A 1,093,054-nucleotide genomic window follows, 5' to 3' on the forward strand; every position below is an offset into this window, starting at 1 on the left:
CCCGCATCCCCTGGCATTGGAAGGTGAAGTCTTAACCACTGGACCTCCAGAGAAGTCCCCAAATGTGCTACATCTATGATTGAGTAAATTGGGGCACTGAGAGCCCCTAGAGGCCATTCTTTCCTTTGGAACCATAACTTGCTCCTAATGCAAATAGAAGGCAAAGGTGTTTAAAAAACACAAATGACCAAGAAACCCCATCATATTCTTTCCTCCTCCTGTTACCTAGCCAAGCACTTATGCTGCATATTTTGACATAGAAGAAAGGGGAAAGATCGGGCAACCCATAGTCCCTTTTCCATTCAGTCCTTACTTACTCATCAGTAAGCCAAAGGTAGAGAATGTTGGTTGAATGTGCATGAATCAGGAAGTGAAATAAAAACATTTGAAATACTTTTTTTTTTTACCATTTCCATTGTTCTGGGAAGAACAAAATACATAAGTGTCTATATAAGCTACAAAATATGAATTGTATAGTTTCAGTGATTTCACAGTATGAGTTAATTTGCACTTAATACAATTATATTTGTTCTTATATTTGCACTTAAAATTTGCATTGCACAGTATAAAAATGAATGATAAAATTCATTCAACTAATTAAAAATTTCAAAAAAATTTACATTAAATAGCAAATAAAAACCACCATAACAAGTCAAGGGAGAGGTTGAAAAAGAAAGGAAAAACTATTTTGGTACATATTTTAGTACTTTTAATGGCTCTCTTGTCCTGTTTTTTAAACAAAGGATCCCACATTTTCATTTATCAGTGGGCCCTGCAAATTACGTACGTAGCCAGCCCTGAAGTGGGAAGAGCAGAAAATGATGATGAGAACGTCAAACTCTAAGCAATGACAGGAAAACATTTAAAAGACTTTTTCTTCAAACAATTACAAAAAAGTGTTAAAACTACTCGTTCTAATAGAATGATATACTTGAAAAAGTTCTCAATTATCTGCATCATTTAAACACAGCACCTTTGTTTATTTCCTATGCATTTGGCAGTGAGCTTCTGGTTATTCCAACCCAGTGTGTGCAGTAACAAGGAGTCTTACACTAGGGGGCAGCAGCTACCGTCCATCAACCTTGTGGGGCTCCAACGCCGCAGGATTAGGGTAATTCCTTACTTAAAGAGACCCGGAGAAAATGAAGATACTCACTACCGAGGAAGTTGGCTGTTTATATTAATTTGCCTTGCTGCATTGGATTTGAAAGAGTATGGGCCTCTTACTTCAAGGACTTAAAGTGTTTCTTTGCCAAAAAAAGAAATAATAGTAAAACGTATTTTATTTGCTGGCACTCCCTGACTCATTTCTAAAGTGACAAAGTAACAATAGTTTGAAAGTTTTAAACTTAGTTTCTCTGTAAAGCCTAGCAGCCATTGGTCATTTTTATCTACTATGGATTTGATCAAAAGGAACAACTCATTTCACTGAGGCCACTTAGCAGCTGTCAAGTGATCATTTTGTAACTCATGAAGGGTGTGCAAATTTCAGAGGGAAACTGACAAGACAAGGGATTAGTAAACCATTACAAAGTCCACACTCACTCAACTTGCCTTGAATCATTGAAGAATTAGAATGTCCTAAATAGAAACAAGAATCTAAAGTCCATATTTTTAAAGGAAATAATTTGCAAAGATGACTGTATTTGCCTAGATATGGAAAGATATTCAGTTAGCCTGAAGTGAGAATGGCATTGCCCTACAGATGAGTTGGCTCAAACATATATATTGTATTCAATTGCTCCAGCAAGATTTCCCAAATAAAAATTTTATAAAAAGTGGATTGAAAGTTCAATGAAGCAATATACTAGGAAACCACTGTTGGGTATTCCAGACTCTTTGGCAAGACAGCAAAAAAAAAGTATCCCAGCTTATTACAAACCTCCAGGGAGGTGCTTCTCAACGAAGGCGGTTCTACCCACGAGGGGCATTTGGAAATTTGCAGGGGTGTTTCCACTGGTCCCAGTGATCAGAGGCACCATGTAATACAGTGAAGAGCAGGGATGGTAAACCTTCCACAACGTACAGAGCAGCTGCAAACAATGAAAAAGTATCATCACGTGTCTCACAGCGTTTAATGCCCTGCCTTAAATTTACTGGTGAAAAAATTGCGTATAATTTTATGAGCCTAGAAACTAAGTCTCTGAAGATCATGTCACCAGCAACATCTCGGCTTGTGGAACTGAGTCCTCAATAAAATGCACTGGCAGGGGCTTCCCTGGTGGCGCAGTGGTTGAGAGTCCGCCTGCCGATGCAGGGGACACGGGTTTGTGCCCCGCCCCGGGAAGATCCCACATGCCGCGGAGCGGCTGGGCCCGTGAGCCATGGCCGCTGAGCCTGCGCGTCCGGAGCCTGTGTTCCGCAACGGGAGAGGCCACAGCAGTGAGAGGCCCGCGTATCGCCAAAAAAAAAAAAATGCACTGGCAACAGTTTGTGTCAGTAACTCTTGATTCATGTTGATTCTATGTGTACATTTAAATATACCTTTTCAGTCTTCATTCATAATGTCAAATATAAGAAGAATCAACTTGCAGATTTTCCTACATCTCTTAAATTCCAACATTTTATCAATGTAAGTATATGACTACTTCATTATGTTTTATAGCAGAGCTATATTTATGTATTTTCATACATATATTTCTTTCCTTTTATTTCTCCTTTATATTACAGTGAAGGTATTATATATTTTTTAAATTATGTGTATTATAGACTATATTTTCTATGGATTTTGTTTCAGGGTAGTAAAGGAGGATAACAAAATATTTGTCATAAAAAGGAGGCTTTGAGTCTCATAGGTTTGAGATCCAAGGCTCTAAGGGTTCCCCTTCCATGTGTAGCTACCTCACCATCCCTCCCTCCCTCCCCACCCTACCCTTGATGTTTTCACAGAAGGGAATAGTTAGTAACAAGATATGGTTAGTAGCTAGCCCATGAACAGATTTTTTTCTGATTAATACTTTTTTAAACCAACACTTGTAAATTAAGCATTCTCATATGATATGATATAAATACAGTATTGTGAAAAGTACATATTAATTAATTAATTTTGTTCATTAAGTATTATTAAGTACCTACCAGGTGTTAAGACATTTTTCTGTTAAATAGATAGTGTCTAAATAGCAACAAAATCATTGCTACCCTAAAGAAAAGCTCTTTCTGGAAAAACAAAACAAAACAACAAAAAAATGGATTTAAAAGGATATTACTATAGGTGACAAAACAACTGCCTGGGTGAAGTTTTCCTCTGGATATATTGGAAGCATTTAATTTGTATCCTATGCATATTAGGCAGGTTAGGTCTCAATAAGCCAAAATCAGAATAGACATGCAAGAAAAAAATAAGGATAAAACTTTAATAAGATTTCACATTAGGGGGATAAAGCAATTTTTAAGGAAAAAGACTCATTAATAAAATGATGATACATTATTTTTGACACAAACATACATTTTTTAGAGTCAGAATTACATGACTGTAAAATTAGTCCAGTTTTTAAAGTTCTTTTATATGACTGTTTGGAATCAAATTCTTTATAGTAAATTTAGTGATAGAAAGAAGTAGTCTTCAGCAATTATTAGAGACAAATTAAATGTTACTATGGGGATTTTTTTTTTTTTTAATCCCTCTGACTTGTTGCTAAAATCAGGTATGGACTAGCAAAGGGCAAAACAAGCCTAGGGAAGGGTGGCCGTGTGACTAGGAGCAAGTTGCTTGACCTCTGGGTTTCCTTATATGGTAGCACCTACCTCATAAATGTAATAAATTAGTACATGTTACGTGCTTAGCAGAGTGCCCAGCATATATAGTAAGAGACACGTAGCAAATAGCCACTGTCATATCTCTTTTCCATACCAGAAACGTGAAGATTGTTCGTGGGAACAATTGCCTAACTCAGGAAGAGCCATCGTGGCCTGACTAGACTCAGGTGACTTGCCTAGCAGTTTAGGGCTCTAGATATGAGACGCCAATCAGTCTGAATGTAATTAAGGGTGTTTGACAGCCTGGGACTCCTAGGATGTTCCTGACTAAGGGATGTTCAATTGCGCTAGTTAGAAAAACGGAAGATCTGTGTGGATTTGAGATATTGGAGTGTGTCACCCAGCAACAGACTGAAGTTCCAAAGAAATCCTGAATTATCTCGTTAGTGAGGCAACTTCCTGTTAGGTGGCTATTGACTCTGACCACAGTGAACCCAAGAACTCATGATCCTCTGACCCAGAAAGACACTCACGTGAGAACTGATTAGATGGCAAGACACCAAGAAAACTAGTTTTACAACCTATCCAGTGGCTGCATGTTGCTCACATTGTCTGGGGCACAGGAAGGGCAGGGCCACTGCACCTCACAGGGGGCCGCTGCATAGAGTTCACACGTGGGAATGGGCTGCAGAGCCCTGTGCAGCGCTGTGGCCCCAGAAAGGGCCCAACGCAGCTGGGCTATGCAGGCCCATTATCCCCAATGGAGGCCACATCTGTCTTCCGTCCTTCCGGGCTTCCCACAGCAGTTCATGGCCACAGAACTCACCCAGAAAGAAATGCACATACAGGAGGTTTTAGATTATGTCATTTAATCCTTATAGCTATTCTAGCTCATTAAAATCATCCTTTTTACAGGCAAGGAAACAAAGAATTAGAGAAGTAACACCTAAGGTCATGATGCTGGTAAGTGAGACTCAAACCAGACTGCTTCACTTCAGAGTCCATGCTCTTGACCTCTATGCTAGACTGCCTCCTAAGAACCAGCTACAACTAATGTTTGTTTAGCATTTGAACGTTCACAGAGCTCCAAACACTCGTGGACCTTATACCATCCCCATTTCTTTACATAGATAAGGAAACAGACAGAAAGACATGTCAGCGGTTTCCCCAAGTTTATGCAGTTAGGTAGAGGAGCCAGGATTTGCACCCCAGGCTTTTTGAATCTCAGCAGAATTTACAAGTCAAATGCTCAAATGGAACAGGGTGAGCTATGCTGAGCACCCAGCTTAAGGGGAAAGAGTTCTGAGGCCAAGACCGTAGCCTATTTTTGCCTTTGCTTTGCCTGTCCAGACAACACTTTTACATGGATAGAATTACCTGATGATAACCTGTATTCTGATTACTGCATTTGTACATTCTAGATACATTACTTTTCTCTAGATGATATATAGGATTGGTATAATCTGGACATGTCTTGTCTATTGAAGATGAGTACTGGAGAGAGCGCTTTTAGATTTAAGCAATATCCTTAAAGTAACATGTCAGGAATACTCCGCTCCACATGGTAATCCTTCCAGGGTTAGTGAGCAAGTACTATCGGTCCAACATGCCAAGACTCAGAAGAAGGTCACAGGATAAGACTCTTCCACCGCAGCCCCAGGACAAAAATCTCTGAATTGTGGGGTGGGGGGAATGCCATTTTCAGACTCATTCACTACTGTGATCTAATAACCTAACGCTTACTATGGATTTCAGAAGGTCTGGTGAGGGGAGAGTTGCTGAATCCATAGGGGATTGTCCAGCATGAGGAAGGCACTAACCAGGAGCCATCTCTGTTAAAGTTGATCCCCTGAGCTGGTCTTGAGCCTCTGTGGTGCCTGGTCTCATAACACTGGCAGGCACCACGAGGAAGTTTTGTGAGCTCCATGAGGTCTGCAATCATAGGGACCTTAGTGTCTAAAGGAAAAAGAGAGTTATGAACATCAGTTACCTCATACCCATTTCACTACATTTTTCTCCCTACAGGGACTGAATATATTCATCTGGAAAACTATTTTTTCTCAGCTATAAAACATGATACGATGTTTCATCAGTTTATCCCTTTAGGCTCTATTGTAAAATGTATTTAACGTTATCTAGTTAATTTATTATCAATTTATAATAAATGTAGAGTATACTATTCTCTCAAGATAGAACTTCCTCAAAATATATTTTCAAACCATGAAATAAAAGGTAATGCAATGCTTCTCTCAACTGCGTAATAAATTGTCAATACCACCCAATATTACCTATTTCCAATATTAGAGACATTAAAACTTTAGAAGGGCCATTCATTTTATGAATGAATGAGTGAATGGACGAATTAACTAATTTAAAAACATATTTACTGAATGCTAGGCATGGGATATCCGGATTAATAATGAACCAAAACCCAATAGCCCACCTGGTCAATAGAATCAATATAATTTCATGAGCAGGAATGAGAAAGGTTAAGTACATCAGAAGTATTCTAAGTGAAGACATTTGGGGAAAATTCAAAGATAGAATTTAGGAGACACTATTTTTGCCCTATTCTGGTTCAATTACTCTGTGCTCTGTATGAGCTGGAGAGCACACGTTCTCCCCGTGTGAGAGGAAGGAGGTGACATACACTCCAAACCAACCCCATGTGCTTTGGGCAGAAAGTATCAAGGTTAAGGCAAAACAACTACGGTTTATTGTAAACCTAGATCCAAACTGAAGGAAAAAGGTTCCTGAAACATGCCTTGCATGCTTGATAACGGTGCTTTGGAGCTTGACAGATGTAAAGATGGGCAATTACTTTTTACCTTTGCCAACGTACATATTCCCCAACAACCAGAAAGAAGGAATGACTAAAGCCGCAAATGTGGGGAGGGGAGTGAGTATTAAAATTCCAGAGGTCTTGCAGGCTGATGCTAAACCCTGTGAGGAAAACCAGCACGTTAGGCTTCTTACCACAACGAACTTCCCAGAAAAGGAACGCTGCTCTCCAAAGGCAGGCGTCAGAGAGTTTGCTGGTGAGAAAGGAATGGAGTCACACTGACCTTCCAAGCGGCCAGGACCGTGGCATGCCAACTCACCAACCTGCTAACCCATCCCTCGAAACCGGGTGATCTGGGTTCCAGCCGGGTCAGCTGTACGAGAAGAGGCCTTCGTCAACAGGTAAAGGGGCCACACGGCAAGGGTGATCCAAACGACCACTCTGATGAATGGGGCTGGGTAGTGGGCGACAATGGCTGAGCACCTGATTTCGCAACGTCCTAAATTTCTCAGGACTCTAAAATTAGAATAAAGTTGATAAAGTCACACATATCATCCTCATTTCTCTAGAGACAGATGCTACTTAAATTAGGTAGAAGTAAATGGAATGGCTAATATTTACCCTATTTGAAAAGTCATTTAAGGAAAAGTGTATTTAAGGATCCCCATTAGTTCTTAATTCGGGTTATAAATCTTGAGTAAGAAAATCTGCTCATCACATAGTATCAGTGGGTACGTGACGCCCACATGACTTAACAGCTGGTGATGTCAACCTTGATCACCTGTGAAGGTGGTGCTTGCCAGGGTTCTTCACTATAAAGTTACTATTCTTTCTTTCCATACTAACTTGGGACGTGAAGCCTAAGCCCAGTCCACACTCAAGGGGATGTTTTGTTCACTATTTATTTTGAAAACATTTCAAGCTTCTAGAAAAGTTAACAAAAATAGTGTGATGAATTCCCGTATACACTTCATCTAGATTCTCCCCAATAGCATTTTCCACATATACTTTATCAATCTCTCTCTCGCTCTTGCTCCCTCTACAAATCTATGAATTAATACTGTTTGTATTATTATTGTTTTGACTAAACCATTTCAGAGTAAGTTGTAGACAGCTTTATCCCAAGTACTTCCGCATGTATAGCCTAAGAACAGGAGTTCTTTCATAACCACATTATAATGATCAATTTCAGGAAATTTTACATTAATACAATACTATTATCAAATATATAGTTCAGCATTTCTGCTTTTGTCTATGATGCAGTATCTGGTACTAACCCTCTTGCTTTAACTATAAAGCTAGGCAAAATGTCTAAGGCAAGTGTTTTCAGACATTGGAGAAGCAGCAGCACAGGACAGAGCCGGCAACGCAAGACTGCAATCAATCCCTGTAGGCAGGGAAACCTAAGAGGTGAGCCTCATGACTCCTGGCTGTCTGCCTGGGGAAATTCTCCTGACTGCAGTGTAGCAATCTGGAATCCAAGCAGAGAGCGGCAGTCCCTCTGAGCTAAGGAGGAGGAGATCAGGGGTTAGGGCAGCTGAGCACTGGAATCTGCAAGGCAGGGCCTCAGAGAGACAGGAGCTGTGCAGTTTATATAAATATCATCATGAGTTCATTCTAATCCCTCTAACTCTGATCTAGTATCACAAGGCTTTCCCTAGTTTTCTAGTCCATACTTCTGGCTCTTTTTTAGAAACCCAGAGCAGACTGGCAAGGTAAGTCACCACTTGCATTGTCAAGTCTCTCAGCTGAAGAAGAGTGTGCCCCGGGGAAGGTGCCAAAAAGCGGGACATGGGGCAGCCATCACTTGTGTGAACCCCTGAGAATGAATGATAGAAACCCCAGAAAATAATGGATTTGTTGAGAGAGGGCACAAAACATAAGTAGAAATTTAGGGGGTACACGATAACATGTTTGTCTTCTAGAGCTCCAATTATTATATTATTTAACCAAAATTCCAAGGTATTTAGTTGTAGTTTATTTTTTATTTAATTCAATAATTACTTCAACCCAGCTTCTTCATTTTTGAACTCTTCCTTTTGATTCATTTCTTTGTTGTCTGGTGTCCATCTTTCAGTAATTTTTTTAGGACAGGTTCATGGATTTGGTTTTCCTTGATTCAATGATTTTCAGCCTTAGCTGTATATTGTAATGACATCGGGAGCTTCTGAAAAACTGGCCATCCTCCCAGACCAATTCTGTCAAGTTCTCTGGGGGTATGATCCATGCACGTTTTAAAAAAAATCCCTCAAGTCGTTCTAATGTGCAGACGAATATCTCCAATCTCAATTAAATTACATAAACAGGCTTTCTCAGAAAAAAGAAAAAAAAAAAAGAAGACCAAAGAAAATTGCAAGCAAAGTTCAAAGAAGCAGCCTAGAAAACACCCGAAGATCTGGTCAAACGCAGATTCTGATTCAACAGCTATGGAATGGCAACTGAAATTCTGCGTTTCTAATAAGCTCCCAGATAATGCCAATGCTATTGGTTCTGGGTAGCTTCTGGGTAGCAGTGGTACTCCTCTGTCTTCTGTAGTAAATATTGCTATGGAGGAATCTGGAGCTACCTGAACTTTTTAACCTTTTTTTTCCCTTTTGTGTAGCTTGATTCTTATTCCTGGATCTCCATATGATTCTCTTCTTTGAAATTCAGATTTTGGTAGGTTACCTGTATTAACAAACAATAGAATGAAAATTCCCACTTTGATATTACATTTGCTTCTGAATTTTGTTTTGTTTTGTTCTAGTGACCAAATCCACAGCAGTTCCAGCTCTCTCTGAGGATGTCCCATAGGATAGGCATGATGCCTGGCCTACATAGTGGGTGAGATTCCTGCTTCCTCTTTTGCACATTCATTCTTACAGTAAAATGCCCATCACTTGAGGTAATTGGAATAAGTTTGTTCCTTGCAACCAAAAGAAATTAATTAAAACAATTAGAAACCATAGATTTAAAGATATACAATATGAAACTAAAGATCGCACAGAATGCTGTGTCAAAAAGGCAACATGAATGCAAAATACAAAACAAGTACTTACAGTGATGGTCGGCAGAAGTGGGGCAGGGGCAGAGAAGTTTTCTTAATTTCAATGTGCTTCTTACAAATAATTAGACTAGACTGATTGACAGATAATAAATAAGAAAAAATGTAGAAAAGTTGTAGTGTCAAAAAGGAATTGAAGAGAGAATAAAGATTAAAATGTGGCGCTAAAAGATTCTGGAAGATTTAAAACCAATTAAAAGCTGAAAACTGAGAAATAAAATCTTAAAGCAATAGTAAGGCAAAATTTTAAACCAGGAGAATTATGAAAACTCATAAAACAGAAGTACAACATGGACTATAAAAGAAGCTGACTAAAGATGAGAACAGGAAAATAAAGTTTGAAAGGATACCAGAAGGTTAAAATAACTTGTTAAAATTAAAATAAGAGTGAAGTTATTTATGAAATAATTTTAAACAGATGAAATTCAAAAGAAGAAAAGGTTGAAGGTGAATAGGGTAATAAGGAAGATATAAAATAGAATATGAGAGTAGGATTAAAGTTAAGTATAATTAATTTATACAGACTTTAATATACCATCAAAATATTTTTTTTAAAGGTTTAAAGGTTAGAGGAAAAGAAAATAGAAAAATGTCTCAAAATATACAAGGAATAAGAAAGCTTGGTGCCTATCGTCTTTCCCCAAGGGACAATCTGCTAATGCAGTGTGGTGTCCTCAGGTGGAACCTGAGGGGACAGACAACAATGTGACACCTTGGACGTGGAGGCTTCCCCCTTGCTCCCCTCAGCAAGTGCCAGAGGCCAGCCTCACCAGCAGTGATCAGAGAAGACAAGTAGGAGGTATTAATACAGCAAACTCACAGCTGGACGGCACTGACCTGACCCAGGAGGAACTCCCTAGCCTGCCAGCCACATTCCCTCCTGGATTATCTCCTCCAAATTTAGCCCACTCTCAGAGTCAGGGGAAACTACTCTCTCTATATCAATAACCCATGAAGCATCAGGTGTCAACAGTTGTCTTACGTCTCTAGACAATTTTTAGGAACTGTGGTACAGCCCCCAGATTAAAAAAAAAAAGTGTTTATTCGATAAATGCTTATTGGGCATCTTGCCTGTCCCTGGCAGTGTACTAGACTCCAGGAGTACAATGATGAATGAGTAACAGAACTCCCTTAACAGAGATCCAGACCCACTGTGTGGAAAGGGTAGTGGAGTTTTAACAGTTATCAGGCAGTTATCAGACACAGATAGAAGGACTGGCTCTGAGCAGAAGGGCTACATTTCCCTCTGCAGTGGCAGGAAGGGAAGCAAGGGTGTGGGAGGAGGGAGGTTGGAAGGGTGAAAGTTAGGGAGATGATGCCCCATGGTTTGAATTCTCCTGATGAAGTAGGGAGACTGGGGAGATAAGCAGAGGTCTTGAGGTAAGTGGGAGAGAGGTCTGGGAGGGTCATAAAAGAAACTTGAGGAGCTAAGGACAAGTAAACAGTCACAGCAGCGAGGGCCAAGTGAGGCTGGAGGTGGTGCCCGTCTGAGCAGCAGCAGTGTTTGAGTGCCCAGGTGCGGGAGACACACCCAGTTTATTACAACATAATGCGAAGAGTCCCAGGCGTGACAGGGTAATTTATTGAGACATTGTTGGTGTCTGTTCTCATTGCATTTTTCCCTCCACCCATTTTCAAGAATGACTTCAGGGCTACTTACATCAGGGAAGTTTGGAGTTAAATGCTTGAAGGAAACCTCACATCAGGCCTTTTTTTTTTCCCCCTTCTTTAAGCAGAGGTCTCAAAGTGGGCTTCTCCAGGTTAATACTTTGACAGATATGCTTCATTTATAAGGAAGAGTGTTTTGAGGTTTGTAAAAATAGTTGTCAACATTTTGAGAGTAGATTTCACATTAAAATCTAGACTTCAGCTTCTCCTGGAAAAACCCAACGACCTGGCAGTCCTGGGCTACCTTTTCACCTGGCTACAATTAGTTGGAGCTGCGTAATGTCTGCCCCTTTTAAGGGGGTACAACCTCCGATTCACTGTGCTCCCTATTATTCTCTGTGGTCTTATTCTCAGCCAACATCACTCATTTAGGTTAACTGCCTGGTCCCTGTAACCCTCTCCAAAGTTGGAGATTATGTTAGGAGGAAGGAGTACAGGCAGAAGCAATAAGGCAGTGGGGTCACAGGTCTGCAGTTCCCTTGATGTGGCAAAGGCCCAGGCAGGAATGGGGACTCAACGGCCCCAAGGCCTGGCTCCTCCCACCTCAGCAAAGACACCCATCCAGAAAGCGGCAAACTTGGATACTGACAATTATCTCAGACAGTCTGAGTATGAACAGGTCCTTTCCTTGTGAAAATCCCAGGTCCTTGTAAAATCCTAAGGAGGGTGGGAGCGGGACAGCCCACAATGCCTGAGATTATTTCCCACCAGCCCTTGGGGAGGTGGCTTGAAGTTAGACTTAATGAGAGAAATAAGGACATAATTTCTTACACACGCATGTTTGTGGAGTGAGAGTTTAAACAGCCAAGTGGAGATTTAAAGAAAGGGCTAAGAAAACACAAAGCAAAGGAGTGGGTGAGGTTACTTTTTGACTCAGAGAGTTTTGGAAATTTTCACAGAGGGGATGTAATTTGGGCTGAGTTTTGACAACTGAGTAGGAGACCTCCAAATAAGGTTATTCTACCCAAGGACAAACATTTGAGAGTGCAGAGCATACCGTATGCAGGAATTTGTGGTAGTTCAGTGCAACAAGCGCAGTCGATGCCCATCGTCTGGTTGGGGGCAGTAGGAGAAGGGACAGAGTAAAGGGAAGTGAAACTAGAAGGGAAGTTGAAGCTTTCATGCCTTCTTCATGTAATGGGTTGTTCCTAACTATTGTTTAGTGCACTACTGGTGTTTAAAAAGTTAACTGAGCTGGGAGTGTGGCCAATGCATGGGAAAGGAAGACTGGACCATGACCACTGAGCAGGTTCTTGCAATAACCCAGGTGTGAGGTGATAATGCTGGGAACTAGGACAATGATTGTGGGAATGGGGAGGAGAGTCTGGATTTCAACAGCTGTTTATTGAGTGCTTACTGTATGCCAGGCATTGTGCTAGGTGCTGAGCATACACTGATAAACAGATACTGGCTCTTGCCTTGAAGCAGCTTATTGCCTAAGGGACAAAGCTTACCACAGCTGGCAGAGCCGGTGAAGAGCAGAAGCATCTGGGACCTACAAGCCCTAGTCACATGTGCTGTACAGTCCATCAGGGGTTGAATGCAGTTGGTCCCACTGAGTTTCACACAGGTCCAGTGGCCATCTGAGAGCTGAGGTGCGATCTGTTTTGACACTTACTTCTTCTACAGGTTTGTTCTCTCTGACTCAGGGGATGGAGAAATGATCAGACTCTAATTTTAAATTTCAAAGAAGGTATCTCAGTTAAGTGAATAATTTCTTTTAACAAAAGATGTAATCATTTGGACTAAGGTGAAAGTGATATTAACTCTGTTGTTAGGGGAACTCTATTAATGCTTAAATACTGTATCTATAATTTTATTGCGACAATAAAATCCAATCAGTTTCCAAGTCACTCCGAGTCTTTTCCCATTTGCAGGTATCAGATGTTAACTGCCTTTGACTCCTTACCACTTGTTGATGTCTGTCACACAGGTGCTCAGTAAGTGTTGGTGAAATGAACTTTAACATGGAAGGGGATGCTTTGAGAGGCCAGTGTCGTGTTGTCTTTGGTGAGGTCATCAAGCTGAAGTGCTTGCCAGAGATTCATTCATTCATCCGGCAAATGTCTATTGAGAATCAATACATGTTTATTTAAAAAAGGCAAATAAATAAATATTTATTTGTTGCCAGGTACCATTCTTGGCATTAGACGAATAGCTGTGAAAAAAGTCCCTATTCATCCTAATGAGACAGACAAGCAATAAACAAACAATGTGTCTGTGTATTCATATACATCAGTATATACATAATGTCAGGAGTAATACCTGCTATGAAGAAAAAACAGATCAAAAATAATGATGGAGGGGTGGCATTTTATTTATTGCCTATGGGATGCTCAGGGAGGGTCTCTCTGAAAAAGTGGCATTTGAGCAGAGACCTAAAAAAAAGGTAGGGGTGGGCTTCCCTGGCGTTCCAGTGGTTAGGATGCTGCGTTTTTCACTGCAGGGGGCGCGGGTTCGATCCCAGGTCTGGGAAATATGATCCCCGCATGCCCAGTGATATGGCCAAAAAAAAAAAAAGGGTGTGGGTGCAGTTGTAATCAGCTATCCCCCATCTGGGGACTGAGTGTTGCAGGCAGATGGATGAGCAAGTGCAAACATTCTGAGAAAGACCAAGCTTGTCCTGTTAGAAGAGGAGCAGGGAGGCTAGTATGGCTCCAGAGAGTTAAGGGAAGGGCGAGGGGACAGGAGAAAGGCATGAAAATTGATGCCTTTTGCCTGGCATCTTCCTAAGCTCCAAATGAAAAAAAAAATCCAGTGCAGAGGGATATAAGTGCCAGCTGTCATAAATAATAATTGATTAGCAAATGCCTGGGAACTTGGGAGGCGTTACTGCAAGTTTTGAGCACCATGATGGGTGATGAATTTGTATGGGTCGCTGCTGTATCCCCAATGCCTGGCACATAGTAAGAGCTCGATATATATTTGTTGACTGAATGTTGGAAGTCTCCCTTTGCTTTTTCAGCTTTCAGAGCGTTATTAATAACTAAGCTGTTTCGTACAAACAGTTTGGGTGGTAGCGAAGTGTTATTCAAACTCAACCTATAGGACATTATGCATACATATTCATTACAAGGCAAACAGCAAACAATGAATTCATTTTGTGCTTTGTGAATGTCTGTTAGCTCATACCAGTCTGTCTCCAGGGTGGCACTCACTGTGCCCTTTACGCTGGAGAGTTTACAACCACTCTAGGATATCTTAGCAAATACTGGCACCTGACTTGTCCAAATATTACTGGCAACCCCCGAGATCGCTTTCCATCACATGACGCAAACTAAATCTGCAGAGGGGTAGCGGTGCTTCCCTATCTTTGTAACACTGCTGCGTGCACCCGGTTATCCAAAGGGCATCATGAACTCCAAATTCCTCCAAAGGAATTACTCATTTCAGATCCTTTATAAACATGCACGTTTCCAGACGTGTTACAAAATCAGCCTGTGATCACTTCAAAAAGTGAAAGTGTGCGACTTGATCATTTTTCCTAAGAGAAAGTGTTTCTACATATTTTTTAAAAAAATATAACTTAAAAAACCCATCCCTCAGCCCCTGACTACATTAATTTCCTTCACTTTACGGCACCATGCAGAATCCATCAGGGCCATAGAATCACTTCTTTTCCTTTACACCTTCCCCGTTAAGTCCCAATATATTGATCACAGTTAACTAAATCCCCTAGTGCTTAATTAGTGGGAATTCAATTTGCAAAACTGAGATCAATGAAAGATTCTTCACCACACCCACACCTACTGCCAGGGGTTTCTCTAGCAAGACGAGCCCAGGTCAGGCCAGGGTCTGGCCCGCTTCCCGGCGCCGCTGGGTGTGTCACGGTGTGTCACCCCCCCCCCCCACCCCCCGCCTGTCACTTCCCCCGGCTGCGGCCGGCCCAGGCTTGAAGTGCCCGCCCCAAGGCCCTCCGAGGCGGTTGTCGACCTTCCTCTAACCCGCGCCGGGAGGGCTGCTCGGAAACTGCTGTGTCAGAATGGTTCGAGGAGCACCGAGTCACAGCCGGCTTTAATTCGGGATGAATGACTACCTCGGGCCGGCCCGCTAGGACTCGGCGCGGCAGGGTGCGGCGCAGCTGTCGGGAGGGCGCGTCCCCGTCCCCGCCCCGCCCTGCCTTACCCTGCCCTGCCCTAGCTTTCCCTGCCCTGCCCTGCCCTGCCCTACCCTGCCCTACCCTGCCCTACCCTGCCCTGCCCTGCTTTCGGCCGTAGGCCCTCGGCCCTCCACCTGGCCGCCCTCCACTCGGCAGCCCGCCAGCTCCCCGGAGCCCGTTTCAGGGTAAAGGCGGGGGCAGGGGCCAGTGCGCACGCGCAGAAGGCGGTGCACCAGAGCCTCCCGGCCCCCGCCCCGCCCCCTCTCACGTGCCGCGCAGCGTGCGCCCAGGCATGTGCGGGCGCACGTGACAGCGCCGAGTCCTGCTCAGGCTCCCTCACCCCGCGCCGCTGCACTTTGAACCCGGGCGTGGGAGGGGGCGAGGAGGGAGAGTGGGGAGGGAGGAAGGACAGCCGGGCGGGGACAGGAGGGGGAGGCTGGCCTCCCCGAGAATGATATCATCGGCAGATTTATCGCTAGGCAACCTAAGAATGCTTCTCTCTTTCCAATCCTAGAGCTCCTTGAAGATCTCCAGGCTGGTGACATTATTGCCCTCGGCTTTAATTCCCTCACTGTGCAGCGCTCAAGCGGCGATTTCAGAGCTAGGGTTGGTTTTCCAGTTTTTAGATGAGTACGCTTCAAACACAGAGCTCAGAACTAGATCCTTTATCGCGCCCACTTGTGTCTGCAGAGCTCTGCAGGGTGTGGGCATATAGTCAGGTTTCTTCACCTGTTCGGTCACGTGCGGGTCACACAGCTACGTTATAGAGATGCAGAAAAGCCCTGTTAACGCAATATATACTCGAAAACCAAACCCTGCTTAAGGTGTCACAGAAAGAGACGCTGGTATCTTTAAAATGTCCTATCAGAGGGAATTTTCTGATTAAGTAACTGAGGTCTTCAGGAATTGGATCCAGGGTGAAGTACCCCTGTCAGAACTGGTTTTTGAAACACTGCTGAACCTGTAAAGCCGTATATGAAAGTGAAGTTTATTACCGAGTTATGTGGCGGATACTCAGTGTGTCCACTGTGAGGCATTTGATATTCTGTGTATACACATGAGCAAACACATATGTAAAAGACTTCAAATTGAAACCGTAGCTGAAGTTTACAACACCCTAAAAATACCCCATATAAAAACTGTAGCAAATCGCCCTCTTTCCTACTTCCTCAATTCTAAATGTTCCCTCTGTCCAGATTCAAGTCTTGCGTTAATCCCTTCTTTCATGGCGAACCTTTAGAGTTCAATAGACCCACTAGGTACGGAGGGGTAGAGGCAGAGATGGAAAGCTCACCAGATCATGTGGGGACTTCCAAACCAAGGAGGACACATTTCTGGATGTCTCCAAATTGAGTAGACAGCAAAATTGTTTAGCTCTGTCTGTGGATGTTGAAAATTGTTTTTCCAGAATTTCTCCATCATAATTTTTGCACGCTCTATGCCATAATTTGGAAAGGCTACTACCGTGATTAATCTTCCGTTGTCCACCAAAAACATATACTCTGCCTCTTAAGACCACGCATGGACTAGCTTAACTCATTTCATGAGAAAACAGCCTATCGCCTTCCGAACTACTACACTATGGGTAATAATATAAAGAGCAGTGGAATCAAAAACCAAAACATCTTGTTCCAGTGTTGGTTCTGCTACTTACTGAGCTATGTAACCTTGGACTAGTGGCTTGCTTCAGCTTCCTCCCAGAGGTTTCAAAAAACAGGCTTTAGGATTCCTTGTTTCCCTCTAGGACTCCTCTCTCTCATTTCCCCTTTGGGTACTGAGTGGAGAACATGAATCATCATGCCCCTACTTGAAGGAGAGGAAGTCACCCTTAGTGTTTTTTTGTTTTGTTTTGTTTTTTGTAAGACGGATGAGGTGAGACAGAGCTGCTTGCGAGGTACTGTTTTTTCCCCCTCTACTTCATTAGATATTATCATGCTATGAATGCTATTCTTTGCAGTAGGAAATATCATGACCCCTCAATCCCACCTTATGGTCCAGATCCTCAGGAGGAGATGATGGTGAGAGTCAGTATGGCAGTCAAGTTATAAAGCGACTGAGAAGTTAGGAAGTACTTGCTCAGACCTCAAGTCAAATATAGCCAGTTAAACTGTCCTGGTGCTTAGCACAGGGCCAGAGTGTGCCAGAGCCTTGTCTTTGGAGATGGACTCAGCTACTTCTCAAGGTCTTCTCAAGGTCTTCTCTGGCCCACCCAGATGAAGTTAGCAACCTTCACCCCCAAGTATTGTAATCACCCCTGCGTGGCACATGTAATTTATTTTAGTGTGGGTCTGTCACCCCAATAGACTTTGAGATCCTCAGAGATTGTTCATCTTTGATTAGCCAGCACTTACACAGCACCTCACATATAACAGGAGCGAAACAAATGCCTGAATCCCCATACGCACCATTTCTTCAAACTCTAGGCTCAAGGAGAAAGGAATGTGTTGCAGTCCACAGGGAGTCTGAAACCTCTCACCAAAGGATCGACAATGGCTGCGTCTAAATTCAGAGGCAGCGTCAGGGCCTACACGTCCTCCCTGCCAGTTCCCCAGAATGCTTTAGCTGGGCCTGCCACCCAAGATGTCCAAAACCCAGAGGCAGAGATAACACACCAGAAGCAGGGTCCAGGGTCATCCATGAATCAAAATGCAGTATCAGTTTTCACTGAAGGCCCTTGGTCCCCTATTCCTATCATCCTGAGAGAAAGAAGTGCTCATCAAAGCAAACAATTTGCTTCTGCACGGGAATTTCCTTATTTTGAAGTTACTGTGGGATAAAACCATTTTTTTGTGTGTAATAAAAATGATTAAAAATATATAAAGTGTCTGAAGGCTTTTGCATACGTGTTCTGCTGAGAATGTGAAAGTTCAATGGAGAAAAGAAGTTGGCGGGATCAACACGTCACCGCCTCTACAAGCTCACACAATTTAGAGAGGTGCCCCTCAGGTACTCTGTTAGAACCTATTTATTCTAATTTTAGGCGCATTTCAAATGGGTGTGGTTTTGGTTAAATGGTTTCCCAGCCCACAGTAAGTCAGAAGTGGCAAATCAGATAAGACTTAGGCAGGCGCTCTGACACATCAAGAAGTGAGAGTTGGCAGCCTGACCCTGAGTAAAGAGACTGAAAAACCTATAAAAACGGGTATAAGAACTCAAAAAGAATTCTGTGCAGGTGCCAGTACTCCCAGATGACATGTGTAGTGCAAAAGTGATGTTTATAATCATGACCCTGAATTATTGAGAAAGGTTAACTTTCTCAGTAGGGTATTTTTTTCCTAAGACATGTGTAACATATTTTACTAAGCTTTTCACTAAAAATAAATAAGTAATAAAGGTAAACAATGTTGACACCTGAACAGAGAAGCTTCCGTTTTCTCAACCATTGTTTCATGGGGGCACATATCATTCCCTGAGGCCACATAAATTGGGCATCACTGAATTCAGGATTTTAAAACATCAACTTTTTAAAAGGTTTACTTTTACATTTGTTTGGAATTTTGAATATAGAACCACTGAACAAGTGCAATAAACTCAATTTAAGACAAGAGTCCGACTCTTTTCCTGGAGCATTTTTATTTTTATTTATTTAATTTTATTTTTATTTTTTGTCTGTGTTGGGTCTCTGCTGCTGCGAACGGGCTTTCTCTAGTTGCGGCGGGCGGGGGCTACTCTCCGTTGTGGTGCTCAGGCTTCTCACTGTGGTGGCTTCTCTTGTTGCGGAGCACGGGCTCTAGGCACGCGGGCTTCAGAAGTTGTGGCATGCGGGCTCAGTAGTTGTGGCACACGGGCTTAGTTGCTCCGCGGCATGTGGGATCTTCCCGGACCAGGGCTCGAACCCGTGTCCCCTGCATTGGCAGGAGGATTTTTAACCACTGCACCACCATGGAGGTCCCTGGAGCATTTTTTTAAAGTACATGCTGCACATGTTTTTTTAGTATAAATCCCATCTTAATCACAGAAAATATGTGATAATTTTCCATGTCAATCCCCTATTAAATTCTATGAAAAACTGGAACTTACATTGGACTTAGGCATGCACTGTATATTCATTTTGAACTTATTTAAAACAGCACAGTTAGAACAATGGGTGGGCCTAAATATGTTGATCTGAGGGTCCAATAGATTAAGGATTTTTGTTTAATGAAAAACATCAGATTGCTCTCTGAAATAAAATACTATGATCACAATAGTACAGTCAGCTTTTAGCATTATAATGGGCTTAACTCGTTCATGAGGGCTCTGTTCATTTCCCCCCCCCACCCCCCCACCCCCCCCCACCCCCCGGTACGCGAGCCTCTCACTGTTGTGGCCTCTCTCATTGCGGAGCAGAGGCTCCGGACGCGCAGGTTCAGCGCCCATGGCTCACGGGCCCAGCCGCTCCGCGGCATGTGGGATCTTCCCGCACCGGAGCATGAACCCGTGTCCCCTGCATCGGCAGGCGGACTCTCAACCACTGCACCACCAGGGAAGCCCGGCTCTGTTCATTTCTGTCTAAAGTAAAAGCCTCTAGTCTGTCCAGCCTTGTCTTCCCAGAACCTCAAATGGCAATCACGTCCCGTGGAGAGGTTCAGAATCGACCCGTGACATAGACGGGAACAGCCTGAGGCTTCTTTGACATACTTTTGATGGGCAATAACAAAATGTATGGCCTGTATGGCTAGTAACAGAGAACTAAATGAAAAATAGTTTTCACAATGATAGGAACTAAAACTCCAGTCATACTTTAAAGAGCTATTAAAATGTAGTGTCTAGTGCCTTAAAAGTGTGCTTAGCTCTTTGCGGGAGGAAAGGATGTTTATCAGTTCAATATAAACTTTGCTAAGAGATATGTGTATGTAAAATTAATTCGTGTAATACTATACGTGTAAAATATTATTGACTCAAGATTCGTATTTGTCGTATATTGAAAAATCACATATAATACAAAGGGTTTAGGCTAAACTTGACTGCTCTAGGTATAGAATCCTCCTTAGCAAATTATAATGACTCCAGTCTTTTGGTTCATTAAAATAAATCAATGACCAAAATAACATTTTTCAGATGCAATACAGACAATATTATTTTGCAGTTCTATCCTCACTAACTTTATCCTATTACTATGCTAGTATAGAGGCATTTGGACTAAACTAATCTATAAAATCTGGTCCAACCCTAAGGTTTTTTGTTTTATTATACCAAAATCATACAAATGCTAAAACATTTTATTATCCTCTGACTTACTTTGCATCTGTTTTGGCTATGAAACACATGATTACAATATGACATTAACATGTAGCTCAAAATATTTAAAATGCTACTTTTTTCCATTATTCTGGTTTGGACAGAACATTTTTCTAAAGTTCAATAACTTACAATGCTCAAAAATCCTACATGGTTTTGTAATGTTAATTTTTATTTCCTTTTCCTGTGATTTATTCATGATGTTTCATGAATGCTGCCCAAATTCGGTTTATTTGGTTCAAGATGCTGCAACGGGAAGTAGGTCACTGACTGGGGGATACAACAGACCTGGCCTCTAGAGCTGGCTCCAGGTAGCTTTGTGGCCTTGGGAAGATATCTGATATCTCTGGGCTTCATTTCTCTCATATTTAAAAGGCAGGGGCTGGACAGCTGATCTCCGAGGTTCCTTCCGGCTCCACTTTCTATGACTTGCAGTTTGGTTGCCATAAAGTCAGCAGAGGGAGCACTTTTTCTACATCTCATAAATTTTGACTATTATTTCAACACCTTTCAAAAATCAAGGGGTTTGTGAAGAACATTATTGAAACTAAATATTGACAATCTTTTGCACAGTTGGTATCAAATCACAAATTTGATTATAAACTTGAGAAAAGTCTAGAAATAATTATTTCTGTTCCTTGAATTCCATGATAAAGTCCCACAAAAGAATTATTTTATAAAGGCTAAGAAGCTAAAATATACCGAGAAATTAACCACCCCTAAGTGATAGAGTATCTATACGGGATCCAGTGAAAGAGAAGCACCAGACCACACAACAGAGGCTACCTGGTGTCAAAGATGAAAAGCTCCATCAGTCATAAAAACATTAGCAAACTGGGTCTAACATAAACCATGGAAGTGACTGGTGGGTTTTTCTTTTGCACTTTTCATGTAGATACATTGGGAACAACCAAGTAGACACAGCCAGAGCCTGGAGGCTTGCAAGAGATTGCAAATGTGTGATATCAAACCAGTGACAAATAAAGTTGTGTATCTGAGAACCTAAATGGCTTTTATCCCTATATTCATAGATTATCTTAAAACTATCCGAGCATTCATTATGTCTTTTTAATTATTAAACAATCTCATAGCGTACGTATATTAAAGTTTTTATTCCTTAGTAAGAATTTTAAAATCACAAAATAGCGTGGCAATATTAATTTTAGGTAATAGAATTTGTGGAGTGCTGAAAATACTAGAATATAAAGATAATTTCTAGTTTATCTTCACATACTAAACTTTTCTAAACCAGCTGGTTTCTTGCAGACAGTGTTTATTTATTTTTTTTTAATAATTTAAGACAGCATAAGCTTGTACCAAGCATAAGCATTGTAACAAAAGTGCAACTTTTCAGCAAATCCTCCCCCACAGATATTTTAACTCAAAATATCATTAGCACATATTTTCTCCCTACAAAAATAGCATGTCAGACATCATTAATTGGATGTATTAACAACTATGTACATAAGAGCCACCTTGTAGGCTAAGAGTTTAACGTTGTTTAAACACAGCGTTTGAGGCAAACAGTAGCAACAGCAGCAGCAAATGCACCAAACTGACTAAAAGACCCAGATATTTTCTTCACTCATAGTCAGACTGTTGTGTCTCACCCCTTACATAACATTCAAGTGAGATTTCTCACAGTGCTACCTTGGCAACAAACTAAAAATATCTAGACAAGGTCTTGGTTTAAGCCTTATTAAAAAAGCTTTCTTTGTGATTATCTGGTATCTGGTTTGGTCTCCAGAAAATACATAGACTTGGAGATAGGAAGGCCTCACAGGGCTTCATTCCACATCTTTACAGCATTTCCAACCCAAACGGGCCAGTTTAATGCTTTCCTCCTCCACTCTTGTGAATTAACAGAATATAGGATAAATCAGTTTGGACTTGTTTTTCTTTTTTTTTTTTTTTTAAAGTTCAGCGCACATTCTTTTTTTGTTTTTTAACACCAAGATGATATAAACTTAGAAACATGATGGATAAAATAATGACAGGGTGAAAACAGATGCACTCAATTTCATATATATATATATATGAAATTAAGATGAGTTAATTGATTCACGGTCAATTTCTCAATAAAGTGCTAGCAAATGTACTGAGAATGACTCTGGCCTTCCTCATCCATCTCCTTCCCTGACTTAGTTCTGACGTTGGCCCAACTCCGCATCTCCTTAAACAAGCGCAACTTACTAAGAGACCATTCACACCACTTCAGAATAGGTTGCAACGTGAGCGACTGCATCCTCACCGCTTCCTCTTTGAAAAATATACGCCTCTTGAAAAGCTGAACATTATGAAATACTGAAGACTAAGTTGAATTCTAAAAGGTCCTCCTTCTATTTGTGGAAATCTTCCTAAAGCAAGCAGGACAGCTTTGAGACGCAGGCAGACAGCAGCTACCTGCGGTTCCACGTCAGCTCCTCCGCCACCTTTCCCCTACCCTGGTTCAGCGAGCTCACTCGCTGAGCAGACCCTTCTCACTTCCTCGAGAATTCGGTCCTATATTTTAAAAGAAAATGGAACGTGGCCTAAAAGAAGGCAAAACTTATTACGGGGAGTTCTCTAAAGAAAAAAGAATACCTATGAGGTTCTTGTACAGCTGGTGGGAGAAGAAAGGGATGTTAGTGTGTGGAGGGTGGTGGGCGGTGAGGGATGAGCAAAACAGGAACTCCAAACGTACACAAAACACCTGTGGTTTTTTTGCTTGTTATGTTTTGTTTTCTTTTAAGCCCGTCGTGCATCTCTTACACTTCCTCCCTTGAAAACGTTAAGGGTGTTTTAACTTATGATTCCGCGTGAACCCGGGTCCCTTCTAAGCGGAGCAAGGATTCAGGGGGTTTCCTTTCCTGGCTGCGAGGGATCTTCCCGAGCGGAGCTCTCCGGGTTCCCCGGCTCGCTGCGGCCGGCGAAGGGCAGGTGGGTGCGGCCGTGCGGGGGCGGCGGGTGCAGCGCCCCAGGGGGCGCCACCTCGTGCGGCAGGAGGGTCGCGGCAGCGGCGGCTGCCGCCTTCTCGGGAGGGGGCGACAACACGGAGGACAGGCAGGGGAAGGCGGCGGCGGCGGCGGCGGCAGCGGCGGCGGCGGCGGCGGCGGCCGGGGCGGGGATGCCGGGGTACAGTAGTGGGAACGGGGCGGCGGCCGCCGCCGGGTACAGGTACTTCTCCAGGCCGCTCTTGTCCAGGAAGGGCTGCACGTAGGCGGCGGCCGCCGAAGGCGAGAGGAAATAGAAGGGCAGGCAGAAGGGGGCCGCGGCGGCCGCAGGCTGCGCGAAGGGCGCGCCCCCGCCTCCGCCGAACGCCACCAGCGAGCTGAGCAGGGCAGCGTCGGGTCTCAGCAGCGCGGCCGGGGCGGCCGGGTCGGGCCCCAGGAGCGCGGCGGCCGCCGCCGCCGCGCCGCCCCCCAGGCCGCCGCCGCTGCGGGAATCCAGCTTCATCCTCTTGGGCGCCGGCGAGTCCTCCCCGGGGGGCTCCTGCTTGATGGTAACGCGGCTTGCCCCCGCGCCTTTGCCCTTCTCGCGGTCCGGCCGGGCCTCGGCCTCGCCGCCGTAGCCGCTGTCGGTGTCCGTGTCGTTCTCGGCGGCGAGCTCGGCGCTGGGCTGAGTCCGCTGGATGACCGGCACGCAGTGGGCGAGGGGCTCCAGCTTCTGCCCGGCGCGCTCCAGGCAGGGGGCGGCCCCGGACCCGGCGGGGGTGGCGGCCGAGGGCAAGCCGGTGCCTTTGCTCAGAGGAACCTGTTGAGTCAACAGCTGGGGGGTGGGCAAGAACTGGGTGGCCACGGCGTGCAAGTGGTTGATCAGCTGGACACACCGCGGCTCCCTGGGCGTCCAGCTCTCAAACCGGGCGAGGTATTGCAAGACTTCTTTGGCGCATGTTTGAAATCCCGAATGGAACGCATCCAAGTCGGACTGAATGGGCGATTTCAGAGATCGCTCCCCTAGGATGAGGAAGGGGTGAGGGGCGGGGGTGGGGAACAGAGGAGTGGAGGCAAGAAGAAAAATACCGACGTTAAAACATCTGCTTATCACGTGGGCCCTGCATTGACTAAAGTGATCTCGGTTTTTCCTCCGTATTCGAGTGATATAAGCCACCGGTTGCCCAGAGGTGGGAGGAGTGGGGAGGGGGGGAGGCGCTCTACTCCCGCTGAAAAACCGAAGTGGAGAGGGCGCAGCCGCCACTTTAAATACAAATCTGACTCCTCTGAGTTCGGCTGAAAGCCTTTAGGATGCTTCGGGAAATGGGCACTTTCCAGTGAAGGGAAAGTGTAAGCAATTTAACAAATGAAAGTGAGCCCGTGGGCCCCAGGAAGGAGGTGGGGCTGGGGGAAGAGTCCTAACACTGCTCCTCTGTGGGCTGCCCGGCTTCCTCGGGGTGGGCTGGCTTCCCTGAACTGACTTACCATTCTGTAAAGCAATTATCTTCTGATGCTGCTGCTCCGTTAAGGCTGTTAAAGCTTTTAAGTGTTTCAAAGTTAATTCCAAGACCACTGCTTTCTCCAGGTGCCCCAGAGTCTGCAGTGCAAAAAAAAGAAGGGGGCACTTGGTGACTTAAAAACACACATTTGGCTTCACTGGCTCTCCAGTCAGCACATCAACTTAAGCAAACACTTTGAAAGAAGTACTATTCCTATACTTCTTGAGCTTTCCACAATACAGGTTATAAATGATTTCTTGCCTTCAGTTGTGAACACCTACTCTTGAGTTTGCAGGAAACTCTACCCTCTATAGCACAGGTTGTAAGGAATCTGATATTTACATTTATTCTTATATCCTGGGAGTAGTACCAGGCTATTAACACGCCCTTGGAGAGCGGCAAAGAATAAAAATCTGCATCTTACTGTCAACTTTAGATGTTCAGGCAGTAAGTCTTTCAGCTGAGCGATGCATTCATTAATTCGGTCTCTTCTTTTCTTTTCTATTAATCTGTGCGGTAATTTGTAGGTATCCTTAATATATGAGAGTCATGGAAGAGAGAAAACAATAAGCTAAACATTCATTTACTGGATATTACAATACCGCCGCCCCACCACCAAAAAAAAAAAACTGTGAGAAACTATGCCCAAGACAACTCTTTCCTCTGGACTGTTCTGAAATGCAATTTAAATTCAGGTATGTTGTTTAATCTCCCCTGGAGAGTATCCCGCAAACCACTTAAAATTCACAGTCGGGGAAGCTGGAATATATTTGCGGGCAGAGCTTCGCTGTGAAATCAATGGCCCTAATTAACTATCCAGACAGGTTATGAGGAACATCAGAAACTTACACTTACCTTGCTGTCGTCTCGCTTCATGCTCCTTTTCGGCTTACACATATACAAAGAGGGATAATCCAGTCTGCAAAACAGAAATCAGCATCAGGCATCCATTCGGGGAGGGGCTCTGCCCTCGCCCGCTCCATACCACTTTCTGGAGAAGAAAAAAATCAAACTGAAGCCTAGACAGATATTCGCAAGGGTGCGTGCACCTTACCCTATAAAATCTCTATGTTCCAGTAACTGTCTCTCTTGCAAATGAGGAATTCCTTCGTCCATGTTCCACCGCTGTCCGTTTCCTCTGTTTCGATTTTTGGGGTTCTGTTCTATAATCTGTGGGACGGTAGCTTTGGGAGATCTTGGGGGGATCTGTACGTCTCCAGTCTCTCTCTCTCTCTCCCTCTCTCTCCCTCTTCAGTGCAGTGTTGAAAGTGTGAAGCGGTTGGTCCCCTCCTCCCACCGTGCTCGCTCTCTCGCACACACACGCACACACACGCACGCACACTCGCGCCGGCCCCACTGCGCTGGTAGTTTGCTCTCACTCCGGGCAGTGTTTGGCCACAGGGCACGCGCGTCGCCGGCCAGACCAGCACCCAGCTCACGTGCGGAACGTACCATCCGCGGTCCAGCCCAGAGGGGGGCGGGGGAGGAGGGGCCGGGCCGGGAGGGGGCGTCTGGAGAAAGCTGCGAGGGAGGGCAAACGGCGGGAGGGGGCGGGGACACCTGATCAGGGCCACCGGAAAGGAAAAACAACTTCAGCCAAGCTATTCATCTTCCCGAGGGCGGTGCAGTCAGCTGGGGGAGTGTGTGTGTGTTGGGTGGGGGGGGGGGGGGGGGGCGGGGGGGCGCCGGGGGGTGCAGGGCAGCCAGGGCTTCCTCGGCTCGGAAGTGCGACTCCCTCAATCCGTCCGTCATTGCGGTTCAGGAACGTGAACGTGGCTTTTTGCTTTTCCACCGACTGTGCTATTGGTTTGGACCAGAAAAAGGAAAGAGAAAGAGAATTCGCGGTGGGTCCACTTCAGTCCCAAAGGACAATTTGGAGACTTGTTTGCTCACCGCTCGGTTGCCGGCGGGGACCCCTTAGCCCTGATTGGAGGTTGCCCCGAAAGGGGACAACTTGAAATCCGCTCTCTGAAGGATTTAAAATAAACGAAAATGTAGCCAGTGGGTCAGAATGTCGCAATCCAAGTGTCTTTCGGCCACACAGTGTCCCTGGGCCACCCAAACTTCCCGCAGCAGCCGGAATTGCGGTGCCACTAATCACAGCCGCAGATGACGACGTTTGGGGCCTCAGGCTCTCCCCGAGGAACGCGGCAGGGAGGGAGGGGGTGAGGATGGGGTGGCACGAGAGGGGCTACCGCGGAAAGCGATGCAGCATTATCACTCGCTGGCTAAACTCCGCCGTGCCCCGGGTGGCGATGCGTGCCTTCCCCGCCCCCTCCCCCCTCGTGTGATAAGCGACTCCGGGAGTGTGCAGAGCCCACGTTTACTACCTCTGGCACCTCCAAAGCCTCCCTCCTTAATCTTGTCTCAAACGGGTACCAGCACAGGGCCAGCAACGTGATCCGACCTGCAGCTGCTGCCACATCACTGCGCGGGGAACCCGTGCGCGCGCGCGCTCGCCCTGCAGCCGCGGCGCCCGGCGCGGGGAAAGCACAGGCCAGCACCAGCCGGGCTACCTTTCCCCAGAGCCACCTCGGGAGCATGACTCACTGCTAGTGAGAGTTACCGGGAGGTGCCCGCAGTTGCGCACTGCCCCTGCCGCTTGGAACGGCGGACTGCAAGGGGCCTTGGAGGCCGGGGGAAAAGCGCGTCCTGCGGGACTCCTGGGTCTCCGGTCCCGCTGCCGCCGCTCGGGTCTGCCAGGGCGGGGATGGAGAGAATAGATATTAATCTCTCTATATACAGGTAGATAGATGACAAACCAAACGTCTTTCCTTCCTGCATTCTCCCGGGTGATCCCCGAAACATTCTTTATTGCCAGTGGCGCGTGAACCAAGGGGAGAACTACGCCGAATGCACGCGCACCAGGGCGCAGCAGGGACTGGGGCCGTCGCTACGTGTCCCACGGCCCGCCCCGCCGAGCGCGGGTTCCGGGGACGGATCTGGGTCGCGGGAAGCGGCGGCTGGGAGGAGGTCACGTGTCTGCCGGAGTCGCGTCTCTTCCCAGCCTCCAGGAGCAGCCGGGGCCGCGGCAGCGCTGCTGCAGTCTCCCGAGTCCTGGGCGGAGACGCGCCGCGTCTGGCTTCGTGACTCCGGAGGCGGCGGCGGCGGCCCAAGCTCACCCCCGCGTGAGGAGACGCTCGCGGTCCGTCCACTTCATCTGCTTAGAGGGCCCTTTAAGGTCTCTCGACTTTCTCCAAGAGGGAGGCTTATTTGCACCAAATAGGCAATTTAATCATGATAATGCTTAAAAGAAAAAGTATTTTTTTAAATCCTAATTCTACTTTATACCTAGAGCCAGCCTCTCTCTTGTTTTCAAGTGATTAATTCCCTTTGGTGGGGAGGACAATTTGTAGTCCTAAAAGCGGCATACCCCTGCAGCACTGTATCGTTTGGTCCTCTCGTTCTAAATTGACACCCCTCCCCACCAAAAAAAGCAGAGGGGGGGGGGGAATGTCGTCAAGGTGAATAATTTAAAAAAATGAAATACCAGCCCCCCTTATAGGTTTCTGACGGTTTGGAGAAGGAAGAGGGTGTAAATATAAGTATGGCTGGAGTATTTAGTGAAAATGAAGTGAAGATTGGATCACTGCATCTTGGCTTTGTCGGTAGAGCGGACCAGACGCAAGTCAGACAGCTCATCAGGGCAAACCTTAGGGGGCAAGTCTGGGGCAGACTCTAAGGCAATAGGAGAAATTGGGAAGGAAGTCTAGAAGATCAGAGGTGTTAATTTTGGATGTAAACTTCCCCTAATTCAAAGACAAAGAGGCCTTGCTGCAAATGAAGCCTTTCCTGTTACCACTCTTATCTCCCCTCTCCCCATGTGTTCTGTTCCAACATTTCTGTTTTCTCTTTCACTCCTTTCTTTTTCTGACACCCAGCTCAAGCTGTAAGTGGAGTCTTTTCTAATGTTTGGTCTCCTTTGTTATCCTCAGTCCTTCTTTTCTTCTTCTTCCCTGTTTCATGCCCACCTTTTTATTCTTGTTTCCCTTTTCTTTTTTTTCACCTTATATTTTTCTCTTTCTACCTTTCCCCCCATTAAATGTCTGCTTTTCCTCTTTCCCTATAGCTTTCGTTCTCTTATTTGCTTTTTGTCTTTTTCAGTTTCTCACCTTGATCACTCTTCTTGCTATTCACGCCCCTTAAACTTGAGTCCTATTCTTTTCTTTCTCAGACTTTTGCCTTCTGTAGCATGGAGGCTCTGAATGTCCCTTTGCTGCAAGGAGGATGTAACAATAGCTGACAAATATATAGCATTTAAGATTAGAGTCCAGACACCATTCTAAGGGCTTTCAATATAGTAACTCACGAATCCTTTCCACAATCTTATAAGGTAGATACTGTTATTGTCTCCATCCCTCAGATGAGAAAATAGACACATAGGGAGATTACAAAATATGCCCATGGTCCCAGACCCAGGATTTAAGCACAGACAGTAGGCTCCAGTGTCTATGCCCTTCACTATTACCGCCTGATGTGAATAGTGAGGGCCGAGATCTAAATGTTAACTAGCTGTTTCAGGGATGTTTTTTAATTTACCAGTGTGACTGTGCACATTTGTTGTAGTGTGTATGTGTGTTCAAATGTACTGGAGCTCATGGCAGAGAAATAAAAAGGTATGAAAAAAAGAAGGGTGGCAGTGTTTTGTCAGTAATTCCATTGGCATCTAGCTCCAAATGTATTGATTTAAACCCAAATATCTTAATTAATTGTTATAATTTCATACATATGGACAGATGGAAGTCCAGTTTAGAAGAAGGCTACTGATGACCAGCAGTTCATTTCCACTGAGCAAACTAAGCCAAACTCTAATGTGAAGCCTCAGGTTAGTAATAGGAAAGCTCACCTGTGGTGAGGTTAGAAAGGGAAGAAACTCCCCTGTCCAACAAAGGAACAGAAGACTAGAATGTCCTCTTTGGGTATGTTTAAAAACAGGTTGAGTCTTATCTTTTCAGGAAGGTTTAATACTGTCCTGCTGAAAGCCAAGGAGCTGCAAGATGAGCCCAAAACCCCTTTGAGCCTATAATTAAAGAATTCTGTGATGCTTTGATTTCAATTAAAGATACCCATCTTTCTCCTTTTAAGGGTTAGGCTGGGAGCTGCTTCCATTGCTTTCTTTTGGTTAAGTAGGGAAATCACTACCTATAGAGACTCTAATTAAAGGAAACACCCCAGGTCCCACCCCTCTCCTCTCACCCCTGCCTAAGTATTCTAAGCCCGACACTCATTCTAGTCACCTTGTGACTTTGCAAGTTGTTATCGTGTTTGCTTGCAAAGTCTTGAATTTCCAACAGAAAGCGAACTCTCCTGGGAGCATTAACGTTTCCATGGAGAAGAGGTTTTCTGCCTTTTTAGGGTTCTACAAGCCTTACCACTCTCCTGGAGAGGTGACTAGGGTGTTTGGGATAAACTACCTGTGCATCTCTAATGGCTTTAAAGGCCCTGGATCTGCCCAGGGGTGTGGCGTCTCCTGCCTGTACTGCTGTAAAGATGTACCATCAGGTGTGCAGATGCCTTTCTTCATCACCTCTGTTTTGGGTAGCGGACAAGAATTTAGTCATTCTACATTATTTTACATCAAAAACTTCATCAATCAGTGTAAGAAAATCTAAAAGAAAAAGTTTAGGGTTGACGCTAAAATCAAGGTGGGGACCATGGGGGGCAGGGACCAGAGTGGGATGATAGATCAGGGACGTGTGAAGCTCCTTGGAATCCCTCCTTTGGGCGTGCACACTGCTGTCACTGTTAGTGTTTTCAGGCACACCGCTGGAGGAAGGTACATCGCCTCACAGGAGGATCTTAGGAGAAGAGAAACCCCACTGCTATTCACCAGAAGCCAAATATGACTTTAAACCATTGATAATGCTATTTGCTAAAGGCACCAGATTTAAAATCCCAGAATAGAAGGCTGGCTTTTCTAGTTGCATCTTCAGTAAATTAGCACAAGTAACCCTATTTATAATCCCTTCCTTTCTTTCTTTCTTTCTTTCCCTCCCTCCCTTCCTCCCTCCCTTCTTCCTTCCTTCCTTCCTTGCTTCCTGGCTGAGTTGTGTCCGAGTCTTTGTTGCTGCAAAGTTGTGGTGAGTGGGGGCTACTCTTTGTTGTGGTGCGCGGGCTTCTCATTGTGGTGGCTTCTCTTGTTGTGGAGCACAGGCTCTAAGTGCACAGGCTTCAGTAGTTGTGGCACACGGGCTCAGTAGTTGTGACTCGTGGGCTCTAGAGCGCAGGCTCAGTAGTTGTGGCGCACGAGCTTAGTTGCTTTGCGGCATGTGGGATCTTCCTGGACCTGGGCTCAAAGCCGTGTCCCCTGCATTGGCAGGTGGATCGTTAACCACTGTGCCACCAGGGAAGTACCCTGTTTAATTTGTAAAAGAACTTCAGGGGCTTCCCTGGTGGCGCAGTGGTTGAGAGTCCGCCTGCCGATGCAGGGGACGCGGATTCGTGCCCCGGTCTGGGAAGATCCCACATGCCGCGGAGCGGCTGGGCCCGTGAGCCATGGCCGCTGAGCCTGCGCGTCCGGAACCTGTGTTCCGCAATGGGAGAGCCACAACAGTGAGAGGCCCGCGTACCGCAAAAAAAAAAAAAAAAAAAAGAACTTCAGTCTTTCTGTAGACTATCAATTAATGTGTTTTTGTGGTTGTAAACATACACATGAATCACATTTTATGTTTATGTAACATTGCTCAAGAAGTTTATACACTTATTAGTCTTTGCATAGCAACACAGAGCAGGTATTATTAAGTATAGGAAATGAATTTTATTACTGCTGAAATTATCTGTAGTTTTGTGATTATCATAAACACTCATGCATGTGGTCCCGAATTTAACATATGCTCAATGTTCCTGGAGTTCTTACATACAAAAGACAACTAGGGGAGAGCCAAGTCTAAGACCACTGTAGGGGGATCTCCCTGGTTCTTCTCTTCGTAAGTATTTGCCTGTTCCCTCCCATGCCCTGGTGCTTCTCATACTGATTGAGGTTGATCCAGAATGAGACTGAAAAGTAGAGTGAGAAGCAGATGACAAATCCATAAGGATTTCCACAAAGTGATCCCTGCCTTTTTCTGGGTTCTCCTGGCCTAGCTGTATAGTGGAAACAAGAGAGGCTGCATGAAGAGGGAGCCTTTTAACTCCTGTGTTTCCCTTGTCACTGCTGATGAAAATCCTTAGAAATGCTTCAGAGAGATGCATGTTTGCGTTATTGCGAAACACAAATAGGAATAAGATGTACTAGACAGCCACTTACCTCCCCTGCCCATTAGGGGCATGGTCCTTGAATCCATTTTCAGATGGTGTCCACCCAGTGCAGAGAGCTAGCTGTAATAGAGACTGGCACTTTATAAAGGCAGCAAAAGACTAGATTTAACCTACACTTAGAACTATTGGCATAAATTTTATTCAATAGTTAAATTAAAACAAGAATTCATATATAATTACCCAAAAATTATTATGTTCCTGATATTAACTTATAATCCTCATTCACAAGGAAACTAATGGAAACCTACGCTAGGTGTGAGTATCAGTTAAGAACTGCATTTGAGCCAAAATAACAGCAGCTTAAACAAATTAGGAATTTCTTTTTTGGTCCCATAAAAGAAGTCTAGAGGAAAGGAGTCCAGGGGTAATGTGAAGTAGTAATAGTGCTATCACTATACCAGACTTATGCTCCATTCTACACCAGCTTCCATCCGTCCTCAAGATTGCCTCATAGTCATAAGATGGCTGCTGGAGCTCCTGCAGGGAAGGATAAAAGGGTGTCTACCAGCTGAGCAAGTCTCCTTTAAAGAGCTTTTCTTATAAGCTCTACCCAATGACTTCTGCTTTGCTCAATCCTATCACAAGGGACTAAAAATACAGTTTTTTATTTAAGGCTCCTCCAATAATGTAGGGAGTTCTTTAGTAAAGAGGGAGCAGAGAATGGATATTGGGTTGGCACTAGCCATCTCTATGGTGGTCCAACTAAAGGAAATAGCTTGTTCGGGTTCTCTTTTTTTTTTTTTTCTTCAGTGCGTGGTTTTTTCTCCACTATGCCATATGTGTTGGCAGTGTCCCTTTATCGTATGAGGGTATTTAATACCAATTTCAGAAAATTTTCAGTCTTTCCATCTGCAATTGCGCGTGTTTAACTAACTCCTTAAGCCATGGTCTTTAACATCTGTATTTTTAAGTTCTAATAATTGCAGAAATCTGCTTAGGGAGGGAATTTAAAAGGCTTTGCTCTACTTCCTTTAGAATGCAAATTGCAGCTGCGTGTTTTCTGGGAAATGATTTTCTTCCTTTTAACGTAGTGGCATCTGTCCTCTAGCTATGCCTTCTGCCCCCGGCATTTGAATTGAAGAGAGCAACTTCCAGCAAAAATGCACCTTCTGATAGTTCCCACGTGAAGGGAGTTGGATTTTGCTCTTCATCTACTTCAAGACATGTTGATATAATATACAGTGGCTTTGGGGTCAGGAGATTAGGAGAAGAGCTTTGTGACTGTGTTGGGTTCTGCAGCAAATGAGGGAGGAGAGAAGAGGTATGTGAGTACAGTAGAATGGGAGCAGTGGAGCCAGTCTCTAAGGCTGGAATTGGGAGGTGAATTCGGGAAGAGAATGCAGCTTTGGAACATTTTAGTGGACAGGTATTAAGGCAGGTGTCTTACAAACATTAGTTAGTTCTCTCCATTCTTTGAATGAGGCACCACTAACTCCGCTTTATAGATAGACAAACTCAGGTTTAGAGACTTCGGATAACTTGTCTTTGCTGTGTACTAAGTAGCAAAGCCAGGCAATAGGGAACCGAGGCCTGAGGTGTGCTCCTGGGGTTGTCACCGGCAGGAGTCTAGGGTTCTAACAGCCACCTTCTCCCTTCAGCCCCCAAGGGGATTCCCCCAGCCAAGACTTTCACCTCCCTTAGTAAGGCCCCTTCTCCAGGCTTTGGGAGCCATCCCCAGAGGCTGTTTCGAGGAGTTGCTGAGAAATGAAGAAAGTGGTGAGAGGGGCCATTCTTGATCCCATTCTAGTCGTGGAGTGGTGTTCCTGACATTTGAGTGGGAATTCTGGGTGTATTTCCCCACAGATAGACGCATGGATAGACGTTGTGGTCAGCCCACTGGATAAAGCTGCCCAGTGTCTTGGAATCTGCTATTCTATCTTCATCTGTTAAGCTGATATTTATTGTACACTGTGAGGAGCATTAGGGATTCAATATGGAACCTTGTCTTCAACAACCTTAGACTCTAATGGATCATAATTTCTTAAAGAAGGGAGATCACTGAGGAAGCTGAGTAGTTATCCTAAAGCCTTCACATATTCCAAAGGCAGTACTCAGATACCTCCTCTTTGGTGCATTTGAGAATCCCTTACAGCTATGCTTCTCAAGAATGCACTTTAGAAATCATTCCAGAAGGTGTAGTCAGTGACCTCAGTCTATGGGTAAGCCTTGTCCTCCTGTAATCAAAACATCCCTGAATGGAAAGATGGGCAAGGAAAATGCTATCTGCCCCACTCCCATAAGCTGTCGAGACCATCGTTACCCTCCCCCAATTTGCCCTGACTTCCCGATGTTGGTGGGAACGCCCCCTTACCCACCCCCTCCAAGCATATACAACTTTATATGCTCTTGATCTGCTCTGTCTCTGATTCTGCCATCTCCCATGACATATATTGTGATCTTCTCTTCTCATAGCTTAGTGCTTTAACTTTGGTATTTGAATCTAAACTTTGCCTTGTGGCTTTTAAACTGGTTTGCCTTCTTGGTGTTTCACATCCTCTGTGGTCTCCTGTAAGAAGGTCCTTCTCTATCCCAGTCACTCAGCCCTCACCCTGACCCTAGCTGCTTGGTCATTTCCCTAGCAGCCTCCTTTTAGAGGGAGATTTGGACAGAACTTGGCTTCACTGACTTCCTCTGCTCTAGAAGAGGCTGGCGCAGCTTTGAAAAAGATGATAAGCCATTACAATGGCCCTTAGCATCCAGCCAAAGGGCACATCTTCTTCACCATCATACTGTTGACTTCCTTACTTCTTCTTTGGCCTCAGTGCTTCAATCTGGAAAGGAGCCCTGATAGGGCTGGCCACTTGGGGCAGCCTGATGTCCACACCCCTCCCAGCTACGTGGACTGTATGGCAAATTTAGCAAAATTGCTTGACCTTAAAGCCAAAAACTTGGTGGTCATTTTTGAGCCCTTCATCTCCCTTCTTCCTCCCATCCAGTTAATAACAATGTCCTGTAGATACCACTTCTTAAATGTATATTAAATCCATCCTATTTTTTCCATCCTCACTGCCTATACCCTAGACCAAGCCCCCATAATTTCTCACCCGCAGCGAGAACTTCTTAACCTCCTTTAACCCTTGAACAGTTGGGGTTTAGTAGGGAAAACAGAAACCATTCTAGATATTTCAAGTGGGAGGGATTTAACAGAGGGGATTAGAAGCATTCGTAACCTTTGGATACGTAAGCTAAGGCAATCAAGGTTGTGAAAACCAGCTACTAACTTTAAGGAAATCTTGCCAGCCAGATATTTTAGGGTAACCTGAATGCCATTGAGCTCATCCGCCTGCCTTGCTGAAGAGGCTGAGTTTCAGGAGCTTGCCTGGAAGCCAGTGTGAACCTCACATCTGCACGCAGCCGCTGACACCGCTGGAGGAACGTGGTGTGTCTCCTCCACTTTCCACCTCTTGCACAAGGGCCTCTCATTGGCATCATCTGAACTCCCCTGTGGGCAAGGGAGAGTGCAAAATGTCATTCCCAACTTCCCACCTGTGATGAGAGCCCATGGAGAAGGCAGTGGATCTGGGGTGGAGTTGACAGCAGACATCTCACACCCATATCCACTGTGTAGGCATGCCTTCTTCCTCCACCACACCTAATTCAATTCCACACTGTGACCGGAGCCATCTTTCTGTCCATGTCATTCCCTTCATCAAAACCATTTCTTTCCCATTTCCATCAGGTTAAAATAATAAAAACTCTGAGTGGCCTGAGAGACACTTGCCTTTATACATCCTCTGTGTCATCTCTCATTTCTCTGCCTCTTTTCTATACTCCAGCATGCCTACTTCCTTTCAATTTTTCTTTTTTTAATGTACCCTGAACTTTCAGGTCCTTCACTAAGTTGTCCCAACTTCCCAACTGATTGGAATGCTTTTCCCCACGTCCCCAACTCCCTTCAACTCTCTTCCTCTTACTCATCCTTCCGGTGTCACCTGAACTGAAGCCTTGTTCCAGTAACAGGCTTGAAGGACAAGTCATCACCCAGCTACATAGCATCTGAAGGGTCCTCATAGGTGCAGGAGGTGGAAAATGTAGTCTTGGTTCCTACCCTCCCATCCTCCTGCTGGGACTTCCCCAAACTGGTGCGGCTCTGATGGGCTGGGGCACCCTCACTGCACTTGGGGTGCTGCGTATTTCTTTCTTGGCCTCACCAGGCACGTGAAGATCAGGAAGTAGGTAGCATAGAGGATTGAAAGGTGCTCCTGAGATAGTGGGAACCCCAGGAGGCTGGCAGGGTCTTTAGTGGAGTGGTGGGCAGTTCTGCTGGGGTGTAGGGCCCATGCCTCTGGAATGGCTGTTGTCACTGTGCCAGGATGGACATGTTCTGTGCCCAGAAGGCAGTAAACTCTGCCAGTGTGCTCTCTACAAGTCTTGGTAAGTTGGCGTTTCTGACTCACAGAATTTTACTTCCTTTCACAGTGTGCATGGGCAAGGCAGAGACGTCAGGGGCTGGAACTAGCCCAGCTGAATTCCACAGGTGCTCTAGAGACCGTGGGCTGGTGAAGTGACATCCAGGGCACGGCTCTGCGAGACCAGAGGTGGGGAGGGGGTGCAAAGTTTGGCATGGCAGGCTGTGTTTACAGGTCTGCTGGGCTCAGTGGATCACAGGACCGCGTCCTGGGGCAGTGCCAGAGAGCTCCGTTACCAGGAGTGCAGAAAGAGACAATCGCCGGGCCAGGATGAAGGAGTCGAGCCTCAGACTGTGGAACAAAGTGGGAGGGTGGGGAGCCAGTGAAGCAAACCCATCAGAATGCCAAACTGCTAGGCACAGAGGAGACAAGAAGTGAGGGGTCAGTGCAGACAAAAGACAGCTGGAGCAAGTCACGGGAAGCAGGACCCCGGTCGGCATAAGATGCTGCTGATGCAGCGGGATTCTCCCCGGGGTGGTCAGTCATGCGCCCGAGAGTCTGGAAATAGGGGCAGGACCACTTCCACCCTCACATCCCCAAACCAACTTTGCATTTACTCACACTTGCAGAAACACAGAGGTCCCTTTTCCCTAATTATGGATTCAGACAGACAGCATGGATTTTCCTGCTCACGAGGTTGCAAAATAAAGACTACACCCATCAAACACAGCCCAGGGATGGCGAGATGTCAGCAGGCCTGGGCCTGAGCTCACACCTGCTCAACAGTCCTGCATTGTCCTTGGTGATCCAGCCCATAAACTTCTGAGCCTACTGTGATTTGGGATAGTAATGCTAATGATTTTTCTGGGATCTGTGGTGTTTTAATATTTTAGAAATTCTGCCTCAGACATACTGAGAGTAATGAAATAGACACATCACATATTTCTCTCCTGGTTCATATTATTTCATATTCCTGCTTACGGTGGCAGAGTGATGTGGGCTCTGGCTTTAAGACCAAGGAGACCTGCCTTCACATGTTGTTTTCCCCTGACTAGCTGACCTTGGGCAAGTTATTAATGCGGCAGTTTTCTCAAATGTAGCGCAGAGGTACCGATGCCTACCTCTGCCTGGCTTTTGTGCAGGCTGGTGACAATGTATTCAGAACCCCTAGAGCATGGTAGGTGAGCAGTAAATGGTAGCTATTATTGTCCTCTTTTAGCTGCCTGGTTAAAATTATGGGTATCATAGAGTATGGTTTGAAAATAATTGCTAGATTAAGTAAAATATTTTAAGTTCAAGAGGTAAACCTATTGCTTTCAATTATCCTTTCCTTTCCTAATAGGTGAATAACAATAAAATAGAGGGCCAGACCTGTCACTGTGATTTTCCATTAATGAGATGTAGTTTTATTTCATGGACTGGTTGAAAATAGGCAATACCGGCCACAACCTTATGATTTCAGAGTGCTCTTCTGAGAGGTCACACAGCTCCATATTTGTGCACGCACGTGGGGAGATGCTGTCAGCCCACGCTTTGTCATAAATTAAAGTCTTGTTCAGGTCTTAAATGAATGACATGCCTAAATTCAGTTTCAAGTTCTGTTCTCTGGCCATGGAAGATACAGTGACTGATTTCTTTTTTATGCCATCGACCCTAATAATATTAGCAAGCACTTCTGTAGCAGTGATTTGGTGCCGTGCTCTGTTTCAGTGTTTTACAAATATTAATTCATTTAATTGCTTAACGGTCCTCTGAGATGGGAACTGTGATGATGCCATTCAGAAGAGGGGGAAGCTGAGGCACACGATGCAGCAATTTGCCCACGTCACACAGCTGGTAAATGGCAGAGCCAGGGTTCCACAGTCAGCGCCCACAGTCTCTTGTTTTACAGCCTCTCTGCACAGCGGCCTCCCCAATATCCAGAGGAAAATGGAACATTTCTATTCACCATCCATGACTTTTGTTTAGAGAAGAGAGGTTCACGGTGCCAGAAGGAACATGGGCTTTGGAGTCTGAAACTCTGGGCAGAAGGTCAAACTTTGCCACCCCTTGTTTGCCTGCCCGTGAAAGGCAACGCATCGAACTTCTGCAAACCCCAGCGTCCTCACTGTTTACAAAGTGGAGATATTATGTACCTATTGTGAGTGTGACTAATATTATGTCTACCACATAATAGATGTGTAATTATGTGTAACATAATTATGTCTACCACATAGGAGATGCCCAAGAAGTATGTCCCGACCTTGTTTACTTAATATCTAAATATATCCAAATATGCAATTATTGGTGGTTTCTTTTCTCCTGAAAGTTAAATTCTTGACTTCTTTTAGCTTTTCAGCTTAAAAGTCTAGGGTAAAATTGGATCGCTCAGTTAATAATGCAGAGCATCTATGTGGAAAGCATCTTCCACGTCGGTGCTGTTCAGCAGAACTTCTTGTGATGATGGACATGTTCTGTCACCTGTGCTGCCCTGTATGGTGGCCCCTGGCCTCATGTGGCGATTGAGCTTTTGAAATGTGGTTAGTGTAACTAAGGCACTGATTTTTCAATTTTACTTCATTTTAACAAATCTAAATTTGAGTTTAAATAACCAGAGGTGGTTAGTGGGTATTGTATTGCCTAGTGAAAGTGTAGATGCTTTAATCAGGTCCAAATAGTTGATCAGCAGATAATTCTTTTAAGAAAGCCAAGTAAGTTTCTTTTCTTTAATTTGAATTTTATTTTATTTTTTATACAGCAGGTTCTTATTAGTTATCCATTCTATACCTGTTGGTGAATATACGTCAATCCCAGTCTCCCAGTTCATCCCACCACCACCACCCCACCCCACCTACTTCCCCCCCTGGTGTCCATACGTTTGTTCTCTACATCTGTTTCTCGACCAAATGAGTTTCTTAACCTGTTCTTTTTCTAAGGTGTCTAAGACCTCTGTGTAGGAAAGAAAAAATATCAATTATCAAGCACAAATTCAGGCAAATAAACAGAAGATATAGCCCTCAGTCTCTAGGTTTTATGATATTTGACAGATCCATTTTAATTTTACTGGAACTCAAATGACATAACTTATCAACATTTTGATCATGAATTTGCCATGAATAATTTAGTCACTTCCCATAAATAGATAGTAATATAATAATTTTAATACTGCAAACACTACCATATGCCTATTGGGTCTGTATGTAAGCAGTGGTATGTTGGTAAAGGATTAACTGGTTCTCTAGGGAAAATGTGTGCATACAAAATGTTTGTGTGTATGCGTATAGTTTAGTGTACATTTTACTGTTATGAAGGATATGAAGCAAAAACTATTCCTTTAAACTCCATGTAGCCAATTGATTCTCACTGAATGCTTTTATTGATTTTTGCCAAACTCTTTATCCCTTGCCAACCTTTGGTTGTAATTAATTCACAAGTGTAATTCCTACATGAATGTTTGTTGATTTTTTATTTGTTATGTTATGCGTTGCTATGTAAATGTTATATCATTATGTTCACGAGTAAGGTGAAAGTGAAACAATGAAGACATATGTTAGAACCTCACTCACTCATATCTGTGATATGAGCAACTTCTTTACTAAACCAGATAATTTTCACATTCTGGAAAAATATTTCCTGAAATTTTTGTGCTCTTCACAATATGATGCCTATAGACATGACACAATTTTAGTTTCAGTCTGAATGATTAACATTTTCTCCTTCACGTTCTTGAGTCTAACAATTGACAAAATAATAACCCAAGCCCTAATTAGTAGCCCTTGCCAATTTCCACGGCATACACATTCCCACCACTAGCAATTTCAAGCTACCAATGCAACATCACTGAACACAGATTTGGGAAGTTACAATAGACATAATTAATCTCAAGAGCATAGAGAATAGTAAAATGTAGTAAAACAATTAGGAAGTGATGAGTTTTGAGTATTTATTACTTTCATTCTTTTTTTCCCCTTTTTTAAAAATTTAAAAATAATTTTATTTATTTTTTTAACATCTTTATTGGAGTATAATTGCTTTACAATGATGTTACTTTCATTCTTAATATGGTTTATTTAGTTATGTTTATATAACCTAATTTCTAATAATGGCTAGCCCAGAATTTCTCTTGCGTTCATCAGCAATCTATTGAGGGGCTGCTCTGTGCCGGGACTAAGTGCTAGGGCTATAAATACGAGCAAGGCCTGCCCAGGATAGGCTCTTGCCCTCTTCTCTACCTACTTTTTCTCCCTGGATGATCTCATCTAGGCTCATGGCTTTAATATCGTCTTTATGTTGATGACTTCCAGATTTATGTTTCCACCTCCATTTTCAACTGCAAGCTACAGACTCATAAATCCAGCTGCCTACTTGATGACTCTCCTTGGATATCTTAAACTAGTTATCTTAAACTTGCCTATCTCCGCCTGAGACATCTTAATGTCCACCTTCTGCCCCAGATCCATCCACACTTCCTCTATTCTTCACAATTCTCAGTCAGTGACTCTACAGCACACTAGCTGATTGAGCCCCAAATTTAAGACACAGTTTAAGGCCCTTCACTTTCTTTCCTTTCTGTATCCAGTCCAACAGCAAGTCCTGTTTTTTTCTGTACCAAACTATTTCCTGAATGTGGACAGTCTTCACCATCTTCAGTGCTGTCAGACTAGTCAGTTGCACTCTCTCCCCTTGGGACTAGGAAGAGACTCTCATTTCTCTTCTTATTCCACTTTTTCCCTTATCTAACTTTACACACACTATGAAGAATTAACTCTTAAAAATATAACGCAGGGCTTCCCTGGTGGCGCAGTGGTTGAGAGCCCGCCTGCCGATGCAGGGAACACAGGTTCGTGCCCCGGTCCGGGAAGATCCCACATGCCATGGAGCGGCTGGGCCCGTGAGCCATGGCCGCTGAGCCTGCGCGTCCGGAGCCTGTGCTCCGCAACAGGAGAGGCCACAGCAGTGAGAGGCCCGCGTACCGCAAAAAAAAAAAAAAAAAAAAAAAAAATGACTGCAGTGTATCATGTTGATACACTTGGTCATTCTGAGTTCTCATGTAGTCATAATAGAGAAGTATTTATTGAATGCTTATGGTCACAGACATTCTGTCAAGAACTTTAATACCTATGGTTTCATTTAATCTTCATGATAACCTATGGGGTTGTCGTTATTATTATTCCCATTTCACAGATGGAGGATAGGAATCCCAGAGAGGTTAAGTTCCCCGAGATCACACAGTCACTAAAAAGGCTAAGATTTAAAGCTGGAAAGCCTGTCTCTAGTGCCTTTCAGGTGACATTGTAGGAAATCCTTAGCCAAGGCAAGCAGGGTACAAGAGGGGCACTTCAGAGACCCGCCAAAGGATTTTGCTAATTTAATTGTCCATAACCATTTTGAATGGTTAGAAATAAAAACCTGATATATTTGCACGTGAAACAAATAGTTGCGTTTTTTTTTTTTTTTTTTTTTTTTTGGATGTACCTTAAAACAAAGACTTGCTGATTGAAACAAATACTAGAATAAGATCAATTCATTTAGTAAGAGATTTAGGATGCAGAATTTTGCCATGGTATACAAGAGCACAAAAATCACATCCTGGCCACCTTGCTCTAAGGCAGGAACAAGTGAGTATAATGGAGTAAAAGACCCAAAGAGGTTTTAGAGCCCAAATTATGTGAGCTTTAAGAGAGATTGTTACTGCAGCCCTAGTAGTAATACCCAGTCCTCCTGGCTCTTTACTGTTTAACAGCAAGGTGGGGAATGGTCTTTGTTCCCACTGGCCTGTTAAAATTGTAACCTATAATGTATAAATTTTATCTCCCTCAGACTGTGAGCCTCTCACGAACAGAGCTCAGTTTTCCCATTATTCTGTAACAAATACAAAACAAGAGCTAGCAATGAATAGGATACAACCTGTAGCAATTTTTGCAATATGAGGCAGGTATAAGCTCTAGGATGTAAGGGCTTTGCCATTTCTGTTTACCACTGACCTTCAAGGCAGATCTGGAACTCATTCTCACCTCTGTTGGGACCATTTCAATTTAAGACGTGTAAGGGACATTTATGCTGTTAAATTGTGTCCCCCAGGAATGATTCTTTGATATCAGTTGATTTAGTCATCTGCATAATTTCTCAAAATGCAGATTCACATTAACTTTAGTAGTAACAGGAGCCCTCCACCCTCCACACATAACTATTAATTTTTTAAAACATGCAGACAGTGAGTTAAGGCAAACTTACTGTTTGTAAATTTTTAATAACAATTTTATTGAGATATAATCACATACTGTAAAATCCACCCATTTAAAGTATACAGTTACTTTTTAGTATATTCACAGAGTTGTGCAACCTTTACCATAACCAACTTTAGACCATTTTCATCACCCCAAGAAAGAAACCCCTTATCCATTATCAGTCACTCCCCATTTCCCCCTCCTCTCTCCCTAGCCCTAATGCAGCCACCCATGTACTTTCTCTCTCCATGGATTTGCTTATTCTGGAAAACACACATAAATGGAAACATATAACATGTTGTCCTTTGCCACTGGCTTCTTTCACTTAACATAATGTTTTCAAGGTTCCTTGATGTTGTAGCATGTATAAATACTTCATTCCTTTTTATGGCTGAATAGCATTTCATCAAATGGATATACCACATTTTATTTATCTATTTATCAGTTGATGGACATTTGGGCTATTTCCACTTTTGGCTATTGTGAATCATCTGCTGTTAACATTCACGTAAAAGTTTTCTCTTTTAAACAACTTTATTGGAGTATAGTTGCTTAACAATGTTGTGTTAGTTTCTGCTGTAAAACAAAGTGAATCAGCTATACATATACATATATCCCCATATCCCCTCCCTCTTGCGTATCTCTCCCACCCCTCTAGGTGGTCAAAAACACCAAGCTGATCACCCTGTGCGATGCAGCTGCTTCCCACTAGCTATCTATTTTACATGTGGTAGTGTACATATGTCAGTGCTACTCGCTCATTTCGTCCCAGCTTACCCTTCCCCTTCCCCGTGTCCTCAAGTCCATTCTCTAAGTCTGTGTCTTTATTCCTGTCCTACCCCTAAGTTCGTCAGAACCTTTTTTTTTTTTTTTAGATTCCATATATATGGGTTAGCATACGGTATTTGTTTTTCTCTTTCTGACTTACTTCACTCTGTATGACAGATTCTAGGTCCACCCACTTCACTACAAATAACTGAATTTTGTTTCTTTTTATGGCTGAGTAATATTCCATTGTATATATGTGCCACATCTTCTTTATCCATTCATCCGTCATTGGACGCTTAGGTTGCTTCCATGTCGTGGCTATTGTAAATAGTGCTGCAATGGACATTGTGGTATATGGCTCTTTTTGAATTATGGCTTTCTCAGGGTATATGCCAGTAGTGGGATTGCTGGGTCGTATGGTCTTTCTATTTGTAGTTTTTTAAGGAACCTCCATACTGTTCTCCATAGTGGCTGTATCAATTTACATCCCCACCAACAGTACAAGAGGGTTCCCATTCCTCCACACCGTCTCCAGCACTTATTGTTTGTAGATTTTTTGATAATGGACATTCTGACTAGTGTGAGGTGATATCTCATTGTAGTTTTGATTTGCAATTCTCTAATGATTAGTGATGTTGAGCATTCTTTCATGTGTTTGTTGGCAATCTGTATATCTTCTTCGGAGAAATGTCTATTTAGGTCTTCTGCCCATTTTTGGATTGGGTTGTTTGTTTTTTTGATATTGAGCTGCATAAGCTGCTTGTAAATATTGGAGATTAATCCTTTGTCAGTTGCTTCATTTGCAAATATTTTCTCCCATTCTGAGGGTTGTCGTTTTGTCTTGTTTATGGTTTCCTTTGCTGTAGAAAAGCTTTTATGTTTCATTAGGTCCCATTTGTTTATTTTTGTTTTTATTTCCATTTCTTTAGGAGATGGGTCAAAAAGGATCTTGCTTGGATTTATGTCATAGAGTGTTCTGCTTATGTTTTTCTCTAAGAGTTCTATAGTGTCCGGCCTTACACTTAAGCCTTTAATCCATTTTGAGTTTATTTTTGTGTTTGGTGTTAAGAAATGTTCTAATTTCATTCTTTTACATGTAGCTGTCCAGTTTTTCCAGCACCACTTATTGAAGAGGCTGTCTTTTCTCCATTGTATATTCATGCCTCCTTTATCAAAGATGAGGTGATCAGATGTGGGTGGGTTTATCTCTGGGCTTTCTATCCTGTTCCATTGATCTATATTTCTGTTTTTGTGCCAGTACCATACTGTCTTGATTGCTGTAGCTTTGTAGTATAGTCTGAAGTCTGGGAGCCAGATTCCTCCAGCTCTGCTTTTCTTTTGCAAGATTGCTTTGGCTATTAGGGGTCTTTTGTGTTTCTGTACAAATTGTGAAATTTTTCATTCTAGTTCTGTGATAGTAGTTTGATAGGGATTGCATTGAATCTGTAGATTGCTTTGGGTAGTATAGTCATTTTCACAATGTTGATTCTTCCAATCCAACAACATGGTGTATCTCTCCGTCTGTTTGTATCGTATTTAATTTCATTTATAAGTGTCTTATAGTTTTCTCTATAGAGGTTTTTTGTCTCCTTCGGGAGGTTTATCCCTAGGTATTTTATTCTTTTTATTACAATGGTAAATGGGAGTGTTTCCTTAATTTCTCTTTCAGATTTTTCATCGTTAGTGTATAGGAATGCAAAGGATTTCTGTGCATTAATTTTGTATCCTGCTACTTTACCAAATTCATTGATTAGCTCTAGTAGTTTTCTGGTAGCATCTTTAGAATTCTGTTTGTATAGTATCATATCATCTGCAAACAGTGACAGTTCTACTTCTTCTTTTCTGATTTGGCTTCCTTTTATTTCTTTTTCTTCTCTGATTGCCGTGGCTAAAGCTTCCAGAACTATGTTGAATAATAGTGGTGAGAGGGGGCAACCTTGTCTTGTTCCTGATCTTAGAGGAAATGTTTCAGTTTTTCACCACTGAGAACAATATTGGCAGTGGGTTTGTTGTATATGGCCTTTATTATGTTGAGGTAGGTTCCTTCTATACCGACTTTCTGTAGAGTTTTTATCATAAATGGGTGTTGAATTTTGTCGAAAGCTTTTTCTGCATCTATTGAGATGATCATATGATTTTTCTCCTTCAGTTTGTTAATATGGCATAACCCATTGGTTGATTTGAGCATATTGAAGAATCCTTGCATTCCTGGGATAAATCCCACTTAATCATGGTGTATGATCCTTTTAATGTGCTGTTGGATACTGTTTGCTAGGATTTTGTTGAGGATTTTTGCATCTATGTTCATCAGTGATATTGGCCTGTAGTTTTCTTTCTTTGTGACATCTTTGTCGGGTTTTGGTATCAGGGTGATGGTGGCCTCATAGAATGAGTTTGGGAGTGTTCCTCCCTCTGCTATATTTTGGAAGAGTTTGAGAAGGATGGGTGTTAGCTTTTCTCTAAATGCTTGATAGAATTCACCTGTGAAACCATCTGGTCCTGGGCTTTTGTTTGTTGGAAGATTTTTAATCACAGTTTCAATTTCAGTGCTTGTGATTTGTCTGTTTATATTTTCTATTTCTTCCTGGTTCAGTCTTGGAAGGTTGTGCTTTTCTAAGAGTCTGTCCATTTCTTCCAGGTTGTCCATTTTATTGGCATATAGTTGCTTGTAGTAATCTCTCACGATCCTTTGTATTTCTGCAGTCAGGTGTTACTTCTCCTTTTTCATTTCTAATCCTGTTGATTTGAATCTTCTCCCTTTTTTTCTTGATGAGTCTGGCTAATGGTTTATCAATTTCGTTTATCTTCTCAAAGAACCTGCTTTTAGTTTTATTGATCTTTGCTATTGTTTCTTTCATTTCTTTTTCATTTATTTCTGATCTGATCTTTATGATCTCTTCTGCTAACTTTGGGGTTTTTTTTTGTTGTTGTCGTTTTTCTTTCTCTAATTGCTTTAGGTGTAAGATTAGGTGGTTTATTTGAGATTTTTCTTGTTTCTTGATGTAGGATTGTATTGCTATAAACTTCCATCTTAGAGCTGCTTTTGCTGCATCCCATAGGTTTTGGGTCATCGTGTTTTCATTGTCATTTGTTTGTAGGTATTTTTTGATTTCCTCTTTGATTTCTTCAGTGATCTCTTGGTTATTTAGTAGCATATTGTTTAGCCTCCAAGTGTTTGTATTTTTTACAGTTTTTTTCCTGTAATTGATATCTAGTCTCATAGTGTTTTGCACGGAAAAGATACTTGATATGATTTTAATTGTCTTAAATTTACCAAAGCTTGATTTGTGACCCAACATATGATCTATCCACGAGAATGTTCCATGAGCACTTGAGAGGCAAGTATATTCTATCAGTTTTGGTTGGAATGTCCTATAAATATCAATTAAGTCCATCTTGTCTAATGTGTCATTTGAAGCTTGTGTTTCCTTATTTATTTTCATTTTGGATGAATGGTCCATTGGTGAAAGTGGGATGTTTATGTCCCCTACTATTATTTTGTTACTGTCGATTTCCCCTTTTCTGGCTGCTAGCATTTGCCTTATGTTTTAAGGTGCTACTACGTTGGGTGCATAAATATTACAGTTGTTATATCTTCTTCTTGGATTGATCCCTTGATCATTATGTAGTGTCCTTCTTTGTCTCTTGTAATACTCTTTATTTTAAAGTCTATTTTGTCTGATATGAGAATTGCTACTCCAGCTTTCTTTTGATTTCCATTTGCATGGATTATCTTTTTCCATCCCTTCACTTTCAGTCTGTATGTGTCCCTAGGTCTGAAGTTGTTCTCTTGCAGACAGCATTTATCTGAGTCTTGTTTTTATATCCTCTCAGCTAGTCTATGTCTTTTGTTTGGAGCATTTAATCCACTTACATTTAAGGTAATTATCCATATGTATGTTCCTATTACTATTTTCTTAATTGGTTTGGGTTTGTTACTGTAGATCTTTTCCTTCTCTTATGTTTCCTGCCTAGAGAAGTTCCTTTAGCATTTGTTGTAAAGCTGGTTTGGTGGTGCTGAATTCTCTTATTTTTTGCTTGTCTGTAAAGCATTTAATTTCTCCATCAAATCTGAATGAGATCCTTGCTAGGTAGAGTAATCTGGTTGTAGTCTTTTTCCCTTTCATAACCTTAAATGTATCATGCCACTCCCTTCTGGCTTGCAGAGTTTCTGCTGAAAGATCTGCTGTTAACCTTATGGGGATTTCCTTGTATATTACTTGTTGTTTTGCCCTTGCTGCTTTTAATATTTTTTCTTTGTATCTAATATTTGATAGTTTATTTAATATGTGTCTTGGTGTGTTTCTCCTTGGGTTTATCCTGTGTGGGACTCTCTGTTCTTCTTGGAGTTGACTGAATATTTCCATTCCCATATTAGGGAAGTTTTCAACTATAATCTCTTCAAATATTTTCTCAGTTCCTTTCTTTTTCTCTTCTTCTTCTGAGACCCCTATAATTTGAAAGTTGGTGCATATAATGTTGTCCCAGAGGTCTCTGAGGCTCTCCTCAAGTCTTTTCATTCTTTTCTCTTTATTCTGCTCTGCAGTAGTTATTTCCACTATTTTGTCTGCCAGATCACTTATCCGTTCTTCTGCCTCAGTTATTCTGCTATTGATTCCTTATGGAGAATTTTTAATTTAATTTATTGTGTTGTTCATCATTGTTTGTTTGCTCCTTAGTTCTTCTAGTTCCTTGTTAAACTTTTCTTGTATTTTCTCCATTCTATTTCCAGGATTTTGGTTCATCTTTACTATCATTACTCTGAATTCTTTTTCAGGTAGACTGCCTATTTTCTCTTCATTTGTTTGGTCTGGTGGGTTTTTACATTGCTCCTTCATCTGCTGTGTGTTTCTCTGTCTTCTCATTTTGCCTAACTTACTGTGTTTGGGGTGTCCTTTTCACAGGCTGCAGGTTCATAGTTCCCTTTGTTCTTGGTGTCTACCCCCAGTGGGTAAGGTTGGTTCAGTTGGTTGTGTAGGCTTCCTGGTGGAGGGGACTGGTGCCTGTGTTCTGATGGATGAATCTGGATATGTCTTTCTGGGTGGTAGGACCATGTCTGGTGGTGTGTTTTGGGGTGTCTGTGAACTTATTATGATTTTAGGCAGCCTCTCTGCTAATGGGCAGGGTTGTGTTCCGGTCTTGCTAGTTGTTTGGCATGAGGTGTCCAGCACTGGAGCTTGCTGGTCATTGAGTATTAGCATTGAGATGGAGATCTCTGGGAGACCTCTTGCCGATTGATATTACATGGGGCCGCAGGGTCTCTGGTGGACCAATGTCCTGAACTTGTCTCTCGCACCTCAGAGGCTCAGGCCTGACACCAGGGTGGTGTCAGGTTATCTCTGTGGCTTCTTGTGTCTCAGCCTTACTTTAAGGAGTCACCAGGCTTCTTCCCCAGGTTCTAATTGGGTGGAATGGCCTAGGTTTATGCTATCGTGGAGTAAATAAAATAAGATGCTGCCTAGTTTGTGTTTTTGTTTTGGGCACTGATGGGGAGGAAACCCTAAATCATTCTGAATAAAATCAAGACAGTGAGTAATCCTGTTGAATGCTTTAGAACTGACTTTGTGAGATAAGTATGAACACTGTGGGCTTGTGTGATGATAAAAAATAGAATAACGTGATGTGCTGCTTTGTAGAGTTTAGGTAAGTGAAAAATTGAGGGGTTGAAGCAAGCTATAGTTCCTCTACTTCTGGTTTTATGTTTTGGCATCTCCTATTCTATAATATTTAAACTCAATTCCACCTTGTTTCAAGCATGGCTTTCTAAAACTGTGTCTACATGAAGTGAACACATGAACCCAAAGGATTGTAACATGGTGAATTTTTCTTTTTAAAAAAGCTTACTTTATCTCTCAGTTGTGCTCTTAGGTGACATTTGCATTCAGCGTTGTCTTGAAAATAAATGAAGACTTTACAGGAATCACAGTGGACAAAATACTGTGTCTGTCCATTCATTACTGGCTGATCTTAGTGCAATTACCATTCTCATCTGTATTGTTACACACTCAGACCTGCTGTGTGCCCCATGCAAATGCCTGAAATTTTTTTTAAATCAGAAATTCTCTTTGTTCCCCATCAAACATTATTCCTGTTTAAGGTTTGCAATTAGAAAACCATCAAGCTATCTTGTATTTTAAAGTACTGGTAGAGGTTGAATGCCCTTCTAGTTCTCCAAGGACCCAGTGCAGGGAGAAAATTAAAGACTCCTCTGCTGCTCTCCTCATCCCTGCAGGGAAGGCGAGAAAGCACAGCTGCAGAAAGGTTAAGAAACCTGTACCAGGTCATTCAGCTGGTCTCATAATGTCCCACGGAGACACAGTTGGCACTGACCATCACTGCAGACCCCAGCCTTGGACCACGACTCCCCGCAAAGACAGAGAGGCCCCTTGTGCCTCACTGCACACAGCTGGTCAAGTCCATGCTGATATGCCGTGTGGCTGACAGGGTCTTGGTGCTCTAGCTGCGTGTCAGGCCTGTGCCTCTGAGGTGGGAGAGCCAAGTTCAGGACATTCGTCCACCAGAGACCTCCCGGCTCCAAGTAATATCAGATGGCAAAAGCTCTCTCAGAGATCTCCATCCCAACGCTAAGACCCAGATCCACTCAAAACCCAGCAAGCTACAGTGCTAGACAGCCCATGCGAAACAACTAACAAGACAGGAACACAACCTCACCCATTAGCAGAGAGGCTGCATAAAATCATAATAAGTTCACAGACACCCCAAAACACACCACTGGACTCAGCCCTGCCCACCAGAAAGACAAGATCCAGCCTCATCTACCAGAACACAGGCACCAGTCCCCTCCACCAGGAAGCCTACACAAACAAATGAACCAACATTACCCACTGGGGGCAGACACCAAAAACAACGGGAACTATGAACCTGCAGCCTGCGAAAAGGAGACCCCAAACACAATAAGTTAATCAAGATGAGAAGACAGAGAAAAACACAGCAGATGAAAGAGCAAAGTAAAAACCCACAGACGAAACAAATGAAGAGAAAATAGGCAGTCTACCTGAAAATGAGTTCAGAGTAATGATAGTAAAGATGATCCAAAATCTTGGAAATAGAATGGAGAAAATACATGAAACCTTTAACAAGGACCTAGAAGAAATAAAGAGCAAACAAACAATGATGAACAACACAATAAATGAAATTAAAAATTCTCTAGAGGGAATCAACAGCAGAATAACTGAGGCAGAAGAACGGATAAGTGACCTGGAAGATAAAATAGTGGAAATAACTTCCGCAGAGCAGAATAAAGAAGAAAGAATGAAAAGACTTGAGGACAGGCTCAGAGACCTCTGGGTCAACCATAAATGCACCAACATTTGAATTATAGGGATCCCAGAAGAAAAAGAGGAAATAAAAGGGACTGAGAAAATATTTGAAGAGATTATAGTTGAAAACTTCCCTAATATGGGAAAGGAAATAATCAGTCAAGTCCAGGATGTGCAGAGAGTCCCATACAGGATAAATCCAAGAAGAAGCATGCCAAGACACATATTAATAATACTATCAAATATTAAATACAGAGAAAAAATATTAAAAGCAACAAAGGAAAAGCAACAAGTAACACACAAGGAAATCCCCATAAGGTTAACAGCTGATCTTTCAGCAGGAACTCTGCAAGCTAGAAGGGAGTGGCAGGACATATTTAAAGTGATGAAAGGGAAAAAGCTACAACAAAGATTACTCTACCCAGCAAGGATCTCACTCAGATTTGACAGAGAAATTAAAGCTAGAAAGTAGGCATAGAGGGAACTTACCAAACATAATAAAAGCCATATATGACAAACCCACAGCCAACATCATTCTCAATGGTGAAAAACTGAAAGCACTTCCTCTAAGATAAGGAACAAGACGAGGTTGTCCAGTCTCACCACTATTATTCAAGATAGTTTTGGAAGTTTTAGCCACAGCAATCAGAGAAGAAAAATAAATAAATGGAATCCAAATCAAAAAAGAAGAAGTAAAACTGTCACTGTTTGCAGATGACATGATACTATACATAGAGAATCCTAAAGGTGCTACTAGAAAACTACTAGAACTAATCAATGAATTTGGTAATGTAGCAGGATACAAAATTAATGCACAGAAATCCCTTGTATTCCTATACAGTAATGATGAAAAATCTGAAAGAGAAATTAAAGAAACACTCCCATTTACCATTGCAACAAAAAGAATAAAATACCTAGGGAGGAACCTACCTAAGGAGACAAAAGACCTGTATACCGAAAACTATAAGACACTGATGAAAGAAATTAAAGGTGATACAAACAGATGGAAAGATATACTGTGTTCTTGGATTGGAAAATCAACATTGTGAAAATGACTATACTACCCAAAGCAATCTACAGATTCAATGCAATCCTTATTAAACCACCAATGGCATTTTTCACAGAACTAGAACAAAAAGTTTCACAATTTGTATGGAAACACAGAAGACACCGAGTAGCCAAAATAATCTAGAGAAAGAAAAACGGAGCTGGAGGAATCAGGCTCCCGGACTTGAGACTCTACTACAAAGCTATAGTAATCAAGACAGTATGGTACTGGCACAAAAACAGAAAGATAGATCAATGGAACAGGATGGAAGGCCCAGAGATAATCCCACGCACCTATGGTCAACTTATTTTTGATAAAGGAGGCAAGAATATACAATGGAGAAAAGACACACTCTTCAATAAGTGGTGCTGGGAAAACTGGACAGCTACATGTAAAAGAATGAAGTTAGAACACTCCCTAATGCCATACACAAAAATAAACTCAAAATGGATTAAAGACCTAAGTGTAAGGTCAGACACTATAAACTCTTTGGGGAAAACATAGGCAGAACACTCTGTGACATAAATCACAGCAAGATCCTTTTTGACACATCTCCTAGAGAAATGGAAATAAAAACAAAAGTAAACAAATGGGACCTAATGAAACTTAAAAGCTTTTGCACAGCAAAGGAGACCATAAACAAGACAAAAAGACCACCCTCAGAATGGGAGAAAATATTTGCAAATGAAGCAACTGACAAAGGATTAATCTCCAATATTTACAAGCAGCTCATGCAGCTCAATAATAAAAAAATAAACAACCCAATCCAAAAATGGGCAGAAGACCCAAATAGACATTTCTCTGAAGGAGATGTACAGATTGGCAACAAACACATGAAAGGATGCTCAACATCATTAATCATTAGAGAAATGCAAATCAAAACTACAATGAGGTATCCCCTCACACCAGTCAGAATGGCCATCATCAAAAAATCTACAAACAATTAATGCTGGAGAGGGTGTGGAGAAAAGGGAACCCTCCTGCACTGTTGGTGGGAAAGTAAATTGATACAGCCACTATGGAAAACAGTATTGAGGTTCCTTACAAAACTAAAAGTCGAACTGCCGTATGACCCAGCAATCCCACTACTGGGCATATACCCTGAGAAAACTGTAATTCCAAAATAGTCACGTACCATAATGTTCATTGCAGCACTTTTTACAGTAGCCAGGACATGGAAGCAACCTAAGTGTCCAATGACAGATGAATGGATAAAGAAGATGTGGCACATATATACAATGGAATATTACTTAGCTATAAACAGAAATGAAATTGAGTTTTTTGTAATGAGGTGGATGGACCTAGACTCTGTCATGTAGAGTGAAGTAAGTCAGAAAGAGAAGAACAAATACCGTATGCTAACACATATATATGGAATCTAAATTTAAAAAAAGGTTCTGATGAACCTAGGGGCAGGTCAGGAATAAAGATGCAGACATAGAGAATGGACTTGAGGACACGGGGAAGTTGGAAAGGGTAAGCTGGGTTGAAGTGAGAGAGTGGCATGGACATATTTACACTACCAAATGTGAAATAGATAGCTAGTGGGAAGCAGCCACATAGCACAGGGAGATCAGCTCGGTGCTTTGTGACCATCTAGAGGGGTGGGATAGGGAGGGTGGGAGGGAGGGAGATGCAAGAGGGAGGAGATATGGGGATATATGTATATGTATAGCTGATTCACTTTGTTATAAAGCAGAAAGTGACACACCATTGTAAAGAAATTATACTCCAATAAAATTTTAAATAAATAAAGTCGTGGTAGATTTTCCTTCTGGAACATTTATCTTTTGTGGAGAATCACTTAGTATAAATTGATGAATACAGGGCTTACTACTTTTACTTGGTATATAAAAACTTTTAAAATTAGCTATAAACGTGATGCCGTTTATAAATTCCACCTCAAAAGTACTATTTCTGTTCGCTTGTGTTGCTGCATTCATAAGCATCCAGTAAAGTTTACTCATGTGTAATTCTCAGGATTGGAAATCTTAATGCTTTCTATTTTTTATACATTTACTTTATGTGGTAATTAGTGACCAAATTGGTGATTCAGAGGCACTGGGGCAATAGGAATTTTTAAAAAATCATCAAAGAAAGAAGAAGTTTTGTTCCTAATGAATTCATTTTATTTTAGCATTAAAAAAAAAAAAGGCTTTGGAGAAGCCAAACATGAGACTTGAAGCCCAGCTTCATCGTTTTCTAGTTCTGACCTTGGGCAAGTTCTCTCACCTCTCAGCCTCATTTTCCTCTTCTCTCTTTCACTGATAATCACATATAGCTCATAAGTTTCTTGTGAGAATTAAGCCAACACATAATGGCTTATCTGGCACATAACTTGTACTCAGTAAATGTTGCCTCTTGCTACTGTCAACAACAGCAATGACAATAATAATAATACTTTGGAAATATGTGTTATTCTATGTGGGGCATGTGTTGTAATCTTTATTAACCAAATAATGTGATACCCTATGACTCAATTACTATACCTTTTATTCTGCAGGTTATATAGTAGCTATGCACGCAGGTACAGGCGTGCGCACGCTCACACACACACACACACACACACACACACACGTCCATACGTACTGCACCTGAAGTTTTTAAGGTCCTAGAATTTAAATCCTCCTATATTGGGATATATATATTCTCAAGGTCAATACTGTCTCATGTCTTCTCAAATGTAGGAAGAAACATGGGCACATAACTATGCTATGTGGTACACTGTCTCAAACTTGAAGACAATTCTAGCTGACTGAACACTGTCTTAACCTAGGGCACCCATGGTTTATAGCTCCTTCTTTATTGTGTCAGGAGGGCTCAAGGCCAAGCTCGCATTAGCCCAAAGGAAGAAAGCACTTGGCAGAGAGCAAAATGTGGATTTGACTCTGGGGCAGCACAGGGTGCTGTGACTGTCCTACCCATCTGACACACAGTACACTTCACACAAAGCACTGTGGCAACATCACAGAGCTAAATATTCTAACACTGAACAACACATTTCTGTGAACACTTTTGTCAATGTCTATATGACACTGTCCCCAAAATGTCACCCTCACATTTTAGTCTATTGACCAGTTATAGTTTTACATACTGATGCTATAAAACTGGTTTAATTATTTTTTCACTTAAGCTACTGATTTTATTTTTCCAGGAATGACTAAGTTGTTTCTTTCTCCTAGGCACAGAGTTTAAATCTGCTTCAAAAAGAACTTGTTTATGTGTCCTTTAAAAAAAAAAGTCAAGTGAAAAGTCATATTTTTTCTTTTTGCACAAATCCCTGTACATTTTTAATTTGGAGAGTCATCTAAATCACTACAATCTACTTGCCTACTAAAAAAAGTATTAAGGGAGACCCTTGAGACCCCTGAGCTGAGGACACTTTGTAATAAGTGAGCATAAGGCCCAGTGCTATGAATGCAAGTGGATTTTGGAAGGAGGCTTTTGTTTTTCCAGACCCTTCTTAAAACCTGGAAAGAAAGTCATCGTTGGGATTTGTGATGTATTCTGCATGAGGATAATTTTGCCTCTGGGAAAGTCAGAGTCAGGCCAAAATCACTCCTGGGATTCTCAAGTCTGAAGTCACTTGTTTGGCTCTGCTCACTAGAGAACTCAAGAATGCTATTCATTGGCCAGTGTGGACAGTGGTTAAGAAATGATTTGCTGTAACAATCATCTCCACAATTTGTTAAGATACAGAAATTCTTCTTCATTGCTTTTCAAGCCCTGGAAAGACAAATCTGGGTGGAGTTTTCAGGTGGGACTTGGAAATAAAGGGCTAGTGTATGTTTAAAAATCTCCATGAGCGTTCTTCCTCTCAGAGAACTTTGAAGTGCCTGTTAGTCTTTTGAACAGGTTTTTTTGGAAAAACAGTCGTGCTACAACGCCAGCATGAGATCAGCTTTTGTTAAAATACCCAAGTGAAACCATCAAACTTTACCAAATCGTTTTGGAGATGTAAGATGAGAGCAAGGAGCGAAAGTAAAGGAAATAAAGTGAATTCTGGTATATTCAGATTAGTATTGGCATTATTTTCCTATTTAGATCTCTTCTCAACCATGAAAACAATAGTCACATACATTGTGTTAATTTTTTTCTTGCTGTTACCCTGCATGACTGCTTCTTAAAATCCTCAGCTGAGTCTCTAAACTTCTGTTTGGAGGCAGGCACTTTTTCATATAAAGTTTCACTATCACAATTAAAAAATTCAACACATATTTATTAAATGCCTAGTGTGTATTGGGAGTTGTTCAAAGTTCTCAGGATACATCGGTGAACAGACAAATCTCCCTGCCCCCATGGACCTTGCAATTTAGCTCACACAGAACATCTGACATATCTGTGCATGACAAGACCCAGACTTCAACATGCTTAAAGGATCCCTGAGGCCCAAGGGGGTCTATTACAAATTGCTTGTAGTTTGTCTGCAAATTCAGTAACACATTACACTCAGACATGGAGAAAATAAATATTTTTAAAAATTTGTCTATACCTGATTTAATCTTCCTTATGTGGCCCTGCCCGGTAGAAAACGAAAATGAAAACAAAACAAAACAAAACAGCTAGATTTTTTTCTCCTCCAGTGCAACAATCTAACTATTGTTTTTGGGTAATGCTTAGTCTCTAGACTGAAAGAAGAAGTGCTGCATCAGATTATACTTCTGGATACTGGAAGACTATTTTCTCAATATTTTGTGCTATTCATAATTCAATACTACAGATACAACACACTTTTAAGTCTAATTGGCATTACTAACATTTTCCCCATTATTTTCGTAAGTTTAGACAGTCAACAAAACAGTAAGTCAAGATCTGAGTACAGAATTTATGATTTCCATGGTGTAAATACTCTGACCGTGGTTGATTTCAAGCTACCAATGTGATGTCACTGAATGTAGAAAAGATGTGCAACAGCTCATCATTACGTACTATTTCCACCAAAGAGATATGTAGCCATAGATGACTTCAAGATCCTAGATAAGTAAACATGTAGTAGAAATAAAACAATTAGGAAGTGATGAATGTTGAGAGTTTATTACCTTTTAAAAATTTAATATAATTTAATTATAAATTTATATAATTTAATTTTTAATAATGGCTATGTTTAACAACTGGCTTACAGAATTCCTAAAAGTTTAACCATTGACTCTCACAAGTCACTATGTCAGGCCAAAACCACAGTAAATCATAAATAATCTCTTTAATTTTCTTATCACGCTCCTTCAATCCAACAGCACATCATGTTGATTTTTCCTCTGAAGCATACCTTGACTCGCTCCCTTCCCTGTTCCCATAACAGTTCTCATCACCAGCACGTCTCACCTGTGTTCCTGCAAAACCTCCTGACTGCTCTCTCTGCCACCACTTCTAATATACCTGCAGTCCATTCTCCTTACAGTAGCCAGTCATATTTCTTAAATGTACATCACATTGTATCAGTAGCACTTCCCATCTTCAACTCTTTAACATTTCCCTGTTGTCCTTAGAAGAAAACCCAAGCTCTTATGTCTCCCAGTAAGACCCTACATCTTCTGGCTACAGCCTGCCTTGCACCTTCATCTTACCCATTGTCCTACTCAAGCACTACATTCCAGCCACACTGGCCTTTCTTTTTCTAAAACGTACTGATCTCAGGGCTTTGGCACTCGTTCCCTCTGCTGGGAATGCTCTTCCTTCATGACATTCCAGTCCTGGCTCCTTCTCATTAGGTTTCCGTGAAATCACTCTGTGATGGTTAATTTTATGTGTCAACTTGACTGGACCATAGGATGCCCAGATATCTGGCTAAACATTATTTCTGGGTGTATATATGAGGGTTTCCCAAAGAAATTAGCATCTGAATTAATTGACTGAGTAAAGTCGATCGCCCTCCCCAACATGAGTGGACATCATCCAGTCCATTGAGAGCCTGAATAGAATAAAAAGGCCAAAAAGGATTAACTTACTCTCTTCCTGACACCTGGAGTTAAGACATCAGGCTCCTCCTGCCTTTGGTGCTCTGGTTCTCAGGCCTTCAGACTCAGACTAGAATCTCTGCTTCCCTGGTCATTGAACTATAGTAGCACCGGCTTCCCTGAGTCTCCAGCTTGCAGGTGGTAGATTGTGAGATTTCTCAGCCTCCATAATTCTATAAGCCAATACTTTATAATAAATCTTTTTGTTGTTGTTGTTTTCTTTCTTTTTTCTGGCCGTGCTGCGCGGCATGTGGGATCTTAGTTCCCCAACCAGGGATCGAACCCATGCCTCCTGCGATGGATGTGCAGAGTCTTAACCACTGGACTGCCAGGGAAGTCCTGATAATAAATAAATAAATATAAACATAATATATGTATATATTTATATTATATTATTATAGTGTATAATATATTATTAATATAATATTTATATAAACATATTTTTATTATATTTTTATTATATATATATATATATCTCCTGTTGGTTTCCTTTCTCTGGAGATCCCTGACTAATACAGATTTGGGTTCTGAATGGTTCTAGAGGAATAGCATTTTATGGATGAGTTTTCTGAGTTGGTTCTGGGGCTTCTGAAATTGGCCTTCTCATCTATTTAGATTTAAAGACCCTGATGACTTTATTTCCAATAGTAAAGAAAGCACTGGTAGTTAATGGAGTGGACTTCGTAATAGAGGTATGCAAAATACCTGCACTGGATCCTCCTAATCAACAGCTTATAAGGAGCAAAGAGCTGAATGACTGTGTATGTAATGCTTTTGAACACTTTTGGAAAACTAACAAATATAATGACATTGGTTGGCAGCTCCTAATGTCTTTGGACAAAGTGGTAAAAAAAGAGGATGAGCTCAGGGATTTGAATTCCCAGCTCAAATGCTGTACAAATGACCCAAAATCTTCTCTGTGTGCTCTTATGAGACCCTTGGAGATGCAGAGCTGAGATTGCTGAAATCAGATGCAGAATCTCATCCTGTGACTGGCTGAATTACAACGTACGTTGAACTTCCACCCTTGCAAGGTGTTTACCATTAAAGTAAGAGCATTGATTGGGAAAGAATTGGATCCTCTAAGCTGGGATGGGGACATGCGGGAACACACTGATGAAGCTGGGAGAGACCCTAATGATGTCGGAGACATTGAGCTCCTAAATTCTGATTAGTCCCCTTTGCCAGTGGAAGAGATCTCCCCACTCTGAGTATAAGTGATCTGCCCACCCTGGTGGCAGTAACCTCCTCGTCCCCAGTAGAAGTGGTGTCCTCATTCCCACGGGCAACAGCATCCCCACCCCCAGTGGTATTGGCCTTTCTACTCCCATCTGAGGGGGTTAACCCTGTATTGCCTGAGAATTTGTAAAGACCTCTTCTGAAGCAGCTGCCATGCAAGACAATGTTGCTTCTCCTCAGGACCCACCCCTACCACCTGCTTTGCTTCTAGACCTATAAATAGACTTGGGTCCCAGCAGGCCCCTAAAGGTTAGGTACAAAGTGTGACCCACAGGGAAGTACACTGTAGTCCAAAAGAACTACTTGAGTTTTCTGATTTATACAGATAAAAACCCAGAGAACATGTGTTGGAATGGATACTAAGAATGTGGGATAATGGAGAAAGGAACACAAGGTTGCATCAGACTGAAATTATTGATATGGACCACTAAGCAGAGACTCTGCAATTAATGTTATAGCTCAGGAAGTCAGAAAGTTTGGTTGGTTGGCTGAAACATAGATGAAAAAGTGGCCCAAGTGAATGAATTGAAAATGCCCAACTTGCCTTGGTTTAAAGTAGAGGAAGGGATTGAAAGGCTTAGGGATACTGAAATGTTAGAGTGGATTTGTCATTTAAGACCCACTCACCCATACTGGTAGAATCCAGAAGACATACCTTTCACCAACACCGTGAGAAATCAGTTTGTGAGGGGAACCCTGACGTCTTTAAAGAGCCCTGTGAGGGTTCTCTGCAGGCCAGTCCTCACAGTGAGAACTGTAGTCGCTGAATTGGGAAACTGAAATGCACTGGGATTTATTGGATCCCATGGTGGCCGGGGCCAAGTGGTGGCACTCAACACCAATGGCAAGGTGAGCGTGGTCACTGTAATGAGTAGTAGAATCAAAGCAGAAATCAGAATAGACTGACTCATGCAGACCTATGGAGTTGGCTATGGTGTTGATCATGGTGTTTCTAGCAATCAATAGATAGGATGCCGACTAAATTCTTTTTTTATACGCAAGAAAGTTCTAGGTCAAGTGAACTGAAGTCTAACCTGAACAGGGTCATGGCCCTTTAGTCAAATCCCAGACTTGAGCCAGTTTACAGACCCAAAGCCTCTTGAATGAAACGGAGGCTGGGGTCCCTTGAGGAATGCTATGGACTGAATGTTTCTGTCCCACTCAAATTTGTATGTTGAACGCTAATCTCTAATGTAATGGTATTTTGAGATGGGGCCTTTGGGAGATAATTAGCCTTCATGAATGGGATTAGTGTCCTTACAAGATGAGATACAAGATAGTTTGCTGCCTCTCTTTCTGCTCCTCAACATGTGAGGATACAGAGAGAAGACAGCCATCTGCAAACCGTTGGAATGCCTCAGGAGACACAGGATTTTCTGACACCTTAATCTTGGACTTCCTAGACTCCAGAATTGTGAGAAATAGATGTTTGTTGTTTAAGCCACCCAGTCTATGGTATTCTTGTTATAGCAGCCCAAACTGACTAAGTCAACGAAGGACCCCAGTCCACTACCCAAAATTTATTGTGTTAACCTTTCTCCTAGGCTTCCGCAAAAGGACCTATGGCCTTTTAGCAAGGTAACTGTGCATCGGGGGAAAGGAAATAATCAGACCTTTCAGGACCTGTTGGACATTGGCTCTCAACTGACACTAATTCCAGGAGACCCAAAAAGTTATTGTGGTCCTAGTCAGAATAGGGACTGTTGAAGTTCAGGCGACCAGTGGATTTTTAGCTCAGGTCCTTCCCACAGTGGGAAATGACCTGAACTAGGGTCATTTCCCTAGTTCCACAATACATAATTGGAATAGATATACTCAGAGGCCGGTGGAATTCCCACATTGGTTCCCTGACCTGTGGAGTGAGAGCTATGATGGTGAGAAAGGCCATGTGCCACTAAAACTAAAAAAAACTCCCTCTATCTAGGAAAAAAGTAAGCTGAAAGCAGTACTTGGACTGAATGCCGAGATTAGTACCACCATCAAGGACTTGAAGGATGCAATGAGTGTTAGTTCCCACCACATCTCCATTCAATTCACCAATCTGGCCTGTGCAGAAGGCAGATGAAACTTGAGGAATGACAGTGGATTGCTGTAAACTTAACCAGGTGGTGATGCCAATTGTAGCTGCTTAACCGGATGACGTTTCATTGCTTGAGCAAATTAACACCTCCCTTTGGCCTGGTATGCAGCTATTGATCTGGCAAATGCCTTTTTCTCCACCCTTGTCCATAAGGTCCACCAAAAGCAGTTTACTTTCAGCTGGCAAGGTCAGCAATATACCTTCACTGTCCTACCTCAGGGATATATCAGTTCTCCAGCCATACATCTTGATTTAATTTGGGTGAATCTATATCACCTTTCTCTTCCACAAGCTATCACACTGGTCCATTAAATTGAGGACATTATGTTGTTTGGACCTAGTGAGCAAGAAGCAGCAACTACTCTAAACTTATTAGTAAGACATTTGCATGCCAGAGGGTGGGAAATAAATCTGACAAAAATTCAGGCGAATTTTTTCAGTGAAATTTCTAGGGGTCCAGTGGTGTGGGGCAGGTTGAGATATCCCTTCTAAGGTGAAGGATAAGTTGTTGCATCTGACCCCTCCTACAAGTGAAAAAGAGGCACAGCGCCTAGTGGGTCTCTTTGGATTTTGGAGATGACGTATTCCTGATCTGAGGTGTGTTACTGTGGCCCATTTACTGAGGGATCTGAAAAGCTGCTGGTTTTGAAGTGGGACCCGGAACAAGAGAAGACTCTGCCACTGGTCCAGGCTGCTATGCAAGCTGCTTGGGCCATTTGATCCAGCAGATCCAGTGGTCCTTGAAGTGTCGGTGGCAGATAGGGATGCTCTTTGGGGCATTTAGCAGCCGCTATAGGAGAATCATAGTGCGGGCCCTTTAGAGCAAAACCCTGCCATTCTCTGTAGATAATTACTCTCCTTTTGAAAAACAGTTGTTGACCTGCTCCTGGGTCTTAGTAGAGACTGAACATTTAGCCATGGGCCACCAAGTTACCAGGCAGCCTGAGCTGCCCATCATGAACTGGGTGTTGTCTGACCCACCAAACCGTACAGCAGCACTCCATCCTCAAATGGAAGTTGAGTATCTCTGATCGGGCCCGAGCAGGCTCTGAAGACACAAGTAAGTTGCATGAAGAAGTGACCCAAATGCCCATGGTCCCCACTCCTGCTGCACTGGCTTCTCTCTCCTAGACTTTACCTGAGGACTCATGGGGAGTTCCCTAAGATCGGTTCACAGAGGAAGAGAGAAGACTCAGGCCTGGTGTATCGTTGCATGGTTTTGCATGACATGCAGGCAGCACCAGAAAGTGGACGGCTGCGGCCCTACAGCCCCTTTCTGGGACATCCCTGAAGGACAGTGGTGAAGGGAAATCCTCTCAGGGGGCAGAACTTCAAGTGGTGCTTCTGGTCGTTACTTTGCTTGGTGCTTACAGAAAGCAAGGGGGATATGGAGTGAGTAGCGGAAGCAGGTAGTTATAAATACCCTGTGACCAGTCACAGAAATGAGGGCTGTTATTATAATGAGCATTTCCTCCTTAGTTAGTTATGAATATGTGTGTGTATCAAATATCTTCATTTGTTTTCCTCTCTTATTCCCTTATCGTGTAACATAAGATGTATTGATTTTATATCATAGTATTTAAGTACTGTTAAGTTTACATCAAGAGTATTTAAGTTATGAGAAATCAAGGAGAAGAGTCAACACCACTCAAGGCCTTTACCTCTTCTTCTGAGGAAGAGGTTAGAAAATTTTAGTTCATACTCAGGATAGGTTGATCATGTTAGGTGGAGTTATGACTTTGTTATAGTCTTTATTCGGAGATTAAGTAGGGCTGAAGATGTGTAGGCTGCCAGATTGACAAGGGGTGGACTTGTTTCCGTGGAATCACTCTGTGATGGTTAATATTATGTGTCAACTTGACTGGACCGTAGGATGCCCAGATATCTGGTTAAACATTATTTCTGGCTATGTCTGTGAGAGTGTTTCTGAAAGAGATTAGCATTTGAAATGGGTGGACTAAGTGAGGCAGATGGCCCTCCTCCGTGTGGGTGCCCCTCATCGAATCCTTTGAGGACCTGAATGGAATGAAAAGGCAGAGAAGTTCAGTCTTCACCTGACTGCTGGAGCTGGGACATGGACCTTCGCCTGATCCTTGGGTCCTGGTTTCAGGCCTTCAGACTTGGACTCGCTCTCTGGCTCTCAGGCTTTGAACTACACCATTGGCTTTCTTGGGTCTCCAGCTTGCACAAGGCAGATGGTGAGGTTTCTCAGCCTTCATAATCACACGAGTCAATAGCTTATAATAAATCTTTCACTCTTTATCTTTCATCTCTCTCTCTATCTATCTATCTCCTGTATTGGTTTTACTTCTTTGGAGAGCTCTGACTAATATAATGTCCTAGGAGAGTCTTCCCTGACGATTTTATCTAAAGTAGCCCCCACTCCCCATATCACCACTCTCTGTCACATTACCTCATTCCCACGAACTCAGGCAAATTACTTAGCCTTTTTATGCCTCAACTTTGTAATTTGTTAAATGGAAGGAACTGTAATACTTCCCTCACAGGGTGTTAAACTCTCTGAGTTTTCTAATCTGTAAACTAGGAATAAAAATGGTACCTATGAGGATTAACTGAGAAAGTGTATGGAAACATTTTAGCCCAGAATTCGGTAGCTGCTGTGAGTTCAATTACTAGAAGCTGTAGAGTGCTGTTCATTTGCATATTATCAGCAAGCAGATTAAGGGGCAGGGGTGTGTCTAGAGCACAATAGAACTGGGTCCAATAACACAGAGTCATAGCAGATCCTGGGCCAGAATTGTGTTAGGAAGGAGTGGAGTTTGGGCCTGGAGATTGGGGCACCATGACGGTAGGTGTGAGTGAGAAGGTTGCTCATGACAATAGAATGACAGAGAAAACCCAGGAATAGTTCAGTTTTCATAGATGGAAAATTTTATTAGGAATGGTATCTGGATATCTATCAAACTACTGGAGAATCTCTATTCTTCACTGAATATCTATTTTTTTAGAGAAAAAAAAAAAGCAAAACCATGTTCTAAGACCATTGAATTAGAACAACTTTGCAGTTGGCTCTTTTTAAATGAATGACTAGTGTATTCATCACATAAAGCCAGGCCACTGGACAACTTCTGTTTCTTCTAATATTGGGTAGGTCAAATAATAGAGAGTGAATCATGAGTTAAAGTTACTGGTTCAGATTGATCAAGGAGAGGTGAATCACTAGATAAGTGGGGAAAAATTAAAGAAAAATTAATTGTGAACACAGAAGAGGGCCACAGAAAAAGGGAATAGGAGCAGGTATCTGAAATAGAAGGACATGATTTGGGGTCGAGGGGAAAAATGAGAGAGAAGCAAGCCTTCAAAATGTAAAGATGACCCAGGCTTTATCCCTAAATGGCTATAGCATACAATTTTAAGACCTCAAAGGAAAAGTACCTTAACATTTAAGAAAGTGTCTCCTGGCCCAGTAATAGACTGATGCCCCTTGAATGGTTTTGGAATAGGTGTGTAGGCAAGAGAATGATTTGGCAGAAAGGGGAAGAGTTCATCTGAAAGAGGAAATCTGAGGTTAGAAGGACAGGAAAGCAGATCATTCATGATGAATGTAAAGGAAAGAGCAAGGTTTAATAATGAATCAGGGGGACAACGATTAGAGCTAACAATACTGTAGTAACCATGTACTTAACACACGTGGAGCCCACCATGGCAAGCTTTTTACCTGTACCACTGCACTGAATCACAACGACCCATAAGATAGGTCTTTGGTTAGCCCCATTTAACAGGGTAACTTGGTAACTTTGTGGAGATGGATCTGGGAGGCAGGAGATCTGAGTTTTACATCTACGGTCTCCGAGACAATAGCTCCTCCACAGCACCCAGAGAGCTGAGAGAAGATGATGGAGGTTGGGAAAGGACCAGGAAGGGAGTTACAAAGAACTTTTTATTTTTTTTTATTTTTGGCTGTGTTGGGTCTTTGTTGCTGCACACGGGCTTTCTCTAATTGCGGTGAGCGGGGGCTACTCTTCATTGTGGAGCACAGGCTCTAGGTACATGGGCTTCAGGAGTTGTAGCACACAGGTTCAGCAGTTGTGGCTCATGGGCTCTAGAGCACAGGCTCAGTAGTTGTGGCACATGGGCTTAGCTGCTCCGTGGCATATGGGATCTTCCCGGACCAGGGCTCGAACCTGTGTCCCCTGCATTGTTAGTTGGAGTCTTAACAACTGCACCACCAGGGAAGCCCCAAGAATTTTGATGCTAAAGAATTTTAGAATGAAAGTTAAGACACAGCAAAGAAGAAAACATTTAATTCATATTTATTGATCACCTTGTGGACTCAGGAGCACATATACAATCTCCCTTCATCACCCAAGAACCCTTGAAATAGACATGATTTCTGTTTACGCAGATGAGGGGATCGAAGTGCAGAGAAGTCACCGTTAATCACTGAGTTCTTAAATACCAGAGCCAGGATTAGAACCGCTGTCGGCAGCGTTAGAAAGCCCACAGTATTTCCATTCGAACAGCTGCCTTGGGAAAGGAAGTGCTGAGGCTGGGTGTGAGAGAGCAGAAATGGCATCTCCTTCGAATGGTGGGGCAAAAATGCAAATAAAGCATGACTAGAAAGACAAAAAAGGGAAATGAGAAAGGGAGGACCACAGGGTGATAATTAAGCTCACACCACCTGTTTTTCCTTTGGCCAAAGAGGTCTCTTTTCAAGGCTCTGAGCGACAAACAAAGCAACCGAGTGGCTCAGAAGGGCCAACATGGGTCATTGCATGAAACGTTAAGAGTTGTTAGACATGTGATTTGGAGAAACCCCAAACTGTGACAAGAAAGATTCCAGACATTGGACGTACTGACTGACATACTGCTGACTGCAACAGATGCTTCACAGAAAACAATAATTTTAAAAAGGGATAAACACAGAGGGGAGCTCAGGAAGACACACTCTGTAGAGGTGGTTGGCAGGAAGTGTGGTTACTAATAGGATAGAGAGCCACATAGCTGGGGATGAAAAACAACCCTTCAAAGCTGGTAAGGTAGGTTTTATTATCACCATTTTGCATAGAAGGAAACTGTGGCCCACGAGTTTGAGGACTTGCCCGAGGTGCCTAAGTTTTAGACTAGATGTCAGAGTCTAAATCAAGGGTGCTTAATACTGAACCATTTGTAACTTAAAGAAATATGTTTCTAATGGTGAATTTGGAGATTCAGATAATGGGGGAAATATTCTTGAGCAGGACTCTTTACTTTCTGCTGTACCGGTAGCTCTTTTTTAAAAAAGATCTGGTTCTTAATACAAACAACCTTGTTTTCCAGATGAAAATGACATTCAGCTCAGTCTCATTAGTGCTGTGTTTGGTTGTGGTAGTGTTTTCCAGGTGCAGATTCATATAGAACCTTAACCTCGTATGGGCTAATAATTAACAAAGGTGGACACTGACTTCACAAAGTGATTGAGGATTTGACTGCAGGTCCTTTTGTTTGCAGCCGTCCAGGATACAGTGATCCGCTGGAAAGCAGTTCTTTGATGGCCAGCTAAATGTTATCCACAGAAGTAAACCGACAGCTGGGAAATACACCACGGCCACACCCCCCCCCCCCCCACCTGCATCCCCTCCTCGACCCTGGAGTCTTTGTTTCACACTTAAGCATGTGTGAGTAAAATGGACTGAATTAACCCTGGCCCGTTTAGAATAGAATCAACTCATTTTGGCCCACAAAATTTTATATTGGATATGCTCACAATTATCAATGCTTGCTGACACTCTTGGCTGTGCAGATTACTATTTTTGCTCCTTCTTCAAGGAAATCTGGGAGAATGCCCAGCTTTCCTGCCCCAGTTTCTGTACTAGGATGAGTAGGAGACACTAGAAATTGTAGTCAAAGTGATCTTAAAGTTTACTGTTGAATGTTTCTAGACACTTCGTGCCTATATCCTACACCCCTGCTTTATTCCATTTGGATAAAATAAATATTCTCTGATATCGATAGGATTAAGTGGCTCATTGGCAGCATGGCATCTCCAAATCAGGGGACAAAAGTCGATGCCTTGACCACTAGCCAGCCCCTTCATGAAGAATCAGCTATCTCCTGAGTCCAGATGGGTGACATGCTTGATTATTTCTCCTTTTGACACGGTTTGTTCAGGACTCAAAGTATTTTTACAAGAAAAAGCACGCGAATCTCATCATCTACCTTCTGAGCTGTGGTAGAGTCATCTTAAAGGGGTAGTTACTTTCTCTTTTTTCTTTGCTCAAAGTCTCAAATCCAAGGCAACTAGAAATGGAGAATAAGTTTTGTTTTAGAAGGTAGAAAACATGTTTGTTTTAATATAACAAAAGACAGAAGTGGGATATTGATCAGTGTAGATTGATGTGGGAGAAGATTAAGTGCTACTATCCCTATTCACCGTTCAGTCTCTTCCTCACCTCGCTGTATTTCCTCCCTCCCTCCCTTTTGTCACTTCTTTCCTTCTCTCTCTTTTAACCTCTTTCCCTCCTTCCCTTCCCCTCTCTCTCCTTCTTCCCACCTCCCTTCTTCCTTTCCCTCCTCTCACTCTGTCTCCTTTCTTCCTTTTGTTTTTAATTTTTCTGTATTTGTACGTCCTTACCTATTTCCTGTCTGGACCTCCTCTTTCCCAGGACATGACCATGTACGAGGCCACCCTGTCCAGGTTCTGTAACTTCCTGGCCACATCTAACATCCCCAGGCAACAAACTCGTCAGGATGGAGACGGTTTAACAGCTTAGTTGTAGCACCTTCAGGCTCTGAATGACAGAACTCCTTACCACCTGCATCACAGATCTGCAGGAAGTCCCTCTGACTATGCTCATTGACTCTGAAGGGCCCTGGCAATTCTTGCTGTAACCAGAAGAGGCAGATAAGGTCCTAGCTGAGGGAAGCTGGATGGAAGGTATCTAAACAAAGAGAGCTGAAGAGCCCCAGCAGGGAGGGCTGCTGCCAACGCAGACCATTAGGATCCCATTTAGTTTTAATGTCTAGGACACTCTGATTTGCTCACTGTCACGTAGTGGCCCCTTTAAAGCCAGGTGCTGTGAATCCCAGTTGAATGCTGTCGCAAGACTGTTCTCAAATTGTATGTATGTATATAATTTTATTTATGTAAGTATATGTAAAAGATACTCTGTGTACTTGAGCATAGGAGAGAGCTGGAGCTCTAGAAGCCAAAATGTTCCAAGTGATTATTAGCGGGACTTTCGCTGATTTGTATTATCTGGGTTTCCCCCGACCTTATCTGTATTATCTAATTGCTTACAGTAAATATTTTTACGTTGTTCTCATTTCTCTCATCTCATTTCGGGTAGTGGAGAAAAAGAGAACACAGTACAAGCACCCACATTTTTGATCAATCATGAAATTTAAAAAAAAAAAAGATTGTTCTCATACCATGGGCATGACATTGACCACCCGCTCCTGCCAATATAGTGTGTAATACAAATGGACACTTATTTTATATTTCTCATTTTCCCCTGCCCCCCCAATGGTTTTCTACTTTCAAATTTATTTTTTATTTTCATTTCCAATTTATTTTTAAGTCAGTATACTTTTCAGACCCAAGTAGTCACCGCCACCTAAACACAAATAACATCGGTGTTTTAGGTTGTAAGAGAAATGACTCTGCTACTCTACGATAACTACCAGAGCAAGCCCATCCTTACATCAGATGCTGTCAGTCATTCTGAGAAATCATGCAAGCAGCAGCACTCAGCGTAAACATACGGTGGTTTATTTTGTCTCCTTGATAAAAGAAAGGAATGTGTGAATTTTTCCTTTAAAGGTACAACTCGTCGATGGCATCTCTTGGGCCATTTTTCTTCCTTCTTTCTAACCTGCTGTCACGTTGGTTCCCCCTCACTTATCGGAGCCACTGCCACTTGTGGTCTTACTGCAAGAGCCTCGGGAAGGTCACTCTGCTTCTGCCCTTGCTTTCTTCAGCCTGTTCCCAGCACAGCAGTCTGAGTGAGCATTTTTAAGTAAAGTCACATCCTGTCACTCCTCTGCTTAAAACCTTGCCATGGCTCCTGTGTCACTCGCAGTAAAATTCAAAGCGTTGAGCAAGGTCTACAGAGCCCTTCATGAGACGTTTTCACCCCTCTTACCTCTAACCTCCTCTTTTTCCTCTTCTCTCACTCCCTTCCAGCCACGTGGCCTCCATACTGTTCCCGGAACCCCTCCAGTGCTTTGTGCCTTAAAACCCTTGCGTTAGCTCTTCCCTCAGCCTGGGACAGTCTTCCCCCATGATAGACATTGGGCTCACTCCCTCTCTTCTGCAAATCTTTACTGAAATCTTTGTTCTCAGCGAGGCCTGCCCTGACCTCTCTAATTCTGCAACTTAGCATGCACCTCCCCACACCTGATCCTGTAACCTAGCAGGACACTATGGGGCCTTCTCAGGACAGACCCCTCTTCCAAATCCTCTGCTTTAGCTCCTCTCTGGAGCACCTAGATAATAGTATCTGATGCACATTCTCTGTGTTGTTTTACAGATGCTAAAACCACCACCAAGTGGAACAAATTAACTGCTCAATGACCCTGAGCACATAGCCCCCAGACTGACTGGTGCCTAGGGATTGATAATGTGAACCTCTGTGACACCGCCCTGTTACCTCACCATCAACCAATCAGAGAACTGTGCACGAGCTGATCGCATACCCTGGGGACTCCTCCTCCCTCACCTTGCCCTTAAAAATGCTTTCCTGAAAGCCATTGTGCAGTTCAGGTGTTTTAAGCACCAGCTGCCCTGGATTCCTTGTTTGGCTCCTGCAATACATGCTGCACTTTCCTTCACCACAACCCCAAGTCAACAGATTGACTCTACTGTGCTTGGGCAAGTTGGACCCAAGTTTGGTCCAGCAACAATCCACCTTAACCGGCTCTACTTTTTCCTTTCTTTCTTGTCTTAATATACCTTACGATTTAGTTCTGTATTATATTTATTACTTACTTTTAGTGTCCCTCTAATAGCATGTAAACTGCACAAAGACAGGGATCTATATTCTGTTCAAGTGGCTAGAACAATATTTGTCACGTAGTAGGTACCCGGTACATATTGTGGAATGAATGAGTGAGCAAATGGATATTGTGGTGCACGTTAGTTTGTTCAAACCTTTGTCATCCTTCTGTGTAACATGTCACTGGCCAGTCCTTTTAGTCATCACCCCATTTGTCCTTTGGGTACCTGTTGCTCTCTCATTTGATCATCTTGCATGCAATGGTATCAAATTCTCCTTTTTTTTTTAAGTTGAAAAAAATCATTTCCACATTCACCCATGTAGTTGTGCTTTCTTTTTTATCATTCATCCAGTTCCATAAGGCTTCAAGAGAGCTTCTCAGCCAGGTCCTGCTTTTAGGCAAGTGAAAATCCGATGAGTTTGCTGTTCTCAGTTGACTGCTGCAGCTGAGTTCCTCCTGCTGTTAAACTTGTGGCGCTCTTGCTTTAACTGAAGCCCTGAATTTCTTCTTTATTCTCTCCATACACGGAAAACTAGTCACCAGACATCTCTTCCCAAGAAGCCCTTCATGTAGCTGAAGAAAGTAAATCTAACCCTCAGCATTCTAGTCTACAGAACAATATCATTAATCTTTCTCCAGGGGACATAATTTTTTTTTCTGAAAACATGCCACTTTAACAAGTATATTTCACAATGATTTACTGGCTACAACAGTTCACTAAAGCTCAGACTGCAGTGGTGAGCAAGGTTGCCTTTATGAGAAAACCAGAGCATAACTTGTCTTAAAAGAGTTTTGTTTGGTTTAAACACTAAAAGATTCATGGTAGGAGAAATCCCATTAAGATACAACTTTAGGGACTTCCCTGGCTGTCCAGTGGTTAAAACTCCACGCTCCCAATGCAGGGGACGCGGGTTCCATTTCTGGTTGGGGAATTAACATGCCGTGTGGCAGGGGGAGGGGGAAAAAGAAACATACAACTTCATAATGACCTGAAAGCTTGGGAAGATGAGTTAATATGTTATCTGAAAACAAGTTATACAGAATGACACCCAAATGAAGTTGGTAAGTGGGTAGGAGGAAGTTTAACTAGAGTGGACAAGAGAGGTTAGACAAAGAAGATTAACCAGAATCAAACACTGTATGTTTCAATGTGTGTGGGGGCCTGGGGTGGGGAGGAGGGAGTGCTAGCCAACAGAACAAGAAAGCATGAGGTCTGGGACCTTGGAACTTGGAATACAAATATAAACACAGCGTCACAGCATGAAGAACTTGAAAGCAGTCTTTTGTTTCTTTCTTTCTTCCTTTCTTCCTTCCATCCTTCCTTCCTTCCTCCCTCCCTTCCTTCCTTCCTTCCTTCTTTTTCAAACTGAGGTATAATGACATATAACATTATATTAGTTTCAGGTGTACAACATAGTGATTTGTCTAGTTTCCTTCTGTCACCATACAAAGTTACAAAATATGTAATACAATATTATTGACTCTAATCACCATGCTGCACTTTATATCCTGACTTTTTTTATGACTGGAAGTTTGTACCTCTTGACCGTTTCAACCATTTTGCCCACACTCCAACCTCCTCCCTTCTGGCAACCACCAGTTTTTTCTCTGTATCTATTATGAGTCTTGTTTGTTTTGATTGTTTGATTGTTTTGTATTTTTAGATTCCACATATAAGTGAAATCATATGGTATTTGTCTTTTGTTGTCCGACTTAGTGTAATGCCCTCAAGGTCCACCCATGTTGTTGGAAACGGCAAGGTTTCATTCTTTTTTAGGGCTGAGTAATATTTAATTGTATATATATATACCACATCTTCTTTGTCCATTCATCTGTTGATGGACCCGTGGGTTGCTTCCATATCTTGGCTATTAGAAATAGTGCTGTTATGAACATTGGGGTGCATGTATCTTTTCAAATTAGTGTTTTCATTTTCTTTGGCTATATACTTAGGAGTGGAATTGCTGGATCATATGGTACTCCTATTTTTAGTTTTTTGAGGAACCTCCATACTGTTTTCAGTAGTGGCTGCACTAATTTATATTCCCACCAATAGTGCACAATGATTCTCTTTTCTCCACATCCTTGCCATTCTAACAGGTGTGATGTGGTATCTTATTGTGGTTTTGATTTGCATTTCCCTAATGATTAGTGATGTTGAACACTTTTTCATGTGTCTGTTGGCCATCTGTATGTCTTCCTTGGAAAAATGTCTATTCATACCCTCTATCCTTTTTTTAATCACATTGTTTGTATTTTTGTTATTGAGTTGTATGAGTTCTTTATATATTTTGGATATTAACCCCTTATCACATATATGATTTGTAATGTTCAATATATATGTGTGTGTGTGTGGGGGGGGTTATATATATAAAGTCCATCTGGTCTAATGTGTCATTTAAGGCCAATGTTTCCTTATTGATCTTCTGTTGGATGATCTATCCACTGATTAAGTGGAGTATTAAAGTCTCCTATTATTATTGTATTTTTGTGAATTTCTTTCTTTAGGTCTGTTAATATTTGCTTTATATTTTGGGTGCATAAATATTTACAAATGTTATATCTTCTTATTGGATTGACCCTTTATCATTTATATAGTGCCCATCTTTGTCTTTTATTACAATTTTTGTTTTAAAGTCTATTTTGCCTGATATATGTAGAGCTACCCCAGCTTTTTTTGGCTTCCTTTTGCATGAAACATCTTTTTCCAGCACTTCACTTTCTGTCTGTGTGTGTTCTTACATCTGAAGTGAATCTCTTTAGGCAGCATATTTTATTTTATTTATTTATTTATTTATTTATTTATTTATTTATTTATTTTGCAGTACGCGGGCCTCTCACTGTTGTGGCCTCTCCCATTGTGGAGCACAGGCTCCGGACGCGCAGGCTCAGCGGCCATGGCTCACGGGCCCAGCCACTCCACGGCATGTGGGATCTTCCCAGACTGGGGCACGAACCCGTGTCCCCTGCATCGGCAGGTGGACTCTCAACCACTGCACCACCAGGGAAGCCCTAGGCAGCATATTTTAAACATTCAGGTACTCTATGTCTTTTAATTGGAGAATTTAACCCATTTACATTTAAATTAATTATAGATAGGTCTATACTTATTACCATTTACATTTAAAGTAATTGTAGATAGCAATGTACTTATTGCCATTTTGTTAATTGTTTTCTGGCTGTTTTGTGGTTTCTCTGTTTCTTTCTTCTTCTCTTGTTCTCTTTCCTTGTGGTTTGATGGCTTTCTTTAGTGTTATGTTTAGATTCCATCCTCATTATTGTTTTTTGTATCTACTATAGGCTTTTGCTTTGTGGCTACCATGAGGCATATATATATATATACCAGTTTAGTTTAAGTTGATATTACATTACATTTGAGTACATTTTTAAAAATAAATTTATTTACTTTTTTGGGCTGCATTGGGTCTTCATTGCTGTGCGTGGGCTTTCTCTAGTTGCAGTGAGTGGGGGGCTACTCCTTGTTTCAGTGTTCAGGCTTCTTATTGTGGTGGCTTCTCTTGTTGTGGAGCATGGGCCCTAGGTGCACGGGCTTCAGTAGTTGTAACACACAGGCTCAGCAGTTGTGGCTTGTGAGCTCTAGAGCTCAGGCTCAGTAGTTGTGGCGAAGGGGCTTAGTTGCTCCATGGCATGTGGGATCTTCCTGGACCAGGGCTCGAACCTGTGTTCCCTGCATTGGCAGGTGGATTCTTAACCACTGTGCCACCAGGGAAGTCCCTTGAGTGCATTTTAAAACTCTACATTTTTACTCCCTCCACCACATGTTATAAGTTTTTGATGTCACATTTTACATCTTTTTTATTTTGTGGATCGTTTAACTAATTATTGTAGTTATGGTTATTTTTACTACTTTTGTCTTTTAACCTTTGTACTCACTTTATAACTGATTAGTCCACTACCTTTACTGTATATTTACTTTTACTAGTGAGAATTTTCCTTTCATATGTTTTCTTGTTACTAACTAGTACCCTTTCTTTTCAGCTTAAAGAAGTTCCTTTAACATTTCTTGTAAGACCAGTTTAGTAGTGGTGAACTCCTTTAGTTTTTGCTCATCTGGAGGACTCTTTTTTTTTTTTTTGCGGTACCCGGGCCTCTCACTGTTGTGGCCTCTCCCATTGCGGAGCACAGGCTCCAGACGCGCAGGCTCAGCGGCCATGGCTCACGGGCCCAGCTGCTCCGTGGCATGTGGGATCTTCCCGGACCGGGGCACGAACCCGTGTCCCCTGCATCAACAGGCGGACTCTCAATCACTGCGCCACCAGGGAAGCCCTGGAGGACTCTTTATCTCTCCTTCAGTTCTGAATGATAACCTTGCAGGGTAGAGTATTCTTGGTTGGAAGTTATTTTACTTTCAGCACTTGAATATACCATGTGACTCCCATCTGGTCTGCAAAGTCTCTGCTGAAAAATCCCTTGTATGTAACAAGTTGTTTCTCTCTTGCTGCTTTTATGATTCTCTCTTTAACTTTTGACATTTTACCTATCATGTGTCTTGGTGAGGATCTCTTTGGGTTCAACTTATTTGGAACTCAGTGAGATTTCTGAATCTAGATATCTCTTTCCTTCTCCAGGTTAATGAAGTTTTCAGCCAATATTTCTTCAAATAGCTTTTCTGTCCCTTTTCTCTCTCTTCTCCGTCTGGGATCCTGTAATACAAATGTTGGTCTGCTTGATGTTGTCCCATAGGTCCCTTAAGGGGATTTTTAAAAATTCTCTTTTCTTCTTGATGCTGTGTTTGGGTGAGTTCCACTGCCCTGTCTTCCAGATCACTGATCCTTTCTCCAATTTCATCTGGTCTCTTCTGTTGATCTCTTCTAGTGTATTTTTTCAGTTCAGTTATTATATTCTTCAGCTCTATGACTTCTGTTTGGTATTTTCTTATATTTTCTATCTCTTTGTTGAAGTTCTCTCTGTGTTCACCCATTCTTCTTCCAAGATTGCTAAGTATCTTAATGACCATTACTTTGAACTCTTTATCAGGTAAATTACTTATCTCTATTTCACTAAGTTCCCTCCCCTCCCCTGTCCCGGGATTTTGTCTTGTTCTTTCCTTTGGAACATATTCTTGACTCTCATTTTTCTTGACTCTCTGTTTATTTCTACGTATTAGGTGAAGCAGCTACCTCTTCCAGTCTTGAAGGAGTGGTCACAGGAACACTGGTGTTGTGTTTCAGTCTGCTGTCTGTACAGTGCCCTGGGGTGGCAGCCTGCCAAGAAGTGTCTCTCTGATTGCTTCAGTCCTGTGGGGCCCAGAAATGCAAGTTCCCTGGCCACCAGAGCCAGATGTTCAAGGGGTGTCCCCTATCCCCTATGTGCACTGCACGCCTTCTGGGTTTGGCTGGGCAGGGCTGTGGGGGGAGTGCCGGGCCAGGCCAAGCCCACCCGCAGGGCAAGGAAAGAAGTTTTTCTTGAGAGGGCAGGTTTAGACCTGAATGGACTGAGAATTCATTGTAGGGAGGCTAGTGAGACACAGTGTTGTTCTTAAGAAGGCATTCAATACCTTTCTATGATAAATTATAATCAGTTGTTAAGGTAATCTAAAACGGCTCTGAAGCCCTCAGCCAGAGCTGGAGAAATGAGTGAATGTGGAGTACAAGAATAAGTGAGAAAAAGTTTGCTATTCATAGTGATAAGGCTTGAATGTAAGTGGCAACTTCTTTTACTCTGTTAAAGATGTATACTTCTTTAATACTGATATGTTATATATCATATAGCATATCTTATAACATTAATAAATCAATACCATTGTGCTTAACATTCTACAAAAAATATAATTGAACTCCACTGTGCTAAGCGCTACCACCACCAGGGTGAACGAAAACAGTCCCTGCTTTCAAGAAGCTTAGCGGACAGAGGAATATTCTGATCATAGTGTATATCATTTGAGCAGTTGTTTTAATAAAGAGTTGTGTTTTAAAAGAAATAAAAAACAGAAGTGGATTGCTTGTAGATAGCCTTAATTCTCAGGCCTGTACAAAGCCCACTCAACTGAAAGTCACATCAGCACCACATACCAAGGGTAGATACCTGAACTGCAGGCAGAGTGACTAAAAAAGAATTGATTGCCCTCTAGAGTAATGCTTCTCAAAGCCTTGTCCAGAGACTAACCTGCATATGAATCATGTTTCAAGCTTGTTTAAAATACAGATCCTTGAGACCCTTCTCAAGAACTTCCTATGCCATATTTGCAGTGCTGGGTGCTTGAGTCTTTGTTTTAAAGAATCTCCAGGTAGTTCTCAGGCATTGTTTCAGAATCATGCTGTTTGGGTTTAACACAGAATGATTTTTACACATCTGAACTTATGACATGGTGACAAACATCAAAATATCCTAAATTTATATCGGCTTATCTCCTAATGACACTCCATTATTAATTTAATTCAGTTCATTGTCAACTATGAACCCGAGTTCTTTTCTATCATTTGGAGACTTAACCAGTTCTTTCCTATATTGCATTTGTATTCTTGGTTGACTTTTATTGCTCTGTAGGTATATCCTTTTATATTTGTTCCTACTGGATTTCGTCCTATTAAATGTCCCTATTAAGTTACATCATTTTGATCTTTAAAAATATCTAATCAAAACTATTTATTTTTTTAAATCTATTTTGAAATTACCTCTTTTCTCTGTAGTATTTATCACCAGTTCAATATGATTTACAACCAGTAACATATTTACTAAGCTCACATTTGATTTCTTCTTTTTTTGTAAAGATACAGATAAGTAAACCCCCTCCTAACTTCTCTTCAGACTGATTTCTGTGGAAAACCACTCTACCCATTAGTGATCCTCAGCCATGAGTAACTTTGGTCTTAACTTTTGTGACATTCCCATGAAGAGAAATGCTGTTTTCTTTATATGTAGTTTATGGCCTGGTTTATACAAACATCTCATAAAGAAATACTTAGAGCATGGGGGGGGGGGTTATATAAAGAGGAGTTCTTGAATGAGTATTTTTATTTGAAAGATTCTTAACTTCTAGTTGGAATAAGAATAAATACCTTCTTCATATCTTTAAGAAATAACTTAGAAAAACTCTGGAAGATAAGCCATCGCACATCTTCGGCCCCAAGTTCCATCTACAGAGAACTCTGGGGAAAGGGTTTCCTCTTTGTAAAGAGTTCACTGTCTTTCTTGGTCTGACCAAGTCCTTTGCCCCTCAGGACATCTTGTAAATCTGCCCCTTCTGGATTTTGAGAATAGTAACTGTCAAGCTGATATCTGAATGCACCAGGTTTTAACTGCTGCTGCTTTGTTATATGCGTCCTAATTAAATATTTCCAATTTTGTACTTACGGCCTGAAGCAATCTAATTATCCAGGATACAATTTAATAAATTGAAAAAACTGAAAAATGTACTGTAATGAATGGGACTAACTGGCATTTTGCCTCACACAGTGGAATGTAAGCAGTAGATGCTTAATAAATTTTAATTTATGACCATGACAGTTAGCCCTAGAAGCAGGGAACGTGGTTTTCCTTTTCTCTGAATCACCAGGCAAACAGAAAACAGGTACTTTTATACTTCAGTTTCACAATCCAGAAAAGGAAATAGTTCTTGTTCATCATTATCAACCCAGGATAGAGAAAGAAATGCAGAGGGATTGTTAAGTTAATAATTGTCTTAGTGTTTGAAGGTGGCAGCTGGCCAGGTGTTCTCAGGTTCAACTGAAGAATTAGAATGAAATGTGTTTGAACTGGGAAGGTTAAGGTTAGATGCTGAAATTCTGGAATGCTCCTGCTGGACACCCTTTAACTAGGGCTTTTCTTGCTTCAGATGGCCACTGCAGAAGGTTGGACCAGATGATCTCTCATACAATCTCGTCGCTCTAAGTCAATTTCAAGAAAATGGTTACTGGCTAGAGGTCACAAACTGCAAGCATGGCTCTTTTGCATAGTCTCTTAATAATTATGTGGTCCAGGATGGAAACACTGACTATTTATTTAAATACCTAAACTTAGAAGTTTAACAACCGAGAAATATGGTTGAAGGTAGCCATCAAAATTACTAGCAAGGGGCTTCCCTGGTGGCGCAGTGGTTGACAGTCCGCCTGCCGATGCAGGGGACGCGGATTCGTGCCCCGGTCCGGGAAGATCCCACATGCCATGGAGCGGCTGGGCCCGTGAGCCATGGCCACTGAGCCTGCGCGTCCGGAGCCTGTGCTCTGCAATGGGAGAGGCCACAACAGTGAGAGGCCCACGTACCAAAAAAAAAAAAAAAAAAAAAAAAAAAATTACTAGCAAGGACCTGGCTGGTTGTGTATCCTTTGACTCAGTATCCCTGGACTCTAGAGCAAGCTATAGGCCATCTGGCCATATCTAGCCTGCTGCCTATTTTGTACAGCTTGTGGACTAAGAATGTTTTTTACAGTTTTTACATGGTTGAAGCAAAATTTTAAAATTCTAATATTTCATGACCCATTGAAAACTAAATATATTCAAATTTCATTGCACATGTATAAAGTTTTATCTGAACACAGGCATGCTCATTCATTTATGTATTATTTATGACTGCTTTTGCATTATATCAGCAGAGCTGAGTGGCTGAGACAGAGACCATACGACCTAAAAACCAAACAAATTTACTATCTGGCCCTTTACAAGAAAAGTTTGCCTACTCCTGATCTAGAGAATCTATCCAGAAGAAGTGGCCCACAAAATGTGGAATACTCTTGTCATCATAGTGTTATCTATAATAGCAAAACTGAGAAAAAATGTAAATGTTCCCCAAGTATATAGAAATTACTAAGTAAACTGTGTCATATCCACTCAAAGGAAGGCAATGACTAACAATATTGAAAAATTAAATGGTTATGTTAATTAAAGTGGAAAAAAAATCAGAGCACCAACTTGTATAACTGTATGATTATAGCCTTTAGTCATTCAGTTAATTTAGTTACCCAACAAACATTTATTGGAGGCTAGAGTATTATTGAGGTATACACATGAGAGGAAAAAAACCTGGAAAACATTTATATGTAGAAAACTTATATTTGTTGATTTATTTTCCTCATCTCTATTTTGGCTTTTTTCTGTATGATGTTTATGTTACTTACATATTAAAAACATTATCAAAAAAGATTGGGAAAAGCATCAGAATACACAAAAGGACGATGAACAGCTCTCTCTAAGACTGAAACTGCCTGGTGGGGTTTGCAGAGGACCCTTGCTATTGGTGTCTGTGGCTTGTTGTGCTCCAGCAACTTCTCAGTCTTTATCTCCTCATTTACCATATTTCTCTTTATTAAAGAAAAGAGCAGGCTTTCCTTTAAAAAATCTCTGCTTTCTACCCCCACCAACCCAAGGAGCCAATAGGCATGAAAGACTTTCCCTCCGTTCAAAAAAGATAAGCTTATTTACCAACAGTCGTACCATCTGAGCAAACTGCAAGTTTTTCTCTGAAGAGATTTAGTGGTAGTCTGTGTTTTTCACGATGATCTAAGAACACACATGGGAGCAAGGGGAAGTGGGAGTTTTTCTGAAGTAGAAGTAGTTCTGGAATCTAGATACCAAACACCCTGCTCTTTCCCCTCTTTCCCCAGTGACGAACATAGCCATTAATCACATTACGTTGCAGTCTTTAAGACAATAGTATCACCATTCCTTAACATTGCGGTTCAATATTTTGAGACAGTAAGAATGAAATGATAGCAAGGAAAACATATTCATAGGATTAAATTTGTGGCTGACACAAAACACTGAAGAAAGAGGCACTAAGAAATTATTATGCAATAAGGCATCCATAGAAAGACGAAGAAAAGAAGTTCAAAAAATGCCAGGATGATCCAAAGAGGAACCCATCTGACCCAGTATCCTGAGGCAGTAGTGGACCACCCAGTGGGAGGAGGGGGCAAGCATGATGGATGGTTGCTCCATACGAATGAAATCACATTGACATTACAGACCGTCCTCTCTCCTTACCTCTGGATACAGTTCTTATGCTAGTCAGAGTCATCTGTGCGCGGATTGGAAAACTGAATTAAATCTAAGAAGTATTTATTGAGCACCAACAACAGTGAGGTTAAGAAGTATCAGACGATGATGTGTTCTGGGCAGCAAGAGGAAGGTGGTGTGGAGGGGTTGGACATCAAACTGCCATGGCTGTGATTCAGATGTGAGGACATGGTGACGGTAGAAAAGAGAAACAAGAGGAAACATGAGACGCATTTCCGAGGAAAAATCTGTATGACTTAGTGATTGATTAGCTAGAGGACCTTATATAGAAGTTTCCCTGAGGCGGAGTTTGTGCCCTAGACAAACCACAGTGGCTAACATGGTACCTGCCATTCAAATGCGGTTTGAATGAAATGGGCTGAAGATGATTGTCAGGCTGGGAGAAATGTGGTACCATTAACAAGATTAAAAGATAAAGAAAGCAGGCTAGATTTTTAAAAAGAAAGATTCTGAGCCTAGTTTTAGAAAAAATAATTCAAGATAATGGTGAGTCATCCAACATCAAATGTCTCGTTAGCTGACTGGAATTAGGGAATTCTAGGGGAACTTTTGAAAAGTATTCCCATATTCAGCAAGCATTAGTTCTGAAACTCCCAAAGAATTGATTCTGCTTTCTACCAACAATTTTGGCTGTTTCAGCCTTTTGAAAGCAGTTGGAAAGCTCTCAGTTAATATGCAAATTAATGTTGTCCAATAATATTGCCTGGATTTGGGGTAATGACAATCACTCATAATGGGGGACATTTTTGAAATATATTAATTAGGCTTTCTCATATATTTTCCTATTTCTTCCAGAAGCACCCATTTGCCTTGAGAGGATTTAAGAATGTTATGGAAGGAATGAATGCGAAGGGCTTTCCTAGGGTTAGTATTTAGCCTCTGACATTAAAATAGGATTTTAAAAAAGACAATAGTCATTTAAGCCAGATTTTGCCCAGAAAGAAAGAACTTTCTAAATTTCTTTAACTATCAAGACTAAGCCATGATAATTCAAATCATAGACTTTCTTCCATAGTGCAGAGAGGATAGCTCTTCCCCCTTAAGAGAGTTAAGCTATGAGGATGGATGAGGGAGGAGAAAAGAGGATATGACACAGAGGAAGCAGAAAGGCTGAATCCTGCCCTTTCTGGTACAAGGGAAGGAAGACAAGAAGTTTGACGGATGTCAGATAATCAAACTCACTCCTATCTCCCACGTGAGGTTGAAGGCTTAGTAAGTAAGGCTTTAGAAACACCCAGATAGGTATATGGGAGCTGAAGGACATTTGGACTGATGTCTTACTTTTCTGGGGTTAGTGTAGAAGAGGCTGTGGCCCCTAGAAAAAGCTCCAGCCTGTGGCTTGATACACATCAAAGATGGCGTGAAGGAGATGGCATTGGGGTAGAGGACAACACGGGTCAAGAGGTGAGCAACTGCTTCCTCCTACTCACATATGTGACCTTAAAGGGGACTCTCCTTGAAGGGTCCCAGGGGTGCAGAAAGAGCCTATAGACCAGCAGAGGCTTAGGTACGGAGAGGGGCAGCTAAAGAGTGGAAGACTTAGAGGCAAATAATCTGAACCAGATTCCAGTGTTGGGAACTAAGTTTTCACCTTCAAAAGTCAGACAGCACCTGTCACACCTCAGCAGTCACCAGTCCAAGGAGCAGTGCCCCCTGCATCTCCCCTAAGCTCCTCCTATAAGGTTGCAAAGCCTCAGCCCCCTTTTCTACACCCAGAAGCTTTCAAAGAGAAGAACAGAGGAGGGAGGCGACTTCTGAATGGCTGAGCACTTACTGAAGTCATCCAAGCAGAAGCTGAGTTCTCTGAAGAGACAGTGCAAATGTTTGGATAGCATTAACATCTGCAGATTAAACAAAATGTGTACCCACTGGCCACCCTCACACTCTCCAACCCCCCAAAGATGTGGGGACTTAAGAAATCTGAAAAGTTATAATGAAATAAAGAAACTGCATTTTTTGGCACATCTGAGTGTACACCATGTAAGTGAACGTTCAGCACTACTACACATCATTAAAATTAGGAGTTAAATGAGGATTGACTGCAATAAATTATTCTCAGTGTGACTCAATAAGTATAGGATGAAGCTGAACTAAGAAACTTGCCTTCAAAATGTATGGCATTATTTCCAATTGCTCTAAGTAAGAACTGTCCTAAGCCATTATCAGACCATCTTCCTCCAATGACCTTAAAGGAGACTTCAGAATATAGACCTCATTTGAGTTTTCATGTATTTACTAAGATCCAGACAAGTGGACTGATTACCACTAGTGAAATCCTTTCAAAGTAACAAAGTGCTATGAAAAATCTATACAAACATCCATGAATTGTATGTCTCACCTCTTATTCTCTAATCATCTATTGTCATTACTCTAATTTTCCCCTGTGGTCTATGATTTGTTAATTCCAAGTAAGCTAGAGGAAATTTGCTTGAGTTCAAAATCTGATATTTTATATTTTGAAATTCATTGAATAAATAGTCATTGAGCAAGATCTTCTTCCCAGTGAGGTATTTTCCCCCCTTTTTTACCCCACTTATTAGTCAAAGGGTGGAGATAGAGTGCCAGCTTTGCCCGTTCAGTGATAGACGTAATAATAAATGTAAAAGTGCTCATAATTTGTCAAGCATTATAAAGAAAATTACTTTACATAAATTATCATATTTCACCATCACAATAGCTTTACAAGTAGGAATTATTTTTATCCTTATTTTACAGATGAGGAAACTGAGATGTACTACCTTGCTCAAAAGTCAGACAGCTAGTAAGTGGCAGAGATACAAATCAAACCCATTCATTTAACTTGCTAGCTTTTCTTAACAATGCCACTGTATTCTAGCTTGGTTGCCCTACTTCTCTACCAGAACACTCTAGCTCATACTATTGCGGTATTTTGGTACATTGTGTTGGGCTTCGTTTATTTATTTATCCCACAGTGATTATTTCCTACTATATCCCCCTGTATTAGGCACTGGGTGGGGACCGAACAAAGATGAGTTCACAGCTTAGTAAAGGATGTGAATTTGTCAACAACTATTATACAAAAGGTAGGACTAACTTGAGGCTCAAGGGATGAACTGTGAGAACAACACTGAAGCTGATTGAATTCTTCCTGGGGAGACCAAGGAAAACTTCCTGAAAAAGTGGAATCCCAAGTAGAGTCTGGAGGTCCTGGAGGTCCATGAAGCCTTTTCAGGGGGGTTATAAACTCAAAACTATTTTCTTAATTATACTAAGATATTATTTGCCCTTTTTACCTGTACAGTGGAGTCTTCCCAGAGGCTACTTGATGCGTGCTATCACAACACAATGAGTGCAGAGCAGTTATAAGAACCCAGCTGTCTTCCATCAATCCAGAGATTTACAAATATTTAAAACAATGTCCCCATTTTCACTATGCTTTGTTTCAGAAATTATACTTATGTTTATTAAAATATGTATGTTACTATATGGGTGTTTATTTTGTTTTTAAATAGATTAATAAATATATATTTTAAAAGTCCTCAGTTTGAACTTTTAATACAGTAAATATCAATAGGTGTGATCCAGTTAAACAAAATGTCTTTGGGCTTCTTAATAATTTTTAAGAGTATAAAGTTCAAGTGGGGTTTATCCCAGGAATGCAAGGATTCTACAATACACGGAAATCTATCAATGTGATAGACCATATTAACAAACTGAAGGAGAAAACCGTATGATCATCTCAATAGATGCAGGAAAAGCTTTTGACAAAATTCAACACCCATTATGATAAAAACTCTCCAGAGAGTAGGCATAGAGGGAACTTACCTTAACATAATAAAGGCCATATATGACAAACCCACAGCCAACATCGTCCTCAATAGTGAAAAACTGAAACCATTTCCTCTAATATCAGGAACAAGACAAAGTTGTCCACTCTCGCCACTGTTATTCAATATAGTTTTGGAAGTTTTAGCCACAGCAATCAGAGAAGAAAAAGATATAAAAGGAATCCAAATCAGAAAAGAAGAAGTAAAGCTGTCACTGTTTGCTGATGACATGATACTATACAAAGAGAATCCTAAAGATGTTACCAGAAAACTACTAGAGCTAATCAATGAATTTGGTAAAGTAACAGGATACAAAATTAATGCACAGAAATATCTAGCATTCCTATACACTAATGATGGAAATTTGAAAGAGAAATTAAGGAAACACTCCCATTTACCATTGCAACAAAAAGAATAAAATACCTAGGAATAAACCTACCTAAGGAGGTAAAAACCTGTATGCAGAAAACTATAAGACACTGATGAAAGAAATTAAAGATGATACAAATAGATGGAGAGATATACCACGTTCTTGGATTGGAAGTATCAACATTGTGAAAATGACTATACTACCCAAAGCAATCTACAGATTCAATGCAATCCCTATCAAACTACCAATGGCATTTTTCACAGAACTAGAACAAAAAATTTCATAATTTGTATGGAAACACAAAAGACCCCAAATAGCCAAAACAATCTTGTGAAAGAAAAGCAGAGCTGGAGGAATCAGGCTCCCAGACTTGAGACTCTACTACAAAGCTACAGTAATCAAGACAGTATGGTACTGGCACAAAAACAGAAAGATAGATCAATGGAACAGGATGGAAGGCCCAGAGATAATCCCACACACCTATGGTCACCTTATTTTTGATAAAGGAGGCAAGAATATACAATGAAGAAAAGACAGCCTCTTCAATAAGTGGTGCTGGGAAAACTGGACAGCATGTAAAAGAACGAAATTCAAACATTCCCTAACACCATACACAAAAATAAACTCAAAATGGATTAAAGACCTAAATGTAAGGCAGGACACTATAGAACTCTTAGAGGAAAACATAGGCAGAACACTCTATGACATATATCACAGCAAGATCCTTTTTGACCCACCTCCTAGAGAAATGGAAATAAAAATAAATGGGACCTAATGAAACTTAAAAGCTTTTGCACAGCAAAGGAAACCATAAACAAGACTAAAAGACAACCCTCAGAATGGGAGAAAATATTTGCAAATGAAACAACTGACAAAGGATTAATTTCCAAAATTTACAAGCAGCTCAGGCAGCTCAATATCAAAAAAACAAACAACCCAATCCAAAACTGGGCAGAAGACCTAAACAGACATTTCTCCAAAGAAGATATACAGATTGCCAACACACACATGAAAGGATGCTCAACATCATTACTCATTAGAGAAATACAAATCAAAACTACAATGAGGTATCACCTCACACCAATCAGAATGGCCATCATCAAAAAATCTACAAACAATAAATGCTGGAGAGGGTGTGGAGAAAAGGGAACCCTGTTGCACTGTTGGTGGGAATGTAAATTGATACAGCCACTATGGAGAACATTATGGAGGTTCCTTAAAAAACTAAAAGTCGAACTACCTTACGACCCAGCAATCCCAGTACTGGGCATATACCCTGAGAAAACCATACTTCAAAAAGTCATTTACCACAATGTTCATTGCAGCTCTATTTACAATAGCCAGGACATGGAAACAACCTAAGTATCCATCGACAGATGAATGGATAAAGAAGATGTGGCACATATATACAATGGAATATTACTCAGCCATAAAAACAAACGAAACTGAGTTTTTTGTAGTGAGGTGGATGGACCTACAGTCTGTCATACAGAGTGAAGTTAAGTCAGAAAGAGAAAAACAAATACCGTATGCTAACATATATATATGGAATCTAAAAAAAAAAAAAAAAGGTTCTGATGAACCTAGGGGCAGGACAGGAATAAAGACGCAGATGGAGAGAATAGATTTGAGGACACGGGGATGGGGAAGGGTAAACTGGGACGAAGTGAGAGAGTGGCATGGACATATATATACTACCAAATGAAAAATAGATAGCTAGTGGGAAGCAGCCACATAGCACAGGGAGATCAGCTCTGTGCTTTGTGACCACCTAGAGGGGTGGGATAGGGAGGGTGGGAGGGAGGGAGACACAAGAGGGAAGAGATATGGGAACATATGTATATGTATAACTGATTAACTTTGTTATAAAGCAGAAACTAACACACCATTGTAAAGCAATTTTACTCCAATAAAGATGTTAAAAAAATTAAAAAAAAAAAAAAAGAAAGGTCAGCAGGGTTCTATACTGATTAACTGCCATGACACTAGTTTGTCATTGTTTCATATTCAGGTTTAATACATGAGTTTATACCCTGGTATATGATTTCATAGATCTCATTTACAATGAGCATATACACTTAAATGTTTTCACCCTAAATTTATATTATACATTTGATTTAAAAATTTGGTAAATATAAATCTTAGGAATATTGCAAAAAAAAAAAAAGAGTATAAAGGAATGCGGAAACGAAACGTTTGAGGACCACTGGTACAGAAGAAAGAATATTGAAGGTGGCATCAGAGGACTTCAGCTCAGCCTTTACCTCTGCCACTTATCACCTGGTGCATGGGCGGAGCCAACTAAATGTGCCAAGTCTTGGTTTCTCCCTGCTACAAGAAAGCAGCACCTCCTTCCTCACTAGTTATAGATCAAATAAGATAAAGTATGTGAAATTGCCCCAAATCCCAAGAGTCACTCATAACATTTGATGGGCAATAGATCCTTCTTATTTCAGTGTGAAGGCTATACACTCACTTTAGAATTTTTAAAATATGTGTGAAAATAATTCAAGAACATGGGAAAATATCCAAATATTCCCGAAGGATTTTTGTGGGCAAAATATCTCCTGGTCTTTAGTCCATCACTCCCACTCTCCAGAGGTAAATATCTGCTCTTATCCATTGCTGTTTCCAGTTCCAGGGGTAGTTCCCATCACAACTCTAAATAACAGGGTTACGCCCCTACTTTGATTGGAAATGTTAGGCAGTATCTAAAAGGTCCCTGCTGTGAAAGATGGGGCTATAGCTCAGTGTATTGTGTTATCCCTAATTAGATGCTAATATAGCATTTTAAATATAAAGAAGATAATTAGGGCTCTACTTGCTCTCCCACCTCTTTTCCCTCTTTTACTCCATTACCTTTTTAGACAGTCTCATGACACTACCCAATGAAAGAAGGTACAACTTGCTTAGCCTTACCTCAATCTTTATCCTTCTCTTCTGCTTCCCTATTTCTGACAGTGTATACTTCACATTGTCAAAGCTGATAGCATTTTTGTCCTGTATCAAGTTATTCTTCCTACATTGTGTGTATTTATTGATTGAACTGTCACTGAACAGCTGAAGGTTTGGAGAAGGTTTCCACCCTAAAAGGTAAATGTGTTTTCAGCATATACTCAAAAATATCCTGATTTTTAATCGTTAGTTATAAGAAATCTACTTCCTTTACAGAGATCGCTCTCATTTTCTCTCTGAATCATCTGACCTCTTGTTCCAATCTGCTATTTTGGTAGCTTCCAATTCTTATTTTATGGATGCAATATCTTCATTGACAGCCTGAGGATACTGATGAAAAACTTTAACTAGTCCTCTTCTGTTTCCCCAATTCTCCCTGTTCCTTTTGAGGGCTGTTCATTTTGATCCTTCTGTTTTGTGCTGTTGATTTTATCTACACATTCTGTGATCCTTGGTTGCCTGTTCATGCTTAGACAAAGGGATATGATATAATGACTGGCAGGTGACTTCCAACCTCCAGAACTGGGGAAACTTTACTCTGGGGCATGACCTGCTATCTAGGAATCTCAATTTATTTCATTTCTTTAGAAAAGAGCATGGGGGTAAATGTCAGGGTGGTGTGTAAGGGTGCAGTTCTGCATTGAAGAGTGGAGGTGGAGATAGGGATGATGAGTGCAGCTGTTCTCTAAAGAGATTTTTAATTAGGTCCCCAGTTTTCAGGTCCTCCTCTGAGCTTTGCCTTCTATTCCTGAAGATTCAGAGGCCAGAGCCTCCCTAGGGCTCTCCTGAGAACCCTGACTCTGGAACCCTTCTTTTGGGGGATAATCAGGGATGCTCCTCCTGTCAACATGCTCCTTTCCTCTTCCCAATGTCCAGATATTTGTTGATCTCCTTTGTATGCTGATGACTCCTTCCCTTCCTCTTTACTCTTATATCCTTATTCTTTTCTTCTCCTCCTCCTCCTTCTCTTCTTCTCCTTCTTCTTTTTTCTTCTTCTTCTCCTCCTTCTCCTTCTTCTCCTTCTCCTCCTTCTCCTCCTTCCTCTTCTTCCTCTCCTTCCTCTCCTTCCTCTCCTTCCTCTCCTTCTCCTTCTTCTTCTACTTCTTCTTCTCCTTCTTCTCCTTCTCCCCCTTGTCCTTCTCCTCTCCTTCTCCCTCTCCTCCTCCTTCTTCCTCTCCTTCTTCTCCTTCTTCTCTTCCTTTTCCTTCTCCTTCTCCTCCTCCTTTTTCTCCTCCTTCTTCTCCTCCTCCTCCTTCTTCTTCTTCTCATTGTAGTTTTGATTTGCATTTCTCTAATAATTAGTGATGTTGAGCATCTTTTCATGTGTTTGTTGGCTATGTGTATGTCTTCTTTGGAGAAATGTCTATTTAGGTCTTCCACCCATTTTTTTTGAATTAGGTTGTTTGTTTTTTGATACTGAGCTGCATGAGCTGTTTGTATATTTTGGAGATTAATCCTTTGTTGGTTGCTTTGTTTGCAAATATTTTCTCCCATTCTGAGCATTGTCTTCATAGTATTTTTCTTAAAAAGCTATTTTAAGGATTGATGGACTAGCCATTATACCTTCAAATCTTATGTTTCAAGAAATGTGGAAGCTAAATCCCGGTACATTATAATATATTGCCCTGATCATTTTTCTTATTTCTTTTTGTTATTATGTTGACTGTGGCCCATGTATGTGGATAATTAAGCTTAAATAGTGCCTTCAAGGATGAATGATGAAGTGGAGATTTATTTAATATCATAAAACTGGTAGATAAGGAAATTTTCATTTGCAACTATCAAAAACTCAAATGATATATGTGACACATATGATTTCTGTATTAAGTTCATAAATTTTAGTGGAACATCTGAAAACAAGGAAGGCAGAACTCTCATGGTTAAAAGTACCCTAGGGAGGAAATGACCAGGGTTTCACTGGCCACCAACAAAATAAACACACCTTGTTTACAACCAAGGAAAGATGAAGTAAAAATAAATCAGGAAACTTCCTCACAGTAGCCGCAAAAAAATGTTAGACATTTGAAGGTCAAACTCACACTCCAGGGCATCATCACTAACTTATTTACACACCTGATCTTCAAATACTATCTTGGTTAAACATTGATTTTTCTTCAGGTTCTACTTAGACCACAAATACTGACCACATGGGTTTTTTTTCCATTTTTAACAGCTTTATTGAGGTTTGACTGACATATAATATAAAATGTACAATTTAATACGTTTGGACATATGTATACACCCATAAAATCATCAGAATAAAAGTAGATATTCCTTCAGAAGAATTGAAGTTGTATGATTTAGATATTCTTTGGAAGTCACTTAATCCTCTATCATGGAAACACCATCCCCACCTTGCTTAAGTCAGATACTTGGGCACTTTTCTTTCCGCCCTCATACCCAGTTCTCTACCTTGTCCAAGCCACCGCTGTCTCTCTGCTGGGTGTTTGCAGCAGCCTTGCTGCCGATGTGCCTGCTTCCATTCTTCCCCTCCATTAGTCCATTATCCACACTACAGCCCCGCGATGCATTCAAAATGTAAATCTAAACACATTACTCTCCTGCTCAAATCTTGGCCAGGGCTTTACATTACCTTAAGAATAAAGTTCAAAATTCTTAGCGTGACTTTGTAAGGCTCTTCACATTGAACTTTATTCTTAAGGAAATAAGAATACAAGAACAGAGGGAGACAGAATCAAAGGAAGTTCAGAATATAAAATTAGCAAAGCTCAGTGACCGAATAGATAGAGGATTGCGGCAAGAATCCAATGAGGTGATTTAAGTAAAAGGGTTTCGTGAAACATAAAACGTTATTTCAATGCCATCATTATACTAGCATCATTCCTTTCTGTCTCTCAGTGAATCTTTGGCATTACTGAATACCAGAACTTCACTTTTAAGGGGCTTGCTATTCCAACCTAGGCTCATGAAAACCTGGCACATGGGGTTGGTTGCTACGTGGCTCTGAACACTCAGATCAAAGATGTACCACTGGGCACCTTTGCTCGCATCCCCAGTCATTAGAGGTGCTCAGCTTTGAGCAGTCATGCTGCCATGTGGGTACTCAGTCAGGGTCATCCCCGGGGAGGGACTGGAGGTAACAGAAGCCCCCCAGGGGTCAGCACCACCTGTTGCTTCCCCTGCCATCAAAGAGGGGAGGCAACAGGTGTTGCTTGTTTCTCCTCTTGGGTTCACCTGGAAGGACTAACTGGGGTCCTTGGGGCCTAGAAATCTTGAGGCAATGGGTTCTAATCACAAATCCTTTCGTTATAAGGAACAGAAATCCCAGAAACTGGGAACTAGAAAAATCAGGAGCTGGAGTTGGTCTCTCTCAGTCTTAAGTGACACATGGTCTCTCTCACGTCTGTTTCTGACTATATGTTCTGCTCTTCTGCTTCAACCAGCTCTCGACTTTAGTAACCGTACAAGACCCCACACGGCCCCATCCAATTCTCTATATATCATGTATGTCAGGACTGGCTATCTCTGACATCCACCAATGTCGGGACTAATGCTCATATCCCAGTTCCAGACTTTCCAGAGAGGAATCTGATTGGTCCATATTGTCATTTGAACAAGGCCCCAAGTCTCAGTTCACTGTTGGCCTATGGATGAAATCTCCTGTGTCAGCTATCTAGCAGTTGTCCAGTTACTTGAGGCCATGAAATGCAAGGTCACATGCTTTGATGCGCACTGAGGAGGGACTAAGAAAGAGGACTCCTGAAGGAATTGATGTGGTCAGGGCAACAGGTATCCCTAACACATGGGAAACACTAAAGTGTAGTTAAGAGCATGGAAAATATTTATTTGGCGCTTGCTGTGGGCCAGGCTCTGTGCTGGGACTGCGGCAGTACACACGTAAGAGCTCAGACACTCACAGGCTGATAACTGAGGAGGGAACACAACATGACATGAAAGACCAACCCTGACATGGGGACTTTCAAAGGAGAAGCAGGGGTGATCTAGGAAAGGGCTTGAGGCGCAGAGCTGACCAAGGCTGCAGGGTCACGGCCGGCTTCCTGGGAGATGGCTGGGGGAGAGGGGAGGAGAGTGTTCCCGGCATGGAGAACAGAGTGTTCAAAGGCCCAGCAGCAAAAAGGGAGCAGAGCTTGTGGAAGGAAAGGACCCTCGTGTGGCTGGAGACAAGACAGAGAAGAGAAGGTGAGGGTAGAGCGGGCAGCAAGGGAGTCAGGCTAAGAGGTTTGCACTTTTATACGGAGGGTAATGCGAAGGGGTGGACGAGATTAAGCTTGTCACTTACGGACTGGATATCACTCGTACTGATGGATCGTCCTCCCCTGTTTTGCTGGGGACAGGAGCCAGGCACTATGACAGGGGGTGGGGGTGAGGGGTGGTACCATCAGGACACAGGAGGATTCAAAAGAGAGGCAGGCCTGTGTCAAGAAGAAGTCCCCTCAACTTCACAATTTTGCTCGTGGTCTCTGTATTCCTCAAACCATCACCAATAAACAAAAGCTCTGCATGGGCGTATTTTCAGTTTCTCATGACTGTACCCGTAACGGCATCGGAAACACTGGCTGTCTTGTGTATGGCCTTAGTTCCAAGTGCCTCCTAAGAGGCCTTACAAAATGGGGCCAGCAAACTATATGGAAGTCATCAAGAACCAACAAACTAAATCTCATGCCTCTTAGTTTAAGGCTACCTGTGGAAGGAGGCAACAGAGCCAATCCGTTTTCAGCTGTGTACACTCTGTATGTGTCACACACACACACACACACACACACACACACACACACACACACACACACACGGTGCTGCAGTCTCTCCGCTCAGGTCAGCACTTGGGTAATTGAAACCTTCAGATGGTTGGATCCTGGGTTTAGCCAGCCTTTTTTTTTTTCTTTCAGTGCCATAGTCAAATATTAACTTCGGATACTGTCTTTCTGTTTGAAGAGGACTCCGTTGGTCCTGATGTGAGGAAGCGTGCCCTGTGTTACATTTTTGTTGGCACAGCAAAAGATTGCTCCCCCAACTGTTCTGTGCTCTCCCACAAGTCCTCTCGGAACCAGAGAAGTTTGGCAATGAGGATGTAGTTGAAAAAAGTTGATGAATTTATGTTTCATCTTCTTTCTCCACTTCTTCTCCTGAAGGTGTGAACAAATAATGAAACTACTAAAATAAAAAAGGCAGCATGCAAGGAGGAGGCCACACAATTAGCCCTTGAAAATTCAGAATCTAGATCATTAGCCATGAATCTGAGCTGGAGGTGCTGAATATTCATTCACACGATCGTTCACAGAGAGGTGAGGTTTCTTTTCTTGACACAATGAACCGAGTGTCCCGATGCCTTTAGACACTAGGGTGCTTGCAGAACCTTGTCAGAGGCAACGACAAGGGAAGGGACTTTCTACTTCACCTCCAGGCCACCTCAGATAGCTCCATCATACGACATGACACACACAATCTCATGCTACAAAATATAAACTGCACCTCTAAACTTAAGAAATCCGATTCCTCCCATTTAACTGTCCCCTGGATGTTCTGGGTACACGGCATACTTTTCCCAGATCTAAAATTTAACTTTAAAGTTCACAGTTTAATAACTAAACAATTTTAGTCCAGAGAGATATTCTGGGGTGAAAGAAACACTACTTTAAGATACAAGAAAACTTGAAAGGTGTTTGAGATCTTTTGAGAGGAATGGAGAGGAAATTAGATTTTTTTTTTTTTTGTCTTTTCATTTTCTCCTGAATCATAGAGCAACTCATACAAGTAAGGGACTCAAATGTTGAGTTCAGCTCTAAGCTAAACATCTATCAAGGATTGTTTGCACACATAGAGCATCCTGATGGTAAGAATAAAAGTGGAGGGACATGCAGCAGAATTTATAGGTTTCGAAGGAAGGATTAAAAATTTCCAAGGGGCAAACAATTCCTATTGTCTGCCAGTCCTTTCAGATGTACGCACTGATGTACTCACCATAATCCTCGCTGGTTTGGCTGTGCTCCAGGGAAGATACTGTTTGAAGACAAGAAGCAGGCTTAACAAAAACCAGAATGATTCTCTTACACTGCACAGAATCTCATGCAAGTTTTACTTTTGCTTAATGAGGATATATTTTCTTTCTCACTTTGGTCATATCAGTAAAAACATGTGATCTTTGTGAAAATCTTTTTCCTTTCCTAGATTTTAATACTCATTTCCCCCCACCTTTTTATCCAAAGAAGCTGTTCTCATTATAGTTGGGGCAACTTTAATTTTATCCACTTCTTTGTTTCTCCGAATTCTGTGTTACCTTCTATTTGAAGACATGATAGCAGCAAAAATTATGTTGTAAAACAAAAGTTATTATTTAAGACCAAAGTCCTACTCCAACATTCTTATTGTGGGAGGGAGACTGGTCAACAATGGCAGCCCTCTTGTCCTGTCTTATTGTTATAATTTTTTTCCCCAATGGTGGCTTAAAAAAGGGGTGTGGTGAAAATGCATTAAAAAACCCCCTACAGTTTCTCTTGGTTTACACGAGTCAATTAGGTAGGCAATCTGGCAGTCTTATCTAAAAATGTACAGTTGTGAAAACAGAGGCACCAATTAATTACAGATCAAAGTTTAGCTTTTTTTTTCGGTAAGGTGATCTGAGTCAAATTTTTCCAGTGAGATACTGACCTGAAGGAAACTAATAACTAAACCTGGCACATTGATGCCCCTCATTGGAACAATATATAAGTGGAGGGTACATTGTGCAACTTAGAAATCAAAGACTGAGTTTTAAGAACCAGAACTTATATGTAGAAATCGTGTCTCTTTCGAAGTACTCACTTTGGAAAGCATTCCACTCACATGGTGTTACTGTTGCTAAGTATTTTTGTCAGTTATGTTTATAGAATTGTGGTACATTATTTGTAATGCTCTCTATGGAAGCTAATAGCATTCTTGAAGGATGGATTTAACTTTTGGGACAATCAACAGTTGTTTGGAGGTGAGTAAGTCATGTGGCAGCAGGGGAGGACTCGAGCACTGAGAATGGGCTTTCTTGATTTTGAGTCCCAACACTGCCATCAACGAGTAGTGAGTCCGTGGGCACGTGGCACGACTGCTCGGAGGCTCATCTGTGAAAATGAGGAAGAAGAACCGTTCATTCATTCATTCATCAGAGGCTAATCGAGCATTCACTGGGGGGAGCAGATAATGGGAATGGAGGGATAAGGTGATTACCTCTGCCTTTACATTTCTGTCCCAAGTTGGTAATCAATCTTTAATACAATAAAATTAGCAGGCCAGGTTTACACAAGCATTAAGTAATAAGGATGATTATCTTGGGCAGCTCTTAAATCATCTTTGATGAAATTTCCCAAAGAAAAATGCCAAGTGTTTGAGCAACTATAGCTTTACTAAGTAAAAGTTTAACTTCTTTTAATTGACAAAGTTGAAGGACCCAGGTCATTTCAGATGCATTAGTTGGCGCCTGGATTGATTGATTCATTTCATTTGGAATAATGGCTTACAATCCTACCTCTGCATCAAGATTATCTATGGAGCCTTTGAAAAGTGCAGATGCTGTATATCAACCCACTTCCTGAATTAGAATTTCTAGAGGAAAGTCTAGGTCACAGACATTTAAAAAGAGTATCATGGGTGATTCTGATACACAGTCAGGGATAAGAACCACTGGCTTATTATAATCCCTCATACTTTCAGAAATTTTTCCTTTTACCTTAGTATATTATACTTATCTCTCTCTCTTTTTTTTTTTTTTTTTTTTTTTTTTTTTTTTTTTACGGTACGCGGGCCTCTCACTGTTGTGGCCTCTCCCGTTGCGGAGCACAGGCTCCGGACGCGTAGGCTCAGCGGCCATGGCTCACGGGCCCAGCCGCTCCGCGGCATGTGGGATCCTCCCGGACCGGGGCACGAACCCGTGTCCCCTGCGTCGGCAGGTGGACTCTCAACCACTGCGCCACCAGGGAAGCCCTTATCTCTTCTTTTCACAAACTTTCTTTTAAAAATATTATCTTAGCAGCATCTCATTATTGAAACTAAATTCAATTAATATATGAAGATTCAATCCAGAGAGAATTTCGCAATCTACCAAGTGTAATATCTTTTTAATTGAACATCCATTATGTACCTAATTCTCCATTGTTTAGGTGACGCTCAAATAAATCTAAGACCCAATCTCTACTGAAGTGAGTTTCTTTTGAAAACTAAGCGTTTTGGGGGGTGTTTGTTTTGTTTTGTGTTTTGTTTTGGTTACATCATAATGTAATGTGCCCATTAGAGGACAACAGAAAAATAGGAAGAAGAGGAAAACATTATCCATGTCCCACTGCCCCCAAGCAACTGCTTTTAGCATCTTGATGAGTTTTTCTAGGTGCTAGTTTCATTCTTATTACATCTCAAGCAACTTCCTTCAATAAGCATTTCACATGCTTCCCCTACTCTCTCTAAACAGGATGCACAAGAAAATTAAATTATTTTTTATTTAAAATATGGATTGTTTAGGCTTTTAGGAACAGAACAAAAAATAATGCATGACATTGAAAAAATGCCCTTTCCCAAAATCTGCATGGCGTACTACATGTTTATTACAGATTGCTTAGGGATAAAAATATGACTAAGTAAAAAATAGATGTTGAAGAGAGTTGAAAATGATTGACAGGCATGGGGTTCATGAACTCCAGCAAGACCTTGGCTCTTCAGTATTCAGGGGAGTTGAGAGAGGGCTATCCTCCTAGGGGCCAGCAATATGGTTGTGTATTGAGAGTCAGCTCCTCTCGCCTTGTCCTGGTCTGATTATACCTTTACTACCCTGAGGTGGAGCAGCAAGAAAGTGAAACTAGGAAGGTTTGTCTCCAAGGACTAGGCACAGGGAAGGAGCTGTTGGCTAGGTGACATTGGTGCTGTAAGTCTGAACCAGTAGGTCCAAGCTGACACACTCCAGAGTCATCCCATAGATAAAAACCCACAAGGCATGAATAATTACTCTGCTATGCCACATGCTTCCCAGGAATGCAGGCATATGACACTGATTATGACACTGTCTAGTAGAGAGTGCCTTCATGCCTTGCTGGACCTCACACACAATTCTGTCCTCGCCCACGTAACACTTTATTACACTTCCCTGTTTATGTGTCTGTCTCCCTCCAGTTGGATGTGGGCTCCTTGAGAGCAGGAACCTGCTGCCTTTTTACCATCAGTGGCTGCTGGCTTACTTGGCCATCTTAGGCATTCATTAAATGTTTATTGAATGAACTCAAGAAAGAATGCTGTACGGGCACTCACTCCTGAGAAAAAGGTACCAAGAAGAAATAAAATGATAAAGTTACAGTCAGTCTTTGACAAAGGAATGTTCCTTGCTGCCTTAGGGGGTGGCAAGAGTGTTAAACTTAGCTTGGAGCGTGTCCTGGGCAGGTTTTCAGAGTGGGACTTAATCACAGGGGTACATCCCAAACGTGCTAACTGCCTAGACTCCACCTAAAATATAACTAAGTCAGACATTAAAAACAAAAACATGTGTCAAATACCCTACAGGTGATTCTGACCTGCATCCCTGGCTTTAAAAGCAGTGCATACAAATATCTGCTAACCTACTACTTAATTTTATGATTACGCTAATAAAAGAACAACAAAAATTCCAGGTATAATTAGCTAGTTGAGCATAATGCTCATACAAATACACCTAAGCTGAAAGTGGTGTGGATTATAAAATAGCACTTGGCATTTTCTTATATGCCACATTGCAAAAGTATTGTAAATAGAAACTTTATAAAATATCTACCCTGCCCTACAATGGCTTCATATCTTCTGGTACAATTTGACAGGAAAAAAAAAAAACACTCACCACTCACTTGTCACTCCTGTGTGGTTTTCTTAGACAACAGCAGGTCTATTGTTGCAGAGACAAGGATGCTCATGGCAGTGCTGAGATTCACCTGGGCGGGAGCATTGGTCAGGGTACCTTCAGTTTCAAGGGACAGAAATAATTAAACAAAAGGAATATCTGTTGACTTGTTTATTGATTTAAGCATTCAGCAAATACTGATTGAGCCCCTCGTGTAGGCCAAGAATGATAAGCTAGGATAACAGCTTAACAGTTACTGATTACTTATCCATGCTAGGAAATGTCCTCCGTGTTTTCATGAACTATTGTATTTATACTTCATAGAGACCTTCTGAGATAAGCACTTTTAATATTCACATTTCACAGATAGGAAATCAAGGCTTAGAGAGGTGAGGGAACTTGTCCACATCATACAGCTGGTAAGAATTGGAGCCGGGACTGGAACTCAGGCAGACTGAGTCTGATGTTTGCACTCACAGACGCACTAAAAATGAGAGAGAATTTATAGAAAAATGGTAGGAGGAAAAGAACACGGCCTATAAAGATTTGTCTTAGGGCCAAAGATGTCTTTAAAGGAGGTGATGACTGGATATGGAACCAAATGCAGGGAGTTGTAAGTCTATGGAAACCTGCATATTATGAAAATGAAAGAAGATGTCAGTCTGGCTTGGAGTCAGATAGTGACTCACTTACTCTAAAGAGGAAGAGTAGTGGTCAAATTGAAAATCGTATAGTTTGCTTATAACACATAGGACATTTAAAATTACTCTATGGTGTTTTCAACGTTATTATTTAGAAAACCCGATTATAGTTCATCCAAAGTGTCTCGGTTGAGTTATTCCTAAAGACAACTCTTAAAAGAGAAAGAAAAATGGATGAACAAAATATGCATTCAAGGATTTTAAAGATTTATTGTTTATATCAGAAATATCTGAATCCAGATGAATCTTGTGTGTAAATCGTAGGACTATTTAGGATCTATAAATATTTATTAAAGCCATGCAATGTTCTTTGCACTGTGCTGGGTACTGTGGAAACAATGACGATTAAGAAAAGCAAGATGTCTGTCCTCACGGTGCTTATGGTCCAGATTCTACACAGCATCTGTTCTCTACCCTGGAACTTGGCAGGGATGTCTATGCACAAAGCACTTCTGCCCTTGTGATATTGTGATTTATAACAAAAGATATATATTTGGTCTCTGTCCCCATTTCTGGCACAGACCTTCTAAAATCCTTGGAATTTCCTAAGTGAGGAAGGTGACAAAGGTGTCTTCTGTTATGCTAACGAGATGACTTTTGGAACACACCTAAGGATGTGGGCTGGCCGCCAGGAGAACCAACCACGTGATTAGAGGGTGGAATTCTCAGTCCCACCCTCCAGACACCCAGGGAGGAGAGAGCCTCCACCCCAGGCTGAACCAATCACCAATGATCATTGATTTAATCAATCATGCCTGTGTAATGAAGCCTCCATAAAAACAAAAAACAAAAAACTGAATTCGGAGAGCTTCCAGGTTGGTGAACCAGAACACTTCCACATGCCACCGTGCACAGCCCCAAGCTCCATGAGGACAGAAACTCCTTTGTTTGGGACCTTGCCCTATGTATCTCTTTCTCTGGCTGTTGATTCGTATCTGTTAACATCCTTTGTAATAAACAGGCAATTTAATGAGTAAAATAGTTTCCTGAGTCCTAAGTTAATCAAGACCAAGGAAAGGGTTGCAGAAACCTCTGATATATAACCAATGGGTCAGGAGCACAGATAACCATCTAGACTCGCGATCTATATCTGAAGTAGGGGCAGTCTTGCGGCACCAAGCCCTCAACACCTAGAATCTGATGCTGTCTCTGGCTAGACAGCGTCAGAATTGAGTTGAATTGTAGGACACCCAGCTGGTGTTGGAGAACTGCTTGGTGGTGTGGGGAGAAAACCCACACATCGGAATTGAGAGCATAGCCCTAAAGATGCATGTTTAACATATATGTTAACATGTTTAACGTGTATATTAGCACACATTTGCCCTTACCACGCAAGACTGCTTACGCGTGCAATGTATTAATGCCATGTCTCTATGCAATAAAAATCCAACTCATCAAGATATATACAGTCAACTTGTGCAATTTTTGTGTGGTGTACCAATCATATCGCAATAAAGCTAAAAAATCCAAGTCATTCAGCTAAAATATAAATGGCAAGAGCAGATAACTTAGAGCTTAGGTCTTGTAGCCTTCAAAAGGGATAGTGGGGGTAGGGGGAGATAAATTAGGAGTTTGGGATGAACATATACTATTGAATATAAAACAGATAAATAACAAGGACCTACTGTATAGCACAGGGAACTATAGTCAATATCCTGTAATAACCATTAATGGAAAAGAATCTGAAGAAGAATATATATATATATACATATATATATAAAACAGAATCACTTTGCTGTACACCTGAAACTAACAACACTGTAAATTAACTATACTTCAATTTTTAAAAATGGCTAAAAAAGTGTAGCCTTGAGCAAGTCACTTAACCCACTGAAAAAATTTCGACTTCATAGGGTTTTGGTGAGATTTAGAGAGTAATAATTTGAGTACTTTGTAACCTATAAAATATATGTATGTATGTGTGTATATATATATATATATACAAATACACATTGCAGACATCATTTATTATTGTAATTTACAGAAAATCATGTTTTTGTTATTTTAGAGAAATTTTTCAGAAAATGATACAGTTTCATTAAATCTATACTTATGAGATATAGCAATAAAATGTGCTGGGGGATAAGCTATGGAAGTAGACTGGCTCTGTGGCTAACATCTGCATCATTTAGGAGAATGTTGGTACTATATTGGTTGTAGACGAGGGCAGAGATATGAATTCCCTCAACTGCCTTCCTCACACACCCGCAAACGTAACTGTGTTTTATCTAATTTTACATTCTTTCTTTCTATCTCAGCCTGTGAAGGGACTTTCCTTCTGACTAATTCTGCCACCTCAATTGTCCAAAAAAAGAGAGGCACACTTTTCCTCAACTTTATATTATCCCTTTAGCTATAGTTTTTCCTCTTTCTTTCCCTTCACAGCTTAGCTTTTCCATAGATAATTTTCTCCCCCCTTCATCACCTCCCACTCACTCTTAAACTCACTGGAATCTTGAAACTCTATATGGATTGCTCTTGGCAAGGGCAACCAATGACCACCTTGCCACTAAAGTCTATGTACACTTTGTGTTTATCTTACTTGATTTCTCTGTGGAGTTCAAGGATAGGGTGAGTTTGAGGTACATTTGGGATATTCAAATGGAGTTGTAAGTAGGTATTTACATCTGCAGATCTAGAGCTAAGGAAAGACGTCTGGATTCCTTAGATTTTGGAGTCTTTGATGAAGCCATGGAACGTGTAGTGTACATGCCCTTTCCCTATGCAATAAAAAATCCAATTCATCAAGATATATACATTAAATTTGTGCAGTTTTTTTGTCTATCAGTCATATCTCAATGTGGTGATACCTAAATGTGGTGGTTTTAAAATATGCTTTTGATACTCTGATTCTTTAATACTCTTTCTTTCAATACACGGATCTTAATTCTTTTCCCCTTGAACGTGGGCTGGATTTAGTGACTCGTTTCTAAAGAATAGAGTGTGGCTCAGGTGTTGCTAAGTGACTTCTGAGGCTGTGTCATTAAAAGGATAGCTTTTGTCTTGTTCTCTCAATCTCTGAATCTCTTGCTCTTGTTGAAGTCAGCCACCATGTTGTGAGAACACTCAAACAACCCTGTGGAGAGGCCAAGGCACGGAGAGGCCACATGGAAAGGAGCCAGCCCACCAGCCAGAAGAGTGAGCCACCTTGAAAGCAAATCTTTCTGCCTCAGTCAAAACTTCAGATGGTTCCAGGCCCCAGTCTTTAAGTCTTTCAGCTGAGACCCCAGAAAATGTGAAGAAACAAATGATCCCTGCTATACCCTATTTGAATATTTGACCCACAGAAACTATGAAATAATAAAGAACTACTGTTATTCCAAACCACTACGCTTTGGGTGATTTATTATGCAGCAATAGATAATTAATACAGAGGAATCAGAATGGCAGGAGAGAAATGAAGAGAGTTTAGTAAGATAATTTAGATTAAAAAAAAGACACTTTACTTTTTCTATTGTTAATAACTGATGGATATACAATGACGTCCTATATTTCTCCTCTTATTACATTTCAAAAATTGAGATACCGTTGCATACAATAATAGGCACAGATCTTAAGTGTTGTTCAATGAGTTTTTCACAGTGGTTTATACCACGTAACCACCACCCAAACCAAGATATATAAGACTTCCATCACCCCAGAGAATCCCGTCCTGCTCCTTTCTGGTCAATTCTCTCATCCCAACTCTACAACCACTTTTTAAATTCAGTTATCATAGATTTTTACCTTTTTACATAAATGAAATTATGCAGTATTTATTTTTTGTGTCTAATTTCTTTCACTCATTCAAGTCATTGACTATATCAATGGTTCATTCCTTCTTATTAGCAAGTAGTATTCACTGTATGAATATACCACAATTTTTTATCCATTCTTCTCCCTATATTTCTTAACTATAATAAGTTTAGTTATTTCTACCTTATCATATGCAGTGCACACATCGAAATTATATAGACAAAAATACATGTACAAACTGCATGTAGAAAAATTTGATATTATAAATAACATCATATAAATAGGTGGAATGCATTAGGAAAGGATTCATAGTTAGCATTGCTACGGACACTCTATAGAATGAGAAAGTTATAAGCCCTATGTGACCCATAGAGGGTACACTGCACATATGACATTTAACTTGAAAAGTTAAATACAACTTTATACATAAAGTTGTAAAATAACTTTTAGAATAACTTTATAAAAAAAGTTATTCTAAATTAACTGCCACACAAAGATCATAAATGGGTCAATTCTTTGGAGAAAAACTTGAGCCAAAAGAAATATTTAGAATTAATGATACATAAATAAAGAAAATACAAAAAAAATAGATTTTCTTTTATTTGTTGTACACACACATGTCAGCAATATTCCTAGAGTTATTTTAGATAGGGAGACCAATGGTGCTGCATATCATAAATGAGTTCTCAGTTGTTCTCTGTAGAATATTTGATACTTCCTTAAATCAAATCTAATTGAACATTTAAAATATATGTCATTACATATTAAAGAGACTTGACACAGACCTTGAAACTGTAATAATTTTTCCTATGAAACTTTTTTGTTCTTGGTGAATCTAAGATCATGTGTTCAGAAATAAGTTGGTTTAGAGATTATTTCTAGTCGTATTCCCTAAGGACATCTTGTTAATGACACTAACTTTTTCCCCCAGTTCTGAATTTCTGAAGCATAAATACGTCCAAATAATGTTGGATTTGAAATGCAGCAAACACAGAAATACTAAGCTTATTTTTGTTATTTTCCTCACAGGATCAAAATAATCTCAAACCTTATATTAACTACTCTCCTGTAATTTCTAAGTTACCATCCCTGTCAGTTTTGAGTTATGGGAGCAGCCAGTAGAGTATCTGAAAACATTTTGTTTCTACTTTGCCTTTTTTCCCGGTAATACAAATATCTGAAGAGGTTATTGCTTAGCCTATAAAACAGAGACATTATAACTGATGAATGCTAAAAAATCCTGCTCATTTCTGTTAAACTATGTGATGAGCTGGAAATGGTGATTTTTTCTGTGGAAAGGACATATTAAAGGAAGACCGTTTTTGTTGTTGTCCTTAAAGACCCTTTGATACCATTTTAGCCTTGATTACTCTTCATCACTAACCTTCTGACAACTTTTGTCATCCTCTTCGTTGTTTCTACTTCCTCACATTAAGTAAGTGAAAATACCATCCTCATCACTATCACCTTGTGGTATTGCCAAAGACCAGACCCCCTCGGACACAGATTCACGCATGTGGTTGGGAATCTGAGCAGGTGTAAGGCTCCCCATACTACTACTGCCTTCCTTTGCTGGAAGCTGAAAATTGTAATCAAACTAGAAGGATTACAATTTATCTGGGCTGTTGTTCACTGCTACTGGTTTCATTTGTAACTTGTCTCACCTAGGCAGTTAAAAGTAAGCCTTCATTATAAGAATTTATGTGCAACTGTAAGCCACACTAGTTCTGAAACTTAGAAGACAAACCTACAGGAATACCCTATTATTTTGTTTACCTATTCTAACTTAACGTCTAATTTAAGATATTGAGGGAAAAGCTAAGAATGTTTTATTCTTAACTAACTGACAGCCCAGCAGTATGGTCAGCAAATAGAGCTTGTATCTAGCGATAAATTATTAACAGAAAGAACAGTCTCAGTCAACTATCACATACATTATGGTGGTGGATCAAGATATTTTTGTAAAGTACTCAAATAATCTTAGATTCAAGGCTAATAGCTAATTCTGTGATAGATGAAGTACTACCTATGATCATTAAATTGTTTAAAATCACAAACGATTTAAATCAGTCCATCCACTTATTTGCCTACAAGAAGTAATTAACAAAACAGGTAATCCACAAGAGTTTACATTTGGTTCCCCTCACTCATCCCTAACTAGGGGAGTGGCCCAATAATCTGGCTACTTAATGATTCTGCTACTCCATTTTTTCATCTTTAAAAGAAGAAACTATAATTACAAGGAGTAACTGTCAAGAATGTAAAGTACCTAGCATGTGCTTGTTACAGAATAGATAGATACTCAGTAACTGGTAGCTATATTATTCGTAAGAACAAATAATTACTTCCATGTACTCAGCTTCCTAAAAATGTTTTCTTGGTTTACGTAGAAAAACCAAGTATTGTTCTTTTTTGTCATTTGGGTTGTTCTCAATCAGGCACAAGTCACATGGGTACCTTGATGTAACACCGGCTATTATTTGTCTGTTCTCACTAGAAATCCTAATGGTGTAATGGCCCCAAAGCTGACAATGACCTTTCCTCAGCCCCTCTGCTCCTCTTGTGAGAGTGAGCGCTGTTTCTACTGCTTCTAGGGGGAGCGCTGGGATGTGCAGTTTGGTTTCTGCTTTTTAAGCTACTGCATTTGTTCCATGGACCATATTTTCCTCACTTATCCAGAAGGAAGGTATAAGGAAAACACTGAAGTTCATAAAATAAGAATATATTTTATACCTTCAAAGGTACCCAAGGAGAGCTGATGATTAGTTTCTAATTCTTTGGAGACAAAGCAGGGAGTTAGATTTTCTTTAAATTAGCTGATAGCAAACAATCTAGGAGTAGGCTTTATCCTAGCATCTTGGCAACATCATTTTTTTTAAAATAAAGCTTTCTGAATGCTAAAATGGCCATACCAAAGTAGATATAAATACTCTAAAGTGATGGGGTCATTTCTGAGTGGTTTCACTGAAATTTGTTGTAAGTGCTACCGAGGAGAGGTATGTGGGAATAAGAATAATCGGTTTTATTGATTTGTTCGGGGACTTTTGGCAGGGACCAAATCTACCTTGAGCATCCTTATTTTCTAGCACACTGTAGGTGCGTTAAAAATATCTCAAACGTGGACTGAGTTAAATTCTCCACATCCAAAGTGTGTGATAATCCCCGTAGGCACCGTTGTGATTAGCGAAGACTGGCTAGGGACTTCATATAAACGATTAAAAGAGCTTTTAAAAACAAATAGGGTCCATCAACAGATGAATGGATAAAGAAGATGTGGCACATATATACAATGGAATATTACTCAGCCACAAAAAAACGAAATTGAGCTATTTGTAGTGAGGTGGATGGACCTAGAGTCTGTCATACAGAGTGAAGTAAGTCAGAAAGAGAAAAACAAATACCGTATGCTAACACATACATATGGAATCTAAAAAAAAAAGGTTCTGATGAACCTAGGGGCAGGACAGGAATAAAGACACAGACTTAGAGAATGGACTTGAGGACATGGGGAGGGGAAAGGGTAAGCTGGGACGAAGTGCGAGAGTAGCATTGACATATATACACTACCAAATATAAAACAGATGCTTGTGGGAAGCAGCTGCATCGCACAGGGAGATCAGCTCGGTGCTTTGTGACCAGCTGGAGGGGTGGGATAGTGGGAACATATGTATATGTATAACTGATTCACTTTGTTATAAAGCAGAAACTAACACACCATTGTAAAGCAATTATACTCCAATAAAGATGTAAAATAAATAAATAACCATATTAAAAAAAAATCCCCGTAGGCACTGTTGTGATTAGCGAAGACTGGCTAGGGACTTCATATAAACGATTAAAAGAGCTTTTAAAAACAAATAGGGGGCTTCCCTGGTGGCGCAGTTGTTGGGAGTCCGCCTGCCGATGCAGGGGACGTGGGTTCGTGCCGCGGTCCGGGAGGATCCCACATGCCGCGGAGCGGCTGGGCCCGCAGGCCGTGGCTGCTGAGCCTGCGCGTCCGGAGCCTGTGCTCCGCGGCGGGAGAGACCACAACAGTGAGAGGCCCGCGTACCGTAAAAAAAAACAAAAACAAATAGGTCCATCGACAGATGAATGGATAAAGAAGATGTGGCACATATACACAATGGAATATTACTCAGCCACAAAAAAACGAAATTGAGTTATTTGTAGTGAGGTGGATGGACCTAGAGTCTGTCATACAGAGTGAAGTAAGTCAGAAAGAGAAAAACAAATACCGTATGCTAACACATATATATGGAATCTAAAAAAAAAAGGTTCTGATGAACCTAGGGGCAGGACAGGAATAAAGACACAGGCTTAGAGAATGGACTTGAGGACATGGGGAGGGGAAAGGGTAAGCTGGGACGAAGTGCGAGAGTAGCATTGACATATATACACTACCAAATACAAAACAGATGCTTGTGGGAAGCAGCTGCATCGCACAGGGAGATCAGCTCGGTGCTTTGTGACCACCTAGGGGGGTGGGATAGGGATGGTGGGAGGGAGACGCAAGAGGGAGGGGATATGGGGATATGTGTATACATGTAGCTGATTCACTTTGTTATACAGCAAAAACTAACACACCACTGTAAAGCAGTTATACTCCAATAAAGATGTTAAAAAAAAAATACATGTGAGAGAGTTCCCAATGAGCCCAGCATCTGTACAAATAGTAATTTCAAAAGCAAATTCCTCAGTGGGAAAAATACCTTGATTTGTCAGCAGGATCGCAGAATTTAAAAAGAAAGAGCCCATGCCTTTTTTGGAAAATAAAGAACAATTTAACTTCTGGAACTTCACAGCTTGGAGCCTAGCAACGCCTCTTTCGGATTAAATTTTCTACTAATTAAACTCAAATGATTTAAACATTCATCACCTTGCACTGCACCTCTCAGAAAACAAAAACAAAACCGAAAAAATCCTGGGGTTTGGAGTGGGAGACATACAGCACACACACACAGACACACACACACACACACACACACACACACACACACACGTACACAGACGTGCGCGCACACATACACACGCGCGCGCACACGCAGCCTGTCTAAAAGGCGCCTGGGTTTAGGAGGCGCGGGGCCACTCTTCCCAAGTCGGCGGGCGCTGTGTCCCGCCCGGCGAGTTGGCAGTTGGCGACCCCCCCTCGACTCCCCCGCCGCCGCGGGCTCCCCGTGGCCTTCGGAGGCTCGGCGAGTCGCTCCAAATGTTTGCCATATTTGTTCAGCCTCCGTAACTCGCCGAGCAGGGCCAGCGCGGCCCGCCCCGCGCCGCTCTCGCCGTCGCCCCCGCAGCCGCCATGGGCAGGGAGCGGCCGGGCCGCGGCGCGCGGAGCCAAGGGGGACCGCCGGCCGCCGACGCCGCGGGGCCTGAGGACATGGGGCCGAAGAGGGGCGCGGGGGCCCCCAAGGAGTGCGGGGAGGAGGAGGCCCGGACGTGCTGCGGCTGCCGGTTCCCGCTGCTGCTCGCGCTGCTGCAGCTGGCGCTGGGCGTCGCCGTGACCGTGGTGGGCTTTCTCATGGCCGGCATCAGCTCCTCCCTGCTAGTCAGGGACACTCCATTTTGGGCTGGGATCATTGTAAGCATCGAGTCTGTTTTGCCTGAGCGCGTTTGCCAGACAGGAATGCCACGCCGCATGGTCGAGTTACCACTAACCCACCTGCATGCACCCTTCCCCGGCTCCACGCCTCTAACTCGCCCTCTGCTTGGTGACCGATGCCCGCCGCCCCGGGTCTGCTCAGGCCTGGCGCGGCGGGGCTCGTGCCCTTGTCCTGCTTGTGGCTCCGAACGCCTCCGCCTCCGACAGGCCTGACCCTCACGCGCTAGAGCTGCGGAGGGAGGCACAGGCTGCTTACTTTGGTCGCACTGAACAGCCTCGATAACAACAGCAGATTCACTTCGGCTTTTTCTTTCTCCTCGCCCGCGGACCCCACCCTCGTCCCTACAGAAGTAGCAAAAAAGTGAATACGTTCATCCTGTAAAAGCAAGTTAGGAAAAATCCTGTACTTGGAGTGGCCACACTGGGTAGAATTGATTTTATTTTTTAAATCTGAGGTTCCGGTAGTAAGTTTATAAAACAGTGGTTGAAGGCAGGAAATGTGAATACAGCAAGCACAGCCTTAATCCACTGGAATCTAAAGTGGGATAAACCCAGGGTGCTGGCCGTGGCAGGAGCCTTATTTGGGACTCTGCTAATGGATGTACTGTTCAAAGCAGAACACTGCTCAGCTGTTGTGAGTTGAGTGTTTGGACACAGCATACTTGGCTTAATTAAACGGATTCTCTGACATGAAGTGGGTACCATTTATTGAGCATCTACTGTGGGCCTGTCCTGCTAGAGGCCTTACACGTATTATTTCTGATCCCCACATCAGCCTTATGGGATAGTTATTATCCTTCCATTTCTCAAATGAGAGAACCAAGGGCAAACCCACTGAAGGTCATGAGTTTCCAAAGTTGGCAAATCAACCAAGTTGATTCCTTTTAGCACCAGACTACATCTGCGTTTTCCTCATTGAGCCATGCTGCTCCCACATTTAGTTTGTAATTTTATTATTATAGTGCCTCGGGCTTACTAAAATCTCTTTCACGTGCATTATTTCATTTGGTCCCTGAAACAACACTTTGAGGTGGGAACTGTTATTCATCTGTGGACACGAGGAAGCAGGCTAAGAGAAGTTAAATGGCATTCTCAAAGCCCAGAGGTGAAAAGTGGTGGAGTCAGGTGAGACCAGAATCGACACCTCTGGCTCCTAGTCTCCCATTGCATCATTACTGCTATTACTGACCACAAGAACTGTATCTTTTAAAACAACCCTCAAAATAATTTTGGATCAGGGACAGATGTTAAAAACACCTGATTAAGTATGCATTGATGCAGGTATTTTCTATTTAAGATTATTCGAACTCCAAATTCTTGCAGAGTAATTTAAAACTTTTAATTTGTGTACTGAGAATTCCCATGAAATTATCATGATTGGAGTTTTCTAAATCAAGTGATTTTAAAAATAGCTTTTCACTAAGATATACTGGGTATTTTAGTCACTTCAATAACTGTTAACATACTCAGAGGGAAAAAAAGGTCTGTTCTTCAAGGCTAGGTGAATTCAAAGAAGAAAGGAATGAAACTTCTCATTCAGTGGTTTTGAATATCATTTACAAATGATATTCTTTCTTTATTTCAACTTTAAAAAGTCCAGTGCGAAAAAAGCAAATTAGGTGGGGAAAATTTGTCTTAATGTTTAAGACGGGAGCGTACAAACCTTGCAACTCTGAAATTTCATGAGCTCCTCGTAGGAGCATCACATGCTCCTAATTGCCCTTGGAAGCTCCTGGATATGGTGCAAAGAGCATTATCTGCAGCCAGTTCTCTGTTTGTTCCAGTTTTCTCGGTTATAATCTGGGATCCACTCGAAGTTTTCTTGTAGTGACATCTGTATTGATGATATCTGTAATCTTGTCTTTCAGCAGAGAGCATATGCAGAGCAGAGCAGTTAGTGGAGATGGCCTGAGACAAGAGAGGAGGGGCCCTAAGGAGTGGGCAAGGAGAATCTCATCCCAGCTGGGCCGGAGCTGCAGGCAACTTGTCCCCATCTCCCACAGACTCCGTGCTTGTTGTTCTCCTCAGGCCGTCTGTGGTTGGTCCTGGGGCGCTCTTCCAAGCTTTCAAGGAAGGGAAAAGGCAGGGAGGCCGGGTGGTGAAGTACAGAAGCGGAAACACTGCACCTGGTGTTGAGCTCCCGCCCGGGCATTATTCACTGAATAACTTGGGGCAAGTTACTTAACTTCTCTAGGCTTCTGTGTCTTCATTGATGAAATCAGAATGGTGGTAATAATTCCTCTCTCTTAGGGTTGTCCTGCGGAATAAAGAAATGAATACATGTTCTGATACTTAGAACAGTGCTGGCTCCCGGTAAGCGTTCAGTGAGTTCGCACTTTTTCTTAGCCATGAGTGGAGCAGTCACTGGTAGTGGCGCTCTTCGAAGTAGCAGTGGCTCTATTTTATCTCTAGTCACGCAGAACAGTCACTTTGGACTTGCTCCATTTCCCAGACCAGTTTGAACCCTGAAGAAGCTATCAGTTCGGCCGTCTCACCTTTCTCTGATCTGAGCCAAGTTACTGTTAGCAGTCTTAGTGGTATTAGATGAGTCCAGTACTTTCTGAATCTTTCTGGAGGATTATAAAAATTAACTTGGGGGAGAAGGGCCTCCTCAGGGTCATTTTCCCTAGGGACGTGGACTGAGTCTGGTCTGGTATATCCCCCAGGGAATACTGGAAAATTAGACCGAAACAGTACAGGTCAATCCCTGAGGCTGAGACAGAGTCAAACCTGTTTCCGGAATTTACGCTGAATTCAAGCAGGGCCCCCAGCCTGAGGCACCCGCCCCATCGACAGTTTGACGGCTTCACTCTTCTATTTCTGTTTATACTGGTTGCCTCTGATCATGTGACACTTACTTCATTTTACAAGGTTTGCTATCGCATTACTTTGGGATTTGGGTATCACCATTCCCATGATAGAATCTAGGTATATGGATAAATTTACTTCGGCAACTTCTTCTTGACCAATATCTGGGTGGCTTGATGAATATTCAGTGAAATTCTAGTTATAAAAAAAAGCCATTGGTAATCTCTAATCAGAGATTTATGTCCAGAGGAATTTTAGAACAACAAATAGGTTATTTCTTACCTACCTGTAAATATGACTCCTCTCACCCTCCATCAGAGACATGACTGAAGTCTTTTTACTTCAATCACAAAAGATTCCTGTAAAGGAAAAAGAAAAAGAATGGAGCTGCTCTGGAGACCGCGTAACCTGTAAAAGTGCCATTCTTCTCTCAAAATTCTTTCTACATGGCTTGAGGGTTGCAAGTCACTCCACAAGGACAGCACAAAGTGAAACAAGGTCTTTGAGGATGAACTTGGCTAGGGGCAAGGGATCCTAGGAAACAAAAGTTTGCATTTTATTCTGTTAATGGCTTGATTTAGCTGGGTAGAATAGACATGCAAGTTTGCGCGTCATTCCAGAATTCTTATTGATGAAAAAATGTGTAAGGATTGAAGAAATCTAAGAACTTTGGGGCCTTTACTTATTTCTTACTCAGATTAATACAATTTTGGTTTAGGTGAAGGATAACGTGTTTGAACTTTGGCTTATTTTTTTCATTTGGCAACATTTGTTGGGGATGTCTGACGAGCTAGGCATTGGTCTAAAAATAATGAATCATATGCAAGGAGGAGATCTCCAGAGACCCTGATGGACATGTGGCCTTATCTGACAGTAATGAATACTTCCGATTAAAAAATTTAACCTATGCAAATATTTTTAAAGTCCATTTACCTTTCAAAGTATTTCACTTACCGTGATTTATTTGCTTTGGCATTTCTCTCTGAAGTCAATTTAAGAGCAAACTCTTGCTTCTCTTCCCCAATGGGGATGGTGAGTGTTCGTTAGTTTCTTGGCCCTTGTAGGGAATATTCCCATGGAAAGTGGGAATTTATTTGCCTTATTGTCGCTTCTTTTAGTTTTCCTGACGCTTGCTCCATTGTTCCCATCCCCCATCCCCCTGGAATAAAATCCCTGAGATATATACTACAGTAATCACATTAGAAAGTTTAAGGAAAGAGCTTAAAGGGAAGAATATTTCCTTTCCTTAATGTCATTCATAAAACTTATCATATGAATCGGTAATGATTAAGAGTGCTGTCAGGAATTTCAATAACAGTTTTCATATGTTAACTTACTCTAAGGAATTCAAAATGCAGGTGTATTCGGATTTTTGAAATCTATTTTTAATCTTGACTTAATGGAAGGGAACATTGGGTGGTTATTTATTTTAAAAAGGAATACACCCTGAAATTCACAAGTAGATATATGACATATAGCAACTTATTATCCGCAATTTATAAGTGGAGAGACGGCGACATGATGGTTTGCCTAAATGATTTGATCATGGTTATGAAGAAAAACTGGAAGTGAAAGATTTGGCACTGGGCTTTTGGATAGACCCTAAAACAAGTCAAGAAGCAAAACAATGATGTCAATTTTCTATATATGTGTATTGACATTTGAGAATTTAATCTGGAATTATATTTTTAGGAATACATTGCATAGTAGTACATTATTTTTCATATTGGGGCTTTAATATGCTTCCAAAACTTAAAATTGCATCTCTAGTACCACTGGGAAATAATTTTGATTATAGCAACTGTCACAGGAGAGTTAGGGACTGAGGAGTGATAATCCCATGGCCTAACTCAGTCTCCACTGAGTACGTATAATAAGTAATGAGAGGATAATTATCTTATAGGTACATGAAGTTGTTGTAGTAAGTCTAGAAATGGAATGTGATTGGATTAATTTGGAAAAAAATTAATTTTAATAAGTGTATGAACACAAAAGGGAATATTCAAGAATTTGGTGACATGCTCTCTGAAAGAATTTTAGGAATACTGAATAAAGAGTAGGTAAAGTTAAGTTAATAATAAAACAACAAAAAAGGACTTCCCTGGTGGCGCAGTGGTTGAGAATCTGCCTGCTGATGCAGGGGACACGGGTTCGTGCCCCGGTCCGGGAAGATCCCACATGCCGCGGAGCGGCTGGGCCCGTGAGCCATGGCCGCTGAGCCTGCGCGTCTGGAGCCTGTGCTCCGCAACGGGAGAGCCCACAACAGTGAGAGGCCTGCGTACCGAAAAAAATATATATAAAAAAAATTAAAGAATAAGTAAAGTTGGAAAAAAATCATTAGATGCTTAGAATCATTAGGAGACTGTATTTTCACTTCTATTGCTAGCTTCATACTAAGCCAGATATGCAAAGGCCAACGGAATGCTTATACAATGAGGAAATTATCCCTGAATTTCCTTTCTCTTTTTAAAAAAGGAGGAGAAGGGACAGCTTCTGATATTTTTCAACCTGTATTATGGATATATTCAATCTCTAGAAACTTTTAATATTGACAATTATCATTTTGGTTTTATTTTTTTATGGTAGAAATAGTAGTGCGTAGAATTCGGGGATAATCAAATAAAAAGTAAAGCAATTAATTCTCTTTAAGTATATTATGTGTCCACGGGGCCATTATTTATCCCTGACACATAACGGTATCCAGTGTGTTAAACCAAACTCTATTCCATATTTGCCATTATTAGAGTTTCTGTTTGAACTTATGTATATCCATTTTTAAACTATGGTTTGAGAAATGACATACAGTTGTATTTTCCAATATAGAAAAGTTTATTGATAATGTTGAAAAGAACTAAGAGGTAATAATAAGGAGTGTGTTATTACTCTATTGTGGGCCCTTGGGTTCCAGAGATATTCAGAACGTGTTAACTTAGCATTATTGAGATATGTTATTTCATGTTATAAAATGACTGCAGGATCTAAAAAAGAAAGAAGTCACGTGACTTACTTTGCGTTCCCCTAACTTGAATAAATTAGGACAAATTAGCATTGATGTGGCTGAATGCTAGATGCCAATATTACCATCCTTACCTTCTACGAAGAAAGCAATGGCATAGGTTTCCCTAATATTTGGTCCAGTAGTTTTATAGATTGCCATTATGATGTCCGCTTTCAGTTTGGTCTGAGGAAATGGATATTTTCTGGACTTTTTCTTCCCATTAACCTTGTCCATGACATTTCTATTAAGGGTGTTCTTTAACTGGGTCCACTTGCCTGTGTTGTACCCTGAAGGGTTGGCATCAACATTAAAGGATACACACAACATAATGTGAGGAGTTCAGTGTGCATATTTCTATGTTGCTGTAGGATAGGAATGGAATCTAGTCATTAAACTTTAATTAGATACCATTTCACTGCAAAGTACAGTTCAGTTTTAGGACTTAGATCCTGGCAAACTAGAGAAATGCTGCTCAGAAGAGCCCATTAAAATCCAGGGTTGGATTCAAGTCTAGGTTTATACAAGTCTAGGTTTATTACAATGAGTTCATAAGCTGAAGGTGATCTTCTTTTAAAAAATGGATGTTGGGAACAGTATTTGTAGCATAAACTATAGAAAAGCCTATTTCAGAGGCTTGTCCTCTTTCAGATGGTTTGGATGCTACCTCAGATCTCAGTGTATTGAGATAAAATTTGGCAGGAGTAACTGTTAGATGACTGAGGGAGGCAGCTGACTCGATCACCCTGGTAGATTTTAAAATTCATATGTGTACGCTTCCACACACAGCAATAACTAAAATACATTTTCCTTTCTGTCTCAGCCTGCTCCAGTATGGTGGGTTCTAGTGAGGGGCTCTCTTCCCGGCTTGCAGATGACCACCTTCTCACTACGTGCTCACGTGGTCCTTCCTTGGTGCATGTGCCTGGAGAGAGGGAGGGATCTCGCTGTCTCCCTCTACTTCTAAGGTCACCAGTCTTGTAGGATTAGGACCTCCCCCTTACAACCTCGTTTAACCTTAATTACCTCCTAAAAGGCCTGTCTCCAAACACAGTCACATTGAGGGTTAAGGCTTTAACATGTGAATTGGGGGAGGGTGTGCCTAATTCAATCCATAGCCTTGTCAGTAAGGAATATCAATTTGTACAGCCACCTCAGTGATTCTTAAGTGTGTTTCTCAGCTGATTCAGGAAGGCCCTGTGGCTTTCATGGAACGGCTACAAGCCGGAATGTTTCTGATGAGGGTTCTGAACCAGTAAGCTGACACTTGGCAGTGCGGCGGGGTGGCGTGGCTCAGGCCCATGCCTGTAGTGAAACATATGGAGGAGGGTGTTTTCAGTGCATTTACGGATTGCTTCTTTTGTCAAATTTCAGTAGAAATAAAATCAAGTAGATTTAGCCGGTGCCTACAATTCCAAGGGTAGCTTAGGCGTTTCATCTGTTGCCTTAGCTTTAAGGCTTAGGACCCGCCATTTAGTAAATCTCTGCCTTTCTTGGCTGCTTCTGGAGTGAGTCGCTATCAGGATCTAGCTACATGACACCTTGGCCTCCGAGGCAAGAAAATGAGGGTGGCTGACTGAGCCCTGCTGGTGGCGGATGCTCAGATTTTCAGCAATTAGATGAGCCCTCTGGCCTCTGGGAGCAGTGATCTCAGGCTTGGTCTTTCTAGAACTCAAGGGAAGCCCGCTCTCAGGTCTCCTTTGTAATATGCAGCTGATGCTTTCATTTTTGATGATGGTTCTGAAAAGTAGATGAACTCTCTTTGTTCTGTGGAATGGGTCAAAATAAAACCCTGAGGGCGCTCCCACCTGGGGCCTCATGCTGTCACAGCCTCCAGGACAAGCATGCAGCTCCTGGTGGATCCTCCTTAGGTACACTGTCAGGGCTTCTCGTTTGATCCTGTTTGTCCAGCTTAAAACCCCTAAAACTTCTAAGGGTCTCTGCTTTACTTTAACAAGCGCTGCACAAATCCAAACCATCCCAGAGGGGAAAACTAGAGAAGACTGAGTAGAACCATCCAATATGCCACCTTTTGGTCCAATCCGAGTCCAAAATGAGTAGCAAACAAAAGGCAAGGAAGGCCACGGTTCCAGACACAGGCTGGAATATCGCTGGTTTGCTTTTTGAGCATATTTAAAGTTGATGCTCTCTGATCTAAGGTTGCTAAGCAACATCCGCTGCCTAACACAGTCATGAACGTGAGTGTTTCAGTGCTGTGTTTCCTCACCCTGGCCAAAGGCTGGTAAGTGACTGGCTGTTAGAAAGCAAATGGTTTGCTCACAGATAAGCATTCTCACATCCTGCTGAAGAAGTTCGGTTGGGGCTGCTTCTGTTGCTGCAGAAATGAGCAACTCCCCCTGGCTGGGAGAGGCTGCGGAAACCTCGAGGATGCTGTTTTATCAGCATCCCACTCAACTGTTGTTGTGAAAGTGTTTGATTCAGCATTCACTGTAATTAGCCATTAAAATCCCATTAAGATACGTTGCTATCAAGACCTCTCTCTTGTGTGGAAGATAATGACAGGTGAGGAGAAAAGAGGGGGACTTGCTAGTGTGTTAACTAGACCCTAACTAGGGAGAGAATTTTCGCTTTATTGCTAGGGAAAAACATAACACTTACCAGCTTCCTTCTAAAGTATCAGGTGTGGCACACATATCAGGCCATTACCTGTGCCATTTAGCTGTGCCAGGAAAGCTATAAAAGGGGCCTTTTCCAAGATAAGGGAAACAGCATTTCAGCCTTCATCCTTTCTGTTGGAGGATGGAGGGTGCTCGGTTATGGAGATGAACACAGGGCGACCGTCCCCGCCTCAGTGAAGCGGTGCAGCGTCAGAGGCAGCAAAAGGGCAAACTAGGTCTCCGTAAGGTGGACACTTTATAATCAATGCAAAATAACTGCTCCATGACTGCATACTGATGGAAGACAGAATTCAGCCATTTTAGTGCACGTTCAGTAAGTTTATGCATGTCTCTCGTGCACTCGCTACTCAGATTCTGAAACAGAAGGATCAAACCCACGCAGGTTGGCTTTGTCGCATAATCTTTTCATGAACAAGTGGTTTGGGATGCCTATGAAAGAGTTTCCATCTAAGTTAAGGACTGTGAGACCAAACATAATTTTAAAAATGAACATAGTGTGACCGTAACTATTGTGTTCAAGAACCCTCGATAAATACTCATTCAGTCACCGAATCTAGTGCGTCACAAAGTTTTCCACCTGGAGACCTCCCTGAAGCCTCGCTCCCCTTCTCCCCATCCTCACACACACATCACAAAAAGCTCAGTGTCTAGCTAACCCATGTTGCCATGGAAGGGAAGAGAGGAAATGCGGAAGAGGCTGCAGGCTGCCTGGGGACACTAACCTCATGATGAAAAGGACAAAAAACTTTTTAAAGAAGTAATGTTACTATATATTACTTAATGGTTCATTATATCCTTTGTGTATGTGTGTGGTTTTTTTTTGGTAAAAAGTGCTCTTAATTAGAAAAGCCACTTGATAATATTTTTTAAAGATTGAACAGGATGGTTCTCTCATTTACACTCCTGTTATAATTGAATTTATATTGATTTACTGTATAATTTCTATATACTGTACCATTTCATCAAATTCTATTTATTGTACTGTTTCAGATAGATGGACCCAGGAGTATTAACGTAGAATTATCTGCACAATCATTTCTGAAGTGGGACCTAATTTGAGAACCTACTTAATTATGCCTGAATCATAAAATTCAGCCTATCTCTATACCTCTGGAGTAGGCTAAATCCACATTTATAAGATTCCTTTCCCTTCTGAGAACTCCAAAAATTTTTAAGTGAAACAAATGAATTGTCGTAGTTTATTTTTCCCACAAATAGGTAGCACTTCTACCCCTCATGTTGATTCATGAGAAATGCTGAAACACAATTTTGTTTCTTTTATATTCTTTGAAAATGGATTACTTTGCAAAAGTAGGTACTTATAGAACCTATTGATGATTAGTTTCTGATAAGATACCACAAGAGTAAGTTAGGTGGTTGATGAGCCACAGAACAGAAGTCTATCAACGAAAGAGGACCTACTTGTAAAACAGAAACCTTTCACATCTAGCCATTCTCCCTGTGTCTTTCCATACGCCAAGTGCGTCACTCCCAGGAGCTGTGTCTGGGAGAGGGCACACACACACACCACCAGCTACGATACAGTTGAAAAAACCAAGTGTTAACTTGGTGCCCTAAAGAAGGTGGCACAGAGGAAGGTGTGATTAATCCTGTCCGGGGAGGATCAGAAAAGGCAAGGAGAGGGGGCCTGAAACTGCAGGAGGGGCTTCAACTTTGGAATAAAACGCATGTGGGTAGAATCCCAGATCTACCATTTTGAAAAAATTTAGGTTATGATTTTTATTTTTATTTTTGTGTGAGTTTGAACAAGTATGGGCAATTCTATACAATCCTATGATTTTAATTATGAAAATTTCTAAGTATATAATAGCATAGACAGAATAATAAAGCAGCCTCAGGTTCATCAAGTTTTAATATTTTGTCATAATTGTTTTCATTTTTTTAAGAAAGAAAACATTGCAATATATTGAAGTCGCCTGTTTCCTTTCTTAATCATATTCTCCTACCCCATCCTCCTTCTCCAGAGGTATCTACTATCCTGAATTTGATATTTGTCATGCCTATGAAAGTTTTCATACTTTTTATATGTATATATCCGTAACCAATAATTAATGTTGTTTTCAATATTTTAAATTTTATATAAATGGTAGCATAATATTATGTTTTTCAATATTGTTTTTGAGATTTATTTATAATAGTTCATGGATATCATTCATTCATTTTTGCTATACTATATTTCATTATAGGAATATACAACAATTAATTTATTCATTCTCCTGTTGATGAAAATTTAGGTTGTTTTCAAAAGATTATTTTTTTCTTGCACTTACAAACAGTGAGACAATGGACATTCTGTTCCATGGCTCTCTATGCATGTATTTCAAAGTTTTTAAAGGAATATTCCTAAGAATTGAATGATTGGGTCTTAAGATATAGGCATTTTCAACTTATTAGATATCGCCAAATCAGTACCGCAAACCCAAAGTTGTACAAATCTATACTCCAGTAAGTCAGAATTTCCACTGATCTTCATATATGCCAACTTTTGTTACTGTCAGACAATTTTAATTTTTAAAAAAAATCTTTTATTTTTTTAATTAACAAGTTTTAATACAATTTTGAAAGGTTACTTTCCATTTACAGTTATTACAAAATACAGGCTCTATTCCCCGTGTTGTACAATACATCCTGGAGCCTATCTTACACCTAATAGTTTGTGCCTCCCAACCCCCTCCCATATTGCCCCTCGCCCCACACTGGTAACCACTAGTTTGTTCTATCTGTGACTCTGCTGCTTTTTTGTTATATTCATTAGTTTGTTGTAGTTTTTAGATTCCACATATAAGTGATATCATACAGTATTTGTCCTTTATCTTTCTCTGACTTATTTCACTTAGCATAATGCCCTTCAAGTCCATCCATGTTGCTGCAAGTGGCAAAATTTCATTATTTCTTATGGCCAGGTAGCAGGCAATTTTAGCTTTTGCCTATCTTATTTGTATGCAATGATATCTTATTTTAATTTATATTTTTCTGATTACTGATAGAGTTGAACATATATGTTTATTGACCATTTAATTATGTTTTCAATCCTTTATTTATTCAACAGATGTTTTCTATGAGTTGTTTTTCTCCTACTTATTGATTTATAAGATTTATTATCTTTGTTACTTAGCCTTTGTGGTTTTAGGTACTGCAAATATCCTCTCCTAGGTGGTATCATGTCTTTTACTTTTGTTTATGGTGGCTTTGTTGAGGAAAAGATTTAATTTTAATGTATTTACCTATATTAATCTTTTTATGGTATATGCTTTGATATATTTTAAAGAAATCTCCCCCTACTCCAAGGTCAGAAAGATATTTTTCTATATTGTTTTCTGAAATGTTGAAGGTTTGCTTTTGTATTTATATCTTTAATCTAAGTGGTCTACTTTTTGCATATGGATGTGAGATAATGTCCATATTTTATTTTTGGAGTGTTGTCTTAGTACCATAAATAATCAGTACTTTCACACTGATCTGCTATTTCTATTTATCATCTATCAAGTTTCCATATTAGATTTGAGGAGTGTGTCTGTGATCCTCTTCAATCCCATTGTTTTTTCTGTCACTCTGCTGATATCACACTGTCTGTATTAAAATAGCACTATAATGCATCTTGTTATAAAGGTGATGGCATAAGCAGCTCACCCCCCCGACCCCCATCTTCCCCATATCCCCTGCACTGGAAGGCAAAGTCTTAACCACTAGATCACCAGGGAAGAATATAAATTCTATATATTTTAGAATTGGCTTCTCAAGTTCCAAGAAAAATACTTTTGGTATTTTCATTCAGTTTGTACCTTCTGTGCAAGCAAAGAATACCTCACCAGTTATTAGGGTTTTCTCTAATGTCTTTTTTGCTTATCGTTTGATTATTGATTTCAACTGAATTGCTTTGTGCTCAGTTCATGTGCTTTCCATACTCTCAATTCTTTGATATTATATGAGACTTACTTTGTGATCTAGTATGTGACTAATTTTTATAAACATTCCATTTATGCTTGGAAAAAAATGTGGATTTCCTCATTTTGAAATTTACAGTTCTGTATTCAATCTAAAAATCAAGCTTTTTAATCAGGTTGTTGAATTTTCTATATCCTTACTAATATTTTTCAGCTTGATCTAAAGATTACTGAGAGATGTGTATTCAGATTTCCCAACATTAGATGAATCTATTTCTCCTTGTTTTCTTCCCATTTTCATTAAACATTTTTAATCTACTTAATGACTACATACAAGATAATGATTATAAAATACTTCTTTAGTCTTAGATTAATAGCTATCTTCTCCCATTAAAAAATATATATCATTCCATTGTTTCCTGACTTCAGTTCTTGCTGCTAAGCAGTTTGGTAAATATCTAATTGTTTTTCCTTTATAGATAACATGCCTCTTTCCTCTGGTTGCTTTTCTGGTTTTCTTTTTGTTTTTGACGGTGCTGTAGTTTAGCTCCAGTGTGCCTATGTGTGGATTTGATTATATGTTTCCTGAATCTAAGATTTTTGTGTCTTTCATCAATTTTGAAAAAAATTCAGCCATTATTTATTTTTTCCAAGTATTGTTTCCCTCTTCTCTTTAGTCACTTTGCCTGGAACTGCTATCAGTTGTATGTTTGGACATTCTTGTTTTATTTTCCTTATTTCTCAACCTCTCTATTATGTTTCTTTTCTTTTTTAAAAAATATTTATTTTACTTATTTATTTGGTTGTGCTGGGTCTTAGTTGCGGCAGGCGGGCTCCTTAGTTGCGGCTTGCCAGCTCCTCAGTTGTGGCATGTGAACTCTTATTTGTGGCATGCATGTGGGATCTAGTTCCCTGACCAGGGATCAAACCCAGGTCCCCTGCATTGAGAGCGTAGAGTCTTAACAACTGTGCCACCAGGCAAGTCCCTCTATTATGTTTCATCTCCCTGTGTCTCTCTGTGCTGTATTTTAGGTTATTTCCTCAGATATACCTTCTAGTTTACTATTCCCCTTTTCAGTTGACTTTAATCTGCCTGTTACTTGTCCAGGAGTTTTTAATTCCAATGATTTTATTTTTCATTTCTAGAACTCCTATTTTGTTGTTATTGTTGCTTTTTTAATATATTCCTGGTATCTTCAAAAGTGCCCTGCTCTTTATTCGTGTTTTCAATTCCTTCTTTCACATCTGTTTATTTTGAATGTACTTTTTAATATGTTTAGTTATTTATTCAAATATGTTCACAGTAGATGATTATGTAAAAGAATAGTTACAAATCACATATATAATATAAAATCATTTTGCATTTTGTAAACAAATAATATAGTTATATATTGAATGTACTTTTTTTTTTTTTTTTGGCGGTACGCAGGCCTCTCACTGCCGTGGCCTCTCCCGTTGCGGAGCACAGGCTCCAGACACACAGGCTCAGCAGCCATGGCTCACGGGCCCAGCCGCTCCACGGCATGTGGGATCTTCCCGGACCGGGGCACGAACCCGTGTCCCCTGCATCGGCAGGCAGACTCCCAACCACTGCGCCACCATGGAAGCCCTGAATGTACTTTTATAGGCTCTGTTTGTTAGTTCTGCTATTTGAAATTCATGTGGCTTTAATTCTGAGAGAGAGAGAGAGAATGTGTGTGTGAACATGCATACAAGCTTATATGCGCGTGAGTGCTGGCCTTCCCTAATGAATTGATTTTTCATATGTTTGCTATAATTAGTCTGTGAGTTCATTTTCTAAGAGCATTTATATGTGATAATTCGGTGTGGGCTATTTGAGGATGTAACCCTTCCAGATGGTCTGTCTTGCCAAGTGTCCCAATGGTATGATCCAAGAGCCACCTTTTCTTAAATTTACCTATTTATTAGGGAAAATTTCAAGCATACTCAAAAGTAGATAAAATAGTACAATGAATGCCTGTGGTCCCATCACTCAGCTTCAATAATTATTAAGTGATGATCAATGTTGCTTCATTTGTATATTCCTGTACTCCTTCCATACTCACACACCACACACTGGATTATTCTGAAGTAAATCCTGGATATTATATCATTTCATCTATAAATATTTCACTCTGTAAGTCAAAAGATGAAGACTAAAAAATAATCAAAATAGCAATCACACCTTACAAGTTAACAATTTCTTAATAGGTTCAAATCAGAGTTCAAATATTCATGATTAACTCATGAATATTTCTTCACAGTTTGTCAAAATAAGGATCCCAGTAAGATCCACGAACTGCAATTGGTTCATATATTTCTTATATCTCCTCTTCTCAAAGATTTACCTATTCTCTCTTCTCTCTCTCTCTCTCTCTTCTTCCCTCCATCCTTCCCTCTCTCTCCCTCTTACAATTTCTTTGTTGGAAAAAAACAGTTGTTTTTTTTTTTCAGGACTGTGCAAGTAGCAGAAAACTCTCAAAACCTCTACCCCACCTCATCAGCTGAGACAGAACAAGTTTCTTGATAAATTTTAGTGCTAGTGGATTAATTATTTTCTAGTAGCCATTTAGGGTATAGACGTTTAAGGGTGTAGCCACTTAGGGGCCTACATTTATGCCATGGGCTTGGTTCCACCCTTAGACTATAGAAGCTCAGTGCATTTGAAAGTGTTTTTTGGGAGAAGGGTTTCATATAATTTAGTCCTTAATATTATGCAGAAGTGGAACCTCTTAATGCTTTAAAAAATCTTCTTTGGATCAACTTGAAAGTTTCTTAACCTCTCTAAGTGACAGTGTTCTATAAAATGAGGTACATTTTTTTTTTTCCTATTTCACTGTTTTACGGAATAAATGAGCTAATGTATACAAAGTGGGTAATGCAAAAAGGGTACCCTTTCTGGGTAGAGAAGATCTTTGAGCAGAGTTTGAAGAATGAATATTACTGGATTCAAAATGGTTGAAGGAAGAGTAGTATACCAGGATGATAAAGAAGTAAAAGGACATTTTAGCTCAAAGACACAATTCTTGTCCTATGACTATTAAGCCCAATTTTTATCCATAACCAACTTCATTGCTCCACAATTCTTTTGTTTGTGCTAATTCAATCTTTTGAGGGTGTAACTGCAAAATTCCCAGCAGTTCCTATAAAATATGTATCTTAGCATAGTTATGCAAATCTGCATTGTAATATTAAAGTAAAACCCAAACCAAAGGGATTCTACTTGAATGTCTGCACGATAAGTCACGCACTAGGATAGGTGTCGGATTTTTCTCTCTGTTTCCTGTAAGTGATTTGATGAAACACTCAGTTGTGAGATTCATTGGTTTAAAATTATGAGCTGGGCTTCCCTGGTGGCACAGTGGTTGAGAGTCCGCCTGCCGATGCAGGGGACACGGGTTCGTGCCCCGGTCCGGGAAGATCCCACATGCTGCGGAGCGGCTGGGCCCGTGAGCCATGGCCACTGAGCCTGCGCGTCCGGAGCCTGTGCTCCGCAATGGGAGAGGCCAACAACAGCGAGACCCGCGTACCGCAAACAAACAAACAACAAAAAAAAATTATGAGCTATTTGCAATCGTTTTCAAGCAAGGTTTTTGAAACTTAGGAATTGTAGCAACTTTGCACTGGCACATCTCTTGCAGATCTCGTTAGCTTTCCAGCCTTATCTTGGCAGGAACATCAAGGGAAGCGCACTATATCCATAGGATTTAAGGGATTCAGGCTCCCTTCATCCAGCTGCTGGTCACAAGTTCCAACTCCTTTTTATCAGTTCCATCAGGATAGTTTTCTAGTATCTTCTAAAGCAACATAGGAGGTATAAGTGAACATCTGCAAGACACAATGTGTGCTAAGAAATAGGGCAGTCACTTTGTCCTTCGCGCTCTTTTTGTGTTTATACAACAGATCTGCCTAAACTACACAGCAACGCAAAGTACAATGCAACATTGGTTAAAATATTTTTAAATACATATATAAAGTCTATCTTTCTATATATCATGAATTATACATATATAATCTTTCTATATGTAAAGATAGATTATATATAAAGATATATAGCTATATTAATATGAAAATAAAGATATAGATATAAAATTCTGGTTATTGGATAGTTTCAAAGCATGATAAAACCTACCACTTGGAATTAGAAAGGTTGTATTTTACCAAACAAAGGACTTCGGTCTGGTATGTAAGTGCTTCTTAACGCTCCATACTTCTTGACCAACCAATCAGACCTTTTGTCACAGCAGAGCAGGTGAATCCATTCTCTGCTGCTGGCAATTGCATGAGTAATAATGTTCTGAAGTTCCTGAAGTGGCCTCATAAGTTCTTAGAAATTGTATTTCTTTTTTTTTTTTTTTTTTTTTTATACACGGGCCTCTCACCGTTGTGGCCTCTTCTGTTGCGGAGCACAGGCTTGGACGCGCAGGCTCAGCGGCCATGGCTCACAGGCCCAGCTGCTCCGCGACATGTGGGATCTTCCCGGACTGGGGCACGAACCCGTGTCCCCTGCATCGGCAGGCGGACTCTCAACCACTGCGCAACCCGGGAAGCCCTAGAAATTGTATTTCTACAATTTATTTTCCAAAGCGATCTAGATTTAAGAAAGTTCTAGGTGATGATAGGCCTGCTTTTGTTTTTTAATTTAATTAATTAACACATAAATCATTAATTTTGATTCAGTTGGAATGTCTTTACATACTCATATATGAAAAGTCCATAGAGTTACAGTCATTGGACATAGATCTGTCAGGTATCAACTCCTCAGGCAAAAGGACAATGATAATAAAAAAGGAGAAGAAAAAGTTTGAAGGGATGTTATAGATGAGCTCAACTTAGGTGTGGTTCAGCAAGTGTCTTTTCTCCTTAGACTCTGCAAAGAAATAATTTTCTGTGAGAGAATTTGTCATCTAGAATTACCTTTGTGCTGAGAAATTTTGACCTGGATCTCTACCAGCTTCTTTAAAAAATAATCTTAACTTGCAAACTAAAGATTCCAAATTGTTCCCTCCAAGAAATATGTAGAAATGCACAGATGGGGATGTATGTCATAACCCAAACTCTTCCTGGGCCAGGCGGAATTTAACCCTTAGATGAAGAGACTATTTCTGTACTACAGCTCTTCATTGGCAACTTTTACTCTAATGGAAAAATAAAAATAGAAAGAGTAGAGCAATGAAGCTCTGGGGTTGTAGATTCCTAAGGCAGATGGAAAGGCATTGAATATCTTCCTAATATATTATAGGCCAAATAAAACACTCCTTAGCAAAACTTACTATCTATAAAAAGTTGTTGCTAGCTACAGTTTTATTTGTAGTAGAAAAGAAGCTGCTATTTTGGGCTTAGTTTAATAAAAACCAAGAAGAAACATTTTTTCAAAATTATGATTAGTGTTCTAGGTTTTAATGCTTATACTGATGTTTGTAATGTTTAGAGACAGATTGTTGCAGTTTACCCCTCATCTTTTTTTTTCTTGTTGAAATTTATTTTTATTGAAGTATAGGTGATGTACAATATTATGTAAGTTACAGGTGTACCAAATAGTGATTCACAACTTTTAAAGGTTATACTTATTATAAAATATTGGCTATATTCCCTGTATTGTACAATATATCCTTGTAGCTGATTTTATACATAATAGTGTGTACATTGTAATCCCCTACCCCTAGATTGTCCCCTCCCCACCTTGCCACTGGTGACCAGTAGTTTGTTCTCTATATCTGTGAGTCTGCTTTCTTTTTGTTATATTCACTAGTTTGTTGTATTTAGATTCCACATATAAGTGATTATCATATAGTATTTGTCTTTCTCTGACTTATTTCACTTAGCATAATACCCTCCAAGCCCATCCATGTTGCTGCAAATGACAAAATGTCATTCTTTTTTATGGCTGAGTAGTATTCCATTGTGTGTGTGTGTGTGTGTGTGTGTGTGTGTGTGTGTGTGTGTGTGTGTGTGTATCACATCTTCTTTAACCTTTCATCTGTTGATGGACACTTAGGTTGTTTCCATATCTTGGCAATTGTATTTAATGCTGCTGTGAACACTGGGGTGCATGTATCTTTTCAAATTAGTGTTTTTGTTTTTTTCACGTATATATACCCAGGAGGTGGAATTGCTGGATCATGTGGTAGTTCTATTTTTAGTCTTTTGAGAAACCTCCATAATGTGTTCCACAGTGGCTGCACCAATTTACATTCCCACCAGCAGTGTAGGGGAGTTCCCTTTTCTCTACATCCTTGCCAACATTTGTTATCTGTGTTCTCTTTGATGACAGCCATTCTGACGGGTGTGAGGTGATACATCATTGTGGTTTTGATTTGCATTTCCCTGATAATTAGCAATGTTAAGCATCTTCTTATGTCCCTGTTGGCCATCTGCATTTCCTCTTTGGAAAAATGTCTATTCAGGTCTTCTGTCCATTTATTGATTGGGTTGTTTGTTTTTTTGATGTTAAGTTGTATGAGCTGTTTATATATTTTGGATATTAACCCCTTATCCACCGTATCATTTGCAAATATTTTCTCCCATTAAGCAGGTTGTCCTTTCATTTTGTAAATGGTTTCTTCATTGTGCAAAAGCTTTTAAGTTTGATTAGGTGCCATTAGTTCATTTTTGCTATTATTTCCTTTGCTTTAGGAGACAGATCCAAAAAAATATTGCTACAATTTATGTCAAAGAGTGTTCTGCCTATGTTTTCCTCTAGGAGTTTTATGGTTTCTGGTCTTACATTTAGGTCTCTAATCCATTTTGAGTTTATTTTTGTGTATGGTGTTAGGGAGTGTTCTAATTTCATTCTTTTACATGTAGCTGTCCAGTTTTCCCAGCACCACTTATTGAAGAGACTGTCTTTTCTCCATTGTATATTCTTGCCTCTTTTGTTGTAGATTAAGTGACCATAAGTACGTTACTCTCTCATCTTGATGTTCAATTCTGCCATAAACTCTGGTTGATTTGGAACCTTTATTTTTACATGCCTATCACTTTTGGAACTTCCTATTAATATCTGTACACTAAGTCTGGCTGAAACAATTTCACTTTTTTTAAAAAAAAGTAATATTAATTTTGGATCTGTTATGGATAGAAAATATTTTTAGCTGAATGGCATTTTGTTTTCAGAAATTAAATGCTTATCTTTGTAAAGCAACAATAGTGTTATCAGAGAAACATATACAGCTTGGTATGTTTACCAAGATTGGCATTTCCTGAGTAGTGGATAATAAACAGTCTTGTAGCAGAAAGGAAAAGACTCAGAAAAAGAAGTTTTATAACTCTCAGGTGTTTACAAATTGTTTATGTTAACATTATTAGAGAGAGTTTTGAATAGTGGGTCCTTGCTATGAAAGCAAAAGTAGCCCAAGTCTCTCAATGAATCGGTTCATTTATTTGACAAATTAGTATTGACTGCTTCATATGTGCTGGTACTATAATAAGCCTTCTACACATGCTGTCTTATATAATCTTCACAGCAATTTATGAAGTAGGCACTGTGGTTATCATCCCACAGATGATGAAACTGAGGCTCAAAGAGGTTAATTTGTCCAAGGCCAAAAGCAAAAAAGTGGTGGAGGTGGGTTCTGAACCTAAGTCTGTCAGTTCCAGAGCTAAGATATACTGCCCCAGTTTCTATCCTTTGGATGCAGCCCATTTTGCTGTAAACCTTTTTGTAGTTACCCTCTGTTGCCCCTTCTCTGGGGTCACGGATGTGTTCTCTTTTATAGAGCCTGTGAGGTCTTAGACAGCTTATAGTGGATATGTGTTGTTGGAATAACAATCAACAAGGTTCTCATAAGAAACAATCTTGAGTCTACCATCTTTTCTTAAGGGGTTGCTAGGATTACCAATTCCTTTTTTAGGGAGAACATATCACCTTAAGGATTTATTGTTTGTATTTTGCTATTTACTATATGTCATGTTTGTGTGAAAAAGAAGCTACGATGGTAAGTGCTATGCTCTCCATAACTCTTCTCAACGACTGATACATTATATTTCTACTTATTCGTTTGTTTACGGTCTGCCTCTCCACTTTAAAGCATTGGTGCTATCAAGGCAGCGACTTTTGTCTCTTCTGTTAACTGTGGTATCTCCAGAGTCTCAAAGAGTTTCTGGCACATGGTAGGTACACAATGAAAACTTTTTAAATGAAGAGAATGAGATTACTTCTAAGATGTGAGAGAGGGCTACCTTTATATATATTACTCATTTCAGCTCAAATTTCAGAGTAAGTTGTATTGGCACAGTTTGAGGTCATATGAGATGGAAAAAATAATACCTACTACCATCCCAGGCACGTTACTTATGCTCCTTAAATTATTATTTTTTCTATTTTATACATGATGAGACTGAGTCTCAAAGGCTGTGTCCCATTCCCTCAGCTTGGACAGTGTCTGGATCTCAAAGACTGGTCTTCCCACCTCAGGACGAGGGCTTCCTGCCATCCCACACAGGAGAGGAGCAGATGATGGAAAGTTATCCAAATTTCTGCAGTTCTCACTTCATGTATTAGGGCTGTCCAGATTCCTCCAGAGAGGTGACCGGGGTGTATAATGGTTAAGGGCCAGCTCTGTACTCGGACACATACAGTTTAGAGTTCTGTATTTGCTAGTAACCTTGAGCATAAAACCTTTCTAAGCTTAGTTTCATCATCTATAAAATGGGCTAATAACAGCGACTACGTCAAGGATTTTTATGAAGACCAAATGGGATAATTTACAAAGAGAGCTTAGTTTAATGCCTGGCACGTAAAACTGCTCAATATTAGCATTAAAATGTCAAACCATCTAGACTTGTTAATTCGTTTTTCTTACATAAATATAAAGACCACACCAAGTATCCATTGGTGCTAATAAAAAGTAGACTATGCGATATTTGTAACCAAGACAGTAGGTGTGTTATCAATTCTAAACCTGTTTAAGTTGGTAATACATTTCTGACCCCTGAAATATACTCTAAATTTGGCCTACTGTAATAAATGTATGAGTGACTCTAATTGCAATAATAATTATGGTAGTAATCACTACCAGTTATTCTCCAGCTATTTGTTAAGGTATTATACTATACCCTTTACTTGCATTATCATTAATCCTTGAATTAACCATCAAAAGAAGGCCTTATTGTTTCCATTTCATAGATAAGGAAACCAAGGCTAAGAAGAATTAAATTGCTTTGTCCAAGACATTTAGTTAGTAAAGCAGCAGTTCAAGCTTCAGGCTCTAAAGCCCACATTTTTTCCACTATGCCACACTGTCTCCTTGACTGTAGTTCTAGACTTGGTTTTAACAAAATTAAAGAAGCAGTAACCACCAGTTGAGTGAACTGTTACTTGATGTTTCATGCTTTTGAGAGTTATTTTTACCTTTCTTACCTCACCTGATTAGAGTATTTTTTAATCCTATTATCTTGCTTTTACCTTAAAATGCGACTTAAAATAATAATAATTAATAATAATAATAAATGTGGGGAGGGATGACTTCAACATTCTACCATATTTAAATCTTATCTGATTAACACCAAACTTTTTGTTGTCTTTAAAAAGTAATGCACAACAGGGAAAAGACAACACAGTTGATTCAATGTCCCTTACATTACAGAAAGCATGAGAGATTTTGATGAGTGACCAGGAGGGAGGGATTTGAATGAGCTGCTGTGGGCTGCCCATTTTTACACCTGGCATAGCCTGGTCAGATGGCATTACCCATGGCAATCAATTTTCCTGTGCTTCAGTTTCTCTGCAAAGTGGGGCTTAAACTGTAAATTTCTAAAGAGCAATGACCATATCTTATTCTGCATATTCCTAGTGCCTACCACAATAAGTTGTTGAGCTCGACTCAGCTGGGGAGTGATACCTTCACGGGGGTGGCCGTGAATAACAAGATCTCAAAGATTACGTTGCTACGATTCTTACTCCATTTTCACAAATTAGGAAATGAGTACTAGGATTTCTCCCTGGCTCACTCCTCTGCACCTTTATACTGATTCTGTAGGCTGGTTTCAGGGATTCCAAACAACTAATAAAGAGTAATGTGCCAAACTTTACTCTTTACTTACAAACGAATCCCACTTGGTAACCAGATGCTTCTAAAATAAGAGGGACTCCAATGGGCAGACAGTGTGGTAGGGGTGCGGGGTGCCTAGGGCACCTCTGATGGGCTCGTGAAAGCTGATTGTGCACATCTCTTCCCAACCCTGTGCTCAGTGACTTCACATTGGTAGCTTGAAAGCAGCACTGGTAGAAGTATTTATACCATGGAAATTAGCAAGTGCTACAAATAGCAGCTCCCACTCCTACAGCTGGTTGTTAAACGTTTACCAGCACACCAATGGAGAGATGGTCCACTTTTGGATGATTGCTTTGCTTTGGCTTGCAGTGGAGTGGGCATTGGCTGTCAACAGTAGCAGAGGGACACATCACACTAAGTGATGATTTAGAGATGCTCCCAAACCATCAACCACACTCGCTGAGGCCACGGGCTCTAGAATGAGGTCATATCTAAGAAGTGATGAAGACGAAGGATTTTTTCCCTCCAATTTTAAGGAACTTTGCTACCATAGCCATGACTATATTTATTTATGGGGAAACTATTATTGTTACATCCTATTATTACTTGTAATAAACAACTCTTCTATAGGAAACTCCACTAGTCAGTGTAAAACTCCTAACTCCTAATCATTCAGATAAAACCCATACTAGGCGTCAGCATTTAGAAGACTATGTTTTTGTTTATTTATTTATATTTTTTTATCTTCTTCTTTTTGTTACATCTTTATTGGAGTATAATTGCTTTACAATGGTGTGTTAGTTTCTGTTTTATAACAAAGTGAATCAGTTATACATATACATATGTTCCCATATCTCTTCCCTATTGCGTCTCCCTCCCTCCCACCCTCCCTATCCCACCCCTCCAGGCGGTCACAAAGCACCGAGCTGATCTCCCTGTGCTATGCGGCTGCTTCCCACTAGCTATCTATTTTACGTTAGGTAGTGTATATAGGTCCATGCCACTCTTTCACTTTGTCACAGCTTACCCTTCCCCCTCTGCACATCCTCAAGTCCATTCTCTAGTAGGTCTGTTTCTTTATTCCTGTCTTACCCCTAGGTTCTTCATGACATTTTTTTTTCTTAAATTCCATATATATGTGTTAGCCTACGGTATTTGTTTTTCTCTTTCTGACTTACTTCACTCTGCATGACAGACTCTAGGTCCATCTACCTCATTACAGATAGCTCAATTTCATTTCTTTTTGTGGCTGAGTAATATTCCATTGTATATATGTGCCACATCTTCTTTATCCATTCATCCAATGATGGACACTTAGGTTGTTTCCATCTCCTGGCTATTGTAAATAGAGCTGCAATGAACATTTTGGTACATGACTCTTTTTGAATTATGGTTTTCTCAGGGTTTACGCCCAGTAGTGGGATTGCTGGGTCATATGGTAGTTCTATTTGTAGTTTTTTAAGGAACCTCCATACTGTTCTCCATAGTGGCTGTACCAATTCACATTCCCACGAGCAGTGCAAGAGTGTTTGCTTTTCTCCACACCCTCTCCAGCATTTATTATTTCTAGATTTTTTGATGATGGCCATTCTGACTGGTGTGAGATGATATCTCATTGTAGTTTTGATTTGCATTTCTCTAATAAATAATAATGTTGAGCATTCTTTCATGTGTTTGTTGGCAGTCTGTATATCTTCTTTGGAGAAATGTCTATTTAGGTCTTCTGCCCATTTTTGGATTGGGTTGTTTGTTTTTTTATTATTGAGCTGCATGAGCTGTTTGTAAATTTTGGAGATTAATCCTTTGTCAACTGCTTCCTTTGCAAATACTTTCTCCCATTCTGAGGGTTGTCTTGTGGTCTTGTTTATGGTTTCCTTTGCTGTGCAAAAGCTTTTAAGTGTCATTAGGTCCCATTTGTTTATTTTTGTTTTTATTTCCATTTCTCTAGGGGGTGGGTCAAAAGGATCTTGCTGTGATTTATGTCATAGAGTGTTCTGCCTATGTTTTCCTCTAAGAGTTTGATAGTTTCTGGCCTTACCTTTAGGTCTTTAATCCATTTTGAGCTTATTTTTGTGTATGGTGTTAAGGAGTGATCTAATCTCATACTTTTACATGTACCTGTCCAGTTTACCCAGCACCACTTATTGAAGAGGCTGTCCTTTCTCCACTGTACATTCCTGCCTCCTTTATCAAAGATAAGGTGACCATATGTGTGTGGATTTATCTCTGGGCTTTCTATCCTGTTCTATTGATATATATTTCTGTTTTTGTGCCAGTACCATACTGTCTTGATTAATGTAGCTTTGTAGTATAGTCTGAAGTCAGGGAGCCTGATTCCTCCAGCTCCGTTTTTTGTTCTCAAGACTGCTGTGGCTCTTCGGGGTCTTTTGTGTTTCCATACAAATTGTGAAATTTTTTGTTCTAGTTCTGTGAAAAATGCCAGTGGTAGTTTGATGGGATTGCACTGAATCTGTAGATTGCTTTGGGTAGTAGAATCATTTTCACAATCTTGATTCTTCCAATCCAAGAACATGGTATATCTCTCCATCTATTTGTATCATCTTTAATTTCTTTCATCAGTGTCTTATAATTTTCTGCATACAGGTCTTTTGTCTCCTTAGGTAGGTTTCTTCCTAGATATTTTATTCTTTCTCTTGCAGTGGTAAATGGGAGTGTTTTCTTGATTTCACTTTCAGATTTTTCATCATTAGTGTATAGGAATGCCAGAGATTTCTGTGCATCAATTTTGTATCCTGCTACTTTACCAAATTCATTGATTAGCTCTAGTAGTTTTCTGGTAGCATCTTTAGGATTATCTATGTATAGTATCATGTCATCTGCAAACAGTGACAGGTTTACTTCTTCTTTTCTGATTTGTATTTCCTTTTCTTCTCTGATTGCTGTGGCTAAAACTTCCAAAAGTATGTTGAATAATACTAGTGAGAGTGGGCAACCTTGTCTTGTTCCTGATCTTAATGGAAATGGTTTCGGTTTTTCACCATTGAGGACGATGTTGGCTGTGGGTTTGTCATATATGGCCTTTATTATGATGAGGAAAGTTCCCTCTATGCCTACTTTCTGGAGGGTTTTTATCATAAATGGGTGTTGAATTTTGTCAAAAGCTTTCTCTGCATCTATTGAGAGGACCAAATGGTTTTTCTCCTTCATTTTGTTAATATGGTGTATCACATTGGTTAATTTGTGTATATTGAAGAATCCTTGCATTCCTGGAATAAACCCCACTTGATCATGGTGTATGATCCTTTTAATGTGCTGTTGGATTCTGTTTGCTAGTATTTTGTTGAGGATTTTTGCATCTATGTTCATTAGTGATATTGGCCTGTAGTTTTCTTTCTTTGCGACATCCTTGTCTGGTTTTGGTACCAGGGTGATGGTGGTCTCATAGCATGAGTTTTGGAGTGTTCCTCCCTCTGCTATATTTTGGAAAAGTTTGAGAAGGATAGGTGTTAGCTCTTCTCTAAATGTTCGATAGAAATCACCTGTGAAGCCATCTGGTCCTGGGCTTTTGTTTGTTGGAAGATTTTTAATCACAGTTTCAATTTCAGTGCTTGTGATTGGTCTGTTCATATTTTCTATTTCTTCCTGATTCAGTCTTGGCAGGTTGTGCATTTCTAAGAATTTGTCCATTTCTTCCAGGTTGTCCATTTTATTGGCATAGAGTTGCTTGTAGTAATCTCTCATGATCCTTTGCATTTCTGCAGTGTCAGTTGTTACTTCTCCTTCTTCATTTCTAATTCTATTGATTTGAGTCTTCTCCCTTTTTTTCTTGATGAGTCTGGCTAATGGTTTATCAATTTTGTTTATCTTCTCAAAGAACCAGCTTTTAGTTTTATTGATCTTTGCTATCATTTCCTTCATTTCTTTTTCATTTATTTCTGATCTGATCTTTATGATTTCTTTCCTTCTGTTAACTTTGGGGTTTTTTTGTTCTTCTTTCTCTAATTGCTTTAGGTGCAAGGTTTGGTTGTTTATTCGAGATGTTTCCTGTTTCTTAAGGTAGGACTGTATTGCTGTAAACTTCCCTCTTAGAACTGCTTTTCCTGCATCCCATAGGTTTTGGGTCGTCATGTCTCCATTGTCATTTGTTTCTAGGTATTTTTTGATTTCCTCTTTGATTTCTTCAGTGATCTCTTGGTTATTAAGTAGTGTATTGTTATCCTCCATGTGTTTTTATTTTTTACAGATCTCTTCCTGTAATTGATATCTAGTCTCATAGCATTATGGATGGTAAAGATACTTGATACAATTTCAATTTTCTTAAATTTACTAAGGCTTGATTTGTGACCCAAGATATGATCTATCCTGGAGAATGTTCCATAAGCACTTGAGAAGAAAGCATATTCTGTTGTTTTTGGATGGAGTGTCCTATAAATATCAATTAAGTCCATCTTGTTTAATGTATCATTTAAAGCTTGTGTTTCCTTATTTATTTTCATTTTGGATGATCTGTCCATGGGTGAAAGTGGGGTATTAAAGTCCCCTACTATGAATGTGTTATTATTGATTTCCCCTTTTATGGTTGTTAGTATTTGCCTTATGTATTGAGGTGCTCCTATGTTAGGTGCATAAATATTTACAATTGTTACATCTTCTTCTTGGATCGATCCCTTGATCATTATGTAGTGTCCTTCTTTGTCTCTTGTAATAGTCTTTATTTTAAAGTCTATTTTGTCTGATACGAGAATTGCTACTCCAGCTTTCTTTTGGTTTCCATTTGCATGGAATATCTTTTTCCATCCCCTCACTTTCAGTCCGTATGTGTCTCTAGGTCTGAAGTGGGTCTCTCGTAGACAGCATATATATGGGTCTTGTTTTTGTATCCATTCAGCCAGTCTGTGTCTTTTGGTGGGAGCATTTAATCCATTTACATTTAAGGTAATTATCGATATGTATGTTCCTATTCCCATTTTCTTAACCGTTTTGGCTTTGTTATTATAGGTCTTTTCCTTCTCTTGTGTTTCTTGCCTAGAGAAGATCCTTTAGCATTTGTTGTAAAGCTGGTTTGGTGGTGCTGAACTCTCTCAGCTTTTGCTTGTCTGTAAAGGTTTTAATTTCTCCATCAAATCTGAATGAGATCCTTGCTGGGTAGAGTAATCTTGGTTGTAGGTTTTTCTCCTTCATCACTTTAAATATGTCCTGTCAGTCCCTTCTGGCTTGCAGAGTTTCTGCTGAAAGATCAGCTGTTAATCTTATGGGAATTCCCTTGTGTGTTATTTGTTGTTTTTCCCTTGCTGCTTTTAATACTTTTTCTTTGTATTTAATTTTTGACAGTTTGATTAATATGTGTCTTGGCATGTTTCTCCTTAGATTTATCCTGTATGGGACTCTGTGCTTCCTGGACTTGATTAACTATTTCCTTTCCCATATTAGGGAAGTTTTCAACTATAATCTCTTCAAATATTTTCTGAGTCCCTTTCTTTTTCTCTTCTTCTTCTGCAACCCATATAATTCAAATGTTTGTGCATTTAATGTTGTCCCAGAGGTCTCTGAGACTGTCCTCAGCTCTTTTCATTCTTTTTTCTTTATTCTGCTTTGCAGTAGTTATTTCCACTATTTTATCTTCCAGGTCACTTATCCGTTCTTCTGCCTCAGTTATTCTGCTATTGATCCCTTCTAGAGTATTTTTAATTTCATTTATTGTGTTGTTCATCATTGCTTGTTTCATCTTTAGTTCTTCTAGGTCCTTGTTAAATATTTCTTGCATTTTGTCTATTCTATTTCCAAGATTTTGGGTCATCTTTACTATCATTATTCTGAATTCTTTTTCAGGTAGACTGCCTATTTCCTCTTCATTTGTTAGGTCTGATGGGTTTTTATCTTGCTCCTTCATCTGCTGTGTGTTTTTCTGTCTTCTCATTTTGCTTTTCTTACTGTGTTTGGGGTTTTCTTTTTGCAGACTACAGGTTCGTAGTTCCCTTTGTTTTTGGTGTCTGTCCCCAGTGGCTAAAGTTGCTTCAGTAGGTTGTGTAGGCTTCCTGGTGGAGGGGACTGGTGCCTATGTTCTGGTGGATGAGGCTGGATCTTGTCTTTCTGGTGGGCAGGTCCACGTCTGGTGGTGTGTTTTGGGGTGTCTGTGGACTTATTATGATTTTAGGCAGCCTCTCTGCTAAGGGTGGGGTTGTGTTCCTGTCTTGCTAGTTGTTTGGCATAGGGTGTCCAGCACTGTAGCTTGCTGGTCGTTAAGTGAAGCTGGGTGCTGGTGTTGAGATGGAGATCTCTGGGACATTTTCGCTGTTTGATATTATGTGGAGCTGGGAGGTCTCTTGTGCACCAGTGTCCTGAAGTTGGCTCTCCCACCTCAGAGGCACAGCACTGACTCCTGGCTGCAGCACCAAGAACATTTCATCCCCACAGCTCAGAATAAAAGTGAGAAAAAGAGAAAGAAAGAAAGAAAGAAGGAAAGAAAGAGGATAAAAGAAAATAAAATAAGGTAAAATAAAATAAAGTTATTAAAATAAAAAAATAATTATTAAGAAAAAAATTTTTTAAGTAAAAAAAAAAAACAAAAAAAACCTGATGGCTAGAACCCTAGGACAAATGGTGAAAGCAAAGCTATACAGACAAAATCTCTCACAGAAGCATACACATACACACACACAAAAAGAGGAAAAGTGGAAAAAAATAATAAATCTTGCTCTCAAAGTCCACCTCCTCAATTTAGGATGAATCATTGTGTATTCATGTATTCCACAGATGCAGGGTACATCAAGTTGATTGTGGAGATTTAGTCCACTGCTCCTGAGGCTGCTGGGAGAGATTTCCCTTTCTCTTCTTTGTTCGCACAGCTCCCGGGGTTCAGCTTTGGATTTGGCCCCGCCTCTGCATGTAGGTCGCCGGAGGGCGTCTGTTCTTCGCTCAGACAGGACGGGGTTAAAGGAGCCGCTGATTCGGGGGCTCTGGCTCACTAAGGCCGGGGGGAGGGAGGGGCACAGATGAGGGGCGAGCCTGCGGCGGCCTCTCGGCGTGACATTGCACCAGCCTGAGGCCCGCCGTGCATTCTCCCAGGGAAGTTGTCCCTGGATCACGGGACCCTGGCAGTGGCGGGCTGCATAGGCTCCCGGGAGGGGAGGTGTGGAGAGTAACCTGTGCTTGCACACAGGCTTCTTGGTGGCGGCAGCAGCAGCCTTAGCGTCTCATGCCCGTCTCTGGGATCCACGCTTTTAGCCGCGGCTCGCGCCCGTCTCTGGAGCTCCTTTAAGCAGCGCTCTTAATCCCCTCTCCTCGCGTACCAGGAAACAAAGAGGGAAGAAAAAGTGTCTTGCCTCTTTGGCAGGTCCAGACTTTTCCCCGGACTCCCTCCCGACTAGGCGTGGTGCAATAACCCCTTCATGCTGTGTTCACGCCACTAGTCCTCTCCCTGCGCTCCAACTGAAGCCCGAGCCTCAGCTCCAACCCCTGCCCGCCCCGGCGGGTGAGCAGACAAGCCTCTTGGGCTGGTGAGTGCTGGTCGGCACTGATCCTCTGTGCGGGAATCTCTCCGCTTTGCCCTCCTCACCCCTGTTGCTGTGCTCTCCGCGGCTCTGAAGCTTCTCCCCTCCGCCACCCGCAGTCTTCGGCCTCGAAGGGGCTTCTAGTATGTGGAAACCTTTCCTCCTTCACAGCTCCCTCCCACTGGTGCAGGTCCCGTCCCTATTCTTTTGTCTCTCTTTATTCTTTTTTCTTTTGCCCTACCCAGGTACGTGGGGGAGTTTCTTGCCTTTTGGGAGGTCTGAGTTCTTCTGCCAGCATTCAGTAGGTGTTCTGTAGGAGTTGTTCCACGTGTAGATGTATTTCTGATGTATCTCTGGGGAGGAGGGTGATCTCTGCGTCTTACTCTTCCGCCACCTTCCCCCTCTCCAGAAGACTATGTTTTTAGCTTAGACTAGTGGTTCTCAAAGTGTGGCCTTATTTATTAGAAATGCAAATTCTCGGTCTCCACCCCAGACCTATTGGATCAGAAATTCTGGAGATAAGGGAGATTTCACCAAGCCCTCCAAGTAACTCTGAACCACTAGCTTAGACATTGTCTTACCAGAGGCAGTGGCAATGAGAATCTAGTAAAAATGCTTGAGTTATGCTAAAATATTCTATCCCATCCTTCTGAAATCTTGATCCAATAAACATCCTTTAATAGATTCTCATGAAATATTCTTTTGTATATTATGTAAATCTCTGATAAACTATGTATTAATAAGCAATTCTCCTGAGTGAGACTGCATTCATTTGACATATTGCAATATATCTATCATTTGTTGAAAGTTATTTCTAATACTCTACCTTAAATTCTATTAAATAGGTGAAGACCCATAGAAATTCTCTTAAGAAATATCCAGAGAAATATGTATAGTTCTGCTACATCTCTTGTTGATCAATTGGCTGTGCATATATGAGAGGAGAGTTCATCTTGTTACTATATTGACTGAAATAAAGTGCTTTAAATACACAGGTGAACATTGATTAACTAACAGAGTCACATTTCAGGTACACAAATGAAAGGGGGGGATGGAAGGAGAGAAACCTTGAAAGACATTTGACAGAGGAGGTTGTATTCTCCAGATAGCCCTGTCAAGCAGCTCTGTCAACAACAAAAAGAAGAAAACAAATAAATTGGAGGTTGTGTGAATGTCACAAGACCAGAATATAAATATGACATGGAGCAAAGTAAATACCAATAATTCGCATTCTCACAAAATGTTTTAGGGTGATACCTTCTAGCTATGCCAAAATGAAAGAAAAAGAAATGATATGTAGGTAAATCTCCAAGACCCAGGTCCATCCACCATTCGCTTTTTATTCATAATAAGCCAATCCTCAAAAGGTACCACTGCAGGAATAACACAAAGTGTGACAAGACTCAGGACTCGTACATCTAGAAATGGATTTAACATTCAGAGAACATTTCAACTCTGCTTAACTTTCTAACTCTCAAGAGAGAATGCAGTCCTCACTCTGAGCAGTCAAAGAACATCTTTAGACAGAATATGGAGTTTGTGACTTAGGTTTTCTCTTCTTGCTAAACAGATTGCAGAAACATGCATCCAAAAACAGGTTTAAAATTATGGGATTTTTTTTCACTAAAAAAATCTTTTCAAGCTTTTCTTATCAACATAATTATCCATCTGTACATGAACTAAATCTTCACAAGCTCTTCAGGGCTAGCTGCCCTTTCAGCACTAGTTTTCCCAGTGCCACCCAGGTCTTGTCTGGTCTTGTGTTCAGTGATACCACCTGTCTGCCCCTGGTCCAATGGGTGCCTTCTTGAAAATCTTATGTAACTGCCTTTTTCCTCTTCCATGGGTCTCACCTCACCATATCCAACGGAAGCCCTGGCCCAGAATCCAAGAATGTTGTTCCAGAGAGGCCTGGCGAGTATCACCACTCATTAACAAGAGCTCCTTCTTCCCCGCCCTGGGAAGCCAGAGCACCCTGTCTTCCTGGTGCGCCCACGTCCTGCCCACTCAGAAAATAAGACCCTTAGTCTGGCATGAGAAATCTGGTTTCCTCCCCGTGGCCATAAAGTCTTCAGTTTTTGGATTTTTTTTAACATCTTTATTGGAGTATAATTGCTTTACAATGGTGTGTTAGTTTCTGCTTTATAACAAAGTGAATTAGTTATACGTATACATATATCCCCATATCTCCTCCCTCTTGCGTCTCCCTCCCACCATCCCTATCCCACCCCTCTAGGTGGCCACAAAGCACTGAGCTGATCTCCCTGTGCTATGTGGCTGCTTCCCACTCGCTACCTATTTTACGTTTGGTAGTGTATATATGTCCATGCCTCTCTCTCACTTCGTCCCAGCTTACCCTTCCCCCTCCCCGTATCCTCAAGTCCATTCTCTAGTAGGTCTGTGTCTTTATTCCCATCTTACTCCTAGGTTCTTCATGACCTTTTTTTTTTCCCTTAGATTCCATATATATGTGTTAGCCTAAGGTATTTGTTTTTCTCTTTCTGACTTACTTCACTCTGTGTGACAGACTCTAGGTCCATCCACCTCACTACAAATATCTCAATTTCGTTTCTTTTTGTGGCTGAGTAATATTCCATTGTATATATGTGCCACATCTTCTTTATCCGTTCATCTGTCGATGGACACTTAGGTTGCTTCCATGTCCTGGCTATTGTAAATAGAGCTGCAATGAACATTTTGGTACATGACTCTTTTTGAATTATGGTTTTCTCAGGGTATATGTCCAGTAGTGGGATTGCTGGGTCATATGGTAGTTCTATTTTTAGTTTTTTAAGGAACCTCCATACTGTTCTCCATAGTGGCTGTAACAATTTACATTCCCACCAACAGTGCAGGAGGGTTCCCTTTTCTCCACACCCTCTCCAGCATTTATTGTTTCTAGATTTTTTGATGATAAGCCTTCAGTTTTAAGTGTTCAATAAATACTACTCTTCTATAAAGTGCTTGCATTCTAAACTCCAATAAACCCTCTGATAAAGAAGTATTGTTCTAATATGAAAATCTGTAGGTAAGAAAATGAACTCCCCACTCCCTCCCAGAGCCGATTGAGCCCTATCAGTAGGCCAAGAAATTAAAAGATGTTGGATTCAGACTTCCCTGGTGGCGCAGTGGTTAAGACTCCTCGCTCCCAATGCAGGGCGTCCGGATTTGATCCCTGAGATCCCACATGCATGCCGCAACTAAGAGTTTGCAAGCCGTAACAAAGGAGCCCACCTGCCAAAACTAAGACCCGACACAACCAAATAAATAAATAATAAATATTAAAATAAAATAAAATATGTTGGATTGACCCGGGCTTTATAGCAAATATCCTACACTAGGACCTAGAAGTGAAACTTTCAAAAATCCAGAAGGATGATCAGTTTCATAGTATTTAGACATGTCATGATGTACAACCAAAGTTATATGAAGTATATTTGAGATGCTTTCTGCTCAAACTATTCAATGGTTCTTCATAACTGGGTAACTTCCTTGGCCTTTTTTTGTTTTGCCTAGACTGTTTCTGGGTGACCCAGCATTTCTGATGGTTTCCATTGCTTTAAGGGCTTATGTTCAGCTAAGATCCCTTTCCTGATTTCTAGGCCCACGTGTCTGAGATTTGAGTTCAGGTGGGCATTATCGGTTTCCATTCCCATTCCGCTCTTCCTCTTGTATCTTGTGCCTTACTAAACGTGAACTCCATCCACCTGGCAGCTCAAGTCAGGTAGCTGAGCACCTTGCTTAATCCTCCCTCTCCTTCAACCCTCACACCTAATCAGTTCTTAGAGCCTTGGATTCTGCTTCCTTAACATCACTCAAACACACCTACTCTCGGTCCCTACTGCTACCTGAGCTCAGGCACTCATCATTTCTCCATAGATGGAGAACAGCCTCCCAGCTGGTCTTCCCTTCCCAATCCATTCTTCACAGCCAGAAAGACCATTCTAAAAGGCAGCATTGATCACATGATTCCCTTGCTTCAAATGTCCTAGATTGAAATAAAAGTTCCTTGTGACCTACTTCCTGCCCATCTCTACAAGCTCATCTTTGGCTTTTTCTTCTCCCATCCTCTGCACCAGAGCTCTGGGAGACCTCAATGTTTACTCTGCATTTCTCCATGCTTTTGTACCCACTAGTACTTGCTCTACTCTTCCTAACATCCTTCTGCTTAATTTCTGCTTACCTTTCAAAATCCATCTTCCTCCAGGAAGTTTCTTCAAGTTGCTTTCAGGTTAATCACCCTTTCAGTGTATTACAGCAGACACGGTCCTAAAATTTGCATGGTATTGTAACTTCACTCTCCTCTCTTTCCCACTGAACTGAGAGCTCCTTGAAGGCTGAGACTGGTTTTTCAGCGCTCAGTTCCTGGAGCTGTTAAAAGAGTCTGGCCTCAAAAAGAGTTCTGTCGACTGACTAAGTGAAATAGTCTAGAGTGAGGTTATATGTTCTTGTGCAACTTCTTGCTGGAAGCCAGGCTAAATTAAGGCTTCACAGAAGTAGACACTACTGAAGTAGAAAAATTTGTTCAAGGAAGGCAGAGTCAGATTTTTAAGATACTGGTCATTTAGGCTCAATTGTTGGAATGTGTCTCTCATGAAGACAAAGGGGAGAGTTTTGGCAATTGCCAACTTCTCAATAGCCTCTAGGGACAAAGACAGTTATGTAGGAGAGAGCCTGACCCTGTGCACCTGCAGACAGATGCTAACAAGCGAGCCCAGGCACGTACTTAGGGATCTAACCATCCCCACAAGCAAGTTTAGAAGCTTCCATTGGGTTTCTTGCCAATAAACAAAAAAGAAAAGGTTTTTCTTCCATTGTTTTAGTTCTGCAAATTCTTTTTTTTAAAGCATTTAAAAATTTTTACTTATTTATTTTCTTTATATTTTTGGCTGCTTCGGGTCTTAGTTGCAGCTCGAGGGTCTTCGTTGAGACACACAAGATCTTTTCGTTGCGGCGTGGACTCTGTTGTGGCGTGCAGGCTTCTCTCTAGTTGTGACAGGCAGGTTTTCTTTCTCTAGTTGTGGCTCGTGGGTTCCAGAGTGCGTGGGCTCTGTAGTTTGCGGCACGTGGGCTCTCTCGTTGAGGCGCGCAAGCTCAGTAGTTGTGGTGTGCAGGCTTAGTTGCCCTGTAGCACGTGAGATCTTAGTTTCCTGACCAGGGATCGAACCCTCATCCCCTGAATTGGAAGGTGGATTCTTTACCACTGGGAAGTCCCTAGCTCTGAAAATTCTTAATTTGAAAATACATAGTAAGCCATTACAGGCCTTATCAAACTTATACCTCAATTAGATATATTTTTTAGATATATTTTTTAAAGTTTTGAAAAGGAACTTCACCCCTGCCTTTGAAATATGGCCACGTTGTGGGTTACACAAACAACTTCAGTGTCATTACCTCCACATCTGCCCGTGCTCTGCTGAAAAGCTGTCTCTGTGGGTCCTATCTGCTTTGTTTTCTACCCAGCCCTCTCCAGCCCACGCTGTATCTGTTGAACTAGGAATGTCATCTCTGCTTTTAACCATCAGCCTGTCCTAATGGTGGAAAACCCTGAAAACAGCCTGTACTCAAGGAAGGCTTGGCTTTTGGCTTCAGAGTCCGGTGGACACCTAAACCCGCAACTTGGGAACCAGTGAGGGCACAAGCCACTTATTGATTTTGTAATCAAGGGGAGAATAGGATAGAGGTGCTACGTTAAAATGTTGTGTTGCCTTTGTAAATAAACAGCTCTACCACCCTAGCAGGTCCGAGGTTCAAAGCTGGCCCTGGGGATAGGAGTTATGAGTATCACCAAGCCAGCCATCTAATGACTTGCTGGGTGACTCTCAGCCACCCTTCCAACATTGTCTCTAGGAAAATTGTGCTTATCAGAAAATGCAATTCTGTTGCTTATGTTTTTCATCCTAAAGTAGAACTTAGCAACCTTTTAAGGCTTCCAAAGTTGAGTGTGAATAGGTATGCTTTGATTAGAAACTCTAAATCACAGTTTAAGAAACTCCAATGCACTAAAAAGAAAATCAAATCGAGTAGGTTTTATATACCACATCTTCTTTATCCATTCATCTGTCGCTGGACACTTAGGTTGCTTCCATGTCTTGGCCATTGTAAATAGTGCTGCTATGAACACTGGGGTGCGTGTATTTTTTTGAATTAGCGTTTTCTCTGGAGAGATATATATATATATATATATATATATATATATATATATATAATGGAACGTTATTCAGCCATAAAACGGAATGAAATAATGTCATTTGCAACAACATGGATGGACCTAGAGATTATCACATTAAGTGAAGTAAGTCAGACAGAGAAAGAGAAATATCATATGATATCACTTATATGTAGACTCTTAAAAATGATATAAATGAACTTATTTACAAAACAGAAATAGACTCACAGACATAGAAAACAAACTTATGGTTACCAGAGGGGATAGCGGGGGGTGTGGGGGGGTAGATAAACTAGGAGTTTGGGATTAGCAGATACACACTACTGTATATAAAGTTGGTAAACAACAAGGACCTGTTGTATCACATAGGGAACAATATTCAATGTCTTGTAAAAATCTATAATGGAAAAGAACCTAAATATATATATATAAATAACCGAATCACTTTGCTGTACACCTGAAGCTAACGCAACATTGTAAATTAACTACACTTCGGTTTAAAAAACTGTTTTAAAAATTGAGTATGTTTTCCCTCAAAGTTGCCATGCCTCCTGCCAGCCTTCTTTGGGTCAGTTGCACCCCCCCCCCCAACTCTTTCCATCACTGACACTCAAGAACTTGGAGATGGCTTTCTATTTCTCCCACTCCAGTGTCCTCCCTCTGGTCATGCAATAGCCAAGATGTATACATTTTACTTTCACTACACCTTTCCTCTCACCTCTTTCTCTGACTTCGTCCACCACCCTCTGAGCTCTGGCTCACCTGATAGATTAATCTTGCTTAGATTAGTAAAATAAGATTCTGGTGTTCTCACCGCCAACCCACCCAACACCACTGCTCATTTTCCAGAAACATGTCTTGAATCATGTCATTCCCCTGCTCAGAAATGTTCAAGGGAGCCCCACTACTTCCTAAATCAGTTCTACAACCCGACTTTCCACCTACATTTTCTGCTCTATATTTTGTTATTTCAACTGTAGATACACGTTTGCTATTCTTTCCACACACAGTCCTGCATCCGCCTGCGCTCGTACTGTTTCACCCAAGCTACCTGGTTTGAGGGCGGGTTCCATCATTTACTAGCTTTGTGCTTCTGTTTCCTCACTTATAATGTGAGGATCATAATAGCACCTACTTCATGGGGTTTTGTGCTGATTACTTGAAGAAATCCATACAAAAGGTCTTAGAGGAGCCCAAGCACAAGGTAAGTATTCAGTAACTGGTAGTGATCATTATTATTATCATCATCCCTTTCAAGGACCATCTCAAATCCACCTCTTTAGAGAAGGCTTTTTTAATTGCCCAATTCAATGTTATTTTTTCCTTCTTTTTGTACTTCTCTGAATAGCATTTGACACAGAATGCCTTGCCGTGGAATAGTGTGTGCGCTTATCGTGGCCTGCCTGGACCGTACAGTTACTGAGGTTGAGGAAATTTTGTTCATCATTGTATTCGCTGAAGGACCTTCTACAGCACCTGGCACATCAGAAGGACTTAATAAATACTGGCTAAATTGAAATAAATTGATTTTCCTATTTTTAAAACTCTGTTCCACAAGCTGAGAAAAAATAGCCCATAAAGATAAGCAAATGAAATGAGCACCTTGATAACAAGGATGTTACTGGTGAAAGACACTGAGATTGATGTCATTAGAATGCACGGCTTTCCTTGATAACAACCTTTCCTCCCTGTTCTCCATTGCAGGTCTGCTTAGTGGCCTATCTTGGTTTGTTTATGCTCTGTGTCTCCTATCAAGTTGACGAACGGACTTGTATCCAGTTTGCCATGAAAGTAAGTTGTCCTTTTTCTTTCTCTTTTATCATCACATAGAAGGAAACACAAGTACAAAATTAAGGCGGACTTTTTAAGGGGTTGTATATCTGATTATTCTAGAAATTGCATTTTTAGACAGGCCAAAAAATGTTTTAGGAGGGCATTCATCCAGACCCCAAAGGTAACGCTGATTTTTTTTGTCTTAATTTCCATGAACTGGATTGGCACAGAGCATATGAAGTGTCCTCCAATGCCCTTAAAAGGAAAATTGAAAACTCATCAGTTCAGCGAAACACTTGGCCAGGGAAAAAGTGTCCATATCAGTGCTCACTTCCCCATCTTGGGGTTTTTTTAGAATGTTTTAATAATGAAGCAGTCTAAGTGTATTTCCCTTGGTAGGTGGGATCACCGAGACAGAAAAGGTACGTTGGGTGAATCCAAATGACCTGTGCCAAGAATCTGAGGGCAAAGGCAGGAGGTTGGGGCATGCTTGGTTTAGCAAGTGTGTGTGCCTTAATGAGGGCCTTTTTTTTTTAGAGACACTGTGTTTGGTTGGAGCCAATTCAAGTACACAGCATTTTCACTGCACAGTAGAATCTGCTCCAAAGGGAAACACAGACACACCCTTTCAGAGTTTAGGGAGATAAACAGCCCACTCAGAAATCAGTTGGTAGAAATCAAATTCCTACATTTTCTTTCAACTCCTGCAGCAGAGAACAAAAAGCTTTCTGTAATGTTGGTTTGGTTTTGTTTTGGTTTGGGGGTCCAGTCACATTGTTTACTTTTCTTCTATAAGAAAACACAGAAAAACTGGATACTCCTTTGTAAGATGTTAGTATATTCTAGTATATTGATATAAAAGCGACTGACATAAAAAAGCAATGTGCTCATATATACATATATATATTTAAGTCATGTCGTGAAAGAGTAATTAGTGAATAAAATATTCAAATTATTTTAACTAGCAAAAAGAAACTGGCTACACAAAATGTATGCTATGATCCTACGGAGATTAAATAAATAGCTCTTATATGCACAGAAAAAATAGTTTCTCTGAGTGGTGGGATTATACCTACATTGTGTAGTTTTTTTCTTCAATTTTGAGATGTTCTCCAATAGTTAGATGTAACTCTTCTAATTTAAAAATTTAATGGATGCTATTTTAAAAATTGATAGAGTTATAATTTTGGTGGATATGCCCCACCCACCTTGGAAATTTTACTTTTTCTGTCTGAGGGTGTCCCTTAAAAGAAGGCCAGATAGAGCAGACATCAGTCCATGTTTACTTTTTTGGTAGAAGTCTGAATAAACTACAAGGCTTAGTGATGATTTTGTTTTTTAAAGCCTAGTAAGAAATTATCTGTTAAATTATGGGAATTTCATTCATTATGTAAAAAGGGCTCTAAACTAGGTTCATCAGTTTCTGTGAAATGCCCTCATCCCCCTCTCCACCATGATCCCAGGAAACAGCAGAGGCAACAGCAACATCTTCACAGAAGCCCCTAAAGCCATCTCAACGTCTGCATTTAAAATAAGGAGCAAGGACAAAAAAATTAAAAAATAAAAAAGTCACTGCCAATGTCAGCCAGGTTGAGAATTCACCACTAGGAAGATCTCATTAACTATCTTTTTTTTTCACCTGTGACAGACATTGACAAATACAGAGGCACTTTTCTCTTCTCCTGAATGTGACCTTTAGTGATGCTTGCTACCAGCTCTCTAAGGTGCCCGCTATATTACCTTCAGGTCGAAAATGAGCTCCGTCAATCTCCAGGTTTTCCAAAGGCACAACAGGTTACAGCGGACTTCCCTTGTGCTCCTGACATCATTTGGGGGAGAAGGAATAAAATGCATCTTCATGAGGTGTTTCTCACTAGCAAAACCGCATTTTAGTGCTTACGTGTTGATACCCTGCACCAAGCTTTGGTGGCGAATTTACTTCCTTCTGTTGAACGCCCAGATAGTCAGGACAAGCAACACGGGGGTGATGCCAGAGCTTTACTGCAGCCTGTGCTAGCGCGCGCGCGCGTCCACACACACACACACACACACACACACACACACACACACACACACACACACACGCCCCACACATTTCCCTTTTCCTTACAGACAGTGGCCACGGGGGTTTGTCTTTTCATCTCAAGCTAGCACAGTCTTCTCTGGCGGCCCTTTGGCGAGCCCTGTAAGCCGCCGGCGCCTTCCATCTTTCTCCCCAGGCCCTGCTCCCGAGTTCTGCTCCTGGGCTCGGCGGGCCATCCGGCCGCTGATTGGGCTTCCTGCCTATCCTCTTGGCCCTGTTTTCTCGGGGCTCACCTTGATGATGTTCAGAAACGTGTCTGGTTCGTGTGCGTGCAAAAACACTCCGGGGCACATTCCCCACGAGGGCATTGCAGTCGCAATAGCCTCTGAACTTTGAAGCGGCGGCCGGGTACCAATTAGAGGCGGCGAGCGCGGGGCGCGCCCCCGGGCGCTGTGGTTACATAAGCGCCGGGGGCGCCCGCCTCCGCCCGGACTGACACAGGCAAGACAGATGCGTCCCGAGCCCCGCTGGTATCAAAATATATTTGCTGGCCTTCCCAAGGTCATCGTAAACACTCTTATTGATAGTTATGCGTGCCGTGTACGTAAAGCAAGCCACTTGATTTTAAATTACAGATTCTGCCCCAGAAGCTTGTTGCTGTCAGCTGAGTTAAAAGCCGCGAAGGAAAAAATGCTACAGCGCTGCAGATGTAGCCCACAGGCTTTGGCCGATCAAGTCTATATTTATGTCTCGAAATGGATAAGAAACTTGATTCTGCGGCTCACTCTTGCTTACTTGGCCCGATGCTTTCCTGCAGTGGGAGAGGCAGAATCACAATGTGTGAGCTAATGCGCCAGTGAAAATGTATTCGTATTTAAAGGAGCTGAGGGGCATGGCTTTTGTCTGCGCTCTTGAGGCTTCTAGAATATTTAATATGCTCAATTAAAATTGAGCAGTCTCTGTGCTTGTGTAAATGTTCACGTCCTTTCTACAAGCCAAGGATGTGTTGTTACTCTCACGTGACATAGAATAACACAAAGCCAGTATAGGGTGGATATCCTAAAAGTCCTGAGAACTGGCAGCTCTTTCCAGGTCTGCTAATGTGTTCATTTCAAGAATACTTAAATATTTAAACCAGGAAAGCCCAGTATCGATTATTTTGATCCTTAGAGTAATCCTGTGACTTAGGTGCTAGATGAAGAAACAAAGGTACCCATGGGATTGATTTAATTTGCCCAAGGTTCATAGTTATGGAGGGGAGAACCGGGATTCTAACTCAGGCTGTCTGCTCCCCAGTCCATGCCTGTAACCATCACCGGGCACTGCTGTGTACTTGGTAAAAGTCTTGGGCAAATCTTTTGCTCTTTGGGCCCAAAAGTTATCTTTTAAGAAGAGACAGGGGCTTCCCTGGTGGCGCAGTGGTTGAGAGTCCGCCTGCCACTGCAGGGAACACGGGTTCGTGCCCCGGTCCGGGAAGATCCCACGTGCCGCGGAGCGGCTGGGCCCGTGAGCCATGGCCGCTGAGCCTGCGCTTCTGGAGCCTGTGCTCCGCAACGGGAGAGGCCACAACAGTGAGAGGCCCGCGTACCGCAAAAAAAAAAAAAAAAAAAAAGAAGAGGAAAACTCTCATTTCAGCAAACGGATTTTTGTGATGGTTATGAGAGAATATTTTTTGCAGCTATTTGAATAATTTACAGATCGAGAATGAGGGATTATTGTCATTGTTTCAAGATAATGCCCTAGCGGATGTTATAGAAATTCTCTATCTAAGGATGAGTGTGTGGGAGAGAGTTATGACAGGACCTCCGTAGCCCCATCCACTGATGGCAATATAGTGTATGAAGAAAACTCCAACTGGGGCCATTCTGCTAAGCAGATGACTCTCAGGTGAAAAATCATCCCTTAATTTGGACCCTCCCTGCTGGTATAGTCACTCATGTCGCAGGCACTGGAAATGCAGCTGTCATGGGCAGGCACGCACAACACGGCCAGCACAATTTAATTTGGCCCTTGGCATCAAGAGTTTGAAGTCAGTTGTCAAGGCTGAATATTTCAAAACAACCCAGAATAATTCAAATATTCTGTCCCAATGGCCCCACAAAATAAATCCATACTTTTTAGCCCAAGAACTACTTTTTTTTTTTTTTTGCAGAAAATATGGCCACTGAAAATTTGGCGACAGGCAGGACCAAGGTGATGCATTCAATAGCACAGATTAAATATTTCCTCTTACATTTTTGAAATGGTTTGTTTCACTGTGTGTTTTTCTGGTTCTCTTCCTCCAAGGGAGGCTAAACGTGTTCAGTATAAGTTATCCTTGTTATGTCCCAGAGATAGATGTTTCCATAAACTGCTTCACAGATGAAGAAATGTGGGTTGTATTTGACAGTCCTTCGTGTAATTTGAAAATGAAAATGAGAGTGTGTGTTTAGGATATTTTTGATGAGAAGATCCAAAGAACCCCTGCACTCTTTGCTCGTGCAGCCATAGGAAGATGAAACAGCTTTAACCAGGTCCACTCTCTTCCTGTGTCCTCAGTGAAGCTTCCAAGCAAACCATACACATGCTCAGGGCACTGACACACACACACACACACACACACGCACCAGTCAAGACAGAAAAAATAAAATTTTAAGTATTCTATATTTAAGACTTGAAAACATTTGAAATTGTCCCTGTGTGCAAAATCACTCATCTGGAGGACTTATGCACACATAGTTTATAATCTTGTATACATGTTTTTATTTTGAGTTGCAATTAGTTGAAGGCAGTGGGAGGGCATAATCTTTTCAGAGCAACTTTCATCTGAACCTGGACGTGGCTAATCTTCCTTTGAGGAGTTCACATTCAGCAGAATTGCTCTATGAGCAACTTTTGACTATGGGAATGTAAATCTTGCACTAAGAACTGGGTTCAGTACACCAGTCCCAACAACTGGGGACTCTATTCTTTATCTAGATCCTCAGTAGGTTGGGCCATTCAAAGAAAGGTTTTCAGTAGGGAAGTCCAATCACAAGATTTCTTGTTCTGTAAAATGGTTTATATTGTGGCCACGTCAACAAGCACCCACAATTTTTGATCAAAATATTTCAGGTGGGGGGCTTCCCTGGCAGCGCAGTGGTTGAGAGTCCACCTGCCAACGCAGGGGACACGGATTCGTGCCCCGGTCCGGGAAGATCCCACATGCCGCTGAGCGGCTGGGCCCGTGAGCCATGGCCGATGAGCCTGCGCGTCCGGAGCCTGTGCTCCGCAACGGGAGAGGCCACAACAGTGAGAGGCCCGCGTATTGTAAAAAAAAAAAAAAAATTTCAGGTGTAGGGTAAATGTCTGAGCTGTTCAGGGATTCCATGGTTCTTTAATAGCAGAGTTAGAACTTTAACTAGACTTTTCCATTCCAAGGCTAACACATAAGCCAACGGTGTTCAGAACCTTGGGGCTGAGGGATCATTTAGTTTATTTTTATGCTCAGAAACTACATGGTTATAGGTGGACTTGGGATGAGACTTGTAGGTGATCAAGTCACCTACCTTCTGGAACCATAATTTTTTTTTCTCCCAGCAATCTCTCACTGGGGACCCTGGCCTTCCTGGACATAGTTTGGCAACCACTCCATTGAATATAGTCTTTTTCATTAACCCGTGTTGCTAGTTGACCAATCATTGCCAGTTTGGGCCAACACAGTGTTTATATTGAAGAAATTTGTTCTCTACTTCCTAGTCTTGTTTCAGTCTTTATATCAGCAGTTGTTAAGGTCAAAACAAGCACAGTATGCCTTTCAGAGATGGCTCTTGTGTTTGGGAGTCATCTAAGCTGCCTGCTACGTCCATATACAAACATCTCGAAATCAAGCTAATATTATTGGCTCAATTCATGAAAAACACCCGACATCTGTACGACAAATGAAAATACGATCAGAGTTTTTCAGATTGTGATCAGATTGCTCACTAACAGTCCATAAGGAGCCATTGCCATGTCTTGGGTACCATGTTTCTGAGGAGAGACAGCCCCTCCATCAGGGAATGGAGGGAGAGAAGGAATCTTGGGAGAGAAGAAGAGCTTTTCTTTATTAGCTTTGCCAATAGTCATCCAACGTTCTCTATAACTGGAAAGGTTTTCTTCTGCTTTCTTGCAGCTCTTGTACTTTCTGCTGAGCGCCCTTGGCCTGACGGTCTGTGTGCTGGCCGTGGCGTTCGCCGCTCACCACTATGCACAACTCACACAGCTTACCTGTGGAACCACGCTCGACTCCTGCCAGTGCAAACTGCCCTCCTCCGAGCCCCTCAGCAGGACCTTTGTGTACCGGGATGTGACTGACTGTACCAGCATCACTGGCACTTTCAAACTGTTCTTACTCATCCAGATGATTCTGAACTTGGTCTGCGGCCTTGTGTGCTTGTTGGCCTGCTTTGTGATGTGGAAACACAGGTACCAGGTCTTTTACGTGGGTGTCAGGGTGTGTTCCCTGACAACTTCCGAAGGTCAGCAGCAAAAGGTCTAACATTCTTGTTCAAAGGTGGGAGAGCAAACAGCACCCTAACTAGCTGAGATTTTTTTTAAAAGGATAAAAAGAGAAAGAAAATGAAGAAAAAATGAAATTTGACAATAACTAATATTCACTGTTCTAAATGAATATTTTTATATTTTTCAGGAAATGAAAGAGCATTTCTTCAGGTTTCCATAGTATTTTTTTTTTTAATTCTTAAGATCTAAACTGACTTTGGGATATTAAAAGAGCACGGTACAGGGAAAGAATGGTATAGTTCTATCTTTAAAGTCTGGAGTCTATTCCTAATACTCATGTTACCTATTACTGATAATCTTCTTTCCTGTTAGTCCAGTTCGATTTGGACAGTTTCAGACCCACTTGCTAAATTTTGTAGGATCTTCCTCCAGGCCTCTCCCCCCTCCCGCCGTGATCCTCACTATGACTCCGAGAAAAGCAGGGGGCAGGAGGAGGGGGAAAGCTGAACAGCCAGTGTGTCTTTCTCTATTTTCCCTGGTAGAGATGTCTTCAAGGCATGAAACAGCTTAAAAGAGCAGAGTAGAAAAGGAAGAGACTTTGCAAAAGGCTAAATAATTACAAACACCTGGGTTGGGGCCCCTGGCCTTTTTCCTCTGTTCCCTCATTTCTGATCTGTAAATAGATCACTTAGTGAATGCTTTGGGTGATTGCTTCTCAGTAACTGAAAGCTGGTGGTAGTTGTATTCTTAATGATATAGAAGGTTTAAAAATAATTACATTATGCTTCTATTCTGTCGTCTAAAACAAATCATTAAAACTAATTTCTAGCTAATGGTTAATTATAATTATGCTCAGAAGTCTATTTAATGAGCCCTGGCTGTACTTACGTGGCACTGTCGGTATTTGGAGAAATTACTATCACAAGAGAGAAGGCTTAAAGATTCTTTCTTCTGAAAGCCAAGCTTTACAAGGGAGAAAAAAAAATGTTTTTTTTTATTAATAGCTCAGGTTAAAAATACTCATTTAAATGAAAATGAGAGCATTTGTAATGGGAAATGTTTATGCAAATAGCACATTTGTGATACGTTGTAAAGTATCTCTCTTGGCAGCTAAGTACTTTTGACGAAGATGAGTAATGCTGAGGTGTCCCATTCATGAAATTATATTTGATATGTAATCTTATTATTGATTTGTATGCACAGTCAACTAGAGCCTTAAACTAATGTTTTCTGAGGTCATTATTTGAACATTTGGCCATTGACTTGGAGGGTAATTTTTGGTTTTGTTTTGAAGTGACTGCGACTTAAAAGAGCACAACTACTCTATGGTGGGAGACTTTTCTCTCTAGTTATTGTTATCATTGAATTTGGAACAATATCAATGTTTTAAGGAAGGAGCTCAGAATGCAAATTCATGTAGCATAAATGTTACCAAAAACTTTCTCTATTAGTATGCTCTGTTGAAAGCAGAAATTCAAGATAATTGAGCTTAATTTGCTTCTCCATATTGCCTATTGATATATTTTACTAATCATTAAACCCTACTCTAAAAAAATCATTTCCTTGTTTGCCTTAAGAGGTATATGAATAATTCCATCGATTGTGACAATAGTGTCGATTATTACGTGATATGAATATCCATATAAAAAGGGAAATGTTAAGTTAGTTGGAGGATTGTAAATATATTTTATGCCCTCCAGATAAAACACCTGATTAACAGATGTTAAAACCTTTTTATGTATTGACTTGCTTTAAAAATGGCCTTCCTGGGGCTTCCCTGGTGGCACAGTGGTTGAGAGTCTGCCTGCCGATGCAGGGGACACGGGTTCGTGCCCCGGTCCGGGAAGATCCCACATGCCGCGGAGCAGCTGGGCCCATGAGCCACGGCCGCTGAGCCTGCGCTTCTGGAGCCTGTGCTCCGCAACGGGAGAGGCCACAGCAGTGAGAGGCCCGCGTACGGCAAAAAAAAAAAAAGGCCTTCCTACACACTAGCTCAGGCCAAAAATGCACATGAGGGGCTTAATGGATGATTCTGGAGCAGCGGTTTAATACACAAAGATTACATCAACACACACCAAGCCTCCTGATGATGACCTAAAAAAATACTTTGTACCCTGTTAAAAAAATTCCAATAACTGAATCCATTTTGATTTTGACAGTTTCCTACAAAAGAAAATGACTGATAATCTGTGGGCTCCTTTTTAAAGAGTGAGAAACCAGTGCTTTAATGCTAATTACTATGAATAAGTCACCATTGGAATCACACCCTGAATACCTTAAACAATTTTTTATAGCAAACACTACAAATTTTTCTATCAGAAAATTAAATTCTATACAACACTAAGGTGCTCTATGCTTTACAAGCGATTCACAGGGTATTTCAAATGGTAGAGTAACTCTAGCTCATGTGCTTCCTTTTTCTAAATAATGCAACCGGTAAGAACTGGCATGGTGATAAGCTTGGTAATAATCAGGAGATATATATATATATGTGTGTGTGTGTGTGTGTGTGTATGTATATTATATATACACACACACATATATATAATGTGTATATATAATGGGGATTTTGCTATTGTGTGCTTGAATCATTCTTAAATCCCTAAAGAGAGAAAAAATTCATAAGTGAAGAAGAAACAAGAAATAAAATGAAAAAATTAAAAAGGAAAGAAAGAAAAGATTTCTGTGCTGCAAACTCACTGTGTATTGATACATGTGAGAATTGTGTTGCATGAATAACAAACTGCTTTGGGCTGGATTTGAAGCATTTTGAGGTTGTGTTTTGCAAATATTGAAGTTACAGGAATGGCAACAGAAAAGGAACAGATACCGAGCTTTACACTTAGCAAAATGTTACATTTGAAATCTGACAAGGTGCCAAGATGGTGACTGTCTCTTCTAAACCATAAAACAGTAAGATTTGCACAATCCTCCTTCTCTTCCACCTCCTTCAGGAGAATTAAATGAATCAAGACTTTGGAAAGAAGGCAAACAGCCGGGACTTGGCAGCACTTGAAATAGGAGGAATACAGCAGCCTAAGTGTGCAGACTTTGTAACTGAGCCCACCCAGTCGGTCTGTGCCTTCACGTGACCACCATCTGTGCCTCCCTCGCTCCATCCAAATTTGTGCAGGCAGATCCTTGGAGCCATTCCTAAAAATATAGCTACACCAGGCCCTAGAAACTGTAGTCAAGTAACAGGCCTAACTTTTTTCCTTCCTTGAGTGAAACCTCCATAAGATCTCTTTTAAGGGGCTTTCAGCTGCAGACATCAGTGTGTTCTGACAGCGAGAACCCGTTATGTGTTTTCTATTTGTATCCAGGACATTAGAATCTGTTCACATTCTCATACTTCCTCTCTTGCATGCAGTATATCTGGAATATGTTTATAGGTTTGTTTAGTAAAGGGTGGGGTGGAGGGTACCCGAGGGAGGTTCCAGGGGACAGTGGTGGATCGGTTAATGATGATCAGAAATGAACTGAAAAGTTGCCCTGAAAAACTAACTGCATCCTATCATGAAGCATACCTTTACATTTTCTAGTGACTGTCGCTGAACCATTGCTGTGCAGCAATACACACAGCCTGTGAATCAGGCTGGCCGTCAGTTCTTACTGTACTCAAAGAACTTGATCATATTTTTAGATGTACGCTGTGTTTTCAGGGTAGTGTTACAAAGAGCTGATGGCCACATATATTGACTCACAGTGGAAACGTTCATTTGGATAAAGGTTCAGTGGTTCAGCCTGTGAACTGAATACCTTGATTGGTTTCTTCTAATTTTCTAGTATTTTATTATCTCAAACAATTATCCCCTTCGAAAATATTGGTCTGTACTTTGGTGTTGCAGTTTTCTTCTTCTGGCATTGAGGGTATAATGAGTAGAAAACAAAGTGTTTCCTACACGTTTGAGGTGGTTGTTTTTAAGGGGGTGTGTATACTGAAGATTTTCTTTGTTAATAAAATTTTCATAATCTCTGAAATCTCCTTGTTTGGATGTGTTTTAAGGTGATGGTACATTGCACATGAACTGGACTACATAACACCTCTCAACTTAGTGTTTACAGAAAAAAATCTGGGTTTGGAATAGAAAAGGACCAATATGCATTTTGACTCCTTTGTTCCAGGGGCTGTCTCTCTTTGGGTACATTGTCGAAGTCAAGGTTGTAAATGCTCCCCAGCCAGAGGGAGCCTGAGCTGGAAAAAAAAATTTTGCAGAAGATGCTTTGAATGCTGATTTTACACCTATTAATATCAAGTAAAGCTTGGCCTAAAGAATGGGATACGTGTCGAATGTTACATGCGCAGTCATATTCGACATCGAATTATATGGAAAAACAGACAGCCTATTCCATTTCAAATCTGAAAACAAGGGCTCCTTCTCACCAACTCCGAGGCAATTTAAATAGTTGACTCTACTGTAAAATGCAGTGGCTCTTTTTCTCTAATTTAGTTAGAAAAGCTTGTAGAGTGCCAAAGGAAAGGGATAACGATTTAGGACACATGCTCTGAGCTGGACTTCCTATCCTCCGTCCTAAGACTGCAGGTCCTAGGCTTGGAAATCTGACTTCCACTTTCTAGCTATGTGACTTCGGACAAACCATTTAGTCCTCAGTCTCCTCATTTGTAAAGTGGAACTGCCTCACAGCCTCATGGGAAATGTTAAATTAAATAGCACTTAGCAAAGTGGCTCATAGCAGTGGCTTGATAAATATTTGGTTTCCTCCTTCCAGCTGGGTTCTACATAGCCTTCTCATTGACGCCAGCTCCAGTCCCCACATCCAACTAGAAAAGTGTCTCTGCATTGCTATCCCCTTCTGGGACTTCCTTTTTATAAGCCAGAAACTTTATCAAATGGGCCTCAAAGAGAAATTCTGCTTTTAAAATAAGATAGTACCAATCTTTTTTTTTCTTCTTTTTTTTTTTCCTGTACGCAGGCCTCTCACTGTTGTGGCCTCTCCCGTTGCGGAGCACAGGCTCCAGACGCGCAGGCTCAGCGGCCATGGCTGACGGGCCCAGCCGCTCCGCGGCATGTGGGATCTTCCCGGACCGGGGCACGAACCCGTGTCCCCTGCATCGGTAGGCGGACTCTCAACCACTGCGCCACCAGGGGAGCCCAAGATAGTACCAATCTTGCTGACGATGTGCATGGAATCATGTGCTGGCTGGATCCTTATTTGTTGGTTTACACATCTGGATGTTTCTTGAATGTGGCCACCTTCTCTCAGCTCTTCTCTCAGGCAGAAGTAGAAGCTGAGACAGTTCTCCTGATTTTCAGAGCCCTTTGAATTTAATGTAACAGAAGCGTGTTTAACCCCAACTTTTAAAAGTGAAGCTTTATTGAGCTTTGGTACATTATCCGTCTACTGCATGTTAGGTTGTAACATACAATCCCTCATTTATTTAAAAACCAGCCATCAAGCACCTTTAATATGCTTGACTCTGCGGGTCACTGATTCTCATCCAAGAATCATAAAAGGGTTTACTTTTGAATATAGTCAGAAAATACCAGCTGGAACTTCATTCTTCAGGCTGGATAGGAAAACACTCATATGAATTTTTAAATTGGTGGCAAATTTAATTATTAAAACACTACAGCCAGAAATCTCCTCTTTCCCTTGACAGGGTCTATCTATCTTTGTAGTTCATGACAAATTGTTATAAATTATCTTTTCATTTGACAGATTCATCTTTAATAAGGTAGTATTTATGAAGTGCAGGACTAATATCAGCTATTGCACTTTTAAAATTCAGATTGTAAGCAAATGAAAATAAAACCAATACATGGGGATGATGCCAGCTTGGAGACAACAGTTCATTCTTCTCTTTCTTTCCAACAGATATCTATATGTTTATTGATCCCTGCCAAAGCATGGGTTTTAGAGGAAGTCTTTTCTTGTTTGGAAAGGTCATCAGAAAGATCCCGTGGGATGTATACTCAGCTGTTATTCTTGGGGAAAAGCAGATACTAGGGCAAGAATCCAAATACACGATTTCAACTGAGACATGAAGCCTTTTGTTTAACAAGACCCTGTGATTGGGGCGAGGGGTGGGGGGAGGGGGGTGGGGAAGTCTGGAGATTCATTTGTGGGACCTGTGCTGCTTCTTCCTCTTCCACATGGATCTTGCTGGAGAAGGAGGTAGGGGTCCCTGGGATGCTGCTGCCAGGAATTGTGGAGGAGGCTTGGACAGTGCCTGAGGAGGGGCTAAACAATGAGATGTCAGCGGGCACTTTGGGGTCTCTGAACCTGGACACTTTGGAGACATCTCTCTCTGGGTGGGGTGCACTGTCTACTCTGTTTGGCTTTCTACCCAGACCCTTCTCCCCAGAAACTCAGTGTGTTGTCTTTCTGACCAGGTGTCCTTGTAGAGAGAAAGAGGATGATTCTCAAGGACCACAGGAAGCAGTGGCAATTGTGACCAGAGAAGATGATTGTAATCTCATGAAACCCACCCCCAGCTCTTCTCCCTACATCTTCCTAGGCATGTGTTTAATAGACTATTGGTACCCAGGGCGGGTGTGAAAGTGGTGCACCAGCCAGAGTGAACTGTCAGGTAGAGGGACCAGAGTCTGAAAATTATGGGATTAAAGTTATCACTAGCCTCAGTGGATTATTTTTACTTCTCTTTCAGTCAGGATAGAATTCACATATTCTTACAAAATAGGCAATGTTCCCACAGATACCTTTATGGGTAAGAGTAGACTTACAATTTTTTATTAAAACTTTTTTCTAGATTGCCACAAAAGCAACCAAAGGATGGTTATACAACTGAAAGGAGAGAGAGAGCTTATTTATTTTAATATAGAGAAGTTTAGAATGTGGGACATGGAGCTTGGCTACGTGGCCAGTGGCTGGGAACGTCCCCTCGGACCAACGTAGGGAGAAGTGACATCTTGAGTGTGTCTGGGGTTGGATGAGTGGACCACGAGTGAGAACCTGGATTCCATTTGGCCTAGCTTGGCTTGGAGTAAGAGCAACCATCCTGTTGCAACCCTCACACCACCACTGCCAGATTTCCAAGCTGCCCAGACAGCTCTGGGTCAACTGACAAAGAAGGCTACCTCCACTTCTGGGATGTATATCTCTCTCTTCCAGAGAAGAGACTGCTCTCCCCACCACCTCATTCCACAGCAAAACCTCCCCCTCCTTCATGCCCTGGCCCACGGCTATGAGACTCAACTAAGGTGTTGTTAACTCCTGTGCTGGGGGTGAAGACCTTAAACACAGAGATCCCTATAAGTATGGTTTTCATTTCCATAAGTGATTCCTGAAGATCAGAAAACGTCTCTGGTCCAGAGAAAGGAGGTGTGATGCCTGCGAGGGGAGCCTTGCCCAGGTGTCCTCCCAACCCAACCCTGTAGGCAGCCACCCACTCTGTCTGGGCAGAGGAAACAGAGTTTCAGAGCTGGCGGGACGTGGAGAACGTTTGCCCTGGGCCTCGGCTCGGGCTGTGGCTGGGACATCCGCGTGGGTCTGCGGAGGCTCGGGCTGCTGCTTACAGCTGAGCAGACGGCGGCTGAGACTCGTGGAAGGGAAACGCGCAGAGTCTGCGGGAAGGGCTCTCTCCTCCCAGCATCTCAGAGGGCTCTTGATTGTGGAAAGCAGAATGGGGAGGCAAAGAGAAGAATCCATGCAGAACCTCGTTGCCGCCAGGGCCCGGCTCCATGAGCACCGCGGGTGACAACGCACCCAGGTTAACCGCGTTTGCTCGGACCTCCGGGCTCCTCTATTCATCCCACACAGAACACCCTCGGAGCCTGGCTTGGCTTCACGCTGCTGCCTGGAGAAAGATGTGTCAGGCAATAAGCAGGAAAAATATGCTCACGTCTTATTGGAAAAGGGCCCAAATTGTAACTTAACTGCGTGATTTTTATTTTTATTTTTTTTCATTTCCAAAATGTGCTTTTCCCCCAGAGTCCTTGAGCAGAGACATGCGGTTTTCTCTCTCGGGTTTTACAGTCTCTTTGCATCAAGCCAAGAGACTTGGCTCTGCTCCCCTTGAGTCAGAGTCCCGGCTGGTAGCTGAACCCAGGAAGCCCTGACCCCACGTCTCCCCCTGGAACCACCAGACCACACAGCCTCCTGTGCTCAACCCTTTGGCTGGGTGTCCCGCCTCCTCTTTGTTTGGAAAGAGATGTCTTACGTAACCGCCAGCTTACTAAATGCTCCATTGTCTTCCACTTGGGAGAGCTCAAAATAACCCATTAGTGACTTATGACTTATCACAAAGATGGAATCTATCACCCACATAACCACACCCCCACAGAGCAAACCTCACCTGCCTTACATCAATGATCACCAACGAGACTTCACAACTGTGGTTTTGGGGAATTATAAGTTCAGGACAAGGTGCAGGAAATACAAAGCCTGGTTCATCTGTAGGTCATGGTTTTTTGCTCAAGCAGCACAAGAAAGTCATTTGTAATTCAAGGTCGAGACAGGCGTAAACAATTCTGATCTGATGATTCTCTTACTAATCTGATTTTGATAAACAGCTGATGAAAATGGAAGGTGTCTGATCACCAGAGGAGAGATACCCAGGCAGTGAAATCAGTTTCTCTTATCTCACTGGGCAGGGATTTATTTCAGAGCTCCTATTAACAGCCCACCATGCCAAGAACTGTGATCACTGCCCTGGATGGCAAGAACCTTCTGAGCAGAATGATAGAAACCCATTGGGTAAGGTCTTCTCCTCCATCTTTATTTTCTACGAATCTCTGATTAGCCCTGCTGGGAATTCTAGTAATTAAGCTGGCACCTCTAGAAAGAAAATATACCTCAGGATTCAATTAAAAATGAGAAGAACCTCTGCATGGTGTGGCCAAGGAGCTTTCACTGCATAAGGCAGGAGTGTAGACCAGGACAAATAAAACGCTCTGCGTTAGGTGATATTTCCATCTGGTTCTGCTGCCAGAGCAGCCCTGGGGAGAGGAGCTGGAGAGACAGGGGAGACAGCCTGCTTCAGCCTGCTCTCTCTTCCCCACGGACCTCACAGTCTTTCAAGGATCCCTCAAGGCTCTTACTCATCTCTTCCTGCAGCAGACATACTCTCACCTGGGACACGCTACGTGATTAGTTTCAGATGGAGACACATTTCTGTCCCTGCTCTGTGACATGTGAGTCCTCAGCCCAGCTTTCAGAAAGGATCCCTCCCTGAACTTGGTGGAAGGCAGCCCTCTCCAACTGCCTTGTGAAGCCTACCCGGGCAGCCTGGAGAGAAGAGGTGAGGGGCTGCTTCCCCCTGTGCCAGCTGCCCCCTGCCATTTCCTCAACACCTCTGTATCAGGTACCAGTCTACCAAGTGCAGTGCGTGGGTCTCTGGACAGCAGCAGCCAATCTACGCATGTAAGTAATTCTGCTGTGCTGGGTCTCGTGTGCAAACATGGCTCCGGCTCTCACCACCTTCAGCTCACTGTGTTAGCAAAAGCTGAGAGTAGAAGGGGGCTTCCCTTCTGGCTTAACAAGAGTGATTTCCACAAGGATCTCTGCAGCCCAAGCTCCCACAAGTAGTGGGAGCTACTTGCCTACATTGCAGGGAAAAAATTTAGGGCACGTAATTTGAAAATTGCAACGAACCTTAAAATAATAAGAAAAAAATTTTGCTTCTTATGGTTTCTGATTTCCAAGAGACAAAGTGGAGTTCAAGTCCACCTCAAGTAAGAAAACCGGATAGTTTCCATTTTATTTGAACACAACCTGCATCCCCAAATGGGTGAGGGCTACTTTTACTGCAAAAGCTACTCATCATAGCTAATGGAAGTGTCACTACAAATCCATCTTCCTTTTTAATGCTACCTTGCTGTGTAGGAAGCATTTAGACTACATATTAGAATGACATTCCTAACTATGAATGTGTAAGATATGGAAGAAATTACCAAAGGAATTACTGCAGAATCCCAATCCCTCCAGAATATTAAATAATCTTATCTGAAGATTATTAATAAAATAGTACACAATTCTTTTTCTAGAATGTCTTCATTCAAATCCTACCCCAAGTTTATAAGAAAAAAATTCCTTCAACTGTAAATCATGGGAATTTACCAAACCAACAGATTTCTAATGGTGTCACGCTCTCTTTTTATTTGTCTCCTGGTCTCTTGTATCTCTAAAAATACTTCTGGCTTGGGGAATTTTGGAGACAGAGTCAAAAATAGGGAAGTTAAGGGACAGGAGATAGGAGTAGATTTGAAATATCAAATTATTATTTTAAGGTAGCAATAAAAATAAAATTTAATGAAAAAAATCCTTAAGCTTAGGCTACATATTTTTGCATATACATGAAAATAATATGCAAAAACACAGTCCTGTTTAACTAGATTTGGGAAATCCCAGAATGCTATTTTAAGGACTCTTTGAATTCAGTGTTTATATGCATTCGAGAGGCTATATATATATATATGTATATATACACACACACACACATATATATATATACATTATGGTCATTAAGGGCATGGTTCTAGCCTGGATTTGAATTCCAGTGTGTGGCCTTGGGCAAGCCAGCTACCCTCTATGTGCTTCTCTGCCTCAGTTTCCTCATCTGAAGGGTAATTATAGGGCTTTTGAGAAGAATAAACTGATGAGTGATTGAATGAATGATTATCTGTAATAGATTTAGAACAGTGCCTATGGTTAGTGCTGTGTAAGTGATGGTGATGATGTTGATGAGTATAAACGGCAACAAACTGAAATTCAGGGGTGCATCAGGACAGCAGGAAAACAGTGGTAGCACCTGTAATTCCTATAGCAAAGCACGGTGCAGAAACGTACAAATTAAGAGTTTCCATCTTCTGGAGCCTAAGTACGAAACAGTGATCCCTCTGCCCCTTGCAAACACTGGAAGTGCAATTCAGATGATATTTTTGTGTTTATTTCCCAGCCATGGTCTCTACTCAGTGGGCAGACTGGATTAGGGCTTTAAGGTCCTGGCACCTGGGAAGCCTGAGGCTCACTGACCTCACTGGATGACGTCCCAGGGCCAGAGCAAGACTTTTAGAGCCCAGAGCCATCCTGTGGGCCACTCCACTGCTCCCATAGATCCAGGTGATAAGAAATACCTCACGTAGCCTTTGAGGGAGAAAAAAGTCACAAAGAGCTTCCAACCATGGGCACTACCCACTGGGAAGGGCAACCCACCATCTCTGCTTTGGAGACACTGGTGGGTTTATGAATTAAGTGTTTGCACAGATACATTGACTTCTTTCTTCAAACCTAGCCGGCAGAATTGTTTTCTTCCTACCCATGCATCAGCTCTGAGTCCCTTCCCAGCACCGGGCTCCACACAGGGACAGGACCTTGGCTACACCCTAGTAGGGACCTCTGTGTGACAGTAAGATGGCTCATAACAAACTGGGATCTTTGAACTTTTTGGATCCATGTCTAGATAGCCAAGGTCAGCCCTAGAATCCAAGAGATAAAATCTGCAGAGGACTTTTTCAAAGCTGTTCTTACCAGGCTACCTCGCCTGCCCCAGAGGCCCCAGGGGCTGGGGCCAGAAGTAGGCAGAGTTCTATAAATTGACATCTTGGGTACTCTGAAGAGCTAAGAGACATGAGACTTAGATTCACAGCATGCCTGTGCATTAAAAATAGAAATTATATACAGACATGAGCAAGCTACCCTGTTGGGGAGAGGTACCTTCCTTGCCTTTAGGAGAAAGGTAGTGAGATTTCATCTGCCCACCAGCAGACACTCCAAGCCACATCCATTACTCCAACAGTTGTAGAACTAGGACACAGCCAATACTACCCTTGACCTCGAACCACCTCCCCTTCTGCCCCAAGTTCACTCTCTTCCGCCTGCTTTTCTTTCACGCAGAGTAAGACGCAACACAACAGGGCAGGGCTGGGAGTGGGGATAGGATATTTGCCTGCAGAGTTATGTATTCTTTCCTACTGTAACACAAAAGCAGTTCTGGATGAAAAAGAGTTGGAAGGTAAGAGTGAATAAACATGTGAGGGGCTCAGAAGCACCAGGATTCTTTATACTATGTTCTATGGAAACCTGGGATTTACTGAAGGTCCGTGTACCCTTTTGCGAGAGGATTTAGGCTTCAGGTGTTTTTCTTTTAATGAAATTATCAGATTTTAAAATGTTTTTTAGAAATAGTATTTCTCTTCTTCGACTCCCACATTATACTCCCCTCCAAACTCTACATCCTTGCATTTTTCTCCAAGTGCAGTCAGGGCCCTTGACATACATCAAAAAGGAGAAATGTTTGTCTGCTCTCAAGTTCTAAATATTGTCTTGTTATTTACAGGATCAGTTATTTATTTCATTTGTTTTATTGTAATCAGGAAAAAATATGAAAAGGGAAAAGAAAATGTTTTACAATGTCTTTAGTTTACTCCCAAATCTTTCTCCTTAGCACTTACGTCTTATCTTAAAATCGTTGCGTTCATGGGGGAAGGAAGCCTCTCGTTCAACATATTTCCTTTTACAGAAAAGCAAACTGAGGCCAAATGAGGGTAAGGGATTTGCTCAAGTTTACTCGGCTCAATCCCTCTCTCTTTTTCTCTATTTTTAATTTTTATTTTTTGTGCGGTACGCGGGCCTCTCACAGTTGTGGCCTCTCCCGTTGCGGAGCACAGGCTCCGGACGCGCAGGCTCAGCGGCCATGGCTCACGGGCCCAGCCGCTCCACGGCACGTGGGATCTTCCCGGACCGGGGCACGAACCCGTGTCCCCTGCATCGGCAGGCGGACTCTCAACCACTGCGCCACCAGGGAAGCCCTCTTTTTCTCTATTTAACACAAGTCTTGGCATAAGTTCCTCTTTCCGTGTTTTGGTTTTTTTTTTCTTTACTCTTTGCCTTATTGGGACCTGCCATAACACACACTCTGACTTCAACAAATTGGAAATCCCTGCTCAATATGCCCAAGGAGACTGAGCATGGTTTTGTATTTTTCTGGGACAGGGTGAAAACCCCACCTTCATTTTGCTAATATATTCCAGGACATTTCTTCTAAACTTCTTTTTAGAATCAAATGAAGTAATAAAAGTAATAAAATAAAATAAAAGTTACTCATCTGCTCCCAACCTCAATGACCCCGGGGGAGTGGAGGAAAGGAAAGGGTGATTCAGGGGGACCCAAGAGCCCACTTAAAGAGGAGTAGCTCTGAGTGGCTGGGGAATACTGGGGGCAGACCAAGCAGCTCCTCTGGGGTTGTGCACTTGGTACTGATTAGATGACGCTGGTGACTGGAATCCTTCAGGGAGCTGCTGTCAGCCTCAATTAAAGACACAGACTCCAGAGCCAGTCAGATTGCTAAAGGTCCAGGTCTAGGTTTTTCTACCATTTACTAGCTGCAGACACTTGGGACAAATTCCTTAACTGCTCTATGCCTACCTTCCTTCCTCCATAACATGGGAGTAATAACGGCACCTAGCTCACAAGGTCGTTGTGAAGCTTGCAAGAGTTTGTGTCTGTAATGTGCTGGAAACAGTGCCTGGAACATTCTGAGGGCTCAATCTAGGCTTATTATTTTCATTACCTATTATGAACCCTGTTTCCCAGCCCAACTTTAAATCTGAAAGTATAGGCCAGAGATGGAAGAGGAGAGGAAATGTTTTATTACGTTTAACGAGGTGCTCAGGGAAACAACGCAGCCACACCTGGATTGAACAAGGAGGAGCCCTTTCTCCTATCCCTAAACCCAGCTTTAACCGTCAGGGCGCACTTGCTCACAATTAACATTCAAGACAGACAGCAGCTTCCAAAGCATGCTTTCTTAGAGAACTTTCTGGTAGGCTCCAAACTTTTAGATTAAAGTCTGGTCTCTGGTTGGTTTAGCAAGCCTCTCTGTATCTAATACGCACCGGATTTTCTCAATATGGAATGAGATCTACAAAGGGAAGGACAGTCCCACCGGCCTCAAGTCTTCATACGTGGGGTTACTTTTAGACTGCTCCAAAGGTTCCTTGAAATAAGCAGTAGCTGCTTCTTCTGAGCCACCTTCCTGTGCCTTTGGTGATGTCCTTTTCAAAGCTGGACTTGTCCCCTGGGGAGGTACCTGCTGATACTTCTAAGATGCACCAGGATTTTGGAGCCAGCCCTTCCAGATGCATGAAGGGGTTGGGTGTGCAAATAATGAGACATTGCTCTCCTTCATCAAATCATCAATCTTTCCAGTGTTGTGCCAATCCTTTTGCCTTTAGTGGGGTTGCAGTGGACCTCTCAGGAAATATCACATAATATAAAAAAAAGTAAGGAGGGGAGGTAAAGAAAATTTCCAATGGCAATTAATTGGCCTGACACCAGGAGATTCTGAAGGCCATTTTATGCTAGGAGGAAAAACAGTGATCTGGGAATCCCTGATGATGCTAATGGAACCATGCTGCTAGAGGACCTTCCACAGCTTCTGCTTTTTCATCTATGTCTTGTGTACAACCACCAAGGCAAACACACAACATGCCCTGTGACTGGAGAAGCTGGTGAATTGCGTAAACTCCTTCCAAAGCACTCAGGATTGTCCCTCCCCACTGCATTTGACGGAGAAATCAAATATGCAACTTAAAGCTAAAAAACATTGGACTCTGGAGGCAGTAGGTAAAACAAAAACAAGCACCATCATCGGTCAATGCCACCAGAACAGCTAGAAAGATCCGTCACCTGCTCAACGTGCAAAAATGACCCGGCTCCTGTTTATCTCCTGCCGACCAAGTGACTAATACGAAATCAGCCATGGGGAAGCCGGCCATGGCCTCCAAACAGGCTCCGCCGCTCAGTGCGGTGCCCTTGGCAACACAACAGAAGACTGGGGGAGCTGGGAGAGGCCTGACCAAGGAGAAGGAAAGAATGGCATGAAATACGATGCAGCTGCTGAACTTTCTTTTCATTAACTTTAAATTATATCTATTTCTAGACTTTTGGATACCTACTGAAGGGAGAAAAAAGGCTGAAAAGACAATCTGTCTGCTTTTAGCCTAACTCAAATTGAGCAACAATGAGAGTAATTCAGCCTCTGGGGCAGAAAGACAGGACCACCACTATCCTTGCTCCCTACCCTCCAATTTTATTTAGCTAGACGTTTCCATTCCAGCTCTCCTCCTCTGAGACAAGAAAAACACAGCTCCAGAAGGAGGCTGTCCCCACAGCTGGCTCCTCTGCCAGCCTTACCCCCACCCAGAGTGACTCAGCCGAGCAGCCACTTGCAGGGTGGGAATGGGGCAGGGAGCTCGTAATGTGGCTGTGGACGTGTGTGCCACCTCTCCAGATGGCTTATTCTCGCTCTCCCAAAGCTCATCCACTAGAAATGGCCAGTAGCGCCTGGATCATTAAATTATTTTTGTACTCCATATTCCAAGTGCCTTTTGGGGAAGAGGTGACCAGGAAGATACTTCTTGGCTATGCTAGGCCAGCTGAGATGGGGGTGGATGGATGGGAATGTGGCAGGTAGAAGGGTAGGTATCATCTCTCATCACCAAATCCCCAAGTGTTCAAGATCTTAGCACTCCAAGCCCATAACTGGTCTTCTGCCCCAAGGTGCCTTTTATTATAACTGGATCCATAGATCTTTGAATGCTCTGAGCTTTTCCAGAACACCTGTGCCTCTTGGTCACAGGATAAAAAAACAAGGGCAAGAGGAAAAGGAAATGGAAAAGATTCAATTCTCCAATACGTGTTTATTGAATACTTACTTTGTGTCAGTCGTCATTCTAGGAGCTGGATGTGTAGAGGTTAACAAAGCTTATATTCATGCAGGAGAAACAGACAATCAAAATGTAAGCAAATAACGGAGCGGCTGGGCCCGTGAGCCATGGCCACTGAGCCTGCGCGTCCGGAGCCTGTGCTCTGCAACGGGAGAGGCCACAACAGTGAGAGGCCCGCGTACCGCAAAAAAAGAAAAAAAAAAAAATATATATATAAGCAAATAAATAGAACATTTTTGATAGCAGTAAGTATTATGAAGAACAGAGTCCTATGGGAGAGAGCAAAGGGGCAGGGTAACACTGAGATGGTAAAGGGAAGACCGCTTTCAGGACATACCATTTGATCTGGCACCTCAGTAATGAGAAGGAATGAAACATGCAATGCTCTGGGGGGAAAAGCATTCCAGGCAGAAGGAACAGCAAGAGTTCATGCCCAGGAATGAGGTTAGGCCACCAGAGAAAGAGAAAGAAGATGAAGGAAGCTTGATCAGAGTGTCAGAGGGGCAGGCTGCTACCAGATGGGGGTGAGGAGGTAAGTTGGGGTCAGATCTCAGAGGTATTTGTAGGCCAGGGAAAAGAGTTTGGGAACCACTGGAGTGTCTGTAAGCAGTGCATTCACAGGAACTTTACCTCTCTGTTTCCCATTCCCACATATGACACATACACACGTACACACACACACAGGGAAGTTACGTAGGGTAGAAACTGAGTTTAGATTATGAAAATGTTTTGCATATTTATAATTGGAGGTTACTTTAGATTTGATATTTAGAAGGATGAACGCTTTCTCAGAAATGCAAGAGGAAGGGCTAGGTTGGAAAGTAAGGCAAATGTTTCCTTGAGGCCTTTTTATAAAATTAATACCTGAAATGGAATGGAGCCATCCACACACAAGTCATGGGGGTCTTTAATCTTTCAATGACCACTCTTAAGATATTTTGTTATGACTAGAACAGAGACACAACAGGGAAGAGAAAGCTAGACGGCTCTCTCATTAAGTCCCCAGGGCTTACATATCCCTTAAGAGAAGGCACGACTTGGTTTAAGAAACCAATAACGGGTAATTTACAAGTGGCATGGTTTATCGATATTTGCGGAGGGTACCAGGTCTCTGTCTGAGACCCAGACGAGAACCTTCAACTTTACTCACTTGTTTAACCACAGTGGTTTCTCTTTGTTCCAGGACATTGGCACCAAGCTGGAAGACCCAGTTAATGAAAGGACTTGAACAAGTACAGTAAATGTTTTGGGGTGCTGACCTATGAAATTCCTTCAAATATTCCTTTACTATGTTGCTTTCTTTCTTTCCTCCCTTCTTTCTTTTTTTCTTCCCTCCTTCTTTCCTTCCTTCCTTTCTCTTTATTTCTTTCTTTCTTTCTTTCTTTCTTTCTTTCTTTCTCTTTCTTTTTTCTTTCTTTCCTCTTTGTTTCTTTCTTTCTTTCTTCCTCAAGAATTTTAAGGAAAGGAAAGGAAAATCTGAGAGAAAAGGGAGATGATTTTTATTACGAACTGTGATTATGTCTAATATGGCTAAAATTACATAATGCTATTCTTGTAAAAGGATGAAGTTTTAAACACCTAGTGATTAGAGGCATTTTCCAGACTACAAGTAAGCAGAGACTGCATGCCCACAGAATTTCTTGTTGTCTAAAGCAAATATGTACAAAGGTCAAACACATAACTTTTTACATAACAAAGTTAATGTCTGAAGAAAAACTATGATGGACTTGGGCAGAGTAGTTATTAACAAAGAATAAATGAAAACATGAATTACTTGTAGATATATTTTTATTCAGTTCATCACATTAATCCTTTGCCAACTTAAAGACATAATGAAAGACAAAATATTTAAGAGAGTAAGAAAAGGACGGTGTACATTGAAGAGTAGGAAAACCTACTCTATAAGCAAAATACTTAGCTCTGAAAAATGTGGACACTTTCTGCCATCACATATTTTATTTTCACAGTGATTCGGAGCCCTAAATAAGTTAGATTTTTAAATTTCATTTTTACCTCAGAGATAGTTCCTTCATTTGAATAGACATTGGAAGTTAACTCAATGACTAAAAATCTAAAGAAGTATGGGAGACTGAACGTTGGCCCCCCAATAGATATCCATGTTCTAATCCCTGGGTCCTATGAATGTTATCTTATATGGCAAAAAAGGACTTTGCAGATGTGATTAAGTGAAGGATCTTGAGATGGGGAGATTATCCTGGATTATCCAGGTGAGCCCTCAACATAATTACACATATTTTTATAAGAGAGAGGAGAGGGGAGTTTGACACAGAGGAGGATAAGACAGTGTGAGCACTGAGGCAGAGGTTGGTGTGATGTGGCCACAAGCTAAGGAGTGCCAGCAGCCACTGGAGCTGAAGGAGTCAAAGGATGGGTTCTTCCGGAGAGCCTCTGGAGGGGGCTACAGCCTTGCCCATACCTTGGTTTTGGTAAAGTGAAACTGATTTGGACTTCTGGACTCCCAACCGTGAGAGAATAAATCCCTATTGTTTTAAGCCACCCAGTTTGTGGTAATTGTTTACAGCAGCCATAGGAAACCAACGCAAAAAGGCATTCTGAATTAATACACACTGACATCTTAAAAGGAGTAAAAATAGCTGTGAGAGGGCAGGAGAATTTATTTTTAATGAGGCAGCATTGAAAATTATCTGATTTCTGTATCAGAGGAGTAAAGCACAGTACTTATTTCATTGTTTAGTACACACAACTTCTTCAAAGAAAAATGGATAATATCTAGGTCATATTGGCTCATACAACTTCAGTACTAACCATATTGAAAGCATTGCTTCTTCACTTGTTGAAAAAACTATAAACTCTTAAACATGTTTTATGTCAACATAATACAAGCACATAAGTTAAAAAATCAAGTGGTACAGAGAAGTTTAAGCTGACAGCTAATTCTCTTCCTTGAGAAATTAAAAGGATTAAAAGGGAATTTTATGAATAACTGTATGCCAATAATTTCAACAACTTAGGTGAAGTGGGCAAATTCCTAGAAAGGCACAAATTACCAAAACTGACTCAGGAAGAAATAAAACATTGAAATAGATCTACAATAAATAAAGAAACTGAACTGGTAATTAAAAATCTTCCCACAAAGAAAAGTTCAGGCCCAGAGAGTTCCACAGGTGAATTCTTTCTAATATTTACAACAGTAATAACAATCCTTCAAAAAATCTTCCAGAAAGTAAATGTGGAAGCACTTCCCAACACATTTTAGGAGGCCAGTATTACTCTGATACCAAAGTCAAACAAAGACATCACAGGAGAAGAAAACTACAGACCAATACCCTTTATAAATACAGACACAGTAATAATTAAGACAATTTTAGCTAACTGAATCCAGCAACATAAAAAGTGAAGACAAGGTAGGATTCATTCCAAGAATGCAAAGTTGGTTCAAGATCTGAAAATGAACCTAAAATATGAAGGACAAACACCACATGATCAACTCAATAGATACAGAAAAAGCATTTGACAAAACATCATATTCATTCATGATTAAAAACTCGCAACACACAAAGAATAGAAGGGAATTTCTCCAACCTGTGGATGTAGTGATGCTTTCTGAATTCTCTAAATTTACTGCAGTCATCTAATTGTGATAAATTTCATTATACACAAATTATACCTCAGTGTAGCTATTATAAAAAAGCAAAAAATGTCTAAGGTCTTTAATTCTTATCAGTAGAAGCTGCTACAGGCCAAAAGTGTACCTTTACTATGTTCTCTTTGGAACACAGCTCATTAAGATTGCTCAATCAATCTTTAGTAGTTTACTCAATTGAGATTTTAAAAACTAACCGTGTTCCATGGACTATACAACCTATAGCCTGGCATTCAAGTTATTACATGTCTTTGCTACAACTTATTCTCTACTCTCTACTCTGTTTCCCTCAAAGCAGGTTTTTGTACCCATTTCTCATCTCTGAGCCTTTGCTCATGCTGTGCCTTTCATCCACTAGGTGGTACTTTTGGCACTTGTAGCTTCATTGCTAATCAAAAGACCTCAGGGTAGTTTGAAAGAGGAAAACGCGTTGTTGAAACAGGCCATTAGTTAGTTGGGTAGTCATAAGCTGAAGAGGGCCTTTATCAGGTAGGCTTAGACAAATTTAACTCACACTCATAGAATAAATCTTTTTCTTTTCCTCAGCAAATGTTGAATATGAAGGATCTCATGTTTCAGAACTTTTCCATAATGTGGGTTCCTTGAGCTGTATGCACACAAAAGCCAGTCTTATGAGGGAGCAAGTGGGCAGCTGCACTAGTAATGGGGCTTCACTCATTAATTCTTCAACCAGTATTTATTGAGCGACTGCTTTGTGCCAAGCGCTGTTCTAGATATTGGAAGTGTAGCAGTATACAAAACAAAGTTCCTGCCCTCGTGGGGTCTGCAGTTGGGAGAGAGAGAACCACTAAACAAATAATTACTGATGCTTGGTCTGTAAGGGCTTTGGAAAACCCTGAAAAGCAGGAAAGGGAGAAATGGGAATGGTGGAGGTGGCAGTCACCATTGTATGTGGAGTGGACGCCCAAAGCTTTTCTACCAAGATGATATTTAGTACCTCTGTAGGAAGCAAGGGAGGGTGGGGGGGGGGAAAATCATGCAGCTCCCTTGGGACAAAGCAGCCCCGGCAGAGAGAAAACACAATATACAAGGGATTGTAGGCAGGAGTACTCTGGGTATATTCATGTAAGAGCAGGAAGGGCACGTGCATGGGTATGGCACGGAGTGGAGGCGGGTACATGACGGAGATTAGGTCAGAGCGGTAGAGGTGGTGTGGCTTGTAGAGCGTGAAGGGCCTTGCGGGGCATTTTAAGACCTTTGACTTTACTCTGAGTGAAACGGGAGCTACTGAAGGATTTTGAGCAAAGAAGTGATACTATCTGACTTCTGTTTTAAAGGGATTACTCTGGTTGCTCTGTTGACATTGACTGTAGTAGGGCAGAGGCAGAAGCTGGGAGACCAGTTAAGACACTATTGCAATAATCCTGGCAAGGGGTGATGGTGGCTTAGATCAGGGTATGAGCAATGGGAGAGATGAGAAGAGACCATGTTTCGTACATATTTCTAAGGAAGAGACAACACGATTAGCTGATGATTAGATACAGGGTGTGAAAGAAAGAGAAAAGCCAAAGATGATGATTTATTTTAATTATTTAACAGAAGTTTATGTAGTACTAATGATATGCCAGGCACTGTTCCACTTTCTTGAGAAATATTGACTCATTTAATCTTTGCACTAGGCTCATGAGATAAGTATTATTTTTGTCCTCCTTTTCCTGCCTTCAAGGTTTTGGCTCTGAGAAGCTGGGAGGATAAAGCTGCCATTTACTGAGAGAGGGAAGACTTATGTGAAGAGCAGGTTCAAGTTGATATGTTAAGGTTGAGAAGACTGAAACAACTGTGTGAAGATGCCAAGCGGGTGTTGGTTATGCAAGACTGGAGTTAAGGAGAGTGACCTGGTCTGGAGACACACACTCAGTGTAAAGATGGTATTTCAAACCCCCCAACTTGATGACACCTCTAGGAGAGTAGAGATCCAGCGGAGAAGAGGACCAAGCACCGAGCTTGAGGGCGTCCAATATTAATGAGGACATCAGGATGACATATCCAAGAAGACAGAGCAATAGCTAAAAAGCTTGGCATCCTGGAAGTCAAGTGAAGAAAGCAAAGGAGGAGAGGGTGAGAAACTGTGTTCAATGCCACAGCTTGGTCCAGGAAGAGGGAGCTGAGAATTTATTCATTGCTTACTTTGAAAAGAGCTATTTCACTGAGTGGTAGTGATGAAAGTTGTAGTGCAAATGGGGTGAAGAAAAAATAGGAGGAGGAGTATAAGAAATGATGAGTAAACAGAACTCTTTTGAGACGTTTCCTGTAAACTGGAATAGAGAAATATGGCAACAGTCAGAGAAGGGTATCGATAAAGTCAACAGAGGGTTTTTTGGGGGAGGGTTGTTGTTTTCTTTTGTTTTAAAGATGGGTGAAATTATGGCATAGTTGTATGCAGATGGAAACGGTCCAGTAGAAAAGGAAAAAAAATGTTGATACAGGAGAGAGGAGATTAAATGATGTTAGTGAGTTTATGAGAGAGGATGATAATGTACAGGGCTTGGATTAGATAGAAGCAGAGACAATTCATCTCTTGGTAAACGGAGGGAAGGCAGGATATATGGTGATAGATGCAATTATGTGGGGAGATGTGGTTGACATCTGTGGAAGTTCTCTTCTGATGGCTTCTCTTTTCTCAGCGAAATAGGAAAGAAGTCATAAGCTCAAAGAGAAGGACAGAAGAAGTACTGGAGCTTTGAGGAGAGCAAAGTTGTGAAATGAACATCTATAGGAAAATGAGGACTATTATCCAAAACGTTAGCTCAACCACAGGTCAGCCCATCATTACAGTCCCATTACTGGAGTCTAGAAAAGTTTGATTTTCAAGAGAACCCTATGAAAATGCAGATACTTAGAAGCCCAAGTGCTGTTCAGCAGGCTATCTTGTGTAACACATTCGTATCAGAAGGTGTCTGAGTTGTCAGACCGCTGGGAGTGAGATCCCTCAGGTCACAATGCTTTTACTCTCTTTTTCAAAAAGGAAATCTAAATTTTACTTCATTTTATTTTTCTTCAAGAAAAGTAAGTTGTTAACGTAGAACTGAGTGTAATTCATGTGAAAATCTTTGCAAGATTTAATATAATTAAATCCACATATTAGAAAAATAATTCCTCAACCCACTTGGCCCATTTTTTTTCCCCTGTAGAAATATGACATAAGTCCAGGCCTTTGGCAGGAATCAGAGTCGGGTAAGGAAAGACATTTGTTCTTAGAAAGGATGAAAGCAGCTTCCTACAGGAGGTAAGTTTTTCCAGACCAATAATTATAGTTAACGATTATGGGGGCCTTCTCTGTGTCTATCAAACCTAAATATATGTCATTTAGTTAATATCCCCTCCAAAATTAATAAATACTGAACAGGAACATATTTAGTTGTCCTCTTTTGTACAACTGTGGCTAATAAATTTCTAGAATTGTCTTTTTTAAAAATGCACAGATTGGGCCACGTATAGGATGGCAAGAGAATGCTGTACGTAAGGCCCAGAGGCTCTGGCATATACTTTAATCTTGAGTTAGAACCCCAGTTCTACCCTAACTTTGTGATGCCAGGGAAGCCTCTGAGCCTCACTGAGCCAGTCTCTTTTTCATAAATCACGGGCTGATGAAGGTTATTGTAAAATCAAATGAAGCAACCTGTCAGAGTAAATGTCTGGCACATAAATGGCTACTATTATTGTCTGTATGTTGCTAGATACTTAGGCAGTATCTTCCCTTGTACCTGAAGAAACATCTAGAGGATTTCTGTTTATACTTGATCCAAAGAAGCAGATACCACTAAAAACAGTTAAGTAAATGGAGGAGGGTTGGAAATGTGCAGGCTATGTTTTGTTTGTTTGTTTTTCTTAGAAACATCTTTATTATAAGTGTTCTTTTAAGGGATAGATCTGGGACTAGATCTCACATTTTAAAAAATTGAGATATGACTGACATATAACATTACATTAGTTTCAGGTGCACAACATAATGATTTAATATATGCCTGTATTGCAAAATGATGGTCACGATAAGTCTAGTTAACATCCATCACCATACAAAGGTAACAATTTCTTTTCTCTTAAGATGAGAACTTTTAGAATCTACTCTCTTAACAACCTCCAAATATACCACACAGTATTATTGACCATAGTCACCGTGCTGTACATTACATCTCAAGGACTTATTTACTTATTTATCTTATGACGGGAAGTTTGTAGCTTTTGACCACGTTCATTTTGCCCACTTCCCATTCCTCACCTCTGGCAACCACCAATTTGTTCTTTGAATCCATGAATCCATTATTTGTTGTTTTTTTTAAGATTCCACATATGAGAGAGATCATACAGTATTTGTCTTTCTTTGTCTGACTTATTTCATTTAGCATAATACCCTCAAGGTCCATCCATGACGCTGCAGATGGCAAGATTTCCTCCTTTTTTATGGCTGAATAATGTTCCATTGTGTGTGTGTGTTTCCATACCTTGACTATTGTAAATAAAGCTGCAGTGAACATGGGGGTGCAGATATATTTTGGGGTTAGACCTTTCATTTCCTTTGGATGAATACTCAGAAGTGGAATTACTAGATCATATGGTAGCTCTATTTTTAATTTTTTGAGGAAATAGCCTTTTCAGGCTATGTTTTTAATTGTCTCCTTGGTAATATAAACATGTCACGGACTGCTATATATTTTTTCATCTCTAGCTTGCTTAAGACTCTGGGAATTTTTAGCCAACTGAAGAGAAGGACATCTTCATTTTACCATAATATTTAAGAAATTCCAGAAGGGTGGGGACCATGTGTCTAACTGAACTCAGTGGGGCTACTTAATAACTCATTAAATGAAGAATAATAATCTAACAAAAATGTGTGAATTTCCTGAGTAGTTGAGTTTCAAAGGACTGTGGCCATGAGCTCCATCTCATACTGGCGTGGCCCTGGGAAGTGAGTGGGTGGGCTGACGGCTGGCTGTGAACCTGGATTTACTGATATCCTCCAACACTGCATCCTTTGCTGGTATAGCTGTTTGAATCTTGCAGCTGTTTTGCTGTTGTGTGTATTTTCTTGTATATTCCAGTTTAGAATGAAGAGAACAGGATAAAATCTTTGGAGCCACATGTGGAACCTCCATGGGCAGGGTGTCCTCAAGCTGGGGTGCTTATGGAGCAAGAGAACCAGGGTACTGTGTTCCACAAAAGCCTGTCCTCTGTGACCTCTGTGTATCAGTCAGCTCAGATTCCAGACAGTCTGGCCTATGGAAAAGGCTAGGGCCCCAGGACAGCCCTACCAGACAAAATCCCAGTGGATAACTCAAACTGTTATCCATTAACCTGACCAGGTGGGAACGAGTCTGTGCCTGACACACTAGTTTACAGGCCACAGCCATAACTTGGACAACCAGCCGGAGTGTCGGGCTACTCCCACACTTGTCACAGGGCCCTCTTCTTTCCTGGCAGGTAACTATCTGCTCCTTTTCCATTCTTCCAGAAGCCAGGCTGGGGTACTCGGTGAAATTTACAGGTTACGCTATTCAAGGGTTTTTAGCATCTTTATTTAGCTGTGGAACATCTTCTCACAACAAAATCTCACACCAAAGGCAAATATTTAAAACAGTTAATGCTGGAAGTATTTGGCATGATATGGAAGTAGATGATCCAAAGCTAGCTGTCTCCACCCCTCCCAAATCCATCACATACACACACACACACACACACACACACACACACACACACACACACACACACACACACACTCCTTGAGGCACCTCTAAAGAATTCCTAGGACTCCAAGCAGAGAAGTTTGAAAATCCCTGATGCTCTTAACTTCTCATTTTACGGATGAGAAAAGAGGTCTAGATCTGCCCTGTCCAATGTGGTAACCACTAGAAACGTGTGGCCACAGAGTTTTTTTGTTTTTTGTTTTTTGTTTTTGCAGTACGCGGGCCTCTCACTGTTGTGGCCTCTCCCGTTGCGGAGCAACAGGCTCCGGATGAGCAGGCTCAGCGGCCATGGCTCACGGGCCCAACCGCTCCGCAGCATGTGGGATCCTCCCGGACCGGGGCACGAACCCGTGTCTCCTGCATCGACAGACAGACTCTCAACCACTGCGCCACCGGGGAAGCCCCCACAGAGCTTTTGAAATGGCTAGTCCAAACTGAAGATGCTGTAAGTGCAACACACACACAAAATGCCAAGGACTTGGTACCAAAACAAAAGAATGTAAAATATCTCATTGATACATTTTTTAAATTGATGGTCTGTTAGTATGATATTTAAGATAGATTAGGTCCAATAAAATATATTAAAATGAATCTCAAGACTTCCCTGGTGGTCCAGTGGGTAAAACTCCACGCATCCAATGCAGGGAGCCCAAATTCGACCCCTGGTCGGGGAACTAGATCCCACATGCATGCCACAACTAAGGAGTCCGCATGCCACAAGTAAAGAGTCCAAATGCCACAACTAAAAGATCCCGCAACTAAGACCCAGGTGCAGACAAAATAAATAAATAAATATTTTTAAAAAAATAAAATAGGGCTGCCCTGGTGGCGCAGTGGTTGAGAGTCCGCCTGCCGATGCAGGGGACGCGGGTTCGTGCCCCGGTCCGGGAAGAACCCACATGCCGCGGAGCAGCTGGGCCCGTAAGCCATGGCCGCTGAGCCTGCACGTCCAGAGCCTGTGCTCCGCAACGGGAGAGGCCACAACAGTGAGAGGCCAACGTACCGCAAAAACAAAACAAACAAACAAACAAAAAATAAAATGAATCTCACCTGCTTCATTTTACTTTTTCTTAATGTGACTAGTAGAAAATTCAAAATTACACAACTGGCTCTCCCTTGTGGCTCATGTTATAACTCTGTTGGATAGCACTGATCCAGATTGTTCTGCCCAGATCATAGGAGACAGGTAGGGACTTGTGGTCCTCAGTGTTCTCTCCAAACCACCATTCTCACATTACTCATTTACATGGAGACATAGTGGATAGATAAGAGCTTAACATGACATCCCCGGGCAGTTTCATTTAATGTGATGGGGTGAGAGAACTTGCAGGCAAAGGTGAAGGTGGGGTAGGATTAGGCCCACGGATGGCCTTCCCAATCACATATATTTATCTGGCATCGAGGAGGAAATCTACCCAGGGAAGGAGCATTGATTTAGAAACAAGAAGGCCTGGGTCTTAGCCCCTTTTATGATGACGCTCCCTTTCTGTGAAGATCACCAACCTTCTGGGTCTCATTTTCCTTATCTGAAAAGTGAGGGAGTATGTTTTCAAGGCTCAAAGTCCTCTTCCTTCTCTGTAATTCTGTGATTTACAATTTATGTATTCACCTATATGCGTCCCTGCCAGCAAATAATTTTTGATGAGATGTTCCCACATCTACTTCTCTTCCCTTCTTATTTTACTCCTCCTAAAAGCTAACTTCAGCCAAGAGAAGTTGGGTTGAGAAGGTAAGACAACTCCAGGTCACTTCCCTTTACCCTTGACGCTGAGAGCAATGAGAGAGCTGTTGTGCTCTCAGGAGGACCTGGAGGAGGAAAGGGCAAGGAATGGATGAAGGGGAGGCGGAGACTAAAGGATAGGGGAAATAAGAACAGGAAGAAGCAGGTGAAGCAGGAAAAGAAAATGGGTATTAGAAATACGTATCTGCATGCACCCCTATGTTCATAGCAGCACTATTCACGATAGCCAAAACATGGAGACAACCTAAATGTCCGTCGACAGATGAATGGATAAAAGAAGATGTAGTATATGCATATATATGTACGTGTGTGTAGGTATACACACACACACACACACACACACACACACACACAATGGAATATTACTCAGCCATAAAAAGAATGCCATTTGCAGCTACATGAATGGACCTAGAGATTATCATACTAAGCGAAGTAAGTCAGAAAGAGAAAGACAAATACCATATGGTATCACCTATATGTGGAACCTAAAATATGACACAGATGAACATATCTATGAAACAGAAACATACTCACAGACATAGAGAACAGACTGGTGGTTGCCAAGGGGGAGGGGGAACAGGGGAGGGATGGATTGGGAGTTTGGGACCAGCAGATGCAAACAATTATATAGAGAATGGATAAACAACAAGTTCCTAGCACAGGGTACTATATTCAATATGCTGTAGTAAACCATAATGGAAAAGAAAAAAAATTTTTTTAAAGAAATAGGCATCTGAAGGGTTGATTAGCCGTCTATCTGGACTCCTTCGTTTATCAACTCCAAGAATGCAGGGACCATGTCCTATTATTTGCGGGTGGAGGTGCTTGTCTTATACAATACCCGAGCACACTGCTACACGCTGGACAGGAACCATGAAGTAGTCTCTTCATTTGGCTCGCCGAGTTTTTTACAGCTCACCTTTTATGGCTGGCACATCTAATGAACGCAGATGAAACACATAGGTACGCAGGGTAGGAGAAGTCAAATCAAGCAACACATTTATTAAACTTTTTACCCTCCTTCCAAGCTCCTAGGAAGCAGAAAACACCCAGACATTGTTTTAAGTCAGGGAGTTTCCAGTTTTGCAACTGAACTCCCTGGACGAGGACCAGGCCTGCCGTCAGTGCGTGGGAGAGCACGGCATTCTCGGGGCTGGGTTGGAAGTTCCAAGTGTATGAGGTATCTATGTTGGGATTTAGCTCTTACCTATGGGTCCAGGGTTGCATTTTTCCTCCTAAATACACTTCATCTCTGAACGGCAACACTTGCTAAGACGTTGGTTTATGCTCTGTTTGCCTCTTAATGCTTCTCGAAATTTTGTCTCAAAGAAAATGATGAGGCTAGAAGCTTCTCTCAGGCCCCACCCACAGCTGCCAGCCCCAAGGGAAGAGCAGTATGAGGGGAAGTGGCTCTGGGGAACTGTCCTGAGACACTGGTGCCCTATTGTCCTCATCTTCATGTAGGCGTGGGCGGTGCGGAAGGGGGAAGAGATGGGGGCAGCTTTGAAAGGCAGCTAGGACTCGTCCTTTCTTGCCCACTGCAGGGGCACTCACAGTGGAGGTGAGCTTTGCTGGGAGCCAGAGAGCATTTCATTAAAATAGACTTTTAAAAAGGAATAAAGGAAGGAAGGAAGAAGGCAAACCCAGAATGTTCAGTTAAAATATCAGATTTAGGGAATGTGAGAAAAGACTAAAACTGGAATAATTGAGACGGAGGTGGTGGGAGAGAGGGGGAGGGACTCAGTCGTTAATCCTTCGGGGTTTTTATCCTGTTCATGCTGGTGTCCAACCACTGCCTCTCAGAAGAGAGAACATAAAACTAGGCTCTAGCAAAGCAAACAGCCAGTTATCTCACCCTGTGTTATCAGGCAGGCTTCCTTCCTGAAGGGTCCACTAAGACCCTCTGAGACAGAGCCTAGGATTACTTTCCCTTGATATACACGAGGCACATGGATAAACCACTCCTTTGGCAGGTTCTTAACTGAGATGGGGCTGCTGGAGGGCCTGGCCGGGCTCCAGGTATAGGGGTTGTAAAGCGGGGCTTGAGGAGAATGCCCCTGGGTTGAGCACACTCTGTTGAGACAGTCAGTGCTGGTTAGAACGTCCTAGAGAAGAAGGCCCACAGAACTGCATTTCCTCACTAGGGCCTTTGGAGACTCTTACACTTCTCTGTACCAGGGTGTATGAACCTTCGTAATTTTTCTCAAAACGCTCAGGGACCCAGTCCCCACAGCTCCATTTATCCTCAGGACTGTAATGGGGGCAGGAAGCCCTCTCTCTCTATCTGCCTTAGCTTATCTTCCGAGAGCCACCCATAAAAGGGACAGGCTGTATCTTCACATGGGCTTCCTTCTGCCTGTGTCTATGCCCTAATCGTCTCTTCTTATAAGAAAGCTGGTCATATTGGAGTGGGGCCCACCTATGACCTCAATTTAACTTAATTATCTCTTAAAAGGCCCTGTCTCAAATATAGTCACATCCTGCGATATTGGGGCAGGGGTGCGGGTGGGTTAGGATTTCAACATATCAATTTGGTGGTGGAGTGGGGACACATAATTCAGCCTATGATGCCATGTCTATACCATATATCATATCATAGTATACCATACTATGATGCCATGTCTCTACCATATATCATATCATAGTATACCATACTATGATGCCATGTCTATACCATATATCATATCATAGTATACCATGCTATGATGCCATGTCTATACCATATATCATATCATAGTATACCATGCTATGATGCCATGTCTATACCATATATCATATCACAGTATACCATGCTATGATGCCATGTCTATACCATATATCATATCATAGTATACCATGTTATGATGCCATGTCTATACCATATATCATATCATAGTGCACCATGCTATGATGCCATGTCTATACCATATATCATATCATAGTGCACCATACTACGATACCATGTCTATGGCTGGGAACCTCAAGGCAGCCCCCCACTCATGGCGACACACCACATTTAGATAACCCAACAATGCCATTCCATCTCTATCTCTTACCAAATGCTCCAGTTTTACTGGCCTTCCTGAGCTCTTTAGGCCAGTCTTCTCCAGCATCTCATTTCTCTGTGTGTCGGGGACGTTTCCTGGAACATTCCTCTTGAGGATGGCAGCCTTGCCAAGCTGGAGGCCACTGTGTTCCCTCACCCACCGCTCTGCCCCTGCAGGCCCTTCCCAGCTCCGCTCAAGCAGACAACCACGCCCAGTTAAGGAGAACCGTGGTCTTGTCCAAGAAGCCAGGTATATACACCCGCAAGCCCCTCAGCTATCTATTCCAAAAGATAGCTTTCCCTTCATCAGCAGGAACTTCCTGTGGTGTCTATAAGCAGGCCTTCTCTGCGTGTAGCAGTTCCAGAAATGGATGTTCAGAATTTGTTTTGCTTCCCACCGCTCCTCAAAAGTCATTCCTTGGTAACGCAGCCTGGAAAGGAGGACAGGATTACTGGGCCTAGCGAAGATCCGTCTAACCCCTCTGTATCTTTCGAAGAGCAATTTAAAGTCACTTCTCTTCTCCCTGAACCAGAAAAACAACTGTCTCCTGTACTCTGAGCTTTGCAATTCAACTCTATTTTCTATGATCACAGTGCCAAGCTTATTACACAAAAACAGCCCTTGCGAATCGTCTCCCTCAGATGATATTCCCGGGTGGTCCTTCTTGGTTGATCCCTGGGCACAGGGGGCCCTCACCATGCTTCCTCTTCTGTCCAGCGTGCCGGGCAGAATTGCCACATAGACCTGAGCTCCAGCTTGTCAAGAGATAAGATCAGAGACGCTGTGGAAGGGCCCTGTTTTGACAAGGCAGAAAATACCGGCTGTGTCAACCATCAGGCCTACTGTGCAAAAAACAACCCCCCACGGTACACCTTGGCTTTGGGTGCCCTCTCCCGGAGAGGTTTCTCCCCTCGTCAAGCCTGGGACCACGGGGTGAGGACAGAGTCACGTCCCTGCCAGCCAGGCTTCCGGTCAGAAGGGCTTCACTTTCAATTATCCAAGAGCAGCCATCCACAGCTGCTTATGTAACCGCCGGGCCCCTCCTTCTCAGATGGAGGGTGTGGAACCATTTGGTGTTTGCTGAATAGTGAGTCACGGTCAGATTTAGGGAGTAGAAACAGTGAATTTCTCCCCTGCATTGCTTCACCCAGAACTTCTAGTAAAGAGGATAAGGAGTGAGTCAGCGGCTGGGGATGTCAGCCTTGGGAAGGGAAAGCACCCCAGAGGGCCCCGAAACGCAGGCTCCCACCAGACTTGCACGTGGAGCTGCTGAAGGGACGTGGGGGCATTTGAAGCTCGGCTGGGCACTCTGTGAGGAGAGTCACTGTTTATTTAGGCCTGTGGCTGACTTGAGAGGAGATTTCCTATCTCGGGCAGTTGTAGCCTTCTTCCAGGCCCCAGACATGAGGCTTCAAAACGAACAGAGCTTTCTCCAAACCTCATCTGAACCCTAAGAAATGAACCAAATCTGAGAGGTGGGGCGTATTTATATCAACTGAGAAGTTAAAAGCTTTGCTTTCAGCCAGAAAGAAGAAAGAAATTAAGATATGCTATTGATTATCACATTCTGGGGTAAAACAAACAAGACCCTGAGGAAACGAAATTAAGCCCTGTAAGACAATGGACCAAAAATTATTCGTCCCTCTTCGTGTTTGTAAGAAATCCAGTCAAACTTTGTAGAGTTTTCGCATCAGGAAATGATTTCTCGTGACCCCTCTCCCTGCTCCCTGAGATGTTTCTTACCACGCGCAGGAGGAAATCACAGCCTTTACTGGGCCTCTTGAGCAAGTCACAACCCAAATCTGCGCGCTTACACAGCGATCCCTTACAGAGTCGGGGGGGTCTACCTTATGCTGTGGGGATGCGGCAGGAGCTTCAGGGCGTCTGGCTTGATGAATGATGTTGGGAACGTTTTCCTCAGTGCACAAAGGTTCAGGAGGCTTCAAGCTCTGCCCTTGGGAAGTCACATGGCACAGAGGTCAAGGTCAAACTGCCTGGGCTTGAATCCCAACGCTGCTACCTACCACCAACCAGTTAAGTGGCTTTGATGTGCCTTTAAGCTTCTCTTCCCTCATCTGTAAAATGGAGACAGTGAGAGTCTCCGCCTTATAGGGCGGTTGTGAGTTCTAAGGCACAACTTCTAAGGCATGTTAAATGGTTTTTAAACACTCAGTAATGATAATGACAGTGATATTATCGTTACCATTATTATCTTGGCTATTTTGTTCCTCTCTAGTGACTTCTACCCCCAAACACAAGTAGAACTGCATGAGCAGACCTTACGCTGAAGCAGATCTGGGCTTTTTATAACTAGTACACTTTTTCTCTAGCATTTTCATCTGTAAAATGGGGGAAATAGTGCAGATTTATAGCGGAGATTCACTAGAATGAAGGATATAAAGGTTTTCAGCTTGGAAAGTACTCAATCCATGGTAGCTACTTTGGTTATTAGTATTAAGTTCATGAACCTGAATCTCTGCTCCAATAAGTTCCAGATTTCTTTATCCCATGTAAAAAAATGAAGTTCCAACAGCCAGATCACAGACATCCCTTTAGAGTATTTCTACATATATTTAGGATATAAAATTCCCAAAGGAGGCAAACCGGTAGAATTCTAATTTAACACAAAGGTCAGAAGGAACCTAGTCTGATGTGTGGTCAAGAAAAGAAAAGGCGATATTTTAGACTCTTTAAGAAGGGCTCTTTCGGTTGAGCTATATTGATTTACTTCATGGTATTTTGACAACAGAAAGCAGATGACACACCTCCTTCGAGACTGGCTCTGAGTGCTCTAAGGACGGGGTTGGGGGCCGGCCACAAAAGTGACACCATCATCATCATCATCAGCCCATACAGCTCCCACATTTATGGAGTTCTTACTGTACGTCAGGCACAGTGCAAAGGATTTGTATCTCAGTTTTAGTCTTAAGACGACCCTATTCTTTTAGGATTATTATCTCTAGCTAAAGGACGAGAAAACATTGCTCCTTAGAGAATTGCAATCTGCCCATGACCCCACAGGTGTAAGCAGTGCAGCTGGGGTTAGAATCTAGGTTTTCAACTTGGAAGCGCTGCCTACCAGGCTATATTGCCATTACTGCTGGGGAGGGGATGCTATGTGGAACACCCCCGGCAGCTGTGGCATATAAATCATCGGTCCTCACATCCCTGCTGGTCAGCTGTCAGGTGACTTGCTGTCCAGGAAAGCTCGCAGCAGTCTGTGTTTGAGGGGGGACTGCAGCCATTGCTGACAGGCTGGAAGAGGCCTTTGCCATCCTTGGGCTCTTGGTGTAACTGAGACGAACTTGACAGACACGATCCAGTTCCACGGGAGAATGAAATGCCCCACGGCACTGCCAAGTCATTGTGCGGAGTCAGGGAGAGCGGGAGGGGCGCTCCCTCCCCACCCATCCTTTGGTGTGGAGGCCTCACATGAGAATGACCCACCCCCAGTGTTTTCACGCAGCTATCAGAGCTGCGAGAAGGGCAGAGCTGACGGCTTGGACAAGTTTCTTCTCTTGAAGCAACGCTAATTTGTCCAGTTTTGTGGCTTTTTTATGTGGAACAACATTAGCTCATCCAAGCTTGTGGTTTATTTGAAAACGAAATTCCGGTAAATCTTTCGCACCATCTGGCAGTGTGGTGATTGGCCGTGAGTTAGGAACAAGCCACGGAGCACACAAAGAAACAAAGCGAAGGAAACCCGCCCCAAACAGAGAGGCTTTCTGTAATCTCTGCGCCCAAGCAACCCCACCAGGCTCTCAGGGCCGGGCTGCCCCGTGAGCAGAGCTCTAACCTGTCACTCTCAGGGTGGGGATGGCTTTCTCTCGATCTCTGAGGCCCAACGGAATGTCTCAGCTTCAGCTCTAGCCAGGGTCTTACATTCTTTCTATAGATTAGAAGGGGCCCTCTGAGAACACATACAGAGGATCTAGAAACCAACATGAGTGATCAGGAGAAAAGGAGTCTTCAGACATTGGCGGCTGACCCTTGGGCTGTGGGAAAATGACTAGACCTGGGTCCCTGAGGGATGCAAAAGATGCTATTCTTACTTATATGTTTTCCACACCCACCAGTCCTGTCCCCACCTTCATTATATGTACAACAAATGTTTCCCCAGCACTGACTATACGCCTTGAACTGTCTTGGTCACAGGGGACCGAACTGTGAACAAGACAGACATGGCCCTGCCTTTAAAGAGCTTAGAGTCTAGTACGATAGAAGGACTAGAAAACAATCACGTAAAATAATACTTTCAAATATAAGTGTTATGCAGGGAACAAATAAGGGGCTGAGAAGGAGAATCAATGCAGGAGACAAGGGATCGGGACCATTTTTAGCTGGATCTCTCCAGGAGGGCTCTCAGAGGAGGTGACATGTAAGCTGAGACCCTCATGAGGAGATGTTGCTGGCTGTATAAAGTGTGGGAAAGCAGAGGGTGCTGGAGGAACTGAAGGGCCTGAGTAGGCAGTGAAAGAGAAGGAGGGACGCATGAGACAAGGATGGAGGCATAGGCAAGGGCTACGTCCATAAGGCGTGAGAAGACATTTCCCCCTTTTGCATAGGGGCCACGTGAGAAGGCATGATCTAACTTACATGGAAAGAAGAGCATTTTTGTCACTCAGGAGAATGGACTGTAGGAGGACAAGAATGGGAGAGAAAAACCAGTTAGGAAGTTAGTTCAGTTGTCCAGGCAAGAGGTGATGGTGGCTTGGGCCAAAGGGATGGCAGTGAAAAGGGAGAGAAGAAAGAGATCTGAGGTAGAACCAATAGAAGTTGCCAATGGATTTGACATGGGTGGTGGGGAAGGGGAGAGATCCAGTAAGGATGGTCCTAGGTCTTTAGCTTGAGCAACTGGGTGGATAGTGACACCATTTACTAAGATGAAAAAGCACAATGGGAGCACAATATTGGGGAGGGAAATCAAGAAATCTGTTCTAACTATGTTAAGTTTGAGGCATCAGATATATCTAGCTGGGAATACCAAGTAGATATTCTAGAGTTCATCAAAGAAAAAATATAAATTAAGATGTCATTAGCATGAAGCTGGTATAGCCCATGGGAATTGATGAACTGACCTAGTAGATGGGGAGTAGAAAATTATTCCAGAAAAGAATATTTGGGGATTTCTTCTGCCCTAGCCTGCAAGGGCCCCTAGGCAGGAATACACACAGAGACTCTAAAGCCACTTCAGGGGGGGCCTCATGTACATATGTGTGGAGACCCCAGCCCCTTGTGTACAACCCCCAATCTCCACCACTCTCTCCATACACAGCACTTATTGTCCACTAGTCGGGGGTGAACCTGGGGAAGAGGCCCAAGGCTTGTCCTGAGAATGGGCCTTGGGCTGTTGGAAGGAATTCCAGAGCCCTGGAGAGTGGTCAGAAGGGACAGTATATGTGCTGGGTGGGACCTGTGGACGCTCACTCATCCGGGTAAGGCTCAGAGCAGGGGCCTCTAGAGCACAGGATAGAGGCAGGGGCCCAGCTGCCGGATCTAAGGGTGGTTCTGTGCATGTTACATTCACGAGGTCATCAAGGCCGTTTCTCCAGGCAGCTGATGTACAACCCTGGGAAGGGAGCCTACATAACTTACTCTGTCGGGGAGAGGCCGTCCCTCAGGCTGGGCTCCCTATGGGAGTTCCAACCCCTGAGCGATGTGCGGGGAGGTGAAGAGCAGCATGGCTTGGGCTGGCCGGTCCATTCCAGTCCCAGATCCAGCCAGGTGTTGACTAGCTGAAGAACAGAATCCATCCAGCGCCCCTGGATGCCAAGGGCTGGGAGTTAGCAAGAGCCAGCTAAGGGATGTGAGCCGTAGGACTGTCTTCCGGTTTTAGTGGGTTATGAAGGTGCCGGCAAGACAGCTCATTTTCATTTTGTGAACTGGGTCAACATTTTGGGAGAGGCAGGGGTGCTGAGGACGAGCTACAGTTCCTCATTCACAGTGTGTCACCCGCTCACACCTCCAATATTGGGACTGCTGACATCACGAGTTAATTCCCTGCTCTGTAGTAGAGGGCTAAGCGGCCTGCCTTTGACCCAGTTGGCTCAAGCCAAGATAGACTTGCAGGGAAGGCCCACTGGCACTTCCTTTTCAAAGACTCAAGGACTGGCAGCCCTCCCGTCAGTTCCAGGACTGGGGACCAGGCCTTATTTGCTGTCTGAATAATGAAATCCTTAGCATTCCTCATCTACTGAACAAATTCACAAGGGGCAGATGTCACATACAATAGGGCTATAAAAATAATACAGCTGCAGGACTCTTTCTAACTCATTTCTTTTACTCTTCACAGCAACCCCAGTATCCCTGTAGCCAAAAAGAGGTAAGGCTGTCAGGGAACGGTCTGGAGAGCCAAGAATGATATGTCTCATTCCAAAGTCCGGTGGTGGCACATTCTCTGGCCTTGGGCAAGTCATCCAATCTGTCTGCTCCTTCTTTGCAAAATGTGAAACAACCCAAAAAGGAGCAGGGAGAATTCATTAGTTTGGTAGAAAGGCCAGAGCAACTTGGTTCCTTCAGTGCAATAATGACCTCTTTCTATTTACAAGACGTTGGCTGCTCTCCGCATTTCACTTTTGATAGTCAAGAGAATTTGCAAGTAAATGGGAGCTCTCATCAGCAATCCGCAGAGCATTCTAAAAGCTTCTGGTTTGCAGCCTCCAGAGAAAATGTCAGGGACTCTTCAGAGTGTTACTTAGAGTGGCTTTCAAAAAGACTTAAGACCATTTTGAAGCAAGTTTTATGTAGGAATGAAACTATGCTCTATTCCTTTTTTAAATTAAGGCAACTTGAAATTTGTTTCTTTGAATTGTGGCCTTGAATGTGATATGTCCAGTTACTGCAAAAGATGGACTCACGTCTAGTGCATGGCTCTGCCTGTGTCACATTTAAATGCTTAACGAATGTTTCTGGCCAGAGAGACGGAGGCATGGATGGCTTAATCTTGGTTAGTAGAAAATCACCTGCCGTTAAGTTTCACCCTTGCTCTGGAATTCTCAAGATTTGTGGTTTAGGATCCTCAGGCATACTTGATGTTAACTTACATCCTCTTACTTCAGCAGAGTTCAAGTTTCGCTTGGATTGAGGTGAAACCAAAAGCAGATTCACTATGCTTCCTTGCAGCTGTGGGAAAACACTAAAAAGTACAGTTTGTGTATGACAAAAACCCTATGGTTATGGGTATGATTTACAGAAGAAGAAACGAAGGCTTGGAGACATTGAGCCTTTAATGTGGTCTTAACCCTAGGTAGCTACCTGTGATTTGAGAGCATTGAAAACCCCCCACCCCAAACTTTAGCCTGCCATCTTGTTTACAATTCTCCAAATGGTCATAGATGCTCTGTGTCAGCACAGGAAGTCTATGCCATTCACAGTATCTTCACAAGATCAGTTTTTCAGATTTGCTTCTGAGAGTCTGAACACCATCAGGCCCAGAGAAGAGACTAGTTAAACCTTAGTGGTCACCAGTCTGTAGAGCAGCCCAGACCAGCCACTTCATAACAGAGGCCAGGGATGATCCAGACGATTCCATGTGGCTTCATAGGTACCATTTTCCCTTTCCACCATGAGAGCTAATGGACCTCTGATGGACTAAGTATTTACTGTAAGAGAGACCAAAGAGCTACATAAGGAGACTGTTGAAATTTAATATCAGACTAAGTTTATTGCAGTGTCTAAAAGCCTTACTACCCAAAGTGTGGGCCCCAAATCAACAGCTTCGGCTGGGAGGCTCATTAGAAATGTGGAACTCAGGACGCCTTTCAGACCTCATGAATCAGAATCTGAATTTTAAGTAGATCCCTAGATAATTCATTTGGATGCACATAAAAGTTTGAGATGCACTGGTCTGAAATACAGAATCCTTCTCTGTCCCTTCCCCATTGTCAAGTAACGGTGACTACAGCAACTACAGCACAATATGAAACTACTTGTAATCTACGCATCTCAGTGTACCCTAAGTAAATTTGTAACCCTACCACAGTCGAATGGAAGCAAAGAGCAAACTGCAGAGAAAAGTGGGAACATCTGGCACCCCTCTGAGTGAAAAGGAACCAGTAAAACCTTGCTGGCAATCAGGTGTCAGTTCACATGTCACTTCTCTCTGTTGACAGCTGCTGTATCGAGTGCTGTGTTGAGAAGGATTCTGAGTCACCCCAAAAGTCAGTGGGAAAGACAGTCATGCCAGATTAGCTATGACTGTCATGGGTGAGGGATAGGAGAGTACCAGCCTACCTTTCCCAAGTTTGCCAACTCTGAGGTAGGAGATGTGCTGAGAAGACCAACTGGGAAAGAGCCTTTGATCCTAGCTCTCAAAGGCTGCAGCTGGGGAAATTGTAAGTGCTTTCTGATCTTTTTTTTTTTTTTTTTTGCGCTGAGCCCATGCAACTTGTGGGATCTTAGTTCCCCGACTGGGCCCCCAGCAGTGAAAGCACGGAGTCCTAACCACTGGACCGTCAGGGAATTCCTGCTTTCTGATTCTTAAAGAAAGTGTGTCAGTGGATCACATGGCCGTATAGCCAGCTTACCTCACGATAGGAGAGGCCATGAGCCTCCTTCCTCAGGATCCCACTCATTTGGCTTCATTCTCATTAAGACGGGAGTGGCCAGGAGAAAGGGTTTTGCTAAGCACAGTATCAGAAGACCAAATTATCAGGACCAGGCTCACCTTGTTTGTGAAAATGTTGCTTTCTTAAGTTTTAGAAGCACTGATTATACACAATTTAGATCTCTTATGAATTCAGCTGGCAAAAATATTTTTGGCAAATATTTTTTGCAAACTGTATTGTTTAAAAGAAATTCCATAGTTAATATTTTAAAGATCAGACATCTTATTTCCTTCTCTTCTTTATGGCATTATGGTAAGAACACTGGACTGGGAGTTGAGAAGATGTGGCTTCCAACCCTGACCCTCCTTCGTACTACCTATGTCTACATGGAAGTTAATAAATCTCTCTAAGCCTTAGTCTCATTGGTGCCTGGTATATACGAACCAATCAATAACTTTTCTTTAAAGAAATCAATCCAAGCTTCCACTATAACTTTTATTTCATACATATTATTGTTAATAGAGAGACTCTGATCTGTGAAATTTTCAGGGCGTCTGGCAGATGCTAGAGGTGGGAGGAGGACAAATCTTTGCTGCTAAAAATCATTCCTCGACTGTCTTGATTTCATGGCACAGACCTCCCTGGCAGCAAGAGACCCGGCCAGAGGACCCCCGGGAGGTCCCTGATTCCCTAAATAAATGTGGTCACGTTGAAGAATATTAAGAGAATCAAAAGCACAACAAGAATTTGCTACAGTCTGCCCCTCCCAAATGGCTAAAAACAAAGAGACAAAACCAGGCTCCTTCAGATGGCCATGCCTGTGCTGCATCTCCGGCCATCTGCCCCAGGAACGCAGATGAGGCTCTCCTGATCCATGAGGGGCTGGTCCTGGAGTCCCCAGACAGACTGTTTACTTCCTTATTTCCAGGGACCCATTCTAACATCATTCACAAGCAATTGCATCTGCTGGGGGTCTCCGGCAGCTACAACGGTCCCACCCCGGACAGCCAGAGAGCAGTAAGGTTAGCGGTCGAGGCCCACAGCTTCTAGTGAGCAGGGCAGGAGAGAGGGAGAAGGCTGAGATCCCGGACCTGTTCCCAGCTGCCAGCTCTACTTGGAGGTGGAGAGCAGGGGCAGCAGATGGGAGAGCGAATATCTCCTCCTGCTGCAGGTGATTCACAGGCCATCCGGGCACGCGGCCCACCTCCAGCACCAGTGGGAGCAGATTTTATATGGATCCAAGAGCCTCTGCTGACACATGAGAACTGCATGAGGCTGGGAGGTGGCAGGGGAAGGTGGGATGGGGGGAGGTGAGTGCTCACGCCCGGGCCATCATGGTGCCAAGCTCACGGCATCTTCTTGCTTTTCTTGCCCTCAGAGGCCGTGGCCCATTTCTCCATTAGCCTGCTTAAGGCAGCTGCGTGTGCAGCCGTATCTGCCTTTGACCTGTTCCAGCCGCATTCCGCACCTCACTTTCACAGGCACCCTCCATCTCTAACTCTTTGGGGGGCGACTTCTATACCTTCTCCACTGACATCCTCACCGAAGGAATCCCAAGCCTTCTAGCAGGATGAAGCCACTTTCTCCCCCACAGAAAAGCAGCTCTGGCCGGGTCCCCTGGTATCCTGTCGCCTGTGAAGTTGTGTGAGGCTTGGGCTCCCTGCCTTAAGCGTGAGGACTCTTAGACTACAGGGAACTAGAGTAGCTCAGCTGTTTGTCTTTTCCCCATGCGAGTCTCCGGTGGGATTCGATCCCTTTCCTCCTCTCCTTTCTCCTTGCCACAGAATGCCTTGGTCAGGATACTTGGCACTGGAGATTCATCATGTGCCAACCGGGAATTAAGGTGTCCTTTGTCCTTGGGAATCCAGATGCTTCCAGCATCTTCTGGAAGCTTCTGGAGAGAGTGGCTTCTGTCTCCACATTGTCTGAGGGGTTTTCTCCCTTCTGGACACCTTGAAAGTGTTAAATCACTGTGCCCTTTCCTCTCTTGCTCCATCCTTCTCCCAGGGAAGGAAACTGAGAGTTCTCTCCTCATGTGATTTCTAGACATGGACGTAATCCTGAAGTCAACACTGGTTTACCAGAGCTTGTGTCTGTGGTGCCTGGTGTCCTTCCCTATCCGCCTGGTTGGGCATCACCGCAGCAGGAGTCAGGAGCTGCTTCCCAGCTCCCAGCATGTGACCCACACATGCCCAGAAGCATGAGATGCAGCATTAACCTTTTAGGGGATTTTCCAGAGCAAATGAGACAGTCCATGGAGTGTTATTTATGTCTCTTCTTCTACACTCCTGCTTTTGGAAGTAGCTATTTGGAATGGACAGAATAAAACAGAAGTCAAAGAACTGTCTGTGCATCCTTTCCCAAGCTATAATTAAGGTGGAAGCTCATTTGTCATCCTGAGTAGTGGTGTAATCAAGCATATGACAGAGCAAGATTTTGGAACGTTTTTATCAGTTTTGGAACCACAGCTCTTCCGTGGGCAAATTTCCCTTCATGTCTCAGATTTCAGAGCATAGACTAACATTTCCCGCACAGACAGGCCATGCCTCTGCTCTTCTGCTTCGGCTGACCACTGTTCCCTGTAGCTGCATGCAAGGGATAGGAGTGGATGCCTTCCAGCTTGCTGGGGTTTGGAACGGCACCTCTCATCCCCAGAGAAGGGATTCTCTGTGGGGCTGAGTTGGCAGCGCTCGAGCCTGCCTTGTGGTCGGCACGTAGGCCATCAGAAATCATCTGGGTGTCAACCTGCCAAGCTGAGGCCGTCCTGGGGCACAAGGATTGATTGCTAACAGAAGAAAGAAAAGAAGCCATTTCCCTAACACTGCTTTGCCGTCCACTGTCACAGAAAGGGACTCCACCGCTGCCCCAATCGGTTCACTATCTAATTCATCATGGCTCTGTCCCTCCCCAGCAGTTCAGGCCTGTCTGCTACCAGCGACAGGTGCCAAATCGGAGCGTGGAATTTTCCCAGTGGGTCCCAGGGTGTGTTGCTGCCAAGGCAACTGTGGTAGGCTTGAGGAGTAACGAGTGAACCACAAATCCCGAAAAGGAAGAAGAGGCCACCTTTTTGGTGTGGGCTGACTCAGGTACAGGCTGTCCCTTGAGGAAAGATGTGGGTTCTGAAGAACCCATCCCCCATGCCAAGGCCAGACAAGGCCAGGTCGGGCCAGGCTGGGTCCCACAGAGCAGCTTCCCAGAACTGGGTTAATCAGACCAGGTGAGGACAGCGGAGAGTGGCCGCCCGCTAAGGCCACAGTGGGCTCTGCCCAGGAGGAGTAGCAGAAAGCAGTGGGTTGCCAGAGAAGTTCTGAGACCTCTCATCAGTGAGCAAAAGCAGCACCACGTGAGCATCCGGAGTGAGGTCTGGAGCTAAGTGATGATGGGGAAGAAGCAGAGCTGTGTGCCACATAGGGACAGGCCTGGTCTTCAAAACAGCAGGAGCAAAGGCAGTGACAGTCAAGGAGGTAAGGTCAGAAGTCCAAGCCAAACGAGTAGAAACAGAGAAGCAAGCTCTTTGGGGCCAATCGGGAGCAAACATGCGTTGGCATCCTCTGATAGAGCCTGCTTCTCCTCATCCTTGAGAAGACAACTCCACCCATGACCAACATAGAACACCTAGACAGACAGAAGACCCGTAACCAGAGCTGCTCACCTGCCTTCACTTGTTCTGGGCTCTGCAACCTTGGCTGCAATTCTGAGACCACATCCAAGGTCAGAAGGAATGAGTGACATGGTGTGATGGCTGCTGTGGGAACAGGAGGGGAGACTGAAGGCACACTGGCCATGGCCATGGTTTCTCCTTCCTGAAGTTTTACTTCGTTAACTTCATGAGACAACTAAACATTTTGCCAAGAATGACTGAGACCATAATTTGAAATGAGACCATAGTTTTACATTTTACTTTACATTAATTTAAACAAAATTGTCCACAGCAAATTAAGGACCTGGGGTGAGATTTGACATGAACGTCCAGATTTTCATCACTAATCCAATAAACAAAATCAGTGTACCTGATTATTTTTTTCTCACTGAGTTTTGATTCATCTACTTCTGTTGTTCCTCTTCTATGTACACACTTTTTGGAGAGGATTAAGATTTTTCTGATTTGAACTTGGAATTGAAATTCCCACTAGGCTGAAACATCGATACCATGACACTCCCTATGTTCCAACATCAAACATCCATTGGCAGTAAAACTTGAGATTCTCCTTTCTAAACACTATTGAAGAGGCATAGAAGGGTTGTTCTAACCATGACCTCTTGGGGAGGTGGAACAAAGCTACTTTTGTTCCACTTTTTAAAGGGGAAGAGCTCTGCATGTCTAATATTTATATGGGATCTAAAATCTCAGAGTTTGGGCTGGTCATCTGGTAGGAAGAAAAGTAAACACTTATTGAGTAATCAGGTGTCAAGCACCATGCTGGTGCTTTTTCCTATAGATTGTGTCATTAAATCCTTAGAACAACCCAGAAAGGAGTCTTCGCTTCCATTCTTATATATGAGTATAGGAAAGTTCAGAGAGATTAAGTGCTACAGGCTAATAACTGATAGACCTGACATTTAAATCTAGGTCTGATTCTAAACCCCATGGTGCTGCTGGATTCTATTCTCTTGGTGGGGGAATAATATGAGCGACTTATTTCTTCAAACACATCATGCTATAGCTTTATAGCTTGAAATATTAGCTGCATTCATAATTACATAAATAAACTGACTAATCACTTTGGAAAAGAGATTGATGTTCCATCTCCCAGTACCGTAATTATTATTGTTTAATATTGTATCTATAACTTAAATGGGGCAGATGTTCCAACAAAATTTTTGATTCAGAGGCAGATTATTCTGCAAGGTTTATGGTATGCGATAAAAGGCAAAAATGTGCAACATGAGCTGACCTCATCGATTCTTCCATTTTCATTTGGATGTTTTAAAAGTTTTCAGATAATCCATGGACATTATAATTCTTGCCTAGGAATTGGGCTCATTTTCCTCTATCATTTCTTTTTTGTGTTCACCTGCTCATTCTCTCTCAGCTCTCCTGCAGATCTTCTGACTCTGGGATTTCCACTGTATAAGGAACTACATTTTGAAGCATGAATAGTTCTGGTATATCTGATGGAAAGATCTCTGAGGTATATGAAAGTATGGGGACAAAGAATTTGTTGGCCTGCATCAAAATTGATTGTAAAGAGATGCTCAAAGCCCAGACCTGCCCACAGGAAACCTGGCTGCTGCAGCAAAGAGAAAACAGAGAGGCAGCATTTGAGTCTGAAAACAGAGAAAATCTGAAGCTCTCAAGGAAGGGTCTTTAGAGAATATAAACTTTTGAACAACAAAAAATTACTTGGGATACAGGTGCTGTTTTTATCACTTAATTTTACTGAGAGTATGGATTTGAGATGAAAGAGAAAGAGCTAAGAGATCAGTGATTGCCTGTCCAGATAGTGTTGATGAACTAGATTTGGATTGGGGGCCCATTGGCTTAAGATACTGGAATACTGGGTTCTTGGCCACGGGTGGTTCACATTTCACAGCACAGAAAGAATGTGTCTGCCTAGAGGCTAGACTGACAGAACTAGAAAGTTTTTAACTCAATATAGTGGGGGAAGGAGAAAAACAGATAAACCTGGGAAAACGGTTACCATGGAGAGTGGCAGGTAGAAACATGGAAAGAAGAAATCGAGAAGGAAAAGGCATGGTGAGTCACAAGTGTGATGGGGAACAGCCTTCCATATCAGCGCATAGAGTGTGAGGAGTTCACAAGGGGAGCTGGAGATGATGATGCGGGGATCTGGTCCTCTGTCAAGGGGGTCTGTGGAAACGTCAAAGCAAGGGCACAGCTTAGGTGGGGAGTAAGGCAAGAGACAAGGAGGCAGCGAGGCAGAAACAGTTTGTGCATTTGATCCCAGAGTGGGTTGTAGTGACTGGGTTCAAGAAGTAGGCTGGATCTTTTCCAGGTTGCAAAGGGTTATTCAGACTGACTAATGTATATGCTTAGGAGGTGATGAGTGGAGGTTAGCTTGTTAAAAGGCCTATGGCTGTGCCAAAAATACATCTTTGGGCTTAATTTCATACACATTAATAAAACGGTAGAATTTCTCACTGAGTTATTTGTTCAACAAATATGAACCAAGTGCCTACTTTATTGGGGAGCTGAGGATAGAGCACTGAATGAAAGAGGCAAGAGCCCTTCAGTGTTGGAGCTTAACTAAAAAATGGGAGGGAAAGAGACAAAACATAAACAGGATAGTAATTCAATTAATAAGAGTATTTCACATGGTGATTTGTACTATGAAAAAAGTGATAAGACTGAGAAACTGGGACTTCCCTGGCGGTGCAGTGGTTAAGACTTCACCTTCCAGTGCAGGGGGTGTGGTTTGATCCCTGGTTGGGGAGATGAGATACCACATGCCTCGTGGCCAAAAAACCAAAACATAAAACAGAAGCAGTGTTGTAACAGATTCAATAAAGATTTTAAAAATGGTCCATATCAAAAATATAAAAAGAAGAAGATTGAAAGACTGCCAGTGGAGAGGTAGTGTGGTGGGCAGTCAGCCTGGATGGGGAGGTGGTCAGGGTAGCATCTCTGAGGATGTACTATTTGAATGAAGTCCTGAATTATGAGCTGGATCCACAACGTGAAGAAATGGACACAGAATGATCCAAGCAGAAGGAACCACATTCAGAATGGCCCCGAAGGAGAACCTACCTAGAAAGTTTCAAACAGAAAATAAGCCAGAGTAACTGGAGGATTGTAAGAGGTTGGAAAGGTAGACAGGGCCTCATCATGCAAATATTTGAGAGTAATGGTGAGGAATTTGGATTTCTATCTAAGTATAATAGGAAGCCGTCGGATCCCCATAAGACTATCCGTGGATTTCTCAGCAGAAACTTTGCAGGCCGGAAGAAAGTGGGATGACATATACGAAATATTGAAAGAAAAAATTTATAAACCAAGAATACTATACCTGGCAAAGTCGTTCTGGAGAAATGAAGGAAACATAAAGACTTTCCCAAACACACAAATGCTGAAGGAGTTCATCACCACTAGACCTGCCTTAAAAGAAATGCTAAAGGCATTTTTCAAGCTGAAATGAAAAGATGTTAATCAACATTGTAAAAACATATGAATGTGCAAAACTCACCAGTGAAAGTAAATAGTCAAAGTTAGATTTTCTAATCTTGTAATGGTGATGTGCAAATCACTTACAATTCTAATTGAAAAGTTAAAAAAGAAACACATTAAAAATAAGTATAACTATAGTAAGCTGTTAGTAGACACACAGTATAGAAATGATTTAAATTGTAACATCGGTAACCTAAAATGTGAGGGGAGGAAAAGTAAAAGCATAGTGTTTCAGTATGCTATCAAAGTTACATTGTTATCAGCTTAAACTAGGATTTTATAGCTATAAGATATTTTATATGAATTTCACTATAACCAAAAAGGAAAACCTGTAGTAGATACACAAAGGATTATGATAAGGGAATCAAGCATACTGCCACAAAAAGTCATCAAATCATAAAGGAAGAGAGCAAGAAAAGAAGAAAGTAACAAAGGAACTACCAAACAGTCAGAAAACGATGAACAAAATGGCAATAGTAAGTCCTTACCTATAAATAATTACTTTAAATGTAAATCAGTTAAATTATTTGATCAAAAGATATACAGTGGCTGAATGACTAAAAGGAAAGCAAGAAAACAACAATAATGTACAACAATATGCTGCCTATACTTAGCCTTAAAGACACACTTAGGCTGAAATTGAAGAAAGGAAAAAGATAGTCAAAGCAAACGATAACCAAAGGAAAGCAGAGGTAGCTATACCTATATGAGCCAAAATAGATTTTAAGCTAAAAATGGTCGTGAGAGACAAAGAAGGTCATTATACTATGATAAATGGGTCAATTCATCCATAAAATATAACAATTGTAAATATTTATGCACCCAACTTGAGCACCTAAATATATAAAGCAAATACTAACAGAAATAAAAGGATAAATAAACAGCAATGCAATAATAGTTGGAGACTTTACTACCTCACTCTCAACAATGGACAGCTCACCCAGACTGTGAATAAATAAGGAAGCAGTGGGTTTGAACCACACTATAGAGCAAATGTACATAACAGACAGAAACAGAATATTTCATAAAATAGCAGCAGAATACACATTCTTCTCAAGCACACAGAGAACATTTTCTAGACTAGATCTTATATTAGGCCACAAAACAAGTCTTAACAAATTCAAGGAAATGATTTGGATGGATGTATGGGAGTGAACACAAAGTGTGAAAATCTTGGCATTACGTATTACCTACATACCAGATAGCATCTACCACAAACAAAGCATAAAATATCAAGTAGACAGAATGACTTAACTAGTTGACATCAGCAAACCTCTGTCATTAGTCACTCCAGAGCTGGCACCATGGATATGTGAATGGAGTACCATGGTAGCATGGTTGGAGGCCATTCATGGACTCAGTAACAGGGACTTCCACTCACCAAGGCTGATATAGATACTCCTACTGCCAAATGTCCAATCTGCTATCAACAGAAACCAATTCTAAGCCCATGATACGATCTCATCCCTCAAGGAATCAACCAGCCGCTTGATGGCCAGTTGATTACATTGGGTCCCCTCCACCGGGAAAGGAGAGTGGCATGTATTCTGGGTGTGGGTTTGTCTTTCCCAGGGCTTCAGCTTGCACTGCTATTGAAAAGTTTATAGACTAACTGATCCATTGATTTGGGATCTTACATAACAATACATTGGATCTACAGACTCATTTTACAGCAGTGGTTCTCAAAGTGTGGTTCCTGGACCAGTAGCATCATCATCACCTGGGAACTTATTAGAAATGCAGTTTCTTGGATCCCACCCAAGAATTTAAATGAGACTGAGGTAGGGTCCGAAAGTCTGTGTTTTAAAGAGCCCTCCAAATGATTCTAATGTACACTAATGTTTGAGAACTACTTTTTTTTTTTTTTTTTTTTGCGGTATGCGGGCCTCTCACTGTTGTGGCCTCTCCTGTTGCGGAGCACAGGCTCCGGACGCGCAGGCTCAGTGGCCATGGCTCACGGGCCCAGCTGCTCCGCAGCATGTGGGATCTTCCCGGACCGGGGCACGAACCCGCATCCCCGGCATCGGCAGGCGGACTCTCAACCACTGCGCCACCAGGGAAGCCCCTAAGAACTACTTTTTTAATAGCAAAGAAGATGTGGCATTGGGCATCTGACCATAACATCTACTGGTTGTATCACATAGTGTACCACCAAGAAGAAATGGTCTTTCGAAAGTACAGTGCCTGCTTGGAGATACTACCTTGTGTAGGTATGCCATCCTCTGGGGTAGAGGATATACCCTCAGTCTTTCTTAATCAAAATTCCATGAGAGATTTAAGCCACACCCAAAATTATTGGACTGACTATTTTCTCAATTTTGTCAAGGATGGTCCATAGCTCTTAGGAGGAAAGTTGATTCATAATATCTAACGGATGCATTAGGGCATTAGGGCTTGATTATCATGGAGAATCCTTGTTAAGAATAGCTGCCGTAAATCAATGACCATTACATTGTGCTGTGCCTCCAGTAGGTAGAATAAATGGGTCTAGAAAATAAGGGGGAAAGTAGGAGTGGTCCTTCTTACCATCATTCCCAGTGACCCATTTGGGAAATGTGTGTTTCCTGTCCCTACAACTCTGGGCTCTGTGAGTCTAGAGGTCCTAGTTCCCAGAAGATATGCTCCAGCACAAAGAACGAGTAAACTGTGAAAGAGCAAAACATGTTATCTAGGAAAGGGTGGATTCAACTTAGGAGATGGTGAAGACTTAGGATAATAACTACATTGAGAACAATCTGGATAGTTTGAAACGGCAGGATGGGGGGCTTAGGAGACAGGTATCCAAACTCAGTAGGGTAGATACTGTAGATGATAACGTGACGGAGCATCCAGAAAAAATTAAGAATATGCAAATTATGAAAGTGAAATTTAAAAAATTTCTTTCAGCTAACAGTAGAGAAATATGTACATAAAACAATTCAGGTAGAAATAAGTACTATGAAGGAAAAAGAGAGTTGGTGATGGAGAGTGCCCTCCTGGCTAAGTTGTTTAGGGAGGACCTGAACGAAGACATGAATAAAATGAAGGAGTAAATCATGAAGTTAAGAGGGTCAGGGGAGAAACATTCAAGGCAGGACAACAACAAATACAAATAAACAGAAAGGGCATTAGTATGTAGAAGGTCAGCGGGAGGGAGGAGGGGTGGATGCTGGGTATTTGAGGAGTAAAGAGCTGTATGAAAAAAGTCAACTTAGGAGAGTGACAAATCTACTACTAGAGAAATGATGTGGTGTGGCAAGCAGTGCTGTGTGCCCATTTGAGGTTTGTGGTCATGAATTTAAGTGAGACTACTCAACATGGTTCTGTGATTTTTTTTCCAGAAACGTTAAGATTTAAGGATGTGGGCACAATATAGGATGTAATCAGGACCAGAGTTTAACCAGGTGAATATGATGAAGGGAAAAAGAGGAAGAGATCTGAGATGCTTGTTCAGTTATTTTAATGATGGAATTTAAGCTCACTAAGGAGGGAAGTGGGGACATGAAGGGGGCTGATGGATAGTGAAACTTTTCTAGGCTCAATAGATTTAAAAAGATCTAACCTTATAGGAGGGGATGCAGTTTAGCTGCCTGTCAAGAAATTGTACACCTCTGTAAAAGTGTAGAAATGTATAAATTTCAGGATGAGAACACCACACAGACATATGGGTGGTTTCAAGAAGAACACACTTGGGCTCAGCTGGCTGAGAGGATACTTTCCTGACCCAGATCTCAACACAGCTTAGAAGGCTACTCTAACCAAGAGGGCACCTGCAGGGAATCTCATTTGGCTAAAAGCAGAGCATCTGACAAATTCTTGTCTTACCCTACTGACAGAATCATCAGTCAGTAAGTGGAGGCAGAGACAGGGACAGCTTCTACTTTAACAAGGAAGAATGTCTTGGTGAAAGTGAAATTGATGAGAATTTAGAGAGAAAGCGGTATGATTCCCTTAACTGCTCTAAATGAGCTCAACTCTCCTGGCTCATGAGATCACTGAATTCAATATTGGTGATTTTTGTGGAACTGCGAAAAAATAAAATAATGTTGGCAATAGGTAAAGGTTCTGACTTCAAGAAAGAAGCTACCTTCTTTCTCTGCAAAATAGACAACTACTGGAGAAAAGGATAATTAGATGGAAACATGAGTAGTTGCTGACCTTATCCAAAGGATGAAGATTAATCAGAAGATATTTCTGGCGGCAACTGACAGAAAGCAGGGGTGAAGGGTTAACATAAAGAGGCTATAATCTCCATCCCAAATGGCCCTCAAATGTTGTTACAGTGACTTAAATCTACTAATGGCAATAAATTGGTTTAAAAAAAACCTATTTTTTAATTGTGTACTTATATGGACTAGCTTCAATATACCTTGTTTCTAACCCTTAAAGCAACTCTTTAGTGGAATCCTTATACTTACCTAACTGTTGAGGAAACTGAGATTAGATAAAGTAATTGACTTTCCTGAAGTCTCATAGGATACGATACAGCCAAGATTCAAACCAGGTCAGTCTCTCTACAAAGATCGTTCCATTATGTCACTTGCATCTGAAAAACAACTCTTGACTTAAAGTGTGTGTCAGAGAACTCTGCAGTGATGAAGACAGTGGTTTTAGTTGACAGTAAGCCCATTTAGAACCAACAGCATGGTTCAGTGATCACAAAAACTAAAATGATTTTAGTTTACATAAACATGGGGTCAGAATCTTGAATGGTAACCACGTGTCTCAGCCATACCTATAGTGTTGTGTCCAACTGTGAGTACCACCCTTGAAAAAGAGATATAGAGAAACCAGATTATATTTGTAAAGGGATGATCAATCTAATGGAAACTCAAAACCATGTTGAAGGCTCAGTGAAGAAACTCAGCACTTGGAAAAGGGAATACCTAGAAGTGATACAATACCTTTCCTTAAACACTTAGTGGGCTCCCTTGTGGAAGAGAAAGCAGGCTTACTCTGTATGACATCCAAGTGATAGAACAAGGGCTAGTTGATAAAAATCAGAGACTCAAAATAGGGGCTATGTGAAAAATATATTAAGTTTCTCATCCTGGTATGTCTGCCAACTACTGAGCACAGATACTATGTGCTTCAAGCCTCAGATGGGTGATTGTGTGACATGATTTTTACATTCCCCATACAACCATAAGGTTCTATGATTCCATGACTTCTCATTTTTAAAAAGTCAAGTTTCTTTATACACACAACTATATGGTTTTATAATGCATGAATGCTATTATGTCATACCTGCTGTTTTGGGTTTTTTTTTTTTTAAGTCTGACGTGTTTCTTTTCCTTTTTTAACCTTGGATTTCCCCTCTTATTCTCCCTACTCCACTCATTTCAGCAGCTCTGGACCTCTAGGGATTCAAATGTCAGCTCTGCCACTTACTAACTGTGCATGCTTGGACAAGTTACTCAACTTCTCTATGATAATACCTAGTTCATAGGGTTATTATGAGGACCAATGAGTTCATACATGTGAAGCACTTAGAACTGTGCCTAGCATTTAGGAAGCACCAGATAAATCAGGGCCATTATTATTCCTCATGTAATTCTGTCCATGTCAACCGGCAGAGCACTGATTGACTGTAATGGCTGTATAATATTCTATAACGTACTCAGTTCCTCTTCATTTCACGAGTATTCTCTTTGTTCCAGTATTATCCCCCTCATACAAATAGCACTGCAATATGTATTTATGTGTTTTGTATTGCTGCTTTTATTTCTATGAGATTAAAACAGGAGCGGGTTGCTGGAATTGAGTCTACATGTATTTTTAATTTTAAGATGCTGCCATTTTGCCCTCACCAATAAGGCTGTAAGTCTTCATATCTCCTCCAGTAATGTATAAGTGCACTTTTCCATACATTCCCACCAACAGTAGGTAGTAGAGCTCTTTTTTATTTTTGCCAAAGTAATAGGTATTACTATTTCTTTAATTTGCACTCCCATCATTTTAAGGAATTCGAGCACACTTTCAGGTCGGTTAGCCATTTACTCATTTTTCTACTGGGTTGCTTGTATCTTTCTTGTCAACTTCTAAGAGCTATTTGTATAGCATATATATTAAGTCCTCATGAGTTCCCTTAAAACAACCTTGGTTCTAACCATGGGCACAACCATGTCCGGCTCACTTCTGCACTGTCATTTCTACCTGAATCTTCCCCCCTCTTCTTCTCTCCTGAGTACCTGAGTTGGAGATTGGTCTGGGAGGAAGTACAGCATCCCACAAGAACACAGTGGGGCTCCAATGCAGAAGGCACAGTACCCCACAGTTCATGAGACAGAAGGAACAAGGACTAAATGACGGGGTGAACAGGATGAGAGATTAATCTGCAGAGGCCAAAGACATAGGATCAAAGTCAGAATCTCAGAGCCACAAGTGTGGAGCCAGAGAAATGAGACCAAAGTATAGGCAGGTCAAGGTGAAGGGGCAGTGGGGTGCGGTGGGCCATTTGCTTAAAACACCCATGAATGTTTGAAACTGTTTTTATGGACCGGCAGGAGTATAATGTGGTGGTAGGTGGACCTGATTTCAAATGCTCAGGCAGGGACAGTTTGCTTGTTCAAAAATCTTTATTGTAGCCTTGGAGCCTAAATAAATATCAGAGTCCCTGGTACTTTAACTTGATCTTCAAGGTCTTCTAAAGTCTGATCTGACCTTTCCTTTCTCACTTTGCACCCTCTATTCCTTTATTGCTCTTCAGATTCCTTTCATCTCCTGGTTTTTGCCTGGAAGGTCTTTCTCTGGCCTCTCCTTCTGTACAATTCTATTCATTTTTAAAGGCTCTGTTTCTCTGAATACTGTCCTGACCACTCTGGCCTGATGTGAACTCTCCCCATTCTGAACTCTCACAGCAATTATTATCTGCCCACGCATTTAGCAATTGGTCATTGTCTCCTTGAGATCCTTTTGGAAACAAATCCCCCAACAATCCAGCTTAAGCAATAAGGAGATTTATTATCTCATGTAGCAGGAAGCCTTGAGTTAAGAGAGGCTCCGAGGTTGATTCAGGGACTCAAATACATCATTGGAGACCCAAATTTTCTCCACTCTGCCATCCCATGTCTGGTTTCTTCGTGGTCATAAGAGGGCTGCCAAATGCAGCTAGGGCTACACTCTCTTCTTTGCCCACATCTAGTGGCAGAGAATGGGAACCCTCTCCCTGAGCAGTGGCTATCAGTTTCCCTCAGTTGGCTTGAGCCAGCATTGGTCACATGTCCACTGTTGGACCAATAACAGTAGCACAGGGAATGTCACATGTTAATTGTCTTTACTAATTAGGACCTAAACCTGGTCTGGGGAGAAGGTCATCTTCCCTTCTAGCACCTGGGATGAATGGATACTTGAATAAACTTGAGCTGCTGGTAGGAATCAAGAAGGGGAAGATGAATGCTGCATAGTCACAGGCTGTCCTGTGACAATGTTCACTTTCTTGAATTGACTATTTACCTCTTTTCATATTTTTTATATCTTTTCTCCCCAAGTAGATGGCAAACAGCTTGAGAGAAAGCTAATATCTTCCATACAGTAACCCCCAAATGACTCTCTTGTAGATGTCAGTAAATATTTATTGATTGGATTTGACTTCTCTGAGAGTCACTACGTTCTCTACTTCATGAGCACAGAAGATGCAATGGAAATTTCTAAGTTTCAGATGATAAAATTAAAAATTATAAGGCTTTGGAGACCCTAAGCCCAGAAAACTGGAGGTCTGTTTGGAATCATGTTGTGTTCCTTCTCTACCTCTGGCTCAGGACTGCATGTGTATTAGCATCAAACTCTGATCAAAAGCGTAAGACCAAGGAGACAGAAAATTCTGTAATGCAATAGATCTTTTTCTTTGATACTTGCACTTGAGTACAATCACTGCTGAGAACTACAAAGTTTGTCTCAGAGATAAAGCATGCATTTTATTATAGTCCTCTCAGGAAAGACAGTAATCACAAAATTGATATTTAAGATATTTCCTTCATTCATTTGACATGTTTTTTGAATACTTATTACCAAGCTCTGTGCTAGGCCCAGGAAATAGAAAGTTGGATAAAAAATTATTCCTGCCCTCGACTTGCTCATTAGTAGACGTGTTATCACTTCTTCAAATGTGGTAGCAGTTATTTCTGTGCAGTCACTGGGTTTAGACCTCAAATAATCACCTGAAGTGTCTGCTCTAGAAGTCAGTGTTTTGCTGTGGACACTTTGCTAATTTTGATGGTAAGAAGAAGTACAGTTTCAGACTCTGTTCAATGTCTAGCCTAAGGTGATTCACTTAGCTCAGCTTCTACCTCATTAAAATAGGAATTAATACTACTAGCCTACTTCTGGTACAAGCTGTAAAACCCATTACCCACGTGTGAGGCATAATTCTGACAGCCTGAGCTTCAGAATATCATTAGCTAAAGTATAGTAAGATTGGTGACGTGGTTGTTAAGAGATTTCTGAATGAGTCAGGCCTCTGGCGTTAAATGTATTAATGAGTCATTTTCCTTGCCTAGCAGACACTGTGGCAGAAAGTGAAAGAAGAGGCCATTCAATGTCTGTTTTTTAAAAAGTGTGTTCTGACCCTCAATCCACTAAAGTAGATTTCAACATATTTTCACATTTTAGACCTAATACTTTTCACCAAAACATTCTTCTGTTTCCTCTCAGTTTGGAAAAAGCAAGTGAGGACTTTTCTTCAGGAATGGGGAAATTGGTTTTCACCTCCTTTCCAGGGTTTCTGCTGATAAATTCCTAGTGGCTGGACATGGTAACTATTACCTTGCCCTGTGCAGCACCTAAAGTTCAAATCTGATTATTCCAGCCTTTACTAAAATCTTCTTAATGACAAGGATGATGACAACTTGTTGACCTCACATTCATCTGCCTTACATGACTTTAGGAGCCTTCATTTCCAGTCCATGCCATCTTTCTACCTGCACAGCTATATCCTGAGTCTCTTCATGAGAAATTTCCCAACCAAGATCTCAACTTGGTCCTTTCATTTCTCTATTGCAATCTCTTCATCTAGTCTCTCTTTCATTCACTCACAAGAACTAAAAGTCCTCTTCTACCCTTATGCTAGCTTCAATTACTTATTATTCTTTCTACAACACCAACACCTAGGAGCCCTTCTAACTCCTCTGGATGCTTCACTCAGCGTGGGCTCCGTAGTCAACTATTATAACATTGCCCCCATCATCCTAGATGCCTTTACCCATTTGGCATTTTTCCAAGTCCATCATGCCAACCCCAAGCTGTAGTCTACACCCACTATGTTCTCTGGAGCTACCTTTGTCAATCTGAGACCATGGAATAAAGATTCAAAATCTTATAGGATTTGTCTTCTGCTATAACTTCACCTGAACTGTAGGGCAATTTAAAAATTCTGTCAGAAGACTTAAAACATTCCTCCCAGTTAACATTTCCAAATGCTCCGTCTTCTTCAAATATCTAGCTACGCCATCCTTGATCTTCACAAATTAATTTGCCTTTTTAATTTATAGAAAATACTAATTCTGTTTCATAATTCTTCCTCTTCTTCCTTCTTCTCTCTCTCTCTCTCTCTCTCCCCCCTTGTGTGTGTGTGTGTGTGTGTGTGTGTCTGAACACATCTATCTATCAATCAATCTATCTAAAACATGATATCCATCTTAGCTCAGGTCTTGTGGTAGACTTGGAGATACATTGTCCAGATCCCCCTTGAAGGAATGATTTGCTGCCCAGCTGTGGGCAATGTGATCTGTAACAATCTTCAGTGTCAGCTCCTTCAGAGTCTGTTTCAGCTGCAGAGAGTTGCCTTTCCTGACCTCACATCCTTATAAGAGTGGCCCACATCTATAACTGAGGAAAGCAAAAACAAAGTCCCAGCTAGTTCACCTCCCTGCAGGATGACTTATGAGCAATCCTAGCTCTTGGGCTCCCTACCACATTCAAATTTCTCTACCCAATCCTGCTCCTTTATACTTCCTTTATAGGCATTCATCCCTAATGCATATGTTGATGCCAAACTCTGTCTCCGTGCCTCTTTCTGGGGAAACCCAGTCTAGGAGTGGTCCTATAACATAGGCAGAAATTAGATTTTGACTGCTGGCTGGCAGTGAGGAGACCATTGATGGTGGAAGGTGAATCACAGATAGCTCTTGGCACAAATTGGTTATGACATAAGCCTATGTTCTAATCCCCATGACGACTCCACTACAATCCCTACCTTGATACCACTAGAAGGATATTTAACCACCACAGTCTGTGCCAATAATTTTGGCCTTGAATCACTACTTTATATCTATATGGTTTACTTATTGGAGAATATGGGCACTGGTTTTTGAATTATCTATAGTATCTGGCAGAATGTTAGGTCCATTGTGATTTGAAAAAGATCTGTTGAAATAATAAATGATTTAAGGGCTAAATGTGAAATAAGAAAACACTGACTTGGTGATCTTGCATTCTGCTTCCTTCTATTTACTGTGCCCTTTATGGCTTTCTTTTCTCCCTCCCAGGGCACCCAGTCAACATAATCCACTCTGGCTGCCCTAGTGTGAAACCTCAGTCAAAATGTGAAACCCCACTCGAGAAATGAAAACCACTTTGGGAAATACCTATGTCTTTGACATTTTCTTCTTCATTCTTAGATATGACTTTTTTCCCTCCTCAAAAATGACTGTCTAGTGGTGCATTCCCATAAGGTCTTTGCTAGAAAACAGGCAAATCTGAAAAGCTACCTTGAAATAAGGTGCTAATGGCCTGTGATAGCTTAATAGAATCCTTTGGTTTACATAGCAACCTTGAATATGCAACTCATTCAGATTAAACATACTCTATTGAGTATCTTCCCTGTTAGATGACACAGGGTGTTGTCTTAGATGTTCCCACAAGTGTAATATCATTTAATGATTATAACAACCATGTAAGGTAGCATCCCTACTTTAAAAAGGAAAATCCAGAGCCTCAGAAAAGGTAATTTATTTGCTGAAAGTCAAAGAAAGCTGAGTTCTAACTGAAGGGGAGTGTCCTGTCCAGTCACTAATGGAGAGCATTCAGCTTCTCCAGAAAACTGATGATGTTTATAGCCAGCAGAACTTGTGGCATCCGTTACACTGTCTGTCCTTAATCAGTCTATGCAGTAGCAAGGCCTAGATGAGCACCATGCTTTTGTCCAACATGAAGGAGGTAGAAGACCACTTTTCTATATGTTTCTACATTATTTGCAAAGTTGCCATTCAATTGTATTTTCAAATAAATACAAACAAAACCTGTAGTTACTTTGTTATTCTATAGCTTCAGTCACAAGGAAACAGACTCTGGGAGCAGAATGGGTTCCAAATTCCCTCCTTTAAGGGAGTCAATAGGCAGAAGAAAAAGCTAAACAAGAAAGCTAAACAAGAGAGTCCTTTTCGGGCTTCCCTGGTGGCGCAGTGGTTGAGAGTCCGCCTGCCAATGCAGGGGACACAGGTTCGTGCCCCGGTCTGGGAAGATCCCACATGCCGTGGAGCGGCTGGGCCCGTGAGCCATGGCCGCTGAGCCTGCGCGTCCGGAGCCTGTGCTCCGCAACAGGAGAGGCCACAACAGTGAGAGGCCCGCGTAACGCAAAAAAAAAAAAAAAAAAAAAGAGTCCTTTTCAAGACTGTAAGTGCATAGCAACATGTATACAACAGGTGGATATTATTGTGCTATCTTCTGCTTTGGAAAATGATTAATTACGACCTCTGATCCTTTCACGATACCTCAGGCTTTTTGCATTAAGTTGCTTTGTAGTTAAGCTTTTGAAAGAAAAGCTTGTTTGCTTGCTTGATTGCTTGCTTGCTTGCTTTGTCCTTTGCTCATTATCATATAGAACTTGGTCAATTGTAAACCTTAGACTATTTAGAGTGTTAAAAATAAATAAATACTTTTTCCTAATTTCATACAAAATATTAATTTTATTAGCTGTAAAAGAAAAAATCGATAAATTGGACTTTATAAAGTTAAAACCTGCTTTTCAAAGAAAGAAAATAAAAGGCAAACTGGGAAAAATATTTTCAATACATGTATCTGGAAAATAACTTGAACCCAGAATAATAAAACTCCTGTAACTCAAGAGTAAGAAGTAACACAAATAAATATGGGTGACATGTGAACAGAAAGTTCACAAAAAAAGATCTATGAGAGAGCTACAGATGGCAGCATAGGAAGTTCCTGAAGTCACCTCCTCCCACAAACACAACAAATCTACAACTGCATATGGAATAATTCCCTCTGAAAAAGGTCTGAAAATTGAATGAACAGAGTCTCCACAACAAAGGGTAAAAGGACAGCACTGAGATGGATAGGAGAAACACAGATACAGAGGTATGATCATATCAAGGAAAAAAGACCACACCCCAGATGCGGTGATCCACAATCAGAAGGATCATAAAGATACAGATCTTCTCTCTGAAGAATGAGAGATTTGGGCTCCACATCAGGGGCTCCAATCCTTAAATAATACACAGGGGAGATGAGGCCCCAAAACACCTGGTTTTGAAAATCAATGAGGACTATGTCTAGGAAAACTATAGAACTAAGGAGAACAAAAATCCACTGGTAGAGGCTTAGGTGTAGGCTCACTTGACCTGAAAACCAGCACAAAAATACCAGATTGAAAAGCTCATGGAAAATAGGTGAAGGAGACCCACTTACTTATCTTGAAGCATCTGCTAGAGAGGCAGGAAGCAGTTGGGATGCACCCTGAGAACTGAGATGCTGGAGGGAATCATCTTTGTGACCTCAGGCTACCTTGCTAATACTGGTGCTGGAGGGTACCATTTTGGAAATTTCTATCTAATCTGTCAGTTCCAGTGGGCATTCCTCACCCCTGAAACTCAGCTGGGCCTCACAGCAGGCTGGGCAATCACCTCACCTCCAGCACGCAGCAGCCATGGTGGCCAGACCCCACAGCCATTTGAGTGTCAGCCTAACACACCAGCACACAGCAGCTGCCACATCTAGGTTCTGCTGCCATTCTGGGAGCCAGCTGCACCCATCAGCATGCCATAGCAGCAGCCACAACTAGATAGTGCACGTACGGTCTCCAAAGGGGACACCCTTTGAGCACCTGGCTCTGGTGGTCAGGGGGAATTGTGCTTCTGAGCTCCCCAAGACATCTCCTACATAAGGCCACTCCATCTAGAATGGGAGAGGTAGGTGATTTACCTCATACACAGAAACAAACACAGAGAATTAGGCAAAATGAGGAGTTAGAGGAAAATGTTCTAACCAAAAGAAAAAGTCCAAAACCTCAGAAAAAGAACTGAAGAAACAGAGATAAGCAGCCTACTTGATAAACAATTTAAAATAATGGTCACGCAGATGTAGAGAATGGACTTGAGGACACGGGGAGGGGGAAGGGTAAGCTGGGAGGAAGTGAGAGAGTAGCATTGACATATATACACTATCAAATGTAAAATAGATAGCTAGTGGGAAGCAGCTGCATAGCACAGGGAGATGAGCTCGGTGCTTTGTGACCACCTAGAGGGGTGGGATAGGGAGGGTGGGAGGGAGATTCAAGAGGGAGGAGATATAGGGATATATGTATATGTATATGTATAGCTGATTCATTTTGTTATACAGAAGAAACTAACTAACACAACATTGTTAAGCAATTATGCTCCAATAAAGCAATTATACTCCAAAAAAATTACAAAATAAAATAAAATAATGGTCATAAAGATGTTCACTGAACTTGGGAGAAAAATGTATGAAAACAGTGAGAACTTCAACACAGAGATAGAAAATATAAGAAAATACCAAACAGAAGTTATAACTGAACTAATCCTGTGGCTTGCAGGATCTTGGTTCATAAGCCAGGGGTCAGGCCAGAGCTCCTGTGGTGGGAGCTCCAAGTCCAAACCACTGGACTAACAGAGAACCTCAGACCCCAGGGAATATTCATCATAGTGAGGTCTCCCAGAGGTCCTCATCTTGGCACCAAGACCTGTCTCTACCCAAAAGCCTACAAACTCCAGTGCTGGAAGCCTCAGGCCAAACAACCAGTAAGACAGGAACACAATCCCACCCATCAGGACAAAACAAAAAAAAAAAGTGGAACAACAAAAAAATATGTCACAGATGAAAGAGCAAGGTGAAAAACTAAAAGACCAAATAAATGAAGAGAAAATAGGCAACCTACCTGAAAAAGGATTCAGAGTAATGATAGTAAAAATGATCCAGAATCTTGGAAAAAGAATGGAGGTACAAATTGAGAAAATACAAGAAATGTTTAACAAAGATCTAGAAGAACTAAAGAACAAACAAACAGAGATGAACAATACAATAACTGAAATGAAAAATACACTAGAAGGAATCAGTAACATAATAACTGAGGCAGAAGAACGAATAAGTGAGCTGGAAGACAGAATGTGGAAATAACTGCTGAGAAGCAGAATAAAGAAAAAAGAATGACAAGAATTGAAGACAACCTCAGAGACTTCTGGGGCAACACTAAGTGCACCAACATTCGAATTATAGGGGTCCCAGAAGAAGAAGAGAAAAAGAAAGGGTCTGAGAACATATCTGAAAAGATTATAGTGGAAAATTTCCCTAACATTGAAAAGGAAATGGTCACCCAAGTCCAGGGAGCACAGAGAGGCCCATGCAGGATAAACCCCAGGAGAAACACACCAAGACACATTAATGAAACTAACAAAAATTAAATTCAAAGAAAAAATATTAAAACCAGCAAGGGAAAAGGAAAAAATAACATACAAAGCCACCCCCATAAGGTTATCAGCTGATTTTTCAGCAGAAACTCTGCAGGCCAGAAGGAAGTGGCAAGACATATTTAAAGTGATAAAAGAGAAAAACCTACAACCAAGATTACTCTACCCAGCAAAAGCAAAGCCTTTTCAGACAAGCAAAAGCTAAGAGAATTCAGCATCACCAAACCAGCTCTACAACAAATGTTAAAGGAACTTCTCTAGGCAGGAAACACAAGAGGAGAAAAAGACCAACAGAAACAAACCCAAAACAATTAAGAAAATGGTAATAGGATCATACATATTGATAATAACCTTGAATGTAAATGGATTAAATGTTCCAACCAAAAGACACAGGCTGACTGAATGGATACAAAAACAAGACCCATATATATGCTGTCTACAAGAGACCCACTTCACTCCTAAGGACACATACAGACTGAAAGTGAAGGGATGGAAGAAGATATTCCATGCAAATGGAAATCAAAAGAAAGCTGGAGTAGCAATACTTGTATCAGATAAAATAGACTTTAAAATAAAGACTGTTACAAGAGATAAGGAAGGACACTACATAATGATCAAGGAATCAATCCAAGAAGAAGATATAACAAGTATACATATTTATGCACCTAATATAGGAGCACTTCATTATATAAGGCAAATTCTAACAACCATAAAAGGGGAAATCAACAGTAACACAATAATAGTAGGGGACTTTAACACCTCACTTACACCAATGGACAGATAATCTAAACAGAAAATAAATAAGGAAGCACAAGCTTTAAATGACACAATAAACCAGATAGATTTAATTGGTATTTATAGAACATTCCACCTGAAATTGGCAGAATACACTTTGTTCTCAAGTGCACATTGAACATTCTCCAGGAAAGATCACATCTTGGGTCACAAATCAAGCCTCGGAAAATTTAAGAAAATTGAAATCATATCAAGCATCTTTTCTGACCACAACACTATGAGTTTGGAAATGAATTTCAGGGAAAAAACTGTAAAAAAAACAAATACATGGAGGCTAAACAGTGCACTACTAAATAACCAAGACATCACTGAAGAAATCAAAGAAGAAATTAAAAAATACATAGAAAAAAAGACAACAAAAACACAAAGACCCAAAGCCTATGGAACACAGCAAAAGCAGCTCTAAGAGGGAAGTTTATAGCAATTCAATCTCACCTCAAGAAATAAGAAAAATCTCAAATAAACCTTATGCCTAAAGCAACTAGAGAAAGAAGAACAAAGAAAACCCAAAGTCAGTGGAAGGAAAGAAATCATAAAGATCAGAGAAGAAATAAATGAAATAGAAACAAAGAAAACAGTAACAAAGGTCAACAAAACTAAAAGCTGGTTCTTTGAGAAGATAAACAAAATTGATAAACCTTTAGCCAGACTCATCAAGAAAAAAAGGGAGAGGATGAAAATCAATAAAATTAGAAATGAAAAAGGAGAAATCACACTGACACCACAGAAATACAAAGGATTATAAGAGACTGCTACAAACAACTGTATGTCAATAAAATGGACAACCACAAAGAAATAGATAAATTCTTGGAAAAGTACAATTTTCCAAGACTGAACCAGGAAGAATTAGAAAATATAAACAGACCTATCACAAGTAATGAAATTGAAACTGTAATTAAAAATCTTCCAACAAACAAAAGTCCAGGACCAGATGGATTCACAGGGGAATTCTATCAAACATTTAGAGAAGAGCTAACACCTATCTTTCTCAAACTCTTCCAAAACGTTGCAGAGGGAGTAACACTCCCAAATTCATTCTATGAGGCCACCATCACCCTGATACCAAAACCAGACAAAGATATCACAAAAAAAGAAAATTACAGACCAATATCATTGATGAACATGGATGCAAAAATCCTGAACAAAATACAAGCAAACAGAATCTAACAACACATCAAAAGGATCGTACACCATGATCAATTGGGATTTATCCCAGGAATGCAAAGATTCTTCAATATATGAAAGTCAATCAATGTGATAGACCATATTAACAAATTAAGGAATAAATACCAGATGATCTCAATAGATGCAGAAAAGCTTTTGACAAAATTCAACATCCATTTATGATAAAAACTCTCCAGAAAATGGGCATAGAGGGAACCTACCTCAACATAATAAAGGCCGTATATGACAAACCCACAGCAAACATAATGGTGAAAAACTGAAAGCATTTCAACTAAGATCAGGAACAAGAAAAGGGTGTCCACTCTCACCACTCTTATTCAACATAGTTTTGGAAGTCCTAGCCATGGCAATCAGAGAAGAAAAAGAAATAAAATAAATACAAATTGGAAAAGAATAAGTCAAACTGTCACTGTTTGCAGATGACATGATTCTATACATAGAAAATCCTAAAGATGCCACTAGAAAACTACTAGAACTAATCAAAGAATTTGGTAAGGTTGCAGGATACAAAATTAATGCATAGAAATCTCTTGCATTCCCCTACACTAATAATGAAAAATCAGAAAGGGAAATTAAGGAAACAATCTCATTTACCATAGCAACAAAAAGAATAAAATACCTAGGAGTAAACCTGCCTAAGGAGGCAAAAGACTTGTACTCAGAAAACTATATATAAAACACTGATGAAAGAAATCAAAGATGACATAAACCAATGGAGAAATACACCATGTTCTTGGTTTGGAAGAATCAATATTGTGAAAATGACTATACTACCCAAAGCAATCTACAGATTCAGTGCAATCCCTATAGAACTACCAACGGTATTCTTCACAGAAGTAGAACAAAAAATTTTACGATTTGTATGGAAAAACAAAAGGCCCCGAATAGCCAAAGCAATCTAGAGAAAGAAAAACAGAGCTGGAGGAATCAGGCTCCCCGACTTCAAACTATACTACAAAGCTACAGTAATCAAGACAGTATGGTACTGGCACAAAAACAGAAATATAGACCAATGGAACAGGATAGAAATCCCAGAGATAAACCCATGCACCTATGGTTAATTAATCTATGATAAAGGAGGCAAGGATATACAATAGAGGAAAGACAATCTCTTCAATAAGTGGTGCTGGGAAAACTGGACAGCTACATGTAAAAGAATGAAACTAAAACACTACCTAACACTATACACAAAAATAAACTTAAAATGGATTAAAGACCTAAATGTAAGACCAGACACTATAAAACTTTTAGAGGAAACCATAGGAAGAACACTCTTTGACATAAACCACAGCAAGATCTTTTTTGACCTACCTCCTAGAGTAATGAAAATAAAAACAAAAATAAACTAATGGGACCTAATTACCCTTAAAAGCTTTTTCACAGCAAAGGAAACCATCCATAAACAAAACACAGAGACAACCCTCAGAATGGGAGAAAATATTTGCAAATGAAGCAATGGACAAAGGATTAATCTCCAAAATACACATACAGCTCATGGAGCTCAATATCAATAAAATAAACAACCTAATCCAAAAATGGGCAGAAGACCTAAATAGACATTTCACCAAAGAAGACATACAGATGGCCAAGAGGCACATGAACAGATGCTCAACATCACTAATTATTAGAGAAATGCAAATCAAAACTACAATGAGGTATCACCTCACACTGGTCAGAACGAAGGCCATAAAAATCTACAAACAATAAATGCTGGAGATGGTGCAGAGAAAAGGGAACCCTTTTGCACTGTTGGTGGGAATGTAAATTGATACTGCCACTATGGAGAACAGTATGGAGATTCCTTAAAAGAATAAAAATAGAACTACCATGTGACCCAATAAGCCCACTACTGGGCATATACCCTGAGAAAACCATAATTCGAAAGGATGCATTACCCCAATGTTCATTGCAGCACTATTTACAATAGCCAGGGCATGGAAACAACCTAAATGTCCAAAGATAGATGAATGGATAAAGAAGATGTGGTACATGTATACAATGGAATATTGCTCAGCCATAAAAAGGAATGAAATTGGGTCATTTTCACTGACCCAATGAATGGGATGTGGATGGACCTAGAGTCTGTCATACAGAGTGAAGTAAGCCAGAAAGGGAAAAATAAATATCGTATATTAATGCACATATGTGGAATCTAGAAAAATGGTACAGATGAACCTAGTTGTAGGGCAGTAATAGAGATGTAGATGTAGAGAATGGACATGTGAACACAGCGGGCAATGGGAGGGTGGAACGAATTGGGAGTTAGGTTTGACATAAATACACTACCATGTGTAAAATAGATAGGTAGTGGGAACATGCTGTATAGCACAAGGAGCTCAGGTCAGTGCTCTCTGACAAACTAGATGGGTGGGATGAGGGGGGTGGGAGAGAGATCCAAGAGGGAGGGGATATAAGTATACATATAGCTGATTCACTTCATTGTACAGTAGAAACTAACACAACATTGTAAAGCAATTTTACCCCAATAAAAAATAAAAATAATTAAAAAGTGAAGACATCTTAAGGGACATTTCAGACATCAAATGGAGTAACATTCACATTATAGGGGTCCCACAAGGGGATGAGAGTGAGAAAGTTCCAGAAAATTTTTTTGAATACTGTCTGAAAATGTCCCTAATTTGAGGAAGCAGAAATCCAGGTCCAGGAAGCCCAGAGATTTATAGAAAGATAAAGCCAAAGAGACACACATCAAGACACATTAAAATTAAATTATAATTAAAATGGTAAAAGTTAAGGATAAAGAAAGAATCCTAAAAGCAACAAGAAAACAACAACAACCACAACTCATTACATACAAGAGAAACCCCAAAAGACTATCAGATTTTTCAGCAGAAACCTTGCAGGTCAGAATGGAGTGGAATGACATATTCAAAGTGCTGAAAGTAAAAAACTTCCAACCAAGAATTCTCTACCTGGCAAGGTTATCATTTAGAATGGAAGGAAAGAATAAGAGTTTCCCAGATAAGCAAAAGCTTAAGGAGTTCACCAACATTAAACCAGCCCTATAAGAAATGTTAAAGGGACTTTTTTTAAAATAAAAAGAAATAGCATTAATTAATATTAAGAAAAACCTGCAAAAGTAAAGATCCCACAGGAAAGGGTAAATATATAATAAAAGTAGTGGATCAATTACAAATGAAGGACAAGCAAGACGAAGAGCAGAGGCTAAAGGAGGAGGAGGAGGAGAAGAAGCGCAAGGAAGAGGGGGAGGCAGACAAGGAAGATGAGGAGGACAAGGATGAGGATGAGAAAGAGGAAGAGGAGGAGGGAGATGCTGTCACTGGCCAGGCCAAGGATGAGTTGTAGGGGCCACACTGCCGCCTCCAGAGCTGGACTTAGGCCTGAGTGCTCCTGCCGTAGAGCCGGCCGTGCCAAATAATGTCTCTATGAGACTGGAGAACTTTCATTTTTTTCCCAGGCGGGTTCCAATTTGGGGTGGATTTTGTTTTTGTTCTCCCCCTCCCTTTTTCTTTTTTTAAGCTTTTTTTTTTTTTAAACTGGTGTTTTGTCTCTGATTCTCCTTCACCCTCACCCCTTGCCTTCATCTTTCTTGATTTGACATCTTTGCTTTCTGCTGTCCCCTTATCTCCCCAGATCCCTTAGTTCCCCTCCAACTTGGGGACTCAGGGTGGGGTGTGGCATGGAGGAGAAGCCCCAGGCCCAAGATTCCATCTGCTCTCCTTCCTGGATCCCACAGGAGGGTAGGAGAAGAGGGTGGCATCACCAGCCCCCCAGCACTGAGAAAGAATGGGGATCCTAAGGCCTGAGCTCTGACCTCTCTCTCTCCTTTCTCCCCTGCCCCCAGAACTGGGCCAGTTCTGAGTGGCGCAGGGGGTTCTAGCTTGGCTCATACTGGGAATGTAAGAACTACAAACAAAATTTCTATTAAATTAAGTTTTGTGTCAAAAAAAAAAAAGCATGAAGCTTAAAAGACAAAAGTAGTAAAATTAACTAAACTTACAATAATCAGTTAAGGGTTATAAAATAAAAAGATACAGCATGTCATTAAAAGTTTAAAATGTGGGGCGGGGGAGTAAAAAGGTAAAAATTTGGGATATGTTCAATTTAAGTTGCTACCAACTTAAAACAGACTGTTGTTTACATAGAATGTTACATGTGAACCTCACAGTAGCCACAAGAAAAATTTAGTAAACACACAAAAGGAAATGAGAAAGAAATCTAAACACAACCCTAAAGAAAACCACCAAAACACAAGGGAATAGAAAAAAGAGAAGAATAAAGGAGCAGAGAGGCACCACAAAAACAGCCAGAAAATAATTAATATAATGGCAATAAGTACATATCTATCAACAATTACTTTAAATGTAAATAAACTAAATTTGCCAATGAAAAGACATGGAGTGGCTGAATGGATGACAAAATAAGACCCATCTAAATGCTGCCCACAAGAGACTCATTTCAGAAGTAAGGATACACAATGACTGAAGGAAAAGATATTCCATGCAAATGGAAATGAAAAGAAAGCTGGAGTAACTATACTCATATCAGACAAAATAGACTTTAAAATAAAGACTAATAAATACAAAGAAGGGCATTATATAATGATAAAAGTGTCAACTTAGCAGATGATATAACATCTATACATGTACATGCACCAAACACTGGAGCACCAAGATATATAAAGCAAATTATTAACTATTTAAAAAGAGAAACTGAAAACGATACAATACTATTCAGAGACTTTAATACTCCACTTACATCAGTGGATAGATAATCCAGGCAAAAAATCAATAAGGAAACACTGACCTGTTTTTTTTTTTTCTTTTTGTGGTATGCGGGCCTCTCACTGTCATGGCCTCTCCCATTGCGGAACACAGGCTCCGGACACACAGGCTCCGGACGCACAGGCTCAGTGGCCATGGCTCACGGGCCCAGCTGCTCCGCAGCATGTGGGATCTTCCTGGACTGGGGCACGAACCCATGTCCCCTGCATCGGCAGATGGACTTTCAACCACTGTGCCACTAGGGAAGCCCAAGGAAACACTGACCTTAAGTAACAGATTAAACCAGATGAACTTAATAGATATAAACAGAACACTGCGTCCAAAAGCAGCAGAATACATATTCGTCTCAAGTTAACATGGAACATTCTCTAGGATAGATCATATACTAGGTCACAAAACAAGTCTCAATAAATTCAAGAAGACTGAAATCATATCAGGCATCTTCTCTGACCACAATGATATGAAACTAGAAACCAAGCACAAGGAAAAAAAGGGAAAAAAACACAAAAACATGGAGATTAAACCACATGCTACTGAATAACGAAAGGGTCTTCAAAGAAAACAAAGGGGAAATCAAAAATACCTAGAGACAAATGTGAACAGAAATATAACATACCAAAACCTGTAGGATGTAGAAAAAGCAGTCTGAGAGGGGATGATCATAGCAACACAGGCCTACCTCATGAAACAAGAAAAATTCCCCCAAAATGTCTAAATTTACACCTAAAGGAGCTAGAAAAAGAAGAACATATGAAGTCCCAGATCAGTAGAAGGAAACAAATAATAAAGATCAGAGAGGAAATAAATTAAATAGAGACTAAAAATTAAAAATAATCAATGAAACTAAGAAGTGGTTCTTTGAAAAGATAAACAAAAATGACAAGCCATTAACAAGACTAATCAAGAAAAAAGAGAGAAAACTCAAATAAAATCATAACTGAAAGAGAAGAAATTAAAAATGATACCACAGAAATACAAAGAATCATAAGAGACTACTGTGCACAATTATATGCCAATATACAGGACAACTTAGAAAAATGGATAAATTTCTAGAAACATGTAATCTTCCAAGGCTGAATCATGAAGAAATAGAAAATCTGAATAGGCCAATTACTAGTAAGGAGACTGAAACAGTAATCCAACAAATAAGAACCCAGAACCAGACAGCTTCTTTGGTGAATTCTACAAAATATTCAAAGAAGAATTAATATCTATCCTTCTAAACTCTTTCAAAAAACTGAGGAGAAGGGAAACAAAGCCAGCATTACCCTGATACCAAAACCAGACAAGGACACCACAAAAAAGAAAATTATAGGCCAATATCCTTGATGAACAAAGATGCAAAAATCCTCAACAAAATATTAGCAAACCAAATTCAACAATACATTTAACAGCTCGTACACCACCATCAAGTCAGATTTATTCCAGTGCTGCAAGGATGGTTCCACAACTGTAAATCAACAAGTGTGATACATCACATTAACAAAATGAAGGATTAAAAATATGATCATCTCAGTAGATGCAGGAAAAGCATTTGACAAAATTCAACATCAATTTATGATAAAAACTCAACAAAGTTGATAAAGAGGGAATGTACTTCAACATGAGAAAGGCCAGATGTGACAAACTCTCAGCTAACATTATACTCAGTGGTGAAAAGCTGAAAACTTTTCCTCTAAAATCAGGAACAAGACGAAGATACTCACTCTTGCCACTTTTTTAATCAACATAGTATTGGAAGTCCTAGCCACAGCAAGTAGGCAAAAAGAGAAATAAAAGGCATCCAAATTGGAAAGAAGAAGCAAAACCATCACTATTTGCAGATGACATGATACTATATGGAGAAACCAAAAAAAAAAAACAAAAAAAAACTGACAGAACTAGTAAATGAATTCTAGTAAAGTCACAGAATAAAAAACCAGTAGAGATCTGTGATGTTTCTATACACTAAAAATATACCATCAGAAAGAGAAATTAAGAAAACAATCCCAATTTCATCAAGGAGGTGAAGACCTTTACACTGAAAACCTTAAGACACTGATGAAAGGAATGGAAGAAAATGCCAAAAACATGCAAAGATACTCTGTGCTTATAGACTGGAAGAATTAATATTGTTATAATGCCCATACAACCCAAAGCAATCTACAGATTCAATGCAATCCTTATCAAAATGCAAATGGCATTTCTCACAGAACTAGAAAAAATAATTCTAAAGTTTGTATGGCACCACAAAAGACTCTGAACAGCCAAAATAATCTTGAGAAAGGAAAACAAAGCTTGAGGTATAATGCTCCCTGATTTCACACTATACTACAAAGCTATAGTAATCAAAACAGAATGGCACTGGCACAAAAACAGACATATAGCTCAATGGAACAGAATTGAGAGCCCAGAAATAAACCCATATATGTATATGGACCCATATGTATATGGACAATTAATCTAATACAAAGGAGCAAAAAACATACAATGGAGAAAGGACAGTCTCTTCAATAAATGGTGTTAGAAACTCTGGATGGCCACATGCAAAAGAATAAAACTTTCCACTATCTTACACTATACACAAAAATTAAATAAAAATGGATTAAAGGCTTGAATGTAAGACCCAAAACCGTAAAATTCCTAGAAAAAACATGGGCGGTAACCTCATGACGTTGGTTTTAGCCACGTTTTGTGGATCTCACCCTGAAGGCAAGGGAAACAAAAGCAAAACTAAACAAATGGGATTACATCAAACTAAAAATCTTCTGCACAATGAAGGAAACCTTATGTCCATTGCAGCATTATTTATAATAGCCAAGATAGGAAACAACCTAAGTGTCCACTGATGGATGAAAGGATAAAGAAGATATGGTATATCTATATACAATGAAAAGTGATCAGCCATAAAAAAGAATAAAATTCTGTCATTTGTGACAACACAGATGGATCTTGAGTGTAGCATGCTAAGTGAAATAAGTCAGATGAAGAAAGACAAATACCATATGATTTCACTCATATGTGGAATAATAAAAAAAAAAAAACTAAACAAAACCAACTAACAAACAAAATTAAAAAGTAAATTCATAGATACAGAGAATGAATTGGTGGTTACCAAAGGGGAAAGGGGTTGAGGTATGGGCAAAATGGATGAAGGGGGTCAATGTATGGTGATGGATGGTAACTAGATTTGTGGGGCTAATCACTCTGCAGTGTATACAGATGTTGAACTATAACGTTGTGCACCTGAAATATATAATAATAATTTTAAAAAAGATCTCTAAATGGCCAATAAGTACATGAAAATGTACTTATCAGTAGTCATTGGGGATATGAAAATTAATACCACAATGATATCTCATACCCACTAGAATGGCTAAAATTAAAAGGACTAAAACTTCCAAGTGTTGGAGAAAATGTAGAACAATGGGAACTCTTGGTGGTGGGAGTGCAAAATGGTACAGCAACTTGGAAAACAGTGTGGCAGTTTCTTATTTAAACACAAACTTATCAAACCATCCAGAAATTTCACTCCTAGGTATCTACTCAAGAGAAACAAAGTGCATATCTATAAAAAGACCCATATTGAAATCACAGCAGTTTTATTTGTAAAAGCTTGGAAAACAACCCAAATTACCATCTACAGTAAAATGAGTAAATATATTGGAGCGTATTCATAAAATGGAATCTTAGCAATGGAAAGGAACACACTGATACAGACAATAACATGAATAAATCTCGAATACATTACCCTAAGTGACATCATCCAGGTACAAAAGATTATATACTGTATCATTCCATTTCTACGAAATTTTAGAATTGGCAAAATTAATCTATGGTGATAGTAATCACATCAATGATTGTTGGAGAGTCATAAGGAGGGGAGAGAGATTGTAAAGTAGTACAAGGGAATTTTCCAAGGAGATGGAAATATCCTACATCTTGGTTGGGGAGGTTATTACACGATGTATATATTTATAAAAAGTCATCAAATTATATACTTACATATGTGAATAGTACAACTTATAACAAGATAAATTTGATTTTAAGTGGATAGGCACAGTATTAAATATGTTGTTATATGTATATGAATTTCATCAGAAATACACATAAAAATTTATGTTTGAAGACTGAGATTGTCATAGGGGATCAAAAGTCAAGACCCAACTATATAACTGCCTATATGAAGCCCACATTAAATATAAAGACACATGCACATGCGGATTAAAAGTAAATGGATGGACAAAGATATACTATGCCAAAACTAATCAAAAGAAAGTGGGACTAGCCATACTAATTTCAGACAGAGCACACTTCAGAGCCAGGAAAGTCATCATGGGTAAAGAAAGACATTACATAATGATAAAGGTATCAGTTCTTCAAGAATAAAATCCCTAGTGTGTTCTGTGCTTAACAACAGAGCACCAAAATATGTGAGGCAAAATCTGATAGAACTGCAAGGAGAAATAGATGAGTCCACTAATATAGTTGGAGACCTCAAGAATCCTCTAGTAGAAATGGATGGATCCAGCAGGCAGAAAATGAGTAAGGACATTCTTGAACTCAACGAACATCATCAATCAACTAGACATAATGGACTTCTATAGACTACATCATCCAACAACGGTAGAATACACATTCTTCTCAAGTTCACATGGAACATTGACCAAGATAGGCCACATTCTGGGACATAAACTGTACCTTAACAAGTTTACAAGATTAGAAATCATACAAGCCTGTCATCAGACCACAATGGAATTAAACTAGAAATCAATAACTGAAAAACAGCTGAAAACTCCAAAATACTCCCTAATGATTAAACAACACATTTCTAAATAAAACATGTGTCAAAGAAGAAATCTTAAGGGAAATTTTAAAATATTTTTGACTAAATGAAAATGAAACCTCAATTTATCAAAATTTGTGGGATGCAGTGAAAGTGGCGCTTAGAGTTAAATTTATAGCATTGAATGCATATATTAGTAAAGAAAAATGATCTAAAATCAACTGTCTAGGCTTCCATCTTAGTAAGCTAGAAGAAGAGGAAATTAAATCCAAAGAAGCAGAAGAAAAGAAATGGCAAAAAGTAAAGCAAAAATCAATGAAATTGAAAAAAGGAAATCAATAGAGAAAAACAATGAAATCAAAAGCCGGTTCTTTGAAAAGATGGGTAAAATCAATAACCCTGTAGCCAGGCTAACTGAGAAAAAAAGAGAGAGGACACAGAAATGAAAAAGGGACATCACCACAGATCCCATGGACCTTAAATGGATAATCAAAAATACCCTGGTGGTGCAGTGGTTGAGAGTCCGCCTGCCGACGCAGGGTACACGGGTTCATGCCCCAGTCTGGGAAGATCCCACATGCCGTGGAGCGGCTGAGTCCGTGAGCCATGGCCGCTGAGCCTGCGCATCCGGAGCCTGTGCTCCACAACGGGAGAGGCCACGACAGTGAGAGGCCCACGTACTGCAAAAAAAAAAAAACAAAAAACCATGAACAGCTCTATGACCACAAGTTTGATAACCTAGATGAAATGGACCAATTCCTTGAAATGTACAATCTGCCAAAACTCACACAAGAAGAAATAGGCAACCTGAATAGGCTTCTATCTACTTAAAAAATTAAATTGATGCTTCTCCACTTTCTCTTACCCCTTGTGCAAGTGGTGCTAGCAACTAGAGGAACATCTGGGTTTCAATTCCCACTGTCTATGGCTAAGTATTGACTATCAGAACAAAGCACAATGTCCATGGAGGACCCTGAATTCATAGGCACCATTCCAGGGAGTAATCCAGGGAGAGCAAACCATTGGAAGCATGGACCCATTGTGAATCAGATGCAGTCCTACCTCATACCGGCCCAATCATCTGCGAAGACTCAGTCTTACTAGGTTTGCTGACTTATGGGTCACCTGAATTTAATTCACCTTAATGGATGAAGGATTAAGTAGACAAGAGGCCTCCATCTTAGGGCCAACCTGTGTCACCAGAGGTTTTCTTATGGTGATAGGGGTGTTCTGGTGCCTTACTAGGCAGCTTGGGTTTTATGTGTGAGTCATAATGAATCAGAATTTTGTCTTGATCCAGTTCAGCAGTTATGCCTCTGAGTCTGAGAGTTTCAGGTGGACACCTGGAGACACCCATCGCACAGCCGGACTGCAAATTATTTCGTAGAGGGAAACTCTACAAATCATTCTCTGACTGGTTCCAAAAAGGAAAAGGAAAACAGGATTGTACAGCATTTAGTGTCATTAATTAGCAAAGTCATGGGGCTGAACCAGTCATTCCCAAACTGAATATCTACAAACTCAAGTGGCCTCTTTGAATTATTTGGGAATAATGGGCCTCAGGGAAGCAAGTGCTCTCAACCTTGTGATCTGAGCAAGGTTCAGGCACTGGAGGGGTTTTGGCTGAGTCACCGCTGGCTGCATGACCCCACGCACATCACCTGACCTCCACATGCTTCAGCTGGCCCAGCTGTAGAGATGAATAAATGCAGCCCGGAAGGCCCTGAGGGGCAGAGACAGACTTCTGCACACTGCTTCCCTGGGGCAGCTTCTGGGGGTACAGGTTAGATCCAATAGGGGCAGGGAGACCCTGAGAGGGACTCCCAGGGTAGCATCATCTAAAAGCCACCTCTGGAAAGGGGACCCTTGCCTACTCTGTAAGAGTGTATACTGGCTAAAAACTTCTTGAAGCCTTAAATCTATTCATACATTTTGACTGTATGATTTTCCTCCAGTGAATTTATTCTTAGAAAATAATCAGAGATGTACACAAACTTTAATGTTCAACAATGTTCATCACAACACTGTCTTTAATAATAGAAATTAAATGTTAAGCCGTAAAGCATTATTAAATAAAATACAGTACGTCTATATGTTGGAATAGTGGACAGCTATTCAAAAAATCACTATAGCAGAATAATTAATGACCGGGGAAAATGTCCACAATAAAATAGGTAAGTAGAAAAGGATTATGAAAAAACGTGTGAATAATCCAACTTATTTAAAACTATACATACTGCCACACATAATAAATGGCTGGAAGGATATACACTAAATTGTTAACAGTTTAGTTTCTGGGCCTTAGAATTATGAGTCCCTTTTTTATTCATGATGTTTCCTGTAGGTTCCAAAATTTTCACAATGAACATGTGTTCTTTTTGCCATAAACATCAACTCCCTGAGTCTCTATTAACTGGGACTGTCGTGTATGGGGCCAACCTGCACGCATACCTATGGAGCAAATGAATACAGTGACATGTCTGTGAACTGAGGCTTGAGCAATTCCAGCCCTGGAGCCTCTCCAGACTGGGAACAGAGTGGGATTTTTGTTTGAGGAGCCTGAGCCTGGAAGAATGATGACTCTGTGGGTGGTTTCACAGATCCTCAATGCACGTGGCTTCCAGCCCTGACTGCCTAAAATTTTGGCTTGATGACCAAAACTGAAGAGTGAGTTTGCCTAAGCAGTTAATTACCCTGCATAAGCCCATGGTTTACTCTGTATCCATTTAATATATATTAAGCAACACCTGATCCTGTTCACCAGGAAGTTATGTTCCAAAGGAAACCTTTCTTTCAAAGTTAAGCAAACATCCTTGGTCAGGGGCCTTAACAGCTGGGAATAATGCAGCTAACTTCTTAAGCATCAAGTCTACGCAAATGTCCTGAGTCACAGTTCCACGGTTGGCTGGATGGTAAACTCATTGTGATGCTCCCTGCGTGGGAACAGAACTTTTCAAATGGCACATCTTCCTTTGAGAAGAAAGCTGTCTCCTCCATAATTCATGCTGGGAAGAAAACAGGTAATTTATGGGACAATCAAAGCCCATGATCCACAGAGCTTTCAGGATGATATTCTGAAGCAACACCATCATTCTTGATCACCTTTACCAAAGCCAAGAGGCTGGGGCAGTAGATAACCTCACCATTCCTGACACCTGGCTTGGGATGTGTTGCTTAGGGCAGCAGTGAGCATGTGCTTTCCCTAAGCCAACTTGTTGAAGATGGCCCAGGGGCATGCCCAGTAAAGAGGGAAGGCAGTCGGAAGTATATTTTAACATTGTTACGGATAAATCACAGTGTGAAATAGGAATAATATTATCTCCATTTCACGTAAAAGAAATCAAATAATCAATCAGAATACTAATTTATTTAGCATTTACTTTGTGTCAGGTACCGTTTCAGGCACTGGGGAAAGAGCAGTGAACATAAACAGATAAAGTTCTTGCCCTCGAAAAGCTTACATTCTATTGAGAGGAAACATTAAACAGATATATAATATATTGAATGATAATTGATATGAAGAAAAATCAGGCGGGGAAAGGGGAGAGAGATTGAGGGAGGTGCAACTCTACATGGAGTAGTACCGAGGGGTGCCTCCTCTGATAAGCTGACATTTGAGGAGAGACACAAAGGCGGCGAGGAAGTGAGACATGTGAATCCTTGCAGGATGAATGTTTGAAGAAAAGAGAGAAAGTGCAAGGTCTTAAGGGGCGTGCATGTCATGATGTGTTAGAGGATCAAGAGAGATGACAGTGTAGCTGAAAGCCAAGGTGGGGACTTTGGCCTTTGCTCTGAATAAGAAGAGAAGCCATTGGAAGGTTCTCAGTGGAGGAATGACACGATCTGACTTACCTGAAAGTGAAGGGTGGGCATGGTCATGGATGGGAGCAGGGTAACCAGTTAGGATGCTATTGCCGTCATCATAGTGATCATGGTTTGGACCAGGCTTGAAAGAATGAAGGTGTAAGAAGTGGAGCAATTTCAAAGGAAGATATGAAAGGACTGGCTGATTGCATGTGGGAGGCAAGAGGAAAAGATGAACAAAGGTAACTGATTGGCCCAAGCAGATAGAGGAATGAAGTTATTTTCAGAGATTAAGAATGGGGTGGGAGGAATTCACAGGTAAATTTTGGATATACAATGGTTTGTCATTATGCACAATAGCTATATTCTACAAAGTCATCGTGAACACTGAATTAATGAACACTGAACCCTTGCTCCTAGGGGAAATACAGAGTTGGCTTCCAGCGAGCCCCTGATTACAATCTTTTTGTCAACTGACCAATACATGACCTATGCTTCTGTTTAAAGACACCTCATGTTGTGCACCATGGTTCCCTTTCATTTCACACTATTCTCTGGCATCAACTCTACCTTAAATTGGAAACCACTCCCACTAAAGGCACTAAAACCTCTTATTTCCCATACTCAGTGATCTCTGTTCACTCATGGTTCTACCACAGCATTCGTTTTGCCAGTTGGTGCTGCATTTCATTATGTCTTTGTGTCTTTTGTCTCTTTATGTCCACAACACTCAACTCTCCAGTCTCCCTTCTGCTTCTCTGATCACTGCTGAAGTATATCCTTCTGGTCTCTCCCTTTTATCTCTTTGGTTAAAGCCAGGGCACTTGTTTGTAACAGAAAATTAGTTAGTTGAATGGAAAGTGACAATAACATAGAAAGTCCAGGGAGATTGGAGGAATCAGCTGAAAAATGGGCAGGAATAGAAGAAAGCAATACAGTGAGACAAGAGGCAAAATCAAATCCCTACACTTGCTCAAAAGGAGCGCCTATCACTGCTGCTGAACTTTGGATGCCGCAGCTCACGGTCACAATGCAGTTGGTGAAGATACAGGATACATTTGCTGCAGTCTTGACATGGCTGCCTCGGCTGACTTTGCAGCCAAAATTCTTTTATCCCTGTCACTTTGTTTCCTCTCCATCTTACAAATTCAGTGTTGCTGAGTTTGAATGCTCAAACCTAGATCAAGTCCCCTGACTCTAGGTGCAAAGGGGATGGGAAAGTGAGTTTCTGGATCTTTTGATTTCTAGAGTAAGTGGCAGCCTTTGCCTGATACCAAGACTCATGTAGTAGAAAAGAGGATCCCATTTTAGCTATCTAAAATGACATGTATCTACTTCAAAACTTCTTTAATTTCCTCAAGTTAAAAAAAAAGACACCTTACTTAATATATGTTGTTTATTCATTATCATTGAACTCATTGCCAACAGCATGATCACTCATTCCTGAGTGAAGCTTATGTAACACATGTATTTTCTCCATAGGGCTCATCACCACATTCTTGCGGAACGGAGCAATGCTAGACAGTGCTTCGGCACAGTGCTTAGGAATCATTTTAAACAGTGAAATTACCAAGAGAAGCCCACAAATTTAAAAAAATGTGGTATTAAAGAGATCACTAAAGGATGCTTATTTACATGGTGGGAGCTGATACAAGAAGCCAGAGTGTTGCCATGTGACCTTAGTTGGAACGTGCATGTTGGATGACTCAAATTTTTTGCAGCTTTGCACATGTCCACAAATGATTGAGAAGGCACCATGACTATTGATTTGGGGGGTCACAAATAAATGGTAGCAAACAGACAAATTTGCAAATATGGAATCCTCGAACAATGAGGGCTGACTGAACTAAGATTAAGAGACCTATTGTTCATCCACGTGGAGATGTGAAAAAAGAGTTGGATTCTGGGGGATTCCAGGGGAAATACTGGGGCTGCAGGTATTGATTTGGGAGTCATTGCCGTGTATTTAAATCTACATCTGTAGTTAGTGCAAGACTGAACAAAATCATCCAGGGGGCATAGAAAAAGGACAGAGAAGTTCCAGAGACTGACCCCTGGGGCAGTGCAGTGAGGAAGTGTCTGCAGAGAAGACTAAGGAAGAGTGGCCAAGTGGAGTAAGCAAAGAACCAAGAAAGAGTTGTGTTGCAGAATGAGGGAATCCAGGATGGGTCAAACGCTGCTGAACGTCGTGTCCCATGAGAGAACCTTTAGAATTGACCTTCAGATTAGGCAAGATGGAGGTCACCGGTGATTCTGATGAACAATTTCATTGGAATAGTAAAGATAAACGTCTGAATGGAATGGATCAAAGAGCAAGTGTACAATCCTTTCCAGGAGTTTTTATGTGAATGAGAGAAAAGAAATAAGGTCAAAACTAGAGAAGGATGTAAGATCAAGGATTCTCTTTCAAGGGAGCAGTGTTGCTGAGGGGAATTAACCAATGGAGAGGGAATTGTCGATGATAAGAGAAGAGACAATTGCAGGTGGTCCTCTCTGTAATTGTAGTAACTCATTTAACATCACATTAACTGTGTGTGATCAGTACTACTACCATCTTCATCTACGGATGAGAAAAATGAGGCACAGAAAGGCCAGAAACTTGCTCATGGTCACCCAGTGAATAAGAGGCAGAAGCAGGATGCCAATCAGGGCCTTCTAGAATGGGGGCCCATGCTTTTAGCTGCTGTGCTGTACTTCTGCAACTTTAGATTTCAGTCAATTCACATGTGTTGATTACCTTGTATCTAGCAGCCACCAATCAAGGTTGAATGGGGAGAGGAAGAAAGAGTGAAGTCCCAGACTTCTGCCTCTCAGCTTCCTGCACTTTTGGAAACATCACGCTTTGTCCTCAGAGGTGAGCCAGGAAAATGCTGCTGCTGCAGTTTGAGGAAAACCCATGAAGTCTGGGTCAGTGCTCATACCTGATGCTTCTAGAACGTGTCTCACCTTTAAAAATGCTACGAGGTCAATTTTGCAGCACACGGGAAATAAAATTCATTCCTTGGGGTCATTCCCAAATCAAGAATTTAATTAATCTTCTCACAAACTTCTCTGGCTCTTATTTTGGTCCCATATGAGAGGGTTCTGAGAAAACAGCTCAGCTCTTCCCCAAATGTATGCAGCTTGGCATCCCTTGGACCCTGTCTACTGCCGTTAAATAAATCACTTGTTGCTAAATAGAGCAATTTATTCCCCTGAAAACAACATGGCCCTCTTGGTTTATTTTAAAATATATCAACTAACTTGCCACAACTGCCATTGCTTTTAATGTGTCTGACACATCCAATTTCGATAGCTCAATGAAAATGTCCTGTAATAAAATAGAGAGAGGCGGCTGAGGAGTCGGTGCGTAGGCACACCCTTGGAAAGACAGCAATGAAAAAGCTTGTTCAGGTGGTATTCAGGAAAGGGTCTTCCTGCCAGCAGCATGGGAAACAAATTAGATTATATGGAAATATCTCTTTCTATATATTCTCTTTATAATATTACCCCCTCCCACAGTGTTATTTTAGCTAATGGAACCTACCCTTTCTCCCAAGCTTTGTCACAAGAAATAACACCTGCCTAATATCTTTTTTTTTTTTTTTTTCGGTACGCGGACCTCTCACTGTTGTGGACTCTCCCGTTGCGGAGCACAGGCTCCGGAGGCGCAGGCTCAGCAGCCATGGCTCACGGGCCCAGCCGCTCTGTGGCATGTGGGATCTTCCCGGACCGGGACACGAACCCGTGTCCCCTGCATCAGCAGGCGGACTCTCAACCACTGCTCCACCAGGGAAGCCCTGGCTAATATCTTTAATTTTTCATTTCCAAGAAAATATTTACTCAGGAATGTAATCGTGTTATTTTAACAAAGTAAAGAATTCTAGAATGTTAGATGTGTGTCATCCATATCTTCATTCCACAAATGAATAAATCTAGTGATTCAGTGCTACCATACTCTGGGCATTGTGACAAACAACAGAATCATAAGAATTAACAAGACCAGTTCTGACCTCAGTGGCTTTGCAGTCTCATGAGGATGGTCTCTCTCTACAGGCAAAGGTAGAAGGAGGTGGTCCAGTTGTAGTTCCACAGCTAACTAACTGTGTGATCACTAACACAACTGACTTCAATTCCTCAAAATTGAAAGGATATTCAATATTACTTTGGAAGGATATTACATACCTACCTTTAGGATTGCTGGGGGGATTAAAAGTAATACCATATGTTAAAGTGTTGTAAACCTTGATGCAAATCTTGGTTCTTCTTAGCTAAACTCAAAATACACTGCGATTATTGCATCTCCATCTATAGCGTTGAGGCAACTGATTCGGTTGCCAACCATCTACAATCCGTTACTAATGTTTTTATAGGGAAGCTATCTGGCATTGAAAATAAGGTGTTAGGAGATCACAACGATGATATTGTTTTGCCTCAACAATCATAGAGCCTACTATAATATTCATCTGGATGCCTGGTAGTTTCCTCAAACTCGACAGGTCACAAACGTATTCACTGTGAAGAATTTCCCCCCCCTTGCTAATGGGCATCTACCCTCTCTCCCAAATTAGAATCTTGAGATAATCCTTAAGAGCTCTCCCTCTATTGGTCTAAAATCCTGGCCCTCTAACTCAGTAATGTCTCTTGGGCTGTCCATGCTTCTTTGTAGACCACCAGCGCCCTGACACAGGCTTTCTCTTGGGTGGATATTTGCAGCAACCTAACTGAACTGGCCTTGCTGCTGATAACTTCTTCCTCTCCAATGCAGCCCTCACTCTGCCTCTAGTTACTTTTCTGAAACTAAACATGATCATGTTCTGCTTCCTGTAAAAGCTTTTGCCGGCCTCTCTCCCATTGCTCCTTAAGATAATAACATGCACAGTTTCATGGCCTGGCTCTTACTACTCCTCCTCCGTGACACACCAGCCACTGCAACTTTGGCCATTCCATGAACACAGTTCCTTTTCTCTTGTCTCTGTTTGCCTTCATGCTGCCTGAGATTTCAAATGCCTATTCTCCCTGAGCCCTTTCCTCGGCCACTTCTAACTTCCCATTCAGTTCTTCAATGCCATTTCCTCTGTGCAACCTCTTTCCACACTCTGGACATGGAAACTTCCATACTTTAACCCTAGCATTTACTACATTGTGTTGAAATATATGTTGGCCCATCTCACTCTGGAAGTGTGAGCTTCTCAAGAATAGTGGTTATATTTTGTCTTTGTATCTCCAGTGCCCAGCTCAGTGCTTGAAACAGTGTGTGACCTTGACAGATGTTTTATGGATAAATAAATGTAGGAAGAGGCAGAGCTTGTCTTCATTTTCTCCCATCCCTCAGGCATTTGTCCTAGATCTTCATCTTCTGAGAGCTGCCTAGCTTTCCTCCTGCCTCTGCCTCTCCTACTTCAATTATTTAACGACACTGCTACATTTCCATCTCTCCTCCAGCATGGCTTGTCCTACATCTTCTGTTTGTTTTTCAGTGCACGGGATAGCCCGTGGGCTGAGAGGATGGATTTTAGAATAAGACTGTGTTGGTTCAGATCGTATAAGCTGTGGGATTTGGGGCAAATTGCTTAACTTCTTCATGCTTCAGTTTCCTCATCTTTAAACTAGAGATAATTAAAATATAGCGTTACAGGAAGATTAAATAAATTAAAACATGTGCAGCACGTATCCTTTGGTGCACATTCAGGGAATGTTAGATGCTTCTAGTATTAGCTCAGCTGAGCGTGCTCCAACTGTGAACTCCTCTCCCTTCTCCTCCAAGCTCCTTCTTCTGGGCTCCATAGAACACCTCTCTTAGCTAACCTTTCCCCTCCCATGAGTTCTTTTTTACAGAGCATGTTCCACTTTATCTCCCATCCTCCATACACAGCAAAATTATTTTCTTTAAAAAAATGTACAATTTTTATTTTGTTTTTATTTCTAAATTTATTTAAATTTATCTTTTATAATTATTTTTAATTTAAAGAAGTGATTACCGAGTCACGGACAGTTTAAATCAGATAGACAGTGGAGTCTGGACAATCACGGATGGGCATGGCCTTCACAGAATAGGCCATCACACTGTGTTGGATTGGCTGTCTGCATAGCTCATTCACTGAGCCAGCCCAGGGTCTTTAAAGGTGACACTAGAGGAACAAGATTGTGCAGGGCACAAAGTCAGTCTCAACTTCGTGGTATAGTACATCCAATATTTGTGTGTTTGTCTACATGCATGTCTACACATTGCTGGATTATTTTAAACCAAGAGAAGGCACATACCACAAGGTACAGGTCAAACCAATAGCACAATGTTGAAACTATTGAAAAGCAGGTAAATTGTCATGTGTTGGGTATCTTGAAGCCAGAAAACTGGGCCCTGCAACTATGAATTGAGTTTGAACTGGTGATAGAAATATGCTTCTCATTTAAACTTTCCTGAGCTTATACTTGTCTGTAATTCTTCATGTAACCAAATTAAGGAGGGGTTTCGGGGAGGGATGTAATAGGAGATTGGGGTTAGCAGATGTAGCTATTATACATAGAATGGATAAACAACAAAGTCCTACTGCATAGCACAGAGAACTATGTTCAATATCCTATGATAAACCATAATGGAAAAGAATATTAGAAAAAGAATATATATGTATAACTGAATCACTTTGCTGTACAGCAGAAATTATCACAACATTATAAATCAACTATACTTCAATTTAAAAAATTCAGATGCAGAGAAGGCTCTGGTGCCACGTCCTTCTTAATTCAGCATTCAGTTGTATCTCTACCATGTGAAGGTTGACTTGAAAGGGAGGCCAGGACTTGGTTCCTTAGGGTGGCCTGTGCCGCACTGAGCCTATTTGGTGCTACCCTCCTAGCTGCCCTCAATCAGCCATGCTGGAGGAAGGAGAACTTGGAGCTCCCTTTGGTAGAAGAAGACCATTTTCTGCATTCCCACTTTACTTCTCTTGCTTGACCAGGTTGATATGCAAGCTAGCAGCCCAAATTGCAGTGCCTAGCAAGCAATTATCGTAGAAGTGCGTTCTTTCTACACTAATTCTAGATTCTCTAGATGCAGCACATTCTTTCTCATTCAATATATGTATTACTCCAGGCAACCTTCCTGTCCAGACTCACAACAGTTTTCCTCCACTGAGTAGACATGCCAAGATGAACCTTGCTTCTCGCCTGCCCCATTCTACTTCCTGTAGAGTTATATACAGGACGTTTACCTACAGAGGTAGAATGAGAAGATTTGATGGGAACAGAAGGGAGAAGGGGAAGGTTGACATGGGGCCTGACTGACTCAGAGCATAGCTCTCATGTAAAAGGGGATGGTCACCCGTTTCCCAGATGAGAGCAGCCCATATCCAGGTGTAAGGACACAGTGTGAGAGTGAGTCAAAGTTTTCCCCTAGTTTCTTAGGTTAGGCTGTTGACAAACTGATTCTGAGAATGGAATGTCAAGGGAGTGGCCCAGATGCAGTTAGAAAAATTCCTTAATAGACTTATCTTTGCTTTAATAATGGTATTATCTAGTTTATGTGTGATGATGGAATTTTGTTTCTATATTGTATTATTAGGTATGGCATTACTCTCTAGTTTTTATGTTTACAAATATAAAGTTAGGGTGTATATGATGCTCTGACAGTCTACTAACATATTTGATAGGAAATTCTGTACCTTTTTGAATCTCTCTCCTCCCTTGACTTCTGAGACATCATTCCTTTTTTGTTCTCACATTAGCTCTCTGAGTTTTCTCACTTTTTTTTGGCTTCCCTTGCTAGATGTTCTTTGGGGCTCTACCCTTGATCTTATTCTCTTCTTAATGTCTATTTTCTGTCTTTCAGCATTTATTTACTTCTTTGGTTTCTCTGTCATGTTATGTCTTGATGACTCTTTCTTCTATCTCTAGCCCTGACTTCTTTCATGGACTCTAGACCCTTATTTATATCCAACTGTCTAACAGATATTCCTTCCCAGATGTCTCTTAAAGAACTAAAACTCAGTATGTCCAAGAATAAACTTATCTTTTACTCCCCCCCATAGCCTACTCCTTCAGTATTCCCCAGCTCAATGAACAGCATCACTGTTTCCCCATTCATGCACTGGGAGTGTGGAGTCTTAACCACTGGACCACCAGGGAAGTCCCTCCAAGAATCATTCTGGATTCCTCCTTCTTGAGTACCCGGTTGGGCACCACGTTCTGTACATTCTCCCTTTTGAATATTTCTTGTATTCAACCAACCCATCTTTCTATCCCCAATGCTTACTCTTTGAGATAAAACCCTCATCATATCTTGCCTGGACTTCTGCAATATTCCTTAAATATAATAGACACTAAATAAACATATGTTGAAGTAAATGAATATATAAATATAGAGATAGAAGTTATGAAAAATCTCAAGGTCTGTTTGATTTTTACATGAATGTTTGTCTTCTCTACCCTATATTTATGTAACTGAGCTCTTTAGAGCTAAACTTTACATTTCTCCCAGTTAATCACAATAGCTTTGTTCACTATTCTAGTTTTCTGACCGTATTGTTACTTTGTCATCCATCCTGTTTACTCTACTTCCCAACTTTATGTCATCTCCACATTTTATAATTTTGCTATTTTGTTATTCCAGACATTGGAATAAAGGTTGGTCAGGAAAAGGCCAAGGACAGAGATCTAACAATAGGCCAAGGATACTTTACCCTAATCTCATGTTAGGTAAAACTGTTCACTTGCATGCATATTTGTAGAACTCTACTCTAATCAAGGACAAATTTTCTATTTTGTCCAAAGGAATATCATGCAACTTTTCTTAAATGTCTTGTTGAAATCAGTATAATCTGTGGCTATAGTATTTACTTAATCTACAATTCCAATGATCCTATACAATATAAATGAGTTTGGGAAAACTTGTTCCTAGAAAACACTTGCTGGATTTAATACAACTTTCATTTCTTTAAAAAAATGTTATTATACTATAAAAGCAACTTTTAAAACTATAAAAAGCTTAGAAAATAAAAAAGGAAAATACTGTATAATCCTATAGTTGTTTTAAAACAAATACCATTATAGTGTATTTTAAGTCTTTTTGAGAAACATGCTTTTCTATAGTTAATAGTGTACATATAATTTGTAGGCATTTTTAAAGTTTATCATGCCTGTTTTCCAATGTTGCCTCAGTTTACATACTTCCCATAGATTCATAACATTCCATCCTATGATTGAATCATAAATTTTAAAACACAACCAAAATTACTGGACCTTTGGATTACATTCAGTTTTTAAATGATAAATAATTAGATTTTGCCTACATAGATTTTTCTTTATATTTTTCTTGCACACCTCCCAGAAGTTGTATATTTGGGTCAATTTTCTGGTGCCTAATACATATATCTGGATTAGTCAGGTAGGCTGGGTTATGTTACGGCAACAATCACACATACCCCAATCTCATTTATTTAACAAGAAACAAAAAACCCTTAAATATCAATGGCTTAACACACAAAAGTTTATTTCTCACTCATTTCAATTCTGCTGTGTGTATCAAGGATCTCCAGGGTAGTTCCCTTCAAAGCGGTGACTTGGGGATTCAGGCTGGCTCCATCCTGGCCTCCATGATTAATGTGGTGGGGAAAGAACTGGAGGTTGTACAGGGACCTTTTTTCTACCACCCCTGCTTGTCAACTGAACTCACAATCCACTAGTCAGAACTAGTCATATCAGCCATATGCGAAAAAATGAAACCTGGGACCACTGTCTCACACCATACACAAAATTCAACTCAAAATGGATTAAAGACTTGGATGTAAGGTCTGAAACGATAAAACTCCTAGAAGAAAACAGAGGCAGTATGCACTTTGACACTGGTCTTAGCAATATCTTTCTAGATATCTCTCCTCAGGCAAGAAAAACAAAAGCAAAAATAAACAAATGGGACTACATCTAACTAGAGAGCTTCTGCAGAGCAAAGAAAACCATCATCAAAATGAAAAGACAATTTACTGAATGGGAGAAGGTATTTGCAAATCCTATATCTGATAAGGGGTTAAGATCCAAAATATATAAAGAACTCATAGTAACTCAACAACAAAAAAACAAACAACCCAATTAAAAATGTTTCTAAAGAAATACAAATGGTCAACAGGCACATGAAAAGGTGTTCAACATCACTAGTTATCAGGGAAATGCAAATCAAAGCCACAATGAGATATCACGTCACACCTGTTAGAACGGCTATCATCAAAATACAAGGAATAACAAATGTTGGAAACAATGTGGAGGAAAGGGAACCCCGGTACACTGTTGGTGGGACTGTAAATTGGTGCAGCCACTATGGAAAACAGTATGGAGATTCCTCAATAAGTTAAGACTTGAGCTACCATATGATCCAGCCATCCTACTTCTGGGCATTTATCCAAAGAATATGAATACACTAATTTGAAAAGATATATGCACCCTATGTTCATCATGGCATTATTTACAATAGCCAAGATATGGAAACAACCTAAGTGCCCATCAATGGATGAATGGATAAAGAATATGTGGTATGTATAGATACATAATGGAATACTAATGACCATAAAAAAGATGAAATCTTGCCATTTGTGACAACATGGATGGACCCTGGGGGTACTATACTAAGTGAAATAAGTCATATGGAGAAAGACAAATATAGTATGATTTTACTGATATGTGGAATATAAAAAACAAACAAACAGAATAAATGGGACAAACCAAACCAAACAAAAACAAACATGTAGATACAGAGAACAGAGTAGTGGTTACCAGAGGGGCAAAATGGGTAAAAGGGATCAACTGCGTGGTGATGGACGGAAACTAAATTTTTGGTGGTGGGTAGGCTGTAGGGTATACAGAAATAGAAATATAATGTTGTACACATGAAACGTATATAATGTTATAACCAAAGTTACCTCAATAATAAATAAATCTAGGGAATTCCCTGGTGGTCCAGTGGTTAAGATTCCATACTTCCACTGCAGAGGGCACGGGTTCGATCCCTCATCATGGAAGTAAGATCTTGCATGCCGCACGGCGCGGCCAACAAACAAACAAACAAACAGAAAAAACCCTTAAAAAATACAAACCCTTAAAAAAACTAAAAAAAAAAAAAAAAGAACTAGTCGTATGTTTCCACCAAACCACAATGGGTGCTGGGAAATATGTCCTTTGTGTGTCCAGTACGAGGAGGAGCATCGCTATTGGTGAGCATTAAGTTCTACTCCAGTGGAGTGGCTTTGCACTCCATCAGTTTAGCTTAGCTGGAACTACGTTTCTCAGAATCTCCTCTCTCAGAGGATTATAGGTTAATTTTGACCACAGGAGATATTTTCATGAGATTTGGAAGGTGGGAGTGAAGCAACAGTCATTAAGTTCAGAAGGAGTAGGCAACAGGTACCACTGAAGCCTGATCTCCTGCTCACCATGCTGGTGTGGGCAGCAGCCAGTCCACAGTCTTCCATCTTCCAGTTCCCATTAGATCTCCTCTTCAGCTTCACTGAGTCCTGGGTCAGATGCACATGCTTCTCCATGGTGAAGAACACTAGCTTCTTTTTTATGTCACATGAGCTATGGAGTTTGGAGGTAGCAAAAGCTAGATGCGAATTTTGTTCCCATGGGTCCTAGTTTGCCCTGGCTCTTCCATGCCTCACACACAGCTTTTTCTCCTGACCACCAGCCCCACTGACTCACCATGACTTCAGACCTACCACCACTGATGCAGAAGCAGCAGCCTTCCATCGAGTTCTTCACCAGCTCTTCACTACAACTGCATGACGTCAAATCCTTAAGATCCTTAAAATCTTCTCAGTCCATGTCACCCAACCTGATTTTTCTTCTCCAATAAAACCCTAAATGATATAAAATACATTAATATTTTTTATGAAGTAGGGTCTAATTTTAAGGTAATGTGTGCACAAAATTTTTATTTGAATATACTGCTGAGAAGACCAGGATCACAAAAAATCATTTGATCCATGTTGAGAGGGAACAGGTTATGGCAGACAGAAAGGCAGATACAACTGTCCACAGTGAAGACAATTATAAAAACAAAACGAAAACCACAGTTATTAGAACAGGCAGCAGCCTCAGAAGGTTTTTCCTACACAAATAGATTTGAGGGAAGGAGAACTTTGGAAGGAAGTCCTGCAGTGGATTGTAGAGGGGATCCACACCTGTATCCACATTTCCACAGCTGTTAGGAGGGCAATTCTACCTGGAGCTGATTTTACCCCAAGGACCAGAGTGAAAAGGGAACAGGCTAATCTAGGGGGAAATCCACATCGAAGTGTAAAGACCAGAATTTTCTGTTAGATTGAGTCAAACTGAGTTCAACAACTTCTCTCTGTTCTTATAAATTTTCTACTTCCATCAAGTTTGGTCTCTGTGTTTCTTTATTTGCCATGTGACACGTTCCATGTGACGTGCCAGCGCCTCTGCTGTCGGGGAAGGACATAGGAGAGGTTCAAGTACACAGATTTCTGGCCTGCAGCTGTGCTCTGAAGACTAGCCTTCCCAAGACTTCCTCAAAGCACTACAGTTGACAGTCAAAGGCAGGGTGACTTTCAAATGTCCATCACACTCCCCTCCACGTGTATCCTCCCGCCCTTCGTGCTAGTTACTCTCACTGGAAGAGGAACACATTGTCCACTTTCCCTCCCGAAACCTTTCCTCGGATCCCAAACAAAACAAAACAATTCTTGCCACACAGCTTCAAGGACACTAGAAATTGCCCATGTGAGCAGAGAATTCTCTTTGTGGTTTGCAAGTGATTCATGCAAGTCATTTTGATATCAGCTGTCCCATGCTCTGGGGGTTAAGAACCAGGAAATCCTGGATGGTCAAAAGGCCTGTAACCACAGAGCCCCTGCTGTGTATCACCAGGATGTAGATATACCAGTGGGCGTTGGCCAACTGGGAATTTGACCAACTCTCAGTAAGTGCTGGACACAATGGTCCACCTGGATTAGCTCACCAGTGTGATTCAAGTCACCAAAATTTTTGTCCCCCATGTCTCGTTATGTAAAATAGCAATAATAATGACTTTCATACCAATGGATACATTATTCAGAAACGTTAAGAAATGAATAAAGCACTTAAAGTATCACATGCATAAAAGCTAAACAAATTCAATTTTATTAATAATAATTTATGAGTTATACTTATCTGGCTTTGACATATATTAGAATCATGTTTTTTGAGGCAAATGTAGCATTCCTCTACTGCAGGAAAAAAAAAAAGGCTGCTGGTGAAATGAGAAGAACTGGTATGATAATTTTATAAATTAGTTCAAGTCTGTGGAAACACTTCAGCTCAGAGGTGACACCTGGATTTGTTTTCCGATTTCTCAAGTTTCACATGCATTTTAGCTCCTGTGCTCCGTTTTGGTATAGTATATTTTCTTCTACTAAATGGGGTAGCTTTATCAACAAATGAGTGACTAGAGGGCCTCAACTGGCCTCAGGCATTTTCTTCAAAGTGGAATTAGGTGTCAAATCTTGCAAATAGAAAGTTCCCCACATTAACAGATGCAAACTATTACATGTAGAATGGATAAACAACAAGGTCCTACTGTATAGCACAGGGCACTATATTCAGTATCCTGGGATAAACCATGATGGAAAAGAATATGAAAAATAACATATATATATATATATAAAACTGAATCACTTTGCTGTACAGTAGAAATTAACACAAACATTGTAAATCAACTATACTTCACTAAAATAAATTTTTTAAAAAAGAAGCTCTCCACAGGCTCTCCTCTCCCTACATACAGTGTACCCCTCACACTTGCATACATTTTAGTCACTTGCCTGGTTCCTGTAGGCACCTGTGCTTGTCTTTAAGATGCCTGTTGCACCCCTTTTTGCAATGTATCATGTGTCAGGGCATCCTGGAACAGGTCTGTGGGTCAGAATATGCTGACTTCTTATTCTGTAAAGATTTAAGAACTGCTGGAGGGAACACACCTCTTATGGCTACTCCCCACAAAGCCCTGTTCTTTGCATGTTTAAGGGTTATCTCTTGAGCCTGTAATCTGTCACATCATTATACTTGTGCAATATTTACTTACTTATGCCCCAGTCTACTGGGTTCCTGGAGGGTAAGCCCCGCTCATCCATATTATCTATCCTTTACTCCTTTCCCCTAATCATAGCGAAGTCCCAATCTGCACCTTCCCTCCCCAAGTTTCCAGATCTCCAGCCTCTCCGCTCATTCGCAGCCCTGGGGCATCGGGGTAGAGGGTGGGCCCTACTGCATGATTGCTTCTAATAAAACAACTATAAACTAAAAAGAGCAGTCAAAACAATGAGTTGCGAGCTGAGAATATGGGAAAAAGCAAACAATTAGTTCTGACTTGGATGAAATATCTTCCTGACTTATCAATAATCCACTAGAAACTGCAGCCTCATCATCAACAGAAAAATTTCAGTATGAAAGAAAATAAGCCCTGTCTAACTTTTTAAAGTTAGTTTAAATATGTTTTACAAGTATAAAATTTATTTATTTAGGCTTTTTTAACATCTTTATTGGAGTATAATTGCTTTACAATATTTTTTAATATTATAATCTTAAAACATACTTGCATGAAACTCTTGGACCTCAGAATGGAACATGTAGGGGAATAAAATCCTTTTGAAATTAAAAATTATGTTCAGCGGAAACATACTTTTAAACCAATATGGGTTTTAATAACTAAATAGTAAAACATTTTCCTTAACAACAAAATCAAAGATGATTATATTTATTTTAATATTGCTATATAAATATGAGAATGTTAATTGATACTTGCCTAGGTCAAATACTCCAGTTGCATTAACAAACATATACAAAACAAACATAACTTTATAGCGAATGTCAAATTTCCCCGTGATTATCTCCTCCATCATGAATTTCATAGCCTTGAAACTGCCTTTTTTTGTTTGCTTTTGTTTATTTTGCTTTATAGTCTTAAAGTATTTAGGCAGGAAAGAGAGAAACAGAACTAAGAAATATTTCAATTTTGACTAAATAAGAGTCTGGTTAGTTGTAATCGCTTTTGAATACTTCTCATAGGAGAAAACACACTGTGACACGGTGACCTGCCACTCCACAATGGTTGGAGAGGTGAAGCCATTTCTTGATGGCAGTACATACCCAATGGCTCATTCTCTATAAAAAAGTGTAAGGAAAGACTAGATGGTTCATCTGAAAGGCAGGTTGCTCTCATCTGTACAAATTAACTTATTTTCTTGATGCTAGAACATCCATCAGAAAAATTTTACTTTGTGTTAAACAGGGATAAGTTCTGACATTGGAACATAGCCAGTGTTTTCCACCTTTCTCTTCTTTTCCCTACCCATGAAACTCTCTGCCTAATTAAAATACTTTGAAAGGTACTTTTCATTTAATACTGTTAATAACAATAATGGTCTTGGATTTTTAAAAAAATGGCTGCTTTGGTCTACTTCAGTTTTGGTGAAGCCATTTTTAAAAATCAAATATATGATATAAAGTTTCAATGAAGCATTAGGATCGAATGACACTGGAATTTCTCATACATTTACTGAATGCCTCCTAGGTTCAAATTTCTGTGTTGCATACAGATATATATCCCAGTTTCTGAGTATCTTTGAATCATGATCCTTCAGCAACTGGTTAGGAAAAATACTACCAGATAAGAGTAAGGAATTCTTAACTTGGGGAGGTATTTGGAGGAGCGGGGGAGGTGTACCAGCAGACTCAGTTCAAAAATTCATTGCTCTGGGTTTCAACAGCTTTCCTCCAAGTCTACATTTTAATGGGGTGTGTGGAAAAAGGATTGGTTCAGGCATCCTTTATCATCTACCCAGACCATGATTTGAGAATTTTAGGAGCCAATAGCTTAAACTATATTAAAATAATCCAAAAGCTTTAAAAATGGTCACAGCAAACGCTGTCCTGAACTTAAACCTTGGTGGTGATAACATGAGAGTTCAAAAATGCAATTTTTTGTTCTTTTGGGGGCAGCGACTAGGAAAGGTCAGCTTGCAGAGCACCTCCAGGAGTCTGGTGTCATGTGCCTGCTTTCTTGCCACGTGGCAGTTCTAACACTTTCATGATCTGAATTTTGTCTTAACATTCTAAAAGCATAATCGCTAAGAATAATACAAGCATGGCAGGTTAATTTCTCCCTCCACAAATTCTGGTTGCATAATTTAACATACAAACAATTTGAGGAAGAGATTATTATCTCTTTACATTTTGAAAAGCTCTTCCTGATACAGTTTAAAATACGCGATTGAAACTCTGCATTTTCTTGAGTATTCAATATGTTTCTTGGATTTTTTTCCTAACTGCAAGAATAGGATAAATAAAACCACTCAGTTCTTAAGCACAGCAAACATGAATCAAATAGCTTTTACTCCATATCTATAAAAGGCAATGCCACCATCATAAGTTTCTCAATATTTCCTGTCACCTTTAAGCATGCTCATTTATTAATCTCAATGTATTTTAATAGCATACATATGTCCTTGGGGCTTACTGTCATCTTTTTTGTCCCCAAATCTTTTAAAAATCTTAGCCTCTACATGACTTTAAGCATGTTTTTAAACAAGTTTTATGAAAACCTCTTTTTGTACTCCATATTGACAGAGCCCCTCTGAATCTGGGAGAAGGAAATCACATTCCAGTCGCATTGTCAGCCCGAGGGGCATAAGCTCCAAAGCTCTAGTTCCTAGAGCTGGAAATCCATTGTGTTGCAGGTTATAAATAAGGAAATTGGCCTGTGACAGCTACGGTTTGGAAGCATTAACATTTTTGTTTGCAACTCTCATTTTTAATCTTTTCAGTTATTTCCCTTATAAAACTTAGCCACCAAAATGACTTCCTGTATCACTGACCCATATGCCATCATTAAAAGAAAGAAATTCCAACCAACCATGACAAAGGTTGCAGTCAGCATTTAAGACAAAATGGACTCTTACAGATTCAGCCAAAGGTAGCTCTCTCCGCCCTGCATCTCCTTCCACCCCGCCTCCCCCTACCTTCTCCGTCCATTTGAGCAAGGGACCTCTCTTTGCATTAAGAATGCGTGATGTGTGCTTTTTAGTGGCTGCATTTTAAGTTTGGTCTTCTCAACCATGAAAACACAGTTAGAAATTGTTCTCGGAGCTAAACCACTCAACATCTTGGCACTTGGTTGTTTTTAACTTTTCAACAATAGGCACTGTTCACTCCCCTCCATCTCAGTTCTTTATTCAGTGATCAGGCAGTACACTGATGAAAGGCTAGTCACGGCTGCCCCCATGGTATCAGTGCGGTGGCATGTGATGATTCACATGGGGTGTGTTTGATCCGAGAAAGCCCAGTCTCTGCTTATTCTTCCTTTGTTCTGTCATCTGGGGGAAAAGAGAGAATGCGTTGAGCTGATTTTCTCACTCATTCTCAGTGCTGGTGGGACACACAATGTTGGGTGAATATTTCGCAAGCACCTATAGTCTGTCCAGCATCATAGAAAATATATTTATCAAAAGAGAGAAAATATTTTTTAAAGTGAATTTCCCTAGGCAGAGAAACAGAGCAAACCACTCCCTGTGGTTAAGAAAGAGGAACTGTGGTTCTTTTAAAGCAGCCCTTGCTTGTAACACACATATAATCATCGCCATCACCTTAGTCATTTTAAAACCTACCACGGTTACTTTTGATATTATTTTTACTAATGCTAACAATTTTACACGACAAAGGGGTTGATTGTAGTGTTGAAATGACAGGTACTAATGACGATCTGCCTTTCTGATGAATTTAGTAATGGTTATGATGGCAGAAAATACGATTTTTCTAGGGCTCCCCTGGTGGCGCAGTGGTTGGGGGTCCGCCTGCCGGTGCGGGAGACGTGGGTTCGTGCCCCGGTCCGGGAGGATCCCACGTGCCGCGGAGCGGCTGGGCCCGTGAGCCATGGCCGCTGGGCCTGCGTGTCCGGAGCTTGTGCTCCGCCACGGGAGAGGCCACAACAGTGAGAGGTCCGCGCACCACTAAAGAAAAAAAAAAAAAAAGAATACGATTTTCTATAAAAAAGTCCAAAGAGGTCCTTGTCTTTCGGCAACTGCTCCTTCCTTCCCCGTTCAGTAGAAGTGTCACACAAGATGGGGAGGTGTGATAAGCAGAAGTAGCCTCTGCTTGTAGAGATTTGGTTCTTACAACACAACGTGGGGTGTTTTTTTTTATGGGAATTTACAGTCCATCGTGGATAACCATCTTGCGCTCAGGAGTCTCCAGCCACCCCTCTCTCACAGTGGTGAACAATTTCACATGCCCCGCCCCCCCAGCTCCATCTGCCGAGCGCACCCACCTGCTCCTTGAGCTCCGCCAGCTGACCCGACAGCTGTCTGACCAGACTCATGGTCGATTCCAACTTCTCCTGCAGGTTCCGAATCTCATTTTGTTCACTGTCACCTTCATTGCTAACAAGGGACATAGCTCGCATCCGAGGAAACCAGTCCAAATTCTTCTCCTAAAAACAAATACATGTGCAGGAACAAGGGAATAAATATAGAAGAGTGCCCGAAGTTCTGTAAAGAATGTTTATAAGTGTTCATTATTACTAACATTTAAATCAAAGTTTCTTAGCACCCAAAGCAAAAGGTACTCTTTCTGGCCAGGGGTGGGGAGAGGTTGAGGGTGGGAATTAAATATTGCAACAAACTTCGTAGGGGCTCCCAGGGAGGCCCCGGATAAAGTATTTAGAGCAGCGCCCTGAACGCTGTGGGCGATCAGTGAATCTTGATGAATGATGACGTAGGGTCTGGAGATGCTAAAAGAAATGTTTTAGTTCCAGCCACCCATGCGGGTTTACCTCCCACTTCCCCAAGACAGGCTCCCAGCTCCGCTCAGGAATGAGGGAAGTGGAAGGGCATGGCCCTAGGTTACCCTGTCTGCTCTCTTTGGAAACATTTTATTACAGTGGGAGGGAGGTTTTAGAGTTAGACTTCCCCAGAGGGCAATAGCTGGTGCCACTTCTGTTTTTCCAGGCTGACTGAGTGTAGGGGTGTGAGTGCATACGTGTGTGTGTGTGTGTGTGTGTGTGTGTGTCCCCTCCATCGTGGTAAAGACAGATGGTTAATGAGATACCCACCTCTCTTGAAAACTCTGCCTGATTGCCTACCATCATAGAATCACTGTGAATTACTTATACCCCGTCTTTCAATCCTCAAAAGAGCTTGCAAGGTAAATCACTGTCCCATTTTACAGACAAGGAATCAAGCAGCCCCAGCAGTTTAATTACCCTCATCACAAGCTAGAAAATGGCAGAGTCAGGATTTGAAGGCAGGTGAGCCTTTCCACCACTGATTGGATATGTCAGTCTGTATCTCTACCTATTTCTCTAAGTCACCTTCTCCCAATATCCCTAGCAGTGACCTTCCTGCTTCAGATTCTTTCCACTCCAGAAAACTCCACTGCAGTGGCTACAAAGACGTCTGCCTAGCTGATCCCTAGAACAAGAGTCCGCAGAGTATGTTCCTCCCCTAAGAGGAAAGGGGAAAGACTCAACCTATGTATCTCTGGACTTCTGCCTAAACCTCATCTGGCCCTTGGATTGGTTTTTTTTTTTTTTTTTTCGTAGTTGTTAGTCAGAGAATAACCGTTCTTTACAGTCCCCTACCCCCAATGGCAGTGAAAAGGGCTGATAAAGGATAGGATAAAACATATTAAAGAGATTTAAGCTGCATTTAAATAGCTGTAGCCAATTAGCATTTCAAAGGAGAATGGTAACTTATGCGGAAGTGCAGAGTGACAGCCAGATTCATTCATTCAATCAATCCTTCAATATCTATTGCCAGGTATTTAGAGATGAAAATCAGGTAAGACAAAATGTCTGCTCTCAAGGAGCTTGTGGCTTAGGAAAGCCCTCCACAAAAAGTGAACTGGGCACTCTGCATATCAAAATCCCCTGGGATTGCTTGTTAAAATAGCAGATTTCAACCCCACTGTCTCTTACGAAATTAGTACCTCTTAGGGGACCTGCATGATTCCTATGTGCACTAAAGTTTAAGAACTCTGATCTGTGGAGACATAGAAGATAAATGGTAACTGCTTGGGTAGTGGCAGGGTAGGGGAATGGAGTGAAGAAGAAAGATCTGAAGTGGCTGGCATGAGAAATGGGAAGAGGAAGCCAAATAGGGGCCCATTAATTGCTTGCAGGGGCAGAGTGAGAGACCGTGCCTTTTTTTTTTTTTTTTTTTTTTGCAGTACGCGGGCCTCTCACTGTTGTGGCCTCTCCCATTGCGGAGCAAAGGCTCCAGACGCACAGGCTCAGCGGCCATGGCTCACGGGCCCAGCCGCTCTACGGCATGTGGGATCTTCCCGGACCGGGGCACGAATCCGTGTCCCCTGCATCGGCAGGCGGACTCTCAACCGCTGCGCCACCAGGGAAGCCCGGGAGACCGTGCCTTGTAATGACTCCAGCAAAGACCACTGTTCACCAACAGCCCAAGTGGGTGTGGAGTTGAGGCAGAGAGTTGGACTGATACAAGATGGTGTGTCCCCTGGAATGGGCCTCAGAAAGACAAAGGTATCAGGAAGCTAGGAATGTCAGCAGAGCAGTGGCTGGAGTGAGGCACACTAGCGTGTGGACTGGTAGGAGGCATGGAGAAGCACAGACCTGTGCTACATGCTCTGTCAGCACTTAATCCTTTCGACGATCCAGTGGACTCCAGTTCGCTCATCTATTTAGTATTTATATTATCTACCGTATTATCTATATCTGAATTTTACAAATGAAGAAACTGAGGCTGGCAAATAGTTTGGCTGGGATCCCCACCCAGACTTGTCTGCATCCAGGCCTCCTGGCAAGAAGGGAGACTGTGGACCGAAAGTGGAATCATATTTAAAATTCTGAAGGCAGCACAACTTCAGGAAATAAAAATTCTAGAGTGAGAGGGCCTGAAATCTGATAAAATACCAGGGAATTTGGGGACTTAGTATTTCATGGGTACAGCGTTTCAGTTGGGGAAGATGAAAACTCTCTGGAGATGGACGGTGGTGATGGCTGCAAAACAAGGGGAAGGTACTGAATGCCATAAAACTCTACACGTAAAATGGTTAAATTTTATGTTTTATGTATATTTTACTACAGATTAAAAAAATCACAATTTGCAGAGGAGAATCTTTTGGATGAATCATGCATGAAATCCGCAAATGCATCCTGAAGGAGGTCAGTAGAAGGGGTGGATGACACATAGGAGTGACCAGGGGGTATTAAAAGACAGTGATGGAAAGGCTTGAAGAATGGGTTTTCACATGACGGTGAAGATGTGATGATTTCTTGACGATGGGGAGTTGAGTCAGCTGACCCTCTTCTGGGGCCCTTCGTACTGAGGGGGTAGGAAGATCGGCCGCTGCCACCAGTGGGTTTAAGGACAGGGGACTCCTCTCAGGAGAGCCAAGAAGGCAGCCTTGTAGGAGAGGAGAGTTGGTCTGTATCAGGACAGGGATTCCAGGGAGGCTGATGGAACAGAAGCATTTGAGAACCTCAGACAACTGGGCCTGGGGTGAGAAGGTACCAGGAGACATGGTGATGGACCCAAGGTGGGGCTGGCGAAAACATCAGCTTTCAGAAAGTTTCCAAGAGAAAGAGAGACAAAACAGTGTTCTAATGCTTAGCAAAGAGAACATGGGTGAGACGGTGGAATTGCCTCTGAAGAAATGCTCTTGTAGGTGTGGCGGGGCCCAGGTCAGCCCAGTCCACGGTCTCTTGCTTTTGAGGAAACAATGGCAGTTCTCAGGGGACCACTGCCACAGCTGGTTGGGCCACAGGACTCTTTCCTTACACATTCTTTCTTCACTTGTTCCTTTGTTCATCCATTCATTGACTAATTCTTACAGTGTTGACTATGTCTGTGCTAGGCACTGGGAAAACAATAGAGAGCCAAACCCAGTGCAGTTCTTGTGCTGGTGGAACTGACAGTCTAGGTGGAGAGTAAGACTTCAATCAAAGATGAAAACAGCGACAAGCCGGGCTTAAGGGCTGGCTAGGAAAGCCACCCAGCTCCACTGTCCTTTCTCCTAGTCCCTAAAAATCATTCTCTCTTCTAACCCTCTTTTGGTTTTTCTCATCTTTCTTCCTTTCACTGCCTGTATCTTTCTCTGTTTTTGTTTGTTTGCCTGGTTCTCAGCCTTTTCTCTCCTAGCTTTATGCTTTTTGTTTCATTCCTCTCTTCCTCTGTATATCAACGGACCATAATCTGAAGCTAAAATATAACGTGTCGTTAAGACTTCTTTTTCAGTATTGAATGCTTTCTGGTTCTTTTTCTTAATTTTTAGGAACCTGACTTGAATGTTTTGTATCTCACTAAAATGGCAAAAAATAAGCAACCTAAATGTATGTATGGTCTTTTGTCCTCTTTTTACAAAAAAAAAGCCACACTTTTAAAAATAAATGTTCACAACTGACGTTCCTCTAAATTCGTGCAGGAAGTATATTCTTTTCACCAAAATTAACTCAAATAAAGCAGAGTTCTTAGGATAAATGCTGCATGGGCTTGTTCACTGAAAGTGGTTTCCAATGAAATACCCCAAGGTTCCTCTCTCTGCTCCAGTGTCAGAAAGAGCGGCTTCCATGGAAGCCTCGGCCTGAGCCCGGTGAGAAAGGAGAGCGCCGCACTTTAGTCTGAGCCAGAACTGCAGGACGGACACTCAGAACGGTGACTGGTTAACAGGACGCCACTCCCTCACCGCGTCGACTTGTAACGTGTCCATCATCTAACAAAGCAGTTGGCTCTGATTTGTTATTTCTCGGTTACTCACATATGCTATGTACATCTCGTGATCATGGTCGTGATTAGCAGAGTCCCATGGCGACTTTGGTTAGTCAAGATGACACCATTTCCTTATTTCATCAGGAATGAAAATGTTTAATCACAGGGTAATATAAAGTCAGGGACGCTGCAGATTAAGTGTTAGATTCTGAGGTTACAGTGTATGATCCTAGCTACTTGGTGATGGGAAATCCAGAGCTTCTCAAGCCTTCTAAAATGCAAAGCCCAGAGATGAAGGGACTGAGAGCGTGCCAGCCATAACCCTCTTGCTATCCCTAAATTCTAATAATAATGGGTTTTTCTCGATGACTAGAAGATAGACAGACTTAAGTGTGAAAACCTTTCAAATAGTCCTTTCAACAGTCAGATCAATTTGACTTATGTAATTTTGTAGTTATTCCGTAAACAATTAGGTTGTCAGAGTCAGTTAGAGCTTAGCTGTGCTGTTTTCATATTTGGTTCTTAAATGTGATACCCCATTTGCAGGAAAGACGCCATGCGATATAAAGGAAAGAGCATTGATCTAGGAGTCAGAACACCTGGGTTCTGGTTTTAGTTCAGCCCGAAACTAGCTATGTGATATAAGGATGGTGGGGAAGCCTTATTCTCTGAGTCCCAGTTTCCTCATCTGTACAACCAGAATGTTACCCTGGGTGGTCTCTATGTCTCTTCCAGCTCATCGTTCTGTAAGCTATGAATTCAAGACTTTACAAACCAAATTACTGAGACAAGCCCCAAGCTCGCCAAGTGAGCAAACAGAAACATAGCATTTAGACTAGAAGCAACCTTGAAGCCACATAACCCAAGCTCAGCATATTACAAATGCCCACTCTGAAACCTAGAGAGTTTAGGTTTCCTTGAGGTCTTATAACTGTTTCCCTGCACTTAACTTCCACTTCTGGACAAGTTCTTCCATATGACGTAGTGGAAAAGCTCTTGTATAATCTAGCCCTGCTGATGCTGAATTGGTGACAGGCTTGAGAAAGTGTAAAGATTGTAAGGATTTCTCTCTGCATCAGAACGAGATTGAAAAGTAGGAGGAGACTGATTTCAGTGAGCCCAACATTGGAGAAACTGTCTTATGTCATTTTAGCTCCACTAGGTACATACTAAAAGTCACGTGGGATAATTTAGGAGTTTGGGATGAACAGATATACACTACTATATATAAAACAGATAAACAGCAAGGACCTACTGTATAGTGCAGGGAACTATATTCAGTATCTTGTAACAACCGATAATGGAAAAGAATCTGAAAAAGAATATATGTATACATATATATATATATAAAACTGAATCACTTTGCTGTACACCTAAAATGTAAATCAACTATACTTCAATAAAAAAAGGTTTAAAAAAAGATTAAAAATAAGTCACCTGCATGTAAGCTAAAGAGAAAGCAAGCACTGTAGTTCTATAACACAGTAATAATCCCATTTTTTGGCTGCCTGACAAGTGTCAGGCACTTTAGTCATGCTATGGCCAATACCCAGAATGATTCCATAAGGTTGAGACTGTTACCATCTCCATTTTACAGATGACAACACTGAGGCAGGAAAAGGACTAGTTACTTGCCAAGGCCACATAGGGGCTATAAGTGGCTGGGCCAGGCTTTGGCCTCCACTCTGTGCGACGGGAAACCTTGTGCTCCCTTCACTGCACTGGACTATTTCTCCACGTCCAATGGAGATGTCAATGCTTAGCTTCTGAACTTGCCAGAGAAAACAGAGACTACAGGGAGAATACATTTTATAACTTGAACCCCCTTGATTACTTCTTCTGGGGTATGCTAAAGGTTTATTTACTGAAAATCAGAAATAAATGCTTTAGGTATTGTATCAGAAATGCAGATGCAGATACTGTGCAAATACATTGACCAATGCTTGACATTCACTGCAATTTTGCAGAGTGCTCTAAAAGACTGCTAATGAGGGGTATCACATTGAACATACCATGCATTGTATTGTGTTGTACTGGTATATCCATAAACCATTTAATATGTATCCTCATTTCTGCTTCTAGACTCTCTATGCTTAAAATATGCTGTTACAAGACCACTGGCAAAGGTTTTTCTTGGTTACCATCCTCTTCTAAGCCTTAAGTTTATATTTCATTTTCCATTCTAAAATCATACGCAAAGCCTCCTAGGCCGACGAGTATAACCGTTTCCCCAAAGCCTCACTGTGATCCACTGCATTCCTCTCTTTGCACCTTTGGTTTGAAGATGTCAGCGGAAATGGCTCTCAAAAGGAACACCAGCAATGCTAATACTACCTACTTACTGGGAGGTCCCCGAAGGAAAGACACAATTCCTGCTTTCCTGGAACTTCAGAACAAGGACAATATCTGGAACGGGGATTCTTTCTGAAGTCAAAGGAATCGTGCTGGTTAACGCGAAGTGCTTCATGTTACCCATCCCAGCCTCTGCTCAATGAAGGAGGGGCATGGCGGGCTTCCCGCCCTCAGACCAACGTGGCGGCCTTGCTGGCAGGTGAGACATTACCTCAAAAACTTAAGGGAGGGACTTCCCTGGCAGTCCAGTGGTTAAGAATCCGCCTTCCAATGCAGGGGATGCGAATTCAGTCCCTGGTCGGGGAGCTAAGATCCCACATGCCGCGGGGCAACTAAGCCTGCGCGCCACAACTACTGGGCCCGTACGTTGCAATGAAGAGCCTGTGTGCTGCAGTTGAAGAAAAAAAGATCCCGCATGCCGCAACTAAGACCCGCTGCAGCCAAAAAAAGAAACTTAAGGGACACCCACAACACTGGCATCTGGGCTTCTAGCTTTGCTCTTGGTGAACACCCGACCTGTATGTGACAAGCATTGCTCAGTTTGGACAACAAAAGGCTGATTCTCACGGGGGTTCGGAGGCAGGCCCTGGGTTTTGAGGAAGAAAGGATGAGCTGGAAAACATACTCTTGTGTGACAAGCACTGGGGACTGGAGGTGACAGAAAGGATCCAGCTGTGTCCTTTGAAATTAAAACGTTATTCCTGGATTGACAAATAAATGAAAACCTTGGCAACTCATTCTAAAGAAAAGGGAGAGAAGAAGGGCAAATTTTGCTGCATTAGAAAAATAACACATTCCAGGACTGGAAGATTCATTTGCCAGCCCTCACTTTTTTAAAAAAAAAAATGTTTATTTATTTATTTATTTATTTATTATTAATTTATTTATTGGCTGCGTTGGGTCTTAGTTGCAGTGCATGGGATCTTTCGTTGCAGCACGTGGGCTTAGTTGCCCCGGGGCACGCGGGCTTTTAATTCCCTGACCAGGGATCCAACCGGAGTCCCCTGCATTGCAAGACAGATTCTTAACCACTGGACCACCAAGGGAAGTCCCTCAGCCCTTATTAACTGTATCTTCCTTCTGTCTCTCCCTGTTTATTCTGTATCTGTATCTTCCTTCTGCAACTGAGTTCCTGCAAATGCGGTAGGAGTACCATATTTGTGTGGATTGAGAAATTTAAAATGTGTTAGTTATCCAAGGCAAATCTGTATTGAATGCTTTCGTAAAGTAACAAATCCCTTTAAAATGTCATTGTCAAACCTTGAAATATTTTACAAATCTAAGTGCTTGGACATCAAGTTTGCATTATGCATGTGAAAGTAGGTTGAACCCCACAAAGCAGTGTATGAACTTCAAGGATCCTTGGACGGCTGAGCTGATCGCACAAAGGCTGGAGCCTGCCCCTTAGAGGCACCTAACAAATGCTCAAGGAGCAACAGCCCCTGGCATCACTGTGGTGCTCCTGCCTGGCCCCTTTCCACACCCCCACCTCCAGGGCATCGTTGCTGGGAAGGGGGCTGCTGGCTGGGGAGCCCTCCAGGGACAAGGCCTATTTAATCCAGTCACTGCTCCCAAGGGCAGAGAGAAAAATAGGTCCAGCAAAAGTGCCCATGAAGGAGGAAGTGCTGGGATGAGGACGACAGGGTACTGATCTCAGCAGGACCTCAGGCTGGCAGTCAAAAAGTTACAGCTGGGAGGGACTGGACGCTGGTCCAGTTTCACACACAGCACAGCCGTGGGGGAAGTGGCTGCCCTGTTCCCAGCACGGGGCGTGCAGGAGGGCATCAGAGCCTGGCAGGCTCAGCTTCTGCAGAGCTGAAAGCCGCCTTCTGTGGCTTCCTCACCTTAGGAGCCAGAGTGAAACAGGTGAGTGTGGACCCCCCTCGGCTGAAGAGAGGATCAAAACAGTTCAACAAACACTTAAACAAGAGTGTCATAATGCTGGAGAGGGTGTGGAGAAAAGGGAACCCTCTTGCACTGTTGGTGGGAATGTAAATTGATACAGCCACTATGGAGAACAGTATGGAGGTTCCTTAAAAAACTAAAAATAGAACTACCATACGACCCAGCAATCCCACTACTGGGCATATACCCTGAGAAAACCATACTTCAAAAAGAGTCATGTACCACAATGTTCATTGCAGCTCTGTTTACAATAGCCAGAACATGGAAGCCACCTAAGTGTCCATCGACAGAGAAATGGATAAAGAAGATGTGGCCCATATGTACAATGGAATACTACTCCGCCATAAAAAGAAACGAAATTGAGTTATTTGTAGTGAGGTGGATGGACCTAGAGTCCTTCATACAGAGTGAAGTAAGTCAGAAAGAGAAAAACAAATAACGTATGCTAACACATATGTATGGAATCTAAAAAAAAAAAAAAATGGTGATGCCCCTGATGAACCTAGGGGCAGGACAGGAATAAAGACACAGACGTAGAGAATGGACTTGAGGATACGGAGAGAGGGAAGGGTAAGCTGGGACAAAGTGAGAGAGTGGCATGGACATATATACACTACCAAATATAAAATATCTAGTGGGAAGCAGCCGCATAGCACAGGGAGATCAGCTCGGTGCTTTGTGATCACCTAGGGGGGTGGGATAGGGAGGGTGGGAGGGAGATGAAAGAGGGAGGGGATATGGGGATATATGTATACGTATAGCTGATTCACTTTGTTATACAGAAGAAACTAACACGACATTGTAAAGCAATTATACTCCGATAAAGATGTTAAAAAAAAAGTGTTGGGCTCTGGAGTTTCAGACTCATGGGTCGAGACTTCTGTCCTTCAACATTTCCAGACTGGCGCGGGAGCTGGTGCTGGTCAAGTCAGGCATTAATGTGGACCTCGGCCTCCTGCAATGGGCAAGAGGCACTGCGTGCACTAGGCCAATGGAAAAGTCATTGCCTGAGTGTGGTCTGCGTGCCGGATGGGGGACCCCGGCTATTTGGGGGTTGAGAGAACTGTGATCTTCAAGTCCTACCTATTCCAGCAACCTGAAAATGCGCCGATTTTGAAAAGTAGGGTTCTCAGCAGTGACCTGGAATAGGTGATGCACCCCTGGGGGCGAGCGGCGGCTCTCATCATGGGCAGCAGGTTGGCCTGTGGGCAGAGACCACAGCCCCGGAGCACCCACCTTGCTTCCTAGCCCTTCCCGCCTTCCCAACCCTCCCTCTTAGCAACACCCTGTACGTCCACGATGGGAGGGCAATGGCTGCACATGGAAGTGAAACTGCTTATAGGTTCTCTTTTGGTCTCTTTTCACCCCTGACGCAGCTAACCGTGTCCCCTGGGTGTCTACACAAAGCATCAGCTACAACAGCAAGTGGAGGGGTTGATCTGCTCCCGGCCCACAGGGCACCCAGGGAGGGAGCTGCACCAAGGAGAGAGAGTGGTCCATGGCTGGGGAGATCTAAGAGGATCCGGACCCAAGAGTAGCTTAGGGCTGCTGGGAGCTACAGTCCTCTTGTCAATAACTAGCAGGATTGCTAGGCTGGTAACCAGGAACACTAAGGGGCAGAAGGTCTCTGGCTGTGGCAGCAGCTGTGATATGGGGTTGCTGGAGGCTATGGACCCCACCTTGAGCACCAACCAGGTCGGGGAATCACTCAGAGAGGAAGGGAGTGGAGGCCCGCAGCCAAAGACGCTTTGAGCCACCAGCCAGCTGATTCAAAGATACACAGCAGCTGCAGAGGCAGGGACCGAAACCCAGTCAAAGGTCTGATGATGTGGTGATGGGAGGCTTGTCTGCCACCTGGCTGTGAGAGATCAAGGAACCAAAGGGCCTGCCTGACATTCTCCCAGATCCCTCTTGCCGTTTTTCCTGGAGAAGTGTTAAGTGGGAAGCACTCTGACCACAAAGGGAAAATAAATAAGTAAAGCTTGTGTAACAGAGGAGATTGTCGGGAACGCCAGGCAGCTCCAGGGCCTCCTTAGAGCCAGTCATTTCCCTTCCTGTTTATGGTTTTCTTTTCCTGTCAGCTCATAACTCTACTTAATCTATATTTTTATTCTTGGGGCTATAACCCTTTCTTAATCTTATTATTTGTTAATTCCCATATTTACTCTCCTAAGTTTCTCTCTTGGCCTCTTTATCAAAGAACATAAATATTTATTTTCTTCTGCAAATAATCTCAAGTATGAGCATTTGCAAGTCTCATTGGGATAGGAAAAAACTGGAGATTTCTTCATGGTGAGATTGGGGCAAAGTATTTTGAACAGAGTATTGAATACTCAAGTGGGCATCTGTCCAACTTCTGGCTGCCTAACCCCTGATGCCCTCCTGTGCTTGAGGAAACTGCCACTGGGGGTCGTGTGGAAGGCTGGGTCCATCATCCTGCTGAGGAAGCTGAAAAGTCTGTCCTCTCTGTGGTAGTCAGAGCGCAGTCACTTGACCTTAGAGTGGCCCACCAGTTGCTCCTGCTTGAGATTTTGACATGGAACAAGGGCTACCAAGAAGCAGAATTCTTTTTGTTCACAGTGATTGAGACAGTGACCTCTGGTTGTGGTGATGCCACTGGTGCCAGGGCCGGCTTCCAGGACACAGCAGCAGAGGCAGTGGCACCTTCCCTCCAGCCAGCCTTGGCCCCAGGTGGGACTTTCTGGCCAGCTAGCTCACTTTGCTTGGATTCTGCCCAGCTGGGCCTGGTTGTCACTTTCCTCTTAATTCTGAGCATCCCTTCCACAAATTCCTTTTCCCCCTAAGATAGCCAGGTTAGTTGCTGTTGTTTAAAGACTCCCCAACTGGGGCTTCCCTGGTGGCCCAGTGCTTGGGAGTCCGCCTGCCGATGCAGGGGACACAGGTTCGTGCCTCGGTCCGGGAAGATCCCACATGCCGTGGAGCGGTTGGGCCCGTGAGCCACGGCCGCTGAGCCTGTGCTCCACAACAGGAGAGGCAGCGATAGTGAGAGGCCTGTGCACCGCAAAAAAAAAAAAAAAAAAAAAAGACTCCCCGACTGGTGCAAGTGTCAAGGGGCTAAAGAGTCCAGGTGCTAATTTAACACTGGCCTATTCTGTCCAGCACAAAGGTGATAAAACTTTCAACTAGAATGACTAAGGTCCTTATCTAAGTCATACACAGCTAACTAATGATCTAAGTCATACAGCTAACTAATTATTATATAACAATCATATTTAATACTATAATAATTATGGGATAATTATGACCATACCATAAATCAAATATCACAATCATATCATATCATAAATGTCATACGTAATTAATATTATTAATTAATTATGGGGTCATCAGTTACACAGAGGAGAAATCTGTGAGCTGTTTAGTTTATAAGCCCTTTAGAGGGCAGGATTTCTTTCTGATTTCTTCTTGCCTCTTCCATTTCTATGTCGTTGGCACTTGATACATATCGTTGGTAAAATGGATGGATGCTTCGGAGTTGTTATATACGGTAAACATGGTAACCTGAGTTTTTCAAGAAGACATATCATTACCATGAACAACTCCCCTTTCTTTTTTTTTTTTTTTTTTGTACGCGGGCCTCTCACTGTTGTGGCCGCTCCTATTGCGGAGCACAGGCTCCGGACGCGCAGGCTCAGCGGCCATGGCTCATGGGCCCAGCCGCTCTGCGGCATGTGGGATCTTCCCGGACCGGGGCACGAACCCGTGTCCCCTGCATCGGCAGGCGGACTCCCAACCACTGCGCCACCAGGGAAGCCCCCCCTTCTTTTTGTTCTTTACTAATCCAAAGCAAAAAGACCTCCTTCCTTTCTTTCTTCAAGTATATGTAATGAACACCTATTATGTAGTCGATACTGTTCCAAGCTCTGGCTAAAGCAGTGAACAGCTCAGAAAGGGTCCTTGCTCTTACAGAGCTTACAGTCTAACAGAAGGTGAAGGAAGAGCAGGGAGACGATAACAAATGACAATAAATGAAATAACTTCAGATAAGACTACATACTCTAAAGAAAACGGTGGTTTGAAACATTGTCTTTGGAGGAGAGGGGGCTACTGTAGATTGAATAGGCCATACAGGTTACTCTGAGGAGGTGATGCCTGGTTGATGAGAAGGAAACAGCTCTGCACTGAAGTGATGGGACAGAGCTTCAGGCAGAGGGAACAGTCAGGCAAAGGCCCCAAGGCTCGAAGTGAGGTTGGCATATTTGAAGAACAGAAAGGAGGTTGAACTGGAGTGTGGTACTAAGTGAGAGACAGAGAGTGGTAGGAGATGAGGTACCAGAAGCAGACCCAGTTATGGGGAGGACTGGAAGCAGTGGGGGCCAAGGAGGGTTCTGGCCCCCAGTGGAGGAATGGCTATTCCTGGTTTACAGCAAATGTATACACACATGTACACATAAAAATAAAATGAAACAGAACACTTTGGCTGCTGCATGAAGAACAGACATAATAGACTCCCATTTGGAGACCACCATCTCCAGGTGGGCATTCATGGGGACTTTGGCAAGGGTGGCAGGAGTGGGACACAGGGTGTGCTGTCACAATAATGTCAGCCCCGGGGGGCTTTGAAGTCAGCAAATAAATGTTTGGAAATGCATAGTTGACAGACCACACCTTTTCCTGGAGGATAAGATTGCATTCACAGAGCTCAAAGTATTTTGTCTGCATGATTAATGTGAACAGATAGACTGGATAATTGAGCCCCTAAATGGATTATTGGGGCAGAACTCCACAGCTGTTCTCCCACAGAAGAGAGCTGGTTTGTGCCACTGTGTTCCACCTCTGAGTTCAGTGACACCACGTTGGCAGCCTGAAATCAGCCACGGTGGGAATATTTACACCGTGGAAATAGGCAATGCGACCATCAGGGCTTTCTCGTTACCGCCAGAACTGGTCGTTAAACATTAGCACACCACTGGAGAATGTCCCTTTCTAACAGAGATGGAGGAAGCCTTAAAGATAGTTTAAATTTAACCACTAACCCCTGAGTCACAAATCAGAAGATCATTGGCAGAACCAGGATGACAATCGAGGACTCCTGATACATCAAAGACATCCCTGACCTTAAAAGTCTCTTGACCCTAGAAGGTGTCACCAACTGAATTTTTACTATACGGGGTTCACGGGTTAATCTTTGCTCTGAATCTTTCAGTTATTCGGTATTTACATTGTACTTTGGCTAGAACTCTCCTCAATTATGAAAATGACAAGCATGTTTAGATCAAGATCAGCCTGTTCTTTATAATCAAAAAAAGTCAATAATGAAAACAAAAAGGGCAATTTATATTTCAATACTATTGAAAAAATAGCAAGTGGTGAACCAGCAGTAAAATGTAAATCAAAACATCTTTTTCTGCTATTTTGACAGGACTCTCCTGAAATTTCTCTGGAATATCATCATCGTATTCATTTCTACTGTAGGTGACTTATTAAGAGGAGAATTAATAATACATCTATTTAAAAAAATCATAGTAAATTTATATAGAGAGCTCAAGGAAAAATTTACGTACACACACATACAAAATGTCTGTACAGAAAACACAGATCTAGAGAAAAAACATTCCAGAACTTTTTTTAACACCAGAGTCAAACGTAACACAATAACAAGTGGAATTAAAATCTGTTTTAGTAACTCCATCTGTTACTGTTTGAACTTCACTGCCTTTTATACCTCACAAAGATGTATATGTATGTATATACACAGCACATACAGGTTTGTCTCGAACAAAAAATGAGTAAATCTTCTAAAAGACTACTTAAATTCCTTCTCTGGAACAACAACAAAAAGAATGCTCTTGCCCCCCCTGCCCCGCCCCCCTTGAGAGGGCGGGGCGGGGGGGGTATGAATGGTCACCAAATCTCAAAATCACACACGAAAATCAATGAAGGATCCAGTACGTGGTTATCGTCGCGGGGCTTTACCTGTAATAATCTGACTAGACTGAATTTGCAGTCAGCCAGCTCACCAGCTGCTGTTCTTATACTAGCCCCTGACGTTAAGACCTTTTATCAAATAGCTCCTTTAACTTGTTTGGTTTATCCTAAAGTCTTTTCCCTTGTCTTCAAAACACTACCCAAGCAGAGGAAAAGAGTTGTTGGTCCTTAAAGGCTGTCTGTCCTGGGTTAGCAGCACTAACATCAAATGGGAAACAGAAATGCAAATTCTTAGGCCACAACCCAGACCTGCAGAATCAGGAGCTGTAAGGTTGGGGCCCAGTAATCTGTGTTTAACAAGCCCTCTAGGTGATTCTGATGTACACTAAAGTCTGAGAACAACCACTTTAAGTAACTCAAGACCTAACCAGTGATATCTCAACATCACTAACCTTTGGCTGAACCTTAAAGGAAATCCTTAACTGTACTCCTGTTATTAACTATACTCCTGTTACAAATCATCTAATTTGTAGGCTAAATAGGGACACATGTGAGCATGAAAGCAGTGTTATTAAAAATTTTGCACAGTATGGCTGATTTGCTTTGCCATGTGGCAGAAACGAACACAATATTGTGCAGCAACTATATTCCAATAAAAAAAAATTTCTTTCTCCTAGCAATATTTTGTAGTTTTTTTTTTCTTAACAGAGTTTGCACCTATAGTTGGTTAAATCTCCTTGTAATTATTCCATGTTTTTGGCATTTAAAATTTTAATTTTCAACAGGTTTTGATTAATATATAGAAATATGATTATTTTGTGTATACGTTATAATTTTGAACCTCTTTAAATTCGCATGTTAGTTCTAGTAACTCTTTATGGATTCCTTAGGATGCTGTATCAGCACAGTCTTATCATATGCAAATAAAAACATTCTGCTTTCCAAAAACAAATTTTTGCAGAGACAATGGCATAACCAGGATTGTTCCCGTCACAACTATGGTCCCTCTGGTTTCCATTGAAACCTGGACTATCATTTATAGTATCTGGACCAATTAGGAGAATGAAAGAGTTCCGTATCTGGGCAGGCTGTAGATTAGAAAATTGCATTTATGTACATATATTGCTGAAAGGATGATTGTGAGGTATTATCTACTATGAAGTCATATGTATTTTGGTCACTTGTAAATTGCCTATAAAAATAGGTTTTGACATATTTTTCATGGGAGTAGTCTATACCTGCTACTCTATTTTCATTATTTCCTATTCTCTCTTTTTCTCTTATAAAGTGGATGGATATTAATACTTCCCTGAAATTTGTCCTTGATTCCAATGACCTTCTCCTGAAAAAAATCCAGACTTTTTCCTTTAGTTTTTATTGTCACTGGCCTCTCTACCAGTCCCTGAATTGTTTCAAAAATCTATCATGAGGAGCTGGGGCATGGTCACGATCAAGATCCGGAGTGGCTTTTCTTAGATCAATCTCCCAAGGCAACAGAAATAAAAACAAAAATAAACAAATGGGACCTAATCAAACTTACAAGCTTTTGCACAACAAAGGAAACCATAAACAAAATGAAAAGACAACCTACGGAATGGGAGAAAATATTTGCAAATGATGCGACCCACAAGGGCTTACTCTCCAAAATATACAAACCGCTCATACAGCTCAACGACAAAAAAACAGACAACCCAACTGAAATATGGGTAGAAGACCTTAATACACATTTCTCCAAAGACGACATACAGATGGCCAGTAGGCAAATGAAGAGATGCTCAACATCACTCATTATTAGAGAAATGCAAATCAAAACTACTATGAGGTAGCACCTCACACTGGTCAGAATGGCCATGATTAAAAAGTCTACAAATAACAAATGCTGGAGAGGGTGTGGAGAAAACGGAACCCTCTTGCACTGTTGGTGGGAATGTAAGTTGGTGCAGTCACTATGGAAAACAGTATGGAGGTTGCTCGGAAAACTAAAAATAGGATTACCATATGATCCAGCAATCCCATTCCTGGGCATATATCCAGACAAAACTATAATTCAAAAAGATACATGCACCCCTATATTCACAGTAGCACTATTCACTATAGCCACGACATGGAAACAACCTAAATGTCCATCAACAGATGAGTGGATAAAGATGTTGTACATATATACAATGGAATACTACTCAGTCATAAAAAGAATGAAATAATGCCATTTTCAGCAACATGGATGCAACTAGAGATTATCATACTAAGTGAAGTAAGTCAGAAAGAGAAAGACAAATACCAGACAATATCACTTATATCTGGAATCTGAAATATGGCACAAATGAACCTATCTACAAAACAGAAACAGACTCACAGACATAGAGAACAGACTGTGGTTGCCAAGGGGGATGGGAGGAGAGAGAGGGATGGGAGTGGGAGTTTGGGGCTAATAGATGCACACTATTACATTTAGAATGGATAAACAACAAGGTCCTACTGTATAGCACAGGGAACTATATCCAATCTTCTGGGATAAACCATAATAGAAAAGAATATTAAGAAAAGGATGTATATATACGTATAACTAAGTCACTTTGCTGTACAGCAGAAATTAGCACAACATTGTAAATCAACTATACTTCAATTTAAAAAATAAAGAATAAAAAAGATCTGGAGTGGTTCTTTGGGGTTAGCACAATACAGAGACCTAAAAATAAATTCAGAATTGGACCAAGATGATTTGCCACATTGTACCAAAGAAATCTTACACTCAGGTCAAACTTTTTCATTAGCATCAACAAGCTAACATTTCTTCACTAAATTTTTCTGCATAGGACATCATGTGGATTGCGGGATGCTGAATAAAAAACTCTGAATTGAGTCCAAACCAATATGTTCTTCTGGCATAGGGGCAAGCAGGGTGTGATGTCAACATGGGACTGAACTGTACGTTGGATGATAGCTTTGCAGAGCATAGCAGTGACCACTGTCTGGGACTTAGAACAACTGTAGGATGGTGCACAGATTGAAAAGAATTTTACCAAGGCTGCCAATGCATCAACAGCTGGCCAGCTGGGTCCAAAGATGATGTAGTCCTGAACACAAGGAGCCCAGCAGCCGTAGGCGATGACACATAACTCTGCCAAGCAGCAGCTGTTAAATGTGAGAAGAAATGAGGTAATCTCAAGCGGGATGAACACGGGAGACTTCAAAAGACAAAGCAGAGGTACGGGCTGCCCAGGACACAAGTGAGGCTGGGAGAAGAGTAGGGTGCACCGAAACCCCAGAGCATGGCGGCTCTTCTTGAATAATGACCCCTGGTTGATTATAATAATAAGATGCCAAGTCACAGAAGGCACGGCGTCTTGGTGAACAGGAATTGCAACCGTAGGTCATAGAGCAGTTTGACACAAAGGCAATGTGGAAACAGGCGCTGAACATGCAGTAGGTGTTGCCTTTCTAATTTCCGTGCAGCTTCACAAATAAACTCCCTATTTTTCCAACTGAGGCTGTTCGGGTTTTATGCGTTTTATCCATTTTTCTATTTTTGAAACATTTGCCTGATGATTTGTTTTTATGGAATGTCAATCTGACACAAAACTTAAAGAAACTGAAACAGATGTTGAAGCAATGTGTACGTGTAAAACTCATTTCTGACACATGATGGAGCCAGTCGGTGTAACACTGTGATGCCTGGTGATGATTGGCTGCTGTACACAGGTGCTCCGTGTTGATGAGAACTCCGATGCTGTCCTGAGACGTTTTCTAACGAACACCGGCTGACTTTTAATTGCCTCCTCATTTAGGTGGTACACATCTTAAGAGTTGAAACCATGGATAAATCCATGTGTATGTGGCCCCCCGAGCAGTATAGGCAATTTCTGATCTCACATTTCTCCTCTGACTTGCTTCTACCCCCGTTACCTTCCTTCCCACCGCCAACTGACCACTCCCAGGTCTGTCACTCTCCTTGGCTGGGGCACTGCTGTACAATAAAAAATAAGACTAGTCTTTGCCTGGCTCCTAGCGGGAGACCGTGCATCCTTGGAATTTCCCCAATGATCGAAATGTCTTTGTTATTCACAACTCCCCTGGATCACACTTGAGTTTATGCTAATGAGGTGACTCCTGGTGGGCCCCTATAAAGCTTCAAGACAGGGGCGAGGCACCAGAAAGACCAAGCACTCCTGAACAGAGGGCTGGGACTTTGAGCCAGCCTGACCTCCGGAAAGGGGAGAGAGGCTGCAGATCAGGTTCAAGTATGTGTCCATGATTCAATCACGCCCATGTAATGAAAGCCTAATAAAGCTCTGGGCATTGAGGCTTGTGGAACTTCCTGGTTGGTAAACACACTGATGTGCAGGGAAGGTAACGCACCCTATTCCGTGGGGAGAGGGCACGGAAGCTCTGTGTTCCCTCCCAGACTGTGTCCATATGTCTGTTTATTTTGCTGGCCCTCCTGATTTATAATAAAACTGTAATCATAAGTACAGTGTTTTCCTGAGTTCTGTGAGTTGTTATAGTGAGTTATTGAGCCTGAGGGGGGTCATGGGAATCCCTGAACTTATATGTAGGCTGTCGGAAGTGTGGGTGGCCTGGGGACACCCAAAGTGCAGTTGGCGTCTGAAATCTAGGCAGTCTTGTTGGGGATCATGCTCTCTAACTTATGGGGTTGCTGATAGTTTTGGGTGGTTAATGCCAGAACTGGATTGCAGTGCCCCTAGATGGGATAGCTGGTGTTAGAATAGGCACCAACCCTGTTCACCCTGTCTGGTTGTGGGCCGTGTGGCCATCAGTGGCTGCAGGTGGCCAGAGGGGCAGGGGCAGGGTGCCCGAGAAGCAATGGTGAAGAAGCTGCAGGACAAGCAGTGCAGGTAAACTGGGCTAGCTAGGCATCAGTTTTTGCTAACTTGTTGCTGGTCTGAGACATTATATATATATAAATATTCGATTGGACTGTTTTAAAGGGAGCTGCAGAAGCACAGAATACACCCAGAAATGTGCAGTTATATACATACTTAGGATATGACCATGCAAGGCAGAAAGATTTATCCAGGGTGTGTTTATGGGAAAAGAATAAAGTGAAAAGGATGCTGTTGGATTGCCATCTTAAGTTCTCTCTTTAGCCCCTATCTTCTGCCTGAGGGGTTAGGAGCAATTTGAAATCTACCAGCCTGTGAATGTTCTGTGAGTTGAACTATTTACCCTAGTATGTTCTACCCATTTCCTTGTCAGGAGTGAATTTTGTGTATGAGAAATAATTGATAATGTTGAACCAAAAAGTGAAAGCACTGATAAAGTTTTTAGAATAAATTTTCCTAGCACAAAATGTAAAATTCTTTCCCAGCCCAGGGGCCCTGCATGATCTAGTCTCTGTCCCTCTCCCCTCCCACATCCTTGGCTGCCATCTGCCTTCCTCACTAGCTCTGGTCACGTGGCTGCCCTGCTGGTCCTCCCTCATGCCCAGACCATTGCTGTCAGGGGCTAGCTTTTGCTGATCCCTGGAGCTTTTCATGGCTTTCTCACTCACTCTAGTAGAATGTACCTCCATCCCTCTCTACTCCTTTAGCTTACTTTGTTTTTCCTCACCAGTTTAATTAAGTCCCATTTGTTTATTTTTACTTTTATTTCTTTTGCCTTAGGAGACTGATCCAAGAAAATGTTGCTACAATTAATGTCAAAGGGTGTTCTGCCTATATTCTTCTCTAGGAGTTTTATGATTTCAGGTCTTACATGTAGGTAAACCATTTTGAGTTTATTTTTGTATATGGTGTGAGGGGATGTTCTAATCTCATTGTTTTACATGTAGCTGTCCAGCTTTCCCAGCACCCCTTGTTGAAGAGACTGTCTTTTCTCCATTATATATTCTTACCTCCTTTGTTGTAGATTAATTGACCATAGGTGCATGGGTTTATTTCTGGGTGCTTTAATCTGTTCCATTGGTCTATGTGTCTGTTTTTATACTAATACCATGCTATTTTGGTTACTGAAGCTCTGTAGTATAGTCGGAGGTCTGGGAGGGTCACATCTCCAGCTTTGTTCTTTTTTCTCAGGACTGCTTTGGCAATTTGGGGTTTTGTGGTTCCATATAAATTTTAGGATTGTTTGTTCTAGTTCTGTGAAAAATGTCCTGGGTATTTTGATAGGAATTGCATTAAATCTGTAGATTGCTTTAGGTAATATGGCCATTTTAATAATATTAACTCTTCCAATCCAAGAGTGTGGAATATCTTTCCATTTTTTGGAATCATCTTCAATTTCCTTCATCAATGTTTTATAGTTTTCAGAGTGTAGGTCTTTCACCTCTTTGATTAAGTTTATTCCTAGGTATTGTATTTTCTTTGGATGCATTTTTAAACAGGGTTGTTTTTTTTTTAAACTTTCTCTTTCTGATATTGCATTATTAGTGTATAGAAACGCAACATATTTCTGTATATTAATCTTGTGTCCTGCAACCTTGCTGAATCCATTTAGTAGTTCTGATAGTTTGGGGATGGAGACTTTAGAGCTGTTTACATAGAGTATCATGTCATCTGCAAACAGTGACAGTTTTACCCTTTCCCTTCCAATTTGGATAGCTTTTCTTTCTTTTTCTTGTTTGACTGCTGTGGCTAGGACTTTCAATACTCTATTAAATAGAAGCAGTGAGAGTGGGCATTCTTGTCTTGTTCCTGAATTTAGCAGGAAGGCTTTCAACTTTCCACCATTGAGCATTATGCTGGCTGTGGGTCTGTTGTAAATGGCCTTTATCATGTTGAGAGATGTTCCCTCTATACCCACTTTGATGAGAGTTTTTAACATGAACGGATGTTGAATTTTGTCAAATGCTTTCTTTGTGTCTATTGAGATGGTCATGTGTTTTTCATCATTCCCTGACATGGCCTCCCTTATATAGTTATTTGTCTGTTTCCAGTAATAGAGTGTAAGTTCTAGGAGGGTGGGCATTGTTTCGCTTATTCTTAGAGCCTAGAATAGTGTTTCACACACAGTAGGCTTTCACTAGATGCTAGCTGAATAAGTGTAGAGGCTACAGTGAAGGATGCAGAGGAAGAAAAGTCTTCTGCCACTGCTCTGACTTTTTCAAGCAGCAGAGGTGAGGAATATTCAGGGAAAAGGTGAAGTGACTTGTTCTGTGCTGGGAAGGTGCAGACTTTGTGTTAGCACTAACCAATGTGAAACCACTCAAGACAGTCCCCAAATGAGCGGATGCTTCGATGAGCAAGGAGCCAGTACAGCAGGCTGTGATGGAAAAGGCAGGGGTTCTGGAGGCAATCCACTCTCTGCCTGAAATCCCAGCTTTGGCTCCCATTAGGTCTGTGATCAGAGAAGATTACTGCTCCAGTTTCGCCCTCTAAAAATGGGGATAATAATACCTATCTTTCAGGATTAAGAAATGATGCAGACGAACTGGTGCAATGATTTTGTCTTGTGGGGAACGAGAGATAATATTTATAACAAGTTTCTGGTGGGAGGAGAGTCGAATGGGAGCCAGGCAGGGCAGAGTAGGTGCAGGATGTGGTAGCATAAGGTTGGGGCAAAGCGGATGGGAGAGAGTGGGAGGACTGGTCTGTAACTGGCCTCATGAGATTATGACATCACTGAGATCAACAAATTTTCAGGGACAAGAACAAGGAGTCACCCTGACATTGAGTTTTAACGTTTTCCCATGTCAAATGCTATTTGGGAGTTTCAGCGGGTATTCCCTCCACTCTGCCCCACCCCACTGTTCGTAGCCCTGTGGGAAAGAGGAGCCTGTTCATTTGTTCCAGATCCCCACATGCAGCTTTTGCTTATAGCTTCCCAGTTTTTAACATGTAAATTCCTCAAGTCACCATGGATTTCAAAATCTACTGTTTGAAAATCACTGACACACAGAGAAGAGGGAGGCCACCTCAGAGTGGAAGAATTCTATTTCTGTTTCCGTTTCTTTGCAAGCCTGTGGTCAGGCTTCTCAGGAATGGTGCCACACAGTCAGAGACCACAGCATTGGTGTATCTGGCCTGTGACTTTGAAAGAAAGTGACGAGGCTTTTTTCCAGGGTATTTTAGCCCTTCCACATTTTACAAAACACACTGTTAATTCTCTTCCGCTTCCTCCTTCTTTGTCTAACCCAAGGGGGCACAGAGAACCCCTTCCACACATCAAGTTTATCTCTTCCCTCTCCCACTCTGACCTCCTTGTCACCTCTCTTCAAGGCTCACTGTTTTAGAGAAACAAGTGATGTTGACCTTTGGCTTTGCCTGGTCCCAAAGCCCAGGGTGATGCTATGAATCGTGTTAAAGCAGCCTTGCCCTTGGAGCCATATCTGGCTTTGCCTTAACTTTGTGCTTGAAAATTCGATTACAGGAGGTGTCTGCACTTTGGCCCGGTCTGTGGTGTCAATATGCTGCCAGTGAATGCGTGCCTACTTAACTTCTGAGCTGACAAGGCTTTTTACTGCCCTAACAGGATTTAGTTGGATTTAAAATTTATCACCAGGAATGGAAAACTGATGGTTTTGCCTGTGTTAGTAGCCAAGACTTCCAAGGTCCTGCTGAACTTGAATTTATCCTTAGTTCCTCAGTAGACGTTCTGTTACATCTTATACATTTCACCAGGCAGATATGAATACATATTTTTCGTTCTATGATGATTTTAATGGAATTTGACTATGTCTTCATGTGACAGTTTTAAATACTTTTACATGACATTGTAGTTGTCCAAAGTTTAATAAATTAAACTTTGGGGTACTTATTTAGCATATAAAATAATGTTACCAAAGAGCCTCACATTTTTTTTCCAACATCTTCATTGGATTATAACTGCTTTACAATGGTGTGTTAGTTTCTGCTTTATAACAAAGTGAATCAGCTATACATATACATATATCCCCATATCTCTTCCCTCTTGCGTCTCCCTCCCTCCCACCCTCCCTACTATCCCACTCCTCTAGGTGGTCACAAAGCACCTAGCTGATCTCCCTGTGCTACGCGGCTGCTTCCCACTAGCTATCTATTTTATATTTGGTAGTGTATATATGTCCATGCCACTCTCTCACTTTGTCCCAGCTTACCCTTCCCTCTCGCCGTATCCTCAAGTCCATTCTCTAGTAGGTCTGCGTCTTTATTCCCGTCCTGCCCCTAGGTTCTTCATGACCTTTTTTTTTTTTTTAGATTCCATATACATGTGTTAGCATATGGTATTTGTTTTTCTCTTTCTGACTTACTTCACTCTGTATGACAGACTCTAGGTCCATCCACCTCACTACAAATAACTCAGTTTCGTTTCTTTTTATGGCTGAGTAATATTCCATTGTATATATGTGCCACATCTTCTTTATCCATTCATCTGTCGATGGACACTTAGGTTGCTTCCATGTCCTGGGTATTGTAAATAGAGCTGCAATGAACATTGTGGTAAATGACTCTTTTTGAAGTATGGTTTTCTCAGGGTATATGCCCAGTAGTGGGATTGCTGGGTCATATGGTAGTTCTTTTTTTTAGTTTTTTAAGGAACCTCCATAACGTTCTCCATAGTGACTGTATCAATTTACATTCCCACCAACAGTGCAAGAGGGTTCCCTTTTCTCCACACCCTCTCCAGCATTTATTGATTGTAGATTTTTTGATGATGGTCATTTTGACTGGTGTGAGGTGATACCTCATTGTAGTTTTGATTTGCATTTCTCTAATGATTAGTGATGTTGAACATCCTTTCATGTGTTTGTTGGCAACCTGTATATCTTCTTTGGAGAGACGTCTATTTAGGTCTTCTGCCCATTTTTGGATTGGGTTGCTTGTTTTTTTGATATTGAGCTGCATGAGCTGCTTGTACATTTCGGAGATTAATCCTTAGTCAGTTCCTTCCTTTGTAAATATTTTCTTCCATTCTGAGGGTTGTCTTTTTTATGGTTTTATAGTCTTGTTTATGGTTTCCTTTGCTGTGAAAAAGCTTTTAAGTTTCATTAGGTCTCATTTGTTTATTTTTGTTTTTATTTCCATTTCTCTAGGAGGTGGGTCATAAAGGATCTTGCTGTGATTTATGTCATAGAGTGTTCTGCCTATGTTTTCCTCTACGAGTTTTATAGTGTCTGGCCTTACATTTAGGTCTTCAATCCATTTTGAGTTGATTTTTGTGTATGGTGTTAGGGAGTGTTCTAATTTCATTCTTGTACATGTACCTGTCCAGTTTTCCCAGCACCACTTATTGAAAAGACTGTCTTTTCTCAGCTTCACGTTTAATTGTGTTGTGTTGGGTTGGAAATTACATTATCTATTAGAATTACAGCAACATCTATTCAACATTACTTATGGTATTTGGTTATGATTTATATCCTTGGCCATGGTTTATGTATCATATAAGATTTAGCATAATTTCCCTGCATTTCTGTTCCTCAGAGTAATCCTTGTACTCCTAGCCCCACTGCTTCATAACTCTTTTTAAATCTGCTGAAAAACGTGGGGAATGATTTGGCAATACAACTATATAATGCAGATTGTATTGGTTTAGATTGTGCACAATGACCAACTACTGGAAAAAAATAATCTATTCTAACCTAAGACACAGGTGTCTTTTAAGTTAATGTGATATATAAAAAACAGATTTACAAAACCAAACATATTAGATTATCTACTATTCATTTCATAAGGCTTCTTTCCTAAAGGAATAATCACAGGATTCCTTTAAGTATCAACTTCCCCAGGTACATTGGAAGTATGTTTCAATTTTCAACACAAAATACATTTATATGTAACCTTCCAATGAAGCATCTAGGGTAAAAAGTGACGGAAAGATTTTTTGATGTGTACCATAAGGTTAAGCAGCTAATTTAGCAAATTCTTATTTATACTGACAACCATTTTATTGCAAAGTCAAATTTTATAGGATGAAAGCAGTTGACGCGATGCGCAGTATAAGCTTTCTACCAGCCAAATCCCACGTTTAATACAGAGTCTCCTGTGCTATTCCCTGAGTCACAGCATCACCACCTTATTGCACAGAATCCCATTATAATAAATACACTTGTGACAACTGGAGCAAGGCAATGAGGTGTTTCTGATGTGCCCCGCTTCCAAGTGGCTTGGGATCCTGCAGCCGAAGGGCACTGCATTCCCTGGCTTCCGGTTTCAGTCAAAGTGCTGAAGTTCCATTAACAGGCTGGAGTCACATGCAGCTGCCTGGGATGGTGCACAGAGCAGGGTGCCTGCCACCTGGTCCAAGTTCATTGACAGCACTGTACAGGCTCTCCCTCAGAGCTGGTCACTGGCAATTTATCTCCAGCCTGAGCTGAAGATCAAACCCAGAGCTCCCAAGGATGTGTTCTTTATTAAAAATAAAACAATTTACATAGCGCTTCTGGAGCCTATGTTACGTCAACGTGACATTTTAGAAAACGTGTCTTTCCATGCTTTCCTGACGTCACATGCGCCTAACGACCACTTAGATTTTTCTCTGCCTATGCCTGGCATACAAGCCCAGCAAGCACTCAGATACTTGGGGCCGGATGTACACATGCGAGAATGTGGATAGATTTTTTTACTATCATCATGCCCTCCACCTGCTACTTAGTCGCTGATTACTTATAATTACATTTTTATTTTGTCTGTCCTCAGACCCTTTTTCTCTACTACAGTGCTGTCAGGACTCCTTTAAACCACTGTAATAAGTTCCTCATCTGCTTAAACACAATCCTTTTCTAACCTATCACATTGAAACTGCTTGGTCTCTTGCTATAACATTAAAGCCTAACTGCTAGGCAGCTACCCAGCCGCATGTACGGGTATCTTCCCTTGTATCCTGGTCAGCGCCTTCACTCTCCCTCATCACCTCTTTGTAATGTAGTTGAAAGAATGCTTAACTGGGGGACAAAGATAGGGAACCTACTGGCAACCCATCTTGGATGAATACTTTTGTTCTCTGGTCCTCTCTTGGGAGAGGGATTCCTGAGTTGGGCTGGAAGGTTGGACCAGTTACTGCAGCCCTAAGATTCCCGAAGCCTACGCTCCATCATCTTAACTCCTGCTTAGGATTGTGGGCAAAATATTGGTACTGATATGAAAGGAAAAGTGAAGGAGAAACCACTAAAAACATTATTAAAATCGGTATTACTTCAATCACATACTACTTTAAATAGTTCCTTGCTCTAAATAGGTGTTTTAAATAGTTCACATAAACTCTGTGGAGGGCACCCCAAGACACAGGAGAGAAAACTAAGGTTCACAGCTGTCATTGCTTAAGCAGTGTCACACAGATGATGAGAAAGTCAGAACTAGGATACAGGCTTTTGATTCCCAGGTCCCCAAATCCTTTCTCTGGAGATCATGAAGTATCAGAAGGCTTTTCATGATCTTATCTTAGAAGAGATCCTACAAATCGCTCTAAGTATGTAGATGCCTCTAAAATGCTTGAAGTCAGACTTAAAAAAACGAACTCATGATAAAAGAAATTTGTATTCTCACAACTTAAGGATAAAATGTCTTCCAGAACAAAGAGAGACCCACTCTTAATTCATCAATGGAATTAACACATCGAAAGGCAACTCTGTCAGTGGGGAGGAAGGTAGTTAGCTTGGGACAAAGCGGGCAGAAGTCGGCAGAACTGGCTTGCGTGCCTAGCACTCTCCTGGGGATATGTACCTAGGCTCTGTGTGTTCCTCATGGAAGAGAAAATGAGAAGAGCAGTAATAATAATGACTCAGAATGAAAAATATAATGGTCCAAGAGCTGTCACATTTACATTCATTATTTCATTGCATTTAAAAGGAACTACACTGCCCTGGTTATTTTCCCGTCCCTGCTTTATTTTTCTCTGTAGCATCCATCACCATCTAGCATATTATGTTATTTAGTCATGTTGTTGATTGCCTGCTATCAGAACGTAAACTTCATGAAGGTAGGGATTTTTGTCGGTTTTGTTTACTGCTGCTTCCCCAGTGCCTAAGATAATGCCCAGTTCATTATAATTACTTAATAAATACTTGGTAATGAATGAATAAATGAATGAGCTTTCACAATAACCCTAAGGTAGGCACTAGTCTTATCTCGTTTTACAGAGAAGCAAACTGTTACACAGAGGGATTGTTTCCCAAGGTCACAGAGCACGTAGGTGGTAAAGCCAGGACCTACCCGTGGGATTCAAGTTCTCTTTTACACTCTAGGCTACAGCTGCATGCAATGACGAGGCTGTATCAGCTTATCTGACCCACTAAACATTCAAATCATGCATCCAACTAACTCCCTTTGCGCCACAACTCTGCTCATTAAGCAACCTTCTGATTATAATCTGACTTCGCAGGAAAAAAATACACCGACCGGCCAGCACACGTGTCTGTTCTGCTTGGAAATTATAATTTATCTTGTTAAATCAATGCATAAGCAGTCTGATGTCTCCACAGCTCTGTCTTTTGACTCTGATTAGCGTATTCCCACCCCAATCCATTCTGTGTGTCCTGATGATATCTAGGATCTGAGCCTGTGAAGTTTAGCACAGAATCTAGAACTTTGTCACCTGGGAAAGGGCCTGTCTGGAGCTCGGTCCCTGAGACACCATCTGGTGACCTGCTGTAGGTCAGCCTCCCCAGGTGGTGGCCCTATATCACTGCATTCCCATCTGATCCGGGATAAGGGATAAAGCATTTTCAGTAAAGCAGTATTCTAACTACAGTTATCTGATACAATTTGGGAATGACAGCAATGAGCAGTAATCGTGAAAGGACGCTTATTGGTATCACACTAAGAGTACAAAAGCAAGCCACAACTTTATTGCGGGGTTTCCTAGCAAGGTTAAACTGGAAACTCTAAGGAAGTCAGAGAATTTTCATGCTTGAACACAGAGGACTCGAGGAAAGGAAAATGAACCATGTCACTATATAGAATGTAAATTAAATTTAAAGCTCAGTAATTCCTATAGCCTGAGTAACTAACAATATTTTTAATATAAGAATAAGGCATTGTGCATTCCCCAAACATGCAGAAAATCAAGAAATGGCTCCTGCAACTTTAATTACATGAATCATTTTTTTATGAAACTGTTATATTTTTCTTGACATATTGTATCCCCGGACTTAAGACATGGGAATTCAGAGGTAAGAGATCAGAATTTTCATTAAGCACACATGACATCCCCGAAACGTAAGATTGTTCATGCTTGTTTACCATTATATATATAACTTTACAGTTTTAAATCCCAAAATAAATTTGCTCATCTGTGCATTTATTCTAGAAGGTGAGAAGCAGAAAAGAAGATGTTCTCTATGGAAAATAAGTTGTGAAAAATATATGCCTTCTACTTAAAGGAATAAAATGTTTTAATTAAAAGGCAAAACTGTCACCTCAAGAATTTAAATCGGATACTTCTTCTTTTTTTTTTTTTTTGCAGTACGCGGGCCTCTCACCCTTGTGGCCTCTCCCGTTGCAGAGCACAGGCTCCGGACGCGCAGGCTCAGAGGCCATGGCTCACGGGACCAGCCGCTCCGCGGCATGTGGGACCTTCCAGGACCGGGGCACGAACCCGTGTCCCCTGCATCGGCAGGTGGACTCCCAACCACTGTGCCACCAGGGAAGCCCTAAATCGGATACTTCTTAAAAAAACAATTCCATCTAATTAAGATGATGTCACGTGATGAGGGCAGCTAAGGGATGTAGGCACAAGAGTGAGTGTGCAAGAGGAAACCTTCGACAGACTCTGGCCCTATAGCTGCTGCCAGCACAGAAACCATTTCTGAGTTGAGTATTTTTAGGTAATACTGTATTACTCTTGCACATTGTCCAGTTTACCATGAAAACTATAAATTATATGAAAATAGAAAATAAAAATAATACAGAGGATTTCTTTAAAAAGATACAAGAGACATCTATTTTAAATTAATTAACAGCCCAATATCCTCTTTCTGCTTGCCGACAAGGTTTCAGTATTTATGCAACAAATATTTTCCTACATTAGTTGGACTCTTCAGGAAACAGTTTAGTCTGTTTTCCTTGTTCTCTTTGCAGACTTTAAAGACATTGCCCATGTGATGCAGAAAATGTAGTTTCTGCTGGTTTAATGGCTAATTACAGGAACAACGGGGAGATAGGAAAATCCAACTAGATTGCAAATTAAGTCATGAATGGCTATGTGAGCTGTAACTACAATTTCACACCCTGTTGCAACTGTTCCACACCCTGTTTTTAAATAAAGCCTCTGTTGAGACAATTCTTTTTGCTAATTTTAGTTTGATATTTCAATGTTTATTAGGTATCTGTTTTACAGAAAGTGCCTTAATGCTTATGTTGGATTACGCTTATACTGGGTTATGCTTACGTTTTTTCATTAGCAGCGATCAGGATCCACTCAACTACAGTCCTATCTCTGCTCTATCTTCAAAATAAAATGCATTCTTCTGTTGTTGTTGGAATAACTCAAATACAATCTACCATGCTCTTCTCCAGTATTGTTTTAGAACATCTTTCAGGCTAAGAACACTAAAGAGAATGCAAGTTTCTATGAGAGTATTCTTCCTCCTCTTGTACACCCCTGTTTACATTCATGGCAGGAGGAAAGCACCCACTTATCTGGGGAGGGTGTACTTTGCTTAAATGTTTCCTTTTGAGAAAAAACAATAAAAACAATCTATTGAGCAGTCACTTCTAAAAAGGATGCCCATATTAATAGTTGCCGTAACCATAAGGAAAGAAAAGTCATTTTGACATTTTGCTCATTTTGGAAGAATACATTTTCTGGTTCTATAAAATCAACACTACGACTTCTTTTTCACAGTGAACAGAAAAGGGCATAAAATGACACTTCATCCTACAGAAAACCATATGACGATTTAAACTAGGACTGATTAAAAACACTGATAGCTAACTGTGGGCTTTAAGGATTATTTGAAACCACAACTTCCCCCAAACTCCCAAGCTATAATGCAGTTCTTGATCTATTGAGCTCTGTGGAGTAACTGTAGAGATGTCTATTATACATAGACTGGATGCGCCCAATTTACAACCTTAGATATAGACTTTTATATCTGAAGGCCCTCTGAGGCAATTGTGTAAAATTCTATATCAAGGATTGTTGGAAATATTGAAAGATTTCATAATGTAAAAACTACATCAATGTCATTTAAATTGAACAAAATGGTTCTTTACTTTTCCATATACATTTTAACCATCTCCACAAACTTCTTCAATAAATACTGCATGAAAAAAGCATTTTGCACTTTGTCTCATAGATGCAATTTGCCAACCGGATTGATTTCTTTCTGTGTAGCTCACCTGACTTCTACATATTATATATTTTCTCCTTTATTAAAGATGATCTTATCTTATTAAAGATGATGTAATCTTAGCTTCTACCACATTCGCATCCACAAAACTACTGAAAAAAAGAGAGATATGCAAAGATGAAGATAGGAAAGGATAGGATTGCAACCAAATATAGAAATCTGACAAAAACTCATAATGCAGATGAAGGTTAATGAAACAATGATATTATACGAAAAGAAGAAAGCTGGCAAGTAAACTAAGACACATACCTGGAAAAAATTAAGAATAAGCAGTAGGGAACCACTTATGTGCTCTGAGAAGACAATGTTACTATGATTTGAACAGATCAAATAATGTGTGTATTGCCCATGGAGAAATTGCATTCACATGTGTTAGCCCATGTTTCTATCACTGTTTCGATCTAGACAGTGCCCTTTCACTAATGATATAAACTAATCTCTCTTCCTTCTTAGGTAGTACTTTATCTGAGAAACAGTAAGATAGGAAAGAGATGCTGACGTGGGCACTGACCTCAATCTGACTCCACCTTCAGCTCCATTTTTGTTGCCATTTCTCTAGACAGACCGGAACTGGCAACCTAATCATAACCAATGGAAGCATGCTTTTCAGTGACTGTTTATGTCTCACAAAGAAAATTTAATTGACACTGTAGGACTACTTGGTGACCATCTGAATTCGCAGGACCTTGTAAGAAAGAGAGTACCATTGCTTTTCTTCAAGGTTGGTGTATGATTCTCTGATCCACCTCTGGCTTCCATGTCTGCCCAGATTCGTGGCTTTGATTATAAAACCACAGAACATCAGGGCTCGAAGGGTCTTTTGATAGTTTAACTCAACTCCCTTGTTTTTCATACAAGGGAGCAAGAGGTTAAGAAACATGGCCAAGCTCTCTCATGTCTCCTAGTCTCTAATTCAGTCTTCCATGTCCACAAGGTTTATTTTAGACTTGCTGGATCCTCTGACCCCAGGTTCTACTTGAATGTGTACATACTGGAGAGTTATTAAGTATTGGGTGGGAGTAGTTTCCTCACTGTTAGAGGTCTTCAAACACCGTTTTAAGTGTTAAGGTAGATAATAGTTTTTTCTTTTCTTTTTTCACAGACGAGTACATTGAGGCAGAGAGGTTAAGCAAATTGCCAAAAGTCACACAGCTAGGAAGCAGCCAAGCTGGGATGTGAACTCAGATAGTCTAATCCCTGTGCTCTTCTTACTATCCCATTTTGCTCACTAGCTATCATCTGCATTCTTAGGAACCTAAGCTAAGCCACTAGAGATATATCGTTACTTATTTCTTATTCGTTTGTTCACTCAGTCATCCATTCATTCAGCAAGTATTTACTGAGCACCTACTACGTGCCAGCCGCTGCTCTGAGTCCTGATGATATAGTAATGAATGAAAAAAAGTTGTTGCCCTAATGCAGATTATGTTATGTATGTATGAGGAAGACATACAATTAAAAAGTAAATATGCAACATAATGTCAGATTGCAATAAGTGTTTGGGGGAGTCAATAAGAAGGGTAAGAGGATTAAGAATGATACAGACAGGAGATGGGGCTTCCCTGGTGGCACAGTGGTTGGGAGTCTGCCTGCCAATGCAGGGGACATGGGTTCGTGCCCTGGTCCAGGAAGATCCCACATGCTGCGGAGCGGCTGGGCCCGTGGGCCATGGCTGCTGAGCCTGCGCGTCTGGAGCCTGTGCTCCGCAACGGGAGAGGCCACAACAGTGAGAAGCCCGCGTACCACAAAAAAAAAAAAAAAAAAGAATGATACAGACAGGAGAAGGGACCCCTTTTGAAAAGGTGACCAGAGAAAGACTCTCTGAGATGGCGACGTTTAAGCAGAAACACGCAGGAAGTGAAAGAATAAGTAGAGTGCTGCGGACCAAGAGAAAAACAAATGCAAAGGCCCTCAGGTAGAAACAGGCTTGGCGTATTGTGGGAAGAGCAAGGTCAGTGGGGCTGAAGACAATGAATGATGGAGGGGCAGGGGATGGCAGGTGTCAGAGTGTACAGGCCTGGGGAAGAAGTTTGAATTTTATTCTATGTACTTTAGAAAGCCAGCAGAGGGCTCTGAGCAGAGGAGTGACATATTCCAAATCACATTTTAAAAATCATTACCTTGTTCTCTGAGGAATAATCAGTAAAGGGGCAAGTATGGAAGCAGAAAGACTCGTTCAGTGGCACCTGCAGCCGTCTAAGTGAGAGTGGAAGGTTATTTGGACTAGAGTGCCAGAAGTTTTGGGAATAGTAGATTCGTATCTGTTTCACTGGATAGTGTAGATGAAGTACTTTGGTGGAGTGTATGCTGTGTATAAGAGAGATAGAGGAATGAGGAGTCCTAACTTCCAGTTAAGGTTTAAAACTCCTTTCCAATTAACTGCTTAAAAAAAAAAAAAAAAGCAACAAACGCATGTGCAGAAAATGGGGAATACATCTGCTGTATAATGTGATTGGTCTTTATCTCTTCTTCCAGACAGGGCGGTTCTAATCTAATAGAAGTGTATGTGTCATTCATGAGCCCCTTGGGTCACACCTCAGTGTCTGTTGAGTGATGAGATGACTCACGATGGGGCTTGGTTACCAGAAACACCAGCCATGTGATTTAGAGGGTCGGGGCTTTGAGTCAGCCCAGCCTCCAGGGAGGGGAAGGGGGATGGAGATTGAGTTCAATCATGTGACAAATGTCACAAAAAGTCAACTGTGCCTATCTACTGAAACCCCAACAAAAACTCTGGACACCACAGCTTAGTGAAGCTTCCTGGTTGGTGAACACATCTCTGTTCTAGAAGGAGGATGCACCCTGTTCCACAGAGGGAGGGCACAGAAGCGCTGTGTTTGAAACCCCACCCAAATCTCATTTGGCTGTTTCCAATCTAAATCCTTTATAATAAAACTGTAATTGTAAGTATAGTGCGTCTCTGAGTTTTGTGTGTTACTCTAGTGAACTATCAAACATGAAGGGCTCATGGGAAACTCTGAATTTATGGTCAGAGTGCAGGTGGCCTGGGAACACCCAAAGAGCAGCTGGCATCTGAAGTCAGGGGAGCCTTGTTAGGGACAATGGCCCGTAACTTGTGGGGTCTGAGCTAACTCTGGGTGGTTACCACCAGAACTGTATTGTTATAACGACTGGTATCAGAATCGCACCCCAGGTCACCATGGCTGTACAAGACAGAACAGACCTGAGGAGAATGACTTATCCATAGTCAGGTCCTAACGAAAAGGGAGGCCTTTAGTCTCACCAGCACTCGGTACTAAACAGTGAGCAAATTCATGTAACTATTACATGTTAACGCAGATTTACCATGCTAAAAGCTCTTAACATGTTCCTTTAGGTTATTTGAATGAAAATGTAGGATTTTCATTCAAATATCAATAGTTATACTAATAGTTTCAAATAAATCAATCTTTGTTATTACCAACAGTTAGAAAACACGAATTTCACATATGAGTTCCATAACTCATGTTCAGTTTTGGTCAGCCTACTCTCCTGGACCCCAGTTTTGTTATCATCAGGAACCTCTGGATGGATGGCCAATTGTAATCATACATGGAATGAGGTGGTAACCAAAATTACCGTTTCCCTGCATGATTTGGGGGAAAAAAAAGTATTCTTCTAGTCACCCAAACCTGAAACCTCAGTCTTCTTTTCCTTTCTCTTAAATCCATTGTCAGCTAATAGTTTTCTTCTTTTATGTGTGAGGTAGAATCAGAGAGTGAAAAATCAGGTCTGGAAGGGCCTCAGAGATCAGTGATTTAGTCACTTATTCAATAGATATTTGTTGAGAACCCTTTTATTCCAGAAGTTGTTCTGGGTACTGGGAAAACAGTGAGCAGCACAGTCGAGAGTCCAGTTCCCAGAGAAACAAAGACCAAAGAAAGTCAGCACATTCACAAGGCAAATCATTTCAGATAGTGGTGAGGACTTTGTAAAGATATAACCAGGTGCTCTTATCAAGGGCCTGGGGTCTTAGTGGGCTTGGCCAGGAATGAGGATCTTAGTTCCTGAAGATAAACATTCCAGGTGAAGGGAACAGCAGGAGACAAGGTTGGCAGAATTGGAAAGCTCAGGGGAAAAGTCAGGGAGGCTGGGCACAGGGAGAGAGGCAGGTGTCGGGGGGCAAGACCGGCCGGTTGCTGGGTGGTGGAACAGGACAACAGCCCATCCTCACTCTTGGTCCAATCTTTGTCCCACCACACCCTTCCTTTTTTTGTTTTTTCTTTGCGGTACGCAGGCCTCTCACTGTTGTGGCCTCTCCCGTCGCGGAGCACAGGCTCCGGACGCGCAGGCTCAGCGGCCATGGCTCACGGGCCCAGCCGCTCTGCGGCATGTGGGATCTTCCCGGACCGGGGCACGAACCCGTGTCCCCTGCATCGGCAGGTGGACTCTCAACCACTGCGCCACCAGGGAAGCCCCACACCCTTCCTTTTTATTCCAGATTCCTTCCATCACATTTTCCATCAGAGCAATGGTCACTGGTTTCCCTTCCTCCAGCCTTTACCCTTTCATTACATCCTACTATGAACTATACGATACTCCATTAAAAAGAAACCCATTTTAAAAAGTCATATAATTCCTCTACTTAAAAATTGCCAACGTCTCTCATTTGTTTGCAAGATCATGCGGAAACTCCTCATCCTGAACAATGAATTACTGCTACCATTTAGCCCAACCTAATCCGGCTATGGGTCCACCTAGGCTTTGATATCATTACTTGAATCTGCTTCTTTCCTTTACACACAACATTCTCTCCCTAACTTGCAGGAGAGCTCCTCATCGGCAGCTCATCAAACATTGCTACGTGGTGTCATCGACCAACCTTCATGATCACACGTTATGCTCTCCGAGTTAGGCCCAAGCTTCTTGATGGCTGGGAATTAATCTGTCCTTTATTTGTGCTCTCCTATATGATCTAACCCATTGCAACCAACATGGGAGGCACTAAATTTTAAAAGTTGTTAAATAATAATTTCTTGAGCCTTGAAATGCTATTCTGATCCTCACTCATATATATTTTAAATTTTCATGTAACATTTACTCTGCGTCAGATACTGTATAACTATTAACTTGTTTAATCTTATAAAAATCCTAGTGGTAGGGATGATTACCCATTTTTCAGATGAAGAAACTGAGACATAAGAAGGTTAAAGTACCTGCATAAGCCCCCAAGTCCGTGTCTAAACACCATGCCATGCTGTGTCTCTCTCACACGCAGCCTCCTTCTAGTAACTCCCTTTGAACACTCCACTCTTATTTCATCCTTGGGTACTTGGGCACAAATGAGTTAGACACTAGAGGACAAAGTGAGGAAGGCATGACCTTCTTAAGTAACAATATAACTTATCATCCTCCAGTAAAATGAGTTATCTTGTTATATATCTGTTGGCACTATGTCTTTGTCTGCTAAAATGATATTTCAAACTGGGTTTAGTGCTTCCAAATGGTACTAGGCGCTCATTCAGCAAACAGGTATTCTCCGAGGCCCTGCGGCACAGGTGCAGCTGAGACAGTGGAAACTTCCCAACCCCCCACAGGAACCACAGTTGAGTTTTCTCTCAGAGGTGAGGCTCCAAGTCTTAGAGGAAAATTCACGGTCTGGTCCTAACCAGTTCTGTCCTCTGGGGAATCCCAGCAGCATGGATGTGTTATCATGTGGACAGTGGACCAACTACCAATGAACAGCCAGACTCCAGCCAGGGTTGGGGGAGGGGTCAGGCCACACACAGTCCTCCCAGTGAATAACACGGAAACAGTCAAATTCGGACCACTCCAAAATTCCTACCACAACTGCTTCCGGCTTGTAATAGAGAACAAACATTAACATACTCAAAATTTAGTATAAAGAAATATTTTAAATATTAGAGTTGTCAGAATTTTAGAACTAGGATGAAGAGACTTTGGAAACCACTTAGATTCTCATAGTGAATGAGGAGTTGATGTGCAGGGCAGTCAAGTCTCTTCTCAAAGTCACAGGTAGAACCAGGGCCAAGGGCCTTTATATCACAGCATGGTACCCAGCCGGCTAGAGAAAATTCCTGGGTAATTATCTCTCTGTCAAGCTGTAAGTACCTCTGCAAATAAACCACCCCTGAATTTGGCTAGTTTTGAATTTCAGATCCTGGTGAACTGGTGTTTTTTTTTTTTTTAATGTCAGTTGTGTTTGAAATGCTAATCAATAATCTTACAGAATGACATAAACAATTTGAATTCTTTCTTAAGAGTTAATAATGACAGCAGGGCACCAATGCAGGATATTCTTTCTAAAGTGAAATGTGTGCTTTGTATTGGAACTTTTTCAAATGTTGGGAAAAAATTAAAAAGGTAATTACATGACTGAAAAATGCTGTTAAGTTAGTTCTTCAGTTGAAGAAGCCTAAAATGTAGCCTTTGGAAATGAAACACACTTCCTTTGTGGCTCCCTCCACAGAGACAAGATAAGGGCAAAGCTTGCACTGCCACCCAAACCCAGGGGGAACTTGAAGTAAGCTAGACAAAATCTGTTCTCCCAGCACTTTTTTTTTTTTTTTTTTTTTGCGGTACGCGGGCCTCTCACTGTTGTCGCCTCTCCCGTTGCGGAGCACAGGCTCCGGACGCGCAGGCTCAGCGGCCACGGCTCACGGGCCCAGCCGCTCCGCGGCATGTGGGATCTTCCCGGACGGGGGCCCGAACCCACATCCCCTGAATCGGCAGGCGGACTCTCGACCACTGTGCCACCAGGGAAGCCCCTCCCAGCACTTTTGTTCTGACTCAGTGGCAGCTCCTGCACTCCTTCCACAACAGCCCTGCCCCGTGTCCTCTCTGGGACTCTCCTGCTGGCATCACACCATACCTCTTTGTGGCAAGATCTCTCCTAAAATCACTTGTTGAACTCAAATGGTTTCAATGGTTCAAGCCATTCAAATGTTTAAGTGAGCTCCTGACTTTCAGTTTAACAAAGGAACAAATGCAAATGGACTTGAGTTTGAGTCAGGCCACAAGATATAGGAAGGTCCTTCTGCAGGGCCTGTCCTGGTGGTAACACTCACTATGTAAAAACTGTGGTGACTTGTTTAGGGTCTGCCTTCTGCTCTAAACAGGAAACTCCGTGACAGGCCACACCTGTCCTGCTCTCCTCTGCCCACCTTTCCAGGGGCTAACGCAGTGCCTAGGGCACGGTAGGTAGTATTTATTGAACAAATGAAGTTGACCATTGCCTGACCTCTAAGAGAAACATGATGCTGAATCAGAAAAGGGTTTGAACATTAAAAGGCTTAAGAATGCTCTGAATCTGCAAAACAGTATTTAAATGTAGCCATATTATTTTAAGAGGCCAATACTTTAAGCGGAAGTGGAATGGTCAAACATTTCTTGAGCAATGACCAGGAACCAGACACCATGTCAGGCCCAAGGATGGAGGTGGTTTTGTTGAATACATACAGGGATCCTGGCAAAGAGGGGTAGGATCCCCATTTACAGGTGAGGAAACAAGACTCAGAGCTGGGGTGACTTACCTTAGTTGCCATTATTTCAAAACACCTTGATCTTGAAATCCCCTTAAAAGTAACTGATTCCACAAACAGGACATTACGTGACTCATCTTTGAAATACAAGTGCTAAATCATTTTTGTAAAATTCAGCAACTATTTTTCAGTAATTCCCTTAGATAAAACTAGTCCAAAAGCCTATGGAAACTAGCTTGCCTGATAACCTTACCTAACACAAGAGTAGTGTTTCAGCTTAATTGCCATCTTGACTAATTACTCACGATGTGGCACAGGCTATGCTGGCCTATTAAAAACCATTAGACAGAAGCTGTGTGGCTTTACAGTATATAGTTCTCATTCCCACAACTTACATTTTCATGGCATCTGTTACTCTCTGGAAGAAAGCCAGAATTTCTGAGTAAAATGTATCAGTCCTAACAATGTGAACATTATTATTCCAGAAAGCCAACTGAGAATTGAACAAGATCTTACAGTAATGACTAGAACTTTGAAACAAGAATTTTCATTGGCACAGTGGGAAGAAATCTTTTTATCAAGGTTATGAGAATCAGAGATGTGAGCATCCCTTTAGAAGCTTCAAATAAATGCCTTAGGATGGGTCACCACTTCAGAGAGGCTTCTATAGATTGAACAAAGCCCAAATCACTTTGCTCTAAACATTTGGGTTTGCGGCATAATTCCACACTAAAACTTATTAATCAGTGTTGGGTTACAGGATATCCACATATTGACCAAAACACTTCTAGGTTCGCTGGCTGATGAAAAGTTAAAATCATCTTTTGGAGCCCTCCTATGAAAATTGTTTTTCTCCTTTCTGGTTCTACTTTTCGATGAGTAAAATCTGGGTGGTAGGACCTACACATTATTATTATCATTAGTTGTTATTATCAGTATTAAATAACAGTTACAGTTTCGTGTCCGTCTGTCTAAGAGCGTGTTTCTCTGATTTACTCACTCTGTATAGTTTCCCTTGGAGCACTTCATACAAATCTGTGATTTTGGCTATCAAGTATACTCCAGTGGTGTATAAATTTTATGATCATTTAACAACTTTTTATTCAGTATCTACTATATACCAGCCACTGCTCTATGCTCTGGAAATCTTCCCCCTGTGGTAGTTGATCTTTTCTAACTCCTTGTGGGAATTGGAGACCCATCTATTCAGTTTCTTATTGGACATATGCACTTAGACACGCAAATTGTTCCTGTGCACTTGGACACTGATATCATCACATCTCCTCAGCTGGCCCTTGAGGAACTCCTAGGAGTTGGGTTGGGCCCCACTGCTCAACCCAGCACCCCCAACTATCTAAGGCCAGAGACTGAAACCTCTTTCCTCTTGCCTTCGGTGAGTCTTCTGCCTGAATCATTTCATACTCATCACTTCCTCTCAATCCGCAGTGGCATTTCATACCAGCTCTCATCACTGTTGCTAGGAAATGAAATCTTTCTACCCGTTTTTTTCTTTTTTTCCTTGCTCCAGGAAGGCCCCCTTGAATACGTTTCCTACACTGTTATGGAACATACTTTCTAAAATGCACATCTGACCTTGTCTCTTTGGTTTAATATCTCTGAAGGGCTTCCCTTAGCTTTCGGGGTACAGACTTGCGAGCACACAAGGACCTTGTGATCAGGCTCCTAGTTACATTTCCTCCTGGACAGCCTCACTCTCTCCCTAGACAGGCTGACCTGCTCCCTCCACCTGCTCCCTCCTCATTTACTGACTCACCGAAGCATCCAGGCCTGACCATGTGAAGCCTCCCTGCCCAGGCTGTCTGCTCTGCAGCAGGCTCCACAGCTGCAATGGGCCATCACCACCCTTTATTTGATTTCTCTGCTGTATTTCACCAATGTTTTTTGAAGGAAGCTACGGTATTTGCCTCAACCTTGAATCCCTAGGCAGCCCAGTGCCTGGAGCACAGCAAGCACTCAGACTGTGAGCCTGCGTTTATTGGATGAACAAATCTTGAACTGATGGAAAAAGATTTATTGGTTTGCAGTTTTAAGGCATTCTGGATCATACCTCAACTATTGCAGCTTAAAAACTAAGGATTCTAATTCCTTAAAATACGTGTTGGAGAAGCAGAAAGAGATTTCCTCCTTCCAAAGGATGTCTTTTGGTTGGGGTTTGGGTTTTTTTGCCCTCCCTTTTCTCCAACACTGAACTTACATATATTTGACTTTAGTCGTTCTACTTGATTCTTCACTAGGAGATGGAATAGCTAAAGGTAAAATCATATACAAAGGTGCCAGAAAAATGTATGTTTGGATCCTGGTTCAAGCCCTATTTACTGAGACCCTTGGATAAGTAATAAGCTTCTCTGAGCCTCAGTGAACATAAAATGGGTATAATTAAATAGGATAACATGCAAAGCTGCTAGCACATAGTATACACTGAATTAGTTTTCTTTCTTTTTCTCTGCTTACAGTTTCCCTTAAAGATACACACTTCAGGGCTTCCCTGGTGGCGCACTGGTTGAGAGTCCGCCTGCCGATGCAGGGGACACGGATTCGTGCCCTGGTCCGGGAAGATCCCACATGCCGCGGAGCGGCTGGGCCCGTGAGCCATGGCCACTGAGCCTGCGCGTCCGGAGACTGTGCTCCGCAACGGGAGAGGCCGCAACAGTGAGAGGCCCACGTACCGAAAAAAAAAAAAAAAAGATACACACTTCACCTGGAATATATTCCTCTCCATCCCTTCTGACAAAATCCTCATTTTTTAAGGTCCAACTCTCCTCCTAATCTTCTCTGTGTAGTTGTCCCTGGAGCCTTCAGCCAGAAAGGGCTGTGCTGTCACCTGGGTTCCAGTGCCTCAATGTCTTATTTACTTTGTTCAACAGATCTATGCTGAGTGTCTACTATGTGTTGGGCATTAATTTAGGGGCTGGGAATCAGCAGTGAACGAAACAGATGTGTAAATGCCTGAGTCGTAGTGGAGAGGAATAAACATGTCAATAAGTATAAAAACAATATTAGGTCAGATGAATATACGTGCTCTAATGGGTAACAGGAAAGGAAGTAACCAGAATGGGGGTGTCAGGGAGGGGGCCAGGCATGGAAGGAGCTTGGGGACAACAACTGCAAATGGAAGGCAGCCACACACCAAGGTACTGACCAGGGAAAAGTGTGGCGTTTTCGATAAAAAGAAAAGGGCCAATGTGGTTGAACTGTCGTGGGCTAAGGAAGGTGGGATGGAATGGAATTGGTGAAGTAGGCTGAGGCCAGATGGCATAAGAGGGCCACGGGGAAGAGTCTAAATTTTATTCCAAGTACCACTGAAGGGTTTTAATAAATCAGGGGTGTACTGGTATAATTTGTTTTAAGATTTCTCCAGCTACTGTGTGTCTGAACATCTATTATCTCTCTCATGGGAGTTCTGATTTGCACTATAGTTTCTGGTGAATATACCTGTCTTTTCTATCACACTCTGGTTCTGTAAGGGCAGTGATGATGTTTTACTCTTGTTTCCATCAGTGCCTCATGCATAGTCTCCCCAGTAAATGCTTGTCAAATTAAATGGAAATGTCCTGTTCCTTCTTTCTTGCCTGCAACTGTAATAATTGTCATTGTAACCCTTCTAATCTTTGCAGGAAACTTGCAGTTGCCAGCTAGAGCTGAACGAGGACAGTTTTCATATTTGTATTCCTCTCAGGCCTTCCTGCCATTGTAGGCTTCTCCGCTGACTTCCTGTCTCCCAGCCAGGTTACTCCCAGCCCCGGTCTGCAGGGCGCGTTTGCGGTCCCTCTTCTGTAGAGCGTGAGGTTTGTGCTGGGCACCCGCCCTCACAGGAAGCATCGCTGCTAGCTTTACACGACTTAACAGCATCATCGTAGAACAACAGCACGCGCGCTGGCCACTTGCATGTGTCCTGCACGTAATCGACACAGCATCCCCTTCTGCTGGCTGTGTCCTCCCTAAGCCTCGGTTTCCTCATGTGTAGAATGGGGATAATCACAACAGACTGCCTCCCGGGGTTGATACAAGGCCTTTAAAGAGATCATGCATGTCAAACTGCACAGCAGATAGCACTCATTGAATGTCAATTTATATTAGTCATAGTACTGTTTTTGTTTTTTAAAGATTTTTTTGATGTGGACCATTTTTTAGAAGTCTTTATTGAATCTGTTACAATATTGCTTTTGTTTTATGTTTTGTTTTTTTGGCCGAGAGGCACGTGGGATCTTAGCTCCCCGACCAGGGATCAAACCTGCATCCCCTGCATTGGAAGGCGAAGTCTTAACCACTGGACCGCCAGGGAAGTCCCATTAGTCATAGTACTGTTAGTATGCACGATTTGATTTAATCCTGGTAGCAACTCTGCAAGGGAAGTCTTGTTATATACAGGGTCAATGTTCAGCTGGTTTGCACAGATATGGCTATACTAGTTGCTAAAACTGTTGCAGTATCTCCCAGTTGCCGAATTACCTGCTGTCCCAAGCCCTCTAAATCCCGCTCCCCGACTCCATGACCCTGCAGCCTTCTCTGCCCAGGTTCTTTCCCTGGGATCCCTACCTCCCCCTTCTCCCCATGACCTGGCAGCTAATGGGACAGGGTCTGGCACAGCAGGAGGCCTCCAGGTTCCAGACAATTCCCCTTCTTCTATTCCGAGTGCTGACTGTCTGATTACACTTCCTTCATTGATGGGTAATGTGAAGTACAGAGGGAATAAGTCGTCCTCGATCTTATAAATGGGAATCCTAGGAAGTCAGACTTCAGAATCTGATGCCCAGGTGCCTTCCCTGACGCTGAGCTTCTCCTTAGACACTGATTAGAAAAACTAACAAGAGCCACTTTAGCTTCTTGAACTTGGAGGACTATTACCCGGACACCAGCAGATTCAGTTTCTGATCAATTCAGGAAGCAGTCAATGACATCTGAGAGTCCCCGCCTCAAGTGCCTGCCCTCGACCTTATTCCCCACCCCACTTCCATCCGAATCTCATTTAAAACAATTTGGCCCAAATCCTTCCACCCTCACTTCCGGCGCTGAGGACAGTCTTTGAGATGAAGACTCCGTGTACAGCCACACCGTTAAATAGTCACCATTTCTATCTCTATTTTCAAAATAAGAAGAGAATTAGAAAGACGTTAACCTGCACAAATATGTGGTAACTCATGGATTATAGTACGAATACTAAATAGGAAATTAGGACAATGTATAGGATAGGTCCCACAACAAAAATGAAATCCAGAGTTGGGAATGGAAAAAGATCCCTCTTAAATTGAAGACACATGTCTGGATTTAAAACGTGGACAGTAGAGGTGGCATCTCTTTGAATGTAGACATTTCCTTCTTAATTGTACATTCTGAAGCTACAACCTCCCGCCCCCAGCTTGCCTTGAAATGTAAGCATTTTAAAAGTGTCTTATTATGTTCTAACGTCTTTAAAATAGGTTTTCAAGATTGAGCAGTTACATAATTGGCTTAATTACATTCAATTACACAATTAGCGTAAATTGGAAATAATAGGATCAGAACATATAATTTCATAATTATGGCACATGACAATAAGGCAGACATTAAGTTGGCCAACAGTGCTAATGCAGGAGGGGTACATACAAATCTTAGAAGACCTGATGTCTTTCATGAGCCCAAATATATCCTCCCTCCAATAGTTACGGCTCAAAAATACGGTTTAACTAAACGAGATTGATTTTGAGTTCCAGACACAGAAAACAACATCTGGAAAATTCTTAGCTCTTTTCCTTCCTTCTGGGTGACTACATTTCTTTTCTATCTCATTAAAAGGACAACCCCTCTCTTTCTGAGGCCTTAATAGATTATGCAAGGAAGAATTCATTCTGAAGGGTGAATTACGCTGAACCACCCACCAATGCGCATGCTTGCCCCTCTGCTAGGACAGCAGCTTCGGGGGCACTGCTGAGGATTTGTGCATATATGGGATGGGTCAGCCTTCAGAAATACTGAGAGACGACAGAGGGATTAAATTGCCTGTCTCTCAAATCAGCCATCCGACTTTTAATATTGCATTCATTATACTTGGTTCAGGTGGCATAACATCCCTGCTGCGTCTTTATCTTCCGATTTTAAAAGAGGGGAAAGATGACATTTGCCTAATGAGAAATTCGTGTTCTCAACTCCTGCAGCTATTTTGGTGTATCTTTCCGTAAATTATGTCCAACTACCAGAGGGCTAAGAATAAACCGTTCATTTGTTAATTCACTCATTATTTTATTTACTCATTGAATAAACGTTTTGAGCTTCCTGAGGGAAGAGATTACTTCTTATTTATCCTTACGTATCAAACCCACAGCACAGCCGCTAGCATATAAGAGGCACTCAGTGTCTATCGAACTGCTTTCAATATATATTATAGCTATCATCTGCCCTGGTCTTACACAGAACAAAAGCTACTCTATTCCTGGTTGTGGCCTTCAAGAAACTTACAATTATTTTTTGTGTCACGACAATTATTATGTTAACAAAAACATGAGTTAATTGGTACAACCATTATGGAGAACAGTATGGAGTTTCCTTAAAAAACTAAAAGATAGAACTACCATATGATCTAGCAATCCCACTCCTGGGCATATATCCAGAGAAAACTATAATTTGAAAAGATACATGCACCCCAATGTTCATAGCAGCACTATTTACAATAGCCAGGACATGGAAGCAACCTAAATGCCCACCAACAGATGAATGAAGATGTGGTATGTATATATGTGTGTGTGTGTGTGTGTGTGTGTGTGCACGTGCGTGTGTGTGTATATGTACACACACACACACACACAATGGAATATTATTCAGTCATAAAAAGAATGAAATAATGCCATTTGCAGCAACATGGATGGACCTAGAGATTATCATACTAAGTGAAGTAAGTCAGACAAAGACAAATATCATATGATATCACTTATATGTGGAATCTAAAAAAATGATACAAATGAACTTACAAAACATAAACAGACTCACAGACTTAGAAAACAAACTTATGGTTACCAGGGTGGAAGGGGAGGGGAGGGATAAATTGGGAGATTGGGATTGACGTAAACACACTACTATATATAAAATAGATAACTAATAAGGACCTACTGTATAGCACAGGGAACTCTACTCAATACTCTATAATGGCCTATATGGGAAAAGACTCTAAAACAGAGGGGATATATGTATATGTATAACTAATTCACTTTGCTGTACAGCAGAAACTAACACAACATTGTAAAGCAACTATACTCTAATAAAAATTTAAAAAACAACCCCCCTCCAAAAACACGAGTTAAATTGTCCCAGCTGACATCACTATGATGTCCACAAAGAATTTTTAGTCAAGAGTCAAATAAGTAGAAGAGCTTAAAAGTGCCATGTGCTAAAATGAGAAACTGGTCCCCACAAAGCCATGGTCATGGGGCATGGTCAGCCAGGGTCTGGGTCGCAGCCCAGTACACCAGAACACGTGGGCAGTTCTCTGAACACACATGTGGTACCTGTCCTTCCAGGTACCTCTGGTTTTGATCCCACTGTTTGTCAAATTAAGTACTAAATATTCCCAAAGGTCCTGAACATACCTCAGCAAACGAACAACTGAAAATGTCTCCAAAGTGTTAGAGAAACCTCTAAAAGCCTTGGGCATTTTTTCTAATGATCTCTATTTTGTTTGTTCCTCTTCAATATCATCCTATGAGTAATGGGAGAGGCAAAAGGGCTTAGGGATGCTCACAGGCCATTACTAGCACAGGCTGCGGGACTTATCCTCTTAGACCCTTTCCTCCGAGTTTATTGGATTCTCTTTCATTACTTTTACTTTTCTGCATGATCCTTTCTTTTCTGTCTCTTACTTTCTGTCCCCAATAAATACTAGCTCAAAATATCATTCTCTTATCAAAAATGAGCGTTTGTTTGCCAGAAGAAAATATATTACCCAAATACCTTGATCTATTCACATCTCCCCTAACAATATCCCAGAAGAGGTTTTGTGTTAATTCAAAGACTCAGACAGTGGATAGTCCAACAGCTTGGTGTAGGGTTTGAAGGCAGGGGTGAGGAATTTTTAAGCTTCTGTTAATATTTCAGGGTCTTGATCCTGTCACTAGAGGGATGTAGAGGCACAAATGTACTTCCTAAGATTCTAACCCCTAGAAGCTATATATTAACTTACTTAAAATGTATGTTTTAATGCACATTAGTATAAATATTCCTTATGGGACCTAGTAGTAAAGAATAAAGTTGAAGTACTGGAGGCGAAAAAACATACAGAGGGAGAAACATCCCCAAACTTGTTATATTCTTGTTTTTCTCATTTCACCAGAAGACAGGAAACATTTTCTAAGGGCCTCTAGGTACAAACCAGGCTTAAAGTGTGTAGAATTCAGATGAGTTGTTTTGTGAACAAATATGAAGAACTTCCTTATTTTATTTTGCATAAATCCTTGAGGGTAAAAGCTACGTCAATTATGAGGAATTAAAAACTTCTTCTAAAGCTCTACTGGTTTAAGCACTTAAATCAACTTGGTAAATGCACCTATTTTTAAGGACCAAAAATTAAAGTGGTAGCAAAATGGAAGTCTTCCTACCAAACTGTTAAGAGTAGTTACCTCTGACCTGGAGGGAGAGAAAATGTAGTCTTTGAATTGAGCTACAGACATGCTTCAACTTGCCATGTGCTCTAAAATCTTCTCTCTCTAGGAGGGTCAAGATTAGGAGGCCGTAATCTCCAAGGAGCCTGGAATAACAGATTTTCCAAACTGGGTTCATCAACTACAGATTTTTAGAAGTTTTCCAAAAAGGCTATTGCAGTAAATGAACACTCTTACCGGCAAGTGACTTTTTGTTTCCATCCTTCCAAAGCTTAATATCTCTCTTTCTTCTCCTGCCCATTAAAATCCAGGACCAGTGCCTGTTCTCTTGGGTGTGCACTGCTTGGATGAGAATGAGATAGTTCATGTTGCAATAAGCTTGTGGGCTCTCCTCCCTCCTGTCCTGGTTCTGGAGAGAGTTCTGACAGGAGAGGATGGATAGACACACGGATCAGTATGTCTTAAAAATTCAAGCACGAGAGCCCGGCAAAATGCGGGTCTTAATGTGAAAGCTAAAGATGGGTCAACGTTTTTGCAGCAGTCTTCTCTCACAGTGAAAGTCACCTGGTGATTTCCTTATCACAAAATTCAAAGGCTTGGACCCGTCTCCTCTTTGCAGCAACTGATGCTGTGAACTCTGACACGGAAATACTCATCTCTTGGCTTCTAACACGCTCCATTGCCTGGTTCTTCTTCTACCCTTTTCAGTGTCTTCTCTTCTACTTATTTTACTTGTCTTTCTCTTTTTTCCTAAATGGGAGATTCCCCCAGGTTCTGTCTCTGGCTTTCTCTTCTCCTCTCTCTGCATTTCTCCCTTCTCCCACCTCTTGCTAACCTGAAGGCTTCAACTGTCATTCCATGTGGACGATGCCACTGAAAACTGTCAATTACTGAGTATCTACCATGAGCTGGACACTTTAAAAAAATGTTTATTTTATTTTATTTATTTCCTTTATTTTTTTGGCTGTGTTGGGTCTTAGTTGCAGCATACAGGATCTTAGTTGAGGCACACGGGATCTTTGTTGAGGCATGTGCGATCTTTCATTGCTGCACGCAGGCTCTCTCGTTGAGGCGCACGAGCTCAGTAGTTGTGGTGCGCGGGCTTAGATGTCCCACGGCATGTGGGATCTTAGCTCCTCGACCAGGGATCGAACCCTCGTCCCCTGCATCGGAAGGTAGCTTCTTTACCCCTGGACCACCAGGGAAGTCCCGAGCTGGACACTTTTTACATGTCATCTCACTGATCTCACACCAATTTTCTGCCTTTCAGGTGAGGAGGTGGAATCTCAGGGAGGTTTGAAGACTCACCCGAGACATCGAGACCACACAGCAGACGTGCTAGAGCCAGTGTTGGAGTTCAGATCTTTCTGGCTGTAAGGCCCACACTGTTGTCACTACACCGGCCCTCCTAACCCATGACTCGGCCTCCGGTCTCATTTCAAAATCCACAAGTCTTCTTCTCTGACTGGTTTCTCCTCCTAACAGAGACTTTCTGAAACCGTTCACCACCTTTCTCCCAATGACCCGGCTCCCAGTGGCGGGAGTCTCTGTCTCCTCTCGCGGTCCTCCCCTTGCCCCGCTTCTCCACACCCACCTCCTAATCTCACCAGCTGCCAGATGCTGCCTCTGACTTCGTCTTTCCCTTCTCCCAACCAGCCGACACGCCACTTCCAGAGCACTGTTCCCCGGGCCACATTCTTCCCTTAGGTAAAGTCTTCGGTGGCTTCCCGCTGCTGAGAGAAAATAATGTCCAACTACCTAGGCTTCTTGCTCAAAAGTCCAATCTACTTCTTGGGTCATATCGCTCAGAACTTCCTGACACGTAAACTGTGTACCAGTGAAACCGGGCAACTAACTGTCCCGAGTGTCCGAATGTCCCAGTTCTATGCTTTTGTTCAGGCTGTTCCTTCTCACAGGAACTCACTCTGAATCCAGCAGCCACTCCCCATCTGCACAAACTCTACCCCGTCTCATGTAATGCACACGCAGACACACACACACACCCACACACACACACACCCCGATTCTCCTCTACCACCTTCCAGTTGGATGTCACTTTACATCTTTAAGCCTTCCCAGATTTCCATCTGTTCCACTCTTGGGGAACTTAGCCTGTTCTACTTTGGGTTTATTGTCCCCCTCCTCTTCTTCGTAAGCTCTAAATTCCTCGGCACAGGAGGGACATTTCAGACTCCTCAGCGTATTCCCTGCAATCTTTTAGTCCAAGGGACATAATGGATGCCTGCCAAATACATATTAATTCAATTTAGTCAAACTTCGGTAAAATCTAGCAGCGTGAGGTCACATTTTAAATGCAATGCTGTACATGGTTCTCCCCTAGCAAGAAGAAACCAAATGTTTCACACAGTCTCTGAGCATCTTGAGATCAAGACTGTTTAAATGATGACTATGAGTGCATAGCCTCAAAATGATTACCTTTTTTCCTAATGTAGAAGGGAGAGAGGGCAGAAAAGGATTTGTGGAGAAAAAGAAACAACGTTAGGTTCTGCCCACTGTCATATGAAGAATGGAGAGAAAACAACTTACGGTAGAATGCATGTCAATAAGATAGGATGGCAAACGCTGAATGATAAAAATTCAATTTACATGTAGCTCTCCTGTGACACATAAATATTGTCAGGTAAGGTAAACTACTGCGATATTAACCTGTACTTAGTGAGATGTTAGCCTCTGAAAATGTTCTTTGGTTTTTCCCTATATTGTAGTTTATGTCTTCCTAAGTGGATGGTAAGTTCGCAGAGGGGAAGACATAGACCCACTGTTACCCGGCTCTTCTGACACTTTGGTTTTACTAAATGTTATCCTTGGGACTGAGCATCAAAGAGGGTCATGACTCTTCTAAGGTCTCATTCTCAAAGAGTTATTAACACAATTTTGGAGGATGATTTTTGAGAAGATATCCAATATATGGCTATGTTTATACACAAGAATTTATATCAGATTCAATGATACTCACTCCCGAATTGTGTATCATGGATACAAGAACGTTGTAACTTTGACTTCTCTTTAACCCTGTTAGTTTTAATCTTCTATGAAGCAGAAGAAAGTTCAAATCATGGACAACCACGCCCTCTGTGCAATGCTACTGATCTTAAGGAGGAGTTACAAGCAACTGGATGCAGCAAGATCAGTGCAAATCTATCACCAACACCAGTCAATCTATCCAAAATGTGTGCTGACAAAAAGCCAGTGCTCTCCCATTGGGACCGAACATTATCCTCTCCCCGAACACAATGTAATTGCTTAAATCCTTAATTTCTGCAACTCAAGGAATTTCTTAAAGTATGAATCTCCTTTTGCCAATGGCAAAGTTCCAGGTTTGGGGAATTGAGACATTAGTGATGACAGGAGGCATGAGGTCAGAGGATGACAGACAGGACTGAATTCACTGCACAGAGAATTCTCCAGGAAATACCATCTGCACACCTGAGGCTTAGATTTGGTGTGTATAACCAAGAAGTCCACTAGGAACCAATGATTTAGCCGGGATAGGGGCTCTTCAATGACTGCCAGTCCTATTTAAAAGTTAACAAAATGATTGCTAGAAACTTTATGTTCTGGGAGAAAGGTAGGGTAGGGAAGGTGAAAGCAGACAAAATGCAACGTAGTCACAGATGCAAACCCTCTTCTCACTCACCACAATCATTTGAGCCACGTAACTTTCAGGTCCGGTGTATTCAGTCGGGTCTTTCACCTTCACCAGGACTAGGAAGTACAAATAATGCCACATATTGTGTTCTGACTTGATGTGCTCCTCAAAAGAAACCGTTTTATTATCAAACTTGTCCCTCTCGAGTCCTGCAAATCACAGGAGACACAATGTGTGTAATTTAATCAGCACTCGCTTCTTGGCATAAAAACAGAACATAATAATTATCGTGAAAAAACGCTTTCTGAAAGACCGTGACAATTTAAAATGTTATGATTAAAAACAACGTAGTATATAAGGCCTGCAAAAAAAAGTCATAGAGTTTTTAATTTCTTTCCTGTGGATCCTTAGAAATGCACAGTCCTATTATAGATGTAAAATTCGCAGACAATTTTAAATATAGCTGTATCAAAATTGTCAAATTAAACTGGACCACAAGTCTAAGAAAAAGAAGTCAAAATGATTGTGCAAGAAAAAGCACGCTTGCTAATCAGGGCAGAAAGAGTGTGTCATTTTAACCGGAAACTTGGGTAAAAGGAGAAAAGGCAGCTAACAGTCATCTCTTCAAAACCACTTGTAATCAGTGAAGGGCAAACGAATGTCCACAGATATCTGGGCTCTGAGTGCAGTAAGGACTCACAGGCTCATTCCACCCCTTAGACTACTGTGTTCCAGGCATTTTGGGGAGGGGAAGGTCTGCTCAATTTCTAGGGCATATTTTTAGCCTCTGGAAGGACACGGAGCAGTAATCTCACTGGGTAGTAAGATTCTTTTCTCTCAAAGGTTGAAGCGCAGATGAAAGGAAATGAATGGGGATGAAGAAAAACATCTATGGAAAAATGAATTATACTGCCAAGTAAAATGGGATGTTGGGATTCAGTCTGGTTTTGCAGTTCAGATACTGGAGGAGAAATCTGGAAATTGAATTCCAAACCTGGCTACTCTTTTCCTAAACATATTTTTTTTTTTTTTTAAAAAAAGGTCATTTGGCCATTTAGGCATGAAGAAGACCCTTTAAACAATAAGATGCAAAACAAAATACGATAAGTAAAAAACCTGTCCCCAATGAAGGCGTGACCCTTTAAATTACATTACTGGATATTTTTACGGGAAATACCATAAAGTTTGGCTGGCAGATGGCTATGCCTCATCTTACTTGACCTATCAACAGCTCAGCATGCTTCAAATAAAATCCAATCCTCTCCCCCAAACCTGCTCCACCCATGTTCTCTTTTCATTCCATGACAACTCCGTTCTTCCAGTTTTCAAGCCAAAAGTCTAGGAGTCAACCCTGAATCCTCTCTCTCTCTCACACACACATGCCACATCCAATTCATGCTGAAATTCTTCTGGCTCTACCTTCAACATATACCCAGAATCTGATTGCTTCTCACCACCTCCATGGTTACCACTCTGGTCTGAGCCATGATCATGTCTCATCTGGATTACCCAAATAATCTCCAGACCCCCTGTTTCCACCTTTATTCTCTGTGGTCTATTCTCAACACAGCAGCCAGAGAGATTCTTTAAAAACCAGAGCAGGATGGTGTCCCTCCTCTGTTCCCAACACTGCGGTGGCTCACCTCCTCAGAATAAAGGTCAAAGATCTTACAGTGCCCTACAAGTAGGGTTGCCGGGGAAAATACAGGATGCCCAGTTAAGTTCAAAGTTTGGAAAAACATCGAATAATTGTTGAGTTTAACTACATCCCACGCAATATCTTTTTGCTAAGCCCTAAGTGATGTGGCCCTCCAGCCTCTCTAACTTTGTCTCCCTCTATCTTCTCCCTTGCTAACTCTCCTCCAGCCACAATGGCTTCCCTGCTGATCCTTGCACCCAGACCCCTGCCTCAGGGCCTTTGAACTGGCTGTTTCCTCTGCCCACAACCTCTTCTCTCGGGTATCTCTTTGACTAACTCACTTACCTTCCAGTTTTTCTCAAATCTCACCTTCTCAATGCGGCTTACCTTGATCACTTTATTTAATCCTATAGCCTGTCTCTTCCGTTTTGCCAATACTTTCAATCACTCTTTCCTTGTCCCCTTCCTTTTCCTAGAGCACTTATCACCTCTTAACAGACTGAATATAGCCATATCAAAGGTGTTCTATTAAACTGGACCACAAGTCTCAATTACAGAGGTAAAAATGATTGTGCAAGAAAAATCCAGCCTGCTAACTGGCACAGAAAAGAGGAATATCATTTTATCCAGGAACTTAGATATGAGCTTATTATGTTGATTATTTATTGCATGTCCATGGGCAGATATATGTGTCTCTTTTCTTCACCAATGGTCCCAATAGCTTAGAATATTGCCTGCTACATAGTCGGCACTGAATAAAATATTAATTGAGTGAATTAAGACTATGTCACTAAGAATATAACAGAACTGAAGAGATGCAGAAAGAGTAGGATATAAGCAGAAAGCAATGAGGCAGTAGAAGCTGTGAACTGGCAGAAACCAGGAGGTAGAGCAGCAAGTAGAGAGAAGCAATTAGCATAGGGAAGCCATTCTAGACAGAAAGAAAGGGGAAGCTAAGAAAAAAGCTGTTGGGTAATAGTGTATGGTGGGGCTGAGGGTCTTGCTTTAGTTTCATGAATAGCATCTGGCTCTCCATGATGGCTCTTTGCTTACTGCACCTGTTATCTTAAACGGCTCATGTATTGTTTCAATAAATTCTCATTACTTTAAGAAAAAAAAGACTATGTCACTCATAAAAAATTGTTCCACTAGGATGGCTATAATCAAAACCAGATAATAGCAATGTGGATGACGACATGGGTAACTTGGAAGCCTCCTACACTACTGATGGAAATGTAAGATAGTGCAACTTTACAAAATAGCTTGGCAGTTCTGCAAAAGGTTGAACATAGAGTTACCATGTGTACCAGCAATCCCACTCCTAGGTATATACACAAAAGAAATACATATGTCCACACAAAAGCATGTACATGAATATCCAGCATTATTCATAATAGCCAAAAAGTAGAAACAATCCAAATGTTCATCAGCTGATAAAAAGATAAACAAAATATGGTATATCCATACAGTGGATATTTTTCTGCAATAAAAAGAAAGGAAGTACTGATACATGCTATAACATGAACCTTGAAAACATACCAAGTGAAAGAAGCAAGTCACAGAAGACCACATATTTTATGATTCCATTTACATGAAATGTCCAGGATAGGCAAATCTATAGCAACAGAAAGTAGATCAATGGTTGCCTAGGGCTGAGGTGGATGGAAGGTTTGATGGGAAGGAAGGGAGCAGTGATGGCTAAAGGGTATGAGGTTTCTTTTGAGGGCAATGAAAATGTTCTAAAATTGATTGTGATGATGGATGGAGAACTCTGAATATACTAAACCCACTGCATTATACACTTTAAGTGGGTGAATCATACAGTACGTGAATTGTACCTCAACAGAGTTATTACCAAAAAAAAAAAAAAGGAGAAAATTTTAAAGTAGCTTTCTCCTAGAATTCAATTCAAACAATTCCCTACCTGTTGCAAGATACACAGGACTATAAAGATAATGTCTACCATCAATTAACCTATAATAGGGGAGAGGAAACAGACAACTTGTTTTATATTCTGAAGTGATACAATCTTCCAAGGAAACATAGAGGACAAAATGAGTTCTGACCAGGTACACTTTAAAAGGTTTCAAAGAGGCATAAAACTTTAAATGTCTGGCCTATGAAACATGATCATGGCAAGTGGAGAAGAGACGAATGGTAAGAAAAGGTACTTAACTTTTATTGAGCACCTATTTACGCTGACAACTATAAAGATGTCCAAATATGCTATAATAATTAGAATAATCCGATCTGACCTTTTAGCACGTGAGGAAAGAGATTCAGAGGGATTCAATTAATTGCTCAAGTTAACACCTCTATTTAGTGGAAAAGTCAGCCAGTATTTAAATAAAAATATTCCTGACTCCAAAGCCATGTTCTTTTGCCTCTGGGCTGAGGAAATAGCACAGCAAAGCTAGAGATGAGAGTAAATGCCCTGTTTAGGGGACTGTCAGTTCCTCTGGTGTGGCCAGGAGGGAACACTCAGAAATTAAGATGAAATGGTACATTTGGCACAAACCATGAAAAGTATTAAACACAAAGCTAAGGAGTCTGTGCTTTATGCTGAAGATTTTTTTTTTTTTTTGCGGTACACGGGCCTCGCACTGCTGTGGCCTCTCCCGTTGCGGAGCACAGGCTCCGGACGCGCAGGCTCGGCGGCCATGGCTCACAGGCCCAGCCGCTCCGCGGCATGTGGGATCTTCCCAGACCGGGGCACGAACCTGCGTCCCCTGCATCGGCAGGCGGACTCCCCACCACTGCGCCACCAGGGAAGCCCAATGCTGAAGATTTTTGAGTGAGCCTGGCATACTGGGAGCTGTGCTTTAAGTAACTCCCTGTGCCAGGATTTAGAGGAAGACTGTGAGAGAAGAGGCTAAGGGTAGGACTCCAGGGGACTAGGACAGGGGAGGAGGGATATAAGGGAGGGAAACTGGTTGTCTTTCATCTTCACTGGGTCTTGCTCTCTAAGCTTGATCATCCATTCCCATGGTTTCAACCATCATCATGCTGATGAGTTCTCGATCTTTATCCCCAGTACTGACCCTTCTTCTCAACTTTAGATTCTACTTCCCGCTGCCTCCTGGATAACTTATGGGCATGTCAAACTCAACTCATCAAAGATTTGTTTCTTTAGCCCTTCTTCTTCCCCTCTGTTAATGAAATCCCTGTCCACCAGTGAACTTGAGGTCGCCCTCAGACTCAGGCACTGACTATCCACTCTGTGCACATGTCTTGTAGTCACTCTGACTTTCTCACCATTCTCCAAACACACCAACTCCTCTGAAAACTCTACGCCCCCATCTAGTCTCTTTCCCACTTTACAGGAATTTCTTCTCCAAGAGCCAACTCAACCACTGCCACAGCTCTGACTCCCTTGGTTGGTCCTCTCTGTGTCTTTGTTATGAAAATTTGTCTGTTTCTATCTTAGGCTCTACTACTTTGTCTGATTTATTCTTGTATTACCGGCACCTGGCATAGTAGCTGGAAAACAGTAGGCATTCAACTAAAGTTCACAGAATAATTGAATGTATCAATAATAAAGATTGAAGAGGACTCTGGGGTAGAAACTGAAGAGGGCTTGATGTCCGATTAGCGGTACCAATTTAGGAGGAATCTAGGACTACTCGATATTCTGACTTGAATGACCAAGTTTAAGGTAATATCACTAAATCAAGAGGAAAAAAAATAGAAGGAAGAGATTTTAAAGGGAGGATGTATTTGATTTTGGATGTGTTGAGTTTAAGATGCCTACGGAACAACCAATGTTGGGATGTTAGGTAGGAAGCTGGAAATTCCAAACAGCATTCAAGATATAACTCCACTAGTCCAAGGATAAATGACATAAAATGAACAATGAAAGCCAGAGCATCAGATGAGACAACCAAGGGAGAAAGAAAGGAAGGGTAAGAGGAGCTCTCTGTGCTCAATACAAACTTTTCAGGAAAAATGTTAAGACTACACTTACGTTGTGTTTTCCACCCAGTATGACTAAGGTAAGGGAACATACCCACTCACTAGCCAGGCATCCACATTCCTCTTCTCTGCTTTATTTTTCTCCATAGTCATCATTTGACATTCTATGTATGCTGGAAAATAAATTCCATGATGGAAGTGTTTTTTGTCTGTTTTTGTTCACTGCAATACCCTAGCACTTAGTAGATGCTCAGCAAGTAACGGTTGAAGAAATAGGTGAATGAATGACTTTCACGCATAAGTATAGACAATAAAGATAATAAAATAATGCGCAAAGTATAGAGAAGGGACTAATTACCAAGAGAAGAACCTAGATGCCCCCCCTCACAATTTAGCCTTTGTTTCCTATTAAATCATCTAGAAAGATCTTTAATTCTAGGAACCTGACCCTCCTATGATAGGAGTTCTGACCTATCATCAAATCCTTTCTCCATTTTGTTATTTTGTCATACCTGGTCTGTCGACATCTCCTTTTCACTGGATTTTTCACCTCTAGTAATTCAAAATTAATAGTTAATGTGGACAACAGAGTCGATTTGTTTCCATGCTTACTGCTTCAGGTCTGTCATGTGCTCATCATCACCTCATCATGATCACCTTCTGGACCACTAGCAACTGTTTTCTGAATCCCAACTCTGAAACACCTGGTTCACCGTCTTCAAGGCTAGGAAAGTCCCATTTGCTCTCACTGCCTGTCACAGTACCTACCTCTTCTGTTGCTACTATGGGCATCCTCGGAATACTCCTGGGGCCAACTCCTACTGTGGAGAATCTCTCCTCTGTTATTTGATACTATATCCCCCTTTGGATCACAATTTAACACCAAACTCCTCCAAGAACCGTTTCTAGATTAATCACAACTATTTGATAGCCTACTAATACAACCCCCAAATATCCCGAATGTTTAAATTATTCTTGTAATTAAGTTCTTCTAATATATATGGTATATATTAGATCTTATATGTGGTAAGTGATTCCAGGAATGAATGCATATCTAGATATACTTTATCACAACACTTCCCACATGTTTCTGCCCTTTGAGGGCAGAGAATAAAGAACCTTTATGTTACTGAGGTCACAGGGATTAGCAGCTAAAAGAGCTTGAAAACACTTTTCAATATTTAAGTAAGTTTCTATTTTATTTCAAATGTTCATACTAAATTTGTTCTACTTTGCAAAGTATTTGTTCTAATATAAAAATACTATTTGAATTTGCTCTCAGGTTGACTCACCTCAGTGGTCTCTCAAATTTGTTAATAAATGTGAAGCTTCTGAAAAATAGGCCATGTTGATCTAATACCTTCTGATATATCACCCTATATCCCTGTGGACATGTGTGTGCCACAGAAACAATACCATACATGTGACAAAACTTGGGATAACTTGGAATTAGTGCATCTAAGTTTTTTGTCTGCAGTATATAGCAATTTAGGACTTACTTGCTTTATCTTCCTTTTATAGGTTATAAGCCACATAAGTATAGAGACAATTTTAATTTGGAGGTGACTAATTGGATAGTCATTCATTAAGCAAATATTTATGAATGATCCCTAATATACACTATGGAAGCATAAAAATGGATAAGATGTAGATGTGGATCTCCTAAAGACGAGAAGTTATCATGTATTGAGAGCTTACTCTCAGTTAAGCATGGAGCTAAGAATTTTTAGATACAGGATTTCATTTATACCCACCACAACCCCAAAACATGGCATTATATTCCTCACTTTCAAGGTGAAAGGAAACTTGACCAAGACCACATAGCCAGGATGTGGAACCAGGGTAGACCCATGTCTACTTGATGGTAAAGTTCATATACTTTCTATAAGCTGGTAAGGCATAGTATACAACAGAGGAGATGAGACAATGAAAAATATGTACAGTACTATATAGCTAATTGTGATCGACAAATTTAGGAGCAGATGTGTTTGCTTCTGGTTAGTGAGACCAGAGAAAGCTGAATTCATGGAACAACGGCTTTAGAGACAGGGCAGTAGTTCAACAGCTTAGGAGTTTGGGTATTCCAAACAGAAACACCATAACTGAGAACACATGAGAGAGAGTTAAAGATGAGTAATGCAGTTGAACCAGAACCTGAGCTATAAATGGGAGAACAGTGGAGGAAAAGGCAGGCAAAAAAGAAGGGGCCCAATTGTGGGGCAGCTTACATGCCAGGAAAATCAGAATTTTAGAGTTATAGACTGTACAATGTTATTGATAGGCTTTTGAGTAAGGAAATGAGTTCAAAGTGGAAAATTCTGTCTGGCAGCACTGAACAGTCCATTTGGGGGGTATGAGCCAGCGTGAGCCTCAGAAGCCAAGGTGTGGCTGTGGGAATATGTGGAAGGAAGTGAGACTGTGAAAGCAGATTCATTACCACGTGGTAACTAGTGCACCTGGAAGAGGAAAAAGGAGATGCTTAAAATGATGGAGAAGTTCCCAGCCCAGTGGGGTATCATTAATTGCAATACAGAAGACAAGAGAAGTTGCCAGGTTAGAGGCAGGAGATGGAAAGGCATGATGCACTGGTTTGCAGATATGGTAAAATTGGCTTCCAGGAAGCCATATCTTTTTAAATGTCAATCAACCATGGAAAATAAAGAACAAAAGCCTGGAGAGAGGTTGGAGCCCTGGCTGCATATTTGGCAATAATCTACATAAGGGCAGAGGGAAGAGACAAGGAGTCTATGATAAAATCAGAACCTCTGATCAGGGGTTGGGAGAAGGACTAGGGCCTTGTGATAGACCCAGAGAACATGCAATCTGAGCTAGAAGAAAAGGTCAGCAGGAAGTTCATGATGAGATTTGAGACAAACATTTCAACTTTGTGATGAAGGTTATTGTGATATTTTAAGGAATTTACAGGCTACAGGCTTTTTGATAACCGTGAAAAGCCAGAGAGAATTTTGACATTGAAGGGAAAGGTCAGAGGAGCAGAAATAGGGGTGAAGTGACACACTTATTTTGCTGTTCACGTTTTTTTTTGTTGTTATAATAGGGGGGACAGGATCATGTCTTAGAATGAAGCTCAGTCTACCGATAGATTTTTCCAAAGAACTCATGTTTCGGAGGTAGTGCGCTGACATAACAGTTATTACGATTGTGAAGAAAAAGGCTTCGAGGAAGCAGTTTAAAGGCAAGACCATGAGACACAGGAAGATCTTCAAAGGTACTACCTTTCTTCCTCTGTGGGACTCACCCTTCTATATAATATCTCTCTTCCCCAAATCTCCCAATTATTGCACAACATCTTTCTGGCGCCACGTCCATCTTGTGTTCCTCCATCTAATCTAGACATATGAAGAGAAAACTCTTCTTTTTGTGTCATTTCCTTCCAGCAAGTCCCTCCCCAGCACTGTGCAATCTGGTATCTGCCCTCACTTTCCTGGAAACTCCTCTCTAAAACCTCCAAAACCTCCTAAACGAGAAATTCAAAGGCTCTGCTTCAGTTCATGTTACTGCTTTGACACAGTTGATAATCAATTCTTTTGTTCCCAAGGGTATTTTCTCCCCTCACTTCCACGTGCCACACATGTCCGGTTGTCCTCACACCATTCGGACTGGAAAGGTTTTGTGAGTGTGTGATCCCCTTTCTCTTTCAACTTTTCAATGCTGACGTTTTCCATGTGAGCTCCCATCATCTCCTCCTCTCACTTGGAAGCCTTCCTCCACACTCCAGCTTTTTCTTTGTCATACGGGCTGAGGATTCCCCGATACTGTCTCCTTCTCTGAGGCTCAGACAGATATGTTGACCTCTGTGCTGAGTGTATCCCATTGGGCTGTTCAGTACATACCTCAATTTCAGTACTTCCAAAGCCAAATTCAGTATATGCCTATGTAAAATTGTTTTTCTTTTTCTATTCCCAAACTCAACTGTTGGTACTGCCATCCACCCAGGCACCCACGCTCTCTCATATCCATTCCAAACCAAACGATTGAGATTTAAAAATTCTATCTCCCCAGTATTTCTTAACTTTGTCCTCTAATCCTGAATACTGCCACCACTACCTCTCCCGGATCAAGGTTTTGTTACCTCTCATGGACTATGGCAATAACCTTCTACCTAGTTACTATGGCAATAACCTTCTACCTAGTTACTCTGCCTCCAATGTTGTCCCCTGATGAACAACTTCCCATAGCTGCCACAGTGCTCAAAAATAAAAATTAGACCCTGCATCCTCTACTTAAAATTCTTTAATTGTTCGCCATCTTCTATAAGTCCATAGGATGAGGTCCAAGCTTTCTAATATAAAAGGCCACATATGATCTGGCCAATCTCTTTTGCTGGCATTGCCCTGCTCTGAAACTTACACTCCAGAAACACTGAGCTGTTTACAGGAAATGAAGACTCATGCTGTTCACCCGTCCACGCCTTTCCTTCTGCTGGCCACTCTGCTTCTGCCCACTTGGATATGGCTCTCTCCCTTCCATCTTTTTTTTTTTTTTTGGCCGCGCCATGTGGCATGCAGGATATTAGTTCCCTGATCAGGGATCGAACCCGTGCCCCCTGCATTGGCAGCGTGGAGTCTTAACCACTGGACTACCAGGAAAGTCCCTCCCTTCCATCTTTTACCATCAGCTCCATCACCATTTCTTCTAAGAAACCTTTCTTGACTCTTCCTCGTTGGGTTGTGGTAGGGCTGCCCTCTACACAACCCAATGAGACGTTAACAACCTGTAAACTTCTCCATCATCTCCCTTAATGCATTAGATAGCACTGATATTTACTGTGTCTGTATTCCACAACAGATCGTGGACACCCCGAAGGGCATGTCTAATTTGTGTTTGTTTCCTTGGAATAGAGCTCATGATCACAGGTTCATATCTGGCATACTCCCACCTGTTGGAGGGGTGCTGGAAAGGCTTGGAAGAACCATTCAGGGAAATGAGACAGTTGATAAAAGGTGAACCAAGGAAGGAAGGGGATTTATTGCGGGTCCAGTTTAAGTTATATAGAATAAACGTCGTAGTGAGGCCCTTATGTTTGTTTCGTGAGTTTTATCAAAAAGATTCTTCAGCTTGACGTGGAAAAATAGATGGTGAGTATCACCAGGAGTTGGTGATTATTCAAGGAGGGGGAAGGATCTAGGGTGACTAAGCCAGCTACAGAGACGACTAAAGCCAGAAAGGGCTAAGGTCTATGAAGCGGAGGATAGAGCCAAAGGAAATAATGAGGACAAAGAGAGGGTTGGGTGGGCCTGAGAGAGCTAACGATAGAAGAAGAGGAGGACAGGGTGTGAGAGAGAGAGGGAGGGAGGGAGAGAGTGGCAGAAATTGAGAGAAACCACAATTCAGAATCAAAAACAAAGTACTGCCAGTGAGTAGAAGTTCAAGCTGCTGGGAAAATCATCTGTGGATTCATAACCTAACAAAATACAATAAAAATCATTCTATTGTTTAATCAATATGTTATTGTGATTAAAAATCTGTTTGCCAGTTGGTGGAACCTTTTGGTATTTTGTAACACATACTATAGTCAGAGAATCATACAAATTGCAGAAATAATGGCAAATTAGCTTTGGGATGTAATTCTCTGCTTCTTCTGGAAGCAGAGTATCCCAGTCCAACGCTCAGTTACATAATCTGAATTTTGTCCAGCTTTCATTTTGAAATAATTTTTCCCAAAGCATGGCAAACAAAAATCATTCTAGTCCCTCCTTTCTACTGGGCAGTTTCTTTCTCTATTATTTTAGTATCTTGAGAACACTTACCACAGATGAAGCAGGTTGTCTTTAGAATTTCTTCTTTTTTCTGTTTTTCACTTCTGAGATCCGCAAAAGTATCAATGATAACCCCAAAAATCAAGTTAAGAACGATAATGATGACAATGAAATAAAAAAGAAGGTCATACACCACTCGGGCAGCAAACAAGGGCTCCTGAAATAAAAAATTTTAAAACATTAAAAAAGAAGCCCATTGTGTATATAGATATAGATATAGATATAGATATACACACACACACATTTTCGAGGCATGTTGATTTAGCATATTGTCTAGCAGAAAGTATATATTCAACCATTGTTTGCTAAATATGAATAGTATTCCAAGTTGGAAAAATAAGACCCACTTTCTATCTTCGTTTTCTTTAAGTGTTGTGAGGAAAATTTGCCAGTCTGTTCCCAGACCCCTTCCATTCCCTAGGACTTGCACTTTTCCTCTCCAAGGGAGGGACTTACTGTGTATTAAAAACCACTTTACATGTCCTTGTGCTAAATGCGTTTTGGTGCAGTGGGCCCCTATCCCAGAAGCTGCACATAAGGTAGACAAATACCAGTCCCAAAGGTCAGAGATCAGAGATTTGAGGAGGATATAATGATCCGTCCATTTCTGGAGTTGATTTTGTTCTTGGCCTTACAGAGTTAAGTACATTCAACTCAGGCTTATTTCTACTTGACAAATGGTATTAAAATACACATTAGAGATCGGATAGCCTAGATGTTTCATAGATGAGGAAACATGAGATGAACGGACAACGTGATACGGCTGGCCTGTTGGAGGACTGAGATTATTCAAGCTCCCAGCCTGGCCCTTGAGACGTTGTAGCCAATGAGAAATTTTTCAGCCTTGCCATTTGAATATACAAAATCCTGTTAGAATTTGTTCAGATTTGATATTCCTCGTCGATAAATAATAGAGGCCGTTCCTATTCAGAGGCAAAGAGTAAATATTCATGCCTGAGAAACCTGACAGACAAAAGGCAGCCTGGTTTCTGTTACTTACGTAACAATCAACTCCTCCATAAAGACTATAGTCGAAATATATATAGTCGAATATAACTCTGTCCACAGTTCAAAGGTGTAGAGTTCATGACCCTACTAACATACATAGATTTCTAGGACATTAGCTGTTTCTATGTAATCCCGGTATACAGCAAATTGGTTTCAATGGCCACCGTGATACTGTTAAAGCAAACAACATAACATACAGTACCCTGAAAACAAAAACCATATTGTAAATGCTGTTAAGAAAGGTTAAAACAAGATCATGTGCTTCTTGAAAAATCATTTTTCTCCAGCTTTTACTTCTTTTGAGGGTCTTCTCAGCACATCTCCCACGCCGCCGCCGTTCCTGAGGCCCTGGTTCAGGACAGTCACAATGCACATAAGGAGGGTGTCACACGTTCTTTCAATTCCATCTTCATATTCCTCAGCAGCTACAAAAACAAACAAGTCAAACAGTACAGCAACCTCATGCTTTTAAAACACACTCTTATGTACTGTCAAAGATCTATTTCTTTATAACTGTGTCAGGACACAGTTTTCTGAAGGGATATAACACGTTATTTTCCATGCGGCAGCCCGTGAAGCCCGTGACTGACACAGACTCAGAAAGCACGCATATAATATCCCCAAATCATTTTTTCTTCCATCGGTGGAAAATGACAGAATGAAAAGGACAGAATATAAGAAAGCTAATATCCATTGCGCATTGTCGTGATGTGGGGAGATTTCAGTGAGACCTTCTGAAAACACAGTTAACTCGCCCAGGAAGCAAAAGTATTGGGGGGGGGGGAAAGAGCTTGTACAAGGAAGCTAGGTGAACCCAGCTTTAAATTCTACTCTGTTCCAGAACTGGGACTTGGGCAAGTTACTTAATCTCAACGTCCTCATCTGTCAAATGGGGGGGGGGGGTCTGTTTAAGGATTAAACCCTTAGAGGGTTATTTAAGGATTATATTTAAGGTATGTAAAACACTTTGTACAGAGATTGGCACACCCATAGTAAGTTAAGGGCTCACAAATTGGGGCAAATGCTATTTCACTTCTTTATAAGTGTCTGAGCTTTCTGAACGACCAGCATGGAGCTACAGATAAGAAGCACGAGGCATTTATGTAAACAATTTATTTCATGTAAATAATTTATTTTAGGTGAATGTGTTTATGTGAAAATATTTAGGGACAAACGGAGAGAGATAAAAAAGTATAATGTGACAGAAAAATTCCTAGTCTTATTTTGTTTAAAGATAAAGTTACCAAATATGGTAATAATCTCTCAGTCATTTAAAATAATAAAAAATTCACACCAAATTGGATACTAGAATCAGGATTTCCTAAATTAAGTAAGCAGAAATGTACTTTTCTTGTTACAAGATTAAAGAACCATAGTGGCACTGAATTTTGGAATGGTGTAGCCAGTCTGCACGTCACGGCGTGAATGTAAAAACAACCACCACCAAAGGAAAAAGAAAGAGAACGCTTCTATTGATAATTTTGTGTACCGGATCCACTACAAATAGCCTGTCTGGTACTTTGTTATGAAAAGGTTGATTTTCTTCTTGTAAGCTGACTTCAACATCACATGGACGAGGGATCCGGCATTTTCCCTTTATTCAGAGCTGCTTCTTTCTAAAACATACTCCTCAAGAGGAGGGCGGAAGTCAGAGAAGGGTAAGCATCAAATGCAGCATCAAAGATACCAGCAGGGTCTGTGCTGGACCGCTTCCCGTAGAGGTGAGCACCAAGGCACATTCTGACTTAGAAAGTAGAAGAAATAAAACCGCTTTTGGAGACAGGAGAAATGAGGAAGAAGTAAAGCTTGTGGTACCAGCTGTCAGAACAGCAGAAGAGGCAAGAAGGGCAGAGAAGACAGTGAGAAAGCGCAGTCTGCACAGTGCTTGGTTAGGTCCCCGACACCTGGTGGTGGTGCTGGCTAGGAAGAATGAGAAGAAAATAGTGAGAAATGTGTACGAGAGTTAAAGGAATTTTTGAAGAGAAATATAGTTTTCCAGCAATGCAGGCACGTGCAGTATGTCTATATACTACTTTGCCCCGGTCAGACGTCCAATCAATCTTCTATCTAGTGGCAGGATCTGCATTCGTTTATTTCATCAGCAACTACCTGGTCATATGACACCAATGTTTACTAAAGACTGATTAAGTACCAGATTAATCAGTTTATGGAAGCTACAGGAAAGTGCTCCCATCTCTCCCCAATAATTCAGAAGTGAGGTTGTTTGCTCTTTAATAAGAGGTGGGCTAGTAAAATCCACACACAATTCACATGATTAGCCATTGTGAAATAAAACAGATTGGCTGCAAATACATAAAGAGAATCGGCTTTCTGTGTGGCATGTAAACAGCGGGAGAGGGCCCAGGTCAGGGTCAATGTCAGCCGTAGTCCAGCCCACTCACTCCATAACGAGTGCTTGGGCATGCCAGTTACACAGTAGCCTCTAGGGGCTCGGTTAACAAGGTTTTACCTTTGTGAGACGGATCTACTCATCATATGTTAAGCCAAGTTCCCAGGCCTTCAGGCTGAGAGCCAGGCCCTGAGTCACGATGAATTCACCTGAATAAATGCCACCTTGTGGAGACCTATCTACATAACCAGCTCTCCCCATGCCAAACCTGCTTCATGTCAATATATCAAGAGCCCTTGCATTAGGTGCTAGAAATACAAGTGGGAAGACGAAAGTGCTGCAGCCCCCAGGAAACTTATGGTCCCCTAGGAAATGTGGGTAGCAGATGAACAGAGGCAGTGCAGTACCATGGGTACTAAGGAGGCAGGATGGATGAGAATCTCATGGGCTGGGGTGTTGGGGGCACCTGGGCTGAATATTGAAAGAGGGCATGGTTGGCCAGTAGGATCAGTGAAGACATTCCAGGCAGATAAAATGGAATGAGCGAAGGCAAACAGGCATGAAAAAACATCTGGAGTGTCTGGGGAATGGCAGGTGGATTGGGATGCCAGGGCCTCTGGGATATGCAGATGAGTGCGGGAGCTGTAAGAAGAGAAGTAGGTAGGGCCAGATTATGGAGAGAGTCATACACCAAGCTAAAGGGTTTAAACTTTATCCTGAAAGCTATGGGGAGTCACTGGAGAATTTTAAACAGAAGAAAGGTGATTTAGCATCTAGTTGGCAAAGCAGTATGAGATAAAACATGAACTTAAATAACAAGACAAATTAACACACGATAAAAGCCACAAGGGCGGTGCAAAGAGATCAGAATAGAGAGAGAACTTTTAATACTAAGGATAATGAGAGGGGAGTCCCTCAATGGACTAAGACAGCAGTAGATAGGCATTTCACATGGCACGGGCAGAGAGCCCCGGAGTTAAAAAAAATTGCTTATATGATGAAGAGCCAATAATGCCAGTATGTAGAGGAGTCTAAGATATGGCTGGAGATAAACTGGCAGTTCTCTGAAAAGCTCTAGGGAGTTTGGATTTTAGTTGGCAGGTAATGGAGCATCGTGGACACCTTGAGTTGTGTCTAGGGAAGGACATATTGAAAGCAGTGATTTCTGACAAGTAGCCTAGTGGTGATATAGTGGGTAAATTGAGGAGGAGAGAATAATTGGAGGTAGAAAGACCACTTAGGAGGCAGTTGCAATAATTCAGGCATGATGTGCTATGAGCCTCAACCAGAGTAATGGCTGTGAGAATGGAAAGGATGAAAGATCGGGAGCTGACGGGACTCGGTATGAAGGAGACGGCAACGTGAAGTATCAGACTGAAGCTTCCAGCCAGCGGTGACCTGGGAAAGGATGGTCTCACTAAACCACAGAAACAGACCATTTGGAAGGAAAAACTGGATGCCGGGGCTTTGATGAAGACAAGGAAAGAATCTCAGATGATTTTTACATTTATCGGACAAGAAGACTTTTAAAAGGCTAGAGAGGACAAGAGCTGGGAGAGTACTGTGATCCAGAATTAAGGAAGACAATAATTTAAAGATGAAGAGAGTATCAAAAAACATCAGAATTACAGAAGGGTCAAAGGCAATGAGAAACAAGAAAAGGTCACTGGATTTAACAATTAGGTCATCAGGAAAAGCATAGGAAGATGTCATAGGAAGATGGCAAATAGTTTAAGAGAAGATGGCTGATTCAGAAATTGAAGGAGAGAGTGTAGGTCAATTGTTTTATAGAAAAATTTAGTACTGAAAGGAAGGAGATTAAGAGGATATTAGTTTGGGGGGATAAGAGAATGCAGAAGAAGGTTCAGTTAGGACCCAAGAGTGTATATAAGAAGAAAGAGAACAGATGGTAGCAAGGAAAAGATTTCAGGTGCAAGAATAATGATCTAGCTAATGGTGGCAAAGGCGTAAGGATGAAAACAGAGGTGGTTATTAAAGAAGTGAGAGGACACGTCCTTGTTTACATGCATAAAGGAAGAATTAGTGGAAATAGACTTTAATGTGAAGACATTTTAAAAGAACTAAGTATATTCATGTAAAGAACCTAGAACATTGCTTGGCATATGTTTAGGGGTGTAATAAATTCCAAGTATCATAATTAGCATTATTATTGATAGATGGCTGTCAAATCTCATGCAAAGTTATAGTTTTAATATAACCAACAAATTCTATACTTAAACAATATGAGGTTAAATTATCCTCATTTTCAGTTTAGGAGTATTAGAAAGGATTTTTTCTTAGTTCATAATAGGGGTGTCTCATATGAGGAAAGGAATAAAAATATATTCTATTGACTCTGAAATACTTCCCCCGATCTGAGGTGTTAGTCTATAAATTTTTCTGGACATGCATAAATAAAAGTATTTATTAATGCCATTTTTTTCTGCTTTGACAATTAAATAATTTCTTTTTTAATGGTTTCTTAGAAGCAATAGATTGTCATTGAGACATATTTGAAATTCTGAGTACAACTGAGAACCTCTGGTTTCTTGGCCTTAACCTTTAATCACAATCACCTCAATATGGAATTGCTGATTTTAAAAAACTTTAGGAAAAAAAAATTAAAAACACGGGGCACCCAGTAGGAAGTCAAAGGTAGTGTGACATAAAGACTGACCGGTTCTGCTATACATCAATCTTTTTTACTAAAGTAAAATGCCAAAATATATTCAATTTGAATAACTCATAAATGTTGGACATCTGTAAACCTCTTTTTTCCTGTACATTCAAATGATTTTTACTTAGAAAATAATTGCAAATAATTTTTTTGCCTCAAAAAATCCTTACTTTTCTAGCAAATCAGTTTTGGGTTTTTTTTTAGGAGAACATTTTTGTCTAGGAAGTCAGGGAAGTCTGCAGCAAACGAAATAAAAGATTTCTGTTTTTTGATTCAACTGCGGTCAGTTGCCAGTTGCCATGAGAATTCGCTGCCTCTGGGAGGATGACTACCCACACCTATGGAGCCTCCGCAGCAGCTGGCTGCTCAGCCTTCCTCTCCCCGAGGCTTGTTATCATGCTACTGCACGTGTCTGGGCCTTCTGTAATGCGGACCTGCTGTCCACTAGGTAACAAACCAAGGCCTTCACAAATGCACGCTAGGGCTTGCAAATTCAACTTTCATCCTGGGGCTTCCCTGGTGGCGCAGTGGTTAAGAATCCGCCTGCCAATGCAGGGGACACCGGTTCGAGCCCGGGTCCGGGAAGATCCCACATGCCATGGAGCAACTAAGCCTGTGTGCCACAACTATGGAGCCTGTGCTCTAGAGTCCAAGAGCCTGTGTGCCACAACTACTGAAGCCCGTGAGCCTAGAGCCCGTGCTCGGCAACAAGAGAAGCCACCGCAATGAGAAGCCCATGCACCACAATAAAGAGTAGCCCCCGCTCACCCGCACGCAGCAACGAAGACCCAACGCAGCCAAAAAATAAAATGTAAATAAAATAAGTAAATTAAAAAAAAATTTCATCCTGGTCTTAGACACAGCAAAGTTATTTTTACATCTAAGCGACACACGCTGCCCCACAAACACCAGGTTCTGGCTTTCGTTCTACTTTTGCAGTTAGACACACGTGGCCAAGATTTAAAGGTGGCGGGGTTACAAGGTCAGATCCGCAGAGTTTTCAATCAAATGGATTTTATCACTTACCATGTCAAATGTAAGAAGGTCACAGAAGAAAGAGCAGATTAATACAGGCTTTCCTGTAGCTTTTAATACTGATTTACAAATGATCCCCAATCGTGGAAAGCTACTGCCACCATCTCTGGATCCCACCAGCGTCCCTGTCACACCTCCAGTGCTGAAATCCCTCCAGGATTCTTTCCTCCTTACTCTGGGAGCTTTCCCTGCAAAATCATACCCACAGCTCCCAGTTCAGGTCAGCCTAAAAAAAAAAAATGCAGACTCTGCCCCTGGGGCAATACACCTGGAAGAATTGTCCCCTTTTGTCCACAGGGAAAAGGGAAGTTCTGTTCTTTGTGTAATGTATTAGGTGAAAATGACGGGTGATAGCAGTATTATGGGAAGTCTTTAATGCGTTTGCATCCGGAGGTATAAACCAATATCCAAACAGACTCTGTGACAGAACAGACTTTCTCAGCCTCAACACTGTAGACCTTTGGGGCTGAATAATTCTTGGTTGGGGGGGAGTTGTCCTCTGCATTGTGAGATGTTTAGCAGCATCTCTGGCCCCTACTCGTTTGCTAGATGCTAGTAAAACTCCTCCCAGAATTATGACAACCAAAAATGTCTCCAGACATTGTCAAATGTCTGGGGAAGAGAGGAGAGAGTCAACTCCAGTTGATAAATACATAATAGAGAAGATTTACTTTTTTTTAAGAAATTGCCTTCAGAAGACAATATGCATAACGAACATCTATCCAAGCATTCTATGAGGAAGGCAATATTAGGCAGAATTTTAACCATCTCTAGATTTTGGTTAGGAAAGAAATAATTTATAGAGATTAATCCTTTAATTAGGAGGCAATAAAATTTAGAAGGTTGGAGCACAGGCCTTGGAATCAGAGATCTAGATTTACCAGCTGTGAACGCAATGTCTCTGTCCTTCAGTGTTTTTACCTATAATATGAGGATAGTTAGCAGAATCTATCTATCCTTGGACATGCTTCAGGGCCTTCACTCATGCTGTTCCCTGGGCTCAGAACGGCTCCTTCTTTCTCTTGGCCTTTCACCCTCCAAGTCTCAGTTTAAATAATCCCTCCCCAGAAGGGCCTCTCTGTTTATCTACAGCTAGGCTCTCTTGTGATTACCTATCATAGCACCATTTGCAGTAACGTATTTTGTAACTTTTTATGCTTCCCTCACTATTTTATAGTTTCATAATGTCCAGGATTATTTCTTTATTCAACACTGTCTTGAATATGGTGGCTGGCCCACAGGAGAGGCTCAACAAATATTGCTGTATGAATGAATGAATACACAGAGTTTTTATAATTATTAATATCATCATCGTCATCATCATTGAGGATCTGTACTGATCTGACTTAACTAAATTCCTATTTTACAAAAACACCCACTTCATTCTGTTGAATGTTAAGATCAAAATGTCACCATGAGTAAGACTGTATGAAACAATGACACTAGAATACCTGGTTGAACATCTACAACAATGCCTGGGAAACTGTATAAAGCCTAAGCTTTGCAGACTTGCACAGGGTTGGGCGGCAACATCCTGGGATGTGTCCATACGTGTATGACAGAGAGGATCTCATTCCCGGAGTGGGGGCTTCAGCGGCTCCCTCACTGTACCTTAGGGCTGGATGAGCACTGCTGGCTCAGCTGCTGTGCTGGGCCCCTGGGTCAGTCGCCTTTATAGACTCCGGCAGGAGGAACACTAGCTTTGTTTTTGGTTCACTGGCAAACCAATATTTTGCTCTTAAAATCAAACCACTGTTACAGTGCTTTTTTTGTTTGTTTGTTTGTTTTGGGTTTTTTTTGCGGTACGCGGGCCTCTCACTGTTGTGGCCTCTCCCGTTGCGGAGCACAGGCTCCGGACGTGCAGGCTCAGCGGCCATGGCTCACGGGCCCAGCCGCTCCGCGGCATGTGGGATCTTCCCGGACCGGGGCACGAACCCGCGTCCCCGGCATCGGCAGGCGGACTCTCAACCACTGCACCACCAGGGAAGCCCAGTGTATTTGTTTTTTTAAAAAAGTAAATAATTTTTAGAAGAGCAAGGCAGAAATAGGGTTACTCTACTTGGGACCATGTTGTTAAAATGCTCATGCTAACAAGAAAGTAAATTTTTTAACATACTCTTTTTCATACTCTGTCACAGAAAAAGAATGTTGAATTAAAAAAGAGATAAGTACTTATAACAATAAATTGATGCTCAAGGTGGCCAACAGATCCTAAGAGCTATTTAAATCTAGCCAGCTACTTAAACTATGTCTGAGTTTTTGAAATAGCTCTCTGTGATTTTTTGAATTGTGGAAAATGGGAAGAGTAAAACGTCTGCAGATCTGAAGTTGAGATTATGACAAATTCTGCAAACCGCTGACAAATGAGATTGATCTGCTCCCCCAGATAAGATACGTCATTGAAGGGATTAGTGTGGGAAGGAGTCAGAATCAAGAGAAGCCAGTATGGGTTCAGACGAACTTCACATTGGGAATATTGGCAAACATCATGTATCTGGGCTTTGGCAAGGAGGCTTTGAGAAGGAGCCTCATGAGATATTTTTTAAAAGAAGGAGGAACATGGGATAAGTGGTCGTTTATTTAAGGCAGATTTCTTTGTGGGTGAATAATGCACAAAACATGACTATGTTAATCTGAAAGCACGTTTCTGGTGGCCACATACCAAAGGACTCTGTCCTTAGCACTGTCCCCGTGCAGCACTTCTAGCATCTTTAATGAAAATCTTTTGAGGCTGGCAAAATTTTTTTTTCTGTTAAGAGCCAGATGGTAAATATTTTAGGCGTTGTGGGTCACAGTCTCCATTGCATCTTTTTCATTAAAGAAAAAAAAAAAACTTAAAAAAAAGCTGCAACCATTCTTAGCCCGAGGGGTGTACAGAAACAGGTGACAATTCGTATTTCCCCACGGCCCAGGTTTGCCAACCCGTGTTCTGGAGCTTATCAAACTTGAGGATGACGTGAGAGAGAATGAATATTCTGCTTAATAGAATCAGGACCCATAAAGATACCATGAGCCTCATGGCACGTGAGCACTGGAAGGGACCTGAAACCTAGAGATCATCTGTCAAGAAGTCCCTCCTCTATTCACAGGACAAACTGGGACAACCTGGGATTCTGGGCTGGCAGAAAGATATAGACATAAGTGCATGGTTTTATACTTGAAATCCCAAACTCCCAATTATGTGAGCACAGAATAGGCATTTATGGCTTGACAGCTGAACCAGTGAAGAACGGCATTTTAGCCAAGAGTCAGTCAAATATGGGTCAAGCGTGTGGTGTGACTGCAAACTGCACCATCCTAAACATGGTCACACCACTCAACTTCTTGCCTCGGAGTGTTACATGAAGAGTCATCGCTGTAATATGCGAGGAAGCTGAAAAAAATGGAGGTATATAAGCCAGGGGATGCATGTAACGGGATTTTAGAAACTTCAGAGCACAGCAAAGCTACACAAGTAGAGAAGGAGCTGGTTTGTGGTTTATAGGCCTGAACTGGGTACCCAGGAGGTCAGGGGGGAAAGAAGTCTGAGTGGCAGCTGTTCACAGTGCCTGAGCTGCTGGGACGCGGAAATGGAACATATGCATGTGTTTAATTCTCCCTTTAAGTCATAGAGCATTTAGTCAGTAGAAGAGACTGTCCATTTTTGTTGGACTTCAAGCAACAGTCCAGCATCTTAAGGCAAAAGGCAACTTGGGGAAAAAGGCTCTATCATTATGACCAAACAATGTGCTTCCAGATGGAAGTGGGGAAATCCATCCTTACGCTGTGATTAACTCTTGCTTCCCTCATTTTCTCTGAGTCTGATTTTGCCCTCTGTAGACATAACAGACTAAATCTATTCCTTTTTTATATACAGAACTCTTGACATATCTAAATGCTCCCTAAATCTTTGCTGCTTCTGGAAACAGATCACTAATTCCTTCTACAGTTCATTAAATTTCACACATGCCATAGTTTCCAAATTCCTGCCACATCCTTCGAGAACAGATTAGAGTTTAAAAAATTCTTTTTATATGCATGGTTCCATTTGTTCCTTTGGAGGCAGGGAAAATATCATATGCCCTATCTATCTATCTATCTATCTACCTACGTACCTATGTACCGAGATAGATCTCCCTCTCTCCCTCCCTCCCTCCCTTCCTTCCTTCCTTCCTCCCTCTCTTTCAGGACAAGCCATCTGAACAAGGTCCAGGACGTTTGCATAACATATGCAAGACATAGACCTAGAAAGTGGCAGGTCAGGGATTATAACCAAGCTTTTTGAGTTCTAAACCCATGCTTTTCCATTCTTTGTTAAAGGATGGATTCTTCTGTTAAAGGCAATATATTCTTAGTTAAAGGCTATACAGTGGAAAGGGTCTTGCTTAGTGTGGTATGGTTTTGCAATATGGTGACAGAATTTTTAGCAGCATGTACCACAGGGTAAATTTGATAAATTCTCATGATTACAAATAACGCAAGGAACAGGGTGAGGATACAAAATGACGGATGTGAGAATCCTTTCTCTAGTTTGAAACTTTTAGGTTCTTTTACCCTCCATTCTTCTATTTCAACTCACCATGAAATTTTTAGAGCAACTCTCTAACCTATAATAACTTTAATCAAATAAACATAACTTCAGAAGTATCGAGTTCATGCTGTCCTGGAGCCCTTTTTACAGACCTGTATTTGAAGCCGGTATTGTGGGTGAGCAGTTGTCCTTTTCACATGTTCCCAGGATTGAAGTTAAAGTCATAGCAGAAACTGCATTGCTACCTGAGAACACACAATGGAGACACGGTATAGAGACAAATATGCAAGTGACAAGAAATGAGCAGACACATTACAAAGGCACATAAATAAAAGGTGCTATTACTCCAAATTAGCTGTGTTCCTAAAGTTTTGAGTTAAGTTAGTGTAGCATTCCGAACACAGTCTTGCCTACTGAATCAATTTTATAAATAGAGAATAGGTTCATGGGCCAACCCACTGAAAGCCTTTTCTATCTTTCTAAAGTGGCTGAGATAAACGACTAATAATACTGCAGGCCCTAACCACCATGTGTAACAATGTTCCCATGGCCAAATGCATTCAGGGCTCTGGCTTGGAAATGCCAGAAACATGTTCCCCCAGTGTAGCCAGTAACCCTGAGCTCTCAGCCACTGGTGCCCATGGCTGAGGTAGAGCAAGCAGGAGGTGGCATCTCTTAACGGTAAACTGTGGGTTCCTGGGAACAGGCCATCAAACATCTCAGGGAAGCAAGAATCTTCTGCCAGATCCCTGTTCAGAATCTTTTCTTCCTTAGTCCCCAAGGATCCATCTTTACCCCCTATCTCCCTGGCCCCGACAGAAAAGTAAATAGTAACCTTCTTACCTGTGTAAACAAGTTTCATATAACAAATTTTGTTGTTAGTAACAAATACAACATGAAGAGGTTCGTTCCTCTCAAACCTGTTTTTCACATGGAGCCACCAAGGAAAGTCCAGAAGGTGGAGGGAGAGGATTAAGTTCATTTTCATATACTGAGGAAATATTCACGTGCATTTCAGGGCAGCACCCACCGAGGTTAGCCTGATTGTTTGATGAGGCGAAGGCAGAAGTGGGGAATGGTGGCTGGGGTTTGGATGTGTGATGAGGAGAGAGACCAGACCTGGAGTTGCCACCAACACAAGCCCTGGAGCTGAGAGAGCTCGGGTCCATGAGGAAGGGAAGCCGCAAACTTTACCTCCCCGCACCTGACTGGGGCAGCATGGCAGAAAGGACGGGTATATCACGGGGTGGAGTGAGCATCAAGTGGTCAGAGAGGTGGGGTTCCTGAGTGTTCCCCAGGAGCCATTCCCTTAATTAATATTTACTGACTTCGTGCTAAGCTCTGAGGACTCGGAGTCAGGGCCTTGGAGAACCCACAATCAATTAGGGAATACAGAGAGGTACAGACATAATTATAGTTGAATGGAGGGAGTGGGGTACACGTAAAGTGAGGTAGTGCGTTCAGAGAGGGACAGGTGAATTCTAGAAAGGAAAAAACAAAGGTTTTTGGAGAAGGATCCATCTAGAGGAGACAGGATTTACACACAGGAAGATGAGGTAGAGGGTAAAGGGGGCAATTCCAGGTACAATCCTATGACAAAAGGTACAGAGGCCAGCAAAGGCACAGACAAGGCAGAGCTTCTAGGCTAATGATTTTAAACCAAGCATCCCACAGCCAGCCCAGGGTCCAGCAAAGTTTTCAAACCCATAAGACACAGAATCAGAACCGTGGTAGGAATGAATGACTTGCACAAGCAGAAGAGAGGCTGAGCGGGGGGAAGCACCTGGGAAGTTTCTGCCATTTTCTGGCGAGAGGAAATGAGGGTAGAAACAGGAGGGCAGCACTGAGGATGGGGAACAGGGGGCAGTGGGAGAGACACTGGAACCTCCGCCTGTCAACACTACCTTCCCGCCAACTCCTTGGGCTTGTCTAAGACATGGATTCCCCTGAACACCGTCAAGTCCAGGCTCCTGCATCTACAGAGTCAGATTCCACTGGTGTCAGAGGTGGGATATGCATTGTCCTGAACTCCCAAGGCCATTTGCAAATTATTGGTCCTCTGCTCTCATATCCATCTGCGGTGCACCTGCCATTCAGCTCTAGAACCTCAACCTTCTCTCTTTGTTCACTGATTTCTTCACATTCACTGAAGAACGGTGTACCCAATTTCACTTGCTCCCTAGATGTGCTATGTTTCATAATTTCACTCAACTTTGGGAGAAAATAGTTTTCAATAATTGAAAGAATAAACTTTATGCTACATATCCACAGACATAATATATAGTATTAGGAATTAAATTTAAAATGTTATGAAAATATGAGTGCTTCTTCCAGGGCATGGTACCACATACACTCTCTATGAAACAAAAACTCTCAGTCTATGAAGAATCAAGAGTTTAACTTTGTTAGCTGTTCTTGTATGCCATATTTTTATAGTATTTACAAATGCTTTCTCTTGTTTAACAACTTTTTATATAAATATGTATAAATATTTTTAGTGAAGATCTTGACATTTTAGTTTTCGTGCTTCCTACTTTGTAGAAGACAGGAAAGAAGACCTTTTTATATTTCTAAAGAAACTATATTCATAATATAATGACGCTAACTTACTTTTTTTTTATTGGAGTATAGTTGCTTTACAATATTGTGTTAGTTTATACTGGACAGCAAAGTGAATCAGCTATATGTATACATGTATCCCCTCTTTTTTGGATTTCCTTCTCATTTAGGTCACCACAGAGCACGGGGTAGAGTTCCCTGTGCTATACAGTAGGTTCTCATTAGTTATCTATTTTATACATGGTATCAATAGTATATATATGTCAATCCCAATCTCCCAATTCATCCCCCACCCCCGTCCCCCTTGGTATCCATACGTTTGTTCTCGACATCTGTGTCTCTATCTCTGCCTTGTAAATAAGATTACCTGTACCAATTTTTTCAGATTCCACATATATGCGTTAATATACAGTATTTGTTTTTCTCTTTCTGATCTACTTCACTCTGTATGACAGTCTCTAGGTCCATCTATATCTCTACAAATGACCCCATTTCGTTCCTTTGTATGGATGAGTAATATTCTATTGTATGTATGTACCACATCTTCTTTATCCATTCCTCTGGACACTAATTTACTTTTTAAATAACACAATTAAAATTATTTACTACAAGATTCATAAAACAATAACGACTGTACACGTTTGGATTCAGAAATTGTGACGCTTCAGTGTCAGACTCACTCTGTACTGAATAACTCAATGTGATCATGCCTAGTAAATAATTGAGACAAAGAATTTTGAGAACAGATAGTTTATGATTCACAGATAGTTTAGTACAAGTGGAGTTTTGGGGGTATTTATATACATGAGCTTTTCCTCCAAATATTTACACCTATAAAACTCTAGACAAAGTAACATTTAAGGGAGAAAAAGAAAGGCCATAACAGAAAATATACCATGTGTCTGTGAATAAAGACTACTACCTAGGTCTGAAATTCAGTCTCAAGTTTAATAACTTTCCATCTATGTATATGATGTTTCTATTCCGTGCCTTGATTACTTAGACTAAATAATAGATCTAAATGCCACTTAATTATCCCATATTCTAAAAGCACCACTAATTAAATCCTACTTTTAAATTTGATGGTTTGAAGAAAGAGAGAGTCGTTTTGTGGTTTCCCTTCTCTGCAACCCATAGGAAATGGAATCACCCAGAGAAACTATCAGCAAAGTGCAGAACTGTGATGTCCATGCAGCAAAACAGGAGAGGAGGAAAGAGACTTAGGAACAAAATTTAACCAAAACAACAAAATGTAGGAAAGGGGGAAAGAAGAAACCATTAGGGAGCATAATAAATAAAAAGTCCAAAGTGAGATGGAAAGAATCAGCCCTCATACCACAAGAATCACAGTGAGTATAAATGGGTGATGTCTAACCAGACAATAAAAATAAATATCATACAGAAATTCTGACAGTCACATATTCACGGACAGAGCCCCTTAATGACAATATTTTGAGCATTTTCTATAGCATATTTTCTGACTACCTGATGGTTTCCAAATCAAAGCATTTATGCTTTCCAACTATTCAAGTATAATATAATGTACTGTGAGCAAACATGTATGAAATAATGGTTGTGAATGATGCTGGAAGTTCTTGGGGGAGACATCCCCCAAGAGAAAGAATCCCAAAGCTATTATTACCCTGCACTGAAATTGTCAACTGTCCCTGGGAGTACAGTCAACACTGTTGAAACTTCTGTACTGAGACCGAGCTCAGGTGACGTTTCTTGTATGAAGATTTTCCTATGCACACTGTCAGCTAACATACAGCATAGGGGTATTTCACACTCATGAGCTCTTAGTGAACAAGAAAATGTTTTCAAAGGAATGGAAGAAAACATTGCCTCCATCATCATTCATCTGTGATCCTCTTAGCAAGAGATGTACCAGTCAGAGCCGCCATCAGAGCAAGCTCATTTAGTGGTAACAGCAATACCTGTGAGGGGAGTTCTGTTTTTCAGCCTATCCACCTCCATAGTGAAGTCATCCTTCAGAAAAAGGAATCCAATAATGGAAAACAGGTAGACAAGGATGAGGGCGAGGACTGCAGTTAGAATAATGGAGCGGCCATTCCGTGTGACACTTTTTATGACATTGAGCAGAGTCTCTTCTCTATATACTAAATCAAAAAGCTACAAAACCAAAGAGAACAAAAACAAGGAAAAAAATGCAATGAAGCAAAGGGTGAATAAATACAAAGGTAATCACAAATACAAATGCAGGCCATTTTAATTTACTTGTGAGAGAACAACAGTATAAATAACAACTTAAAAATGAACCAAAATATGTATTTCTTCTCCAGTTTGAATGTGTTAATAAACTGTTTTTCAATAAAGATAACTCTAACACAATATATAATGTGCATCTGTTGGTTTCATAACCAATGTAGTATCAATTTTTTAAGACATGGTAATAGCACAGCTTCAAATTTGAATTTAGAAAAATTGTAATACGATACATAACCAACTTAGCTACTTATTCCCTATTTTTAGCCTTTCCGATATTCTGTAGTTGCTTCTAGAATATGTAAAATGGCTAACATGAGAATGCTGAATTAGGGAACTAAGTGATGAATAATTGAAGGATTCATTCAACGGATTGTTTAATCAAGGGATTAGAGGTGAAATGACATGAATTCAATTTTATGAGCCCACCAAAATAGAAAAGGTATGAAATTTAAAAATATTTGAGAAATGCAAACATCTTTCTTACTAAACAGGTAGATTGAGGGCAAAACCTATTACTTTAGTATATGCTTTTGGGAACAGAGGTATAAACAGAAATATAATTCACAAGTGTTAATTCACTTTCTCTATGGATAATGGGTTATTATCCATTTTGTGTTTAGTAGTAGACAATCCATATGCACTGGTCAAGAACCTAGGTATGTGTCTGCTATCTGCAGTCAACTTTAAGAACAATTTTATTTATTGCTATATGTAAAGCTGAAATTATACATTCGCAACTACATGTTTCATTATTAAAAGTTGGTTAAAAGCAATATTAACATTTACTTTAATGAAGCCATAAGTATCAGTTTAGAAATGAATAGTATTTTTGATATTAGAATAACTGGGGTTTGTTTTCTGTTATCTATGGGGAGTGATTAAAATCTCTGAGCTGGTTGAAATGATTGATACCAGTGTCGCTCATCCCTTCAGAAACACCAGGGCCTTCTACTCTGTTTTTCAGAGTTTTGAGGCTTATACAGTTACTTTCCAATTTAACTATAGTCTTGCAAATAATTGCTGTAAATATATTAACTTGTTTGCTCACCTTAGGACACTGATGTTTTTTGATGGTCAAACACAAAAACATATGTTTAACTATTTTGCTATCTGTTTATCTCCTGGAGGGAGATACAACCTTTAGAAGCAAATTCCTTATTCTTCCCTAAAGACGAATTAAGTAATGCAAGTTCAGCTTCCAAATTACTGGCCTGGCTTATATAACTTATTTAAGCATTTAGTTGACAGAAAGGAGATTTTCCCTCAGCTGAACAGTGGCTTAAAGAAAAGGTCTGGAAATGGTTCCAGATCATTTCTGGATAGTTTATGAAAGTCTATAGTTTTCAGAAGCCCATGGGATACTTGATGAAAATGCATATTCCTGGGCCCTATTCCATACCCATGGAATCAGAATCTTGAGAATGCAAAGGTATTGATGTTGGACAGGTGAACGGTTCCTTCCATTTATTTCTCAAAGGAAAATCTAGGGTGTGGTTTCTATTACCGGTTAAAGGATTGGCATTTGTGGACACAACTGGGAATGCAAATTCATATATTTTTTAAAACATAAAAATATTTTAAAAATGCATTTAAATACCATTTTGACATCATGTCCATTAAAATTTTCTTCTAGTCCTCTAAACATGAAAATGGAATATATCCTTTTTATAACCAACCCAATGAAAACAAATTAGCATAAGTGTATGATTTGAAAAAGATGAGAGAAAAATGCAACTGGAAATTAAGGTTAACATAAATTAAAAGTAACATTACTATTAATAACTCATACAATAATTCAAATACACCTTTAGTTTTTCAAAAACCTTTCTTTAAATAACAAAGATTTACATGTATCATTTCACATGTTTTTCATATTATTTCTTTAATGGGTCTTGATATTACTAGGCTCTCATATTACCCCTATCCATTTTATAGACAAGGAGGTTGAAGCACAAAAACATTATAATAAATATTACATATTTATTACAGTCAGGGAAAAGAGCTGGGTATAATAGACCTTTACCTATCATAGGCAGATTTTAAAAAATGCAATTTTTGTGGTGAATTAGAGCAAAGAAGGAATTCATTAGGATCCTTGGATCAGAAAAAAAAGTCTACTTTTGATGGCCGAATACTAATCTAACTTAACTGGCTGAATACTAATCTAACTTAGCTGCCTGGAAGATAATTTTGTATCCTTATGTTGATAAGGGACAAATCCGCTCTTCACTGTGGCTCTTTCAAGTGTTTTAGGGTAAACAGAAAATTAGTTTCTTACTTAATCTTCCTACATGGGTGAGCTAGGTCACAGGGAAGCAGGAGGCAATGAATTTGCCCCTCATGACCCAAGAAAACCAGGTCAGCATAATGTTTTTAGATCTTCAGCTTGTTTTCAGGGATTATTTTATTGGGTAGTATTCTCCTCTGCATAGCAACTGTGAGCTGAAGAGATGAATAAATTGTTCCTCTGGCATCATGATGCTAACCTGGTAATGCTCTAAGTTTCAAAACATTACCATATACTTGTATTGACTCCTCTCCTGGTTTATAGCTACAGAACATATATGTAGGAAGGAAAACTGATAACCAGCAAAAAAACAAAACCAAAACCAAAATGCAGCTTTAGAAGAAATCTGAAAATCCACTTAATGAATAGATATATGTAAATAAGCTTAACAACAACAACATATTAAATCTAAAACTATAAGACTGCCCTTAAAACAACTCATCATCTTTTTGCTAAGTTGGCTTTCCCCTTCATTTTATTTATATGCCATTCTAAAGATACACAAAATATTTGCTGTTATAAATAAATGCAATGAATTCAGTACCAAGAAAGTATATCCCTTTTCTTGTTGAAGAATCTCTAAGGGAAATATGACTTGGCTGAAACCCAAAGCAGCCTGCTATACAAAGCCTGGGTCAAGAGGTGGGTCTCAGAGATAAAATAAAGAATTGTACCACCTATGTCGTTTCTCAGAGAAAAAGACTAAAAATAATAATAATGCATGATTTTCCTAGGCAAGTCTAAAAATAACATAATTTGTCCTAAATGCCAGACTCTGCTTAAAAAAAAAAAATCAAAGGAAGAAGCATAAGAAGCAGCAGCATTATGTATTTTTTTCAGCAGTGACTATCCACATAGAGATGTACTCACCAGGAAGCTATAGAAGAATTCGTGAACAAAGAGGCCCAGCATGCAAACCAGGACATACGCTACATGGTAGAGAAAGGCCATATCCAGGATGACCGCTCGGTACCCTCGGGTGAACGTGCCACGATTTCCGACAAAACTCACCAGAAATACTATTTTATTACAAAGCTAAAGGGAGGAAAAGATTCGATTTTACTGTCTTATTTGTTCTGAAACTCACAAAAACAGCATGTCATTGACAAAACCTATTATTCACAAAGTCTGTGGTTTTCTTTTATGATTTCTCATTTTGTAATTTTTCAGCACTGCTTACAAATCTGCATGTAAACACCATAGAGACAAACCCTGTATTCTTTGCAGTTCCAGGAAAAGAGAGGAAGAGTAATTAAGAGCCACAGCTCTAAAATCAAGACAGACGTGAATTTAAATGCTAGTTTTCCCACTACTATTATCTGACCTAGGCCATGCAACTGGAGGCCTTGGTTGTTTCTTCTCAAAAACTGGAATAAAGGAATTCCCACCTCATAGAACTCTTCAAGGAATTAAATAATTCATAATGAATATGAAGCCCTTAGTACAATGACTCTTGAAATATTACTCATTATATTTTCCATATTAAAAGTAATAATGCAATGTTTTTATTATTATACTATAAATGAAATAGAAAAATATATTTTCAGAAAACATCCAGAGATTTGTCCTCGATTTTTTTATCCTGGACTTTCTCTACTGAATATTATTTTAAACAAGTAGGCCATTAAAAATTATTTTTGTATTTAATTTACTCTACATTCATAAAAAATATAAATATACTTCTCTACCTAGATTAAAATAAATATAATACTTGGATGTATTTTCCAAGTCCTATGTATGGTAATTATTCAGTAAATGTTTTGGAGTGTTTATTATGCTTGGTACCATGCAGAGCAGGGGTCCCCAATCCCCAGGCTGTGGACTGGTACCAGTCTGCGGACTGTTAGGAAGCGGGTGGCACAGCAGGAGGTGAGCGGCAGGCCAGCGAGGGAAGCTTCATCTGCCGCTCCCCATCGCTCCCCATCACTTCCATTACCGCCTGAACCATTCCCCCCAACCCCGGTCTGTGGAAAAAATGTCTTCCACAAAACCGGTCCCTGGTGCCAAAAAGGTTGGGGACCGCTGATGTAGAGTATTCAAATTAAAAATACATTTAAATACAGAAATTTAAGTACAGAAATTTATACTGAGGTTCTTTGGCAATTGTATCATATTTGTTTTTATATGTCCAAACCTAACTTTGGGAAGACAGCTTGCTCTTTGCAACATCATAGATTTTTTTCCATGTATATGAAAGAAACTGCCTTATGGAATGATTTTAAATAACATAAGAAGGAGCACAACACTTTGGGCAGAAGTAAAATTTGAGAGGTTGGAAAAACTTTTCCTTCCACTTTCTGAAATCCAAATCAATCCAGATAAAATGAGAAATGGTTTATCATTGCACGTTGTGAAGATAACCAAACCAAGTCAACAACACAGCAATTAAAAACTCCAAACCTTTCCTAAGTTTGCCCCATGTTAATTAAATATCCTCTCAATAATAGATATTATCAATTTCATCATCTTGTTAACTTGAATAATGTTAAATAGAAAGTCTTACTTCACTATTTAGTGTTACATCATCACACCTTTACATTACTATTAAATATAGCTACTGTATTAATGGATGTCTTTATGTTTACTATCCAAAAGCAAGTTTAATTCATTCACCCATATCATCAATATGAAATAGAAATAAGTTCTATAAAAAATAAAATTAAAAATTAAAATTATGACTTTTCAGAAGGATGAATTATATGTTGAAGACAAATTGTTTAAATGTTGTGTATTTGAGTCATAAAAAATTTATGCAGGAAAACTATAAGTCCTATATACTTATAGGAAAAGGGATACATTGAATTCAGGTTCTCAAGAGCAATATAGTTCAATTCTCAAATAATGCAAAAGCAAGGACACACTTCTGCCTAAAAGGGCCTCTGCCATTCTTGCATGAAAAAGAAAGATTCGCCTTATTTATTTCAGGTTAACTTTTTTGAACCTTGACCTAAAGCTTCATATTGATGAATATGCTCCTTTTCTCTTGATGGAGCCAATGCCGGTAGTGGCAGCCACCTATTTCTGCAGATATCAGAAACAAGGAAACTGTTGTCTTTTAATTTTGAAGTATTCATACCATGAAGAAATAAGTGTAAGTATAAATGATTTGGGTAGGAAAAAACTTGAACGCTGGTTTTTCCTGATGCATGACCTGGAAATTTGCAAATTAGTTTTATTGAGCATTTTCCATGAAAGCTGGGAATATTTATGGAAATGAAGAAGTTACAAAAACATTCTCCCATTTCATGTCATGACTTACTTGACATCGTCTAACCAGTCCTTCGTTTGTCAATACCATTACGTAGGCGATCATTGCTTCTGTGGCAAGCGTTCATGTGGGCAACAATAAACGGGGGGTGTGGGAACTGAGCAAGGTGGTTAAAAGGCCATCTTCTGAACTGGTGTTGGAAGGACCCTTGAGTCAGCACACAAATACCGATATAAATGATCACAACCGTCCCTTATATTTTTTTCTTTCTCCATCTATTCTTCAAAGCTGCCCTTGATACATTTTTCATTGACAATGGGATAAATTGTGTGAAGGTTGGGAGAAAAAGTGGCAGGTGGGGGAGGGAAATGGCAGCAATGTAAGCTCTCTGTACAGCCTTTTAAAAGTAACACATCATCCAAATGATGGTCTACCAAAACAGAAAAATGAATGTTCATTTGTTAATCAATGTATACTAAAACAAATTCATTAATTTTAACTAGGTAAATTAATTATACAGTATAGTAATATTTTCATAGATATTTTATATTTCATTGATATGTCTTTGCAGGACTTTTTTTTAAACAGTGCAATATAGTGGGAAGACCCTGGCTTAGAAGTTGGGCCATCAGGGTTCCAGTCTTGGCTCTGCCACTAATTACTTAGGTAAATCCTCCTGGTGTCTATAGGATGTATACACTCATTTCTAAAATGAAATGACCAGAAGGGAATAAGCCTTAAGGTGCCTCACAGCTCTAGAATTTTATGTGGTGTCCCTTAAAGTTTGCTATTTTATGTGATCACAGAAATTTATAGCTGCCTTTATATAATCCTTTCTGTCTTACTTGGTTCTATGTCCCTGATCAATAATCCTATCCCCATCTTACATTGTTCCTATTTATTTTCCAACAATAATTATAGCAAAAAAAGATTGCCTACTATTTATTAAAAAGTAAAATTGAATCTATTGTCTTGAACTGCAGTTTAACTATATTACTATATATTCATCGACCTTCTTACTAAAAAATCAGATTATCTGATTAAAAAATCTCCATTTCAGTGATGTTACATCTTGGGCAGGATAAGGTTCTACAGTCAAAGTGTGAGGCAAAATTGTCATGTAGTCAAAATCACCCAAGAGATCTTTTAAATTGCCAGCGAAACAGTACAGTAAACAAGGGTGGTGTAAACTGTAGTGTCTCTTACTAAAGTCAACACATGCTAGTATTCTCCCAGCACTGGGGCAGTTTTCTGTTTCTGCAACTGAATATCAGAAGTGGGAGGATCAGTGACTGTATTATATGAAAAACAGGGAGTGTGTGTGTGTGTGTGTGTGTGTGTGTGTGTGTGTGTGTGTGTGAGAAAGAAAGGACGAGAATATGAATGTTTTGACTCAATATATTTCACAGGTGTTTATCGTATTATTTATTATAAAAATCTAAACAATAAGAATTAATGAAATGGTTAAATAAATTATATAACATCCATATAACTGGTTAATACTATCATTATTAAAATGAGATTTATAAATAAGTTTGATGGTATGAAAACATATTAAGTGATCCCAAACTGATAAAATGTGTTTATATTTGCCAAAATAATGTTCATTTTCATTAGCAATAACTAAAAATGTAACGTAGAGGTGGGAAGAAAACTGTACTGGGTTATAAGATATGCTTTTCTAACACAGAAGAACATTTGAATTTTTAAAAACAACTCAAATATTGAGGTAACCCCCGTGACAAGACAGAGAAGCGAGCTGCAAGCTAAATACAAATTTTTTAGAAACGAGCAAAGATGATAAAGATGAAGCAGAAACTGATAATACTAAGTGCTCAGAATATAGATGGAGGTTTTTTCCTCCCACTTGATTCCTTTACCAAAAAAAGGACTTTCTGTATTTGCTTAACACTGTGAAAGACACTGAGTCAGAAACAAACAAGTCCCTGTGAACCAAAATACAAACACTTAGGATCATGACAGCAATGTTTTACAATTAAATCCTACTTCATGTATTAGGTACCGGTAAACGGCGGCCTTTATTGCTATTATTATCGTACTATTGTTCTTTTCTAAATCTTCACACTAATCTTCTGAACTGATCTTCTCAACAACCCGATGAGGACAGACTAGGCTTTAATATCTTCATTTCACTGATGACAAGAACGGAATTCAGAGGCTTGCTATTTACCTAAGGTCTGGAATTCTGATGCTCATTAAGGCTTAACTCTCAGGTAGACGATTTTTCCCTGTTTCTGATACCTATAACTTTAGCAATTATAGTTCCACCTGTTACACACTGCAAAGTTTTAAGTGTAAATTAAGTTAATAAATACGTTAAACTCTAAGGGAAAAACATGATTGGTTTATGTTTTCTTTTTTTCCTACCTCCTAGGAAATGGTAAGCCATAGACAGTTCTGTAATGAGCCTGTTATGTTAAACGTTAAGGTAAATGATATTTGCTAAAATGTTTTTATTAATCTGTACAGTATCAAAACTATAGGTAAAAACTCTTCTATCAATATCTATCATAACAAAATTACAATTATTCCATTCAATTTGTCCCAAATCAAAGCTAATATTTTCTTTGGTCAAAATGCCCTGGACAGGCAGATCATAATGTATCATTTGGGGACTGTGCAAACGAGTGTTTTATGCTGTGAAGGCTATTAGACTACCCACAGATTCACATAGTTAATAAGAAAATTATATCTCCATGTAGATTTCTTCTCAGGAAGAAATTAAAGTATAACACTTGCTGCTCTTATGAAGTTTTTTATTTTAAATTAAATTAATTTATTTTACACAGCAGGTTCTTATTAGTAATCCATTTTATACATACTAGTGTATACATGTCAATCCCAATCTCCCAATTCATCCCACTACCACCCCTCACCCCGCTTTGCCCTCTTGGTGTCCATACATTTGTTCTCTACATCTGTGTCTCTATTTTTGCCTTGCAAACCGGTTGATCTGTACCATTTTTCTAGATTCCACATATATGCATTAATATACAATATTTGTTTTTCTCTTTCTGACTTAACGTCACTCTGTATGACAGTCTCTAGGTCCATCTATGTCTCTAAAAATGACCCAGTATCATTCCTTTTTATGGCTGAGAAATATTCCATTGTATATATGTACCATATTTTCTTTATCCATTCATCTGTCAATGGGCATTCAGGTTGCTTCCATGACCTGGCTATTGTAAACAGTGCTGCAATGAATACTGGGGTGCATGTGTCTTTTTGAATTATGGTCTTCTCAGGGTATATGCCCAGTAGTGGGATTGCTGGGTCGTATGGTAGTTCTATTTTTAGCTTCTTAAGGAACCTCCATACTGTTCTTCATAGTGGCTGTATCAGTTTCATTCCCACCAACAGCACAAGAGGGTTCCCTTTTCTCCATACCCTCTCCAGCATTTGTCGTTTGCAGATTTTCTTAGGATGCCCATTCTAACTGGTGTGAAGTGATACCTCATTGTAGTTTTGAGTTGCATTTCTCTAATAATTAGTGATGTTGAACAGCTTTTCATGTGCCTCTTGGCCATCTGTATGTCTTCTTTGGAGAAATGCCTATTTAGGTCTTTGGCCATTTTTTGATTGGGTTGTTTGTTTTTTTAATATTGAGCTGCATGAGCTGTTTATATTTTTTGGAGATTAATCCTTTGTCCGTTGCTTTGTTTGCAAATATTTTCTCCCATTCTGAGGGTTGTGTTTTCATCTTGTTTATGGTTTCCTTTGCTGTGTAAAAGCTTTTAAGTTTCATTAGGTCCCATTTGTTTATTTTTGTTTTTATTTCCATTACTCTAGGAGGTGGGTCAAAAAAGATCTTGCTGTGATTTATATCAAAGAGTGTTCTTCCTATGGTTTCCTCTAAGAGTTTTATAGTGTCCAGTCTTACATTTAGGTCTTTAATTCATTTTGAGTTTATTTTTGTGTATGGTGTTAGGGAGTGTTCTAATTTCACTCTTTTACATGTAGCTGTCCAGTTTTCCAGGCACCACTTATTGAAGAGACTGTCTTCTCCATTGTATATCCTTGCCTCCTTTGTCATAGATTAGTTGACCATAGGTGCATGGGTTTATCTCTGGGCTATCTATCTTCTTCCATTGATCTATATTTCTGTTTCTGTGCCAGTACCATATTGTCTTGATGACTGTAGCTTTAGAGTATAGTCTGAATTCAGGGAGTCCGATTCCTCCAGCTCTGTTTTTTTCCCTCAAGATTGCTTTGGCTGTTTGGGGCCTTTTGTGTCTCCATACAAATTTTAAGATTTTTTGTTCTAGTTCTGTAAAAAATGCCATTGGTAATTTGATAGGGATTGCATTGAATCTGTAGATTGCTTTGGGTAGTATAGTCATTTTCAGAATATTGATTCTTCCAATCCATGAAATGCTATATCTCTCCAACTGTTTGTCATCTTTGATATCTTTCATCAGTGTATTATGTTTTTCTGAGTATAGGTCTTTTACCTCTTAGGTAGGTTTATTCCTAGGTATTTTATTCTTTTTGTTGCGGTGGTGAATGGGATTGTTTCCCTTTCTGATCTTTCGTTTTTAGAGTATAGGAATACAAGAGATTTCTGTGCATTAATTTTGTATCCTGAAACTTTACCAAATTCATTGATTAGCTCTAGTAGTTTTCTGATGGCATCTTTAGGATTAGTTATGTATAGTATCATGTCATCTGCAAACAGTGACAGTTTTACTTCTTTTCCAACTTGGATTCCTTTTATTTTTTTTTCTTCTCTGATTGCTTTGGCTAGGACTTCCAAAACTATGTTGAATAAGAGTGGCAAGAGTGGACATCCTTGTCTTGTTCCTGTTCTTAGTGGAAATGCTTTCAGTTTTTCACCATTGAGAATGACGTTGGCTGTGGGATTGTCGCATATGGCCTTTATTATGTTGAGGTAGGAGGTTCCCTCTATCCCACTTTCTGGGGAGTTTTTATCATAAGTAGGTGTTGAATTTTGTCAAAAGCCTTTTCTGCATCTATTGAGATGATCACATGGTTTTCATTCTTCAATTTGTTAATATGGTGTATCACATTCATAGATTTCCGTATACTGAAGAATCTTTGCATACCTGGGATAAATCCCACTTGATCATGGTGTATGATCCTTTTAATGTGTTGTTGGATTCTGTTTGCTAGTATTTTGTTGAGGATTTTTGCATCTACATTCATCAGTGACATTGGTCTGTAATTTTCTTTTTTTGTAGTATCTTTGTCTGGTTTTAGTATCAGGGTGATGGTGCCTCGTAGAAAGAGTTTAGGAGTGTTCCTTCCTCTGCAATTTTTTGGAAGAGTTTGAGAAGGATGGGTGTTAGCTCTTCTCTAAATGTTTGATAGAATTCACCTGTGAAGCCATCTGGTCCTGGACTTCTGTTTGCATCTGAGAAGAAAGTGTAATCTGCTGTTTTCAGATGGAATGTCCTATAAATATCAATTAAATCTATATGGTCTATTGTGTCACTTAAAGCTTGTGTTTCCTTATTAATATTCTGTCTGGATGATCTGTCCATTGGTGTAAGTGAGGTGTTAAAGTCCCCCACTATTATTGTGTTACTGTCAATTTCCTCTTTTATAGCTGTTAGCATTTATTTGCCTTATGTATTGAGGTGCTCCTATGTTGGGTATGTATATATTTATAATCATTATATCTTCTTCTTGGATTGATCCCTTGATCATTATGTAGTGTCCTTCCTTGTCTCTTGTAACATTCTTTATTTTAAAGTCTATTTTATCTGATACTAGTATTGTTACTCCAGATTTCTTTTGATTTCCATTTGCATGGAAAATCTTTTTCCATCCCCTCAGTTTCAGTCTGTATGCATCCCTAGGTCTGAAGTGGGTCTCTTGTAGACAGCATATACATGGGTCTTGCTTTTGCATCCATTCAGCGAGCCTGTGTCTTTTGGTTGGAGCATTTAATCCATTCACATGTAAGGTAATTATTGATATGTATGTTCCTATGACTATTTTCTTAATTGTTTTGGGTTTGTTTTTGTAGGTCCTTTTCTTCTCTTGTGTTTCCCACTTAGAGAAGTTCCTTTAGCATTTTTTGTAGAGCCGGTTTGGTGGTGCTGAATCCTCTTAGCTTTTGCTTGCCTGTAAAGCTTTTGATTTCTCCATCGAATCTGAATGAGATCCTAGCTGGGTAATCTTGGTTGTAGGTTCTTCCCTTTCATCACTTTAACTATATCATGCCACTCCCTTCTGGCTTGTATATTTTTTGCTGAGAAATCAGCTGTTAATCTAATGGGAGTTCCCTTGTATGTAATTTGTCATTTTTCCCTTTTTGCTTTTAATAATTTGTCTTTGTCTTTAATTTTTGTCAACTTGATTACTATGTGTCTCAGCGTGGTTCTCCTTGGGTTTATGCTGCCTGGGACTCTCTGTGCTTCCTGGACTTGGGTGGCTATTTCATTTCTGATATTAGGGAAGTTTTCAACTATGGTCTCTTCAAATATTTTCTCAGGTTCTGTATCTCTCTCTTCTCCTTCTGGAATCCCAATAATGCGAATGTTGGTGCATTTAATGTTGTCCCAGAGGTCTCTTAGGCTGTCTTCATTTCTTTTAATTCTTTTTTCTCTACTCTGTTCCATGGCAGTGATTTCCATTGTTCTGTCTTCCAGGTCAATTATGCATTCTTCTGTCTCAGTTATTCTGCTATTGATTCCCTTCTAGTGCATTTTTCATTTCAGTTATTGTATTGTTCATCTCTGTTTGTTTGTTCTTTAATTCTTCTAGGTGTTTGTTCTTTAATTCTTCTAGGTGTTTTTTCTTTAATTCTTCTAGGTGTTTGTTCTTTAATTCTTCTAGGTCTTTGTTAAACATTTCTTGCATCTTCTCAATCTTTGCCTTCATTTTTTTTCTTACATCCTGGATCGTCTTCACTATCATTATTCTGAATTCTTTTTCGGGAAGGTTGCCTATTTCCACTTCATTTAATTGGTTTTCTGGTGTTTTATCTTTTTCTTTCATCTGGTATATATTCCTCTGCCTTTTCATTTTGTCTATCTTTCTGTGAATGTAGTTTTCATTCCACAGGCTGCAGGATTGTAGCTCTTCTTGCTTCTGCTGTCTGCCCTCTGGTGATGAATAGTCATTACTTATAGTGGAACTATTCTCACCAAACCAGGCAGAAGTTATCTTTTTACCCTGTCCCATGAGGGGCAAAAGAAAAATTCTCCCAGTGTTTTTGGCTTTCCCAATAGATTTTAAAATGTTATTCCATACCTCTTTATATATCCTTAAAGCTTCTGGATGGCAAGAACCACAAATCCTCTATTATTACCATTGTCTATTAGATAACAGAGACCCAATAAATGCTGTTATTTTGGTCTAATTCTGTCTAGCTATTATTTCATTTATCAAATTTGGATTTTCTCACTTGGATTAATGTCTTATTGAGGATCAGTTATCAGTTTAGAAATATTATTTGTTTCTTCAAATAATTGGGTTCGATCGTCAATGTATTTTTTAAAGAAAAAATAATAAGCTGGATGCAGTAATAGGCTTAGAAAAAATCAGATAAATTCATGAAGATTCCTTAATTCACTCGGTTGGAAATTTCGCAAAATTAGCTTATTTCCAAAGCATCAGAAGTACTAGTTCAGTTCATGTAAACAATTTTTGAATGTTTAAGTGCTAGGCATTAAGGTGGAGAAAAATGGGGTAGGGAGTGAGTGAGGTAGACAGGATTATATCTATGAATGTGACAACCCCTGCCCTCAAGAAACTTACAGAATAACTTATTTGGTACTTTACAGAATTCTTTACTGATAGAGCCCTTTGTATGTATAGTACACTTCCCCTTATTCACGATGATTGAGGAATAATTGGTAATTTGGTGACCTGAATGTAATCATTTAATATATATAAACATATAAATATATCTGTCACATATATATATGTATATATATATGTATCCATCACATATATATGTATATATCTGTCATATATATCATATCCAGTTTTTGAAGAATTATAATATTATAATGTATAATATTATATGTAATATTATAATAGGGGTCAGAAACATAGATTTGGCCATAATAGCTTGGCTTTATAGTTCTCAAGTTTGGTTGATTATTTCATTTATTCATTTTCAATATATATTTGCCACCTGTTTTTTATGTGCAAGGCACTGTAAATGTATAAGAATACAAAGATAATCTTTCACTCATTCATTAGTTAATTTAATTAAGAAATATTTGTTGAATACCAATGATGTTCCAGACATTGAATGATCAATCATTAGTCTTATGAACTGTATAATGTAGTAGGGGAGATACCAGATACAGATATACAGACACCAGAATATAGGATATTATGTTAGAAACCCAGAAAGTGCTTAGCTATTGAGCAGACATATTAGCAAGATTTATTTACCTGCCACATGTTCTTTCATCAACCTGGTGATTTACCATTTCCTAATATCCCTTTTTAGCTGTGCCATACAAAAAGTTGTCTAGTCCCTTTAAAATTTTATCTCTTGGGCAAAATTACTGCTATTTGCAATAGTAGTCTGGCTTACTTATTCTAAACTTACTTAGCTCAAGTTGTGAAATGTATGCCCTTGTTCTAATATTTCAAAATTAAAAAAAAAATTAGTGGAAAAAAAGTCTCATCTATGCCTTTCACAAGTTAATAGGTTTTGTTCTCATAAAAAGAGTCCAACTTCATATTTTCTCTTACAGCAACCCTTTTCTTTTGGTCATTTTATAAAAGGTATTATTCACTTCTAAAATTCTGCTGAATATAATTTAATCTTTCTCGGATGATTTAGAAGTTACTTTAGGATGTTAACAGTGGCTCAGAGTTAATTTTGTCAATAGCTGCCCATATAGGATGCCAAAGGCATTAAAACTGAATTGGATTAAATTGACTGCAGAACTGGGTCATGCCCCAAATGCTACCATCTTAAATATATCAAATTTTCACTTGCCATTTTTTTTTTTTTTTTGCGGTACGCGGGCCTCTCACTGTTGCGGCCCCTCCCGCCGCGGAGCACAGGCTCCAGACGCTCAGGCCCAGCGGCCATGGCCCACGGGCCGAGCCGCTCCGCAGCATGCGGGATCCTCCCGGACCGGGGCACGAACCCAACCACTGAGCCACCAAGGAAGCCCCTCACTTGCCATTTTTCCTTTCTCTCAAAAGTCAATAAAAAAGGTACAAGTTAAACTCTGATTAACTAGGACTCACAATGAATTAGAATTTACTGTATATACAGAGTTAAAGCATAGAGTTACATTTTTATATTTAGTACACTTTTAATTCATCCAGAACAGTAGAAAGCTAAGTAAAGTACTTACATTAGCTGCACCAAGAAGTATTAACGTAGGCCCAAGACCTATTGTATATATTGATCTGAGCATTACTGACACAAGAAATGGCCGAATACCCACAGGCTTGGAGAAGAAAAACAGCATAGATGTGCAGACTGCAACTGCTATCCAAAGCAGAACTGAGAACAATGGTGAAAGTGTACCTGTAAAATGTGGAAGGAGTTTATTTTTACTAAGAACAAAACTAGAACCGTCTACTTTATATAATACAGCAAGATAAGCCCTAAAACAGTGAATTTCAAAATAACCCACTCTACACACTGTATACTTAGAGGAAATGTCTTTGTACACATTACTCATTATTACATTTCCAGAAAGTTTGTGATGAATCCCAGGCTGCTTAAATACTCACTAGTCAACGCGCCTTTCATTAAGTCTGAGACTTGTTCATCTTTCTCTCCTACGGGAGTTACATGCTAACTACTTTGGATAGAGGTATCTCACTTGGGAGTCTTAATTCAAAATTTATGATTAATGACCACTAACTGTTCAGCTAAATCATATGGAATCAGGCAGTGAACTCATACCTTGTCCTGTTTTATTATTATCAAGTTTTTATGTTATAGATTACTCTAAAGAATTCAGAATGTAGAATATCCAGTCTTTAATGAAATAGACCTAAGCTTTAACTGTTAAAACATACAACTGTATTTATGTGTATGAATACATATGCATATGTGTGTATTTAAAAGCCAAACCAACATCTAAAAAAAATGTTCAGCTATTTACGTCATCAGAAAACAGAAGTTCCAAATGTTTCAAAACTAAACTCCATTACGACAAAAATTTCTTTAGAAATGGCCCTAAAATGGGTTCAAAAATACATTTCCTTTTTTAAAAAGGACAATTCATTGACGTTTGCTCTGACATGGGGATTCAAAGAATCCCCCTCTGAAGGTCATGTGGTGCTATATTTGCAGAAGTAAATTAAAGGGCAACACTCTTGGGCTGATTAGACCTCAGACGTGTGTCTTTAGGCTGAAGTCAGAGGGGAAAGAATAAAATAGAGACTTTCCACTAGTGATTTCTCTGGGCCACACCTCTTTTTATTATTTATAAAATTCACTTCTGAATGCAAACACCACGAGTGCTCTGACGTGCAGAGTTTCTGTATTATCATGGACACCATGGAATTATCTGGATTCGGTCAGTGAATTCTGTACAGGCCTTTAGTTCATAGTGAGTGCTAATGGATCCCGAGTAGGCAGGAAGATCCTGTCAGTCATTAAAAAACAAACAAAACAGAAGTCAGATAATGAGCAGCATTGGCTTAGACAGGTTTACTCTTGCAAGGTTGTTCTTATGTTATCTCTCAAAGCAAGCAGTGATGAAAGAGGATTGGGAGGAGAGACCTGATCTGCCCCTTTACCAGATTTATGATCTGATAAGAGTACTTTGAAGATGGTGGGAAAAAAAGGGGTAAGCTGCTTGCTCTGGAAATTACCTTCGATTCCTGGTCTCTGGCAACACGAACAAAATGGGTACCCAACTCATGTTTATTAAGACGCTGGCTTGTGAGCCCTCTATGTCTACCAAAACATAGCCTGACCACCAGCTGCCCGCGTTTCACAGATCTGAAAGAGCCACGGAGAGGATGATGCCTTCCACCTTCTCTCATGCTTACTGGGGCGCCATCAGAACGTGAGCTCTGTCAGCGTGAGGACCACCTCTGGGCCCGTCCCAGTGCCTGGCGGGCAGTAACAAATAAATATTGCTGACTAGATGAATAAACAGAAACATAACCTGTGAGCTCGTTTTCAGTAAGTAACTAAGTCTCCAGTTATAAATTCCCCAAGTTGTGGAGCTTCACTGTTAAGTTTACTAAAACTGCCAACATCTTTGCACACTGAACAGCTCTCAGCCACTCACTGGACTCTTCAGCGTAATTCATAAGCAATGACTTGGTGTGACATGCTTATTTTAAAAGTCTCAGCTTTGGCACTGATAGTCACACCGTGCACTGTCACTAATGCCTGATCATCGAACCACATCTTGACCACTCTTTCCCAGACAGTATCTGGCTTGCTGAGGTTTCCCCTTGATTAAATATGAAATTATAACCATGAACTTACAACTGGGTATTTGATCTCTTTGTAGAGAGAACTCAAATGGTGTCTAGCCTAGTACCTTGCACAAAGTTTAGTGTTAAATATGTATTTGTGAATAGTAAATAAATTTACAAGTTACTTAAAATGGCTATTAATTTACAGTTTTGACAGTTGACAATAATTTGTAATCATACTCTATATGAATGATCATACTGTTTTCTAGCTGAAGATTTGATGCTAAAAGAATAAACTGAAACTCTCTGACAAACTTTAGAGAAGACAGTACAGACTGTCAAAGCCATTTTTTATCCTTAAGGGTTGAAAGGGGGGACTGTCTTCTTAATACTTTATATTAATTTTCTATAATGAGCATGTATTACTTTTGTAACAGAAAACATTTTTAGAATTCCCTCTATATATTATTAAGTGTTAGAAAGTATAAAGTTTGTCCTTCATAAAAAAAATTCAAATAGAAAAATTGGAGACCTCAAGGCAATTCACCTCTTCCATCTACCTCAGCTGACTTGTTTATACGTTTACTTAGAGAGCTTGCCGCTTATTACTCCCCTCTCTTCATTGCTCTGCCTCTTGCAGAGCCTCAGAATTTCCTGTTTCCCCCACCTCAGTCCAGCTAAAGTAGACCAGATAAATCTATGGGTTCTTTACTATTGTGCCTCACTCCTTTCTTCATCCCTTAACTAGACTGTAAGTTCCTTGAGAACAAGGACAACCTTCCCAACCTTTGTTATCTCTAGGGCCTAACACAGTGCCTGGCACCCAGCCACACTCCATCAACGGTTGCTATTAAGATGAATGCATTAAAACCACCCTGAAGAACTTATTTCCTTTAAAACAAAGCACTTGAGGGAAAAAAGAATGACACCCAAAATTCGAACACAATATTCTTAAAAAATCACATGCTATCTGGATATAAGAAATTCCCAGGGCAGCACTTTTCTCTGCTAACGGTCTGCCTTTGCCAAACTGGGCAGGGATGGTTGGCATGGCAACGCTCAACTTCTGAGTGGACATCTCGGAGATTCCCTAGCATCAACAGCTGTGGCTTCAGCCACAACAAGCATAGCGTCATTCCTCAACTTTGGCACAAGTTTCTTTTTTAGAGAAGCACATGTTAAACCTATAAACCAATCAACCAAACATGGAAACCCAGACCAAAACCTGCAGCCACATAATAAGCCCTGGATTCCTGAAGAAATTCAGAGCTCTACAAAGCCTGGAAATGAAAGGAGATTATCTGCAGTAGGGGTTGGGAGGGTGGGTGCCTTCTAAGCTGATCCTCTGAGAATCACCTTCCCCACTAAGTATCTCCCTTTAATTATTGTACACTACTACCCTGGTTGCAGGGTGACACCATTCTCTCAGGTAATATTACAACCCAAGTGTGAACCAGAGATCTGGGCACAACTGATTGCCAGTAGCTCATGTGTGGTTAGGCTGGAAAATACCCTTGGAGAAAGCATACTCAGCTCATTCCCCGTGCCGCATCAGCCACAGTGACTCCGGAGCAGTTTGCATTAGGATCTGGGGGTGGGAAAGGTGGCCCATTTTGACCACAGGTCTTTTTTTCGGCCCAAGATTCACTAGGTGATTTTTGTGATCAACTTCTATACCCAGAAACCAGGAACCTCAGAGTTGGATGGAGTCTTCATATTTACTTATTTTTTTCTTTTTTAACTTTTTATTTCAAAACTTTCTGACAATGTTACAGTTGCAAATACAATACAAAATTCCCATATACCCTTTACCTAGATTCCCCCAATACCTTACATAATCACATTACCATGATCAATATCTGGAAATTAATATGATATACCACTTTAATCTATACACCTTATTCAAAGATCATGGATTGCCCCAATAAGGTCTTTTTTCTGAACCGGGATTACACATTCTTTTTAGCTGTCATGTCTCTTTAGTCTCTTAATTCCTCAATATCTCTTTGACTTTCATAAGCTTCAAGAGTATGGGCCAATTATTTTGTAGAATGTTCCTCATTCTGGATTTGCCTGAAATTTCCTCAGTTTACGCATTTTTGGCAAATGATGCCATGTCCTTGTCAGCACATCATGTCAAGAGGCACTCGATGTTGCTGTGTCTCATTACTGGTGACATTAACATTGATCACATAATTAAAGTGATCTCCCCACTTTAAAGTCACTCTTGTTTCTTTTATAATAAGCATATTATGGAGAAATATACTTTGAGTATGTCAGTGTCCTGTTTCTCATTATACTTTTTCATCTAACACTCACCTATTAATTTTAGCATCCACTGATGATTCTTACTACCATATGACGTTCGCCAAATGGTGACATTCTGTTTCCAGATTAATTGGAATACTTTCTCTTCTATCAATATGGACTGCTGGATTCTTATTTTATTCTATGGGTTATTACATATTACTGTCAATATTTTTTCTCAAAATTTCCACTGATGTGGCCACTGGGAGACCTTTCAAGTTGAATCCTGTGTTCTCTGACATGTTCCCATCATTTTTTTTAGCACTTTTTGGAAGGAATCTGTTTTTGTTTGGTTGGTTTTTTTTTCTTTTTCTTTTTTTTTTGCAGTACACGGGCCTCTCACTGTTGTGGCCTCTCCCGTTGCGGAGCACAGGCTCCGGACGTGCAGGCTCAGCGGCCATGGCTCACGGGCCCAGCCGCTCCGTGGCATGTGGGATCTTCCCGGACCAGGGCACGAACCCGTGTCCCCTGCATCGGCAGGCGGACTCTCAACCACTGCGCCACCAGGGAAGCCCTGGAAGGAATCTTATGATCAACTAATTCATCTTTAAATTGCCTCAAAGTGCTCCAGCCATGGAGTCATCTGGCCTGTGCTTGACAAAATCCAGGGTTAGAGACTTGCACGTCCAGCACAGAATTTACCTTCTCCAGCCAGTTCTGATGGCCAAGTGTGCCAGTCAGTCTTAACTTTGCTTCCTCAGCCTTCCTAGCTATGCACAGCGTGTAACTGAAGGTTGGAGGCTCAGCTAATCCTGACCAAAATTGTAACCTTATTCATGGAGCTATAATTAAATAACCCCTCTAGAACTGTAATCAGATTACGCAAAAAATCTGCGGATTCCGCATTGCCAAAATGGCAGCTCGTGCCTTCCCTTCCCTCTTAGGACCACACCCACACCCAGATACCTAAGAGTGGGCCTCCATCTTGGTTACTACTGTTAACGTCTATTCAGTCCCTTTCGAAGAGTAAAGTCTGCATCTGCACCTGATGATGACACAGAATGTTTTCCTGCCTTGTTTGTGTTAGTCCTATTTCTTTCTGAGGCTGCAGCCTCATTCCCAATTCTACTATGTATGTGGTTTCAAGTTCTTGTTCAAGGACCAGTTGTATTAGCAACACCTTGGGAGCTTGTTAAAAAAATACACAGTTCCAGACTCTACTCCCGAATTATTGGGCAAATCTTCCTAAGCCTCTAAGTCTTTATCCATGAGGATGAAGTACTTACTTTATGGATTGTCAGGAAGATTAAATGAAGTTATGTATGTGAGGTGCTTAGCATTTTGCCTGAGCCTATCTAAATGGTAAACAATAATAGCTGCTGTTATCCTCATCAGTTTTACTATCATCATTGTTATTAGTCAGGCAAATATGAAAAAATGTAGCAGGTATTCTACTTTCTGCTGCTGAGTAAAGAGTAGATGTCCAGAGTGGTGGCAGTGCCCATCTCCATGATATTTCATGTACAATTGGTGGCAGCAGAGGCTGTATACTTTGGTTCTGGTGGTTTTGTAAGGGATATCATGGAATGGAACTCAGGGAAGATGATGTCCTGTATAAAGGGGTACCTGCTACCTACACACTCCCAACCTAATCATCCACGGAGAAAAGTCCTAGATTGTAAACAAAAGCGTTAACCTTCTACTCTGAGATCTGCCATTCTTCAGCTTCTCTGGGCTTCCATCTCTGTATGTGTCAAATGATGATTTGATATTAGATGATTCCAGAACTGCTTCCATATCTAAGACGTTATGCTTCCGTTAACCGGGACACTACGATCTACTCTCAGCATTCCTTGTGCAGATGATACTAATTTATCATTTCCGGCTGAACTTCTCCCCGTAACAAGAGTTACATTCTTCCACGCCAAGAGGGCTATCATCACTAAACGAGACTAAACACAATGAAGAGAAAGCTGTTTCCACTTCCTGCTGTATTTGCAACTTCCCTACACAGGGCGGCCAAATATTTGCTATGTTTTCATTGCTGTTTAACTCACACATCCACTCCACTGCCAAATATTCTTCTTTTATTAGCACTGGCGTACCTTCTAAAAGAATCAAACTTTTTATGACCACTCAGATTATACCCAAAGGCTAGAACTTTGATATCTGCTGTCTGTACGGACCTTTGAAATAATAAATTACCAGCACACTCCCATTTCCATTCCTGCTCACCTCCAGTTCATCTGAAATAGGCTTAAACACCGGTTGCTCGTGTCATACCATCCTTTTCACTGAGCTTCCCTTTGTAGTACTATTATTTAGCTTGTAACAACAAACAACATCGACAGCTAAGCTTTACGGCACGCTCACCAGCCGCTATTCTAACCGCTGTACCTATAGCATCTCATTAGATTCTCACATAATCCTATGAACAGATGAGATACAAAAGCACCTTGTGGTGATTGTTTGCTGGCATCTCCCATCTTGTCCTTCAAGCCATTCTTTCAACACCCATTCCAAAGTTATTGACCGGACTGTATCCCAAGCCTGTGACATACTTTCCCATATGCACTTTTGCCAGATTTAAACAAAACTTAATTTCCACAGTCCCACCCTTTAGCATACCTCTCCTATTATTTCCCATTTCACTTAACATGGGATAATTTCTCCTGTCCTTGCTTTTGCAAAACCTCATGTATTGTTCGTTTAATAACATTAACTTCATAGTCAATATCTTTTATGTTCTATTATCGTATTTGGTCTTACCCTGTACGTTTAAAAACTTCTTTTCAGACTACTTGCCTGCTCCTTGTAGAAACCTCAGACAACACGGAAAGCAAAGAGAAGAGAGTAAAACAGAGATTCTACTTATTTATCTCAGTCAACATTTTGGCATACATCCCTCTCATTTTTCCCATATATTTATGTAATTGAAACAATACAGTATAAAAATGCTTTCAGTCACAAAAATTATGTACGAATAATTTTTTCATTGCCTTATTTGTCAGTATATAATATAGCTCTACTAGCTCTTCTGTATATGAGCTTTTTAAAAAAACATTTATATTGACCATTGTTTTTTGCCTACTCTCCTTATCATCATTCTCTATTTCCAATGAATCCGTTCAACAAGATTGTAATTGTTGTAATTGGGAAGGTCTAGATAGTTAGGGCATGCATCAAGAGTATTATTTCAGACTCAAAAATACTTATCATTTAAAGATAGACAAGCACTTGCCTTCATCTCCATCATCCCCAAATGGGTAGAAGAGAGCCACAGCTAAGTTGATGAACACAGCCAGGTTGAAGGAGATGCTCCCCCAGAGAGAAATGTGTCTTGAGAACCAGAACAGGGCAGGATTACCTAGCGGGAAAGAAATGCAGAGGAACAGGACAGAAAATGAATTTTGATTTCAACACAGGAGCCCTACTGAAATAACATTTTACTAAATGCATTTTTGTTAACTACCATAAAACTACGACTTATTTTAGAACATTTATAATCGATATACCAAAAAGGAGTCTTCTATTTGATTCCTTCTTTCTCCTTTAGCCAGTTTACATCTAAGCCATTGTAGAAGGATGAGTAATTCTGCAATTGCTAAAGGTGGTCAGAAAAGATGATTCTATATGAATTCTCTTTAATTTATCCCTAGAACAGATTATGGGGGAAGAGAGTTTAGCAGCCGCCTGGGGCACCTTTTAATGGAATGGTATACATTGCTGTGTAGTTTAGTAATATTGATAAATTGTTCTCACTCCCGTGTCTCAAAGTAAAATAAAACCCCCCACCCCTTGCACAGATTTATCTCTGGGGAAAACTCCAAATCACAGTCACAGCTACCTGAAACTCTGAAACCTAACAGCACGGCATAGCATTGTTTACTGGGAACTAGTGATTTATAACACTAAGTTTTAAGCCTTTAGGCTTCCCGAGAACTTGTTGGGTTTGCAACAGCAGAAGTAAATGAAAGATACAACAAGAACTACCAATAAGTGGGAGAGGCTTTGCTGAATAGTTTCAGAAACGGGATTCTGTATCTGTCGTCAGAAATGAATTAGCAGATGCATCTACTGAACACAACTGACATTTACATAAACCAAAACTCAGTTGTTTTCACCTCTCCTAAAGAACTGAACAGATACGTCATGCATATAAGTTTGACACGTGACTTATTCAAGTCTTGCCCATTCTCTAACTCTTAATAGCTTAACATCAGATTTAAAATATTGGAGTCAATTGAGGGGGAAAGACATCTCAATTTTCAAATGGAAATTTTAAGCTTTTCAAATTATGTTCTGTGAATTCCAATCTCAAGTCTGTTCCTTACTTATAAACTACACTTCCCTTCAGTACTTCTTGTTTTCCTTCTCTTGGAATGGAGCATTCCAGTACTGGAGTAGGCTATGATTAGCCATGGGATTTAGTTGACTAATGTGTCATAAATTGTAAACATCTGCATCTCCATCATTCCTGATTTAGGAGTCCTCATTTTAAAAAGCAGAATACTGAGACAAAATCATTACATACATTTGTAATACAAATACATTTGTAATAACAAATCCATCAAATGAACTAGATCTGTCTATAACCTGATCATAAGCTGCTTCCAAATTTTAAAAGTAAACTGCATGTTGGAAATTATTTTAAGATTTGTTTTTTAAAAAAATATTTATTTATTTGGCCGCACCGGGTCTCAGTTGCGGCATGGCAGGTTATTTCAGTTGTGGCATGTGGGCTCCTTTAGTTGCTGCATGAGGGCTCTTAGTTGCAGCACGCAGGATCTAGTTCCCTGACCAGGGATTGAACCTGGGCCCCCTGCATTGGGAGGGCGGAGTCTTAACCACTGGACCACCAGGGAAGTCCCAAGATTTGTTTTTTGATAAATGACAAAACATTTATCTAAGCACAGATCCTACAAGCACTGGCTCATTATTCAATTTACTTTTTGTCAAGAACAAAAAGTATGTTTATCAAATTAAGTCTTCATATGTATTCTGGACACCCAAAATTTTCTCTGAATTCCATAAGGTTCTACATGGTAAAATGCTAAGGGAGAGTAATTTCTATATTTTTTCAAATATCCTGCTAAGAAGTGTGACGACGCGTGCTACAATCTTTATCCGAAGACGCTATGTCTCAAGCTCAACCAAGTTCATAAACCACAATCACTGAAGTTCCTAGGAAACTAAAATGATGAAGCACTGTTGAGTAGAGGTATTGAGAACATATACCTGCCTATCTGGAAAACCTTCCCAGAAGTCAGAAAAGACTTAATCAAAAGTTTTCCCCTATCAATTTTTGTTAAAAACTCATAATATTTCTCATCTGGGAAAATAAACTTTATTTTAAACTTGAAAATTTTTCAATTTTTTGGTAAACTTGTAATTTTATTTTTTCACTTTTTATTTTATATTGTACTTGATTAACAATGTTGTGTTAGTTTCAGGTGTTCAGCAAAGTGATTCAATTATCCATATACATGTATCTATTCTTTTCCAAATTCTTTCCCCATTTAGGTGGTTACATAATATTTCCAAATAGACTGGAGACCTGAGAAATAAGTAATGGTAACTGTATTATGGTAACTTTTAACTGTGACATTGTAACCGTGCCCTATTTGAATGCAAGTGTCACACAATTTTTACTTTGATTTGCTGAGGTACAGATATGTTGAAAGATAGAATGACTCTCAGAAGAAAATATTAAACAATCTACTCAATCATAAGATCAGAAACACAAGAGGACAAAAGTGCTGGTGCCGACATCTCTCCACCCCGTTCACTGACTGTTAAGGCCGGTCAGGGCCTATTCATGCATTTCAAACTTGCAGCTGTTCCAAGGCTGAAATATACAGCTGCAATCTTGGATGTCATAATATTTATAAAACTATAGGATCAGCACTAAAAGATGATCTAATTAGTCAGAGTTTTCTGTTTTCCTTAAGCCACAGGTGTCCTGGCTTCAGTTGCAGACTGAGCTTACAATCTTAAGCCTATAAACGATTTCAGTAACATCAGATGGCAAGAAATTAAGAACCAATTGAAACGAATACTGTCAGTTATCCCGAAGTACCAAGGTATCTAACATTATGCTCAAAATGAACCATTTCAGTTTACTGTACTTACTCCTGATTTTCTTCTGCCACTTCATCTCATTGTAGAGATCTTCCGTTTGCTGGAAAAAGTCATTCACTTTACTTCCTTGTTCATCCCTTTCCGTGGTATTGAACACCCGGAACTTGGATTCTCGCGTGAGGTATTCACATATATTGGGGACAGGAAACACTATTTGTTCCATTGTCCTATCATGCCGAACAATCTGAAAACATTAATTTGCATTTCTTTCAGGCTTTGGATGGTCTTAAACTATTTCCTGTTTTTAGCATGACTTTATTAATGATACTTTATGACTTCAGTTATGAAAAAATGTACCAACTTGAAGTATCTGAAATAGTCCTTTACATTTTTCTCTTTAAATGAGAGAAGTTAACTGGACTAATGTATTATAAGTATTATATTTTGTTATAAATAACAAAAGAAAATCTTTATTCTTTCTGGATCAGCATTAAACTCTTGCCAGCATTTTTATGTTCATGAAGTACATCAGAGAACTAAGAGGGTCTTAACTGGCAAGTGACTGGTTATGTAATCTTAAGCACAGCGCTTGGTATATTTTTAACCTGCTGTTAGCCTGTTCTTCCTAAAAAGGGCTGTTGGGGAACAAATGACATATACAACATGAGTGCCCTGAGTTCTACAGAGAAAAATGCTTTATGTCATTAAAATGTGGCAAGACATATTTTTGTAGGTATAACTTCCATTCAAGCATATACCCAGAGGTGAATAGTCATTATTTTGTACTTCTCTTATTTGGTATTTGTAAGAATTTAACTTCAAACAACAACAACAACAGCAAAACCCAGGGTAAATGTTTTCCTACAGCTTTCCTATGTCACAAGGGTTTGTGTAGACTAAGTCTCAAGCTTCATATTTATGTACTCTACCTAGCCCTCAAGAATGAACCACAGGATTGGTTTAAGGCAAAAGAGTCATTCTATTTCCCTTTGACTGGTATGGTGAGGAGCAAATAGCCTAGCTCTGGGAAATGAGGCGTAAGGAGAAATATCCTGGGGTTGCAAGGTGCTCCCAGGAAAGATTTTGCTTCCTGAAAAGGCAGAAAGCCACATGAGACCAATAAAATAACAACAAAAAATCAAATACACAACACAAAAGCTCTTTCTTGCTGTACCGTCTTTCTTCCTGCCTAGAACAAAAGGTGGTGATGATACTTAAAACTCTGGCAGCCATTCTGCCACCATGAAGTGACATATCACCAGCATAAAAAGGAAGACTTAGCAGAAGAGATGGAAAAGGTCTGAGTGTTTGAAGACATCACTGAGTCATTTAATCAATTATAGAACTACTGGTACCTCCAGACTTCCCATTATGCGGGATAATCAAACATTTTTATTGTTTAAAAAACTGTCAGTCTGGTATTCTTTTACTTGTAACTGAAGCTACCTTAAATGATATGTAATATACACAGACCACATACTAGAATACTATCATAAAACAAAGAAGACATTTGTAGTGGTAAATAAAATTCTTGAACATAGGCTAAAAAAATCAATTGTACAAAAGAAGAATTGGACCTCTTTGGTATGGTAAGCAACTATGTGTGGGGAAAAAAAGGTTTACTTGATCCAACAGTGTCAAACATTTTAAAAAAAACTCAGGGTGCATTTAAGAAATAATGTTCTGATTACTATAAGCCAAGCTTTTCAGCCCCTTTAGGACACATCATGTTTGATCTTGGTTGTTACATTTTACAAGGGGCATTGACAGACTGGAGGGATTACTGAAAGAGATGGGAATGCATTAACCGTAAAAAGCCAAAAATGTATACTTTTTAAAATATACTTATTCAACAAATGCTTATTCAGTCCTTAGGCGAGGAGTCCTGGGAAATTCAAAGTGAAAAAACAACATGAATCCCTATCTGTAAAAGCTTGTATTGCTTACTAATCACAATGGTTCTTCAAATGTTAGAGGTAAGCCTGTCGTGTTGACAGGGTAGCAAATATTCGGAACAGTAGGCAAACATAAAAGTGGGCTAGAGTGCATGTTTTATCAAAAAATAACTTTCTAATTACTGGAGTTATTCCAAATTGGATGTTTCCTCCTGAAGTGGTAAGATCACTATCACAGGAAGAATTTAAAGCAGAAACAGGATCCTCATAAAGCAATTCCTCCTTGGATAGGTGAACAGACTAGGTAACCCACAAGGTCCTTCCTATTTCCCAGGGTCTTTGAGTCTATAACATACAGACAAACTATTATTTTCAACAATACTCATTATTATGGTTAGGCTCCAAGAACAGTGTTCAGTTTTGGAAATAAAAGGATGATCAAGACTAGCTTCTGCCTCAAATAGGGGACAAGTTACCCAGAAGAAGCTAACAGTATTCCAACAGGACACATTAACAGAATGATCAAACTGCTGTGGGAGCATAGTGGGATGAAATTAATGAATGCCTGAAGGAAGGAGGGCATGAGGATTGGTCAAAGGGAAGAATTTAGATCATCAACTCAGACTACTCCTTTGAACCCTTAACTTCTATATCCAACTTAATGCATTCCTCAAAGTCACCTCAAATTCAATTTATCCAAGAATCAACAAATGATCTTCCTGTACATTTTAACTGCCAAAGCTAGGATCTCCATGCATAACACCAATTTCTGTCCATTTATTCAAACCAGAAGCCCCAGGGGCATCCTCTTCCCCAGTATTTCCCTCACCTTACATGTGCAATCCAACATCAAGCATCAAGCCGTTTACATGTGTATGTGTGTGTGTGTGTTATAATATACGTGTGTTTATTCTCTCCAATCAAGTCATCTTCAGTACAACCATTTCTCCCTTTTCTATCTTCCTATTTCGTCTACCTGCATGCTTTGCCTCATTCCCTTTTCCAATCCCTTTTCCAAACAGCAACTTCAGTAATCTTTTGAAGAGAGTCATTCCCCTTCCTATGTTCTTTCACCTTCCCTTCATTTAATTCTACCTGAAATCCCATGCCCAAATTTTAGTAGAGAGAAACCTCTACTTATTCTTTTAATATATACTTTATGACAACCTTCTCTGTGAAATCCATCCTGAAATTCCCCAGGCACAGTTAATTACTATTTTCTCCAAATTTTGTTGGCCTTTATTATACAATTACTACACAGAATGACCTCTATGTGTATGTAATTGGTAAAGAGTAAAGGCTCAGTAGACATTTACCAAATATATGTATTTATAGCTAAATCTCTCCTCACCGCTGGGAACCAATAGAAGTCCAACTTCAATAACAACCTCTGTCTCTCACACACAAGTATTAACCCAACCTCTACCTCTGGCCCACCTGCTACTCTACCTGTCCATTCTGTCTACCATTCCTGATAGCCTCTGCTAATCACTGGCTTTGTACTTTGGCCTCTGGGACCTTCTGCAGAACCTTGGTGGTTTGATGATTTATTCGTATCAATTCCTCCGCTTGCTGACTTCGCCAGCTTCCCAGTTCCTAAGCCCCTGATGCAGGGAGCGATGTTTTTGCTGCTGGTCCAGCTCACGCACTGCACTAAGTCAAGTCTACCACCAAAGCTATTGACGCTTATAAACATGAGCGAGGGATTCATTTCGAGACACAAAGTAATGATTCTCATTATTGCAGAGGTTTGGCTACAGTAAACAAGAAGGTACAGTGATTATGTACCCTGAGAGTTAATAGCAGTGATGCCATCATGCACTCTGCTGAAAACTAAAACTATCTGCCAAAGTGAATGCATGTGTGAATGTAAATTACGAGTGACAGGCGTCAACTACTCTGCTCACTTCTGCCTGATTAGCTCTGCCAACCAGTGTCAAAATGATACCATAGCGAGTAAATGACAGCCAGATGGGTCTCACAACACAAAATGATTAAGGCCATGTTGACCCACACCTCCTGAACTGCCACCAGCCCTTCAATAAGGTCTCATTTACGGGGGTGGGACTGAATCGCTGCAAAGTGAAATGGACATCGTTAAACCATTTCAAGCTCATGCTATCAATACGAAAACTTTACTAGTGCCTTCCGTTTTTCCCACCCTTCTGAATACTTTCTTACACAGAGATCTCTACTTTAATAAGCTTTCCATAGTTTTTAAAAAGAAACCATTTCTTGAATGATAATATCCACTGTAATAATCCCGTCTCTAAAATATCACTGCTCTGCAATGATTTCTTCCAGGACCAAAACAAAACAAACAAAAAAACAACGTTATTAATTATAAAAGAGAATTTACATATATTTCTGGTCAAAAAATAAAGACAACTTTGAAAGAGGTGCACACGAATTTCTCACAAGTGACTGCTCACATCTCTTCTTTTGGTATATATACTCTTACAGTTTACATCACTCAACTCGACTTCGTTGTTCTAGGAAACAATCATGAAAATGGTCTGAAAGAGAAAGTAAACATATCTTTTCACAGTTGGTCCCATTCAAGAAACAATATAGATGGTTACCTCGATCTGTGCAGTGTGGTTGGCGTAATACTTTAAGGCTTCATCTCCGTCATCTGGATCGGATCCTGGTTTGAGCATCTGCTGCAGGAGTTTGTTGTGGCGTGCCAACTAGAGGGGAAAAGAGGGAAGCAGTGCGTTAGGACTGTTTTTTTCCCCTGTCCTGGGGACAAACTTTGAAAATACTTTGTCCACTTTATACAAAGCTTCACAGTTCTGGGGCTAATGGCAATTAATTCCATTTCAGGAAAGCATGTCTACTTGAAAGGCATAAATAACAACATCACTATAGCAATCTTACATTTTTATTTGGCGATATAGGTTCTTAGCATGAGAAGACTGTGTCTTGCCCAGAGTAGGTATTCACTTACTAATTGTTGACTAAATACACATCTTCAATAATGTATAATTGTGCCAGGAAGAAGAAAAGCCCACAGTGATATATAACGGATACTCATAATAAATAACTTGATGAACACTGTGATAGTTCAGTGGTAGTGGTACCAATATAAATGGAAGCTTCTTCTCTTTTTTTTTTTTTTTTTTTTTTTTGCTGTACGCGGGCCTCTCACTGTTGTGGCCTCTCCCATTGCAGAGCGCAGGCCCAGCGGCCATGGCTCACGGGCCCAACCGCTCCGCGGCATGTGGGATCTTCCCGGACCGGGGCACGAACCCGTGTCCCCTGCATCGGCAGGCGGATTCTCAACCACCGCGCCACCAGGGAAGCCCGGAAGCTTCTTATAGACACATAAATAGGTATCTGTGTTTCCTACAGCATCTAATCAAAGCTCTACAATTAGCACTTTGTACTAAAATCCTATGCTTCTACATGTTCATATGTCAGTATTGGTGCTTTATGAGTACAGATCTCAGTTTTATTGTAATTGAAACCGAACATTTAAAACACAAAAATTTCACCATAAATTATCTTAACCTGCTGTTGATAGAAGTAATCTTTCTCACTTGAATGTCTATGGCATTTGTTGGTCAGTTCTCTCACTTTGTAGATAACGAATACCTATTGCCTTCAGATATCTCTTTTATGGTTTTCTTGAACAATCTCTAAAACCCCATAACGTCTTTAACCTTTCAGATTTTCTATTAAGCCTCAAGTTCCCTGAGGGCTTCTAGTAACAAAGAATCTGCCATGTAATTCTTTCACTGCTAGTACCATTCCTATCTCCTACTCTGTGCCAGGTACTATCCTAAACATTTAAGTACGTGAACACATCTGATCCTAGTAAGAAATCCTGGGGTAAGCACTCTTATCCTCATTTTACAGATAGAAAAACTGAGGCACAGAGCACTTAAGGAAATTGTCTGTGAGAATGCAGCTTTCCAGCTAATAACAGAACCAGTACTGAACCCAAGCTGTATGGTTGCGGAGTCAATACTCTTCTCAACGTTAAAGAGCAATAAATAAGTCTTTGTATTACTCGTGAAATGTTACTGTTGATTGTAAGTATACAGAATGGAGATAAATTTTAAACAATAATCCAGAACCTATAAAACTAAAAGTAAATAAACAGCATCCTTGTTAGTGATGATCTGATAAGTTATTCATTCCATTGACGCTGCTCAGTTTTGAAACTCTTATTTTAGAATAGGCTTTCAGGGATATTTATAAATCACTCAAGAAAGCCCTTTCCTGTTTTATATTTACATTTTATTTTTGACTGAAATGTGAATTATACAGATTTTATTACAAACCACAGTCATAAAACTTGTTGTGACTTGTAGGTGTTTCTAAAAAATCTAAATGAGTTTCAAAGGATAAAACTATGGTAATCATTTAGGCACATTAGCATATGTTTTAAGAAACGGCCAGTTCTTGAAAGCACGGACTGGCATGATTTGTGTACGGATTGGATCTGGGGCATGAGAGAAAGAGAGGAGTTCAGGGTGACTCCAAAATTATTGAGCAACTGGAAGTTTAGAAATGCCACTTACTAAGGGAAAATGCAGGAGGAGCATAGTCAGGGGGTGAGTATCTGGACTTTGGTTTTAGACACATGAAGCTTTAGACGTCATCTAAAGGGAGATGGCGAGCAGGCTGTTGATGTTTGTCAGGAATTCTGGGCAGAGGCTGGGGCTGGAGCTAAACGTCAGGGGTCATCGGTATATGATTGATATTTGAAACCATGAACCTTAGTGAGATCACCTAAAGTAAGCTTAGACAGAGAAAGGAGACCTAAGGAACTCTGACAGAGGCTAGAAAGATGAGAGGTATTAGCAAAGCAGACTGAGAAAGTTGGGCCAGTGAAGTAGGAGCAAAACCAGTGAAATCAGGTGTCCTGGCAGCCAAATGAAGAAAGAACTTTAAAAAATGGAGGCAGCGATCGTCTGCATCAAATCAGATGAGGACTGAGAAGTGGTCACTTGTTTACCAACTTGGAGGTCATGGTAACCTTGACAACAGCAGGTCAGGCAATGGTGGGCACCAACGCCTAGCTGTAGTGAGTTTAAATAAGAATGAGAGGAGCAGAAGTACAAATGATGAGTGTAGGCAGATCTTGAAGAGCATTGCTCTAAGGGGGGAGGCAAGATATAGGGTGGTAGCTAGAGAAAGGGACAGGGTAAAAGGGAGGATTTTTTTTAGGATGGCAATTATAGCGTCATGTTTGTTTGAGAGAGATGGAACATTTGCTAAAGCAATGTCTTGACTAGGTGAGAATGGAATGATCTTGTATAGAAATGGAAGAACTTGCCTCAGATAGAAACAAGAGTGACAGCAGAGAATACGGGTGGGCAGTTGTGGTGGATACACAGAGTAGTTCTTTTCTGGTTACTTTTATTTTCTCAGTGGAGTAAAAAGCTGACAAGGAGGATGAGAGAGGTTTGGGAATTTGAGGAAGAGAAGGTATGGAACAGTCGGCTAGGGAAAGTGAATGGACTTGGAAAATGGGATTGTCGGGAAACCCCAAGGGTCCCCCTTCTGCTATGGTCAAAGTGAGGGCAATAAGCATCTCTGTGTTTTTCTCCCTTGATGTTTATTTGTCAGGGTCCAGACATGGAGGAAGCAGAGTTGTAATTAATGAGATTGTGGTTTTGCTGGGTGAGGTCAACAACGTACAAGAAACAGAGAGAGGTGGAATTTAAGAGTCTATGCAAGGAATGTATATGGGACCGTGGAATCCAAGCTGAATAAGGAAGGAAAGGAAGTCAGGAGGGACAATGAAAAGGTGACAGGATCAGCGAATTGTAGCTTCTAACGTGGTTTTAAAATGTGTTGGGAGTTAGGTGGGAGAAGGAAGTCCTAGTTAGGGAGGGCTAGTCAGAGTGAGCTACTCGGAATGGAGCTTACTGACAGGGTGCAGGGAGCAGTGATCAGCAAGGACCAGGTTTCAGAAGTGTCTATCATCTCATTGCTTCTCACACCTCCACACCACCCTGGTCCCAGTCACCATCTCCTCTTGCCTGGAATTCTGCAATAGCCTCGTACCTGGTCTCCTGGCTCTACCCTTGTCTTCCGGAGTCGCCTTAACCCAGGAGCTGGTGTCATCTTTTTGATCAGGTGATGCCTCTTTCCTGCCCCAAACCCTCGGGTGGCTGTCACCTCATTTAGAGCCAGAGCCCCGTCCTCACCATGGCCAAGAAGGACGACAGAATCTGGCCCCGCTCCCTTTCTGGATCCTCTCCTGCTACCCTCCCCACAGTCCCAGCCCCACTGGGCTCCTGCCTGTTCCTTCAACCCGAGAATCACGTTCCCATCTCAGGGATTTCACAGTTGCGGTTCCCTTGGCCTGGATTCTCTTCTTCTGGATCCCTGCATGGCTTTCTCCCTAACCCTACTTCAGGACTCCTTCCAAATATTGTCTTAGCAATAACCATGCTTTCAGAGACCAACTCCCTCATCTTCCCCAAAACATCTAACTCCATTTCCTGCTTTATTTTTCTCCATGGCACACACTACAACATACCATATTTTATCATTGATCTATTAGTTATCTCCCCCCCTGAAGAAAGTAAGCGTATGTTCTTAGAGGACATGGGTTTTCATCTGGTTTGTTCACTGCTGTTCACTGTTCCAAGGCTTAGAACAGTGTCTGGCACATATTAGATGCTCAATGCATACTTGTTTAATCGACTGAATGTAAGTCTTTCAATCTTAAATTATGGAGAGCTTCCCAAGGTGAGACATTAATTTGAATAATTTCTTTTAAATTTATTTATTAAAACATTTTATTTCTTTTCCCTTCTTTTTTCTTTTTCAACTGATGTATAGTTAATTTACAATGTTGTGTTAGTTTCAAGTGTACAACAAAGAGACTGTTAATATGTGTGTGTATATATTATATATGTGTATATATATATTCTTTTTCAGATTCTTTTCCATCGTAAGTTATTACAAGATATTGAGTAGAGTTCCCTGTGCTATGCAGTAGGTCCCTGTTGTTTATCTGTTTTATATACAGTAGTTGTATCTGTTAATCCCAATCTCCTCATTTATCTCCACCCGCCCCCCACCACCACCCCCTCTGGTAACCATAAGTTTGTTTTCTATGTCTGTGAGTCTATCTTTGTTCTGTAAATAAATTCATTTGTAAAAAAAAAAAAGCTTTTACCTCTTTATAGTCACTTTACAGTGTCAAAATTGCTATAATTATTTTAAGAAACCACTAATGCTATTTTATGTGATATAATTCATAGTACAAATCTATACAAATAATTTTCATTTCATCCTGCTCAACAGAAACATGATAGGGCCTCTCTCTTTCCTTCAGTCTTAATGAAATGATCCTACATTTGTCTTGGTGGATTGCAGATAAGGGGCACTCTAAAAGGCACTTTAAAAAATGCCTAGGCCTCCGTTCACATGTTCAAACATTTAAAATAATATTTTCATTCATGATTAAATAAGTAATCTATACAAATCTCAGAAAATTTGAAATATATCATTTTTTTAAATAAAAAAAAAAAATAGAAGTAATTGTACCATTTTTTTCTACCTGGATGTCTTTTATATTCTTTGTAACGGATGGCCTTTCCTGACTAAAGTCACCTAGTGTCTTTTTCCTTGTTCTGTGTTCAGATAGTGCCCTGTACATCTCTAGATAGTATAATTTCTCATACTGTATCTCAGTTACTATTATTACTCTCCAACAGGCTGTGACATGCTTGAGGAAAAGTGCCTGGTCTTACTCACCTCTACATTCTCAGAGTCAAAAACAGAACTTGGTACATCAGATTGATAAAAATAAATATCTGTCGAATCAGTAAAGAAATGGGTTAATTAATGACATTCATTATGCACTTGAGTGAGCAAGGACCCATAAGTCTCAGGAAATTATCTCTCTGTCTTCTCCTCGATAAGAGAGAAAGGCCAAAGAAATCTGATTAGATATTAGATGATGACAAAATTCCCAGTGTTTACAGAAATAAAATATTTTAATATTTTTTCTTGTCTCCTAGTTATTCATGTACTTATATCCCTTCTGCTAGATTGTAAACTATTTGGAGAGGAAGGGACTGGATACTCAAAAAATGCTGAATTGAATTGAACCCTTTATGAAGCAAGGATAGCATTCCTATTACACAGACAAAATACAAAAGAAGTAGAGTATCTCACTGATGCTGAAATGTGTGAAAATGACTGGTATCAGTATAGAGCTCTCTTGGTCCAAATTTAGAGTTTACTAAAAAGCACAGTACAAATTCTCAGAGACCAATTAACATATGCCCAACTGTTTTTTAAAGAAAGATTTAGTCCACTATTTATGCAATTCCATAAAAAATATCATGTAGAATGGCCACACTGCCAACCAGAGATGTCAGTTTTTCCTTAGAGATGGGGTCTTCACTCTGGCCACATTTTGTCCGCTATACCTGCCATGTACCTTTTTATATGACATAAAAAAAGAAAAACAACCCCAGCACGCAAAGATGCAATGGCATCATTTAGTATTACACGCTTTGGAAACTAAAGGTGAAAACACTTGATAAGTTTCTGGACAAGTATAGCACATCTGTCGAGAGCCATCATAGTAAGAAATCTAATTTAAATCCTAATGAAAAACTGGAAAACAGCTAATTAAAATAATCAAGGATAGCCATATGACAATATCCAACTGTACTTGACAGAGACCCTTACCACAGTACTCGAAATCAGCTGATGTCACAACACAACATAGTCTGGAAAACCAACCAGCAATCAGTATTAGCAATAATGAGACTCTGAATATGGGCAACAGTACTGAAGGCCAAAAGGGATAATGTCATAGGTGGGAAATCTCTGGGTTCTAGAAGAACTTGTAATCCACAACGATCTTTGTAAGGCAAAATAGCAATTGTTTTATATATGATGTGGGTTTACATTTGTCATCCCTGCTTAGGAAGGGATGCCAAAATGATTTTATCAATAAACAACTCTCATTAGCTCATTATTACAAATAGAAAAACTAGCCCCGAGATAATTTGTTGTCTATCATAACAGAAAAAATTTAAAGCAAAATGCAATGTAATCATGGGCAGATATATGCACATATATAAGTGAGGAAGGGATCGAAAGCTTTGGTGGACAGTCAGCCTTATAAAACAGTCAAGACACCCCTATGAAGCAAAGGACTACCAAGAAGGGCTAGCGATTCTTTCACTATATGTTGAAAAGAAAAGTGAAAATCATGTACCTCATTATTAATTACGACATATTTGTAATTTAGTTAAATACATACACAACACTGAATAGAAATTAACATATGTATATGTATATACACATACTTATGTATATACACACACCTTATACATAAATACATATAACCTACAGCAGGGTCTTTGACTAACATTGTTCCGTTTTTAAAATCCAAGACTGGGGAATAAAGATGACAGACTTGGGCTTTTCATTTTTAGCAGCATCCCTTATTAAACCATTTCACATTTGTCTTCTTATCATTAGGATTTTAGTGTTCATTTCAGTTTGGGTCCAAGTAAGGTTGGAGCAAAAAAACCAAGCAATTGCACTTGAACATTATTCAACGATAATTATTCTTTGGAACCTCTCATCTGTGAACTTTTTCATGTAAGCTCCACTTTTATTAATTGGTAAAACTGACATGGCTACCAGCTTTCCAAAGATCACAAAGTGAGCCACAGCCTGAAGTCAGAATAATTACCTTTATCTGCTTAGGCTTGGTACACTGCTTTTATACCAAACACTCTTCTTGTTTGAAGCAGAGAGAAATCAGCAAAAGAGGATATGAACTATTATATATAATAGTTTATATTATATAAATAGTTTATATTATATTATATATATAAAAAATATATATATAAATATATAAACTATATTCTAACAGGCTTAAAATACACAAGTCTTGTATTTTCAAGACATCTATTTTTCTCTGATTTTGTGATTCTGTTATGTGCAAAGCATAGAACTATTGTGGGAATATAGAGATAAGTAGACACTTTCTTCTTTCAAGCAACCTACTTTCTAGTTGGAGGAATTAAAACAACTACAGAAATGTAATTAAAAGAGGGAAAACAAGGGCAGAAATACAAGGAATCACATTTGGTTGGTGGTACTAGGAAAGGAGTCATGTAAGAAATGCATCCGATAAAGGTTTTAAAGAATAGAGAAAATGATAAAGGGGAAGGAGGATGGCATGAGGAAGCCATTCTAATGTAGAGAGGGATCTGCATGAACCAAGTCATAGAGGATGGATAGCAGGAGATGGGACTAGAATTTGGAGTCACACTACATGCCCATGTGAGGAGTCTGAATAGAGAATACTTCTGTGGGTTGAATTGTGTCCACCAAAAAGATACATTCAATTTCTAACCCCCAGGACCTGTGAAACGGACCTTATTTGGAAATAAGGTCTTTGCAGGTATAATGAAATCAAGATGAGGTCATCCTGGATATTGGTGGGTCCTAATCCAATGACTAGTGCCCTTATAAGAAGAAGGAAATTTGGATACACACACACACACACACACACACACACACACACACACACACACGGAGAATGCCAACTGATGACAGGAGAGATGGGAGTGATACAAGCCAAGGAATACCAAGGATTGCCAGCAACCACCAGAAACTAAGATGAAGCAGGGAAGGATCCTACCCTAGAGCATTCAGAGAGAGCTTGGCCCTGCCAACACTTTTTAGTTTGCTTTTCTGCCAACACTCTGATTTAGAACTTCTAGCCCCCAAAACTGTGAGAGAATAAAAACCTGCTGTTTTAAGATATCAAGTTTGTGGTAATTTGTTACAGCAGCCCGAGGAAGCTGTCTTAGTCTGTTCAGGCTGTGCTAACAAAAATATCATAGACTGGGTGGCTTACAAACATAACTTATTTCTCACATTTCTGGATGCTAGGAAGTCCAAGATCAAAGCACCAGCAGATTCAATGTTTAAGGAGAGCTCACTTCCTCACAGTCAGATGTCTTCTCATTATAATCTCATTGGTGGAAAAGGCAAGGGATCTCTCTCAGGCCTCTTTCATAAGGGCACTAATCCATTCAGAAGGGCTCCACCATCATGACCTAATCACCTCCCAAAGGCCCCACTTCCTAATACCTCCTAATACCACCACATTAGGCATTAGGATTCAACATATGAATTTTGGGGAGACATAAACATTCAATCTATAGCAAAAGCTAATACAAACCATAAAGAAATTTTTCTATTAACTGTGGCAAGATAAACTGAGATCCTTACCTATTGTTTTTGCTTCTATTGGAAAAGGAACTGGGGGATTAGAGAGAATTCATTTGGGAAAGGTGCCATCTGTCCAGAGCTACTCTCAGGACTGTGAGGTCCTTTATAAAGAAAATAGATCAAAGAAGAAATAACTCTTCTTCTAGCATGTGGTTGCCAGAATTATTATTCTGTTAGGAGGAGGGTCAAAGCCATGTTCAGAAGAAGAAAAGGTTTACTCACATGAGGCAGTTCAGCCCTGCAGTCTCGACAAGAAGACAGTCACCGTGGCAGGTGGTGTTTGCACTAAGATACTTTAGAAGAGAATCAGCTTCAGGCCCCCCAGTAGACAGGAGCACCCCCTTCCCACTTCAGGCAGCAGAATTCAGGCTGCAGGAAACCCCCATTAATATTCAGCTCATGTCTGAGGTTAAGTAGTGAAGGGCTCCTTTCCCAAGGAGGAAATGATGCCCTTTCCCAAAGAAGAGAGGTGATAATATTAGAGAGTTGGAGGAGGGGTCAGATGAGGATGAGAGGAAGTGGGAAGAGTATTATAGATGGGCTATGGGAAGCAGAGGAAAATACTGATTCACCACCAACCAGTGTAATGGAATGGATTAGCTGGGAAAAGTAACGAATCTCAGTCTTTCTTAAAAAGTCAGTTAAAAAATCCCTTTTTCTCTTTCTCAGGCTTCCCTGTTCCTTAGTCAAACACAGCTATCCATATTATCTTGAGCAGAATTTGGACTGTAACCAGAATGAGAGAGAAAAAAGGCAATTATTCATTTTTCTGGATTTCCAAATAGGCTCTTGAGAATCCCAACAGAAAGCCCCAAAGAAAGCGTGACCAACTGGGAAGCTGGCAATGGACAGAAGAGAGAACAGAGGGGGTGTTCATTCTGAGAAATACGGTTTGGCACCCTGGGAAAGAGATGGGGCAAACTTCTGAGCACCCTGCCAGGCAGCTGTGGAGAATTCATAAACCACACCAGCCCAAAGGACCCCAGACCCGAAGGAAAGCATGAGATCTCAAGACTGTTTTCTCTCATCCCTGCCACATACACACAACCACAGGGAAGTAAGGAACTGGTCCCTTCCCTCCCCCTGCAGGACTGAAGGAGGGACCCTGGAAAGCCAGCATTACCCTACGTTAGAGCATCGTTATCCAAGGAGTTTAAAAAACATAGATTTTACTTAACTAATATCTAAAATAAATTCTTTATGGTTCTTAGGGGTCAGTTTATTATTTCCATTTTACAACGGTGGCCAAACTAAGATAAAGATACATGCAAAATGACAAGAAATTTGTGAAAATTTTTAAAACTCCTAATTTCCAGATGATCTAGACTCCTATTCATGAGGGTCTGTCCAAAATTATAGTAAAATCAATAAAAGACCTTTAATGGTTATAATAAATATGATAGCTCAACCCTTGAAGCAGAGCAAAGAAGGAGAGGGGGCAAAAAAGGCAAGAAACAATGCATTTTTAAATGATTGAAAGTAGTAAGTTTTCTAGGTACTAAGGTTGTGACAGAAAGCATTACAAATTGTGATGAAGAATCTAGCTTTCCTACTGATGGCTAATATTCATGCTAATACAAAGGTTCTCAGAATGTGGTCCAGGGCCAGCGACATCAGCATCACCTGAGAACTCATGAGAAATGTAGTTTCTTAGGTCCCACCTCACCTTCAGAAACTCTGGGGGTGAGGCCCAGCAACCTGGTTTAACCAACCCTCTAGGAGATTCCAATCCTCCTAACAGAATCCTGGTCCTTAATATGTTTTATCACCATGACCAACTTATATTCTTGACAGGAAATCCCCTTTTTTTGGTAATCTAAAACATAGAAGAAGCAACTTTTTTAAAAGAAGTTTTTTCCTTTAAAAACCTAAAAGAAAAATGTAAACATTTATTAAATACTCTTATAATAACAGTAGTTTACTGAATCCATTTTTCAAAAAAAACTGAAATTGGGATCAGACATATCAAAAGTATTCCACTTAATTAAAAGAAAACTGGTCACTTATCACTCATGGCTTCCAATTTCTGAGCTCACTCTGCTCTTTTAAAAAGATTTCTGTATTCACTATTTACAATAGCCAGGACACGGAAGCAACCTAAATGTCTATTGACAAAGGAATGGATAAAGAAGATGTGGCACAGATATACAATGGAATATTACTCAGCCATTAAGAAAGAAAGAATGCCATTTGCAGCAACAAGGATGGACCTAAAGATTGTGATACTGAGTGAAGTAAGTCAGACAGAGAAGGACTAATATCGTATGATATCACTTACATGTGGAATCTAAAAAAAATGGTACAAATGAACTTATTTACAAAACAGAAATAGAGTTACAGATGTAGAAAACAATCTTATGGTTACCGGGGAGGAATGAGTGGGGAGGGATAAGTTGGGAGATTGGGATTGACATACACACACTACTGTATATAAAGTAGATAACAAATAAGGGCCTACTGTATAGCAACAGGGAACTCTACTCAATACTCTGTAATGACCTATATGGGAAAAGAATCTAAAAAAAGAGTGAATATATGTACACGTAGAACTGATTCACTTTGCCGTACAGCAGAAAGTAACACACACTGTAGATCAACTATACTCTAATAAAAATTTTAGAAAATAAATAAAAAGACTTCTATACTAAAATCCCATTCAAATAAAAAAAAGTTTATTAGAAGGTTTACATAATTATACTATATAATAAATATATTAGTTTATAAAATTAGTTTGTAAGTGTATTTTCATGAATAGAAGAACAAAATTACCTTCTAAAGCAAGCTTTTCCCTACAATTATTTGTCATATTTATTCTTTAGTTTCATTTCTTCAACTGAAACAGGTCACACTTTCTCCTACCTTAATACTTAGAGGCTATATATATTCGTATTTTATTAAGAATTTATCATTTTAAGGGAAAACACCTGCCATTTTACATTGTTTCATGCAAACTTTAGCAAAGTATAAATCTGAACTGCTTCTGATGTCAATGTAAAAATGTACATCAGTATTTTCTGAATGACTAAAAACTACATGAAAATAAACTGTATGTTAAGTAAGTCATCTTCTCTGAAACCTGTATTTTACAAAAATATTCTATATTAATCATTTTGGCAGTCCTAGTCGAAATAAAATATTTCATGGTGAAGAGCAAGAAAAAAAGAGGAATTCTACATGTTTAGTGAGCTTACCCGAAACACGGATAAACATTAATATGACAAAGAAAGCAGCAGCTGATGTCTAGGAAACCCCAAAATGATGTACATTCGGGTTTTTGCGTTTGTTTTGTAGAATTGATGACAGACATTTCTTCAGACTCTATTTTTTTTTTTTTTTTTTTTGCGGTACGCGGGCCTATCACGTTGCGGAGCACAGGCTCCGGACGCGCAGGCTCAGCGGCCATGGCTCACGGGCCCAGCCGCTCCGCGGCATGTGGGATCTTCCCGGACCGGGGAACGAACCCGTGTCCCCTGCGTTGGCAGGCGGACTCAACCACTATGCCACCCAAGGGAAGCCCAAGACACGTCTTTGAAATTTGTGAGTCTTACTATTCCCATAGAGGAAGTAATGCATTTCTTCAGACCCAGAGATAAGAGGATAATAATACTTTAGTATTATTATCTAGAAATAAAGCATCTAGAAATAAATTTGCTGGATATTTACAATTATGTCCCCTCCTTAGTGATTTTTCAAATGTGGCTTGGGAAACACTAGCAGAACAGAAGGCTCCTTCTCCATGACAATTAAAATAATGAAATGTGAGTGTGAATTATTATTTATTTGATGTTAGTGTATCTCCCTCACCTAGAATATAAGTCCTAGGAGGACAGGAATTTTGCTTTGTTCACAGTTGTGTCCTATGTAACTAGAACACTGTTCAGCATGGAACAGCTCCTTAATAAATATTTATTGGATGGATGGAGAGCTGGATGGATGGGTGGATGGCAGACATAGAGAGTTTTTGTTCAATTTTTAATGGTAAATGTGTTTAATTTTCCAAAAGAGATTGATTTTTAGAAAATATTGAATTACAATTTGTGTATATGAAAGATGTTCTAATTTCTTTCTGGAATAAAGCAGTCATTTACTTACAACATAAAGAAATTAGGAATTATAGCATTGCTTATCTCTTCAAAAGTATTCTGATTCTTTCATTGTTTCTAGTGATCTTTTTTTCCCCCCCCAAGGAAAGCACCAAGAGGTGAAGAAAGCCATCGTTTTGAGGGTTTGACCATATTAAAGTAGGTCTTATGGTTGGCTGGGAAAACTTAGAGAATTCTTGCTCTCACAGTAACTGTTGGAGTAAGTGGGATTATTATTCACACTAAGGGACTATCTCTGGTTCTGTCCCTGACCTTTCATGGGAACACGTACACATCCCTTGACCTTTTTATGTCTGATTTACCTGGCTGTGAAATAACAATAATACATACAATACCATATCAAAGAGAATTACTGGAGGGTCTGTGCTTCTAATGCCCCTGACATTCCTCAACCAACCAGACTTAGTGAAGAGCACAGTATTACTATTCTACTCTCCTTTCCTGATAAACCTCTTCTAAGAATGAGCCAGTTGCTTTTCTCTTGCTCTTAGTCTTGACAAAGCCATTTGAAAGTGGCCTAATTAAAGGCTTGGAATCCTAATGATGATTTTCACAACAGTTCTCACCCTGCTGGTGTGCTCAGGAATCCAATCTGAAGTGCACCGACGAGCCAGATGTAAAATCAGGGGTGGAGTGTGGGGAGACGAGAGGAAGCACTGCGAGATCATTTTCAGGAACTTCAAGCTCAGTTGCTTGAAAGCGTTTCAACCTCCGGTTTCTGCAGCTTTCTATTTCTGAGTTACATCAGACTGAGAAATACCATGCTAGTGCCATCTCTATGTTTAACTGTCTAATCAACAGCTGCTTAAAAAAAAAGGTCAGCTTTTGTTAGATAGAGCGCTTCTCAAAAGTGAGAGAATTATTGCTCAAGTGAACTTCTGCCTTTCAAAGGCAAACCTAATGAAGGAGGAAATGAGAAGGCAAGGTGAATTTCAGCTCTAAGTCAGGATTCAGATCAGTTGAATCAAACTGAAAAGAGACAAAGAATTGCAAACAGATGTCTTCTGTTACTTGTTCATTCTGTGACACCCAACACCTTTTCAATGTTATCTAGTCACTGAGAAGTTAAATTACCCAGGTTGCAAATGAGAAGACAAAGAGAGGGCATGCGAAGAAAAGAGAGAAAAGGAGGAAAGAAAATTTAGAGACAAACTCATTTAGGAAGATTTGCTCTCCTTTCTTAAAAAATACACAGCTAACTGGTAGACACCTAAAGAAACACGCATTGAACACAAACATATAGATACTATGGACAAAGCTACTGCCTGCATTTTAAGCGTCTTTGGTACTACACGACGAGGTCGTGAATTATCCATAAATATTGTTAGATCCATAAAGCACGTTATATGCAATTTTAACGTAACACAAAGACCCACTTATCCCAATCCAAAACAACAACAACAAAATTCTCTTCATCAGGTAAGCAATCATGAGCTAAGTACTATGACTGGTGTATGCCTTGTGTGTTCATTCTAAAATACTTCAGGAAACTGTAGTGTGTGCCCAGTAATTCTCTAAGCATGAGGGATTACAATAGTGAACAAAACAGACAAAACTCCTGCCCTTACGGAGTGGACTTTCTGGTCATGGGGGAGACGTACACAAACAAATCTATGGTCTACCAAAAGGGGAAAGTGCTAAGAAGAAAATAAAGCAGAGGGTGGAGGAATGAGCACTAGGGGGGATGGAGGCTGCCATTTCAAATGAAATGGTCAGAACACTGTAACAGAAATGTAAAAGGCAGAAGAAACAGTAAATTCAATGACATAAAGCAGAATTATGTTTGCTGGCTTCAAAGCACAGCCATGAGACCAGTGTGGCTTAAGTTGGGGAGGAAGAGGGTGGCTGGAGATATAGGTAGAGGGGGCACAGGGGTCAGGTCATACTGAGAAGCTTATGAAGCCAGTGCCAAGATCTGACTTTTGTTTAGAAACTAGAAGTATCAGAAAGTTGTAAGCAGAGAGGTGACATAATCTGCACTGCATTTTTAAGGGTTCAGTGCAGCTGCTGTTAGAGAAGACATTGAAGAATGCAGGGGTAAATGGAGCGGGGAGGACAGTTAGACGCTTATTAGAATAACTCAGGTGAGAGATGATGGTGATTTGGACTAGGTGGTAGTGAAGGATGTCGACAGATTCTGGAATATAAAGTACAAGAGGAAGGATGCTGATAGAGACGGCTAGAGAGTGGGATTGCACAGTGCTTAGCATCAGGGGCTCAGAACAGACCCTGCCCAATAACAGTACTTTATTCATATTTATCTCAGAGAGTTATGGTGATGATTACATGAGAGACAGCACTTAATACTTGATAACTATGAGCCAGCTTTTTTTTTTTTTAAAGTAATCAGGCACGTGATCATCAAAGGTCTCCCAAGCCCTGTTCCTGAGTGCGTGCCCTGTTCTACTGAAAGCAATTGAAAAGTTTGGTCAGGAGACAGACACGAGCAGTTGGCATTTTAAAACAATCCCTTTGACCTCCCTGTGGAAAGTGGATTAAAGAGGGACTTGACTGGAGGCAAAGAGAAAGGAAGCTGCTGCAGCAGCTATCCAGGCAGAAGGGCAGGAAGAGGAAGAAGACCGGGCAGGTCTGAGGGTTGCCCAGAGGGCAGAACTGGTGGGCCTTGCTGTCCGCGTGGGGTGGAAGAAGGGTCAAGATGAATGCCGGCTCACTAGCTGGGTAACTGCTTAGAGGACCGTGCCACTCACTGAGAAAAGGACCTCAGCATAGCTCCGGGGAGAGGCCGGTGATGATTTTCAGACAGTTTCCCTGCGCCACAGTAAACGCAGACGGCAACACACAAGAAAGGAGAAGGTCAGGGCCCTCAGGAGAAGCCAGAAGGGTCTGGCGGCCTCTCACCACCTGCAGCCTCAGCACTGATCTTTTCTTGATATGTGTGTTTAATTGATTACTTTGGAAAACTTCTCCCTTCATTTGTGTCAGTGTTGAACGTGTGGGAGTGATCAACTTCAAAAACGAGTTAAATACGTACTTCTAGAATCAGGGATGCAGTCCAAAAAATAGGGGGTGATGGAGGATGTCAAGGAAAACTTGCCCAAAGAAAGTGTTTCCTGTTAATACCATATAGACAAATGTTTGTTTATTCCTTTTGGAGCTCATTTGTGGGCCCTCTTGCAGCATCCACTTAGGATCTGAACACGGCAGCTGTCTGAATTCGAGCCCTCCCCAACCCTAATGAGCTTCAGGAAGGCTGACGTGCTTCTCCTTCCTGCTTCTGTCTCAGGAATCTGAGCGCGAAGGCCTTGCTGCACCTCCTGAGCCCGCTGGCATTTAATTAGCACCATTGCTGTGATCCCATAGTGTGCGTTGCCAGATGGGAACCGTGGAGCATCACGTGGGGTGGGTACCGGCTGAAACAAATCCCTTGTCTGGCAGCTAAAGATCTGCTTGTGCAATGGAGAACCTATATTTCCTATTAGCCCTTTACTGGTAGTGCTTTTGGGTAATGTGCTAAGAGCAGAGACAAACATACACGAGGAGGCTGCGGAAATCTTGGATGGACATTTTAAACAAAACACACACACGCAGACACCCACGTCTTCTGAAGAGCAACTGCAGTGTATTAAGGGTATAAATGAAGTTGCTCAGTGACAGCGAGACAATTTGAGTTGTAATGCCACCAGTGTTTATCTCATCCTCCCTCCCCTCTAAGATTTAGAACTGATATTTCACTTTCATGCTGCTGAGGATACACTGACTAAGCTGTTTTGATTCACTGCTTCTCTGACTCTAACATGCACCTGGAGTGAACCTCCTTTTTAGGTATTAATCCCACAGCCTCCTCTGCTCACTGCTGTCTGTTTAGGGCCCCCACTGCTCAGTATGGATTGCTCTTAGTGAGACTGTTGGTAACCTGCTAAGTGCCAAGTCCTGGGGTTGGGTTTAGGGCTACACCTTGTGTATGGAGTTCCTTGGAGTCCCTGGTCCCCGGCTCCTTTGTGAGTCTCTCTCTTACCTTGCTTTCATGTCCCATTCGCTCAGATCTCTCATTCTCAACCTATACGTTTCTCTTTCTCCTCCTTTCCTTTAAAGTGTTCCATTCTCGATCTTTTTCCTCCTCTCATTCCAATTGCTTTTCCTGAGAAATTTCATTTACACCCAGCACTTCCAACAGCATCAATATACTAATGTCTCTGTCCATCCATGTTCCAAGCCCAGCTCTCGTTCCAGAGAATCAAGTACCTATAATCCACACCAGGTTAAACACCTCTGACCCAGTATCCCATAAATTCCTCAAACACCAGAGGTCTAGAACCAAGCTTCTTCTCCCCCCATTCCACCTCCCAGCCTTCTCTATCTCCAGTCTCGTGAAATGCATCATCATCTAAGCAGCCACTGACTCTACCCCTGGCAGTTATCCAAGACTCTCCCACATTCCGGTTCTCCTCATGCCATTCCCAGAAATGAAGTGGAGTTTGCGTTTATGTGATGGTGATGGCTTCTCATTTCTCCAGGGATAAAGGCCAACCCCCTTAGGAGGCTCTACATGCCCTGACCTGACCCTGCCAACCTCTGCAGCCTCATCTCTGGCCCTCTCCCACCTTGTGCCCCAGCCATTCTGGCCTTCTCTTTTGGTTTGGTCCTTAGGAATTTTACATATAAATCAGCTGAGAGTCTCAGGATTCTCACACTGCTGTAGGGGGTCAAAGAATACATGCCCAGGGAGGACAGAGTTATGGTTTTTGCTTGTTTTGATGCGAGTTTTTTAAAAAGATTCTTTCTGTTGATAAATAGCTCAGATTAATTCCTTTAATTTCACATAAAAGAAAATTAGGTGATAATCAGATTAGTTTGATAGCAGGAAGGTAGAAAGTTCAAAAGAGGCTGGATCTGGGTCAGGTGACCAGCCCCGGGGACAGTTAGGGAAGGAAGCTGATGAGGGCAAACCTCTGGAGCAGCTTCTTTGAAACCGTGGCCTGCGGACAACTTGAATAAAAATACCCAGGATGTACGGTAAGAGGCAATTTGGGGTTCCACCCCAGACCTATTCAATCAAAGTATCTGGGGACGGGGTCCAGGAGTTTGATGCCCACTACAATGTCAGAACCACTGCTTTGACCTCCACTTTAATACACAGCGTTTCCCTAGTTACGTACCAGATGGAAGCAGAATGTTACCTCTTCCCCAGCGAAGTTTCTTTATTCTGACCTCTAACCTCCACCCCTAGATCTGTGTCATTTCAAGTACTTGTGCCTTCATGTTCCCCTCTTCTGCTTCTGTTCTACTCGATTCACTCACACTCCTGTTTCCTACTTGATTCATTCATACTCTCAATCTGACGATTCAACCTACGCTGCCTGGTCAGAGCCAACTGTCATTCAGGATCCGGCTTCCACTGCTCACAGAAGACTGAAATCACAGAATCATAGCAATGGAAAGAAAGAACCTCCAGTGAGTTCGTTTTTACCCAGGCAGACACTCTAAGTGTACGTCTCTCTGTTGTGTGTGTACGCATGTGTGTTACACTCATATACAAAGTGAATTGCATGTTATAAATATAAACACGAAAGATACTTGCAAATAAATGACTTACCAATTCTGACTCATAAAGGTTTTTCAAATGTGAGAAACTTCTGATTGTGAAGATTCTAAAAATCATCTAAAGCGAGGGTTTGCAAACGATGGTTTGTGGGTCAAATCTGGCCTACCACCTGTTTTCTTAGATGAAGTTTCATTTTAACATGGCCATGCTCATTTCTTTATGTATTGTCTATGGCTGGTTTGGCACTAGAATGGCAAGTTAAACGTTTGCAGCAGAGACTGTATAACTGAAAAAGCCTAAAATATTTACTACGCGGCCCTTTGCAAAAAGTTACCTATAAAAGTGAAAAGTAAAACACACTTGCAAATACTTTGCAGATCTCATACAGCTGACAAAATGTTAGATACAGATAGACAGATAGGAAAAAAGATATATTTTGAACCAAACCATTTTATATCTCTAGAAGCGATATTATTTCATTGATAACACGAATCCCAACAAGGGACTTTCCAGAACTTTCCCCTACTTATAATTTCAAATAACTGCTTGGTTGTGATGTAGACGGGGGACTTTTTTGGTCTGGCTGAGGATAACTATTTCAGTTTCTGAAACCTGACTTTTTAGTTCAACAGTTTATCTTCAAGCATTATTTTGTCACTATGGTGTCTCACTTTTCTGTGCCTCTGTAAGTAATTCTGAAACTCCAAATGCACCAACAGGCACAAAACATAAAGGCTGAGCAAGCTCATTACATTACTAGTAAGACGCACATACCTACAAAAGTCTCTTGGCTATTAAATCAGAAATATTTTTATTTTAGTATTTTCATACACAACCTTAATATTCTACCACTGGATCTACTGACCAAAAGAGTAAAGTGGATCCCTATGTCCTGCCATCCCATCCCATCTCATACTTCTACAATGTATCATCGGAAGAAAGTGTCAGCTATATAGTTAACCTTTCTTCACTTATGTTTGAGCTGGAAAAACAAGTTAACCAATAAACATAGGCAGATACACGCAAGCACACACACAAACACATACATCCAGAGTACTACTTGTGCTCTGAAATAAGTGTTTTCATATTGGCTTACATGTTTACTAATTATATTTTCTCTTTTTAAAATTTAAAAAAAAATTTAACATCTTTATTGGAGTATAATTGCTTTAAAATGGTGTGTTAGTTTCTGCTGTATAACAAAGCGAGTCAGCTATAGGTATACATATATCCCCATATCCCCTCCCTCTTGCATCTCCCTCCCACCCTCCCTATCCCACCCCTCTAGGTGGTCACAAAACACCGAGCTGATCTCCCTGTGCTATGTGGCTGCTTCCCACTAGCTATCTGTTTTACATCTGGTAGTGTATGCTACTCTCTCTCTTCATCCCAGCTTACCCTTCCCCTCCCCGTGTCCTCAAGTCCATTCTCTACATCTGCGTCTTTATTCCTGTCCTGCCCCTAGGTTCATCAGAACCTTTTTTTTTTTTAGATTCCATATATATGTGTTAGCATACGGTATTTGTTTTTCTCTTTCTGACTTACTTCACTCTGTATGACAGACTCTAGGTCCATCCACCTCACTACAAATAACTCAGTTTCGTTTCTTTTTATGGCTGAGTAATATTCCATTGTATATATGTGCCACATCTTCTTTATCCATTCATCTGTCGGTGGACACTTAGGTTGCTCCCATGTCCTGGCTATTGTAAATAGAGCTGCAATGAACATTTTGGTACATGACTCTTTTTGAAGTATGGTTTTCTCAAGGTATATGCCCAGTAGTGGGATTGCTGAGTCATATGGTAGTTCTATTTTCTCTTGGGTTCCTTTTTAATTGACCTATCTTTAAATACTTGCTTAGTAATGTCAGGTTATAAACTAGTGCATGAATGAAAGTATAATCATTAAAAGATCTTTTGAAGACTTGTAATAATGCTTTTGAGTTGGTGGATATCTTTTATTTTTTTGCCCTACGCGGGCCTCTCGCTGCTGTGGCCTCTCCCGTTGCGGAGCACAGGCTCCGGACGCGCAGGCTCAGCGGCCATGGCTCACGGGCCCAGCCGCTCCGCGGCATGTGGGATCTTCCCGGACCAGGGCACGAACCCGTGTCCCCTGCATCGGCAGGCGGACTCTCAACCACTGCACCACCAGGGAAGCCCTATGCTATATTTCAATAAATATTTTGACTGAATTGTTTTTTGGCGCTTAAAACCCTCCAGAATTTGCTAAGATGTGTCCCTCCATTCTCCCTCTACATCTGCACCACGCTGCTTTCCATATCCCTTGTTGTGACGTCCCAGAGTTCCTCACCTCCATACACATATCATGATGACTATTACCTCTTCCTCTGCTCTCTCCTTCCCTGTGATGGAAATGCCTTCCTCTTTTCTCCTTTTATCTAAATCTTATCAATACATAAGGTTCATCTAAAATGTCAGCTCCTCCACAAAGCCCTCTATAGCAACACCAATATTAACCTATTTCCTTTCTAGTGATCTATGGCGCCTGTTAACTGTAATAGTCACTCATTTACTCACTCAATCAAAAGTATTTACTGTATCAAACACAGTCCTATGCACTAGGCAACACATTAATGAATAAAACACAACTCCTGTCTTTGCTGAACTTGGAGTCTAGTGGTAACAAACAAGTAAACAGGCCACAGTAATTCAGTGATATATGTTCCGTGATCAGAGTAAGCACAGTGTGTGATGGGAGCACACAGCACAGGCATCAACCCAGCCTTGGGTTAGAGTAATGAGAAGAGACTAAGGTTCTGGAGTCACAGGGTCTGGGTCTGTATCTAAGTTTAAAAGACTGTGGGAGAATCAAGAGTTTCATTACAAATATGTAAAGTGTGAGAGGCCTACAAAGGCATTCAAATGCAGATCTCAAACAAGCAGCTGCATATACCAGTCTGGTGTTCAGAGGAGAGGCTCACGCTGACGATACAAATTGGGAATTTATTATGGTACAGCTGGAGTTTAAAGTCACCTGACTGAGTGAGATCATCTAGGGAGGGAGTGTCGACTGAGAGGACGAGAGAGCCATGGAATGGGTCCTAGAACACTCTGATTAGAACACTTCTGATAGAAGCAGGAGAGGAATGGGAACCAGTGACAGAAACTGAGAATAAGGGGCTGGAGAGGAAGCAGAAAGCAGAAAATCAATCGTGCTGCATGAAAGCTAAGTATTTCAAGAAGAGAGCAGCCAACTGTGTGAAATATTAGTGACAGGACAAATAATGATGGAGTCTGAGGACAAGCTGTTCGATTTATCCAGGTGGCGGTCACTGGTGACCTCGTTACGAGCTGTTCTGGTGGCATGGTCAGGATGAAAGGCTGGCAGGGATGAATTTAAGAGAGAATAGAAAGAGGAAATGGAGGTAGCGATTGTATACAACTTTTGATCGTTTTGCTAAAAAAGGGAGCAGAGCTATGGGTCAATGGCCTAGGGGTTTTTTAGAGAAGCTGATTTGCCTGCTTGAACGCTGAGCAAATGATGGAGTTCGGGGGAAAGTTATATCTCTGTTCCTCTAACTCTCTCTCTCCCTCTCTGTCGCAGCCACACACTCATTTTCCCATGCACACCCCTAACCTGAGATCCCAGAGCATCCCAGGGACACATCTTCCACAGGGCTGCTGAGCTGTGATTGTCTTTAGGTCTCCCGGTAATAAAAGGTAAATTCCATGAGGGTAGAGACTATTTCTCATATTCACACCCTCAGGATTCCCCATCTGTGGCACAGTTGATGTCTGCAGCATACCTGTCCCAAAAGGAACAGGCAATGTGATCTCAAGGAGGATGACATCCCCACAAGAATACAGGCTCATTGAGCAAGGGATTTAGATCTGTTTGCTGAGAACACAGCCAGGTTATAGTATGTGATCAATAAATTTACACTGAATTAAGAACGAACTGAGAATGAATTTAGCTGAGGAAGGTCATGAAAATAAATCTGATTAGCCTTAACACTGATGGAGCACTTCTGATGCACCAGGCTCTGTCCAGGTGCTGGATTGTGTATGTAGGAATATTTGTGGAGACAATTTATATAGAATCATGTTAAAATTTTTATTGAAAATTCAATTGCCTTTTATTATTACAGAGTATGCACGGCAACAGGATACAGCTAAACTTTTTTTTTTAATCTAGTATCTGACAGACATTTTTAAATTACTAAGTTGTATTAATCTAAACCTCTATCACATCACCAGTAATTAATACTACTAGTGAGGGTTCCCTCAGTAAATTCCTACTAGCCTTAGGTACAAAGAAGTGTTGTGCTTCACTAATAATCAGTATGGGTTTGTTTTTTTTTGGGGGGGATTGGGTTTTGGGTGGGGTTTTTTTGCATTATATATGTATCATGTAACTTAAATATTTCTTTTTTTGCCTTGGTTGCTAAGAAACACAGAATAATTAATGCTCAAAGTAACATTAGTTTGTAATAATCTATTTTATTACATCAAACTGCCTTGTGATAGCAACACAGAAAAATATCTTTCTTGTAGGGGGAAAATAGCTGAACCTGATTTTTCTATTTCTTTCAAAAAAGAAAACCTGCAGTTATGTTAAGTTTTCAGGCAAAGTTCCTTCAGTTGCTTACATTCCTACATATCTATTTGCCAAGATTTGCAGGTTTTTCACGTAGCTAGGCAATTAGGATAAGCCTATTTTTTGCGATTTGATAAAATAATCTCTTGATATATATATATTTTTTTGCGGTATGCGGACCTCTCACTGTTGTGGCCTCTCCCGTTGCGGAGCACAGGCTCCGGACGCGCAGGCTCAGCGGCCATGGCTCAAGGGCCCAGCCGCTCCGCGGCATGTGGGATCTTCCCGGACCGGGGCACGAACCCACGTCCCCTGCATCGGCAGGCGGACTCTAAACCACTGCGCCACCAGGGAAGCCCTATCTCTTGATATTTAAACAAGTTTTTTTCCAACTAAATTCACATATTGTAAAGTTTCTACATTATGAAAGTCTCTCTATGAAGTGACCTTACATATCTATTTTCAGAATGACTGTTGTATCATACACACTTCATGTTTATTTACATTCAACTCAATTATAATTCAGAAGTGTAGATCATTATTTATCCCTGAGGACTAAAAACAGCTATGTTCATTTTTTTTCTGGTACGTTCTGCAGAACAGTTTAGAAAACATTGTTTACCATGCTGTCCTCTGCCCTTGTATACATTTATCTGAGAATTAAATACCAGTAATAAGTTGTTCATAAATGAATAGTATAGGTATGACTTGTATTGCCCATTATTTTATTTATTTATTTTTTTTCTGTATGCGGGCCTCTCACTGTTGTGGCCTCTCCCGTTGCGGAGCACAGGCTCCGGACACACAGGCTCAGCCCATTATTTTTTACTCTTGGTTACCAAGAAGCTCAGAGCTACCACTGAATAAACAGTGAGGATATTGGCCGAGACTGTTAGCACACTTAGATTCTTTTCCTTCTCAAGGCTTTGATCTTGTATTCTAACAGTCTAATTTTACAAGTGCATTTCTTATTCAATCTCAAATTCCTTTTATAAGTAGGTAAGGTATAAATAAATACATAAATATCCAGTAGCTGGTTGGTTACTTTGTTATGTTATTTAAAACTTAATCTATTCCAGTAAAAGAGCCATCAGGGTCCAACTACTCTCTAGTTAGTGTCCAATAGGTCTCTGAAAGTTTGCTCTGCAAACATAGCTCATGGATACGCATCATATTTTTTTAGAGAAAGCTGAAGTCAGAGAAGTTGAGTGATGTAATCAGCTAATGGAGAAAATACAGGGTTCGGGGTGAATAAGAGTTAAGCTGTTTGTACTATATTCTAGCCAGCAAGTTGCTGAGCTACAAGTGCCTCTGTGAGCTGAAAACCCAGCTGTGTTTTCTACTCTCTGCACTACAAGCAATAATAAAGATGAAGAAATTGTTAGTTAAAACCCTTCAAAGATATTAAAGATGGAAGTTATGTATCCAATTACAAGCTCATCCTTCTATTTCTACAAATAAAGTAAATGAAGCAATGCTGATTACTACATATAAGCATAAGAAAATAGAAGTGGCAAAGAGGTGAAGCAGCCTAAGTCTCTAAGGAAAACATTTTAAGTAGTTTGAGCAATACATACATTTCATATGACTTCAGTACAAATTAAAATTTAGCTACTTAGAGTAATGTATATGCATATCCCTTAAAATGAATATAGCTCAAGCAACAGCAGCTATGAGACCAAAATTCTAAGGAAAAAAACCCATATTAATGAGGACTATCAAGATATCTAGCAAATTCTGTCAGCATGACAGAAAGCATCCCAGTCCTTGAAACAGGATGGCAGTTCCTACCATCCTCTCCCCTGAAAGGAAAGAAAGAGATCTTGGCTTTGGCTGGGGACAGAGTAACAAACCAAAGGTCTAAAATATGCTAGGAGATGTATGTATTTCCCTGCATGGAAAAAAATATATACAGATGCAGCCCTGCCTGGTATCTCTAGCTCTCCTAATAGATTTTGAATTCAATGAATACAGTTGAAATTAGAGCAGACCTAAGGAGGAGCTGAAGACACCGTGAAGGCCTCTTATGTTGCTAGAATTCAGACTGATGCTCTAATAATTATGTCACTCAGAAATAAATATAAATCTACCAAACATGAAACGTTAAGCAGAAAAATATTTGCTTCCACTGAACTTGGCTTCAAGATCCTCACAGCAAACTAACAATTAGAAGTCCAATTTCGATCCATTTCCTGGACTATATTTTTTTATTGCTCCCACTCACCATGAATCTGAGAGGTCATATAAATGGCTGTAATCCCAAGATTCTCTGTTGCTTGGTGAAAGATATGTAGGTGCCTATTTGAGGATTTAAATACCTAAGCATTTTTCCCTGTGATATTTTTCTTTGTGGGAAGATTTTTTGTTTTGTTTTGTTTTTTAATGAGGCCTTATGGATACCCAGATTTTGTGAATCTGCTACTAATTATGTAGCCTAGACCTATATACATGAAATAAAGAACAACTCTAGAATTATACACAGCATAAGCTAGTGTGAAAGAATGTATGCAGTTTGGGGTGAACATAATAGATATAAGAACTCAAAATAAAGAAAGATCATTGTTGACTGGAAATGGGGTAAGTAGGTTTCAATTTGAAGTTTAAAGGAACTAAGGTAATACTAAGTGAATTTTAAGAACAGGAGGAGATATTAGTTCAGCAGAAAGGTGGCATCATGAATGAAAATAAGAAAAGTTCCTGACGAGGGAAGATATCATAGGGTCCTACCTATGCAGGGTTTGCTGACATGATTAGCAAAGAATAAACTACAAAATTAAAAAGGAAGTCCATAGCAGTTGAATAAGATCCTTGACTGCCAGAATGCTAATATCAATTTTGTAGGATTCTATAAATCTTCCAGAGTACCTTCATTATATAAAAATATTCTCAGCACGCATGCATTTTTACAAGAAATTATTCCCCCAAACTCTTCTTGAGTATCTACCATAGCTAGGTATGTACTTGACACAGGAACAGAAAAAAATAACTGTCTGTGCACAAGGATTTACACTCCAGTGGGGAAAAATATCATTAATTTTATGATATTCGATGATAATGATGATAACAGTAAAATATTTTTATTCAGTTTTTTATTATAATACTTAAATTATAAAATACTAAATTTTTTTTTTTTTTTTTTTTTTTTTTTTTTTTTGCGGTACGTGGGCCTCTCACTCTTGTGGCCTCTCCCGCTGCGGAGCACAGGCTCCGGACACGCAGGCTCAGTGGCCATGGCTCACGGGCCCAGCCGCTCCACGGCATGTGGGATCTTCCCAGACCGGGGCACGAACCCGTGTCCCCTGCATCGGCAGGCGGACTCTCAACCACTGCGCCACCAGGGAAGCCCTAAAATACTAAATTTTTAAAGTGTATCATGTCCTACTCATTCATTCACTCATTCATGCAATATTTGTTAAATGCCTACAATCAGGGTCATTACAGTTATCAAAGATGTTGACTCAATTCAAATGATTGTAGTTCATTTCATATAAACACATAAGTAGATACCACACAAAATCCTTACCAATATTCCCCAAAGAAGTTCCTTTCTCTAAAATATCTATGGTGCATAAGTCATTACCTCTGCCTGGAATGTTCTCCCCCTTCCCCCTATTCTTCAAGATTTATTTCAAGTGTCACCTCTTCCATGAATTCTCTCCTGACTCCTCAGGGAAGCGTGTCTTGCGCACACCTCCATTTTAACCTAAGTACATTCAGTTATAATGACTTATTTGTCTCCCTCTCTCCCCTCCAACACACACTCAATTGTGAGCTTTTTGATGGCATCTTTATTCATTTTCTATCTTAGCAACTGAAGCAATGCTTGACATAAGAGGTGCTCAATAAATGTTCTTGAATGACTATCTTATAATAAATGAGCCTCAGGTGCAGTGTTTGTGAGTATTATAGTGTTCAAATGCTGGTGGCTGGTTGAAGGTCCAGCTGCACAGGTCTTTTATTCCTGTAAACATGCCAAGCTCACTGCCACTTTCCAGCCATCTGTGGGATGCTCCCCCCCACTCTGCACCATTATATACTGCTGACTTTTGCTTTTTCACTTAGATCTAACTTCAGTTTCACCTTCCCAGAGAAAACCCTCTTGATCAGCCAATCTACAACAGCGCCTCCTGAGTGTCTTTCATCACACCCTCTTCTCATTCACTGCGTAGCCTGTGTCACTATTTGCTATCTCTGGTTCGTCTATTTGTCACTGCTCCCAGTCAGAATGTAAATGTCCTGAGAGCTGATCTCTTGTTGGTCTCCTTCACTACTGTATCCTAGTATCTAGTACAGTGCCTGACATCTGGTAAAGCACTCAAAAGTCCATGCAACTGAACAAAAAAGGAATGAGAACTTTAGATCCTTTACTCTACAAGTGGCAAACTATGGCTCATGAGCTGCATTTTGCCTGCTGGTGGGTTTTGCTTCGACCGCTCAGTGTTTTACAAATTTTTGAATGAGTTGCCAACTTTTAAAAATTAGGAGCTTTCACATTTTTTTAAATTTCAAAATTCAGACTTTTGGAAATAGTGAAGAAGAAGAAATTCAGAGCCTACAAGCCCAGGTGGAAAGTCGGAAGAGGTAAGCAACAGCTTTTCCGTATCAGCCCATCGACCCAGCCTCACCTGCCCCCATATCACTCATTTTTGTTTGGCCCTGAAGGTGGTTTGGATTTGGACCCTGATCTCTTCCAGTAAAGGTCGCACATGCCCTACACCACACTCACATAACTACTACAAACCCTTCCCCCATGGACCGCTGTTACTACTAAACCTTGGACTATGTCTTTAGAGATAAATTAACACAAGAACTTACCTTTTTATTATTCCTGCATTATGACACGGAAAAATTACATAGTTAAAAGCAAAAACTGAATTCATTATACACTAGAAGAAAATCTAGGTAAGTGTTTAACAGACCTCAAGGTGGTGGAAGAAAACTATCATTAAAACATTAAAAAGCAAATGAACCAGGATGAAGTAGACCTAACTACTATGACTAAGATTTATTAACCTTAACTAAAGTTCACTAAGACAAAAATGAACCCCAACTGAAGAATGGGCAAACACATTTTCAAGTAATTCAGAGAATAAATAGAAATGACCAAATAACATATTAAAAGACAGTCCAGGGCTTCCCTGGTGGCGCTGTGGTTGAGAGTCCACCTGCCGATGCAGGGGACACGGGTTCGTGCCCCGGTCCGGGAAGATCCCACATGCTGCGGAGCGGCTGGGACCGTAAGCCATGGCCGCTGAGCCTGCGCGTCTGAAGCCTGTGCTCCGCAACGGGAGAGGCCACAACAGTGAGAGGCCCGCGTACCGCAAAACAAACAAACAAACAAACAAAAAAAGACAGTCCATTTTATTAGTAATCCAAAAGATGTGAATTAAAATGAGATCCCTTTTCATCTATCTCATTAATTCATTCAGCAAACATGTGTTGAGTGGTCATTATGTTCCTGACACTATCAACTTGGTGAAGCTTTTTTTAAATGGTAATAATTTTAAGATTCAGTAAGATGACTACCATCACACTGTGAAAAACAATTTTATAATGTGTATCAAGAACCATAAAATAGTTACTACCCTGCAACCTAGTAATTAAACTTCTTGGAATTTATCCTAGGCAAATAGTCAGTGTAGCAGACAAGGATTAATGTATGAGGATGTTAATCATAGTGTAATTTATAATATCAAAAACATTAGAAACCTAAATGTCTAACAATAAAGAGTGATTAAATAAATTATGGTGCATTCAAATGATGAACAATTATGCAGACATTAAAATTACATTTTCAAAGACTATTTAATGACATGGGGAAATGCTGATGAAAAAATTTAAAGCCTATATTTAAAAAATAATTCCACATATCCAATGAAAGGGATCCATGCTTTCCTGCCTTAAGAGCCAGGAGTTATTTTTGCTTTCCACAGGCTTGCTATATAATATTTCTCCCCATCTTGAAAAGCACATAACACTTCTCCCTATACTTAATTCTAGTAGGTATTGAAATAAAGGGTGTCATTGCAGCATTATTCACAATAGCCAAGGTATGGAAACAATGTAGCTGTCTGTCAATGGATAAGTGGATAAAGAAGATGTGGTATAGATATACAATGGAATCTTATTCAGCCACGAGAAAGGAGATCCTTCTGTTTGCAAAAACCTGGATGAAACTTGAGGGCCTTACGCTTAGTGAAATAAGTCAGACAGAGAAAGACAAATCCTGTATAAGATCACTTAGATGTGCTATCTAAAAATGACAAACTCAGAGAAAGAGCGTAGAGTGGTGGTCACCAGGGTTTGGGAGGTGGGGGAAAGAGGGAGAGATATGGGGGTCAAAGGGTACAAACTACCAGTTATAAGATTAATAAATTCTGAGGATCTAATGTACAGCCCAGTGATTATAGCTAATGATAGTGTATCATAAACTTGAATGTTACCAAGAGAGGAGATCTTAAATGTTCTCACCACAAAAGAAAAATGATATTATGTTACTGGATTGGGTGTTAACTCATGCTATGGTGGTAATCATTTTGCAACATATAAATGTATCAAATCAACATGTTGTAACACATTAAACTGATATAATATTATATGTCAATTATATCTCAGCACAACTGAGGAAGAAATGAAGCTAAACTAAAAGTCTTGGAAAAACAGAAATCGCTACATGGAATCAAAGAAGCAATATGACTTATATGTTAAACTTAACCTAAAGTACTGAGCAATGTTCTAGATTGCAGGCAGCGATTGTTCTATAGAAAGACAGGAATAAAGAGAAGGAACAGGAAGAAAGCAGAATATAAAAGATCAAAACTAGAGCAGACAGAGGAGACAGAGACGCATGAGAAGGGCATGTGGAGGACAGAAAGTCTAAAACGGACACACAGCTGAATTTTAAGGAAATTCTCTGCACGACACTATGGTATTAGAACTTAAGAAATTCCCTTTTTTGATGTATTTATAGTTCTATGTAGATCAGACAAGCCACTTACAAGAAGCATTATTTTTTTTCTTGTAACACCAACCACAGGAAGGGCCAAAAGGATGTCATGGTGGAAAAAGCAGAACTACCTCACTACCATGAAAAGAATAACAACAAAAATTGAAAGTCTGAGGGCACCAAAATAAACTGTCTGTACAAAAGATGATTATAGTAAAACAAGGAGGAAGTTGAACCTCAGTTTTGGAATTACTGAACTGTGCAAAGGCAGAAATCAATCTGCATGGTCATTAGCATGCTGGAGCCAAACGATTCTGCATTCGCGATGAAAACAGCCAAACCTGGATGCAAGAAAACTCTTGGAGCACAGCTACATGGCTGCTTCTGAAGCAGTGTTCACAACCACTGTCTTTGGCATTTGTGTCTCAGTATAGGGGCTATTTGGACAACAGGTTCATAACGAACTCAGCAACCATCTTTGGCCTCCTAAGAAACCAGCACGATATCCTGGCCTAGAGAAAGCCAAAGGAGTCATTTGTGGAAAGGTCAAAAGAGCACAGCGGGCTCTCTTCTGGGTGAAAACTGAATTTTTCATTAAAATTGGTGGGAGGAGTCACCTCACAGAGAACACATTTATAAAGTGGCAAGGCAACAACTTCCTGTGTCACTGTAAGAAAGTGAGCAGACCTTTGCTTAACTACACTGCTGGTTACATATACTGTTGCATATATTTTGCCATTCCTGTCCTTTCCTTGAGTTCCTAGAAGGGACTCCTATGGACTCTCGTTTCATGTTTACACCCTTACAATTTAACCACAAGCCCTTAAGTATTCAACAATTCCGAACCTCCTTCTTCCCCTCACTCAGTCTGACATTCTCTCTCTTCCTGAAGACTGGCTTTATTTATGTATCTCTATATTGTACCATCCCAGCTCTGCAAACTACCACTTTTCTAACATTTTGGTTTTCAGAAATTCAGAAACCTCTAGACAACCATTCAGACCATTTTCACATCCACTGTTTCATCTCTTCATTTCAGTAAGTTGTTTTTAACCCCTTGTTACTTTTTTTTTTAACTGCTTCTGAATTCCCACTCCTTAGACAATTCCACCATCATCGTTGAATTTAATCTGTTCTCTCCTAGCAGTTTCATAAACTCAAATCCATCAAAATCATTGACCTTATGCTGTCTTCATTTTAAACTTCTTTCACATTTTAAATCGTTATCTTTCAATCCATGACTAGCACTTGCATCCTTTATCCTTATTCTCCACTCTTCTCGACCTTCACCTTAACCTGTTTTTAAAAATCTGTATTCTCTACTCTTATACTTAATCCGCTTAAAACTGGACTGACCTAACATAGGTCTTTTCTTGACGTTGATCTTTTTATTGTTACTCATAAGTAGTAACATGAAACTGCATTTTTAAACTTTTTCTTCGTGGGTATGAGGTGATCTGACTCCAACATCTACTCCTCTATTTGTTCTAGGTCTGACTTGGCTGGTCTGGTTGTTCATTTCCCACTTAAAAGACACAGGGTCAGGTCTTGCTCATGTAGCTGGGATAATCTTTCCAGACAGAGCAACACTAGCTTTCAGTCAAAAGGACATGGGTGGCTGTATTCCCTGACTTCCTTCTTCTAAAATTTATTACTGCTCATTCTGCCCTTCTCTTTTTTGCTGTTTTCCTTCCACAATGCTACAGCTTCTGAAATAACTCCTTGATCATGTACCCATGCTGTGTCACTGTATTTCTATATTCATTCTAGAAACCAATATGATTTTTTTTTTTTTTTTTTTTTTGGCGGTACGCAGGCCTCTCACTGCCGTGGCCTCTCCCGTTGCGGAGCACAGGCTCCGGACGCGCAGGCTCAGCGGCCACGGCTCACAGGCCCAGCCGCTCCGCGGCATGTGGGATCCTCCCGGACCGGGGCACGAACCCGTGTCCCCTGCATCGGCAGGTGGACTCTCAACCACTGCGCCACCAGGGAAGCCCTAGAAACCAATATGATTTTAATTCTCAGTTCGGGCTCATTCAGACTCATTCAGACTCTGGACAGTCCTTCTCCAGCTTGATTCAATTCCTGTCACCCAATTTCTTTCTCCCTTCCTTTCTTTCTCTTTCTTTTCTTTCCTTCCTTCTCTTTCTTTCTTTCTTTCCTTCTTTCTTTCTTTCTTCTTTCTTTCTTTCTTTCTTTCTTTCTTTCTTTCTTTCTTTCTTTCTTTCTTTCTTTCTTCTTTCTTTCTTTCTTTCTTTCTTTCTTTCTTTCTTTCTTTCTTTCTTTTCTTTCTTTCTTTCTCTGTCTCTCTTTCTCTATCCCTCCCTCTTTCTCTCTCTCTCTCTCTCTCTCTCTCTCTCTCTCTCTCTCTCTCTCCCCCTCCCTCCCTCTCTCTCTCTCTCCCTCTCTCTCCCTTTCTTTTCCACATCCTAAATCTCTGTGTTCTACTTCCTTCAGTGTGCCCTTCACCTTAACTTTCAGTTCCTCAATAACTAAAATTCTCTCTTGTCTTCCTAGCTATAACCCATGTGCCCTCACCTTCTTCTGTTCTATCTGTGCATTTCGCTATACTGTGAGAGACCTAAAAATCTTCTCAATGGTGCAACTATATTACAAAATGATACCAGCTTCTTGTATTAGTATCTTTTAGAATTTGACTCCTTCCCTGATTTTTTTTTTTTCTGGTACGCGGGCCTCTCACTGCTGTGGCCTCTCCCGTTGTGGAGCACAGGCTCCGGACGCGCAGGCCCAGCGGCCACGGCTCACGGGCCCAGCCGCTCCGTGGCATGTGGGACCTTCCCGGACCGGGGCACGAACCCGTGTCCCCTGCATCGGCAGGTGGACTCTCAACCACTGCGCCACCAGGGAAGCCCTCCTTCCCTGAATTTTTTGTAAAAATTATATTCATGGTTACACACATTAGGGAGTTATACAAAGGACAGAGAAGGGCAATAACTGTCTAAAAGAGGAAACTTTTAACACCTTAAACTCACAGAGTGCTGTATGTCTATTACATCTCAATAAAAGTGGAAAAATTTAAAAACTAAAAAGATTAACCTACTCAGAGTCTTACTTATAGCTACCAATGTTTGTTCAATTATCTGGTAAGATGTACAGGGAAGCAGGAAAAGGAAGAGATTGTCAGTGGGAGAAAATGGCTAGAAAGAGAGATTGGGAACGTCTAGAAGTCTGGACTTCATGCTGTAAGAAAATGAGAGCTATATGGATAAAACCAAATGGGCATATGTCATTTCAATTTTTTAACTTCTAAAAACTCTGCATTAGAAGATGCAAATTTAAAGCTGATCTTCAGGTTAATGAAATTAAATTTATCAAATAAAATTTATCATGCACCTGTTTTCACAAGTTACTATAAAATAGAAATGGTTTTCCTTCAAAAGACTGTAAATTTAGCCTTATATTTATTAGAAGTCCAACAAAACCCAGTTAGAGGCTGTCACTTTAGAGCTTCTGCAGGAAACATGCCAACCTACAATTCAAAGAGGCCAGAAGCCTGTTTTGACCTGAATGCAATCTCTTACTTCATACTCTCTATCTTCTCAGTAGCCTCTTTCCTCTCTCCTTCAAGACTTCAACCTGCTGCCAAGGTTTACCTATTCCTCAGGCTCGGACATGGGATTGTCTCCTCCCTGCTGGCCCAGTTTTTGGTACCAAGTATCGTTTTCTTGTGGACCAGCCCCTAGCACAGCCCTGGAGGCACCATCAGGCATTCCGGGAGCTTTTTCTTTTCCTTGAGCCAGAGCAAGGAAGGCAAGTGCTGAAAAAATGGAGGGACCAGAACTTGAAAATATGATAGCAAGCGTTGACACAAGACATGATTGATAAGATTAGCAAAACAATATAAAGATATAAAAATGTGACACCTGATGGGCCAGAATATAGATATTGTGTCCAACATCTTTTGGGGAAACACCATCATCTCCGCCCTCATCATCCCCATGATCGCATTCCAATCCTTGGTTATAGGCATTCTTCACCACATCCACCTATCAAAAAACAAAGGGGAACAAGAAGGCTTGAAATGCCACAAACAACATGCGTTTACATCATCTATGAGGTGTAATTAAAACTTGGAATGCTTCCTAAGACTTGAAAAGTATAAAAGAATTCTAAATGAAAACAGCCTAGGAAACCATCTGTATTTAACTGAATATGGAAGTATTTTCCTACAATATTCCCTGTTTTCTTTGCGAAATTTGGCTTTGGTTTTTTAATGTTGACTGTGCCAGAGTTCCCATCAACTGGGAGATGTTGGAACCCTGATAAACGTCCATTATTTATTAAGGGCCCACTAATAACAAGAACACATGGTGCTAGACACCGTTCTCTGCCCTGAGGACCCAACAGTGGATACAACAGAGTATCTGCCCTCAGGGAACTTACTGTCAGCAAATCAAGAGGCCAACACAACCGTGAGACACTCAGCAAGCACAGGGCAGGGGCACTAATTCAGGCAAGAAGTAGATGAGGGGATAAAAATGTTGTAGGCAAAGGAAATGGTATTTTCAAAGGGCTATTGTGCAGAGATATTGTCGACTGAATATATAACTCACCGCTCCATTTAAGCATAAGAATAAGGAACGCCTTGCTCCTCTTAGCCCACTGCCTTCTATGGATGGAGTTTTTTGTTTTTGTTTTTTGCAGGTCCTATGCTCTCATTAAATGTATGTTAAATCAAACTGCATCTTATCTTTCTCTTTATCTGCCTTCTTTGAATCCATCCCTTACTATTAAAGACAGCAAAAGAGTGCCTTCACAGGTTTCCCCATAGCACCAACAATGGTGTTTATAAGACTGGGACTTAGTCATTGGGGCACTGGCTTATATGGTTCGAGAATGTTCTCAATGCTTTTGAAACCCAATGATTTTAAAGCATGGTGATATTTCTTCATAATTTCCATGTCACAAGTGAGGAGGAAAATGTAACTTCTATAATAGGAAGACACACTAATGATCTCTGTGGAATTCCCGGCAGGTCTCCACACAGTTTCCTCTAGGCTGAGTACTGTGTAACATTTTATTAATAAGAACAATTACCAAAGATATTTATTTTGTTTTTATTTTCAGAAAGAGGTATAAATCAAATTTTTGAGGGGTACAAACATTTTTATATACCTTCCTCACCTATATTCCAATACAAAAACTAAAGCAAAATTTTTTTCTGGCAAAAAATAATTTGCAGATAGTTTAGGCAAGTGTGAAAATCTAGTTAAGAAAAGCACTTAAAGTGGATAAAGCCAATGGAGAAATCAGGACCCAAATCACACAGGCCTTCGCTATCATGGGGCTTCTGAGGTACTTGTAATAGCAGGTCTTGATGTGCCATGGTGCCTTGGTAGAGCAGTGAAAGCCAGCAGACATTTCCCCTGACATGCATACTATAAATTGTCCCTTTTAGGTTACACAATATTAACACAGCTTTCAAAAGTTTTCTTACCAGTTCTCTGGGTCTCATGTTAAATAGAATTCTTTCTGCATTCTCACTGTCATGTCTACTTTCCATGATGGCCAGCAAAAGCTTGGAGGCATTGTTCTAGAGATACAGATTGAGTTGATACACATGAAAGGTCTATTTCATGGATTAAGGATCCCCTCAATTTGTTTTAATTGAGATTATCAGGACTATTTTTTTTTTAAATCAAGCAGAATTTTAAACTGCTAATTTAGTTTGGCTTATTAACATTTTAAAATAGAGTATTTTACTTTATTGTTAACACAAAATAAAAATAATGAATATGAGAGATATGTTACAAAGGATATTTTAAATATTGGTGAAAAGGAATTTTAAACACAAAACTGAGTTTATATATAATGCATTAAAATCTAATCATATCTTCCTTGACTATTTCCTAAATAGGCATTTCTATGATGAAACTTTAACAAGACACCAGTATCAACGACATATTCCACAAAAATGGCATATAATTTACAAAGAATTTAGCATAATTGTTTTAACACGAAACATTAACACACACTAGCAAATCAAAATTTTAAATAAATTTGAGCAATAATTAGTGAAAAGTAATCTATAAAATTCGAAATTCATGAGTTAGAAACAAAGTATTTATTGATAACAGTTTACTAGTCTCCCTACATGGTAGCATATATGCAACATTTTTACCATCTGGGTTGTAGAAGAATAATATTTTCTATTTCTGTTTAACAGAGAATAAAAACAGCTTATGTTGTCTTTGGTGTTTTCTAATTTAGTTTATAAATATATTGTCTCAAACACGCTTACATATTGAAATCAGAAATGTTTCTGATACAGCCAATTTATTATCCAAAACGGGTACAACATAGTTATACACTATCTTGCAACGCAAAGTACAATATCCTCGACATTTGGAATGATGTTTCTTTGTTTTTTTTTTTAAGTCTTTATTGAATTTGTTACAATATTGCTTCTGTTTTAAGTTTTGGTTTTTTGGCCGCAAGGCATGTGGGATCTTAGCTCCCCAACCAGGGATCAAACCCGCACCCCCTACACTGGAAGGTGAAGTCTTAACCACTGGACCGCCAGGGAAGTCCCTGGAATGATGTTGCTTTATACTGTGTTTTCAATAGCACTGCCCTAGAATTGTGGCACACTGCAAGATGATAAACACGACCTGGGAGATATTTCTATAGTGTTTTTGTAATATTCACTTAGATAAAAATCTCATCCTCCACACATGCAGAGCCAAATGGCTCTAAGATGCTTCTTAGTGACTCAAAATTAACATCTTACAGGATGAAAACTTAAATTGAATCAGTTGTTTGGTGATGCAGGCATTCACAATACAAATTTTGTTAAAGTTGTGCAAATTAATTACACTGGATATTTTTAATACCAAATTCTACCCAACTATTTTTCTTTCAGAAATACAGCCTATTGATTAAATGGCTAATATTAGTAACGATGATGATAATGTGATGGTGATGATGATACCAACGTCACTAACCCATCCTAAAAAGATGTTAGGATCTTGTGGGAAAGGTAGCATTATTTTTTCTGTTCCATTTTCAATTTTTACAGATTTGTACTAATCCTAAAATTCCTTTTTTATAACCTAGCATCCCATATAAACAACATACCTAAAAAAATAAGGCTCCAGTGTTAGTGGAGAGCTTAGATCCTTAGAGCAATATTAATTGACCCCATAGAATTGAAAACTAAAACCCTGGCAACGCTAACAGTACTCTCTAATGAACCTCACTCAGCAGGCCCAATACGTAATAGCTTAAAAATACATCCAATTTCAGAATGCTATTGGCAATACGGTATTTTTTTCTGACCAATCTTTTTCATACTATGTTGGAGGAATAGAAATCTTGTAAATGACTTACTGAAATTTGAATCAGTTTGAAAGTACAAGAGCCTATATATGCTTAGAAATCAAATTCATGTGTGTTAATAGAGGATTTTCTTCCAAAGGAAGCTGGAGTCCTTAGAAGAAAAACAAAAAACAAAAAAACCAAAAATAGTAACAAAAAAACCTACCTATTTATAAATTTAGCACTTTATAGTCCCAGATCAGTTATGAAATATAAATTAAAAGGGACAAGATATATGTATCAGAAAATTCATAAAATGGTATAGCAAATTAGTAAAGTTAAATATACTTAAAATTATAATTGGTTAAGTATAAATTTAAGGGTGGATGGTATAAAATAAAACCTTAACATTTTTAATATGGAATCTCTATAATGTTCTGGAGAATTTATAATTAAAAGCATACTACCTATACCTTCTAAAATTTGCCGATATACTATATCATTCTGTCTTACAAACATTGTTCTCATATTGGCCATTATGTACAAAGCCTCATGGATTGTTTAGAAATGTACACTCACCTCTTTCTTTAAGTAGAAAACTATGAATATTTCAAGTCAAATTCATTCATTTTGTATTTTATACATACCTTGATCTATCCAACTGTCATATTTTGAAAAGGTATATATAAATTATGCCTAGAAACATAAATGAAATTTTAAATGACCCTTTTTCAAAAAAGATTTCCATTTGAATAGCCAAGAGTATCTTTGTACTGTTAAGTCATACCCCATCATTTAATTTAGGTTTTTTTACATAGGTCTGGATTTGTAAATAATCTGTATGCCTATACTTTGACAAATCCTTCAGTATTTTCCCCATTAAGTTATGTCAATTAAGAGTGAGACTTAGGGACTTCCCTGGAGGACCAGTGGTTAGATTTAGACTCTGTACTTTCACTGCCGAGGGCCCAGGTTCAATCCTAGTAGTTGAGGAACTAAGATCCCACAAGCCTCGTGGCATGGCCAAAAAAAAAAAAAAAAGAGAGAGAGAGATTTAAAGGTATAGTCTCTGGGTAAATAAAGGATTTTAAAAGCCTGTTTCTTTATGAATTATGGTTAAAAATGAATTCAAGATATAATAATTTTTTTCTAGTAATTCAAATTAAGCTGTCTGTTATATAGGCCTAGGCTGTTTTTACTAAGTGAAGCATGAAGCTAATTAGGAAAAGGACACACGTTCAATCTACATAAGGATCACCTTCTTTCTAATCTATGAAGATAAATACCCAAAGATTATATATATTGCAAATGAAAATAGTTAACTTATCTCTTTGTTTGCTTATTAAGAGGCATTAGCACAACCTCCACATAAGTAGGACATATATATAATATATATTCCATTATATATCTAAATCTATATTTAGAAACATAATTATAGAAATATCATTTCTATTCTTCTTGGCCATAAACTTACCCATTAAAAAGTTAAACTTTATTCTCTCTATGATATTGGATCGACCTGTCTTTACAGAAAAATTTTATTTAACCGATGATTTTTAAACCTGTTTAACACTAAACATATGTGGTCTTTAATAATTCATCTCAATTGAACAGCATGCCTTTATATTTGGGATTATATCGTTTCTTGTGTATATTCATTTATCTGCTTCTACTTGAACAAAAAGTTGAAGAAATTTTTTTCAAAATGCCATTGTGCTCCTGACCTCTGATAAATGGAACTGCTGGGAAGTATGCGCATGGTTTAAGTTGAAGCACCTCCTCAAAGGGAGTGTGAAAATGGCTTAGTTTATTTGGGGAAAAAAATAAGATTCTAATATATAATAAAAGAAAACAACTTTTAGAAAGTAGAGAGACATAAAACTAAAATGCAGCCCTCCTCTGACATAGTCTCATTAATCGTGACTTGCTAGATAGAATTCTGTAGTCAAGACGAATTAAAAACATATGGGATAGTGAATGTTCAGAACCTTTTCCTCCTCTATATAATGAAAAATAGAAAATAAAAGCAGAAGAAAAACAGCAAAACAAAGTGGCTGCTTAAAAAAACTTCCAGTAAAGTACCCTCCAACTGACATTATCTCAAATCTTATTTGAAACTTTATCAGGAACTTAGTGCTCACGGTACTTTTACTATCCCTTTCTGCCAATTCATTAGTTGAAAATACGATAATACCTTGCTTTTTACAAGACCTACTTGAAGATTCAGAGTCAACTCTGAAAGGGAGTTTTATATAGAGAATGTCACTTCCCCCCCCGAATAGTGGATTTACTCTACCTTTAGTTGGAGCACCAGGTCCATTCGATATTTACCAAGAGGGTTTATGTCATTTAGAATCAAAGCAATGATGATATCAATCCCATTAGATTCATGAGTAGCAATACATGTCTAGGAAAAAAAAATGTTTGTAAAATAACACTCTATGTACGACATAAGTGCCCTAGAAGCCATGACATAAAATTACAGAATCACCTTAGCTTTTCGACTTTTAAAATATAATTAAAATTTAACTTTGAGATTAAGTCTAAGATAACTCAAAGGTTTAACTTTAACTTATTCTTTTGCTTAGAGTCTATTAGTTGATTAGTATTAGTTAAATGGCTTTGTATGAAGAACATAGAGATAGACATTGTATGAAACAGGTATCTTTTCAATGAACCATTTTAATAGAATTTCAAAAAACAATGGTTAAGTAAAACACTCAGTCAATAAATTTTAATATGCCCTTCATTAGAGGAATTCCTTAAATTTAGAATTTTAAGATCTGATCTATCCAGGCTAAGAGAATATTCCTATTTACAAAAGGAATGCGCCCCTTATGCCCAAGGTTTGTAAGTAAATTTTATTGGAAATGATGTAGCAACTTCATTTATCTGCTACTTAACGCTAAATGAGTAACAAGTGATGCTGTTGATCACTGTGGCAGCAGACAGGGAATACAGGCACCTCCTGATGTTTTGGAGACATCTTGTCAATTATGGTGGTTGAGGGAAAAGGTCAGAAGATTCCTTAAACTTAAGTGATTCACAGAGGAATCTGACTTGAGAAAAGCTTATAAAATATCCTGAGAGGGGCTTCCCTGGTGGTGCAGTGGTTGAGAGTCCGCCTGCCGATGCAGGGGACACGTGTTCGTGCCCCGGTCCGGGAAGATCCCACATGCCACGGAGCGGCTGGGCCCGTGAGCCATGGCCGCTGAGCCTGCACGTCCGGAGCCTGTGCTCCGCAACGGGAGAGGCCACGACAGTGAGAGGCCCGCGTGTACCGCAAAAAAAAAAAAAAAAAAAAAAAAAAAAAAAAAAAATCCTGAGAGATAAATGTCAGTATTTTGAAGGTTAGGGTCTACTGTGCTAGGACTCCGAATTTAGTTCATTTTATAGGACTTGAAAATCAGGGACTTGTGGGTTGGAGTTTGTGGAACTACATCTTACCACACAGCACCCACTGTCAAGGTGTCTGAAAAATTGAAACCCACGTAAGATAAACGAGAAAGAGTAAAATCAAGGTGACTCTGAAAGGACTGTTATTTTTCAGAAGGGGCTTCATTTCTCCCTTCATATAAGGAAAGTTTTACTCCCCTGACACCCAAGAGAGGTGTTTTCCATCTGTCTTCTACATCTCCTGAGGTTCTTCTGATTGTTAAAATGTTTGCTAAACTTAGAGGGAATCAATTTGCAGACTGTGTCTGGAATTTGCTAGCCACTTTCTTTCTTTCCACACACTTCCAGAGCACGGGGTTCATAGTAAGTATATTTCCAGAGTATACGGGATTCACGCTATTTTATTATTAATTTCTACTTTTAGAGCTTACCTGATTTAGTAAAAAACCAAGAGTGGAGAATACCTGTTTTCTGTTATACATGATTTTAACCAACAACAAAACCAAATCTTTGAATTTGCATGTATTTCCTTAACTTTAAATCAACAGTTAGGTTTTCTTGTATTGTTGCCCTAGGAGAGGGAAATATAACACAGAGCAAAATCCACAAACTCTCTCACCATGTCACGTGCATATTATGGGGGGGGGAAGAAGTATGCCCCTAACAAATTATTTATGTCAATAATTGCGTTTTTGTTCTACCTACCTATGCATTTACATGTATGTGTGTGTGCATTTTTGTACATATACATCATATAATTCACAATAGAAAAGCAAATTACTTTTTTCACTTTTCTATATTAAGCACTGATATTTGGTCTCAATGGCTTCTTTAAAATTAATATCCAGAAATGTCTGTGACTTGAAAACTCTTCCTTCCAGGGTGGATCCATGCTTGTGGTGGTAGCCCTGTAACAACCTGTGTAGATGTGAACAGTCAGTAAATTCCAGGGTGCCCCCCACTTCACTAGTCCAAGTGTTCTACTGTCTACTCCTTCTATGTGACTGTGATATCCAAGAAAATGGAATCAGAGACAAACACTCTGGAAAAAGGAGTCGAAACCTTGCCCTGGAAAATGTAATACAGTTAAAAGCGCACTCTAGACTAAACCACAAGTCCTCAGGTTTTTTGTTAGTTTGTTTGTTTGTTTGTTTGTTTTTGCAGTACACGGGCCTCTCACTGTTGTGGCCTCTCCCCTTGCGGAGCACAGGCTCCGGACGCGCAGCCTCAGTGTCCATGGCTCACGGGCCCAGCCGCTCCGCGGCATGGGGGATCTTCCCAGACCGGGGCACGAACCCGTGTCCCCTGCATCGGCAGGTGGACTCTCAACCACTGCGCCACCAGGGAAGCCCAAGTCCTCAGTTTTAAGAATGGCCCTACAACGTACAGATTCGGTTACTCTGACACTCTGGAACACCACCTGATTTCTGAGTCAGAACCTGTTCATCAGCAAAATGGAAGCACTATTACATATTTCATAAGTTTACTGTGAATATGAAGGAGATAATATACACAACCCACTGCAGTGGAGCCGAAGAAACCAATGGGAGTTGATGCCACAAATCCTAGAAAGATTGACTAAAGATGAAAACTGATCAATGATGAAAAAAACGTATTTAACGTTTTTTGATAACTCTGATTTTTATCTGGAATATTTTCATGGGAATTTCCTTTTAGGGTGAAATTAAATTAAAATATGGCATAGTATTTGTTAGTCCATAATTCAGTCTTTGTGTGTTTTGTTAGGAAGGTAAAACTATCTGGCAAAGCAAGAAGAAAGGTCTTTTACAGGCACACAAAGCTTGGCTCCTTCACCAATCTGATCCTTTTGCTGACTGGTCAGAATACTTGTGCGTGAAGGACTGCTTTCACAGTTACCTGATTTTCATGGCACGGGCCCTGGCAATACTCAGTCAAGCTCTCCAGGGTCTGGTTGACCAGCACTACATTCTTCTCATTGATGTAGAGACCCAAGAGGCCCAGGCCACCCGTCGTACTTCCACAAATGCAGTCCAAAAACTGAAGGGTCTCACAGACAAGGTTGTAATTTGTTTTGTTGTTTTGATTCCTCAAGAAATTCTAAAGGCAAAAGAAAGCATACCTGAAGCATTAAAAAAAAAAATCACTGTGCTAATTGTTTTTAGTTCTCTCCATAGGAGTGTTTTTCTAACTCGAGAGGATCCCCGTGGTAATGTGGAATGGAATGGCTATTTATATGGAAGCATTTACATTTATTAAATTTCTCCTGGGTTTAAGAAATAAAAGATGCATTTTTTTCCCAAGCATCTATATTTATCAGTATGGTTCATAACAAATATTTCTCAATGTCATTGTCTTAAAACTATATACAAAGGACAAAAACAATAGGTAGTAGGAAAAGAAGGAAAAAGAAACTGGAAAGAAATTCATTAGGGAAAGAAGAAATCAAATATTCAACTAAATGATCCCTTATCAACGGTGTAGCTTCAAACAGTAAATGATGCAACCATTATGGAGGGCAACTTGGAAGCACCCATCAATATTTTCAGTTAACATACGACTGCAAAGAGGTTCACGGCATACTGCTTATAACAGCCCAAACTGGAAACCGCACCATACCCATCACAATGTGACTGATTTAATAAATAAATGTACATCCAAACACTGGAATATATTGAAGCTATAAGAATGAGGTACTTCAATATGTACTGATATAAACATAATCTAGTAATAAGTAATTTAGTAATAAGATATATTAGTAAATGATAAAAGTAAGTGGAAGACCATTATATTGTGTGTGTATTTTTTAAAAGGTTTACATGTACAGATCAGTATGCTTATATGTGCATAAAAAATTCTGGAAGGAAACACAACCAGTTAGACTGATTTCGAGACCTTGCCCACTTGCTGACAGATGCAGTCCAGTAGCTGGAGCAGCCGGGGCCCCGCAGGAACTGAATCGGCAGCCAGCTGGGGGACCCTCTCTAGAACCAAGTCTATCGAGAGATTATGCATTCTGTCCAGTCAATGCCATGGATAAGCATCCCCACGGTCTCAGTGCTCCTGCTAGAGGTGAGAGGTTACAGCAAACTATATGACAGCATAGAGGAGTTTCCATATGTATTGCTGAGGGAATAAGAATCTTATCGATCTTCTTTAAAGAACCAACTTCTGCAGAGGGCAGTCAGCAGAAGCAAGAACTACAATCCTGCAGCCTGTGGAACAAACACCACATTCACAGAAAGACAGACAAGATGAAAAGGCAGAGGGCTATGTACCAGATGAAGGAACAAGATAAAACCCCAGAAAAACAATTAAATGAAGTGGAGATAGGCAACCTTCCAGAAAAAGAATTCAGAATAACAATAGTGAACATGATCCAGGACCTCGGAAAAGGAATGGAGGCAAAGATCGAGAAGATGAAAGAAATGTTTAACAAAGACCCAGAAGAATTAAAGAACAAACAAACAGAGACGAACAATACAATAACTGAAATGAAAACTACACTAGAAGGAAACAATAGCAGAATAACTGAGGCAGAAAAACAGATAAGTGACCTGGACGACAGAATGGTGGAATTCACTGCTGCGGAACGGAATAAATAAAAAAAAAAATGAAAAGAAATGAAGAGAGCCTAAGAGACCTCTGGGACAACACTAAATGCAACAACATTCGCATTATAGGGGTCCAGAATGAGAAAAGAGAGAAAAAGGACCAAAGAAAATATTTGGAGAGATTAGAGTCGAAAACATCCCTAACATGGGAAAGGAAATAGCCACCCAAATCCAGGAAGCGCAGAGAGTCCCATATAGGATAAACCCAAGAAGAAACACACTGAGACACACACTAATCAAACTGGCAAAAATTAAAGACAAAGAAAAATTATTAAAAGCAGCAAGGGAAAAATGACAAATAACATACAAGGGAATTCCCATAAGATTAACAGCTGATTTCTCAGCAGAAACTCTAAAAGCCAGAAAGCAGTGGCATGATATACTTAAAGTGATGAAAGGGAAGAACCTACAACCAAGATTACTCTTACCCGACAAGGATCTAATTCAGATTCGATGGAGAAATCAAAAGATTTACAGACAAGCAAAAGCTAAGAGAATTCAGCACCACCAAACCGGCTCTACAAAAAATGCTAAAGGAACTTCTCTAAGTGGGAAACACAAGAGAAGAAAAGGACCTACAAAAACAAACCCAAAACAATTAAGAAAATGGTAATAGGAACATACATATCGATAATAACCCTAAACGTGAATGGATTAAATGCTCCAACCAAAAGACACAGGCTTGCTGAATGGATGCAAAAACAAGACCCATATATATGTTGTCTACAAGAGACCCACTTCAGACCTAGGGAAACATTCAGACCGAAAGTGAGGGGATGGAAAAAGATTGTCCATGCAAATGGAAATCAAAAGAAAGATGGAGTAGCAATACTCATATCAGATAAAATAGGCTTTAAAATAAAAAATGTTACAAGAGACAAGGAAGGACACTACATAATGATCAGGGGATCAATGCAAGAAGAAGATATAACAATTATAAATATATACGCACCCAACATAGGAGCACCTCAATACGTAAGGCAACTGCTAACAGCTGCTAAAGAGGAAATCGACAGTAACACAATAATAGTGGGGGACTTTAACACCTCATTTACACCAATGGACAGATCATCCAAAATGAAAATAAATAAGGAAACAGAAGCTTTAAATGACACAACAGACTAGATAGATTTAATCAATATTTATAGGACATCCCATCCAAAAACAGCAGATGACACTTTCTTCTCAAGTGCGCACAGAACATTCTCCAGGATAGATCACATCTTGGGTCACAAATCAAGCCTCCGTAAATTTAAGAAAATGGAAATCATATCAAGCATCTTTTCTGACTGCAACACTATGAGATCAGAAATCAATTACAGGGAAAAAAAGTAAAAAACATAAACACATGGAGGCTAAACAATACGTTACTAAATAACCAAGAGATCACTGAAGAAATCAAAGAGGAAATAAAAAAATACCTAGAGACAAATGACAATGAAAACAGAATGATCCAAAACCTATGGGATGCAGCAAAAGCAGTTCTAAGAAGGAAGATTATAGCTATACAAGCCTACCTCAAGAAACAAGAAAAATCTCAAATAAACAATCTAACCTTACACCTAAAAGAACTAGAGAAAGAAGAACAAACAAAACCCAAAATTAGCAGAAGGAAAGAAACCATAAAGATCAGAGAAGAAATAAATGAGATAGAAACAAAGAAAACAATAGCAAAGATCAATAAAACTGAAAGCTGGTTCTTTGAGAAGATAAACAAAATTGATAAATCATTAGCCAGACTCATCAAGAAAAAGAGGGAGAGGACTCAAATTAATAAAATTAGAAATTAAAAAGGAGAAGTTACAACAGACACCGCAGAAATACAAAGCATCCGAAGAGACTACTACAAGCAACTCTATGCCAATAAAATGGGCAACCTGGAAGAAATGGACAAATTCTTAGAAAGGTATGACCTTCCAAGACTGAACCAGGAAGAAGTAGAAAATATGAATAGACCAATAACAAGCAATGAAATTGAAACTGTGATAAAAAATCTTCCAAGAAACAAAAGTCCAGGACCAGATGGCTTCACAGGTGAATTCTATCAAACATTTAGAGAAGAGCTCACACCCATCCTTCTCAAACTCTTCCAAAAAATTGCAGAGGAAGGAACACTCCCAAACTCATTCTATGAGGCCACCATCACCCTGATACCAAAACCAGACAAAGATACAACAAAAACAAAAAATTACAGACGAATATCACTGATGAATATAGATGCAAAAATCCTCAACAAAATACTAGCAACAGAATCCAACAACACATTAAAATGATCATACACCATGACCAAGTGGGGTTATCCCAAGGATGCAAGGACTCTTCAATATATGCAAATCAATTAATGTGATACACCACATTAACAAATTGAAGAATAAAAACCATATGATCATCTCGATAGATGCAGAAAAAGCTTTTGACAAAATTCAACACACATTTACGATAAAAACCCTCCAGAAAGTGGGCATAGAGGGAACCTACCTCAACATAATACAGGCCATATATGACAAACCCACAGCAAACATCATTCTCAATGGTGAAAAACTGAAAGCATTTCCTCTAAGATCAGGAACAAGACAAGGATGTCCACTCTCGCCACTATTATTCAACATAGTTTTGGAAGTCCTAGTCACAGCAATCAGAGAAGAAAAAGAAATAAAAGGAATACAAATTGGAAAAGAAGAAGTAAAACTGTCACTGTTTGCAGATGACATGATACTATACACGGAAAATCCTAAAGATGCCACCAGAAAACTACTAGAGCTAATCAATGAATCTGGTAAAGTTGCAGGATACAAAATTAATGCACAGAAATCTCTTGCATTCCTATAAACTAATGATGAAAAATCTGAAAGAGAAATTAAGGAAACACTCCCATTTACCATCGCAACAAAAAGAATAAAATACCTAGGAATAAACCGACTTAGGGAGACAAAAGACCTGTATGCAGAAAACTGTAAGACACTGATGAAAGAAATTAAAGATGATACCAACAGATGGAGAGATATACCATGTTCTCGGATTGGAAGAATCAATATTCTGAAAATGACTATACTACCCAAGGCAATCTACAGATTCAATGCAATCCCTATCAAATTACCAATGGCATTTTTCACAGGACTAGAAAAAAAATATCTTAAAATTTGTATGGAGACACAAAAGACCCAGAATAGCCAAAGCAGTCTTGAGGGAAAAAAAACGGAGCTGGAGGAATCAGATTCCCTGACTTCACACTATACTGTAAAGCTACAGTAATCAAGACAATATGGTACTGGCACAAAAACAGAATCATAGATCAATGGAACAAGATAGAAAGCCCAGAGGTAAACCCACACAACTATGGTCAACTAATCTATGACAAAGGAGGCAAGGATATACAATGGAGAAAAGACAGTCTCTTCAATAAGTGGTGCTGGGAAAACTGGACAGCTACATGAAAAGAATCAAATTAGAACACTCCCTAACACCATACACAAATATAAACTCAAAATGGATTCAAGACCTAAATGTAAGACCAGACACTATAAAACTCGTAGAGGAAGACATAGGAAGAACACACTTTGACATAAATCACAGCAAGATCTTTTTCGATCCACCTCCTAGAGTAATGTAAATAAAAACAAAAGTAAACAAATGGGACCTAATGAAACTTGAAAGCTTTTGCACAGCAAAGGAAACCATAAACAAAATATAAAGACAACCCCCAGTATGGGAGAGAATTTTTGCAAACGAATCAACGGACAAAGGATTAATCTCCAAAATATATAAACAGCTCATGCAGCTCAATATTAAAAAAACAAACAACCCAATCCAAAAATGGGCAGAAGACCTAAATAGACATTTCTGTAAAGAAGATATACAGATGGCCAAGAAGCACATGAAAAGCTGGTCAACATCACTAATTATTAGAGAAATGCAAATTAAAACTACAGTGAGGTATCACCTCACACCAGTTAGAATGGGCATCATCAGAAAATCTACAAACAACAAATGCTGGAGAGGGTGTGGAGATAAGGGAACCCTCTTGCACTGTTGGTGGGACTGTAAATTGATACAGGCACTATGGAGAACAGTATGGAGGTTCCTTAAAAAACTAAAATAGAATTACCATAGGACCCAGCAATCCCACTACTGGGCATATACCCAGAGGAAACCATAATTCAAAAAGACACATACATCCCAATGTTCATTGCAACACTATTTACAATAGGCAGGTCATGGAAGCAACCTAAATGCCCACTGACAGACGAATGGATAAAGAAGATGTGGTATATATATATACAATGGAATATTACTCAGCCATAAAAAGGAATGAAATTGGGTCATTTGTTGAGACGTGGATGGATCTAGAGTCTGTCCTACAGAGTAAAGTAAGTCCAAAAGAGAAAAACGAATATCGTATATTAACGCATATATATGGAACCTAGAGAAATGGTACAGATGAACCGGTCGGCAGGGCAGAAGTTGAGACACAGATGTAGAGAACAAACGTATGGACACCAAGGGGGGAAAGCTGCAGGGGAATGGGGGTGGTGGTGTGATGAATTGGGAGATTGGGATTGACATGTATACACTGATGTGTATAAAATTGATGACTCATAAGAACCTGCTGTATAAACAAACCAAAAAAAAGTGATTTCATGGGGGAATAAACCTGGTGAAAGGGTAAGCAAAGATGGAAACCTTTATTTTATTTTAATTTATTACTTATTTTCACAAATTTAATTTACTATTTAATTCATTTGAATTCATTTCTACCATTTATTCTATTTCCATTTAGTTTGCATTTGTGATTTTTTTCAATTTTTTGTATTGTGGCAAAATATACATAAAATGTACTCTTAACCATTTTTAAGTGGACACAGTCCGGTGGTATTAAACATATTCATAATGTTTAGCTACCATGTCCATCATCCATTTCTATAACTCCTTTCATCTTTGTAAAACTAAAACTCTACACCTATTAACAACTCCATATTCTCCCTCTCCCTAGCCTTTGACAACCACCCTTCTACTTTCTGTCTTCATTATTTTGACTACTCTATCTCATATAAGTGGAATCACACAATATTTGTCTTTTTGTGTGTCTTATTTCACTTAGCATAATGTCCCCAGTTTCATACATGTTGTAGCGCATGTCAGAACTCCCTTCCTTGTTAAGGCTGAATGATATTATATTTTTTGTACACACTCCATTTTGTGTATCCATTCATCTGTTAATGGACACTGGGGCTGCTTCTACATATTAGATATTGTGAATAATTCTAACACTGATTCATAATAAAACAAAACTCTTTTATAAGTAGCATTTTCCAAATTGTTTGATCCCACATTCCTATCAGTAAAATGTTTGATCAGATACTACACATCCACTTCCCACATGGACAGACCACATGGGTCAGGATAAGTGCACAGGCACATATTCAATATCTCCCCTCTGCAAATAAGGCTTCTGGTCTTTTCGTGCTGACAGTTCTGCAGCAGCTCTCTCCAAGTTGTGGTGGGGTGGTCCACAAGAGTCATGGCTTCCGCCATTCATTAATTCCTGAGGGTCTCATCTCCTTGGAGGATATTCAATCCAATTAATATGAATCTACCCTCTCTTACCAATTCAGAACACCTGCACTTTAGATGCTTACTAGAAAACACAGCTTCAGACTCTGCTGTTGCTCTAATACTGGAGTTGTGCTCTTAGACATGACGTCACCATTCATGTGGTTTTTCTATGGTGACATAAGCAGCATGTACAAATGATGCCCAAAACAAAGGGGCCAAAATTCCTAGGCACATCTAAGTTCATCTATTTGACAACAAAAAATGTACCAAAGAAGATGTAAGGCCAGGATTATATTAATTTACAAAGGTATCAACCTTCACTGCTATAAAAAATCCTCTTCCCCAAGTAAATCAATGAAGTTAGAACGCTCCCTCACACCATACACAAAAATCAATTCAAAATGGCTTAAAGACTTAAATATAAGACATAACACCATAAAACTCCTAGAAGAGAACATAGGGAAGATATTCTCTGACATAAATTGTAGCAATATTTTCTTAGGTCAGTCTTCCTAGGTAAAAGAAATAAAAGCAAAAATAAACAAATGTGATCTAATAAAACTTATAAGCTTTTGCACAGCAAAGGAAACCATCAAGAAAACGAAAAGACAACCTACAGACTGGGAGAAAATATTTGCAAACGATGCAACCGACAAGAGATTAATTTCCAAAATATATAAACAGCTCATACAACTCAATATCAAAAAAGCAAACAACTCAGTTGAAAAATGGGCAGAAGACGTAAAGAGACATTTCTCCAAAGAAGACATACAGATGGCCAACAAGCATATGAAAAGATGCTCAACACTGCTAATTATTAGAGAAATTCAAATCCAAACTACCTCACACCAGTCAGAATGGCTATCATCAAAAAGTCTACAAATAATAAATGCTGGAGAGGGTGTGAAGAAAAGGGAACCCTCCTACACTATTGGTGGGAATGTAAATTGGTGCAGCCACTATAGAAAACAGTATGGATGGTCCTTAAAAAATAAACATAGAGTTACCATATGATCCAGCAATCCCACTCCTCAGCATATACCCAGAAAAGACAAAAACTCTAATTCAAAAAGATACACTTACCCCTATATTCACAGCAGCATTATTTACAATAGCCAAGACATGGAAGAGACCTAAGTGTCCATCAACAGACACATGGATAAAGAAGATGTAACACACACACACACACACACACACACACACACACACACACACACACACACACTGGAATATTACTCAGCGATAAAAAAGATCGAAACAATGCCATTTGCAGCAACATGGATGGATCTAGAGAGGTACCACTTATATGTGGAATCTAAAATAACAGTACCAATGAACTTATTTACAAAACAGAAACAGACTCACAGCCAGAAAACAAACATATGGTTACCAAAGGGGAAGGGGGAAGGAGGAGGGAAAAATTAGGAGTATGGGATTAACAGATTCACACTACCCTATATAAAGTAGATAAATAATAGGGATTTACCGTATAGCACAGGGAACTATTCAATATCTCATAATAAGGTATGATGGAAAAGAATTTAAAAAAGGAAATATATACATACGAATCATTTTGCTGTACCCCTGAAACTAAAACAATATTGTAAATCAACTACACTTCAAAAGAAAGAAAAAAAAATCCTCTTTATTAACTCTGTTTCTAATGAAGACATACAAAGATACTCTGTATCCTCACTCAAGGAATAGGAACTGAGTTGGGAATGATGAAAACCTCTACAGTCTTATAAAACCATGAAAGATACAGATGAGGCAAATGTGACCTTACTTAACAAATCCCGGAGTCCTAAGGTTAGATGATACCCACTGAGGCTAAAGAGATGTGAGTTGAAAATGCAAAGAATGATACCGTAGGAGCCTGATTTTTTTTCATGCATAAAGGAATTTTCCTCTCATTTTTCTTCACTTACATACCAAAGTTTCTTCCATTTCAGAAGAGCACTATTGTTTTTATTATTTCTCCCAAACTCTCTCCAAAACTACTTGTTAGTTTTATTTGAATTTAACTACCTATAATCACAGGCTGTATGCTCAGCTTTCACACAAAATAGAACAAATACCTGCAGTTCCCGGTTGTGATTCTCACAGAGTAACTGAAGAAATCTCAGAATCGGCTGCATGATGGCAATGGCAGGACTCATTGTTACTTCCTCCGCAGACTTTTCCTCAGCGTTTCCCGCTTCTGATCCTGTGCAAATGATGTCTATTTCTGGATCCATTTCTCTTCTGTACACACAGTATGCTTTGGATGTTGCCGAAGAAGCTTCTGTTAATTGCCCTTTCATTCCCTCTTTTAAATGTAATGGTGAATCTCTTACTGAAAATAAAGCAGTATTCTTACATTTATGAATTAACTTCCTTTTGCTAATTAAAAAAAAAGACAGTTATCCAAATTCTCTAACAATTGAATTTAAAATCACCTGACAAGAGGTGCAAGAATTTCCCAAAAAGCATCTGAGAGGTAGCAACTAAAAAATTAACTTTGCACTGGGATATTTAAAAAAAGATCTTAATGCTTAGCCAATTTTAGAAGGGCTCCTGTCTTTGTGATAAATATAAAATGTCAGAGTCCTTGAATACGAGAAGGTGGGAAAATAGGGCAAACTTCAAAAATGTTAATATTTAGATGGTTTGTATTTACTACACTGATGACTTCATTATTCCAAATACCAAAAATCTTTCATAGAGTTTACTGCTGTAATTCCTGTTCTTACAGTTTAAATTTCATGAACATTCAGGTTTGGGCAGTTGTTCTTTACCATAAATTTCACACTGAAATCAAACATTTTCATGTCACTTGTTGCTTTGCACTGATAACTCCTTGCTTGAGCTTGGCCCTACAGAGCTCTTTCAAGGTCAACCCCATGACCACAAAAATTCAAGGGTGGAGTTCCATAAACAGAGTCACAGCTGCAATAATTAGACTAAGACAAGTGAGATAAAAAACATAAGAGAGATCTAAAAACTGTGTTACCCCTCTTTTCTCTCACTCTATTCTCCCCAATACTCAACTATTTCTTTACCTCTCATTCGTGGGCCAGATGTCATCAATTCGTTGTCATCATCCCTTTTTTTGTTACCTAAGTCTATGGTATTAACTGTCACTGTTGATCTTATCTCTTTCTGAGCAGCCTTCATTCGGTCATAGAGAACTTTGAAGAATTTTTCTGACTTTTTTTGTTCATGCAACTGCTGGTAGAAGGAATACTGCAAGAAAACATATTTTAAGACATCTATACCCAAGGGGAGAAAATAATGTTTTTATGTTTGAAATAAACATAAGCATTATGGATAAAAGTCTATATTTAATGTGCTGCCCATGATTATTTCATAAACTGACAGCTTTGCTAGTCTCCTGTACTATTTACTGTGTCCTAATAATAGCTTGTATTTGCTTAGCACTTTCCACTAAAATCCAACATAATTTCATGTTATTGAATTCATCTTTACTGATTGTTTTAAAATTTTACAAAGGTACTGTAAGAAGGGGTATGCAAAGAGCGCTTTGATTTTTATATTATTATGAAGTCATGTTTTGATTCAACACATATTTACTGAGGGCCTACTATGTGCCGGGTCCCATGCTATGAAGGGATAGAACAAACAGGGGAAACAACTACAGTCTCTGCCCTTGTGACTTTGTAATCTAGCATGGAAAACAACCACTAATCTGATGGTAAATGTGAGTCTATAAAGAGTCATTTTTCTCTTTGTCTAAATTATAGTACATTTAATTTAGAATGTGTTACCATGGCAGCCTCACTCACACGAACCCACTGATAAGTAGGCACTAAATTCTTTTGGTACTTTATTAGATACGTTGCTTTGCATGGGGTCTAGGGCAAGCCCACCATAAAATGTATAAAGTGAATTCTGCTTTAGAGTAAATAATGATGCAGAAAGGATTCAACACCCGAAGTATGATAAAACATATCTCACGGAGAGGTGGAAATACTGAAACTTGAGAATATCTGCCCTAATCATGGTCTGCTTAATGACTTCAGGAAGTAACCGAAGAGGTAGGAGATGGGAAAGGTGGTACACTCCAGAGAAGTCAGGATTCACACTGGGTGGGGAAATTGTAAGTTATTAAGACTAAAACCTTGGAATAGATGCAACACAAACAAGAGAAAGTAAAAAAAAAATTAATAAAGATAATAATTCCAGGAACTGTGCTGATAAAAAAGAGTTATATAACCTTGATGAGAGACAACGGGAAGAAAACATCTGAAGAAATAATGACTTCCAGATCAACTAGAATTGACCATAATCCAATATATCTAAACAGTCAATTTTGGGGAGTTTGGCTCCTGCAGATATACTTTCCTGAAAGAATGCCTGAAACCATGACTCATGGGTCCTGGAACTTATAGGTGAGACTCTAATGACATCAGGGCTTGAAATGGATGCCCGTCCTGCAATTTGTGATGTGGGCGACGCATACTCTCCAAGTGTTTCATGAAGTCTTACAAGTTGGCTTCATACCTACAAGGGGGAAGCTCTAAGCAGAGGGCTAGCAGCAACTCAAGAAAGCAGGCCCAAAAGCCACAGTAACCATAGCAACCACAGTGAAACAGTCAAGCTGGTTCTGTTAATTCAAAGGATAAACTCAGCATTCAGAGAACTCTGTGGTCTCATAAATTAAGCTGATGCTTGAACCCTAATATTTTCAAAATAATGGCGTTAGAAGGTAGAAAGGGATTCCTATATATTAATGAGGAAGTTATAGAACTTTGTGGTTCTACTAAAACAAAGTTTTATAATTTATGTTGTTCCTTGACACATATTATCTCATTGATTCTTTCAGTGCAACTACGGGATGAACACGGTATTCTTATTTCCATTTTGTAGATCAATAAAATATGGTTTGGTGAATGTAAACAACTTGCCCAATATTATATAAGTAGTAAGTGGGTAGAGCTAGGATTTAAATCCAGATTCTCTGACTCTAAATCACTAAATTTATAAAAGAACCCCTTAAGCTCAAAATATCAGATGATTTACACAGACTTTTAAAAACCAGGGCTCTATAACGCTGAACAGTATGATTTTAATAAAGATAAACAGTACACTTTTTATATGTGTATATAATCTCAACAGGTAGCATAACGATTTACCTCACAAAAGAGGTGGGCTTTGACTGGGGAAGCACCTCCATGAGCTTCAGAGTATAAGAGGAAACTCTAAGGTTTTTGGGGGGAGCCACGGGTGATAGATAAACAGATCTATGTGACAGAGGAAGGACTTTCCCCCAAGAAGGGGGTGGGGAGACTAGAAATGAGAGGACAGAGAAGAGAAGTGAAGTGAGGAACCAGAGAGATGAAGTAAGACCAGGGTTTGACGCAGGGTGATCAGCCAGTGACACTTCCTAGGAGGCAGGCGGTAGAAGGGTATTTTCGAAAGGAGATGTTTGCAGCGGTTAACAGCACAGACTCTGGAGCCAGTCTGCACGGGTTCCAATCCTAGCTCGATCTCTGACTAGCTATGTGAGTTTAGGTATATCTCAGATTCTTCTTTGTTAAGATGAGATAGGACACAAGTTCCTGCACAGGTTGTTTGTGAGGATTAACCAAGTTATTACACAGAAAGCACCAAGAATAGCACTTGGTGGAGGTATTATTTTCATTGTTGCTATTATTAGCGTGCAATTTGAAATTGTAATCTAACCACCTCCTCTATCCTCCCCCTCAACCATTCTCTAATAAAGTGTATTAAACATATAAATTGATTTATGCAGCTAGGAGGATAGAAATTAAGGAAGAGGATCAGATTCCTACCTTAGTACTACAGAAGCGGCCATGTGCCAAGACAGCCCATGAACTAATAAGAAAGCAAGACATTAGCGGTCAGCGAGACTATGAGAATGTAACCCCTCCTGGATTTTGGCAGAAGTCTTGGCGAGGGCAAGGATTCAAGTTGACCTCAACTAGACCTCTTAGGGCCAGGAGCACACAGTTGACATCTGGGTTACACAATGATGTAGATAAGTGAGAAACACGAATAGGGTAAGGCTGGTACATGAGACTGTCATAACCCATCTTAAAAGAAGGTTTTCTTATACAAAAATCATTGAACGCTATCCACACCAACAAATATTTGTTGAATGGCTATAAAGCAGCATAGATATAAAGAACAAGACATGATCCCCTACTTTAAAGAAGATGACATTTAACTGGAGAGACAGGATGTCATATAAATAACAACCAAACAAAGCTGCACCGGCAAAGTGCCAAGTGAGCATCAAAGAAACAAATGCTATGGGAGCTCAGATAAAGGACTGGTCCCGAAGGCCCCAACCAGACAGGGAAGACTTTGTGAATGAGGTAGAATTTGATTCGGACCATTCATTCATAGAGCCATTCACTCCTGAACATTTATTGAATCCCTAGGCTGGGCCAGCCACGGTGCCAGACACAAGGGATGCAAAGATGGAAAACATGTGGGCTCAACCTCTAAGGAATCATGGCCTGATGAACTCCTGCAGGATAGAGCAGAAGCGTACAGTACCTAGTGGACAATTCTGCCCAGTGGGACACAGGATCAGAAAAGGCTTCCAAAAGAAGTTCATGAGTTGAGTCCCTGAAGAGGAGAAAGTGACATGAGAAACGGCACAACACATCTAAGGAACTACAAGAGCTTAGTATAGTTGGTGCACAAGAGAGAGGACGGGGGAGGGGAGAAATGGAATAAGAAAGGAAAGATGGAAAACTTGAAGAGATTAGATCACGGAGGATCTTATGGACTACGGTAGAGTTTGCCTTTACAGGGAAGGTGACTGATTTTAAGCAGGAGAATAACGTGTGTTTTGGAGAGATATCTTTAGAGGTAACATGATTTTTGTTTTTAGCGTTTAATTAGATGTGGCTTCTACTTGCCATGAAGAGGGAAAATGGATTCTGGATTTTCCGATTAGTTGTAAGCGTCGTTTCCTTCCTGACCAAGGCAAACCTAGAAATATCAGATTAGTGAGCGGCAGGGCTGGGAGGATGATGCCTGTTTCCTGGGAACACCTCCCAGCTCCGGGGATCACACAATGAGCGAGCTCTGCCTTTAAGTGGGGGGAGTCCAGACACAACTTGGCAGGAATTTCAAAGTGAAACACGTGCCTTCTAGAAGCAGTGGTCTGATCCTGCATGCAAGTGAGCACACCGCTCACTGGAGCAGAGCACTGAATAGAAGAACGATGACTCTCAAGTCACCCCTCCTGAGGTGGATGAGCCAACAGAATGAAGAAAAGAAGACATGGTTCTTCTCTCCCCACACCAGTGAAAGCAGGGAGAGGCAGCAGGGTAACGAGCACTGAGAGATTTGGGGCAAAAGGGAAAGGTAGAGTTCTGAGCTTCTGAAAAAGTATCTGAGATGGGTGGGGAATGTTATGGGAACTTGTTTTAATGCCAACTACTGTGCGAGGAGTTTATATGTATTACCTCATTTAATTAATGCACTTAATTCTTTTTCTTCTACATTCAATTCTTTGACGAGTCAAAATGTTGTCCTGATTTGCTGAAAGTAAGCCTAAAATTTCCCTAAGCAAACCAGAATTTCTGGTATCATGTTAGAAATGATGCTGCTAAGGAATGTTCTGCTTCACCGAATAATTTGTGGAGCTCTGTAGTTACTACAGCAAATCAAATAAATATATAAGGAAAATGTGGTTGTTTTTGGGTGGGGGAACAGTCATGAGAAGCTTAATGAAAAAACATTACTTTCCCTGGGTGTCTATAACAAGTAAATAAGAAATACAAAATAACAAAATGTAACAAATGGTCATGATGGTAAGCAAGTACCTGAGTTTGTGTATTTCCTCCTTCAAGCAAGGCAATGCCAAGTAAAATGCCTTCCGAAAAAATTCTGTCATTTTTGGTGCTCACTATAACATCGATGACAAGTTCAGATGCACCTTCTTTATCCAGTAGACACTGAATATCTGACATGGATATCCCCATCTTATCTGAATCTTGTCCAGAAAAGCTTCCTGTGATTAGGAAAAACAAATAAATAAACCTTTGTCAGAAGGCAAAATTAATTCAAATGTTCAAATCCATTGTTTTATGAACCCAAAATTGTGCAAAGGTTTTTGGGCCTCTCACTGTTGTGGCCTCTCCCGTTGTGGAGCACAGGCTCCGGACGCGCAGGCTCAGCGGCCATGGCTCACGGGCCCAGCCGCTCCGCAGCATGTGGGATCCTCCCGGACCGGGGCACGAAACCGCGTCCCCTGCATCGGCAGGTGGACTCTCAACCACTGCGCCACCAGGGAAGCCCCTGTGCAAAGGTTTTTAATAGTGCTTTTAAACTTTATTTTTCCAGTTTTAGTGAGATATAACATCGTATATCAATGATATATAACATTGTGTACGTTTAAGGTGTACAACATAATTCTTTGATATATGATATATTGCAAAATGATCACGACAATAAGATTGATTAAATTCATCATCTCATAAAGTTAATTTATTTTCCTTGTGATGAAAACTTTTAGGATCTATTCTCTTGGCAACTTTCAAATATGCAGTACAGTATTGTTAGCTATAGTCATCGTGTTGTATATTACATCTCCTGGATGTATTTATTTTAGAGCTGGAAGTTTGTTCCTTTTGACCGCTTTCCCTTGATTCCCCTACTCCCCACTCCCTGCCTCGGGCAAGCACAAATCTGATGCCTGTGTCTGGGAGTTTGGTGTTTTTAGATTACATATGTAAGCGACAGCAAAGATAGCCTGTCTTTGTCTGACTTAGTTCACTTTAGCATAACGCCCTTGAGGTCCATCCTAGTTGGCGCAAATGGCAGGATCTTCGTATTTTTGCTGTGGCTGATAATAGCGCTCTTTAAATGATTTTTATATTTGTGCCACGTTAAGTTAAGTAAAATATTAAGTAGCACTGCATGCAGACACGCTCTAAAAATCCAAAAATGAGGAAAAAATGATGTCTTGCCTCCTCCTTGTGCCGATTTGCAGTAGGCTCCAGAGAGGTGTCCGTTCATACAGACACCATAATCGCCTCTAAAGTACCGATTCAGGAGTATTTTTCTTAATGTAGTACCCTAATAAAAAGGATTAGAAAAGTGTAAGTTATTGTTTCTTTTTCTAGCAAAAGAAAAAATATCAATACATTAAAGTGCCACTTAAAATGCATTTTATCAATGATTTGAGACATGGAAAAAGTAACTTTATACTGCATAATATTTTCTGAGGCAAAAATCTGCAAATGTTTCCCAAGAAAATAACAATAGTTTTGCTTCTCCCAGAAATAAAGAATAAAATATAGTATTTTCAATGGACTATACTAGGAAAATCACAAACAGTATACATTTTAAATTGTTTCAAAAGTGTTGGTAAGAATATTTATGGTGGCTAAAGAAAACACAGATTAATAAATACCCTAAGAATTGGAAAGAAAAAGCCTTAGTTAGAGGGGCTCAGTAAAAAGAGCTAGAAAAGTGCTGGGTATACAGCAGGTGCTCAAAAAATTAAGCTTGATCAGACAAAGAGAATTATATTTAAACTCCAAGTGCTGTATTCTGAAGACAGTGGGCAAAAGACAGTGTATCAAACATGTAATTCAAAAATTCCTAAATCTTCAATTTTGTATGGATTACAAGACATTTTTAAATGATATATTTTGCAATATAGTTGCTTGCATGTACATAAGGAATACAGACAACTCTAAATCTTCCAGTTTACTGGTTGTTATTTTAAGAGACGAGAGTAATTTTTAAAGTATTATTTAAAGACTGTACGTTTAAACTATTTAAATTAACACCACGACTGCCAAGGTAAGGACATTGTGGTCCAAGAGCTTATGTAATTGGCTGCAGACCGCGGCTAACAGGTGATAGAGTAAGACCTGAACTCAACTCTTGATGGCAAAACCCAGCCACTTCCCCGTGCTGCATTGCACGCTCCCTCCCCAGCATGCCTGCCTTTTATGCTGAGACTTTCATTGCTCCTTCTCTCTCTCATGCTTTGGTTGTCCTTGTTTCTCCAGCCTTGTTTCACGTTTTGTCCTCAGCTCTTCTCCCCTCAGCTTCCTTCTCCCCATCAGCAACTTCATCTGACCCTTGCTTGCACAATCACCTGTGCGGGTCTCACTGCCAAGTGTGTTTCCTTCAGCTTTGACCTTGTTTTCCTGAACCTCCCAACCTGTTTCCACTTACATTTCCTTATCTACATCCGGAGATTCTGGTGGCACCGCAAACTCAACTTTTCCGAAGGGAATATTCCTTCTCTCTTAAACCGGTTTTCCTCTCAAACTGAAGAAATTCAATTTATTTCAAGGAGATCACATCGTTCTGGTCTTTTAGGCTCCAAACTTAAGGGATCATCTATTAGCCACCACCCCCAACTTGACAATGATTTGTGAAATCCCGCCTACTCTGCTTTTTCAACAGTTACTTCCAAAAGTGTCTTCACACATTATATTATAACCAAACTGAACTATGTGATGATTCCTCGACCACAGTTTTCTAAGTCTTTCTCTTTGTTCACATCATATTCTCTGTCTGAAAAGCTCTTCTTCTTGTTTATGGACATGTCCTATCTTCCCTCCATTCTACCAATATTCATTAGGTACCAAGTGTGTTTTAGGAACTATCTTAAGTGAATAAGATATAACCCTCTCCTCAAAGAATTTGCAATACCATCGGTTCCATAATAGAGATGTATACTAAGCCCTGTGGAAGCGCTTAAGGGGAAACAGCTGATTCGGAAGAGGCTTTACATGGCAAACCTCCCCTGCTAACCCAGACGATCATCCCAGCAAAGCTGTCTCGTGCACAGTGTGGAACAAATATGTATGTCCTAAATGTCACAGTGCCAAGAATTTCAACAGGCACCCAGAGCCTTATAGCAACTTTCACTTATTGACACTTAAATTTTTTAGAACACAGACATTTATTATTGTCCCCTATTTCATGTTTTCTTCCTCTAAGACTTTTTCATGTGGGGTGTTGTGAGCAAAGGTGATGATCAGTCTTGGAAGAGATAGTGAGGTGTTAAGAGCTTATTCTACCAGTGAAGAGAACTCAACTCGCCCCTGTCAAACCAAAGTGGGGCACTTAGAGAAGACGTACGAAATGAAAATTTCTTTTTTTCTTTTAAAAGAAAGCCTTTTGAGTAAATTAATTTCATCTGGCCAAAGAAGCATCCTTCCAACAGGGGAGGAAAAACAAAATAAGACATTTCTTTGGAATCAAATGGGCTTTTACTGTGTATCTCATTACAGCAGAAGGAGATGCTACAAGAGACCTTTTTAGACCCATCAGTTATAAGGCTGAGGTTGTATGTTGGGGAGAAAGACATGAGAACACATTGACTGAAGTACTTAATTTCTCTAAAGGGCACCTCAGTTTGCTGCACTAATCGCGGTTCTCACCTCTACACATGAATGGATTGCTTCTCACTCTAGCCTGGTAACATACAGCTGGCCCAGCTGTAATAAGTAAAACTGACAAACGTGAAAACACAGGACTGTTTTTCTTGAAATGGTACAAGTCAGTGTCACTGTCTGGAAGAGAACCTGTTGTGAGTGGAACCCCAGGTCCATGGGAATGAGCTCCCTTTTTATTCTCTGTAAGAGCCTTTTAACCACATTAATCCAAAAACTCAACCAAGAGATAGAAAAGCAATAGTTTAAAGGATACATATTATAGAAAGCTACATTTTACCCTCTGTTTTTAAAAATGCTCTTTATACTACTAGAAGAATAAAGCTGTTCAAAACCAATCAGACAGTGGAAGTGTTTCATAGCACATTAAAATGAGCACCACACTTGCCATCATTGCTAAATTCTTTTCAGGCAGATGAAATCACAGGTGCTTATCAGATTCATAAACATCTAAATCAAATGAGCAGCACTCTTCTTATCTACTTCCGGCCTAGTTAGAAGCGTACATTTTCTAACTACGTGACATTCAGAACGCCACCGAAAGGAGATGGGGGCTCGCTAGATCTCTGTTCGCAACTCTGGAGCCACACTGCCAGCATTTCAATCCCCTCTATGCCACATACTAACTGGAATATCTTAAGTTACTTCACTACCCTGTGTCCAGTCCCATAATTGTCAAACGGAATGATCATAACACTTACTCTCAGAGGGCTTCAGTGATGATTAAATAGGGGAAAATATGTGAAGTACTTAAAACAGCACACAGTAAATGCTATATAAGTTGTGTATAATTGATGCTGCTGCTAGTATTAATATCATTCAGATCACAGAACAGGTGACAGGTGACAGGGGATTTTGTACATACTTTCTCACTTTATACCAAACCGTCCCACATACTAAGAAAATGGCAAAAATAATAAATGATAAACTACTTGAAAATCTTTAGTTATCCACTATTTTAACCAGTCCTTGGAATTATATACTTGTGAGCTAATGGACCTGGGGCTCACAACGGACCTTCCAACTTCAACTAGGTGGAAAAAATTCAACATTGGTCCAAACTCCATAGTTTTCAAGAAAGGCAAACTTTGGTGCTAAACATGAATGAAGAATGGGCAGAGATGGAGCAGGATTCTGTTCTGTTTGTCTTAATCGTCCTCATTTAAGATTGGAAAACTTTAGATATTGCCACATCCACAAGTTTAGCAGAACTGATTCCTGTTGTCAAATACTGAGTTCTGCCTTGAGGCATGGGAGGCAAGTGCTACGTCCAAACCTGTCTTGGCCTTACAGTGGTGACAGCTCAGAGGCAAGTCATTTACACAAATTCCTTTAACTCAAATAAAAGTAATTGTAGAGCCATGGTCAGAAATTCTGGTGCCAGGGCTATAAATAATAGTCTCAGAGTTATAATTGCCATGGCAGAAATTTGGGAAAGAACTAAAAACATATTTTGAAAAGAATTCTACAACAATTGAGAAGTTCAACTTCTGTACTCGTTCTTCGATTCCACAATGAATTCCTGACTGGGCTTCCCAAGAAGGTGTCTTTGTTAGATTAGGCCAAGTAGCAAGGAATGTCCTTCCCAGTCTTTTCAATATCAGAGTCAATTCCAGGCCACAAGACACAGCTTTTAGCCAATGTCTTCATGTGAACACATCCCAGATGTACTAAATGTAATGTAGCCAACATAACTAACAACCACCTTCTGAAATTACAACAAAACATCTCCATAAAAAGAGAAGTCACACTGACAGTTTGTGAAAATCTGAGATGATGGGTTTTTCCTGGCCATTTCCTGTTGCATCAACTCCAATGGATCAAAAATTAAGAAGCTCAGGACTTCCCTGGTGGTGCAGTGGTTAAGAATCTGCCTGCCAATGCAGGGGACACGGGTTTGAGCCCTGGAATGGGAATATCCCACATGCCACGGAGCAACTAAGCCCATGTGCCATAACTACTGAGCCTGCTCTCTAGAGCCTGTGAGCCACAACTACTAAGCCCACGTGCCACAACTACTGAAGCCCACATGCCTGGAGCCTGTGTTCCGCAACAAGAAAAGCTACTGCTCGCCACAACTAGAGAAAGCCCGCACACAGCAACGAAGACCCAATGCAGCGAAAAATAAATAAATAAATTAATTAATTAACAGAAAATTAAGAAGTCAGAAATGATTGCCTTTCATGGATAGAAAGGATAACAAAAATGTATTAGTCTTAGAAAGGACTAAAGGTTTTCTTTGATTTTCAAAGAAGCACAGCCCTGTTTGCCTTAACGGGAGTCAATAGCATTAGGAGTGAAGAGTTCAAGGACGTGATGTTTGAGGTACTGATTCCACCTCTGTTCCTCTTCCCTTGGAAGTACCATACACTAAAGTAATATTTTTTCCACAGTGTGCAATATCAAGACATCATCAAAATGTGTCACCACAACCAGAATCTTGGAAAACTAAGCCCTCAACTAGAAATTCAAAAGGTAATGAAAATTGCAAACTGAAGATGCTTAATTTAGGGTTTTCCCTCCAAGACTAACAATTAGCTGCTAATCAGCTTGGATAAGATCTGTAAGGAGGTGATTGTATGTATCTGTAGTCTCCACACAATCTTATTTTAACATTAAACTTGCTATTAGTCTAACTGGCGTTCCCCTAACCTTTTCATTAATGATAGCCTGTCTGATTAGATATTTTTCCTCATTTGAATTCCCAGGGGTTAAAAAGGTACATATCTAATTTCAAATAAATTATTGCAACAGCTGTATCCTAGTGGAATTACATTAGATCCGTCATTATAATCAACTCCATCTTTAAGGAACTCCTTTGAGGAAATGTGGCCAATCTCCTAGAATCCAACTGGCTAATGGTTTGTATTTCTTGGTCACTGACTCCAAGGAATGTAAGCCAATTCTTTCCCCTGATGATTTTCCCCACTTTCTTAAGATAAGAAACATAAACTTCAATAGGAGTAGTTATTATATACATTCACAAGATGCTCTTCATCAACCCAATGACACAATCATGATAATTTTGAAAAACATACAGATGTTTCAAGAATTCTGAAATTCTTTTTTTGTCAAGGAGGTTACAAAAAGAAAAAGAATGTGGAAAAAATTTAAACCAATTATTCATACGTCACAATGGCAATCTACTGCCATCTCCTTTCTTCCCTTTTTCTAATTCACTGTAAAGACATTATATTTCTACCATGTGTCAGGAACTAGGAAAGGGGGTGCAAAAAGCAAGCATATGCTAAAAGAATTTTCAAATATGTAGAGGACATATGGCACTGTTTTTCAACATAAATAATCCTCACTAGACCATTTGATTCCATTTGTGAAATTTAAACATTTACACAGTAAATGATGATATTTAAAGCATTTGATGATGATACTGGAGATAAGAGCCACTTAAAGTCATCATTCTGGGTTTATCAAATATCCCAGCCTCTAGACAAACAAGGCTGCTGAGAAGGCTTTTCTTAGAGGATGAGTTTGTGCCCTCTAACTAGTGAGAAGTAAAGGAAGCTATTTATCTTCTCTGGGGTTTAATAAAAGCCTCTCAGTATTGGGTTTCCAGGAAGCATACGGACTGACCTGAAACTCAACAAAATCATACACCTCACCCATTTTAATACAGGGGCTGCTTACATTCAGAGGTTGAGAACTTATGCAACCCTTCACCCACAGTACTGGAGAATGGATCTTTCTGCTTGTAAATGGATCTTTCTGAGTAAGCAGTCTTCGTCTCATCTCCAGAACATAAAGTCGAGAGAAGAGTAATTAATTAGACAATAAGCAGATGAGCCTTAGACACCATTTCCCTATTGAAGCAAAACTCCTTGACTCACACATCATAAGTCACTACCTCGTAAAATTACACTCAAGTGGCAGTGCACACAACCACTAAAGTTAAGCCCATAATCCGCTGGTTCACAGTATAGAAACTACTTGTTACTGAGAAATATGGAATCAATAGGCTGCCAATGCAAGCATGCACACTCACACCAAAGGCCAGGAAAAATGGAATCTCAAATGGTTAATTCCAAAGCTTCTGCAAAGGCTTTGTGTACCTGAAGGATGATATGGAGAGGTATAGAGTAAATAAGATTCAGCTTATGGGAGGTCTCAGAGAACATAAGGGGACAAAGCAAGAAGGGGAGGAGATGGAAATAAATGAGAGAATTGACCTTGATCTGAATAATAATGTGAAGTACAATTGGAGAGTTTCCCTCCTGGACAACAGGAAGAGTGATATCTGTTTTAGATCCTCAAGTGCTGTGATTCCTCTTATATTTCCACAATCATTTGGTAAAGACTGATACATAGGTACAGCTTTGCAAGATGGAGTAACAGTGGTAAGGAACAATATATAAAGTATTGAAATTCAACCCGTATCTCACACAACCCACAAAAATCAGTTCCAGGTAGGTTCAAGATTTAAATGTGAAGGACAAAAGTGTAACACTTTCAGAGGTCTATGGAGGAGAGAATATTTATGATACAGGGGTAGGGGAGGATTTTTTAAACAATAAATTAAAACTGCAAACTATAAAAGACTACAGTAAAATTGAGAGCTTCCATTAATTAAAACACATCATTAAAACCACAAACTGGGAAAAGATATTATATGTGTGTGTGTGTGTGTGTGGGTGTGGGTGTGGGTGTGTGTGTGTGTGTAGTGTTTAAGGAATTCCTGCACACTAGAAAAAAAGCATACATCATCCAAAAGAAAACAAGCAAAAGGCTCAAACAGGCACGTCATGGAAGAGAAAAGCCAAGTAGCCAATAAACATAAGAAAATAGATAATCAACCTCACAAGTAATTAGAGAAATGAAAACTTAAACTGCAGTAAGAGATTTCCCACCTACACAACCGGAAAAAATTTTAAATTCTTTCAACATCAAGCTTTTACAAAGATGTGAGCAAACAGAACACTGATAGCTGGGCAAATTGGTACAGCTACTTTGAAAAACAATTTGACATTCTTAGTAAAGCTAAAGATGTACAAACAAACAACAACAAAAAAAACAAGACAAAAACAAAACAAAAAGAAAAAAAGACAGAGAGGTAAGACCAGCACACTCCAGCCCTATATTCACCTTCCTGTTTCTATATTCACCTTCCTGTTGCAGTGTAATTCATGAGCTCCAAGCTGGGAATCTACCACCTACAACCAAGAGGGTCTTGGCCCACGGGGCAGTAAGAGGAGCACAGGACTTGTAAGAGTTATCAGGAGAACAGCATGGTAGAATACCCATCCCCTTACAGAAAGAGAGAGAGAGAAACCTAATCCCTTTTCCCAAAAATACTAGAAAGAAATTATCCTTGAAAGGGAAGGAGAAAACTAGCACTTGCATTACTTATCAATCAATGCCAATATTTTGACAAAGGAAGTATGAAGCCAAATTTTAATCAGTTCAGAATATATTTAGAATTTCCTCAGATAGAAGTATCTACAGAGTCAATGGAATGAAGAGGAGCTCTGCATAGCACAACTTCAAGGGAAGCTCTTGAGAATTAAATGAGATGATATCTATCTGCACACAGTTTAACACATAATCATGTAATTTACGAAAGGGCTCAGCATTGGAAAGCTGTGCACTTAGTGAAAATGATAATGTTTTAGAGACCACGCACAGCAACGAAGACCCAATGCAGCCAAAAATAAAATAAATTAAAAAATTTAAAAAAAAAGCGGCTTGCTCCTTCAAAAAACAAAATGGATTCACACTACAAAATGTTGGCAAGGATTATGGAGCAATGGAAATTTTCATACACTGTTGATGAGTGTAAATTGGCGACACCATTTAAAAAAAAATTGGTTTGATCTGAGTTCTACCACAGGCTTTGTGATCTCAAGAATTTTATTTAGCTGCCCTCAGACTCAGTTTCCTCATCTTTGTGTAATAATATCCACACTGCAGGACTATTTTAAGAAAAAGAAATTGTTTATGGAAAGCTTTACGTTCTTAGCCCATAATAAGTACTAAATAAACAGCTATTGTAATATTTTGTTTAATGTTTTAAAAAATAAGCTTCATTTGAGAAAGACTTGCGCAACTGGCATATATAGGATATGACAATGCCCAGTGCCATGAAGACACCCACAGCTTTAAGTTCTGACATAAATATCCAGTTCTAACTTCCTATAAATTTTTAAGAGAAGGCAAATGAAAAACAGCATTCATTTCGTAGAAGATCACTTTGAAGCCAACTTGAGCAGTATGCTATGGTTTCATAAAAATAACACATACACATGCATAAGTTTCAAGCATCCCTAGTGCGTGTACAAAGCAGAACTCTTTTAGATCAACTTTTCTTAAAGTAGTGTTAAGTGGGAAGACCAAAGGTCCAATGTTCTCTTAGAAAAGAGCAATATTTCTTCCTAATATTTGTTTTTAACATAAGAAATGTAAGAAAAAGTATTAAAAACATTTATAAAATTATCACACAATGTCCATTAGGAAATATTGTGCTTCCTAACTAGGCTCCCCATATGCACTTGGTGCCCCCCCCCCCCAATTCGTTCTCTGTCATTCAGAGGGTTGTGAAACAACAGAGAACTATAACTGAATATATATGAATACATAAAATGCTTACAAATCAATGAGAAAAAAATCTGGTGGAAAAGCAGACAAGAGAACTGAACTGGCATTTCTTATAAGAAACACATATGGCCAATAAACATGAAAACATGCTTACCTTTTATCAGTAATTAGGGAGTATTAATTAAGATTATGCTGACAAAGAATATATATATAACTGAATCACTGTGCTATACACCTGAAACTAACACAACATTTTAAATCAACTATAATTAAAAAAAGAAAGACTACCATAAGCCACCATCTTACACGCACTAGATTGGCAAAAATGAAGAAGTCTGACAAAATGAAGTGCTGGAGAGGATGTGGACCAATTGTAGGAATGAAAATTGGTACAACCACTTTAGAAAACATGTTCTCACCCAGCAATTACATTCGCAAGGAAACATGTGCTCCAGGAGACACATAGTACCACATCCTAGACATTTCTATTAGCATTGACAGCAAAACAAACAGGCAAAAAAGAAACCAAAACACTGGAATCAATCCAAATATCCACTGACAGGAAAAACGGATCAGTAAATTGTAGTATATTCCCAGAGGGTAATAATATCTTTGGTAAATATAAAAAAAACTTGAGCCTCAGCAACACACAACAACCTTGATGACTCCCAGAAACATGATCTTGAGAGAAAAAGAGAAGTCCTAGAAGACACGTAGTGTGGTATTAAAACTGAGATGTCCTAGTTGCCTCTGCCTCTGGAAGAGGAGGCCAAAACACATAGGTAGATACAAGCTATTCTTCAGTTGGCTGAGGGATTCATGGGTCTTCACTATATTGGTATGTTTCATAATTTTAAATGATGTTGTATATATTATTTCATATAAATTCAATATTATATTTAAGCATCATGATGGTTGCTTCCTGCATATCATGTTCTGTGGCTTTTGAATACTGACCCAAACCCATAGCGTGGTTTAGGTAAGGACTCATGATCCAACATCTACAAATCTTGAACCATTGTCATACTTGTTCTCTGAATCAATCTATATCTTCCTCCTGCCACACAGGCCTTTCAGTGTCTCCTCATGTCTCCTCTTCCTCAAGGCATTAGCAGACGAGGTTTCCTTTTGCCAGCCATGCTTTCTGTGTACCCCCATCCCCAAGTACTCCCAGCTTTGCTTAGTTAACTCCTACTCAACCTTTAGGTCTGAGCTCAACCATATCAGAGTCATTCTCTCTAACCTTGCTAAGCTAGTTCTCATTCAGTCCTCTCATAATATCCTGCACTTCATTCACCAAGTATTTTAGTTTTAGAGCTACTTATATCAGTGTTTGAATGATTTCTGTCTCCTACTAGATTATAAGCACCACAAGCACAGCGACTGTGCTTTTCTTCCCCTTTTTGGCTGCCCAGCAAACAACTCCAACACCTAGTGCAAAACCTGGCACATTAAGTACTTAATAAATACTTTTGAATGAATGTCTAAACCAATGGTTCTGAATGAGAGATCACTATCTACCAAAAGAGATTTGTACTGAGTGCCACCTATTTAAGGACTGCAATATATGATATCTATCATGTCTTACAACGTGGGCAGATATTTGAGATATATTTAATGTTACTTGCATATTAAATGTTTTTAGTGTACAAACTCATTAACTATAGTTTTATGGCTGAAAGAAGGAAGTTATGTTGGAATCCAACAAGCAAAATGTTAGAATACCAAAAAGAAAAAGTAAACAATTCTAACATTCAGTCTGAAAAATTGGAAGGTAAAATATTAATCAATGATTGTGATATGGCCTAATGCAAGAGAATACGCTAATATGCCGAAAGTCTAGTCTAAGTTCTTCCCTGTCACCATACGTCTAATGAAATAGGATGTTCATACTTTACTGAAAAACACAGAAACCACCTTGATGCTGTACATCACTGCAAGGATCTGACTGAGCAACGTAATTCTTAATATTATGTAAATGTATCACTTTAAAAGATACCAAGTTACTATTTTCTTTAAAAAATATTATGTTTGGGTGTGCCATAATTTATAACAAAAGATAAAATTAAAAATAATTCTATTTTATCTCATTTTCCCCTCATCAAATGAAAATCATGTTTTTCTTTAGTGTTTTCTTCAGTGACAATAAAAAATTATGTAGGTCTAATGTTGAGGATTTCTTGCATCAAGTTGTCATGAGATGATATATTTTGCCTACTGTTATATAAGCAAGTATCTTCGTACACCTCCCAACTGTGTTCTATATGTTAACCATAATTTTCAAAGAATTCCACAATGAAAAACTGTGAGACAATGATTTAGAACTAGTAGAATCTAGGAATTCCATAAATGTTCGACAACATTTCAAAGCACCAATACAATTATTACCCAAAGAAAACAAGATCTCAATCCAAACCAACCTAAAGATGCCTGAGTTGATTAAAAGACAAAGTGTCAAATGCCTACCTTAGGAAGAGGCTTTTGCAGAAAGTCTTTGACTAGGCTTATTACAGTCTCGTGAACACTATTTTGAAAGTCATTTTGATTCCCTCTGGCATACACCATGGCAGATATTTCACTACTTCACACATCCTCAACTGTAACTGGAATCCAGGGCACTAAGAAAGTAACACTTTATGTCTAATAATATGCAAAGCACGTTTGCTGGTATGGAAGTAGAGCTGCTTGGTAGTGCTGGGGTGAGAGGTATCTGCATTATAAACATTTTCACAGGCCTGTGAATCACCTGTCTAGTTAGCTTTGGAAAGGAACAAAACAACATTCTCAGACTGAAAAGAAAACACAACCTTGAAAAAATCTGATTTGAGGGAAACAAGCTACTTTCAACTAGTAAATTAAAGAATACAGGAAAAAGAAGAATTTCAGTGAACTATAGGTTGCTAATTTCATACTCGCAAACTGGGTAATAATAAGTTGATGACTCTCCCTCTTTTTTATACTCTTCTTTATCTGTGTGTGTGTGTGTGTGTGTGTGTGCGTGAGTGTGTGTAATATATCACTTTTATACTTCTGGATATTAATATGTGTAAAAAGGCATTTATCAAATCTTTGAGGTATGAAAAGTCTTGTTTTCTCCTGTGGGTATAGGTAGCATAGATGATTGGGTCCCCTCCCCCCCAAAATGTGCACTAGCACATCTCCTATTACATTTCAATGATTCTAACAAAATTCTAAAATTTTCCCCAAATTTTAACATTCCTGAATCACAGGTCACTCTAAAATTAATGGTTTATCATAGCTCAACTGGCAACATTCTTTTCTTTTTTTCCAGTGATACAATTGATGGCGTATTAGAACTGATGAGATGTATATCACATTGAATGAAAAAATAAGAATATCGGGGCTTCCCTGGTGGTGCAGTGGTTGAGAGTCCGCCTGCCGATGCAGGGGACACGGGTTCGTGCCCCGGTCCGGGAAGATCCCACATGCCGCGGAGCGGCTGGGCTCGTGAGCCGTGGCCGCTGAGCCTGCGCGTCCGGAGCCTGTGCTCCGCAACGGGAGAGGCCACAGCAGTGACAGGCCCGCGTACCGCACACCCATTTTTCACATAAAGCAAGATGAAATTATACCAGAGATTTAAATAAACTATTTGTCTTTAGTGTTTTCCCTTTTTTACTGCTACATGTTGTGTATAATACTTCAGTTCACCACTGTCTTACATTTTGATGTCACATGCTCTGAACTGGGCCTACGTTAAAATCAGTAAACAAAACGACAATATTGACAGAGACAAGAGGTATATTTTACTTACAAATGAAGAGCCATGGAAAAGTAAATAAATAAGAGAGATGCATTTAATTAATTTATGAAGCATAGACAATATGAAATTGCTGTCCTTTAAAATATTCACCCTTAGATACCACTTTACCCCCACTAGGATGGCTAAAATAAAAAAAGACAGACAATAACGACACTGTTAATGTGGAAAAATTGGGACTCTTATACATTGATGACCATAATAAAATGGCGCTATCATTCTGGAAAACTGTTTTGCAGTTCCTAAAAATTACACAGAGTTTGCATATGACCCCTTTTGCGTAGGGATATGCAAAAGAAAAATAAAAACATACGTCCATACAAACACTTGTACGTGAATGTTAATCACAGCATTATTCGTAATAGCTAAAAAGTAGGGACAACCCAAATGTCCATCAATGATAAATGGGTAGACAAAATGTGATCTATCCATATGATGGCATATTATTTGGCAATAAAGAGGGAATGAAGTACTGATACAAGTTACAACATGGATGAGCCTCGAAAACGTTATGCTAAGTGAAAGAAGGCAGTTATATAAGACCACATATATTATGATTGCATTTATATGAAACATCTAGAAGAGGTAAATCCATTGAGACAGAAAGTAGATTAGTGGTTGACAGGAGGTGGGGGAGGGAATGGAGAGTGACTGCTAATGGGCATGAGGTTTCTTTTGCGGGTAATGAAAATGTTCTAAAATTAGACAGTGGGTGTTGTTTGCAAATCTGTGAATATGCTAAAAACCACTGAACTGTATTCTTCAGCCCGGTGAATTTTAGGATGTGTGACTATTTCAATAAAGCTGTTAAAAAAATAAAATATATCCATTAGATTACAGAAATTCACTCTTTAAATGATTTTAAAATCCACATCTTAAAGAAAATAATGTCGGTTCTGTCTAACTTTTTGCTAAGCTGCTGAGCCATTACTGCTATTTGCCACAAAGCTCTCGCATTTAAGTGCATCTGTACGACAGATGTATTATAATGGCTCATGTTTTGAATGTTACATCTGTTAGTAAAATGTAGAGCGGCTCAAACTGCTAATTAAATATAAAACTGTATGTGTCAATTAGGAGCCAATTTCTTTTCAAAACTGTCTAATGTTTAAGGCACAATAAATTGAACTAGTAACTAAGACTGTTTGTGTCTTGACCTGTGTGGGAAGGCAGTCCAGTGCACTGAATACAGGCTGGACAGTTTCCATGGATACCTCACACTACTTGAGGTGGAGAAACTAAAAGTTAAAAACAACCTCAAGAAAATTATGCTTCACAAAATCTATTAGTTTAAAGAAATACTAATTTTCCTGAAGAAAGATGCTAGAATTTGTTTTGTTGATAAGTGGATAAGGTTTTGGGGGGGGTGGGGGGGCAAGGTTTTTAAAAGGATAGTTTTTAAGTTGCATTAGAATTCATAGTAGTGGGAGAGCCATATTCAAAAGGCATCTATCATCAAAAGGTTTACAGCAAACCTCTAGAGTTTTAAAGATATTTAGCTTTTACAGAAACCAAATATATCGAATTATTCCAGCTGAGTTCAGTTAATCTGGCCACTGCGTACTAATATGCTGATCTTTCCAAATAAATGTACACTGTGATTACAACCAGGTTATTACCCCACCCACCATCCTTTTGTTCCTTCCCATGGAATATGACTACACACTTTCCAGATGTAGCATGAAAGCCACAATGTTATTCAACAACCACTGCAGAATTAAACAAAACAAAGCATGAGACGAACACATGTAGCTTTCATAAGAAAAGGAGACGTTCCCCACTCCACTGTGCTGAGAAGACCTGACCATACACCTCTTTGTTCACACCTTTAAAGGTTAGAGAAGAAGAATGAGAAAGTCATAGCATCAGCTTTTTCCATGTCCCCAAATCACTTTCCCTATTAGGCAACCAAGTCAGGATTCATTCCCAGAACTCAAGAGAGAACCAGCGTGCATGAAAATATGGTTGTTTTCCTTGGACCACTTAGTCCTGTCATTACGTGAGATCCAGCATGAGTGAGGGGAAAGAACACAAACTGTTTTAATAAAGGAGACAAACGAATCAGTAAATTTTAATCAAATTAAACCAATATTTGATATATATCAGGACAATTTCACAAATATCTCATTCGATGCTGACAGCAAACTGACATAACACCTCACTTAGCAGCAAGAGTCAACTCACTGCATATGCTTGTCCCAAATATTTTTGGAAGGTATGCATTCGTTTTAATTTTATGTTAAAATAGAGACATTTTGAAACATCAGAAAACATTCACTAAAAATGTTGGGGGCAGAAGTTGATAGTAAAAGAACACAAAAAGAACTCTACCCAGGAAAACACTCGTATTAAATAGAACTCGGCTCGAATCAAGTTTTCTTGACTGTTGCCAACTCTCTTCCCCTATTTCTTGTTCTCTGTCATCTTGATTCCCACCAATTCTTCCTGTTTTCTCAGTTTCCTTTCACCTGAGCTGTAACCAGTTCCTTCCTTGCAGTCCCTTTTGCTTCTGGGTGTCTAACTTTTTTAAAGGGAGGCGAGATCTGTACCAGTATCATCCCATCCATGGTGCAGTAGCCTTTGACTCTGTTGTTCCCTCCACCCTGTGCTATGCCACTGCTCCTACCGCCTTCATCAACACCTTGGCATCCTTCTGGTCTCAGCTTAAATGTCACTTTCTTGGAAACACCATTTTCTGGATACCCCTCCGCTCGCCAAACTTGTATCCTCCAGTTACACACTCTTATAGCACTTGGGACTTTTTGCCAGAGTCATTAAGTAAAGAAAAAAAATTAATTAATCCCTGCCCAACTATTTCGCTGGTACCTGACTTTCTCACTAAACTCTAAACTCTGAGGATGTAACAGAGATTGTTCATCAACGTATCTTCAGGGGTTAGCAGACATTCAGTAATTTTTTTGTAAGTATATACTGTGTGTGTATATATATATATATATATATATACACACACACACACACCGCTCTATATTTTTTTGTTAGTATTGCCATGATGCTAACATTTCAGCCCTTTGAAAAAAGAATATTAGTTTAGTTGTCCCTTTTGGAAAACATAGAACGTTTTAAAAACATCCAGTGTTAAACACACCAGCAGCTATCCCTGCCCTGTAAGTCTGACATTACCAACACAAGAGAGGAAAAGACAAACTCTCTGGTTTACTGCTAGGAGAGGAAGAGGCTGGCCCGCTCTTCACCAATCCTCTCTCTTTTCCTCTGAACACACAACTCGATTACGTTGCCCAGCCTTCCTCTCAGTCTGGTGGGGTCACGTGACTGAGTCTGAGCCCACTGAAGGGGAGCAGAAGGGACAGGGATGCGGCCCACGTGGGAATCCTGCATCCTCACCTCTACTGTAGCCTGAGGCAAAAAGGCACAGCCGCCTAGGAAGATGCAGAGCCCGGAGCAGGAAGGAACCTAGGGCTCTGGATTGCTGGGAAGCTGCCTGGCCAGGACACTCCCCTTAGGATTCTAACTTTCATGATGCGAAAACAGAAGCAAACTTTTATTACACTAAGCTACGGAGGTTTTCGGGTTTATCTGTTCATTAGCTAGTGCTACCTTCAACAACATAGGCCAGCGTGGGTTGGCCTGAATGGAGAGCTGCTGGTCTGGTTCCTGGCAGCTCCAGCTGTGACTCTTCCTGTGGTATTTTGTCCAGACCCACCTCTGTCTGGAGAAACTCTGAGCACAAGCTAGTCATGAAGCTGCCATGAAAAGTCATCTGGGAATAAAATTTCATCCACACGAGAGCGTTTACAGGTTTTCCTTAGCTTACCACAGTATTCCCTCTTTCCAGCATCTTTGCCTTCTCTCTCTTACCCAATTTTTCCATTGTCTCCAACTCCCATTACTACGATTCATACACACACACTCTCTCTCTTTCTTTCTCTCTCTTTCCCATGTGGCTGACCCTGAATAACGGGAAATACAGAAGGAAAATCAACTGACTTCAGGCCGCATGCCTATCACCAACTGTTTCAAACTCTCTACCATTCAGCTATGTTTCCACCAACTTTGTCATTTGTCTGTTTTCATTTGTCTCGTCTTTGAACCTCTGAAAACATATCCCTTCCACAGTGATAACTTAAGGCTTAATAAGCCTCTGAAAGTATTAGAAATCCCTCAGTTAAATACGCATTCCAAGAACAATATGATACTTCCAAACAATATGAAGCAAGATTTATTTTTTTTATTATTTTACCAACTATGGAAGAAGTATGAGCTAAATTTCTTAGCATAATCAGTTCTCATGTAAAAACTTCCAGTTAACTTCATTCTTTAAAAAGAGAGACAGGAAAAAAGCAAGAGTGAGGGAACGGAAACAGGGACAAATGAATTGATGAATGGTACCAGCTGGAATTTGTATCAATTAGTTTGATACACAAAGAATAAAGTGATTATTGCTATTTCTTCTAATGAAGTCCAAAAAAATGATTTACAGGAATATTTACTACAGTCATGATGTTTCTGGGTTTGAAATAAATCCATACAAAAAAAATATTCTTCTGTACGGGATCAATCAAGTTCCAGCCTGGCCAGAAGTGATGATAATTATTGGAAAGTAAATTGTTACGTTTTTGTCTGACTGCCTGTTACCTTGGCACGTGGTATTATTTCCAATTCTGTCTGTAAATAATAGTACATCAAGCCACGTTGGGTGACTTATATAACCAGCTACTATCACTTGAAAATTGTCAGCTCCAGTAACTTGCTACCGCATGCGTAGTTACGCTGTTGGAACACTGATTTCAGTTCATTTATTTTCTGTTGTGGAGAACTGTATTTTACAAGGGAAATTAATTCTAAAGCTTCACCTTTAATCTTAATTCAAGCCATTTAAGTTTGGTAACTAACAACAACTAAAAAGGGAAAAGACTTAATGAACAGCTGACCTTAATTTTTCTTATTTTAATTTATCAATTAAAACTTGCATTTAAACTATGACTACTCTTCAGACAAAACGTAATTATCCACTGCTGTTTGTATTTATAACAACAGACTAAAAAAATTATCCTTCAAACAGAACAGAATCTGGGTTATTTCGCATCAACTAAAAGTTAGACAGTAGAAAATTATTCTCCTATACTCTGGACAGTTTAACAAACACACAAAGTAATTTCTACCTCAGTACTCACTAACATATTTTGCACTATCAAAAAAAAAAAAACAAGACACCTAAAAAACGGTGAAAAACAGGGTCCATAAAATCTTACTCAAATTGGGCCAATTTGGTCCGGTAGCAGCAAAGAGAAGAAGAAAAAGAGCTTACAAATTAAAAAAAGGGAAACTCTAGGGAAAAGAACCACACACAAAAAACAGAAGCTTCATATCAATTATTAATGAAAATAATTTTCCTGGACTATCAAAATACTAGCACCAAGTTCCAATACTAAAAGATCTTTTTAAGGAAATGAAAGTCAAGAAAAAGAAAAGCAGCATCTCTCTCATTTTCTACAGTGACTTTCTGGGGGCAGTCTGAACATTATTTTGAACAGCACCTGTTTTAAGTACTATATTACCTGTGTAAACCATCAAAGTCCAATAGTAAAATGCTATTCTTTAAAAGCACATAGACTTCCAGTATGTGTTGTACTAATTAATTTAACATCATTATACTTCTGTGGAAATCAACAAAAACAACAATGAATAAAATGAAACCCTGAAAACTCCATTTTCAGCAAAAGGAAGAGATAGATATAATCCAAAGACTATAAAGGACATAGAAAGGCTGTCCATATCAGCTGCTGTCTGGCAGAAGCCATGCATGATAAAGTGTCAGGAAGAAGCATTAAGAGTGGTAAGATGGCCCTGCAGCAGAGCCAAAAAGGGAAGGCAAAAATATACCCCCTGAAGTTATGAACCAACCCCCCCTCTGCCCCCCGCCCCAAATACAAATGCTACATTCCACGTTGCATCACTAGATGTCAGGATGAGAGTGAGGAAAAGCAACGTGAGAGGTGCAGAGTAACTAGAGTCGCCATATTTATAGGATCATTCTGTCTTTGCGGTGGCAGAAAAGGAAAGTGCTTTTGAACCTTTAACACCTCCTGTAAAGTACTTGGTTGTATCAACAGAAAGAATATATAAAAAGGGACATGAAAGGATAGAAAAGGTGAAATGCAGCAGCAAAACTTATCAATAAATGTCACTCTTATGAATTATACATGCAAATTAAAACTGTTACCAAAATATTTCAATATGCATTTTTTTAAAGTTATGATGAAATCACCTCTATAAAAGAACACAGCAGAGCAAGAAGATAAGAATTCAGAAAAGAGATTGTGGAAAAGATAGTAGGAGATGAAACTAAGAAAATATTTCTTCAGAAATGAATAAATAATTGGAAGGGACACTACAGAAAACAGAGAGACACAGAAGACAGATATACGAAAAACAAATAAAATGGACATTAAGTAATTTCTTCAAAAGTTAAAAGAGAAAGTGAAAAAAAAAGAAGACAGGGAATGGAAACAACGTACACATAATTGGAGGTATGAGGAAGAAAACCAAAGAAATGGAAGAGAGCAAATACTTAAAAAGATATAACATAGTAGAATTCTCCTAAATGCAAAGAAAAATTTAGGAGTATATCATTGATAACAAACAAGAAAACTAGGGATTAGTTTTAAAAATCTGAAAACAAGATCCCCTGCATCTGGTAAATAATAAACGCTCCTTAAACTTTTGGGCCAGAGAGAAAATTCCAACTAAACTGCAGAATTTCTAGACAACAACAATGAATAAATGCCTATATAGAGACAGATGCTATAGGATATAGGAAAAACAGTGCCAAGAGAAAAATCCACAGCCCTAAACAGTTGCAGCAATAAAAGTAGATTAAGTGTCATACTCAAAAATAAAAAAGAGCAAAAATTTAAGCCAGATAAAATTTAAAATATAGCAGTACAATGTAATGAGTTAGAAAAGTAAATAGCACTAATAAATAAATTTTTTACAACTTTCCCTTTGGGAAAAAATGAGAAAGATTAACCATCTGACATAGTAAAGAAAGGAAAAAAATGCTAAAACACTAAGTAATACACTGCAAAGGAGAAATAACCAAACAGAAAAAAATTAAATGATCATAAGATTTTCTACGATCAATATAATTTTTCATCTCCATATAAAAGTTTTCTTCAAAATCTGAATAAAATAAATAACTTTCTAGTAAAATATAATTCAACAAAGTTGAACCAAAATGAAACAAAAAAAACTAAAGGTCCATTTCCAACGAAGAAACAGAGAAAACTGTCAAAGAGCTAAATACCCAAAAAGCACCAGCCCCAGATAGTTTCACAGGGAAACTCTACCAAACATTAAAGACATCATTCTAATGCTATCTGTTTCAGGAGAGGAAAACTAGAACGACTTCCAAATTCTTCTTATGAAACAGTAAAACTGATATAAAAACCCAAGGAACAGTGACAGATAATAACAAATACCTATAATCTTTTTCCCGTGAGGAGCACAGGCTCCGGATGCGCAGGCTCAGCGGTCATGACTCACGGGCCCAGCCACTCCGCGGCATGTGGGATCTTCCCGGACCGGGGCACGAACCTGCGTCCCCTGCAACGGCAGGCGGACTCTCAACCACTGCGCCACCAGGGAAGCCCCCTATAATATTTTTATAAGTATCATTGGGTGTGTGTGTGTGTCTGTTAACAATTCTATGACCCAGTGGACTCTGTTCCAGGAATACAAAGATGGCTCAATATTAGAAATATTAAGAAATCTATTAACAACATAGGAAGTTAAAAGAAATATATCTAATATATTAAGTATAAAAAGAAAAGTCACATGGTTGGTCATGCCCTATAGATGCTGAAAGGCCATTTAACAAAATTCAACATCATTTCTGATTTTAAAAAATAAGCTCAATAAATGGATAATTCCTTTAACAAAGTAATATGTTTATCATACCCCAAATCCAACATCATGCTTAATGGGAAATATTAGAAGCATTCCCAATAAAGCCGGAAAGAGACAAAGATGTTCACTATTACCGTCAATATTTAACACGGTGCTGAACGTACCAAAACAATTAGCAGAGAGAAATGATTTTAGAGATAGAAAGAAAATTTGGAAACGATCAGCATTTGCAGATGATGTCATTTGACCCTGAGAACACCGAAGAGAATAAAATTGGAAACTACTAAAAAGAGAGAATTCATTAAGGTAATGAGATATTAAAACATGATGAAGCCCTTTATGTAGGAATACAGCAAAATCAACAAGATATACTGTTAAGTAAAAAGATCAAGATGCCAAAAAGTGGTATGAGAAGTAATTTGATAACAAAGATAAGAATACGTACTTGTGGGCTTCCCTGGTGGCACAGTGGTTGAGAGTCCGCCTGCCGATGCAGGGGACACGGGTTTGTGCCCCGGTCCGAGAGGATCCCACGTGACGCGAAGCGGCTGGGCCCGTGAGCCATGGCCGCGGAGCCTGTGCTCCGCAACGGGAGGGGCCACGGCAGTGAGGGGCCCGCGGACCGCAAAAAAAAAAAAGAATATGTACTTGTGACAAAGGATTAATCTCCAAAGTTTACAAGAAGCTCATGCAGCTCAATATCAAAAAAACAAACAACCCAATCCAAAAATGGGCAGAAGATCTAAATAGACATTTCTCCAAAGAAGATATACAGATTGCCAACAAACACATGGAAGAATGCTTAACATCATTACTCAACAGAGAAATGCAAATCAAAACTACAATGAGATATCACCTCACACCGGTCAGAATGGCCATCATCAAAAAATCTACAAACAATAAATGCTGGAGAGGGTGTGGAGAAAAGGGAACCCTCTTGCACTGTTGGTGGGAATGTGAATTGATACAGCCACTATGGAGAACAGTATGGAGGTTCCTTAAAAAACTACAAATAGAACTACCATATGACCCAGCAATCCCACTACTGGGCATATACCCTGAGAAAACCATAATTCAAAAAGAGTCATGTACCAAAATGTTCATTGCAGCTCTATTTACAATAGCCAGGACATGGAAGCAATCTACGTGTCCATCGACAGATGAATGGATAAAGAAGATGTGGCACATATATACAATGGAATATTACTCAGCCATAAAAAGACACGAAATTGAGTTATTTGTAGTGAGGTGGATGGACCTAGAGTCTGCCATACAGAGTGAAGTAAGTCAGAAAGAGAAAAACAAATACCGTATGCTAACACATATATATGGAATCTAAAAAAAAAAATAATGCTCATGAAGAACATAGGGGCAAGACGGGAATAAAGACGCAGCTACCAGAGAATGGACTTGAGGATACAGGGAGGGGAAAGGGTAAACTGGGACGAAGTGAGAGAGCGGCATGGACATATATACACTACCACCTGTAAAATAGATAGCTAGTGGGAAGCAGCCACATAACACAGGGAGATCAGCTTGGTGCTTTGTGACCACCTAGAAGGGTGGGTAGGGAGGGTGGGAGGGTGGGAGGGAGGGAGACGCAAGAGGGAAGAGATATGGGGACATATGTATATGTATAACTGATTCACTTTGTTATAAAGCAGAAACTAACACACCATTATAAAGCAATTATACTCCAATAAAGATGTTTTTAAAAAAATAGAATATGTACTTGTATACCACATGCTATCACTTATATGTGGAATCTAAAATATGACACAAATAAACCTATGTATGAAAAAGAAACAGAATCACGGACATAGAGAACAGACTGGTAGTTGCCAAGGGGGAGGGGGTTGGGGGAGGGATGGAGTGGGAGTTTGGGGTTAGCGGATGTAAACTATTATGTAGAAAATGGATAAACAACAAGGTCCTACTGTATAGCACAGGGAACTATCTTCAATATCCTATGATAAACCATAATAGAATAGAATATTCTTAAAAAAAGGAATGTATATATATACACACATACATATATATAAACTGAATCATTGGTGTACAGCAGTAACTAACACAACATTGTAAATCAACTATACTTCAGTAAAAATTAAAGAATTTTGTATTTGCTTATGAACGCATAAAGAAACTCTGAAAGGGTACGTAAGAAACGAACCACAGTGATCATCTAGTTGGAGGCAGATGGGAGGGCTGGATACCAGGGGTGTGAAGGTGAGAGCGAAATCATTCTCTCTATATTTTTGTACCACGTGGTATATTACCTGTTCAAAAATTAAATTTCAAATAATTTTTTTTTTTTTTTTTTGGTACGTGGGCCTCTCACTGTTGTGGTCTCTCCCGTTGCGGAGCACAGGCTCCGGACGCGCAAGCTCAGCAGCCATGGCTCACGGGTCCAGCCGCTCCGCGGCATGTGGGATCTTCCCGTACCGGGGTACGAACCCGTACTCTCAACCACTGCGCCACCAGGGAAGCCCTCAAATAATTTTTAATTGAGAGGGTTTTCTTAAGTTACTTAAAGTCGAGCGTGTCGGTTTTTAAGCTATTGCTTCTCAGCTCCAAACTGTCCCTTGAGGTGCGGGTGCTAGGATTTTATAAATCTCTTTTCTGCTTTGCTGGCTGGATCCAAACGAGGATCTGCCAGTAGTAGGCAGGAGAGGGAGAGAGTGCAGGACTGAAGGAAGAGGCTTGTTCTTTCCTGTCGGCTTCCTGCGGGCTTCCGGTGCACTTCCTGGTTCTACTTCTTGTTCTTGGGAGTGGCTTTCAAGCCACACATTATTCTGGCAGGGGTGATTTCTGTCCATCGCTACACCTAACCCAGCGTGTAGCTCTTCCATCATGCCTTTCCCCCAAACACATCTACTCCTGGCCTTTGCCACATGCCTCAGAAGTCTGATCCAGCCATACCGGTCCCCTCTGCCAAGTTTTTACGTCTTAGTGATTCTAATCTCTTCCCTTTGCTCCAGCCCTAGGGGTGACAGCTGCTTCTTAAAGTTCCTTTCTATATCACATTTTAGTGTTTCTCTTTTAGCCTTTCATTTCTTCAATTCCTAATTAGCAATTCTTTATTTTAAACAATCTGTTAAAATAACTTGTGTCTTTTGCTTTTTCCTGACTGAAACCTGATTAATACACCAAACAAATCTTTAAAAAAAAATTTTTAAGCACATACTACCTATGAATTTGCTTAGATATTTGTGGGAATGGATCTTCTATAGGCTGATATAACTTTGAAAAACTATACGGAACAAGTCAGGAACTGGGGAGAAGTCATTTATGAAAGAAATGTAATTTCTTTTTAGAGTACCTGAATAAATTATTTCCTGGACCGAACATCATCACATTAATATAACAATATGAGTCATTGTGAAAGAAAGTACACTAGAGACCCAGATTCTGCCCTTACGTAGCTTCCTTTCTATGGTGCAAACCCTCAAAAAGAGACTCCATCTAACCAGCCTGCATAAGGCTGATTTCATTTATTTTATTACCTGAAGACATTTTTGCGAGACAGTGCATTCTCAACAGTTATGAAAAACTGAAAATATATGGTTCATTTGTAAAGAAAAGTTTATTTGCTCACGACTGAAGTTCAGAAAACCATATCACACTTTATTATTTACTTTCATAAGTACAACACATGAAAAATTATTTCTATTTATAATGTAATGCTAGTATTACGTAAATACTAAAATGTAAGTTAAAAAATGCCTAAATACCTGCCAATCACGTACTTGGCAAATGTGTTATGACAGCTGAACTACTAAGAATGTGCTTCTAGAAAGTATATGTTCTGCAAAGTTGTCTGTACCCTGACTATTAACTTAGAACTGTCAAAAGTTTTCAGATTCGTTGCAGGCATTCAGAGCCCCCTTCCAAGTCTATCCAAAGCCCAAGCCATGATGCTTGGTCATGAAGCATGTAGGTTCACAGGCTTAATTTGGCCTTTGCAAACATCTCCCTTTAAAACAAACATTTGTGGGACAAAACAAGATGATCTTTGCAAAAAGATAGGGTGGGGCTGTGGGGTGGGCTTAAGCTGGGGAGTGAGATGAAGAAAGGAAAGGTGCTCATGGAGTCCCGGCCCCAGGAGTGATGGATCACACATCCTCTTTTAAAGATGGAAACAAGAAAGGGAAAAAAAAGAATCATGGTAGGGTAAGGGATGCGCTAGTCCCTTTTTATTGTTTTTCAAAGATGCAGCAGCAAGTTACATCCACTGATGATAACGAGCCATCCCCCCAACACCAACTCATTAAACCGACTCTGAATTCCCTCGTTAACAAAGTTACACCAGCTAGCATCAATTTAAGACCTGGAGGCTAGCTGGCCTTTTAATAGCAGACGCCATTTATTGAATTACGTTTCTCACTGTATTCTTTTGAATATTATAACATACTACTACGTTAGCCACAAAATAATTTAGGTCCATTTTGGAAAGATACATTTTCTATTAAAATTTTACCAAGAAACAAAAAAAGAATGAACTATGTTTTTACAATTTGGTCTGAATATATATATACACATATATACATACTATAAATACACACACATATCAGAAGGATGAACAGAAAAAAATATTTTTGAAGTAGAGCATAAATAGAGATGTTCTACTGCTATCTCTAGAGCTCAGAATATTAAACGTGAAGTAGCTACCAACTCTTATCTTGCATCAGAATCACCTGGGAAGCTATTTTAAAATGACAGAATCCCAGACCTTCACTCTAGGCATAATAAAATAGAATTTCCTTGAAATATGGGCCAGCCTGGCACCAGTCCATGGAACAGCATTTGGGGACCATTAATACATAGAGGGATGAGAATGCTTACGAGCTGTTTTGGAAACCCTAGGCAGTCACTCCTTGCGGTGTCACCTGGGGCAGCTCATTGTACCTCTGTATGCATCGATTTTCCCTTTAGTTAATAAAAACAATAGTAATAATACCTACTGCAGATAGCTAGAAAATTTAAACCAGTGAGAAAAACCTACGCATGTTAAATCTCACAAAATTTAGACAATCTATCAAAAAAGAAAAATGGTTAAAATCTGGGTTTTACTACGACATGTTAGAAAACAAACTACTCGTGAATATCCACTTACACTAAAGGCAGGATATAAGGTTACACTGAGCAAATTCGTGTCCTAAGGATTTCAAAGGATAGGAGAGAAATACAAGCCTTTTTCAATAGGGAAAAAACTACGACAACAGTAGTGGTTTTGCTGCAGTTCAAGACGACCTTACCTTAAATCACAAAGAAACTGTGCTCTTTTTTTTTTTTTTTTTTGCGGTACGCAGGCCTCTCACTGTTGTGGCCTCTCCTGTTGCGGAGCACAGGCTCCGGACGCGCAGGCTCAGCGGCCATGGCCCACGGGCCCTGCCGCCCAGGGCACGAACCCGTGTCCCCTGCATCGGTAGGCGGACTCTCAACCACTGTGCCACCAGGGAAGCCCAGGAACCATACTCTTAATCCCTGTTGATATAACAAAACGGAAGCTCTCCGCATAGCGTTTCGGCACCCTAGGTTTCAATTCAGTGTCCCAAACAATTCTAATGAACTTTAACTTCTCACCAGGGGTTTTGGTTGACACCTTAAAGCCCATCTGGAGGAAAATGGGGGTATAAGAACCTGGGAAAGTCAAGCTCACATCACTGATTTTTGTGATTTCCCAGTGGCCCTTTAAGTCCTTAGTATGATAATAATCCTCAACTTTATTCCAAGTTTTCGATTTCTTAACATCTACTATTATCTTCCCTCCTCCATCCCAGATCTTCTTTTGTGAAAAGATTTCAAGAAGTTTCAGCCAAACAATACGGGGTTAATTTCAGATGGCTCCCGACTTCTTAAATTGCTCAGCTACAATTTCGCAAAGGAAGTAAGCTTGCTCAGTATAAAAAGGTCATGGAACTCACAATTAAAAATTTTTTCCAATGAAAGTTCCTTCCCCCAACCAAATTATCGCTCTATCAATTTCTTTATTCTCATTCACAGACCATGGCATTTAAAAAAAAAAAAAAAACACCACATAGGCAGCTTTTAGGCAGATCCCCCAAAACAATGGCAAAATCTATTTTTTAAAAAGAAAATCTATGGCTGTCTGTAAGAAAATATTTTTTTTCTAGTCTTGAGGGTTGGGTTTTTCCCCCCATTATTTATCCAGGTTACATAATGCTTAAATTCTGCTCTTCTGTGGCACAATGATATATATATATATATAATGCAACTACCCTTGCTGGAATTATAATGGCAGTTTCTCAATTTACGTGGGGTTAATCAACCCATTTGCTTTCTAGTGGAGAGCAGTAAAAGCTTATCTCATGCAGACTCACGGATCATTCAAAGCAATCTAATTGAATTTCAGGGCCAAGAGCATTGCACAACACGTGATGTGTCTCCAGTGGAGCACAGTGCCAGACACTGCAGGCGTTACATAATCCCGTGCTGTCGCTGGCAGAGGATGCCTTCCTAGCCGCCTCGTGGCTTGGCAGTCCGTGTCTCCTCCAATCATGCCCTGCAGCTTTAATCTGCACAGGCTGTTCACATGGACAGTCACATGTTTTGAGACTTTCATAGCAGTTAATAAAACAGGGACCATTTCCCTACTGGTAGAAACAGTTCATTAAAACCAGTCACACAGCACATAAGATTAAGGATAGGAAAGAAGACACATACAACACTGAAGCTTCTAAGCAAGCGAGAGAAAATATCAAATATTCCACTTTTCATATAATTAAGCGTGAATAATAATAAGTGTGAAATAATAATAGTCTCTGCCCACGGTTTCTGCTAATATTTGGTCTTTGACCCCGGTTCCCGACAAGAAGCTCTTAAAATCCTTGTAATTTCCTGAGTAATAGGAGTGTCTGACACAGAGCTCCTAAATCCCTTGGAACTGTCTGGGTGACAGGAGCATCCTTTGTTCTAAGGTAACTCTTGGTGGGCTCCTGGTTGGGGGCTGGTCACCAGAAAGACCAAGTTGCAATCAGAAGTCTGGAACTTTCAGCCCTGACCCGCATTCTCCAGAGAGGGGAGAGGGGCTGGAAATGGAGTTAACAATCGATCATGCCTACATGATGAAGCTTCCATAAAAATCCCTAAAGTACGGTGTTGAGGGAGTTTCTGGGTTGGTGAACTCGTGGAGGTGCTGGGAGAGGGCAGGGAAGCACTGCACCCCTTCCCACATATTTGTCCTACACATCTCTTCCATCTGGCTGTTTCTAAGTTGTATCCATTTACAATAAATTTGTAATTCAGTAAGTAAACTGTTTTTCCTGAGTTCTGTGAGCCACTCTAGGAAATTATCAAACCTGAGGAGAGGGTCATGGGAATCTCGGATTTATAGCCAGTCAGTCAGAAGCACAGGTAAAAACCTGGACTTTACTTCGGCGTCTGAAGAAGGCAAGCAGTCTTGTGGGACTGAGTCCTTAATCTGTAGAATCTGATGCTGCCTCTAGGTAAACAGTAGTCTTGTCTCTGGTAGTCAGAATTGAATTAAATTGTAAGACACCTAGCTGGTGGTGGAAAATTAGTCAATTGGGGGGAGGGAGGGAGGAGGGAGGGAGGGACTTATACATTTGGTGGCCAGAAATGAAGTAAGAGAGTCAAGAAAAATATAGTCAGCCCTTATCTGCAGATTCTGCATCTGTGAATTCAACCAACCTAAGATCGAAAATACCTGGGGAAAAAAGATTCCAGAAAGTTCCAAAAGGCAAAACTTAAATTTGCCACAGGCTGGCAACTATTTACATAGCATTTACATTATATTTACAACTAGCTGCATAGAGTATAACCAATTGTCAAACATGAGCTGGTTATGCCTGGAAATGAGCTACAGGGGCGCCTATAAATTCCCAGCCTCATGTACTCCTATTTCCAAGGATTGATTAGAATATGCACAATTTTAAAATATTAAGTATACCTAGTTTTCAAGTAATGTTATTTGATTTGAAAATACTGAGCTAGCATATAAACCTAGACATTTAACCCTTGCCTTCTTTCCATTTTACTGATAATGTTGCGCCCTAATGTTAAAAGAATTCTAAAACTGAGAGTGAAATATAATACATACTAAACAAACAAAGAAAACCCCCCAAACAAAGAACAACTACCCATATTTAGTTTTAAAATTTTTAAAACATATATTATGTACAAGATCCTGAACCCAGGCACATGGTGATGTCCACAGATTTTTTTTTTTTTTTTTTTAACAAAAGAGATCAGTTTAGTCTATAGCAGGGCTATCTAACAGAACTTTCTGTGATGGTGGAAATGTTAGATGGAGAGGAAAAAAAATGAAAACAAAAGAAACAGGAAAATGAAAACAAAGTACACAAACCATATTTTTTCTGGTTCCCAGATGTGTCTACAGCTCCACCAAATATTAAAATATTATTGAAATAAGTAATGTAATACCACAGTAGCTAAGATTAAGTGGACTATCAATTGTTAAAAAGTGTCACAAAACAACAGAACTGTGAATAAAATGTGACTACGTTACTGTAACTAGATTTAGAAAAAACTTGTTGATTTCATGTGACCTGAATAAATATTTATAACTATGAAGTGAGAACTCAAAAGATACACGGGATAAAATAAAACAGTAATTTATTTCATATAATTTAAAGCTCTACATTTGACAAATTCTCAAAGTGGGATAAATCATTTGTGAGATGCTGACACCTACTGATGAGTTGTGACATTGCAGCCCAGCTTTATAGGTTCTTGGTTCATTTATCGTCTTAGCGAAGAGACAGAAAGGACATTTCAAGATTTCAGTGCAAAATACGAGTATCACTACCATGAGGAGAGTATGTACATGGAAGAGAAGGAATGGCAAAGAAGAGACATTCATGTTCCTGCCAAGCTTTCCAGTCCTTTCTAATCCTAAAGCTTCCAAAGTCCAAGTCCTCAAGCTCTTCATTGCATGATAACTCCCTTTGAAGAGTTTTTATTTGGGGATTTATGACAGACATATAAATTCCATCCTTTTCTAGTTGAAAGAGTCATAGAAATACATTTCATAAGCTCTCAGATAGACAACTACAATCCTCTCCTACATGACTTCTCTGCCTACAGCATTTCTCACCAATGATATCACTGCACGGTTAACTTTAATAGAGTCACTCCCTGATCAAAAATATTCTTTCAGTAGCTTCAAGTTGATTGACTGCAAAGTGAATTCTATTCCCACAGCTTTAGCTTTAAGACCTTCTATAAGTTAGTTTTACTTTCCAATTTATATCCAAGTACAATTAAAATAAAACTGCACCATATAAACAGTATTACTCCCCAAAAGAACAGTGCTCTGCATAATTTGTTCACAGACCACATCCTGAACTATTTTGCACTTTCCTCACACTCTCACTCAAGCAGGAATGCCCCTCTCTTTCTCCTCTGCTTATATGAGCTGCATTCTTTTTTTTTTTTAAACATCTTTATTGGAGTATAGTTGCTTTACAATGGTGTGTTAGTTTCTGCTTTATAACAAAGTGAATCAGCTATACATATACATATATCCCCATATCTCCTCCCTCTTGCACCTCCCTCCCTCCCACCCTCCCTATCCCACCCCTCTAAGTGGTCACAAAGGACAGAACTGATCTCCCTGTGCTATGTGGCTGCATTCTTAATAATTTTACAAATGTTTACTGAGTAATCCAAGACACTTTGATATGCACTGCAGATACAGTAATAAACACAAAAGACAAGATTCTTATCCTCATGGAGTTATAGGGTTATAGAGGGAGACAGATAATAAATAATAAAAGAATGGAACTAGACATTCGCATTTTCTAAAATGTGCTATGAAAAAAATGAATAGGATAATATAATAGAAGACAACTGAGGGAAGTTATTTTAGATGGGGTCATCAAAAAAAGGCATTTGAGCTAAGAATGTGACATGTGAGCTGAGACCTAAAGGATAAAAGGGAACAGGTACACAAACAGCCAAAGGAACAGCATTCCAGGCAGAAGGAATAGCAAATGCAAAGTCTCTAAATGGAAAGAGATTATTTTGTTTGAGGAACAGACAGGATATTATGTGGCTACATTACAGTAACGTAAGGGAAAGAGATTAAAAAGATGGCACAAGCTAGATCATGTAGGGCCTTATTTATTCTGGTAAGAAATGTGACTTTTAAAGAACAATAGAAAAACATCAAAGGATTTTAGCAGGAGAATGACATCATCTTACTTATGATTTACAACTATTATTCTACGGAAAGAATGGACTGGAGGTTACAAACAATGGAAGCAGGGAGATGAATTAGGACATCATGGGGTAGTCCAGGCAGGAGATGATGATGTCTTAGGTCAGGATAATGAGTCCAGACCAGGGAGGTGCAAGGCAGACAGACAGCTGAGTGTGTTCAAGAAACATTATAGGTAGAATCAGCGGCACTTGCTGATGCATTTGCTGTGTGGATGAGAGGAAAGAGGGATCAAGAATGACACTGAAGGTTTTGATTGAGCAGCTTGGTAGATGGTGATGCTACTTACTAATAAGTGGTATGCAGGGTGAGAAGGGTACCAACGACTCGGTCCTTGGGATATCAGACGACCAGTTAAAATTCTACCTCCTTCCTGAAATTTCCTAGGACCAAAACTCTCATAATAATCTACTCCTGCAAGGTTAACAGTAACACTCATTTTTTAGTGTCTCAAACTTTATGAATAATTCCTAGGAAATGGCTTGTAGCCATCCCAAACCTGTCAAAAATGTCTTTGGTGCATGACTTAACATTCTGCCTCTAACACCTATATAATTCACTTAGCAGGAAGCACAGGCTTAATGCACGTTATTTCCTTTTCACATGTACTTGCCTGGCATGCATTCTACATTAGAGCACAAACTTCTTGTGGGCAGATAATTGATACTTTCTGATGCCTCAGAACTTGGTAGTACTGTACTTTGTAGGAAGCAGGCTTTTGAAAGTGTCTGTTGTTGATGATGAAGAGTATAACGGCTAACAGTAGCATCACATCCTGAGAATTCTAGTAAACAGTGTCCAACCAATCAGAATGGTTCTGATATAGCTGAATGTTCAGCATTTTGAGCAATGGAAATCAAATGAATACCTTTCAATTCAGGTTTACCGGTAAACTTACTGAGAAAATCAGTTCCAAATATTCATTTTAGAGACATTTTCCTAAGTCAGTCTAGACTAAAACATACCTATGTTAGGGGTTCTCAAGCTCACAGAGAAAAGCAAAGATTCAGCATCAGTGAAACTGGCAATTATGCACAGCTTAGCAGTAGCATAGACTGAGGTCCCAATATTGACGGCAAGTTATTAATCAATATGTTTCTGTGAAAAAAAGTTAAGACCTAGTGCTCCCACTGTATAAAGCAAGGAGTATACATATACAGTATTTCTTATAGAATTGTGAACTTAGCATGGATGAAGGCAATTAAAATTTGTTATGTAATTAAATAAAACTCCCAAAGGAGAAAAGTCAGCGGGGAACTTCCTTTTTCCGCACCTCATGTGTCCTGGGCGGAGGAACTCCTAAGAGCGACACTTTGACCTCTCTCTGCCGACTCACTCACTTCCCCCCTAAAAAGGGGAAGTATCTTATCCGATTGGTGAGTTGGAAAGACGGAATAGGAAGATGCTTAGCAAAGCTTCTCCTGAGTTCTTCCTGACCACAAAAGCAGGTGAATTCTGGGCTGCTCTCTGCCATTCTCTAAGAGGCTTGCCCTTCTGGGGAAATCTGGGGCTGTTATTAGGTTGGGGCAAAATGTTAGCAAACATATCCACAGATTGAAAGCATGTTGTCCGGTTGGATATTCCAGCTAGTAAGTTGACACTCTGATCTCAATCTGAGTGACTCTGATGTCTCTCAATAGTTACAAATCCTGGGAGAATGATGCTATTTAAGGGCCCCTCTCAAACACTAACAGACAGTTTGAATTAGAACCACACAGGGTGCTGAATTTTCATTTGAGGCTACAGAGCTAAACATAAAATCCAATACCCGGGCTTCCCTGGTGGCGCAGTGGTTGAGAGTCCGCCTACCGATGCGGGGGACACGGGTTCGTGCCCCGGTCCGGGAAGATCCCACATGCCGCGGAGCGCCTGGGCCCGTGAGCCATGGCCGCTGAGCCTGCGCGTCCGGAGCCTGTGTTCCGCAACGGGAGAGGCCACAGCAGTGAGAGGCCCGCGCACCGCAAAAAAAAAAAAAAAAAAAAAAAATCCAATACCCTTAGATCATCTAGGAACACTGCATCTAATCCCAGGAAAACAGCATCTATCTAATTATCCTCTCCCATATTCTTCCTTAGTCACTTGTTATAACAATACCCAGCCTTATGAAAACCTGAAGGGGGAAGATGACTGGAATAACATTTCTTCACAGGTCACTGAAATCCATCTAGTATATCTAGTATATTTGGTAAAATAAGTCAAGTACAGCAAATTGTTTTTATCTTAAATATCCTTAAGAGTAAGAGAAAAGATAAATGTCTGGGAGCTGAGCAAGTTCACTTCTGTACGTCATTCCCTAGTAATGCCATCAACATTCATCGGACTTTCCTAATGTACCTCATTGTGTTCTGCCCGCTGAAATATCTAAGGCAAATGTGAAGTACAGACAAGTGTAATACACTCCAGCATTATGTGAGTAAGACATTTCAATAAACGTACTGAAAATAACAGCAGTGAGCCATAAGGTCAGAAAAAAGATTTTCTCATTAAAGTCTGTAACGTCCTTCTAAACGTTCATTTACTACACAGTGGTCGTGTATATGAAACTGGAGTGAAAAACTAAACTTAGAGAAATTCAGCAGTGGACAGGTATAAATAGTGGTTTTTAAAAATGCTCCTGGGGTTTTTTAGTCCTTTTAGCTTTGTGATACATCCATAAAAATGCTCTGATGATGGTTGTTCTTATATAGCTCAGACTGGCTCTCCACTTCCAGAATAATGTACCTTAGTCTAGTTTTTAATTATAGGCAATATTTTCTCACATACCCCTTTGGTTTTCTACTACCATGTTCTATGTCTGATGTTTACTGCTTTACATACATGTATAAATGTTTACCTGAATGATCCAAGAAAATTCCCTTCTCTTGTGCAGTTAGTGAAGTAACCATTTAGAATCCCATGGGAGAGATTACAACAAAAATCAAAACAAAAATGATCAAAAATCTTAATTTAGCTATACAGTCACTTGTTTACAAACAGAAGAAATTATTGTGTGAATGTGTCTTGAAGTATTTTTCTGATACTACTTACCTTACATTTGTTAGAATGAGAGACTTGATTTTAAATATACAAAAAGAAAAACTTTACACCTAAGAAAATAAAGTAGCACTGCTTTAAACTATCAGAAAAATGTTCTATAAACCAGGAGATTTACAAAAGTAATACTATGACTTGAGTCATTTTCTTTCTTAAAATAAGGAGAACCTATCACTTCCTCCCACATACAAGCACAAGGAATAAGGCATTGAGGCTAGGCTAAAAGTAGTGCTCCTGGTTGTGTTATGTTTTTTAAAATTTACTTTATCTGGGCTTCCCTGGTGGCACAGTGGTTGAGAATCCACCTGCCAGTGCAGGGGACATGGGTTCGAGCCCCGGTCCAGGAAGATCCCACATGCCGCAGATCAACTAAGCCTGTGTGCCACAACTACCGAGCCTGCGCTCTAGAGCCTGTGAGCCACAACTACTGAGCCCATGCACCACAACTACTGAAGCCCATCAGCCCTAGAGCCCATGTGCCACAACTACTGAGTCCGTGAGCCACGACTACTGAGCCTGCGCTCTAGAGCCCGTGAGCCACAACTACTGAGCCTGCGTGCCACAACTACTGAAGCCCATGCGCCTACAGCCCGCACTCTGCAACAAGAGAAGCCCCCGCAATGAGAGGCCCATGCACCGCAATGAAGAGTAGCCCCCACTCACCGCAGCTAGAGAAAACCCGCAAGCAGCAATGAAGACCCAATGCAGCCAAAGATAAATAAAATAAAATAAATAAATTTATTTTAAAAACTTGCTTTATCTTTATATGAGTATTAGAAATAACCATTTAAAAAACTGATCACTTATCAAAATAAATAAAATTGTGCATGTGTGGTTTACAAATAGTAGGAAACCGGTCCTCTAGAAAAGGTATATTTTTCAATGAAGGATTTTAAGTGTGTATTTTTTATGAGAGGACCAGAATGATAAATTGCTAAAATGATATTCCAGAATAATTCTTTAATTTAATTTGGAGCAAACAGAGAAACTCCAAAGATCATATCTGAAACTTCCAATTCTTTGTGATTGTGCTGAAACACTGTCAAAAGTGCCCAAGAAAAAAACTGGACTATGGTTTTGAAAGTCAGGCCAAGGCTAAGGACTATCACAAACATGAAATTCTATCAAATTTTAAAATTTTCCCATTTTGTGTTTTCAGAACCAGTCAGATCTATATAGTGATTCAATTTTACGCTCAAACATCTATCCATGTACTTCTAAGCATCACTGGAATTTTTATGCCAATCAACGGTTTTCTTTCAACATTAATCCAAGATATGAAACAAGAGGAAAGCAAAATCCTTTTCCTGCGTTTCTTCGTTGGTTTCGACTGATTTAAATAATGTTTAAAAATAACTTCCTAAATCTCTGCTTGTAGATGCCAGCAGTCTGCTCAGTCCATTCTGGCTGCCCTCGACCAAATGGGCAAAAGAGAAGCGTACACAGAAAACGTTTATACACGTCTTATCTATGAGTAGAGTAAAGTCCGAGGTGGTCATACAGGCTGATCACGTCACCCAAAAGTTCATAGTTGGAGTCCTAACTCCCATTACCTTAGAATAGGACCATACTTGGAGGTTCGGGCTTTAAAAAGGTGAGTGAATTAAAACACGGTCGCTAGGGTGGGCCCTAATCCAATATGACTGGTATCTTTTATACGAAGAGGAGATTTGGAGACAGACACGTGTACAGAGGGAAGGCCATGAAAAGACGCGAGGGAGAAGACGGTCATCTACAAGCAAGGAGAGAGGTCTGGAAGAGATCTTTCCCTCACAGCCCTCAGAAAGAAACAACTTCCCGAACACCGTGATCTCTGGACATCTCGCGTCCAGAACTCTGAAAAAATTAATTTCTGTTGTTTACCAGTCTGTGGTACTTTGTTATGACAGCCCAAGAAAACTAAGGCAGGTGGTATCGTGTCAATCCTTAGTATTTTACCACAGAGTATAATGCAGCTCGTGGCACGTTCTCAGGAGGTGTGGTTATCTGACTAAAACGGTACAAGTGGGGCCAGGCTTTTCTCCAAATAATCCTCTCTCTGGTGCCTAATCCCTGACCCAGAGGAACACCGCTCAGCACCCATCCCTCAGCTGCGTGGAATCACTGGCCGCCGTGGCAGAGGTCTACCTGGGGCAGGCCCTTCATCTACTCCTCAAATTCCTGGAGTAGATGGAATAGGTCCCAAGTTGTGTGAGATTTTCTTTTCTCCCTAAAATATAGGCACAGCAGACATATTCAGTATGCTCTTTCCAGAAAGTATCCCTGGCAAGAATCAGCAGGATGGTATGCAACCGTGTGAATCTCGTTTTACTTTCAGGAAACTTCAGAGGTTGAGGAGAGCTGATTCTTGCCAACAGACCTCAGAGGGAACTGTGCTTGATCTCAACTGTGAGATACATTCCCAGACCCTGACACAACCCTTAGGACTGCAAAATGTAAAAATCTCTTCTACTCTAATTTTTACATGATTCTAGATAGAGCTGAAGAAATAACTTCATCGCACATCAGTGAGTTACTGTATTTTCCAATTTATTAACTCTGCTTTAATAATAGAGTACTTTGGCTTAAAAAATGAGAGAAAGAAATACTCTTATGAAAACCTGAGAACGCAGTATTCTTCGCAAGCTCTTGTAATGAGATCTTGCAAGCTATTTTTAAAAACAGATTAAATTCAATGTTGAACAGGTAGTTTACTAAGGAAGAGAAGATCCCACAGCACTGTGAACAAATAGGTTCCCCTTAAAATGAGTCTCCTGCTGTGTATGGCATACTGGCTTAACACACAGATAACTCTTTGGTAATAGGCCTTAAGATCAGGTATCTGTATGGAGGCTTTTCATTCTTATGATTAAAAAATGTTTTATTCAGTATGGAGGTTCCTCAAAAAACTAAAAATAGAGTTGCCATAAGATCCAGCAATCCCACTCCTGGGTATATATCTGGAGAAAACCATAATTCAAAAAGATACATGCACCCCAATGTTCATAGCAACACTGTTCACAATAGCTAAGACATGAAAACAACCTAAATGTCCCTTGACAGATGAATGGATAAAGAAGATGTGTTACATATATATTGGGCTGGCCAAGAAGCCCGCTCAGGTTCTTCTGTAACAGCTTACGAAAAACCCGAATGAACTTTTTGGCCAACCCAAGACAATGGCATTCTACTCAGCCATAACAAAGAATGAAATCATGCCATTTGCAGCAACATGGATGGACCCAGAGATGATCATACTAAGTGAAGTCAGTCAGAAAGAGAAAGACAAATGTCATATGATATCACTTATATATGGAATCTAAAATATGACACAAATGAACTTATCTATGAAACAGAAACAAACTCACAGACATAGAGAACAGACTTGTGGTTGCCAAGGGGGAGGGGGTGGTAGGGGAGGGATCGAGTGGGAGTTTGGGGTGAGCAGATGCAAACTATTACATATAGAATGGATAAACAACAAGGTTCTACTGTATAACACAGGGAACTATATTCAATATCCTGTGATAAACTATAATGGAAAAGAATATGAAAAAGAATATATGTATATATAACTCAATCACTTTGCTGTACAGCAGAAATTAACACAACATTGTAAATCAACTATACTCCAATAAGAATTTTAAAAATGTTTTATTAATTGAGGAATAAATGAAACAACTTAAAATGGACTGAATTACTGATCCCCAGAGTTAACAGTACAATATGTCAGAAACTATCATGCGTAATAAAAATGAGCCTAAAAGCTGCATGGTGCATGCACACTGCTTTCCACTCGTTACTTAGAGCGTGGTCGAGGCCACCCAGGTCCAGGAAAAACTTGATCAACAGTCATTAGATAAGGCCCTAGGGTGGAAGTTGTGCTCACTGTATCTTCCATCACAGCCTTGTCAATTACCTTCTCATGCAAAGGTATGATTAGAAATTAAGACCATTAGTGAACATCTTGAATACAATATTTGTAGCCCAGTTCATGATCATGATCCGGTTCTCAAGTTCATAGTTTCAGACAAAGAAGGTGTAGTTACCAACCTTGGGACTCAATCAAATGCCTGGGGGATTTGAGTTTCAATGTCTTCCTGAGAGGCTTTCAAGGACTGAAGTGAAAGACTACTTTTCGCAAAACTAATGCGGAAGTGTTATTCCAATGGCAATACATTTAGTTAAGTAAAGGAAAAGGAGGGAGAATTTAAATGTTTAAAAAAAAACATGTAAGTTACTGAATTAGAACTTTTAGCCCTTGATTTTAAAGTAGGAATTTTTCATAAGAAAAACCTTTTTTTTTGTTGTTATATTGTGACACAATTATTTAAAGATGGTGCATATAAAGAAGAAAAGAATCCAAAAAGAACAACTTAGATGTCAGTCAAGATTTCAAAGATTAATATTTATGAAAACAATTGGCAAACAACAGTCTATGATCCAAGAGCAAAAAATGTTACAGCAGATGTCTTGTCAAAAGGCTACAGACTACGAGAAGTAGCGAACTCTTGTCCATATGTTTTCTCAGCCTGAGAAAAGATATCCTCAGCCATTTCCATTCTGGAGAACACGGAGTGCCTGTGTATATAGTGAAGTAGAAGCTTTTCTGTCAGGGAACTTTGAGCCAAGAATTCTGGTTTCACTTGGAAAGACGTGGCATATACAGTTAGGTGGAGCATGAATAGAAAATCAGGCAAACAACTTAAATAATCTAAATTACTCAATCTGTCAAGAAGCAGAAATTGCAGAAGAAACTGGAGTGGTCATCGGTTGTTTTGGCCTTCCTGGCACCCTTCCCCTACCTTTTGGCAACAGTACTCCAATTCTCTCCTGGGGAACCACTCTCCAGTCTTCCATGCTGTTTTGTGAGGACTGCTTGTTAGCGGCCCGCCTTAAACAGCTGCTCAACCGTTGGGCTTGTGACTCTGAAATCTTGGGTTAACAGGCAGGGGAAGGGAGCAAGCTGGGCAATTGGGAAATTAGAGGGGTCAGTGGTTCTGATTAAGTCAAAGGACAGTCATAATGGGTGTAGTTAAATAAGCAAGCTGAATGGGAGAGAGGAAAGGGCAGCCAACAGGACGTCTGAATTCATTATTGTGGGGAAGAAGCGGTTCCTGGTGATAAAAACTTCCAAAATGTTGCCAAAGAAGTCAGTGATGGGTGTGGAGGGGAGAAGGTCAGTGCAAATGCAGGGGTCAAGGGCCTGAGAGGCCAGAGTGTTGGATGCACGGCCCACGTGGACTGAAGCTGCCCCGGTGACGGCAGGTCTGGGGGTGGGGACACAGAATGGGAGCCAGGTTCCAAAGTCTCAGAGAGCTGAGAGGGAGGGACTGGAATGCTGGCAGAGCCAGGGTGATCGTCAGAGGGCCTCAGATTTTAAAAGACAGCAGAGGAATTGGTCTAGAAATAACCAGGAGAAAAGAGCACGAAGACAAAGCCTCTTCACACATTGGGTATGAGAGAAAAGCTCTAATCTACAGAGCTGCTGACAAAGAGGGGTGGCCTCAGGGAGAGTGACTCTTCATTTAAAGTAAGAAAGGGGGGGATGGACTGGGAGTTTGGGGTTAGCAGATGCAAACTATTATATAGAGAATGGATAAACAACACGGTCCTACTGTAGACCACAGGGAACTATCTTCAATATCCTGGGATAAACCATAATGGAAAAGAATATAAAATAGAATGTATGTATATATATATATATATATATATATATATATATAACAGAATCACTTTGCTGAACAGCAGAAATTAACACAACATTGTAAATCAACTACACATCAATCAATCAATCAATCAATAAAATAATTTTAAGAAAAGAAGGTGGAGGGAACACATAAAGGAGAAGATAATGACATAGGAACACCTTCTGAGAGGGACAGAGTGGAGAGGAAGAGCCTGGGAGACCGAGGAGGAGAGAAATAGCAAGGTCCGGGCAAGGAGGTGGGCAATGCCATGGAGACAGCAGGGGCACCAGGACTGGCTTAGCGTTTACACTTTGTGCCCTGAATGGCAAAAGCGTATGGAATTGACAGCTCTCTTTCAAGAGAGCGGGCAATTGGCCAACAGCCAGAGGTCTCATCTAACTCTGCCAAGGGGACAGGGAATCTCAGCCGACTCTACATATGGTGCAGCCCACTTGTTGAATGAATAAACGACTGCATGCACCATGGTGGAAGACGATGAGAAGCCTAAAGAAAGCATCCTTCTCAAAGGTGCGCCCAAGCGTGAGATTCCTGCTGGTTACCACATCCCTTCTGGCAAGCACATCTCGGGTTACTATATGAACATACTCTGGCATTTTGAGAGAAAGGGAAATTGACTCAATACCTGGGATGGAAATTTACAAGTACACGTCCTCTGAGTTAGAATCATCAATATTATTCCATCTATCTGATATTAATTACAAGCATTCGATTTGATTTTAACTGTCACATGCCCTCACTTAGATTTTTTTGTGCCACCAACTCGTTAAACCAAGCTGCCAGGATGTGTTCATTAACACATCATGTCTGTTTTCCCTACTCTGTGGCTGCAGAGCTAGTATAGTCTGTAATTTGAGTTTTAATTAAAAACTCAGCCAAAGGCTAAGAACAACTGAGAAAAGATAAACCTCACACCGCACTGAGCAATCTGCAAATATTCAAAAGGTTGTATGCTGTTCTGGGTAAGTAACCAAGATCTACCCGAAATGCTTGAGTTTCAAGTACCAGATGGAATGTGCAAAAACCGAGCCTACCCTGAAGAAACCAGCAAATAGTAGCTGTTCAAAATCATTAAACACAAGAAGAAATATCTTCAGGTTGTCTGTGTTACTTGAAACAAGAAACTAGTTTTCCTCTGACAGCTATGAGTGACGTTCTTGTGGCTTTGTAAGTTGATACCAGACTAGAATGAAAGGCAGCCTCCCGCAGTGATTGCAAACATGGGCTCTGGAGCCGGAAGGCCTGAGTTTTCATCCTAGCTCCACCATTTTTTTGCTGTGTGACCTCGGACAAGTTCCATAACCTTTCTGTGCTGCAGTTTCCTCAGTGTGTTGTTACGGAGGTTAGATGAATTAACACTGTAAAGCATTTATACAAGCACCTGGCTTTTACTATACAGTAAACACCACAGAAGTTATAGCTATTGCTATTATTTAGAGTATGTACCTAAAAAAGAATGAGAATACATTTCCTTTTTAAATTTCTTTTTCAAGATTGTTTGAACCTTCAGGTTTCTAGAGGTAGTAAAAGAACTGAAAGTCTGAAAGAGGTGGTTTCACAAGGTGAAATCAAATTTAAATGATCATTTACAGAGTAGAATCAGAACACCTTGATTCATCCCTAGCTCTGCCACTTATGAATCATATGATTGTTACCAGATCATTCCACACTCTGGGCCTCAGTTTTCTTATCTATCAAATGGAGATTAAAAAATATTTTCCTACCTCAGAGAGTTATTGTGAGGCTCCAAATGCCCACAGACACGTTGTCACTTTGCAAATGGCTTCTTTAGAGACGCACAATCAACAATAGTTAAGCAACAGCAAGGAAAATAATGTGGTTTTAGTGCCTTATATGCTAGGTCGGGTATCTCCTCTGTGAGGACCTGTTCAAATACTAGTCCAGAGATGAAGGTATCAGACGGAAAAAGTAAAATGTCTCAGGCCCAATCTGCTTCAAGCCCTTACATCCCTCTTCCTCGTTACGGTGGTAACAGCAGAACGGTTCCAAACACCAATTCTGTCCCGTGGCAGGAGATCCTAGTGCTGCTTGAGATCAACAGTTAGTGGCCTCTATGGCTACTTACACTAGTTAGCGTGACAAACTCAGTGACCAGTTCAGCAGGGGCTCTGCAGAGCCCCAGTTGCTCTCAGGTTCTCCTGGCTACACAGTGGGCTCTTCCCCCTTCTAGTGTGGCCTAAGTTCCTTGCTTGTTCTTCCCAGTCGCTTCTCGGGGAGCGGGGCCCTTCCTGGGAGAGAAGCCCAGTGGCCGGAGGCTTCCTCCCATTTGCTTGCCTCCAGATCCAGTCACCCTCCCTTTGCCGTAGCTTCCCTGAGCTGAGCACCCACGTTACTATGTCTGGGGATTCCCCAGTTCTTTCCCTTCCAAGCCAGAGAGCAAGCAGACACTACACAGCCCATCAGACAAAGCATTGGCTGCAAGATAATCCCCTTCCCCAGTGCTCAATGCTGTATGTAGCTCTCCCTGCAGCTGGCCCAACTCTGCAGGTGTGCCAGGTACCAAGAAACCTACCATGTCCTGGGTTACAAAGAGATGCAAAGTAGAACTGAAGTGATACTTCTAGAACCCGCTTCTTGGATATGACTAGTGAAGGGCAATGTGCTGTACTAGCAGACAGTCACTAACATTTATTGCTACTATGTATAAATTAGTCAGTCCACAAACACTTATTGAGCAATGATCGTGGCAGGGCACAGTGCCAGCCATGGAGAACACTGCAGCGAATAAGATTGCCCATCTCTGCCCTCAATAGTACAACACTTACGGCGTGTGGAGTGGGACTGGAGAGAAAATACAGAACTAGACCTTTACAGAATCTCAGCTCTGAAAGGCCTTCTGTGCATTTCTTCAGCGTATGTATCAGACCCATCCTCAAGGAGTTTCTAATTTATTTAAAATAACAACACACACCAAAGAAATCCTTCAGAAGGCAGGATAATAAAAGGTCTTGTTAGTGTACTAACAAGACAGACATGATTTTATAAGTGCTGAAATGATTACAAACTAGAATAATATGGAGTTAAAAGAAACTAATCATGAATGCATCCTGAAAAAGAGTTTAGGTTAGATTTAGGTAGAAATAATTAACACGATAGTTTAGTAATATATTAATTTTAGTGTTTTTTCTTTTATTCTTTTTTCTTTTCTTATACTTTTTTTTTTACTTTTTATATTATCCATGTTTATTTTTTAATCACAACACCATTTTTCACCTACAATCATTAACTACCAAGTGTCTTACTGGAGGCAATAAATAGTTGGCTAATTTTTGAGTATTCATAATATGTTCAACATGATCTTTTAGTCACTGATCTCTACAGAATCAAAGCATATCTCAAAAATCATTGAGGCAGTGATGTTATTATGTCAGATTTTTAAGTGGGAGAGTAAAGGCAAGACGTAATTAAGAACTCCATAATTTTTGTAATAATGAGGTTACAATGACTTTAGTAAATCTGATAAACGTATCACTTTGAATGGCCTAACAAGCGACCAAGCCAGCTCAGCAGCTAAAGAGTAAATTTCTAAACGTAATTATTTCCTTTGTGCCCACCTGAATGGTCAAAGTCTTTTTGCCCAGATAAAAGTATAAAATAAAAATTCCAAAGTGGAAGAGTATACCAATTATATTTCTAAAACAGATCTCTTACTGTAAGGAGACATCAACATAATTTCACATTTCCAACCATTTAGTTACCTAGTTAAAACACAATACACACATATACGCACACACTCACGCATTCACAATACAGGAATGGTAGTACAAAAGGTTTGCAACAGCACTTATTGTATCTAGTTTTAAAAAAAACATTAGAACATATGGGAAAAACTACTCACCTCTAAAATGTATTTTTTAAAAAATTCTACAAAATGCAGCTGATGCTAAAACTGAAATTAGTTTTCCCTTAGCAAAACAGTTATTATCAAATTCCTAAGCTACAGTGCACTCTGTACAACAATTCTACTTAAATCTGTTTATCTGCCTCCTAAAAAGTGAAATGAGTACATGCATAGAAGGTGAATGATTCCGCACAGACTCTTACAATAAGAGGAGCTTGATACAATTTACAAATTTGCAAGAATGTGATTACTGTCGGGACTGAGAAGTCTGCGTATTTGATGAAGGAGTTAAGTTCCTTGGTATACATCTGACATTCTTTTTGCTGCTCCTCAAAATCAGAAATAAAAGATTAAGTACAGTGATTTTTTTCCTGCTGAGGAAAACAATAAAATCTAGTTAACTCAGCTGACAGTAAGTTTTTGAGTTAAAAGATGGAAGATATTTAAAAAATAACTCAAGGCATCATTTCTTAAAGATCTTTATTCCATATCAATCCACACACCAACTTTCAAATCAAGAAGCCTCTGTCTGCACTGCACTGTTCAACGTGTAAATATCACCTACCCCACCTGGGCATTCATAAAGATCACAGCTCTCAATCAGATGCTATGCTGTTTGCTGAATGCCACATTTCCACAAGGGGCTATCTACCATGTCATCTTATAAAGCATTGTTTAGAACTTTTATATATAATATTCAGGCTACTAGCAACTCAGACCATGATCACAGGGTGGGTCTTGGGGAGCTCGGATATTGATCTGTAGGTCTGTAAAAATAAATCTTAAAAATCTGCACAGCTCTTGCATCATGTTGTTCCCTCACAGCTCAGTCTAAAATCTTCAAGCCTTTCCTTAGCAGCTCACTGGATAAATGGCTTAGGCTTTCCAGTACTCATGCATACAAATTTTATCAAGAACAAAACTAAAGAACTTTTCATTTTATTTAGTTGAATATCTGAGAAAACAGAAGAGGTGTGATTTTAAGTCGTATCATCTGTTTGGCTCTAACATGCGAGTTAAGACCTCAGGAGCCAAAATGTTTGGCTGGGATACCAGCTCTCTTCACCTACTAGATGTGTGACCTCAAACTCTATACCTCAGTTTCTTCATCAGTAAAAGAGAGATATAATACTACCTATGACAAAGAGTTAAAGATTAAATAATATAAAGAGGAAGAGTATCTAATTTTCAGGAAGCTCCCAATAAATGCTAGCTATCATTACCTTATAAACACCAGAGCACAAAACTACACGGGAGTAGAGGTGATTTCTAGATCCCTTTGCAATAATATTCCAAGGATATATGGCTCTTCAAACCTGAGCATTTTAAGAATATTGAACTTGACTAAACATCTTTGTCATCCTGTAGATTACATGTATTGTCAGTGTAACTTACGAGTAGACAGGAATATATTCACAGGGGAAATTATGATTGGCATTCTAAATAGGTCAACTTCTTTGACTGCAATGTAAGGAAAGAGACCGTAAATCACCAGTTCCACAGGCTACCAGGGAATATTTTCAGTACTCATTACCTTTTCTAATTCTACAGTACAGAAACTACGCATTTTATATACTCAGGATCATACCTTATAGACATCTTTACTATTTATGATTTATATGTTTCTCCCTTTTTATGAGAGGGAATAGTTTGTAATGCTCTATAAATCTTAATAGAATTATATACTGAAGAGTGTAAGGTGAAGAAAATTGACACCCCCCCCCCCAAAAAAAAAATCCTTAAAAACAAACCAATCCATTGAACCAAGTCCTTCCTATTTCCTGCTCCACCTTCCACCAGCCCACCTCTATCCAATCCACCCAGCTCCTTCTATCTCCTGACCACCTCAGGTGAACCCTTACTCAGACCTGGACCTAAAATACCTCGAAGTACACAAACCTAAGGTGTGATGCTATAATTAAGCCACACTGTTGAGCAGCACACGCATCCTAACAGGTCTTTCTATTTTGTGGTAGAGAGTCACAGAAATAAGAGTAAAACAGCATGGCGCTGAGGATGGAGAACATTAGAAATCGTACTGCCTTAAAGCCATTTTAAAAACATTCCTTCTCTTCTCTTTCCCCGCCCACATTTTCCAACATACATATTTTTTAAAATGCAAATAAACATGCCTGCTGTTGTTACCTTAAAGGAGCCTGTCAGACAGAACCCATCCCAAAGGAACACTGAGCGTCCAAGGTAGAGTTATATATATCCTTTGTAACTTTTTGCTTTTCTACCAGAATCGCCTAAACAAACAAAACTTTATGAAATTTTTATAAAACTTAGCTAACTTTCCCCCTTCGGGACTTTCAGTATACAATTTTCATGTTTTAACCTTCAATAAAAATAAGTACTGTAACTTATAACAAACGGTACAGAGGTGATCACTGGATTTCACACAGACATGCCTAATAGAAAATTCAATTTTCATTTACTTATACTACTCTTAGCAATCTTCAAGATATTGCCACCCACTTCTTCTCTCTCATCCTTTTGGTGCAAAGGAACACGAAAGCAAGGAAGAATATTAAGTAAAATTAATTTAGGAATTGTAATCAAAGGGATTACAAATTGTAAATGTATTTAAGGTAGACTAAATACCAGATAAAACGTAGTTACATAATGATTTTCCTTAATATATCATACATAGAAGGCTAATAAAATCAGATAACTCGGTCTCAAAGTCGCAAATTGCTTTAAGGATATCTGTTTCAACCATGAAGCAAACTTGCTTCATTGCTCTATTTTTAAATTTGCACCAGCTATACACAGATACACACACATACACACACACACACACCTTCTAGTATCAGAGACCAAATAAACAAAAATGAAAATGGAGATTTTCTTTTAAGGTAAGATTTTAAATTTAAAGAAGTGAAGTCTCAAATGTAGTATTTGGATAGCTTGTGTGAAAAACCCTGGTGTGAGTTTTCTGTTTTAATTCTGAGATATCTCTTGGGAATGCTTCGATACACAGACAGAAGAAATCCAGTTGATTAAGCGTTAGACAACCAGGTATTAGGTAATGTATGTAACAATGCAATTCAGTTCTCCTGAGTCCCTCCACATTACAAACCTGGAGATAACACTGCCTGCTCTGTATACTTCCTAGAACTGCTGAAAGGTAGCAAAATATTTTAAAATACTTTGAAAACAGCAAAGTGCTATACATTCAAAGCATTTTTTGCCATATTCATTCACATGTAAACTGCCCTACATTTTTATCAGCCACAGGTAAGCTCTCCATCTACATTCTACATGCCATTTCTCAGTGTCAGTAAAAGGATCATTGTGATAGACTGGATAATGGCCCTCCCCAAAGACGTCTATGCCCTAACCAACCAGAACCTGAGAATGTTACCTTACACAGCAAGTGAATTTTGCAGATGTGATTCAGTTAAGGATCTTTCGATGGGGAGATTATACTGAATTATCTAGGTGGTTCCTATGTAATCACAAGTGTCCTCATAAGAGGGAGCCAGGAGGGTCAGAGTAAGAGAAGGGGATGTGACAATGGAGCCTGTGTGTGTGTGTGTGTGTGTGTGTGTGTGTGTGTGTGTGTGTGTGTGTGTGTGTGAGAGAGAGAGAGAGAGAGAGAGCACGGGGAGAGGGGAAGTTGAAGATACTACTGCTGCTGGCTTTGAAGATGGAGGGAGAAGCCATGAGCCAAGGAGCACAGGAGGCCTCTAGAAGCTAAAAAAGGCAAAGAAACGAATTTTCTCCTAGAGTCTCCAGAAAGAACGCAATCGACACCTTGACTTTAAACTTCAACCCCCAAAGCCATAAGATAATAAACATGTGGGTTGTAAACCACTAACTTTCTGATAAATAGGAAAATAATATGATCATGAAAGCACAACCACCTGTTATCCCAGGACTGATATTCACAATTTTTTTCTGAGAATACACGATAAGTTGTAAAATAATAGCTTTGACCAGTTTCTGAATCTGTTTCCCAAACCCATTTCCCCCAGACTGGCGAGTCCTTTAGATCCCCTCCACTGGCACGGATAACGGAACACCAGCTGTGTAAGACGGGCCAACTGACAACATGTAGAGATCGTCCAGGCCTGTCTCTTTCCCAGCATAGGTATTTGAATCATTCTGGATCTAATATGCTTTTTTAAAAAATTTCTTGGGGGGAAAAACGTCTTCTCCTTCCACTAGTAGAAATGCTTCTCATTCTAAAACATTTAGAATGAAAAAGTTGTCTAAGATGTAGAATTCTTTCAGCTAAAAATTTTTTTCTTACCCTGTCTTTAGTAAACATGGAAATTAAGAAATGATACTTATAAGTCTCTTTCAGGTTTTTCTTTCTAAGTTAATGACTACACTTCCATATTCTTTAATATTTTCTTAGAGGTTTTCTAAACCTTTATCTATTTTTGGATATTATATTCTGCTATGTTCCGCCTGCCTATGACTTAAAATCTGGACCTCTAAACATGCTGGACAAAATATATTAACCTTTCTTAATGGTGATATACACCATTTGTAAAAGTTGGCTGTGATCTAATAAATAAGATTAGGCAGAGAGGAAGGAGTTCCAATTTAAGCCCTGGTTCTGACACTGCTGTGTGACCTTGAGCAAATCACATAACCTCTCTGGTCTCAGTGACATCATCTATAAAACAAGGAACTTGAACTAAAGATGCAGTGTCTTAAAAGAGAGGTACAAAGTATTTTGCTAATTCTATTGAGAAAGTAGTCACCTCTGGCAAAAACAATTGATAAGTGCTCCTCATTAGCTCCTTCACAAAGATAACACGAGGGATACTGAGGCTTGTTTGGACTTTAACAATCCTGATTCCGGATGTAGCAAGCCTCAGTGCAGGGAAAGCCTGAGGGACACTGCAGGCACACTGAGTGGCACAGATTTTGAGAGGCTAATGGATGAGGAAGGGTGGGGGGAAGCATAGGGGGCACCAGGGAGAGCCTGGAACACCAAGGCAGTGCAGAACCCCTGAAGGTTCCTGAAAGGCTCTCGTGATCTCTGCAGATTGTGACCGGAGTCCACTAGCATGTGACATGTACCCCGTGGTGGCCCTTAGCAAGCCGTGCCATTCGCCACCTTCTCCCCAGCGCCCAGGCACAAGAACCGGCACTTAACAGTTGCTCACAGTGTGTGTGAGCTGAGTGAATGAGCCCGAATAGCCTTTCTCGTCTGACCCTTTCCCTGAGGACCGTGTCCTAAGGGTGCCATGCATATTATGCGTGATGGGAATGGTGTCCTTGGAGTTATGAAAACAGCAGCCCTGCCTCCCTTCAGGAGGTCTCAGGGAGCTGGGCTATTGGAGTTTTCTAGACAAGAGGAAATGAAAGCCTGAACTAGTGACAGCCCTGGGAATGGAAAGGAGAAACAGTTGCCAGCATGATTTATTTTAGGGTGGTTTGGGAGATTTGCTGAAATACTCTTGACTAGTCAGAGTAAAATGTTACTTGATTTCTTCCCTATTTTCCTTTAGAGAAATTCAATAATAATCTATTACATAAAATTGGAAGGCTTATTATGTATCTCCTGATAAGCACAAGTTACTTATCATAAACCTCACTCTTCTGTCAAAAATTCATATGATCCCATTTTTCTACCTTTAGGATCTAGTACGTCAGCCAAAAATCAAACAATCTACAGCAATATTTTGAGGAACCAAAGAAAAACAACAAGAAGTCCCAAGGAACTCTATGTACCATTTTTTTAAAGGATGCCATATACTCAAACTTATAAGCATATTTCTTGAGTCCTATGCCACAGAAACATTTGCTAAAACTGCACTGACCACCTCACCTGTATTTTGATGTTTCTCAAATATAGATTAAATGAACTAACACAAAGCTTAAGTCATTTTGATTACTGAAGAAACATCTGATTCAGATGCTGTATTTTAAAGCTATGCCCCTTCTATTAATATCCAAGATTGCACTGTATTTCTTTTCTACAAGAATACTTTTTTAAAAAAAAAACCCTACCACTACAATCTTTTTGGAATTAGATAGCATATACATAAATGAATAAATAAAAATAAAATCCTTCCAATTTTAAACACAGCAGATGATTAGTATTTACAGAAACAGACCAAAAAAATTATTAAGGAGCATGGTACAAATTATGTTTGATACCTAGCATAAAAGTAAAGGGTAAAGGTAGCTAGCTAAAAAAACCTACACTAGATATATATTTTATATTTAAGTGTATCATCTTGGGTATTAAACATGCTGCTAGCTATCTCTTAATGAGCAACTGAGCTGTCATTTTTAATAACAGACTGACAATTATTATCTATAAGTTGATATTCCCTGAAAAGTCATCTGTGCAATACTTACATTAATACAGTTAAGAATAGAAACTTACAGTTGCATTTATTTTAAAAAGTATTATTTTATAATACTTGGCATAATATTATAGAAAATGACATGAACATATATTTACAATGAAAAATCAACATATTCCAAAATGCAGAGACCATTTCAATACGCAGCAGAACTTTATACAGAATCTTAATAACGCATCTCATTTGCTCATTGTTAAAAAAATTTACTTGGTCTGTTGATGTTACATGAGAAAAATATACATAATCAAGATAAAATATGATAAAAAATAAACCAAATACTTGGGCCATTCTAATCCTAGTCCCTTCTCAAATCAAAGCAGACATGAGAGTTGAATAGCATAAAAACTCAAATTATCTAATTCATCTAAGTACACGACACCATTAATACGTAATGCAAGGAATTATATAATAGCCTATTGTAATTCATTCATTATAATATTCTAGAAATCCTATTTTATTTTCAAATACTAAGAAAAAATTTTAAATACCTCTTCCACAAAGCTGTCTTTCTTCTCTAGCATTTCTCGTAAAGTTTGAAGAATTTTAATGCACAATTTTTCCTCTTTCTCCATCAGTTTCTTTGTATGATTGATCAACCTTAAAAGAAAACATTAAACTTTAATAGGACAGTGGTTTCTCTTCAAGCTATATACTAACATCATATGCTAGAGGAAAAAAAATCACACTATTATTTGAGAGTATAAAGCAAACCAGATACATGTTGTCGAAGTTTTAAAATTATACTTCAGCTTATAAGCTTTGTATTATAAAACCTTTGTTTTACAGTCAGTTTATCCCAGTGCACATGAATATCTGCAGTATATTACATTTTATTATATTATGTCATACTATATTATTTTCTATGTGCTATATCACATTAACTGTATAGTAGAGCAGCAGTACACAACTTTGGAACCTTAGCATTAATGGGCTGCTTTCCAGTTTCCATTGATAATAATTGCTATGTTTCACTGCTAGGGCTTGGTAGAAACAGGCAGTTTTTGTGATTAGAATAAAAAAAAAAAAGGAACATCAACACAGTCTACCCATTTACTATTTTTGCTATAATTTGGGCAAAGACTAATTAATTTTACAGTGGTGACTTCTGCACTGGTGCTCTGTCAAGAGAAAAGTTTGCAGATCACAGTTCTATAACTCTCCAAAAATTCAGAATCAAGTAAGACGTTCAGAATCCGAATTTACAGCTTAGCACATATAGCTCATGTTGTTAAAAAGCTGGTTCTCAAAATGACCCTGTGAGATGTGTCCTCCTAGAAAAACAAAACGATGTAGAATATGACGGAATGATCTGATTTCAGTGACATAACAGGAGTCCTGAGGGACAGAGCCCTGAGGAAAAGTGAGCTTTCGCTAGATAATGTCCAGGAGTGCTTATCAGCTCTCAGGGTGAAGTATGAGGACCTCCCCTGGATTTTCTCCATTCATCCTCACAGCAAGCTAATGTAATAGTTTCTATTATCAGGCTAATTTTGCTCATGAGAAAACAGAGCCCCAAAGAGAGAAAGTAACTTGCCTCTGGTTACACAGTTGTTCAGTGGTGGGATCCGGAAATAGACCCCAGGACCATCTGACTTCAGAGCCAAAATTCTGAAGCACCACTTTGTGGAGACAGGACAGTTCACTGATGAAGAGTCCTGACACACGCTAGGTTGTACACAGCTGCCTCTTATGTGATACGGTAAGTGCTATAGCAGAGGCAGTGGCAAATGCCATAAACTGGACAAAGAAACAATTATATTCTGTTGGGGGAGCTGCTTAGGGCTGATCAGAGAAGGTTTCGGTGACAAGGTAACACTTAACTATACAGATTTCACCTGGCAGGGAAGAGTGCAGAGAAAAGGCATCCTCGCAAAGGAAATGAACAAAGGGCAGATGCAGAAAGCTGATGGCACATCCAGGGAATAAGTACTCCAACTGCCAGCTGACACTTAAAGACATGGAAGAGGAGAGTGTAAGAGGTGCAGCCTGAAAAGAAGGATCTGGGAATATCGTGCTAAAGAGTCTGGAATTTACACTGTAGAAAATGGGGAACCACTGTGTTAAAGGACTTGTATGGCCCTGCCTGCCTGTGACAAAGATACGTCAGATGGAGGTGGGAACAAGGGCACAGAAGAGTGAGAACAAGCAAGAGATGGACAGGGCATGTGGTGGGGTAAGGACACCAAAAGCAATATTGAAACAAAATAGCCAGGACCTGGCAAACGACAACATACAGAAAGTGGAAGAAGAGAGGGAAGGGAGATCACAGATGTCTGAAATGGGTGAGTTGGGTCAGGAGATGGAATATGATTCTTTTAAATGACACCTATTTCACACTGTGAAGGAATAGTGATTTCCTTTTAGACATGTTACATCTGGGCAGGGTGCTATATGTCCATGTGGTCAGGCACAATAATTGTTCTAAAGTTCTCCTGACAAGAAAAAAAAAAACCTGCCTCTCTAAAACCTCAGCTATTTAGTCTTTTTTTTCCCACATGATATAGTCTTTAAAGATATGAAAATCATTTGATGGACACTGTACATTTCTTTTGATTTTTTTTTCTCTCTTAGGCTATTTCCTCTTTCTTTAACTTTTCTTTAGATAAAATATTTAATTCACTAACCATCTGAAAATATCAGTGGGAATGAATGAACACTTGCTCATATAATGTTTGGTTGAGTTAGATCAGGTGACTTTCAAATACTTTTTTCTATGAACCCCACCATGCAAATACATGTATGTGAGTGTATTTGTAAAACTAATGCAAAAGTTATCTTTACTCTATAAGATGCACTCTGATATTCTGTATTCTTTCCTAATTCATTTTTTAAAATTAACAGTTGCCTCTTCTCCACAAGTCACATACCACAGTTTGGGAAACAGAGCTTCTTCCTTCATAAGAGAGGAGTGAGTGCTGATATGAATGAACTATAAGCAGCCACCATAAAAGCTAACACCCACAATGACCTCTTCTCTTCTCTCTTACTCTGTGTGAAATCTGGTCCTTTCCTGGGGTTTAGCCCTCGCATTCTCCTGCAGACCCATCTGACTTAACAAGTTCCAGGAATTAAATTCATTTGAGGAAGTCAGGAGGCCCACTTAAGGTCTACAGCAGTGAATGAAGTTGGACTCTAATTTTAATAGATATCTTTGCAAATAAAACTCTTGGTTCTTCCCAGAATTAAGGAAGGAGTAAGTAAACAGATATCCCTAAGCCTCTGGCCATACTACAATCACACACATACAACAGAACAAAAATCTTTTCTCTAACCACTACACTATGTGTGACACCCTCTTCCTCCACCTGGGTGTAGGACCTGTGATATATTCCCATTATCATATCACTCTGCTTCTGTCCTTTGAATTTACCTAATATTGCAACAGATTTGCTTCACCTTCAGCACAGGTCAATATTTTCTTGATATTCTGAGTTACTTTATATTACCTTCTTATAGACCTATATCTTTAAGTTCTAGACGAGTGCTGTCCAACAGAACTTTTTCTGTGATAATTAAAATATCCTGTATCTGGGCTGCCTTAGTTGTTGGCCACTAGCTACATATGGCTATTGAGTACTTAAAATGTGGCAAATGTAACTGAGGAACTAAATATTTTATTTTTATTTAATTAATTTAAACGTTCATTTAAGTAGCCATGGATAGTTAGCAGCTACTGTATTGACACTCTAATTCTTGACACTCAACCAGCAAACTCTTGTTCTAAAGGGCCAAACAGTAAATATTAATAGTTTAGGCTCTGTAGGCCATGCAGACTAGGCAACTAGTGGGTTCTTCTACAATACTATGAAAGCTGCCATAGATGACAATATGTAAATAAATGTGTGTGGCTGTGTTTCAACAAAACTTTCTTTGCAAAAATGATCAATGACCTGTGAGCCAGAGTTTGCCAATCACTTGTCTAAACTATCAAGTCTCTGGGATATAGCTATAGTATCATATGAATATACTGGAGTTAAAATTCTCAGGCTTATTACCCACTTTTTAACCTATATTCTATACATTGATACCTATTCATGGGAGGTTAAGTATATTTGTCAAAGACCCTATTTTTATACTAGGCAATATCTCTACTTAATTTTTTTTCCCAATGGCTTCCACCATCATCAGTTTTGCAGACACTCTGGACCTCTTCATTTAAAAATTCTTATTAGAAGTCTGGTCAATGTCCAGACAAACCCATTCTTCCCAGGCCCCTTAAGACACAGCAATCAAAAGCCAAGAATCCGTGATTCTGGCCATAATACAGAAACCCACCTATTCTTCAACATGACCCCTGCAGTCAGTTCTTTGCACCCCATACCTTGTTTTCTCTCCCCGAATCCCAGCTTTAACTGGTAAAAGAAAGAACATACTTCTTGTGTCTCCACAACCTTCAGTTTCGCCCTCAGTATGTCAACAGAGGAGGTTTTGAGACCATTTCAGTTGTATCCTCAACCGCACAGGAACAGGCTGTGATGGATAATGGTCAAGAGGGTTGGAAGCCTCTTCTGACTCTCCATCCAGATACTCTCCCCAAGGTGACCGAGCACCTCTGACTGGCCATCTTGAGTCTATGTGTAATTACTTGTGCAAATCACTCAGCCAAGCGTCCTCAACATTAAGGTCTGTCTTTTCTTTCTGGAGCTACTCACACTTTTTCTCACAACTGCTTTTATTTCCTTAAGAATTGTTCCTTTACCATTAAAATGAAAATATGCTACGATTAACACATCTACTCTAATAGACCTGACAATACCACAGAAATGCTGAGAGAAATACGTAAATGAGAAAGCTACAGACGAGGATCATCAAGGCATCATGGGAGGTGCTGGGTGGAGACTTAACAGCTCTTCCCCGAAGCGTGCCTGGGCCCCAGCTTTCTCATCTCTAAAATGAGGCTCAACCTCGCAGAGCACTTGTGCAGATTAGATAACACACACAGGATAACGATGCACATAGGAAGACCTCAATAAATGCTACTACCCTTTCCTTCCTCTCTGTTAATGAAAATCAGTGACTTTAAACAGGAATCCTTTAAAACTTCATACCATAGAGTTATAGAAAGGAATCAGAACCAAGATACCCTTTTACGTGATATTTTGTGCCCAATAATGACATTTCATTTTCAGCAAATATTAATAAATATAAGTTGAACGTCACCAAAACAGAATTTCTGTTGAATCAGACTAATTTTTTGGAGGTATATTTTAACACGGATTTTAGACCTTTTACATGCTCTGCGAACTGTCATTAGGCATCAGCAGAGTAAAAAGCAGGGACGTCAGAGGCCAGCTCAGTGGAGCAGCACCTGCAGCGTCTCAGGCTGTACGCACTTACTTGGACATGAAAGCACCGCATCTTATTCTTGCATCGCTCCCCTCAGGAAACAGTAGCTCTGGACTGTACAGCACATCAACCAACACAGAGAATTCAGCCTGCATCATCGGGCTGAACTGTTGTTCCAAGGACGCCACTACATCCTAAGGAGTAAAGCACAAGAGAGACCATGTAAAGACCTAACTCGGATTTCATCCTTTGAAGATAGGACAACCTTAAGAATACTAACCAGGAATGAGATGTGGGAATTTCAGAGAAGAGGCACCCTACTTCCCACGGTACCAAACGTCTGTGCTTTAAGTATAGCCTGGTTTTCCGTATGAAAACTGTTTGAGTCTCCTTTTTCATTTATACTATAAGGGAGGGGTGGGTAGCTATATGATTTCTAAGGATATACAGACAAGATGATAAGTCAGTAAAGCCACTGTTACAAGCACGGCAGTGTTTAAGATTGCAATAGAGACGATGCAGGTATTCATCAAATTGGGGTATGCTCAGCAAACAGCTAAAAAAGACTTCATATATGTCACTGGTCATCCGGAACTAACCATTTCTTCCAACGGGAAAATTCCTTGACGTATTATCTGAACCAGCAGTAGTACTGTACAAGGGTTCAATGGCACTTAATAGTATTTCAAATTATATTTTTTGATAGACACTATTGGTCACCTGCCAATAGCCTTTCCTCATCCTCTTCCTTGCTAACAGAATCTCCATGTTATTTCTCAGTCAGGTAGCAACATTCTCAAGGAGATGAGCTCCCTCAGCCTAAAGACAAGATTGATTAGTTTAAGCCAGTCACGGTCATTCCATTTCCCCTGCCAGTAATTGATTAGGAATGATTATGTGACATAGTCCTGGCCAATAAGACATCTGGTGAAGTCTGCTGAGTGTGGGGCTGTGTATAGGGGGAGGACGGGGCAGATTCTTTAGGAACTACCTATGATAGTAGCATCTACAGTACACTTGATACTACAGTATACTTGAGATAGTAGCTATCTCAAGACAGCTCGAGAGTGTGAAAATCCAAAATACGAGGCAGCCCTCTTATGACCTTTGGAGGCCAGCCTTACACTGAAAGACAACAGACCAGTGGTGTTAAGACCTGGACCTATCAAGCAACTGAACTAAACACCTCAGGAAGAGCCCCAAATCTAGATTCCTTGCTGTGCGAAAGATATATTTTTTATTGTTTAAGCCACTTTTAGCTGAATATTGTGTTAATTATAGCTGAAAGCATCTGACATGTTTCTAAAACGGACTATAAGCAATAATTTACTGATCATTCTTTAATGATTAAAGCATCCCCTTTGTTTTTAAGATAACTAAGTTAGAAAATAAACTAAAAAAACTCGCATAAAGCAATACTTTATTCACCCATACCTGTGGCATATTTTGTTAAGCAGAAGACTGACTGCCGATTGCTTATTGTTACTCTCAGCTATGGCAACATGCTTTTTTTTTTTAATTGGTTGCACCAGGTCTTAGTTGCAGCAGGCGGGCTCCTTAGTTGAGGCAGGCGGGCTCCTTAGTTGTGGCATGCGAATTCTTAGTTTCGGCACGCACGTGGGATCTAGTTCCCTGAGCAGGTATTGAACCCAGGCCCCCTGCATTGGGAGCACAGAGTCTTAACCACTGTGCCACCAGGGAAGTCTGACAACATGTGTTTTTACGTTATTTTCTTCCTGGTAGTCTCTTGATTTCTTATGGCTAGATCTCAGGGGTTAACTTGTTTAACTCTTTCCTCTCTTTGTAGCAAAAGTGATCATTTCTACTTCAATTACTCTAAATAAGCTTTCTGAGAAATTCCTCATGACAGCTAGGAGAGACTACTAGAGAGGAAATCACATAAATGGGAAACTAGATATTATACAAAGGTGGGAAAAGAATATGCTTATCCAATGTGGCCATATTTAATAAAACATCACTAACACATACCTATCTTTCAGATTACCTCTCTTCTTCCTTTCATTTACTAAACAAATTGTGCCCAGGCTTCTATGATGTGAATTCTGTCTTTATCTCCTATTTTGATCATGGGCCAACTATGTGATCTCTGATTCATTATTTCTCCACGTGAAAACCCAGGATAATGATACTAGCAATTACATGGGATTAAAAGCAAATACATAAAACAGCCTCTACGTTGTCTTGTAATAACCTCTAATGGAAAAGAATCAAAAAGAATCATTGTTGAACACCTGAAGCTAACACAACATTGTAAATTAACTATACTTCAATTTTTTAAATGGTTAAAAAAAAAACAGGCTCTAACACATATTGACCACTTAGTATTCCTGAATAAATGTTAGTAATTATTGAGTACCAGTTAGCTGCAATCATCACCCTGTTGCCAGACCTAGTGGTTCCTTTTCTGACCTCATGTCACTCAACCACTGCTAAGCATTTTACACACTTGGCCCTACTCTGTCAAACACTTTCTGCGCTTGGCTTCTGTAACATCACACTCACCTTATTTTCCACCTATGTCCTGACCGCTCCTTTACCAGCTCCTGGTAGCTCCTGGTCCTTTTTCTTCTATATCTATAGTTTCTTGCGAGGAATCTCACGCAATTCCATGGTTTTAATATCATACGTATGCTGAAAATCCCCACATCTATATTTCCTGTGTGGACATCTTTCCAAACCACTTCAGACTCATATATCCAGCAGCCTATTTGACATACTCACAGAGATACTGACATAGACATCCAACACTTAAAATTCTCCATACAGAACGCCTGATTCCAACTCTCCCATTCTTCCCTATCTTAGCAAATGATCCAATCATATCATACCCAGGCTCATCCTTGATTTCTCTTTCCAACATCCCACATCTCATCCATCCATCCACCAAGTCCCACTGGCCCTAGGGGACCAACTATATCCGAAGTTCATCTACTTATCTTCACTGCTGCTGCTATCCCCTTAAGCCAAGCCACCAACACCTTTTGCCTGAATTAATACAATAACTACCTATCTAGACTCACTGCTTCCATGTCTGGACCCTACAAGCCATTCACCATTCAAGATCCACAGTGTTTTTTAAAAGGTAAACCAAGTCATGCCTATAGTCTGCTAAAAATCTCCAATGTTTTTCCATCACATTTAGAATAAATCCAAATGCTTTACCATGGAAGTCTCTACATGAATTGGCTCCTTATTTCATAATACTCTCTTCCTTTGCTCACTCCTGCCCCAATGGGCTTCTCTTGGTTCTTCAAACCCACATCCTCGTTCCTGCCTTAACTTCTCTGCATTTACTCTTCCCTCCCCATAAAGCTCTCTATCCTCCTGTCTTTGAACAGATTATTCCTCTTCATTATTTGGGTCTCAACTCACTGTCTCCTTAATAGAGAGGAGCTCCCTCACTGCAGGATCACTCTCCCAGCAATTCTCCATCATATTGTTATACTGATTTATTTTATTCATAGCAGTTTTAATTCTCTAACATCATATCACTTACTTAATGCATCAGAATGCATTTTCTATGAGGGCACAGACCTCATGGTTCTATCTCCAGTACTTAACACAGTGGCTGGAACGGAGTTTTCATCAAATATATATTTATCCAGTGAACGCCAATGACGGTGCTAAAAGAAGTTTAAAGCACGCCCTCTTTATTTCTCCCCTGAAATGTCTACCCCTCTGGCTCTCATGAACCTGACTTCCCTCCTTTCTGACGGTGTCTTTTTTTCCTCATTTATTTGGCCATTCTGCCACTTCCGGCCGCTCACAAAATGTTCTTTGTTTTTCCTATCACTATACTCTCTATTTCAGCAATACCAACCACTATCCTCACTCCAACTATTATCTCCAAATATAGACTTACCTTCCAATATATCCAGTAGCCTATAAACCTAATTCACTGTATGTTCAATGATCATAGCCAACATTCTTTTACCGGATCCTCTCCTTCCCTCTCACAATGAAGAGTCTATAACATCACCTAGTCTCCAATCATCAGTGCCTCTTAAACACCCCTCATGTCCCCTCTCTGTCTCCATCCAAAAACCACCAGGTCTGTTCACCCTGCCTTCATTATTGTATATAACACCTATTTTTTCATTTCATTGATACCACCACCTGGCTGATATGTTTAGTAATTTCTTATTAATCCGCCTTCCTCTAGTCTCCTCCTGATATTTCTATCCTGCAAACCAATAACTGCTTACTCATTTATAATGACATTTTCCTCAAAACATTTAATGACTTATAACCTTCAAGTTTTCAGACTGAGTCTAACTTGTTTTTTGGTTTTTTTTCCCCCTTTGGCTTTGCCACGTGGCATGCAGGATCTTAGTTCCCCGACCAGGAATCAAACCTGTGCCCCTGTGGCCCCTGCAGTGGAAGCACGGAATCTTAACCACTGGACCACCAGGGAAGTCCCTGACTTGTCTTTATAATCACGTATAATGCTCATCTATCAAAACTCTGAACCTTCACCATTCAATCTACTCATTACCTCTTACAATATTTATTCCAGTTCATGTCTTGACCATTCTTCACGCCAAGAACTTTCCTCAAGCCATACCCCAGATCATCCCATGAAATCTTCCACTAATTATGTGAGAGGGAATATATCTGTTATGGGCTGAATTGTGTCCCTCTCAAAACTCACATGATAAAGCCCTAACCCTGGTACTTCAATGTGACTATATTTGGAGTTAGGGCCTTTAAAAGGGTAATTCAGTTAAAATGAATTCATATGGATGGCCTCTAGTCCAAAATGCCCGGTGTCCTTATAAGATGAGATTAGGGCACAGATGTGTATGTGCACAGAGGGAAGACCATATGAGGACACAGTGACAGCTAGGCCATCTGCAAGCCAAGGAGAGAGGCCTCAGAAGAAAACAACCTGCTAACACCTTGATCTTGAATTTCTAGCTCCAGAACTGTGAGAAAATAAATTTCTGTTGGTTAAACCACCCAGTCTGTGGTATTTTGTGATGGCAGTCCAAGCAGACTAATACAATGTCTCTCTTTACTCAGTGTCCCAGAATGTCCAGGCCAAAAACAGGAGTGGGATACTACGCAAATAAATTGGGAGTAAAGGTGCTCACACCATTCTCACCAAAGGAGTACAAAAGGATACTTAGAGATGAATTGAAGCAAGGTTGTGAATCTTTATCACATGAGTCTTTACAGTAAATTATTTTACCTAATGTACTGAAGTTATTAAAACCCATTACTCTAGTATCAGAGCACATTAAATAATACATACTCACCAAAAACAACTCACCACAACTTCTACCTAGAAGCTATGCTTTTTAAAAGGGTGGTGTTCGTAGGACTTTGTAAAGTAAAGTCTGGTCCCCAACTAGAATTTGATATTTTTAACCATATTTTATTTATGTGACTACATATATTAAAAATTATAATTTAGAAAATATTAATGCCATTTCATGCTCTTATTGTACCTGTAACTTTTCAATAATATTTCTATAATCCCAAGAAGGCCCTCCAAGAGCTTCCTTAAAGCGTGGTCCAGAGCGAGCTGATAGTCTCCAACCCATGGCCGCTCTCTGCACCATATTGGAGTGACTCTTCATAAAAAGAGTATTAACTTGGCCGTCCAAATCCACTGGAATGGCAATTCCACGATTCTTTGCTGAAAAAGAAAGATTTAAAATATTTTCCTCTTTATTTGACTAAAGCTATTTGCATGCTATCAAAATAATTTTATAAAGATAGAACAAATAAAAAAGAAAAAAATAAGATAAATAAATTCTGGGATGTAATGTAAAGCATATAGTTAGCCATAGTGTATTATATATTTGAAAGTTACTAAGAGAATAGATCTTAAATGTTCTCATCACAAGAAAAAAAACTGTAACTATGTGAGATGATGATTGTTAACTAAATTTATTGTAGTAATCATTTCACAATATATACATATATCAATGACAATATTATATGTTAATCATATCTCAATAAAATTGGGGGGAAAAAGAAAATGCCAAAGCTTCAAATTCTGTCAAATTATTTTATATAACTGCAAAAGTTTTTAACTTGAAAGTATCTCAATTCTTAAGACCAATTATTAAAGTGGGCTCATTAACATTCAAGAATTTATGTGATTTCTTTATGGTTAATGTTTGAAATGCAATTTACAAAGCACCAATATGGCAAAACACTGTATACCAACCATGTAAATTTGTACCTTCCAAGATGCAAAGGAAAATTAAAAAGCAGACAGAAGACACATGATAAAATCCTGCCAGTCCATTTTATTACTATAATTCACGTGTACGTGTCTGTGCACAAACATGTACAAATGCACCAAACTGCGTGTGGTAAAACATCTGAGAGAAGAAATAAAAAACTGACAAGTATAAAAAAATCTGCATTGGAAGACAGTACACAGTACATGTCCTTCTTTCTTCCCAGGATCCACTGAAATTTATATTTTAATACACTTATATCACAATACTGAAAAATAAGAGTGCTTGCCGTAAATAAGAGTGCTTGCCGTAAGGAAAACAGAAATGTTGAGGCATTTCTGCAAGCAGAATGAAGATGGGATTTGTCCATCAGAGAAAGAAGAAAGAAGAAATTGCTCTACAAGACATAAGAATTAGAACAGGTCTTCCTAGGTTCCCAGACACACACAAAGTGGTCACGGAGGATGCGAAAGTCATCTGGCAACTCAAGAAGGAATAGCATCTGAATATCTGGGAAGTGAAGGCCTTCATCCCTCTGACTAGCATAAACAGAGCAGCTGGCAGCAGAGGTTTTTACCCAGAGGATAAAGTTAAAGACATGCAGAAATGTTCTCTCAACAAACACGAATACCTGCCTGGAGAGAATGCCAAACGAAGGGGCTAAGAATTGACAGAGAAGCAGAACAGAGCTTGAAGAAACTGCGAAGTCCTCATCAAATAAGCAGTAGCACAGCCGGGAGAGAGAAGGCAGCTCAAAGAAGAAGAGAAAATATACAAAAGATCCCAAGCCCTGACGAAAGCCCTCCTTATTTTAACACTTGTTAGTATTCCCAGCTTGCCTTCTACTTCACACACACACACACACACACACACACACACACACACACACACACACTCCAAGAAAGCCTGTGTATCATTTATTCAGCCCCTCACCCAGAACTCAGGGTAAGCCCTGTCATTTACATGAGAAAGCTAGTAGAGAAACAGAGCCTCAAAACTGCAGTGGAGTAATATTCCATTGTATATATGTGCCACATCTTCTTTATCCATTCATCCGATGTTGGATGCTTAGGTTGTTTCCTTCTCCGGGCTATTGTAAATAGAGCTGCAATGAACATTTTGGTACATTACTCTTTTTGAATTATGGTTTTCTCAGGGTATATGCCCAGTAGTGGGATTGCTGGGTCATATGGTAGTTCTATTTGTAGTTTTTTAAGGAACCTCCATACTGTTCTCCATAGTGGCTGTACCAATTCACATTCCCACGAGCAGTGCAAGAGTGTTCCCTTTTCTCCACACCCTCTCCAGCATTTATTGTTTCTAGATTTTTTGATGATGGCCATTCTGACTGGTGTTAGATGATATCTCATTGTAGTTTTGATTTGCATTTCTCTAATGATTAATGATGTTGAGCATTCTTTCATGTGTTTGTTGGCAGTCTGTATATCTTCTTTGGAGAAATGTCTATTTAGGTCTTCTGCCCATTTTTGGATTGGGTTGTTTGTTTTTTTGTTATTGAGCTGCATGAGCTGCTTGTAATTTTGAAGATTAATTCTTTGTCAGTTGCTTCATTTCCAAATATTTTCTCCCATTCTGAGGGTTGTCTTTTGGTCTTGTTTATGGTTCCCTTTGCTGTGCAAAAGCTTTGAAGTTTCATTAGGTCCCATTTGTTTATTTTTGTTTTTATTTCCATTTCTCTAGGAGGTGGGTCAAAAAGGATCTTGCGGTGATTTATAAAAAATAAATAAATTTTTAAAATTCAAAAATGAATAAATAAAAAAATTACTTAACTAATTAATAATTTAAAAAAAAGAACGAGGTTGGAAGACTGTCAAAACAGCACACAGATCATACACTCAAGCCCCGGAAGAGGGGGAAGTGACTTAAGTCCCCCACTTCGGAAGACATCTCCCTGCCTCACAAGTCTCAGTCCGACTGGGCTAGCTTTGGCAAGGGGACGGAGCTGGATCAGGAGCTGCTGCTGCGATATCTGGATCAAGTTCCAGTTTTGGTCTATCATCCAACACCTAGCCAGACTCGCCTAGCAACTCAGCTGAGAGGAACAGAATAGGATAGCTCAAAAGAATAGGCCTCATACAGCATCAGCCTAAAGGAGTTTATAACCCTGGAAGAAATGGATCAGAAAAAAGGATCCGGGGGACTTCCCTGGTGGTGCACTGGCTAAAGACTCTGCACTCCCAATGCAGGGGGCCCGGGTTCGTTCCCTGGTCATGGAACTAGATCCCACATGCATGCCGCAACTAAGAGTTTGCATGACACAACTAAGAAGCCCACCACCTGCAACTAAGACCCAGCGCAACCAAAAAAAAAAAAAAAAAACAATCAATAAAATAAAACAAATATTATAAAAAAAACAAACAAACTGCAGTGGAAGCCCACGCCAGTCATTATAGATCTCGGCCAAGAATCACAGGGAAAACCAAGAACATTAAGAATAACTAGCCCCAGTGAAAACAAATGATTTAGGGAAGCACAAAAAATATTTAAATAATTGTAATTATTGTCCTCAGAAAATGTGAGCATATAGTGCCTCCAAAACATGAGGAAAAAAAGAAAGAAAGAAATCTTGGAAATTAAAATATGATTGCACAAATAAACGTTTCAAAATTGGCTGAAAAAGAAAAAAATAGGAATAAGGACCAAGCTGATAATCTGGGAAAGTTAAGGAATCTTGTAGAACATAAAAGAGTCAAAGGGGGGACTTGCCTGGTGGTGCAGTGGTAAAGAGTCCGCCTGCAAATGCAGGGGACTGGGGTTCGAGCCCTGGTCTGGAAGGATCCCACATGCCACAGAGCAACTAAGTCCGCGTGCCACAGCTGCTGGGCCTGCGCTCTAGAGCTGGTGAGCCACAACTACTGAGCCCGCGCACCACAACTACTGAAGTCCGCGTGCCTAGAGCCCATGCTCCACAACAAAGAGAAGCCACCGCAATGAGAAGCCCATGCACAGCAATGAAGAGAAGATCCCACTCGCTGCAACTAGAGAAAGCCCACGCACAGCAATGAGGACCCAACACAGCCCAAAAATTAATTAATTAATTAATTTAAAAGAGTCAAAGGGAAAATAAAACAGAGAATATGAAACAGGGAGGGTCATCCAGGAAGTCAAATAACTAATAAATGTAAGCTCTAGAAAAAATATCAGAGACAATGAAAAGGAAGAAATGATTAAGAAAAGATAGAGGACAATTAGTCACCTTGAGCTGAAGAAAGATGTTAAGTCCTTAAACTGAGAAGGTCTACCGTGTGTGTTTAATAGTATTAAATAAGCATATTGGCCATATTCTAGTAAACATCTATAACATTATTATGGATTGAATTGTGCCTCCCAAAAATATATGTTGAGGTCCTAATCCCAAGGAAAACAACAGTGGGCAGTACTATTTCTGCCGGTGAAAATTCTCTGAAGCTCAGAGATACTTAAAAACTTCTCGAAAACAGATAATTTTAGCTACCAACACAAAAAGTTCCCAATTTAAACAAGGGCTCAAGCTGAAGTGTTAAGGAAATAATAACAGCTCTAAGGCAACCCTAACGATCAATTGCACCACTGCCCAAATTTCCGTAGTGAATGTTTTCCTAATATTCATTATAAATTTCCCTTTCCAAAGCATACAATGTCTCTGTTTCTGTCCATCACTCACAGCAAAGCAACTGCACTCCTGTCCCATATGAAGGACCAACAGCCTTGAAAAGTCCAGGCTGCACATATTTTAATAAATACTTAATCCTGCACCATGATCAAATCCCAGCAAGACTTTCATCCTTTTATGGCTGTTTCACTTATAAACTGGGTTTGCTCTCAACATTCAAAAGTCAAACAGAAGACAATACTTCTTATATGTTATTTTTTAAGCAACAGAAAATAACGAAAATTGTAAAACTGAAAGTTGCTCAAAACTTATTACAACAAAGTTTCCGCTCATGTTTAAACAAAGTTGGGGGGGGGGGTTGACTTACCTCCCCTTTAGGAAACAGGTACGTTAGATACAACTAACCAACAAGTGAGCATTTGTTGCTATGAACGTCACTTACACAAAGACGTGCTCAAGGAGTATTCTAATGATATCAGTGGGAATGGAATCCGATGGTAGCACCTCTGTTATTCCTAGCAGTGCAGCCCTCCTATCAGTGTGGTCAGGGAAGTCTCACCCTACCTCATGCACCTATGAGCTGCTGCCACTATTCCACTATGGCCAGCAGCAGGGACAAACCAGAATGAGAAGACTCCACTAACCCAAAGTTTATTGAAAGGGTTTTTTTGGTCTCCCAAACTGTACCACTCTAGGTGGTATTTTCTAGTCTCTTGTCTTAGCACAGATTGCATGATATAAATTAACTGGCTAAAGTAAACCCTACTTTCTTATGTCCAAAGGTAAACTCTAGCCAAAGGCTAAATCACAATTTCTAGGCAATAAAAGAAAATTAACTATGCAACTGGGGAAAGGATTTGAGTGAAAATAAGTCAGCTGTGTAGATAATGACGAAACTTTTTCAAGCAATTGTAAAAATATTAATACCATTAAAGACATGGCCTGAAATAGATTCTCTGTACTGTCAAAATATTATAAAGATTAATTTGAAAGCAAAGTTGACAGTGTTGGGCTTCCCTGGTGGCGCAGTGGTTGAGAATCTGCCTGCTAATGCAGGGGACACGGGTTCGAGCCCTGGTCTGGGAGGATCCCACATGCCACGGAGCAACTAGACCCGTGAGCCACAACTACTGAGCCTGCGCATCTGGAGCCTGTGCTCCGCAGCAAGAGAGGCCGCGATAGTGAGAGGCCCGTGCACTGCGATGAAGAGTGGCCCCCGCTTGCCACAACTAGAGAAAGCCCTCGCACAGAAACGAAGACCCAACACAGCTAAAAATAAAAAATAAAATAAAAAAATAAAAAAGTTGACAGTGCTAATTGAGCTTTCTATATATTGTTTAAAAATTAAAGCAGAAGATTGTGACTAGGAAAAGAAAGGAATTAATTCATGATCTCACTTACAAGACCATTAATAACTAGAATAATATTTTTCAAATGCAACCAAAAATGTGATTCAAACTTAGCTAGAAAAAATTCTGATATAAATAGTATATTGCAATGTGAACTAGGACGAATTCTTGGGGTTAATGGTTACCCCACCTCCCCACCCCCAATAAGGAAAAACTAATGAATTTACCAACAGTCAGTTATTCTTTGGGCACATAACTCCAACTTCTGTGTTTTAGTGGTCACATTAAAGTTTAAGATGTTTAAAAAATAAATGTTCCTAAGTTTCACTCCTAAGTTCGACTGAAGCTAAGATACTATCTTGTTAAGGGTATTTTGCCAGAGAATAAGCATATGGAGTTCTTTAAAAACTAATAAGAGAGAGGTTGGGTTGTTATTAATTCACCTTTTATAGAGCTCTGAGCAGCGACAGTTCTCTAAAATGCGCTATCTTTATTCACAGGTATTGTGATTATTGGGCTAACCAACTAATTAGGCTTACAAATCCTGAAAATTCTCTAGATAAGACAAGACTTTGCAGTGATTTTAAGATGTAATTGAAATCTATTGCTAATTATTATTCATTAAGTCTTGCATATTGTGTGGAATTTTTAAATTAGACAAAATTACTGGTGGTAACTGCCAGACCAAAAATCTCTGAGAACACACATACTGCAGTGGTAAGTGCCATGGAAAAAAAATGCTTAGAGAGATAAACTGACAGGAAAAAAAATGCTTAGAGAGATAAACTGACAGGCAGGGGGAAAAGGCAACAGAAAGTGTGAGCAGTAATTATAACGCTTCATTTATTGTCAAGCTCTCCTGTACAGGTCCGCAAGAGCAAGGACAGCTGGTGCACAAGGAAGGTATAATGGGGTGAGCAGAGAGTAGTACCTTTTCTGAATCATGTCAAAATATCCAGGATAAATCTGTACTGAAACACTAGTGTTCTTAAATACAAAGAACACTAAAAACACAAAATGTATCTTTCTTGTTTGGTACTCAAACTATACTTAATTAACCCCTAAATTGAATAAATAAAACAATTGTATTACAGGTGTTAAACAGGATGTGGAGAAAAGGGAATCCTTTTTGCACTGTTGGTGGGTATATAAATCGGTGCAGCCACTATGAAAAACAACAGTATGGAGGTTTCTTAAAAATTAAAAATAGAACTACCATATAATCCACTTATTCTACTTCTGAGTATTTATCCAAAGACAACGAAGGCACTAACCCCAAAAGATATACACACCCCCATGTTCAGTGCAGCATTATTTACAATAGCCAAGATATGGAAACATCCTAAGTGTTCATCAATTAATGAATGGATAAAGAAGATATCTTTTATATATGTATAAAACATATATACACACATACAATGGAATACTATTCAGCCATAAAAAAGAAGGAAATCTTGCCATTTGGAACAACATGGATGGATCTTGAGGTTATTATGCTAAATGAAATAAATCAGACAGAGAAAGACAAACATCACATGATTTCACTTATACATGGACTCTAAAAATTGAAACAAATGAACAAACAAATCAAAACAAAACTCATGGATACAGAGAACAGATCAGTGGTTATCAGAGGAGAAGGGGGTTAGGAGGTGGGTGAAAAGAGTGAAGGGGGTCGACTGCATGGTGACAGATAGAAACTATACTTCTTGTGATGATCACTTTGTAGTGTATACAAATATCAAATTATTATGTTGCATACTTGAAACTAATATATTGTTCTATATCAATTTTACCTCAATAAAAAAATATATATAATTTTATGGTTGTGCAAGAACTAGTACTGGCACACGTGACTAGTCATCTGGAAAAAATTAAGTTAATTCCATATCTTATACCTTACAACTAAATATATTCCAGATAACTCAAAATTGTAAACAGTCACACCAAAAACACAAACAGACAGAGAAACTAAAAACATGAAAATTCTCAATGGGAATTAAGAAACAGCATCTTATACTGATCAAGGCCACTCTGAAGATGAAAGAAAACCTAAAATGCCTAAAAGAAAATAAATTTCTGGGCTTCCCTGGTGGTGCAGTGGTTAAGAATCCGCCTGCCAATGCAGGGGACACGGGTTTGAGCCCTGGTTCGGGAAGATCCCACATGCCGTGGAGCAACTAAGCCCGTGCGCCACAACTACTGAGCCTCTGCTCTACAGCCCGCAAGTCACAACTACTGAGCCCCCGTGCTACAACTACTGAAGCCCACGCGCCCTACAGCCCGTGCTCCACAACAAGAGAAGCCACTGCAATGAGAAGCCCATGCACCACAACGAAGAGTAGACCCTGCTCGCCGCAACTGGAGAAAGCCAGCATGCAGCAACGAAGACCCAATGCAGCCAAAAATAAATGAATAAAATAAATGTTTATAAAAAAAAGAAAAGAAATTCCTGCATGCCAAAAAATATTGAAATGACAAATGAAAAATTGAGAAAAAATATTGGCTACTTATAGGCAAAGAGCTCATTTTCTTAAGAAATAAAGGGCTATCCAAGCGCCCTACAGCCCGTGCTCCACAACAAGAGAAGCCACTGCAATGAGAAGCCCGCGCACCACAACGAAGAGTAGACCCTGCTCGCCGCAACTGGAGAAAGCCAGCATGCAGCAACGAAGACCCAATGCAGCCAAAAATAAATGAATAAAATAAATGTTTATAAAAAAAAGAAAAGAAATTCCTGCATGCCAAAAAATATTGAAATGACAAATGAAAAATTGAGAAAAAATATTGGCTACTTATAGGCAAAGAGCTCATTTTCTTAAGAAATAAAGGGCTATCCAAGCGCCCTACAGCCCGTGCTCCACAACAAGAGAAGCCACTGCAATGAGAAGCCCGCGCACCACAACGAAGAGTAGACCCTGCTCGCCGCAACTGGAGAAAGCCAGCATGCAGCAACGAAGACCCAATGCAGCCAAAAATAAATGAATAAAATAAATGTTTATAAAAAAAAGAAAAGAAATTCCTGCATGCCAAAAAATATTGAAATGACAAATGAAAAACTGAGAAAAAATATTGGCTACTTATAGGCAAAGAGCTCATTTTCTTAAGAAATAAAGGGCTATCCAAGCGCCCTACAGCCCGTGCTCCACAACAAGAGAAGCCACTGCAATGAGAAGCCCGCGCACCACAACGAAGAGTAGACCCTGCTCGCCGCAACTGGAGAAAGCCAGCATGCAGCAACGAAGACCCAATGCAGCCAAAAATAAATGAATAAAATAAATGTTTATAAAAAAAAGAAAAGAAATTCCTGCATGCCAAAAAATATTGAAATGACAAATGAAAAATTGAGAAAAAATATTGGCTACTTATAGGCAAAGAGCTCATTTTCTTAAGAAATAAAGGGCTATCCAAGCGCCCTACAGCCCGTGCTCCACAACAAGAGAAGCCACTGCAATGAGAAGCCCGCGCACCACAATGAAGAGTAGACCCTGCTCGTCCAAGCTATCGAGAAAAACAAAGCCTTCAGGAAAAGTGAGCAAAACACAAAAAGTGACAGTTCACAGAAAATGCCAATGGATCAATCATATGGAGAGGTTTTGTTTTCCCTCACGCATAAGAAGAGAAACACACGTTAAAACTATAACAATACTTTTATTTATAAGATTTGCAAATATGTAAGAATTTGATAACACAGCACATTATCAAGGAGAAAGATACTCTCCTACATTGCTTGTGGCGTATAAATTGAACAACCTCTACAGAGGGCAGCATCTGTCGAAATTAGAATACCCAGAAATTCTACCTTTAGGTGTTTACCTTATTCTTCCTCATGAGCAAAATGACTGGAAACAACATAAATAACCAACGGTGGGGTTAAGTAAATTAGAATATAGGCACACAATAGGATATCACGCAGCTAATGACAAGAATAGGATATTCACTCATTTCTTTGTATTCACCCAGGTATTTTGTTCATACAATAAATATTCACTGAGTACCTACCATGCTCTAGGCACAGTGTCAGGCTCTAGAAATTTGTAACAGATAAGGTACTTAGTTTTATTCTGCTTTGTGATTTCTATACATGTTACATCTACCCCCAATGTACTAGAAATTCATTGAGGGCAGGAAATATGGTTTGACAGACTGCAGTTCCCTTACAACTAGAATAATGCCTTTCAGGTAATGATGGTTCATTATAAATAGTTCAATTAATAAATAAGTGAAAACCTTTATAAGATTTTGCCCTGTCTTCTGACTCATTCATATTTAATTTTTTTAAAGTAATAATGGAGGGACTTCCCTGGTGGTCCAGTGGTTAAGACTGTGCGCTTCCACTGCAGGGGGCATGGGTTCGATCCCTGGTTGGGGAACTAAGATCCCACATGCCATGCAGCGCAGCCATAAATTAATTAATTAATAATGGAGTTTTTATATTTCCATTATTACTTTAAAACCATAATTACAGGGATGTATTATGTCAAGCTCTTTATACAATCAGCCATAACATCTAGATAGATGAAAATAGACATGTTTGTTTTAATAAAGACTGAATTTCTCTTCTCAAAGAATTAATGATTTACACACAGTCGAATTTGGGGGGGAAACAACTGGCTTGAAGATGGATGTTCATTATTCAAACCATTTGTACAAGATATTTTACAGAATTTCCATGTGGAAAAAATGATTATGTTTCCAACAAAGTACCCAATATTAATCCCCCTAAATCATTTGAAGATTATGAAACACATGGAACAAAATTCTTTTTTAAGTGAAGTAACATGGGAGTAATCCTTGGATGCTTTTTCTTGAAGTACTTCTAACACGTGCTATTGTATTTTATATAAATGAATAAACTGAGGAACAGTAACTGACCAAGGGCATTAACATCTTGATCAATATTTCGTACCTTAAAGGTATGAAACAATGTTTACTTAAACCTATTTGTGATAGTAGAGCATCACAAATGCCTGCTAACATGTCAGTCTAGAAGGGGTTCACACCTGCCTGTGTGACCTAGCAAGCTGTCTAACCTTGCTAACTTCATGTTTGCATCTGTAAAATGGGGCTAAGAATTATGTCCACATCATAGGGTTTACCACAATGTCTATCACTAATAAATGCTCTCTACTCCCAGCCAGGTAAGTGCTAATTTAGTAAATACTTTTGCTGTTTTAACTACCTTTTGTGTCCAATGTACAAATATGGAAGAGAGTGAAGTACTTTTGATGATAGATGAGTTGAACCAATGTACTTGAGAGCACTTTACAAACTGAAAACTGTTATATAAATGTCACTATAATAGATAATATAATAGCTATTTGTATGTATAGGAGTATGTTTACCAATTTGTAAATGCACTGAAAATTTGCTTTATCAAAACTAAGTATTCTCCCGACTTGTAATATTTTTCTTAAATATGTATATTCTTTGTTTTATAACTATAAATTCTTACATATTTGAATTATAATAATGCCCTTTTGTATTCTTAAAGAGTTGCTGAAACACGAAAATGACCTTGCACCTGAGTTATAAAATTTCAGACAGCTCCCTACCAGCAAGCCAGACTGCCATAGTTCTAGTTTATATGTCAGGGCTTCCTAAGATATGGCTTCTGGGACAACCTGGAAGAGCATAACTTCACACTCAGAGGAACCTGGATTTCAAATCCAACTCAACTACTTGTTAATTGGGCAAGTTATTTAACCTTTCTATTCCTAAATTTCACTATCTGCGAAATATCTAGCTCATGAATTATTGTCAGTCAACCACATTCATAAACCAGCTTCATCAGAACCAGACACTTTTAGGCAGTAGTGATCAGTGAATAAAGCAAAGTCCCTGCTTTCATAGTTTAGGCTCTAATGGGAGAAGCTGACAATAAAGAAGCAAACAAACAAGGTGCTTTCAAATAGTGCTAAGACAGTAAGATAGGACGGGGGGAGCTGCAACACTTCACTGAGCACTGAACTTTTGAACACGTGACCATCTGGGAGATAAGGATCCAAATAGTGGGAACAGCACACGCAGATGCCCTACAATGAGAAAAAGGCTTGTAGATGAGAGACAGAATGAAGGCCAGTGTGGGTGAAGTGAGGGTAGGGAAATGGGGGAAAGGAGTAGTAGATGAGGCTCAGATGATGAAGGGCTTTCTAAGTCATGATAAGGTATAGGAATCTTCAGTGAAATGGAGAGTTTTACATAGGTGAAAGATAGGGCTTGATTTACATTTTAAGATCACTCTAATTATTGTGTAGGGAATGGATTGTTGTGAGACTGGGGAGGTAGGGAGTTCAGCAAGGAGACTCTTCTGTAATCCATGTCAGATTATGGTGTATTTGGACAAGGGTGCCCCACAAGAGAACACAAAAAAAGGTGTATTTTAGAAGTGGAACCAATAGAACTTGCTGTTGTATTTAATGCAAGTGAACAAAAGGGAAGAATCATATGTGACTCCCAAGGTTTTAAGATTACTAACTGTAAAATAGTTATTCTTTACAATGGGACAAAAATCTGCCTCTTGCAGCTACCATATGTTAATTATAATCCTATTCCTGGGAACCTGTAAAAGAAGTCCATTCACACCTTGAAATGTTGGAAAATAATTATGTTCCCCCTCGGATTTCTTTTCTTTGTCTAAATATTTCAAATGTTTTCAATCACTACACAGATAAGATGGGTTTAGATCCCTTTACTACTATGGGTGCTCACTTCTGAATGTCTCTCATTTTGGTTATGTGTTTTTCCATAAAAAGCATCCACCAACAAATAAAAAAAGATGTGGCCTACCCATTGCATAGCAGAATTTGCTTTTCACCTTTTTTATCCTAGACAATAGCTTTTATTAATGTCTTTTTGACAGATACTTCATAGTCATTGCCCCTCAAAATCTAGTAGATTAATACCTATGATGATGTAAGCTAGGATACAGTAAAGACCGTAAGAAAAGTATAAACGGCCAAATGAGGGTGAGTTCAGATCTGGACCTGGGAGTCAGAAATGGCTTTTATGGAGGAATTTGGACAAAGAATTTTTTTGAGTAATGGAAAAGATGCTGAGAGATGGCAATGGTGGAAACTGGAGAAAGAAAGTTATAGTGTGAGCAATGCCTGGGGCATAATAGTTCAGTTTGTTGGGTGGGGACTGAGAAGCAGTGAGCAAGGTCAAAAGAGGAGGTAGGGCTGTGGAGGCCACAAACATTGCAACGAGGAATCCATCCTTAGTTTGTTAGACAAAGGTATGCTGCTGAAGGCTGAGGACTTTGTTGTTGATGTTTTTAAACCAACAGAGAGAATTTCACTTCAAGAAGATTATTCTGGTAGCAGATTTAAGTGAAGAAAGACAGAAGGAAAGAACATTGAATGCCTACAGTGGTCCAAAAAGGAAGCAAAGTGGGGTCAAACTAGGCCATTATGGAGGAGAAGGTGGGGGAAGTACAAATGCGGGGGATAGCGGGAATGGAATCTCCATAGCTTCCTAACTGTTCAGGTGGAAACAACAAACAAGGAAGCGGAAGAAAACAGGCTTGCCATTTGCAGCAACATGGGCGGACCTAGAGATTATCATACTAAGTGAAGTAAGTCAGACAGGGAAAGACAAATATCATTTGATATCACTTATATGTGGAATCTAAAATATGATACAAATGAACTTATTTACAAAACAGAAACAGACTCACAGACAGAGAAAACAAACTTATGTTTAGCAAAGGGGAAAGGGGTAACAGAGGGATAAATTAGTAATTTGGGATTAACAGATACACAGTACTATACATAAAATAGATAACCAACGAGATCCTACTATATAGAACAGGGAACTATATTCAATATCCTATAATAAACCAGAATGAAAAAGAATATGAAAAAGATTATGTATATTTATGTATAGCTGAATCACTTTGCTATATACCTGAAACATTGCAAATCAACTATACTGCAATTACAAAAAAGTGTTCACAAAGATAAAACAGATTTTATACCAATACATCACTCTTCCAAACCTACCCTGACTGTAGACTTAGATATAATTATTTTTTAGACTTCCTATCACATATGTCTTTTCGCATACAAAGAGACTAAAATTTCCTGTTAACTCATAAACAGTCGAGGAACTGGTAGAAAATGGAATGAAAGAATCTTTAGCCTGATCCAGTTTCAGTGACTGTTTTAAACCCCCAAAGCTCTGCCATCCTGCTCTGCAAGAGCTGATGTGAGTACACAGGGAACACCACTGAAGCAGCAACTTGCAACTCGGAAGGAAAGCACAGCATGGAATCTCACTTGTGGCTCAAAGCTCTTCGCCTCTCAATTTGTAAGTGGTGTGAACAGCATGCCCTCTGTGCCCCGGGTAGGGCCAACTGGTGTCTTCCCTCAGTGCACTTACTAAGTACTGAGGGAGCAAGAGCAGAAGGAAAAAAGAGGAGAAAAAAAGGGGAGGAGAGGGGCTTCCCTGGTGACGCAGTGGTTGAGAGTCCGCCTGCCGATGCAGAGGACACGGGTTCCTGCCCCGGTCTGGGAGGATCCCACATGCCGCGGAGCGGCTGGGCCCGTGAGCCATGGTCGCTGAGCCTGCGCGTCCGGAGCCTGTGCTCCGCAACGGGAGAGGCCACAACAGTGAGAGGCCCGCGTACCGCAAAAAAAAAAAAAAAACGAAAAGAAAAAAAAAAAGGGGAGGAGGAAGAGGGGGGACTGCCTTAAAATGTAAAATATAGAAATGTACTTGGCAGCAAACACAATGTATTCCTATGAAAAGTAAATAGCATCATCACATTTCTTTGCTTTTCCTTCAGATTTTAGTTTTTGATGGTTAGTATATTTCCCAGCTGATTTGGTCCAAATGAAGATGCTTTTAATACTGTTTTATCATAACTTGAAAAGTATGTTATTAAGAACTCAGAAGTTAAAGGAAAGCAAGAACAACAGAACCAGACTGACTTATAATTCCACCAGCCAGAGATACCATGTTATTTCTTTATTGATATCCTGCCGGACATTTTGCTATGTGCAACTTTTTTTTTTTTTTTTTTTTGCGGTACGGGAAGACAGGCCGTCCCTCAGAGCAGCAGGGTGACGTGGACCAGTGGGAACTGCAGGAAGGTGGCAAAGGCCAAGCTGCCAGAGGATGCATCTTTGTGGGGCGTGGCCCTACCTGGGGTGCCTAAGCCCGAGTGGGCCGTGACGAGGGGACGGTGTGTGCAAAGGAGGGGTCTCGGATGTAAAGCATTAAAATTATAATTTTGAGGAGAACTGGCATCCTTACAAGTTGAATTTTGAAATCCAGAAATAGTATAACTCTCCATTTATTAAAATCTTTCATATCCCTCAAAATAGCAATATAATTTTATTCTCTTACGTTTCTTAAGTTTTCTCTTGAGTAATTACTATTTCTATGGCTGTTGTGACATATTTTTTTCACATTTTTTCTCCCTTTTGGATATATAGAAAATCTACCAAGTTTAATACTTATTTATAATTAATCACCTAGATGAACTCTATTAATCTCTTAGTTTTAATAATTTTCAATTGATCCTCTTGGGTTATAACTGCTTTTGAATGTACTCAAATTAAAATTGAGCCATCATTAAATTTTGTTAATATTGAGTTACTTAAACCAAATTGCAGATGGGGAGAAAAGACTAAAAATATTTTACGTGGTCATTAATTAGTTAAACCATTTATTCATTTATCAAATATTTACTGAGCACATACCATAACCCTGGCCAAGTTACCTAATCTAGATAATTCTGTTTCCTCAACTGTAAAATGTAAATAATCAATGAGCCTACCTAAGGATTAAATGAGATAATACGTGTGAATTGCTTAGCATTGCAAATGGTGTGCACTGACAAATGTCAGCAGTGATGATGACCACGATAATGAAACACACTATAAGCTGCCCTTCCCAATGCCTGCAGAACCACCTGTAGTTGAGAGAATGATCCAGCTCTTCTGTTTGTTTTTTGAAGTCCAGCCCAGTCTATATTTCTTTTCCCTCCTCCTTTCTGACAGCCCTAATTAACTTTATTTAAAAAAAAGAGGACTCTATGAGAAATTCTTCCTACAATGTACTAACCTTCCCTTAGCTGTTATCCCCTTGCATTCCATTTTATTTGGAATTTCTGAAGCCTTGTATGCATAACAGAGCCTCAATGAATACTGATGAATTTCACACAAAATTAGAAAACTAAAAACCCCTCAAAAAGTCCTCCTGCCACATGAAGATGTTAATAAATCAGGCTACTTAACAGATAAGACAATTCCATAATGAAATCTGAGATAACAATTAAACTAAACTCATTTGTGTAATATCTTACTGAGCTATATTAAAGCACCATATACAATATTAAATTTAAGGTTAGAAATATAATAATTTAAAAATAAATATATTTTAAAATATTTAAAAAGAAGAAATATAATAATTATATTCCCCTCTCAAAAAGGATGCAATTTCAGAGTCATTTGCTGATCACTGATCTTCAGCTTCACAGAAACCACACCTGCTCTCTTTTTAAGTTGAAAACTGGAAAGCTACGTGTACTGCCTATTAGCCAAAAGCCTGATTTCTTTCACAAAATGTGAAAATAAGTAAAATCCGACACTCTGACTTACCCACTTCAGCCAAAGTTCTGATACAGGACTCCACCGAGGCTTTCTGTGCCGGATTTGGCCAGGTGCAATTGTAAATTCTGAACGCAGACTGAAGCAGCTGAATAAAAACTGGCTGATGTGTCTGAGAACAGAAAGAAAAGAGGCAAACAGGTCACTAAACCGTTAACACTCCTGATGCAGTATCTATGCATTATCAAAAAAGGCCCACCAGGGGCTTCCCTGGTGGTGCAGTGGTTGAGCGTCCGCCTGCCAATGCAGGGGACACAGGTTCGTGCCCCGGTCCGGGAAGATCCCACATGCCGCGGAGCGGCTGGGCCCGTGAGCCGTGGCCGCTGAGCCTGCGCGTCCGGAGCCTGTGCTCCGCAACGGGAGAGGCCACGACAGTGAGAGGCCCGCGTACCTCAAAAAAAAAAAGGCCCACCAAAATAAAATACTGTCGTGCCTTTTAAGTTTCAGTGCTACTTAATGAACATCTCATTCAACAAATATTTATTTTGTACCCATCTCATGAGAGGCACCACACCAGACACTATAGAAAACTGATTATTTTAACTATATTCTTAATCAGGAAAATATGGCATTTCTTGAAGCCAATGACATGGATTTAAGTATATTTTTACAATCTCTGGTTTATTTCCAAGTATAAACAGAGCAGGCATTTTGGGTTTGTTTGTTTCACTGCTTGTATGTTTTTGTTTCCTATGATCAGCAAGTAGAGGAGACAACAATTTTGACCTACAAAAACAATTTTACATGATTCTAATAGTTCATTCAAAAGTCTTCCCTAAAAAAAGTATAACTGAAATAATACTTTTATAAGAGCAATACACAATCACTGTAGAATATTTGGCAACGAAAATCACCAATAATCCTAACATGGAGAGATAATCAGTATCAACATTTTTAAGATAATTACTTCCTGAGTTTTCTTATGTATATATGCACATATATTCTTTACACGCACAAACCTGGATGACACTATGATGCAATTTTGTGGCCTGTTTCACTTTACATTGCTTCATGATCATTTTCCTTAGGCATCAATTTTTCTTTTAAAACATGATTTTTAATTGCTATATAATAAGCCATCTACAGATATACCATAATTTATTTAGCTATTCCCCTGTTTGTGGACATTTAAGGTTGATGTCAATTTTTAAGTATTATAAACACTTCAGTGAAAATCTTAGTATATAAATCCCTGCGAATTCTTTCGGGATTTACTAAACCGGAATTATTGAGTCAAAATGTCTATCCATTTAAAGAATCATTACCAGTTATTTCGACACTTGGCAGTCAATCTACAGATGTGAAAGTTCCTCTTTTGCTTAGAGGGAGAGCAAAAATAATTCAGTTTGAAGATGGAGCCTCTTTATTTAAAATAAAGCTTGGGAAACTCAGAAAGCGGCATAATAGTAAATAATAGGAAAGAAGAGTGATCTTGAGAAGTGTAGGAAAGGACTTCCAGGCGTATTAAAGTTTTCTACACTCAAATCAGGTACAGAAATTCTGTGTGACAGACTCCTTTTGTACTTGTTTGTTTATATTACCTGCAGGCTGGTACTGTTGTCTGAAAAGGGAGAATTAAAAAAGCCGCTCACGACGTTCATGATTGACTCAGTAACACACTTCTCCAGAAAGGTGTCTGCGTGTTTCCTGTCTGTAGTTGTGTTGCAAACCTGGAGAGAAAAACAAAACAACTCAATGTGTTCTATCTCATCTTTGAATTATAAGTCAATACTGGAACCTTCTAAAAATTGTCATGAAATGGTTGTTTATAACATTTCTTCTGCTTTTGAAAGTTGCTTTGAATAAAAACATTTCCGGGACTTCCCTGGTGGTCCAGTGGTAAAGAACCCGACTTCCAATGCAGGGGAGATGGGTTTGATCCCTGGTCGGGGAACTAAGATCCCACATGCCGTGGGGCAACTAAGCCTGCGTGCTGCAGCTACTGAGCCCACGTGCTCTGGAGCCCGCATGCCACAACCAGAGAAGAGAAAACCTGCATGCCACAACTAGAGAGAAGCCTGTGCACCAAAATGAAGAGCCCCGTACCGCAATGAAAGATCCCGCATGCCACAACTAAGACCCAATGCAGCCAATAAATAACTAAATAAATATACTTTAAAAAAAATTTCTGCCTGAAATCCATTCAAAGTTTATCATTCTGTAGTAGTTTCACCTTTAAGTTTGGTTGCCATTTCATCCTTGGACCAGAATTCTTTCACAGACCCCAGCCCCTTCTTCCAGATCTGCTTCTCCCTCCTCCTGCACACAACCTTCTCCCTCCATCCTCAAGCCTAGCTTTGCTGGAAAACACTTTTCCACTTGATGTGAGGAAATCAAAGAGGAAACAGTCATTATAAGTACAAGAAAGTGGTGAAGGTGATTAATGGTGGCTCATATCTCTCTATACATTTTCACCTCTAATACCTGGCTCAGATTAGAGAATGCAAACAGAAAATATTTGGAGAGGAAAACAGAAAGATAAGAAAAGGTCGGGCTTCCCTGGTAGCGCAGTGGTTGAGATTCCTCCTGCCGATGCAGGGTACATGGGTTTGTGCCCCGGTCCGGGAAGATCCCACATGCCGCGGGGCGGCTAGGCCCGTGAGCCATGGCCGCTGAGCCTGCACGTCCAGAGCCTGTGCTCCGCAACGGGAGAGGCCACAACAGTGAGAGGCCCGCATACCGCAAAAAAATATATATATAATAATAATAAATAAATAAATAAAATAAAAGGTCAAACTTGCCAACAATTTTGACTGTACATCCCCAGATTATCTGGGAAGCATGGAGGGTGTGTTCGTGCCTTCTTCTCAGAGTTGGCTAAGCAAGAAGACAGGACACTAGAGCAAAGGGAACATCAGCAAAGAACATGGGCTCTGACCTTTATGTGGGATTAAATGAGGCTGTAATTGGTCATTCTGCTAAACAAACTGTAAATTTCCAAACATGTCAGGGTTGACAAATTGCAAAAGCTAAGATACACGATTAAAACCGAATGAAAAAAAGTTGGGTGGTGAAAAACAAAGAGCATGGAGATAAAAAAAGAAGTGAGTGGGGGAGAACATAGGGTGCGAGGAAGGACTCAAGAACTGGGCAGAGGAAGAATATTTAAATATCCACGAGATTACAGTGAGTCAGTATGGTGGCCAGATGTTCCAGATGTTCTTAGACAATTCGAATTTTTATGTAAGTATTTTATTCTTTTCAATAGGTGATTAATCAAGAGTAAGGAAACGTAATTTAATCTGATATTCCTTTAAAACCCTGCACACAAATAAATTCACCAAAAACTCCCTCCTCAAACCATGTGTCCCAATGTTTCAGTCTGGAAAATAACAGTGTTTGCTGAATGGAGAGAGAAGAAAGAGCACAGGGTCTGTTTTGCTTCTAAGTCGCTTCCCGTCGGGGGCAGCTCACTTTTTCCCCATCTATTAAATGACACCTACATGACAGGGGTGTCATCAGAACTAAAAGGTTTTTAGTGTGTCTAATCCCATAGTTACTGTAGAAAATGATGCAATTAAAGAAAATAAATTATGTCAAGTTATGTCATCTTTTAGTTATTGTTTCAGCACATAACATAATGCGTGGTAAATACAAAATGTTCAATAAATGTTTGTGGAAAGAATGAACCAATTAATTTTTTTTTAATGAAAGAATAAGAGAGAATAAGAAAGGACTCATTTTATCTTAGTTTACCTAAGGGTTAGACTCTATTTGTAGAATATCAAACCTCAGGTTAAAATTTAATGTGGTCCCAGATCTAATATAAAATTGATTTTCCCATGATGGATATTAAGTAGGATTTATTTCATTTAGTATCTTACAGCACTGGCTTTTATGGTGAATTTTTCTGATACATAGGATAAAAATATATTAAAGTTGAGTAAGTAGTTGAACAATTCTACCATAACCAGCCCAGAGAAGCTTCTTCCTCATCCAGTGACATTTCACACAATTGAACGGGGCTTTCTGGAGCTACTATAGAATCACACTACATTACCTGCAACTGATCATTTGCTAAAGAACCCCACAGATTTGCTTTAGTCAGTGGATTAATTAATAAAAGTTATCTATAATACTTCTAGATGAAGGCTTTCCTCAAAATCCTGGTCGTGGAAATTCTGGGCTTACACAACTGTGTGGAACCTATTCCTCAATTCATTTGTAAAAGAAATTCAAATAATGTTCAAGATACTTTTTATGCCTCAGACGAATGACAACTTTTTCACCTTTAGAGCCTGTATCTTACACTGTAATATTATGGACAGGCAAGAGATAAGGAAGCCACTTTTTTAATTAAAGTCCTTAAAAATTTTTTCAGGAAATAAGGAACCTAATTATTAGCAATATTTCTTTATCGTGTCTTTTATTTATTTTTACTGTTTCTTCCCAATAAAGATTAGAAATGGCTCAAATAAAATTATATCATATTAAATTAATTTTTATGTGTAATACATATATTTTTAAAGTTTCTGTTTGCAGATATTATTCACATACCATTATTTCCTATCAAACATTCCCATGTACCATCATTATTTAAACACTTATTTCAAAACGCTATATTTATTCCATTACTCTAATGCACCATCATGCTTTAATCCATTTTTGGAATGAGTTTAGTTAGGTATACGTAGATAAAAAATACAAATCATTTTCTTATTTTCTTAGCTATTTCTTTCCTATGAGTCTTATGTGATTCCCCCCCGCCCCCCGATTATTGTTATTATACAGGATTATGCAAAATTATTATTTTTACTTTCAGATTTTGGGGGTATATTTCACCAAAAGAGGAATCACCAGATGAGGTTATATAGACACTTCTGTACTACTTGCTGGGCTCATCCTCTAAAACAATAAATTTACAATGATATCAACAACCTATCTGTGCATGCACAGGATGTTCCTTCATTACCATCAACTAGCTCTAGCTTTCGGGCTCTGGTTAGGTTCAGCTGATGCGACACACTGGCAGAAGATCACAGAGTGGAAGAGAAAGAAGTCAGGTACCTACTCTGCCTCTGCCTCTACCTGCATCCCAATCTCCATTCTCCTCGTTGAGGCTTCCGCAGTGAGTGTGTCTCTGGGTATAGCTTCTGCTGGAGCCCTTCTGCAATGTCTCCAAGTTCTCTCTGGGCTCTGGTAACACTGGTGCCACCCTTGCCCCTTCAGGCCTGGGGTGGCAATAGCTTTGCATTGTTACCAATTCCTGGATGCTTCCCTGTCACTCCTGGTTCCTTTAACCCTTCCCACACCTCTTGGAGTGTGCCATCTGTTTGCTGCTAGAACTGTTATCTCTGTAAATTATAATGACTTTTGCCAGTTTAATGATACCTAAAAGTTATTTTATCTGGCATTTCTGACATTGCTAACAAGGCAGGGCATTTTTCACACAATAATTTCATGTCTATATTTTGTCACGTAGAGATGATTCAAACCCTCTAAACCACTTTAAAATGAAACATGGATAATGACTGTATATTACATATCAGTAAACGTATTTTACATAATAAACTTTTCAGCAGTCATTTCACATGTATTTTCACATTCTGACTCTAGAATATTCCTTTCATTACATTTCATGGTGTAAAATAATTTTTAGCATTCAGGCACTTTTTTTTCTATTTGGGTCATTTCCATTTGTTTAATATAAAGAAGGAAAAATCCCTTCCACGAAAGAAAAGAATATTCTGTACATTTTTGTTCTAGCTTTTTTTGGGAGTCCTTCTCCCATCTCCATCCACATCTTGACTCCTACTTTAACTTTTAAAGCTATCTGAATTTGCTGCTGTAGGTGACCTGATTTATGCATTCTGATTAGTTTTTTTCCATACTGATATCCAATTGTCCTCCAAACATTGATTCAATAGTAATTTCTTGCCTCACTCTCAGGTTACTTGAATTTTATCTTATAGTGTATCACTAATCACTGTTTAAATCTCTCCTCATATCTCTGGTATGCTCCACGTATCATTATTTTTGAAGTATTTTAATTCAATTCTATAAGAATGAAATGATTTTCAATTTGTAATGTGTTTTACACTGGAAAAACAAGTCTACCTTCATTGTCCCTTCCAAGAAAAAAAAATCACCTTTTGAAATATCTGTCCTTTTCTGCTTCCAGATGAATTTTACTACGCACCTATAAAATTTCATGGACTATCACTTAGGGACATAAATTGTTAAATTAAAACTATTAGACTAGGAGTTAGAACAGTGAACCAAACAAAACAAAGTCCCTACTCTACTGAAACTCTGATTCTAATCAAAAGAGACACACAATATACAAATTAACAAACATATAAGTGGTAAAAATAGAGCAAATAAATAGACTTTCAGAAAAATAAAGAGCAAGTAGTGCAGGCAATACAGCAGGAGGAGTAGGTACGGAGAAGGATTACTATTTTATCTAAATTGCTTGGAGAACTTCTCTGTATAAGTTAACATTTTAACAAAGAACCAAAGGAAGTGAAGAAATAGCCATGGAGGTTTCTGGGGGAAGAGCAAGTAAAAATCTGTCTCCACCGTTAGAATGTAAGTCCCTAGACACCAGGAGCTGCTCTGTCTTGGTCCCCACTGCACATGCAGTACCTTAGCACATAGTACGTATTTAAAATTATTGGTTGAACAAATAAACATTAAGCGTAATTTCTAGATATAATTATTTCTGAGATTTCTCCCCTTGTATATATGATGTCCCTTCTCTCTCCTGCTCTAAAAGTGACTGTTACTCTTCCAAAGATGACAGATTGGGTTAAATAAGTTATCATACATACACTGGAGCAGCCCTGTCCAAGAGGACTTTCGGCAATGATGGAAATCTTCTATATCTGGGTTATCCAAGATAGTAACCACTAGACATGTGCTTATTCAGCACTTGAAATGGTTTTTTTAATTTTATTTTATCTAATTAAATTTAAATGTGGCAAGTTGCTACCCTACTGGATAGGGCAGCTCTCGCCAGTAATATACTTTTGATCATACAGACCACGGAATACAAATCTTAAAAATCATTTTTTTTATTCCTCATAGGCAGTAAAAATGTTCTTATAAATATCTGAGGTGATATCTCATATTTATTTTAATTTGCATTCCTTTATTTATGAGGCCAAAACTTTTCCAAACATTCGCTTTTAATATCTCCTTTTTATGTGAGTCATCTGTGCCTACACTTTCTTAGAATTTTAAATTCATTTTTTAAAAGGTAATATACATTGATGTTAAGAAAAATATTAACTGTAGGAACCCTGTAAAAAATAGAAAAATACAAAATGGAAAACAAAAATTATCCATAATCTCAAAATCCAAACAAAACCATGGTTAACATCTTGGAATCTTTTCTTCTAATCTTTTTGCTCCTATATATTTTACATAATAGAAATAATTCTGGATAAGCGGTTTTTTATTCCCCTTTTAACACTCATCACTCAATCATTAAAAATCTTCAGGGTTTCCCTGGTGGCACAGTGGTTGAGAGTCCGCCTGCCGATGCAGGGGACACGGGTTCGTGCCCCAGTCTGGGAAGATCCCACATGCCGCGGAGCGGCTGGGCCCGTGAGCCATGGCCGCTGAGCCTGCGCGTCCGGAGCCTATGCTCCACAACGGGAGAGGCCACAGCAGTGAGGTGCCCGCGTACAGCAAAAAAAAAAAAAAAAAAAAAAACCTTCAAAAAATAATCAGTGATACTATAACTTAAATCTTTTAGATATATCATAATTTGTTGAACCATTTCTCTATTATTAAATATGTAAACTATTTCCTACTGTATTTTATTATAAAAGTATGTTGAACTTCCTTGCCCATAAATCCTTGATATCATTTCTAATTATTTCCTAAGGACAGATTCTTGGAAGGTAAATTACTTGACACATTAAAAAGGTATGAAGGCTTTTTTTAATGTACTACCAAAATGCTTTTCAAAAAGAGCATAAATTTACTCTCATCAGCAAGGTATGTGAACCAACATTTAATATTACCGTTTTACTTTTATCTTTTTAGTCTTAAACTTTGACAGTTAGAAATTAGATCTTATTTTCCTTTTTATTTTCTTAAAATTATTAACAGTTGACTATTTTCTCAGGGATTTACTTGTATGTCCTCCTCTATAAACCATGAATGCCTGAATTTGGCTCATTTTATAATTAGACTGTTATAGTGCTTTTCTTATCTATCTATCTATCTATTTATATGTTCTTTGTATAAAGGTTATTAGCCTTTTTTTAATGTAGAGTAACTTTTTCTATTTTGATGTTCTTTTATTTTTACGATGTTTTTATATACTTAAGTTTTAAATTTTCAAATAGTGAAATGTTTTTTCCTTAGCTAATTTCATCTATTGCTCTTATGCTTAAAAATAACTCTCTCATCCAAAGACAGACAAATATCCACTTACACTTCCAACCATTTTTATCATTTCACATTTATCTCTAAAATCTATTGCAATTTACGCTAATGTATGATGTGAGGACATGAACTGAGTTCATTTCACCCCAAATAGCCAGGGTCTTCAAATGTCATTTTGATTTAGTTCAAATCAACAATTTTTATTGAATGCCCATATTCCATGCCAAGGACATTCTGTGTACCTGGGATCCATCAGTGAACAACAAAACATATAAAAGTCACAACCCTAATGGAGTTTATTATTTTTAATTTAATAATCCAGGGGTAGGCAAACTATCATGGGTCAAATCTAGCCATATCTATTTATTTATATATTGTCTATGACTCCTTTTCCTTTAGTAATTCTTATAAGAGCTGTGATAGTAGCCCGAAAAACTATCAAGATCTGCACAGAAAACGTTTGCTGATCACCGGAAATAACCCATCATTTCCCTACTAATAGGTGATAATTTCTTTATTATATCTTAATATCTTACATAAGTAGAAATCTTTTTCTGGCTATTTACTCCATTCCATTGACAGGCCCACTTAATTCTATGCTAAAACCACACAATTTGTTTTCAAATTCACTTTTTAAATATTTTTAACTTCAGATGATATTTATTTATTTATTCCACAAATACTGGGAATTCCCCGGTTGGGACTCAGGGCTTTCACTGCCATGGCCCAGGTTCAGTCCCTGGTTGGGAAACTGGGATCCCGCAGGCCACATGGTGCAGCCTAAATAAATACATAAATAATAACACAAATACTGAGTATCTAGTATGTGTGAGATGCTGTTCTAGGTCAGCTATGCAGCAGTGAACCAAACAGACAAAATCTCTGCCTTTCTTTTGTTTCAGCAGAAACAAGCACAAATACATATAAAAACATCAGGTGGGGATAAAATGAAGCAAATGAAAGAGGGACGGAAAGAAGACATTGTTACTTTACACCAGGTAGTCAGCCAAGGCCTCTCTGAAGACTTTAGGCAAGGGCCTGAAAGAAGTCACGAGAATGGAGGGTACCTGGGGGATGAGAGCATCCCAGGCAGATGCAAAGATGCTGAGATGAGAGTGTGTTTGCCATATCTGAGGAGCAGCAAGAGGCCACCAGATGAAGCAGAGAGCTAGGTAGGGGGAGAACAAGAGCACACTGGGAAGTAAGGGCAGGGATGGGGGTGTTTGTTGGACAGGGGAAAGCCCAATCATGTAGTGGTTTTACTCTGTGAGGAATCTGAGCAGAGGAGTGATCTGAATCAAAGTTCTTCCTCTTTTTTAATCATTATAGCTGCTGTATAGAGAATAGATGATGAAAGGAGGGGGCAAGAGTAGAAGCAGGGAAGACAGGTTATGAAGCTACTGAAGTTATCCAGATGAGAGTTAATGGTACCTTGTTGCAGGGTGGCACTGATCAAAGTATTCAGAGGTAGTCAGATTTTGAATATTTTAAGGTTAATGCTTGCAGAATTTGCTAAAGGATTAAACTGAAGAGCAAGAAAATAAGAGTTACAGATGACACCAAGATTTTTATGCCCGAATGCCTAGACTGAATGATGGAATTGCCGTTTACTGAGATACAAATGACTTGAGAAGGAATTAATTTTAGTGGGCCATGAAAGTGAATGAAGAGTTTGAGGCTCGATAGCCAACTGGAGATGTCTCGTGGGCAGAGAGATATGTGAGACTATCAGGGGAAGGACCCAAGCTTCAACCAGCGTGGGATTCAAGTTAGGAGAGTGGATGAGATCAGCAAGCAAGTGACTGTAGACAGAGAAGGGAGCAAGTCTAAGGTTTAAGCCTGGCACATTTCAATATTTAGAAGCTGGGAAGATTTGGAGGAAACAGCAAAGGAGATTGAAAGGGAGTGGCCAGTGAGGTGGGAGCAGGGCTGATATCCTGGGGGCCAAGTGAGGACAGGTTTCAAGAAGGAATCAATCAACTATGATAAACGCTGAAATTGACTTGAAGGGCAGGACAGGGGCCAACCAATCATCAATCGAGAAGAGCCAAACAAGTGCTCCTCCCACCTGGGCACCATCAGTATAATTCAGCATGAAAACTGAGGAGAAAAACAGAATTACAACTGAGGGAAAGGTGCTATACACAAAATAATACTTACAGAATATTTACACTCTTCACTTGGCTGCAATGTTAGCTAATAAGGGCATATTCAAAGAAGGCTTTAGAATGAGACTTTTCAATGGCTCGTTCAACTTCAGAAAGTGAAGAAACTAATGGAATCAACTCATCAAGGAAAGAAAACCTACACAATCCTATCAAATTAGAGAACCTAGAAAGTGTGTTTCAGAGCACATATAAATTTATCTTTACTCCCATTTCCTACCTATTTGGTAAGCTAAACAAAGGGAGAGAATGCTCAAGTGATCTCTTTGGAAATGAAATACTCTGATTTGCCTCATTTAGCAATGACTGATGGGGCAATGACATGACAATGTGTTAGGTGTGTCTCTAAGTTATCCCTCGGTCTAATTTCATCTGCCAGTACATCATTTAGGGTATTGCTGGCCATTACAGAATCTTGAAATTGATAGCAAAATTGAGAACATCTTCAAAAGAAAAGGGAGTCTGACACTGAACACTGCCCCCCCCCAAATGCTTTCTAATGATGACTCAAATCCCCTGACTTTGCAACAACAATCAGTTATGAAGGCAAAGGAAAGCATTTCTGCCCTACAAACACCAATTTTAGCTGCACTGGCACGGAGATCAAAGTGGGCTGCCGTTAAATGCTCTAAAGGACAGTACAGCAAATTTTCATGTATCTAACAGCTTTGTTGCCTATCTAAACCTGGTATATTTACAGGACATGGATGCAGTCTCTGTCAGAAAATCAGAATAGAGTAAGGACGTGAAACAGTCCAGTGCAAATAAACAAATAAAAATAAATAAAATTAATAAAAATTAAAAATAAACAAATTTAGTTCATTAAAAGCAGTCTTTCAGAAAGCTTTTCTTATATCTTGTTACCAAGATAACAGACAAGGGGGTACAAACAGGATAATAAAAGATACTAATTAAGGGGACTCTTTAGAGAGCTTTACCAAGAGCAAACAAAAAGAACTTGGTGGTGCTGACTCCTGAGAAACATGAGGAGAAAGGTGGAAGGTGGTAAGAGGGCCACTACATATTAATAGTTCATTTGCCTTCTAAATAGGATTGCTTTCCAAATTTCTACTAAAATAATCATCTGCTTCGTGCTGGCTGGACCCTGCCTGAAGCACTGGGTTCCATCGCGAATGCCACATGTTTAAAACACTGACAAATTAGAAAGAACTCAAAAACTGTACTGAAAACAAGGAGCCCAGAAGCCTGAACAGAAGAGGAACCACTGAAAGTCATGGAGAAAATAATGGGAGACATGAGGACTGTCGTGACACATTTGAGAAGCTATTGTGGAAAGACCCCTGAAATAGGCTGCCACAGACCTCCCAGCTCTGTTACTAGCCAGGCGAGTCACTCCATGCTAGCAAATTAATCTCTCTGGAACTCAGGAGCAAAATTAGGAGGTCAGCCTAGATGATCTTAAGTTCCTTTAAGTTGAATAATTTTACCATTTCAAACTACATCATCAGCGAGGAGAATAGTAAACACCCACATTCTTCCTGAATGGAATCATTCTATGCTGCTATAGAAGGAAAGAATAAGTAAAAATTATAATAGATAAAAATCTGGGGCCCTGAACCAAGACGGTGGAGTAGAAGGATGTGCTCTCACTCCCTCTTCTGAGAAGACAAGAATCACAACTAGCTGCTGGACAATCATCGACAGAAAGACACTGGAAATCACCAAAGAAGATACCCCACATCCAAAGACAAAGGAGAAGCCACAGTGAGATGGGAGGAGGGGCGCAATCACATAAAATCAAATCCCATAACTGCTGGGTGGGTGACTCACAGACTGGAGAGCACTTATACCACATAAGTCCACCCATTGGAGTGAAGGTTCTGAGCCCCACAACAGGCTCCCCAACCTGGGGGTCTGGCAACGGGAGGAGGAATTCCTAGAGAATCAGACTTTGAGGGCTAGTGGGATTTGACTGCAGCACTTCGACAGGACTGGGGGAAACACAGACTCCACTATTGGAGGGGACACACAAAGTAGTGTTCGCATCAGGACCCAGGGGAAGGAGCAGTGACCCCAGGGGAGACTGAACCGTACCTACCTGCTAGTGTTGGAGGGCCTCCTGCAGAGGCCGGGGGTGGCTGTGTCTCACAGTGAGGACAAGGACACTGGCAGCAGAAGTTCTGGGAAGTACTCCTTGGCCTGAGCCCTCCAAGAGCCCTCCATTAGCCCCACCAGAGAGCCCCGGTAGGTTCCAGTGTTGGGTGGCCTCAGGCCAAACAACCAACAGGGAGGGAACTCAGCCCAAACCATCAGCAGACAAGCAGATTAAAGTTTTACTGAGATCTGCCCACCAGAGAAACAGCCAGCACTACCCACCACAGGTCCCTCCCATTAGGAAACATGCACAAGCCTTTTAGATAGTCTCATGCACCAGACGGCAGACAGCAGAAGCAGGAAGAACTACAATCCTGCAGCCTGTGGAGAGAAACCAAATTCACAGAAAGATAGACAAGATGAAAAGGCAGAGGGCTATGTACCAGATGAAGGAACAAGATAAAACCCCAGAAAAACAACTAAATGAAGTGGAGATAGGCAACATTCCAGAAAGAGAATTCACAATAATGATAGTAAAGATGATCCAGGACCTCGGAAAAAGAATGGAGGCAAATATCAAGAAGATGCAAGAAATGTTTAACAAAGACCCAGAAGAATTAAAGAACAAACAAACAGAGATGAACAACACAATAACTGAAATGAAACTACACTAGAAGGAATCAATAGCAGAATAACTGAGGCAGAAGAACAGATAAGTGACCTGGAAGACAGAATGGTGGAATTCACTGCTGTGGAACAGAATAAAGAAAAAAGAATGAAAAGAAATGAAGAAAGCCTAAGAGACCTCTGGGTCAACAGTAAACGCAACAACATTTGCATTATAGGGGTCCCAGAGGAGAAAGGACCAGAGAAAATATTTGAAGAGATTACAGTCGAAAACATCCCTAACATGGGAAAGGAAAGAGCAACACAAGTTCAGGAAAGGCAGCAAGTCCCACACAGGATAAACCCAAGGAGAAATATGCCAAGACACATAGTAATCAAATTGGCAAATATTAAAGACAAAGAAAAATTATTGAAAGCAGCAAGGGAAAAACAACAAATAACATACAAGGGAATTCCCATAAGGTTAACAAATGATTTCTCAGCAGAAACTCTACAGCCAGAAGGGAGTGGCATGATATACTTAAAGTGATGAAAGGGAAGAAACTACAACCAAGATTACTCTTCCCGGCAAGGATCTCATTCAGAAATCAAAAGCTTTACAGACAACCAAAGGCTAAGAGAATTCAGCACCACCAAACCAGCTCTAAAACAAACACTACAGGAACTTCTCTAAGTGGCAAACACAAGAGAAGAAAAGGACCTACAAAAACAAACCCAAAACAATTAAGTAAATGGTCATAGGAACATACATATCGATAATTACCTTAAACGTAAATGGATTAAATGCTCCAGCCAAAAGGCACAAACTTGCTGAAGGGATACAAAAACAAGAGACCCACTATATGGGTCTATATGCTGTCTACAAGAGACCCACTTCAGACCTAGGGACACATGCAGACTGAAAGTGAGGGGATGGAAAAAGATATTCCATGCAAATGGAAATCAAAAGAAAGCTGGAGTAGGAATACTCATATCAGATAAAATAGACTTTAAAATAAAGAATGTTACAAGAGACAAGGAAGGACACATATGATCAAGGGATCAATCCAAGAAGAAGATATAACAATTATATATGCACCCAACATAGAAGAACCTCAATACATAAGGCAACTGCTAACAGCTCTAAAAGAGGAAATCGACAGTAACACAGTAATAGTGGGAGACTTTAACACCTCACGTACACCAATGGACAGATCATCCAAACAGAAAATTAATAAGGAAACAGAAGCTTTAAATGAGACAATAGACCAGATAGACTTAACTGATATTTATAGGACATCCCATCTAAAATAGCAGATGACACTTTCTTCTCAAGTGAGCATGGAACATTCTCCAGGATAGATCACATCTTGGGTCACAAATCCAGCCTCAGTAAATTTAAGAAAATGGAAATCATATCAAGCATCTTTTCTGATTACAACACTATGAGATCAGAAAACAACTACAAGGAAAAAAACATAAAAAACACATGGAGGCTAAACAATACGTTACTAAATAACCAAGAGATCACTGAAGAAATCAAAGAAGAAATCAAAAAATACCTAGAGACAAATGACAATGAAAACACGATGATCCAAAATCTATGGGATGCAGCAAGAGCAGTTCTAAGAGGGATGTTTATAGCTATACAAGCCTACCTCAAGAAACAAGAAAAATCTCAAATAAACAATCTAAACTTACACCTAAAGGAACTAGAGAAAGAAGAACAAACAAAACCCAAAGTTAGCAGAAGGAAAGAAATCATAAAGATCAGATCAGAAATAAATGAAATGGAAACAAAGAAAACAAGAGCAAAGACCAATAAAACTAAAAGCTGGTTCTTTGAGAAGATAAGCAAAATTGATAAACCATTAGCCAGACTCATCAAGAAAAAGAGGGAGAGGACTCAAATGAATAAAATTAGAAATGAAAAAGGTGAAGTTATAAAAGACAACGCAGAAATACAAAGCATCTGAAGAGACTACTACAAGCAACTCTATACCAATAAAATGGACAACCACGAAGAAATGGACAAATTCTTAGAAAGGTATAACCTTCCAAGACTGACACGAAGAAATAGAAAATATGAACAGACCAATCGCAAGTAATGAAATTGAAACTGTGATTAAAAATCTTTCAACAAACAAAAGCCCAGGACCAGATGGCTTCACAGGTGAATTCTATCAAACATTTAGAGAAGAGCTAAAATCCATCCTTCTCAAACTCTTCCAAGAAATTGCAGAGGAAGGAACACTCCCAAACTCATTCTATGAGGCCACTATCACCCTGATACCAAAACCAGACAAAGATACAACAAAAAAAGAAAATTACAGACCAATATCACTGATCAATATAGATGAAAAAATCCTCAACAAAATACTAGCAAACAGAAATCAACAACACTTTAAAAAGATCATACACCATGATCAAGTGGGATTTATTCCAGGGATGCAAGGATCCTTCAATATACACAAATCAATCAATGTGATACACCATATTAACAAATTGAAGAATAAAAACCATAAGATCATCTCAATAGATGCAGAAAAAGCTTTTGACAAAATTCAACACCCATTTATGATAAAAAAAACTGTCCAGAAAGTGGGCATAGAGAGAAACTACCTCAACATAATAAAGGCCATATACGACAAACCCACAGCAAACGTGATTCTCCATGGTGAAAAATTGAAAGCATTTCCTCTAAGATCAGGAAAAAGACAAGGATGTCCACTCTCACCACTATTATTCAACATAGTTTTGGAAGTCCTAGCCACGGCAATCAGAGAAGAAGAAGAAATAAAAGGAACACAAATTGGAAAAGAGGAAATAAAACTGTCACTGTTTGCAGATGACATGACACTATACATAGAGAATCCTAAAGATGCCACTAGAAAAATACTAGAGCTAATCAATGGTAAAGTTGCAGGATACAAAATTAATGCACAGAAATCTCTTGCATTCCTATACACTAATGATGAAAAATCTGAAAGAGAAACACTCCCATTTACCATTGCAACAAAAAGAATAAAATACCAAGGAATAAACCAACCAGGAAGACAAAAGACCTGTATGCAGAAAACTGTAAGACACTGATGAAAGAAATTAAAGATGATACCAACAGATGGAGAGATATACCATGTTCTTGGATTGGAAGACTCAATATTCTGAAAATGACTATACTACCCAAAGCAATCTACAGATTCAATGCAATCCCTATCAAATTACCAATGGCATTTTTTACGGAACTAGAACAAAATATCTTAAAATTTGTATGGAGACACAAAAGACCCCTAATAGCCAAAGCAGTCTTGAGGGAAAAATACAGAGCTGGAGGAATCAGACTCCCTGACTTCAGACTATACTACAAAGCCACAGTAATCAAGACAATATGGTACTGGCACAAACACAGAATCACAGATCAATGGAACAAGATAGAAAACCCAGAGATAAATCCACGCACCTATGGTCAACTAATGTATGATAAAGGAGGCAAGGATATACGATGGAGAAAAGAGAGTGTCTTCAATAAGTGGTGCTTGGAAAATTGGACAGCTACATGTAAAAGAATGAAATTAGAACACTCCCTAACACCATACACAAAAGTAAACTCAAAATGGATTCGAGACCTAAATGTAAGACCAGACACTATAAAACTCTTAGAGGAAAACATAGGAAGAACACTCTTTGCCATAAATCATAGCAAAATCTTTTTTGATCCACCTCCTAGAGTAATGGAAATAAAAACCAAAATAAACAAATGGGACCTGATGAAACTTAAAACCTTTGTCACAGCAAAGGAAACCATAAACAAGACGAAAAGACAACCCTCAGAATGGGAGAAAATATTTGCAAATGAAGGAACTGACAAAGGATTAATCTCCAAAATATATAAACAGCTCATGCTGCTCAATATTAAAAAAAACAAACAACCCAATCCAAAAATGGGCACAAGACCTAAATAGACATTTCTGGAAAGAAGACATACAGATGGCCAAGAAGCACATGAAAAGCTGCTCAACATCACTAATTATTAGAGAAATGCAAATTAAAACTACAATGAGGTATCACCTCACACCAGATAGAATGGGCATCATCAGAAAATCTACAAACAACAAATGCTGGAGTGGGTGTGGAGAAAAGGGAACCCTCTTGCACTGTTGGTGGGAATGTAAATTGTTACAGCCACTATGGAGAGCAGTATGGAGGTTCGTTCAGAAACTAAAAATAGAATTACCATATGATCCAGCAATCCCACTACTGGGCATATACCCAGAGAAAACCATAATTCAAAAAGACACATGCACCCCAATGTTCACTGCAGCACTATCTACAATAGGCAGGTCATGGAAGCAACCTAAATGCCCATTGACAGACGAATGGATAAAGAAGATGTGGTACATATATACAATGGAATATTACTCAGCCATAAAAAGGAACGAAATTGGGTTATTTGTTGAGACATGGATGGATCTAGAGACTGTTATACAGAGTGAAGTAAGTCAGAAAGAGCAAAACAAATATCGTATATTAACGCATATATGTGGAACCTAGAAAAATAGTACAGATGAACCGGGTTTGCAGGGCAGAAATTTGAGACACAGATGTATAGAACAAACATATGGACACCAATGGTGGAAAGCAGCGGGGGGGTGGGGATGGTGGTGTGATGAATTGGGCGATTGGGACTGACATGTATACAGTGATGTGTATAAAATTGATGACTAATAAGAACCTGCTGTATAAGAAAATGAATAAAATAAAATTTAAAAATTAAAACAAAAATCTGGCTCAGTTTTGGTTTCTAACAATTCAAGTTGCGCAGTAATGAAATCAGTTGTCTCACAAAAAAGTAATGAGATCATTATAAATGGAAATATACAGGCAGGTGCTAGAAACTGTGAACGGTAGGACTGCCAGTCTCTTTCAACCCTAAGATCCTACGATTCTTTAGGTCCAATTTACCAAATACCTTTCCTCCAGATTATCTTCACCATGTCTCACTGATGTAAATAAGTTGCTCCAGGATTTCATAACTTTGTTGTAATATCTGAATTTAGTCCATCTCTACATCAAGTCACTATTGTGTGTGTCCAGCTTCACGAACATGGTTTCTGGCTCTTGCCTGCGTAAGATGGGCCTCCTTTAGGTTATCCTCAACATTGTTATCGGGTCTTGGGGAAGCTACTTGAAATTGCTTTAAAGGCTACATATAACCTTGTAATACCAGCGATGTTAACCATGACAGGGATAAAATGGGTGATGGCACCAACTCTCTAAGTGCCGAGCATGTGCTAAGAGCTCTATACGTATTATCTCACTGAAGCCTCCCAGTAACGCCATAAGGAATGTGTTATTTACTTTTTTTTTTTTTTTTAGCGGTACGCGGGCCTCTCACCGCTGCGGCCCCTCCCGCTGCGAAACACAGGCTCCGGACGCGCAGGCTCAGCGGCCATGGCTCACGGGCCTAGCCGCTCCGCGGCATGTGGGATCTTCCCGGACCGGGGCACGAACCCGCGTCCCCTGCATCGTCAGGCGGACTCTGAACCACTGCGCCACCAGGGAAGCCCAGGAATGTGTTATTATTGTATGTATTTGACAAATAAGGAAACTCAGGGTCAGAGGGCTAAGTACCTTGCCCAGGATAACTGAGCTAGTAAGAGACAGAACCTACACTTGAACTCTGGTCTGGCTGATGACTCTAAAATGCCTACTGCTGACTACCTTGCTCTACTGCAGTGATTCTCAAAGTGTGGTCGCTGGACCAGCAGCTTCAGCATCACCTGAAAACTTGTTAAAAATGCCAAGTCTCACATCTACTGAATCAGAAACTATGGGAGTGGGGCCCAGCAACATGTGTTCTAACAAATCCTGCAGATAATTCTGCTGCTCACTAAAGTTTGAGAGCTACTGTTCTACTGAACTGAAAATTCACCTCAAAGGCCACACTCCACTTTTTTAACCATATTTTTTTCGTATTTGAATTTGAAAGTGTGTGTTGGCTCCTTAATCTGTCTTCACGGGGAGAAAGACAAATCCCAAATATTGAAAAGTCAGGTTTCCTGCCCCTTCCCTGAAGTAGGAAGGGTGAGTCCTTGTCATTCTCGGTGAGGGGATAAGAGAGTTGCTGCTTTAAAATATAAATCAGAGGGAAACAAGAAGGAAAGAAAAAAATGCTTCTGCAGTATAGTTAAGCTGTTGTGGTTAGACATAATGATTGAATAGACCAAGAAAACTTGAAATTCCCTTAAGGCCTTTATATACTAATAACACTATGTCTATTTAAATATTGAATAGATAAAATAAAAATCCTCCCTACATGCATACTTTAAAAAAAAAGAATATATACCCTTTAGCCTTATGAATAAACACATCAATGGAAAGACTGTTTCCAAGGTAGCATAATCAATGACAGTTATCATCAAGCCTTCTTTGGTTTAAAAATAAAAATCCTTTCAGCTTTGCAGATCATGATGCCTACAATGTGACCTTGGTCTTTTCAAGCTTATCTTTAGTCCATAGCACTGTGCAACTCTGCAAATCAGTCTGTAATCTCTTTAATGTCTTCCTGCACGTGCAGTTTTAAAGCTCAGCCATCAGCATATAAACCATCCTTTACTCCAAGGTCTCTGGAGATACTTGTGGCCAGTCACTTACAAGGGCTTTCACAGGTCACAGGGGTAAATATGAGTGGTATGTAAGTCCTGTGTAAAACAGGATGACTCCTCCACAGGTGCAGGTCTACCTGAGGAAGGTAGCGAGTGGCTTTTAAGGTCTACAGAAATGAGGTGAAACAGGAAGGATTGCCTTGCTTCACACATGCGTGAACACAGCAGAGCTCACTCATACTACCCCATACCAAAGGCAAAATAAGTACATTCCACCTGCAAGCCGTGACTAAATAAAAGAGTTCCTGGACTGGAATATGTGATTTATTCTATTATCTAAGATTGCTCTTGGATGTCTGGATCTACAGCTAATGTTTTATTATATCCCTTTAGCCTTCCTTCCTTCCAGAAAGAATTGTAGGAAGGCAGTGAGCTAACGGATAGCAATCGGCATCCATCCATGTGGACTTCACTAACCCTCTCCTCCAATACATCTAAGTGGGGCCCCTGTAAACGACCAGCACTCAGGAATGTAGGAAGCCAAAGGACTGGGACAGGCCACCATAAGTCATATAAGTCTAAGGAGTTAGCTATACACTATCTTCTATTAGTGAAACTCATATTTGAACATTATGTCCCATAATTTTAATGGGAAAACTGGAGAAGATCGTCCCCCCACAAAATAACTAAAATAATACACCCTGGACATTATCATTCGGCAGGCAAAAAGGGGCTAAGATATACTAACTCAAATTAAGTGCTATCTATCAAAGATTCCTTCCTTCCTTTCTTCGTTCATTCATGTACTCAATATTAACAGAGCAAAAACATATGCTAGACAGTATCTGGAAAATGCCAGCCAGCTCCATGTGTCCTCCCCAACCCCCCAAAAAGCCAAACATGAGAAAATGGACTCAAAGTAAAAAGCAGACTGTATTCTGACTGACATGCGTGAAAGCAGCAGATGATTCAATTACTGGAGCACACTCCCAAAGAAAATGTGGAAGAGGCAACAGTGGGCAGTGCTGGGTCCTAAATAGTCTGCAAGTACCTACCTGCCCGAAAGCAGTATCCAAGACCTCGTGAGATCTCTTCCATCTCTGGTTTATAATTGCATTCATGATACAAGGTCGAATACAAATTGACCTCTGCCAAATATCATCTCTAACCGATGTAAAAAGGCTACTAAAATTCCATTTACTAAGAGGCCAATACGGTCAGTTGTAAAAGTGAAAATGAACACCTTGCTGCCATATACACGGTACTGGCATTTTGAGTACATTAACTCATTGAATCTCACAGTCTTATGAAACTCAGTCACGACTTTTTGAATGTAACAGATGACATCTAAACATAGTCGGTTTAATTCTAAGTTTTCATCCAGATGCTTGATACTGTTTAGTCAAAATATATATCAATGACCTTACTAAACAGGAAGTAGTATTTAACGGTCAACGCGTGACTTACCCTTGCCATATCCACCAAGAAGCTCTCAAATAATTTCCAAATGTGGTTACTTGTGTAGATTTCTTTCATTTCCACTTCAGTGTCAACGTAACAGTGATTAACAAAATTCACATAAGCAATTTTAACCTGCGCAAGTTTCAAATAGAAAAGAGAGTGCGTTTTTTCCTTATCCTTCATCTTCAAATATCTATTATGAATGGTTATGTGAAACTGTGTTATTTCCTATAGTAAATCATAGTATACTTTGGGTGTACCCAGAGAGCATTCCCATCTCCTTTCTTTTACTAAAACACTCCACCCCCTGACCCAGGGTAAACACATGACCTAGTATTCCATTCCCCTGGGCCCAGTGATTGGTGTGAGAATGTGAACTTCATGTAAACCAAGTCTAACATATTTCAGACACTAGGAGTCAAAAGTACTCTCCTTCCCTCTCTGCCTCCCTCTCTTCCCTCCTCTCCCCCTCACCTCCCCACCTCCCCACCTCCCCTCCCCTTCTCTGTCTCTGTCATTCATTCATTCATATTCTCTCGTTCTCTCTCTCGCTCTCTTTCCCCCTCTCTCATTGTCAAAATGGAACAAGGTCAACCTGGACTCCAAGACCCATCTTCTCCAGGTGTGTGGAGGAAAATTATGCTCAGATAAAGAGAATGAGGCAAAACCACAAAAGAAAAGGTAACAAGAGATAGAAGGAATTCTGACATTGTTTGAACCTCTTGAATCATATGAACAACTATTCTTCAAATTCCCCAATACAAGAGCCAATAAAATTCCCTTTTAAAATTTAAACTAGTTTAAATTGGGTTTCTGTCACTTGCAACCACAAGAGATCTAATACAATGCTTCAGTATGTTGACTAAATAATACTTTGTTGCCATTCAAAAGCATTTAAATTACTATTTCTGAGAAGAAGCAGGCTCACAGCTTACCAAAAAAAAAAAAAAAATTGAATTATTTTAAGATGTAGTAAAGTTCCTTTCCAGATTTAGCAAAGTTCCTCATAAAAGACTGGCATGAGTCTCACCAACATATACCATTTCTAAAGTGCATAGGGCAATAGTTTTTGTTTTTCCTTTTCTTTCCCGTTCTTCTCTTTTCTCATCTCTTCTTTTCTCTCCTCTCTCTCTCTGTATAAGAATGTGATGAATGCTATAAATTTCCCCAGAAAAATGCACACACATAAAAAAATCATGTAAACAATTTCAGAGGGTTCACAGAATCCGAGTTAGAACCATAAGGAATACAGGGCCAGCTTTCATGCCCTTAGTACTTATCTCTGCCTGACTGAGGTCTGAAGCAAATCTTCAATGGCAGGGTGCCTGTGTCACGGAGACATCAGAGCCATTTGGTGCATATCATAATCATCTTGACAGCAGTTAATATGCATTCAGTGCTTGCTACATGCCAAACACCTTCAGCAGTCTGTATGTAGTATCTTAATTTAATCCTCCACCAATCCTATCAGGTACATACTATAATTATTTCGCTTCAAAATTGTGTAAATTGAAGATTAGAAGGTTAAGTACCCTGTTGGAATCAGTCACACAGCTAGAAAGTAATGGATCCAAGATTCTGACTCATTCTTTAAACCATTCGTTCATTCATTCAGAACATACTTATTAAATGTAGGTTCAGGTTCAGACAATATAATGGTGACTACAAACAGACCCAGGTGTTACTCTCATTTAGCTTATAATCTTGGTAAAGAATGTGAAGGCTACAGATATTTTTAACTAATAAAATTCAAATATCAAATTTCAAATTATAGGCTCTTATAGACTCTACTATGGGAAGCCAGGAGGGTCTTCCTTAAAGAAGTAATGCTTGAATCAAGATCTGAAGGATGAAGAGGGGTGAAGTAGGTGAATATAAGAGGTTAGAGTGCTATGTCCGAGAGAACTGCATGGCCAGAATCAGGACCTCAAATAAAGACAGAACCCACGGATTTAATCACTACACTATGCTTCCTTTCTTTGCCATCTTATTTCAAACCAATCAAGTCATGAAGTACCCTTGGTATGAGGTATCAACAATTCCACAAATTTTCATAAAAATATACTTTCAAGTCCATCACTGTGTAGGACTATTTGGAAGTAGGGAAGTTAACCTAACCGGATGCCTTTTTAAGCTACTGTGATTTAAAATGTTTGGATTTAGTGTATCACATGTTTATAAACTTTGCAACAATACACCACAATGGTAGAAAAGAAAAACATTATTGCAATGCACGTCCCTGGAAGCCTCGTTAATCTTGTTGGCAGACAACCAGTTTCTAATGAGTTTCTTCCCCGCCGTCATGCCAAACAAGAACGGAGGGTAAAAGATGATGTGTGAATAAAGCAAAATGTGTCCATATTTCCAAGAATGCATCTACTCCATAAAGCAAAGGAAAACCTAGAGAATCTGATAGTGATCCTGCAGTACCATCCTAGCCTCGCCTACTGATGACTGTGAATTATTTATGAAGCATCTGTTTTATGCTCAGGAACATACTAGAGGTTACAAGTCAATTTTTCCGTTTGATCACAATGCCATACCTAGAAATTCCTATAGTAGCTTCTAGTAAACTAATAGAGGCTATACTTTAAAAAGGTTTATCCTCTTTCATAGTTCCTTGTAGAACAAAAGAGTAAACTTTTTATGCTCTTTTAAATGTTCCTAATTGTATAGCTAAGTACAATTCCTTCACTAAATACATTATCTCATTATAAATAATAGTAGGAGGACTTCTGGCACTTATTAAAAATTACTAACAATTCTATAACCACTAAGCTTTTGCCAGGCTTACCTCAGGGATGCAGTCGTCATGGGTCACCACCCTCACTATGTCGTCCAGGGGCAGAAGGGAATTGCACTTGATTTCAGTGTAGACATTTTTCCCCTCTGTGCATGCTGCCAGCAACTCCACAAGGGTGATGTGGTAGGCTAAGGGGCCACTCTCATCCCCTCGGTCCCTCTCTGAACACATCATATGGAGAAGGATGGGAAATGATGCTCTATCATTGTAAAATACCAGCACATCTTCACCCCCATTTATCAACTGAAATGATAACAAGAGAGTCAACATAGCAGTCCAAATGTTCATCCTTGCAGTTATTTCCAAAGGCTTGGTCTATCTGGAAATACGTGCATCTCTTTGTAAAAATATAGATAACACTGCAAATGCAGAACTACACCAAGGCAGGATGGTAAAAAGGATTCTAGGCATGTGTCAAGTGATTAGTTATGAATGTTATCAAAACCAGTCGGAGAGACATGGGAGAGATGGAGAGGGGCAAGAATTAAGGACACAGATGACAGTAAACTGTTCAGTGAGTCACCCACTGAAATTAAACCTGCAAAATATTCCAATGAAGTTACTTCCTTCTACTTCAAATGGCAGACTCCATTGCCAAGCATGAGAAATCTCGTAAGTCTAATTTTACTATAGAATAAAATATCCCCATCTCCTTCAATAGTGACAGAATAAGTAAGCAAGTACACTGAACCAAATGCAACTCCACGAGAATTTGGAGATTCCACATGTCATGGATGTCGGTAGAGAATGGAGGTAAAAGCAGAGATGGGAGAAATGAAGAGAAAAAGACAACTTTTGAAAAAGAGAGAGAGAGACAAAGAATGAATATGTAGGGGCTTTTAGGACATAAATTTTCCTCCCTCTTTTGTTTATATAACTTCAGTGGAGAATTCCAGCAGGTGGTAATTTTATTGCTCAATCACCATAATGCCTTGTCTATTTTGGGGGGGAAACTGTATTATTATTTTATTGAGGAATCCACTTTGACTGTCGTGAAGCCCAGGCTGAGTTAACAGTGATGAGTTCTGGAGGTACTACACCCCACTCCAGACTTCATAACCACTGTCTTCTCTCTCTACCTCAACTGAAAACCCAGACTCAAGAGGTCTCAATCCCTGCCCTCCAATTCCTGGAAGGTGCCAAGGCCAACTATGTAAGAGGTTTTGGCAGAGAAGACTTTTGTCTTCCCAGAAGACAAACCCTCTACTTTGCTTTATGAGGCAGATAGCAACCCCAAACCACAGACAGGTCAGGAGCTGCGCAGGCCTCAATTCTTGTTGTCTATTACAGCACCAATTTTCTGACGCCAATGTGAAATATTCTGGTGGAGAACACAGATTATGTAATTTTTCTCTCTATTTTATTTGAATTGATAAGACAATTAATTGGCTTACACTGAAAGTTTTGTTGAAAGTGAATGTATATGGGTCAAAAATTTATATATTAACATAATATTATAAATACTTCTTTACACACAGAAATGCTTCACCTAATAAATGCCATAGGACTGGCTTAACTATGCACTGCTTTCCCATTTTAAGTCTTTCCATGATGATTTTCCAAAATCAAATTAATTCTCACATTTCTAGGCAATGACGGGCTAATGTTAATGTAAATACAGATAAGAGGTAAATTTTACAAGTTTAAAATGCTCCTTAAATGTTAATAACAATAATTTATGTTTAAAAATTCAAGGCTTCCAGCTGAATTAACTTTAACATTTCTATGGAGCAAGAGGGACTCACATTGTACCAATATAGAAACTACTCCCACTCTCAAATTTAAGGTACATCATTATGAAAATCCCCCCAAATCACTATAATCTACTATATAACTTGTTTGTAGCCATGTTTGAAAGCTGCCTAATCCATACAGGCCTTTAGAGAACCATTAGGTCACAGAGCAATGATTTACCCAAACAGGCTCAAAGTATTCTCCAAAGTATCACTTGGTTCCAGTGAGTAACTCATTCACTGTATAAATCTTGCTCAATGACAAACAACATAATGAAAAGGGCAAAATAAATGAAGTACTTCATCCATTTGCTTTTCTCAAATGTTTAACTTACTCTAAATAGCTAAGTTTCCATATATAATGAATCACTGATGGATAATTTCTATTCATTAGTTTCATTCCCTTCAAAGCCCCCTGTAAATAGTAGCAAAGAACACCCATTCTATGTTTCAGGAACCGAGTAATAAGGGCACTTGAAAAGCAGAGTTTAATCCATTTTTGGTACATACTGAAACTTAAAAATATAAAATGTAATCACTTTCATTCTAAATAATCTACAACTTTTCATAGGATTTTACCCATTATTTAAAATACACAAATTCATTAAGAATCAAAAAAAAATAAACTCCTAGAAAATTATAACATCAACTTATGATACGTTACTTCCCTAGGTCTAAGCAAAATACATTTGTGCTTAAGTAGTCGTACTTAATTTATTTTCCAAACCTATGTTGCTGGGGGATTGTTTGTCACTCTAAATTAACAGAAAACCCATATTTGAGCACATTGTTTATGTGAAGCTGATAAAATACAAACTGAGAACATACCTCGGTCATCACCATATCCTGGCATTTCTTCACATATTTACCATCTGCTTTGACAATCGTCTGCAGAAACCTCAGGTACTCCACGTGGCGGCCGTGTGTCTCAATGCAGTGCACGAAGTGCTGGATAACCCTCTCGCTAATTTCATTGCACAGATGATAATTGTTCATGAAGATGTGCCGCATGGTTTCTGCTTCAAGGAGCTACACACAGAGGAATGTGCCCTTGTAACTCTGACAAGATCAATTTTCTATTCTACAGTACTTAGACCAATTGCGCAGCTTGTGATTAGTTTCCTATTTTATGCAAAACTGTAGTGAGTTTTCTGTGCAAGTCTTCTACAAAGTACATTGAGATTATTCAGCACTTAAAAAAAAAAACTGAGCTCACAAAGGAATTTAGTTGGAAAACGGAGCTTATTATAAAGGTCAACAAGTTGGCAACAGTATTCTTGAGATTAATTTAATTATGTATTATTCAAAAGTAGCTGTTCCTTAGAATTCGCTGACACATGTTTTACAGAGCAGATTTAACCCCACCTTTGAGTTTTCCAGATTTAACTTACTCATGGCATCAAAGAGTTAGTCTTTGTCCTACCACATCTTTTTCCTAACATTAAACTATGTACATATAAATGAAGTTGTCATCTGCAGGTAAGATCTGTGTAATTTTTCACGTTTCTTTAAATGTTTCCTTAATGGAAATAAAAGATATTCACTTTTAGGAGGAGAACCCCCTACAAGTTAAAAAATGTGGTGATGAAGATGAATAAAATTCTATCCATCAATGTTGCTAAAACGAATGAGATGGACACTTTACTATAAATACTAGAAGTCACTCAAATACTTACACCAGGGGTTAAGAACAAATTCAGATGTTTATGGAGGAGAACTTGATTCTGTGGATTCCCCCGACAGAAATTCTGCAGGAATGTATGGGCCAGATTCATTACTTCATTCATCTTTTCATCATTCTAGAAGTTAAAGAGTAGCACGTGACACAGAGAAACACACAGGAGCAAAAATATTATCAAAGAATATATTTTTTCGCACATGCATTTTGTCCTCCGTGCCACTATTTTATGCTCCCCTTTCTGTGTCTACCCCTCTCCCGGTTACCCCGTCCCATCCACCCTCCCCATTTTGTAGATGTCTCTCCCCTTCTCTTAATTCTCCTCCTATCTGTTCTGCTCCACTCTTTCCTCCCCCTTTTTGTTTCACGGTCCATCTCTCATTCTCCCCAACTTTCCTGCTTGTCCACTACAATTTCCCATCTCCGTACAAAGCTGTCTCTTCTCCCCTGCCTCTGTCCCCACACCCCCGTTGTCCCCCCTTCCTCTCTCTCTGGCCCCCTCATTCTCCTGGGTTCTGCTCCCTTCTGTCCTGCACCCTCCAATCCCTCTCTTTCCTCCCCTCTCTTGGATTTCCCATCTTTCCCAGTGTTTCCATGTACCTGGATCTTCCTGTTCCTTTTGTTTTCTGTTTCTCCTCCTTCCCCACCATCTCTGTCCCCCTCTTTCTCCAACTCCTCCCTTTCTACTTTTCCAGGAGGCATCTATCCCTCCTCCTCTGGCCCCTTCTGCTCCTTCTCTCCTGCTCTCACTCCCTTGTCCTCCTGCTTTGCCCCCACTCTTTCTTCTCTCCACTCACTTGCCCTCTTTTCTCCACTCTGTAAATTTCTCTCTGTATATATAGTTCTGACCTTACCTCTAGTCTCTCCTCTCCCCTCTCTGTGCACCCTCCTTTTGCGACTTACTTTGTCTATTTTTTCCATCTCATTCTTTTCCTTTTTCTCTTCGCTTTCCAACCTCCTCTTTTCCCCTCTCTCTTTGTCCCCCTCTTTCTTAACACACACACCCTTAAGTTGTTTCCTTATTCACTGTCATTTTCCAAAGTCCTACAATAAGGTACTTCACTGCTAATAAGAATCTCAATAAGAAACTTAAGTCTCAAAACTCACAAAGAATGCAAAGGTCTCTTTTTAAAAGTGGTCTTTTAACAATATCACTGAAACAACCTAAAATTTTTCTGGGTAGGTCATGTGGTCAGTGTCAGATATACAAAATGGACTCATGTTTTGAGTAATAGTTTATATTCAATGCATTTAATGTTTTCTTTTTTCCTAACCTGAGAGTCTATATTTTACGCCATCTATAACTAAATAAACTGCCTCGGATCATTAATAGACTCACTTCCTCACATTGAAAATAGGGATGAACTAACCAGACTAATAAATATGTCCAGAAAACTCCATTCCTATCTTGAAAATAGGAAGTTTTTATTTCAAAATCTACTGACATTTTCCTTTATGTGTGTAATCCAGGGATAGTGAAAAGACATCAAAGGAACTTTAGCCGCAGGAACACCCAATTCCCACAGAAAAGCCAGCCACACAGAAGGACATCAGGGCCAGTTCTACTGGAATTGGTGTTTCTTTGAAACTGTCATCTTATGCTTTTTTTTGTTTGTTCCTGAACAATCTAGGTATCAAAAATGAGCAAACCCCAATGGCATTTTTCCCAGAAATAATTCTAACATTTATGTGGAACCACAAAAGACCCTGAATAGTCAAAACGATCTTGAGAAAGAAGAACAAAGCTGGAGATATCATGCTCCCTGATATCAAACTATATTACAAAGCTACAGTGATCAAAATAGTATGATACTGGCACAAAAACAGACACATATATCAACAGAACAGAACAGAGAGCCCAGAGATAAACCCAAGAACTACGGTCAATTAACCAAGGAATGAGCTCTGAGAGAGAGGATGCCACATTGTATGTGATTTTCAGTGATGTGTAGAAAAATTCTTCAACCTTTTATTTAAGCTTTGGGTGATGCAAGTAAAAATCACTTGATTTAGACATTCTGGGCTGGTGAAGAGTGGTAGAAATGCATCAGGAAGGAATGACAAAGGAGGCAAGAATACACAATGGGGAAAAGGCAGCTTCTTCAATAAACAGTGTTGGGAAAACTGGACAGCTCCATGCAAAAGAATCAAACTGGACTACTTTCTCATACCATATACAAAAGTAGACTTAAAGTGGATTAAGGACTTAGATCTAAGACCCGAAACCATAAAACTCCTAGAAGAAAATGTGAGAAGTACACTTTTTGACATCGGTCTCAGCAATACTTTTTGGATATGTCTCCTCAGGCAAGGGAAACAAAAGCAAAAATAAACAAGTGGGACCTAATCAAACTAAAAAATTCTTGCACAGCAAAGGAAACTATCAACAAAACGAAAAGGCAACCTATTGAATGGGAGAAGACATTTGCAAATGACATATCCAATAAGGGATTAATATACAAAATATACCAAAAAACTCATATGATTGAACATCAAAAAAACAAACAACCTGATTTAAAAAATGGGCATAGGAACTGAATAGACATTTTTTCAAAGAAGACATACCGATGGCCAACAGACACATGAAAAGACGCTCAACATCACTAATCATCAAGGAAGTGCAAATCAAAACCACAGTGAGATATCACCTCACACCTGTCAGAAAGGCTATTATCAAAAACAAATAACAAGTGTTGGTGAGAATGTGGAGAAAAGGGAACCCGTATGCACTGTTAGCGGAAATGTAAATTGGTGTAGCCACTACAGAAGACAGTATATAACGTTTCCTCAAAAATTAAAAATAGAACTATCATATGATCCAGCAATTCCACTTCGAGTACTTTTCTGAAGAAAACAAAAACACTAATTCAAAAAGATATGTACACCCATATGTTCACTACAGCATTATTTACAATAGGCAAGATACAAAAGCAAACTAAGTCTCCACTGACAGATGAATGGAATAAGAAGAAGTGATATACATATACAGTGGAATAATACTCAGCCACAAAGGAATGGAATCTTGCCATTTGTGACAACATGGATGGACCTAGAGGGTATTATGCTAAGTGAAATAAATCATACAGAGACAAATACTGTATGATTTCACTTATATGTGGAATCTAAAAGAGAAAACAAATGAACAAACATAACAAAACAGAAACAGACTCATAGATACAGAGAACAAACTAGTGGTTGCCGGCGTCGGGGGGAATGAGTGAACTAGGTGGGGGAGATTAAGAGGTACAAACTTTCAGTTATAAAATAAACAAGTCATAGGGATGTAATATACAGCATAGGGAATATAGTCAATAATACTGTAATAACTTTGTATGGTCACATCATTTTGTGATGTATAGATGTATCAAATCACTCTGTTGCACACCAGACACTAATATAATATTATAAGTGAATTATACTTCAATAAAAATATGATTAATAATAAAACAGCAAAACACAAAGTAGTAGTAAAATACTCAACACTACAGTTATACTAAATAGTAGAAAAAGGGACTTGATCACATGTCCAATACCCATGTTACAATATCAAAGATATAATAATTTGGAAAATATCTTTTTTAATACCTTTTTTAAGGTTTAATACTTTTTCTTGCTTTTCAGTAATTCTTTCACTGCATTATCTAACCTAGTTTGAATTATACCACCTTATAAATTTACATATTAAAACATAACTAAGTCAGACAGGGGGCAATCCAGTATGAGAAGTGAAAAGTACAAGTGGGGAGGGTATCCACAGAGAGGGGCCTGGCATGGCACATTGGTGCCCAAGAGAGATGAAGAGGGCATCCACCTTTGTGGAGGGGTCAGAGCCTGAGTGAGGTGCAGAGGGCATTCATAAGGAGGAATGGGCAGCAGTGGTGATGGAAGATGAGATGGAGTAAGAGAGTAACTATATTCACACACACATACATTCTCTAGATTTGTCTACTTAAAGGGCCTGGAGGGGCAAACCTCCACAGCAATAAGTACATTTAGTTCTCAGGATTTTTCTCCCAAATACCATTCTCCCCCAAATGGAACTGGGGCTTCCTGAATAAATGGCTAATTCCAGAGGTGGAACAAGAAAAATGCAAGGGGGCCTGGAATATTTTAATGTGCAAAAAAGCAAGGAACTACTCGAACAATGATGGGACCATGTTAGAGGACAGGTCAGCTGGCCTGAAGGGGCTCCATTGGCCAAATCTGGGACAATCAAAATAAACAGTGCTAGAAACCAAATATAACCTATTGAATAAGACGAGCATCTGTAAGTCCATACTGATAAAAACAAATAAATGAATAAATTGAAAGTTTGATAAAAAAATGGAATGTTTACTTAGTTTCAAAGAACCACGCCACAAAATATTTGTTACAAAGGGAAACTGAGTACTTCACAGTGATAAACCTGGCAGACACCACCTTAATCAATTGACCCAAGTAAACATCACCGGTCATGGGGCAAATCAAAATCGCATGCTGCCTGATAGGAAGTGGTGGGAAAAACTTAAGTGTTACGTTCCTGCCAAAGATGCATAACTGAATCGAATCACGAGGAAACATCAAATGACCCAAATTAAGGGACAGTCTTCAAAATAGCTGGTCTGTCTTCAAAAGTGTCAACGTCAAAGAGTTCCAGCATGAGGAGATTAAAATGCACATAACACCAAACAGCTCCTGTTTCTGAAGTGGATCTTTTTGTCAAACAGGACATGATTGAGATGATGGGAGAAATGTGAATGGCATGTGAGGATTAGGTAGCAGTAGAGTGGGATGCTCTTTCCCGATCTGGAAGGTTGTTACTTGGTTATACTTGTAGGGAATATACACTAAAGGGCTCAGGGGTGGTAGGGCATCAGGTTGGCAACTTACCTGCAAATAGTTCAAGGAAAAAGATTCTTTGTAACCTTGCTATATTGAAATTGTATCAAAATTTAAAAAGGAAAACAGTACCTAAGAACTTACCTTTTCATAGGGTATCTGCAGCAGGTCTAACACCACTGAATGGGCTCCCATATTTTTCAGTAATCGTTGATGTTGATTCCGACACTTTTTATTCTGTATACAGAGTTTACTTAGCCGAATCAAAATCTTTCCAAAGAAGAAGAAAAGCATTAAATATAATAAATGATCAAAACTTCTTTGCCATGCCAGTATAAACTCATATAGAAATATTTCACATCTGACCTCCTTTACAATCCGGTAGTTGTTGCTCTTATTGCTGTCAATCTGAGGTTTCTTTGTTCCATCTTGCACTGGACTTAAAATGTTTGAGTCCTAAAATAAACACAAAGATGTATGTTATGCCCTATATATCTTTGTAATAAATTTATTTATTTTGTAAGAAATACTTCTTGTAATTATTTTGTGATGAATTAATTATTCAACTTAAATGTTTCCTTGGTATTTTTTATCCCATAAAAAGCTCCTTGGCTTAAATGAGTCATGAAAATGACCACTTCCCAACAACAACCAATTACAAGATCTATGACATTACTAATAATTAATGAATTAAGTTTAAAAGGAAAGGGTATTACAAGTAACATTATCAGTCTATTTCCTTACGCTAAATGTATCAGACATATCATGACTTTATATTGCCTATAGGAAAAGGAATAGTAAAAATCCAGGGCATAGGAGGCATAATTTTATTATTAGGGATGAACTTCAGGGAAAAAAAAGAAGACTGAAGGAGCATATCATAACATGACATGTTAAAACACTTCAGGGATGGGAGGAAAAAGCACCTTAACCCAAGAATTCTCTGACAGATTACCATGACATCCTTAAGAGTCATGACTGGGGGCCAACCAACCATGTACAGAATCATGAAAATGAAAAAAAATTTTTCTTTATTTAAAAATAATATTTTAAATTAATGAAGCTTATTAAGAGGACTTGAAACACCAAAAGCATTTCATTATAACAACCATTATCTGTAGCAGTACAATAAAAAAACAAATACAGGGAGATACATATTTTAAATATCAACTATTGGAGTCACCATATGAAAATAAAACATCACTTACAAACAATTTAATACCTGAACATTTATTAAGACTTAATACATTTCTGGTACTAGGCAATGGTGAATAGATATAAAAGAAATAGAAGATACGGTCCTTCCCACAAGAAAATTACAGTTTACCTAAGAAAACAGGGAGAAATATGAAAATAAAGATTTGAACTGAGCAGAATTCACTATTCAAAGAGAGAGACAGAGGCTAGTTATAGCTTTAGACAGCTTTATGAAGGAGGGGAAATTTAAGCTAAGGTCTTGAAAGATGAAAACTACTTAGTCAAGTATGAGAGGGGTGTGGAAGGGCAGGGGTACACTTGTTAGGCGAAGAAGTCACCTTAGCCAAAGGCACTGTAGAAAGAAAAGCACAACAGTGTGTAGAAAATGACAAGAACTGACAAAGCATGTTGCAAAAGTGGACCATTAGATGGAGTGGGGCCCGACCACCTCCCTGATTTACAACAGGTACGAAATTGCACTTGGGACGAATGTCAAGTTCAACGTGGGTTAAAAAACACCCGAAAGTCCTGACTACATTGAAGGTGTTGGACTCACAGTAAAAGGGGACTCCAATCTAAGCTCAGGCAAAAGTAAAAAATATGTGAAGCCAATTGATAAATTTTATTTGTCCCTGTTTTTCCTACTGTGTTCCATGAAAAATCACAAAATTAATGCAAACCAAGAAAGAAAAATATATACATTTTCCTTGCTAGTCAAAGAATTCTGACGGAAGGCTTCAAGCAGGCGAGTGACTTGGCCCATGCGGTACCATCGCCACTGCTCAGTAAGCTCCGTGTTCCTCTGTGACTTCTCTCCAGGCAAATATTGTCCAAGACGGAGGCTCCCAATCTGAACTCCACTTAGCAAGTAACTCTTCTCCCATTTTACTGACCATAAGGAAATTCCCCTACATGACATTGCCTCTTCTCCATCTGAAAATGTCCAGTATCATCTACAAAACCGTCTACCTTCCCTGCTATGTCTCAGAGAAAAAGAACTTTTGAAGCACGGATTTTTAAATTCCATCTCCCCCTGCCTCTTCTCTCTGCTTCATCTCTGTTTCTTGTGCACGGACAGTTTCTACCCTCTACTGATTCTTTCTTACCTCTCTGAAAATATGGCCAAGTTGAGGCCAACCAAGCACTTTCTGTGATACCGCCCATTCTGGGAAGTAGTCTTGCATCTCAGATTACTACCTCCACTAAATTCCTCAAAAGAATAATCTACTGTATTAAAATTCTTTTATGTGTCAATGACTCAATTACTAGAACTGTCTTTGGCATCTGATTCTATGGCTCACTACCATTTCCTTTAAATCTCACTTTGTTTTACTATGACAGGATACTCTCCAAGATTTTCTGACCACCTTATCTCTTTCACTCAATGGAACTGGAACTGCAAAAATTAAAGAATAAAAACACTGCAAGTATTCAAACTGTTACTGTTTCCTTCCAGGGTTGTGTCACCTATGTTAATAAATCCTAGGAAAGAAATGAAAGCAATCCAATCTCCACCCCAGGTAAATAAAAGAGAAAAAAGAATGGGAGATATTGTCTACAAGACAATAAACACTAAGTGAATCTGAAAAAGTTGTGGAAGAAAATGTAAAACTATATATGTAAGTGAGGTCAGTGTAGAAGAGGGAAGGGGCCCAAGTGGCTCACGTAAATATAAACTGTTTAGATGGAAGAGGCTGGAGGTCAGAGCATGAGACAAACAGCGTTTCTATTTGATACCAAAAATAATTTATTGATGAGAAATAGAAATCGCAAAGCTAGACATATAATTAAATTTCCTTTTTCTGATCACAAAGGTGAAGGCTGAATTTAAAAAGGCCATATTCATTTTTTTTCTGGAAGAGAAGAAATATTAAAGAAAACCACTCTTGTATTCCAAGCCAGGATTAAGATGCTACCAAGTCTAAAGACTGACAAAGCTCCTAAGGTGGAAAGGAGATCTTTCTGACATATGTCAACTTAAAAAAAAATCAGTCAGAAATACAGGCAAAGTTTTGGCAGATATATTTAAGTCTATTTTTCAAACAATGGCCTGCAAAAAAAGCAACTGTCTTGTTTTAAGAAAAGTAATCTCAGGGAAGATGTACTACATTACAAAAAGTTATGTTCTCTAGTTCTGCCCAAGGGAGGATATAGACAATGCTAAACTTTCTAAGTATGGGAATGATGAAGAAAACTTATTTTAATTTAAAATTGCCAGCAGTCAACAAAAGGAGGCAATGCTGGAGAATTCAATAAACGGCCCCCTTTAGTTTCAGAAAATAATTCAATGTAATTAAACCGAACAAAAATATTAACCCACAGAACATCTGGAAGATCCCAAAACAGAGATTGGGGGAATTTAAGAAATATGTAAACTATATAACTACAGTGAGGTTTTGTTTTCTTACGTTGACGCCAAATTCTCTAAGTAAAGATGTTCTGAGACTTCTCCTCCAGAAAGGGAAGAAATTAATTATATTTTTTATATCCTATGCAAATTTGGCCCTACATCAGTGCCCAAATCTACAAAGCCGTGGCTTTATCCTAATGACAAAATATTAGTTATGTGTAAAATGTAGAACTATAGTTTATTCAGAGTCCCAGAGCTGAGCAGACTCAGGAAAAAAAAAATGTGTAACACTGAGAACAATGCCATGCTTATAGTAAATATCCATATTATCCTTTTGACAGCAGTGATGAAGAATAAATATGGAACTCCAAAAATACTTGCACTTTATTGTAATTGTTTCCAATCACCTGGAAGAACTTGAATTTATTTCCTCTAGTGGAATATGGGAACCACTTAGTTAAGTGATTTTATTGAGGTGGCTAGATTTTTAATTGTACAGTATATACTGTAACATAAAGCAATACATTCAGAAACAACATAGCAAGGAGAGTCTAGAAGGGTCTAGAAATTTAGGGAAGAGTCTAGAAATTAGATGGTTGCATGGATCTAGACAGACTCAGAGTGAATACCTAAACAAACAGTGGTTCTGAACACAGCGTTGCTCTCAAATTTATTTGGCATCAGGCATGGAAATGCCTTTTAGATCAATAGCAAAAATGATATAAGAAAATAATATTGTATGAACCATATGGTGAACTAAACATGGGCACAAATTAATGAGGATCTGGCTCCTTAACTTAAACAAGGGCAATCATTTTTTTTAAAAAAAAATGAACTTTCCAAATCCTACAATGTAGAACTTCCTGCATCTACTACAGCTGTGATTAAAATAGCTCAGTGCATATTTACAATAGCCAGGACATGGAACCAACCTAAATGTCCATCAACAGATGAATGGATGAAGATGTGGCACATATATACAATATACAATGGAATATTACTCAGCCATAAAAAGAAACGAAATTGAGTTATTTGTAGTGAGGTGGATGGACCTAAAGTCTGTCATACAGAGTGAAGTAAGTCAAAGAGAAAAACAAATACCGTATGCTAACGCATACATGTGGAATCTAAAAAAAAAAAGTGGTACTGATGAACCTAGTCGCAGGGCAGGAATAAAGAGGCAGACATAGAAAATGGTCTTGAGGACATGGGGTGGGAGGGTGAAGCTAGGCGAAGTGAGAGTAGTATCGACATACACACACTACCGAATGTAAAACAGTTGGCTGGTGGGAAGCAGCAGCATAGCACAGGGAGATCGGCTTGGTGTTTTGCGATGACCTAGAGGGGTGGGATAGGGAGGACGGGAGGGAGGCTCAAGAGGGAGGGGAGATGCAAGAGGGAAGAGATATGGGAACATATGTATATGTATAACTGATTCACTTTGTTATAAAGCAGAAACTAACACACCATTGTAAAGCAATTATACCCCAATAAAGATGTTAAAAAAAAAAAAAAGAGGGAGGGGATATGGGGACATGTGTATGCATATGGCTGATTCGCTTTGCTGTGTAACAGAAACTAACACAGTACTGTGAAGCAATTATACTCCAATAAAGATCTATTAAAAAAATATCTCAGTGCATGTCTTCTCTTTGTCCCCATCCCACTGAAGTGACAGGTGTCCTTCCCCAGCAAATGTCATCAAGTCAGCAAGACTGCAAAGCATTCTGCTCACCGTCTGGATTTCCAGCCTTCTCTTCCTGTATCCACTAGTTAACTGAATCAGTGGCATCATTTACCAATCACCCTCCTCCCAACTTCAGATGTCAAATGCCATCCTTTTCCCTTCCCACCTCCCTCCGAAACACACACACAAAATCTAATACTCAGTCTTTTATACTTGACTGACCAACCATATGATAATTTAGTTGAAGCTCTTCCTAGTAAATAGCACCTCCTTCAGACAACTGAATGATAACCTCACCGTGGGAGAAGGAGGTATTTTCTCTCCCTCCCACCTAAGACTAACATCACATACCACCCATTCGGGATGATATCCAGGGGGATGCAGGAACCCTAGCATCAGCCTAGATCTACTTATCTGACCTTGTCTGTAAAGCTAATTCAGACCATCGTGGGGTCATGGTCATTTCTGCTTCCCTGGCTGGCACCTAAGGCTGCTTGAAGGCTTGGTCCAAGATCCACAGTGCGGGGAAGAGGCTGTGTCCACCAACACTGGCCGATAACGCCCCTCCAGATTTCCCTCAACCTAGGCACAAATTCCTGCCCTTCTAGAGGGTAAATGCATATTCTTAGTCTTACTCCAAACCTGTTTTCCTTTCCTTTGTCCTAAGACAAATACAAACATGGCATTTTCAGATTCATCTGATGCCATTTTAATGAGTATTTGATGATGTTTAATCAGATGTCCTAGAAAATACCCCAAATCTCTTTGACTATCTATATCTCTGATAAATAAGTAACCAAAAAAGGATGTACCACTGGAGTTCATTCTCTTTGCTTAAAGACATATTCCAGAAAAAAGGGAATGTACTGATGACAGGTATGTTCGATGTAAACTAATAGCTGCTTTCCTAGGAGTACAACAGGAACCCACTATAGCACAGCAATGTACAGTACTTTTTTTCTATAACACTTTCTATAATACTTTATTTATATTATATAATACTTTTTAATTCGCTCCTCACCAGTATTATATGAAATTAGAAAGGATAGGCAACCCTTTAGTCAGCAGGGTGGCAAAGGTTAACAAAGCACTGTGCAGGAAATGAAAACAGTGATATAAATAGAGCCCTTACAGACTATGTCTGCTACCTGATGTCATGTGAAGAAAGCATTCTTAGTCACAGTCACCTCAGAGCACACCCCAGTGTGACTGAGAGAGGGGGGCTGTATGTATAGAAGGCGAGAGGAAGAAATCAGCACCACCTTCTCTTCGACCCCCTCTTCAGCAAGCAATCATTAAGGAAACGCTGCTGCCTGGCCCAATGACACAGGTGGCTCCGATTTGAATGAATCAACTTCTATAATTTCCTTGCAAGCCACTCGCTGAGCAAAAAAACATACAGGAAGTTCGAATCCACGCTACCAACTTATATGAAATTGAGAACAAATGGAAAAGTGAAAAACTGAATAAAATAGTAACTGTCCTCTATAACATGAAAGGAAATAATAAGTTTATGCTAAAACGGCATTAATTTTAAATGTAGGCCAGAAGACAAGAGGGAAAAAGATTCTTATCCTGGAAATAATTGGAAGAAACAAACTCAGGAGATATAAGCATTACATTTAAGAACTTGCATTACAACCAAATAGAATGAGAATGTGTATAAGTAGCATTTGGCTCAAAGCCAAAAATTAGTTTTCAGATGCATGTCTTGTGAAAGGACTTTGACACTCATGTGTAGCAATCACCTTCAGCAACATCAGCTCAGACATAAAGGACAGAGATATGTAATGGGATATAAAGAAGTAAAATAAATATACAAGGAGGTTGAGGGCAAAAACAGAAAGTGGAGACAAGAAAACAACTTCCGTAAAAGGAAAATTCCAGAAAGCACTCTCCCAAATGAATGGATACAAGTTCTCCATGTAGCTATCACAGTGTCCCTCACTGGTCAGATACTGTAGGAATATTCTGTCTGAAACTCATGTAGTCTTCCTGAACCAAGCAGTGAAGGTTAGACATTCTACCAGTTACTTTTGCCAAGAGTCAATCAGAAGTTTTGCTGAAGAAACCAAGTCTATATAGAACTATTTCCCTGCTGTGCAGAATCAAAGTACTAACACTTGGGAAAGCACCATTTTCTTTCAAGATATCTTTCTTGAGGGATCAGCCTCCTTACCTGTTTGCTTCATCAAAGAAAAAAGATCAGAAGTGGTTGGCAAAGAATGGAAACTGGGTTTTGCTTTTAAAGAGTAATGAGATGTGGAGGTAAGAGAAAAACCATCAGACAGCGAAGGGGTGCTGAGAGAGAAGCAGAGAAAAAGCAAAAGAGGGAAGGAAAGGGGGAGGGAGGGAAGGAAGGAAGGAATTCATTCTCTCAGGAAGATAAATCAGCAAACTAAAATTCAAATACCTGTGAGGAAAGTTAATGCTAAGAAAGACAACAACAAAAAAATCAATAATGAGATTACATCATTCCCAGTGAAACGCAAACAATCAAATAATCTGAAAGGACTTTGAAATATAAGTACGTTCAAAATAATCATAGAGATAAAGTGAGGAACAACATCTCTCACCCCATGTGGACCCCTCTGTGGTTACCGCAGCTCGGGATGACCCGATAGCATCACTCGGCGGGAATAAGGGAGAGCTCTACTGGGAAAGGGGGAACTACAAGCCAAGGGCCAGCAGAGAAGAGAAGGCGTGTGCGCCCCAGCCTTCCATCACCCCCCGGGGAGGTACAGCTGCTCTGCTGGTCACCAGTCTGGGTCTACACTTCTGAGTAACCACCCGTGCCCCTACCTCGTAGCACCTTCTCACAGGGCAAGTTTGAGAGTAACGGGTCAATGGACGTACACAAAACGTCTTGGGCACCAGGCAGTCTGGATTCAGGTACCTGTTGTTGGTAGGAATTGACCAGGTACACGAGCTATGAGGCCCACAGAAACGAGAATGCTCCTGCTGAGGGGCAGAAGCCTTAGGTCCCATGAGAAGCCAAATTAGTGCACAGCCTCTTAGGAGAGAAGATGTTGCCCTGCCCCTCACACCACCGCACCTCACCCTGCAAACAGACAGCCAGCTGGTTGCCCAGGCAACCCAGAGTGAGCCCCCAGAGACACTTCCCAGTTAATTCTGCCCCATATATCACACACCCGTTAAAAGAACAAAAAGTTATGAAGTGAAAACAGGCAGATATGAATCTAGAATGCATAGATATGAAAAAGAATCAATCAGAAACCCCGAAAAGGAAAAAAATAGTCCTTGAAGTAAAAACTAGATAGATGGTTTAAACATCAAACATCAGAGATGACTATAATTTCTTTTTAAAGGAGCAGGCGACCACATATAGGTAGGTAGCTAGATGCAGAGACAAATAAATATAGATATACAGACACAGAAGCACAATCACTGTGAAGAAAAATTAACAACAACCAAAATATTTAACACGAGTGAGAACTTTGTGTCCTGTGATGCCCATGTGGCCTGCTTCTCAACTCTTAAGAGGTGAACGAGCATAACGGGCAATCCCGACTTAACCCACTGGGATATGGCTTCCTGAGTTAATCCCTCCCCTTCCTATATTTAGAAGTCAACACAACATATTTGAATGTGAGGCGCTAGTAACTACTGAGACAGTCAACTCGTTACACCCTAGCCATCAAGCTTTCGGCAACAATGGTATAATCTTTTCATGTCGTGGAAGGCAAGTTAATAAAGGGAAACCCTGGAAGGTACACTAGGTAATAAAGCTCATAGGTACTAGGGACACAATGGGCTTACTAGAAGACCAAATCCACCCGTCCTCCCCCTGCTTCTACGAGATCAACTTCAGTAACGGGATAATTTTGGCTTCGCTGAGATTTGTTAGTGTTAGTAAATGGATCATCAATTCACATTTATTGCCCCAAGTACACAGAGTTTACCATTGAGGGAAAAAAACACTTTTATGTTATCGGAAACATTTCTGATTACTAAAATGAAGACTTACTTTAATGCTATCTGGTCTTCTGATGTCTAAGCAGGCACAAAGACCATTATGAGCTGTTTTAAAACAATGCCAATCATCATGTGTTTAGAGCCTTTGTAAAGATCTACTAAACAACAAAGGATTATTATCTGATTGGCCTGCCAGAGTACATGCTGCCTGCTACTGGCTGTTTCCATTGATGTTGTGATATATTTCATCCTGTTTACAATAAACTGTCACTACCTCTGGCAGTTGGTTCATTGTATAATGTAGATTATTTGGCTGTGTACAATTAGTAACTTTGTAGTTTCTCACTTTTTCTCCTTATATTAATCTATTATAAATGTACCATTCTCCTGGCTTCTCAATGCACCTACTTGTATACATGTCTACTGCTGCTTCCCTAGTTCCTGCTTACCTAACCTCACACCTGAACTTGGGCAAGAGGCCCTTAACTGGTCCCCTCCTTTAGCCTCTTGTGCTGCTGAACCATCCTTCCCCCAAATCTTCAAAGGCTCCCAATGTCCCAGCCACTTCAAACACCTATCACTTATTCCTGTTGAATTTCTGCTTCTCTTGTGATTATTCCTGAATCACTAACAAAATCCTCCCAATCTTTCAAAACACTGAAGCCTTCTCCAAGTAGCCAGGCCCACACTGACCTCTCCCTTTTCTGTGCTACAACAGTTCAATATTCAATCATACATTTGTCATACTGTTTTATGTGTGTTAATCTGTGGGTTCATTCTTTGAGGACAAGAGCCATAGCTCAAATATTAGATTTGATTCTAGATATCAAACTTTAAGAAGGGAAATGAGAAATTCAGGTGTGTACAAAGGCAAGGAAGCATGATGGTGAAGGGACGAAATTGTACTTTAAGCAGAATATTCAAAAAAAGGGTTGTTCTCTGGAGAAAAATGACAGCCAATCAAGTAGAGTAGGTTCAGATATGGTCCACAGTGCCTCAATACTAACATCAGTAAACAGACATTACAAGGATAAATATATGAGCTCAAAATAGAGTTTTCTACTTTTAAGAACTGTCAAAAATAGAAAATGTTGAAGTAGAAGTGCAGAGGAACCCCTCTGACTACACAACATTCGGAAGTGATAGATAAAATATTTAAACTATCTCCTTTTCAGTAAAGAGGAAGCAAACGGAGGCCAGAAACCAGAAAAATACATGAAATTTCCAAGCAGTAATCAAGCACGGACTCATTTGTTGGCCCAAGCTGATAACCAACAACTGAGTTTTAACTTGTCTCACACACACAACAGAAAAGAAGCAAAGCCTGAATTCCAAGAAGATGGAAGGTCTGACCAGAAACCTGCCTCAGGATCAGGAATACCTAAAGGAGACACCCACAGTGACGAGCCAGGGAAAAACGTGGCCCCTAGAAGAACAAAGGGGTACCTGTCTTGGCTTGGCCTGGTCAAAGCCAAAAAAGGGAGAAAACTCTCTTGAGCTCCTATATACAAAGACAAGCCCCCTTTCACGCAAGATTTGGGGATAGAATTCCCACTAATAAAAGGGCTCCAAAAGTTCCAAGCCAAAAACTTTGTCTAACATGTTTACAAAATGTCGTATCTCAAAGTGTCTCAATGAGGCAAATGAAATCTTCTCTGGATTAAACACAAACTTCAGAGGAATTCACATATTCCAAAGAATTTAAGTTCATAATACATTTTTTAAATTACTAACTAACTAAGTAAACACATTCCCAAGGACTTCTGCAAGAATAGCACACTTAAAACTGCAAATGGCCTTCCTATTAGAAAACCACTAGATCCTAGATACAGAACCTATATTAAGTACATTTCTGGGCTCACTGGAAATGAAGGACAACTCTGAAAGACCCCACCCACCATCTACAATGGAAAAAAAGTAAACTGAAACCAGATCAGAGAGTTCCAAGCTTCAGGGCAACATGGTAAGTTTCCCTGAAGGCAAATGCCAGTAGTAGGAGGCCTGCAACCCAGAAAGACAAGCCAGCTCTAAGCAAGTGTCAAGTCGGAGTAGCTGAAGTCGAGACTCCTGCCTTTAGACCCGTGTGTGGGAAGGGAGCAATGTGGTCTCAGGCTCACAGCGCCCCCTGGCCATAGGCCAAGGTAATCACAAATACTCTAAGGAGGAAAAGATACTGTCTTTCAAATCCTTAAATCCAAAAGATGTGAGCTCAAAACCTAGGCCCGAATGTTTACAGCAGCTTTACTCATCATGGTCCCAAACTGGAAACAATCAAGAGGTCTTTCAATAGGTGAATTAGGATAAACAAACTATAGTACATCCAGACAATGGAGTATTATTTAGTGATAAAAAGAAATGTGCTAGTGAGTTACAAAAGGACATAGAAAAACCTCAAATGCATATTGCTAAATGAAAGAAGCCAGTCTGAAAAAGCTAGATATGGTACAATTCCACCTATATTCTGGAGAAGGCAAAACTATACATGAGACAGGAAAAAGATCAGGGGTTCCTGAGGGGTTCCCAGGGGCTCAGGGATTCACAACAGAGAGACAAATGGGTGGAGCAGAGAGGAATTTTAGGGCAATGAAACTATTCTATATGATACTGTACATAGCATTACACATTTGTCAAAACCCACAGAATCATACAGCGCAAACAGCAAAACCTAAAGTAAATTATGAACTTCAGTTAATAATAATGTATCAATACTGGCTCATCAATTGCAATGTACCACATTAATTAATGTAAGATGTTAATAATAGAAAACTGAAGGGAGGGGAGGAGAGGATATAAGGGCATTGTACCTTCTGTGCAATTTTTCTCTAAACCTAAAACTGCTCTAAAAACAAAGTCTATCAATAAAAGATATGAGCTCATAATCAAAGATGACCAAATATATAATGAAACATGGAATTAGTATTACATACAGGCTATTAAATAGCCATATGGAATCACAAAAATTAGCAAGCAACAAAAGATGATCAGAAATGACCAAAAAGATTTATTTAGTCAAATTGCAGGTGTGAAAAAGTATAATGGCTGACATTAAAAGTCAAGAGGTAAAGTGAACTGCAAATAAGACATGCCTGAAGAGTGACTCAGACGACTCTAAGAAATTATTCAAATTCAGCATAAAGTCGCAGGTATGGAAAATATAAAAAGGAAACTAATCGATATGGAGGCAATAATAAGGTTTAACAAACATTTAATCAGTTTTAAAATCAGAATTAAAGCACCACTATTCAGCATACAGCAAACTTCTCAACGGTAGCAAGGGCAGCCAGAGACATGCAACAGTATCATCAGAAGTGGGAGAAAACAAATCTCAACTGATAAAAGGTTTTTGTTTCCAGTTAAAAATAATTTTAAATTTATAGGCATCAAATAAAATAGCCTTAAAACATATAGAGATTAATAGAACTATAGGGGAAACTGATAAACCTACCATTGTAGTGGGAAATGTCAATAAATCTCTCCCAATTTTTGATACATCAAGAAAATATTTGTGATTAGATAGATGATTTAAATACAATAAACTAGATTTACTAATCACATATAAGGAAACTTACACGCATTCACATTCTTCTTGAGCCCACATTAAATATTTCTAAAACCTGAAGATATAATAGACCAAAAATTGTCTCAACAAATTTTAGATAACTGATATCATCATAACCACATTCTCTTGCTACAAGTTAATTAAGAATTCAATAACCAAAAAAAGGGCAAATTTTGAGAATGCATTTGGAAATTTAAAAACTCATTTCCAACAAACTATACTGGGCCAAAGAAGAAATCATAATGAAATTTTTTAAATATCTAATATTGAACAGTAATAAAAATACCATTTGTCAAAATCTGTGGGACGCAGCTCCTTAGAAGGAAATTATATCATTAAATTTTTTAGAAGTCTGAAAAGTATGTCAACATAAAAGGCTATAGTATAGTAGGATAAATATAATGAAATAGCAAACAAACACAGGAGCTCAACAAAGCCAAAAATAGACTCGTTAAACGGATGAATAAAGTATATCCAGCTCTGGTGAGATTGTACCTGACATTATACATTTGTCAAAACCCACAGAATTGTACAACACAAAGAGTGAAATCTAAAGGGAAAAAGAAGAAGAGAATGAAAAAGGGGTATGAGCTACAGATATAGCAGATACTTAAAAAGATAACAAGGGACTTCCCTGGTGGCGCAGTGGTCAGGAGTCCGCCTGCCAATGCGGGGGACACGGGTTTGATCCCTGCTCCAGGAAGATCCCACATGCCGCAGAGCAACTAAGGCCATGCGCCACAACTACTGAAGCCTGCACGCCTAGAGCCTGTGCTCTGCAACGAGAAGGCACTGCAATGAGAAGCCCACACACGGTAACCAAGAGTAGCCCCCACTCACTGCAACTACAGAAAGCCTGCACGCAGCAAAGAAGACACAATGCAGTCAAAAATAAATAAATAAATAAATTTATTTTTAAAGAAAGATAATGAAATAAGATGAATAAATTTGAAAACTAAAGTATATAGCCAGAAAAATATACAAGCTGACCCAAAATAGAAAATTTTAATGAATTTATAAACTTTAAAAATTAATTACTAGTAAAAGTCTAACCACAAACTAAATCCAAGGCCCAGGCAGATTTAGAAAAGTTCTACCAAACATTCACAGAAGAGATAAAGAAAGGGGAAGATTGTGTAACTCACTTTGTTACAGAATTAGTTTAACCTTGATACCAACAATTGACAGGAAAAGTATAAGAAAGGAAAATTAGAGGCCAACCTCACTGACAACAAAGATGTAAAATCCTGAACAAAATACTAGCAAACTGGATGTAGTACTGTAAAAAATACCACCAAGATACACTTATTCTAGAATGCAAGGTTACTGTGGTAGCAGCTCTATTTATGATTCATGTTATCAAAATTAGCAGATTATAATTAAAGAAAAATAACAATCTTGACAGATGCATAAACTGCATTTAATAGAAGTCAACAATCATAGTAAAAATTAGCAAACGAAAAACAGAAAAGAATTTCCTCAATTGGTAAAAGGTATCTACAAAAAAAAAAGTACCATAAAACTATATTCAATAGTGAAATATTAAAATTATTCCCTTTAAAATCAGAAGCAAAACAAAGATACCCATTATCACCACATCTATTCACCATTGTACTGCAAAACCTTACCAACACAATAAAGCAAGAAAAAAAGAAGTAATAGATGAAAAGATAGCGTTCAAGTTTGAATTATAGCATCACCATGACTTTATGTCAAAAATATTTTTAACCTTAGGTAGCTATACATGAATTGGTAGGACCTAACTACCTGCGCACACAGAATTTAGCTTAATCTAAACTGGAAGAGGAAGTGAAATGTCCAATAAACATATAAAAACATGCTCAACCTCATAATAATCCAGCAAAATGAAAATCACAACAGGGATAATATACCAAACACACCCAATTATCAAAAATGGAAAAGTGAGGGCTTCCCTGGTGGCGCAGTGGTTGAGAGTCCGCCTGCCGATGCCAGGGACACGGGTTCGTGCCCCGGTCCTGGAGGATCCCACATGCCGCGGAGCGGCTGGGCCTGTGGGCCGTGGCCGCTGGGCCTGCGCATCCGGAGCCCGTGCTTTACGGCGGGAGAGGCCACAGTGGTGAGAGGCCCGTGTACCGCAAAAAAAAAGAAGAAGAAAAATGGAAAAATGAGAAAACCAGTAGTCATCAGGCTGGGGAACCACAGAAACTCTTATACACCCTGGAGGGAGTATCATTTGGTCTTTGGAAAACAACTGGCATTATTTGGTAAAGGTAAACATACCAGATATTAACACCTAAATGTATATCCTGAAGGGGCGCTTAAACATGTGCATCAGGTGACATTAAAAAGTTTTTTAAGCTCCTTTTGGTAGCAAATTTTCTTTTAAAACTGTAGCAAATTTTCTTTAAAACTTTCTTCTAAACTTTTCTTTTAGATATGTAAAGAACATAAAATGTCCATCAACAGTTTACTAGATAAACATGTGCATAAAATGTAATAATGTATATTAGAGAAAATGAATTAAGTCATTGCTATACAACAACAAAGATGGAGGACAAAACATATCTAAAGCAGACTAAGTGAAATACTTTTCATTTTGTTAAATGTTTTAAAAATATAGATATACATGGTAAAACAGTTAAGAAAAGCAAGGAAATTATTAACATGAACTCATGATAATGGTTTCCTCTGGGATATAGGCATGGACCACAGAGACTTCTTATTGGTACTATTCTATTTCTTAAGCAATACATTAATTTCAACAGAATGTTCTACCTCGGGAGGTATTGAATTTCCCACCACAGAAGTTTGTTTTATTTTAAGAAATATCTCACTTAGGTGACCTATTTAGAGAGAGAACAAATACTACACAGGAAATAGACTTGATAACCCTACAAGTATCTTTTAATTTAACAAGTATCTTTTAAGATTTCATAATTCTATATGCATCACAGTAAACAGCACACTGTGTTGCACATGAAAACCAATAATAATTATAACAAGCATTCACTGACTGTGGACTTTTGGCAGACACCGACATCCTTTCTTCCTTCTTGCCAGCAGATTTTGATTTCGTTTATCCTTCCCCCACGTAACTCAGGGGAGAGTATCCTAGCCTGCAGAGCATCTTTTATTTAGTCTAAGCTAATCTTATAGTCCATTGGTTTAGAGGTAAACATGTGGTCCTGCTTTGGCCAAGGAGACATGAGATAGAATCTACTAAGGGGCGCCTGGGAAAGGTTTACTTGCTCCTAAACAGGAGACTTAGAAAAGCACAGATATTCTTTTGTGACAGTGTTGTGATGTCTAGGATGCTGCTGTCGTGATGCAATCATGGGAAAGATCAGTCTCAGAAGTGGTCCATGATGATTGCATTGAGACAATAAATTAATTAAAACTGGAGCCTCACTTCTTGACTTGTTAGTAGATAATATGTCACCTTGTTGTTTATATTTTCCCACTGAAGCCATATTAACTGACACACCACATGCACACAGTTTGCTCATTTAATCTTCAAGGTAATCGTATGAGCTAAGTACCATTATTAAGTCCATTGAACAGACAATGAAAATAAAACTGAAAGAATTAAAATAAGTTGCCCAAAGTCATACATACAGTTAGTGACTGTATACAGCTTTAGACTCTAAAACCTGTACTCTTGATACACTATCCATTCAAAGCCATCTTCCTGTGGCTATGAGGGCTGAAGAGAAAATCCCAATAGATCTGAGGGTTCTGTTATCTGGCCACAAGCTCTAAGGTATGCGTCAGTGGTGGTGGCAGCAGCAGTGTTGGCATTAGCCGAAGCAGCTTCTTCACCTCTGAATCATTGCTATGATTGTTTGACGCTGAAATCAATAGTCCAGTGGCAGCCTCTAAACTGTATTCCTCCAGACTGTTCAAAAATTTAATTCCTTGTATTAAATCACTTCCTGCTTTAAGTACCCCAAATTATTACCATTTGCTGAACTGATAAATCCTGAAGCCAACAAATAAATAAATACATTTCAGCTTCACTGACTTGTATTCGTCTGAAGTCCCTAGAAAAATAGTTTTATAGCCCACATGTAATGCAGTTTTATCTTTAATAAGATGACTACCCTCAGATGACTTATTCATCTTCTTTCTCACATCAATACAAACTGTTTATTAAACTGCTATGAGGATGCCATTGATATACACTATAAAAGAGGTTCTTTCTCCACTTTCCCTCATGACTGGGAACTTAAACTGCAGACCAGTGACTAACATCCTTCATGGAACATCTCACCTCTACTCTTCGGTGATTTCTGGGGGCAAACTTTTACAAACGCATACTGCCTTTTGCTGAGGCTTAGAGCTGTTCTATATTAAAATAAAAGAATTAAATGTTCTGAAAGGGGAAGCAACATTACATTTATCCTCTAGAATATTTACAAACTATGTATTTGTAAAAGAAAGAGGTATTCTAACTTCGTGAAAGCGTAATACATCTCTAAATAACAAAGTATTATATCAGAAAGTGCAATTTTACATTGAAGAGCCTGGAACTTATCATCAAAAAGACCTGAGTTAAAATCACATAGAGCTTCTTGACAATGAGAAAACACTTGGGTTTTCTCAATTTCAGTTGGTTCATGCTCAGAAACGTGATGTTTATAACTATCTCCAAAGTTTGTTGTAACATTTTAAAAGATATACCATGCATGACAGTGTCGGCTATAGGAGTTGGTGTACAGCAAATACTAAATAAATGTTGAAATTTCTCTTATTTCTTAAATATACCATGGAAGAACTCTATTTTAACCAAAAAAATAAATAAATAAGTAAAAGCTTTAGAAATTCTACATTCTACTAACTTACAACATAAAATCACAGAAACAGTTCCTAAAGAATTAAGTCAAAACTGTTGTGCAAATCAGTGATAATTAGTCCTGAGACAAGTAGAAAATAGTTACCCACCGCTGAATTTCCCTTTGGAACTTTTTAACATTTTGATGACTCTAATTACCTCCCCCTCCCACTAATTACCTCTGCTCATCACCCTGCACTACAAAATATTTTAGGTATTCCAAGAAACAGAAGACTCGGGGTAGGTAAACCTCTCTAAATAGTAACAGTTTATAATCCTGCAGATTAAAATAAGAGCTAAGGAGGACCTTCAAGATGGCAGAGAAGTAAGACACGGAGATCACCTTCCTCCCCACAAATACATCAGAAATACATCTACATGTGGAACAACTCCTACAGAACACCTGCTGCATGCTGGCAGAAGACCTCAGACCTCCCAAAAGGCAAGAAACTACCCCCACGTACCTGGGTAGGGCAAAAGAAAAAACAGAGACAAAAGAATAGGGACAGAACCTGCACCTCTGGGAGTGAGCTGTGAAGGAGGAAAAGCTTCCACACACTAGGAAGTCCCTTCACTGGCGGAGACAGGGGGTGGGTGGAGGGGAAGCTTCGGAGCCACAGAGGAGAGCACAGCCACAGGGGTGTGGAGGGCAAAGCAGAGAGATTCCCACACAGAGGATCGCCGCCAACCAGGATGCACCAGCCTAAGATGCTTGTCTGCTCACCGCTGGGGCGGGTGGGGCCTGAGAGCTGAGGCTCAGGCTTTGGAGCTCAGATCCCAGAGAGAGGGCTGGGGTTGGCTGTGTGAACACAGCCTGAAGGGGGCTAGTGCGCCACAGATAGCCGGGAGTCCGGAAAAAAGTCTAGAACTGCCTAAGAGGCAAGAGACCACTATTTCAGGGTGCACGAGGAGAGGGGATTCAGAGCACCACCTAAACAGCTCCGGAGACGGGCATGAGACGTTGCTATCAGCTTGGACTCTAGAGATGGGCATGGAATGCTAACACTGCTGCTGCAGCCACCAAGAAGCCTGTGTGCAAGCACAGGTCACTATACACAGCTCCCCTCCTGGGAGCCTGTACAGCCCGCCACTGCCAGGGTCCCGTGATCCAGGGACCTCTTCCCCAGGAGAACACACAGGGCGCCTCAGGCTGTTGCAATGTCACACTGGCCTCTGCCACCACAGCCTCGCCCCACATTCTGTAGCCCTCTCTCCTGAGTGAGCCTGAGTGAGCCAGAGCCCCCTAATCAGCCACTCCTTTAACCCCGTCCTGTCTGGGTGGAGACGTACACGCAGAGGCGGGGCCAATTCCAAAGCTGAACCCCAGGAGCTGTGCGAACAAAGAAGAGAAAGGGAAATCTCTCCCAGAAGCCTCAAGAGCAGTGGATTAAATCTCCACAATCAACTTGATGTACCTGCATCTGTGGAATACCTGAATAGACAACAAATCATCCCAAAACTGAGGCGGTAGACTTTGGAAGCAACTGTAGACTTGGGGTTTGCTGTATGCGACAGACTATTTTCTGATTTACATGCTTATCTTAGTTTAGTTTTTAGTGCTTCTTATCATTGGTGGATTTGTTCTTGATTTCACTGCTCTCTTTTTTTGTTTTAAGTACTTCTTTTATTTTAATAATATGTTTTTTTATTTTTTATTTTAATTATTTTATTTTATTTTTCTTCATTTATATTTTTTCTCCCTTTTCTCCTGAGCTGTGTGGGTGACAGGCTCTTGGTGCTCCGCTTGGGTGTCAGGCCTGAGCCTCTGAGGTGGGAGAGATGACCAGCAGAGACTTCCTGGATCCTGTAATATCAATCTGGAGAGCTCTTCCAGAGGTCTCCGTCTCAATGCTAAGACCCAGCTCCACTCAACAACCAGTAAGCTACAGTGCTGGATACCCCATGCCACACAAGTACCAAGACAGGAACACAACCCTACCCATTAGCACAGAGGCTACCTAAAATCATACTAGGTTCACAGACACCCCAAAACACACCATTGGACATGGTCTTGCCCACCAGAAAAAGAGGATCCAGACTCATCCACGAGAAAAGAGCCACCAGGCCACTCCACCAGGAAACCTACACAACCCATGGAACCTACCTTATCCACTGGGGACAGACACCAAAAAAAACGGCAACTATGAACCTGCAGCCTGTGAAAGGGAGACCCCAAACACAGTGAGTTGAGCAAAATGATAAGACAGAGAAATATAAAGCAGATGAAGAAGCAAGGTAAAAACCCACCAGACCAAACAAATGAAGAGGAAATAGGAAGTCTACCTGAAAAAGAATTCAGAATAATGATAGTAAAGATGATACAAAATCTTAGAAATAGAATAGAGAAAATACAAGAAACACTTAACAAGGACCTAGCAGAAATAAAGAGCAAACAGACAGTGATGAACAACACAATAAATGAAATTAAAAATTCTCTAGAAGGAATCAATAGCAGAATAACTGAGGCCAAAGAACAGAAAAGTGACCTGGAAGATAAAATAGTGGAAATAACTACCACAGAGCAGAATAAAGAAAAAAGAATGAAAATAATTGAGGACAGTCTCAGAGACCTCTGGAAAAAACATTAAACGTATGAACATTCGAATTATAGAGGTCCCAGAAGAAGAAGAGGAAAAAAAAGGGACTGAGAAAATATTTGAAGAGATTATACTTGAAAACTTCCCTAATATGGGAAAGGAAATAGTCAGTCAAGTCCAGGAACCACAGAGAGTCCCATAAAGGATAAATGCAATGAGAAACACGGCAAGACACATATTAATCAAACTATCAAAAATTAAATACAAAGAAAAAATACTAAAAGCGGTAACAGAAAAACAACAAATAAATTACAAGGGAATCCCCATAAGGTTAACAGCTGATCTTTCAGCAGAAACTCTGCAACCCAGAAGGGAGTGGCAGGACATATTTAAAGTGATGAAAGGGAAAAAATTACAACCAAGATTACTCTACCCAGAAAGGATCTCATTCAGATTCGACAGAGAAATGAAAACCTTTAAAGACAAGCAAAAGCTAAGAGAATTCAGCACCACCAAACGAGCTTTACAGCAAATGCTAAAGGAACTTCTCTACGCAGGAAACACAATAGAAGGAAGAGATCTATAATAACAAGCCCAAAACAACTAAGAAAATGGAAAGAGGAATATACATATCAATAACTATCTAAACTATAAATGGGTAAAATACTCCAACCAAAAGATATACACTGGCTGAATGGATACAAAAACAAGACCCTTATATATGCTGTCTACAACAGGCCCACTTCAGACCTAGGGACATGCACAGACTGAAAGTGAGGGGATGGTAAAAGATATTCCATGCAAATGGAAATCAAAACAAAGCTGGAGTAGCAATTCTCATATCAGACAAAATAGACTTTAAAATAAAGACTATCACAAGAGACAAAGAAGAACACTACATAATAATCAAGGGATCAATCCAAGAAGAAGATATAACAATTATAAATATTTATGCATCAAACATAGGAGCACCTCAATACATAAGGCAACTGCTAACAGCCATAAAAGGGGAAATCGACAGTAACACAGTAATAGTAGGGGACTTTTAAACCCCTCTTTCACCAATGGACAGATCAACCAAAATGAAAATAAATAAGGAAACACAAGCTTTAAATGACACATTAAACAAGATGGACTTAATTGATATTTATAGGACATTCCATCCATAAACAACAGAATAAACTTTCCTCTCAAGTGCTCATGGAACATTCTCCAGGATAGATCATATCTTAGGTAACAAATCAAGCCTTGGTAAATGTAAGAAAACTGACATCTTATGAAGTATCTTTTCCAACCACAATGCTATGAGACTAGATATCAATTACAAGAAAAAAACTGTACCGACACAAGCCTCTTAGATAGCCTCATCCACCAGAGGGCAGACAGCAGAAGCAAGAAGAACTAAAATCCTGCAGCCTGTGGAACAAAAACCACATTCACAGAAAGAGAGACAAGCTGAAAAGGCAGAGGGCTATGTACCAGATGAAGGAACAAGATAAAACCCCAGAAAAACAACTAAATGAAGTGGACATAGGCAACCTTCCAGAAAAAGAATTCAGAATAATGATACTGAACATGATCCAGGACCTCAGAAAAAAATGGAGGCAAATATCAAGAAGATGCAAGAAATGTTTAACAAAGACCCAGAAGAATTAAAGAACAAACAAACAGAGATGAACAATACAATAACTGAAATGAAAAACACACTAGAAAGAAGCAATAACAGAATAACAGAGGCAGAAGAACAGATAAGTGACCTGGCAGACAGAATGGTGGAATTCACTGCTATGGAACAGAGTAAAGAAAAAAGGACGAAAAGAAATGAAGACAGCCTGAGAGACCTCTGGGATAACATTAAGCACAACAACATTCGCAATATAAGGGTCCCAGAAGAAGAGAGAGAAAAAAGACCAGAGAAAATATTTGAAGAGATTGTAGTCGAAAACATCCCTAACATGGGAAAGGAAATAGCCACCTAAGTCCAGGAAGCACAGAGTCTCATACAGGATAAACCCAAGGAGAAACACGCCGAGACACATAGTAATCAAATTGGCAAAAATTAAAAACAAAGAAAAACTATTGAAAGCGAAAGGGAAAAATGACAAATAACATACAAGGGAACTCCCATAAGGTTAACAGCTGATTTCTCATCAGCAGATACTCTACAAGCTGGAGGGGAGTGGCATAATATACTTAAAGTGATGAAAGGGAGAAACTACATCCAAGATTACTCTAACCAGCAAGGATCTCACTCAGATGCGATGAAGAAATCAAAAGCTTTACAGACAAGCAAAAGCTAAGAGAATTCAGCACCACCAAAACCGCTCTACAACAAATGCTAAAGGAACTTCTCTAAGTGGCAAACACAAGAGAAGAAAAGGACCTACAAAAACAAACCCAAAACAATTAAGAAAATGGTCATAGGAACATACATATCGATAATTACCTTAAATGTGAATGGATTAAATGATCCAACCAAAAGACGCAGGCTTACTGAATGGATACAAAAACAGGACCCATATATATGCTGTCTACAACAAACCCACGTCAGATGTAGGGACACATACAGACTGAAAGTGAGGGGATAGAGAAAGATATTCCATGCAAATGGAAATCAAAAGAAAGCTGGAGGAGCAATATTCATATCAGATAAAAGAGACTTTAAAATAAAGAATGTTACAAGAGACAAGGAAGGACATGACATAAAGATCAAGGGATCAACCCAAGAAGAAGATATAACAATTATAAATATATATGCACCCAACATAGGAGCACCTCAATACATAAGGCAACTGCTAACAGCTATAAAAGAGGAAATCGACAGCAACACAATAATAGTGGGAGACTTTAACACCTCACATACACCAATGGACAGATCATCCAAACAGAAAATTAATAAGGAAACAGAAGCTTTAAATGAGACAACAGACCAGATAGATTTAATTGATATTTATAGGACATCCCATCCAAAAACAGCAGATGACACTTTCTTCTCAAGTGTGCACAGAACATTCTGCAGGACAGATCACATCTTGGGTCACAAATCAAGCCTCAGTAAATTTAAGAAAATGGAAAGCATATCAAGCATCTTTTCTGACAACAACACTATGAGATTAGAAATCAATTACAGGGAAAAAAACATAAAAAACACAAACACATGGAGGCTAAACAATACATTACTGAATAACCAAGAGATCACTGAAGAAATCAAAAAGTACCTGAGACAAATGACAATGAAAACACGATGATCCAAAACCTATGGGATTCAGCAAAAGCAGTTCTAAGAGGGAAGTTTATGGCATACAAGTCTACCTCAAGAAACAAGACAAATCTCAAATAAACAATCTAACTGTACACCTAAAGGAACTAGAGAAAGAAGAACAAACAAAACCCAAAGTTAGCAGAAGGAAAGATATCATAAAGATCAGATCAGAAATAAATGAAACAGAAACAAAGAAAACAATAGCAGAGATAATAAAACTAAATCCTGGTTCTTTGATAAGATAAGCAAAATTGATAAACCATTAGCCAGACTCATCAAGAAAAAGAGGGAGAGGACTCAAATGAATAATATTAGAAATGAAAAAGGAGAAATTACAAAAAACGCCATAGAAATACAAAGCATCCTAAGAGACTACTACAAGCAACTCTATGCCCCAAAAATGGACAACCTGGAGGAAATGGACAAATTCTTAGGAACGTATAACCTTCAAAGACTGAACCAGGAAGAAATAGAAAATATGAACACACCAATCACAAGTAATGAAAGTAAAACTGTGATAAAAATCTTCCAACAAACAGAAGTCCAGGACCAGATGGCTTCACAGGTGAATTCTATCAAACATTTAGAGAAGAGCTAACACACATCCTTCTCAAACTCTTCGAAAAAATTGCAGAGGAAGGAACACTCCCAAACTCATTCTATGAGGCCACCATCACCCTGATACCAAAACCAGACGAAGATACTACAAAAAAAGAAAATTACAGACCAATATCACTCATGAATATAGATGAAAAAAGACTCAACAAAATACTAGCAAACAGAATCCAACAGCACATTAAAAGGATCATACACCATGATCAACTGGGATTTATCCCAGGGATGCAAGGATCCGTCCATATACGCAAATCAATCAATGTGATACACCATATTAACAAATTGAAGAATAAAAACCATATGATCAATACAATAGATGCAGAAAAAGCTTTCGACAAAAATCAAAACACAATTATGATAAAATCTCTCCAGAAAGTGGGCATAGAGGAAACCTACCTCAACATAATAAGGCCGTATACGACAAACCCACAGCAAACATCATTCTCCATGGTGAAAAACTGAAAGCATTTTCTCTAAGATCAGGAATAAGACAAGGATATCCACCCTCACCACTATTATTCGACAAAGTTTTGGAAGTCCTAGCCACAGCAATCAGAGAAGAAAAAGAAATAAAAGGAACACAAATTGGAAAAGAAGAAGTAAAACTGTCACTGTTTGCAGGTGACATGATACTATACATAGAGAATCCTAAAAATGCCACCAGAAAACTACTAGAGCTAATCAATGAATTTGGTCAAGTTGCAGGATACAAAATTAATGCACAGAAATCTCTTGCATTCCTATACACTAATGATGAAAAATCTGAAAGAGAAATTAAGGAAACACTCCCATTTACAACTGCAACAAAAATAATATAATACCTAGCAATAAACCTATCTAGGGAGACTAAAGACCTGTATGCAGAAAACTATAATACACTGATGAAAGAAATTAAAAATGATACCAACAGATGGAGAGATATACCATGTTTTTGGACTAGAACAATCAACATTGTGAAAATGACTATACTACCCAAAGCAATCTACAGATTCAATGTAATCCCTATAAAACTACCACTGGCATTTTTCACAGAACTAGAACAAAAAATTTCACAATTTGTATGGAAACACAAAAGACCCCAAATAGCCAAAGCAATCTTGAGAAAGAAAAACGGAGCTGGAGGAATCAGGCTCTGGGACCTCAGACTATAGTTCAAAGCTACAGTAATGAGGACAGTATGGTACTGCCACAAAAACAGAAGTATAGATCAATGGAACAGGATAGAAAACCCAGAGATAAATCAGCACACGTATGGTCACCTTATCTTTAATAAAGGAGGCAAGAATATACAATGGAGTAAAGACAGCCTCTTCAATAAGTGGTGCTGGGAAAATTGGACAGCTACATGTAAAAGAATCAAATTAGAACACTCCCTAACACCATACACAAAAATAAACTCAAAATGGATTACAGACCTAAATGTAAGGCCAGACACTATAAAACCCTTAGAGGAAAAAATAGGCAGAACACTCTATGACATAAATCACAGCAAAATCCTTTTTGACCCACCTCCTACAAAAATGGAAATAAAAACAAAAATAAACAAATGGGACCTAATGAAACTTCAAAGCTTTTGCACAGCAAAGGAAACCATAAACAAGACCAAAAGACAACCCTCAGAATGGGAGAAAATATTTGCAAATGAAGCAACTGACAATGGATTAATCTCCAAAATTTACAAGCAGCTCATTAAGCTCAATATTAAAAAAACAAACAACCCAATCCAAAAATGGGCAGAAGACCTAAATAGATATTTCTCCAAAGAAGATATACAGACTGCCAACAAGCACATGAAAGAATGCTCAACATCTTTAATCATTAGAGAAATGCAAATCAAAACTACAATGAGATATCATCTCACACCAGTCAGAATGGCCATCATCAAACAATCTACAAACGATAAATGCTGGAGAGGGTGTGGAAAAAAGGGAACCCTCTTGCACTGTTGGTGGGAATGTAAATTGACACAGCCACTATGGAGAATAGTATGCAGGTTTCTTCAAAAACTAAAAATAGAACTACCATACGTCCCTGCAATCCCAATACCTGGATACACCCTGAGAAAACCATAACTCAAAAAGAGTCATGTACCACAATGTTCACTGCAGCTCTATTTACAATAGCCAGGACGTGGAAGCAACCTAAGTGTCCATCGACAGATGAATGGATAAAGAAGATGTGGCACATATATACAATGGAATATTACTCAGCCACAGAAAGAAACCAAATTGGGTTATTTGTAGTGAGGTGGTTGGACCTAGAGTCTGTCACACAGAGTGAAGTAAGTCAGAAAGAGAAATACAAATACTGTACGTGAACATCCTATATCTGGAACCTAAAAAAAAAAAAAAAAATGGTTCTGAAGAACCTAGGGGCAGGAAAGGAATAAAGACGCAGATGCAGAGAATGGGCTTGAGGACATGGGTAGGGGGAAGGGTAAGCTGGGACAAAGTGAGAGAGTGTCATGGACATATATACACTACCAAATGTAAGGTAGATAGCTAGTGGGAAGCCACATAGCACAGGGAAATCAGTGTGGTGCTTTGTGTCCACCTAGAGGGGTGGGATAGGCAGGGTGGGAGGGAGACACAAGAGGGAGGGGATATGGGGATTATGTATACATATAGCTGATTCACTTTGTTATACAGCAGCAACTAAGACAACAATGTAAAACAATTATACTCCAATAAAGACGTTAAATAAAATAAAATAAAATAACAACTAAATAAAACACTAGAGAGGTATTTAAGAAACTCAATACATTATCTTTATACTGTTGGCACTAGTCTACTAAAACACTGCTTAAAAATTTTTATGGTTTATTTAGTATTTAGTGAAATCTGAAACCAGCAACTAATTAACCTACTGAAAATTAAAACCAATATAACAGAGGATTTATGATCAGTGTCTTACTATTCTGTAGATGACACAGATTTGGGGGATTTTCATGTTGGTAATAAAGCATATTGTCCATCCATTGGGTATTTTTACATATTTATAAGGTTATTCAATAATAAAAGGAATGATTTATAGGTTGCCAATAAAAAGCCACCATGAATGGTAGAAACAAAAATTCCCCTCTCTGTACAGGTCTCAGCTTAGGACCTATTCCTCTTTTTCTCCACCTCACTCCCTCCTATTGTCCTGATTCCTGGCTTATAGGATTTACAGTGGGAAGGAGGAAGAGTGAAAAAGTAGTCAGATGAGGTAACAAGTGAGAGCAATTGACAAGAATTAACCAAAGTACAAATTTCTGCAGATATTTGACTTGGCAAATGGAAATTTTATGCTGATTTAAAAGATATTGTTTGGATTATTTCAAAATAGATCTTGAAAACAGACCTCAATTGGCTCTTCACCACCTTTTACTTGATTTTCACCCATTTCTCCATTCTCATAGCTGCTGCTCTTCTCAACCCATAACTCAGATTTTTCTACAGTTAGTCGAAGCTGGTCTAGGTCTGCCTTGATTTGCTTGTAGTTATCTACGTCCTGATTGGACACCAGTAACTGTACCTGGAAACAGAATTGCAATCCTTAGTTTACTTAACTTACTTATGGAATTTCCTTTATTCCTATTTCATTTATGTCAAAACTCCCAAGTCTTTTTAACATATTTGCCCCTCAGTTGAAGTTTAGTATTTCTAGAATATTTATGAATATTTTATAAATATTTACATATATTTTACATATTTTAGATGTATATTGATCATGAAAATTCCCCTGAAAGTATCTGTGAACTCTACTCAATATATTCACATGTTATGAAGAATTATACATATAAAAAAGTGAGCCCTAGCAAAGCTTTTTAAAGTGTTAAAGAGTAATTTAAAATAAGAGATACCCTAACTCTAATTTTACTGCTAAAGTTAATTTTTCTGAGACTCTCTCTATTTGAAAAGAGGTAGAAGCATAAAAACAAGTGGAAGAAAACAGTGATACAGTCTAAACCTAAATTTATATGTATTGTGTGACATTTACAAATATATGAATAATTATCTGTATTTATATAATTACTCTATAATTATTTCATATTGTAACATACCCTTGTAAAACTTCCTAATGAAGATCAATGCTCTATTAAATAAATATTTGTGAAATACATGTAAGCCCTGAGATATTTCTAATTAATGGTCTCAAGATTGATATCATTCAAAGACAACAAAGAAAAAGATTAGATCCATCACAATTCCTTTCTTTTGGATTTCTACATTTTTTCAATCACGACATTTATTTCAGTGCATTACCCAAATTTATCAGTAAAATCTGGGGTCAAAATAACAGCACTGGCAACAAAATTCCTAATATGGTTTTATCTCCCAGTGCCCTCCTAAATTTTAGTGCCTGTCATTTACATTAAAGATATTAACTGAAAAATCACTTGTGGGGATCTCTTTCTAAAATAGATCAAGTCTTGGCCTAAGACAAGGCCATATCTATCTTTAAAAATAGAAAGTGTTCCCAGGAAAAGCTGCACAGTCTCATTAACTCTGCAACCATGAAGTCAGGTTGGATGTTATAAACAATATTTTCAGAGCCTCTGCTATGGAACTACTGAGGGCTACTGAATCTCACCTGTTTAAATGCCTGTAAAACTTCCGCTCTCTGGCTGAAGTGCTTGAACAGCAGCTGCAGGGCTCCTGATAGCAAAGGAGGGTAGTCATGCATGATCAGATGAATGAGGACCCGTAAAAACGTCCTGCCTCCTTCATCATCAAGTTGAACTGGATTTTTTTCCTTTCTATAAAACCAAAAATTATTCTAAAATAACATATTTACATAAAATTTAGTCAGAAGTGGTTAAAATTGTGTGTACATCCTCAGTTATCACCCACCCACCCCGCCAAAAAAAACTGGAAAGTATAAAGGAAGAAATGTTTACTCTTTTTTGGCCTCGGGTAACTAATGAGGAAACAAAACATAGAGAAAACTTGTGTTTGTCCATGACAGTAGGGGTGACCTAAGTCCCAGTTTGTCCAAGACTGAGGGGGTTCCCAAGATAGGCGACTTTGAGTCATTGCGCTGGGAAAGCAGCAGGCAAACCGGGATGATTTGGTCGTCTAGGCAAAGACAAAAGATAGAATCTGAACCAATCCTGAAGCGTTTATTGAGAAGACATACTTGGCTGGATGTACATCAAGGACTGAACTTCCCCAGAGTCCAAAAACCTCTCCACGACAGGTGGTGAGGCACGGGGAAGGCAGTGCTCGTGCACACAGGCACACAGGCATCACCAGAGCAACTCTGCGAGTTTGGTGTATCCCGACTCTGAGCAAGATTCCCCTGATAAAAAGTCCATTTATTTTAGGATGAAAATCATACACTGGTTTATTCTCTTTTCTCGGGAATAATGAAATACTTGAATAGGAAAACACAGCAACAATAACAACAGCAAAAACTGGCAAAACAATATAAAAACAAACTTAAACCAAATGTTCACTAGAGATAAAAATCCTTTTGGGTTCCCCTGATTCCTCATTCTTGTCTTTCTTCCTAACCAAAGAAAATGCAGTGCCTTAGTACAGAAATTTGTTTAGGTACTCATGGCAAATCTATGATAAAAATGAATGCCAGAAACTCAATAATCTGTAGCTCAGACATTTTACAGTTTTGACTTTTCTTTTTGACTATTACTTTCATTTATGGGAAAAAAAGAAACAACCTAAAAACAGTGAGTAGCAGGGCACCTGACAGCAAAGGAGAATAGTCATGTCAGAGATGTTTCATTTTCTTTAATCATGGATATTTCCAATTGGCAGAAAATAGCGTTATTTCTCACTTATAAAGTTAATGATAACGTTGAAAGAAGTTACTTTCTTGCCTCCAATTTCTCAGATTTGGGGAAGCAACATTTTGCAAGAGGCAGCAATATTCATACCAGGAAACTTAAAGGGCATCGTGTGCTGTCATTATTTGAGGAAAGAAAAGCAAAGAATTCAGGGGAAAGTTCAATACACCGAACTCATGTCTCCTGTCTTTTTTTTACCTGACCTAAAGAAAAGCTATGCTTTCTCTTCTACAGTAAATTAGCAGCTTCATTTATGGCAGAAATTATGTTGGCAACGATAAAGGATCTAAAATTAAATAGATATAGCGAAGTGAACAATAAAGTGTCAATAAAATTCTAAGTAAAATCTTATTTACAAGAAAAAGACACATAAATGTTACTGTACCTTCCAGCAAACATAGTTTCTGCCTGAGCTGCAATTTCATCTATGTCAGGAACAACAGCTGCAAAGACAAATGGTAAAATCCATTCTTTATCATTTTATAATTAGGAGTCCCAATATTTATGATAATATTAGCTTACCTAAAAATACTTTTGTCTTAATTTCTTTATGCCACCAAAAGTCAATTAACACTTTAAAAAAGTCACAATACAGTTCCCCTTATCGGTCAATATGTTAAATTGAAGTTTACATTTTAAAATATATATTGTTATAGTCAAAGATACATTTAAAAGATCAGAAAGGACCATTTACAAACTTTCCACATCTATATAAGTATGTATGTGTGTGTGTATATATATATATATATATATATATATATATATATATATATATATATCAACTACACATACACCTATATACACACATTTAATTTAAATGGGTAATGACATGGAAGGATAATATTTTTTAAAGAATCACAGTATACCTATAAGGAACCTTGTTACTACATGGTACTTCCAAACATGATCTTTTAACCTAAGCTTACTTCTATAAATCCGTCCCTTCTTCTTCTGGGACAGGGTATTTGATTTTTTTTTTTTTTTAATGTGAACCAATCATGATTCTTCACTCATCCCCAACAATAACATTTTGAAAATATCTACGATAAGTACACAATTTATTTCTCACCTCCAAAAGTATGAAAAGAAAACAGAGCAAGGCATAAAAAGGCAAAAAGAATTCTTCCCAGAATGCTACCTCTAATGAATACAACCAATTTAAGAGATCAGGTAAATCAGAGAGAACTGGTTTTCTGGGGATGCCCCTAGACTTTCCCTCCCACACTTCTACTGACACTTAGAGCTCCTGTTTCCAGAAGTCTGGCTTCTGAAAGCCAATAATTCTTACGCTAGTGTCAATGCAACTGCCAGCAAGACTTTCTGGTTCTGCCCTAACATTCCTGGAAATAGCCCTTTGGAGTTCTACAGTTCTGGGAAGCATAAAAAAACCAACACTGTTGCAAATGTTCCAAGGAGACTTCTAGCTCAGGACAGCTTAACCCCTTCCACAGAGGCATGCTGCCTTTGGATGGTACCGATGAGTCGGACAGCAGGACATTCGGTTGAGCATCTACATTAACTACACACTTATAATCATTGACTCATTCCTATCAAATCGATTGATGCACAAAGACGAGGAGGCTTCATGATGTTATCACAGTGGTTGTGGTTAAAAGAAAGTATCATATCTGTGTACAAATCCTGCCCCAGCAAAAGAATTCTGTTAACTGGCTAATTCTTCAATACAACATAGTTTCCAACTTGCCATGACTAGCCTGATCTATCCAGAAAAATGGTAATTTAATATACCTTAGGTTTCATAAGGTACTTTCCAGAGTCACAAAATTTTTACAGTAAATTTTATGCTCTTATGTCATTATGCTCCCACACTCACAGATAGAGTGGCTTCATTCTTACACATTTTAAATGTGAAAAACTGAAATATACTACCAATTTACAACCATGCAAGGAAATAAAGAACGAACGCATGCATACACACAAACAATAAAGCCAACACCCACATCCAGACCATTGTGGGGAATGCCATGTCTTTTTTCTTCAGCGGGGTGATTCCTACAAAATACCTTTCCTCCTGAGTGCAGCATTTCGCACTATTCTTTGATCCAAGTCAAAAAAAGAAAACCAAAAAACCTTGGATTTTCACCAAAAGAGCATAATGCGTAAAAGATTCAGACTCTGAAACTAAAAGCTGGTGCTGTGAGAAGATAAACAAAATTGATAAACCATTAGCCAGACTCATCAAGAAAAAAAGAGAGAAGGCTCAAATCAATAGAATTAGAAATGAAAAAGGAGATGTAACAACTGACACTGCAGAAATACAAAGGATCATGAGCGATTACTACAAGCAACTCTATGCCAATAAAATGGACAACCTGGAAAAATGGACAAATTCTTAGAAAAGCACAACCTTCCAAGACTAAACCAGGAAGAAACAGAAAATATAAACAGACCAATCAAAAGCACTGAAATTGAGACTGGAATTAAAAATCTTCCAACAGACAAAAGCCCAGGACCAAATGGCTTCACAGGCGAATTCTATCAAACATTTAGAGAAGAGCTAACACCTATCCTTCTCAAACTCTTCCAAAATATAGCAGAGCAAGGAACACTCCCAGACTCATTCTATGAGGCCACCATCACCCTGATACCAAAACCAGACAAAGCTATCACAAAGAAAGAAAACTACAGGCCAATATCACTGATGAACATAGATGCAAAAATCCTCAACAAAATACTAGCAAACAGAATCCAACAGCACATTAAAAGGATCATACACCATGATCAAGTGGGGTTTATCCCAGGGATGCAAGGATCCTTCAATATATGCGAATCAGTCAATGTGACAAACCATACTAACAAACTGAAGGAGAAAAAACATATGATCATCTCTATAGATGCAGAAAAAGCTTTTGACAAAATTCAGCACACATTTATGATAAAAGCCCTCCAGAAAGTAGGCATAGAGGGAACTTACCTCAACAAAATAAAGGCCATATATGACAAACCCACAGCCAACATCGTTCTCAATGGTGAAAAACTGAAACCATTTCCTCTAAGATCAGGAACGAGACACGGTTGCCCACTCTCACCACTCTTATTCAACATAGTTTTGGAAGTTTTAGCCACAGCAATCAGAGAAGAAAAAGAAATAAAAGGAGTCCAAATCAGAAAAGAAGAAGAAAAGCTGTCACTATTCACAGATGACATGATACTATACATAGAGAATCCTAAAGATGCTACCAGAAAACTACTAGAGTTAATCAAAGAATTTGGTAAAGTAGCAGGATACAAAATTAATGCACAGAAATCTCTGGCATTCCTATACACTAATGATGAAAAATCTGAAAGAGAAATTTAGGAAACACTCCCATCTACCATTGCAACAAAAAGAATAAAATACCTAGGAAAAAATCTACCTAAGGAAACAAAAAACCTGTATGCAGAAAACTTTAAGACACTGATGAAAGAAATTAAAGATGATACCAACAGATGGAGAGATATACCATGTTCTTGGATTGGAAGAATCAACATTGTGAAAATGACTATAGTACCCAAAGCAATCTACAGATTCAATGCAATCCCTATCAAACTACCACTGGCATTTTTCACAGAACTAAACAAAAAAAGTCACAATTTGTATGGAAACACAAAAGACTCCGAACAGCCAAAGCAATCTTGAGAAAGAAAAACGGAGCTGGAGGAATCAGACTCCCAGATTTCAGACTATACTACAAAGCTACAGTAATCAAGACAATATGGTACTGGCACAAAAACAGAAATATAGATCAATGGAACAGGATAGAAAGCCCAGAAATAAACCCATGCACATATGGTCAGCTTATCTTTGATAAAGGAGGTAAGAATATACAATGGAGAAAAGACAGCCTCTTCAATAAGTTGTGCTGGGAAAATTGGACAGCTACATGTAAAAGAATCAAATTAGAACACTCCTAACACCATACACAAAAATAAACTCAAAATGGATTAAAGACCTAAATGTAAGGCCAGACACTATAAAACACTTAGAGGAAAACATAGGCAGAACATTCTATGACATAAATCACAGCAAGATCCTTTTTGACCCACCTCCAGAGAAATGGAAATAAAAACAAAAATAAACAAATGGGAACTAATGAAACTTCAAAGCTTTTGCACAGCAAAGGAAACCATAAACAAGACCAAAAGACAACCCTCAGAATGGGAGAAAATATTTGCAAATGAAGCAACTGACAAAGGATTAATCTCCAAAATTTACAAGCAGCTCATGAAGCTCAATATCAAAAAAACAAACAACCCAATCCAAAAATGGGCAGAAGACCTAAATAGACATTTCTCCAAAGAAGATATACAGACTGCCAACAAGCACATGAAAGAATGTTCAATATCATTAATCATTAGAGAAATGCAAATCAAAACTACAATGAGATATCATCTCACACCAGTCAGAACCATCATCAAAAAATCTACAAACAATAAATGCTGGAGAGGGTGTGGAGAAAAGGGGACCCTCTTGCACTGTTGGTGAGAATGTGAATTGGTACAGCCACTATGGAGAACAGTATGGAGGCTCCTTAAAAAACTACAAATAGAATTACCCTACAGCCCAGCAATTCCACTACTGGGCATACACCCTGAGAAAACCATACTTCAAAAAGAGTCATGTACCGCAGTGTTCACTGCAGCTCTATTTACAATAGCCAGGACATGGAAGCAGCCATAGTGTCCATTAAGAGATGAATGGATAAAGAAGATGTGGTACATATATCCAATAGAATATTACTCAGTCATAAAAAGAAATGAAATTGAGCTATTTGTAGTGAGGTGGATGGGCCTAGAGTCTGTCATACAGAGTATGTCAGTAAGAGTAAGTAAGAGTAAGTAAGTCAGAAAGAGAAAAACAAATACCGTATACTAACACATATATGTGGAATCTAAAAAAAAAAAAAAAAATGGTCATGAAGAATCTAGGGGTAGGATGGGAATAAAGACGCAGACCTACTAGAGAATGGACTTGAGGACATGGGGAGGGGGAAGGGGAAGTGAGAAAGTGGCATGGACATATATACACTACCAAATGTAAAACCGATAGCTAGTGGGAAGCAGCCGCATAGCACAGGGAGATCAGCTCGGTGCTTTGTGACCACTAGAGGCGTGGGATAGGGAGGGTGGGAGGGAGGGAGACGCAAGAGGGAGGGGATATGGGGATATATGTATATGTATAGCTGATTCCCTTTTTATAAAACAGAAACTAACACACCATTGTAAAGCAAATATACTCCAACAAAGATGTTAAAAAAACAAACAAACAAAAAAGAACACAGTACCTGGACTTCACAGAGTTGTGAAGATTACCAGAAAAACTGCATTCAAAGGACTGAGCACCAGCAGCAGCAAACATCCTCGCTGCCGTTCTAGGCAAGTTATTTAATTTCTATCTCAGTTCCTTCATTTTATTGGTGGAGATTATTTTGACATTTTTGTCTCATAGGAATACTTCTTGTTTTAAAACATAAAAGGAACTTTCAGGTTCTCAGGAAAACACCATCCAAAGAGGAAATATTGTCACAGAGGTGATACCTGATGGCAGCAATGTATCGGGAGAGCCATTGGTAGACGTTTCAGCATTTCCATTGTTCTCCCCAAATTCCTTCTTATATATTGACAGCATATATGAGATCCTATAATCCAGTCTGACACTCAGGATAAACTACAAGAAACATTAAAAACAACATAAGTTTCTTTCATCAGCATGGTGTTTAAAAATTCATTACAGGACACCAAGAGCCACGGTACCATCAACATGTCACATGAACTAGTTAGAAACTTATTGGTAAACTCTTATCACTTCTGTTGCTTACATGATAATCAGTCATAACACTAAGAAAAGTGATGCATTTCCATTAGCCAATGTCAGTAAAATCCCTGAACAGTTTTTGGAAAGAAGAAAACCTGACTCTCCATGATTACTCTCAGAATATTCCAAGTAGAGGTATCTCCTGGGTCTGGATGAAGAGGTAACAATGACATCATTTCCCAAGCACTTTGCAGAGTTTTCACCGGCTCTGCAAGGAAAGTACTGGAGCTGTGACCCTCATTCAGGCACAGAAAGGCAAGATTTCAGCTGCAGTAGTGTAGATTCTGGCTACACCACAATGAATCCTGGATCTAGGCTACAAAAGGACAGCTTAAGTAATAGCATCTAATATACCAGGGATGTGCCTCCTTAGTGCCTGTTTTTCCTTGGGTCTGTGTTTTTGTCCTTGTTCTCCTTAATGGACGTATTGACAGAAACTAAGTGTCAATAAGGTTCCCGTCTGTGCTCGGCACTGAGAAGAATGCAAATGCCTGAAGCCCAGAGTCCTCAAGATGCCAGTGATTGAGTCGGGAAAACAAGATACAGCATTGTTAAAATAATTAGGAAATTAAGGAGGGCTACCTCACGTGGTATAGAATGCAGTGGAGATCAGAGAAGGAAACAGTGTGTGCCACCGACATGAGTGGAGACGGGAAACAACAGAGAGCTGTACTTATACAGGGGGACCTTCCATCCCAGTTTGCCTGGGAGAGGCCTGGGTTGGCCTTCGCTCCCAGTATAAATCATCTGTGTCCCCTACACTCTCTTGAGAGACTCGCATTGTTCCAGCAAACAGTAATGGTCAGGCAAGTTCCGAGAAAACTTGGTATTTGGTGGTATCATGTCCCCCTAGCTCTAGCTACGTCGCCCTCATATCAGACCCCTCCCCCGCGCCCCCCTCCTGCTGCCCCCTTTCTCTCACTCTCTGTTCCACTCTTCTCAGTCCTGACAGCACAAGCTGGAATGCCTGCAGTTTCTCTCTTGCCTCCGCACATTCATTTCCGTTGTTCACTTTACCTTGAATATTCTTCTCCTCCACCCCATAATAACCAGCTTTTGAGATATCCTCCAAGGTCCTATTTAAATCCCTTTTGAAATGAAGCTTTCCCTAGCTCCCCAGTCCGAATCAATTTTTCTCCTCTTTGCTCACCCAACACGTTATTTACACCTACAGGTCCAAAGTTGAATCAACCTCCCTCCCTCCCTCCCTCCCTCTCTCTCTCTCTCTCACTCTCGCTCTCTCTCCCTCTCCCTTTTCCCCTTCTCCTCCTCTGCTAGACCTTTATGCTCCTCGTGGGCAGCAACCATGCTCTATGTTAGCTATGTTCCATCAAGTTCAACACCAGAGAGACTCTTTTATTAATATGCAGTGAGCGCTGTAACACATACTGGCTGAACTGATTCCAGTTAATATGGGGATTTTCAAAGCAGGAGACAGATTGTGGGAGAAGAGGGCTGAGAAAGAGCCAGTGGATTTGGCAGCCCCGAGCAGAGGGTGGGAGCAGAAGCTAGACTGTGGGTGCATAAAAAGAAGGGTGTTTTTTAAACAAACTTATGTAAAGAACAGATTATTAAAACATGAATTAATGAAACATTTATTAGCTTTTAGGTGAAGATTAGCGTTCAATGAATTATATTTTATAAATAGAGCCAAAATTCAAACTATCATCCTCTACTATATTTAATTATGAAAAAGAATGGAAGGTAGAAGAGAAGGGGGGAAAGGGAAGAATAAAAAGAAAGTCAGAGAAAGAGAGTTGAGAAAGAGCTGAAGACAGATAGAGGGGGAGAATAAGAGAGACATAAAAAGACTAAAAGAAATACAAGAAATGATGGGGAAAAGAAAGGAAGAGCCTGAGAGGAGGAAGAGATGGCAGAAAGCAGGAAACTTGCTTAAGGAACGTGGCTACAAAGAAATTCTTGAAGGGAAGTTCTAAGAAAGAAACATTCAGGAGCAGCACATGGGAACACAGACACAGCCCATCAGACTCAGACACGGAGGCACAAAAATCAGAGCAAGAACAGAGGTTCAACAAGAAATACATAAAGAACCCAAAGAGGCAGCAAAAGCAAGTCAGCGCTAGCCTGCCCTGCCACAGTATCTCCATCTCATCGTGTTTTAGCTGTTAGGGACTGTTTTGTAAATGCTGCTTTTCTGAACTGTCATTGGGCTAAAATGAGGACACGTATTTCAGAGGCTCTCCCATGAGGAGAAGGAGGCTAAGCTGGAGGCCCATTACCCACAGGTCAGGTGCTCAACACCTTCCACAGGTTAAGAACAGGACAACTGAGTGATTTCTCCGGGTCACGAACACAGGGTTGGGAGGGCTGCCAATATTTCTCGGGATTCGGCCTTTGGAACTCCTGGAGGAACTGTGAAATCTTTTATGATTATAAATCTAATTACTTTAAATAAAAATGTACAGACCCTTCCAGGACTACTAACCCACTTCTGGTAGCTCGGTCTACATTAAATTATGATGAAAGACTTAGTAAACTGTTTCCAGAATTTTAATAGATCCTCAAAAACTCCAGACTCCATTCTTCGAATCTGGAATAAATGCTATAATTAAAGGATCATAAAACTACTTTCCAAACTTAAAAAAAAAGGCGAAGAATTCATAGCTACAGTAATGGGGAATTTATCCACTAAACCACTGGTCATGAAATAGTAATTTACCCCCTTGAAATTCATAGAGATAGGTATTAGACTAGGTTAATTTTAAAATATATATATTATTCCTAGCCTCTCAGAAACGAAATCATCAAGAGAGACAGTCACTTACATAAAATATTAAAAACAATTATTAACATTTTTGTCAACAAAAATAAAATTTTATTTCAGTTTCTTACGATAAATCTGTATACGTAGAATCATATGTCTAATTCAATTAAAAATAGAAAAACAGTTGGAATTCAATCTTAACTTTGCCTACTCTGAAATCCTTCTTAAATAAAGGTAAAATTTAATCAGGGTCAATGCTAAATGAGAAAATACATATGAAAGAAGTTATGTCAACCTCAAAGCGCTCCACATTTGTTAGGTACCATCATTAATGTATTTAGTGAGAATTCACACATGTAATTAATATGTTAAATAGTGTCAGTGTGAGATTTCTTACCAGGCTTATCATTAATGTAAAAGAAATAAAATTAGATCAATACCACTTCAGAATATTTACACAATGATCTGGAACAAAATGTGTAAGAAGTTAAACCAATAGGCACAGTTAGGTGTTTGTCACTTCCCTTCCATTAGGCCCTGTACCTGTAAAATCTCAATAATCTTCAGCTTGGTGTCCATGACAGTGACATCCTCGTGCTCGGCGGGGCTCCCCTGCTTGCTGGGATGCAGGCTGGGCTGGATGTCAGGCACACTCATGGGGAAGATGGAACCTCTGCTGAGCACCATCTGGGTCATCAATTCTCCCACCCCATGGATGGTTCTCATGACATTGTTTCCTGGCACGAGAAAAGTCCTTAAGTCAACACACACGCCACCTCGGGAGACAGCTGTTATATCCAGTTGGCCACAACCAGACTGAAAATGTGGCAGGAAGAGTACTAAGGATGGGAATGAATAGCCTTGCTCCAGCTATTTCCTTGCAGATAAAGTTAAAATAGTGCAGACACATTTCAAAATGACAGATTTTAGAATTGAAAGTTTACTTTTCTCAGAAAGTGCTTTCAAATGACACACTGCAGGTGAGCTGTCGGTAGCTCTAACAATATCCTAATCAGGTCCTTCTAGAGCACAGTAAGTCCTACCAACTACCGCACCAATAGGCACTAACTCTTACAATAATGAGGAAGAAAGGTTATCAATCTCTACAATAAAGGGCGTTGCAAGTGAGGATACAAAGACTATATGAAAACATTTAAATTAGTGTCCTAACCCTACCCTCAAACCAAGGACTTTTTAGCTTTGCTTTCGTAATGCTTGTGAAAAGAGCTTAGGAGGAGGATTTTTACAGCTTCATTTTAAGAAAAGCTCTTATCTAGAGAGGAAGCACCATTTTATCCATTCCTGCATCAATTTGAATAGAAAATTGTAATTCAAAATCCACAAAAAGCAGCTACGTTTGAGATAATTAGGGAAACAAATTATTGACAAATGATCATTTTCAACGAGGTGTTACTCCTTTTCTGTGTCTTCTCTTGAGTTTGGCTTCTCATTTAATTTGTCCTCCAATAAAAGTGCCCACGCACTCATTCCTCACACTGACCACAAGCAGTTGTACCAAAGGATCCTCCTGCCACTGTTATGATTTACCCTCTCCAGCTTAACTGCTGTTTCTCACTTCTAAATCCCTACAACAAGCAACAAGGATTTGCAAGAACAACTGTCTACTTTCTCTTCAGAACAGTGGTCTTTGCTTCGTGGGTGTTCGTGGAGCTTTGCCTCAAGCAAAGGCCTAAGAATCTGGCAAAGAATTTTCCTTTCTCCCAGTGTCTCAGGGTGTAAACCAAGAGAAAGGGAAATGGAAATAAGATGGGATGAGATAAAACTTTAAGCTCTAAGCAAAGAGCATAAACTGTGGGAATACCTACAGGATTGAAAGGCAAACAAATAAAGAAAAGGAAAATATGTAAAGGATGACTTCGCGGTCCTATGCGCAGACCACAGTTACCATGGAGCCAGTGGTAACCAATATTATTTGTACATCGTGAAAGGTGAAATGCCTTTTAAAATTCATTATCTTATCCATAGATGAAATTAGTATACGTACAAGAGGGTGGTACTGAAATAGTACATTTTTGAGTAGGCAATGAAGGAACATTTTTTCTAGAGTGGCACCTTCCAGGCAGAAATTAATTTGGGTTTTCATTCTGAGAATCTAGGAACTTTTATTACACCGCTGCTTGCATAAGCCAAAAAAAAAGGGATAAGAAAAAAATATATGAAAGATAATTTCCAAGTCTGGACAGGGTTGAGACAAAGGATTTGAGACAGCCCCATTTTCTAACAGAAAAAGCTGTAATGAGGCAGAATGCTTCATTGTCTATGGTTCTCATACAATCATAACAGTTGAGTATTTCCGAATCCCCCCATAGACTGCAGGGATACAATCTGGTTGTTGGCAATAGTTTTGGGTCATCGATGTTCAACCAGTACATTTATCCGAGCCTGGATTCTAGTATGTATATGTGTTAGCCTCCAAGAGATGCTTTCTCACCACCAACACAGAACAGGCTCCTCTGTTATTCTAACACTTGAGTCACACAAAAATCCTTGGCACCCAGTGTCTGCATCTTATTTAGATTTGCATGGAGAATATCATTTAATCTAAATGATTGTTACATACAAAACATCCACTCAGACAATTCTTTCCCCCAAATATAGATCTTGTCACCAAGAAATTAAAATCTAGAGGCCAGAAACATAATAATATATAACACATGTTGTCAATGAAATGGGAGGGTTCATTCCAGTGATACCACATCCTTAGATGCCTGTGGCACGTGGTTGCCACACAACTCGCCTAACATCTCCATATATGGCCAACTCTGAGTCTGCAAATTAAAAGATGCTACATTTTCGGGCTTCCCTGGTGGCGCAGTGGTTGAGAGTCCGCCTGCCGATGCAGGGGACACGGGTTCGTGCCCCAGTCCGGGAAGATCCCACATGCCGCGGAGCGGCTGGGCCCGCGAGCCATGGCCGCTGAGCCTGCGCATCTGGAGCCTGTGCTCCGCGACGGGAGAGGCCACAACAGTGAGAGGCCCGCGTACCGCAAAGAAAAAAAAAAAAAGATGCTACATTTTCTAGAGTTGCTTGGTGGTGATGAGAAGTGCTTCAATTAGGCACTACTACAGCTTGGAAAACATAAGTCAAATACCACATAAATAACAGATGTGCATGGCTCCTGGTATCCATTTTTCCACAGAAAAATTTCTAATTCTAGACTGCTGAGATAAGTCAAAAGTGATCGGTCTTCAGCAATGCAAAAGAAGAAATCTATTTCTCTTCTCAACCATAATTAGTTAATACTACTGAAAAGTTTTCAGTGAAAGGGCTACTGTATCATAATATAAATCCTCTGGATAAATTCAGGTTTTCTATGTCTTTTATATTAACTCAACAACTAGAATTTGGTTGTATGTATAAAGTATATTGAAATGGTGTGAAAAATGGAGTCATCTTTGTTAGGTAAAAGTACAGAGGAAAGAATTGCTTAGAAACAAAAGCAGATAGACTGTCCAGGTTCTTTCATTATATGATTGTATAGATATTTTTACTAATCCTAATTCCCTCAAGAGAAAAACCCCAAAGTAAGACAAGTACAGTAAATGCATACTAGAAATGGTAACTGGGAACGGGTTGAGCGTTCACTGCTTTATTTCTTTGATGGTTCCAGTGAGCCAAGTTTCCATTACCAATTCCAGAGACGTGAAAAGCAATAAGGAATTTACATAACACTAAAGCTGTGCTGACCGTGATTTAATCCTTCGTTATTCCAAAGGCATTTTACTGCCGGTAATCATACTATAGGCTTCAACAATCATTAAGAGTTATGTGGATTTATAGACAGTATAAGAGATTTAACAGAATCTTACATGATTGAAATTTACCTTACTTCCCTTGGTGTTTTATTTAAAGTCATCTTTATCTGTTACCTCTTTCTATTAGAAATACTTTTCTCCTATGAACACATAAGAATATAAAGGATAATCTGAATTTTCCAGTTGTTTAGATTTCAGATAGACACTTCTGAAATCTTCTAAACATTTATAAGAGATAATAGACATATTTGATAAGAGTTCTGTGAATAACTGTTCACAGCAATTTTCTCGTTTAGTGACTACCAAAGGCAGTTCTCAATGCTTTATAGTAATAGAAGCCAAAAAATGGATAACCCCAAAACCATTCTTATTTCCCTGAAACATATTTTTATAGTTGGACTTGGAAAAATGTATCTGCTGTTATTATAATTCATTTGAAACAGAATGATGTTAAACCATAAAGACATGTTTCAGGACATCTTCCTACTTCCCCTCCCTGCTCAGCAGCTCCTTATAAACTTTCACTTGCTGGAAAATGCCTACACTCTCTAGAACTAGAGTAGTTTTTTCTATTTTGAACATTCTCTGGAGCAGTGCTTCCTCCCAGCGGTTAGGGTCTGGGTTATAAAAGGACTTTTCTGATGCAAAAAACCCAAAAACATTAACACAAGATCAAAACCTTAGTTAAGCTAGTGATATAAGCAGAGTAATAGGGAACATGGTATCAACCTGGACTAAAAGAAAGATCAAGATTTAACACCCTAGAAGACAATAAATAACCAGCACTCCCAGTTCAAAGTCAGATCACAGTATTTTGGAGAACTACATATCCAGTCCATGAACTTCTTTTTTTTTTTTTTCCCAATGATATTTTATTTTTTTTATTTATTTTATTGAAATATAGTTGATTTACAATGTTGTGTTAGTTTCTGGTGTACAGCCAAGTGACTCTCTTATACATAAATATACATACTTCTTTTTCGTATTCTTTCCCATTATGGTTTATTACAGGATACTGAATATAGTTACCGGTGCTATACAGCAGGACCTTGTTGTTTATCCATTGTATATATAATAGTTTGCATCTACTAATCCCATCCCTCCCCTACCCTCCCTTCCCCTTGGCAACCACAAATCTGTTCTCTATGTCTGTTAGTCTGTTTCTGTTTCGTAGATAAGTTCGTGTCATATTTTAGATTCTACGTATAAGTGATATCATATGGTATTTGTCTTTCTCTTTCTGACTTACTTCACTTAGTATGATAATCTCTAGGTCCATCCATGTTGATGCAAACAGCATTATTTCATTTTTTTATGGGTGAGTAGTATTCCATTGCATATATGTACCACATCTTCTTTATCCATTCAGGCAAACAGAGTTTTTAATCTATGAGCTGGAGCTGGAGGGAACTTGGTATTCGTCTGCCTGGAGGCTTCCTACCCAGATGGTCACTTGGCTCACTCCCTCAAAATCCTTTCTGATTTCTGGTTTAATGTCCCCTCCTCAGATCTCTTCCGGCCACCCTCTCTAAAGAAGGATTGCCATCACTCTGGATACTGCTTTACATTTCAGTCACGGCATTATCACTATCTCACACCATATTTTATATTTGTTTATGTGGTTATTGTATCCTCCCTCAAAAAAGAACATAAACTCCATGAAGACATGGATTCTCTCTAGTTTTTGCTCTATCTCCAACACCAGGAATAGTGCCTGACACGTAGCAGCCATTCCATACATGCTTGTTAGATTACTGCACAAGTAAAACAAAAGTTGGATAAACAAACGAATTATTAAAAATGATAATTTGGGATTTCCCTGGTGGTGCAGTGGTTAAGAACCCACCTACCAAGGGACTTCCCTGGTGGAGCAGTGATTAAGAATCCACCTGCCAATGCAGGGGACATGGCTTCCATCCCTGGTCCAGGAAGATCCCACATGCCGTGGAGCAACTAAGCCCATGTGCCACCACTACTGAGCCTGTGCACCACAACTACTGAAGCCCGCATGCCTAGAGCCCATGCTCCACAAGAGAAGCCACCACAGTGAGAAGCCTGCACACCACAACGAAGCATAGTCCCCGCTTGCTGCAACTAGAGAAAGCCCGTGCGCAGCAACAAAGACCCAACGCAGCCAAAAATTAATTAATTAATTAATTTAAAAAAAAAAAAAAAAAAGAATCCGCCTGCCAATGCAGGGAACACAGGTTCGATACCTGGTCCACGAAGATCCCACATGCCGCGGGGCAACTGAGCCCGTGCACCACAACTACTGAGCCTGAGTGCTAGAGCCCGGGAGCCACAACTACTGAGCCCACGCACCACAACTAGTGAAGCCCGTGTGCCTAGAACCCATGCTCCACAACAAGAGAAGCCACCGTAATGAGAAGCCCATGCACTGCAACAAAGAGTAGCCCCCGCTCGCCGCAACTAGAGAAAACCCACACACAGCAACGAAGACCCAATGCAGTCAAAAAAATAATAATTATTTTTATAAGGCTTATATAAAAAATTAGATATTAGTACACTAAGGGTAAGTTTCATCAAGGTGAGTTTTTGCTTGCTTTCTTTTATACTTTCTTAATTTTCTAATTTTTTCTAAAAGCATATATAATTTCGTGTTACTTAAAAACGTATTTGTTAAAAAGAAAAACATGTTTAATACAATAGATAACAATAAGATAAGGAAAATCATGGAATCTGACTTTATCAAGGGCATATCACATCCCATGTACTTTGCTAGGCCACATACACTGTTCACAGCAGGTAGGGAGGTGGGGAACCCATCTCATTTTACACGGCCGGAAAGTGGCAGAGCCTCAGATTCAGGTCAACTAATGTCAATGTGCATCTTTTCCCCACACCATGTTGCTTCACTAAAGGCTATCACCTTCCAAGTTTCCAAAGATTGTATACTAGAACTCAGAAACCTACCAAATGCTGAAAGAAAATATCCTAGTTAAAACTGTGTACTGAAAACGTAGAATTACTATTAATCATATCATGAATCTGCTCACATTATTCTCAAGTGATTTTATCCACCAGTTATTATTATATAATGAACCAACACTACTCGTGGCATTATGTTTATGTGACACAATTTAATTTTAAGGGCAGCCCCTGTTCAGAAACTATTTATTAGGTAACCAATGTTCATCTGGCTCTTATATTAGGGATATCGAGGATGGGAGGACACAAGAGAAGTAGAGAGTTTATAATAGAGCTAAGAAAACAGAAATCATGTCTCCCCCTCCCCAATTGAAGACCAAATACAAAGCAAATAAGATAGTAATAGTATAGCATGGACGGTATACAAAATTGCTTAGGATGTTTATTTTAATTGGGAAAATTATCTTAGGGTGAGGAGAGTGAAAGGCAGCTTCACTGAAGAGATACAATTTTGAACTAGGCTTTGAATGGTGTAAAGGATTTAGATTACTGTGATCTTTCTCAAATCACTTTGCCATCCGATGCTCAGAACCTTAATCCTAATAAAATAGGTCCCAATTTCTTGTGAGAATAAAATTATATAATGTGTGCAAAAAAACATGAAGAATGAAAAATACCATATAATTGTATTACCTCAAAATGAAAAATGGAGGACACATGCATGTTTTCACTACAGCCATGAAAAACAGCTCTTCTCTCTTTCATTATGTTCTATTATAGTGGTCGCCACCTTAGTAATGAGCCTGTGGTCCATCACATAATCATAGCTCGTTACCTCTTACACTATGACATGGTTGACACAAAATATCACCTCTAAAAGGAGAGGTCTTGCAGAGGAATGATTTATAAAGAATACTCAATGGCCAGAGTAGATGATATGACACCTAATTTTCTTCATTCTGAATAAAACACTCGTTGAACACAGTATGTTGATAAGCCATTTACAGACTCCAACTTTCCAAGACCTTAGAGACAGAACAGGGCTTCCCTGGTGGTGCAGTGGTTAAGAATCCGCCTGCCGATGCAGGGGACACGGGTTCGAGCCCTGGTCTGGGAAGATCCCAAATGCCATGGAGCAACTAAGCCCATGCGCCACAACTACTGAGTCTGCGCTCTAGAGCCCACAAGCCACAGCTACTGAAACCTGCGTGCCTAGAGCCCGTGCTCCACAACAAAGAGAAGCCGCTGCGATGAGAAGCCCGCGCACCGCAATGAAGAGTAGCCCCCATTCACTGCAACTAGGGAAAGCCTGTGCACAGCAGCAAAGACACAACGCAGCCAAAAATAAATAAAAATAAAATAAATACATTTATAAAAGAAACAGAACAAAGCAAAACCTACTAGAAACATGTTACTAAAGTATAGTAATGTTATTAGCCGTCTTTTTCTGAATATCAAGTAGACTGCTTAGAGGGAAATTATTTCCCATCCCACACCCTAAAGAAGTGTTATTCAAAGGATAGATTGAAAAAGCAATTCATACAAAACACTGGTTAAGTCCTACATCTTATTTTGGATTTCATCACTGTCAAATACTGACAAAGTCATTTCAGTATTCCAAACCTCAAGATTTCATTTTAATTTGCCAAACTGATCTTTAATTCTTAACAGTTGGTAATGCAAGCAATAAGTGGACTTACATACTATTTTTATAATTGAGATGTAAATTAAATACAGTGCAATACGCAGATCTTAAATGAAAGATTTTAGTAGTTTGGACAAGAAGGACCCATATAAGCCACAGGGTATCCAGATATTCAGACATTTCCATTACCCCAGAAAGCTCTTTTGTGCCCTTTCCCAGTTATTGAGCTCTACATTCCCCCTCACCACCACCACCAAAAACAACCACTCCTCTGATATATCATACCATAGAGATATACACTGAATAGTGTACAGTTTCATAGGTATATCATTTTAGTTAACTGATTATGGCCAAAGAGTACTATTAAATCAATCACTGTTAAAATACAGAAGGGCCTCTAGTTCCTTGCTGATCTGTTGTTGCCTCACCCACATAAGTATTTTTGTCAGTGACAGGTGAAGTCAGAAAGAGCATGTTTTGCAAATGCAAAGACAACGTGAAACAATGAAGGATAACTAATATAGTAAATGACTCCATCAAATCCCAAAACTACATGGACAGGTTGAAAACTAATGGATTAAAACCAATAAAACCAAGAGCTGGTTCTTTGAAATGGTAAACAAAATTGACCAACCTCTGGCCAGGCTCACCAAGAAGAAAAAAGAGAGGACCCAAATAAACACAATAAGAAATGAAAAAGGAGAAATCTCAGTTGACACTGCAGAAATCCAGAAAACCATAAGAGAATACTATGAACAATTAATTATACGCCAACAAATTTGACAACCTAGAAGAAATGGACAACTTTCTAGAAACACACAGCCCATCAAAACTGAATCAAGAAGAAATAGATGATATGAACAGACCGATCACTAGAAGTGAAATAGAATCTGTAATTAAACAAACAAAAAAAAAAACTCCTTACAAACAAAAGTCTAGGACCAGATGGCTTCACAGGCGAATTCTACCAAACATACAAAGAAGAACTTATACTGAGCCTTCTCAAATTCTTCCAAAAGATTGATGAGGAGGAAAGACTCCCAAAGATATTCTATGAAGCCACCACCATCACCCTGATACCAAAACCAGACAAAGACACCACCAAAAAAAGAAAATTAAAGGCCAATATCTTTGATGAATATAGATGCAAAAATTCTCAACAAAATATTAGCAAACCGAATCCAGCAATACATAAAAAAGATCATAGGCCACGACCAAGTGGGATTCATCCCAAGTTCACAAGGAGGGTTCAATATGTGCAAATCAATCTATGCATTAACAAAAGAAAACTAATGGGTTAAATCCAACAAAGTAAAATCAAAATATAAAATGCCCTGCCATTTAGGTCCAAATAAAACCAACTCAAGTATGTGATGGGAAAATGTGATGTTAACAGAGCACAAACTAGAACTTTAGTTTCATTCAAGTTCAGTAGAAATCAATACTATGTCATCATTACCAAAAACACTCATTTTCATCTAGACTGTATTACAAAAGTAAAGTGTTTATTATGAATGAGAAAATGACTTTTCTTGCCATAGCAGTGATCAAAAATATTAGAAACATAAGAGGAACTGTTAACCAAACTGCTGGTGATGACACAGAGAGGAGGAGATATTCAGGTGACATGCCGGCCATCTGCAAACATAGAAAGAACTGATACGTGAAAGTGAGGCTGGATTTCCACATGGCTCCAGGGAACAAAAGTAGGGCTGCCTGTTGGAAGTGAGAGGGAGGTATATTTAGGAGAACCTAACAAAAGAGACAATATTTGGAGCTGTTGTAAATAAGAAAGGCCTACCTTTTGCAGCAGTAAAATCTTGGTCACTTAGGTGTTCCAAAAGATCCTAGATGACCATTTGCTACAGGTACTATGAAGATCTGAAGTTCATATAGACGATTTCTACAGTCCCTTTACGTGCTAACATTCTACAAATCTATGACTGGGTTCCAATAAGGTGCCTTAGTAGGTCACTGGTGGATGCTCTTGACCAGAAATTGAGGGAACTGAGGAACCTACCCCAGTGTATTAACACCTTGAGGCATTAGATTCTGAGGGTCAAACAATTGGATGAAATAACTGAGTAGAAAGAAGGTGAGGACAACCTGGTCCTCTTTAGTCATTCTCATTATTTGTGAGGTCATCTGGGTATTGATTCTGTCCTATTAACTCAATTTGGTAATGTCAGTAGCTCTTCCTGGCTGCCAGGAATCATTTACACCACTCCTACAGAACTCCAGAGGTTTTGGAGTCACTTTATAGCTTAGAGAATAAGAATAAACTCCACACTAAACCGTGGAAGGTGCTTCATCCATTGTGTGGCTGATACCTTTGGGAAACCAAAACCCAAAGTACTATAGACAATGCCTTTGTTTCCAACACATCCCAGAGAAATACAGATGAACCTACAGAGTCTTCTGCCTCTACTGAGTTAAATTAATTACCAAGTATAACAAAAATATTTTTATGTATCATAAATTTACGTGAGAAACCCCTGACTGAGAGAACTAGAAGGCAGTTATAGAGTTGCTTCCTGACTTAGTGTAATATGGAAGTTATGCATGCATCATACCCATTAAATCCTCCTGAAATTTATGAACCTACACAGTTAGCAAGGGAATATTTGAACCATATTATTCTGTTAAGATGGTGCACCAAACCTAAATGCTCACAGACGAATGGATTAAAAAGATGTGGTATATATATATTCAACCAAATACTACTCAGCCATAAAAAAAGAATGGAATAATGCCATTTGCATCAGTGTGGATGGACCTAGAGATTATCGTACTAAGTGAAGTAAGTCAGAAAGAGAAAGACAAATACCATATGATATCACTTACATGTAGAATCTAAAATATTATACAAATGAATTTATTTACAATACTGAAACAGACTCACAGACATAGAAAACAAACTTATGGTTACCAAAGGGGAAAGCCAGGGTCGGGGGAGGACGGATAAATTAGGAGTTTGGGATTAGCAGATGCAAACTATTATATATAAAGCCGATGAACAACAAGTTCCTACTGTGTAGAACAAGGAACTAATTATATTCAATATCTACGTGTAATAAACCATAATGGAAAAGAATATAAAAAAGAATATATTACATATATGTGTGTGTGTGTGTGTGTGTGTGTATACACATTTATAACTGAATCACTTTGCTGTACACCAGAAACTAACAAAACACTGTAAATCAGCTATACATCAATTATAAAAAAGAGATGGTGCAGAGATTGTGAAAAGGTATAACACTAATCACTAAAATTGTAGAAACAAAATACCAGGAAGTATTTTAACATGAACTGGCATTTGTCATGTTATCTCCCATTCATTGGAAGTTTTGAAAGCCAGATTAAAAGTTCTTAAGTGATAAAAGAAAAACAATTATAAATCTGAGATGTCATGATCTAGAAAATATCCTTATCATTCAAATACATATTTATATAAAACATGTAGGTTACATACATTCATCAAATGTATGTCACTCAGTAAATACTTCTGAAAGCCAAGTATGCATGTTATGTTAGGCATGGTACAAGTCAGCTATGGAAACTGAAACAGAATGCATTTTCATAGCTTTTCTCCCCACTTCTGGCTCTCTCAGTCAATAATTTTGAATCTTTGTTATTGAATTTTCTAGGTAGTAATTCTAAGAGTCATGGAGCCTTTCATAAGTCTACTAGGAAAAACAGACATAAAAAATTTCAACACTAACAAAAAAAAGTCACCAACATACATTTGGAATATTAGGGTCTCTAAATATTTTTGTCCTTCAAATGCATGTTTATATAAGGCATGGCACATACATTCATCCTAGTGATAAGCGAGTTATGAAAGTATATATGAAATACAGAAGTAGCTCATAGCAAAGTGTCCTGGAGGATAAAATTGTTTCGTATTACTGGGGAAACAACAAGAGACAGAACTAGAGACGTCTAATGCAGATTATGAAGACCTGTGGGCTTCTTAGGGAACTGGGTTGTTACTCTCTAAGAGATGATGATAACTAGTAAGAGGTAGAGGATGTGATTCAGAAGGACCCTTATGTGGGAATGTGGAGAAAAAGCCAAAAACAGCGTCAGGGAGAACAGCAGGGAGTGAAAAGGAACATCCAACTTCAAGATATTTAAGTGGTAACAGTTTTAAGACTTGTGTTTCAAACTTTGCTTCTGAGAAAATCCCAACAACGGTTCACGAAGGCGAGATTCTTGGCTTAAATTTTTTTTTTGGATCTGACTTGTGAAGTCACCTCAAGTTAAATCAAAACTCTTTAATAAACACCCACTGTTTCGTGTTAAACTTTCTTGGGAAACTTGGAAAAAGTAGAAAGCAGAGTCCCTGCAGATGAAGAAGTCATCTGTACAGAAAGTAGTGTAACAGCCGAAAGCACATCCGCGGCAGGGCTGTTGGTTTTTGTGAAGAACTAGAGAAAAAGAAAAAGAAAGCTGAATTCAAAATGTGGCTCAGCAAGCTACAGGCTGTATGGTCTCAGGGCAAGTGTTTACCCTCTGCACGAGCACATTTCCTGGGCACAGTGTGGCCACAATACCTACTTGCTGGATTGTGACAAGGATTTCAGATAAAAATATGCAAGATTTTGATGTGTGCTAGGCGTTAAATATAAATAATAGATTCCCTTCTGAAGTAATCCTCTGTCAAATGTGTGGCCTAGCAAATGGTGGACACTCACTATTAACTATATAATAGACATATTACATAGTTATTCTCTGCCTATTTTTTTACCTTCATTTGATTTTTGAAAGGGACATGATCTAGCGTAGATCATGTGTTTGAGAACCTCTTGATATAGAGAGAGAAGACTAAGCCCAGAGCGGGAAAACAAGTCCTCCCAGGCACCATTGATAACTAAGAGAAAACCTGACAGTTATAGGCACTTTTTCTAAAACTTCTAAAAGCTTAAGGAGGAAAAAAATATATAACAAAAGTGTAAAAGACATTATACATTAAGCCAGAAAGGACTTAGAGGTGCAGTCAGCACAGCACAAAGCTGGTAAGAGAACCAGACTCAGAAGATCAGAATATCACAGAAATCTTCCTTCACATCCGAAGAAAAGGATTCCATAAAACACCTGCTGCCCGGAGTAGATTTCTGATGCCAGTGATTCTGGGGCATTTGGAAGTAGGTAGCCTCTAGAAATTTTTTTCATCTCTAGAACTTTGCTGTGCATTTAAATGTCTTAATGTTGTTTTTATTTGTCTCCCTAATCTCTATCTTCTATAAGATCTGAATCATTTTTATTTTTCTTCCTAATCTGTTATTTCCTATGAGATCTTAATCTTGACCTACAGTTTTTCCAGTCTTGGTACTTTTCTGGAAAATATCTGTAGTGGATGCTGTGATGGTCCTGCCCAGATTCCCTTTCAGGAAGGAAGGACTATTGCCTCAGCTGCTGGCAGTGCCACTTGGGGGACAGCCCTCAAAAGTCAGCCCTCTGGGGATTGGCTGGTCTGAGAACAGCTGCCTCAAGCAAGACCACACCCCATTCCAGGGCAGCCCACGGGGACATAAAAACTCAGCCCCCTCACTCCAATGAGAGAGAACTCTGAAAGGACACCCCAACTTCACACCACCCAGAGCCTCCCCACTAAGACCACAACACAACCCAATTTCTCGCTTGGCCCAGGCCTGCTTCTTTCCCTTCCATTCCACCAGTGTTGATGCTAAGAGCTCTCCCTAATAAGCCTCCGGCATGCTCATCTCTGTTCAGAGTCTGCTTCCTGGGGAACACAACCTGCACTAAGGACCTCCAGAGATCCTGGGCAGTTGCTGTCAGGAGACGAATCTCAAGGCATGATGAGAACACACTCATCTGACACAGGGCACACACACAGAGGACAAGAGAAACCTATCACTGTGGACAGGATTGCACACGTGTCCCGGCCGCCTCTTTGAGGCTCCAGCTCCCTCTACTAGAAGCATATGATGTGAATGGGGAGAAGGTGTAGGCAGAAGGGAGAAGAAGCTGATGGGAGCAGGCAGGTGTGAGGAACGAGACCCAGAGCGGATGAGACAGATCTGCCTGAAGGCGAGGGACAGGCTGGAAGCAGAGATGAGGCAGGACCATCAAATGGTGGTGGGAAAAATTAAGTCCAGAAGTCCAGGAAAGAGATGTTCAGATGATGACTGGTCACTGTGGCATCTTCCTCCGGCAAGGCAACCTGCCTGACACTTCTGAGCACTGTGAGCTGTGCTGTGAACTTATGTCGTTTATACCGACCTGGAAGGAGCTCAGTCTGATGAAACATTGACAGGAGCTGAAGGGACATTAGAGAGAGTCCTTAAAATGAAGCTGCCTGGACCTTTGCTACCTGCTGTTCGGTGATGGTCACTGTACTAAACCTCATTTCTGTTCTTTCTCATCCTCCAACTCCACATACACACGTCCTCGGAGTCCCAACTTGCACACAGGTAAGCCTTTCTTGCTTGCTTACTTGCTTTTTTTTTTTGGGGGGGGGGCGGTACGCGGGCCTCTCACTGCTGTGGCCTCTCCCGTTGCGGAGCACAGGCTCCGGACGCGCAGGCTCAGCGGCCATGGTTCATGGGCCCAGCCTCTCCGTGGCATGTGGGATCTTCCCAGACCGGGTCACGAACCTGCGTCCCCTGCACCGGCAGGCGGACTCTCAACCACTGCGCCACCGGGGAAGCCCTTGCTTGATTTTTTTGATACACTCGATATTTTAAGTGAACTAAGGCTCCTGGTTTCAAGGCATTGTAGCTGGTGTCTTTACAAAGAGCAATCACAGCTCCTAACCAGCAGTCATGCTTCATGGATATCTGCTAAAAGGAGTCTTTTGCAACACACATTAAAAAGAATACCATTGAGTGAGCGAATGAGAATCACATACTAATCTTCGAAGAATCACAGCTTTGAACTGAAAGAGACTGTAAAGATCACATTTAGATTAACCTCCTGATTTTATAAAGGAAGAAACTATTTTCTGGCAGACTTTTTGCTGCAAATATTTTCCTCCTTTCCCACCCATAGAACACTATTAAAAAATGTTTCTGCTCCACCTTCCATCTCAATTTCCCTTCTCCTTTCAAAAAGCAACTACGCTGCCAGGAAAAGCATTTCAAGGTGGATCATGTGAAGTCCCAGCCAAGGCAAAAAAAAAAAAAGTTAAATTGAAGAAGCAGCTGGTTCTTTGCCACTAGATGGGGAGTTAGCATGCCCTCATTGTCCTCCCCCAATCTTCTGGGGCAAGGGGTACTACTGGACATTTGTGTATCCAAGGTGCCTCTACTACCCTCCCTCCTTATCTCTTCTCTGCCCTGGGTTGGGCCCACAGGGCTACGTGAGTCACCAGTGCAGCTGGAATCCTTTTAGGGCAGGAGGATAATTTCAGGCTGCTGTGGTTACCTGTATTTTATTCTCTAAGACCAAAGGCACTTCAGCTCCCACCCTGAAACCTCAAAGGAAAGGAAATCCTAAAAGTAAATGGAATTTCCATCGATTTTTTTTTGGTGATTTCCCTTCTTCAATATTATAACACATATGCCAAAAAAAGAGATTATCTGGTTACCGACTGGGAACAGGCCGACCTTTCAGGGCTTGACTACAGAAACTCCCAAGAACTTGGAGCTGTGAAAAAGCAAAATGGTAGAAGATGAAAAGAAACTATTCGGCTCTTATTTGACCTTTTGGCAGTTTTCTGATCTATTGTCTTTTCAAACTGCGGTGAGTTCAAGGGTTGGGGGGCAATTGTGAGAAGAAATGACAGTGGTGACCTAGACACCCGAATGAGCCCAAGTCTTACTCAATGGTTAGACTTTATTGCTCCATTTTGGAGGTTTAAATTTGAACCCCAGTTCCATTCAAACAACAAACAGATAAATGAAAGGATATTGACAGGATAACTAAACAACAAATTAGACTTAAGCTATTTCCAGACTGTGTCAAGTTCTACACCCTGCTCAAATGGAGATGATACTCTCACCTTTCCGAGTTAACACGTTATGTTGCTCTTAGGAGAATGTATAAGTACGATTCACATTTGTCCCAACCATTTAAATGACTCTCTAGTAGAACAAAATACACCCACGCACCTGCAATAAGTGATCTTAATTAATCACATTAGGATAAGCGTTTCTCAGAAATACTGCAGGTTCAGTTCCAGACCACCACGGCAAATCATATATCGCAATAAAAATGAGTCTCAGGAAGATTTTTTGGTTTCCCAGTGCATATAAAAGTTATGTTTACACCATGGTTTAGTCTATTAAGTGTACAACAGCATTATGTGTAAAAAAAAAAATGTATACACCTTAACTTAAAAAATATTTTAATGCTAAAAATTGCTCACCAACTGGATTGTTTATTTTCTTTTAGCATCAAAGAAGGTCAGTGTCTACCCATGTTCAAACATTGCATGACATGCCTGTCCTGATAACAGTTGAGCCTTTTCACAGAGTGTATTCAAAATAACATGTCATTTAATAAATTCATAAATGTAAGAATAAATGAATGAAATTACCTTAATCATAAAAAAAAATGCTAACCATCATCTGAGCCCTCACGGAATTACGATCTGTTGGCTGGTGGAGGCTCTTGCCTCAGTGCTGATGGCTGCTGACTGATCAGGGTGGGGCTTGGTGGTAGTTCAGGTGGTCACGGCAGTTTCTCAAAATAAGACAATAATGAAGTCTGCTGCATCGATCTTCTTTTCATGAACAATTTCTCTGTAGCTGTTTGACAGTATTTTAACCACAGTAGAACTTCTTTCAAATGTGGAGTCAATCCTCTCAAACCCTGCCACTGCTTTACCGACTCAGTTTATATAATATTCTAAATCCTTTGTTGTCATCCTAACAATCTTCACAGCATCTTCACCAGGAGCAGATTTCATCTCAAGAAACCACTTTCTTCTCTCATAAGAAACAACTCATCAATTGTTCAAGTTTTAACTTGAGATTATAGCAATTCAGTGACATCTTCAGGCTCCACTTCTAATTCTAGTTCTCTTGCTACTTATACCACATCTGCAGTTACTTCCTCCACTGAAGTTTTGAACCCCTCACAGTCATCCCTGAGGGCTGGAATCAACTTCTTCCAAACTCCTGTTAATGTTGATATTTTGACCTCTTCTCATGAATCACAAATGTTCTTAATGACATCTAGAATAAGAAGTCTTTCCAGAAGGTTTTCTATTTACTCTGCCCAGATCCATCAGAAGAATCACTACCTAAGGCAGCTATAGTCTTATAAAATGTATTTCTTAAATAATAAGACTTGAAAGTCAAAATTATTCCCTGATCCATGGGCTGCCAAATGGATGCTGTGTTAGCAGGCAGGGAAACAACATTAATCTGGTTGTGTGTCTCCATCAGAGCTCTTGCGTGACCAGGTGCACTGTCAATGAGCAGTAATATTTTGGAAGAAATCTTTTCGTCTGAGCAGTAGGTTTCAACAGTGGGCTTAAAATATTCAGTAAACCATGTTGTAAGCAGATGTGCTGTCATCCAGGATTTGTTGTTGCGCTTATAGAGCACAGGCAAAGTAGAGTTAGCATAATTTTGAAGGGCCCTAGGATTTTCAGAAGGGTAAATGAGCACTGGCTTCAACTCAGTCACCAGCTGCTTTAGCCCGCAACAAGAGTTAGCCTGTCTTTTGAAGCTTTGAAGACAGTCATTGACTTCTCCTCTCTAGCTATGAAAGTCCTAGATGGCAACTTCTTCAAATAGAAGGCTGCTTTGTCTACACTGAAAATCTGTTGTTTAGTGTAGCCACCTTCATGAATTATCTGAGCTAGGTCTTCTGGATAATTTGCTGCAGCTTCTACCTTAGCACTTGCTGCTTAACCTTGCACTTCGATGTTATGGACATGGTTTCTTCCCTTAAACCCCATGAACCAACCTCTGCTAGCTTCAAACTTTTCTCCTGCGGTTTCCTCACCTCTCTCAGCCTTCAGAGAATTGACGACAGTTAGGGTTCTGCTCTGGATTAGGCTTTGGCTTAAAGAAATGTTGTGGCTGCTTTGATCTTCTCTCCAGATCACTACAATTTTCTCCATATCAGCAATAAGGCTGTTTCCCTTTCTTACCATTCATATGTTCACTGGAGTAGCACTTTTAACTTCCTTCAAGAACCTTCCTTTTGCATTCATTGCTTGGCTAACTGGTGCAAGAGGCCTAGCTTTTAGTGTATCTTGGCTTTCAACATGCCTTCCTCACTAAGCTTAATCATTTCTAGCTTTTGATGTAAAGGGAGAGCCGTGCAACTCTTCCTTTCACTTGAACACATAGAGGCCACTGTATGGTTATTAACTGGCCTAATTTCAATATTGATGTGTCTCAGGGAATAGGGGTGCCCAAGGAGAGAAGGAGAGACGGGGAACGGCAGGCTGGTGGAGCGGTCAGAACACACACAACATTTATTAATTAAGTTGGCCGGCTTATGTGGACATGGCTAGTGGTGGCCAAAAACAATTACAAGAGCAACATCAAAGATCACAGATTATCATGACAAACATATTAATAATGAAAAAGTTTGAAATTTTCTGAGAATTAACAAAATGTGACACAGAGACACAAAGTGAACAAATGCTGTTGGGAAAATGGCTCCAGCAGACTTGCTGGACTCAGGGGTGACACAAACCTTCCGTTTGTAAAAAATGCAATATCTGTGAAATGCAATAAAGCTAAGTGCAATAAAAGAAGGTATGCCTGTAGTAGTATCAATCCTTGATTGTGTATCCTTCAGCAAGCATAAAGAGAGACGCATAATTTTTTATATGAAATGTACTTTCACAATTATATTGACTATATCCAGTTTATCAGCCTGTATATGGCATTTGCTTTTAACTTCTAAACATGACAAAGAAGAGCACTGCTTGACATAATCCTTCGATCCAAAAGATCAATTACACTGAATGGTGCCTGTGAATTCTAAATCACTGAGAGTAAATGACAGGTATTAGGCAAAGCACACTGACTGAACAACATAGCCTGCTGGGAGTGAATACACTTGTTTGAAAACAGTATTTCTTTTCTTAAGTGAGTACATAGTGAATGAAAAGTTGATAGTTGATAGCTCTGAAGACGAGAATCTTCTGCCTCACTACAGTAAAGGCCAGGGCAGTGCCAGCTCCTTTTGTCTCCGTGTGAGTGTGCCTGGATAATTTTCTGAATGGACCACCTCTAGGGCACGAAAATGAGAAGCTGCTTCTGAACCTATCAATTTCTGCGGAGCATGCCAACTAAAAAGCCACCGTGACGGTGAACAGACACAACCTGGGAGCTAGACTCAGACTCCCAACCAGCTCTAGGATGAGGACAACTCCCAGTGACGTGAAGGGCTGCACTGTAACCAAGGACCCAGAAGAGGAAAACTTCTGTAATTGCCACTTTCCAAGGCAGCCATCCCCATTGCCTCAAACACGAATCACTGGCATCTAAGCCTACAGGATTTCCCAGAAAAACATATGAATGCTGTGTGCACACCCTATTTAAGACAGGCGCCACTGAGGCCGGCATGGAATTGAACTCCGGGAACCGTAAGCCTTCACCTTCTCCACACACCTCTCTCTTCTTCCGCTCCCCTGGGTCTGACCTGCCAAACAATGACCAGACACATTTCTCTGAATGTCCAACCCCAACTGTGCTGGAGCAGAATTCTTAAGTGGTAAGTCGATCAAAAGGATAAAAAAAGACATAGTTCTATTGCACAGAATTTTCCAGACACAGTATGAGAAAAGAAAGCTGTTATCATTTACTTGAAAGAGCTGGCCTGTCCAGCAACAGTGCTTATAAAATTACCTCCTATTTTTAAAAAATTGTATTTTGCAAATGACTGCCAATAAAAATAAAGTTTCACTAAAATTAAGAAAATATAATCAAACACTTTTAATATACAAGAGCCAAGATGGTGCTACACCGAGTATTATACTGTGGCAATATTGCTACAGCTCCCTGACTCGTCCTTTAGAATAACAATTCTTTTTTCTCCAGGTACTTCCCGTAATCTGGGATTTCCTCTCTGGCATCAGCCTCAGTCTCACCCTGTACCACAGAAATTTTTCCCAGGCCTGACAATCCTGTCTCCACATATGGAAATTCCAGAAATGTGTTGTCTCTTGCTTCTTTTGCTAAGAATTTATAGAGTCTAATAGGGCTTTTGTAGGAATTTATAGCTTAAGAGAACTCAGCTATAATAACACATCTCCTAGAAGAGTTGCAAGATAATGCTGTAAGTTTGAAATGTCATCTACACATAATAAATCATTTCTTACTTGGCTAATTATTGGCTAATTATTTAAGTCATTAATTTTTCTGTTTTGAAATACTTTCGAATTTATGGAAAGAGTTACAAGAATAGTACAAAGAACATCCATAACACCCTCTGCCCACATTTATCAGATCCACAAATTCTGCCACATTTACATCCTCTCTCTCTCTGTACACACACACACACACACACACACACACACACACACACACACAATCTTTCCTGCACTCTTTGAGAGTTAGTTCCAAACATCATGACCTTTTTAACTCTCAATTCTTCAGCACGTATTTGCTAAAAACAAGTACATTCTCTTACATAACTACAGTACAGTACAATTATAAAATTCAGGAAATCCGATACAACACTACAACCTAATGTACAATCCATATTCAAATTTTACCAATTGTGCCAATAATGTCTCCTGTAGATAATAATTTTCCTGATCCAAAACCACATATTATATGTAGTTGCCATGTCTCTTTTATCTCCTTTATTCTGAAACAGTTTCTCAAGCTTTATCTTTCATAACACTGACATTTTCGAAATGTTCAAGCCAGTTGTTCTATAAAATACCCCCCTCAATTTGTACCTGTCTGATATTTCTTCATAATTAGATGGTGATTATGAATTTTTGTCAGGAATACTAAACAGGCAATGTTGTGTCCTTCTCAGTACGTCACATCTAGAGGCACATGATGTTGCTTTGTCCCAATTTTATTATTTTTTATTTTAAAAATTTATTTTCAACTCTGTATTTTGTTTACTTACCTTAAAGAATACCTATAAGACCGAGCCCCTACAGAAGTGTTAACTTCAAAAAAATTTACGGACCAAAATTCTAACCTCAGTAACAATTTTTCTAAAATATTAGTTCATCAGACTAATAAATAATTGAGTGGTGCAAAAGATAGGAAGACTAATTCCTTGCACTTTAATTCTTCGCAATGCTACTGACTTACTCATGAATCTTACACAAATTAATTAATCTCCCTGATTATGGTTTCCTATATTGGTACTTCTTACAAAACAGTGTGGAATCCAGGCACAATTCCATTACATTCGCATATTGGCAATATTTATGAGCGAACAATGTATCCCTGCGAGGTACATTCTTTCTTTTCTGTTTTATGTAATGTAAATAAAGCCACATATTCACTTTTTCAAATGTACCTCAAGGCAACATTGACAAAAAGTATAGTACTTTTTTTTTTGTCTTGCAAGTATAGTTATGCTCCAAAGAAATCTAAAGAGTGTTTTACTATAAAAGCATTGTCCTCCCATATGTATGCAAGAGAATGATATTAAATAAACATTTAGTGCTAGTAAAAGCAAAAATGATTCCTTGAGAAGAGCTTTTAGAGTTGAGAGAAATGAAGAAAGCTCACTCTAACAAATTCTCTCAGAGGTATCTTGTGTAGTATAATCATCACTGTTATCAAATCGTGCTTAACAACAAACTATATTTTCTCACAGTTTACATTATGTATCCAATAATAGGAATGTATAAAAGAAATAATTTACCCTCTGATTTGCAGATATCAAGAGAAGGGATCTTAAACTATAGTCCTTAAATTCAAATTAATTTCAATGCCCCAAGAACCAGAATAACAGATTTCTAGGGTATTTACTACTAAGCATATTCTTTCAAATGCCAAAAATCTAGGCAAAGTCTACAAACCCTTTCCACAGATTAGGAAAATGCCTTTCCCCAAATAAAGAGACACCATTCTACACACCACACGAGTCGAGTGTCAAAAGGAAGAGACCTCTGAGCCTCGGTTCATGCAGGACACATACAGGCATTTCTTACAACACAGCAAGAAGTTTCTTAGAGAATTATAATGGGCTGATAAAAACTATCATGAATCACCATTTATACTGGAATAGAATTATGGTGTTTTATATTTAATTAATGGAGTAACACTGTGTGTCGTGGTTAAGCACAAGTCACTCTACATGGAAAGTAGTCCATGGAAAACCACTCAGCACATACAGTCCTCGATGAACAGCAGCTATCTAGGAAATATATCATATAAGCCAACAAACAATTGCAATTACTTTTCATTTGGCCTCCAAGACAACGTATTCTCCTGGTTTTCCTCTTTCCTCACTGGTTCTCTGTCCCAGACTCTTGTGCAGGGGCCTGCTCTATCTTGGTGTTCAATGTTGGTGCATCCAGGATTCAGTCTTTAGATGTCATTTCTTCCCAATCAACAATCACTCCTTAAGTGATCATATTCACGTCTCCTATGCACCAATTCTCACATTCATATTTCTACTCTGACAATACCCTAAGTTCATCCACATATCCAACTGTCACCATAACATCCCCAACTGGACGCCTAACAGTCATTTCCCACCTGATGTGCCCAAACAGAAATCCCGATTGTCCCTACAACCCTACTTATCCACTAGTCGTTCTCACCTCAATAAATAGTACCACATTCATCCAACTGCTTTCAAAACCCAGGAATAATCTTTGACTCTCTTCTTTCTTTCCCATTTCACATCCAAGTCCTATGAGTCAGGACAGTACCATTCCAAATTCATCCACTTCTACCACTTCTATTCTAGTCCAACACCATCTTCCAATCCTGCCATAGCCTCCTTTCTATGGTCTTTCTAACATTTATGTCCACATACATGTTCACTACTGTCCACTCAGCAGCCAAAGTTATCAAATCATACTGATCCCTTCTCAAAACCCTCTGAAGCTGCCCATCAAACTTAGAGCACAATTCAAATTCAAGGGTCTACAAATCTCTACAGTCTGAGCTTCCCCGGCCTTTTCTCCTGTATTCTCCCTTCCCTCACTTTGCCTCAGCCAAAATGGCCTTCCTGCTGCTCCTCACACATAACAAGCTGACTCTGCCTCAGGGCCGTCTTCCTTGATGCATGTAGGTCTCTGCTCAGACATCAGAGAGGTTGTTCAATGCAAACAAAAACTAGCTAGAAATGCAAACCAAAACTACAGTGAGGTATCACCTCACACCAGTCAGAATGGCCATCATCATAAAGTCTACATATAATAAATGCTGGAGAGGGTGTGGAGAAAAGGGAACCCTCCTGCACTGCTGGTGGGAATGTAAATTGATACAGCCACTATGCAGAACAATATGGAAGTTCTTTAAAAAACTAAGAATAGAGCTACCATATGATCCTGCAATCCCATTCCTGGGCATATATCCAGAGAAAACCATAATTCGAAAAGATACATGCACCCCAATGTTCATAGCAGCACTATTTACAACAGCCAGACATGGAAGCAACCTAAATGTCCAGCAACAGATGACTGGATAAAGAAGATATGGTACATATATACAAGGGAATATTACTCAGACATAAAAAAAGAATGTAATATTGCCATTTGCAGCAACATGGATGGACCTAGAAATTATCATACTAAGTGAAGTAAGTCAGGCAAAGGCAAATATCATATGATATCACTTACATGTGGAATCTTAAAAATGATACAAATGAACTTATATACAAACAGAAATAGTTACAGATGTAGAAAATAAACTTATGGTTACCAGGGAGTAAGGGGAGAAGGGATAAATTGGAAGATTAGGATTGACATATACACATTACTATATATAAAATAGACAACCAACAAGGTCCTACTATACACCACAAGGAACTATATTCAGTATTTCACAATAACCTATAAGGGAAAAGAATCTGAAAAAAAATAGATATATATGTATGTATAACGGAAACACTTTGCTGTACACCTGAAACTAACACAACATTGTAAATCAACTATACTTCAATTGAAAAAACATCTACTCTAGCTAAAAATAACTGTCCCTCCCTTCTCCATCATGCTCCATATTGTCCTACTTGATTTTTGTCCATAGTATTATCCAATGTAATAGTGTATATTCATTTGTTTATTATCTGACTGTCTCCTCCAATAGGGAGAGGTGAGGGATTATGCCTATTTATTAATTGTCTGTCCCCCCTAGGGCTAAGGACTCTATCTTGTTCATCATTTTTTTTTCTAGTGTCTAGAATAATGTCTGGCATGCAATAGTTGCTCAATAAATTCTTATTGAAAAATTAATCGTTCTCAGAGAGTTGAAAGAATGATTAAGGTATCCAGAGGTGAAAGGAGTTCATGAGAAAATATGAGAATTATAAACTATTGAAAAGAGTAGAAAACGTGTCTTAGAGGGCAGACACACACAGGACAGTGGAGAGTACGTACAAGATATCAGCAAATTTTCAGAGGAATAAAATACTCTGTAGGGTATAACTCTGAAAGCAGACTATAAGCACTGAGAACAAAAGTCGAAATCAATTTCTAAGATTTTAAAGAATGGTCTGGTGTAAAGTAAACAGGGTATCGTAAAAAGCATCATACCAGGAAGCATCTTTCCTTTCCTTTATTCTCCATTTGCTTTCATAGTGCCTCCCTGTCCCCCTCACCACTCTGTCTGAATATATACTATATATAATAGTTTCATTTTTCTATGTCTTAAGTCTTGGAGATTACCATCCTACATAACGTCACCATGTAGAATTCAGGTTATCTTTTAGTTACAGAATGTTTTCTTGGATTGGAATTTTAAATCTCAGGTCTGTTCCATTGTTTTGCTTTTCTTTTTCAGGGACTCCAATTATTCATATGATGGCCCTTCTTTGCCTTTCTTCCATTTCAACCACTTTCTCACTGACCATTTTTACTTGTTTCTTTAAATCCTTAACATTCTCATCACTGTTCTCCTGCCTTTCTTCAATGGTGCTTACTATACTTTCATTCAAATGTATTCTTCCTTTGATACCTTGTAATTCGATCTGTTATTTCTAAAAATAATAATAATAAAGTCTTTTTCTTTTTTGAGTCCAATCAACTTTCATTTCATTTCCCACTGGTTTGTGTTGGTCCGTTTCTAACCTTAGTTCTTGGATTTATGATTCAAGGTGTATTTCATACATTCATGTTTCATGTTTGAAGATATTTAATTCAGTTTAGAGTATCATTGACAATTTTCTTCTCTTTCATGGTTGATGTTCAGAGAGAAATTTCCATCAACTGAAATGTTTTGATCTTACAGTCCTTTCATAGAGATGAAGATTGATTACATTTCTGCATTTCATGGACAAGGTGACAACATGAGCTGGTTTACAAGATCTTCAGTTCAGGAGCACCCTCTTCTGTCTGAGTCATGAAGTGCAGTTTCTTTAAAGTCTGGCTTTTGTTGGGGGGCAGTGAAGGAAGTTATATTTTCTTCAATTTTTTTTAATAGATCATTATTGGAGTATAATTGCTTCACAATACTGTGTTAGTTTCTTTTATCTGGTATTCTAGATTTCCCCACCTTGTTTCTTTTTGCCTTCACCAACAAGACTCCAAAGGGTGCCTCTTTCTTACTTATAACTTTGTTCATCCCTAGAAGTATTGCTTTTCCACAACTGCTACCTGTGTACTTTCAAGTTCCTTCCTCCTTACTCAGTGCTCTTATCTACCTGGAATCTCTTTCAATATTTTCACCCTTAGGATAGACGGACTTTCTTTTTCTAAGGGTGGTTTTCTTTTTTCTTTTCTTTTCTTTTCTTTTTTGGCCACACCATGAGGCTTGATGGATCTTAGTTCCCTGACCAGGGATTGAACCTAGGCCCCCGGAAGTGGAAGCAAGAAGTCCTAACCACTGGACCACCAAGGAATTCTAAGGGTGATTTTCGTACAATCCCTTCCTGTCTCTTCCACATGGTTTTTCCAGAACTCCCTAACTGTCCACAGAGGCTCTCAGTAGGAACAGTGAGACAGTGCCACTAAAAACTGATGTTGCTTTTCCACTTATAATAACTGAAGTTCGGACTGTCCTCTGTTCTCTAGTTCTGCTGAAGGTGAGGGATTTATGGGGTATAATTTGCTTTTTATTGGTCTGTACAGATTTTTGGCAGATGTAGAAGGAATTGAGATTTAGGCATCACAATTAATTACTTCAGCTACTTGTTCGTTTATCATTCCTAGTCATATATTTCTTCCCTATGTCCGAAGTTAGATTTCCGGCTTTACTGTTTAATCCTGTAGTGGATACTATAGTGGATACATTATGCTCCACCCGCATCGCCTCTTAGAGCTGAGGTGTCTATTTCCTCAGTTGCTGGGCATGATGACTGCTGTCTTCTCGAAGCCGTGCTTCCCACTAAGAGTGACCCTTGTCCAGGGGGACTGCCTTACCCAAAGCTACACACCCGCTCTGTGATGAAGCCAGCAGTCAAGGCTGGCTAAGGCGAGGATATAAAGCTCAGGCCCTTTGCCTTAATTTGTGACCACTTTGAAGGGCCAACTCAGCTCCAGAGCTCCCTGTAGGATCAGCAATGACCTCAACTGTAACCTCACTGTGGCTCAGCTTCTCCGTCTGCCCAATCCTACCTTCCCCACTTCCTTACAGCTGTATACCTTAAATGCACTCTTCAGTATACATTCTGCAAACAATTCTATACCACACGGTATTTTCAGAGCATCCTACTTAAAGACAAATACCATCTGAAAAAAATTTTATTGAGTTATGAGATGGGCACTGTTATAAGTGCTTTGAATATGTTGTACACATTCACTTAATTCTCACATGGAGACTGTGAGGAAGATACTGTTATTTTCAACATCATATCTCAGATAAGAAAAGAAACTCTTGGAGAAGATAAGTACCTTGCCTAAGTTAATAAATGGTCAAGGCAGGATTTGAACATAGGCACTCTGACTCAAAAGCGCATGCTCTCTTGCCCACTTTACTGTGCTGCCTCTTGTGCTAGCCTTGCACTCTCTGCTTCTCTGGTGTGACCCTGAGTGTGCCCATTCTCTGCATTTTTTATGCCATGCTATGAAGCGTAGCCAGCACGTGACACACACCACAATGATCACAAGTATTAAGATTTTTTAACACATAATACTTCACTAGTGGATTGACCTTAACATGAGCTGCTGAAGGTGGAATTCATTGATCTTATGAAGTTGTCTTTTAAAGCTTTTCATTAAAAACAGAGAAGAATGTTTGTATATCCAGCCTGGTCACTGGTCACTCAGTCCTATCACAGGATGACATTCCATTTGCACACATATATTAGCAGGTACATGTTAACAACCACTTCTCTACAGATTTGTTTTCTATCTCACCTCAAAGAAATACCAAAAAGATTATAACTTTTCTCCAAAGTTCTTACCTCCATCTTGAAATTTGCTTAATCTTTCAAAATACGATGACATGGGGGCCTGAACGATGTCAAGGATAGCCAGAAGTGTTCTTGTTAGCCTTAATAATTCACTGAAACTATAAAATCCAAAGTATATAAGATTCCGAGCCAAGTGGACCACCTTAATTTTAAAAAGGCGGGGAGAAGGTGAAAAAGAAAAGAAAAACATTAGGAACGGAAATTAGCATTGACTTTTTATTATCTAAGTTAGTGCAGGTATTTCTAACCTTTCTAATTCTTTAATACCTAGGAATTGAAATATCTGTGAAAGCAACCACTGAACTCCAATTTAGTCAAGTTTAGAATTAAATCCAAATAAGACCAGTTCATCAACCCCATCAAAGGCCCATGTGACAAGAAGATGAGGTATCTTGTCAACAGCCAGCAAGGAAGGGATAAGACAAGATTTTAGTTGTATCAGGGTGGTTAAAAGAGGTTTACATTAGAATGATTTACCTCTTATTTAAACATTAACTTACGTCAGTAGGATACCACTTAATAAATAGTTACTTTAATGAATTACTTTAATAAATGAATATTATCCAAGAAATTTGTCTAGAAATATATGTTCCTTATGCCACTGTGTGGTCTCCTGGATACTGTAGGACATACTAGGTGTGAGAGCCAGCTTCCAAGATGGCGCCCAATGTAGGGTCTCCTTCCACATTGCCCCAGGGTTAGTCAGTGTCTCCAACGGCATACAGCAGAAGTGATGACATGACAGTTCTAAGATTAGGTTATAGGAGATTGCAACTTCCATCTTGGGCTCTCTCTTTCTCTCTCTCTAATGGTTGCTCTGGGGGAAGCCAGGTGCCATACTGTAAGGACACTGAGACAGCCTATGAAAAGGCCCACACGGCAAGAAGATGAGGTGTCTAGACAATAGCCAGCAAGGAAGTGTAGCCGCCAGCAACCACACAAGTGATCTTAGAAGCAGATCATCTAACGCCAGATGACTGCAACCCCAATCAACAGCTTGTGAGGCCCTGACCTCATGAGAGACCCTGACCTACAACCATCCAACTAATAAGCCCTCTCAGATTCCTGACCCACGGAAACTGCAACCCCAATCAACAGCCTGTGAGATCCTGACTTCATGAGAGACCCTGACCTAGAACTACCCAACTAATAAGCCCTCCCAGATTCCTGATCCACGGAAGCTGCAACCCTAATCAACAGCCTGTGAGATCCTGACTTCATGAGAGACCCTGACCTAGAACTACCCAACTAATAAGCCCTCCCAGATTCCTGACCTACGAAAACTGTGAGATAATACATGCTTGTTGCTTGGGCTGCTAAGTTTGGGGGTAATCTGTTACACACCAGTAGGCATCTAATACCCCAGATATCTTGTAGTGGCATCTTTTCTCTAGTTTTGCCCCTATATCCCCAAAGTGATATTATACCTGGCGGTATTTCAATTCAGTTTAATAAGGCTAAAAACATTACCTTCATGGAGATGAAAAAAACGTAGCCAACCATTTTATAAATATGCAAAGCTGTCTTTGTTCATTAAATGCAATAAAGCTTATACAATAAATGAAACTAAAAAAATCAGAGTATCTAACAGGTAATTATAAATAAAATATTTAGTATTCTGTATCAGGTATAATTAAAGCATCAAATCTATCCTTTAATCAGTGGCAGAGGGAATCATATGTTCATAAATTTAACTACCTCATTACTAAAACATTCTAAATATTAGAGGGAAAAAAATCTTTGATGCTCAATGTATCTAATTTTAGACAGCATAAATTGAATAACCTCATGGATTAATTGTTTAAAAAAATTACCTCAAATGTCAGTTTGTTTTTTTCTTTATCTCCAAAAGGAAAAGGCTGATTTACAACCTCTTTCAAGTATTCTTCAACAAATTCCATTGTCAGTGCAAATTTCCTCTTCATATCATTTCTGGAAGAGTCTGTTATAGAATCATATCTATGAAGACAGAAAGAATTTAAAAGAAGTTAAATTGATTCTAATCATTTAAAATAGGAAAATATATATATTTTGACCTCTTGTCTTCTAAGCTTGGGTAAATTAATGAAACTTTCTACACTTTGTACCCTCATCTATAAAATGGAGCTATTTTGAAATGAGTTGATACATGTAAAGCATTTAAATCAGAGTCTACCATTGTTACTCCTTTTATTAATTGTTACTCCTTTTATTAACATGATTTCTGTTTATTGGTTTCCAGAATAACTTTTCTATTATCAAGAGCTGTCATTTTACTTTACAAAAAGAGTATCTTTTTTGCATTTGGAAAATTAACAATCCAAGTCTGAATAAAGAAATGCCTTTCGTTATATTTCATTTCAAAACTGAAGACATTTGGGGGAGGGATGGATTGGCAGTTTGGGATTAGTAGATGCAAACTATTATATATAAAATGGATAAACAACTAGGTCCTACTGTATAGCACAAGGAACCACACTCAATATTCTGTGATAAATCATAATGGAAAAGAAGATGAAAAAGAATGTATACCTATGTATAACCAAATCACTTTGCTGTATAGTAGAAATTAACACAACACTGTAAATCAACTAAACTTCAATAAAATAAATTTTTTAAAAATGGAAGACATAATCAAAATCATTGAGTTCATCTGCTGAATTTAAAGTCTTCAAGAAATTTTTCCAGAGCAGAAGCAAGAAGAACTGTAATCCTGCAGCCTGTGGAACAAAAACCACATTCACAGAAAGATAGACAAGATGAAAAGGCAGAGGGCTATGTACCAGATGAAGGAACAAGATAAAACACCAGAAAAACAACTAAATGAAGTGGAGTTAGGCAACATTCCAGAAAAAGAATTCAGAATAATGATGGTGATGATGATCCAGGACCTCGGAAAAAGAATGGAGGCAAAGATCCAGAGGATGCAAGAAATGTGTAACAAAGACCTAGAAGAATTAAAGAACAAACAAACAGAGGTGAACAATACACTAACTGAAATGAAAAATACACTAGAAGGAAGCAATAGCAGAAAAACTGAGGCAGAAGAAAGGATAAGTGACCTGGAAGGCAGAATGTTGGAATTCACTGCTGCGGAACAGAATAAAGACAAAAGAATGAAAAGAAATGAAGACAGCCTAAGAGACCGCTGGGACAATATTAAACACAACAACATTCGCATTATAGGGGTCCAGAAGGAGAAGAGAGAGAGAAAGGACCAGAGAAAATATTTGAAGAGATGATAGTAGAAAACATCCCTAACATGGGAAAGAAAACAGCAACCCAAGTCCAGGAAACGCAGCAAGTCCCATACATGATAAACCCAAGGAGAAACACGCCAAGACACATAGTAATCAAATTGGCAAAAATTAAAGACAAAGAAAAATTATTGAAAGCAGCAAGGGAAAAATGACAAATAACATACAAGGGAATTCCCATAAGGTTAACAACTGATTTCTCAGCAGAAACTCTACAGCCAGAAGGCGGTGGCATGATATACTTAAAGTGATGAAAGGGAAGAACCTACAACCTACAACAAGATTACTCTACCCAGCAAGGATCTCATTCAGATTCGATGAAGAAATCAAAAGCTTTACAGACAAGCAAAAGCTAAGAGAATTCAGCACCACCAAACCAGCTCTACAAAAAATGCTAAAGGAACTGCTCTAAGTGGGAAACACAAGAGAAGAAAAGAACCTACAAAAACAAACCCAAAACAATTAAGAAAATGGGAATAGGAACATACATATCGATAATTACCTTAAACGTGAATGGATTAAATGCTCCAACCAAAAGACACAGGCTAGCTGAATGGATACAAAAACAAGACCCATATATATGCTGTCTACAAGAGACCCACTTCAAACCTAGGGACACATGCAGACTGAAAGTGAGGGGATGGAAAAAGATATTCCATGCAAATGGAAATCAAAAGAAAGCTGGAGTAGCAATACTTATATCAGATAAAATAGACTTTAAAATAAACAATGCCACAAGATACAAGCAAGGACACTACATAATGATGAAGGGATCAATCCAAGAAGAAGATATAACAATTATAAATATATATGCATCCAACATAGGAGCACCTCAATACATAAGGCAACTGTTAACAGCTATAAAAGAGGAAATCGACAGTAACACAATAATAGTGGGGGACTTGAACACCTCATTTACACCAATGGACAGATCATCCAAACAGAAATTAAATGAGGAAACAGAAGCTTTAAATGATACAAAATACCAGATAGATTTAATTTATATTTATAGGACATTCCATCCAAAAACAGGAGATTACACTTCTTCTCAAGTGTGCACGGAACATTCTCCAGGATAGATCTCATCTTGGGTCACAAATCAAGCCTCATTAAATTTAAGAAATGGAAATTATATCAAGCAACTTTACTGACCACAACTCTATAAGATTAGAGTCAATTACAGGAGAAAACCATAAAAAACACAAACACATGGAGGCTAAACAAAACGTTACTAAATAACCAAGAGATCACTAAATAAATCAAAGAGGAAATCAAAAAATACCTAGAGACGAATGACAATGAAAACACGATGATCCAAAATCTATGGGATGCAGCAAAAACAGTAAGTACTAAGACGTAAGTTTATAGCTATACAAGCCTACCTCAAGAAAAAAGAAAAATCTCAAACACCCTAACGTTACGCCTAGAGGAACTAGAGAAAGAAGAACAAACAAAACCCAAGGTTAGCAGAAGGAAAGGTCAGAGCAGAAATAAATGAAATAGAAGCAAAGAAAACAACAGCAAAGATCAATAAAACTAAAACATGGTTCTTTGAGAAGATAAACAAAATTGATAAACCATTAGACAGACTCATCCAAAAAAAGAGGGAGAGGACTCAAATCAATAAAATTACAAATGAAAATGGAGAAGTTATAAAAGACACCACACAAAAAGCACCCTAAGAGACTACTACAAGCAACTCTATGCCAATAAAATGGACAACTGGAAGAAATGGACAAATTCTTAGAAAGGTATAACCTCCCAAGACTGAACCAGGAAGAAGCAGAAAATATGAACAGACCAATCACAGGTAATGAATTGAAACTGTGATTAAAAATCTTCCAACAGGGCTTCCCTGGTGGTGCAGTGGTTGAGAGTCCGCCTGCCGATGCAGGGGACGCGGGTTCATGCCCCGGTCCGGGAGGATCCCACGTGCCGCGGAGCGGCTGGGCCCGTGAGCCATGGCTGCTGAGCCTGCGCGTCCGGAGCCTGTGCTCCGCAACGGGAGAGGCCGCAGCGGTGAGAGGCCCGTGTACCGCAAAAAAAAAAAAAAAAAAAAAAAAAAAAATCTTCAAACAAACAAAAGTCCAGGACCAGATGGCTTCACAGGTGAAGTCTATCAAACATTTTGAGAAGAGCTAACACCCAACCTTCTCAAATCTTCCAAAAAATTGCAGACGAAGGAACACTCCCAAACTCGTTCTATGAGGCCACCATCACCCTGATACCAAAACCAGACAAAGATACTACAAAAAAAGAAAATTACAGACCAATATCACTGATGAATATAGATGAAAAAATCCTCAACAAAATCCTAGCAAACAGAATCCAACGACACATGGAAAGGACCATACACCATGATCAGGTGGGATTTATCCCAGGGATGCAGGGATTCTTCAGTATACGCAAATCAATCACTGATATATACTATATTAACAAACTGAAGAATAAAAACCATATGATCACCTCAATAGATGCAGAAAAAGCTTTTCACAAAACGCAACACCCATTTATGATAAAAACTCTCCAGAAAGTGGGCATAGAGGGAACCTACCTCAACATAATAAAGGCCATATACAACAAACCCACAGCAAACATCATTCTCCATGGTGAAAAGCTGAAAGCATTTCCTCTAAGATCAGGAACAAGACAAGGATGTCCACTCTCACCACTAATATTCAACATAGTTTTGGAAGTTCTAGCCACGGCAATCAGAGAAGGAAAAGAAATAAAAGGAATACAAACTGGAAAAGAAGAAGTAAGACTGTCACTGTTTGCAGATGACATGATATTATACATAGAGAATCCTAAAGATGCCACAGAAAACTACTAGAGCTAATCAATGAATTTGGTCAAGTTGCAGGACACAATATTAGTGCACAAAAACCTCTTGCATTCCTATACAATAATGATGAAAAATCTGAAAGTGAAATTAAGGAAACACTGCCATTTACCATTGCAACAAAAAGAATAAAATACCTAGGAATAAACCTACGTAGGGAGACAAAAGAACTGTATGCAGAAAACTATAAGACACTGATGAAGGAAATTAAAGATGATACCAACAGATAGAGAGATATATACCATGTTCTTGGATTGGAAGAATCATTATTGTGAAAATGGCTACACTACCCAAAGCAATCTACAGATTCAATGCAATCCCTATCAAATTTTCAATGGCATTTTTTACAGAACAAGAACAAAATATCTTAAAATTTGTATGGAGACACAAAAGACCGCAAAGAGCCAAAGCAGTCTTGAGGGAAAAAAATGGAGCTGGAGGAATCAGACTCCCTGACTTCAGACTATACTACAAAGCTACAGTAATCAATACAATATGGTACTGGCACAAAAACAGAAATATAGATCAATGTAACAAGATAGAAAGCCCAGAGATAAACCCACACAACTATGGTCAACTAATCTATGACAAAGGAGGCAAGGATATACAATGGAGAAAAGACAGTCTCTTCAATAAGTGGTACTGGGAAAACTGGACAGGTACATGTAAAAGAATGAAATTAGAACACTCCCTAACACCATACACAAAAGTAAACTCAAAATGGATTAGAGACCTAAATGTAAGACCGGGCACTATAAAACTCTTAGAGGAAAACATAGGAAGAACACTCTGCCATAAATGACAGCAAGATCTTTTTTGATCCACCTCCTAGAGTAATGGAAATAAAAATAAACAAATGGGACCTAATGAAACTTCAAAGCTTTTGCACAGCAAAGGAAACCATAAACAAGACCAAAAAACAACCCTCAGAATGGGAGAGAATATTTGCAAACGAATCAACAGACAAAGGATTAATTTCCAAAATATATAAACAGCTCATGCAGCTCAATATTAAAAAAAACAACCCAATCCAAAAATGGGCAGAAGACCTAAATTGACATTTCTCCAAAGAAGACATACAGATGGCCAAGAAGCACATGAAAAGCTGCTCAACATCACTAATTATTAGAGAAATGCAAATCAAAACTACAATGAGGTATCACCTCATACCAGTTAGAATGGGCATCATCAGAAAATCTACAAACAACAAATGCTGGAGGAGGTGTGGAGAAAAGGGAACCCTCTTGCACTATTGATGGGAATGTAAATTGATACAGCCACTATGAAGAACAGTATGGAGGTTCCTTAAAAAACTAAAAATAGAATTACCATATTATCCTGCAATCCCACTACTGGGCATATACCCTGAGAAAACCATAATTCAAAAAGACACATGCACCCCAATGTTCATTACAGCACTATTTACAATAGCCAGGTCATGGAAGCAACGTAAATGCACAACGACAGACAAATAGATAAAGAAGACGTGGTACATATATACAATGGAATATTACTGAGCCATAAACAGGAACGAAATTGGGTCATTTGTTGAGACGTGGATGGATCTAGAGACTGACATACAGAGTGAAGTAAGCCAGAAAGAGAAAAACAAGTATCATATATTAACGCATTATGTGGAACCTAGAAAAATGGCACAGATGAACCGGTTTGCAGGGCAGAAGTTGAGACACAGATGTAGAGAACAAACGTATGGACACCAAGGGGGGAAAACCGCGGGGGGGTGGGGACGGTGGTGTGCTGAATTGGGTGATTGGGATTGACATGTATACACTGATGTGGATAAAACTGATGACTAATAAGAACCTGCTGTATAAAAAAATAAATAAAATTTAAAAATTTTTTTAAAAAAAGAAAATTTTCCAAACATACTCATGAATCGTGATCTTTGTGGGGATTTCTGTCCAGAGCCTGGCATAGCGAACAGGCACCACAGACTCCTGGGGATCCCGGTCAACATGCATGTGCAGCATAAGGCGACAAAAAGATGCTCGGAGGTCAAAGGGCAGGCTCTCATCTGACATACACCGCAGGATCAAATCAACAGAGAGCTGCGTAGAAATCTGGTTTATGGCCAGATACTGGCGATCCAAGCACATCCTTGCAAAGAGATTTAGCTGGTACCTTAAAAATATTAAACATATTACATTATTTGTCTTATCTGGATAAAATTCATAAATATTAGTATCAATCAGCATCTACTTTTATGATTCCAATATTTCCCAGTGTAGGTGATAACTGGTGTAAAACTCTTCTGGTAGTAGGTTAAGTGATCAAATGACAACACACAGGGCTTCCCTGGTGGCGCAGTGGTTGGGGGTCCGCCTGCCGATGCAGGGGACATGGGTTTGTGCTCCAGTCCGGGAGGATCCCATGTGCCACGGAGAGGCTGGGCCCGTGAGCCATGGCCACTGAGCCTGTGCGTCCGGAGCCTGTGCTCCGTGACGGGAGGGGCCACAGCAGTGAGAGGCCCGCATACCGCAAAAAAAAAAAAAAAAAGGACAACACACAGATGAAATCACCTTTATGCCCATTCAGTTGCAACTTCTCTTACTTGTTCCGGCAACATATATCTGGTGGAGAGTGTCATTAGGCTCTCAGTTCTCGGTTTCCTAGGTCTGCAAATACACTAAGCCTGTAGGCTATGGACAACAGCTCACATGAAACCATGTTTCTCTGCCTTTCCCAGGCTCACTCAGCTCCAGGCTCTGGTATCTACACTCCAAGGGTAGACTCACTCAGTTCCCAAACCAAATGTGATCAATCCAAAGGCATCAGTACACTTGGATTCATCAGCCTCCGAGATCCAGAAAGTAGCCTTTGGCTTTGTAGCTGTAGCTACAGAACCCAGGGAACACAGTGAATTCTCTGCCTTTCTCAGATTCCTGTCTTTTGGGCCCAAAGTTGCCCAAGGGCTTCTGCCTTGGGTTTCCAAGCCTTAGAGTCAAAAATGCCAGCTAGTTTCTTGCTCCCAATATACTGACCACCAGCAACTACCATTGAAATTTCGACTGCCATATGCCCCCGCTGAACTTTCACAGCTAAAGACACCAGTTTCTCTGAAGCCCTAGGTCTCCACATAATCACAAGTGGTATATACATAACTACCAGCTAACTTTCTCTGAGGTCACCCCTACAACCGGATCAGCTTCCCCAACCCCAATTTCACCTCCCTCTCAACTCGATTATCTAGGTCCCAACATGTCTCTCATCTGCACCCACACCAGTCAACAAGAGGAAAAAATCCTTTGTTGCACAACAGTTCCAACCTAGTGGAAAACTAGAAAATTGCAAGTGGTATATGTGGAAAACACAGATGTTTACATTTACTGTGAATATTTTAAATAATACTAAATATTTCAGCTACCCTAGTTCTGACACAACTTCTTAAATTTCTTCTTCATAGATACCGAACTTTTATAGATGTCAGAGAATCATCTCTCAATGAATATGTGAGACTAAGAACTACCATTCTCTACAATACTTAACCTGTAGTAGGTAAGAACTTCTACATCAGCCTTGGTGCCTTCTTTTGCTTCCTGAGCAAGGTGCCTGATAGCTTTGCCATGAGGTTCCTTGTTGCTGTCAATCCAGTACAGCCAAACTTCTTCCTCATCAATGTCATCTGAAAGGATGGCGCTCTCCATGGGGTTGTCTCCTTGCATTGAGACCAGCCTTGAAATAAATAACACACATGAAATCTATGAACAAGCTCATTCAGAAACATGATAAGGAACTGTACTGCTTACAAATAATGAACAGGATAAGATGTCTCCATCCTCTGGGCTTACTTAGTTTGAATGAGAATATCTGCATTGCCTGGGCTCAACATAAATTTGCAGATGAGTTCTTGAGTTACAGGTATAGCTGTGGTATTAGACACACAGAGATCTGATAAATAATCCAAAAACCTGACAAGAGAAAAAATTAAATTGATCATTAACAAAAAGCATCTTATAAAATCATACCCCCAAATATACTTTGAGATATAATGAAACTGACTTTCTAGATATATTTTTAATATTATTTCCATGCAACATTTTTCTAATGTGTTGCTTATCTACCGCACCGTTAGAAACAAATTAAATATCCAATTATTTGTATTTAGGACAAATCTTGTTTCCAAAAATGATATGTTTGCTTTTATTTATTTGGTGATATTCATCCCACAGCACTGTGACTTGTTATATTTACAATATCAAAACAAAGCCACATCAAGGCTAATGTACTGAGTAAAACAGACATACAGCACATACTTAATCAACATGAATATGGCCTGGTCAAGTCTGAGGCCCAATTCTACCTTCTAACACTTATTTGCTTGCTAAGTAAGAAAATTTTGTCAATCTGCTTGACATTTCTGCATTCATTTCTCCCAGATAAGGCAGCATGGTATAAGAGACAGGGTACTTGACGCAGAGTCAGAAACTCTAAATTCTGTTCCTAGTTGGTCTCTAGGCTTCTATTTTCTCATCTCTAAAATGTGGATAATATTATACGACCAGTGTACTTCATGAGAATGTGCAAGTGTTTAAATGAGGCAATGTATTGAATTGAATGAAATATGAATATATTTTGAAAAACTATGGGGTACTATAGAAACACAAGTTATCAGAGTGAAAATCAATTACACTTAAATACGTCTATAAAGGGTTTTGATCTCCTATAATAACTGTTTATGGTACATAATTATTATAGCAATAAGCCCAACACTGTTTTGTCCATGAAACAATTCGAACTTTAAAAAAGTTCTAAAAATAAAGCAAAAAGCCACAGTCCCCACAAGAAAAGAATACTGCATGAACCACTTCAAACCTTGGCTCCCGATTTCTCCTGAGTAAACTAACAAATGTTTCTATTTCTTTTGCTGTGATGTGTTTCTCTAGTAGTTTTCTGTTGTTGTGCAACAAAGCTGTGATGGTATCTTCTGCCAAAATATCATAGCCAATCTGGGACTGCATGACACAGAAATTCTTAGCAATATATTCCTACAAAGGAGAAAGACTGTCAGAACGCACTGACAAAGATAATAACAGGTTCTATTAGGGTCAGCAACATTGATTAATTTATTCATAACAGAAAACTCGCTAAAAATTATTGTTAAAGAAGAGCAAACAAATAATTCTTTAGTAAATAGGATATCTGAGGAAGGAAATGGAAATCTATTCGCATATACCTCATTCAAATTATAACAGAAAATTACGTGCCTAGTAATAATTTTCATACAGGTGCTTACACTCTTACAAGTGAGAAAAACAAAAATAAACTGAGTTAAAATGACAATTTTTTATGACATGTTAAGTGATGATCTCACCAGTATAACAGACGCCTTTCTTCGAACACTCCCTAAGAGCTATAACCTAGGATTCTGGCATAATTATAGAAACAAAAATGACCCTTTGACATTTGGTTCATGAAGCATGAGCTCTATACCGTTACATGACGATCCCAGGTGAACTTAGCTGATTTCTTTTTTATACATATACCACAATGACCTATTAAATCTCTTTAAAATAATGATAAAATTTCACAGCACTTTTTGTCTTTAAAAAGCTATCCAACAAGATAATGTGATTGATCACTTTATTGATCAGATCCATTCATCCAAGACATATTTCTGAAAAGCCATGCCAGGTAGTTTGCAAGACTAGGGATGCGGCAGTAAGACAGATAAGCTCCCATAGAGCTTACATCCTAGTGAGAAGGGGCAGTCAATGAGGTAGCAAATAGGATCATTTTACATGTTGAGAAGTGAAATGAAACAAACAGAGGGATGGGAAAAGGTGACAACTTGAGATGGGGTAGACTCTTGAAGAGGGGAAATTTGACCTATGATAGGAATGATGGAAATGATAAAAAAAAAAGGAGGCAGCCATGGGGAGAGAAGCCATCGAGCAGTGGGAGTACCAAGTGGAAGGCTCTATAATGGCGGAACCCAGTCTTCGGAGTTCTGTAAACACAAGGTGGCCATTGTGGCTGGAGTACAGCGAGTGAGCAGAAAGCAAGAGCTGACGTGGGAGGTGAGGCCCTTGCGAGCCACGGTGAACACAGAAACATTCATTCTTAGAGCAGGAGAAAGCCACTGGCGAGCTCCCCTCATGCATGGTTCCATCTGCTCCTTCTTCCCACCACCTCGCCTCTCTTCCGAGCCACGCCTCAGCCAACCACAGCACTGGTAAGCTTAACCCCGTCCACAACCCAAAGTTTTCACTTCAATTTCTTGGAGGTTCTCCTTGGGGATTTTTTCTATGATGGGAAAATTTATTGATTAGAAAGTGCTTTTGCCTTAAGATTTACTGGAACCTACCTGTTCCTTGAAAATGCTACTGGTTACACAAATCTCATTATATTCTACGCAGCAATTCTGTGGCCTTTTTCAAAATGATGGTTTTGTATATTGGGTACCAGTTAAGTAAAGTAAATGTCTTCTATTAGTGTATCATTTTAAAGATATGTATTAATTTATACACTTGTACGACTATGGTAATCAGACCCCGATATAAGGCAAACCTCCAGATGTTTGATAAATAGATCAAGATGTCAGTAAATAATCAAACGAAATTAGAGGTGTCTCCAAATTCTATAAATAACAATAAACAGAAACTCAACATGAAAGACTTGCGTTAGTACTAAATCTCAAAAGAATTCCCTATTAGGACTCTATAAAATATAGGTGAGGATAAAGGAGAAGAAGGAATTATGCAAAAAGTAGAAAGTCTTTCTGCTCATGCTTTATTTTTTTTATTATTATTATTTATTTTTGGCTCCATTGGGTCTTCATTGTTGCACACCGGCTTTCTCTAGTTGCAGTGAGCTCTTCATTGCGGTGGGTGGGCTTCTCATTGCGGTGGCTTCTCTTGTTGCGGAGCGTGGGCTCTAGGCACGCGGGCTTCAGTACTTGCAGCATGTGGGCTCAGTAGTTGTGGCTCATGGGCTTAGTTGCTCCGCGGCATGTGGGATCTTCCTGGACCAGGTCTCAAACCCATGTCCCCTGCATTGGCAGGTGGATTCTTAACCACTGCACCACCAGGGAAGTCACTCCTCAGGACACCAGGCATGGGAGTCCCCAGCTTAGACAGGGAGGAGTGAGAAAGAACTTTGTGCCAGACCTCGAGGGACTGGGAAAAGACACCAGTTGAGACATGCTGCCTGGACAATCTACTAGGTACTAGCAGAACAGCCAAACCAAGGATATCTGGTGCTGAAGCACAGGGCAGTGCTGTGGAAAGCGGGTCCACAGGACCCTCCCAAAGACTGAGTGTAACGGAGGACACACACATTAGGGGGTCCCATGGTTCTGAGGGTACCAGGTAAACCCTGTAGACCTATTAATTTTTTCAGTTAATTCAATCTCTCTCATAGACTACTGCATGTAGTGTGGAGTGGAGGCCTGTCTAGCCAAGTAGATCTTTCTAGACCCGAGAAGGGAAATGAGGCCACAGAGTGACCGCCAGTCCCACCGCCATCCCTGACCTCCGCTGAATAACATGGCCCTGGTATCTGGGGCTTCTCGGAAGCTGACTCTCTGAGTGCTGTCGTTTGACGTTCTGGAACTTAATTTTCCTTCCAATAAAACAACATAACTTTACCTACATTACCTTGCCATCTTAAAGGAATGCAATGAAGTTGGGAAAAATAATTCCAATGACAAGCATTTTCAATTGGGAGGAAAAATGTTTATAACTAGGATTATATTAAAAAGCATTTAAGAATCTGTTTATATTATCTGCTTCCTCACTCTTGTCCTTGTCAAATTATTTATCTTCTGGTTAATCTGTTTTACATATTCTTTTTAGACTTTTTCTTAATCTTTAAACTGAATTTCAAAAAAAATGTATTTTCACACTTTTTTTTAAAGCAATTTTTTTTTCTTGCCAAATAACTTTTAGACTACTTTAGAGGCAGTACTATGATTATTAAGAGCCTGGGTTTGAATACTGGCTCCAGTCAAAACTGTGTATTCTTTGGCAATTTATTTAACCTCTCTGTGCCTCAGTTCTTCATCTTAACCCAGTATTAACCAAGTTATGTTGTGAAAAGTGCTTAGAACTGAACCTGGTAAAATGTTAGCACTCAGTAAATACTACTAACTATTCCCAAATAACCTGCAGCCTCCAGGCCTGACGACCTAGCCCCTCCATGGCTCAGCCCTACCTGCCTTCCCAGCTTTCTCTTACAGCATCCTTCCCCATGGACCAAACTCATCAGTGAAGTTTACAAACTATGTACTCATCTCTCCAACTGGCTAAGAGAAACATGGGACACTAATGTACCAAACGATAATTAACTGAAAGCAATGTTATATTCAGCAAATGTGTATTATTGAGCACATTGCAAAATATTATATATATTTTAAGACAAAACTGAGACTTAAAAGAAACTTCACTTGCAGTTGGGAACTTTTAGCTATATCCCTGGACACACCTGGGTTCCCTGTCCTCCACAGTTAGGAATGTCTTGGGATGAAAGTGCCCTTTCTAGGATCCATCATTCTCTTTTCAGAAATATCTCTTCACTGAAATGCTTGTTCCCATACAATTTCTGAAAATGATTTTCATCCAACCCAAATGTTTCTTCTCCAAGTGCTCTTCCTGGGTTCCCCCAGCTGAGCTCCTCTCTCTCCTGAATTCCCACAATGCTCTCCTATCTCTCCTGTCCCCTCTATGCCTCTACCTTATGTTTCAGATGTACATGTCATACCTTTTCCACCAGACAATGAATTCTTTGGCCTACACACAGCGATTTGGTACTGCGCATGCTCCTGGAAATGCCAAAAAATGTCTCATTCATCTTTACATAACATATCCAGCATGGCTCCTGCCCAGCAGGAGCTAATACCATGCACATACAAGGACTTAGACATCCTCCCCTGACAATTCTAACTTTACATGGAAGAATAAATACATATGTCAGCTCAATTACATTTTAGGTCATTTTTGTGTGTTGCCGATATAAAACATTGCATTGCAAAGCAGACTTTCCCGTTCCTATTTAAATGTCTTAGAACAGTAACCAAAGAACTTTGCCCATACTTTAGATGTTAAACAGAGGTAAAAAGGAGAGCCACCCTCCACCTGATTTTTCCGGTAGTCCTGCTGTGAATGTCTCAGCACACGGTAGCACAGCCTCAGCATGTACTTGTAGGGGGCATATCTTTGATCCCCCAGATCTTCAAGTCTCAGCATTGAGCCTTCTCCGGCTTTCTCCTTAAAGGGTGCTTTCAGAATCCCAAATACCTAACAGGAAAAAAAAACAACCGCTTATTCTGATGAATGGAGGTGCACGTTTTGCAACATTGCAATAAACAGTGTGTTTATTACACTGACTGGAAAACACTTTTGTAATATTTGAATAGAATTAACGTAAAGTAAAAAATAAAAAAGATTTTTTTAGGATACAAGACCAACATATTAACGGACAGAAAAATACTGCTAAGAGGATTCCCTAAATTGAATGACAAAAAAATATTTAAATAAAATGCTTAATTTTGTTTAGAAATTCTATTGTATTATAATAAAAATATAAAGATGTTAGGTTGTACCAAGTTACATGAACATATTCAGATGAACTAAAATATAGTTTGATTTCGATAGGCTTTATAATTCTATTATTTTCTATAACTTTCTAGAATCAAAATAATATCAGGAAAATATTTACTTTTCATCTGAAACTGACATCAAAAAACTGCCTCCAAATATTGCTTTTAAACCTCTTCATAAAAGAATTCGTTTATTGTTTCTATACATAAAGATGTGGCCAAATCAATGAATGCATAAGCATTCAAAATAAATAAGGAGCCATATGGGCAGCTAGTGATACCCAGTGACTCAGATTCTTCTTGTAAGAAGATTAGCAGTGGGAAGTATTTAAAAATCACTAAGGAACATAATTCTTTTAGGCAGCAAGACAGCAGGTAGGATCACCTGGAGATGAACTGGTAGGATAAGCAAATTGTTTATGAAAGAGCAACTAGGCAAAGATATGAGGAGTCATACAAGAAAGCGAAACGGAATGGAATTATCCTTTGTAGTTCATGAAATATAACATGAATTAAAGTTTCTTCAGTAATTCTATATTCACTAAACCTTGAATTTTATTATCTATAATACTAAAGTAAAATGTTTGACATATGTTGGTTGAAATAATATTAATAAATCATTCAAGGTCCTAAAAGTCCTTGAAATCAAATGTTTTATACAAAAGAAATGCTAATGTCAGAAAAGGCTTTCTCTCATTAGATTTACAACCTTTACTTTCTTTGAGAAAAATGTTGATTTTATATACTCAGACAATTAGCTATAGAATATTAATTGACAATATGTCTACTGTCTTCCTTTCCCAACTCCACAAGAACATGTATATCAACAACATAAATTTTATTTAAGTATCTTCCTTCAGTCCACAATTAATGCAGAAGCCCATTACTTTATATAACAATTATCAGAATAAAAAGAATGCATGAAGGTAGGCATGTCCAAATGTGCATATTATTAAGGAGTAAATTAATTTACTGGCATGTTATGAACAATTTCAGGAAGACACAGCACAGAAGCAGCTCTAGACTTTCAGGGAAAAAACCAGAATACTGTATAGAGCACTTGGGAGCTGATGAATAGACTGCCCTACTTTTCGAAGGAAGAAAGGGAAAAAAGTAGGAAGCAAATGGAGATGGCAGCTTTCAAGTTCCCCTGGAAATTGTACTTAAAAAAGCATTACAGCATATTTTCTGGAGACAGTCTGACCACGGAGGTTTTTAAAGGTCTGTGATAGGCTGTCTCCAAGATGGCCCCCAATGATCCCTGCCTCCTGGAATTATACTCGTATGGAATACTGTCTTCTTGACTGTGGGCTGGATTTATGGACTCACTTCTAACTAAGAAACAAGGTAGAAATGATGAGATGTTACTTCTAAGATTAGGTTACAAGAAAACTATGGCCTCCATCTGAAGGCCCTCTCTTGCTCTGTCCTGGATCTCTCACTTCTAAGGAAAGCAAACTGCCGGCTCTTGAGGCAGCCCTGTGCGGAGGTCCATGCCAGTGAGCTGGAAAGTGAATCCTCTCCCATTTGAGCGTCGAGGTGACTGCAGTCCAGCCAGCACCTTGATTGCAGCCTGTGAAACACCCTGAGCAAGAACTGTCCACCCCCAGATTCCTAATCTGCAGAAACTGTAAGTATCTGCTTTGCGACACTAAGTTTTCGGCTAACTTGTTACACATCAATAGATAACGAATACAAGAACTTTCCTGATACTATAATTCAAAAAGATAAAATATGAAAAATTAGTACATGGAAACATTCACCTGTGCCAATATGTTTTGTTCCCTCATTAATTTCTGACGTTCTCGGTTTGGCTTGGTGATTACCACATCCAGAACGTCTTGTCCATTGTTAGGTACATCAGCAACAAAGAAGATAAGGTCTTCCAATAATTTGGTCACAAACCTATCATAAAACAAAAAGGAAACATTATGGTGTGCTTAATTTTGGAAATGTATTGAAATAAACACTAAGAACTAAAATACTAGGAAAGTGAAAGTATTTTATAATAATTATTTAATTAACAAAATACCTAATGCAGTTAATATTTACTTAAATCTTTATGAAGAGCATACCTTTTTCAGTTACTCCAACCCGACCCCACCTCCACCTCTAATCAAATATCTGGAAACACAACTATGAAATAAAACCCTGTGAGTCCCAAAAACAGATGTGTTGAGAGCATTTCACCTATCCACAGATGCTCTTCCATGACTGATTACCAAAGAAGAGTATTTCTGCTTTAAGGGAGAACAGCTAAACTAAATTCCTTTTTTTAAATTATTTATTTATTTACTTATTTTTCTTATTAGTCATCCATTTTATACACATCAGTTTATACATATCAACCCCCACTGCCCAATTCATCAAACCACCACCCCCACTCCCCCGCCGCTTTCCCCACTTGGTGTCCATACGTCTGTTCTCTACATCTGTGTCTCTATTTCTGCCCTGCAAACTGGTTCATCTGTACCATTTTTCTAGGTTCCACATATATGCGTTAATATACGGTTTGTTTTTCTCTTTCTGACTTACTTCACGCTATATGACAGTCTCTAGATCCATCCACGTCTCTACAAATGACCTAATTCCGTTCCTTTTTATGGCTTTTATTCCATTGTATATATGTACCACTTCTTCTTTATCCAATCGTCTGTCGATGGGCATTTACGTTGCTTCCATGACCTGGCTATTGTAAATAGGGCTACAATGAACATTTTGGGGTGTATGTGTCTTTATGAATTATGGTTTTTTCTGTGTATATGCCCAGTAGTGGGATGGCTGGGTCATACGGTAATTCTATTTTTAGTTCTTTAAGGAACCTGCATATGGTTCTCCATAGTGGCTGTATCAATTTATATTCCCACCAACAGTGCAAGAGGGTTCCCTTTTCTCCACTCCCTCTCCAGCATTTGTTGTTTGTAGATTTTCTGATGATGCCCATTCTAACTGGTGTGAGGTGATACCTCATTGTAGTTTTGATTTGCATTTCTCTAATAATTAGTGATATTGAGCAGCTTTTCATGTGCTTCTTGGCCATCTGTATGTCTTCTTTGGAGAAATGTCTATTTAGGTCTTCTGCCCATTTTTTGATAGAGTTGCTAGTCATCTTAATATTGAGCTCCATGAGCTGTTTATATATTTTGGAGATTAACCCCTTGTCCAATGATTCATTTGCAAATATTTTCTCCCATTCTAAGGGTTGTGTCTTCGTCTTATTTATGGTTTTCTTTACTGTGAAAAAACTTTGAAGTTTCATTAGGTCCGTTTGTTTATTTTTGTTTTTATTTCCATTACTATAGGAGGTGGATCAAAAAAGGTCTTGCTGTGATTTATCTCAAAGAGTGTTCTATGTTTTCCTCTAAGACTTTTATAGTGCCCAGTCTTACATTTAGGTCTCTAATCCATTTTGAGTTCATTTTTGTGTATGGTGTTAGGGAGTGTTCTAATTTCATTCTTTTACATGTACCTGTCCAGTTTTCCCAACATCACTTACTGAAGAGGCTGTCTTTTCTCCATTGTAAATGCTTGTCTCCTTTGTCATAGATTAGTTGACCATAGGTGTGTGGGTTTATCTCTGGGCATTCTATCTTGTTGCATCGATCTATGTTTCTGTTTTTGTGCCAGTACCATATTGTATTGATTACTATAGCTTTGTAGTATAGTCTGAAGTCAGGGAGACGGATTCCTCCAGCTCCGTTTTTTTCCCTCAAGACTGCTTTGGCTATTAGCAGTCTTTTGTGTCTCCATACAAATTTTATGATGATTTGTTCAAGTTCCGTAAAAAATGCAGTTGGTAATTTGATAGGGATTGCATTGAATCTGTAAATTGCTTTGGGTAGTATAGTCATTTTCAAAGTAATGATTCTTCCAATCCAAGAACATGGTATATCTCTCCAACTGTTGGTATCATCCTTAATTTCTTTCAGTAGTGTCTTATACTTTTCCACATACAGCTCTTTTGTCTCCCTGGGTAGGTTTACTCCTAGGTATTTTATTCTTTTTGTTACAGTGGTAAATGGGAGTGTTTCCTATATTTCTATTTCAGATTTGTCATCATTAATGTATAGGAATGCAAGAGATTTCTGTGCATTAATTTTGTACCCTGCAACTTGACCAAATTCATTGATGAGCTCTAGTAGTTCTCTGGTGGCATCTTTAGGATTCTCTATGTATAGTATCATGTCAACTGCAAAGTGACAGTATTACTCCTTTTCCAATTTGTATTCCTTTTATTTCTTTCTCTTCTCTGATTGCCGTGGCTAGAACTTCCAAAACTATGTTGAATAACAGTGGTGAGAGTGGACATCCTTGTCTTCTTCCTGATCTTAGAGGAAATGCTTACAGTTTTTCACCATGGAGAATGATGCTTGCTGTGGGTTTGTCATATATGGCCTTTATTATTTTGAGGTAGGTTCCCTCTATGCCCACTCTCTGGAGAGACTTTATCATAAATGGTTGTTGAATTTCGTCAAAAGCTTTTTCTGCATCTATTGAGGTGATCATATGGTTTTTATTCTTCAATTTGTTAATATAGTGTATCACATTGATTAATTTGTGTATATTGAAGAATCCTTGCATCCCTGGGATAAATCCCACTTGATCATGGTGCATGATCCTTTTAATGTGTTGTTGGATTCTGTTTGCTAGTATTTAGTTGAGGATTTTTTCATCTATATGCATCAGTGATATTGGTCTGTAATTTTCTTTTTTTGTAGTATCTTTTTCTGGTTTTGGTATGAGGGTGATGATGGCCTCATAGAATGATTTTGGGAGTGTTCCTTCCTCTGCAATTTCTTCGAAGAGTTTGAGAAGGATGGGTGTTAGCTCTTCTCTAAATGTTTGATAGACTTCACCTGTGAAGCCATCTGGTGATTTAATCACAGTTTCAATTTCATTACTTCTGATTGGTCTGTTCATATTTTCTATTTCTTCCTCATTCACTCTTGAAAGGTTATACCTTTCTAAGAATTTGTCCATTTCTTCCAGGTTGTCCATTTTATTGGCATAGAGTTGCTTGTAATAGTCTCTTAAGATGCTCTGTATTTCTGCAGTGTCTGTTGTAACTTCTCCTTTTGCATTTGTAATTTTATTGATTTGAGTCCCCTCCCTCTTTTTCTTGATGAGTCTGGCTAATGGTTTATCAATTTTGTTTACCTTCTCAAAGAACGAGCTTTTAGTTTTATTGATCTTTGTTATTGTTTTCTTTGTTTCTATTTCATTTATTTCTTCTCTGATCTTTATGGTTTATTTCCTTCTGCTAACATTGGGTTTTGTTTGTTCTTCTTTCTCTAGTTCCTTTAGGTGTAATGATAGATTGTTTATTTGATATTTTTCTTGTTTCTTGAGGTAGGGTTGTATAGCTATAAACTTCCCTCTTACAACTGCTTTTGCTGCATCCCATAGGTTTTGGATCTTCATGCTTTCATTGTCATTTGTCTCTAGGTATTTTTTGATTTCCTCTCTGACTTCTTCGGCGATCTCTTGGTTATTCAGTAATGTATTTTTTAGCCTCCATGTGTTTGTGTTTTTTACAGATTTTTTTCCCTGTAATTGATTTCTAATCTCATAGCGTTGTGTTCAGAAAAGATGTTTGATATGATTTGAATTTTCTTAAATTTACTTGATTTCTGACCCAAGATGTGATCTATCCTGGAGAATGTTCTGTGTGCACTTGAGAAGAAAGTGTAATCTCCTGTTTTTGGAAAGAATGTCCTATAAATATCAATTAAATCTATCCGGTCTTTTTGTCATTTAAAGCTTCTGTTTTCTTATTTATTTTCATTTTGCATGATCTGTCCATTGGTGTAAGTGAGATGTTAAAGTCCCCCACTATTATTGTGTTACTGTCGATTTCCTCTTTTATAGCTGTTAGCAGTTGCTTTATGTATGGAGGTGCTCCCATGTTGGGTGCATATATATTTATAAGAGTTATATCTTCTTGCATTGATCCCTTGATAATTACGTAGTATCCTTCCTTGTCTCTTGTAACAGTCTTTATTTTTAAAGTCTATTTTATCTGATATGAGTAATGCTACTCCTGCTTTCTTTTGATCTCCTTTTGCACGGAATGTCTTTTTCCATCCCCTCACTTTCAGTCGGTATGTGTCCCTAGGTCTGAAGTGGGTCTCTTGTAGACAGCATATATATATGGGTCTTGTCTTGGTATCCATTCAGCATGCCTGTGTCTTTTGGTTGGAGCATTTAATCCATTCACATTTAAGGTAATTATCCATATGTATGTTCCTATTACCATTTTCTTAATTGTTTTGGGTTTGTTTTTGTAGGTTCTTTTCTTCTCTTGTGTTTCCCACTTAGAGAAGTTCCTTTAGCATTTTTTGTAGAGCTGGTTTGGTGGTGCTGAATTCTCTTAGCTTTTGCTTGTCTGTAAAGCTTTTGATTTCTCCAATGAATCTGAATGAGATCCTTGCCCAGTAGAGTAATCTTGGTAATAGGTTTTTCCCTTTCATCACTTTAAGTATATTATGCCACTCCCTTCTGGCTTGTAGAGTTTCTGCTGAGAAATCAGCTGTTAACCTTATGAGAGTTCCCTTGTATGTTATTTGTCATTTTTCCCTTGCTGCTTTCAATAATTTTTCTTTGTCTCTAACTTTTGCCAATTTGATTACTATGTGTCTCGGTGTGTTTCTCCTTGGGTTTATCCTGTATGGGAGTCTCTGTGCTTCCTGGAATTGGGTGGCTACTTTCTTTCCCATGTTAGGGAAGTTTTCGACTACAATCTCTTCAAATATTTTCTCTGGTCCTTTCTCTCTCTCTTCTCCTTCTGGGACCCCTATAATGCGAATGTTGTTGCATTTAATGTTGTCCTAGAGGTCTCTTAGGCTGTCTTCATTTCTTTTCATTCTTTATTCTGTTCCGCAGCAGTGAATTCCACCATTCTGTCGTCCAGGTCACTTATCCGTTCTTCTGCCTCAGTTATTCTGCTACTGATTCCTTCTAGTGTGGTTTTCATTCCAGTTACTGTATTGTTCATCTCTGTTTGTTCTTTAATTCTTCTAAATCTTTGTTAAACATTTCTTGCATCTTCTGGATCTCTGCCTCCATTCTTTTTCTGAGGTACTGGATCATCGTCACTATCGTTGCTCTGAATTCTTTTTCTGGAAGGTTGCTATCTCCACTTCATTTAGTTGTTTTTCTGGGGTTTTATCTTGTTCCTTCATCTGGTACATAGCCCTCTGCCTTTTCATCTTGTCTCTCTTTCTGTGAATGTGGTTTTTGTTCCACAGGCTGCAGGATTGTAGTTCTTCCTTTTTATGTATTTTCCTTTGTGCTTTTGTCTAGTTTCACATGCTCACAGGGGGCCTTGTGCAGAGACCTTGCATGCAGTGCTTCAGATTGTGAAAAGACAGCACCGGCACTTTAATATGGCGGCGGTGGGATGCCTGCAGAGACTCTGCATGGGACACGGCTCTGAGAGCTAAACTAAATTCTTAATTTAGATTCTTTTCTTTTTCACTATTAACTTAGACTACATTTCTTTTTTTTTTTTTTAGCATCTTTATTGGAGCATAATTGCTTTACAATGGTGTGTTAGTTTCTGCTGTGTAACAAAGTGAATCAGCTATACATATACATATATCCCCATATCTCCTTCCTGTTGCATCCCCTCCCACCCTCCCTATCCCACCCCTCTAGGTGGTCACAAAGCACCGAGTTGATCTCCCTGTGCTATTTGGCTGCTTCCCACTAGCTATCTATTTCACATTTGGTACTGTATATACGTCCATGCCACTCTCTCACTTCACCCCAGCTTACCCTTCCCCCTCCTCATGTCCTCAAGTCCATTTTCTTTTTTGTTTGTTTGTTTCTGCTTTATAACAAAGTGAATCAGTTATACATATACATATGTTCCCATATCTCTTCCCTCTTGCGTCTCCCTACCTCCCACCCTCCCTATTCCACCCCTCCAGGTGGTCACAAAGCACCGAGCCGATATCCCCATGCTATGCGGCTGCTTCCCACTAGCTATCTACCTTACGTTTGGTAGTGTATATATGTCCATGCCTCTCTCTCACTTTGTCACAGCTTACCCTTCCCCCTCCCCATATCCTCAAGTCCATTCTCTAGTAGGTCTGTGTCTTTTCTTTATTCCTGTCTTACCCCTAGGTTCTTCATGACATTTTTTTTCTTAAATTCCATAAATATGTGTTAGCATATGGTATTTGTCTTTCTGACTTACTTCACTCTGTATGACAGACTCCAGGTCTATCCACCTCATTACAAATAGCTGAATTTCGTTTCTTTTTATGGCTGAGTAATATTCCATTGTATATATGTGCCACATCTTCTTTATCCATTCATCCGATGATGGACACTTAGGTTGCTTCCATCTCCGGGCTATTGTAAACAGGGCTGCAATGAACATTTTGGTACATGACTCTTTTTGAATTATGGTTTTCTCAGGGTATATGCCCAGTAGTGGGATTGCTGGGTCATATGGTAGTTCTATTTGTAGGGTTTTAAGGACCCCCCATACTGTTCTCCATAGTAGCTGAACCAATTCACATTCCCACCAGCAGTGCAAGAGTGTTCCCTTTTCTCCACACCCTCTCCAGCATTTATTGTTTCCAGATTTTTTGATGATGGCCATTCTGACTGGTGTGAGATGATATCTCATTGTAGTTTTGATTTGCATTTCTCTAATGATTAATGATGTTGAGCATTCTTTCATGTGTTTGTTGGCAGTCTGTATATCTTCTTTGGAGAAATGTCTATTTAGGTCTTCTGCCCATTTTTGGATTGGGTTGTTTGTTTTTTTGTTAATGAGCTGCTTGTAAATTTTGGAGATTAATCCTTTGTCAGTTGCTTCATTTCCAAATATTTTCTCCCATTCTGAGGGTTGGCTTTTGGTCTTGTTTATGGCTTCTTTTGCTGTGCAAAAGCTTTGAAGTTTCATTAGGTCCCATTTGTTTATTTTTGTTTTTATTTCCATTTCTCTAGGAGGAGGGTCAAAAAGGATCTTGCTGTGATTTATGTCATAGAGTATTCTGCATATGTTTTCCTCTAGGAGTTTGATAGTTTCTGGCCTTACATTTAGGTCTTTAATCCATTTTGAGTTTATTTTTGTGTATGGTGTTAGAGAGTGATCTCATCTCATACTTTTACATGTACCTGTCCAGTTTTCCCAGCACCACTTATTCTCAAGTCCATTTTCTACTTCTGCATCTTTACTCCTGTCCTGTCCTTATGTTCTTCAGAACTATTTTTTTTTTTTAGATTTCATTTATATGTGTTAGCATATGTTATTTGTTTTTCTCTTTCTGACTTACTTCACTCTGTATGACAGACTCTATCTAGGTCCATCCACCTCACTACAAATAACTCAATTTCATTTTTTTTAGGCCTGAGTAATAGTCCATTGTATTTATGTGCCACATCTTCTTTATCCATTCATCTGTCAATGGACACATAGGTTGCTTCCATGTCCTGGTTATTGTTAATTGAGCTGCAATGAACATTGTGGTACATGACTCTCTTTGAATTATGGTTTTTTCAGGGTATATGCCCAGTAGTGGGATTGCTGGGTCGTATGGTAGTTCTATTTTTATCAATCTACATCTCTTAATGTTCACTACATTTCAATTTCTCCCTGTACAAAAGAGGAAAAACTTAACTGAACTTCATAGAAAGACAAGAGTAAGCAATCAGATGCTCTAAATTGTTCTGAAAGTATTACCTGATCTATAAAAATCATAATATTCTAAAATCATACACTAATGTTCACCTTTAAATTCTACATTTCAGTTATTATTTTAACAATTACTTGAACTTCAGTGGTTCCCCCCTTAGCCTTCTTCTTCCTCCTTCCTGTGATTTTTCATTTTCTATATGAATTTTTTTATGATCCCAGGTAGTAGACCACCAGGGAGCTGCACCGTATGTGAATTTTTGGATACAACAAAAGCTATCCAACAAATATTTAAATATGTTTTATCCAAGAAGATGTGGTATATATATACACAATAGAATATTTCTCAGCCATAAAAAAGAATGAAATAATGCCATTTGCAGCCACATGGATGGACCTGGAGATTATCATATTAAGTGAAGTAAGTCAGACAGAGAAAGACAAATACCATATGATATCACTTACATGTGGAATCTAAAATATGACACAAATGAACTTATTTACAACTTATTTATTGAAACAGACTCAGAGACATAGAAAACAGACTTACGGTTACCAAATGCGAAAGGGGGTGGAGGATGGATAAATTAGGAGTTTGGGATTAGCAGACACAAACTACTATATATAAAATAGATAAACAACAAGGTCTTATTGCATAGCGCAGGGAACGATATTCCGTATCCTGTAATAAACTGGAATGGAAAAGAATGTGAAGAAGAATATGTATATTTATGTATAACTGAATCACTTTGCTGTACACTAGAAACTAACACAACATTGTAAATCTACTATACTTCAATAAATAAATAAGCTTTATCCACATACGTTAGCATAATTATTCACCATTATCATCATGATCAATCATGATAACATCAATAAGAAAACTACAATTTAAGAGATTCAGCGACTCTAGCAAAGTGTGGAATGTATTCAGTTAGGAAGCATCTCGATCTTATCTCCAGATTTACCTCCTGCAATGGAATGGAGTTAAGTGGACACATCCATAATCCAGAATTTAGCCACCACATCCAAATTTCAGCACACTTCCAAGGATCATAAACTCCACCCCCAAATTCCAGAGATATTATGTTTTCTTGTGTGCCTATTTAAAATCTTAACCCAATCTATTTCTTTTTGACAACATGTCTAACGAATAGGATTCACTCACACAACTTCTGTGGGCAACCACAGAAATGTAAAACATGATTCCTACGCATCAAAATGTGGTGTGAATTTCTTTTGAAATTGTGACTCAATGTCTTCTATATCATTCTGTTATTCTTAAAAGAAATAATAAAACATTTATTTTGAGCTCAGATTTCTTGAACAAACTGAAATTAAGTTGAACCTTAGTGGCTCAATCTACAAGTCCAGTCCGAGCATAAATATATCTGCATTTTCTTTTTAAAAGTACTAATGTTCTTTTTCTCTTGCTGTTTTGAGGATATTGTATTCAGACGTTTAGACATCTAAGAAAGGGCAACTTTGGGAGCAACTACAAATGACTCTGCTTCAAACTCCTCCAAATGGCCTAAAAATTGATATAGTTAATGGAGTGATGATGAAGAAAATTAAGTCTTGACTGAGGATCGCTGTACATTAACTTATTTGCAGAGCCCACCTCCCTTGATGTTGAGGCAATGATAGCCAAGAAAACTAGTCTTCTCTTTTGACCTCCGAAACTGTTGAAACCTTATTCTTTTGTCTTTTCACCTCAAGCATCCCACCTGTGGCAGACCAAAGTGGGTTTTTTCAGTTTAGATAAAATTACAATTCTATACTGGGAGATGGTTAGGTCCTACTAACTCATTCAATCTTATTAATCTGCTTTTACTAAAAAAATTTTTTGTGACTTTTTTATCATAGGCAGCAATGAGAGATGAAATACATTTTTTTAAAAGACATACCTAAAACCATAATAAAAAGCTTTGTGGATCAGGAATAAAATAAGAAAGACAGCGATGAGCAAGGATAATATTCAGTACTGGCAAGAAAATGGGTACTGAAAGCATGTGATAAGGAGTTAAACTAAAGACAAGAAAGCAGAGACTAAAGCAGGGCTTCTCCATCTCTTAAAGGAACCTTAAAAATGTGGTGATCCCTGTTTGGGCCCTAGCTGTACAGTGAGTAGTAGGAGGAAAGAGAGGAAGCACAGACAGGACTGGACATACCCACCTGTGATCTCAATGGCTAAAGCCTTAAATTACCATAAGACATGAACTCTCAGCCCTCGATATCAGATCTGGCTCCAGACTTGTTGAGGCAAGCCAGGTAGAGGCAACCATAAAACTAATAAAAAAGATGAGTGAATGTAGAGAGAGGATAAGCAAAAATCGCCCATCCAAGAAGAGCCTGCATATTTAAATTCCAAAGCACATGAGAAAAACTGACATTAAGAAAGCCAACCATCATACTAAAAAATCAGGAGGCCAATTCGTTACCAACAAAATTCAAGTAACAGAACAATTTCAAAATAACTTTTAAATAAGTGTTTCCAACCTCAAAGAGATAAAGAAAATAACTATATACCAAAAAAGACAACATATATAACAGAGGGCAGATACAAATGAAGAAAAGGTGGCTATGCAAAAGAATCAATAGAAATCTGAGAAATAAAATTATAATCATTTAAATAAAAATATAATTCATGAAGGTAAACTATTATACACACATTCTAAGAAAAAGTAGTGACTTACAATATAGACAGTATTGAAAAATTCGATCCAGAGAGCAACAGATTCTAAAAGGCAAATTATAAAAGGAAATTTAAAAGATAAAGAAGATGAATTGAGTGGATCCAACATACACCTAATAGGAGTTCCAGAAGAGAGATAAGAGGAAAAGACAAAGAAGTAATACCTGAAAGAAAATGGCTGAAAATTTTCCAGAATTGAAGGAAGACTTAAGTATTCTGATCAAAAGCATACCCTAAATGTCAAGTGGGAAAAACAAAAATAAAAGTTACTTGTAAACACATTGTAGTGAAATTTTAGGACATCAAAGACAAAGGAAAAAAAAACAGAAAATTATCAGAAAGTAAAGAAAAATGCCAATAAAGAATAACAATTCTTAATGGCAACAAGAGATAATAGAAAATAATTAAATTACAACTTTAAAATACTAAAAAAAAGAATTGTCAAGCTAGCATTCCATACATAAAGTATCACTTAAGATAGGAGGAAAAATAAAGACATTCTCACATACATGAAGATTAATAAGATTTATAACCTCATTGAATAGACTAAAGAACAAATTTCAGCAAGAAGAAAAGTGAACCCAGACAGGAGTGAGATGCAAGAAATAAAAGCAAACAGAACAACAGGTAAAGTACATTAAGAAATATAATTAATAACTAAAAGAAATTTTTAGGAACTGGATTTTCAGTAATAAAAAGTGATACATCATAATTTACGTGACACAAGTAATTTAAAGAATAAACACAGAACTATGGTTTTAGACAACTATTCCAAAAAATGATGGGAGGTAGAATGTCAGTGTATAATTAAAGCATTCTGAGGCATTTTTCTCCCATGAGAGAAAGAAATATTTAATATCTTCAAGTTTTGTAAGAAAGAATATATAGTTGAAATGTATGACAAGAACAAAAGGGCACTTGCGAAAGAATAGAAATATGATCTATAGCTTTTAAACCAGTAGAAGAAAAGGAAAAATAGGGAGAAAATAAAAACTTCATCAATCTAACAGAAAGCAAGAAAGAAGTGGAGGAAAAGGAAAAAAAAGCTACACTAAAGAAAGAAAATAACAAAATAAGATACCCATAGGTATTAAGTCCAAACACATTATTTATCAAATGCAAAGTAATTAAACTTTAGCAAATTCAAATAGACTATCAAATTAGATTTTAAAAATCCAGCTCTCAGCCGCTCACAAGAGACATTAACAAAACAAAATGACCGGGAAATCTGAAACAAATGGATATTGAAAATAAGACATCTAGTCAAACACTAAACAAAAGTTAGCTGTTGTCAAGATAGTAGTATCAGGCAAATAAAAATTCAAGGGGAGATGATGCTGCTATAGGAAAATATTAACTTTGAATCAGGACATCTGATCTGGTGATCACATGTTGGATGACCCCTGCTCTAGATCCTGAAATCCTATCACAAGGAATTCGAACCAGTGCTCAAGCCCCCAAATTGCAGAAAGACTTGGCTGGGGTCTGGGCTGTTCACCACTGCATTGGCACTGTGTGTACACACACTGCAGCGCCCAGTGCCTGGCATGGACCAGGAGTTCAGTAACACTGAAAACAAATGGACACTGAACTGTAAAGGCAGCAGAGGAACCCCACCTCTTTTTCTGTACCCTCAGAGGTAAAACGTGGTGCAGGACTCACCTCCTCCAGCTCTGAACGGATTTACCCCCCTCCATCCTCTCTCCTCTCCCACCCCAATGTGTTCCCAATACTGTCTATTTTGTTGGTGCAGCTATGCAGAGGAAAATTCCACGAAAAAAATATCTGAGGTTGAGGATCTTGGAGCAGAACACAGGAGCTGTGCCTCTGGAGCCCACTCCTGGGGTGAATGAAAGGGGAGGGGAGGTAGGGGAGGAAGGATTGGAACAATACAGGCATTTTCAGACAGATCTCCTATATTCTAACATGTTCCCTTTGACCTTGTAACATTCTTCATGGTTTTGAGTAAAAGAATCTCTAATAATAACTTCATTCTCTGGGGAGGGGAGGGAGTCAGAGTTGTGTGGAATTTTCAGAAAGAATTTTATATCAAATTCTAAAACTGAGAAAATAATATAAACACATTCAACTAAGCCTATAAGCTCCCCTGTACTGACAGGCAGCTTTGAATGAGTTCTGATGGCAGGTGGCTTTTTGCAAATTACTAAATGAAGATCAATCATTGCAACTTCCTATTTCTCAGGTAAGACCTTCTTTTTGCTACGATGTTTTTCACTCTAAAATAGCGGGGGAATAAAAATGCACGATCCCTGGTCAGTCCTGGTCCACCACCTTCCTGAGAATCATCTCGAGAGGTTAAGATTCTCTCCGGCAGTAACTGAAGAAGAGTTACAGTCGGCAATGGCGGAGTGCTCATAATCAATCTTTATTTGTCCTTTTCTTCAAGGAACACCTTAATACTTAGCAAGGGAGACTTTTTAGCGAGGCTGAGGAAATTTCTGCGCGTATGTGACAATGACAGAGACAAAGAAACAGATTCATCAAAAGCAGAGTTAATAGCTAAATAACAGACATAAAAAAAGTGGTATCTACACATGGGAATCCATTGCCTGTCACAATTTAGTTCTGATATTTAATTATCTGTCATCCAGAACAGGGGAGCAGTTGCTTCAGCTTGTGGTCTTTATTCATTTCACCCGACGGGGTTGGAGGTCGATTGCATACACAAGAGTGGTTTTCAAATGCAGGTGTGTTAGGGGGGAAACAGAGGTAAGAACAGAGGAAGCTGAGAAATAACTATTCCATTGGTTTGCATATTTATGACTTTTTCTATTGATACGGCTGGAAGGAAGCAACTTGGATTTTTCTGTTCCTTTGTATTGTAAGACAGGATCTAAAAGTTCATAAAACATATGTGTTTCATTATGGAATGCTTACCACGTAAACCTTATCAAGCCACCACGCAGAGTAGGAAGTGGAACATTGAAAAAGTCTCCTCAAATCCCTCCCCCCGAGAACACCATCCTGATTTCTGTGACAATTCTTTCCTTGCGTTTCTTTATAGTTCTGCCAATTTCTTAAACCCCAAAGAGTTCAATTTTGCTTGATTTTGGACTTTACAAATAATCTTACAGTGAATACATTTGTGTCTTGTTCTCACTCAATCTAAAGTTTATTAGATTTATCCATGTAGTTGTACATAGATGTAGGTCATGTATTTTCATTGTTATATATGTATACCACCATATGACGATACCAAAACTGTATTCACCTGTTCAACTGGTGATGGACATTTAACAGTTTTCAGTTTGGGGTTATTTAGACTAAGGCTGAACATTCTTAAACGTTCTTTTGGACAGATGTTCAAGAATGTTCAGCCTAGGAGCAGAATTGGTAAGTCATGGACTACTTGCTTCTGTGTGTGTTTGTGTGTGTGTGTGTGTGTGTGTGTGTGTGAGATTGTGTGTGTGTGTGTGCGCGCACGCGTGCATGTGTGTTAGGAACACATGAGATCTACCGTTTTAAATTTTTATGTGCATAATACAGTATTGTTAACCACAGGCACAATGTTGTACAGCCGATCTTCATCTCATATAAATGAAACTTCATACCCGTTAAACAGAAACTCCTCATTTCTCCCTCCCCCCAGCCCCTGGCAACCACCAGTCTAGTCTGTTTCTATGAGTTATTTTACAGCATTGTTAACAACAGCCAAATATGGAAACTAAATGTCCATCAATGGATGAATGCATGAAGAAAATGCAATATACACCTATGATAGAATATTATTCAACTTTTTTTCAGTTTTTCTATAATCTATTTTATTATCATCCGAAGATTACATATGCAGTTAAGAAAATGAACCAAATCATGCAGTCGGCCATTCTCTGGGTTCTGACTCCCCACAGCTGTGATATTAGGAGAACCAGAATGTGGAGGTCAATACTTTAATGTCAGCAATCTGCACCCTCCCTCTCCATCTGACCCCCCCTATTTCATTCAGCATCTTGACAGTTTGCACAAGAAAACTGTCCTAAGAATATTATTCAACTTTAAAAAATAAGGAAATCCCGTCACATGTGACAATGTGGATAAAACTGGAGGACATTATGCTTAGTGAAATGAGCCTGTCACAGAAGGACAAACACTACATGATTCCACTTACATGAGGAGAGACTGCTTCTTTAACTTTGCTCATTACTGTCAAACTATGTCCCAAAGTGCTTATACCAATTATCATCTCACCAGCTGTGTATGAGAGTTCCAACGTATGAATGCCTGGGAAATTGGTAAATAGCTTTTTCTTGTTCAAACTGAAAGGTATATAGCAGACCATGAAGTGGAGAAATACAGACAATGCTTGTGCTCTGGTGTGTTGGAAACCTATGGACTTTAAAACCACACATGATTAAATTCCCCACTTACTGTGTGACCTTACCTAATTTGCTTAACCTTCCAATTTTCCTTTATGTAAGATGGGAGTAACGTCCATCTCAGGGCTGTTTGAAGGACTAGAGAAATATATTTACGGTGCCTAACATGGTACCAACATAAATTAGGGATAAAATGACTGATAGCTATCAGTATCATTCTCTGTCTCACTTATTTCCAAAACCAGAGTTGAAGAATCAAAGATCCAGTTTCTCTGAGGCAGTTACAAGGGCAGAGAGGTACACTTTGCAGACTGTTTGCTGGTATCATATAACACGCTTGTTTTGTGGTACTTGAGCAGAGAAATGTAACTTGAATAAGTAAGAAGAGAAAAACATAAAACCTCTTTTAGGACCTTTAGAACTCCCCACTCAAATATCAAATCAAGTGCAGCAAAAGGCATCTCTTACGAAACATTTAAAAGGAAAGACCAGAAAGTAACTAAAAACAACTGTGTTCAAGCCAAGCTAAAATGGAAAAAGTAAATATTCCACCAGATTTTAATGTCACCATTTTCATTCACTCCCCGGGATCTGCTCATTCAGAAGCAGGTGTGCTGCTATGGAAACCATTCTACATATTCCCTTAGAGTCATTCATTCACCTGAGGTCTACTGCAAGAGTTGACAACTGACTCTATGATTTAAAAGTCATTTTAAAAGTCACTAACCTCCTTTCATTCTGAGTTATTGTGCCATTTTCCAGCTTTTTAACTGTGGTCGCCAGCACTTTATTTGCGTCATTGGCGAAGTCTAAGTCTCGGACCTCAGACAGCGGGACAGACACAATGGCAAAAGCTTCTTTATCTTCTTTTGTTTGGCAAGTTCCGATCTGCAATGTGTTTTTCCACTGAGATTAGTTGTTTTACTAAATAACTATGCAATATTCTTCAACTACTAACACATCTTAGTACTGTTTAAGAGATACAAAACAGGAGTAGAGAATCCAAACACAGTAATTCCTACATGCATCGTCCACTATGAAAGGCCGTAGGGACACAGATTTCCCGTGCCCATTTCCTGCCTTGTTTTCAAAGCCCGCCTAGAAATGTATCCCTTTCACACATGTTCTTTGCTTCAGTTTCAACAGAGGAGAGGAAATGCCCTCCTAGAATCTTCTTCCCTTTCTATATGCTACTCCCACTCTTTTGGTATCTCTGCTACATCTTCCTGAATCACAGCCCGGCTGCAGTCTAGCCTCTAAGTTCAGCTGCCTAAAGCAACCGGTAGGCACGAGTGCCTGATGAAATTAATTGCAATAATCTCTAATACTGGTGAAGCTCAATTGTAAGAACATGTCAGTCACCCCCTAATCCTATTCACACAACATCTGGCTGAAAAGTAAACCACTCTCGGCAACATTTACCTTCAACATAACAGGCCTCTCTTCATCTGTGTCTATGGGGATGCTAGTGCTGGTTACCCACGTGTTTGTACATAAATGTCTTAACCGAACGTACGAATTCCTAAAAGAAAAATAGTATTAAAAACACAGATTATAAAAAATTAGCACACTTACATATCAACATATTTACCAGTTTCATACATGATACGAATATAAATATATTTTTAGACTTAGTAACTGACTCAAGTGTAGATCAGTCTGGTTTAAGGGGAATATCTGAACTATAGGCTATTTCAAAGCATGCAGTATTATTACATCAACCAGTGGTTCTCAGAATCTGGTCCCTGGACCAGCAACATCAGCATCACCTAAGAACTAGTTAGAAATGCAAATTCTGAGGCTTCATCCCAGTCCACCGACTCAGAAGCTCTGAGGGTGAGATCCAACAGGATTTTACCAGCCTTTGCAGGCAATTCTGCTGCATACTAGAGTAAGAAGCACTGACTGTGTAACCATCTGAGTTAAAACTGCTGTCTGATTGTAGTCCCTTTTGTGGTTTAATCATCTGCACGTAAAAGTGCATAGTGCAGTCGATCCTCATTAATCGCAGATTCCATGCCTGTGAATCTGCCTACGCACAAAAATGTATCCGTAACCCCAAAATCAATACTTGGGTCACTCTGGAAGTCATTCTCAGACATACACGGAGTGGCAAAAAATTTGATTCCCTGCCACTCACATTCCCAGTGAGGCTGAACAACACGATGCTCTTCCTTCTCGTTTCTGCTCTCAGACTGTCAACAAGTGTCTTTCTGTGGTCTGTTTGGCGCCATGTTTTTCACTATCTGTTGTTAGTGAATTCATTGTTTAAAACAGTCCTAAGCATAGTGCTGAAGTGCTGTCTTGTGTTCCTATACAGCAAGACTGTGATGTGCATTACGGAGAAAATAACTCATATAAGAGATGCTTCATTCAGGCATGAGTTATAGTGATGATGGCCGTGAATTCAACGCTAATGAAACAATATATATTAAATAAGGTGTCTTTAAACAAAAACACATATAAAATAAGGTTCAGTATTGATTGATTGACAAAAATATTGTGCCCAGAGGCTTGCAGGAACCTAACTCTGCATTTCCCTTAGAAGCAATGGGTCAGTATTTGCTAATTCATGTTCCAGAAATAATAAGAATCAACTATATGTGAACTGAGAGAGAGTGCATAAGAAAGGACAGCTAGAGCTTCACCCAGCTCAAATATTATCATTTTTGGTGAATCTATTATCATTATTTCTTTAACAAAATGGATAAAGTATCTATTAAAAGAAAACCACTGAGGTAAGTTCTCTGCCTTCAAGTTGCTGAAAGTTCAGTAGGAAAGATAAGATAAATAAATCATATAACATGAGGCAGAAAGCATTAAGGCCAATAAGAGAAAATCAAATAAAACGCCAAGGACTTCAGGGAAAGAGACTCATTCTCAAACATCATGATTCTTTTCATTCATAAAAGTAGATAAAATAGAGACTGAGTTAATGCACTGAATAAAATGTCTTACAAGCAATTTTTGTTAGCAGTAGCTAGAGAATGGGTAACTGACCATTTTGGTGAATGCAGTGGTAGTTCCACACCTGGTCCCTCTCGTGGCGTTTCTAAAAGAGACCCCCACAAAGATCCACCTTGTGGACTATCAGGTAAAATAAAAGAACATATTCTAGAGGAAATAATACCCACAGGACTAAAAAAAATGCCACCAGAAAGTATAGAGTCTGCTCTTCCAGGGGAAAGCACTGTGAAACACGGTATGTTTGTAATAAATGTTCTGTTGCCCTGCACAGAGGTGCCTGCTATACCGCTATCACACTTGGAACGAAATATTAGAATGCTTTAGCAAGACGTGAACAAAGTTTCAAATAAATTAAGTGCAAAAAAAGAAATAGAGATTGTTTCAAAAATCTAAAACAGCAAAGGTCCAATCCTTGTCCAAATAATCAGCAAAGGTCCAATCCTGAAATACCTCTGTATTACCACTTATCTTCTGCATGGAATTATACAGGAGATGTCACTTGGACTCAGTTATCTTCCTCATTGTATTGATATTTTAAGCATCTGGAAAGTGAGGCCATAGCTTATTCAGCTCTGTGTCGTTCCCCCTATTCTTACTCCTGGACCTTCTATAGCTGCTTATGGAGTCAACCTAGATGGCTGGGTTCCAAGCTAAAGAGACTCCATTTGAGCATAATAACCTGCAATTTCTAAGAATTTTGGAAATGAGTAACTCTTTAGGACCCACACCACATAAATCCATTGTTAAAATCTTGATATAATCGGAATGTCTAAAAGATGAAGGCACAGTAGCATAGTGGTTAAGAGTACAGATTTTGAGTTCACAGAATCCAGGATCAAATTCCACTTCATGAGCTTGACAAGGATCAGTCAACCTAATCACACTGAGCCAGTGGTTCCCCAACTTGGCTACATGTTAGAATCACCTGGAAAGCTTTTACAACCCTATTATTGCCCAAGCTGCACCGCACACCATTTAAATCAGCATGTCTGGGAGTAAGAGGAGGCATCAGTACTTTTTAAAGATCCCCAGATACTCCACCGCGCACCAAAGACTGGGAACCACTGCTCCAAGCCCTTGATACTTAAAAGTCTAGTCCACAAACCAGCATTATCTGAGGGTCTGTTAGCAATGCAGACCTCAGACCCCACCCTAGACCAAGCAGATCAGAATCTGAGCTGCCATCAGATCCCCAGGTGGTTCAGTACACATTAAAGTGTGAGAAGCACTGATCACAGAGTGTAAAGTTTGAGAAGTATTTGACCCCGCATTGGAATCACCTGGGTACTGATTTTTAAAAGTAAAGCCTGCATCCTGCCCCCAAGACTCTGATTTCACTGGTCTTGGTGTGGCCAGAGCATGGAGAGGGCGCAATGCTGCCCAGGTGATTCCAGTTTAGAGCCAACTTGAAAAGCACTGCTCTAAGTCCTTAGTTCCTGATCTGTAAGAGTTGCTGCCAGCATTAAATAAGACATTTATAAAGAAGCTGACACAGTGCTTAGCACACAGCCAGCGCTCCAGAGTTATAATAGTAGTCATTATTAAGTGTTCATTAGTGTTCGCTTTAAAACAATTAATGACAAATGAATCTATGTTAATACAAAATTCTGTTCGATACTGAGAAGGGCTTCAGCAGTTCTGAAACAGGAATAGATGAAACCTTCCATATAAAGTGAGGCTCAGGGGCTTGTCTTGGGTCTAGTCACATTAGAGTAAGATCTTTCTATCACTTCCCTAAGCAAACTTTCTTGGTTAGAGTTCAAGAAGGACTCTATTCTTGCTGAGTTAAAATCGAAAATGCATAGTCAGAGTAAGGATTTATTAAGATGCAATACTCAGAAGAGAAGGTCAAAGACCTGCATCAGGCCAGACCTTCAGAGGGTATTTCTTTACAGGCTTCTATTGGTACAACAGAGTGAGAGATGGTTCATGTAAGGCCAAGATGCAGCTACATTTCTCCCATCCAAGTATAAACCAGGTCCGACTCTGCTTAGCTTCCCAGATCAGACAAGACTGGGCACATTCAGGGTGGTATGGCCGTGGACTGAGCTACATTTCTCATGAATGAGAACAGCCAGGAAACAGCCAAGGAAGTCCAAGGAGCAGTGTTTCTTGGCAGTGTTAGTACAGCAACTTTTTACCTGCCCTGAAAGTAACCTACACAATAATGTCTGCATTTTGAGCAGGTACCTTCGGCCTAACCACTGCCATCTGCCCAAGGCTGAGACAATCATGCTGTACCAAGGACAATTTAGAACCATTTCACTAGACCTGAATACATGGGCAAAACTCCTCTATGCATCTAGAGATCACATCAGAGCGCTATTGCTGGAAAGTAGACAGCTCTAGGCAAAACAAAAAAATCTTAATTAAAATAATCAAACCGAAGTGAAAGAACGTAAAATACTCTCTTACATTAAGTTCTGACTCCCTCATTAACAATCTCCTTTCCCCTGCCTCACTGGGGGCCAACTGGTCTCTTAGCTGGTCCTTCAGCACACCTAGTAAATCTCAAGATTCTTCCACTTTGTGTTCCTGCTGCTTGAAACACTTCTCCCATATGGGGAGGATCTGACCCTTCAACTCATTCAGATCTTTTCTCGGATGTCCTAAATCAAGAGGTCTCATAATAGAACTCCCCATACTCTTCAATTTTTCTTCAAAGCGTTCTTATTACCTGACCTTATATTTTATGTTTATTTGTTTATTGCCTCCCACTCCCATCTGAATTTAAGTTCATAACCAGTTTGCTCATGGTTTTCTTCCCAATGCCAAGGGCAATGCCTGGAATGGAATTGATGTTCAATGAAGGTTTGTTGACGGAAGGACTTCCCTGGTGGTCCAGTGCTTAAGAATCCACCTTCCAATGCAGGGGACGCGGGTTTGATCCCTGGTCGGGGAACTAAGATCCCACGTGCGGTGAGGCAACTAAGCCCACATGCCACAACTACCGAGCCCACGCTCTGCAGCCCCTGCCACAACTAGAGAGAAGCCCGCATGCCACAAGGAGCAGCCCGCGCACTCTGGAGCCCGCACCACAACTAGAGAGAAGCCCGTGGGCCGCAACAAGGAGCCCTGTGCACCACAACAAGGAGCCCGTGCACCACAACAAAAGATCCCACATGCCATAACAAAGATCCGGAGTGCTGCAGCTAAGAACCAACACAGCCAAATAAATAAAATAATTTTTTTAAAAAGATTTGTTGACTGAATGACTAAATAAATGAACAAGTGGATGATGAGTGAATGAAATTTTTAATTTGACATAATAAAAATAAATGCCATGACTATTAATGGAAATGCTTCTAGATCATTTTTTATTTTAGTAACCACAGGCCATATAAGTAATAAGAATAAATGATTCTTATGAATTTTTCAGAATTTCTTTTCTCCTGCACATTTGAATTATTTTTAAGAATAAAACAAACTATGTTAATCTACTCACAAAAGAGGAATGATTTTTTTTAACTCTTGTTCTTCACTTATGCTTGCTCTCTTTATGTCACAAAAATTATACTAAGATTATGATTTTTATTCCTTACCTGCCAGTAAAATTATTCAGAGAAACACTATTGTTGAACCATATTTTTTTTTACCTTGGGACCAGGCAGTCCGCTCTCTGAAGAGTTGTGGCATCCAGTTCAAAAAGGGATGCAATGTCATTTCCATGTGGGACTGAGACCAAAGTGTACATGATCTTCTCCTCTGCCTGGCGTTTCTTCTTTGCAGTTGGAAGATCTCCATCTCTCTGTTGAGGAAGTACAAGGTTTTTTACTTTTATATGTTTCTTACTAAACTCTCCAATTAATTGGAAGATAAGTTTTAAATTTGCATTTATTTCTTCATTGGATTATAGTGATGTCCAGTTCACATCATCCAGAAAGAGCAGATCGGGCCTGAGAGCCTTTCAGGTAATTATTATTAACAGTGATAAGTCCCACATTCCAGAGGGGTGATTTGACCTGGGCAAATTATCAAGGCACTAACGGTCACAATAGTTTTGATCCCTTCCCTGGTATTAAACCTATTATCACAGTAGTAATTTTGACCATTCCACATTTAAAACAAACACAGAGAAGAAGTAGTGTGTTGAATCATCTAGAGTTCATAAATTAAAGAGTAAGCATGGAAGTGTTTCAGAGTTCCTGACTAACTCCCAAAAATCATTGGGATATTAACTTGGAGGGAGGGGGAATCAACAGCAACATTCCCATTCAGTTCATCAGCTCATTCCATTAGATCCCAGAACATAGTATAATGGCATATAAAGTGAAATCAAATGGAATAGAAGCCTTCAGAAGATGTGACACTCAGTCAATATTTCTAGCACACTCCTACCATTTGAAGCAAAAAACAACACAAGACTGATGATTATGTATTTTCACTCGAACTTCCCCAAGTTCCAGCGTCCCATGGAAGAATCTGATGTATAAGAAAACCAAAACATGATACAGCAAATGTAATATAAGCTTGGTAGTAAAGTACATAAATATAATTACTTATATATAATTATTAAATCAAATGAAATTTGAAAATGAGAGAGAAAAACTGTCATTGTACCATCACAGGTAGTTGAAAGAAAATAGGTGGGAAGGGATGCTCAAAGGCAAATGAAAGCCATCCATACCCAAAGACAAGCATTTCTTTAAAGGCTGCCATGACAATGAAATACTACGTCCGATCATTCCAAAACATTCACTTGAAGCTCCATCCCAAGACTGTGAAAGTCATTTTCCTTGGATCAGTAAACCCTTGCAGTTTCATGCTGGTGTCTTCTGTAAATGGTGCACAAACGGGTAGCACCAGTTAACTGTGAATGGGCAGAGGAACTGCCAGTGTTCTTAAGAAGGAACAGGATGGCTATCTGCTAAATCTCACATAGGCTAGGAGTATCTTGTAGCTCTTGTCATCTCTGATTTATATGTTTTCTGCAGAGATCTAAGTTCAGACTTATATGAAGACAGGGGTCTGGAAAACTCTCCCCAGGTGGTTTAACCCCCATAACAGTTGTTTCTTACCAGCAAATGTGAACTGTGTTCATTCATCAGAAAAAGGTATTCTTAACTTACTATACACTAGAAGTGAGTATAGGGAAATGGGAGAGAAGGAAACGCAAAAGCAGTAAGCAAACCCCACTTCTGAATTGATACAAAAGTTCTCACAATAGCAAAACCGTTCCCTTGACTGTTCTCACTAATCTGACCACAAAAATTTAAGAGAGAGGAAGATGAGATTATTTCCTTTAAACAAAGACATGAGTGCAGTTACCTACAGGAGATGAAGGATGAGGGAAGGAGCAAAGGAAAGAGGATGGAGAGGGTGAAGGACCAGAGTAGAAAAAGGGGGAGTGAAGAAGAGGGAGAGAGGAAGGAGGGAGAGGAAGTGGAGAGGAGGGAATAAAAAGGGAAAAAGGAGGGGGAAGAGGAAGGCAAGGGGAGCAGTGGGTGCTATAGTGAATGCTCCACCCCATATTCAACTAGTCACGCCTCAGTCCAAATTAACCAAAGCCAGCGGCCTGGTCTGCAGCCCTTAAGCACTGAATAAGTCACTCCTCAAAGGGTAGGCATGAACTCATGGTTAAGAACCTCCTTCCCTGGTGGCGTAGTGGTTAAGAATCCGCCTGCCAATGCAGGGGACACAGGTTCGAGCCCTGGTCCGGGAAGATCCCACATGCCGCGGAGCAACTAAGCCTGTGCACTACAACTACTGAGCCTGTGCTCTAGAGCCCGCGAGCCACAACTACTGAGCCCGCATGCCACAACTACCGAAGCCCGCACGCCCAGAGCCTGTGCTCCACAACATGAGAAGCCACCGCAGTGAGAAGCCCGCCCACCACAACAAAGAGTAGCCCCCGCTCGCCACAACTGGGGAAAGCCCGTGCGCAGCAACGAAGACCCAATGCAGCCAAAAATAAATAAATAAATTTATTTTTTTTAAAAAAAGAACCTTCTTTAGGTTTTCTGACAAAATTCTCATGGGTCAGGAGACCCATTTCACAGTGATTCACAGTGATCTGCGTTGAGGGCATGGAAGTCTGTGAACTAAAGACAACAGTCTTTGAAGGGCAAAAACACCATCACATCCTGAGAGAGGAAAACCTAAATGTCTTTAAATAACCCAGTAAGAGTAGTCTGGCCAGACAAATAAGTCAGGAAAGAAGGCTGCCTGGGTAACATAACAGCTTAGGCTCATGGAATATCAAGCTTGGGAGGGATCTTTATAGATCATCTGTGAGCTAAAAAGACTTCTTCCAAATAAATCTCTGGCAGCAGCTAGTCTAGTGAAATACTATAACTTGTAATTTACTCCTTTGGGTCTTGAAAACATTAGTCTTTAATTATTCCCTACTGAAGTTTAGACAGCCTTTCTACAGTTTTGTTTATTTCCTATATTTCAACTCTCACAGTGGGTTGGGAGAAAGAGTCTAAAGAAAGAGAAATAGCTGGAACGAGAAAGTAGGAATGAGGGAGGGAGAAAGAAAGGGAAATGAGTGTGAACACTAGAAGAAAAATAGCAGTGTACAAGAAAAATACGACACCAAAGGCAATTTCCATGAAAGAAATCATTGATAAACTGGTTTTCATGAAAATGGGTTTCTTCTGCTCTGTGAAAGACACTCTCAAAAGAATGAGAAGATGAACCACAGACTTGGAGAAAACTGTTCCAAAAGACATATTTGATAAAGAACTGGTGTCCAAAATATACAAAGAACTCTTAAAGTTCAATAATAATAAAACAAATAATCCAATTTTTAAATGGGCAAAAGACCTGAACAGACACCTCACCAAAGATGACATACAGGTGGTAAATATATACATGAAAAGATGCTCAACATCAAATGTCATTAGGGAATAGCAAATTCTCTAATGAGATATCACTCAAAACAATGAGATACCATATACACCTATTAGAATGGCCAAAATCCAAAACACTGACAACACCAAATGCTGACGAGGATGTGGAGCAACATGAACTCTCGTTCATTGCTGGCGGGAATGCAAAATGGTACAGCCACTGTGGAAGACAGTTCAGTGGTTTTACACAAAACACATTCCATACCATATGATTCAGCAATCGTGCTCCTTGTCATTTACCCAAGTGAACTGAAAAGCTATGTCCACACAAAAACTTGCACCGCAGCTTTATTCATAACTACCAAAACTTAGAAGCAACCAAGAAATCTTTCAGTAGGTGAGTAGGTAAATAAACTGTGGGACATCCAAACAATGGAATGCTATTCAGCACTAAAAATAAATGAGCCATCAAGTTATGAAAAGACACAGAGAAACCTTAAATGCATCTTGAAAGAAGCCAATGTGAAAAAGCTACACACTGTGTGATTCCAAATACGATATTTGGAAAAAGCAAAATTATGGACACAATAAAAATATACTGTGAATATACTGCCAGGGATTGGGGGAGGGAGGGATGAACAGGAAAAGCACAGAGGAGTTTAAAGGCAGTGTGACTATTCTGTATGATCCTATAATGGTGGATACATATCATTATACTTTTGTCAAACTGATAGAATGTACAACACTGAGAGAGAACCCTAATGTAAACTATGAACTTTGGGTGATAATGATGTGTCAAGGCAGGTTTACCAGTGTAACAAATGTACCCCTCTGGTGAGGAATGTTGATAGCAGGCTGTACTTGTGTGCTGGCAGGGGTATGTGGGAACCCTCTGTACCTTCCACTGGATTTTGCTGTGCATCTAAAACGCTCTTTAAAAAGTGTCTATTAAAAAAAAATAGTCTGAGAGAAAATATTTGTAAATTATATATCTGATAAGGGACTTGTATCCAGAATATATAAAGAACACTTACAACTGAATAGCTGTAAAGACAAATAACCCAATTAAAAATTGAGAAGGGACTTTGCTGGTGGTGCAGTGGTTAAGAATCTGCCTGCCAATGAAGGGGACACGGGTTCGATCCCTGGTCCGGGAAGATCCCACATGCCACGGAGCAACTAATCCTATGCGCCACCACTACTGAGCCTGTGCTCTAGAGCCCAAGAACCACAACTACACAGCCTGCGTGCCACAACTACAGAGACTGTGTGCCACAACTACTGAAGCCCGTGCACCTACAGCCCGTGCTCCGCAACAAGAGAACCCACCGCGATGAGAAGCCCGTGCACCACGACTAAGAGTAGCCCCCACTCGCCGCAACTAGAGAAAGCCCACGCACAGCAACAAAGACCCAACACAGCCAAAAATAAATAAATAAATAAAAATTGAGGAAAGGATGTGATGACATTTCTCCATAGAAGACATACAAATGGCCAAGAAGCACATGCAAAGGTGCTCAATATCATTACTAATTAGGAATATGTACTAGGATGGTTATAGTCAAAGACACAGACAATAACAAGCGTTAAGATGTGGAGAAATTGTAACACTCATATATTGCTAGAGGAACACAAAATGGTATAGCCACTTAGGAAGAGTTGGGCAGTTCCTCAAAATGTTAAACGTATAACCAGCAATTCTAATTCTAGGTATCTACCCGAGAGAAATGAAAGTATATGACCCCACAGAAACTTGCACTGAATGTTCATAGCAGCTTTACTTATAAAAGCCAGAAAGCAGAAATAACCATCATCCAAATGATGGATAAACAAAATGTGGTGCATGCACCAAATGGAATATTATTTGGCCATGAAAGGAATGAAGTACAGATACATGGTACAACCTGCATGCACCTTAAAAACATTATGCTAAGTGAAAGAAGCCATGAAAGAAAGGCCATATATTGCATGATTCCACCTATGAAATGTCCAGAAAAGGCAAATTCGTAGAGACAGTAGATCCAGGTTGCCAGGGGCTGCTAGTGGATACAGGCTTTCTTTTGGGGGTGGTAAAAATGTTCTAAAATTAGATAGTGGTTATGGTTTTACAACTCTGTGAACATACTAAAAACCACTGATCTGTAATTCTAAACATGAGAATTCTTATGGTATGTAAACTATATCTCAATAAAGCTACTGAAGGAAGGGAGGAAAGGAAAGAAAAGAGAGGGAGGAGGGAGGAAAGATGGGAGAGACGGGGAGATAGAGGGGGAGGGAGGGAAGGAACAAACGAATGAACAAACTAACTAAAACAATGAAAAAAAAGTGTGCTGTTGGCGTTGATCTCTGCCATGCAGCTCAACATGAAAATTCAGGTGTTATACTAAGATATGGATAGCAAAGGAGCAGTTTTCCATGAAGGCTCTGAAATGTAATGGTGACACAGGAATCACACTTCTGCCTGACCCCAAACAACTGAGTCAAGAAGGTCTTAAGAAGATCTACACAATCTTCTTACATAGGGCCCAGTAGAATACCACGTGCAGCTATGAACTCCTTCCCTATGGTAAAAATGGTGGTGACGTCTGAAATTGAAGATAATAATCACTATGATGAGGAAGAAGGCAGAGAAAGAGGAAGGGAGAGATTTAAGAAGAGGAAGTGCTAATTCTAAAAGAAAGAAAAGGAAGTTTGCTGTTTATTACATCTTAACATGAAAACGTGGGGGGAAATAGACGAGGAGAGTTACAGTCACAAAGAAATATTATGAAAGAGCTCTTTTCTGGATTTGGCAATGCTACTGCAGCCAAAAGAAAGAACCACCAACATAATGAGTGTTATTAATACATGTGAGGGAAGATTGCCTCAGAATGTAAGAATGCAGAAATAATGGACGAGATCAGTCAGTTGTAGAAAAAAACTCTAAGGATTTTTGTGAATATGTAGGCACAGGGATTTGAGCACAAGTGGTTTAAATGGAGTATTAGAAAGGCACAATTAAAATATGATTTTAGCTAAGGAAAATAAAATCTACTCAATTACGTTGAACCATATTTGAAGAAAGGCTTTATTAACAGAAGATAAGCATGTAACCTAAACAAACGGAGAGTCAATGAACAAGAATTTGACAGTTTCTCTCACCGCAGGCTAGGGTAGATGAAACAAATTAGTATTCCAGTTTTCCTGGAGGAATTCCATATCCCTGAAAGGCATGTGTGTCATCTAATTTCCCGAGCTCTCCACGCCAATCTTCTAATCATAATTTAGGTTTTGATATAGATTTTCCTTCAGGGAAAACGCACTAACTGACCCAAGGATTTAGATCTACTTAGCAACTGACAGTTGGCACTGTGGTGTATACATCAGTCATTTGTGAATTCATTAGTGGAATCAATCCTCCTGTATGCACTGTCCTTTTCCCCCTTTTGAAAGGCTAATAAAATGAATTTTCTAGACTTATAAAAGGCGAGCAGATTCAGGTTGCAAGAGATTGCCCTCCTACCCCATCCCCCTTGGTAATATCTCCCGGTGGGATCCTGATAAGAATAGTCAAAAGACCTCTCTATTTTGACACTCTTACAGTGAAAAATAAAAATCTTTTCCATAGAGAAACCTCACTTATTAGGGCTAGCTAAAAGAGGTCACTCTAAGTTACTCATACTATTTAAGACCTGTGGTTTAATTTTAATTACCTAGGATAAGTGGAATGTACCCCCAAATAATTTGCTTAGGTCTCTGAGGAAAAAAGCTTTAATGAATAGATAAGTTCCATTTATAAACAGCATAACAATTGTTTATGTGTGAATAAGAGCTTCTAACACATTTAGAAGTTTTTTAAAACAGTGCTATAGTCTTAAGCATTCTGCTATTAATCTCTTGTACTCTGTTAATTTGCTTAACAAGCTGTCATAGCAGTTTGACAGTAAACTTCAAGCCAGCCCCTTGGAATTTTTTAAATAATAAAATATGAATAATGAGTTATAAGCATACAGTTTTTAAATAAATGGATCAAGCTTCAATATCAAGAAAATTAATATTATATTTCTACAATATGAAGGCAGTTCTGTTCAAAATTGTGTGCTTGTGGCTTTTGTTTACGAACCCACATCTCTTTTTAAGTAAGAAAAAAGACCCCAAAACACTAGTTCTCTGCAGAGAATTACAGAAGCACACTGCCCTCCCTCTTTGCATCATGAAAAGACATTAAGGTACAACAGAGCTTAAACAGGTGTGAAATTTAACAGCATCTCAGTCTCCAAAACACTCTCAATTTAGGGAATGAAGGGCTGCAGAATGTTAACCTAGTCTGCTGGGCTTTTAGAAAACTAGCATTTTCACTTGGAAGGAAAGGCACACAGCCTCACAGATTATACAAATTGAAAATCCTGTATGAGAAGCCAGAGGATGCTAATGGCTCGCCAGCTTCTCTAGCTCCTGGGGGCCCTGCCCGCACAGCAGGGAGCCTCCTGTTACACCTTCTCTGTTGCCTCATTTGTGAGTCATCGCATTTTCAGCAGAGACATCACGTAGCAGTTCTGCTGTGAAGAGCCAGAGACATTCGGTAAGAAACAATGTCTGCGTTTTCAGGGCCGATTCAGACCTGTGGCCACGGCAGCATAACTTTGTGTAGGCATCTGTGTTTTGGTCCAGACCCTCTGGGGCTCTCACTGCAGACTTTATGGAACAGACACAGCCCTGCCATTTAAAGCTGCAAAGCCTTCTTCTCTTGCCACGGTTCCTTGACAATCGGGTGCTCTCAAACTAATTCCCAATATGACCCTTTTTTCTTTCTTTTCCTTATCATCTTACCGCTGACGAATACATAGTAAAACACAAAGAAACTCGCGGGTCTTCTTTCAGGATCTGGTACCCTCCCCCAAAAGAAAAATTCTACAGAAGAGAATTTTCAAGTCTATTTCGGCAAAGTTTCATGCTTCCTAGAACATTTCTGTTTAATGTATGTTTTTGCACAAAGACGGATGGTTCTCAAAGGGAGAGAGTTTGGCTCCCCAGAGACGTCTGGCAATTTCCAGAAACACTTTTAGTTGCCACAACTTGGGCGGGGGATGGGGGATGGAGAACAGGGAGACCACTCCTGGTCTCTAGTGAGTAGAGTCCAGAGATGCTGCTAAACATCCTACAATGCGGAGAACAGCCCGACCACAACCAGGAATGATCTGGCCCGAATATCAATATATCAGTATTGCTGAGGCCGAGGATCCCCAGCACAGACAAAAGACATTCCCTGGAAGAATCAGATCACATTCCACATAAATAAGGTAATGTTAAAATGGGTGGTGTTATTCCAGAAAAATCTCCTTCAAAGAGCCATTTGAAAAGATGCCAGTTTGCACGGAGAAAAAACTAACGACTTTCAGGTTCCCAGCTGGGCTTGATACAGTTCCAATATTTACAGGGTCCCTGTGGATGCTGTACATTTGTAAGATTGGAAATTATAATAGACTTCTCTGTAGAATAAATACAGCTATTTGGGTCTTAATGGGAGCTCTGACACACTCCGCCTCATTTCAGCAGTATTATCCATTAACCTCCGAAACTTCAAAAATGGCAGGCAACATGTGATAAAGGTTTCTAAATTACAGGAAAAATATTAACTGGATATTAAATAGACAACATAGGGAAAATTAGGAAAGAAAATAATTAGCGTGGTCACAGGGAACTCAGTGTTACTGGAACCCAGATCTGAGGTGAGATAGCATTGTTTTGGGAAACTGATTTCATTTTTCACAGGCTACACTCTAAACGCTCCTCTGTTTTCTTTTTTAGACAGAAACATCATCATTGCTAGACGGTAAATGGTGTCTAAAATGAGAAGCCATGTTGTTAGCTTTACTGTTCCATATTCTCAGTTTTATTTACTTTCAAGCTAGGGGTTTTAGAGAGAAGGAAATCAGATGTCTCCAGTTGGATGTGTCTCTGAGATGACAGATGAGATCCAGTCATAAAATTCTAGAGCAAAAGCAAACCCACCTATGTTGTATGCAATTAAAGTATTGCTAGTAACACTGCTTAAACAGAAGAGTCCTCTTTCTCACCTTTAGAGGAGGATAAAGAAACTGTACTTCAGAATACAAAGGAAAAATATTTAGCAAGTCTAATCAAAAGCTTGATTAACACAAAGAGTAAACTTCACCATGGATTTATTACTGATTTATATGCTCTGCGCTGCTCCATAACCCTTCATTCACTCTATTCTCCCACTCAGCTCTGCCCAGAATGATCGGTAGCATCTCCAAAGGGTATGTAGCCAAAAGGAGACGAGCCAGAGATTTAATTCAATTGCACAATTTGAAGCTTTGATATGATGACCTTTGAATAGAAACAACTTACATTTTTAGCCTACTAACATCTTTTATTCAGAGAGTTTCCCATTTGTCTGCTGGCATTTTATCCCAATGGCATGCAGGTGAGAGATGTAGGGCAAACATCCTCATCCTATCAGACAGGTGAAGAAAATGAGTCTCAGGAAAGCTATCTGACTTGTCCAAGGCTACACAAGTTCAAGGTGGTGCTACAGTAGAGCTCCGCTGTCTCGACAGCACGCTCAAGAAGTCACAGAGAATATCACAGGAATGAACCTTGACAAAGAGAAAAGCAGTCCCCGACATCCGACAGCTGGCCTGGTGGATGAGCCAGGCCTTGGTGTTGCTAGGAGCTGGCCTGACACTCAAGCTGGTTCTCCTGGTGTTCTCCTGGTGAATATGGACAATTTCACAAAACAGCAACACACCAGACAAGGTCACTTCATGACTGGAATGGACCAAGACAAAACAACCCCACTCCCTGACCATATCTGAACACCGACAGACTGTGAACGTTGTTCAAGCCACAAAAAATGACAATCCTGCTCCTGTCCTCTAGCGAATATGAGCGACTGCTGCTTCTTTAGCAATTACAGAGCTAGCCTGCCCTACCCACAGATAAAATGTATTAAGATACCTCCTCTTCCTAACAGCATTCCCGTCCACAGCAAAGCCCCACTTCTTTAAATCTTCCCCAAAATCAATCGCACAAGCCCAATTCCTATTAGACGTTTTTTCTAACACCTTCCTACTCAGAAGCAGCACGGTTCCCCATAGTGTGCGTGCAGTGAGTTATAAACGCCACTTGTATGGGCATTTTCCTGGTGGTCTCTGGCCGGAAACCATTGAGACCATCGACAAGCTTATAGGAAGAACCAAAGAAACTATGATTCACACTTTGCTTTTTAAACATGGCTACTGATAGCATTTTCCTAAATCATAGGAAGGTAAGGACCCAACAGTCCTGCTGCAGCTATTTGAAAACCAGGGGGAGAAAAGCCCACACAGACACATAAAATTGAATCATAAATAAAAGATCCAATGGATCGAACAAACCTACTTCTATATTTAAAGACATTTTGACACAAATTAAAGTTTTCACTGGGTCAGTGACCTGATACTTCGCTTATTTCTATTGTAAACATGATAATCATATGGAGAGAGGAGTCAAACAGGGTTGACTCAGGTCCAGAAATTCTTATTTGATCCATCTGCCCCATATCCTCCTAAAACGTAAATCTGTGCGCCAATGTACAACAGTAGTCATTTTAATGAAACATTCCAACAGTTTCTATCAAAGAGCAGAATTTGGGGTGATGCAGTAATAATACCTACCCATTCCAAAAGGGATGGCAAAATTCCTAACAGAACTGTATTATAGACTGTGTCTATTTTATATCAAAATATCTGGCTAAATTGCTTTTAAAGAAATCCAGCCCTGCTGAGAGTCACACACAGAAAATGCAGTAGACACCATGGAGCAGTGGACAGTAGCTGCAGGAGTAATCAAAAATATTGATATAACAACAATAATAAAAATGATCGATAATAGGAAACACCAAAAAAAAAAAAAATCCAGTGTATCATCCAGGCTTTATTTGGATCACATCAAAATATCCTGAATTTCTGAATTTTTTAATAAGTTTCAGGTGTACAGCATTAACAATTCGACATCTTATATACTACAAAGTGGTCACCACCACAAGTCTAGTTGCCATCCATCACCATACAGTTTCACCCATAACCCACCCCCATCCCCACTGGTAACTCCCTTCCTCTATGAATTTTTTAATTGAATTAAATCATGTTGTCATTGTTAAGTCATATTCTTTCCAAATTATGATGAGATGAGCAGGATAAATAATAGTAAGTATTTATAATGAAAACTGGCTTTAGAAATTAGAATTATCTAGTTACTGAACAATTTTTCCCCATAAATAGAAACCAAATTATTTTGAATTGAAAAGGATTGTTCTGTTGTCCTATTTTAATATTATGCCACAATTCCACTCCTCCTTCCTAATTTCTATGAACTTCTGAAAACTAAACCTAGACCCACCATACCTCCCAAATCCAGTTGCCTTCAGCGATCTATCATAAGTGGCCTCCAAGTTGCTGGAAATCTCCCTAAACACCCACTTCTGGTCATCTTCTTATAATCGAAGCCAAATCATCATTTACTTTTTATCTTCAATCCACAGCCTCTACTTGGAGAATCTCTCTCAGAGCCCTAGTCTTCAAATTTTCTACTACCTTTTCAATTTGTTCATATAAAATATAAATAATATGCTTGTATTTGACGGGGAAAAAAGCAATTCTACTCACCACACTTTTTCCTTCATTTTGGGCATCTCGATAATCAGGGTTAAGCTAAAAACAAAAAACAAAGCTAGTTTTGAAATGCTATTAAAAGCACATTAACAAGACCAGTGATCTTTAATTCCAGTACACTATTGTACACTTAACTACGTTTAACATAAAAAGAGGCTAAGAAAGAAACGGTTAGGAAATACCTTCAAACCCTAGTTACAGGAGACAAGAGTTAAAATGCCAAATTTATGGCCTTTGTTTGTATCAAACTGTTGACATTTTTGAACAAGTGAGAGCTGACAGTCTCACCACCTCTTAAGAAGCATTCAAGAGAGTTCATTTTGCCCACCACAAAATCTGCTCTTGACCAATAATGCAGACACCGATTTCTAAAAGCAGACCAAAGGAAGGTTTTAACAGTGATTCAAGATCATGCTCCACGTGCTATACACACAAGAAAAGAAAGTCAAGCAAAAGAGGATCTATATACCCGCTATGTCAGCTAATGCATGAGGACTATTTAAACTAACAAACAAGAACACATGTCTCAAACAGATGGAGAGATAGAGAACAGTACGGAGGTTCCTTAAAAAACTAAAAATAGAACTACCATACGACCCAGCAATCCCACTACTGGGCATATACCCTGAGAAAACCATAATTCAAAAAGAGGTAATTCATGATACCACAGTGTTCACTGCAGCTCTATTTACAATAGCCAGGACATGGAAGCAACCTAAGTGTCCATCGACAGATGAATGGATAAAGAAGATGTGGCACATATATACAATGGAATATTACTCAGACATAAAAAGAAACGAAATTGAGTTATTTGTAGTGAGGTGGATGGACCTAGAGTCTCTCATACAGAGTGAAGTAAGTCAGAAAGAAAAACAAATATCATATGCTAACATACATATATGGAATCTAAAAAAAAAAAAAAAGGTTCTGAAGAACTAGGGGCAGGACAGGAATAAAGACGCAGACACAGAGAATGGACTTGAGGACACGGGGAGGGGGAAGGGTAAGCTGGGACGAAGTGAGAGAGTAGCATTGACATACATACACTACCAAATGTAAAATAGATAGTTAGTGGGAAGCAGCTTCATTGCACGGGGGGAGATCAGCTCGGTGCTTTGTGACCACCTAGAGGGGTGGGATAGGGAGGGTGAGAGGGAGACACAAGAGGGAGGGGATAAGGGGATATATGTATACGTATAGCTGATTCACTTTGTTGTACAGCAGAAACTAACACACCAATATAAAGCAATTATACTCCAATAAAGATGTTAAAAAAAAAAAAGAACACATGTCTCTGGGTTGGACTGTGGAGTTCAGGGGTCATTCCAATGAGAAAGCATGAGCTCTGCACATGCTGCCTGTTGGCCCACATATTTCCAGCTGCTTAGCATCCGTAACTCCTGACTCCCACCTGACTACACAGTTTCAAAAAGATGTCCTCGCTGATCATTTGTAAAGCATATGGTTTAGAAGGTGTTTTCTCAAAATAACAAGTTGTCCAATTGAATGTAATCCTATTAATGTGAATCGGTTGGTGTATACAATACACGACCCCAGGTAATTAAAGTCACCATTTAAGATGTAAGGCTGGGAGTCTTTCTCAGAATTACACTTGGCTAGTAGCTCTGAGGAATGCCCCTCCCAACTTATCACTAAATATTAATGACGGTACTGAAAATGATCAAAAACAAAGCAAAACACTCTCCATCTCATTGAAGACTAAGGTTGAAAACCATCTGAACCCCCAATCATCAATGAATTGACAGTAATCATAAAGCCGACAGTGCTGGGGGAGAGGCAACAACTCCCCAATTGTCATCTCATGGCAAACCTCAACCTGACTTCAAGCTAGTGGCCGGGTGAACACAGTTCAGAAGATACTTGGTGCGGTTCCACTATGTGCCCCCAACCCAGAGATCCCGAGTATTCACCAACCAAAGACCTATACAGAAGTGCTTCTCCATCACTGAGAAGCTGCTGTGAGATGGAGCAGAAAATTGTTTCCCCCATCCTCCCACCCACTGTCCACTACCTCTGTCTGTCTTCTCATGGCCAAAGAGATACAGCAAAGCTCAGAAAGCAAATGGGCAGAAAGCGGAGGGAGCAGATGATGGCAGAGGGCTTTCTAAGAAGCGCTGTCTGAAGAAAGGGCAAGAAGAGAAAGAACTGTAGCTGCTGTGGGCTGGAATGACACTGTGCGATAAAGGAAAAATAGCAGAGGGCCGGGGAGAGAAGCAACCTCAAGAGAGTCCAGGGACGCAGACTTGACACCTGCTGGAACTGGGAAGTACATCAGGACCCTGCAGGCTGCCCTGCAGCTGAAGATTTAGCAAGAGGACTGAGAAAAAAAGAAATGGAACAAAAAGACCGTCCACTCAACCGTTCTGCTTCTTCATGGAGCTCACTCGTCTGAGGACAATAAGGGAGGAAAGCAGGAAAAAACAACATGGGACTGGTTAAAAAGTATGTTAAAATGGGGGGGAATTCTTTCTCAGAGTCTTTCTGAATATTATCTATGGTATGATACAAAATAAATTTTCAGGAAATGGTTTGGCATATTCAAGAAAGTGCAAGTAAACATTGCCTCCATATGAAGGCAGCAGAAGATGAACAGAAAAATATAAAAATAATCAGATAAATAATATAAGAAATAATCACAATATAAAAAGAAGTTAAATTAAGGAGGATCTCAATAACAATGAGAACATAAATACAAAATTAAAGTCCATGTCAGCAGCGGGAGCAAGCATAGTTGACATTACTGGAAATGAGTGGTGCAAAGGATGAACATGGGGCAGCTATCTTTCACCATAGAGGAAAGGTGTAAAGAAATGAAAATTAGGAAAAAGGAAATAGTCTCGGAGGACCAGAGAATGAGGAATCAACTAATGAGCAACCAGGATACTAGAAGGAACAGAAAATCAGTGGAATACAAGCAATAATCAAAGATTACGGAAAATAAAGCTCTGCTCAGCTAAAGAAAGAACTCTGTATGCAGAGGTAACCCTATTCCAGGAAAATCAACTCAAACAGGCACATTCATTTGAGGATGATGGGAAAGGTGGGGGGAACAATGGTAGGGACATAAAATAGGGCCAGAAATTAGGCTTAGACAAAAATGCATATCATGTAACAGGAGAATGGATGAACAAAATATGGCATATTCAAACAATGGAGTACTACTCAGCACTAACATGATGGGCTGCCGAGGTACACAGCAAGGGTAGATCTCAGAAATATATACCATGGAATATTAGTCAGCCATAAAAAGGAGGAAATCCTGCCATTTGCAACAACATGGATCGACCTTGAGGGCATCATGTTAAGTGAGATAAGTCAGTCAGAGATAGGCAAATACTGTATGATCTCAGTTATATGTGGAATCTAAAACAAACAAACAAACAGAAAACAAACTTATAGAAACAGAGATCAGATTTGTGGTTACCAGAGGCAGGGGTGGGAGTGGAAGAGATCGGGGAAGGGGGTCAAAAGGCACAAACTTCCAGTTATAAGAAAATAAGTCCTGGTAATGTGATGGCGCACGGTGACTACATTTAATAATACTGAATTGCATATCTGAAAGTTGCTAAGAGAGTAGATCTTAAAAGTTCTCATCACAAGAAAAAAAATTTATAACTATGTGTGGTGATGGATGTTATCAAGATTTACTGTGGTAATCATGTCAATATAGATATATGTCATATATATATCTCAAGTCATTATGTTGTACACCTGAAACTAATACAATGTTATATGTCAATTACATCTCGATTTTAAAGTGAAAGAAGCCAGACATGGTATGACTCCATTTATAAGAAATCTAAGAACAGACAAAACTAAACTGTGGTTAAACAAATAGTTAAACAAATCAGAAAGTGAGTGGGAGAGGAGTGGCTGGAAGGCAGAACCAAGTCCAAGAGCCACTGGACAGCAGTCTTTCAATTTTCAGAGCAGACAGACTACGGGGGTGGGGGAGGGATGATAAAACAGGAATCCAGTTACAAGTTGCTTGTTGGTGCTAGGCCAGCAATTGGGGAGATCTGAGGCTGAATTTTATTTTTCTATGGAGATGCATACCTCAGGCTCCTTAAATTCCCTTGAATTATGAATAAATGAATCAGTCCCAAAACAGTATTATTCCTGCTTTTGGAATCCAACAGTGAAAGGTAGAAAGTGAAAAGACAGTGACTTAACTGGCCTCCTGTCTACTGATTAATCAAACTCAAAAAGAAACACTTTCACTCAGTAGTAATGAAAGGTCAGCATAGTGCACAGAAGGGGTTTATTTAGCTCTTTTAGTCAAGGATCACTGTTTTAGGGAATTCCCTGGCGGTCCACTGGTTAGGAATTGGCGCTTTCACTGCCAGGGCCCAGGTTCGATCCCTTGTCGGGGAACTAGGATTCCCACATGCCATGTGGTGTAGCCAAATAAAAATAAAATAAAATGACTTAAAAAAAAGAAAAGGATCACTGTGTTATATTCTTTTGTTTTCAGTTTGAAGAATTCAGACTTTTCTTTTGAAATTAAAAGATACATACTAAAATTATAGCTAAATTATATTCAAAAGATATGTAACATGTTTAACCAGGATATACCTATGGTCAAAGCTTTCATTCATTAAGCATTTAGACTAGTTGGTTAAAGACTGTAAAGTATATTAACTTCATGCTGGAAGCCATGACATATCCATAACTAAAATGTGTACGGAAACAGGAATTAACATACCTAAGTCAAACAGGAGTCATGTATGCCCTTTAAGACATAGGTCATATTCTACCTTAAAGACAATGTTACTTTCTCTAGTTGTCTTCACACATTTCACCCTCTTAGGATCACCCAGTTCAGTTCCTGAGGGATGTGTGTGGAACCAGATTCCAGACTCTGGTCTGGAAAGAAATGCCATGGGCCTTAGGAAAGGTCGCCTAACCTCCATGGAACTCAGGGTCCTCATCTGTAAAAGAGAAAAGCCTATGACTAAATCCTAATCATACTAATTACATGTCATTAAATTTTATATATTCATGTCTTTGGCAACAATACTAAAGACAGTGCCGATCAGTTAGATTTCGCCTCATCTTGTGTCTCACAGGCTGCAATGTGGCCTTTTTTTATATAAAATTATTATTTCAGGGACTTCCCTCGTGGTCCAGTGGTTAAGAATCCGCCTTCCAATGCCGGGGACGTGGGTTCAATCCCTGGTCGGGGAACTAAGATCCCAAGTGCTGCGGGGCAACTAAGCCCGTGGGCCACAACTAGAGAGAAGCCCGGGCACCGCAATGAAAGATCCCGCGTGCCGCAACTAAGACCTGATGCAGCCAAACAGATAAATTTTTTTAAAAAACATTAAAAAATAAATAAGATTATTGCTTCAGTAAATTCATTAAAGTGATAATAATAATAATGAGAAGGAGGAGAAGAACAGGAAGACGAGGAAGGAGAAAGAGGAAGAGGAAGCACCCAAACAAATCTATGGCTACATAAATTCGCCAAAATTAACCAAAGGCCAAGTAAATATACACTTTAATATATGTTTCAATTATACTGCTGATTTCCTACTGTAACCATAATAACCACAGTAATTAAGTAATTAGACTAAGGATGAATCCAAAAAATACATTTCTAAAGATGGGAGAAAAAAGACATAGTGATGTGGAGGTTCCTGAATCTTTTAGGGCTTTAAAGGAAACATTTCCTTATGTTAAAAAATAAGTTATAAATCTGGCATTGGAGAGAGAAAGATCTAATATGCTACTCAATCATTTACTCAATAAATATTAATAGAACATCTATAATGGACAAAGCATGGTGGCATATGGTATTTTAGCAAAGACAAAGAGAATATGGTCCCTGACCACAAGACCTTACAATCTAGGAGGGAAGAGAAGACATAAATACAGTTAGCGGTAATACAAAATAGAATGTGACAAGAGATATAAGACAGCAATGCATAATTTATAAATAATATAGGTCAGAAGAAGGAGGGATCTGTGGTGGGCAAATTTATTGAAGAATTATTCATGGAGAAGTTAGCATATGAGTGAAGCCTTGAAGGATAGGTAGAATTATTCAATATGACTGGGAGAGAAGGAAAGATTATCTATATAAAATTGATTCTCAACAAGGACCTACTAGATAGCACAGGGAACTCTACTCAATACTCTGTAATAACCTATATGGGAAAACAATCTGAAAAAGAATAGGTATATGTATATGTATAACTAAAGCACTTTGCTGTACACCTGAAACTAACACAACATTGTAAATCAGCTGCACTCCAATATAAAATAAAAGTTAACAAAGAAAATAAAAACTAAAACTGAAAAAAAAAAAAAAGAAGAAGGAAGAGGGGGTAAAGAGGACAGGCAGTGCAGGCGGTGCCAATGCCAAATAGGTGAGAAAATGAGCCTTGATGAGAGAAGACCCATAAATGTCATTTACGGAATACTTTTTATATGCTTTTAAAGTTCATTCATTTCCCCATACAATTACCCTATTAGAAGGGACCCTTAGCCCCATTTTCCAGAGGAGGCATCAAGTGAAGTACCCCATGCAAAGTCACACTGCTGGCGAGTGGCAGGGTTATTCAGAAGCACAGGTCTGAGGGCTCCAAAGCTACATCTTTTAGTTCTGATAGCATATAACTTCCCTCCCACCTCCATATCGAGTACTGGTGTGATCCAAGGTAGGAAGAGGCCGGGCCAACGGGGCTTTTTGCCACAGGCTAAAGGGTTTGCATCTTCAGAAAGATTTTGAATATCACTGGGAAAATGTCTGCAGAAACAGTGCATTAAAAATCCTCACTTGGCCGTAATTAGTAGGAGACAGAGACAGATGATGAAAGAAGCAAAGTAACCAAGTGTGGGGTTCGTGTAAGAGGTGGCAGAGCCCCAACGATATCAATGCTGAAATGGAAAGGAAAAAAGCAGATGCAAAAGATTTTGCAGAGACAGAGTCAGGAGAGCCTGAATGCATAAACTGAGAGAGAAAAACACGTTTATCGTGACTCCCAAGTTTTTAACCCAGAGCTAAGAAAATTCACTCTCTGTGGGAAAACAGTTCCATCTTAGATATGATTATTGAGTTTCAATGGCAGTGGGATACCCGAGATCGAAGTCACGATCCACTGCAGCCACGGGAGTGAGTGACAGAGAAGAGAAAGAGTTAACAGCCACCACTAAGCTCTGAAGGGAGTCCTCATTTAAGAGGCCAAAGAGGACCAGAATGAAGTCAGGTAGAGAGTGTGACTAAGTCAGAATAGAAAAGCGGCAGAGAGAGAGAGAGTGATATCATGAACACCTAGAGAGAGAAAGTCATGGCTGTACCACCTATCAAATTAAAGACAGCTGCAACTGTCCCTCTAACAATAGCAAGAAGCAGACCACAAGTTGTAAGTCCATAATTTTTGTTCATTTTCGTAAAAAAAAAAAGTTACTTTTTTATAATGAAAAGTCATTTGATCAATTTTTATTATATATACCATTGAAGTTATAAAACCATCACATGTGGGTTTCTAAATAATTATATGTTCCTCTTTCGAATGACCAGGCATTTCAGAGCCAACCTATTATGCTGTTAGGTCTAGAAAAGAAAAGACGGGGAAAATAACCTTTACTGGATGCTTATATGTGCCAGGCATCATTTCTATTTTGATATATATTTATACATGTGTATAGGGTCTGGTATGCATATTCCTCTATTATATATAAATATTGTACATGTATGTATATATATGTGTGATATATGTGTGTGTATATATAGAGAGAGAGAGAGAAAGAGAGTGAGAGAGTCATTTTTCATATACTATGGCTGGTACATTTGATAGAGAACTAAACATTGGGATATTTAAAACTACAGCCCTAATATGCATAAGATTCTATGCTAAGGTACAGGTTCTTGAGTACAAAGTTTTTACCTAATTAATTAAAGCCGAAGACTACTGTATAGTTAGGAAATAAGTGTTTACTGCCATCTGGTGGAAGTCCGGACTATCTACAAACAAATAAGCTAGCAGTCTTTAAAAGGGCAATTATAAAATCTTTAACAAAATTATTTTGCACTAGTCCCTCCATCTTGTTTTGGAAAGGATCATCAAAAGTTATTGCTTTAATAATATCCAAAGAAAGAAAATGCAGCAGATCAGAAGTTATGATATTTGATTTATCATTCTCTCCATGGCTGTAGAAGAACTATTTACTAAGCCTCCCATATTATCCTATTCGAAATATGATCAATTTACTTTCTGCCCCACAGACATGGTTGTGAACTCTCCTGAACCAATAAGGTGATACAAGAAAAAGATCTATAGCAAAATGGCACGGAGTGTGCTGACATTAAAAGCAAAACTGTCCTGTATATTAAAAGCAAAAATACATGACTGTTTACTTTCCCCTCATGTCACCTAATTTCTTGTATGGCCCACAGAAACTGACATTATAGGAAGACAGCCTAATAATACAGTACTGTAATGCAATATCTGATGCAGCCACAAATGCCCTGATTACCTAATTCATAATTAAATACTTTGTTCCACATGTTGTCCATGAGTTTCTAGCACTGCATATTACTCAGAAATAAACCTTGAATTCCCTAAGACAATACTGTTGGAGATATTCAAATTGAATAAGGGTCCATTTCTAAATGTCGGTTCACTTTAGTAACTTAGAGAATAAAATCTAAACAGTGTTATATCACTGTCCTAATGCCTAGATGTTTTCCACAATTCACACACATATACACACACAAAATATGGTGCTATTCTTGAATAGCTTGCAATTTATGTGCTTTGTCTCTATAGTTTGACTACAGAATCTTCATCATACGCATGGTCTAATTTTATTTAGTTAGTTTCCCTTCATTTCTAAACAAACAATAAGCTTATTACATTTTTCTGAATAACTTAGCCACCCAGTAAGTACTGGTTAAATAGAATATCATGTTAAGGAAGTATAAGTAAAAATTTTAGGTGTTTTTTCTCACATATGCTTACACTTAAGGTTGCAGCCCTTTAAACTTACTGTGAGATTTATCATGGTCTTCTATAGATGTTAATAATGTAAACATTACACAAAACCAGTTATCTCAGATGTTTATGTATGCTGGAAACAATTGCAAAAGAGACGTCCTAGTGATGAGTTAATCTAATTCTCCTCTAGATTGCAAACTCTTAAAGAACAAGGACAAAATGTTAGTCATCTTTGTTTTTCCCACAATAACAAAGTAGTGCTTCCACCTAGTAGACTGTCAATAAAAGGTCGTGTAATTTCAGTATAACGGAGATCAGGGTTTCTCAACATTGGCACTATTGGCATTTGGGGCCAGATAATTCTTTGTTGTTGGGGTGTGTCCTGCACATTATAGGGTGTTTAGCTGCATCCCTACCCTCTACCCACTAGATGCCAGTAGCCACCTCTCCCCAACAGTGACAATAAAAATGTCTCCAGACATTGCCTAATATCCCCTGGGGACAAGATCACCCTCAGCTGAGAACCACTGGTACGGATGAAGTAAGTGTAGCATTCAGCCTGGATACTATCATTAATCTTGTTTTTTAACTTCAGACAAAATAAATCACCTCTTTGAGTCTGGGTTTCCTTTTCTGTAAAGTGAAATGATTGGATGTGTACCTCATTGTCTCTATGATTCATTCATTAGACTATCTAATATTTACTGAATGTAAATTAAACATCAGACACTGTTCTAGGCACAAGGTAGCCAGTGGTGAGCCTCTCAACTTTTTTCCCCATTAAGTTATCTGATTGACAAAGAAATGTCAGTTCTGGAAAATAAAAATAATAAAAATAAATTTAAAAATAATAATAATAAACACTACTACATAATTTCTGTCTCCTTCCTCCCAGTGGAAGTGAAGGGACTTAACACTTACTGAATACCTTTTACGTACAAGGTGCTGAAAATTCACAAGATATTCTTTAATTCCAAAAAACTCCCATGTAATATATATTATCACCTTTTTTACACACAAGGGAACTGAAATTCAGAGAGGTTAACTATTTGCTTAAAGGCAGAGAGATTGTGAGCGGTCTACCTGGGACTTTTCTTCCCACTACTCTAGGCCCTCTTTGCCACACTGGCCAATATAAACACCATAAACTCAAAGGCAATTCAAGAATTACATCATCCAATTTACCAGGGGTGCCTCAAGCACATTAAATTAATATTTTAAATTATAAATCGGTGTGCTGAGAGTGGAAAAGACACCACCAAATCCTGCCCTGTGATAGGTCCTTCCCTTTAATATAAAAACAACTCATCCACCTTACTTTTTCTAAAACTACTTCATAAAAGTCTGTCTAATTGGACTCTTACTCTCCTTTTATTAATATTTCTCCCCCTTCGCAGTCATTATACGAAAACTCAGTCGGCACTTCTTTCTGCTTCCTGACTTCCTCATCCCTTTCCCCACCCCCTGCATTCCGGTTTCCATTAAAAATGCTCTCAGTGAAGCCACAGATGACCCCGTTCTTGCCAAATATTGTAAAGACATTTTGTTCCTGACCTTTTAGGTAGCATCCCCCCTCGATGAAACACTTATCTTCCCTTGCCTGGCATCTGTGACTCAGCCCATTTGATTTTCCAGTTGCTTATATGACTTCTCAGGCTGCCAGTCTTTCTAACTTTACTTAATTTTAAGAATATTAAGTTTAATTTAAATAACCAATGTGTGGCTGGCGACTACCACATTGGACAGTGCCACTCTGGAGTGGTCTGCTTTGAACACAAATTATTTAGAACACTGCTCTTTAAGTTACACATAAAATCCATTCTCCTTGGGGCTTCCCTGGTGGCGCAGTGGTTGAGAGTACGCCTGCCGATGCAGGGGACGCCGGTTCGTGCCCCGGTCCGGGAAGATCCCACGTGCCGTGGAGCGGCTGGGCCGGTGAGCCATGGCCGCTGAGCCTGCGCGTCCGGAGCCCGTGCTCCGCAACGGGAGAGGCCGCGACAGTGAGAGGCCCGCGTACCGCAAAAAAAAAAAAAAAATCCATTCTCCTTGGCTTAATATCCACGGCCAGAAAAAAAAACAGCTGCCCTTCATTTCTGGCCCCAGCACTCCCTTCCCACCTTCTAGCACCACTTCTAACCTCACACACATCTTACGTGTGATACATGAATTATCCCTAGGAAATGTAAGATGCCACACACCTCCTCTTCCTCATTGCCTGAACACGCTTCCCACTCTTCCCCAACTGCCTTACTCGTCCACCAAGCAGCTGCCCTTCCTTGTACCTACCTGGCCCCCTCTACCAAAGGTGTGTTGCTCTTGAGTGCCTCCCTATCGCCAAAAGAATTTTAATCCTAATTTCTATTCTTTTATAGGACATCTAGTAGACTTTTCTAATTCTTATTTTAGACAAGATTCTCTTACCTTACTGCTTCATTTTTCAAAGGGTTACTTTTCCAAAACAGTTACTTCAAAACATTTATGGTACAAACAGCCCACAAATTGCGAAGCTCTATTTCATTTAGTCAAGCAGACTCATTAAAATTGAGTTCGATATTTATAAAAGTAAGAACAAGCTCTACTTATCATATTATAAAATTAATCATGCCGGCATCCCTTCTTGGATGCTTACCATGGTCACACGTGATGCCAAGCACTTCACCTCGTTTCATTCTCTTAATAGTCTCATTATACAAATACTGCAATGATCCCCATTTTCCAGAGGAGGAAATGGGAGTTTAGAGAGATTAATTTGCCCAAATATGGCTCCGAATGCCTCCCAGATACAAATCCCGAAATTTTCTTCTTCCCTTTCTCTAAGCTTAGAGAAGCCTGAATAGCTTCTTCATACTCATTCATTCAAAAATTATTTACCAAATGCTTTCGAAGCACCAGGCACTGTCATAGGTGCTGGAAACACAGTGGTGATGTTACCAAAAAAAATAAAATTTACGATAAGTGAGATCGTGGGAAGTACCATAAAGAAAATCATCACAGATTAACATGATGGAGATAGTAATAGGGTTGAGTTCCAGCTTAGACTGGGGTCAGCACGTTTATACAAATTTTTAGTAATACTACAAATTCCAACACCATTCTGGTTTAGAATCCCAGAAGAAACTCTAAATTGAAAAACAGAGTTGAGGAGAGTAGAATGAATGGACATTTTCATACATCTGAAAACATATTTTCTATACACTACCATATATAAAATAGATAAACAACAGGATTTACTGTATAGCACAGGGAACCATATTCAATATCTTATAATAATAATAATAATCTATAATGGAAAAGAATTGAAAAAAGAATATAAGTAGATACATATATATATGTATGTATAACTGAATCATTTTGCTGTACACGTGATACTAACACAATATTGTAAATCAACTAAACTTCAATTACAAAAAAGATTTAAGAAAAACTAAATTAAAAAAAAATCAAATATTTTCAAAATTAGTTTTAAACCAGATAACCAAACTTTAATTAAATCATTGCTAAAACATCTGTACTACTGTATCTACCTACCCTTCATTCTGATTGTCAACATGCATTCAGTGGAGAAAGAAAAGACCCTTCTAAGTTTTTACCATTTTTATGGACAGTTTTAGGACAGTGCAGTATCTCAAGGAAAAAACCCTTTCCTCTCCAATGGTTTGAACAATGAAAGCCACCCACCAGTAAAAGAACAGCCACAGAAGATCAACCAGAAACTATCTAGACTACACCACATCGACTATGCGCTGATCACGGCTCCAACGCAGACATTCTGAAAGAGTGAAGCTAAACAGCAAATCTCAGGACGCATCCCACACAGATGCAAATCAGATACCCCCTTAGATGCCCTCAGAGCAAACTAACCACACAGTTCTGTTGTGGTGGCTGCTGCTGTTTTCATTTTCGAGACAAAAATTATTTTAAGGTGTTAACTAATATTTACATTTTGAGAACAACTGACATGCCAATCCAGAACACGACAGGCAGTAATGAAATGTGCATAATAACTGTTTCTTCAAATACAACATCTTCTGTATTGCCTGTTCCACTATTTGAGAATCAGAGATTTAACAGCACTATATCCATTAATCTTACCTCTGCAGCTAAATAGTTCCCGGTTGCAAGATGTTTAAACCTGAACAAGCTATTCCACTGTCCTGCACCTCCACGGCATGGGTCATGATGAACTACCTATAGGCAAAAAGAGAAACAAAAATAATGGCTAAAAGACATGCATGTTCCTGGCCAGCAAATGCCAACAGTTTACATGGGGTGCCCACCTGTTCATGCTAAACTTGTCAGATCTAATATACGTTTCAGGAGGACAATGTGGCAGAAAAACAAAATTCCCCATAAATGCGTAATTACACAGTTAACTCACTGGGCTTGCATGATTCTCACACCTCACAGCTGCAAATACAGATGCCTTACTTCAAAAGACATGTTTCCCGGGCCAAAACTGTAATTACTGTGGGGTTTCCCCACATTTGTTATTCATTCATTCAACAGATTATGAATGAATCTGTTGCCTACCATGTGTCAGGTACTCTTCTAGGCAGTAGGGACCGCAGTAATGAATAAGACCAGAGCTTTCAATGAATAAGATTTGGCAAGTGCCAGGAGGAACTAAACAGAGCGCATGATTGGGTACCTAGAGTAGGCTACTTTCTATCGATACTGCAATCAGCATGGGCACTCTGGTGGATAAGAATGAGACAGTCATGCAGAGAGATTGGAAGAGATCATTCCAGGCAGAGAGAACCATAAACGCCAAGGCCTGGAGGTCCGGATTAACTTACTTCCTGGCCCTTTCCATGTGTTGCCTGTTTACTAACACCATGTCCTTTGATACCTGTCCTAGAAACCTGTCTTGCCCCAGATGCTAAGCCACTAGGCTCACTGAGAATGAAAGTGGGTCTGCAACTGTCACTTACGACAGGTGGCTCAGTGTTGTAGCAAAGCTCAGGTTTTCCAGTCCAAAGACGACTGTTTATGAGTCCCAGCTCCACCAGTTACTACGGTATGATCACAGCAAGTAACATCTTCAAGCCTGCTTCTTCATGTACCAAGTGGGTTTAATTCATAGGATTGTTGTGAAGATTAAATATCATAACACATATTAGAGTGCTCAGATAAGTTCCCACTATTCTCCAACAGATTAATACTCTTTGCCTCCATCTCGTTCATACTGTTTGCCTCCAACCCCAGCATCAAATTCTGGGTGCTAACGTACAGGACTTTCTAATGCCTTTTGCTAGACTCCAGCTCCTATGTCTTCTGCTACTCCAAAAGCTTAATGAGGTAATGATGAAAATACTTCAAAGTGGGTGAAGTCTTACAAAAATGCTCCCCCTGTAGCCAAACACCTGCCCATCCTTCAAAGCTCAGTTCTCACATCGACCTTCTACCACCAATCCTTTGCTAATCCCACCAGCTACTGTGACCTTGTCAACGTTTGAACTCTTACTCCTTTGCGAGAGGCATAGATATCTTTAAAAATCTGATCATATCTAGTGGTTGTCTCCCATACATACATACGCACACACACCTTTTGTATACCACTGCTAGAGGTTAACAAGTAACTTGAAGTTCACCATGAATCACAGACTAAGAACTCCTGTCCTGTACACTAGCGGGTCTAGCAACAGTAGCACAGCTCCCTAGGGGACAATTTGCAGATAGGGAAGGGAGGGTGTTTTCATTTACGGACAATTTGCAGATAGGGAAGGGAGGGTGTTTTCATTTACCACAATGATTTTGGAGGGATGCTAGTCGCACGAATGGGCAGTAGCCAAGACATTAAATATCCTGCAATTCACAGGAGAGTTCAGCATAGGCTAGATATTGTGTACGACACTCGGGAGCATCCCTGCCCTTCAAAGTGCTCCCCTGTAGCACAGGGGTGGGAAGCAGAGGAAAGTGAAAGAGAGGATCCTCTTAGGGCTCCAGTAAAGGTGGTGGCAGCTGTCTTGTGCAGGCTCCCACAGGGAGGAGTGGCTTCTGGCACTGCCAGATCTTCAGATAAGACCACATTCCCCGCCCCACCTTCTCCCACCCAGTCCTTCCAACAACGTTGAAACCTCATTTCCTGTATTAAATACCTCTCTGCTTGAAACACCTGATGCTCAGGCTTCCTGACTGAAGCCTGGCTGATGCAGCACACAATACAGAAACGTCCCATAGTATTGCAGAAATAAACCTACCACAAATATAAACTGGTTAATGCTTTAACGTGAAATCATACTAGAAAGCTTTTACATCAAGTTATATGAAAAGGCGAATAATTTTAGAGAAATCCACTATGGAGAAGGAAGCTTACATGAATCCAAGACATTGTCTCAAAATTACTGAATAATCTATTCACTCTCTCCATTCGGACTGCTCAATGGGACGCAGCATTTCCAACCACACATTTTGTTGGAAAGAATTTCAGTGCAGAGGTGCAATTATAGCAAAAGCTATAAAACTAATGGTAAATATATAAGAGGAGAGATTCAAAACTCCTTTTAACAGACTTAGAACCAAACATTAAATAGACAGAGACACGTGAAATGCAGGGAACTCACCGTGTAGGGAAGTTGCTATCTGACTTTTTCATCACTGTATTTTGCTAATAAGGTTTTAAAATAATATTTCACATTATTGCTATCCCTATATTTTGAAAATTTTGGAAGCACAGTGATAAGGAAATGTGTATTTTGATTATGTATTTATCTTCTAGTTGCCTGTTATCTTTCTCTTACCCTGATAAAAGAAGTTGTGGGGTAGGCTTCTGGGAAGAATATCATGTAGGTTGGGTGGTGGCTGTTTTCCCCAGACCTTCTCAATTCCCTTCACTTATTGAAGGATATGGTCTCCAAATATACTGAAGGATATGGTCTCTTCTGAATGCTAGAGACTGAAAGTATGCCTCAACATGAGTGGGGTTTCAAGATAAAAGCTATGCTTTTGTGCTATTTCATCTCTATTCTAAACCATGTCATAACTTAGAGAATTATTTTGACGCTTCATTTATAATTAAGGCTCAGCTCATTTCCATAAACATGATACTTCCTCACTTTCTCTGTTTCAGTAGTTTGGAATTTGCCTCATTATCCCTGTTTCAATTATAGCGATTTTTTTTTAAATCACGTACAAATAAGTCTATTCTGTTATTACTTCACCTAATACTAGATATTATGCGATGGCACACATTTACCTCTGCTCTTTCCTTTTCCTGTACTTGTACAGAATGTCTTCTGATCCTCTTCTTCTACTTCTCTCAAATCCAAATGTATCCATCAAAGATAGACATAAATATTCTGTCTTCTAAAGTAGGTACTTACATGTTGAAATACATATTGTTTTATATAAATTATTTTTCTTTTGTTTCTCCTTTATATTAGAATTTGGGCATTTTATTAACTTTCAATCATGAGACTATAAAATAATATTAAATATGAATTTCATTTTCATACATAAAGGAAGTATAACAAAATATATGCTGTAAAAGAGGTGTGATGGGGCTTCGCTGGTGGCGCAGTGGTTGAGAGGCCACCTGCCGATGCAGGGGACACGGGTTCGTGCCCCAGTCCGGGAACATCCCACATGCCGCGGAGCGCCTGGGCCCGTGAGCCATGGCCGCTGAGCCTGCGCGTCCGGAGTCTGTGCTCCGCAGCGGGAGAGGCCGCAACAGTGAGAGGCCCGCGTACCGCAAAAAAAAAAAAAAAAAAAAAAAAATCAAGATGGAACTTATCAGGTTGTTTGTAGTTAACTACGTATACCTTATCTCTTCCATGGTACAGAAAGGTCCTTTAAAGAAAAATCCATACCTTACATTTTCTTAATTACTCTATCATATTGGCACACTTAAGCAAATACCTCTTAAAGGATGATGAATTCTTAACTATGGGTCTCCTCGCTCCAATAGAAACGGCATCCCCAGAAGACACAGAGGTTCTTTTCAGTGACTGTGCCCTTCAGATCCTCACTTACAGTGAGTCCTCCTCACTCCATTTCAACCCCAGTACCATTCGAGGCACAAGGCCTAGTCTGACCGGTCTTAACAACACTTCATGATGGAATTTTAAAAAGCTAAATCATATATATGCCCTTATTAAATGACAGAGAGAGAGAGATGCCCCTGAGAAGATAGATAAAGGAAGTATAGCAACATTTCACACTGGTCACAGCAGTAAAGAGGTACAAGTGGCTTCACCAAAATTACCGTTTTATGGGTCTATCACAAATGACGCTTATAACAATAAACCAGCCAGCCTAGTGACCTTGTCTTATTGATATAAGTATTTATTAAAAGCCAGAAAATATTTACATACCTCTATTTCCCAGAGTGCTTTCGAACTGGTAGCAGAAGTGGCTGATTGACGCAAAGTTGTACGAAGGAAAATGTGCTGTTTTTTCTCATATTCATCACAAGTCAGAAACTTCTCTTGTTCCGCATGAAACAATCGAACAACATCACCCTAGAAAAACAGGTCAAGAAAACTATATTTCCAACAAAAGTTTGAACAAGTAGACATAAGAAGTGGGTGTCTCTCTATAGTTTTGATACTCTGGGACTTCTGCTAACACTTGGTTTTTAATGAGTATGCATAAATATATGTTTCCAAATACAGGAGGGAAAACCCAATGTGAGTTTTAAGGTTTATAGTCACATTCTAAACTTCAAATCTCAGTGAATACACAGGTTTTGCATCTAGAAGCTCAGTAAGACTACCTTCAATTCTTCCAGTAAATGTCTAGGTAGCGCATACTTACCCCTTTTAGTACATCCTCTCGGTAGGAACTATATTTCATGAATAGAGTGATTTTCCAGCTAGTGTTGCAATTAACAGCATTCACCTATTAATGAAGACACATTAAGTTATAAGACTGCAGGTTCAACTTTATACCAGAAATTATTACTTCAACTAGTAGAAGGAGCAGAAAGAACAACTTTGGTATGTATGTCAAAAAATATCTTCAAAGGACCATCTGAAATCTACGTGTACCTCAGGAATAGTAACTAGCATAACTGGGCTTATGCTTATGAAAACAATGGAACTATGGGACTTTTTTTCCCTCTCATGAGAAAATCAACAAATTCATTTCCTTTCCTCCTGAACTTACCTCTTTACACCCTGGATTATCGAGAAGCTCTATGTTGCTGGCATGTAGCGGCTGTCCTGCATTCACGGGCATCAGAACAACTTTATCTCCAACAACAATCTGGGAATCAGAAATAAGTTGCATTTGAGACAGTGCATGGGTCTGTGGTGCTATACCTGAAGCTAAAAATAACTGCACAGAAGTCCTCGTCATTGACCTAACATTTGACCCATTTATCCTTCATATAAATTTTAATTCTTTTTCTCTTCGAGGTAAAATATCTTCTGATAAATGATTATATAATCATGTCCCACAGTGCCTATCAGTCTGGATTCATAAAGCTGGTATAGATACTTTTTTTTTTTTTGGCCACATCGCACAGCATGCAGGATCTTAGTTCCCCGACCAGGGATCGAACCCACAACCCTTGCAGTGGAAGCGTGGAGTCTTAACCACTGGACTGCCAGGGAAGTCCCTAGATCCTTTTCTTATTGGTCTCCTATTTCAGTTAGAGCTTTCTTAATGTCAATAAATAGGTCAGCATCCCTCCACACCAGGTCTGATGCCATGTACACAGGAGATACAAAGAGTGAATGCACCCACCACAAATAAACCAATCTGCCTAAATATTAGAATCACTTCAAGTGCAAGTAGGAAATCTTATACATTTGTATTATCTCCAGAATTAAAAACAAATCTATTATATTTGATCTTCCCTATAGTCTCAGAAGTTTATTAAACATTCTAATGTCATCTGGATTCAGAGAATGCAGAATCCAGTATGACCTTGTAGGAATACATTTACAGTTTGGGCCTTGGGCAAATGGTTCACTTTTGTCTTAAACATCCAACACTAATATTGCTCCTTAAACCTGGTGCTCATTTTTTTATCTCACTTTTTTTATTGGAGTACAGGTGCTTTACAATGTTGTGTTAGTTACTGCTGTATAATGAAGTGCATCAGCTATATGTATACATATATCCCCTCCTTCTTGGACCTCCCTCCCTCCACCCCCCATCTCACCCATCTAGGTCATCACAGAGCACCGAGCTGAGCTCCCTGTGCTATATAGCAGGTTCCCACTAGCTATCTATTTTACACATGGTAGTGTGTTTATGTCAAACCTAATCTCACAATTCACCCCACCCTCCCCTTCCCCCCACTGTGTGTACATGTCCATTCTTTACATCTGCATCTTTATTCCTGCCCTGCAAATAGGTTCGTGCTCATTTTTAGATAAAAATTAAAATCAGTTATGGGAAAAGTGCTCTAAAGAAGTAAGTCTAAGTTGATTTTTTTATTTATGCTATCATTAACAATGTCTGCTCAATCTTCAAGTATTTTTATTCATATCTCAAATTGTGGGGAAATGAAGTTGTGCTTTCTTAATGATAATAACGAACAGTTATTTTATAGTTATTCAAGTTACTTTTGTTGTTAGGTTCTGCTAGAAGACTTATTACTGTAGTTACCTACACTCTCCTTCAGAGAATTGCTCACCATCATCTCAGAAATGAAAACCAACACCTTCCTCTGCATATTTCATATCAACTGAATATTAGAATAGATTAGTAGACAACTGAAAAACAAATTAGGACTCAGACAGTAAAAACAGACAGGACTTCTTCTCCCTGGATCTGAACCTAGACCAGGATTTTAAGGAACACAATTTCACACTTTTAATATAAATTAACCTTTAATAAATTATATACAGGAGTCTACATTCACCTATAGTACTGTTGGCACAAACCATATCTGAAGATTCAAATGTGACAGAGAAGCCTCAAGCTCATTAATGGAGCAACAGAAGGTTATCCTCTAGTTTGCAGGAATAGCTTCTGTTATTTACAGGACTGGTCTCTATTCACCATCCTGCCTTTCAAGTCCATAATCAGGCAGATGCTGTGACTCAAAATATCCATCACAGAAACTCTTTATATGTCCAGATAAGGAAAAATCATAAAGAAACTGTGTTGAGTGAGAGGATGAGGGGGCAGAACTGGCCTATATTTGTATAAAAAAGGGAAAGAGAGTAGGAGTGTACGCATAAGAAATTCTCCCAGTGGTTAACTGTAAAAGAGAGAACTGGGAATTGAGGACATGAAAAAAAAGATAAGAGAGAGATGTTTCCCGATATATCTTTATATTGTTTTCTATCTTTGAACCATGAATTGTTGCCTGTTTTAAACAATTAAATTATAAACAAAAAATAAAAGTCAACATGACATAGACATATTTTCAACATCCCCTCGAAAAACAAAAACATGTGTTATTGCACATGACACCAAGGCAAGTCTCAGAATCATGTAGAAGCCTGAGTAGTCTTCCATACCATAAACACTGGGACTCGATATCACATTCTGCCAGGGCTATATCTGGTCTTCCAATTTCTTAAAGAACAATTCGATTTGGTTCACTGTCATTCTTATCTGTACCATACAAATATTAGCCAGTAAGTTGCTAAATATAATGACATATTTTAGCTATTTCTTTCCAATTAAAAGAATACTTTTGATTGCACCTATATTCACTGCTCTAAGTCTTACTGTTTATTATAGCCGTCTGTATGCTTTGGGCCAATCCCAAAGTTAGTTTTACCTCAAAACACCACCTGTAAAGTCTTATATAATTTCAAGAGATTAGCCATATAGCCAAAATGTCACCAACTCCAAGAATTCATAAGAATGGTATTCATAAGGAGAATCTAGCATTAATTCACTAATTTCCAGGTCCTAGGTCTTGTTCTTGACAACAGTTACTTTGACTACCCACGCTGAATAAAACTTACAAATGAAATGGACAAGATGCTAATCATAAGATATAAAAAGAACGGTAAGAAGTGCCAGGAATAACACAAAAGTGTGTAATAAATAGTCTCTATTTTCAGGGAATTCACATCTACTTAGATAACTTGGTAAATATGGAACTTGGTAATATTTTCAGACGAGTACAGGCATGGAGCCTGATCCACTGATAGGGTCAGATGCCTTCTGAGAAGTCACATATTTAAAGCAGAACTTGAATTTTCTGCCATATCACATTCACCCTAGTGCACATTTTAAAAAACTGCAATTCCAAAAGCACGTCTGTTGATTCTATGTTAACAACCATGTAAGATTCACGGTGGGATTTTACCGAAAATGAAGAGCAATGTAATGCCACTGGCAGCTACCCTTCTTTTGAAGTGGCACCTGATGTGGTGAAAAGAACACTGCAGTAGAAATCAAAACACCGGGGATCGAGTCCACCTTCACCAGAATTCCAAGGGGTCTAGTTTTGCAAAACAGCAAAATCTACTTGCTATTTAAGGAGCCTCTTTCCCTAAGGGTTGGTTTTTTTTCTTGATTGAAAGAATATCTGGCCTTTTCTCCCCTTTAAAATCTACCACCAATGTAAAGAACTAAGGCCTTCTTAGATCAAAGTTTTAAATGAAAAATTAACTACTCAATCACGGGAAGATAAATGAAAATGAAATATTTATGAACTCTGCTCAAGGCTGTCCCCAGTGACTTTCTAACTGAGCAACAGCAAGTGAGGACTTCTATACAGCTGAGGGATCCATGAATCTATTTTCCCCCAAAACTACCCACCCCGAAATTCTATAAGATAAATGACAAAGGTGTCCTTAAACAGTAGAAACAACTGATTTTTGAGGATACGAGCATTTTTCTCCCCAGACTATCATCAGCCTCATTCTTACATTTCATTTTGGTCACTGAACATCTTGTGGATACTTATAACCTAAATCGCAACTTAACTAATTGCTAAATAGTGAAATAGAAATTTTAAAGTCCTTTAAACCTTGCAATTTCCTCCTCTAAGTTTAATATGTTTTTAAAGAAAATCAACAGTAATTAAACCCCTTGTTATGAAATAACAGTGTTTCCAATTGCCTTCAATAAAATACAGTAGGCTTATATTTTAGAAAAATGCTACCTATTCCTGGCAAAGAAAATGACCATTACAATACAATTATTTACATGGCAAATATAGGGCTGTGGATATGCTTATGTTTTCACAGCAACTTTAATCACACATAAAAGCTACACAGTGGCGAGCAAAAACAGTGAGCTATTTCAGCAAAAAGCAGTGTGTAAGGTTGCTTTAGCCATGCTTTATAGAGTACATCTATATAAGGAGGATCTCTACATCGCACTTAACAATTACATTGTCCATTTTAACCAAGATGGAATGTTTGGGTGGTAGGTTGTTCCCCACCCCACAACCCAATACAACTAATTATTTGAAATAGTTCATTACATTCAACTCTCTTTGAGCCTGTAAAGGCATTTGGGAGCAGGGAAAGGAACAGATAGAACGAAAAACTGACAGAATTAATTAATAAAATCCACAGCTAGTCTCAGGTCCCAATTTATCCAATCATTTCATCACATTCCTTTAGAGCTTGAGTTCAGGTCTTATTTGTTTTGACGTTTTGTTTTGAAATTCACTGACCACCTGCCAACAGGGACCGTACTCAGTGGGAGTGAGGTGGGGGGCCCCGCTGGAGAAGGGAACGAGCATTACAAAACAGGGCATCCAAACACACAGGTTGTTCATAAACTGCATAACCAGTCCCTGAATAATTGAGAGTTGATTGTAATTAACTACCTACTGAAATTAAAATATATGTCATGCTCACAGCATACATCACTTGATGCCAAAAGGAAAAAAAAAAAGAGAGAACTTATTTTTAAGAAATCCAACACAAGATTTAAAGTGCATTACATTTCTACATGCCATGCTTCTCCCAAACCTTACCTAAGGAGGATATCATCAGATAACTTATTAACCAAATTAAACCATGAAGCTTGCATCCTGTGGAATTGAATTTGGACTTCAAAATTCACTGGAAAAAATAGATTCACTACAACAGAAGACATTTCTAAGACAAGAAACAGCCAATACATTTTAATGATTTTTTTTGGGGGGGGGGGGGTGGTACGCGGGCCTCTCACTGTTGTGGTCTCTCCCGTTGTGGAGCGCAGGCTCAGCGGCCATGGCTCACGGGCCCAGCCGCTCCGCGGCATGTGGGATCCTCCCGGACCAGGGCACGAACCCGTGTCCCCTGCATCGGCAGGCGGCCTCTCAACAACTGCACCACCACGGAAGCCCCAATACATTTTAAAATGTCATCACAGTATTGATTGAGAGAACTGTCAGAATAATTACACTTTTATATTGCTTTGAATTTTTATGTTAATTTTTTTAATCTCAACTATTTTTCTTGATCACCTGACCCAATATCTGTAAAGTCGTCTATTTATGAAAGTTATTCTGTATTTGGGGTCAACCAGAATTTATTAAGCATCTTCCATGTGCCAGGGACTGTCACCTGCTACTTCATCTATTACACACAAAAATATCTAACTATTGATCCTGTTGAATCATTGCACATAATTTTATTTTCTCTGCTCTATAAAGTAGCAGGAAAATATTTTAGCAACTACTAAAATTCACATGCTACAACACGCTCGCATTCCACAATGTATTTAAGTATTGTCGTCAATGAGCTACTGCCAATGTATAGCTCCTCATTCATTACACATCTATTAAGATGTACAGACTGCAAACAACTGGCTACAGAGGCAGTAAATGACATATTGTCATGATTTGCTGTGTCGCTCTATTAATTCAAAGGAATAGACTCCACCTTCTGCAACACAGCTCTTTTTCCTTACAGCCATGCTCCCTCCTGAACAGGCCGAGAAGCAAACTCTGCCTCTCTCTCCCTTAAAAGTCTCAGCCAAGATTAACGTTCTTAAATTCTTTCACACAAATTCTGGCTGGAAGATTTTTTTAAATTAATCTGATCTTTGTCTTTTTATGATTCCTGAGCACGATTTGTACTATAAATCAATGCTTTCAACCTATTAAAGAAATTAACATAAAAATAATATGTTGAAGATTGAAAACTATATCTGTTTTCTTTGCACTTTCTGGATTCTCTACTACTAAGAACTACTGTCTTTAAGAATGTGCTGCTTTTCTCTTAATCTTATAGTTACATACATTGTCACCCTCGCTTCTCAGCTTCCAGAAGGGATGAATATAAAACCAAGACCCTTCATTTCCTGCAGCGTCCAAGGACACGCGCATGGCATTCTTCTCCAGTAAAGCGGGTAATCTCTTGTTGACAGTCAGATACTTGTTGCTTTTTATATGCAGTAGCTGTAGAAGAAAGATATGGATTACCGTCTTTATTCTTTGATCTCCTCTGCTAATTGCATATATGTGTTTATATTTATATCATGTGCCCACATAACACGGCTCGGGATAGAGTTTAAACAAAGAAGTTCTTTCCAGACTCCACAGTCACCACCTTTCTAAGCTGACTTTCTTTGGGTTCCTCCTCACCTCCATCCCCGATTCTCTTTCATAATGAAGTGAGCACATAAGGAAAACCAACCAGGGGACACTTCTGAATGATTTTCATCTACTGATAAATAATAGGATAAACCCAAGCTTTCCAAAGGAGACCAGGAGGTCCCCCCAAACTACATTCTTTCTCAATCCCTGCCTGGCCACAAAAACAGAACATACTAAAGAATAACCGAGGACCTGTAATAATGCACCTACCCACTTAGTATTATTAACCACCCCTGCCTGCAGACAGCCCTCACCCCCTGGGTGCGGAGACAGCCTGCCCATCCTAAATAAACTCTGCCACTTCCATAAGAGGACGCAATCCCACTCCTTCTCAGATGAGGGCAGAAGCCCAAGGGACATGCAGCCACAGGTATCACACAATCTATCATTAGATTAACTCATACGTCCAGGGAGCCGCAGACCCAGGGCTCTCCTCTTGTACCATCAGAGAACCGCTTTGCCAGTCCTGTGCTCTGACACTTTGCCATTGGCCGATAACAAAACATCAGGGGATGTTATTTTTTGAAACAGCTCTGTGAAACACCTCATTGTAGTATTTATAGTAAGGAAGTTGTTAAGGCCATTGTTTACTATATTAAACAGTGCCCTCTTTATGAGAGCTCATTGGAGAAACAGTTCTCTGGTCTTCTTCCGGGGAATGTTTGTGCTTCCAAACTTCTGACTTAGCTCTCTGTACGGACCTTCTATGTGAATGCTGTAATATTTTACACTGCCCTTATAGCTACTCAAGCAACAAAAAGGCTTCCAGCCAAAGTTTATCAGCCTTTACAGCATGGATTTTATAAACATGCCTCACCCTTGACTTCATTTTATTCATGCAATCATTATTTTCCCTTTGATCCAGTTGCCTTATTTATTTCTATTAATATTTTATCTTATGTGGAATGTATTTTTGAAAATGCCTTACATTCTTTTTGGAACAAGGTGGGGCATTCACAACTACCCGAGTAAAAAGCTAAAAGATCTAAGTGAAGCACAAGAAAGAAATGCTGCTGAGATAAATCAGTGTGTATACTAATTGAAATGGAAGAGCTAATACCTCAAGGACAGTTCCCATCTAAAAGTACAATTTGAAAACTTTCCTCCCTACAAAATGAAAACATAAAGCTTCATTTGTTACAGGTTAGTCCCATTAATTCTAAAGGACTCTTTTGTTACAGGTTTTCCCCATTTTCTTCCTTTTGATTTAATAACTTGTGCATACATCTGGATAAGCTCACTTCTTTATGTGTATGCACCAGATTTATTCATACAGAACGGTGTGCTGAATATTAACAGAAAATATCACACTGTATAATTCCCACCAAAGAACAAACCACTGTATCCCCCAATTTTAAGGCAGGTTGGCATTCCTACCAAATGCAAATTAACCATAAAATATTCACCCCTTTTAAGCAAAAGTAAATAGACACTTACTTGTATAACATTACTATATTTCACAATTTCTCCCAAGAGCTTCTTATTCTCTGATTCATTTTGTTTTTGTTCCAGTTCTGCAGCATGCTATAAATTGATTATCAGATATTTAGTGTGGAAGCATAGAAAACAGAGCACAATAATTGACAAAGAAATAAGGTTTATTTTAGGAACAAAGAATACAACCAAGACTAAAATAGGCGGGTTGCTTTGCTCTTTGGTGCTTCGGGAGAAAGAGGGGCAATAATTAAATACATGATGATAATGTGCGATAAAAATCTCTCATTTTAATGCTGAAGTGTAGCCCAAAATATATTGAGATGCTTTTATGTTGGAAATTTCAGAAAAGTACTAGGTACTTTGGTCTTATAAAATTATTTTCAGAAGGAATATTGCTAGAGAAACCAAACATAGTAGGTAAATTTCAAAAGCCTCAAAATTCAGTTTCAATTCGAAAGTAACAGGAATTTTGATGACACAAAATAAGTTCTATTAAATTTCCACAGAGCCCAGATCAGAAACAACAGACTTTCAATGTTTTTCCAATAGTCTTTCAAAAAAATTAGGTACTATGTCCAGTAAAATACAACTGGATTTGGTATTCCTGCAGAGATTCTGGACTGGCTTTCAGTGTGATGTGAATATCTGAATTAGTGTGGCACACCTGAATAAACAGCAGAAGTGCACTACCTACATTCCAGGAAATCAGTAGCCACACCCTGTAACTTAAAAGTCCTTTCCGCTTTTAATGTGTTGCCACATCTATTCTGAATCTCAGTGTATTGAGTGAAATCATTAAGCTACAGAATAGATCTTTTGTTACTGCTGTACTTGTCCTAGCCTAAACCAGACAGATGGAAGGCTGGCCCTTACCTGTAATTTCTTCAGCAAGGCTGCCTCTGTGTGGTTCCCTTGTTTAACTTGCTTGGCTTTCCAATATTGTTTCTGAGCAGAATATCGGTTCATAGGGCACACCTTAAAGAGGCAGTCTATGACAAACCAACAAACAAAAACACTGTAACTAAGGAGACCAGCATTTCTTAGACTTCCCTTATAGCCTAGCATTGGAATCTCGGAATCCCTGAGTATAAATAACATTTAAACATCATCTAGCCCATACTCCAGTCAACTGTTAAATTATCCCTATAACATCCTTTTTAAATAATCATTTAGCCTGTTAAAATACCACCTTTTTCATTAATTTATAGGAAATCACAGCTAGCATGATTTATAAAGAAATCAAACCAATGTAATCATTATAAAGCACTTCTTAATTATAATAAGGTGCCTGGACTTAGAAAGTCAATAGAATGAGATTAGTGCCTTTCACTGCCTCATCTGACCTTGCACAATTAATTACTTATTCATGGTATGTATCTTTGACAGCCAAAGTGATGGAAGAAGTAGAAACAACCACAGTAATCAAGCAGTCGTATTTCAGTCATCTATTCCCCAAGCTTCCACATACCTGGGGTGAACATGGTGTAGACATCTGGGACGCAGTATGTTATAAGGGAAAAACAAAGCAAAACAAAGAAAACTAAATCAAGATTATAGTCCTAACTCTACTACTAAATATCAAGTTAGGAAATCATAGTGGAATAATATAGTTAGTGATATCCCTAAGTCAAAAAACAAATTTTTTTTCTGTTTAATGAGGAAAATGAAAGTTTGACTAAACGAAGGCCTTCATTTGCTAATGATTCTGTACATTTGTGGAATGGATAACACACAATCTAGAATAAAGGTAATTCCGAATATTCTATAATAAAGGAGTATTGACATAGAAGATCTAAACATTATTTTCATTTTTCTCACAAAAAATTGTAAGAATTCTATGTAACAAATTTACCTTGTTTTGATCGATGTGTTAATATTTACAATCATTCCCATTTTTCAAGCATGTTTCACAAAAATAAAATTCAGTCAGCTCAAACATACATTTTAGCCACATTCTTGACTATATTGTATGTGCACTCATTCTTTTATTCTCTTTAAAATTAATTATAAAATTAAATGAGACGACCTCTTTTCATATCTCACTTTTTTATGGTTCTAATGGCACACAAGACCAAGAAATATGACCATAAATTTTTTAAGGAATTTTTCAAAGTCAGAAGAAATAATGACTTTTCTCCTATAGCTTGTAATTATAAACACAAGTTCTATTGATTACCTCCCACCTACACATACAAAGCTATAGAAAACATTATTAACTTCTGGTCTAAAAGTTACTTATGTGGATGAGTAAAGATTTTATAACCAACAGAAAACAGACACCTTCTAACTGCTGAAAGTTGGTTGAGAGACTGTTAGAATTACAGTAGGTTACAGGAATCATCACTTAGAACAACGGTGTGAAAACCAAATAACTGGACCTGAAAACTGTTTTTCTTGACAACATATTTAAGTAGCCCTAGAAAATATTTCCATATATTAGTATCTACAAAGAGAATACACAATTTTTCAAGCACACATATAGAGGTTGTTTACAGATAGCTCCAAAAGAGTACTCCCAATTTAATACAGCAGGCTACTTAGACTGTCCTATATCAGGCAAGTGGCCAAACTCTACATTGTTTAGTGCAGCAAAAACACAAGTCCATATTCAAGTAGAACTGAACTCTATAATCTGCAGTCTCTACTTCTGACTTCCTTTAACTATGAAAAGAGAAAAAAAAAATGTGTTCTTCTCCATTACTTCAAATTCCTAATTAAGTTCATTAGGAAATGGTCTTTTTTTTTTCTTCTTTTTTTTCTTTTGGCTGCATTGGGTCTTTGTTGCTGCACGTGGCTTTCTCTAGTTGTGGCGAGCGGGGGCTACTCTTTGTTGAGGTGCGTGGGCTTCTCATTGCGGTGGCTTCTCTTGTGGCAGAGCACAGGCTCTAGGCACGCAGGCTTCAGTAGTTGTGGCACGCGGGCTCAGTAGTGGCTCACCAGCTCTGGAGCGCAGGCTTCAGTAGTTGTGGCGCACAGGCTTAGAAGCTCCGCGGCATGTGGGATCTTCCCAGACCAGGGCTGGAATCCGTGTCCCCTGCACTGGCAGGCAGATTCTTAAGCACTGCGCCACCAGGGAAGCCCAGGAAATGGTCTTTTGACAAAGAATATTTGTCCTAAATTCTAGACCAACCAGTAGCACTCCTAACTAGTGGTATCCTTAGGTAACTAGGAAAGAAACTGGGTGTCGTGATCCTCGTCATCATAGCTAAAGTGGTTGTGAAGCGAAGTTAAGCATCCAGCCAACTAACGTTTAATGCTTAGGTTGTGCCTCTGGGTGCTATAAGGCTCAGACCCTGTCCTCAGAAGCTCTCAGTCTAGCGGGTGAAACAGGCTGAAGTTTTTCAATGGGGCTCTGGAGAAGGTGCTGTGTGGTTCAGAGATGAATGTGACCTTTCACATTCTTTAGGGGAGGCCAGAAAAGTCTTCCAAAAAAGAAGGCACAAGTCAAGTGTTAAAGAACCCATACTAATTCAGCACATTTGCAAGAGGGTTCAAATGCTCAGAGGGGAGGGGAGTCCCAACCAGAGCCCACGGCCGGTACAAGGGCAGCGAAGGAGAATGCCCAGGGACCTGCCAACCGTGCCAAAAAACGACAGCCCCAGCTGCGAAATGAAATCGGTGAGGCTGGCTGAAATCAGCCTCTGCAGAGTGCCATGTTCTAGGTTAGAAGTATGCACTTCATCCCGGGGAAAATGCGAACTCTTATACAGGGTTTTCAGCTCTTACAGCACGTGAAGGATGATGTGAACACGAGGCAAGAAACCCAGCACGAAAGCCAACTGCCAGTGTGATGAGAGCCAGGGAGGATCTGAATCTGGGCGTATGGGAGTTCTAGGGTAGCTGTAGATTTAAAAACAAAGCAGCAGAACCAACAGGCTTGGTCTTATCTCTTAGTGTGGGGTGGGGAAGGGCGAGGGAGAGAGAGAGTGAGGATGGCCAAACAGGCTTCCATCCACTCCCTCTGAGACACTAAGTCTTAGATTTCCACAGCCCTTTCCATTTTCAGGGCCTCAGCTGTATGGTTCTCCTCAGCAACACTCCCCAGGAGGCATCTCATTCTGTAAATAACCGATCTGTTTCTGTGTGGCAACTAATATCACAGGAGTATTTTGGTTGACAGGAGGGAACCTAGGGCATGCAGATGTCTGTAAAAATGCTTGTGGTGGTGGTGATTGCGACGGGTGTGTGTGTGTGTGCGTGTGCATGCGTGTGTGTGTGTGTGTAATTCTCTCTCTGCCTCCTTTGGAAAACTTTTTTAAAAATCTACTGGTCTTGGACTAGTCGCGTATTTTGTCTGATTCTAAATTTACTACATAATAAATGCATTAATAATACCCACCACGCCTACTTCATAGGGCTGCTGAGATGCGCAAAAAAAGAGAATCTGTGAAACTACTCCGTGAACTTGAAAGGCCTATTATAAATGTTAAATGTAAGGTATTATTATCAATATTGCTTCATTCATTCAGCGATAGTTTCACTGAGAGGTGACTAAACCCTTACAGAGCTCTCAGCAAAGAGCTTCAATAAGTAGAGTTCTTGGATTAAACACAAACATAACCCAAAAGTGCCCAATTCGTGACAAGGTGTTCGCCCCTTTGTTTTAAGATACCACGATGTGTTTTTTTATACAGTTCTTGAATTCCCTGAAACAGCATGGCAGGGAGCAGAGGGTGAAATCTCCATTACCTTGTAATATCTTTTAAAATATGCAGAAGCAATCACTAGCGCCGGCACGGATGCAGCCTTTGACGAAAAGCCTGTGTTTCTCTGGCATGCAGGAACACAGAGCTATTCACACTCCTCACCCTGCTTCTAGAACTGGCTCTCTAGAATCCCTTAGTCAGCTCATTCTCTAAAGTTAGAGATGTATAAACTGCTAGGAAAAAAGGTCTTGGGGGCTTTTCTAACTAGAAACTTGCCCAGTGTCATTTATTAACTAGGTAACAACAATCTTTTCAGCATTTCAAGACTCAAAGAATAATAAAAAGGGCAAGATTTGCTTCATAGAGCAAAGCACCAACAGCATAAAGAGAAGGAAGTAATTTGAGTTAAATTTTTTAAAAGCTTAACCTTAAGAACTACGGCCAGCAATTGCACAGAATCACATAAGTTTAGGAAATGTTAGAAATTCGACAAAATGGGCTATGTTCAGTCGGGCAATATGCTAAAAACAATGTCTCAGAATTAGAACTGGTTTTTTACAACCGTGGAAGGAAACCAAGCCTCCCAGAAGTGCTCGTGTTAAACTAAAAGATCTGCTGGCATCTTTAACCTGCGAATAAATGCTAGTGGAGGGAAGAAATATGAAAGCCATTCAAATGGTGTGGAGCACATAATCCATGGTATATAACCCTGCAAATCAAAGAACTAACCTTCTCACGCGATTCCATGTACGTCTGGAAAGAACCCAGTCTAAACCTCCACTCACAATACCTCACCGAATAGTTCTGAAACGTTTTGCTTTGTATGTATACAAGTACTTCCTAAAATATTTGTATCTAAGGCAGCTTCTGCACCCCAGAAGTTGACTATAGGACTCCATTCTGGGCTCTTATATAGGACGTTCAAGTTATGTAGCTGCCAGCAATTTCCTTTGGTAATGGTGGAAAGAAAACTTTGGTTCATTTCTCCTCCCTCCAAAAGGTGTTGTAAGATTTTTTTAAAAATTTTTTGATGTGGACTATTTTTAAAGTCTTCATTTAATGTGTTACACTATTGCTTCTGTTTTTGTGTTTTTGGTTTTTTGGACCCAAGGCACGTGGGATCTTAGCTCCCTGACCAGGGATCGAACCCGCACCCCTGCTTTGGAAGGCAAAGTCTTAACTACCGGACCGCTAGTGAATTCCCCAGATGTTGTAAGATTTAAATGAGGCAAGACATAATTAAACCATCAGCAAATGCCTCTCACAAAGCAGGCTCTTTCATGGTAGCTTGTAAAATTATCTCATACTGATTACAGGGAACGCGGTTGCCAAGGGCTTTATTATCTCCACATGGAGAAAGGTGAGGAGGGAGGAGCTTTCCTTTTTCTCTTTTTCATATAAACAGGATGGAGCAGAATTCCATGAAGACAACAGAACCTTCCCAATGATAAACTGGAAAGTGGTAACAAAACTCTCCCTAGGGTCAGGGACAGGCAGACAAGGGGCCACTAGACACCAGCAATTAGAATTCAGAGTTGGTCAGGGGAGAGGTACACATTCATTAGCGAAAAATATAACTGTAGCTCTCTTTTTGTTCTTCAGTTTCTCTAAGAAATGCATCCTGAAATACAGTGTGTGTATAGAACTCTTTATGCTTAGAGTGTGTTTTTAAAAGGAGTCTGTTTTGTTTATGCATGGAAATTTCAAACCAAACATCTACTGCTTTGGTCATAGTCAAAAGCAAGTACAGAGAGGGTATGTAAGAGGCAAAGTGTCCTCTAGAATGTTACAAAGGCCAAAGAAAATTTATTGCAGTTGTTAGCAAACATTAAAATTTATCACAATATGGCTGGACGACCATGAATTATTTATCACAACATGGCTGGACGACCAATATGGCTGGACGACCATGAATTATTACAGGATAACTTCCTCTAAGCAAAAGTCAGCTATTTTACTACTCAAGAGGGAGAGAAACGGCCTTTTGTAATTACAGGCTTGTAGACTGCGAAGATGTTAGAACTCGAAGGGGCCCGAGATAAAATCCAACCTTTCCCTTCTCTGAGATAAACAAGCAAAACCTCAGAGTGAGTTGCCTTAGTCATTCACGACAGACTCTCTAGATTAAAATAATTTATAAATATGAACAAGTTCAACCACACATAGGATGCTTGAAAGCCCTGACAAGTGACTGTCTGGCCCCTTGGTGGCAGGGATGTTAATACCATACTTTGTAAGGACCTACTGTAGAGCACAGGGAGCTCTACTCAACGCTTTTTACTGGCTTATATGGGAAAACAATCTTAAAAAGAGTGGATATATGTATATGTATAACTCCTTCACCTTGCTATACACCTGAAGCTAACACAGATTGTAAATCAACTATACTCCAAAACAAATTTTGAAGTACAAATAAAAAAAAAATTTTAAATACCATACTTGGTTTGCTCATTACAGATTACGGCCATGGAGCACTTTGTGAACTATATAGAGTACTATATATTGATAATAAAGATCATTTGATCCTCACAACACCCTTGAGATTTAGCCAGGATTATTTTCTCCATATTCCAGAGAAGGAAACTGAGACTCTTCTTAAGTCCACACAGTTGGTAAGGAAATGAGCTGGAACTTGAACTGAGATCCTCTGATATGTATCTTTATCTATCTACATCCATAGATACATAAATATCTGATATCTAGATAGATAGATAGATAGATAGAAAAGAGTTGTAATACTTCAAAAGAAACATTTATGTTTTCTCATGGGAAATATGCCACATGTGCATATACAACTAATGGTAAGACATCAATAGGAATGTTATAAAATCTTAGTCTCAAAAACATTAATTATCTGATTCCTAGATTAATGGCTAAATACTCAGAAACAAATGAAACTTTCTATTTTGCATCCGTTGGAGTGAGGGAGAAAAACTAAATCCAAATGCACCAATGCTAATTTTCATTCTTGTCAAGTTGTAAATTTTAGCATTAAGCTAACCATTACATTAGACATAAGTAGAAATCGCTATCAGAACATCATAATGTACAATTTTTCAATTAATTTTTCCCATCCTCAAATTATCATATTAACAGTGATAATCAAAAAAAAGTGTAATAAGCAGACTGATTCCAAAATCAAAATACAAGTCTCCAAATCCCATTACACAAATTAAGTCTGAAAGAAAAGAAATGCAAGTAAATTTATATATACATAAATGTGTGTGTCTATACATATAGACACATACATACACAATACTTACATATATAATATATTTTATATATGTTTACTTGTATTTTCATTTATAAGTATATAATATACTGCCATAGTGTCTCCTACGTATCAGGGGTGGTCACATTCCATCATTTAATTCTTCTAAAAACCCTCTGAGGTAACCATTAGCTTGATAAATGAAGAAAGAAAAACTCTAAACGTTTTAAAGATCTATCCTAAAGTCTCAAAACTAGTTTTAAGACTTAATCCAGATCAATCTCTGTCCAAAGCCCATCTTTGTAATTTCATAGAAGACACTCCATATTTATGAAATTAAAACATAAAAAAATATATGTACTTCACATCCATTAGAACAGTTAATTTTTTTTAAAAGAGCATAAAATAACAAGAGTTGGAGTGAATGTGGAGAAACTGGAACCCTTGTGCATTGTTGGTGGGGATATAAAATGATGCAGCCGCTATGAAAAACAGTATGGCAACATCTCAAAAACTAAGGTTTGATCATAAGATTACCATATGATCCAGCAATTCCACTGCTGAGTACACAACAGAATTGAAAGTTGAGTCTCTTATGTTCATAGCAGCATTATTCACAATAGACAAAAAGTAGATGCAATACAAATGTCCATCAAGAGATGAATGGATAAACAAAACGTGGTATACATTTACAATGGAACATTATTCAGCCATAAAAAGAATAAAAATTCTGATACATGCTAAAAAAGTGCATTTAGGTACATTCACTGAAATTAAAACACACAACATGATAGTCTAGCTTTCCCTGGTTTCATACTTCTAGAGACCTGAATTTCTCCTATAAGGGCCCCAAAATGTATGAAAAAGAGACTATCCAAGTATCTGTAACTATGACTTAATAGAAGTAACAAAGCAGAAAGTTAGAAACAGTGGGCAGGGAATTTTATGGCCTCAAGGTCTCCACTTGGAAAGTCCTAATTTTCGAATAGCTGAACAACTAAATTCTTAAGACAGGTAAATTCACTTTATAGAGATAGGCTTTTTAAACCAGTTTTAGCATTGCAATAATAACTACTGGCCTAAATTTTTTTTTAAGTCAAACACAGGATATTTTATGCCATGTTACAGTTAGGTAATGGAGACTTATGTAATATTTAGATTGAAGAATTGCTCACTGTTCATTGTCTAGCTACTAAATTAATTGCTATTCTCATCTGGAAGAACCAAAACAAAATCAGTCTGTTGTGCTAGGTCCTCTGTGAGCAGATATTTACCCATAAGAACAAAAAAAGATCATAAAGTCCTAATCATCATTATTACTGTAGATTTATGCCCAAGTGAGACTAGCTTTTTGTTGCTTATTATAACCATAAAGCATCTATCTCTATAAATAATTTAGCAGTCAATGGACAATAACTTTAGAGAAGTGTTTTAAAAACTGTAATTGTGAAAACCATGTTTCAAGTCAATTTATTTGGTTCAATCAGCCACTTTTGAATGGAATGGAATGGAGTGGAATAGAATTGAATGGAACAGGAAGGGAAGGGAAGAGGAGTAGAGGACACTGCAATAGCAAGTAATCTTTTCAAGAAACTTGTTTCTGAGGGCCTACTGTAGAGCACAGGGAACTCTGCTCAATATTCTGTAATAACCTAAATGGGAAAAGAATTTGAAAAAGAATAGATATATGTATAACTGAATCACTTCACTGTACACTGAAACTAACACAACATTGTTAATCAACTATGCTCCAATATAAAATAAAAAAAAATTTTAAACTCTGAAAAAAAAAGAAACTTGTTTCTGGGGTGTGTGTGGGTGTGTGTGTGGGTGTGTGTGTGTGGGTGTGTACATGCTGGATTACAATGTGAAATGTACAGTATTCCATACTGAGAGTTGCAATAAAAAGTGTCTGAGGACTTCCCTGGTGGCACAGTGGTTAGGAATCCGCCTACTAATTCAGAGGACAGGGGTTCGAGCCCTGGTCCAGGAAGATCCCACATGCCATGGAGCAACTAAGCCCGTGCGCCACAACTACTGAGCCTGCTCTCTAGAGCCCACGAGCCACAACTACTGAGCCTGCGTGCCGTAACTACTGAAGCCCACGTGCCTACAGCCCATGCTCCGCAACAAGAGAAGCCCCGCACCACAACGAAGAGTAGCCCCCGCTCACTGCAACTAGAGAAAGCCCGCGCACAGCAACGAAGACCTAACACAGCCAAAAATAAATAAATAAATAAATTTATTTTTTTGAAAAAGTGTTTGAAAGTCACTATTCTAGAGGGCTATACATGTATATAGGTTAGGGTTAAGGGAACCGAAGTATTTTTTAAAAACAAATAAATATAAAGAGAGGAGAGGAGGAGAGGGGGAGGGGGAGGGAGGAGAGGAAGCAAGGACGGGAAGGAGGGAAGGAGGGAAGAAAGGAATGGAAGGAGGGAGGGAGGAAGGAATCCTGTGCTCAAGAGGAGAGAAAACTGAGACTACTAAGGGACCTTCTTTTTGTTCTATAATTACTTTTGAAGTCCAGTTTTACTTTGAAATAAAAGCTATCCTTTTATTAACTGCCCCATCAAATTTTTATATAGCCAATTACAATGAAACTGGAAGATGCCCTTTTAAATATATCTTCCTCCTTTTCATCTCCACTCTAGTTAACCTCCACCTTTACTCCAGTACCTATCCACCAAATGGTAACTTTCATTAGTTAATATGTTTGCATGTAACTCTACATTCACAACCTATTATCTGGTATATGGAAGATGCTCAGAATCTGCAGGGGAAACACCTGCCAAGGTGCCTGAGAAACAATCATTAGATTTCTGCTCTGAAAGGTTTTAGTCTTTTTTGTATCCTGTTAAAATGCAAAAACCTGAGAAGGGAACACACTAAGATCCTGATTCTCAGTTTAAAACTGGAGATGGGTTGGTGCTGCAGATCTGGGGAAAGCACCTTTTACATTACCAACGCCCGGGAAGGATGTGAGGAAAGGGCTGCATCAAATTTTCCGATGGCGCAGACTGGGGAGGAATAACTAATTTGACAGACAAAAATCTAGATTTTAAATAATCTCTACAGGACAAACATCAACACAATTAAACTTCAAACAAACATACAGTTCTGCATTTAAATTCAGAAAAATTCAACTGCTTCAGTATGTGATAGACTTGAATTCAACTTCATATAATTATAGTGACCATTCAGCCCTGTGTGCCCAGGACAATTCTGGTTTATGCCTGTTACCTGTGCCTAATTATTCATTGTGTCCTTTTTCACTCTCAAAAGTGTCCTGGTTTAGATGAGAAAGTATATGCTCACCCCAAATATAATAAATGAATACCGTGATGTGGCAGCTGGAAAACTGATGGAGCCATTTTAGACTTACTCATGGAAGAATGGAGCCCCAACCAGAGAAGCAGGGACACACCCAGAATATTAGGCTCAATTATAGACACCTTGGGACTTCCCTGGCAGTCCAGTTGTTAAGACTCAGCGCTTCCAATGCAGGGGAGCAGGTTTGATCCCTGGTTGGGGAATGAAGATCCCACATGCCGTGTGGCCAAACAAAAAAAAAAATTATAGATGTCTAGAATATTGGGCTCAATTACAGCTGCCACATTTTAAGTGGCATCCTGACAAAACAGCCTGTATCCAAAGTTGGGCAAATGGGAAAGCAGGCATAATACAGAAATCATGTTGTTTGAAGAACAATGGTTGGAACTGGAAAACACTGCCCAACACAGGAAAGAAACAGTAGGCGTGATCTTACTTTATAAAGCTGAAGGTCTACATGTAAAAAGGGGAAGACATTTTTTTCTATACTATTTCACTGTCAATTAGTTCAATGTAAGGGAAATCTTGCCAGCAATTGGAAATGTCCAAAAAATACAAATTAATCACAGACAGGTGAACTTTTACAATAGTGTTCAGGCAGAGGCAGATGAGAAATGCTGTAGAAGGGATCTTGCATTGGGAAGACAGCCCCTTCCAAATACTACTTACTACCTTCTGTTTTATGACAGGAATTGTGGCAGAGATGACTGGCATGAAACGGTAGAGTTCATGTCTAGTATTTCCTGATAAAAAGCTCAGACGGCTCACCTGCCCCAGCTGTGTCTATCACATTGTGGATGGGTCTGGAATCTCACTATTACAAGGACCAGAAAATTGCAGCCTTGGATCTTATAAGCCTTCTACTATTAAATATCTGTCAGTACTAGGTTAAAATACTCAAAGTTAAAGCACTACATAAATATCCATTATTATTACTTCCAACTTTACATTCCAGATGAGCAAATACAGTTGTGTTTATTATATCTTGGAGTTTCAGAAGCATGATGCTTGTTGTGATATTCTGTCACTTAAGTTTTTTAATTTCATAAGATACTCCCAGATGAAAAGAAGATGAACAGAAAACTAAAGTTTAAAGAATGATAACCAAGAAATACCCTCTCCCCACAAAACACACACACACACACACACTCTAATAGCAGCTAACACTGAATGGTCAAGCACTATGATAAGAGCTCCACGTGGATTCTTTAATCTTCACAGAAAAATAAGAGGCAGGTCCTACTATCATTCCCATTTTACAGATGGTGAAACTGGAGGTTGAAGGTTAGGTTCTGCCCAGGGTCACAGAGTTAAACAAGTGGCGGAGCTGGGATTCAAACACACACCACTAACTTCAGAGTCTGTGCTTTTATACACTGAAGGTGGAAAGGACACACATAACCCAGCTATGTTGCATGTTTGGCAGTAAGGGCAGTAGATGCTGAAGAAGTGGGAAGTGGCAGAAAGTAGGCTGGACATGAGCCTGCTTTTCAGAAGAAGGAAACTGAAAGACGGGGTGACAGAGAAGCTGCTGCAGAAAACAGGGCAGGGGAAATCAAAGCATGAGGAGGCATTTTCTTCTCCCTGTATTTTTTGTCGTCTCCTTCCACTTTTCCTCTTCCCTCCACAACTGTAAATATTTTGTTGTCCTCTTCCTTCACTTCCTAGGTTCTCTCTCATTCCATCTCTCTTTTCAGTTTTGTCTAGTTCTTTCTTTTCTCCTAATCATTTTCTTCCTTTCATTTTACTCTTTCCCCAATGTTTCCTTTATCTCTTCTCTGAACTTTCTCTTTATTTTTCTTTTTTCTTTCTTTCTCTTCCTTACATGATTACAAAGTTGTGCTTAAGAGGTATTATGATTTTCCTTGGATAAGATTATACCTTTTGTATTTCAAATAAAATACAGATGAATCGGACATTTTCTTATCAAAACTCAACTTAAAATTAACTTGCAAAAGCAAAACATATATCTAACAAGGGCTTGGATCCAGAATATAGAAAGTATTTTTACAATGCAATAAAGGAACACATACAACCCAACAGATATGAACAGACACTTCACCAAAGAAAGATACATGGAGGGCCAGTAAGCACAGGAAAAGATGCTCAGCATCACTGGTCATTAAGGAAATGCAAGTTAAAACCACAGTCACATACCACTACACACCCCCTAGAAAGGCTAAACTAAAAAAGAATGACAACATCACGGTGGTGAAGGTGTGGAGCAACTGGAAGCCTCGCACATGGTACATACACACATGTATACACACCCTCATTCATGGTACGAAGCAAATGGTTCGGCAACTTGAGAGAACGTTTTGGTAACTTCTTGAAAAGTTAAACATATACTGAATATATGATTCAGCAATCCCCATTCCTAGGTATTTACTCAAGAGAATTAAAACACATATCCACACAAAGCCTCGTACACAAATTTTCATATCAACGTTATTCATAGTAGCCACAAAAACAGGGAAACAACCCACCTCCAGATGTGGTAGTATATCTATACAACGGAATGCTACTGAGCCAAAACAGAGGACTGAACTACTGATACACACAAGAGCATGAATAAATCTCAAAAACATATACTAAGGGAAAGAAGCCAGACACAAAAAACTATACACCATGTGATGCCACTTATATAAAATTCTAGAAAAGTCAAACCTAGAGCATCCACAAGAAAGTCGGTGGTTCACCTGGCACTGGGCTGGGGACAAGGATTGACTGCAAAGGGGCAAGAAGAATTTTTTTTGCGGGGAGGGCGGGACGGTGATAGAAGTATGATTATAGTGTTGGCTGCACAACTGTTACCAAAACTCATTGAACTGAGCACTTAAAATGGGTGAATGTGATTGTATGTAAGTTATTGTGCAACAAAACATCAACAGATTTGTAGACAGCCCTCAACTGCTTACTTTTCTATGGATCAGTGGTGTCCCATAAATATTCTTAAGATAAAAGATAAACCTTGGACTTCCCTGGGGGCGCAGTGGTTAAGCATCCACCTGCCAATGCAGGGGACACGGGTTCCATCCCTGGTCCAGGAAGATCCCACATGCCGCAGAGCAACTAAGCCTGCGAGCCACAAATACTGAGCCCGTGTACCACAACCACTGAAGCCCGCCCGCCCTAGGGCCCCTGTGCCACAACTACTGAACCCATGTGCCACAACTACTGAAACCCGTGCACCTAGAGCCCATGCTCCACAACAACAAGCGAAGCCACCACAATGAGGAGCCCGTGCACCACAACCAAGAGTAGCCCCTGCTCACCACAACTAGAGAAAGCCGCATGCAGCAATGAAGACCCAACGCAGCCAGAAAAACAAATTAATTAATTAAAAGTAATTTTTTTTAAAAAAAGATAAACTTTGAGGACATAATAAGACTTGTTTTTGTTGTTTGCGTTGTGGTTTGCTTGGTCTGGGAGGAAGAGTCAGACGGGGTGACTTGTCGGCTACATAACAGGCTCTAGCTGCCTGCCCTGCACCTGTAGGCTCTCACGCATACTTGGCAATTGACTGATAAGGCACACCCAGGGGTGCACCTGGGAGATCTGGTTAAACCTAGTGAGATACATTTTCCTAAACATGCCACACAATAAAATTGAGGCTTATTCCAAACTTTAATTTTAATTTGGAGGAAAGAACAGCCTGGAATACCTTGTCCCACCTGAAAGCGAGTGACACAGACTGAGTCACATCAAAAGGACTTGAAGAGGGATGAGGCTTGTTGCGAAGTTCTCAAATACCAGCAGAACTGAAAGAATGAGGACTTCAAACAAGCCTCACCCTTGAACAAGAACGAGGCTACCTGTGCATAAAGATTAATGACTAAATTGGATTAAAGCACATCAAATACGTTAAAGTCCATGAGTTCATAGTTATAAGAAAAATACTTATTAGTACTCTCTGGAGGTCGGGGTACCAACTCATTACTCTAAATACGAGGGAGTAAAGGAAACGAAGCATTAAAAGAGAAAGACAAGAAAAGAGGAAGGTAAGACAGCACATATGCAGCGTATACACAGAAGCATGTCTGTGCTGCCCCGCAAAGTGGAAGAAGCAAGACGCACCGCACTGCATAATGTGATCTCAGGGCTGTAAAAACAAACACATCTACACCATGCCTGACAAAAACTCCAGGACGATAAACTATTAACCTTGAGGAATGGAGATGGGCATTGCAGAGGAGGGAAAACTATTTTCATTTTGTGCTTTTTATTAATTTTATCAAAATTTTAAGCCAATCATTTTTTTAAACAAAAATTTTTCATTTTCCAAGAAAAAGATCTAACTTACTGTGGACTACTTAATTGGCCACTTCATTTAGTCCACACGCGTTCTTTTCCATGGAACTCTGTGATTGAGTGGCACCCAATTATTCGTCCATGAAGAAAAGGTGCGACAGGAAACTCTGCCAGGCTGAGGAGGGGAAGGCTCCTGGTGAGGGAGGAAGCTGGAGGCGTGCACACCCAGCTCCGAGGCCAGCGGCACCTGCAGCCAGGGCAACGCCTTCTCAGCCTGGGAGGGTCCAGTTCAACTGCAATGTACCCGTTTTAATCTCCAGTTAAGGAGCTGAACAGGAGTGGTGAAGGATACAATTAGAAAAGTTCTCAAATGCTAGCAGAACTGGAAGAATGAGGACTTCACAACAATAACAGTGACTTTGTAAGTGCTAGTAATTCTTACCCCTTCTGTCAACGAGATGAGGATCTCTGCATTAGCCAGTGTTATATCTGTGACTATATGGTCCTTCCTATGTGCACATCAGTTGACAATGACAGCTTGGAATAGAAGATCTTAAAGAGTAAGAGGAAGGCTGAAGAGGACTGATATTTTTAAGGTATTACAAAATAGAGAAGATTCTTTTTTTAATACTTTATTTTATTTCATTTTATTTCATTTCATTTCATTTGGCCATGCCATGAAGCATGCGGGATCTTAGTTCCCCAGCCAGGGATTGAACCCGTGCCCCTGGCGGTGGAAGGGTGAAGTCTTAACCACTGGACCGCCAGGGAATTCCCCAAAATTGAGAAGATCCTTAACCTAGGAACCAAGAACACACAGTTGGATGGGAGTCACGGAGGTTCACAAATCCCACAAAGGTGTAAGATAAATTGTGTATGTGTGCGTGTGTGTGTGTGTTTGTGTGTGTACATTTTCTATGGGAGGGCCTATAGCTTTTATCAGATTCTAAGAGGGATCTACGCCCCTCAAAACCCGTAGTGACCATTACTGTAAGGTAATGCACCATTATAAATTATCTTAGGCTCTCAAGCTGGTAACTGTACAAACATAGTGAGCCGTAGGCAGGCATGAGCTAAGCTCTGCTTTGTTAATCAACAGGAGAAATAGTATATAAGGAAGGAGAGGATTGTTACAAGATGCTTTTCAGAGAGACTAGACAGAAGAAAAGTCAGTCCTAAATGTGTGCCCAGGCAGGGAAGGACTCCTGCAGCAGGTTGGCAAGAAGCCAAGGGCATGCCCAGCACCAATGTGAATAAGCACGCTGGAATGATGCGGAAAGACAGATAAAGAAGGATGGCCTAGCAACATCACTTCTGTGTATTTACCCAGGAGAAATGAGCTCTTTTTCCACCAAAAGACACATAAAGAATGTTCACAGCAGTATTATTCACCATAGCCTCAAACTGGAAACAATCCAAATGTCCAACAATCGGAGATAGATAAATTGTGGCATGTTCATAGAATAGAATCCTAAAAAGTAATGAAAAAGAATGAACTGCTGCAACATGCAACAACAAAAATGAATTAATTACACAGACATAATGTTGATCAGAAGAAACCAGCCACACGAGGATGTACTTTTCACTCCTAGGTCTATACTCAAGAGAATTGAAAACGTGTGTCCCACACAAAAAACTGTACATGAATGTTTATAGCAACATTATTCATAACAGCCTAAAATTGGAAGCAACCCAAATTTCCATCAACTGAGGATAGATAAACAAAATATCGTATATTCCCACAATTGGGATATTATTCAGGAGTAAAAAGGAATGGTTTGCTGATTCATGATACAACATGAATAAACCTTGAAAATATTATACTAAGTGAAAGAAGTCAGTCACAAAAGGCCACATGTTATATGTTTCCATTTATATGAAATGTCCAGAATACACAAGTCCATAGGGACAGGAAATAGATTCGTGGTTGCCAGGGGTAGAAGTGGGGGAGATGGGGGAGTGACTACTAATACTTACATCTTTTGGGGATGTTGAAAAGTTCTGGAATTAGAGAGTGGTGATAGTTGCACAAATTTGTAAATATACTAAATAACACTGAATTGTGCACTTTAAAATGTAAATTTTTATGGTATATACATTATATCTCAATTTGAAAACTTAATTAAAAAATACTGTGGGGCTTCCCTGGTGGCGCAGTGGTTGAGAGTCTGCCTGCCGATGCAGGGGACACGGGTTCGTGCCCCAGTCCGGGAAGAGCTCACATGCCACAGAGCAGCTGGGCCCGTGAGCCACGGCCGCTGAGCCTGCGCGTCTGGAGCCTGTGCCCCGCAACGGGAGAGGCCACAACAGTGAGAGGCCCGCGTACCGCAAAAAAAAAAAAAAAAGAAAGAAAAGAAAAGAAAAAATATGAAAAGCAGCAAGGGAAAAACAACAAATAACACACAAGGGAATCACCATAAGGTTAACAGCTAATCTTTCAGCAGGAACTCTGCAACCCAGAAGGGAGTGGCAGGACATATTTAAAGTGATGGAGGAGAAAAACCTACAACCAAGATCACTCTACCCAGCAAGGATCTCATTCAGATTTGATGGAGAAATTAAAACCTTTACAGACAAGCAAATGCTAAGAGAATTCAGCACCACCAAACCAGCATTACAACAAATGCTAAAGGAATTTCTCTAGGCAGGAAACACAAGAGAAGGAAAAGACCTCCAATAACAAACCCAAAACAATTAAGAAAATGGTCATAGGAACATACATATAGATAATTACCTTAAATGTAAATGGATTAAATGCTCCAACCGAAAGACATAGACTGGCTGAATGTATGAGGAAATGTTCCCTCATAAAAGACCCGTATATATGCTGTCTAAAAGAGACCCACTTCAAACTTAGGGACACATACAGACTGAAAGTGAGGGGATGGAAAAATATATTCCATGCAAATGGAAATCAAAAGAAAGCTGGAGAAGCAATTCTCATATCAGACAAAATAGATGAAAAAACAAAGACTATTACAAGAGACAAAGAAGGACACTACATAATGATCAAGGGATCAATCCAAGAAGAAGAAGATATAACAATTGTAAATATTTAGGCACCCAACATAGGAGCACCTCAATACATAAAGCAAATACTAACAGCCATAAAAGGGGAAATCGACAGTAACACAGTCATAGTAGGGAACTTTTACCACCCCACTTTCACCAATGGACAGAACATACAAAATGAAAATAAATAAGGAAACACAAGCTTTAAATGATACATTAAACAAGATGGACTTAATTGATATTTATAAGACATTCCATCCAAAAACAACATAATACACATTCCTCTCAAGTGTTCATGGAACATTCTCCAGGATAGATCATATCATGGGTCACAAATCAAGCCTTGGTAAATTTAAGAAAATTGAAATCATATTAATTATTTTTTCCGACCACAACGCTATGAGACTAGATATCAATTACAGGGGAAAAAACTGTAAAAAATACAAACACTTGGAGGCTAAACAGTACACTGCTTAATAACCAAGAGATCACTGAAGATATCAAAGAGGAAATCAAAAAATACTTAGAAACAAAAGACAGTGAAAACACGATGACCCAAAACCTATGGGATGCAGCAAAGGCAGTTCTAAGAGGGCAGTTCATAGCAATACAATCCTACCTGAAGAAACAAGAAGCATCTCAAATAAACAACCTAACTTTACACCTAAAGCAATTAGAGACAGAAGAACAAAAAAAAAACCCAAAGTTAGCAGAAGGAAAGAAATCATAAAGATCAGATCAGAAATAAATGAAAAAGAAATGAAGGAAACAATAGCAAAGATCAATAAAACTAAAAGGTGGTTCTTTGAGAAGATAAACAAAATTGATTAACCATTAGTCAGACTCATCAAGGAAAAAAGGGCGAAGACTCAAATTAGAAATGAAGAAGGAGAAGTAACAACTGACACTGCAGAAATACAAAGGATCATGAGAGATTACTACAAGCAACTCTATGCCAATAAAACCGACAACCTGGAAGAAATGGACAAATACTTAGAAATGCACAATCTTCCAAGACTGAACCAGGAAGAAATAGAAAATATGAACAGACCAATCACAAGCACTGAAATGGAAACTGTGATTAAAAATCTTCCAACAAGAGCCCAGGACCAAATGGCTTCACAGGCGAATTCAATCAAACATTTAGAGAAGAGCTAACACCTATCCTTCTCAAACTCTTCCAAAATATAGCAGAGGGAAGAACACTCCCAAACTCATTCTACGAGGCCACCATCACCCTGATACCAAAACCAGACAAGGATGTCACAAAGAAAGAAAACTACAGGCCAATATCACTGATGAACATAGATGCAAAAATCCTCAACAAAATACTAACAAACAGAATCCAACAGCACATTAAAAGGATCATACGCCATGATCAAGTGGGGTTTATTCTAGGAATGCAAGGATTCTTCAATATACGCAAATCAATCAATGTGATACACCATATTAACAAACTGAAGGAGAAAAACAATGTGATCATCTCAATAGATGCAGAGAAAGCTTTCAACAAAATTCAACACCCATATATGATAAAAACCCTGCAGAAAGTAAGCACAGAGGGAACTTTCCTCAACATAATAAAGGCCATATATGACAAACCCACAGCCAACATCATCCTCAATGATGAAAAACTGAAACCATTTCCACTAAGATCAGGAACGAGACAAGGTTGCCCACTCTCACCACTCTCATTCAACATAGTTTTGGAAGTTTTAACCACAGCAATCAGAGAAGAAAAAGAAATAAAAGGAGTCCAAATCAGAAAAGAAGAAGTAAAGCTGTCAGTGTTTGCAGATGACATGATACTATACATAGAGAATCCTAAAGATGCTAGCAGAAAACTACTAGAGCTAATCAATGAATTTGGCAAAGTAGCAGGACACAAAATTAATGTACAGAAATCTCTTGCATTCCTATACACTAATGATGAAAAATCTGAAAGTGAAATTAAGAAAACACTCCCATTTACCACTGAAACAAAAAGAATAAAATATCTAGAAATAAACCTACCTTAGGAGACAAAAGACCTGTATGCAGAAAATTACAAGACACTGATGAAAGAAATTAAAGGTGATACAAAGAGATGGAGAGATATACCATGTTCCTGGAATGGAAGAATCAACGTTGTGAAAATGACTCCACTACCCAAAGCAATCAACAGATTCAATGCAATCACGATCAAACTGCCACTGGCATTTTTCACAGAACTAGAACAAAAAATTTCACAATCTGTATGGAAACACAAAAGACCCTGAATAGCCAAAGCAATCTTTTGAAAGAAAAACGGAGCTGGAGGATTCAGGCTCCCTGACTTCAGACTACACTACAAAGCTACTGTAATCAAGACAGTATGGTACTGGCACAAAAACAGAAATATAGATCAATGGAAAAGGATAGAAAGCCCAGAGATAAACCCACGCACATATGGACACCTTATCTTTGATAAAGGAGGCAAAAATATACAGTGGAGAAAAGACAGCCTCTCCAATAAGTGGTGCTGGGAAAACTGGACAGCTACATGTAAAAGAATCAAATTAGAACACTCCCTAAGACCACACACAAAAATAAACTCAAAATGGATTAAAGACCTAAGTGTAAGCCCAGAAACTATCAAACTCTTCGAGGAAAACATAGGCAGAACACTCTATGACATGTGTTCATAAGATCCTTTTTGACCCACCTCCTAGACAAATGGAAAGAAAAAGAAACAAATGGCACCTAATGAAACTTCAAAGCTTTTGCACAGCAAAGGAAACCATAAACAAGACCAAAAGACAACCCTCAGAATGGGAGAAAACATTTGCAAATGAAGCAACTGACAAAGGATTAATCTCCAAAATTTACAAGCAGCTCATGCAGCTCAATATCAAAAAAACAAACAACCCAATCCAAAAATGGGCAGAAGACCTAAAAAGACATCTCTCCAAAGAAGATATACAGATTGCTAACAAACACATGAACGAATGCTCAACATCATTAAACATTAGAGAAATGCAAATCAAAACTACAATGAGATATCATCTCACACCGTTCCGAATGGCCATCATCAAAAAATCTACAAACAATAAATGCTGGAGAGGGTGTGGAGAAAAGGGAACACTCTTGCACTGCTGGTGGGAATGTGAATCGGTACAGCCACTATGGAGAACAGTATGGAGGTTCCTTAAAAAACTAAAAATACAACTACCATATGACCCAGCCATCCCACTACTGGGCATATACCCTGAAAAAACCATAATTCACCAAGAGTCATGTACCAAAATGTTCATTGCAACTCTATTTACAATAGCCAAGAGATGGAAACAACCTAAGTGTCCATCATCGGATGAATGGATAAAGAAGATGTGGTACATACATACAATGGAATATTACTCAGCCATAAAAAGAAACGAAATTGAGTTATTTGTAGTGAGGTGGATGGACCTAGAGTCTGTCATACAGAGTGAAGTAAGTCAGAAAGAGAAAGACAAATACCGTATGCTAACACATATATATGGAAGTTAAAAGGAAAAAATGGTCATGAAGAACCTAGGGGCAAGACGGGAATAAAGACACAGACCTACTAGAGAATGGACTTGAGGATACGGAGAGAGGGAAGGGTAAGCTGGGACAAAGTGAGAGAGTGGCATGGACATATATACACTACCAGACGTAAAATAAATAGCTAGTGGGAAGCAGCCGCATAGCAACGGGAGGTCAGCTCAGTGCTTTGTGACCACCTAGAGGGGTGGGATAGGGAGGGTGGGAGGGAGGGAGATGCAAGACTCTAGAGATATGGGGACATATGTATATGTATAACTGGTGCACTTTGTTATAAAGCAGAAACTAACACACCATTTTAAAGCAATTATACTCCAATAAAGATGGTTAAAAAAAAAAAAACCAAGGATTAATAAAAACAATGAAAATAAAAGAATAAAAACCCTAGAGCCATCTTTGACTCCCATCTCTTGTACCTCATGTCCAAAATAATAAAACCCCTATAGGTTCTCTTTTTTTTAACCCACTGGAATAGATACAATTTTATTTTTTATTTATTTTTGTTGTTGTTGAAGTATAGTTGATTTATGACATTGTGTTAGTTTCAGGTGTACAGCAAAGTGATTCAGTTAACATATATATATATTGATACATCTATTCTGTTCCAGATTCTTTCCCTTATAGGTTTTTACAAAATATTGAGTAGAGTTCCCTGTGCTATACAGTAGGTCCTTGTTGGTTATCTATTTTATACATAGTAGTGTGTGTGTGTGTTAATCCCAAACTCCTAATTTATCCCTCCCCCCCTTTCCCTTTAGTAACCATAAATTTGTTTTCTATGTCTGTTTTGTATATAAATTCATTTGTATCATCTTTTATATTCTACTCATAAGCAATGTCATATGATATTTGTCTTTCTCTGTCTGACTTACTGTGCTTAGCATGATAATCTCTAGATCCATCCATGTTGCTGCAAATGGCATTATTTCCTTTTCTAACACCATACACAAAAATAAACCCGAAGTCGATTAAAGACCTAAATGTAAGACCAGATACTATAAATCTCCCAGAGGGAAACATAGGCAGAACACCCTTTGACATAAACAGCACCAATATCCATTTGCATCCGTCTCCTAGAGTAATGGAAATAAAAACAAAAACAGACAAATGGGACCTAATTAAACGTAAAAGTTTTTGCACAGCAAAGGAAACCATAAACAAAACAAAAAGACACCTACAGTATAGCGTTTTTGGGGGTTTTGGGGTCTTATTTTGTTTTTTTTTAGATGTTGGGGGTAGGAGTTTATTAATTAATTTATTTATTTTTGCTGTGTTGGGTCTTCGTTTCTGTGCGAGGGCTTTCTCTAGTTGTGGCAAGCGGGGTCCACTCTTCATCGCGGTGCGCGGGCCTCGCACTATCGCGGCCTCTCTTGTTGCGGAGCACGGGCTCCAGACGCGCAGGCTCAGTAGTTGCGGTCCACGGGCCTAGTTGCTCCGCAGCATGTGGGATCCTCCCAGACCAGGGCTCGAACCCGTGTCCCCTGCATTAGCAGGCAGATTCTCAACCACTGCGCCACCAGGGAAGCCCCTACAGTATACGTTTTACCTTTAAAATGTATCTAGAATCTGCTTTCTTACCAACTCATCGATCTGATCCAAATCACCACAATCTCTCTCCTGGCTACAGCAACACCTTCCTAGCAAACCTCCCTCTTTCTGCCCCTCTGACTGTTGAGTCTCCACAAGGCAGGGGGGAGTGAGTCCACTGAAACACAAGTCAGGTCCCACAGCCTCTGCTCAAAACCCTCCAGTGGCTCCAGTCTTTCGCCTCCACCATCCCCAAGGACTGTCCTGACTTCACCTGCCACCCCCCAGGCCACTCCCGAGGTCCCCGCCAGCCACCCTACCTGCTTGCCACCACTGGCACTTAACCAGGACACCTCCACCTCAGAGCCTTTGGCCTTGCTGCTCCCTCTGCCTTTGCCTTTTCCCCAGAATTTCTGCGTGGTCAACTCTGACTCCCACCTTAGGCCTCTGCTTAAATATCAGTGAAGCCTCCCCTGGCCCTGTAAAAATAGCACCCCTTTTCCAGCCTGCATTCTAGGCTGCCCTGCTTTATTTTTCCACCTAGCGTGTCACCACCTGATAAATGCCTGGCACTTAGTAGGTGCTCAATGAATGTTTCCTGAAAAAATGAACACACACCCATGAATAAAGGAGTGAAAGAAATGAATAAAAATTAGTGATATTAATCCCTGGATGTTGAATAAAATCCCACCACCTTTGGTACAATCTGAATTTTTTTATCATAAGTATGGATTAATTGGACCATAAACGAAAGACATAAGGCACAACCACAGGAGCCTGCAATTTAACTGGATCCTACCCATGATATGCCTAAAAAGTAAAACAAAAACAAGAAAGCACAAAGAAGTGTGTTGTCTTTCCCTGAAAGTGGTTGCTATGATCTTTTAAAAGGAAAGTGTGAGCACAGAGGAAATAAATTTGCAGGCACAATGTTATTATTCATTTAGAGATTGCCCGGAGAAGTTCTCTGTTAAAAAGTTAGGCAAATGGTGGCAGGTGCCACTTCTTTGAGCTAAAATGTTTTTGTGAAAGTGAGAGATCCTTCCCAGGTAGCAGAATCATAAACGTTCTCACAGGTCACAGAGGCCCATCCTGCCCACAGGTTAGTTGTAGCTTTGCCGGAACAGGCAGGCTTTGATGTGATGCAGGAACGGCAAACAACAGACCTCCCGTGCTCCTCGCCTGCCAGATGAAAACATGGTAACAGAAAAGAGACCGGGTGCTGTTGCCTTTTATCCCTGAACAAACACAGACATAAAGCAGCTATGACTTCGCTAAGTGCAAGCTGGTCCAGCAGAGGCGCGGTTTTGATTGCACTTCTAATGATGACACGTAGTGATGCTCCCATTCTGTGTGACTGAATCCAGGCAAAGGACAGCAGCAGCAACCCTCCGAGCCACAGACATAAAAGTTTATTTGAGGCATAAATTCTGGATGCTCTAACAATACGGTAAGTGGTACAGGATTATTTTTCAATAGTCCAAACGGCAACGTTGAACTATCAGCTTGTTAGAACGACTGCTACCGAGAAAGCTGACTCACACTGTTTGCAGCGCCCTTGAACTCCTTCCCATAGCCACCGCCTCAAGAAAGGAGAAGCAATGCCTTAACAAAATCCTCACTTAGAGAAGTCTATAGGGGAATCACAATTTCACCACACAAAAATTAAGAAACGTTTGGTTTAAAAGAGAGAGAGAGAAATGTGCTTGTCATAATGCTATTTTGTGTAACACGATTCTCAAAAAGTGGCTCTACCTAATGTATACAAAGAGAATTACACCAGAGTGGTTATTCATAACTCAAATTTTAGTCCTTACTGAAAACAGAGACTGGCATAGCAGATGTTCAATAAGTACCAATTTAACTGAAATTTAATTCTAAAACATAAACTTCATTCTTCCAAGAAGCTATCCTGACTACAGCAACTCATAAGAAATCCCCTTCTCAGATCCCTCCAATACTTACTATCCAACGGTGATTATAAACGGCTTTGTTGTTCTTTATTTTATACAAAGAGGCTTATCTCCCCCAACTGACCTCCCAACTCCCTCAAATTCAGAGACTGAGCATTAAATTTCTTTTGAATAACCCAACAGCACCTAACCAGGGGGACACAGAGTGGGATTAAATATAAAACATCTCACCCCATTTATCCCAAGGGAGCACAAACAGCTCGAAAGGTAACATTCCTGCAAACCACACAACATGCACACACACACACACACACACACATACACGTTCTTGCACGGCTTTTCATGAGCTGCTTCTTTGAAGACCCAGTAAAATCTGCATGCAAATGGAGGCCACCTAGAGAATGAGCCCATTCTATTTCACCCCATGTCCCACATTTACTGAGCTAGAGAAGACAGGGCTAGTGTTCTCTGTGGTGTGCAGGAAGCACTGGATGTGAGTTTGAATAGGAAATGAGCAGAAACAACCTGACAGTTTGCCACTCTAAACCGTGAACACTTCTTTCCTCAGCTACTGCTTGGTCCTACTTGGTGTGGCCTGACTCCTGGGAGATCAGGTCTGATGACTCACGTCTTTTTCAAAGGAGTCTATGGGATATTTCATCCAGAGGCTCACATCACCCCTGGTTTGCTGAGAGCATCACTAATTTAATCTGGCAACACTGTTTTCTTTATTAGTGAAATACATGTGGGCCACTTATGACTAATTTATACTCACCAATAAGATCCGCATAAAGAAAAGTAGAGGATTATCAAAGTAATTCAGTCAAAGTGGATATTTCAAAACAGTGCACTGTTGTCCACACACGCCTTTTCCTCCAAAGATTTCAAGTGTTCTCTTATCATTTGTGTGTGTGTGTGTGTGTGTGTGTGTGTGTGTGTGTAAGAGTGTTATTTTGTTTAGTTGCTTAATTAACTTGAGCCTAATTCTCTTACTAGCTATGTAAGAATGACTGTAAAAGTGAGACAGACATGCTTCCAGACTCCCTTTCAAATTCACAAAAATCCTTTTTCTTCCTAATATCCAAATAAATCAAAAGTGAGCAATTGCCCAGGTCAGCGTAAAGCTGTCTGAAGAGGTAACCAATCTTCCAAAGTTTCTCTACGCTGGTTAAGGACTACTTAGTCCAGTTTCAAAGGCCATATTCTTTTATCTGGACTTTGAGTTAGTACCTAAGTAGGAACATGTTTAAAATTTCAAAGAAAAATTATTCAAGAAATCTGCCTTTATTTATTTATTTTGTTCTCAATTCTACAATTTACTCAGCTCCCAGCTCAGAGCTCTGAAAATACCCACCGTCACTTAAAATCACTCTTCTCACTTAATTGGTAGCATTGTTACCCTTGCAATTCTTGGCTCCTTATTGATGCCATTATCCATTTTTGAGAGTAGTTATCATCAACCAGGTGTGTATGACAAGGAATCATATAAAACTACCACTTCGGTAGATTTAAAAACTCAAATATTGGTAATTTCATACAGTGCAAACATAATGTATGATTAAAAACATCTTCAGGGCTTCCCTGGTGGCGCAGTGGTTGAGAGTCCACCTGCCGATGCAGGGGACACGGGTTCGTGCCCCAGTCCGGGAGGATCCCACATGCCGCGGAGCGGCTGGGCCCATGAGCCATGGCCGCTGGGCCTGTGCGTCCAGAGCCTGTGCTCTGCAACGGGAGAGGCCACAACAGTGAGAGGCCCGAGTACCGCAAAAAAAAAAAAAAAAATCTTCAACTCCTCTCGTCTTAATATTACACATTCAAACATAAATTTTTGTCTAATCGAATTCCATACGGTTTTCCTGATATGCCTCTTGTTCTATTTTTAGAACAACACTGCCCCAACACTGCTTTTTAACATAGTTTCCTGTTTAAGAATTCTTCTGCATCAAATGCAAATTTATTTACCTCATCTTGAGTGTCCTCCACCAAGTCACCTATCTCATATCACTACTTCATTAACCTTTTCTCATTATTGTTCAACAGATTCTCTTTTTCAGACCAAAAAAAAAAATTCCCTGCCCCAAACCCATAGCTTGTTTTTCCTTCCTAAGAGACCTATGTGTGTTGTTTTATCACCTAAATAATTCAGCCTAGGGACTTCTCTGGCGGTCCAGTGGTTAGGACTCCATGCTTCCACTGCAGGGAGTCCGGGTTTGATCCCTGGTCAGGTAACTGAGATCCCACATGCCATGCGGTGTGGCCAAATTAAAAAACAAAAAAATTAGGCTTATCAACTTCCCACCAAGTCAAGTCCCTTCTAACTTCAAAACCCTGAAGAATCACTTTCTCCAGGAAGGTTTCCCTAACTAATTTTGTTAACACTCAACTAATATAATATTACCAAAAAAAAAAAATTCATTCTTTCTCACTGTTTCTACAATTGCTCCTCCCTGAATTTCAAACATGTATCTCTAACCCATCTTCTCACAAAGGTTCAGTGCCATGATTTCCCAGTTGTCTGCAGAACGTGTCCACTGGGTGTCCCATTTTCCACATGAGATTAGACCGTCCTTTTAGTATTTTTTTTAACATCTTTATTGGAGTATAGCTGCTTTACAATGGTGTGTTAGTTTCTGCTTTATAACAAAGTGAATCAGTTATACATATATCCCCATGTCTCCTCCCTCTTGCGTCTCCCTCCCACCCTCCCTATCCCACCCCTCTAGGTGGTCACAAAGCACCGAGCTGATCTCCCTGTGCTATGCGGCTGCTTCCCACTAGCTATCTATTTTACGTTTGGTAGTGTATATATGTCCATGCCACTCTCTCACTTTGTTCCAGTTTACCCTTCCCCCTCCCCGTGTCCTCATGTCCATTCTCTTCATCTGCGCCTTTTAGTCTTAATGGGAATTACAATGATCATTTCTTGATATATAAATAAATCTGTTTTTAAATTGTGAAACAGTAGATGGGATTCTAAAACACCACTTCCTTCAGGAAACCCATGGGTGATGAGTCACTAGAGAAGAAAATTACAAGGAACATGAAATATAAATTTTAAAGTCCTTCAGCACAAAGATGGCAATTTATGCCACAAGAATAAGTGAAATTTTAAAATGGAAGTAAAAGAATTGAGAAGGGAAAAGAGCAAAACCTAAGGAAATCTATACCTTTAGATACGCGTTGAATGACTAAACCAAGTGAAATTCATTACTGGGATTTGACTGTATGGTACCATACAGTACTCAAATACCTGCAGACTTTCTCCAAAAGTATTCTCTGGATTCCCTACTAAGTTCTTACGGGTTATCATTCCTACTCTTCAGTAAGTCCAATATGGAAACTAAAGGACAAAACCGAACTCACAAAGGTTGGCACTGACTTGTAAACGTCCAGGTCAGAAAATTTAAAATAGACTGTTACCCCAAGTAGCAATCATTCAGACATATTACTCATATAAATTTCTAAGGGGAAAGTCACTGCTTAGTCTACAGTGTAAAATGTCAAGCATTTGTGGAAAAATCTGAATTGTAGCCACATTTAAGTCATAACTGAATTTCTAAGTGTACTCATCATACAGTTTCAATCCCTGGTTTTTTTTTTTATTCCTGGAGAAACAATGAAATGCTGATATGTTCCACTACATTCACAACATGCTCCTGATTCTATGAGAAGAAATAAAGACTTTTGTTTTCAAGTCTTGTGTCAGGGTTGTTAACATTTCAACTCTAAGGATCACAACCAAATATTACGTTCATTTTAGGAAACCAAGCCTATAGATCTCGGGTAATGCAAAAGTTAACTTGTTCATTAGTTACTTATGTGATCAATTCCCATAAATGTCACTAATGTCAAAATAAATACCAAAAAACTCTTTTTCTTTCTTATGACGTAAGTCCTCTACCTATGATTCCCTAAATAATCTAGTAACTTTAAATACTATGTCTCAGGGACACAGTTATAGGATTATCTGAAAGTGAAAAGGACATGCATGATTTACTAACCATGTATGGTTTTTTCCCCCAGCACTGTTAGAATAACCTTCACAATTGGTAATTAATATTTGCTGAGTGTCCAACAGGGGTGAAGCATGGAGCCAGAACTGGAAAAAAAAAAAGAAAAAACCACAAGACAGGGAGCAAAAGTCTTGAGTAAACCATTAGGAGAACAATAAATTATTCTGCTCCTCCTTGAGAGCCTGGGGAAGAACAAGAAGACCTATTTCTAACTCCTGTTATGAATTTGAGGGTAACCTTACATAATAGCAGCACATTTCATTCCAAATTGAAAGAACTTTTTTTCAGTTTAGAAAACGTTCACCATGATATCAAGCTTCAGGTCGCAGATGTAGACTTCCAAGTTCAATACCCAATAAATTCTTGATTTTCATTCTGCAATCTGAGTAGTAAGTCATGAGACCCCTCTCTTCTGGTAACAGATGGGATAAACGAGAGACTAACAGCTCATCAGAAGGTCACCATCTCTCGGCTGTGCAGTGCCAAGGAGGTGACCTTCATTCAAGAGGTCTTCCCCCACAGAGGTCCTCTATACTTGCTGGTGACTGATTAATAGGGGGACCATGTCCTTTATTCTAAACCAGGACACCTTTAAAAGTTAAAAGAACCACTGCAATGACACTGGGACAATGGATAAAAACCAGGATTGACTCGTAAACTTGGACACCTCATTATAACAAATTAGCCTAAACAGATCCTCTCTCTCTGTACACGAGACTCAGGGGAAAGTCAGCAGAAACACACAGAGTGAAACTAGGAAGATAATATCCCAAGGCAGAAGAGAAGGAAGTGCATATCATGAATGAACAGAAGAGGTGACATAAAGAGAAATGGCATCAGGAAAAGTAGCTGACATTTCAGACACTGCGAACAACCTGAGATGCCTTAGTACAATTCCATGAGATCGCTACAATCACCCCCGAATTTACACAAGAGTTAAGTGAGGATATCTGCCCAAGATCGGGTAGCTAGTTAACGCCACTCAGGCAATGAAAACAGCTGAGTCATCGTAATGGCAAAAATAGCAGTGCAGTAGGTTCCCCCAAAGATATGCACATTCTCAGGGAGTTTCTAAACAGTCTACTAGGGCATGGAAGGATGTGAGGATGCTTGAGCCAGAATCCTTAGAAAAACACCCTCTTCAGGATGTAGAAGATGGGAAGTAAGGATAGGAGATGACTGCTATGACTCTCCTACTCAAGAATTTGTAGAAAGTCAAAGATAGCTTTCGGAGCGTTAAGAATAATTGCTTACACCTTAGTTAGAATTCCAAAGAACAGTAACAGTCAACAATATTTGATTCTAAAAAACCTACCCAAATCAAGAGTCCAGGGTGAGTACCTCTCCTCCTGCCTCCTCTTCCCTGCACGTGGCTGGCTCTTCCATCTCCATCTCTTTTGTCACCTGGGGCCATCGCTACCTCATCCTGTCTTCCCTCCCACCACTCCCACCTTCCAGCTCCCCCTTCTCATCTCTCTTCATGAACTAGACAGAGTATAGAAAAGCATATTCTACGTATCCATTTAATATTCACTGATGTCTCCTTTTCTCAGTGTTGAAAGATTAGTGGGACAAGAAAACTGAGAAATAACCAGATACTACCTAGTACATAACAGATGATTATTAATGTTAACTCTGCCCTCTTTGTTGTTTGCTTTTGCCTTGTAATTGGCCTTTACTTGATTAATTTTGTGAGGATTAATATCCCTTAAGGAAGAAAATAGGATTCCCCACCTTAACACTGGCCTTTCCCCATAACACTGAGCCAAAATGACTCTAAAAAATTCCAACTCTGCAATGTTTCTGTTAAAAGGCACAAGTCCAGAATATGAAGCCTCTTATTAGGAAAGAGAACGTCCATGTCTACAGATGAGACACAGAAAGAGAAGCCCCAGGTAGGACATGGCACCTGATTCAGTAGCCTGACTACCCTACTGAGTTGCATTTGCCACCAAGGTATTTATTTCACCTGCTACAACTCACACGCCCATCTCTCAACGGTCCATGGCTTCCCCTTTTGAACTGGGCACATGGACGGAAAGAGAGATTTGTCTATATTCTCCTTAATGCAAAGGAAATGAGCCAACATTTTCTTTTAACTTTTCTTATTAAGTCCCAAAGGAAATATAAAATGAAGTATTTACAAAACATACGGCTTTTCAAACAAGCTATTAATCCTCTATGGACCACATCCGACCCCCTATGACCAAAGTCAAGAGGTCAAACTTAAATGTTCTGGGCATCAATGGCCATTTGCACCATGAGGGCAGAAACAGTATCTGTATTAATTACTTTAAGATCTCCAGTGCCTATCAAAGTACCTAATATATACATGTATCAACACATCACCTTGTACACTTTAAATCTACATAATTTTATTAGTCAATTAACCTCCATAAAGCTGGGGAAAAAAATTCTTTTAACTTTTTAAAGTATCTAACACATAAAGAGTCTTCATTAAATACTTTAGAAATAAATGAATGATACACACATATAAATTCTCACCTTGCAAAAGAAACACCCCTCCCCAGAATTAGGTGATGGGCCATAACTATTGTAAGAACTAACAGATAAGAATTTCCTTCTCTTAGGAACAAGACAGTTATTCTTTCAAAATTCTCTCATAGGAATCTAACTTGTGTTGCATTTGGAAACAAATTCAAATAACTAGGGTTTTTTTCTTAGTCCATGTAAATCAAACCACAGTAGCAAATCCAGGTATGCACTAAATATATTATTCATTTCATCACAGCATAGCTCTTTTGCAAAAGAACAGAAAGAGTAGTTTAACTGTCTGCCTTCCCTCAACAGCTGCTATTTAAATTGCAAGGTATCATTCTGTTGTAAACTATATCTTACCTAAGGAAATTACACAAGCTTTGCAAACACCAAGCAAATCTAGACAAATTAAATACAAAATTACTGATACTATGAGCTGGCACACACAAACCACCTAAGGAAAATGAGAAAGATTCCTTCAAAGACTAAAGAGTACTTAGAGGTGGCAGAGCAGGACTAAACAACAGAGTGATAAAACACTGAAGGAGCAGATTTGGGCAAGGCCAGGATCCACATCATCTTTTCTAGAGCTGCAGTGACTCATGTTGACACCTCCACTAAGCCCAAGCAAAGTCTGAACTAAAGAAAGTCATAGCAATATGGAGGTCACCAGAATCAAACATGATTGCATTGGAATAATAAAGATGAAATTAAAAACAACTCTCAAAAGATCTGTGGTTGCCAAGGAAGAAGGGGTGTGAAGGAGGGATGGAGTGGGAGTATGGGTGTAGCACATGCAAACTAATATAAAGAGAATGGATAAACAACAAGGTCCTAGCCCAGGGAACTATATTCAATTGCCTGTGATAAACCATAATGGAAAAGTATATAAAAAAGGATGCTCGTATATGTATAACTGAATCACTTTGCTGTACAGAAGAAATTAACACAACATTGTAAATCAACTATACTTCAATTAAAATATATACTTTTTAAATTTTCAATTAAGATATATACATATATACATATATACGTATATATGTGTGTGTGTGTGTGTGTGTGTGTGTGTGTGTATATATATATATATATATATATAAAATCCAACTCAGCATTTCAAGGAAAAGGTGAAGGAAAGAAGGGAAATTTAACTGTATCTTACCATCTGTATCTCTGATTCCTTATAATATAGGGAATGGAATGGGGGTTAGGAAGAAAACAACCCTTAGTGATCCTACCTTGAGCCAGTAACTGTGCTAGTTACTTTACACAAATTAATTTTCAAAGAACCCCAGGATGTCTATATCACCATCACTTTACAGTGTGTACACTGAGACAGAGTGGGATTAAGTAACCCCTCAAAGTCACATTCCTAGTAAGTGGCAGAGGCAGGGTCTAAATCTCAATCAGTCAGACTCCATTACACCCAGTGCAGGAAAAAAGAAGTTCCCAGTAAGCCAACCAAGACTTGAATGCCAACCTGTGGTTCCAGGAGAGAAGTAAGCCCTAATGCCTAGGGAATTCACTATAGATAACAAATCAACTCCTCTCCTACCATGTAATAGAATGGAATGGTTACGTTCCATCCTTTGGAGAACTTAGAAGAGTCCCTCAAATTATTGTCCATGCTCTGTAGTAAATGAGGATTCCTGGCAAGAAGGGCCAGAATGGAGCATCTGCTGTTTCCCAGCAATGCCACTCCTAGGGAAATACCCTAGCAGGAATGTGCCAGGGGCCTTTGGTCATCCAGTGAAGCCCACGTACCCCTTCTGAGAAAAATATTTTAATACCTACATTCATAATTGAAGGCAATAAACTAATAAAAAATAGTGAAACTCATGAAAAAAGGTGAGTGAAAAAAATGGATGCAATTTTTTTCCATCCAACTTCATGGACCCAGAAAACAATGAGACATGTATATTTAATTTAGGGATACATACATACATCTTAAATGATAAAACTAAAGAAAGGGATAGGTTAACACAAAAGTCAGGACAGTAGTTATCTCTGCAGGGGAAGAAAGGTCGGGAGATGAAGTAGGGGCACAGAGGGTGCTTCCAAAGTACTTGCAGGTTAGCCCGTTGCTGTTGTTTTAACAGTACTATTATTGGGGAGTTTCTTTTCCACTTCCATCGCTTCTTTCTGGTGATGGGAACTTGAATAGTCAAACTATGGCATTTCTCACCCCTTTGCTTCCCCCCACCCAGGGAAATGAAGGGGCTTACCTGATTACCTGAATGCTGCCTATTACTGGGTAAAGACTTCCACTTGATTCTAGATTCACAATCAGCACACCCAACTTGGCCAAAATGCCTAAAGCCAAATCTTCATACCTAGCCCTTATCTTATAAAAGGTGAAATTTTAGTATCCAACTTCCCCACTTCCCCTCAATTTGTCCTTAATGAAAAAGAGAAGGGCTACTTCAAGACTTACTATAAAACTGTAGTAATCAAGACAATGTGCTATTGATGAAAATAGAAAAACAGATCAATGGAACAGAACAGAGAGTCCAGAAGTAGACTCCCATAATTACAGTCAACAGATCTTTGACAAAGAAGCAAAAGCAACACAATGGAGAAAAGATGGTCTTTTCAACAAATGGTGCTGGAACAACTGGACAGTCACATGCAAAAAAAAGTAAAGGCCTTATACTCTTCACAAAAATGAACTCAAAATGGACCATAGACCTAGAGGTAAAATGCAAAACTATAAAACTCCTAGCAAATGACATAGAAGAAAACCTAGATGACCTTGGGTATGGCAATGACTTTTTAGATACAACACCAAAGGCTCAATCCATGAAAGAAATGATTGATAAGCTGGACTTCTTTAAAATTAAAAACTGGGACTTCTCTGATGGTCCAGAGGTTAAGACTCTGCCTTCCAATGCAGGGGGTGCAGGTTCGATTCCTAGTTGGGGAGCTAAGATCCCACATGCCTCGGGGCCAAAAAATCAAAACATAAAAAAAAGATGCAGTATTGTAACAAATTCAATAAAGACTTTAAAAATGGTCCACATCAAAAAAAATCTTTTAAAAAAACTAATTTAAATGAAATACTTCTGCTCTGCAAAAGACACTGTCAAGAGAATGAGAAAACAAACTACAGACTGAGAGAAAATATTTGCCAAAAAACTTATCCTATAAAGGATTATTATCCAGAATACACAAGGAACACTTAAAACTCAACAATAAGAAAATAAGTGACCCAATTAAAAATCAGGCAAAAGATCTAAACAGATACTTAGCCAAAGAAGATATAGAGATGGCATATAAACAATTGAAACGATGCTCAACATTATGCCATTAAGAAATTGCAAATTAAAACAATGAGATACAATTATATACCTGTGAGAATGCCCAAAAGTCAAAACACTAACACCATCAAATACTGGCAAGGATGTGGAACAGGAATTCTCATTCATTGTTGGTGAGAATGCAAAATAGTACATCAACTTTGAAAGACTATTTGGTGGTTTCTTATAAAACTAAACATAATCTTAACATCTGATCCAGCAATCCTGCTCCTTGGTATGTTCCCAAATGAGCTGAAAATTTACATCCACAAAAAACCTGCACTGTCTACAGCAGCTTTATTCATAATTCCCAAAATTCAGAAGCAACAAAGCCATGAAAAGATAAGGAGGAACAGTAAATGCACAGACTAAGTAAAAGAAGCCAGTCTGAAAAGGCTACATAATGTATGATTCCAAATATATGACATTCTGGAAAAGGCAAAACTATGGTGAGAGTAAAAGGTTCAGAGGTTAGAATGGGAGAACATATTTGTAAAACACATAACTGATAAGGGATTAATATCCAAAATGTATAAGGAACTCAGACAACGCAACAGCAAAATAGCAAACAATCCAATTTAAAAATGGACAGAGGATTCGACACCAATAGCAAAGGTAACAAAAGCAAAAATAAACAAGTGGGACTACATCAAACTAAAAAGCATCTGAATAGCAAAGGAAGCCACCAACAAAATGAAAAAGCAAACTACTAAATGGGAGAAAATATTTCCAAATCATCTATCTGATAAGGGGCTAATATTCAAAATATATAAAGAACTCATACAACTTAATGGCAAAAACCCAAACAATATGATTATAAAACGGACAGAAGATCTGAACAGACATTTTTCCAAAGACATACAGACGGCCAACAGGTACATGAAAAGGTGTTCAACGTCACTAATCATCAGGGAAATGCAAATATAAACCACAATGAGATATTAGAATGGCTGTCATCAAAAAGATAACAGATAAGAGGTGCTGGTGAGGATGTAGAGAAAAAGGAACCTTTGTGCACTGTTGGTGGAAACGTAAAGTGGTGCAGCCACTATGGAAAACAGTTTGGAGATTCCTCAAAAACTTAAAAATAGAACTACTATAAATGTTCCAGCAATCCCACTTCTGGGTATATACGTGAAGGAAATGAAATCACTCTCTCAAAGAAGTACCTGCACTCCCATGTTTGTTGTATTATTAATTAAAATAGCTAACACATGGAAACAATCTAAGCGTCCCCCAATGGATGAATGGATAAAGAAAATGGAATATATACCACATACAATGGAATATTATTGGAATGAAATATTAATGGAACATATACATTGGAATATGATTTAGCCGTAAAAAAGGAAAACTCTTGCCATTTATGACAGCATGGATGGAACTTGAGGGCATTATGCTAAGTGAAATAAGTCAGGCAAAGAAAGACAAATACTGTATGATTCCACTTATGTGGAATCTAAAAAAAATAAAAACACAAACTCACAGAAACACAACAGATTAATGGTTGCCAGAGGTCGGGGGTTGATGAGGCGGGGGCGGGGGGGATGTGAAGGTGGTCAAAAGGTACAAACTTCCAGTTAAAAGATAAATAAGTTCTGGCGATGTAATGTACAGCATAGTGACGGTAGTTAACAACATTGTATGGTATATTTGAAAGTTGCTAAGAGAGTAGATCTTAAAAGTTCTCATCACAAGAAAAAAAAATTGCAACTATGTGTGGTAACAGATGTTAACTGAACTTGTAGTAGTTGTTTCACAATATATACATATATCAAATCATCTTAAACTTGTGCAATATTGTATGTCAATTATACCTCAACAAACTGGAAAAAAGGACTCAGGGGTTGACAGGGGTCGGGGGGAAGGAGGAATGAATAGGTGGAGAGCACATATGCAGTGAAACTACTCTATGTGTTACTATAACAGTGGATATATATCATTATTCATTCATTAACTGCTATAGAAAGTACACAACCATGAGTGAACCTTAGTGTAAACGGTGGACTTTGGATGAAATGATGTGTCTACATAAGTTCATCAATTGTAACAAATGCCTTACTCTGGTGGCGGATGTTGATATGGAAAATCTCTGTACTTTTCCATCAATTTTGCTGTGATGCTAAAACCGCTCTTAAAAATAAGTGTCTGGGCTTCCCTGGTGGCGCAGTGGTTGAGAGTCCACCTGCCGATGCAGGGGACGCAGGATCGTACCCCGGTCCGGGAAGATCCCACATGCCGTGGAGCGGCTGGGCCCGTGAGCCATGGCCACTGGGCCTGCGCATCCGGAGCCTGTGCTCCATAAGGGGAGAGGCCACAACAGTGAGAGGCCCGCGTACCGCAAAAAATAAAAAAAATTAAAAATAAGTGTCTAATAAAAGAAGAGCAAGGCTAGTTTGGGGCTCTGCCCAGTTAATTCTAGATTAGCCAACCTAATATTGGCAGTTTTCATCTTTCCTCTTCCCTTTTTCCTCCTCCATCAAGTGGTATTTATCAAGTAAGAGAAGAGTGACCTTTTCCCCCTCCCTTTCTTACTCCTCGGGCTTTTTGTTTCCTCTGTAAAATGATCCTGACACCTTATCTGCCCTTCCATGAGAAAGCAGAAGATTGATAATGGTCTCTGAATTTGTGGATTGTGGTGACACTTTGAACAAAGTAGAATCTGCACCAAATAGCAACTCCCAATGTTCTAGGATGACTAAAAGTATGTGTTGCTCTTATTTTTTAATAATACTTACAATTTTAAAGGAAAATATTTCAAAACATAAAGTAACATATCCTCTTCAAATTTTATTAATAAATAAAAGGTTATACAGTAACAAGAGAGGTAGGTACATTATTTTCTTTTGTTTTTAATCCTTCTTAGCTATGAACTACTTCAAATATACAGAAAAGCCTAACAAAAAATAAAATTTTCCAGACTCATTTGTTGGACATTTAATGAGTACCTAGTATGTGCCAAACACTATGGTATTTGCTGTGGATGAAGAAATAAACAAGAAGGTTATACTCGGGACTTCCCTGGTGGCGCAGTGGTTAAGAATCCGCCTGCCAATGCAGGGGACTCGGGTTCGAGCCCTGATCCGGGAAGATCCCACATGCCGCGGAGTAACTAAGCCTGTGCGCCACAGCTACTGAGCCTGCGCTCTAGAACCCGCGAGGCACAACTACTGAGCCCACGCACCTAGAGTCCGTGCTGTGCAACAAGAGAAGCCACCGCAATGAGGAGCCCGCGCAACACAATTAAGAGTAGCCCCCGCCCACCGCATCTAGAGAGAAAGCCCACGCAGCAACAAAGACCCAACACAGCCAAAAATTTAAAAAATAAATAAATAATTTTTTTAAATGGTTATACTCTGTTCGTAGAGCTTTTACTTTCATAGGGGAAATGTATACTCATGAACGTGTAGCAAAAGTGCACATATTTCTTTTTAGTGGCATTGATATTTCATGGTTTACTTAGCCTAAAAATATAAAAATATTCCTAAATTGTTGAAGATTTTTATTGTTTTTCTTTTCTAGCTATTTTGAGGAACACAGCTTAAAAAAAAAAATAGTTCTGCAAGTTCTTTGTCCACTTTTTTGGCTACACTAAGACTCAACTGAAACAAAGGCTTTGATAAGATTACCAGGCCCTTCCATCTAGATCTGCTGTCAGATAGGACAGTAAGGAAAGTCTAACTGACATAACCTGGAATATTTCTTTGTCTAAGTGGAACTTAAGCAATACCCTAGAATTTTGTGCGAAAACCCCAAAAAATAGTATTTTCTATGGGACATACAAAACAACTAAAGATACCTTATTTGCGTTGAACTACAGCCATCCTATTTTGATTCAACAGCCTATGTTAATTATATACTTTATACGTTAGTAATAGATTTTATAAGTTCGTTCATCGTTGAACTTGTATCTTCATGAGTACGTAGAGATGAAACGTTATTATTTAACACTTAAGATCAGAATTCTTTGCTTGCTGGTTATTTTATATTTTCCTCCATCAGCCAAAGCCTTGTAAAATAGGCTTGGTTCATCTGACAGCTCTCCAGAAAGTCTTTGCCAATTTATAGTTTCTCCTTGAGTGTAAGAGTACCCATTTCCACACAGCCTCTCTTTTTTTAAGAGGGGGAAGTACATAGCCTCTCTAGAGCTTACAGTTTTCACATATTGTGGCTGATTGGACAATCATAATGGTACATCAAGTTGTTTCAACCTGAAACTATGAGTTTTAACATTTATCACCTGTTGGCTACATAATATTTTGCTTTTTCATGGCAGTCTTATTAATATAAAATTTATATAGCATTAAGTTCACCCCTTTAAAGTGTACAATTCAATGGTTTTAAAAATATTCAGAGCGCTGTGCAAATATCACCATACACTAATTTTAGAACATTTTCATTACCTCAAAAAGAAATTTTGTACTCATAACCCACCCCCCCCATATCCTCTTCCTTCATCCCTAGGCATCACTAATCTAACTTGTGTCTCTGTATGTTTGTCTGTTCCAGATATTTCATATAAATGTAATCATACAATATGGAGTCTCTTGTGACTGGCTTATTTCACTTAGCATAATGGCTTCAAGGTTCATCCATGCTGTAGCATGTATTAGTACTTCATTACTTTGTATGGCTAAATAATGTTCCACTGTAGGGATATATCATGTTGTGTTTATCCATTCATCAGTTGATGGACATTGGGAATTTTTCCACTTTGGGCTATTATAAATAATCCTGCTATGAACATCTGTATACAAGTTTTAGTGTGGACATTATGTTTTCATCTCTTTTAAGTATATACCGAAGGAGGGATTTGCTGGGTCAAATAATAACTTTATCTTTTTGATAAAGTTTTGTTTTCCAAAGTTTTGTTTTCCAAAATCACACAGCATTTTGCATTCCCACCAGCAGTGTATGAAGGTTCCAATATCTCCACATCTTCAACAACACTTGTTATTATCCATCTTTTTGAGCATAGCAATCCTAGCAAGTGTGAAGTGATATTTATTGTGGATTTTATTTGCATTTTCCTAATGACTACTGATATTTAGCATCTTTCCATGCTCTTAATTAACCAATTTATATCTTCTTTTTTTTGAGAAATATCTATTCAGATCCTTTGCCCATTTTTCAATTAGGTCATTTGTCTTTTCATTATTTTTTTTAAATACATTTATTTTATTTATTTTGGCTGCCTTGGGTCTTCATTGCTGCGTGCGGGCTTTCTCTAGTTGCAGAAAGCAGGGGCTACTCTTCACTGCGGTGTGCAGGGTTCTCATTTCGGTGGCTTCTCTTTGTCGTGGAACTCAGGTTATAGGCACGCGGACTTCAGTAGTTGTGGCTCACGGGCTCTAGAGCGCAGGCTCAGTAGTTGTGGTGCACGGGCTTAGTTGCTCCGCGGCATGTGGGATCTTCCTGGACCAGGGCTTGAACCCGAGTCCCCTGCATTGGCAGGCAGACTCTTAAACACTGTGCCACCAGGGAAGTCCCTGTCTTTTTATTATTGAGTTGTAAGAGCTCTTTATATATTCTAGATACAAGTCCTTTATTAGATATATGATTTGCAAATATTTTCTCCCAAACCATGGGTTGCCTTTATACTTCCTTGATGCTGTCCTTTGAAACACAAAAATTTTTATCAATAATTTTGATTAAGTCCAGTCTATCCATTTTTTTCTTTTGTTACTTGTGCTTCTGATGCCATATCTAAGACATCATTACATAACACAAGATCACGAAGATTTACTCCTATATTTGCCTCTAATAATCTTACAGTTTTTTGTTTGGTTTTTGTTTTTTTGTTTTTTTGAGGTACGCAGGCCTCTCACTGTTGTGGCCTCTCCCGTTGCGGAGCACTGGCTCCGGACACGCAGGCCCAGCGGCCATGGCTCACGGGCCCAGCCGCTCCACGGCATGTGGGATCTTCCCGGACCGGGGCACGAACCCGTGTCCCCTGCATCAGCAGGCGGACTCTCAACCACTGCGCCACCAGGGAAGCCCAGTCTTATGGTTTTAACTCTTACATTTAAGCCTATAATCCTCTTTCAGTTAATTTTTGTGTGTGGTCTTTTCACTTTTAAATGTCCAAAGATTTCCTGCTACTATAAAGACAGGAAAAAAGATAAAGGTGAAGTACCAAAGGACAACCTATGCGTTATAGCTAGAAAACTCAAACCCCTAAAAACTTTAGCAAGCAGAATATATGTGTGTGTAATATGTATTTTTAATTATTATTATTTTTCCTCCTATTATGGGCCTAGCTTTTAGCCCTTCCAGTGGCGAAGGGCAGGCAAAGCTGCAGATCAACAAGTATTTTCCTCTTTTTGCTGCTACAAGCTTTCTTGTTCTTTCTTTGACACCGCTGAAGCAGCCAGGCCTCCCTCTGAGCCTGGAGTCTGTTACAGATCTTCACATGGGGCAGTAGGTATTTCAGGACAAGTTAAAACGACTTCTTGAATTTGAGTCTTCCTTCTGATAAGAGCAGTACTGTCTGCCAGTACTCCCCCCTCTGCCTGGAATTCCCACCGGCCTCTGCCACCTCCAGACATTCAGCCCAGCTTCACATAGGCAGCCAAGAAATAAAAAAATTCTGAGCCTGAGACAGAAAACGAACTCAATATGAAACAACTCAAATTTTTTTCCAGTGGCTTTAAAAATGTATGTGTTTATATGTCTGTGTATATAAAAAAAAACTTGGTTTTTTTTCTGAATATAAAACTGATATATGATCACTGAAAAACAATTTGGAAAATCTAAAGAATACAGAGAAAAAATAAAGTCCCACCTCTTTTCATGTCCCAAAGTTAACAATGTTTATCATTTTGATGTATATCCTTAGAGAGAAAGGCAGACAGTTACCAAAATATACACTTATACATGCATATATATTTTAGATAACTGAAAATGTATTATATGTACAGTTTCATGTAAAGCTCTTTTTCCACTTCACATATTCTTTTTTTTACAGTTGTATTGAGATACAATTTACATACAGCACTTTACAAGCTTAAGGAGTATGGCATAATGATTTGACTTACATACATCATTAAATGATTATCACAACAGGTTTAGTGAACATCCATCACCTCATATAGATACAACTTTAAAGAACAGGAAAAAACTATTTTTTTTCCCTCCTGCTCAGAACTCTTAGGATTTACTCTCTTAACAGCTTTCATGTATAACACACAGCAGGGTTCATTATCTTTATCATGTTGTACATTACATCCCTAGGGCTTACTTATCTTATAACTGGAAGTTTGTGCCTTTTGACTGCCTTTCTCCAATCTACCCTCTCTCCCCACCTCCCCCGCAACTCTGAAACCACAAATCTGTTACCTTTTTCTATCAGTTGGTTTGTTTGTTTTTGAAGTATAATTAACCTACAACACTATGTTAGTTCTTGTTATACAACACAGTGACTCGATATTTCTATACATTTCATACAAAGATAATTACATCGTTATTGACTATATTCCCTACACTGGTACATTTCATACCCACGCCTCAATTATTTTGCAAATGGAAGTCTGTACTGCTTAATCTCCCTCCTCTATTTCTTTCCTCCCCACACTCCTCCCACTCTGACAACCACCTGTTTGTTCTCTGTATCTATGAATCTACAACTCAGTTTCTATTTTGTTACGTTTGTTCATTTGTTTTGTTTTTTAGATTCCACATAAAAGTGAAATGGTACGGTATTTGTCTTTGTCTGACTTGTTTCACCTAGCAAAAGACTCTCTAGGTCCATCTCTGTTGTCATAAATGGCAAGATTTCATTTTTAATCATGGCTGAGTAATATCCCATTGTACATGTAAACACTAATTTGTAAAGACAGATGCACCCCTCTGTTCATCATAGCATTATTTACAACAGCCAAGATATGGAAGTAACCTAAGTGACCACCAACAGAATAAATTAACGGATAAAGAGATGTGGTATATGTACATATATATATATATACACACACATTTCATATTTTATAGTTATTAAACATTATTTGAAAACATTAAATTCCCACTTAGGACTCATCATGGTGTATACATCCTTTTCCTCCTTTTGTATATTTAAGTTTACTTCGTCATGAAAAATACTATGATAAACACTGCATCTCAAACATTTCTCAAATTTTTATGCAGTTTTACAATCTTTATACTTAATTCAATCATTCACAAATAGTCATCAAAGACCCATCCTGCTATAGGCACAATGCTATGGATACAAAGCTGAACTAGAAAAGCTCATGGAAAGTAGCTATTTCTCCTGTCCCCTCATTTGGTCCTGCCTCCTTGGTATACCTGCTGGCTTCCTGACTTCTAGTTACTTTTCCTGACCACAGTTCTCACCTATTCCCTGCCTGTTCACTGCTTTTAACACATGTCTTTTCCTACAGCTCAGTTAAGCTGATTCCTAACTCTTGCTACTTGACTGTTTCTCTAGTAAGCTGTTCTCAAATTTTTGGTCTCAACACCTCATTATACCCTTACAAAATTATTGAGGACCCCTAAGAGATTTTCTTTTGTGGGCTGTTTCTATGGATGTTTACTGTATAACAGATTAAAACTGAGACATTTGCAACACCATAAAACATAAGCACATGTTTCATTAGCCAACAGACAGATGACAGCATCACACTTCACAGAGCCTCTGGAAAACTCCACTGTACAATCAAGAAAGAATGAGAGTAGAAAAGGTAAATAACAAGTTACTGTCATTATGAAAATAATTTGATCTTGTAGACCCTCTCAAAAGGGTCTTGAAGACCCCCAAGCTAGAGAACTACGTCTAGGTCTTTGTCCTACGACAAACTCACACTTTGCATTGACCATCTCTTATGGCCTATGACCACGATGGTGGGGCTGTCTTTGGCTTGCTTGGTTACTATATAACCATCCCAGTGTGGCTCACAGGGCACAAGTAATAAATGCTCCTGATTGCCTTGTTTCCTCTGCAAAAAAGTGATCAGTTTCCAAGTCCTAAAGGTTTTACTCAACTAAGTCAATGTTTCTAGGATAGTCACCTTCTAGGCTATTTAAGTGATGAGACATTGAATTCCAGGCTGTTTAATAAATCTGATGTAGGAGGGCAAGGAAGGGACAGGCAGAGCATCCAAAGAAGCCACTAGACCATGCTACCTATCTCTTGTGTTAGGTGAAAATAGGGAACTCACTTGCTCTCCTGACTTGTCTACATGGAAGCCAACTAGTGAAGGTACCTGCCTTTAGTTTTATTAACAATGCTGGCCAAATATATATTTTGAAAAAACAAGGGTTAGAAAGAAATAGGAATTAAAGAACTTTCACTGTTATTGCTTTAAGTCAAAATATCCGTTACACTCAATCAGTTGCTCTTTGCTTTGTTTGTACGTTTGCCCACTGGACAGCCACACTGTTTTTTTAACATGACATTTCCGGTATTGGACTTTTTTCTTTTGTGTTGTAACGTTACAAAACCTAACTCCCAACCTAACCACATACTTAACTTTGTTTTAACTCCTTTCCTTCCAGTATTTATCCACATGGAGGTTTTAATTATGCAGATACAATCAGGATACAAGTTGCGTAACTGTGAAGCTTTCTACAACAATCATAGCTCGACTTGTGCTTCACGCAGTACATCTAAGTGGAACTAGAAGGACAAATTCTGCAGCCCTATTTCTCAACAGAGCTGAAACTTCTGTCGTTTAGAAAGTGCTAGCTTAAGAAGCATTTTTAGGCTACCTATGCCTATGATTCCAAGACAGGACACATTATCTTCTGGTTCTTGATGGACCTGGAGAGCCTCTGGAAATTTAATTTTAACCGGCTCTAAGGTACCCAGAGGAAGATTCACACACACACACACACACACACACACACACACACACACACACCCCACCACCACCACCACCACCACCAATCACAGTCATAGAGCAAAACATTAGAAAAGTAGCGAGACTCCGTCAACTCCTGGGGACACATCACTTTCACTTTCAGGGCATAAATCTCTTTGCAGGGGTCCCCAGCTAACAAAGGACAATAAGGCTTGAGCAGAACAAGGTGAGAGGGTGGTGCGTGACCAGCTGAGGGTGGATCTCTACTCGAGGGCTGCTTTGTTCAGTTTTTACCTCTTGTTCTTCAGAAGGCCAAGTTCACAAACTACTTCCAAGCATTTGTAAAGCAAACATTGCCACCCGCCAGCAGTTCGCTGTATTCTGAAATTGCTGTATTTACCTTGAAAACCACAAAATGTAAACAAGGGCACCTGATCAGAGAAGATCTTTAAACTGCTCATTCACTAAATTAACACCTGGGAAGAAAAGGCAGTTGACTTGGACTTGAACACACAATGTACAAATCAATCTTTTATCTTAGGGGTAGCTTGAATAAGTTAATGATTAGTAAGCTTTATGGAGATGCACGGAGACTTCCATAAACAAAACATATTAATATATTTAATACTCAAAAGAGTAAAACAAGTAAGGCCCACCTACCGTAAGCTATAGAAGTATAATCTTAATTCACACATACTTTCACTTAAAATAACAAATGTGTGTAAGACACTCTCTCTCCCACTGGAGATGCTTTATGCTATACAGCATGTGAAAACTGGGGCGACTGACTTTTTAATATGTCTTTTTAAAAATATTTATTTATTTTTGGCTGCTCTGGGTCTTTGTTGCAGCACATGGGATCTTCACTGTGGCATGCAGGATCTTTAGTTGCGGCATGTGGACCCTTAGTTGCAGCATGCGGGATCTAGTTCCCCAAACAGGGATCGAACCCGGGCCCCCTGAATTGGGAGCATGGAGTCTTACCCACTGGAGCAGCGGGGAGGTCCCTTAATATGTCTTTTACTATGCCTAATACATGACAAAATACGAGAAGATAGGGAAATAGTTTATTTAAAAATAGCTACTATTCAGTGGGAAGCAGCCACATAGCACACGATCAACTCGGTGCTTTGTGTCCACCTAGAGGGGTGGGATAGGGAGGGTGGGAGGGAGACGCAAGAGGGAGGAGATATGGGGATATATGTATACGTATAGCTGATTCACTTTGTTATGCAGCAGAAACTAACACACCACTGTAAAGCAATTATACTCCAATAAAGATGTTAAAAAAAAAGAAAAATAGCTACTATATAATACATTGAAGAGTTTTTGAGTGAGCCATAGTTTTAGTTTTACAGACAGTCTGTGCTTCTTACCACAATGTGTTTCTGAAAACTATATTACAAAAGCAATGCATTTCTCATAGGAAATTCCACTGGAATAATATAACTGGGATTACTTTCCTAGGGAATACAAAGATAAAAATGGATATAGCATAGGTAGAAATACTGTAACCCTCCATATATTTAGAAGAACGAACATCTTGTAAAAGTGATTAAAATGTGCTTTGTTATACTTTCATAAGGATCATTCTTTTCCCCAAAATTACTACTGTATCATGTAAATATCTGAAGACCTCACCAAGGACCCTCCCATGTATGAGGACCCAAAGAGGCAAAGAGTCCTGAATGGATAAAGTCTTTCTCCATCTTCCCACACTGCTAGACTTAGAAGTTAAAAAAAGTCACAGAAGTGTAGAGTGGGGAGACTTCATTATTTTTCAGTGAAGTCAAGAGATTATTTTTGGGTCAAGTAAACTTCTAACCACCTCAGGGCTATTTTTCCTCTCCGGACTATCCTACCTTGAGTTAGCTAAATTCACCCCTCCTGCCTCAGCCTTTTCCAGAATGCTGTATAAATGGAGTCATACGTTATGCAGCCCTTGGAGACTGGCTTCTCTCACCTAGTATCACGTTTTTGAGATTCATCGGTGTTGTTGGGTGTATCCATGGTTCACTCCTTTTTACTGCAGAGTGGTATTCCACTGCATGTATTGTTTATCCATTCACCAATTGAAAGATATTTTTTAACTGTTTCCAGTTTTTGCTGTAAACATTGAGGAACAGATCTTTGTGTGAACTTAAGTTTTCACTGCTTTTGGTAAATATTTAAGAGTGAGATTTAGGGCTCATATGGTATGTGTATATTTCACTTTATAAGAAACTGCCAAACTCTTTTCCAAAATGGCTGTAGCATTTGGTCCACCACCGGCAACATATGAGAGTCCTAGTTGATCTGCATCCTTGTCAACACTTGATATTGTCAGCATTTTTATTTCAGCCATTTTTGTAGAGGTACTTCATTGTGGCTCTTGATATTGCTGTTTTTAGGGCGGCACCTTAAATGTTGGTGTTCCCAGGGATTCCATCTAGGGTACTCTTTTCTTCTCACTCTCACAGTTTTAAATTCTATCTACATGCTATTAAATTTCAAATCTGTATTTTCCATCTGGATTTCTCTCCTGAGCCTCCAAATTAACAAATCAGGAAATCTCTTAGATATTCTCCTCTGGCAGAAAGGATGCCAGAACCAAGTTCATTACTGTGGTAAACTGCAAACAGCCATAAATTCTTCTCAGCCCTGTATGCATGTCCCTTTGCAGGTGACTTTGCAGGTACTCCCATCAAAAGACGAAGTCAATTTCTCCACTTTTTGCCTCTGAACTTAGCCATATAACATTAGCAAATGTGGCACAGAGGTTTGAATAGCACTTGAGCATTGGGGGATTGCGCTTTCTTGCTGTTCTCACGCTCTCCCTAGGGAAGAATGTGAGCTAGCCTGCCAAATAGTGAGAGACACGTGGCCCGGCCACCCCAATCAACAACCTATCCACAGGCAGACACGTGAATGAAGCCAACCCAGACCATCCAGCTGCCAGCTGACCCCAGACACATGAGCAAGCTCCTCAGAGGTCAGCCAAGCCAGCTCAGAAGAAAAGAATCTACAAGCAAACCCGCAGATTCATGAGTTAAGTAAATGAATGCTCAGAAAGCCACTCAGTTTGGGGGGTTTTGTTACATAATAATACAGAACTAACATAATTATCCTCTCCTATCAAGTAGTTTGTTTTATATTCCATATCTCAATAAGCGCTGCTAATACCTACCACATTGCCCAAATCTGACACCTGGGGGAATTCTAGGATGCGTCCTCTCCCTCACCTCGACCTTCCACCACACTCCCACATACAAGTAGTCATCAATTCCTAATATAGGTAAATTTCTAGCTACTTAGTCCCTTATCATATTCTGAACTTTTTTAACAGTCTCTTAGTTGACATTCCATCCTACATTTTCCATCTCTCCATATAAGAAAATCGTCTTTCAAAATTTCAATTCTGATCATGTCATAGCCCAGCTTAAAAGTCTTTAATTGTGCTCCACTATCTTTGACATAAAAATTAACTGCCTCAGCATACAAGACCATTGGGCATCTGGACTCTCCTCCAAGCTCACCTCTGCCACTCTTCCACATTCTCCTCAGCTTTTAACATTCCTAAAAGCCACAACCACAAATGGGTCATGCTACTCCACACCCCTGTGCCTATTTCTCCCCAACCCTCTCCTTTCCACCGGATTAACAACTGCCCATTCTTCCATAGCTCCAGCTCACCTCCATGCTTCCTCTAAACTCCTAAGGCAATTATAATCCCCTTCTCTTACTTCCACAGCCCTTTGGGACTTAAGACAGTATAATTAGTGGTTAAGTGTCTGGATTTCAACCAATCCTTTGCTTCTTACTAGTTATATGACCTTGGTCAAGTTACTTAACTTCATTGTATTGTACCTCAATTTCCTCAATAGAATGGGATGTGGCAGAGAATGTTCCCCTTCCCTCCACCCTCCAGTATCCATTCTCTTCTTCCTTTAGATGACAGAACTCCTGAATTCTAGGTAGGCACATGGCCAGCCCACTAACCATCACATTCCTCAGCCTCCTTGCAGCAGACGTAACTATGTGTATGAGTTTCCCGTGGCTGCCGTAACAAATCACCAAACTTGGTGGCTTCAAACAACAGACATTTATTCTCCTGTAGTTCTCAAAGACCGATGTCCAAAGTCAAGGTGTCGGCAGGGCCGTGTTCCCTCTGAAGGCTCTAGGAGAGAATCCCCTCTTGCCTCTTCCAGTTTCTGGTGGCTCCTGAGGTTCCTTGGCTTGTGGCCACATAACTCCATTCTCTGTCTCTGTCTTCACAAGGCCTCTCCTCTATGTGTGTGTCTCCCCCTCTTTTGTCTCTTATAATGTCATTTGTCATTGGATCTGGGGCCCACCTGGGTAATCAAGGGTGATCTCATTTCAAGATCCTTAACTTAATTACATTTGCAAAGTCTCTTTTTCCTATGAAAGTAACATTCACAGCGTCTAGGTGTTAGGACATGGACTTATCTTTCGGCAGACAGCCATTCAACCCAATATACTATGTGACTATGACATATGAGTAGGAGTAATATACGCAATTCCAGAAGTCCTCCTTAAAGAAGTACTTGCTCTGGATTCCTCTTGCTCCCTTTCTACTGACTGAGAAGTAGTAACTATTGAAGCAACTTTGGAAACCACATGTTGAAGAGAGTAGAGTGGCAAGATGGTTCTGGATTACTCATCTAGGTGCTATTAAGTGAAATAAACTTCTATCTTATATAAGCCATTGGTTTTTGTTGTTGTTGTTTTATTTCTGTTACAGCGCCTTATCTAGTACATGCAGCTAATAATAATATCTTAATAAAAATACATACCAATGGGCTTCCCTGGTGGCGCAGTGGTTGAGAGTCCACCTGCCGATGCAGGGGACACGGGTTCGTGCCCCGGTCTGGGAAGCTCCCACATGCCGCGGAGCGGCTGGGCCCGTGAGCCATGGCCGCCGAGCCTGTGCGTCCGGAGCCTGTGCTCCGCAGCGGGAGAGGCCACGACAGTGAGAGGCCCGCGTACCGCAAAAAAAAAAAAAAAAAAAAAAAAATACATACCACTTAGGGTTGCATAAGGATTAAATGGATTAATAGAATGTAAAGCATTGCAGACATCACCTGACATATAGTAAGGACTAAATAAATGTCAGTGATTAGCCTCAGTGGTAACAGAGTAGCCCTGGTCACATTTAGTTATCATTGCTTTACTTGTCTATCTCCTGCAGAAGACCAAATTTATTGGGGTAATGGCTTGGCACTTTCATCTCAGTATTGTACTTGAAAAACTACCAAACATTCTGTTACTGTTTAAAAGGGAAATGCAATTTAACTCTGCGTACCAATCATTACCCTAGGAGCTACTTTCATGAAAAGGTGAATACTAGGCCTGAAAAGCCTAGATGTCCCTTCCCTGCAGGCACCAATCTTTCAAGTTACAGGTCAATTGCTATCTTAATTAAGAAGCTTTTCTCATCTCTCAAAACAGGAAATTAAAATCTCCATCCTCCCACCATACCTTTACCACAACTTTTTATTTAGCCCTTATCATTGTCTACCTTGGGTTGCAATTATTTATAAACATATCTTATCTCCCTCAGTAGATTATAAATTCCTTGAGAGCAGCATTCGTTTATGATTCATTTGAACCTTAGTAACTAGTTCACACACTGCACTGCACAGAGTGGATAACCAATAAATCTCTACTAAATTTATCAAGATCTTACAGTGTGAAAACGCCAGCTTCAAATAAGCCTGCCTCGCCACCTACCAACTGTGAGACCTTGAGCATGTTAACTTTACTTCTCTACAGTGTGGTTTCCAAATCTGTAAAATGGGGCTATTAAGCATTAAGTAAGGTAACATGGATAAAGGCCATCAAAAGCACTCAAAGTTAAGAATTCCAATATTTAGGACTTTCTATTCTTAGAAAGAGCCATCTTGGTTATGAAGTTAAAGTGTTCACAGACAAAAGGCATTTATTCAGTACTTGCAAAAAATTTAGACACATATTTAATTTCATACGCAACATTAGAAGGGAGATTTTAACACACGAGCCCCCAGCTCAGGAAAATCGGCCCGTGGATACACGATCAGTAAGCAAGGGAGTTGTTCTAACACCACTAAACCACGTATATCACAAGTGTTAATTTTCTGCCCATTACTTTTCACTCTTCAAGGAGAACATTAAACTTCACAAGTCAAAGCCACAAATCAATCAAAGTTCATACAGCACATATATATTTTAGATATTCAATTAATTGTATGAGGGCAGCCCTAAACAGCAGGTGATTAGATTTCCAAAGTAGTCTTATTTGACCATTCAAAACCACAGCAACTCCCCTCCAATAGAGACTAAGGTATTTTAAAGTACGAGCCCTTTTACAACCCTGACTAGCTTCAATAGAAGAAGCAAAGAAGCAAAGTAATCTGTTTTCATTTCATCCTTTGGGCCTTCTCTGAAACCTCACTGAAAAGAATAAACTTATTACCCCATTTCCACTGCCACTTAAGAGTTTAATAATAAGCTGTGGAAGGTTCTTAATATGATTACCATAAATACACAGAATCAACAGAGCAATAACATTGAACTGGAGAGTTTTAAAGACATTTGTTAATAAATTTTGTAATTTCTGTCTTGGAAATCCACTGCAATTTTCTAAACTTCTCTGAGTAGCAGCAAACCACAAAACACTACAACCTAAAAGAACTTCACTTAACGCATGTAGAAGTTTTCCTCTTCTCCTACTCACACTACAGATTTATATGTTAGAATGCACATTTAACACCAACAAGCTGAAATTTAGAGGCCTAGAATACAAAACTGTAATACTATAACAGGTCTATACATTGCCTTCTCATAAATGAAGTAATCAGCTAACAACTATGTTACATGCTGGGTAGTATTAAGACCTCCAAAAAAAGCATGTGACAAAAAAACTGAAATTATATTGCCTTTAAGAATTATAATTTTTTTCTAGAAAAACATTTATTTATTAATTCAACAAAAATTAAGTCAGCCCCAGTGATATTGAAAACACTGTTCTTGATCTTGGGAATTCAACAGAACACAGTCTTGCCCTCAAACACTTGGCAGTCTCATTGCAGGTCTCTCAACTAAAGAAACGAGTGCAAATTCTGAGCACGCACAGTACTGTGACCGCGTCCTCGGGCCCAAGTTCACTGACACCACAGTGGATCCCAGCCTGTGGGCAGGTTCCAAGCTCAAGCTCCCGCATCTCTCCTCTTGTCCTCACGAGGGCTTCCCTGACACTTGAAGAACTTGCTCAGCTGCAAGCAGCAGCAATCCAGATGTCTGTGTGGGAGGGGGTGACAACTCAACCCACAGAGGATGGAAGCTGGTCCCAGCCTTTCCGCCCTTGGGTAGGAGATTCTGAAGCACGTTCCTCATAGTTTCTCCCAGGGCCCTGCAGGACTGAGTTCCAGCTGCCACAGTGGCGGGTCTTATTCACACTTTACTGACTTTCATTCCGTGAGGCTGACTCTCCTTCACTCCCTCACTCACGCTTCCCAGGACCACCTCCCAAAGTAATTCGCTCCATCCACATCTTCCAGGGTCGAATGTGTAGATGCTCCAACTAACACAGTCCTAATCTATTTCTCTTCAGATATATCCAACCACACTAGAAGAACACATGAAGGGAGAGTATCACATATATCCCTTTTTTTTTTTTTTGCGGTACGCGGGCCTCTCACTGCTGCAGCCTCTCCCGTTACGGAGCACAGGCTCCCGATGTGCAGGCTCAGCAGCCATGGCTCACGAGCCCAGCCGCTCCACGGCATGTGGGATCCTCCCAGACCGGGCCACGAACCCGCGTCCCCTGCATCGGCAGGCGGACTCTCAACCACTACGCCACCAGGAAAGCCCACATATATCCCTTTTATCCACTTAAATTTCAAGATGTCATGAGGCTGGGCATTTGAATAAATAACGTGGATGAGAGTTAAGATCGAAAAAGAGAGAGAAAAAGAGGAAGCTTGGCAGGTTAGAACAATGACCAATGCTAAAAAGATGAGAGTAGCCAATTCTCCGCTTGGTTCCAAAATACCAATTATGCAGCACACGAGGAGGGAAACAAGGGTCCAGAGATGCGAATGAAAAAGCCTCAGGAGTTTGGGTTGACTAACAGCTGCAGGTGAGTTAGGGAGTCCTACTCAGGACTCTTGGGCTGCAAGTGTGGCATCCAAAAAAGAGGGAGAGTCTCATCAGACTGCACCCAAATGTACTATGTTCAGTTCTTTCTACACCGCTAAGAATCAATTTGACAAACAGGAGCCTAACCAGAAACGAAACACAGCAGTGCGATGAAGACTAGAGAAATCACTGAAGAATCTGTAGCTGGCAACAGGTGAAAGAATTTTTTTTAATTAAGACCGTAGAAGAAAAGACCTACAGGAATATAATCGTTCTAAATAAATACTTAAAGCTCCACTGTGTGGAAGAGGGATTAGATGGAATCTGTGTGGCTTTACTGGACCAACAGGTAGAATTTACCGGAGGGCATTATTCAATAGACAGTATGGTATAGTGGTTCAAAACAAACAGCTCTGGAGTCAGACAAACTTGTTTTGACTCCCAACTCTACCACTAATAAGCTCAGCGACCTTAAAACGGTTGTATACTTTCTTTATACTGAACTGTCCAACTGCAAAATTGGGATAACCACAATTTCTACTTTATAGGGTTATTGTGATGACTAAACATTAATGCACAGGAAGCCCTGAGCCCAGTGTAGCATGTATTAAATGCTCGATAAACGGTAGTAACTTCAAATCTGAAACAGTTTCAGTCTTCATCCCAAAAAATTTACACTAACATCAAATCTGAAGAAATACAATAAAGCAATTGTTAAGCTGGTGGAGGAAGTATTTATAATTGGCTCATACCAGAGGACTACTGTGCTAGACAAGACTGACATGTTCAACTACATAAAAAGTCGAAGCTACGACCTAGCTGGATGGCTTTTTCACAGATGCTTTTAAGTGTATAACCTCCATGAGTAGAGCCAAAAGGTAAGAGTGCCAGCCTTCAAGACAACTTCCCGGAATTATATGCAGAGAAGGAACTGAGTTAAAGAAATGGTCTTGTCACTGTTCTCCCAAGTCCCTGAAACTCACTACCTGCTTTCGTGTGGCACCGCACAGCAGAGAAAGTCTCTGTTTTAGCTCCTGAAGCATTCTAACTTATTGCCTCAGAATGACTTTTTGCTTTCCAGAAGCAGCCACTTGGTAGGGTTAGCGGATTAGGAAACAGTCACGTTTCAAATGACCACAGAGTCTCAGAGTTGGAAATTTCAAGACCAAATGGCCCAAGGCTGTGAACTATCTAATCAACCAAGAAAAGGAGCTGTCTCTGCTTTCCTCAGCACTCCTGGGGAGTGGCCCCCGGGGTTCTGCATTACTTCTGTGTTTTATCACCCTGATGGTAATAAAAGGACACACAAACCTCCCTTGTTTTGATTTAGATCAGTTTCTCCTCCTAATAGAAAATGCACATGTATTAATACACACAAACTTTTGGAAAAATCTACACCAGGGTTTTCTAGAGAACAGGGGGAGATGTACGTGCATAAAAGAACTAGGAGAAAAAAAAGAAAAATGAAAAGAATATAAAGTCAACAAAAATAACTGCTATAATTTAGTGTGGGGGAAGAGGGTTAAATTGTATATCAAAAAACAGGACCACTGATGAATCGTGTTGATAATATGTGCCCCTGTACAAGGCAAGGAGAAGGGCAGTTAACCTCAGTGCCATTCCTTCTCAAAACCTAAGCCCCACTCTAATCATGACAAAAACATCAGCCAGACCGAAACCAAGGGACATTCTACAAAATACCCAGCCAGTACCCTTCAAAAGTATCAAGGTCATAGAAAAAATACAAGGAAAGACTAAGCAAGTGTCACAGGCCAGAGGAGACTAAGGAGCCATGATGACTAACGGCACGTGGGATCCTGGATGGGATGATGGGGAAAGGACAATGGAAAACTGGTGACATGCGAAGGAAGCCTGGAATTTAGTCAATAGGAATGTACAAATGGTAATTTCTTGGTTTTGACAAATGTACCATGGTTATGTAAGATGCTAACACAGGGGAAACTGGATGGAAGGGAAGTTTCTATACTACCTTTACGACTCCTCTTACATCTAACTGTATTCCAGGGACCTCCCTGGTGGTCCAGTGGGTAAGACTGCGCACTCCCAATGCAGGGGGCCTAGGTTCGATTCCTGGTCAGGAAACTATATCTCACATGCATGCCACAACTAAGAAGCCCGCAGGCCTCAAATAAGACCCAGCACAGCCACAATAAATAAATAAAATAAATAAATATTTATAAATAAATAAATAAAAATGTATTCCAAAGTTTAAAGTTGATCTTTAAAAATGAGAGAATATTTGATCATGAAAAGAATTTTGCACTCACTTAAGAGAAAGCCAATATGCTTCGGTTAATACTATTCCGATTGGGTGGTTTCTACTGAAAATAGCTCTCCATCCGCCAGGTTTTAAATAACCCTTGGGAAGTTGTTTGTTTGTTAAAACTTCATTTCCTCTGTTCATGAGAGGCAGTGTGACACAGTCAAAGGATCACTTCTCGTACAATTTTGTGTATTGAGGAGACATGTTAACCTCTTTCAAACTCTGGCGCCTCATTCAAAAAAGTGGGGAACTGTACTAGATTTACTTTTAATTGGCTAAAGCTCTAAGATTTTATGATTCACTTGAACAAATCATAAAGTGAGTATGAAAAATAAAAATCTTTTCAAATTAATTTCAGAACATCGTTTGGCTAAGGCAAGAGGAACTGAGGGGCAGCTGAACTATAGTTTCTGATACACTATAGTTTCTTCACATTATCTGAAAAGTAACAAGAAAGGAGGGTGCTCTGGAAACCTAGCAGAGGAGTCTGGAAATGCAGGAGCGGTGATCTTGGAAGGCAAATCTATGAAAAAGTGATGGCTTTTACAGCCAAAGGGAACAGGAGAAATACACTCAGGAAGAGAAGAGTGAAGCTGCAAAAACACAAGGTATGAGAAAGGATACAGCATTTGGGAAAACAAGGTTTGCTTATGGCTGCCGAGCAGCGTGAAGGTCAGGGCAGAGACAAGCCCATCTCAGGGAATCCTCCTCCGGGGCTCCGTTAGGATGGGCTTCCAAGAATCAGAGAAGAGTCGGAGCTTTAAGATAAAAGGGAACCTTGAATCTCCAACAGGAAGATACCCTCCTTCTCCAATGATGAGTGGAGTGAGACACATGGCTTAGTCTTAAACTAGATGTAGAAAATGAGAGCAAACTAGCAAGGACAATGACCTGAAGTATTAGATTACAGGAAAAGCCAGCCTTGCAGGGGCGGACGGAGCACCTGAGTGATTCATACTTTGAACCAGTGCCCGCTGAATCATATGACACCAAGTATCTGTGCATTATTACCTACTGGGTACAGAGCTGTTACCGCAGAGTTCCCTCAGATACAGTAAAATATCTAAAAGAAAAAAGGCAGCCACAAAACCTGAAGGTTTATCTTTGACAGATTAACCTCCCCTGACTGACAGAGGAATAAGGCTACCCAAGCTCGTGGCGGTGAAGCGTGAAGCACCCCTGGGAACCAAGCTGTTTCACACGATCCCAGGGAAAGTTTGGGTCTCCCACCCACAAGCATCTAATGCCTTTTTTTTTTTTTTTTTTTTGGATGTCTACTATGGGCAAACCTCTGTGCCTGGGAAACACACAAAAAAAATAAATAAATAAAATCCTTCCCTTGAAGAGGTTATAATGCAAGAGCAGAGTCGAATATGTTTAAAGGAAATACATCATGCCTATTATAAGTTAGCTACCATTTGTATAATGACTTAAAACACTTTTACATTTATTCTCTGGAAAGATTCCAAGCCTCACAAAGCCTTGTGTGGTAAGATTATTCTTGTTTTTATACAGCCCTGGTCTCAGCAGCCAATGACAGATGTCCTCTGAGACGCTAAGTGGCTGGGTGACCTACTTAAGATGACACAGCCAGCGAAAGTGCAGTTAAAACCCGGACCCCAAGCTTTTTTCTGTTACAAATGCTGATTTGTTGTCCCAGTTCGCTTTTAAAACTTTTTATCTTTATCATCCTACAGTTCACAAAGGAGTGTCTGTGGGTCTCGATTTGCTTATCATCCCTACTCTGAACTCAGTGTGTCTCTTCCACCCGAGGAACAGTGGTTTTCTACAATTTAGGAAGGTTCTCGCCCGTATCTCTTTACATGTTGCCTCATTCTCACGCGCTCCAGCCTCTCCTTCTAGAATTCGATTAGATGCTGCTGGATCTTCTCAGTCCCTCCTCCAAGCTTTTAATGACTTGTTCAAACTTTCCTCTGCACTGCGTTCTGGGTAATTTCCTCAGCTCTCTTTTCTATAACACTGTCTCCTCATTTTTATATACTAGCTAGTTCACGCTCTTTAGAACCTATATCTTCCTTTTCGTATTGCCCATTCTTCCATTAGGCTCCTCTAGCCTCTTCTGTCTCTGAAATCATTTCCACACACTTACTGCACAGCATCTGGCAAGGTGTCCCGGAGCACTTCGCATCTTGTTTGCCACAACTGCTGACTCTCCTTCATGTAGTTCTACTGTGAGTCCATCCTCGGTGGGAACTGTGTATAGTTGAGAACACCTCACGTGCCCAGGGCTGGGGGAGTGTCCCCACTGAGCACTGTTATGGGTGCTTCTAATGGGTGGTGTATCCCCCACAGCCTTCTTTCTGCTAATTTCTTCACCTGGGGAGACATCTGGATCACTTATTCAAAGTGACCAATTTCGGGACTTCCCTCGTGGTGCAGTGGTTAAGAATCCACCTGCCAGTGCAGGGGACACGGGTTCGAGCCCTGGTCCGGGAAGATCCCACATGCTGCGGAGCAACTAAGCCCATGCGCCACAACTACTGAGCCTGCGCTCTAGAGCCCATGAGTCACAACTACTGAGCCCGCACGCCACAACTACTGAAGCCCGTACACCTAGAGCTCGTGCTCTGCAACAAGAGAGGCCACCGCAATGAGAAGCTTATGTACCGCAACGAAAAGTAGCCCCCGCTTGCTGCAACTAGAGAAAGCCCATGTGCAGCAACAAAGACCCAACACAGCCAAAAATTAATTAATTAATTAATTTTTTTAAGTGACCAATTCCACTCAAAGGACATTTACTGTCCTCGTCACTCTCTCTGCAAGATGAAAATGCAATATTCTTGCACATTATTATAAGAACTGTGTAGAAAGTGCCTATCACAGAAAGTGAAACATGGGAAACATGTACCAAACATTAGGCATCTCCCTTCCCCACTGCAGGGAGAGCACATCCCGAGTTGGGTCTGGGGCTCTAGCAAATCCCTTTGACTCTCTCCCTAGATCTGTATCCCTTATTAAACCTGCTTTTCATCATTGTGAGGAGGAATGCTTACACAGTATGTTCAAAATGAATGCTGTTTTTAAATTCTTATTATAAGTATACACAAACTATGAAATTGATTTGCACAAGCTCTTAATTACTGGTTTTCGTTGTCTATGATTCTCTGCAAGTTCCATTAATCCTTCTCTTGTAACAGTTATAATCAGTCTCCTACTATGAACAATTTCTCAGTTGACAGTATGATGCTGTCTCTAAAATTATACCTACAAGGGAGTTCTAAGACACTTGGTAGTTATTAGATACCAGCCAAAGTGACATTTTAAAAGCTAAGCTAACACATCAGCGTCACCATCCTGGAGATTTTACAAAGATAAATTAAAGAGTTGATAATGAAACGCTAACATTTATAGTACAACTCACACGGAAATACATAAACACATATCATTCGGCTGTATTTACTGGTTTGAAAAGTGGCCTCTCACAGTTAATTACCAAGATTTCCTTTCAACACACAGACTATTGTCCAGCAAAACAAAACTTGAAACTATTCTTTCAGTATCAACCCTTCAACGTGTAAAAGAAGAAAAATGATGGGGATATTTTTGAAAGAATTTTCAGTGGACATATTTCTATTTGAAAGTTTCACGCTGAATAAAGTTCTAACATTCCTTATTTTAAGACACAAAAGTATCCCCAGTTGGATCACATAATATAAAGTAAGCATCTCTTTCTTACCTCGGAACTTCTTGGGAGGGTTGGCGAGGTCCCCCGCCTCTGGGTGCACCACACATCTGTCATCCACTAGCCTGGAAGGAAAAGCATGTTCACATGTTGACATCGTCATATTCACAAAGCGCTGACTGCACGTGGATACCGCATAAATATTTACAGAGTTTTAATACCATTCTTCACTCAGAAATGTTTGAAGAGTCATGGATTTGTAAAAGGATTTGGTTACGAGGACATGAATTAAAGCAGGGTTTATGAAATACAAAATTAAGAAACATTGTTAAGTGGTAGGAAACTGGTTAGAGAAATCATGATATAGACAAACCACGGAACACTGTAGAGCTAGTTACAATTCTATTCTTTAAATGCACTGGCCTGCAAAACATGTATAATATGTTGTGAAAATAAGTGGGAACCAATCAATAAGGTATTGTATACATTTAAACACACACACACACACACACCCCCCTCTACACAGACACATATGATGAGGATTGGAACAGAGACACTAAAACATTAACAGTGGTCAGACTGCTCATAGGTTTTTGTTTTTGTTTTGCGGTACGCGGGCCTCTCACTGTTGTGGCCTCTCCCGTTGCGGAGCACAGTCTCCGGACGCGCAGGCTCAGCGGCCATGGCTCACGGGCAGAGGCGCTCCGCGGCATGTGGGATCTTCCCGGACCAGGGCACGAACCCGCGTCCCCTGCATCGGCAGGCAGACTCTCAACCACTGCGCCACCAGGGAAGCCCTGCCCATAGGTTTTATGTTCTTGTGTGTGTGCGTGTGTGTTGTTTTGTTTTGCTTTTATAAGGAACGTGTAAGCTTATGAGATCAGGCTTACAGAATGACCACACAGTGCGGAAAAGAGCACTCCTCCTGTGTTCAACCCTGGCTCGGTCACTTTCCAACCAGGTGACTTTGAGCCTCCTTCTTTACACCTGCAAAACAAGGATAAGAGTACCCACCCCACAGCATTGTTAGGAGGATTAAATGATTTAACATCTGTAAAGTACCTAGTACAGTTTCCGGCATAGAGTAAGCCCTTATACAAGTGCTTAAAAGATAAATAAAATCAGGGACTTTCCCTGCCTTATTCCTCACCATACTGTCTGCCTCTAGAAAGGTGCCTACCACATAGTGAGTACTCAGCAAACATTACTCAAATGAATAAAGTACCTATCTAGTTACAAAAACATACCCCTATTAAAATATTCACGAGAAGCCAATTTCTAGGACAATTCCCAGAGAAGCTGAATCTCTGACCTGAGAGCCAGGAGGCGTGAATCTCCTGCTCAGAGTAATATCTGACTAGCAAAAGACTCACTAATGTTCATTTTTTCCATTGATTAAGTGATGGAAGTAACTGGGGTTTTCTCCACAATATTGTGACAACGCATGTGAATTAGTTCCAAATTTGTGAGCTCGTTTGAAGAGAGATGCCCCAGTTGTGACTTTGTTTTTTAAAAAAAAAAAAACATATTAATCGGACTCACTAGTATGCATTAACTCCAGCAAAAAGTAAACCCCGATTCGTGACCAACTGTCCCCTTGAACTAGGATGATTACACAAATCAAGATGAAACTTTTAGTTCTTGGGTTACAAAAGCAGCCACTTCCTAAATCACTGGATTTTTCTATGAGATCCAAGTTCCACAAAAAAAATGCTAATTTGATCAAGCAATATGCTTCTTTCTTTGATTTTTTTAATATACTTCATTCACACTGGCTAACTAAAATGTGCTTCTACAGGAGCTGCCAAGCATGCAAGAAATTCCTTTTAAGAGTCTTTAAAATTGTTTTCTTAGAAACAGGAAGTCACATTGGGTCAAGAGAAAGCAAACCCAAACCTCCACAATATCCGATCAGGCTGTAACACTGAACGTGAAAGCCTCAGAGTCCTGAGAATGTCAAAACGTAATATTTAAATTTTAAAAAATGCTGTGAGGGAAAGGTCAGCTTTTCTAATTAGTTAGGACACGTTAAGAATTCAAAACATAATAATCAAAAACAAAAAACAAAAAAACACAGGGGTGCGGAGAGCAAAGCGATGAGAGATGCCCGCACAGAGGATCGGTGCCGACCGGCACTCACCAGCCCGAGAGGCTTGTCTGCTCACCCCCCGGGGCGGGCGGGGGCTGGGAGCTGAGGCTCGGTCTTCAGTCGGAGCGCAGGGAGAGGACTGGGGTTGGCGGCGTGAACACAGCCTGCAGGGGGTTAGTGCGCCACGGCTGGCCTGGAGGGAGTCCGGGGAAAAGTCTGGACCTGCCGAAGAGGCAGGAGACTTTTTCTTCCCTCTTTGTTTCCTGGTGCGCAAGGAGACGGGATTAGGAGCGCTGCTTAAAGGAGCTCCAGAGACGGGCGCGAGCCGCGGCTATAAGCACGGACCCCAGAGACGGGCATGAGACGCTAAGGCTGCTGCTGCCGCCACCAAGAAGCCTGTGTGCGAGCACAGGTCACTATCCACACCACCCTTCCGGGGAGCCTGTGCAGGCCGCCACTGCCAGGGTCCGGGGATCCAGGGACAACTTCCCCGGGAGAACGCACGGCGCGCCTCACGCTGGTGCAACGTCCCGCTGGCCTCTGCTGCCGCAGGCTCGCCCCGCATTCGTACCCCTCCCTCGCCCCCTGCCTGAGTGAGCCAGAGACCCCGAATCAGCGGCTCCTTTAACCCCGTCCTATCTGAGCGAGGAACAGACGCCCTCCGGCGACCTACACGCAAAGGCGGGGCCAAATCCAAAGCTGAACCCCGGGAGCTGTGAGAACAAAGAAGAGAAATGGAAATCCGTCCCAGCAGCCTCAGGAGCAGCGGATTAAAGCTCCACAATCAACTTGATGTACCTGCATCTGTGGAATACATGAATAGACAACGGATCATCCCAAATTGAGGAGGTGGACTTTGAGAGCAAGATTTATGATGTTTTCCCCTTTTCCTCTTTTTGTGAGTGTGTATGTGTATGCTTCTGTGTGAGATTTTGTCTGTATAGCTTTGCTTTCACCATTTGTCCTAGGGTTCTATCTGTCCGTTTTTTTGTTGTTTTTTTGTTTATTTTGTTTTTACTTTTTTAAAAAATTTTTTTCTTAATTATTTTTTATTTTAATAACTTTATTTTATTTTATCTTACTATATTTTATTTTCTTTTATCCTCTTTCTTTCTTTCTTTCTACTTTTTCTCCCTTTTATTCTGAGCCATGTGGATGAAAGGCTCTTGGTGCTGCAGCCAGGAGTCAGTGCTGTGCCTCTGAGGTGGGAGAGCCAACTTCAGACACTCGTCCACAAGAGACCTCCCAGCTCCACGTAATATCAAACAGCGACAATCTCCCAGAGATCTCCATCTCAACACCAACACCCAGCTTCACTCAACGACCAGAAAGCTACAGTGCTGGACATCCTATGCCAAACAACTAGGAAGACAGGAACACAACCACACCCATTAGCAGAGAGGCTGCCTAACATCATACTAAGTCCACAGACACTCCAAAACACACCACCAGACGTGGACCTGCCCACCAGAAAGACAAGATACAGCCTCAACCACCAGAACACAGGCACAAGTCCCCTCCATCAGGAAGCCTACACAACCCACTGAACCAACTTTAGCCACTGGGGACAGACAACAAAAACAACCTGCAGCCTGCAAAAAGGAGACCCCAAACACAGTAAGATAAACAAAATGAGAAGACAGAAAAACACACAGCAGATGAAGGAGCAAGAGAAAAACCCACCAGACCTAACAAATGAAGAGGAAATAGGCAGTCTACCTGAAAAAGAATTCAGAATAATGATAGTAAAGATGATCCATAATCGTGGAAACAGAATAGAGAAAATGCAAGAAACATTTAACAAGAACCTAGAAGAACTAAAGAGGAAACAAGCAACAATGAACAACACAATAAATGAAATTAAAAATACTCTAGAAGGGATCAATAGCAGAATAACTGAGGCAGAAGAACGGATAGTGACCTGGAAGATAAAATAGTGGAAATAACTACTGCAGAGCAGAATAAAGAAAAAAGAATGAAAAGAACTGAGGACAATATCAGAGACCTCTGGGACAACATTAAATGCACCAACATTCGAATTATAGGGGTTCCAGAAGAAGAAGAGAAAAAGAAAGGGACTGAGAAGATATTTGAAAAGATTATAGTTGAAAACTTCCCTAATATGGGAAAGGAAATATTTAATCAAGTCCAGGAAGCACAGAGAGTCCCATACAGGATAAATCCAAGGAGAAACACGCCAAGACACATATTAATCAAACTGTCAAAAATTAAATACAAAGAAAACATATTAATAGCAGCAAGGGGGCTTCGCTGGTGGCGCACTGGTTGGAGAGTCCGCCTGCTGATGCAGAGGACACAGGTTCGTGCCCCAGTCCGGGAGGATCCCACATGCCACAGAGCGGCTGGGCCCGTGAGCCGTGGCCGCTGGGCCTGTGCGTCCGGAGCCTGTGCTCTGCGGTGGGAGAGGCCACAGCAGTGAGAGGTCCGCATACCACAAAAAAAAAAAAAAAAAAAAAAAGCACCAAGGGAAAAACAACAAGTAACACACGAGGGAATCCCCATAAAGTTAAGAGCTGATCTTTCAGCAGAAACTCTGCAAGCCAGAAGGGACTCGCAGGACATATTTAAAATGCTGAAGGAGAAACACCTACAACCAAGATTACTCTACCCAGCAAGGATCTCATTAACATTTGATGGAGAAATTAAAACCTTTACAGACAAGCAAAAGCTGAGAGAGTTCAGCATCACCAAACCAGCTTTACAACAAATGCTAAAGGATCTTCTCTAGGCGAGGAACACAAGAGAAGGAAAAGACCTACAATAACAAACCCAACACAATTAAAAAAATGGGAATAGGAACATACATGTCAATAATTACATTAAACATAAATGGATTAAATGCTCCCACCAAAAGACACAGACAGGCTGAATGGATACAAAAACAAGACCCATATATATGCTGTCTGCAAGAGACCCACTTCAGACCTAGAGACACATACAGACTGAAAGTGAGGGGATGGAAAAAGATATTCCATGCAAATGGAAACCAAAATACAGCTGGAGTATCAATTCTCATATCAGACAAAATAGACTTAAAATTAAAGGCTATTAGAAGAGACAAAGAAGGACACTACATAATGATCAAGGAATCGATCCAAGAAGAAGATATAACAATTATAAATATTTATGCACCCAACACAGGAGCACCTCAACATAAGGCAAATACTAACAGCCGTAAAAGGGGAAATCAACAGTAACACATTCATAGTAGGGGACTTTAACACCCCACTTTCACCAATGGACAGACCAGACAAAATGAAAATAAATAAGGAAACACAAGCTTTAAATGATACATTAAACAAGATGGACTTAATTGATATTTATAGGACATTCCATCCAAAAATAACAGAATACACGTTTTTCTCAAGTGCTCATGCAACATTCTCCAGGATAGATCATATCTTGGGTCACAAATCAAGCCTTGGTAAATTTAAGACAATTGAAATTGTATCAAGTATCTTTTCTGACCACAATGCTATGAGACTAGATATCAACTACTGGAAAAGATCTGTAAAAAATACAAACACATAGAGGCTAAACAATACACTACTTAATAACGAAGTGATCACTGAAGAAATCAAAGAGGAAATCAAAACATACCTAGAAACAAATGACAATGGAGACACGACAACCCAAAACCTATGGGATGTAGCAAAAGCAGTTCTGAGAGGGAAGTTTATAGCCATAAAATCCTACCTTAAGAAACAGGAAACATCCCGAATAAACAACCTAACCTTACACCTAAAGCAATTAGAGAAAGAAGAACAAAAAAACCCCAAAGCTAGCAGAAGGAAAGAAATCATAAAGATCAGATCAGAAATAAATGAAAAAGAAATAAAGGAAACGATAGCAAAGATCAATAAAACCAAAAGCTGGTTCTTTGAGAAGATAAACAAAATTGATAAACCATTAGCCAGACTCATCAAGAAAAAAAGGGAGAAGACTCAAATCAATAGAATTAGAAATGAAAAAGGAGAAGTAACAACTGACACTGCAGAAATACAAAAGATCATGAGAGATTACTACAAGCAACTCTATGCCAATAAAACGGACAACCTGGAAGAAATGGACAAATTCTTAGAAATGCACAACCTGCCAAGCCTGAATCAGGAAGAAATAGAAAATATGAACAGACCAATCACAAGCACTGAAATGGAAACTGTGATTAAAAATCTTCCAACAAACAAAAGCCCAGGACCAAATGGCTTCACAGGCGAATTCTATCAAACATTTAGAGAAGAGCTAACACCTATCCTTCTCAAACTCTTCCAAAATATAGCAGAGGGAGGAACACTCCCAATCTCATTCTACGAAGCCACCATCACCCTGATACCAAAACCAGACAAGGATGTCACAAAGAAAGAAAACTACAGGCCAATATCACTGATGAACATAGATGCAAAAATCCTCAACAACATACTAGCAAACAGAATCCAACAGCACAATAAAAGGATCATACACCATGATCAAGTGGGGTTTATTCCAGGAATGCAAGGATTCTTCAATATATGCAAATCAATCAATGTGATACACCATATTAACAAATTGAAGGAGAAAAACCATATGGTCATCTCAATAGATGCACAAAAAGCTTTCGACAAAATTCAACACCAATTTATGATAAAAATCCTCCAGAAAGTAGGCACAGAGGGAACTTTCCTCAACATAATAAAGGCCATAGATGACAAACCCACAGCCAACGTCGTCCTCATGGTGAAAAACTGAAAGCATTTCCACTAAGATCAGGAACAAGACAAGTTTGCCCACTCTCACCACTCTTATTCAACATAGTTTTGGAAGTTTTAGCCACAGCAATCAGAGAAGAAAAGGAAATAAAAGGAATCCAAATTGGAAAAGAAGAAGTAAAACTGTCACTGCTTGCAGATGACATGATACTATACATAGAGAATCCTAAAGATGCTACCAGAAAACTACTAGAGCTAATCAATAAATTTGGTAAAGTAGCAGCATACAAAATTAATGCGCAGAAAATCTGGCATTCCTATACAATAAGGATGAAAAATCTGAAAGTGAAATCAAGAAAACACTCCCATTTACCACTGCAACAAAAAGAATAAAGTATCTAGGAATAAACCTACCTAAGGAGACAAAAGACCTGTATGCAGAAAATTATAAGACACTGATGAAAGAAATTAAAGATGACACAAATAGATGGAGAGATATACCATGTTCTTGGATTGGAAGAATCAACATTGTGAAAATTACTCTACTACCCAAAGCAATCTACAGATTCAATGCAATCCCTATCAAACTACCACTGGCATTTTTAACAGAACTAGAACAAAAAATTTCACAATTTGTATGGAAACACAAAGGACCCCGAATAGCCAAAGCAATCTAGAGAACGAAAAATGGAGCTGGAGGAATCAGGCTTCCTGACTTCAGACTATACTACAAAGCTACAGTAATCAAGATAATATGGTACTGGCACAAAAACAGAAATATAGATCAATGGAACAGGATAGAAAGCCCAGAGTTAAACCCATGCACATATGGTCACCTTATCTTTGATAAAGGACACAGGAATGTACAGTGGAGGAAGGACAGCCTCTTCTATAAGTGGTGCTGGGAAAACTGGACAGCCACATGTAAAAGTATGAGATTAGAACACTCCCTAACACCATACACAAAAATAAGCTCAAAATGGAATTAAAGACCTAAATGTAAGTCCAGAAACTATCAAACTCTTAGAGGAAAACATAGGCAGAACACTCTATGACATAAATCACAGCAAGATCCTTTTTGACCCACCTCCTAGAGAAATGGAAATAAAAACAAAAATAAACAAATGGGACCTAATAAAACTTCAAAGCTTTTGCACAACAAAAGGAAACCATAAATAAGACCAAAAGCCAACCCTCAGAATGGGAGAAAATATTTGCAAATGAAGCAACTGACAAAGGATTAATCTCCAAAATTTACATGCAGCTCAATAACAAAAAAACAAACAACCCAATCCAAAAATGGGCAGAAGACCTAAATAGACATTTCTCCAAAGACGATATACAGACTGCCAACAAACACATGACAGAATGCTCTACGTCATTAATCATTAGAGAAATGCAAATCAAAACTACAATGAGATATCATCTCACACCGTTCCGAATGGCCATCATCAAAAAATCTGGAAACAATAAATGCTGGAGAGGGTGTGGAGAAAAGGGAACACTCTTGCACTGCTGGTGGGAATGTGAATCGGTACAGCCACTATGGAGGACAGTATGGAGGTCCCTTAAAAAACTAAAAATACAACTACCATATGACCCAGCAATCCCACTACTGGGCATATACCCTGAAAAAACCATAATTCACCAAGAGTCATGTACCAAAATGTTCATTGAAGCTCTATGTACAATAGCCAGGAGATGGAAACAACCTAAGTGTCCATCATCGGATGAACGGATAAGGAAGATGTGGCACACATATACAATGGAATATTACTCAGCCATAAAAAGAAACGAAATTGAGTTATTTGTAGTGAGGTGGATGGACCTAGAGTCTGTCATACAGAGTGAAGTAAGTCAGAAAGAGAAAGACAAATACCGTATGCTAACACATATATATGGAATCTAAGAAAAAAAAATGTCATGAAGAACCTAGGGGTTAGACAGGAATAAAGGCACAGACCTACTAGAGAATGGACTTGAAGATATGGGGAGGGGGAAGGGTAAGCTGGGACAAAGTGAGAGAGTGGCATGGACATATATACACTACCAAACGTAAAATAGATAGCTAGTGGGAAGCAGCCACATAGCACAGGGAGATCAGCTCGGTGCTTTGTGACCACCTAGAGGGGTGGGATAGGGAGGGTGGGAGGTAGGGAGACGCAAGAGGGAAGAGATATGGGAACATATGTATATGTATAACTGATTCACTCTGTTATAAAGCAGAAACTAGCACACCGTTGTAAAGCAATTATACTCCAATAAAGATGTAAAAAAACGAAAAAAACACATAGTCTCATTTAGAGTGCATAAAAATTATATTAAAAGCGCCATGGGTATTTTACATATTCTTAGTGCCTGCCAATCCCACAGAAATGCAGGCTCCCCTAGAATTCCCCGAAGAGTCCTCACCTGCATGGGCTAGCCACCAAGAGGAATGGGAAAAACTAAAGCCATCAATCAGGTCACAGTGCATTTATGTAAACATTTATGCCTGTCCTCAAATATCTGATAGCCCAGAGAAAAACACAGTAATTAAGTGTGCCTTCAGTTCTAAGAATCTGTCCTATCCCTTATAAACAAAGGTCTGTGAAAATTATAAAGAAAGTCATCTCATCATGCAGAGTTAAAGAACTGGAGCTGAGTTTAGAGAGAAGGGAAGAAAGGGAAGGTTAGGATTAAATGGGTGAGAAAAGAAACAAGGAGTGTGAATCTGTTATAAAAACATATATGATCACTGATGCTAAATGTCAAACAGGATTTTACTGCACAACTTCTATAATATCTACAAGAGCATCTTCTTGAATACCTCCAGGGCCAGAGTATTCACCACTTACCACCTTTCTGCCAGTACTAATATTAGAAATCTGTTGTATAGGTCTTTTTCCCATCCCAGTACTTACATTTTCTTATGACCGCTTGCTTAATTGTCTGATCTTCCAATAAATTGTAACTCCATGAAGTCAGAAACTAAATCCAACTTGTTTACCATTATATCCTTGGCATCCACTAGAATGTGTTATATATAGTAGCCACTTAATAAACATTTGTTAAATAAATCAACGAAAAAATGAGACTTGCTTTCCCAAATATCTTTCCCTTTTTGATCTCAGTTCTTTCTTCTGGAACTACATAGACTAAGTTTTCTTTTTCTGGAATGAACAAGACTGTTTCTCTCCAGTTCTTCCTCATATGGATATTTACCAAGGAACTCAACATCCTTTCATACACCCAAGTGTCAACGTCCCCCTTAAATGTGATCCTGGAAGCTATTCACATGAGTCCAGATGTGCCCCCCAACAAGTGCAGGGGTCAGGGGACCGTTACCTCTTTCTTTCTGACACTACGCTTACAGTTATGCAACCTAAGATTGCAGTAGCTTCCGTGGCAGTCAAACCCACCTCTGACGTTCATTGGGCTTACAGCTAAACAATTCCAAGTTTTTTTCGTATGTACTACTGATAAGCCAGGCTTTCCCATCCACCACTGGGGCAGTTAACTTTTACAACTTAGGAATAAGAATTGACAATTGAATAGGCACATATATAAAGATCAACCTTTGGCCTAAGAACAGAAATCCTCTGAAAACCATCTATTCCATCCCTAAGTCATTTAAATACCCTCTCATGATTACCGCCCATTTTTCTCACTGATAAACAATGTTTCCCAAATTCGGCTCATTGGCTGAATCATATATATACAGGAGGTAATAATAAGAAGTTTCTTTGGTCCCGATCCAACAAACCAAAATTTCTGGGGATAAGGTCTAAGAATCTGTATTTTTTAAAGGCTCTCCAAACTTTCTTGAATGGATTAGGAGTACCTGCTTTCCCAGAGTACCCAAGGCTCTCCTCTATAAGACAACTTATCACACTCCATCAAGATTTCTTATATAAGCATATTTCACTAGCACCAAAAATTATAAGTTCCATGAGAGTCAGTGCATTCCTGTTCTGCTCACCATAATATGCCCAAATCTAAGTATTAGGCCTCAAACATGGAAGATGCTAAATAAGTATTGAGTGAATGACTGAGTCACTTTTTGAATAAGTGAGTAAATCAATCATGGTATTTTTGGTAGATCACAAAAACATTAAAAAAAAAAACTGGAACTAACAAATGGTTACCTAATAGTAGATGGAAGAAAGGGTAGGAAATATTCCCCATCCAGACATGTCTCAGAAAGTTATCAAAAATGTCAAATCCTGAGAAGGGTCAAGATAGCCTGCTCTAAATAACAATATCTTATATAGCACCTTTCAATCCAATCTATCAGTGCACTTTAATGGGCTAAATTAAATGCAGCTAATGGGGTGCATTTATTTTCCCCTGTCTGAATCAGCAACTAAGCCAAACAGGCAATTCTAAGCGATAGCTTAAAATTCTCAACCTGTCACTGAAACTCAACTAACATAAAATCTGTTTTCCTTCATATCTATCTTTTCTTCATAAGGTCATAGCTGTAAATTATTTGGTCCCTGCAATTGACAAGAAAAAAATCATTCAACAATTAGACCTTCCAAGGTATCTATAAGGAGATTTCATTAGCTCCTTTGAAGATTTCATACATAAATATAAATCAAAAATATATGTGAATCAAATTTTAACTGGACAGATATGCCCCCTAGAGAAATCTTGCAAATGTGCATATGGAGACATGTACAAGAGTGATAGCAAACACTGGAAAAACCCAAATGTCCATCAGTAATAGTAGCATGGATAAATAAATTATGACAGATGAATAATTTCATACAAAAGATAACTATTTTTTAATAGATAGCTAGTGGGAAGCAGGCGCATAGCACAGGGAGATCAGCTCAGTGCTTTGTGTCCTCCTAGAGGGGTGGGATAGGGAGGGTGGGAGGGAGATGCAAGAGGGTGGGGATATATGTATACATATAGCTGATTCACTTTGTTGTACAGCAGAAACTAACACAACATTGTAAAGCAATTATACTCCAATTTTTTTTAATTTTAAAACTTTACTTCTCTAAAAACATGGTTATCATGCTTTGTACACAACAGCACATTTACTAGATAATACTCATTCCAGAATCACTGTCTAAACCAAACAAATAAGTGGGGGTATATGGGCACATAAGGCAGATGACACACAGTTTTAAAATAATTTTCAGAGCCAGAATTGGTAAGTTGGGCAGAAAAGCAGTAAAGCAATCCTTATATGGACACATGAAAATTATATGCAAACTAGAAAACGAGCATATGTTTTAAATAAATCAGGTTAGATTTAATCAGGCACTACAATGAATGGAAATTGATTATATTCCTTTTGATTCCAAATTTCCACTTTATTGGAAAATCTAGTAACCATTACAGCTTCTAGCTGAGGGACAAAAGGACAGACAGTCCTTTAACATCCAATAAAGATGTTAAAAAGAAAGATAACTATTTTTTAAAGTGAATAAATTGCAGCTGCATGCAACAGCACTGAAAATCTCACAGACATAAAGTTGAGCTCAAAAAAAGGAAGTCCCAAATGTTATATAATTCCATTTATATAGACAGCATAAGTAGGCAAAACTAAACAGCATATATTTTAGGAACACACATGGAGTGTAAATAAATTATTGTATAAAAATACATGGCTTTCAGATTTGTAAGTAGATTTCCAAAAGAAAGCAAATTATTCTTTGGTCTCCAGTCTTGCGTTATTCCACCAACTGCCAAGAAAATGTCATGAGATAGGTAAAATATGCTAGTCATATATTTTTCCTCATGAAGCCATAAACGGTATTTCTACCTTGAATACTTTTTAAAAGTAAGTGTGCTATCTTCCTGATACATGCCTACCACATATATCTGATATTTGTACAATTAAGTGATATAATTCATTTCTAATATCGATACAATGGCACTGAAGCATATTTAAAGAAAATGAATTTGAGGGGAGAGAGAAGGTGGGGAATCCACAGTGGGTATTATTAAAAACTATTGGTAAGAAAGGGGGCTAATATTGTGGCCAGGTTCATAAGTAGGGTGGAATTGCCTTTACAGCACTTTCAGGACTGTCACAAATCACTTTATCCCTAACTCTAGGATTTTTACCCTGCTGGCCATATGAATTTCTCCCTTAGCTGCAATCTTCTGACTTCTTAGCAAAACTGTCCATCACTGCACACAACCCTACCACCCACCATCACCACAACCCTGGCACATCAGTCAAACCTCTCCTTCACCTTCATGTAGAAGTAGTACTAGAGTAGAAGGAAAAAAAAAAAAAAATTGAGCTCTCTAATCCTTGGTCTGCCATTCCATAACCAGCTGTGTTTATGCTAGCCACTTAACCTCTCTGCGCCTCATTATCTAAATGCGGCAGCTGTGATCTCACAAATTCCTTCTATTTCTGTGCTTTTTCATTTCTCTGATCCTGTATTATAATCAAGTTTGGCTTGTGGTATCATCTTCCAACAGCAAATTCTGACTTTATAATATTTTATACATTGTAGTTTGAAAGTTTAACTGTTTAGAATCAATTTTTTTAAGTTTATTCATTATTTTATCATTCCAAGCAAAGTGCTGGTATGTGATTTTTGTTCCATTCATTCACCATAGTGACCATAGTCTCAGAACACAGTATTTTAGCATCTTAAGGTGTTGCCATTTAGTAATAGGGACCTTTTTTTACTGACCAGTACTCAAGCTGCCTAAGTACGGAGCCAACCTCCAGGCCTGTAGATTCTTGTTTGTAAGCCAATTAATCTGGCTCATAATTCAGAGCATCTTAACAGGAAATGCTAGGTTCTACAAATGTCCAGTTCCATACCTTAGGTCTGATAGGTCCTGTGGACACACCCCTGCACAAGGCCATAAACAATTCTAATCACACAAAGAGGGAAGTAATTTCATTGTAAAACTTTCTGCCAAAAAGTATTCTAACTTGTAAATGCAAAACAGATGCAACACAGAAAATTCACTCATAGCTGTAACTCATATTTTGTCTCTGATGACAAGTAGAGTTAAATTCCCTTTTGCCATTGGAAATACGAGATTTTTAAAAGTTAAACCAATAAGGTTTAACATTATCTTCTCTTTTTAGATTTCTTATTTCAATAATATATCTTTATTAGAACAAATATTTTAAGTTTAAATATTAAAAGTATATTTAATTCCATGTGCAAGTTTTTCAACCACGCACAGGTTTGTTGCTGCTAATATTTCTAAAATTGGTTCCTTCCAAAGCTGAAATTGTGCTTGCTGTTTAGGTATTTAAAACGCTTCCAGTTGTTCTTCCATGAACGATAAAACTAATCTAAACCACATATAAATGACTCAAAGACCTTTAAACAAAATGGGTATCATGAGGACTACAAACGGAACGCTGTCACTCACATGTTAACTTTTTTTAGAAATCACCGCAAGAAGCCATCATTTTGTGAAACAATTTTTTTATTTTATTTATTTATACAGCAGGTTCTTATTAGTTATCTATTTTATACATATTAGTGTATATATGTCAATCCCAATCTCCCAATTCATCCCACCACCACTACCATCACCACCCCCCCTCTTTCCCCCCTTGGTGTCCACACATTTCTTCGATACATTTGCGTCTGTATTATATTCAGAGTATGGATGCTAGTGAAACTTGGGGGAAAAAAGACTAAGAGTTACACATTGCCTTTCAAAGAGAAGCATGTATATCTGACCATGACTTCAGAAAGGATTTGCCTGTATATTTTGAAAGCTTAAAGTCCTAATCCAGCCAAAGAAAGCAATCTGATTTTTTCTTCTAGGATTTTCCTTCTCCATCTAATAACTTCCTTTCCTTGATCCTCTCTACCCTGCCTGCTCAACTTCTTTGAACCCAATACTATTGCAAGTCAGTATGTGCAGCATTTTGTTCTAGCTGGTCCATTACTGTTCTCGTGAAAGTCAACGCATTTGTAAAGTGTCTTTCTCAGGATATGAATGGGCATCTATACCAGTTGAGATCACTTATTTAGTGATGGCTAAGGTGACCTTAACTACTACCAGTTCTCAATTATCTGCAGAGAGCTAGAAAATCAATGGCACTGGTAAAAGAGACACACTAGGCAAAGTTCAAGTCCAGAACTTTGCTACTACTACTACTACCACCACCAGACTGTCATTCCTATCTGAGCTTTTGCCACATGGTTGGCACCAACTTTCTCAGGAAAAAAGGCTGTAAAATGGGGAACTCACCTAGGTACACTCTCTTATTCCAAGAATAGACACCTCCCTGGCCCCAGGTTTCTGCCTGGCTTTGGTCACTTCCTCACATTTCCACATAGTTGTTTTTTATATTTTGTCCAGAATTTATAGTAGTTATACTGAAGATTAAATTCAAGAAATATAAGTTCAAATATTTTACAAATTACTAATAAGACAACGCAACAAACTGCTATGCATGTATCAGCAAAAACAACAATAAACATACTGTTAATTACCAACTAAAAATATAACTATTATGAATGTTTAAAGACATTAAAGATAATTGTCTTAAAAGAGCAAAGAGTAAGAGCCCATCAAAAATGGGCAGACAGATTTGATAAAGAATTTCTAGAAACGAAAAATAATTGTTTAAGTAGGTGGATTTAAGACAGTAAATTTGACACAGCTAATTAATAATCTCTAGAGCCCACGAGCCACAACTACTGAAGGCCGTGCACCTAGAGCCCGTGCTCCACAAGAGAAGCCCCCGCTCACCACAACTAGAGAAAGTCCGCGTGCAGCAACGAAGACCCAACACAGCCAAAAATTAATTAATTAATTAATTTTTAAGAAAAAGGAATGGGAAGGAAAAAACTGTTAAACATGGGAATAAATTTAAATAAATGTTGTTGGTATAAAAGAATAATAATGACTAACGTGAGTCTTTAAACGTACAGCACTACATACCAGACATCTGCATATAAGTAGAAAGGGAGTGATCAGAGTTAAATAGTTCCATGGCTCTGAATTGTACAGGAATGAGTTAAAGTATCAGTTAACTTTATACTTTGCTGAGTGTACAAAGTATAATTTTAAAAGAAAATACTGAAACAACAGAAATAGTATATAAATACAAAGCCAACAGAGAAAGATGAATGGAACAAGAAGAAAAATAAGAAAAACTTCAGTCGACCCAAAAAGAACTAAGAGAGAAGAAAAATCAGGGCAAGTCATGATTAATATAAAGGCACAAAGTAAGAGGGTAGGAATAAGTCAATATTAATCATAATATATTTAATTTTTAACATCACTTCAAAGCCAGATTTAAAGAAAAAAAAAGAGATTTCCAGACTGGATGAAAAAATCCAACCATATGCTATTGACTAGAGCCATACCTATAACATATGGACAGAAAAAAGCACAACAAAGAAATACTGATCAAAAGAAAGTTATGGTAGCAGTGATAATATCAGAAAAATAGACTTTAAGGCAAAAAAAAAACAAAACATTATTCAGGACAAATAAGGCCATTAAATATAAGTGTTTCAGTTCTCTAAGAATATATAACAATTCTAAATTTAAATGTAACAGCCCCAAATTATGCAAAACAAAATTTATAGAACTAGAAGGAGAAATTAACAAAGACATTATCAGAGTAGGAGATTTCAACACACTTCTCAATTACTGATAGGGCAAACAGATAAAATGCAGTAAGGGTACACGCTTTGAAACCATAATTAACAAGCCTGATCTAACGGACATATATAAAACATATAACTTCTCATGGAAATGTATAAAACTCAACAACTGGAGAAAATATTTTCTTTTTGAGCATATACAGAATATTAATACACCAGTTGCCTCAATTCTTTTCAGATTATATGGTTTCCTTATCCCTACTATATTTCTAAAATATAGCTTAAATTCACAAGGTTTTAAGAAATTCTTTTGGCTCACGTTGCACTTATGTTTAGCTTAAAACCCCATACTCATCCATCCTCTAGAGGCTTAGGGTCTCCTTCTATGATCCCACCATATTTGATATACACCCCTTCAAGCTGTTATCTACTGTATGATACCTTTAGCTCCATGTCTCTAATAAAAACAGTGAGCTCCTTGGGGACTGCAGCAGTGTATTTTTAATCTTCATATTCTCAATACCTAGCACAGTGACTGGCATGTAGTCAGTACATAAAAATAATTGTTGAATGAATGAACTTCCATACTTCAATGGACAAAATGAGGCTGATGAAGATGCAGCAGGAAGAACATAGGAAGAAAAGATGAATTAAGTACGTAATAATGATAAGACTGTTCCTCCCTGGCTCATGCCCTCAGCAAGCCACAAAGTAACATTTAACTATACATTCTAGAAGTGAATGGCTAAAAGAGACCTCAAAAAATAATCCAGTCAGTAGGAGCTCCTAGGCAGAACAGAACATAATTTAGCCAGAAACATTTCTTTCTTTTGAAATCGTCAGAGTACAATGCAATCGGCGATTAGTTTTATAGCTGTAAGGACCTGCCTTCTCCCTGTTCTTTTAAGTATGCTGCCTTCTTCAAAAAGAGATGAATATGAGAACCAAATACCACTTCCTGGCTAATCAGACACAAAAGAGAAACGTACCTAGGAGGAAACAGTTGGCAAGAGAAGTTCCCCGGCCAGAAAAACTTCTGGCAACTATAGACCAATTTCCACAATTATTAGCACGAGAAACGAGACTTTTTTTTCCAGGAAGTTGGAAGGTATAAAAGTTACCTCATTAAAGCTACAAGCAGATGACTGAGTCAATAAGAACTGGGACATTTCTAAGATCTACCAGAAAAGGGGAGAGGTAAAAACTCTTGTTACAAAACAAAACAAAACAAAAAAACTTCACACTCTCACATAATTCCCTCGGAGACATAGCTTCCAACATTTAATTAACAGTGGCTAAATGTGTATAAGTATGGGTTTAAAAACACAGATGTCATTCTAAAGTCACACCTATAATTGGTATGGATGGAATCAATGGGCATAAAACCCTCTTTTAAGTCATTTCTGTGCACAAAGAGAATAATCCCAGACTTATCTGTGTTATTGGCAAGGGTCTAATTGTAGCTGAAATGACATATATACCCTCTTCTGCAGTGTTTTAATTAAGGAACAGAGCCTTCTCTTTCTGGGATGAAGTGAATGAATCCTTACCCGAAAATAATGAAGCAACACACATGATCTCTAAAAGCAGAGCCAACTGAGGGTAAAATCAAAGGTAAACAAAAACAAGCAGAAAAGTCTGATAACTGAAAAGAGCCGCACATATATATGCTAAATTAAATGATTTCTCTTGCTTCCAGATTGGGCAAAATTTTTTTCCAACCCCTGGAAAAAACAGAAATAGTACTACTATTAAAGTAGAATTTGTAATCAATCCTAGGTAATGAATTTATCTATTGATATAAATGCAGGCAGATCCCTAATCCTCCAGACAGCAATCATCAAACCACAAATAAATATTCCCAAGGAGACATATTGGCTTCTACTAGATTAGGACAAAAACGGGATAATATAAATTTAACAATACACGTTTCCTTTTAAGATTCTAGTATCACAACTGTATCTACTCCATATAAATGTGTGATGTTGGGAAGTTATTTCTCCGGCCTACCTATAATATTGAGATAACTCTAGTACTAACTTCATAGAGCTGGTTTGAAAAACAACTGATTTGACGATGCAAAATGCCCAGTACAAAGTTAACATTCAATAAAGGTTAGCCATCATCATCATCAATGTTATTTATTATAAATGCCCAGCACAAAGTACATTCTCAATAATTATTAGGGTTCCTCATTTTCATCCCTGTTATCTATTATTACCACTTAATTGTTGAAAGAAGTTCAGCAGTAAGGTAATAATTTCAGAAAAAATGAAATCTCTTCATGAGGAAATTCATTCATTCGACAAACACTGACTGCACAGCTATGATGTGCCAGGCATTGTTCTAAGAGCAAACAAAACCAACACTCTGGCAGGGAGTAGTAAGAAGGAGACAAGAAACAATAAACATAATAAATCCATAAATTACATAGTGTGCTAAGGGATAAGTGCTATCTAAAAAAAAGGAAACATAAAACATAGCAAAAGACATAAAGGAGGTGAGGGAGCTACCTAAGATAACTGCATTCCAGGCAGAAGGAACAGCCAGTGCAAAGACCCTACGGTGGGAGCATGTTTGCAGTGCTTGAGCACGTGCAAGGAAGGCAATACACCTGACGGGAGTGAGAAGAAGATGAGCGATTGGAAAGGTCAGAAAAGCCAGGGAATGGAAGGCCAGATCCTATAGGACCTCCTACGTATAGTAATGACTCTGGCTTTTAGTATGCATGAGATAGTATGTGCCCCTGAAAGGCTTGGAGCAGAGAAAAGTCAACATGATCTGGCTTCTATGTAAAAAGCTCCCTCTGCTTTGCTGAGCTGAGAATAGTCAGGGAGACAGAGGTAGGGAGCTCACTGTGGAAATGAGCACAGGAACCCAGGTGAGAAAAGTGAGGGTCCATATGTGTCTCATGCAAACTATCAATATCCTAACGAAGAAGAAAAGATAGGTCAGGAGAGATGTGAATACCTATTGGCTCTTTAAGGGCCATTATATTGGTTTTCAGGTAGAATTTTACACATTATTTATAACTAATATCAGTATAATATATATATTTACCATAGAGTGTTACAGCAATTAGTGTTGTAGCAATATAGTATTTACCATAAATAAGTACTTCAGAATCAAAAAACCTAGACAATGTCTGACACAGAGTAAATACTTAATAATCACTTACTTAATTCTGTAAATTAACTTATTCAACTTCTTGGTGGAAAATGTTCTTCAAACATGATTTTTAATAAGAAAAAATCTGATTTAGACCTGCTGCTCATGAAGCACACCGTTAAACACTGTTGCATGCTGTTACACATTAATTTACATTTGCTCATCCTTTCATTAAACACAGACAACTGGCACACTAGGTTCCAACTGAGTCTCTAAACTAAGAGACTAGGGGAAAAAAAAGTCTAAAGGTGTGGAAATATTCCAAATAAGTGCGCATTGACTTACTAAACATGAAAAGAAGTTCAGGATGAGGATCCGAACATACTAAAAATCTAAGTTTCAAAAGTTAGCACTGGGGCTTCCCTGGTGGCGCAGTGCTTGAGAGTCCGCCTGCCGATGCAGGGGACGTGGGTTCGTGCCCCGGTCCGGGAGAATCCCACGTGCCGCGGAGCGGCTGGGCCCGTGAGCCATGGCCGCAGGGCCTGCACATCCGGAGCCTGTGCTCCACAGCGGGAGAGGCCACAACGGTGAGAGGCCCTCGTACCGCAAAAAAAAAAAAAAAAAGTTAGCACTGCATCAAGGATTTAATAGTCTCCTGCTCAGCACGGGTTCACAATGAACCAAAAGAAAATTAAGAACATTATGCATTTCAAAATTAAACCATCTTAACTTATCAAAATATATCTTAAGATTTTAAATGCATTTGAATCTTCCTCAACAAGTTATTCTCAAACTTGCATGATAATTACAGAAAGAAAACATTCCTCTTCTCCTTAAAAAAAAATGCATTATTGGAAAGTCAATGTTGAACAGAATATATGTCAAAGAAAGAATCATTGAAATTATAATTGAAGCAACTTAAATGTCCATTGACGGATGAATGGATAAAGAAGATGTAGTACATATATACAATGGAATACTACTCAGCCATAAAAAGGAATGAAATAATGCCACCTGCAGGACATGGATGGACCTAGAGTTGTCATATTGAGTGAAGTAAGTCAGACAGAGAAAGGCAAACATTGTATGCTATCACTTCTATGTGGAGTCTAAAAGAAAATGGTACAAATGAACTTATTTACAAAACAGAAGTAGAGTCACAGATGTAGAAAACAAACTTACGGTTACCAAGGGGGGGAGGGATAAACTGGGAAACTGGGACTGACATATACATACTACTAGATATAAAATAGATAACTAATAAGGACCTACTATATAGCACAGGGAACGCTACTCAATACCCTATATGGGAAAAGAATCTAAAAAAGAATGGATACATGTATATGTATAACTGATTCACTTTGCTGTACAGCAGAAACTAACACAACATTGTAAATCAACTATACTCCAATAAAAATTAATTTTAAAAAAGAAATTATAATTGAAATAAATATATAGAATAGTATTTCAAACAATACCCTCATATTCTAAAGCATTTCCTTCCCCACCCAGAGCCAACTGCACTGCTTCCATTTGTGAGCCCTGCCGAGCACAGTGTGCTCAGCACAGGCTGATACCCTTCTGGAGGCACCCGAGGGCCAATAAGAAGCCAAAGCTGGAACACGATGTCACGTACCGCAAACCCAAATCACTGCCTCTGCGATCTGAAGACAGAAGCTCTCTCTGATTTATAACAGGTTTCACAAGGTTCCTATTAATGCTCGCCTAGTTAATGTTGGTATTTATTCTCTTCATTCTTAAAAATTCTGCAAGAAAGATAGGAGTCTTTCTTCTGAGGACGTAAGTGCGTTTGGTGATATCATCCAGAAAACCAGTTGCTCAGGAAGGGACCCATTGACATCCTAAGACCACAATATCAACCTTAGATTGAACTAATTATATATAATAGGTGCTTCAGACATATGTTACTTTTTATTCTGCCACTTACCCTTTTAGGAATTTCCATTTCCCACTTAAAACTCTTAGGACAGCTTAAGAACCAAAAGGACCCCTTTGCCACCCAAGGGAGGGTAAGAGACCTAGGCTGGGGGCTTCCCTGGTGGCGCAGTGGTTGAGAATCTGCCTGCTAATGCAGGGGACACGGGTTCGAGCCCCGGTCTGGGAGGGTCCCACATGCCACGGAGCAACTAAGCCCGTGAGCCACAACTACTGAGCCTGTGCTCCGCAACAAGAGAGGCCGCGATAGTGAGAGGCGCGTGATGAAGAGTGGCCCCTGCTTGCCACAACTAGAGAAAGCCCTCGCACAGAAACGAAGACCCAACACAGCAAAAAATAAAAATATATTTAAGAAAAAAAAAGAAGAGACCTAGGCTGGCGCTTCTTTCTCCCATCCCCCCAGACACAGTACTTGGTCCAGAGAGTGTACACAACCCCAGCAGGCCCAAAGTGCCTTTACAGAAGCAGATATGAACAATGAATGAATGGGAAAGGGAGCGGTCTTAATCTCCTTCTAGGATCAAGCATTGTGAGGGAAAGTGTATGCCTAACACTGCCAGGAATCATTTTTCCCCACCATGGGTGGCAAAAGTCTACCAGAGAAAACAGCCTAGAAGGAGGAAAAAAGTGAAGAAAAAGACAAAATCCTGGTCTCATCCACTGAACCCCTGATTCTAGCTGTACCTGAAGCTAGCACCTCCTCTTGGACTTCCCGGAAATGCATACCCAAAAGCCTCTATTTCGTTTAAACAGATTGGGTTTCTGTTCCTTGCAAAAGAAGTAAATGTAGCCATGAAGGTCACACAGCTGGTAAAGAACTGATAAAGGAAGTATAAGCAACCAGAAAATCCAGACTAGCCACATAACCAAAAATAAAATACGTTCATTTTGTCCTTGAGTCATTCATTCAACAAATATCCATTGAGTGCTGACTGCGAGCCAGGCATGGTCCTAGGCACTGGGGAAACAGCAGAGTACAAGACAGACCAAACCCAGAGCTTATGTCTTCATGTAAGGACCATTACTACATGTTAGTACAAGTGCTCCCAAGCTTGGGTGGGAGTGGATTTTAGGGAGTTTTGAACACCCTCAATACATGTAAAATCTTATGTTTGTATATATTCATGGGAAGTTGCAACATAAATTTTCTTTTAGTCTCAAAGGGGAAGATGACCCCCCAAAAGATTAAGAAAAACTCTCTGAACATAAGCATACCTTAGGATCAAGGTGTTTTAAAGTTCTTACGGAAATTCTCATATCTTAACCTTAGCCTAGTTTTGTTGAAAGAAGACACACTCTATCCAGCAGGCATTTCACAGAAATATCACTCTCCTTGAAAATATATTATGAGGCTAATTCCTTTTTCTGTGGAAACACAACTAACAGCTAATAACTGGTTGCCCCAACCCCTAATAAGCTGGAGAGTATCTCAAAAATTAGCACCTCAGTTAAGAGCTGTATGGAACAGAGGATAAAATAGATCCTCTCCTCAAGATAACATAGTCTCATATTCCTAGGAAGCTGTTCATGGCTAACATATAGCTCAATAACTTTTTTTAAAACCGATGGGAAGCAAAGGAATTACACATCTCTTTTTAAAAGGAAGATTCCATCCCCTCTGCCCACATTGTTTTAAAGGGCCCCGCTTACAAATATTGCTATCATTAATAGCCAGGGTTTTTTTCTTCTCCCTTAGCAACATAATTTGTATTTGGAAGTTTCCATGTGGTAAATTAATACCATACTAAAGAGCAATCAAGTTGCAACAAGCAAAAATCACAGGGGAAATTACCATCATAGAAGTTTCTCTTGAAGTTCTATGCCTCATCTTTAGAATTTTAAGTGTGAGGAAAATCATTTTCCAAAGACAAACTCAAGGAAGGATATATCATCTTCTGCATTCTGCCCTTCATCTGAATGGATGGGAATATTCTGCCCTACTTTCTAACTCCTTTTATAGACAGGCTGTCTATGTTTCACACTTGCATTTCCTGGACCCAAAAGAAAAGGTATCTCCTTTAATCTGCAAAATGGTTTTCTTCTAACTGATACTGATCAGATTCCTATCTGATAAAAAGACAAAAAAAAAAACAAAAACCAGGAACCAGGGTCACTGCTTTCTCTTATTCAAAAAGAGGCCTTTAGAGATGTTTAAACAGCAGCTGATTCGTTACAATTATTTTCTCACCAAAACTGTCCCTAAGAATTGGGAGATTGGGATTGACATATATACACTAATATGTATAAAATGGATAACTAATAAGAACCTGCTGTATAAAAAAATAAATAAAGTTCTAAAATAAATTTTTTAAAAAATAAAAAAGAATGTGATCTGGTGGCTTTCACTTGGGCTGCTCCTACACCTAAGCTACCAAAAGCAGATTCCTTTTCAAGGCAAAACAACTCATTTCTCAACCTCCTGCCATCCTATGGAATGAAACTGAAGACCAAGAAATCAAATGGACACAATGAATTTTTTTATCCTGCCCAAATAATTCACTGATTCATATTCACGAGGGACCCGCTACTTCCACTCTTCTCCAAAAGAGGTCTCCCAGGGACAAGCAACAACTGACATTTTGGTAAGGTTTCCCAGTTTCCTCCAAGATGGTACAACTCTCTTTCCCCGCTGGAGAGGTAAGAGAAAAACAATGTCGCCAGCAACCACTTTGCTCCATAATAAAACCAACTACAGTCTTTAGGTAACCCACGCTCCCCTTAGTACCCTATCTATATCTGTCTCTCTCATTCCTTCCCTTTCATAATGTCAAGCTTTAAACAGATATTAAGTACAATTTATTCAAAGTATTTTTTAAACTGTCTTTTAGAGCTACCGTCTTTAGGGCTCAATTGCCAAACTGATGATTTCAAAACAAACTTCTGATCAAGAAGAAAAAGACAAACCTCCATGGTTACCCTATCTTATTGGACATCCTCTGAGAAACAAACGTAGATCTAGTAACAAAATCTCCCCCACAAACCAATACAACTTTCAGCTTTTTTGTTTTAAGTTTTTAGCTTTGCACATTAAGTCACAAACCATTCGTACAACAAATTACATGGAAAAAATACATCCATTAGGAGACAAAACAATTCTGCAACTGTGTGTTGGTTCTGGATTGTACACTAAGGGCTTTGTCACGGGAAGGACTCATCCCTGCAGATGCTGACAACTGCTGCCGGGAGGAGTAGAAATTACCCTAAATCATAAAGAATAAAAAACCTTCACCATCGCACTTGGCCCTTGTTTCCGTCCTGTCTGAAGAAAGTCTATGAAAAAGGCACGTGATTCACTCTGGACCAAGATTTAGTATTACCAGTAGAATCACCCCATTCCCTTTTTAGTTTCCTCTCTCAAAGTAATTCTATGGATAGTCCCTACAGTAAAGGGTCCCCCAAAAGCCTTATAGTTTTTCCCCTGGAGAGTCCTATATTTTGGTGTTAAATTAGGAAATGACATCTCTTCAGTTACCTGCTGAATTCAATATTCTAAACCACTGAATGCTCTCTGAATGTAAAAAAGCTGTACCGTAGGGACTTGCTGCTTCCCCGGCACCCACCCTTTCTAATTCTTCCCTTCTCTTCAGCACAGCACCACAGGGATGTTCAGTCCTCCTTTCTTTTCACAAACCAATCAAAAGCCTCTTCCCTGACTGTCAAAAATCTAAATTCCAAGAACTTGGCAGTACAGGGGCTGTTACTAGGCCAGACTCATAAGTATTCCATCCATGGCCTAAAGAATTGCTAAGCAGCTAAAGTTTTCTCTAAAGAGCCTGTAATTTAAAAACAGGAAGAGTAAGGATGTGATAAGAAATGCTTTATTTTCCCTCACTTAATGTTACATTTCCTTTCATTTATGAATACCTTGATGCAGACACATAACTATGCTTAGTATTTCACCCTTTAAACTTCCCTGAACACTGCAATTTTAAGAAATAGCTTGACTAGATTTCTTTTTAAAAATCAACAAATCTTAAATCTATGTCTCATCTCTTCTCTCATGTTTCAAGGTTAAAAAAAAGTAATAAGGTAGGCTACCTTAATGTCACTCCAAATGTCATGATGGATCTGTTGAATTGTAATTAGATGATATTTGGACTGTAGTTTTAAAACCACTGCCTAAAACAGTGGTTTATCCAAAATATCCAAGATATTTAATTATGTATATAACTAGTATAAATTATTTCTCTTTTCCAAATATGTTTCTTTATCAATAAACACAAAATAAATCAAGAAAATACTGAGTTATGTAACTAATTCAACATTTTCTTTTTATTTGCATCACTGGTACAGGGGAGACATTTTCCTGCCTTTACAGTTATAGCAAATCTGGAAAAATAAGCCACTGATATTAAAACGTATATGATTCAACTGTTGCTAATAAATAGGTTTAGGTGACCTCTTTATGACTTTATCAATTTTTAAACCCTAAGAATAAATTTAAGAAAGGAGGTGAAAGAGCTGTATATTGAAAACTACAAGACATTAATGAAAGAAATTGAAGACACAAATAAATAGAAAGATATTCTGTGCTTATGGATTGGAAAAAATAATATTGTTAAAATGTCCATACTACCCAAAGCAATATACAGATTCAGTGTAATCCTTATCAAAATTCCAATGGTATTTTTCACAAAAGTAGAACAATCTGAAAATTTATATGGAACTACAAAAAAAAAAAAAAAACCCTGAATAACCAAAGCAAACTTGAGAAAGAACAAAGCTGGAGGCATCACACTCCCTGGCTTCAAACTCTATTACAAAGCTATAGTAATTAAAACGGTATGGTATTGGGGGGAAAAAACAGACACATAGATCAACAGAACAGCATACAGAGGCCAGAAATAAACCCACACATATATGGTCAATTAATTTATGACAAAGGAGCCAAGAATATACAATGGGGAAAGGATAGTCTCTGCAATAAATGGTGTTGTGAAAATTGGACAGTCACATGCAAAAGAATGAAACTGGACCACTTTCTTACACCATACACACAAATTAATTCAAAATGGATTAAAGACTTAACGTAAGACCTGGAACCATAAAACTCCTAGAAGAAAACAAAGGCAGTAAGCTCCTATTTGAAATCACTCTTGACAATGATTTTTTGAATCTGACACCAAAAGTAAAAGCAACAAAAGCAAAAATAAACAAGCAGAACTACGTCAAACTAAAAAGCTTCTAAGCAGAAACTAACACACCATTGTAAAGCAATTTTACTCCAAAAAAGATGTTTAAAAAAAATAAAAAGAATACACAAGGCTTCCAATACTATTTTGAACTGGAATATCAATGATAAAGGAAGATGTGTTGAAATATGGCAGAGGTACAAAACACTGCAGCGTATGCATGGCACACTTTCAGAGTGGGTACATTTTAATGAAAGGTTTTGGAGAAATGTACTGTAAACCAAAGAAATCATGGCTCTATTGTGACTTGGGCTGGAAACTACATAAGAAGTTTTAAATAAAACTTGAAAGAAAAAAAAAAGCTTCTACACAGCAAAGGAAACTATCAACAAATGAAAGGCAACCTACTGAATAGGAGAAAATATTTGCAAATCATATATGTAGGGGTTAATATCCAAAGTATACAAAGAACTCATACAACTCAATAGCAAAAAAAAAAAAAAAAAAAAAATCCAATTTTTAAATGAGCACTAGACCCAAATAGACTTATTTCCAAATAAGACATTCAGATGGCCAACAGGTACATGAAAAGATGCTCAATATCACTAATTATCTGGGAAATACAAATCAAAACCACAATAAGATATCACCTCTCACCTGTTAGAATGGCTATTATCAAAAAGACAAAGAAATAACAAGTGTTGGCAAGGATGTAGAGAAAAGGGAACCCTCATGCACTGCTGTTGGGAATGTAAATTGGCGCAACCACTATGGAAAACATTATGGAGGTTCCTTAAAAATTAAAAATATAACTACTGTACATGATCCAGAAATTCCACTTCTGGGTATATATCTGAAGAAAACAAAAACACTAATTTGAGAAGATATATAAACCCCATTTCATTGCAGCATTATTTACCATAGCCAAGATATGGAAATAACCTAAGTGTCCATTGATAGATGAACAGAAAAACTGTGGTATATACCACATAAAATGGAATATTATCGAAACAAAATATTAATGAATATATACAATAGGATATTATTCAGCCATAAAAAAGAAAGGAAATCTTTCATTTGTGACAACATGAATGGACCTTAAGGGCCTTATGCTAAGTGACATAAGTCAGACAGAAAAGGACAAATGCCATATGATGTCGCTTATATGTGGATTCTTTAAAAAAAAAAAAAGGCTCACAGATAGTTGCAAGAGGTGGGGGGTAGGAGGTGGGAGAAATGTGTGAACTTTTTTAGTTTCAATAAACTGAATTTTTTAAATTTTTAAACTCTAATACTAACCTTTTAAATATCCAGCATGTACCAGTAGAGCTTTCCAAATACTCACACAAGTATAGCATCATTTCCTACTCCCAAAGGACCACTGAGGATCAGAAGACGAGTATTAATAGTACTCCCAATTTAAAGATGGGGAACTGAATTCAGAGATTAAATGATTTGTCCAAGTTCTCGACCTCTTCAGGGTAGACTAGAATTCAAATCTAAGCACTTAAACAGCCCTTTCCAAAATCCATATTGCCTTTAAAAACTCATTATCAAACATCTTTTTATTCAATGGTTTGACTTCAACCTTGAAATTAAATATGAGTTTTAGACAGTCATTTCATAACCAACCAGTTTGTTCAATAGTTCAAGATGGACCCAAGTTTTAAATATTTAAGATATGACCAAAAAAAAAGTTGAAGACACTGACTCTTAAGAGTTAGAAAAATTTACTATGTGTTTTCTAAATATTATATAAAGATCGAAATATTATATACATTTCAAATATTAACATATTAATTAGGAATTATAATTCAGATCTAACTCTGGCACAGTAAATATTTGTTTTACAGAAGGAATTTTTAATTAAAAGCATTTTAGCTACAAAATTTTCCAATTTTGATATCGGGATTAATAATTTTTCAATTTTAAATTTTGTGTTTTAAATCCTGCTTATATTACAGCCTGCTTTGTACACATCTCCATCATAATAATTAATTCTTGTACACTGTGTACACAGAAGGTGCCACAATCATTCCATAAAGTGGATAAGCTACTTGTGTCTAAACAAAAGCTATTGAAACTAAAAGCAAATACGTTCACAATCAAATTTACTGTGAGAAGAGGCTCAAATCATATACCTTCATGGATGAGATTCATTTATTGAAGCAGGTTTATTCATATATTTATGAATAGTGTACACATTTTGAAAAAGTTTGTTTCCTAAGCTCCTCTCCCTTTTTTATTTTGCATCAACATTACAATAAAATGCTGCCTTCCCTTTCTGACCCTTCACCATGACCCTCACCCCTGATATCCTCAGAATGCTTTCCTTCAGGAGCTGATGCTAAAAGAAAAGTTTAGACCAGACCAGACTAACAAGGCTTTACTGCGGCATGTAAAGTACTTAGACAATTCTACTTTGCATCAGGCAGTAGGCTCCGCCTGAAACAGTGTTAGTATAAAGCCCAAAACTAGTAAACTGGAAAGAGAATAGCCTTATATAAGTACCAAAAATAATTAAGGGCTTCATATTTTAAAACCTGACATAAGGACATAGGAAACATGGCTCGTGAAGGCCACGGGGTGATCCTATCTGGCTACAACGGACACGTGTTGTCTTTGCCTTTCCAGCATCCACTGCCTTCCTTCTGGCAACTGAGCCCTGAAAGAAGAATGGAGAAGGGCTCTTCTTCTTCCACTCAGAGCATGATGACGTCACCTCTGTCATCAGAGCATCCCCTCCTCTGGCCACAGTGTTTGGCTGAATATGAGACTATGAGCCTAGTCACAAAAGTAGAACAAACAAACAATGCAGCACTTTTAGAGTTTGAGGAAATGAGGCACTCTCTATTCAGCTCTGGATGTAAGAGGATGGGATACACTAAGGCTGAAGCTGCTAGCAGCCATGCTGCCACCAAAGTCGGAAGGCCTGCCTGAGGATGGGACTAATATTGATGACAAAACAGAATCGGGGATAAAGAGAGAGAGTCTATAACAATGTTATGCATAGACTTTTCAGCTACCTCAACCAGAAAGTTCTCTTCTTTGCTGACAATTGTTCTAATTGGGTTTTCTGTTTCTTGCAACCAAAAAAATCCTGGTTAATAAATGGTCTTCAGATTGACTAATTCACTGTCATAACAAGGAATGTGGCACTTTTCTCTGATGCATTAGTAGTTAGTCCAATATGACTACAAATAACAAACTGGCATAAACTGCACCATAAGGAATTTATGTTAACTGAAAGGAAACAGCTTCTCATAGAGAAATTTTCTAACAAGAGTTTGCAAAGGAAGTTCTTTTTAAGTGCTTTTTAATGCTTTAATTTTTAAGAGTTCTTCAATAGTTTGTGTGCATATACACACTAAGATTTAGAAAATAGTGCAATCTCCTTTTATGGCATAACCAAAAGAAGGCTACAGCCTGGATAATTTTTGTTCATTAAGTATATCTAAGAGGCAGGAGTAAGATACACTCTCTATGCCTTTCATATCCCTAGGATTTTGTCTAAAATTCATTAGCATTCTAAAGAGAAGTAACCATTATCCTTTGATCAGTCACTGTTTAAAATCTGACAAGACTGTCCTAGACCAATTTGTTTATTTGTCAACTGATTCATTATCCAAGTTAGATACATGTTTTTGCTAATCCCTCTAACAGTCACTGAAGTTTAGCAGGAATTCTTGGCCAATAGGAAACTTGTGCAAAACATCCATTCTAATGGCTCCAAAGCAAACATTTGCTTTGTCTCAATAAATAAAACAAAACTGTTTCCTTTTACCACTATGTTCCAGTAGGGAAGAAATGTTAGCAACTGAAATAACATGTTGGCTTTAAAATTTAACAAGACTTGAAAATTCTAGTCAAGGAAGATATGGTATATATATATATATATATATATGCCAAGCAATTCTAAGGTTATTACTAATGCTGATACACTTCGGGTGTTTGCATTACATCAAAAAGATAGCATGCATCAAACCACTAAGAAAAGATAATTATAAGTGCCTGCAGTTTAGTAGTATGCATTATCAAAGTAAGGAAGGGGAAAAAAAAGGTCCAAAAACAAAATAAACAATAGATAAGGCGGAGTGCCTTTGAATAGCCTACTAAACAAATACCAGCTGAAAAACTGGTTTACAGCAAATTTTTATAAACATAATACAGCAGAACTTTTAAATCAATGCAATATGAACTTGGCCAAGCCTCCAAAGAGACTCCTGCTGATTTTTCAGATATAATAATAATAGTAGTAGTAATAATAATAATAATAATAATGGTTTCCACCTATTTAACACTTAGGTGCCTAAGGGCCTGATGCTTACTAAGTGTTTTACATATTTTAACTGCCATTAGTCATCATGGCAATACTACAAGCCAGGCAATAATCCCACCTTACAGATAAGGAAATTGAGGTTCTCGATATTAAGTAACTTCCAAAGATCATACCATGAGAAGGAGTAAAGCCATAATTTGAAACCAGGTTTGTCTGAATCAAACACTCATCCTCTTAACCATCATGCTAAAATATTCATTTGTTCAGTATATTTCTTGAATACCTGTTATGTGACAGACACTGTGCAAGATATTGAGGACATAACTGTACACAACACAGCTGCTGCCCTTACAGAGTTTAGAGTCTAGTGGGAGAAACATACATAATCCAATAATCTTATAAATCTTATAAATAGAAGTACAATTAACACTACAACTGGGATAAATTTTCTGAAGGAAACAAATACGGTGCTGTATGAGCATATACGCAGCAAAGGGAGCTCACACAGTCAGGGAGATCAGGAAAAGCTCGCTGCAGAAGTGTCACAGAGGAATCTAAAATATGGCAAAAATGAACCTATCTACAAAACAGAAACAGACTCACAGACATAGAGAACAGACATGTGGTTGCCAAGGGGAGGGGGGTGGGGGAGGGAAGGACTGGGAGTGTGGGACGAGCAGATGTAAACTATTATATATAGGATGGATAAACAACAAGGTCCTACTGTATAGCACAGGGAGCTATATTCAATATCCTGTGATAAACCGTAATGGAAAAGAATATAAAAAAAGAATGTATGTGGATAACTGAGTCACTTTGCTGTGCAGCAGAGATTGCCACAACATTGTAAATCAACTCGACTTCAATAAAAATTAAAATAAAAAAGAAGTATCACAGAGCTGAAATCTGAATGATAAACAGGCATTAATTAGGTGAAAGGCGTAGGGGGTTAAGAGGGGAAACCAATGGAAAGAGGAAACAAACATGTGAAAAGGCCCTATGGTAAGAGGGAGCTCAGAATGTTTGTGCAACTAAAAAGGGGGAAAAAAAGGCCTTATGCCTGAAACAGAGCCAGAGGATGGAAATATGGTGCAAGACAAGGCTTGTACCTCTTCCCAGAACCATGGAAAGCCTGAAGTCATACCGGGCGTAATGACATTCTAACCAACTGTAAGCAAATGAAGGGGAAACTTCTTTCAAGTCTATATGTTCCATTTTTTAAAGTAATAAAGCAACAATGAATATTTTAATTCATAAATCTTTTGGGGTCCAAAGGCAAACACTAAACAAAGATACTGCCCTTTCAATGATTCTGATGACAAGCTACTCTTCATTCCCAACTCCAGCTGCTGGATTCAGGCTGCCTTCATGTATCACCTGATTCCTCCCATGCCTACCATTTGCAGCTTTCTTCTATTTCTCTTTACCACCGTCTGATCTTCCTAGAGCAAAAGCTGATTATTTCATTCTTCTACTTAACAATCCATCAATGGCCTCACACTGCCTAATGGGGAATACACGATCTGGTCCTTGTCTGCCCATCTAGTTTCATCTTCTGTTCGAATACAGTAGAGTCAGGATTTGAGGTTGTCCAGAGAACAGGTTCATTTCTTGATATTCTATTATTCCTGAAGTATTGGCCTCATCCACATGGTTCAAGGTGGCTTCTTCCCTGCCACGTTACAAATAGCTGAACGGGGACTGGATAGGGAGGAAAGGAAGGAGGAGAGTAAACCTCTCCTTTAAGAACCTAACCACAAATTATAGTCTGAGGCCACACCTGGCTACAAGGGAGGCTAGGGAACGTGGTCTTTATTCTGAGCATCCACAAACTCAAGTACTTCTATTAGTATGGAAGAGGGAAAAATTAATTTGGGGGAATAACTAGCAATCTCTGATACAGAAATAAAAATTAATATGCATTTTTTGCTAAATTAAATACAGTTCAAACTAAATGATTCAGTTGATATTAAGTTTATTATAACTTCTATTTTGAAAAAAAATGTGCAATACAAATGTTGATCTACTCTTTAGAAAATGTTAATGGTATAAATTTATGGATATCTTGTTGCCAAAGTAATTACTGCCTCTCAAGACTTGTACAGGTCAGTTTACTTAAACAATTCTTTATTCAGATTCTCCAGTAATTAACAAAGTGTTTTTCGACTTGCAATTTGATAATTTTTAAGACCCAGTTCTGAGAGATTCTTTAGCAGCCAAGACTTCAGAAATAAGTACTTGGTTTCACCCTGACAGATACAATGACTTCATTTGTACTGACCAGGAAAGGAGACTCATTCTTGACATGGATTTAGAATTGGAACTCAATTACTAAATCATGTCCTGCCAGGTAAATAGGGAAGAAAGGTAAATAAAGGCCCTTTATCATTTGTTATTAATCCTAGCAATGGATTAATTTAGTAAAGTTTTAGATAACTAACCCTTTCATCAACGAGTCTTGATTTGATTTAAAATGTCATAGTATTTACCATTCCTAGCCACGAGTAGAGTCCTCAATACAACAAAATTCCGTCCTTTACCTTCCCTGCCTATTTTAACAAACCAAGACTGAAATTACCCTCTTTGAAAACATGGCTGAAACCAAAAATCTACTTGAAATGCAAATGTTTTAAGTAGTTATGTCCCTGATACTAGCAATGACACCGAACACTTTAGCCAAACACAAGTAACTAGTCCTTAAATCATGACCTTACTTTGGATCCCTAACGTAACTGTGTTTGGTGATTTGGGTGAGATTTTTTAAGTCACTGTCTTTACTTGGTATGATACACTTCAAAAGGATTAATCTGGATGTTATAGAAATGAAGCAGAACTCTGATAACATTTTGTATCTTTCATCTCAAAATTATTTTCTGAAGATATTATATTTTTAAACACCATAGTGGATGTTAGAACTAGAGGGAATAGAACAACCTTGTTTTGCTTTTTTAAATTATTACTGTGTAATTTTTACATATCTATATTTTTCACTTTATTTCTCTGTCCTATATGCAGATATGCTCTCAGAGAAGTTCTCATTTGTACACCGCTACCAGTGAGGATTCCAAGAATAAAAGTACAACACCGGAGAATTTCAAGTTCTTAAAGAGAATGACCAAACATGTCTTTTAGAGTAAGACTGAGGCAAAGCACATTAAAACAGACTTAGTCAATAGAAAGAATATAAAGTAATGAAAAACAAAAATACCGTTCATTTGTTCTCCTCGACCTGTATTTAAATGCCTATCCCTTTCCAGACACTTACTCCTAAATTTCAAAAATAAAAATTACAAGTTGTTGTATGCCCTCTTCTATTTTTCTAAAGTTCTATAAATTCCCCAATTACTTTCTGATTCCAAATTGGCAAATTATTTCCAACTAAACTTTTCTGCTGATAGCTGTTAAAGTATAAAATATTTCCCTGGATGTATTATATATTATCCACTAAGAGAAAGGGCTGATCGAAATTAAGAAATGGTCTCACAAAATGCTTACAAATTCAACTCTTTGCACACATTAAAAACAAAATTAAACTTTCATAAATATTAACTTTAATGTGCCTATAACATACAAATCATTAAATAAGGCTATATACATTACTTTTTCCAGGCTGTAAGTTTTATCACATGTTGGACTAGGTAGGTGCAGAGATATGACCCAAGAGATTATAAAAGTACCTAGTATAGCAAGATTTAATGGCACTATAAATCCAGTGGCAACCTTCATCCATTTTAAAAGAATTACCCATATGAATTCTCAAAATATTTAATAAGAACAATTACACTGACTTTACAATTATATTGACTTTTTTCCAGAAAGGGACTGATATTAACAGCTACTTAAAGATTTGGTAATATGCATATCTTAATTCAACAAATATTCATTCAGTAAATATTTATGGAGTCAAGCACTTGAGATGCTCAGTGACAAAACAAAAGATCTCTGCCTTCAAAGAGCTTACATTCTACCAGTGTAGACAGATGATAAACAATGAACACAATAAATAGTAAATTATACTGTGTGTAATAAGATGGTATGTAAAAAAAGGTAAAGCACGGTAAGGAGAACAGGAAAGGCTGAGGCAAAATGTTAAATACGTTACTATGTGACCCAGCAATTCCCCTGCTTAGGTATATACCCAAAGGAATTAAGAACATGTGTCCACATAGAACCTTGTACACAAATATTCATCCCAGCATTTTTCATAATAGTCAAAAAATAGAAACAACACAAATGATAATCAACTGATGAATTGTGATGAAACACAATGTGCTGTATCCTTACAATGGGATATTATTCAGCAATAAAAAGGAATGGAGTACTGATACATGTTACAATGTGGATGGATCCTTGGAAACATTATGCTTAGTAAAATAAGCCAGACACAAAAGGACCAATATTGTATGATTCTACGTATACGAGGCCCCTAGAATAGGTAAATTCAGAGACAGAAACTAGACTAGGGATTACGGCGGACGGTGGGGGAGACGATGGGGAGTTATTGTCAAAAGGATAAAGAGTTTGTTTGGGATGATGAAAATGGGTAATGGTGATGGTTGCCCAATATTGTGAGTGCACTTAACACCACTGAATTTTACACTTAGAAATGAATAAGATGGTACAGTTTATGTTATGTATATTACCATAATTTATTTTAAAAGGTGCTAAGAAGTTACTATTAAATTACCTACTAAGCGGTAACACCTCAGCTCATGCCCAGGTCCTCTGTGCTTTCCTTCTGCCCTACCACAATGCCCCAGAAGCAGGCAAAACTCAGAGCCCTGCTCACAGGGATCTCCCTGGTAGTCAGATCTGGTCTCGTGACTTTCTTTTATGGACATAAGTGAATAATCCAAGAGGGGCCAAATTCTATCACTCTGTATTTTCAATGTTAAGAAGACAGATACTGGGCTTCTCAGGTGGTGCAGTGGTTGAGAATCCACCTGCCAATGCAGGGGACACGGGTTCGAGCCCTGGTCTGGGAAGATCCCACATGCCACGGAGCAGCTAGGCCCGTGAGCCACAGCTACCGAGCCTGTGCTCTAGAGCCTGTGCTCCACAGCAAGAGAGGCTGCGATAGCGAGAGGCCCGCGCACCGCGAGGAGGAGTGGCCCCCGCTTGCCGCCACTAGAGGAAAGCCCTCGCACAGAAACGAAGACCCAACACAGCCAAAAGTAAATAAATAAATAAAATTTAAAAAAAATAATAAAAAGAAGAGAGATACAGAGTAGAGGAAACGGCTGTATCCTAGTCATGTAAATGGCAGGACCCAGCGAGAAGGTTCTGCTACTGAGATGCCCACAGCAGCACTGGGTTTCTGCCTTTCTTAATGCTCAGTTGTTGAGCTCATCATTCAATTTCTTGGAGCTCCTCCAGTATCTTTATACTAATAAATTTCCTTCTTTCCTTAAGCTGTCCAAAGATGGTTTCTGTTCCTTACAAACAACAGAACCTTAGTTCTAATACTCAACTCTTAAGCTTTATCCATATGGGCAAAGGGATATGCAAATGTTCTTTGCTTTCCAAATCTCTGGAGCTTTTGTGACAACGCAGTAAGAACTGGGATAGCAAGGGATACCTATAGATTGTTTTTCAAGAGTTCCAAGACAATTCAGTACGAGGCTTTCAAATAATTTAACTAAATGTGAGTCGGAGAGCACTTTATTCTCTGAAATTTTTACAAATAATACTTCTATTTGCCGCTAGAAAGTTAATCACGAATTTTTTAATCCAGTTTCTTTTTGCTGGGTTTTTGTTTGAGCTCTTATATTTAGCTCTGCTGATCCATAAATTCCTTACACAATTTGCAGAATTCTCTTTAAACAGGAGATATACAGACAGCAGTAGTGTCTGCTCCTAGTGGCTATTTCATAATCAGTCATTACCACAAGGTCTTGGAGAGCTAGATATTATGGTATCTATTTCACAATCAGTCATTACCACAAGGTCTTGGAGAGCTAGATATCTAGGAATTAATTAAAAACCTAAAAGTTTTTTCTAAGACTCCACCGAGGAATTTTTTGGATAACTAACATATAAAAGTCCAGCATTTTGTAATTTTCACAGAGATTTTTATGATGACATTTTAACAATGACTCAAACACTTTAACAGACAGAACCTCAGTAACGTGCACTTGAATTCAGAATTTAGATGCGAATATAGATTATGCTTTGTTTACTTCCTAAGTCTTTCCCGGCATTCATGGGACTCTATCTATGGCCTCTATCGCTTGTTAAACACCAAAAGGAAATGAGGGCATGGTGTACTGCACACATACCAGAAGGGTATTCTATGCCAAGTGGGGGAGAGAGAGCGAGAGTGTGTGTGTGTGTGTGTGCGCGCGCGTGTGTGTGTGTGCGTGTGTGTGCGCGCGTGTGTGTGTGTGTGTTGAATAGTCACAGGCACTATGAGACAAAAAAATTTAGAACTATTTTATTACAGATGGAAAGTTGTCCTTAATGCCAAAGCTTCCAGGGATCTAGAAGACTACTGAAGTTCATGATTAATGAAGAAAAACTACGAAACACTGGGGCTAAGGAAAAATAAAGGGGAAAGGAGTGAAAACAGAATATGCAAAGGAGCTGGAAACATTGTAAAATTCCCCCCCAAAATTGCCAAGTTTCTGGGCTTTATATCCTGCCCTCTTTATCTCTGGTCTCAGTAAACTCAGCACACATGACAAGGATTGAAGGCCGTCCAAATAAACTCAGAGGGTCTGAATCAAACTTAAAGCTCTCACATTTGATAAATAAGCATAAAATATGTTTTTTGATGATTTCTTCTATCTTTACATATCTCAATAATATCAAATTGTTTCCTTCCTTTTTTGGAGCTATTAAAATGAACAATAAAACTTCACCAATTTTTTTAATAAAAGAAAAAAGTACCAAGAATATATGATCAAATTATGGGTATAGATTTGAGACAAATATCCATCTTAATGATCCTCCAAAGTTCAGCTACATACCACCTCCTCCTTGAAGTCCTCCTCAGGTCATACCAGCCAGAGGAAGAATCCTCCTCTGTTTCCCTATGAATACGGTTTTTAATCATCTTTATTTGAAAAGAATTGCTTTATGTTGCAGTTATTCAATACCAATCTTATCTCCATTACTAAATAATGACTACATTGATTTCACAAATATTTATTAAATACCTACCATTTACCAGGAATTGTGTGAGGTGCTGAGCATACAAGGATTATAAAGTCAGAGTCAGTGCCTGATCTTGTGGCATTTACAACTGTGAGAGCAAAACTATCAAATGCCTTTAGTTTCCCATAGATCCTAGTCAAGTGTCATACCACAGATTTCTCAAAGGAAGTTTGAGTTTTTGAGATAATAATTTAAAATGGCACAATATCTGGCATCTCTTCATACTGTATCCCTAACTCATAGTCAGGGCTCGTTAAATGTGCATCAGGTGAACCAATGATTCAGTCCGCAGCATCCTCCAGCATAAACCACATCACCAGGAAAGGTCCATAGACTGGATTCACGATGCGGACACATTTTCAATTTTATGATTAAATTTTTTTCTGAATAAAATGATAATTTATTCTTAATTCAGGGTTGGAGTTCTATAGGTTTGTGTCAGAATAAACTATAAAGCAGCATTATTAACCAATCATTGATTTGAATTTTGAGAGGGCTAATCCATCCATTTCAAAGATATTCAATAAAGGGCTTCCCTGGTGGCCCAGTGGTTGAGTCCGCCTGCCGATGCTGGGGACACGGGTTCGTGCCCCGGTCCGGGAAGATCCCACATGCCGCACAGTGGCTGGGCCCGTGAGCCATGGCCGCTGAGCCTGCGCGTCCGGAGCCTGTGCTCGGCAAGGGGAGAGGCCACAACAGTGACAGGCCCGCGTACCGCAAAAAAAAAAAAAAGGAGTAAAATTCAATCTATTGTTATGCTAGAAATTTGTCATAGAAGACCACTATTACTTCCTTTGTATTTATATATGAAGATACACCTTGTGCCTGGAATTTAAGTTTTAAAGTTTGAGTTTAACTTTAAAGTTTTAAAGTAATCTGTCTATATTCTGTAAGTTATATACACGCTATCTATACAAGAACAGTTCCAAAGGGGAAACATGACTGTGAAAAGTGCTACCTACGCAAAAAAAAAAAATTTTTAAGCAAAAAACCTCTGTTAAATCTAGAATGAGGCCAAGCAATTGCTTCTGAATTCTCTTTCTATCAAAGCCAAGGATCAGGGGTACTTAAGGAAGGATGGCTATTTACCTGACTGAGCGGGTCTAAAAGCTGCAGTGTTGTTTATAGAATGACTTAAGTTTAAGAAATGGTGGACCTTTCAGCTTAAAATAGACTTTATGTTCACCATTTCAGAAACTGTCTTTGTACTCCAGCTGATTTAAAGTTCCATAACATGACACTACTAACCCTTAGACTTTCCAGAACAACTCAATATTCAAGATTATACTGTCTTCTTCCTCCCCACTAAACACACATGCAAATACCCAATAGATTTTTAGACACTTTTATCACAGTAACATATGCCCTAGCCAAAACAAAGCTAAGTTCATATACCTAGTTATAGCAGAAAATAATGCTGTTACTTGGTGGGGTTCTGTTTAGAAGAGGCTAAAGATAAATTACAAATTATGCAAATATAAAAGTTGGCTATAACCATTCCTTGCTTCATCTATGACTCTCTACTGATCAAACAGTCCTACTAAGGGAAAGATTTTTCAAACCATGATAATAAGAATAGCACAATTAAATAAGAAAAATAATAATAAATCAAATCTGCAACGATTTAAATATTAAAGCTTTAAGCAGAAAAAAGATCAGGAAGGGAAATTCAAAGGACTATAATTGGTAAAAATAAAACATAAGTCTTATCTAAGCAATTAAGTCAGAATTATACACTGTGTGACCCACCATCCGCCTACCTGATGTCTACTGTTGAACATGGAAACAAAGGAATTAAAAAGCGCATTGAATTGGCCACAATCAAGCAGTAATTAAGAATAAGGGCCCTGATCTTTTCCCACTCTGGTAAAACACTATCATGATACTTGGCAGTCACTGCACCAATGGGTGGTCACCTGAGTGTTTTCTCAGACCTTAATTAGTGGGTGCTGATTCTTAGTAGATCCCAAAAAGAAACCACAAGTCAAAGGCAACAATCACTTAAACATATGTATACAGACGTGCATAAACACCACACACACACACACGTGCACACTTGTCATTCACTAACCTCTCAACCACATGGAGAACAGACAATGAAACAACTGTATACTTTCTATTGATTCTACTGTCCCACCCGTCCTGGGAATTCTGCCATGCTCACTCCCACTGTGTGGTACCTGACCATTGGTCAAGTTGATATACCCAAAATATGAAGTGTCAGAAGTGTCAATGACCAGGGAAGTAAATCTTAGTATAAAGAAATGGAGGAAGGAGGAAGGGACAATTAACACTGCATTTGATACAAATCAAAACTACAATGAGGTAGCACCTCACACCAGTCAGAATGGCCATCATTAAAAAGTCTACAAATAACAAATGCTGGAGAGGGTATGGAGCAAAGGGAACCCTCCTACACTGTTGGTGGGAATGTAAGTTGGTGCAGCTGCTATGGAGAACAGTGTGGAGCTTCCTCAGAAAACTAAAAAATAGAACTACCATATGATCCAGCAATCCTACTCCTGGGCATATAGCCAGACAAAACTCTAGTTCAAAAAGATACATGCACCCCTATGTTCATAGCAGCATTCTTCACAATAGCCAAGACATGGAAACAACCTATATGTCCGTCGACAGATGAATGGATAAAGAAGATGTGGTGCATATATACAATGGAATATTACTCAGCCATAAAAAAAGAATGAAATAATGCCATTTGTAGCAACATGGATGCAACTAGAGATTATCATACTAAGTAAATTCGAAAGAGAAAGACAAATACCATGTGATATCACTTATAAGTGGAATCTAAAATATGACAGAAATGAACAGAAACAGACTCACAGACATAGAGAACAGACTGGTGGTTGCCAAGGGGGAGGGAGTTGGGGGAGGAACGGAGTGGGAGGTTGGGGTGAGCAGATGTACCTTTTATACATAGAATGGATAAACAACAAGGTCCTACTGTATAGCGCAGAGAACTATATTCAGTATCCTGTGATAAACCACAATGGAAAAGAATATTAAAAAAAAGAATGTATATATATGTATAACTGAATCACTTCACTGTATAGCAGAAATTAATGTAACATTGTAAATCAACTATACTTCAATTTAAAAAGAAAAAAAGAAAAAACAAAAGTAACACCGCATCTGAAATTGTACAACATATCCCAAAAGTCCTCCCTTCTATTATTTTTTTTTTTTTTTGCGGTATGTGGGCCTCTCACTGTTGTGGTCTCTCCCTTTGCGGAGCACAGGCTCCAGACACGCAGGCTCAGCGGCCAAGGCTCACGGGCCCAGCCACTCCGCGGCATGTGGGATCCTCCCGGACCGGGGCACGAACCCGTGTCCCCTGCATCAGCAGGCAGACTCTCAACCATTGTACCACCAGGGAAGCCCCCTCCCTTCTCTTTTAAAAGAAAAATAAAAACCATAACCCTAAAATGTACAGTACAAAAAAAAATTGTTTATTTAAAATATATTCACCATCTTCATCCAACAGGATTTAAAGTAGTTTTCCTTAAGTCAAGATAAGTGTTTCCTAAATAGATCTTTAGATGAAAAATTAAGTTAGAAAACATAAACCAGGCCCCTATTGCACCAATACAAGCTGGGAGAACAATACTCTACCTCATTTAGCAATAACTCAGGGTTCAGAAACGTCAGGTAAATCCTGGTTAAAGGATAACTGGGGAAAAAAGGGAAATGCAAGTCTTTGCAACCAGAGCAGTCTAATTCCTCAGACTGAGATATCAAACTTAAAAGCTAGGTCACAGAGCCTACAAAAAGCTTCCTACATTTCCAGTTGGAAGGGCCTCTGAAAGGGCCTACTAAACTCTAATAGAGTGAAACTGTGATTTTTTTCAGGTGAAAAATTCATGACCTTATTACAAAAATTCCCAAAAGCAATAATAACAACGTGCATCCTGCCAAACAAATTTATACACGAGATACTAAAATCAGACAAAATTTATCTGCAGAAAAATAAATATGTATGAATTACCTGTAATGCTGTAAACTCCATTCTCACTAACTATTTCCTAAGGTGAATTTGAAAAACCATCATGCAACCAAAAGCGTCAAACAGAAAAACAGCAAAGATAGAAATCAGAAACTTCCAGCCTCGTTTTTAGCTCTTCCGTTGAGTTTTTAATATTACAGTGGAACAAACTATGCTGGCTAAATAGATACAATGCCAGTGTCTCCCATGGAGCTCTCTGATTCACTTTAACAATTCCCACAACTTTGAAGAAACTTAAGGCCCACAATAATATAAGCATAATGTGGATTTTCCTAGCAACTCTTTAAAAAAAATGGGCTCTTTCCTTTCTGTCTCTTTCATTCACTTTTATAATATTCCAGGGGCAGGGACATCATATACTCCTTCTCTTACTCTCCACAAAGACATGCTGACACAGAAAAGAGAATAAATGATATGAACAAGGTCATAATTAGCAACAGACCTTGGACAACTGACCTCCAACTATAGAAGAGCAAAGAAATTCAACTTGAAGTATGTACTCTGTCTTTGATAGAAAAGCTGTATAATGAGCCTACAAAAGTATAATGAAAAACTATAATGCTGCTTTGATTTCATGGTCCTAAAACACATCCTAAAGTATCTACCAGTTGTCATCTAAGCTAACAAAGTAGGTGATGCTACTTTGCCTAGATAACATTTCATGTGGCATGAACATAGGCTCCTGCCAGCTTTGTAACTACTAAAACTCTCAGGCCAACATAGTTCCATGAGTTAAAGAAAAAGGATATCTAATCAGAGCACCAAGCTTAACCAGCGGCAGCATTTCCAACGATCCGTCCTCACCTTAGAATTGAGCTGCACAGAGGTCTTGTCATATTAACCTCAACAAGAATCAGTTTGTCAACGGAAAAATAATACTGCACAAACACACTCTAAGGCAACTCAACTTCCAAAACACCAGCAAGAAATGTTGAATATGAATAAACATTTTATACAAACATACGCTACATTAAAGCTTCTTTTTCTCAAGATGATGTGTAACCAACGAAACACACACTTGGCTGAAAGTCTGGAGACAGGGTTATAGTTCCAGCTTTTGGCATTAATGTCCTTCCTCTGCTTCACAGGTAAGTCACTTCATTTCTCTTCCCCTAGGTTTCTCTGTCTCCAAAATGAGCAGGACAGACTCCACAACTGCTAAAGTATGTAGTGACCGAAACACATACCTTTGCTGAATGAGACACTACAAAAACATGGTTTTTTATTTCACTAGGTTTTATACTCTATTCCTAATCCTTTTTATTATTTTGTCCACGACTGTAACTGTCACTCACAGCCACCTAGGTAGTGACAATTACAACAGCTAACCCTTAATACAAGTGCTCATACGCCACGTACTGTGCTAAGCACCTTATGTTAACTCACTTCTTCCTCAGCACAATCCTACGAGGCAGTAACCATGAGTGAGGAAACTGAGATGCAATTATGTGACTTGCCCAGGGTCATAAGGTTCACAGGCAGAGAAGACGGGATTTGACCCCAAGCCCTTCCTGATCAACCACCAGGTTAAACACACCTAGAGAGTCTACAGAGGGGAAGGGTGAGGTGAAGCAGAGTCCATCTGCAAAACGTTGCGGGAAGCCCAAACACTGACCTTGTACTAAGAACTCTCTGGGAAACAAATGGCAGCTTATGATTTACAAACCCAGCACAAAAGCACCTGTCACAGCTATTCTTTTCTTCCATGCTTCAGTTTCACTTAACATTGATCTTAAAGGGATTAAGTTAAATCTACCTCCCTTCTTTCACCCATTGAGGGAGATGCACAAATAACAGAAACTGGGGAAGTTCTGGTGACGTCCACGTCCCCTGTGGGGTAGACACCACTCCATTAACGGCATGGCTCAAAGCCACCGTCCGGGGACACTGCATGTGAAGTCATGTGCCCTAAAACCTAACAGCAGAAAAAAGTGACGAGTCCGAAGTGGAAACACCAGTTTCTCAGCCTGAAATCTCTAAGACTGGGGAGTCTAGCTACTGAGACCAGGCGGTAACAACAACAAAAAAATGTACGCATCAAAATACAGTGCAGTCAGTGTGCGTTTAAACTGCGAGCTGGTATTTACAATCAGGACAAAGAGAAAATACTAGTAATCAAGGAAGTCCTCTTTAACCATCTAGCACACGGTTATGTTTATATATCTATTTCCCCCATTCGTAAATCAACTCCAATCTCAAGAGCCCTGCACTTGGCCGAGTCCCAGGAGAGGCTGAGCATTTCAGTGGGCCAAAGCCCGGGGAGGGGAGAAATCAGGTGTGAGTTCTAGAACCCAGGAGGCCGTCGGAGCCCCCAGGCTGCCCCCGAGGCGGGGCGAGTCCCCGTTTGGCAAGGCCAAAAGGAAATCACTTCAGCGAAGTGGAACGGTGAGCTCCTCCCGCAGGCAAAAGCCACACTCCCGCTCGCCACATCGCCCGAGTTTCACATCCAAGGCCACGGACTTTTATTGACTGGTCTTACAAACCCGGCCCTGAAGGACAAGGGCTTGAGAGCGGTGGCGAGAAAAGATGGGGAAGAGGAGGCATTTTGTTTCACAGGGAAAAAAAAATTTTTTTTAATCAAAACAACCCACGGAGAAGCCAACGAAGACTTCTTCACCGGGCCTGTCTCCGGGCTTTTGAATCACTTCCTCCTTTTCAGATGCGTCTCTGAGCTTGAGATTACGAAGTAGCAAAGAAAGTTCTCGCCTCTATGGGCAGCTTCCCGCGAGCGAGCGAGCCGAGCGCACGGCGCTGTCCGCGGGCGCAGAGCCTCCCCTGCCTCCCGGCCACCCCAGGCGGAGGCGGGAGCGGGCGCCGGGGCACGCGGCGGCGCCACGAGGGACTGCGATGGGTTCCTAGGGGCCCTAGCGCCAGCGCTCCCCAGCCCGCGCCCCGGCTTACCCCAGCGTGTTGATGAAGCCGTTGACCGAGCCCTCCGCGTACAGGGACACGATGTCCCCTATGTAGAGGAAGCTGGACATTTTATCGGACATGCTGCTTCATGCTCCGAAGAATACGTCCCTCCTCTTCTCTGCGCCCTCGCCGCCCTCTCCGGGGAGCCGCCGCGGCAGAGGAACGGAGCGCCCGCCTGTAGCGCCCAGAGCGGCGGCGGCGGGCACGGCCCGAGGGATCAAGAGTCAGGCTCAGCCCTGCCCCGCGCCTGGGGAGCCGCCAGGAGCGGCGCTGCAGCTCCGGACACCCCGCGACGTGCGCCGCCCGGACGCCGGGAGCGCCACAGCCGCCGCCGCCTCCCCGGCAAGTTTCCTGTTCCTTTTAGAAGTTTTCTCTCCAACACCTTTTGCTCCTCCTCCTCCCTCCTCCGCTCCCTCCTCCGCCTACCCTCCCCGCTCCGCGCCCAGCCGCAGCGGTCCCCGCAGCCCGGCCGGAGATGGTGCTTGCAGAGCCCCTCGGTTCCTTCGGGGGAATTTTTGCACCAGGTGGTGGTGCCCATTGGGCGAAGGGGAGGAGAGGAACCGGAGGACGAGAGGGCGGAGGCCAATCAGGCGGCGGCGGCCTGGGGCGGAGCCGGGCCGGGGCGGGGCGACCAGGGTAGTGGGTGGGGCCCGGCCACCCGGGAAGCAGTGGCGCGCGCTCACCGAACGCGAGCGTGGCGCTGGAGGGGCGGCGGGATCCCCGAACCGGGAAGCGGTCGCCGGAGAGCCGCCCAGGAGAGGGTAGACTTGGGGTGCGACAGTTCCCGCCTGGGAAAGCGAAGGATGGCGGGGCCGAGACCCAGTCCCTTGTCTTAAAGGGGGCGGGGAGGATTGAGAATTGGCGATGGGGCGCGCGCGCGGGACCGGAGCGGAGTGAGCCGGCTATACCCGTGGAGATGAAAAGGAGGAGCCGGAGCGGCGTGGGTGCGTGGGGTGGATAATTTGCTGACACAGGGAGAGGAAGGAAGGTGTTGAAGCAAAGGAAAATGTAGAACATTTTTTAAAATACACAATAAAGAAAGAAAATAAAAAGGAGAAGGAGGGGGTCTGTCTCTATTTGGACTATGTAGTTTAGGTTTTGTCTCGAGTATAGGGCGTTAGTGAAACTTGACCCGTCAGCAGATGTCCAGGTGGACATGAAGTAAAAGTCACTTGGCCGGGCCAGCAATTTTTTTAGCCAACCATAGGCGGTGAACCTTCTCTTAAGCCTCCTGGTCTCTTAATCCCGCGCCCCCTGCTCTTAACCCGGAGCCCAGGTTTAACTTTCTACTTCCGGAAGCCCAATGTCACAGTCTCATTGACCGTCTTGGTTTGTTTACTTTTAAAGCTTCTGACTCTTAAAGCTCCAACGGTCATAAATGAAACTGGCAGCGGGACACGTTTCCACACCTTCCCCGTTGCTTTTGTAACCCTCATCATTTTACAAGACTTTTGTCCTACCCTTCCGGAAGACCTGGAGAAGGCAGACTTGGACAGCAGTTATGACACTAGCCACCCAAAGAATTGTGACCTAAGTAATCCCCCTAGGGCAAGGTTTACTGAAAGGTGGAGGAACCCAGGGCGTGCACAGAGGTGTGTGCCAAATTGTGCAACTGACCAAAATGTAAATTTACAGTTCGAGGCTGTCTTACAGTTTGAAGATGGTTTGGGTTGAGACTTATAATCACATAATGGAATAGGAAAGAATAAGCTTAATGTTCAGACACCTGTGTTTAGAAAGCCTGCAGGATAGAGGAGAATAAAGTGTTAGACCCAGAATCCAGGAAATTCCAGCACAAAGCCTGAATGAACTGAGATAAACTGGACCCAGTCATTGTCCTACCATGCAGCTGACAGATCTCTCTTTACTTCTGGGTTCTCCTTTGGAAATGGTTACTTAGCAACTTAGAAATGCCTGTTACATGATACAAGCCCTCTTCTGTCTACATGATACATGATATTACTGTTGGGAGCCTCCACGGCATTGGACGAGCTATTTAAAAGCTTGAGATGGAGCGTGATGAAGACCCTGAAAATGGAGGTTTCTGTTTATCCAAGAGATCTATGGATTACATTCTATGGTTTCCCATGTTGCACAGTCCTGTACCATACATCCAAATGGATGCTCCACAATTATTAGCCCAAGTCATGAATGTTTTTCTTTGTTTCCTCTAGGTACAAACTATCAGTGAACAAGACATTACAAAACAAGTGGGTGACTGTTTATGCTAATGAACAGGTACAAACTTCAAACCACATACCCAAGACCAATGGGTTTCTTCCTCCTCACCCCGTCCTCACAAGTCACCACCCACTGAGGTGTCCTATATAGTCTGAGGCCTGGATCTGGTCACACTGCTGCATTAACATGGCAAAGATAGTCAGCCAGCCACCAAAGGTTTAGGCTCTCCTTCCATGGCAGCCAAGCCTCCTTAAAAGAGTCTTCCCAGCCTTACCTATTCTGGCAACTCTGCCTTTATTTGCTCAGCTCAGAAACCTTGGAATCGTTTTTTTTGTTTGTTTGTTTTTGTGGTACGCGGGCCTCTCACTGTCGTGGCCTCTCCCATTGCGGAGCACAGGCTCTGGACGCGCAGGCTCAGCGGCCATGGCTCACGGGCCCAGCCGCTCTGGCATGTGGGATCTTCCCGGACTGGGGCACGAACCCGTATCCCCTGCATCGGCAGGCGGACTCTTAACCACTGCGCCGCCAGGGAAGCCCTTGGAATCGCTTCTGACTCCTCTCTCACACCCCACATTCAGTCCGTCAGCAAATCCTGTCAGCTCTACCTTCACAATATAAACAACATCCTACCACCCTGGTCCATGCTTCCATCATCTCTCTCCTGGGTCGTAACAGACTCCTCACTGATCTCCCCACTTCCACCTTTGCACCTTTGTGATCTATTCTCAACCAAGAAGCAAGACATTTGCTGTTAAAACAGAAGATAGATCAAGTCTCTGCTCAAAACACTGCAACGACTTCCCATCTCAGAATGAATTCTGAAGTCACTTCCATGGCCTATATGGCCCTATTTAATGTGCCCCCTGAGCCGACGTATTGTTCGTCTGTGCAGGTACGCATGTGTGAGTGGCACTTACACGTTAGTGAGCAGTGAGCAGTACGCACCTGCACCACTGTTCTCAGAGCCCCCCACTGCCCCTCTGACTTCATCTCCTGCCACTGACTTGACCTTCTCATTCCAACCACCTTGGCCTCCTTGCTCGCCCTCATATATGCCAAGCCTGCTCCCTGTTGAGGGCACTTAACTTACTGTTCCCTCTGCCGGGCATGTTCTTCCCATGTGGATCTGCAAGTCTCAGTCCCTCTCTTGCTTCAGATCTCTGCTCTGATGTCACCCTGTCATGAGGCCTTCCCTGACGACGCTATATAAAATACTGTCAGCCCCATTTGCTATCTCCCTACTCTATTTTTCTTTTTTTTTTTAATAAATTTATTTATTTATTTATGTTTGGCTGCATTGGGTCTTCGTTGCTGCACACGGCTCTCTCTAGTTGCAGCGACTTGCAGAGAATGGGCTCTAGGCACGCGGGCTTCTGTAGTTGTGGCACGCGGGCTCAGTAGTTGTGCCTCGTGGGCTCTACAGCACAGGCTAAATAGTTGCGGCACACAGGCTTAGTTGCTTCTCATCATGTGGGATCTTCCTGGACCAGGGATCGAACCCATGTTCCCTGCATTGGCAGGCAGATTCTTAACCACTGAGCCCCCAGGGAAGTCCCTCTATTTATTTTTCTTAGTTTTTTTTTTTATCATAGCGTGTTATACATTTATTTGCTTATTTATTTGTCCTGTCTCCTCCCAGTAGAATATAGGTTCCATGATGGCAGAGAATTTGTGTGCTTTCATCACTGCTTTATTCCACTCTATAAAAGAGTTCTTGGCACTATCATGTGCCTATTAATAAATATATGTTGAGTGAGTGGGGGGAAAAAATCACCTAGTGCAACATCTTTGTGGAGTCTCAGGACCTCTGTGAAGCTTGCTCCCTCCAAGAGTAACCATATTTCAGTTGGGATGCATGTTCACCCTAATCTCAGATCCCCAAACTTTTTTCATGTTCTATCATTATCTTCTCTCTGAAGCTAATCGTGGGACACAGACCTCCCCATTTACACCTAATCCTAATTCTAACTCACTCTACACTACCTGTCAATAAGTACCATTAACCCACTGTGATTTAGCTAATCCCACATGAGAGGAGAATGAAGGAAAAGGGAGAGTCCTGAATTTACTGAGACTAAAGCTGCAATGACTGAGAAAACCTGAAGTTACTGAATTTATCCAGAACTGGCCAGGTTAAGTTTGCCATCAGTAGAGATGGGCACTTAAAACAGATTAAATTATCAAAAACTAGTTTGGCCTCACACCATGTACAAAAATTAACTCAAAATGGACCGAAGACCTAAATATAAAACTTTTATAAGAAAACGTAGAGGTAAGTGTTCATAATATTGAATTTAGCAATGGTCTCTTAAATATGACACCAAAGCCATAAGCAACAAAAAAAAGATAGATAAATTTGACTTTACCAAAGTTAAAAACTTTTGTGCTTCAAAGGACACTATAAAAAAAAGTGAAAATACAATATACAGAATGGGAGGGAATATTTGCAAATCATGTATCTGATAAGTAACTTGTATCTAGAATATTTTTGAAAAACTCTTACAACTCAACAATAAGAAGACAAATAACTTTTTAAATGAGTAAAGGATGTGAATAGTCATTTCTCCAAAGAAGATATACAAATGGCCAATAAGCATGCAAAAAGATGCTCAACATCATTAATCATCAAGGAAACACAAATTAATACAACAATGAGATTTCATTTCACATCCACTGGGATGGCTACAATAAAAATGACAGATAATTACAAGTGCTGACAAAGATATGGGAAAACTGGAACCCTCTACTGCTGGTAGAAATGTAAAATTGTACAACACTTTCGAAAAGAGTTTGGCAGTCCCTGAACAAGGTGAATGTAGACTCGCCATTTGACCCAGCAATTCCATCTCTTGTATATATCCAAGAGAAATGAAAACATATGTATACAGGAAAACTTGTACAAAAATGTTCATAGTAGCTTTATTCATAGTAGCCAATGTCCATCAACTGATGAATGGATAAATACATAGTGGAATATTACTTGGTCATAAAAAGGAATGAACTATTGATTCATGCTGCAGCATAGATGAACCTTGAAAACATTATACTAAGTAAAAGAAACCAGTCAGAAAAGATCACATATGATTCCATTCACATAAAATGTCCAGAATAGGCAAATCCACGTAGATAAAAAGTTAATTAGTGGTTACCTAGGGCCTGTAGTGGGTAAGTAAAGGACACAGGGTTTCTTTTTGGGGTGATGAGAAAGTATTCTTCAAACTTACACCTCTGTTCAGCATATACTTCCCTTTAACTTGACCTGTGTGTTCTTGGTTCCACCTGACACCTACTTCAAGCAAGGGTAGCCTCATACCTAGCTGCCGAGAAGGGGGAAAGTGTGCTAGGTTACAACTAAAAAGAATTCAGGGACTTCCCTGGTGGTCCAGTGGTTAAGACTTCACCTTTCAATGCAGGGGATGCAGGTTCAATCCCTGGTCAGGGAACTAAGATCCCACATGCCTCTTGGCCAAAACACCAAAACATAAAACAGAAGCAATATTGTAACAAGTTCAATAAAGACTTTAAAAATGGTCCAAGAAAAAAAAAAGAGAGAGACTTTTAAAAATAAATAAATAAATTTTTTTAAAAATAAAAAGAATTCAGTGAAGCTGTAGGTGGGGTAAAACACATTACTTAATTCCTCACTAATCGTCTGACTACACAAACTCAAAAATGTCCCATCTTCCAATGAAAATCACTTTTGTCATCATGTAGCATCAGCAACCTCTTAAGAATCCAGGCACAAAGTCTTAGAGTCACTCTTTATTCTTTCCTCTACCTATTTCTTTCTTTTATCTCAAGAATGTCTCCTCGGGCTTCCCTGGTGGCGCAGTGGTTGAGAGTCCGCCTGCCGATGCAGGGGACACGGGTTCGTGCCCGCGGAGTGGCTGGGCCCGTGAGCCATGGCCGCTGAGCCTGCGCGTCCAGAGCCTGTGCTCTGCAACGGGGGAAGCCACAACAGTGAGAGGCCCGCGTACCGCAAAAAAAAAAAAAAAAGAATGTCTCCTCTTTACCTTCTCTACTATCCTTGCTCTGTTCTATACCGTTGCCTACTCACTGGTCTCCACCCTTCCAGTCTCCCCCACTCACCATCCTCAAAGCAAGCCAGAAGTCTCCTTACAAAGTTGATCTGATCAAAACTGTTCAGACTTACAATGACACCCCCCTGTCTGCAGAAGAAAGTTCAAAATCTTTAACCTGCTAGTGTGAATATTAGATATTGTGAACATCAGTCCATCTAAATGGATTTCCACCACCATGTCCTAGCATTCCACACTGACCATGACCTGGTCTCCTCCTTTGATATCCTTAGTTTCTACTCTTCCACTCCTCATATCCTCGTGGAAAGCCAGACTTCCCACATATAATCTGACAATTTTAGTCTCCATGCTTTTGAGTGTGATGGTCCCTCTGCCAGAAATTGCCCTTCCTCCTTTCCTTCTCCTGCTTCTACATGCCCAAGCTCCATTTCCCCAGTGAAGCTTCCCAGATACTGCCAGGGCAAAGTTCTCCTTCCTACTGAATCCCCATCTCCATATTCATGATGGAGAGTTCTGTGGATTTGCTCCCTAGCAAATATACCTTAGTCATTTATACGGCCTGCTGTGAAATTTTGAACTAAAAAAACATGCTGTGACTTGCCTCTAGGTTCAGGCTGGAAGGAGAAGAGTAGATGATGATATAGGGAAGAATGTAGAAGGACAATCTCATAGTCATCCTCAGCTGCTGTTGTGAGGTAGATCCCAGAGAGCCGTCCACTTTTCCCCCATGTCTAACAGCCTGAATGGGGTTAACTCCACCCCCCAACTCCGAGCATGGGTCCTCACTGGTCTAAACCAGGGCTTCTCAAACTTTAGTGTAAGAACCATCTTAAAACACAGCTCCCTGGGCCCCGTCCCATGAGATTTTTGACTTAGCAGGTCTAGATTGGGGCTTACTAGCATTTCTGAAGGGGGTGGTTTTGTGTGGGCAAGGGTTGGGGGAGTCGGGGGTGAAACAGACCTTGGTTAGTGGGAACACTTTGCTGAGAAAATGACTTGTTTTTCATTTTTATTTCGAAATAATCTCAAACTTACAAAAAAGTTACAAAAGAGTAACTTTTTACAAAGAGTACATCACTTTGACCCAAATTCATCCGTTTTTATAATTTGCTATGTTTGTTTCATCATTGTCTTTCTCTACAAACACACACATACACACATACAATTTATGTTTAGAACCATCTGACTATAGGTTGCATAATCATGCCCCTTTACCTAATACTTCGTGTATTCCTAAGAACAAAGATATTCTCTTCTATATCCATAGTACAGCTATCCAGCTCGGAAAATTTAACATTGATCTAAAACTTTAATCTACTGTCCATATTCCAATGTTGTCAATTGTCCAAATAGTATCCTTTATAGCATTTTTTTCCTCCAGGACAGAATCCCATCCAGGATTACATATGGCATTTAGTTGTCATATCTCTTCAGTCTCTTTTGATCTGTACCAATTCCTCAGCCATCCTTTGTCTTTAATGACATTGATGTTTTTGAAGAATCAAGCCATTTACTTATAGGATAGTCCTCAATTTGGGTTTGTCTTGCATTTTCCATAATTAGATTAGGTTAAGCATTTCCAGCTAGAATAATACACAAGTGATGAACTGTACTTCCCCAGGTAACCTTGACTTCAGGCACACAGTGTCCATCTGCCCCCTCATTTATGACATTAGTTTTGATCACTGTCAAAGTGTTGTCTAGTGGAGAAGAGTTTGGCAGTAATCCCAAACCAGCTGTCTTTTCAATGTTTGCTTCACAAGAAACATTCTCTTAGCTTGAGAAAACTCCGGAAATGTAGGCCAATCTCAAAGCAGCAGCAAATCTGATTTTCCTGCCAAAAATGCTGTCCAACCCATCTCCTGACCTTTAACCTCTCTGTTTCCAAAGCTGGAGTTTGACATCAGTCTACCGTGTTTCCCTACCTGCCAGGGACAAATACCAAGCTCCCCCAGTGGTACCTTCGAAGTTCTTCCCACCAAACTAGATATGAGAGCCAATCATCCCTTCCACACCCTCTCCCCTAACACACACACACACACACACACACACACACACACACACACACACACACGCACACACACACACACACATGGGTCTTGCCCATGCACTGGGGGTGTGGTAAGACTCACAACACAGCAGCAGCTCACTCCAAAGCACTTCAAAACCATCTCTCATCTCCAACAGCCCAACTCAAATGTTTCCCTTCATGATTTGCATCTATTCAATGCCTCCACTGAAACTCACAATCTAACATCCTATTAAAATATTCTTCGAATCTATCTGATAGTCACAAATCTTAGAACTATTTACACTATCTGCTCTTAAATTACTCGAATATTTCAATTCTTGCTTACTTTAGTTTGCAACGATTCTTCCCCAAATATAATTTCATGTTCTCAGCTAGATATCAGGACAGTATTCACCAATCATAACTATACCAGAATACTTAATACAAGCATCACATAGACCTGGTTTAAATTACTAACTCACTAATTTACCCTCTGCCAATCTTTATGCAAATATTCAACCTCTGATGCCTCATTTTCCTTATCTGTAAAATGAGGACAATAGTACCTACCTCCTAAGGGCCTTGTGAGATTTAAATTAGAAAACACACTTGAAGGGTTTGGCACGGTACCTGGCACAAAGTAAGTGCTCAATCATGTTAGCTATTTTTATGATTGTCATTATTTGAGAGAAAAGCAATATTAAAGGTCATAAGAAAACCAAGCATCAGAGATGCTGTGACCTGTGCAAGAAGACACATTAGTGACTGAGCCAGCACCAGACCCGTCTCCAGAGTCTGAGTCGTAGCTCCTTCATTTACACTTCAGTCCCTTCAGTAAACAGTCGTAAATGCCTGATAACCTCTTTCAGGGATATTGGAATTTTTTTAATTTCTGTAAAAGAAAGAAATCTAACTTTTAACAGGGAAATGTCAGGCATAATAAAAAAAAGAAAACAAGTTTTGAGACAAAAGAAACAAAAGTGGCTAAATTCCCAACCTGGTGCTGTAAAACCACCCCAAAGTGCCCCGTGGGAACTCTGCCTTCCACAAGCTGACAGTTTTTATCTCTTCACAGAAGGGGGCAGATAAAACCCACAGAGAAAACTGCCATCTAACACCAGAGAAAGCCGTCAGGCTTGCGGTCCCTGGCATGGTAACAGGGAAGACGCAATGCAGAACTTTGACTATCCTTCACCTCTTACAGACTTCCGGTACCATAAAACGTGCAGCTGGGGCAGTTAAGGTCCTACAATGCAAACCAAGAGCAATTTCTCAATTTATAATTCCATTTCCCAGATCCCCGGGGATTTCTGGGTTGCTCTTAAAGGCTTACTTCAGGAATTTTAACCTTGTCTTAATGAATGGAAACAGGCTACTAAGGCCAAACTCGTCAACTGGTAAATGCCAATGAGAATGAAAGATCTGGATCTGAGAACAAGTTTGGTAGAGGGGTAAGAGATGGAGGAAAGTAATATATACTAATAACATATATCTGAGTCTCTGTGCTGAGCACTTTTCATATATTGATATTATCTGAGAACCTCCAGGAGGTAATTGATATTATCAATCCCATTTAACAGCTGAAGAAACTTGAGTCTTAGAGAGGTTAAGGAACATACCCAAGGTCACTCAAGTAGTAAGATACATGGGAGAAAAGAAAAAATAGCACCATAATTCAGCAAAGGGCAAAAACAGGGAGAATAAACCCAACGAGAACTTCCTGAAGTCTTTTTTCTGACCTCTTGACCCTTCCCCAAATTTGCCTTGCTTTCCTCTCATTTGTGTTGGTATGAATTCTTGTACAGTCGTCTCTCAGTATCTGTAGGGGATTGGTTCCCGGAGCCGCCTTGGATGCCAAAATCCCCCGAGCATATAAAATGGTTGGTACAGTCGGCCCTCCCTATCCATGGGCTTTGCATCTGAGGATTCGACCAACACCCGGGCACTCACACATCCATGTAAAGTTGTACCATGTTGGCATACCATGGTTGGCTGAAAATTTTAGTTTAGTTCTAGGATATCACATGATATCTTAGGGTGAAAATAAATTCAGGGGAATATGTGGTTTTTCAATATAAAAACTCAAAAATGGAATTAATATTTAAAATTCTATGAGTAAGGGCTTTCTTAGCTTAGAAATACATATGCATTAATATAAGAACATAAAGCAAAATATCAAGTATATTTGATTCCTATAGCTATAAATTTTTATGTCAAAATTCTAATAAACAGAACTTAAAAGAAAACAACTAAATGGGTAAACCATGTGCAACAAATGTTATAGGCAAAGGGTTGGGTGTAAGCAAGAAATAGAAGTAATATAATAGTGAAATATCATTTCGCATATATCAGACTAGCAAAAAAAATTTTTTATTATAATAACCAATGCTGAGAGTGAAACAGCCAATCTCATATCTGTACAACCATTTTAAGCAACAATATGGATCTATGGAGTATATCCTAAGGAAAAATCCTATATATGAAAAATACTCAAAATTATGTTTGTCATAGTATTAATAATAATAATAAACACTGGAAACAAAGCAAATATTGAACAATAGCAAACTAATGATGTAGAAAGGAGTAGCTAACATGATATGTACCAATGATTCTTATTAAGACTATGTAATAATATATAAAAAGATTTATATCATGACTTAAAAGTAGGATAACAGTTCTGTAATGAGTTTGGTCACTACAATATCAGGGAAAAACAACATACTAGAAAAAAAAGATTTGTATGATAAAACTATGGCTAATTTTCTCTACTTTCCTAATGTTTTAGAGAGTTTATATTATTTTTAAATGACAAAAAACACAGCAATAAGTGACATTTGGTTTTAAACGGAAAAATTTCTAAAGAAGAAACTATGAGAAAGATTTTTCAAAGTCTCAGTTGACACAGTAGAGTGAAAACAGAGCAGGAGAAATTGGAACCAACAGATTCAGTCATGCAGAAGACATGCTTAGGAAACTGCCTTTTGATTCTGGTGTTTTAATTAATCTTTTCTTATTAATGCATATTTTTAAGAAGCATTTATCACAGTCTTTACAGTGAAATTACAAGCAGAGGACATACAGCTTCACAGCATTTCAGTAATTCAGTTTAGGCTGGCCCAGTGTCTTCCGGCATCTTTCAGAACATCTCAGTAGACAAAGATGCTAAGTAGAAATTCAAGAAGCCTGTAGAATTCGAATCCACCCTTCTTGGCAAAAAACAGATTTAAGACTGGAATGTAGTTCTCCATGACAACCTTATCAGTGTTTGGGGTCTGGTTATTTCTGGGTACCATGTTCCAGGAAAGTGTTGCAACTAAACCTGTTACCATTTTTGCCTCGGGCTAAGCAAGGATTTGGCCATGCTCACCATTACAATCTCTGCTTATCAAACTGGAGCAGGCTTGGTATTGAATAAGCCTTGCAATAAGTGACATAAAAATATTGATAGAGAGATAAAATTCTAAACTCTTTTCAGTAAGAGACTTTGATGGATATTCAAATACATGGGCCAAAACTCAGCTCCCCAAAACTCTCCCAAATCAGATTGCATCTACTCTTAAGAATGCCTAAAGGCTCTTGTATAAATTGAATCCAGTATTTTTCCTATTGAAGTAGGTTTACACTAGAAAAAAATTTCCTTCAAATGCTGCAACCATCACAGCTGCTTCACACAGACTTTCATTTCCCTGAATGGATGGACACCTGCCTCAGATGTCATTTCCTACCCATGTTTGTGTGGGACTAAGATAACACAACAACAGGTTTTGAATACGGGCTCACTTCCTTGTAGTCTGTCTTTTCATAGTAGAATTTCTGAGAGAAGGTGTAAATGGCGGTGGGTGGAACTAGAGGATGGGCAGGGAATGTGGTAGAACCTTTAAGAGAACTTGCTAGCAGCATCTTTCTGTTTGCTTCTGACGAACATGCAATTTCTTCATTCCCGCAGCATTTGGAATACTCTCCCCTAGAGTCATTCCATAATGGTCCATGTCTCTGATATTAAGATTTCTTAACATATGCCATCTCCCCCAACACGGGCATACACAACACCATATAAAGTTGCATGATATTGGTTTTTTGGCAGCTACATTACAAATCTACATTAACTTTACTTTGCATCCTTAGAGTTTAAAAATCATTTGTTTTCAAAACAGAAATAGAGTCACAGATGTAGAAAACAAACTTATTGTTACCAGGGGGGACAGGTGGGAGGGATAAATTGGGAGATTGGGATTGACATACACACACTACTATATATAAAATAGATAACTAATAAGGACCTACTGTATAGCACAGGGAACTCTACTCAATACTCTGTAATGACCTATATGGGAAGAGAATCTTAAAGAGTGGTTGTATGTACATGTATAATGGAATCACTTTGCTGTACAGCAGAAATTAACACAACATTATATATCAACTATACCCCAATAATATAAATTTTTTTAAAAAGGGAAAAGAAATCATTTGTTTTTAGTCATTAGTATTTTCTTCCAGCTTAATGTTTGTCTAACTTTTTTTCACAGATTTTCTTACTGTCAGCGTATTCTCGGACCAAAAGACAGGGATATGGAAAGAGAGGAGAGTGCTCATTCTGTCTGCTCTCACGACTGCTGCAACACAGCCCACCAAGCCACATGGCATCATACATCAGGCACTATTCATGTTTATTCCTGATACAGCTTTTGACCTTTCCCAAGAGTCCTGTTAAAGTTTGCGTCAGGTTAGATGCTTTCAGGTTGCTCCACTTCTGTATATCCATCCACTCCTTCCACTAACCCGATGGAAGTCTCAGCCTTCTTTTTTTTCCCAAACTGAGTCTCCCTGTGTTCTTTTCCTCCATGGCCAGGTCAATTTGCACGCAGGCTTTGGAAACATAAAACTGTGTGTCACTCACCTGACAATGTTCTTATAAAGCAAATAGACATCAATGTTTTAAATGCTTTAAATGTAACGGTTTATTCAAAGTTAATGGGACATACTGGCAGTCATTTTACTCATTCAGCAAATATTCATAGAGCACCTACTGTGTGCCAGTACCTATGCTCCGTGGTAGTTATACAAGAGTGATAAGAAATTGTTTCTGCCCTCAAGGAGTCTGAACTAAATATCCTTTAGAAAATGCCAACTTATTTTCGTAAGTCATGTAAAATTGGATAGGCATTAAAGAAAAAAATTGATATTAAATATTTTATGAATTATACAGTCCAGTTCCATCTTGCTTGAAGATTGAGTTCTAAAATCAGAATTAATTTGAAAATTGAATAAAGTGAAAAAAAAATTACCCTTTAAGCATTTGAATCTCTTCAAGAACTGTCATGAGCTCACGCTCCCAAAGGTCCGATGCTGCTGAAACAGAGGAGAACAATTCCCGTCTCCTGCTATCCCCAGCAGCTACACAAAGCGAGAGGCAGCAAAATGTCCTCCACCACTAAAATTGTTATTTTCCTCTTTTTTTTCTGAACAAAATATTAAAGTCTAAATTAAATTTGGCTATATTTCAACATCACAATAAGGATTAAACTCCTGAATATGAAGTGTACAGCATGGGGGAATACCTTCAATAACTATGTAATATCTTTGTATGGTGACATATGGTAACTAGACTCATCATGGCGATCAGTTTGAAGTGTATAGAAATGTAGAATCACTATGTTGTGTAACAGAAACTAACATAGTTTTGTAAGTCAATTATATTTCAAAAACGAACACATTCATAGAAATAGAGATCAGAGTCGTGGCTACCAGAGGTGGGAGTGAGGTGTAGGGGGACTGGATGAAGGCAAACTTCCAGTTATGGGATAAATAAGTACCAGGGATGTAAAGTACAACATGATAAATATAACTAACACTGATGTATGTTATATATAAAAGTTGTTAAGACAGTAATTTCTGAGCATTCTCAACACAACCACCACCAACTTTTTTTTCTATTTCTTTAATTTTGTGCCTATATGAGATGATGGATGTTCACTAAAGTTACTGTGATAATCACTTCATGATGAAGGTAAATCAAATCATTATGCTGTACCCTGAAATGTGTACTGTATGCCAATTATATCTCAATAAAACTGGAAGAAAAAACGATTAAGCTCCTGAAATTTTTGGATGGACACTTTCCTCTGATAGGGATGTATTGTTGTGTATGTTATTAAGAAAGCATCTGGTGGGGAATGAGAATTTAGAAAACTGGTGCTCTGACGGGAAAAAAAAAAATGAAACCGTATACTGTCACCCATGAACAATAAGTATATAATGACACATGTCCTTCAAAGAATACATATTAAAAAATACCAAAATTTTATATTTATAAGATAATTATTATAAAGAGACTCTCAAGGATAAAAAAAGGCAGTTTTGAGTGGTTTGTGTGATAAATGATGTGAAATATTTTCACATTAAAAATATATTAAAATATTAGCTCAATAAAGTTCATCCTCTGTGTGCATAGTATTTTCTTTTTTTTTTTTCTGTTCCATTAATTTTTAAAAATTTTTACTGGAGTATAGTTGATTTACAATGTTGTGTTAGGTTCAGGTGTACAGCAAAGTAAATCAGTTACCCATATACATATATCCACTCCTTTTTTAAGATTCTTTTCCCCTATAGGCCATTACAGAGTATTGAGTAGAGTTCCCTGTGCTATACAGTAGGTCCTTGCTGGTTATCTATTTTATATATAGTAGTGTGTATATGTCAGTCCCAATCTCCCAATTTATCCCTCCCCACTCATCCCCTGGCAAGCATAAGTTTTTTTTCTACATCAGTGACTCTACTTCTGTTTTGTAAATAAGTTCATTTGTACCATTTTTTTAGATTCCACATATAAGTGATATCATATGATATTTGTCTTTCTGTGTCTGACTTACTTCACTCAGTATGACTATTTCTAGGTCCATCCAAGTTGCTGCAAAATGGCATTATTTTGTTCTTTTTTATGGCTGAGCAATATTCCATTGTATATATGTACCACTTCTTTATCCATTCCTCTGTTGATAGACAGTTAGGTTGCTTCCACGTCCTAGCTATTGTAAATAGCACTGCAATGAGCATTGGGGTGTATGTATCTTTTCGGATTATGGTTTTCCCGGTGTATATGCCTAGGAGTGAGATTGCTGGGTCATATGGTAGTTCTATTATTAATTTTTTAAGGTACCTCCATACTGTTCTCCATAGTGCTGTACCAATTTACATTCCCACCAACAGTGTAGGAGGGTTCCCTTTTCTCCATACCCTCTCCAGCATTTATTGTTTATAGATTTTTTGATGATGGCCATTCTGATCGGTGTGAGGTGATACCTCATTGTACTTTTGATTTGCATTTCTCTAATAATTAGTGATGTTGAGCATCTTTTCATGTGCTTTTTGCCCATCTGTACGTCTTCTTTGGAGAAATGTCTATTTAGGTTTTCCACCCATTTTTGGATTGGGTTGTTTGGTTTTTTGATGTTGAGCTGCATGAGCTGTTTGTAGATTTTAGAGATTAATCCCTTGTCGGTTGCTTCATTTACAAATGTTTTCTCCCATTCTGAGGGTTGTCTTTTTGTCTTGTTTATGGTTTCCTTTGCTGTGCAAAAGCTTTTAAGTTTCATTAGGTCCCATTTGTTTCTTTTTGTTTTTATTTCCATTACTCTAGGAAGTGGATCAAAAAAGATCTTGCTGTGATTTATGTCAAAGAGTGTTCTATATTTTCCTCTAAGAGTTTTATAGTGTCTGGACTTACATTTAGGTCTTTAATCCATTTTGAGTTTATTTTTGTGTATGGTGTTAAAGAGTGTTCTAATTTCATTCTTTTACATGCAGCTGTCCCATAGTATTTTCTACTTATAAAAATCAAACACATTCTATTATTTGTTTCCATAATTTATCCCAAATTGAAATATTCATAATGTTTTCTGTCTGTATGTGCGAATTTCTTATAATCAGGTATTATTTTGGTAGTATATCTTTAACAGCCTAATGACACTTACAAATGTGTTTTATCAATTTGAAAGAAGATGAAACTAGGAATTTTTTAAAGTTACACAAAACATATGGAAAGAGAAGGAAAGGAAAGCAAAGGGAATGGAAGGAAAAGGAATGGAGAGGGTCGAAGGGCAGAGGAGGGGCGGAGAAGCAAAGGAACAATAAAGATAAATATCCCCCTACCCCTGCAATGCGATGCAGAACAAGGTAGACAGGCTGGGCCAGCAAGAGCCAGCCTTCCTAGGATCAGCTTACTTATTAGGATGCATCTATTCTCTGTTTGGATTTTAGAATGTCAGTGCCACAGACGCTTTCACTGAATGTTTTTCAAAGAATAAAAACATGCATTTTGACTAAAATAATTGCCTCCCATGTGTAATAATTAAACGGCTAAACACTTACCAATATTGAGAATTTCTGATTTTGCTCTCAAGCTTTTTATTTCTTCTAGGATATAGCTTGTTCCCAAACAACTAATTTTAACAAAAAAATTTGCATATTAATTTTGATCAAAACTATAATATATTTTGGATTCATGTCACATTTGCAAAAATTGCAGTTGAGGGCACATAGCTGACTGCACTTAGGACTTTTTTAGGTTCGTATGTATTAATGTGGAAAATAAAGACATGTTTGCAAAGCCAAAGCAAAGCAGGAAATTGTGGTAATCACAAATCAACAAATATCACATACCATCAGCTACCTATTACTCACTGGCAGTTTTCAATGAATCTGGACCAGCATCTCTCTGAAGGTCAGGAAGGACATCACAATCCCTCCTCAATAACGTGGTCTGCTAATAAAATAGATTTAACTGTCTAAATATTAATATTTAATATGAATTCTCACAACAGAATTCTCTTGGCCTAACCATTCGTACAAGGACTGCTTAAAACGACTTTATCACTTAACATATATTTTAACAGTTTTAACAATTTTCAGAATTACTTCTGTATCTAGTTGAGCTATACTCAAATAGACACAGTGAACAAAAGGAGAAAATTTTTAAAAATTATGTCTGAAAATAGGGAAGGTATTTGTAAATGTGAAAAAACTGTGATGTATATTAATAGATTATCAGAACTTGTTTCTTTGGTAACATTTTCGGGAAAATAAGTTGCATTTTCTCTTTTTTTATCACTCCCTCAAATTGTAATGAAAAGTACCAAATAGCTTCCAGGCACATACTTCGTTTGCCCACTTTTAGATTTTTCATCTTTATTCTGAGTTAGAGAAATTCTCAAATTGGATTTATTAACAGAAAATGCATCTATTCTCCATGTGGTATAATCCCAAAGACTGTATTATTAAATTTTATGTAATCTGAAGAAAATCACAATATAAATTTGTGGAAATTGTGTAAGGATTCAATCTATATGCCTGGCATATATTTAACAAGTCACCATTAACCTTAAAATGAAAGTCCTCTTATTTCACTGTAACACTTGCGTATTCCAGAAGAATAGGAAATTCCTTATTCATCAGTTTTTCAACATAGTTCATACTCCAAGGTGGATTATAGGAACAGAGGGTGTGCCTGAGAGAAGTGAAAGGAATCAATGACTGCGAACTTTATATCATTCAATCTGATCATGAGAAATGACTGAATCATCAATATTAATTAATCTTAATATCCCTAAGAGCAATAATAAGGTGACTATTTCCATATATCTCTTTCAGTTAATATTTTTAAATTTCTTAAGATATTATAGGTGAAGGAGTTAAAACATTTGTGGGTGTTTCTGATGATGTTTACTAACAATGCAAAATGAGGCAGAGACCTAAAGCAATACTCTAGACAATTCACACTATAATGAAATAGCCAAATACTGGACTTTAAGCTTAGGTGTCTGTTTTTGCTCTCTGTTTTGTTTTGAGCTCAGTTTTCCTATTGATTTTGCAAACAGAACACTCCCAGACTTGATAACATCTCCACACCTAGATGAATATCATCTTTTTCTCATTTAACAAGTGACAAAAACTAGGGACTAAATAAATCAGGTGACTCATCCATAAATCAGGAATTAAATCATAACCTTCTCATTCTCATCTCATTATAGTATCATATTAGAATCTTCTTCTTTATTAATCCTAATAACAGAAACTATGCCTAATTTTTAAAGTACTATACAAATAAATCATGCTTATAGTAGTAAAATAGAAAATAAGACTAACAATAGAAAAAGATAGTCCTAGTCAAACAATTTGGAAACTAGTGTTTCTCACTAAACAATAAATAATTATCATACTTCCATTAGGAGTAAATTTTTATTTGCCTTGTTTCTCAAATGCTTATTTCAATTATAAAACAATTGAATTTACCTACAGTTTATCATACTAAGTGAAGTAAGTCAGAAAGAGAAAGACAAATACCATATGATGTCACTTATATGTGGAATCTAAAATATGGCACAAATGAAGTTATATACAAAACAGAAAGACTCACAGACAGAAAACAAACTTACGGTTACCAAAGGGGAAAGGGGGTTGGGAAGGGATAAATTAGGAGTTTGGGATTAACATATACAAACCACTATATATAAAATAGATAAATAACAAGGCCTTACTGTATAGCACAGGGAACTATATTCAATATCCTGTAGTAAGCCATAATGGGAAAGAATATGAAAAAGAATATATATATGTATAACTGAATCACTTTGCTATACACCAGAAACTGACACAACATTTTAAATCAATTATACAGTCAACAAAAATCAACACCCATTTATGATAAAAACTCTCCAGAAAGTGAGCATAGAGGGAAACTACTCCAACATAATAAAAGCCATATATAACAAACCCACAGCAAACACTATTCTCAGTGGTGAAAATCAGGAACAAGACAAGGTTGCCCACTCTCACCACTATTATACAACATGGTTTTGGAAGTCCTAGCCACAGCAATCAGAGGAGAAAAAGAAATAAAAGGAATCCAAATCAGAAAAGAAGAAGTAAAACTGTCACTGTTTGCAGATGACATGATACTATACATAGAAAATCCTAAAGATGCCACTAGAAAACTACTAGAGCTAATCAATGAATTTAGTAAAGTTGCAGGATACAAAACTAATACACAGAAATCTCTTGCATTCCTATACACTAACAACAAAATATCAGAAACAGAAATTAAGGAAACAGTCCCATTTTCTGTTGCAACAAAAAGAATAAAATACCTAGGAATAAACCTACCTAAGGAGGCAAAAGACCTGTATGCAGAAAACTATAAGATACTGATGAAACAAATCAAAGATGACACAAACCATATGGTGAGATATACCATGTTCTTGGATTGGAAGAATCAATATTGTGAAAATGACTATACTACCCAAAGCAATCAACAGATTCAATGCAATCCCTATCAAACTGCCAATGGCATTTTTCACAGAACTAGAACAAAAAATTTTACAATTTGTGTGGAAACACAAAAGACCCCGAATAGCCAAAGCAATCTTGAGAAAGAAAAATGGAGCTGGAGGAATCAGGCTCCCAGACTTCAGAATATACTCCAAAACTACAGTAATCAAGACAATATGGTGGTGGCACAAAAACAGAAAAACAGATCAATGCAACAGGATAGAAAGCCCAGAGATAAACCCACGCACATATGGTCACCTAATTTTTTTTTTTTTTTTTTTTTTTTTTTTTTTTTTTTTGCTGTACGCGGGCCACTCACTGTTGTGGTCTCTCCCGTTGCGGAGCACAGGCTCCGGACGCGCAGGCTCAGCGGCCATGGCTCACGATCCTAGCCGCTCCCCGGCATGTGGGATCGTCCCAGACCGGGGCACGAACCCACTTCCCCTGCATCAGCAGGCGGACTCTCAACCACTGCGCCACGAGGGAAGCCCTGGTCACCTAATTTTTGACAAAAGAGGCAAAAATATACAATAGAGAAAGACAGCCTCTTCAATAAGTGGTGCTGGGAAAACTGGACAGCTACATGTAGAAGAATGAAATTAGAACACTCCCTAACACCATACACAAAAGTAAACTCAAAATGGATTACAGTCGTAAATGTAAGGCCAGACACTGTAAAACTCTAGGAGGAAAACATAGACAGAACACTCTCTGACATAAATCGCAGCAAGTTCTTTTTTGACCCACCTCCTAGAGTAATGAAAATAAAAACAAAAATTAAAAAATGGGACCTAATGAAACAAAAGCTTTTGCACAGCAAAGGAAACCATAATCAAGACGAAAAGACAACCCTCAGAATGGGAGAAAATATTTGCAAACAAAGCAACTGACAAAGAATTCATCTCTAAAATCTACAAACAGCTCATGCAGCTCAACATCAAAAAAACAAACAACCCAATCAACAAATGGGTAGAAAACCTAAATAGACATTTCTCCAAAGAAGATATACAGATGGTCAAAATGCACATGAAAAGATGCTCAACATCACTAATTATTAGAGAAATGCAAATCAAAAGTACAATGAGGTATCACCTCACACCGGTCAGAATGGCCATCATCAAAATATCTACAAACAACCAATGCTGGGGAGGGTGTGGAGAAAACGGAACCCTCTTGCACTGTTGATGGGAATGTAAATTATACAGCCACTATGGAGAACAGTATGGAGGTTCCTCAAAAAACTAATAATAGAACTACCATATGACCCAGCAATCCCACTACTAGGCATATACCCAGAGAAAACCATAATTCAAAAAGACACATGCACCCCAATGTTCATTGCAGCACTATTTACAATAGCCAGGACGTGGAAGCAGCCTAGATGTCCATCAACAGAGGAATGGAGAAAGAAGGTGTGGTACATATATCCAATGGAATGTTGCTCAGCCATGAGAAGGAATATAATTGTGTCATTTGTAGAGATGTGGATGGACCTGGAGACTGTCATACAGAGTGAAGTAAGTCAGAAAGAGAAAAACAAATATTGTATATTAACACATATATGTGGAATCTAGAAAAAATGGTATAGATGACCTTAATTGCCAAGCAGAAATAAAGACACAGACGTAAAGGACAAAAGTATGGATACCAAGCGGGAAAGGGGTGGGTGGGAGGAATTGGGAGATTGGGACTGACACATATACACTATTGATACAATGTATAAAATGGACAACTGATGGGAACATATTGTATACCACAGGGAACTCTACTTAATGCACTGTAGTGTCCTAAATGGAGGGGATATAGGTATATATATGGCTGAGTCATTCTGCTATGCAGTGGAAGCTGACACAGCATTGCAAAGCAATTATACTCCAATGAAAATTAATTTAAAAAAATTATACTCTAATAAAAAATTTAATTTAAAGGTGGCACAATCTATACAAATACTTTCCAATTTTAGAAAATTAGTTATCATTATTAGCAATTAAAATTTCTTGATAAACTACTATATGCATGAAATTGTTACCTTCACTATCAGCAATACCTTTATAAAAGTATTTTTTGCTTTGATATTTTAAATGAGTAACAGGTACCACATTCATTTTGCAACTATTAAACAGATACATTTTATTTCCCCCCCTAAAATCAGGTTTCAGTGCAGCCTTCATCTCAGAGACCAAGCCCTGGAGCTTTATGGTACTAGGCCTAGTATGGCCTGTTTTCGATTTGTTGATCAAGACAATAAGTTAGAAATTCAGACTGGTGAAGAAGGAATTTACTAAATTTTTTATCTCCCTTTCAACAAAGAGCACCTGCCACAGAGTAGGGAAAATGTCTTTGGTGCCATTAATGGACTGAGTTATGAGGATAAGGAGGAAGGTAGGAGTATGTGATAGAGGAGAAATAGAGAGATGCAGTGTTTTATAGACTCTAAGAGAACATTGATTGTAAGATGCACCATTATACCATCAAGAAAGAAAAAATTCTGCTAGTTTAACTAGGACATGATACGAGTTCTAAGACCCAGTTTCAAAGATGCATATGAAGGGGGTGGAGAATGTTTCTTAGAATGCATGAAGTATGGTAAAAAAAAAAAAAAAAAAAAAGACAAGAAAGGAGGCAAGGGACGTGGGGCGAGATGCTCTGATCTCCTCCCTCTGGGGCTTTAGAGACAGGAGGATGGAGGGCTCCTAGGCTAGTTTGAGGGCAGTGCTGAGGGCAGAGAAGGGGTCTTGCCCTGCTTCCAGTTAGAGTTCCAAAAGCAGGTTGCCTCTCAGGCAATTCCCACACTAACCAGAGAGGCAGAATGCCACATCAGAAAAAAAACTGGTGAGTCAGTGTAATTGTGCGGAGAGGGAAGTTCGATAGCGGATCCCCAAAGTTTGCTTTCACTCCCATGTGGTAGAGGTGAGCACCAAAGTGCTCATCTGAGAGTTAGCATGTGAAGTCACATGAACTGAGACCGAGTGGGGCTGCCACAGGGCCACTGTATCACAGGCTTCCCCACTCTGGTGAAGGGCTAGATAATCCATAATCAACCAGGCCAGTGGCCGGATAGGAGACAGGGCAGAAACTCAGAGGGGAGCATAGCGAGCAAGGTAATGCCAAGTCAGTGAAAGAGAATTACTGGGCTCAGATCAATCTCAGTGACCAGACCATGAGTGACACCAGCTTAGAACTCAGCCAAGAATGTCAGTAGAGTGAGCAGCAGCCTGGCAGACAGACACGTTGCCACAGAGAAGAGAGAAGCCAGAGCACAGGGCAGGGACACCATTCCCCCACGACCACAAGGTCACAAAACCACATCCCGCCAGGTGAAATCAAAAAGACCAAACATTTCACCCCAAAGAGATTAGATATTTACCTAAAGAGATTGCTTAAATGTATGTAACTAGATCAACACTTAGAGCAGACCAAAGTCAGTTCTTTTCCGGTCACCCAGCTGGTGGGGCCTTCATGAGGATCAGATCCATCTTAGACAATGCAGTTTTAGTTTTCTTTCTAGTTTTATTGAGATATAATTGACATATAACTTTGCATACGTTTGTGGTATACAAATTGTTGATCTGATACAGTGAAGCTTTAGACAAATGAAGGAACCACGTTTCCTCTGCTCCTGACTTGCAGAGTAAGTATGTGACCCAAAAAGTATGACTTCTTATTATTCAATATATGGTATTTGATTATGTCAAACTCTGCTGTTTCTAAGAGTACACAGAGAAATAAAGAATATTCTCCATGAACCTTCCTTGCAGTCTCCAGCCAGAAGAAATCCCTCCTCATTCTAAATTTTCATAGCACATTCATTCTTGAAATGTGGCTGCTAGACCATCAGCATCAGTGTCACTGGGAATTTGTTAGAAATGCAAATCATTGGGCCCCATCCCAGACCCAGTATGTGAGAAACTCTGAGGGGGTGGGGCCCCGCAATCTGTATATTAACAAATCATTTAACAAGTATTCAGATGCTTGATAAAATTTGAAAACCATGGTCATAACACTTTGTGCTTCCTTTATGAGATCTGTTACATTCTGGCATTACTGTTTTAGTTTTACTGCTCTTGGTGTCCAGGTTTGAATATTCTATGTCATTGGATATTAATATACATTAATCATCCTTTTCGCAGTCATCTATAGCAGGGGTCCCCAACCCCCTGTTAGGAACTGGGCCGCACAGCAGGAGGTGAGCGGCAGGAAAGCACGCGAAGCTTCATCTGTATTTACAGCCGCTCCCCATCGCTCGCATTACCACCTGAGCTCCGCCTCCTGTCAGATCAGCTGCGGCATTAGGTTCTCAAGGGGGAAGAACCCTACTGTGAACTGCACATGCGAGGGATCTAGGTTGCGCCTTATGAGAATCTAATGCCTGATGATCTGAGGGGGAGCTGAGGCGGTGATGCTAGCGCTGGGGAGCGGCTGCAAATACAGATTATCATTAGCAGAGAGGTCTGACTGCACAGAGACCACAATAAATCAATTCCTTGCAGACTCATATCAAAACCGTATCAGTGAGTAGCAAGTGAAAACAAGCTCAGGGCTCCCACTGATTCTGCATTATGGTGAGTTGTATAATTATTTCATTATATATTACAATATAATAATAATAGAAATAAAGTGCACAATAAATGTAATGTGCTTGAGGGCTTCCCTGGTGGCACAGTGGTTGAGAGTCTGCCTGCCGATGCAGGGGACACGGGTTCGTGCCCCAGTCTGGGAAGATTCCACATGCCGCGGAGCGGCTGGGCCCGTGAGCCATGGCCGCTGGGCCTGCACGTCCGGAGCCTGTGCTCCGCAATGGGAGAGGCCACAACAGTGAGAGGCCCGCGTACTGCCAAAAAAAAAAAAAAAAAAAATGTAATGCGCTTGAATCATCCCCAAACCATCCGCCTCCCCCCACCCCAGGGTCTGTGGAAAGATTGTCTTCCATGAAACGGGTCCCGGGGGCCAAAAAGGTTGGGGACCCCTGATCTATAGACCCCTGAGTCATCTTTCTCAATTCCTTGCAGATTTACCTCCTGGCTCACTACTACTGTTGCCAACACTGCAATCATAGCTCATAATACTTTCAGCATCTATACAAAAGATCTTTCTCGCATCCTGGTGTCTAACTTATTAACCCCAATTTTTCCTCTCTGCTTCAGCTGCTCACTCTATGAGCATGTCATCGATCCTATGGTTACCAATAATTACAAACCATAACATCAGTCTCAAGCAACTTACGTTCTTACTACCATCTGCCTCCTGTCTTTCTAACTACAGTAACTCCAACATCTTTCAGTGCAGTCCCACTGACCCAGCACTATTACATGGGAAGCCGCTTCTCACAGGCCCTATTTTCCTTCCTTACTCAGCTGGATTAGAGTCCATCGTCATCATCACGCACAACTATTCCAACTCTCTTTGTCCTCTCTCTCTTTGTATTATTCACCTAGACAACTCCTACTCTGGCTAAATCCAATATCCAGCTTGCTGCACACTTTCACCGCTAACTAATATTACTAGAGAAAAATGTAAACCTACACTCATCAGTCCCATTCTAATGAGGTCCCATTCTATTGGACCTCAAGGGAGTGCGGCAGTCATAACACACTCGCTTAATCCAGTCCCTCTCCCACTCCTCTAGATGACTGCTCACACCTTCTCCTCCCTCCTCAAATGCCGCAGCTACTCCCCAGTTCTAACTCTCATCCTGCTGATAGCGTATTTCCTAGTTCACTGAGGAAATCGAAGCAAATGAAACAGAACTTCCACAAGCACCTGACAAGGCACCTCTACCACTTCCTGCGCCCTCTACTCTGTTGTTATGAACTCACCCGGACTCCAGCTAATCCCCTTACAGAAAATCTCCTGTGCATAGCTGCTGTCTCCAATTTGTCTCCTCCCATTCTCTTTTGAACTTTTTGGCTTTGCCCCCATGAATCCACTGAAACTACTCTTGTCAACAACACCTGTGACCTCCATGATCCTAAATCAATGGTCCTCTGTCTTCATCTTACTTGTCCTATCATCAGCATTTTACACAGTGGTTGACTCCCTCCTCTTTGATACGTTTTCTTCAGTTGGCTTCGAGGATACCAACAACGCTCTCTTGGTTTTCCTTGTACTTCACTGACTACTTTCTCACTCTTCTTTGCTGGTGCCTCAGTATATCCCCAGCGTTTAAACAAAGGCATGCCCCAGTGCTTAGACATTGGACCTCTTCTCTTCTGAGTCTACCTTCACTCACAAATTTACCACTCCAACTTTAATTCCAATGTCTATATCTAACTGCCTAGACATTTATACTTGTTTGTCTAATTGACAACTTTCAGTCCTACCAGTCAGCAGCATTTGAAACAAGACGGCTCTGTCTGCTGTGTGAAGAAAATTTTCAAGGACAGCAAGAAATGATGCAGGGACACGAGTGAGAAAGTTTAACGTAGTAGCCCAGGTGAAAAATAATATTGATGCAAACTCTAGTGGGGGTGGTAGAGATGAAGAGAAGTGGACTTATTTAAAATTATCTGAAAGTTTGAATCGAAAGATGTGAGGATGGATTGGATGGAGGTGGGGAGAAATCAAAAAATTTTTGTAAAAAGACACTATCTCCTCATGTTCACAGTCATCACAGACTGTCAGAAAAATGAACCAAATTGTCCTGTGGGAAGCTGTGTCATAAGGGTAGTAGAATGGTATTATCTTTCTAAGACCAGTCATTTCTTAACAATCTCTTTTTTTGTTGTTCTTGTTTTTTTTTCTTCCAGTTTTATTGATATTATAATTGACATACAGCACTATATAAGTTTAAAGTGTACAGCATAGTGATTTGACTTACATATATCATGAAATGATGATTACGATAATTTTAGTGAACATCCGTTATCTCATATAGATACAAAATTAAAGAAAGAGAAAAAACTTTTTTCCTTGTGACAAGAACTCTTAGGATTTACTCTTAACAACTTTCATTTATAATGTACAGAAGTGTTACTTATCTTTGTCATGCTGTACATTACATCACTAGTACTTATTTAACCTGAAACTGGAAGTTTGTACCTTTTGACCACCTTTATCCAGTTCGCCCTCCCCCCAACACCTGCCTCTGGTAACCACAGATCTGATCTCTTTTTCTGTGAATTTGTTTTGTTTGTTTGTTTGCTTTTGTCTGTTTTTGAACTATAATTGACCAACAACACTATGTTAATTCCTGGTACACAAGAATGCAGGGAAGCCCTGCATTCTTTATGATAGCCATTCTGACAGGTGTGAGGTGATATTTCACTGTGGTTTTGATTTGCATTTCCCTGATGATTAATGATGTTGAGCATCTTTTCATGTGCCCATTGGCCATCTGTATGTCTTCTTTGGAAAAATGTTTATCCAGGTCCTCTGCCAATTTTTTAATACATCTGCCTCCAAACTTAAAAGTTTACTGTGGGGCTTCCCTGGTGGCGCAGTGGTTGAGAGTCCGCCTGCCGATGCAGCGGACACGGGTTCGTGCCCCGGTCCGGGAAGATCCCACATGCCGCGGAGTGGCTGGGCCTGTGAGCCATGGCCACTGAGTCTATGCGTCCGGAGCCTGTGCTCCGCAACGGGAGAGGCCACAACAGTGAGAGGCCTGCGTACCGCAAAAAAAAAAAAAAAAAAAAAAAAAGTTTACTGTGTATGACAAGGAAAAAGGCAGTAAATCCTTGTGGATTGATTGTCTCAATGTCACCAGCTGAATGCAACCAAATTTTAGGTGGCTTAGCAGGAATTCTGAAATTATTTTATTTTTCTCTTTTTATGGAAACAAATATAAGCCTCGCTCTCCTTTATTGCTCATAAGTGGTCAGTTCTCTAGCATGACATCCCCTGATTCTTCACAAACATAGAACTTAGCCTTTCTTTTACCTTCATCAAAAATTGCTTTTAATTTTAAAAAAGAAGGAGGAACATTTCTTTCATTGAAACAGAAGGAAAGAGGAAGAAAATGGGTGCAGAAATAGGTATGGTCATAGTATTGTTCATGGGATAATCAGAGAGCATGACTCAATGCCTTTTTTTCTCAATGAAATGGGATGAGGAGAGAGAAGAAGTGGGAGAAAGTGAGAAGGTTAAAATAGAGAGGAAAACATGTTAAATAATCAAAAAGAGAGGGGAACTTATTAGAAAAATTCTTATTTGTAAGATGGAAAATGAATAGATTAATACAAATAACACTTGCTGTGAAAGGGTGTTAGGATACTGCTGGGTAGAAATAAATTTTGTATTTCTGTGTTCAGAAGAAAAGGGTCCATATAAAGTTTAGGCATTAAGGAAATCATATGCTGTGTAAATAAATAAATGTAAACTTTTATCTTAAAATGATAAGATTTTAGGTTTATAACTGAAACAAATAACTACCTATTTGCCTGTGATGAAAATAATACAGAAAAAAAATTAGCAGGAATTCTGTTAACTGTCACTTAAGCAAAACCATTTCCTTTCTTTGAAATCTAGCTGGAAATGTTCACAGGGCAAGAAGTTTGTTGCAAACTCAAGGTACAAACACTCATTACAGGACAAACAGAGGAAATTATTCCACCGTAAATCTGCCAGTCATCAAAACAGCCCATTCAGACCATTACAAAGGCTTTATTTGCTCACTGGCTCTTGTGCTCTGGCTATATTTCTCTCTCCTTTCCTCAAGAAGGGACAGATATTTAGTCATTGGAATCATGGAACTTGAAATATGGGAGGGGCATTGAAATTTATCTGGCTCGGTACTCTCCATGTGTTTGCACTGCTTTTACATAAATCACGGAATCCATACATGAGAGTCTCCAGTGAAAGAAAACTCAATAGCTCTCGAGGGAACCCGTTCCAGATCGAATGGCTCTTCCTTCCATTGAACTAAAATGTTTCCCTGATGTGGCCAGCTCTTTCCTTAGTTTGTCCCATTAAAAATTTTCATAACAACTCTAATGCTTATTCCATATGCTATTGTCGCAAAAAGGGAAGATAGCTATGCTATACTCCCCAACCCTCTTTCTCCAGTAGACATCTCCAATTTCTTATTCTAGCTCCTCATTCTTATATCCTTTCACAATATGTCTTTGATTGTACCCCTGTTTGACTGTATTTTAATGTATGGTATCGGGAGCTGAACTTAATTTTCTACATATTCTCTGGTAAGGAAGAGTAGAGTAATACTATAACCTCTTTCATTTGAAGTATTATATTATTTTTATAGTTTGCTATATTATCAATGTATTTATTAAATATGATCAAAATAAACTTTTATTCAAAATATTAACGCCTCCAATGATCTTATAACTTTTGGCAATAACATCATTGCAAAAGGCTGAAAAATGGTTCTCCAAGGATGTCCACATCCTAAACCCCGGAGCCTGTGAATGTGTTACCTTACATGGCAAAAAGGACTTTGCAGATACAATTAAGTTAAGGATCTTGAAAAGGGGAAATTATCCTGGATTACCTTGGTGGGCCCAATGTAATCACAATAAGGAGGCAGGAGGACCAGAGTCAGAGAAGGAGATGTGACAACAGAAGTAGTGATCCGAGTGATGCGGGGCCACAGGCCAAGCAATGTGGGCAGCTTATAGAAGCTGGAAAAGGCATGAAACAAATTCTTCCCTAGAGCCCCCAGAAGAAATGCAGCATCGCTAAACCATTTTAGACTTCTGACCTCTACAACTGGAAGAGAATAAATCTGTGTCCCTTTAAGCCACTAAATTTGTGATAATTTTTATATAGCAGCAATAGAGAAGCTAACGTACTCATATTCAGCTTAGGCAATATAGGTTTTGCTTATATATATTGTAACAAATCTCCACATCACATGTATATGGTTGATTTTCTGGATGAAAGAACAGAACCTTAACAATCATCTACATCAATTTTATTCTGCTTGCTTCATCTCATCCCTTCAACTATCAGGAAATTACTAAAAACCTAATTCTGATATCCAAGTTTTATGGAATCTACTGATGTTTTTATGAGTATTTCCTTCTGTATCATTAATCAAATCACCGATAAAATGCGTAATAGCGGAGGACAAAGGGGAAAACCAAGAAAGATGTACCTCCCTCCAGATTCTGGAAACCATTGTTTAACAGTGACCTGGTACTTCATTCAACCTATATTTTTCAATTGTATCCAAAAGAATATCATGAGACTTTCACAAAGGCCTTGAGCTGGTCCACACTTGCCTGATTGTAATGTTATCAAAGAAGGAGATAAAGTCAATCCGATGAACTTGCTCCCTGTGAATCTGTGCTGGTTTCTGGTGACCATAGCTTTCTTTTCTAGGTGCACATAAATGCCTACTTTACTAATATAATCTAGAATTTTGGAGCAATGATGCATTTGTAGGCTTCAGTCTGATTAGTATAAATGCTTAATAGATTCTTTTACAATATTTAAAAAGTATCAGAATATCTGTACATGGCTTACCTTTACAAATTATATTGACTAACTTTAACTCTCTTTCTTGCAGATTTTCTAAAATATTAGGATACCAATTATGACCTAGAAAATAACAATTATCAATATGGTGTCCAGGTACTTCTTAATGACATTTTTATCCCCCTGAGAATTAAAGGAAACCAAGAAAAGAATTTATAGAATAGTAGAAAAATATCTTAATGTCCTATATTTTGTTTGATTCGTTTTAGAATAAAAGATTTAGAGACCTAGACTTTTATTAACTCAGTCCAAAATTCAATATTCAGAAGATCCTGTTTACATCACAAGTTTGGGATAGTAAAGTAACAACAGTAACAGATAACAACTATTGGTGTTTACTAAATACAGACATTATTGACTCAGTCCTTATAAAAACTCTAAGAGATAGATACTATTATTATCCCTTTTTACAGATTAAGAAACTGAGGTTTCAGATAGTTTAGTAACTTGCTTCAGGTCACGTAACTAGTTGATTGTAGAACTAGGACCTGAAAACTAAAAATCTGAAATTAGAAACTGATTTCTTAATCAATGTGCCCTGCTGCATTGTAAAATGGTGTTTTGACTGAATAAATGTTTCCTTTTACTTTTTATTTTGAAAATTTTCAAATATACAGAGGAGACATTCCATAGATTAACAGTTGCTAGAATTTTGTCACTTTTGGTTCAGCTTTTTTAATTTTTAGTTTTAAACCAACATAGGGTAAAACTAACCCATGTATCAAGTCATAAAATCACCACCACAATCAGGATATAGAATTCTTTACTTACCTCCCCCAAATTCCCTCATGGTATCCCTTTGCAGTCATATCCTCCCCCTGCCTGTAACTCCTGGCAACCACCAATTTGTTCTCTATCACTACAAATTTGTCTTTTCAAGAATGTCATATAAATGCAATTATATAATATTAGCCTATTAAGGCTAGCATCTTGTAACACAGCATAATTTCTTTTAGATTTATCCAGATTGTTGCATGACTAGCATTCCAGTATACGAATGCAGTAATCTGTTTATCCATTTACTTGTTGAAGGACATTTGTGTTGTTTCCAGTTTGGGGCAATTATGAAATTATATTCTATTATGATATAATAATATTAATTAATATTTTGTTAAATTTTATTTATTTAATTGATCTTTAATTATTATGATATAAACATTCATGTACAGGTTTTGTGTGAATGTTAGTTTTCATTTCTCTAGGGTATATGCCCGTTAGAGGTATTGCTGTATCATATAGTAACCATATGTTCAACTTTATAAGAAACTGTCAACTGGTTTTCCAGAGTGGTGATACTATGTTAAATTCTCACCAGCAATTTAGAGTTCTAGTTGCTCCACATCTTTGAAAGCACTTGCTACTATCAGCATCTTTTGTTTTAGCCATTCTAATACGTGTTTAGTTGTTTCTCATTGCAGCCTTAATTTTCACTTCCCTAATGACTAAAGATGTTGAGCATTTCTCATGTGCTTATTTGCCTTCCATACACCCTCTTAAGTGAAGTGTCTATTCAAGTCTTTTATCCTTTTGGGGTGGAGGGCTATTTGTTTTCTCATTATTAATTTTGAAAGTTCTTTATCATTTTCTGGATAAAAGTCCTTTATCGAATATGTGATTTACAAAAATTTCCCTGTCTGTTCTTTGTCTTTTCATTCTCTTCCTAATATCTTTCACAGAGCAAAAGTTTTACATTTTAATGAAGTCTAATTGGCAAAGTTTTTCTTCTAAAGATTGTGCCTTTGGGGACTTCCCTGGTGGCACAGTGATTAAGAATTCCCTGCCAATGCAGGGGACACGGCTTTGATCCGTGGTCCGGGAAGATCCCACATGCTGCAGAGCAACTAAGCCTGTGTGCCACAACTACTGAGCCCACTTGCCACAGCTACTGAAGTTCGCCAGACTAGAGCCCGTGCTCCGCAACGAGAAGCCACTACAATGAGAAGCCCGTGCACAGCAACAAAGAGTAGCCCCCGCTCGCCGCAACTAGGGAAAGCCCACGTGCAGCAATGAAGACCCAACGCAGCCAAAAATAAACAAATAAAATATAAATAAATTTATAAAAATAAATAAATAAAGATTGTGCCTTTGGGTTTTATATCTAGAAGCTCTTTGTCTCCTCTCCTGTTCCTCGTGCCTGAACTAGAGGCTTCTGGGGCTCTCTCTGTCAACAGTCATGTCCACTTCCATGTTTCAGATGGTCTCGAATCCATGCTGCTCAATGTTAGAATTTTTAAAATACGTAAATTCACTGCCATTTTCATGTTACTTCAAATTCTGTTCTTATTGCCAATCTGCCTGTCCTAGTTATTTTTCAGAGTCCTCAGATAGCTGCTCCACGCCTGTTTTTCAGGTTTTATAGCTGCACACAGCTGGAGAGACAGGGAGTAGCACGCTTAATCCATCTATCCTGGAACCAGAAACATGACACCAATTTTTTTTAACATCTAACTCTCAGTGGGTCCATGGACGTTTGTTCCCTCCTTCTCCTTCTTACCCATCCCCAGCAACTGGAGTTTTAGTTACAGAGGAGATTGGAGAAGTGGCAGCAGGACAATGGTAGCATCTGCTGCAGCTGCCCCTGGCTGAGGTATGGGGCTACTCTTCCATGTGCCTGTCCCCAGGCTTTTTTGTTGTTGTTAATATTTATTTTAAGATAAATTATAGACATCATGACATATCACCCATAAACGCTTCAATATAAGCATCTATAAAGGACATTTTTTTCTACATAACTGCAATACCATCATCACACCTAATAAAATTAACAATAATTCCCTAAGGCCTAGACCACATTCAAATTTTTCCAATTGTCCCCACTATGCAACTGACCAAATCTTAATATTTTAAAAGATTATAATAACACTGTAGAGCTAATCTTAGCTAGCATGTATTCAGGAAAGGCCATAATCTCCTTCATGTACAGTCAAACACAATTACAACCCCCATATGTGAATCATTTTTTTAATTGAAGTATAGTTGATTTACAATATTATATTAGTTTCAGGTGAACAACATAGTGATTCAATATTTTTATAGTTTAAACACCACTTAAAGTTATTACAAAACAGTGGCTATATTTCCACCTGCTGTACAATATATCCTTGCTGCTTATTTATTTTATACATAGTAGTTTTTATCTCTTAAACCCCACCCCTATATTGCCCCTCCCTCTTTCCCTTTCCCCTCTGTTAACCCCTAGTTTGTTCTCTATTTTTATGTCTGTTTCTGTTCTGTTATACTCATTCTTTTGTTTTATTTTGAGATTCCACATATTAATGACATCACACAGTATTTGTCTTTCTCTCTCTGACTTATTTCATTAAGCATAATATACTCTGGGTCCATCCACATTGTTGCAAATGGTAGGATTTTATTCTTTTTTTGCCTGAGTAATATTCCACTGCATATGCATATATATACCACATCTTCTTTATCCATTCATCTGTTGATGGACACTTAGGTTGCTTCTATACCTTGGCAATTGTAAATAATGCTGCTATGAACATTGGGGTGCATGTATCTTTTTGAATTAGTGTCTTCATTTTCTTTGGATATATTCTCAGGACTGGAATTGATGGAGCATATGATAATTCTATTTTGAGTTTCTTGAGGAACTTCTATACTGATTTCCATAGTGACTGCACCAATTTTCATTCCCACCAACAGTGTACAAGGGTTTGCTTTTCTTCACATCCTAGCCAGCATTTGTTATTTTTGTAGTTTTTGATGATAACCATTCTGACAGATGTGAGGTGATACCTCACTGTGGTTTTGATTTGCATTTCTCTGATGATTAGCAATGTTGAGCATCTTTTCATGTGTCTGTTGGTCATCTGTATGTCTTCTTTGAAAAAAAATTGTCTGTTCAGGTTTTCTGCCCATTTTTTAATTAGGTTGTTTGGTTTTTTGATATTGAGTTGTATGCGCTGTTTATAGATTTTGGATATTAACCCCTTATTGGTCATATCCTTTGCAAACACTCTCTCCCATTCCATAGATTGTCTTTTCATATTGTTGGTGGATTCCTTTGCTGTGCAAAAGCTTTAAAGTTTAATTATGTCCCACTCGTTTATTTTTGCTTTTGTTTCTTTTGCCTTAGGAGACAGATCTAAAAAATATTGCTATGTTTTATGTCAAAGAACGTTCTGCCTGTATCTTCTTCTAGGGGTCTTATGGTTTCCAGCCTTACACTTAGGTCTTTAATCCATTTTGAGTTTGTTTCTATATATGGTGTTAAAAATTTTTTCTAATTTTATTCTTTTACATGTAGCTGTCCAGTTTTCCCAGCACCACTTATAGAAGAGCCTGTCTTTTCTCCATTGTATATTCTTGCCTCCTTTTGATCATAGGTGCAGGGGTTTGTTTCTGGGCTCTCTATTCTGTTCCATTGATCTATGTGTCTGTTTTTGTGCCAGTATCATACTGTTTTGATTACCGTAGCTTTGTAGTATAGTCTGAAGTCAGGGCATGAGATACCTCCAGCTTTGTTCTTTTTCCTCAAGATTGCCTTGCATTTTAAAGATAAGTGTAATCTTAAAATCTTTCTCACATGATGCTCCCCCTTACTGGCATTTTGACCTCTAGTAAGCATATGGAACATAGGAAAACACAAATAATTTGCATAATTTTTCACAGATAATCAAGGCATGGACCATATTTTGGTCTGAATCTATTATTAGTGAAAATTCACTGTATGTTGAGTTAGAAATAATTTTTTATTGTGGTGTGTTTTAATCTACCAGTCACGGCCCATTAATGGGTTGTGAAATCAATTTACTGGATCTGAACCATCTTTAAAAAAAAATAGAATAGAATAGAAACATTCAGAACACATATCACATAGCAAAGGTAAGTGTTGTCTTATGATATTTTGTTTCAGTTCTTTGTATGTAAATATATGTGTTTTGAGTTGCAACAGAAATGTATTTCTAATGGTAAGTTGTGGTCAAGAACTTTGAAAGCTGCAACTTTACAGCCAATCTAAAGAGGGCTGGGAACTTATAGGGCTAGCCCCTTTTCCAATATCTATAGAGAATGCTCGAATCCAGGACACCCAAACTTTCTGTTTTGCTGTATCTCTGGTTGACATGAGATTTCCTACAAGTTCAAATATCTGGAAAGTGGGGTAATCAGCAGTGCACTCACCAACTTGCTGAGCTTCCCCTCATACTATGCTCAGAATACTGTAGAATCAGATGGTGTGACCTCAGAAAGAACATAAGGGACACAGACAGGAGTCAGGACACAGAGCAGGAAAGTGAAGAGGACACATGTACGGACTGTTAGGCCATTAGTTACATTTGTAAGTCACCATACATAAAGAGGAAAGATGAGAAGTAGTCAACCCATTTCTATAGTGTAAACCACCAGAGTATGCAGAGACACTTCAGCTTAGGGGCTGAGTGCTTAGACTCTGGAAACTGACCCTCTGAGATCTAAATTCTGTTCTCAGAAACAGACTCACAGACATAGAAAACAAACTTATGGTTATCAAAGGGGGCAGAAAGTTGCGGGGCAGAAGGATAAATTAGGAGTTTGGGATGAACATATACACACTACCATATTTTATAGTAGATAATCAACAAGGACCTACTATGTAGGTCAGGGAACTGACCTACAGTTCCCTACAGGGAACTCTACTCAATATTCCTTAATAATATTCCCTACATGGGAAAAGAATACATAAAAGAATGGATATATGTATATGGATAACTGAATCACTTTGCTGTACACCTGAAACTAACACAACACCATAAATCAACCATACCCCAATATAAAACAAAAATTAAATTTTAAAAAAAATCCTGTTCTCTTCTTACTAGTTGTGTGTCCTTGGGAAAATTAACCTCTCTGACTCTTGTTTTTATCATCTGTAAACTGGGAGATATTAACACAGGGTTGTTGTGAGGATGAAATATGTTAACACATGTAAAGAACTTACACAGCTTCTGGCAAATAGTAAAGATTCAACAAAAGTAACTTATTTTTTGAGGGGTTTATAGAGATGAAAGGGAGAGTAAGGAGCAATAAGAAAATGACTAGAAAACGCAAAATACAATGACCTTCACGATATAATTACAATATTCTTATTAGATAGATAGGATTCAATACCAAGACAGTCCTGAAACCACTTACATTTTATTCTCTGCTAAATATGTCAGTTTCTCATCACACTGACTTCATTGAATTTGCCTTTGTCGGACTCATGACATGCAGAGATAAATGAAAAATTAGCACTGAACTGAGAAATGCAAATGTTGATTTTCTAGTATTAGTGTCTTTTATCTAATCTAAAATGTCCCTACTTTAAAATTGCTCCCTTAGGTGTGTCTCTTACAATTGGAAACATCCATCCCCTATGCTGGGTGTCATCTCCTTAGAGACACTGGTTATTTAGGGCAGGGAGGGCCCAGGCAGTTAGAGCAAGGAGAGTGCAGGAAGGATTGGGGACTGCAGGGCTGGGAAGACAGCTATCTGTTAAGGATGGGCTGGGGCCTGGGGACATGTCGTTCCCAAGGATCATTCCCAGATCCCAGTGAAGGATGCCTGGGTGAACGGAAAGGGTGGACATGCCTTAGGCTTGTCCGCCTTACTAGCCAATACACAAGTCCTACAGGGGAATGCTATTGTAAATTACAGCCTATAGATTAGCTGTTATACCATCATTAAGGATAACTTTGCCTTTCCGCTGTTCTGCTGTAAGTCGAGGAGAGTTAACAGGTAGATGGTGATGATATATTGTCATAGCTCAATGGACAGATGTTCCTCTCTCTACCTCCTAAACTATGATAGTAAACTAGATGCACAGCATACCTTATACATTTCTCCAGTCCATTAGACAAATCATAGATAAGTCTGGTTGGAAAACAACGTAGATCATACCGGTTACAAACCAGAATCATGGCCACTGGCTGTATGTATCAATTATAAACAAATATCCTTGGGTTTAAGCAGTATTTTAAATGTGAACCATTTCTAGGATTCTTAAGGACATTACCCAACCCTATCTTCTATTTTATAATTTGGATGTTGCTTTAGTTTTTACTTTCAAATGCGGGGGTATAAGTTCCCAGCCCTTTGAAGGATTGGATGCATACACATTAGACTATCTTTTTGACTATCCTTTCCTGAAATCATTGTTCAGATGGAGTCCCCTCTCACAAGTTTTTATGACCCCTAGGGCCCCATGCCCCATGCCACAGCATCCTAAGAAACCTAGAGTCCAGAGGAAAGAAAGATAGGGAGTGCCTTTTTCATGTCTATTTGACTATTTATATATGTGTCTAGTATTTATGGCTTGAAACAAACCAGCTGTATAATAAATATTATTAATAATCCGCTTTTAGAAATAGCTAAATTCTAGAAAGAATAACAATTAAGGCAATTATATTCCATCTTCATGATAAATAAAGATTGCTTACCTAAAGCCCAACTTCCACCTTTCAAATAGCTTAATAGAATTTTACAAGAACAATTTTTGAACAACTAGTAGGAGAGAAAAATGTCTAGTAGGAAAGAGTATTCTCTGGGTCTATAACATTTGGTTTGGTTATAAGCTGAGTACATTTGATTTACTTTTCACAGAGTTCTATCATAGAACTGTTGTGTCTGTAAAGACTGCTTTTCTTTCTCAAATTATAGCGATAATGCCAAGCCATAGTACCCCATTACACGCTACACAATTTTGTTGCTAAATTACATAAGAAAAGCCAGTATTTTTCTTATACTTTTGTCCCTCTAAATGCATCATCCTGGGCCTCGTCCCTCTTTCCCAGCTTCACCCTTTTTCTTCATAGAAACCATTGTCTGGCTCCATGAAAAGAGCACTTCAGCTTGCTGCCGAATTTCACCAAGGAGAAAACAAAAACTTAATTAGAAATAAAATAAACACTAGGGCTTCCCTGGTGGCGCAGTGGTTGAGAGTCCGCCTGCCGATGCAGGGGACATGGGTTTGTGCCCCGGTCCGGGAAGATCCCACATGCCGCGGAGCGGCTGGGCCCGTGAGCCATGGCCGCTGAGCCTGCGCGTCCGGAGCCTGTGCTCCGCAACGCGAGAGGCCACGACGGTGAGAGGCCCGTGTACCGCAAAAAAAAAATAAAATAAAAAATAAACACTAAAAGGCTATCATTAGAGCTTCACTGCTTTAATGTAAAAAGGACTTATTCTAATCATTTCATCTCTCTTGAATTCTCTTTTTCACAAAACAGTGCTTTTCTGTACCTCCTTTCACAGGAAATGTCTCCACGCGATGCATGTATTTTCTACCAGTTGTTCTGCCACCAGCAGGTTCAACACAGGTGGGTAGCTTTTTTTTTTTTTTTTTTGCATAAGTTGTTCACATTGAGTACATACTGACTTCTCTCACCCAGAAACCACAAGTCTCAGTTTCTCCTCAGCTGAGGCAAAATGATTCTCCCCAACTTCTCAGCAGTTTTCCAGCAAACTTACTAAATATTTCATGATCTTTCTGTTTCATAAACTTGACCACGTTAGCTATCATTAACCCGCTGAATTGGCCAAGGCCTACCAGTGTCACCCAAACCTGTCATGAAGTAATTTCTGCTCGGGGTCTACTGTGTACAAGGACATTTTAAACAGATGAATGGAGCCCGAGAGCATTTTTGGAACCCGTAAGATGCTATGTTAAGTGTGGGAAAACTCCTCAATGCTACAGCAGACATGACGGCCTCAGTTCAGAATCTAGTGCCTCCACTTCCTAATTCTGTGACTTTGGGCACATTGTTCAACCTCTCTGTGCTTCACTTTCTTCACGGACTTGTTTTTCTCTGTCCTTGTGCCCTGTACTGATCTCCATGGTGACTGGTACGTCAAGCCTGTATCACCCAGATGCCCCTGACCTCAGGCTTCTAGTTGTTTCAGCCAATAGGAAATCAGAAGGAGGAAGAGCCCTAGTTTCCCCAACACCTCATCAACCCCCAAGACGTTCACTCCCCCTGCTTCCCCCAACCCCACACCACTGGGGCTCTGGCCTCATCCCTCCATGACTGCCATCGGCCCCTTAGAGCAGCTCTTCCTCGAATGGCTCTTCATCAGGCTCTAACTACACCATTTTCTCACCTGCCATTTTGGCCTAGGAGTAAGAACAGCTTCCTCCTATGGCTAGTCTCCCGTGAGCCTCCATATTCCTGATTGATTCCCTTAAATCTGCCTACACATCTGCAAATAGTCCCTTCTTTGAATTCTCTTCAGAATTCCATCTCTGCGTGCCTCCTATTTCTTGCTGCAGCCTTGACTAACATACCTCATAGGACAGTTGTAAGGATTAAATAATACATATAAAGTACTGAGAACAGTACAGGGCACAGATTAAATACTATATGATTAGCTGTTGTTATCACTAAGGCTGCCCTCTCTTCCTTTCCTATCAGTCCTGGACGACACAGAACTCTGGTTGCCAAAATAGGGGTCCTACCTCTAGAAAGCCGCTGGTGTCTGGAGGGCCTCCTGCTAACCTCCTTCCATGAAGACATTAGCACAGGCTTGGATGGCGAAGCTAGCGGGAAACTGACTCAGATACAGATGGGAAATCAACAAGCTGGGGCAGGTGGGAGTGGGAGGGGCGTCAGGGAGTCCCAACAAGTAAACGGGCAGAAGCTGAAGAGCTCAGTCCTTCTGGCAAGATTTGGGCTCCAGGAATGGAAAATTAGAGGAGTCTTTGGTTGACAGGATACTTAGAGGGTATGGCAGACTGCAGAGGAGTATAAAATGCCTGAGACAAACTTCCTCTACTTCACAACTTGGCCAAGGCCCAGCCTGGCTGTTTTCCAAGTTTTTGAAGACCAGGTGGATTTAAGTGTTTAGGACGAATAAAATCTTATCTAAAAGAGTGCCAGCTGGCAGAGTTCACGTTCACTTATTTATCCTGGTGAAATCTTGTTGGGGCAGGAAGGAAGATCATTCTTTATTAACAGGACTGAGGACGTAAATAGAGGATTAAGAGGCTGTATATGGCAGTGGTTGAAAATCAGCTCTACCAACTTTTTAACTGGGCAGCACCGGGCAAGTCACTCAGGCTCTCAAAGTCTCAAAATTTTAGTTTGTAAAAACGTTAATGACAGATTCTACCTGAAAGTGCTTATGAGAACTAAATAAAGAAATTCAGGTGCAGTGCTTCACACAGCTCCTGAGACGTAGTAAGTGCTCCGAGATGTTTGCTTTCGTAATTCTCATCATTATCATGATCTCCATCACGGTTCTTAACAGTCACCTGGTAAAAATCTTGCAGGCACAAATTAATGAAAGGGTAACAAGCCTTGTGAGGATATTATAAAGGAAATGGAAGTTACACTGTATGATGGTATTAAGTCAACCAACTTATTTTTTCTCCTTTTGTCATAATAGCAGATGCACAAAATCCAGACATGGGAAAATTGCAATTATTAGCCAAACCTCGATGCACCTGCTCTTTAGCACAGTGATTTAAAAGTCAAGTTCTAGGGACTTCCCTGGTGGTGCAGTGGTTAAGAATCTGCCTGCCAGTGGAGGGGACACAGGTTTGATCCCTGATCCGGGAAGATCCTTCATGCCGCAGAGCAACTAGGTCCGTGCACCGCAACTACTGAGCCTGTGCTCTAGAGCCCGCGAGCCACAACTACTGGGCCCATGCACCACAACTACTGAAGCCTGCCAGCCCTAGAGCCCGCATGCCACAATTCCTGAGCCCGCATGCTGCAGCTACTGAAGCCCGCCTGCCTAGAACCCGTGCTCCGCAACAAGAGAAGCCACCACAATGAGAAGCCTGCGCACCGCAACAAAGAGAAGCCCGCGCTCATGGCAACTAGAAAAAGCCTGCGCGCAGCAATGAAGACCCAACGCAGACAAAAAATTAATTAATTAACTAATTAATTTAAATTTTAAAAAATAAAATAAAAGTCAAGTTCTAGCCTTTCTGCCCGTGGAGGCCACCAAGTAAGCATCGTTAAAGTCTCCCCCCCACCCCGCCACGACTGAGGTCATGTCTGAGTCAAAGTCTCCCAAAGAGCCTGCACAGCTGTGGAAGCTCTTCATCGGAGGTTTGAGCTTTGAAAGAGAGTCTGGAGAGCCATGGTGAGCAGCGGGGAGCGCTCACAGACTGTGTGGTAACGAGGGATCCAAACACCAGGCGCTCCAGAGGCTTCGGGTTTGTCTCATATGCCACTGTGGAGGAGGTGGGTGCAGCCATGAAGGCAAGGCCACACGAGGCGGATGGAAGAGTGGTGGAACCAAAGGGGGCCGTCTCGAGAGAAGATTCTCAGAGACCTGGTGCCCACTTCACTGTGAAAAAGATTTTTGTTGGTGGCATTAAAGAAGACACTGAAGAACATCACCTAAGAGATTGTTTTGAACAGTATGGGAAAATTGAAGTGATCGAAATCGTGACTGACCAAGGCAGTGGCAAAAAGAGAGGCTTTGCTTTCGTAACCTTTGATGACCATGACTCCGCAGACAAGACTGTCATTCAGAAATACCACACTGTGAATGGCCTCAACTGTGAAGTCAGGAAAGCCCTATCTAAGCAAGAGATGGCTAGTGCCTCATCCAGCCAAAGAGGTCGAAGTGGTTCTGGAAACTTTGGTGGTGGTCACGGAGGTGGGTTTGGTGGGAACGACACCTTTGGTCGTGGAGGAAGCTTCAGTGGTCGAGATGCCTTTGGTGGCAGCCGCGGTGGTGGGGGATATGGTGGCAGCGGGATGGCTATAACGGATTTGGTAACGATGGAAGCAATTTTGGAGGTGGCGGAAGCTGCACTGATTCTGGCAATTACAACAATCAATCTTCAAACTTTGGACCCATGAATGGAGGAAACTTTGGAGGCAGAAGATGTGGCCCCTATGGTGGCGGAGGCCAACACTTTGCCAAACCACGAAACCAAGGCGGCTATGGCTGTCCCAGCAGCAGCAGCAATAGCTATGACAGTGGCAGAAGGTTTTAATTACTGCCAGGAAACAAAGCTTAGCAGGAGAAGAGAGCCAGAGGAGTGACAGGGAAGCTACAGGTTATAACAGATTTGTAAGCTCAGGCAAGGACAGTGGTGGCAGGGCCTAGCTGCTACAGAGAAGATATGTTTTAGACAATACTCGTGTGTATGGGCAATAAAACACTCAAGGACTGTATTTGTGACTAATTGTATAACACGTTATTTCAGTTTCTCTTCTGTGGAAAGTGTAAAGCATTCCAACGAAGGGTTTTAATGTAGTTTTTTGGGTTTGTTTTGTTCTTGTACCCATGCTGTTGATTGCTAAATGTAATGGTCTGATCATGATGCTGAATAAACATGTCTTTTTAAAAAAAGAAAATAAAAGTTAAGTTCTAGAATCAGGCCCATCTGAGTTCAAATTCCAGCTCTGCCACTTAAGAGCTTTTTGGCCTTTGGGAAACTCACTTTATCTCATTAAGCTTCAGTTTTCTCATCTGTAAAATGAAAGGAGTAATAGTTCCTACCTCATAGAATAGTTATGGGTATTGAGATGATGCAGCAAACGTTGGCTGTCACTAGTTTACTTCCAACAGATGAAAGCTGTCAGAATTCAAATGCTAAATAAAATAGAAGACATCCCTAAGAACATTTGGGAGCTTTCACAATAAAAATTCTGCCATATTGGCAGGAGAATTGACTGGAAAGGGGTATGAGAGTATTGTGGAGGGAGGTGATAAAAATGTTAAGTTCTTGTTTTGGGTGGTAGTTAAATGAGTGTATAGAATTGTCAAAAACTCATTGAATTGAACACAAGATCTGTTCATTTTACCATATAAAAATTATACTTCACTTAAAAGAGAAAGATAGTTATGAACTCTGCTCTGGATCTAAGATTTTATCTCAGCCAACTCTCTATGTCAAGCCTGGAAAGTATCACTGATAACATTTATTTAGAGAAGAGGTGAGGAGGTACTGTTGTCCATAAGTCACTATTTCTGCTCTAAACTACTTGTTCACTAGAAACCAGTAAGGGCAATGGGGAGGCCCTAGTCGTGAGCATCGTTCATCAGATCCATGGGAATAGTGACTCTAGGGCTTATCTTCACTGATCTTACTTAAGGCTTCCATCTAGAGCTGACTAGATAAATGGCTAGGGCAGTCACACCCATCCAACGACCTATTTGTACATATCACAAAAGGTTCATTAACAGTGTCTATCGTCTTGCTATACAGGAGTAAGGCATGCATAACTGATGAAAGAAAGGGTGACCATATGAGTGGATAGATGAATGAATGAACAAATAAGAATTTACTGAATGGTTGTCGTGAATCACCTCGATTATTTAACATGATTTAATTACCACAGAAGGATTGTGAAGTAGAGGTTATTATCTCCACTTTACAAATGGGAAACTCTATGCTCAGAAAGTAAAGCGATTGATGAAGCCTAGCATTCTACAGCCAGATCATAGCAGAGATAGACTCCATATAATCTAATTGTATTCTAAGTAATTTCTGTTTGTTGCATATAATATTTTTTAAGAGCTCCTATGTATTATATGAGAGCATGTATGCATCATTCAGTCATTCATCAAGAGGTTTATTCTGTTTCAGATGCCATTCCAGTCTGTGTTTCAGACCTCTGTTAGGGAATTCATCAGTAGAAAGTTATGAGGTAGGATACAGTTTTGAAGTACTCGCCAATGCTTTCCTCTATTATTTTCTCTACTTCTTCATTCTTACCATCTTCCAAACAGCAGATAGGTTACTTGAATTCTATTACCTTCAGGGAGAATAAGTTAACAGAAAACAGAAAATAATGAGCTTCTTTTGGATTTTGAGTCTCCAAACTACAGGTCCAAGGGCAATGGCAAATGCGCAGGGCGGAAATAAGATGTAGAAATCTACTCGGTAATTTAGAGGAAGGGCTGCCTCACAAAGATTTCCCAGAAAGGAAGCCGTCATAACACAGATGCTAATATGGCCCTGGGATGGGCCTGCCCCCTCCCCTTCTCCCTCACCCATTCAAGTGTCAGGTGGGAAGGAGGCATTACCAAAGCTCCAGACAGGTTTCTGGATTCCCAGATCAAAGGGAAAGAGCAAGAATAACCTAGCAGAGAAATGACTGTGAGGTGAGTCCAGCAGATAGATACTGAGGGTACGGTCCCTGTGGGAGCTGGAGTGGCAGGAGGTCTTTTACGTTCCTGGCGTTGGCCATCACAGTGATGCCAGAATGGACAAATGGTGACCAGTAGTCAGACTCAACCTGGTACTCCCACCCCCAACCTCTTGTCACTTGAACATCCTCCAGATATTCAATGCAACTCTGGGAAGTGTGGGAGGAAATCCCTGAATTGACAGAGATTAATTTCTGCTGCATTGGAAGAATGCTGAAAACAGAAATTAGGTTATAGAAAAACAGACTTCTGGGGACTTCCCCAGTTGTCCAGTGGTTAAGACTCCATGCTTCCACTGCAGACGCGGGTTCGATCTTGGTTCTAGGAACTAAGATCGCACATGCCACAGGATGCGGCCAGTAAAGAAAGAAAGAAAAGAAGACTTCTGTACTCCCTTCTATAGCTCAGCTGGTAGAGCAGAGGCCTGTAGAAAAACAGACTTCTTGCACGGTTCAGTTTGCTGACTGGCATTCATTTTGCTGCAGTTCTATCTGTATTAGATAGTCATACTTCAGATAGAGTGGAGAAGGGAACAGTACTTGAAGCTTACAAACAGAAATCTAGGGGAAAAAAAATCATTAAAGACAAATTGTCCCTTTCAACTTGGCCCCTGCGTTTAATGCTGTCATATTCAGAGGACTTCCCTGGTGCCACAGTGGTTAAGAATCTGCCTGCCAATGCAGGGGACATGGGTTCGATCCCTGGTCGGGGAAGATCTCACATGCCGCAGAGCAACTAAGCCCGTGTGCCACAACTACTGAAGCCCGCACACCTAGAGCCCATGCTCCTAAACAAGAGAAGCCACCACAATGAGAAGCCCATGCACCACAGCCAAGAGTTGCCCCCCACTCACTGCAACTATAGAGAAAGCCCGCACACAGCAAAGAAGAGCCAACACAGCCCAAAATTTTAAGAAAATAAAAATAAATGTTATCATATTCACTGAGGTCATCCTATTTTGTGTGTATAGCCCCATGTTTATCTTTGCTTGAAAATTCCTGGACCTTATTCCTCATGAGTTACGTGACCTTCTGCTTACTCCCCTCGGAGTCTCTAATTATATTAAACTTTTGTCCTGGAACTTGTTTATTTTGAAGCAGAAGCTGTTAAGATAGGAGTCACTTATTCGTGCAAAAAATCCTCCTGTCCAACATGAACTAGAATATTCTTTTCATGATTCTTCTCTGTGTGCTCTACACTCCACAGCAGCTCCTTATTCTTACTTATGTAGTAATATCTAGTCTCTCATACGTCACCTCTCAGGGATGAGCCAGGGACGACCATCCAGATAAGGCAAAAACAAACCGCGTGAGGGGCGGGACCTCCAAGCCAATTTCCTTGAAAAAATGTTGCCATTTAAACCTCTGGAGACTCAGTGGCCCAACCCGACAGCTGGGTGGGTGGGAAGGTGGTAGAAGGTAGTGGAAGTAAAGAAACCAATTACAACTCTATTTCAGCGGTCCAGGAAATAGTTAATGGTGTTTTGGACTAAGATGTCATGTTGAGACATACTTGATTTAGGAATATACTATATTTTGAAAGTAGAACCAACAGGATTTGGATGTAGGGTATGAGGTAAAGAAAAGGGTCAGGTCTGATGCCCATGCAGGCCACACTTACTTGGAATTTCACATGAATGGATAAAATGTGCCTGAAAGTGAGTTTAAAAACTGAAACTCACTAACTAGAAGCCAAAGAGGAAAAAGAAAAAGGAAACTTGAATGAATTTTTTTTAACTTAGTGAAAAGTGAACTTTTCATGGACTCAACAACAACAAAAACCTCCATCTAATCAACTAATCAAGTGACTTAAACTACCATTAAAGATCCACGTAAAGCATGAAGTTGCACCTGATTGAAAAGGTATTGCGTTGGCCAAAAAAGTTGGCTCAGGTTTTTCATAACACCTTCCGAAAATCCCAAACGAACTTTTTGGCCAACCCAAATATATGCAAAACCGAAGTCCCCAAGTTAGTACCAAAAGCCAGCTGGTTTTCCTGCTCCATACAGAGAGTTCAAAATGTAATCATCTCTTTTTGTGACCACCTAGAGGGGTGGGATGGGGAGGTTGGGTGGGAGACACAAGAGGGAGGGGATATGGGGATATATGTATAGCTGATTCACTTTGTTATACAGCAGAAACTAACACACCATTGTAAAGCAGTTTTACTCCAATAAAGATATTAAAAAAGAAAAAAAATGCAATCACCTGATTATAGTCAGCTAGGGCCCCTGGTGGTAATAGAAAAAGTACCTCTGGGTAAATGTATGCTCAGCGGTCTGTGCTAATTTTGCCCTGAGCAAATGTGAGGTAAGCCAAGTTATCTTTTTTATGTTATATATCTCCTTTCTCTTGATGCCTAACTCACTTCCACCAAGACTATCACCAGCATCCAGGGCTCCCATGCAGCACCCCATCTAAAGTCTATATCCTAAGAAATAACATTGCGTTTTCCTGGGACTCTTTATATATATATATATATATATATCTTTACTGGAGTATAATTGCTTTACAGTATTGTGTTAGTTTCTGCTGTACAACAAAGTGAATCAGCTATATGTATACATACATCCCCATATCCCCTCCCTCTTGAGCCTCCCTCCCACCCTCTCCTGGGACTCTTGAAAACATCCTTTTATGTCTCATTTGTTAAAACAACTCTTTGTGACAATGTGCAGCAAAGGGTCAAGTACTTTAAATTTGCCTTCTCAATAATGTAAACTAAATACAGATTTTTTTCTCATGAAGAGAGAATAGTGTAAAAATTTCAGATAGGACTAGTGATGAGAAAGGCATACCGATCAGAAGAATATTGTTGAAGATATGAAAAAAATAAACATTTCTCATCACACCAGGCTATCCTGGTAAGCATGGTGCCCACGATATTCCCTATTTAAAATTAGGCTTTTCCACTCCAACACTCCCTTCACCTCCTCCCCCTCAGGGTGAATGGTGGTTGCCCCAGTCTCCTGATCTAGAGAAAACAGTGCATGGGGAGTGGGCCAGATGGCCAGGGCCCAAGGGAAAATACGGCTGTTTTGGCTTCTCCAGGCAAGATGCGGAGGACACCTCGGAGACTTGGAGTCAGGCTTTCACTGCAAAACGATACAGGAAGGGTCACTTATATCTTGCAACAGTCACCATGGAGACAAGGAGATGAGCTCGGTGCTTTGTGACCACCTACAGGGGTGGGATAGGGAGGGTGGGAGGGAGAGGCCAGAGGGAGGGGATATGGGGATGTATCTTTACATATAGCTGATTCACTTTGTTATGCAGCAGAAACTAACACACCACTGTAAAGCAATTATACTCCAATAAAGATGTTAAAAAAAAAATTTTTTAAAAACTATCAACTTCACTTTTGCACCCAGAGCTCAAGCAGAGAGAACAGGGAGAAGCCAGGTGCTAACAAGTAGCAACAAACAAATTAGAAGGCGCATACGTAAGGGGGCGCTGGTGAGTACGCCAGCTCTCAGGTTTGACATCTGAAAAAGGAGAGAAAATGGTCTTAATGCTCCAATGGGAGTGCTAAGCTTTATCTATTATTCCTGAGAAAACCCTAACACATACTAGTGCTAGAGCCATTCCTGTTCATTTAAGAGCCTGTGTGTTAATGGGCTTTTTATTCTGTAATATCTGATTCACTTATGTGGCTGCGTTATAAGGGGGTGTGCTCAGAGCTCCCAACCAAGATGCAAAATATTTTTTTTCAAACAAAACTTTTTCTTAAGAGCAGTTTTAGGTTCACAGAAAAATTGAGTGGAAGGTACTGAGATTTCCCATATACTCCCTGCTGGCACAGATTCGTGGCCTCCCCCGTTATCAACAAAAGGGGTACATTTGTTACATTGATAAACCAACATTGACATATCATAATCACCCAAAGTCCATGGTTTACGTTACGGGTCACTCTTGGTGTTGTATATTCTATGGGTTTGGAGAAATGTATAATGACATGCATCCATTATTATAATATCATACAGAGTATTTTCACTGCCCTAAAAAATTGCTTTACATAGGGATTTAATTTTTAAAATAAAGCTATTTTTGTACACATAGAGAAATACTAAAATTTGATTTTTTTGTTCTAAATTAAAAATTTTCTTCACTTCCTTTTCCCACTCTTGTCTAAGAATTACACATGCCAGGCAAATGTTCCAATGTTTTGTTTATTAAACAGCCTTTCTTGATATAATATATTTGAAAGTTTAACCTTCTCTGAAAGGTTAAAAAAAGGTCAAATAATTATTATATTTTCTTCATTATTCATTGCTCCCTTTCCCACCCCACCCTCCATGTCTCTTTTATAGGGACATAGTTTCTAGATACCATTTTATATGCTGCGTTGTGACGTAGTACAATTTTGACTGAAAAGGTCCATGCGGACCCATAAGAGTGAACACAGAGGTGGTTAGGTAGCAGCTTCTACCACCGGTATCCCGGTCCTCATTAAACTTTGGTAATGGAATAGTCCCTTGTCTCATCTGCCCTCCATTCAAGGACTGTGCGCTGTAGGAATGGGGTTGTTTTGCTCCCTGTTGTATCTCTAGCACTTATAACAATGCCAGAGACCACAGTGGACACACAATAAATATTTTTTTAAATTATGGAATAAGCTGCTGTTTTGTGAGATCTTTGACTTAGGGATTCCTAACTGCTTACCTGTCTCTTTGAGACCAGCTTTCTAGATTGCCTACTTGAACAGGACTTGGAGGAACAGGGGTGGTCTCATCACTGGCCACTCACTCTCCCTACAGTGAGAGCCACATTCAGCTAACTGCTTTCCGAGAGATAGTGGAAGTTTCTATGTATAGTCTGCAGTAAATCAAAGAAATGATAGCATTTTTAAGCTGGAAGAAATCTTGGGTCTCTGTGGGCTACGGGAAGCAGTAGCTGAGTATGGAGTTTCCTTCTTTTTGTTATCTGGTTGAGGAACTCTTAAGACAACAATGGGTTTCACTGTGTCCTGTAGAGGTAGAAACAGGGATACAGCCATTTGCCTTTTTCTAGGAACATGGTGTTTACCAACTTGCTACTGGCATTAAGAGTAGTCTGTTCATGTGAATTTCCAAAGTGAACTATTTTTCAGAATTGTTCTCAGAAAGCAATACCTGTTTCTGACCTCAGGGCAACTGAGAAAGTCAAAAGAAAAAAGAGAAGGCAAGGAGGAATGCTTTCCTGGGTGTCATCACAACACACCTGGCTATATCCATCCGTGGGAATTGACACTTTCAGACCCAGTATCAAGTATGAACCACTCCCAGTGTGGATCTTGCACGTAAAATAGTATAATTTGTTTATTAATATTAAATTACTAGGAGGGATTCCATCCAAGTCTCTTTTAAGACGTACATTTTACTTTTTAAAGTCAATAATACAGGTCTTGAGTACAGTAAATTCTGAAAGCTGGCAAGTGTCAGGTACTATGTGCCATGGATGTTACAAAAAGTAGAACTACGGCCCCATTTACATTATAATAATTCTCATTTGCTCTTTCTGCTAAGTTTGATCCAAATTGCGTGGCTTTGTAGTCACTGGCATTTTGTGTCAAAAAAGAAATTCTGGGGGCTTCCCTGGTGGCGCAGTGGTTAAGAATCCGCCTGCCAATGCAGGGGACACGGGTTCGAGCCCTGGTCCGGGAAGACCCCACATGCTGCGGAGCAACTAAGCCCGTGCGCAACAACTACTGAGCCCACGCGCCACAACTACTGAAGCCTGTGCACCTAGAGCCCGTGCTCCACAACAAGAGAAGCCACTGCAATGAGAAGCCCACGCACCACAACAAAGAGTAGCCCCCGCTCGCTGCAACTAGAGAAAGCCCGCACGCAGCAACGAAGACCCAACTCAGCCAAAAATAAAAATAAAATAGTTATTAAAAAAAAAAAAGAAAAGAAATTCTGGTGCCAGAATAAATTGCATTCAACTTGGAATTTTATAAGATGATTCCATTTCCAGCAGTATGGCAGATTAGACGCCCTAAATGACTCTCGCAATAGAAACAAAGTGATGGATAAAAATAGGAAGAAAGTAAGAAATATTCAGATCTTCTAACCAAGTAAAAGCCCTCTCTGACAGAAATTAACAGCCTGACTTTCACAGGGACTGAGAGCCTGAATTGTGATTTATAATTTGTCACTGTGATAAAAACAAAACAAAACAAAATTTAAGATGACAATTTTATTCAAAGTGGTGATATTCTCTCCTAAATGGTTGGCAGAAAAGAGTAAAATCCAGGACTCAAAAATTCCCATACAGAAAGATCCAAGGAAAAGGAGTAACTCACAGCTGAATATCACAAAGCATGAGGTAGCAAGGCACCATGAAAAAGAGACAGCAGAAACAACAGGGGAAGAAGATCCCCAAAGGCTTCTGATGTGGGAATGATTAGACAGAATATAAAATAACTATATTTAATATGTTTAAATAAATAAAAATGAAAACTCAAAATATGAGTAAAGAACAACAGGCTTGGGAGAGACCTTCAAGATGGCGGAGGAGTGAGACGGGGAGATCAGCTTCCTCCCCACAGATACACCAGAAATACATTTACACGTGGAACAACTCCTACAGAACACCTACTGAACGCTGGCAGAAGACCTCAGACCTCCCAAAAAGCAAGAAACTCCCCACGTACCTGGGTAGGGCAAAACAAAACAGAATAAACAGAGACAAAAGGATAGGGACGGGACCTGCACCAGTGGGAGGGAGCTGTGAAGGAGAAAAGGTTTCCACACACTAGGAAGCCCCTTCGCGGGCGGAGACTGCGGGTGTCAGAGGCAGGGAGCTTAGGAGCCGCGGAGGAGAGCACAGTAACAGGGGTGCGGAGGGCAAAGCGGGGAGATTCCCGCACAGAGGATCAGGGCCGAGCGGCACTCACCAGCCCGAGAGGCTTGTCTGCTCACCCCCCGGGGCGGGTGGGGCTGGGAGCTGAGGCTCGGGCTTCGGTCTCGGAGCTCAGGGAGAGGACTGGGGTTGGCGGCGTGAACACAGCCTGCAGGGGGTTAGTGCGCCACGGCTAGCCGGGAGGGAGTCCAGGGAAAAGCCTGGACATGCCGAAGAGGCAAGAGACTTTTTCTTCCCTCTTTGTTTCCTGGTGCGCGAGGAGAGGGGATTAAGAGCGCTGCTTAAAGGAGCTCCAGAGACGGGCACGAGCCGCGGCTATCAACGTGGACCCCGGAGACAGGCATGAGACTCTAAGGCTGCTGCTGCCGCCACCAAGAAGCCTGTGTGTGAGCACAGGTCACTATCCACACCCGCTCCCGGGAGCTTGTGCAGCCTGCCACTGCCAGGGTCCCGGGATCCAGGGACAACTTCCCCGGGATAACACACACGGTGCGCCTCAGGGTGGTGCAAAGTCATGCTGGCCACTGCCGCCGCAGGCTCGCCCCGCATACTGTACCTCTCCCTCCCCCCAGCCTGAGTGAGCCAGAGCCCCCTAATCAGCTGCTCCTTTAAACCCTGTCCTGTCTGGACGGGAGCAGACGCACTCAGGTGACCTACACCCAGAGGCGGGGCCAAATCCAAAGCTGAACGCCAGGAGCTGTGCTAACGAAGAGGAGAAAGGGAAATCTCTCCCAGCAGCCCCAGGAGCAGTGGATTAAATCTCCACAATCAACTTGATGTACCCTGCATCTGTGGAATACCTGAATAGACAATGAATCATCCCAAAATAGAGGCAGTGAACTTTGGGAGCAACTGTAGACTTGGGGCTTGCTGTACGCAACTGACTGGTTTCTGGTTTTATGTTTATCTTAGTTTAGTATTTAGAGTTTATGATCACTGATAGATTAGTTTATTGATTTGGTTGCTCTCTTCTTTTTTTTTTTTATATACATATTTTTTTTTCCTTTTTCTCTTTTTGTGAGTGTGTATGTGTATGCTTCTTTGTGTGATTTTGTCTGTGAAGCTTTCCTTTCACCATTTGTCCTAGGGTTCTGTCTGTCTGTATTTTTGTTTTTTTAATATAGTTTTTAGCACTTGTTATAATTGGTGGATTTGTTTTCTGGTTTGGTTGCTCTCTTCTTTCGTTCTTTCTTTTTTCTTTTTTTTTTTACTACTTTTTAATTTTTTATTAAAAAATTTTTTTTAATTTTTTAGTTCAATAACTTTCTTTCTTTTTATTTTAGTTTTTTCTTTCTTTCTTTCTCACTTTTCTTCTGAGCCGTGTGGCTGACAGGGTCTTGGTGCTCCAGCTCAGTGTCAGGCCTGTGCCTCTGAGGTGGGAGAGCCAAGTTCAGGACATTGGTCCACCAGAGATGTCGCAGTTCCATATAATATCAAATGGCGAAAATCTCCCAGAGATCTCTATCTCAATGCCAAGACCCAGGTCCACTCAACAACCAGCAAGCTACAATGCTGGACACCCTATGCCAAACAACTAGGAAGACAGGAACACAACCACACCCATTAGCAGAAAGGCTGCCTAAAATCATAATAAGGTCACAGACACCCCAAAACACACCACTGGATGTGGACCTGCCCACTAGAAAGACAAGATCCAGCCTCATCTACCAGAACACAGGCACTTCCTCCACCAGGAAGCCTACACAACACACTGAACGAACCTTAGCCACTGGGAGCACACACCAAAAACGAGAACTACGAACTTGCAGCCTGCAAAAAGGAGACCCCAAACACAGTAAGTTAAGAAAAATGAGAAGACAGAGAAACACACAGCAGATGAAGGAGCAAGGTAAAAAACCACCAGACCAAACAAATGAAGAAGAAATAGGCAGTCTCCCTGAAAAAGAATTCAGAGTAATGAGAGTAAAGATGACACAAAATCTTGGAAATAGAATGGAGAAAATATAAGAAACGTTTAACAAGGACTAGAAGAACTAAAGGGCAAACAAACAATGATGAACAACACAGTAAATGAAATTAAAACTTCTCTAGAAGGAATCAGTAGCAGAATAACCAAGGCAGAAGAATGGATAAGTGACCTGGAAGATAAAATAGTGGAAATAACTACCGCAGAGCAGAATAAAGAAAAAAGAATGAAAAGAACTGAGGACAGTCTCAGAGACCACTGGGACAACATTAAATGCACCAACATTCGAATTATAGGGGTCCCAGAAGAAGAAGAGAAAAAGGAAAGGTTCTGAGAAAATATTTGAAGAGATTATAGTTGAAAACTTCCCTAATATGGGAAAGGAAATAGTCAGTCAAATCCAGGAAGCACAGAGAGTCCCATACACGATAAATCCAAGAAGAAACATGACAAGACACATATTAATCAAACTATCAAAATTTAAATACAAAGAAAAAATATTAAACGCAGCAAGGGAAAAGCAACAAATAATATACAAGGGAACTCCCATAAGGTTAACAGTTGATTTCTCAGCAGAAACTTTACAGGCCAGAAAGGAGTGGCATGACATATTTAAAGTGATGAAAGGGAAGAACCTACAACCAAGATTACTCTACCCAGCAAGGATCTCATTAAGATTTGATGGAGAAGTTAAAACCTTTATAGATAAGCAAAAGCTGAGAGAGTTCAGCACCACCAAACCAGCTTTACAACTAAGGCTAAAGGAACTTCTCTAGGCAGGAAACACAAGAGAAGGAAAAGACCTCCAGTAACAAACCCAAAACAATTAAGAAAATGGTAATAGGAACATACATATCTATAACTGCCTTAAATGTAAATGCATTAAATGCTCCCACCAAAAGATATAGACTGGCAGAATGGATAAAAAACAAGGCCCATATATATGCTGTCTACAAGAGACCCACTTCAGACCTAGGGACACATACAGACTGAAAGTGAGGAAATGGAAAAAGATATTCCATGCAAATGGAAATCAAAAGGAAGCTGGAGTAGCAATTTTCATATCAGAAAAAATAGATTTTAAAATAAAGACTATTACAAGAGACAAAGAAGGACAGTACATAATGATCAAGGGATCAATCCAAGAAGAAGATATAACAATTGTAAATATTTATGCACCCAACATAGGAGCACCTCAAGACATAAGGCAAACACTAACAGCCATAAAGGGGAAATCAACAGTAACAAAATAATAGCAGGGGAGTTTAACACCCCACTTTCACCAAAGGACAGATCATCCAAAATGAAAATAAATAAGGAAACACAAGCTTTAAATGATATATTAAACAAGATGCACTTAATACATATTTATAAGACATTCCATCCAAAAACAACAGAATACACTTTCTTCTCAAGTGTTCATGGAACATTCTCCACAATAGATCATATCTTGGGTCACAAATTGGGCCTCGGTAAATTTAAGAAAATTGAAATCATATCAAGTATCTTTTCTGACTACAATGCTATGAGACTAGATATCAGTTACAGGAAAAAAATCTGTAAAAAATACAAACACTTGGAGGCTAAATAATACACTACTTAATAACCAAGAGATCACTGCAGAAATCAAAGAGGAAATCAAAAAATACCTAGAAACAAATGACAGTGAAAACACGATGACCCAAAACCTATGGGATGCAGCAAAAGCAGTTCTAAGAGAGAAGTCTACAGCAATTCAATCCTACCTCAAGAAACAAGAAACAACTCAAGGGCTTCCCTGGTGGCGCAGTGGCTGAGAGTCCACCTGCTGATGAAGGGGACACAGGTTCGTGTCCCGGTCCGGGAAGATCCCACATGCAGCGGAGCGGCTGGGCCCGTGAGCCATGGCCGCTGAGCCTGCGCGTCTGGAGCCTGTGCTCTGCAACGGGAGAGGGCACAACAGTGAGAGGCCCACGTACCACAAAAAAATATATATTAAAAAAAAGAAAAAAAGAAACAACTCAAATAAACAACCTAACCTTACACCTAAAGGAATTAGAGAAAGAAAAACAAAAAAACCCCAAAGTTATCAGAAGGAAAGAAGTCAGAAAAATCAGATAAGAAATAAATGAAAAATAAATAAAGGACACAATAGCAAAGATCAATAAAACTAAAAGCTGTTTCTTTGAGAAGATAAACAAAATTGATAAACCATTAGCCAGACTCATCAAGAAAAAAAGGGAGAAGACTCAAATCAACAGAATTAGAAATAAAAATGGAGAAGTAACAACTGACACTGCAGAAATTCAAAGGGTCATGAGAGATTACTGCAAGGAACCCTATGCCAATAAAATGGACAACCTGGAAGAAATGGACAAATTCGTAGAAAAGCACAACTTTTCGAGACTGAACCACGAAGAAAGAGAAAATATAAACAGCCCAGTCACAGCACTAAAATTGAGACTGTGATTAAAAATCTTCCAACAAACCAAAGCCCAGGACCTAATGGCTTCACAGGCGAATTCTATCAAACATTTAGAGAAGAGCTATCACCTATCCTTCTCAAACTCTTCCAAAGTAAAGCAGAGGGAGGAACACTCCCAATCTCATTCTATGAGGCCACCATCACTCTGATACCAAAACCAGACAAAGACGTCACAAAGAAAGAAAATTACAGGCCAATATCACTGAAGATTGTAGATGCAAAAATTCTCAACAAAATACTAACAAACAGAATCCAACAGCACATTAAAAGGATCATACATGATGATCAAGTGGGGTTTACCCCAGGAATGCAAGGATTCTTCAATATACGCAAATCAATCAATGTGATACACCATATTAAAAAATTGAAGGAGAAAAACCATATGATCATCTCAATAGATGCAGAAAAAGCTTTCAACAAAATTCAACACCCATTTATGATAGAAACCCTCCAGAAAGTAGGCATAGAGGGAATTTATCTCAACATAATAAAGACCATAGATGACAAACCCAAAGCCAACATCATTCTCAATGGTGAAAAACTGAAACCTTTTCCTCTAAGATCGGGAACAAGACAAGGTTGTCCACTATCACTAGTATTATTCGACATAGTTTTGGAAGTTTTAGCCACAGCAGTCAGGGAAGAAAAAGAAATAAAATGAATCCAAATCAGAAAAGAAGAAGTAAAGCTGTCGCTGTTGCAGATGACATGATACTATACATAGTCTCCTAAAGGTGCTACCAGAAAACTACTAGAGCTAATCAATGAATCTGGTAAAGTAGCAGGACACTATATTAATGCACAGAAATCTCTTGCATTCGTATACACTAATGATGAAAAATCTGAAAGAGAAATTAAGCAAACACTCCCATTTACCATTGCAACAGAAAGAATAAAATACCTAGGAAAAAACCTATCTAAGGAGAAAAAAGACCTGTATGCAGAAAACTATAAGACACTGATGAAAGAAATTAAAGATAATACAAACAGATGGAGAGATATACCATGTTCTTGGATTGGAAGAATCAACATTGTGAAAATGACTCTACTACCCAAAGAAATCTACAGATTCAGTGCAATCCCTATCAAACTACCAATGGCATTTTTCACAAAACTTTCACAATTTGTATGGAAACTTTCACAATTTGTATGGAAACACAAAAGATCCCGAATAGCCATCGCAATCTTGTGAAAGAAGAACGGAGCTGGAGGAATCAGGCTCCTGGACTTCAGACTATATTACAGAGCTACAGTAATCAAGACAGTATGGTACTGGCACAAAAAGAGAAATATAGATCAATGGAACAGGATAGAAAGCCCAGAGACAAACCCACGCACATATGGTCAGCTTATCTTTGATAAAGGAGGCAAGAATATACAGTGGAGAAAAGACAGTCTCTTCAATAAGTGGTGCTGGGAGAACTGGACAGCTACACGTAAAAGAATGAAATTAGAACACTCCCTAACACCATACACAAAAATAAACTCAAAATGGATTGAAGACCTAAATATAAGGCCAGGCACTATAAAACTCTTAGAGGAAAACACAGGAAGAACACTCTATGACGTAAATCACAGCAAAATCCTTTTTGACCCACCTCCTAGAGAAATGGAAATAAAAACAAAAATAAACAAATGGGACCTAATAAAACTTAAAAGCTTTTGCACAGCAAAGGAAACCATAAACAAGATGAAAAGACAACCCTCAGAATGGGAGAAAATATTTACAAATGAAGCCACTGACAAAGGATTAATCTCCAAAATGTACAAGCAGCTCATGCAGCTCAATAACAAAAAAAAAAACAACCCAATCCAAAAATGGGCAGAAGACCTAAATAGACATTTCTCCAAAGAAGATATACAGACTGCCAACAAACACATGAAAGGATGCTCAACATCAGTAATCATTAGAGAAATGCAAATCAAAACTACCATGAGGTATCACCTCACACCAGTCAGAATGGCCATCATCAAAAAATCTACAAACAATAAATGCTGGAGAGGGTGTGGAGAAAAGGGAACCCTCTTGCACTGTTGGTGGGAATGTAAATTGATACAGCCACTATGGAGAACAGTATGGATGTTCCTTAAAAAACTAAAAATAGAACCAGCATACGACCCAGCAATCCCACTACTGGGCATATACCCTGAGAAAACCATAATTCAAAAAGAGTCATGTACCACAATGTTCATTGCAGCTCTATTTACAATAGCCAGGACATGGAAGCAACCTAAGTATCCATCAACAGCTGAATGGATAAAGAAGATGTGGCACATATATACAATGGAATATTACTCAGCCATAAAAAGACATGAAATTGAGTTATTTGCAGTGAGGTGGATGGACATAAAGAGTGTCATACAGAGTGAAGTAAGTCAGAAAGAGAAAAACAAATACCGTATGCTAACACATATATATGGAAGCTAAAAAAAAAAAAAAAAGGTTCTGAAAAACTTAGGGGCAGGACAGGAATAAAGACGCAGATGTAGAGAATGGACTTGAGGACACAGGGAGGGGAAAAGGTAAGCTGGGACAAAGTGAGACAGTGGCATGGACATATATACAGTACGAAACGTAAAATAGATAGCTAGTGGGAAGCAGCCGCATAGCACAGGGAGATCAGCTCGGTGCTTTGTGACCACCTAGACGGGTGGGAGAGGGAGGGTGGGATGGAGATACAAGAAGGAGGAGACATGGGGATATATGTATATGTATAGCTGATTCACTTTGTTATAAAACAGAAATTAACACACCAATGTAAAGCAATTAGACTCCAGTAAAGATGTTTACACACCCAAAAAGAGGAACAAGAGACTCAAAAGATGAACAAACAGATTTTAAAGAGAACCAAACAACTGACATGTACACAGTGCTATATTTAAAATACATAACCAACAAGGACCTAGTGTATAGCACAGAGAAGTCTGCTCAATATTGTGTAATAACCTAAATGGGAAAAGAATTTGAAAAAGAAGAGATACATGTATATGTATAACTGTATCACTTTGCCGTACACCCGAAACTGACACAGCCTTGTTAATCAACTATACTCCATTATGAAATAAAAATGTTTTAAATAAAATAAAATGCATGAGCAAAACATAAATACATAAATAAATAGAACCAAACAGAATTTCTAGAGGTCAACAATTGAATTAATAAAATATCCGTGGACAGGAATAATTGGTTAGCTACACCTGAGAAGAGAATTTGAGAACTGGAAGAAAGACACAAAGATGTTCAGGAAATATCCCAGACAGAAATGAAAAGTATGAAATAGAAGTTAAAAGACATGGAGTGTAGAGTGAGGTCTAACTATCATTCCAAAATGAGGTAATAGAATAGGTTAGAAATAATATTTGTCAGGATAATGGCTGGTAATTTCCAGAATGGTTAAAAGACACAGATCCAGGAAAACCAAACCAAATGAAAACAAAAACAAAAAGCAGGATGGAAAAAAATTCCATATCTAACCACAACCGCAAAACACCAAAAGACAAAAAGCCTTCAACAGTCCACAGGGAGAAGACACAGCACCCACAATGGAATAACAATGAGGCTGACAACTGACTTCTCAACAGTAGTGAGACAAGCCAGAGGTAGTAGAATATCTTCAATAGACTGAGATAAAACAATTGACAATCTATTACCTTTAAGAAAATAATTTTTAGACAAATAAAAACTGAGAGACTTTACCACCAAAGAGCTCACTAAAGGAATATTAAAGGAAGGACTCTGTTGCTAAAGAAATGGTGATCAAAGACATTGGTAATATATGGGTAAAATAAAGCAACATCGATGGTTTATAATAATTGGCTACATTGATTGTCACATAATAAAAATCAATGGGAATAATTGACCCAAAAGACCATTAGAGTAGCTCAGAAATAGTGAGGGGGTGATCAGAATTAAAACACTCTAAGGTCTTTGCAATTTTTGGAAGGCAAAAATATTGAACAACTATAAACTCTGACAAGCATTCACATTAAAATAATCTGAGGGACTTCCTGGTGGCACAGTGGTTAAGAATCCGCCTGCCAATGCAGGGAACACGGGTGTGATCCCTGGTCCAGGACGATCCCTCATGCTGTGGAGCAACTAAGCCCGCGTGCCACAACTACTGAGCCTGCACTCTAGAGCCTGCAAGCCACAACTACTGAGCCCGCACTGTAGAGCCTGTGAGTCACAACTACTGAGCCCGCGTGCCACAACTACTGAAGGTCTTGTGCCTAGAGCCTGTGCTCTGCAACAAAGAGAAGCCACCGCAATGAGAAGCCCGTGCACGGCAACAAAGAGCAGCCCCCGCTCACCGCAACTAGAGAAAGCCCGCGTGCAGCAACAAAGACCCAACACAGCCAAAAATAAAATAAATTAATAAAATAAAATAATCTGAATAACCACCAAAATAAAAGACACAGAAAATGTATTAAATTTTCCCACTAAATAAAAAAGCAAATGTCAGTCTGGATTTTTTTAAAACTCACTGTTTAAAGCTGGCACTTACAGAACGTTTGAAAATCAAACTGATAATCAATGAAATAAATCATTTAGTGTTTGCGTTTTCCCTGAACTTTCTAGTTTTAGAATCAGGCTACAGTGAAGTGGCCCCCATAGTCACTGTAAATAAGCAGTTACTAGGCAACCGCTGCACACAGCATATCTAACTATGCGCTGCTGAAGTTCTGAGAAGAAAAAGAAGCAACCTCGAATATTTTTAAGATAAAAACTTTATAAATTTTCTAGCCATAGTTTTTTGAGTTGTATGATTTTTAGACCTTGCACATGAAATATACTTTTCTTTTGGAAAAGTACCTTAAAATCAAGATTTTAAGAATGAGACCATTCTCTATTGTTTCCTTCTTCGATCATCCTGTTCACCAACAAAAGGAACACAGAATCTAAAACTCTGGCAAAGTTATTCTATTATTTATATTCTAATTGTTATCACTTGTTGCAGAGAATAGAGAGTCCATTAAGTTCCTACCTATTTAAATGAACAGGACTTCCCTGGTGGCACAGTGGTTAAGAATCCGCCTGCCAATGGAGGGAACACAGGTTCGAGCCCCGGTTCGGGAAGATCCCACATGCCGTGGAGCAACTAAGCCCGTGTGCCACAACTACTGAGGCTGCGCTCTAGAGCCTGCACGCCACAACTACTGAAGCCCGTGCGCCTACAGCCTGTGCTCCGCAACAAGAGAAGCCACCGCAATGAGAAGCCCGCCCACAGCAATGAAGAGAAGCCCCTGTTCACCGCAACTAGAGAAAGCCCGCACGCAGCAACGAAGACCCAACACAGCCATAAATAAATAAATAAATTTTAAACTAAATAAATGAATGAACAGTAGCTTTCTGATGGACTCAATCACATATTCTCAAGCTCTCCAGTAAATCTGTTTCAGGGTTTCTTTAACAGTGTGTGTCATGAAATGGAATTTGAAGTGCTCAGTCTTTTCGACACTCTGGAGTCACTGAAGTGCTTCCAAGTAAGACAGCCAAGTCAGCAAGGGTAGTTATTTCTGTTAATTCTCTTATGATTGCCACAGGGAGAAGGATTCACTTTAGTAAGTTCTTGAGGCCTATTACTACAAAATCATAAAAGGTGAAGAATCAAAAGAGACCATAGGGAACTTCTGGTCTGACCCTCTCTAACTGAACAACTGCAAAATCTGAGACCATGAGAAAGGAAGTGAGTCTCCCTAAGTGTGCTAGCTGATTCACTGTGAAAGGGACAAGAACCCTTTGACTCCCTGCAATTCAAAGAGCTTTCCATTCACTCCCCCACTTGCCATTGATCATTTCTGTTGATAAACCTTAAATGCCTAATAAGCAGAGTACAAACTGTTGAGTGGAGGGACTTCCTGTTTTCAGGACTCATCAGAATGATGGATTCTAACTTTCTTGGGTCATTGATTCCCAGTGAAACAGCTGGCAGTTTGTCCGGGTCCACATTCCCTTTCTGAGACATACCTGCATTCCCTCCTGGCACCACCGTCCTATTCACAGGGAGTTCAAACGGTGGACCCCAGCAGGTGTGGGAAACCTGCAGGGGTGGCAGTCATGCTCATACAGTCAGCTACTTTCCCAAAGGCAGCTTCAAATGTTGCTAGTGCTTTGCCACATTTCCCCCCAGTCATTTTTTAGTGAAATTGTCTTTTTATATTTAGACAAGATGAAACCCTTCCTTGATGTTTACTTTTACTCTCTTCATGTGAAAGGATGATGGAGATATTAAAGAGGGTCTAAGGTAAGTAACTAAAAAGCCTAAAGGACAGGAAGTGGTTTCTTTGCAGGAGTTGAGTGAGCTGGGGATGTTTACCTAAGAAGAGACAGCTAAGTGATGATTTAAGTGCAGAAAAATACATTAAGGAGGAATTGCCTCATTAAAAAGCAAAGTGCTAATCCTTAAGGTAACTTCAAATTCGGGGTTCTGAAATGTTATATTGCCACTAGAAATAATAACAAACTGTATATTTGATAAATTCTATATTTATGTGATTAGCTCTATCAGTGTGTTTTTCAAAGTGTCTGTGGCATTTTGTAACTATATTAGCAATGTATGAGAGTTCCAGTTTTCCCACATCATTGCCAGCATTTGATACTGTCAACCTAAAAAAAGTTAATCATTTTGGTAATTATGTGCTTTTTATATCCTAAGAATTCTTTGTCTAATCCAAGGTCATAAAGCTTTTCCCCAAGTTTTCTTCTAGAAGTTTTATAAGTTTAACTTATATTTAGATATAACCTTGATTTTTCAAACTAAAATTAAGTTCAAGGCACAAGCCAGGCAATGGGCTTAGGAATGCTTTGGTCAAAAAAAAAAAAAAGGAAAGCATGGGCAACGGTTATTAAAGTGAGTAGTATTTTATTTTGTTTTTGCAATTTACAAGTAAAACCAATAATCATTTCAATATTTCTCAACATTCTGTGTGTAATACACACAAACAGGAATTGTGGGCAGGGAAGAATCTCAAGAAGTAGTAGACCCACTGACTTTTTCCTAATGTGTTTCCATTTATGTAAAGAGATGAGTCATGAGAATTTAAATAATAGAAAATGTTTTTAAAGCAGCACACATTTCACTGAGAAACATAAGGTATAGACCAGTGATTCTCAACAGGGAAGGAGCCATATCCTTCTGTGGAGACATATCAGAATCACTGGGGAGACTCTTTCAAATTATACATGTCCCCCATACCTATGTGCTGAAATTCTGGCAAAAACCCTCCCTTTTCCCACTGAGAATAATGCATATTGAGGCACTGTTACAAAAGGGCATATTTTAACTCCCAGATAAGTTGCTTTGGGAAAAGCTGTGGATCACTGTTCTAAGTGCTTTGGGAGTTGTCTACTGAAGATTCATGGATGCTTTTAAACTGGGTCTTAAAGCGTAGGGTTTGGATAGACAAAGAGGGCAAAGATCATTTCACGTTTGATAATTGGTAGAGAGATAGGAAAATGACCAGGAGTTGTTTACTTTCCCCTGGATCACAGGTTAATGCAGGGAGATACGTCTGGAAGGATAGATTAGGGTTAAATTGTGGAATATAAACTCCATAAACGTAGGGGCTTTGCCTATCCAGTTCACTTCTGTATGCCCGGCACCCACAATAGTACCTTGCACATTAAACAGGCCCTCGTGAATGTTGAATTAATGAAGTCTTGACTGTCAAATTAAAAATTTAGGACATTATCTTCCAGCATCTAGACAGTGGAGAATAACTGAAGAGAGTCATAGAGACATAAGCCTAGAGTTCCAGCAAGAGATCAAGACGAAGCTATAGGTATGAGAAGCTAAGGTATAGAGAGAAGGCAAAAGTCAAGAACCAACATCCTGGAAACATGCAGAGAGAGGGTGAGACTAAAGAAAACAAGAGAGAAGGGCTGTTAGATAATAAAAACAACGAACATAAAATGTCACTTCATAATTTACAGACTCTTCCAGATGCATGATAACAGGTAAGATAGGCATAGCTTCTCCCATTTTACATAGACTTCAGTGGTGGAATAGTAATAATAAAACATTACCAACCTAAATATAAGAAAAGAACAAAGCCAGTCACCGAAACTAAAAGTAATGTTAAGAATAAGGGGTGAATCAGTCTGGACAATAAGGAAACTGGAAACACAGTATGTTTGAACAGGGAAGGTTTTATGTAAAGAATTATTAACTTAAAGTAGGAGAGTAGCTAAAAAAAGATGTAAAGAAGACTCTAAGGGTACCTAGGGCTGCTGGAGAGTGCCTAAGGAAGAGAAAACTTGGGGGAAGGCCCACTCTCCAATAGTAAGTTTTAGATCTCTTTAGAGAAAAGGATGGTTGCCACCCATGGGATGGCAGGGAAGTTTACTGGGTTGTCAGATGCAGAGCTGGTCCACAGTCACCAGGCAGCAGGAGACAACCTTGCAGGGTACAGATGCGCCGACGCTGGTGGGAGGATGCAGACAGGGTCTGGGTGCCGCTGCCGACACGAGGTCTGGAACACACCAGCGTCCAGGCAGGAGGGTCATGGTTAGTGGCCAACTGGGCCTGGGCTAGACTGCAAGGTCACCAAGGGACAGTGTGAGGCTGGTGCAGAGCGCACTGGATGTCCGCTTCCACATACAACCTTGCTGAGCCCTACAGCAGCAGCTACCGAAAGCGAAACAGCGCCGGAAACCAGACGCCTCCTTCTTCCTGCAGTGTCTCTCCAGTGCCCTCTACTGGCCAAGCTTAACATCGTGTTCAACATAAAGAAGAAACGCTACAGACACTAGTCCATTGGGAGCTGAAAAGGAATACATTGCAACTAGGGCCGTGGGTTATTCCACATTTTCCGGAGTGCCTGCCTGTACATGACTGGGCTGTTCTATAACAAGTTCCAGAAACGAGAGGAGGCTGGGCGCGGGGTGCTGGGAGAGGATTGAGGTGGGGTGGGGAGGGGAAGGCGTACTGATGAAGCGGCAGGTTAACACGCAACCCTAGAGGAAAGAGAGATTTTATGTCCCAGCACGTCCATGGAAAACCCCAGAAAACAGTAAAAGCCAAGACTGGGTCTCCTCCCCGAACCTGGGCTTTCCCCACAGCAAGAGGCACTGAGGATTGTGTGTGTGTGTGTGTGGTACGTGGGCCTCTCACTGTTGTGGCCTCTCCCGTTGCGGAGCACAGGCTCCGGACGCGCAGGCTCAGCGGTCATGGCTCACGGGCCCAGCCGCTGTGCGGCATGTGGGATCTTCCCGGACCGGGGCATGAACCCGTGTCCCCTGCATCGGCAGGCGGACTCTCGACCACTGCGCCACGAGGGAAGCACGGCACTGAGGATTTTGACCTACCAGCCCCGAGTTATTTGCTCACCTCTCTGGCCAGAGAGATGGGTGACTACGATTGGGAGCTACAGCATTTGGTCATGAGGTAGGGGAGGGAAATTTTCCCAAAGGGAGGTTGTTATGACCAAAAGAGGGACAGGGATGCTGAGAAACCTCTGATGTCTATTATGGGGGCACAGATGAAAATGGGAATAAGGCTATCTTTGCGGAAGGCTTTTTATTGCTGTATTGTATTTGTTTTTACTGTCTTATTACATTAACTCATCCTTTTATGAGCACCGTATTAATCTCTAGGTACCGCTGGATGGAGATCACTAAAGGAGTCATGCAAGGCTGACTCTATGTCAAAATGCATCAGGGCTCTCCCTCTCTCACTTGTGCTTTCACCACAGAGCAGTGATGTTTTGAGATAGTGGGAATCTTTAATTCTCCGTTGATGCAAATGATATGTGAAAACAAAAGGATTCTAAACCCTAAATATTGCTCTGAAGAGAGATAAGAAATAGTAATCGGTTGAGCAGTTTGCGGTTCAGTAAGGTGATATCCAGTTACCCAAGTGGAGCTGACTATACAGAAGCCATGGATACCAGTAAGAAACGCACAGGAGCGGACCTCGCCGGCACCCATCAGTCCCTGGACTGGATCCGAAGAGTTTCAGCAATACCGTATCTTGCGCTGGTGCTGACCTCTGTCTCCATGCATGGGCTGGCTGTGACAACTCACTATTCATGTGCAGAGACCCGAGTTCTTCACGGCATGCCAGACACAGCTGCTCTCGTTGGAAAATTATTCTATTATCCAGTTTCTCCATATGCCTTCCAAGGGAAAATAAGTCAGTTTCAGGTAAGCATCTAAGTATCTCTAACCAATCTGTTCAGCACTGTGTTTCATAGATATTAAAAATAAACAGGGTTCAAGCTTTCCAAGTAGTCCCTGTAACCCTGTAATAGTTTATATGTAGGTGTCTCAGGGCACTGTCCAAGAAAAGGAAAGTACTTTTAAAGGCTTACAGATAACGAGCTACTGTAAGGAACCTAGTCTGAGAGGAAAAGCAATCCAATATATGAATTTAATAGAATTTAGCATTTTTAGACACAAGCCTTAATTGTCAATCATATTAAATAGTTCCTAGGCTTTGTAAACTTCTTTTAATGAAATACTTGACCCAGTATTTTAATGAGTTTAGTGATGATTCTGTGATTCCTACTCAGTTTAGGTTTTTCAAAAGAACTTTATGAAGCTGAGAAGAAAGAATTATATTTTTAGCGTTTTAAAAAAACTGGTTTATGATTAAACTTGAAATGTATACCTCAACAGAGATCTTTAACTCTTGTTATCAGTGCTCTGCCACAGGGACAGAGCAAACAAATGTAAAACCTCTTCCTAAAGGCAAGTTCAGACTTTATTTCATGTGTAATTGAACAGGTTACAGGGGTTCATAACGTCAAACTGCCAAGATGGCTGGAATATAATCCTTCTAGCAAGACCTTGCAAGGACTGCCCTTAGAAGATGAAGGAAGAGATTACCAAATCATGGTGCTAGTGTCTGGGGATTTCTGTTTCCAGCAAACACGAACAGCCTCCATCACCTTTACCCTTCATGTGCTGGATAGGGATGAAGTAAAGGAAGCAAGCTTGATTCCTTCTCCAAGTGGGTAAGTGTCCGCATTAAAAAAGTACCAGGACACCTGGGTGTGGCACTGAGCCTATGAGTTTAGTCAAAAGAGCAAGGGCAGGATATGAAGAAGCAAAACCTTGCACTGGAGGAAGAATAAGGAACAGAAGACCATCACAAAAGGGAGAAGTAGACACATTTCACAGTGTTGCTAATAAACAGGCTCTTAGAGCAAAGCTTATTATGGTAATTCCTTGAATTGGAAAACAACCTCCCCAAATAAATGAACTCTTGGGAACTAAGTTTTTATTTCTCATACCATTTTATTTTACACTCATGAACCATGCACTAACTGAGAACAGTCCTTTTCTCTTTTCCTCTTTCAAAAAGCAGCATCTGAATACACATACGCCTTGTAAGCATAGAATACATTGGAATATTATGGTAACAGTAAGGGAGGAAAACTGGGAGACTGGGCAACAAGGATGAGGGGATAAAAAAGGAACACAGTATATTTTACATGATTTTCATTTTTGTGCCTTGTGAATCTTATATTGTGTTCATGTATTATCTGTTTTAAAATCGATTAAAAGGTAATTCTATATGGTTTAACAATTCACATTTTGAGTATTTTTTATTTTCCTTAAGTTATTTTCCAATATGGAAATAACCATGTTGTTTGCTATCCCTCTTAATCTAAAATTTTGAAGTTTTTCTCTAGAAAGTTGCTTTTTAACTTCTAGAATAATTTTTATGCAAAACTATGAAACATAGTTCAGGCCAATAATAACCAACGCTTACACAGCAACTCACAATTTATAAGGTGTTTTCCCATGTATCATTGCATCTTTTTTCATTTTTTTTTTTCATTTACTTATGCATTCATTCATTAAGAATTTAGTGAGTGTCTACTATTTGCCAGATCCCTGAGCTGGGCGTAGGAGATAATATGAATAAATTGCTGCTGAGGAACTTGCTCCAGTAGGGTATGTGGAAATGTAATTTAAAAAATGGTAATATGGTGCAAAGAATGCATTACATATATCTTATATATGTAAGATATAGAGGCTAAATTCGTAGATTAACTCACCTTGGGGGAGGATGTTGGCAAAACTTTTTGGATGAGGTAATGTCCATGATGGACATTAAAGTTGAAGTTGAAGTCAGCTAGCCAAAACAGGAGGAAAGGCACTATAGGCTCAAAGAAGGACCTGTTGAATGGTTACAAAAACATTAAACAGAATGTTATGTTTGGGAAACCACACAAAATTTGGCATTGCTGAAACACAGAGTGAGCTGGGTAGTGGCGGGACATGAAGCTGGAGAAGTTAGCAGAGGCTGGATCTCAAAAAGCCTTAAGGGCTCCGTGGCACATTTGAAAGTCTTACAGATGAAGGGAAGAAATGGAAGCCTTAACAATGCATTCAAAACAGAATCTAATCATTTCACCCTAAAAATTAATCCTGTTTTCATTTTCTTAAAAGAACTAATTTTTTTTTATATACTTTTTGGTTTATCATACCTGTTCATTTCAACAGTAAACTAGGGCTATCCTATGCTCACATCCTTTCTGGATCTGTGAGAGTTATTACTTGGGTTTCCATTCAGCAAAGCCACGAGCTTCTAGAGACATTGGCCTCACAATCCCAACTATGGACTAAAGTCAAATCATGGGCTATTACTTAAAAGAGCGCATTTAGTAATTGCAGGGACTACTCACCAGTACTTCCATTTAAGAGGAGGTCCACTGTTGGTCTAGATGAAAAAGATGTGAGATAAAGAAGTACAAGAGAGCAAAGCAAAAGGAAGGATGCAAGGAAAAGAGGGATACAGAAGGATGAAAGAAAAAAAAGAATGCAAGGAAGGAAAGGACACAAGGTAGGATGAAAGGAAGGACACAAGGATGGGAAGGATAGGAAAGTTCACAGGGAAAAGACGAGAAGGGACAGAAAGGACAGGACAGGCGCAGTAAGAGTAAAAGTCTTATTGTGTGCCAGGTAATAACTTGTGAAGTGCATATATCAATTAATATGCAAAATAGCTCTGCAAGGGAAATTTTTATACCCATTCTCTATTCGAAGAAACAGAAGCTCAGATCAGTTAAATAACTCAAAACTTTGTAACTCCAAAACAACTTTCCCACTGAAATTCTTACCTTCTGATTGAAGTCAGAACACCTGAATTAGGATCAGGTATTTACTCTGTGCCTTTGGACATTTTTCTTAGCACTTTGAATCTCAGCTTCTTCAACTATAAATTAGGGATTATAATAATTGTCTTCCCTATCCTCCTAGTTATTGGAGGCAACAATAAACGATGTATGAGAGAATACTATATATACCCGGAAGGCCTACATAAAAATAAGGGATTGCTAATAAAGCAATAATCCATGCTGTATTGTTCTTTTCAGTCTTCAGTATTAGGGCCCACAGAGGCTCAAAGGAGTTTTCCACCATCATAGCTGAAATTACTCTTAAAGCAGCTGCTGAAACTCTTGGTGTTCAAGACCGTCTCTTTTTGGTACACACACTGGCAGACTATTTCCACTTGGATCCTTCTTTGGTGACCATGAGCACATTCAGAAGCAAGGTAAACAAGCATCTCTGGAACCTTCCAGTGTTGGCTGAAGATCCTGGGCAAGTCATTCCTTTACAAGGTCACTCTGTACAATTCCACTGGTCTATGGAACATGATGTTTCTACAGCACTGCCAGAGCTAATGCAAGTTTTTCAACAGCATGCTTCCTCTAAGTATCTTGCCCAAATTTTAGGATATAAGATTGAAGGTTGGAGATTACTTCAAAAATCTCAAAGAAGACCCAGGCAGTTAAGGGCTATCCCAGTCCCAACAGTAGGGCCAAATGAAATGACGAGAAAACCAAACAACCCTTTCTCTGTTTCACTACCCACCTTAGTGACTCCTTGGATCCCTAAAGATGAGGCCTCTTCAATTTCTGGCTTATTTGCTGCCTTAAGACGGATCACTCCTATCCTCCATCCTGACTTTATTCCAGGTACTCCAAGGTATACAAAGATGACAAGGCCACTGCATACAGTAGCATCACAGAATTCATTAAAGGAAATGTCCTTGACAACAAACCTTGAATATTCTTTTGCTTTTCCTGAGGTCCTTCCTTCTATGGTATTAACAGCTACTTCATTCACAGATTCTGACTTCCTTCAGAGTAGAACTTCTACAGTATCCGTGTTGTTAGAAAAACTAGACTTGACAGAGTGGGAGATAAGGGGGCACACCCCAATCCACGGAACAAAAATACAAAAGCATCCTGTTTTATCTGACCTTGTCTCAGAGTCAGTTAGTCAACCTTGGTATTCACGAGCCTTTCTTGCCTCATCCAAGTACTCTCATTTTCCTGGGTCCTCAGTCTCTGAGGAGGTGATACAGGATGTGGCCACACCTTCCGAGGGACTATCTTCAATGACAACATTCCTCTGCAGATGGAGTGGCTCTCACCCAGTCTACCTGGGAAGGTTTGTACAGTCACGTAACCGTCTCCTGATACCTGCAGCCTCAGTGAGGGAGATACTGGCAGTCTCGCATTTTCCCCTTGAGTTCAGCCAGTTGCCCCTGTCAAGCTGGCTGAGGCAGAAGCATCTTCGTGAGCATGGTCATGTGTCTGAGACTCCTGAAGTTTCTCAGTGGATTCATTCATTCCCCACTCCTACAGAGACAGTTTCACCTCTTGGCATGAGCGTAAATACCAAATTTGCATGGGATAGTACATTTGACTCAACTCTTTTGCTGTGGGAAACTGCTCATTTCTCCAGCAACCAATCAGAGGAAGACTCATCATCTGATGTGATTTTGAAAACTCAATCTTATTCTAAGGAGACCTCATCATTTACTCATTTACCTGATTTATTGGATTCATCCCTTTCTGAGCTGCCCAAATTTGCAAATGCATTTGAGTTACCTGAAAGCATGGGCTCAAGGACTATAATGCATTTTCTTAGTGACTGGTATTCAGGCATAGAACATTTAACTTTTAGCAAATTCTCAAGAACTAGCCAAACTTCACCAGGCAACACAATGTTTAACCTGGATCCTACTGGAATGGTGGTAAGTCACCCACATACCACCCAAAACTTATTGACAAGGTATGGGACTATTTCTGACATTAACAACATGCAAGGAAGATTGTGGTAGTTGCTTAGTTTTCTATTTGCTATATTTTTCAGTGAATCTTTATACTAACAAGTAGTAACCAAATAATGTTGGTTAAAATATTCAGATTAAAATAGTGTTAAGATTAAAATACAGTGCCTAATGTTAACTGTGATGACTTTATGAGTGCTGGATTTTCTTCTGTCTATATTTTCTGTATTTTCCAATATTTCTACAAGGAGCATAGTGATTTTCAGGAGGAAAAAATTTTAAGAAAATATTATGTAAGAAAAGTCAACAACAAAATGCAGTACCCATTTTATGCCCTCTACACATTAAATATAATTCAGATTTATCAAAGATTCACAAACGTGGAAGGAACTTCAAGCCATCACTTAGACCATACTCTGTCTAGTTACTATTATTCCTTAATTATCTCAGAAAGACACTGATAATCTGTTGCAACCTTATGGTTCATCATAATTAGAAAAAGGCTTGCTAACAAATTCAATCTCTATTGGTAAAATTAAGACCATTTTCTCTCTCACCATATACTCTAAACACAGGCAGTACTGTGATTAAGAATTCAGTATCTATAGTCAGACAAGGGTTCAAAATCTAGCTCTATAACATACTATTTGTGTGACCTTGAGTAGCTACTTAATTTTATTATTTTATTTTCGTCATTTATAAATTGAGGATAATCATTACCCCAATATGTTTGTCATGAAGGTAAAATGAAATATGTACTTAGTGCAGTGCCTAGCATTGGGTAAATGTTCTTTAAATGCAACCTGTTATCATGTCTGCCCAGCTTCTCTTTTCTGAACTAGGTAACTCATATAGGAGTGATTCTCTTAGAACTTGTTTCATATTGAAGCATACTTGTATGGTAACTTCCATGGAAAATTGCATGGATGATTTTTAATTCTGGGGGATTTCCTATGTTTCAATTAAACATCTAATTTAAATTGAGGCTCACCATTTTATCTGGATTCACTACAGAGTTTCCAGAGACATCATTTAGACAAGGTACAACCAGTTTGTCTCTCACTAAATATGAACTGCTTCATGCAACAAAGATTCTGAAGACATGTGCTCTCCATCCTGAATCTCAGAAACCCGAGGACATGTCACCCCCAGGTAAGCAATTCTATCACCAAGGAGGGAAAGCTGATGGAACTTGAGCCTGTTTGAAACTTATCTCCCTGGTAGTTAGAACATACACCGTTAGTCAATCCCATGAAATATGCAACAGTGCTCAGATCTCCCTTCAAAATAGTCTTTCCTTCATCAAGTAATTGTCCCATCCTGTCTTCTAGATTCACTGCTTTTTCCTAGTATGACACTATTCTTTCCAACTTAGTGCGACTCACAATATCGAAAGCCACCTACCTTTGTTATATTGCAGCATATTCCCATTTTTGCGATAGTCACCTACCTCATCATCTCTCTCAGACAACACCAAATCTTTTCTGTGCAGAGCTTGAATTGTTTTCTAGGTGCCTTGGGATTTAAATGTGTTCTTTGAAATTAGAGCACTAGTTCATTACTATGTTTCTGTTCAATTATACAACTGTTACGTCCTGAACTTTAAAAAATGTCCCTCTTGAGCTTTTTAACATAGACATACAGACACACACACGCACAAACACACACACACAATCAGTTTAGAAATTTGAGCCCACTGCCAAAATATTGTTTTTCTGAAGCTCTCTAACCCAGACTTAGTTACTTGGTACTACTAACGAGCTAATCTCAAGATCTTCTTCCATACTATAATTTAAGGCTGAGAGGATTAGGAAATTTGGAAACTAACAACCTCTGTGAATATGTAGAAGTAGCATCAAAGCTATAATGCAAACTCTACCAGTTGATGATAAGACAGAAGATAAAGAAGGTCAAAGAAGAGGGAGAAGGAAGTGAGAGAAAGAAAACCAAAAGAGAAAGTGCAGACAGAGCTTAAGACGGATGAACCTGACCCTTGAGTAGATGGAGGAAGTGTCCCCAAATCAAAGGCTAAAAACAGAGATGAAAGAAGTCAGTCTCTTTCATTCCTTCCTGGAATTACTTATGTGGTACCCAAATACACGATGTCTGTGATTTCCCACATTCCTATGCAAATCAGGTCCAAAAATGAATATGGGGGGGAAATAAGTCAACCACCAAGACAATCTTAAACATCTAAATAAGAATGGTTTTTGTTGAAATTTGTTTCTTGTTTGCTCCTTCTAGGTCAACCCAACACATCTCCAACAGTTGTTAATCCAATTCAACTGATAACAGCAACTGTCGGGCACAGACTCCATTTCCCAATCCATCCTGACACATTTTATGATCAGGAAGATGGCAGCTCAACTCATTTGACACTTGCAATAAAATCAGTAGATGAATATCCTTCAGGCTCAGAAAGCTGGCTGCAATTTAATTTGACTCATCAAATACTACATGGTTATCCCCTAGAACTGGATTTTCAGTATTCCCCTCAGGAATTTATTCTTCGTGCCACAGATTCTGGGGGCCTGGCTGCTCAGATGCTTTTCACCATTGAACTGAAGCTGCCCAGAAGTACACCCTGCCACACTTACACTCTGCGCACTAAAAACAGTTTCTACTCATTTATCAAGAAGAGAGAGAGGATTAGTTTGTTTTTTGCTAAACTCACTGACTATCTAAACTCCAGTAGCCCTGAACAAATTGTATTAACCACCCTGAGACCAGGGTCTACTATTATATCCTGGTATAACAGAACCTTATGTGAAGTCAACGGCAGTTCTCTGAAAAGGTGTCCTAACAGAAAAATTCAGGAAGTGATGTTTAAACTAAGAAGGCCTGATGGGAATGTCCATCCAGATTTTGCATATGCTATGTCACCAGAATACAAAATTGGCACAGTTGAGAACATCACATATGGTGGAATCTGCCTTATTCTGGAGCCAGATAATGGGTCGTTAATTGAAAACAGCATTCTTGCCTCATCTAACATAGAAAATACCCACTGGATTAGAAATCTTATTTTGGCTTTGTTGGTAAGTATGTGTATACTGATTGTGGCAATAGCGGCAAGTGTAGCTTACCATTTCTATAGGAACTATAAGACTTTTCTTATTCCTCAGTCCCTGGTGTTTCAAGGGAGAACCTTAATAAGTAATTCAGACCAAGAAATGTATGTGCTAAGGCCGAGAAAGCCTCCTATCCTGGAGTGTGAAGTTCCACCCTCAGCTGGATTATGGAGAGGGACACCATTGTCTTTTCAACATCAACCTTACAGAGAAAACGTGACCTCTGCCACAGACACAAGAGTAGTCAATCTTCCAGCCTTCAAAACGTCAACTCCCATTCCATGATGAAATGGATCTCACTAGCCAGAGGAGAAGTGAGTAATACTATCAGAAATCCAAAGGTATCAACAACTGTATGAGAAACCGGGATAACTGATCTAGAAAGCAGGTAAAATAAACAATTGCTGAGTCAAATTGTAAAAAGATAAGCAATAAATAATTCATCCTCCATGTTAACTGTATTAACATACTACCAATTAATTCTAATCACTTATTTCTCCTTAGAAGCCTGATGGTCAATTATAAATTTATGTCACCCAGACCACCGCTACCATAAACAAATCATGTAATGCATCATCCATTATGGAAAGAAATTGCATCACTGGCAACAGCATATCCAAATGTAAAAAATGCTGTAAACTGCCGGCCCAAGATACTCATCACAACCTTCAGTATGAAGGCGTAAATAATATAACGATAAATAATAAATTCTGCAATAGGTTAAGGTTTGACTGTGTATAGGAAAGAATGATTAAATGTTTACCTCTCCATTGTATTTTTTTTTTACGGTACGCGGGCCTCTCACTGTTGTGACCTCTCCCATTGTGGAGCACAGGCTCCGGACGCGCAGGCTCAGCGGCCATGGCTCACGGACCCAGCCCCTCGGCGGCATGTGGGATCTTCGCGGACCAGGGCACAAACCCGTGTCCTCTGCATCAGCAGGCGGACTCTCAACCACTGCGCCACCAGGGAAGCCCCCTCTCCATTGTATTTTTAAAGTTTTTGTCCAGTTTTATTGCGATATAGTTGACATACAGCACTGTATAAGCAATGATTTCACTTACATATATCATTAAATGATTACCATGATTTAGAGAACATCCATCATCTCATATAGATACATTAAATAAACAGAAACAAATATGTGTCATTGTGATGAGAACTCTTAGGGTTTACTCTCCTAGCAACTTCCATATATAACACACAGCAGTGTTCATTATCTTTATCATGTGGTACGTTACATCCCTAGTACTTCTTTATCTTACAACTGGAAGTTTGTACCTCTTGACTGCCTTCATCTATCCCCCCTCTGGTAGCCACAAATCTAATCTCTTTTTCTATGAGTTTGTTTATCAGTTTGTTTTTGAAGTATAATTGACCTACAACTCTAGGTTAGTTCCTGGTGCACAACATAATGATTCAATATTTCTATAAATTTCAAAATGATCATGAGAAGTCTACTTGTCATCTGTCACCATACAAAGATATTACATAGTTACTGACTATATTCCTCACCCTGTACATTTCATACCCTTCACTCATTTATTTTGTAACTCAAAGTTTGTACCTCTTAATCTCCCTTACCTCTTTCTCTCCTCCCCCTACCCAGCTCCTTTCTGGCAACCACGTGTTTGTTCTCTGAATCTATAACTCTGTTTCTATTTGATTTTGTTTGCTCATTTGTTTTGTTTTTAGATTCCACATATAAGTGAGACTGTACAGTATTTGTCCCTCTCTGACTTAATTTCACCTAGCATAATACCCTAGAGGTCCATTCTTGTTGTCACAAATGGCAAGATTTCATTCTTTCTTATGTGAGTAATATTCTATTGTGTGTGTGTGCATATGTGTGTGTGTGTGTATATATATATATATGCCACATATTCTTTATACATTCATCTATTATGGGTCTCTAGGTGGCTTTTATATCTTGGCTATTGAAAATAATGCTGCAATGAACATAGGGGTGCATATATCTTTTCTAATTAGTATTTTCATTTTCTTTGGATAAATGCCCAGGAGTGGAAGTACTGGATCATATGGTAGTTCTATTTTTAGCTTTTGAGGAATCTCCATACTGTTTTCCACAGTGTCTGCACCAATTTACAATCTCACCACAGGGCACAAGGGTTCCATTTTCTTCACATCCTTACCAACACTTGTTACTTGTTGACTTTTTGATAATACCTATTCTGACAGGTCTGAGATGATATCTCATTGTGGTTTTGGTTTTCATTTCCCTGATGATTAGTGATGTTGAACATCTTTTCATGTGCCTGTTAGCCATCTGTATGTCTGCTTTGCAGAAATGTTTATTCAGGTCATCTGCCCATTTTTAAAATTGGGTTGTTTGGTTTTTGGATGTTGAGTTGTATAAGTTGTTTGTATATTTTGGATATTAACCCCTTGTCAGATATATCATTTAGAAATCACTTCTCTCATTCAGTAGGCAGCCTTTCATTTTGTTGTTAGTTTCTTTTGCTGTGCAAAAGCTTTTTAGGGCTTCCCTGGTGGCGCAGTGGTTGAGAGTCCGCCTGCTGATGCAGGGGACGTGGGTTCTGTGCCCCGGTGTGGGAAGATCCCACATGCCGCGGAGCGGCTGGGCCTGTGAGCCATGGCCGTGAAGCCTGCGTGTCCAGAGCCTGTGCTCCGCAGCGGTAGAGGCCACGACAGTGAGGAGCCCACGTACCGCAAAAAAAAAAAAAAAAAAAGCTTTTTAGTTTGATGTAGTTTAATTTATTTAGTTTTGCTTTTATTGTCCAGCCTGAGGAGACATATCCAAAAAATACTGCTAAGACTGATGTCAGAGAGAATACTGCCAATATTTTCTTCTAAAAGTTTTATGGTTTCAGGTCTTACATTTGAGTCTTTAATCCATTTTAATTTGATTTTTGTATATGGTGTGAGAAAGGAGTCCAGTTTGATTCTTTTGCGTGTAGCTTTCCAGTTTTCCCAAAACCATTTATTGAAGAGGCTGTCTTTTCCCCATTGTATATTCTTGCCCCCTTTGTCATAGATCAATTGCCCATATAAGTGTGAGTTCATTTCTCAGCTCTTTATTCTGTTCCATTTATCTATGTGTCTGTTTTTGTGCCAGTACCATGCTGTTTGATGACTGTAGCTTTGTAGTATAGTTTTATGTCAGGGATGTGATACATCTGTTTCATTCTTTTTTTTCTTAAGCTTGTTTTGGCTATTCAGGATCTGTTGTGTTTCCACACTAATTTTAGAATTATTTGTTCTAGTTTTGTGAATGCCACTGGTATTTTGATAGGGATTGCATTGAATCTGTAGACTGTCCTGGTTAGTATGGTTATTTTAACAATGCTAATTCTTCCCCCAAGACTGAATCAGGAAGAAATAGAAAATATGAATGAACCACTTATCAGGAATGAAGTTGACTCAGTAATTTTAAAACTCCTAGCAAACAAAAGCCCTGGATCAGATGGCTTCACAAATTCTACTACACATTTAGAGAAGAGTTAACACCTATCCTTCTCAAACTATTCCCGAAAATTGCAGAAAAAGGAATGCTTCCAAACTCAGTCTACAAGGCCAGCATCACCCTGGTACTAAAACCAGACAAAGATATCACACACACTAAAAGAAAATTATAGGTCATTATCACTGATAAACATAGATGCAAAAATCTTCAATAAAATATTAGCAAACTGAATTCAGCAATATATTAAAAGGATCATACTCCATGATCAACTGGGATTTATCCCAGGGATGCAGGGATGGTTCAATATCCACAAATCAATCAATGTGATACACCACATTAACAAATTGAAGAATAAAAATCATACGAGCATCTCAATAGATGCAGAAAAAGCTTTTGACAAAATTAAACATCCATTTATGATTTAAAACTCTCCAGGAAGTGGGCATAGAGGGAACCTACCTCAACATAATAAAGGCCGTAGATGACGAACTCACAGTTAACATCACACTCAATAGTGGAAAGCTGAAAGCATTTCCTCTAAGAGCAGGAACAAGACAAGGATGCCCACTCTCACAGAGAAGTCCTAGCCATATCAATCAGATAACTAAAAGAAATACAAGCATCCAAATTGGAAAGGAAGACATAAAACTGTCACTCTGTGCCTTTGACATGATACTATACATAGAGAATTTTAAAGATTCTAGCAAAAAAACTACTAGAACTCATCAATGAATGCAGGATACAAAATTAATATAAAGAAATCTGATGTGTTTCTGTACACTAAACAACAAACTATCAGAAAGAGAAATTAAGAACACAATCCCATTTACAATAACAACCAAAAGAATAAAATACCTGAGAATTGGGAGTTCCCTGGTGGTCTAGTGGTTAGGGTTCAGTGATTTCGCTGCTGTGGCCCAGCTTCAATCCCTGGTGGGGGAACTGACATCCCTTAAGCCACAAGGAGGTACGGCCTGAAAAAAAAAAAAAAAGCTTGTCAATAAATCTAACTAAGGAGGTAAAAAACCTGTACTCAGAAAACTATAAGACACTGATGAAAGAAATTGAAGATGACACAAATAGACATACTGTGCTCATGGACTGGAAGAATTAATATTGTTAAAATGACTTCTCCATTGTATTCTTACCTTTGACTCACAAACAAGCACCTCATGCTGATCTTTTAAAAGACTAACAAAAGGGCTTCCCTGATGGCGCAGTGGTTGAGAGTCTGCCTGCTAATGCAGGGGACACGGGTTCGTGCCCTGGTCCGGGAAGATCCCACATGCCACGGAGCTGCTGGGCCCGTAAGCCATAGCCGCTGAGCCTGCGCATCCGGAGCCTGTGCTCCACAACGGGAGAGGCCACAAGAGTGAGAGGCCTGTGTACCGCAAAAAAAAAAAGACTGACAAAAAATAACAACAAACCTACCCTTGATTCTATTCTTTTATTGAGCTACCATAACAGGCAAGGGTGCTTTGGTCACTACACTTCTGAAAGAGCTGACTCATATCCTCTACTTCTAACTTCATTCAAGTAACATTTTAATCACTACAATTTAGTTTCTACTCCCGCTGCTCCATGGAAATGGCTTTTTGGAAGTAATCGCCAGCATCTGCAGCATCTTGGTTGGCATATCTGTTGGTTGGCCTTGTTTAAGTCTTCAGGCTTCTGAACACCTCTGCAACTTCTGTGGCGCTGCTTTATTCTGACCTCTCTGACCTTTATTTTTCCTTCTCTTCTACCCCTTAAAACATATTCCCAAGGACTGTCCTTGAACTTGGTATATACATAAATTTAATGTGATGTCTACTTTTAAATAGGACAATATTTTCTCTCTTCTTTTAATATTCTCATCTAAATAGTTATGACCCCATTCCTTACCAAGAAAGAAATTACAGGGGCATTTTAATTCAAAATGTTTTCTCCTTTGAAGCTTTTCATTTTCAGTTGATTCAGAGCAGTGATGGAATTAAATTTAAAATGTTACAAATAAGACAATCCTAATCAGACATTAAGTTTACACATTTCACTAGGAGGAACTTGTTTCAATATACACAACCTGCTAAATTTAGTTTCTACTGAATATTTAGACAGGATATAAAAACAAATCTATAAATTGAACCATATGAAATGGCCAATATTCAATTTTGTTTTGAATATAAAAATGGCAATTTTGTATGGTTCAATCTAATATGTTCATTTTAATCATGGAAATAGATCTGAATGAAATGAAACCTAATAAGTGTAAATTCAGATCCTGGAGATCTCAAAATTAAGTCTAGTGCTTCAAATCCTTACAATAATATGGAAATTTCTAGATTTGCTCATATGAGCGGCACCTCCATAACAAAGTTAGCATCTGGACACTTTTGTTCTCTACACGTTGTGCAATTGTACTGGTGACTTTAATTGAAATATTCCAGAAATAACAAAGCAAATAACACAATGCCTCATAAAACAAGTTGGCCAAAGTACTGTAGATTGTTTTGCCCTCAATTAAGGGCACCTTAGTACTGTAAAGTCAGGAATACAAGTGCAGTATTCAAGAATTCAAACACTTGGTGACCTTCCTCTAAAACTAAGCTGTGTATTTTTCAGTCTTATTCTTAATACTTACATGATATACCAGTGTCAATCCATATATTAATAAGTCTATGTATTAATGAGGTTTGCACATGTCCACACAGTGATTTTGAACAGTTTCCATATAAACTGGAATTTTTGGAGTAAAATATCACAGTATTTATGACTGTAATAGTTTGTCAAGCAAGCCATGCAATTATCAGAGGATTGTGAAAATTTTGCCTTTTACTATGATTACAAAAATAAAAGAGCTTTTAGTCAGTAGAATCTTTCCCCCCAGCTTTATTAAGATAAAATTGACATATAACATAGTGTAATTTTAAGGTGTATACTTGATATACTGCACTTTTATATTGCAAAATGATTACCACCATAGGGTTAGCTGTCACCTCCATCACGTCATGTAATTACCATTTCTTTTTTGTGGTGGGAACATTTAAGATCTACTCTCTTAGAAACTTTCTAATATATAATACAGTAATATTAACTAGAATCACAATGCTGTGCTTAGATCCCCAGAACTGATTTGCCTTATAACTGGATTCTGTATCCTATGACCGACATCTCCCTGTTTCCCCCACCCCCAAGCTCCTGGTAACTACCATTCCACTCTTGCTGAGTTTGATTTGGTAAATTACATATATAAGTGATATCATACAGTAATTGTCTTTCTCTGACTTATTTCACTTAGCATAATACCCTCAAGGTCCATTCATGTTATTGCAAATGGCAGGATTTCCTTCTTTCTTATGGCTGAATAATATTCTATTTTATATATATAATACAATAACAATTTCTTTATCCATTCATTTGTTGAAGGAAACTTAGGTTGTTTCTTGGCAATTTTGCATAAAACTGCAATAAACATGGGAGTTCGGGTACATTTTCAATATCCTGTTTCCTTTCCTTTGGATATATACCCAGCGGTGGGATTGCTGAATTATAAGGTTGTTCTATTTTTAATGTTTTGTTGTTAATGTAATGTTTTGTTAATTTAATTTTTGTTAATTTAATTTTTGTTAATTAAATGTTAATTTAATGTTTTGTTTGTTAATGTAAGGTTGTTCTCAATAATGTTTTCCATAGTGGCTGTACAATTTACATTCCCACTAGCAGAGCACAAGGGCTCCCTTTTCTCCACATCTTCATCAGCATTTGTTATCTTTTTGATGATAGCCACCCTAACAGATATGAACTGATGTCTCATTGTGGTTTTGATTTGTATTGCCCTGATGGTTAGTGATGTTGAGCACATTTTCATGAACCTGTTGGCCATTTGTAAATCTTCTTTGGAAAAAATGTCTATTCAGTCCCTCTTCGCTATTGAGCTGTATGAGTTCTTTATATATTTTGGGTATTAACCCCTTATCAGATATATAATTTGCAAAATTTTCTCCCATTCCAAAGGTAAGGTTGCCTTTTCATTTTGTTGATTGTTTCTTTTGCTGTGCAGAGGCTTTTTAGCTTGATGTAGTCTCACTTATTAATTTTTGCTTTTGGTGTCATATCCAAAAAATCATTGCTAGGAAGTTTTCCCCCTATATCTTCTTCTAGGAGTTTTATGGTTTCAGGTCTTGTGTTTAAGTTTTAAATCCATTTCAAGTTAATTTTTATGAGATAGGGATCCAGTTTCACATGTGGTTATCCAGTTTTCCCAACTCCATTTATTGAAGAGACTATCCTTTCCCTATTGAGTATTCTTGGCTCCCTTTTCAAATATCAGTTGACCATATATGCAAGGGTCTATTTCTGGGCTCTCAATTCTGCTCCATTTGTCTATGTGTCTATTTTTATAACAGCACCATACTGTTTGATTACTGTAGCTTTGTATTTAGTTTAAAATCAGGGAGTGTGATGCCTCCACCTTTGTTCTTTCTCAGGATTGCTTTGTGGTTCCATACAAATTTTAGGGCTTTTTTTTTTTAATTTCTGTAAAAATGCCATTGGAATTTTGATAGGGATTGCATTGAATCTATAGATGGCTATTGGTAGTATGGCTATCTTAACAATATCAGTTCTTCTGGTCCATGAACATGGGGTATCTTTCCATTTGTTTGTGTCTTCTTCAATTTTTTTCATCAGTGTCATAGTTTTCAGTGTGTATAGATCTTTCACCTCCTTGGTCAAATTTACTCTTAAGTACTGATGCTTTACTTTTTTAATGCTATGGTAAATGGAATTTCTATTATTTCTTTTTCAGATATTTCATTGTTAGTGTACAGAAATGCAACTGAATTCTACATGTTGATGTTGTATCCTACAACTTTACTGAATTTTTGATTAGTTCTATCAGTTTTTCTTGTGGCATCTTTAGGATTTTTCTATATGTAAGATTATGTAATCTGCAAACAAAGTCAATTATACCTCTTGCTTTCCAATTTGCATGCCTTTTCTTTCTTTTTCTTGCCTGATTACTCTGACTAGGACTTCTAGTACTGTACTGAATAAGAGTGGTAAGAGTGGGCACCCTTGTCTTGTTCCTGATCTTAGAGGAAAAGTTTTCAACCTGTCATCAATGAGTATGCTGTGAAACATGAGCATTTTATATACGGCCTTTATTATGTTGAGATGTTACCTCTATACCCAATTAGTTGAGTGTTTTTATCACAAAAGAATGTTGTATTTTATCAAATGTTTTTGTTGCATCTATTGAGGTGATTATATGGTTTTTATCTTCTATTCGACTAATGTGGCACATCACATTTACTGATTTTCATATGTTGAACCATCTTTGCATCGCAGGGATAAGTCCACCTTAATCATTGTACACTTCTTAATTTGCTGTTGAATTTTGTTTACTAACATTTTATTGAAAAATTTGCATCTGTATCCATAAGATCTAGTTTTATTTTCTTGTAGTATTCTTATCTGGATTTGGTATCAGGGTAATGCTGGCCTCATAGAATGCATTTGAAAGTGTTTCCTCTTCAGTTTTTTGGAAGAGTTTGAGAAGTGTTGGCATTATTTCTTTAAAAGTTTGGTAGAATTCACCAGTGAAACCATCTGGTCCTGGGCTTTTCCTTTTGGGAATTTTTTTTATTATTGATTCAATCTCCTTACTCATGATTGGTCTGCTCAGATCTTCTATTTCTTCATGATTCAGTCTGGGTAGGTTGTATGTTTCTAGGAATTTACTCATTTTTTTCTGGGTTATACAATTTGTTGGCATGTAATTGCTCATAGTAGTCTCATCATCTTTTGTATTTCTGTATTATCAATTATAATGTCTCCTCTTTCATTTATAATTTTGTCTTCTTTCTTCCTTAGTCTAGCTAAAGATTTGTCAATTTTATCTTTTCAATAAATCCAGCTCTTAGTTTTTATTGACCTCTTCTATTGTTTTTCCAGCCTCTATTTCATTTCCCTATGCTCTGATCTTTGTTGTTTCATTCCTTCTGCTAACTTCGGGCTTAGTTTGTTTCTTCTTTTTCTAGTTTCATGAGGTATTAAATTAGGTTTACTTCAGATCTTTATTTTTTTCCCTAATGTAGGTGTCTATTGCTACAAACTTCCCTCTTTTGCAGCATACCATGTTTTGTTTTTTTTTGTTTTTTTTGGTTTTTTTTTGGTTTTTTTTGCGGTATGCGGGCCTCTCACTGTTGCGGCCTCTCCCGTTACAGAGCATAGGCTCTGGACGCGCAGGCTCAGTGGCCATGGCTCACGGGCCCAGCCACTCCGCGGCATGTGGGATCTTCCCGGAGCGGGGCACGAACCTGTGTCCCCTGCATCGGCAGGCGGACCCTCAACTACTGCGCCACCAGGGAAGTCCGCATACCATGTTTTGATATGCTGTATTTCCATTTTTGTTTCAAGATATTTTAAAATTTCTCTTTGATTTCTTCTTTGACCCATTGACTGTTCAAGAGTGTTAATTTCCACATTTTGTGAATTTTTAAGTTTTCCTCTTGTTAGTGACTTCTAGTTTCATACCATTGTGGGCACAAAAGATACTTAGTATGATTTCAACCTTCTTAAATTTGCTAAGACTTGTTTTGTGACCTATATGAATTATCCTGGAGAATACTGTGTGTACTTGAGAAGAATTGAGTATTCTGTTGCTGTTGGATGGAATGTTTTGTATGTCTCCTAGGTTCATTTGGTCTAAGTAACGTTGGTTACAGTCTAATTTTTTTTTTTTGGTTTTATATCTGGATTATTTATCCATTGTTGAAATTAGGGTACTGAAGTCCCCTACTATTATTGTATTGTTACAATACAATAATATTTATCCTTTCAGATCAGTTAGCATTTTCTGAGTATATTAAGGTGCTCAATTATGGATGCATATATATGATTCTTGTATCTTCTTAATGAATTGACCCCTTTACCATTATATAACGACCTTCTCTGTCTGTTATCATTTTTGGCTTTAAGTCTATGTTGTCTGATCTAAGTATAGCTACCCTGCTCTCTTTCGGTTTCCACTTGCATGGAATATGTTTTTCCTCTCTTCATTTTGAGCCAATGTGTGTCCTTAAAGCTGAAGTGAGTCTCTTGTAGGCAGCATATAGTTGTATCTTGTTGTTTTTTTTTAATCCATCCAGCCACTATATGTCTTTTAATTGGAGAATTCAATCTATTTACATTTACAGTACTTATTGATAGGTAAGGACTTAGTAATGTCATCTTTTTTCCTGGCTGTTTTGTATTTCTTGCGTTCCTTTCTTCTTCTCTTGCTACCTTCCTTTGTGAACTGATGATTTTCTGAAGTGGTATGCTTTGATTCCCTGCTCTTTATGTTTTGTGAATCTACTGTAGATTGTTGCTTTGTGGTTACCATGAGGCTTACATAAAATATCTTAAACATATATCAGTCTATTTTACACTGATAATAACTTAACTTCAATCACATACAAAAACTCTACACTTTTACTACCCCCTTCAAGCTTTTGATGTCACAGTTTACCTCTTTTATATTGTATATTCATTAACAAATTATTGTAGCTATAGTTATTTTTAACACTCTTGTCCTTTAACCTTTACACTAGAGTTAAGTGGTTAATACTCCATAATATTATAGTATTGTTCTGAATTTGACCATACACTTACCTTTACCACTACATGTTCATGTTTCTATGTTACTAATTATTGTCCTTTCATTTCAACTCGAAGAATTCTTTCAGCATTTCTCATAAGGCAGGTCTAGCAGTGATAATCCCCTCAGCTTTTGTCTGGGAAGTTCTTTCTCTCTCCTTCATTTCTGAACAGCTTTGCCATATAAAATACTTCTTTGGCAGCTTTTTCCTTTCAGCAATTTGGATATATCATCCCACTCTCTCTTGGCCTATAAGGTCTCTCTGAGAAATCCACTGATAATCTTTTAGGGGTTCCCTTATAAGTTACTAGCTTTTTCCCCCTTGCTGCTTTTAAGAGTCTCTGTCTTTGATTTTTGACACTTGTATTACAGTGTATTTTGGAAAGGAGCTTTTTAAGTTAATTTTGTTGGATGACATATGAACTACATGTACTTGGATATCCGAATCTCCCCCCAGGTTTGGGAAGTTCTGTCATTATTTCTTTTTTTAAAAAATTTATTTGTTTATTTTTGGCTGTGTTGGGTCTTGGTTGCTGCGCGCGGGCCCTCTCCAGCTGCAGCGAGTGGGGGCCACCCCTTGCTGTGGTGTGTGGGCCTCTCATCGTGGTGGCCCCTCCCGTTGCGGAACATGGGCTCCAGAGCGCAGGCTCAGCAGTTGCGGCACACGGGCCCAGCTGCTCCGCGGCATGTGGGATCCTCCCGGACCAGGGATCGAACCTGCGTCCCCCGCACTGGCAGGCGGACTCCCAACCACTGCACCACCAGGGAAGCCCTGTCACTATTTCTTTAAATAAGTTTTCTGCCCCCTTCCTGCTCTCTTCTTCTGGAACTCCAGTAATTCACCAACTGGCTCTTTTGAGGGTAGCCCATAGAACACTTAGGCTTGTTTCACTCCTTTTCATTCTTTTTTCTTTGTACTCCTCTGACTGGATAATTTCAAAGTTATGTCTTCTGTTTCACAGATTCTTTTTTCTGATTCATCCATTCTGTTTTTGCTGCTCTCTAGTACATTTTCCATTTCATTTCATTCATTGTATTCTTTATCTCAGGAATTTGTATGGTTTATGACTTCCTTGTATTAGACTTCTCATTTTGTTCATGTATTTTTGTCCCTGATTTTGTTGAATTGTCTTTGTTTTCTTGTAGCTTATTGTGTTTCCTGGTCAACAGCTATTTTAAATTCTTTATTGAGTAAATTGCAGATATCCATGTTTTGGGGTTGTCACTGGAAGATTGTGATCCTTTGGTGGTGTCATGTTACCTTGATTTTTCATGTTTCTTGAAGTTTTGTATTGCTTTTTTTGCTTTTGAAGTAGCAGTCACCTCCTCTAGTCTTTACTAACTGCCTGTAGAAGAGAGATACCTTCTGTTGGCCCTGCTAGGTGTTCAGAGGCTATCTCAGACCTTCTGTGAATACACCTGCTCCACGCTCCTTTCTCCCTCCTGTGGAAAAATTCTTAAGCTTATCTGCCTTCTCTGGATTCTACAATACAGCAGGCCAAGTGCTGACAGCATCTCTTTGTTTTCCCAAAGGTGGCTAAAGCTCAAGTTTGTAGTTTCACCCTTGCCTGCAGATTTCAATCCAGCTTTCTGCATGTGCTCACTAGCTGTCTGTCAAAGCTCACTCTCACTGCTGCCTTCAGCAGTGCACAAAGGGAGCTGGCCACAGCATGGTAGGGGTCTCTGGGTGAGGCATGCAGAGCACTGAGTGTTGTCCATGGGCTAGCTGGGCGGACCCAAGGTGAGGTGTTCCCAGCAGCTGGTGGATGGGCTTCTTGATAGAGTCTACAACACAGTAAGATTCGCATCCCTTTAATGCCCTCTGAGAATCCTATCTGCCACTCTCCCAGCATCTTCCCACCCCCTCCCACCAACCCCCTTGTCTTGTAGCTCACAGTTCAGTACTCTGGATGGGGCAACAAAGAAATGAGCCCCCTTGGCAACGTTCCACACAGCTGGGGAAGTTGGGTGCTCGCTCACACACTCTCACTTTCCCCCACAGGAGAAATCATGGGCTGAGCTCTCTTTTGGCCCTAAGCTGTGTCATCACCTTGGAGGAAGGGTAATGTGGGTAAAGTCAAGGTATTTCTTTTATCTACTCCAGTGCTTCCAGATGCATATTTTTTTTTACTCCAATGGTGTGCTGAAACCTCTCACCTAGAAACCTGGAGTTCCACAAGGCTCTCACGTCCATGGATGAGTGCCTTAGATAGTGTTTTCCAGGGGTTCCCAGACTGTGGCTGAGAGGGTATGGAGCCTCTTCATGGGCTACTGCAGGGTCCACAGCTGAGACCAAGGTTTGTCTGCCTATTTATCCAACACGCAGGTGGGTGACACCCTTCCCAGGTCACTTGGCATTGGATGCTGGATGCCACAGCTCCCTCAAAGGCACTTTTGTCCATGGATGGATGTCAAGTTTTTGCTGTTGTTGGGGAGCAAGGGGACAAAAATGAGGGACATCTTTTGCTACCATGATACTGATATCAGAATTTTATAACTGAAAGGGCACTTGTTCTCTCTAGAGTAACTTTCATTCCCACAATCATTAAGTCTGGAAGGGTAATAATTTTTTTTAATTTAAATTTTGTCCACTTATCTTGAGTAGTAAATCCTCAATATGGATCCTGTTTTAGAAGAGCCAACAACTACCAGTCATTTTTCTATTTCTGTCCTAAAACAGTCACTTCCACCAAAAGGCTGTAAAATGTAGCTCAAGATAAGACCAAGAATATATAGCTTGATGCTTTGTGGGAGGTGGAGGAGGAGCTCAATTTTAGGTGCTCAAAAGGCATCTAGTTAAGCACATAGAATGAGTCTGCTGGACAATCTTAACCACCAACAATATATGGAATAATATAGAAAACTACTTGTACAGTAGTTCAAAATGTAGCCACAGAAACATTCTACCAGTTGGTAGAACACAATAACAGCAGTATATATGCAAAGATAATACTTAAAAATGGAGACTGAAATGTAGATAAGACTGTCAACAAGCATGGCCTTAGCACATGGGAAAGGAGAAAGCACAAATTGAGAGTAAAAAAAGGGTCTTTGAAATGGTTTATAAAGAAAAGATTTTTGAATCAAGAACTACAGCAAGGACTCCTACTTGGTACAAGCTGAATGGGTATCAAGGATAAGACACAAAAGGTCAGAACTCAACCACAAGTAAATATGATCCAATAATTGAGTACTGGGTTACAGCTCCTGAAATCTTGCAAGTCTAGGCCCTAATAAGGCCTGGTCATGCTTTTGAGTGGTGTATATCTAAACACAGTGGTAAGGAATAAAAATGGCTCTAGCTTAGGGGAGAGGGCAGATGCAAGGGCTAAGAATGATACAGGAGTTGATAAAGGAGAACAATGTATATTTCACTGGATTGAAAGCCTGCTGAACCCTTATTTAACCACCAGTTATTTTTTTTTTAATAAAAAATACTGAATCTCTATATTTAAAAAAAGAGCTTTTCCTTCTCTAATAGATACTCAAGGAAAAATGACAAGCCTAGAATTAGCATTTAACATTGAAATAACATGTTTCTTGCAACATGTTATGAGCTTCCAGAAGCAGCACAGGAAGAAGACTCACCAAATATACACCATATAACCATGACATTTCTGAGAGATGAGGAGACCAAGATTCTTTTCTGGGATTAAAACAAGTAACACAGTAACTTTTCTTTCTTCCAAGTCTGTGAAGCAATCTCCTTCATGCTTCTCTTGCAACATGAAAAGTTAATGAACAATAAGTTTTTAGCATAAAAAGTATACATAACATCATCCAATATGGGTAAACATAAATTTACCCCAACTATCTGAAAACTCTGCTTTTAAGTAGGCAACACACACACAAAACAACTTAAATTAAAATACAAAATAAATAAACAGAAAAACATTATTTCTTGGAAAAGCACTGCATATGCTGCAGGTTCATAGGCAATATTTTATATTAAACATAAATCTCACCCAAATTCTGTTAAAATTTCTTAAAATTGTCAGCCATTATATGAATATTATCTTTTTCCTAAAGGAATACTCTGATATTTTGCATTTCAGATATTTTAAGAGTTTTATTTGGCAAAGAGAAGCCTAAGAATTTTTTAAAAAACATTTCCAGAGGGAACACCCTTTACCATAAAATAAATTTGTTTAATTTGGGAGGACAAATGTATATTTCTGACATATGTGCTAATTTTACAATTAATACAAAAAAGATAAAGTTAGTTGAAATATTTTAAAAATGTAAAAACCAGTCCAGGCAACATAACTATACAATCTTGCTGTAAAAGTTCTTATATCAAATTCCATCCAAAATATTTATGCAATATACTAAATTCAGTTGCTCAAGTCACTCTTCACTGACGGCTGGCTTTTCCATTTTCTGTTGTCTCCATTCTGAAAAATAGGAGGAAAAAAACGAGTTGGTAAAATTAACGACCAATACTTTTTCTCCTTATCTATTAAATGAAATTAAAATTTAATATAGTCATAGAAGAGAAGAATGTAAGCACTTTAGAAAATGACTAAAATTAGGGTTCCCCCTGGTTAGTTTAACTTCCTCATTTTGCAAATGAGTGAAAATTGAGGCAGGCCCAGAGGGATTACATGACTTCCCCAAGCTTTCATTTCAAAGGCCACTGGTTTTTTTCCACTATACTGCTCCAAGCAAAACTAAGGAAAAAAATCTCTTCCATTTTGACAAGGATTTATTTCCTCTTCCACTAAAGAAATTCCTTTATCAATACATTTTTAAGAGAATTTCTTCCAAAAAAGATTAAAATAACCATTTAAATTATTTTAGATTTATTCTAATAAATCTTCAATTATTTTTAGATTTTAGATTTATTCAATTAAAATCAATATTCCTAATACTGTATTACTTACTAGGAAAATATTTTCTCCCTGTTATTTTATACAAGAGTCAGTGTTGCATACTATGTTTTCTCTACAATTTTTCCCTCTATGATGTTTAATGAACATTCATGGTTACAATCAATAATATCAGGTCTTTTACAAGTACCAAGAATCAAAGAAGGTAATTTTTTTTCTCTTCATAAGTAACATGTATGAGTCCATAATATTATAAGTAATAAGATAAAAGTTATTATAAGTAATAAAAAAATTGCTGACCACAACAAACAAGCAGCATTTATTTTTCTAAACTTACTATAAGGCAATTAACAAAACTAATTTCTACAATAATGAATACAAACCCATTTTCCTCTTTAAGATGTTGATATAACTCAGCTCTGTTATTAACAGAGTTCAAACGTCCAGCAAATTCCTGATGTTTTCTGGAATTGGCAGTATTGATTCTATTACTCCATAAGGATAATAAGGACACTGGCCCTGGTGTAATATTTGAAAGAGAACAAAGGTAGAATAATTCATTACTTTAAAATTTACAAACTTAACAAATTTACCCCTTAGTCTATTGTTCACTTTATATAATTTAAGCAATATCATCTTCCCTTTATTCTAAAATTTGTATGTGTTTAGGGGTCCCCAAGACTACCTACTAGAGGTTCAGTGATTTGCTGGAAGAACTCAAATGACTAAACATAAAGTTACAGTCACAGCTAGGAATCATTACAACAGCATAGTAAGGACACACAGCCAAACCAGTGTGGGGAAAAGGCACAGTAGTCAAAAGACTAGAGGAATCCATTTGCAGGTTTTCCATGCTCTCTCCCTCCCATGAGGGTTCACACAAGAGTGCATACTCCCTCCAGCAGCAAAAATGCAGCGATGTGTGTACAATATTTCTGCCAGAAAAGCACATTTAAGATTCCAGAGTTCAAGGTTTTTCTGGGGGCTGGTCACGTAGGCATTCCCTGCCTAACTACAACTACCAAAATTCCAGAATCCCAGAAGGAAAGCAGGTGGTCAGTTCAGATATAAGGCAAAATAACTTCATCATTTGGGGAATGTTTCAAAAGCCATATTCCCAGATGTCAGCCAAGGGCCAAACTTGAAAGCAGGCTTTTCTAATGATAATACCCTCAGGCCTGCTATAGTCAACTCTTTTCTGCACAATAGAAAAGGCAAAAAAATTCTCTAACACCATATACAAAAATAAACTCAGAATGGATTAAAGACCTAAATGTAAGACCATTAACCATAAAACTCCTAGAGGAAAACATAGGTAGAATACTCTTTGACATAAACGATAGCAATTATTTTTTTCTGATCTGATTCCTAAAGCAAAAATAAACAAATGGAACCTAATTCAACTTAGAAGCTTTTGCACAGCAAAGGAAACCATCAACAAAACAAAACACAACCTACCAAATGGGATAAAATATTTGCAGATGATATGACTGATAAGGGGTTAACATCCAAAATATAAAAACAGCCCTTACAACTCAACATCAAAACAAACAAACAAACAACTTGATTTAAAAATGGGCAAAAGGGGCTTCCCTGGTGGCGCAGTGGTTGAGAGTCTGCCTGCCGATGCAGGTGACACATGCCGCAGAGAGGCTGGGCCCGTGAGCCATGGCCACTGAGCCTGCGCGTCCAGAGCCTGTGCTCCGCAACAGGAGAGGCCACAACAGTGAGAGGTCCACGTAGAGCAAAAAAAAAAAAAAAAAAAAAAAAAAGGGCAAAAGACCCAAATAGGCATTTTTCCAAAGAGGAAATGCAGATGGCCAAAAGGCACATGAAAAGATGCTCAAATCAGTAATAATCAGGGAAATGAAAATCAAAACCACAGTGAGGTATCACCTCACACCTGTGAGAATGGCTACTGTCAAAAAGAATACAGATAACAAACGCTGGCAAGGATATGGAGAAAAGGGAACCCTTGTGCACTGCTGGTGGGAATGTAAATTGGTGCATCCACTGTGGAAAACAGTATGGAGGCTTCTCAAAAAACTAAAAATAGAACTACCACATGACCCAGCAATTCCACTCCTGGGTATATATCCAAAAAAACCAAAAACACTAATTCAAAAAGATACATGCACCCCAATGTTCATAGCAACATTATTTACAATTGTCAAAATATGGAAGCAACCTAAGTGTCCATCAACAGATGAATAAAGATGTGGGGTGTGTGTGTGTGTGTGTGTGTGTGTATATGTATGTATACATATATACACATACATACAATGGGAGACTACTCAGCCACAAAAAGGAATGAAATTTTGCCATATGCCACAACACAGATGGACTTGGAGGGTATTATGCTAAGTGAAAGAAGTCAGACGGAGAAAGACAAATACCGTATGATATCACTTATATGTGGAATCTCAAAAATACAACAAACTAGTGAATATAACAAAAAAGAAGCAGACTCACAGATAGAAAAAACAAACTAGTAATTACCAGTGGGGAAAAGAAAGGGGGAAGGGTTACCAGTGGGAGGAGGGAAGGGGGGAGAGGGTTAAGAGGTATAAACTATTATGCATAAAATTAGCTACAAGGATATATTGTACAACACTGGGAATACAGCTAATATTTTATAATAACTATAAATGGAGCATAACATTTAAAAATTGTGAACCACTATACTGTACATCTGTAACATATAATATTGTACATCAACTATACTTCAATAAAAATAAATAAATAGATAAATAAAATTATAGCACTCCTAAAAGAAAACATAGAAATAAATCTTTGTGACTTTGGGTTAGCAGAGATTTCTCACATATAACACCAAAAGCACATCATAAAAGAGAAAAATTTATATATTGAACTTCATCAAAATTAGAAACTTCTGCCCTGCAAAAGTCGCTCTCAGGAGAGGGACAATCCACAGACTTGGAGAAAACATTTGCAAATCACATATCCAACATAAGATCTGTACCCAGAATAAATTAAAAATTCTCAAAATTCAACAATAAACCACCCCCCAAACAACCCAATTTAAAAATGAGCAAAATATCTGAATGGACCTTCATCAAATAAGATATACAGTTGGCAAATAAGCAAATGAAATGACACTCGCCATCATTAGTCATGAGAGAAAATATAAATTAAAACCACAAGGAAATACTACTACATACTTATTAGGAGAGAAAAAAAAATCGTGACAATACCAAGTGCTATCAAGGGTGCAGAACAACCAGAACTCTCACTAACTGCTCGGGGAATGCACATGTACAGCCACCCAGAACTCTCACTAACTGCTGGTGGGAATGCACATGTACAGCCACTTGGAAAAGTGAGTTGGCACTTTCTAATAAAGTCAGTCATATACAGTGGAATAAGAAAAAAACACTAATGATAAACACACAACACAGATGAATCACAAATGCATTATGTTCTATGAAATAAGCCAACCTCAAAAGGCAGCATACTCTATGATTTTATTTATATGACATTCTGAGAAAGGCACAATCATAGAGGGAAAAAGACACATCCATGGTTATGAGGGACTGGGGGCAGGGCAGTGTAGGATGAGCACAACTGTTCTATATCTGACTGTGGTAGTGGCTGTTACACAACTGTATACAAGGTCTAAACTCACAGACTGTGTGCCAGAGAGAGTTTATATTACTGCATATAAATTTTCCATAACAACAAAATTAGAAACATTTTTTCTTATTATAAAACTAATACATATTCATTAGATAAAATGTAGAAAACAGCAAAACATACAAAGAGGGGATAAATCACCCATAATACTACTGCTCTAACAACTATACATATTTTTTTAATGCCAATCTATAGCAATAAAATTACATTTTGGTTTTTCTATTATAGCATTACACAAAGAGAGGCGAACAGATTTTCACCACATCTATAGGGCATGTTTGGAATAGCCCAACCTTCCATGCAGACTACACAGCAAGCACAAAATTCACTTTGGAGAGTCCTAGGAAGTTATTTTCCAAAGCAGATGAAACAGAGGTACAATAAAAGACCCATATCAAATTGCTGATCAGGAGAGACATATGACTTAGGTTGTAAAATAGAATGAAAAAAGAAACAAAAATACCAGTCTTGAATGGAAAGTTACAAGGGCAGGCAGTGATTTGCAATCAAGTTGCTTCTCATACAGGCCACTCTATATAGAGTTTCCAGGATGAAAAGCTTCAGGGATCTAGTTAATTGAACTATAGCTGATATTTCATCTAAGTGACACGCTCTAGTGCATATGTGTATAAAAATTCCTTTTAAAACAAAGTGGACATCATGGTATATACGGCTGTGTAACCTGCATTTTAAATTTAACTTATTATACATTAATTCATTAATTTTTTGATTTAACAAGTAATAATTGAACTTCTACTATGAACCAGGGACTGTAGTGGGTGGTAGTGAAAATTTACGACAGTAAATTTTTAAAAGCCCCTGCCTTCGAAACCGAATAGTAGAGGCAACATATCAATCAATAATGTCAATGCAGTACTCTAAGTGCTACCATAGTATTAATCATGGGATGCAATGGAAACACAAAGAAGTACCTAACTTAATTGTGAAAGGAAGTCCTCAGGGAAGTCTTTTCTGAAAAAGTAGTTACTTAAGTTAAAATCTGAATGATATACATTAGCAAGAGGAAAGAGTGGGTATTTGTGAAAATAGTTATCCTGGGGCTTTATAAATTCCACCCTATGGACAAACCATCATTTAAGTCATTCTCTTGCTAATTCATGTTTCAGTTGCTTGCAACTTTTTGCTACTATAAATAATAATTTTTAGAGTTCTATTTTCCAAACAGTGTTGAAGCATTGCTTAGATTAAACCTAAATTAACCTCATCCTAATCAGCAGTGGCATGTGAGTAATAGAATAATTTACCAATAGACATTTATTTAAATCCCACTATTTTCCAGGTACCCTGGGCAAATGCCTAAAAGACAAATATGATAAGATCTTACCTCTAATTTCAAAGAAATCAGTGAACTAGACAATATTAACATGTATTACAATATATACTACAACAATAGTATATAAAAAAACAAACAATCCCACCTTCTCCCTAGGATGAGCTGCCAATAATTGTAACTAGCTCTGAGGTCTTATGTAAAGGCACAGTGGTAAGAACTCAGTCCTTTGTCATACCATTTCCCATTTACCCTGAAAGAACTGAATTTAGTTTACCTTCAAGATAACTAAAGCCTGCGGTGATTTCAGGCACTCCCACACCCAAATCCTATCTTTGACTGCTAGAATTCCTCAAGAGGAAATCCAGCTTTTCAGCATATAACTAAGACATAAAAGGCATTACAATAAAAATATTGTTTGTAATACCTTTACTGAAACCCATTCACAAGACATTTTAATGTATCAATAAATGGGGATATTAGATCCTTCCCTAAGTTCAGTAACAGCTTAGAGAAAAGAGTCTGTCCTCAATAACCTAGCACTTAGTATAGTGTTAGGAACATACACAGATTCAAGTTTATGTAATTAAAATTTCGTAAACCACAGACTTTATAGTAAAAGTGTTTATCTTCCAAAGGCTTCATTAATAACGCTATGACACTATGTTTCCTTTAAAACTGACAAATGGAACTTCCCTGGTGGCACAGTGGCTAAGAATCTGCCTGCCAATGCAGGGGACATGGGTTCAAGCCCTGGTCTGGGAAGATCCCACATGCCGCAGAGCAACTAAGCCCATGTGCCACAACCACTGAGCCTGCGCTCTAAAGCCCGGGAGCAACAACTACTGAACCTGTGTGCCACAAATGCTGAGGCCCACACACCTAGAGCCCATGCTCCACAACAAGAGAAGGCACTGCAATGGGAAGACTGCACACTTCAACGAAGAGTGGCCCCCGCTCACCGCAACTAAAGAAAGCCCATGCACAGCAACGAAGACCCAACGCAGCCAAAAATAAATTAAAATTTAAAAAAAAAAGCTGACAAATGTATTTACTGCCTATATTTTCCAAGGCTGTGAACAAAGGGTCTCCTAAACAACATCAGGAGCAGTGAGTAGCTCTTCCTCACACACAACATAAAAGGACACTGTACTACAGAACTAAACTGGAAAACTTTTTACAAACATAGTTACCGCAGTTCTACCTTACCTTTTGATTTTTCTACTGGTGGAGTTTCATCCATCTCAACAAGAGGCTTTTTATTTGGAGGTTCTGGGGAATCAGGTGAATCTTTGATAATCTCAGCTTCAGCCAACTCTTCTTTTCCACGTTCTAAGATTCCTTTTAATCTGTGAGAGGGACAAATAATAAAAACTTAAAAGTTTAAATTCTTAGAAATCTGAATGGTTCAATAATTTAACTAGACTTTACATACCAATCAATAAAAGATACCTGGCTCTCACAACATAAGCCTAGGAACAAATCAGAATCTATACCTCAATTTAAAATCAGGTAAGAGAAGTTAACAAATTTAAACACAAGTTTCCCTTTTCCTCCCTATAATGCAGTAATTCAGTAACGTAGTCAGCTGTAAAATGGGGCTAAAATTATAAAAGAAAATGAAGAAGAATTTATAAAGGTAAAATTTTAAAGGTCAGAAATAATGTGATCTCTGTTGCAACAAAAAGAATAAAATACCTAGGAATAAACCTACCTAGGGAGACAAAAGACCTATATGCAGAAAACTGTAAGACACTGATGAAAGAAATTAAAGATGATACCAACAGATGGAGAGATATACCATGTTCTTGGATTGGAAGAATCAATATTGTGAAAATGACTATACCACCCAAAGCAATCTACATATTCAATGCAATTCCTATCAAATTACCAATGGCATTTTTTACAGAACTAGAACAAAAATCTTAAAATTTGTATGGAGACACAAAAGACCCCGGATAGTCAAAGCAGTATTGATGGAAAAAAACAGAGCTGGAGGAATCAGACTCCCTGACTTCAGACTATACTACAAAGCCACAGTAATCAAGACAATATGGTACTGGCACAAACACAGAATCACAGATCAATGGAACAAGATAGAAAACCCAGAGATAAATCCACGCACCTATGGTCAACTAATCTATGACAAAGGAGGCAAGGATATACAATGGAGAAAAGACAGTCTCTTCAATAAGTGATGCTGGGGAAACTGGACAGGTACATGTAAAAGAATGAAATTAGAACACTCCCTAACACCATACACAAAAATAAACTGAAAATGGATTAGAAACCTAAATATAAGACTGGACACTATAAAACTCTTAAAGGAAAACATAGGAAGAACACTTTGACATAAACTACAGCAAGATCTTTTTTGATCCACCTCCTAGAGTAATGGAAATAAAAACAAAAATAAACAAATGGGACCTAATGAAACTTCAAAGTTTTGCAAAGCAAAGGAAACTACAAACAAGATGAAAAGACAACCCTCAGAATGGAGAAAATATTTGCAAATGAATCAACAGACAAAGGATTAATCTCCAAAATATATAAATAGCTCATGCAGCTCAATATTAAAAAAACAAACAACCCAATCCAAAAATGGGCAGAAGACCTAAATAGACATTTCTCCAAAGAAGACATACAGGTGGCCAAGAAGCACATGAAAAGCTGCTCAACATCACTAATTATTAGAGAAATGCAAATCAAAACCACAATGAGGTATCACCTTACACCAGTTAGAATGGGCATCATCAGAAAATCTACAAACAACAAATGCTGGAGAGGGTGTGGAGATAAGGGAACCCTCTTGCACTGTTGGTGGGAATGTAAATTGATACAGCCACTATGGAGAACAGTATGGAAGTTCCTTAAAAAACTAAAAGTAGAACTACCATATGACCCCGCAATCCCACTACTGGGTATATATCCAGAGAAAACCATAATTCAAAAAGACACATGCACCCCAATGTTCATTGCAGCTCTATTTACAATAGTCAGGTCATGGAAGCAACCTAAATGCCCAATGATAGAGGAATGGATAAAGATGTGGTACATACATACAATGGACTATTACTCAGCCATAAAAGGAACGAAATTGGGTCATTTGTAGAGATGTGGATGGATCTAGAGACTGTCATACAGAGTGAAATAAGTCAGAAAGAGAAAAACAAATATCGTATATTAATTTATATATGTGGAATCTAGAAAAATGGTACAGATGAACAGGTTTGCAGGGCAGAAATTGATACACAGATGCAGAGAACAAATGTATGGACACCAAGTGGGGAAAGTGGCAGGGGGGTGTTGGTGGTGTGATGAATTGGGAGATTGGGATTGACATATATACACTAAACTATTAGGTAACTAATAAGAACCTGCTGTATAAAAAATAAAGTAAAATTCAAAAAAAAACAAATAAAGTGATCTTTGGAAGATACTTCACAATTTTAATTTCTAAAGATATAGACAAAATACTATTTCAAATTACAAATAAGATTAAGACATCTACTAGCATTTGTTCCCAAGTTTATGTACTGTGGAAATGTACTTATGTTCCTTAAGGTAGGAACTTAACTCCAAGCTTATTTTGAATTTCATATACTTGAAGATCAGTGGGATCTGAATGAAAATATTCTTTCCCCCCTCTTCTTAAAGCAAGACAATTCTGTTTCAGAAACTCAGCAGCACTAAGGAAGAAGTGAACCTCTAAGGCCAAAGGGAATAAAAGTGTCCTACTTATTTATGAATGAAATAATACACTTTCCAGAATTAGCTTCAAACTATTCAGGTGGGGGAGTTGGAGGGTGGTAGTGGTGAGGGGAATGGATGTGAATATATATGAAATGAGATCTGCCATGAATTGATTAACTTTTAAAAGTAGATAATAGGTAACTTTTTATTCTACTCTTGGATTAAGTTTCAAATTTTCCATAGTAAGTTCTGTTTTTAAGGACTGACTACATTGCCATTGTAATAGTTACCTGGTTCTCTGCCTGATTTCTGGCAAGGAGGTAGAAGATAAAGCCAACTACTGATAATATGTCATGATATTTTTATTTATAGACCTTTATTACTTTTAACGTTTTTTTCCAAATTTAACCCGACATCACTATATAAATCATGAACTGAGGAAAAGAGTGTACTATTGAGGAAGGTTTTCAGAATAGGACTATGACTTTTCATGCTTTCAAGGGTTTCCTATGCCTATTTTTATAATAGCATCTTCCACACTTTGCTGTAAATCGCTCATTTACTTGCCTACCTCTACACAACACTGTACATTCTTCCAGGGCAGGGATCGTATGCCAAATGCCTGGCACATCATGGGCATTTAATAAGTATTCACTGAATAAAGAAATAAAACTATGCCTTTGATGTTCATAACACATAAAAGCAACTACTGATACCAAAAATCATGTATTATGACTTTCAGAAGTTAATTAGGAAAAAAATTAAACACTATCTTTGCCCCAATAGTAAAAAAAAATCATACCTCTTTAAGCCCAAGAAAGACCTTCCAGACTTGAAGAATGATAAAATAATAGTTATAAAGTACAATAAACACATATTAAATGAAGTACTAATAAATAAGGTCTGAATGTTCAAATGTGCTACATGTAGCATGGATTATGCCAAAAGGCACCACAGTGCTATGTTAATTTAATGAAGAAATCACCTCTCTGAATCTTGCCAAGATTTCTCCTGTTCATAATCTTTCACTGCTTTCTCTGACTTGTCCTCTTTGTCCTCCCTTTTTCTTCCTCGTTTCTTTCGTTCTTCTTCTTCTGGGGGTTTGCTCCTACATGCCATTAGACATTCCAAGACTCTTTGATGTTTCTCCGAATTGTTGATATGGGCTCTGACAAGCGTTTCTAATTCATTCCACATGATACGGTACTGTTCATCTCTAAAAGTAAAGATTTAAAATAATGTTCTTACAAAATACTCTTTAAATAATATCCAAGTGTCACTTGTTACTGATAAAGTTAAAAGAAATAATTAAACATGGGTTTCCTTTCTCTTCCAATGGTGCAATTCTAAGTGATAATGTATCTAATTCTGCTATTTTATATCATTTCATCTTAATCATATGTATGTGTATATACACACTCCCAAACATATAATTTACATATGGAATAAGTTAGCTCAAAAAAACAGTAAGCATCAAGAAAATGTGATATACGAGGAAGAAAGAAAAAAACCCTACCTTTTAGGGCCTTTTCCTCTTGTACCAACTGTGGAAATAGGTAGAGGATCATTTTTTCTTTCCATATCAACTAAGTTGTATATTGTCTTTTGACAGTTTAACACATCTTCTTCTGTCAAAGATTCTTTCACAATAACACTGGCTAATGGAACGACCTGTTAGATTTTAAAAAAAAAAAGAAAGAAAGAAAAAGAAAATCTGTCATGAAAAATAAGTATTGAAGCATCTACACAGTACTTGAATTGATTTTAAACATCACTATGGAGAGCTAATCTATAACCATCACTTCGATTTTCTATTACTAATTCTTTAACTGTAGCAAACTCTTATATTTCATTCTTTGCTTGATAAATTTTATTTGTAAAGAATATATAACTAATCTAGAAGAAAAACTGAAACTATTTAACACTTACCGCTTGCATGTTAAAGATGGTGGTCTGTGAAATAATCATAGGCCAGTAACGGGTATGTTTTTCTAACTGATCTTTTGCTCGTTCCAAAGGGATCTCAAGACTTCCATCGATTTTATATCTGGGGTCTAGAAAAGGAGTTAATCTGTTTTCCCTCATAAATTCACCAAAATCCTAATGATAACCAAATAAGATAAAATTAGAAACTATTTTCTAATGTTTCAGTACGGATTACATGTAACAGTCTGTTCCCCTGAGGTCTTCTGTCCTGTGATATGCAACAAAGCATTTTCTCTGACAGCCCGCCCTCCACACACTAATTTCTTCCTTTCTTTTTGAACATGAAACCTATCAGCCTTTATTCAACAGAGTTGAAGAAAGCTTCAAACATTAATACATTCATGGTTCTTTCCACTTTTTAAAAACACTCATTTTTCTTCACTTCTATAATTTAACTCTTTTCTATTATATGCAGATAAAAGAATAAGTTCATCACATTAGAATACCATTTTGCTTACTTAAAAATTAACTTAATACAACATCAAAATGTTAATAGTGGTTATCTTTGAATGACGGAATTACAGGTAATTGATAGTCTTTGTTTTTGCTTTTTTTATAAAAAGAATCTACATTTTCTGCAATGAATACTTACTAGCTTTCTCCTTATTTAAAAAATTATGTAAAAATAAAAATGAAAAGCCTAATCAAAAACAATTACAGTACAAAACACTTTGTGGTTTACAAAGTATATTCATATACATCATTCACATTTAATTTTTATAACCACCTTAAAAAGTAGACAGCCATGAAATATCAAAGAAAGGTGGAAGAGTGAAAAATTCAAATCAGAACAATACAATTTCTACTAAAAATAGATAAAATTTCCTTGTATGCACCTCTTAATAATATAAAAATTTATAGTGTTATTTCAAAGTAGCAGAATCCAAACTTTCAAATGTTTATGCTTGGCACTTAAGTTACTAGAAATAAAATTCTACCTAAAATATTAGTTCGAATCAACTTCCATTCTCGCCTATAATTCCAGTGTGTGTCAATGCTATTCAGATAACTTCTCAGCATACACTGAGTATGTAAGGAAGACAACATAGTGATAAACAGCTCTTTTGAGGAAGTACTGCAGGAAATTCACCTAATTAAAACAATAATAAAAACCCAACTTCTCTAAACTTTTTGTCACAGATCTTAGCATATAATAGGTACTCTATGTACTTGCTGAATGACAGACTCAAAATTTATAGATATTAGAGTCTTACTGTAATCCGGTAGTCTGTAACTCTTCCTCCACACCCTTCACTAATTGAAGGCGGATCTTCTAGAATGGATCGAGAACTGCTAAGGACGTGCAAAAAAATCTCTCCTCCATGGCTACTAAGCATATGACTAATGACTTTGGAACCTGACTTTCGTGGTTGTTCCAATAAAACAGAACGACCTGTCAAAAACAAGATTACTCTATCAGTAATGAAATCCCAAGGGCTCTTAGTTCTTCCCTTAAGATTTATGTCTAGATTTTTCATTTTATTTATTGCTCTTCATATTTTAACCAGCATTGCTAATTGAGTGTATCTGCATATCAAGTCCTAAAAATCTGCATTCTAGCTTTAGCTTTCTCTTTGCTTCTCCAAGTTTATATAGTTACACAGTTTTCCAAAGTAAGTACAGTGGTCTCTGGTATAATGTTTGGTTATATTATTCATTCAATTACAAGTTCATACAAAATTTTTCTCCTGGACATCAAGAAGAAAAGTGGGACAACTCTTATATAACCCTTAGGTTATCAAAGCTACAAACCATTTGGGGGAGAAAGCAAGTCTCAATTCACTTCTACAATACCTCCTTATTGGCCCTGTTATTTTAACTACTTGCTACTTTACATGACCAAATGTTATTTAATCTGAACATTACATAATCTGATAATCAAACTGTGCTTAATATAACAATGAAATTAACCTTATGATAAAGGCAGAGTAACTCTTTACAACAGTGGTTCCAAAACCTAGTTATTATAAGAATCATCAGAGGAGCCATCAGAATTTAGATTTAGCAAATGGAATTCAATAATTTTTTTTTAATTTTTTACACAAGGAAACATCGGATTTAAAGTCATATCTATAAGAATAATATGGTATATTATTGAAAATAACATGTTTATTTATAATAAAGATATAGTGTTTAAAGAGAAATAATTCCATATATATTTTGTAATTTAAAATTGAATAGGCCAAGATAAACAAGTCTATATTATTCTATCGTCCAAAAAAAATTAACTTAGACTCTAAATGTCAAATTTTTAAAATAAAAATTCTAAAAAATATATTAAGTAAATTTACTTAGTTACAATAGTGTGAAAGACAAAGTCAACTTATTTTTAAACATTAGTAAAACTGTTAAATTTAAAACAGCTTTGGGAAATAAAATGGTTAGACTATATTGAAAAAAACAGCTTTTCGAGAATTCACATTTCACATATTCTCACTAATGATTTCACTTGACACAATCTCAGTCAAAACAATTAAATGATGAAAGTTACCATTTAGAAGAAAATTAGTAAGGCAGGAGGAAGGTCTACTATTTACATCTACGGGTGAAATTCGATAAGCGCCAGTGCAATAGTGTAATTCTGAAATAGAAGAAAACACTGATTTGAAAGAATATAAAGAAATATTTCCACAATTAAAAGAGGAAAACAAGCAAAAACAAAAGCTTGTTCCTTGATCCTCTAAAACAATGAAAAACAAAAATTCAAAAAGAAACAAATAATCCGTACACAATACTTAAAGAATCTTTTGATTATTATTTTCTCTTTCAATTATTTTTAAATACCTACCAATGTTATTGGTCCTTGGTGTGCACCACTTTAATGTTATTGTTTCTTTAAATGAGCCTTCTCTACTGCTTCCACTTAAGTGGTTATCACCTTTAAAAATAAGTTAGAGAAATAATAACATTACTAAATAATCACAAACTTCAAATGTTTGACAAGATTTCCAAGACTTTAAGGTCTATAAGAGAAAATACCTCTGAGAGAACATCTTTGTTTAGAAAGTCTCCTAGAAAAATACCAAATTGACTTTGGATATCAGTTATTATTAAAATAAGTACTTCGTTTCCCTCCAAATTTCTCATTAATTAATTTAATCATTTCAGTCACTACACTAAAAATAACAGCAAATTTTAAAAAATTTTAAGAATCTACAACTGCTACCCTCTGACACCATTAAATGATAAAATAACATGGTTATGTAGAAAGCTTCAGGAACCTAAAATGCACAACTCATTGTACTGAATCCCAATAAATTTATTAGAAGAAACATAAAATGAGGAATCTATAAGGTAAATATATAAGAAGATGTAACAATGAGCACTTTTTGCCTTAATGGAGTTCAGAGTAAACAGATGTTAAAATAATAATGAACACTGAAGTCTTAAACCCTCAAGGTCATCCAAGAGGGTTGGAATCAACTTCTTCCAAACTCATGTTAACGTTGATATTTTGACCTCTTCCCATAAAAAACAAATGTTCTTAACAGCATCCAGAATGGTGAATCCTTTCCAGAAGGTTTTCAACTTTCTTTGCCAAGATCCATCAGAGGAATCACTATCTATGGCAGTTATAGCTTTATGAAATATATTTCTTAAATAGTAAGACCTGAAAGTCAAAATGACTCCTTGATCCATGTGCTGTGGAAAGGATGTTGTGTTGGCAGGCAAGAAAACAACATTAATCTCATTGTATGTCTCCATCAGAGCTCTTGAGTGACCAGGTGTACTGTCAATGAGCAGTAATATTTTGAAAGAAACCTTTTTTTCTGGCAGTAGGCTAAATCGTAGGCTTAAAATAATGAGTAAACCATGTTGTCAACAGATGTGCTGTTATCCAGGCTTTGTTGTTGTACTGATAGAGCACAGGTGGAGTAGATTTAGTGCAATTCTTAAGGGTCCTAGGATTTTCAGAAGGGTAAATAAGCTTTGGCTCCAATTTAAAGTTACCAGCTGCATTAGCCCCTAATAAGAGTGTCACCCTGTCCTTTCAAGTCAGGCACTGACTTCTCCTCTCTAGCCATCAAAGTCCTAGATGACATCTTCTTCCAATAGAAGGCTGTTTCATCTACACTGAAAATCTGTTTAGTGCAGCCACCTTCATGAATTATCTGACCTAGATCTTCTGGATAACTTGCTGCAGCTTCTATATCAGTACTCGCTGCTTCACCTTGCACTTGTATATTATGGAGACAGTTTCTTTCCTTAAACATCATGAACCATCCTCTGCTGGCTTCAAACTTTTCTTCTGTACCTTCCTCACCTCTTTCAGCCTTCACAGAATTGAAGAGAGTTAGGGCCTTGTTGTAGATGAGGCTTTGGCTTGAGGGAATGTTGTGGCTGCTTTGATCTTCTACCCAGACCACTATAACTTCCTCTATATCAGCAATAAGGCTGTTTCACTCTCTTATCATTTGTGTGTTCACTGAAGTAGCACTTTTAATTTCCTTCAAGAATTTTTCCTTTGCATTCACAACTTGGCTAACTGTTTGGTGCAAGAGGCCTCGCTTTCAGTCTATCCTGGCTTTTCAACATGCCATCCTCATTAAGCTTAATCATTTCTAACTTTTGATTTAAAGTGAGAGACATTTCACAGCAAAGGAAACCATAAACAAAACGAAAAGACAACCAACAGTATGGGAGAAAATATTTGCAAATAATGCGACCCAACAAGGGATTAGTCTCCAAAATTTACAAAGAGCTCATGCAGCTCAATATCAAAAAAAAACAACCCAATCAAAAAATGGGCAGAAGACCTAGAGACGTTTCTCCAAAGAAGACATAGCTTCAGCTGGCCAACAGGCATATGAAAAGATGCTCAACATCACTAATTACTAGAGAAATGCAAATCAAAACTGCAATGAGATATCACCTCACACTGGTCAGAATGGCCATCATCAAAAAATCTGCAAACAATAAATGCTGGAGAGGGTGTGGAGAAAAGGAAACCCTCTTGCACTGTTGGTAGACATGTAAATTGATACAGCCACTATGGAGAACAGTATGGAGGTTCCTAAAGAACTAAAAATAGAGCTACTATATGATCCAGCAATTCCACTCTTGGGCACATATCCAGAGAAAACCATGGTTCGAAAGGATAAATGCACCCCAATGTTCACTGCAGCACTGTTTACAATAGCCAAGACACGGAAGCAACCTAAATGTCCAGTGACAAAAGAATGGATAAAGAGATGTGGTACATATATACCATGGAATATTACTCAGCCATTAAAAAGAATGAAATAATGCCATTTGCAGCAACATGGATGGACACGGAGATTACCATACTAAGTGAAGTGAGACAGAGAAAAACGAATATCATATGATATCACTTATATGTGGAATCTAAAAAAATGATACAAATGAACTTATTTACAAAACAGAAACAGACTCACAAACATAGAGAATGAACTTATGGTTACCAGGGGGGAAGGGAGGGGGGAGGGATAGATTGGGAGTTTGGGATTGACATGTACACACTGCTATATTTAAAATAAAATGCCTTTCCATGAAAAAAATAATAAAGTAAGAGATGTGCAACTCTTCCTTTCTTAGAGGCCACTGTAGGGTTATTAACTGGACTAATTTCAATACTGTTGTGTCCCAGGGAATAGGGAGGCCCAAGGAGAGGGAAAGAGATGGGGAATAACCAGTCAGTGGAGCAGTGAGAACACACACAACATTTATGGAATAAGTTCTCTGTCTTATATGGGTACAGTTTGTGGAACCCCAAAACAATTTACAAGAGCAACATCAAAGATCATTGATCACAGATCACCATAAGGAAAATAATGATGAAAAAGTTTGACGTACTGTGAGAATTACCAAAATGTGACACAGAGACATGAAGTGAGCAAGTGCTATTGAAAAAATGTCACCAAAGATTTGCCCAACCCAGGTTGCCACAAACATTCAATTTGTAAAAGAACGCAACATCCGTGAAGCACAGTAAAGCAAAGCATGACGAAATGAGGTATGTCTGTATTTGTTCCATTAGCCTAGTCTCTCCCAAAGTAAATTCAATAGAACACTAGTTCCATGGCCATTAATGGGTGATATTGTCAGGTAAGTTTGGAACGGGATGAACTAAAGTCAATCAGGTTTATTTACTCAAGAACTTCTCAAAGCTGTTAGTATGCTTTCATATGTTAGATCTTACAAAATAGTATTTTCCAACGTCTCTCACTTACCACTTTTCAGAAAATCTACATGTGCATCTTTGTGATGAAGTAGCTCCACATCGTAATTGGCAGATGTGTTAGCATGTTGTTCTTCCTTAAAGCAAAATTTAAAATAACTTGGTTTTGTTTTTAAAACAATGAAGTAATTATTCATTTTGCTTAAAGTGAGATCAAATATACCCAACAATAATTAGCTATAATAAGGGGATAGTTTGCTCAGTAATTAATCTATTTAAAGATGCAATAATTTTCCACAGCAATATAAACTATATTAAAAAACTACTGGCTACATATCAGTAATAAAGTAGTGATTTTTCTTATGTTATGTCAGAATTAACATAGATGGTTCATCTAGAAATTTTAGAATTTTTTTTACTCTGAATGCATTGTCCTGCCAATACTTTTTATACACAAATATGATGTAATTGAAATAGTTTACTCAATGTAAAATAGTTGATTAAAGGAGGAAATAGCATCTTTAAATACCTATAGTAAATTAGCAAGCACCAATTATATAAAATAGCAAATACAGACTAATAAACAAGTTTAGGAACTTGTCCTCACTAAACAGTAAATAGAAACTTCAGTATTATCTATTTACAAGAAAAAGACAAAGACTGAGGAGTCACACCAGTAGCACACAAATATGGTCAAATTTAAAAAGCAAGGTATCTGTCACCCTCAGAGTATTTTTCTTATAACTCATGAAATTATATTAAAATACGTCTATCATGCTATTTTAGTTGTTCACTGCTGCCTCACCTAAACTGTTCTACTGGTTAAGGCTATAATTTCTATTAAAGAGCCAGCCAGTGGTATAAGGAGGAAATCAATAATGAAAAGATTACATTTCTCATGCAATTTAGTTTTCATCATATGGTGGCAAAAAAAATGAAACTGGACTTATAAGAAAGCTAATTTAAATTTTTAGATATACTGGCTACTTTATATTTGTAAATATAATCAATACAATTAAATGTAACTCCCCTCAGTAAAAATTCATTTGAAGCTTTCTATGGCCCAGACATTGTGCTGGTCTTAGACAACTAAATAACATAATGAAAATGACAAGACAGTAACAGATTCCTAAGAAAATCCATTAGTAAAATCATAAGACTCATATGTTTTTCAGCTAGAATCATAAACTTGTTTAAAACTATAAACTATTTTTCCCTAGTTAGACCTATTAGTTACAAACACCTTTATACTGGGTAGGCAAGAACAAAAATATAAGAAAGAAAAGATCTACTAGAACACACAAAGTGAGTAAAATCTAATAACAACTGTCAGGAAAAGAATCACAGAAAAAGTAATCATTTCAGATAGAAATTATATTTTGATGAAAGTAATGAGAACAAAATTAAAAACAAAAAAGCTGATACAGAATGTTCTTATTAGGAAAAAAAAAATACAGCACTTTGTTCTGTGATCCTTTCTTGTTGCTTTTCATTATTTACTAACCTGGTCAAAGACACTGAATGTGTGCTAGCAAAACAAAAATATGATATGGGAAGAAAAAGTTAAGGTTCATTAAAATAAATAATACATATCAAATATTTAAAAAGCAAAGCAGAGCTTTCAAAACGGCAAGAAAAAGAACTGCCTACCTTCATTGGAATATTTGTAATAGTAGTTGAAGCCAAGTCGAAATGCTGCTGTACTAAAATATTTAATTTGGTAGCAAGATGCCGTCCCGCACGAACACTATGAACTTCGCTGGTTAAAACGGGGGACAACTATAGAAAGGTATGAAAAAAAAACCCCACAAAACTTTAAACATTTTAACTTAGTGCTAAATATTTTACTTCAACCCATGAAAATTAAGTACTTTTACTTGTGAGAATTTAGGGGGGAAAAGGTCCATAAATTAACCATAATCATTATTTTAGTAATACATTTTTATACATTCACTCATTCAACGATAGGTATTAAAGAGAACTTACTGTATAAATTGCCAGAAGCTGTGTGAGCTACTGGAGGATACAGCAGTGAACAGGCAAAATCCCTGTCCTCTTGAAACTTAGCGTAGAATAGTCTTTGATTTAAATCTATATTTTAATTTATAATTTTTACTTCTATTTATCTATATGCAAAATTGATTTGAAGTGTCCCACAGAAATACGGTAGAAAAAATAATTAATTTTGTGGAGAGGACAAACCTCTGCAGATACTACTACTTATTACAAAGAATGAAAATCACTACAATCATCATATTTTGTCACCAAGAAATGTATAAGGCAGCCAAAAGTTACTTATAAGCAGGCAACAAAATTTTACTCATTGCAGGGTAATAGTATTTATTGTAAGTAAATTATTTACTTATCTCAAAGTAAAGCCAATATAATGTTATGTCACCAAGAGTCAGAAAAAAGTTAACAAAAAATGGGCTTACACTGGAAACCACATAAAACACAATGATAGAGATAATGACCTAAAAAAGAAATCAGCTATTAAAAAAAAATTATCTAAGTTAATACTTCATGTTTATATTAAGTAATGCTAACTAAAAAAAACAAAAATAAGAACATACACATTTAATATAGTTATACAAACACACATATCTCTATTTCTAAACACAGACCACCAATGGAGAATATTATGTGATGTGAATCCATTTAACAATCAACAGACTCATCTCTTCCTTTAAAATTGTTCAAATTTATTTGACAAGTAAAACCAAGGTTGGAAATTAGTCTTTTACCCCTCTGGATAGGTAAAGTTAATTTCTTTGTTATAGGAGTGTATTTTGATTAAAGAGTGTATTATTTTCCTAATGAGAAGAAAAACAGTTCTACAGAGTAAGAAGTCATTAAAGCAATTGAAATCCATTACAGTAACTGAAATTTGAGGAACAATACAAATTGTGTATGGTTTGAGAACACAGTTATTTAAAATAAACATCAACAGGCAAACAAAATACTTTCAAAATCTACAATTATAACATAAAGAACTAATCTAGGTACTTTGCCATACAGGTTGCTTTCAAAACTCTAAATATTTTTGTATCAGAAAATGTTGGCAACCTGATCATTCTTATGCTAAACCTTCTCAGCATTTATTATTAATAATTAACAATGATCTCTTCTTCCATTACTTCTGCACTTACCTCTTTTTTAGGACGATCAGATACAAGGCTGTCTTCACCAACTGGGTAGGTATGGATCAAGACTAGCTCACACTTCTGAATCTGCATGAGACTTAAAGAGAAACTTTTCACTTAGAATATAAGACTATATACTACGTAAAGAATTCAGGCAGGTAAACTATAAAAAGTTTTATATACTAAAACAGTGTGTCTCTATAATCAGATACCACGGTTAACATAAAAGCTAAATATTCAGAAAGACTGTATAACTGCTGTACTTGTATGAACATTTAATGAATAATTTATATGAGTTTAATTGAAATGCAAAAATGATCATTTTGTGTATTCGAAGGATAAAATAAAGAGAAAATTCTTATACTCTGGTATAATTTTCAATAGATAACTGCCACAGAGAAAATGAATATATTGTGTATTAATTTCCCTTTTACTAGTGTTTTTCAAGAACAAATTATATTACCTATAATTGGTTATTTCCAAGAATACAGAATTTGTAATACTAAAAAGTTACCTCCAACTTTTTATTTTATTTATTTTTTGCCCCCTCCATTTTATTTCTTTTTTTAAATTGAGGTACAGCTGATGTACAATAATAAAAGTTTCAGACATACGACAGTGATTCACAATTTTTAAAGGTTATACTCCATTTATAGTTACTATAAAATACTGGCTATATTCCCCATGTTGTACAATATATCCTTATAGCTTATTTATTTTATACATGATAGTTTGTATCTCTTAATCCTTACCCCTATCTTGCCCCTCTCCCCTTCCCTCTCTCCACTGGTAACTACTAGTTTGTTTTCTATATCTGTGAGCCAACTTCTTATTTTAAAATTTCCAAACCTACAGAAAAATTGAAAGAAAAGTACTATTCAATGAACACCCATATATCCTTAACATAGATAAGCTAATTAGCCGTTAGCTACATTTGTTTTCACTATAAATGCCTAAATAGATGTACATTCTTTTTTTTTTTTACTAAGTCATTTGAGAGTAGTTGCAGAGGAAATGATACTTCATTCCTAAATACCTCAGCATGCTTCCTTCTCCTAGTGAGAATAATCCTACTTGTTGATGATAATAACAGTACTCCACCTAGAAAATTAATAGTAGCTCGATCTAATATAGACTCCTCACAGCAATTGCCCCAAACATATCTTTAGTGGCTTTTTTCTTTTTTAAAAATTCAGACAATATAATTAGTTATGTTTTGATTTGGTACATACTGAATAATGCCACCAATGATTTGCTCACTTTATAGATTTGTAATACAGAGTATGAGAACAGGCCATCAAAAAAATATGCATTATAAATTTATGTATTATTTTATCCTTCTGCTCACCTTTTCTGTGAGCAAAAAGTAAAATTTTAAACTTAAAGGGAAAATGGGACAAGAAGTTTCTGATCGAACATACATTTTTGACTAATTTGTAGAGCCAGTAGAGAATTCAAGGGAATGGTACCAATTACCATTAAAATTATTAGAATAATTATAATGAAATAAATATGACTATAAAATGGAATATTTATTTGATTTATGGATTATACTCACTGATCTGAATTTGCAGCAAGCTTGTTATGTTCATGAATTGTTTCCTGGACACAGTCCTCAAGCATTCGCACATGACTATCACTATGGCATAAAAAAGATAAAACCAACTTAAATAAATAAATAGTAAGAGAAAAAATTAAACACACTATTCAGCTGTAGTATCTTGTTACAGGCACTTAAAATTACTTCAATAAGGACTGTCTGTAGTGTGCTCATTCACAATACCAAACGACCAATTGAATGAAAAACTAGTGAGGAAAAAAAGTCAAATCGACCTACGTGATAACAATCTAAACAGTTTTCAATAAGATGAACTGGATATTTCAGAACTGGATAAACACAGTTTCGATATTAGAAAGGCCACATGTGATATCCTTAAATGCTAACATGTTGCCCCTGCTTTTTTTTAATAAAAACTACAATAGGATATTAAAATTCCCTCAGTGAAAGAATTACTGTGATTAATGGCTCACCTTTTTGCATTAGTAATGCAAATTATTCGTCCTCTATTTCCAACACGTTCTGCATTCTCCATTAGTAGAGTACGAGCCTCATGTTGGTATTCGGTAATTTTACAGAGGGTTTCCACTGCTGCAACAAGACCATGCAGAATACTGCAGCATTCTGGATCTGCCCGTGGATTAGGAGGCCCAACAGCAGCTAACGCTGCCATCAGCTAAGTAAAAGGGAAAACAATCATGTTGACAAGAATAAGCACAAGTCAGACAAAGGCATCACAAGAAAATGAAACTACAGACCAATGTATCTTATAAATATGGATACAAATATCCTTAACAAAATACTAGCACAATGAATCCAGAACATATAAAAAGAATTATATACCATGACCAAGTTGGACTTATCCCAGGAACACAAAGTTGATTTAACGTCTAAAAATTAATTAATGCAAACGATATCAATGGAATTTTTAAAAATCACATGATCATCCCCATAAATACAGAAAAAGCATTTGACAAAAATCTAAAACCCTTTCATGATAAAAAACACTCAACAAACTAGAAACAGAAGGGAACTTCCTCAAGCAGATAAAAGGCACCTATGAAAAACCTATACATAATATCATGCTTAATAGTGAAAACTAGATGTGTTCCCTCTAAGATCAGAAACAGAAGGATATCCACTCTCACCACTTCAATTCAATACTATACTAGAGCTTCTAGCCCAAGCATTAGGAAAGAAAAAGAAATAAAAGGAATTCAGATTGGAAAGGAAGAAGTAAAACTATCTCTATGTTGCAGATGACATGATCTTGTATGTAGAAAATCCTAAGGAATCCATTAGAAATTTTTTAGAAATAATAAGCAAGTTAAGCAAGGTTGCAGGATACATGATCAACAGACAAAAACCAATTGTATTGCTGTACATTTGCAAAGAACAAGCCAAAAATGAAATTAAGAAAACAATTCCATTTATAATATCACCAAAAAGAATAAAATGCTTAGGAATAAATTTAACAAAGGAAATGCAGATTTTATACTCTGAGAACTATGAAATACTGTTGAAAGAAATTAAAGATCTAAATGAATAAAAAACATCCTATGTTCACGGACTGGAATACTTACAATTGTTAAGATGACAACATTACCCAAACTGAACTACAGATTAAACATAATCCCTGTCAGAATCCCAGGTGACTTCTTTGTATTGATAGAAATTGATAAGGTGATTCTAAAATTCATATGGAATTACAAGGGATACAGAATAGCTAAAACACCCTTAAAAAAGAACAAAGTGTGAGGACTTTGCTTTATATATGCATAAAGATACGCTGGAAGGACCCATTAAAAACTAATAGTGGAGCTTCCCTGGTGGCACAGTGGTTGAGAGTCCGCCTGCCGATGCAGGGGACACGGGTTCGTGCCCCGGTCTGGGAAGATCCCACATGCTGCGGAGCGGCTGGGCCCGTGAGCCATGGCCACTGAGCCTGCGCGTCCGGAGCCTGTGCTCCGCAACGGGAGAGGCCACAACAGTGAGAGGCCCGCATACCGCAAAAAAAAAAAAAAAAAAAAAAAACTAATAGTGGTGGGGGTAAATAGTGATGTGCTGGTAAACCAGCTCTCCAAAGGGAAAAAAAACCCCTAACTTGTAGTGTTTGCCAATATCTATGGTTAAGTACTCCCATGATCGCTACTTTCAAGCTTTCACTGAATGTAAAGTTGATAGGAGATGCACACACTCAGTTCTTCCAAGTTGGTATAACCAGGCTCTAGCACAACACTAACTGGAACAGGGGATGAGTGGGAAATTTTTCAAGGCTTAGCTTTTACTTACACACACACACATATGTGTACATGCAAGTATATACGTAAAATTTATTTTTAAAAAACATAGGTATTACCTATTCATAAAAAGTGATCAAAAATGAAAGAAAAAATACTGTATATATAGGACTATAAAAAGTCCCTGGTACATAGGAGAAAAAATAAAAAGCTTTTTAGGACAGGGGTGTTGTGGTCCTGGGAAAGCAGCAGAAAGCTTAACTTCTGGAGTCAGGTAACTATGGACTGAAATGCTGACTCTGACTTTTAATATTGTGTGACCCTGGTTTAACTCTCCTAGCTTTTTTCCTAATCTGAAAGTGAAACTAATAATAGAAACTGTGCCACATTAGTATGATACTTTCAAACTTTAATTTACCCAACAAAAACAAGACCAAAACTCCTGAAATCTGATAAATTTTTTGTAATAAGATCTACAATGTAGAGGATAGAGTCACGTGCTGTAACAGAAAGAGTCCTGGACCCAGGTATGCAAGTCAAACTACCTCTGGCACCTGTGGGCTTCAGTTCCTTCACCTGCACAAAGAAGGAGTCAAAGCAAAAGATGTCTACAATCTTTCCAGCCCAAACATTCTTCAATCAATCTACTTCAATTGCTTCCCATGATCAGTCACAATAACTAGAGAAAGGTGTGACACAGATAACCAAAGCTAAACATTAAATGTGTTTACACAGACAAGATTATACATAATTTATACAAAATGTCAATTACTTTATATCATCTTAAACATTAGGGATTTGCTATATAGTTGCCTTCACACCTGGAGTTTCCCCTTCTGTTCATAATCTAAAAGCAATGCGTGTGATATGATATGCCTTCACCTTCAGAAAGCAGAAGGAAGCAGTAATTCTCGTATCATCAGTATAGCTCCCATTATTAAATGCATACCTCTTACTGAACTGCAGAGGTGCAGTAACGAAAATCTATTCAAATTTGTACTTATTTTTATTTATACACAACTAGAGAAGCTTCAGTCTTCTTTCACAGTACCTCTTGAAAGAACAAAGCAGAATACATGCTATTTCAAAAAGATAGTACGGGGGATGTACGGAATCCTTAATATTTTTTCAAGCAATGAAAGAATAAAGAACATTTTGGAGTGATGTAAATGCAAAGCCAAGCCAATAAAAGTCCCCCTTCAGTGAGTTACCTCAAAAGAAAAAAAGGTTAGATATGTTTACATATTATAATATTAATCACAACATTTTAAGACCAAACATCATAAGAAACACATTTTCATTAAAACACATTTCATGGGATTATTTCCACTAAAGGGCATCCATTAACAGAAAAATTTTAACATGAAATAGTTCAAATAATGTATTCAAATATTTCACTAATGCCTGTCTCTCATGTTCATATTCATCAGTGAAGGACCTAATAGACTGAAGTCTTCTATCCACCTAAACGACAGAAAAGAACGTAATCTACCACGAATTCAATAGCTTTAGACACATGTTTAAAAAGCATAAACTTGATGAATTGAGCATGGGTTTATTTCTGCTCCCTCAAACTCCACTAAAACTGTAGTAAAGGAATTTAATTTAAAAAAGCAAACACCAGGGCTTCCCTGGTGGCGCAGTGGTTGAGAGTCCGCCTGCCGATGCAGGGGACACGGGTTCGTGCCCCAGTCTGGGAAGATCCCACATGCTGCGGAGCGGCTGGGCCTGTGAGCCATGGCCGCTGAGCCTGTGCGTCCGGAGCCTGTGCTCCGCAACGGGAGAGGCCACAGCAGTGAGAGGCCCGTGTACTGCATTAAAAAAAAAAAGAAAAGGAAACACCAAAGGGGGTAAAACAAAAAACCCATAAACCCACAAAGACGAAGAGAATGGAGGAGGAGACAAGAGAACAATCAAGAGATGTCAGCAAGAATGTATGAAAATGGATGGAGGAATGGTAATGGACTTAGCAAGACTGAATAAACTGAAATCTAAGCACCTAGAGAGGGAAAAGGCAAGATGACATGCCTTTCAGAATCCAGGATCAGGAACTGGAGGCATCAAGTACCACATAAAGCAAGGATGAGGCAAGATACTGAAAACTGAATGACTTGAAGCCAGTATAAGGAACAACTTGACTCCCGATCTTACACCCTACCCATGCAAGTGACTCTCTCTTCCTGACCCCACCAGATAGAGAATCACAGTCCTTGGAGGAAATGAACCAGAGAGGTACCAAGCATGGATACCACAAAGCACAGCGGAGTGTCAGGGGAAGACACTAGACCAGTGCTGCCCAAAAGAGCTTTCTCTGATGATGGAAAAGTTCTATAACTGTGCTGTACAGTAGCCACTATCCACATGTGGCCTACTGAGCATTTGAAACATGGCTAGTGCTACAGAGAAACTGGATTTTTTTATTGCATTTAATTTTAATTAATTTAAATTTAAATAGTAGCTATTTGATAGCTAATAGTAGCTACATATGGCTAGTAGCTACTATATTGGACAGCACAGTACTAGACCAAAAACAGAAAGACTGAGTGAAAGTTCACCTACTGGATGGTAGAACCTACCCTCTCCCCTGGCTCCCAGAAGGCTGACAACCAAGTTTATAGCATGCAGGTGGAAGAGTGGAAGATCTTCTCTGGAGACCCCGAGAAGTCTCGGAGAGACAATCTGTCTATTCTGACATCTGGAGGCCTCCCAGGGAAAACAACTAGATTAAATAAATCACGATGAAGGCCAGTCAGCAATACCTACTCCACAACATGCAGATCTTCTAACCTGCTCTTTAGTGCCCTGCTTTTAAATAAGGTTGCATAGCTAAATATCAGTAGGCATTTAAGCAAAGCCTCAACATGAAAAGAACACTGAAAACAGAAGGAGATCAAAAGAAAACTTCAAATAAACTAATACCTTTGGATTAAAAAATTACACCCATAAAACAAGAAAAGGATACGACAAAAATGGACATAATTAGAGCGTAAGTAAAAGTTCTTGGAAATTAAAAATAAGATCAAATAAAAAGTTCCATATAAGGATTAAAAGGAAATAGGTAAAAGGCCCAGAAGGAACAACAATGGGAGGATCAGTGAGAAAAAGAATAAGGAATTTAATCCAGGAGGTCCAACATCCCATTCATAGGGATTCCAGAAAAACACAGAACACAAAGACAAGAACATTATCAAAGAAACAACAGGGGAAATTTTCCTGAAGAATATAAAGCCTAGCACAATGAATGAGAAAAGACCAACACTAAGGCCAATCATTGAGAAATTTCAGAACATAAAGGGAGAAAGAAAAGATTCTAAAAGGTTTCAGAGAGAAATTATGAAGAAAAATGACACTGGACTTCACAGTAACACTGGGAGTTATAAAACAGTGGGGTAAGGCCCTCAGAATTTTGAGGAGAAAATTATTTCCAATCTGAAATTTTTATACCTCAAGTATCAATAAACTGTAAGGTAAGTTACAAGAATTCTGGAGGTTATATTTTACCAGAACAAGAGATTACACACACACACACACACACACACACACACACCCACACACAAAAAGCAAGGAGGATGACAGCAGTGCACCAGGCGTAGAAAGCAACCAGTTCAAAGTGCAGCCCAAGACTGCGTTCCAAGAAGTTTTTCAAGGGGGGAAAAGAAAATCAAACTACTAAAATTCTAATACATTAATGATAAGTATATTGAGAAGTTTCACAGACACATGAGGAAAAGCAGCAACAGATTCTCAGAAAACTAAGCATATTAAAGGGGAAAAAAAGGAAATGATAAATTCCAGGAACACCAAAAAGTTGTACAACAAAGGAAATAACACAGAAGTCAAATCATTGTGCTGTAGACCTTAAACTTATACAGTACTGTATGTCAACTATATGTCAATAAAACCTTAATAAAACACAAAACAAAGGAAATAATCGCATATGCCACTTGGCTTAGCAGTGGATAACACTTTATGTAGACATTACAATGTAAACATGAAATTTTGAATTAAACAAAACTTCTGATATAATATTGAGAAAATCAGGGAAGGGAAGAAGGCAGTGAGAGTGGCATGGGTGAGAGGAAGTATAAAAGGTAAATCCTCATCGACAGTAATGATAAATGAGGTTTAAATTGAGAACTCTGTAAATAGCAGTAAGAACATGTTATTTAGAAATATGAAGTAAATACTAGATGAGCTAAAGTGTTGAAAGCTTGCTTCTAGAAAGTGGGGAAAGACTGGAAGACAGACAGCTGTTTTTCTTTTAGTATTAGTTGGTGTTTTAAAACTATGTGCAAATACTATACCTATTTAAAACATTAATTATATTTTAAGAAAGTATTATCAGGTCCAGATAATTTTCAAAAATGGCCACAGTTCAAAATCTAAGCATACCTCCTGCAAATTTTGGTCTTCTTGAGTCCAAGAATTTAAAACATGTGCTCCAGAGTCACTCACAATGAAATTCACCTAATAGAGTTCAAAGAAATAATTAGTATTCAACTCCAAGTCTTCTCAATCACATCATATTTAAAACATTTATTTTATTATAAATACCTTTTAATATATTATATATAACATAAACATAAATAGAGAGTGCAGTCTCTAGCTCTGGTTTGCTGATTGATTCATTCACTCATTTTATAGTTACCGAATGCCTAGTACAGGCCAGGTGCTATTCTCAGCACTAGGGATATGGGAATACAGTGATGAATACAACAGTTCTGTTGCTCACAATGTGGGGAAAGCCAGGGTTCTGGGGTGTGGTAAGACAGAGGGTACTGCAGGGAGAATACAAACAAAAATAAATGAACAACATAATTTCAGAGAGTGATAAATGCTATGAAACAGAAGTTGTTTAGCTTCTTTAGGTTGGGTGATCAGAGAAGGGCTCTCTACAGAAGTGGCAATTGAGGGAAATCCAAAATGACCAAAAGAAACCAGCCAGGGAAAGAGCTGGAGGTACAGAATTCCAGGTACAGCAAACAGCAAATGCAAAGGCCTCTAGGTGCACACCCTCAAAAGGGTGAAGGTCAGAGAGGTAGGAGATAAGGTCAGAAAAATAAGCAGTGGCCATATAACCTAGAGCATTGAAAGCTAAAAGAATGGATTTGCACTTTATTCTAAATTTTAAAGTAAAGGGACTTCCCTGGTGGCGCAGTGGTTAAGAATCTGCCTGCCAGTGCAGGAGACAAGGGTTCGATCCCTGGTCCGCGAAGACCCCACATGCTGCGGAGCAACTGAGCCCGTGTGCCACAACTACTGAGCCTTTGTGCCACAACTACTGAAGCCCGCGTGCCTAGAGCCCATGCTTCACAACAAGAGAAGCCACCGCAATGAGAAGCTCGCGCACGGCAACAAAGAGTAGCCCCTGCTTGCCACAACTAGAGAAAGCCCGTGCGCAGCAAAGACCCAACACAGCCATAAATAAATAAATAAATAAATAAATAAATAAATAAATAAATAAAAAGCATCCTAATTCTTCCACTGTATCTGTCAAATTTCTTAAAAAAATTTTTTAAAGTAAAATGCAAACAAAATATATCAGGTAAGATGATAACAGTAAGGATACATTAGAAAATATATCAAATGAGGGCTATGTTCCCTTTTGGGAGGAGGGTGAGATTACTTCTTTCCCCTGGACTGTATGATCTAAGTCATGATCTTTTTTCCTATTATCCATGTAATACTCATTTTGCCTCCCCAGTAAGTTTGATAAGCAGCCTTTTCTCCTACGACTTACCTGACAGGAACATATTTCACTGGCCACTTTACTCACATTACCTCACTGAAATCTTACAACAATCATAGTTATGCTCACATGGGAGGAAACGGAGGCTTGGAGAGATGAAGCAAAATGATCAAGGTCACACTGCCGGTAGCTTAATGATGCCAGGACCTGTGTGCTAAATCACTACATTATGCTTCCTCTCATATATACTTTTTTACCTTACATGATACACAATTTACAGAGGGACTAAAACAATTTATATTTTAATTTGGAACATATCTGAATGTATAATATATATTAGCCTCTCTGTGTTCAGCCTTACTGTTACTGCTGTGCCTGTGCCGGTCTATGAACAGGCTAGGTCCCAACCTATGCTGCTCCAACTGAGACAGAAAGCAAAGCATCCACTTGTGGCTTAACCAAATGACTTTCCCCAAATAAAACAGTTGGGATTCTGAAAACTGAAGATAATTTTCACACTTGGAGTTTCTATCAATCTTCAATTTCTCTTCTTACTGATAAAAACAATTTCCCCTTAGCATTCTTAAGAGCATTCTTTACAATATGGCCAAATCCTGCAGCAATTTAGGACACTTTCACTAAAACTGTAAGCAGCCACGTTCAAATTCTGGTTCTTTCTCTAACTAGCTACATGACTCAGGGCAAATTGCTTCTCTCTACCTCAGTTTCTGCGTCTCCAACAAAGCAGTAATAAACAAGGCTGATATTCAGATGGAACATACCAACACATTCTGACAAAGTGCTTTCAGCCAACATCCCTTCTGCTTAGGCTGACAACAGTTCTCAGTGGTCAGTGTCTGTTCCATTCTGGTTTCATACACTTTGAATACTGTCCCAGTAATTACAGTAGCTACCTCACAGGACTGCTGTTAAGAGTTAAAGGAGTTAATATGAAGCACACGTTAAGTGCTCCATAATTGTTAGCTGTTATTATTGTTGTTGGCCCCAATTAAATACATGTATTAACCCCAAAGGGGAGTTCTATATACTACACTTTTAAAGTAGTAAATAAACAGTTGTAAGTCAAATCTAAAGCAAAGTCATACATAAAAAGTGTAAAAAGCAGTCAAGTACATCCCCCAAATCATGATTTTACTTGTACTTCACACTCACCAGCTTTTTGAAAGGAAATATATCATACATTATTCTACAATATTCCATGGAAGATTCTACTGAGCAAGTCCACAATGATTTAGATATAGGGGCCAAAGGGATGATTCCTTGGGTCCTATTCTTCACCAGCATATCAAACTCGACATGCTGTCTGCATGATTCTGCCATGTAAGGGCAGTGATCCACAACAAATACTGTTTTATGAGATTCAGAAAAAATCTTCATTTTGTTTTAACCTGTAAGGGATAAAATATATTAGCCAAACACCTTATACATAACATTTAATATCTTAAATTATTTCTAACGAATGCGTTTTTTCCTCAAGATTTGATAGGGAACATGAATAATCAGTAGTCAAAGAAATTTATCGAACAAAGGACAAGATTTAATGAGGTCATGACCAGAAAGTAACAATTCAAGGGATCAGCTACACCATATTCACCTGTCATTCTACCAGACACAGGCAGATTACAATACATGCAGATATTTTTTGCTTTTGGAATGAACTTAAATTTGCCAGAAGAAAACATTTTTACAAATAATCGTATTGGTTTCCCTTACATAATACCAAACAAAATAAACGACAAACACCCTTCAAACACACTTTTGATGATCCTTGCTAATTGACATCAATCAAATATAAACCCCTAAAGTAATATAAGTCAGCATTTGGGGGCTTCCCTCCAAAAAAATCTCAAGACTTCTGAAAAAGGGTGGGGATTGGGGAGAAAGAATGAACTGGAAAGAGTGACAACAAAAGGTAAGCTCAAAACATAACAAATATCTCCTAAGATAACTGCATATCTGGTCTTCGCATTAGGATAAGGACCTCAAATTCACACTCTCCACCTTAGCTTCTGAAACACCACGGTAATTCATCATGTAGAACAGAAAAACTTAGGTGCTACCATCACATGGTGGGAAGGAGGAACTTTTGAAACTTTCTTGTAAGAACTCCCTTGCTTCGCTAATAAAATCTTATACTGAATAGACAATCCACATTCGAAAAGCACAGGGTAAACACAGCAGAAGTGTTCATTAAAACGAACCGACTTTTTACAATCCAGCTATTTTCTTCTCCTGCTTTCCAATGCATTTCCCCTTCATGCAAAACTCTTCTTTGAGAAACCTAGATACACTCTGCTGGAAACTGGGGTGGGGGGGGAGTACAAGGTGAGTGGATAAGGAAGACCTCAGGATCGAGGTTCGCTTACTTTCGTGCCTGGTCCTGCAGTGAAAACGAACAGAGGCTATGCACCACAGCCTCTCTGGAAAAGGCTGCTGGCTGGGTGGGGAGGGTCAGCGCTCAGTCAGGAGTGTCTGGTACCAAAGACAGGGGACTATGCTTTCCCCGCTCATCTCCTAACACACCGGTCCTTCCCAGGCTTCCTAAGTGCAGGAGCGCGCGCGCCTGCGCGTGAACACAAACACTCACACACTCGGACTGGCGCGTGCGCAAAGCACTCTTCTGCAGCCCCGCCAAGCTGCCCTTCCCCCTCTGCGGGCCAGACGCCCAGGTCTCTAACAGGAAGAGGGCGGAGCCAAGAAAAAAAATGCCTCCGACCCTCAAGATTTTCTACCCCCTAATTTTCCAGTCACCCATTGGGAAAATTGATCCGGGCGACCTGAGAGCCTCCCCAACAGCGAAGTACCAACCACAGCACCGGCTAACGGTGCTACGGTCCCCTAAACGCAAGGCCCGCCCACCAGATCTCCCCTTCTCAGTCTCTCCACCCAGGCCCGTTTCCCCTAGCAAAATTCGCGAGACTTTGCGAGAGGCCGAGAGAAAGCTTGAGCGTGGATTAGTGGGGAGGCCCGCCCCTACCTCTCGCGCATGTCAGCTAGAGGCCTCAAAAAAAAGTCGCTGGGCTCTGCCCCCACGGTTACGCGAGGAAGGAAATCTCGCGAGGTTGAAGCGCTCTGAGAGCGCTGGTCGGAGGCGGTGAACGGAGGTTTTCCGTTGGCAAGTGATGGGGCTGAGCCCCTCTGATTCCCCCAGGCCGCCCCTGCACTGCCTCTGCTTGGTTCTGCGTCTGCTCGCTGAAGAAGCTGAACAGGCAAGAGGAGTCTCTTTCCCTGGGTGCATAGGTCCCCGTTGGCCGAGGCTTGAGTCCTAACCGCCACAGCTGACGGCTGCGAGGGATTGAGACCAGAGTAAGTGGAATCAATCCAGGGACCAGAGCGGGCATAGGGAGTCGGAAGCTTCCTTCCCCGATGGTGCTTTGCACCTCCTCTTGAACTACCGGCTGCCAGTTACTGGGCGCGGTACTTCCTCTCCTTGTTCAGCTCTGAGCACCTCTTTCCGGAACTGAGGTGCGGAAAGTTCGATGAAAAGCCTTGGCCCTAACCCTGTGGACACACCTTCCCTCTCTGTTTCCTGCCTAACCCACCTGGGAGCTCACCGTTTGTGGGGCGGGGTTGGGGGGTGGTCGGCAGGGATGCAAAAGGGGTTCTTTTCAGTTTTCAATTTACCTCTTTGCATATGACATGGAGAACCATTCCCTCTTTCTTGAAACTGCCCTCCAAGGAATATTACTCTTTTCCTGGTACTCTTCACGGATAACCATACTGTCTGGAAACTGCCCTCTGAAGAATCCTACTCTTTTCTTGGTTTTCTTCCTGCCTTTTTTATGTATCCCATCTCAGATAATGGTACCGGTGTCCATCCTGCTGTCCAAACTAGGAACCTAAGGCTCATCCTTGACTGTGTATTTCCACTTACACTGCACGATGCTATTTCTTTTTCTTTCACCAGATGATTTCTCCACCATCATCCTTCCCTAGAGTTACCATTCTGAAATACAAATCTGTTCATAGCAATACTTTCTTTAAGCTTTTTGAATAACCGTATTGCTGACAGAATTAAGTCCTAATTGTTAAGCATATCACTTAGGACCTTATACTGTCTGTTCCAATACATTCCATTCTACCTTTTCTGTCTTATTTTGCCTCTCCTCCAAATACTTCAATACCCAGTCATGCCAGACTGCTGGATGTTTCTCCAAACATGGAAGCACTTCCACAACTCTGTGCCTTTGTATGTGTTGTACCATCTGTCTTGAATGCTTACTCTTCCTTATTTTTTTTAAACCAACTTTCAAGATCCAATTCATAGACCATTGTCTTCTCAGGCTCCCACAGATGATATTGATAGTACCACGGTGTTCCCAAAGCACTTGAGACGGTATTCTGCAGTATTCCTTAGGTTGTATAACATTATTTGTTCCAGTATCTGTCTCTTGCGCTAATTTGAACTTGAGCCTGGGATCACGTCTTATTCATCTTTGTAACAAAAGTTAGACCAGTGCTTGGCACATAGCAGGTGTTATAGTTCTGAAGATTCACCATAGGAGTAGGAATCCTTAGCATCCTTAAAAGTGTAGAATTTTAGAGCCAGAGGAACCTTGTATATTAGCTTAAAGAACCCTGACCTGTTTTGAATATGAGGAACCCTGTACCACCAATACACAAGTAATTGTACTTTTAGTATCTGTTAGTTGAGATTGTGCATAGTGGCAAAAAGACTATTATGCTTTTAAATGCTTTTGTATTTTATTATTACTAGTCTCTATTAAAAATAGTGGGCTATTTATGTGAGAGAAATATTTAGACTACAGACCATGCTTGGTATATGTACATCCATGCAGCCCTTCCGATGATTCCTTGCCCATAGGTTAGAAATAACTGGTTTAGATTAAGTTAGGTCCTTCTTGAATTGTCATACCTGTTTGAACATACAGGTGTATGCAACTTATATTTAGCCACAATTCCAAGGTAACGTATAATTAAAAAAAGAAATTCTCCTGTGTCCTTACTTTCAGATTGTTTCTTATAACTTTAAAAATTCATTTTCTTCATAAAGCACCTTCATAAAACTCCAAACGTGTTCATTCCATCATTTTCAAGGACAGTGAAAATTTTTTGTACTTTCAGATACAGTGCTATGTCTGTATAAGATGCTTTTTAAAAATATGTAATTTATAATTTACATGTTTTCTTTCTTGATCTCTGTATAAGTTTCTAAGAAAGCCATAACTAGGACTTTTTATATTTCCATATGTGTCAGTTAGTATTATCTACTAATTAACTTTAGAGGCACCTGCCTGAACAATAAAATTTTTAAATTAGATTGTTGACATTGATACACACATCTGTGGTATGTCAGCGGTCACAGTATTTCTGTGTAGTTCCAGCTCTAGGGTAATGGATTTGTGGATAAAGGGGAAAGAAGAGTGGTTTGAATTTCTTTAAATTTTTCTTAACCAAAATCTAAAACTAACAGCTGGCAGTTTCTGTCTTGGGTGGGTGGTGGTTTCTCTTTTATCAGCAGCACAATGTTCTGAACCCTCTGCCAGGAGTCTGACTGCGAATGTCTTTGGGCGGTAAAGTGGGTGAGAATGTGGCTAATGTGGAGGGCGGGGAACTGCTTTAAAAAATTTTACCTGTAATATGAACCTACCTATAGAAGATAATGTAAGTAAGTACACTAGTTAAGTGTGACTAGTTAAGACATGCTCTCTAAAAATAGATAAAATTGAGAATATCTTTTTTTTTTAACTGGAGTCTTTTAAATTTAAAACTTGTTAGAGAATGTGGAAAACAATCTTCCTCCCACTCCAGTTACCAGCCAAACAGTGCAGGGGGAAAAGCACAATGGTTTTCAAAAAAGGTGGCAAAGTAAAGGCATATTATAAAATATTTTAAACTTTTCTGTGGTTTTACATACAGGAAATGAACATGCAGATTCATAGAAACTTTGTGTCACTGTTTTTCTGAAATGCTAATAAAGGTATGCTTTTAATTACCTGCTATTTATAATTCCTTTCCCTGAACAGGTATGTTTTTATAGTTACAAAAGAAATTTCAAATGTAGTTCATTTTGATAGTAGTATTTCATTATGCAATGTAGAGAATGTTTTTTAAAGTGGATGTTAATTCTAGTTTCAGAAAGTCTAATTGGTCTCCTTAAAAAACAAAATTCAACTGAGTAAACTTTAAAAATCTTATTGGCTTTGTTCAACGACTCATGAATCAGGCTGCATCCCATCTAGCAGAAAGGAGTTCCAAGGAGCTGTACAAAATGAAAGACTTTTATAGGAGAAGGGACAAGGAAGTTATACTAACAAAAAGCAGATTGGTTGGGACAAGGTCACTTTCCTTTAGGGGACGGCAGGGGTCTGTCAGACAAATTACCTCACAGTGATTCCTGATCGACAGATTTAAGGTTCCATTTCTGGAAGAGGCCAAAACTGTAAGTTAAGTCTTGGTTTGGTGATGTGGGGCTTAGCATAAGTGACATGGCATTTGGGGGCCTGTTTTCTTGTTTTTAACAGTCTTATAATTAACTGTGATGGCTGGTTAAAATAGATACTAGGCTTTTATTGGTTATGCAGAAAAATATTAAATATTTGTTATTTTTTCATCTTCATTTACACTTCCATTTATTTTCTATTGCTGGTTTGAAATGCAATTTATATAATAGTTTGGAAATCTCATCGGTCGAGTAGGGTCAAGGAATTTGCTTTGTTTTTCCACCCAGGAGACCAGGATAGTCTTTATATAGGTAAAAGCAAACAGGGCCCTGGAGAGCCATCTTGGCTCATGAATATCCACTAGACTGGGGGTCAGAAGTGCTATTTCTGGTACTAGCTTGGCTCCTTCCTTGCTACATGGTGCTGTCAGTCAGCTCCTTACCTTTGAAATCCTGAGTCTGTTTCCTCATTGGTAAAATGGAAATAACAGTTATCCCAATGAGCAAGATTCAGTATAAGGTTGTATTACTCAGGCGCAGAAAGCTACCAACAGTTGGAATTAATTAAAATTATTACCTAGCAGTTTGATTTTACTCTGGAGTGCTCTAGAAGTCCATTTAGATTGAATTAGGTTGGAGAAAAGGCTAACACACTTTTGAAGAAGGAAAAGATGGCTTGCCATATCAGATAGCAAGCGTTATTTTACAACTGTAACAGTTGAGGCAGCATATTGATGTAAAGATAGATAATAGATACAAAGGTAGAATAGAGAGCTCAGAAACATACCCATACATTTATTGAAAAAACATACAACAGGTGTGGCATTACAATTCAGTGGGGGAAGAATGTACTATCCAATAAATGGGAACTGGCGCAACTAGTTGTCCACATGAGAAAAGGAAAATATAATTAGATATCTTCCTTATACCACGCATGCAGATAAACAGCAGATGAATTAAAGACAAAGGCAAAACCTTGGGGACAGATTTTTTTTTTTAAGTTTTAAAATTAATGTATTATGCCCTTTTTTGCAATATAGTTCTATTCATTTTAACATGTGTACAGATTCCACCGCAATCAGGATACAGAACTATCCATTATTTCAGAATAGTCTCTTGTGCCACACCCTTCTCCCCTACCCCCGTGCCCACTCCCACTCCCAGCTCCTGACAACCACTGATCTCTTATGTACCCTCTTATCTACTGCTGTGGTTTTGTCCTTTGGGCAGTGCCAGGTAAATGGAAGCAGTATGTAACCTTTGAGATTGTCTTCTTTCACTCAGTCAGCATAATATTTTTGAGATTCACCTATGTTGTTGCCTTATCAGTGCTTCATTCAATATTATTGCTGAGTAGTATTTCATTGTGTAGATGGTATGTACTGCAGTTTGTTTATCCACTCATTTCTCTACAGTAAATACCCAGAATTGGTATTCCTGGGTCATATGGTAGAATACATTTAACTTTTCAGAAACTGCTAAACCATTTTCCAAAATAACCATGTTATTTTGCATTCTCACCAGCACTGTGTGAGAGTTCCGTGCCAGCACTTGGTATGTCAGTACTTTCTATTTTAGCCATTTTAATAGGGGTGTAGTGGAGCTCATCATGGATTTAATTGCTTTTTTTAATGGCTAATGATGTTGAATATGTTTTCACGTGCTTTTTTTGCCATCCATATATTTTTTTGGTTAAGTGTTAAAGTCTTTTGCTCATTTTTAAAAATTAGATTATTACCTTATTGTTAGTTTTGAGAGGTTTTTATGTATTCTGAATACAAGTCCTGTGTCAGATATGTGATTTGTATCTTCTCCTAGTCTATAGCTTGTCTTTTCAGACTGTCTTAACAGTGTTTCCCAGAGCAAAAGTTTCTAATTTTGATGACATCCAGTTTATTGAATTTTCCTTTTTTGAATCAAGCTTTTGGTATCATGTCTAAAAAGTGTTTGCTTAACCCCAGGTCACAAAGATTTTCTCTTGTTTTTTCTTCTAGAAGCGTTACCATTTTTCGTTTTACATTTAGATCTATGGCCCATTTGGAGTTAATTTTTGTGAAAATTGTAAGAATTACTTAACATGTTGGCATGCAGATGTCCAGTCTCCCAGCACCATTTGCTGAAAAGGCTATCCTTTCTCCTTTGACTTGCCTTTACACCTTCTTCAAAAATCAGTTGGTCGTGTTTCTGTGGGCTTATTTCTGGACTCTGTTTTATCTGGCTGGCTCTGCCAATACCATGCCATCTTAACTGCTATAGCTTTATAGTAAGTCTTAAAATTTAGAAGTGTGATTTCTCCAATTTTGTTTTCAAAATTATTTTGACTATTTGGTTGAATTTGCCATTGAAACCACTTGAGTCTAGAGATTTTTGGCAGAAGATTTTTAACTACAAATGTTTTTAATAGTTGTAGGACTATAGAATAGTTACAGGTATTTAATAGTTATAGCTATAATAATTATTATTAATAGTTGCATCTTGTATGACTTTATGTAGTTTGTGGTTTTTGAAGAATTTGTCCATTTCATCCAATTCATGTGTATGAAATTTATTATTGTATTCACTTATCCTATTAATGAATTAGGAGTCTGCAGTGATATCCCTTCTTTCATTCCTGACATTGGTAATTTATGTCTTCTCTCTTTTTTTTCTTGGTCAGTTACGCTAGAGGTTTATCAACTTTTTTTGCTTTCTCAAAGAACTAGTTTTTGGTTTCATTGTTTTTTTTTCTGTTGTTTTCCTGTTTTCAATTTCATTAATTTCTCCTCTTGTATTATTTCCTTCTTTCTGTTTACTTAGTGTTTATTTTGCTTTTCTTTTCCTTATTTCATGAGGTTGAGGCTTAGATAGTTGATTTGATATCTTTCTAGTTTTCTTATATAAGCATTTAGTGTATGAATTTCCTGCTTTACATGCATGTCAAAATTTTGATATCTTGTACTTAGATCAAAATATTTTCTAATTTCCAAAAAAACTTTCTTTTTGTCTCATGGATTACTTATGTGTGTTGTTTAATTTCCAAACATTTAGAGATTTTCTTGTTGTCTCTTCGTTATTTATTTTAGTTTAATTCCATTATGTTCAGAGAACATAATTTGTATGACTGCAGTTCTTTTAAATTTGTTAAGGTTTGTTTTTTGATCCAGGATATACTCTATCCTAGTGAATGTCCCATGTGTACTTAAAAATAATGTGTATTCTGCTGTTGTTGGTTATAGTGTTTTATAAATATCAATTCAGTCTACTTAGTTGACGGAGTTTGTTCATTTCTTCTATATCGTTGCTGATTTTCTCTATACTAGTTCCATCAGTTACTGAGAAAGAAGTGTTGAAGATTTCAGCAGTAAGTGAGGATATGTCTATTTAGTGTTTTCAGTTTTTATTTGATTTTGAAGCTCCCTAGTTAGGTACATATACATTTAGGATTCTTATGCGTTCTTGGTGAGTTGGCCCTTTTATCAACTATGTATTGCCCCTCTTTTATCCCTGGTAATTTTCTTTTCTCTGAAGTCTAATTCATCTAGTATATTTTTTAAAATAAATTTATTTTTTTATTTTTGGCTGCATTGGATCTTTGTTGCTGTGCGTGGGTTTTCTCTAGCTGCAGCATGCGGGGGCTACTTTTAGTTGCGGTGTGCAGACTTCTCTTGTGTAGCACGGGCTCTAGGTGTGCGGGCTTCAGTAGTTGTGGCATGCAGGCTCAGTAGTTGTGGCTCGTGGGCTCTAGAGCACAGGCTCAGTAGTTGTGGCGCATGGGCTTAGTTGCTCTGCAGCATGTGGGATCTTCCTGGACCAGGGCTTGAACCTGTGTCCCCTGCATTGGCAGATGGATTCTTAACCATTGCGCCACCAGGGAAGTCCTTCATCTAGTATTAATATAGCCACCAGCTCTCTTTTTTAAATATAATACCTTTTTTGAGATACAATTTCACATACCATAATATTCCATCATTTAATGTGTACAATTTGATGGTTTTTTTGTATATTCACAGAGTTGTGCAACCATCACCACAATCAATTTTAGAATATTTTCTTCACTCCAAAAAGCTATGCCCATTAAGTCACTACCCATTCCCCTTATCTTCCCCCTCTCCCTTTGACCCTAGACAAATCACTAATCTACTTTCTGCCTATATGAATGTGCATCTTGTGGACATTTCATGTAAATGGAATCAAAATACGTGCTCCTTTGTTACCAGCTTCTTTCACTTAGCATAATTTTTCAAGTTTCATCCATTTTGTAGCTTATGTCAGTACATCATTCCTCTTTTTTTGGGGTCAAAAAATATTCACTGTATCACATTTTATTTATTCATTTTTCAGTTGTTGGACATTTGGACTATTTCTACTTTGGAGCTATTATGAATAGTGTTGCTATGAACATTCATGTACAATTTTCTGCAAGGACATGTTTTCATTTTCTTGGTGTGTACCTAGGAGGAGAATTGCTAGATCATGTGTTTAACCTTTTGAGGAACTGCCAGACTGGTTTCCAAAGTGGCTGCACCATTTTACATTCCAACCAGCAGTCCATGAAAGCTCCAAATTCTCTACATCCTAGCCAACACTTAACTATCTTCTTTATTATATAGTCAGCCTAGTAGATATGAAGTAGAATCTTGTTATTTTGATTTGCAGTTCCCTGATGGCTAATCATGTTGAGCACCTTTTCATGTACTTATTATTAGTACACTGGCTTTCTTTTGATTGGTGTTTATATAGTGTGTTTCTTTCCATCCTTTTACTTTTAACTTACCTATATCATATTTAAAGTGAGTTTCGTGTAGACAACATATAATTAGGTCCTGTTTTAAATCCTAATTAAAGAGTTAGATTATCAGACTGCGTGTTCTAATGTGTTTAGAACATTTATATTTAGTGTAGTTATTAATATATTTGTATTTAGATCCACCATCTTGTTTGTTTTCTGTTTGTACCCTCAGTGTTTTGTTCCTTCCTTTCCCCTTTTTTCCTTCTTTTGGGTTATTAAAACTTTTTATTCATTTTAATTCATCTGTTATGATTTTAACTCTTATCTCCATACTGCTTTTTTTAGGGATTTCTCTAGTATTAAAACATATATGTTTGTTTACAATTGACATTTTATCATTTCAAGTGAGATGTTGAAACATTATAGTATAGGTCCATTTACCCTCCCCGTTTATGTTACAGTTATATATTACATCTACATAAATTGAAAATTCCATCACAAAAGTTATAGCTTTTGTTTTCAAATATCAGACATTTTAAAGCACTCAAAAAGAGAATAGTCTATTATTTTTTTCAAGATATTTATGATTTCTCTTGCTCTTCCTTTATTCCTGATACTCTAAGTTTCCTTCTGCTATCATTTTGCTTCCCTCTGAAGAATTTCCTTTAGAACAAATCTACTAGAAGTGGATTCTCTTCTTCTTCATCTGAGAATGATTTTTATTTTACCTTCATATATGAAGGGTATTTTCACTGGATATAGAATTATGGGTTGAGCGTTCCATCCTTTAGCACTTTTAACTGGCCTTCCTGATTTCTTTTTTTTTTTTTAGATGTTGGGGGTAGGAGTTTATTAATTAATTAATTTATTTTTGCTGTGTTGGGTCTTCATTTCTGTGCGAGGGCTTTCTCTAGTTGTGGCAAGTGGGGGCCACTCTTCATCACGGTGCGCGGGCCTCTCACTATCGTGGCCTCTTTTGTTGCGGAGCACAGGCTCCAGACGCACAGGCTCAGTAGTTGTGGCTCACGGGCCTAGTTGCTCCGTGGCATGCGGGATCCTCCCAGACCAGGGCTCGAACCCATGTCCCCTGCATTAGCAGGCAGATTCTCAACCACTGCGCCACCAGGGAAGCCCCAGCCTTCCTGATTTCTGATGAAAAATCTATAGTCATTCAAAATGTTGGTTGTCTGTAAGTAATATGTTATTTTTCTCTGGCTGCTTTCAGGATTTTTCTTTGTCTTTCATTTTCAGAAATTTGATTATGATGTGTCTGAGCTTGGACCTTCTTGGATTTATCCTGTTTTGGGTTTGCTGAGGACTGAGAATGATACAAGCAGAAAGATTTCTGAGAAAGAGGCAAAGTGTTGCATAATTTAAATTCATGAATAACTGATCCAGTTAAATGTTTCTATTTTACCTGATTGACAAGTTAGAATATTCTTGGAAGGACACAAAATATAATAGTATATTAACCATTGTGAGTATTATGGCTTTTCAGTAGGGGACTTTTAAAATCCATACGTAACAAAAATAAATATGCTATTATTAATATATTGCTCATATATTTAGGAATGTTATGTAGTCCTAAACCATAGAGAGAGGCAACCCTATAAAATCCACTTGGAGATGTTCAAAACGTCCTTTAGGAATGGTTTTAGTCCTCGCTTCACCTTTACAGTTTTTCCGGATACATTTATTTACAAATAAGGTGTGTACTGGACCATATCCTCTGCCATCCAAGCAATTTTCCCATCAGTGTTTAATATTGTGGCTAATCTTTTTCTACTGGAATGAGTTAGTGTTCATTCAGGGTTTTGTCTGGTACTATCAGGTAGCCATCCTGATTATGTCAGCTCTTATACTCATGGATTTTATAACCTGATCATCCCATGTTTCTTTCTGGAATTTGGAAGGCCAGATTTTGTGTGTCTGTGATGGAATCTTTGACTTCTCCATGGATTTCTTATGATTTTATTGTTTTACGTGAAACCCTTGCATAGGACTTTTAGTAAAAGTAATGTTTTTATAACTATGTACTTTAAAGTAGTTCGATAGTATCTGTAATATACGATACTAGCTTTAGAATCTTTTTTTTTTTACTGTGCATCTCTACCTTATTATTTTAGGTAGCATCAAGCCATCAAGTAGTTAATGTATTTGTTGTTTTTTAAAGGATATCTGAGGAACTTCCTTGCAGCATTTAAAAAAGTGAATTATTCCAAAAACAACTCAGCTACTAGTGTATGTATTTACTCTTTCATTTTAACGAGTTGCTCTATCTTAGAAGGCCACAGTTAAGTCATTTGATCAATTTGGCTTCTGGTAAGAAATTGAATTTTATCAGCATGACTGAAGTGCCTGTTATGTATCAAGCCTGATGCACGTCACTTTTCATGTTTGATGTAAAACCCATTAACAAACAGTAAAGTCGGGATTTGGTGCTAGAGAGTTCAAAGTCCTTGCTTTGGGCTTGGACACTCCGTGAATCTTGGGAACACAGTCACGAGATTTTCTTCCAGTAGGTATGATTGTTGGAGTAAGAGTTTTGTACCAGAAGATGGTAATATGAAGCGGAGAAAGTAACATTTCATAATTATTCCACTAGTAGATGATTTAGGGTGCTTTCATTTAGCAGTTGGGATTTACTACATATGGGAACATTAGGTATAAAGACCTAGTATAAACTCTGAAGGTGCTTTGACTAATTTAGTTGAGATCTGTGATTGCTCTGAGGCAAGGAGGGTGAGCCTTAGCTACTGAATCAAAGCATAGGATTTAATAGGCAGTGGGTCTTTGGTGCCATGTTGTCAAGTTGATATCCCCAGAACACAGCTTAACTTTTTCATATTCCTTTTTTTTAAATACTTATTTATTTATTATTTATTTGGCTATGCAGGGTCTTTGTTGCAGCACACAGGGTCTTTGTTGCAGCATGCGGGATATTCAGTTGTGGCATTGTGGGATCTAGTTCCCTGACCAGGGATTGAACCTGGGCCCCCTGCATTGGGAGCATGGAGTCATAACCACTGGACCACCAGGGAAGTCCCAACTTTTTCGTATTTCAAAAAGAAAGATTTATGATTATCTGGAAAGATTCCATCTAGTTTCAGGGCTCTGTAGATTCCTTCGCCCAGAGAATTCTGGGAGCATGGCTTTTGGGGAGAGGGCAACTTATTGAATTACACACAGTATAGGTATTCTCATGTCTAGATCACCTATCATCTGATCATATATAGGAACTTTAGTGCATTTTATTTGGAAACGCATCCTATCTATTGTTTGTAGATGTCATGTTGTTACAAAGCATAAAGAGGTATTCTTCTCATAGTAGTCCCACCAGTATCATTTAACAATATCCTAGGTTGGAACCTAGGACTGTCAGAGGTTCCTCATACTTGTTCTATTAAATCAAGATAAACTTTACTTCCCTAAGATCTTTTATAACTTTCTCTAGACTTTGTTTTTTTTATTTCTTTCACCATCTATTACAACCAGTTATTTTTACTATAAGACAAATATTTTTTTCTCTTTTTAATTTTTTTTTCCCCACAAATAACTTTAAAATTTTACTCTGAAGAATCTGCTGTTCTATAGTAGTGGGATTGATAGGAGATATAGAGATATAGTAACTCCCACATAAATAGGAAAGCCATACTATTACCTATCTATAATTTTATTTTTTTATTATTTTTTTTTGCGGTATGCGGGCCTCTCATTGTTGTGGCCTCTCCCGTTGCGGAGCACAGGCTCTGGACGCGCAGGCTCAGCGGCCATGGCTCACGGGCCCAGCCGCTCCGCGGCATGTGGGATCTTCCCGGACCGGGGCACGAACCCGTGTCCCCTGCATCGGCAGGCGGACTCTCAACCACTGCGCCACCAGGGAAGCCCCTATCTATAATTTTAGATTATTCCCCTTGGAAGTTTAGAGGAAGGGCAAGGCATTATTGGAGACTAATGTCTCTCTTGGAGCAGCATCTTAGATAGATTTTGAATGGCTGTCCTTTTGTGTTTTAGCCAGTACAAGCCATTGGTTCCTTTAATTGCCCTTTTGCTTGTATTTTGAAGTACACTTATCTAAATCTCCTAGATATTAGAGGACAAATCTTTTGGTTGTTTTATCTAGAGAGACAGAAATTGTATTAGTTTCCAGCTTAATTCTTAAAGCTCTCTGGAAATGTCTAGTCATGAATATTTTCTAGATTGGCAGTTTTACATTTTAATTTATTTTGATTAAATCTTTTTATTCAGCTTTAAACCTGTTTATAATAACAGGACAGTATACCCTTTGCTTCAGCTGTTGGGTACAACCAAGAATACTGTTTGAACGTTTTTTCATCTTTATTTAGTTTACAATTTTGAATCTTTGCTATATAACCTTAAATGAAAGCCTGCTAAAATGGCCTGATGTGTTTTCTTTCCTTCTTTTAAAATGTTACACAGTTGGGTTATTTAAATCTCTTTTGTACTTAATGCATTTTTCTGTCTGACGGGCTAATAATTAACTGAACTATAGTCCAGTACAGTAGCATCTAACTGTCCTACATTCTGTAGCAAATTTCTGTCTTCCTAAACTTGATGAAAATCCTTCATTATAGCCCTTAACTTGGTTCTATACCTGAGTTTTAATTTAATATCTATAGACCTGGCTTCTGGCCTAGTAATTTTACAGTGTAATTTTATTTTTTGAGAAAATCTTGAAGAAAGGGTAGCTTATATAGAAAGTAAGGTGACACTTAGTAGAAAGAGAAAAATTCAAGAATGATAAGTTTTAGAAGGTTAAAGATTTTGAAAGACATTATTTTAAGATTAAAATTTTGTTTTGAGGTCTCAGCATGCCAGTTGAAGAAACTACAATAACTGTTGGCTGCTTCATGTTTTGCCTCCTAATTTTTTGAGCTCCTTTTATGCATATTAATTATTGATTTTAACACCTCAGAAGTTTCCCACAATGGCCAGTGTTGTTCTAAGTTAAAACTTTCTTTGCCATTCACTAAGGAAAGTGCAAGAGTTAGGATTATAATGCAATTTTATATAAGAAGCCAAAGTTCCTCCAGAAGGAGGTTGACACTTGAGCATAGCATGACACATAGAGGCCACTTTGGCTGGTCAGTAGTGTGCATTTGTGAATGGTGTCTCAGGTCACCTGACCAAGCAGAGGCTAGGAAGGGTCTATGGTCAGAGACCTGACAGTCATTGACTGCAGAATAAAGACTAATAAAGTGACCTTTTTCACAAATGACAAATGACTTGATAGGGTTTGCCCTTATGAAAGCACAATTTCTGTATAACATAAAATATATCCATTGGCTGTGTACTTTTTTTCCCCACTATAAATTCAGGGTGTTTTAAATACATTCTGATTATGTCTGCAAATCATACATGTATGATCGCACACACACACGTGTGTGTGTGTATATATATACATATGTAATTATATAATTATATATATTTATACGCATTGTATTTTTTGAATATTGTAAATTCCCTTTTGAGTTTGTTCTACCTTAACAGAATCAAAACCACAGATGTTCTTAGATGTTTTTTCTTCCGAGACAGTGAGCAATCCAGTAACAAATGTAGCTTAAGCATATCTGTGTTAACGTGAAACTAAAATAAGATGCTATGCCAGCTTTGTTTTGAATCTTGATTTTCATTTTTAATTATACATTTTCCTTTAGAAATGAGTTGCACAATTGAGAAGGCACTTGCTGATGCTAAAGCCCTTGTTGAAAGACTGAGAGATCACGACGATGCAGCAGAATCTCTGATTGAGCAAACCACAGCTCTCAACAAGCGAGTAGAAGCTATGAAGCAGGTTTGATGTTTTTCCTTGCTGATTCCATTTTAAAAAAGCAGTCATTGATATTTATGTGTTGCTTGAATTGTAAACTTCTGCTTAATTAGTATTTTATTATTTTTTAATGTTCTCTAAAATTTAAAAGTAGCTTGACTTGTGTGTTTCAGTTTACTTTAGATTGAAATGTAATTTTGTCAAGTTCAACTGGCAGGTATATATGTATATATTCTAAAACATATAGACTTGATTACTTTTCTGACAGTGATGCACATTTGAGTTTGGAAAATACATGAATTTTTTAGGTCTAGATACATTTGACAAAGACCAGGTAATATCTTTCACTATATAATTGACACATATTTTGCTCTGTCTCCTATTTTTATAATGTAGAAATATTTTTCTTTATAGGAGTATTTAGGTGACACTATTTAACAATAAAATAGTTTTTGAAAATGATGCAAAGCCATATCTGGTTTCCACCTTTTGCAGTTACTGCATTTGTACTTGCTACCTTATTTTTCATTTAATGCTGCCAGTTAAAGAAGAAATAAAAAGGACTTCACTTCTTGTTATCCTTACTGTTGTATATAAGAACTTTACAGTGAGCTACTATTTTAAGCCCTCTTTTGATAAAGAGTTTCGACTCTAAGAGAATTATAAAATCTCTGATATTATGATGGAAATCACTGGAGGAAAATATATATTCATAGCTTACTCTCTAGAAATGCATCACCCCTTTTGTAAAAGGAAGCAACCCAGGGTTACTGCTTTTAACAAAGCTGCTGAAAATAGTGAAGGAAGTTTACTTATTTTGTTTTGCAACTCTGTTGCCCTAAGCACATTACATACATCCTTGTCTACCTTGATTCATGCATTCCAGTGAACATATATATCTGGTATTGAGTTGTAAAAAAGGAGGGTTGACAACCAGAGTTAAGAACCATACCATAAAGTTTACCCTTTTGAAGAGTGCAGGTCATTGGATTTTAGTATATTCACATGCTGTGCAACCATAATTACTATCTAGTTTGAGAACACTCCATTACCCCAAAAGCCCATATCCATTAGTAGCTACTCCCTAGGTCTCCCTTTCCCTGGCCGCTGGAAACTACAAATCTGTCTGTCTCTATGGATTTGCCTATTTTAGACATTTCATATGAATGGAATCATACAATATGTGGCTTTTTGTGACTTTTTTTAACGTAATGTTTTCAGGTTTCATCGATGTTGTAGCATGTATCAGTACTTGATTCCTTTTTATTGCTAAATAATATTCATTGTAAGGATACAGCACATTGTGTTTATCTGTTCATTGGTTGATGGACATTTGGATTGTTTCTATTTTTTGGCCATTATGTATAATACTGCTATGAATACTTGTTTGTAAGTTTCTATGTGGACATATGTTTTCAATTTTCTTGGGTATATACCTAGTTCAATTAGAATGGATGGGTCTTAAAAATCTATATTTAACTTTTAGAGCATCTGCCTGACTGTTTTCAGAGCAGGCACATCATTTTACATTCCCATGAACAGTATATGAGAGTGATTTCTCCACATCCTCTCCAGCACTTGTTATTACTTGCTTTTTGATTAAGCTCATCCTAGTCGTTGTGAAGTGGTATCTCCTTGTTACACTGAATTGTATTTCCTGAATGACTAATGATGTTAAGCATCTTTCATGTGTTTATTGGCCATTTGTGTATTTTCTTTAGAGAAATGTCTCTTCAAATCCTTTACCCATTTTTTTCCAGCTTTACTGAGATATACTTGACATACAACATTGTGTAACTTTAAGGTGTTCAATATATATTGATATATGTATATTTTGTGAAAAGATTACCTACCACAATGAGGTTAGTTAATACCTCCATCCCCTCACATAATTACCGTTCGTGTGTGTGTGTGTGTGTGTGTGTGTGTGTGTGTGTGTATACATTTAAGATGTGTTCTCTTGGCAACTTGCAAGTATATAATACAATATTGTTAACTCTAGACACCATGATGTACATTACATCCTCAGAACTTACTTGTTTGCCCATTTTTAAATTGAGTTATTTTTCCTTTTATTGAGTTGTATTGAGTTGAGTTGTAAGGGTTCTTTATCAAATATACATATGTGTGTGTGTGTGTGTGTGTGTGTGTGTGTGTGTGTGTGTATCAGATACATATTTTCAAATATTTTCTCTTTCATTTTAATAAAAATCTTTTCATTAGTATCAAGAAGAAATTCAAGAACTTAATGAAGTTGCAAGACATCGGCCACGGTCCACATTAGTTATGGGTATCCAGCAAGAAAACAGACAAATCAGAGAATTGCAACAAGAGAACAAAGGCAAGCTATATTATCACTGTGTATAGCAAATCAAAAGAGAACTTTAATCTGCAACTGTACTATCAACTTGGGACCAATTACTATTTTTTAAAATGGGAAAAAAGGGAATTCCCTGGTGGTCCAGCAGTTATGACTCTGCACTTTCACTGCCACGGGCCCGGGTTCAGTACCTGCTTGGGGAACTAAGATTCCACAAGCTGTGTGGCATGGTCAATAAATAAATAAATTAAATAAAATGGGAAAATAGCCAGTTAAAGTTACTTTGTGACATTTCTAGTCCATTATGCCTAAATCGTAGTTATTGCTCTTTTTTTAGAACATCTTCATTGGAGTAAAATTGCTTTGCAATGTTGTGTTAGTTTCTGCTGTATAACAGTGAATCAGCTATACATATACGTATAACCACATATCCCCTCCCTCTTGCATCTCACTCCCACCCTCCCTATCCCACCCCTCTAGGTGGTCACAAAGCACTGGGCTCATCTCCCTCTGCTATGCAGCTGCTTCCTACTAGCTATCTATTTTGCATTTGGTAGTGTATATATGTCATTGCCACTCTCTCACTTCATCCCAGTTTACCCTTCCCCCTCCCCATGTCCTCAAGTCCATCCTCTACGTCTGCGTCTTTATTCCTGTCCTGCCCCTAGGTTAGTTGGAACCATTTTTTTTTTTTTTTTTTTAGATTCCATACATATCTGCTAGAATACGGTATTTGTTTTTCTCTTTCTGACTTACTTCACTCTGTATGACAGACTCTAGGTCCATCCACCTCACTACAAATAGCTCAGTATCGTTTCTTTTTATGGCTGAGTAATATTGCATTATATATATGTGCCACATCTTCTTTATCCATTCCTCTGTTGATGGACATCTAGGCTGCTTCCATTGTCTGGCTATTGTAAACAGTGCTGCAATGAACACTGGGGTGCATGTGTCTTTTTGAATTATGGTTTTCTCTTGGTATGTGCCTAGTAGTGGGATTGCTGGGTCATATGGTAGTTCTATTTTTAGTTTTTTAAGGAACCTCCATATTGTTCTCCATAGTGGCTGTATCAATTTACATTCCCACCAACAGTGCAAGAGGGTTCCTTTTCTCCAAACCCTCTCCAGCATTTATTGTTTGTAGATTTTTTGATGATGGCCATTCTGACCGGTGTGAGGTGATAGCATCCTTTCATGTGTTTGTTGGCAATCTGTATATCTTCTTTGGAGAAATGCCTATTTAGGTGTTCTGCCCATTTTTGGATTGGGTTGTTTATTTTTTTAATATTGAGCTGCGTGAACTGCTTGTACATTTTGGAGATTAATCCTTTGTCAGTTGCTTCATTTGCAAATATTTTCTCCTATTCTGAGGGTTGTCTTTTCATCTTGTTTATGGTTTCCTTCGCTGTGCAAAAGCTTTGAAGTTTCATTAGGTCCCATTTGTTTATTTTTGTTTTTATTTCCATTTCTCTAGGAGGTAGGTCAAAAAGGATCTTGCTGTGATTTATGTCATAGAGTGTTCAGCCTATGTTTTCCACTAAGAGTTTTATAGTGTCTGGCCTTAAATTTAGGTCTTTAATCCATTTTGAGTTTATTTTGGTATATGGTGTTAGGGAGTGTTTTAATTTCGTTCTTTTACATGTAGCTGTCCAGTAATCCCAGCACCACTTATTGAAGAGACTGTCTTTTCTCCATTATATATTCTTGCCTCCTTTATCAAAGATAAGGTGACCATATGTGCATGGGTTTACCTCTTGGCTTTCTATCCTGTTCCATTGATCTATATTTCTGTTTTTGTGCCAGTACCATACTGTCTTCATTACTGTAGCTTTGTAGTATAGTCTGAAGTCTGGGAGCCTGATTCCTCCAGCTCCATTTTTCTTTCTCAAGATTGCTTTGGCTATTTGGGGTCTTTTGTGTTTCCATACAAATTGTGAAATTTTTTGTTCTAGTTCTGTGAAAAATGCCTTTGGTAGTTTGGTAGGGATTGCTTTGAATCTGTAGATAGCTTTGGGTAGTACGGTCATTTTCACAATGTTGATTCTTCCAATACAGGAACATGGTATATCTTTCCATCTGTTTGTATCGTCTTTAATTTCTTTCATCAGTGTCTTATAGTTTTCTGCATACAGGTCTTTTGTCTCCTTAGGTAGGTTTAGTCCTAGGTATTTTATTCTTTTTGTTGCAATGGTGAATGGGAGTGTTTCCTTAATTTCTGTTTCAGATTTTTCATCATTAGTGTATAGGAATGTAAGAGATTTCTGTGCATTAATTTTGTATCCTGCTACTTTATCACATTCATTGATTAGCTCTAGTAGTTTTCTGGTAGCATCTTTAGGATTCTCTCTGTATAATATCATGTCATCTGCAAACCGTGACTGTTTTACTTCTTTTCTGATTTGGATTCCTTTTTCTTGTCTGATTGCTGTGGCTAAAACTTGCAAAACTATGTTGAATAATAGTGGTGAGAGTGAGCAACCTTGTCTTGTTCCTGATCTTAGTGGAAATGGTTTCAGTTTTCACCACTGAGAACGATATTGGCTGTGGGGTTGTCATATATGGCCTTTATTATGTTGAGGAAAGTTCCCTCTATGCCTACTTTCTGGAGAATTTTTTTCATAAATGGGTGTTGAATTTTGCCAAAGCTTTTTCTGCATCTATTGAGATCATCGTATGGTTTTTCTCCTTCAGTTTGTTAATGTATATCACATTGATTTGAGTATATTGAAGAATCCTTACATTCCTGGGATAAACCCCACTTGATCATGGTGTATGATCCTTTTAATATGCTGTTGGATTCTGTTTGCTAGTATTTGTTGAGGACTTTTGCATCTATGTTCATCAGTGATATTGGCCTATAGTTTTCTTTTTTTGTGACATCTTTGTCTGGTTTTGGTATTAGGGTGATGCTGGCCTCGTAGAATGAGTTTAGGAATGTTCCTCCCTCTGCTATATTTTGGAAGAGTTTGAGAAGGATAGGTGTTAGCTCTTCTCTAAATGTTGGATAGAATTTGCCTCTGAAGCCATCTGGTCCTGGGCTTTTGTTTGTTGGAAGATTTTTAATCAGAGTTTCAATTTCAGTGCTTGTGATCTGTCTGTTTATATTTTCTATTTCTTCCTGGTTCAGTCTCGGAAGGTTGTGCTTTTTTAAGAATTTGTCCATTTCTTCCAGGTTGTCCATTTTATTGGCATAGAGTTGCTCATAGTAATCTCTCATGATCCTTTGTATTTCTGCAGTGTCAGTTGTTACTTCTCCGTTTTCATTTCTAATTTTGTTGATTTGAGTCCTCTCCCTTTTTTTCTTGATGAGTCTGGCTAATGGTTTATCAATTTTATTTATCTTCTTTACGAACCAGCTTTTAGTTGTATTGATCTCGCTATTGTTTCCTTCATTTCTTTTTCATATATTTCTGATATGATCCGTATGATTTCTTTCCTTCTGCTAACTTTTGGGGGTTTTCTTCTTCTTCTTTCTCTAATTGCTTTTGTTGTAAGGTTAAGTTGTTTATTTGAGATTTTTTCTTGTTTCTTGAGGTAGGATTGTATTGCTGCAAACTTCCCTCTTAGAACTGGTTTTGCTGCATCCCATAGGTTTTTGGTCATCATATTTTCATTGTCATTTGTTTCTAGGTAATTTTTAATTTCCTCTTTGATTTCTTTAGGGAACTCTTGGTTATTTATAGTGTATTGTTTGGCCCCCATGTGTTTGTATTTTTTACAGTTTTTTTCCTGTAATCAATATGTAGTCTCATAGTGTTATGGTCAGAAAAGATACTTGATATGATTTCAGTTTTCTTAAATTTACCAAGGCTTCATTTGTGACCCTAGATATGGTCTGTACTGGAGAATGTTCCATGAGCACTTGAGAAGAACATGTATTCTGTTGTTTTTGGATGGAATCTCCTATAAATATCAATTAAGTCCATCTTGTTTAATGTGTCATTTAAAGCTTGTGTTTCCTTATTTATTTTCATTTTGGATGATCTGTCCATTGGTGAAAGTGGGGTGTTAAAGTCCCCTACTATTATTGTGTTACTGTCGATTTCCCCTTTTATGGCTGTTAGCATTTGCCTGATGTGTTGAGGTGCTCCTATGTTGGGTGCATAAATATTTACAGTTGTTACATCTTCTTCTTTGACTGATCCCTTGATCATTATGTGGTGTCCTTCTTTGTTTCTTGTAATAGTCTTTATTTTAAAGTCTATTTTGTCTCTTATGAGAATTGCTACTCCAGCTTTCTTTTGATTTCCATTTGCATGGAATATCTTTTTCCATCCCCTCACTTTCAGTCTGTATGTGTCCCTAGGTCTGAAGTGGGTCTCTTGTAGACAGCATATATATGGGTCTTGTTTTTGTATACATTCAGCCAGTGTATGTCTTTTGGTTGGAGCATTTAATCCATTTACATTTAAGGTAATTATCGGTATTATGTTCCTATTCCCATTTTCTTAAATGTTTTGGGTTTGTTATTGGAGGTCTTTTCCTTCTCTTGTGTTTCCTGCCTAGAGAAGTTCCTTTAGCATTTGTTGTAAAGCTGGTTTGGTGGTGCTGAATTCTCTTAGCTTTTGCTTGTCTGTAAAGGTTTTAAGTTCTCCTTCAAATCTGAATGAGATCCTTGCTGGGTAGAGTAATCTTGGTTGTAGGTTTTTCCCTTTCATCAGTTTAAATATGTCCTACCACTCCCTTCTGGCTTGCAGGGTTTCTGCTGAAGGATCAGCTGTTAACCTTATAGGGATTCCCTTGTATGTTATTTGTTGCTTTTCCCTTGTTGCTTTTAATATTGTTTCTTTGTATTTAATTTTTGATAGTTTGATTGATATGTGTCTTGGCGTGTTTCTTCTTGGATTTATCCTGTATGGGACTCTCTGCACTTCCTGGTCTTGATTGACTATTTCCTTTCCTATGTTAGGAAAGTTTTCAGCTATAGTCTCTTCAAATCTTTTCTCAGACCCTTTCTTTTTCTCTTCTTCTTCTGGGACCCCTATAATTCGAATGTTGGTGCATTTAATGTTGTCCCAGAGGTCTCTGAGATTGTCCTCAATTCTTTTCATTCTTTTTTCTTTATTCTGCTCTGCAGTAGTTATTTCCACTATTTTATTTTCCAGGTCACTTATCCGTTCTCCTGTCTCAGTTATTCTGCTATTGATTCCTTCTAGAGAATTTTTAATTTCATTTATTGTGTTGTTCATCATTGTTTGTTTGCTCTTTAGTTCTTCTAGTCCTTGTTAAACGTTTCTTGTATTTTCTCCATTCTGTTTCCAAGATTTTGGATCATGTTTGCTATCAAAACTCTGAATTCTTTTTCAGGTAGACTGCCTATTTCCTCTTCATTTGTTAGGTCTGGTGGGTTTTTACCTTGCTCCTTCTTCTGCTGCATATTTCTCTGTCTTCTCAATTTGTTTAACTTTGGGGTCTCCTTTTCGCAGGCTGCAGGTTTGTAGTTCCCATTGTTTCTGGTGTCTGCCCCCTGTGGGTGAGGTTGGTTCAGTGGTTGTGTAGGCTTCCTGGTGGAGGGGACTGGTTCCTGTGTTCTGGTGGGTGGGGCTGGATCTTATCTTTCTGGTGGGCAGGGCCACATCCGGTGGTGTGTTTTGGGATGTCTGTGAACTTAGTATGATTTTAGGCAGCCTCTCTGCTAATGGGTGGGGTTGTGTTCCTGTCTTGGTAGTCGTTTGGCATGGGGCGTGCAGCACTGGAGCTTGCTGGCTGTTGGGTGGAGCTGGGTCTTAGCGTTGAGATTGGAGATCTCTGGGAGAGCTCTCACCAATTGATATTACGTGCGGCTGGGAGGTCTCTGGTGGTCCAATGTCCTGAACTCAGCTCTCCCAGCTGAACTCAGCTCTCCCACCTGACACCATGACCGAGCTCCAAGACCCTGTCAACCACACGGCTGCTGTATTATTTAGGGTTCCACTAGGAAACAGCATGCTTAGCTGGGACTTTGAGGAAAAGGCAGTGAAGGCACTATTTCAGGAATGTGGAAGGAAACAACAAGGAATGTTGAGGCACCCACGGACTAGCAACCATACCTACACATTTCCTGACTCACTCCATCTTCATTTCTTCTCCATTCTTGCTGCTATCACACATCTATTTTTTGTTTCTGCTGGGTCACACGTCACTCTTTTTACAGTTGAATTTTATTAAATTGGAGAAATATTTTATCCTTTGCAGAGTCTCAGTTTCTCCATCCAGATGATGGAATGGATAATATCCTCTTCTCAGATTTGGATGAGGATTAAGATAGCATATTTTTAATGGACCTGACACTCTACATCTTCTCCCTTGTGTCAGCCAGTACTCTCAGTACTAAGTAATAAAACTTTTTTAGCTTAGTTATGAAAGGCAATTTCGTTTGTGCTATGTGACTCAAACGTGGAAGACAGAGGTGCACGGTGCTAGCTGGAAGCCAGGCAGAAGCCTGAAGTCAGATTGCTCCCATGTGAAGTTAGTTGGAGCCCATGCAGAACCAGAACCACAGACAGCTGAGGGGAAAAGGCTTTGATGTGGTGATTAAGAGGCGTGTGATCAAGGTAGCTCCCCAGATAGAGAGGATATTTATTGCTCTTTATCCTGTCCTACATATGAATGTCTACCTTACTTGGATCTTAGACTCTCACCCTCAGTATCCAGTTTGCACCATTGTCATTACCTATGAAATAACTCAGTTTCATTCTCGGCAGTCCCACCACTTTGGCCCACAACTTAGGTGTTCATAGTCTCTTGCCTGAACTGTCCTCATTGGTCTCCCTGATTTCAGTGTCTTTTCCCTCCAGTCCATCTTCAACACAGGCATCAGATTGATTTTTCAAAACTATATCTGATTATGTTATTCTTTTGCTTGAGAACCTTCGCTGTGTACTATTTTCTTATCCATCGTCCTTCAAAGTCGACTCCAAGCCTTCTTTTTTGTATTCTTCCCATACTTCTCTTCTCCGTGAAATCTTTGCTCTTGTCACCCTGAATGATTTCCCAAACACACCATCGAGTTTCATGCCTCCCTGCTTAGAATGCCCTGTCGTTTATTTTTCATTTCAAGGAATGCAAGTTGATCTCAATACTATACTTCTGTGAAGCTTTCACCAATTTTTCCTCACAGACTTTCTGTATGTATTTGGATAGAGCTCCACTCTACACTTACCACATTGTATTTTAATTATTTATGTTTTGTTTTCTCCACTAGACTCTGAGCTTTATGGCCTTTTGGTATTCCTAATATAGAGCATGATCTGATACTTAATCCCTGTTCAGTAAATATTTGTTAAAATGATTTCTCAAAAAATGAGTTTAAAATGGTCATTTTGAGAACTAATAAAGGACTCCATTTGGTATCATTTCTTTTTTTTTTTTTTTTGCTGTACGCGGGCCTCTCACTGTTGTGGCCTCTCCCGTTGCGGAGCACAGGCTCTGGACGCATAGGCTCAGCAGCCATGGCTGCTCCGCGGCATGTGGGATCTTCCCGGACCGGGGCACAAACCCGTGTCCCCTGCATTGGCAGGCGGACTCTGAACCACTGCGCCACCAGGGAAGCCCCAGTATCCTTTATTTCTATGTGGCTAGATTTTTGTACCTCATATTTTCTTTTTAAAATACCCCCTTTATAAATTGCTTTTTTGATTAATGTGGAAGAGAATACTTTGTACACCCTGAACTCAAGTTTGAATAAAATATACTGTTGTTTTTGATAGAATTACGTACATCCCTGGAAGAACATCAGTCCGCCCTGGAACTTATAATGAGCAAGTATCGAGAGCAAATGTTTAGATTGCTAATGGCTAGCAAAAAAGATGACCCAGGGATAATAGCGAAGTTAAAAGAGCAGCACACCAAGGTAATCCTTTCTGTAAATATAATTTGAAATAGAAAAGGAGGACAATTGGGTAACTTGTGTTCAGATTTTTAAAAAAATCATAGGAATCTTACATGATATTGCATACTTCTCTTTTTGACATTTTCTTCTTATTTTTTTCATGTTATGTGTCATTTTCTGTTTGATTTACTCTCCTAACTCCCATTCTTCCCTAGTAGCTTTAATATATATTAAAAAATAAACTTTATTTGGGAAATAAAGGTAAGTCTGTTCAATTCAAAATTATTTTTATAAGGTTATCTGCTTGTAAGAAATACTTCTTTTAATTTGTGTATTGATATCTCTTGCAAAAACGAAAATTAAATGCTTAAAACTTTTTTAAAAATCTGAAAACAGCTACAGGTAGATTTGTTTTTCTTAAGACTATTTTCTGAATGAGGTTAATTCATCCAGACTGTAGATACTCCTGATTATTAATGGTAGTGCCATGGTGGGGGGGAGAAGACATATATATGTCAAATATATGTGTAGATTTATGTATATATAAAATACATTGCCTCCCCACCCCCTCCTCCATCACATATCACTTAATATCATTTCTAGAGACAGAGCTGAACTAATAGAAATTAGTGTTTTTCCTGCTGTTCATCATACTCATTCTGATCCCTGTGTTTACTAGCACCTGTTTTGAAAACAGGTAGAATAGTCCTTTTCCGTTTATGTTTTATTTTAAACTGATTTTTAACTGCTGGTGTGAAATAAAAATATTAGAATAGATTGTGACTACTAGGCCATTATCTGTATTGGATAATGGTGAACTAACTATTAGTTATAACTAATATTATTTAAGAAATATTCATATAACATTTTTATCTTTCTTGATTATTGAAACACTTTTTAGATTCCTTAAAATGTTATATTTCTTCCATCTTGGTGCTTGTAGGTATTTTAAAATTATTAATTCTATCAAAATTAAATACCTAGTGAATTGCTTTAATATGTAAATTCAACTCTACATATTAAGGAAGTTAGTAATCGACAGCTCTTGTGTCAAATAGTAAAACAGTAAAAATAAATGTGGCTTTAATATTATCTGATTATGTTATTCATCTCCTATCCAAAAAGAAACCTTGGATAGTTAAATGGCAATCTTTTGACTATAAACTGTATCTATTGTTAATGAGATCATTATAAAAAGTTTAATTTTAAATATATAATTTAAGAGGTTTTCTTAAGGTACAAATATGAACTGACTTAAAATTATTGGTAAGATAAGTATAATCTTGAGACATTCCAAAAGGCCCTTATGTTTAACAACTTAGGTTTTTTAAGATCTAAAGAGAACGCTCTGGCAAACTAGTGCTTAAGAATAAGGTACTGACGCTAGCTAGTCTCTTGTGGTAGCACCTATGTCAGAAGCAAATGTTTTCTAAAACACGTTAGATTTTACCACTCATCACAGCTGTTTTATTAATTAGCAAAGTTAAACATTTCTTAAGATAGCTGTAAATCATCCTTTTTCAATTATGTCAATTGAATTCTTCATCTAAGTGCTGATTCTTGCCTTCCATGAAATGACAGTTCAGTTACTTGTTATTAATTCTAACTAATACATATTAATGTTTGTGATTTTGATTTTTCCCAAAAAGGAGACACTTTGATTCAAACAGATATTTATTAACAAAAAGGAGACACTTTGATTCAAACAGATATTTATTAACACTTGCACTGGCTTAGTTATTATTAATAATAAGATGAATGAATAAGTTTATTACTCTACCATAGAAGCTTTCAGTGTATTGGGAGATACAGACACAAACATGATTATCTAATATAAGGTAGGATGTGATGAATCCTAAAATAGAGATCTGAATTATTACTGGAATACTAGAGGAAGCAAGGTTAGTCCTCATGAGGAGAATCTGGGAAAGTGGCAAGGAAAGGTAGCAAATCCATCTAAATCTAGCCTTGAATTAATTATTGGGGTCAACAAGCAGAAGTGGGTGAGCAGAGAAACTTGTATGATAAATATGAGCTTCCAAGATATGTTTAGGTACCAGTGCTCTGATATGGCTAAGCACAAAAGTAATTTTATAACACATTTAGGGCTAATAAACAAAGTTACACGTAACAGCATTTTGGAGTAAGAGAACCTTTTGAGACTAGTGTAACATAGAATTTTGTCCTCACCTGGAAGTTTTTGAGCACACATTTAAAAACCAATAAAAAGTTTGAGGAGAACTCATTTTCATTCAAATACTCATTTTTACATTATTTTTGAACTGCTACCTTTTTGGAAATCTTAAAAAAACAAACATTTCAAACAGTTGGCTAACACGCATGAACTAACACTCATTCAGTTTTTAAATTACGGATAATATCCGTATTAACATTATAATGACTCTGTACTACAGATTGACATGGTGCATCGTAACAACTGCGAAGGATTCTTCCTTGATGCATCTCGACACATCCTTGAAGCACCTCAACATGGACTGCAGAGGAGGCACTTGGAAGCAAATCAGAATGTACACTAAATAAAACAGTCAGCTTTTGGGGTGTGGCTGGAAGGGGGGTCCATTTAAAAAGTTCTTTTACATTGAATTCTCCTCCCAAATTAAATCAGCAAATAAATGAAATTGCTTTTAAAAACGCTGTGCTTTTCATAGCCTTGCAAAAGTATTCAGTGTAGAAACTTTAAGTCTGTCATCAATTCTCTGTGTATTGTATTATACATAGCCTGTTAGATAATTGCAGGCTTTAAAGGTTCTTTGGGCCAGCCTTTCATGTTATTGTTCTTGTTAGCTATAGATGCAAAATTTTAGTAAGTTTCAAACGGTCATCCTCTTGCTGGACATCAAAGATGTTTTCTTGGTAATAATTTTAATCTGATTTTCTAAAAATTTTGTTCAAACTATTGAACTGTTTTAATTCAGATTTTCGATAGTTATAGTCCTTTAGTTTGAGTTCACAGTAAAATTGCCTTTGTTTAGGTGTTACTAAGTATAGCAGTATACCCTCTCTATTGTGTCTATTGTGTTTTAACTGCCTTTTTTTTCTGGAAAGGCATTTCAAGACAGTGCAAGGTTTATGTTGCTAGCACTTCTTGCCTTTAAGACAGTTTTGAAAGCACAGGTCTTGCCTTCTTGTGCCTATTAAGAGATCCATGACACTTCCCTGAAGATTTTATTGTAATAAGTGAACCACCCAGGAACCAGACCTATAAAAATACACTTCTGTTTGAAGTATTGGGGTTTTTTTCTTACGATGATTGTATTAAAACAGACTGTCCTGAAAAAATTAGTAGTTTCTTGTCTTCTTTCGTTTTAAAGGCAAGTAATTATCTGCTTCCTTGTAGTCGTTTAACCTAGGTCAGTGCCATAAGACACCAAATCATAAACTGAGAAAGCTGTTGGTATTCAAAATTTTTACTCGTTACCCTTATTCAGTTTGCTGCTGCAGTTATCTATACTTAACTTGCGTTTAAACATTAGGCTCCCTTTACAGTGGGAGGGATTGTAATCATTTTTTTTAAACTGCTACAGAATACGACAGATGTTTGTCTTGATATCATTCTTGCTATCATAATCTAATCCAGAGCTGTCCAATAGAACTTTCTGCAGTGATGGAAATGTTCTTTATGCTGTTCAGTATGGAAGCCACCAGCCACATGTGGCTATTAAGTACTTGATGTGTGACTAGTGCGACCTGAGGGGCTGAACTGTTAATTTCTTAAAATTGTATTTGACTTCAAGTAATTTAAATTTAAATAGTGCCATAGTGGACAGCGTAATCTTTTATTTTGACTTCTTCTATCTTTTGATATCTTCCAGCTTTTTATAGATTGTGTTAAAATAATATAAGGATCTGTATTTTTGTTGGTTAAGAAGATATTAAATGTGTGGTTTGCTAAAGATATTCCTATTCTCTATTATATTCCTTCCATAGTTTACTAGTTTTGTAGGTTTTGGGGGGTCTTGTTCAAATACTTTTTACAGAGTATATACAACTATTTAAGAGACAGTGTTTATTTGGGGAGCTATTAACTTTTATATTTAAGTTTTGTCCTTAGTATAATAAAATGACCCTCAATTGCTAGTGAACAATCGTCTGTAGAACTTGTTCATTTAAAAAAGTATTATTCTCATGTTTGTTGATTATAAACCTTTTGTCTGTCTGTTTCATTGACTGTAAGCTCCTTGAAATCAGGGAACATTTCTTAACAGGCTTCATATTCCTGTCACCTAGCACAGTGCCTGGCTCATCATAGGTATGCAAAAAAGAATACGAGAATGAGATTGGAAGAAATTTATGCTACTTGCTGTGCCAAACAAATGTGGATGTCTATTTTATACTAAAATTATATTTTGAACAGTTTGCGAAGGCCAGTTAATATTCAATACTTTAAAGAAGAACTCTGTTCATTTTACTCAATACTTATTATCTATTATGTACCTAACATTAAATAGTAGGCAAATATAAGCAATGTACAGTTCCTGCTCTCAATGAGGATTATAATCTAGAAGAGGTTCTGGACTGAATTGAGATGAATTTTTAGGCATGGAAAATACAGAAAATATTTTTAAATCATGAAGACTTCAGTGAGGAAAAGAGATTGAATGCTTATCTTTCCCATTACTTTGGTCAATGGGGTATGTAGGTGCAGAAAAGAAAAAGTTGCTGATCATTTGTGGTGAGAGGAATGTGAAATGAGTATTTTTCCTGTTTATGGGTTTAGATATACTGTGCTGCTTATCCTTAATCCTAGTCCTAACAGAAATCTGACTTCAAAAGCACATTCATGGTCAGTCAACTTTCTTGTAAATATGTTTGATATATTACATTTATGTTAAATGGCAATGCAAAGATATTACATTCATATTAAGTGGCAATGCAGATTTTATAAAAAGGGGAGGATCCAAAAATTTTTAAAAAGTATTTCACTGATTCACAACTTCCATCTCTTTTTTTTCAGGAATTACAAGCACACGTTGACCAGATAACTGAAATGGCAGCAGTAATGAGGAAAGCCATTGAAATCGATGAGCAACAGGGTTGCAGGGAACAGGAACGAATATTTCAACTTGAGGTAAGTTTTAAATTACACATGTAGGTGAAAACTGTCCATACAAAGATTTATGCCAGAAAATATATCCCACTTTAAAATATATACTTTCTGGGGACTTCCCTGGCGGTCCAGTGGTTAAGACTTCACCTTCCATGCAGGGGGTGCGGGTTTGATCCCTGGTCAGGGAGCTAAGATCCCACATGCCTCGTGGCCAAAAGAACCAAAACATAAAAAAAACCAGAAGCAATATTGTAACAAATTCAATAAAGACCTTAAAAATGGTCCCAAAAAAATCTTAAAAAAATAATATATGTATGTATATGTATATATATACACACACACTTTCTGGGATACTAGTAATGTTCTTTTTCCTAATCTGGATACTGGTTATATGGGTGTATAATGCAAGACCATTTATATAGTAATGCAAGAGTCTAGGATCAATAGTAAACTTACACCAGTAATTGAGAAAATTGATTTTTTTTTTTATCCTGTGTCTCTTCTGTTATTAGGTGAATATACTTCTTCAGCTTAGTAATTTTTTTAAATATCTTTATTTTATTAGAGGTCACAGTGATGCAGGGAGAAATGTTTTCAGTCCACAAATCATATTCTTTGGCCACTTGTATTTTTCTGGGGAATATAAAAGCTTTTATCGCATCTGTCCTTTATTTTGTGGTAGCAAAAGCACAAGTCATTGTTGAATGACTGAAATCAGTAGAGTAGACCTTTATACTTTTAAAACCTTTCTTTTGAAATCATGGTGGAGAAATTGGTTATAGAGGGCCAAAAATGATTTCTCTAAGTGTACAAAGTTCTCTCATTCTTTATAACAAAGGTAAGCAAACTTTTTCAGTAAAAGGCCAGATAGTAAATCTTTTAAGCTTTGCAAACAGGCAGTCTCTGTTGTAGCTACTCACCTCTGGCATTGTAATGAAAAAGCAGCTATACACACAAAAAATAAGATTGGACTCAACTGTGTTCCAGTAAAGTTTAATTTACAATAACAGGCCTCACTCAAGCCAGGCCATAGTTTGCTGATCTCTGCTTTATTTATACCATTGACACTTAGAAAGTAAGACCAAAAGACAAAGCAGTAGAGAATAAATTATGAGTTATTTGTAAATGTCTAAAAATTTCTTGCAGTAACTAATCTAGAAGGAAAGGGCAAAGGCAAAGTTGTTTACCAGTGCTAGATTTGGTCACTTAACTTTCCTTCTAAGAAATATCACAATCTATTCAGCCAGCCCTGCTGCTGTTAAATTCCAGTGAGGGAAGCAAACCAGGCCTTGCCCTGCATTCCATGCTATCATGGAAATAATCAAATTACTAAAGTACTGAGAGCTTTTAGCCCCACGGTATTATTCAGACTTTCTGAGTTTACACAAATATAAATCTAGGTGTCATTTTCTTACTGTGATTTTCTATACTGTGATTATAAAATAGGGCTGTTTCTGAGGTTCTGTCTACAGTTACAGCTGCATAAATAAAAAGGCTTTTCAGTGGTGGAAGACATTGAATACATGATTCCTACCTCTTTAAAAAAGTGTTCCGTGGGTTCAAGTTGTCAACTTCAGCTGCATATATCATTGAATACATTTCTGCCAATTACAGTACTTGCTTTTTATTTATCATACCTTCATATGTTTGGCTTTTCTTAAGATATGTTTGTACTCTTGTAGCCACCTCGGTGACTGCTTCTATGTTTTTGTGCTTTCTTATAGCAAGAAAATAAAGGCTTGAGAGAGATCCTTCAAATAACTCGAGAATCATTTTTGAATCTTAGAAAAGATGATGTGTCGGAAAGTACATCTTTATCAGCATTAGTGACCAATAGTGACCTGAGTCTGAGGAAGAGCTGAAGAGCTTTTAAGTCTGTGAATGAATTAACAGAAAAATCCATCTCAAGCTGCCCTTTGTTTTATTTTTTATAATATGTACAGTGCACTGGCAATGACATTTTTAAAAGACAGCAACAAGAAAATGCATAGTTAATGGTCATAGACGTTATTCCAAACTATAATTGAAAAATAGAAACTAAGCCTTTGTTAATTGGTGAACAAGTTAAAGATTTTCACAGTGACTGCTGAATGTATCAAGAGCTTTCAGCAGTGCTGCTGGCTTTCTGGTTGACACTTGGATAAACATGAATATGCCCAACAAGTGTCTGGGAATTAATAGAAACATCCCAATTTTAAAATACAAATTTTGCCACAGTATTGTGAATGGAAAATCGTCATACTAAATTATATCCTCCCTGTATGGTGAAAGTTAGCAAGTAGCTTATGTACCATGAGACTTCAGCTTTAATGATTGCCTATCTACCTTCTCATTAATTTAAATTTTTGTCAAAGAAAGTTCAGTTTGAAAGACTTAGGAATGTTTTATATGCACCATAAATAAAAGAGGTAATTTAATTTTAGCTAATTTATCCTAATTAATACTAACAGTTGTCCATGATTTGCTTAAGTATATGAAATATTTCAGGAATGAAAGAGAAGGAATACTACTTTCTAAGAAAGAAGAGCTTATAAGAGACATATTTAGTAGGTTAAACTACTTCTTTGAAAGAATAAGTTTTGGTTCTAAATCAGTAATGGAGATGAGATTTTTCTCTTCTCTGTTTGATCTTTAAGGATATTACGTAGTTCATTTAGCTAACAGTTGAAATGTTTGATATAGCAAGATAAGTATGGTAATTTCAAAGTAAATTGGGAATTCCTCTGCCTCAAAACCTTTTTCTTTTCCTTAAGTAATTACGCTTAAGACATATAGAAACAGTAAGTTAAAATTTAAAAAAAATTTTTTTCTAGATCTATTCTTAAGTTCCATCTGGTTCTCATAACCTACAAGATGTTTCTTGTAACCTTTCAGTCAAAGGGCTAGGGGGTGGTGAGGGGGAAATCTGGATTTATAAGTATTTGTTTTATTTTTTACAGAATATATATCCAGTATATAAATTTTTAAAAGCTGCTAGAAATAGAAATGTGCTTTAACATCAGTTGAAATCTAAATTTTTCATGTTTTGTCGTGATTATAGAAGAAAAGGTAAGAGTGTCAAATATGATTATTAAATATACTGTACTCACATTAAATATATATTAAAAATAGCACAGTAGAAAATTCTACTTTGGAGTATATAATTTGTTAAAGTAATATTTACATGGTAACTTTTATGTATAATTTCATATATTGGTAAAATTCAAAACTACTTTTCGCTTCGGAATTTTTTATCTTAAGTTTGGGGGAAGTGGGGTTGATGGGACTGATTGAATAGAAAAGGGCTAATGGCCCAAACATTAAATAGATTTCTTTTCTCATTCAGAGGCCTTAATTGTTATTTGGTAAACAAGTGACAGTTTTTATTTTTCAACTTTTCTGTTGGTTTTGGGGAAAGTATCCTTTAGTTTGATGCCACATTCATTCATAGAGTTTTTATCCCAAGTCAGAATTGAAATAAGCTACACAATTGAGAGTAAGTCTGAGGCAATTCATTGGGGCAGCTCTATTATAAAACATTACTTGATAAATAATTATTTTTGTAAACAGATAAGTTGAGTTAATTTATTCTTGGTCTTCTTACTTGGATATTATTTTAAGAACTTGGTGTTTAAAGACATTTATGTTATTATATAGCAAGTGTTCTAGCCCATACTTTTTTTTTTTAAGCAGAACCTTAAAATTTATGTCTGAGAATATGTACTACTAGGAACCTATTTTATCAATAAAGATGAGCGATTAAAATTGGTATGGTCTCCAAGTTTATTTTTTCTTACCAGAAACTTAGTACTTAGCAACAGCTTCTATCTGTATTTCTTAGGAATTGGCCAGCAACTTACTGCTGACTTGGCAGACGTTTTGATCATCTGTGGTGGGTTTAATAGTGTCCCCCAGAAGTATGCCCAGGTCCTAACCTGTTGTACGTGTGGATGAGAGCATACTTGCAGATAGAGTCTTTGCAGATTTAAGGATCTCAGGATAAGATCATCCTGGATTTAGTATGGGCCCCAAATCCAATGACTGTTGTCCTTATAGGAGAGGGGGAGATTTGAATCACACAAGGAGAAAGTCATGTGAAGACAGAGGCAGAGGGTTTTGCAAATCAAGGAGCCCTAAGGTTTATGAGGGGCCATCAGAAGCTAGGAGAGATGCATGGAGTGACCTCGGCTCCCTCAGAGCCTCCAGGAGGGACCAACCCTGCTTGATTTCAGACTTCTGGCCTGTCAAACCAAAGGCTGATGTGAGAGCAAGTGAATGAATTTCTCAAATACTAACTTCCCCTAGAATATGTTCATTTTAAGACCTACCTCAGTGATTATAAGGTTTTTGTTCCTAGCTCATGCAGACTCTAGCATGTATAGAATACAAGAAGTGAAAACCATCTCTATTCAGTAGAAAGAAAATCACTGGTATCTATCATTGAAGGGATTCAGGAGGGAGAGCTGGTTTGGAAGAAAGGTTGAGTAGCTCTACTTGTGGAATGGGAAGTTGTCCTCTGTTGGAAAAACCTTCCGACGTTAATAAGCAAAATGAGAGAGTGCATTTTTTGTTTTCTTTTTCAGAGAAAGGCCTTCAATCCCATCCCTGAAATTAGTCCCCTAAAACAACGGTCCCCAACCTTTTTTGGCACCAGGGACCGGTTTCGTGGAAGACAGTTTTTCCATGGACGGCAGGGGTGTCGGGTGGGGGGCTGGTGTCAGGATGATTCAAGCGCATTACATTTATCGTGCACTTTATTTCTAGTCTTATTACATTGTAATATATAATGAGATAATTATACAACTCACATCATGCAGAATCAGTGGGAGCCCTGAGCTTGTTTTCCTGCAACTAGATGGTCCATCTGGGGGGGATGGGAGACAGTGACACCCAAGTGTGCTGCTTATGTTCAATCTACTCTGTGATCTCATTTTGGTCACCGTCACTGCAGAAAACCCTGCTTCACAAAGACAGGATGCTGGAAATGGAAGCAGGCCTTTTGGTGCTTTTGTGGCAATCTCAGGATATTCCACCTTGACTTCAATCCAGACCGTATGGGGATTTGAAGTTGTCTCACACATACTTTTAAGGCCACCGTCGTTTGCGATCTCAAGCAGTTGATCCTCTTCTAGCACAGACAAAGTCAATTCACCTGCCTTATTCACAAGTGGGTCGCAGATCCATTCCTTCCCAGTTTGGGCTTTTGTGGTTAAGAAGTAATGCTCAAACTCTTTTGAAAGCTGAGACAGGTGACCATGCCCCAGCTGGGAGAAAGAAGGCCCTGGCTCAGTCTCTTTCAAAATCTCTGCTAATTTTTGAAACATGTCAAAAATCCTAATGTTCACTTGTCGCCCCCATAATTTCAGTTTGGCTTTGAAGGCAGCCACTTTATCTGCCGACTTGAACACAGTTGTCGTTCTCCCCTGAAGTGACATTGCGTTCGTTGAGCAGGTTGAATATGTCACACAAGTAAGCAAGTTTTGCGACCCATTCTGTGTCACTGAAATGTGCTGCCAGTGGTGACTTTTTCTAAAAGTAATCTCTGGAGCGGCTCTTGTAAAAAAACTCTGGCCAGTAATCTACCTCTAGAAAGCCATCTCACTTCTGTGTATCGGAGGAGACGTGTGTGCTCTGCACCCATCTCCTCACAGAGCTGCGTGAACAGACATGAGTTAAGGGCATGTACTTTAATGTGGTTGATAATTTTAATCACATCCTACAAAACACTGTTAAGTTCAGGTGACATTTTTCGGCTAGCCAGCATTTCTCTATGGATGACACAGTGCATAGACTCACATTCAGAAGCAACCTCTTTGACCTGAGTAGTGAAACCAGAAAGCCATCCAGTCATGGCAGCCGCTCTGTCTGTGCATATACCGACACAAAGTGACCAATTCAGTTTTCCTGATATGTAATCAATCATTCAAAGACTTGAATAGTTCTGCAGCTGTGGTGTTGGCTGGCAACAAAAGTGCACATAACATATCCTCATGCACATCCTCCTGAAAAATATATCGCACAAAAGCGAGTATTGTTGCCTTGTTTTCAACATTGGTAGACTCATCAACCTGGAGTACCATGGTGACTCATTAATCCTCTCTAACAACTGTGCCTTAATGTCCTCTGCTGTTTCATCAATTCATCTAGTTATGGTGCTAGCCGAAAGAGGAACACGTGCCACCTTTTGAACCGCAGCCTCTCCTAGAAGTTCGCGACAGATGTCCTTAGCAGCAGGCAGGATCAACTCTTCACCAATAGTAAAGGGCTTCTCAGCTTTAGCAATGCGGTTAGCCACTAAGAATGATGCTCTCAGTGCAGACACATTTGATGGGGTGGTGGCCTTCAATAATTGCTTGTGTTCTTCGTGTTCATGTTTTTTTCTTTTGAGAAACTCCAAAGGCTTGTCTTTCAATGCAGGGTGCTTGGTCTCCATGTGGTGAAGCCGTTTTGAAGGTTCCATGGCTTTGTTGGATAGCTGGTCGCCACATATTATACACAGCGGGCTTGGACAATGTGAATCACCTGTTGCAGTGAACCCGTAATTTAAGTAGGACTCTTGGTATTTTCTTTTAAATGCAGCTTTCTTTTTGTTGGCAGTCTTGGAGCCTTCTGCTGTCTCATCATTGTGTCTTTCCCCTTTTCAAAGAAGCTCTCCAGCGACGTTTGGTTTTTATTCATTTTGGCTAGGGTTAGCTTGCGGGCTTACCAAAACTGTGACTGAGACAAGTGCGCAGTGTGGGAAAGAGGCACGGATGGAAGAGGTAAATAAAATAATGGGTGGGCCACGCACGGACTAAAATATGTGTCAGATTCTGACTGAAAGCCTGCCCCCAGATGCAGCTTAGCTGTCACCTGCCACTCACTGATAGGGTTCTGAAATGAGTCTGCAAGCAATTGATTTATTGTGGTCTCTGTGCAGTCAGACCTCTCTGCTAATGATAATCTGTATTTGCAGCCGCTCCCAGCGCTAGCATCACCGCCTCAGCTCCATCTCAGATCATCAGGCATTATTAGATTCTCATAAGGAGCGCACAACCTAGATCCCTCGCATGCGCAGTTCACAGTAGGATTCCCGCTCCTATGAGCATCTAATGCCACCGCTGATCTGACAGGAGGCGGAGCTCAGGCGGTAATGCGAGCGATGGGGAGCGGCTGGCTGTAAATAGAGATGAAGCTGCGCTTGCTCGCCCGCTGCTCACCTCCTGCTGTGTGGCTTGGTTCCTAACAGGCCATGGACTGCTACCAGTCCGTGGCCCAGGGCTTGGGTACCCCTGCCCTAGAACCTTAGGCCCGGCCCTAATGACACATATATTTTAGTCATTTTAAGGAATTTTGATACACGGATGGTCTCCAAATGAGACAGCTAGTTTACTTTAAGAAGTTGAGAACTGGTTCAATTCCTGAAAACACAGCCCATGGAGCATGGGGGAGCCAAGGCAGGCTTAGTAACGTGTCTCGCTTGCCTATTGCAGCTGCATTCATCTTCTTATCCTCTAGCCCTTTCCTCAAAGCTCCCAGATCATCCATCCTGCACCGTGAGTGCAGGCAGGCCAAGCACATTCAAGCTAGTCTGGGAGACAGAATCCATTACAGGAGGAGCCACGAGAACCTCATGTGAGACAGAATAGGCCTTTTCACCCTTAAGGACTTCAAAAAGAAAAAAATTGTGGCCATGCTTTAACCTCCTTCCAGGGGAAGGAACTCACCCTTAGGGGCAGTAGAGTCAGGTATATTATTATACTCATATGTATAGACTCTGGAATAGAAAGAATGATTCCGAGGGCCACAGCTTGTGGGTCACTCAAGTTCTGACCTACCTGCCAGGGAATGATTGTTAAATTCTAAAGTCTTGGAAGGAATGGGAAAAGAAAGGTAAATAAAGAGGTAAGGTGTGCTCTGTGCAGTTCTGTAGTACAGTTAAAATTTAATGAGGAAGAGAAGACTGACAATAAAAACGGAACTACCATATAATCCAGCAATCCCACTTCCGTATATCCAAAAAAAACCAAAAACAGGATATTGAAAATTTATCTGTACTCCCAAATTTACTTCAGCTGCAGCATTATTCACAATAGCCAAGACAGGGAAACAGTCTAAGTGTCCTTCAACGGATGAATGGATAAAGATGTTGCATTTGTATACAATTGAGTATTATTCAGCCATGGGAAAGAAGGAATTTCCGCCATTTGTGACAACATGGATGGACGTTGAGAGCGTTATGCTTAGTGAGATAAGTCAGCAGAGAAAGACAAACACTATGATATCACTCATCCCTGTGATCTAATAACGCCAAACTCCTACTAACAGAGGGCAGAATGGTAGTTACCAGGGGCTGGGGGTAGGGGAACTGGGGAGATGTTTAAAGGTATGAACTTAGAACTAGAAGATAAATACATTCTGGAGATCTAATATCCAGCATGGTGATTATAGTCAACAGTATTGTATTATAAACTTCAAAGTTGCTAACAAACTAAATCTTAACTGTTCTCACCACAAAAAAAGAAATAATCATGTGACATGATAAGAGATAAGATAAGAGATGTTAGTTAATGCTGTGATAATCATAATATATAAATGTATTAAATCAACACATTGTACACCTTCAACTTATACAATGTTGATATGTCAATTATTACTCAATTTTAAAGAAAACAAAACAAAACCTGACAACGTCCTGGTCTGGATCAACTGCTCAAAATGTCCAAAGCTGAGAATAGGAGAGCTGATTCCCACCGAGCACCAAAATGAAGGGCTATAATGACTGGTGGGCATACAAGTGAGACTCCACTGGGGCACCTCCCAAGTGAGAAGGGAAGGCCTCCAGGCTTTTGTTGGTGCTTTTCCTCCACCACATGGAATGCACTGAGCCTCCCTGTGGTCCTGCTCTTCCTCCAGATCTCCACTTAAACGTCACTTCCTCAAGGAATTCTTCCCCAGCATCTCAGATTCCACCCCCAATTCCATTGTAGATTTTCATTGCATATTGTTACTTCTTCTGTAACTATTTTAGTATCTGTCTCACTTATCACACTCTAAGCCCTGAAGCAGGGACCAGGCCTCTATTGTTTGTCATCTTCTTCTGGGCCCCAAGGCAATGCCTGGCATTTAGGAACTCAACAAAATATTGAGTGAATGGGTGAAGGTGAGATCGAAATCAGACTATTATCATTCATTGTATTACGGTTATTAAAATTTTGCCCCTGGTGATGCAGCTTCATACAGAACTGCCAGCCTCCCCCGTGTAATGATTATGGGGTAGCCCCTGGTAAGCCCAAGTTTCCCCTAAACTTGAGCCCCTCTTTACCTCAATTTCCTAAAGAGTGGTCCTTGCAAACCTAGTGGCCAAAGTGCCCAGGTGTCTTTCAATCAACCATCAGGATAAAAGGACTTGTAAAGTGTACTAGTCTGCTAGGGCCGCCATAACAAAATACCACAGACTGGGTGGCTTAACAACAGAATCTTTCTCACAGTTCTGGAGGCTGGAAGTCCAAGATCAAGGCTGATTCTTCTGAGGACTCTCTCCTCTGCTGGCAGATGGCCACCTTCTCACTGTGTCCTCACATGTACTTTGCCCCAGGGTCTCTGTATGTTCTAATCTTTTTGTAAAGACACTAGTGAGATTAGATAAGGGCTCACCCTAATGGCCTCATTTTAACTTAATTATCTCTTTAATAAAGCCCTCTCTCCAAATACAGTCACATATTGAAGCACTGGGAGGTGAGGGCTTCAACATATGAATTGGGAGGGGGGAACACAACCCAGCCCCTATCAAAAAGGAAAACACAGGTAGCCTCCCTCCCAAGAAGGGCTGTAGCACAATGGGAAAGCCTCCACCCAGTTCTCAGGAGATTAGCTAAGAATTCTGGGGTTTTAATGAAGGTTAATAACAGGTATCAAGTACATCATCAAGGAGTGAACTTTATACCAAAAAATTCTTTACAAATGCTGCTGTGGAGAAATACTTATGGATATTGGAAATTTTAAGTATCTATCATGTACTTTGTAATGAACAGGAAATGGTCCACAACCACAGAGAATTAACTTGGAAAAACATGTTTTCACTGTGTAAAGTTAATAACTCCCCAAAAGTAGAGATCATGGCAATATTAGGAGCATAGGAGCTTCCTACCAATTCACCAGCAGAAGAAAACTGAAAATAATCAATGAATTACATTTTCATTATGACAGAGTATAAAGCACATTTGGATAGGGAGTTCTCAAATTTTGGTCTGGGCACAATTATTTGATAACTGTGAATTCATATAATTCACTCCTTGCTTAAGAATTGCCTCAGGTATAAAATAACATGATAACATGTTAAGATCAGTTAACATTATCTCTGAAGTTCACTCCTGGTCTAATATTCTAGCAATTTCTTTGTTAGAATCAGTTTTCTATCCCAATTTATATAGAACTCAACTGGTCTATAGCACCGGTTAGATGCTGTGGTTTGGCAACCTAGTAGCTAATCTACAATAGGTTAATCAGAACCAAAACATTTAAATAGTAGAGCCAAGTTTCCAGCAACACTATTTTTCTTGTTTGACACAACTGAAGTACTAAAGACACCAACACAAACTAATGCATTAAAGACATCAGCTTTCCTTTTAACAAAAGATATAACTTTTTTTTTTTTTTTTGCGGTACGCGGGCCTCTCACTGTTGTGGCCTCTCCGGTTGCGGAGCATAGGCTCCGGATGTGCAGGCTCAGCGGCCGTGGCTCACGGGCCCAGCCGCTCCGTGGCATGTGGGATCTTCCCGGACCGGGGCACGAACCCACATCCCCTGCATCGGCAGGCGGACTCTCAACCACTGTGCCACCAGGGAAGCCCCAAGGGATATAACTTTTAACACATTATCCCATATTTTGTTCATTTCCTATCATTCCATTTATACTTAAACTGATTTTTTTAATAAAGAATTGTTTGTCCAGATTAAGTAATTTTGTTTTTATAGCTGTGAAACCGTCCTCTCATGTCTTGTTACTTTGGTACAAAAATACAGTTGGTAAAAAATTTTATAGGAATTTTATAATAATAAGACTTCTTAGCATTTTTTCAAAATAGGTATTTATTATTAAAAAATTATACGAACTGACTTATTACTCACAAAAAAAAATTATCATGAAAAATTTTAAACAATATGTCTCCCCCCTCCAAGAAAGTGTGTTTTGTCTTTATATACTCTTTACTGTCAGTGCATTTTGATGGTATAGGAAAAAATTCACACATATTCCATATAACTTTGTTAGAATTTACAACAATACAGCAGAACCCAGAATCCCTACAGCGAATTATTAAGAAAACACATTTTCCTTCAAGTTTAAGTGTTTTTGAAGTTATATAAACAGTGAAGATTACAAAATAAATAGTAAACAAACACCTGTGTATAATTTTTCAATGCAAGAAATGATTAGTCATACATTTTTTCATTTTGTTTCAACCTTACCAGAACACTTTTAAGAGCGAAAGTTGAAAATTTTCCAGTTACCCGAAACTTCAGAAACCTACTGTCCATTGAAAACCTCTGAAAAGCAGCATCATTTAAACAGCGGTTAACTTACAAATGGGAATGCAACAACCACGACCGACCTCAAGGCCACTCAGGCACGTCAGAGTCCCCAGCTCTAAATGCAAGGCAGAACCTCCTCGGCAGAGGCTCTGACAGTTAAAAGGCCGTGAGGAGAAGGGATGCAGCCCAGGGCATCGGGCGCTTTCTCGTGGTGGAACAAAGTCAAAACTGAAGGGACTCTCCTTACAGAGTCCAAGTCACTGAAAGCAGCTCTATTAAACACCTGAGTCCTTTCTGACGCCCTCCTCAGCGCTTTACAACACAGACAGGACAAACAAAGGCTTCATGCACAGATTTTCTGAAACTGTGCCAATGCTCTAACAACTAATTTAGCAGAAAGAACTACAAAATGCAAATTTTTTAAAGGTTTCCCTATTAATGGGATTATGGATGAAGCTAGGAGCCAATCTGTCTCCTAAAAATAAAACAATTCATACGTCATCGAATGCAGTTTCAATTAGAGATCAGCTGTCAACACTATTTTAAAAGGTCTTGAAAGAAAAAAAAAAAGGCCATTTTTTAATCTGGAATATAAATAAATCATCCATATAAAAGCTCTATTATCTATATAAATGGAGCTACTTTCAAATAATTGGAATAATTTAGCTATTTAAAATACCATTTTAAGCAATAAAAGGCAAAGACGAGGGGTACCTACTGAACTATATACTTAAAAAATGATCGATACAGTAAATATGTATTTTACCATAAACAAAAGAAGGGTACTTTTTGATAATATATAATACTAAGAAAGATGCAACTAAGTAATCAGACTGCTATTAGTAAGAAAATAAGTTAGTTTTCCCTGTTTTGTACTCTGAAGTTCAAAGGCCCAGTTTCAAATTCCCAAAGCTCCAAACACAGTGACAAATAAAAGTTCAATCCAACCCTTAAATTAAACCACTCTCCGTGCCCTGGCCCCCGAGTTTGGACAGACTCAGGTGACAGAACTGTTCAAGGTGTTATAAAAAAAAAAAAAAAAAAAAACACCAGGGCTTTACAAGAGAACCACTGTTTTCAAGTTCCTTTTTTTTTTTTAAGTGTATCTATTTAATGGAATAAGTTGACATATATTTATAAACCAAAAGGTAATTCCTTACATATTTTATAATAAGGAAGAACCTCCCTACCACCAACTTTTTGGCCATCTTTCTCCCTCTCACTTAGAATTACTGTCATCTCCCTGGTATACCCTGTATCAATAAGGAGACCACAATACTGTACAAAGCACGGACACAGAAGCTGGTTTCTTAGCAGACTTGCCCCAGAGACTGCTGAAGCAGCAAGGCAGCAACACCCTATCTGAGGCGGTACCTGGGTTGTACTTCAAGATTGCACTGACCAAGCCCTCCGCATCTACAGAAGCAGGGGCGTTCTTTCACCGGCTGGCTGTTCCTTCTGAAAGAGCTCTTTGATCTGGGCTAATCGGCCGTAGAGCCTCTCTCTCAGCGGAGGGATGTGGTAGCTGGGGTCCAGGATGTTCGTCACTCTGCGCTCACGCTCTCGCTTCCATAACTTGTATGGGTGGGGAGGGAAAAACGGTTGCCCTCTTTCTCTTCGAATCTGTAACGTAATTCCACTTACAGCCAGCATGCCCCATACTGCCAGGATAATAAAGTCTAAAGAATGGTAGAGAAGCACAGTTTGAACTCTTGTATTTTAAAACCTAACACAGATCAAAGACAACATTTCATAGCCTCAATCTGTATCATCTTTTCTCAGTTAATATTAGACTTTCTGGTAAGTTTGTCCAAACATACGTGTATTTCCTCACCAGCCAAGGAATAAGTGAGGAAGCTATGGTCTTACATTTTAAAATAGGAGTTTCCAATTACCGGCATTTGAAAGTCCAGACAGGTTGTAAAGGAATCAGTTGTTTGGATCCTTGGCATTCCAATATTTTATGACTAGTGCCCACAGACACAGCTGTTTGTTGTTTGCTGTGTTTCTCCAGAGGTGGGGGGGGAAAGGCAGTGATCTCACAAATGTACATCATTGGAACGTCATGATGCTCTTTTTTGCCATCCCACCCTATATGGGACCCCACCCCACTCATATAGAGTGGATACAGAAGTGCATGAAAAATTCAACAAATTGTACTGAGCTTCTAGCAGAAGACTTGGCAAAATACTGTCAAACTTCCAAGACATGTGGATTTCAAGGTCTTTACCATCAACCTCTTAAAGAATGAGGGCAGGTTCAGGATAGCAGAGGGAAAGATGTGCCCTTAAATATTCATAACAATCACAATGGTGCTTATATATCTTCAATTCTAAGACCTGCTTTTCCATCCTCGCTATTCTAACATTTCTGAAACCAACATATCTTATAATCTTTGTGAACATTTAATTTAGTAGTCATTTTTTTCAAAAAGTTAATGGAAAATCTTTAATGGGTAGACTCTTACAATTGAGGAAAAATACAGCTACTGATTGAAAACCACTTTCACTTTGATTAGCAAATTACGTGCTTCTTTATAGGAGGAAAACAAGGGAATAGCTTAAAAATATCAGGTTGTCGTTCTCACCCCTCACCCCACCCCAACTCATAAGGTGCCAAACAGCTTTATTCTCAGCATTTTTCTTACAACTGGGAATTGACCAGATAAACCTTAGTAATCCTGGCTTAGAAATTTCTTAATAAAGTTCATTTACTAGATTTTTAGAAGTATGGCTTTCAGCCACCTTACAAATTTAAATTCTTCATTCCTATGATCATAAGTTATTAACACAGGGCTCTTATCGCATTTGGATGGTGTGAATTTCCACCTTTTGTCCAGTTAACCTTCTTTCAGTCTTTCAATCTGGTTACCAAGAGTTCTTGTTAGCACAGGTGGGCCAGTATTCCTATCTGACTATCACTTGGTTCTTGGATTTAGAGTCTTACCATTCGTTTGAAAAGGCACATTTATGAAAGCTCTGCGGAAATCCACGTGGAGCACTCTCTTCAGTACGTTCAAAGTGATGTAGGAAAGGCTTGTGTACAAGTAACTGTCAACGGCCAAGACCACCGAATAGGAGCCAATGAATCCACAACTCAGTATGTTCAGCTGTGGAAGAGCAGAAGCGTTTAGGCGGCACCTCTGGTAGAACAATAATCGTTTTTAACTTTGATCACTGGCCTCAATCCCAGGGAATCAATCACTTCTCCCTCAGAGCATGTGAAGAGAGACCAAGTCTTACAGCTGAATAAAGGTTACCTGAAAATATAAACTGAAAACAATCTTCAACACCTACAGTTGGTAAAACAGTTTCCCTCATCATAGAAAATATCTTCCCTGTGAAAGAACTTCAACAATAAATTCTCATTAGATTAAGAACCATTCTTCTGGAGAGACCGGCTGAAATGAACAATCCGGCAGATTGTTGCACTACTGTAAGCCCTACCTTCTCTGCTTCTGCTGTTAAAAGAGGGATGACCTGCACCACTTGATGGAAAAAACATCGTAACTAGGTAATGGTAACTAGAACTTCTCTTGCTTTCATAGTAACAAGGCTATTTAAAAATCAATCATCTGGGGCTTCCCTGGTGGCACAGTGGTTGAGAGTCCGCCTGCCCATGCAGGGGACACGGGTTCGTGCCCCAGTCCGGGAAGATCCCACATGCTGCGGAGCGGCTGGGCCCGTGAGCCATGGCCGCTGAGCCTGCACGTCCGGAGCCTGTGCTCCACAACGGGAGAGGCCACAACAGTGAGAGGCCCGCGTACCGCAAAAAAAAAAAAAAAAAATCAATCATCTGATACAGATAATCAGACAGCTCTCTCTGGTGAATAAAAATGCAAAACAACTGAAGGCCCAGGACAATAGGATGAATAAACTGACCGGATGACACTTACTATTCTTAGGCAGCCCATGAAAACCACTGGAATGAGAATAGCTATACAAGAGAAGGTCACCCAGAACACTGAGTCATCATGGAAAATCTTTAGGTTTCCTGGAAAAGCAAAAAGAAATCAAGAGTAAACAACAGGTTCACCAAGTTAAATTTCATTTTCTCAACGTGTGAACATAGACGCACATCGAAGATTTAATTTAACAACCAGGGAATATGTCGGCAATTAGATATGAACTGACTTTTTTCATTTAACTGTCAATACAATCCCCTTTGAAGGGAGTGTCCTAAGAAGGTAGAGGGGTGGGAGGAAAATCAAGCAGGTAAATGCGCTACATTTATTACCAGGATAATTTAGAAGAGGCTGGACTAGTCCAAGCTCTTGTGTTTACCAGCTGTGATGCTGGGCCTCAGTTTCCTAACCCATAAGATGAGATGGTTGAACTACTTCATCCCCAAGCTTCAAATCGTCCCTTCTAGCTACAAATTTCTATGATTCTATGATTTTGTACTGCAAAGTAAAAAATATAAGTGGCATTCAGAGTTTACCATATGAACTCCCATATAAGCACCAAAATCGATTTAATAGGGTTTTAAAAAAAATATATATATATATATATATATATATATATATATGAGTTTGCACCCACTCTTATTAAGGAGACACTCACCCTAAATGTCCTTAAGCAATGAGATAGTTCATACATTAACTACCAAAAATAAGATAGTTCAATACATCAACTACAAACAATTCTAACCCATCATCCCTCCATCCTCTAAGCATTAACACAAAGGGAGGAAGCTCATTAAGCAGTATTTGATTTAGCACTTCTAGAGTAGAGCTCTGAATCTGCATTTTCAACAGACATCCCTGGGAACCTGTCATTTAGTCAAATCTAAACAATGCTACTTTCCAGGTAGATAAAAAGCTACCTGCGGGGTGGGGCGGGGGGGGGGGGTGCTGTGGAAATGAACTCAGCTATAGGTTTGCTAAAATCAGAACAAAGGGCCTTGGAATGGTCAGTAAACACACAGGTCACCAATTCTCTCTGATCTTAAAAAAAAATCGTTAGAGAGCCAACTGCACTCAATATCCTGTGTTCTCAAGAACTGACAGCCTCAAGAGACAGGCATTCTTTTTTTTTTTTGAGACAGCTATTCTTATATCTAACATTTTCATCACCTTTAATCTGATATTATTATATAAGAACTAAACATTGTCACAAGAAGGAAATAGCCTAATACTTTTTTTTTTTTTTTTTTTTGGTGGTACGCAGGCCTCTCACTGCTGTGGCCTCTCCCGCTGTGGAGCACAGGCTCCAGACACGCAGGCTCAGCGGCCATGGCTCACGGGCCTAGCCGCTCCGCGGCAATGTGCGATCCTCCCAGACCGGGGCATGAACCCGTGTCCCCTGCATCGGCAGGCGGACTCTTAACCACTGCGCCACCAGGGAAGCCCGCCTAATACTTTTGAATGTAGATACTCCCTTTTTTTTCTTAATTGAAATATAGTTGATTTACAATGTTGTGTTAGTTTCAGGTGTATAGCAAAAGTGATTCAGTTATACACACACACATATATATATTCTTTTTTGGATTCTTTTCCATTATAGGTTATTACAAGATATTGAATATAGTTCCCATGGTATATAGTAGGGCCTTGTTGTTTATCTATTTTAAATATAGTAGTGTGTAGATACTCCTTTTTTTTGCATTTTTGACAACAAACAAGAAATGTTAAGTTATTGTACTACTGCAAAGTGAAGGGAAACAGAATGGGGCACCCCAAAATGTGCCCCTTTGGCATGAGTTGAAAGGCAATCAAGACCCAGCAGATTCAGAAAAACTTTTCTTTCCCTTAACTGCCTAAAAGAATTTAGATCAGGGGCCTGGCCCAGAACGAAAGCAATTACCAGAGATAACTTTTTATCTGAAAGACTTACCTGCATGGCAAACATCTGCTCTTCTTGTTATGTTCCTGTAAACTGCCCTCCTCCCCTTTGAAGCCCCAGACTCCATTCCATTTCTTAGCTTGGGATGGCAGATAAGCCTCAACTGCTTGACTGCCTTTGAGGCTTATATTTTTATGGGACTCCAGTGGCATGAAATTAAATCTGTTTTTCTCCTATTGACCTGTCTTATGTCAATTTAATTATTAGAGCAGCCAAAGAACCTAGAAGGGTAGAAGGAAAATTTTTCCTCCCCTACAAAAGAAAGTTAACTTACAAGCTAACTAGATTTTAAAAATTGATAGAAATTGAATAACTTTAAAAAATCCCCAGAACCATCCCTTTGCTACTGTCCTAGGATGACTACAAGTAGGTACTTTGGGAATACTCGGGGTTTGGCAAAGGGTGGGAGCAGAGGTTAGGGGTAAAGAGAAGACGGGGGACAAAGCACCAGGTTCCTCAGCTCAGCTGCCATCAGAGCAGCACCAAGTTTATCTGTGGGATGTTATCAGGCTTCTGCTTAAAATTCACTTGAAGAAAGAGTTCCAGGGTTTAACAAATGAAAAACGAAAACCACTATTCTGCCATATATAAAGAATCCCCTTTACCTCCCTTAATTTTAACTAACAGAAACACACACCCACACTGCCCTTATCATGACAAATAGATACAAAGCTACCTCCAAAGATATTCTAGAATTATCTATACAGAGCGCCTTTGAGGAGAGAGGGAGTCTTACTGGTACTGACCCTCCCCAAAGGGCCACATTATCAGTGCAAATTTCCAGAACTCTAAGGAGAGGCCCCGAATCCCTGACGAGGGGATATGTGTACTAGAGAGCTGAAATGAACTCTTTAAACAGTGAACTGAACACACACAATGTGAGTTACACATCTCCTACCCAGTGGAGTGAAGAAAGTCACTGATGAGACGAGGAACCCCAGCACCAGTCCAACACACAGCATGCAGAGCACGAGGATTCCAAATCGCCACCAAGCAGCGACCAAGAAAATCCCACCGACACTTCCGGCAACGGCTGTCAGAACCAGGCGGACTGCACGGGGAGAGAGGATGAACAGTTAGATCAGAGGCAGCTTTTCCAACCGCACCCTTAGACACACTATACCATTCCCAGAGCCAGCCTAGCCCTTCTCTGGGTCAGGCACCGAAGGCACATCAGTGGTGCAGTGAAACCGGCACGGGGAGGCCCTCTCTAGGGAGGGCCCAGTCTGAGGCTGGAAACCAGCCGGGGAGCTAAACCTCCAAGGACTAGTGACAGGCGTGGCTTGGTACAACCTGTAATTGGGGCAGAGGAAGAAGGGGTGACAAGCGTTCTGTTCAATGTGACATGGAAGGAGGGGCTGTGTTTGTTTTAAGGTAAAGAAAATCCTAACACTCTGATTGCTGTAAATGTCATATGGTCAATATACCACACAGCTGGAACACAGGTTTATAATCAATATGGTCCTTCACTTCCCTCAGTACCAAGGAATTCCTCCAAGGAACGAGGAGTAGTTTAGAAAAGATGTGTAGAGCACAGGTGGCCAGTTATTTTACACACATAAGAGGATATCACACACAATACTGGTCAAACTGTAGAAGGAAAGGTGGGTGTAAACGGTGCCTTCCTTTTTGAACACTCAATCAAACTATATTATTTTCACTTACCATCATACTTAATAGGTGTCAGTCTTGTAATCAGTATATAAAAGAAGAATCCCATGAAGATAAAGCCTATGAAGAATAGTTCTAGTAGCAAACGACCAAGGAAGGGAAAAAAACAAAAGCTACAGTTAGTAAATGCAATTTAAATGTCTAATCTACAAATACATGCTTCAGTTCCCAGAATGTACACATGCGGGCATTCAGAGAAGAGAAATAATTATCTAAAAGGCAGGAAAAATTCAGAAGTCATTGGGAGTAAATATTATCATTAAATGGGTACAAATTCAAGTATTAACTATTGGATACATTTTCTTGTATATAGGTCAATTTCAATTGGTCAGTTAATTGTTAATTTCACAGCTCATTTTAATATATTTATACTTCCTACTTAAAACAAAAATAGTACTTTTGTCATTGTGTCTGATCTGAAATTACAGACTAGATTTCAATTCATTACATGAGCAAGAATACAATTTGAAAGGTTAAAAAAAAAATATTCCAAAGCAAAATGTGACTTTTATGTCTTCTTTTAAGTCATCCTTTCCTGTTTAGGATGAACATCAACCATTGTCTTTATCTATAAAAAACCTAGTAATATCTTTGGGACCTTGCATACAGCTTAACAATTAAATTCTGTATTATAGAATCATTTTACACTTTGAGAAATTAAATATTCTTCACAATATTCTCTTCTCAATCAACAAAAAAAGTATAGTAATGGAGGGAAAGGAGTTGCTGCTTCAAACAATTTATTAAAGCAAGTTCGAAGAGTTTTATAAGATCAAGATTATGTTTACTCTCCCGTTGATGCTCATTATACTGCCTGTTAATGAATTATATAAGGATTTTTTTTTTTTTTTTTTTTTTAGTAACTGCAAACATTATATAAAAGTCAGCCCAGGGCTTCCCTGGTGGCGCAGTGGTTGAGAGTCCGCCTGCCGATGCGGGGGACACGGGTTCGTGCCCTGGTCTGGGAAGATCCCACATGCCACAGAGCGGCTGGGCCCGTGAGCCACGGCCGCTGGGCCTGCGCGTCCGGAGCCTGTGCTCCGCAGCGGGAGAGGTCACAACAGTGAGAGGCCGCGTACCGCAAAAAAAAAAAAAAGTCAGCCCAATGAATTCAAATCAATTCAATGAGCATAATTCATATTCTACTTCCCCCATTGGGTTTCACTGAGCAGACTGTGGAGTTCCCATTTGCTGTCTGAACCTCCCAGGGTTGTGCAGACATTTCGACCTCCCTGTACTGTACACTGCAGCCTGATTTATACGAAACCATGTCAATCACCATCACCAGAATCCACATATATTTTTACATAGACGTCCTGATTTCTAATTAGTAATCTTTGGTCAACTAGTCAATCTAGCAATTGAAGTTTTGATGCACAAATCAAATTTTATTCCCCTCTTAATAAGAGAAGGTTGCATTCCATTGCTGAGAAAAGAGAAAAAATCAAAATGCATTGTAATTCAGTAGAATCTTTACTAGAAGACCCCAGCTACAAATCTATAAAGATAGTGGAGGTAGCCAGTTGCTTACTCTCCTTACAGGTCATAAATTCCCCAGCAGCATTTCAGAAAAAAGACCACAAGGCATGTAAATAGCAACTATATTAGACAAAATACCTGTTTTCCAGAATCTGTGTCCAAAGAAACAGATGAAGAGACCAAGCAGGGCAAAAAGAGTGAAGAACACTTTGGTAGATACTCTTCCTAAAAATAATGAAAACTGAGTGCATAATACATCGAATTTGATACTTTGAATCAATATAGAACAAAGCTTCATGAAAAAAAGCAAAGTGAACTGACAATAATTTATTCCATACGTGTATAACTTATTTTAAAAACATCCTAAAATAAATAAATAAATAAATAAATAAAATAAAAATTAAAAAAAAAATCCTTGCCACTCCTAATGACTTACTCTATGTGGGCAATGAATACCAATGGTTGCTGGTGTCACAAAAAGAGAAGTCAGACGACACTGCTTCCTGATGAAGGTCTGCAATGCTACCCAGGACACATTTGGGGGAGGGGATGGGGGAGAAGTGGGAAAGGAGGAGGAGAGAGAGCGTGCCTAAAACAAATAACTGTTTCTTCACAAATAAACTACAAGAAAAAAAGGAGGGTCGGGGGAGGGAGAATGATGGCTTAAAGGGGATTTAAGACACACATCAACTAAAAACAATGTGCAGACCTCATCTGAAACCTGATTCAAACAAACAAAACTGTGAAAAACAATTAAGAAGCCTGGGAAAATGTAAACACTGGCTGTTAATCTGACGCTATTAAGGAATTATCTTCAATATTTTTCATTGAGACTTGTGCTAATGATACTGTGGCTATATATTTTTTAAAAAACAGCACTTATCTTTAAGATATACATACTGTACTAAAATTTCATAAGCAAAATGACCATTAGGGACCCACTCGAAAAGAATCCAGTGATAAGGGGGGTGGGGCACAGGGACACAGGTGGGTGTATAACTGCAACAAGATAATGGCCATGAATGAAAATTGCTAAGGCGGGATAATGATATATGGAGGCTCACTGAAGTTTTCCATCACAAAAGATTTTAACCAAAACTCACATTAAATTAAAGAAGACGTATTATTCTATAAGTAACACATGAACGAATTACTACCAATCTTCTCAATTATACATGTTGCTTGGGAAAAAAATGTAGTGTAATAACTAATGATGAAGCACAATATGCTCCCTGATGCCGAAGAATCCAAACCCTGTGATCCTCAATCGGCATAAACTTAAATAGAAAAAACAGGATTCGAAAGACAAGCCCTATTGAAGGGAAAAACAGATCCACTAAATTCACCACCATCATGACACCTTTGAGATAAACACAAGGAAGTCATCCCCGAACTAAAAACAAAAACAAAGCACCTACGCAAACTCCTGTGAAGTGTTACAAACTGACCACAAGTCAAAACACATAAAAGGGGCTTCCCTGGTGGCGCAGTGGTTGAGAATCTGCCTGCCAGTGCAGGGGACACGGGTTCGAGCCCTGGTCTGGGAGGATCCCACATGCCGTGGAGCAACTAGGCCCGTGAGCCACAACTACTGATCCTGCGCGTCTGGAGCCTGTGCTCCGCAACAAGGGAGGCCGTGATAGTGGGAGGCCCGCGCACTGCGATGAAGAGTGGCCCCCGCTTGCCACAACTAGAGAAAGCCCTCGCACAGAAACAAAGACCCAACACAGCAAAAATAAATTAATTAATTAAAAACAAAAGTACCAATGCCACTGTGGATGTGAGGATTAAATCAGTCAATGCTTTTTAAAAAAAAAACACACACACACACACATGAAATACTTGAGTGTTCAGATGGATACCATGAAGACCTACATTTAGATAAGGAACACAAAACAGAAGACCACCATTTGCAGGGCATAAAATATACCTACATATCAGTTTCTCTGAGAATGAAGAGCTCAAAAGAAAGATGAAATGAGAGTTACTGCAACATCCTGCTTATTTCAGACCTGTGGCTGACAGCAGTTCTACGATTCAATCCTTAGAGCAAAAACATGCAGTTCAGTGGGATAATTTTTTTCAAGTGAAAATCTAGCGGAAGTTTCCAGCAAGTGGTGCAGTCACCAAAGACAGCAACCCAAGAAAAACTGGCACACACAGTTAGATATGTTCCTCCAGGACATTAGACAGCAGAGAGGAACTAAGTAGAATCTCGGATCACAGTACCAGGAAGGAAGGAGAGAAAAAGTTAAACATACAAGTAAAGCCCGAGAGGAGAGATTTCATAAGTAGAATCTAGAGACAACACAAGGTACGAATTCTGGGGAAAAGGAAGACAAAGGGGTGAGTGGGAGGGGAAGACACAGGGGAGCCAGTGTTTAGTGTTTTTAATCATGACGGAATCACTATAGCTATGACAGAGGCCAAGGTTTTAATTAAAAGGCAACGTGGGGCTTCCCTGGTGGCGCAGTGGTTGAGAGTCCGCCTGCTAATGCAGGGGACACGGGTTTGAGCCCTGGTCTGGGAAGATCCCACATGCCGCGGAGCAACTGGGCCCGTGAGCCACAACTACTGAGCCTGCGCGTCCAGAGCCTGTGCTCCGCGCAACAAGAGAGGCCGCGACAGTGAGAGGCACGCACACCGCGATGAAGAGTGGCCCCCGCTCGCCGCAACTAGAGAAAGCCCTCGTGCGGAAACGAAGACCCAACACAGCCAAAAATAAATAAATAAATTTTAAAAAATTAAAAAAAAAAAAAGGCAACGTGGGTCCATCCGCCCTACTCCAAGCTCAGGAAAGGCATCCTAGTGTGCATCGAGCTTGAAGACAAAAGCCAGAGAACCCAACTCTGAGCTGGAGGAACAGTAGGATGGGACCTTTCCCTCCCCTCCGCCTAATGTGAAAAGACAAGTCCCAGAGCTCACTCTCATTAGGAGAGGCCCTGGCGCAAAGAGTTTGAGGGAAAGGAAAGGGAGGAACCCAGACAAGATAAACCCATCAGTCAAAAACGCAGAACTTATATCTGCCTGGTGTCCTGCTCTGTATCTCTCAAGGACCTTGCGCGTGGCAGTGGAAGACTGGGCAGGATACAGAAGACAGCAAACATTAAACCCTGGCTTGAACCCAACCGACAGACTTCATTCTTTAGAGCAAAACTCCTTGAAAGAGTTGTTTGAACTCTTTCCAATTTCTTTCCTCCTATTTGTTCTTGAACATACTCGAGTCAGGCTACCCTGAAATGCTCTGACTGGCACCTGTGGCCTCCATGTTGCTAAATCCAATGGTCATTTTCCAGTCTCTTTCTCAGCTGCCCCGTCAGCAGCCTCTGACCCAGGTGATCACTCTGTCTTCCTCTAAACACTTTCTTCTCTTAGCTACAAAAAACACTTTCCTTTTACCAATCTGGTTGCTCCTTCTCGGTCTCCTTGGTGGGATCTCCTTCAATTTCCTGACCTCAGTAATCATTGGAGCACCCAGGGCTCAGTCCTTAGACCCCCTCCCTCTCCAACAGCTATAAACATAAAAGGAATGATAAACATGGAAAAATGCCATTTGGCAACCGGCTGGTAATAAATGTTTCAGGCAAAGCTCACCAGATGCTAAAGCCAGCAAGTGAAGAGTTTGAGAAACGACTATTTACCTGTACTCAAAGTATCTCCCCAAAAGATACTTAAAGGGGAAAACAGTTACTACACAGTGGAGAAACCTGGCCGACACCCCTAACCGAGTAATCAGGGTTACTACCGCCAGTAACGGAAAACACAGATATCAGGTGCCTCTAGAGAAGGACACTTCATCACTTCTTTTGTATTCCTATAAAAATTCATAATCTGAACTTAGTCACAAGGAAACATCAGATAAACCCAAATTGAGGATTTTCTACAAAAATAAATAACCTATACTCCTCAAAAAGGTAAAGGTTTTGAAAGACAAATACAGACTAAGAAATTGTACCAGACGCAGGAAGATAAAAGAGACAGTTTAATGCAACATGTGATCATGAAGTGGACCCTAGACCAGAAAAAAACTTTTTCTTCTGGTTATAAGGGACGTTGGTGGAGTAACTAGTGAAATTTGATAACATCTGCAGGTTAAATAACAGTACTATATCAATGTTAATTTTGTGATTTGATAGTTTTACTAGTTACATAAGGAAATAAATAGAAACATTTAAGGGCCAAAGGGTCTCTATGTCTGCAACTTGCTCTCAAATGCTTCAGGAAAAAAAAATGTATATATACGTGTACATAGAGAGAAAGAATAAAAAGCAAACAGCGTAACGTGGTAACTAACATCTGAGGACCATTGGTGAAGACTATGCAGAATTCTCTGAACCATTTCTGCATCTTTTCTGTGAAACTGTTTCAAAATAAGATGCTAAATACACATAAACAGAAAGATCTTACAGCAGCCCCACTGCCAGCGCCCTCTCTCTCCTGGACACTATGATGGTCAATCTCCCTATTTCTGCTCTTGCCTCTGATTTTTCTCAAACAAAACAAAACAAAGCAGCCAGAGTGATCTCATTGTAACACGAATCAGCACCATCTGCTCAAGCTCTCCAATGCCTTTTCATTGCTCTCAGAATAAAAGCTATAGTCCAAACTGGGACCTGCGAGGCCACCCGCTCCAGTAGCCACACGAGGCAGGCTCGCAGCTGAGGGCCTCTGCGCTGGCTGTCCCCTCGACCTGGCACCCCCCCGCCACTGCCCCCCTGGTGACACGTCCATGGCTCCCTGCCTCGCCCTGGGTCTTTATCCTGACGCTACCTGTTCAGCAAGGACTTCCCGAGCCATGCTTTCTCAAATTCTCTCGCCCTCACTGGTTATCTCCCTTTCCTACTTAATTCTTGCTTCTTTACCCTCGTCATGTATATCTCACATACGATATATTTCACAAACGTATCTTGTCTGTCTCGTCTCCCCCACTAAGATGCAGGCTGCAGGAGGGCTAGTATTTTGTCTGTTTTGTCCACTGCTCTATCCCAGTGCCTAGAACAGAGAGTGGAGTGACGGAGGGGCTCAGGAGGCATGTGCTGAATGCATGAATGAATGAGACAAAAGCACTTCTAAATATCCTTAAGTTCTGTACTAGTTGGTAAAGATCCGCAAAGCCAAAGAAGAATTTTCACAGTTGAAATCCACATACTCACCAAGGGAAGAACAATTATCCTCCCCTGCCTCAAAGCTGCAAGCGTACGTGTGAGCAGGGACGTAAGCTGCAGACGTATTTAGAAATGGATCCCTAACGATGACGTTGTAAATGACACCTTGTCCACGGAGGGAGGAGAAAGAAACACTTGTCTTATCATCAGCTGTTAGGGTAACCACCTTGAAGCCAAAAATAATGCACGATTAGTGTTTAGATTAAAAAAAGCAAACCCCTTTTCTCCACACCCTCTCCAGCATTTATTGTTTGTAGATTTTTTGATGGTGGCCATTCTGACCAGTGTGAGGTGGTATCTCATTGCAGCTCTGATCTGCATTTCTCTAATAATTAGTGATGTTGAGCATCTTTTCATGTGCCTCTTGGCCATCAGCATGTCTTCCTGCACTGTTGGTGGGAAAGTAAATCGATACAGCTACTATGGAGAACAGTATGGAGGTTCCTTAAAAAACTAAAAACAGAACTAACTACCGTATGACCCAGCAATCCTACCACTGGACATATACACTGAGAAAACCATAATTCAAAGGACTAATGCACCCCAATGTTCATTGCAGCATTATTTACAATAGCCAGGACGTGGAGGCAACCTAAATGTCCATCAACAGATGAATGGATAAAGAAGATGTGGTACATATATACAATGGAATATTACTCAGCCATAAAAAGGAGTGAAATTGGGTCATTTGTAGAGATGTGGATGGACCTAGAATCTGTCATACAGAGTGAAGTAAGTCAGAAAGAGAAAAACAAATATCTCATATTAATGCACATATGTGGAATCTAGAAAAATGGTATAGATTATCTTATTTGTAAAGCAGAAATAGAGACACAGATGTAGAAAACAAACATATGGATACCAAGGGGGAAGGAGGGGCATGAATTGGGAGATTGGGATTGACATATATACACTACTGATACTGTGTATAAAATAGATAACTAATGAGAACCTACTGTATAGCACAGGGAACTCTACTCTATGCTCTGTGGTGACCTAAATGAGAAGGAAATCCAAACAAGAGGGGATATATGTATACGTATAGCTGATTCACTTTGCTGTAAAGTAGAAACCAACACAACATTGTAAAGCAACTATTCTCCAATAAAAATTAATTTTAAAAAAACCCCACAAGCTTTTCTATTACAACCCCACCTACATGTGCTATTAAATTCTAATATGAAAGTACAATTCTTGTTTAAAATATACACTAGCCCATTTGGCTTTTTTAAAACAATTTATTAAAGTATAGTCGATTTACAAAGTTGTGTTAATTTCTGCTGTACAGCAAAGTGATTCAGTTAAACATACATATATATATATTCTTTTTCATATTCTTTTCCACTATGGTTTATCACAGGATATTGAATATAGTTCCCTGTGCTATCCATCCTACATATAAATAGTTTACCAACCCATTAGACTTTGTCAAGATATTGTCCTGCACAGTCTGTATGTGTTGATGTGAAAAAGTTCTTACACAAAATGCGTCTAAAGATTTTGTATATGTTAACAATTTAAGTAAAATGTGATATAAATAAATGATTTAAGTAAAATGTGCTAGTTAGGACAAAGAAAAGAACTTTTGTCTCGTCTGCTAGACTGTAAATGACGTAAGGGCGGGAACCTTATTGATCCTGCTCACTAGTGTCCCTCAGTAATTAGCACAGAGTAAGCGTCCAACAAACGTGAGCGGTCACTGCGAGCTACAGAGCTGACGTAGGCCGTGTGGGTTAACGTCTCACAGAGAGCACCCACTTACCTTTGTCTAGCAGCCTCTGAAATAAGAAAAATCACATACAGCTGTGCTGCCCTGTAGCCCTTCACTTCAAAAATTCCCTTTTAAAGGTTGTTTGTTAAATAGGGGATAAATCTAATAGGAGAAACAAAGGCCCCACGTAGCCCTAATACACACATATGTTCCTACTAACAGAAGGGAGAAAACGAAATGTTAGGGTTTCAGGAGTAAAAAATTAGGAGCCTCTTAGAAAACTTCTACTGTTTAAATATAGTGCTTAGCCTTCAAAACTATGTTTTCTGGGGTTTCCCTGGTGGCGCAGTGGTTGAGAGTCCGCCTGCTGATGCAGGGGACACAGGTTCGTGCCCTGGTCCGGGAGGATCCCACATGCTGTGGAGCGGCTGGGCCTGTGAGCCATGGCCGCTGAGCCTGCGTGTCCGGAGCCTGTGCTCCGCAACAGGAGAGGCCACAACAGTGAGAGGCCCACATACTGCAAAAAAATATATATATGTGTGTTCTGGGCAAAGGATTGGTCAAGTCCAACAGAATGTTAAGAATAATACAATGAAAACGTTATACACCACACTTAGATTCAACAGCCGTTCTTGCTTCAGCGGATTTGCTTCTCTGTCCCTCCCTCCTGATCCTCCCCACCCCACATATATAGTTTTTGGCTGAACCATTTTAAAGTAAGTTACAGGAATCATGACATTTCACTTCTGAATACTTCAGCATGCATGTCCTAACACAGTGTTTCTCAGACGTAATAGCCTATGAATCACTGGGGAGCTTGTTAAAATTCGGATTCTGATTCTGCTGGTCAGAGGAGGTACCTGAGATTCTGCTTTTCTAAGAATCTCTCAGGTGATGCAGCGCTATGCATTCATCACCACACTTTGAATAGCAAGGTACTAAGTACAAGGATATTCTCCTATGTGCTCACAATACCTCAGCTCACCTAAGAAAATTAATAATTTCTTATTATCTAATACACGGTCCATATTCAAATTTTCCCAAATGTCTTTTATAGCTTTTCTCCCCCTTAACCAAGATCCAACCAAGTTTCATGTATGATGTTTATCTCCAATTTCTGCAATCCAGAATCATCTTTGAAAGATTAAGGAAGTTATTTTACAGATCACTCCACAATCTGAATTTATCAGATTGTGCTCAAGATGTCTAACTTGTACTTTGATCCTATGCATTTCTTGTAAACAGGGACTCCTATAAACAGGAACTCAAGTTAAACCTGTTTTGCTAGAATATTCCATAGGTTATGGCGATAAAGTCAGCCTACATTCACATGAGCACATAATGCAGGTTCACCTACTATCAGCAAAGCTAACTCTGACCACATGGATAAGGTAGAGACCATCGGATCACTCCACTCTGAGAGTAGTTTTCCCTTTGCAATAAGAATTAATCTGAGGGTGCTATTTAGGTATCCTGGGAATATCCTTCCCCCCAACACTCTTTCCACCTGGTGATCCTTGCCTGAATTATTTCACTGAGGGTCAGAAAATGGAGATTTTCTAATTCTATTATTCCTTCTACATTTACTAGCTGGCATTCTTCTGTAAAGCAGAACTTTCTCTTATCAACTGGGAGTGAATTACAGATCCTCCTTTTAAAAAGGCAGGGTAAATTCCTTCCCTTTATTAATTTTCAGAGTATAATTTTGTGTACGTTGCTCCAACGGTAGCAACTGAGCATTTTTCCTTTTTCTTTTTTTAGTATCAGTATGGACGTGTTTTTGTTTATTCAAGGCATAATCAATCATGTTCTCTTTGATGACTGAATTGTCCCAGAGATGGCCAGTGTGAGCCTCCTCAAACAGGCTCCAGGGACTTCCATGGTGGTCCAGTGGCTAAGACTTCGCCTTCCAATGCGGGGGATGCGGGTTCAATCCCTGGTCAGGGAGCTAAGATCCCACATGCCTCGCGGCCATAAAACCAAAACATAAAACAGAAGCAATATTGTAGCAAATTCAATAAAGACTTTAAAAATGGTCCACATCAAAAAAAATCCAAAGAAAACAAAGAACAACCAGAAAAAGCAGGCTCCAGGGTCTTCCTGACATGTCCTCATTAGTCGTTGAGGGTTTCCTTGAATTCTGGCACGCGATATTCTAGCTCTTAACCAAAAGTTAAGAAGTAAACTAAAAAGACTCTAAGAATTCTTACATTCTTCATAAGAATAAAAATGGTCTTCAAAATTTCCTATGTACAAAGGCAAACTTTGCCAATAGAGCTTCCTAATTGGTGAATAAGCACAATGAGTTTTCTTGTACAAGGCTCCCTCTTAGCATGGGGAAATGACATGCTAGGTGACACAGCAACAAAATCAGATCTTACTCTGCAACAGGCTGAGTGCCTAGGTTAATCACAGACACCCAGTTTCAATCGCTTCTTTCTATGTAATCTGATAATCTACAACCTTCTAGGAAGATCTTAGCAGTCTAGAAAAACTTTATCCACCAACCACTAGACTGACAGATGACCTTGTTTATTAGACCGATATCAGGCACCCTTTAAGACATAAAGATAAAATCCTGCCCTCCACAAAAATGATCTAGAGCATGAGTCTCAAATTTTAATTTGCATAGGCATCACCTGGGGATCATAAAGACAGATGTTGATTCCATAGCTCTGGGGTGGAGCCTAAGAGTCTGCAACTCTAACAAACTCCCAGATGATGCCAAGGCTGCTGGCCTGTCCCCACCCTTGGAGTCACAAGAGTTTTCAGGGGTTTCAAAAGCTCGAAGAAAACTTTTGCTGCAAGTTAGAAACTTTGCATTTGGGTTTAAATATTAAAGGTAACGTATATATCCTTAAACAGTTTCACATTATTTTTTCTCAAAATACTATAACCTTTAGACTTGCCAAATTTTTCTAATCTAATAATTATGGGAGTACATAGAAAATTACTACCCACTTCCATCCATAGCTCAAGATTACCAGTCATAGATGTGGCTGCAACTAAAATATAACACAATTTACATGCATCTCCTCAAAAGCCAACGTTACTTAGGGATATCACTAGCAATGACTCCCAAGGTGATAATGAAATAAAAGAGAAAAAGTGAGAATCCCAGAAAAACCAAGAAAACCGTTTAAAAGAAAAAAAAAAAGCTCCTGGTAGCTTCTCCCCTTCTCAACTCTTACAAAGGCATCACAGTCTGGCCACACAAATTATGAGAGTCAGATTTACCTTGAGAGCATTGGCCTGCACCTGAGGCACCTCGGCCATCCTCTGCAGGTGCCTTAGCAATGCCTCTTCAGTGAGGTCGTTCTCCGGCAAAAAATACTGATAGACGTCATACTGTAACCTCCACCTGGAGTCCTGGCCCGTCTTGACGTCACACGGCGGAGCATCGGCGCCTCTAAAGTCAACCAACAAAACTGAACATCAGTCTCTTGTGCTGCAAGTCTCATCTATAAAAAAGAACCAAAAGCTGGAACTTCAAACTTCTGCAACAACGGTTCCAAGTTTGGCACCACCAAGAAAGGAGAGGCAGTATGTACGGCTACATAACCACATGTATCAGTCAGGTTGAGTCAACTGCTCGCTTTGCTACTTGTTGGCTGTGTGTATGTGGGCAAGTCACTTAATCTCAACAACCCTTAGGGGGCCTTTCTGTAAAATAAGAACAGCAGCCCCTTCTTCATAAAATTAGGATTAAATGACAACACACAGCACTTAGCAGCACCATGGATGATACACAGGGAGCATTTCAAACGTTAGCTATCATTACTATTAAAGTAGAAACTAGGGCAGAATGTTAATTAAAATAATAAACTGCTTACAAAAAATGTGAGTGTTTCACGCCTCCAGAATGTTTTCTATATTTAAAACTCTTTACCAAAACTAAGATGTACTTCTAAGCTCATAATAAAGGCTCAACATCTGGCCCTTCCTAAGAATGAAGGGAAACAACATTAACTGTAAATGACAGCTCGAGTATTAGTAACAAAGCTTAAATTACTTCCATTCCAAAAAAAAAATTAAGCAATTCAATTTTGCTAAAGAGAAACTATGGATTTTGAGAGAATTTACTCAATCTACGCAACAGCGAGCAATGCACATCCTAAAAGGAGTTTTAGGAGTCGGGAGACAGACATACCTCGCATGACCTAGGTTTGCTGGAGCAAATTTGATAGTTGTTTCAAAGAAATTATACTCCAGGTAAATGTTGGAATCGATATCTAAATCAAACTCCAAATTACAACCACCAGGGATAGGATCTGGATGGAAAACAAGGAAGTTACTTAACATAGAATTCTTATATATTCAAACCACACTAGGAAAAACAGAACCCCACCCCTTATAAGAACTCCCAATATAGAAGTTAAATAGACAGCTTCTGGTTTTGTACTACCTCATGGACTAAGGGTAAAGTTAACTGAGGTTATGGGCTGTGGAACAGGGATTAGAAGACCTTTTCTGTAAAGGGCCAGATGGTAAATATTTTAGAGGCTTTTCAGACTCGATGGTCTCTGTGGCAACTACTCAACCCTTCTCCTGTGGCAGGAAAGCAGCCATAGATGATACGGAAGCGAATGGGCTGTGTTCTTTTGTTTTGTTTTTTTTTAAGTATCGGATTTTTAGTTGCTTTTCTTTTTTTTTTAAATATTTATTTATTTATTTGGCTGTGCCAGGTCTTAGTTGCAGCACATGGTATATTAGTTGCCGCATGCAGGATCTAGTTCCCTGACCAGGGATAGAACCTGGGCCCCCTGCATTGGGAGCACAGAGTCTTAACCACTGGACCACCAGGGAAGTCCCTGGGCTATGTTCTAATAAGACTTTATGTACAAAACAGGCAACAAGCTGGATTTGTCTTGCGCTCTAGAGTTTGCCAACCTCTGCACTAGAGTTAAAAAGGTCAGAAGTGGCAAAGATTCTTAAGCTGGTGTCCAAGAGTGGGTTTCAGGGGCTCCATGAACACCTTGAAATTGTATGCCAAAGGTTGAATGTGTGCCTTTCCTACATAGAGAAGTTTTTATTAGATTTTAGTATATACAGAAGAAGGGTGTCCACTTTTCACGTGACTCTTTCAACAGGGAGGAAGATGGTGTCATCCTCATTGCTGGAAGTCTTTGTGTATATATAAAAGAGTAAAAATTTTAAAATCTCAAGAACCCAAGACCACGTATTAGAATAGCATATGTATAATTAAACAGAAAATAAATTTGGGGTATTTAAGTTACATTAATAATGTGGTTAAAACAGCTCTTCTTTTCTTATTAGAAATCCTATTCATAACCTTTAAGCAAGACAACACTTAAAGAAGTCACTTGACATTAGTTCAATTCCATGCAAAGAACTGTATACAGCAGACTCAAGTGGAGAAGCTAAGAACAAGGTAAACCAATTTAAAGGTTTTTAAGATCTCAACTTCATACACTCATCCAATCATTCCCAGAGCTGGTTCTTAGTTTCCATAAACTGCTGGAACTCTGCAGATTTGGAATGGAGATACCCAGTGTGCACTGTTTCAATTTCTGTGGAATCTTTCTCAGAATTCTATGCCCTTCTTTCACACTCTCCTTTCCCTGCATTTACAAATATTTACCACACCTGAGAAAAGCATGTGCATTGTAACTGACACTCCACTGTTCATAAATTTTTTTGTGCACTGACCCTGAGGGAACCTTGAAATCTATCATTTTTCAATCAGGTAATTACCCTTTTGCTACATAACACTGTCTTTCTTCAACTCCAATCACTTTTTGGCTTCTACCTCCTTTACTAGTTATTGCAACCTCTCCTTCCCTTTACTACCAAACTTTAAAAGAATGTAAATTTCCTCACCTCACCTTCACTCCTCAATCACTGTAATCTAGTTTTCACCCTCATTGTGCCACTGAAATGACTCTCATTAAAGGCCACCACTGACTCTGGGTTGTGCTATCATATAGACACTTTCAGTCACTCTCTTGATCTCTCTGCAAAGTACTATTTACCACTCCTTACTTAACGCAGGATGTCCAGGCTCTCCTCTTACCTTCCTGTCTACTCCTTAGTCTTACAATTATTCTTCAGCAGTTAGCATCCCCCAGAAACAGTCTGGCACGTGGTAGGCACTAGGAAGTTATCTGCTATTATTTTTCCCCCCTAAATCTCTAAGTTCATGCCTGGACAATCTCACTCACTTCCATGGCTTTTACTAACAACTATTCAGTTGGATATCTAACCTCACACCTCCACTCCAGGCCCTTATTTTAAACTGCCTACTATACATTTCCATCCAGATGTCCTATAAGGGTCTCAGATTCAATGTGTCCCAAACTGAAGTCACCATCTACCTCATCCCAACCCCCTGAAACATCCAGCACCACAAAAATCCTATCTCCATGCCTATTTTGCATCACCACCTCCCAGCTGCCCAAATGGGAAGCCCATGCTCCCCACTTTTACAATCCATAACCACTGGTCGTTGTGTCTTGTCAATTCTACCTTCTGAATATCTCAACCCAGCTCCTCCTCTCCAGCCCCCGCTAGGGGCCTTTGTTCGCATCTTCGTTTCTCACTATGAGTCCTGAAAGCTGTGCTGTCTTGACTCTGCTATGCCCTCTCCAACCCACTCCTCACACTGCTTCTAGAGTTAACTTTCTAAGAGATGAAATGTATCAGATCATTCCTCTGCTTAAAAACTCGCGATGGGGCTTCCCTGGTGGCGCAGTGGTTGAGAGTCCGCCTGCCGATGCAGGGGACACGGGTTCGTGCCCCGGTCCGGGAAGATTCCACATGCCGCGGAGCGGCTGCGCCCGTGAGCCATGGCCTGCGCGTCCGGAGCCTGTGCTCCGCGACGGGAGAGGCCACAACAACAGTGAGAGGCCCGCGTACTGCAAAAAAAAAAAAAAAAACACCAAAAAAAACTCACTATGTTCCTCAGCATAGAGGGCAAACCTCACATTGTACACCAGGCCCTTCACACCCTGGCTCCAGCCACACCCACTGTTCACCATCCTCCAAACACCCCATTCTTCTTCCACGTCTTCCTCGGCCTCCGATAACCAACTAATGTGTGAAGGACCATGCCTTGTCTTTCTGTTACAGCTTCTCCAAGGGCCCCTTAAATGTTTTCCAAATGAATAAATGTGTTCTCCTATTCCCCACCTGGGCTTTCAGTCATCATGCTAATTCTCTGACTCCCCTGCTGTTAATACCTTTCTGACTCAAGGTATTGTACTTATAATAAACACTTTTAATAGGATTATAGTTTTCCCTAAATTTTCACACACAAGTCCCGCATTCTGGAGAGTAACGGGGAGTCGACAATAGAAAGGTTACCGCTTTCCGAGTAGGAGAGTGGAATGGCCACATTTTGGACAGGCTCAGGGTCTGAAGTCTCCAACTGCCAAGTGCATATACTCTGCTCTGGTCTAAGAATGAAAACCAGTCCTTTGTCAGTGCCTGTTGCCGAGGCATTGGGAAGGAGAGTCTGCAATAAGGAAAGAAGAGTCATCATGAACCGGGAGTTGAGCAGAGTGCTTAAATTTTGGAGTGGATCTAGTGTGCATGCCCTACTTCAAAGCTTCTCAAAGCAAAAAGGAATAAAAACAGATCTTCCTTAGATGATTAAAGAATTCTTTTCACCTCTGTGCGCACGTGACCACACACACATGTGAAGGAACTCTTTAAAATATACGTCTTTGATCAGGAATAGCAGATACACAGAAAAATCCCCAAGCTTTTCAATCCTCTCAGTTAGGATCTACTATGTCAAGTACTAAGACCACTGGGTTAAGGACTACTGTGTGAATGACAAAAATAAAACAATTTAGAAATGAGTCTGATGTCCTTTATTCAAGGGAGAACAACCCATGGACTGGGGGAGGACAGTGCCTCACTAGCTGTGGAGTCCTGTTCCCAAGGGATGTGGGGCATGAACTCGTTTTTTAGAGCATTAGAAGGGCATGCTTGGCTAGGTCAGGATTTCCATAAAAGTCGAGAGGGTCCTGTTTTCTAGGCTAAGCTGAGCTGGAAGACTGTGGTCAGTGTAAGTTAGGTTTCCTTGACAGGGGTTCCCTGTAAGTGCAGGCTGACGTAGGTTTAGATTTGTGACATGGACCAAGCCATTGGGACAGCCTCCATTTGTGGTCCCGATATACAAATTAACTTGACCACTACCAAGACAAAAATATAAGCTCTGCCCCCAAAGAGTTCAGTTCTTGGAAAGCTTTTTTAAAAAACCGAGTTGTAATTAACATATTATAAATTACACATGAAGTATACTAACGGTAGGTTTTGGTAAATGTAGGCACCTTTGACACCATCACCACAACCAAGACAGTGAACACACAGATCACCTTCTTTGTGCCCTGTTCTAACCCTTCCTCACACCCCAGCCACTCTCCCATCCCCTGCCCCCATCTGCCGGGAAAGCTTTTTGAATAACAAAGTACTAAGTTAAGAGGTAGTAGATTCAGAGTGTTTTCTTAAAGCTAAGGAAATAGAAAGAAAAAAGTGCCAGATGGGTTTCAATTTGACAAGCGTAAAAGAGAATGACCCAAATACTAAGTGAGGAACTATAGGGTCAGCAGTTTCAAAGAACTAACTGCTGGGCTTCCCTGGTGGTGCAGTGGTTGAGAGTCCACCTGCCGATGCAGGGGACACAGGTTTGTGCCCCGGTCCAGGAGGATCCCACATGTCGCGGAGAGGCTGGGCCCGTGAGCCATGGCCGCTAAGCCTGCACGTCCGGAGCCTGTGCTCCGCAACAGGAGAGGCCACAACAGCGAGAGGCCCGGGTACCGCAAAACAAACAAACAAACAAACAACAAAAAAAAACTAACTGCCAAGATGACCCAGAAACTCCAAAGTGCCACACTTCATCAGGAAGTTACAACAGAAAGTTCTCTTCACAGACTCACTTCTAGAGCTATGTGCAGTTCTGGTTATCATCTTCTCAGCAGCATAAATACAGTGAGAACTAAAGGCAGTCCAAGAAAGGAACACGATTATAATTAAGGATAACTAAGATCCTTTCTGCATGAAAACCGAGGCCCAAGATGCTGTTCATCCAGGCCATTTTTGTCACGTTAGCAATGCTGGCCTCCCTTTATCTAACCTCAGTTTCCTCAAATGTAAAAATAGGCATTAGAACTACTTGGTTGAACTGTTACGAGAATTAAATTAACTACGTGGAAAACCAAATGCAAGGGTTCCTAACTAGGAGCCCCAGAGGCCCAGTGAGTTTCCAGAGGTCCCCTTGAAATTATACAGATGTAGTCATACATTTTGCCAGGTAGAGAGTCCTGAGATTTCAGCAAATTCCAAGTCTATGGCCCCAGGAGCTTAAGGATCACTGGCCTAGCACACAGTGGGCATGCAATAAATAGAAATGCCTTTTTTCTCCATCCTTTCTGTTCCTTCAAATGTTGTCTTTGCTATGATATTATTAAGAAGGAAATTATCTCTGTGCCATTTTACTATGTATCCTATGTAAGGGCCTGAATAGAAAGTTTCCATTTGAATTTAGTGCCAGAAAAAAACTTCGCTTCCCCTCAAGAACTGGCATGTTTCTTCCTTCTAAGAAAGCTATGAAATTTAACATGCTTTGATCTCTGCTCTGGCTGCAAAGAACTCAGGCAAATCAATATATGGGTCATAAAAACAAAACAAAACATATATACATACATATATATATATATATGGGTCATAGACACTGTTATCTCTTCAATTAACATAACTTACTCCTTCCTCTTTTCCTTGATCAAACCCTTCCATTTCTAGTCTATTAGATCACCACACACAACTTCAAAACCTTCATGGCAGAGACAGGAAAGCAGGAACAAAAAATACCAAACACTTAGTTTGAAAGATACTGTGACCAATGCCCATAAGATATATAGGAATTGGACTAAGACAGCTCTGTTTAGCAAATACCACAATATCAGAATATATGTGGTAATATAATTACCACAATATTAGCAGGTAGGCTTAGGACACATAAAAACGCAGCACAACTTTATACAGAGTGAAATTCATTTATTTGTCTAGGGGGTCATATAGACTAAATATAAATAGATTTGTAAAAGGTTAACATAAATGACAGAGCCTTAATAGCTTAAGCTGACCCAGGACATTTGAAAAACTTCCCAGAGCTGAGGTTGAGGTTCAGGGGTGTAGTGATGATCTCTGTAACAGGGTCCTAAACGCTGCTGGAAGCAAAGCACTGCACTGGTTAAAACTGAGTGTTAGGATTCTTTTGTTTCCATGAGACTCCAAAGAATAACGCTGATCCTACAGGAGTCTTAATAAACTTCAACACTAAATGGCTGAATGACAAAGCAAACCCATTAAAATGTACTCTCAGGTAAAAATCACTGAGGACACACTAGGGTAAGAAAAAGAAAAGGTGGGAAGCATGAGGAAAGCTTAACTGCAGACAGGAGACATTTGGTACAAGCCACCCTCCCCCAAACTCAGGAGCATCACCCCTCTTTAGGTCAGAGGTCACCACTCAAGAAAGGCCTGTGATACTCACCTCTTAGCCAGTCTAAACCACTAACTTGACAGGACCCAATCTTGATTATTTTTTAAAAAAAATTTAAGACATACACTTCTCCACAAATTTATCACCCTTTGTTAAGATGGTATAGGGGCCCCAAATTCTATCCACCTCTTTGAATTACTCATTACTGCGTTCTCCCACGTATACGCACATTGTACGTGTAAATAAACTCTTTTTTTTCCCCTCCTGTTAAAAAAAGAAAAAAAATTTAAGACATAAAGTGGCATCAAATTCTAATGCTCGGGACTTCCCTGGTAGCTCAGTGGTTAAGAATCCGCCTGCCAATGCAGGGGACATGGGTTCGATCCCTGGTCCAGGAAGATCCCACATGCCACGGAGCAACTAAGCCCGTGCACCACAACTATTGAGCCTGTGCTCTAGAGCCTGTGAGCCACAATTACTGACCCACACGCCGCAGCTATTGAAGCCCGTGTGCCTAGAGCCCGTGCTCCACAGTAAGAGAAGCCACTGCAATGAGAAGCCCACGCGCAGCAACGAAGACCCAATGCAGCCAAAAAAAACCCAACAATGTGTCTTTAAAAAAAAAAAAAACTCTACCGCTCATGCTAAATACAAGACCCCAAAATGTGGAAATGACTTTTATGGAAGTAACTCTTTGTACTTACCTCAGAAAAAGAAACTGTTGTATTCTGATACTGTGAATGTATTTGGAAAATAAGAAAAGTGACATTGCTAGAAATATGACGCAAAATAGCTTCCTCTGGAGAGGGCTTCTTGAGCTCCAAGTATCTAAATCTCCCCACAGAAAATTCAAGAAGACCTACAAGGAGAGAAACGTTTCATTGTAACACATCTCTAACAGCGATTTGTACAAACTGCATACTTAAACACAAATGCATGGCTAATTTAATCCTCAGAAAAACCCGTTGAGATAAATATTATTATTACTGCTCCTATTTCACTGATGAGAACAATGAAGCTCAAAGGGGTGAAGCTGCCCGCCCAGGGTGCCTCAGCTACAAAGGGTGGAACTGAGAACCTAAGGGGAAGAAAGGTATTTCAAAAGATGTGAAAAATAGGCCGTTCAAGGTGCCTGGCTCCCAGAGCCCAGGAAGATCCCCCTTCTGGTACCAGCAATAACAACTCTATTCAGAAGAGAGTCCCTGAATTTAAGGATTAACAACCCTGATGAGTTACTAACAATCGTAAATGCACTGGTACTAAAGATTATTACAACCCAGTGAATTCTGAAGTCAGCCCAGCTAGAGAGACACATCTGGCTTCAATTTTACCCCACCATTTACTAGCTGTGTGATCTCAGGCAAGTTACTTAATTCCCTTACACCTCAATTTCTTCATCTGTCAAATGGGACTGAAGTACTCAGCTTGCAAAGGAAGGTGTCATCATCACAGGCAAAAATGTCTATTGAGTGTCCACACCAGGAACTTCATGACTCATAGGGCTTCTGGAAGAAGGAGCTTTTCGTTTGTTTAAGGATCAAGTTCAGAGTCTACATAAAAGATAGGCTCTAACAAGTTCTCCAACACCTCACCTAGGCTTTCCCATTTGTCCACTTGCCTCCACTGTCTGCTTGTGTTTCACTAACTCACTGTGTCTTATCTCCCGGCTGCTCACCAGTTCTTTCCTTTTCCAACCTAATTCTCAAGGGATCCACTAAATAGGCTGCTTTGACTTCTGTGTGGTTCTGGGTTCCCATCTCACCCCCTGCCCTAGAGTCAGTATGTCTTTGCATAAACAGCAGAGGAGCCTGCAAGCATTACATAAGCAGTCTTGGGGGCTGGAACCTCAAAATAGAAAAAAAGATTTCAATTTAATAGAGATGAAAAGTAGGTGATGAGGTAAAGATTATACTCACCAGAGTCCCACAGTGGAAGGATCATGTTTTATTTTAGAAGGAAATTTGAGTCAGTGGGAGCTAAAAGAAAACACCCCAGACTAACTCACTCTTATGGACCGTTTCCTAAGAAGGCTAATTTTTTCAGCACTTTTTGTTGTTCTTGTAGTTAACACAAGTACTCCATTTGGATAATTAAAAAAAAGACTATCAAGAAAGGCTAACCAAGAAAGCCAAACAGAACATACAAACATTGCTAGAACTAGAATAAAGGTTACTCCCTATAAAATTTCCCCAAACTCCATGATGTTATTATATTATCTTCATAACTTTTTAACTGATTATAGAAAAAAAGGTTATTTGTGGTTCTAATTTAATTTCTAAAAATCCTGAGAAAATTTTAATAGTTGTAACAATGACAAATGAAGGTGGTGTACTTTCTATTTATGTAACTGGAAAGACATTTCACCTTGTATGTGGAACAAAACTCCAGCCTCAATAGCGGTAAAAATATTAGGAAGTGGCTAACAGAATCTACGGAAGTCTGGAAAACGTGGGGAGCTTTCTGGGGTTTTTTTTTGTTTTTAAAGGGGAACAAGGAACATTTTAATATTCCAGGTTTTCCCAGCATCAGGATTACTTTATTAGGAAACCAAATTATACATAAAATTAAGTGGACCTCGGTAAATGGCCCTAAAAACTTTTCATGTATTGCACTTTAACTTTGGTCCCATCCATTCTCCACCTTCCAACTCTTAAAACTATCCACAAATTCCAGTCTAAGAGCAGTCTCAGTTTGTTTTCCTAGGAATTAATTGGATTTCCATCCTTTAACTGTCCAAAGCACTCAGCTCACTTACCGGCCTGCCTTTTCGAGTTACATGTTCAGTTTTTCTGTTTTTTCAGTCCCTCCCCATCCCATTTTCTCTATTTGACAAATACTTATTTTAGTACTTATGGGCTAGTCGCTCTGCCTATTGAATACTGTGACCAGAAATGACGTAAGTAAATTCATAAAGGTTATAATCACTTAACTAACACTTAAATTTGCCCTTAAGCCTATCTCAGAAATTTTTGATGATCTTTATATCTGTCTCTCATTACATGGGCCTTGAATCAAAATACTACCCAGAACATTTATAAGCCCTGGAAGAGACTGAAGCTATCAGTTAGTGAAGTGTTGGTTTTCTTAACGTTTCCTTAATCTATCACATAAGGGTGAAGATAAATCACAAATCAGAAATACTTGGAGAACCAAAACTTTCAGTGATTTAAAAGACAGTAAGGAAAGACAGGACCACAGAAATTAAAATATACTACTAAACAACTGGTAACTTAACAAAATAAGTAGGGGTAATAAAAGTTGGTATTCCTGGGAATGTATGTTAAGTGCCTTTTCTTTCTTTTTTTTAAAATTTATTTTTATTTTATTTATTGTTGGCTGCATTGGGTCTTCGTTGCTGTGCGCAGGTTTCTCTCTTGTTGCGGAGAGCGAGGGTTACTCTTCGTTATGGTGTGCGGGCTTCTCATTGCAGTGGCTTCTCTTGTTGCAGAGCACGGGCTCTAGGCGCGTGGGCTTCAGTAGTTGTGGCACGCGGGCTCAGTAGTTGTGGCTCACGGGCTCTAGAGTGCAGGCTCAGTAGTTGTGGCACACGGGCTTAGTTGCTCCACGGCATGTGGGATCTTCCCGGACCAGGGCTCAAACCTGTGTCCCCTGCATTGGCAGGCGGATTCTTAACCACTGCGCCACCAGGGAAGCCCTAAGTGCCTTTTCTTTACACATTTCATTGTTTATCAGATTTCTATAGCGATAATGAGGCGTTCTTACCAGAAAGGAAATGCACAATTTGGAAAAAACCTCCTTCCTGATGGCACTCAAAACACAGGTTCTACCTCAACTCTTCATGTGAAATTTATAAAACAGGGACACAATCTAGACAAAATGGTGACACTGTCAACACTCAACAGGTGTCACCTGTTTTGTTTCTCCCTTAAAATGGTAATATTGTTCCAGATCATACATAAGCCATATTTTAAAAGGCAAGAACTGCAGAGAAAGTTAATTCCTCCAGCAAGTACACTGTACAGAAATAATCACTATTAATAGTTTGGTATACATCTTTCAGGATTTGGGCAGATATCAGCATGAGTATCTCTATGTAGGTGGAAAAAGAAAGACACAAATATGTTTGGTATAGCCATTTCATAGATCTTAGAGATCTTTCCACATCAACAGATAATTCTAGCTTTATCATTTTAAAAGCTATAAAATATTCCATTCTAGGTAAACATGATTATTCAACCAATCCCTTACTAATGAACATATAGGCTGTTACTATCCCAGCATGAATAAGAAATAAGAAATAAAACAGTTCTATTTTGTGAAAGAACACTCTAGAAAAAACATATACATATGTGTGTGTGTGTACATATATATGCCAAGCAATAAACCTATTTGAGAAGGTTTTTGCTGTGACAGTGTAGCAGATCACCTTTGATTTTAAATAATTAAAATAACTAAGAAGTCTTGTTCTCATTAAGAAAATCAGAAATGAAAACAAACAGCTTTCTGTGAGAAGATAAAATGATCAGGACAAAAACAGTAAGTGACAGTCTCTGCTTCCGACTTCTTCGAGAAGAACACCTGCCATTTCAGAAACAGATTTCCGAAAGCTTCGGAAAGGAAGGTGATGCCTACTAACCCTCTTTCCCCAGTCAAATGCCTGTGACAAGAACCAGAAAAAAGCCAGACAACAAAGGGGAGAGACACTGTATACATTATTTTTTTAAAAACTGGTCACTTGACAAAGTAAGTAGGGCTATTAAAAACAGGTACCTATGGGGTGTATTTTAAATAATGTTTTCTTTTCTTTACACATTTCCTATTTTTCATATTTTCTGTGGTGCTCATGAGGTGTCCTTCTTAGAAAGGAATTCTAATGCAGTGGTCATCCACCTTGGTTGTACGTTACAATTATCTGAAGGTGCTTTTTAAAAGATATTGTTGCCTGGGCCCCTCTCCAACCAGTTAAATCAAAATTCCTGGGGTTAGGGTTCAAGTATCAATTACAAAACAAATATTCATTAAAATAACATTCAGGGACTTACCTGGTGGTCCAGTGGGTAAGACTCCGTGCTCCTACTGCAGGGGGCCCCCAGGTTCTATCCCTGGTCAGGGAACTAGATCCCACATGCATGCCGCAACTAAAAGTTTGCATGCCGCAATTAAAAAAAAAAAAATCCTGCATGCTGCAACTAAGACCAGTCGCAGCCTAAATAAATTAATTAATTAAATTAAAAAAAAAATGCCTACAAAGAAGTGCACAAAGTTTACACTGCCAGATCAAGAAACAGCATTCTAACCTCTTAGAGGTCTCCTGGTGGCCTCTTCCAATCACTACCTCTTCCCCACTCCCCAGAGGTAACCATGATCCTAACTTTTAACACCACAGATGGGCTTTTTTCTTTGAAATTTAATTAAATGGAATCATACAGCATGAATTCTTTTGTGTCTAGCTTTTTAAAAATCAACATTTTATTTGTGAGATTCATCCCAGCTGCTATCGTAACTGCTATTCATTCACTTTCATTGTTGTATGCTTCATGAAATAAATATACCACAATTTATTTATCTATTCTACTGTTAACAAACATTTGGACTATTTCTAGTTTGGAGTAATTATAAATAACTCCATTCAGACAATTTTTTGTATGTGTCTTTTGGTGCACATGTACACATTTCTATTGGGTAGAACCTATGAGTAGAATTATCAGGTAACAGGGTATACTTATGCTCAATTTTAGTAGATACTCCTGAACAGTTATCCAACATGGTTTTGCCAATTTAGACCTCTATCAGCTTGTGAGGAAGTATTCCAGTTACACTATACTCTCACCAACACTTGGTAAGAACATTTTGTTTTACCTATCCTCTTTGTGAAAGGGTCTGTTAAGCCTTTTGCCCATTTTAAAAACTGGATTATCTGTCCTTATTGAATTTTAGGAACTCTTCAGTCATCACTGATACGAGTATTCTGTCAGATATGTGTTACAAATATCTTCTCCCACTCTTATAGCTTGTCTTTTCACTCTCGTTACCTTTAGATTAACAGAAGTTTTAATTTTAATGCAGTCCAATTTCTCAAGTTTTTTCCTTTATGATTTTAAAGAATTCTTTGCCAACATATTCCAAGATCAGGAAGATACATTCCCCATGTTAACTTCTAGAACTTTGTTCTACCTTTCACATTTAAGTCTAAAATCAACCTGAAACTGATTTTTATGTATGGTGTGAGGCGGGATGGTCAAGGTTCATTTTCCCATATGAATATCCTGTTGGCATAGCAACCTTTATTGAAAGTAGTTTCCCTACTGCTCAGCAATTCCACCTTTTACATAAGTCAAGTGACATATGTGAGGGTTTATTTCTGGACCCTTAACTGTGTACCATTGGTCTATTTGCCTATCCTAACACCAATATTACACTGTCTTAATTTCTGCCCCAAATTGTTCTTCCTCTTCAAGACTGTCTTGAGTATTTTTGGACCTTTTTCATTTCCATATAAATTTTAGAAAGCAGCTTGTCAATTTCCACAAAAAAAACCCTACTGGGATTTGATTGACATGGCACTGAATGTATTAATTTAGGGAAAAATGATTCCTTTATAACACAGAATTTTTCTAATCTACGAATTTGAGATATCCCTTTATTTATTTATTTTCTTAATTCATCTCAAGAATGTTGTATAGTCTTCTCTATAGAGATTGTAACATATCCCATTATAATTATCCCTAAATATTTAATATTTCTTGATGGTATTATAAATTTACTTTTTATTTTCTATTTCAATTTCTAGCTGTCTCTTCACCAACATGCCTTTTTTTCAAGGCTCCAGGTGATTCTAATGTCCAGCCAGGCGTGAGAACTTCTAACACAACGTTTGATGAATCAGGGAAGGAAAGCTATATTTTTTCCTATTCTTAGTTATCTTTATCTAACTTTTGTGTGAAAATCCTCTGGCAATCCAAGAGCCATTTCACAATTTTTATAGAATACTGTATATTAAACAAACCAGTTATGTTTTGAGTCCTGACTTGCAGGGCCCTGTCATAGTTGATGTTCCGGAGCCTCACACAGTGCCAGGTACCTGGTTGGCACACAGTAAATGTTTGGTAAATGATAGTTGAATTTTGTGACCTCAGACAAGTAATTATTTCCTATGGGCCTCAGTTCCCTCATGGTAAAATGCAGTTAACTGTGCTGCATACATCACGTGGCTGCTGAAAGTATCAAATGGGAAAAAATTTGTAAACTGTCCGATACTACACAATAAAATATCATTATTAGTTTCTATTAGCTTTCCAATGTTTCAGAGGCTCATGTCCTTATCAAAAAAAAAAAATGCAGGCAGTCAGTATGGTCCTCCTACAAATAAACTAGTGGGAAGAAGAGGTCTAACAGATATAAAACGCCCAGCACATCCATCATGAACAGCGAGTTGAGAAAGTGACTTCCACAGAGCGACAAGGAAATATACTGAAAGTCAAGACAACTTTAACAATCTAGTCTGGCAGAAACTGCATTTCATTTCTACTCATAAAAACAGACATGGCAAAGGGAGACACAAATACAAAAATATATCCTGAAGAGGTTAACAGGAACTTAGCTGCGCTTCTAAGTCATCTGGAAAAGGATGCATCAGAAACATTTTTTGAGGGATAATTAGATCTTATGACTTGAGGAGTGGACAGGAATGACAGCACATCAAGGATATTACAGGGCAGGGCTTCCCTGGTGGCGCAGTGGTTAAGAATCCGTCTGCCAATGCAGGGGACACGGGTTCTAGCCCTGGTCCGGGAAGATCCCACATGCCACGGAGCAAGTAAGCCCGTGTGCCACAACTACTGAGCTCGTGCTCTAGAGCCCGCGAGCCACAACTACTGAGCCCACGTGCCACAACTACTGAAGCCTGCACACCTAGAGTCTGTGCTCTGCAACAAGAGAAGACACCACAATGAGAAGCCCACGCACCGCAACGAAGAGTAGCCCCCGTTCACGGCAACTAGAGAAAGCCCGCGTGCAGCAATGAAGACCCAATGCAGCCAAAACTAAATAAATTTAACAAAAAAAAAAGAAGGCTATTACAGGGCAAATGGCTAACACGAGACTGAGCACTTAAGCTGTAGCTCTCCTCTAAAAAGCAGTAGCTCTAGCTTTTTCTGGCAAAAATGTTTCTTGCCATCTAACGTACAGCAGGGGACCCTTTTCTATTTTTCACACCCTTCCTCCATTCCTACCCAGAGTCACTCTTTCCTTCCAATAATTCCATTCTAAAAAGAGCTGCCCAATCCCAATATGTTCCTTTTCTTTCTCAATCAGATCCTAAACTTGCAACCTTAAAATTTTCCACCTCTTCCTTTTTACTATTTACTGAAATGTACCTCCACTGTTTCTGCTGTAACTCAACAGAAAAATTCTAGGACAGATTTGTCAACGCTTAGTCTTCATAATTCTTTCAGATGGAATATTAAAAACAAAAACCATTCAGCTACTTGAGCTGGCCAGCATTCAACTGCCCCTCCCAATTTCTCATTGATACTTTCTTATGAATTTTCATTAGCCCTAAAAGGTGAAAGGAAACACAAAAATGCACACACTTTTGAGAGAAAGAGAACACCTGCAACCAACTACACAAGTTGGGCTGCTACCTTCCTTAAGCATTATGGATAGCACAAACTGGAGAAGGTTCAAATAGCACTCTGCTCAACTCCAATCACTAGGTAGGTTCCTGTGAGTTACCAGATATGAACCTGAATCAATAATGAAAGGTGTTCAGGGTAGCAGGGAACCGGGACTCCAAGAGAAGGGAAAACTGTTTAGATGTATGGTTCATCTCCTGCTGGTCACAGAAAGCACCATCCTCAGACATTCTAGAACTCGATCTGCCACCTTCAAAGATTCACTTAGCTTCTAAGCCACTACTCCAGGTGTTTAGCTCTTCCTGCTAAAGATGGGTAAATCCTCCTAACTTACAGCAGCTACTCAATTTCGAGTTTGTGTACTCATCAGAATCCTCAAATAGAAATCCAGACATTTTCCAGGAGGATCATGCAAGTCTGGAACTAAGTCTTCCTTAATTTCCACTCTGATCTTTATCTGACAGATGTGGACAATATCAGCTTTCATTAACCCTCCTCAGTCAAGTTCCCACCTGCTGTCCCTCTCCTGCACACAACAGCAATACTGATGCAAGGCCAGAAGAATAATGTGGTTGAGGAAATAACAGTGCTGTAATCGCAGAAAAGAGGTGAGAAACAGTGTCTGAAAAACATTAATTTCTCAAATTCCTTCTCTCGTCTGATCATCTGCAAACTCAATCTCTCAGATTCTTCACCTTGGAAGAATGGAAATAGCCATATGAGGGAGGGAGAAGAGACTCTACTTTGAGGAATGAGAATTCAGAGAAGAATTAAGTGTAAAGCACCACACTAAGTAAAACATTCTCACTGGAGGGCAGCTTTGTAGAAGTGGAAGACCATGAAATTGACAGCAAGACACACGGGTTCATCTGCTGTCTGTGCCCCTCTTAGCTGTTTACTTGTGTAGTGAGCATCGTCTTGGACCTCAGGTTCATCCTCCACCAGTGAGGACAATAATTATCTAACAGGGTTGTAAGGATTAAATAACACTGCCACGAAAGGCACCTGGCACATACTGCACGCAGTGAATGTTAGCGCCCTGTTATAACTAAGGCTATTTTTTCTGCAAAACTATAACCGCCCTTTTCAGCTTTGGCCTTAAATGCTAGGCAAAAATTCTAGGATTCAGTTTGCACAAGTGCTTTTCAAAGATAAGCATTCAGAACAGAATCACATTATTCAGAAAATACTATGTTTCAGAACTACAACTAGTCTCTTAACCTCAAAACAAAACCAAGAATGTTCTTGACCCCGTGGAAAAGCACATGATTATCAGCTTCATACAATTAACGCTTTTTACAGTTTATATTAACAAACCACCAACTATTGCTAAAATCCATTCACCAAGCACATGACCTATGGTCTAAAGTCCCATTCTGGGTTCACTTTTCCTCTGAAACTCCGTAGAGCATAACCAGTTTGAAAAGCACCTAGATTTTGGAGTACAAAAACCCGCTGCACCTTGGCTGCATCAAGCCTCGCAGTCCAGACGCTCAGACCAGCCACTTGGGAGCAAAGAGGTGTTTTAATGTGTTAAATAAAACCTACTAACATGGCTGCACCCTAAGGGAGAGAATAATGTGTATGAACAAGAGAGTTTCCTATCTCTTCCCATTCCCCCAACCTAAATTAGGAGGTTGACAGTAAGGCCTCCTTAGCAATGGGACTTGCCTTCTGCAGGAAAGGACCTCGATCCATTCCTGCCGGTTCTGAACTCACCGCCTCCCCCGCTGCGCGGACAGACCCCGGGGTGGACTCTGACCTTGCAAGAAATGCAAGACCCAGTTTGGGTTGCAGCAGTCAGGCGCCCCCGACCTTACCCTCGCTGGAGTTCCCGACGGTCTCGGCTCCGGCGGCCGCCGCCGGTTCCGACGCCAACACAGCCAGGAGCAGCAACCGAAGGAGCTCCATTGCTGCCCCAGCCGGGCGCCGCCACCTAGCCCGCGCTATCCCGGGGCGCCCGCGTCCGGCGCCATCGCTCGCCAGGTGCACGCGCAGCACACCTGCCAGCCCCGCGGAACCCGCGCGCCCCCCGCCCCGGCAGAGGGCTCCAGTTCCGGCAATCAGCCCTGCTGCGCGGCCCCACGCCTCCTCCAGCCCCTCACGTCACGGCGACGGCGCCCCCCGGGGCGAGGGCGGGGACGGGAGCGGAGGGGCGTGCCCGGGCGGCGCTTGCCTCCTCCCGGCCTGCGGCGCTGCGGGCACCCTTGCGCCGGGGGCTGCGGCGCCCCCAGGAAGTTCTGGGTTGTAACCTGTACTTCTCACTTTGGTATCTTTCGCACTTACGAAAACTACCGTTCGAGTGAAAAATAACCCTTTCTGTTGCGGCCTAACGTCTCCAGGCTCCAGTTTCCCGCGTTTCCTTTGCAAACGGAAAAAAACAGGAATCTGGTGCTCAAAACGGTAGAGTTGATCGTTTCTCCCTGTCGCAATTACCTTAGCTCCTCAGGGATATGTTGGTATGAAAATACGGGGGCAGTGCTGTTTCTGTGGTGGTTATTGAGCTGGTGATGAGCGCCACAATTAAAAATGTTTCGTTTTCTCTAAGTGAAATTATCCTCGAAGACTCAAGACCTTCATCTGAACTTCCTCTCTCAAATTGTATACGTGAGGGCTGTTTAAAGGACCGTAGTCCATGTGACGGATGGCTCGTGAGACGATTGTGGAATTAGGTTTATAGACTCAAATTTATTTGGGGAAGATTGCCCTGCTTTATTTTTCCTGCTCTTTAACTTTTTCAGTTATCTATTTTAATAAGCAACTATGTTGAAAATTCCATATGTGGTTAACCCACTACTAAACTAAAAACCTATAGCAATCACCATAATATTAATAGGCACAACTCTTTTACTGTCCTTCCTCTGCCTGGTCCAAATGTTCACACCTGCGGTAGTACTATTTATTCCTATGGTGTTTATTCACTGTCCTACATACCCTCTTTCCAGTAACTCTCAATAGATGAAACCCCGGGACGATGATAGCAGCGATTATAAGGGTAGCATTTGGACCTGTGGATGTATTATTCAGTAAATTGTGTCTGATAACTGATTAGCTGCACTGTACTGGGGAGAGAGGATTACAACTCTATCTCACATTGTCACAATGAAATCCCAAAGTAATAAATAAAATTAAAATCTTAAAAGAGCTAGAAGAAATACACGTTTAAAAAAAAAAGTTGATCACAGAATGATGGAACTGTCTTTTTTTTTTTCTTTTAAGAGTTTATTTGAGCAAAAATCTATTGTAATCTGGCAGTGCCAAACCAGAAGTGATCAGAATTATTCAGTGGAGGAACCTTTCTAAGCAAAAAAGCAAAGGAGGGAACCATAAAGGAAAAGATTGGTAGATTTGGCTACTTAAAAATTTTAATTTTATTAAAGTCAATAAACACCATAAACAATATGAAAAGTCAAGTTGATGACCAAAAGTAAAAGTTAGCAAACGACATGAATAGGGAATTAAAAAAACAAAAAAAATAGAAGAAAAGAAACACAAATGGCCAGTAAACACATGGAAAAATGTTCAAATTCACTAGTAACACACAAAATCAAATTAAGAAACTAAGCTGTGGTCTTCCCTGGCGGCGCAGTGGTTGAGAATCTGCCTGCTAATGCAGGGGACACGGGTTCGAGCCCTGGTCTGGGAAGATCCCACATGCCGCAGAGCGGCTGGGCCTGTGAGCCACAACTACTGAGCCTGCGCGTCTGGAGCCTGTGCTCCGCAACGAGAGAGGCCGCGATAGTGAGAGGCCCGCGCACTGCGATGAAGAGTGCCCCCCCCCACCCCGCTTGCCACAACTAGAGAAAGCCCTAGCACAGAAATGAAGACCCAACACAGCCAAAAAAAAAAAAAAAGAAACTAAGCTGTAAATATTTTAAAAGAACAAGAACTTCGAGTGTGGATGAAAGAGCTGAGAAGACATTCTAAGATCTAACTAGTGAGAGTGTAATTTCATACAACTTTTTATGGCATGAGCTGTATCAGAAATCTTAAAAATACTCAGCTTTGGTGTGATAATTGCACTTTTGGATTTAAGTATGTAGATATGTATAAAAATTATATATATATATATTAGTGCACAAAACTGTTCAAGATGTTATTTACAATAGCAAAAAAACTAAAACAACCTAAATGCCCAACAATAAGTTAATTAAATAACCTGTAACGTAGCCATATAATAGAATACCTTATAGCCCTTCAAAAATCATTTTTTAAAAGGCAACTGATTGATCAGGAAGTGTTTATGAAAAGGCAAGTTAAAAAGCAATATATATATATATATATGTATGTATATAGTATAAGCTTTATTTTGTTTTCTTTTTAATATGCATTCATGTTTATATGCATAGAAAGGTTGAAAGAACATTATCAAAATGTTTAAAAGAGTTTATCTCCAGGTGATTGGATTAAGAATGATTTTCTCTGCACATTTCTGCTCTTTGTAAAATTTCTACATTGAATGTATATGGCTTTTGAATAAGAAAATAAAAATTTTTTAAAGATATACTTCTAAAGGTTTTCTGGTAAAAGCATTCAGGATAACAGTCCATCTTCCTGAGTATGACACATAATGTTTTTCATGATGTAGCGCCTGTCCAGCTCTCCAGGTTCTTGCTGCAACTCAACTCCTCTATGCTGGCCATGCTGAATTAATTTCACTTCCCTGAACTAACCCCATTCCCTCTCTTCCACACTTTAGCATTGCAGTTCCCTGTGCCTGCAGTGGACAGCTGATGACAGATGTGTCAGTAAGCAGCAGAGGGCCTCATTACCTTGGCTTCAAAATACTGTAACAGCTTGGGAAGAATATTGGCTGGGGTTCCTTGCTCATGTCAGAGTTCCACTGGCAACTTGTGAAGCAAATGGGCCCAGCAGCTTTGCAGATGAGTTTTTATTCCTAAGAATTGAAAGGAAACACAAAAACTGACAAGATTCCCAAATCCAAGATATAGATAACTAGAGCCTTAAGGACTGCTTCAAGTCTAGAAAAAGAAGGCAGGCAACCTATCCTAGATTTTTGACAAAGCCCAAGACACCGTGCATGGAGATGGGAATAGAGCTCCAAGGGAAAGGCAGGAAAGGTGCTCTGTGAAGCTTGCCCATGTATTCTATCTCATTCTAACCTCACCTTTGCTCTGTATTTTTTTTTTTGGAATTTTAGAATTTTATTTATTTTTTTTATACAGCAGGTTCTTATTAGTTATCCATTTTATTGCTCTGTATTTTTTAACACTTGTTCTTCCTGTGGGTTACATTCTTTGGACTGTGTTCATTAAATTAAATTCAATAAATGTTTATTTAGTAACATATGGAAATCATTATGCTAGGAAATTCATTCATTTAGTCCATAAATATGCATTCAGAGTCTTCTAAGTGTCAGGCTAAATGCTAGGTGCTAGGCATTGGAAATATGGAAACAATTAAAATATGTTTCCTGCCCACAAGTAGCTCATGGTGGTGAGTGAATTAGAGTCATGTATGGATAATTAAACCTCAATGTGTTAAATGGAATAACAAGTACAAGGAACAATTCTGAAGATTGGGAGCAACTAACTTACTCCAGGGTTTCAGGAAAGGTTTTATCAAGAAAGAAATGTTTAAGCTGAGGTTTAAAGCTGAGTGGATGATCAACAGGGGAACAAAATCGAGGTAGGGATGGAAGTGTGGGCTTTTCATACAAGGAAGAGAGAATTAATGCATCTTATATGATGTGCATAGGAGTACGAAACAGCAGAGCATCTGTAGGGAATTGCAAAGAATCTAATGTAACAAATGCTTATTTACAGTATTTCAGCACAGTGCTTGGAACAGTTTAGATGTTTAATAAATTGTGACTGAGTAGGTAATAAAGGTAGTTAAGGGTCTAGAATGTCAAGTTAAAGAACTGTTAAAGACTTTTTTTCCTGAAAAAATAGGGAGTCACTACAGATTAAAAAAATCAAAGTACTTACTACAAGATTGGCTATGAGTTGATAAAAAATCAAAGCTGGGTGGTGGGTACATGAGTGTTCACCATACTATTCTCTCTACTTTTGTGTATGTTTGAAACTTTTAATAATATAAAGTTTAAAAGGACATACCAAAATTGTGTTTCAAAGATAAGAGATACATAATACTGAGTTCCTCCTCTTAAAACCATATAATCCAGTAGGGGATTCAAGAAAAGCAAATTAAAAAGCATATGAAAAAAATGTCGGGGCTTCTTCCCTGGTGGCGCAGTGGTTGAGAGTCCGCCTGCTGATGCAGGGGACACGGGTTCGTGCCCTGGTCCGGGAAGATTCCACATGCCGCGGAGCGGCTGGGCCCCTGAGCCATGGCCGCTGAGCCTGCGCGTCTGGAGCCTGTGCTCCGCAACCGGAGAGGCCACAACAGTGAGAGGCCAGCGTACCGCAAAAAAAAAAAAAAAAAAAAAGTCAAAATCATGAGAGAGAAGGGGTCCATGTGGAATCTAGTAATTCATAAAATTTACATTAAAAGTAAAACTTTAAAAGATCGAGTGTGAATTAAATAACAGCAAAGAAATTGTTTTGATAAAGGTAAAGAATTGAGTGGTTATCAATTGGAGGCAATTTTGCCCCACACTTGCTAGGAGTCATCTGGGAATATCTGGAGATATTTTGTGTTGTCACGACTGGGTGGGGGGGCGTTGCTACTCTCACCTCGTGAGTAGAGGACAGGGATGCTGGCAAACATCCTACAATGCACAGGACAGCACCTCAGAACAGAGAATATAATCAGCCTCAAACATCAATAGAGCCATTGTTGAGGCATCCTGAGCTACACATATAAGACTGTATTTTGCAGGTGGATTATTACCTGAAGTCCACAGCTTCAAGAGGTTCATAAACCCCTGAAAATGTATGCAAAATTTTGAGAGCCTGGTCTGGGAAAAGGTCCACAGTTTTCATCTGATTCTTTAGGGGTCCATGGCCAGAAGAGGCTTAAGAAGCGCAGGAAAAACAAAAGTTTTCAGGGGCTGTGGCTGAATAATCTGAAGTGATTATTTCACTCAGAAAACTATTGCACGAGGAGGCGGGAATCTGTTTCCTAGAGCCAGATTATGGTCAACCTTGAAACCCAAGCAGAAATGGCTGAACATCAACCTGAAGTCTCTGTGGAGCTACTGAAAACTGTAAGGAACGTAACGACAGGACAACAGGATGGAAGTTGGGTTGTAATAGGAGTTGCTTCAGAGTGGTTCTTCCCCAAGTGCCCAAATTCTCTTCAATCAGGCTACAAAACTTAGTATTCTCCCTTCATGGGTGCTGTCATTCATCCCTCTGTATCCAGCCAGGCACCAATCCGTGTGAATTTTTCCTTCAAAACTAGCCTTGTCTTCTCTTCTCAGGCTCAACACCCTAGTCTAGGCCCAACTCACCTTATTCTTGAATAACTGCAGACCCCTCCTCCTTGTGAGCCCCTGGCTTATTCATCTTTGCAAACCCAGCACCCACATAACTTTCTGGCACGTGGCAGACATTCAGTAAGGAACACTCTCAGCTGGGGGTGAGAAGAGAGGGTCACAAGCTTACCCCATATTACAGTTAAAACAAATTAGAATTCTCTCAATAATCTCATTAAGGGGGGAGGTGCCTCACCTGTAGAGGTTCCTAATTAGGTCCCAGCAGTTTTGTCGATTGTTTGGAGATGGGGTCGTGTGGTGGTGAAGCAGAAGTGGAGCTTCCCAGCTAGGGCTGGAGTAGATCCCACAAGCCAAGTTCCCAACGGAGAGTTTTCTCCGCCCTCCCCCAACCCCAGGAGGGTAATCAGGGATAATCAGCCTGAGGAGGAGGGTCCGTGAGTTTGTCTCAAGTCCACAAAGCAGTCATTAGCTGATTCCAGCCTCATTTCTTTCCAGACTATCCCCAGCTCTAACTTTCCTTAAATACCAAGTTTCAACCATCACTCTTCACACTGAAACCCTCAATAGGTACCAAGTCTAAGCCTAAATTGCACAGCTTATCTTTTTTAAAACTGAACATACCGCACCTACGCACCTGGCTTATTTTCCAGGAACCTCCTCTTTTCCCACTACCTTCTCCTCTTTCCCACTGTGAAACTTCCACTCTCTTCTCCACCAACCCTGCTCTGTTCCTTACCGAGTTTCTCGCAGTCACACAAACAAGCGATGCTGATTACACCTTACCTCTTACCTTACCGTCTTCCTCCTCTCACTTTTGCCCACAAGACCTATGTTTTCCATAATCTTCCAACACGGCCATTACAGCTCAGTTTAGTACTAGTTTTGGACACTTTCCATCTCACGTGTGTCAGCTGCCCCAGCACACCCACATTTAAATACGTATCCAGGCGTTCCGCACCCAAAAGCAACGGAGGGGCACCCAAACACAGCCCGTCCTGGTTACTTGCTGAATTTTAATTTGGATTTCTTGACACTCAAGTCGGTACCGTGACTCCCAAGTATTCTTTAGTTGTTTGTTGTGTATGTTTTGTGGTCCATGCAAGTATTCAAGGCGATGTTTATAAATGGATACAAGGGAGGATAGGGAAAATTACTTTTAAAAACCGCATAACCCAACAATCTCTGTAAAGTGTTTAACACCTAAAAGCCACGAGAAAGTATGTTGGCACCCCAAGCAAAGTGGGCCCTGTACAGTCCCCACGTTACTGAACGTGCGCACAGCTGAGTCGCCCCAGGTGGAGGTAGTCCGTATAAAGTAGGCCTCCGGAAAGTCCCGCCCACTCCGCGCCGGGCGTGGAGTAAGGCTTGACTCCACCCCCTCCAAGAACGCAGCCCTGTGATTGGCCATGACGCATCCTAGAGCTGCCCAATTGCGTACGAGCAGCTACTCTCGCGTTTCTTTGTTTGCGGGAGGAACATGGCGGATCGGCTCACGCAGTTGCAGGACGCCGTGAACTCGGTGAGTAATTGCACGCGATTAATCTCCGTCGTCTTGTTTCCCGAGGGAAAGCAAGGCAGAAAAAGAGGTCCGAGGGACAAAACTCGGAAGTGGGGAGTGGAGTGAGGCCGGGCTTCAGCATCAAGCGCTGGGGTTGGAGGGAGGCGGCGCCGCGGTCTGGAAGGTCTTAGGCCGGCGGCGGGGCGGTGCGGGAGCCAGCGGCCTCTTAGCCTGCGAAGTGGAGAATCTCACTCCACTCCGTGACAGGACTGCGTGGACTGTCACGCTTCACGGCCTTATCATGTTCTCTCGGAAAGGTTTTATTTGCTTGTCAGTGGTGCTTATGGGATTCTTTGGCCGGGAGGGGAGAGGAAGCGGAAGTTTTTTTCCCCTTATCAATTTTAACCCACGGAGGGCAATTCTTGTTCTTAATGATTGGATTTTTGCCTTTAGATGTTAGCCGAGAATATTCCTTCGCCAAAATTTTCAGGTTGGGGCGGGAGTGATAGTAAAGTGAAAAGTTTTGTTTCATCTTAGTTGGTTCCTATAGACCAAGGGTTCCATATCTTGGCTACGCCCCCAGCATGTCAGTTTAGGGAAAACCGACGTCTTTATGATAGTCAATCTTCTGACCTTCGTATATCTTTATTTAAGGTTTTTAAAATGCCTGCCAGTGGGTTTACTCCCTATGAAAAGTCAGGTGTTGTGAGTAGACCCCCTTACTTTGATCCTTCTGATTATTTTTCCTGTTATGTGTACGTAGAAAGTATATGCAAACCAAAGAATTCATATACTTACTACCATTAAGAGCTAACTTGTTTACATTTCTGTTATTCTATTTATAATTTGATGTCCCAGGTGAGATGTTGACTGGAAAATCCAAGTACCTGGTCTCTTGCCAGTTTTTTCTCAGCGGAAGCTAATAAGTTGGTATTCCTGTTATTAGTCTTTGTGCACTTGAAGAGTGTGAATCTGCTCACAAGAAATTGATCTACTTTGTGTGTGAGGGCCAGCCCCTAAATGTTGATGAATTCACCAAGGTAAATTCTACCTTTGGTGACTTGCCTGGGCTGCCAACCAGTCTCCCTCAGGGAGATACTCCTTTGACGCTTTACAAAATCAAATTGTAATGATGCAGCTGGATACAAATGTTATTTTAGGGGAAATGTTGTGTATTAATACATGTCTCAGCCAGAAGGATCGTAAGGAAAAGTGAATATGGCCCTTAACTCCATGGTAGGCAGGCTGATCATTGCGTTTTGGAGAAAAACCTCTAGGTTAACTGGTATGGGTGCCTGGTATCCATGATGGGTGCACCACCATGGTTACAGAGAAATACTCCTTGAGGAGTTTACAGTCTGATTAGAACGATGTCATATACTCAAGAGACATTTAAATAATGCAAAGGCAGTATGTGGTTATGAGTTGTAATGAATTGAGTGTTTTCAGCTGTAAGTGCTGAAGTAAAGTGAACTGTTGAGTGATATAAATTAAAATAGAGGGAATCTTATTAGCATTTATCTGAATTGTAATTATTTGTGAAATTATTAAAATAAAATTTATTTTACCCACTGAGAACTCCATGAGAGCGGAAACTGTCTTGTTCACTGTATCAGTGTGTTTATACAGTTATATACAATGCTTGTCATAGAGTTGATTTTTGATAAGTATTTGTTGAATAAATGGATTTTGAGAGCTTTATAAGGACAGAGCAAATAGCCAGTGTGTTGAATATTTGTGTGTGTTTTCTGTCTTCTTCATAACAATGCTATAATGTGAGAATGTTCCCAATTTAAAAATTAAAAGAAACTCGAGTTAGCAGAACCAGAATTAGAATCCACGTTTGTACAGCTTCAGAGCAGTAACTGCCACTCTATTACCTTTGCAAAATGTGAGCAAAAGCAGTGTAGTCAGGAATGAATTTATCACCAGTCAGGCATATGTGAAGGAGGAGTAGATAATGAACAAGTAGAGTTGACTTAGATTATTGAAAGCTTTGAAAATAGCCTGAAGACTTGGAGATTTATCTTGAAGACCATGCTGGGGCAAACTCAAAATTTTTGAGCAGAGTAAAATAACATAGAAAATAATAAGAACTAGGAACTTCCCTGGTGGCACAGTGGTTAAGAATTTGCCTGCCAATGCAGGGGACACGGGTTCGATCCCTGGTCTGGGAAGATCCCACTTGCTGCGGAGCAGCTAAGCCTGTGCGTCACAACCCCTGAGCCTGTGCTCTAGAGATGGCGAGCCACAACTACTGAGCCCTTGAGCCGCAACTACTGAAGCCCCTGCACCTAGAGCCTGTGCTCCGCAACAAGAGAAGCCACCCCAGTGAGAAGCCCGTGCACCACAACAAAGAGTAGCCCCCGCTCGCCACAACTAGAGAAAGCCGGCTTGCAGCAACAAAGACCCAAAGCAGCCAAAAATAAATAAATAAATAATTTTAAAAAAGAAAATAAGAACTAGAAATTAATAAGGAGTCTGTTGTAAACAATTCTTGTGTGAAGTTGAACTAACAGCAGCAGTGATGGTAGAAGGAAAAGGGAAAGATTTGTAGTAGTATTAGCAGGATTTGAAGATGAAAGTTGAGTCTGAAGTTAGACTGGTTCACTAGGAGATTCTCAATAGAAATTAGATATTAAACAAAGGAAACAGTTGACTTTGAGTTCTGTCATTCAAATAATGGCAGTGAATCTTAGTGGAAATGCTGATTCACTGATTGGAGATAAGGAATTTAGGTTTGAGAGGTCGGGACTATGGAGAGCAGTTGGTGGGGAGACTAGGAATCTTAGGTTTGGAGATGGTAATGTTATGGAGCCAGGTTTGTTTGCAGGACTTGGAGCAGGCCAAACACTGAGACACCGAGTTTCGCAGCAGAGAAGGGGTTTATTTATTCAGGAGGCAGCGGAGTGAGGAGACAGGAGAACAAATCTCAGATTGCTTCCCAGAAGGCAAGAGGCTTGAGATTTTATGGGTTAAAGAAGCGGGGTGTTCTCAGGCCTGGGGAAGGGTGGGTGGAGGTAGGGAAAAGGTGAGGTAATTGGTGTTGTGCACGGGACCAGTTTTAGGGTTGGTGGTCTGAACTGGGCAGGGGCCCACTCCAAATCTTCCAAATTTCTGGAAAACAACTTAAGCCCCTGTTACTACAGTGATGCACGCATCAGCAGCGTTATCTGTAGGGGTGGTAAGAAGTCTGGTGTGGTATGACATGGGCTACGTGAAGTTTGGAGGGTGTGCAATTAGGGAAAGAAAAAAAACTAAAGCAGTCTTAATCATTAAAGGCAGGTTACAAGCAGAGGGGTTTCTAACAAGCTGTTCCCTTATCTGCTGTTCTGTAAGACATACTCCAGTATTTTTGTTAGTGTGACAGCTTCCATTAACCCCATGGGACACGGTTTCAGTAAGGACTTGGTATTCTCAATCTTCAAAACTGATTAAGGAATACTTTTAGAGCCCTGGGAGTTCACAGCTTGAGTCCTGGAGAAAAACATTTCAGAATACTTAAGGTGCAGTCTTTTCCCCAATTTTATTCTTGTAACTACTCTAGTTTGAGAAAAGGGGTCACATTTTAAAATTTACCCTGGGGCCATTCTTAGATATTTGCCTATCACATTTGCTCTTTTCCACCACTACTTCCCCAAAAGTCTTTACTTGTGCTTGCAGTAAGTATTGGCATATATTTCTCTAGTCATTCTGTTACCTTGGGAAGAAAAGAAAGATTATTTTGTATTTCTTTGATTGAAACCAAACGTAGTTTCTTTGTATGATTAAAACATTTAATCATTGTTAGTAACTGGTTTATGTTATCCAGAATTACTCCTTTGTTTTATTTTCTTGCTCAGAGACCATTATAATAGGAACATTGTTGGTGCCGTTACCAATAAAATCGGTAAAACAGATAAATCCTTTGTAACTTTGCCACCTTTCCTTTGGCCTCAAGCTTGCAGATCAGTTTTGTAATGCCATTGGAGTGTTGCAGCAGTGTGGTCCTCCTGCCTCTTTTAGTAATATTCAGACAGCCATTAACAAAGATCAGCCAGCTAATCCTACAGAAGGTAAATAGATTTTCTTGGCTTCTCTTAGTTTGACTCTCACATTACCTGTAATCCCTTAAAATTAGATTTATTGAAAAATTCAACTTATTTATGGCTTTCTAAAAATGTTATTGTTTGAGAATATTACTGCAAGTTTGTCATAAAAGAAATGAATTTGTTATAGTCAATTTATGTAACACCTCATAATTCTTGTCAAATAACAGACGTTTTACTTGTTTAGAGGAGAATTGTATGAATTTAGCTGAATTTTACTTGAGGGACCTTAATAAGAAAGGCATCCCATTTATAGATTCCTTTATTCAAGTGACCACTGTATTGTCCTAATAAATGAAATGATATACATTATGCTTACATTCCAATTTGAGTTAATATTAAAGCTAATTCTCAAACGTAATAGAATTGATGTGTTAAAATTACACTTTAATCATTAGAAGCCTGCTACAGAAAAAGTTATGAAGTTTTCTGTTTTCATAAAGTTTAATTTCTCTTTCTGAAAACTTGAGATTCTCTAATATCCTAAATGAGTACCATCTTTCTCTAGAATATGCCCAGCTTTTTGCAGCGTTGATTGCACGAACAGCAAAAGACATTGATGTTTTGATAGATTCCTTACCCAGTGAAGAATCTACAGCTGCTTTACAGGTAAAAATATCTTTTCCTTTGAGGATTTTGTGAGTAGAGAATTTTGAATTAAAGAGATAGATTTAGTGCCTTTTGTTACAATTTTCAAAGTTAATCTAAATTTTAAAGTGGGAATTTTACTGTGAACTACTGTAGTCTGTTAAAGACTGAGCTGAATGTGTATAATTGTCCAATTTTGAGCTTAAAGAAAACTTGCCATTTTCCTCAGTTTGCTTCATTTCCTTGCAAAGAGTGAGAGGAGGGGCACATTCTGGGTGTGGAGTAGAATAGTAGTGTCCGAAAGCAGCGTGGAAGGGAGTCTCATGTAGCCATCCAGAGATCTCCAATCGAAGTCATCTTTTAAGTTAATTCATACAGGGAAGATTCTGATCTTAGGATTTCTGCCACTGAAAGTTTTATCTGATCTTAGGATTTCTGCAACTGAAAACTCTATCACAATGGTTGGGTAGTCATCAGATTTAAAAGTAAATACTCCTACTGCAGGTTCTTTCCGCCTCAACTTTCATTAATCTCCAAGTTTTTCATTTCTCAAAACATTCTTAAATTTGTGTCTTATAAAGGCTGCAAGCTTGTATAAGCTGGAAGAAGAAAATCACGAAGCTGCTACGTGTCTGGAGGATGTTGTTTATCGAGGGGACATGCTTCTGGAAAAGATACAGAGCGCACTTGCTGATATTGCACAGTCCCAGCTGAAGACAAGAAGTGGCACCCATAGCCAGTCTCTTCCAGACTCATAGCACAGTGTATATATACCGTGCGTGCGGCTGAGAAAAGAACTGTTTCAATGCCATTGAGAATTCTGCATCAGATTTAGATGGAAGCCTTACCAACAGTTACAGAAACGTTAAGCACTATGACACATGTTATCTTCTTAGCTATTTTAAATAGTCTTCTGTTTTCACTCTTAATAATAAGCTTGTAAAATCGTGATTGAACCAGCTTTAAACTGTCATTATGCCATTTTTTTAATTGTTATCTGGGTTAAATTATTGAGGCAGATATTGCATTAATGGTCATAATATAATTAAACAGATGTACTATAAAATTCTATTGTGATGTAATTTGTCTTTATTTTTGTCATATTTCTACAGTCTTTACAAATCAAAACATCCCTCAAGCCAGAGGAGAGGTGGTAAAAGCAGAGATAGTGGACTTTTGGATTTAGGTTAATATCCTTCTGCCTCTTTTATTTATTTATTTTTGCGTACGCGGGCCTCTCACTGCTGTGGCCTCTCCCGTTGCGGAGCACAGGCTCCGGACGCGCAGGCTCAGCGGCCATGGCTCACGGGCCCAGCCGCTCCATGGCATGTGGGATCCTCCTGGACTGGGGGCACGAACCCATGTCCCCTGCATCAGCAGGCGGACTCTCAACCACTGCGCCACCAGGGAAGCCCCGGGAAGCCCCCAGAATTTTAACTAAGTTTCCAACTGGGATTTCTGTGGAAATTGACAAGTTATTTCTAAAATTTATATGGAAGTACAAAGTGTCAATAGAAATCAGTATTCTCATTAGAAAATATAGAATGACAGCTTGCTTTAATAAGACAGCATGTATTAGTGCAGGGATAGATAAATAGGCCAATGGAAGAGAATAGAGAGATCTAACAGAAATCCACGCAGATCGGAAAACTTGATTTGTGATGGAGATGATGTGAATCACTGGGGAAATAATAGAAATCGTGCTGGATATTGGTTATATATATGCTATATATTAAATTCAGTGCCTATGGGGTTTCTTTTTGGGGTGATGAAAATGTTCTGGAATTAGTGGACGTTGTTGCACAACTGAGTTTACTGAAAAACACTGAAATACATACTTTAAAAGGGTGACTTATGGTATGCTAACTATTTCCCAATAAAGCCGTTACAAAAAAGGAAAAAGAAAAAAATTTCATGCCAGGTGAAGGGCAAATATCTAAAATTTTTAGAAGACATTCTTAGGAAAATATGCATAGCTTCAGGATAGGAAAGGCTTTTTTAAAGTAGATATAAAAATTTCACATCATAAAGGAAAAGAATTCAAAAATTACGATAGACAATGTGTCAGACACTGCTTCAAACTTACATATATTAACTAATTTAGAAAAGGTTAATAAATTTAAATGCATTAAAATTTAGATCTTCTGTTCATGAAAGTACTCCAAAAAGAATAAAAATGCAAGCTCAGCCTTGCAGCAGGTATTTACAGTACTTGGAACTGGACAAAGGGTTAGTATCTAAAATATGTAAAACCCTTCTGTGAATCAAAAAAAAAAAGAAAAAAGCAACCCATTAGGAAAATCACAAAACAATCATTTCACAGCAGAGGAATGGCCAATAAAGGTGCACAAATGCTCAGCCTCATTGGTAATCTGAGAAATTTGAATCTGGCTTTCTAGGTGTTCAAGAAGGTTCACTTTTCCAGGCAGGAGGACAAAACTTCTTATTTTTTTAATTAACACTTTGCTAACTTGATTTATACATTTTATAATTTGGATATATGGTCCCTAGGCTTCCAAGTATTCTTGGCCAGGGCTGTATATGTTCAGGGCAGGCCTATACATGTATGTTTATATAACTTAAAAATAAGGAGATTCCAAAGACAAAATTCAGGGCACTGATTTACCTCTCTGGTGGAAAGAAGGGGATGCTATTGGGAAGAGGGTCTTTTAAGGTAAGTGTAATAATATTCTTGAACAGGATGGAATATATTTAAGAAAACTCAATATTTCATGTAAACTATGTTTAAGGGTCATGTTTTCAATGATAAGGTTTAAGGCAGCACATTTTAAAAAATTTTTTGTTAGAGTATAGTTGATTTACAATGTTGTGTTAGCTTCAGGTGTGCAGCAAAGTGAATCAGTTATACATATATCCACTCTTTTAGATTCTTTTCCCATATAGGTCATTACAGAGTACTGAGTAGAGTTCCCTGTGCTATACAGTAGGTCCTTGCTGGTTATCTATTTTATATATAGTAGTGTGTATATGTCAATCCCAATCTCCAATTTATCCCTCTCCCCTTCCCCCCCGGTAACTGTAAGCTTGTTTTGTATGTATGTGGGTCTATTTCTGTTTTGTATATAGATTCATTTGTATCATTTTTTAAAATTAATTTATTTTTGGCTGCATTGGGTCTTCGTTGCTGCACGCGGGCTTTCTCTAGTTGTGGCGAGTGGGGGCTTCTCCTCGTTGTGTGCAGGCTTATTGCGGTAGAGCACGGGCTCTAGGTGCGCGGGCTTCAGTAGTTGTGGCACGTGGGCTGCTCAGTAGTTGTGGCTCGTGGGCTCTAGAGCACAGGCTCAGTAGTTGTGGCACACGGGCTTAGTTGCTCTGCAGCATGTGGGATCTTCCCGGATCAGGGACCGAACCCGTGTCCCCTGCATTGGCAGGCGGATTCTTAACCACTGCGCCACCAGGGAAGTCTCTTATCATTTTTTTAAAAATTCCACATATAAGTGATGTCACACAATATTTGCCTCTCTCTGACTTCACTTAATATGATAATCTCTAGGTCCATCCACAAATGGCATTATTTCGTTCTTTTTATGGCTAACGTTCCATTTTATATATATATATATTTATTTATATTTATATTTTTATATATAGGGTTGGCCAAAAAGTCCGTTTGGGTTTTTCCATAACATCTTAAATATATACCACAACTGCTTTATGTTTATCTGTCAGTGGACATTTAGTTTGCTTCCATGTCTTGGCTATTGTAAATAGTGAGGCAACACATTTTTTTTTTTTTTTTTTTTTGCAGTACACGGGCCTCTCCCATTGCGGAGCACAGGCTCCAGACGCGCAGGCCTAGCGGCCATGGGTCACAGGCCCAGCCGCTCCACGGCATGTGGGATCCTCCCGGACCGGGGCATGAACCCGTGTCCCCTGCATCGGCAGGCAGACTCCCAACCACTGCGCCACCAGGGAAGCCCAAGGCAACACATTTTTAAGCAGCATAATGCTTCACTTGTGTTTGATTTCGGCAGAACTGGTTTGCTGTTAGCCAGTTATAGATATTGGTGGAAGAGGCCTTTCGATCTTCCTCCACAGGACTGACTCCCGCTGTCTCCCCAACTCCTCAGAAGTTCAACAGTGAGTAGAATTTAGGAAGATGAACTGCCTGCCGCCGTGTCCTTGCTCTGCATCCTTGTCCCTGCCTATTGAGGGTTGCATTTTTTTTTTTCTTCCAGTTGCCTGAGAAAGGCCTCAGATGGAGCGAAAGCTCCATTAAGGCACTGATGCTGCAGGTTGGGGCTTCTGAGACCAAACAAGTATCCATCTTTCACCACGAGAGGGCCGTTTGACCCTGAACTTTGATTCCATTCAGGAAGTGGCTGTTCTGTGACCTAGAGGGGTATGTGGAGACTAGCTGTCGTGCCAGGTTACGATTCCCCTGGAATCCACTCAAACTAGTGTTATGATTCTGATTTGAACTAGTGTCCTCCTGGAGCCAGTAACTTGAATCTGAGACCAAATGTCCACTCTCAGCTGAAAATAAAAGGACAGGGACACACCTTCATGGCTTTTCATACAGAGGTTGTTAAGTCCTGGCATGGGCCACAGAGGAAGCTCAATGAGCACTTTCTCTGCATGGTAAATTATCTTTTACGTCCACCTTCACACATGTGGGTGTGTGTTGGACAGGCCACACATCAGAAACCTGCCCTACATGGAGAGGCAATGAAAAAAGTGATTAATAGTATAGGCACATGTGCCACCTGCTTGCACTGCCACTAATTAGCTGTATGACCTTGGGCAGGTTACCTATGTCTCAACACAACTGAAAAACAGCGGAAATATTACTAATTTCCTCATGGGGTTGTTATGAAGGGTAAATGAGTATACGTGTGCAGTAGTCTAGCATCATCCTCCTAGACACGTGTTTTGTTTTTATTGAACTATAGTTATTTACAGTGTTGTGTTCATTACTGTGGTACAGCAAAGTGAGTCAGTTATACATATATACATTCCTTTTTACAAAATATTCTTTTCCATTATGGTTTATCATAGGATATTGAATATAGTTCTCTGTGCTAGACAGTAGGACCTTGTTGTTTATGCATTCTATATATAAAAGCTTACATCTGCTAACCCCAACCTCCCACTCCAGCCCTCCCCCCAACCCCCTCCCCCTTGGCAACCACAAGTCTGTTCTCTATGTCGGTGGTTCTGTTTCTGTTTCATAGATAGGTTCATATGCTGGACGTGTGTTTTTGTAGGGCCTAGACTATTGAATTAAGTAGGGATGTGATGGTGATAATGGTGCCTGAATCTTTCGGGTCTTTAAGGGTGGCTTCAATCTCTGCCATAGTTCCAGGCAATATTGTTTTTTCTTTACAGTATTTATAATAAAATTTTATAAATTTGTTTTGAATTTTTACAGCACTTACAAATATTTGTAATATTTGTCTTTTATTTCCAATATTGCCAATGCAATATTGTTTTTTATTTACTATTTTGACCAAGGCAGAGTGGGAGGGACAGTTTCAGAGCTTCCACTTGCCTTTGTCCACTTCCATAGCTCTTATGCCAGGGGTTAAGTAACTCATGTGGAGTGGTTGCTAACTGTGAAGTTTAGGGGCTGGGGAAATGGTCACTGGATAAGTCATGGAACCAGTGGACCTATTATGCGTGGGATCTTGGCCCAGGGCACCCTTTATTGTTTATTATTACCTTCCCCAACAAAGGGGCCATGATAATGCTTTGGATCCTCATGTGTTAATGTCAAATCAGACCCTTTAGCTAACACTCCTCAAAATGCCTTGGGTATTTCTCTTTTCCTTGTATACAGTTACCTGGGTAAACGGCCATGGGTCCCTTGGGAGTAGGCCTGGGAGAATTATCATAAACACTTGCTATGGTATTGTAGAGTCTTTCTTGTGGGGATCCTCATGAGAACAATGGGTTCTAAATCTGACAAGGGTCTCAGGATTGGAAATAGGGAAGAGATTGTGACTTTTAATTGGGGCAGCGGCTCTCTGGTGTTTAATCATCCATCCTTGGTTTCATTGGATTGTATTGATTGAGCAGTACTGCCCCTCTCTCCTGCCCTTGGGGACTCGTGTTCTCTTAACACACTCCATAGTTCTCTGAAGTCAGGGTCCCCGTTGCTAGCCACTCTGACTTTGCTATTTATTACTATGATTGAGCCCATGTTGTGCATCTGATAAGCATTACCACCTGACCCCTATTTGGGATCCTATCATTTCTACTACTGTCAGGTAGCCCAATTTAATGCCAGCATCTTCTGCCATCAGCCTTAGCCAGTGGTGTGCTAGGGCAGGATGGCTCTTATCAGTTCTTACAAGACCCAGTAGTGACATTTTTAGGGATTTTATGAACTAGTTGTTAAACACAAGATGTTAAATGTTATATAACAAGAGAGTGGTCTGATGTCAGTAAAGTCTCCCTTGTCCAACTTTATTTTTTGTCCCCTTGGTTCTGTACACTGGTGTCATGTCCTGGTCTTGCATATATTTTCTCAGCTCCTCCCATACACCGTAGCTAGGTCCTGCAGCACCTTATCCTTCTCAGCAGACCCAGAACCTCCTCAGCTGTGTTAGACTGTGACTGATCCTAGTTTCTTATCTGGTAGCCAGGCTATGAGGTGGCGGTGTATCCCGGCCAGAGGTGTGTGGGTATGGCATTTGTCTTGCAAAGCAGAGGATTCTGCATCATGTTCAAGGAAGTGAGTAGAGCTAGCCTTTAATGGGGAGGAGCTAGCCTTGTTCAGTCCCAGATGAATCTGGTGATTCAAGATGTTTGAGTGCTGTCACCAAGAAGGCCCCATTCTAAGTCGGAGTGTCACACTCCTTCCCAATCAATGCCCTGACTTTGGTGAAGCTGACTTGCCTGGGTTGAGAATCAAATATTTCTGGAGGCTCACTTCTCTTATAATTAAAGACTGAATGTGATCTTCAGCTTTTCTGCCTTCAGGCTATAAGAGCTGAGTGTCTGCTGTCAAGGACACCTTCTGGCTTTCACACTTTGCCTTAAATTGGTGATTAATACCTCTAGCCTCTCATCCCTACCCCCCCACCCCAATGCATTGATTGTGGCACCTAACAATAACCATCATATTCCAGTCCTTTGTTTTTACAAATTTCTTCAGGTACAATTGATAACAATAAACTGCATGTGTGTTGGGGGGTGTAGTGTACAATTTGATAAGTCTGATGTACACATACACTCATGAAACCATTATCAAGGCCAAGATAACAAACATTTCCAAGAACCCCTAAGGTTTCCTCCTGCCCCTTCTTAATTTATCCCTCTGTCCACCCCCATCCTCTGGGAAATTCTGATCTGCTTTTTGTCACTATAGATTAGTTTGTATTTTCTAGAATTTTATATAAATGCAATCATACAGTGTGTACTCTTTTTTTGTCTGGCTTCTTTCACTAAGGATAATGATTTTGAGATTTACACATGTTATTGAGTTTATCAGTAATTTATTCCTTTTTATTGTTGAAGAGTATTCCATTTAATGGATGTGCCAAATATGTTTATCCTTTCACCTGTTTATGGATAGTTGGGCTGTTTCCAGGTTTGGGATATTATGAATACAGCTATTCTATACAAGTCTTTTTGTGAACTTGTTTTAATTTTTCTTTAATAAATATCTAGGCGTGGAACATCTGGGGTATTTATTAGTTATATATTTAACTTTTTAAGAAACTGCCAAACTCTTCTCCAAAGTTTACCATTTTACTTTCTCACTGGCAGTGGATGAGAGTTCCAGTTGTTCCACACCTTCATCAACACTTATAACAGTCTGTTAACTTTAGCCACTCCAGGAGGTGTGTAGGGGTAACTCCCCAAAGTTTTCCTCATGTCCCTTTGAAATTCCTTCCTCCATCCCCTCCCTGCTCCTGCTTTCTGACCCCAGGCAACCACTAGCCTGCTTTTTGTCACTGTAGATTAGATTGTATTTTCTAGAATTTTATATAAATGGAATCATACAGTATGTACTTTGTGTGGTTTCTTTCGCTCAGCATAATGATTTTGAGATTAATCCATGTTGAAGTATGTATGAATAGTTCATTCCTTTTTACTGCTGTCTTACTCCATTGTATGGGTGTACCACAGTTTATCAATACACCTGTTGATGGCCATTTAGATTGTTTCCAATTTTTGTCCAACGCAAATAAAGTTCTTTATAAACATTTAGGTATAAGTGTTTATATGGACATATGCTTTTATTTCTCTTGGGTAGATACCTAGGAATAGAATGATTGGATCATATGATAGGTGTATATTTAACATTTTTTAAGAATCTACAAAACTGTTTTCAAAGTGGTTGTATGGAAATAAGAATGAGAAACAAAATAAAGCACACACAGAAAAAACACATTTAATATGTCATTTCAAGAGAAGGGGAATATTTAACACTGAGTGAGAATATGTATCTTCAGTTTGAAAGAAACTCTTCTAATGTAAAAGATGTTTTGACAACAGATGTTTGGAAATACTCCCATTATTACAGGATTTTTTTTGGCCAAAAATGATATTCATCCTCTATGAAGCTCTCCTATCTAAACACTTAAAATATCTCTGAAACAAAACTATCTGATCTATTTTAAAATTTTCCAAAAAGTTAGTTTTGAACCAATTTGTTTAAAATATGGAAATGCAAAAACTTTCACTGTTTGGAAGAACAATTTATTGACATCTGGGAAGATGGAAATTTACTACTTAGATGTTAAAAAAAAAGCTTTTTATAACAGGTGGATGAACTGATTTAGTAAATGCAGCTAACCTTTCGATTTGAATCCATAATTCTTTGCAGGATCTTTTTTAGCTGTGAGAGCCATTAACACCAAATATTGGAATAAACTTAACTTGTAACCAGAACTTCGTATCACTTTATCCCATAGTACCAAGCCAAATTTTATAGAAACAAAACTCTTCAATTACATTTCTCTCACTAAAATTTCTTTGGCGAAGGCAAAGAAATGTTTTATAAAACATAAAATAAAATACCATATTGAAGAATAGTTTTAATTTTTTATCTCATCTTTTCAAAATTTCTGTCTTTGGAAGTATGACTTCTAATAACAAATATATTAGGACAGCACTACGTATAGTTTGTAAAGAAATAAATACGCATATATCAGGGATGTCAACTCAACATTTGTTGGGATGGGGTGTGCAATAATAAATTGGGGGATCATAGACCTCTATGATAACAAAGCAACCCATATACTCAATTAAATATCAGGTCATCTCAATAGCAACATTTAGTCAGAATATTTTTCTAGGGCCGTCTTTCAAGAAGAAAACCCTAGAAAGTGGTTTTAGAATATCCACATTTAAATCCAGGTATTGATGTGCTATGCTATAGAAAACAGTTCTTAAAGTATGGCTCATGGATACCCAGGTCTGTGAAGTCAAAAGTATTTTCATAATAATGCTGAGATATTACTTGCTTTTTCTGCTGTGTTGGCATTGTACTGATGGGACAAAAGCCATGGTGGGTAAAACTTCTGGAGCCTTGCCATGAGTCAAGGCACTGGAAACAAACTCATCATAAACTGTCATTCTTTACTGTCATACACTCACATGGGGGAAAAAGCCTATTCATTTAAAAATGCCCCTGTTGAAACAGTAAAAATTAATTTTATTAAATCTTGACCCTTGAATGTACATCTTTTTATTATTCTGTGTGACAAACTATGACGAATACATATAGCACTTCTGCTGCATATCCATGTATAACGGTTGTATGAAGGAGAAAGAACTTAGTTTTTTGACTTGTGAGCTACACTAGCTGCTTGTTTTCAGGGAACATCATTTACTAATGACTGAGAGACAAACTATTTGGACTCAGGTAACTTGGGAGATAATTGTCTCAGAAATATTATAAATCAAGTAATCTTGTCACTTCAAGGAGCACAACTGACAGTATTTGTTGCCAACGATAAAATATGAGTTTTCAAGCAAAAATTAGAATTTTGGAAAACTTGTATCCTCCTCATGAGTTCAACAGCTTCCCAATACTTAAAAGATTTTTCTGAGATCTTTCTGATGAAATGAGTGATGAGGTTACCAATTGTGATTTTTAAAGTATTGTTTAATAATATGTGTCGATATAGGGAAGATCTAAATAGCTCAGCAAACCATTTTCCCCCAAATGGCCATTACTTGATGTTATAAAATAATTCACCAGTAAAATATCCATTTAAATGCAATGGATTTTACTGTAATGCAATAAGAAAGCTCACTGATAATGATTTTGGCTTCCACATTGCAACTGACTTTTAGTAAACTGACTTGATTCTCAGGGCTGGATCAAAGAAGAATATCCACAATGATCTGAAAAGACTATTAAAATACGCTTCCCTGTTCACATTGCACATCCAGATTTTTTTCACATACTTCAATCAAAACGATATCATAATAGGTTGAACACAGAAGCAGATATGATAATCCATTATTTGCAAAATCCTTCTGTTCTCACTAGTTTGTTTTGGAAAATATAATTAAATTCCATAAAAATCTACATTATTTATATTTACATATATTGGGCTCATTATTTTATTGTAGAATATATTAATACAGGCATACCTCGTTTTATTGTGCTTTGCTTTATTGCACTTCAGACGCTGTTTTTTTTTAAACAAATTGAAGGTTTGTGGCAACCCTGCATCTAGTAAGTCTATCAGCACCATTTTTCCAATAGGATTTGCTCACTTCCTTTCTGTGTCACATTTTGGTACCTCTCGCAATATTTCAAAAAAAAATTTATTAGTAATATATTTATTAAGGTGATCTATGATCAGTGATCTTTGGTGCTACTACTGTTGATTGTTTTGGGGCATCACAAACTGTGCACACCCAAGACAGCAAAGTTAATAGATAAAAGTTGTGTGTGTTCTGACTGCTCCACTGAGCAGCCAGCCATTCCCTGTCTCTCCCCCTCTCCTTGGGCCTCCCTATTCCCTGAGTCACAATAATAGTATTGAAATCAGGCCAGTTAGTAACCTTACAATGGCTTCTGAGTGTTCACATGAAAGGAAGAGTTGCATGTCTCTCACTTTAAATCAAAAGCTAGAAATGATTAAGCATAGTGAGGAAGGCATGTTGAAAGACAAGATAGGCTGAAAACTAGGCCTCTTGAGCCAAACAGTTAGCCAAGTTTTGAACACAAAGGAAAAGTTCTTGAAGCAAATTAAAAGTGCTACTCCAGTGAACACATAAGAGAGAGAAACAGCCTTATTGCTGATATGGTGAAAGTTGTAGCGGTCTGGATAGAAGATCAAACCAGCCACAACATTCCCTTAAGCCAAAGCCTCATCCACAGCAAGGCCCTAAGTCTTTTTAATTCTGCGAAGGCTGAGAGAGGTGAGGAAACTGCAGAAGAAAAGTTTGAAGCTAGCAGAGGTTGGTTCATGAAGTTTAAGGAAAGAAGCCTTTTCCATAACATAAAAGTGCAAGGAGAAGCAGCAAGTGCTGATGTAGAAGCTGCAGCAAGTTATTCAGATTATCTAATTCATGAAGGTGGCTATACTAAACAACAGATTGTCAGACAATTTGTAGATGAAACAGCCTTCTATTGGAAGCAGTTGCCATCTAGGACTTTCATAGCTAAAGAGGAGAAGTCAATGCCTGGCTTCAATGCCTCAAAGGACTCTGTTGTTAGGGGCAAATGCAGCTGGCGAGTTTAAGTGGAAGCTAAGTTATTTACCATCCGGAAAATCCTAAGACCCTTCAAAATTATGCTAAATCAACTCTGCCTGTGCTTTATAAATAGAACAACACAGCCTGAATGACACACAGCACATCTGTTTACAGCATGGTTTACTGAGGAATTTCAGCCCACTCTTGAGACATACTGCTCAGAAAAAAAAGATTCCTTTCAAACTATTACTGCTCATTGACAGTGCACCTGGTCACCCAAGACGTCTGATGCAGGTGTACAAAGAGATTAGTGTTGTTTTCATGCATGCTAATACAACATCTATTCTGCAGCCCATGGATCAAGGAGTAATTTTGAATTTCAAGTCTTACTCTTTAAGAAATACATTTCGTAAGGCAATAGCTGCCATAGATAGTGATTTCTCTGATGGATTTGGGCAAAGTAAATTGAAATCCGGAAATAACTCACCATTCTAGATGCCAGTAAGAACACTTGAGATTCATGGGAAGAGGTCAAAATATCGACATTTGCAAGAGTTTGGAAGAAGTTGATTCCAACCTCATGGATAATGTCGAGGAGTTCAAGACTTCAGTGGAGGAAGTAACTGCAGATGTGGTAGAAACAGCAAGAGAACTAGAATTAGAAGTGGAGCCCGAAGAGGTGACTGAATTGCTGCAACTTCATGATGAAACTGGAATGGATGAGGGGTTGCTTCTTATGGATGATCCAAGAAAGTAGTTACTTGAGATGAAATCTACTCCTGTTGAAGATGTTGTGAAAATTATTGAAATGATAACAAAGGACTATTATATAAAGCAGCAGCAGGGTTTGAGAGGATTGACTCCAATTTTGGAAAGAGTTCTATGGGTAAAATGCTGTCAAACAGCACTGCATGCTACAGAGAAATGTCTGTGAAAGGAAACTTCATTGTCTTATTTTAAGAAACTGCCACAGCCATCCTAACCTTCAGCAACCACCGTCCTGATCCGTCTGCAGCCATCAACACTGAGGCAAGAATCTCCACCAGCAAAAAGATTATGACTCACTGAAGGCTCAGGTGATGGTTAGCGTTTTTTAGCAATAACGTATTTTTAAATTCAGGTGTGTACTTTTTTTTTAGACAAAATGCGACTACAGTGTAGTGTAAGCATAACTTTTATATGCAGTGGGAAACCAAAAAATTCATGTGACTTGCTTTATCGCAAGATTCGCTTTACGGTGATAGAACAGAAGCCACAATGTCTCTGAGGTATGCCTGAACTTTAACAATTTCCCATTTATTAGATATCATCCAACCCAAAATTCTTTGGAGTTCTTGATAATTTTTAAGAGTATAAAGGGGTCTTGAGACTAAAAAGTTTGAGAACTGCTACCTCAAAATAAAATAAGACAGCATGGTACCTTTACTTTGCTAAGATTGTTTAAGGGTCTGGGTGAGAGGAGAAGACGCTTACCTCAAATAGTGATGCAGCAGATGTAACAATTAGTGGTTATAGTTTTTTCTTCTTACTCTTTCCTCTTTGGCTGAGGTCTGTTATAGCTTGGTATTTTATCTTAGTTGTTTTGTTTTGGCAAGAAGAATTCTGACATTATGGAGGACGCTCCTAAGTCACATAACCATGCTGAGCGTGACAATGAAGCATTTCCTTGTCAGTTATCCAGACTGTTTACATTGATCTTATTTATTTCTCAGGCCCAGGATTGGCTAAAGTTGGAAGATTCCCCTGAAATTATACTTTTCTTCTGCCAGAGCTAAAAATTTAAGAAAATCCTTAGACACCAGGGTCCTATCTGTGATCTTGAAATTATTGTTCTCAACCGACAGTGAAGAAATTGTGTATTAGAAACAAGTGCTTTTCAAAGAAAAAATCCAATAAGAGATTGAATATACACTTTAATTTTAGAAGAGTTAAGTTCCTTCCTGATGTAGTCTGCTCTCTTAGACAGCGGCTTATTCTAAATGCTTCAGCAAATAACACAAAACAGTACGGTAAATCCCTATCCTTCCTAAGAGCGCTGCTGGAAGAGATTTCTCCCTAACCCTGGCTAAGGCTCTCTTTATTTATTAGGGGGATTAAACTTAATTCCCTTGATTTGTACTTATTCTTTCTAACAATGGTTTATACATAGGAATTCAGAGAGGCTTTTTCAGATTTGAGATGCAAGTTCAATGTCAGCCTTTTTTTTTTTTTTTTTTTCTGGTTTGGCTAAATCACAACAAAGGAATACTTGCCAATAAAGCATGCTATGCAGAATCCAGGACTTATATGGTGACTCAGCATTGAATTTTACTCCCATGATTTTGTTGGAAATTAGATGCAGCTACTGAGAATACCAGAAGCATTGGCTTCGGGTTCAGTAGATGTAAGTTGAGCTTATGAAAAATAGGATCTTACTATGCAGTCTCTTGATTACTGCTGAAAGAACTGTGCAGTCTCCTGATTATTGTTGCAAGAACTTCTTGATTGAATTGACACATCACCTTTGAACAACTTTTTACTATTTAGAAGGCATAAGACATAACGGTTTAGTACATAGGCTCTGGGTTTGAACCCTGGCCGTACCACTTACAAGTCATGTGACCTTGATTAAGTCACATCACCGCTCTGTGTCTCAGATCCTGAATCTATAAAATAAAAAGTATAATGACCTACCTCATTGGATTATGAAGTTGATATGAACAATAATGTCAAGTATTTAGTCTGTTATGAAGTGACCAATAAATGTTATTTATAGGGCTTCCCTGGTGGCGCAGTGGCTGAGAGTCCGCCTGCTGATGCAGGGGACACGGGTTCGTGCCCCGGTCCAGGAAGATCCCACATGCCACGGAGCGGCTGGGCCCGTGAGCCATGGCCGCTGAGCCTGCGCGTCCGGAGCCTGTGCTCCGCAACGGGAGAGGCCACAGCAGTGAGAGGCCCGCGTACCGCAAAAAAAAAAAAAAAAAAAAAAAAAAAATGTTATTTATTATTGGTTTTCTTTTATTTCTTGAACCTCACATATCTCTGTGGTTATTGTGGGGTAGATATCACTATTTCCAAGGGTAAACTGAGGATCAACAGTTAATTGTCAATTGACCCAGAGCCTGCCCGTGGCAGGCCCTCTGATTCCAGTACTCCAGGGCACTTGCCAATACTCCGTCCTAAATCTTGTAAGTACAGGGATCAGAATCATAAAAGCTTGATCTCTTACATAATCTTAGACCTCATTTAATAAATTCGGAGGATTTATAGAATTCAGATAAGTATATAAACTTGAACTTTGAACATTTGTGAACAAAGCATACATTAATTATTGGATTTATTTAATTTTCTGTTGACTATATATTGTTTTATTACTTTCACATGAAACTAAGATCTATCTTTCTTCAGTAGATATTTATGGACCCAAACTTTAGGAACATTGGCTCACACTTGACATGGTAGTGTTTCAAAAAGAGCAGGGACCATCTTAACATTGTACAGGGTCCAGCACAGTGTCTTGAACAATTGAACATAGTAGGGGAGGTCAGTTACTTATTCATTCATGATGCAAATGGTTATTGCACCCGCACTGTGTGCAGGGACTGCCCTGGGATATAGCAATGAATAAGCCAGACCAGCTTTACTCTTTTTTTTTTTTTTAATCAGGTCTTTATTCTTAAAGAGATCACAGGACTTCCCTGGTGGTGCAGTGGTTAAGAATCCTCCTGCCAACGCAGGGGACATGGGTTTGATCCCTGTGGGATCTGGGAAGATCCCACATGCCGTGGAGCAGCTAAGCCCGTGTGCCACAACTACTGAAGCCCACGCGCCTAGAGCCCGAGCTCCGCAACAATAGAAGCCACCGCAATGAGAAGCCCGCGCACCGCAACAGAGTAGCCCCTGCTTGCCGCAACTAGAGAAAGCCCACGCATAGCAACAAAGACCCAATGCAGCCACAAAAAAAAATGTTCATCCCAGGGATATCTTTAAAGAGATCACATAGTGGAGGGAGAAGATGAACAATCAACAAACAAATACATCAAAATGGTAATTTCAGATAGCGTACATAGGAGCTAAGAAGACAGTAAGACAGGGTAATGGGATGCAGGCTGATGGAGAGAGATGGTGAGGAGGGTGGAGAAGTCTCAGATAAAGTTGTCTGGGAAGACCTATCTGTGAGGGGCAGCAATTTGAGCTTAGACTTTGATCATTAAAGAGAACCAGCTGAGCAAAGAGCCAGGGCTCAGGCGGGGAACAAGCTTGGCCTGTTATAGGGATAGAAAGGACTCATTATGAATAATGAAACTCAAAATCCTCATGAGGTCTTTTTGGTCCATATTAGAAAAATACAGGCTTCAGATCACCAATTGCTTTAGTCACCTTCGTTTACCTTCTAGAAAAAAGAATATAGGAGTGGCTGAGGTACATCCTTCCTTTGAAGTACTTTGAAGGGCAAAATTGGTTTCAGCTCGTTGACTCATTACAGTTCTGAAATGTGTATGGTTTTTCTTCAGCAGATATTTGAGAACCAAAACTTGTACTTAGGAGCGTTGGTTCATCTGTGAGGTGTTAGTTTCTCTTAGTAAACTTCACCAAGAACATGGAATTCTGTATCCCTATTTATAAATCTGATCTTTAAGCACACATGATTATTCACGCTCAAGAAAATATAAAATCTTACTCTATCTCCACTTTTAATTCTTCCCATTTTTTCCCACACTCACTGTAAATAGTCGAAGTACTTATTTATAGAAAAACAACAACCAGAAAACAGAAGAAAGGTAGAGAGAATTTGGGCTGTTTGCCTTTCCTAAACTATGTCATGCAGAATACTGTAGTCATAAAAGATGTTATGTTTGCTGGGGGGGAAATTACTGTGTTTGTATCTTTCAGTGTCTAGTCAGAATGATAGAAACAACTTGGGTATTTTTCTTTTTAATAAATTTATTTATTTATTTTTGGCTGTGTTGGGTCTTTGTTGCTGCGTGCGGGCTTTCTCTAGTTTCAGTGAGCAGGGGCTACTCTTTGTTGCGGTGCTCAGGTTTCTCACTGCGGTGACTTCTCTTGCTGCGGAGCAGCGGCTCTAGGCGCACGGGCTTTAGTAGTTGTGGCACACGGGCTCAGTAGTTGTGGCGCAAGGGCTTAGTTGCTCCACGGCACGTGGGATCTTCCCGGACCAGAGCTCGAACCCATGTCCCCTGCATTGGCAGGCGAATTCTTAACCACTGTGCCACCAGAGAAGTCCCACAATTTGGGTATTTCTAACCTTTAGCCTTTGATATAGAGAATTGTTTGCAAAAGTGTTAGAAGGGCTGAAGGGGCCAAAAGGTGAAAGGATGCTACTCAGATATCAGTAAGTCCAGGAAGCTGCCAAACTATAAGGCCGGAGGAGAAAAAGGGAAAGGGTGCTGCCCAGATCCCCTGAGTGCTGTGCTGCTGGGGCTTTGAGAGCACCACTGCTGCACTGCCACTGTTGGAACCACAGCAACTGCTGCTTCACAGGAAGCCAGAGGTCCCTGTGATGGTTCAGGATTCTGGAAGCCACAGTCCCGTTTTTGCTGAAAGATGTTGCTGTTGCTGGAGCTGCTAATTGTCTTCTGGCACTGTTGCTATGACTGTGCCATTATTACAGCAATCTGTGTGGCCTGTGATGGCCTGCCACCGCTGCTGCCCCAGCCAGAGCAGAAGAAGGAAAGTAAGGGCTCTTCTGCGCTTCCTGCTTTGTAACCTCTTGCCAGGACCTCCCGTGCCAGAACCTAATCAGACCCAGCAGATGAGACAGTCTGGGAGATGTAGTTTTCAGGCTTCTGGCCCCTGAGATGCAAAAAAGAGGTGAAGGCCAATATGAAGTTGGAGACCAATAGTCAGATAACTAGAACAATAGTCTAGTAAGAATGGTCAAAGCTGAGTTAAAATTAAACACATTTCTTTACTTCAAGATTTCCCCAAACCTTTAATATGCTACTGTGCTTTGAAAATTTTCAAAAGGGAGTTATAGTTTGTAGTGCTTCTCAATGTTATATGGTAAGTTTCCCTCCACAGAACACAGTTTGAACATCTCATAGGACCTCAGACTAGGATAAAAACAGGGACAAACAAAAATGCTATTGCTGTTAGATTATAATGAGGACATAGGATGGTAGATTATATAAAAGATGCTTTCCTCATATAAATTATAAAAACTGCAGAGGGACAGGTTAGAGTGGTAATGTAAGAATTCAAATATACCAACATCCTGAAAACTAATTATGTTAAAGGAATGACGCTGACAAATCCTTACATTTCTTGGATATTTTTGTAAAGGTCAGTTCTTGTTTTGGTAACCCAGTACATGGACACCTTCTTTGTTTGGGAGAATCCCAAGGGGAGAAATAAGAAACAAAGAGCTCTGATTGACAGCATGGAAACTGAAAGGGAATGATAGTCTTTCTGGTTAATTAATAGTTGATTCTGGTAATGTCAGTCCAGTCACTGTATATATAGAGACACCGTGAGTTCGGAGGCATGAGAGTAAATGTGCAGAGGGAGCAGATGCCAGCAGCACAGCTGTGACTCTCAAGCAGGGCCAGTGCCAATAGGGCATCCTGCACAGATGGCTCTTTTGGCAGGATCTTGGCTGTGCTTTGTTCACCTGTGTTCCTGCCCAAGTCTGTGTATCCAGCCTTCTTGCCTGTTGTGCAACTTTCAGCCCCTCCAAAAGTCATTTTTCTCCTTAACCAACCTAGATTTATTTTCTTTGTTTGCAACCAAGACCTCTAACTGAAACATTCTTAGAAAGTAGAGAAAGTCAAACGGGAACCCAATATTCTAATTTTTTCCCTACCAATAAGAAAGAAAAGACTGGTTATATGGGAAAAAAATTACTATGAAATAGTTACATCCTAACAGAATGGATAGGTTTAGAAAAGCAGGTTTACAAAAATTCAGAGAAATACCATATGTAATAGGAAAAAAGGAGAACATTCTAAAATAATATCTGACTTGGACTTCCCTGGTGGTCCAGTGGTAAAGAATCTTACAATGCAGGGGACACAGGTTCGATCCATGGTCAGCGAACCAAGATCCCACATGCCGCAGTGCAACTAAGCTCCTGGACCACAACTACTGAGCTCGTGCGTCTCGACGAGAGAGTCTGCGTGCAGCAAACTACAGAGTCCAGGCCCCCTGGAACCCACACCACAACTAGAGAGAAACCCGAGCAGACCGTGCCCTGTAACGAGAAAGGTCCCACATGTCTCAACAAAGATCCCCTGTGCCGCAACTAAGACCCGACACAGCCAAAAAAGAAAAAAAAAAAGAACAAAAACAAAAACAAAAAAAACAAAAACAAAAAACAAACAAACAAAAAAAAATATCTGACTGCATAAATGTGAAAAATTCCAAAGGAGAAAAAATTGGAGAAACATATGAAGACACTAGGATGGTTGCAAAGATTAAAGTCCAGAATAAATGTAAGTTTGTGAATATTCTTAATAAAAATGGAAAGACTTTCAAGGCATGATCTGAACAAGAACAAGAGAAGGGTAAGCCAGCATCCTGGGAAGGATGCTGTAAGGTTAGATGAGGGCAGAACTCATGGACCAGGTGATCTCCATGGTCCCGACCATACATAGAACTTTATGATAATCAGTTTACTCAATTTCTACCTTCGCTTCAGCTTCTCTAGCAAGAAGGATTGCCTTCAATGTACAAACGTCAGGACAATTAGCCTAAATAAAGACGTTCATCTAATTAAGACAGGTGAGATAATGAGAGAACCCAGTCACATTTTAAAATGAAACCATTAATTTTAAAAGACTTATATATGCTCATTGTAAGAATGTGCGCCAAAACTGCCAGCAGCTCTGTCATGTAAAAAATATCTTTCCTGGGCGCAGTGGTTGAGAGTCCGCCTGCCGATGCAGGGGACACGAGTTCGTGCCCCGGTCCAGGAAGATCCCACATGCCGCGGAGCGGCTGGGCCCGTGAGCCATGGCCGCTGAGCCTGCGCGTCCGGAGCCTGTACTCCGCAACAGGAGAGGCCACAACAGTGAGAGGCCCGCGTACCGCCAAAAAAAAAAAAAAAAAAAAAAATCCTGAAATAGGATAGGATGAAGCCAAGAACCCAAATAAATTGGAGATACGGACAAAAAGAGAGTCCTGGAGACTCAAGTCCATTAGATTACAACTCCATCCCTGCCCTTTTCAATCACATGAACACATAATTCCACTTTTTTTGCTTAACTGAGTTTCAGTTGTTTTTTTTTTCCTTTTTAGTAGAAAGGCCAGAATGATAATAAATTCATAGGTGATGATTCTGATGCTCGATCAGTCAAGTTACAAGCAGTAAGCAAGAGATCCAGGCTTCTGAGATCTCTCTGAGTCACAAACCTATTTCTCTTTCCATTTGCCTCTATTGATCAGTAGTTCTCAATCTGTTATTTACTGAAAGGTACCAGGGTCCTGCAGGAGACTCTCCCATGTAGAGTTTATTACTGCACCTAATTACTTGGCTCCTCTCCCTGTAAGAAGGGCCTACACCTTTGTAGTGCTTCCCTGTGGAAGAGTATACATTTGCTCCTACAGTGCCCACCATGCGGTATTTTTAGGTTCAACTCAGCATTCAGACGCACAAATCTACCATCGACCACTTTGGCATCGGAGTCACTCAGAAGAACACAGGAGAGGAACCACAGTTTGCCAGCAGGGCGCCATCAGGTGTTCCTCTTCTGTTGGGACATCAAGTCACACAGCTGCCTAGGGACAGCTCAAGTGCAAGAAGATGAGATCTACCTGGGGCAGGTGCAGGAACCACTCCTACCCCACAGGAGCCACTATGTCCTTTAACAGCTTCAGAGCCATAACTTCTAGCATCCCCACAAGGACACGCCCAGTGAAAACAGTCACCACACTCAGGAAAGCTAAAAGCTACACAGCCTCCACCAGGGGTCTATCGTGCATTTATAGTTCCAGTACAGATGCAACTTCCAATCCGAGATCATTTTTATTATAAGCAAAGCTGTTGAGGAACACTGTTAACATATTACTCTCATCTGGTTCCAGGGGAATAGAGTTAGTGAGGTTAAAGGTTGAATTCTTACACAGCAGGGAAAAAATTTTGTTCACCCTTTCCCCAAACCGCCCCATTGATAATGGGTTTGACCACTTGACTTTGCTTTTAGACACAAGTGGAGGTGATTTATGCCTCCTCGCAGCAGCCACTGTCTGGTTCCACTCTTACCCTCTTCCCTCTGCCAGGAGACAAGGAGAGGGGCATCCCACCTTTGGCCCAGGCCTCCAAATGAAGAAGATATTTGGAGCAGAGCCATGGAACAGAGCTGCAGCAGATCCTCGGCTACCAGGAAACCTCTAAGATAGGTAAATGTTCTAAGTCATTGCTAATTGGAGAGTTGCTTGTTATTGTAGAATAACCTGTTTGTGATTAATACAACCCCTTTGGAAAGATGTAGGCTGGGTTTATCGCTCTCCAACCAGGATTCCTTAAGGGGAGCTTGCCAACTAAGCCAGCTAGTTTTTTGATTCTGGCAATAATCCCCAGCTCAAGAGGCTGATGGAAAGTTTCCCCTTTTTGCATAGTCTGTCTGTTAGGGCAGTTCAAGTAATGTCTGAAAAATACCATGTATGTAGATTGTACCCTTTATTGTTCTACTTCATCTTCCTCTTTGTACCCGTCAGGGTCTAGTCAAGAGACAGAAACTACACAGTTATTTGACAAAGACAATTTAACATAATGAACTGTCAATTAGGTATACGACTGTCAACTGGGTAACCACAAAGGTATAAAGAGAAATCGAATGTATTGTCGAGGTAGCAACTACAGAAAACGGTTAATTACCTTCAGGATTGAGGAAACAATGTCAAGAGGTAAGAATTACTATTAAAATGTAGAAACTTAGAGGAGGGGCCCTGTGGAGCTGAAACTCAGACTTCTGAGGAAGGGGGTGCTGCTCAGGGGGCGCTGGTGTCTCTGGGTTTGGAGGAGGTGCCTCACTAAGCTGGGACCCACCTCTGAGGAAGGGTCTGGTGCCAGGTGTCCTTGAGGGGGCACGAGACAACTAGTCCTGCAAGTGCTGGGAGAACTGCACACGGGATTTAACTGCTGCTACGGGGAAGAAGTGTTAATGGAGTACCACTGGCAAGAACACAGCCACCAGGAGGGTCACAGGCAGGAGCAAGTCCCTTGTTCCTCCTCCAGCCCTTCGGGCTCCCTCTAGCGCCCCCTATTGTCAGAGCCTAACAAGGAGCCCACTAGCAAAGCCGAGATGTGTGGTCAGCACACGGTACTCCTGGCCGAGGGGGTGAGTGAGGGCAGAAGTCCAACCCGTGCTGTTCTTGACAAGCGCTTGTGTGAAGCTGTGTCAGCCTGGGGAAGAGTCATCTTTTTCTAATTTGCATACAGGTGCCATGTCGACTAGTACACACATTGCTGATTCAAGCAACAGCAGTCAAATCTTCCTTCCATCTTCTAATTGGCTGTGAAAAGCATGTATCTCTTTTGTTTGTTTTGTTTTGTTTTTGCCAAACTATGTTTTAAATTGAAGTATAGTTGATTTACAATGTTGTGTTAATTTCTGCTGTACAGCAAAGTGATTCAGTTATACATATATATACATTCTTTTTTAAAATCTTCTTTTCCACTATGGTTTATCCTAGGATATTGAATATAGTTCCCTGTGCTATACAGTAGCACCTTGTTGTTTATCCATTCTGTATATGAAAGCTTACATCTACTAACCCCAACACCCCACTCCATCCCTCCCCCAATCCCCTTCCTCTTGGCACCAGTCTGTTCTCTATGTGCGTGATTCTGTGTGGTACATACATACAATGGAATACTACTTAGTCACAAAAAAGAACAAAATAATGCCATTTGCAGCAACATGGATGCAACTAGAGATTATCATACTAAGTGAAGTAAGTCAGAAAGAGAAAGACAAATATCATATGATATCACTTATATGTGGAATCTAAAATATGACACAAATGAATCTATGAAACAGAAACAGAAAAGCATGTATTTTTATTGTAACGTTCCAGGCATACTTAAATGGCATCAACATGCAACTTTTTGCAGTCATACAGATATATAGCTCTCCCTGGGATAATATCAAAGATTTGTGCAGATTTGTTTGAATTCAGTTCCCCGTTCTCACATCTTTTTTCACCGTGGGTACTGCTTTTGGTTGACAGTACAAGTTTTTTTTTTTTTAACTTCTTTATTGGAGTATAATTGCCTTACAATGTTGTGTTAGTTTCTGCTGTATACCACAGTGAATCAGCTATACATATACATATATCCCCATATCCCCTCCCTCTTGCGTCTCCCTCCCACCCTCCCTATCCCACCCCTCTAGGTGGTCACAAAACACCTAGCTGATCTCCCCGTGCTATGCAGCTGCTTCCCACTAGCTATCTATTTTCCATTTTCCCTTCCCTTCTTTTAAGCTGGAGTTCCAGCTGTGCACCCAGAGCAAGTCATTACTGCATCCATAGGACATTTTCTTATTTTTCTCTCTTTCTTATTTGTCTTTTCACTGGAGTTGTGTAGTGAGCTACTTTGTTCTTGTCCTTTCTCTTTTAGCCATCCTTACCATATCCTATAAATGGTTTGACATTTTAACTAAATGCTTTAAATGAAGGCTTAGAAGAAATTATTTTCAAATGTGTTGATCACACAAAAGTAGGAGGTTTAGCTAAAATGACAGATTATGAAATTAGGATTCCTAGTGATTTCTGTGGACTGAAATGCTGTGCTGATAGCAAAAAGATAAAATCTATGAGATAAAGGAAAAACCCAGCAGAATTTAAAATAAGGATAAGGGATAATTAGAGTAAGATAACAGAAATGAAGACAAACCTTTACTTAAAAAAGAAAAAAAGAAAGAACAACCAAATGAAAAGTAACCAAATATATTTGGAGTTTTAGGAAAATTTTGATGTAAGAAATATCTTCTTTACAATGATTCAAAATGCATAATAAAGCAATGATTGGAAATAAAAATTATCTAATATACTCCATTCAATGAAACCTAAGTGAGGAGTAACTTGATCTAGAGTCACAGATTTCCAAAGGGGGCAAAAAAGAATACATTTTGAATCTACTAAAGCAATATCTATGGAATAGGTTTGCAAATAAGAACCCATGAAGCATCTTTTTTTAATATACAGAAAATATTTCAAGAGGGTAATTCATTTGACAGAGAAGCAAAATGATGAAAAATTGCTGGAGATGTTTTAAAACTCTTTTTTTCTCACTTAGATAATTTATGGGAATAGCCAGGGCAGGGGGCACCGTGTAAAATGTATCGCTTAGGTGAGTGATGGTAAATATTTCCTCTCAGATGAGAAGGAATACTTTTGGTGGGGAAAGGGTCAAGATTAAATTTTCTTCTACTTACCTTTAGAATTAATAAATAGGCTGTTTGCTTGGCTTACAGCAATGCCATTATGAAAATAAATTCAATCTTGTGTTGTAGATCCAGTCAAGTTTGGTCTTGATGTTGTTTTGGTTTGTTTCCTGTGAGGAACCTGGCTGTCCCTCTAGTCTTGGTGAGGTTCCTGCTGTTTGGGTTCTAAGATTGTGTTCTTTATTTTTCAGAAAGTGAACCTTATTTCATAATTATACCTCCATTAGTGTGATTACTTGATTAATATCTGAATGCCCCATTAGATGTTCAGCTCTATAAGGGCAGGGACTCTGTCTATCTGTGCTCACCATGACATTCCCAGAGCCTAACCCAGGGACTGACACATAGTAAGGGCTCAATTAATACTTGTTGAATAAATACATAAATGGATGAAGGAAAAACATTAAATGTAAGTAATTAGAATGTATTCCTGGGAGTAGCAGGGAGGAGGTGGCAGTAGAAAATTTTAGAGTTAAGTGTTTAGACACTGTAAAAGAATATCTTTAAGATACTTCTTGTAGATGTAACAGCAGGAGATGAAGAGCCAATACATTTAAGGGAAACAGCATATCAGAAAAAAATATGAAAAACTCTCAGCTTTCCAGAAAATCTGATAAATTTCTTATATAGATTTTAATACTTTATATATATAGTATTAAACTATATACATATAGTTTAATACTTTCTGCTCTGAGCTATATTTGAGTGTTTTTCTAAAACAGCGTTCTCTTTTTATATGGCATATAAAGGCTATCTGTTTTCTTGAGTAAAATATTTTCCTAACCTAGTGTCACTGGTTAATAAACTGTCTTTATACTGTAAGATCTGGAATAGAAAGACTCATTCAAACTTTAAGTAAATAGAGAAATTAGACTACAAGAAAAGAGGCTTTCCCTTAATTTTTTTTTTAAACCTCTTTGTAGTTTTCTGGGATTTTCTACTGAATCTTGGTTGGTAGATTTTCTAAGTAAGATTTTTGACACCTTTTATTCAATACTTCTAAATAAGAAAAAAAAATACTCCTTTTCCACCATCTTATAGCTCTAGGGAAAAATACTGTAAGATTTCCACTGTGGGTGAAGAAAATTTTTATTCACTCTAAAAAATCAGGGTCATCTTCTTTTCAGAACTTTTTTTCCCTAAATCTGAGAACACATTCAAGGGAAACAAAGGTGGAAAGTTTTCAACAATCCAGTGGGGAATTCCTCTTAGAGACAAAAGAAGTAAAATAGCTAGAGGGGATGGTTGCATGGAATTAGCAAGATTGAAATAAATATTTCTAGCGGATGAAAGAAGTATGTGAATTAGTGGGTTAACAGTTGATTTAATGAGAGACAAATCGGTTTCTCAGTTTTGTAGGAGAACAAAGATCAGCTGACTTCCCTCAAATTTAAATGTATTGATTTATCAGTTCTCCAACATACTGATTCACTATGGCTTTCAGGTTTATGGTTCTTAGTATGAGAGAGAAAGGTAATTCCCTTTGTAGTTTTTTATTTTTATTTTTTAAAGAAGAAAAAAGAGCTGTAGTTGGCATTTTTGCAAGGATTTTACTTAAGAATCTGTTGAACACTTTAAAAGTTGATTAAAGGAAGAAATACAAGGGTCACAGATGAGTGGGAAAAAATTACAACTGAGCTTGAGGAGAAACAAGGTCACACTTCAAGAAGGGCAAAATCAGAAGTGTTGCAGTACAATCTCCCTAATGCTAAGATGGTACACTTACACATTTGAAAAATTGAAGTATAGTTGATTTACAATGTTGTGTTAATTTATGCTGTACAGCAAAGTGATTCAGTTATACATATATATGTGTACATTCATTTTTGAATATTCTTTTCCGTTATGGTTTATCACAGGATATTGAATATAGATCCCTGTGCTATACAGTAGGACCTTGTTGTTTATCCATTCTATATACAATAGCTTACAGCTGTTAACCTCAACCTCCCACTCCAGCCCTCCCTCCAACCCCCTCCCACTTGGCAACTACCAGTCTGTTCTCTATGTCTGTGATTCTTTTTAAATTTTTTTTTTTTTTTTGCCATGCTGTGTGGCATGCAGAACTTCCCAAACCAGGGATCGATCCTGTGCCCCCTGGAGTGGAAGGGTGGAATCTTAACCACTGGACCACCAGAGAGGTCCCTATGTCTGTGATTCTGTTTCTGTTTCTTAGATAGGTTCATTTGTGTCATATTTTAGATTCCACATATAAGTGATATCATATGGTATTTGTCCTTCTCTTTCTGCCTTACTTCACTTAGTATGATAATCTTTAGTTGCATGCATGTTTCTGCAAATGGCATTATTTCATTCTTTTTTATGGCTGAGTAGTATTCCATTGTATATATGTACCACATCCTCTTTATCCATTCATCTGTTGATGGACATATAGGTTGTTTCTATGTCTTGGCTATTGTGAATAGTGCTGCTATGAACATAGGGGTGCATGTATCTTTTTGAATTATAGTTTCATCTGGATATATGCCCAGAAGTGGGATTGCTGGAACGTATGGTAATTCTATTTTTAGTTTTCTGAGTTACCTCCATATTGTTTTGTATAGTTGCTGTACCAACTTACATTCCTACCAACAGTGTAGGAGGGTTTCCTTTTCTCCACACCCTCTCCAGCATTTGTTATTTGTAGACTTTTTAATGATGGCCATTCTAACCAGTGTGCGGTGTTACCTCATTGTAGTTTTGATTTGCATTTCTCTAATAATTAGCAACGTTTGAGCATCTTTTCATGTGTCTATCAGCCATCTGTATTTCTTCTTTGGAGAAATGTCTATTTAGATCTTCTACTTACTCATTTTTTGATTGGGTTGTTTGTTTTTTGTTGTTGTTGAGTTGTATGAGCTGTTTGTATATTTTGGGAATTAAGCCCTTATCAGTCACATCATTTGCAAATATTTTCTCCCGTTCTGTAAGTTGTCTTTTCATTTTGTTTATGGTTTTCTTTGCTGTGCAAAAGCTTGTAAGTTTGATTAGGTCCCAAATGTTTATTTTTGTTTTTATTTCTATTGCCTTGGAATACTGACCTAAGAAAACATTGGTACAATTTATATCAGAGAATGTTTTGCCTATGATCTCTTCTAAGAGTTTTATGGTGTCATGTCTTATGTTTAAGTCTTTAAGCCATTTTTATTTTTGTGTGTGGTGTGAGGTGTGTTCTAACATCAGTTGATTTACATGTGGCTGTCCAACCTTCCCAGCACCACTTGTTGAAGAGACTGTCTTTTTCCCTTTGTATATTCTTTCCTCCTTTGTCAAAGATTAATTGACTGTAGGTATGTGGGTTTATTTCTGGGCTCCCTATTCTGTTCTATAAGATGGTATATTTAATTTTTCTCTCTGATTCTTGGAAAATGTATCCAGTTAAGTAGTCATCTATCTTGACTCATAAGTAATGCTAGAAACTTTTTATTTCTGTTATTTGATAAACTCAAGAAACAACTAAAATTATTGTATTCACAGAATATCTACTTCAGTTCTCAAATTTAGTGTAATAAGTTGTTTTAAAGGTTTGCTTACACAAAATAAACCAACATTAAACATTAATTATCCACAACTAAAGTAAGATAAAAGTGAGAGCAAATGATTAAAAGATCCACACTAATAAATGCAAGATTGTTTAAAATACCTTTTAGTGTCTTAGCATATCTAAAAACAATGGGATAAAAAAAAATCTTACTAAATTTGAGGTTTATGGGAATTCCCTGGCGGGCCAGTGGTTAGGACTCAGTGCTTTCACTGCTGGGGCCAGGGTTTGACCCCTGGTCAGGGAACTAAGATCCTGCAAGCCGTGTTGTGCTGCCAAAAAATAAAATAAATAAATAAATAAATGTCCAGTTTATGGAAGTTGTGATTGAATTAAATTAGAGGAATTTAATGTATTTCTCCACTTTCCTTAAAGATTCCCATGGAGAGAAAATAAATTTCCACAATCATAAATTATATTTTTATTATTAATTTTTAGTTTCCCTTTATTAATAAGTAATTAAGATTCTTGGAGATAATTTAGATGATCCAGATTTTCAAAAAGAAGAAAATAAAAAAAATCCATCATTTCATCACCAAAAAATAACCATTACAAACATTTTGTTGTCTATCTGTTCAGACTCTTTTTGGCCTTTGTATATGATACATATTGTTCCAATTAAAAAATGGAATCATAATGTATATTATTTTTATGTAACCTACTTTTTTTCACTTAAACATATTGAAAATAGATTATGTCACTTAAATATCTGAAGTTTTAGCAATTTGTATATTGTTGGACATCTAGTTTGTTTATAATCTGTGATAAAGATATTTATTAGATACGTTATTTATATAAAAGGCATTAAAAATTACTAACAATTTCTTCTACTGGATTTATGGGATAAAAATCCTTCTGATTTTGGAGAGAAAAAGTAAAAATCAGGATTAAACTTTATTAGATAAAATTTTATTTAACAACACTCATATAATACCTACTCCTACTATTCTAAGTACTTTAGAAAGATTAAATCACTTAATCCTCCTAATAACTCTATGAGATACATACTGTTACTATCCCCATTTTACAGATGGGAAAATGAAGCACAGAGAGCTTAGCCAACTTGCCCAATGTTATACAGGTAGTAAGTGGTAGAGCTAGTCTAGCATAAGGGTCCATGCTCTTAGCCATTCCCTTACAAGGCTTCTCTCTGTTGTTGTTTTCCTGGGGTATCTGAGAAATGGGATTTGAGATGTTAATGGGACAGCAGGGGAGTATCCGAGAAAGAGAATTTGGTGAGCATGAGAAGGTTCTGGGAATGGAGAGGGTCTTGCATAATCATTTTGAAATTAAGGGAACCTAGAACTTCTTAGATCAGGAACAGAAGGCCAGGCATCAATTATTTTATTAAGACCAAAAATGGAAAACCTTATCTGAAGAAATCTGTATCACCCTCTCTTCAAATCTTTTGTGATTTTATGACGTGGCTTTCCAAAACATAATTATTATGCAGAACGTAGTTATTTCCTCTTCCTTTCATCATTTTGCTGTGAAGTAAATTGAATTAATATAATTTACTTAATGAGAAAAGATTTTTAAACTGCATTTACAGATATAGGCTCTCTTAAATGCCCCAAAACTTCTTATCTTGGCTTTAATACAATTAAATTTGGGAAATCCTGTTCTCATAAAGAAATGACAACATAATACTGCTAGTTTACCATCAAACTTAGTGAATATAAAGATTAATTTAAAAGCAGACTATCCGAAAAGCAACTTCTAAACAGGCAACTAAAACCAGCAAAAGACCTGGCTTACTGTGACAATGAAACATATTAGGAGCAAGTAAGGAAATGTCCAAGAACAGAACTATTCAGAAGTCTCTGGAATTGCATGCAAGGCGAATTTAGCAAGGGAGATTAGTTGTTCTGAAGATGAACAAAGGCCCTTCCGATCCTCACTGAGGCTGTCCTTCTTTTGGGGAGGTTTGTGCAGCTCCTTTTCACTGTTACAGTTACGGGGCCTGGAGTTCTCATTAATGTTTAAAACTGTTGGTGCAACGTGTAAAATTTAATTCTGACCCAGTTAATAAGCCCTGCCAGTGGTGAGGTAAGAGGAAGAGAGGAATGTAACCAGACAATGGAACAAAAGGGAGGGAGCGTGAACGGAACAGACGACCCACGGGAGTAAGGCTTATCGCATTTCATCATCACATCGTATCATATTTTAGAGCTAGTTCAGACCACTTAAGCTAAATCAGAGGTAACTACAGGAAAACTAAATTTGCTGAACTGAAAACATTATTTTGCTGGATTCCAGTGCAAGTTTTATTCCTTTGGAAAGACTTAGTTTCCATAATATCTCACAGCAACCCTTCTTTATCACCCAAGAGGATTGTTCTGGAGCTCACCATGCTGCTAACAGTGCCCCAGGGAGGTCTGATTCTCCACTGCACAGCTGAGAAGGGGAGGAGTCTGTGGTAGAACCAGAGAAAGTTCTACCACAGAAACTTGTCTCCAAAGACAATTTCTCCCTCTTGTAGTAGTCACCCCACCAGCCACATGGTTCAGGAAGCTTAACGTAAGGAACCAGATTCTTTCTACGTAGTCTAAAGGTCTAAAAGTGACAACAAAAATAACTCTAAATAAATCAGACTTCAGTTTGATCAGTGTAGCCTAAAGGGGCCAAAAGACATAGTTTGATCACATGGTAAACATGACAAAGATCCAAGCTTGGAGAAACTGTGGGATTGTTATTGCTTGGTTGCACTATTGGAGGATTCTGTTACTAGATTTAAGACAGTTGAAGCAACCTATTCTGAACATTGACCTAGATTTATTCTATAAGTGGTCTCAAAGCTACAGGAAACTCTGGGAACTGGCAAACTGAAATCAAGGTATGGGAAGATACTCAAGAACAACTCCAAGCAAATATTTTCAAAGATGCTGTTACTTTGTTTCATAAAAAGTAAAATTATCCTTCCATCCATTCATTCATTCAACCAATCATTCAGCAAATATTTATTAAGTGGTGCCAGGAGCATCCAGAGGTGAGTGAGGCAGGTCCCAGCCTTGTGGTCTTTAGAGTCCATTGGGGGAAGCCCAGTTCCGTCAGAGACATGCCCTTCCTGTGTGATCACTTGTATTATGCAGGGCTTGGATTCTGACTTCTGTTTTTAACTTAGGCTTTCAATAACTGGACTTGGAGTCAACAGAATACAGTAGCAGCTACCATTTATTACTACTTACTAGGTGCCTTACATATGTGATCTCATTTAAATCCTGACAACAGGCAGGGCTGAAGTAGCCTATAGGGGGTCTTGTGCAAATTAGAAATAGGTACTGCAGCATGGTAGATGCTACCCAGGGATCTGAGCCCAAGTGGGATGTCAGCCCCTTCTCACCTCCTCCACTAGGTACGTTTGTGCAGTTCACAGGCTGCACAACTGTACTTGGCAGGCCTCTCAAGAAGCTAGTTAAAGTATCATCAACCTTGTTTCACAGAGAAGGACACTGAGGTTACGAGAAATTAAATAGCTTTCCCAAAGTCATACACTTAGTAAGTGGCAGAGCCTTGACTCAGAGCCACATTTATCTGGTTCTGAAAGCCTGCTGGTCTGTTACTTCGATTTGCCTTCTTGTTCTTTCGCTAAGGCTTACCAAATCTCCCACTGTGGAGGCAACATAACAAAATTCTCAAGAGCCTATTAACTTCCCATGCATGTTCTCCATATGGTCTTGGAAGTCTTTCCCTTTGATTCTCTCTTACTAACAATGTTAATAGTAATAGCGAAATAATTTTCATTATTGATGGTGTAATTTAAACCCAGGACATTTAAGCAAACACTTAATACAAATATTATTTTTAAGCACTATATAAAGCTTGTGGGTAGAGGTAATATACATTTAAAAGTTAACATGTGAATGTATACAAAGACAATTTCATTATTTTTTTTAAGTGGCCTGACCTTTGAGAGGATTTACCTGCACCTCTGTCGTTCAAGGCCACCCCTGAATGGGAATTATCAGTCCGTTATCAACCCGAACTAACTTCACCCAGCTCATCCGTCTGTGAACCAAGCTTGGGTTTTTCTTCCTCTGCTGGCTGGTCGTTGGGAAACCACCATGAGGCCATAGGCGTGAACTGAGGAAGAGATGTCAGTCAGGGCAATGGCAGGGTGATCCCAGGGGTTGGGGTCATTTTCCATGCAGTTTATTTGGGCCTCTGTGCCTATTTAAGGCACTGTCTCCAGGGTACCACTTATCTCTTTCAACAGCACATTGCTGCTGGGTCCGCCTAACTTAGAACTTGGCGATCTGAGAGCATCCAGCTCATGATGACCAATTCTGGACACAGGGTTACACGATGTCCCATGGTGAGGTACTCAGACTATATATCAGGGCCTGGTAGTCTGCCAGGAGCTGCATTTTGAATGAGGCATAGTTCTCTGCAGCAAATGGCATGGCATCATTTGAGAACCCTAGAGGTCTGCGTTGCGATCCTCCTACTGGGACTTGCCAAAGAACTCACACAGCATCTTTTCTTCCACTGGTACTCCTGCTACCATGGGATCTGCGGGGTATATGACCCAAGCCACAAGGTTGCTTTTATTACTGGACCTGCTACAAAGCCTTCTCTTGCTCTGGGCTCCACTTCAAAGCTAGCAACCTTCCTATAAATGGACTGAAGAAGTGTATCTCAGTGTGGAATAGCCTGCAAGCAAATGATAAACAGGCCTGACAAGGGACTTCCCTGGTGGTCCAGTGGGTGAGACTCTGCGCTCCCAATGCAGGGGCCCAGGTTCAATCCCTGGTTGGGGAACTAGATCCCACATGCATGCTGTAACTAAAATATCCCACGTGCCACAACTAAGACCCGGAGCAGCCAGAATAAAAAAATAAATTAAAAAAAAAAAAGAGGCCTGACAAGTGGTGTCCTTCTTTTTTATAGATTGGAAGTGAAAGATGCAGTAACCTACCTTGTACTTGGAAGGGGATAGCCCTGCATGACCTATGCTAATCTGGCAGGCCTCTGGATCTTTCTAGGGTTGGCTTCTCACCCTCTGGAATTCTGTATGTCTCATCAAGGCATCAAGGGTACAGGGCACATTTTGCTCATCAACATGTTTCCTCAAAATGATAGACCAATGTAATTTTTGTGGAATGTCCAAATAGTATGGATCGTTACAAGAGAAAATGGGAGAATTAACATACTGCCTGGGCAATCCTGTGAGTATATACTGTTGTCATTCCATGCCAATTAAAACTGCTTTCGGTCCTTCTTCTTGAATGATATGGAAAAGAATATGCTCACCAGATCAAATGAATACTACATACTTGAGGCTCTGTTAATCTTCTTTAGTAAAGGTCCACATCCAGCCCAGCAGCTGCAATTGGGGCTCCTCCTTTGTTACCGTTAAGTAATGCGTGATCATCCACCATCTGGTTTTCATAGATGCCAGAATAAGTAAATGGGAGCTACCACCCCTGCATCCTTTAAAGCTTTGAGGATGGCTCTAATCTCGTCCATGCTCCTCTGAGATGTGACTTGGTTTTTTTATTTACTGTCTTGGCTGGATGGGGAGGTGGGTAGTTTCAGAGGATCCCACTTGACTTTTTCTTCTACAAGGAGGCTCTTACTCTAAAAGAAAAACAAGATAAGATGTGCGTCTCATCACATTCTAATTAAGAAGAGAGTCGTGACTGGAAGAGCAAGGCATTTCAATCCCTAAACCTTCACAAAGCTATACATATGGTGTACCTCTCATGCCCTAAGGCTCATTCTCTCATTTCATCTCGTTTACCTCAGTTACACTCTGGCGCCTCACTTTAGCTGCCCTTCATAGCTCTGGCTCTCTGTCCAGAGGTGTCTCTGCTCTGCAGTGGGTCACTTAGCTTTTCTGTCAAATGTGCCAACCTGGAAACAGGAGGGGCTTAACACCCTTGACCAGTGGGGAAGGGACCACAGAGAAGTCCTCCTGTCTTATGTCCCTCAGGCAGACAACGGGGAGGTCCATTCCATCTGACTCTTTAGAGAGAGTTCTAGAGAGAACACCTCAGTTTCCCACAGTGGTGATCAGCTTTATACCACATCACACCCTTGATTTCACTTTCCTTCCATCCGGCTTCACTCTGGCACATTCCCACTCCTGCTCCCTATAGGATCGCTCACCAAGACAGCATTACTGTGTGCAAGCTCTTGTTTCAGGATCTACTATGTGAGCTCAGTGTGGCACTATGAAACATAAGATTTATTCATGTTGAGATTGGTTCAAGATGGCGAACTAGAAGGACGTGCTCTCACTCCCTCTTGCAAGAGCACCAGAATCACAACTAACTGCTGAACAATCATCAACAGGAGGAAACTGAAACTCACCAAAAAAGATACCCCACATCCAAAGACAAAGGAGAAGCCACAGTGAGATGGTAGGAGGGGTGCAATCACAATAAAATAAAATCCCACAACTGCTGGGTGGGTGACTCACAAACTGGAGAACACTTATACCACAGAAATCCACCCACTGGAATGAAGGCCCTGAGGCCCACATCAAGCTTCTCAACTTGGGGGTCCGGCAATGGGAGGAGGAATTCCTAGAGAATCCGACTTTGAAGGCTAGCAGGATGTGATTGCAGGACTTCAACAGGACTGGGGGACACAGAGACTCTACCCTTAGAGGGCACACACAAAGCAGTGTGTGCATTGGGACCCACGGGAAGGAGCAGTGACCCCATAGGAGACTGAACCAGACCTTCCTGCTAGTGTTGGAGGATCTTCTACAGAGGCGGGGGGTGGCTGTGTCTCACTGTGAGGACAAGGACATTGGCAGCAGAAGTTCTGGGAAGTACTCCTTGGTGTGAGCCCTCCCAGAGTCCACCATTAGCCACAGCAAAGAACCCGGGTAGGCCCCAGTGTTGGGTCGCCTCAGGCCAAACAACCAACAGGGAAGGAACTCAGCCCAACCCATCAGCAGACAAGCAGATTAAAGTTTCACTGAGATCTGCCCACCAGAGAAACAGCCAGCTCTACCCACCACAGGTCCCTCCCATCAGGAAACTTGCACAAGCCTCTTAGATAGTCTCATCCACCAGAGGGCAGACAGCAGAAGGAGGAAGAACTACAATCCTGCAGCCTGTGGAACAAAAACCACATTCAAAGAAAGACAGACAAGATGAAAAGGCAGAGGGCTATGTACCAGATGAAGGAACCAGATAAAACCGCAGAAAAACAACTAAATGAAATGGAGATAGGCAACCTTCCAGAAAAAGAATTCAGAATAACGATAGTGACGATGATCCAGGACCTCGGAAAAAGAATGGAGGCAAAGATAGAGAAGATGCAACAAATGTTTAACAAAGACCTAGAAGAATTAAAGAGCAAACAAACAGAGATGAACAATAAAATAACTGAAATGAAAACTACAGTAGAAGGAATCAATAGCAGAATAACTGAGGCAGAAGAACGGATAAGTGACCTGGAAGACAGAATGGTGGAATTCACTGCTGCGAGACAGAATAAAGAAAAAAGAATGAAAAGAAATGAAGAGAGCCTAAGAGACCTCTGGGACAACATTAAACACAACAACATTTGCATTATAGCAGTCCTAGAGGAGAAGAGACAGAGAAAGGACCTGAGTAAATATTTGCAGAGATTATAGTTGAAAATTTCCCTAACTTGGAAAAGGAAATAGCCACCCAAGTCCAGGAAGTGCAGAGAGTCCCAGGCAGGATAAACCCAAGGAGAAACATGCTGAGACACATAGTAATCAAATCGGCAAAAATTAAAGACAAAGAAAAATTATTGAAAGCAGCAAGGGAAAAACAAAAAATAACATACAAGGGAACTCCCATAAGGTTAACAGCTGATTTCTTAGCAGAAACTTTACAGGACAGAAAGGAGTGGCATGACATATTTAAAGTGATGAAAGGGAAGAACCTACAACCAAGATTACTCTAGCCAGCAAGGATCTCATTCAGATTCGATGGAGGAATCAAAAGCTTTACAGAGAAGCAAAAGATAAGAGAATTCAGCACCACCAAACCAGCTGTACAACAAACACTAAAGGAACTTCTCTAAGTGGGAAACACAAGAGAAGAAAAGGACCTACAAAAACAAACCCAAAGCAATAAAGAAAATGGTCATAGGAACATACGTATCGATAATTACCTTAAATGTGAATGGATTAAATGCTCCAACCAAAAGACACAGGCTCACAGAATGGATACAAAAACAAGACCTGTATATATGCTGTCTACAAGAGACCCACTTCAGACCTAGGGACACATTGAGACTGAAAGTGAGGGCATGGAAAAAGATATTCCATGCAAATGGAAATCAAAATAAAGTTGGAGTAGCAATTTTCACATCATAAAAAATAGATTTTGAAATAAAGACTATTACAAGAGACAAAGAAGGACACTACATAATGATCAGGGGATTAATCCAAGAAGAAGATATAACAATTATAAATATATATGCACCCAACATAGGAACACCTCAACAATAAGGCAACTGCTAACAGCTATAAAAGAGGAAATCCACAGTAGCACAATAATAGTGGGGGACTTTAACACCTCACTTACACCAATGGACAGGTCATCCAAACAGAAAATTAATAAGGAAACAGAAGCTTTAAATGAACCAATAGACCAGACAGATTTAATTGATATTTACAGGACATTCCATCCAAAAACAGGCAGATTACACGTTCTTCTCAAGTGCAAATGGAACATTCTCCAGGATAGATCACATCTTGGGTCACAAATGAAGCCTCAGTAAATATAAGAAAATTGAAATCATACAAGCATCATTTCTGACCACAGTGCTATAAGATTAGAAATCAATTACAGGGAAAAAAACGTAAACAACACAAACACATGGAGGCTGAACAACACGTTACTAAATAACCAAGAGATCACTGAAGAAATCAAAGAGGAAATCAAAAACTACCTAGAGACAAATGACAATCAAAACACGACAATCCAAAACCAATGGGATGTGGCAAAAGCAGTTCTAAGAGGGAAGTTTATAGCAATACAAGTCTACCTCAAGAAACAAGAAAAGTCTCAAATAAACAATCTAACCTTACACCTAAAAGAATTAGAGAAAGAAGAGCAAACAAAACCCAAAGTTAGCAGAAGGAAAGAAATCATAAAGATCAGAGCAGAAATAAATGAAGTGGAAACAAAGAAAACAAGAGCAAAGATCAATAAAACTAAAACCTGGTTCTTTGAGAAGACAAAACAAATTCATAAACCATTAACCAGATTCATCAAGAAAAAGAGGGAGAGGACTCAAATCAATAAAATTAGAAATGAAAAAGGAGAGGTTACAACAGACACCACAGAAATACAAAGCATCCGAAGAGACCACTACAAGCAACTTGATGCCAATAAAACCGACAACCTGGAAGAAATGGACAAATTCTTAGAAAGGTATAACCTTCCAAGACTGAACCAGGAAGAAATAGAAAATATGAAGAGACCAATCACAAGTAATGAAATTGAAACTGTGATTAAAAATCTTCCAACAAACAAAAGTCCAGGACCAGATGGCTTCACAGGTGAATTCTATCAAAGCTTTAGCGAAGAGCTAACACCCATTCTTCTCAAACTCTTCCAAATAATTGCAGAGGAAGGAACACTCCCAAACTCATCGTATGAGGCCACCATCACCCTCATACCAAAACCAGACGAAGATACTACAAAAAAAGAAAATTACAGACCAATATCACTGATGAATATAGATACAAAAATCCTCAACAAAATACTAGCAAACAGAATCCAACTACACATTAAAAGGATCATACACCATGATGAAGTGGGATTTATCCCAGATATGCAAAGATTCTTCAATATATGCAAATCAATCAATGTGATACACCATATTAACAAATTGAAGAATAAAAACCATATGATCATCTCAATAGATGCAGAAAAAGCTTTTGACAAAATTCAACACCCATTTATGATAAAAACTCTCCAGAAAGTAGGCATAGAGGGAACCTACCTCAACATAATGAAGGCCATATATGGCAAACCCACAGGAAACATCATTCTCAATGGTGAAAAACTGAAAGCATTTCCTCTAAGATCAGGAACAATACAAGGTTGTCCAATCTCACCACTATTATTCAACATAGTTTTGGAAGTGCTAGACATGGCAATCAGAGAAGAAAAAGAAATAAAAGGAATACAAATTGGAAAAGAAGTAAAACTGTCACTGTTTGCCGATGACATGGTACTATACATAGAGAATCCTAAAGATGCCACAAAAAAAATTCCAGAGCTAATCGATGAATTTGGTAAAGTAGCAGGATACAAAATTAATGCACAGAAATCTCTGGCATTCCTATACACAATTAAGGAAACACTCCCATTTACCATTGCAACAAAAAGAATAAAATACCTAGGAATAAACCTACCTAGGGAGACAAAAGACCTGTATACAGAAAACTAAAGGACACTGATGAAAGAAATTAAAGATGCTACAAACAGATGGAGAGATATACCATGTCCTTGGATTGGAAGAATCAATATTGTGAAAATGACTATACTACCCAAAGCAATCTACAAATTCAATGCAATCCCTATCAAATTACCAATGGCATTTTTTACGGACTAGAACAAAAAATCTTAAAATTTGTATGGAGACACAAAAGACCCCGAATAGCCAAAGCAGTCTTGAGGGAAAAAAACGGAGCTGGAGGAATCAGCCTCCCTGACTTCAGACTATACTACAAAGCTACAGTAATCAAGACAGTATGGTACTGGCACAAAAATAGAAATATAGATCAATGAAACAAGATAGAAAGCCCAGAGGTGAACCCACGTACCTATGGTCAACTAATCTATGACAAAGGAGGCAATGATATACAATGGAGAAAAGACAGTCTCTTCAACAAGTGGTGTTGGGAAAACTGGACAGCTACATGTAGGAGAATGAAATTAGGACACTCCCTAACACCATACACAAAAATTAACTCAAAATGGATTAGAGACCTAAATGTAAGACCGGACACTATAAAACTCTTAGAGGAAAACATAGGAAGAAAAATCTTTGCCATAAATCACAGCAAGATCTTTTTTGATCCACTTCCTAGAGTAATGGAAATAAAATCAAAAATAAACAAATGGGACCCAATGAAACTTAAGAGCTTTTGCATAGCCAAGGAAGCTACAAACAAGATGAAAAGACAACCCTCAGAATGGGATAAAATATTTGCAAACGAATCAACAGACAAAAGATCAATCTCCAAAATATATAAACAGCTCATGCAGCTTAATATTAAAAAACAAACAACGCAATCCAAAAATGGGCAGAAGACCTAAATAGACATTTCTCCAAAGAAGACATACAGATGGCCAGGAAGCACATGAAAAGCTGCTCAGCATCACTAATTATTAGAGGAATGCAAATCAAAACTACAATGAGGTATCATCTCACACCAGTTAAAATAAGCATCATCAGAAAATCTACAAACAACAAATGCTGGAGAGTGTGTGGAGTAAAGGGAACCCTCTTGCACTGTTGGTGGGAATGAAAATTGATACAGCTACTATGGAGGACAGTATGGAGGTTCCTTAAAAAACTAAAAATAGATTTACCATATGACCCAGCAATCCCACTACTGGGCATATACCCAGAGAAAACCATAATTCAAAAAGACATATGCACCCCAATATTCATTGCAACACTATTTACAATAGCCATTTCATGGAATCAACCTAAATGCCCATCGACAGACAAATGGATAAAGAAGATGCGGTACATGTATACAATGGAATATTACTCAGCCATAAAAAAAGAAATTGTGTCATTTGTAGAGATGTGGATGAATCTGGAGACTGTCATACAGAGTGAAGTAAGTCAGAAAGGGAAAAACAAATATCATATATTAACTCATATATGTGGAACCTAGAAAAATGGTACAGATTAACCAGTTTCCTGAGCAGAAATTGAGACACAGATGTAGAGAACAGAAGTATGGACACAAAGGCAGGAAGGTGGGGCAGGGTGGTGGTGGTGGGATGAATTTGGAGATTGGTGTTGACATATATACAGTAATATGTATAAAATGGATAACTAGTAATAACCTGCTGTATAAATAAATAAATTTAATTAAATTAAAAAATTAAAAAAACCCACAGTGCGATACCATATTATACCTGTTAGAATGGCTAAAATTTAAAAGACTGACCATGTTATGTGTTGGGGGAAGTTGTGGAGGAAATGAAACTCATATGGGCTGCTGGGAATGTACAATGATACAACAACTTTGAAAATAGTTTGGCAGTTTCTCAAAAAGTTGAAGAAACAGCTGCCATATGACCCAGTCATTCCATTCCTAGGTATTTATCAAAAAGAAAAGAAAGCATATGTTCATGAAAAGACTTGTACATGAATGTTAATGGAAGGTTTATTTTGAATAGCCTCAAATTTGAAACAACCTTAATGTCTATCAAAAAATGAATGGTTAAACTGTGATGAATATGTTCATTATCTTGATGATGGTGATGCTTTCCAGTTGTACACATATGCCAAAACTTGTCAAATTGTACATTTTAAATATGTGCAGTTTATTGCATACCAATTGTATATCAGTAAAGTTCTTTGAAAAGAAAATGATTAATTCATGTTATTATAGAAAGTCAAAACATACATGTAGACACTTAGAAGAAAAACTCATGCAAGACCTACTACCCAAGCGTAAGCTTTCTAGATTGTTGTTTATGCATATACGTTTTTGAAAAATGAGACAAGATTTTTTTAACTTATTCTCATTCTATGTATTGCAATCATTTTTTGTGTGCCTGCTCATGCATGGTATTCTATCACACAGTGTGACTGCAACTAATTCAACATTGTCTCACATTTGGACTTCAAATTTGTTTCCCAGCTCTGTGATTCTAAAGCAGTGCTATGATTTACATCCTTGAAGCTATTTAAGAAGCAGCAATAGGTATGGTATCACTTATATGTGGAATCTTAAAACAACAAAAAGCCAATTTCATAGAAACAGAAAATAGAATGGTGGTTGCCAGGGGTTGAGGGGAGGGGGGAAATGGGGAGATATAGGTCAAAGGGCATAAACTTTCAGTTATAGAAGAACAAGTTCTGAGTATCTAATGTACAGCATGGCAACTACAGCTAATAATAAGTTATTGTATACCTAAAGTTGCTGAGAATAGATCTTAAGCATCCTCACCACACACACAGAGTTAACTATGTGACGTGATGTATGTGTTAATTATCTTGATCTTGGTAATTATTTCATTATATTTATAAAATAAAGTATTTATATATATAAAATCATCACATCATACACTTTAAATATACATGACTATTTTTGTCAATTATTCCTCAGTAAAGTTTGGAAAAGCAAGATGACTAGAAAGAGACCATATCTTTGGAAATTAAGAGGTCTATAGGTCAAACAAGAAACAGAGAAAAAAAAGTAGCAGTATATCATAGTGGTTGAAATTTTGTACAAGCTCAGGACTCAAGCTGATTGATTTAAATCCGGGTACTCTATTAGTTATATAATTTTTAAAAAATATGAATAGTAAAATTTATTTTAAAAATCAAAAATGTGTGATATACACAGAGATATGCATACGGTATATGCATAATGAAAGAGATACCCAACACATGTTCCCAGGAGTTGGACCTGGGAAGGCTGTTACGTAAAGAGGAACTTTCACTTCTTTAGGTTAGCAGAAACTTTCATTTATTTTCCTAGACATATAGCTTTCTTTAAACTTTTTTTGTGCAAACTACTTGTACTAGAAAATAAATCACAGAAACATAATGTACAACACAGGGAATATAGTCAATAATATAATAATTTTGTGTGATGTATAATCTAGAAAAATATTGAATCATTATGTAATACACCTGAAACTAGTATTATATTGTAAGTCAAATATGCTTCAATTAAAAAAATTAAATTTTTCTTGTAAAACGTAACATAGATAAATAAAAATGAACAAACCTTGAAGTAGAGGTGGATTTAATCTCAAACCAACCTTAAGTACCACCACTTAAATCAAGAAATACAAAATTGCTAAACTCTGTAATCTCCCCCTGTGCTCCCTCTTCCTTACTACTCCTCTCTGTTCCAAAGTTAAAAACTATCATGACTTTTATTGTCACTACATTCATGCTTTTCTGTAGAGTTTGCCACCCATGCATGAATTTTCACACGTTGTAGTATTGTCCTGCCTGTTTGTGAACTTCATTTAAATAGAATAACCCAATATGAATTCTGTTGTGCTGACTTCTTTTCTTCAATGTAAAATTCATCCATATTGCAGGATGTGGAAATTTTTTTTAATTTACCTTTTTTTTTTTTTTTGGAGAGAACATTTAAGTTCTACTCTCTCAGCAAATCTCAATTATATAGTACAGTGTTATCAACTATAGTCACTATGTTATACGTTAGATCCTCAGACTGTTACCAAACCAAACTTGGATCTCCTCATCTGATGAGCAGCAAAGCCAATCTACTGCAACAGATTTTGGTGAGGGAAAGTACAGTGTTTATTGCAGGGCCAAGCAAGGGGAATGGGAAGCTCATGTTCTAAAGACCCAAACTCCCTGATGGATTTCAGGGAAGGTTGTTGTTTTTTTTTTTTTTAACATCTTTATTGGAGTATAATAAAGCATAATAACATTGCTTTACAATGTTGTGTTAGTTTCTGCTGTATAAAAAAGTGAATTAGCTATACATATACATATATCCCCATATCCCTTCCCTCTTGCATCTCCCTCCCACCCTCCCTATCCCACCACTCTAGGTGGTCACGAAGCCCAGAGATGATCTCCCTGTGCTATGTGGCTACTTCCCACTAGCTATCTATTTTACATTTGGTAGTGTGTATATGTCAATGCCACTCTCTCACTTCATCCCATCTTACCCTTCCCCATCCCTGTGTCCTCAAGTCCATTCTCTACGTCTGAGTCTTTATTCCTCTCCTACCCCTAGGTTCTGACTTACTTCACTCTTTATGACAGTCTCTACATCCATCCACGTCTCAGCAAATGACCGAATTTCATTTCTTTTTATGGCTGAGTAATATTCCATTGTAAATATGTACCACACCTTCTTTATCCATTTGTCTGTTGATAAGCATTTAGGTTGCTTCCATGACCTGGCTATTGTAAGTAGTGCTGCAATTAACATTGTGGTACATGTTTCTTTTTGAATTATGGTTTTCTCAGGGTATATGCCCAGTAGTGGGATTGCTGGTCATATGGTAGTTCTATTTTTAGTTTTTTAAGGAACCTCCATACTGTTCTCCATACTGGATGTATCAATTTACCTTCCCACAAATAGTGCAACAAGGTTCCCTTTTCTCCACACCCTCTCCAGCATTTATTGTTTGTAGATTTTTTGATGATGGCCATACTGACTGGTGTGAGGAGATACCTCATGGTAGTTTTAATTTGCATTTCTCTAATGATTAGTGATGGTAAGCATCCTTTCATGTGTTTGTTGGGCATCTGTATGTCTTCTTTGGAGAAATGTCTCTTTAGGTCTTCTGCCCAGTTTTGGATTTGGTTGTTTGTTTTTTTGGTATTGAGCTGCATGAGCTGCTTGTACATTTTTGAGATTAATCCTTTGTCACTTGATTCATTTGCAGATGTTTTCTCCCATTCTGAGGGTTGTCTTTTCATCTTCTTTATGGTTTCCTTTGCTGTGCAAAAGCTTGTGGGGTTCATTAGGTCCCATTTGTTTATTTTTGTTTTTATTTCCATTTCTGTAGGAGGTGGGTCTAAAAAGATCTTGCTGTGATTTATGTCATAGAGTGTTCTGCCTATGTTTTCCTCTAAGAGTTTTATAGTGTCTGGCCTCACACTTAGGTCTTTAATCCATTTTGAGTTTATTTCTGTATACAATGTTAGGGAGTGTTCTAATTTCATTTTCTTACATGTAGCTGTCCAGTTACCCCAGCACCACTTATTGAAGAGACTGTCTTTTCTCCATTGTATACTCTTGCCTCCTTTATCAAAGGTAAGGTGGGGGCTTCCCTGGTGGAGCAGTGGTTGAGAGTCAGCCTGCCAATGCAGGGGACACAGATTCGTGCCCCGTTCCAGGAAGATCCCACATGCCGCGGAGTGGCTAGGCCCGTGAGCCATGGCCGCTGAGCCTGTGCGTCTGGAGCCTGTGCTCTGCAATGGGAGAGGCCACAACAGTGAGAGGCCTGTGTACTGCAAAAAAGAAAAAAAAATAAGATAAGGTGACCATATGTGCATGGGTTTATCCTGTTCCATTGATCTATATTTCTGCTTTTGTGCCAGTACCATACTGTCTTGATTACTATAGCTTTGTATTATAGTCTGAAGTCAGGGAGGCTGATTCCTCCAGCTCTGTTTTTCTTTCTCAAGATTGCTTTGGCTATTCAGGGTATTTTGTGTTTCCATACAAATTCTGAAAATTTTTGTTCTAGTTCTGTGAAAAATGCCATTGGTAGTTTGATAGGGATTGCACTGAATCTGTAGATTGCTTTGGGTAGTAGAGTCATTTTCACAATGTTGATTCTTCCAATCCAAGAACATGGTATATCTCTCCATCTGTTTGTAGCATCTTTAATTTCTTTCATCAGTGTCCTTTAGTTTTCTGCATACAGGTTTTTTGTCTCCTTAAGTAGGTTTATTCCTAGGTATTTTATTCTTTTTGTTGCAATGGTAAACGGGAGTGTTTCCTTAATTTCTCTTCAAGATTTTGCATCGTTAGTGTATAGGAATGCCAGAGATTACTGTGCATTAATTTTGTATCCTGCTACTTTACCAAATTCATTGATTAGATCTAGTAGTTTTCTGGTAGCATCTTTAGGATTCTCTACGTATAGTATCATGTCATCTGCAAACAATGACAGTTTTACTTCTTCTTTTCTGATTTGGATTCCTTTTATTTCTTTTTCTTCTCTGATTGATGTCACTAAAATTCTCAAAACTATGTTGAGGGCTTCCCTGGTGGCGCAGTGGTTGAGAGTCTGCCTGCTGATGCAGGAGACGTGGGTTCGTGCCCCGGTCCGGGAAGATGCCACATGCTGCGGAGCGGCTGGGCCCGTGAGCCATGGCCGCTGGGCCTGCGCGTCTGGAGCCTGTGCTCCGCAACGGGAGAGGGTGCAACAGTGAGAGGCCCGCGTACCGCAAAAAAAAAAAAAAAAAAATTATGTTGAATAATAGTGGTGAGAGTGGGCAACCTTGTCTTGTTCCTGATCTTAGTGGAAATGGTTTCAGTTTTTCACCATTGAGGACGATGTTGACTGTGGGTTTGTCATACATGGCCTTTATTATGTTGAGGTAAGTTCCCTCTATGCCTACTTTCTGGAGGATTTTTATCATAAATGGGTGTTGAATTTTGTCAAAAGCTTTTTGTGCATCTATTGAGATGATCATATAGTTTTTCTCCTTCAATTTGTTAATATGGTGTATCACATTTATTGATTTGCATATATTGAAGAATCCTTGCATTCCTGTTATAAACCCCACTTGATCATGATGTTTGATCCTTTTAATGTGCTGTTGGATTCTGTTTGCTAGTATTTTGTTGAGGATTTTTAAATCTATGTTCAGCAGTGATATTGGCCTATAGTTTTCTTTTTTTGTGACGTCTTTGTCTGGGTTTGGTATCAGGGTGATGGTGACCTCGTAGAATGAGTTTGGGAGTGTTCCTCCCTCTGCTATATTTTGGAAGAGTTTGAGAAGGATAGGTGTTTGTTCTTCTCTAAATATTGGATAGAATTGACAGAATTCTCCTGTGAAGCCATCTGGTCCTGACCTTTTGTGTGTTGTAAGATTTTTAATCACAGTTTGAATTTCAGTGCTTGTGATTGATCTGTTCATATTTTCTGTTTCTTCCTGGTTCAGTCTCAAAAGGTTGTGCCTTTCTAAGAATTTGTCCATTTCTTCCAGGTTGTCCAATTTCTTGGCATATAGTTGCTTGTAGTAAACTCTCATGATCCTTTGTATTTCTGCAGTGTCAGTTGTTACTTCTCCTTTTTCATTTCTAATTCTACCAATTTGAGTATTCTCCCTTTTTTTCATGAGTCTGGCTAATGGTTTATCAATTTTATTTATCTCCTCAAAGAACCAGCCTTTAGTTTTATTGATATTTGCTATTGTTTCCTTCATTTCTTTTTCATTCATTTCTGATCTGATCTTTATTATTTCTTTCCTTTGCTAACTTGGGCGGTTTTTTGTTCTTCTTTCTCTAATTGCTTTAGGTGTAAGGTTAGGTTGTTTATTTGAGATTTTTCTTGTTTCTTGAGGTAGGATTATATTGCTATAAACTTCCGTCTTAGAACTGCTTTTGCTGCACCCCATAGGTTTTGGGTCATCGTGTTTTCATTATCATTTGTTTTTAGGTATTTTTTTATTTCTTCTTTGATTTCTTCAGTGATCTCTTGGTTATTTAGTAGCGTATTGTTTAGCCTCCATGTGTTTGTATTTTTTACAGTTTTTTTCCTGTAATTTATATCCAGTCTCATAACATCATGGGTGGAAAAGATATTTGGTATGATTTCAATTTTCTTAAATTTATCAAGGCTTGATTTGTGACCCAAGATATGATCTATCCTGGAGAATATTCCATGAGCACTTGAGAAGAAAGTGTATTCTGTTGTTTTTGGATGGAGCGTCCTATAAATATTAATTAAGTCCATCTTGTTTAATGTGTCATTTGAAGCTTGTGTTTCCTTATTTATTTTCATTTTGGATGATCTGTCCATTGGTGAAAGTGGGGTGTTAAATTCCCCTACTATTATTGTGTTACTGTCGATTTCCCCTTTTATGGCTGTTAGCATTTGCCTTATGTATTGAGGTGCTCCTATGTTGGGCACATAAATATTTGCAGTTATATCTTCTTCTTGGATTGATCCCTTGATCATTATGTGGTGTCCTTCTTTGTCTCTTGTAATAGTCTTTATTTTAAAGTCTGTTTTTTTTTTTATTTTTTTTTTAAAGTCTGTTTTGTCTCATATGAGAATTGCTATTCCAGCTTTCTTTTGATTTCCATTTGCATGCAATATCTTTTTCCATCCCCTCACTTTCAGTCTGTATGTGTCCCTAGGTCTGAAGTGGGTCTCTTGTAGACAGCATATATACAGGTCTTGTTTTTGTATCCATTCTGCCAGTGTATGTCTTTTGGTTGCAGCATTTAATCCATTTACACTTAAGGTAATTATCAATATGTATGTGCCTATTCCCATTTTCTTAATTGTTTTGGGTCTGTTATTGGAGGTCTTTTCCTTCTCTTGTGTTTCCCGCCTAGAGAAGTTCCTTTAGCAATTGTTGTAAAGCTGGTTTGGTGGTGTTGAATTGTCTTAGCTTTTGCTTGTCTGTGAAAGTTTTAATTTCTCCATGGAATCTGAATGAGATCCTTACTGGGTAGAGTAATCTTGGTTGTAGGTTTTTCTCTTTCATCACTTTAAATAATGTCCTGCCACTCCCTTCTGGCTTGCAGAGTTTCTGCTGAAAGATCAGCTGTTAACCTTATGGGGATTCCCTTGTATGTTATTTGTTGTTTGTCCCTTGCTACTTTTAATGTTTTTTCTTTGTATTTAATTTTTGATAGCTTGATTAATATGTGTCTTGGCATGTTTCTCCTTGGATTTATCCTGTATGGGACTCTCTTTGCTTCCTGGACTTGATTGACTATTTCCTTTCCCATATTAGGGAAGTTTTGAACTGTAATCTCTTCAAATATTTTCTCAGACACTTTCTTTTTCTCTTCTTCTTCTGGGATCCCTATAATTGGAATGTTTTTGCATTTAATGTTGTTCCAGATGTCTCTGAGACTGTCCTCAATTCTTTTCATTCTGTTTTCTTTATTCTGTTCTGCAGCAGTGAACTCCACCATTCTGTCTTATGGGTCATTTATCTGTTCTTCTGCCTCAGTTATTCTGCTATTGCTTCCTTCTAGAGAATTTTTAATTTCATCTATTGTGTTGTTCATCCTTGTTTGTTTGCTTTTTAGTTCTTCTAGGTCCTTGCTAAACATTTCTTGTATTTTCTCCATTCTATTTCCAAGATTTTGGATCATCTTTACTATCATTACTCTGAATTCTTTTTCACATAGACTGCCTATTTCCTCTTCATTTGTTTGGTCCGGTTGCTCCTTCATCTGCTGCATATTTTCTGTCTTCTCATTTTGCTTAACTTACTGTGTTTTGGGTCTCCTTTTTGCTGGCTGCAGGTTCATAGTTCCCATTGTTTTTGGTGTCTGCCCCCAGTGGGTGAGGTTGGTTCAGTGGATTGTGTAGGCTTCCTGGTGGAGGGGACAGGTGCCTGTGTCCTGGTGGATAAGGCTGAATCTTGTCTTTCTGGTGGGCAGGACCATGTCTGGTGGTGTGTTTTTGGGTGTCTGTGAACTTATTGTGATTTTAGGCAGCCTCTCTGCTAGTGGGTGGGTTTGTGTTCCTGTCTTGCTAGTTTTGGGCATGGGGTGTCTATCACTGGAGCTAGCCGGTCGTGAGTGGAGCTGGGTCTTAGTGTTGAGGTGGAGATCTCTGGGAGAGCTCTTGCCAGTTGATATTACATGGGATCCAGTGTCCTGAACTTGGCTCTCCCACCTCAGAGACTCTGGCCTGACACCTGGCTGGAGCACCAAGACCCTGTCAGCCACACAGCTCAGAAGAAAAGGGAGAAAAAAAAAGAAAGAAAAAACAATAAATAAAGTAAAATAAAGATATTAAAATTAAAAAATAGAAAAATATTATTAAAATAAAAAAATATTTACAAAAGAGAGCAACCAAACCAATAAACAAATCCACCAATGATAACAAGCGCTAAAAACTATACTACGATAAACATAAAAATCAGAAGCTAGTCTGTCGCATACAGCAAACCCCAAGTATACAGTTGTTTCCAAAGTCTACCACCTTGATTTTGAGATAATTCCTTGTCTATTCAGGTATTCCAGAGATGCAGGGTACGTCAAGTTAACTGTGTAGATTTAATCCACTGCTCCTGAGGCTACTGGGAGAGATTTCTCTTTCTCTTCTTTATTCGCACAGCTCCTGGGGTTCAGCTTTGGATTTGGCCCTGCCTCTGTCCGTAGGTCACCTGAGGGTGTCTGTTCCCTGCCCAGACAGGACAGGGTTATAGTAGCAGCTGATTAAGGGGCTCTGGCTCACTCAGGCCGGGGGGAGGGAAGGGTGTGGAGTGCAGGGCGAGCCTGCGGCGGCAGAGGCCAGCGTGACGTTGCACTAGCCTGAGGTGCACCGTGCGTTCTCCCGGGGAAGTTGTCCCTGGATCCCGGGACCCTGGCAGTGGCGGGCTGCACAGGCTCCCGGGAGGGGAGGTGTGGAGAGTGGCCTGTGCTCGCACACAGGCTTCTTGGTGGCTGCAGCAGCAGCCTTAGCGTCTCATGCCCGTCTCTGGGGTCCGTGCTGATAGCCGCGGCTCATGCCCATCTCTGGAGCTCGTTTAGGTGGTGCTCTGAATCCCCTGTCCTTGCACACCCCAAAGCAATGGTCTGTTGCCTCTTCGGCAGCTCCAGACTTTTTCCCGGACTCCCTCCCATCTAGCTGTGGCGCACTAGCCCCTTCAGGCTGTGTTCACGCCGCCAACCCCAGTCCTCTCCCTGGGATCCGACCTCCGAAGCCCGAGCCTCAGCTCCCAGCCCCCGCCCGCCCTGGCGGGTGAGCAGACAAGCCTCTCGGGCTGGTGAGTGCCGGTCGGCACCGATCCTCTGTGCGGGCATCTCTCCGCTTTGCCCTCCGCACCCCCGTTGCTGCGCTCTCCTCCGTGGCTCCGAAGCTTCCCCCTCCGACACCCGCAGCCTCCGCCTGCGAAGGGGCTTCTAGTGTGTGGAGACCTTTCCTCCTTCATGGTTCCCTCCCACTGGAGCAGGTCCCGTCCCTATTCTTTTGTCTCTGTTTATTCTTTTTTCTTTTGCCCTACCCAAGTACGTGGGGAGTTTCTTGCCTTTTGGGAGGTCTGAGGTCTTCTGCCAGCGTTCAGTAGGTGTTCTGTAGGAGTTGTTCCACATGTAGATTTTTTGTGTGTGTGTGTGGTACGCGGGCCTCTCACTATTGTGGCCTCTCCCATTGCGGAGCACAGGCTCCGGACGCGCAGGCTCAGCGGCCATGGCTCACGGGCCCAGCTGCTCCGCGGCATGTGGGATCCTCCCGGACCGGGGCACGAACCCGTGTCCCCTGCATCGGCAGGCGGACTCCCAATCACCGCGCCACCAGGGAAGCCCTAGGTATATTTTTCATGTATTTGTGGGGAGGAAGCTGATCTCTACGTCTTACTCCTCCACCATCTTGAAGGTCCTCCATTATATAATTTTTTACAAGTTTCTCAACTTCTCTAAGCCTCAGTCTCCTTGTGTAGAAGTGTAATAATAATAGTAGGTAATAATAATAATGTCATACATAATAGGATTGCTATAAGCATTCTAAATTAATTTGTGCAAAGCACTTAGAAGAGTGCCTGGTGCATAATAATGGTTCAGTAACATTTAGCCATTATTATTGATCATTTCATTAGTATTAATTCCTAGGAGCAGAATTGTTTGTTCAAAAGGTATGCATTTTTGAGGTTTTGTTATAAATTGCCAAATTTAAGCTTAGAATTAATATTCACAAATCAACATTCATACTGTCATTAACATCAGTGATATTTTAGGAATTCCCTGGTGGAACAGTGGTTAGGGCTCCACGCTCTCACTGCTGAGGGCCTGGGTTCAATCCCTGTTTGGGGAACTAAGATCCCACGAGCCGCATGCCCCCCCCCCCAAAAAAAATCAATGGTATTTCCATGGGTGCAAATATGTGTATTGTTTTTAATACAAGAGGCTAAATTTAAATGTTCTTTAAAATATTTTTTACTTGGAAATAATGCCAGGAGTCATCTGGTTCCATTTATCAGCAAGGATAGGGCAGTTTATGCTGTGGTAACAAGCAATCCCATAATCTCAGTAATTTAAAACAACACGGATTATTTCTCACTCATGCTACAAGTCCAACGTTAGTGTAGTGGGGTAGGAGGGAGGGTGTCTACTCCTTGTATGTCATGGACTCTGGCTCACAGGGGTGCCATGATGCTTCCATGATCTATAAGGCGGGAAAAAGAGAAAGTGGCAATACATGCACTGGCTCTTAAAGCTCCTGCCTGATGTGATGCACATTAGTTCTGCTCATATTTTCTTCTTCAAATAAGACACGTAGTCACACCTAACTTCAGCAGACATAGAGAGTTACAGTTCTTCTCTGCACGCAGGAGAAAAGTATCAGGCTATTCATGAACAACTTAATGACTACCACAGACTTCCTTGTTTTTAAATTTATTTTCATTTTTTAAATGTAAATGTTATTTATTTTTAGAAATAGGTGATACATTCACATGGTTCAAAATTCAAAAGCTATAAAACGTTACAGAGTGAAAAAGTCTATATCCTTCGATCTTTCTCTTTCCCTGGGAGCCAACCAGTGTTAACAATTTTCTTGTGTTTCTTCCAGAAATATTCTCTATATATACCTTATTAGCAAATACTTGTGTGTGTGTGTATTCTCTGTTTGCCCTCAGATTCATTATCTACCTTTCATGAATCTGCTCTGTGGTCAGGGAGTTGACCTGTAGGCAAATAGCACCCAGGTTGCCTTATCCTCTGACTTAGAGCTGAGTTTGGTCAGTGTGAGGCATCAGTAGATTGAAGGGCAGGAGAGGAAAAAGGTTGGGTTATTCCCCACGACCACCACCACTGACCTTTTCTTCTTCTGAGCTACTGTTGGGGCAGTGGCTGAATCCCTCTACCGTTGCAGCTCTTGCTGGGAGTGCCTCCTCTGGGTCTTTATCTCACACAGGCTCTGATAACACCCTTCCGTCTTCTTGCCCCATGAGACTTAGGGATGATGGTGGCTTCCTGCCACTGATGGTCCCTGGGGGCCTCAGCATCTTTCTCTTTTTTAAAAACAGCTTTGTTGAGGTGTAATTCATATACGATACAATTCACTCACTTAAAGTGTAAAATTCTTTTTTTGGATATTCACAGATTTGTCAGCCTCTCTTTGTGTTTCCTTAACCTTGATCACACCCTTCAATAAATTTTCTTCAGATTTTTTTCTCTGTTTTTTTTGGGGGGGGGGGCGCTGTGTCAGGTCGTTGAAGCATGCAGGATCTTTCGTTCCAGTGCTTGGGCTTCTGTGGCTTGCACGCTCCAGAGCTCATGGGGTCTGTAGCTTGTGGCACACGGGATGTCTCGTTGAGGCGTGTGAGCTCAATAGTTGTGGTGCGCGGGCTTAGTTGCCCTGTGGCATGTGGGATCTTAGTTCCCCAACCAGGGATCGAACCCGTGTCCCCTGCATTGGAAGACGGATTCTTTACTACTGAACCACCAGGGAAGTCCCAAATTTTCTTCAGATTTTCATCTAAGTGTGTTTTTTGTTTCCCCGTGGGAACTATCTAATTGTATACCTGGTGGTATACAGGAGTTTTGTGTGCTGGCTATCGAACACAGCCACTATTTTAAAATAAATAAAAGAAACTTACAATTAAATAAATTATAACAGATAATAAATACTAAAATTTCATCACTTCCTAATTATTTTACTACATTTCTCTATTGTATGTGTGTTGTGAGATTATTTGCATCTACTGTATCTGAAAGGTGTAAATGCTGTATAATGACGTTCATGCAGGTGCGTGCATCTCTTGCAACTCTGTATTCAGTGATGTCACATTTGTAGCTTGAAATTGGCCATAGTGGGAGTATTTCCACCACAGAAATCAGAATATGATACAATCAGTACTTAATTTTTTGTTTCAGTGATTGTCTAGACTTAAGAAAATGATGGTAAATATGTTAATAATACAAATTAAACCTAAATGCTTGTCATGGTGAATATAATAAAAAATTAAAGAAATATTCTTCTAATATTTGAAATTATTATCCAGTCCGGCAAAGAAGTCACTCACAGCACTGAGGAACCAGTGAAGCCCCAGAATACACCTTCATTGTTTCCCTTTCACTTTACTTGTCAACCATCATTCATGGAACTACACTTGGAGAGCTTGTAGTTGAACATGTACCAGCACACCATGATATAAACACACACACACACCCCAACTATCATTCCATATCACTAACAGAGCTTCTTCAGTCTTTTTAGGTTTACATTGTATATACCTTGTTGATGGAGAGTTAGGCTGCAGTCTTTCACTGTTACAAAACAAAGCTACAGTGAATCACCTATGAATCATCTGTAAATGCATTTGTAATTTCAATAGTTATTTCAAAATTGCTGTCTATGAAAATCATCATCGATTGCTACGCCTACCAGTAATACACAAGAATGTCTGTTTTCCCACACCCTCAGCAATACAGTGTGCTGTCAAATACTTTGTATTTTGCTGTACCGTTATTATTATTGCTTATTAATAATCCATCTGAGATTTTTTAAAATGCAGTTTTTAGCTAATACCATGCATCAATTATTGCATTTAATAATAATTGCAATTCTATTTTAAATGATAGCCTTGAAGTAATTTGTTTGAGAACTGGTAACATTTATTCTTAGAGATACAATTCAATATTTTGACTCTTCCACTTCAAAAGGGATATGGGAGTATTTTTCTAGTAGACACAGGAAAAAGTGAAAGAGAAATGTCACTTTACAAAAGAAATGTCCATATAAATGAAGTGATTGCGTGGCAGTGCTTGACCATCCTGTACTACAGTCCCCTGGGCTCCAAGCTGCAGAGCTCCCCTGGGGCGGTGGAGGAGAGAGCCAGGCAAAGGTGGAATTGTTTCTGCTAAGGTGCAATCAGACCCACTGTCAAGGTCCTAAGGGATTTTGAGCACAGCCTCCACTTATCCACACATAGTTATAAGCTAGGTTTGAGCAGGAAAATGTCCATTCATATACTTTCACTTCCTCGGCATCTCTCCCTTTCCTATCCCCTTTTCCACTTCAAAAAGAAAGAAAGTCTTCTGAACCTGTAACTGATAAAGCCTGGACTGGAAGAAAGTGCACAAAGATTGAGACCTGACCGACCATGTTTCCTTGTTCACATGGCTTATGGGTCATCATCCTTCCCTTCATAAACAGGTGCTAGTAACTGACATCAAAAATCTCTTTCTATCCCCTAAATTCGCTGGAGTCAGGTTCAGTCTTTGACTCCCAGCTGACTGTGCAGTAGCTCTGTAACACTTGGAAGTTACTTGACCTGTTGACCTTCAGTTTCCTCATCTTTAAAATGGAGATGATAACAGTTCCCCTCATATGGTTACTGTGAGGAAATGAGATAATCCATATAAGATACACAGCCAGGGCTTTACATATACGTGCTATTGCTTAATACATGTTATCCATTATTTTATAGAAACATACACATTGTATGCACCCTTATTAAGCAGTAGAAATTCAGTCATTCACAGATTTTTTCTGTTGCCTTTATGAAATCCTGAGCTAAAGAACTTAACTAGATATTCCTATACAGAGATCATTGTTGAAGTAGATCTTGACTGAATGGAGCAGATGAAAGTAGAAAAACTGTGCTCTTCACAACCATTATCATGAGCTTTATTTCTGTCTGGATTGGCTACATGATACATTTGAGTTGATCCAGTCTTAATCTTAAGCAACCATTTATTTTGCTGAACAAAATTAGAGCTTATGTGCATTTATGATAACATATATCCAGGCCCTATTTAATCTCCTAGGAGAAGAAATTTACCGAATGATACCCTGGTGTTCTAGAAGGGCTTACTCAACTTAATGGAGGATGCCCTTTATTCACACAGAGTAGATTAGACATGTTCGTTCTTTCTGATGATTCTGCGTTGGAATTTAGCTGACCTGGGAGTTGGTTGTGCATAAAAAAGCATGGAACACACCTTTCTTTTGGCCACGGTTAAATTATATACAGAGAGTGTGGAAAAGAGTTTTGCCAAGAAAGTCCAATATGGCCTAACATACATTGAGTGCGTGGCAGAGTTTGTGTCTCTCTCTCTTCTGTTGCAAGTAGCAAAGCAACTGACCTGATTATAAGACTGATTTTTGAAAAATAGATTCAGTTCAAACGGAGAAGTATTTCTTGAGAATGTAATTATCTTCAAGGCACTGTGCTGGGTGGTGTGAATACTAATAAAACAAAGAAGGTAATATCTCTGCTCTCAAGAAATCACCATCTACAGGAAAAATAAGTGTGGAACAGACAGTAACAAAATGTGGTAAGAGCTCCACTAGTAGTATGCAGAAATGTTATGTGGTAAGGAAGCCACTAATTCCACTGGGGTGGCAGGGAGGAAGCTGCTAAGGAAGACTTTGTAGAAGTGGCACTTGGATGCGATCTTAGAGGATCTATAAGATTTTTGGAGGCAGCGGGTAGAGAAACAGAGAAGCAGCGTGACCCGAGGCAGAGAAGCTCCATGGTGGGAGATGAAGGTCAGAAGATTTGCTAATCCAGGTAATAAAGGAGGCAACAGTCTTCCTGGAGTGTGTGGACTCTATCCTGAAAGCAACAGTGAAAATGGAAGGTTCTCAGTTGCGGCAGTGACCTATCCAGGTTTGGTCTGGAGAAGGTTGTTGCAGAAGCAGTGATTGAGATCAGGGAAGAGGGGAGATGAGCTTGCCAAGGGGGCCTGTGGTCAGAGAAGAGGCTGGAATGATAGCTCTGGAGAACATCTAAGGGTGAGCTGTAGAAGAGAAACAAGTGAAGAAGCCTTGGAAGAAGTGATCTTCAGAATCAAGAGAATCATGAGACATATAAGGAAGCAAAGAAAGGGGCGAGGAAGAAGAGTTGATCTACATGTCAACCACAGCACACAGTTCCAGTGGGAAAGAAACTTAAAAGAATCCATTGGATGGGGCAACTAGACTATTTTTAGCAACCCTTCTGAGACCAGTTTCAACAGAATGAGCAGAGTGGAAACCAGATACTGTGCCAGACATGGAAAAAATATTTATATCATACAGGAAATTTAAAGATAGGCAGGAGCTGCTGTTGCCTCCCTCAAGGAGGGTGAGTTTAAGAGCAACCGATGGAAATCATGAGACATAGGAGCCCCAGAAGTCCCAAGCCCAAAACCAGACAGATGAGAAACATTTGCAGAATGAAGTCAGCCTCCCTCCTCGGATGATATCACTTTGTTCCTCAGATGTTTCACCCAGACGGCATGAGTCAACCTCTTTATTTGGGCATGGGAGAGCTACCTTTTGTGCTATGTGCCAATTCAGAAGTGTGTGCTAGTCTGGTTTAACTCTGCCAAATTATTTTCAGCTATGACCTCACCACCAGTCCATGGTAGGTAATCTGTTTAGTATCTCACAGCTTGAATTCCAGGACACTCAATTTTAAGTAATGTAATCTTCATTGGGTTTTCCCCCCTTGCATTTGGAAGACACCAGGTTTATTTTTTACAAGTACATTCATAACCAATGTAAAAAAAGCAAAAGTAGAAATGTCAGAAGCCACCATAAATAGATCCAAGAGATTATGTAGATTACTGGACATGACTAGAATAATAGGAGTAGCTTCCACGAATTCAGTGCCTATTATTTGCCAGACAGTTTTCATAGATTGTTTCTAGTTCTCACTATAGTCCAAAAATATAGCTATGATTTTCAGCTGAAAAAAATTAAGGAACTTGCCTATGTTCACTCAGGCAGCAAATGGAAGAATAGGGACTCAAAACTACACCTGACCCCGAAACCCTGGTCTTCCATCACACTCCAAAATGTCATGGTGTCCGTAATTGTAAAAGAAAAGTGAGCCACGTCAGATCAGGTACGTTCACAAGTGATGACTTAGACATTGATTTCTAGAAGCTCTTATAAGATAGATGTAAACTGCCCATCTAACTTTTATTCAGACAAAAGTATTATAGGTTGCCTGTAGTTGACCAAACTTAATAGTGAGTGACTCTCTATCTTGGATGGGGGATCAGAGGAGAAGGCAAGAAGGGAGAGAAGACAAGAGGATTACATAACAGGAACTATGCCTGGAGGGAAATTCAACATTAAAGAAAAGCTGGAGATGGGTTCTCTTAAGATCTTGAGAAGGTATAACTTTTCTGAAATTCTAAACTACAGTGATTCTTTCTTTGGCTAAATTATAGTGAGATCACTCATCAGAATTTTATTTGTTTTATACTAAACTCATTGCTGTGACCAACAAGCAAACCTGTGATATTTATTTAGGAAGGAAAAGGGAACTAACATTTGGTCAGTGCCTGGTGCAGAGTAGTTGTAAATGTGAATGAATGTCTACTTTGCTTTGGACACTGTGCCATGTGTCTTTGTGCCGTGGGGGTTAAATCGAAATGAAGGAGAGGGACATTGATTTGGGTTTTTCAGGCTGGAATGCTGAGTGATCAAGTGTTTGGTATTTGATACTATTACAGGGCTATTTCCAAATGAAGCACACAAAAAGGAATTGTTTGGGGAAGGTGATAGGGACATCAGTGTCTTATAGATTTGTTGTGTCTAAAGATTCCACGGAACAGTGAAGGAGAAGCTAAAGGAAGGGGAGCAGGGAGGATGCTGCTTCTGGACGCTGGTACCCAGCACAGCGCCTGGCACGTGGGAGGCAATCAACAAACGTTTGTTGTGCTCTCCCTCACTTTATAATCAGTGTAAGTCATGTCCTCAATTCAGCTTCCTGGGGTCACATTTTCCTTTGTATCCAAATAACACCATCTTTCAAATTCTCACCCTCCTTGATGACAGTGAAATTCTCAAGAGCAGGGACCAGCTTCCTGTTGCTGAGCATTTTCCCAACACCAGCAAGGTACTTGGCATACGGCAGGTATTTGAGGAATGCTGTTGGCTGGGGGAATGAAGCCTGCATCATTAAAGATTTTGTCAGCAAACGTTTCTGAGGACACCCAGGTAGTCCTGGTTTTCGTTGTCATCTCAGGTCGAGACTGCTGATCAACCCACTGTGTGGCAGTTGCCTCTCTGGGCTGCTGTGATCTCTTCACCCACTTTGCTTAATCATGGACTCAACTACTCTGAGCCACCTCCTGAAACAACTCCTAAGAAGCTTTGGCGGTTTAACAAATTTAACTCAATTCTTTTTAAACCATTTTACTGAAATATAGTTGACCTGTAAATAACTATACTTATTTAATGTATACAAGTCAGTGAAGTTTGGGGTTAACTACGCACGCATGAAATCACCACCATGAAGGTCGTAAACATACACATCACCTCCCAAAGCTGCCTCCTTACTCCTTTAACTTTAGCAGAAAGTCAGCCCTCTGCCTGGAATACAGTGGGTACCCAGGAACAAATTTAGTGTGTTCAGTAAAGATAAAAGGCTGCTCAAGTCGATGGAAACAGCAACTGAAAGGGACAACTCAGGTTGTCACATGAGTAGAAAACTTCACTTAAGTGCCGTTTCCTAGACCGTCTTTGGGGAGGGGATAAAGCCTTCCATACTGAACAGCCTGTGAGTAAACACTTGATCCATTTTCTTGGAAACTGGCAATACCTTCTACTTCCATTGGCATCAGGGCCTCTTTGCCTTGTTTTAGCTAGATCTTTCCCAATTCTGTCTTCAGAAGAGTTAGTTACTAAAAGATCCCTAACCATCACTTTTTTTTCAGGTGACTGAAGAGAGCGGGAACACTTGTGTTCATAATAACAAAATAGTCGTTGCCCTTCCACGTGTTCATAGGGCGCCCCTTCGCAGAATAGGTCCTCAGCAGTGTGAGAGGGGCTCTTTTCCATCTAGCTTTGGCCAAGACATACGACCTGGGGGGCCACAAAATACTCCTCCACATCTCGACGGGAGTTTTGTAGCAGTTCTTTGGCACAGTTGCCTTCTGCCACATTGTCGGATCTTAAGCACAGACATGCATCCTCCAGGACTGACTGCACGGGCTCCACCCCGTCCGTGTCCACGGCGCAGAGCCTGTAGGCGAACGCGATGGCTTTCTCTGGCCGTGCTGCGGCCTCTCGGCTGCCACAGTCCGCAAGCGCTAGCGGCTCCAGGATCTGGCCCACTTCCCTTGGGGGGGGGGGGCAGGGATAAGGCGGAGGGTGTGGGTCACGTGTGACGCCCACACCACCTCCCGCCGCCCTTCAGCACCCGCCTAGACGCTCGGGCCTCTACCCGGGGACCCGCCTTGGAGGTGGAGCCCCGGCGCCCGCCCGCCCAGGCCCGAAGACCCACCCACACCTAACTCAATTCTTGAGGATGACAGAAGGGATTGATGACACTGGAAGCAAAGTTAAAATTATATACCAAATAACATTGTTCCAAGACTCCGCAGACCATGCTTCTCAGGCGGTCCCCGCAGTTTTCCTTCTTCTTTAGTCCCTGGATGACATCAAGTTACTGGGGTACGTTTCCTCCCACTGATGACAGTTCCAGCTGACTCCGCTGTGGGTTGAATATTTTCCCCTCCTCCCCAATTCATGTCTACCCAGAACCTGTGAATATGACATTATTTGGAGTAGGGTTTTGCAGATGTGATCAATCTAAGATGAGGTCCTGGGCTTCCCTGGTGGCGCAGTGGTTGAGAGTCCGCCTGCCGATCCAGGGGACGCGGGTTCGTGCCCCGGTCCGGGAAGATCCCACATGCCGCGGAGCAGCTGGGCCCGTGAGCCATGGCAGCTGAGCCTGCGCCTCTGGAGCCTGTGCTCCGCAACGGGACAGGCCACAACAGTGAGAGGCCCGCGTACCGCAAAAACAAACAAACAAACAAAAACAAACAAAAAAAGATGAGGTCCTATTGGGTTAGGGTAGGTCCTCCTAAATCCGATGACCAGTATCTATAAAAAGAGGGAAATTTTTATTAAAAATATTTATTTTTAAATAAAAACAGACACAGAGGAGATACAGGGGAGAAGGCTATGTGAAAACTGTGGCAGAGATTAAGGTCATGCTGCCGCAAGCCAAGGGCAACACCAAGGGTTGCTGGCAACCACCAAAAGCTATGAAGAAGCAAAGAAGAATCCTTCCCTACAGTCTTTGGAGGGAACATGGCCCTGCTAACAACTTGATTTTGGACTTCTAGCCTTCAGAACTGTGAGAGAATAAATTTCCGTTGTTCCAGCTTGTCGTAATTTATGATGGCAGCCTTAGGAAACAAATACACTGTGCCTGCTTCCTGAAATCCAGAACTCTGACATCTGTCCTGGCTCCAGTCAGAAGAAGTGGGAAGAGAAGAAAAAAAAATCAGTTCACATCAAAGAATCTCCCTAAGATTACTTCCCATCCCCACTGTCACTGAGAAAGTTTTTAGTGTATTTCACAGGGAAGTTCAGCTAGTTTTTCTCAATCCCTCCTTGTCAGACCAGGCTGGGAGTGAGGGGTGGCTTACTTTTGTAGGCCCCCTGCTCAGAGAGCCTTCCCTTGGCATCAAATCTGAAGTAGCCCCCCCTGCCGCCACACTCTCTAGCACATTACTGAGCTATATATTCTTCATAGCAATACCTGAAATTATCTTATTCACTCAATTTTTTAATTGACTGAAATCATACCCCTCCCCCAGAAATTTAACGTCTATGAGAACAGACCTCGTGTCTTTGTCTCAAGGCCAAATCTGAAGTTCTCAGAACAATGCCTGAAACATAGCAAGTGCTCAAAAAATTTTATTGACTGACTGAATGAATAACATTGCCAAATGCATAATAATGTCAATTCCCAACTTAGAGATCTTCTCTCAAGAGAGGAACTCTACATGTCTCCTAGAAGGGGGATAGTAATAAAGGGTGGGGGTCATTTATGTTAATAGGCCATAAAAGGAAGACTAGGAAAGATGGTTTATTACACATGAATAAAACACATGAATAGAGCGGATTCTAACGTATCTCCTTCCTCCTAAAAGTGAAGAGTAGACCTACAGACATCCAAATGTATCTTGGCTTTAAGGCAAAAGGATGCTGCGTTCTGTAGCAGGCATGTGAAAGTCGTCAAATGATGTGCTAAATAGATGCAAATAATTAAAGTGAATTATTAACATTCAGATCTTACCTGATGTTGAATTTACTATTGTCCAGGAATTTTTCTTCTTTTTCTCGCAGGTCAGAATTTTTAAAGCAGTTCTGAAGAGAGGGGAGTTTTTATCCTACTGGAGTCTTACAGCATGGAATATCTTATCAGCTCTTAGAGCTATGTATGCTGGAGTGCTTCAAAGAGACAGAAATAAGATGGCTAGCACTTTTAGTTGACAAGGCTGGATGCATTAGACAGATGACCTTTCATAAGAAGTCCATTCCTTGAGTTAGAAAACACAGCCAATCCCCACCCAACCTGAATAAGATATGTTGGTCAGAGGCACATGAGCACAAGCATGCCTTTATATTTCACTTTAATAAATTCCTGCTTATTGCACCAAAAGGCAACCTGATATGTTTTTGCACAAGTCTTTGAAAAAGTATATCTTCCTAATGAAAAGTGATTATTGTATCGCTGAAAACTGGGAAACCACATACACCAAATATGTCTATTTTTCCACAGCATTTTATGATGTTGAGAAATCATCCTAACTAATCACCCAGGCATATTATCAAAAATTGAGCAAGGGAAAATCGAAATATGAAGTTAAGTGAAAGAAAGCAATACGATTAACAAAGGAGGAAAAGTCAGTCAAAGACCGATTTCAGTCAATTCACTGGCAGTGTCTGTGGTGGTAGATTTCAATGGATAAGTTGAACAGACAGATTTGTGTGTCTGAGGCTTTAGGGAGGTATCGGTTTGGGAGACTTGGCATACAGGTATCTGTTACAACTGTAAGAGTGTGTGAGGTCTGCCAGGGAGGACACGTAGAGCAAAAAGAGAAGAGAGCTAGTGGGAAAATGAGAGAATATCGAGACCTATGGAGTGGGCAGTGGTTAGGAAGGTGGCCAAGAAGAAAGGATTAGAAGGGCTTAAGAAGCCTCAGGAAAATATGGTGTCACCAAAGCCAAGGGTTGAGAATTTTAAGGAAGAAGTAGTCTCCAGCAATACATTCAGCCGAAAGATCCACTAAAATAAGGACGAATGTAATCAATGGATTTCTCAATAGAAAGTCACTGACTGCTCTTGAAAATCATGTTTTAGCGGAATGGTTGGGACAGAGCTATGATGCAACTATGAACTGAAGGGGAGGCTGAGGAAGTGAAGCCTTCCAGTAAGTGTAGACAACTTTCAAAAGTCTGATGGGTAGAGGAGAAAAGAGATGGTAGAAGAGGTAGGGGCAGGTGGAGGGGTAAAGGAATCTTTGGGGATTTTTAATAGAAAAAGATCATTTTCCCTTCCATTCTGAGCAAAGAAACTCAAGCAACACTGTCTAAGGCAGTGCCTCTTTTAACTGTTCCAGTTGCATTGTTTTCTTTCTGTTAAAAATCCTTCTGGTAAACTAAACAAAAAAATAACAAACACACAAAAAAGAGTCTTTCTTTCACTGGATCCCATTTGACAGGTAAGGAAAGCAAATATTCTGATTGTGTTCTATTACTGAAAGATGTGTATAAATAGGTGTACTAATTCGGCAAGTCTTCGTACAACTATTGAGTATCCTCAGGTTTTTAACTTAGGATTTGTTTTCCTGATTCTAAAAGTTATAGACGCTCATTGGAAACACACACACACACACACACACACACACACACACCAGAAAAGAAGTAAGAAGGAAAACACTGCTTTTTAAAAACTGTAAATGTGAAACTCTGCTAGAAATTCCAATTGTCTGTTCAGGCGGAAATTTCAGTTGTCTGTTCAGGAAAGGTAGATTTACTTACGATCTGACATGTGCATGTTTATGACTGTTGGAGTCTTTCTGTTTGTTCTTGAGTCTTAGTTTTTAATGTAAACAAAATAATACTCAGAATGGGTATAAGTTTGGTGGAAATATAAACTGTTATTACCTTTCTGTATCAGGACCTTTAAAAATTACTATCCTCTAACCCAGTAATTCTAAGAATTTAGCTAGAGAAATGATTAGAAGTTGTCATAAATGTTTAAGTACAAGACTCATAATTGAATCTTGGAAAAACAATCTAAAATCCAATAGTGTAAAATCATTAATAAGTATGGTAAATCCATGTGATACAACCAGTAAACTCAGATTTTTTTCAAGAATATTTAATGACCTGGGAGAATGTTTGTGATACAATACAAATTCAGGTTGTAGTTTTTCAGTATGTTCTGAATGTTGTAAAAAGAAAACACACACACATTAGTATATAAACGTTTAAAAATTGTCTTGAAATAAAATATATTTAAAAATTTAGTAAGATGCTAATAGTTCTATATCCAGGTGGCTCTGTTATGGCTGATTTGTATTTTCCTATTATACACTTTTCTGCATTCCTAAATTTTCTACAATGACATGCACTGTTTTTAATAATCAGGAAAAAATTAATAATAAAAATGACGTATCTGGGGTTGAATTTGTGAATTCTAATAACTGTGTACCAAAACCCATTAGATTCAATGTCACTCAAACCAAGTGTACTTGAAGCTTTCTAAAAACCTTGGAGGTCTGAAATGATACAATATCATTCTGTGAATGATGCTTTCCTGGGGAGCAAATCAGCAATACTCCCAGTGTTTGGCAAGCAGCCTTTACAGAGAACAACTTTAGGAAATTTAGATAGTCCTGTTGAAAATGGTAGTGTAGGGACTTCCCTGGTGGTGCAGTGTATAAGAATCCGCCTGCCAATGCAGGGTACATGGATTTGATCCCTGGTCTGAGAAGATCCCACATGCCGCGGAGCAACTAAGCCCGTGCGCCACAACTACTGAGCCTGCACCCTAGAGCCCGTGTGCCTAGAGCCCGTGCTCCGCAACAAGGGAAGCCACCGCAGTGAGAAGCCCGCGCACTGCAACGAAGAGTAGCCCCTGCTCGCCGCAACTAGAGAAAGCCCGCACGCAGCAGCGAAGACCCAACGTAGCCAAAACTAATAACTTAATTAATTTAATTTAACTCCAAACAAAAGGTAGTGTATTAGTATTTAAATTAGTCACACAATGGCTGATTAAAATGAAATTATTACAGAATATGTTTGCAGTTACCCCAGAGCCAGGGATAAATCAGGCACAGTGGTAACTTGTTCTTGCTAATGCTGACCTTTTTTCCTTCTATGGGCAGAATGCTCATGAGTCTGGATATGCATGAAAAACAGCATGAATTTCCTTAGAATCAGAACCACTCCCTATGTGTCATTACTTTCTTTAATCCTTTCAGTTTGGGTAGAAATTTTTTCCCCAGGGCTTTGTTTAGAAATCTAGAAAGAGAATGTGTTTGTATGTCTGTGTGTTTCTTGTTTTTGAGCCACACTGTCCAGGAGAAAACAAAGGACAGTTTTACTGGAGCCCCTTTACGTACAAGGCACGGTCCTGGGTGCCAAGCCAAGGTGCCGTTCCTCACCCCCAAAGCCCGGGATCCAATCTCACCTGGTGCAGGTGTGTCAGTCCTTAACCTTAAAGAAAGTCTGGGCAGCGCACAACTTGCTTTGATTCAACATACCTTTTCATGGCGGGAAACCAGTTCCTGACATTTCCGGAAGCACCGCCTTCTATGAGCTGGTTAGAAATTACATCCATCCCACGCTTGAGGCTACTTCTGGCACTTTCTCACAGACTGTCCTACCCTTGAGGACGCCCAGGGACCTTCACCACCTCACCAATTCTGCATCACCCGCGCCAGTAGCTGCCATGCCTGCCATGCTGCCCTGTTCTATCAGTTTCCTATGGCTGCTGAAACGAATTCCAACCAACTTGAGAGCTTAAAAACAGCACAGATTTATTCTCTCATAGTTCTGGAGGCCAGAGGTCCAAAATTGGTTTCAGTGGGCTAAGCCAAAGTGTCAGCAGGGCTGTTCATTTCTGGAGGCTCTTGGGGAGAATCTGTTTCCTTGCCTTTTCCAGCTCCTAGAGCTGTATTCCTTTTTCTTTCTTTTTTTTTTTTTTTTTTTTTTTTGGCTGCTTTGGGTCTTTTTTTTTTAATTGATTGTGTTTTTTAAATTTATTTAATTTTTATTTATTTTTATTTTTGGCTCCGTTGGGTCTTCATTGCTGTGCACAGGCTTTCTCTAGTTGCGGCTTCTCATTGTGGTGGCTTCTCTTGTTGTGGAGCACGGGTTCTAGGTGTGTGGGCTTCAGTAGTTGCAGCATGTGGGCTCAGTAGTTGTAGCACACGGGCTTAGTTGCTCCACGGCATGTGGGAATCTTCCCGGACCAGGGCTCGAACCCGTGTCCCCTGCATTGGCAGGCAGGTTCTTAACCACTGCGCCACCAGGGAAGCCTCCGCATTGGGTCTTAGTTGCAGCACATGGGATCTTCATTGAGGCATGTGGGATCTTTCCTTGTGGCGTGGTCTCTTCGTTGCGGCAGTTGGGTTTCTCTCTAGTTGTGGTGCACGAGGTTTTCTCTTCCCTAATTGTGGTGCATGGGCTCCGGGGCGCGTGGGCCCTGTAGTTTGCGGCACGCGGTCTCTCTTATTGAAGTGCGCGAGCTCAGTAGTTGTGGCGCGCAGGCTTAGTTGCCCCGCGGCATGTGGGATCTCAGTTCCCCCACCAGGGATCAAACGTGCGTCCCCTGCATTGGAAGGCGGATCCTTTATCACTGGACCATCAGGCAAGTCCCTTCTTGCATTTCTTGGCTCATGGACCTTTCCTTCATCTTCAAAGCCAGCAGCATAGCATCTTTATTTTTTTTAAAAAGATTTTTTTGATGTGGACCATTTTTAAAGTCTTTATTGAATTTATTACAATATTGCTTCTGTTTTCTGTTTTGGTTTTTTGGCCGCAAGGCATGTGGGATCTTAGCTCCCCAAGCAGGGATCGAACATGCACACACTGCATTGGAAGGCAAAGTCTTAACCACTGGATCGCCAGGGAAGTCCCAGCATAGCATCTTTTTAAAAATTTATTTATTTTTTTTATTTTGCTGTCGCTTTGTACCAGTTTTTTTTTTTACATCTTTATTGGAGTATAATTGCTTTACAATCGTGTGTTAGTTTCTGCTTTATAACAAAGTGAATCAGTTATACATATACATATGTTCCCATATCTCTTCCCTCTTGCGTCTCCCTCCTTCCCACCCTCCCCATCCCACCCCTCCAGGCGGTCACAAAGCACCGAGCTGATCTCCCTGTGCCATGCGGCTGCCTCCCACCAGCTGTCTACCTTACGTTTGATAGTGTATATATGTCCATGCCTCTCTCTCTCGCTTTGTCACAGCTTACCCTTCCCCCTCCCCACATCCTCAAGTCCATTCTCTAGTAGGTCTGTGTCTTTATTCCTGTCTTACCCCTAGGTTCTTCATGACATTTTTTTTCTTAAATTACATATATATGTATTAGCATACGGTATTTGTCTTTCTCTTTCTGACTTACTTCACTCTGTATGACAGACTCTAGGTCTATCCACCTCATTACAAATAGCTCAATTTCATTTCTTTTTATGCCAGCATAGCATCTTTAAATCTCAATCTTCTTCTACTTCCATCTTCACGTTGCCTTCAGGCATTGCCTTCACTTGGATAATCCAGGACAATCTCCCCATCTCAAGATCCCCAGTCTCATCACATCTGCACAATCCCTTTAGCCATATAATGCAGCAGCCATAGGTTCCAGAGATTAGGACATGGACATCCTAATGGTCCTGAGGAGGAGGCAGTGGGGACAGAAGGGCACCGTTCAGCCCCCCACACCATTTGATGCTGGCCAGCTGCTACTACCTTAGGCACCCTGAATTAAACATACCGGTGCTTCTCAGGAGTGCCTTGTCATATGTAACACCTATGTGAGGTGGCATTTTTATCCTATGTTAAGAGGGCATGAGAACTGAGTGTCAGACTGTTTAGCAGGCTCTAGAGTCAGACTGGATTTCAATCCTGGTCTCTGTCGGTTAACCGCTTACAAGCTATGTGACCCTGGGAGAGTTCCTTGACTTCTTTAAATCTCAGTTTCCTTGTCTGTAAAATGACATCTGTCTTCTGGGTTATTGTGACATTTAAAGGAGACAGTCCTTGTAAAATAATTAGTACAGGGTCCAGCATAGAGAAAAATATTCAATAATTATTCGTTCTTATTAGTATTATTAGTCTATCTTCCTTACTTTACAGATAAAAATAAGAGGCTTAGAAATATTAAGTGATTTTTTTTTTTTTTTTTTTGCGGTACGCGGGCCTCTCACTGTTGTGGTCTCTCCCGTTGCGGAGCACAGGCTCCGGACGCGCAGCCTCAGCAGCCATGGCTCACGGGCCCAGCCGCTCCGCGGCATGTGGGATCTTCCCGGACTGGGGCACGAACCCGTGTCCCCTGCATCGGCAGGCGGATTCTCAACCACTGGGCCACCAGGGAAGCCCTAAGTGATTTATTTTTGCCTCACAGCCTCGGTCTCAGAATCTATAGACAGGGTGAAAACAAGTGTGACACTGGAGTTATTTGTACCCAATTGAGAAATCCCCTTCCCTTACCTGCCTGAATGCTGCCACTGTCACCTGGCTGACGCCGTGCCTGACACCACTGCACGAGGGCTTCTGAACTGCTGGCCACCATTTCACCTTCTGTTCTCCTTGCCTGCGAGGTGGTTCCTATTTTATCCTGCTGCTGTCCCCACACAGGCCCTCGAACCTGTCGTGGAAATACTTGCTGTAGTCACTATTTTTATTAATGTTCCACTATAAAATCTCATTGCTACTGCCTGCTGAATTTGGATGTCTAATTTGTATTTCAAAATTAACATGTCCAAGACCAAAATTTTTTATTGAAGCATAGTTGATTTACAATATTGTGTTAGTTTCAGGTGTACAGCAAAGTGATTCAGTTATATATGTTTTTTTCAGATTATTTTCCATTGTAAGATGTTGAATGTAGCTCCCTGTGCTATACAGTAAATCCTTGCTGCTTATCTATTTTATGTATAGTAATTGTATCTGTTAATCCCATACTCCTAATTTATCCCTCCCCCCACCTTTGTTTGTTATCTATGTCTGTGAGTCTGTTTCTGTTTTGTATATAGATTCATTTGTATTATTTTTTAGATTCCACATATAAGTGATATCACGTGATATTTGTCTTTCTCTGTCCGGCTTACTTCACTTAGTATGACAATCTCTAGGTCCATCCATGTTGTAGCCAATAGCATTATTTCTTTCTTTTTTATGACTGAGTAATATTCCATTACATATATATATATATATATATATATATATATATATATATATATCTCACATCTTCTTAACCAGTCAAGACCAAACTTTTCAACACCTCCCCTCCCCCAATGGCTCCTTCCTGAATGACGCTCACCTCAGTGAATGGTGATACCATTCTCCCAAGTTGCTCAGAACAAATACTTCCATGCTTCCTCTTTCTCTCACACCTTGTGACCAACCTGACAACAAGGCTATTATAAATTCTCCCTTCAAATACAGTGTCTTCTTACTACCCAGGCTAAGGCACCATCATCTCATATCTAGATGATTGTCACCCAACAACTCTCCATGCTCTCATTCTCACCCTCGCAATCCTTCTACACATAAGTCAGATAATGTCACTTCACTGTTCAACTCTCTCCAGTGGCTTATGGCTAATCTTAAACAAAATCCAAAGTCCTCATCATGCCTACAAGACTCTGTATGATCCGGCCCCTGCCTACTTCTCTGATCTCATTTCCTACCCTTTTTCCTGACACCTCTTGAGTCACACTTGCCTTCCTGCTCTCTTGGGAGCTCCCCAAGCATGTGCCTGCCTCAGGACATTTGCATATGCTCTTTCCTTTGCCTAGAATACTCTTCTCCCTAGATAGCTACACTATTTGTGTCCTCGCTCCATTCAGATCTTTGTCAAATACCATCTCCTCATCAAGGCCTTTCCTTACTATCCTGTGTAAAAAAGCATTCCATCACTTCATTTTCTTTAGCGTGCTTATTATTACATGCCACTGTATTATATACTGTGTTGCTTATTGGTTTATTACCTGTCATTCCACTAGAATAGAAGCTGCATGTTCACTTGGTTTGTTTGTTTTTTCCCTCCTCCCTCTTAGAATCATGCTTGAAACCCTTTTTTTTTTTTAACTTTCTATGAAAATATGGGTCAAAGAATCACACATTCCAGATATGCTCCTGTTATCTCTTTGCTTCATGGGTCAGTTTATTTTTTTTTCAGACACCGAGTCCTTTTAGAGGTGATGATGTCATCCCTCAGTTTTTTCTGCAAACAGTTTATGTTCTTTGCTATTTCTTAGGACTATTTACAATTTCCTGTTGGATAGGATTTTGTCCTGTTGGAATTCTATTTACAATGATTTTCCCGTTAGTTTAAAATCTCACATAGACACACACAGAGTCTTTCTTTCCCACCATTCACCCATTTTTCAGCTATTTATTAGCTTTGGTTTCAGAGGCATTGTAGAGTGTATGACCTTCTAGCTCTGTCTCACTGATTGAGATGCTTATGCTACAAAGAAAAAAAGCCCTAAAAGGTCAAGTAACCACAGGAGACCAGAACTTCAGTGTATATGGTACGGGAAGTCAGGCGCTCAGAACAAAGGTGGCTGCTGTGCTGGGTTGCGGTGGGCAGGGCTCCCTCTGTCTCTAGGATGGCTCTCCTGAGGTTGCAGTTTGCTGCAGCTGCAGTGTTTTGGGAGAGTGGAAGTCAGGAGTAGGCAGGATGGGGGCAGTAACTGGGAGGTGGGCCATCAGCAATCCCTATCCTGTCCTGGTGCAAGTGGTACTAGGGTATCTTAATTTCTTCCTTTTCTTTTCTTCTTCTTTTTTTCTTAAGCCTACAACCTAGTTATCTGTTTGTTTTCTTTCTTTTTTTTTTTTGTGGTACATGGGCCTCTCACTGTTGTGGCCTCTCCCATTCCGGAGCACAGGCTCTGGACGCGCAGGCTCAGCGGCCATGGCTCATGGGCCCAGCCGCTCCGCGGCATGTGGGATCTTCCCGGACCAGGGCTCGAACCCGTGTCCCCTGCATCGGCAGGCGGACTCTCAACCACTGCGCCACCAGGGAAGCCCATCTGTTTGTTTATTAAGTCAACATGTGGCTCTTGAGCAATATCTTTCCGTCAGGCACATCGATGAATGTCTTGTTTCCCAAAACCATATAAGAGTACTCTAGGACCCCATGTATTTAATTACCTCTTCCTACATTCATCCTATAGTTGAAAAAACTTTGTCTACAAGATTGTATTTATTAAGTAACAATGTTTCTGTTTTCCATTGTTACAAATCACTTTCGTATAGAATTCTCAAATGATACTTCTAATTGGCATGATATACCCAGAGAGATTAACTTAGTTGATATAATTTAAATCAGACGCTAAGCAAATTGATATTTTAGTCTCAGCAGTCTTTCAGTTGGAGATTTCGTGATTTTATTTGTCTCTTGAAACATGGAAAATAGCTCAGAGATTTCCAATTTGCTTCTCCTTAGCAATTTCTCCCTTTTCTTTCTCTCTTTCCTCTCTCTGCTCCTCGCCTTTCCTCTCCTTGAAACTCATACTGTCTTACTAGCTCTCTTCTGTAAAGTAGAAGAAAATGCTGGCATGAGAATACATTCTTTAAAGAGCAAAGTGTATGACTGCAACAGAAAATCTGGGGCTGCTCAGGAAAAAAGGGGCAGTGTGGCCAGGGTGCCTCATTTGTTTGTTTTGTTTTATTTTATTTTTTTATTGAAGTATAGTTGATTTCCAGTGCTGTGCCGGTCTCTACAGTACAGCAAAATGACTCAGTTATATTGGTTTGGCCAAAAAGTTCGTTCGGGTTTTTCTGTAACATCTTACATCTTCCGGAAAAACCCGAACGAACTTTTTGGCTAACCCAAAACATAGATATATATATATAGATATATATATATATACATTCTGGGCTGCCTCGTTGAGCTTTACTCTGCAAGGCTGGCCATGACTAGTCTCCTTCCTTCTTCTCAATGCCAGTCTGACCATTGCAAGGACATAAGAGGTGGAGGGGGTGAGAAATACTGCCGGGATGTAAGTCTGCCAAGTCTCAGAGTCTGTCTCTGCTTTCCCAAGCCTCTTCTGTAGAGAGGCCCTGGTTCTTTCTTTTACTCATATTCTGTGGCTACTATGTGCCAAGTATTGGTGCTGTGCAAACGTGATAATAAAAACAGGAAGAAACACAAGCCATTGAAGGAATTGCAAGTGTGATGTGCGTTACCCCAAAGCATATTGCGGATACCATGGAAGCACACAGTGAGGGGCTGATCTGCTTCCCTTTACCTGTAGGTTCAGCCCTGCCTACAATGTGAGCCCTTGCCCATCAGTTGGTGAACCTTCAGGATTAGAAAATGACCTAGAAAACCAGGCGCCTTGGACATCCATGTGGACCCACCAGATATCAGCCTGCCCCAGTCATCTGCCAGGTCAGCCCAGTAAGTGGATCTCCATTCCACTGTCCTGCAGTCTAGTACTTTGCTGGTGTTTGGATCCTTTCACCTTCTTAGCTCTTTCCAGATCCCTCTCCTATAAGACTAAATCCTTTCTCTCATATCTTCAGCCACTGACTAGGTTCTGCTAGGACTGGAATGTTCTCCATCCACCTAACTTTGATTCTAGCCTGTCACGGGGACTCACGCTGTCATCCCCTCCCCTCCAGACTGGACCAACTTGCCCAAACCCAACCCAAGCTGGCCCTGAACCACAGATGGTTTCCAGAGCTGGTTTGGTTGTCCCCTCTGTCCTTATTCTTCTGACTCCTTGTTTCTCTCTCAATCCTGTTTCATTTTGCTGTGACCCAACAGGCTCTGTGGCTAAGTCTGAGCTGTGACATTATTACCCAGAGTGCCCTGGGTTGGTTGATAATTGAACACCTATTGATTTGTCCTTTCTCCCTTGTATGCGGTATAAGTATTGACCATTCATTCAACAAAAATTTTCTGAGAGTCCACCATCCACCAAGAACTATTCTGAGCACTGAGGAAACGCGAGTGAACTAAACAAGATCCCTGTCCTTCTAACCATGTCCATCCTGTATGTGGTCTCTGCGAACATCGGTCTTTAAAATCAAACACACTCTGACATGAGATCAGTGGGTCTTCCACTTAATGACAAGACACACTGTACTTCCAACCCCCCCCAATTTTCCCAGATGATGGAGCCAAGTATTGCCTTAATTCCATGCCTACCCCTTCCTCCATCGAAAATGAATTCCCGGGACTTCCCTGGTGGTCCAGTGGCTAAGACTTTGCACTTCCACTTCAGGGGGCATGGGTTTGATCCCAGGCTGGGGAGCTAAGATCCTGCATGCCATGCAGCATGGCCAAAAAAAAAAAAAAGGAAGGAAGGAAAAAAAAAAAAAGAAAATGAATTCCCATTTGGACCATTTCCAAACCACCCTGCTGTAAGCATGACATCAGCTCACAAATCGCTACACCAAGTTTATAAACTACCACTGATAAACGAGGTTAAGACTTGGAAATCAAATAATTGCCCTTTGAGACTTGCAGACTAGACAACACAAATTGCTCATTGCTGGCAAAGAGATTCCAAGCTAATACATCTCATTGTGGAGGCTCTAACCATTGCTATTTAAGGGAACACAATTGACTTTTGCTCGGATTAAAATCTATTATAATAACATGGATCATGTTTGATAAATATTCCCTTATTTCTCCTTCTAATAGGAATAGTAATTTGATGATACGCACACACACACACACACACACACACACACACACACACTTTCTATATGGGGTGTGTATAGCCGTGAATGTATGTGTAATTGTCTATGCAATTTCTTTAGCTGTTTTTTTCTATGCTTTTCTCTCTTCCCAGCTTCAAGTTTTCCTATCGACTATAATAATTACTGAACAAACAAAAATATTACTTATCTATCAAGAGCAATTACTACTAAGAAAAACTTTTAAAATCATGCCCTAGGACTGAACACTTTCCTTGAGCCTTGAGCCAAATGTTGCCCCACACGCTGGCCAGGTAGCAAACCAGATGAGGTCAGGATGGTCTTCCTGATTCTTCCAGCAAGCAGAGGATGTGCCATGATGTGAGGCAGAGCAGGGCAGGCATCAGATGGGTGGAGTGGGTAAGTGGCCACGTGGTGTGATGTGAGAGATTCCCACAAAAGGTACTGGATTGAGAAAGTCCTTCTCTTCTACAGGCAGAGCTGTGATTATTAGAATTAATGTGGGGTGAGCCTCACCATTCTTACTCTTGTATCTGCCAACATATTCTTCAAACAGGAGATAAATCCAAGGAGGAGGCCTCTGTCCTCAGGTCCCTGGCCACTGGTTTGGAGCTAAGCATTGTCATAACCTGTTCTGGATCCCAGGCAACTGTCCCTGGCCTCCATAGATAGAATCCCTCTTCATTCGTCCATCCTTGCTTTCACAAACATCTAGCAGTGCCTTCCAAAGAGCAGGGCACCACATGAGACTCTGAAAACACAAAACCAAATAACATAGCTGTCCCTTCGCTCAAGGATCTGATGAGCATTTTTAAAAAAGAAAGAAACATGTGAAAAGAGTTGGAAATAGGGAGCTCCTTGTGGTGATGGAATCGTTCTGTGTCTTGATTGCAGTGGTGGGTCCACAAACACACACAGGTGATAAAATGGTATAGAACTACACACATTGTTCCCACGTCAATTTCCTGGTTTTAATATTGTACTACAGTTATATAAAATGTAACCATTGGGGGAAACTGGGTGAAGGGCACAGGGGACATCTCTGTACTGTCTTTGCAACTTTCTGTGAATCCATAATTATTTCAAAAAAAAATTTTAAAGGATAGAAGAGATAGGTATCTCATTTTCATATTACACTCAAGAACATAGGTTAAGGGGAGTTTAATGAGTTGGCAAAAGTGATAGATTTGAGTGTGTGCATTAAGCAAATGCATATTTAGGTCTGGAGTTCAGCAGAGAAATCTGAGCTGTTTCTGTAGATGTAGAGGTCATCTCCCTTAGCATGGTGATAGAGGTGTGGAAGTGGATGAGAACACTGGTGGAGAGTGTTGAAGAGCAGAGGACAGCGTCATTTAAGAGATGAATAAAGACACTGAAGGGGGACTTCCCTGGTGGCGCAGTAGTTAAGAATCCGCCTGCCAGTGCAGGGGACATGGGTTCAATCCCTGATCTGGGAAGATCCCACATGCCGCGGAGCAACTAAGCCTGTGCGCCACAACTACTGGGCCCACGCACCTAGAGCCCTACTGAGCCCGCACACCTAGAGCCCGTGCTCCGCAACAAGAGAAGCCCCCGCTCACCACAACTAGAGAAAGCCTGCACACAGCAGTGAAGACCCAACCCAGCCAAAAATAAATAAATTAAATAAATAAATTTTAAAAACCAAAGAATGACACCCTTAAAAAAAATAAAAAAGACACTGAATGGATATGAACAGAGAGAAAGGAGCAAGACCAAAAGAATTCAATATCTTGGAAGCCCAGGGAGAAACTAATATGCAGAGTCAAATGCTGCTGAGATGGCAAGAGAGATAAGGACTGGCGTCCTCTGACTTTTGTCACAAGAAGGCCATTTGTGACCCTGGTGAGAGCAGTTACTATGGAGCAGGAAGAAGTGGAAGGGAGGAGAGAGACTGGAGGTCACGTGAATAAGATGCTCTTTCAATAAATCTGGTGTGAAGAGGAGGAAAGAGACAGGACCGTAGATGGAATGGGAGGTGAATTCTAGGGAAGGGTGTTTGCCTTCCCTAGATGGGAGGGAGGAGGCAAGGGAGACAGAGTTTGGAGACTCGTGAGAGAGAAAAAGCAATCAATTGTGGAGAGTCACCAAGAAGACGAAGGGAATATTAAGAACAGGCAGAGAGGGAAGCAGCTGCATAGCACAGGGAGATCAGCTCTGTGCTCTGTGACCACCTAGAGGGGTGGGATAGGGAGGGTGGGAGGGAGATGCAAGAGGGAGGGGATATGGGGATGTATGTATACGTATAGCTGATTCACTTTGTTATACAGCAGAAACTAACACACCATTGTAAAGCAATTATACTCCAATGAAGATGTTAAAAAAAAAAACAGGCAGAGATGTTGGCCTTTGATGGGGGAGAGATGCCTCTTATTAAAGAGGAGAGAAGAGAGACGTGATGGGTGTAGACGTAGATGGAGTGGTAGAATTGTCAGCAGAAATTTGATGAGTTCTTTCTGATAACTTCAATGTTTCTCTGTGAACTAGAAGGCAAGGTCATCTGCTGAGAGTGAGGGGACAACAAACAGCGTCAGAGGTTTGAAGTGACAAGGAATTTTGAAATGGTTGTAGGGAGGGAAGACAAAGGGGACTAAGATATCAGGGCAAAGATGCTGGGCCACACTGAGGCTGCAGCATATGCGGTTGGTGACCCACCAACATCCCCTGACACTCACAGTTCTGGTGCACACGTGCTGATAACTTTCTACCACAAACACCTACAACTCTGCCCGAGGGTGTTCTCTGGCTAGGAGCTTGCGTGACCTGTTCATGAGGCCGCCTGGAATGAGAGGCACTTCATGCCCCTGAGAGCAGTCCTCAACCAAAGGCAGAGAGGAAGGAGTGGCTCTACACAGTCTCTTGGAGCTCCCGGTGGAACTGAGCTTCAGTTGCCCATGGTGGTAATCTTCTCATTAACATGCCTGTGTTGGGCCCTCTCCCCCAGCCCCACTTCTCTCTCTCTCTCTATTTCTATCCCTCTCTCCCTCTTTCTCTCCTCTTCTTGCTCCCCACTTCATTCCTCTACTTGGGATTATCTCCAAATAAACCATTTGCATCCAAATCTTTGATTCAGGCTCTGCCTTTGTGGGAACTGAACTCATGACAAGGACCCAGCTGATATTAGTGAATCAATGAATAGTGATACCTGCCTTCCAGGGTGTGATACTCTAGTGTTACTTGGTAGCCAGGGTATGAAAAAAACAAGAACAGATAATCCAAACCACAAAGGGCAGAAGATTTTGCAGCAGGTATGGGGAGAATAATGAGGTAAAGGACTTTAAAATAGGGGCAAGAGAATGTTTGAAATGGTCAATCATGAAGTCTACGATGACTAGAGGGGTGCCTAGAAGATCTGAAGCAAAAGAAAAACAAATGTATTATGAGAATCGAGCAGGCTAGTTGAGACGAAAAGAGGATGTGGTCAGAGAGAGGGATGCTTTAGTAATTTTAGAGATGGGGCAATTGGTGCAGACCATGGCCAAGAAAGTAGGTGACGACAGAGTAACATCTACCGTATTGTATTGTAAATGAGGAATTCGAGAATTCCTGAGACTGGAAAGGGTATGGGTTGTCAATACAGATATTTAAGTCACCTTGGATGATAGTCAATTGGAAGACGATGAGCTAAGTGCCAAAGTCTATGATTAATAAGGGGAGAGTTATCGGAAACTGCTGATGAGGAAGGATAGTGGTTGATATGACTGCATGGCATGATCCTCAGAGAATCAATAATTGAAGTCGTCTTTCTGGGTCAATATAGATTTACATCATTCTTTATAGTTTTTATAAATTTATTTATTTATTTTTGGCTGTGTTGGGTCTTCGTTGCTGCGTATGGGCTTTCTCTAGTTGCGGCGAACGGGGGCTACTCTTCGTTGCTGTGCACAGGCTTCTCATTGTGGCGGCTTCTCTCGTTGCAGAGCACAGGCTCTAGGCCCGTGGGCTTCAGTAGTTGTGGCTCACAGGCTTTAGAGTGCAGGCTTAGTAGCTGTGGCACATGGGCTTAGTTGCTGCACGGCATGTGGGATCTTCCCGGGCCAGGGCTTGAACCAGTGTCCCCTGCATTGGCAGGCAGATTCTTAACCACTGCATCACCAGGGAAGTGCCAGATTCACATCATTCTTTTTAAGAGCTATAGAGTAGTCCAGGGATGCATGTAACCACAACTACTTAAATAGCCCCTACGGAGGAACATTAAAGTTGTTTCTCATTTTTCAAAATGGTAAAGTCTGAATACATCTTTTCAAATGTGTGTAATAATCTCTTTGGATTAAAGTCCCACATGCAGAATTGTTGCATCAAAGAGTATATACATCTTATTCTTTGATACTTCTTGTCAGATTGCCCTCTGGGAAAGTTGTACTATTTTACATGCCCACAAAAAAAAAAGCACGAAGTACACGTTTCTTCCAACCTCATCAATTTGTGAGTTTCAGTAATTAAAAATTTGCCAATCTGACAGTGAAAATTATCTTGTTATTGTATCAACTTGCCTTTTTTTTTTTTTTTTTTTTTTTTTTTTTTGCGGTACGCAGGCCTCTCACTGTTGTGGCCTCTCCGGTTGCGGAGCACAGGCTCCGGATGCGCAGGCTCAGCGGCATGGCTCACGGGCAGGGCCGCTCCGTGACATGTGGGATCTTCCCAGACCGGGGCACGAACCTGTGTCCCCTGCATCGGCAGGCGGACTCTCAACCACTGCGCCACCAGGGAAGCCCTCAGCTTGCCTTTTTGAATATTAGTGAAGTTGAACATTTTTTCATATATTTATTGTCCATTTGCATTTTAATTACCTGTTTGTGACTTTTGCCCATTTTTTTGGTTGAAGTTTTAATTTTTTGTGCTTTATATGAGCTCTTTTAATATTATGAATAGAAAGCCTGTGCCTCACATACCCTTATTATTTTCCTGATTGTCACTTATGTTTCAAACTTATATGTGATTTAAAAATTTTTGCCACACAGAAGTTTCCAATTGTTTGTACTCAACATTATTTACTTATTGTTTTTCCTATTTTGAAGTTATTTTTATGTTTAAAATGTTTACATTAAATCTTTGGCCTGTCTATTTATTTAGATGCAGTGAAGTAATGAGCTAGTATTTTTTACCCTAATTACAAGTCAATTTACCCAACATTTTAAAATGATCCATTCTTAGGACTTCCCTGGCGGTCCAGTGGTTAAGACTCCATGCTTCCAATGCAGCGGACACAGGTTCCATCCCTGGTCAGGGAACTAGGATCCCACATGCCTCGCAGCATGACCAAAAAATAAAATGATCCATTATTTTCTTCAATGGTTTGAATATCACTTTTTGTCACATACTCACATAACTAGGGCCCAGTTCTTTCCCATCTCCCTGCCCCCTGTGGCTCTGTGCTAGCGTCAGAGTATGAGACCCAGCCCAGCCCCTAATTCATACACAAACTTGGTGATGGGCATCTCAGATGGAGTCCAGGAAGTGGGGGAAGAGGGTGGAATGGAGGTTGCGTTGCAGCAACGCTTGGAGAACAAGACTCTGACTCATGCAGTGACTGGAAAATTGATGGGCGGCTCCTTCGAAAGACAAAAATAAATGGGGCTCTAACAGCACAGTGGCAGACTGCCTGGGCACTTATTCTCTGGACTGCAGTGCTGGGATGATGGCTCCTCTATTCTGGCCGTTGCTTCAGGCACTGGCCCGATGCCCATTTGCAGCAGAACTGCACCATGATCGCCCAGGTTCATGGTGCTCAGGACCTCCAGGGTGAATGCTGATCTCCGACTGGTATCAGAAGGCACACCCAGATTCTGGTGTCCCCTACACCTAGACCCTGACCTTGATCATTTTCCCTCCCTCTCTTTCTGCTTCAGGGTGCCAGTGCCTCTCTTTCGCACACCCACCTTAAATGGACTGACTGCTCCCTCTTTGGGGACAATGGGGGTGTGACTTCTCTTTGAAGAGGGGCTACCCTACTACTTTGAATACAACCTTATATTGGGTTGGCCAAAAAGTTCGTTCGGGTTCTTTAAGCTGTTGCAGGAAAAGCCGAACGAACTTTGGGGCCAACCCAATTAAAACATGGCATTCCTAAATCCTTACATTACCTCTTCTAAGTATAGCTTCCTTAAATCCTTACACAAGCACCCCCTTCAAAGGGGTGTTATTCTTCATGTTTTAAAGGTAAAAATAAAGGAGCCAAAAATGCTTTTTAACATTTATTTTATTGAAGTATAGTTGATTTACAATGTTGTGTTCATTTCTGCTGTCCAGCAAAGTGATTCAGTTATTCATGAATAACTTTTTTTTCATATTCTTTTCCATTATGGTTTATCATAGGATTTTTTTTTTTTTTTTTTGCGGTACGTGGGCCTCTCACTGTTGTGGCCTCTCCCGCTGCGTAGCACAGGCTCTGGACGCACAGGCTCAGTGGCCATGGCTCACTGGCCCAGCCACTCCACGGCATGTGGAATCTTCCCGGACCGGAGCACGAACCCGTGTCCCCTGCATCGGCAGGCGGACTCTCAACCACTGCGCCACCAGGGAAGCCCTATCATAGGATATTGAATATAGGTCCCTGTTCTGTACAGTAGGACCTTGTTTTCTATCCATTCTCTATATAATAGTTTGCATCTGCTCATCCCACACTCCCAGTCCATCCCTCCCCTCCCCCCTCCCCCTCGGCAACCACAGGTCTGTTCTCTATGTCTGTGAGTCTGTTTCTGTTTTGTAGATAAGTTCATTTGTGTCACATTTTAGCTTCCACATATAAGTGATATCATATGGTATTTGAAGGAGATAAAAAAGTTTCATCTCTGTCAAGGCATTCTGCTATGTAAATTCTTGATTAATTAATTGACTAATTAATTAATTCTTGATTTTTTTCCAAGTATCACAATGTTTATTGATAGATACAAGTATATAAAATCAGGGCATGAACAGGACTTGATAAATTAAGTAGGACCAATTCAAATTCTCACCATTTGTTTCACACCCACAAAGACCACTTCAAGGGCATTTACGATCTCTCAAAACTGATCAGTTTTGTGCAAGTAAACCATGTTTCTTTTAAAAAGACTTGTGCACTTGCCCAGGCTCAAGGATATTAAAATCTAGCACATAAAGCCCATTGCCAGAGGTAGAGAAATACAGGCAATATACTATTACGGCAACAACCATCAATTACAGTTAAGAATTTTTCTGTAGCAACCAAATGGATAACCAAATATTGCAACAACTCAAGTATTACTGAGCAAAGTGCATTTCTACAGTATTCAGTGTTGCTATTCAGTTTTCTAACTTAAAACAGCCTGTGATAACTGGCAGCATAAAGGTCCTTGCAATAGACTGCCTCTGCTTGAGAACTTATGATGTAATTATTACATGCTGCTAATATGCAATAATTACATCTTTGTAAGTGGGAGAGACAAGCATGCACAGACCTTCATCATTGCTGCTCCTTGAATCACTCCAGGAGCCTCAGAAGCTAATGCTGCTTCTGCTGTTGCTCCGCCCATGGAGTTTGCTGCTGGCCTCTCCGCTCCCAGAGATGTCCCTATGGCTCCGGTACCGGAAGTGGGCTGTCCATCCCTAGAGTCCTTTGAATTCAGCCATTGTTGCCATTCCTGCTACTGTCTTCCATCACCAAGCCCAAGCTACCACTGAGCCTTCACTTTTACTGATGCTGGAAGTCTCGCTTTTGGAGAAGGGATAGCCTGCCTACCTCACCTCCTTCTGGATGGGCCAGGGCTGCCAGAGATGCTTGTGCAGGTGGGACCCTGCCCAAGGGTGCCTGGCAGAGGGGTACGTGGAAGCTGAAATTCAGCACTCAACACGGGAGTCCTGGCAGGGTGCTAGGGAGGTGGGTGGGCGTTGGGTCTGCCTCAACGAAGGTGTGCCTTTGTGATTTAGACAAAGACACTGCATGGGCTGGCAGCAGTCCTGGGCAGGGATTGGAGAAACCTTAAGGCACTCTGTAGTTATAGTCTTTCATATTAGGAAAACAGACCAGACCCCTCCCAGTATGCTCCATTTCAGGTGCTACACATGTTAGGTGCTTCTTGTCAGTTTCTCTCAAAGCCCTTTGATGGGAAGCCTACTGTCACTGACTATAGTTAAACATTTCACCTCTCCCTACCTTTAGCTGAAGCTACTATGATGAAAGTCTCTTCTCTGAGGTCAAGTATCCAGGGTAAGTCTCTTCACTAGCCCTGTTTTGTCTTTCCAGAATCTTAGGGATTTGTTTGTAAATAGGACAGTGCATGCCCTCAAAAAAAATCAAAGAACATTGATGGAGTTGTTCACCCAATAACCTTCCAGCCCCCTTCTCCTAGGATCTGTCTCTCCTCCATCCTCTCTCCCTCTTTACCCTCATGGCTAGGTCAAGAGTATCATTTTCTTATATGACACATCTCCTGTTAGGTTTGATCCAACCTGGGCCCAAAGGATTTTCCTGGGGTTTTTCTAATTAAAATTGAGACACTGTCCCTCTTTAGGAATAGATGTGTAAGATTTGAAAGAGAGGGGAAAAAGGAGATGTGTAAGGTTAGGTTTCCTCCTGGTAGAGTAGATTGATCTATTGAGATTGAGGGTAGCATGTGGAGAGAAGCAGAGATTCCAAATGGAGAAGGAGAGAGTTCTGGTAGCTTTCCAGTTCCTGGTTCCCATTGTTTCAGAAGCTCTGCTGCATCCTATTTTCCCCCATCATTTGGTTATTTACCTCCTTGGATTTTGTGAACCAGCAACCCCTGCTGCCCATCCCCTTCTCTTAGGCAAATTCAAGCTGTGTTTCTATCGTCTTGCAACCAATACCTTTATTTACACAAAGGCAAATAAAGTACTTAGAGATGCTTTGTTTTTCCAGTTAGTTTCTACTGGGTCTGAACTACAAATATTACTTCACATGGATGAAAACCAGAGGCCTATTGGATCACCTGTCACTTGGATTGCTAAATGAGATTCATTATCTGCTGAAGTTTAACAGTAAAGAGTTAAGGAAATAAAGTCCAGAAGGGTGTTCCAGTTCACAATAATGTTAATTTCCTGAGAACATTGCTTGACCCCAGACAAGCCATTTACGTTTTCAAGAGAATTGTTTTGTCTTGTGTTTTTTTTAAGCAACAGAGCGCTATTGTATATAAGCATTCTTGAGATGACTTCCTTTTTGTACACATATATGAACAAATGAAACAGAGATATAAGCAGAAAAAACAGGGTTGAAAACGTGTATGCATGAAGCATAGTATGAAGAATCTCTGCTGCGGGTTTGCCCATGGTTTCATAAGATCAATGTATTGTAAACCTATTTTTCATGTTTGTCTTAGTGGCATTCATTCAATTGCCCTTTATCAATACCTGATTTGGGAAAACTCCATGGAGCCTGCAAGGTTAGACAAAAGGTTCCTTACCACAGGGTGTTGATAACCCGAGTCTGGAAGTACACTCATGAAAAGAAATTAATGCAAGGGCAATTGAAATAGATGTTGTGACAGAGAGAATGAAGTATTCTGGAGGCTTTGGGGGAGGAGAGACTAACTCCCGCTGGGGTGGACACAAATGGCAGGTTCCTATTATCCAAGTTCAGAGAAAATTATCTACGAATCTAAAATGTCAGGTCATTATTTTTCAGTGATAATTAGACACTTTCTAGACATTTTGGCTGCAGATGAATTTCCTACAGGGCCCTTAGCTGACACCTGACACTTCCCGAACTGAGATTCTATTTTATGATGAATATTCCTCTTCACAATTCTAATGCTTGCAGATTTTATAAGGTGAGAGGGAAAACAGTGAGTGGTTTAATGGATTAAGTCCAAAGGGCACATCTCTTTTCTTACTAAAAATGGATAAGGATTAGCAAGACTTTTTTAGTAAAGGGCCAGCTAATAAATATTTTCGGCTTTGCAGGCTTTATATTTCTGTCACAACTACCTAACACTGTTGTTTTAGAGTGAAAGCAGCCATAGACAGTGCATAAATGACAAACATGACTGTGTCCCAATAAAACTTTATTTACAAAAACAGGTAGAGGGCTGAATTTAGCTCACAGGCTCTCGTTTGCTGACATTTGAACTAAAAGAAAGAGGAAAGGTTATGAGCATTTAATAAAAAGAATCTACTAACACTGTGTTGTGCATTGTGGAGAAATATGAAAATGCAAAATGTACAGTCTCAAGTTCAGTACCGTGGAGGGAATATGTAAGCAGATAAACAGAATATGATGTGAAATGCGGTGTCCTCAGTGAGGACCAAATATTTCTGGCTTAGAAAGGCTGGAAGGTATAGGATCAGCTCATCTGGAAAGAGGGAAAGGGATTGTAGGCAGGAGGAGCCATGTGAGAAAATGAACAGAGACAGGGAGCACAAGGGGGGAAGAGGGGACACCGAGAAGTAAAGTCTGATGCGTAGCTGTGGGCCTCACCTCGTTTCCTGTCTTTGCCTTTCTCAGAGCTGCACAGCTGGGTGCCTACTCTAGGATTAGTCTCCCTCAGCACATAGCTTAGCAACTGTAGCCTCACCAAGGTGACTTGGAATAAAGTCATGCTCCTGGGACCCAGCGCCTGGTGGTATCAGCACTGGTCTCCTGCAGTCGTGCCCCCTGAGATTCCTTCACCACAGCATTTTCCATGCCTTGTGTTTTCTTTTTCTTTCATTGACATTCAGTTTTGTCTAGTTTCTCCTCCTGAGTCTCCCTGACTGGTACCCAACTGCCTCTTTAGGACTAGGACCTTGGTACACAGACAAGTACCTCCCAGCCTTTCCTTCCAGGAGCTGGATCTCGCTCCCCAAACTCTGCTCAGAGCTGTTAAGTCTGCTGTATCAGGGCAGATATCCAGATAATTGACCAGTGTCCCATCTGACTTCCCAGCTATACTAGCCCAGTCTCTGCTCATGAGGTCATCATATCCAAGCTGGGTTTGCCCACTGAATATTGAACTTTGGACCACCTTTTCTTTCTTTCTTTTTTTTTTTTTTTGCAGTACGCGGGCATCTCACTGTTGTGGCCTCTCCAGTTGCGGACCACAGACAGGCTCCAGACGTGCAGGCCCAGCAGCCGTGGCTCACGGGCCCAGCTGCTCCGTGGCACGTGGGATCCTCCCGGACCGGGGCACGAACCCGTGTCCCCTGCATCGGCAGGCTGACTCTCCACCACTGCGCCACCAGGGGAACCCTGCTCTTTTCTTTAGCCAAGTCTTTCCCTGGCCTCTGTCCAGGCCAAAGAAGCCAGTCTTCATCCGTTCTGGCTTATTGCGTTTTCCTGTGGGCCTTCTGTTGCAGGGGCTTCCCTTACCCTGTGCCTGAGCCCGCCTGAGCTAGTGCACTGTCACAGGCCTCGGCTTGAAATGGGCCGTGCTGACACAAGGGCAGCCTTCGAGCCATCCTTTGATTCCCTTGTTGCCAGTCCACAGTCAAGATTCCCATTTGTCCAGTTAAAAAAGATAAAAAGCCTCCATTGATGGGATGCAAGCAGATTTTATCTACAGTTATTGGTAGAGGCCCTCTGGAGCTGTTTTGAGAAGGATTGTGGGGATGCATTTGGCCTTGATGAGAAGAAGTAACATGATTAATTAGCAATAAATCCAGTTTACCTACCTGAGATCCGGTCCCCATCGAAGAACTACCTGGAGAGAAACTATAGGGTTGTCAGCCTCTGCTTTAAGACCTTTGTCACCAGATCTCGTGGAAGGATGGCAACAGGCATGGATACCTGAGAGATGTTCCTAGATGAAGAGGAAAGTACCCATCTCTGTTCACTTGGATCCTATCCACTGTCATGCTCTTGTCAGCTCCAAATACCCACCATCTACCTGCTCTGCTAGATATTTGACAGATGTCGGATATTTGGAATACTGTGTTCTGGAGCGTTTAGAGACCACATTCAGACTTTTCAGAAAAGGCCACCATGATGGATTAGCAATGTCTGCCACGGGCCGGGAGGAAGGATGGGGAGAATAATGGCATGCATGCCACATATTTCCATCCCTGATCCAGACCAAGAGGGTGGTACCCTGAGTTGCGTATGTTGGGAGAGGGGCAGGATGCTGCAGCAGGGCCTCAGGGAGCGCTGGCAGCATCTGCTCTGGGGTCTCAGGACCTCTGTGTGAATCACGAGCACCTCAACCAGACCATAAGAGTATTTACCTCCTGAGAGCCCGCAGAAGGTCCCTGGGATTATCGGTTGAGACCATCTTGAAATATAGTCTAGGAAGATCAATTCTAATAACAAGATTAATCTTCCTCTCTTAGCACTTTTATTCCAGGTGGGCCTAAATGCCTTTTGTAGCCTAGCATAACCAGGCTGAAAAGACTGTGCATTGATATTCTCCCAATGTCACCTACATCTCATAGGTATCCTTGCTTAGGTGACTACCTTGAAATCTCAAAAATGCTAAAGCAAAGGGTACAATGTGAAAAACCCAGTCATCACTGAGCGAGGCCATAGTCCACAGGATGGTCCAGGGTAGCGGTCCCCAACCTTTTTGGCACCAAGGACTGGTTTCATGGAAGAAAATTTTTCCACTGACCTGGAGTGGGGGTGGGGTGAGGGGATGGTTTCAGGATGATTCAAGGGCATTATATTTATTGTGCACTTTATTTCTATTATTATTACATTGTAATATATAATGAAATAATTATACAACTCACCATAATGCAGAATCAGTGGGAGCCCTGAGCTTGTTTTCAGTTGCCACTCACTGATAGGGTTTTTTTTTTTTTACATTAATATTTGTATTTTTTATTTTGTTCAGAAGTCTGTTCAAAATTATTAATTATTTAGAAAATCACATCACCAGTGACAATTGTAGTATGTGGTATCAGTCTGTATTTATAGTTGTCATATTCATGGCGATCCACGTATAGGTCCAAACATTTTGACTGCTTCAAGCAGCCATGCTCCCGTTACATTAACATTTTTATATCCCGTGGAACACTAGGCTTTTTTTTACATCTTTATTGGAGTATAATTGCTTTACAATGGTGTGTTAGTTTCTGCTGTATAACAAAGTGAATCAGTTATACATATACATATGTTCCCATATCTCTTCCCTCCTGCGTCTCCCTCCCTCCCACCCTCCCTATCCCACCCCTCTAGGTGATCACAAAGCACCGAGCTGATCTCCCTGTGCTATACGGCTGCTTCCCAGTTGCTATCTATTTTACGTTTGGTAGTGTATATATGTCCATGCCACTCTCTCACTTCCTATCTCTTTAATCAAAATAACCATGAAGAAAGTAACTCTTTAAGCTTGGTAGTTTATAGTGGAGTAGATGAATTCTGATCCTTGCAGGTGAGACGTTTCTAAAGAATGAAAATATTAGCTTTCAGGTGGACAGAAAGGAAGGAAGTCTGTAAAAAGAAAAATGTGGCAGTTGGTGGGCAACAAACATAACCTTTGCCTAGTTCATTAATTACTAGGGCCCACTCTGTTGGTCACTATTGCTGATTAATTGTAACGGCTCTCTTGCTAAGCCATCCTGTTTATTCCAAGAAGATAAAATCCCGTGTGTAATCAGTGAGCAATCTCCCCTTCACATTTCAGTTTTCAGTGAAATAATTCAATCACAGGATTAAAAATAATCAAATAATAATGGTTTATATTGAAAGGCAATAGCTCCCTGCCCCACTCCACCAAAACCCAAGAGGAACCTTTTAAAATAATATATACATATATTTAACTATTTGTAATTTATCAATGTTAAACACGGTATGTTGACATCCTATTACAATGGATGATGAAACAGCTCACTTCCCCAAACCTTCCTCTATTTCCCCTCTGCTTTCCTTTTAATATAATTATATCACCATTTTTGTTCCTATACTTGTTACCTTAAAATTAATTATTAAAACCCAGAGTTAAGTACTATAAAAGCAGTGAGGTAGAAGACATTTTACATAGGGAGGTGGACCCAAAGATTTAGGCTATAAAATTAATGTGGCTGGACTTCCCTGGTGGCGCAGTGGTTGAGAGTCCGCCTGCCGATGCGGGGGACACGGGTTCGTGCCCTGGTCCGGGAGGATCCCACATGCCGCAGAGTGGCTAGGCCCGTGAGCCATGGCCGCTGAGCCTGCGCGTCCGGAGCCTGTGCTCCGCAACGGGAGAGGCCACAACAGTGAGAGGCCCGCGTACCGCAAAAAAAAAAAAAAAAAAAAATTAATGTGACAAATTATATTAGCATTCAGTTATCTTTAACATCCAGTTTGAGCTAAATGCCTCTCTTTCTATTCACCTCTCAAGGGAAACTTCAAATACACAATGGAATTTATTGTACTGCTAAAAATAAAATCATTTTAATATTAGAATTGTAGTAGATGAGGAACCGTAGGAAAACTAAAACTGGCTAATTACTCTAGGGAACAGGGAGAGGAAACATGGGTTAAAAACTGGAGGATTAAGCAACAGAAGAAAACTGAAGGCTCAACATGGCAGCGACTCTGCTCATAGACTGCTCTGCTTCCGATTAGATGCCCATGTTGTTGGGTATGACAATGTGTCCTGTCAAATAAAAACGTTAAGTTTAAAAAAAAAAAAACCCCGTTAAGTTTGCCAGCCTAACAAATTAAAAACATAGGACTCTCAGTTAATTTTGTATTTCAGATAAACAATGAATAATTTCTCAGTATAAGAATGTCCCATGCAGTACTTTATATGGCAATCCTGAGAAGTATACTTACCAACCTCCCTTGTAGACAGCGGTGGTCAATGAGATGTCAGAAGCCCTTGGATGAAGCATCTACAGAAGTTCTTAAAAGTGGACTGACTTACCTACAGGCACACACTCCTTTTCTCTCCCTCTTTCTTTCTGCCTGGAATGTTAATTTTTATTTTTTTATTTTTTATTACTTATTTTTACAGCTACTGTCTGGTATTCAGGAGGCAACCTTGAGTGTGGAATCCACCACTATGGACAGGATTACAGAATGAGAAAGGAGGCTGGTGAACATTGACGACGTCACAGAGCAACTCTACAGCCTGGATTTATTTTACATGGGGAAAAAAAAAATTTCTTACTTGTGTAAGTTAATTATTTTAGTTTTCTATTTTGCATAAATGAACCTAATACTAACCCAAACATTTTATGGTCATGTTCTATTAGCAAAAGGTCAGAACCATTGTCAAAGCAACCATCTCTACCCAAGCCATGTAGAAGAAGGGATGAGCAGAGGATAGAGTTGCAGATAATTAACAAAGACCCATATGGACAAGTAACTGGCATCAGAGAGGTCTAGAAACAGGCACGAAAGACCTGGTCAAAAAGGCTGGAATTCAGAGCAAGGAAATTTAACTCTTGTGGAAAACGGGGTGGAAGGCAAAGACTTCCTCCTAGAGGGACGTGATTGTGAAGTCAGATCAATTTTGTTTGTTTGTTTGTTTTGCGGTACGCGGGCCTCTCACTGTTGTGGCCTCTCCTGTTGAGGAGCACAGGCTCCGGTCGCGCAGGCTCAGCGGCCATGGCTCACGGGCCCAGCCGCTCCGCGGTATGTGGGATCCTCCCGGACCGGGGCACGAACCCGTGTCCCTTATATCTGCAGGCGGACTCTCAACCACTGCGCCACCAGGGAAGCCCCAGATCAATTTTGACTCAAGCCTACCTTGAGTGACATGCTGACTTCTATTGTCCTTACCAGAGACCAGGTCTGGCTTCTGCAGGGGGGAAAACAGGTAAATTGGTCTCAGCTGCACAGGTCAGTGAACAAAGTTGCAGCCAATGTTTCTATTAGCTAATGAGGGCTTATGATATGACAGGAAGCGTTCTAAATGTCCTTTGTGTCTTGGATTACGTAGCTGTCATAACAGTGCTATGAAGAAAGCACTTTAATTGTAAGAGTTCATTTATAACTGAAAGTCCAACAGTGTTCCATCACAGTTCAGAGAACCGAACACTGTATACTATGCTGCCTTATATCCCCAAATCCCCACCCCCCACTGTTCTTTTTTTTTTCTTTAATCATATATCTGCCCACATTTTTTTTTCTCATTTTTTGACAGTCTAAAGCAGTTCTTTTTTTTTTTTTTTTTCTCCTTTCCCTTTTTCCTTCTTTCAGCGGTATGCGGGCCTCTCACCGCTGTGGCCCCTCCCGCCGCGGAGCACAGGCTCCGGACGCGCAGGCTCAGCAGCCATGGCTCCCAATGCTCCTTTTGACTTGCCTTTCTCTGGAAAACCCCATGGTGGTCCTCGATTTCAGTTATTCCACTTTCAACTAACCTACTCTCAGTGTTAGTCAGCCAGCTACCCAGGTAAGAATCTGTAAGTGGAACAAAACATGAACCCCCCCCCCCCACCCCAACTGGAAATTTGGTGCTGGTAAACCTAGATTTTAACATGCATCTCCCTATATAAGTGGAGAAATTGAAGGTAGTCCGACTCTTTTTTCTTGTTTTTTTTTAATTTATTTATTTGGCTGCGCTGGGTCTTAGTTGTGGCACGTGGAATCTTCATTGCAGCATGAGGAATCTTTTTAGCTGCGGTATGAGGGATCTTTATTTGTGACGTGTTGAACTCTTAGTTGCGGCATGTGGGATCTAGTTCCCTGACCAGGGATTGAACCTGGGTCCCCTGCATTGGGAGCGCAGGGTCTTAGCCACTGGACCACTAGGGAATCCCCAGTCCAACTCTTATTTTAATGCATAAAATAATCCATTAGTTTGATTTTGAACATGTAAGAGGAAAATTTATTATTAATATTCCTTCACTGACTCCTAATGAAAATGGATCCGCATTAACTAGAGGATCAATCTAAGAGCTTTTGACATACTAGGAGGCGGGAGTAGTAGTAACAAATGGTTGTTGTGCAAATTTGGAACAAGAGGCTGGGGCAGAACTTAAGTGTTTGGCGAAAGAGAGAGTGGGGGGGTGGGGGAAGATCCAAGACCCCAGGGATAGCTCCAGTTTAATGCTAGAGGGAGAAAGTGGTTTCAAGCCAAATACAGAGATTTGGAAGAAGAGATATAGCTAGTGGACTCTCTCCCTCCCTCCCTCCCTTTCTTCCTTCTCTCCTTCCTTTTTTTTTTTCTTTTTGTGGAAAGCTGTGCACTATTCCGCAGTGGAATTTTCAGAAAAAATTGAGTCACTAACATTATTGTTAAATGGAGTCTTGTTTAGGGGAAACAAAGAAGAGGATGAGTATACTGTTGGCATAAGGGTTAGAGACATGAAGAAAAAGCATACAATTTCAATTTGCCGAAAATCAGCTTATCCTTTTAATCACACACACACAGAAGTTAAGGAAATATTTTTAAGAGATTGGTTTGAAGAGACACCAAATCAGAAGCTTCTCTTGCGCCCACAGAAACCTTAATACAACCCGGGCAGTACTTCTTGTACATTCCTCTGTAACAGTTGTGCACTAAATATGTCTGAGGATTTTATTGGTGGTACTGAGTTTGATGGCATTGTTATTTCTGTTAAACAGTAGAGTGTGTAATTTTTAGGATAGTTTAATGGCATCTTGTCCTTAACATTTGATAAAAATGAGTAGAAAGCAGAAAAATTAGTGCTGATAACTTGTAAAAAGTATAAAGCCATCAACTTAATACAATTGAGAAATGAGATCTAGGAAATAGAGATCTAATGTAAGAAAATAACAAAATAAAGTTCATGGATGTCATCCTGTGCCCAAAAACCAGTCAGAATTGGAGCTGAGATTAGGGGAGGGCTTTAGGGAAAAATGGATTTGATTGAATAAACTGATGTGTCTGGCATTTGGAAAATTATCATTGCTACAAGTACAACAAATTGACAGAAAAAATTAAGGATTATAAATATTGGAAATTAAGCATATGAACAAATGAGGCAGTGGTTAACTGTAGGAAAAATAAAAAGATAGAACCCCCCCAAAGTACATTGCTTATTTCAATAGTCAACAATTACATAGTTATAATAATACTATTGAGCTATCCTGAAATTGTGACCTACCTCTATAGAGTGAATGAGAGTAGAGAAAGTAGAGTTAAAGTTTTATCCTCCATCAAAAGAAGTTAGTAGATTTCTGAAATTAGTCAAGAAATATAATAATAATATTATAATATAAGCATATTATTTAGAAACACACCAAAAGAAACAGATAAAAAGTGAAGAGTGGCCTGTTATGACAGGTACTGGGGATTGGTGAATGGTGAAGCAGGAACTGCTGTTTTCATTGTAAGCCTTTTTTTCACTATTTGTTTTAAGTGCACCTGTGTTGTTTTGATAAGATTTAATTAATTCATTAAACAGATTTTTTTAGAGGACTGCACATACTGTTTCTTCTACATCTTTTATTTACCTTTTGAGAAGTTACAACTATCCTATACTGGCTTGCTCCCCTTTGACATGTAAAATACATGATATTGACAGGTACCTTGATTGAACATCTAAAGATGTTTCAACTGTGGGGAGTCAGACAGTAAATATTTCAAGACCTACCTGTGGAGGGCTCGGCAGTCGAGCAGCCCACCTGTCGATAGCTAACTTTAATTTCTGCAACTGCCTGAGGATGTGTGCCCTTGTGTTCTGACTCTAGCCCTTCAGTTTGGATACTTCTGTTATCTCCAAAGTCCAGTATTTCTTCAGTTCTGAGTACTTTGCCTTGGTTCTGTGAAAGACTGTATCCTTCTTTGTTCTGTCGAAGCTAAGTTTACCTTCTCATCTTTCTGGAAACTTGTTCTATTCAATTTTTTTTTCAAACTCTACTTTAAAAAAGACATAATTTATTAATTCATCCAGGAAGCATTTTTAAAGCCACTACTATAGGTCCAATCTTATGCTGCAACCTGGAGACATAGAAGAAGGGTATCTGGTTCCATCTAACAGAAGACATGAAGTTTCTTAAGTTGCAGTTTGGATTTCTTCATTTCTTTTTTTTTATTGAAATACAGTTGATTTACAATGTTGCATTAGTTTCTGGTATACAGCAAAGTGATTCAGATATATATATGTGTGTATATATATATATATATATTCTTTTGGGTTTGGATTTCTTTTAGGGGATTAGGGTGCCACTAACCCTCTTCTCTTCTAGGAACACAAGTGAAAAGATCACTAGGCAAATGAAAAGGGTAGACCACTCTCTTAATCCAGGCAGTAGCCACACATGCCCCCAGATGCAAGGCTGTGATAAACTGCAGCGTCAGAGACTGAAGTTTGAGTCTGGCTGAAGCTGTACTGGGGTTTCCTCCTTTGCACACTGACTAGAAGACTCGCTACCTGAGTATTTCAGGCACGCAGCTGGGAAACACAGGCAGGGCCTTCAGAGCAGCCCCTGGGTCACTTACCCAAATGGCAGACAAACAGCAAGGACCACAAGTTCCTTTTTAAGAGGTAGGCTCCAGGCCCTGCCCTCGTGTGCTTGCCACTCCGACAGGAAGTCAAGTCAGATCTGGGCTCAGAAGCAAAGGAAAGGACAGGGCAGTCATGAGCACTGACCTTTAGCCTTGAAAACAGGTCCCCCACCAGTGAAACTAGCCCAGCGAGTGTTCCCAACTCTGACCAATCATCTCAGTCACTCCCATGAGGAGAAACAAAGAAAGAAGTGAAGCGAGAGAGGACAGAAGTGTAGTGAGTTTCCTTCTCCTCTGGGATAAGGCAAACTCATGAGGTGAAAGGAGGTCCCTCCCTCTTCAACAGTTTTCCTTACCTGTGTGTCTTCTATTCTTAGAAATAATTAGAAGCACAAAGATCTACAAGTGTCTCAGTGTTCAGTTCGATCATAATTAAACACGTTTCCTGAAATGTGAAAATACCAGTGAAGCATGTTTCCTTCATAATAAATACATAAATGTGGCCACCCACAAAATGGGTGAATGGCCCCCAGCGTATTCTGGGTCCCAGTTTTCTGGGTCCCATAGTCACATCACAAAATACCATTGGGTTGGTACAAGGATTGAATGAGTTAAAATGTATAAAGTTTGTAAACAGTGCCTGACATAACAGACAGCGTTATTATTATTACTATTAATTTATGTTTTATATCATATTACAGTCATTATCTCATGTGATTTTCACAACACCCTGTGAAAAAGGTTAAGACAAGCCATATTACCACCTTTGCCGATGAAGTTACTCAGTACACGAGGTCTGCAATTCAGATTTTCTACTACCAAAGCACAGGTGGCTGCCTGGTTTTCCTTATTCAGAAATTTGAAGGTTGCATATCTTGCCTTGTCATTGGGAACTGTCAGATGACGACAAGGTAGAACTTTGGAATTCTCCTGCTCCACTAGGAAAAGAGTTGCTTGGCTTAAATTATGTGCAGCATTTCGCTTTGCAGTTTCCTGGGTAAATCAATATGGGTATTACCCAATTGATAAACATTTGCTTTCTGTCTTGCACACAAAATATTTCATATGCTGATTGTTTCTTGTTTTTGTTTTGCGGTACGCGGGCCTCTCACTGTTGTGGCCTCTCCCATTGCGGAGCACAGGCTCCGGACGCGCAGGCTCAGCGGCCATGGCTCACGGGCCCAGCTGCTCCGCGGCACGTGGGATCCTCCCGGACCGGGGCACGAACCCATGTCCCCTGCATCGGCAGGCGGACTCTCAACTACTGCACCACCAGGGAAGCCCTACTGATTGTTTTATTCCTCATGACTTAAACTGTTACAGGAGAATGTGAGGGTAAACCTATGTCACCCCTGATCCCCTCACTGAAGGAGGCTGATTTAGCTCATTTGGCTGGATAGGTGGGTATCACCATGCCCCTCCTCTTCTTAAGCACATATTTTAGATTTATATCGATAAAATGTGTGTATAAAAGATATCTGCATGTGTGCATGTTAAAAATGTGTATATAAAGGACATCTGCACATTTGCATGTATGTACACACACACAGCTAATGAGGACCACGCCCCATACATGCTCTGTAACCTACTGGTGTGGCTTAACAACATGCTAATATCAGGACCATTTCCCATGGCCTATGAATTAGCTAGATTTGCATTCCACTGTAAAGCCTGCATATCAAGTCTTAAACAAGTAAGGGGGTTATTTGTGACACAAAATAAGAAACCCAGAGATACACAGTCCAAGGCTGGTATGATCCCTTCACCACGCCTTCTAGGGCCCAGGCTCTTTCCAGTTTTCTACTCTGCCATCCTTAGTATGTGGTTTTAGACCTTGGGCTTGTTACCTCGTTGTCACAAGATAGCTGCTCCACCCTTTAAAATGCATCTGTAACCCAGGCAAAAAGAAGAGAAGAAGCAAAGAGCAAAAGGTGTGTGTCAGTTGAAACTGCTTCTGATGACAGTACTTTTCTAGACTCCCACCTAGCCACTTCCACTTACATCTCACTGGTCAGAACTGTGTCATGTGTCTGCCCAAAGCCACAAAGGAAGCTGGCTGTCACCAGTTATGTTCTTCAGGAAGTATCAATAGATGCTGAGATAGTGAGGAGTGAGAAAGGTTTAATGGGGAGTGACACTGTGAAAGAAGCAGGAAGCCAAACGGGGCAGGGGGAGCCAGCATTCACTGATGCAAACCTGACAGTCTCTGCCAGCCCGGTGAGAGTCAGGGATGCCCGCTAGGGGAATCCTGTGTTGGGTGGAAATGGCTAGGTCTTTGTATTACCATCTTACTTAGTTATTGGCTGGGGGCTGCCTTGAGGAGAGCAGGATCTCAGCTTGAAAGTTGACAGGAGCTAATAACTGGAGACAGTCAGCTAACCACACTCTTTGACATGGGTAGCAAATCCTTTCCAGAAGCAAGGGGATTTGACTGGTACATCCCCACGTATGCCACTCTGGAAAACGGGGGTTTCCAGCTGGACATGTTGCCCTCCTAAAGAAATTTGGAGTTCTGTTAATAAGAAAGAAGAAAGGATATTGTATAGGCCACTGTTGTATCAGATATACTTTGTTAAGTTTCCTTCTCGAGTGACAAGAACAACTTTACCAGATAAAGCGGACTCTATGTTGAACAAACTTCTACGAGTAAGTGTAACCCATGGTGGAAGGTACCAAGAAACAGAAATGTCATCTTAATAGGGGGCACCCTGTAGGCCGTCTTCTAGCGGCATCAAGCTGCCTCTGGTTTGGTAATTCAAAAGGAAATGGGGTTAGCTTCCAGGTGAAATGATGGACTCGGGTAATGGTAGAAATCAGTGAACATGCATGTTGCTTTTTGTCCTTACTCCTAACTTTGTGCTTTTCTAAAAGTCACTGACATAATTACAACTTTCCCTTTAGGTTTATAAAGATTTGGCTCATTGATACTTTGTTAGTAAACTGGGGAGAGACCAATTATTCGATCCTCTCTCCAGGGGTTGGATAACGTAGAGGCTCTTTGGTTGATGCCACGTCTCATTCATAAAGGGAATTCTCCAGGAGAAACTGTGAGTAAGTGAGCTTCGGGAGCTAAGGTTTGTTCATTTAGGGTGTTTATTGCTTTCTGTTTCACTGAAGTAGTTTCCTCTAATCTGAATATTTCTAACACGATCAAGAAAAAGTCCTGGTCTCTAGCAGTAGGAAATACATTTCACTTTCTTCAGATACATTCAGGAGTAATTGTAAAGTTTAGAAAGGAACCCTGAGTCTCTCTGTGTGTAGATATCTGGGGCTGTGCTTTGAGTGTGGAGCTGGCTGGTTGATTAATTCTGAAAGACTTAGTGGTGTGCCTACAAAAAAAGCCTCAAAATATGGAAATGTGACACAGTGGAGAATACATTTGGGTCTTAGCTAATCTTAGAAAACTGGTGAATTGACTGTAGAAAATAGAGAAAAGTATGGGAATGATTAACATTACTCCTAATATCACCAACTAGAAGTAATCAACGTCATCTATTCTTTCAATCTTTCAAAACATTTACACAATATGTTTTTTTTAGATAAAATGTGTACCTGTGTAAAAATGTGTATAAATTGGGACACTGTGCCCTGTTGTTATGCTTAACAACACACCATGAACACTTTGTCACGTCATTTTCTTCAACAACACACTTTTCAAAGGCTGCATAGTGTTCCTTTGGATACATGTATCATAATTTATTCAACTAATCCCTTATTATTGAATATTTCCATTCTTTCCGGTTTCGCATTATTATAAATAATTCTGTCGTGAATAACCTTGTAACTCTCTCATACCCCTGATTATTTCCTAAGGGTAAATACATAGAAGAATAAGAACTTTGGGTATAGATGTCCTTTATTTCTGCCTGTGCAGAATTCTTTCCCCTTTGCAGATGGTAGAACTGATCTCACACTCTACTTATGAACTGCCTTTCAGGAATTGCTTCTCCCTGACCTGGTGGAACTTTCTGTCACATGGCTGGGATTAATCAGAGTGTCCTGTTTCCGACCACTCCAGACACAGTGACTGGCCCAGGAGTGGTATAAAAGATCTAAGCAGGGTCAATTAGGGGGAATTTTTCCAAGTCTGCTAATGATACTTGGATAAAAAACATCTCTTTTCTTCTGAAATTATGGGCACCAAGGACTGTTTAAGATTGAAACTGACAAAAGTCAACTTTGCCACAATGATGCCAGCACAGAAGAAAGCAGAGCTGAGAGGTAGAGAGAGAAGGGAGATTCCTGATGATATCATTTGAGTTCCTGGTTCCAGCCATGCCAGAAGCAAGATGCTGCCCGAGACTTTTCCAATTACTTGACCTAATAACTTCCCCTTTTTTCTTAAAATAGTTTGAGCTGACTTTCTGTCTTTAGGCAACCAAGACTTTTGCCTAATATAGATAGTCTAAGGTTTCGGTGCATGTTTCCAAAATACCTCCCAGAATGGTATTGCCAAATATACTTGTGGAATATGTGGAATTTTGAATTGAATTATAGTTGATATTGCTACAGTGGGTCAGGGTAGAATTATAGTATGAAACAGTCTTGTCTCTTCTTTTCATACCCCCACCCCCTCCTGACTAAAGGAGAGCATCCCAGTCAAACTGTCACACTTGTATGAGTAAAGGTGGGGACTGTGGTGAGTACAGATCAAGCTAGGGTTATATGATGCCCATACATCAGACTGAGTAAAAATTCTTACTGTCAGGTCCATGTACTCCTTAGCCAAGTACATAGTGAGTCTCTAACACTTTTACTTTCTTTCCACCCTCAGAAGTGAAAGTGAAGAGAGGTCTTAAAATGTGGCCGTTCCAAGAAAGGAGTTAAATTATTCAGGAGCTCAATTTCAAGTCAGCAAGTCAAGGACGAGTATTTTGGGCTTCCCTGGTGGCGCAGTGGTTGAGAGTCCGCCGGCCGATGCATGGGACACGGGTTCGTGCCCCGGTCCGGGAGGATCCCACATGCCGCGGAGTGGCTGCGCCTGTGAGCCATGGCCGCTGGTGAGAGGCCCGTGTACCACAAAAAAAAAAAAAGTATTTTAAGGAGCAACTATGTGACTGGACTAGGTCACAGAGTTTCAGAGCCAGATTAAAGAGGCAGGCCAGTGGGCAGCTGTGGAAGGAGGTGGGTGGGGAAGGGTGATTTTAAAAGGATGTTAAAATAACATTGGCAAAAACAAATCAACTCCAACATTTCACTGGAATGAACTGGAAAGCAGTGTCCTTTAACGCTGGTTTATCTATCAACTCCTTATATAGCTAAGAAAATGAAAATTGGTTCCAGTCTCACTGAGGTAGACACTCCCCCTCAAAAGGAGATGAAAACAGCACTCTTTATTAGTAGCAGTCCATCTAATTTGGATATTTTTGAGATGCATGTGTGTACTAGTGGTCAGCTGAAATTCCTGAATCAGTTAATGTACGACCTAGGGCTATTTTTTGAGAGTGGGTGGTTTGTTTTACTAACCCTTTCATATGCCTCTCAAAATGCTTTCTGGTTCATAGAATTACAAACAAACAAAACTCAAGAGAGAAGAGAGCTTCAGAAAAATAGGAAGTGACTGTTAAAATTTTTTTTAGAACATTTCCTGTTCTTCAGCTAGTGGAAGTGAATTGGTAGTAAATATGTTTCTAAATACATTTTTTTTTTTACTGATTAAAAATAGTTTAGCCATAATCTGACCAAATCAATGTTGAACAAACGTTTGTAAATATTTGGTTGTAGGGGCTACTTGACTTGGCCCAGGACTTCCAGGAGGTTGGGAGAGAGGAGTAAGCTAAAACAGCAAAGGTATATATATATATATGTATATATATATATATATATATATATGTATATATATATATATTTTAAGTTCTGAGGTTGCTCCACTAAAGAGCTGTCTCTCTGGAGACTAGCTGGGTAGCCAGGGCTGCAAAAGAGTGAACCTGAGGACCAGACAATTCCACATTAGAAATTTTAGAAGCATTGTACAAGGTCCTGAGAACAAGATGGTATCTCCAACCATCCGTGGCTGTTTGGGCAAAGAAAGCACTTAGGGGAAACAATAGCCAAAAATCAGACAAAATATCTGAAAAATTGGTGAAGTAAGTATCTTATTCACCCACTATCTCATCCCTTCACTATCCTTCTGAGTGACTTGACCTAAACACAAGCTTCATCTGAATTGCAGCTCTGCTCAGTCCAGTCTGGGGAATCAGGGAAAACTGTGTCTGCCCACAAACCCTTTCCCCCAACTCTGCTGCTCCACTGGAAGTAACTGAAACAAAACACAGGTGTAACAAAACTTAAAAGAGCATAAGTGGTCTATGTAGAAAGTCTGAAAGAATAGAGAAAAAAATCTTCTGGAACTAATAAGCTATTATAGCAAGGTTGTTGGATATAAGGTTAATATACAAAAGTCAATCAATTTCCTATCCCAGGAATAAGCAAGTAAAAATTGAAATAAAATACACAATACTATTTCCATTAGTACTCCCCAAAAGAAATACTAAAGAAATACTTGGGTATAAATCTAACAACATATATACAATATCTATTTGAGGAAAACTACAAAACTCTGATGAAATAAATCAAAGAAGAAATAAATAAAGGGGGAGGTATTCTATGTTCATGGATAGGAAGACCAAATCTGGTCAAGATGTCAGTTCTTCCCAACTTGATCTATAGATTCAAGGCAATCTCGATAAAAATCCCAGCAAGTTACTTTGACAAAGAAGCAAAGGCAATATGATGGAGGAAACATAGCTTTTTCAAGAGATGGTACTGGAACAACTGGACATTCAGATGCAAACAATGAATCTAGACACAGACCTTACACCCTTCACAAAAATTAACTCAAAGTGGTTCACAGATAATTGTAAAATGCAAAACTATAAAACTCCTAGAAGATAACATAGGAGGAGAAATTGAGATGACCTTGGGTGTGGAAATGACTTTTTAAATACAATACGAAAGGCATTATCTGTGAAAGAAATAATTGATAAGTTAGACTTCATTAAAATTAAAAACCTCTGCTCTGTGAAAGACACTGTCAAGATAGTGAGAAGACAGGGCTTCCCTGGTGGCACAGTGGTTAAGAATCCGCCTGCCAATGCAGGGGACACAGGTTCGAGCCCTGGTCCGGGAAGATCCCACATGCCACGGAGCAACTAAGTCTGTGCGCCACAACTACTGAGCCTGCACTCTAGAGCCCACGAGCCACAACTACTGAGCCTGCATGCCAGAACTACTGAAGCCCACGCACCTAGAGCCTGCACTCTGCAACAAGAGAAGGCACCGCAATGAGAAGCCCATGCACTGCAATGAAGACCCAACGCAGCCAAAAATAAATAAAATAAAATAAAATTTTTAAAAAATGAAATGCATGGTGTTAAAAAAAATTTTTTTTAAGATAATGAGAAGACATAAGATGGGAGAAAATATTTGCAAAAGACATATCTGAGAAAGGACTTGTACAAAATATACAAAGAACTCAACAATAAGAAAAACTCAACAGTAAAAAATAAACAATCTGAATTAAAAAATCAATGAAAGACTTGAACAGACACTTTACCAAAGAAGATATACAGATGGAAAATAAGCATATGAAAGAATGCTCAACATCATATGTCATTAAGAAAGGAAGCAACCAAGATGTTCTTCAGTCAGTGAATGGATAAATAAACTGTGGTACATCCAGACAATGAATGTTATTTGTTGCTAGAAAGAAATGGTCTATTAAGCCAAAAAAGATGTGGAGAAACCTCAAATGCATATGACTAAGAAGCCAATCTGAAAAGACTACAAACTGTATGATTCCTACAATATGACATTCTGGACATATAAAAAGATCAGTGGTTGCCAGGGGTTACAGGGTAGGGATAGATGAATAGGCAGAGCATAGATGAATTTTAGGGCAGTGAAACTATTTTGTATGATACCGTAATGGTGGATTACGTTCATCATTCATTGTTTTAAAACCCAAAGAACATGCAATACCAAGAGCGAACTCTAGTGTAAACTAGAGACCTGGGTAATAATGATGTGTCAATTAAGTTCATCAATTGTAACAAATGTACCACTCTGGTGCTGGATGTTGAAAGTGATGGGGGTTGTGTCTGTGAGGGGAACTCTTTGTCCCTCCACTCAGTTTTGCTGTGACCCTAAAACTGCTCTAAAAAATAAAGTTCATTTTTGAAAGACTATAAGTGATGAGTCAGTGAGAGGGATAAAAGTGTTGAGTAGCAGAGGCTAGTTTTCTCTGACACTGCTGAGGAAAGTTTGCTTTCTTCCGTGACATCCTGTATTCCCCCACTCCATCCCTACCTTCACCCATTTAAGGATTCAGTCACTTTGTCTTTCCTCCAATGTGCCCATTTTATCGGTCTGATCGAATATTAATATTTCTATGTTTCAGGGTGGATACAGTTTACAGCCTAAGCCATAGGTAGCTGTGCTAAGTCTCAGAATGATGGGCTCATCCTTAGCTGAGCACAGTCCTATGTGTCTGATTCCTACCTGTTTGTTCCCAAACTTTCCTGTTCCCTCCCATCCTTGCTTCTATCTCTAGCTCCCTGGTGCTCCGGATCCAGAACCCTTGGGCCCACAGCACAGCAGACATGCTGGTCTAGACTGGCCTGGCCTGGCCATTGCCAGCCCCCAGCTTCTGAGTTTCTTTTGCCTTCACAAACACCCAGACATCTAAGCTTGGCCATTTGGGTAGGAGTGGGGCTGCAAGGGAGGTATCTAATACTTTTTTTTTCCCACTAACTACTTGCACTTCAGAGGGCTTTACCGACTCCTTAGGTGAGCGGATCTGTAGCGTTTCCCAGTGGACATGCCACAGATTACAGGTGTCTGTGAGATGTTGATGGTTTTAAATTTTTATAGTCTTTAAAAATTTTAAACCATTTAAGTATTAAAAATTTTACAGCATTTGAAATTATTTTTGCATTTTTGTAGATAATAATGGTATCAGACAAAGAAAATATAGTGTTTTCACCAAGCCTCATAGAGTGTATTTCCAATCCCCTCCAGTTTATGGATGGTGTCTGATGAGTTGAATTCCTAGCCTGGAAGTCAACACACCTGAGTTTAATCTCAGTCGCTCTCAGTTACTTCATACCTTAGCTTCCTCATACATAAAAAGAAAGGAGGGGGACTAGATGATGTCAAGTCTCTTCCAGCTTTAAAATTTTATGATTTATGTACTTTAAATACAAATACAGATGGTGATGGTTTAAGCCAGCACGGTTTTCTCCTGTATCATATTTCTCTCCAAGTGAAACCTAAAAGCCTGAAAAAGTTTCCTGTAAATGGCCACATTTCAGAATTCATCAACTCCCAAAGTAAATTGTCTATGGATCAGAAATTCTCATCTTGAAAAGGGGCAAGTCCTAACTTGTCCACATGTTCTTTCCACTCAAATGCAGACACTGTTTTTGTGGAAATAGTAGGGAAATTTGGCCAGCCAGAGGCCCCAGTCCACGGGGATTGAAAGGTCTCCCGAGGCAACCACTCCCAAAGGCAGGTTGAGTTTCTGGGTACCGTTTCCTGCCTGAACAAACAGCCCCTCCCAAGCCCTTGAGGCTGAGCTGGTTCAGGGATTACCATTTGGGATCAAGTCCACTATAGGGGCCAGTGAGCCTTGGACAAAAATAAGTGTGAAGAAAGTGGTCCCTGGGTTTGACTCCATGGCAGACCAAGAAATAATGTGGTTTTTCAGTCTGTTGATAAAGAACCTGTACCTGTGCCAAACCTGGAACTCGTGCCAAACCTGGAACTCATGCCCAGGTCTATCTTGGTTCTAACATGTCAATGTGACACAGCCAGGACTGGCCATGGGGAAACAGGAGCCAGGACTCTGTTGGTTGAAGTCTGGCTCTTGGCCACATGGGGAGGTCATTTGTCTTGGAGTTCTCCACGTTAGTTGCCTTTTAAACTATCCCCTCACCTCCCTTTCTGAAGCTGTTTACTCTCCTGGCAGGTGGAGCCCTCTGGCCATCTCAGCAGCCCACCATGCTGCCTCTGTGTTCAGACAGCAACCAAGGTTGGAAAGGATTTGATTGGTTCAAACACGTTTGCAGCAAATGAGAATTTAAGATGTCATTCCTCTCAAGAGAAATTTTACTGAACGGGGGACTCTAAAAGATTGTAAAGCCTTGGACAGAATTTCTGATAATGGAATTTCATACCTGTAGGAGGGAGAAATTCGGGTGGAGCAATTTTCTATTGCCCTCTAATCATACTCCGTTTATAATTTAAGGAAACACTAATTTAATGCCAGCTATGTGCAGATACTGTTCTATCTACATTACAAATGTCAACTCATTTACTCCTTACAGCCACATGAGGTAGGTACTTTTATTATCCCCATTTTCTAGGTAAGGAAACTGAAGAACGGGTAATATAATTTTCCAAAGGTCACACAGTTGATAAATGGCAAAGCTGGGATTCAAATTCAGGCAGTCTGCTTCTAGAAGCCGTGCTTCTAACTACTGTGCTATTCTGCTTCCTCTGTTTCACGCTTCCCCCAATCCATCCTAAAATCTGAAAGTCAATGAAAATTATTTCTATTTTTGTGTTGAGTTAAATATCTTTCAGTGGAAAGGCGCCTAATGTGCCATGATTACCTTTATTTTTTCTACCACCTTTTCCCCCTATAGTTTCAAATTACCTTCCATTTTTTTTCTCTCATTCTTTGGCTTGATCCTTAACATTTTCCATTATTTCAATCACACATTCAAGCCCATGAAATCCTCCTTTTCCTATATCCCTCCATTGTCCTGCTCCGCTCATTCTCTTGCTCTAAACCCTTCAATGACTTATGGGCACAGTGAACAGGGCAGAGAAGGCCCTTGTGATCTGGCCCCTGCTTACCTCTCTCACATCATCTACCACACCTTGTGTCACTCCCACCATTCTGGCTACAGTTACCTTCTTACACTCTTCAAACACACAAAGCTCATTTCTACCTCGGGGGCCTTGCACTTCCTGTTTCTTCTTCCGGAAGTAATTTCCCCCCAGCTTTTCCTATGACCCAGTTCTTCATTTCTTTCAAGCCTCCCCTTAAGTGCCACCCCTCAGAGGGCTTTCCGTGTCCACCTTGCCTGAATGAGCAACACCTCTTCTTTCCCTGCTTTCTTTTTCATCATAGCATTGATCACTTCCTAAAATTAGCTTATATACATACTTGTTTACCTCTTTTGTCTCCCGTGTCCGAACGGAAGCATTATGATGACTTTGTTGATCACTGATGAATTCCCAGCACGTAGAAGAGTGCCTAGGAGACAGTAGGTGCGTAGTCAGTATTGGCTGGATAAATGAAGGAGTTTCTGTCTTAAACCTGCTAAATAGATGCCACGCTGGTACCTGCCTTCATCACTTTCCTTGATCGGTCCTGTGGATCTCTGTTTCCATTTTGCTGGAGACAGTATTCAAATACTTCCTAAGAAAGGATGCATTGCGAGTAAAATTGCCAAACTCTTACATATTTGTAAAGTCTGTATTTGGTCTTCAGCCTAACTGATAGTTAGGCTGGACATAGAATTCTAGGTGGGAACTCTTTTTCTCTTAGAATTTTGACAGCACTACCTCTGTTGAGAAGTCTGAGTCATGCCTTTGATGGCAGGTGTGTGTGTGTGTGTGTGTGTGAAATTTCTTTCTAGAAGCTTTTAAGATTTTATCTTTATACATTCCCAGTGATGTATCTGGGTTTTCACTTTTCCTTTTTGTTTTTTTCCTACTCATCCTACTCTGCAGTCAATGGGCTTTTGCAATGTGAAGACATTTTGTTTCTCCATTTAGCTTTTCTATAGTGTTGCTGTTCTTTCCTTCTGAAACGCTTTGTAGTCAGTTGAGACTTTCTGGAATGATCTCTCATTTCTTGACTTTCTCTCCTATTTTTTACCTTAATGTCTTTTTTATTCTATATTCTAAATGTATTTGCCAAATCTCCTTGTTTTACTGTGCATCTGGGTGGGTTTTGCTGGCGGGCTGATTTCACCTCAGGAGCCAGACTTTACACGGATCCCTCAACTTCCTGAATGCAAAGGGAGACACTGGGGAAGCCTAATGCCCACACTGGCTGCACGTGGTTTCCTTTTAGGCAAGAATCCTCCATATTGCGGCTAATGGTAAGATTGCCAGATTTAACAAAAACAAAAAATAGTTTGACCTGGATGGCTTAGCTGGGTAGTTGCGTGTTTCTCACTTGAATTCTCTTATGCAGTTGCAGTCGGATTGTATCTAGGGCTGCAGCTAGGGCTGGATGTCTGGTGGCTTGATGGTTTTCCATGTGTCATCTGATCCCCATGGCCTACTCTCTTTAGCAGGGTATCCTAGACCTCTTACCTGAGGGCTCAGAGCTCCAAGAGGGAAGATGCAGAAGCTGCTGAGCCTTCCTAATGCCTGAGTTCAGAAGTCCCAGAACATCACTTCCTCTGCATTCTATTGATGAAAGCAGTCTAGGCCCAGCCAGATTCAAGGGGAGAGATCAGAAGCTCTACCTCTTGATGGGAGAAGCAGCTTGAGTATATAGGGAATGGTGCAATTGTTTGGAAGCATCTTCAGACCAGCTACCACAGCAACATTCCAAAACCAAATTCATCCCCCTATTCTGTTTGTTTGTTTGGTTTTTTAATATACATAGCTAAAACTGTCATTCACTAATTCATCCAGGCCCAAGAACATAATTCTTTACTTCCTTCCCTGACCTTGCCCATAGCCAATCTACTATAAAGATCTTTTCTTCAGAATCTCTCCTGAATATATCTGTTTTATGGTGGGATCACAAACAAATAAAATATCTCTCTTGTCTGTCCTTGCTTTTCTTTCTTCAAGGCCACCCTCATGTTCTTGCCTTTTTGACTTGGACCAGTGCCCTGGCCTTTTAACTAATCTCTGTGTCTTCCCTTCCCTCATTCAACTAATGCATCCATTCCTTGCCACTAGACTAATCTCCCAGAAGAATTTCTTTGATTTCTATCATCTCCCAATTCAAACCTTTATTGCCTTCCTTTTGCCTAAGAACACCAAGTTAAAAATCCTTACTCTGATGTTCAAGCCCCTTAAAACTTACTTTTCTAGCTTTATATTCTAAATTCTCCTTCCTGGGACTTCTAGTCCAGTCACTATTCTGTCAACACATTGTTCCTGCTTCCGCACATTTGTCCACATTGCTTTCCCTGTCTCTGAATGTCCAATCCTTTACTTTCTCCAAATCCTTTAAGATTCAGCCAGAAGATTTTTTTATGCACTGATGTACTCAGTCAGCCTTTCAAAAACCATTTCTTTTTGGCCTTTTATTTACCAAGCATCATGGCAGCTAGTGGAGATGTGATGGTAAATGAAATAGAGTTTCTACCTTTAAGGACATTCTTGCTTAGTGGCAGAAAAAGAGAAGAAAAGGCAATTTCAAAACCTCCATACTATGAGAGTGATACCATAAGAGGAACATATAACCCAATCTTAGGTCATCAGGCCAGGGTTCCTGGAGAAGGTGAATCTAAGCGAAGACCTCACTACTCTAGCCTAGGTCACAGTGATCTTGCAGTCTCCTCCAAGTTTACTGTCCTTATCATTCATTTGACTTTTACTTATGTGGAGATTTGTACTATTGTACTGAACACAAGGCATTTTTAAACTTTTAATCATAGCTCCCTAATATAAGGTCAATCTTCTTAATGACAGAAGGCTAATCTTACATTCTTTGTCCTCATACCCTTCCTCCCAGTTAAGAACAATGTCTTACCATTGTCTAGTTAGCACCTGTGTGTTTAGAAGAACTAATTTTCAGTAGACTATTTACCCTTGCCTGACTGCTTTTCTTTCTCCAAGTATTTTCTTCAAGAAATATTTATTGAATATTCATTATATATCAATAATCACTGTAGATGCTTGGAATGTTGCAAATGCTGCGGTAAAATGTGAACAGGATACAAACAGTGTAAATGAGGGAATGTTTTCTTCTTTGTATGCTTTCTTTTTGTTCCATTTACTTTTCATTTTTAAGGGATAGTTACATGAATTAATTACAGGTAATTTAATTGCTATACACAGTAGCCATACACATGGCTATACACAATGGCTGTTTTATTCATTTTAGTCACCTTTTTAACCTCATCTTTCCTTATATATAAAATATGAATAAACTGAACGTCTATACAGTACCAATTTATAGTGGGATGATGTTGATGATGATGACAGTGATGATGATGATGGCATTGATGATGATGATGCTAGCTAGGGTCAAGATCCAGTGTTACTGTAGGAAGCCATCATTAACATACTTCTTGGTTCTATTTTGCCAAAGTCTGTTATTCCTCACAACATCTCTGAGAGTTCTACTGATGCGTTTTTTGATTTTATGTGTTTCCTAGTCAACCTTCCTGTTATGAAGCTTCAAGCCCCTTAAAACTTTAATGACTTCTGTTTCTCAGTGCTATGAATTTTAAGATTGGGCTCACAAGAGGCAAGAAGCAATATGCAATTCTGTTTTATACCACTATTTATATAGTCAGTTCCTCAAAAAAGATGTGAATATAAAATATTTGGTGGAGAATGCAAAAGCCCATGTAAGTTGACCCAGGTCTCACTTCTTTAATAGAACAAAATGAGAGTTTAAATTTATGGGACCACAAGGCCAGTCCATAATTTATTAACTAGTGGGGTCTTTGACTTTTATAGTCAATTTTCATTCATTTACCTTGAAAAAAAGCAAAAGTTTTACTTAGAGTGACCAATGGTTCTGCTTTGCCCAATATCGGGGGAGTTCCTCGGACACAAGATTTTCACTGCTGGAACCAAGAAAGTCCCTGGCAAACTGATGAGTTGGTTATCATATTTATATAGATATAAATAAAGGGCATTAGGTCTATGTGATAAACATTGTTTTCCATTAATTTTATAACCCATATAGGCACTTAAATATATATATACATTTATATGTATATGTATGTATATATGCACCTTTTAATTTTTCTTTAGTTGAATCAGCTTTGAAGTGAGGAGAATAATATGCAGTGTGCTCACAGGAGTGTTTGATTGCTTAAGTAATACCTGTAAATTGCTTTGGGATCCTTTGATGAAAGCACTAAGTAACTGTAAAGCTTTGTAACAATATTATTCTTATTTTATTCAGAGAGACTCAGCAGGATTCAAAGCACCTTACTGATTGAGCTTAGAGGGATTCTTTTACCATTATTTAGATACTATAATTCCCATGGAGGTTCACTAACAATATTTACATAATATGGAACTAGTTCACAACAAATTGTTCTTTTAAAAAATATCAAAGAAGGAAGGTAAATGATACAGGGCCTTTGGACCTAAGGAACATAGGCAGGAAGGAGGTAGTTGCACCAATCTAAAATAAACAAAGCCACCTGGCTTTTGTAAAAAAACTATAAGAAAGGGCCCTTTTAGAAAATAGGATCTATTCTTCTTATATGCATTCTAGGTAAATGTATTTCTGTGAGATGTAATTAGTCCTAGTTACTGAAAATGTCATGTTCTCCATTGACAGACACAGTAGTTTTTCCCAGGGCAAAATGGGGACTATTTGAGATAAAAATAAATGGTACTGTTCAAATGGAACATTTTACCATTTTATGCTTAAATATTCCTGTGTGTATTTCTTAGGAGAAAGATATTCTCTTATATAACCACAGAATGATTATCAAAATCAGAAATTTACATTGACTTTATCTAATTTACCGATCTTAATCATATTTTCGTCAGCTGTCCCAATAATGGCCTTTACGGTAAATAATGCAATTCTGGTCAAGGATCTAATTGGGGATTAAATGTTGCATTTAGCCATCTTATTTCTTTAGTTTTTAAAAATCTGGAACAATTTCTCAGTCTGCCTTTTTTTATGACATTTATATTTTGAAGAGCATAGGCCATTTATTTTGTATAATACCTCTGACTTTTTGTTTGTTTGATGTTCTTCATGATTAATTTGAGGGTAAGCAGGGTAAGACAGAAGTGATGTGACCTCAGTAAATCATATCAGAAGGCAAAGTAGAACATTTTTAAAGAGCAGTATTTTACTGGTACATGCAATAAACAGGCCTAGGACCAAGGATCAAGGCCAGGACTCCAGGGGGCTGGTAGTGGATGCTGTGGGGTAGCATCAAACCCACAGCTGCTGGGAACCCTGGCTTCTGACAGCCCAGAGACATGTCCCTCTTCAGTTATTCCCTCAGCCAAGAGGCTGCCTCTCCCACATTCAACAGCTGGCTGCAGTTGGGGTACAAAGGCCTGGCTACTTGTCTCAACTGGGACAACTCGGAAAAGTCATCACCACTCCAGAGCTCCCTGCAGGTTAGGCTGAGGCCTCCTTTTCACCTGCATCTGAGTTCAACTTCTTCCTCTGCCTCATCCTACTGTCTTCTCTCACTCACCTGAGTTGTTCCAGAGAGCACTCCCCAGTAAATCTCTTGCATGTTAATCTGAGAGTTTTAGGGTCTTTTCCCCAGGAAACCTGACCTACGACTGGGCCATTTTACATATGTGAGTGAGTCTTTTCATAATCATTTCAAACATTAAAACAGGCTCATTTTAAACATATTAAAACCATTAAAATAGTCTGCATATTAATCCTCTTAACAAGAATTTTACTCCAGTGATATTCTACCATAGACTGTTGTAGTCAGAGAACATGCACGCTAAGAAGTCAACGAGACACTGTCTCTGTTGCTCAGGATAGAGCTTGATCCTTAGCTTTGCATGGCCAGAAATTTAACTTTGTCAGAGGTGATAAAACTCAGAGAAACTAATACAGAGTAATGGTACTCTAACTCAGAAAAGAACATGTAGCAGTTTATAATGAGAAATGTAATTGCCTAGCAAACCAAAAACTTCTATTGGTTAATTGGCACACCCTTAATTTATAAGAAAATCTAAATGAGAAGCCAAGTCAGAAATTTACATGATGACTAAGATGATTTATCTGATGTTCATTTATCTGATTTATCATATCTGATCATATTTGCACTCTTCAGCCCTGGTGGGACACACCTACAAGTAGACCAGACATTTATTTCTGCTTACCATGGCATTCTTGCCCCAAACTGTTTACAATATACAATTTAATATTGATACTTATGAGACCAGTTCTCTATACGAGCATCAGAGTACTTTTCAAATGCCTATTTGACACATCACCCCTCCGCCTAAAACCCTTTAATAGCTTCCAGTTGCTATTAAGTGAAGATAAATCTCCTTAACCTTGTCCGCAAGGCCCCGTGTGGCCGAATGAGAAAAAAGATCAATTTTTTGAAAGCCCTATTTGGGTTACTTCCTACGGGAAACCAAGTCAGCATAAAATGCATGAGGCCAACCCTCTGAAAACAACCTGACTCACAGAAGGGTTGGAAAGCATAGCACAATGAGAGGCAGGTCCAGTAACTTCTCCCCTACAATCCCTGTCTTCAGATTTATAAAATTATCTGGCAAAGAGAAATTTTCAGTGCAGCAACAACCAACACTACCCCTGACCGTACTTGAATCCTCTTTGTTTAAACAAGCCACAGGTTTTGTCACTTACTTCCTTACACTGTCTTGTTCCCAACCTTAGCTCCAGAGCTGACAGGAAGAAGAGGTACTCTGGTGGAGTTCCTTTGCGGTGGTGGTCAGTTCATGTACCTTATCTAATTTAGTTTTCACAACTCTATTAGATGGAGGGAGGGTGTCCTCCTTATTCATTCTCTGAGTCTCCACTGTTATAAAATTGTTCGAGGGAATCATCAAAACATGAAAATAATTACTAACCAACTGACCAATTACAAAATGAGTCTCCATACAAATTCCCCTTCTGCTTAACACTAGGGTTTATCTCTAATATCATGCCAAGGTCTTAGTCTCTGTCTTTTTTTTTTAACCATTGAAAAAAATTGAAGTATAGTTAATTTACATGTGTTAGTTTCAGGTGTACAGTGAAGTGATTCAGATATATATATATATAATATATATGTATATATTCATATATATGTGTATATTCTTTTTCAGATTATTTTCCATAATAGGTTATTACAAGATATTGAATATAGTTCCCTGTGCTATACAGTAGGTCCTTGTTGTTTATCTATTTTATGTATAGTAGTGTGTATCTGCTAATCCTAAACTCCTAATTTACCTCTCCCCTCCCCCCGCTATCCCCTTTGGTAGCCATAAGTTTGTTTTCTATGACTGTAAGTCTCTCTTTCTCTGTTAAGATTAAAAGTCTGGACAAAGCCTACTGTGAACAGCATGTGGGGAAATGGGAATTTTCTTGTACTGCTTGCCGGTAACAGTGGAAATTAGTGCAACCTCTGGATGGTAGTTTGGCAATCGGTGTGGGAAAAATAAAATGTGCATTCTCTTTGACCCACTTCTAGGAATTCACCCTAAAGTCGACACTCTCTAGTAGGAAGAGATAACTGAGAAGGAAGTTCAATTGTTTTAACTGTTTTCACAAAATGGAAACTGTTACAAACAATGGTTTAAAATAGAAAAATGTGAACATCAAAAGATCTCAGAAAACATTTTTTTAAGAGCAGTCCTCTATATGATTGTGATGTGATTCAGCCTTTGTTCAGTCTACGTACTGCATGGATACAACTGCAACCTGAAATTTCTTTCCAATTACTTTTATTTTGGTAAAATACATATAACATAAATTTTCTTCCATAGTTTCTATAAAATACTGGCCCTCGGACTTCCCTGGTGGCACAGTGGTTGGGAATCCGCCTGCCAATGCAGGGGACAGCGGTTTGATCCCTGGTCCGAGAAGATCCCACGTGCCATGGAGCAACTAAGCCTGTGTGCCACAACTACTGAGCCTGTGCTCTAGAGCCCGCCAACCACAGCTGCCGAGCCCGCGTGCCTAGAGCCCGTGCTCCACAACAAGAAAACCCACCGCAATGAGAAGCCCGCGCACCGCAACGAAGAGTAGCTCCCCACTCGACGCAACTAGAGAAAGCCTGCGTGCAGCAACGAAGACCCAATGCAACCAAAAAAAAAAAAAAAAAAAACTGACCCTCCCTCTGATATTTACTTTTTTTTTTTTTTTTTTTTTTTTGCTGGTAACAATTATCCTCTGATGAGAACATCCTACATTTTCCATATTATGGATGAGTAGATTGAGGTTTAGAGAGTTTAAGTGCCCAAGACCACAAGATTAAGGACTCAGCCCTTAGTCCAAATGTGGACCTCAGATGTCGGCCTCAGATGTGGTCCTCCCTCCATTGCACAGTGTGACACATTTGGGACCCTCTGTCCTGCCTGACTGTTTGATCAGTCCTGTCCTCCATCTCTGAGCACAGGCCGTTTACTTCAAACCATGGAAAATAGATCTGATTGTTGCCCCTATGTCCGACTGTCCCTCCAGGCTCAGACTATAGAACTATAGAAACATCTACTAGCACTCGGGCAACTACAGGGGTATGAGTTAGAGACATTCTCCATCTGGCCTGTTCCTCCATTCCCAGGAATTTCAACATCTAGAAAATAAAAATAAAAAATAAAGAAAGTAGATTGAAAGTAGAATGTAGTAGTTGAGGAGTAGCAGCTGCACTTAGAGTCACTGAATAACGTGGCTGTAAGAAAAGGAAAGAGTCCCCACCCCAGCAGATGGGAGTTGCAAAAAAGAAACCCCCTCTAAACCCTCTTAGTTTATAGATTTTCTGAGACCTGACATCATCTCTAAAGAGTTCATTATAACAACCTAAATAGATTGTGAAGCAGAGTCATAATCACTTATAAAGAGATCAACTTAAAAAAAAATATTCTATATAAATGGGCTAATAAGTTATAGAAGAAGAACCAAATAAAGTATAGGAACTCTGGTGCAGATCCAAAAACCAAATAGGTTATTTATTTATTTATAATAAATATTTTAATAATAATTTAAATAAATTAATAATAATAATTAAAATAAATAAATAATATTTAAAATAAATGAATAAAAAACTGGAGAGTAGTTGCTTTTTAAAGGTATGATAATTTTAAGGACTAGACTCACAGAATATGAATAGACTCTACAACAAAGTGACTATAATAATTTCCTAGAATGTATTCAAATTATTTTAGCTTTCTTCAGCTGCCTACATTAAACATGAATGGGTTTTTCTATAAGTTGAATTCTACTATTGTGATGAAAAACAGTGTTTGGGGCGGGGTATTCTTTTTCTTACTTGAGAAAATACAATTTTTAGGACTCAATCCTAAAATTAGGAATGAGAAAGACAGTGAGATTTAAGGGAAAAAAATACCCACTTTTTAGTTTTAAAAAGAAGGTATTTTTAAAACTTCATATTATGCAATGTTAGTGAATTTCTAATGTCAATGAGCGTCACTTTTAGGAGACTAAAAACACCAAGCAGAAATTTATTTTTTCTGTTTTGATTTGCTATTCTAAAACTTTAAACCATTCAAATATAGCATCTATTATCACAAAATATTATATAGTGTCTTGTATTTTTCTTTTGTAAAGAGCTTAACTATCAGTTTTTCTTTAAGAAGTAGAGAAAGGGAATAATGTACCATCTAGCATTCGGACAGTGTTTTTCACATATACAATATGTGGTGGTCATTAGTACTATTGCCAAATATTCCTGGTTTTTGCTCCTTCCTGGAATATTAAAAGATTGTACCTCCTGGCTTTCTTTTATTTGTATGGGGCCATCCAACCACTTCTGGCCAATGAATGGGTTGTGAGCAAAAGTCTCTACTTGAGACTCTCCAATCTTTTTTTTTTTTTTTTTTTTTTTGCGCTACGCGGGCCTCTCACTGCTGTGGCTTCTCCCGTTGCGGGGCGCAGGCTCAGCGGCCATGGCTCACGGGCCCAGCCGCTCCGCGGCACGCGGGATCCTCCCAGACCGGGGCACGAACCCGTGTCCCCCGCACCGGCAGGCGGACTCCCAACCACTGCGCCACCAGGGAAGCCCGAGACTCTCCAATCTTGTCTTTGCCTTCTGGCATGAAGATCAGCAATGTGCAAGATGATATCTGCTCCATTGGTCTGGAACCCTGAGTGACCCTGATGAGCAAGCACTATTGCTGACCTGCAAAGGACATAAAACACTAGCAATAAATAAGTACTCAACATTTTAAGCCACTAAAATTCTGTGATTGTTACCACAGCATCACTTATCCTCATCTTACTTATGCACTGTATTTCCTATTTCACAGATAGAAAATCCACTGTATCTCTGTTAGTATCAGGAATCTGTAAAAATTAATAGAGTAGACAAGAATTAAAGCAAGAAAGGTCTGACAGGGACTTTCTCTCTTCATGAATGTAAACAGCACCCAAAATCTTCTGCAGATGCAGAGAATCCATTTAATTTGCAGCTGACAAAAGGGCTTCATACTGAAACATGCGTTTTTGTTATATCACTAATTATTAGTATTAGTGATGATAATAATAATAATAGCTACCTTGAATTGAGTGTGAATATATCCTAGGTGTTTATTTATATTATCTCATTTAATTTCATTTAATCCTAAGAGGTAGCTATTTTTCAAACTGAGATCTTTCTATCTTCAGTGTTCTTTCCATTATGGCAGTGATGTTGTATGGTTCACAGAGTCCTTTCATCAAAAAATATTTCATCTTTGCAGCAACTATCATGTTGATATTCTCCCATCTTACAAATGAGGAAATAAGACTTCACAGAACTTTTTTGATCTGTGCAAGGTCGTACAGTAGTAAAAGAACCAGGTCTTTGGAATACAAATCCCGTGTGGTTCTTTGTTACACTTTGCAGAGCAATAAATATAATGCAAAGAGATAGTTAGACATAATATATTTTCACCTTTCCTTAATGCTTTTCTTCAGGTTTCTGGTTTACAAAGGTGCTTTTAACTTTGGAGGATTAATAGCCTAAACCTGGAATGCTTTACACCCTAGGTGATAAATAGTTTGCACTTTAGTCAAGCCAGTTAAAAATTAAAACATGAATCAATTAGAAGTCATTGTTTCCAGGTTTATAAAGTGTTCTGCAGAAGGCAGTCTGGTGAGAGTTCTGAATGGATTGTCATGTGTTTGATTAAATGGTCCAATGAAAGTCCCCTGAAGCTTGTAGAAAAGAACCTTTATTTTCAAACAAACAAACTCAATTGCATTTAGCCTGTCTGGGCAAGAGCCCCTTTGAAAGTCTTGGCTGTGAGAAAAGGAGCCAGGGGTCAAGCACTCTTCATGTCAAACTGGAAAGGTCCATTCAACTTTCTTTGTATCCCATCAACTTTCTATTTGTCCACAATAAAAAAATTAATGGTTTTCCATCGGACAGTCTTCCAAGACAACTGAAAAGCACCTATTCTCTCTCTCCTCAAAAATTAATTGGCATAACATTATAGATCATTAACTTTTTTCCATAATCACAACATTGAACGTTTTTATTTTACTGTTTTTCTTTTTAGTCTTTAAATATAGATGTGGAATGTGTATATTATGAATACATAGATATATTATTTTTCAAATAATTTGTATACCAAAGCTATTACACTGTTGGTAACGTGCTTTAGAAGAACTCCCAAACCTAACAGTATATTCTGAACATCTTTCTATGTCATTAACCATTTATCTACATATGATTTTTAACACACATATGCTATTACAGTGTATGGATCCACCATAATCTATTACACCAATCCCTATCTTTAGATATTTAGATTAGTTCCAACTTTTTACAGTTATGGATAAAATGCTGAGATAAACATCTTTGTATGTGACTTTCTGTCCATATCTCTGCATGTTTGCAGTTGTAGTATTCTTAATCCCATTTAAAGGATGGGGATTATCATAATAATAGTACTCGAGGCTAACATTCGTCGAGCATATTGTAAACAGGTAAGTACTTCAAACTAGTTTCCCTGTCTCCAAATTCCGTTTTGTACTTCTGCTCAGTAGTACTTCTTTTATCTACTGTTAGGAATCTGGGTTGCCGGCTTTGCCACTTGCTATTGGGTGATCTTAGGTAAGTCACTACAGCTCTTTGAGCCTCAGTTTCATCACCTATAAACTGGTGACAATAATACCTAACTCACTGGCTTATTGTAAAGATTAAATGAGACAGTACAAGCAAAGAGCACAATGCTTGGCACACAGAAAGAACTCAGTAAATATTAGCTACTCTTCTTGGTCTATCCATGGAGCTAATCAGGAATTAGCATTGCTTATACTCACACAGCTTGTCTTGATAGCCTCTCTCTTTTTAATCACAATTTTGTAATGCTTAAAAAAACTCCATATCTGCAGTTACATCTCTATTAACATTCTTGCTAGTTGTGTCTCCCCCCACACCCTTCCCCCCGGCCACTGCTCACCCCCCAATTAGTCTTGCCAAAGTTTTTCCTATTTCTTTGACTTTTCAAAGAATCATCTTATTTGTCAATTTCAGACTTGTTTTTAACTCCCTGTTACATTAATTTCTGCCTTTATATTTCAGAACTGTATTTGAACTTGTTAATCATAACAGAATTTACGTCCATTTGAAAAATAGAGTTATATATGGGAGTGATTATGTATTTGATCTATAATGCTTGGTACACATAAGGGCCAGGACATCTGGAAGGGATCCTGCTCTAATCTTTATATCCTTCTATTTTCTTTGGATTTATTTTGTTTCCTTTTTCAGGTTTCCTGAATTGAGAGCTTGGTTCATTTTTTTTTACATTTTTGTGTTTTCTGTTAAATGCATTTAAAGCAGTAAGTTGTTCTCTAAAAGCTGCTTTGACCATATCCCACAGTTGCAAAGCTGCATATATATGAAAGCAACTTTTCTATGTTTCTGTGTTTTCTATATGGAAGAGTTTTATTGATAGTTTCCTTCTGTTATCATTTACTACCATCATTTGGCATTCTTTGGTTATTTACTATGTGGTAGGCCTAGGGGAGTAAAAGTAATACTAAATTGCACACACTGAAAACAAAAATCAGATGAATTCTGGGTGCTGAAAAGATTTTCATCATGATTTTTCTCTCTGTCTGGCCTACAATTTTAGCTTGTCTACCTACACTTAGCATAGATTTGGAGAAGAGGGAACAAGGGAAAGGGGATAAAAATTCATATTCAACTGTAGGTTAATACA

The 1,093,054-nt window shown here is 39.6% G+C and overlaps 7 protein-coding genes and 1 pseudogene across 13 annotated transcripts; 4 read left to right on the forward strand and 4 right to left on the reverse strand.

Annotated features, from left to right (window-relative positions):
- Nucleotides 1–23,340: 23,340 nt before the first annotated feature.
- Nucleotides 23,341–26,112, reverse strand: BHLHE41 (basic helix-loop-helix family member e41; the record flags this gene model as incomplete). Its single annotated transcript, XM_082851204.1, has 5 exons — nt 25,974–26,112; nt 25,775–25,838; nt 25,344–25,451; nt 24,906–25,017; nt 23,341–24,443 (listed from the first exon to the last, which is right to left on the reverse strand). The coding sequence occupies exons 1-5, from the start codon at nt 26,033–26,035 to the stop codon at nt 23,341–23,343; spliced, it is 1,449 nt and encodes a 482-aa protein (XP_082707330.1). The 5' UTR covers nt 26,036–26,112.
- Nucleotides 26,113–106,428: 80,316 nt separating this feature from the next.
- Nucleotides 106,429–153,143, forward strand: SSPN (sarcospan). Its single transcript, XM_082849661.1, has 3 exons — nt 106,429–106,935; nt 144,623–144,709; nt 150,847–153,143. Exons 1-3 carry the CDS (start codon nt 106,657–106,659, stop codon nt 151,210–151,212), a joined length of 732 nt encoding a protein of 243 aa, XP_082705787.1. The 5' UTR covers nt 106,429–106,656; the 3' UTR covers nt 151,213–153,143.
- Nucleotides 153,144–241,043: 87,900 nt separating this feature from the next.
- ITPR2 (inositol 1,4,5-trisphosphate receptor type 2) lies at nt 241,044–767,300 on the reverse strand. The gene is made up of 57 exons (XM_082849662.1): nt 766,893–767,300; nt 722,046–722,116; nt 663,770–663,885; nt 662,897–662,983; nt 661,103–661,261; nt 655,111–655,209; nt 654,760–654,843; nt 654,318–654,464; nt 650,098–650,193; nt 637,037–637,081; nt 625,191–625,342; nt 620,050–620,149; nt 619,355–619,515; nt 603,713–603,854; nt 601,486–601,647; nt 597,227–597,399; nt 596,203–596,322; nt 595,901–596,086; nt 594,284–594,535; nt 588,130–588,274; nt 586,307–586,457; nt 559,112–559,305; nt 555,567–555,696; nt 550,414–550,471; nt 548,816–548,981; nt 547,583–547,756; nt 520,651–520,740; nt 520,429–520,554; nt 515,465–515,587; nt 514,617–514,817; nt 512,047–512,298; nt 509,259–509,384; nt 489,562–489,690; nt 488,012–488,132; nt 471,699–471,889; nt 466,279–466,421; nt 461,430–461,538; nt 411,138–411,246; nt 409,992–410,179; nt 405,228–405,411; nt 404,265–404,521; nt 394,919–395,119; nt 391,941–392,051; nt 387,825–387,920; nt 386,251–386,373; nt 352,596–352,703; nt 348,170–348,362; nt 345,279–345,404; nt 337,756–337,931; nt 326,098–326,262; nt 322,649–322,844; nt 318,305–318,397; nt 307,875–308,005; nt 306,564–306,729; nt 295,290–295,450; nt 244,832–244,993; nt 241,044–243,881 (listed from the first exon to the last, which is right to left on the reverse strand). The coding sequence occupies exons 1-57, from the start codon at nt 766,982–766,984 to the stop codon at nt 243,795–243,797; spliced, it is 8,106 nt and encodes a 2,701-aa protein (XP_082705788.1). The 5' UTR covers nt 766,985–767,300; the 3' UTR covers nt 241,044–243,794.
- Nucleotides 767,301–807,864: 40,564 nt separating this feature from the next.
- Nucleotides 807,865–808,821, forward strand: LOC309968812 (heterogeneous nuclear ribonucleoprotein A1-like; annotated as a pseudogene). Its single transcript has one exon. The product of its transcript is annotated as a heterogeneous nuclear ribonucleoprotein A1-like (transcript).
- A 46,631-nt stretch (nt 808,822–855,452) lies between these two features.
- INTS13 (integrator complex subunit 13) lies at nt 855,453–888,244 on the reverse strand. 2 transcript variants are annotated; one of them, XM_082849790.1, is made up of 17 exons: nt 887,996–888,244; nt 886,782–887,017; nt 884,312–884,386; nt 878,153–878,355; nt 877,680–877,760; nt 876,128–876,218; nt 874,629–874,757; nt 873,031–873,115; nt 869,628–869,717; nt 869,331–869,420; nt 868,054–868,232; nt 866,783–866,953; nt 866,370–866,524; nt 865,839–866,069; nt 862,370–862,509; nt 856,599–856,734; nt 855,453–855,780 (listed from the first exon to the last, which is right to left on the reverse strand). In XM_082849790.1, exons 2-17 carry the CDS (start codon nt 887,004–887,006, stop codon nt 855,741–855,743), a joined length of 2,121 nt encoding a protein of 706 aa, XP_082705916.1. In that variant the 5' UTR covers nt 887,007–887,017; nt 887,996–888,244; the 3' UTR covers nt 855,453–855,740. The 2 variants fall into 2 exon arrangements, with proteins under 2 accessions (XP_082705916.1, XP_082705915.1); XM_082849789.1 differs by lacking the exon at nt 855,453–855,780 and having other exon boundaries at nt 856,462–856,734.
- Nucleotides 888,245–888,703: 459 nt separating this feature from the next.
- FGFR1OP2 (FGFR1 oncogene partner 2) lies at nt 888,704–921,463 on the forward strand. 4 transcript variants are annotated; one of them, XM_082851154.1, is made up of 7 exons: nt 888,704–888,935; nt 902,419–902,555; nt 904,755–904,872; nt 912,543–912,685; nt 915,079–915,192; nt 917,640–917,753; nt 919,457–921,463. In XM_082851154.1, the coding sequence occupies exons 2-7, from the start codon at nt 902,421–902,423 to the stop codon at nt 919,592–919,594; spliced, it is 762 nt and encodes a 253-aa protein (XP_082707280.1). In that variant the 5' UTR covers nt 888,704–888,935; nt 902,419–902,420; the 3' UTR covers nt 919,595–921,463. The 4 variants fall into 4 exon arrangements, with proteins under 4 accessions (XP_082707280.1, XP_082707283.1, XP_082707281.1 ...); XM_082851155.1 differs by lacking the exon at nt 888,704–888,935 and adding an exon at nt 890,951–891,570; XM_082851156.1 differs by lacking the exon at nt 888,704–888,935 and adding an exon at nt 898,309–898,981.
- A 7,344-nt stretch (nt 921,464–928,807) lies between these two features.
- Nucleotides 928,808–966,248, reverse strand: TM7SF3 (transmembrane 7 superfamily member 3). Of its 2 annotated transcripts, none has more exons than XM_082849646.1 (12): nt 965,974–966,248; nt 956,264–956,418; nt 952,415–952,565; nt 949,242–949,362; nt 948,329–948,500; nt 943,369–943,546; nt 938,354–938,440; nt 936,731–936,811; nt 935,964–936,116; nt 933,118–933,215; nt 932,169–932,331; nt 928,808–930,901 (listed from the first exon to the last, which is right to left on the reverse strand). In XM_082849646.1, the coding sequence occupies exons 1-12, from the start codon at nt 966,062–966,064 to the stop codon at nt 930,639–930,641; spliced, it is 1,713 nt and encodes a 570-aa protein (XP_082705772.1). In that variant the 5' UTR covers nt 966,065–966,248; the 3' UTR covers nt 928,808–930,638. The 2 variants fall into 2 exon arrangements, with proteins under 2 accessions (XP_082705772.1, XP_082705773.1); XM_082849647.1 differs by lacking the exon at nt 965,974–966,248 and adding an exon at nt 956,942–957,345.
- Nucleotides 966,249–972,987: 6,739 nt separating this feature from the next.
- MED21 (mediator complex subunit 21) lies at nt 972,988–978,750 on the forward strand. Its single transcript, XM_082849721.1, has 4 exons — nt 972,988–973,035; nt 976,955–977,069; nt 977,611–977,711; nt 978,272–978,750. Exons 1-4 carry the CDS (start codon nt 972,994–972,996, stop codon nt 978,446–978,448), a joined length of 435 nt encoding a protein of 144 aa, XP_082705847.1. The 5' UTR covers nt 972,988–972,993; the 3' UTR covers nt 978,449–978,750.
- Nucleotides 978,751–1,093,054: the final 114,304 nt, after the last annotated feature.

The sequence above is a fragment of the Leucopleurus acutus genome (genome assembly GCF_964270905.1).
Source record: "Leucopleurus acutus genome assembly, chromosome: 11".
In the NCBI taxonomy this organism is placed as follows: Eukaryota; Metazoa; Chordata; class Mammalia; order Artiodactyla; family Delphinidae; genus Leucopleurus; species Leucopleurus acutus.

Excerpts from the sequence above, each read along its gene's own strand:
- SSPN (XM_082849661.1), top strand. The coding sequence starts at position 106,657 with ATGGGCAGGGAGCGGCCGGGCCGCGGCGCGCGGAGCCAAGGGGGACCG. Across the intron at positions 106,936-144,622 it reads CATTTTGGGCTGGGATCATT|GTCTGCTTAGTGGCCTATCT; the intron begins GTAAGCATCGAG and ends TCTCCATTGCAG. Across the intron at positions 144,710-150,846 it reads GTATCCAGTTTGCCATGAAA|CTCTTGTACTTTCTGCTGAG; the intron begins GTAAGTTGTCCT and ends GCTTTCTTGCAG.
- ITPR2 (XM_082849662.1), bottom strand. The coding sequence starts at position 766,984 with ATGTCCGATAAAATGTCCAGCTTCCTCTACATAGGGGACATCGTGTCC. Across the intron at positions 555,697-559,111 it reads AGATTATTGAGATTTTACAG|TTTATCCTGAGTGTCAGACT; the intron begins GTACAGGGCCTA and ends TGTTTCTTGTAG. Across the intron at positions 411,247-461,429 it reads AAGACAGCTTTGTGGAAGAG|GGTACTACATTAAGAAAAAT; the intron begins GTATTTAAAATT and ends CCTTTTTATTAG.
- INTS13 (XM_082849789.1), bottom strand. The coding sequence starts at position 887,006 with ATGAAGATTTTTTCTGAATCTCATAAAACAGTATTTGTTGTGGATCAC. Across the intron at positions 868,233-869,330 it reads TACTAATTTTCTTCTAAATG|GTCGTTCTGTTTTATTGGAA; the intron begins GTAACTTTCATC and ends TGTTTTTGACAG. Across the intron at positions 866,954-868,053 it reads TTACAGACTACCGGATTACA|GATTTTGGTGAATTTATGAG; the intron begins GTAAGACTCTAA and ends GGTTATCATTAG.
- FGFR1OP2 (XM_082851154.1), top strand. The coding sequence starts at position 902,421 with ATGAGTTGCACAATTGAGAAGGCACTTGCTGATGCTAAAGCCCTTGTT. Across the intron at positions 912,686-915,078 it reads TAAAAGAGCAGCACACCAAG|ATTGACATGGTGCATCGTAA; the intron begins GTAATCCTTTCT and ends TCTGTACTACAG. Across the intron at positions 915,193-917,639 it reads ACTTGGAAGCAAATCAGAAT|GAATTACAAGCACACGTTGA; the intron begins GTACACTAAATA and ends CTTTTTTTTCAG.
- TM7SF3 (XM_082849646.1), bottom strand. The coding sequence starts at position 966,064 with ATGGAGCTCCTTCGGTTGCTGCTCCTGGCTGTGTTGGCGTCGGAACCG. Across the intron at positions 949,363-952,414 it reads ACTCTCCTACTCGGAAAGCG|ATCCTATCCCTGGTGGTTGT; the intron begins GTAACCTTTCTA and ends TTTTCCATCCAG. Across the intron at positions 948,501-949,241 it reads GCAAACCTAGGTCATGCGAG|AGGCGCCGATGCTCCGCCGT; the intron begins GTATGTCTGTCT and ends GGTTGACTTTAG.
- MED21 (XM_082849721.1), top strand. The coding sequence starts at position 972,994 with ATGGCGGATCGGCTCACGCAGTTGCAGGACGCCGTGAACTCG. Across the intron at positions 977,070-977,610 it reads GCCAGCTAATCCTACAGAAG|AATATGCCCAGCTTTTTGCA; the intron begins GTAAATAGATTT and ends ATCTTTCTCTAG. Across the intron at positions 977,712-978,271 it reads AATCTACAGCTGCTTTACAG|GCTGCAAGCTTGTATAAGCT; the intron begins GTAAAAATATCT and ends TGTCTTATAAAG.